General features: G+C 36.5%; 1 protein-coding gene, 1 long non-coding RNA gene and 1 pseudogene across 2 annotated transcripts; 1 reads left to right on the top strand and 2 right to left on the bottom strand.

Annotated features, from left to right (window-relative positions):
* Positions 1 to 124,875: 124,875 nt before the first annotated feature.
* Positions 124,876 to 142,889, bottom strand: LOC121486516. The gene is made up of 3 exons (XR_005986673.1): positions 142,829 to 142,889; positions 142,048 to 142,151; positions 124,876 to 124,934 (listed from the first exon to the last, which is right to left on the bottom strand). It is a non-coding gene; the product is annotated as an uncharacterized LOC121486516 (long non-coding RNA).
* A 96,468-nt stretch (positions 142,890 to 239,357) lies between these two features.
* Positions 239,358 to 241,445, bottom strand: LOC121486552 (annotated as a pseudogene).
* Positions 241,446 to 609,552: 368,107 nt separating this feature from the next.
* Positions 609,553 to 1,115,088, top strand: CDH12 (cadherin 12). The gene is given in 13 exon segments (XM_041747195.1): positions 609,553 to 609,657; positions 863,386 to 863,802; positions 933,606 to 933,900; positions 1,025,010 to 1,025,129; positions 1,038,969 to 1,039,136; positions 1,062,782 to 1,062,969; positions 1,075,656 to 1,075,677; positions 1,075,680 to 1,075,908; positions 1,089,375 to 1,089,511; positions 1,101,441 to 1,101,562; positions 1,105,359 to 1,105,476; positions 1,109,982 to 1,110,233; positions 1,113,861 to 1,115,088. Coding segments are annotated over 12 exon segments (2,382 nt in total). The 5' UTR covers positions 609,553 to 609,657; positions 863,386 to 863,571; the 3' UTR covers positions 1,114,361 to 1,115,088.
* The last annotated feature ends 38,345 nt before the right edge of the window (positions 1,115,089 to 1,153,433 follow it).

The raw sequence follows: 1,153,433 nt of genomic DNA, 5'->3' as shown, positions 1-1,153,433 counted from the left end.
AAAGGATTCTAGTCTAAACTGGTGAACCCAAATACCAAAACCAGAATGGCTTCTTTTCATCTTCTTTTCATCATCATGGTACATGATCATGTACCACGTTTCATAATTATGATGGTAAAGCATTGTCTTTACTCAGTATACAAATGTCCTCAAGCCTACTGGAAATAAGTTCAGCTGTATTAGGCACATACTATTTCTTTCATTTCTTTTTTTCTGTATGTGTAAGACTGTGTGTGCAAGAGTGATTAGTTTTCTCTCACAATAATTTATAAAATTTCCTCTATGTGTGAGTTGAGCATATCATCCTTCAAATTTTATTTATAGGTTTGTTTTTCCTTGATATTTCAGTCCTTGCAATCATTTTTTATAAAAACATTTTTACATGTCACTTGTCAAAATAATTGAGCAATTAATCACAAATATTGCAATGTCCAATATTTTTGATAAATAACACATAAATGAAGTCACATAAAAAGGAAAGATATGCTGACCAGAAACCTGATCATTTCATAAGAGAATCTTATAATAGTTTAATTAGCAGATACAATGGATAAAACAAAATTTAATTTCCAGAACGTTATTTTTCCTGGGATACATCTTCATAGTTTATACATATTGAACGGATAGTTTGAATGTATATTGTATTGGTCAAAGCTTTACATTCTGTTTTATAACTTTTGGGGATTGATAGTCTAACTCAGAATTGAAGATCGACCTCATTTAATCTCTTTGTTTTACTCGATAAAAGCTCTCACTATAAACTATTGTTATTCTCTAGGCACAAACTTAATTACAGAAAACATTACAATAGGGGACATTTAATTAACTAACCAACGTGAAAAATATTGTAAACTATTGAATGAGAGAGGATGAATGATTAGCATTCATAGTATCAGAAACGTGTCTCCTAGACCTTGAACGAGCAATATTAGGCATATATGATTGTCCTGGGTCAATTCTTGCTGGAAAATATCAATGAGTCCTTGAGGGTTTTGGGGGGCATATTTGTAGGCTTATGGGAGAAGATTAATTTGTCATCCATTTTAATGTGGGCATTTTATTCAGTGGGCAGAAAAATTCAGCACTGAAAGGAAGACACAGCAAGATGAGTGTCACTGGAAAGGTATAACTGAAGCAGGCAAGGGTCAGCAAAGGGTCACGCTTTGAGGATAACAGGAATCCACATCTGTTAGATTAGCTGTCCACTGGAAACCTCTCAAGAAGGAAGACCCTTCAATGTAAGTTGGAATCAAGTTACTGATAAGATCAAGGTCTTCTTTCTTCAGAGAGCTTCCAAGCTACGAAATTAAATAAGCCTTAAACTTGATAATTGTACCATGATATGAATGTGCTGAAATGCGGAAGTATGATAATTAAACATCAAGGACAAATGGAAGGTGACAGTCATTACAGAAGCTAGAAAAGAGAGCTAAGAGTGACATTATGCATCCGTGCCTCCAGCAGACCTGTTAAAGGAAATGAGACATTTTATCTAGGCGGATAGGAACATTCTAGTTGCTGGCGAGAATGGCTAATCTATAAAGAAGAAAGGAGTGCATTAGATAGAAATAATGGAATATTATTTAGACTTGTCGAATATATTTATCTCCTTCTTTCTTCTATTTACTAAATTTCCCTATAACCTCAGTGATGTAGGAAAAAATTGGGAGAATATTCCCAATTTATTGGAGCACTCAATTGTGTACCTACAAAGATTATTCATGATTTTATGTCTGACTAGCAGCGCTATAAGATGTGTGGCCTATGCATTTATATTATGCATAAAATTGTAAGAAGGAATGTCATTTGCCAAGAAACGAGCATTGTGTATAACTCTAGACAGTCATACACAGCACGAGATATTTTAATGTATACATCTATGCAGTCTTTGATAAAAGTTGCTCAAACTGATACAGAGGGGTACTAGCAATAAAGGCTAAGCAAAAAAACTGAATACTGAAACATGGCTAAGGGTCAAATGTATCTGGAACACAAAATCTCCTATAAAGGCAGAAGATCCAGACTAGAAAGAGATAGGAGAGGGGATGTGTAAACTGATGGAGAGAAATCCCCTTCCGCTGAGATAAAGTCTAATATCTGCCAAGGGTGGATCCAGGTTTTGTGGGACTTCATTTCTGTAGCCCTCTTTAAGGAAAAGATGACAAAATCAAAGCATAAAATTCAGATACAAAAGCATATATTTAGAGTGAAAAAGGCAATCATAGTGAGTTATGAATTATAAAAGTTAGCAAAGACAGAAATTATCACAAAATCTAAAATAACAAAATGATGCTTTTATCATGCAACTGTTCAGCATACATCTATACTATAATTTCCCTATATTTTGGTTGCATGAGTCTTATTTCTTCAAGTGAAAATATTTACAATATGATGTACTATAAAGAAAATAAAAATACTTTATTTTTTTGTTTTAGTGTTTAATTATTTGACTACTTAGAAATGTATCATGGGTTCCTAACTAGTTATTAATAATGTTGTGCCGAAAAGTACTCAATACCTTGACATGTTTAAAACTTTCCACTCATAAATAGATATGTTTGCTGCTTGGAAGATTGCTACCCTTTGTTCCTTACAAACACAAAAATTCTGATCAATCTATTTTTGATGGCTCTCAATTTAAAAAAAAAAAAAAAAGAGAGACAGAGAGAAACCAATAAAAAAGACCTTTTTTAGTAGCACTCAGGAAAATATAATTCTATGCTTACATTTCTATATAACTGGTGATTGGAAGAATTTTCCACAGACTAGTTACTGGAATAGTACATTTAAAACCATATTTCTTCTCTACTGCCCAGCTGCTTTCGAAGCATTTCCATTAAAAACAATTTTTCAGTTTGGCATATGAAGTCAGGTGAGTTGGTACTTTGTGGTCAGAGATATTCCTAGGATGGAATGGTAGCTTTAATGTAGTACACATGAAAATGATTGTGAGATCCATAATTGTATCCAACAAAACCCAAGCTAAATTAAAAAGTCGTGTCCTAAATCCAACTAATTTTTAATGGAATCTGCAAAGAGGGCATGGCCACTCTGACTTCACTCAAATGAGGGAAAATGTAGTAGAAGAGAAGCCATATGAAAGATCTATGGGTCCAACACTATTGTAGATGTTCTACATTCACAGATTTTATGTTTTTAAGAAATTATGCCCTTATGAGTCCTTAACAAAACCTAACAAGTCCTTAACAAGGCCGTGGAGTCACAATTAACAACTACATGGACTACATTCATGTAGTTTGATGAGAAATTCTACTCTCCTCTGCTTACTCAGGCTTGTCATAATATCTATGGACATCACAATAATCCCAGCTAAGTATATTCTTAACTTTCTCCCTAATCTCATCTCTCCCTCCCTTACCCCCTCTCTTTTCTCTCCTCTAAACATAAGTAGAAATGAGGTGGCTAACAAAAAACAATTTTAATGAAGAATAACCTCTATCTGTTCACCTTATTTCCTAATCTCACCAAAAAATTGAAAAAGAGGAAATGTCTTATAAATGATGGGATTATCCAATCAAAGAAAACATAGAAAGTATCTACATACTCTTCCACTTCTTAAATAAAGCAAAGCTCCTGGCAATGGAGAGTGTGAGTGAATTTTCAAAAACCAGGGCTTAGTGGTTTAGCGCCACCGTAGGCCTGGGCTTGATCCTGGAGACCCAGGATCCAGTCCCATGTCGGGCTCCCTGCATGGAGCCTGCTTCTCCCTCTGCCTGTGTCTCTGCCTCTCTGTCTCTCATGAATAAATGAATAAAATCTTCAAAAAAAAAAAAAAAGCAAAAACCAGATAATTGGTGAAAAATACTGGGTGATATATGTGATGAAGTTCATACTAATAGCCATACAGCATCAGATTTTGGAAATGATCCCAGAGCAAAACTAGAATCTCTTACCCAACACTGGTATACAAACAACTTTGGATGGAATTATTTCTGCAAATGAATATAATTATGTTAAAATGACCATTTAAGATCTTTCTATGGAATATTGTTCAAAAAAGGCAATCTTGGATGACTCATGTCTATATATTTCAAGAACCAAAGAGAATGAGAATGCATCCCTCTCTAAAATTTTCACAAGGTTAAAAAAAAAAAGTTATATCAGTACTTTTCAAAGAATCAAACTGCCAAGGCCATTGACTAGCAGGGTGATAGATGTACCTTCTCGCCTACAAAATAATAAAATAAGGAATTCCCTCTGACTATTGCAGAAATTCATTTCCACCTTCTTTTGTTTTAGGTTCACTGAGGAGACAACAGTTCTGGAGACAACAGTTCTACTTAAAACTTTAAGTATATGTGCAATATGTATGTGTGCGTTACTATTGATGCCCATACTGTTTGTTATGCCTGTTGTGTAGCCTAAGCATACGATAAGCATAGTCAATATGCACACACCTATATTAATTAAAAAGACCTTATATGGGACTCCTGGGTGATTCGGCAGTTGAGCCCCAGCCTTCGGCCCAGGGTGTGACCCCAGGGTCCTGGGATTGAGTCCCACGTCGGGCTCTCTGCATGGAGCCTGCTTCTCCCTCTGCCTGTGTCTCTGCCTCTCTCTCTCTCTCTCTCTCTCTCTCTCTCTCTGTCTAATGAATAAATAAATAAAATCTTAAAAAAAAAAGACCTTATACAGAAATAGCTTCATTAATTCACTTCCAAGTCAAAGACACAACACACACACACACACACACACACACACACACACAAGAAATATACCTTTTTTTAAACTGAAAAGTATATTTAAAGCAAATATAAACCATTGTAATAGTCACCGTTGTTTGATTTTATCTCTTTATTCAGTGAAAGTCTGACAACCTAGACATATTTTCCAAGGCCACATTTCAAGTAAACAGCAAAGCTGAGATCCCAAATCAGACTTACATTGCTTAGCTTACATGCTTTTCCCTGGACTTGGTATACGTCAACCCACGAACCATCCATGGACCTATCTTTTATATGAGTCTCGATGAACCCTTCCCTCTAGAAGAACAAACATCCCAGGAACATTGATTGGCGCCAGGCTTACACGGTGATTTGATTTGGAAATTAAATGTAGGCAGAGTTACACGTTCCAATTTCCAGAATTTTTGAGCATCAGCTTTAGATCCTCTGGGTCTCTCCCTCTGCCAGCAGACTGGCTGTATTCAAGAGGGGCCAATCTTCAACCTGTATCCTAAAGTAAGCTGACATGGGGCCTAGCCACAGTTGACACATCACAGACAGCTATTAACAGAGAAATGAACTTCTGTTATTTTAAGCCATTTTAAACTTTTTGGCATTCTCACTTACTGTAACCATACCTCGGCATCGACTTAAGGTATGGAATTTTAAAATGCTAAAAAAATTATCACATTTTTCGGAACAAAGTAAGTAGTAAAGGAGAATGAAGTCAAGAAAGCACGTCTTTAGTATCATGGAATTTGAAACTCAAACTTCTCTTTGATTTAACTGTGCAACTACCTAACAAATTGTCTAAAAATGTGAATTTTCACCGTAATAAATCCTGCATGCTTTTCAAAGATTGAAGCTCAAAAACTCACTGTCTCATAGCCTAAGATGCCCTTGCCATATGGTAAGTGCAAATGTTTCCAAAGCAGCAAATGTTCTGTCAAGGAGTCTCACTGATGTTTTGATTGGATTGCTCTATTATCTGAGCACGTCTGCCAAAAGAAAACACCTGCACAGGAAAGAGTGTACAGAAGCTGCCAGGCTGCAGCAGCGGAAGGAAAGTCAAGTGCATGCTGACAAGTCACCTGTCATCCTCAAATCTAGGTAGCTTATGATAGATGCCTTTGTGTACACGACGTCTCACAATAACTTCTATACACGAGCCTGAGCCTTATGTCCTTGGGAATCCAATAGAAAATTGGACTCCAGATAAAGAACAATGAGCATCCAGGGTTTCTGCAACAAAGTCTCTTCCTAGATCTTAAAGCATAACTGACGAAAAAGAGCAATGGATGTTCTTCCTTTCACAGTTTCTCCGTTGCCTTCCAACATTCTTCAGATTTAAGAGTTTACTGTAATTTATTCAAAAAGTATCATTTTCTGTTTTTCTAAGTGCAACAGAAGTAGGAATTAGAATTTGGAAGAAAGTATGTCACAAGATACGCTTGGTCAGTATTAGTCGGCTTTCTCAAATTATAAAGGCTTTCTTGAACAGAATTATAGAAAAAAAAGTATAGTAAGACAAATCATTAGTAAAATGATTGTCATGATGATGTCACCTTATTTGTATTATTACTCTACTTTTTCCCCATCGAGAATGACAGGAAAAGTAGTCACTCTGGGGATTTTAAGCACCTCCTTACACACACATACACACACACACACACAGACATAGTTAATTTTATAAATATAATTGCTACAAGTAGGTAATTTTTCACCTAAATTACTGTTCCCTGTCTCCACACAGCAGAAGCTGAAGAATATTTACTCCTATTTTTTTCATGAGAAATTCAAGTCGTTTTACAGTTTAATATACAAATACAATAAGAAATATAATAGACTCTTCCATAACATCAACTAAGACCTTGTTCAATGCCGGAAAGCTGGTTGACTCAAATGCAGCAAAGTAGCAGCTTAACACACTATCTTTGCATCTTCTTCCCAGAATTCAACTTTTAAAAGGAACACTTTTTAAATGATACGCTCGATATTAAGTGTACATAGAGCCTACATGTTATACAAAATAATTCCACAAATAGTCTAATACTTTTCTATAGTAACTATAAAATAACAAGAGAAAGATATTCTCTCTGATTTTCTAATTCAATTATATCATAAAATCTCATTGTGTACTTCAAAAATAAATTAACTCAAGATGTTACTCAACACCCCATCTGCTATATTGCCTTAAATGCATTCCATGGAACCTGGATAAGTTTAAGTGATTTTCCGTCAAAAGCCAAGGGCTGTCTTTTAATGTTCGACTTTGTTTCAGAAACGACCTCATAAACTCTTTGATGATTTTTTTTTCTTTCCTTCTCTCTCTCTCTCTTCCTGTATGAAGGAAAAATATACTGCAAAATGTTCTTACCTGCTGTCTTTTATGTAAATTTCCTTTGATTGCTGTTCGGAACTTTTAAAGAAAATGAAGCTCATTGCCACATTTTCAAAATCCAAGAATATACTTTTAGAAGAAATAGGGAAATACCCAAAATTGATTTACTTTATTATTTTCTTGGGATTTTTATGATTAGTATAGATTCATTATTGTATATAAAAGGCATATTATTCAAAAAAAGTTTTAAATAGGTTGTTCAAAATGCTCTCCTCTAAATAAAGACCATGAGCGTATTAAAAAGATTATGAGAACTTCCTTACCTAAGATTATTTAACTGAAGTCGGTCCTATACCTAGCAGAATTTGGAACTCTCTATAGTTGTACATAAAATAGTATAAATCTATCCCTCTAGACTACCCAGATTAAATCACTATTTGAATGTCCTAGTCTCTGCTAAACTAGAATCTGTCTTCCCTGCTCGACCAAAAGCACAGTGCATGGCATATAGTGTAAGCAAGGAAAAGGTGGGAAGGAAGATCACAAGAAGAAAAGCTAATGTATAAGAAATCAATTAAATATTTATACACTATCAGCAATTGGAAAATGAATTTCATAAATTCAATTTATAAAAATACTAAAACATAAAATACTTAGAAATAAATGTGATGAGACAATGTAAGATCTCACCTGTTAAAACTACATAACTGTGATATATATATAGGAGGACCTAGGGGTGCCTGGATAGCTCAGTTGGTGAAACATCTACTGTTGGCTTATATCATGATCCCAAGGTCCTGGGATCAAACTTCACATCAGGCTCCCTGCTTGGTGGGAAATTTACTTCTCCCTCTGCCCCACTCCCTGCTTGTGCTCTCTCTCTCTCTCTTTTTCTGCCTCTCTCTCTCTCTTTCAAATAAATAAAATCTTAAAAAAAATAATGATCACTAAACCAGCCCAATAAGAAATATTACAAGGGAACCTTTAAGCAAAAAGAGAGCCCAAAATTAACGCAGACAATATACAGAAACAGTGACTTTACAGGTAATACAATGGCACTAAGATATGACTAAATTCATATCTTTCAATAGTTAATCTGAATGTAAATGGGCTAAATGCTCCAATGAAAGGCCCAGGGTATCTGACTGGATAAAAAAGCAAGACTCTTCAATATGAGAGACAATATACAGAAACAGTGACTTTACAGGTAATACAATGGCACTAAGATATGACTAAATTCATATCTTTCAAGAGTTAATCTGAATGTAAATGGGCTAAATGCTCCAATGAAAGGCCCAGGGTATCTGATTGGATAAAAGAGCAAGACTCATCAATATGCTGTCTGCAAGAGACTCATTTTAGACCCAAAGACACCTTCACATTAAAAGTGAGGGGGTGGACAACCATTTGTCATGCTAATGGACATCAAAAGAAAGCTGGAGTGGCAATCTTTATATCAGACATATTAGATTTTTTATTTTTTTTTGACAAATTAGATTTTAAACCAAAAACTGTATAAGAGGGATGCCTGGGTGGCTCAATGGTTGAGTGTCTGTTTGCCTTTGCCCCACGGCATGATCCTGGAGTCCTGGGATCAGATCAAGTCCCACATTGGTCTCCTTGCATGGAGCCTGCTTCTCCCTCTGCCTGTGTCTCAGCCTCTCTCTGTCTCTCTGTGTCTCTCACATATAAATAAATAAAATCTTAAAAAAATAACAAAGATTGTATAAGAGGTGAGGAAGCATATTACTTCATAATTAAAGGATTTATCCAACAAAAAGATCTAACAATTATAATTATTTATACCACTAACATGGGATCAGCCAATTATATAAACCAATTAATAACAAAATTAAAGAAACATGTTGATAATAAACTAACAGTAGGGAACTTTAATACCTCACTCACTGCAACGAACAGATCATCTAAGCAGAAGAACAACAAGGAAACAAAGGCTTTGAATGACACACTGGACCAGAGAGACTTCACAGATATATTCAGAACATTCCATCCTAAAGCAACAGAATACACGTTCTTCTCCAGTACACATGAAACATTCTCCAGAATAGATCATATTCTGTGTCACAAATCAGGTCTCAAATGGCACCAAAAGACAGATCATCCCCTGCATATTTTCAGACCATATTGCCTTGAAACTGGAACTCAATCATAAGAGGAAATTGGAAAAGAACTCAAATACATGGAGGTTAAAGAGCATCCTCCTAAAGAATGGATGGGTCAACCAGGAAATTAAAGAAGGATTTTTTAAAAATCATGGAAACAAATGAAAATGAAAACTCAACTGTTCAAAACCTTTGGGATGCAGCAAAGGTGGTCCTAAAGGGAAATATATAGCAATACAAGTCTTTCTCAAGAAACAAGAAAGTTCTCAAATACACAACCTAAACTTACACCTAAAGAATCTGGAGAAGGAATAGCAAATAAAGTCTAAACTCAGCAGTATAAAAGAAGTAATAAAGGTGAGAGCAGAAATTAGTGAAATAGGAAACAGAAGAGTAGAATAGATTAACAAAACTAAGAGCTGAATATTTGAAAAAATTAATAAGATTGATAAGCCCCTGACCAGACTTATCAAAAAGAAAAGGGACCAAAATAAATAAAATCATGAATGAAAGAGGAGAAATCACAACCAACACTGAAGAAATAGAAACAATTATAAAAACATATTATGAGCAACTATATGCCAACAAATTAGGCAACCTGGAAGAAATGGTTGCATTCCTAGAGATGTATAAACTACCAAAACTGAAACAGGAAAAAATAGAAAACCTGAGCATACCCGGTGCATGGAGCCTGCTTCTCCCTCTGCCTGTGTCTCTGCCTCTCTCTCTCTCTCTCTCTCTCTCTCTGTGACTATCATAAATAAATAAAAAATTAAAAAAAAAAAAGAAAACCTGAGCATATCCACAACCAGCAAGGAAATTGAAGCAGTAATCAAAAACTTCCCAACGAATAAGACTCCAGGGCTGGATGGCTTCTCAGGGTAATTTTACCAAACATTTAAAGAATAATTAATATCTATTATTCCAAAATTGTTTCAAAAAATAGAAATGGAAGGACAATTTCCAAACTCTTTCTATGAGGCCAGCATTACCTTGATCCCAAAACCGAAGATCACACCAAAAAGGAGAATCACAGACCAATACCTCTGATGAACATGGATGCCAAATTCTCACCAAAATACTAGCCAATGGGATCCAACAGTACATTAAAAGGAGTATTTACCATGACCAAATGGGTTTTATTTCTGGACTGAAAGGATGGTTTAACATGTGCAAATCAATGCAATATACCACATTAATAAAAGAAAGGATAACAACCATATGATCCTCTCATAGATACAGAAAAAGCATTTGACAAAATACACCATCCATTCCTGATTGAAACTGTTCACACTGTAGGGATAGAGGGAACATACTTTTATATCATAAAAACTATATACAAAAAGGTCTCAGTGAAGATCATTCTCAATGGGGGAAAAATGAGAGCTTTTCCTCTAAGGTCAGGAACATTGCAGAGACATCACTCTTTCTACAGCTGTTCTGCATAGTCCTAGAAGTCCTAGCCTCAGCAATCAGACAATGAAAATAAATGAAAGGCATCCAAATCTGCAAAGAAGAAATCACTCTCACTCTTATCAGATGACATTATATGAAAAACCCAAAAGACTGGACCCAAAATTGCTAGAACTCTTACAGGAATCCATCAAAAGGGCAGGATATAAAATCAATGCACAGAAATCACTTGCATTTCTATACACTAATAATGAAACAGAAGAAGGAGAAATTAAGGAGTCAATCCCATTTACAATTGCACCTAAAACCATAAGATACCTAGGAATAAACCAAACCAAAGAAGTAAAAGATCTGTACTCAGAAAACTATAGACCACTCATAAAAGAAATTGAGGAAACCACAAAGAAATGGAAAAACATTCCATGCTCAAGTATTATAAGAACAAATATCATTAAGATGTCTAGGCTACCTGGAGCAATCTATACATGCAATGCAATCCCTATCAAAATACCATCAACTTATTTCACAGAGTTGAAACAATCCTAAAATTTGTATGGAACCACAAAAGACCTTGAGTAACCATAGGAATGTTGAAAAAGAAATCCAAAACTTGTGGGATAACAAATTCCAGATTTCAAACCCTATTACAAAGCTGTAATAATCAAGATAGGATGTTACTGGCACAAAAACAGACACAGAGATCAATGGAAGAGAATACAGAACCCAGAAATGGACCCTCCACTCTATGATCAACTAATCTTTGACAAAGCAGAAAAGAATAGTCAATGGGAAAAATACAGTCTCTTCAACAAATGGTGCTGGAAAAATTGGACAGCCACATGCAGAAGAATGAAACTGGACCATTTCCTACACCATAAAAATAAATAGACTTAAAATGGATGAAAGACTTAATGTGAGATGGGACTCCATCAAAATCCTAGAGGAGAACACAGGCAGCGAACTTTGTGACCTCGGGGGCAGCAGCAACTTCTTACTAGACACGTCTCCAAAGTCAAGGAAAACAAAGGCAAAAATGAACTATTGGGACTTCATCAAGATAAAAAGCTTCTGCACAGCAAAGGAAACCGTTAACAAAACCAAAAGATGACCAACAGAATGGGAGAGGATATCTGCAAAAGATGTATCAGATCAAGGGCTAATATCCAAAATCTATAGAGAATTTATCGAACTCAACACCCAAAGAACAAATATCCAATCAAGAAATGAGCAGAAGACATGAGTAGACATTTCTACAAAGAACACATACAAATGGCCCATAGACACATGGAAAAATGTTCAACATCACTCAGCATCATGGAAACACAAATCAAAATCACAATGAGACACCACCTCACACCAGTCAGAATGGCTAAAATTAACAAGTCAGGAAATAACAGATATTGGTGAGAATGTGGAGAAAGGGAAACCATCTTACATTGTTGGTGGGAATGCACACTAGTGCAGCCACTCTGGAAAACAGCATGGAGGTTTTCCAGAAAGTTGAAAACAGAGCTACATTATGACCCAGCAATTTTACTACTGGGTTTTTACCTCAAAGATACAAATGTAGTGATCAGAAGAGGCACCTGCACCTCAATGTTCATAGCAGTAATGTCCATGATAGCCAAACTGTGGAAAGAGCCCAGATGTCCATTGACAGATGACTGGATAAAGAGGATGTGATCTATACCTACAACGGAATACTACTCAGCCTTAAAAAAGATGAAATCTTTCCATTTGTGACAACATGGATGGAACTAGAGGGTATTTACTTTAAGTTAAATAAGTCAATCAGGAAAGACAATGATCATATGATCTCATTCATATGTGGAATTTAAGAAACAAAACAGAGGATCAGAGAGGAAAAGAGGAAAAAAATAAAACAAGATGACATCAGAGAGGGAGACAACCATAACGACTCTTAATCATAGGAAGCAAACTTGAAGGTTTCTAGAGGGGAGGGCCTTAGGGAGATTGGGTAACTAAGTGTTAGACATTAAGGAGGGTACATGATGTAATGAGCACTGGGTATTATATAAGACTGATGAATTACTGACCTCTATCTTTGAAACCAATAATACATTATATGTTAATTAATTGAATTTAAATGGAATTTTTAAAAAGAAAATAAAACCTAAATAAATGGAGGGATCGATCAATGTTGTTGAATTGGAATATTCAATTTGTTAAGATGTTACTCTTAACAAATCATTTATACATTAAATAAATTTCCAATGCAATTCTTAGACTATTCCTCTTGTTTTTTCCTTCCTGAAATTGACTAAATGACTGAAATAAATTTAAAAACTGAGAATAAATTTTGAGGACATATAGTAATTGTTTTCAATATAATTATGGAGCTGAGAAAATCAAGTTATTGTTATTGGTGAAAGAATGGGCATCAGATCAATGGAAGAGAACAGACTTCAGAAATAGACCCCCAACTATCTAGTACATTCATTTTTGGCAGAGGGATCAACAGAGTATGATGGTGAAAGAAAAGGCACTTTGGCATAAAGTGCTAGAAAATCTCCCCATACTTAGGGAAGAAAACCAATAAGCTTGGAAATGTTATTGATCATATTGCTAAGATCCTACCTCACATCATACCTCAGAATTAACTCAAAGTGGACTATAGACCTATATTTAAATCTTAAAGATATAAAAGTAAAGAAGAGGAAGAAACAGGGAAAAAAATCTCTGCCAACGTAGTATGGAAGATGTTTCCGTCGTAGGTCCTCATCAGGCTGTGGTTCTCTCAGCCAGAAATAGGCTGTGCTCTTAAGTTCTTTGAGGGTGATCCAGACATTCAGAACTAGTCATGTTACCTACAGTCCTGTAGCCCTTCAGTCTCTATACTCAGCCGCCCAGGGGATATAACATTCAAATCTCTCAAAAATATTCACATCGCTCACACGGAAAAACAAAATTTTTAAATGCAGCATAAAAAACTATCGTCACTGGCCAGTTACTGTTGATTTTCATCTTTGATAATTCCTCTTTTCCCCTTATTAAACCTTTCAAGAAGGAAATGTCAGTTCTTGAGCACTTTCTCTCTTAACCAAGTCTCTCTTTGATCCCTTCCTTCATTTCATCCCCAAAGTGCTGATTACTTCTGAAAGCAGCTCAGGTGTCATCATCTGAAATGTCTTCCCTGAAGCCCTTATAGACACGTGTGCTCTTTCCTATGGGCTAGGATTTTCTTGTATAAATATGTGCCATTTCATGATTGCCACGATTTATTTTATTTTCCTTCTTTTTTAGGTTCACCACAAAGCTCTTTCTAGATAGATGATAGATAGATGATAGATGATAGATAGGTAGATAGACAGATAGATAGATGATAGATAGATAGATGATAGATGATAGATAGATATAGATAGATAGATAGATAGATAGATAGATAGATAGATAGGTTTTTTGATAGAGAGAGCAAGGGTGCGTGGGAAGTGGAGAAGGGCAGAGGGAGAGAGAGGAAGAGAATCTTCACCAGGCTCCATGCTCAGCACGGAGCCCATGGTGGGGCTCGATCTCATGACCCTGAGATCATGACCTGAGCAGAAACCAAGAGTAGGTTCCTTAACCAACTTGGCCACCCAGGCACCCCCTCCACAATCTTTGGATGGTAAGAACTAAAACTTCTCATCCCCAAATACTATCATCTATCAAATTGAATTAGGAAGCACCTATAAGAAATGAATTAGTAGTATATTATGTTGTTTACATCAGCTATTCTGTGTATTTGAAAAGTTTAAATGAAAAATTCAGGTGATAAACAGAATATTTTAAAATTTAAACCACTGGTAACTGTGACTCACACAATAGATAACAAACAGTTCTGAATATCATTCCCTGGATCTCTTCAGTTGCTGCTAAAAACACTCCTTAGCACTTTTTTAAAGTGAAAAAGTGGGGGAAAAAAAACCCTACTGGTCTTTATTCTATTTGTAGAAATTAGAAAATTCTCAAAATAAAGAATTTCTAGGAAAGAAAATACTTCTTGCAGCACGGAGAAGAAAGATTCTGTTTCCTTTAAAAAAAAAACAATAACAATGGAATTTCTTTGGAACAATCAATACTCCATACCAATGGACCAACAGAAAAACCTGGAAGAAACAAAAGTAAAGAAAAAGAGTACACAGAAAGGGCAAACAGTAAAAGAGGACACGTAGGTGGAAAAAGAGCAGAACTTAAAAAGGAAGAGACAGGCATACAGAGGAGCACGGAGCAGTCACGTTTAGACTCCAGAATCTGAATTGTTGGAGCGTGACCGTGGATATGTTTTGGCATCTGCAATGCATCAGATGTTTATTGCCTCTTATTCTACAATAACCTCCAGGACAATCTCTCACATCTACAACCGTAATACCGTTTTGGCCACAGTGTCTTGCTCTACTCTTCCCCACTACCATCCGCTTTCCACACAGCAGCCAAATCAATCCTCTCATGTTTGTTAGAATATTTTTTATTAAGTTATAATTGTCATGTCACATTGTGTGCGTTTAAAATGTTAATTCAATACATTTGTACATTGCAAGTAGGATTTCCACTGTAGCTTTAGTAAAAGTCACATACTTCTTTTTTTGGGGGGGGAGGGTGGTCAGTGAGAACATTTAAGATCTAGACTCCTGGCAACTTTGAGGTTAATAATACAGTATTATTGACTTTGATCATCAGGCTGTAGATTAGATGTCCTGGATTTATTTATCTATCACTTACAAGTTTGTACCCTTAAATGACATCTTCCCTATTACCTCACCCCCCCGGACCCTGGGAATCACCATTCCACTCTCTGTGTCTATGAGTTCAGCTTTTCAAGACCCCAAGAAGGTTGTTATATAGTATTTGTCTTTGTCTGACTTCTTCAATCTCAAGACTTCTAGTGACTTCTCTTCACATTTATTAAAAAAATAAATGTCCTGCGAGTCTCCAATGGGGGGGTGTCTGGCAGTTTCTCAAGCACTAGCAACTTTCTTTCCTCTCCTGTTTTTGCTCCAGGCACAAAACCCTCTGTGCCAGGCAGGGTCTTGCCTCAAGGCCTCAGTATTTGGGGTTTCCTCTACGTAAAGTGCTTTTTCCACACAGAGGCTCATATAGTTCTCTTTTGTAAGTGCCTGGCTTTCTGGGGTTGAAATATTCCCACCCCCAGCTTATCATTTTATATCTTTGATTTTGCTTCCTTTTTTATTTTATACCCTTGATATCACCTGAAATTACAATAAATTTGTACTTGTTCGTTATTATTTGCCTATCCCTTATGCTATGAGTTTCACAAGGTCAGCAACTTTTCTAGCTTTGTCAATTTTTGCATTCCCAGGGTCAAAAAAGTACTGGGCATAGGGGGGAGCCAAAAAAAAAAAAAACATTGAAGAGTGAATAAATAAAAGAATCTGATGTAGTAGATATAACTTTAGAATTGAATGCATTAAAATTTACAAAATTTAATGATTTTTCCAAGATGATATAATCAGCATTTGATCTCAAATATGCATAATTTCCAAGATGAAGGAAGATCTTAATCACTATACAACTTGGCCTTAGCTTTGAACAGTGAGTTATATTCAACTCATGGCCTAGAGAGAGAAACTGCAGTCTTCTAAGACGGATAAAGAGTTTAGCAGAAATTCTAAGTGGGAACATCATAAGTGGGATTAAAAAAAAAAAGAGGGACTTATTGTAGAAACAGGTTGGGTTTTATAGTCAGACGAGACCTACATACTTTGCTTCTTTCCATCTGTGTGAACTGTAACGTCGATTTTTTGTCTTGAGTTCCTCAATTTCTAAAAATAAATTCAAACCTACATTACCCATGTCTGAGCAGAGTCAAGGCAATGTTTGTAAGTATACATTTCAAAGTATACACTCAGTGACTAAAATGTGGACTTGAGTCGATAAACACAAAATGAAATCCACATATAAATTGGTACCATCGTTTGTTTCTCTATTTAAAAATAAATTACATTATGTTTGAGGTGTGGCATCCAAGTACTGGCAATACCATATCTGTCATATTTGTGCTTCAAAATCTAGCACAGTATGGGGAACAATCAACATCCCACAGTGTGTGTGTGCCTGGGTATCTAACAGCGTGCAGTCAATCAATAAATGTCTAGTGAATAAATATAGGACTTGATTTTGTTAGGCCTAGTGATGAGAAATGATAGATCTAAGGAACAAATTTTTTGGGATGAGTAGCATAAGCTTCCATGTCAGACTCTAAATGTTTTATACCCACAGATCATATACGTGAAGCTCCAGATTATGGGCTGGGAAAAGTAAGACTAAATTAAGTGGATGAGCTTTCATGACTACTTAGCCCCAAGGGCCATAGGCTATTTTACCCCAGGTTCCCCAGAAAATGGACCCTGAGTTTAAGAACCAGCTGTAATACTGAGGGAAGAATAATCTAACTACAGTAGAAAGAAGGAAAAGGGACACAGAACAGGCTTGATCGGAAATAAGATAAATTCAGGGAGATGTGTTATTGTCCTAGATACCACTTTGGGTTGGGACTTGCAGAGATAGGGACGATTTCTTGGTGCCTTCACTGGTTTCGCCATGAGAATATCCCAAGACTGAAGAAGCCAAACCTTGAGATAATGTTACATAGATAAGGAGGAAAGAAGAGATTGTTTTGCTTGTTTTTTCCTCTCTCCATGCCTCATTATTCAGTGTCTCGTGAGGGAACTGACACGCTACTTCTCTGGGATTGCATCAACTGGCCCATTTGGCAGTAGCCAGGAAGCCAAATCCCATGATCTGCTGCATATCCTTTCACCTGAGTCTGGAAGCGGTTAAGGACTTCGATTCCTCATGAGGGTGCAGCAGGTGCTGACATGGAGAAAGTTGCTGAGGGTCATGCAAACCGGCAAAACTGAAAGACTCTGAGGAACTCTGTGGAAGGTGTCCAAAATATTTGCCAAGCGAAGTCTGTAGCAGAGAAATAACAACTTCACATTCCAATGTTTAAAAGCCAATTTGCCTGAAATATATAATTTAATGGAAAAATTGTCTTCATGGAACTGGAGAATGAGCAATAATTTCCATGCTGCTAGTCAGAATATTTCTTCATTTCTCATCCTCCAACCTTCAAAGGAAAAAACAACATGTATTTAAATGAATGAGTCCCCAGCATATAATTTTGTCTTCTGATATGTAAATTCCCTCAGTACAGCCATGGCAGGGGAAGTGTTGAGGTTTGAGGTATATTTATATTTTACCTGTCTCTATGCATCATTTCTTATAAGTACTTCTCTATCTGTAGGTACCACAAACAATTTATAACCATTTTTTCTATCTTTCATTACAGCATAAGGATATAGATTTATGCTTCCAATATTGCTTAGCAGGGATTTAATTTGTTTATTATTTATTAAGGAATTTCCTTTAAAAAATATGAAGTCATTTAAAGTAATCATGGTTGAAATTCTTAAAGACATAAAGAGAAGTGGAAGTTCACTATCAAAAAGAACGATTGAAACATTCTATATGGAATTAAGTTTTAGTCACAGACATTGTACTGGTGTTCTCAGAGCAACAGAACCCACAGGATATCCATATATGTTTATATATGAGGATTTATTATGTGATTATGGAAGCTGAGAAATTCTATGATCTTTTTTCTGCAAGCTAGGGACCCAGAAGAGCCTTTGGTATAAGTCAGTCCAAGTTAGAAGGCCTAAAAGCCATGAAAGCTGATGGTGTAAATCCCAGCCGTGGGCAGGAAAAGGTGAAGGAGGGGTTCCAGCACATACAGTGAGGCAGGAAAATAGGGGTGAATTCCTCCTTCATCTGCCTTTCATCCCGTTCAGGTTCTTGATGAATTGGATGATGCCCAAGCAGAGAGGCAATCTCCTTCAAGGAGGAGTGCACCGATTCAAATGCTAATCTCATCCAAAAACACCATCACAGACACATCTAGAATTAATGTTTAATCTCAGCAAGTTGACACTAGAGTTAACCATCACACATATGAAAGGAATTTAGCACGTGAAAGAGTTTCATATTTTCTCACAACACACACACAATGTATTCTTGGGTATACAAACAATTTTGACAATAATTTATTATAAAATACTGGAATTGGATTTTACTGTAAACGAGCCAAATCTTTTATCCCTAAAAGTGAGTTTGGAGGGCGCCCTGGCTGGCTCAGTTGGTTAACCATCTGCTTTCATCTCAGGCCATGATCCCAGGGTCCTGGGATTGAGTTGGGAGTTGGGTTCCCTGCTCAGTGGGGAGTCTGCTGCTCCCTCTGCCTTTCCGCTCTGCTTGTGATCTCTCTATCACTCTCTCTTTCTCTCAAATAAATAGACAAAATCTTTTTTTAAAAAGTGGGTTTAATATTTCTTCTTGAGCTAAGGTAGAAAAGCTAGAAATACAGTACTTTTTTTTTCCTAGTGGAAGAGAGCTAGATGCTCTTGCATATATTAAGTGAACTACAGGAGATAATTTACCATTATATACTTCAGTTGCCCAATTGATAAAAGAATATACTGCTTGCTACCAACTTAAATCACATATATAACCTGAAAGTCTGTCCATAAAATAAACCCAGGCCAAACTTCCACTTTTAATAATGCCTCTGAAATTTCCGTGGGCCCTGATTCTTTGATTTGAATCATAGATAAAATACATAGAGGACTTTGATTTTCTTTAACTGCAGTTAATGAGTCATAATTTGCATTTTTCATCTAGTGAGTTAAAAAGAAAGTTTGGTTTTCTAGTTCCTCACTTTCAAGTAGGTAAATTGAAATGCCGGTTGGCATCTTGCAAACAAGCACAGATCAAGGCTCCATTGGACAATACCAAATGTAAAATCGATTATTATCTTTCCAAGACAAAAATAAATCAGAGCCCTATGATGTTGGGTTTTGTTTTTTCAGGATGTGTTTTCTAGGATCTCTGATTAAATGGGGAATTAGGGACTCTTCTGCTGTACCGGTCATGCAACGGTGAGTGAACATGTGATGAGAGTGAAAACAAAAGAATTTATATTTCATTTCTAGTTTTCCTTAGGTTTTGGAATTAGAATGTTCTTCAATGCATACTTTACTATTTTGTTAATAAACTTATTACAGCTTCTGACTTTTTAAAAATATCTCACAATCAAGTGTAATTTGTACTAAAAATGTTCAGGAATATAGTATATTTTATGAAAAGGTGCCATTAGAGACATGTGATTCAAAGTAATTTGTTAAACATATAAAATTTAAACTTATATTCCTGGGAACTTCGGTAAATGCATCTGAATAGAATTGTACCTAGAGGCATATTCGATATTTTATCTCCAGTCTCTCCATATGGACTAAATTTATTGTCTAAATTAATTTTATTGAATGCAATTTGAACATGTGTCTTTATAGCTCAGCAACGTTCCATCTTACTTTCCTGTATTTTTCATTAAATTTCAGACATCAGTATTTTGTAGCAATACTATGTATGTATTACCATTGAGTTCTTTATTTCACAGTTTTGGGTCTTTGCTTTTTCTACAATTCATAAATTTGATGCTATTGAAATGGTTTACTTCCCTAATGATCAACTTTATTTATTTTTCTTTTCTGTTTCCATCCTAAAACTTAGAAATATATGTCTTGGTAAAGTGGTAAATTGGTAAATTTATTGAAAATAATCTGCACAAGTTCATATGTTAACTGTTAGATATGTGGAATTATTTTTCAAACCAGTTTTTGCTTATATGTGCCTCACTTATTGTTTTTCCCATCTTCTCCTGACATATGTAATGACTCTGAGGAGAGAGTAATCTAATTCAAAAATACTATTGCTCATTCTACCTTGTGATTATTGTCTATGATATGTTAGACACTTTACACAATCAAGAAGGAAAAAATAAGCAAGACTGAACCATTTCTGCTTTTAAAGAACTTAAGCTTGCTTTTACATTATGATATCAAAATAAATAGCATGCTATTCCATTGAAACCCCTTTTAATATCTAGCGAGCTATGTAAATAAAGAACAATGAGGTCAGATTCTAGGCACTTAGTAAAATTTAAAATTAAATTCTGGTCTTTCTCACTAAACAAACCAAGATCAAAATATCTCAACCACAGAAATCTGTTTTCATGGTGATGATTTTTAAAACACCTTTAGGCATTCAGAGATCTTAACAAATATATGTTTATTTGAAATTAGTGAAAAAAGAATTTTGCCATATGGGATAGGTTATATAAGCAAACAATGATGGCAATCAATACGGTAAGAGTCATACTGCAAATTCTTGAAAGGTAACTCAAAATATTTCATTGCCAAATGCATTTTTCTTTCTTTTTTTGATTTGGTGGAGAAAGTTTGTTTGCTTGTTTTTCATAATTTACCTTTTTAACTAGGACATTTTTTCCTTTCAGATACACATACAAATACTAATGTTTCAAAATCGCAAGGTGTAAGATTCTGTGCAGTGTATGTTTGACACCTTTTACACACACATGCAGACATGCAAAAGGGAAGGCAAATTTTAAGATCACACTAAACTAGTGTGGATATACTAATTTGAAAGAATTTCCTTTTGTGGAAGAACCCATACAATCTCTCTTTATCAAAATCCATAAAGAGGCTTTGAATTTAGAGCCAATTTTCTGACATTGACACAAAAAAATGTAACTAATAGACCATATCTCTTGACTGGCTTCCAATTTATTCATTTAATCTAATCTAGAGGACGTAGATGAATTTATATTCCTGATATAAGAATTTCATCTGGAATTCTGAGTGCCTGGTGAAGTATATAGGATCAGGCCCTTGGATTTAAAAATAAAAAACCTTCTTAAATATCCTTGAGCTGCAGAACTATGAAAAATATTGTTTTTATTGCAGTATGATTGAAGCTAGGCTATCAACAAATATTTAAACTAATTAATAAGCTCATCAGTGACACTTCTGGTGGGTAATCTAAAGTAAGTCAACAGTTGCAGTAGATGTGACAAATGGTATAAAGAGAAAGCTACGGACCATACTGTATTGAATACTCTAAACAAAAAATTATACATTATAAGAAAATTAATTACTAACTTTAAGCTTATCTAGCTCTATTCTACCAAAATTTTTAGAATTATAGATAATGCATTTATGAAAGCCTTAAATTTTGTTTCATATACTCATTTTTTGTTTGTATTCTGATTTTATTGACATTTTTGTAGGCTCACATGAATATGAAAGATTCCAAAAAAAAAAAAAAGGAAGTTTCCTAAAGGTTCTCTCTGTGTTCTAATCTCTGAAAAATAAAATAATAAAAATATAACTATATCATGCAAAATGTTATCTTTCTGAGAAAGTAACTTGAACATTAGTTACAGTTCAAAATACTGGGTCCATGTTTCTCAAGGGATTCCTATTTATAACTTTTCAACCAAAGAAAATGTATTACTTATTTAAAATTTAACAGTTATATTCTCAAAAAGGAAGAAAAAGTACCTACAAGCTAGATTTCACTGCTAAAAATTTTATTATAAAATATTCTTATTTATTTTAATTAATACACATTTTTTCTTTAAAATTACTAGACATATTTATCAGGGTATTGTTGGATGGCTAAATAACATTAAGGAATTTCTTTTAAAAAGTGAGTATATTATTTTATCATGGCATATTCAAAGTAGATAGCATGGCTGGAAAAGTGAAATTACTACAACTACCTAAACAAATTATATATAAAGTACAAAAATATCCTCTAGCTCTCAATAGATTTTATGGTCAATTAATTCTTGAAATTTACCAATAAAATTGCTCTTTGCAAAACTGCTACAAATATGGGAAAATAAATTAATTAGATCATGTTTACTAGGCCAGTAAGACTTGAGGAAATAACAGTCGTGATCCTAAAATTAAGATATATGTTATAGGTGGACTATTAATTGCATTCTTGCTAGAGGAAAAAAAACTCACATTTTATCATGGAAGCACATATCCTTAGGCTGGATAGAGGCCGAAGGATAGGCCTAATTTTTTCTAATTTTTTTCTCTAAATATGTTGTGTAAAAAGCAATATGAAAAATTGAATGACCATAAAGTATCACCATTTGTTTGCATCTTGGCTTAGAAACAACTTTAAATGCTTTATCATTTTGAGGAACTGTGTGAGCTCTCTGTATATTCATAAAAGAGAGCCAACTCCCTTGGAAATCGCCCAACCATCTTAATTATCTGGCCCAATTTATAAAATAGCATGCTGTGGTAGTCTCAAAGACATTGAAGACATTCAACTTTAAAATGAATCCTGAAGGAATCACAGATGTATTAATGAGTCATGTAATTTAATCAAATATACACAGGTATATTTAATTCATACGTGTGAAAAACATGTGTGATATATGCATTCGAGATCCCCTAGGAAAGGTAAAACCATTGTTAACCTCTCCCTCAAATTCAACTCTTTATGAATGTTACTTGTAAAAAGAAATCTGAAATGTTGCTAGGAAGAAAGAAATTATCTTAATTGTCTTACCAATATCCATTCACTTCATCTTCCTTATAAAGAGGTCTAGTTTATTTGTGTTGGCTGTTGGCTTATTCATTAGTAATCACGTCTTCAAGTTCCCTTACAGTAGAGGAGATAATGAAAAGAGATTCAAATCCTTAAAACAGGTTCAAAGTGTAAGCCTATGACATCTACCTACTTCAACATTCTGTCTTAATTGCCGACACAATACACAGAAATGGAACTGTTACCACGAGCTCTAAAGGACAAAAGTCCAAGCCAAGGTTGTTAGAAGAGGAAGCTAAAAAATAAAAGAGTATGTGATTCTAGTATTATTCAGCAGTTGCAGTGCAATGTGTATAAATAAATGCATGTAATTCCAACCAGGTCCACCGCACCCAACAACTGAGGCCTTCCTTCCCTCAATGGTGGGAAGTAATGGCATTGACAGTGCTCATCTGGGTCCTACTTGGGACCCTACTTTGGCTGGGATTTTCCCTCAGGTGAAGTGAGCTGCATTGTCCACAGCAAGCTCCCAAGAGCAACCGGAATCCAGTAACCAGATGATGTGGAGATGTGATGTAAAGCTCTACAGCCCCCATCCCCGTAGTACCCCTGATTGAAAGAATGTTTAAGTGCTGTCCTGGCTCTACTGCTCCAATAGAAAATGCTGAAACCCTGGAAGCAACACAGTATAATTTTTCTCCTTCTGCCCATTCCTGCTCCTTTCATACCACCCCAGTGTTGATCATGAAAGCATTCTGAAATAACCTGCCTGCGTGCAAGTCCACAAGTCCCAAAGTAGGGGACTATGTAGGATTGAGGACATGATTGTGATACTGGAAGGAAAGCATGCATTTAATAATCATCTGCTAATCTTTAGCCTCTTTAGTAAAACTAAATAAAGCCTCGTGAGGTATCTAAGTTACTGCTATGCAGAAGCATTTGGATTATTTTAATATCCTTAAATGGATTATATTAAGTGGCAATTATTTAAAGATTATAACATAAGAAAAAATGTCATGTTTTGAAAATGAATTATATATAATGCAAAGAATAATAAATGCAAAATAATTTTGAAACGTTTATCTGAAATATTAAAAGAGAGTAATATTAACATTGCTACTGTTTTACACCAGATATATTTTAGTTCAATTAAGTCTTGTTCAAGCTCTTATATACTGTATAAAAATTCTCACAGATCTTGCCAATCCCCCAAATCCATATTTAGAGTGTTCCAGGTTTTCTTTTAAATGTAAAAAAAAATAAAGCAATCTCTAAAATATTTTAAAACATGCTTTACAGAGCAAGCCACATATAAATAATTAATGACAGGTACCAAGAAATAAGGGAGTGGGAGGTAAGTGAAAATAGAAAAGAAAACCTATCTGAGCTTTGACATAAAATGTTTATGGATTTAGCCAAAAGTAAAGAAGGCTAGTAGATTAGAGGCATACACCATGCTTCAAAGCCTTTCAAAGTAAGCCAAATTCCTTTTAATATAAAGTTATCCTATATTTTATAGATAAACATCTACACTGGATATTGTTCCAAAGACCCCTCTGGTAAAGTATTCCTATTAACTTTATGTGATTATAGAATTTAAATAGACTTTATGATTCTTTTGTGTGACATAGAAAAAAATTAAGCATCAATAATATGTTTTTCCATTAATTCTATCAGGATAAATTCATCACTTGATATGTAATTCTTAAAAAACAATTTAAAAAAGCTTTGATAAATAGAGCCTCTTGCCTCCCACACAAGCTCTAATAAAAGCATTAAAGTCATCTGCAAATGATAGCATGGCTTCCAGTTTTAATGTAATAAAAATCTAAATTGAAGTAGAGTTAGGAAGAGCTATTTCTTTTATCATATTTCCAGAAAAATGATTAGCATTAGTGGTCTCTTTTGTTTTCCTGTGAACCTCAAAAAGATAACTGAGCATTTATTGACTGTGAAAATAAATGGATGATAAAGCAGACAATCACAGAGTTTCTAAAAAGCTGATGAATAGAAAAAGTATGTTGTTAAGAGAAGAAGGAAAACAACCTCTCTTCTTTTACCAAAAAATTGTAAAGAATGGCACTGAAGCAAATGCAGTCCTTATTGCAATAAATGAGTAAAGCAATAATGGTCAAGTAAATATTTGTATTCTAATTTACCGTACCAATGGCTACTTATTAAATTACACCAAGGGACAATTTATCTCATAGTCAATTTTAATTAAAACATCTGTTCACACTCCAAGGTAGGCCATGAATGATTACATGCTTTCATGGCTCTTGTTTCTGTGTATTTTTATTCCAAATAAAATCAAAGATATTCATTAGGTATGATGACATCTTAATTTGTTGGAATTAATTTGATCTATATTATCAAATAATCGGAAGAAGGGCTAAATATAAGCCATAAAATATACAAAATAATTTTGGAATCCAGGAAGACCTCCTTCTTAGGGTTAATCTGGACAGCCTGCTCATCCCATCAGCATCTCCTAATGGAACACAAAAACCACATGTATCCCTGTTCATTTTTCATAAGGGAGCCGATGGTTTTATTCCAATAGGATATGAGTCAACACAAATAAAATTAAAATATCCTGACATGTAGTTTGGGAGACATAAATCCATGGCTAAGTGCATGTACAAGGGTATTTTTTTTTATTTTAAAATTTTTATTTATTTATGATAGTCACAGAGAGAGAGAGAGAGGGGCAGAGACACAGGCAGAGGGAGAAGCAGGCTCCATGCACCAGGAGCCCGACGTGGGATTCGATCCCGGGTCTCCAGGATCACGCCCTGGGCCAAAGGCAGGCACTAAACCGCTGCGCCACCCAGGGATCCCGTACAAGGGTATTTTTATTTCAAGTACTCCTAATTATTTTAATTTTTATATGATTAAATTAGAATGTTTTTGCAACTGGGCCATGTTAGCCTGAAGATCTTAACCAATTCTGAAATAATGTATTTTGAGTTGTACTGTAATAACTGAGTTGACAAGTAAAATAATAATTATTAATAATAATTATTAATAATTAATAATAATTATATACCCCATCATCTTAGGAAATAAGCTAAAAATAATTAAAAATGTATTGATATATGATTTAAATATTTTTCAACAAGTTATATTTCATATACTTTCTAATGTATCAATAAATCAGGCTTGTTGAAATAACTATGTATTTTGGAGTAAACTGAAAACCTAAAATAATATTTATTCTGCGAACTAAAATTTGTGAATAAAATTATAGAAAAAATGAGCGATAAAGAGATAAAGTTTAATTTTAACAAAGGCCTATATAACAAAGGCCTATATACTGCAATTTGAAATCTTTGCCTACAATAATGGCCAATAGCTTTCCAATCTCTTTAGCCATTTTTTTTTTATCTAAACTTCTTTCCTTATTTCTTTGAACATCTTTATTTTTAATATTTGTTCCTTTGATTAAACATTCTTTAAAATTAGTGTGATAAGTAGAAGACAAAAAAGCCACTACCAAATATAAGCATTTTATTTCTAAACTATTTGAACAATTTAAACAATCACTTAGAACGGACAAAATAGTTTGAATCCCATAATCAAAATGTTAACGTGATTACATTATTTTATTACACGTGGTGATATTGGTACAAATTTGCACAGCTATAATTCTGCCAATAACACCTAATAATTTTAACATGTTTTGAGTTAGTGGCCTTTGCCCCAATTGCTCGCTGTTTGTGGGTTGACTTTTCCATGCCACATACTTTGCTCTGTTACCATTTATAATTAGGGTTGTCAGCAGAAACCCGAAAAAATTGCAGCGATCTTAGATAAGAGCTCAGCTGAGTATGTGAACTTGACTATGCAAAGTGGCCTTCAACAAATGCTTCCAAAATTAGAAGCGCGTTAAGTATTTTAAAATTTGAATTAGTATTGTATAAAAGCAATAATTGGCATGTATTTCTCAATTTCTATTTACACTTTTCAAGTGGAGACCCGATAATAAGGTCCTGCCCCTCCATCCAGTGAATTTGTCCTCAGTTATGATCTAATTAGCCCATCAATCTACTTATTACATGGTTAACAGTCGGCCTTGCAGTAGAGAAGCCACACGGTGAAAACAGTTGGCGAAGTAACCCTCACTTCCTATTTTTTTCTCTGTTCCAGGCAACACAAAGTTGAGTAGCAAGGAGAAAAGTGCAAGCTGATCCCTCAAGAGGAAAGAAATCCACAGTGTTGACCTGTATTGGGTTACTTTCATTTTATCCTGTGCTGGTTCAACAGACCTGACTTCATTTTTCTTTATTCTCTGTGTCGCACTGGTTTTACTACTCTGATATCATTTGAATCACCAGATGACATTCCAAATGAAAAGTCTTTCTGTATGTAATATTTTTTTTTTTACAAAAATAAGGAGATTCCAAATGGGACAACGATTACATATACAGTTTAAATATTAATCTTTTACAGTGAGAAGGGGGCCATCGTCAAGTTGAGTGAGACCCATCTAAGGAAGATGTAAGAACATGTTAATGAGTTGGATTGTCATTGCTAAACTCAAGCAACTTTTACAGCCTGGAACAGATGGAAATGTTATTTAAGTATATGGCTGTAGCCCAGATATAAAATTAGTCCTAGGACTCAGCTTTGTTTTTATTGAGTGATTTTTAAGTTCTGTGAGCACAAAGGGCTTCACTGCAGTAAGTTTTAATTTGTTACATGAAATATTCCGCGACATTGTTTTGGTTTTTTTTGTTGTTGTTTTTTTACAAAATGAGATATTTCAATTAAATGAACCTTACAAGTCTTAACATTAGTCATAAAGAACTCAAAATTACATGGCTAAGTATAATATAATATAAAGGGATGTGCAATTATTTTGTTGTAGTGTTTTCCTTTCTTTTGATGCTTCACAGCTATACATTTGGATGGTTTAGTTCAGTGTTGGAGGGATCTTGTTTCCCAAAATACTCATTATTATATAATCTAGTGAATCCTCTGTGTGAATTCAGCCGTGACAATTACACATTTCATTTTTCAAATGAGCACTTAAATGTACTTTGAAGAGTTACATGGTAACTACCTGAGTCTTAAGATCCACTGCTAATCCCTTATTTAAGAAAAAAAATGGACCTTGAAGAAAAATATGAAGTCTATGATTACCTGTGGTTGCTTGTAGGACTTAGACAGCCAAAATTAAGTCTTTTTTTTTTTTAAACTTTCTTCACCTAGGAAAAAGAATTAAGGGGCATTTTAAGTCTTTTTTTTTAAACTTTCTTCACCTAGGAAAAAGAATTAAGGGGCATTTAAGGTCAGCTTTTCAACATTGGACACTGTTGAGAGATTTAATTTTTCCTGTTTATGTTTCAGAAGTAAAATCAATGTGTCAGGTGTTCCTTCCCGGACCACATATTGTGCAATTATGTTTGGAGTATTTAATAAATGCCTCTCTGCACCACCTCTTATATAAAACGCAAGCTCTGACAAGGTTTCCAGCTCATTTATTGACATTTTCCATTAATATAAAGATACTTTTATATTCTGAGAAACTAATCTATATGGCTTTCAGGCATATGGGTAAACTATACTGAAATATAGGGATGTTAATATTACAGTTATTCTCACCAAAATTGATGGCAATTTTCAGTGGTGAAGAAAGAATAATATAATTCTAGACATGTTATCACGCATACATGCATATCTGTGTGTTTGTGTTCTATTAATTTTGTTTCCGTGCAGATTTCCAGATGCCAGATAGTATAAAGACTACAGCATGGAGAGGAAATGAAATAAAAGCTGCAGAACCTTTACAAGTCTAATGCATGTTGAATACAGGTTTATAGCAAAATCTAGTATTATGTTCCATGGTGCCCACTGAGGTATTTTAACACACAAATTGCTTCGATCCATGCCTTTAGAAAATAACTAATAGCTGTGTTCTGAAGCACTTAGACCTTAATACATCAAATATTTTTGAAGAAAATGCCATTTTTCTTTTTTAAGAAGTTGTCTCCCACACTTCAAAGAGATAACCTCAAGTTTTGGCTCAATACATGAATCTAACATAAAGATTTTCTGCAAGTGAGTTTGTTCATCTCAGCAAAATTCATATAGGGCAATAATGAACATCTGAGGAAGTGCAGCACATCATTTAACACAATTCAATGTTGCAGCCTAGCTTGAAATGGAAGATGAAAAATCTTTTATTTTTATAGCAGAATCCCAGTTAAAGGGGCGCCAGAGTGGTTCAGTCGGTTGAGCATCTGCCTTCGGCTCAGGTCATGATTCCAGGGTCCTGGGATGGAGCCCCACACCTGGCTCCCTGCTCAGTGGGGAGCCTGCTTCTCCCTCTCCCTCTGCTCCCCCTGCTTGTGCTCCTGCTCTCACGTTCTCTCTCTCTCTCTCTCTCTCTTTCTCATTCTCTCTTTCTCTAACTCAAATAAATAAATAAAATCTTCAAGGAAAAAAAAGAAAGAATGCCAGTTAAGGCTTAACATCAATAAGATACAGATACACACTTTGATTTATATATCCTTACTGTTAAATTTTTTATTTAAAATATTTCAAATAAATACATTTAAAAAATAAAAACAGCCATTCAAATGCATGCCACTACATATATATGTCTGTAGCTTGAGTGAAGACTATTTGAAATAATGGAAATCAGATTTAAGATATTCACTTAAAATGAGATTGTTCAAGAGTAGGTAAGCCCTGGGACCTCCACCAAATCTGCTTCTCATCTTAAGTCTTGCGTGCACGTATGACACAGGAATCTAATGCTGTTTCCCCACTTCTGTTTGCTGAAACTCATCATAGAGATTCTACTTATGTAGTCTGTGATTGCAAAAACACAGGGAGGAAAAACACACATTATTGCTAGCGTCTGAAGTCAACTGGCAATTTTACAATTTTCATTATAACTTATTCTGTTTTCCCCCATTTCTATGACCTCCCCTTTGTGGGAAATTAATCAATTATTAAACATCTCTAACATATTTAGATCTAATTGTATGCTTTAGTTTTCTAAAAGCAGAAACAAAAAAAAAACCCACAAAAAATAAAAATAAAAGCAGAAACATCTTAACAATTTTATGTTAAAAATATATTTTTAAATTTGTATTTATTTATTCATGAGAGACACAGGGAGAGTGACAGAGACACAGGCAGAAGAAGACCAGGCTCCATGTAGGGAGCCCGATGCGGGACTCGATTCCCAGGCCCCAGGATCATGACCTGAGTCAACAGCAGACACCCATCCACTAAGCCATCCAGGCATCCCTAAAAATCTATCTTAAAAGTTAAATCTTATCAACTATTAATCAGTTCATATTGATCTAATAAACTATTAAATAAACTAATGAACTAAACTAATAAACTATCTAATATATTATGGATATTAAATTTAATGACATAATCAAACACCATCCACAAATTTAGTAACAACTCCCATAAATTAAAACCATAAGTTCAAATCCTCTAAATTGGAAATATAAGCCTATTCTATTAGATTTTTACTTTTGTCAAATTACCCTAAACATTGCATGTATTAATTATATATGTAAATTTCCTTTGACTTAATACAAAAATAATAACTATGTGTATTTAATGAGCATCATCATGTTTCTATATTTATATATATATTATGTGGTAGGTGCTGATGACATGTAACAAGGAAAAAATATTGTTCTAAGCAATTCAGAGTAAATTTTGTAAGATAACTAAGTTTGGTTTTATTAAGGAATTTGATATAACCTTCCCAGATGTCTAATTGCTTTTACTGGAATGAATATATAGATCTGCAGATATTCAAGAATGATTTTTCTCTCAGGATGAAGCACCATGGTGATCCACATCTATAAATTTGTGTCAATATTGACTCAATACATCTGATTCAAGGCAATGAACATATCCTAGAAAACTTTCTTTTTTGGAAATGTGTAAAAATGCTTACAAAAAAATATAAAACGTTGAGTAAAGGAAAGAAATGAAGAAATCATTCTCAGAGGTCAAAAAGAAGCTTATCTCTGGAGATATAAGCTGCTGTGTAAGTCAGAGTCTGCTTAAGATTTCTCCTAAGGCTAGTTATTTAAAGTTGTGAAATTCCTTAGATCCTGACAAAAGCAATACTTACAAATTCGTGGAAGAACAAGGTAGGCGACAAAGGATTATCAAGGTTCTGACAAATGGAATTTATACAACTATTATCCTGAAGTTCTTTCAATGTTTTGATTTATCTATTTTATCTTTCAAAAGATGTATTTATAAATTTTCTAGAGAGCATGTGAGCAGGGGTTGGGGCAGAGGGAGAAAGAGGGGGAGAGAAGGAATCCCAAGCAGACTCCATGCTGATCTCAGGGATGATGCAGGGCTCTACCTCACGACCCTGAGATCACAACATGAGCCGCAATCAAGAGTTGGACATTTGATTGACTGAGCCACCCAGGTGCCCCTGACTTAATATTTTAAAATCATAATATCAGGTGACTGTAAGTTTGGGGGTTTATGTATTTTGCACATTATTATAGGATTTGTTTAAGCATTAATGTGGTTATGAAAAAGCCATAACTCACCAGTGCCCTTTCTCCCTAGAAGAACTTACAAGACCAAATATAGATTTTGTTAAAAATATAAAGGCCTGCGTCACACAGCAAAGGGAGATTAAAAGAAATGTTCAGCTATGAGTTCTCATCTTTAAAAGTGTTATAAAAAAAATAGAGTGATTAATTTTAAGTTAAAATTGTAGAAAATAGACTGACCCTCTCTGAAAATAACAGTACAGGAAAAGAAATGACAAAACAAAGATGAAGCAGATGGGAATATTACTCAAACCTAGTGCTTTCATAAGCAATGCAAAGATTAGGTTTGTAGAAGAACCAAAGAGCAGAAATGCAGATGTCAATAGGTTCCCAGGGTGCAAAGCTGCACCATATCCAAAGCGTCATCAAATTATGACACGTACTGCCTTCTGTAAAGCCTACTTGGTCACACATTTGATTCATTTTCTCTATTTCAAGTTTCCCAGGTCACATCTCAAGTGTTGGCATTTGAAAGGAACCACATGGCAGTCTACTCTTCCTCAGTCAACTGTAAAAATGTTTAAGTTTGAAAAATCAAGACCAAATTATCAGTTTTTATTATGATAAAAATTCACTGGTGAACAAGTTTTATATCTGGAGGATTTAACCATTCTTCACTATTAACATAAACACAGTCTTCCATCAGTCACACGCATAGCTGGAAAACCATAGGCTTCACCTGAAGAGGCAGTTCCATTTTACTACTCTCTAGAAAGCAGGTCCAAAAACCTGGTTTCTGTAGGAGGGCATATCCTGAAAAAGAGAAAAGAGAGCTAAAGAGACTAAGTCCAGTATGGCTGGTTTAGTCTTTGAAATGCTACAGATAATCCATTCTTTCTTCCATGAAAAGGATTGATTGGGAATGTTACATGAGTAAACTATGTTGTATCTATCAACTAAACCACTCAGAGAAAAATTCTTCTATACAGGTCACCAGTACCAGGGTAGAAAATATACCAAAAACAAGCAAACAAACAAAACCAGGACTTCCTGGTGAAGATTAATTCATAAAGTCAGAGCGTCTGTTGGGAAATCATTGGCCTGGTAATAATTAAACCAGTTATGGACCAAGGGTAATAGAGGATAATGTCACATCACTGCAAAGAAAGCAGATTAGCAGCAATGGAGTTGATTGCAGTGCAATGGTAATGTGCACTGGAAGGACAAGACCAGAGCCACATATATAGGGCTGAGCAATAAAAGCTCTTACTTGTGTCAAAATTATTTAGGGAATTGGAATGCTGAAGACAAGATGAGGTAGCTAAAATATGATTGATCCTGAATAAAACAGCAATTTTGGAAGTATGGATCAAGTGTTGAAGAGCAGATTTTTTTTTAAAAAAACAACTGAGGCAAATAGGTACTGAGTGAAGTTGTTGAGAGGCTATGACTGCCTGGTGACCCATAAGCTGGACCTCAGCAATCAGAAGCTCCACACCCCCAATCTTGTCCTTGGAATGTGAGTTCTACTTGCCTTCCCACTCCCCAAAGTTGCCCCAAGGACATAGCTATGAGATAGGGATGTGGAGTTCAGACCATTTGGACAGTGTGACTGACACCAGTTAGGACCCTATATAAATCTTTAAGGGGCAGCCTGGGTGGCTCAGTGGTTGAGCATCTGCTTTCAGCTCAGGGTGCGATCCTGGAGTTCCAGGATCGAGTCCTACCTCAGGCTTCTGCAGGGAGCCTGCTTCTCCCTCTGCCTGTGTCTTTGCCTCACTCTGTTTCTCATGAATAAATACATAAAGTTTTTAAAAAAATAAACCTTTACAATTTGGTAGGTGGGTACAGAGATCAACTCACCTTGCAGCCACCAAAGTCAAGCCTCATATGTAAGTTCTGTTGCTTATTAAATCTGCCCCCTACCAACCTGGAGTGGCCAACCTTTTTTTCAATCTTTCCTGGCCTTCTGTGTCCAGGGGTTAGTTCAGATTACATCCAGGAAGCTCCCAAGGAGCTTGTGAACGAGCTGTAAGATTTCTGTTTCTCATAACTGGCTGCTATATAATTCAGAACAAACCTCCCACTGAGGTTACCATGATAACTTAGTCAAGGAATTTTTAACCCATTTGAAGTTATGCTATTAAAGCAGCAAAGAATCATGGAATTAAAAGAAAGGGAAATAGGGGGATCCCTGGGTGGCGCAGCGGTTTGGCGCCTGCCTTTGGCCCAGGGCGCGATCCTGGAGACCCTGGATCAAATCCCACGTCGGGCTCCCGGTGCATGGAGCCTGCTTCTCCCTCCGCCTGTGTCTCTGCCTCTCTCTCTCTCTCTCTGTGACTATCATAAATAAAAATAAAAAATTGAAAAAAAAAAAAAATTGAAAAAAAAAAAAATAAAAAAATAAAAGAAAGGGAAATAAATCTTTCCCTGAGGCCTCTTTTTCCATAAATGATTCTCATGAGGATGAGGATGGAAAACTGAAGTTCAAGGCCACCACAAGGGACCTGGCGAATATTTTTTGGTCGAAAAGAAAAGAAAAAGAAATAAAGAAACAATTTAAAACCCCAAACAATGTGTAATTAAATGCAGTTATCAGAAACAGACTTTAAATTACCCGTCTTAATGTATGAAAAGAGATATAAGAAAATTGAAAATTCCAGAGGAGGGATGCCTGGGTGGCTCAGCAGTTGAGCATCTGCCTTTGGATCAGGTCGTGATCCCAGGGTCCTGGGATTGAGCTCCGCATCAGTTCCCTGCATGGCCCCTGCTTCTCCCTCTGCCTGTGTCTCTGCCTCTCTCTGTGTGTCTCTCATGAATAAATAAATCTTAAAAAAAAAAAAAAAGAAAATTACAGAAGTGAATTAGGGACTATTAAAAAAATAGAAGTTTTAATTACAAAGGAAAAACTTTCAGTTTTTCACCATTGAGATGTAAGCAATGGACTTTTCATGTAAAACCTTTATTATGTTGAGGTACTCTCTCTTTTGTTTTTTAGGTACTTTCTTTTTATTCCTAGATTTTTGAGAATTTTTACCGTAATTGCCACTCTATCCACTCTTATTCAACATAATACTGGAAGCTCCAGTCGGAGGAATTAGGCAATAAAAAGAAAAGCTATCAAAATTAGGAAGGAGAAGTAAAATTGTCTTTGTTTGCAGACAACAAAAAATAAAAAAAAATCCTAAAGATCCCATTAAAAAAAACTGCTTGAACTGGCGGCATTGGGTGGCTCAGTTGATTAAGCCTCTAACTCTTGATTACATCTCAGATCATGATCTCAGAGTCATGAGATTCAGCCCTGAACTGGGTTCTGTGCTCAGCAGAGAGTCTGCTTGAGATTCTCTTTTTCCCTCTCCTGCACTCTCTTCCCCTGTTTGCCACTTTCTACCTATCTCTAAAATAAATAGATGATAGATACATGATAGATAGATAGATAGATAGATAGATAGATAGATAGATAGATACATGATAGATAAAATATTTTTAAAAAGCTGTTTGAATTAAAATAAACTTAGTAAAGCTACCAGTTACAAAAATAACCAAAAAAATCAGACATGTTTCTCTACGCTAGCAACAAATCCTCTGAAAACTTAATCATAAAAATCCCACTGAAAGCAGTGCCCCAAAAAAGTAAAGTACTTAGGAATTAACTTATCTAAGAAGGTTAAAGGATAATACATTGAAAACCACAAAACATCAGTGAAAGAAATTAAAGAAAACACAAACAAATGGAAAGACATTCTGTATTTATGGATTAGAAGACTTAATATTGTTAATATGTCCATACAACCCAAAGCAATGTACAGATTCATGTAATCTCTCAGAATTCCAATGCATTTTTTTGGGGGGGGGAATGCCTGGATGGCTCAGTAGTTGAGCATCTGCCATCAGCTCAGGTCATGATCCCAGGGTCCTGGGATCGATCCCCATGTCAGGCTTCCTGCCTGGCAGGGAGTCTGCTTCTCCCTCTCCCTCTGCCCCTCCCCACCTCTTGTGTGCCATCTCTTTCTCTCCCTCAAATAAAATCTTTTTTAAATCCCAAAGCATTTTTTTAAGAATTTTTTTTAATTCTAAAATTCGCATGGAACCAGAAATGGCCATGAGTAGCCAAATCAATCTTGAGAAAAAAAGAACAAAGCTGGAGACATTATATTTCCTGAGTTCAAATATGTAGTAATCAAATTAGTATGATACTGGCATAAAAATAGTGTATAGATAAAAAGAACAGAAAAGACAGCCCCAAAATAAGTCCATGTATATACAGTTAACTGATCTATAGCAAGGGAGCCAAGGATGTACATGGGGTAAGGATAGTCTCTTCAACAAATGGTGGTGGGAAAATTGAATATCCACATGCAAAAAAAAAAAGAAATTGGACTCTTATTTATGCCTTATTCTAAAATCAATCAAAATACAAATAAAGACATAAACATAAGGCTTGTAACTGTAAGACTCCTAGAAAAATACATAGAAGAAAATCATGACATTGGTTTTGGCAATGATTTCTTGGATATGATGCCAAAAACACAGGCAAAAGAAAAAAAAGTCAGAAGTGGTCAAGTGAGACAACATAAAAAAAAACAAAACTTTTTCATAGCCAATAAACAAGTGAAAGGCACACCTACAGAACGGGTAAAAAATATTTGCAAACCATTTATCAGAAGATAATTTAATCTCACAAAAGTAACTCTAACAACTCAATAGTAAAAATACTACTACTAGCCTGATTATAAAATGAGCCAAGGACTTGAATAGACACTTCTCAAAAACTAAATAAATTAAAATAAACAAAATAATAAAATAAAATAAGAAAGAAAGAAGAAAGAAGGAATAGACATTTCTCCAAAGAACATATACAAATGGCAAACAGGTCTATGAAAAAATGTCCAATGTCACTACTCATTAAAGAAATGCAAATTAAAACCACAATGAACTATCATCTCATTATTAGATGTTAGAATATCTATTATCAAAAAGAGAAGAGGTAACAAATGGAAATGGTGCAGCAACTAAGTTAAACAGTATGGAGATTTTGCAAAAATTAAGTAAAAGATATATCTCTCCTTCGACCGAGTAAACTTACTTATGGGTATTCATCCGAAAGAATTGAAGTCAGGATCACAAGGAGATAATATCACTCCCATGGTCTTTGCAGTATTATTCACAATAGCCAAGATGTGGACACAACCTAAGTGGCCATCAACTGATGAATATATAAAGAAATTTTGTAAATATTTACGATGGGAATAGTATTCAGCTTTTAAAAAAATGCAATTCTGTAATATGCAACAGTATGAAAGGACCTTAAGGATGTTATTCTAAATGGACTAAGCTTATCACAGAAAGAAAAATACTGCATGATTCCACTTATAGGAGGTATCTAAAATAGTCAAATTCATAGAAACAGAGAGTAGAATAGTGGTTGTCTAGGGCTGGGAGAAACGGGAGTTATTAATCAACAGGTATAAGTAACGCAAGATGAGTGAGTTCTAGAGATCTGCTGTATAATATCATGCCTGTGACCTCAATATTGCATTGTACACCTAGAAATTTATTAAAAGGGTTGATCTCGTGTTGTGTTCTTACCATAATAAAATAAATTTTTTTTTTTATAAAATAAAATTTTAAAAATTAAATATTTTTTAAAAGAACGGAAAGCTTTCATGAATGAAACATTCACATTTTAATATGTACTCTCTGAGAAATCTAAAAGGCAAAAGGGCAAAGCAGTGAACCATAGCTTAAAGAAAGACATCCAGTTGTATTGGAGGGTTGTATCCTATGTGACTGGTCTCAAAACTGGGTAGGAAAGTATTCTCACAGAAGTGTAGACACACATAGTTTTAAGGGAACCAATATTCAGGCTTTGACATTCACATGTACTCTTAGAATGTTGATTCGTATATGAAATCATGTACCCCAGAAGCAGATGACCAGTGCTTTACCATATTGCAAATAATTGATATTAGAAAAACTTATTTTAATGAAATTGTGAAATCCCCACATGCGTTCTATTAAGAATTGCAGTTGTGTTTAGTTTCATGTTTCCTAATTATTTACATTATATATAACATGTTAAAATTGTTTTGATTAATTATGTACTATTCATAATAGCAATGAAAATGTAATGAAAAATACATCTTAGACACATAAATATTTCTAGAACTAAAAATACAAAACAGCAAACTATGATCTCAAGGGAATAAACAGAAATAAAAAGGATTAGTAAACTGGAGAGAGATAATAAAGAAATAGATAATAGATGAGAACTATACAAAAGAGAACAAAAAGCATAAGGGGGTGAATTAAGAAATTTAACAATTGTAATCAAAACTGAAGGATGTAGGGTAATTAAGGAGAATCGATATCTAAAAATTTTCTAAAATTGATGAAAGGTATCATACTATGGATATAAGACGTATCGTAAACCCCAGACACAGTTATTGAAAGAAACCGCAGCTATCCAAAATGAGAATCCAGAAGGACGAAGATTAGAATCAAAAAACATACTTAATCCTTTTTAAGAAACTTTAGTTTTATTTTACTAATTCTAGCCTTGGATCTCTCTCTGTTTTTATTTGTGTAAGAGGGAATCTGAGTCAGAGAAAGCACAATCCAGAGAATGTCTGAAGTCCACAGATCTACCCTTCCAGTCCAAGAATTAAGGAACAAGATATACTCCTGGGGTACATGTTATAACACATAATATCTCAACCATTTTTTTCCTTCATGTAATCGATCTTTTAAAAAAATTATTTTCTGAAAAGAGCTTCTATTATCAATTTTGAGGTACAATGAGAATGTTTAAATATATTTTTTGGCATTGCAGCTATTATAATATCAATCCTCGGGATCCCTGGGTGGCGCAGCGGTTTGGCGCCTGCCTTTGGCCCAGGGCGCGATCCTGGAGACCCAGGATCGAATCCCACGTCGGGCTCCCGGTGCATGGAGCCTGCTTCTCCCTCTGCCTGTGTCTCTGCCTCTCTCTCTCTCTCTCTGTGACTATCATGAATAAATAAAATCTTTAAAAAAATAATAATAATAATATCAATCCTCTTCAATGTAGTAGATGATTCTGATTGAAAAGAGGGAATATTGTACATATGAAAGAAAAAGAATAATATTAATATATTACAAGATAAATCTTATTATATTGTATTCCAAATTCAGCGGTATGAAATTCATTTCACTTTTCATAAAGTTGCTCTGACTCACAATGTTAATTTTGTCTACACAGAATCAATCTGTTTTATTTGCATAGCCATATCCCTATCCATATCCTGGAGAAATTTGTCATTTTACTATTTTTAATTTATATCTTTCTACCTATTTTTACTCCATTGTGATCTATTTCTTTCTTTCTGCATTGCCAATGATATGTTTAGTATAATATAAGTCACACACATATCTGAGATTCCTTTTCCCTACAATAACAAAAATAATTAGAAGGAGCACAGGTTCCAGACTTTTCACCTGGTATTAAAAATTGAATAAGTCCATTAGAAGTGAACATTTATAGTTATGTGTGTGTATATATATACATATATATATGTATTTACTACATGTTATGCTTGTTTTATATATTACATATTGTGAATATTGAAAAGCAAAGCACATTTCTTTATAGAGTAATAACCCGGGTGTTGTAATACCTAAGGTTGGGTGAATATTAACACCATCACATATAGAAAATTGCAAACATATTTCCTTGGCACTTCATAAATCTTCAAAACGTCAGCTACAATTCCACATTTGTGCCAGTTTAATGGAACTGTATAGAAAAAGATGCTCTTATTGTTTTTGAACATTTTATTATTTCTATTTTCAACAGGAGGTAAGAAAATTTGATACTTGGAGGGACAAAAAATGCATTTCAATAATACTTCCTCAGAAAAATGGAATTCCTAGATATAACAAGATGTTGATCATTAGCTGGTACCCAAACAATGTCACATATATTAATATTAATATAGAGATTGCCTATAGGAGTAGTGGACAACTCAAAGACCATTTATCCTATGGGAGAAAATAATTGCACAGCGGGAAAGGATAGAATTTGTCTGGAATCATATGGACCAATAACCAAGGATGAGTATTGTGGCTGTTTGTAGCTCAACTCGTCTATCCATAGTGTCTAGCTTCCAATCTCATCTGTTAGGAACTCAACTGTGTCCCTCCATAAATCCATAGGTTAAAACCCTAACCCCCAGTGTGACTGAATATAAGGCCTTGGAAATAAGGCCTTTAAGGGTAATTGAGGTCATAAGCATTGGGGTCCTAATCCCACAACACTGGCATCCTCATAGGAAGAGAAGGACACATCAGGATCTGTCACTCACCACGCTCACAGAAAAGTCCACGTGAGAACACAGAGAAAGCAGCTGTCTGTCTTTTTCACGAGGAGATTTCTTACTGGAAACCGACCCCGACTATATGTTCATCTTGGATTTTTAGCCTCCACAACTGTAAGAAAATAAAATTTTGTTGCTTAAACCGTCCAATCTGTGATATTTTGTTACAGCAGCTGTGATATTGTGATATAATAAATAAATAAATATTTAAATATACATATATTAATATATGTCGAAATACATACATGTTAATTGGTCATCATCCCCAGGTCTTGGCATAGAGTTCCTAAAACCATTGTGATAAGGGTGTTAGGAGTATCTTTTATTATTATATTTGCTTTTCTTTACCATTTCCTGGCACAAGATTTCTGAAATCCTTGAAATTTCCTGAGTGATAGAGGTGATAAAAGTATCTTCACAGTGAGCCTTTTTGGATCCTGTCTCAATTTATGCTAATAAGGCAACTTCCGGTGAGACCTGTAGATAGCCTCAGATATATTTAAGTTTTTAAAACTATTGTCACTTAAAATGTTCACGCATTTCATGAATGCATGTTGTGTGTTCTTTTGTGCAGTGAATATGCCACTTGACAAAATTTGCATATAAGGCACACTGATTGAAATTCTGAGAAATGGCTTTGAAATATATTTATCACCTCATTGCAATTTTTCTCACCTAGTTTTCCTTCGTAACCAACCACTATCCTAAATTTCTTAGGCCATTCAAATTGTAGTCCAAGAGCAACAGGCATCAGAATTCCCAGGGATATATGTCTTAAAACAAATCCGCTTTCTAGCCCTTTATCCTCCTCAGATTCATTGAATCAATTTTTTGGAAGAATGGCACAATTTATCACATTTTAAATAAGCATGGCTGTGATACTTTCAGTCATTGAAATTTGAGACCCACTTATATGGACGTTTGCCTGGAGCAAGACGACCGATTTGCTTGATGGCACAGAAGTTTCTTAACGCCATTCAGGCTACTATAACCACAGAAATGTATTCCTCAGTTCTGGTAGCTGGAAATACAAGAGCAATGTGCCAGCGTGGCTGCCTTCCGCTGAGGGCCCTCTTCCTGGTTCATTGCCAGCACATTCTTGCTGTGTCTTCACAGGGTAAAATAGGCAAGGGATCTCTCCGGAGCTTCTTTATGAGGGCACTAAGTCCATTCATGAGCCATCTGCACTCATGACCTCTTTGCCTCCCAAAGGGCCCACCTCCTAAAACCATCAATTTAGGGGATTAGGATTTCAACATTTGCATTTTTGGGAGACAAAACCATTCAGACCATAGAAAAATTAAACTATTTTAAATTTATTTTTATTTATTTATTTAAATTAAACTTTTTAAATATAGCACTGAACTCATAACTTTCGTCCTACTTACTGCTGTTCTAGAGACTTAAAAACTGGATAATCACTGGCATTAAGGTTGCAATGAATGACACATTTGTAGAGTTGTTTTCTTTTTAATTTGGGAGATTTCAGATTTGCTACGTCAAATTAGTAAAAACACTAAATTGAAAATAAACTCAATTGCATTTTTTATATAATGTTCATACACTGAGCTTATTTGCATTTCTGCCAGATTTCATTGGGCAGAAATCTTTTAATCAGGGTTCAATCATGCTTGGGAAAATGTATATTGCTAAGGTTTTACTGCCTTCCCCAAAGAAGACAATGTTTTAAACTATAGGGTATCATAAGAGTTTAGGTCAGGGGCAGGAAGCACAAAACCAAGCAGAACACAGAAGCTTAAGCAGTATTCTTCAAGCTCTGCGTTGCTGAGGAAGCAAACATCTGATCCAATTCTATCAAAGAGAAAGGGCCCTGGACACAAACTAAGCAGACTTTGAAATAAATGATTCAAGTTTGATTATATATATTAAAGGGAAAACAAAAAAAATAAATAAATAATTAAGAAAAATCAAGAAATCAAGAAAATTTTAAAAAGTCAGATTTTAGACCTAAATGCAAAAGCTAAAGCAATAAAGCTTCTATAAATTAACATAGACTCTCTTTATAAACTTGGAGTAGGGAGGATAGGCAGAGATTGATTTCAAAAGGGCACAAACTATACATAGAGAATAAAAGAAAGGATTGATGAATTAGACTTATTATATCCAAACGTACACAGATCTCCTACAAATACATAAGAAAAAAAGTAGATGATACGGTTAGAAATAAGCCAATGAACTGAACAGACCCTTCATCAAGTAAGAGATCCAAATAGCCAATGTGAATTGCTCAACGTCTTTAGGCATCAAGGAAATGCACATTCAAACACAAATGAAATATGTCTGCACAACATTAGAATGGTAAAAGTTGAAAAAAAATATTAGCAAGTAAGGAGAAATTTGAACTCCCATATACCACTGGTGGAAATAAATATTGGTACAACGATTTTGTATGTTGTGTACTTCTTAGTATAAATGTTATGTTCTGGTGATAAAAAAAAAAAAAAAAAAACTTTGAGAAAAGGGAAGAAGTAACATTTCTTTCTTCTTCTTTTTTTTTTTTTTACATTTCTTTTTTAAACCAATCTTGCCACAACTGAGCACTTCTTGAATCACTGAGGACTTTCATTCTCCTTCTAGTGACACTTGTTCCCAGGTTTTCAAGTTGAAATTAAATATGTGATATTGTCCTCCCACCTCTGCTTGACTTTTCTGAGAACTTTTTATTTCTGACTCTTATCACAGGTATTTAGTAAATGTACCTTTCTGAATGCATAAAATTAGGCTCTGGCCACTCTTAATATTTGAATTTGTTCTTATCACTTTAACACATCAAGTCTCCTACCATCTGGACTTATCTACATTGTCTACATTCAAACCGCATGGCCAATCAAGAACAATCTTCTCTCTTTGTCATGGTGAGGGGACTTTAAGGTTTTTCCATTTAAATTTCCCCAAAGTGCTAACGTGGTATATTAGAAGGAATATCAACAGACCAGCATATAGTTATATGAGGTTTCTCTGACCTAAATAATAGGATACAGTCCCAAAGTCAAATGTAACTAGTCTAATCAAGATGGTCAGGCAAAAATATTTCATGTCTGTGAACAAGTTGTGAAGTATATTGATCCAAAGATCCCAGGGATATGAGGAGTTAACACTTAAAGCCTCGAGACAACCAGCTTAAGCTCTTCTTCATCCAAATGGAAAGATAACTTGCTTTTTCTCTCTGCCTTGAGTATATTCATGGAAAGCATACTGTATTTCAATCACATTATTATCGAGAAAGTTTTTCTATTGGAAAAGAGTGGTGAGAGGGTGTCACTGTGTCACGGTAGAAAATGAGAAAATGGAGGGTCTTTATCATAAAGAATGGGAAATGATATGGATTAATATTGCTTAGGTTTAGCGAAGTTCTAAATAAATCTCCAACTCTCATGATGGTTTGATTCTTCCTTTCCCCATTTTTCTAATCTCCGTATGCCGGTCCCTAATCTTGAGAATCTTAAAATTAGAATTTTAAAAGGCTTGGGAAACTCTAGCATCGTGAAATAATTTGTGATGTAGTGTTGGAGTCACAAATAGCTCTGATTATCCATGCAAAATTGTAACACACCTCCCTGGGCCTGAAACACTCCTTTGTAAAATGAAGGTTTTTCCAAAATGCTACTTAATATCTTAAGAGTAAACTGAGTGATATTAAAACAAGCAGAGTATTCAAGAATTGTTAAGAAATAGATGTCATGATGATTGTCTTTCTCTGATTGACTTATTTCGCTTATCATAATATCCTCTAGGTCCATCCACACAGTTGCAAATGGCAAGATTTCATCTTTTTATGGCTGAGTAATATTCCATTGTATGTGTAGACCACATCTTCTTTATCCAGTCATCTGCGGATGGACATCCGGGCTCTTTCTACAGTTTGGCTATCATGGCCACTGCTGCTATGAACATTGAGGTGCAGGTGCCCTTCTGATCACTGCATTTGTATCTTTGAGGTAAATACCCAGTAATGCAATTGCTGGATTGTAGGGTAGCCGCTATTATCAACTTTTTGGAAAACCTCCATGTTGTCTTCCAGAGTGGCTGCACCACCGTGCATTCCCACCAACAATGTAAGATGGTTTCCCTTTCTCTATTCTCACCAATATCTGTTATTTCCTGACTTGTTAATTTTAGCCATTCTGACTGGTGTGAGGTGGTATCTCGTGGTTTTGATTTGTGTTTCCTTGATGCTGAGTGATGTTGAGCATTTTTCCATGTGTCTGTTGACCATTTGTATGTGTTCTTTGGAGAAATGTCTGCTCATGTCTTCTGCCCATTTCTAGATTGGATTATTTGTTCTCTGAGTGTTAAGTCTGATAAGCTCTTTATAGATTTTGGGTATTAGCCTTTGATCTGATACCTCTTCTGTGAATATCTTCTCCCATTCTGTCAGTCATCTTTTGGTTTTGTTGACTGTTTCCTTTGCTGTGCAAAAGCTTTTTATACTAGTGAGGTCCCAGTAGTTCATTTTTGCCTTTGTTTTCCTTGCATTTGGAGAGTGTGTAGTAAGATGCTGCTGCCCCCAAGGTCACAAAGTTCACTGTCTGTGTTCTCCTCTAAGATTTTGATGGATTCCTGTCTCACATTTAGGTCTTTCATCCATTTTGAGTTTATTTTTTGTATGGTGTAGGAAATGGTCCAGTTCCATTCCTCTGCATGTGGCTGTCCAATTTTCCCAACACCATTTGTTGAAGAGACTTTTTTTCCATTGGATATTCCTTCCTGTTTTGTCAAAGATCAGTTGACCATAGAGTGGAGGGTCCATTTCTGAGTTCTGTATTCTGTTCCATTAATCTCTGTGTCTGTTTTTGTGCCAGTAACATCCTATCTTGATGATTACAGCTTTGTAATAGGGTTTGAAATCTGGAATTTGTGATCCCACAAGTTTAGGTTTTCTTTTTCAACATTCTTTTGACTAGTCAGGGTCTCTTATGAGGCCATGCAAATTTTAGGAATATTTGCTCCATCTCTGTGAAATAAGTTGATGATATGATCTTACTCATATGTGGAATTTAAGAAACAAAACAGAGAATCACAGGGGGAGAGAGGAAAAAAACAAAACAAGATGAAATCAGAGAGGGAAACAAACCCTAAGAGCTCTTACTCATAGGAAACAAACTGAGGGTCACTGGAGGGGAGGAGGGTGAGGGATGGGGTAACTGGGTGATGGGCATTAAGGAGGACACTCGATGTAATAAACACTGGGTGTTATATAAGACTGATGAGTCACTCACCTCTACCTCTGAAACCAATAATACATTATATGTTAATTAATTTAACTTAAATAAAAGAAATTGATGCCATGAAAGAGTAGCTTTTTCCTTATACTTCTCTTAAGCAGACCTGGCTAGTTGACTACAATGACCTAACAATGTTTCTGCATTTGGTTCTTAACAAATGGAATTTCCAAAAGTAAAATCAACAGGCAATAAGCCAAGATTTCCAAGAACATGAATCACCATTTGAGAACAACAACAACAACAAAAACCAATAAATTTTATGAAGATGAATCAAGGTAAATAAGAATCTGTATTTGCAGCCAGATTCACCATATCAAACCAAACAATATATGAACAGAATAATTTATCTACAAAAAGACAAAATGATTAAATAAAGGTAGGTAAAATTTGTTGGTCTCATAATGTACTCTTCTACCTCTCACCAGCAGGACACTGTATTCATTCTGGAACAATGACTATTGTATGAGGTTTCTCTCCCCTTCTTTTCCAAATGGGAAATGTAACCATTTCTGCATTGCAATTTGGTCAGCATGGTTTCCCTAGTGTTTCTTCTCTTTCTGTAGCAACAATAGAGGATTTATACAATCGGTTTCATTCAAATTCCAAAAATCCTCTTTCAGGCTCTTGTTACTCCTTTTTATAGCGGGCTTTTCATTTTCTTATGGTACAATATTTTCTTGACTCTATTATATATGAATATATCAATATTATAAATATATGAACAAATATATGTGTATGTGTATGTGTATTTAATGGAATATTATTCATCCATAAAAAGAATGAAATCTTGACTTTTCTAACAACGTGAATGGGGCCAGAGAGTATAATGCTAAGGGAAATAGGTCAGTCAGAGACATACAAATACCATCTGATTTCACTCATACGTAAAATGTAAGAAACAAAACAAATAAGCAAAGGGAAAAATTAAGAGAGTGAGAGAAATCAAGAAACAGTCTCAACTCTAGAGAACAAACAAATGATGACCAGAGAGGAGGTGGGTAGGGGGGATAGGTAAAATCCATGATGGGGATCAGCAGCTGTCGTGATGAGCGCAGGGCGATGTATGGAATTGTTGAATTACTGTATCATATACCTGAAACCAACATAACAGTGTATGTTAACTAACTGAAATACAATAAAAAAATCATTTTTTGATGCTACTCTTGGCCACAGCACCAGCAGCATCACTATTACTTTTAGTTCCTATTTCAGACCCTATAGCTACATCCCTCCTCCTCCAAAAACTAAGCTCTTTCTTCCCCTGGCCTTTGTGCTTGCAGCTTCTTCCATGTGGAATTTCCCTTCATATCTTCATCTATTTATCTTCATTCAAATATCCATTCAAATATCCCCTCATCATAGAGGGTTTTAATTATGATCGTACGTAAAATATTTGCCATCACCTTTCCCCCGACCCAATTCCATGCTTTATTTTGCTTCATCAAACCTAATATTATTGTTACAGACAAATTGTTCTCCTCTAAAATTTATATGTTGAAGCCCCAATCCTCCCTGTGACTGTATTTGGTAATAGGGTCTTTAAGGAAGTAATAAAGGTTAAATGAAGCTATAAGGGTGGGGCTCCAATACAATAGGACTGGTGATCTTACAGGAAGAAAAAGAGATACTAGGCATGTGCACACAGAGGAAAGGCTCTGTGAGGACACAATGACAAGGCAGTCATCTGCAAGCCAGGAAGGCAGCCTTACTAGAAAGCAACTGTGCCGCCAGCAGCTTGACCTGAGTATTCCAGCCTGTAGAACCCTGAAATCATAAATTTCTGTGATTTAAGCTCTACTGTAAGCTCTACTGTAGCTACACTTTTGTTAATATGCATTTCCCTACTAATATAGAATATACTCTCTAATATGAAGCTACTTTTCCTCTTTTATTCACCATTTTACAGCCAATGTATGTCATTCAATAGTGATGGATGAACAAATAGGTGCATGAAATAAGGAAAAGCTTAGGATTCTTTTGTAATTCTGAAATTTGCTGGATTTCCTCAAGATAAACTATTATTTTCCCTTTCTGTATCTTTCTTCTGATCTCTCCTGCTAGGCAGTAGGTGAGCTCTTGCAATTTCACATCATGTGTCTTACCTCTGGGAAATTTGCTTTTATCATTTTGTTGATAAATTTCTCCTTTCCATTTCCTCCATTCTCCCTTTCTGCAATTCCTTTTAGATGAATGTTAAACCTCCTAAATTAATGATTCAAATCTCTTAATGTTTTCTTCGTATTACTTATCTCTGTTTCTTTCTTTTGTCCTACATTTGGGAGATTTCCTCAATTTTTTTCTTCTAGCCTTTCTATTAAATATTTTATTTAAGCAATCATATTTTCAATATCTAAGAACTGATTCACAGTCTCTCATTTCTCTTTTTTATAACAGTTTATTCCATTTTTATGTATCCCATATCTTCCTGAATATCTCGTAAGCCACTAATTAGAATTCCTTTAAATTCTTTTCTATTTCCTGATTTGGCTCCGCATCACGGAAGTTATTCTGTATGTTTCATTTGCGCTGTTTTGTTTCTGAATTCGTGCTTTGCTTTCTCTTAAATGTCTTGTAATTCTTGCATGTCCATTCATACTTATGATTTAAAATTTAAGGTGTTTAACATCAGGAACCATGTATTGCTGATTTCTTCAGCAATTGTGCTGATATATTTATGCAATAGGTCTTTACCCAGCCAGGGAGTTTGACAAAGTTTTCTACATTCACAAGCATGTGTGGAGATTGGCAGGTTTTATGTACGATATAGGGACAAAGCAAAAAGCCTGGCCACCTCAGGTCAAATGTTTTCCTGTATATTTTACAAACATCTTCTATGAATGTTCTGGGCTAGGGCTTCTTTCACTGCCTCTGCTTTGAATGCCAATCACTTCAACTCCTCATCTTCCCAAAATACATCAAAATATCTGGTCTGATAAGGTCTTTCCATTCCACTATCATGTACTAAATGATTAACTATAGACACATTTAATGAAATTTAAGTAGAGATCTATGCTCAATATGCCCTATTAAATCCTGGTTTTGATATTAAACTTGTCTTCATGAAAGATTGAACTTATTTGGATCATAACATGACCAAATGTGTTCCTTTTTTTGGAAAAAAAAAAGCTAATTTCTGAGGCAAAATTCATGTACAGACCTATTTTCCAAAAAAAATGATGCATGATGATTTCTCTGTGGCTCTGCCTCTCCTAACTAAGCAACTTCGCTAAAATCAGAAACACAAATGCTCTTTGCATTTGGGAACCCACATATTTTTCTGTTTTTCTGTAAGAAATAAAAGAACGTCAGTAGTGAGAAATTAGCAGAGACAAAAGATTGGAACATCATTCACGTTAAATGATTAGTTGTTTCTCTTTCTTTCGCTAGCCTAGGTACTGTTTGACAGCAGTGTCTAAACAATTTGAAACTGACCAACAACAGTCTTGAGTGAAATAAAAACGAGTGTCCTTTTCTTGCTCTGCCATTTGTAGGTGAATCAACTTTGGTGAATGTTCGACACCTTTTGTAGAAAAGAGAAATAATAATAATAATATTATCTACACCAAAAGGATGATATGATGATTAAATAAAGTGCTGTTAATAAAGTGCCTTACCTACTACCTTTGAGAAATAAATAATTAATAAATATTATTTATTACTTTTGCAGGTCATCAGATGCAATATTGTTCTATTGAATGGGAAAAGAACCAACACTCTACTGTTACATTCTTCATATCTAATTGGGCAGTGGCTCAAAATCACTGATGAGTGAAGCAAAGAAATAAATGCCATGTTAACTTGATGGGAATGCCAATATGACAGGTGTACTAAACAATTAAATCCTTAAGCTGTAACAGGTTCTGTAACTCATTGAAAACTGAAGAATTGCATTGACTTCCAGTTCTATAGATCCAACATCCACATGCTTGTATTTTGTCTTCCTTCTGAGATCTTATTTAAATGAAAGAAAAATAACTCACAGGATTAATATCACAAAAATGAGAGTAGACAAAGATAAACTCAAACTTATGGAAGATCAACTTGAGGGGGCGGTGATAATCAGTGAAGTAGAGTGAATGAACTCAGACTCCTGAATAAATAAAACTGAGAGAAGAAAGCTCATTGACCCTATAGAACTCCAGGGAAACTGGGCATAAAGTGAATAAGTAGTGAGGTTAGGAAGTGAAAGGAAGGCTAGAAATAGGAGATATGCTAAAGGCCTAGCTATATAACAACTGTGCAACTCTACCCCTAAACCTATGTACAGCTCGATTTTATAACTGGGAGAAATATTTGAGCATTAATCTTGTGAATGCTTGAACATGGAACATGCATCACAGTAATCCTAGGTAAACCTCATGTATAAGTTTCTCTCTCCCACTTATTAACCGTATAATGCAGTATGCTAATTGGCATTGTCAATATACAACAAAGAGTTCCCAAATATTTTATTTTTTCCTACTTGAGGGTAACAACGAGTTACCCTCAACTAATCTGTGTGTGTGTGTGTGTGTGTGTGTGTGCAAAGAAAAAACAATCTGCTCAGGAATAAATAAGCAAAGCAAGTCCTTCATTTTATTTTTTTTAAGATTTTATTTATTTATTCATAAGAGACACAGAGAGAGGCAGAGACACAGGCGGAGGGAGAAGCAGGGTCCATGCAGGGAGCCTGATGCGGGACTCAAACCTGGAACTCCAGGATCATGCCCTGGGCCTATGGCAGGTGCTTAACTGCTGAGCCCCCCAGGTGTCCTACAAGTCCTTCATTTTAAAGATACATGGATAATCAAGGACCACAATACTTTGGGAAAAGAAAACAAGTAATGTAGTGTAAAATATCAAGAAATATTTAACAAAGTATTTAATGAATTAATTCACAGAGGAAAACAGAATAATGTCCTTAAAATACATGATAGTGTCCTCAAATTTAATACCGTTTTATCTCTAAAGCAGAACAAAGTCCCAGGGAAAAAATGAACATTTAGAAAAATTGGGCGATAGAAAAATCTTTTGAAAATTCAGGAAAAATACACCAGTTTTTAGAAAAGTATCAAGAATATTGCTCTGGACATAGGATCAAAAACTAAATAAATAAAAATATTTGGGAAAAATGAATATAGAGGGCAAAATTGAAGAGGTGCATGCTGGAAGGACAATTACAGCATAATACAATTGTCTCAGAAAAGAAACATAAATATCAATGTAAGTGTTAACAAATGAATAAACAGATTTTTAAAAGACAAGAAAAAGGAAATCTTCATTTAGTGAATCTAAGTAATATTTGAAAATTCCAACTTTCTGAAAGTGTCTTGAGGACTTAAGAGAAACAACCAGTCCATCTACACAAGGAAAAGAATAATAATAGTATTAGACTTTTAATCAGGAACTTGGGAATTGAACAATGATAGAAAATCACTTTGAATTCTAAGGAAGAAACATTTTTACAAAGCAAAATCTCATATGAAGCTAAATTATCAAATGAGAATGAAAATAAAATAAAACTGCATTCATGTTTTAAAGACTACCCTGGGTTGAAGCTAAAAAATGACAGTGCAGGGGCGCCTGGGTGGCTCAGTCGGTTAAGCATCCGTCTTTGGGTCACGTCATGATCTCAGGGTCCTGTCTAGTCAGCATCTGGCTCCCTGCTCAGTGCGCAGCCCACTTCTCTCTGGCTCTCTGCCCCTTCCCCCCTCACCTCACCCCTCCCCATTCATATGCAGTCTCTCTCTCTCTCTCTCTCTCTCTTTCTCTCTCTCTCTCTAAAATAAATAAATAAAATCTTTTAATTTTTTTAAAAAATAAAAATAAAAAATGACAGTGCAAAGCAAGAGAGATGTATAGGCAGGATACAGGACAGTGTGAGAATGGTCGATGCTTTCATTCATGAAAGCACACCTAGAAAGTAATGAGTCCAAATGACATGAACTATCATAAACTCTAAAGTGATTGCTATCAAGAATAGAGTGGATTAAAAGAAGAAGAAGAAGAAGAAGAAGAAGAAGAAGAAGAAGAAGAAGAAGAAGAAGAAGAAGAAGAAGGAGAAGAAGAAGAAGAATAGAGTGGATTATGAGATAGGTTACAATCCTGGCACCATTCCTGACCCCTTCCTGAGTTCAGTTTCTTTACAATACATATTGCTGTGCCCTTCCTCCAGGGGAAAGCTTTCTTGCCCACCGTTATTACACTGTGGGCTCAGCCACGAACATTGTTTTGACCAATGGGATGTAGGCAAATGTGACACAGACTTGGAAGAAACTTCACATAGATGCTTGATCTCTCCAGGAATTAGAGGTCAATTTCAAAACCTTTTATACAAGTGTAATTGGTGTTCCAGAAGGAGAAGTGAGAACAGAGCACAAGAAATTAGAAGACATATTGGAAGTAATAATGGCCAAAAACTTCTCAAAATTAATTATATTTCTCATCAGAAACTCACATAAGATACTGGAATGAAATATTTTAAGTTCTGGGGGAGAAAATCTCAGCATTCCATATCCAGAAAAATTAGCCCTAAAAAGCGGAGAAATGGGATCCTTGGGTACCTCAGTGGTTTAACACCTGCCATCAAGCCCAGGGCATGATCTCGGGGCCCCGGGATCGAGTCCTACATTGGGTTCCCTGCATGGAGCCTGCTTCTCCCTCTGCCTGTGTCTCTGAATCTCTGTGTCTCTCATGAATAAATAAATAAAATCTTTAAAAAAAAACAAAAGGAGAAGTGATAAATTTTTAGGGAAATAGAAAAAGAATTCATTGCTTATAGAGCAGACCTGCCCTATAAGAAATATCATCTATATCATTTTCCTTTTCTTAAAGGAGACAGAAAATGATATAGAAGAGAAATTCAGGTCTATATAAGAGCATTGGTAAAAGAATAAATGAAGGTAAAATAAAATCCTCTTTTTTTCTTATTTTTAAGTGAGCTAAAAGATAACGTTTGCTTAAAATAATAGTAACAATATATTGGCTGGTTATATCATATGGATAAATGAAAAGAATGACAATAATGTCATATGGGAAGGGGATTGGGAAAATTTTGCTCTAAGTTACCTGTACTAAACATGAAGCTCATAGTGTTATTTGAAGAGGGCTTAGACTAATCTGAAATATGTATTGGGGACTGAATCACAATTATTAACAGAACTTAAAAAGAAGCATAATTGGTATGCTAAGAGAGGGGATAAAATGGAATCAAATCATTGCAGGAAAAAGTAAAAGTAATATTGTTTCCCTACAATATATAAATCCTGTCTCATAGAATAGAGCAACATATATGTATGAGATGAATACAATTTTGAGTAACATAAGGTTATATAAACTTTGGTTAGCTCAAAGTCACGAATACGCTAGTCAGATTCTTAGAAATTTTTAAATGACCAAAAATTACTAAAAATAAATATTAATGTTGAATGTTCTAAAAAAAAACTTGTTTTTTAGATAAAGAAATTAATTCAAATACTCTGCATATGTGTGCACACACATACACACAAAATCATCTAAAATGATTTGCTTAAAGTTAGAAAAAACATTTTTTCCAGCCATCTTTTCCTAAAAGATCATTATTAGTAGAGAAAGCAACTGTCTCTGTTTCACAAACATTCATCCAATTAAATTTCTTAAAACCACATTATAGTTTTAGTAATAAAAATACAGTCATCATAATTGAAGATCAATATTCACACTTTTATATATCTTGAATTTTGTCAAAACAATTAGCAGGAAACTGTTTTCCTCCGACAGAATCATTTAAAGGCTTTCTTCATTTACACGTCTACTATTGTTATTCTTACATGATGAAAATTAGTTTTCAAAACTAGAATGAAACAATTTTATTGTTTGTGCTGAACTCCTTTTGTAAAATGTTAAGTCTCTAAAATAGTCCTGCAAATAGTTTCAAAATGATGAGATTGGTCCATTACGAATATTTTCTATAACATGTTAAATCGTTTGACATTGATTTAATTTTAATATGTGTCATTCTTCAAAACAGTACAGTTACTGTTCTGTATGCAAAGTTAATTGTTTTAGAGTTTCTTATGTTGTCTGATCCTTCAAATCTCCCCCCTCCTCTTTCCCATTGTCTATAAAAAGCACATCTAATTTTCCCAAAAAGAAACAAGGCTTATTTGCTCTCCTTAAACTCTATCCATGTTGCCACAATGGGCAAAATCCCTAATAAGTTATATAGTTCTGCTCTGGGGGCCAAGATTCAATTGGCCCAACGTGGAGGCTCCTGGGATTTGACCTCTGCTTTCTCTCTGGACTTCCCTGTGCCTATTATCAACTCATGCCCTGCTTTCCAAACATACTTGTGGTATTTGTCATCTACTGTTTGGTCTGTCCAGTCATCAATTGAAATAGCACCTTTTTTTTTTTTTTTTCTGGAAGTTCTCTCTTCCCACCCACATCTTTGGTTGTATTACAGCTACAAAACTCTCTGCCCTGCTCCTAACTTTTGGAATAAGCTAGATTCAAACTAAGTCAATTAAACTTCTTCCCTTGGGGGAATATATATATATATATATATATATATATATATTTCAAAAACTGATACACATGTACAAATGCATTTTACACAGTTCTGTGCACACACACAGACATTAGAACAGGGGAGAAAAAAGAAATTCCTCCTAGTAGAGAAAAATGGATACGAACTTCTGAAGTTTAAAACTTAGGTGATACTGAGGGCTCAATTTAAGAAAAGAGCACAGTTTTAATAACAAGTTCCTACAAGAGTCCTAAATTCATTTGGATCACGGAAGGTTGAGCGTCATTAGCTAGACTTCAAAGATTCTAAGTCAATCCTATTTTGTTTTATTTTTTTAAAGTTTTATTTATTTAAGTAATCTCTACAATCAAGGTAGGACTCAAACTCCCCACCCTGGGATCAGGAGACATATGCCCTTCTTACTGGGCCATCCAGATACCCCTAGTCCTATTTTAAAATTCTAAAAATTGGAGCCCCTGGGTGGCTCAGTGGTTGAGCATTTCCTTTGGCTCAGGGAGTGAACCTGGGCTCCTGGGACCACGTCCCTCATCAGGTCCCCGGAAGGAGCCTGCTTCTCCCTCTGCCTGTGTCACTGCCCCTTTCTCTGTGTCTTTTATGAATAAATAAATAATTTTTTTAAAAAATTCTAAAAGTCCAGCATATTGTACCTAAAAATGGAAAGTTAATGAAAGAATTGGGTTCAATTTACAAATCAATACCAAATTGTGAATGCCTTTCTATCATATATACATAAAGTTAAATTTATATGCACAGGTAAATTCAATCAGTTGGCAATAAGTTGTTTATGATTGTTTGATAGGATTATACCAGTTTAAAATGCATCTGATAGGATATGGTCACAAATTCTAACATATTTTACAGAAATATTTTGTGAATTAATGCACAAATAATTAGAAGACATCTTTTATGATTAATATTATATGTTGCAGTTTCAGAACCAACTTAATAGTGCACAGGGTCAGAACCAACTTAATCATCATAATATATAATTTTAATATTAACACACTTTATATTTGACTTATTCAAGGTAAAAATACTCATAATTTGGTGAGAATGTGCAAAAGATGGTTTCAGTATATTTTTTACTGTTTTTCACAGTGAATTTTAAATGTATCTGTCAGCTCTGTAATGCAATTGTTTTTCTAACACCTTTCTTAACAGATCTAACTTTTAACATTTTTTAAATATATAACATAAACAGGTTATACATTTATTAAAGTATACTTTCAAAAGATCAGTTCTGGAATAAAATGATTGCCATTAACATGTGTTTATTACTGGTGGCTGTCTAAATTTTAATTTATCATGTCCCTAAAACATCATCATACGTATTGAGTTTAGCTCTTAATACTCTCCAAAAACAAAAATAAAAAATTACATTTTAGCAATATATGGATAAAAGATATTTCCATATTTGAACAATTTCACTTGATTGGAATGACAGGTTTTTCTCAAGAGTCTTCTATTTTTTCAATATGTAGTAAGCTTCCTAATTTAAAATTTAGGAGAATTGTTTTCTTTCTTTCTTTTTTTTTAATTAGAAAATTCTGGTACTGGAAAGGTCATAGTGAATACTTCCATAAATAACTTCAAGAAATGGATTTTTAAAAATACTTGTCATTAATTCTATGAAAAAAGTTATAATTACCAAACCTTTCATGATATTGTAATTTTGGTAATCAAGTCATATTTATTTATAGCACTTTTAGTCCCATGATATTTTTGCTAAAAATTATCTCATATTACTTTGCACACAGATATTCAGAGCTCTGATCTGTATAGGGAAAAAGGTGGATAGATGAGCTAGTAAGAAACAATATGTAATTTCATTTAATTAGCTGTTGTAAAGGCAAGTTAGTGTTACCAAACTATGGTAAAGTATGGTATAGTGTTACCAAAAGTGGTAAAAATGTCATTTTAACACTGAAATAAATGTATTGCTATTTTATTAAACATCAGTTGCAACCACCACACAAACTCTTGTAGGCCATTTCTACTTTTCTATCAGTAAACAGCATTCTCAAAGTTTCTTAATTTTCTAGAAGTTGTAATTGTTTTTCAATACTAAGTATAATATAAATATATTCTCATTAAATGTTTTTCAGAGGGACGCCTGGATGGCTCAGTTAGTTAGGTGGCTTCATTTGGCTCAGGTCACAATCCCGAGGTCCTGGGATAGAGACCCACGTCGGGGGTCCCTGCTCAGTGGGGAGTCTGTTTTTTTCCTTTCCCCCTCACTTGTGCTCTCTCTCTCTCAACTGAATAGATAAAATCTTTAAAAAAAATTCATCAGAATATTTTCTATAAGAATATATTATTGATTTTGGTATAATAATATACGCTAAAATTCTTGATTACTGATGTTTCAATAAGTAAGTATTATAAGGGCTTATTAATAATAGATTTTAAAGATTATATATCATTATGCTAATGGAAATCTAACAGCATATATTCCCTCAATAAGGAGCAAGAAATAAATATCAAAATTCTTTTTATAAACCTGAGATCTTATTAACAGAAATAGAATCAGGATTTCTTTTTTAAGATTATGGAAACATGCTAACAATTTGACACTACATTCCCAGTTAAGATTTAAAAAAAATATTGTGTCTGCATTTTAACATTTCAAAAAGCAAGTGAATCAAGAGTATTATCTTTAACACATAATACATAAAATAAAATTCTGAAATTGCAGTTCTACATGACAGTTTGATGATCCTTTGCCATTGTTAGCATATATGCCTTACTCTGATTCTTTCATTTCTTTAATTCAATTTTCTTCTGACTTTAAACATCCATAATGGACTCATTGTTATCACTTACTTTGAGGCATAGAAGATTTTGATTTTCCAATTTTCACAGTGAAGCAATGACTTTATGTGAAAACAGATTTCTTTTTAAAAAATGTAAAAAGAAAGTCATGCTTCAGAAATACTTGTCAAACGTTTCTGTGAGTAAACATCACTTGAAGAGTCTCTGCAATATGCATATTCTGAGGCCTCCCTCAGGAATCCTAAACTATCGTATCTGAGTTAGGGTCCATAAATCTTTATTTTTAAATGAGTTCCTCAGGTGATTCTGAGGTCAAAGGCTGTACATCACAATGACTCTTGTAACAGGAGAACTAAAATACATTTTAACTAATGCTAAAACAGCTTTACACTAGTGATTTGAAAGTTTTGTAACTCACAATCCTGACATAGAATGAGGATACATTAAAAAAAAAAAAAAAAGAATGAGGACACGTTACCTACTGTGGTTCATTCTTATTTTCTGAACAAAATCTGATTATGAATCATAATTTGTTCATTTCTTTGACCAATCAGTCATGGTCATTCTACAACTATTCATTAGGTTCCTTGCATAGTCTGATATTGGAGATTTAAAGAAGAAATCCTTTCATGAGGTTTACCGTTTAGTGGGGAAAAAAACAGGTATGAGGTAAAAAAGTAAGTGACACAGAGAAAGATTAAATACTATATGATCTCACTTATATGTGGAATCTATTAAACAAGAACAGATTCATAAAACAGAGGCCAGATTTGTGGTTACCAACAATGAGGGTGGGGGATGAAGAAATTATGCGAGGATGGTCAAACGGCGCACAGTTCCAGGTATAAGATAAATACGTTCCGGGGTTGTAATGTATAAACGACGACTACGGTTAACAATGCTGTGTTGTACACTTGAAAGCTGCTGAGAGAATAAATCTTAAAGTTCTTATCACAAAAGAAAACCGTAACTCTCTTGAGGTGACAGATGGCAACTCATCTTCCTGTGGTCATCTTTTCGCTACATATATAACACAAATATATATCAAGTCATTATGTTGTACACCTTAAATCTATATGATGTATTATGTCAATTATATCTCAATAATAATGAGGAAAATACTTAAAAAGTTTAGTTGTAATATGTACTAAGACGTGTGAATAATCAAGTTTCGGGTAGGAACACAATCAATAGGAGTATTATGGGGAATATTAGTTTTCTGTTGGTGCAATAACAAATTACCACAGAATTATCAGCTTATAATAACACAGTTTTTTTTTTTTTTTCTGTGAATCCAGTGTCTAGACGTGGTTTAGCTGGCTTCTCTGTGCAGGATCTCACAAAGCTGTAGTCAAGGTGTCAGCCAGACTGCGTTCGTTTCTAGAACTTGTGTTTTCTTCCAAGTGCATGTGGTTGTTGGCAGGATTCAGTCCCTTGCAGCTGTAAAAAGGAATCCCTCAGCTCCTAGAGCCTGTCCAGAGTTTGCTTCCAAGTTGCCCCCTCCTGAGGCAACTCATGTCATAACATCTTGCCTCTTCAGCACCAGAGGGAGAGGATCTCTCCACAGAATGCTAAGAGACTTAAATAATGTAACCTAACCAAGACAGAGACATCACATAGACTAATTCTACTGTGTTCTATTGATTAGAATCAACTCACAAGTGCCACACGCCCCCAAGGAGAGGGAATCAGGTATGACAACCAGGGGGCAGATTAATGGGAGTCAACCTACGGTCTGGCTGCCACATGGCCTAAGATTTTTAGAGGAGTTACAGGTCATACAATTTGGGTAGAAGTGAAGATCTGGAATGAGTAGACGATATAGAGAAAACATCCCTAATAAATTCGTCTGAAGCACTGGGGCAGAGGAAGAAGTGGGGCTTACAGAAAAATCTGAGAAACTAAACGCCTCAGTTGCTGTGGGAGAAATACCGAGTTTCTCTCTGGACCCACTCTACCCCTCAGCCATACAGGGAATATGTTTTGATTACAGTCATACCCAGCTTAACCAAGATGATGGTAGCACCTATTATGATACATAACACCTATCGTAAGTATGTATTTCCAAATACAAAAAAAAAAAATAGCAATTATCTGCTTCCACACAACATGAAACAACAATGCCTTATGTAACCGGAAAAATTAACTAACCGATCTAAAAGATACCTAAACACTCTTTTTCCCATAATTTGGTAACATTTATTCTTTTTCTAGTGAAGTATCATTACTCTCTTGATATCCTATAAATTAAATATACTGAGATATGAGGTTGGCTACAATCATTATATTTTATGTTAGATACTAGCACTCTGAGAGTGGGAAAGAAAAATAATTGCTTAGTAAATATAAAAATAGATTCACACTAAAGCAAGGAATAAATATCCCTAATTAGTAGAATCCCCAATTCTACAACAGGTCATTTGGCCATTTCTGGTATTTGTAACTTTCTTCTATTTCCAACTCCATATTCCCTTTGACCTCAGAAACCACCTCAGCTAGTTGTGGTTCTTTGCTTAATGGAGTGACCCAAATCCACGTCCTTATAGTGTCTGAGCAACTCACAGTCATGCCTGTACTAAGTTGTTAACGTTTTCCTTTAGTCTTTATTTTAGCACAAAGGATTTTTGAGCACAAGGGATCTCCTGAATCAGGCATCCTCTCCACCTTTTCCATTACAAACACATATTCCTCCAGAAATCCAGAATAAACCACTCCAACAGGTATGTAACTCTCTTCTTTGCCCACCAACTGGTATGAGAATCCCAAAATGGCCAATGTAGTATAATCACCAATTTAAGGAAGACTTTACTTTTCCATTAATCCTTCCTCCATTAGGAAATATTGTCTCTAAAACAGCAGCCAATATTTCACAATAGGAAGCAAACCTGTTGCTGATGAATTGCTAAGGGTAATAGTAAGAGGGATCTCTCCCATTTCACTACCTTGAATTTCATATGCATCAATATAGATTATGAAAGAAATAGGATCACATACTGGTCACTGATTCAAAGCATATCCTGAATCCTGGAAAACATTGCCCCAACCTCACAAGATATTATCTTGTGTCTGCCATTGTTTCTCCAGGCTAATGGTAGTTAAAAGCAGGTGGTTAAGATCAAAGGTTACTTACTAATTCCATAAGCATAAGCCAATTTCTATCCTTCCCTTATTATTAACAAAATCCTCTGATTAGTAGTAATGCTGTCAGAAATATCGTGGTGCTGAATAAGGCATATTGTATGTCCACAGTTGATGGGTTTGACAGAGTTTCCAGAAATTTGGAAAAATATGTGCATTTGGAAAAATCATTATCAAAATTTTCTTCTAGGGAAATAATGATGCCTCTAGACTATAAGAATATTCGAGTATTAGCAGGCTTACTTAGTTCCAACATGTGATCCATAAGGAGGTGGCTTGCACACTAAGCAAATTGCAACATTTACCAAATTACATTGAAAGAAACTAGCCAGATAAGATCATTGGTACTTTCATTGTCCATAATTATCTGAATTTAGCCAGAGATAAAGAACCATGATGAGCACTATGAAAGTCATCGATATTATAGGAATTAGGCTTTCCATAATTGAGGAGCCGAGAATTTAAGATCGGTTGGATGAGCAGACACAAAGATAGACTAACAAGCCTTCATGGAGTGTAACACAGATGGGCAAATTGGAGCTTTTGTAGGGAGAGCTGAGAATCTATGCATGTCCCTGCCCGCTCCTGGAGAGGTCCATGGAGGCTCTTGCCACCCTCAAGCCTCTGGAGCCACTATTCATGCAAGAGAGCAGTCACGTTGCAGTCAGAGGCTGAGCTGAGGAAAGAGAAAAATCAGCTGAAACCCAACAGACACAGTCCATTACCTCTCTGACCACAAAGATCTACAGGCTAATAGTAGCCGCTTCATTTTCATCATTTAAATTATATTCAAGTCCAAGTCTTTTGATCAACTCTATACACAGTGAAAGAGACTCTGGGAAACATAGCTCCAAGCTTAAATAAATTGACAATGGCTAGGGTTACTGGATATAATAAATCAAAGTATAAGACACCTAGCTAAATTTGAATTTTCTAAAATAATTAATTATTTTTAGTATAACTATGTTCCAAGCATTTCACGGGACTCATAGCATGGCCAATTCTACTTTACTCCATTTAGCTGTCCTCTACTTAATATCCTTAATATAAACATGCCCCATGCAATATTTGAGACAAATTTATACTGACAGAAGTATTGATTATTTGAAATTCAAATTTAACCGAGTTTCTGATATTTCATCAGAGTACTATAAGGACACAATCTAGGACAAATACCTTAAGGAAAATGGTAGATGTAATTGCTGGGATAGATGGGTTGAGACGAGACCATAAAGGGTCTCAAAAGCTGGTGTCTAGAGATTCCTTCATTTATGTGCTCTCATTTGTCCTTCATAACAACCTCACAATTTTTTGGATAAATAATTGAAATATATTTGGAGATAATGAAATACATGATAAAGCATTTAGTTGTATTTGCATAAAGTCCTCACGTCAAGTTCTTTCCTTCACACTAGACTAGCTATAAAATATGTAATGCCCCTTAGAAGAATAATTCACAAGAATCATCTGACATTTTGATATCATTAAGTCCTGTATCTGCCACAGCAATCAAAAATAGGTATTAGAGTTTACATCGAGACAAAATAAGTAGGTAATACATTTATTTAATTATCTCTCAACAGAATATACATTTATCACACATACACTGTAGAAGACATAAAATTAAAATTAAAAAATGTCTATGTCCAAGGAAAACCACAACTAAGTTTAGTAGTATTTCCTTCTTCATAGTTGAGAAAGCACTGCATAATCCATCTGAATCCTATTATTTTATTTTTAGATTATAAAATATTTGATAGCACATCTTTTATATTTTTTCTGACATTTTAAATAATTGTCCAACTCCTGAAAGTGTAGTGATTTTTCCTGATTGTCTTCCAAATTGCATATCTAAAATTTGTCCCCAAAAGAGCATAATTTATCACATTATTTGTAAGAGTTTAATCATGATGCAATATTTGCTTTTTCTACTATAAATATATTAGTTCAAAATGTATAAGTTTTTATATATTTATGAATCATATTTAAGCTTTGTTTTATATGAAAAAAATATGGAATTGCATATAATAAAACATCCTTGTGCTTTCTGTTTATTTTTATGGCTTCTTTCAAAAAATACAGACTATGTGCAATTTAATTTATTCTTTTTTAAATTTTATTTATTTATTTGTTTATTTATTTATTTATTATTTATTATTTATTTATTTATTTTCTTGTATATTTTTTATTGGAGTTCAATTTGCCAACATACAGCATAACATCCAGTGCTCATCCCGTCAAGTACCTCCCTCAGTGCACATCACCCAGTCACCCCATCCCCCCTCCAACCTCCCCTTCCACCACTCCTTGTTCGTCTCCCAGAGTTAGGAGTCTCTCATGTTCTGTCTCCCTCTCTGATATTTCCCACTCACTTTGTCTCCTTTCCCCTTTAATTTATTCTTTAACCTAATTGATCTGATCACTTTTAGAGTATTTCCCATAAAAATATACTCAGAGAGCAGCAGGTGCAATCTGGCCACAAGAATGGCAAGGAGAAATCCAAGAAACAGGTCAAGGAGATGGATGAGGAAGATAAGGCAATCAAGCAGGAAGAGAAAGAAGAACAGAAGAACCTCAAAGAGCCAAAAGCAAAGGCCATGGGAAAGGGATCCCTGGCCACAGGTGTTATTAAGAAATGTGGCAAAAATCAAGCTGTTCCTTTTACCTGAGGCAGTGATGATCCTTCATTCCAATCCTGTAAAAACATCTGGCTTTCCTGTCATAGCTTCTGTTGCCATCCATAGAAAGAATGAAATGTTGTCTTAGATCCTGTTGTACGATTAAGAATAAACTCTTGTAAAAACAATGAAAATTTAAAAAATATATTTGTATAATTTGTCTATAGTTCTACTATACTCAAATATATAATTCTTGAAGAAATCAGATTGGCATGCCATAACCACTGGAGGAAGCTTTTTATTTGTATGGCTTATGCCACGCAATTTAGCCATAGTAAGATAGCTTTCTTCAACCCTCTTACATCTAAAAACATTCCCCTGACATCCTTTTGTTCTGTTGAAAAAGGATTGGCAATGCATGTATTATTTAAAACTAATAGCTCAAGCCTGCCATCATAGAAGAAGAAGTAGGAGATGCCCTTTGAGTATTTGGCCCTAGATGTCCATCACAGTAGGACATTAATTTAGTTGCATTGTTACTATAGTCAATCCTTGATCTTTCTGCAGAGAGAACTAGACAAAGATTTTAATTAATGCCAGTCAAAATGGTGATTTTGTGGTATGAACATTTTGAGGACTAAAATGTATTTAAATATAAATTTATACTACATCAGTTTCAAAAATATCTAGCAGATGGCAACTTGAATTGAATATCCAATTGACCTAGACTTGGGCCTCATGCCAAAGACTTAGAATTTTTCAAAATGCATTAACATTTTAGACAAATTCAGCCCTTTTTCCCCAATATTTTTTATCATGCTATATATTTCCAGGTTAAAGTGATGTTTTTTGAAGGAACTCACTTTACAAACTTGTTATCTTCCCTTTTATAAATAACATGAGATTGTTGACACTTCGTCTCTATATAGGAATCACTGAAACTAAATGGGACCACTTGAAATGTTGATGTGACATCCAGTGTAGTTTAACACATTTGTGTGTCTGAACCTACATTAATGTGCATTGGAGCGTGGACGTACTGATTAAATGTTTCTTTTTTAAAAAGAAAATACCCATTGTTTATTTCCATTTTCTTCACATTTCTATAATGGTAATGATAATAGTGTGTAGGTCTTCAATATTATATGGGTTTGTCTTTAATTTCAAAGAGCGTGGTGGCTTCAAGGGGAAATCAATTTGCAAAATATTAAGCATAGCCTTCAGGTAAGTGTGCACCATACAGATTCTGATGCTAAGCACTAGGTATCACTTCAAGGCATTGATCTCATTAAGGATCGTACTAGGCAGAGAGACTAAATTCCAAACTGAAACCACATTTGCCTAGTTTCAGTAGGAATAGTGTAATATGCAAAAGAAAATGCTACCTAAATTAGAAAATCATTGCAAAGGTGATAGTTTTCAGAAAGTGAGAGAAGGGAGGTGGAGAGAAAGAAGGAGAAAAAGGACGAGAGAAGGAGAGAGTGAGAGAGAGGGAGAGAAAAATATGTTTTTAGAGAGAGAGACAGAGGGGAAGAGGGAAAGGGGGGAAGCAGAAGGTGAGGGAGAGGGAGGAAGAGAATCTTAAGCAGGCTCCATGCCCAGCCTAGAGCCCAGTGCAGATGCAGGGTTTCACCTCATGACCCTGAGATCATGACCTGAGCTGAAATCAAGAGTCAGATGCTTAACAACTGAGCCACCCAGGTGCTTTCCCCACCAAATATATATATATATATATTTTTTTTTTAAATAATTTTAAAAGTTCTTGAAGAGATGGCCCAGAATGAAGAGAACCTATGTTATAATCCCACCTCTCTGACCTATAATCTTGGAGCCTGTGTTAAAAAAACAAACAAACAAACAAACAAAAAATATATATATATACCTCCCTCAGGATGTTAATATGCTAATCCCAGAGAAAGACTCCAATCATTTGTTAGTTCTGAAGGAAAAGGAGACCATACTCCCAGTTTCTGGCCTCACCTGTAAATAGTATAACAGTTCTGAATTCCTCCTCAAAACAAAGAAAAAGTTGAAGAAACTGCAAATCAACAGCTTTTCTTAGATATAGATATATAGATGATAGATGATAGATGATAGATAGATAGATAGATAGATGATAGATAGATAGATAGATAGATAGATAGATAGATAGATAAAATAATTGTAAAACAATAAATTTGGGTTGTTTTAACCACTAAGTTTGAGGCAATTTGTTGCAGCAGTAATAAAAAACTAGTACTTGCCAAATAAAAAAAAACTTGCCAAATTACTTGGCAAAGGTCACGTACTAGTATCTTTAATATAATTCTCTTCTTTTGCAAGACAGGTGGGTTATACACATTCATATCAAATTCCTATAATTTTTGCAGATTATTGCTATCTCCAAAAGACTTCTTAAAAAGAAGTTTCTTTTTTGTTTTTGTCTCTTCATCTATTACTTTCTATTCTCTTCATGCATTTCTTTTGAAGACTTATTTAGCATTCCTAAGTAAGACAGTGTGCTTGAGATACAAAAACAAACAGGCTTGAGAATATTAAGATATAATAAAGGTCAGACTGAAGTAACGACATATAACATTATAGTTACATTAGAAAAGTGCAGCCAAAATATGGTAGTGATAGAGGGATACAAATCTAAGTCAATATTCCAAAATTATATCATATTCCCCAAAAAAGCATTTTTGAATTAAAACATAAAACATCATGGTTAGAATAACATGAAGGATTAGAATGAATAGACCATCTTTCTAATCTGCTTTTAGCTTTAAGTGAGCAAAACTGAGAATAAAGATTTCTTTATTTTTCAACTGTAATGGCCAAGGGGGAAAAATTGACAGAGGAAGATATTTCACAATTATCAGACAATTCAGAAGATGAATAGAAAGAGACAACAACACTCTGTACAAATGCTGTCCAATAGAACTTTCTGTAATAATGGTCATATTTTTTGTTTCTACTATTGTATACAGTTTTCACCAGTCATTGAGGCTATAAGCTCTCAAAATGTGGCTTGTGTAACTGAGGAACTAAATTCTTAAATTTATCTCTCTTTATTAAAAACTTAAGTAGCCATATGACAAATGGCACCTGTAACAGTTCAATTCAAAGCTAGTAATAGCAGTTAACTTGATCATAAAAGTAAAATCTCAAACAATGATTCTTCAAATGATTATACTCTAGATGAATTTTCTAAAAATGAAATATTGGTTTAGCTATATATTTCTAGGGCGAAATGACTTATAATATTTTTATTCAGTTAATCACTCAATAGGAGGATCATGAACATCTGATTTTCCTAAAGGGACACTTGATAGTATTATTCTTTTATATTTTGTGACATTTCAATGTCAGGATTTACCTGCTACAGGGAAGTTTCCCCTGTTTCCTGATGAAAAAGTTGAATCATTTCTCATTATTCTAATCCTTATGTTTTTCATCATATTTCATTACATTTATCATTACTTCTAAAAATGTATTCATAGTATGACTTAGATATTAAAAAATTATAAGGGTCTATTGGCTCAAGGTAAGAAATGGTAATGACCACTTTTATTGGTATACTGTGGATTAACAATCTTTTTTCAAGTATTTTGGCAGAGTATCTAATGATAAGGTAACAATTTACACTTTTATTGTAGTTGATAATTTTCATACAAGCATTAAATAACCACTAAAATATAAAATGACACATTATTCTCTATAATAAATATTTAAAATTCATGATATTGCTTTCATAAATGTCCTTTCTTATATATTATCAAGTTTCTTTCATTATAGCATGGAAGGAATATTACTCTAGGCTATTAGCTATAAATACCTAATTAGAAATAATAGCATATGATTTATCCTAAAAGAAAAAAAAAAACTACCAAATTTCCCCACAATTCTGTTAATTTATGACCGTCAACCAAACGAGTGAGAATAATTTCAAATGACCAACTGAAACCCATTGAATGATGAAATTGGAATCCATTATTGGATTTCTGTGCAGTCTTTTAAAGCCCTAATGCAATAGTACAAAGGTGAAGACATTTAACCCAGCAATTCCCAAGCTTTTGACCTTAAAGTTTATTCTACAAAAAAAGTGAAATTAGTGTTCAATGAACTAAACTTTAGGAAGTTTGATTTTCGTTTTTCTATGCTTGCAAGAAGGCAGTATTTAAAATAGCGCTCAGAATATGTCACCATCATGTGAAAACAACAAACTTAGTTAAACTGAGGTGAAAGACTAATTAGATTCTCATAATTAGCAATTTATTCATAAATCTGTTTATTTATTGTGCACCTAGTATGTGCAAGTGGTAAGTAGAGGCATGCAGATAAAGCTGGGATAATTCTCTTGATACACTTTGAGAATCAAAAACTACTTTAAGAGAAAAAGAAAACTACCTTTTCTTAAATGACTAAAAAAAATGAATTATAAAATAAATTACAAATTATTCCTAGGACCAGTCTTTAAATGCTTGGGCGTCGTGTGCCTAGGCTTCCTCTCACATGCAGACTTATAGTATATGGAGAGATAATAATACTCCTCCTTCCAAACATCATGTAGGTCAGTGAATCCACATCTCCTAGTCTGTTATTCTGTGCACTTTATCAGTGAGGATCACTAAGCTCCCTGGGTAGGATAAGTTTGGCCAAAAATGATGGTACAAAGGATGATAAAAATGGAGATAAACTTCCTTCAGTTACATTAGAAGAAGCCACACTTCCAAAACATTAGCAATCTTCCAAATGTATCAATGTCACTAATGTCGAATGGAAGAGAGAGAAGGAGAAAACATTTCTCTATCAGTATCTAATTTCTCATGTGCTGAGGAGCTAGCACAAAGATGTCATCTTTACTGTCTATAATCCCAAATAAGACAGACAGAGAGATAGAGAGAGAAAAAGAGAGAGTGTGTATGTGATTTGGAGAGAAAGGGAGAATGTCCCATAGCATTAACATCAAGGACAAGGACCGGGCACCTGTGCGGCCCAGTCCGTTAAGCATCCGACTCTTGGTTTTGGCTCAGATCGTGATCTCTATGTTGTGGGATCGAGTCCCACATCTAGCTCTGCGCTCAGCAGACACTTAAGACTCTCTCTTCCTCCCTCTCTCTGCCTTTCCCCACTACTCTCTATCCCTCAAATATATAAATAGGTAAATCTTCAAAAAATATATAAGGACAAGAACAAAAGAGAGAAAAGAAAAAGACATAGCATGTAACCCAACAGCAGCACACAAGGGAGCTCAGCAGAGATAAAGATATATTATTAAAGCACAATAAAAACTTTGAGAAAATAGGTTACTACTACAAGCTAGTCTGATCTCCTGCTCCTGTAAGGACCAAAGAGGATAGCTGAGAGGGATGTGTACACAGGGCACAGACTTCAACACATTTAGACACAAATTAAAAAAAAAAAAAAATTCATTCACAGTTACTGTAGTATCACTTAACTAATTCACAGTTATTGAGGAAACAGGTATATATTATTATATTCCTTCAGTGCACTCTGAGCATTTCAAATTATATTTTTATTATATCTTGATTCAGAATCAAACTTTCTTATTTCTGAAAGTAGATGTAGGTATAGATGTAGATATAGATTTTTATTTTATAATTTGGAAAGCTTAAAACAGTTTTTTCTACTTTCAAAATTGTGTATTTAATATATATTCTCACTCTGGATTTTGAATTAGATCATTACATATTCATTTAACATATAAATAAATGTGTCATATATAGAGATAAATCCAATATATAATCATATGTATAAAATCTTGATCTATCAACTTTGGATCAGTACAGAAGATAAATAAATTAGGGTAATAAATGTCAGAAGTTAAATGATGAAGAACGACAAAGTAGGTAAATTTGAAGAGTGAGCTATTTTTGAAATGAATAGCTGATGAAGTCAATCTCACGGTTGAAAACATTAAATAATGCAAAGAAATGGTATCACACTGAAGAGAAAAAGTACACTGAAGATCTGCAAGGTACCACTGTGCCACTAATAATATTATATTGGCAGTATATCAAATTTATCAAACTATATAAAGCAAAATCTCACAAAATGTAACAAAGTATTAAAAAGTATATATCAACCCATGAAAGATTTATTTTTTTTAAGATTTTTCTTTATTTATTCATAAGAGACAAAAGAGAGGCAGAGACACAGGCAGAGGGAGAAGCAGGCCCCATGCAGGGAGCCCGATGCAGGACTCGATCTTGGGTCTCCAGGATCATGCCCTGAGCTGAAGGCTGACGTTTAACTGCTGAGCCACCCAGACATCCTAACCCATGAAATATTTAGCAAAAAAGAGAACAAGTTATTTAAGATACACACAGACCTACACATATAAACTCAGGGTCTCACACACCCTCAGTAGTCAGGTGCTGTTTTGAAGTCAAACACCTCACTAAATGCCGCGACATATGAATGGTACAACCCAAATTCCTTGATCACTAAGAACTAATATAGGAAATATTAAAACAAGATACCTCATTTAAACCTTTTTCTTTCTTTTTTTTTTTTTTTTTTTTTTTTCTTCAGGATGCCTGGGTGGCTCAGTGGTTGAGCATCTACCTTCAGCTCAGGGCATGATCCTGGGATCCTGAGATCGAGTCCCACATCAGGCTCCCTATATGGAGTCTGCTTCTCCCTCTGCCTGTGTCTCTGCCTCTGTGTGTGTGTGTGTGTGTGTGTGTGTCTTTCATGAATAAATAAATAAAATCTTTTTAGACTTTTTAAAATATACCTTTACTTTCTAAAAGAAGAAATAATGAAAGAACAAAATAAAGAAAAATGAACAGAGAATGAATAAATGAACAGGCAAGGAAGAAAGAAAAGTGAAAGAGAATGAAGCATGAAGGAAAAAAATGGAACAACATTATCAATGAAGAAATTAAACATAAACAGAATAACAAAGAGAATAACAAGTGTCAACTAATAAAGGCCAATTTTAATTAAAAATATTAGAATCTATTTAAATACCATTATTTTCCGATAAATAGGAGCACTGATGAATAAATAGGAGCACTGATGAATAAATAGGAGCACTGATGAATAATAAATAGGAGCACTGAATCTTTGAAAAACACTACCAATCTATTCAAGGAAAAGAGAACTAAAAAAACCAAATACACAGAATTATACATGAAAAACATCCAAAAATACAGAGAAAATTTAAAGAATTATAAATCACTCCTGAATCACCTGCAAAAAATTTTGAAATAAGGATTCCACTACCGAATCAAATATTTAAAATAAACATTTTTTTAAAAAACCAAACGTAAAAAAACAACAACAACAACAACAACAACAAAAACTAATCCAAATTATGATGCGGTGGGAAAGAATGAAGACAAATTAGTAAAGAACTTGAACTACAGAAACGCCAATATGTCAAACACAAAACAATAATGTTGAGGCTAAATGCTTCCTCCACAGTGGAGACGATTCCACACCCTTGGCGGTCAGGCTTTGCTAAGATACACACCAGCCAGATTATAGACACAGCCACCAAAGCAACATGACACAATCAGAGTTTCTCCTCAACCTCCTGTTCCCATGTCGCAGATTATAAAACATACCCACATTATCCCTTCTGCAGAGTGGCAAAAACAAAAAGTGGCGGTTGTTTTCCCAATTTCACAGAAAGTAAAAAGAAACTGTAATTAGTATGAGATTATTGACAACGTAATCACTCCCAGTGAAGGTGACAAGGAAGAGTTATGTCCCCTCCAAGCTGTGAATTTGCCTCCACCCTAGAGCTGAAAAGAGGCAGGGGCCGGATTTGTACTGTGATCTCTTCAACCCCACAAAGTCCTTGTTCTGCCTACTGTCTGTGCTACTTTAAAGAAAATGGGTTTATTATTTAAACAAGTTGTAGAACAATATTTTCTTCTCTCCCTCCACTCCCATTACTCCAATGTAATAACTAGTTTGCTGGAAGAACTCCATAGGCTCGATTTGTTTTGTTTTTCATAAAAATAAATATATGGCATCTGTAGGGAAAAAGAAGTGAGGCCCACTGAAACATTTCACTAATTTGTGAAAAAAAAAAATCAGTTATGGCGCCTGGGTGGCTCAGCCGGTTAAGCAGCCAAGTCTTGATTTTAGCTCAGGTCATGATCTCGGAGTCATGGGATCAAGCCCTGCATCTGGCTCCTCTCTGAGGGCCGAGTCTGCTTGAGATTCTCTCTCCCTCTCCCTCTGCCCCTCATGCACACTCTCTGTCTCTTTCTCCTTCTAAAATAAACTATTTAAAAAAAAATCAGCTATTCTTTTGTGAAGTACCCAAAATATACATGTATATATCAAAAGACAGTGGGACAGGAGGACAAAAGGAAAAAAAAACAGACCTTACCTTTCAAAAGCACATTTTTTGAATCAAAATTTCAACCGCTTTTATAATGTTGAGAGTCTATGATTGTGGACGTAGAATGACAGAGATTATTATTATTATTATTATTATTATTATTTTGGAAAAGATTGGAAAAGGACATTCCTTGCTTATTTTTCAACATAAATGATTTTAATGTTAACAGTCTCACAACAATTATTTTCCTTTACTTTATGCTGAAAACCCCCTAAAATGGCACATACCCACTCGATCTTTATATATTAGGAAACCTAAAAAGTGTTAGAACTTCACTCATCTGTGATTTCCTCTTATTCACTCCTTATTCTGTTTATGTCTGACTTATTGACTTTAGAATATGAATGCTTTTTTCCACTAAAATTATTACTATTTGTCCAGGAATAAGTTGTTTCCTCCCTTGAATTAGACACACAGCCCATTTTAGATACTCCACCAATCCTGGTGTCCTAACGTCATATTTCCTGCGGTGTTCAAGGTTGTTGTCTTCAGTCTTGTGCTGTTTACAGAGAGTTTGTCCCAAAATGAAGACATTCCTTGTATTTTAAATTTGTTACATTCCATGAAGCAGTATCATTTAAATGCCATTTCCTTTCCTTGTTGATTGTATTTCCTTTTAAATGACTTTTCTATGATGAGGTTCACATACTGAAGCGATTTTGCTTTCTTTTGTTGATAATTTGCGTGAAAAAACCATGAAACACTGATGTTAATTGGTTAACTCTAGTGACTATATAACTAGCTCGCTCCCATCCTCTAGTTTTATTTTACAGCAAACACTCTTAAATGAAGGAGTGTGGTGATATTTGTCTTAAAATAAAAAATGCAAGCCTATATGCAGGTTTATATAGTCATGTGGTAATATTTAAATCAATGTTACCTATTTGTAATGCTTTTAATTTCATAGAATCATCCAGAATATTTTGCATGGACAATGGACCCAGCCAGAACTAATAGCATTCATTGGGCAACTAAAAATGAGTTACTTTTCGGGTACTCCTAAAACTACCAAGTTTATCATTTTTTAACTTTATGACCCAGTTTACATACATCATTGAAATACCTTAGGCCACGCAGTCAAGATTTTTTTCTTTTGATAACTGTTGACATCTCAACTGCTCTGTGGTTTCCCTCACGTTGGAGTTAATATGTGTTTGGCTCAGATTTGCTGCATTCATTAACCATGCACCTTAGTCCCTTTGGATTAAAATTCAATAAATTGTGTGATTATAGAGTAGAAACTTGTGAGGACAAATATATGAATTGACATGTATGGGACATTTCAAGTCATTCCATTAATTTCATAGAATTTGCCATATCAAATTTGTGGTTTCAAGTTATTTCAAATAAAATTTTCTGGTCAGTATAATATGTTTTGTATTTCTAACATTAGCATGAGAATTCCATTCATTGTTGTCCCTGAAATATAAGATAACAATAACTGAAAAAAATCTCAAAACACTTCAAAGAGTGTTCCCTGAAGGTTTACTTGAAATTGACTACAGCAACTCTCTGAAGACTTTCCTGGAGAAATAAATGACAGTATCTGTCACACATTTATAATCAAAATGTTTCCAAATTAAGTGTAATCAATAATCTTTTAATTCTCCCTGGAACAAAATGCGTTGTTGAATACCCTCAGATTCCAGAAAGTCTCCTTCCATTATTTCTCTAGGACCACATTCTTGGGGTGCCTGGCTGGCTCAGTCAGTTGGGTGTCTGCCTTTGGCTCAGGTGGTCTTGGGGTCAAGCCCCGTGTGGGGTTCCCTGCTCAGCTGGGAGGCTGCTTCTCCCTCTCCCTCTCCCTGAGGCTCCCTCTACTGTGCTCTCTCTTTCTCTCTGTGTCAAATAAATTTAAACAAATAAATAAAACCATAAAAAAATCCACATTCTTGCATGGCTAGATAATGTTATTTTACTTCAAACCTATGACTTATTTCCTGAGTGTGTGTGATTGCTATTGGCAATGGTGTTGAATATTGAAAACAGCATGACAACTGGAGTCAGATAAATTTAGGATAAAATCCTAGCCCCACTAATGTCTAGTTGAGTAAATCTCCATCAAGTTCTATAGGTTTTGAATTACCTAATATGCATGGATTATTTCAAGGATTAAGGCTCATTAAATCAAGGCAGTATATAACTATACTCTATATAATTTTGAAAATCAATCATAGTTCTTATTCTCCTCTAATTGGTATCATTCCACTTCCCCTATATTGTCCAGTTCTTGAATTATATTCTTTCCAATTCCCACTTTTTCTGAGGCCTTGCTGCCTCTACTCCTACGGTCTGCACCAATCTTTGTAAGCAAGTTATCAGATGATTATCATAGGCATGTTGGCCTAAGTGGCTCAATATAAAAAGTAAACATTTTATCAAGTCTTCAGGAGAGGGATGCTTGGGTGGCTCAGCGGTTGAGTTTCTGCCTTTGGCTCAGGGCGTGATCCTGGAGTCATGAGATCGAGTCCTGCATCAGGCTCCCTGCATGGAGCCTGCTTCTCCGTCTGCCTGTGTCTCTGCCTCTTTCTTTCTCTCTCTCTCTCTGTCTGTCTCTCATGGATAAATAAATAAATCTTTAGCCTGTGTCTCTGCTTCTCTCTCTCTCTCTCTCTGCCTGTGTGTGTGTGTGTGTTTGTGTGTCTCATGAAAAAATAGAATATTTAAAAACAGAAAGTCTTCAAGGGGAAAAAAAAGCATTACAATAAACAGATAAAGATATGGATATGGATGGGAAGATAAGAAATCTTAAATATTGCCATCTCTTCAGAGACTATTTTACATTTCAGAAAATAGTTGTCATACATTAACATCATCACTTCAACAATCACTGTCTCATTGGACAATTATCCCTATTCCTGAAATTCTAATCCTTGAAGGGAGTGGCTAGGTGATAGTTTCTCCTAGGGAATTTCTATTCCAAATTCTCAAAAAAGGTTGTCACTAACTTTAGGGCTCAGATACACCCCCTAAGCTGTCTACTGTTTAAAAAGTCAGCTTTCTCTTAGCATGGAGCCTCAGCCTCTCTATAGGTACTTTCTATGTAAGTTCACATCCCACAAAAAAAAAAAAGGTTCTGGTTATATTTAAATAGTAACTGCTCGTATGACCGTATCAACAAGTTAAGTAAACCAAAATCTTGCACTCCATTCTTTAGATAAGTCTAAAGCGATGGGCATGCTCAATTCTGCAAGTTTGTTGAAAATTCATTTTGTAACAATCTTGTGAACTACACTGGGTGGGAATCAGGCTGTAAAAAGTGCCATTTTTTTCCCGTATGAATCCAAATTAGTTTCAGAGCAGGTGATGAACAGACATAAAGAGGGAAGTCCTTCTCCATCAGCAAATGTCTCTAGATAGTCAAACATAATGAGAAATCATGTAAGTACAGCAATTAAGGCAAGTGAGTGGTTTTAATGCTTAATGACTGGTTTTATTTCTAATTGAAGTCAAGGCAGAGTTATTGCTTAGTATATGCTCCTACATGACTTTTGACAGAAAGATGGTGCTATCATCTTTTTCTGACAAAATCTATAGACCATCTTAAATATTTGTTAGATATAAAGATAAGAGAAACAGTTTGGTTGATGATATTTAGATAGATATAGATATAGATATATGTGAACAAAGCATTTACTTTTCATGACAACTCAATGAGATCATCATCATAATCATCACCAACATCATTATCATCACTCCACTATTCTATTAAAATTTTTTCATCCAGTGGTACCTGGGTGGCTCAGACAGTTAAGCATCTGCCGTCAGCTCAGATCATGATCTCAGGGTCCTGGATCTCTCTCTCTCTCTGTCCTCTCTCTCTCTCTCCAACAAAATAAAATCTTAAAAAAAAACCCTGGGGTTCAGGGGTGCCTGGGTGGCTCAGTCAGTTAAGCATCTGCCTTCAGCTCAGGTCAGGATCCCAGGGTTGTGAGATCAGCCTGTGTTGGACTCCCTATATAAAAGGGGGATTCTAACTCTTCTGCTGCTTCTCCCTCCCTCTGCTTATGCTCTCCCTCTCATGCTCGCTCATTCTCTCTTTCCAATAAATGGGTGGATAAATAAATAAATAAAGAGTCATTTTGAGGATAAATAAATAAATAAATAAATACGTGGAATTAAAAAAATAATAATAATAATAAAATGGATCCAGAGAATCACATAGCTATTCAGGATCAAATATTTTAACATTTTTGTGATTGTGGCAAATGTTCATTTCTATCTAAAATGCATGTGCAAGAAAAACTTTTTGTTTCCTGATTGAGAATGGTAAAGGGCCCAACACTAGAGTCTTGGCCTTGCTGTTGTGCTAGAGCTCTCCCTGGTTTCCTCGTTAGTATCCTTGTTTTGCCTGAAGCCATAGGTCATGCTTTTTCCATTATGACCTCTGTTATAGGATCTTTTTTACTCTTACAATGGAAGTCACGTGGTGATACCCATTGACTCTTAATATTCAGCTGCTATCTACATGTTTTCTGACAACCGGGATGTTTTGAGTTTTACCACATTGTATAGTTGTTGTTGGAAATATATTATCCCTGTATCTCTTCTTTCTCTAATGTAGGCTATTCAATCTTTCCAGAAATGTTTATGGAATGCCTTCTATGGATCAGCAATTGTTACATATATTTGGCCAATATAAATGAAGACTATAAGAACCTCATAAATGAGGTTATTCCTCCTGTTTGCCGGAGGTGTCACTGATGTTGGGGTTACTTGTATAAAATACTTTGTTTTATTATACACATATTTTTATGATTCTTTGGTGCTAGAGATATAGCAGTGAAATAACACAGACATGACTTCTGTTGTCGTAGGGTTAATATTCCAGTTTTTATAATGGGGAATTGGTGGCAGATAGTTGGTAAATAAAAATATAGTAAATGAGGATAATTTAAGCTAATTACAAATAATATGTTGAAGATAAAACAATGGGTAAGTTATTGGCAAAACATAGAATGACCATGTAAGAAAAAAGTAATTGGCAGGACATTTTTAAGGCCTTACTCAAGAAATGAGCAAAAATCTTATTCATCAGAAAGACATATTCATTAAAATAGCTTAGGCTGAAAATTAGGGGTCAAAAAACAACCAGAGAGATGATATGGCTTGTCCCTACTAAATAAAAGAAAAAGTGGTATAAGAGAAACTGCAACACATTTTTAAAAGTTACCTTTGGCTATGGTGTGAAGAATTGATTAGAGTAAGTCAAGAGTGAAAGCAGAGAGGTCAGCCAAGAGGCTCTTCTACTGGCCCAGATGATGGAGTGGTTACAGGGACAAGTGTGGTAAGAGTGGAAATAAAGTAGAAAAGAGAGCATGACGTTTTTGGTTTTTTTTTTCAAAGAATTTAGTTATTTGAGACAGAGTGTGCATGAGCAGGAAGGAGGGGCAGAGGAGGAAGCAGGCTCCCCGCTAAGCAGGGAGCCCAATGGGCTGGATCTCAGGGTCCTGGGTTTAAGACCTGAGCCGAAGTCAGATTCTTAACCAACCAAGCCACCCACGCACTCTAAGATCACGGTGATTTTGATGGTGAAGCTAGACCTGATGTAGATTGGAAGGTATTACATAGGGTGTTAGTGAAAGAAAGCAACTAAAGATAGTTCCTTTGATTCTTAACTTGTGTGTGTGTGTGTGTGTATGTGTGTGTGCCCACGCATGGTGATAATATCCTGAAATGGGGAGTATCAGTAATAAAATATTTTAAGGATAAAGTTGATGAGTTAGTTCTGAACATATTTATTTGAGATTCCTTTAGAATTCTGTGGGAAGATAAGTAGATTTGTATCATCTCTATCAGGAAAAAAACATTGCAGTAGAAATGTAAATTTCACAGTTATCCACACATAGATGGTCACTATGGGACCAGAAGTGATCATCACTTCAGGAAAGATTTTAAATGAGCAAAGGAAACAAAAAGATGTCCTCTTGAGGACTTCCTGAGAAATCCCAAAGTGAGATGTTAAATAAAGAAGTAGGTGTCTACCGATAATCTTCAAATAGCTTCCTCATTAACTACAAAGTGAATTTGAAATATGTAAGTGTAAAATACAATATCCATGGCAACACAATCCACTTGATCTTTCTAGGTTTTCATACCATATTCCACCAAGCTGGACAATGTCTTAATTATGACATTCTCTTCTAAACTGGCACATCTCCCATCCATGATATCATCTGACCTGAAATTCTCTCCACAAAACCTTCACTCAGAATGCCTTCTTATTTTTCAAGATCGAGTTCAAATGAAATCTTTTCATGATATTTGCTTGATCATCACAAGTTATTATAATTTTATAGTTTCCTTATAATATAGGTAATAGAGAATTTATAAAATGTATCCATGACTATTGGTTTTTATTTATTTCCCTAATAGATTTTCATCAGTTAAAATGAAGTGATTCTATCTTGTTTATCTTTGATCCACAGAATGCAGTTAGTACAGGTAACTTGTGTGAAAAATTATGGAGTAGATATTAACATTTGAAGTAGTTCATGTTCTTTACATTAATCTTTAGTAATAAATGTATGTTCTTATTATACAACAAATAATCTTATTTTGTATCAAAACTTGACTTATCGCAAAGCTATTCCCATGATGTGGCTTTATCTATTGCATTCTAATACATTGCATCTCCTATGTCATAGGATTCAACTGAAATTATTAAGCCTTGGTGATTTAAAGAAATTATACCACAGTTATGTGCAAACAATTCTCCTTACTGAACAGAATTAAATTTAAATATAACTTGAGTTGGTAATGTGTTTTAAAGCCATGAGAATGAAAATGAAGGTCACCAGATGCTGAGCAAATGAAATAGAACAATACTGGGGGAAACTGATCTGAGTTAATAAGCATTTCAAGCTATATAATACTTTATACCCTGTAATTGTGTTATCTCCTGACATGTAAATATTTTTATTAATGTCAACTATTTATAGATATTTGATGAGTAGATAAACATGAATCAGACTAACTGGTTTTATTAAAATATGGGTTCCCAAAGTGCTTTAGTGTTTTGAAAATTACTTCACCTATTTCTGTACTTGAAAAAAAAAATATTCTTTTAAAGATTTAATTTATTTGAGAGACAGAGAGAGAGAAAGAGTGGGGAGAGGCAGAGGGAAAGAGAAGCTCAAGTAGACTCCTTGCTGAGCATGAAGCCCACTGCAGGGCTCGATCTCACAACCCTGAGGTCATTATCTTAGCTAAAACCAAAAGTCAAATGTTCAACCATCTGAGCCACCAGGTACCCCCAAAATATTTTTAATAGAAGCCATTTGATCTGAATCATCATTATAATAAATTTAAATTAAGGAAAGAAAAAAATCATAAAAGTTCATGAAGTCCTTGTAAAAACTATATTATGCAAATTCCGATTAATGTTATTCAACTCAATGGCACCATCAGCAACCACAAAGAGGTTCTACACTTCTTACAATTGTCTTATTTTCCATTCCAAAGTGTCAAATACATATATCAGTTACGAAAATCTCCACCTATTGGAAGGAAATATTATTAATTAATATTTTCTTATAACAATGTGGGAAACATGGAAATAAACACCAAAATAATCCTGATGATGATGATCATGATTATGATCATGGTCATGACAATTAAGATGATGACTACCGTGATGATAAGAAATAATTCTCTAGTTTGAGTCTATCAGAACCTAGGACAAGTAGTTGGATATGGATATGGGTAGATTAGTTGAGAAAAAGTAAAAGTAAGGAAGCTGAGATGAGACAGAAGAAGAGATGATGAGACAAAGAGGAAGAAAAATAAATGGAGATATATTACTGAACTGTAGCCAACTGACTGTTGATTCCCACCATGGGTCCTGTGAGGAGCTGGATAGAATATGCCAGATTAACTGGACTTCCAAAGTAGGAAAGGTGGAGTTGCACGAGAGGCTAACCTCTCTACCCCTATGTCCAGCCACCCCAACCCTATTTACCCGAGTCTTCCCTGAATGTAGCACATCTCAGTAAGTTTCTTTACATAAGAAAAAGCACAGAGACAGGGACACCTGGGTAGCTCAGCAGGTGAGCATCTGCCTTTGGCTCAGGGTGTGATCTTGGGGTCCTGGGATAGAGTCCTGCATTGGGCCCCCTGTGAGGAGCCTGCTTCTCCCTCTGCCTGTGTCTTTGCCTCTCTCTGTGTGTCTCTCATGAATAAATAAATAAATCTTAAGAAAAAAAAGGAAAAGCCTAGAGACAGGAAAGTGAGAGTCTCAGCAGGTGCATGATATGAGACACTAGCAGAGAGACTAGGAACTCTCTATCACAAATGGAGCTGAAGAGTCAAAGGCACATGGTATAGGGCACAGATATTATGTGCTATACTAACCTATTAAGGATGCTGCTGCTGCTGCTGATGATGATGATGATGACAATGATATATAAGATTTGTGGAAGCTAAATTTATGGACAACTTAGTAACTTGGTTAAGTATACAGGATTAGAAAATAGTGGAACAAGGATTCAACCTCTAGTCTAATTTTCAAAAGCCGGTGTTTCTGGCTAGAACACTATACATATTTTGTTTTGATTTGTTTTATTTTAATGTCTAATGAGGACAAAGACAGATGAAGATGGCAATAGTTGAGTCAACACGGCATAACTTCTACATTCTTAAGACTATATAATTAATCACTTAAAAACTAAATGGGATATATGTCAATAATTATTCACTATGTTGTTGGGTATGCATTTTCTGGTTCCAGTATTTCCCAAGTACAGAAAATTACTTCTGATCATCATTATCTCCCCCAGGAGTGTTGCCTGCTGGGGATTTATTTGATGTCCTAAACTGAAGCTCAAGCCCTACTGAGATAATTAGTAAGATAGACTTTACGTAGCAGTGTGTTATAATTTCTCCATCGTGATTCATAATTCCAGTATGTGGGCTAATGAGCCATTCAGAGGTTAAGTATGTCTTGTTTAACTCGACAAAACTTTTTTACATTCATATGCCTTGATACTGCATCATTAAATGCTGAAATTCTAATTCTTCCATGTATTCTAATTTTTGTTTATACAAAGCTAGCTTCAATAAAATATGGTACTAATAATAATACAAATCACTATAAAAATTGAATCAGATACATAACTATATTGCAATAGTGGAAAATAAATATGTTTTAAGAAGCTCTATTACAACTAAGCTGATTTATTAAAACTTTGAAATTAGGATAGTTGACCTAGACGGAAGTATAAAATACCTCTTTGGCACCTGCAAGTCCCTTGACAATTTTCACATTTGGCTCTTCTCTTTCTCTGGAGGTAAAAAGTGACTATAAGGTTCTCTTCCTTCCTTCCTTCCTTCCTTCCTTCCTTCCTTCCTTCCTTCCTTCCTTCCTTCCTTCCCTCTTTCTTTTTCTTTCTTTCTTTCCGAGTACATACAATTAGGATTGAAAGATAGATATTGGGAGTCTGGCATGAAAAAAACTGGAACTAAATAAAAATGGATATACCCTTCACCGTCCCCAAAATGCTCATTGTGTGAAACAAAACTGGAAATAGAAATAAAACAGTGTATTCAGCTCCAGAAGCTCTAATTTTTTATTTTTTATTCTCTTTCCTCCTTGGGTCACAGGCTTATGATTGCTAAATTGAAAGTGCAGTAGAAGAGGAAAGATGTCTGTTTTTGTTTCTTTCTCTCTCCAGGTAAATTCTGATATTGTGTCCCCCTAATCCTTTCCGTCTTCCCATGAGGCTATAGAATTCATTGTTAAATTGTATATATTTGTTTAACAAAATGGTTATTTATTTCTTCATCTTTTTCCATTTTTATTGCCTTATCCAGACTGAAGTTGTTCATATGAATGAGTAAAAGCCCAACTTTTATGCTGAGATAGTACTTCAGACAAACTGAAAAAGAAATCTCAGAATTTGTGATTAGGGTGGCAGCTGCTAGACACCAAACAGGATACTATTTATCTTTTTAAAAATTGTTTAAAAATGAGTTAAATTTAGCTACTGTGATATATGGAAAGAGTAAGAATGCATCTAAGACACACAAACACACACACACACAGACACACACAATCTAACTTACCTCCTAATAATTGTTCGATATGTGTGTATGTTAGACCAGCATGAGGAATGATTAACTGAGGGGAAGACAACATTTAGTTGATCTTACTCATTAAAGATTCTTCATCAAATGCCGTGAAGGTAATCTCTGAGAGTGTGATGGAATTAAATCAGGGGAATCGAAAGTACCTTTTCTTGATCTTGTGATGTCCAATAAGGGCAGACAGAGTGGGTATTTTTGTTTCTTTCAAAGATTTTATTTATTTATTCATGAGAGACAGAGAGAGAGAGAGAGAGAGAGAGAGGCAGAGACACAGGCAGAGGGAGAAGCAGGCTCCATGCAGGGAGCCCGATGTGGGACTCGATCCCAGGTCTCCAGGATCAGGCCCTGGGCTGAAGGTGGCGCTAAACCGCTGAGCCACTGTGAGCAAGGCTGCCCTTGCTTGCAGTGTATTTTAGTACCTACCGGTTTTTAATCTATTTTAATTGTATCTGAATATATGATATTCATTCACTGACTATTTGTCTTATCCCTTTTTATGGCGCTGAGATAATTATAAAAAAATAAGAATTGAGGATTCTTTAGCAAAGGAAGATAATAGAATTTTTTTAGCTTAATAAGACCAAAATATAGAATAAAACATTTAAAAAGCCCAGTTGAACCAAAGACCATAGATTGATCTAAAAATATATTTATACATTAGCATAAATCATAAATAGATTAACACTGAATTTGTGAATATTACCCCCATGCTGTTCTTTAACTTATAGATTTAGATATGGATATCCTGCAATGGATTGAATGCCTCCAATTTCTTATGTTGAAGCCTTAATCTCCAGTGTGATGGTGCTTGGAGGTAGGCCCTTTAGGAGGTAATTGAGTTGAGATGAGGTCATGAGGATAGGGACCCTATGATGGGATTAATAACCTTACAGGAAGAGAAAAAGATCAGAGTTCTCTCTTTCTCCCACGCACTCCCTATGGAAAGGTCATATGGGGACAGGCGGAAAGAGATGTCGACAAACCAGGAATCTGCTTTGATCTTGGACTTTCCAGCCTCCAAAAACTGTGAGAAATGAATGTTTGTTGTTTGGGCCACCCAGTCTATGGTATTTTGAAATAACAGCCAGAACTGACAAATATAGAAGTTGGCACTTAGAAGTGGAGTGCTGGTGTAACAAGTAGATAAAAATATGGATGTGGCTTTAGAAGTGGATAATGAGTAGAGGCCAAAAGAGTTTTGAGGTGCATGTTAGAAAAAAACTAAGATTGCTATGAAGGGACTGTTAATGATGATCCCAGTGAGAGCTCAGAAAACAAAGAGGAGAGCTAGGGAGAAAACATCCATCTTCATGTAAACCACTGTGTACAGATTATAGGATGAGATAGGGACCACATGGGTGATTCTGAAAAGATCTCAGATGGAAATGAGGAAAATATTATTGGACAATGGGTGAAAGTCAGTCATCACCAGAAAGTGGCAAAGAATTTGGCTTAATTGCAGTTTAGTGTTTTACGGAAGATAGAACTTGCAAGTGATAAAATTGAGTGTTTTACTGAGAAGAATTCTAAGCAAAGTTTTGAAGGAGCAGCCTGGCCTTTTGACTGCTTAGTGTAAAATGCCAGAAGAGACAAACGAATTGAAGAAGGAATTTTTAAGTAAAAAAGAAACATAACTTAAAGATGGGGAAAATTCTCAGCCTATCCTACTGTAAGAAGGAAAGAAAGAAGAAAGAAAGAAGAAAGAAAAGAAAGAAAGAAAGAAAGAAAGAAAGAAAGAAAGAAAGAAAGAAAGAAAGAAAGAAAGAAAGAAAGAAAGAAAGAAAAAGAAAGAAAGAAAGAAAATATATATAGAGAAATCATGTTCTGAGAACACTTCGGTGTGGCCTAGTAACCACTGGGTCAAGAGGTCAGTAAGGCTGTGAACCAGAGACTCACGCAGCCACTTCAGCAGGAGCGCTGCCAGTTTGAATGGAAAGAGGTGGATTTACTGGAATTAAGGAAGGCTGTTGGCCTTTGATCCTGCAGGGCCCAATGATAAACTACTCTCTTCTGCTGCAACTTGGGCTATTTTTCAAGAAAAGGGAGGGGTGGGCCCAAGGCAATTCAGAGACAGTCCACTGTTGCTGTTAAGAGGCCAAATGGACTCCAAAGATTTGGGGACTGAGCTAGCCTCCCTCGGAGTCACCCAGATCTGATGTAGGCGATGTCCCGTTGAGACTTTGGAATTGAGACCTTACCATTGTTGGAACAGCTTGAGAATTGTGGGGCGGTTGGAATGAAAGGGATGCATTTTGCAGGCGAAAAGGATGTTCTTGTGGGGAGAGAGGTAGGGATAGAATGCTCTGGTCTGAATGTGTCCCCCAAAATTTATATGCTGAAGCTCTCTAATCTCTGTTGTGATGGTCTTTTGAGCCTGGTCATTTGGGAGGTAATTTGGTTTAGATGCAATCAGGAAATTGAGAATCTCTGAGGAAATTAGTGTCCTTCGAGGAAGAAAAAGAGAACAGAATTGCCCTTCTAACTGCTACGTGAGGATACAGCAAAAAAGGCAGCCACAACCTGCAAAAGGGTTTTCATCAGTCAGAATCTACTGGTGCCTTCATCTTGGACTTCCAAGCCTCCAGGCGTGATAAATAAATGTTTATTGATTAAGCCACTGAGTTTAAAGTATTTTGTTATAGCAGCCCAGCCTCAGCCGACTAAGAAATACACCAAAAACATAGAGTTTGCTTTGCATGTCTAAAATTTTAAGTGGTATGACACCCTCAACAGTACCGTTCAACAGAAATTTCTGTGACAATGAAAACGTTCTCTATTTGGAGCGTCCAGTACGGCAGCCACTAGTCCTACGTGTCCTGTTGAGAACTGTGAAATGTGGCTGCTGAAACCGGTGAGCTGAATTTTAGATTGTATTTTCTTCAGGTAAATTCTATGTATTTAAATAACTATATGTGGCTGGTGGCCAACCAGAGTGAACACCACAGTTTGCATACTCCTGAGCTGCATTTTTTAAAAAAATTTTAATCTTGGGAGAAGAAATATGTTTCATTTGTCATAACTAAGATGCCTCCCCACTTGTTATTGGTCCCACACAATGAGTAACAACAATTATTATGCCTCGTAGTAGTACACTTATTTTATATTCTAATTTGGACCAAGTTTCTCATAGTTGGACCATACCTTTTTTTTATCTTACTATGTCCTAGAGACAACTTATTATTCCTATATTCTATGCATAGTAGTTCGTAGCCTCAAGTGAGCCAAACTCTCAGGAACATTCTCTATTTTAAGAACTTCATTGATTTCTGGCAACCTGCTTACTGAAATATATATCCTCCTGCTCAAGGCCTTCAGTGGAGTTGTTATTCTGGGCTTTCCTTTGACTAGTTTTCTGGGTTGTTTATACTGTTTCTGGATACTATGTCATCTCCCTGGTTTACTCTCTGTCTTTCTCTGTCCCTCTGTTTCTCTCTCTCTCTCTTTTTATTCTACACGTTATCTTCCTAGTTTATTCTCTTAGTTTTTACCTGTATCCTCAAGAACTTTTCTAGGAAAACTGTGGGTAAATTTTCTGAATCTGTCAAATGAAAAAAAATTGTCTTCTTTTCTGCTCATATTTGGTTAATATTTTGACTAATTATGAGTCATGTTCCTTTATACCTTTGAAGGTGTTGCTTCATTGCTTTCAGCCATCAAGACTGACCATGTTTAATCTCTCTGAAGCCAGCCTGATGCATGTCGATTTGTTGGTAGACTGTTAACTTTCTAGAAGACTTAATTTAGGGTATTTTATCTTATTTTCTGTAATTTCACCTGGAGTTTACTTATCTATACCCTTTCTAATTTCACCACGTTCTTTGAATTTGAAGCTTTGCATTTTTCTTCAACTCAGGAAATTTTTCTGGTACTAACATGTAACATCTTCTGCTTTCTCTCTCTCCCCCTTTCTTTTTTTTTTTTTTTTTTAAATTGGTCATCTGGACTCTGCCCACAGCACTCTACAGTGCCTCACTATACTTTTATACTGACACTGAGGGTCTTATTCTCCTTGGTTTCTCAAGTAGTGGTAAATAAGAAATGACTCTTCTCTGTTCAAAAATACTTACTGGGAGTACCTGGGTGGCTGAGTGTGTTGAGTTTTCTAGGAAATCAAAGGCAATTCAGAATTCTTTCTTTTGGACAATTCTTTCTTTTGGACAAGAAATTCATCATGAGAATAAGTCTGGCAAACATGCTGGATATGAAAGAGCTTGTGGAGAAGAGCTCAGTTGTCCCAGCTGCCACTCTAGCTGACCAGCTTAGAGTCAACCCCTAATATTTAAGAGGCCCCAACCAAGATCAGAAAAATTGACTACTTGACCCACAATTTTTCTAGAAAGCCCAGTCACTACCAGAAAAATGACCCAGCTGACTATAGGTTTGTGAGTAAAAATAAATATTTGTGTGTGCTAACACTGAAGTTTGGGTGGTTACTTCTTATAAGAATCACCCAAATTGGTAATTTGATCAATTACCTCTCCTCTCCTGAAAATTGCTTTAAGGCCATTTCTCCTTTGCTTATCTTAGTATTTTTTTTAATTTTACATTTCAGAATTTCTCAAATATCAGGCAATTCTCTTGAATCCAATTGTTTTTAAGAACGAAGAGAGAAGAGCCATGGTAAGTCATCAGATTTTGTCAACTTTCTTTTTTTAATATTTTATTTATTTATTCATGAGAGACACAGAGAGAGGCAGAGCTGTGGCAGAGGGAGAAGCAGGCTCCTTGCAGAGAGCCTGATGTGGGACTCAATCCCGGGACTCTATGATCATGCTCTGGGCCAAAGGCAGGCATTGAAACGCTGAGCCACCCAGAAGTCCCATATGTAGTCTTTCTGTTAAGTCTCCCTGTGATTTACCACGCGTTGCTCTTTCACTTAAAGAAGTACCAGATGAATGAAAACAGTCATGGGTTTCAGCAAAGGAACACAAACATGACTCCATACTGAGAGATCCTTCTTTAAGTAAAGAGGGTCCTAACACAGGCGAAATTCAATATCCAGAGCAATGCAATTTATGACAAACAAGACAGTAGGCAAAAACTACTCAGATTATCCCATTGGAAGATTACCCCATTTCCAGAGTAGTGGAGATTATAGTAGTAAATTTGTTGCTGTCGTAGTTGTTGTTGTCGTCATGTTTAAGTAAGCTCCCTGTACAGCCCAACATGGGGTTTGAACAGACAATCTCGAGATCAAGATCTGAGCTGAGATCAAGAGTTGAAAACTCAACACACTCAGCCACCCAGGTACTCCCAGTAAGTATTTTTGAACAGAGAAGAGTCATTTCTTATTTACCACTACTTGAGAAACCAAGGAGAATAAGACCCTCAGTGTCAGTATAAAAGTATAGTGAGGCACTGTAGAGTGCTGTGGGCAGAGTCCAGATGACCAAGAGTTAGAGAATATCACTGTAAGGAAAAATGGCAGAGTGAGCACTCACATTTTCTTTCCTCCCTTCCTCAAAAGCAAAAAATGTACACAAGGTACTCACTGACTGCAGGAAGGAGGTTGGCTACCAGCAGACAAAGATTTAGATGGATTACTGAAGGGTGAATGGCAGATATAATCACAATGACAGATATGGAAGCTCAGAGCTTACAGAAAGAATGTTGAAATGGGCATGTGAGCTGTTCATTTTTCATATTGAAGCATGATTTTCTTGTTCTGTTTCCCTCAGTCCCTCTTTCTCCATAGTTACCTAGTCAGTGTAAACCAAGAGCAAATGTGAGGGAAGAGTTACTAATCAGGTTCATAGACTCAATGATTAATCTTACCACAGTTGAGTAGGATGTCCAGCTCTACCCAATTTCCCCATAATTCTATATGCAGTAGAGGATTTGCTCCAAAATAAAATTTTAAAAAATCTGTATTTAGGGGCAGCTGAGTGGTTCAGTCAGTTAAGCATTTGTCTTCAGCTTAGGTCATGATTCCAGGATCTTAGGATGGAGCCTAGCATCAAGCTCCCTGCTCAGTGGGGACCCTGCTTCTCTATTTCCCTGACCACGACTCATGCTCTCTCTTACTATCTCTCTCTCTATTAAATTAATTAAATAATTAATTTTTAAAAGTATTTTTATCTGTCCTATTCTGGGGTCCCCAAAGTATGAATTATATTCCCTGAGTAGAACTGTTATTATTTTAGCAGAAAAAGTATTGATTACCCATCTTACTTCTGCTCTTCTTACACATCCTAATGTCTTTGGCACATTCTAACCAGAAATTAGCAGTGAAGTCAGAGAACATTTGCCAGTATTTCCTTTCTAATCAGCATGACTTGTATATAAGTATAGCCACACAAAGCAAAAGATCAGAGTCTACAGTAGAACAAAAAACATGGAGAAAAAAAATTATCCAAGATTCACAAGAAAGAAAATCAGTGATTATTTTCAATGAGATTCTATTTGCTTTTATAATATAATTTGGGCTAAGGAATAAAATGTGGGGAAAAAAACAGAAATTAAGTGATAATTGATGAAAAAAATATTTTATACAGAGTCAAAAAGGATAAAGAAGATATTTCCAAATTAGGGAGAAAAGGGGGGAAAAAGAAAAAAAACTGAAAAAGAAAACTAAATAGATAATGCAGATTAATGCAGCAGAAACAAAAATAAAAATTTCATGTAATTTCTAGTAGTAGAAAAATATATTTTAATGGAGAGAAAAGCACATTATTAAAAAACAATGAGGATAAAGAAAAAAATATTTGGAGTGAAAAAGCTGAACCAAGACCAACTTTGATGAATAAAGAAAAAAAATAAAATCCCCAAACAAATCTTCATGATATTCTTTGATATCTAAAACAGAGAGGATTACAAAAGCCCCCAGAAATTATGAATTTAGTTATATTAAATCAATAGATTGTTAGAATGCCCTTAAACTATTTATCAGAAAAGAATATTAAACATGATATAATAAAGCATTATTTTAATATTTATCAGAACACTATTTGAAATACAGAATTATATAATCATCCAACATAACAATATAATATAATGTTAAAAATAAGACTTTTTTATTATGGGAAAATTCAATGAATCTTGCTTACAATTTTGTGAAAAACTGTCTGAGAATGTACTCAACAGAAACAAAATACAATTCAAGGAGGAACAGTTTGGACTCCAAGAAGAATGGAACTAATCCTAATGTGCAATGAAAATAAACTCAAGGGTGAAATTCGACCTTAAAAACATTTAGAAGTGCTTTAAAATATGATTATAGAGATATGTAGGGAAATTGAAAGGGGAAACAAAGACAATGAGCATAGAGCATAGACAATGATCAAATTACCAATTTGGGTGATTCTTATAAGAAGTAACCACCCAAACTTCAGTGTTAGCACACATAAATATTTATTTTTACTCACAAACCTATAGTCAGCTGGGTCATTTTTCTGGTAGTGACTGGGCTTTCTAGAAAAATTGTGGGTCAAGTAGTCAATTTTTCTGATCTTGGTTGGGCCTCTTAAATATTAGGGGTTGACTCTAAGCTGGTCAGCTAGAGTGGCAGCTGGGACAACTGAGCTCTTCTCCACAAGCTCTTTCATATCCAGCATGTTTGCCAGACTTATTCTCATGATGAATTTCTTGTCCAAAAGAAAGATCAGGAAAGTGCAAGACTTTGAGATCTACACGCCAAACTGGCACACCATAATTTCTACCACATTTTCTCACAGGCAAGTCCAGACCCAGATTCAAGATCTGGGGGGATATATGCTATCTCCTGACAAGATTAACTACAAATTCACATAATGAGGTAATAAGGGTACTGACACAGGTTGGGGTGAAGAATTGGGAACATTTCCCACATGTACCAGGAAAAAATTAGTAAGTCTGAAAACCCATATATATCCATTGAGGGCAACATGGAAACATTTATTTATAGATGCAGATATGTGCATATGGATACCCTATGTAATGAACTGTATTTTAGGTACTTAAAACTGGGAAAAGTTATGGGCAATGGGAGTGTGCTGAATTCCCTTCCTTTCAAAGTAAGCCAATATATTTTGTACAAGTTTCCCATATCAAGAAATAGGGTTTTAAAGAGATTATTTATAACTACCTAGACACATATGTGATACATTTCATTTCATTTTATTATTATTATTATTATTATTAAGATTTTTTATTTATTCATGAGAGACAGAGAGAGAGAGAGACAGAGACATAGGCAGAGGGAGAAGCAGGCTTCCTGCGGGGAGCCTGATGTGGGACTCGATCCCGGGACCCCGGGGTCACCACCTGAGCCAAAGGCAGACACTCAACCACTGAGCCACCCAGGGGTCCCCATATATAATACATTTTACAATACAGAAAATTTCCTCTGAGGTAGAGGTTGAAAGAGAGAAGGTGGGCAGCTTAGATTCTGTGCATGATACAGTTCTGTATTATTCGAATGAACTTTTTTTGTGTATGGACATGTGCAAGGATGACTTTTGCAAAATAAGCATTTTTATTTTAAACTGAGATGGTGGGTGTACACCATGTGTTTGCAAATATGAAATTCTATCAGATACGGTAGGGAAGAAGCAGAACTGTGGCTTGAGGGGAAACAGGGTCAAGCCAATGCTGTTTCCAGCTGAGAAACCCTTTCCACTTCCCCAAATGGCATATTCATGAGATTGCATATGTATTGCCTGTTCCTACTCATTATATTTCACTTAAGTGTGCTACAAGACGCTGGGCATTTTTATAGATATTCATAAGGGGCATGTTGTGTAATTTTCTTTCTCATTGCTTTTGGCATTCTATTCATCTATTCCTAGTGTGGGACAAAATGAGATGAATGCTCTGTTCCCCACTTTGGCAAATTCCTATTGTATTCAAAGGAGAAGAAACCAGCCAGCGATTGGGAGAGACTATATTAGAATCTGAAATATAAAACCTTTTACTTATCTTCTAACGTTCTTAGGTTTTATCTTTTTGGAACACGCACCCTTGTGGCTTCCTTATCTGACTGGAATTCCTGATACCAACACAGTAGCCTTGATTTAATAATGGCCTCTTAGCATCTTTCTTACACTTTTTCAAGTAATTGATTTTAGTTTCTCAGATATTTATACATGTCATTATTCCTTAAAAGCCTGAGGGCATTAGGAGTATCAGACATTGTATACCTTTCTGTCTTATTAGATGCATAATTACATTGTTTGGGAAAGTTTTAATAATTAAAAACATCGTATAGCAAAATTAAGTCAAGGAGGTGCTACAAAAGATCTAAAGATGTCATGTGACACAAATTCAATTCTTTCTAATATTCTTCACCTGATTCATGGCATCTAAGATGGTAAGGATGTTCTCTCTCCTCCATGAATCACTTTTAGGGTACTTTCCAAATTGTTATTTTAGTTTTCTTACTTCTGTCTACATACTCCTGGAAGCTCATGGAATCCTGGAGCTAGAAGCTCATGGCTAAAAGGGTGTAATTTTACAATTATAAAAAAATATATTAAACATAATGATTAACCAGATTTCTCCTGCTTAAATATGGTAGCTCATTGTCACAGGCTGAACGGGTCCCCACAAAATTCACGTGCTGAAGCCTTAGCTAACTCTTGGTATGTCGAAATGTGACTGCTTTGGAGATAGAGCCTTTAAAGAAATGACTAAGTGGAAATGAAGTCTTTGGGGTGGGCCCTAATCCAACCAACTAGTGTCCTTACAAGAGGAATTGTGGACGCCCAGAGACAAGAGGAAAGGCCATTTGAGACACAGTGAGAATGTGGGCATCTGCAAGCCGGAGAGAGAGACACACACACACCTCAGCAAGAAATCAAATTTGTAGACACCTTGGTCTCAGACTTTTTAGTCTTCAGAACTTTGAGAAAAAAACTATTGTTCAAAATACTCAGTCTGTGCTATTTTGTCGTATTATGGCGGCCGTAGCAAGGAATACACTCACCAATGGGAAATCCACCAGTTTTGATTTTCTTTGGGCCGTGGGCAGGAATACGTACAGTCCAAGCTGGCCAGCATATAGTTGCCTGGCTACTAGAGATTTGTTTAGCTAAAAAAAAAATGAGAAGGAACATTGAAAGAAAAAAATGCCAAAAACAATCTTTCTCTTTTGTGTGGGAAACAGGTGTTAAGAAAAACAGAAATGAGCTTATTTATGCATTGTACCTTTGTCTTAGTTTCTGGAATAGGAGGTTTTACTTGCATTTTGGTACTGACTCTAAATAAATTCCCACATCTCATCGGGAGCTTTAGAACATTGAGTAATGATCAAATATTTATTTTAAGCTGCATTTGACACGAGAGGTTTATTTTTCTTTCTCCTAATATAGCTTTATGCCTCAATTATAATGTAAGCTTTTTTAATGTTTAACTTCAAAAAATGAAGCAATGGGGAAAAAAGGACAATATTCATGATCACTGAAATATTTTCTTTTGCTAAAAAATGTACCTGTGATGCTCCAGCCAAATAAGTCATCCTGAGGATGTGCAAGATTCAGCAAATGTCCAAGCTCAAAAATTCTACTGTGATGGTAACTGAATACTATGGATTCAGCAACGGCTCTGCAGGAGGGGTAGCTAAATTATTTGATGGTTTGTAAGAGCAGGGGCAAAATGCTACTAATAATCGGTAGATGTTAGCAAACAAACCCACCCGACATAAGAAGCACAGTGCTGCCAAATATAAATTAACAGAGAGTAAGTCGCAAGCAGTATTTTGCTTTCAGATATTTGTTCCGTGATTCCTTGGATCCATTGTTTGCTTGGTTTTGAGCTAAAAATCTCTCCTTTCCTGATACTCTTCTTGAAACTTCTCTCATTGTTTTTCAGAGTAAATTATTTTCTGTAGCCCACAGCTCTGTTCAGTACTGGCGAATTAATGATGGTATTGGCATAGGTGAGTCTCAATTTTACCAACTGTGTGACACAAAATATGTGTGTTGTTCAAGTGTTGAATGCTTGTTGGTCTGATTCTGTTTCTTGCCTTTGCCAGTAATACTGATATGATAAATTCTGTTAAGGAGACAGCATGGATTGGGTATCAGTTCAGTTCAATTCACGTGACATTTATTGAGCACTGATTAAAAGCCTTGGTGCTAAAAATACAGGAAGAAATAGATATGCTTCTGCTTTTAAAGCTTCTCAACTAAAAGGGATAATTGAAATATATGAATGAAATGCCCAATTATCCAGTATTTGTAAGGTTTCAGAGAAGGGCTGAACTGGATTTGATCTTTGCTTACTGATAAAATGATAAATCTCATATAAATCAATTTGAGCATGTGAATTTTAAGATAGGTAAAGATAAGCCACCATTCTCAAGCTTCAAGTTGGTTGCAAATATTTCTTTATATGTAACCCATTAATCGAAGACATGGAAATAATCCTTTATAGTCCTCCATACACTCCCTGTGCCTCTTAGAACGTAGTTTTCCATGAATGATTAGGTTAATTAGCTCCCTATGGCCATTTCATGCAACGTGTCTAGTCTTCTTTGAGCCACTGTGAGTACTCAGAATAAACAGAAGTGAATCTCCAAGACCATGAGCTAAAACTCCAATCCACCATGAGTCTCTTCTAAATTCCCCTATCAAATTGTCATCTAGCCTGTGCTGGAGACTATCCCACATCAGGAACCCTTCAAGCAGATCATCAAATTAATGAACAACTCTAACATCGGAAACTTCCGCCTTAATTGAGCTGAAAACTGCCTCCTCTTCCTTTCCAACTGCTGTTCCCAGTTCTTCCTTACAAAGCAGTGGTTTCTTGCAAATGCCAGCCCTTTCATATTTAAAGCTATCATCCCCCTATTTTGCCTCCTCTAATTCTTGAACTTTGTCTTTTTTTAATCATTCCACGTTCTTTTCCTAGTCTGGATACAGTCTAGTTTCTCCCTGCCTGACATGCAAAAGGCATGATGATGTACCAGTAGCAATACGGTTTACTATGAATATCTTAGGAGCAGAGAAACATTGAAAAACACACCATCGCCTAAGCTCTCAGTAACCCACATAAAGGAGAGCCTGGGTCAGGCACACAGGAGCGTGCTCCAGCAGAGCACAATTTTATACGGAACTTGATGTTAGTTCAGAGAATCACCCATCGACTGCAAAAAGGAGAGTTTTCTGATCCAGGAGATTACTTTTTCTGACTGGAGCCTAACTAAAGAACTTCATATACCAATATTGCTGGAATCCATAAGGAGACCTTGCCACCCTCTCCAGGGCTTGCTCAAGCTCACCAACAGCCTTCTGCTAAATGCCATCCAGCCACCAGTGCCATTCAGGGGACCAATGGCTTGCTCTCCTTAGCTCCCCTAGGCTCGAACAAATATTCCAAATTGAGTTCAAATAAAGAGATTGATCAATCTCCTGTGATCTGAGAATAATTTTTCCCACTAACTCTACATGGACTCATTTCTAGCCTCTCTGCTATTCTGGTGTCTGAAATTGAGGTTTCCCACCCTTAAGAAAGTTTATAACACTTTCATTTTACATATATAATTTTAGTTTAAGTGCACTTATCTAATTTAAAGTAAAATGCTTTCAAAATAACGTGACCTAGATCTCAGAAATTTACAATTTAATTGTTTCACCAGTTTAGTACATATTTGTGAGTTTTACTCTTTAGATCTGTTCCATTCCATCCAGGAGATTTTATCAGGAACTTACTATTTCCCTGGCATTGAGAACTATTGCAGCCTTTGACCTACACTGGAGCTTCTATCTATACCTACTGCTATGGCCTGAATTATGTGTCCTCCAATACTCGTATGTTGAAGCTTAACCACCATGTGACTGCATTTAGAGATAAGTCTTCCCAGGAGGTGTTTAGAGTTAAATGAGGTCAAAAGGGTAGGGCCCTAATCCAGTAGTACTGGTGTCCTTAAAAGAAGAGAAAAGGACACCAGGGCTCCCTCCTCCCCTTCTCCCCACTCTGAAAGCTCACAGAAAAGAGGCCATGTGAAAAGAAGGCCATTGCAAACCAGGAAGAGAGGCCTCATAAGACACCAACCTGCCTGGCATCTTGATCTCAGACTTCCAGCCTTCAGAACTGTGAGGAAATAAACTTTCTGTCATTTGAGCCACCCATCCAATCAGTGCTATTCTGTTTTGTCAGCCTGAACGGACTAACGTACCTATCAACACACATGTAGTATTTTAGTATGGAAATTCTTGGAGAGGTAACCTTACAAGGTGCTACGAAAAAATGCGATAAAGAAAGGAAAATGTAGGGGAAACACGGCACACCCTAAAAACCAGCACATTTTCATAAGTATAACAAATAATGCATCAAACTCAGCCAAATGATTGCATTTTACTGGCATTCCAAGAATACGTCTCAAAGAGAGCTCAGTATTAGATCACACTCCCTGTGATGCTTAGATATTACGTTTGTTTCATTTGGAAGAGGATTATGGAATTTAAATAAAGTCAGAATGAATAATTACCAGGGGAATGGGTATTATTCAAAGTTGGAAATTTCTTTGGTATAAACTGAAAAGATATTCTATGGCAAACCTTCTTTTTCTCCACAAGTGCAACTAGAATCACTGAAGTTTTCTACTTGCAAGTTTATCTACCCAGTTCCTCCATAGGTACTGGCCTGGACTTATACTATGCTTAAGTCTTAAACTGGATTAACTCCATTTGCCAAAGAGCAGGATTCAGTGTGCCTGAGATCATGGAGCCTGGATGTATTTTCCCCATGAACACATGTCCCAGGAACACAAAAGAAAATGAAAGAAAGGAAAGAAAGAAAAAGAAGAAAGAAAGAAGAAAGAAAAAGAAAGAAAGAAAGAAAGAAAGAAAGAAGAAAGAAAAAGAAAGAGAGAAAGAAAGAAGAAAGAAAAAGAAAGGAAAGAAAAGAAGAAAGAAAGAAAGAAGAAAGAAAGAAAGGAAGAAAGAAAGAAAGAAAGAAAGAAAGAAAGAAAGAAAGAAAGAAAGAAAGAAAGAAAGAAAGAAAGAAAGAAAGAAAGAAAGAAAGAAAGAAAGAAAGAAAGAAAGATTGATTTGTTTTCTATTCAGGAACAGGACCTGAAAACACATTTTTCCAAAGACTTACAGATGGCCGACAGACACGTGAAAAGATGCTCAAAACCATGAATCATCAGGGAAATACAAATCGAAACCACAATGAAATATTATCTTACACCTGTCAGAATGACTAAAACTCAAAAGACAAGAAATATAAAGTGTTGATGATGGGGCGCCTGTGTGGCTCAGTCAGTTAAACATTCAACTGTTGATTTCCACTCTGGTCATGCTCTCAGGGTTGTGAGATCTCTCTCTGCCCTTCTCTCCACTCCTCACCTCTTAAAAAAAAAAAAAGTGTTGGTGATGATGTGGAGAAAAAGGAACCCTTGTACACTGTTAGTGGGAATGTAAATCATTACAGCCACTGTGGAAAACAGTAGGGAGGTCCCTAAAAAAATTAAAAATGGAAATACCATATGAGTCCATAATTTCACTACTGGGTATTTACACAAAGAAAACAAAAACACTAACTCAAAAAGATATGTGCACTCTTGTGTTTATTGTAGCAGTCTCCATAGTCAAAGCATGGAAGCATTCTAAGTGTCCATCAATAGAGACATGGATAAGGAATATATATATCTATATGTAATACCCATTATATATATATGCATATATGTTATATGTATATTACACAGCCATAAAAAAGGATGTGATCACGGCATTTGCAAGAACATAGATGGACCTAGTGGGTGTTATGTGAAGTAAGTCAGAGTGAATAAGGCAAATTCCATTTGATTTCACTCATGTAGAATCTAAACAAAATGAATAAAAAACAAATGGACAGCAGAATGAGATGTATAAATAAGAGAACAAACTGATAGTTTCCAGTGAGGTGGGGGGATGGGCAAAATGGGAAGAGGAGTGGGAGCTCCAGGCTTCTGGTTATGGAATGAAAATGTCACAGGAATGGGAGGCACAGCATAAGGAATATAACCTGTGATATTGTAATAACCTTGTATGGTGACAGATGGTAGCTACACTTGTGATCATAGCATAATGTAGAAACTTGTCAAACCACGATGTTGTACACCTAACACTAATATACCATTGTTTGTCAGCTATACTCTAGTAAAAAAAAAAAAAAAAAAAAAAAAAAAAAAAAAAAAAAAAATCAAGAAAAAAAAGAAATGGATCTACCTTCAAAGTTTAATGCAGCTTCCCTCCAACCACTCTTGCACCCTCCCTTCCCCCACACCAATAGTCTTATTAATGTTATGTATACCTGGCTTAGAGTCACACCATAAGGGAATGGCTCTAACATTTCAGGGGGTCCAGGAGCCTGGGCTCAATATGGTACATGTGTAAAGTAAGAAGGCCGTGAATGTAGTAGGAACTGGTCGTCTAGAATGAAATATTCTGGATGATGGGTTACTGCTGTAACCTAGTGCACACCAGCATTTACTGTTTTGATAGGGGATATCATGAGCTCGTAATGAAATCTGAAAGCAGTGGCACACAGTATATCCACAGTATATCCAGGGGTTATTGATATTTCAGTACCCAAGGTCGAGAACATCCATATGTTCTATTCTATGCATCCTTAATGCATATGAATACACCAAATCCTTACACCAGAAGATTTAAGGACATCAATCAATATTGAAACAGCCTTCTGCCCTCATAAAGAGTGACTCATTTCTTGCTAAAAGCCAATAGATCCGTCTCCTGTTTGAGAAATTCTGCTCCTTTATATTAGGTTTTGAAAAGTTGACTCCCTTTGGCTCCCCGCAAATGGTTATGAAACACTCCACATGGAAATAGAAATATTTGGCCCAGGGCAGGGTGGGGGGTGGGTGTATTATCAGGAATCAGTGACTGACCTTCCCACTCTATTCAAATCAAGTGGTGGGAATTTCCAGGGCTTTCACCATTCAATTGTTAAATGTGTTTCACAGACAAACAAAGCCTCCAGGAAAACCATTCAAATGACCTAGTTTTCTAATGAGAAGAGTAGCTATCATCTCCAATAATGACATCATATTATCCTTTTCAGCAGACACAGATTCATATCATTAAAAGCTATGATTACATCCAAGATTCATAGGACTCTTACCTGGAAAGTCTTTCAAATGTCCAATCATCTTTCTCTTCCTCTCATGGCACTTTTCTGGAAGTTAATACAAGTGTCATTCTTAATTCTATCCTTTCTTTGTTTAAAAGAGAAAACTTGGTTTTGATCTTTGCTGCTTCATATACAATGGTATAATATGTCTAATATGAAAGGGTCTTCTCAAGCATTCATGGAAAATTCCCCAAGATAAGTAACAAACAACCCTCAATAAATTCATGCAAAGTAACTTCTCTGGCCAAAATGGAATGAAATTAGAAACAATAACAAAGAGAAAATCGAGAATTTCACAAATAATGTGGAAGTTAAACAAGGCACTCTTTAAAATCCAATTAATCCAAAATGAAACCATAAAAGGAATTAGAAAATAGTTTGAGATGGGTTAAAATGAAAACATAAAATATTAAAGGTTAGAGGATGCACTTAAAGCAGTGTTTAAAGAGAAATTTATTGTAGTGACCATTTATATTAAAGAGATTATTTTAAGAGAGGGAGAGAAAGGTGGGGAGGGGTAGAGGGAGAGACAGAGAGAATCTTAAGGAGGCTCCATGACCAGAGTAGAGCCAGGCACTAGGCTTAATCACACAATCCTGAGATTGGGGTGTGAGCCGAAATCAAGGGGCAGACGCTTAACTGCCTGACCCACCCAGGCACCCCTAAAGATGAAAAATTCTTGAATCAATACCCCAATCTTCCACTGGCCACAACTAGAAAAAAAAGACCAAACTCTTTTAAGACTAGCATGCTACTTTAACATGCAACACCACGCATGCAAAAGCAATGCAATTATTAAGATCAGATCAGAAATTAGTAAATAAAAAATAGAAAAATAGAAAAAATCAATAAGACCAAAGATCGGTTTTTTGAAAGGGTCAACAAAGTTTATAAATCTTTAGATAGAATGAAATGAGGGACATCACTGCTGATGATATGCACATGAAAATCATAACAGAATAAGACAACTGTATCCTAACCACATGCTAACAAATTAGATAATTCAGATGATGTGAGCTCTTTAACAGATATACGCACACTACTGAAACTGCTTCAAGAAGAATTAGGAAAAATGAGCAGAGCCTAGAAAATCTGAACAGGGCTCAAATAAGTAAACAGACTGAGTTAGTAATTATTTTTAAAAATCCCCACAAAAGACGGCCCAAGCCCAAAATGGTTCCTTTGGTAAATTTTACTAAACCTTTGAACAAGAATTACTAACAGTATTCCCTAAAATCTTTGGAAAAATATAAGAGGAGGTAACACTTTCAATTCATTCTATATGCCCAGTATGACCCATACTAAATAAAACCAGACAAACGAATATGAAACAAAAGTACAGGCCAATGTCTCTTATGAAAATGGACACAAAAATACTCAACAAAATGTTAGCAAATGAAACCTAGAGCAATATATAAGAAGTATTATACACCAAATGGAATTTATCTGAATTTATCAATGGGATAAGAATACTTTTTCAACCAATGGTGCTGAGAAATCTGGATATGCAAAAAAATATTGATGGGCATACAAAAAATTATCTCACAACACATACAAAAATAAAGTCAAAATAGATACATACCTCAAAGGAAAGTGCAAAACAATAAAACTTTTAGAAGAAAACATAGGAATAATTTTCGTGATCTTGGGTTAGGCAATGAGCCTTATTAGATATGACACTAAAATTACCTATAAAATAAAGGTGGGAAAAAGAAAAGTAAACTGTCAAAATTAAAAATTTTGTACTTGAAAGGATACCATTAAGAAAGTCAAAGGACAGCTCATAGAATCGGGAAAAATTCCTAGGTTGGCATACAAGTAGCCTATAAATATATGAAAATTAGTCCAACATCATTAGCAGTCAGGAACATGCAAGCCGAGGCCCAATGAAATGCCATTTTGTACCCACTAGGATAGCTATAAACAAAAGACAGATAACCAGTAGGGGTGAGGATGCAGGGAAATTGCAAACTTCATATGTGATTGTTGGGAATGTAAAATGCTTTTTAACACAAGTTGGCAGTTCCTAGGAACGTTCTTAATAAAGTTACCGTATGACCCAGAAATTCTCAAGAGAAACGAAAACATAAATCATCACAAAAATGGGGACACAAAGATTCATAGTGGCATCAGTGATACCAAAAGGTAGAAACAACTCAATTTCTATCAACTAATGAATAGATAAATAAAATGGAACATGTTTTTACAATGGAATAGTATTTAGCATTACAAAGGGATGGGTTACTTCTGCATCTGAACCTTAAAATCATACGTGAAGAGGGGACAGCCAATTAGAAAAGGCACTGCATTGTATGATTCAATTTACATGAAATGTCCAGAATAAATAAATCTATGAAGACAGAAAGTAGATTAGTGATTACTGGTTCCCTAGGCATTAGAGGCTGCAAAATTAATGGGTGAAGGCTACTAGTTGGCAAGAGGATCTTTTGGGAGTAATGAAATATTTTAAATATTTAAATAGTTTAAAATTGATTGCAGTAATAGTTGCAAAACTCTGTAAACATATGAAAAACTTCTACATTATATAGCTTATTTTTTTAAGATTTTATTTATTTATTCATGAAAGACGAGAGAGAGGCAGAGACACAGGCAGAGAGAGAAGCAGGCTCCCTGCAGGGAACCCAACGTGGGACTCGATTCCAGGTCTCCAGGATCAGGCCCTGGGCTGAATGTGATGCTAAATCGCTGAGCCACCCGGGCTGCCCCTACATTACATAGTTTAAATAGCTCAGTGGTATGTATGTAAATTATATCTTTCAACGGAAGTGTTTTTAAAAATAACACAGAGGTAAATTTGATTTATCAAATAGCAAATAACATCTATGATTTTTATAGACTCAATGAAATGTGTGGCTATAACACAAATAAGAAAGTCTTAATAAGTAGAGTTACCAAGGAGTAATGAAAAGAATTATCAGATAGCAGCAAGTGAGTCATTGATTTCCAGCTGTTAAGGATAATTGTGTCATTTTAAAATGGTGACTTTCTAGGTTTTTATGGCGAAGACTAAAACTTTCATGATATACTTTACATGTTTGCTTTTTGATGTGTTGCTTTAATAGTGATTGGATACATGGTACCATTGGTATTAATTTGGTTTCTTTGGAGCCTAGTGTCCTAAAATTCAAAATACACACGATTTATTGCATGTATGGGAATAACATACGAATTTCTTTTTAAAATCAATGCTTTAAAAGAGATCTTATGAGGCATTTGTTTGACTATTGTACAGAAAAGATTTAATATGGCTCGCTTGATTATTCTCCTTTGACAGGCCTATTTTTTTACTGTATAATTTATAGCCATGAGTACAACACTATGTTGAGTACTGAGTCCTCTTATCAAATCATCAAACCTGGGGGTGGTCTTGATGACTCCTCAATACAACTATCTAACAATTATGCAACTTTGGTACTGTGATTTGTATCAAGCTTAAACGATATTTTTGTGTAGTCTAAATGTACTGCATGAAAATACAGTTAAAAAGATATATTTTTATTGGGGATAGTTCTTGAGTTACCAATATTGTGCAATATGTACAATTCTTGTATTTTCTCATACCACAAATATGGTGTAGGACTTTAATAGTGATTAAAAATACAATACACACAAAAATGCATGTGTTGTATTTTTCACTGGCTGTATACCAGCCATTTACTGATCTGATATTTATTTTTAGAGTTTATATTTTTGCAGAGACAGTAGATTATGTCTTTATATTCAGAATTTATAATTACAGACTAGAGTCTGGTCTATGATGCATTATATTTACACAAAAAAAGTTTCCTTTAGGGGAAGAAAACTGAATTGTTCTTTTTTTTTTCCCCAAAGATACCCTTGAAAAATAGAGAAATACCATACTACACTTGTTTCTCTTATGCACAAAATAATATGGCACAATAATCCTTTCTTTTCCCCTTTGTATTTATATAGAAAAAGCTTCTAGTTGATTATTAAAACTCAGAAGTAAGGAGATACTAGTGGTATCTTCTGTTTCCTGTCACCTGAGGTCAGGATAAACCAAGTGTCACAGCATTTTTGTTTTGTTTTCTTGTGTGTTGGTTTCTTTGGTTTTTATCTCACTCTTACTCTGTGGCTGAAAGGAAAATTACTCAGCTTAAACCCAAACCAACTTAACAGATGCTGCTTCTCATGGTAAAAAGCATGGGTGAAAATTTATCCAGGAAACATTCACGAGATTGCCTGTTAATGATCATAAGCTCAAAACATAGCTTGGGGATTTGGGTGTCCCAGAAAGTATTCTCTTTTTATTACTAGAAATTCTCTATGATAAGCACTAAAAAAAGATAACTAAACTAAGGGTTAAGATACAAATTATGTGTGGACAACGACTACATGGTTCGACTCCTAAGACAGCCCTCCGCTATCTTCTCTTCAATCCCTGATCTTGTGGGAACTAAAGAGGATGAAGTTAGCATTTAATTTATTATGATCTTGAGTCTCAGGAAATTCTATGATGTTAATTTAATACTGGTTACCTGCTGCCTTATATTCCCTATCCATTTCTCTAACCTTCTATTCTTGATTTTCTTCTTCTTCTTCTTCTTCTTCTTCTTCTTCTTCTTCTTCTTCTTCTTCTTCTTCTTCTTCTTTCTTCTTCGGTTAAAGGTGTAGAATTTAGTGATTCATCAGTTGTATGTAACAGTCAGTGCTCATTACACCAAGTGCCCTCTTTCATACACATGACCCAATTCCTACATCCCCCCACACATCTCCCCTCCAGCAGCCCTCAGTAAATTTCCTATAGTTCTCTTATGGTTTGCCTCCCTCTCTGTCTTAATATTATTTTATTTTTCCTGCCCTTCCTCTACATTCATCTGTTTTGTTTCTTAAATTTCACATATGAGTGAAGTTACATGGTATTTGTCCTTCTCTGACGGACTTATTTCACTTAGCATAATGCCCTCTAGTTCCATCCATATCATTGCAAATGACAAGATTTCATTCTTTTTCATGACTAACATTCCATATATATATGTATAAGATGTATGTATCTATATACCCCACATCTTCTTTATCCATTCATCAGTCAATGGACATCTGGGCACCTTCCATGTTTTGGCTATCGTGCATAGTGTTACTATAAACACTGGAGTGCACGTGCCCCTCCAAATCACTATTTTTGTATCTTTTGGATAAATACCTAGTAGTTCACTTGCTGGGTCATAGGGTAGTTCTATGTTTAACTTTTTGAGGAACCTCCAGACAGTTTCCCAGGGTGGCTGTACCAGTCTTCCACCAAAAGTGTAAGATGACTCCTCCTTCGGGCTTATTTCTTAAGAACAATAATCCTGGAACTAGAATGATTTAAAAACCAAGTATAAGTGTGTTTACATGGAATTAAAAAGATAGCATTCCAGAATAAGGCTTGTGTTCCATTCTTATGTCCTATCGGTACATCATTTAGTCATGTCTTCTGATGTACACACACAATCACAATATTCAGTGCAATAGACCCTATCTCATTATCTAATACAAATTAGAGAAAATGTAAAGCATTCTGGAGACTTCCTTGGTGAATCTGAGTTGTCTGTTGCTTGTGTTCTATAGTGAGTTATTTGTGAAAATAAAATTATGTCAATGAATGAAGGAATTTCAATAAATAAAATTAATTTAGAAAACACAAAAAGCCAATGAATGTGAAATTAGTGCTTAATACAATTTGTTTACAATAAGCACTGAAAGTCACTCACTCTGTATATCTAATCTTACTTCATTTTTAATTCCTATGTAAGTATATTCTTGACATCCTAATGTTATAATTTATTTTTGTTTTAAATAGGAATAACATGAAATGTAAATTTTGCATATCATGATTTAATATTAGACCGAGGCAACTAGCAGCAAAACATTATTTTCTAGTTATATGTGCAATTTTGTGATTTATAAGAAATATAAATATTTGGTCATTCCAATGACCAAATATATATTTTGCATAGCCAAATATATCTTTTGCATATATATTTGGTCCTCTCCCATGGTTCTGGGCTCACAACTCACAAAAAAACTTGGAATTTCTTAAGGGAAGGGTGTTAAAAAGTGTCCTTTTGTTATATTAATCAGGTGACCTTTGAAAAACACCTAAGAGTGGGGGCTGGTTACTAGCGGAGCCAGTCCTGTAATTAGAGGGTTGGAATTTTCAGTCCCATCCCTGGATCTCAGGTAGCTGGGAGAAAGAGGTCAAACCAATCACCAATGGTCAAAGATTTAATCGACTCTGCCTAAGCAATGAAGCTCCCACACAATCCAAAAGGGCAGGGTCTGGAGAGCTTCTGTGATGAACATGTGGAGATCCGGGGGATGGGGGCACACCCGGAGCAGGCATGGAAGCTTCATACAGTTTTCCTGTACTTTGTCTTACGTATTCCTTCCACCTGGCTGCTCCTGAGTTCTATATCCTTCTGTAGCAAACTGGTGATCTAGTAAACAAAGTGTTCCTCTGAATTGTGTGAGCTCCTGTTGCAAATTAACTGAACCCCAGGAGGAGGTAGTGGGAGCCTCAGACTGATAGCCAGTCGGTCAGAAGTTCAGGGAACAATCTCAGCTTATGACTGGCAGATGAAGGTGGCGTGTAGCAGCATGTAAAAGAGAACCTGGGGGCTCTGAGGTTACCTCCGGGCACATAATATAAGAATTGAGTTGAATTTGCAGATACCCTGCTGGTATCCAAGAAGTGCTTGGCGTGCTGTGGGGAGCCCTCTTGACACACACACTGGAATTGGATCCCAGAACCCAAAAGAATTGTTTTTAAAGATTTCATTATTTATTTATTTATTTATTTATTTATTTATTGAGAGAGAAAGAGAGAGCAAGTGTGCACAGAGGGGAGGGTGGACTGAGAGGGAGAGAAAGAATCTCTAACAGATGCTGAGCATAGAGCCTACTCTGGGTTCCATCCCACAACCCTGAGATCATGACCTGAGCCCAATTCAAGAGTCCCATGCTTAACCTACTGAGCCCCCAGGCACCCCAAGAGCCCCCAAAAATATTATATAAAGTTGTCGTACCCATGCTGGCAATCACCATTATCTTTCATCCTCAGATAACTATGATTATATAAAGTTCTTTTTGTTTCCATTTCCAACCAAAGGCTGTAAGAGTTAAGAATGCTTATAATAGCAAAGGACTGCAAATCTATTTAATGGACTTAAATTACTTTTGTTACTTTAAAAGATATCTAGAGATCATGGTTACTGTCAACAATGTGGCTGCTGAGAATGTCATAAGGGCACAAAGACTTCTTTTCTGGCTGCTGACTCCTCCATGTTGTGTTTTGATCTAATGCATGTGACCTCATGGTCAAAATATGGACCCCATGGCTCCAGGCATCATGGTCAGTTTCCAGAAAGAAATAAGAGGAGGAAAAGTATCACTAATTATCATCCATTCTTTTTTTACTAGAAAAATAAGTTTTTTTTCTAGGATGCCCCCAACAGAAATCCCCTGATATCTCCCTGACTGTAGCTGGGTTACCCTCCCTATCAGGCTACCGAGGAGTTGGATAAATTAAAAACCGACAGGTGATTGACATGACTGTCATTACTGATGGAGACACAACGTGATACCATATTCATTATGTGTGGCTTGGGCCACAGTCAACCCAGGCAATATAAAGGATCTGAAAGCAAGAACAGTGGGGAATAAATATCAGGTGACAATCCTATCTCCAATATACGATATCCAATATCACAATCAAATTAAATTTCAATCCACACTTTGACAGAGGCAGAATGGATATTGCACAGCAAGTAACATGAACTGAATCGGTCGACTGTCCTTGCACAGAGTAAACCTTCCCTCGTAGGGCCTGATTGTTCATCTGAGCCAGTTTTGAAACTTAACGCAAAAATTGTGTGAGGGAAATTAATGATGAAAACACAACTCTTTGAGGCTCTCCACCGTAACACAGGAGAGGAGAGTGGTCAGAAAACAGACACCACTTATCATTTTTAAAAACACGGATTCTTTCCTAGGACTCTTGGAATAAGAAGAAATCTCTTATTTTGAAACATTTAAGAAAGTATTAATATGCCTATTTAGCGATTGGTGATATTTTTCAACACTATCCAAAGTGTACATTGTTTTTAGGGACACCTGGGTGGCTCAGCGGTTGAGCGTCTGTCTTTGGCTCAGGGCGTGATCCTGGAGACCCGGGATTGAATCCCACATCAGGCTCCCGGTGCATGGAGCCTGCTTCTCCCTCTGCCTGTGTCTCTGCCTCTCTCTGGGCGTGTCTCATGAATAAATAAATAAATAAATAAATAAATAAATAAATAAATATTTTTAAAAATGCTGTTTTTCTTTTTAATAGAATAATGCCTTTGGACAATTCCTGGCATGGGATATTAAGTAAGTCATTTAGTTATAATAAAATGTGTGCCTTTTAAGATCCACACTTTAGCATTCACCGAATGCAGTGCTTGTGTTTCACTGGGAGGAGAATGGATATCTCTGATTCTTGGGGATGATTTAAAAAGGCAGACCACGGGGAAGACAGAATTATTGCCACTGGAGTTTGGAAAATCTCTCTGATTTTAATTTATCAACAGAAGGAGAACTTTGATCATTCTTCAAGGGCAAAAAAAAAAACTGTATCTTGGAGGCAGTATTTCATTTACATCTTTGATGCCTGCTAAAAATCCCAAAATACTTAAGTTGAAAGATGTGATAGTCCACGTAGGACAGAGGACTGTAGTGCAGCCATCCTTAATGACGTTTGAAATCTTTACCTGAGTACCTTGAGCTATCAGGGCACACAAAGCATGATGGTTTGTACAGTTTTGAGGGGAAAATACTTACTTCGTCTGTGCTACATTCTGTCCACATCTTCCCTACCTGGCCGCCAAAATTTTATGCTCTTCCTCCACAATTGATCATATGGAGTGAGGCTCTGTCAGAGGAATAGAACACCTTAATCATTTCCAAGTGATACGTGACATTCTTAACCTTCTCTTTAAGGCACAGTCAAAATCAGCAGTGGGACATTTGAAAGTCCGGGTGGCTCCCCATCAATCTTTAACGCATACTCCTTACGTATACATCTCCCCTTGCCCGCGCTGGAGCTGATCATTTGTTTTATTTGTCTCAGGGATTTGCTTGATTTAGAAGTTGGAAATATACATCTGTAGTATCGAAAAGAGCCTATTCATAAAACGTGGAGATTTCGCCATACATTCCAGAGGAAAGTCAATGTGGCAAAGCGAAGTGCAAAATTATTTCTGTCTTGGTGTTATTTTGAGTCATATATCTCTGCCTTTTTATGAACAGCAGGCATATTTGGAAGAATTATGTCTGAGTCATAAATCCCAATTTGCCTGGGACATGACTAATAGGTGTCTTTAACGTAGTAAGATGGTATTACTGTCTTATCTTGCAAAAAAATTTTAAACTCTCAATCACAAATAGGGCAAGTCAAGATTTACATGACAAACATTAATGCTTGCCTCATCAGGAAATAAGGTACCACTGCACACCCTAAGGCCGCCTTGAGTAAACACACACACACATACACATGACTTCATTTGATTGTTATTTACTAAACAAAACTGCCCTTCTTGATCTAAGTATATGGATAGATGTTTCCAGAAGGACATGTAAGGAATACACTTAGCAGATGAGTTAAAAAACAAAGATGATTGGTTGATTCTCTGTTTCAAACATGCAGAAATATAAATTCTACTTAATTGAATAATGGTGCAAAGTGGTTCCATTTCACCATAAATTTTCAACGACACAAAGTATGTGTTTAAAATTCTTCCCCTCTATCAGCTGGTTTTCTGGAATAGGTTATAAATAATAGTACGATAGACAGGAGAAATCTGAAAGTATTGAAAAGGCATGAGATCACAGGGGAGGGTTTATGTTAATGAGTGAAACAGACAATAGCCTTATAACTACAGTCCGTTCAATATAAAATCTAAGCAATTAGTCACAGATTTGGGATTGGGATTGTTGGGTCCATCGGGACCTTGAAATCAGTCACGTCATAGAAAAATGTTGGGAATCAGAGTGTGGATTCATAGAATATTCTGAGTGGAGTATCTTTGACTAGAGACCACTGAAAGGAAAGAGACTTAAAAGAAAAAAGCTGCAGAGATTTTGCTGGCTGAGTAAAAAAAATCTACTGAAATGGAGCACAGAAGGAGAGAAAATTCTGAGACTTATTTTGGGATCCCATGCTTGAGGAAAAGAATTTGGAGGTTTACTTTTAAATACACATTTTTTTTTTTTTTTGTCAAAAGAAGTCACCAGGTGTTTGTTTTTTTGTTTTTTTGTTTTGTTTTGTTTTGTTTATTTGTTTTCTTGTTGTTATTGTTTAGAGTTAATAAAAAAATATGTTTATAAATGTGTGCTCTCCAATAGATACCTTGTGGGAGTTCAGGCTCTGTGAAAGAAGATGATGTCGATCTTGAAGTCAGTGAGAATATTTAGGGAACAAAGTTGAAGTGACAGGTATAATCTCTGACATTATGCTATTAGAGTCTGAAAAACTAATTTTCGCCATTATATTTAGAGTTTTTTTCTACGTCTCCCTTTACCCCCCAAATACACAGGTACACACATCCCCACACCCCCACACCTTTTGTGGAAGCAGCAATATAAACCCTAACTGGGATAGATACTTCTTGAATAAGAACCATTAATTCAAATACGTCACACATTTGGCAAGCTGGGAGAATGTTTTTGTCAAGAAAAGCTTGCTAACAATCAGGCCATTTCTTTAAATAATTGAAACCCAAAGAACTCAGAAAATAATTTTAGGGAAACTGGTCAGTCATAAGCCCAGTGCTTTATTGTGCAATAAAGACAGTAAGGATCAATTTTGACATAATCCAGTCAACTCTTCACATGCTTCCCTGTCAATTGTCCCTCATTTTCCATATAGTCCTCTGTCATTTCTGTCTTTCGAAATATCTTTAAGATCTTGTCAATGCTTTCATTTTCCAGTTCAGACATGAAGCCATGCCAAACTAACCCAAAACTTCCTTCGTAAAAAAAAAAAAAAAGGTGGAATTTGACTTATTTTGCATTTCTTGGCTTTATTTCTCATGACTTATGCAACTACAATAACTTTTACCAGCCATGTAATCTGTTGACCTTACATTATCAATACGGGCATCACTTTTCCTCATCTTTGCCATGAAAGTAGCTTTAGATGGATTGCCACTGTTTCCAACTGCATATATGCAAATAAGGAACAAACAAGATGCGACTCTAAATTACATTGAATTGATTTTTAACCTGAAACTTCTCTTTGGAGATTCAACAGTAATCAGTCTTTATCTTTCCTTGGTAGAGTTGATTTTTGAAATTGGACAAATTCATTCTAGTCAATTTTGGATAATGAGATGTGTCATTAAGCTGGGTAATAGTGTTTTCTGCCCCAAATGTAGCTTTACTATAAAGTAGTAAAATGGATTTTCTTGAGTGGTTCACAAATTGATTCTATTTTCAATTCCAAATTAGGAGTCCCAAATTTGTTCTGAGCTATGGCTATTGTGAAAATAGACATGCATACATATGTTTCCTACTGAAATGATGAATGTCAAGAACATCAAAGATTTCTAAGTTCTAGTTGTCTTTGATATATTCATTATTTTATATTCTTCCTTTGCACAGTAATACAACCCCTTTAATAGAGGGATTGATTAATTAATCATTCAATGCAAATCATAATTCTTTGTTCATGAATCTGTTTTTATAAGTAAAGTTTTGGGATGCCTCAGTGGCTAGGTGGTTGAACGTCTGCCTTTGGCTCAGGTCGTGATCCTGGAGTCCTGGGATTAAGTCCCACACTGGGCTCCCTTCAGGGAGCCTGCTTCTTCCTCTGCCTGTGTCTCTACCTCTCTCTGTGTCTTTCATGAATAAATAAATAAAATCTTTAAAAAAATAAATAAAGCTTTCTTGGAACACAGTCATTTCCTTTCATTCATATATTGTGTATATATGTATTGTGCTTTTATCCTTCAGTAGCAGAGCTGAGTAGTTGAACAGAGGTATTCTGTGGAATAAAACCTAAAATATTTACGATCTAAACTTTTACAGAAAAAAAAAGTTTGCTGATCCTTGCTTTAAAAAATACTAGATAGATAATAATATCTTTTATAATGATACATAAACTAAGTATTATTTTGTTATATAATGATGTTTTCCTGACAATAGATTAAGATTCATGGGCCCCACTGGTAAGCTGCATGGCTCTTATGGAAATTCAAGGGAAGGCTGCTCCACTGCATGTACTTAGTCACTAAGGTTAAAAATAAATGAATAAATAAATAAATATCCTAGGTAGGTGAGAAAGGTCTCAAGGTTCTTTCACTCATGTCAATGGATTGTGCACAAATCAGTGACCTGATTAAAAGAAAATACTTTCACTATTTTCTGTCATTCAAGCCATGGACTATTTTGGGGGAGTTGATCAGCACCAGAGCACAGATTTACCTTCACCTCAAACTCATTAGAATCGTTCATATAGGCCTATTTGATTCACATCTTTGAAAAATTAAGTTATTCTCAATATGGTAAAAAACTTTGGAGGAAAGAGGCAGTCTGAATACATGTATATTTAAAACCTAAAATGAAAAAATAAGAATTATAAAAGACATACTAATCAATTTTTTTCTGTTGCTTCATTCCAAGGAGAATTAAAGAAAGTTTTTATAAAAGCATATAGTAACATATAATGTGTAAACAAAAAAAATCAAGTTAACGTGGAGATAAGACTAGAAGAATAAGAAAAGGCTTATGGTGAAATTAGCACACAGAAATGTACCATTTAAAGTACCAGCACAGTTCTAAGAACTAAGGGATGAATTTGGATATTGAGCTTCATAGCCACCAACACAAAGAAAGGCAGCGATTGTTTATAGGAGTTACATTGTCTTCATTGTGGCACGCCTATCCCTGCCTGTGTTGCTTTAGCAATTAGAAACAGTGCTTTTCAATTAGAACTTCATATTGTGCCCAGAAAGACTGGCCAAATGTTTGTGGGGCACAATGCAAAATGAAAATACAGAGTCAAAGTTATTGGTCAAAACATCAATCTCAGGATAGTAACAACAGAACATTATACCAATGAGGACCATTGTAAGTGCAAACCTCTGTATGACTCCACAAGTTGTACATCCATGAAGTAGACCCTGATGCTTACAACTTACTTGGAGGGAGGGAAGTCACCAGAACTTGTCATATTCTTTCTAAAAAATGTCATCATCATCACCATGATCATCATCATCATGGCAGCTACTTGCCGAATGCTAGTTTCGTGTAATTACAACCGTCCGCAACTCAAATTAAATTATCATTTTATTCTCCCTCCCAGCCAATAAGGTAGGTAATATTACCAGTACATTGCTATGAGGAAATAAATCATTGCATAGCATGCCAATTTGATCACATAATGTTTTTTTAAAAAATAAATGAAAACCCTCAGAAAAAAAAAATGTCTCTCAGAAATAATTTCAAGAAAAGATGTTTTAGAAAGTTAAACATGTTCTACAGCTAGGACTCAAACATGTTCCAGATACAAAAATCTCTAATTTTTTAAAATTCAATTAGCCAACATGTAGCACATCATTAGTTTCAGATGTAGGGTTCAATAATTCACCAGTTGCATATAATACCCAGTGTTCATCACATCACTTGTGCATCACTCCATTACCCCCTCTCCTCACCCACCTCCCCTCCAGCAATCCTGTTTGTTTCCTATAGTTAAGAGTCTCTCATGATTTGTCTCCCTCTCTGATTTCTTATCAACATTACTGATTGCCTATAATGTTTTGATATATTTCCTAGGAATGATACTATTGTTATTATGTTCTCAGGACTCCATCTGGTATTGGCTAAGTAGTGATGAATAAGACAGAGCTCTCTGGAGCTTAGAGTCCAAAGGAAGCTGGGGTAAATATAATAGAAAAAATAAGCAAACAAATAACTAAATTATAATTATGGTAACTGCTTTGAAGAAAATGAATAGAATGTTGTGATTGGTTGATGTAAGGATTTTTGGATAGTGGTTAGGAAATGCATCTCTGAAGGACTACTTCTTATTTTTAAGATTTTATGGATTTGTTTGACACACAGAGAGACTGTACAAGCAAGGGAGGTGGGAGAGAGAAAGTAGGCTCGATATCAAATCCCTGGGATCAAAACCTGAGCCAAAGGCAGATGTTTAACGGACTGAGACACCCAGGTGTTCCAGAAGGACTAGTTTTTTTTTTTTTTTTAAACTGAGCTCCAAAGGATGCTAAGAAACCAGCAATTCTAAATTCTAGGACAAGACTTTTACAGTCTGTAGAAGAGCTTGTTCAAATGCCCCAAAGTGTCCTAGAAATGGAGAGAAACACAATTTGGTTGGACTATAGTGAGCAACCAAGTGGGACCAAATGACTTAGAATTGTGTGCAGGGGGAAATCATGTAGGACCATATAGGTCATGATAGGAGAGCTTTGTTTCATCTTAAATGCAAAAGAAAGCTACCAAAATGTCTTATTTAGTAGACTGACATAATGAGATATTTATGGCATAGGATTCAAGCTACTATATATTGATGGGTTGGTGTGGAGGAGAGAGTACTGGAACTAGATAGGTGTATTAGTACATCAGGCTAGAGAGGATGTTGACACGGGGACCAGAAGAGAGGAGAAAAGTGGACTGATTTCAGGGAAGTTTAGGATATAAATCAAGGATTTTATGATCAGTCAACTCATGAGGATAGAAGAGATGGATGGTAGCAAATGTTTCCCTCTGAGAAGAGGAGATCAGAAAGATCATGGGTTTGAAATACAGAAATGAAGAGATGGACTCAAGAATCAAATCTTTTTTCTCAGAACATAATCATTTGGATATTAATAACGGTACATCTAAGCATAGATAATAAGAAAGCAGTTGGATATATAGGTTTCATGCTCAGAGAAAAGATTTATTCAGGAAATACAAATTGGCATCCCCATAATATTCAATGGCATGTAAGAGTCCAGCCCTTAACCAAACCATGAACATCTCGACTTTTCAGAGTGGTACGGTATGATTTTTCCAGCAAACTAGATATACTAGATATGCTAGGATATACCAGCAAAATAGATGAAGAACAAACAACCAATAATGTAGGAAGAAGATTTAGTAGAGTATGGAGTCATAGAATCCAACAGGAAACAGGACACTTCACTGTGGCAACGTATTCAAGGAAAAAATAAGTCCATATTCTCAGCAGCCTGGTTGTCTTTTGCCAAGTCCAGGGCTCTGGACTGCTGTTAGGCTGACTGTTAGGCTGACTCAGCTGGCCTCTGATCTACACGTCTCACCCTTTTAATAGGCTTCACTTATCTCATGATTTACTATTTTACTAATGATTTATTTATTGATTACTTACTTAAGAACATGGTTCCTCAGGCTCCCCCCAGGGAGCCTGCTTCTCCCTCTGCCCTGGTCTTGCCTCTCTCTCTCTCTCTGTGTCTCTCATGAATAAATAAATAAAATCTTTTAAAAAAGTACTTGGCCGATTGCCATATTTTGTGTGTTTTTCCACCACCAGAATGATACCTAATGCTGACTTTCTCTGTATATATCTCAGTTCAAATTATCTGAGACACGTGATGTGATACTTTCAATTTACTTTATTTAGTATAGAATAATCACATTTTCAAATTTCTCATACCAAACCACTTCATTTGAAGTAAGAATGGTGGGATTCTATGGTGAAAAGCTTTTTGATGCAAAAGGAAATCCTTAAAAAACAAATAAACAAACAACAACAACAACAAAACCCTCTTCTGAAAATGTAATATGACCTATGGCTTTGGTTGTGTAAAATTTGGATATAGGAAGATAATGGGAGTGGTGAGGGAGGATGTTTTGAACAGAGTAATTAATGTGAATTGGGGAACAAAACAAGACATTTAGAGGGGTTTGGATTGGTGACCTTTTTGAGGAGAGCCTTGAGCAAGAGGAAATGGAGTTTTATTTTGCCAATGAGCATATTATTACTGATACATATTATAGACTGTGGGTCATATGACAATTTGGAGGTGCCAATAATTGATCCTTTAGGTTTCTACTGAAGTAGTAAAATCGAAGATGTCCTCATTGGTTTCAGTTCTAAGTATGAGTGCCCTCTGGTGTTCATTTTTATTATATCTCATAAAAACCGCACATTTTAAAATTGGATCTTGATGTCCTTTCTGCAATTTCTGAGATTTCTACCAATCTCAACAAAGACTGTGAAAAACTAGTATTTACATGGTAAATGCATATTAAATTTGATTTAAATCCAAACTTGCATGTTAGCAGAACAGTAGGTTGAATTTTTTCACTGAAGTAAAGAATGACAACAAAAATTTTAACATTACTTAGAAAATAGTCCAGCTGGCCATTGAACAATCTCCATGTATTTTTTTTTCATTCTATTTGTTCTTTGTAGGGAATAGAATGGCAACATATCCACACCTTCATGCATGTACATTAATGTGGCACATACAGAAATCACCATTGTCTTCATTAAATCTTAAAATTTACAAGGTGCCATTCTTTGGTGCCGGCTTAGTTCCAAGTATTTAGGAGCATTATCTAAATGGTAGATTGATTTTGGTATTTTTGATCAAAAACACAATCAATGGTGAAGTGGATTAGTCGAGTAGGGTAATTTAGTTAAACAAATATTTGTAGTCTTATATTAACTCATTAGGTATTCATTATAGAGGTCCTGGGTTTCTAGCTCTGGAGAGTTCACCCAACCCAGGTTCTCTGACTGTGTATGTACAAAAAAAGAAGCTAATGCAGTGCTCCAGACAGAAGATACAAAGAAGGACAAGAAACTACGTTGATAAGGCACCAACTCTACGCTAGTGTCTTCCTACTTTATCTTGTCCTCACAAAAGTCCTATGAGAAAATCTGATTATCTTTATTACCTAGATGGAGAAATTAAGGCACAGAATGATTACGTAGCCTGTCTTTTCCTATGTCTGGTAGGTAAAAGTGCAGGGATTCGGTATCCTCTTCGGTGATGACCACACTGAAATCGCAAAACAAAACAGCCAATTATCTAGAACCTGCTAACAGTGGAGAAGATCTCCACTTTCTAGAAGACAACTGTCCCTCATAAAGACATGTGCAATATTAACCTTCTAGATAAAGGATTGGCCTGACCCAATCACTTTGAGAACAACTAGAGCGCCTCAACCAGAGATGATGGGAATGAAGAAGACGTGCCCACAGGTCCACTCAGATGATTTTGAGATAGAAATCACAAGAGTCCATCCAAGGGGACTTAACATCTGCTTTTACTTCCATCGCTTTTCTCTCTGTCTCTACCCTGAACGGACCTTCGTGGATATGAAGATTCCTCCCAAGCCAAGCACCTGTGGATTTCAAAAGACATTTAGCAGCGTTAGGAAGCATTTTAGAGGGATGGATGTTAGCGCTGTTTTAAACTGTTTCAGTTTTGTTTCTCTATAAACATACACTTTAGATTCTCTGCTAATAAAATGCAGCTCAATATAACATAGTTTTCTTGCAATGCCTCAATGTAGAGAACAAGGTGCATTATTATTATCTTTAAAAACGTCCTCCTGATTTAGGAGCCCAGCGTAAGACACATTCAAGGATGCTTTAGAAACTGTGCTTTGGGTGCATAGTTTACGGTCCTCATAAAAATTCTAGGGCTCTCATTTCCTTAAACTGTTTCAAAAGTATCTTCATTTTAAGAAAGAGACTATCAACATATTTTCTGAATCTTAGTAAAGAAAAAAAACTCCATAAACACGAGGGGACTGGAAATAAATAAATTGGCAGGTGGTGGTTTGGAATGTAAGGACAATAATATTTAACAGAGAAAGAAATGTGAGAAATGGTTATTTATTTCATTAATCACTTTGACTATCTTGATTTTTTTTTTTAAACCAGTGGCTGGTATTACTCACTTCCATAAGGGAGCACAGCTGTATTGTTTCTTCTGCAAATTGTAGTGTATTTCGGGGTTTATTTTAGATCATGAGATTTTTAACAGGAGAACTAAGGAACACGGAGCTTGAGCCTCCCTCTCTCTCTCGGAGGAACACATGTTCTGTGGGTGGAATGGAGAGTTGCCTCTGATTCCAGTTTTTCGAACAGAGAAATGAGAAACAGCACACTTCTCTAAAGGATCTGTGTCCTGCCAGCATGTCTCCCAGCATGTCTCTCTCCCAGTGTCAAAAGAGTCAAGATCCAGAATCTACAAATGAATCTTTCTACACCGAATGTCCCCCAGGGTACAGGCTGCTCTTATCCACTGTTTCCCATTTTCTACGTCTGTTAAGTGTGCCTGAGACATGGGGAGAGTCAACGTCCTGCCCCTCAGGGGGCTCACAGACCAGCAGGACAGGCATCTCCCAGGAGTGTTTTAGGAATTCAGAAGCTCAGGCCCAACCTCTACCTAGAGAATCACAATCTGCAATTTTAATATGATCCCCAGGTGATTCATACTCAAATTAAAATTTGAGAAGCACTGGTAATATGCCCACGGGACAAATACGTGAACCTTAATGCCAATAGTCCACTGCCTATAATCTTTTGTACCCTGATCTTTTCCCCAACCTCTAATCTACCCTTTACCCTCTTCTTCAATGCTGGCTCCCCTCCAGGCTTCAAGCCGCTTCATGATATATTTGTTCCTTTTGGAAGATTAATCCCTTGAGCTGGATCCATCTGTGGGATCCCAAAATTTGACTCAATTAGTACTTGTTTATTTCCCCTCTTTTAATTCTCTCTTGCTGGGCTCCTCATCAATGCCTGCCTCTCACCTCTGGATTTCTCCTGTAGGTGATTTCCTCTTTCCCCCGGTGATTATAGTTTGTGTTTTAATTCTTTTTCCCAGCGGTGATCCTATATAGGAATGATTCATTTCAGGGACAAAACTGTCAAGCTTCATCCTGCCAATGTTTAGCAATTTATCAGCCATCTAAGGCTGACTCCAGGCCAGAGTTTGACACCTGAAGGCAGCTTCTTCCATCAGTAAGGCCAGAGGGACAAAGGATATTTTGTTATGATGTGTTAAAACCATCCTGTGACAGTACAGGAAAAAATAGGATTACATAGTGTTTGTATCGAACTGGAACTTGAACTAATATATGAGTATTTAGAGACCAGACAAGGTATGAAATATTAACTTAGAGACCTAGCAGCAAAAACATTCACATAATTTGACCATGCTCTGGGCTGACATTCAATCTTAAAAAAAAAAATAAAAAAATAAAATAAATAAATAAATAAATAAATAAATAAATAGATAAAGAAGTCAAGCAAGCATTCCCCTATGGCTTATATTGACTCATCAATGTAATGAAATAAGATATCAAAGATGTTATATTTTTTTATATTTTTTTTTAAAAATCTGGGAATCAGAGAAAAATCGAAGAAATGTGTATCTTAAAAAGGAAATCAAAATATATCTAGGTTGAAAATATAAATCATTTCTACCAGTCACAATCCAAGAGGAAAATTTTGAAATTGCACTCTGAGAAAGCATATACCCAAATAAATTAATTAAACAGCAAGGACAAGCCATACTAATAAATTAAACTCTCAGTGAAATTGGAAAACATCAACAAAGAATTTGAACACAGAAGCAGGAAAAAAAAAAGAATAAAAAGATAAAACAGAAATCGATGTGATAAACAAACAAGCGAAGGAAGACCACCAAACTTGTTGATTAGTATAATCAATTGTAGTTCTTTGAAATATTAATGAAAACCCATATATTAAAGAAGGATCATGGAAAAAAAGTCTGAGAAAGGCATAAATAAACATATTAATAATATTAGCTGTGATAATATGTGCAGATAATAGAGTGGGGCATGGCAATGACACTTAGGGATTTAAGAAGTAAGATTTGATTTATAATTTGATTTCAATAAATATATATATCAAACTAAACAAAGAGAATGATGCCTAAAAATTCCAAAATTGAATAGGAGCAAATGTCCCAGCTTCCCAAAAGAAAGCAGTCACCAGAATTATAAGGACATTCTCTATAAGGGCTGGAGGATAATTCTAATCTCTAGTAGCCATTTGGAGCTTTCATAATGTAGTAGGACAGACGAGGTAACTTAAACAACAGAAATTTACTTTCTCACAGTTTGGAAGACTGGAAAGTCTGAGATCGGCGGGGGGGGGGGGGGGGGCGGAGGATAGACAGTTTCTGATAAGCCCCCTCTTCCCACCTTGCCGACGGATACCTTCTTACTGTACCTTCACTCGGCATTTCATAGGCGCACACGTATGGGGAGCGCACAAGCGAGCTCTCTGGTGTCTCTTCTTACGGAGCCACCCTTATGACCTCATGTAACCTTCATGACCTCCTTGAAGGTCCTGTCTCCACATACAGTCAGAGTGGGTGTCAGGGCTTCAACGTGTGAAGTTGGGGGGGGGGCATCATCCAGTGCATAGCACTCATTCCTCCCCACTAACTTCATATCCTCACATGCAAAAATTCATTCATTCCTCCCAACATCCCCAAGCTTCCAAATTCATTCCAGAAATCAACTCTACAGTCCGGAGTCAACATCCATCTAAATACCTTCTAAATCAGATGTGGGTGAGATTTGAGATTTGATACCTTTGGAGGCAAAATTCCTCTCCAGCTGTGAACCCCTGAAACCAGACAAGTTATGGATTTACAAACTACAGGGGTGAACAGGCATAGGATAGACATTTCCCTTGCAAAAGGGAGAAACTAGAAGGAAGAAAGGGGTAATGGAAACTAAACAAGTCATAACCTAGCAAGGCAAATTCCATTACATCTCAGGGGTAGAGAAGAGTCTTGTCTGGTTCAATGTTCTGGCTTGCAGGTCCAATATGGTGGCTCTAGGCTGCTGCTTCCCCCTTGGGCTGTGTAGGGGCCCTGCCTATGGGGCTCGCTGCAAGGGCCACCTGCTTCCTGAAATAGAAGTCTAGCCCCATGGGCCTGTGCTGCGAGTGGCAGCCGTGATGGTCTCTGAATAACCTTTGGGGTCAACCTTCCCCTTTCTTGAAGGACAAAGCATGTTTGCAACCAAGTAGCTCCACCATGTCATCCTGTTCCCTTTGGTCCGAGCTGGCAAAGTCTCTAAGCAAGGTCCAGATGGCAGTTTCTGCAGGTACAATCCCACCTCTATTCCTGGCTGCTGGTGAAGCAGCTGATTAGGTTCAGAGTTCACACTCACACTAACCTCCTTCCCGAATGGCCGTCTAGTCACACCCCTAGTGCTGTCTTCAGTACACAATTTCTCTGCTTTTTGAAATAGGAATAGAGTGAGAATTTTCTAGATCTTCAAGTTCTGGTTATGTTTTGCTTAACAATTCATTTTCAATTCGTCGTTTTCCTCTCCTATTTTACGAATACCAGTCAGGAAGACCCAGGCTACACCTTCAACATTTCGCTTAGAAGTCTCCTCAGCTAAACATACCATTTCATTGTTTCTGATTTCGAGCTTCCACAAAACATCAGAATACATATAATCCTAATTCTTTGCCATTTTATAGCGGGGATCACCTTTTCTCCCTTTTCTAATATCCTGTCTTTATTTCTGAGACATCCCTGTAATGGCCTATGACCTCCAAATTTCTACCCATATTATGTTCATAATTATTTATAAATTCTTAAAGAAAATGGAGGCTTTGGGGCGCCTGGGTGGCTTAGCAATTGAGCGTCTGCCTTGGCTCAGGTTGTGATCCCGGGGTCCTGGGATCAAGTCCCACATCGGTCTCCCCTTCAGGGAGCTGCTTCTCCCTCTGCCTATGTCTCTGTCTCTGTATCTCTCATGAATAAATAAATAAAATATTTAAAAAGAAAGAAAGAAAGAAAGGAAATGGAGGTTTTCTCATTACCTCACCCCTCCCCTTTATTTTCTGAGCTCTCATTAGAGCATGGACCTTTCACACCCATGTTCTACCTGCAATCCCTTTGCAACAACCCAGGTTTTGACTGAAGTGCACCTCAAAACTCCTCCATCCTCTACCTCTTACTCAGCTGCAAAACCACTTCCACATTTTTAGTCACTTGTCACAGGGCCTCTGTGTACTAAAACCTGTATTAGTCAGCTCAGGCTGACTAATGCCAAAGACTATGTTCTTAAACAATGGAAATTTATTTTCTCACAGTTCTGGAGGCTAAAATCCTGAGATCAGGGTGCCAGCAGGTTTCCAGTAAGAGCCCTCTTCCTGGTTCACAGATGGCCACCTTCTTATTCTGTTCTCACATGGCCTTTCCTCAGTGTGTACACACACGTATGTATACACATGGCTCTCTGTGGTCTCTTCTTATAAGGATATTCATTCTTCTGGACCGGGGCCCCACCCTAATGACCTCTCTTAACTTTCATTACTTCCTTATAGGCCCTACCTCCAAACCTAATCACAGTGGGGGTTAGAACTTCTACATACAAATAGTGACGAGACACAATTCAGTCTATATTATTATCTTACACAATTTTTTTAAAGTATAGAAAAAAAGAGGAATTACCCACTTCATTTTCTAAGTATGGAATATCTATGATAACAAAACTGGAGAAGATGACTACAAGTATATATGTTGCATTTACAAAAAAACATTAGGGGATCCCTGGGTGGCTCAGTGGTTTAGCACCTACCTTCTGCCCAGGCTGTGATCTGGAGTCCCGGGATCGAGTCCTATATCAGACTTCCTGCATGGAGCCTGCTTCTCCTTCTGCCTGTGTCTCTGTCTCTCTCTCTCTCTCTCTGTGTCTCTAATGAATAAGCAAATAAAATCTTAAAAAAAATAAATTAAAAAAATAAAAAACAAAAAATAAATTAAAGATTTTATTTATTTATTCAAGAGAAAAAGAGGGGGGGAGAGAGAGAGAGAGAGAGAGAGAGAAAGAGAATAAGCTGGGGGCAGGGCAGAGGGACAAACAGACTCCCTGCTGAGTGCACAACCCAATTTGGGCTTGATCCCAGGCCACAAGATCATGACCTGAGTTAAGTCGGATGCTTAACCAACTGAGCCACCCAGGCACCCTAAGGTAATATATTTTTAAAGGATGATAGAATGTTAATAATTTTGATAATAGTTAATGGACATATAGTGGTTCTTTATTTTGTGTGTGCTTCATATTTTCTGAAATAAAGCTATTAAAATATGCAGAATAGCAAACTGGACCTGAAAAACAAAGGAAAATTAATATAGATCATTATCTTTGTTGTTAATTGGATTCTCCAAGAGACGACTTTGAAATGGTATTTGGTAAGGAGGAGGTTTATTAGCAAATGATCTTGGGATCGATGTCTATGGGAGGGGAGGATTTTGTAGGGAGAGAGCAACGAGCTATGATGTACATGCGGACTACAAACTCAGGTGAATTGATGGGGAGTTCTGGAGCTAAATATTCTACTTCAGCTATCTGGTATTGGACTGAAATGCCCTGGTCTTTGGATGTCTGTCTCTAATAGTCATTGCATTTGGGCTGTCCAGGAAAGCACGACCTTAGGAGGAGTGGATTTGCAGTTGAGGCAACCCCTGAAGGGATTAACAGCCAAAGGCTGTCTGCTGGTATCACTCCCAGCATATGGGCAACAAGTTTTTCCTTGAAGGAGGACTGGATGGCACATCTTCATTCCTATCACAGTTTACCCTTATGATTCTTGAATCTGCTTTTCTACGTAGTTTTGAGGAGCAGCTCCTATAAGATTCAACTGGGCCTCCCTTTCCAGGGTAAAGGTAGTAGATGGAAGACATTCCCACGGCTACAGCTGATCTTGGCACTGCAACAGATGTTCACCATCTCCTTTCTCTGCTATCGAATCTAGATGGCTCTTATCCTCGGATAACATCTTTTCTGGTTTCTGTGTCCTACCTTCTAGACTGACCCAGAACTTCAATTCCAATGGATTGAGCCTCATGTCATTACCATGTCCCTCTAAGTGTAAAGTAGCTGCGTAGGTCTGTTTAGCATCACAATAAGACAAGGAAGGAATGAAAGACCCCAAGTGGATTGTCTGTTTCAATTGTATTTTCCCTGCCACCATGTTTTAACAGCAGTTCATTCTCTCTGTGATGATCAGGATCCATTCTGGATATAAAGACAGTATTTTCTTATTTCCTTCCTACTTATCCTTAAACATAAGGTGCCCAAAGCACCCTTGAGGCAGTTGTAGGTTTAAATGGGTCACTTGTGTCTCCTGGTAAAAGCCTCTTCCTTTCATGGCCTACAACCTCCAAACTTGTAGAGACGAGAATTATGGGACAGAGAGCACACATTCTCCAAGTGGATGATGGACAGAGATACTTAAGCAGGGCCATTCCTTCCATTTCTTGGTTCATGGAATTATATATTCTTCCTATGGAAGATACCAAACCTTATAGAGATTTTTAATTCAATGTGTATACTGAATTCTGGAGGATGGCTTCTCATTGTTGTGTCACTTCTGGTACTCCCGAGCTAGTGTGTCAAATGTGCTTTCAGTAAAATGTTCCAACCATCTATTACACTGGCAGCTTCTTAGCAGTTGATGTGAGTTATGGCTAATGTATCCAACGCTGTTGCACTTACTTCTATTCTTCTTTTTCTGAAAAAAGTGTTCTTTGATGTTGTATAATATAAAATCTGGTTCCAGTGGAATAAACCTTTTGTAAACCCTAAAATAGTAGCATTCTGAAAAGAATACTAATACATGGAAAAGCTATTAATTCCTATTAGAGTAACCCCCTGGCCCTTTCAAGGTGAAAGGCAATAATAATAGTCAACTTGCTCACCCTATGGTCAATTGGATCTCACAAAAAAATGTTGCCATTTCAGGGTTCAGTATTTGTTTATGTTGCTGTAAATTGATTTGTCAGGGGCTCAGCATTAATATATGCATCCCACGTATCAGATTCCCATTCTTACCCATTACGTTGTTAACTTTGGCATAATCAGCTTGCCTTGGCCTATAGTGTGACTCAAAAAGAAGTCTTGCATCTATTTCTCAATTTGCCTGCCTCCTCACCAGAGATTAGAGCACATTAATATTAAAGAGACCTTTGGACTTTTGATTTTGGTATAAAGTTGCTTGTTAAGTACTTTAGCCTTTCAGATTTTTATTCCGAGCATCAGTTCAGTGTATTCCTGTCGACCCAATGCCATTGTCTTTAGAGTTAATATATATTCCCATACATTTCACATTTCTGGTACATCATTCTGATTAGTGGATTTCCTTCCATGCTATACCATCCAATTCTCCATCAGTGAGGGGGTCTCCAATTTAGCTTGATGTTGAGTGACCCAGGTCCTAAATCTTATCCCATGACCTATTTTTGAGACAACTTCTGATATCAACTGCAAGTTGCATTTTCTGTGAAATATATCCTAAGTGGGAGATTACTGTGTGGAATGTTGACTAGGGAGTAGCAGCCTGGGAATTAATTCCTATGGCAAGAATAGGAAAGAAGTACCATTGCTGTGGGAAAGGTTCAGCTGTGAAAAATATCTGAACAACAGGCTCAGATGAACACAGTGGGGTGCTTTGCAGCCAAAATTGCTTAGCTGAGTTGTCTAATATTGGTCCAGAGTGGCCTGGCTTTCTTACTCTTGCCACTTTCACTGGATGGCATCAGCCCTTACCCTTAGGAGGAATCTGTCACCTCGGAGCTGAAGTGATCCATAAAGGGGCCAGCAGCTACAGACTGTTTTCATCACTTCCAGAATTAGTCAGAGAGAAGGAGATTCGAGGGTTGTGTATTCATATTCATCACAGTCACATGTGCTGAGATACTGAAACTAGAAATCTGATATTCCAAATAATAACTACTAAAAACATAAACAGAGATCCTACAAATCTGTATTGCATATCAGGATTCATTGAGGAAGTCAAGATAGGTCGATATCAGTAAACATATGATTTAACTCACCATTTTGATTAAAGGGGAAAACCAATGTGATCATCTTAATCAGTGTCAAAACAAAGCTTTTGATACACAGTATTTATTCTGAATTCTAACAAGTGATCAAATAACTGTTAAAAGCAAAAATATAAGGACTTTTATCAAAGTTGATAAATTGTATGTCCACGAGAAAACTATGGCATGCATAATGTCTATTTGTAAAATATTAAAAGGTTTTCCATTAAATTTTCAATGATATTTAATTTCTACTTGTGGCCTAGCCAATACAATAAGAATGAAAAGAGTAAATAAGATATTTACTATAATGCCAAAATGTTAATATTGGCAGGCTACAAAATCATCTACCTAGAAATTATATGATTAAAATAAAACCTCAAAAATAAATTTATTAAATACTCCCATATATTCTAAAAATTTCAGTGAAACCTAATAAACAGTTTCTATATTAAATTATCCTAAAATTCATTGGTAATAATAAATATGAGGATTGTTAAGAAATTATGAAAAATAAGGTCATATAATATCATCAGAAATTAAAATTTTAAAACAATATAGTATTGTTACATCAATATACTTATGTGTCAGTAAGGACCAGAAGCCTTTCTATGAAGAAATCAAGGAAATGACCAGAAATACATACGCACACACATACTCCACACATACGCACATTTACACATTTACATTGTCCACTGTAAGATGTGTGAAAAAAATCATTAAGTAGCAGAAGGATAAATGGTAACACTTCAGAATTTTTTGAAGATCACACAAGGTTAAATATAAATGACAAATCAGGATAAGATAAATGCATTCTGTCATGCAGTCTGAGTATCTGGAATATATAAAGATATATATGAGTAATAATAAAAATAAGCAACTAAAAACACCCAAGTAGTAAGAAAAAAAGACAACGATATGAGCAAGCAAATCACAAAGAATAAATAAAATAAAGCATAAACAAAATGAAATGTTTTTGGGTAAATGCAAATTAAAACAATACAAATAGCACTATTAAAATATTAGATAAAAGCAGTTACTATGTTTGATAATATCAAATATTGACAATGTGGTGAGAATGTGGGTATTCTCAAAAAAGAACTGGTGGCAGTGTATATTTATAAGCAACATTATAGGGCTACTGGGCTGCATTTATTCATACATAAATTGTACTTGATTAAAAGACTTTTCCTAGTTTATATCTTAGAGAAATATTTATACAGATAGTCTACTTGTACTGCTACGTTAGGATGGAAAATATATTGCAAGTGAGCAAGTACACTGCAGAATAATATGTACATTATGATACCATTTAAGGAAAACTTAATGAAGAAGTCAGAAGTGTATTGTTTCTAAGACCATATTGAAAAAAGGTCGGCAATAAAGCAATCAAAAGATCAGAAAATTGATAGTGTCTGAAGAATGGAGTGAAGGGGATTTGGGAATTAGAATAAACAGAAGTGATTGTAATTTTTTAATGTTATAGATTCATGTTTTATTTGTATAATTAAAAGAAATAAGACAATGTCCATAACAAAGAAGAAGGATACAAGGAAATAGACCTTCTGGGATTTAAAAGAGTGGTAAATTTTAGGTCAATAATGGGAACTATAAAATCTAGAGTAAGAAATAATTCCTTAAAAAGAATAGGATAGGCCCAAGAAATTTATGCTTAAAGAGAGGCAAGTAGAATTGCTAATAGGACATACACTAGGTAAAGGCATGGGATCTGAAAAGAACATTTGATAGTTAAGCGTCTAAATTTGGGGATATCGCCAAAGATATATCAAGGGAAAAAAAGAAGAAAAAGTTATGCAATACACTGAGTCTTTTCAGTGTCATCTAATTAACTTGTAGATAAAAATATTTTTGATCTAGGTGTTGAGGCTCCAACATACATCTAACGTATTGACCATGTTCGTGTCTGCGTTTGTTGAAAAGAAAGTTCTCTGTTGTTTATTATTCATACGCTGAGCTGCACAATGTGAATAAGGGGCCCACCTTTCTCCAAATTCTACAGCAAACATTTAAGATAATCCAAAGTTTAGTTCTACTTCTGACATATGGAGAAAAAAATGACCTTTGGGCGATGTAGCAGAATTGAACAGAACTAAACATTAAAATAAAGGAAATGAAATTTCCTTTTAGCCATTAAATTAACATGAAAAAAACTATTTACAGCGAGTTATATCCTCATTTCCTTTTGGTGAACATGTATCAATACCCTAAATTAATTTCCCGGTACTATATAGATTTTGTGCTAAGTCCTGACATTAAAAAAAAAAAAAAAAGTAGAAGCATCCTCTCCATCATCCGTACTATAAGTAATAATATATTCAACATATTAGAATCAATCAGTGGCTTTTCAATGTCCTCCAAATCCTTTTTCTTACGTCGTGACAAGAACTGCAACAGGAAAATAGTTTACAATTACTGGTATCACACATCACAGAAAAAATGAGAAACTCATTATTTTAGTCTTATTGAGCAGTATGTTATCCTAACAAGTTTTTAGAAGAAAAGGTAATAACCTTGTTCTTCAAATATAGGAATTGAATTTATCTTTCTTTTTATCTGAGACTGCAAGGGGCAGGATTCTCAATAAAGGGCACTTCATTAAGCAGAAATATCAATAGTGCTGTTTGGCTGTGATGTATTAAAATTCCAGGTATGCTATCAACCCCGAGTGGAAGTAGAGAAAGCTTCCTGCCAGCCAAGGGAGTACTGTTCAAACATTAGCCATTCTTATTTTATCTTCCTAAAATGAATGCAGAGAATTTTTGTCATTGTGATTTATTCTTTTATTCTATCCCACATGTATCTTTCCCTTCTCAGGACACAAAAGACACGTCTAGGTAGTCTGTTCCATTTCACACAATTTAACACGTATCATTCATTATCTTGCATGCGGGTTTTTGTTTTTGCCTAGCCATGCTCTAACTCTTTAGGGTCAGAGATTGTAAATCTTTGATTCCACGTAGAACCTATGCTCAGATAGTGCTCAGAATAAATATGAAGAATAACAAATTTCTTGACTTGGGAAGGATTATGAAATAAAACTGTTTATCTTCCCCATGGAAAGCCTGAGACCAGGTAAGTTTAAGGTATTTACTCAAGATTTGTGAGTTTGTTTTCTGACTGATTACACTCTTGCCAAAATAAAATTCAAATAAATTGTGCTTTCACTGAAGAGTTTGCCCACATACTTTAAAGGCATCATTTCTAAAATGTCCCAGATCACAATGCATCAACAAAACAATGTGTGAACGATGCAATGAAATGATGCATCATTTACCTCATGAAATATTTACTGAAACATCCAGAATTTTCAAGAATTAAAGATTTGAAACAAAATTCTCCAAGTAGCCCTCATTAAATAGCTATTGCTCAGAAAGATTATTTGTTTCTGGCATTCATTTGCATATTATTATTATTATTATTACCATTATTATTATTACTGAAGTACAGTTGACGTACCACATTACATTAGTTTCAGGAATACAATATTGTGATTCAACATCTCTACACATTATGCTCCGTGAACATAGGTTCACAACAAGTGTAGCTACCACTTGTCACCACACAACACTATTACAATACCACTGTCACATGTTCCATCATTTCAGTCTCCACACAATTTGAATATTCATTAACTGCTGCACTTGTCCCTCACTCGCAGCACCTAGAGTCATTTAAATATATCTCAGTATCTCAGTATCTCCAAACTTTTCATAGCTGTACCAATAGAAACACGGGCACTTAGTAAATATTTAATGATAAAAACTCAGATTGTACTTATTTAATACAAAAACTGCACTTGAAATGATTATTTAACTATAAGGATAGTTAAAAGCGATAGCCTCAGCTCATATTTCCCAATAAAATTTACAATGATGTAATGAGACTTTGACAACTTTCTGGATTTAATCAGCATACATGAGTTTCATGAGATTTCCTTCAAAATGGTTAGAAAACAGTAAGATCACTGGGGGAATATTGGCTTGAATGACTCATATTTGCCCCTGCTTGTCACCATTATTTCATTTCACAGAGGCTATGTATTTATTTTACTATTTTTGAATCTTTCTAAGTGTCAGCACATAACTTAACCAGATTTCACTTTGGAACAGAGACTGATGTAAATTTTAAGTGTAACCATGATGTAAAAAACCAAACACTGTGTGTCAAACCAGGTTTATAGTCAACTATTACCTTTAACATTCCCATTTCTATTGCAGAATTAGAGTAATCAATTATCTAAGTGTAGTTTTAAGTATATAAAGTAACATTGTTTTTTCTTGTTTAGGACATGATTAACAATAGATATGCTTTTAGATTACCATTATGATATCATTTGTCCCCTTTTAAAGAATGTTTCCTAATTTATTTTGCAAACATTACTTATCGGCAATCTCTATGCAACGTAACTCACAGGCACGCACACATTTTTTTGGTGTAGCTGGTTTAGTGAGGTTAAATAAGGTGAAGTAAATTCCATACTTATGTTTATATTGAAAAGTATTAACAAATAATCCTGATACATACTGACCCATAAAATCAATATCATTTAAAAAAGGCAAAAGCAATTTTCTAGAAATCACATTTTTTTTTTTTTTTTACTAATTTTCATCACTTAGCTTTTGGTATATTGTGTTATGCTTAAAAGCAGTCCCAACATTTCAGCGGTTTACATGTTAAGTGCCACTGTTAATTCTAAATCAGTTTTAACTCTGTTTTGTGTCTACAAACCAGAAAGCAGACTGAATTCACAGGCTCTATATGGATCATGTGATGTGACACTCACTAGGAGAGGGAAAAACAAGGACAAAAACACGTGATGGCCCCAAAAGCTCCTACTTGTATGTAGCACACATAATTTCTACTCTAATCCCATTAGCCAAGAAGAATCACATGAGCAAGCTTGCTATCAATGGCATGGTAAGAGATTCATCCCACAGGGAGCACCACTTGTCATATAGCAGTGGGCAGAAATGTATAATCCTTTGACATCTGAGGAAAGAACAATTTGGAACAGTTTGCCTATAAATTTAAAAAAAAAAAGTAGACTTTCATACAAGCCAAATGAAAAATGGCTTCACAATAAAATAGCATATGGGATATTTTATGTTCAATGTTTGTTCTTCAAAACCTAAAGAAACTATTAAGGTATTCATATGAAACCAAAGGTCTTACAATTGACTTCATGGGGAAGCTTATTTTGAAAGCTTCTGGGTTTCTTTTAGTTCTTGAGGTCAAAAATTGAATGACCTGAGAGATAGAGATTCCTTGTAGGGCTCTGGAACACTTGCTATATGGATTTTATAAACATCAAAGATGTTAGAGAAGTTCATTTTTCCTCTTTTCTATTAGATCAAAAACATAGAACTCCTATGATTTTTGTTCCATCAAAATCCTACTGAAAAAAACATAAGTTTGGGTTCTTTGCACAGAAAGCTATCCTTTGGATACTTAAGGAGAAAAATCTGAACTATGAGAACTCAGACATCTCTATAAAAAATACTATCAAAGATAGTGACACTGGTTGCTTTTGGGGAGAGAAATCTGAATATTAGAATTCAGAGTTGGAGATAATGTCCTTTTCTTATATACTGTTCTGTGCCTTTTCAATAATGCCCGGTATATCTGTATTACCTGTTTAAATTATACAAACAAAAAAACAAGTTAACATCTACATTGAATTACATACTTCCAGAATCTCTTTTTTTCCCCACATCTCTCATCATTCTATTCATTTTACATTTTTTCCTTTGATAGAAGAGAATGGATATTTAGTAATCAGTTGTATTTCTTATTAAAATTCCACCAAAAATGTCTTTTTATTTTTAGTTTCTGTTCTTTTCCTATTCTCTTTCCTTATGTCTCTTCTGCTATTTTTTTCCTAAAATTATTTTATTCCACAAGTATTTTCAAATAGCTAATAACTGATCAGGATAATCTATCCTAAGATTCAAGAGATTGAAAATGATTGTCAAGGAGGCACTTCTGAATGAATGTAAATAGTGTGGGAAAATGAAAGAAAAAGGTACATTATAAAGAAGGTGATTTATTGCCAAAGTACAAATGTAAACTGAACGTGACCAGACTTGAGAAAAATATAGCTGCTATTTCATAATACACAAATAGATTATTTGTTTTGATGCAATTCTACACATCTAAAATAACTAGTGTACCAAATATACACTGTCATTCTTTACCACTCCCTCTCACTTTGTAAAAACACAATTTTTCCCCTTCTATATAATTCTAAGTGGCTGGAAAAATTCAAGTAATAATTACCTTTTCAGTATGTGCATCAGTATGTGATTAAATAAAAATGATAATGATATATTTTCGGGCTGAATATAATTAAGTTGATATTTAAAACTTACAAAAAGGAACAATGTGGTATATAGTTATCACCATTATTGTTTTGGGTCATGTATTTAAAGCCTGCCAATGGGAATTCTTCTTCAAGCTAATTTTGCTTGTGCATGAAATCTTATGATTGCTTAGTTATTATTATGAAATTATTGTTGGTTTTATTTATACAGGAGCTGAAAATGTTCTAAAATAAAACTGCTATCTTTTGCTCTTAGTATATTGACACTATGCAGTCAATATTCAAATCATCAATCAAGTTATCAACTACATAGATAATGTCAATAATGATAATTTCTCAAATGTACGAGTTACTGAACATTGCTTTACAAATACCTTCAAAATCCTTACATATTTACCTAAAATAAGAAAATCATGTTAGCATTTGCTACATAACAAATCTTAGTGGCCTAATTTTATTACAATGGCTTAATAAAGCAACAACTATTTATCTAGATCATAGTTCTGTATGTCAGAATGCTGTTCCGGAGTAACCTGGGGGTAGTTCTTGGTCCCTCTAGTCTAGGCCAGACTTTGCTCATCGCGGTCAGGTTTGCTCATAAGTTTATGGTCTCCTGGTGAATCAGTCACAGATGGCAGGTCTCAGATGATTTAGCTAGGATGGCATATGTTTTCCTCATATGGTTTCTATTTATCGGAATATATATATATATATATTCTTCACATGGAAGAGTTGGCAAGAGGCCCCAAGAGCAAAAGTGAACAATCTCCAACATGGAAGTATTTTTCAAGCAATTATCTGTGTTATATTTGCTCTTAACCATTGGTCCATATCATGTCACATGTCCAAGACAAGAATCAGAGTAGATGGAGGAATGGATACAGAAAGATGTGAACAAAATGGAAACCAGGACTACCACCATCTACCACAGTTGTAAAATTAGTACAATTGTCAAACATCATAGCTTTCATTTCTCCTTCCTTTTTTCTTTTCCTTTCCTTTCCTTTCCTTTCCTTTCCTTTCCTTTCTTTTCCTTCCTTCCTTCCTTCCTTCCTTCCTTCCTTCCTTCCTTCCTTCCTTCCTTCTTCCTCCTTATTTTTTTTCCTTTTTTTATTTCTTGAATTTTATTTTCTGGTTTCACATAGCTTTATTTGGCTTCTTTACTGATCTAACCCTAACATTTGATTCCACATGTAAATTTTTTTAATAGTTTTATTTATTTGAGAGAGGGAGAAAGAGAGAGAGGGTGTGCAAACAGGAGGAGGGGCAGAGGGAGAGGGAGAATCTCAAGCAGATTCCCTGCTGAGCACAGAACTACTCTGGGGGCTTTATCCCACAACCCTGAGATCATGACTTGAGATGAAATCAAGAGTTGGAAACAGCCTACTGAACCACTCAAGCGTCCCTCACATGTATTTTTTTTTTAAATTTACCTTGTGTTTAGAATACTAAGATTTCAGCCAGTGAAACTCAGTTTTTATTTCTCTCCTTAGCTGATTTTTATGTATAGCACTCAATTTATTCTCTGTACCAGTGAATGACTTATTCTGAACAAGTTCTTTACACCTGACATGGGTGCAAGCATGACTTTTCCCAAATCAGCATGTGCGAAATAAATCCTGTAACTATCTCCCACTGGGAACCATTAAGCTGCTGTAACAGTAGTTCAGAGTCAGCTTTCTCGCCTGTAATATTAAAGATCACCTTCCATTCCCTGAGGAATATCTTAAGTTGGGTACTATCTCTCACTTGGCAACATAAGTAGCAGCTCTTAGCAAAAATATTTTAAAAGGCACTCTCCAATATACCCTGTCCTCCTATTACCACGTGCACCACAGCTCTTATCACAAACTGTGTCAACACATAATTAACCTACTGAATGGTAAATGCAGGGAAGGAAATATAGTGAAATACAGTATAAACTCAGACATTTTAATAAAAGTATGCTGTAATTCTAAACATTGAAGTAGCAAAACAAAACAAAACAAAAAAAAAGTAAGAGAAATTTCAAACTAGATTATCCATCCAAAGGGACATTAAAAAGATCATGCCTTGGGGTGTCTGGGTAGCTCAGTCTGTAAAGTGTGTGACTATTGATCTCAGGGTCTCAAGTGCCATGTGCAGCACAGAGTTTATTAAGAAAAAAAAGAAATCCCAGGTTCCTGTGCCAGTAGAGGAACTGTGGATATGGGAGAAATAAAATTACTGATTCATTAATTTTCTTCATTTGTTCCTAAAAGAGCTTATATTTATAGCAGAAAGTAATGCTAAGACATTTGTAGTGTGTAGAATTTGTCATCTCTTACTTCAATTGATTTTCCACCAAGGTGCCAAGCCAATTCAATGAGAAATGGATAGCTTTTTCAACAAATGGTATTACACAGACTGGATATACTCACGTGAAAAGATTAATTTAGCACTTACTTCATACGACATTTTTTTTTTAATCAGAATGGATCATACTCTAAAGCGTAATATCTAAAACAGTAAAACTGGGGGATCCCTGGGTGGCTCAGTGGTTTAGCGCCTGCCTTTGGCCCAGGGCCTGATCCTGGAGTCCCAGGATCAAGTCCCATGTCAGGCTCCCTGCATGGAACCTGCTTCTCCCTCTGCCTGTGTCTCTGCCTCTCTCTCTCTCTCTCTGTGTCTCTCATGAATAGATAGGTAAAAATCTTTAAATAAATAAATAAATAAATAAATAAATAATAAATAAATAAATAAATAAACGATTAGAGGAAAATCTAGGAAAAATCTTTGCTACCTCTATTTAGGTGAAAAGTTCTGAGATGGTAGTATCACTAGCACAATTCATGTTAAAAAATAAATTGGAATTCTTCAAAATTGAAAAGAAAAAAAAAAGTTGTACTTCATAAGACACGGTTAAAAATTAAAATACTGAGATAAAATATTTGCAAATTACATTCCTCTTAATTTTCTGAATATGTAGAGAAAACTTACAATGATAAGAAGACAAATTCCAAATAAAAATAATGCAAAAATTGAAACACAAGTTTCATACACACACACAAATATATACATATGTAAACATTTATATATATATTTATACATATATTTTTACACATATATATATACAAATGGTTAGTAGTCACTTGGAAATATGTGCATGCTTAACATTATTAATCATTAGATATATGTAAATTAAAACCACAAAAAGATACCATTTCTTCCCAGTAGAATAGTTACAATAAAAATGACAGACAAGACAAACCGCTGACAAGTATATATGGGAAACTGGAAACCTCTTACACCTGCTGGTGTGAATGTAACTGATATAATCACTTTGAAAAACTGTATGGCAGTTTTTTAAAATAATAATTATAAGTGTAATATATGAAAAAAATGATTCCATTCCTAGAAATATTTTTAAGAGAATGAAACAACATGTCCACATGAAGACTTGTACTTGACTCAGCAGCATTGTTTATAATAGAAAGCAAAAAAAAAAATCTAAATGTTTATCAACTGGTGAATGGATACTCAGAATATGGTACATGGAACCAATAAAATACTTGTTAGCAACATAAGTGGAATGAGTTACTGATACTATAACAATTATGAAGCTCAAATATATGCTAAATGGAAGAAACCAGATCAAAAGACCATATATTGTAGGAGTCCACTTCTACTAAATCTACAGAAAAGGCAAATCTATGTAGAGATAGATAAGTGATAGCTTGGGATTAGATTGAAATTAAAAATTGGTTCCAGTGATTGCAAACTGGTGCCAGAGATCACATCAGGTGATTTGAATATTTTATTAAAAATTTTATTTATAAGTCATCTCTACACCCAATATAGGCTTGAACTTACAACCTCAGGATCAAGAGTCACCTGCTCCACCCACGGAGCCAGCCAGGAGCCCCTGATTTGGATATTTTAAATTTAGCTTGTGGTAATGGCTCCATGACTGTACAAATGTACCTCAGTTCTTTGAATTCTACATTTCAAGTGAGTGGACTTTATGGTTTGTAAACTGTAATTAATAAAGGTGCTAAAAAGAAAGGATATTGGGAATTGTGAGGGTTTCTCCAAAATGGAACCGTCAAGGAAATGAGAACTGGCATCTACATATATGTGATTGATCTGATATTAGAGGGAAGACCAATCTTTTCTCCTCTAAAACCAACCATAGTTCCCACCATGTATAATTTCAACAAGAGAGAATAACACTTTTTCTTTCAGTCATGTCAATTTGGCACGAGTATGTTAACTTTTCCCTATCATTCTACCGTTTTGTAAGCATAACGATGTTCTGTTTCATATCTATGGATTAGGTACTTCTAGTGTCAGGGAACTTTTGTATTTTCATGCAGATGTCTATATAATACCCACTATTAAAAAGTTGACTTTTAAAAAAGATTTTATTTATTTATTTATTTGAGAGAGAGAGAGAGATGGAGAGAGAGGATGAGGTGGTAGAGGGGGAGGGAGAAGCAGGAGGGTGCAGGGGCAGGAGCAGACTCTCTGCTGAGCAGGGAGCCCGTTATGGGAGCATCCCAGGCGCCTGAGCTGAAGGCAGATGCTTTACCCACTGAGCCCCGGGTGCCCCTAGAGGGTTGACTTTACACTCCAACGTCTGCCACTAGCTACCACTTTGCCCTTGAAACCGAGCAGAATTAGTTGGGTGCTTATTCAACATAAAGACCCATAAATTAATAGCACTTATTGTCTCAAGCTTTCCCCATGTTCTCCATCACAGTGTTGAAACTCTCTAAACATGCAGGATTTCTTTTTATCTTTTGGAATATTTTAAATATTTAATATTTCAAATATTTTTGAATATTTTGTCCTTTTGAATCTTTCTGTTCATTGTACTCTAGGTTGTTTTCATTTTCTTTGGGCAGTCATATCTTACTTGCATCGTTTAGAGCTTAGAGTGCAAGAAAATGCTTTTTTCTACTCAGGCCTGAAGCTATGTAGACGGGTTTTCATCACCCAGGACTTGGAGATCTTACTTAAGCAAAATAAAGAAATTTGGTATTCTAAAATTTGTCATTTTGTATAATAATGATATTCCGTATCCCTCAGAACTTTGCTCTAACCATCATCTTATTGCAAATGGAATGAAATTTGCTTGGCCATTTATCAGAAATTGTGCTTATCTTTGGGTTCCCTTGAAAATTATGCTAACTTTAAAAATAATTTTTTTATCATGTAGAGCCCCCAGACATCTCAAAGGAAAGTAGGTTTGGGTATTGTCTTATTCGACTAAAAATCCAGTATGTCCACTCCAGGACTGAGTAGAACGATGCTCTATCTTTGTATTGTGCTGGTTTACTTTTATGTCTTTGTTTTTTTTTTTTTTTTTTTTTTTTTTTTTTATGGTGAGGTACAATTATCCATCTCTTCCTCCTTCAAGATTTTATTGTTTTTGAAGGGAGTTTTGGGACCGTGGCTTAGCCCTCCTAACACAAGGCCGAGTGGATAATATTACTAAATAAAGAAAATGACCTTTACTTGCCCAATGCCTTCATATTCTTTTTATTTATAAATTTAGCTTTATCCAAGATTCATTGTCATGGGGTCACAACCTCAGGAGTTTTCCTCAGTAAAATTTGAAACTGACCCCACAGAGTCACAAGAGCAAGAGAGCAAGGAGAGACCTAGGAAAGAGGCCACTCCAGATTGCTAGCTGGCAGGTTTAAAAAGCAAAGGAACTTACAGAAGAGGCTCATTTCCCTCGACTACAAGAGTGGATCTTAGCACCCGCTGGCTCACCAGAATCTTAACAGTTTATAAAGAGGCCTTGCCTGGATTTAGCCACATACATCCTCCGATGTTCTCAATAACACACGGCTCTCTTGAGGTCGTGCTTGCTCTCCGAAGGTCATGTTCTTGAAAACTGATGAACTGCATTCTCAAAAAATTGTGGGAACTGTGGGCAGAGCACCCATTCCAAGCACACGGAGGAGGTGAGGAACTCTTGATTGCCCGAGTCTAGCTCCCAACAGACCCAGAAGTCACCTTCCCTCTGACCTTCTGCAGCAACTATTTGTAGGTTTCTGTAGACAGGAGTCCTGCAATTGTTTAGTTGTTATCATTCAGAGTCAGCCTGAGTTGCAAAAGCAAATAAGTAATCTACATAGGCTGATGACCAAATTGATATAGGTTTCGTGGTATGTATGTTTGACCTCATACACCATTACTCAGAAAGAAATGTGGAAATAACAGAGGGTTTTAGAAATGTCACAATCTTTTTTCATTTCTTTTTGCCTTCCCCCCCCCACTTGCGTGTGGTTTTGAAAAGTATGATTCCTCCCTTTCTGATTGTTCCATTTCAATGGCAGACACTGACCAAAAACCCAGTGTCACAACAAACAATAAAATATGTTTTTACTTAGGTATTTTTTATATTTTTTTAAATTATTTTATTTTTTTAAAGTTTTTTTTAAGATTTTTAATTATTTGTTCATGAGACACACACACAGAGAGAGACAGAGAGAGAGAGAGAGAGAGAGAGAGAAAGAAAGAGAAAGGCAGAGACACAGGCAGAGGGATAAGCAGCTCCACGCAGGGAGCCTGAGGTGGGACTAGATCCTGGGTCCCCAGGACCACACCCTGGGCTGGTGGTAGTGCTAAACCGCTGAGCCACCCAGGCTGCCCTAGGTATTTTTTTTAAAGAGGAAAATGGTAAAGACAAATAATAATAATGTCTCCAACCCAATTTAAAAAAAAATACAGAGACTAAAAAATACATATAGAAAAGATTAAAGAGCTGAGATGTCTAAGATAGATGAATGGATAAAGAAGATGTGGTAAATATATATATATTTATTTCATATATATAGCTATCTATATATATAATGGAATATTATTCAGCCATTAGAAAAGATGAATACTTATTATTTACTTCAATGTAGATGGAACTGGATTTATGCTAAGTGAAATTAGTCAATCAGAGAAAGACAATTATCATACGGTTTCACTCATATGTGGACTATAGGAAATAGCACAGAGGATCATAGGTCAAGGGAAGGAAAACTGAATGGGAAGTCATCAGAGAGGGATTAAAACCATGAGAGACTTTTAACTCTAGGCAACAAACTGAGGGTTGCTGAAGCAGAGGTGGGTGGGGGGAAAGGGCACCTGGGTGATGGACATTAAGGGGGGAGCATGATGTGATGACCACTGGGTGTTACACGTAACTGATAAATTGTTGAAAACTACATCTGAGACTAATGATCTACTCTATGTTGGCTGATTGAATTTAAATTTAAAAAAAGAGAAAAAAATATTAAAAATGGAAAACAGGATATTGATACAAAGTACATTTTAGAATTATACATTAAATATGATTATATTAGTATATTCAATTTTGTGTATTTATACTCTTAGAGCATCCGTTACCAGAGATTTATTGTAAAACCTACTAACTGGGAAATAGATTTTTTTTTTGAAATAAGTAGATTTTATTTTAAAATCAATGTAATATCTATAAGGGAGCAATATTTGTTAAACTAAGCAATTTTTCAAAACCAAGGGATATTTATTCAATAATAATTAGTTCTATAGATTTTATAGAAAAAAACATAAAATATGTTTTAATTTCATTTAATTTAAAAAATCTCAAATGTTTATCAGCTTACAAAATTTGAATCTTTCAAATTTATTATAGATGTAACTTGTATGCAACCAGAAATATAAAGGTGTCAAATACAGATAATACTAAAATTTGGCGATTTATGATGTACTCCTAAGCTATCAACATGTGCTTGAATTTCTAGAGTGCATATTCTCTGATAACTGTGAAATTTAATGTATTTATATGCTTATTTTATAATTTGTTTACCGTTAATTTGTGTTAATGCTACTATTTTTACCATGAAGTTGATACCCAGATGTATTATTATATCATGGAGTGCCATAATGTTTTTCTCACTTAAATCTCCTTTGTAAAAGTGAATATTAAATTGGACTCTTCTTCCAAGTAGATCAAAAAATCAACTTTTGTTTTAAAGATTATAGTTTTAAGTAATCTCTACACCCAACATGGGGCTAGAACTCATAACCCCCAGATCAAGAGTCACATATCTACTGAGTCAGCCAAGTGCCCCCAAAATAACCAACTCCTAATTTTATATTCTATTTAATGTATATTGATTTAATATATTTATAAATTTTCCATAACACAAGTCCTAGACTCTGACTAGGCTGGGTTTACAGAAGCTTCAAGCCTGAATATGTCAATCTTTCTTCCTAGCCCAATCATACTCATCTTTTAGCACCTAGTTTAAAACAAGCTATATTTTGTGGTTTTTCCAAATAACTCCTGGACATATGCCCATTATTCACATTTCTTGTGTTTCCCACTTTCACATATTCAATAATACCCATGGCTGCTTCTAAAATATACCTAACTAGAGTTTTCCCATTATGGGAAGTAGAAATTTGTAGGAAGGTGAGAGTCGGGATTCTACTGACTGATGGTAGCCCACAGGCTAAGGAGACGTTATTGAAAGTAAATAGATAATTCAATTTGAGTAGGTGTCATTTTGAGAGAAAGAACGACTTTAGAGTGAGATCCACCAAGTATGAATCATGGTCCTGAATCCTGATACTGATCGTCAGTATGACCCGGAGGGAAGGTTATTTCTTCTCTGAGCCTCAGTTATATCATCCATAAAATGGCAATAAAAATATCTTCTTACATTATTACTGTGACACTTTAATAATATTTAATGCCAAACATACACAGGGTTTTAAAAATTAGATCCTTCCATATAAGGTAAAGTCTCATGTGTGTTTCTAATCAAGACAGTGAGAAAATTATTGAAGCGGGTATGATCTCTGTTTGCAACTCGGCTGAATCTGAAGTTTGCTGTTTTGTGACAAAGCTTTCTGTATTTTTCCTTTTCAAATGTAACATTTATGTCTGTTCCTAATGGGGATGTATTTATAATCTTGGGACAAAACACTATTTCACTGTAAGAATACTCAGTTAATATACAGATGATAAAATATGTAGTTGCTGTAGATTCCTGAGGGCTGGAGGCTTTTTCTTTTGTCTCCAGAGATTATAGTGTTTATTATTTTGCTTTCACCATTCACCTCAACACAAAATAATGCACACTGTAGGATTCAACAATTGTTTGTTCAATGGATTATTAAAATATCAGTTCATGAAGTAAAAAACATTATTTCTTAATAATCGAGATTTTTTCCCACCATTGATATCAAGAACTACAGAACTGCTATATTCAGATTTTGTATTCATATGGCAGTAAAGAAATATTAAAGGCAAGCATTAGAGTTTAGAGATTATTAAAATGATCTCTGGAGTTCAGCCACCATGACTCAAATCCTGACTCCACTGATTACCATCTTTACGATAAATACATGATACTTAACTTCTCTGTGACTTTGTCTTCTCATTTCTAAACTGAGGAAAATAGTATTATCACCTTCACACTATGAGAATATAAGTGAAGTATGCAGCCCTAATTCTGACATCTAGTAAGTGCTCAGTAAATATTAATCCATTTATTAGTACTAATTGTTGTCGTAGCGATGACTATTGCTATTGGATGAGTAGCTGAGTCTCTTATTTCAAACTCTGTGGCAGTAGTTTCCCTCCAGTTATTTTAAATCATCAGCTTACCCTAGATGATCTGGGTACTCTGCCTTAATCTGAATCCTGAAATATTTGGCACCATAGGTTAGTAAATTTGCCTTCTTCTTCTACCCTTGGTTATTGACATAACTGGTATCCCAGGATATCAGATGATTTCAATTGCTGCTGAGGACAATCCATGTGGATGTGATCCACTTTCATGTACACGGTGAATCCCTCAAGTGACTGTAGCTTGTCTTCATTTATAGCTCTCAGTCTCCTTTTACATTGAAGAGAATGGTGGGGGTGCCTCCCTTGTATATATATCTCAAAAGAAGGGTAGGCTAGAGGGATAAGAGAAAGGAGCTTCTGGCCTTTTGATTGGAAAATTCTTGGAGGTATTCTCTATACGTTTCCAGAAATCCCAGTGGAATCAAGCCATGCTACTCACAGTGGCCACTTTGATCAGGCCCATTGACCCTGGTTCTGGTGATCAACTGGTACACAAACCATGTACACACGGAACTTTGATTCATCCCCTGCTTTAAAGAAAAAGCAAAGAAAGATGAATAATCTCCAAGATTTAAAATACTGAACACTGATGTTTTTCTTCTTTCTGATGTCTACACCTATAGCCTCTATAGCCTAATAAAGTCCTCTAAGTTTTTCCTATGTGATTTCTGTTTTTAGATTCTTTTTGTCTGTTTGAAACCATTTCAATTTAACAGTAAGTAGTACATGTGAAATGGCAAAAGAAAGATGAAAGAAATAGGATCTTTACCCTAGACATGCAAACTACCTGGTAGGCAACCTCATCTTTTTGTTGGTTTAGGGTCAGAGAAGAATGAGGTAGATTACAGGTTATATTTTTCCTCAAGATAATCATTGGCCCTTCCTTTGGTTCTTTTCCTCTAGGAAGATTATACATCTTTGTTGTACTGACATCATACTTAGTAAGGTGTCTGTGACATTCTTTGGCCAAAGAAATATAAACAGAAATGATTTTCATCACTTCTGAGCAACAGTTATTGTTGTTTGAATGAGAATCTCCTGGTATCTCTGTCCTTTCCCTCTTCTATGAGTTCAGGGATGTCTCACTGGCCTGGTTGGGTCCGGATTAAGGCAGCTGTGAGGCAAAGCTGATCAATTATTGTTGACCAATAACAGATGCATCAAAGAGATAGAGATATGCGTTAAGAAATGGATACAAGGGATCCCTGGGTGGCTCAGCGGTTTAGTGCACCTGCCTTTGGCCCAGGGCGCGATCTTGGAGTCCTGGGATCAACTCCCACATCAGGCTCCCTGAAAGGGGCCTGCTTCTCCCTCTGCCTGTGTCTCTGCCTCTCTCTCTGTGTCTCTCATGAATAAATAAATAAAATCTTAAAAAAAAAAAAAGAAATGGATACAAATGTCTAGGGAGGAAGGATAAAAGCCTGAACCAAAGCAATGACAGTTGTGGATAAAATCAATGATAAAATGATGACTTTAGGAAGTCAAGTTGACAGAACTTGTTAACTCATTAAATATTGGTGTAAGGATGGCAATGCTTGAGTCCCTGGCCCATATTACATCCTATTTTAATTTTTCACATCCTTGTGATGAATTTTCCTTTCTCTTTATTTCTTGCCAACAGAGTAATCTTCCTACTGTATAATTTTGATGATGTCATTTCTTCTCGAAACAGTCTCCATGGTTCCCATTGCTAAAGAATTAAGTTCTATCTCCTTAGCCTTAATTGTCTGTCATAATTCTTTTAAATATTTATTTCCTACTTTTCAGGCCATTCTTTCCTTAAAGAAACTCTACTAGTGTTATTGTTCTTTCCTCAAAAATGATGTTTGGGTTTCCAGTTAAATGCCTTGTTCTAGTCACTGCTTTTGCTTTGGTACAGTGTATCTCTAGTTACTTTAAATTTTACCTACTTACCCGAGTCAAGATAGACTGGGTTCCTATATGGTAACGCATGACCCTAAAATCTCAGTGGCTTACAAATCAAAGCCTTATTTACCTCTCAAACTACATGTTCATCCTAGGATAGCTAGGACTCCAATGTTCTCTTCATTCAACAGCCCAGAGTGATGGAAAATTTTGTGTATGAAATGGGTATGAACTTATATTTATTCTTCAGTATTTGGCTTGAACATGATAATGTCCTCTCTATCCATATTTTGAAGCAAGACATATAACCAAGACTAGAAAGGAGAGGTGTATCCCCGCTCCAGGGTGAAGTAGAATTCAATTAAAAAACATATAGCAATATGTTACCTCATAATTTGCAATCTATTCCAAATCCCATTGATTCCATTAATCTCATCCTGTCCATCCCATCTTCAATTGTTATTTGTTTCTCAATTCTTGCCACCAATACTAATTATATAGCTCGTCTTATAATGTGTTTGATAGGGGTCAACAGAGTTTTCCTAAAGGGGCAGAGTAAACATTTTCAGCCTCAAGTCATAGGTCTCTGTGGCAAGTACTCAGCTCTGCCATTGTGGTGCAAAAGTAGTCATAGAAAATATGGACAAAATAGGTGAAACTGTGCTCCGGTAACAGTCTATGTACAAAAGCAGGTGCTGGTCAGCTGCAGTAATTTGCAGACACCTTCCTTAGAGCAATGACTCCCAAGCTTGAGTGTGCGTTGGAATCACCTGAAGGGATGTTAAAACATAGATTTTTGGATACCACTTTTGGAGTTTCCAATTCAGTAGGAATTAGAGAAGGGCTTGAGAATTTACCTTTTCAGTAAGTTCCCAGGCGAAGCCTTAGCTAGTGGTCTGGAAATCACACGCGGAAAACCATTGACCAATAGAACAAAGACAATGTTCTATGTTTCAGTGACGTGTTCTTTGTGATCCACAAATGAATTCCAATAAAGGAATGCATGTTATTATAAAACCAAGCAGTAAAAAAAAAAAAAATGTTGATAATGATCATTTAGTTAGCGTATTCTTTCTTCACAAAAGCCAGGTGACTAGTTAACCAGAGAATGGTCCTGAATAAAATTTTACTGGCTACACGAGTGAATTAAGATAAAGTTAGCTTTCACCTTTTTATAGCAACACAGCCATACAGTGCTGCAAATCTTACACTTTTCCATGGCTCCTTCACATGATGGACAGGTAACAAAATTGTTTTGTTTGTAAAGTCTCCCCGAGCTATTTCAACTTGTCACGACACACAAAGCTTGGCTACACCAAATGCATCAACCCATTTGTATTACTTCAGTGAAATAAAAAGATTTCAGAAAGACGCATTAATTTTATTCCTATTCAACAGTGACATTGAAAAGACATTCTTATTTGTGCAGTTGTTTGAGCTACCAAGCCTGCTCGTACTTACGCAGATTTCTAAAACTGTGGAGATTTCTGTGCTCTTGAGAGTTTTGACATACTTAAGATTAAATGATTATCCCAGATTTTGCTGCATCCTTGACATATAAATGATAGTGACTTAGATTCTTGGAGAGAAAACAAGTGACTCCCAGGAACTTGTTTAAGCAAATTTTAGGACTTAGTAGCTCAGAAGTGAAACTGTTGGGGGAGGTCGATAAGAGGGCGTGACCTCCAGTTGACCCGCCCATAAGACCCAGGTCACCAGAGGCTCCTTACCCTGTCCTTGGGATGTCTTCAGGGGCACTGTTCCCATACTAGGAGCCACTTCAGGGACTTGAGAGGGTCATGTGTTCTTGAGAGCATCTGGTCTCCGTCTATGACTGACCCCATTAAGAAATCCATATTAGCTTTTAAAAGTCTAGGGAGCAAGTGTCTAGAGCTCCTAGTCTTGGGGCCACCTAACGCAATCCTCATCTGTAAAGTCCCTTGCTTATTAAACCTACCGCCTACCCACCTGGAGCAGCCTGGCTCTTTCTTTGGTCTCCCCAATCCCTCACTCCCCATACAGGGCCAATTTTCGAATTTCACCCACATCACGAATCAACAGAAATTTTGAAGAAAGATCCTCACAGATAAGCCATGCGTGCGTTTTTGGAATTTGGGAGGAGGTGGCAGTACTGCGTGCAGCAGTGTGACTTTTCATTGTGGGATCTCTTTAAATCACTGTAGTATTCTGTCCTGTGGCAAGTAACCACTGAGTAGCTTCCCTCCCAGACATGAATGTTAATTCTAAAAACCTTGCAACATATATATATGTGTGTGCAGAAATTAAAGAAACCAGAGTAACACGCAGCCTGGGCACATTTTAGCTCCTTAGAGAACGGACCAGGTGCCCATGGCAGAGAAACAGGTAAATGGATTAGTAGAAATCTTTTTTTTTTTTTTTCTTTTCTTTTTCTCTTTTCTTGATTGAAAAGAGAATTGAGTGCTGGACTTGGCATTTTTTTTCCCTATTTTTTTTTTTTTCAGTTTAAATTCAATACTTCAATTTGCCAACCTCTAGCATCACACGCAGGGCTCATCCCTTGCAGGGAAACCTCTTGGCCAAGGTTAGCCGCCAAGTAGCAGCGGAGGCAGCGTCTGGAGACTGAGACCCCTTCCTCGCAGCTGAAGGGGGCAGAGCAACAAGGCGGTTAGCAGCGGGGTGGGGGGGGCTGGAGCGGCGCAGCCCGGTGCCCGCAGGCAGGTGCCCGCGCCCCTCCCCGCGCACCCCCGCGCTCCCCGCCCTCCCCTCCCGCCCCTGCCTTCCCCTCCCCTGCGCTCCCCTCCCCTCCCCTGCCCTCCCCTCCCCTGCCCTCCCCTCCCCTGCGCTCCCCTCCCCTCCCCTGCCCTCCCCTCCCCTGCGCTCCCCTCCCCTGCCCTCCCCTCCCCTCCCCTGGGCTCCCTTGCGCTCCCCTCCCCTGCCCTCCCTTGCGCTCCCCTCCCCTCCCCTGCGCTCCCCTCCCCTGCCCTCCACTGCCCTCCCGTGCCCTCCCCTCCCCTCCCCTCCCCTCCCCTGCGCTCCCCTCCCGTGCTCTCCCCTCCCCTCTCCTCCCCCCTCCCCTCCCCTCCCGTGCTCTCCCCTCCCCTCCCCCGTCCTCCCCGGCGCACGCACCTTGCACCCCGGGACTCCGCGGCTCTCCGCACGCGGCGGCTTGTTTGGGGGGCGGGGCGCGGCCGGGGGCGGGGGGGGGTCCCGGGCCCCCATTGGCTGCCGCCGGCCCCGCGCAGGGTGCAGGGGGGTGCGGGCGGGTGCGGGCGGGGCCCAGACGGCGCCCGCGGCCCCGAGCCCAGAGCGGGGGCGGCTGCGCGGCGCGAGGCTCCGGCGGGCGCCCGAGGGGACACCCTGCGCCGGGGTGAGGGAGACGCTCCAGTGCCCGGGCCGGGGCGGGACGGGGACGGGGACGGGGCGGGCCGGGCCGGGGCGGGAGGGGTCACCTCCGGGCGAGGCTGGCTCCGTGCAGGTGCAGCTGCCGCCGCGTCTGCTCCCGCCGCTGCCGCCGCCGCCAGGTAAGCCTGTGCCCTCGCCTTGCTCTGCCTCCTGTGTCCTTCTGATCCTGCCGCGGCTGCGAGGCCCCGGGACGGCGGCCGGACCCAGCCTCGAGCCCGCAGTGGCCCCGCGCACCCCGCAGCCGCAGCCGCAGCCGCAGCCGCCCCGGGGCTCGGTCTCGGTCTCGGTCTCGGTCTCGGTCTGGTCTGGTCTGGCCCGGGAGCGGGCGCGCGCTGCGGGCCCCGGGAAACTTCCCTGAAGTTCTCAGCGAGCCCCCGCCAGGCTCCCCCAGCTCCCCCAGGTCCCTCAGGTCCCCCAGGCTCCCCCAGTCCCCCAGGCTCCCCCAGTCCCCCAGCTCCCCAGCTCCTCCAGCTCCCCCAGCCCCCCAGCTCCTCCAGCTCCCCCAGGTCCCCAGCTCCCCCAGCTCCCCCAGCTCCCCAGCTCCTCCAGCTCCCCCAGGTCCCCCAGCTCCCCCAGCTCCCCCAGCTCCCCAGGTCCCCCAGCTCCCCCAGCTCCCCCAGTCCCCCAGCTCCCCAGCTCCTCCAGCTCCCCCAGCTCCCCCAGTCCCCGAGCTCCCCCAGTCCCCCAGCTCCCCCAGGTCCCCCAGCTCCTCCAGCTCCCCCAGTCCCCCAGCTCCTCCAGCTCCTCCAGCTCCCCCAGTCCCCGAGGCTCCCCCAGCTCCCCCAGCTCCCCCAGCTCCTCCAGCTCCTCCAGCTCCTCCAGATCCCCCAGTCCCCCAGGCTCCCCCGGTCCTCCAGGCTCCCCCAGGTGCCCCAGGTCCCCCAGCTCCCCCAGCTCCCTCAGGCTCCCCAGCTCCTCCAGCTCCCTCAGGTCCCCCAGGTCCCCCAGCTCCCTCAGCTCCCTCAGCTCCCCAGCTCCTCCAGCTCCCCCAGCTCCTCCAGGCTCCCCAGGCTCCTCCAGCTCCCCCAGGCTCCCCCAGCTCCCCCAGGTCCCCCAGGCTCCCCCAGGCTCCCCCAGGTTCCCCCAGCTCCTCCAACTCCCCCAGCTCCCCCAGGCTCCCCCAGCTCCCCCAGGCTCCTCCAGCTCCCCCAGCCCCCCCCCCCCCAGCCTCCCCCAGCCTCCCTCAGCCTCCCACAGCCCCCTCTAGCTCCCCCAGCTCCTCCAGCCTCCTCCAGCCTCCCCCAGCCTCCCCTAGCTCCCCCAGGCTCCTCCAGGCTCCCCCAGCCTGCCCCAGGCTTCAGAGCCACAGGTTCAGTTACAGAGGGAGGGAGAGGCGTCCCTTGACCCCGAGGAGCCTTACTTTGTGGGGCTGAATTTTCCAAAGGAAAGCATTTTGCAGGGGAGGTGTTGCACTGGTTGTTTTGTTAAATGGCTTTATCCATCTATTTTTTAATGACAAAATTCTGCTTTATTTTCAAAAAGCTTCTGTAAATATACCCATCCCCACTTTTTTTTTTTTTTTGGTTTAACTACAGTAACATCCCCACATCCTTCTCCACTGATGTGTATTGAGATGTGTGTATTTTAAAACTTCATTCTCCGCAAGAGAACTGTAAAGCTATTTAAGTACTTTGATAAGGAGTCTCTCAGCATCCAGCTATCCGAGTTTCCTACCAAAAAAACTAATTGGAGACAAGTGCAAGAGACACAGATGACCAGATCTGCTGTGGGTTATATAATATGAATTTTTTTAAAGAATCTTAAAGGTATCAATCATTTGATCGTACACTTAAAAAGCAAGACACATGTGCAGTATAGGGCATGCTGACAAATCATTTTTTTTTTTTTTTCTGAGACCTTCAGTATTTTGCAAACGTTTTCTCCCTTTTAAACATCATTCTGTCTCCGTGGAAATCACAGTGGCTTCAGAACCTCTGTATTCAGAGTGCTTGAAGGCTCTTAAGACCTGTTTCTCTGTATGTACTCTCTGGAGTGAGAACTGACATACTTTTGGGTGATTCTGTGACCATTTCATGATTCTCAATTTCTCATCAGGTATTTTGAAACTCATTCACAAACTCCTCAGCTAGAAAATTACCTTATGTACTGAGGTGGGGGGGAGGATTAAATAGAGCAGGTTCTGAAAATGTGTTTACAGCTTTAAATTACCCTAAACATGACCAAAACATGAAAATCCAGCCATGCCAACCAGGTATTAGTTGGCTCCGTCTTTTCAGCATACCCGGTTGGTTTTTAGATTTATAAAATCCAGATGCATAGCTGAAGCTCATCATTCACTGGCATCATTTATTCATTAAATCATCCTAAGCAATTTGAGAATCACTTTAAGTTCTATGTCTTTATTATTATTTCTAAGAAGGAAATTAACTGAATGGGTTCTTCTTATAAATATTTCCATGATTCCAGCAGAAAGTCTTTTCAGAATTAAAAGGCAGATGGTTACTCTTCCCAAGCCATAAGCAGTGGATTGACGAATTGTTTTGGAATGCTCAAGAGCTTAGCCACACACCAAGTAGAAGCTTCCACTTAACTGATTTAACTAACTGGCACGTTAGCTTGTTCAGTGACCAGATCTAGGGACAGTTCCTCTACCTGCCGTAGAAACTACTGTAGCAAAAAGAGGTTTCATGTTAACTTGAAAATCCGATTCCAGAATATATTTTCTCTTTTATTGATAATTCTTACTTCAAAGACTGACTTCTTCGTTTAACCCTGTAATTGTTTAGTGCCTTTCTCATTAACATAAAATAAAAACAACAACAACAACGTATTTTCCACATTTTTTTTTTCTGTTGTGTTAAGCAAATCTCCAGTTTCTGGATTCTTAACTTCTACTGCTATGTACCATTTTCAAGCAGTAGGGGGTAGTTTTCAAGCCCAGAATGCTTTTTTTTCCTACTGGACCTGATTCTTTCCAATGATCTGCTTAGTGATGTGATCATTTTAGATAATTCAAATAGAGCCGAATTACAGTGGGAGGGAAGCATCGTTTGTTTTATATGTGGGATCATACATATTAAGTTCTTATCACAGCAAAAGCAGTGCTTAGTTGATGGGGAAAAAAAAAATCCCTGCTGATGCCTCACGTGACATACTTACATCTCAGTATGACTGCGTCCTTAAAGGATGGAGCAGAAACTGATCTCCTTAGACTGAGCATCTTTCGCATCTGCTATTTTCGAAGAACATATTTCATGTAATAGGCTGTGATATTGATTGAGATCAATCTTTTATCATTTTGTGGTTAATAAGAATATCTGTCACTCACCTCTTAGAATGCTTGGTGATGAACATCAAATCACTCTTGCTGATGAAATGGTACTGCAAATAGTCTGCCGAAACTGTTCTTACACGAAATGTGAAATATTACTGTGTTTTCATACCTATGTCATTTAGATGTCATGTCATTAAATCTGCCTAACAATTGTGATAGGAAGATGCATACAGTGATGGTTTTCTTCAGAAGTGAGCCATGTTTTCATGTAAAAATATCAAGTCTAAGGACGGTGTAATAAAATGACTTACTAGTAGACTGTTATACGTGTCTTCATACTTCCAGAGGAAAAGTGTGATGGCAGATGTCTCATTTAAGGTAAGATATCATTTCTTTAGTCTCTTAACCAAGCTGTGTTTAAAGTCATGATGTCCTGTATTACCATGTCCGTGTTCCCACATCAACAGATAGCATTTTGCACCAGTTCGTGACTCTGTCTGTATTTAACTGGAAGTGGAAACTATTTTATCTTTCCCATTTAACAAATATTGAATTTTATGTTGATGAATTGGCTCAATTTATATCTAGAAAAGTAAAATAATGAATGAAGATTTATGATTTTACTGGGAAATTTCCTTTCACTTTACTAATACATGATAATTGAGCAATTTGCACTCTTATGGCTTTTAAAAGCATTTTAACTTTTGGCTTTAAGGTAATTGCATTTTTTTTTTCTGAATTACTATGCTAAAAGGGTGAGATGTCATTGCCAAACTTTTAAAGGGAAGTGCCTGTGCGCACGCGCATGTGCATGTATTTATTTGTGTGTGAATGTGAATAATTCCGTCTGTGTTGAATATCAATAGTGGTTACTCAAAGTTATTTTTAAGCATCACATGATAAGATGACTAATAATATGCAGCAAGTCACATTTTTAGAAAAGACTAAGAAAATTATGAGTACTGTAAAATTGAATAACAGATGGATTTCACATAGCGTTATTCTACTTTTTTTGAAATCCTGGTTAACATCCTAAGAATTCATTTGTTCAATTATTGATTATCACTTAATTTAATAAGCTTTTGTTACACTATTGGAAACAAGCCTTATATTTACTATTTTTGTGAATTTAGCTCCTTTCAGGTTTGTATCACTTTATATTATAGCTCATGGTATTAAGGGATCAACTGAGTCTTCAGTATGCCTCAGTTATTTTTTTTTTCGCTGAAGGGTTATGGTTTTCTTTCATTACCCTCGCTCTGTGAACATCTAAGTCATTACTCTACAAATGGATTTATATCACCTGGAATATAAGGGATGTGCTATTTGAGCAATGTAAAAATCTTCTTAAAATATGTGTATCTCATGCATAGAGGTATGAAGATTCTGGTCAGAGAAGGAGAGGCACTAATTTGTGCACAGATACCCAATGGAGAAATCCACGACTCGTGTATCAACTCCTAAATCTACATGTTCAGATAGCTCAATGATGCATACTTAATTCCAAGCACCAAAGAAGTAGATATTGGGCACAGGCTGTTACTGTAGACCAACGCACAGAGTAGGATGCTAGTTACAGGCATGATTGATTATACTAGAAGTGTACCATATACTTTGTAAGTTCTGTAACTTCTATTGGCCGGAAAGTTATTATGATATTAAAAAAAATGTTTTTCTCCGATTAAAGATGAGAATCTTGATTCACTGTCTGCGTGATGATGTGGGAAGATCAAAACTTGGGAGTCAGACAGTAGTATGAATCCAAATTTTGAGACTTATTCTGTAGGTACTTTGGGGTATATGTTTTATTAGCTTTTTGATCTTTGGTTTCTTCTCTTGATTTAGTACCACATAGACAACATTCACTAATAGGTCTTTCTCTTTAGAAATTTCCATGACTATAGCAGTAGATTTGTAGAGATTAACTGCAGCCAGAGCTGGCTCCGTGGGTTAGATGAAAACATATAGTGGCCAGCATTTGTTATATGCTGTAATGTACTTGCCATGTTGGGATGGAAGTGGTTCACGGTCACTTATCTAAAAATAATTCCACTTATTTTTTGGCAAGAATGCTTTTTAATGAATAGGCATGGATGTATCTGGTAGTTTAAATAGTCAGTGAGTTTAGATTGTGATAAAACTGTTACCACCATATTTCAAGAGGTTTTTGAAGTCAAGAAAAAGGGAGAATAGATCGCTAAATAGAAAATACAGAGTCAAGGGAAGTTTGTGGGATTATTATTTTTTATAGAGATTTGAGCATGTGAGACTAGATGAGATGGAGATCATTAGAAAGAGAAAATAATATGAATGATGGATCAAGATCCTAGAGTGTGGGAGGAGGTCATCAAAAGGTTGTGACCTCCTCTTGACTCTTGAGCCAGATCTGGGCAATCAGCAGCTCCTATTCATCCTCTCCCCTGTCCTTGGAATGCACTTTCTGGCCGACATTCTCACACAAGGAGCTATTTCCAGGGCATAGCCTTAGGAAAGTAAAGTGTTATTGAGACCATTAGACCGAACATGTGAGTGAACCTCATGAAGGCCTCTGCAGAATCTTTTAAGATTCTGGTAGGCAGATGCGGAGATCAACTCATCTTGTGGGCACCCACAACAAATCTTGTATGTAGGCTCTTTTACCTGTTAAAATCCACCACCTACCAATCTGTCTTTTCTTGCCCCTTCATCTCTAGGAATTTCAAATTTAACCTGGAAAACTCTTTGAGTTTTTGAAACAATAGAAAGAAGATTAGAATTTACAATAACCAGGGCATAGGGGAGAAGATACAATTAGAAGGTGTCATTAATTTTAATAACACAAGTGAAATGGTCTCCAAAAGCCAAATATCAAATAAGCTTAGCTGACATTTCAACATTTATTAAAATACCTTGAATGCCGAAAAGGATTGTTAGGAGATAACCAAAATGTGATGCTAATTAATTTATCTAAAGTAATACTTTTAAATTTAATTGGAAGAGATCAGGTGCCTGGTAAATGTTGAGAAGTAGAGGAAATTAACATTAAAAGACTGTTCATGGGGAAAAATGGTATGATGTATTTAAAATTATTTCGGGGCAGGGGACCGCCGGGGGTTCAGTGGGTTAAGTATTTGCCTTCAGCTCAGGTCATGATCCCAGGGTCCTTGGATGGACCCTGCATCAGCAGGGAGCTGGCTTCTCCTTTTCCCCCTGCTCATGTGCTTGCTTGCTCACTCTCTCTCTCATTCTATCTCAAATAAACAAATAAAATAAAAAAAAAATTCTGAGGAGAGAATATAGGAATACTTGGAGTAACAAGGAAATAATATTGTATCCAAAAGGAAATGTCCTCCTACAACTTTGTGAGTCAATATTTATTTCCATGAAAGGTAGCCATTACTCCAAGGGATGTGATTTCAGGCCGATTTAAAAGTAAGATTGTGCTGAAACTCTACTCTTCTTTAATTACTAGCAATAAGATTGTGAGTGGAAAGTGAAAAATAAGCTCTTGGCAAGGTTTTATGTTATATTTTTACTTAGGCAAGAATGGGAAGCCAAGAAGACTTTTCTGAAATAGAAGAGAGTCTCACACTAAGACAACTCATTATCTAAATCAATATCTGGTATTTGTACTAAACGGGCTACTAGAAGGTCACCCCTTTAAGGTCCTTACATAGAAGGAAGTCCGGCGTTAGAATTGTGGCTGTTGCAACTACAATTAGAGTTGCAAGTTGTCATCAAGTAATCTTGCATATACAACATATTCTTGTATATACTAAATATAAACAAAATAAATTTTAACTGCAGTATTAAAGAGACAGTTATTCTTAACACATTCTAATCTTCAGTATCTCACATGTTTATTTAACAAGGAATTTTATATGACTATCATTATGTAATACCAGTGATGAGGGGAACAGTGGTATAAATGAAAATTTATACGTGATCTGTCCTAGCCCCGACGTTTGCACATACCTCCGGACCAGCAATATTGTAATGTAGGTATTACTTTTGAAAAACAAAAATATCAGGCATATTCAAAATACACAATCATACCACGAGAACACCAGCCCATCTCATAGATTTTTGGCTATGTTATAAGCTGTGGAACCTTTTTGGAGGGAAATTTGGCAGCATCCATCACATTTCAAAACCTAGCAGTTTGGATGCTCACATTATCTTCTGCAGAAATATTTTCACGTGCTTGCCATTGTCTTCTGATTTTGTTCTTTTCTCACTGACCACTTTTTCTCATTTTCTGCTGAGTTCTCTTGTCTTCAGAACTATGAATAGAAACTATCAGGGTATCCCTGGTCCCAGTCCTCAGCCCTGGTCACCTCTTTAGAAACTTACTGAAGAGGTAATCCCATCCAGTAGCATAGGTTTTAATCCGTTTTAAGGACTCTTTCCAAATCTATGTCTTTGTCTCCAATTTTTGTGCTGAGCATGAGACCCTAACCTCCAGATACCTACTCAGTTTTTCTACTTACACGTCTGTATTTGGCTGCCTGGGCTGCCAGAACACAGTACCACAAACTGGGTGGTTTAAGCTACAGAAACCTCTTTTCTTATGATTCAGGAGGCTGAAAGTCTAGGATTAAAGTGCTGGCTGATTGGGTTCCTGGTGAGAGCTTTCTTCCCGGCTTGTAGATGGCTGTTTTTCCACTGTGTCCTCATGTGACTTCTTGGAGCTCCTACGTGGAAAGCATGGGAGTAAGTTATCTCTTCTCTCTTCTTACAAGGGCACTAATCCCATGGTGAGGACCCCACCCCTATGACATCATCTAACCCTACCTACTTCCCAATGGCCCCACCTCCAAAAACCATCATATTGGGAGTTGGCAATTCAACATATGCCCCCCCCCCCCCGGAATCACATGCAATTCATAGCAACATGTAACAATCATATGACACATTTTTTTAAAACCAAGCTCTTAATTTTTACTCCTCACCACAACCCAAATATATTCATTTTTCTAATCTGCTTCATCTCAGTTAATTAGGTAATGATTTGTTCAATTTCTTAAGAATTTAGGGCGAGCTCTGAGGCTCTGCTTTTCTCTCTTCTCTCCACAATCAGCACCAATATTAAATCCACCGGCTTCCTGGTCTTACTGTTAAGTACATCTTTAATCCAGTCACTTCTACGTCTACCTTTTATCCAACCACTATGTCCCAGTTTCCAAATAGGTCTTTCAGCTTCTATTGTTATCCCCTCCCCTCCCCTAGTTCAGTGCATAGTAACCAGATGCAAACCCTTCAATATCACTGTTAAAGTACTTTCCATGGTTTAAAGATAGTATCTGGCTTAACCCTTCTCTTTTCATTCTCATTATGCTGAGTTTATCCCTGACACAGGGACTTTGCACTCACCCAACTTATCCTTCCCTTTACATAGATCTTGGTTTAAATATCCCTACTTCAGGGATCCCTGGGTGGCGCAGCGGTTTGGCGCCTGCCTTTGGCCCAGGGCGCGATCCTGGAGACCCGGGATCGAATCCCACGTCGGGCTCCCGGTGCATGGAGCCTGCTTCTCCCTCTGTCTGTGTCTCTGCCTCTCTCTCTCTCTCTCTATCATGAATAAATAAATAAAATCTTTAAAAAAATATATATCCCTACTTCAGAGGTACATTTTTTTAATCGCTGTCTATATATAGCATTTCCTTCCCTAGAAGAAATAGCTCCACCTTTATCCACACTTAATTTTCTTTAAATAGGACCTGCTTCAGCTTACATGATGCTACATTATATTTTCTGTCTTCTCTAACAAAATGCAGACCACATGAGGGAAGCCATACAATAGTGTCTGTCACTTAGGAGCCCTCAATAAGTGTTTGAGTAAATGAATAAATTAATAAATGAAAGAATGGATATGGGCACATAAATTTACTTAAACATATACATGCATATAAATAGAATTTGAATGATTTACATGATGATATGTTAAGAGTGGTAATCTTTAGGGAGGAGAGTGAGGCATTCTTGTGAATTAATGTGACTTTTTATAGTAATATATTCGTGCATATAACTTGGCCTGCAAATATAATAATCACTAACTGCTGATGCCGTTTGTGCCTGTGTTCAGTACTGAAACAGTGTTCTGTTAAGATTATTGAGGGAATAAAAGAATATAATTTGAGTGTCAGCCTACCAAAAAAATGGCCTTAAACTTAAGGCAGAATAATTTGGACTAGTACTAGTTATCTTTTCAACTCAAGATTCAATACTGTCTCACTACATATAATGTCCCTGATTCCCCATGGTGTCCACAATTAAAATAAACCTCCCAGGATACACTAAAAAGGGGGAAAAAAGGCCTTTATAGATTTGTCTTAATTGGCTCTGAGATTCAGTTTTGTTATCTGGAGAGAACAGAGGAGAATCAGTATTAACACCTGGACTTGTGTCTGTGCAAAGTCCAGAGCTCCTAAAGTAACAATTAAATGGCTTAATCTCACAACCCTCCAAGGTTTAATTCAGTAGCTCTCTTCAGAAGGGCATTGCTAATTCTTCCTGAATTGCTGCTACTTCTAACCACACTGCCTTAATTTGAACAGTATTCAAAATTCCATTCTCCCTAATGGAGTTAATTGCATTATGAAAGTCGGTTTAGAGTGGAAACTTATTTCCTCTTGTGGAGTATCTCTCCACAGAGTCCTTTCTTTTCCTTTCAACTTGACACATATCCACATTGATGCAGGATAATCTCACAAATGCAGTGCGGCCTGTTTAAACCACGTTTCAAAGAATATTCTTTAAAATATTTATATACACACCAAAGCGTGTTAGCTGTCCAAAGTGCCTACAATTTTGTACATGCTCAGGCCATCTTATCTGTTAGACTCTAAGTCCTTGGAACATTAACGAATCTCTGAGCTTTTATACAGGCTGTGACCTATTCATTGAGAGGGCTGCTTCAATAAACAGAGGCCCACTTAGGTTTATGATGGATCATGGAGCTGTTTGATTTGCAGGGAGCTAAGTTGCCCATTATCCCCTAACATGCATGTGGGTCATGTTATAACAACCAAATAATGAGCCAGGCCCCTTCCCTTGCTCCTGTAGATTTCCAAGTCATTACAGGAAATCTTAGTGTGCAAGTCCAATGAAGCTTTATGCCTTATAACTCCAGATGAATCATTTTTTGCCAGGAGTATGAAAATTTCAGCAAAGGCTCAGTTTCTTCATAAGAATATCAGCTGCTTATTCAGGAGTTCAGCTGGGTATTTTCTGGAACAGAAAGGCAGACATTCTCTTTGTTTTTCCCCCTCCCTCAGTTAAGCATCCCTAAAATTGTGTTCACATTCACTGTCTGTCTTTGCTCCCTTGCGCACATTTACCCAGACACGCAGAGAGACAAGACTGGGACATTGAATCAGTCTTTCATGTAAAAAAAAAAAAAACAAAAAAAAAAAAGTTAGGTCAATTATAGATGTCATATCAAGGAGCCAAAGATCTGTTATATAATGCCAACAATCGTGATTGCTTCCTCGATATGTCTGGTTTTTTTGCTATTAATTATCATCTCTTTAGAGGCACGTCTCTTTCTATGCTAAGAAATCTTGAAAGTTAAGGAAAATCCACTGGAAATATATTTTAAATGCTTCTCAAAGCATTTCTGTGGTGCCCTCACATTGCATGTTTATCACAGTGTTTGCATGTGTGCATACAGACACAAATGTTAAAAGCAACTTCTTCAGTAACATCTCTACAGCTAGCTAAATGTTTCTGATAGAAGGCAATAAACCCTTTGGCATTAATCCTTCCTAAAAATGAAATACTTCTACGCTATAGAGAAAGCTGTATGAAATATGAATGACAGGAGAAAAACAACTTCATTTATTCTTGCTCGGTGATTTACGGTGCAGGGATGACAACCATGGGGGAGGTGAAGAATGGTGAATTCTTCTGGGTTTGATGCTAATTTTACAGCACTACGGAAAAAGAGAGCAGTGTGCCATATCCTGGATCTCTAAGTGAATTTATTTAAAGATGGTCCATTAGTTCATGTCACCATGGAGAACTAGTAAATTATGAGTGTTTTTACAAATAGACTTGGGAAAACTTCCCCAGTATTGTGGATTCACAGAGAACTACCCTGAAAAATTATTATATTCTGTGTCCTAGTCACAGAGCTATGACTGATAACTTTAACACAGAGCCAAGATATTTTCATTAATGGTTATTACCTAACCAATTTTTGTAAATGTATTTATTCTTCCATTTTTTAATGCCAAGGAACGTTTCAAACTCCATGATAATAAGAGGCTAATCTTAGGCCAAAGAGTTAGAGACAAAATTCTCTCTACAATAACAAACACACAAACAATGTACCCGTCTTTCCCTGATAAAACTTAAAGAAATGTAAAAACATTACAAAATGTATAAAGGCATGCATTTTTTACTTTTCCTGTGGCTTATTACGCATGATTTGAAAAGCATTTTAGGAAATGGCATCAAAAGATTTTTATCATGGCAGGAATCAGTTTGAGGATTTTTGATGACTCAGTACAAAAATATCAAGACTTCTCCTAGTCTCTAATTCCCCATCATTTAATTCTTGAAATGTTTTCAACCTTCTCTGGTAATTCAGCACTTCCAGTTTTATTATGAGATTCCATGTAGAGTTCTGGGATGACCACTCACCTTGTAACTTACCACTCTAGAGATGTCTAGTTTCTGACTTACCATGTACCTTTGGCCTGAAAGGTGGTGGATCATTGGTTAGTACTGGATTCCGGGTTATTTGCTTGACCTGAGCTGGTCCTTAACCCTTCTCAGTCTCAATATCGGTCAATACCTTTGAGGACTCCTTTTTGTAGGGCTCTTGTGGGCCGTGTCCTTCATGGACAGCCTTGTATTGGATCGCACGGCCCTCCTATAACCCATCCTCTTCGATGTTCAGTGTCATAGGACGTACATTTCTCTGATGTTACAGACAGCTTTCGCTTAACTATCTGCGTAGATATAATAATAATTTTAGCCATCTGTTATTTAAAATGTATTGAGATGACTTATTCAACATCTATCGCGAGTGATAGTTTTACTTTTTAAAAGAAGCCATCTAAAAATAAAAAAATAAAAAAATAAAAATAAAAATAAAAGAAGCCATCTGAAGGTAATGTTTAAGGATTAACAGGAGTTTGGGTTTCGATTATAGTTCCATGGATGCTATTGTTGAGGATTTATGTTTTTCTTTCCTTTTTTTTTTTTTTTAACTCTTCACAAATAACCTCTTTGATGTTTTCATCAGTTGTCATCTAATATATTTTTTCTTATAGATGGCGATTATTTTCCTAGCATTAGTATATTTTTATATTTCTTTAGAAGTGAAATGCATACCCATGGGGAAGGAAATCAGTTATTGCTGGGTGTGTTAAACTGAAGTCTTCTCCCTTCCTGCTTACCTGTTATCTCACTTCCTAGAGATAACTGTTCACGCCAGCAGTATCCTATGTATTCTTTCAGAAACTTTCTGCCAATTCATAAAAGCATGAATATAAAGAAGACTATTCTTTATATTTAATTTGTATCGTGATTATTTGGTCCAATTAATTTCTCTCTCTTTAACATCATTTCTCTCTCTTTAACATCATTTTAAACTAGAATCCTCAGATGCCCATACACCTTTGGTTTTATCTTTTACCTCCTGAGCCATCCCTTCTTAGTTTTATTTGGTGGTTTCTTTTCCTCTTCCCTCAATACTGAGGCAGCTTTCATTTTCCCCTCTCTGTCTACACCCACACACACGCAGTGATCTAATCCAAGTTCATAGTTTTAAACACCATATGTTGACAACTCCCAGATCTATGGCTACAGCTCGGATCTCCCAAATTCTAAATCTTTTCTACCCAACTGCTTTCTTGGCATGTGATCACTTGGATACCTAATAGACATCTGAAATTTACATGTCCAAAATGAACTCTTGGTCTTCACTCACGAGTATATTCTATTCTCAGATTTTACCATGTCTATTGATAAACCATGCTTTCATTCAAGCTAAAATTTCTTAAGCTCTCTTACATCCTCTCCTTCTTTCACATCGCATATCTCCTCTGCCAGGAAATCCTCTCTACTTCCAAAGCTGACGTAGGATCTAACCCATTCTCAGCAGCTTCACTGTTGTCCCCACGATGCTGGTAGTAAACATTGCTTACCTGGATACTGCAAGAGCCTCCCAACCCATCTTGCTTCTAGTCCTCCAACGATTAGCCTTGACAGCAAAGGACATCTTTCGAAAATATGTTAAATATGTTAGGTCATGTTACCATTGTGTTCAAAACCAACTGCCATCTCCCCATTTACCTCAAGAGGAAATGCCAAGGGTCCCTCTGATCTGTGCTGCCTCGTTTTATTTCTGATCATTCTTCCTACATTCTTCCCCTTGCTCATTCTGCTCACACAATTCTTCTCTTGGCTTTTCCTGAAACTTAACAGGCTGACTCCCACCTTTTCCAGCCATTCCTTCTGACTGGAATTTTGTGTCACAGATGCTGACTTGGCTAGATGCCTTCAAGCGTCTTCAAGTTGCCCCCTCTCTATGAAGTCTATTCCTACTATTCTGTTGAATAGTAGTGCCAATTGCACAAAACCCTTAGGCAGCACAACCTGCTGTCTCCTCTTACATTGTTCTTTTTCCATGTCATGATTATTGTTTATTTCCATTGCCTCTATAAGCACTTGGAGAACACGGATCTTTACATCTTACGTATTAATATATCTCAAGACATAAACTAGTGTCTGGCAGGCTAGCACATAGTAAATGCTTGCCATCTTTATAAATAGATTTTATATACATAAATAAATGAATGACTAAATTGCTCTAGATTTCATACATGACTTTTGTGTGTTGTAAGCATATGTGACCATACTTTAGAGTGAGCACACATACTCAGTATTATTTTTTTTTATTTTTATTTTATGATAGTCACAGAGAGAGAGAGAGGCTGAGACACAGGCAGAGGGAGAAGCAGGCTCCATGCACCGGGAGCCGGATGTGGGATTCGATCCCGGGTCTCCAGGATCGTGCCCTGGGCCAAAGGCAGGCGCCAAACCGCTGTGCCACCCAGGAATACCCATACTCAGTATTATTTTTAAGGAAAAGTAAAATCACAAATAATCTTACATATTTGCTTATTGTGAGATAAATGTTGTTCTGAGTTCTAGAACTAGGAAATGAAATCTCTGTGGTATTTAGTTCTGGTTTGTGTGTGTGTGGTTTTAACTTTGTGGTCTCAATTGTACTTGATGAATTGAAATCAGAGTTTTTAACTTGACTGTTCCTGAAAATTCCTTTTCAATGATACCTTTCAAACAAGGTAAAAATTACCTTCATTCACTGTTTTCTTTCATCTAATATTCATGTACATTTGAGTGTTCAGCAGCTTACAAACCAAGGTGAAAGTGTGGATGTGCAAACAAGTGTCTCCTTATGTGTCCGTGTGCCCATGTGTTTGTTACTAATTTGACTGAAAGCAAATTGGAGTTTGCAAGTTCCTGGTGGTATAAGTCATTTCAAGTGTAAACTAGACATAGAAACACATATGTACATATACACATATATCCAGAGAGAGACAGATGGGGGGAGAGGGAGAGACAGAAATAAAACTTAAATGATGTTTATGAAGGATAAGAATTGTGTGCATTTATATGAATTGTAAACATTTTCCATTTATAGATATTTTAATATGATATTTGACTCCTTAATTTTTTCTAACTTATTACAAAGAACTTAGGATATATCAAGAAAATAAAAGAAAGAATAAAGAAACCAACAAATATATTTGGTAAAAATAACAAAACAAAAAAGAAAACCCATCATGTTGTGTTAACATAAAAACAACCATGAGAAACCCCCAAACTTTTAAATGGAAAAATTGCATTAGAGACCAAAATATACATTTCATGAAATGTCTTTTGCCTTTAGGCAAATTTCCCTCTATCTGCCTGTCTTAGTCCATTTGGACTGCTATAAAGAATTACATAAACTTAGTGTCTTAACAGCATTTATTTTTCACCTTTTTAAAGGCTAGGAATTTCAAGGTCAAGGTTAGTCAAGTCCAAGGTCAAGGTGCTGGAAGATTCTTTGTCTGGTAAGGGTCATACTTTCTGATTCATGGACAGTGGTCTTGTCCTCACAGGGTGGAAGAGAAAAGAGAACTCTCTGGGGTCTTCATAATAAGGGCACTAATCTTATTCATGAGAGCTCCACCCTCATTTCCACCTTCCCTTTCCCAAAGGCCCCACCTCCCATTACCCTCATATAGAGAGTTAGGGTCTGAGTGAAGCACTAGTAGAGATCGATCCATCACAGGTGCAAGGAAATCTGGGAACCCAAGCAGTGGGTTGGGAGATCATGATGTGTTGCTCCTGTAGAGTTCTACAAGAAGGCGTAGCCTCAGCTGAGCAACTACCTCTATGAGTCGATAACCAAGAAAATAGGGGTCGTTGGGCCTGAGGTTGCTATGTTTCCTTATGGCCAAGCATCAAGAAGAACAGCTAACGGAGGGATGACGAGGACCAGCCAGACCCACTTGTCCACCTCTGGGTCTGGTCATCAAATATCTGTCCACAATGGTCTTTGAGAATAATGGTTGTTGTCCCCTGGGTCTTCCAGATTGTGCTTCGAGTTGGTTCTCATGAGAAACATCTGGAAAAGGAATCTGTAAAATCTATCCCCAGCCCTACAAAGTTGATAGAACCCAACATAGCAGGCAATTCCTTATCAAGTTGGCATCCAAACATACCTCTTTAAACTTTGTTTAACTTCCACAAAAAAAGTTAAGTTAGGAAAAGTGGGCTTCAACCTAACATGATAGTTCTATGGTTGAACATCTAAGTGCAGTTTCCGTGTAAGTTGCATTTTAATGTTTAATTGCTTATTATATTTAATCAGTCTGTTCCTACTCTGGTATAGTATATATATTAATAATGAAAAACAATATGTAATAAAATGCCCAACGCTGCAATTTACCCAGAATGTACATGGAAAAAGATGTGATCTTTCATTTCTCTTTTCATGATGATAAACGTATTTTAACATGACTAAAATGTCAATAACCTAATGGTATTCTCACTTATGGGTAATGCAAAATGTTTATCTGACATATGGCGGCAGGCTGAAAGGCTAAATAATATCCCTAAACCTTCAAAATATTATCATCGTGTGTTTGAGATTCTTTTATATTGAAGCTGAGGTTCCGAGGCTTTATTATTTTTCATCTCAATTTTCCGTTTAATGAACATTTATTTAGTGATTAATATATGCCAAACCCTGTTCTAAGTGGTATACATATAGCTAGAGAAGCAACAAAATCCAGTTATACAGGACTTCATACAATTGTTTCATTATTCTTTACAATATTTTTTCTTTAAGCAATATTTGTCCCTAATCCATGTATCCCATTGAATGATAGCAAAATCGGAGTTACAGAAGTTCAGATAAGGAACTTAAGAAAATTACCTGGTGCAGTTCCGGATTACTCACAATCTTGAAGTTCCCATAAAAGCAGTGGGTAGAGAGATAGGGACCATTGTGGGGTAACTCTGTCAGTTATTTGGTTACTTGTAGTTTCTAGAACTTCCTATACTAAGAATTGTAGCAGTTTTGTTGCAGAGAAAACAAAACGCTTATTCACTGTTTTTGAATAATCACCGAAGCCGAAAATGAATTCTCATCATTGTTTCTGTTCACATTGCTATAACATTTTTTTAATTGAGATATAATTGGCATAACACTGTATTAGCTTTAGGAGTAGGATATAGTGATTTGATATATGTATATTAACTTTAGAAATAGAACTGCCAGTTATTTTACCAGGAAAAAAAAAATGGGCTTATTTGGGAAAAGCAAGAGATTGGAATCTGGGACGAGACAGTCTATGGCAAAACCATAGGCAAGTCCAACAAAGAAAACATTTTTTTTTTAATGGAGGAGGAAGAGGAGGACGTTGGGATGGTTGTTCTGAACAAAAGCCCATTTGAGAGAATCAGAAGAGCTCAAGGTGGTGACTTTTTCTCATGGCTGAGTTGCAAGTGTGGTCAATTGCTTGTAGAAGATGAGGTGTACATACATTTTCCTGTTGGGACTTGTCATAGATGATCCTTTTTTGTTGAAAGAAAGAAAGAAAGAAGAAAGAAAGAAAGAAAGAAAGAAAGAAAGAAAGAAAGAAAGAAAGAAAGAAAGAAAGAAAGAAAGAAAAAGAAAGAAAGATTCTCTACTGTGTCTATAATTGACAGTTCTTGTAATTGGCATTGAGTAGTAGAGCTCCCTCCTCAGCCTCCCCTTCTAGCATTCCGCAACCACTTTAGTAGGGTTTCCGTTTATTAATTTTCACAATATATTGCAAAATGCTCACCCTATGAAGTTAGCATACGTCGCCACAAGTACTTACAATTTTTTACGTGTGTGATGAGAACCTCTAAGATTCACTCTTGGCGACTATTAAACATACAATATTGTATGGTTACCTGTCGTCAGCATGCTGTACTTTACATCCCCAGGTCTTATTTATTTTATAACTAGAGGGCTCTACCTTTTGACTAGCTTCACCCATTTTTCTGAGCTGATCACCCACCTGTCTTTGGCAACCATTGGTCTGTTCTCTGTATCTATAGGTTTATTTTTTTTTTTTGTTCATTTGTTTTAAGACTCCACATATAAGTCACATTATATATCATTCGTCTTTTTCTAAGTTATATTATTTAGCATAATGTCGTCAAGGTCTATGTTGTTTCCAATGGCAGGATTGCTTTCTTTTTTTATGGCTGGCTAATACTCCTGTGTGTGTGTGTGTGTGTGTGTGTGTGTGTGTGTGTGTAGCACATTTTGGTTTATCGATTCATGAGCAGATGGACACAGGTTACTTTTATGTTTTGGCTCTTACAAATCATGCTGTAGTGAACATGGGATGCATATATCTTTTCAAGTTAGTGTTTCCATTTTCTTTAGATAAATACCCAGAAGTGGAATTGCTGGGTCATATGGTAGTTCCAATTTTAACATTTTGAGGAACTTCCATGCTGTTTTCCTTGGTGGCTATACCAATTTGCATTCCTGCCAACAGTGCACAAGAGTTCTCTTTTCTCTACATCCATGTCCACACTCATTTTTTCTTGATTTTTTGTTTCTTTGGGGTTTTGTTTTTCGTTTTGTTTTGTTTGATACTAGCCATTCTGAATGGTGTGAGGTGGTACCTTCTTGCACTTTCTATTTGCATTATTTGTATTTATCTGATCTAGCTCTTCTCTGTCTAGTTCATGCAATGGTCTCCCTTTAGACCAGGCATCTATTCCTGGTCTAATTATTTTTTTAAGGTTTATTTATTTATTTATGATAGACATAGAGAGAGAGAGAGAGGCAGAGACACAGGAGGAGGGAAAAGCAGGCTCCATGCCGGGAGCCCGATGTAGGACTTGATCCCGGGACTCCAGGATCGTGCCTTGGGCCAAAGGCAGGCGCTAAACCGCTGAGCCACCCGGGGATCCCTATTCCTGGTCTAATTCTTGATTTGAAATTTTTATTACACAAAGCACCTATGTATGTAACCTCTTTCAAAGAAGAGAATCGCACAATTGTTTGACAGACATTGTTACCACTGTCCAACAACTCACCCCCCTTCCTGGGAACAAAGGAAGATAGTAGTTTCAACATTGACGTTAGCTGGCCTCTGACTCAGTTTACCAAGTGAAATTTGACCTATAGGGACAATTACTTCCCTCTGGGAGAAGTTAATTGTTGCTAGGTTTTTGCTCTCTAGTTTTCCTTCAGCTGTCAGGTCCACTAGCAATTAGGGAAGCATGAGCTCATTTGGAAGAGAACTGATGAGCCGTTGCATTGAGAGTGCTGCCCTACAGACTTGCCCACAACCACAGTTGACTTTGTATGGGTGAGAAATGGAGTAAAGGAAGGTGAGTGGCATCTGCCTCTCTCTCTGGGTCTCTCATGAATAAATAAAATCTTAAAAAAAAAAAAAAAAGGAAGGTGAGACTAACGGTTTGTTAGTGAAGATCCTATAGCACGTGCAAATACAGTCCCCTTGACAGAAATAGGTACTGTTGAAATAATGGCTTTGAAAATTGTTACATTGCAGAGAGATAATGACAACTGAAGAATGATCACTGAGTAAACCCATCTCCTTATTAGTAAGATAATTCGCCTTGATCTAGTTCTTGATCTCTTAGGACAGTCTAGTTTCCAATAATTTATAGATCTATTAATAATTTGATTGTTTTCCATTTCCAGAATATTTTCTCTGTTCAAGAACTAGAAGATATAACAGGCCTAAGAATTTGGTCCTGAAAAAGCAAAAATTAAATATGTGTGAATAGAGTATGGGTAAGAATAGTAATAAGATGATAATTAGATACACATTGAGTGTTCCTCTAAAAAAGTTGTGCATTTTAACAGAGAACTAACAAATTCTTGCAGGAAAAAAAATCTTCAAAACCCTTTCTCATTGCAGTATTTTGTTAAATAAAAATGAAAATTTTATTACAAGATTGTGAGGCTTTATTTTATGAGCACATTTGGTGCTTTTTCATTTGTTGAAATACCAAGCTTTTATTCCATTGTGTCTTTATTTCTTCTTTTTCCTTCCATCCCTCCCTCCTTCCTTCCCTCTTTTCTTCCTTCTTCTAGATTTTCTTTTGAAATAAAGTATTCTAAGCTCTCCAGAGGCAGGATTCATTTTGTTTTTCTAATAAATTTGTCTTATCCTAGCATTGTCATCCCAGTTTAACTTGATTCCTGAAAACACCTCTCCATACAGTGAATAATACTATCTTTAAAGAGTCTTATATTTTAATCTCTTATTTAAAACCCTACCAAATTTTTACATTTTCCCTGAAAGTGTTTGTTACCATTTATCTCCATTCTTTCAGCATACTTCTTATTCACATTTGTAGATCTACTGTACAGTTTTACTCACATAATAACACACTGTCTTAACCTTTTTCTTATATAATGAATCCTTATTTATTGAGTGCTTACTATTTTCCATCACTTATTCCGCACTGAAAATAAGTGATGAACAAGATGGACGTATTTTGTCTGTCATAACTCCCCTTTCATCCCTTTCCCACCAGTTCATGGTGAATGACTCATTCTTTATAGAAGTATGGCATAAAAATGTGATCATTTAGATTACTTGCCAATAAAATGTTATATGATATATAGTTGAAAATAGTTGTAGTTTCTTATAGTGTCCCTAAAATGCCAGTAATAATTTAGTTGGCTTCCAGGATATTTGATCTACTGAGTGGATAATTTCAACAGAATGAATAGACCTTCCTTTAATCAGGGCCATATTGAATTTTTTCTTGGCTTTGTGCTGAAACGGAATAAGATTAGTAAAAGGAACTTTTAAACTGCACCTATTTTAAAATCATGGTTAAAAGAGTGCATAATTTTTGTAATGGATGTGCTCATTACAATTAACATACTTCAATTACTACATACCTGCGAGAGCTGTACTTGGAAACATTTTTTGTTAGTGTTGAGGTCAAATTAATTAAGTACTTGAGTTTTCTCAGTATCTTGTCATTCTTTCTTGTCTTCTCTATAATTATTATAAATTAGTTTTTTTATTTCCCCATTGTGTTCTCTGAAAGCTACCACTCTGGCTTTCAAACACAGGACCTAAAAAAAGAGAGAAAAAAAAAAAAAAACCCCGCTTAACTCTGTTCCCCTCTCTCCTGGCACAGCTGAAATGGTACTAATGCTGACCACTCTGTTCCAAAACATAAGGAGAATTCATTAATGAACGAAGAATTTTGCAATTATAAAGTGCAATCGACACAGCAAAAATATTTTGTGTTCGTAGCTGAAGGTCAAGGATTATTAACTATAACACCTAATAGTCATGCTGTCCAGCATATCTCATGGGGAAACAGTGAGTGCAGACTTAATGGAGGGTCATGTCCTTTGGTTCAAAACAACACTGAAGAGGATGATTATATGTTTCATAGGAGTGGTTGTATTTAGTGGAAGTTTATTTCCTAATGGCTTTACTTGATTTATGAAAATAATTATGTATTCCAGCATTGACTATTTGGTCAATGAAAAAGTGATTTTGCAAAAGTGACAAAAAAAAGTACTTGGCAATTATATGTCCCTGAAAGAGTAAATTGTTACCACAGAGAATATTTAAAATATTTAAAAGTTTTGAGCACATTAAATCTGATACTGTGGTCTACAGTTCCTGCTTTCTGAAGTAAGAATATGTCCATGTTTGCACTGACTCTGACTTTATAAGTTCTTGATAATTTAGTGAAAATATTTTGTTATGCAGTTTATAATGAGGAACTTGATGATCAATCCTTTAACAATAAGAGGGTTGGTTTGTCATTGTTAATTGTAATAGGACTTTCACATCGCCAGTTTTGCATAGTTTTAATTTAATTTAATTTAATCTAATTATCTAATTTTAAGGATTTATTTATTTGAGAGAGGGGGAGAGAGAGGGGAGGGGGGAGAGGGAGAGCGAGTCTCAAGCAGGTTTCACACCCAGTGCAAAGCTCAACATGTGGTTTGATCTCACAACCCTGAGATCATGACCTGAGCTGAAACTAAGAGTCAGCCACCTAGGAGCCAGCCAGGCATCCTTGCATAGTTTTCATTTTAAACAAATAATATAATTTTTAAAAATCTGGCATACAAGGCATTTCTGCTGAGTCTCATCCATGTGGCAAGCCCTGTGCTCTGGTCTGAATAGATCCCCATGAAGGCAGTTTATCTTTATTTCCTTTGCCCTGCTCTCCAGTCAGTGTCCTACCAGCAAAGTGCATCATGACACTGTCAGGAACATAGAGAATATTCTGGATCTTGTTACAGTGATTGTGTTGACTGCATTCCTTGGTTTTGTGAGACATCCCCGCTAGATTCTAAAGCTGAAAACACAATCCAAACTGCCAGATATCTAGTGTGGGGAAACATTAAAAAGTAGTTTATCCAGACTAGGACGAAAAAATTAGTCACACAAAGCCTAAATCAATTACTGGTTATAGATAGATTGCCTGGGAGATATCTTTTCAGGAGTAAAATTTGAATTTTGTGAATCAAGTGTTTGCTGATGAAAAAAAAGACAATGGTCTTGAAAATTAAAATAAAAAAGCCTGAATGTTACTAAAGATGTTCATCAAATATGAAAGGATAATTATCATAGATTTAATTAGGATATTGGCTCTGAAGTCCCAGACCAAAAATATTTGTATGAAAAAATGTTTGTTGGTAATTGAGATGTTTGCTCATTTCATCCTATCCCTGGGTCTCCTGCAAAACCATGTAGTTGTCAAGTATTGAAATGAATTACAGAATAAAGGAAGGGAAATGTATCATTTTAAATTTTGTCCTTATAACAAATATATTTAGAATATTTTATTGTATTATATTCTATTAAATTTTTCAAAGTTCTTCACCCTTTTGTACCCATTTCTTTTTATTTTCCTTCACAGGTATTTCCCATTGAGACTGTGATAATAACCCCGATTCCCATGCCACTCTGCTTGTCTTACCCCATACATTCCTTCTAAGAAAAATCACCAATCTAATAATTTTGATGAGCATATATATGCTATATATTCCTCAATGGACATCTGAGTTCCTTTCCAATGTCTTGAACTTCAGACTTTGCTAAGACCTAGGAATGAACCTGTGACTCCTTGTATTTACTCTTGTATTTACTCCCAGTATTTTCCAAAATATTGACTAATGTTTTTAATTGCTTATTTAATGCCAGATACTATATACTAAGTACGTATATTATCAGAGTTAATGTTTGAATAATCCACTGAGTGACTACATTTCCCATTTTACATTTGAAGATACCAAATCCCTGAGAGAGCTAAAGTTAATGGCAAGGTCACAAAACTATTAAGTGCAATAGCTGAGGCTGGAAGCCAATTGTGTCTGATGCCAAAGTCCATCTTCTTAGGTATGATTTATACCTCCTCTATTTTTCACCACAGGCAGTAATAACATCTCTCATCCAGTCATGCAAATCTGTAACCTGGGAGTCTCCCCTATCCTTTCTTCTCCTCCAGTTCCCCATCTAATCAGTCACCAAGACTAGATAAATTAAATTCTAACTATCTTTCAAAGACAGTCGTATTAATGCTTTCATATGGGCTCAAATAATTTTTTCTGCAAAATTAGTTTGTATCTTAGTGGGTCTTATTTTCTATTTTCATAGCTCACTTTTGGAGAAATTGCTAAAATAATCTGTCCAGGAAGGATTGACCATGCCCCTTTCTCTTGAGCTCCTTAGTTTACTTTTTAGCAGCTTAATGGTGAAGTTTGGAGGCCCAACTGTGGTATCTAACATGTTCTATCCCCTATTTTTTCAGGCTTATTTGAAGCACACACATGCACACCTTTATTCCTTCTCCTCTTCTATTTCAATTCTCAAGATGACTCCCATTTTTCTTTGTAATACTCATATTTGAATACACAATTTAATTATTTTCTAAGAAGCCTCCCTTGAGTTCTTCCCACGTTCAAAAAGAAAGGTGACATCTCTTTGTTTGCGGAAATCTGTTGTATTTCATTCCTTTATCTTATAACATTTGATTTATTGATTTATCTCTCAACTTAGATTATAAGCATTTAAAGGAATCAGTAGGGACTGATTTATCTTTGTTTTTTTTTTTTAATTTTTATTTATTTATGATAGTCACAGAGAGAGAGAGAGAGGCAGAGACACAGGCAGAGGGAGAAGCAGGCTCCATGCACCGGGAGCCCGATGTGGGATTCGATCCCGGGTCTCCAGGATCGCGCCCTGGGCCAAAGGCAGGCGCCAAACCGCTGCGCCACCCAGGGATCCCAAGGACTGATTTATCTTTGAAACAGAATGTGGTAAGAAGTAGGCGTTCAGTTATGCCTGAACCAAACTAAAATATAGTATACCAGTTAGGTAAGGTAGGTAATTTAAGGAAAGTTCTGTTGACATGGTTAATTAATGAAATGGAACTTTTGTTGATTTCATTTTTGCTTTTAGTATGTTTTGGTTATTAATATTTAATGCCTATCATATACATTACACAGCAGTGGTTCAGTAAAACATAGTCCATACATATTTAAGAGGAGTGAAGAATAAGGCTTTTAAAAATTCTCTAACAGAATCCATTGAAACTAAACTAATATAAAATGAAATAATTGGACTTCAATTTTATTTTATTTTTAAAGAAGATTTTACTTATTTATTTGAGAGAGAAAGAGAGCAAGAGAAAGAGAGAGCACAAAACAGGGGGAGGGGCAGAGGGAGAGGAGAAGCCCACTCCTTGCCTAGCAGAGCTTGATCCCAGAACCCTGAGATCATGACCTGAGCTGAAGGCAGATGCTTAACCAACTGAGTTACTCAGATGCCCCAGGACTCAGATTTTGTTTTTTATTTTTATTTTTTTACTTTTTTTGGGACTTGGATTTTAAAATCAAATATGTTTTATATTAAATTCAATTCTATGGACAATTTGGAAAATCATTCAAAATCTCTGCTCTCTTTGGAATCATAACTAGGAAGATGAAACATAAGAAGGGTGAATATAAACAGAATAAAAATATTTGAGAAGAAGGAGACTGGACTGACAGACTTGAACATGAAGGAAAACATTAAAAATAGATACTACCTCTTTTTTATGTAGAGTTTTTCTGTTTTTAAAAGATTTATCTATCTATTTTAAAGAGAGTGCAGGGGGAGGGAGAGAGGGAGTGAGCGCCAAGCAGACTCTGCTGAGTACAGAGCCCGATGTGGGGTTGATCCCATGACACTGAGATCACCACCCCAGCCGAAACTAAGAGTTGGACATTCAACTGAGTGTGTCACTTAGACAACCACCCCCCCCCCCTTCTTTGGTTTAAATTCCAGTTAGTTGACACACGGTTCAATATAGGTTCAGGAGTAGAGTTCAGTGATTGATCATTTACCTATAATACCCAGTGCTCATCATAACAAGTGTCCTCCTTAAACTCATCATCCATCTATCCCATCTCCTACCACCTCCCTCCATCGACCCTGTTTGTTCTTTGTAGTTAAGAATTGCTTATGATTTGTTTCTCTATCTCTCTTTGTCCCCATCCCAAATGTTCCAATGTTCTTAAATTCCACATATGAATGAAATTATATGATATTTGTCTTTCTCTGACTTACTTTGCTTAGCATAATACACTCTAATTCCATTCATGCCATTGCAAATGGCAAGATTTCATTCTTTTTGGTGGCTGAGTAGTACTCCATTTTATGTGTGTGTGTGTGTGTGTGTGTGTGTGTATTGTCTTCGTCCATTCATCCCAAAATACACATTCCAAGGAGTACATGCACCTTGATGTTTATAGCAGCAGCATCAACAACAGGCAAACTATGGAAAGGGCCCAAATGCCCATTGACTGATGAATGTAAAATGAAAATGTGGTATAGTGGTCCCTGGGTGACTCAGTAAGTTTAGTATCTGACTCTTGGTTTCAGCTTGGATCATGATCTCAGGGTCCAGGGATCAAGCCCCGTGTTGGGTTTCGTGCTTAGTGAGGAGTCTATTGGAGATTATCTCTCTCTTCTTCTGCTCTCCTTTGCTGGTGCACACCAGCTCTCTCTCCCTCTCTCTCTCTGTCTGAAATAAATAAAATCTTTGGGGAAAAATGTGATGCACACACACACAATGGAAAACTGCCTCTTTGTAATGGGATATTTTTTTTTCAGTTCAAGAGAGAAGAAGGAGAAATAATCATATTTCAAAATATATAAGTAAATACCTCAGGTCAAAGTTCTGATTAGGTCTCATTTATACTATGGGATAATATTCATGTGCTAGACTATAGCCAGTTACTATTATATGTAAATATATATATGCTATATATATATATAATATGTAAACATTATATATATATATATATGTTCTATATAAACAGCTAGTTTTGAAGTTTTTTAAACTATGTAAATAATAATTATACTGTTTTTACCATACCTACAAGAAAGAAAGAAAGAAAGAAAGAAAGAAAGAAAGAAAGAAAGAAAGAAAGGAAAAAGATTTTTTAAACCATTTTTCTAATACAATATTTAGAATAAATGAAAATTCGCTTTGCAGATTTACATGATGAAATTCATGTTTTATCAGAAATTAACTTCCTTTGCCAAATAAGTCTTTGATTTAACATTAAAAAAATCTTTAGTAGTGATGCAATAGCTACATTTTTATATCCTAATAATTGACACATATATTCTATGCTGATATAAATGCAAAAAATATCTAATGTTACGGAATATTTGTTTTTTCAAATTCATCCATATTAGCCATCTAGTGTTGTAATATTGCTATAAAAGAGACCACCCATAGCAGGCATTTATTCTCATGCTCTTGTGTCTACCAGTTGAGTTTGAAAAAAAATATTTTTTTATTTTTAAGATCTTTTATTTATTTATTCATAGAGATGCGGAGAAAGAGAGAGAGGCAGAGACACAGGCAGAGGGTGAAGCAGGCTCCATGCAGAGAGCTTGACGTGGGACTCGATCCAGGGTCTCCAGGATCAGGCCCTGGGTTGCAGGTGGCGCTGAACCGCTGCACCACCAGGGTAGACTGGCCTTGGCCAGGCAACTCTATTTCAGGTTCTAGTTAACTAAGAACCTAACTAGGTTAGGTCATTGTAAATGTTTTCATCCTGGAGACTTGTAAATAACAATGAATACTTGGGTCAGAATCTTCACATTATGAGAATAGAAACAGAAGAGGGCCATACTAAAGCAAAAAAGGACATTTAGCATTTCTCTTCTCTTCATCGTAGCCAATATCCCATTGGTGAAGCAAGACATATGGCCAACCTTAAGTCGGGGTGTAGAGAAGAATATTCCTCTTACCAGGAGGCCAAGACAAAGCCATGGCTATATAATTCCATGACAGGAAGGTATAAGTGGGACCACTAATTCAATCTGGTAAATCACTTCAGTATTTGGGTGGGAAATTTAAAATACAACCACTCCAGGTTTCTCATATTTAAATATTATGTATCTTGCATAATGATGTTGCAATTGTGAGATACTGTGAATTATATGAATTAGTTTTGATAATGTGTCAGATAGTTCTGAGTTTACCTGACCCTGAAAATAATTAGTGAAGATGGTAAATGATAAACTAATTTCCCCAAAGTCTTCTAGCTAACAAAAGATGGCATTTAAAATCTACTTGTTTGAGTTAAAAAATATACCTCCTTCTTTTGCAACAACTCATCTGTTGTTAGAATTCCTTTTTCAGCAAACATATTATGAAATTGACCAAACTTTCTTTGATTCCTTCAATAATGAGAATTCTTCTTGAAGCTGTGCTTTGACTTACAAAAAAGTTGAAAATGGTCTTTGTCTAGTTTCTTTTTGTTACCATTTGTTTAAGCCCTAATAAAATATAGGGGGGGAAATCCCCCTTTTTCCCATCAGAATATTTGGGTAACCAATATAATACTTGTTCAAGGAATGAAAATAGAGACACCTCTCAATTTCACTCTTTGCAGCTTTTGGCTTTCTAGCACAGAACACAGTGAAAATTATGACTTCCATCCACTGAAGATATTATGATCTAATAGCATCTAATAATTTGTCCTCAGATTATATTAGTTTGTCTGGTAACCATAAATATTTATTTCTTTACCTGCTATTCTTACTAATTTCTAAATCCTTAGGTCTGTCTTACCATACATTGCTGTTATTCACTCATTGAGATGAGCTTTTCAATTTATTTTAGCTTGCCAACTATTCCTACTTCATGTTAGCCAGAGGCATGTCTATAACTTCTAACCTGGATACACAGATTAGCATTTATTGTTATTTATTTTAGTTTTTTAAATATTTTATTTATTTGAGAGAAAGAGAGAGAGAACATGGGATCGGGGGATGGGCAGAAGGAGGAGGAGAAATCGACTCCCCGCTGAGCAGGGACCCCGATGGGAGGCTCGACCCCAGGACCCTGAGATCATGACCTGAGCTGGAGGCAACTGCTTAACTGCCTGAGCCACCCAGGTATTGCCGCCGCCCCCCCCCCCCCGCCCCCGCCCCCCGCCATAGATTAGCATATAAATAAAATAGGATTGATGGCATATCCCAGTGACATTTCGGTGAAACATCTAACAAGTTTTTCTTTACTAAAAATCTATATAATTTTGGTAAGGCCATTTTTTCAGCTGCAAATTATCTAATTTAAAAAATACATTTTCCCAATATCTTTACATTTTGTTCACTGATTTCTAACTTATAGATATAATATTTACAGATAACTCTTTTTTTTTGCAGATCCTCTGGCCTATAAGCCTTATGATATTTTTAGGATGAAGGTCTACTCTTTTTTTAAAGATTTTATTTATTTATTCATGTGAGACACACAGAGAGAGAGAGAGAGAGGCAGAGACACAGGCAGAGGGAGAAGCAGGCTCTGTGCAGGGAGCCTGATGTGGGACTTGATCCCGGGTCTCCAGGATCACACCCTGAGCTGAAGGCGGCGCTAAACTGCTGGGCCACCGGGGCTGTCCAAGGTTTACTCTTATTTATGTCCACTGAAATGAAATTGTTTTATATTTCTCATCAAATTTCTACTATATTTCATCAGAATTTCTACTATATCTACTATTGCTGGTCTGTAGAAACACAATTATTAAATGTTAATAGTACCCAGAAAACTTGTAGAGTTCTCCAGTCTCCATAATATATTTAGAATTGTTATTATTTCCTAAAACTTAATTATCCGTGAATTACAAGTCTTTTCTTCCAGTGCTTATTCATTTTACTTTCTCAATTGACTAGGAAACAAAACTTTCTGAATCGACTAGGGTCAATATAAGTGGTAATGGTGGGCTTCTTTGCATCTTGCATCTTGCCAGAATTTATATACTTACTCTGTTTTTTTTTAATTATTTTATTTTATTTTATTTATGGTAGTCACAGAGAGAGAAAGAGAGAGGCAGAGACACAGGCAGAGAGAGAAGCAGGCTCCATGCACCGGGAGCCCGATGTGGGATTCGATCCCGGTTCTCCAGGATCGCGCCCTGGGCCAAAGGCAGGCGCCAAACCGCTGCGCCACCCAGGGATCCCGCTTACTCTGTTTAATTCATCAGTCAGTGAATGGGATGTGTCCTGCAATATATATCCAGACCAACCAATTGTTAGCTCCTATAGATCACATCACCACCATCTTTATTCTGGATTTTTGCAGTTTTCTTCCTTCTTCTGCCCTTTCTTACCTATAATCTATCTTCAACACCACTGCTAGACTGATCCTTCATGATATGAGAGGTCACTTTCTTAAACCAGGCTGCTCAGAACTCTCCAACGGCTTCACATCTCATTCACAGTACAAGCCAGTTGTCTGAGAGGACTTACAGTGTTTAGAAGACTCAGCATAAGGAGCACCGGAGTGGCTAGGAGATTAAGTGGGCCTCTCTTAATATATGAGCCCAGGTCATGATCTAGGGTCCTGAGACGGAGCCCCGGGTCTGGCTCCATGCTCAACATGGAGTCTGCTTGAGATTCTGTCCCTCTCTTTTGCCCCTCCCTCCCGGTCACTCTCTCTCTCTCTCTGTCTCAAATCTCTAAAACAAAACAAAACAAACAAGCAAAAAAACAAAACAAAACAAAACAAAACACCACACACCCAAAAAGCAACTTTACATGATCCACCCCTGCCCACTTTCCTTTTTCCCCTAAAGCCCAACTAATCTTATCCTTATTTATTCACTGACTCATTGACTCTCCCATTTAACTCACTTCCAGCCATATTGGTCTCCGCTATTTCTTAATCAAACCAGAAAGACTCCCAGCTCCCCGTGTTTGTACTTGCTATACACTCTGCTAAGAACATATGTTCTTCAGATATTTGCTTGGCTTATGCTTTAACCTTCTCCAGATCTCTATTTAAATATTATCTTTCTGCTCAGGAAGACTTACCTTGATCACCCTGTCTAAAAGTGCAACCTTAACCCAGTCACCAAATCTTTCCCTTAATATATCAGGTCTGCTGTCTCCTCTTACCAAAAAATAACGTCTGTACCCATCTATCTATCCATGCTTGTCTGTGTACATGTACATGCATACCATAAAGGTGTTTTCTTTCACTGCTTCTTAAATCATCAGTGGTCTAGAACTGAATATGGCTCTTGGTGAACTTTAAAAATAACTATTGAATGAATGAAGAAAAATGAATGGGTGAATATGTAACAGTAGATAGATCTCTGTCTGTCTGTGGTTGTTTTATAGCTTGCTATGTACATGATTAGAGTTCAGAACCTCTTAGTAGAAGTAAAACTTTTTTTACTGTAACTCTCTTTATCAGCTAGTTCTTCACAAAGCCTTTTAGACTTTGACTAACGTCACTACAAAATTTCTTATCCTTTAACTTTCATCTTATTTGTATATTTTATTTTAGGTATGCATCCTGTAAACATTATGGTCCAGTGTTGTGATGTTGCTATTTTATTTATTTTTTAAAGATTTTATTTATTGGGAAGCCTCGGTGGCTCAGCGGTTGATCATCTGCCATTGGCTCAGGCTGTGATCCTGGCGTCCCAGGATCGAGTCCCACATCGGGTTCCCTGCATGGAGCCTGCTTCTGCCTCTGCCTTTGTCTCTTCTTCTCTTTCTGTGTCTGTCATGAATACATAAATAAGATCTTAAAAAAATAAAAAAAATATTTATTTATTTTAGGGAGAACAGGAGTGTGAGTAGGAACAGAAGGAGAAGGAGAAGGAGAATCTCAAGCAGACTCCCCGCTGAGCATAGAGCCCAATACTGGGCTGGATCACAGAACCGTGAGATCATGACCCCAACCAAAACCAGAAGCTCAACCAGCTGAGCCACTAAGGTGCCCCTATATTGATATTCTAGAATCCAATTTGAAGGCCTTAGATTTTAATTGCTGACATAATGTCATTTGTTTTTCATTTACTCAACCTTTCTACAGTTTATTTCTACTTCCTTGCCTTACTTCATATTGATTCCTTTTAAAATTCATTTTCCTTTAGCACCATGGCATTTTTAAAAAACTTCTCTGTAGTTTTTTAATGATTAATGGTAGGAATTTATCATATATACATAACTTAAGATATCTAAAATTATTACATATGTTTATCTTCCTCCTGAAAAATATAGTTCTTTAGAACACTTTATTCATTTATATTTTTTGTTATTACTTTTTAAAAGACATCTATTGTGATCTTTAACCTTACTAGAAATTATTATTATTTTTCTACACAGTCAAATTTTGTTTAAATTGACCCCCATATTAGGGTGCCTGGCTGGCTCATTGGTTGAGCATCTGCCTTTGGCTCAGGTCATGATCCCAGGGTCCTGGGATGGGGTCCTGCATTGGGCTCCCCTCAGGGATCCTGCTTCTCCCTCTGCCTGTGTCTCTGCCTCTCTCTGTGTCTCTGATGAACAAATAAAATATTTTTAAAAATTAAAAAATAAATTGACTCCCATATTTTCAAATTTCTTAGCTCATCATTCTTTCTTGTATGACAGACACTCCATCTGGATAATCTTCCTTTCATCTTAAATATATCCTTGAGAATTCCATTTGAGAGGAGTTGACAAGTTTCATGATCAGTTACTCTTTGCTTGAAAATGTATTATCACTACTGAAAAAAGTTTTGCTGGATATATAGTCATGAATTACCATCCTATCTTAATGCTTTGAGGATCCAGTGTCTTGTATTTTTTTTTTTTTTACTGGTGCTATTATTAGTCAGTTGTAATTATAATCTCTTTGAAAAGGATTACTTTTTTCTCCTGGAGTTATTCTAATTATCTCTATCTTTTGTGTTCTGAAGATACATCATTATACAAATTTATTTGCATTGGTTTTAATTCATTTCACTTGGGATTTATTTCACTTTGGACTATTTGGATTAGTAACTTTTATCATTTCTGAAAAAAGTTACTAATTTTCAAATGTTTCTGCATCTGTTTTCTTCCAACTCTTATTGAATCTTCAATTACTCGCTTGAAACAATTTTTCCCATTTTTAAATTTTTGGTCTCACTGTGTCACATTGCATATAACTGTAGCTATATGTTCTTGTTTGTTACATTTCTGTTCAGTTTGTTAAATTTATGTTTATTAAACAGATCTGTTTGCTGTTAAGTTTCAAAAACATCTGGCGTTTGTATCTGGATACCTTATTTGCCCCTTAGTTTCCTAAGATTTTTTTTCCTGTTTTTTGTTCTTATTTCCTTTTCCCTTTGTATATTTTTAGAACATTGGACATATATTTTATATTGTATTTGATAGTTCTACATTTCTTTTATATATTTGATTCTCTTGTTTGTGTTGGCTTACACTTACGGTGGTTTATTTCCACGTAGGGTGCATGTGTGTGTGAGATGTTTTAGTTGTGATATCCTATATATTTCCATATCAAATGTAGGCATTTTCTGAGGTCGATGTTGGGTAACTTTGCTCCAGAGAAAATTTACATTTCCTTGTTCCAGATGCCCTAGTGGAACTCTCAGCCTGGACTATGTCATAACAAATTCTCAGTTGCAGATTTTTTGAATCACCTAAGTTATTATGGGTGCAAACATATATAAAAGATGCCCTTGGATACATTTATTTAAAATAGTTTTCTCTCTTTTCTTTTCCTTTTCTTTTTTCTTGTTCTTTTTCCTTTCCTTTCCTAGTTATACTTAGCACCAGGTCTCAAGACATGACTCACTGCTGAGTCTGAAATGTTGGGTTAATTTCCAGTTCACTTTTATGTAAAAAATTAAATTCCTATCGAACTTGTAATGTTAAGCAGGGCCACTTTGTCACTTGCACCTTTAGCCCTATGAGCTTGAAAAAGACTTAAGTTCAGCTGGTGGCAGTACCACCAGGATATAAACCTGATTCTATTTTCTGCTTACATACTACATATTTCTTGGTCTTTGATTATTTCTTGTTTTTCTTTTTCCAACTCACTGATTCACTTTTGTAAGACTTTTAATCGAGACTTTAAACATATGTATTAAGTGGGCCAATCATGTTTCTGTCATCTTTCTAGAACATATAAGTAGTAACCTTGAAATCAATCTCTTTTCTTACTAAACACACGTTATTTCCCTTCCAGTTGACAAAGTATACAAATAGGCTACTGAAAGCAAATTACTAGTGATATATAATTCTGTAAAGCAGTGAATGGATTGTATTTTATAGGTATATATATATATATACCTATAAAATACAATATAAAGGTATATATATATGTCATATATGACATATATATATATATATATGTCAATCACATCCTTTATATATATATAAAGTTCATTTACTTTTGTAGTAATCTCTACACCCAATGTGGGGTTCAAACTCATGACTCCAAGAACAAGAGTTACGTGACTCTTCCAACTGAACCAGCCAAGCCCCCTCTGAGCATATTTCTGAAACATGTCAAAGTACTTTAAAACCTCACTTAACTATTGCTTCTGTTCAAGTCTCTGGTGGTAAAGGGAAATTATCCTTTATTTCAAAGAATTTTATTGTTTACTCCTTATGCCACCATCATAAGGAATAAGCAGAGAGACTGCTAATGTGGCATCTTCTCTGGCTTCAGCACCCTTCTCCATCTGCCCTACACACAGAGATAAACATAGTCCCACACATACCTACATTCACATGCACACAGTCATATGAGACTTAGGGAAATTAAGCAGAACTGTTTCAATAGAGAACGTTTCTTGGATGTGAGAGAAAAAGATAGAAGGATGTTGAGAATCAGTGGATGGCAGTGGTGGTGGGTTGGAGGGAATCTTTGATGTGTAATAGACAATGTGAAACAAATGGAACCATTTGCTCATAAGACTATGATAGAATACAATCATATAGTCTAGTAGAGCTGGCTGGGACCATGAGAGAATGAGAAAAAGGACACTGAGTCTGGACTTTGCGGTGAGTTTGAATGGCTTCCCCTACAGTGTGTTCTTACAGCTTCACTAGGACAGCAGTGTCTATTCTAATTGAAAACACGACTTTGGAGGGGCACACTGCTATCTGCAGAAGGTCTTTGATTCTGGTCTAGTTTCCTGATATTTAAAAGGCATTGTTGAATATATGCCACGCTTTGCTGCAGCTTGATTTTTATGTTCTATTTTAAAGCACAACCCACATACTACACAATCCTTCCACTCTTCATTCTTCAATACCTTTCACTTTCCATGGTCCACAAAATCTATTTCAGGGTTTACTTGGAACATAACTAGCAGTGTGCCTGCTATGAATTTAAGATGAACAGCCCTAAAATTCAAGAATACCAAATTTGTGCTTCACAATTCCTTTTATGAGTAAGTTATGATATTAGGCAATACATTTTTACATTTTTATAGGATAAATGCTTAATAAACTACACTTATAAGGGACTTATTCAGCATATTATATGGCTGTTTCTTCTCGATTGTAAGTTTATTAAGATCACATGACTTAAACATAAAACATTACATGTGGACTTCTGGTTTATATTATTATAATTGAAATAGATTTTTACTACTTAAGAGAATGCAGTAACATCCAGAATTTTCTGAACCAATGTATAAGTAACAATGTTGAAATTAATTTTATTTTATTAAAACTACTTGAAACTCATTAATTTGACACTTAGCATTTTTGGCTTTTTAATACATTTTCCAGGAACAAATATATAGCTACTCCTCTAAGATAATGAAATCCTTAAAAGTAAGGAATAGCACTTAGCACAGGTTAGTGCATGTATTGCTCTAAATTCTAGTATGTATTTTATCCAAACTCATATTTGTTTAAATATGAATATTTGTTCAATAGTTTGTTAAAGTAAGATTGCAATTTTGTGTCTGTTTCTGTGTATCATACACTGTGGTATATTATTTTTATATATACAAAATATAGCTGTGCTAAAGATAAAAGGTATTTACTACTTCAAAGTAAAGTGTGTGGTTTTTCTTTCATGTTATTAACAGAAGTATCAGAGAATTCACAGTAGTGTTAGGTGAAATTTCTACAATTCATATCTTTTATTGTTCCTTTATTATTATTTTTTAAGATTTATTTGTTTATTTTAGAGCAAAAGAGTATGTACTGGTTGGGGAGTAGTGGGAGAGGGAGAGAATCTCAAGCAGTTTCCCCACTGAGCATAGAGCCTGACATAGGTTCAATCTCAAGACCCTGAGATCATGACCTGAGCTGAAATCAGAGTTGGACACTTAATGGACTGAGCCACCCTGATGCCCTGCTGTTTTATTTTTCTCATTCCTTTTAGGGTTGGTGAATGTTAGCTCAGTCCTTGATTTTTTTTCTGTCAATGAATGGGCAAACTTAATGGTTTACATAAATTTCATGGTGCTATCCATGCCCTGAAACACAATGATCATTAGCATAAATGTAACATTTAATAAGTTATATCCTATAGTCCTACTAACAGTATAAATGGATCCAACGTTAATACCACCAAATATGGGCATAAGTAAATTAACAGGATTCTTTTGAAGGAAAACGAGAGGAGTGTTCCAAATTCCAAACCATTTGCTGTTTGACATGTTATTTTATAATTCTTACATATGGACTTTTTGGTTACTATTTTATGACTGCAGATACTACCTCTCTGCAATAATGCCTGGGGGATTCCTAAGGATATCAAGCCCTTTAATTTTCACGCCCTATGCATATTAGTCAAATAATCATTGGCTTGAGTAGAAGTAAGGATTTATGTTTAAATCATGACATGCAGTTTTTATGTTCTTAACCAATGAAGGACTTTCAAAGTTGAGATTATATTTATATTTTTGACTAGAGCTAAAGATGGACTAGCTAAATAAATCAACATATCTTTACAGAAATTAGATGAATACATACAAAATTACAATTAAAATGTCAACTGACAAATATTTGAGTATTTGCGATCTATGTTTTTATAATTAACAGGTGTTTTAATTAATTTTTCATGTAATCAAAATGTTTGTCAAACTACTGAAATTTTTAGTTCAACAATAGAGGTGTCTCTGATGAATGTAAAAGAAATACTTGGCTTTGCAAATGTAATCACATCCTTTTATTTTCAAAGATTGTAAGTCGTAAATAAAGAGGCTCATGTCACAGGTTTCTGATGTGAATAAAACACACTTGGACACCTGAGCAGAAACATTTACGACTGGTAGCATTTTTCCTTTCGTGTAGAGACCACCTGAGAGAGAGGCTATTGGGAGGTCGGGAGAGATCGAATTGGATATGAATTTGATAAGTTAGTTTTAAAAGAGGGAAGTTCCCCCAAGTAGAAATGTTGAGCATGGAGAAGAAAATAAATGATTAAAATTGTCATGAAAAGGTTCTCCTCAGAGGAATCATTAATCATATCTCTCCCTTTCCTGCTTAGGTGGCAACTAGGTAGAGAGACGCTTGCCTTTTATAGCAGTTTGCTGTTGCAAAGGAGCACCTTTTGCCCAAATAGCAGAGGATTGTTTACCCCCGTTGATTCCAAGTGTGGATCCATGTAGAGCTGAGCGGGTTCGTTCAGGGACTCAGGCTGAGGAAGGCTCTGCCGTAGCTGTGGCAGCCAAAGTTGTGTCAGTCTGTTGTCTCGGGCACATCTAATCGGGGCTAAAAGTGTTTGAAAAATTAGTATGTGAATGTAAATGTTTTGCATGGCAGCAAGTAAGTGGTCTTACTCAATAGTAGCTATATTGGATTAATCATCCAAGACGAGTAGATGCTTTCCTCCATGGTTCATGTCAAAACTGACAAATTGATCTTTCCTGGACTGTTGGCTGAAATACTCTCATTCGCTTTTTCAGCCTTAGTAATTAGGCAAACTCTCCACACCTAAGAAGCATAGCTATTCTAAAGCTGTAAAAAGGAATTCAGCACTCCAAAAAGAAAGAACCCTATAATTTTATGGATGGCCCTTGATTTGGAATCCTGTCAGGATGACTTCCTTGGGAGGGTTGATTGACTTTCCTAATTCTCATTTTTTTTTTCTTTCTGTTAATTTGGGATAATAACAGAACCACCATCACAAAGCGCTAAAATTCAATCTGGTTCAAGTCTCTTAACTTTAAACAAATTTAAGAATTAGAAATGAGCTTTGAAGTAATGTTAGCAGGGGAGGAGCATGGAGTTTACGGGAGATTAACCCGATTTTATTCCATAGGAAAGATTTCTCACAACCCTTCCTACTGTATGCTCTGCCCATATGGGACTTCTTTCAAGTCCGTTAACCACTTTCATAACTTTAACATCTTTTTTTCTAAGCCTATAACAAAACTTTGTTCCTCTCCAAACTATAACCAACCTAATTTCTATTCTTTCAGGTTACAGCTAGTCAGGTTTTCCCCTTAGAGGTCCTCTCTCCTGTAGGATATCTCCATGTACTTTTTCTTAGAGATCTCCCTATTGACCCTCTCATAATCTCCATCATTCTTCTTTTAAAAAAAAAAAAATTTATTTGACAGAGAGCACAAGCAGGGGGAGCAAGCCGAGGTAGAGGGAGAAGGAGAAGCAGGCTCCCCCTGAATAGGGAGCCTGACACAGGGCTTGATCCCAGGACCCTGGGGTCATGACCTGAGCCAAAGGCAGATGCTTAACTAACCGAACCACTCGGGCGCCCAGTCTTCATCATTCTCAGTTATGATCACCCACTGAAATTTGTATCTCCTCTATTATAATTTACGTAAAGGAAAAGACTCCAGAAGTCACATTCGTTTTTGCGACTCTAGTTTCTGTGCTGAGACCTCTCAGATAATAGATAGATAATAGATAATAGGCACCGAAATATAAGTAGTGGCAAAAGCAAGCATGATCTATTTAACTACTACATTGCAAATTCTCAAATTTCACCGTTGATTAAGCAGTTGCCCCCTGTGTGACCAGCTTCACTTGTGACGAATTATGTGCTGCTTTCTCGTAGCTGGACCAGAAGCTGAATATGATCATCACCAACTTATTTTAGCATCCGATGCCAACCCGCCTCTAACTGGCTTTCATTTTCTCCTCCTTAAACAGAAGTCAGACCCTCTCCTCTATGCCAGAAACCCTAGTTGGACAGCTAATATTTTCTGACAAGCCTGACATCTCTAATATTTTATTTCTGTATCTTTCTTTTTCCTCTCCCGAAAATTATCTGGGCGAAGATCATGTATAATTTGTAGGGTTTTTCATTTATTTATCTTTACCGTTTTCATTATTACCATTCTTCTACATAAACTTTATTTGTATATTTAAGTGATCTACTAATCATTGTGAGGCGTATGTTTTTATTTTTTTAATTTTTTGATATTTTTAATTTTTAAATTATTTTTAAAGGTTCTTATTTATTCGAGGGAGAGAGAGAGAGAGAGAGAGAGAGAGAGAGAGAGGCAGAAGGAGAAGCAGGCTCCATGCAGGGAGCCCAATGTGGGACTCGATCCTGAGACTCCAGGATCACACTCTGAGCCGAAGGCAGATGCTCGACTGCTGAGCCACCCAGGCATCCCAGGAGTATGTTTTTAAATTAGACATATCAGATTAAACCTTAAACTCTGTAGTTAGACCAGGTAAACAAAATCTGAGAACAGCCAGTGAAAACACAGTAATAATCATAATAAGCTGAAAAAAAAGATGAAAATAATTATGCGTTAGCTATGATTGAAACTAAATTGAATTTAGACTTTTTTTCTTTTCTTGCAATTTGTATTTCCTTATGTTTAGGTGGTTTAAGAATAATTTCACTTTGGGGTGCCTGAGTGGCTCAGTTGGTTAAGCTCTGACTTGATTTCAGCTCAGGTCACGGTCTCAGGGTCATGAGATGGAGCCCTGAGATGGGTTCCATGCTGGGTGTGGAGCCAGATTAAGATTCTTTCCATCACTCTCCCTCTGCTCATGCATGCACACTCTCTCCCCCCCCCCAAAAAATAATAAAAGGAATAATTTTATTTTACATCTATTGAAATAAGAAACTTTGCAAAGTGCAGTTAATAAATGTGCAGTGGTTTCTATGAGTTGGTTTGTAAATGCCAAAGCAGAGATATTCATAGATCTATAAATCTTTTGGTAATTTTCTTATCTGTATTCCTGTAATAATTGAAATAGCACATACTGAATTCTTAGTAGCTATTTTCCTATTTAATATGTAGTTCTTACGACAATTTCGTTTTATATTTAAATTATCTTGGTGAGGCAGATGAGGCATTTTAATGTGTGACTTAAACGTATGTTTATTTTTGACATTCCAAGCTGACGATGCCGCAGTCTCTGAGTGGATTTACATCTGGGACTCTGTTGGTCAAGCATTTATAATACTTAATATATTTAGATTAAGAAAGGAATTACTCTTTGTTCCCAGACATTCTTTGTTTTTAATGGCCAAATCAGCAACTACTCAAGCATTCTTTAAAATCTCTGCAAACTTCCAAAAAATAAAAAAAAAATAAAATAAAATCTCTGCAAACAGATTAATGTGGAAAAACAGGCTTTTGTTGAATGTATATATACTTTAGGAGAATGGGATTCTGAGAAATCTATCGTCTCTTGTTCCTTAATGGTATTTCCACAGATTTGTATACTTAACGCACACTTGTGGTCTCAGAGTTTCTGTGGGTCAGGAGCTAGGGTAGGGCTTAGCTAGGTTCTCTGCTCCAGAGTCTCACTAAGTTCCAATCAAGGGGTTGGTATGGGCTTTAGTCTCATCGGAGGCTTGACTGGGGAAGGATCCAACTCTAAACTCAGGTGGTGGTCAGGAGCTTTCAGTTCCATGTGGGCTCTTTGACTTAAGGGCTCAGTTTCTTGCATTTGAACAGTTGATCAGATTTGGCTCTTAGATACTTGCCGTGTAGTCCACTTCATCGTGGCTTTTTGCTTCCTAAAGGCCAGCAGAGAGCAGATTTTCTTAGAAGGATTAGGTAACATTATGTAACATTACGACAGAAATTATATCCTTTGTTTTATTCTGTTGGTTAAAATGAACTCACAGGTCTTGCCCCCACCAAAGAAAAGGGATCACCAAAGGCGTGAAAGCCAGGATGCATTGATCACGGTTACCACCCTAGTGTTTTTCCACTACAGAGATAGAAATAAAATTTCATGGTGGTAGACATAATAAGAACAGCTTTTTATAGTATAGGTTCTAAAAGGTGTAGGATGTTTCGAGACAGAATACTTATTGAACTTCAGTATTTTTGCAACTTTTTTCACAATATTTGAACCTCACCTCCTGGGCATAATTAAAATTTAGAATCTGTCCATGTTACTACAATTCTATTTGTTACTTATGATATAGGCTGACAATTTCCCTTGATCTCCCAGACCACAGAACCAAGAAGATGTATTCCTATCCTATCAGCTCCATTTACGCACTTATGATCTTGCAAATAACTATTTTTCACTACAGTATGAGCTCTTTCCACTCAATCTCAATATTCTTGCTCATTTCTCCACTGAATTTATAAAGAAATTTGGCACCTGAATCATTGCCTTCCTCATTCTACCTAAAGTAATTCCAAATTAGTGAGATCAGCAGCCTTGTGATGGTAACCCCTTCCCTACTTTTCTTCAGTCACAGGGATCACCTTGCCAGCCTCCCTCATGGTTCTTCAATCTCCTCAGTCACACGCATTCACTGTCAGTTGTCATCTTTGCTCTGTTTCATTCCACAATTGTTAGTCTTTGAAACAAAGAGCTCTAAATTCTATATTTGACTGTAAATTTTATTCAGTCTTTTTTCTCCCCAAATTGGTCTCTGTTCTTCAACTTCATTGAGACCTCCAGTCCTTTGCATCCTCTTTACTGCACTTTACCCAGACCCCCAACACTTTAGTTGGATTACAGAAACTAATTTGTGGAAGTTACTGCTTCCTTTGCCAAATTCAGACACTGGCACCTCTTGGTTAGGTAAGCTTCAGGGTGTACAGTCTGTATGGTCACATTGGGCTTCCTTTCCAAAGAGGGGCCCTACACTTGGTTTAAGTCTTTGCTGTTCCATATTGAAATTCTTTTTTTTTTAATTTATTTTTTATTTCTTTATTTTTATTTTTTTCATATTGAAATTCTTAATATCCTTTTCTTTGAACTTGAGCTTTGTAATTGGTATTTAACAGGACAGTGGAACAGGTGCATTTGCAAAGGAGGTGTGCTCGGTGGTAGTGCACACATAAGATCAGCTCAAAGACTAAGTGTTATATCTTCCACTTCTCAAAAATTAGGCACCAATCTAATCCCTACACTACTTTCTAATGGAGCTCAACACTGCAGTTTACACAGGATGTCCTACATTTTCGTGCTTTCATAGCGCTTTGTACAAGGAGTTAAATCCTTCCTTATCCCAATGGAAGCTAAGTTCAACTGAGAAATAATTCCTTTACAACCAGCCCAGCAAACAACTGTGGATTGGGGTGAGTACTCACCATTAGTCCCTTAAGAGCCACTATCTTCTTTTCTTTTCTGTCATACTTTCTATTTCCAGAAGGCTGACCTTTATGGATTATGCCAAGGATCTTCTCTATCTTCTCACCGAGTGCAACCAGGAAGAGCCCTGACGATAGACAGGGAGTTTTCTTTCCTCTGTTTCCTCCTGTGGAAGACAGTGGTCTTATAATTCTTCTCTTCAGGGTCTCAATTTCTCCCACTTGTCGTCACTTGCAGTATGTGACAGTCCTGCTTCTGCTCACCCCAGGATCCTGCACCACCTACTGTGATGACCCTACACCCATCCTCAGTAAAGTAGTGCCTCTGAAAATAAACATTCCTCACGTTGTTTACCTAAAAACAGTAAAAAACATTTCCTTTTTGTTTTAGCCACCCCTGACATCCTCCATCCCCATGAGGTAGGAGAACTCATTTCTGTCTTTGTTTCACTTGAGTTCCTCATAGAAGCCTCCATTTTATCACCGGGTAAATAGTTGCCATAAATCATGGTAGGGGCAGTGGTGTGTCTCTCAACCTCAGCTCACTCTGAAACTCCTTCTCTGACCCTGGTCTGATCTAGTCGGAATCCTGTGTTATCCCCCTCTGCACCCAGGGCCCGTACAGGATGCCTGTGGCCCGTGACATCAGCTTATTTGGGGATTTGCAATTGACCAGGAACAGTGAATGGCAGATTCTTAAGACCTGAAATCTTAAGACCATTCCCCTCTGTTCTTCTGTCTATATCTAAACACTCTCTTCCGCTCCTCTAGTTTTTGTATTGTATAACTCTTCAAATAAACCCGCCTCTTCTGTTTCTAATTGCTCTCATCTTATCTCTCCCCTTGTCTAGGTTTTAGGATGTAAAATACTGCTGAGTAAGAAAGACTCCATCTCTCAGTGGGCTTGCAGTGTTCTTTGAATTTTTATTTCTGCTTGAGTTCTCACTGTGAGAATAAAATTGTCCCTTGGAATATAAGATTTTTTTTTAAGTAGAAGATGGGAGAAATAATACAGCATTCATATTAATATCAGCCAACGCAGATTTCTACATTTTAGTTTTACCATTAGCCTGAAGCTGCTCGAGGCTTAGGACTGTGTTTTATTCATCTCTGCATACTGAGGAATTAAGAGTGTGTTGACCTTTGGGTATGCTTAATAAATCTTTGTTGAATAAAAGATACTAAAAAGATTATGAGAGATTCCTCATCACTAAAATCTGGAGCTTATCCCAAAGGTGATTCTTTCCTTTTGGGTTTCAACATTTTCTTTGTCTACTGCTGTTGAATAAATAAAAGCTAATGATTCGGGAAATACAAACCTCATTTGGTTTGTCCTATGTTAAATTAAAGGTACAGAAGCATAATATAAAGTGTTTTAAAATATCCATTATAAACAATACTGGTGTTAACTCAATCTATCATTGTAGGTGACTTTTATAATACCAAATGTCATATAACAGTACAAAGTTTAGGAAATATATTATGGATGTTCTTGAATTGACATATTTATACTTCGATCAACTTTCCACAGAACATTTTAACTGCTTTAACAGGAAATATATTGGTAATTTTACGTCAATATTTTCTACCACTACTCTGTTGAAAGACACCAAGTAATTAAAATCTTTGGAAGTGTTTTTTTTTTTGGACTTTAAGAAAACAAGTCATATTTTCTTAAATGTAAGAATTATTCTTCCTCAAAGCACAAGATTTATGTTCTGTAGTTCCTACGCAAGTGCTTCCCTGTAGCTTTTTATTTTCAGCAAACTAGAGCCATAGATACTGAATTTTGGTCTACTAAAGAGATCACTTGTTTTAAACGTCTTTTTCTATTTAATATTAAATATTTCTATGGATATGTCTGCCTATATTCAGTTGTGCTTAATGTTTTATTTACTTTTAGCATGAAATACATGAATATGTATACTTCTAAGATGTATATGCACATATGTTTAAAATTGTTTTATACACACGTTTCTTTCTAGAAGAGGTACTTTATAAAATCCCCTTATTTTACATTTTTACATTATTAGATCACGTGTTTAGGTTTGACAGAAAAAAAACATGGAATTATTTTATAATCAGAAGTCAAAATATATTTGTGTCTGGCATCACATGACTGACTCTTATAATAGAAAAAGATAAACTTGTGATAACTTCAAGATAACAAGTGAAAATTGATATGTCTTAATGAATAAGATATTAAAATACATTCTGAAATGTATTTACAAGGCTATTACTTCAAATTACATATACTTCAATTTCAGAAATCAAATGACAGAGATATAGGATCCTAGAATTTTTTTTTTTTTTGCAGTTTCTTTGCAATCAGATGGCTTTGCACAATTTATCTTACATTATTATTGTTTAGGTGTTTATGGTCTTTTATGACATATTTCCCATTGCAGCTACATGCTTTAAAAAAAATAGCCAAGCTAATATTTTATATATGTGCCTCAACCTGGAGTTGAATATTTTGAAGATTTGCCTTTTTTTAGCATATCTATATAAGTTTATGATATTTATAACAAAGTAACTACATTGCGGGCTGTTTTCTCTATTCCTAGTTCTGTAGCATGTAATAATAAAAAAAAATACTAAAACAAGCTGTTGCTTTTAAACTAAGTCCATTAAAATCTCATTTAACTCTGTTTTTTAATGTTCATCAATGTGAGCCTTTTAAAACTTCTGAAAAAGGACCATAAGGATATCATTCACCTTTCTTATTCATCAAGCATGATTTGAATCCATTATAGTATATAATAAGGTAGTTTGTAAAGCAGAGTTTGGTCTCTAAAGTATCATTTACCTCTGCCTGAAATGACTTCATTGTGTTTACTAGACCATTCAGTATTGAATAGGGAAACCATGGAGTAGATAGCATGAATGTGATTAATTCTTGTAACACTGAAATGAATTCTTTATGCAGATAATGTGAATCACTGTAAACAATTGTGTGGAGTCTTTTATTTAATTTAGTGTTTTTGAAATTTTATTATGTGTACACACTGACGCAGAATGTTTTCATCCATTATGGTTTAAAAATTTGCACCAAAGTAACTCCTTCTGTTATTATTTCTTATTTTTGAGATTTATTTAACTATGTATATATATATATATATATATGAGTTAATAGTCTAAAATAGATAAGCATTAATATGTACATGTATGTGCACTTTGAAGAATGTTTGAAATTTCAGAAAATAGAATATATGCCGTTTGTCATCACGTCACCGAGTTAATCCCCCTTAAAATTTTGATACAATGTCTCCATCTTATTTCCTCTGTGCATAAAATAATTGAATATTTAACAGCTTTGGAATTAGACTGCTATATAATTTCATGTTTTGCTCTTCTCATTAAAGACTTACCTTAGTGTTTTATCTTACACACATAAAGACAATCTAGTAAAGTAATGTGATTGCTAATTTTTTGAGAATTTCATTTTGTAATATATAAGCTATACCAAAAAGGATATAATAATATAAAATGAATATATAATGCTCGAAAATTAACCAACTGTAAATCCGGAACTCATGTTAAAGATAGAAAATCAACAAATGCCTTTTAAACTGTTGTCATGCCATTTCTCAGTTGCATTCTAGATCCTCTCCTTTAGATATAGTTATTCTGATTTTTAAATAATCCCTTGTGGTGTTTATTTTTTGTGTGTAAATTTTACATTTCACGTTGCAAATAATCTGATTGTGAGGTCAACTGCATTGACATATGAAGGTACAGCATATTCAATTCCATGCTGTATCTTACATTATTATACAAATATATCTTGGTTTATCTGCTATTATGTCAATTTACATTTGATTCCTTTTGTTCTATTAACATAATGCTATGAAACTGTATATATGAAAAGATTTTCTAGGACTGAAAATTGCTACATCATGAGTTTGGACATTTTAAAATGTGTCAGGTCACATTACATTGTTTTCCCAACTTAACAGCATTTTACATTCCTACTAATAGTGTATAGCATTCCTACTGCTTCATATTTTTGCCTATACTTTATAGCTTTAACCACTTCTAGGCAACATTTTGAGATTTAGTGTCATAAAAATAAATAAATAAAAACAACAAGAAAGAAAGAAACTTCACTCACTTTCCCTATCTCTATTCAATGAGTTAAATTTCAGTGGCTCATAAAATAGTGTATGCGCAATTTCACGACTATATAGTCCTAAATCGTATCTATTCTGTTTGTGACAGTTTTGTGTCAACTTGGTTAGCCTATAATACCCAATTATTTGATCAATCATCAATCTGGCTGTTTCTGTGAGGATATTTTATGGATATAGTTAACATCTATTATCAGTTGACTTTGCGAAGATTACCCTTGACAATTTGTGTGGCCCTCGTCCAATCAGTTGAAGGGTCCTAAGAGCCAAAACAGGCTTCACAGAGTAGAGATTTCTGTCTCAAGACTGCAGTAGCAAATGCCTGAAATTCTAACCTGCTATCCTGCCCTACAGGTTGGATTTCAGGCTCAAGATTGCAACATTACTCCTTCTTCAGTTTCCAGCCTCCTAGCCTGCATTATAGATTTTGGATTTGCCAGCACCCAGGTGCATGAGCCAACCCTTAAAATCTCTTTTTCTCTTTCTCTCCTCCTCCCCCACCTCCCTTCTTCCTTCTCCTCCTTCTCTTTCTTCTTCTGTATCTTCTTCTTTCTCTTTCATACACACAGTTTTAATTTCTATCTATTCAACAAATTCCAATGTAGAAATTGTAACGTGTTTCTCAGTTCTGCTATAAGAATTTTGTTTCTCATTTAGTGTCATTTGATTATCAGGAATAAAAAAGAAATCCTTCTCAAGTAGGATGAATTTGAAGCAGGTCATATAAACCTTAAAATATAGCAATAAAAACATTTACTTTTCATAGTTCAGAATTATAAAAGCAGGGATTTTTTTTTTCATTTTTATTTAAAGTTTTAATAGCTCAAGAGCTATTATTTTTTTTTTTCTGTAGGAAACACGGACTGATAAATAGCTCTCAAAAAGTCATAGCAAGATTTACATGTTATAGAGTTTTGCAGATAAATACTCTGCTGTTATATAGCTACTACACAGAAATTTGGTTTGGATGTCAGGACTGATAACACCACACACATACTGTGAAGGGGTTTGAGAGGTTTATCACTCACATTATGACGCTTTCTGGGGATAGCAAGGAGGCTCCCAAGCACATTCAAAATAGCTTGAGAGACCAGGAAAATGAGATTGGCTTCTGTGTGTTGGGGGGGAGCGGCGGTTATGCAGTGTGCCAGGAGTGTGGTTTATCTTGTGTAGTTTGAACTTTCAGTGAATGTTAAAGAAGGTTGCATCAGAGCTTTCTTATCAGCTCTTGCAGTTGTGGGGCAGAAGGAGAAGAGTGAGGGATAAAGATTAAGAGTTCTTAACAGTCAAACGTAAAAAAAAAAAAAAAGTATAGCGCCCCTCTTCATTACATATGTATTATAAGAACCAAGCATAGGGTGAAGCCATTGTACTTCATTTTAGAGAGATTTTCACTATCAGTGATTCCTGTAGCCTTAGCTACTCTGGAGTAATTGTAGTACAAAAAAGAACAGACACTCCTTTCTTATCAAATTTTTGGGAATTTTACTGAACTTAGAGTACATAGTTTAATCATTAGGACCTTCATATTCACAGGTATCATTTAAAAGAGTAAAATTCTACAGGTTGATTCCTTAGAAAAAAATTGTAGCTTCTGTTCATGGAATCTGGCAGACTAAATAATTTGAAATGATGCCTGATGGAAATTTTTGTAAATACAGTCATTTAATACAAAATAATATTATGAGTACAGAGAAGAACTTGACTGGGGAAACACCCATTTACAAAAAGCCATTTGAGGTGGTGAGAAGGTTGTTGATGGAGCTTCCTATAGTAGGGGGTTGTGAGGAGCTGCTGATTTTTGAAACCTAGAGATTTGGGATTCGATGCCCACTTAAGGCCCAGAGCTTGGATCTTTTTGATGAATTTCTATTTCAAGTTATACATAAACTTGTAGCCTTGAGGCAGCTGACAAATTAAAAGAAAGCATAGACTAGAAATAAATTTCTTAACAGTACTATCTAGTATAAAATTCCAAACTTTTCATTCTCCATAAATGTTGGTTATGTTAAAAAAAAGTTTATTTTATGAACTCAAGCTTAGATTTGTGTTTGTTGTATGTTTGGGATTCTCATTTACACTACTCATTGGTCTGGTAGCCATCAAAATGAGAAATTAACACAAAATTAATCTAGAATTGATTATATCCCTGAAACGCCTGGTATAAACAAAGGGAAAGACACTCTAAAAATGTAAACCCCAATCTGTTATCTAGAGATTGCTCCCAGAATAAATCTCTCTAAATATTGCCTCACAATTCAAAATGACAAATACATGAGAATAGGAGAAAATATCTTATGGTAACTGAGGGTCCATGATGCAATAAACAGAAATAATCTAAATTATGATAAAATAAAACAAAAACAAACTCTTTAGAATTAGAGTTTAATATTCAGTTTGACTAGCACATTAGATAAAGGTGAAGAGAGTACCAATGAATTAGAAAAAAATAATTCTAAGAAATGACTTACAGTGTTGTCTAGCAAAATTAAGATACAGAAAATGAAAAAGATATTAAGAACAGAATTTGATTGTACATATATATTTAATAGAAATACAGCACAAAAATTTTAAGGAAATAAGGAAGAGGTAGTATAGATGGTGTAAATGAATAATAATTTCTCGGAAATTGGTTGAAAAATGAATCAGGCAGAGTGAATTAAAATAAATCCACATCTAACACATCTAAACATCAGATAGTATGACTGCAGAAGGACACAAAGAGGGACCACCAAAAATCACTTATTAACTAATAATAAGAAATAGTATACAAAGGACGACAACGAGAATGACATCAGTCTTCTGAATGGAAGCAGTCGTGGCAGAGATAAATGAAAACCATCTTCAGAATCTGAGAGGTAATTGTCAAAAAGGTTCACATTTATAGATAAATAATTATTAAGACCGCAAAGAAATAAACTTTTAAAAAATCGAATTCTGAGTGAAGTTACTACTGACTTTCTTTTTTTTTTCTTTTTTAAACTACTGACATTCTGAGTGAAGTTACAACTGAAAAAAATATGTTAAAAGATATGCCTCAGAACTGCAAAAACTGAAGGAAAGATAAAGGATTCAAGACGTTTTGGTGAGCGGAATTGGGAAATACGCAGGTAAATCTAAACAGGCAATGAATATTTAAAACAGCAATGGAATTAAAATTAATACGTTTCTCACTCTGTCCTATCCTTCTCAACTTCCCTGCCTTCAAAAACATTTTCATGTAAAAAATAAATAAATAAATAAAAATAAAATCAAGAAGGCTTGGGGCTTTAGTCTTTGAAACCTCTTTCTTTTTAAAGACAGGAATAGCAATTGGGATCACAGGTCGTCTTTCCATTAAACAAAGTCAGTAGATGAGAAGGATGGATATAAGTATATATAAACGTTGTAGAAGGTAATTCTATTTATAAATGCTATTCAGAAAATGAGACACTGTTTGCTCAGACTAAAAGCCGAAACAGGATATCAACAGGATATTAAAAGACAATAAACTTACCAGCCGGAGGAAAACAAAGAGAACCAGAAAGCAGCCTAAAATGGACAGAAGATACTCGCTGACTTAAAACAAAAACATCTTTTTAGAGGTTGATGACCTGAAATCTTTTCAAAGGCTTCCCCAACCGGGCCTGGTGCTCAGTTGATGAAGGCCACGTTGTTAATTAATACCTTCGGCAGAAGGGGCTAATTCCTCTGACACACTGAAGTATTGCAACTAGAAGTCTACGGAGATCAAAAGGGAAGAGAAACCTGACCTTGACCCATTCTAAACAGAAAGGAAAAGAACAATGTCCTTTAATCAAGACATTTCAAGTGCATGTGACCAGTAGTATGCTGCCATAGTTTTCCTGTATCATTGACAGTAGAAAAAAAGAATACAAGTCAAAATTGAAATTATGGCAGTATTTATGGCAGACAGCTTGCAAAGTACAAATATAGCTTCTTCCCCAAGCTCTGGATCCTTGAGTCCTCATAGTTGAGTTAGCTACTACCCCCAGCGATGACCAGGCCATTTCTCTACACCTCTCTCGGAAGCCTTATGTCATTGTGTAATTACCAGTGTATCTGCTGTGTCTGACAATAAAATCTATTCAAATATTATTATGAATCAAAATTTAATTACATTAAAATGTTCTAACTGTAAACACATAGTTATTATTAAGTAGTCTTTCAGTTTGTACATTTTTTATTAAGATTTCCAGGAATTGAACTCTGAGAGCAGAAATTATGCTTATTAATATGTTTTTGTTGTCTTGTATTTTTAAATGGCTATATTTTTAGTAGTTCAAAATATGAACTACTATTTTCTTTTATTTATTTTTTTTTATTTATTTATGATAGTCACACAACAGAGAGAGAGAGAGAGAGAGAGAGAGAGAGAGGCAGAGACACAGGCAGAGGGAGAAGCAGGCTCCATGCACCGGGAGCCTGATGTGGGATTCAATCCCAGGTCTCCAGGATCACGCCCTGGGCCAAAGGCAGGTGCTAAACCCCTGTGCTACCCAGGGATCCTGAACTACTATTTTCTAGCATAAAATAAGTGTTTAAGAAATATTCACTAACTGAATGTACAGGAGCACTTTATAATTAATGGATAGAATTACCTGTTGGAGATTTCAATAAGATAGTTGTTTGGAATTTGCAAGAAGTCAATTAAAGAACAAAGATATTTTTAAAAAGTGTTTCATTACTTGAAACAATTAGTGTTTTCTAATTGTAACATCTCATCATCCCTAGTTAAAAATAAAACTTTAAGAGCTATTCCTCTCTGCCTTTTACTGTATTAGTTTTCAATCCATTACTTCTAGCAAATTAATACAAACACATATATTAAGCGAAAATACTGAAAACACTCTATATTATGAAGTTAGAAATTATAAATTATTTACAATGTTTTTATATCTACAACCTCAGAACTAACCTATTCATTTTAGGGAAGAAAATGTTTTATTACTCTATAATTTGTAATGTTCCTATAATATTTTTCTTTTCATGGTATATATTCTAAATGCTTTATCAAATGCTAAGAACTGTTCTTATTACAAATTCATTTTCCACAGAGGGAAGAAATGCTTAAGCTACTGATTCCATGAACTTAACATAGGGAGACAGTTTTTATCACGGTCATGAAATTTTTAACTGAAAAGCAAACAGAAGGCCTTTAGAAAACACTATAATTATTTGATAAAGGTTTCCATTATTATACTAAAACTATTTGTATAGAATATGTAAAATTACCAACTTGTGCAATAGTGTAAAATTGATATTTAAGTACATATTATATTGGACTATCTTGTGAATATTTTTGAGGTTATTTTGTTAGGGTGAGTCTGGTTATTAGGTTTTATATCCCTATGATTATTCAGAAGCATGTTTTATGATAAAAATCAAGCTCAAAGTGTGTGTTGGTTTATATTTGTACTTGTGACAATGTGTGTGTATGTATAGATATAGATAAATATTTGGATTTTAAACTATCCGCAAATAAATTAATGTTTTTAAACTATTATAATTTTTAAGCAGCATATATTTACCGATGATATTTTCATCAAATTAATGATCAGAAGATAGTTTATAGGCCTCGGAGGAAATAAGCAGTTGAGGTAGCCAGATTTAATTGAAATTGAGTAGGAAGACTGAATGTAGAGGAATAATCTGAAAAAGATAGGATGAGATTAAACATTACACAGTAAAACTGAGCATGACTTGTGAATTTTTTTTTGAGGGAGGAGATTAGAAGAATATATAAGTGTAAAGTTAGAAGCAAAGTAGGAAAAAGTAGGAGGATAGAAAAAAATTTTTTTTTCATAGGTTTGCCTAAGGCTTCCTGAACAAAGCTGGTGAGAAAATGTTACTATTCTACAAGGAATAACACTGAAATAACAATGTGTCTAGCACTGTATGGAGAGAATGTATCATGTTATTTATTCCTCAGAAGCAGCTCTCTGATCCAGGACTATTATTCCCATTTTATATATGAAAGAACAAAGACTCACATTTTCTAAAACTCACTCAGGTTAAGGAATTCAAAATCTCGAACCAGATATTTCCATCTCTAATTATAAATTATCATCCAGTGAGACCTGGGAGATTAAAGGTTAAAGGAGGTAAAATAGTAAAATCCTCTAATATATAAACTAAAAGGATTTTTCCTGATTGTAAGCATTGCTCAGAATCTTTAATTTCTATACAGATGATAATTCCTTCTCAAATTTTTCTCTGATGACTTCCAGAAATCTATTTTTTTTTTAGTTCTTGTTTCTTGTTCTGCTTTTTTAGGAATATATTCCAGGTATAATATTATCTGATCCTTTAACTTCACTCATGCAATCTTTCATTATTAGACCTAAAAATCCATTAATACAGACCAAAGTTTTCTTGCCTGGTTAAAATAGAACATAGTTCCTCCAGGTATCGCCTACTAGTTACTAGTTTTCTAGTGCTCCAGTAGGCCTTGCCCGTTTTCTGTGTCTGGCATGAATGATTCCAGCCTGTTCTCTCTTGCAGTGTCTTGTGTGATGAGACATCAGGCCAGGTTTAAATAAAAGGTATTGTTTTCCGAGACTTCTTCTGAGATATATGGACGTCCTCACTGACTATTTTACATACATTTAAGACACAAGGAACAGCATGGGGATTTAAAACGGCGGCAATATAACTTAAAACGAAGTAAAAATAAATAAACACCAGTAAGAAGTATATCCGTGGAAATATGTAAAAATGTGATGAGTGTCAAATATAGAACAATATATTTTCTCAGACTTAAATCCAAGTTTCATGTTGGTGAAGAAATCAAGATTGTGTGCAGTTTTAAAATGTGCGTAGAAAAATATCCTTGCAGAGACGCTGTACTATATGTGTGTCTTCAATCTCTCAGTCTCTGATTTGGCTTGGCTTCCTTCCCCACCTTCCCGCTTCTGCTCTCTCTGCCTACTGGCCACACCTTACGGTGTCATTTTCTCTTGCAGGGTTGCTAGTCGGCTAGGATCTTCCTGTGTGTGCAGACCAATTCTTTTAACCTACTGGTTTTTGAGATTAAGCTGGAGTCTGAGTTGGTGAATATGATCTAACTCCATATGGATTTTATTTTATTTTATTTATTTTTTTATTTTATTTCCCTTTTTTTTTCCATATGGTTTTTAAATGTGCCCCTTCGTGGTGCTTTCCTACGGCTGCTGTTACAATTACCAGAAATCTAGTGGCTTAAAACAACACGTATTTAACATCTAGCCCCAAACAACATCCAACTTTCTACAAGTATGAGTTTGTAAAATAAGGATACTTCATTCTTTCAGATCAGAGGTCTTAAATCAAGATTTCATTCCTTCTGGGGTCCAGTAGAGAATCCATGTGTTTGTCTTTTTTCTTTTTTTAAATGATTTTATTTATTTATTAATGAGAGACACAGAGAGAGAGAGAGAGAGAGAGAGGCAGAGACACAGGCAGAGGGAGAAGCAAGGCTCCATGCAGGGAGCCTGATGCAGGACTTGATCCCAGGACCCCAGGATGATGCCCTGGGCTGAAGGCAGATGCTCGACTGCTGAGCCACCCCAGTGCCCCTGGTCCTTGTCTTTATTTCAGCTTCTAAAGGCATCTGCATTCCTTTGCTTGTGGTCCTTTCCTCCATCCTCAAAGCTTTCACTCCCTTTCTCTTCTCCTTATATCTCCTCACTGACTTTGACTCTCTGGCCTCCCTCTCATGGGAAGTCTTATGATTTCATGGGGCCCAACAGGATAATCGGCCCACCTCAAGATTCTTACCTTAATTACATGTGCAAAGTCCCTTTTGCTATGTAAGGTAACATTCCCAGGCTCAGGGCATTACATGGACATCTTTGCCTCTGTGCGTGTGTGTGTGGGGGGAGATTATTCTGTTTACTGCACCCTCATCTGTGTTTTTCCACAGCTATTTTTATCTTCTGTAAATTTTTGTCCCTTTCTGTGAATCTTGTGTTTAAATAAATAAAAAAAAAATGGATCCTTTCTTTCAGTAGATAAGGGCTATTCTTATTGTTCTGATCATCAGATGGATTTCTCACAAGTCATCCTGCACAAGGCCTGTTCGACTCAGAACCCAGGCCCTGGTCCAGTGATATTGTGGTGAGAGGACACACAGGTCACGATGATACAAAGCAGTTAGCCTGTAGTAACCAGAGTTACGTTAGCTACTTTCTTCTGACGGAGCTGGGAATTATGGCACGTTCAGAGTCTAGTGGGTTCTTTTCAGAAGCTTTCATTTTGTTGTTGTTGTTAGTGAAATTGGTCAGTCACCTGCTTATCTGTCCAATTGCTTCTGGAAATGAAGATTGATTTGATGGGGAAGCTTTTGGGCAGGGAAACAAGCACTTGTGAATTGTGTGGACCTTTCTGGGACACATGAACTGTTTGGTACAGTTGTCGTTTTGGGAGGTAGGTGATCATGGCAAGCCAGATGTGGAGAGTTCAAGAGGTACAGAAATTAGAGCTAAAGAGTTTGAGTATGGTAGTGACGCCCTGGAGAGAGTTAAATCATGCACCATAACAGATATCAAGGCCTGATAGAAAAAGTGTGGTAGTACTTAAATGCAGATTACCCAATCAGTGCACTAACAGCCATAGGAAATAAGTTGTAGCCAGTGTAACAAGTTGTAAAGAAGAGACATTGCCAGGACATAGTTAGCTCCTATAAATTTTTTGCCTTTTTTTTTTCTTTTATGTGTGTGTGTGTGTTTCCATAAATGGGAAATGTACAAGAAAGGCAGGTAAAGGGTGAGGGCACATAATGAGTTCAGGTTGTATGTTTCTTAGAATTAAGTGAGCATTTTTTAAGACTGTGTCACAGCAGTTTACCCTCTTTTTCTCGGCACAATGTTAGACAAATTGATCAAAGCCAGGCTGTTGATGGATTTTGATCAAAGCATTGCCCTTGAAGATTCTGGTGACTAGGACACAAAGATGTGAACTCGATGGTAAAAAATATGGATTTATACCTACGTGAAAGACCATACACAGTGGAGTCAGTTATCTAAAGAGAGGGTCCTAGCACATCCCTCAGGATCTCAATTCAGTCCTGTCCATTTCAGTCATCGTAACCCGTCAAGTTGTCCCTTGAACACTCTAGAGTAATTGTAACCACCAGGTTTGAGTGTGACAAAAGCAGGGAGGCTTGGTACGTACTTTATATTACAGAATAAAGAATCCACAATGTTTTGGACAAGAAAGAGGGAAGGGCCAAAACAAATAAGCATTTTAAAGTGATAAACATAAGGTATTGTCCCCAGGTCCCAAAAGCCAGCCGTACGAAGGATAGGCTCACTTAGCAATCGCATGTGTCACAGAGATTGCGGATTGTAGTTGATGGTGAGATCGGTATGAATCAATAGCGAGATTAGTTCCCACGGAGCTAATGGGATCTTCTGTTTCATCAACAGAAATGTAGTAACCAGAGTGAAGAAGTGATAGCCAGGCCGTGCAGGAGTCTTATCAGTTCTGAGTACCATCCCACAGGTGCTTGGTGAAATTAGAATAAATTAAGAGAATGACAACCCATGAAATGAAAATAATTGTAATTGAGGGCCCTTAGATACCCAACGCTTCATAACTGCTTTATGGAAGTTACCTCCTTTATCTCAAAGCAAAAAGTGGCATAAGTAATGATGAAGTGTGTGTGGGTGACATCAGGCAGAGTTATCTGCTTGTCCCCCCAGGGGCCTCTTTGGTACAATTACCCCGATGATCCTGACTGTGACTGGGCCAGAGTGGATCCGATCACAACTGGATCTATCTTTCAGGGCTGATTCGATTTCACTAATCTCATGGACCCAGATTTTACCCAATTTGGCAAGGCAGGGCACGGTGAGGGGGTGGCGCGCGGGGAAACCATATCACTTCATCAGCACCTAAAACTGATAAGGGACCAGGACAGCATATTTTTGCCGCTATCAACATCATATACCAAATTGCAATCAGAAGGTAACTTGATGCATCTATTGCCTTAATGGGTCTAGATTTGACATAAAACTATATAAATAGGGCACCCGGGTGGCTCAGTCGGTTAAGTGTCTCCCTTAGATTCAGGTCATGATCCCAGGGTACAGAGATCGCGTCCCACATCGTTCTCCCTGCTCAGCGCGGAGTTGGCTTCTCCCTCTGCCCTTCCCCTTGCTCATGATCTCTCTCTCTCTCTTTCTTAAGTAAATCCTAAAAAAAAAAACAAAAAACAAAAAACAAAAACAACAACAACAAAAAACCCTATAAACAAAAGCCCTGATTTATCACATCCTCACTTCTAAAGGTGCTTCAGTGGGCCCCACTGTTGTTTATATGATTACAATTAAGGAAATGCGCCCGGTTAATTCTGACAATACCGTTGATGAGAAGATGCAAATCAATTTTAGAAGTGTTACAATGCGAATAAGACTATGTGTCCTAATATGGATGAAATAGGTCACACATAGTTCTTGCCAGCCTGAAGAAATGTTCGTTCACATTAAAGAACATTTTTTCACATCTCTTCTCTGAAGCATTAAATCTGGATTGAACTCTCTGGCAGTGTTGTTACCTGCCTATAGAGATATCCCTTATCTTTGATGGTAGAAGCCCAATGGTTGTGGCCCCAAATAATGCCCAATAGCATTAGACATTAGTTTCCCTTCTACCTGTAAAAGCATAGACTTTGGTGAGGAATCTTTTCCTTGGTGACAGCCTCACCATCTATCTCTCTTCGGGCCCTAGGCCTCTTCTCTGGACTATCCCGTGTTGCTGTGTAACTAGCAGGCAAGGAGGAGAGTCAAATGCAGCTTAGACTTCCAGTTTCACCAAATTTGTATGAGAACGTAATAGTTAAGTCATTGATATGTAATGTTTCTAAGTGAATTAGTCAAGGTAGCTTACAATTTCCTTGTTCCTTGACTAAAGTGCATGTAGACCTCAAGGCACCATCCCGGAAGACTGAAGGAAAACTAGCGTTGAGCATGATTGAGGCTCTCTCTATAGGGTTAAGAGTCTGACACACTTACATGGTGTCTATCGAAGAGCGGAAGGTCCCTTAGATTACATCCATTATGGTTGCCATGCATGTCCTCTCAGGAGAAGCTGGCATGATCCCTGCCAGGAGAAGCTGGCAAGTGGTGTTTTCTTCGAGCCCGAGCAGAACACACCAGGTCTGTAACTCTCTTCCTCTCCATCCCTACTAATTTTTGACCACAGGCCATGGGCCCTGGTCGTTGACACTTTGCATAATGGCTCAATTAATTTAGGTGTTCACAGAAGACAAGTGACGGTATGGTCAGGTAAATCTTGTTTGGGCCTGTGAACTTCCTTACCCACAAAAGTCCGACAAATCTTGAGAAACAGATTGTGGGGTAAAGAGAGTCCGAGACGTGGTGCAGAGAAATCTCAAGGGAGTGTCTCTTCTGCGTTTCTGTAGAATAGCTTTCTTGGGATACTTGAAAGATTGCCACGCAGAGGAGGGATTCACTTTTATTCCACACGTTTCCCAAGGAGTGATATGAACCCATTGGATAGGCTTTCTCTAAAGACCAGATCGTAGTTCACCCAACAAGGAAATGGATAAGTTGAAATTCGCAGTGATGGGCGGCCTGCCCTCTGGGTAGTGATCTCAAGATCGGTTCTATAAAGGGGTCTTCGGGGTCGGATTTCTTGGTGCAACAGAAGTGTGCTGAGCATCCGTCTGTACTAGATACTCTTTTAGGTGTGGTGATGACAGCCGAGGAAATATTTTCACAAAATGGTAGTGACGTGGATCATTTTGCTAGGTTATCGTTCTAATTCGTAAGTCCTGATTTTTAGGTGGACAGATCTGCTAATAGGAAGGCTATTCAGAACACCTTTGCAGAATTGTAAGGCTGTTGGTCCAGAATGGTTTCCTTCTCAGGTGTTAAGATATCAAATTCATCTTTGACCCATCCTTGATTCTATTATCTGTTTTGGTCTTTGCTGTCTCTACCCTCCCACTTAAACCAGCCCCTGCCCCCCGGCCCCATCCTTTCTTTTTAGTGGGAAACCTCTCCTCTCTTACATGTCACCTCCCCGATGTAATGCATTTTGTTTCTTCTTGGCAATGAAATGAACAATCATTTTACTGCAGTTTTAGCATTAATTTGTAATATTAATTCTTTTGGAAAATGCACCTCTCTTGTGGGCCATTTAAGTGCTCACGTAAGAACAGGCTTTTGCCTCTGTATGTGTTTGTTAAAAGTTCAGGAACTGCTGTTGCACAAAGCAACCGATATTTATGTCATTTCTGTGTCTGATAGAAGAGGGTAAGGATTCCTAAATTATTGATTAGTTTGCTGTCTGAGGTTTTAGTCTATTTTAAATAAGTCCACTAAGTGAAAAAAAAAGTAAAATTGGAAACTTTAATATTTAATTTTTATTTTATTCTTAGAAATGAATATATCGCCATTATAGTTCTGTTATCACTGGTAAAATGAACTCACTTAAAGGTTCATTTTTCATATTGAACCAACCAAACTTCCTTGTTATATTTAAAAAAGAAATCTTCTTTCAGTTTTAAAATTTCTGCAATTTGAGAGTTTATCATCCAACAAAACTAGCCTGTTGTAAATCAGGGATATAAAATCACAGAGCCTATGAAAAGTTGTGTCAAGCATGAAATTAATACTTCTGAGACACTTTTATGAGAAATATATTAAATCCAATAAGTTGCTTTGTTCCAGAACCCTGCAGACTTTAGTGAAATAACTGTAAATTTGTCTCTTTTAACTAAAAAGAAATATTCATATTAACATTTGTGTGCAGTAAGTTTTATTACACAGTACTGTTACATTTTTAGAATCTAAATATGATTAATTTCTGTTTACAGATCTTGTATTCCTGAACTATGTGCAATTAGGTCCTGTAATACAAACTTTTTTCTTTATTATATCACTTTAATTCTTAAACTTCAGGGTGTCTCATTGTTCTGTGATTTAACTGTGTACAGTATATGACATACAACTGGCATAAAACATATCCCGATTCTTTAACTGTAATATCAAATTAAAACTAACCTTCTCCAAAGTTTTATTTCCTCTCCCCTCCCTTTTTTCTTTCATTCCTTCCTCCTTTTCTCTTCCCCTTCCTCCAAAATTCCTGCCGAAGTTTTGTAACTTTTTTTCCTTTGTCTTTTTCCTTTCTCTCTGGACAAACTAAATCCCTATGCTTTGACCTTTAAAAAACCATTTTAGGCCAATTTCCAGAAAACTCAAAATCCACTAAGATCTTTACTGATTCATCCAACAAATACTTGCTGATTCCCTGACATGTGCACTGAAGATGTAGTCCCTTATTAGTGTTTTGAAAATATGTATATTAATTGAGTTTTAAGGCATGCTGTTGTCCATGTTTGAGTCCATGAAGGGAAGCATGATGGAGGTAGAAGTGTGAGCTTCATAACCAGACTCTCTGGGCTAAAATTCTGGTTCCGACAAGATGAGCTTAATACTTCTTCATCTTCAGTTGTCTTATCTGTAGCAGCAGAATAAGAGTATTATCTTCCTCAAAAAAAGAGAGTGTGTGTTTATATGAATTTATATTTATAGAATTTTTGTTCTATGCAGTCTTATATTTGTATAACTCTACATATACTTCTAGATAAACTATGGATAGATGCTTAGACTAGTATATTGAGTATTCATTGCTTTTATGATAATGACCTGTGTTTCTTTAACTCCATCTCTTCTCTTGCTCCATCCCACACCCCCTTCTGCCTCGTTGTGCTTGCTCCTTCTCTTCTTTCCTCTTTCTCTTTTCCTCTTTCTTGTCCTTATTCCTCATAGTTCCAAACACCTTAATAAATTTGTATCCCATAAAAATGAATGTGAATGTGCCTTCGTGATACAAAAGCAAGATAATTATAGCAAAAAATATTCATGGCTTTATGGCATGTTAAAGTGGTTTTCACAGCTAATAACTGCCTTCGAGAATAAACTGGCAGCTACCAGGAGTCTTTTGCATAAAGACTATGGTAGGTGGGGCATGCTAAGAATCTTGTAAGAAAGGAAATAAGAAAGTTTAGAGAAGTTAGAATGAAGCAGGGAAAACGGCCATGTGGCCTGGCAAACATCTTACAACTGTTTTAGCTTCATCCTCTTTCTTTCATTCCTTTGGATTGCAGTGGGCAGATTTGAGGTTGGCCCTCAGAGATCCTCCCACCATCCGTGCCCTTGTATAATCCCCATCACTTGAGCTGTGGATGATGGATTTACTGACTCACTCTAATGAGTACAATGCAGCACAAGTGTGGATATGTCGTTTCCAAGGTTAGACTCCTGCTTTGCTTGCCCCCTTTTGCTCTCATGCCTGCCCTGGGAGAAGTCAGCTGCCATGTTTTTTGTTTTTTTTTTTATTTTTTTTTTAATTTTCTTTATTCATGAGAGACACACAGAGAGAGGTAGAGACATAGGCAGAGAGAGGAACAGGCTCCTTTGAGGAGCCCAATGCAGGGCTCGATCCCGGGACCCAGGGATCACACCTTGAGCCAAAGGCAGACATTCAACTGTTGAGCCACCCAGACGTCCCAGCTGCCATGTTTTGAAGTGGTCTACAGAGATGTCCAACTGGTGAGGACGAATGACTCTGGACATTAGCCAGGGAGGATATGCCTGCAGCCATGTGAGTCCACTAGATTTTCCAGTTGGGCCTTGAACTTTCTGTAGATAACACCTGACACCTTGATTGTAGCCTAGTGAGAGAGACCCCGAGCCTAGAGAAACCACAAAATAATAAATTTTTGTTGTCCTAGGCCACTACATTTTGACATAATTTGGTATGTAACTGTGGATAACTGACACGCTCATGCTCTATATCTTTCTTGGCATCGATTAGTACTAAAGTCCTTAAAAAGAAAAGATTCTGCTTGTTTCTTGCAAATGATAGTAAAATATGTAAGGTATACGGGTTGGGATGACAGCTCGGTGGGCTGGCAAGAGCAGTGTTACACTAGCGGATCAGGAGATCATCTAGTAGATTACAAATGGCTTTTAATTCACATGTATTGGAATGGATTGCATTAAAATTAAGTGCATTAGAATTGAATGCCTTAGAATAAAATGGAATGGAATGGAAGAAAATCAACTGAAGAGTCAACAGAATCAAAAATACCTGCTTGTTTTAGAAGTAGTCCGGCTGAGTACTGGGAGCGTGTATGTGTGTGTTCAAAGCCCTGAGAACGTGTATACATTCAGTGATTTGCTGGAAGGACTTTCAGTACTCAGAGGCACTTGTCCCCACAGCCATATTTTATTAACACAGTCAACAAGAACAGACGGGTTAGGCTGAGTCTGGAGGAATCCAGGCCCACACGTCCTGTGTTCCCTTCGACCCCCACTCCCACTCCACACTCACAGACAAGTCACACAGGCTGTACTCCTCAATCCAGCAGCAAAGCAGAGCAACAGGTGTGCAGCCCAGGAAAGCCTGCTTGACCCTCAGAGTCCGGGGTTTTTACTGGGGACAGGTCATGTACGAGAAACTACCAGCCTCAACTCTTGGCATTTCAGACCTCAGGAACGGAAATCAGGTCTTCAGCAGCCCAGGCTGGTGGAACAGCTAGGCGCCCAGCTGCCGGCCAAGGGCCCACCCACAGTAGGTGAATAACGACTTCAGCCTGCCGTGGTAATGCTCTCCTGCACAGGGTGTGTTACCTTTGCATATTCGAAAATAGCAGCCCTTCTCTTATATCGGGCCTGAAGTAAAAAGACCCCTATATTCATTTATGAAGAGTCAATCCATAGTTTATCTCCCAACTTTTTCTAAACATCTGAGCTTCCTCATGGTAAAATTTGCACCTTGATGAGGGGGTGTGTTAGAGTCTTACAGCCTCTTGGGTTTCACTCCTCCTGCCCTGACAACCCTGTACTCTGTGGTCATAGGCATTAGACTCACATCTGCCCAACTCTCTGTTAGAACAGACCATATCATCATATATGCTTTCCCCTTTTTTAGGTAAGAGCAAACTGTGGCTTGTGGGTAAATTTGGACCACTGGCTGCTTTTGTAAATAAGGTCTGAATGGAACAGGGCCACTCTCATTTGTTTAGCTATTGGCAGTGTCTATTTTTGCAATCACCCAGACTGGAGTAGTTGTACTAGAGACGTCATGGCCCGCAAAGCCAAAAGCAATACTAAACAAAATTGCCAACCCCTGCATTCAAAAAGCAAAGTGGCTTGCACAAATATTGAATGAATTATTCAACACCCTTAGATAATGAAAGATTGATAAAAGAAATAGCGATGACAGTTGATAATGAAATTTTATTCCGATACTGTTGTTTGTTTTTCCTCACGGATACTTGTAAAGCAGTTGTGATGTAATGACACTTGTTTCTCTCAAAACTTCGCCAGAAATATTAATTACTATTTTGTGTAGTATTGACTTAAGCCTCCACTAAACCTAAGTCTATTAAGCAGCAACCTTTATACTGAGATCATAAGAAATAAATATTAAGAATAAATAACTAATGATCTGTTGGGAACTATTTTCTCAGAAATTTTATTATTTCCAAATGTCAGAAAAAAATATTTGGCAGATATGAGCAGAAGTAGCAGAAAATAACAGATTAATTGGAATGAAGTTTCAGTAGCAGTGGGCTCACTGAGAATTCAGAAGATTTTCACCTTGTCACTGTCATCTTATATTTAGTAAATAATAGGAGATTTGAAGTATGAATCAAAGTTATAATTAGTAGCAACCAGCATGATTCACTATTGAGAACTGCACATTTTCCACAGGTAAGAATGAGCCATTTCTGAAGCAAAGAAAATAATCAAAAGTTCTTCTAACCATGTGAAGGATCATAGAATTTATCTCCCACATGCTAGTGTTTCATAAATTGCATAAAATCCTATTTACTTCCCCTTTAAAAAGTTTATTCAAATTTATTTAAAGAAAAACTTAAAAAATGCCTTTAGCAGGGGTGCTGGGGTGTCTCAGTTGGTTGAGCATCCGATGGATGATTTTGGTTCTGGTCACGATCTTGGGGTCATGGGATCAAACCTCGAGTAGGGCTCCATGCTTGGTGTGGAGTCTGCTTGGATTCTCTTACTCCCTCTGCCCCCCCCACTTATGCTCACTTTCTCTCTCTCTCTCAACAGATAAGAAAATAAAATCTTCTTTAAAAATGACTTTAGGGGGTGCCTGGGTGGCTCAGTCTGTTAAGCATCTATCTTTGGTTCAGGTCTTGATCACAGGGTCCTGGAATCGAGCCCCATGCCGGGCTCCCTGCTCAGCGGGGAGCCTGCTTCTCCTCCCATCTGCTCCTGTGTGCACCCTCGCTGTCCCTCCCTGTCAAATAAATAAATAAACTATTAAAAAAATAAAATAAAATAAATGACTTTAATAGTACTGTGAAATAAAATTATCACCACAGAGGGTATACTCCAAAATGAATACACTGAAGCAATAATGTATTATGTATTGCTGCCTGCTAGTGCTTCAGAGACCAAAAAACCTGCTTTTTTGGTACTGCAGTTAGGGGTGCTATATTGTAATGGATCTAGGAAAGCGAATAGATGAGAATGAAGTAGGACGAAATAGAAAATGATGTTTTCTTTTTATCTACATAAGATGTGATAGTTTTAATAGCAATTTGAGGAATATTTAAGAAGGAAAAATTAGTAGCACTTGGTGGTGACCAGTTAGGGCCAGTTGATGAATGAAGGAGGAGAACGATTGGGTAGGGAAGTCTTTGTCTGAAGGAGGAAATGTTTGAAGTGGAGGAAGTTAAGAAAAGTATAAATATGAATTAGAAAGTGGCAAAATATAGTGAGAAAATGGAAAAACAAGTCTTTGGAGTCAGGACAGAGGCTTGCATTATCAAGAAAAATACTAGACTCTGGAGAGAAGCAGGTACATTGTAAATCATAGCCATAAATCTGCTACTAATACAACACTATTTGTACAGGAAGATGAATACATGAGAGTATATTGGTGTTTATATAAGAAAATTACACAAAAAAATGGCTATATTTGTGAGGAAAAAAAAGCACATTAAATACCAATAGTTATATTGGCAATACATAGGAGATGAGTTATATTTAATTCTTAATAAAGTTATATAGGAAAAAGTTATCCTCCCCCCAACATAAAAAATGGGAGAAAATCTTGCAGGGAATGGCACGTACATATGTGCTTGTGATTTGAAAAGGCTTGAAAGTAATTTATCAATAGAGAATTTGCTCTATTCTGATGAACAAAAAAGGGAGGAGGAACACTATAAAATGACAAAATGATGTCACTTCTGCGTGGGCACATACATTGCTTATTCAGATGAGTCTTAGAGACTCAACTCATCAAACTGAGGTTCTGAAGATGTCATTTGCTTCGCGGTATTTCACAGGCACATATATTGCTTGAAAATGTTTCATTCGGATCAGGACTAGTCACCGTGGCTGCTTTCTCTCTCTCTCTCTCTCTCTCTCTCTCTCTCTCTCTTTTTTTTTTTTGTAGTGTTAGCAAATTGGGCACTTTTGTATAAATTTCTGATATTAGGTGAATAGTATTAACAATAGCAGCAATTCATTTTCATGTTGCACTTTATATTTTCCCGAACAATTTTTGCAGTGATGTCATCTGCTTTTACCCTCTATAGAGTTCTGAGTTCTTAACTATAGAACACTTTTATTAATATCATGGTTTTTAGTTCCTCTCTCTGAGAAAACCCATTTTCATTGAATCATCTGGTTTTAATGAGGCCTACCTAACCCAGTTTTCTACATGGGTTAACAAAGCCAGAATGAGTCATGGAACTCAGCAAAGATCTGAGGGAATGGATTTGTTGAACTTGTTTCTTTCTTTTTTTTTTTTTTTTGGAAAGGGAAATGGGAGGAGAGGGATAGAGAGAGAGGGAAAGAGAGAATCTTAAGCAGGCTCCGTGCACAGTGCGAGCCCCACGCTGGGCTGGAACTCACAACCCAAGGTCATAACTTGAACTGAAATTGAGAGTTGGAGATTTAACCACCTGAGCAACCAGGTGGCCCTGAACTCATTTCTATTAACTCCCAGCTTTGTCTTTACTTCAGGATAGAATTCACTGGCCTGGGGTCTCTCGTATATTTATAAACAGAAATGAACTTTTCCATGGTATTTTATGAACCTTACTCTTGATAATAACATTTAAAGTGGCAGATGTATATTTATGAATGTGTTTCAGATCTTTAAAAGGTTGAAAATGTGGGTGTAATTTCAAATTTTGGTGCTAAGTGAGAAAAATCTATCCATTTTCACATGAAGTTATTTCCCGGATATAGTTTTTGCATTATATTATATGTAGTCAAATGGTATTCGTTATTTTTTAAAGCATGGGAAAAGGGCATCTGCATCTACCTCAGCTGGTTTCTTTTTGTTACAGAATGACTCTGTTCTTGTCCCTGATGCACCAAAGAATGGGAGACCTGACCCCAGAATGGGGAGATGAGGTTTACCCGGTAGACAAGTATAGGGCCCTTCAGGAGGGAGAGTGGGCCACTGTGGGAGCAAGAGGGACAGTGGCCCCGAGTAGTCAAGCTTGACTCGCAGTCAAGCTGCGAGTTTTAACCCTGCTCTGTGTACGTTTGGCTTTCATTGACATTTTTGATCGACAGCTGGTGGACATAAAAACTTTGGCCTCTGCACATGCACCTACTGATGATGCATTCTGTTACAGTTGTGTTTATTGATGTATTGTGTATTTATGAGTGTCTAATGAGCTTTTGTTGTGACCTTAAAATGTAGTTAAGGACAAGTTGCCCCTTTGGTGCACGTGCTCAGTTCTCAGGTGTCCCCTGTGATTTTGCGGCCAGCTGTGCCTAGGCCTTTCCTGCACTGTTAGCCCTTAGAGGTGGCCCTGAAGGAGTGGCTGTTATCCCCCGGGGGTTAGCACCGAGGGGGCAGCCAGCACCTGCTTCGTCCCTCCCTGCGTATGCCTGCCTACCTAACTGCCTAACCTGTTCATCCTCAACAAGTGAAAAGATCCAGCTATAATCCTTTTTTAGCCTAAGTGAATGTTACTGGAGTGAAGTCCACCAGAGAAGTAACTGGGATGGCCTACAGCAACTACTGTGAACGGACATGTGATTGGGCCCACGTGTTTCTTTCACGCTGAAGACTTAAAGCGTGTCCTGTAACACATGATCGACACGTGCTGCTCCACCAAATCCAACCCATACTTGCCCAAGTATGGGAAGTTGCCCAATTAAGAGCAGTTACAAAAAAAAAAAAGCAAACAAATGGAAATTCTAGAACCTTATATGCCATAGAAGGATATCAACAAATAGCATTCAAATATTGGACTGTCAATGAATAGGTAACCTAGATCATAGATGAAAATCTAAAGGTTCCAAGAAAAACATTTCTTTCAGCATATTCTTTACAGTAAACCGTTTTCAACGTCTTCTCTGATCCACATCCTGACATTTGAGAGCCATTCTAGAACCTGAATGTTCCTCACCTCACCGTTCTTCCCCTGTAAATACATTATGGCTCAAGAAGAGGGGGAGAAATTAATAGGTTCGATTACTGTGCACTTAACAGAACAATCACACTCACTTATTTCCCAAGGAAAGCTGCCCGTTGCTGCTGAGAATAAGAGCTAACAAGGCTCTTCATTCGCAGGTTGGAGTTAAAGTGGAGGAAAATAGGTCAGTATAAGGGAAGAAATGAGAGAGGAAGGATTGGTGGGTGGGAGGAGATTTGAGGAATGTCAGCTTAGTAACTGCAGAGCCAAAGAAAAGAAACAGACCAGAAGGAGGAAGAAAGGAGACATGTGCAAAAGTCTCTGCATATAAATTACCCTTACCCTGTGCTCCCAAGCACTTTTCAGTTTCAATTCTTGTTGCTAAACCAGAAGATTTGTATCAATTCCAGTCCATGCAAAAATATTTAATCTTTGGAATGATTAATGAGATTGAATGTGACCAAGCTTCTTGCCACAGTTTTGAGCAGCAAAGCGTTGCTTAGAAAAATCAAGCCTCATTTTTTTTTTTGAGTGCAGCACTTTGCATAACATCATACGAAATTGGAATGCACACTTTATATTTATAGAGGATTCAAAATATATTTAAAAATGGAACAACTTGAGTATTTGAAATAATCAGCTGACTGATCCTTGATCATGCACAGTTCATCCAAATATTCACTCTTTTCATCAGTGTGTCACATTTATAGTGAAGAGAAAAGATTTATAGGAATGAATAAAGTTACATAGAGTTTGCTTTGCCCAAAGAAGTCTTATTGTGTCAGTAGTGATTGTGTGTAAGCTGACAGTGAGCTGTTTCTATTCCTGCTAAAATTACTGTTTACAAGCTGCGAGAGCAAATATTTCTACTAAAATTTTATGAAAAAACCTTTTTATAAAAGTCATAAACACATGTTTGTCCATGGATCATATATTTAAAGAGCCAAAAACCATCATTATAATTTTTTCTATAAGTGATTTTTATTTTGTTATAGAGAAGACAGATTTTGACTACATAAATACAATAATTTAAAAAGTATTGATTGTATATTATATACAAGGATCCAATTTCTGGGTGAGGCCCTGACGTAGAAAAGTATAAAAAAAATGTTGTCTGTTTTCAGCGATAGGGTTAATTATCATCTGAAGGATTGATAATGATTTTTTAGTGTTTTCATGAAGTTCTGTGATCGAATGGGCAACTCAGCATAAAACAAGTAATTAAGTTTATTTTATGTGGTTGTGAAACTAAATCCATCTGACCTAAATCTCCATTTAATCTGTTCTCAAACATAGGAAATGTTCCTTGGGAAATGTGTGTGTTTATTTTTTTTAAAGATTTTATTTATTTATTCATGAGAGTCACAGAGAGAGAGAGAGAGAGAGAGAGAGAGAGACATAGGCAGAGACACAGTCTCCATGCAGGGAGCCTGATGTGGGACTTGATCCCGGGACTCCAGGATCATGCCCTGGGCCAAAGGCAGGTGCTAAACAAACCACTGAGTCACCCAGAGATCCCAAAATGTGTGTGTTTATAGTAGAAATACTGTCTTCCATTTCTCTGAAACATATTTAAATATAAATAATGGAGATAGACATTTCTGCATTTTTTGGTTCTTTGTTTCACAACTAGAAGGCTTTGATAAACATCAAAGTGCTGCTGCTAAAAAATGTAAAATAATTTAGAACCCAAAGCAGACAGTAATTTAGTTCCTCCAGGATTGAAGAAGCATGTATAAATCATTGAAACCCATAACCATAATAACCATAAGACAAACTCCCAAAACGCATAATAGTTGTTTTTTTTTTTTAACTATCATAAGTGTACTCTATTATTTTAATGAGAAGAAATTCTGGACTAACTTTCTGTCTTTGACTTTGAAGATAATACTCTTTTGTAAAATGTTTTTATTCTACACATAAAATTCTAGTTTAGTGACCATTCAGTAGTTGAAAGACATTGTTAAATAAGAAAATTGAAGAGAAAAACTGATTTAGGAATGTACTCTTAAGTACTTTAGTTTTTGAACTTTTGATCCCTTTGGGAAAATGACATTGTTACCAAATTATTTCAATTCAGCAAAACCTGTTAAAATTTAGGCTCTCTAGAGAATGATTAAAATTTTTCAATCTGTGAAAGTGATCTAGGAGTAGAGATGGGTTCTCATGCTGAATGAAAATAGCCTATCTTCTTGAGTGAGAATAAAAATTAAAGAAATTTGAAGGTGACAAATATTTTCACTTAGATATATCTTACCCTGAGTGATGACAAACACACTATATAACTCAGTCCACTTGTAATTTTTATTTAGTTACCTTGTATGTTAATTTGTTGGAGCAGAATACCAAAGCCTTCCCCTTGGAGTTGGACTTCTCCAAGACAACAATTCTGGCTTCTTGGGTACTCCCATATCCCAAAAAAGAAAAGATAATGCAGGGGGTAGATAAGAATGACCCAAAGGTGCAAGAAATGTAAACTATCCTATCTCAGCCTATCCGCCATTTCCTCATTTCCTTTTATGAATATATCTGGTGCTAGCAATTGTAAATTCTGTTTGTTTGCCATGAAGAGCCCATCCCCAGGACAAGTGCCTCCATTTTGGAATTATTCTAGTGACTTTTACCTTGTAAGTTGACTATTTGGAGCATGGAGATAGGAGCAAACCTGCAAGGTCGGAAGACCAAAGGTACCTGACTCAATCACAGCAACACCGAACTGAATGAAAACGTGTATACATATTTTTAAAATTTTGGAATTGTGAAAAATTTTCCAAACATGTTAATTAGACTCATAAAGGAAACTATTTAACATCCTTATTAACATATTTACGGTAAAATAAACATAAATAAATTGAAGGGGAGTTCAGCAGTTGAGAAAGGGTTTTTTGATTCATACAAGAATTAATGATTTCCTTAAAAATATAAAGCATTCATGATTTCCTTATACCCAAGAATTTTTAGCAAATCATTCTTACCTGAGTCTCTACCACCAGCAAAAAGGGTAAATAATTTAAACAGACATTTCACACATACACAGTCAATAAGCCAATGAAAGGGTGTTCATGCATAGACACTGAAAATTTAATTCAGTGATTCAAATAATTTAAATGAAGTTATATTTAATTCATATACAAGTCTATTCTGTAATAATAACAACTCACCTCATAACACTTGACACCATAGAAGAAGCAATTCCATGAAGTACTATGTCATAGAAGAGAAAAATTGTAGTCTGTCTTAGTGAAAACACCAAAAACAACCTCTATAGAAAAAATATATCTATTGAGTAGGAAAAAAATGTTTATATAAGTAACGGACAAATTAATATTGATGATATATATATTCAATGAAATGCATTGAAAGTTTATATTCATGGACTGAAGAAGGAAGAGAAGACTTGATGGGTAGTAGCTTGTGGGAAAAGGAGAAGAGGATCTTTCTTTAGAAGACTTTTTCTCTTTCTATACTGTTTCTTTTCTCCTTCTCCTTCTCTTCTTCTTCTTCTTCTTCTTCTTCTTCTTCTTCTTCTTCTTCTTCTTCTTCTTCTTCTTCTTCTTCTTCTTCTTCTTTGTTGTTTTTTTGTTTTTTGTTTTTTGTTTTTTTTTCTTCTCCAGATAGTGGGGTAACTCATGGCTATCCAGCGCTTAAACTACATCTAAACATGAAGTTACTAGTATTTCTTAAGTAGTAGATGCTAAATACTGATTTTGTTGAATTAATTATTATACAATAAATAGGATCAAAAAATATAATAAGGTGGTAGGGTACCAAAAACTTTATTATTATTATATTTATTTATCTGTGGTAGATTATTTGGCTTACTACTTATTTTTAACTAGTCCAGATTCTGGGTAAATATTCTCACTGTTCTGTTTACTTGATGGTTGTCCATGAACTTGCAAAGCCTACCTGGAGAGAATGAGCACTGGGGTAATTATGAAGGAGTAACGGGGCCATATGATGAACAAGTGTGCATGTACTTTGTAGCACTTAGAGACTATGCTATTGCCCTTTCACTTTGCCTTTTCTTCCTTCCAATGTCTGCGTAGGTCTCAGGAAGCAACTTATACAGTAAGTGCTTCTATCAGTAAAATGAAGAAAATGTAAATGTTTACCTCAATGATACTGTTATCCGCAGTTTCCTGTTGTCCGAATACATTGGTTTTAGTTCAAAATCACTCTTTTAATATTTCAATATTCTAATTATCTAAATTAAGTCAAAATGAATGTATTAGGAGGAATGTATTCGATTAGTTAAAATGCAGTTTTCAGTTTGGCTTAGTGGCACGGCCGACGCAGGCGTCTTCCTGTTCCTGGAATGAGATTTTCAAGTATATCATTGTGAACCACCATGACCCCAAGGTAGTGTTATGGGCTGTGATTTTGTGTCAGTGATATATTGATTTTAGAAATGACACAAATCTAGTTTTGATTGTGCATCCTTTAACCTGTAACTTCTATGTAACAATGATAAATTTTAACATTATAATGGACCCCATGCTGTCAAGGCTAATCCATCCAAGCACAACCAATAAGGATTTCACTTTACCTTGTGAAAAAACAAAACAAAAGAAAACAAAAAACAACTGTGCTTCTTCAATTTAATTCATTGGAGTAATAATCATCCTTGGGGAAAGAATATATACGTGTAAATATATAACCATATTCTCTCTATTTGCATAATACACGTATTAGCTATACATATTTATAAGTGCATATGTGTAGTATAAAATTAATGGACAACGTAATAAGTTTTTGATATTTTTACCTGCATACATTTTTTGATTCTGAATTTCTCTTTTTCAATCCACAATATTGTTAAAAGCAAGCATCTTTACATGTCATTAGGCTTCTTATTAGGCACTAGTATTTTTACAAGTCATCATCAAGCATCATTCATACTACTAATGAAGTATTTTGAGATTGAGTTGTGAAATATATCAGGACTAAATAAATTTTAAATAACTTGATTTAAATATTATTTCAATCTGTTTAAAGTTATGAATAACTTTAAATTAATATTGTGCAGATATACTGGCTGTGGATCCTTAATCTACATTAATCAGGCATGATTTCTGCCCACCTTGCATGGCATTTTGCTCTCACATGCGTTTCTCCCTTTCAGCTAAGTTTAAGTTCAGATTATCATAGAAATATGTGTAACAGGTTTATTAAAAGATCTAAGACTTGTGAGCTACAGACAGAAATAGTCAATATTTTTCTTTTCCAATGGGATTTCTCCTGCTATGGATCTTAGGGTTGAATCTTTTACTCTTAAGTGAAATCAGTGGAGAATCCACAACTCTTATTATGCATTGCTTCCCTTATTTGATCATTTTCAAATGAACTCTCAACCTTGACCCCTTAATTCTGGGAGTCCACTATACTTTTGAAGAAAGACCCCTTGTTCTTCTCGGTGGTCGTTTGGAATGGGGTAAATTTCAGAGATCCCAGCCTTTGTTCCAGCATTGTGGAACTAGAGGTCACTTCTGAGTCAATCTTCCTCATGCACTGTGCCAAAGGCCACCCTATTTACTTGATGGAATACATCATTAATAACTCCCTACGCTGCTTTCCTCTCCAAATGTATTCTCTCCCATCTTCAGACAACATCCTCTTGTCAAATCACAGCAGCTTTCTTGCTGTTTCTTGAGTACAAACGACTTAGGGACTTTGGACTTTGTACATAGTTCTCTATGCCAGAGTGATCCCTCAAACCTTCCCATGTAATTCTATTTCTTGTGTCAGGTCTTTACTAACATATCACTTTTAAAAATTATCCTCCCTAAACTAGCACACCTACCAAACCATATTACACATTATTCCCTTATTTCTATTTTCTCATTTTATCTCACTGCTATTTTTGTTTTACCTATCACTATTTAAAATTATGTTATAAAGAGTTGTGTTTACCTGTTAGTTTTACGTGACTCTAGAACTAATCATTTGTTTCCCCTGTATAATTCAGAGTTTTGCCAAAAAAAAAAAAAACAAAAAACACAGAACCTGTGTATACATTGTGCATGTGTGTGAGAGACAAAGAGAAAAAAGGGACATGGGGAGGGAAGGAAAAAGTAATTAAGGAATTTAAGGAATTGGGTCATGTGACTGTGGTGACCCAAACTCAAAGATCTAGAGGGTAGACCAATAGGTGGAATAACCAGGGGCTTGAAGTTGGAGCTTGAGTCCAAAGGCAATCCAAAGACCATACAAAAAGTGGCCTAACTTCTGATAAGGATGTATGCAGCTATATTGTATAAGATCCTGTTTGGTCTGTAAATGAGAAATAAACATAATTGAAAGTTGAAATATTTCTATACCAACTTAAGTTCATTTTTACTATAATTTAAGTTGTACTTCCTTCAGTTACAAATAAGGGATATTTCTGCTATGCTTATTGTGACAATAGCGTTTTATATTATAATAAATAGAAATTAAGAGAATAGTAAAAAATGTTTCTCCAAGTTTACAGGATCATCAAAAACTGAAGTTAGATTAAGTCATTTATCTTCCCTTGTCATATTTGGTGTCATCTATTCATTAAAAGAAAGAACTAAATTATCTTCGTTTCCTTTTTTTTTTTTTTTTTTTTTTTCGTTTCCTTTTTTTTTTTAAAGCCAATGTATTTATTTTTATTTTTTTTTAATTAACTTTTATTGGTGTTCAATTTACCAACATACAGAAAAACACCCAGTGCTCATCCCGTCAAGTGTCCACCTCAGTGCCCGTCACCCATTCCCCTCCAACACCCGCCCTCCTCCCCTTTCACCACCCCTAGTTCGTTTCCCCGAGTTAGGAGTCTTTATGTTCTGTCTCCCTTCCTGATATTTCCCAACATTTCTTTTCCCTTCCTTTATATTCCCTTTCACTATTATTCATATTCCCCAAATGAATGAGAACATACACTGTTTGTCCTTCTCCGATTGACTTATTTCACTCAGCATAATACCCTCCAGTTCCATCCACGTTGAAGCAAATGGTGGGTATTTGTCGTTTCTAATGGCTGAGGAATATTCCATTGTATACATAGACCACCTCTTCTTATCCATCATCTTTCGATGGACACTGAGGCTCCTTCCACAGTTTGGCTATTGTGGCCATTGCTGATAGAAACATCGGGGTGCAGGTGTCCCGACGTTTCATTGCATCTGAATCTTTGGGGTAAATCCCCAACAGTGCAATTGCTGGGTCGTAGGGCAGGTCTATTTTTAACTCTTTGAGGAACCTCCACACAGTTTTCCAGAGTGGCTGCACCAGTTCACATTCCCACCAACAGTGTAAGAGGGTTCCCTTTTCTCCACATCCTCTCCAACATTTGTTGTTTCCTGCCTTGTTAATTTTCCCCATTCTCACTGGTGTGAGGTGGTATCTCATTGTGGTTTTGATTTGTATTTCCCTGATGGCAAGTGATGCAGAGCATTTTCTCATGTGCTTGTTGGCCATGTCCATGTCTTCCTCTGTGAGATTTCTCTTCATGTCTTTTGCCCATTTCATGATTGGATTGTTTGTTTCTTTGGTGTTGAGTTTAATAAGTTCTTTATAGATTTTGGAAACTAGCCCATTTATCTGATATTTCATTTGCAAATATCTTCTCCCATTCTGTAGGTTGTCTTTTAGTTTTGTTGACTGTATCCTTTGCTGTGCAAAAGCTTCTTATCTTGATGAAGTCCCAATAGTTCATTTTTGCTTTTGTTTCTTTTGCCTTTGTGGATGTATCTTGCAAGAAGTTATTGTGGCCAAGTTCAAAAAGGGTGTTGCCTGTGTTCTCCTCTAGGATTTTGATGGACTCTTGTCTCACATTTAGATCTCTCATCCATTTTGAGTTTATCTTTGTGTATGGTGAAAGAGAGTGGTCCAGTTTCATTCTTCTGAATGTGGATGCCCAATTTTCCCAGCACCATTTATTGAAGAGACTGTCTTTCTTCCAATGGATACTCTTTCCTCCTTTATCGAATATTAGATGACCGTACATTTCAGGGTCCACTTCTGGGTTCTCTATTCTGTTCCATTGATCTATGTGTCTGTTTTTGTGCCAGTACCACACTGTCTTGATGACCACAGCTTTGTAGTACAACCTGAAATCTGGCATTGTGATGCCCCCAGCTATGGTTTTCTTTTTTAAAATTCCTCTGGCTATTCGGGGTCTTTTCTGATTCCACACAAATCTTAAAATAATTTGTTCTAACTCTCTGAAGAAAGTCCATGGTATTTTGATAGGGATTGCATTAAACGTATAAATTGCCCTGGGTAACATTGACATTTTCACAATATTAATTCTGCCAATCCATGAGCATGGAATATTTTTCCATCTCTTTGTGTCTTCCTCAATTTCTTTCAGAAGTGTTCTATAGTTTTTAGGGTATAGATCTTTTACCTCTTTGGTTAGGTTTATTCCTAGGTATCTTATGCTTTTGGGTGCAATTGTAAATGGGATTGACTCCTTAATTTCTCTTTCTTCAGTCTCATTGTTAGTGTATAGAAATGCCATTGATTTCTGGGCATTGATTTTGTATCCTGCCACGCTACCAAATTGCTGTATGAGTTCTAGCAATCTGGCGGTGGAGGCTTTTGGGTTTTCTATGTAGAGTATCATGTCATCGGCGAAGAGGGAGAGTTTGACTTCTTCTTTGCCAATTTGAATGCCTTTAATGTCTTTTTGTTGTCTGATTGCTGAGGCGAGGACTTCCAGAACTATGTTGAACAGCAGTGGTGAGAGTGGACATCCCTGTCTTGTTCCTGATCTTAGGGGAAAGGCTCCCAGTGCTTCCCCATTGAGAATGATATTTGCTGTGGGCTTTTCGTAGATGGCTTTTAAGATGTCGAGGAAAGTTCCCTCTATCCCAACACTCTGAAGGGTTTTGATCAGGAATGGATGCTGTATTTTGTCAAATGCTTTCTCTGCATCTAATGAGAATATCATATGGTTCTTGGTTTTTCTCTTGCTGATATGATGAATCACATTGATGGTTTTACGAGTGTTGAACCAGCCTTGTGTCCCAGGGATAAATCCTACTTGGTCATGGTGAATAATTTTCTTAATGTGTTGTTGGATCCTATTGGCTAGTATCTTGTTGAGAATTTTTGCATCCATGTTCATCAGGGATATTGGTCTGTAATTCTCCTTTTTGGTGGGGTCTTTGTCTGGTTTCGGAATTAAGGTGATGCTGGCCTCATAGAACGAATTTGGAAGTACTCCATCTCTTTCTATCTTTCCAAACAGCTTTAGTAGAATAGGTATGATTTCTTCTTTAAACGTTTGATAGAATTCCCCTGGAAGCCATCTGGCCCTGGACTCTTGTGTCTCGGGAGGTTTTTGATGACTGCTTCAATTTCCTCCCTGGTTATTGGCCTGTTCAGGTTTTCTATTTCTTCCTGCTCCAGTTTTGGTAGTTTGTGGCTTTCCAGGAATGCGTCCATTTCTTCTAGATTTCCTAATTTATTGGCGTACAGCTGTTCATAATATGTTTTTAAAATCGTTTGTATTTCCTTGGTGTTGGTGGTGATCTCTCCTTTCTCATTCATGATTTTATTAATTTGAGTCTTCTCTCTCTTCTTTTTAATTATCTTCGTTTCTTAAAGATCAGATATAATAGGCTTTTGTATAGACAGTGTCTTCTTTCAGCTTTGCTTTCCTTTTTTTTTTAATTTTTATTTATTTATGATAGTCACAGAGAGAGAGAGAGGCAGAGACACAGGCAGAGGGAGAAGCAAGCTCCATGCACCGGGAGCCCGATGTGGGATTCGATCCTGGGTCTCCAGGATCGCGCCCTGGGCCAAAGGCAGGCGCCAAACCGCTGCGCCACTCAGGGATCCCTGCTTTCCTTTTACTGTAAAACTCATATACTCATTATTGTCAAGGCCTATCAGCCAAAGACCTTGAGGAATACACTTGGCAAATTTGAGTTTATTACTTGCTGCTGCAAGAGAGACTACACATGCAGAAAACACTGGGTTTCTCAAAAAGTAAGGATTGTTAGTATTGAATATTTGTATGGTTGAGGACATGGAATGAGTCCTAGAGTTAATCTTTTCTTTTTAAAAGATTTATTTATTTAAGAGATAGAAAGAGAGCATGAATGGGAGGAGGAGCAGATGGAGTGGGAGAATGAAACCCGCTGAGAGTGAAGCACAACTCAGGGATCTATCCCAGGACCCTGAGATCTTGACCTCAGCCAAAGTCAGACATTTAACCACCTCAGTCACTCCTATTCTTATTTAATCTAAAGATATGTTAATACTAGCATGATGTCAATACTGTGTGCCCTGTGGAAATATTAGTCTATTTTATTTGTTTTTTATGATTGGAATAGACAAAACCCCAATTATAGCTAACTGAAGCCTAAAATAAATCTATATATATTCTCAAACATGAGAAATTTGTAGAAGTTGCTGACATAATCAAAACTTGGTAAAAATAGAAAGTCAGAGATTTAGAGCTATCAGCCTTCTTTCCCTGCATGCTAACTCTGATTTTGCTTTACTTTACCTTATTATCCTGTGGTAGACCTCATGCACACATGTCTATGAGAAACAGAGGGTTTGGTTTTCCTTTCTCCCAATACTGTTCATCAGTCTGTACTCAGGGACATGCAAACACCTGTGGTACCAGCGACCATGGAGGAGTCAACTTTTGTCGATTACCTTAGTAAGACAAATGAAAAAAGTGCAACTCAGGGAGTGTATTATATTTTATATGTTTAATATTATACAAGGTTTGGTGTGTCTGTCTCTGCCTTTTTAGGCAAAGAAGCTTTCAGAGACCATGGCTTTCAGTTGGCTGAAATATAAGCCATAGTTAAGAGCTAGTAAATATACAAATTACTAGGTGTTCTTTCTACAACAAAAAAATACTAGAGCCGTATGTTGAAATTCCATGAAATAGTGTAAGAAAATACTAGAATAGTTTTGACTACTCACTACTACTCACTACTACTCATACTACTCACTGTATCTAAATCTGCTCATTTGACAAGCAAGTATCTAAGGAATCGGCTCATGATATTGTCTGCTTAGCTCTTCACTTTCTTCTTCAAAAGATATATTGAAAAGGAATAGTTTCATGCCTATGGAAATTAGTCAGAGGTAATAAGAAAAAATATTTTTACTTAGAGAAGGCTGTAAGGTTTTTTTTTTGCAGAGTGGGTGGGGAGGAGAGGTGCTGCTGCAAAAATCATATAGAATTCTGATGTTTAAACAGCCTAAACAAAAAAGAGTATATAGTTCTTTAATAAGTTATATTTCAAGTATTTTAATTTTAGTCTTTCTATAATTTTTAAACTTACTACAAAATAGTGGTATTGGAAAAAAATTAGCTATCCTGAGTTGTTTAATTTTATACTGGGGAATTAAGTTTTCTCATAATTATAGGACAATAGGTTATCTCATTTATCTCCTTCATTTTATATGTAGACAATGAAACAAAAAAATGAAGCCCAGAGAATATAAGTGATTGTTCATGATTAAACACTATCAGTGGCAGAGACTAGGGTAGATCCCACGTGCACTGACTCCCAAAGTTTGGATCATCCCACCTATTTCTAGATACTCTCTTGTTTTTTTTAATATGTGAGGTTAACTAAATGTAGCTTCTCTCAGTTTCTACTGAAATGTTTATGTTCTGAGTTCCAGTCACGTTGAATTCTGAGGACTTTATTTAGTCTACAACTATACTAATACAAAATCACTACCATATGGAAAATTCACATTCCACATTTCAAACCCATTTAGGTAGTAAATGCTCGAGAGCTGTTTCCTTTCAAAATTGTGTCCCTCTGTCTTGGCTCAGTTCCTGGAACATAGTAAACACTCAATAACGATGGTTTTGAATGGAGTTTTTGAATTCAGAGTCAGTTCTATTCATTTCAGAATGTATTATGATACATATTTTGTTTCCAGATGATAGAATTATCCTAACTATATTTTCCTTAGAATTGAATTAAGATTTTTCCTTTCTGAGGTTGTCCTGACTAAAAATTATAGAAGCAAATAAATTATATGAGTTTTGTGGCTTATATGGAACACAACCTGAGATTAAGTAGTTTATAATATTATTTTGAGTTAGTCTTTCACTATCTCCTTGGACTAGTGAACACAGGTTACAATTCCAAATACCGAGATCAAATTTTTATGTAATTTATTCACTAAATTTATAACTGCAGTACCTGATAATCACGTTGAATTACATGATGGCCCATTAAGAATACTTTCCCTTTTCTAATCATGGACCATAGTTTAAATGACTATGCTCTATATAGAAAATGTGAGGTCAAAGAGAAATACTGCCTTTAAAGATGGCAATATTCTAAATCCCCAGGTATAATTTATTATTTTTATATAAAGCTTTGATATAAGAGGAAAATAATATTTTCTGTAACTATAGTAGATTGTCATTCCCCAGCCTCCAAACGATATATTTTTAAAGAAATTGTAGGTATAATTTTGTTTAATGCTACTCATTGCAGGTGGCTGGATATAATTAGTGTTATTAATTTTGGTTCACAGCTCCTTGCAAAAAGCAGGAGAGGTACATTAAAAATCCATAAATAAATGTTCCACAGTGATTGTGTGCTTCATATTTTAGGTGGTTATTATATTATAAAATGTTCCTTTTTAAAAAATAAACTCTGATTTAAATAGGTGGCTATTGTTGGCATAATCTGTTTTGCCATTCAGTGGACCTACTGTTCTCTTGAGAAGCTGCATCTTGATTTAATTTGTTTTTTCCATGTTTAGTTGAAAATGCAAAAGAACAGTTCTATCAAAATCAAAACATGATGTTTTCATGTTGAATTGCCATTGTAAAGGAGTCAGCTTAAAATTACTATTGATTAATAATGTTATGTTTACATTCTATTAAATGACAGAGTCCAAGCTAATTTCAGTGTTTGATGCATTCACAGACTTCAAGAAAACAGGGTATTCATTTTGCCTTTTTACCATGCAATAGCTTAATATTCAAAAGGCCCTGTGTTTCTTTTTTTTTAAGGCCCTGTGTTTCTATATAAATTATATTAAAGATAAAATCAATGCCTAGACAAAATGAATTATTTTAAAATCCACAAACACTAGACTCAGTATAGTCTATTTTTTCAATATTGCAATTGTAGTCAAATACATGCAATAAGTATAAAAGTATAAAGTGTATTCTGAAATTTCTTGTGCATATAAAATGATAAAGACATTTAACAAGTACTGTGTACCTACCGCATGTCTTGAGGAATAAAATACTACATATTAAGTTGAAGTCTCCTAGTACATATTTCATGTTCTATTTCTTTTCGCGTTCCATCAGAATGTTTCTAGAGTGCCATTTTAATATATTAAAGTTTACAAAATGAACTTATAATTTTCTTATCTTCCTTCCATCTGGTTTTATAATTTAATATTATATTCTAGTTATTGATCCATACTTACAGATGTAGTTCAATTTTAGACATTTTGGCTGTTGGATAGTGCCATTGCAGGTATTATGGATTTAGCCATTCCCTTGCTGATTTAATTTATTTCTAACTGCAAATGAAACTGTTATAAAAGTTATTTTTTAAAAAAGATTTTATTTATTTATTCATGAGAGACACAAAGAGAGAGAGAGGTAGAGACACAGGCAGAGGGAGAAGCAGGCAGCCCGATGTGGGACTCGATCCCAGGTCTCCAGGATCAGGCCCTGGGCTGAAGACGGCACTAAACCGCTGAGCCACCTGGGCTGCCTTGTTATAAAAGTTCTTATACATATCTTTCTACACCTGTGCAATCATTTTTCTAGGATATCTATGAGTAGAATTTTGTGTATATGGTATGCACATTTTTAAATGCATATATACTGAAATTATTCCCTAAATTGGATATGATAATTGACACATTCACTAGCATTGTTTAAGAGTTCCCATTGTTCTACATCCTTGCTAGCCCTTGGAAATTAGGTGATTTTTTTGGGTTTGTTTTTTGTTTGTTTGTTTGTTTTTTGTTTTGCCAGAATTAGGGTTAAACTGCTTACTCTTGTGATTTTTACTTTCAATTCCCTGACTATAATGAGATTTAGCATTTTCTCAGGAGTTTATTGATGATTTGGCTTCCCTTTCTTAAATTACCTTCTTATACTTGTCCATTTTTTAAACTTTACTGTCAATTGTTTCATTTTAACTTTATAGGAATCCTTTCTATATTCTGTTTAATAATCCTTTATTTTAATGTTTAAACTTTAGTTGATCTTATGAGAAATTTTTTTTGTACATTCATGATATGTGTATCCTGACAAAGAATTGTACATACTCTAAGGACATAAATGAGATATGTTATCTTTGCTTCCAAAAGTTTTGAAAACTTAGTTTTAATGCACATAGGTTATTTAAGGGATGTGTAATTGCAAAATGTATTTTAAATCTATTACAGGTGGAATTATCTTATAAAATGTTTTAGAAATGAAAATCTGGGGCACCTGAGTGGCTCAGTCAGTTAAACATCTGCCTTTGGCTTGGGTCATGATCCCAGAATCCTGGGATCAAGCCCTGATGGGTGGGGCTCACAGCTGAGCCTCTGCTCCTCCCACCACACACCCCCTTCTACCCCTAGCTTCCTTGCTTATGCTCTCTCTCTTTCAAATAAATAAATAAAACATTTTTAAAAAATAAAAATGTGTGATGTGTTCCCATCCTAGTACATGCATCACCAGAATTAAAATGATGACACATGTGGATAAAATATTTAATATTTTAAACTAAAGTACATGCAGTAAACTAGCCATGAGTATGTGTGATATGTTTTGGTGAGGATGAATCTATCGAATGTTCTGTATTAAAATATGCCTCTTGTAAGATTTACCTGTCAGAAGACTAACTTCAGAACCAGTCCTCTCAGAGCTATAAATTTTACCTCGTCTGACTCTTCCAGAAGGAAGTTATGCATTCACACACCCAAAGTGAAAACCAAGCTATTTTCAAAAAGCTAAGTATTTGAATGACAGCCCCAAAGTAGTCAATCTGACAGATTTCCTGTACTGTAACTAGTAATAATGATCTTACCCTAGAAAATACTGGTAAAAGTCGCTACCTCCTGTCAAATGGGCTCTCACAGTCTTCCATAATCCCATGGATTATGCAGGCCCAAACAGCAAACCTCCATATTTAACCAGATGAGTGACTCTCCACTAAATCTATAACAATGAAGACTTTTTTACATAATTAATTACTATGGGAGATTAGGCATACCACTCTTCTCTACAACAACAATAATACCTTCTGGGAATTACACTTAAATTCTGTATGTAATAGATATTTCAGAATTATCTCCTTAGTTATCATCAGTGTCATTCAGCTGCTTCGGTTTCTAAGGGTATGCACTTTCTGTGTGGGCTTCAGTCAGTCAGTAATGGTAAACCTGAAGCAGTCTAAAACTCACTGATTAGGTTAGCAGAGATGGACCTCTACTTGAGCACTGTTATTAATCATGAGAATAACAAAGTTGCTATTGTGTACTTCGAGACCGATTGCCATGGATCTTAAATGTGATATTTTTATCAATAGTGTTTTTTTTTTCTTTCAATAGTGCTTTTTAACACAAACAGAATTACCCTTGTGTTAGTTTTTATGGTATGCTAATCCCTCTTTCTAGTATTAATGCATTCAGTTTCATATATTTTAATATTGTTTAATCTGTACCAATTTCTCAGACTTACTTTGCCTTTCATGATCTTGATATTTGTGAAACATACAGGCAAGATATTTAGTAGAATTACCCCCAGTTAGAGTTTTCCAAATACTTTTACATAGTTTCAAGTTAAACACTTTAGGCAGGAAAATCATGGGAGTGATGCTATCTTCTCATAGCAGCATCTCAGGAGGAATGTGGTGACAATTTGTCCCATCAGTGGTGATCTTCACTTTGATCCTTCATTAAGATAGTTAAATAGTGCTTGATTTTAATTTTTCCAGTAATTTCTCCAGTCAGTATTTGCCTTTATATTTAACTAGTAACTTAGGAGGAGTTTAGTTGAGATTTTATGTCATGTTCTTCCTTACACCTTTACCCTCTAATTTCATTGTGCATTTTAGTAATTCATTCTACATTTATTATAATTCTACCATAAGGAAAGATTTTCTTCATTTCCCATATCTATGGAAGCTCTATATCTTAGTTATTGTCCACTCCTAAATACTGTGTGTTCTTTGTGGCTCTTAGATATTGTATTATATAAGTATTGAATTTTACTTGGTGAATGAATGTAGCTGAAACTTAGAAATAAAAATGTGTGATGAGTGATTAGAAAAATAAAAATATTTTTAATATTATTTCTCAGTGTTAGAAAAATAATAATATTTTAGCTACATTTGGAATCTCTAGCCAGTGGCTTACAATTATTATATCATGATTAAATTATGAGTATATGATTACCATTTCTTTCACATTATTTCACAAATTAATACTGTAATTCAAGTAGGAAGGTAGAAAAGTGTGCTTCCCTTTATATTTTGATACTGATAGCTTCTGATTAATTGTGTTATTTGAGCTGGAGGAAAACATGTCATATTATTATTATTATTGTTTTGAATTGTGATGCCTGAGAAGGTGGCAAAGTAGGAGGATCCTAAACCTACCCTGTCTCACGTTTATAACTACGTATCCTGCACATCATTGTAAATAAACAGAGAACAATCCAAAGGCTGACAGAACAAGCTCCACAACTAAATACAGAGAAGTTGCATCTGCTTGGTTAGGAAGGGCAGAAATGGTAGTCAGGACTAACTGAGGAGAAAAGGAGCTGCAGACATGGAGAGGGTGCAAAAATGGTCCTTTGCATCAAGGAGCCCACATAGGGAAGACAACTCTCCACTGGTTATATTTAGTTCATATAACCAGTGGGACTTGGAGGCTGGAGCTTTGAAAGTCAGCTGACTGGGCAATGGGCTAGCAGGGAGAGTCAGGGATTGCTGGGTCCCTGCTCTTAAAGAGGCAGAAACTTGCAGAGAGCCAATGCAGGAGCTAGAGTTTACACAATGCATGGGGCAAACAGGTGAAAGATTGGTTTACGCTGCTTTTGGAGATGTGGGAACTTTTTCAGGAGCAAAGCTTTTCCTGCCTGCTCCTTGGCAGAAACAGTGTACATGCATAAAGCAGGTCTGCACAGACACCTACTACTTAACGTCCAGCAGTCTGTCCCACACATATGTTCCCCTGAGGACTCACTCAGTTCAAGCCTGCTGGCCTTAACCCTGGGCTCAGCACAAATTGTACCAGCACTATGCATGCCCTGCTCAGCCACCTCACACAGACACGGTGTATACCTGGTTGCCACTGCACTTCAGAGGATCTGGCCTCAGACAGGGGCTCAAAACATATTTTACTAAAACCACCCCACCCCGGCCCTCTGGTCATGCTCCTTCAGAACTGGCATGCGGGGTCTCACACCATAGGCAGCAGGCACAATCCAGAACAGGCAAAGAGTCAGTGCAGACATTTGGACTGAAGGAAAAAGCAAGTCTGATGCACAATAGCAGGATGCAAGCAACACACATAGGAGGCTCCCTTGAAGTGCCAGGTTCTGGTAAACGGGGACACTGCACTGCAAGGTACTCCAGGATTTCTTCTTCATAAGGAGGAGAAGACATAGCTGACTTTACAAACACAGAAGCAGACACAGAGAGGTAGTCAAAATGAGGAGACAGAGAAATATGCCCCAGATGAAACAAGAGGACAAAAATCACAGCAGGAGATCTAAGCAAAACAAAAATGAGTAATATGCCTGATAGAGGATTTAAAATAATGATCATAAAGATACTCACTGGACTTCAGAAAAGGATGGAGGACATCAATGAGACCCTTAACAAAGAGATCAAAATAACATATCAGAGATGAAGAACTCAATAAATGAAATTAAAAACAGACTAAATAGAATAAATAGTAGGCTACAGGAAGCAGAGGAATCAATGAGCTGGAGAAAGAGTAATGGAAAACTATCAAGCTGAACAGGTTAGAGACAAATACTGCATAATGAGAATAGACCAAGAACTCAGTGACACCATTAAGCATAATAACATTCACATAATAGGGATCCCAGAAGAAGAAGAAGAGAGAAGGGGGGATAGAAAATGTATTTGAAGAAATATTAGCTAAAAACCTCCCAAATCTAGGGAGGGGAAACAGAAATCCAGATTCAGGGGACATAAAAATCTTGTAACAAATTCAACCTAAGAAGATCCACAGCAAGACACCTAATAATGAAAGTGGCCAAAAAATAGTGATAAAGAAAGAATTTTAGATGTTGCAAGAGAAAAAAAGATGGTTCCATACAAAGGAAACCCCATAAAGCTATCTGCTGATTTTTCAGCAGCAACTTTGCAGGCTTGAAGAAAGTGACACAATGTATTCAATATGATGAATGGGAAAATTCTGCAGCCAAGGATAGTCCATTCAGCAAAGCTGTCATTCAGAATAGGAGAGATAAAGAGTTTCCCAGACAAACAGAAGTTAAAAGAATTCATGACCCCTAAACCCTATAAGAAATATTAAGGGGGGTTCTGTGAGTGGAAGATGAAGACCGTAAGTAAGAGTAAGGACAATAGGGAGAACAAAAATAAAAAATAAAAAATAAAAAGCACACCTGTACAAATAAGTGAAGAGAAGCATGTAATGAAAGAATGTGAAATATGTTACCAAATATCTGAAAGGTGGAGAGAACAGAAAAGAATGAGTTCAAAGTTACGTAACCATTAGCTTAATATAGACTACTATATGCAGAAGATGTCATGTATAAACTGAATAGTAATCACAAATCAAAAAACAGTAATAGATATGCAAAAAAAATTAAAAAACTAAGGAATCCAAATATATCACTAAAGGAAACCAGCAAACTGTGGAAAAGAGAAAGAGAAGGGGCATGGAAAAACTACAAAACAACCACAAAACAAGTAACAAAATGGCGATAAATACCTGTCTATCAATGATTACTTTGAATGTAAATGGACCAAATGCTCCAATCAAGAGACATAGGGTGACAGAGTAGATAAAAACAAACAAACAAACAAACAAAAATCAAGACCAATCTATATACTGCTTGCAAGAGACTCATTTCAGACTTAAAGACACATGCAGATTGAATGTGGGATGATAGAGAAACATTTGTCATGCAAACAGATGCCAAAAGAAAGCCAGGGTAACAATACCTATATCTGATAAACTAGACTCTAAAATAAAGTCTAGGAAAAGAGACAAGGATTTGACATACTAACAAAGGGGATAATTCAACAAGAAGATATAACGATTGCAAATATTTATGCACCCAATATGGGAGCACCCAGATACATACAACAGTTAATAACAAACATAAATAATCGAATCAGTGGTAATATAATAGCAGTAGAGGCCTTTAATAATCCACTTACATCAACGGACAGACTATCCAAACAGAAAATCAACAAGGAAATAGTGGCTTTGAGTAATTCACTGGACCAGATGGATTTAACAGATACATTCAGAACATTCTATCCTAAAACAGCAGAATACACATTCTTTTCAAGTGTACATGGAACATCACATATTGGGCCACAAAACAAGTCTCAAAAAATTCAGAAAAACAGAAGTCATACCATGCATCTTAGCTGACTACGTTATGGAACCATAAGAAAAAATAAGGAAAAAGCACAAATACATGGAGGTTCAATAACATGCTACTAAACAATAAATGCAGCACCCAATAAATTAAAAAATAAATTAAAAAGTATATGGAAAAACACAAAAAAAATGAAAGCACAATGCCCCAAAACCTTTGAGGTACAGCAAAAGTGGTTCTACGAGAGTTTATAGCAATACAGGCCTACCTCAAGAAATAAGAAAAATCTCAAGTAAACAACCTAAATTTACGTTTATTTATTTATTTATTTGTTTGTTTATTTTTAAAGATTTTATTTATTCATGAGACAGAGAGAGAGAGAGAGAGAGGCAGATACACAGACAGAGGGAGAAGCAGGCTCCATGCAGGAAGCCCGATGTGGGACTTGACCCGGGTCTCCAGGATCACATCCTGAGCTGAAGGCAGGTGCCAAACCGCTCAACCACCCAGGGATCCCCTAAATTTACATTTAAAGGAGCTAGAAAAAGAACAACACACAAAACCCAAAATAAGCAGAAGAAAGAAAATAATAAAGATTAGAACAGAAATCTTGATGAAGTCCCAATAGTTCATTTTTGCTTTTGTTTCTTTTGCCTTCGTGGATGTATCTTGCAAGAAGTTACTGTGGCCAAGTTCAAAAAGGGTGTTGCCTGTGTTCTCCTCTAGGATTTTGATGGAATCTTGTCTCACATTTAGATCTCTCATCCATTTTGAGTTTATCTTTGTGTATGGTGAAAGAGAGTGGTCCAGTTTCATTCTTCTGCATGTGGATGTCCAATTTTCCCAGCACCATTTATTGAAGAGAAGCTTTTGCACAGCAAAGGATACAGTCAACAAAACTAAAAGACAACCTACAGAATGGGAGAAGATATTTGCAAATGACATATCAGATAAAGGGCTGGTTTCCAAAATCTATAAAGAACTTATTAAACTCAACACCAAAGAAACAAACAATCCAATCATGAAATGGGCAAAAGACATGAAGAGAAATCTCACAGAGGAAGACATGGACATGGCCAACATGCACATGAGAAAATGCTCTGCATCACTTGCCATCAGGGAAATACAAATCAAAACCACAATGAGATACCACCTCACACCAGTGAGAATGGGGAAAATTAACAAGGCAGGAAACAACAAATGTTGGAGAGGATGCGGAGAAAAGGGAACCCTCTTACACTGTTGGTGGGAATGTGAACTGGTGCAGCCACTCTGGAAAACTGTGTGGAGGTTCCTCAAAGAGTTAAAAATAGACCTGCCCTACGACCCAGCAATTGCACTGTTGGGGATTTACCCCAAAGATTCAGATGCAATGAAACGTCGGGACACCTGCACCCCGATGTTTCTATCAGCAATGTCCACAATAGCCAAACTGTGGAAGGAGCCTCGGTGTCCATCGAAAGATGAATGGATAAAGAAGATGTGGTTTATGTATACAATGGAATATTACTCAGCAATTAGAAACGACAAATACCCACCATTTGCTTCAACGTGGATGGAACTGGAGGGTATTATGCTGAGTGAAATAAGTCAATCGGAGAAGGACAAACAGTGTATGTTCTCATTCATTTGGGGAATATGAATAATAGTGAAAGGGAATATAAAGGAAGGGAAAAGAAATGTTGGGAAATATCAGGAAGGGAGACAGAACATAAAGACTCCTAACTCGGGGAAACGAACTAGGGGTGGTGGAAGGGGAGGAGGGCGGGTGTTGGAGGGGAATGGGTGACGGGCACTGAGGTGGACACTTGACGGGATGAGCACTGGGTGTTTTTCTGTATGTTGGTAAATTAAACACCAATAAAAGTTAATTAAAAAAAAAAAAAAGATTAGAACAGAAATAAATGATACAGAAACTAAAAAGAAAACAAAAACGAAAACCAATAGAACAGATCAGGAGACCAGGCACTGGTTCTTTGAAAAAGATTAACAAAATTGGTATACCTCTAGCCAGACTCAAAACAGAACAACAACAACCACAAAAACAAACAAACGTATAAATAAAATCACAAGTGAAAGAAAAATAACACCACAGAAATACAATTGCAAGAGAGTATAATGAAAAACTATACACCAACAAATTACACAACCTAGGAAAACTGAATAGATTCCTAGAAATAGAACCTACCAAAACAGAAGTAGAAAGAAATAGAAAATTTGAACAGATCAGAATTGATTGAGCAATCAAAAAAACTTCCATCAAAAAATCTAGCATCAGAGAGCTTCATAGGCAAATTCTATCAAATATTTGAAGAATTAATACCTATTTTTTCTCAAACGGTCAAATATTTTTCTCAAATAATAGAAGAAAAGCTTCCAAATTCTTTCTATGAGGCCAATATCACCCTGATCCCCTAACCAGATAAATAACTCAGAAAAAAAAAGAACTACAGGCCAATATCTCTGATGAACATAACTGTAAAAATCTATAGCAAAACACTAGCAAAGTGAATCCAACAGTACATTTAAACAACAACAACAACAAAACATTCACTATAATCAAGTGAAATTAATTCCTGGGAGGCAAGAGTGGTTCAATATTCACATCTCAATCAGTGTGATATGCCACATCAATGAGAGAAAGGATCAAAACCAAATGATCATTTCAATTGATACAGAAAAAACAGTTGACAAACTACATCAATCCATGATAAAAGTCCTCAACAAAGTAGGTTTAGAGGAAACATACCTCAACATAATAAAAGCTGTATATGAAAACAACAACAACAACAACATAGCAAACAATGTATTCAGCGGGGAAAACCTGAAAGTTTTTCCTCAAAGATCAGGAACAAGGCAAGAATGTCCACTTTTACCACCTTTACTCAACATAGTACTGGAAGTCTAACCACAGCAATCAGCCAACACATGGAAATAAAAGGCATCTAAATTGGTAAGGAAGAGATAAAACTTTCACTATTGGCAGATGACATAATAGTACGTATAGAAAAACTAAAGACTCCACCAAAATCTAGAACTGATAAATGAATTCAGTAAAGTCGCAGGATACAAAATCAATATGCAGAAATATGGTCCATTTCTATACAACAGGATAATGGAGAATATACACTAACAATGAAGCAAAAGAAAGAGAAATTAAGAAAACAATCCCAAATTAAGAAAACAGTTACACCAAAAATAATAAGATATATAGGAATAAACCTAACCGAGGTGAAAGATCTATACTCTGAAAACTGTAAAACACTGATGAAAGAAATTTAAGATGATGCCAAGAAATAGACATTCCATGCTTATGGGTTGGAAGAACAAATATTAAAATTAAGTCCACAGATTTAATATAATCCCTATCCAAATCATGACAGCATTTTTCACAGAAATAGAACAAAAAATCCTAAAATTTGTATGGAACCCCAAAAGACTCCAAATAGCCAAAGCAATTTTGAAAAAGCAAAGCAAAGCTAGAGGTATCACAGTTCCAAACTTCAAGATATTATAAAGCTGTAGTAATCAAAACAGAATGGCAGTGGCACAGAAATAGACCTAGAGAACAATAGAGTAGAAAGCCCAGAAATAAAACCATAATTATATGGTCAATTAGTTTTTGACAAAACAGAAAAGAATATCGAATGGGAAAAAAAAAAAAAAAGTCTTCCCAACAAATGGTCTTGGGAAACACATGCAAAAGATTGAAACCGACCACTTTGTTACACCAAATACAAAAATAAACTCAAAATGGATTAAAGACATAAATCTAAGACCTAACACCATAAAAATCCTGGAAGAGAGCACAGACAGTAACCTTTGACATCGTCTATGGCAACAATTTTCTAAATAGGTCTCCCAAGGCAAGGAAACAAAAGCAAAAGTAAATTGTTGGGATTTCATCAAGATTAAAAATCATCTGCACAGCAAAGGAAACAAAAAACTAAAAGGCAGCCTACAGAATGGGAGAAGATATTTACAAATGACATATCTAATAAAAGGTTAGTATCCAAAACTTTAAAAACTGATACAACTCAACACCCCAAAAATGTATAATCCAGTTTAAAAAAAAGGACAGAAGACATGACCAGACATTTTGTCAAAGAAGACCTAGCGATGTCCAACAGACACATGAGAAGATGCTCACCATCACTCCTCATCAGGGAAATACAAATCAGAATTACCGTGAGATATCACCTCACACCTGTCAGAATGGCTAAACTCAAATAGAAGAAACAACAAGGGCTGGCAAGGATGTGGAGAAAAAGGAACCCGTGTGCGAATTTGGTGGGAATGCAAAGTGGTGTGTCTACTCTGGAAAATATTATGGAGTCTCCTCAAAAAGTTAAAAATAGAACTACCTTATGATCCAGTAATTGTGCTATTGGGTATAACCTAAAGAAAAACACTAATTCAAAAGGATATATGCACTCCTATGTTTATTGCAGCATTATTTGCAATAGCCAAATAATGGAAGCACCCCAGTGTCCACTGACAGGTGAATGAATAATGGATAGAAAAGATGTAATATATATATATATATATATATATATATATATATATATATATGGTGTAAATGTACATATGTGCATATTTACATACAATGGAATATTCAGCCATAAAAAAAAAAAGAATGAACTCTTACCATTTGCAATGAAATGGCTGGAGCTAGAGTATAAAGGCTAAGAAAAACAAGTTAGTCTGAGAAAGACAAACACCATGTGATTTCATTCCTAGGTGGTATTTAAGGAACAAAACAGATTAGCAAAGGAAAAAAAAAATGGGAGAGGAAAACCAAGAAACAAACCCTTAACTATAGAGAACAAAGCCCTGGTTGCTAAAGGAGAGGTAGGCGGGGCCGGGGGGTGGTGGGTGAAACAGGTGATGGGGATCAAGGAGTGCACTTGTCATAATGAGCACTGGGTGATGAATTACTGTTTCGCTGTATTGTACACCGGAAACTAATATAATGATGTGTGTTAGCTAAACTGGAGTTAAAATGAAAAATATGGTATCTCACTGAGTTATATGAAGCGTCAGTCATATTTTTATCATTCTATAGATGAAGAAAAGTAAGATCTGGAGAAGCAGTTCTCAGACTTTTGTTCTTTCACTGAGACACATTCACACTATCAGAATGTCCAAGTTTTCAACCTAATTCAGAGATATTTTTGGATTCTTAGGTTGCCACACAGACAAAAAGTAAGTTGCCCACTCTTGGCTGTAGGAAAACACACACATACACAAACACAAAGTGAGTCTAAGTTTATTGGACCTCTAGCAGTAAAATTGAATAACGATGTGATGATTCTTATTAGTGCCTTGGAAGTATAGATATAAACATAGTTTTTTTTTTTTTTTAATGTCCTATGTTTTTAGTGTTTGGGGATGCGGGCTTCAGTGGATTTTATTTTTAATTTTTTAATTTTTATTTATTGTTTTACTTTAGTGGTTTTTAGAAGATATTTACATTCAGGGAAGTGGTTGTGAGTGAGTAAAGCTCATAACATAGTAATTTAGAAATGGTGTGTGGGGAAAGGTATGAATATTGAAGCAAGTCATGATAACTAAACTGCTGTTTGAGAAGAAAATTGTTTGCTCAGGTAAGATAACTGATATCCTAATACAAATTTTGTTTGCCTAAATGGATAAACTCTTTGTCCAGATAAATCTGTTTACAGGGATTTCCTGAAGTAAACAGTAAAATTATTAATTTACACCCTTATCTTCTTAGAAAAGAATGTTCTGGACAAAGTAATTATGTCAGTTTGATACAAATGATCTGAGTTCTCAGTCCTGATCATTAAGCTGTGTGGATTCAAGGGGTCTCATCTCAATTTTCAAGGTTATAAATGATTCCCTGGATAAAAAGGTGATGATAAAACATTCTGCTTCACTCAGGAAATGATATTGCAATGTAAATCATTGAGAATGATGAATAACTCTAATTTTTAACATAAAATGAATTATTCACCAGTGTTATTTTAAATGAAAAATGCTATTCTATCAAATTATTTATAAAAAAACTTAAAACACAATGATGTAATACTCTTTTTTAAGAACCATTGCCAGAGAACCAAACTTAAATGCCAATAAATTTGCATGATGAATTGAATTTCCTCTTTTCTAACAGCAAGAGAAAGATCTGTTTTATAGAAATCTATCCTTACAATTATTATTACTCCTTCTACATAAGAATCATGTACTTTAAAAAACCTGATTTCCTGTATGTACACATATCCAAACAATTAAGGTTAAACACATATGCACACATACCTGGGCATGTGCACATACTCACCTAAGAACTACTGAGGCAGAGGTGCCTGGGTGGCTCAGTCGGGTAAGCATCAGCTCTTGATTTCAGCTCTGGTCATGATCTCAGAGTTGTGAGATGGAGCCCTGTGTGGGCTCCACGCTGGGTGTGGAGTCTCCTTAGGATTCTCTCTCTCTCCCTCTCACTATTCCCCTCCCTTGTCCCATTTAAAAAAAAAAAAAAAAAGAATTATTGAAGTATAGTAGGCTGGGATTTGCAATTGCATTACCAAATTTTTTGGTTTGACTTTTCTTTTAATTTTTTTGTTTTTGATGAAGTGTTTGACAAATTCACTTCTCTGAGCATACCTTTTTTTTTTTTTTGGCTTGTCAGGAAAATTAGGGCATTGAAATTTATAATCTTTAAGATTCCTTTTCTACCGTCGTCCTTTTGTAAAGCTAGATTGTGTTTGGGTGTATGTGTCTATTTGTGTGTGTTTGAAAAACTGTAAAATCTGAAATTCTGTAGAGGCTTAAGGTATAATTATGATTAGGACACAGTGAGTCATAGACATGTTTTGTTTGTATTCTAAAACTTTATGAAAAAAAAAACACTACTCTTTCCTTTTCTGATTTCTCGTGAATTTTTTTAGAGCTAACCATAAATTCAACATTTTGCAGACATTTTTGATGACCAATTAAAACATTAATTTTACTGATATACGAGTTTCTTTTTCAGATGAGCAGACTCTAGGTATAGATAAATTGGCTTATACAAATTTCCTGAATCAAACAATAAAATATTTATTAGTTGCCACACATGTCTCATGTCAGGTATAAATAGTAAAGTCTCTTTTGACCGGCAGTGTCATAGGACATTTGGCACATAAGGTACAGAGATGATACTATTGTTAAATTTATATCATGGATCTCTGACGTGTTTCTTAATATATAGATTGGAAGATGGATGAACCCAGAAAAATGCCATTTCCTTATGTAGTCATAAGTAGAGAAGGTTTTAGTTCAGTGAATCTTTTAAAATGTTTCCCAGGAACTTTAATTCAATCTGACAAATATTTAGATAGCACTTAATATTGTAGATAATAATTCATTGTCATTACAGAGTCCTAGGTGCTTGCCTTGGGATGCTGGTCCTTCATAAAACTCTGCCAGGGTGCCACTTTTCCAGGGAGTTTCAGTTCTTAACCGAAATAAGAAAAATGAGTTGCTTTCAACAATCTTTATAAAGATTTAAGAATGACATATGTGAAAAATCTTTTAAATATGAAATGCTATGAATATAAAGCCCGGGATATAAATCAAGAAGCAGAATAGTTCTTCAGTCTTCCTGAACACGACAGCATCGACTTGATGCTCAGTTATCTTTGTCACCTGGAGCTTTTTGAGATGGACACCTGTAAGCACAAGTGGTAAGTCTAGAATCTTGAAAATGTCATTAATTAAGAAATGAGAGGAAATATTAAGGAGAAGTATGAAAAAAATTATATTTAAAGGATTACAGCCTGCTGGAGCTCTGTGTGTGAAATGTGAACATGCTAAACAAATCACCAAAGTAGCTGATATTTGCATGAATAATGAAAAGAATTTTGAAAAAATGAATTTCTCATGTGAAACGAAATTATTGTCAATCATGGTAAAAAGATATTGAGTGGCTTCTGTGTGTTTTGTGGGTCTAGATATTTGTTTTGCACACATAGTAGTTTATGCTATAATTATGTCTTGTACATATTGAATTTCAATTACTGAAATGCAAGAGAGTTTCCACAGTACATATGTTTACATAATGAGGTCATTTTGAAAATAATCTTTTCCTGCTCTGCAAATAATATACCAGGATGTCTGACTTATTAATTAATTTATTCATTCATCTATCTTTCAGTTAGTTAGTTGCTATCAGTTATTGTTTTAGGCATTGAGAATATTACAAAAGTCTCCATTCCTGGGCACTTGGGTGGCTCAGTCTGTGAAGCATCTACCATCAGCTCAGGTCATGATCCCAGAGTCTTGGGATGGAGCCCCGCATCGGGCTCCCTGTTCAGTGGGGAGCCTGCTTCTCCCTCTCTCTTTGCCCTTCCCCCTGCTTGTTCTCTCTCCCTTCTTCTCTCTCAAATAAATAAAATCTTAAAAGGAAGAAAAAAGCCTCCATTCCCTCTTGAATCTTATTCTTTCACATAGATTCTGGACTTAAGTAACTGGGTTCGCTTATCAGCTGTGACACTTCTGCATATTTGCATTTCTGCAAATGGTGTGTCAGCTGCCAGTTTCCCAGTAGACCACTACAAACATTGTTGATCAAGCAAAACTTAAGTTTACAGGCATACCTCGGAGATATTGCAGGTGCAGCTCAGTACCACTACGGTAAAGTGAATATTGTAATAAAGAGAGTCAAATAAAGGTTTTGGTTTCCTAGTGCATACAAAGTTATGTTTACACAACACTGTAGTCTATTAAATGTGCATGAAATATCATTATGTCTAAAGAATGAACAGACGTTGGTTAAAAAAATACTTTATTCCCCAAATGAATGAGAACCTACACTGTTTGTCCTTCTCCGATTGACTTACTTCACTCAGCATCATACCCTCCAGTTCCATCCACGTTGAAGCAAATGGTGGGTATTTGTCGTTTCTAATTGCTGAGTAATATTCCATTGTATACAGAGACCACATCTTCTTTATCCATCATCTTTCGATGGACACCGAGGCTCCTTCCACAGTTTGGCTATTGTGGCCATTGCTGATAGAAACATCGGGGTGCAGGTGTCCCTGTGTTTCATTGCATCTGTATCTTTGGGGTAAATCCCCAACAGGGCAATTGCTGGGTCGTAGGGCAGGTCTATTTTTAACTCTTTGAGGAACCTCCACACAGTTTTCCAGAGTGGCTGCACCAGTTCACATTCCCACCAGCAGTGTAAGAGGGTTCCCTTTTCTCCGCATCCTCTCCAACATTTCTGGTTTCCTGCCTTGTTAATTTTCCCCATTCTCACTGGTGTGAGGTGGGATCTCATTGTGGTTTTGATTTGTATTTCCCTGATGGCAAGTGATGCAGAGCATTTTCTCATGTGCTTGTTGGCCATGTCCATGTCTTCCTCTGTGAGATTTCTCTTCATGTCTTTTGCCCATTTCATGATTGGATTGTTTGTTTCTTTGCTGTTGAGTGTAATAAGTTCTTTATAGATTTTGGAAACTAGCCCTTTATCTGATATGTCATTTGCAAATATCTTCTCCCATCTGTAGGTTGTCTTTTAGTTTTGTTGACTGTATCCTTTGCTGTGCAAAAGCTTCTTATCTTGATGAAGTCCCAATAGTTCATTTTTGCTTTTGTTTCTTTTGCCTTCATGGATGTATCTTGCAGGAAGTTACTGTGGCCGAGTTCAAAAAGGGTGTTGCCTGTGTTCTGCTCTAGGATTTTGATGGACTCTTGTCTCACATTTAGACACATTGTATGTTCTCATTCATTTGGGGAATATGAATAATGGTGAAAGGAAATATAAAGGAAGGGAGAAGAAATGTTGGGAAATATCAGGAAGGGAGACAGAACATAAAGACTCCTAACTCTGGGAAACGAACTAGGGGTGGTGGAAGGGGAGGAGGGCGGGTGTTGGAGGGGAATGGGTGACGGGCACTGACGTGGACACTTGACGGGATGAGCACTGGGTGTTTTTCTGTATGTTGGTAAATTGAACACCAATAAAAATTAATTAAAAAAATACTTTATTGCTAAAAATGTTGTCATCTGAGCTTTCAGCAAGTCCTAATCTTCTTACTGGTAGAAGGTCTTGTCTTGATGCTGATGGCTGCTGACTTACCGGAGTGCTGGGGTGGCCATGACAATTTTTTTAAGATAGGACAACAGGAGTTTTGTTGCATCAACTGACTTGTCCTTTCACAAATGATTTCTCTGTAGCATGCGACGCTGTTTGGCAGCATTTTATTTTATCCACAGTAGAACCTCTTGCAGCACTAGAACCAATCCTCTCAAACCCTCCCGCTGCTTTATCAGCTATATTTATGTAATATACTAAATCTCTTGTTGTCATTTCAATATACTTCACAGCATCTTGACCAGAAGTAGATTCCATCTCAATTTTTTTTTTCCTTTGCTCATCTGCAAGAAGTAACTCCTCATCCACTAAAGTTCTTTCATGAGATTCCAGCAACTCAATCCCCTCTTCAGGCTCTGCTTCTAGTTCTCTTGCTATTTCTGTCCCATCTGCACTTACTTCCTTTACTGAAGTCTTGCCATCCCTCAAAGTCATCCATAAGCAGTGGAATCCACTTCTAACTCCCATTAAGGCTAATATTTTGACCTTTTTTCATGAATCCTGAATGTTCTTTTTTTTAAGATTTTATTTATTTATTCATGAGAGACAGAGCGAGAGAGAGAGAGGCAGAGGGAGAAGCAGGCTCCATGCAGGGCCTGATGTGGGACTTGATCTCAGGACTCCAGGATCAGGCCCTGAGCTGAAGGCAGATGCTCAACTGCTGAGCCACCCAAGTGTCCCCAATCATGAATGTTCTTAATGGCATCTAGAATGGTGAATCCTTCCCCCAAATTATTCAATTTAATTCACCCAAATCCACCTATGGAAGCTGACACCTCATGAAATGTGTTTCTTAAATAACAATACTTGAAAGTCAAAGTCACTCCTTGATCCACGGGCTGCAGAACGGAAGCCGTTCTTAGCAGGCCTGAGAACAACATTTTATCTCACCGTACATCTCCATCAGAGCTCTTGGGTAGTCAGGTGCACTGTCAATGAGCAGTGGTATTTTAAAGCTTTTATTTATTTATTTTGGAGAGAATGAGAGCCCACGTGGGAAGGGCAGAAGGAGAGAGAGAGAGAAAGAGAGAGGGAAGCAGAGTGTGACGTGAGGCTCGATCTCACCACCCTGAGATCACAGCCTGAGCCGAAACCAAGAGTCAGGTGCTCAGCCGACTGCACCACCCAGGCTGTCCAATAAGCAGTGGTATTTTGAAGATCTCAACTGTGGGCTTAGAATATTCGCTAAACCGTGTTATAAACCGATGTGCTGTCACCCAGGCTTTGTTGTTTCATTTATGGAACACAGCATTGCTTTAGCATACGCTTTAGGGGTCCTTGGAGCTTCAGAATGGTAAGTGAACCTTGAATTCAATGTGAAGTCACCAGCCACATTAGCTCCTAATAAAACAGTCTGTCCCTGAAGCCTTGAAGCCAGGCATTGACGTTTCCTCTCTAAGAAAGTTCTAGGTGTCGTCTTTGTGTAGTAGAAGGCTGTTTCATCTACATTGAAAACCTGTTGTTTATTGTAGCCACCTTCTTTAATGACGTGAGCTAGACCTTCTGGAGAGCTTGCTGCAGCGTCGACACTGTCGCTTGCTGCTTCACCTTGCACTTTTAGGTTAAGGACACGGCTTCTTTCCTTCAACGTCATAAATCAACCTCTGCTAACTTCAGACTTTTCTTCTGCAGCTTCTCACCTCCGTCAGTCTTTGTAGAATTGAAGACGGCTGGGGCCTTGCTCTGGATTTGGTTATGGCTTAAAAGTGGAATGCTGTGGTTGGTTTGAGCTGCCATCCAAGTTTTTTCCACATCAGCAATAAGACTGTTTCCCTTTCTTACCATTCTTGTGCTCACTGCAATTGGACTTTTCATTTCCTTCAAGAGCTTTTCTTTACTATTCACAACTCGGCTAACGTGTTTGGTGCGAGAAGCCTAGCACTTGGCCTATCTTGGTTTGGACGTGCCTTCCTTAGTAAGTGTAATCATGTCTAGCTTTTGATTTAAAGTGAGAAGCATGAGACTCTTCCTTTCACTTGAACACTCAGAGGCCATTGTAGGGTTACTCACTGGCCTAATTTGTGTCATTGGCCAATATTGTTGTGTCTGAGGAAATAGGGAGGACTGAGGAAAGGGAGGGAGATGCAGGAATGACGGTTGGTGCAACAGTCAGGTCACGTACAACGTTTATTGACTAAGGATGCTGTTTTATATGGGTACAGTTCATGGCACCCCAAAACAATCACCGTAGTAAAATACCAAAGATTATTGATCACGGATCAACATAACAAATATAATAATGATGAAATTGTTTGAACTATTACAAAAATTACCAAAATGTGACAGATCCTATCGGAAAGGTGGTGCCGATAGACTCGCTTGATGCAGGGCCGCCGCAGACCTTCAATTTGTAAAACAAGCAGTGTAGGGAAAGAGCAATAAGCTGAGGCACAATAAAATGACATATGCTTGCATTTAATTTGCTGCTGTAAGACATGTGACGTTAAGTTTTATGTGTCATTTTGGCGAGGCCACAGCACCCAGGCATATGTTGACTTACAGATGTTGTTGGAGACCTATTTTTAATGCGAGTAACATTGAATTAGTAGACTTGAGTAGGCAGATTAGGTCCCGTGACGTGGGTGGGTCTTACCCAAGCACTTAAAGATCTTAAGAAAAGGACTGTTTTCCTCTGAGGAAGGGGGAATTACACTAACACAATGCCTCTGGACTTGAAGTGCAACTTCACTTCTTCTCTGGCTTTCTAGCCTTGTGGCCTATCCTACAGATTTTAAGCCGTGGCAAGCTCCCCACTCACATGAGCCAATTTCTTAAAATAAAAAACTCTCTCTATATAAATACACATCCTATTGATTTTGTTTCTCTAGAGACCCTGATTGGTACAAGTGATAACACCATCTTGACAGAGTTTTGGGTTTTGTTTGTTTGTTTTGTTTTTTTGACAGAGTTTTAAGAACATTTCGGGAAGGAGAAGTCAGGGACAGATGAGTACAGAATTTCATTAGAAATGATTTCTTAATCTGAATAATTTTAAGCAAGTCTTGCAATTCAAGGAACTAGTTTGCAATGCTCAGAGTTTATGGCCCAGTAGTCCTCTACTGGTGGACGTGTAAATGAGACACGTACTGGCAGGCCGGACACCTGCTAGTGCTGATAGCTATGTTATTTCAGTTAGTTCAAAGTCTTCAAGGAACAAATATCTCTTAGAACAAGCAGCAAAGTTTTTTGCCTAATCTCAGGGTTTGTTGTTGCTGTTGCTGCACAGAAACAGGAAGGAAAAGAAGTTTTTCCAGAATTTGTTTAGAACTAGGACAAGAGAGTGTGTCCTTTCAGTTCTAAGATTTATATGTGGATATAAGAAGCTGGAGATAAAATAAGTAGACGAGTACGAGGCTTTGGAAGAAATAATCTGTTTGTGGTGGCTCCTTAGAAATCAACCTGAGTATTTACTTCTGACAATTGCAAAGGCATCTCATCAGGGAATTACATGCTGGGTCACCAGTCAGCAAGCCAGGTTGCCAGTTCTGATTCCATGTCTCACTCACTGTAGGATTTAGTGAAGTCTCTTAACATCTCTGAGTTAGAGTTTACTTACCTTCATTATGGTATCTTGGCCCAAGGTCTTATTCAATTTTTCACTTCTTGTTATTGTCTCGATGCATGATAGAAGTAGAGAGCACATACCTGAGTGATGTCTCATGGAATGTTACGGAAAGGAAGATTTGGGACACACCAGACAATAATTGATTTCTCTGTGAGTAGTGACTGAAGCATATTGAATATAGAGATGATTATTTGAAGCCACCGTATCCCAGTCATTCGGTATACAGTTGAGTAGCCCTTCCACTGGCCACTATAAGTGAGGAAGTAAGCAAATGCCAGGCTCTTGTGTTCATGAAAATTCAGCCATTCAATGGATGAACAAACCTTTGCAATTGGAAAAGTTGATGTCAAATTCCAGGATTGTTAAATAGCACACAGTTTACCCTGCTTGGCTAATAATACTACTTCTGTCTAATAAGAGAATACTTCTTTTTATCAGAAAATAGGAACATCAGGTTCTGGCAAAACCCAAAAATATCTGTGTACTAAATGGATGTTAGAGAACACAATGTTGAATAGAGAACATGATGTTGAATGTTGACTTTTATAATTCACAATTTTCTCTCTCTCTTTTTCATTCAGGACAAATTTTTGTTTTATTGATTTTCTGCGGGCTGGGATGCAGGGCAGCAAGCACGATATTGCTGCTACTCACAGGGTCTGTGGGCGAGCTTGTTTAGAGATACTTTGTCAGAGTGGCTAAGAGATGGGCCGGAGCAGTCTGAAGTGTTTTAGAGACGTTCTTCTTCATTTCGGTTACATGCTAGATACAGAAAACGCTAGGCTGCATGCTATCCATAATGCAGTTATTTGGTGAAATTAAGGTTGCATTGCACTGCATGCCCTTTACCTGTACAGGTCGATGGCACTTTGGTGACAGGGAGTCCCTGCTGCAGGAATCAGCGGCTGCCTCTGCTCTCCGCCTCCAACAGTGGTCCTGTTAATCATCCTGCCTTAGTGTCTGAGGCAGATAGCAATCTCTCCTAAAAAGCAGACAGATTTAAAGAGGCAGAATTAATTAAAATTGATTCACACACTCTGTCATGTGCAGCTCTGCTGGGAGCCTTTCTTTCAGACCCCCCTCCCCGTTTTGTGATGTTGTACAACAGGGTACAGGTGGGAATCCCTGCCTTGGGATACTAATTATGGAGCTTGAATGGGATTAGCCACAGTGATTGGCAGTGTGATGCATGAAAGGATTTTTAAAATTTACTTCATTTAAGGGATTTCACGTGGGACCAATTCTTTCTTCTAACTTTTATAAGTGGTTATTGAGAAGTTGACAAAGCTGAAAATCCAAGGTCACTAAGGATTATCAGAAAACTTACAAACGAATTACACATTTTAGTAGTTAATTGTTCACGATCATATGCTTTAGAAAGGCATAGGAGGTTCTGGGAAGAAAGATAACAGAAGTACAAGTGGACCGGCGCATATTAGAGTTGTTTTTTTTTTTTTTTTAATGAAGGAATGTGTCCTATAGAATTTATACCTGAACATAGAAACTGGCTAATAAGAAAATAACTTGATGACCACATAAACTTTTTTATGCTCCATGGAACTAACCATTACCAATTTCTATAAAAAAAAAAAAAAAAAAAATGAAGCAATATCACCTTGAATCAAAACAGTCTAATCCTGAACACCATGGGTTATGTTTTCTTCCCCAAGGAAATGGTTGATATAGATTTTAGGCTGCCGTAGCAACAACAAAAAACCCCAAACAGGTAAGCAAGATAAATACTCTCTTACATGTCTCCAGTTTGAAGGCTTCAAGAGCATGAATACTATCTTTGATAGCAGTCCAGAAGAGGGGTCCCGGGGCTGATAGTGTGCCATCCTCAGCACAGCTTTCATCTAGGAGCCCAGATCCTACCTTCTCATCTGCAGGGAGGAGAAAAACTAACCTGTGGGAGTATTACCTCCAGGAAGGAGGGAGGCATGCCTTGAACAGTAGGGCCCTAAACTGGCACGTTTCAACTTTGTTCAAATACCATCAACCAGCCATTAGCCAAGTGCCGCTGCCCAGCTAGACACCCTTTTTGATGAAGGAAGCAAAGGATGGATATCCAAGAACAGACAACATCCGTAGGAAATGAAAAAAAAAAAATAAAACAAAATAAAGGATCAATTAGAATCAACAAGTTGAAAGGCCTGAGTTTTCATTATATGCCCCATTTAATGTATTGGTATCCTAATAAGAGTTAGAAATTTCATATGGAACGTAAATCACAATTTGGGTAACAGAATAAGTCATGTGATATCTTTCTTTCATGTTTCATGTTTCACTGATGTTGAAATAATATTTTATATAAGATGTGAAATAAGTGTAGGAAGCCCTAAGGACTGGAATAGGCCATTAGTATTTATCTTTTCAAGTATTCTTTATTCTTAAAGTTGACTGAAACGTGTCATTCCTTATAACCAAATGAAGGTTTCTGAAGAGAATTTGTTCCTCCTTGAACATTAAAAGTATCACGTGTAACAGTGTTATTGCTATACGCGTAATAGTGCTTCAGTCACTGCTTACCATCTTAACATGTGCTTATTCTTCCAAGAAGCATGTCTAAACTACTGAACACGTGTGAAAATCTGGTTAGGAACTTCGAGTCATACACAGGAAAATAAAAGCAGTAACAGGACCTGTTACTTCAGGGCACTTAAAAATCTGTCATTTTAAATTAAGGGTTTTTTTCGATGAAATTTACAGCATCAGGTTTTCTTAAGGAAGTATTAGTGGAATCATTCAGTTCAAGAATCACAATTCTAATAAAAGCAAAGATCTACTATTACCTTTAGATAAATATTGCATTTTTTGTGATTCTAACTTGCTTATCCAAAAACATAGCATAACAACTTAGAAAAAATTAAGAGTTTCTTCTCTTTTTTTTTTGCAGGCTACATATGAACAAGTATATGCCCAAAAAGTGAAAGGAAAAACAAAGCTTTGATATTTTAGAAATATAATCTTATTTAATTTCCTATACATCTGGATAATCACAGTTTAATAATAGAAACCTTGAGAGGATCCTATATTTGATACAAAAGGGGAATAATGTCAACATGGCTCTGAATTTAAAACTTTTGTTTCTACCAAAAGTGGTTTTATTGTATAAATTAATAGATTTGGCTTTATTTTTTTTTACATTTTATTTTAACTGGATCTTTATGTAATATATTTGGAATGAAAACAATTGGATTTTATTGGGATTTTTTTTAAGATAGCCATGATTTAGAGAATGGTAAAATTTGCATTTATACCTCCTTGCAAATTGGAGCCCTGTGCCGAAAAACAGATGTGGAGGAAACGTTTGTTAGCTTTTCCTCAAAGTAGTATTGTTTGGGGGGAATTTTATATTTCCATACATACCCCTGACTTGGTTTATTTCCGAAGCAAAGAAGATGGATAGCTCTCTCTTCAAAGCAACCAGAGTTGGAGACTAGAAAACGAGAACAGATTCATTGATCTTCAGAATGGTACTTGGGGGTCCAAAAGTCCAGTTCTGCAATGGAATCAGTTGTAGCTACATGACTACACGATTTGTAGCCACATCAATCGATCATTTGTAGCTGTAGGAATATACGAAGGCCGATTTTTCAAATTCACTCATTATTTTCACTTATACCATTCTCAATCATATAAAAACATGTTCCTTGATTATAACCAGTTAATGCATTTAAACCACTTCGAAGGAACAACTGCTTATCTTCCACAAGTCTTATATCCCATAGCACACATGTGTGGCAAATCACCGTGGTTTAGTAAAGTTAGATATCAGCATTGAGAAAAGGAGGGCAGGGCCTTTGTGGTTCTAGTCTTCTGAGCAAATATGCCAGGAGGACTGAGGTCGCTGGAAACTGTCAGAGAATGGACTTGGGGGCAGGGGTAGAAGCCATGTTTTGCTAACATGGGGAACTGGGGAACTAATTGTACATTTTGCCCCCTCTGCTTCTCTCCCCCGCACACTCACTAACTGGAGGATGTGACTTCTTGAATGCAAGCTGGATCAAGAGCAAAGAATGTCCAACATCTCTCACATTCACTAAATTGGGAGAACTCTGTAACAGGAAGCTTCTTTCCAGTATCTGGAAAACCAGACTCTATACCCAAATAAAAATGTGACTGTATGATTTAATGTTTCCTATCATTTTTTCTCATGGCACCATGCTACGAAATCATTTTACTTTTTTTTTTTTGATCCCCATCTATTTAGCCTCCCCACCCCCACCACCTCCCCTCTGGTAACCATTAGTCTGTTCTCTATAATGAAGGGTCTGTCTGTCTGCCTCTTTGTCACTTACTTTCTGTCTCTCTTTTCCCCTTTGCTTGTTTTTTTTTTTCCCCTTAAATTCTACATATGAGGGAAATCATACAGAATTTGCCTTTCTCTGACTGACTTATTTCACTGAGCATGATACTCTCCAGCTGCATGCATGTGACTGCAAATGGCAAGACTTCATTCCGTTTTTGTGACTGAATAAGATTCCAGTGGTGTGTGTGTGTGTGTGTGTGTGTGTATCACATCTTCTTTATTCATCAGGCAGTGAATACTTTGGCTGCTTGCATACCTTGGTTATTGTAAATAATGCTGCTTTGTAAACATAGAGATGCATGTATCCCTTTGAATTAATGTTCTTGTATTCTTTGGGTAAATATCTACTATTTATATAGTATTTTTATATATTTATGTATTTATATAAATAACTACTGTGTGATTGCTTGATCATAAGGTAGTTCTATATTTTAACTTTATTTTTTAATCCTAAAATATCACATTTAAATTTTCTAGTTTAAAATATAACAACATCCTTATGAAACATTTATAATTATTCTGATGATTAGAACCGTGATATTGCTGTAGTCTTAGTCCCTTTAGCATGTGAGACTGTTACTGAGAAGGAAAATATTTGATTAACTGAGAAAGAAATTCTTTTAAATATTTTATGAAAGTACTTAGTCCTGCTATCTACTATTATTATTTTTTAAATTATAAAGAAGGCTATCATAATTGGATCATTTATTTTGTTTATATTAAAGTGTGCCTTAAAGGTTACTATTCAGTAATTCATATTCTGTTTTTAATGCTTGTATTAGTTTTCTATTTGATGCTGTAACAAATTACTACAGATTTAGTGGCTTAGACTAATGCAAATTGTGTATTTTTTATATATAGTTCTGCAGGTCAGAAGGTTGACTGTGGGTTTCACTGGGTGAAAATGAAAATTAAGGTGTTGGCAAGGCTGTTTTCCTGTTGGGGGCTCAGGGGATGAATATTTTCTTGCCTTTTCAGCTCATAGAGGCCTTCCACATTCCTGGGCTCATAGCCCTCTTCCTTCATTTTCCAAGACAGAGCTCTTTCATGCTTCTGTCCCAGCTCCATCCTCACATCTTTTTCTGTCTTTCCTTTTCTGCCTTGTTGTTCCACTTATAAGGCCCTTATAGTTTATAAGGCCTGATTAGATTGGTTGGACCAGATAATCTAAGGCAATCACCCCATTATGAAGTCCTTAACTTGATCAAGTATATCAAAGTGCCAAGAGCAGTACATTCAATACATATTTTCAGTTTATCAATCAATATAAAATTTGGAAAGTTTTTTTTTTTTAACTTCAAATGATAAAATGATTTTAACAATGGGATGATTATGTATCTAATAATGAGGATGACATTAGAAAGCTGTGCTAGGAAACTTTGATTTTAAATTTGTCACACATTACATATGTTGTGAGTGAAATGAGCAGTCATGAAAGAAGAATGGGCACAACTAACCGATTTAAAGGACAAAGAACAAAAAGGCACTAGAAAACAGTACTAAATACCTACCTTAGATTCAGATTTGCTTGTTCTTCCAGACAGATCTAACTCCAAACCTTGCATTTTTTGGTAGATATTATCCTCTGTAAATAAAGCAGAAGAACACATGAGAATGGAATATAGATATATTCTATATCTGGAATATAATGGACTATATATTGAATATAATGGGATATAGATACGTAGAGAATGGATATGCATATATAAGGGGGACCTATATTCACAAGGTAGAGAGGAGTCCTCTGGGCCCCATTCCCCACCTGCTGTATGCAGCTAATATTAGAGGGTCTCACGTGGGATGACAAGATGTAAGTATTTATGTAGATATATAACTTATAGCTACAAAGTCCTGATCAGTGCCTTTGACTTTTCCATCTTCTCCCCTCCAGGCCATTTTCCACATGGCTGGCAGACATGAGCAGACCAACTGCTGTGCCCTCTGTGCCCTCCGCCTCTGTGTCCTCCTCCTTCCTCCTCTTGCTCTGAATAATTCCACTCCTTCAGGTCTCACCTTAGACCCTGACTGCCTGGATTCCCTAATCCTCATTCTGCCCACCATCTGGCATACTCACCATTCTGTGCTGTTCTCGCCTACTGACTTGTCCAAATCCCCCTCGAATGCATAATCTCTGTGAATCCAGAGACACTGTTTTGAGTGAAGCTTGTTTCTAGAACAAGCTACCCTAAAAATTCACTTAGCAAACACACGGACATCCCCTCTCGTTGACCAGTACACAGTGTAATGGCTTGATTAGTCAAATTTTAAAAATGTCTACATTGTTTACTGGTATGTTTTTACTGGTTCAATTGCCTCCATAAAATGATTTTCATTATTTTGGTTTGGTAATGGATGGTTGCTAGATTATTTTTGTCCTTGAGATCAATCACTAACTCATATTCAGTGCTTTTGACCTTAAATAGTCAATCTGGTTGGTTATATTTGAATTAGGCATCACAGGCTTAAGAACCGCTTAATGATACACTTGAAGTTTATAAAAAGAATGTATGGATGATGGTAAACATCTGTTTCCCTTTTCATTAGGAGAAAAAAATGAGAAAATGGATGTAATAATTGCAACAGGCAGGATTCAACTTAGATAATAGGGATTATGATTTCTCTGGTCTTTTGTTAGCAAAATAAATTGTTGTGGAATATTTATAAGAGCAAATAGAATAGTGATGCTTCTTAAAGTTAAAATTCAGAGGACAGAAAGAGAATTAATCCAGGAGACATCATCTGTTCAACAACAAAAACATATATTCAACTATTTCTTTATCTTTCTATTCTATTTCATTTTTACTCCTGTACCGTGCACTATGCTTCTAATAGCAGTTGGCTTCTACACTTCCTCCACTTCCGTTTACTCAACACATAATGACAAAAAATATTTATCTTTTCTTTGCAACTTATTAGGTCACCCCTCCCCCCACTGCAAGTGTTCTAATGCCTTTGTTCTGCATTTAGAATAAAATCCAAACTCCTCACCAAGGCCTAGAAGATCACCAAGGCCAAAGGGATCTTCTCTTTGTTTCTCCAACTCGTCTGCTGTCTTACTCCTTCAGTCCATATATTCAATCCATTGAATTTCTTTATCTTCCTTGAATTTATCAAGCTTTTTCATATCTTAGAGTCTTTGTAATTGGTATTTATTCTACGTGAGTGTGCACCACCAGGTCCTAACATGCCTGGCTGGGTGTCAGTCTGACCTTTGCCAAAACACCACCTCTTAACGAGATATTCGATGCTCATTTTATTCTACCCCAGGCTGCCTTCCTTTGTATTCTCCCTATTAATTTCTTTGTTTATCTTCTCCACAGAAATTAGCACTATGCAAAACCCTCATGTGTCTAGGTATTTGTGTGTTTATTATTGTCTTTGTCTGTCTCCTTCAGGAAAATGTGTTCTCCAGGAGAGATGCCTTGTCAGTTTTTCTTTTACTCCTGCATCTCCAACACCTAAAACAAAGAGCAGGCCTAGCTTGATAAATGATACGTGTGGAGATTCTCATGTGTGGAATACCACTGGATTGGAGAAAGAAGATACAGAAGAAAATGGCATAATGTTTCATGAAAATCATTGTTAATACAGCTGTCATACTTTTTGGTTTCTTTGGAAGCCTAATTACTGAAGTCATTCTACTGTTAATTAATTTAGTACATGGTACATTAAGGTTCCCCCCGCCAACATTCTATATTAACAGATATTAGAAGAATCTCCGTGGGTATTTGACTGCAAACATTTTCTCTAATGGGACTACCCATGGAGAAAATTTTATAAATCTATGCCTAAAACAATATTAATTATACCTGCCGTGAAGCAAAAACAAAATAAATAGCAGCTGTTGCTGTACTATAATACATTTAGTTTTTAACAGCTAGTACTAGGTTTGCTGCTTTTTCTTTTAAACATCTCTAGGTGGAAATGATAGCAATTAACTTCAACTACACAGCATCTGTGAGCTGACTTGGTTTAGTCTTGTAGCTGATCACCTTTCCAAAGGGGGGAAAAAATAGAATCTAGCATCTGCTAGCTAATTGTGTAGAGAAAACTATCCAGGTAGATTTCTGTGTACTAATAGTCTTCAAGCAATGGTTATAGAATGTTTATATACATATAATGACACTTTATTGTCCCACAAACAGTAACTGTGTCTAGTATTTTATCATAAGTGTTTCGAGTAAAATATGATCAAAATATTACTGTGAAGTGTCATAAGATTATTGGATGTGTTTTGCTAGCTGGCAACATAACCAAACCGGAGAAATTTAGAATTATCAGTTAGCGCAGGACACTGGTTTGGCAGCAGGTGTATCTGAATGATAAGTGAAACTGCTTGCAAACACCTTCCAAATGGGTATAGGAAACATTGATGTTCTATGCGATTATTCTGTTCTATTTCCGGAATGATGATAAATCTTCCAGAGATAATAACTAACTTTTTCTGTAAAATAACAACTTATATGACATCTAGAGAAGCGATGTTAGTTAACTTAATATGTGAAAATAGCCATGAATATAAAAGACTCTTAGCACTGTGTGGGCATGACAGAAAGAGACCAACTGAGACCATGTATTCTGGGAAGTCAAAATAAAGTACTTGGAAGACTTTATATATCTTGGTCATGATGTAATGATGTTATCCTTCTAAATTTCCTTGCTACTCAAATATTCTCAAAAGTGGACCACTAGGTTGTCTTGATCTATCTTATAAATATTCTTAGATGAGTGCTATCTTCAAGAAATTATATTTCCTTCTCATTTCTTCTTTGAGCTCTGACCCAAAATTTCCATTTTCGCAAATTCAACCATTTGTCTCTTCTTCCTTCTCCATTTTTAATACATTAACTATTCTCAGCACCTCAAGTCATTTATTATCCTTTGAACTGAAATTCAAAGGTTTATTTATTTATTTTTAAGTATTTTATTTTATTTATTTATTTGAGAGGGAGAGTGTGCACGCAAGCAACAAGGTAGTGGGTGACTGATGATTAACAGTATTATCAGTATCCCAGATTGGACACTCTAGTATATTTTGCATTATTCCATCTCTTTCACTGCCCTATATAGATTAGTCACGAACTCCTTCTCACTCTGACCTAGAAATATCTGTTTGGATGTTGGCTCTTTTCTGTATCCCCATTACCACATCTTGTGGCTTGTATGTTTCTTTTTAAGATTCTATTTTTAAGTAACCTCTACACCCAATGTGGGACTCAAACTTACAACCCCTGAGATCAAGAGTTGCACATTCCGCTGACTAAGCCAGCCAGGATCCTATATATATATATATATGTGTGTGTGTGTGTGTGTGTGTGTGTGTGTGTGTGTGTATATCTATATCTATATCTATCTATCTATCTATATATATATATACACACACACACACACACACACACTTTAGTTTTATTCCATTACTATTGTCTTAATTAGGTTATCAGATCCTCTTATCTGGAGTACTGCCATGTTTTTCTAATTGGATTCTCTGCCCATTATTCTTGCCTATCCAATCTAATTACTTTGATGATATGGAAAGTAGATCAAGTTATAGCCATAGCTTAAAGACTTCAAATGGCTTGTATTTTTCCATAGTTTAAAGCACAATTTCCTTTACGTGGTATTGAGATCCTTGATAATTTGAACACGGTTCTTGTTTTCAGTGTTAGCTTCCGTGGTTCCCCATGTTCCAGTTTAAATAGTGTTCTTCCATAGTTGCTTTCCTAATCTCTGCAGGGAAAAAAAAAAAAATAATGCATGTGCCTTCCACTTAGCTTCCACAAATTAAATCAAATACATCTATTATGTATTTAAATATGCAGTTATATTGCAGTATACATTTTTCTCCATAGGAAGAATGTGTGCCGTAGGTTAAAAATAATGTTTTTTTTTTTTTGTTTTTTGTTTTTTTTTTGTGCAGGAAATTTTTATTTTTTTTTATTTTTTTATTTTATTTTATTTTATTTTATTTTTTTTTAATTAACTTTTATTGGTGTTTAATTTACCAACATACAGAAAAACACCCAGTGCTCATCCCGTCAAGTGTCCACCTCAGTGCCCGTCACCCATTCCCCTCCAACACCCGCCCTCCTCCCCTTCCACCACCCCTAGTTCGTTTCCCCGAGTTAGGAGTCTTTATGTTCTGTCTCCCTTCCTGATATTTCCCAACATTTCTTTTCCCTTCCTTTATATTCCCTTTCACTATTATTCATATGTATACAATGGAATATTACTCAGCAATTAGAAACGACAAATACCCACCATTTGCTTCAACGTGGATGGAACTGGAGGGTATTATGCTGAGTGAAATAAGTCAATCGGAGAAGGACAAACAGTGTATGTTCTCATTCATTTGGGGAAAAATAATGGTTTACCAGAGGGCTATGTCCAAGACATAAAACATTTGAGTATATGGTGAGTGAAAGAGTGAGAAACTGATAATTCTTATGAATGGAAAATTGCATGTATAAGTGAGTATATGTGTGTGTGTTTATGAAACTTAGAAACAGTGATACATAACATAATGACTAAGCACTATTTGTAATAGGATGTGTGTATATGGTAGGAGAAAGTATGTATTTCTGAACAAGAATCAGGTAGAGAGGGGTACTTCTCAGTACTCATTTTCATGCTCTACAGAACTTAGCTTTGCCTTTTGTTTCATGAAGTAATCACCCTAAATGTTTGGAGAAAAATGGGTACCATAGACACAGTGGATATTTAAAATACTTCGCCTCTTCCAGTTGGATTTCCTAGGGTACTAAATGTATTCTAGTCATACTAGTAATACCAATTTGATCAACTTAAAAATACATATATCATCTTGTCTCTGCATAGTAAATCTGTAACATTTCTGCCTTCGTTTTATAATCTGGCCCCTATTTTGGCATTTGGAACTTTAAGACCATTAAATCATTCCCTCTAAACTAAAGAGAATTTGGGGAAATATCTAGTATTCCGATTACGTTATTTTACACTTCATCAAAATATAAAATGCTGCACGAGCTTTGCAAAACATTCATTAGGCATTCCATGAATCAGAGAAATTCAAGACAATAGGAAATTTTCAGACATCATCACCATATGTCCCTTTCTATTCTCATTTCTCATGTGGTCTCAGACGTGTCTCTCACTGAACCCTATTAGCGCTCATGCCTCTGTGCTCTGGATTATGCTATTGCTTCTGACTATACCTCCAACCTCCTAGCAAATTACAACTCATGTGCCAGTGTATCAGTTGTCTGCTCTAACACACCCACCCGAGCCAAATACTGCACAGTTAACTACTTCTCACAAGTATCTTAAAAACATTCTGCTCAAAACCAGTAAATCGCCTTGCCTTCCCACATCAGGTATGCCTTCATCACGGTACTTCTGTGCTAAATCTCTCCATGTCCATCTCCCAAACCAGTGGATTTCAGATATTGTAGCTCAAGCACATGGAACCTAGTGTGATGGCAATCAATAATTGATGAACTGAAATCAAAACACCCCCAAAAACGAAATCCTTGGGAGAGATTATTTTTGTTTTCTTTTATTTTTCCATTAAAATTCAATGAAACAGCATCTCTAGAGAAAATATGGTGGGAGGCACCTAATGTAAATGTAATATTAAAATTTCGTCACATCATTAAAATATCTGCAGTATCTACTAATATTTCTCTAGGATTTCATTTCTGTATCTGTAATACTTGCCATTGAGTCTTTCATATATTCTAAAAACAGGTTGCTTTTGATCTTAAAAGTGTGCTTTTCTCCTTTTGAATTATAAAAGATAGCCCAAGCCTTTCATTAAGTGTCTGAAAATAGTGTCCAAAAGACAACAAAATGCATCTTTATTTCCATTCACACAATATTCTATACTGAGCAGGTCAAGGTTATGAGGCCTTGCTTTTATCTTTATCTTTTTTTTTTTTTCCTCCTGCACTCAGGTCTCACAAATGTTTTCCTTGAGTTCTCATTTTCTGTGCTGCCAGTGTTATCTATATTTTGGGAGCACTTTGCTGTATCCAATCTACCCATTTATGTCTCGTATATTCCATCATCTTCTTTCATACAGAGCCACTTCCAGCCCTGCAAGTGTTTGAGCACTCTCTCCGATATTTCATTTAAAACAGCATGCCACTGGAAATCAATTTGTCCAGTTTTATACAGAAAATAGAACTTATGCTCATCAGCACATTTGTCCATTTTCTTAAAAAAAATCTTTTTGTGTCTTGTGGTTTAGTTTTACACACATGTTATTTGAAGACAGTTAAAAAATAGTTTGTTCCTTGAAAAAGTTTTAAACATTTATTTCTTCTAAACCATCCCAATGGCAAGGATCTTCGTTTCGGCATTTCATCAATGTTGCTCTCAGTGATTATAGTATATGAGTGCTTTTTTTATGGGAAACTGTTCTTCTCTTCTAATTTATCTAGATGGAAACAAATGCTTCTGAATTACCAGAATACACGAATATGGAAAATGGAAACGTATCCTCCTGCCACAGCTTGTTACAACTTTATTACCGAATTAATTTCGAAAAACAAAACCATAATTAATAAGAAATTATTGATTCTATTTCATTACAAGGCAAAGTTAGAAACACTTGGGATTATAAATGATTTGAGTCATCTAATTTGTAACACTCTTTTTGAAGAATAAGTAAGAGGACTAAAAATTTTGAGCCACAAGACCTCTATATGAGGCTTCAGTTATAATTGAACAGCTGGTAAAGGAGGAAAGAAAACCCACTTAAATACAATATTCATTTATTTAGACATTGGTTTTGAATGCTTAAATGTCACCATAATTCTAATAATTGCAAGTTACCAATTATGGATAAAGCCTCCCTGTAAAAGAAACTTAGGATGACAGACATTTTCATCACTTTTCTATTAATTTTCATGTGACCTTGCATTTGGAGTTTTAACTTATTCTTGCCTCATACTTAATGTTTGAAGTACCCATTGTTTTAAAGATTTGGAAGTATCGAGAGACATGGGATAGGACATCAGAATGAAGGTAGATATCAGGTGATGGAGGTGAAAACAAGTTACCCAGTACCTCACCCCAGTTAAGCAATCATCAATTCTCAAGTTTCTGTCAGTGGTTCTATGTAGAACTGCATTGGGTAGGTTGCTGCTATCAGTGTCTATCAGATAATGAATATATGGTTCTGTTTTGTGCAGTCATAGAAGGAGTTGTAAAAATTCTTTATTTTAAGATATTATTTCATTTAGAGAAAGAGTGATGCACAAGCAGGGAGAGGGCAGAGAGGGAGAGAGAACATCTCAAGTTGAGTACATGAGCACAGACAACTTGATATCACAACCCTGAGACCATGACATGAGCCCTGTTTAAGAGTTGGACACTTAACTGACTGAGCCACACGGGTGCCCCACTGAGTTGTAAAAATTCTAATGTAAACATCTGAAACTAAATTTTCTTATCGAAGCCTACCATAGAATTCTACAAATGTACTTTACACAGAACTAGGTAGCATGGTGATTTGACATATTGCCTTATAACACTGGGCTGAAATGTGTTAATAATAAATAACAATTTAATCCATTGCAGTGACAATTTAATCCATTGCAATTGTCAACCCATTAATAATTAGAAACTAAATGAAGAAGACTAGATACACATAATACTTATGCTTATTAAATTTCCAAACAATAATATGTGGCTTTAAGTATAGGTAGCCCCCTGCAACAAGTTGGCGTGAATTGACACGTGCACTCTTGTAATGTTTAACTGTTCTTGTTGGTTTCCCAAAGAGAAACAACTACACTAAATTCTCTACTTTGGCAAAATTGACAATATATCCATATTTACACCATTTTAGACAAATCTCTGTTAAATCAGGTCTAAACATAGAAAAACAGTGATATTTGCTCAATCTTCCTTATGTCACTTTTTTAGCACTTACTCATTAGGAGAAAGGGAAGATGACCTTATTTATTTTTAAATTGTTGCTATTGTTGTGGCGTTTGGTGGAGTGATAATTGGATATCTCCAAATAGCCTCTGAAGACCAATTAACAAAAGGAAGATATGCAGTGTGCCAGCCTGCGTTTCAATTAATTGTCTACTTTAGTGATACTCAGGAAAGATATAACTTCCATATATGCAAATTGTATTCTTGCTATATTCTTACATCATACTTCGGAAAATGTACTAAAATATTTTCTTTAATTTGACAAACCAATTATTCTATTTCACATTTAGGTCAATTATTTTATTTCACACACTGTACACTGTAAATAATTTTGACCTTTGAAATTGCTCTGTCATTGTCAGAATACAGCTTTGTTTCTAGAACAACAAATTGAATACTATTTTAAATTGTATGACTTTGATGTTGCTAGGTGAAAACATGTAATTTTGAAAACAGATACTCACACACAGATCTTTACTTTTAACGTAATTAAAATTAAAAACATCCCAGTTTGGTGCTTATTAGTTCGTTTGCCTATCTCTTCATTTGAAAACTTGATGTAATGATGTTAAATTTTACCTATGGAAGAACAATGAAGAGATATTTGAATAATAATGGCATGACATATGTGATCTTATGATTTTAGTGAACATGCTGCAAAGCAAAAATAAAGTTTCATTCTAGATAGGTCAAAGAAGGGTCAGTAATTCTAGAAGAAGATCCAATATTTAGATATATTTAATATTAGAATATATATATATATATATATATATATATATATAGTTAGCTATGCAGTAGTTAATTACTGTGTTAAATTATGCATTAGGTTCTTTTTAAGTTTTCTTCATACACAGATTAACTTATCTTTAATTCCTACCCCATCAAGTATATAATACTTGTATACCAGGTAATACTTGTATACCAGGTAATAACCCTGGTTTACAGATGACACAGAGCCCAGGTACCTCTGAGCTTTCCTGGGGTCACACAGATAGTAAGTGATAGAACACTTGCTTCTTAACCCTGCACACTTCAACATTATGGTGAAGGGGACTTTTCAAGGCCATGGCAAAAAAAATGACCAAATTAACAAGCATTTTTTAATTTTTTTTTATTTATTTATGATAATCACAGAGAGAGAGAGAGAGAGAGGCAGAGACACAGGCAGAGGGAGAAGCAGGCTCCATGCACCAGGAGCCCGACGTGGGATTCGATCCCGGGTCTCCAGGATCGCGCCCTGGGCCAAAGGCAGGCGCTAAACCGCTGTGCCACCCAGGGATCCCCTTAACAAGCATTTTTTAATTGACTGAGGGATTATTTGGAAAAGCAGAGATTAAATGTTTACCTAAGAATATGTGTGGAGATAGATGCTTAAGATTTAAATATAAAAACAAAACTATGGATGGTTATCTATAAAGTTTCTGGGAGACACATGCCTTTTAGGGTGATACCTTTAAATTATAAAATGGTCTCACCTTTAAGGGAAAAAAAAGAAGATTTCTCAATAGAACTATGGACTAAATGTATAAAAAGATGAAATTGTTAAGTAACAATTGGAAATAACAACCAAATTCAAATTAACAAATATTTTTAAGGACAAAAATGGATTCATAAAGTGTTATTTAAGAACATTGGCCAGAAGTTGATGACAAAGAGTCTGTTTTATAATACTGGTCTGATCAAGGCAGTATATGTTTTGGGAAAGCAGTTTCTCATTCTAATGCCAAAACTATTAAAAATTACACATATTCTTTGAACCATAAATTCTACTTCTAAGGAAGTATTACAAACACACTTCAAATAAGGTAATGTCTAACAGTAAAAAGTTGACTTAACTCCCAAACATCACATACCATGTAAGAAATACTTCAGGCAATAAGAGACAGTTACTAGAGGTTAGTTATGGTTGCGGTGAAATAATGTCAGCTATTAAAGAGTTTGATTGTTTTAATACAGATATTGTATTTTTTCATGAGTTGAGATAAAAATCACTATAACAGGGTAGGAATTTAAAAATGTATTGCTGCCTTTAACATGTTAATATATACTTAATATATAAAATATAATAAAGTTAATAATTCAATATGGAACTACTATGGACCATAAGTTAAATGTTCAGTTTAATGCTTTATGTATAATTACCTTAAATAATTTATCCTCCCCTCCATATTAACCTGAACACCTAGTCTTAGAAATAAGAGTGCTAAAAATCTACATGAGTACAAACTGAAGAGAATAGCATTTTGTGTTAATGTATTAGCATTCAAGGAAGACAAATATGTATGATCATTTTTGCATTGTTTTTGTGACAATTTGTAAAGGCAATACTTCCACCGCCCAAGAGTATTCTCTCGTAAGATTCTATGCCTAATGGAAAGAGAACCAACAGAATGTATTTACATGGGGAGATCTATGTATTTACATACATATCTCCATTTACATGTATGTCTGTATAAACCTCTATATTTCTATATTATATAGAGAGATATAGATAGATACAGATGGACAGAAGGATAGGTAGGTAGATAGCTGAAAAAGATTTAGTATAAGGAATTGGGTCATGTGATTATGGAAGCTGACAAGTCCCAAGATCTTCATGGCGAGTCACCATAATAGAAATATAAGGGCCAATGTGTAGGTCTGAAGGCCTGAGGACCAGGGAAACTGATATGGTTCCATCCAGAAGGCCCACGAGCTCAAGATGCAGGGAGAGCTTATGTTTCAGTTCAAAAACAGGCAGGAGAAAATTCTCCTTTATTTAACAGTGGATTAGCCTCTTTGTTCTGTTGAGGCTGTGAACTGATAGGGTGATGCCCACCCACATGAGGGAAAACAACGTGCTTTACTGGGTCTACACATTTAAAACTTCATCTTATCCTAAAACATCTTGACCCCAAAACCCAGAACAATGTTTGACCAATATCTGGGCACCCTCTGGCCCAGTCAAATTGACAAATAAAATTAACCATCTCATGAAAGAATGTAATTGTGTGTTTCTGTATATATGTATATGTGTGTATAATATGTATATGTAAAATAATATAAAGGTATAAAATATGGAAATGTCATTTTCAAATTGGGCAATAGATTCTAAATATGTCTATTGATATGCCTGTGTTATTTAGTTTGAGCAGCCTGCTGTGTAGTTTTGGTAGTTCCTTTATTTAAATATCCACAGTAGAGATTGAAGGCTTCCTGAGTAGAGAATTTTTTATAAGTTACCTTTCTGGCGGTCCTCTATAGAGACATGGCCAAGGAATCAACTTATTCTTTCTTGAGAACCTTTACACAAATTTTCTGAACATCAGGCCCACTGTGTTTCTTTATTAGCTTGCTTTCTTTAGAGCAAACCATGTAGACTCTTACTTTTTTTTTTTTTTTTTTCATTTTTGTTACTTTTCCACCTTGGTTTTCTTACTCCTTAACACAGAGGCAGAGCACACTCTGCTCCCTCAGGTTCTTAAGACCTTGATCCCAATGAAGATAAACTTCTTGGGACACCTGGGTGGCTCAGTGGTTGAGCGTCTGCCTTCCACTCAGGGTGTGATCCTGGATCCGGGGATCAAGTTCCACATTGGGGTACCCGTAGGGAGCCTGCTTCTCCCTCTGCCTATGTCTCTGCCTCTCTCTCTCCGTGTCACTCATGAATCAATAAACAAAATCTTAAAAGAAGAAGAAGAAAAACCTCTTATTTCTGCTGTTGTTGTTTCTGTTGTTAAGATTCTCAGTCAAGGGATCCCCTGGGTGGCGCAGCGGTTTGGCGCCTGCCTTTGGCCCAGGGCGCGATCCTGGAGACCCGGGATCGAATCCCACATCGGGCTCCCGGTGCATGGAGCCTGCTTCTCCCTCTGCCTGTGTCTCTGCCTCTCTGCCTCTCTCTCTCTCTCTCTCTCTGTGTGACTATCATAAAAAAAAAAAAAAAAAAAAAAAAAAGATTCCCAGTCAAAATAATGAAATCTTGTATGGAGGTCTCTGTTGGTGACTCCCCGATACTCATTCCAACTTAAGTCATGGTGAACCCATGCATCTGCTAAGGATTGGTATATATCTTTGACACAATGGTGACAAGTGTGGTGTAGAAGGAAGAGTGTTAAGAGAGTTATGGGACAGTGTCACTACTTTTATGGAGGAGATACGTGAAAGTGTTGCTCCCTTCTTCCTCTGAACATTGCCACATGGGTTATTACTCTTAACATTTACTGGTGTCATTTTTATCACACTGAGGGAGGCTAGTTGAGTATCTTTTACACATGGAGGCTAAGAAGCAGCCTAGGGAGGTGTTAAGATGCTAAATCAGTGAGTTCTGGAGCCCACCCTACCTCTAGACATCATGGTTGGGAATACAAACCAATAAGACTTCAAAAATTCTTATTTCAGCGATTTTGATTTGAAATTTTCTGATATTTGCTAATCCTCACAGATGTAATGCTAATAATAAAAATAGCAAATATGGGAAATAACCTACTTTGTTTCATTAAGTGTACCTTAAATTTCTGTAAGCATACAGATTTAAATTAATAATATAAAAGCAAAGTCTCTATGTCATTGTTATAGATTTTCAAAGTGTAGACAATCCTTGGACCTAAACTTGGGTGTGTGTCAAAGCTTCTTTTTATCATCAAAGGTCCTCTAGAAATTCTCCTTCAAGTGGGCTTAGTTTTAGACAGGATGATACACTCCAAGGAAAACAATGGATGCTTCCTACATTCAAATATATAATTCACTCTTCTCAAAACCTTTCGAAGTAGATCTCTTGAGTTACACTAAATGTCAGATTCAAATATTTTCTAAAATCTTTTCTTCTACATAAATGTCATATTGTAGGTGATTTTGAATTAGAGTGGAGAAGGCACTTGAAATCTCATTGTTTCTGAAGTATGTTATACTTTGCTTTTATAAATAGGGCTATTTAAAAATATACCAATATTTATTTAATGTGTTAGTTTTTAAGACAGACAATCTTTCTTACAATAAGTCTCATATATTTCATTTAAGAGACCATTTACGTTCTATAGATAATACAATTTTAGCCTAGCGAATGGCAATATACAACTGTTCTTTGAATTACAAAACTGTTCAACTAAATCCTTTAGCCTCTTAGCTCTAGGGAGATGAAATATTAAAACATCTGTCTAAGGAATCAGATTCCAGGATCTAGATGATTGTGTTTGCCATACCTTTGCCCCAGTTAGAATATATCCCAGATATATGTCAGCTGTAAAAATAATAATTTATATGGAGAAGCAGTTTTGGAATATATATATATATATATATATATATATATATATATGTATATTATATAAATGTTACATTTGATAATGGCCAAAAATAATCAAATTAATAAAAATCTTTCCATTAATAGAAATCTTATTTTACTGTCACTTTGAGAATTTCAATTACAGCTAATATCTTTTGTGATTCTTCTATGTGATGTAGGTGGTATGCTTTGCCTATGAAATAAAATTTCAAGGAAACCTACTATTTAGTGCGTTACAAACATCAAATGAATATTTAACAATGACTTCTAACAGTCACTTCTATAAACAGAATGAGAATCACAAACAGTAGCCTCTTGAACAACTCACCCTAAGACATAATTGAAGTTGAGTTTTTCTTGTACCTAATGAATGTGTAAGTAGAGATGGTCTATTCAGCATAACTACATGATTGTGTGCATATAAAAGAACAGCACTCTGATCATGTAGGAAATGAGGTTAATGCTGAACAAATTAGTGAAGTAATTCAAGCAAAGAAAATCCCTTAGAAGAATAGTGAATGAGATCTATGTTGTATAAATAAGTGGCAAAAAATTAGGGAAACAGGAGCTTCTTTTCCTAAGAAATACGGTGTTACTTCAATTTCCAAGTACGTAAGACTGCGCTGCAATGTAAGGAATCTGCATATAAATAAGGACATTTTGTTTCCTATTAGAGACTGGAAAGAATATTAATATCAATTATATATGAACCCATTCCTATTTGCCTTTGCCCAAAAGCAAAATATTTAATATTGCAATTGAGAAATCATAAATTCCATTTCATTTGACGTCTTAAAATATATTAATCCACGATGAAGACATCCAATTTAATGTCTACATGAGTTTCTACATGAAGCAAGGTCTAGTAGCATAATGTTATCCCTATTTTATACATCTGAAAGGCTTAAGGAACTTTCTTAAGGTCGCAGAGAAAGTAAATTTCAGCTTCATGTTGGGAACCTAAGTGCGCATAATCACATTTTACAATTTCATCCTAGTTCAAAATACTTAGTAACGGAGGCTAAACTGTTCTATTGGGGGCTGGGGGAAAGGAACTTAAAACACTAAATACAATTTGACATGGCAATCAGTTGAATTATAATTTAGACAATATGGCATATCCCTTGGAAGTAGGATAACTTCAGTTGCACTATCAAATCTGTTTCTTTTACCTTCTAAATTATTGTTTCCATATAAAATAGAAAAAAATCAGGTGTATAATAATTTGTACCCTAAAGCTTTTTTGGTGCTTCGGTCTTCAGGTCCGACCGAGCACCTATTTAGTGATGATACCCCAAGAAACACTCTTGAAGCATCAGAAATAGAAATATTTCAAAAGACAACAAATCAAACAGCAACAACCACAACTGAGAATGACAGGGGGAAAGAACAGCTAGAAGCTCTGATGCATTTTAGGAAGACAGAACTCAGGGAGAACCACACTGTGGGATAGGAAGGATCAAAGATCCCACTCGGAACATTTACAGGAGAAGGCTCTTCTAGAAGCAGGAACTGTTTATTGCAGAAAAACCCTGCCCTGAACAAATATGGACAACTCACCCAGGGAGAGCAGAGAGCAGAGTGATTTTTCTAAAAGTCCTTGGAATGACATTTTACATATTTCTCCACATCTGCCTCTGCCTCCCCCCTCCAGTGTCTCCACCCAAAATGTGCAGGAGAATACGTTTCCTCCAGATGAATCAAGGAAATACTTTTTTTTTTTTTTTTAATGTTTGAAATTTAAACAACTTTTATTTAGGGAAAATGCTTCTTAATGAATTGATTTACCTTCATTGGGGTAGGGAAATAGGAGATTGGAGCTCAGTATAGGAACTTAATGTAAAATGGGACATCTGGGTGGCTCAGCTGGTTGACCATCTGCCTTTGGCTCAGGTCATGATCCTGGGGTTCCGGGATCGAGTCCCACCCAGGGCTCCCTGCATGGAGCCTGCTTCTCCCTCTGCCTGTGTCTCTGCCTCTCTCTGTGTCTCTCATGAAAAAAATACATAAAATATTTAAAAATAAAATAAAATGGGAGAGCATGGAGTGCTTTTCCGACTCCACCTCTTATAAATACTCAAAGGCAGAGCCACTAAAGCAGTGTGCATCAGCAACGTAAGACCCTGGATGTCACCCCTGACCACCAGTGACAAAAGGGAATGATGATTAAAATGCAAGACAGATTAAGATGATCCCAAATATATATTTCTTCATTAACATAATTATGGAATTAAGGTTCATCAGAAAGTTGAGGAAATTCAGCACTACGAGAAGATCAGATCCCTTAGGGAATAACTAATGTAAACAAGAAAAAAAGAATCTTAAAGAGATTTGAATACATGAGAGGCCAGAAGATGATCCAGTAATGAAATAAGAATAGGCTATTTTGAAACATGGTAATCTGAAAAAATTAAAAAATAAATAACAATTTTTAGAATTTTATAGGTAGGTAGAGATAGCTAGTTATAGCTATACTTGGATATAAATATATAGTTATAGGTAGTAAATAGGTCAGTAGGTCACTAGCTAGCTAAATAAGTATGACTGCCAAAATTAAAATTAAGGAAGAATTTTTAAAGAAAAAGGCAGTCTTCAAATCCAAAGACTCACCCTACCCACCTCAAGAAGGACAAAATAAATAAATAAAGTTCTTCAAAGTGTTTATTTCTTTGAGATTTCAGAACATATTAAAATTTTGTACACAGACCTTGAAGTAGAAGAGGTATCCTGGGGATTTGGGCTGATGAACATTATGTTAGTTGCTAATTTAATTTGAAATGGGTGGCTCGGTGGTTTAGCATCTGCCTTCAGCTCAGGGCATGATCCGAGGGTCCTGGGATCGAGTCCCACATCGGGCTCCCTGCATGGAGCCTGCTTCTCCCTCTGCTTGTGTCTCTCCCTCTTTCTCTGTGTCTCTCATGAATAAATAAAATCTTTAATTTTTTTTTTATTTTTTTATTTTTTATTTTTTATTTTTTTTTTTAATTATTTATGATAGTCACAGAGAGAGAGAGAGGCAGAGACACAGGCAGAGGGAGAAGCAGGCTCCATGCACCGGGAGCCCGATGTGGGATTCGATCCCGGGTCTCCAGGATCGCGCCCTGGGCCAAAGGCAGGCGCCAAACCGCTGCGCCACCCAGGGATCCCTAATTTTTTTTTTAAATTGAAATGTAATCCTCAGTCAGTTTGCTTTGCAAATTTTCATAATGGTCTATTAGTTATTCAAAACATAAGAACAAAGGGTTAAAATAGAGTTATCTAATTATTTTTTAGCATAGTGTTGTTCAGAATATTCCGTTCTATTCATTTGATTCCTATAGGCAGTGGTGTCCCCTCTTTCATTCCTGGTTTTAGTGGTTTGAATCTTGTCTTGTTTTATTTTTGGTCTATCTATTTAAATTATTTTTCAGTTTTGTTTCTCTTTTCACAAAAACAACTTTTGGTTTTGTTGATGGTCTCTGATGTTCTGGTCTCAATTTCATTAGTTTCTTCTCTAAATTTATTTTCTTTCTTCTGCCTGCTTTTTCTTTAGTTTATTCATTTTTCTGTGTCTTAACATGGAAGGTTAGGTTATTGATTTGAACTATTTTTTCTTTCTTAATATAATCTTTTACAGCTATAAATTTTCCTTAAACACTAGTCTGACTTCATCCCACAGGTTTTGTTATATGTGCCTTCACTTTCATTTTTTAAAAGTATTTTTAAAACTTCCTTTGCTATATTTTCTTTTAACCATTGGTTATTTGGGATAGTTTTGTTTAATTTGACACATCTGTGAATTTCCCAAATTTCTTTCCCTTATTGATTTCTAATTCCATTGTGCTGAGAAAACACATGCTGTATTATCCAATCCTTCTAAATATATTGGAGCTTGTTATGTGATATATAATTTATTCTGGGCAATATTTACTGTGCTTTGAGAAGAATATTCTGCTGTTGTTGGGTGGAGTGTTTTCTACATACTTGTAAGTATCGTTATTTTTAATATTGGCCAAATCTGTCTCCTTTTGTGTGGACTGTATAATTGTTTTCTCCATGTTGGATGTGGGGTTTGGAGTTCTTGTGAAGTATGTACATATATGTAATTGTTATACGTTATTGATATATTGACCTTTTCATTAAAAAAAAATCTGTCTCTGGCAAAAAGTTTTTGTTTTAAAGGCTAAATTATCTGATACCAGTGTTACCTACACCTTTCGCATGGTTTTTCTTTTTTTTAAAACTTGTTTTTCTATCCTTCTGCTTTCAGTCTATATCTTTGAATCTTAAACATGTCTCTTGCAGAAAGCATAGTCTTTCAATCCAGTCACTGACTGTTGATGTTTAATTCATTCACACTTAATGCTATTATTGATGTTAGGACTCATATCTGCTATTTTATTTTTTTCTGTGTGTTTTAGTTACATTTTTGTTTTGTCTTAATGATTTCATTTTTAATTTATTATTATTTTTAATTATTTTTTTTTAAATTTATTTATTTGAGAGAGTGAGCAAGCGATGGAGCATGAGTAGGGGGCAGGGGCAGAGGGAGAGGGAGAAGCAGACTCCCCACCACCAAGCAGAGTCCCATGCAGGCCACATTCACAGGACCCTAGGACCTGAGGCCACAGCAGTTGCTTAACCAACTGTGCCATCTAGGTACCCCGATGCTTTCATTTTTTAATTAAGTGAAGATTGTCTAGAATATAATTTTAATTATTCAAGTGAATCTCACTATATTTTTGAGTCATCTACTTAGTGCTTGCTGCAGAGCATACCATATATATCCAAATTTATCAGAATCTACTTTAGATTTATTCCCATGTTGGGATGCCTGGATGACTCAGCAGTTGAGCACCTCCCTTCAGCTCAGGGCTGGAGTGATCCTGGGGTCCCGGGATGGAGTCCCACATCGGGCTCCCTGCATGGCCCCTGCTTCTCCTTCTGTCTGTGTCTCTGCCTCTCTCTCTGTGTCTCTCATGAATAAATAAAATCTTAAAAAAAGATTTATTCCCGTGGTAATAGAAACTTAACTTCTCTGCATCCTTATTCCATATTCCTATTTTTAAATATTACTAGTGTTATGGAAATTGTATCTGTTTATCTTGAAACTCAAAATACATTCTTCTAATTAAATATTTTGTATAACTTTAAATCCTTTTCTAAAGCTGAGGAAAGGCAAGCAACTGATTGTTTATAGGGTCTGTTGTATTAACCCTCTATTTACCACTTTTGATTCTCTTCATTAGTTACTGTGAATTTGAGTTACTATTTGATGTTATTTCCTTACTTCTATACTGCTTAGCTTTCACCTTTTTATTTTGTGCTATAATTGTCAAATATATATTATGTATTATAGTCCTAACAATGCAGATGTATACATATTGTTTTATATAATTGCTTTTGAACCAGTTTAAACAAGAAGGAGTAAATCTGCATGCATACTCTTTTTTATGATTACACAGGGGTTCTGATTGATTCCTCTCCCACCAAATCTCTGCCTCTGCTGCCGAGATGAGTGTGGGCATAGTGGTGTGCTTTTCTGAGAATGCCCTTGGTTGGTGAGCAAGAAATTGAGTGGGGGAGGAGCCTCTGGTTTTCTTGGTTTTGTTATTGTTGTTGTTTGTTTGTTTGTTTCTCCTAACATGGAAATTTGATGCTGTGAGTGAGTGGGAATGAGGGCCTTCTGGGCCCCAGTATTCTAGGCCTGTTGCCTACTGGGTAGAGCTTCCACCTTACAAATTGGAACTGAATGGAGGAAGAAATTCCAGACCTCTTAGCCACTCTTGTCTAGAATAGAGCCTCTGCTTGAGATGTTGAGACGTGGGAATGTCTGTTCTGCCCCTTCTATGGAGATCCTGTAGCCCTGGGCTAAAAGCCAGGGGAAAATGAAGCCATGTGTTCTTGGCTTCATGAACCACCCCAAATAGATCTCCTCTTAGGCTAAACCAGGGAACCGAGGAGGGAGTAGAGCAGGTCTTGGCTCAAATGCCATAGATCCTGGCTTTTCTAACAGATTTAGTAGATTTTCTATAGTTGTTTTTTTTTTTCCACTTAAAATATGTCTTTAGGAAATTTTCCCACAGATTGTAATATTTTTGTTGTTCTTCACCAGTAATGGTCATTTTATGATGAAGTGAGAGTCTACAGAATTCCTCACATGACCAGCCTGTATTGTTTTTCTAGAATTAGATCGCTATATAGAAGTTTTATGCTTGTTTCATCATATGTTTCTGTCTTTGCTGTTCAGAAACACCAGAAATATTTTTGTTTTCTTTTAAAATACTTATATATAAAGTAGTAAATTAGATTCTTAAATATAACATTTGCTCAGAAAATAAGGTGGGAAATGGCTATGGATACAGATTGTAGTGGTATTATGAAGCTTAGGTTGTTTTCTTCAATTTAAGAGAAATTAAATTTCCTAAGTTTAAATAAATTATAGTAAATGTATTTTGTCGTAGTAAAAAAAGTAGGTCCTGGGGATCCCTGGGTGGCTCAGCGGTTTAGCACCTGCCTTTGGCCCAGGGTGTGATCCTGGAGTCCCGGGATCGAGTCCCACATTGGGCTCCCTGCATGGAGCCTGCTTCTCCCTCCTCCTGTGTCTCTGCCTCTCTCTCTCTCTCTGTGTCTATCATGAATAAATAAATAAATCTTTAAAAAAAAGTAGGTCCTGAATAAAGGTATTTTATGCATAAAATCTGCAATCTTTTTATGAAAGTGATTGTAAAATAAAATTACATGTGAAAATTCTTTCAAACCAAACTATTGTAATTATATTTTATTGACATTTGATGTTTCACTTTAACCTTAATTTCTGCCTTAAAAGATATATAAAGAGTAATGGATACTAATGTATAGTTTTCCTTGTATAAAACAAACAAGGGCCCAATTTTATTGGTGAATGAGTAGCTGAGCTTTTCCAAAATCCTCTATAATTATGTATGGCAGTTGTGGAACATGAAGATTTTTCTTCTTCTTTTCTCAGATTTGAAAAAAAAAAATAATTAGAACTAGGAAAAAGGGAAATGTATTAGAACCAAAAACTTATTAGGACTCTGACATAGAGTATACGGTGAATTCGTAACTTACTACTTTTGTATTACGCTTTCACAATAACATACACGTTCATGTTTTAATTCCCTATTTTGTGGAATGTTATGATTTTACTCCATTTAAATTTATATTTTTAACACATTAATATATCGTGGCAAAAAATTGCATTGTTTTTATGTGAGTTGATGACATTTCAAATAACATGTCCCTTTAAAGTTGTATATTGTTGCCTGTGTGTCATAATTTAAGAGATTACCATTCTCCAAAATCTGTAAAAGTTCTAGGATCTATGTCTCCAACAACAGCAACATTTCTCTTAGATGTCCGGCATCTACTTTATCAACAACCTGAAGGGAATGGTAGCAGAGAGAAATGTTGCTCTTCATTTTACTGGTTCAGTTATTTGGGCATAACAGTTTCAAGGCAGCAGTGTTGAGTTTGAGGAAGAGTCGTTTTTCTCAGGACTGAACCAGACATTGTCAATGTGGCTGTACTTTAAGAAAATATGTTTTCTTTGAAATTTATTAAGGCAGGTGTCCATAACCATGGGATGCAATAATAAATCAAACTGGAGTAAAGAAAGCAATAGACAAAGTAAAGTATTACCACTGACCTTAAATAATGTAATGTCTGCTCTCCTACATGGGCCACAAGGCCCATAGCCATGGGATCTGCTGAGACACCTTGCACCACTAGACCTTGCTGTGCTTCCTCTTAGATCTTTTCTACTCTGAGCAATTTCTGGCTGCTACTCGGTATTTTACGTTCTTACTTCTGGCTGGGCATCTCTGGCCGAGTTCACTGTATTATTTCCTTGAAGTACAATTTTCAAACTCTCCAGAACCATTTCTTCGCAGCCAATCACAACTAATGCCCTTTATAACCATTTAATCCATTCCCCAAAGTATCATTTTAGCTGGAACTGGACAAATGCTTTCTAATAACTTTAAGCTGAATGTGGAGAAAGGAAATTAATGGAAAAAAGAAAAAGGTATGTTAAATTATACTGTGGCTTGGCATTTGTATGATTCTCAGTGGACTGAATGCATATATTTTTCATTAATTATAAATATTTCTGAAATAAAACTAAATGTGAACTTTGAATTTCATAATTGTTTATGTTCTCCTACATAAAAGTTTTTGCTTATTATTTTTGTTACTAATTTGCTAGCCAAAGATTAAGTAGGTAGAGCTCAGAGTATGAAATTGGGTTGTGCATTGACATTATTAATTTTCTGGTATATCTTAAAGTGAAAATAGGGATATCAAAAGATCAGAAGGACTCAGAATTAAACATGTAAGATAAAATATATAATATTCACTGGTAAAAGAAGATACATAATACCGGCTGCTTTTTATAAAAATCAGAGGAAAGCCGCTGGGAAATAAAAGAAACATTTAGTAAAACCGTGGAATGGTTCTAAAATTTTACTATGAGATGCTTCTGTCTTTGCGTGTCTTGGAAAAAAGCAAAAGTGTAGTCTTAACTATACATTATTTCATAAAGAATGTATTACTAGAAATCTCCCTAAATGATTATACTACTTGAATTAAATTTCAAGTAAAGTGTTGCTTCTGCTTGAAGATGGGCTGTATTAACAGTACCTTAAAGTTCTATATTAAATGCACACAGAATTCATCTCCCTACAACTTGGACCAACTCTATGGAGCTTTGAAAATTCTTCTTGTGTGGAAAAGGATAATATGAATATAGCAAGATTATGTTGCTATGACAACTATGGCCTCTCTATTTCTAGTCTTTCTTGCATTTAAACTTTCAGCCTTCGGGTTGTATTGCCATTTTCCCCCTTAATCTATCTGATACATATGTGAAAATGCTGACGAAAGTATAACAAGGAAAAAATATTCATAGCAGTTTTTGAAATATTATCCCTCAATAAAAAGAAACTTTAAAGTAAAAATTGCTGACACCAACAGACCAAGTACTTTATTTCCAATAATATCACAAATATGTATGTGTATATAAGGAATATTATTAAAAGTATACCCTTTTGTTAAAAAACTTAGTCTTGGAAAAGAGCAAAGGCAATAACAAAATTAAATACAATAATTTGTCTTGTAAATACATTTTACCAAATAATGCAGGAAGGATTTTGTTCGATTCAACTAATAGATTATCTCATTTTGCTTAAAAAATTAGTATACATATATACACACATATTACGTAATTAAACTAAATATCTTTATTTGTGGCATCCATATATATATCTATATATATATATAATATATACATGCACAGATAAATTTTAAAGTATAAATTATGTTGCTAGCTCATTATATAATGTGTCATATATAATCTCTACGATCATGTTTTGGAATGAAACTACTCAAATTTTTTAGACAAGGAGTGCCAGGCTCAGCCAGGTTAAGTAATTTATATAATTTAGGTAAAATGATTAAGTAATCGTTAGGTAATAGAAAATCAGAATTTGAGTCTATTATATGTATTTTGTAATTATTCTACAATAATACATTTGAAACTTGGTTTAGTACTTCTGTCATTAATTTTTTGGAGATTTCCTGATAACTTTTCATATAGATATTTCTTCAGCTTGATTTTTAATAACTTAACGAATAAAAATGTTTATAGACTGAAGCCCAAGCTCATTTCTGAGTAATACATTGATTTTTCAAATAAACTAGAAATAAGTAATATTTTCAGTCACAGATACTTGAAATTCACGGATATTTAATCCATTGATTTTCTTATAGGGATATATGGGTCAATTTCAATTTCTTTAGTAGTTCTAAAAATATTTCTTCCTTGACATTATTTATAAAGAGAACAGTTCTTCTATCCACTGTGTGTGTGTGTGTGTGTGCATGTGTGTGTGTGTGTGTGTTTACTTGAGTGGAAGGCTACTGTAAAAGTATATATTCTGTTCCCAGGAAATTTTAGGACCAAAAACTAGAATTCAAAAGTGTATTCAAATATGGATTAATTATATTTTAAGCTTCAGTGGTTTTCCATATAAATTTATTTTTTCTCCCCATGATTCTTAAAGATCTGTGTGTATATGTGTATGTGTGTCTACATATACATACAGACACACATATATACATATTTTAAGAAAATCTTAAAAAAAAAAGAAAATCTCATATAAGGTTTTAAGTAAGGCATTCTAACAGGTTAACCCAGTATCATTAATGACAATCTCTCATGAAATCTCACCTACATTGTGCATGTAGAAAGAGGTTTAATATAAAGATATGGTTCACATGCAAATCTGAAGGAGGCTAACAGGTTAAAAGCTCAAGAAAAATTCTTAGTTGGAACCCAAAGGGAGTCTGCTATAGAACCAGTGCTGCAGGGGAAGTTCAGAGTCAGCCAGGGAATTCAGTCTTGTTGGGTAAGGTCGACCTTTTGTTCTATTTAGGCCTTCAATTGACTGGATAAAGCAAACCCACATTATGGAGGGCAATTTCTTAATCTAAATCCACTAATTTAAATATATATCTCATGTAAAAACATTATCATAGAAACATCCAAAAAAAATCTAACAAAACAAATAGGCACCATGGTCCAGACAAGTGGACACAAAATTAATTGTCACAGTTACTTGACATATTTATACCTCATATTTCTTATCTTTTAATGCTAAGGGAGCATTTTTTAAAATGAGATAAAAGTCACATAATATAAATTAGCCATTTTGGATTAGCAATTCTGTTGCACGTAATACATTCACAATACTGTACAAGCACCACATCTGCCAAGTTCCAAAACATTTTCATCACCCCACAAAAAATGTGAACCCGTTAAGCACTTAATCAATCACCGTACCTTGACAACCGCCTATCTGCTTTTTGTCTATTCTGGATTTATCTATTCTGAATATTTCATAGAATTGGAATCATACAATATGTGATGTTTTGTGTTTGGCTTCTTCCACTTTACATGTTGTTTTTTTTTTTAATTCACTCACACTTTAACATTGTAGCATGTATCAGTACTTCATTTTTACAGTAAATATTAATTGCAGAGCCTACGTATATCATAATCTGTTTTTCCATTCATTTGTTGATAGGCGTTTGATTTGTTTCTGCCTATTGACTTTTGAGAATAGTACTACTATAAACATCCATGTACAAGTATTTCTTTTACTATCTGTTTACAACTTTCTTGGTATATGCCTATTAGTGAAATTGCAGTCATATGGTAATTCTGTGTTTAACTTTTTGAGCAACTGCCAAACTGTTTTTCTAATGGCTGTACCATTTTAGTAATGCACAGGTGTTCTGATTTTCTCCACATCATCCCCAACATTTGTTTTTTTTTTTTCCATTTGTCTGATGTAGACAGAATAATACTTCCTCTCCAAAGAAGTCCATCTCCTAATTCCTGAAACCTGTATATGTCACCTTACATGGCAAAAGACTTTCAATTGTATTTAAGTTGAGGAAATTGAGATGAAAATATTATCCTGGATAATTAGGTGAGCCCAATGTGAGTGACCACAAAGGTCGTTAAAAAAAAGAAAAAAGTCAGAGAAGTGTGAGGACAAAAGCAGAGTGTCAGAGTCAAGAGAGCATTAATATTAATTACTGACAAAGTAGGGGCGCCTGGGTGGCTTAGTCAGTTAAGCATCTGCCTTCAGTTCAGGTTATGATCTCTGGGTCCTGGGAGCAAACTCCGCGTCAGGCTCCCTGCCCAGTGGGGAGCCTGCTTCTCCCTCCCTTCTCTGCTCATGCTCTGTGTCACTATCTCTCTTTCTCTCAAATAAATAAAATAGTTTTTGAAAATTACTGACAAAGTAGATTTCAGAACAAGCAAGATAGGAATAAAGAAAGGCATTACATAATGATTATGGGATAAATTAACCAAGAAGAAATAGAATTTTATATATATATATATATATATATATATATATATATATACACACCTTGCAAGAGAGTATCAAAATATGTGAGATAAAAAAATCGATAGAAATTAAAGGAGAAATAGAGAAATATATATATTGAAATATTCATTACCACTCTGTTAGAAATTGATAAATCAACAGATAAGAAAATCAATAAAGGTACGAATGGCTAACACTCTTAATTACCTTGATCTAATTTAAATGTGGAGAATATTCCAACAACAGCAGAAGACATTCTTTTTAAACTCAAGAGAGTACATTCTAGGCTAAATACCTTAACAAGTTCAAAAGAATAAATACCATGCAAAGCATGTTCTCAGGCTATATTTGAATTAAACTAGAAATTAGCAAAAGAAAAATAGCTTGGAAAGAATCCCTAGTATCTGTAAATTGAACAATGTGTTTAAAAATAACTCGTGGGGACGCCTGGGTGGCTCAGTGGTTTGGCTCCTGCCTTTGGCCCAGGGTGTGATCTTGGAGTCCTGAGATCGAGTCCCATGTTGGGGTCCCTGCATGGAGCCTGCTTCTCTCTCTCTGCCTCTCTGTGTCTCTGCCTCCATCTCTGTGTTTCTCATGAATAAATAAATAAAATGCTTAAAAAAATAAAAATAACTCGTGGATAAAAGATGTCCAGCGAGACATAAAATTAATTGATGACTAAAAGAAAATGCAACTCTTCAAAATTTGTGGGTGGTATCATCAGATATCTGTATTAGAAAAAAAAGAAAGATCTAAAATCATTCAACCTTAAGAAACTAAAGAAAATTAAATTGATCCTAAAGCAAGCCAAAGAAGAGCAATAACAAAAACTAGTGTAGAAATCAATGAAACTGAAAACAAGAAGACAGTAGAGATAAAAACAACAAACTGACTATTCAAATAATTAATACAATTAATATGATGCTAATTCGGATAACCAAGAAAAAATGAGAGAGGAAGAGTTGACTGATGTCAGTGAAGTGAAGTGAACATCCATTAATGTGGATTCTGTGGAAATTAAGATGATAGTAAAAGAATGCTGTGAGCAAATCTGTGGTCACAAATTTGATAATTTAAATGAAATGATCGATTCTGATAAATATGAACTACTCAAATTTACACAAGGAAAAATAGATAACATGAATAGGTCTATATCTATTAAATCAGTACATAATTAAAGACCGTACAAGTAAAATACCTGATACAGAAGGTTCCATTGGTGAATTCTATGAAACATTTAAAGTATAAATAATACCAATCTTCAACAATTTTCTTCAGAAAATAGAAGCAGAGGGAATACTTCCAAACTCATTCTGTGAGTCCAACATTACTCTAATGCAAAATCAGATGAGACCACCACAAAAAAGATTACAGACCTATATCTCATGAACATAGATATAAAATCCTCAAAATGTCTTTGCAAATCAAATCCAGCCATATTAAAAAAAAAAAAAAAAAAAGAATTAGCCACCGTAACCATATGTCACTAAATCCAGGAATGCGAGGCTGCTTTAATATTAGAAAATCAGTTAATGAAATTCAAGATACTAGCATGAGAATTTTAAAAATTATGTGATCATAAATATTGATGCAAAAAGTATTTGACAAAGTCTAACATCGATTCATGATAGAGGAGACTTCTTCGACTTAATATAGTTCATCTACAGAAAACTATAGTTGGCGCCACATTTAACGGTCAGAGAATGGATGCTGTCCCCTAAGATCAAGAACAAGTCAGGTGTATCCCTCACTGCACCTACGTTGTACTGGAAGTATGTGCTGGCACAGAGCAGCAAAGGGAATAATAAGGGATACAAATTTGAAAGACGTAATAAAACAGTTTTCATCCCCAGGTAACATGATGGTTATGTCTTTAATGTTGTGATTACCCAGATTGTTCATTTGTATATGAGTTTACCCTTTTTTTCATGTATTTGTTCCCATGTATTTATTTAATTAAAAGTTACTAATGGACTTTTCCAATAGAAATATAATTTGTGAGTTTTGGAGACTATAAAGTATCTATTCCTCTTTGTACATCCTTTGTTTTTTAAATATAATTTACTAGATTATTTCAGAAACTCCTGCTGATCAGTGTGAGGATTTCTCTACCCAAATGATTTTTTTTAATTTAAATTCAATTTGCCACCATATAGTATGACACCCAGTGCTCATCCCATCACGTGCCTTCCTCAGTGCCCGTCACCCAGTTACCCCATCCCCCTGCCCGCCTCCCCTTCCTCTACCCTCTGTTCGTTTCCCAGAGTTAGGAGTCTCTCATGCTTTGTCGCCCTCTCTGATTTTTCCCACTCAGTTCCCCTCCTTTCCCTTATAATTCCTTTCACTATTTCTTATATTCGACATGTAAGTGAGACTGTGTGATAATTGCCTTTCTCCAATTGACTTACTTCACTCAGCATCGAACCTCCAGGTCCATCCACGTTGAAGCCAGTGGAGGGTGCTTGTCATTTCTAATGGCTGAGGAATATCCCACTGTATACAGAGACCACATCTTTATCCATCATCTGTTGATGGACACCGAGGCTCCTTCCACAGTTTGGCTATTGTGGACGTTGCTGCTAGAAACATCGGGGTGCAGGTGTCTCAGTCTTTCACTGCATCTGTATCTTTGGCGTAAATCCCCAGCAGTGCAATTGCTGGGTCGTAGGGTAGCTCTATTTTTTAACTGTCAAATGATTTCTTATGCAGTAGTATTTTCCTCTCCTTTACCCCCAGACTAGTGCATAGGTGCAATAGGAGGCAGCTCCATAATGGGAGGAACATTCTGTTTTATGGTGATGGCAAAGAGTGATTTCTGCGCTCTAAAGCTATGAATGAGCTATATATGGGCAGAAGCTGTATACAAATTATTCTGTATAGTTTATAAAACAACTCTTTGATCCTGCCAAAACTTGAATGGAACTACCACCCTTCCCCAAACTAAAGACTAGAGCCAGGCGTTTTATTGCACTTCATTAGATAATGTGTGAAAAGCTATGAACACAGGAATTGATCTATATGTAGCTCCTTTTCTTCCTATAGATTAGGATTTCTCAACAGTTTTTTGAAAATGTCATCTTGGGAGTATAGTTTCTCACTTTCATTTTTCCTTATTTAAAAAATCATGAAAAAAATTATGATGTTGCTCTAAAAGCATTGGGAATTCAGGCGTCAACAAGTAACTCTACCATTTCCTTTACCTAAATACAGAATAATTAAAAACACACAGAAGATCATCAGGGATCGGTGACTATGGACGGCATGCACTTTCTAAGCATTTTTTAAAGGTTTTATTTATTTATTCATGAGAGACACAGAAAGAAAGGCAGAGTCACAGGCAGAGGGAGAAGCAGGCTCCATGCAGGGAGCTTGACATGGGACTTGATCCGGGACTCCAGGATCACGCCCTGGGCCGAAGACAGACGTTCAACCACTGAGCCACCCAGGCGTCCCACTTTCTAAGCATTTGATATTTTTTATTAGATCATTTAAATTTTACAAAAACTGGAAAAAGGACATCATAGTATCATTTTCATCTTAGATTTTAGGAAACTGAAAAACAACGTGTTTAAGAAACTTGTCTAAAATCACGCAGCTGTTTCATACAGGAGCTAGGAATAACACTCAGGTAGTGTGTCTTTAGAGATTTAATTTTATGTCTGCTAAATCCTTCACTGGAGATTGGGAAGCCCGTGTAGGTGTTGTCAAATGGGCATACCAACACTCGGCCAATCTTCAAGCCTGGGTGGGCGCTCTGTTTCAGCGTATGATAGCAACTAGAATATACCTTTTCTGCAGGCTGGCCAATTCTGAAACAAAAACAGAATATGCTGAATTAAGTGTTCTTTGGTTGCTTCTACCGATCTTACTAATCAAAGTCTGTCCTTTTTAGGAAAGAACCAGTTAGGCCAAGAGTGTTTCTGGAAAACAAGTTTCTCCATATGTAAATATGAGAAATTTGGGAGGAATGCCCCCTCAATTAATAACAAGGATATCTTATAACTTGTTACTGTATTTCACATGTGACTTTGACCATGCTACACAATGAGCGGAGTTCATTTTATAGAGTTGGGCTTATGAGAGAAGAGGAGAGGTTGACTTTACATGGAAATGATATGTAGTTCATCAATTTAAAGTTTTGTATTGGCAAAAACTATGACATCATGTGTGCATAAAAATGAACCAACACAGTACTCATAGACGTTAAAAGAGGAAAAAGTGGGAGAAATGAATCATAACTTGACACACAGGATGAATATGCTGAACTAAAAAAAATAGTGATTCACAAAGAAAATGGCAATTTTATTTCAATAAAAAAATCACAGTTCATATAAATATATGTATTTTTAACTTTACTGGTTTTGTACACATTTCTTTCGAAAATATCCATAGCAGTAATGAATAAAAACTGAAGATGAAACTCATGCAACATTTTCTTTCTGAAAATATTTAATTGGTATCATAAAACTAAACAGTAATGACAAATGATTTAACCTTTTTACTCATTAATGAAACTCTGTGAATAACTCAGATAGGAATGAACCTAATTTCAACATTATTTGAAAGTTCATTTAAGGTCTACTGGTATTTAAAATTGTGTTTATTATTTACTATTGTCTCTTAATAGGGGTAGCTTTAGTTATTTCTCAGTGATCCTGTAGCCTTGCCATGGTATATCTGATACACAGATTATTTCAGATGATTCTTTAAAACATTTTATTTATTCATGAGAGACACAGAGAGAGAGGCAGAGACACAGGCAAAGGGAGAAGCAGGCTCCGTGCAGGGAGCCCGACGTGGGACTCGATCCTGGGCCTCTGGGATCATACCTTGAGCCAAAGGCAGATGCTCAACCACTGAGTCACACAGGCATTCCATTTCAGGTGATTTTTAATGATTTACTTAATATTCACTTTCTAAGTCTGAAACAAATTGTGTTTGGTTAACCCCGTCGGAATACTATTTTGAAAGTATGGTTTCCTGGGGGTCCTGTAACAAAGTACCATAAATTGATGCCTTTGGACCTAAAATGTATTGTGTCACAGTTCTGGAGACCAAAAATCTGTGCTGACAGTGTCATCAACTTGCTTCCTTATGAGGGCTGTGCTGGAGGATGTGTTTCATGACTCTCTTTTAGAGTCTGGTGGTTTGCTGTTAAGCTTTGACATTCCTTGGCTTGTAGATGCATTACCCTGACTCTGCTTATTTTCACTTGGCATTCTCCCTGTGTGACTGTATTCAAATTTCTCCATTTGAGAAGGACACCAGTCATCCTGGCTTATGAACCTAACCTCCTCCATTATGACCTTGTCTTCACCAATTATATCAGTAATAACCTTACTTGAAATAAGGTCAGTGTCTTAGGCGCTGGCACGTAGGACTTGATTGTGCGCTAAATTGTGTTCCACCAAAAATTCATGTTGAAGTCATAACATGACCTCAGAATGTGACTATATTTGGAGTTAGGCTCTTTAAAGCAGTAATTAAGTTAAATGAGGTTGTAGGCTGAACCCTAATACAATATGATTAGCATCCTGGTAAGAAGAGTAGATTAGGTCACAGCTATGCGCAGAGAAAAGACCTTGTGAAGTTGCAAGGAAAAGGTAGCCAACGACAAGCAAGGAGAATGGTTTCAAAAGAAACCAACCCTGGCAAATACCTTATTCTCTTATTTTGAGCCTCCAGAATTGTTAAAAAATAAATTTCCGTTTTTCAAGCTACCCAGTCTGTGGTACTAATTAATTAGCAAACTGATATAACAAGCTAATACAGACTTAGCAAAGTAATACAGACTTCAACATTTGAAATTTGGTGGATACAATTCAACCCATAAGAGGGAGTTAAAGAGTTAACCTCTCTCACATTTTTTCTGTTTTTCCTTCAGTATTATTGCTATATATAATATATATGTACTTATATATATATATAAAATATATATATGAAAAACCATATTAACTATATTAAAATCATGTTAATGGTATTAGTTAGCTTATCTCATAATTTGTTTTTCCTTTTTCCTTCAATATTGTTACTATATATACTTATATATAAGACATATATATAATACTTATATTTTATAAATATAATATTTATAAAGCTATATATAATATATGTGGTTATTTAACTGATTTACCTTTAGTTATGGTCAATACTAATTTCATGTACTAGTTAGTATTAAAACATTGTATTAAGTTGTATGAAAACAATACACCTATGGCATTTTAATTGTTTAAGATGCAGATTATTTTAGTTGAGCAGTGTCATAGTTGTATGTAAAAAACTGAAGGAAGTTTAAATTAGCAAGTTCTTATTGCAAAGTGATTCATAAGTCAAACACAAAATCAGCTATTGCAATTTACAAGGACATTTAAGTTCAGTTCAGTGTAAGACCCTCCAAGAACTGAACAGTCATAGTCCCTTTGCCTGTCACTTACAGAAGCAAACTTGAAATAGTAGGAGATCATTGAATATTCATTGCCAAAAATTGTCAAAGAATGTAACTGAGATTTTGCAGAAAGTTAAATTGGACCTCCTCTGCTCATTCTCCAAATCAAATATTTTAGCCTTTCGACTTAAAATCAATGAAAGTAAAATGCGTATTTTAATGTTTATATTTGTATATATTTTATATTGGCAATCACTACTGATTTATTTATTTCTCTACCTAGTGACAATACTATATCATTAAACATGTTCATAAACATAGCTATAGGCTTACACAAAAATATATATACCCTCATGGTAGGATCTAAATTTTTTGGAATTGGTATGTTTATTACAACAGCCATGTAATACATATACAGGTGCTCAAATCAGTTACACACCAAGCTGCCGTGGGCTGGATTCTTGCCTGAGGGCCATGTAGGACATTTTAAAATAGTTGTTATTAAGTAAGTTTCAGGTGTACTACATTATAATTCAACATCTGTGGATACTAGAAAGCAATCATCCCCAAAAGTCTGCTTACTATTAAAATCCTAATATTTTAATGACAATAAGATGCTTACTGATTTCATAATCTGTAACATCCACATTTTTTTTTTGTTTTATCCCCATATTTTAAATAGACTTGACTGTCAGACACTGACTACATTTGGCCTACAATAATTCTTAAAACATTGGTTCTCAAATCTGGTTTCACATGAGGATCACTTGTGGAGTTTTAAAGAAACTGATGACTGGGTCTTCTTTCTAAGGATTCTTGATTAATTAGTGTTTAGTGAAGCCAGGCATAGAATTGTGAAAGTATCTCCTAAGGATTATAAAGTGTGTCAAAGTTCAAGAACCACAGTCTTAAGGGATGCTTTTGATGAAAATGAGGTAGAGGAGGATGGAAACTAAACAGATCTATGGGAGGAAGTGAGACCACTTGATTCAGGAGAGGACAGTTCCCAATTCTTAGCACCAATATCTTTTTAATGTTTTAATTATCAATTGGGCCAGTAAAAGTAAAGAATTTGACTACACATATATGAGAAAAGGATTTTTAGTGGCTGCTATTTCCTCTGTTTCAATTTTTGTCTTTGTCTATATTAGTGTATTTTTTTCCTTGTAGAGAAATTTATGTTTAATAGGAAGAAGTTACTTCAATTCTAATAGAAAACTTTCAGGTGATCAAAATTATACAAAGCATCCTTCCTACATTTCATTTTATTCCCAATGATTTTTCCCCCAGTGTGAGTTTCGACTCCTCTGAACACCAATTACTTAAGCTTTAGAATTCTTAACTATAAAATGAACGAAGTATTTTCAACAGCTTTGTTCAAATCTCACAGATGGCCTTTTGTGCTTTTTTTCTGAGTTCTTTATAATTATGTGTGACACTCTTCTTTGAGGATTGGTGTGAATGTACTAAAACATTATATTTCAACTTGAAGTCAAACATGTTCAACACGATTTGCCTTAAAAGCTGTAATCACATCCTGTGTTTACGTAGCTATACAGCTAAGACTAATTTTTCTTACATTGTTTTATGCCTACTGCTGAAACATTTTTATAAAAATATTTTTATAGACTAGCAAAAAAAGTATAGAGCTTACCAAAAACTGACCCCAGGACAAGACAGTTTGTCTCATTTAGGATAATGATTTTCTAAATATCTACTCCAGAGTTTTAAGAATAGTAAAAGCTAAAGAATGATAGGAATAATTTTGTGTGTGTGTGTGTGTGTATGCATTTGCTTTTTATTTAAATATCTGGTCATAACTCATCCTTTGGATTAAAGTAGGCAATATACAATGAAGTCTCCTATTTCTAAAGATGTGTGTTCTTTGGGAATTAAAATATAGATGAGTAGACTGCTTTCCATTTATCTGCATTTTTAAAATATAAATGCCTTTTTTTCTAAAGTTTAATAATAAGAAATAAACATTCTGAAAGTTAACTTTTATTATATATGGTATAGTGGTCAGAGTCACTGTATATATCTTAATTTTATTCTCACAATAATTCAGTATTTTAGATAATGTAGTTACAAATTAATAGATCTCAAAAATTAATCGTAAAGAAATGAGAAACTTTGCAAGAATTCATAGAAGAGTAAGTGGAAACCTGAGATTTGAATCTAATTAGCCCATTACACAAACTGATATTCTGATCCCCATGCTGGTCAAATGGGGAAAATTGTGAGGGAAACTTTTAAAGTACTGAACAAAAACTTTACCTAAGGGAGTTCTGCCCTCAGTAATGAAAGAATAAGTGTTCAGGCCAATGATTCATCTGAGGATAACTAGAAAAACTAAAAAAATATTAAAAAAAGAAAAAAAATCTTTCTGAAGGCATTGATGGGTGGGGTAAAGTTACAGCCCCCGAGACACTTCCTGCCACACCTGGTCCCTGAGACTGTCCGTATGAGGAGATATCTCTCCACGTGTTTGCTCAGGTAAAATAGACATAATTAAGATGTAATTGAGATTAGTAAACATTGACTTTGAAGCAGGGGGATTATCCAACTGTACGATTTCATCATATGAGCCCTTACATTAGCCCTTCTGCACAAGCAGAAAACAGAGAGATTTGAAACATAAAGATAAATCATCGTGCCTTTGCTGGCTTGAAGATCCAGAGGACCACGTGTAAGGTATGAGAGGAAAATGACCTCTATCAACAACCACGGAGTTCGGAAAGGAGCCAGAAATTGAGAACCAGAGCCTCGCCAACACTTTGATTTTGGGTTTATGAGACTCATGCTGTCTCTGAACTTCAGACTCACAGAAACTCTAAGAGAATAAAGTTTAAGACTGGAATAAGTAAAAGAGCCACCTGTGAATTCTAGCATAGCTTCAATCAGTTTGAGTGTGCCAGTGAATCTCATTCTCTAAGATTGGGTTAAGTTAGTGGATCTTAATGGGTGGCAGGTTATTGTTTTCTATTTTTTGCTTTTCCCAAGGGACATTTGGCAATGACTGGAGATATTTATGGTTGTCTCAACTAAGGGAAGGGAATGATATTGGTTTCAAATGAGCAGACACCAGTGAGACTGTCCACTTTCCTATAGTGTATGGAACAGCCTCTGACAGCAAATACTTATCTGTCCCCAAATGCTAATAATCCTCTGTTCATAAACCCTGTTTTAAGTTGATCCCATATAGCTACTGCCTGAGATGCCCAGGAGAAGCAAACACAGAACTTCTCTGGAATAATTTAATGTTATGCCAGTCCTCAAGATATTACTACAAACAGTTCTGTGAATAAAATATCCAGCCTGAAGTAAAAATTAATAAAGCAATTGAGAAGATAAAACAATATGAATGACAACAAAAAGAAATATGACAATCAAAAGAGACCAAGAGAATTTCTTGGTGAATAAAATCATGTAGACTTTAACTTCCTTATTGTACTCAAAAGATAAATTAAAAGATTGAAAACTTTGACAGAGAATTAGAAAATATAAAAAAAAATCACATAGCAGAATTGTCAAATAGAATAATAGAGGTATCAAATAGAATTACCAGAACTACGATATGGTAACTAAAATTAGGAATCCAATCAGTGGGTTTAAATGAAGAATGGAGAAGATAAAGAGAATTAATGGTGAGGAAGCCCTGTATCAAAGAAACGTGGAGGTAACAAGATGAAATTCATGAGAGATATAAACTATACTGAAAGTAGAATTAAAAGAACTTACATATTTATTTGGAATCCTATAAGGAGATGAGAAAAGAAATGGGGCAGTAGTTGTGTATGAAGAGATCCAAGACTAGATTTATTTGATATGAATGAAATAGTAACTTAAAGATTCAAAAAACTCAACTTTTAAACAGGATAAGTCCAAGGAAATTCACAATTACACAACTACTACTAGCAGTATGAAAATGCAGATAACAAAAGTAAAAGATAATAAAAAAATACATAAAAATGATTTACCACATTCAGATGAACCATTGAGAACTGACTTCTAATGAGAAACAATGGAAGCCATAAGACCATTGAAAGTCTTCAGTGTGATGAAAGAAATGAAAAAAACAAAACAAAACCCAAAAACAACCAACCACTTAAAATTCTCTCCCTCTCTAAAATACTTTCTAAGGATAAAAGCAAAATAATTACATTCTCAGACAAAACCAAAAGGAATTTATTACCAGGAGACACAAACTTAAATAAACATAAACTCAGATAAACATAGTATTGTTTTAAAGGAACACTTGGTTCTGAAGATACTTGAAGCAGTGACAAGGCATGAAATGGTAAATACATGGGTGAATCTAAATGAGTACTGACGAGATAAATAACGTTTTATAAATAATATACCCAGAAAAATGACATGTAAGTTATGGATGCACTAGATAAGTGTTCTAATTTTGCTGTCTTTTCTGCCAGGAAGAGTTATAGTACCAAATGATTTAACTTGCACTCTCTTCTTTTTTAGGTAAATGTGAAAAGTAAATAGGGATTAAAATCTGAATCTTCCAAGTCTTTCAGAAATATTTAATCAAGAAAAATATGTAGGGGCACCTGGGTGGCTCAGTGATTGAGTGTCTGCCTTTGGCTCAGGTCGTGCTGCTTCTCCTTCTGTGTCTCTGCCTCTCTCTGTGTGTCTCTCATGAATAAATAAATAAAATATTTTAAAAAAAGAAGAATATGTACTAAAACAGACTGATCAGCAGTCAGATAATCTAAGCAATTGATATTCTCATTAATGTTTTGTATAATTCTACTTAGTACTGAATGGAAACACTTATGAAAGAACTTCAATAGCTATCCATTGAGTTTTCTATTTTGCAAGTTTCTTTTTTTAATTTTCTTAATTTTTTGTATTTTGCAAGTTTCATCTTAATTCTTAGTAACATCCCAGATAAAGATCAAAATGATAAGCCGATGTTCATAATCCACCTAATGAATAAGAGATATTTTCTTAGGTGCAGAATGATGATAACCTCTCCCATTTATTCATTTCATTTATGTTAAATGATATCTAAAAATTACTTTGAGAATGCTAAAGAAATGTATTCGAGCATAATGGTATTTATTTTTAATATAATAAGTGTTTATAAAATAAGACAATGAATGAATATTAATGGAGTTTTTATATGAATGCAGAGTCTACTGCTTCATCAATCCCTATAGGTCCTGTTTGCACAGCTTCTAGGATGGTCCGAAATTCTTTGTGGTCCTAGGAAGAAGGCTGTCCTCACATCTCCAAGAATTGGTCCCGTTATATTGAAGTAAGCATAGAACTTTTACAGGCTTTGAAGTGTTCTCTTCTGTGTGTCTAGATATCACTACACATCAAATAGGATGGTCAACACACACAACCCCGAGACCACCAAATGCTGGTGAGGATGGGGAGCAGCGGAAACTCTCCTTCATTGCTGGTGGGATTGTAACGTGGTATGGCCCCGTTGCAAGACAGTTTGCAGTTTCTTACTCTTACCATGAGATCTAGCAGTAGCGCTCCTTGTTATTGACCTAAATGAGTTGGAAAACATAGATCCACACAGAAACATGCACATGGATGTTGATAGCAGCTTTGTTATAATTACCAAAACCTGGGTGTAGCCATGATGTCCTTTAGTAGGTGAATCAATAAATACACTGTGGTATGTCCAGACAATAGAGTAATATTTCAGAACTAAAGAAAAGAAATGGTATAAAGTCATGAAAGGCATAGAGGAACTTGAAATGTATCATATTAAGTGAAAGAAGTTGATCTGAAAAAAACAACATACTATATAACTACAACTATATGACATTCTGGAAAAAGCAAAACTATGAAGATTGTAAAAGCAATAGTAGTGGCCAGCATTGAGACAGGAAGGAGTGACTAATAAACCAAGCAAAGAAGATGTTTAGGGAAATGAAACTATTCTATAAGATGCTGTCATGGCAGGTACATGTCATTTTACACTTGTCAATACCCACAGAATACACAACACCAAGAGTGAGCCCTGCTGAAAGACGTCAGGGGACAATGTTGTGTCAGTAGAACGTTATGCTCAATTTTGTTGTGAACCTGCAACCCCTCTAAAAAAATAAAGTCTACTAAAAAGTAAAAATTTAAAAAAATAAAAAAATAAAAAATAATAAAAATAAAAATAATACTTCTAAAATGAGTACATGTTGTATATGTCTTTACCCTTTAAAAGGGAATCAGAATCTGGGGTGCCCGGGTGGTTCGGTCTGTAAGCACCTGACTCTTGGTTTTGGCTCGGATCATGATCTCAGGATTGTGAGATCAAGCCCCACGTTAGTCTCTGTGCTGACTGTGGAGCCTGCTTGGGATTCTCTCTCTCGCTCTGCCCTTCCCCACCTCTCAAAAAAAAAAAAAAAAAAAAAAAAAAGAAGAAGAAGAAGAGAGAGAGGGGGGAGGGAGAGAAAATCAAAATCTTTGGAAGCAGGAATTATAGAGTTTGGGTATTACTTCATAAAATTCACACAGAATGAAGAGATCAGAGCCAAGAATGAAGCAGAGAATGAGCTACCTTCATAGGTAGCTGCTGTAGTGAACACGATCAGTGTTTCAGTTTCTTGTCCCACACTTAAAAATGTAATTCATCCATTCATCGTGGTATCGACAGCCAAGAGTGGAGGTTTGGATAGAGCTTTGCGGTTGGGAGAGCATGCTCACATAATATTTACTTATTTATTTTTTTTACCAGAAGCCACTGAATTGGAGGGTGCAAGTCACAGACCTCTTAGGGAGGTGAGATCGAGACTCAGAAAGAATTCATGTGTCACATCCTATAGCTGAAAATTGTGCTCACATCTGGAATTTCTGTTCTGTCTTAACTATTGCACTTCATAGAAGAGTCAGAGATGTTGATATATGTCTCATAAAAATTGCCTTAAAGATCACAGAATCCCAACACGCTAAAATTAAGTTGGTACTATTTTATGTTACTGAGAATGATAAGCTGCGTCTTCTCATAGGCTCCCAATGAAACTAAAATGGGTAAAATTCTATCAGAAATCATTTGAAAATATCTATAGAAAACATTTTTTTAAGTTCAAAGTCATTAATACAGAAACAGGATTTTTTTTTTTTGCAGCATTATCACAGCTGAATTAATGATAGCAAGAAAATACAGTAACAAGATTTTTTTTGCAGCATTATCACAGCTGAATTTGTGATAGCAAGAAAATGTGTAAAAAAAAAAAAAGAATGATTGATTAGGTGAGCCCTAATATCTCCAAAAGATAGAACGTTATGCAGCCATTTAAAGTTATATTTTGAACAATTTGTTGTGGCATCAAAATACGAGTTTTTGGTGGGGGGATGGGATATGTTAACAATGGATAACTCTAAATTCTCCATTGCCGTGATTATGAATTCAGACCCCAATTCCAGAGTGCCTGAGTTCACAGTCTGTCTTTGGCAGTCGCTCCCTATGTGATGCCAAGGAATTTACATAAATTTCTCTGCCTCAGTTCGCTCAACTGTAAAATGGAGAAAATCGTGGCACAGACTAATCATGCTGGTGTGAGGATTGAGGAGAAAATAGACAAAAAGAGCTTAGAGATGTTTCTTAGAACATGGTATGTTTAATGCTTTCATTTTATTGTCATCACCCTGTGGACTGAATACGTGCTTATTATATTTCTTTTCCATCAGATTTCATTTCCAGAAACTGTACTTTGAAAAACCAAAGGAAATAATCCCTAAGATCACTTCCCTCCTTTCCCCTTTCCCTTTTATAATTATCCAAATAAATCTTGAAAAAGAACATGAGAGGAAAAGCCAACGACCTTTTCTTAAAGCTAAAGTCTCTGAGTTCAGAATCCACGGTGAAGGTTTTGGGCTTCGAGAACAATGATGGTGTCAGGGAGTGTCCTGCAACTGTAGATCTTGGTCTATGGTAGAGGGGATTGTGTTGTCTCATCTGTCCATGGGGCCTTCATGGACACCTTCACTCTTCGCCCCAGACTCCACTGTTTTATATCTAGTATCCTCGCAGGTGTTTTTTTTTTTTTCTATTCATTACTAGACCCCAATTTACTTTTTTAAAAGATTTTATTTATTTGAGAGAGAGAGAAAGTGAGAGAGAGCATGAGTCGGGGGAGGTTAGGGGAGAGTCAGAGGGAGAGGGAGAGGGAGAAGCAGACTCCCTGCTGAGCCAGGAGCTCAATGCGGGGCTCAATCCCAGGACCCCAAGATCATGACCTGAGTTGATGGCAAACACTCAACCACTGAGACACCCAGGCGCCTCTGGACCCCAATTTAAGATTAAACGTTTAATTAATCCTCCTTTTTTTTTTTAATAGGAAAGCACATAGACTACAATCCGGTAAAAGTTACTTTCTGTCTTCTACTTGTAATACAGTATAATACATCCATGAGGAGTGTGGGAAGCATGTGTGTTTATTCTTTTTTCTTCCAACAGCTTTCCACCTTTTGTATTTTTGTAAATTTTCAGGATTTTCTACAATGAGCAATAAGAAAAAAAAGGGCTATAAAATGAGAGCCGTGGAAACTTTTTAGAGGAAAGAATTAGCGATTACCTTCTTTGCAGTAGCGTTATATTTTCTGATCCCCCTCAGAGTTATCATAGAGGTACGTTGAATTATATTGCCCCTCAAACACGAAGTGCTTTTCAGTGTTTACAAGCTATTTTTAAGGGATGCCCCCAGTGAAATTCAGCTTCATTTAGGGTGATATTTTACAATAACTCTGTGCCAGAAATGATGCAACAGGAATAGAAACATCAGAATTATACACTTTGCTCATATACGACTCAAGGTACGTAAACACATATGGGCAGAAACGCAAATCTAGCATCAATTTAAGAGTTTTCCCTTCGAGAGCAGCTATTTTCATCTGTACACTCATTCTTCTTTCATACTTGATATGCAAGCACACACTGTTTCCTGAGTGAATATGGATATACATCTGCTTCAAGAGGACATATGTATGAAGGAGCTAAAGACAGCAGCTATGTGTACTCGTATTTGGCAAGACATCTGGGTGGATTTATTTTACCTAATTTGACTGCAAAATTTATATGTTTCACTTGAATTTGTGAATATTTAAATCGATTGCAGGCTCTTGATTCTTCCCTGCCTTAGGATTTATTACATTATGCCCTATTTTCTGTAGTTAGAAATGAAAACTATACAGGCGAGTCCTTGTGTATTTTAACTGTACACATGTAAAGAAACCTCTCTTATGTATTAAGACCATGGGCTTTAAAATAAAGAGTGGTTATAAAATAAAGAGGCCACAACATAGCTTCCTTATGTGACTCCGGAAGGGATGGCATTGGACCTAGCCCGAAGGTGAGCTTCATACCACCACACACTCTTTAAGTCTTTATGTTTCACACCGTTTGCTTAAGACAGAACCATGATGACTACATGCCGGGTGTTGCTGGGGGTGCAGAGATGCATGAGATATGTTCGGGATTTCTAGGAGCTCACAGTGCAGGAGGCAAACAGATAAGTACAGCCCAGTCTGGTGGGTTCTCTAATGCCTGTTACAACAGGGTCACAAAGGTGAGAGGAGACACTCGAGGGTATCATCCAAGGGCTGCTTTGATGGTGGCACAAAGATAATTGTTTTATTTTACTTCAAAGATAATTGTTTTATTTTATTTTATTTTATTTTACTTGGTCTTTTTTTTTTTTTTTTCAAATTGTAATGCTGGGATAACAGCACATTGGAAAAGAAGGCACATGCATAATGCATTGTCCCAGTGTCTTGTGTGTGGCAGAAAGTAAGGCTGCCATGCTTGGTTCAGCCAAAGTAGGCTTTGAAAAGATTATATGAAACCAGTTTCCCTTACAGGAAGCTCTAACACCCAAGGAGCCTGCTGTCCATTATAAGAAATACACATGCAAACAGGTTATTGGATAAACAACAACAACAACAAAAAGCTGAAGTCAAAAGTATGCATGCAGAGGGCTGGGAGAAGCACAAAAGATATAGTTGCTTCCCTCATGGGGTGGGGGTGAGGGTTGTCAAAGCACAGTTTAAATATATGATGTCTTTTGGTTTTACACACATTAATGTCCAAAAATACATATCTTAGGGTTGAAGAAGTGGTGAAATTAAGGTTCCCTTTAAAGAATATGAAATATCTTTGCAGGTAGAGAGGACAAAAGGTTTTCTGGGTGGGGTAATGGTATACGCAGAGTTGTGAAATTGAAGAAAGAATATTGGACCTTTCTAAGAAAATTATTTTGTTAGTAAATTGGGTGTGTGCATGTGTGCACAAAACTATTGATAAATATGAAAGTTTAATTATGACACCAAAGGTTGTATAATAATAATATATTTTTTCCAGAAGAAAGTCATCTAATTGCTATATATTAAAGGTATCTCGAAGTTGAAACATCTATGAGGGTTTTTTTTTAATGTTTTAGGATTTAAGTTCTCAGGATAGACACTTTCTGAATTGCTATTACACACAATACCGCTAAGTATATTCTATTTATTTTCATTTTTTATTTTAACAAAAACAGTCATTATACCTACCAGGTGTAGGAATGTTTTGGGTAAGAACTACTGCTTTAGGCTTCTATCTCTCTGTTTTTCCATCTGGAGCAAGTTCACAATCTATAGCTATTTCTTCCCATCCAAAGTGAGAAGAGGCGAAGGAAGGTCACAGTCAGAAAAGTTGTCTTTTCAGAATGAGAGACCACGTCTCTTAAACTTAACAGAAGTATTAAAACTAATACGTTGATTGGCAGTAGGACATTGAATCCTCAAAAAAGTGATTTAAAATGGATGCCAATATAGCATTCATCAGGATGAGGATATGAAAGCTAAGTCGAAGAGAGACTAAGAAGCAAGTTCAAGGTCAATTGGTTCAAGCCAATAAATAGGGGAGGGAAAAAATCTTAGATCTTGCTGGAAACCATAGAGAGTCTGCTAAGACTTTAAAAAAGAATAGTGAAGATAACATTTTAGGAAATATAAAAAATTCTCCTTTTCCCTGCCCTGTACCCCTCCCCTTCAGAAGAGTAGGTAATGCTTTGCCTCCTTTTGCCTCCTTTTGCACTAGGCAAATGCAGAAATGATGGTCCATAGGGAGGAAATTTTATGATCCCAGTCCCCCAAGACTGCCCTCATTTTGGATACAGCGATAAGTTTGGGGGCCCCAAGATCACTCTCGCCTTAGAAAAGCGGGATATGAATTTAAGAGTCCCTGCTAACCATCTTCAGGTTTGAGAATTCACTACTTGGACTTATAGAACTCAATGAAAAATGTATTTTTATGCTCAGACTTTATTATGGGGAAAGGGAACAATTTAAATTCGGCCAAGGAAAGAGACTACCAGGCAAGACCCAGAAGGGATCCAAACTTGGAGCTTCCAGTCATTCTCTCTCTGTGGGGTCATGGGAGCTTTTACCCCTTCCCAGTCATGATGTGTGACAATATGTGAAGTACCACCAGTCAGAGTCTTTGGTGTCTGGAGTTTTAACTGGAGCTTGATCACACACTGCCTTCTTGGCTGACCTGCACCTTCCAGCCTCCCCCAAAGGTTTGGGCTCCTACTTTAGACTTTAAAATCCTGCATTAAATAAATAAATAAATAAATAAATAAATAAATAAATAAATAAATCTTGCACCATAAATTTAAATTTATTAAGACTTTCTGGCAGTCAAAGTTCTAGTAAAGCAAAGATATTCCTATCTGGCAGGACTCCTATCTGGGAGTCTAGAAATCACTTCCTGGTAATCGAGGGCCAGTGTTCGTCACTATACGCGATGTCCCAGGAATTTAACCTTAAAAAAAAACCTAATATTTATAATGCCTTTTAAAAACCTTAACTTTAATTCCTTGATCAAAACCCAGTGAAGTGTAACCTGCAACAACAAAAGTATCTTCTGTTCCCAGTAGAAGCAGCACTAGAATTTCCGGGGTATTTTATTCTACATCTGTGTGAAGTGCTTCCATCCACAAACTATTAGAGCTCTCATTTTATTGTACAGGTGAGAATGGGGGTGGATGGAAGGAGAGGTATGATTTTTTTTTTCTTTGAGAAGAGGGGATCAGAGGGGGAGGGAGAGTGAATCTTAAGCAGGCTCCAGACCCAGCAAAGAACTCGATATGGTATTCGATCTCACAACCCAGAGATCCATCATGGCCTGAGCCAAAATCAAGAGCTGGATGCTTAACTGACCGAGCCACCCAGGTGTCCCAGGAGGGGTACAATTTTCAAACTTAGTATTTACCAATTTATTTTTTCAGGACAAGCATGATACAGCTTCCTCTAATCTACACTGAATTACTGAGTATTTAAATTATTTTTTTAAAGACCTAAACCGATGTTCTTCCCAGGAGATAGAAATTGAGTACTTGATGAATTTTAGTAGTTTTCACAATAATTGTGTATCCAATAAACATCTGTTAGCTAAAATAGCCATTCCTAAAATGCAGGATGCAGTCAGAAAGTGAATGCATTGTTTGGGTCTAGGGTTTTGCTGTGAATTAAACATACCCATGATTTAGAAAAAGCCCGCGTAGTAGAAAAATCTCTCTTAAAAGAAAAAAAAAAAGGAAGGAAGGAAGGAAGGAAGGAAGAAGGAAGAAGAAGGAAGAAAGAAAGAAAGAAAGAAGAAAGAAAGAAAGAAAGAAAGGAAAGAAAGAAAGAAAGAAAGAAAGAAAGAAAGAAAGAAAGAAAGAAGAAAGAAAGAAGAAAGAAAGAAAGAAGAAAGAAAGAAAGAAAGAAAGAAAGAAAGAAAGAAAGAAAGAAAGAAGAAAGAAAGAAAGAAGAAAGAAAGAAAGAAAGAAAGAAAGAAAGAAAGAAAGAAAGAAAGAAAGAAAGAAAAAGAGAAACTCTCTCAACTTAAACAGCATTCCATCTAAGGAAAATGCTTATGTTTTCTCAATGGAGATAGACACTAATTTTTAGGCATGACAAGGAAAAATGTTAACATTTAACCCAAAAGGTCTAAATTAGAAGACTATGAGCGTCCTGTATAGGGCAGCACAGGAAGGAGTTCCTTGACTGCAACCTCCAGGCAAACAGGTCTCCCTAGAATACTAGAATTTTATTACCGCCCCCCCCCCCGGCCCCCACAGGCACCTTAGCAAATAATTCAAATATTTACCAGAGAAAGCACCAAGAAACGTATTCTAGAAAACACTTTTTTTCCCCCATATTATTTGTCTACATCCCCTTCCTGAACTCGACAGCCGCTTTCTGTGGCATCGCACATCCTTCCTTTTTAGGGCCTGTGTCCCGCTACCTGTCTCCTCATTTCCCCGTCACCGTCCATCAGTAAAGGCTCCGCTACTCTCTTCCCTCTGATCTTGATAATACTTTGGTTTTCCCTCCTCGTCTTCAGCTCACACAGTTGTCCACGGAGCCGTCTCTATTTTAATGGGTCCGGTCCTGCGCTCTGCCCTGCCCTGGGAGCGGCAGGTCCCCCCTCTTACCGGTTTCCCCGGGCTCCGCATCAACCACCAACCACAGTCTGGTGCAGAGTCTCAACCCCGGAGGTGACAGGTGACGGGGGAACTGATGACTGAGGGAGGTAACCAGTACTTTCAAATAAGTTTTTCTCAGGGATGCAGATGCACCTTTCGGATGGAATCGAGCTAGAGCGTTCTTCAGTGAGCTGAAGAAATGCTATCAAATTACATAATTCAGGAAAACATGCTTAGGCAGCTGAGGTCATATCATCAAATTATTTTTCGGGGAGATGGAAAGGGTAATTAACAAGATTTCTTAGATTTATCCACTAATATCAGATGTCTGAAGGAATACTGTGATGTTAAGGCTTAATTTTCGAAAATCACCTGAGTGCCCGTGCTGATGACTAAGGAGGAATAAAACTTTCTAGAGAATAGACGTACCGGATGGCAGGGCTAATGTCATAGCTCCCGAACATTTGGAGACACCACTTGCACACTTGCACTTTGCCTAAGCAGAAATTCACTTCTCTCATGCATGGAATAGGCTTCTCAAGGGCTAGTGGTTAGGACCAGCATCCCATCTCGTGATGCACTTTGAATCCATTCAAGTACTCAAAAACTTCCAGATTAAATCCAAGAACTTGATTCCAAATAGCGTGGAAAGGAAATTATTTTGGCCTGAGTAGTTATTTTGGAACAGGTTTCCTGAAACAAATGCATCTCGATATGATTACCAGAGAACATCTGATTTAAAATATTATTGCAATATTAGATGGGCCTTTTGAGATAAATTAGCTGTTTAATGTGTGGTGTGGTGGTAATGAGTTCTTCACTAGGGCAGGGTCATTTAAAAGTTCATGGATTATCCTAGTTTCAAATTATCATTAAACTTTTTTTTGTCCTTTTTCCTTCCTCCTCTTCCTTCTTTCTTACCCATATTTAGCAAAAAGGCCTAAATGGGCTCCTCATGACCTGTCATCAGATAACAAAGTTTATTTCGTGATCATTTTATTGAGAAATATATCAGTACCACAAGTGTATACCTGTCATATGTGGAAAGGACTCACGATTAAATGAGGAGAGAGAGTCTTGCCCTGTGTGCAGATATCTGATTCCTATGACACACTCAAGGGCCCCGAGATCATGACCTGAGCCATAGTCAAGAGTCAGATGCTTAACCAACCAAGCCACCCAGGTGCCACTGAGATCACATTTTATGTCAAACATTTAAAAAAATAATAATTGTATTTACCATTGTAAAATGTCTAATCCACCCAGATTTCATGGGGAAGAAATGGAAGCCTTATTGTCAATAAGAACCTAGCGTCACTGAGCATTGACTGTGTGTTTTGCACTCTTTGAAGTGACATAAGGTTAAAATACTGATGCAAAGACATGTGTGTATGTATACACAAAATTTATGAAATAAAATTTAATTTGAACTCAAAAGTTCTGCATAATAATGTGTGAATATTAGAAAATGTAGAACTTGCATAGTAACTTTTTATTCAATAATTGCAAGTTAACCTAAGCCTTAGATTATGGATTTGGTTTTGTGATGAAAGGCTCTCACGTTTTCCTTTCAGAGAGCATGAGGTGATTCTTGTTTCATCTCCGTACTTTTTGTTTTTTTTTTAAAGTGTTTTTGTTTTTTTTTTTTAAATCAATCAGTTATTAATTTTTCCTTTGTTATCTCACAAACTTTGTAAGTTTTCCCTAAAGAAAAGGTTGACAAATTATTTAGGGAAACCAATTAAAAACATCTTCTACGAATATGTATATGGTAAATCCTATATTCCATTTAGTGCAAATTCATTTATTGGGAATTCTTAATTCTAAATATAGAGTCAGATTTACATATTATTTTAATGATTTACAACAAAATCTGCTTATTAGTGAATTTCAGAAATTTAATACAAACTTATAGAACTTAAATGCAAGACAACATTTCACACCCTCAAAAACAAGGAACTATACATTTTTTATCCCTTAAGGTTGAATTTTGTTCCTTAAAGAAGAACCTTCTTGGAGTCTGTGTGTGTGTGTTTGTTTTTGTTTTTTTTTGTTTTTTTTTTTGGTTTTTTTTTGGTTTGTTTGTTTGTTTTTTCAGAAGACGGTGTCATTAAGCCTTTTAAAATATTGTCAGGTTACATAGGGAATGGAAAACCTTGTAGGACTATTTGTGCATTCCTGTGATTTCATATTAACTCCTTGCTGTTTTGTTTAATCACTTAATTTTCCACAATGGTTTGATGTCTAGAAACCATTGCAGATTTCTCTGTCATATTTCATATGACACTATGGCATATGTTTCTATTTCTTATTTTCTCCTATATTAAAGTTCGTTCTTTGTCATTCATTTTTTCCCTGGATTTTCTTAATTTTACAAATAGTTGTTTGGGAAAGTACAATGATAAAGGGCACTGTGTGATGCCTTAATGGATAAGCAAACAATTTAGAATGAAGATTGTTGATTCTATGTGATAAGAGCCTAATTGACACAAGATATTCATGCATAGTGACCAAGTAGATATTAAAGAAATAATAATAACAAATAAAGAGGGGCACCTAGGTGTCTGGGTCAGTTAACCTGCTTTTGGCTCAGGTCATGATCCTGGAGTCCTGGGATGGAGCCTCAGCATTGGGCTCCTTCTCAATGGGGAGTCTGGTTCTTCCTCTCCTTCTATTGCTCCCCCTGCTTGTATGTGTGCTCTCTCTCTCTCACTCTCACTCTGAAATAAATAAATAAAATCTTTAAAAAATAAAAAAAAGATAACAAATAATATTTTCACTTCTTGATGAGTTATTCCACTCCAGTAAAATTTCTACTTTTTGATGGGTTGTTCATTTTTAATTGTGCCAGTAACATTCCAATATAATTTTTAGTCCTCACAAGAATCCTGTGAGGTTATCATGAATTTGGTTTTGTTTTGTTTGTCTTGTTTTGTTTTGTTCTGAGTACACGAACAGAATCCAAATAGGCATAGTTTTTCCAACACCCAAGTACCATGTCCTCTCCGTCAAGGTTGTCAACTGGAAAAGGCAAAAGGCCAGCTAACTGTGAGGTAGAATTGAAAAATTCTCTTATTCTGTCATGGGAAGGTATAAATCGCTTGCACCATTCTGACTGTGTTTCCTCCTTTGCAAAATTTTAATGTTTATTGGGAGGCAGAAAAAGGCCATGACTACACTGTTTATATTAGGTAGGAACCCTACCCCCCAGAAGGTTGAGATAAATACTATTAGGAAGGAATTTCATAAAAACAACTTCTTGATCCTAAGTAGAAATCTTATTCCAGAAATCTTTATGTAGCTCAGTTGCTCACCGCCCCTCTCAGCTCCTCTGGCTGACAGTGCCCTTTGTTCCTGTGTTAGATCTGAACAGCACCACATGTGGAATGATAATTTTATTCATTGTGATGAATAAAAAAATGTTTGGAAAGTCAACCCTTACTTTAAATAAACTTAAATATATTTTATTTCTCTTTACTCAAGTGAAGAATACGCTTAGAAGCAAAAACTAAGTATGAAACATACTGACTGATGCCTGGGTGGCTTAGCAGTTGAGCATCTGCCTCTGGTCCAGGGTGTGATCCTGAAGTCCTGGGATCAAGTCCCACATTGGGCTTCCTGCGTGGTGCCAGTTTCTCCCTCTGCCTATGTCTCTGCCTCTCTGTGCGTCTTTCATGAATAAATAAGTAAGTAATCTTAAAAAAAAAAAAAAGAAAGAAGCATACTGACTTCTCAAAGTGAAAACTAAGAGCTTGAGGATTTCTGAGGTAGACATTCTGTATTCTTGAAATTAATTTGAGTTCTGTGTTGATTGGGAAGTAAACTTGGCTATGAAACAGACACAAAATAATAGGAATTCGATGGAGTATTCTCTTTCCTGTAACAGTCTAGGTTTAAGCAATCCAGTGGAGGTAGTATTTTAGTTCAGAATTGTCAGGAACCTGGGATGTTCTACTATCTTCCATGTGGTATGACTTACATCTTTGTGATATAAGGTAACTCACCTATGTCAAGATGCACTGGCCAGAAATCCTATATATAATCACACCTGAGTGCAAGGAGGCTAGAAAATGCAGACTCTACTCCAGTTGGCTATCTCCCAATGAAAAGAAAAAAGAGAATCAGTGTTTCTGTAAGTGTCATAGAACTACAGTTCTCAGTTTCTACCATAAACTAAGTCATCTGAGCTCTCAGTGTTCTGAAAAAAATTGCATTTTAAACTTTATGACTACTTTGCTTCAGTGGCAATTATTCAGCACTAGGTGGATTTTCCCTTTTTGATGGATTGTTCATTTTTAACGTACTGTCTTCTATTCAGTGAAGGTGGGGTCTGTATATTTGAATTTCCTTGCGAATCGTGAAGACCTAATAGAAGATTGATTTTCATAAATAGTTCACTTATGTAAGAGACGAATATGCATTCTTTAATGATGTGGTGCAGACATACACATTAGGTCAAGATTGCTAATATGTAGTTTAATGGGCTCACATTAAAATCTCTATCATTTTTTCTTATTTGATTACCAAATGAAGATGAGATAGATTCCCAAATCTGTTGAGGTCAAGGATGGCTCAATATATCCCTGTAGGACAGCCCAGGTGGCTCAGTGGTTTAGTGCCGCCTGCAGCCCAGGGTGTGATCCTGGAGACCCAGGATCAAGTACCACGTGGGGCTGTGTGGAGCCTGTTTCTCCCTCTGCCTGTGTCTCTGCCTCTCTCCTTGTGTGTGTCTCTCATGAATAAAATATATATATATATATATATATATATATATATATATATATATATATATCCCTGTATTTATAATATCCCTGTATGTATAATAATATATATATATATATATATATCCCTGTAATTTCATCATTCTTATATATTTTTCTAGGCCATTTTTTAGATGCATGCACCCTTAAAATTTCTGTACATTTTGGTCCAGTTTTACACACTTCCTTCTGCCAAATATAGCTTTTTAAATTAAAGACTATTTGGCTTCTTCTGGTTATTTGTTTGAATTATCATTTTCCATTCTTTTTTCTATTTTTTTCCACCAAAGTTTATGAGGATGGGGCTACTTTTAGGAGCTTACAGTGTATCCATCTGTTCCCTTCCTCTCCATCAACACTGGGGCCTGGCAAAGGCTGACCAGCTTTCTTGATTTCCCCTTTATTGGACAGAAAAATTTTCCCCAACCCACCGTTTCATAGTTGAGTACACCTTAGTATTTTCTTGGTCTCAGGTCAAGCTGCCTCTTGCTGATGCCAAGGATCCCCCCCCCTTTCTTCTTTTGGCCAAGGGTCCAAGGCCCATGATCCTGGCCCTTGATCGTGAGTGGCCAGAGTGGCAGCAGTGGTAGTGGCAGGTTGCACATTCTGTTTCATTTTTGTGTTTTGACAATTTCCTGGAATTTCTTGCGAATTAGTTATATAAACATACTTATCCAGAATTTCTAGGTGTTTTTGAATTTTCATTTCCAAGGCATCTGATCATTTTCATGTCATGAACAAGAATCTCCTTGGATTATTTAGTGCTTTTGCTATTCTGTGATAAGAGCAAACTCTATTCTTTATCTAGAACAATTACTCCTGCATTCATGATACATGTTTTTCTTTTGTCACCCTTAAAATATCCCTACTCAGTTTCCTTTACAAAATTCAGAAATAAACCTAGCATAGGTTTTGATGTAGGATGGTATCATCAAATTACTCTAAATAACTTCAGTTGTGTACCCCTGGCCACCTCCACATATTGGTCCATCGTCCCTCTGTGATCCAGCCACACTTCCCTTGACTGTAGTGACTTTGCACATCCTGTGCAGCTGGACCTTTCCCCTGGAAATGACATCCCTTCCCTTTCACACATTTATTCAACCTCATTGGACACAATACTTTCTCAGAAGAAACATCTTTGACCTCCCTTTCATGATCAAATTACAACTATAATTTCTTAGCACAATTGAAGAGATCTTAGAGTAGCCGTTGATTCACGTTTACATGTGTCTGCATGTGTTTGCTTTAAGTGGATGTTGTGAAGGCATAGGCCCTGTGTGTCAGAGCCGTGGGTCTCCCTTACTCACCACAGTGTCTAATGTGCAGTGAATCATATATATGCATCAGTTTCATAAACGAAATAATGTGTGAATCTACTCGAATGACAAAGTGAGTGAATAGGCTTTGATAATATTTTCATCTTGAATGAATAGCATATTGTGCTGTCGCTTTCTCAGATGTATTTGTTTAAGGAGACGAGCTGTGAATACATCTAGCATTGCTATTTCAGCATAATTTTGCACCAACCACCCAGTCATTTTGTTAAGAGTAGATTGGCCTTATTGTACCAGTGTTACAGCACCAACTAATAATTGGAGAAAGACTAGGTTATGTCCCCAATGACTACAGTTTCCCTGAACTACCAAAAGGTTTTTTGAGACTATTTGTTTTAGCATCTACCATACTTTTACGATCTAAAGATCACCCCCCAAATAAAACTTACAGCTAATTTTAACCTAGAAGGAACCAAGCCCTAACATGAAATATGAGATAGGATATAAAATTAAAGCAAATGTTCTGGGTTTTCATTTTAGAAAGGATGGGCACATTACATTTCAGATTTGAGCCTGGAGCAAGTAAATCAAATATTTCACATGTCATAAAGGAAAAAAAAAACAATTCTTTTCTATGAAATTTTCAAGAAAGATTAATTTCCTCACCAAACAGTAATTTCTTTTAGAAGGGTCACTTAATGTGATGGTGTTTTTTGTTGGTGATGTTTATTTGTTTTATCAAGAATGACGTTGTGGTACAAAGACTTAAATACACCATTTCTTCATGGAACTCAATATCTAGAATATAGATGAGAAGTGGTATACAAAAATGGTTAAAAAGTAACTTAGGAGGACATGGTAAATGCGGAAATAAGGGCGCAATCATGGTTAAAACTTAACTATCATTTCAGTAGAGATGTTTCTTTCCTATTAGTATTGCACAACGAAATTTCAGGGAAAAATGTGCAAAGAATTTAATTTGCACAAATAATTACGTTAGCTCAGTAAAGGAATATTAACAATTAGTCTGCATGTTCCACATGAATATGACCCTGCAGAGTTTTAATTGAAGGGATTTGTGCATATTTAGTAGGCTTAGTGTTGCATCTTCTTCAATGACTTTGTTGTGTAGTATGGGTGGGTGTGCTTAGGTTGTCATATGGCCAGTTCACACTGGTGCATCCACAATGAGGGTCCAGATGTGTGGTAGGTGCAAATGGGATACTACTGAAGAAAAATGTTATGGTTGTAAGAAAGACTGTCTGCACTTGGAAACTTGGATCTAAGAGGTATTCTTGAAATGAGCCTGTCGTGTTCGTGCTTAAACTCATTTTGTTTTCCAGACACTAGTGGGATATTAGAGTGAGATTTTTTTTCCCTTTCAAAATAGTAGTGAAAAACCATATTCACCAAAAATATAATGAGATCACATATTATAAAGAAATTAAAGCCTTGGTTTCTCTGGCCTTGATGCCTATGAACAGCATTTAAAATGCCAATAACTTTTGGCCCAATAATTCAAATAGTGGAACTTTAATGTAATGAAAATTTATATGCAGAGATGCTCATTGTAGCAATGTTTATAGTGGGAATATATTCAAAACAAGTCTTTATCTGTGGTTGAAGGACTAACTAAACTATGATGCATTAAAATAGTTGAACCTTATATACTCTCTAGTTGAGATATATAGCATTCTCCTAATGCATGAGAGAACTTACACTAAGTGAAAAGTTGAAATATTGAATGGGATTTGGAAGGTAAAAGTGAAAAAAAATTATAGAAAAATGAATAAAGTAAAAAAAAAATTATATTGTTTACCAAAGCATCATTTGTTATATATGATTTGCTTCCATTCCTTGAACTTTTTAATTTGTGTATATGTTTTGTAATGACTCCATTGCTCTTTTTTTTTATTATTCATTTACGATAGTCACAGAGAGAGAGAGGCAGAGACATAGGCAGAGGGAGAAGCAGGCTCCATGCACCGGGAGTCCAATGCGGGATTCGACCCCGGGTCTCCAGGATCGCGCCCTGGGCCAAAGGCAGGCGCCAAACTGCTGCGCCACCCAGGGATCCCTCCATTGCTCTTATAATATGGTATATACATGAAAAATTATAAAAATCAGAGTATATATTTTAAATACTAAAATTGAAAAATATAAACACACGTGTTCTTTTTATTGAAGCTAGCCAAGGGAATAATTACAAGTTAATGTCGTGTCATTATTAATAGAAAAATTTAAGAGAACACACTATGTATACATACTTTAAAAGACATAAAATATGTAGAAATTAAACAGGATGGGCATCTGTATCTGCCAGCCAAAACCTACTAATTTAGCTATTGCTTTAGAACTAAGCAGCATAAGCCAACTATACTTTATCTCAAAAGAAGTTTCTTTTAGCCCAAAGTGCATGTAAGGCTTTGAGATACCAAGTTTGCAGCAGACATTTCCCAGCTATCTGAAGCCTCTCCAAAATTAAATGACATAAATAACACACATCATATCAGCTTTTATGACAATTATTCAAGGAAAGATGCAAGTAAGCCATAATGTATGGAAATACCTTTCCATTCACCATATTACAGCATTTTGATAAAGTGCACCATTAGGAAAGGAAAAAAATAATGCTGAAGAAATTTTCATCATTTTCAGTCTTATTAACAAACACATAAAAGTAATGATTAAATACCAAACAATGTGGTAATGTTTACTTTTTCTGTTTTATTATATCTCTTTATCCCTCTGTGCGTATTAAAAACAAAAAAAAAGTAATTATCATCTCCCTTGGTGGCATACACAGCCTTATTTTTTCCACTGTGCCATTTATTGAATTTAAGGACTGCTCTCTATTTTCCTTTCCCCAAATGCTTTAATATTGAAAGTGTTTTAATAATTCCCATTATGCGTTGCACAAATCGAGAAATACATGTGTGTTTGTGTGTGTGTGTGTGTGTGTGTGTCAGTATTTTTGTAGCATAATCCTTTTTTCCTCCAGAGATTGCTTTGACTTTGTTTTATGAAATGGAAGCTAGAGAGTTTATATTGCTATCAATTTCTTGATAGCTGAGAGCGAGGTGACATGATTTTGGATTTGTTATAGAAAAGCAGTATGTTTTACTGACCTTGTTAATATCCTTGCTGCTCAACCATTCATTAACTTTGTAGCCCTGGGCAAGTATTTTTAAACTTTCTGCATCTCAGTTCCTTCTTTATTTTGGGGGGAATATAAATTACTACCACAGAGAACTGATGTAAAGGATACCCACACACATTCACACAATATATACATAATATATGAATATTCTATCGATATATAATATACATAGAGTTAGGCGGATCTATGCATTATACAAAGATTAATAATTTATTCGATTGTTTTTTTTTTTTTGTATAAACCAAGGAGACAACCTAAACCTATCTTCATTTATAACATTATGTTTATACGTGGTGTAAAGAATATGAAGTCTTGTGAACCCGAACTGCAATATGTGAGACAAAAGCAACCTGTAACAAATGCATCAGAAAATTCAGTTCTCCAAAAGGTGAAAGCCACAGCATATATCACTCGCCTGATAACGTGAATTCAACATCCCCTTAAAATACTTGGATTCATAATACCCCGAAGAACATAAAAGATGTTGATCACCTTATCATCAATGATAAAATATCATTTCCAATTTTTTCCAGAATATTAAATAATTCTAGTCTCTCTCTATGAATTTAGGTGATTCTGAATCCCCTGTTATTAAAAATTATAAATATTCTAACTTTCTGTTGTTGTGAAGTTGCCATAGGTACTAATATTAGTTCTCCAAAAACCAGCCTTGAGGCTTACTCCTTCCCAGTCTCTCGCCCGTGAATTTCTCTTGCTGGACCTTTGGCACTTCAATAGCATAACCCTAATAATTTATGTAATTTCCCTGGGGAGTATTTCCAAATAGTTCTGCTTTAGCTGAAAGCACTTTTGATTGCAAATAACAAAGTAACTTGAACTGGATTAAGCAAATGGATTTTATCACAAGGAGATAGGGCTATTTTACAGTCTCCAAAGGCAGTAGCGCTCCGTAGTGACATATTACTCTCCCCACTTCTCTGGGTATCCTTCTTGGCGTGATCTCTTATGGCTTCTCTTTCTGCTGCTTTCCCTGACTTTTCTGTATACGTGGCTAGCTTGTTTCCCATCTTTGGAGGAGATTTTCTATTCAGAGGTGCTACAGACAGAGATGTGGACGCAGAGTTATTTGGTGGGAAAGGAAATGGGGAGAACATGCTGCCTGCCTGTGTGCATCCAGAAGCTTGAGTGGCTCTGAGCTCTCCTTCTTTCCCTTCCTTCAGTGTTGGGCGGGGGGAGGGGGGATGACCACAGAGTTTCCATGTTTAAAAATCCTCTGTTGCAACACTTTGGGAATCTAATGGTGAAAAACGTGGGGCGCCTGGGAGGCACAGTCGGTTAGGCCTTTGGCTCTCGGTGTCGGCTCAGGTTGTGATCTCTGGCTCATGAGATCCAGCCCCGTGTGGGGCTCCCTTCTTGTCGTGGAGTCTGCTTCAGAGTCTCTCTCCCTCTCCCCCTCCTGCTTGTGCTCTCTCTCTAAAATAAGTAAATCTTTAAAAAGAAAAAAAAAAAAAGAAAAATACTTTCAAGTTTCTAGAGGAGGAATTTTAAATACCCAAAATTAAACCCCCTGTCAGTGATGTGGCGAGCATCTGGCATAAAGAAAACAATTTTGAGACTCTATGTGTCTCTTTTTGGTGTGAGGACAGAGAAAGAAGGTGTGTCATGCTGAAGAGCCACTTCAGAGTATTTCTGCTCTATTAATCATAACTATTTGTCTGGGAGTCTTAATTTTTTAAAAAAAACAGCATATATACGTATTGCTTTGACTTTATTTTCTTTGTGAAGAACCGTTCCAAAGACAAGGGGACATTTGGGATAGAAAACCAGTTCTAGCTTTTCCTATGAAAATCATACTTTCTTAAAGTAGCATTATCTTTTCTGTGATTCTCAGTCCTATCATTTCTCTTTATATAAATAAATATTAAATATTTATAAGTATATATATTAAATATCTATTATATATATATTTTATTTTGATTCATTTATGTATAGCAAGAATACCAAATTAACCCCCTAGTGGGGTTAAAAATGGCTCAAAGAATTTCGAAGATAAATTTTTTGCCGTAACTTTCTTAGCTTTGACTATCATTTTGAGGATATACGGCATCATATTTCACAATTATAAAGGCTTGATTTAACTTTCCACTGAAACACCCTGTCAATAATTAATTTCGAGCGCCTATTCTTTTAGGAGAAAAAGAAAGGTGCTAGGTATTGTAAAATCTCATTTTAAAATAGTTTTCTATTAACAAGGAGTCAGAAAACTCCTGTGAAGGCCTGTTATCATGGGATAATGTCATACGGATGCTGTAGGATGTTAGTACAAGTCAAATTCAGAGAAAAAGAAATCGTGCAAGGCTATACTGCTCAGAAAGGGAGGGATGGTATTTCCAGCTGGGAGTTTAGATAAATAAGGATAATGTGGTATCCACGTTGGGGAAAAGATTATCTGAAGACACACAAAAGCACAGTGTGTATTCGTTTGAAGCAGAAAGACCCCTTTGACTGTAACACAGGTGCTTATACACAAACTGAGGAAAGAAAAGCTGGAAATGTTAGTAAGGATTAGAGTGTGCATAGATACGTGGTTTTAAATGGCAAAGATGTGGGAGGTTATCCTGTAAGAAGTGGGAAGCTAATGAAAATCTGTGAGCAAGGGAGTGAAATAATAGGAGAGATACACTAAGTTCATCTTCATTCTTTGGCAAGTGAGGTTGAAGCAGGGAAAGGGGAATAAGAAGAAAAAAAGATTGTTGAAAAATAAAAGGTTTATACATTTCACAAGGTTGTTTAGTATTAATGCAACAGGAAGTGATAAGGTTTTAGGGGAAAGATGGTGAAGTTTGGAGCACTGTTGGAGAGTATTATGTCAAGGGACCAGGAGTCCCTTAACCCAACCCAGATGAGGTTCAAACTGCTCCAAAGATTTCTATAAGGAATTACACAGAAAAAAGAAAGAAAGAAAGAAAGAAAGAAAGAAAGAAAGAAAGAAAGAAAGAAAGAAAGAAAGAAAGAAAAAGGCAAGGCAACTTTTTGCTGTTATCGAGCTTGTGTCCTTATCTGCAGGATAAAGAGCTTTGATCAAACTGGATTGGGAACAAGGCAAAGGGAAAAGAAAAATGTTTTCTTACTCCGTAGTCCATCCTCAGTGTGGAAAGGTGTCACATTCTCACCAGCTACATAAGAAGTCCAAACAGATCTATGGGAGAAAGAGATATTATTGGTTGATCGTGAGAGAGGGAGAATTCTTAGGCCATTGCACCATTTAGTCCTTATGAGTGTAAAGAAAAGAAAAGAAAAACAAACACCAGAGAAGGAGGTGGTGAGTGGTAGTAGAATTTGACCCACTTGACCAGGCAGGAATTGCAATCTGGGTGGTGGGAGATGGTCAGAATTTGCCTTGTTGTTCCTATCAAGATATCGGGTGGAGGAGATGGAAGTTCCTAAATCTCTCTCTCTCCTGCCGTTGTCAGTGGGTGCAGGCCTTAGGCTGGAGAAAATATACGGCTAATAAAATAACCTTCAGTGTAGCTTGAGCAGTTGGCGTGTGCCTGCACGACCTGATGGTGACTCACTCAGCTGTTACTGTGCTATCATGAATTGTATGGGAAAATTGAGGAATGTTAAGTGTTATGTAACTTTCCATAGATCACAAAGTTAGTGGAAGAGGCAGAATTTAAGGACAGACCTTCTAGCCCAGAATGTGCACTAAAGCCTTGATAATTTATTACATGACCCAGAAAGAACTGTGGAGAAAAAAAAAGAAAACCCTCCTAAAGCAAACTCAAATGAGCTAAGAAACTCTGAGCCCAAAACAAGCTCCTTGGTCAAATCACCATCAAAGAAATGAATTATTCATACATCCCTACACTCATGATGTTTGTTTTGTGCCAGACTAGAGTCTTTATACTGAAGATACTACAATGATTTCCACAGCCCATTTCTTGTTCCCAAAGACTTCGTATTCTAGAAGGAAGAAGTCCAAAAATAAATTATTTCAGAGTGTTAAGCACTGTGAATAAAACGAGAATTTTATTCATTTATTTGAATATATGTATTGGTCACCTGCTATGTTCTTGACACAGACAGAGGTAATGCCACAGTGAAGGAAGAGCGATGAAATCCAGGCCTGGAGTAGCTTGAAGTCCTGCGTGAGGAGGTTCACTGTGAACAAGCAATAAACATTCTATCTCAGACCTCAGTAATAAAATGGCAAAAAATAAAATAGGGAGATTTTAGGAAAGCTGGGAGCACAGTCAGGGAATTGATATTTTAAACAGCATTTCCCATCAAGCCTCCACTAAAAACATGACATTTGCCTGCTAACCTCTAACATTTGAAACATTTTATGAATTTGCATGAGTGATGTGATAGAGGGTACCGGAAACAGATACTGTCTTAGGTTGGGTAGTGAGGGAAGACCTTTTCAGAAGATAATGTTTAAACTGAAATTGAAATGAAAAATCCTGGTAAGATCTTCGAGGAAAAGGCTGCTCCTAGACTGATACGGAACTAGCAAAAATAGGCAAGGCTTTGGGACATGAAAGGCATGAAGAATCTAGAGCAAATCCAGAGTGGCTGGATTTTACTTAGGGAGGATGAATGCAGTTTTAGTTGAGGTCAGGGAGAGAGGCAAGTCAGCTTCTGTAGGATTTTCCATGATACTGTAAAAAGTTTGATTTTTGTTTTTAGGACAATGAGAAGTCATTGAAAATTTTAAGCTGGGAGGTGACAATCTGATCTGGTTTTGTTTTTAAAAAACCACATTGCTCTAGAATGGGGATAAGGTGATGGTGCTTAAGACAAAGACTGTAGTATTTCAAGGTTGTGGATTTGGAGAGCATTAGGACAGCTCAGGTTATATTCGGACATGGTGGTATTTATGGGTTATAAATCAAGGAGGTTGTCAGTAATAAGGAGCATTTGGGAAGAACTTGGTGAATAGCATTAGATATGTTGTACATGAAGCACCTGGGCGGCTTAGTCAGTTTAGCCTCTGACTCCTGGTTTCCGCTCAGGTCATGATCTCAGGGTCATGGGACTGAGCTCCACATTGGGCTTTGCAACCCGCATGGAGTCTGCTCGAGATTCCCTCTCCCTCCACTCCTCCCCTCTGCTCGTGCTATTTTTTTTCCTCTCTCAAATAAATAAATAAAATCTTAAAAAAAAAGTATATTGTATATAATCAGTTGAGTTGCCCATCAGACATGGAAATGGATGTGTCAGCTGGGAAGTTGATTATGGAAGTCGGGAGCATCCAGAGAAGTCTGGTTGGAGAAATAAATCTGGAAGTTTGGGGTAATTGTATAGAATTATATCCATGGAATCTAATCAGATCACCTATAGAAAGAGTGGGTCCAGGAAAGGTTAATAGGTCAATGACTAAACCCTAAAGGAAAACTCATAAAAGGGAAGAAAGGAAGGGTATTCAAAGGAAAATGGAAGAATGTGAGCTACATTTCTCCTCCTTAAGTGGAAACAAGTGAGAAAAATGTGGAGAGAGATGTCCTGAGATTATTTTACAACTTCCTATTCTTTAAAAAGTGCTTTCAGCGGCAATATCGATACAGCTTTAAATTGGCTCACAGTTAAGGGCTAGTTTATGTCTCATGCATCTGGGCACCCAGACGTAGCGCTGCTGCATTCAGTAGGTGAATGATGCCATCGGAGGCGTTTTTATCCGTTCGTTACGACCAATATTGGCCCAGTCCTTAGTGTAGTAAAAAAGGAGATGGCTTATAAGACAATAGCTGTAGCCGTTCCACCTGTGGTATCCGGATTCAGTAATACTCAGGGACAAGCAGCCCTTCTCTTGTGATTTCCACTTAGGAGATAAGAAACTTCGTCAGAAGACACTCAGCCTATTTCACTGTGCATTTCACAGGCCAGAGTTAATAACGTAAACACGTTTGAACAAATCCCTGGTGATAGCTAAGGTAATAATACTGAGAGCAAACCCAAGCCCTATTTGAGTTGAAACTGAGGCCAGCCACCCTGCACACATCCCTGGGTGGTGTAGGGGACGATTCCTAAGCGACGTCACAGTTCTGGCAGGAAATCCGAATGCGAATCCGGAAAAGGATGCTCTCGTTCTGGAGGGTTCAAAGCAGATCATTTGTCCACTGACGTTTGAAGGTCACAGGATCATATTTTGTGTTTTTTGGCGAAAGATCTCTGACACTCTTCTCGGGATCAGATCACAGGCACTGAGCCATGAGTTCCTTCCATACGGGCCTATGTAGTATCCACACAAGTCTTCCCCAGGCACCACTGTCCTCCTGTTTGGTGGAGATTTTTCGGCTTTTTGGTTTTTTTAAATGCCCCAAGTCACATGTACTTTGGAGATTTTGGATGGCAGGGCCTTTTCGATGTTTTAATATGTCCATAAATCTTAGATAGGACCCATGGGGAACTCTTTTGCACTAACTTCTACTTTCCAGTGAACTGTATTCGTACAGATTCATTGATATCATTTCTAAATAATTGTTCTTAGCTTAACCCTCTGTGACAAAGATAACCACGATTCTAAAAATATATTTTCAATTTTTTTTAAGATTTATTTATTTATTTATTTATTTATTCATGATAGATGTAGAGAGAGAAAGAGAGAGGCACAGGCACAGGAGGAGAGAGAAGCAGGCTCCATGCCAGGAGCCCAACGCCGGACTCGATCCCGGGACTCCAGGATCGCGCCCTGGGCCAAAGGCAGGCGCCAGACCGCTGAGCCACCCAGGGATCCCCTATATTTTCAATCATTAAATCACTGAGTTGTAGGATCTAGAAGATAAATACAATTGGGCTATTTTAGAACTCTTTGTGTTAAAGAAAACAAACAAAAAAACAGCACCAGATGTATAAATAGGTTTGAATTGTCTCCTTTTATTGCTCTTTTAGCTTTTGATGCACATGAGAAGAAATATGTAAGTGCTCACAGCCTTTTATTTCTTTCTTGGTCGCATCACTGCTTTGGAGGCAATACACCAAATTATTTTTCAGATCAGCACACTCGTGCCTTCCATCCACAGCATGCACAACTTACTTTCTGTCTTAATACGAAATGAATATCAAACACAGAGGAATACAGGTGTCACAGCAACCACTGCCCGGCAGTCTTCGGTCATTATTCCTTTTCTCTCATACTCTTTCTATCTGTACTTTTTATATTCTCAAGATAAAGAGGCACTACATTCGGTGGGGATAGATAAAATCCCTCTTTCTTTTTCCAACATCAAGTGTGTACACAAGATTTAGTTTTCCTAATTGTTGATTTTTCTCTCTCTCTCCCTCTCTCTCTCCTGCACACATACTGCATATCTCTGCACCTAGAGATTCTGCGCAACTAGACGTGATGCTCTTCGGTATCATACTTTGTAGGTGAGAGTGATGATGATTAAAACTTGTGTGATTGACATACTTAGGCGGATCCGTCCTTTGAGTCAGCCACGAAAAAGGGCCGCGTGTGATTGTCCCCGTGACTGCTACAGCTACTGTCAGGCTCCGGTGAGTTAGCATGAATAAGAGTCTGGAATTACGTAAGTCAGTAAAGCTCTGTTTTCCTGGCAAAATGCTTTCATCTATGTGGCCATTAAAAACGTGTGACCTGGGCAATAGTTTCCAAAATAGAAAGTGAGTTCTATCGTGTTAGTCTGCTCCGTTGCCACACACTGTATGGCCTAAAGTACAGAAATTCATTTTCTCTCAATTCTGGAGGCTGAGAGTCCAAGATCAAGATGCCACCTGGATTAATTTCTGCGGAGGCCTCTTTTCCTGGCTTATAAATGGTTGCTTCTTTCTTTATCCTCACAGGCCTCTTCTCCTTTGTATAGGGACATCAATCCGATGGATTAGAGTCTCACCCTTCTGACCTAATTATCTCCTTAAACACCTTATCTCCAATTACATTCACGTTGGTGAATGTAATTGGAGTGAATGCCCCAATTCACACGTTGCTTCCATGTGTGAGTTGGGGCAGAGGGGGCATAGTTCAGTCCTTAATACCAATGTTTTGCCAAAACAATGGGACTTCTTTAAAAGTGAGTAGGTGATTAGATGAAACCGTGAGCTCCTCCGGATACGTTCCCTCTTCTATAAAGCAGGGTCTAGCTCTGAACTTAAAATGCAATATCTCTGCATCAAAGCCCTTTACACTGTCACCTGAAATCATCTCTTCTCTATAATTTAATATAATTTGCTTTAACTGTTCCATGTGAAAAAAGCGTAATAAGACCACAGGAGCATGATGTGTCATCCAGTGACAGTTTTTATAATAGTACCCTAAAAAAATTCCCCGGCTGTCTGCCACATGGATCTGACTCTGGGTTCAGAATTAGTAGTCCAGCTCTAATGAAAAGTGGTTTTTAAGTCACTTCAATCTGCTGTATGAGATGGGAATTATTTTTGAGGTTAACAGTTTTCTTTGAAAGTTATGTTCATGCTTTGCCAGAAAGACCAGGGATCTGGTGTAGACTTCCTGCTAGTTTCTTTCAATAGCAATGGAATTCCTGGCATTTCAACCTTGCAATATTATGGAGAAGATGGCATAAAACACCACATGCATGACTATTTTGAAGACACTAAAATGAGATGCTGATACTGTTGGAATGTGAAGTAAAAGATGTATTGGACTGACAGAAAGGACAAGAGGCGAAATCATTCTAGCTCATAGAAGGGTGTACCTCAAAAAGAAGGTCGCTTTCTTTTAAGAAACATCGTTATTAAGTTACCTATAGTTATGTGAGTGGAAAAAATGTACTCATCTCCACTCTGATGATGTAAAAATGAATATGTTGAAAAAAATCAGCCTATGAAGAGGACTGAACAGGAAAAAAAAATGTATTGACACAAAATAAATGCTAATGGATATTTGACAGAACTTGATAGCTATGCCTGAAAGAACAGAGAATTTCTGTTCTCTCAGTAATATCAAAGGGCTTTTACTTTGATGCAAAAGAAAATTATAGTGAAGTTAAGGGGAAAAATAGTTTTTAAAGGACTAACCCTGGAAAGAAGTTTTTTTTTTTTTTTTTTTTTTTTTGGTGGAGGTAGAGACTAATAATATTTACAGATAAACTTATATAATTTAAAAACCAACTAAAAGAACCAGTTTTTACTGAGCAAGTTTGTTAGGTACAAAATTAATAATCATAAAACTATGGCCAATTAAAATAGTAAGTGGACAAATTTAATTCATAAAACTTCCTTGAGAAAATAGGGAGAAATAAAACTTCACTAAGATATATATATAATTTTTTTATTTTTTTTTAATTTTTATTTATTTATGATAGTCACAGAGAGAGAGAGAGAGAGAGAGAGGCAGAGACACAGGCAGAGGGAGAAGCAGGCTCCATGCACCGGGAGCCTGATGTGGGATTCGATCCCGGGTCTCCAGGATCGCGCCCTGGGCCAAAGGCAGGCGCCAAACCACTGCGCCACCCAGGGATCCCTAAGATATATATATATATATATATATATATATATATATATATATATATATATATATATATAATTTTCCTGAAGATTAATGAAGAAAATTTGAATTATGGATAGTACGGTTTTAGATGTCACCAAAAATATTATCCAAATTTCAAATATTGCAGATTTAATCTCTAAATTCTAAGTGATTTCAGTTAAGTGTCAACAAAAAATTGTTGTTTATTAAAAATAATAAACAAAAAATTGTCAAGAAGTACATAAAAACCTAGAATAGCAAATATTTAATTCTGTATTATATGTAATTTTAAAAAATATATTAAAATATTCTAGAGTAATGAATGATACTAATAATGGGAAGTTGATTTGGGGGCATAAGAGGTATAGGAAATTATACTGTCTTTTGATATAAAAATAACGAATATAAAATATGAAAATATAAAAATCATTCCCTAAGACATTTATTTGAAAATGTGTTATAATTCTTCAATAATGTAATTGGAGAAGTACTGAAATAGAAATACTGTTCTGGACAAAAATGATAAGAAGCAAGTTTTAGAATTTGGAAGAAATGTTTACATAGTAAGTGTACCATCTAAAAAGTAGGGGAACAATGAAATACTTAATAATTGTGTTAAGCAATTAATTATTTAGAATTGTTTGGAAAAATATTCTCCCTCTTAACATATCAAAATTGGGTTTAAAATAATTTTAAAACCCTAGTATAGGAATGAGGCCGTATCAATAGCATGATCAAAGTAGGTAATATTTTATTAGGTGTTAGGATGTAGAAGGATTTTCTAAGGAGAAAGTCACAGATGGAGGTTGTAAAGAAAATAAAATCATTATCTCAGCAATTTGTCATTTTATGTCCAAGCTTTAGCAACATTTCTTCTAACTTATCTGGTAATTCTAATTTTGCAATTTATCCTTAGGTAAAAATATCCATCATATAGTTATTATTGAAATAATCATTCTAAAACAATGAAATAGATAAGTCGTGGAACAGTAGACTATTATGCTACCATCAAGATAGTAGTCTAAAAATGTATTTCGTAGCAAAACAGACTCATAAAATGTGTACAGGTGTACATAATATATATACTGTATAGCTTCAATAAATACATTTTGTTTGATCAGTTATACAGCAGAAAGCTTGTACTTTGGGGGCACCTAGGTGGCTCAGTTAGCTAAGTGTCAGACTCGGTTTTGGCTCAGATCATGATTTCAGGGTTGTGAGATCAAATCCCACGTCGGGCTGTGTGCTGGGCATGGAACCTGCTTGGGATTCTCTCTTGGTCTCTCTCTTCTTATGTCCCTCCCTCTGCTCAGGCCCTATTGCGAAAAAAAAAAAAAATGTGTTTTACTTAATAGGATATCATATTATTTATATATAAATATATATGTCATTCCTTTATTTTATATATATATCTATAAATTTATAGACAAATTGCATATGTGTACATATAGAGAATTTTTGAAGCCAACTGTGTATTGGGTTTATGAACTGTTTATGAAGCATGTTCATTTGTTTATTCTTTTTGCTCCTATTTCCTAAAATATTTGTTACTTTGGAAAAAAAGAGAACACAAAGTGAGGTGTTTACCTGAGATAAAATAAAACTTCAGTCTAGGTCCACTTGTCCTTTCCTTCTTTTTACTATTCCCATGGCCATGGCATTGTGGCTGGGTAACTGGCATCCCCTGCCACTGCACGGCCTACTCCCCACACGCTGGCAGGGGAGGGGCAGTCAAGCTTTTTTTGTCCAGTGCTCTCTGCCTCGCTCTTACCACTGTACCTGCCTTGTGAAAGGTGCTAGATGCGAATATGAAGAATAAATGAAGAAAGGCAAAATGACTTGGCCTGGGTCAATTAAACAGCACCAGGCTAAGATGTTTCCAAAAGGTAGAACAAACTTTGATAAGAAATCAAAGCGTGGAGTAAGTCCAAAAGCAGAGACATATTTCGTGTTTCGCGTAAATTCCAATCTCAAGCTCACTTTAAGACACTCTCTGTAGTTGAGTATCTGCCATTAACCTTTGAGAATCAAACAACCTGAGAAATGACAGAACACAGGAGGCAGTTACTTACTTTGGGAGAAAATGGTTAAGTTTAACCCTAGTTTCTATTAAAATTTTACAAATTTTACAAAGACAATATTGAAACACATCGCGAAACAGCAGGGAAAACATGGAGCAATCATTAGAATCACAGTTTTCTCGTACATCCATTTATTTTTTCATAATGTTAGACCAGACCACCACTGCCCATCGTGGTGCGGCTCGCAGGGACAAATGATGCCTTGCTTGTTGCCCCCCACCCCCACACCATTTCGGGTTCATTGAAATCATCAACTAATTGGGTTTGAAATCCCTCATACAGACACTGTTTTTTGGTTTTTTCCTCTCTTTCTTTTTCTTTTCCTTTCTTCCCTTTTTTATCCTTTTAAGCTGGCATATAAACTATTTGCTGTCTTTGATGTTTATTTCATTTTTTTTTTCCAAACTCTTTTCTATCCTACACCTGACATTACCCTGTATTGGGTTGAGAAGGTGAAATTAAACAAAAGTCCCACCTTGAGTAGCCTCAGGATCTACTCAGGAGCCAAGGAAACAACTAGCTGAAATGCCATTCAAAAAAATATGTTGTTATGATAGACAGTGAACATTTATTTATTTCTTGCTTTCTTCTTTCCTTCCTTTCTTCCTTCTTTACCAGTTGTCTTTTCCCCCCTTTGATTCTATATGTAGTTTCTACTAACATTTAATTAATTATAATCTCACTAACTTTTCAGGGTTTTAGGAGAGAGGAAACCCTCTCTGCTGAGAGCAGGAAGGAAAGCCAAGGAGTGACGTTTCCAATTTGTCTTTAAGGAAAAAGTGCATCTCAACAGATCTCAAAAGGCTTTTGCCTAGAGCTTTTGAGGGTTTGACTTCTTTGAGGAAAGATTTGTTAGGTGCTCTCATACTCTGTGTAACGGAAATCATTATATTTAATGTTTAAAATGTTTTTGTTCTATAATCGTAACAAACCTTTCATTGGGTATTATGCTCTAGCTTTTAACAGGAGTAATCCAGGATTCAAAAAAGTGTGATGTTTGAAGTTGTATTGAAATAAATTGTATTACTACTTGTGCATCTTGCAGGTACCGCATGTCTGAGCCCAAAGTCGAGGATTTCCCCAGCAAATCCCATGTGGTGTGAGGAGCTACGCTATTATACTCAGGGACAGACTTCTCACCGTGTCTTGGTGAAAAGATAGTGAAGTGTGAGCTACACGATAGTACTGTTAGCTAACACGGTATGTAGTGGGGTTTAACAGGAACTAAAGAACACAGATCCATGTGAAAAATCACTATTATGCAACTAAAGCATGTTTTTTTCTGTCCTAGTTAAAAAAAAAAAAATTGACACTCAAAAAATGTCGTAGCCAAAAAATACAGTTTTTAAAATTTTCTTTAAAACATATTTTATTTATTTATTTGACAGGGAGAGAGAGAGAAAGAGAGAGAGTGCTCAAGGGGGGCTGGGGTTGGGGGGGAGGTAAAAACAGAGGAAGAGGGAGAAGCAGGCTCCTTGCTGAGCAGGGACCCCAGACAATGGGCTCCATCCCAGGACCCTGGGATCAGGACCCGAATCAAAGATGCTTAACGGACTGATCCACCTAGGTGTCCCAGTTTTTTGTATTTCCACTTAAAATGTTATATGTTCAGCTACACACATGTAATTTTAGGGCATTTCCTGACCTTATTGAGTTTCTCACAAGTTATTTGTGTACTATTGCTAAGAAAAACAACTACCCAAAACCTGACATCAGTACTAAAAAGTTTTAGTAAAATACGGTGTGTAGCTAAAAGGAGATGAAGCTCACTGTTACGGGGGAGCTTGGTTCTTGCCTCACGTTGTTGAAGAATGAATCTCGAGGACACAGGATAGTGAGCAAAGGGATGAGTTTATTAAGTGAGGATACAGAGAAGGCTCCCAGGAGGGAGAGGGGTCCCAACAGGGCTGCCACTGGGGGCTTGTAGGGCTGGTCTTTTATTGAGAACCTAACCAGGACGTTTATGGCCTTGAGATTTTTCTGTGCCCTCTTGAGTGAATGACATGTGGCTGGTTTTGGGTTGGTGAGTCTGTGATTACTTGATGGCCGTCAAGGGAAGATACTCCCTAACATTTTGGAGCCAGGGGGCCAGATTTACTTCCTCCTCTCTGTTTTTGTTGCCTTATCTCTGTTTCCTTGGGATTTATAGGAGCCTGACTCCGGGGCCTCTCAGTGTCCTTTTGGGATCTTGGAGAGGCCAGAGGTATAGGGGAGCCTGACTCTGGGTCTTTCCTTTATCTTCCCCTGCCCAGCCCCATCTGTCCCTCATTCGTCAGCCACTGAGCAGGGCTTCAGTGGTGTTGAGTTTAGGTCTGGGCATCACAGCTTGAAAGACATTAACAGTGTTGCCCAGTGGAGAACCAGAAGGATCTTGGGTGACCTGGAAGCTGTCTCTGAGAAACAGAGGGAAGAAGGAGACAAACAGCAGGGGCCAGTGTAATGGGGAAAGAGAACACAGAGAAGAATCAAATTGTAAATATTGACAATGACTGAACAATACCAGCCAATGATCTCTAAGAACCTTATAAAGGCCCCAGAGGTAAATATCAAGCTCAGAGGGATTAGATAATTTGCCTGAGAGGCACAAAAGAAAAGTTACATGACTTTCCTAATCTTACAAAAAGGTTTTGCAGATGGCGTATCTTTGGACTCTCTGTCCATTTGGATGCGGTTTGAAGCAGTGGGGTTCGGAGCAGACAGCCAAGAAACAATCCTTGACACATTTTAGATGCAAAAAGGTGATTTTATTAAAGCACAAGGAGAGAGCCTGTGGGCAGAAAAAGCTGCCCTGGGGCATGAAGAGTGGTTCATTATAGACTTTCAAGTTGGGAGGGGAGGGATTAGCACAAGCCTTCAAGGTATTTTAGAAGCAAGGTTTCCAGGACTTCAAGGGGGCTAGCTGTTGTTCGGAAAAGTCATTTATTGCTGCCTAATACCATGTTAGTCGTGAGACCCTCCAGATGTATACCAGTGGGCCATGTGCTTGGAGGATGACTGCCAACATGTATCTTGGGGGAGTGGTAGAGATAAAGGAAGTTTCCAAAGGAATCTTTATATGTAAAGTAGACTCACAGGATCCTGGAGGTTTGGGCTAAGATTGTCTTTTCCCTTTAGCAAAGTGGCAGCTGAGTTCCCAGTGGAAGGTCACTCTGACTGTTTCAAGGACTGGTCAGTGGGCTGTGAGTAGTAAGGAACTTTAATTTTTCTCTTGCCTTTGTTTCCCACAGCACATTTTTCTTTCCACCATACTATTTGGTTCTTCTCTCCATGAGTTTATATCTATCCAGATAGAGAGATGATAGATAGATGATAGATAGATAGATAGATAGATAGATAGATAGATAGATAGATGATAGATAGATACAGACAGATGATAGATAGATGATAGATGATGATGATAGATGGATGATAGAGAGATAGATGATAGATGATAATAGATGATAGATGATGATGATAGATGATAGAGAGATGATAGATGATGATAATAGATGATAGATGATGATGATAGATGATATAGAGAGATAGATGATAGATGATGATAATAGATGATGATGATGACAGATGATAGATGATAAATGATAGATAAATGATAGATGATAGATAGATAGATAGATAGATAGATAGATAGATAGATGTAGAGCAATGGGGTGTCTCTCGATCCGGTGGGGGCCCCCAAGTGTGGGGTGATGATGGAGTGGAGGCTGGTGGCACAGGTGGTGAAAGAATTCACCTGAGACCAAGCAAAGACATTGATTGAAGACACCACGAGCGATCGGCAGGCATGACAGCAGAGGAGAGACTGTGTGTCACAAGGTAGTGGGTGGGAGCTATTTTTAAAGGAGGAAGACGAGGAGGTATGGCAACATATGGGATTCTCTCTTTTTTGGTAATTTTGCCTAGTTGCTAGCCTATGGATATTTTGAAGTGGGTCACCTGATGGGCCTGTCTGTATTCCCTTGCTCAAGCCTGTTTGCCTAAAAGCAGCCTCTACTATATATGGAGAGAGTCATAGGATATAGGTGAGGCGAAATAATTTCCTACAAGGATGTACATATGATATATCATACACATTGTAGGATAAAATAGACTGTATTATACACATTATATGCACTGTAGTTTCTTGTCTGGAGAACTCTGGTACCGATATAGATGAGATGTATCTATAGAGAGGGACAGAAAGAGAGAGAGGGAGAAATGATAAGGAACTGACTCATGTGATGATGGAGGCTGAGAAGTCCCCCCATCTACCATCTGTAAGCTGGAGACCCATGAAAGCTGGGGATGTACTTTGAGTCTGAGTCTGAAGGCCTGAGTCTGAGTCTAAAGACCTGAGTATGAGGCCAGGAGTGCCAAGAGTGTGTGTGATATTATGAGGCCAAGAGGAGACTCATGTCCCAGCAGCTCAAGCCAATAGAGAGAGAACATCTTCTCTTCCTCTGCTTTTTTGTTTTCTTCAGGCCTTCAGCAGACTGGAGGGTGCTCCGGATTTGGACAGGCAATCTGCTTAACTGCTTCACTTAGTTTATTATGATTAAAATGCTAATCTCTTCCGGAGAGAGGTGCAGATATACTCAAAAATAATATTTAACCAGATATCTGAGTATCCCATGGTCAAATCAAGATGACGTATAAATTAACCAGCATGTTACAGGAGTTAATGAAATCCATTTCATTACATTTATTTGTACCTGTGACTTAGCTCATGTCTATTTGATATTGAAGAATCAAATCTGTGTTGTACTTCTACTATGATGCTAATCCCCAAACCCCATCGCTTTCAACTTGGCTCCTAATATACGCGCAGCTTTTTAAATTAAATATTATTTGAATAGAACCGAATATTTGCAAACTAAAGTAAGATTTTTGGCCTGTGCCTGTCCAGTGTGAATCTCATGTATTATTCTAATTAATTCAATCTTACTTTGAGTGCAGAGTTCTTGCAGTTTATACAATAATCCCTCTGGAGCCAAACATATGGATAGAATTCTTAGTTATGTATTTCCACTTAATGTGGGAAAGTATCTTCCAATTTTAATGACTTTTATTTTGTTGTCTGTTAGTAAATGACCTCAAAGATATACTCTGAATACTGTACCTATTCACATATGCCATCTTTGTAAGGCTTCTAAGAACAAGTATTTTCTTGGTACATTAATTATAATTTGACGTGCATATATCCATGGTAAGCTGAGGCCCACGGGTGGTAAGGTGGCCATATGGATACCACTTAACCATTTTCCATCACACAGTCCTTGATTCAGATAGTCTTGTTCCACCTTATGTGCCCATTCCAGAATCTCTGTAATATAAAATGTTTGAAACCAGGACATTTTGCAAGTTCTCTCAGCATATTGCTGAATATTCTGAAGGGGGAGATATGTATTGTGATCTATCCTAGCATGTTAGGGACTGTCCGTGGTGTTAACGTCATTATGTATATAGTGGTTGTTTTTACTTGTATCTGGGCTACGCTTCTTTTCTTTTTTGTAAACACTTATTTTAGTTTAGGCTGTGAATATTTTTCACAGCTCTAGTTACAAAGCAGACTTGTATTATTGCACTTTGAAATCAATCATTTAACACCTGCTCCAAAAGTAAATAAATGTTAATTGGCAGTTTTGTTATCATTCAAAACACCCTCTTCCTAATTAATTCAGGGTGAGAGTCTCAGTCATCATCCAGTTCTAACCCAAGTGCCAAGAGCCTTAAAAATACGAGATTTTAGTAATTAATAGCATAGAGCGTTGACAGTGTTTGTGTTTATGTGTTATGGTTTTATATAAAGTTATACAACATCCCATCATTTGGGGCACTCTTTTTTCATCCAGTGCAACAAGAAAATATTTCTTCCATTTGCTTTTCTTGAGAAATCCCCTTTCAGTGGGATAATTACACACTCTTCTGATTTTTAGTGATGAGAAAAACATGCAGGTTGGCAGATGGTATTATTGGTCATTGAGAAAATAATATAATAGAAATACTCCATTCCTGCAGGATCCACTAGTATTAGCTGACCAATGGATCCAAAAATCTGCACAATATGAATTCAAAGGAGGGGGGAAAAAAGAGTTCCTGGTCCAAATAACTTACTATTATTTTTATTTGAAAGCTGTGAGAATAATTTAAATATGCATGCAACTCTATAATCAGTTCACATTATTTTAATACTCATAGAATTTATTGGGACATTTGATAATATTCATCTAGGGCTTTACATCTTGCTAGCATTTCCACATACCCTACCTCACTTAATTCTCAAGAAATTCCATATGGCTTTTGGCACCCCCATGCAACAAAATGGGCAAGTGTATGTAGGGGAAACAATTCAGTCAAGGTCACATAGCTGGATACCTGGAAAGGCTACCTATACCTTTGATTGAGTCACCTATATCTCTGATTGAATAGCTACGTATTAGAGGTTCCCAGGACTGCCTCCTCAAGTTTGATAATTTACTAGACTATACCACAGACCTCAGGAAAGTGCTTTGCTTACTGCTACCAGTTTATTAAAAAGGATACAACTCAGCAGCAAGGCAATGGAAAAGATACATAGGGCAAGCTGTGGTGGGGTGCTTCCTGGGGTGATCACCTGGAGGTGTTGTGTGCATCTCATCGTTCAGGGGGCTTTATGAAGATTTAATTACATAAGAATGTTGATTAGATCATTGGACATTGATGATTAACTCAAGCTTTAGTGTTTTCCTTCCTCCCAGAGGTTAGGAGGGTAGGCCTGAAAGTTATGAACTTCTCACCTTTGTGCTGATGCGTCCTCATCCTGAATTGATTATGGCTCCAAGAGTTGCCTCATTAAAACAAAAGATGCTCCTATCACTCTTATCACTCAGCAAATTCCAGGGATTTTAAGAATTCTGTGCCAGGAACCAAGACAAAGACCAAGTATCTTTTTTATCATATCACAATATGGGACACTGGTCATTTAGGAGCCTTCAGTATGCAAAGAAATAATGTTAGTGTTAGGGTACTATATCTATAGCTACAAAGGAACATAGTTCCATTAAAGAGTTGCCTTTTTCTGATGTTACAATTCTGATTCTTTTTAATTTTTCAAATTATTTATTTATTTATTTTTAAATATTTTATTTATTTATTCATGAGAGACACACACAGAGAGAGAGAGAGAGGCAGAGACATAGGCAGAGGGAGAAGCAGGCTCCATGCAGGGAGCACGATGTGGGACTCGATCCTGGGACCCTGGGATCATGCCCTGATTCTGCAGGCAGATGCTCACCCATTGAGCCACCCAAGCATCCCACAATTCTGTATTTTTAAGTATGAATTACCTCATCAGGTATTTAAGTGGTAGCTGAGAGATTCACAGGGAGACCATTTATTTGTGTATTTATTTTAGCAGGGGTCAGAAGATAAGAAAAAGCACATTTTAAGAACCAAATTCTTAAAAAAAAAAAAAAAAGAGAGAACCAAATTATTTTTACAACATCAGGTGACATACTGAGGAGACAATGCGGGGGACAGGTCAATCCCTGGAGTTTTGTTAAGAGGTAAAATACAAATACTATATGTTAAACATATATAAAAATAGATATTTGAAATTTTATATGCATTACTGAATTCAGTCCTGAAAATTACACAGGCACTTTTATCTATCACCCCATCCTGCTAAGGAAGCATGGTGGCATAGAAGAAGCAAATATCTTGTTCTTAATTAACCTGACTTTTTAACACATGTGGGGTAACTGGATACTTACATGCAATATGTAAAGATGGACCCTTCCTCAAAAGTCTCAAAATATTAACTTAAAATGGATCATAGACCAAAATGTAAGAGCTGAAAAATGTAAAACTCTTAGATGTAAACATAGGAGTAAATCCTCATGAACTTGAGTTAGACAAATACTTCAAAGACATGATATGCAAAGAAAAAAAAAGCAAAAGAAAAAAATAGCTAAATTGTATTTCATAAAAATTAAAAATATTTGTGCATCAATGGACACTGACAAAGTGAAAAGACAACTCCCAGTATCAGAAACATATTTTCCAATCAAATACACAAGACGTATATGTGGAATATAGGAAGAATTCTTACAACTCGATGATGAGACAATCCCTTTAAAAATGGACAAATGATCCAAATACATTACAATGCCCAATAAGCAAATGAAAATGTCCTTTGTCATTAGGTATTAAGGAAATTCAAATCAAAACCATGATGAGAAAACATTTCTCACCCACTAGGATGACTATCTGCAAAAACGAAGACAATAGTGAGTGTTGCAAAGTTTTGGCAAAATTGGAATTCTCCTACATTGTTTGTGGGAATAGAAATTAGTATGCTGCTTTGGAAACCTAAAAGAAATAAAAATATGTATGCAAAAACTAGTTCATAATTGTTCACAATGGCATTATTGCTAAGAGTCAAAAAGCAGAAATAGTCCAAACTCATGCAGACTGATGAATGGATCAAGAAAATGTGTTATATCCACACAATGGAATATTATTTGACACTAAAAAAAAAATAAATACTGAGACATGCTACATATGGATGAAACCTGAATAAAGCAATCACTAAAGACCACTAATTATTGTATGACTTGATTTATACAAAATATCTAGAATAGGGAAATTTTTAGAAACAAAATAAATTAATAGTTTCTTAGAAACAGTGGATGGAGCATGAGGATAGGAATGACTACTAATGAGGACAGGTTTTCATTAGGGTGATGAAAATGTTCTATAGTTCTACTGTGGTGATGGCTTCACAACTCTATGAATATATTAAAGCCATAGAATTTCACATGTTGTTTAAAAGCCATAGAATTTTGCATTTTAAATGGGTGAGTTGTATGTTTTTTAAACTATGTGTAATAAAGTTTCTTGAAGCAATTATAGGATATGAAGTCAAATTTTCACTTCAAATAGCCAGATAAAATATGTGTATAGAGGGACCACCAAATACCTATATTTTTCATCAAAGGTATAAACAGTCTCGTTGGCAAAATTATTTTTTTTTAAGATTTTATTTATTTATTCATGAGAGACACAGAGAGAGAGGTGGAGACATAGGCAGAGGGGGAAGCAGGCTCCATGCAAGAAGCCCGATATGGGACCCAATCCCGGGACTCCAGGATCACACCCTGAGCCAAAGTCAGAAGCTCAGCCACTGAGCCATGCAGGCGTCCCTCATTGGCAAAATTAATTTTGCATTTGGCTTTTGAGCCTATTGGAGGAAAAAACTCATGTGTTATGTCTGGTGTTATTCATTGAGAAACACTGTTTGGCATTGATTTTGATTGAAGGTTAAGACATAGACTGGTATTGATTATGATTGAAGGTTAAAAGCCATTGACTGGGGGTATGTATGTATATAGGCACATGCGTGTGTGTGTGTGTGTGTGTGTGTGTGTGTGAGTTGCATTGTTTATGTAGAAGTCTAAACTGAATGAAAGTCAGACATAACTGTTAAAAGTCTAGTACCAAGTGTTGTACATACAACCTTTTCCATCCAGCCCTTCAGTCAGAGCATAGGGGCTGAGTTTTCCTACTGCAAATGCATTGACACTTTATGAAGATACTTAGTAAGTCCAGCTTCTTGCAGATTTTTGTTTGTTTCTTTGTTTTGGATTCTTCCAGATTCTTGAAACCAAATAATAAGTTGCAGCCCATATTTTGCATTTTACCTGCAGTGACATTGTTTAGTTAAGTAAAAGGATCAACGGTTTTCACTTAGCCTTCATGATACTTTGATGGCCAGGCTCCTGTTAACGAGCGGATGTCTAGACCCTCAGCCTTTAAGTCACAAGTGTTTCTTCTTTCCCTGCTGTGTTCCTCAGGCGCGGTGCTTATTCATCAGTTTTGCTGGTCGGAAACGGGGGGCCTCAGGACACTATGTGTATCAGAATGTCTGGGACTGCTTCTTGCTTTCTGTTTGGAAATCGTTGGAACAGTGGAAAATGGAACTTTTAGTGAAATACATGTTGGAAGATGTACGTTGACATCCGCAGCGTTGTCGTTAGCTGCAGTCCTGTTGTTGCTTTTTATTGACCTTGACCTCATGTTGACACAGAGGGATCCCATTGAATGACTGGAGCGTACCTTCCTCCTGTATGCCTGGCCTTTAGGGCAAAGGGACCCAAGGTTACTTCCTGTGGCTAGATGCTCCGCGTTGTTTCAGGTAAGGACAGGCTGGCTCCCCAGGGCCTGGGTGGCTTGCTTACTGTTGGAACTCTATGGGCTGAGGGTATTGTCCTAAAGGAAACCTTTCCCTCTACTTTAAACCTGTGGTGCACAAGTTCCATTCCAAGTTGTTTGTCCAATTTCTTCTTGAGCAGGGAAGGTGATAGAAACCAAAGAAGGGAGGGAAAGATGCTGATTTATTTTAGGCACTTAGCTCAATTTGCTTTTACTTGTTTGGGAAATTGCTTTTTCGATGCAGAAAAATGTGTTGCAGTGAAGTAATTCCATGGGTTTGATGACACTGCAGTGTGTTTCTTCCCTGTATCTGTTATAAGGCTAAATGAAATGCACGGACAGCAGGATTACCATTATTTACTTCCCTTTATTGCCTCTCTCTTTCTTACCTTCTAGATTACATGTGTGTTAACTGAAGTTACTGTTCACACTTATTTAACAGTATTGACTGAAATAACCCTGAATCTCCTCCAGTGAGGACTGATTTAGCTACAAATCACTGTTCCAGCTCTAAAATCATTAATCAGCCTTAGGCAAGATCCATTATGTGGGATTTCAGCGTAGAAGAAATATTAACAGCTCCCTGGAAGAAACGTTACCTTCACATTGGCTGCGACTCCCTGCTGGAGCAGCAAATTACCCTCAAGTAATAATTATAATACATTAGTAGAGGTTTAATTTCCAATAAGTGCTGTCTGTTTAAGAAATGGCAATCTCACCATGGCTCAGAGAACAATAGATCATGTTATCAGCAAGAGTAAACCTACATGGAATTAAATGAAAGATAATAAAAAATTCATTACAGTTTGAAAACTGTAGAAAAAGAGAAGCCGATGTGAGTTTCTCAGTTGCATTTTTATAGAAAAACTTCACGTTTATAGATCATCTCACTGGATGACGCTAGGTATGACTGAATTTTTCTTCCTTATTTGATAGCAAAACTGTTAATTTACTAGTTAACATCTAGTAGGATAGGTTAGCAATAGCTTTTTGCTGAGGGACAGAAGCTTTTGAAAAGTCTAATAGAACTCCAGGGAAAACACATTCTTGAGCTAACTATGAACAGTGACCCACTTTTTGGATCTAAGTTAATATTTCAGTAAAAATTTTCAAAAGTAGAGAAAAATTCGAATTTTATAGGAGAAATTCTTACTGAGAGAATTTACTTAACAGGCAGTAGGCTATTTCTATGAAGTTAGACCTGTAAATAGTTTAGAAATATCACCGGTTCCTATGAGGTTTTATAATCATCTGTGTTCCAGGGAGGCTGCAAATTTCCATTTAAATTTTTGAATGCAACCTCTGCTGTGTACTGGGTTCCAAATTAGGGATTTTTCGAGTGTATGTTGCCTTCTACCTTTTAGTGTGAATTGTAAAACAAGTGTACATATATTAAGGAGACTTGCTTAACTTTAAGTGCAGTGAATTTGATTTACGGTGCTGTTCAGGTGTTTTTTTCGTTTGTGTGTGTGTGTGTGTGTTTTTTTTTTTTTTTTTTTTTTACCAAACCTCCGTTTCTTCCAAGATTATTAACTATCTAGGCAATGCCTGTGAACACTGATGTAGTGACAGGGATATTCTGAAGTTTTGATAATCAGAAGTGTCTTGTGCTGAAGGGGTCCCTGTCGTAAAGGCATTTGTATTTTAACAGCTCTACTCCGTTCTCATATTGGACAAGCTCTAGCACACTGCATAAACCAGATTATGTAGGTGCCAGTGCATGAAAATTGTTCACGTTCAGCGAACTATTGATTAAAAAAATTCAAAAATTTAAAAAAAAATCCAAGATGATTCCCTGACTGAGTAAAGTGATTCATATTTTCTCAACACAGTAGAGTTTGTAGTTTGATTTATGCGTCCATGAATGTATGTGTTTGGAGGTTTTTTTTTTTTCTTCTTTTTCTCTTCTACTGTTTGATGGATTTCATGTCATGCCATCACATATGGAAACCAAATATAAAAGAAAACCATCCTAAGGAAGTGCTGCCCTCATTCTATAGTAAATAATGCATTAGGATTGATTAGTATAAAATTCACCAAAAACAAGTGAAAAAAAATACACCTCCTCCTAGTTCTATCTATAAATCAGACTAGAAACCTAGCATAAGAATGATCATGTATCTCAAAATCTGAAACAATGACAATGTTTCAAAATGTGTCTTTAGCAGCATTTTTGGAAAACACACCTTGTGCCTTTAGTTACAGGTGTCTTTAGAAAGAAGAGTGTACAGAATTTTGTAGATGATTTAAAAAGTTGAAGTCAGTCTTTAGCTCCAAAACACCCACAAATTGCCCCTTTTATAGTTAAATATGCATCATCCCTTAAAAAAAAAACCCTCCCTAAATTCATTAAAATGAGGTGATGTGACAGGTCATGATTTTGCAGCCCCTGTTTCACCCAGCGTGCGATGATCCCCACTAATTACCTGAGAAAATATGAGTCAGGCATGCAGCTTATCAAAATGCTTTTACACCATGAAATTTTTTCCTTGGGTGAGAAGGAGATGAAACACAATTAAAAATGAACTTTACTGCTTCATGCTCATTGTTAAGCGATGCCATTCAGGAATAAGAAGGAAATATCTAGATATTTTATATATGTATGATTTTTACCCAAGTAGACCCCTAAAGGCTTAATCCTTTTGCTTAACAGTTATTGCTGTTGTAACACCGAGTAGCACAAAAATGTATAATTTCACAGCACTCCTGCATTATATGTGATGTTAGAGGTTGTCTACTTAGAAATAATTCAAGTGGTTTAATCATGCGGTAATTAATGACAATTAGCGGATTTCTTCGACACCTTCTATTTGAATGCAGTGCACATAAGCATATATATTTTGCATGTGTGTAACAAAATGTCAACCTCAAAGTTTTTAAATTTACATTTTTTAAAATGCAATGAGTGCGAAGGAATCATACTTCTCGTAGAGGAGCGCTAAAACACCATGGATCAGAGAAGGCATACAACCTTTGGTGTATATTAAATGTGTAGTGATGTGATCGCGCTCTGAAGCTCATGAGGAGTACAGAGGGTGAGGGTCAGTGAGGGGTGCGTTCCAGAAAGAATGAGAAAGAGATGAGATTTGATTAGGAATGCAGATGGAGAGTGAGAGGTACACCCTGTTTAACTCCAAAAGGCTCTCCGTGGCCTTTCAAAGTGTCTTCTGGAAGAATAACTGAATCAACCAATGTCCTAACCCTCATATCCTAAAAACTGGCTGCCAAGGACTCCGTGGCTGTCACGGGGTACAGATACGGTTGTCGAAAGAATGGTAAAACTACAGTTAAACAACTGGATTTCATTCTAGATCCTGCCATTTTCCATCTTTGTATCTTCAGGCAAGCTGTCATCAAAGTGCGCTGAGCTTGGTTTTTTAATCTGTTTCTTTCTTTTTTTTTTTTTTTTACTTTTTACCTGGAATAGTAATACTTAAACTTACAAGTGGGTTTTTTTTGTTTGTTTTTTTTCTAACTCAAAAGAGAAGAAATAGTGAATAATCATATGAATAATGTTAAACACAATGATGAACAATAATTACAATAATGGTAGCAATAATTTAGCACTCATTGAGCTGGTGTGCTAAGCCCTGCTCATGTATTTCACTCATTACATTACCAAAACTATGTGGGATATTTAATGTAGTCAATGTTACTATTTTCGTGTTAGAGAGAAAGAAATAGAGAAAGATTAAATTACGTGCCCAGGTCATTTGGTTAGTGAGTAAGGCAGGTCCAAGTCCAGAATTTAAACTGGTTGCTAAACGGTCCTCTCCTTGTTGGTTGGGTATTGCTTACACACTTCTAAGCTAGACCTTATAGGGCAATGTCATTCCCTGTTAACTGTCTACTCCTGAAGGGGCTTGGTTCCCTGGTTAGGAAACATCAGCTGGACGAGATGAGATGGTGGATGCTTGCCACCTATGCACACGTGCGGCCTGGTGTTGTATTGGACCTGGCATATGCAGAAAAATATGTTTTTTGTTTGTTCATTTTAGAAGTAAACAGTTTATTTAACAAGGATAGCTCTTATTTTAATTTTTATATGTTAAGTAATGGGTCTTCATAATTTTGCCTATATTAACACCTCCATGTGATGTCTTTCAAGATAGTAGCACCTAGAAACTGTATTATCATCCGGAATGTCAGGTGCTAGGGTTACAAATGATTATACTTCATATATATCCATGATTTTAAGTTATTATAATTATCAATTAAAGTAAAATTGGTATCATATGATATACTCTATGGATTCTTTCTTGATTGCCCAGGAGATCTGCCCTATGCCCGAAGTAATATGATCAGTATGATCAGAAAAAGCCAATATTAGGAGACAGTGTACTAGGGGAATTTAGTGGGGTAGATAGTCTGCATATAGATTGACTCCTCAGTCGCACGTCTTTTTTACTAGAGAATCTTGGAAAAGACAAATCCAAGGTTTAAATTTTTTCTAGTGTTAAAACTTCGTGGTGAGAAACCATAACATTACATTTCTTAAAATGCATTTTCTCTTAGAGGAAGAAAAGAAGTAGAAGATTTTTTTTGTTGTACGTGAAATTCCTATTTTTTTCATAAATGCAAGATTCCTATAGGATTGTACATGCATAATAATTTCATTTCACCAGTTGTTCAGTTTTATTTACCAATAAATCTCTGGTAGTTTCCTAAAATTATACATAGTAGTTTTTGGTTAAAAGAATGATGACATCATTGCATTCATTTAGGAAATGAATTATTGTCATATGCTTTTAGAATGCCTGGGGGCATATATTTTAAGACACTGTGGTTATGGATTTTCATTGTAGCACACAGCTAGCTATTACTGTGAATATGCCTTCTCGGATTGCCCTATGGATAACCTCAAATATACTTCCATAAACTTGGAAAGTTTAACAGAGATATATTGATTTCTTAATTTAATGGAAAATGTCTGTGTAATATAAAATAATGGATTCATTTAATGTAGTTACATCTAAGAATACAGATCTCTAAAACTCATGCCTTACATGTACTTAAAGCGATTAATAATCAGAAAAGAGGTAGAGAGAACCTTCCCAGTTTGTACTGCGTGGTAAGACTTAAAAGAATTAGCTCTTCACATTTGGAATTCCTAACTACGGAAACTGCATTTTTATTGTTCTCTCCTTCATTCTAAAATAATCTAATTGTAAACAAGTTCAAATGTTAGAAAAATACATTTGGTTTTTACTTCTGGGTTACCCCCTCTTCATTCCCCCCCCCCTTTTGTTACTAAGCAATAAAAGCAAAGTTTTTAAGGTGAGTGAAAAGTACGTTTTCTGGTTTAATTTTAGAGCTTTCTTTCCACACTACTTAGAATGGCATGTTTTGAGTGACTTCAGAGGATAGAACTAATGGTCTCATCATACATCATCAATTCATTCTTTATGAATCATGGCTTCATGTGATCTATAAAGGTGGGGAGTGCAGAGGATTAATTTGCCTTAATCTTTAAATAAAAAAGAATACTTTTAACCTTAGACAATTTTATCCTTTTATTAGTTATATAATATCATGAAGGTTATTATTTCTGTCGATTCGACAGTAAGGCTAACGTTAAACTAACATTTCATTACTAAAAGCAATCCCAAGGAAATGTCTGGGCATCAAAGTTGCTTCTATGCACGTTAAAGAATTTAGCACCTAGGAAATCTATTTAATAGAGTTTCTTTGTACAGTAGCTGCTGTTTTGCTGAAGATTTTCTAAGCCCAGTGTATCCATTATGATTGGTTCGGGATTAAAGACTAACACCCAGTGATTTTTGACTGCCCAAAGAAACAGTAATGCAGAGGTGTTTGCAGGAATGCAGAGTTTTACAGGCACTTCTGGGAGGCACAACATCCGCAGGTTCTGTTGGGGACCTCTTCTTCCCATTACTCTCTCTCTCTCTCTTTGTCTGTGGCTCCACTGAAGTGTCCACAGTCTCTGATTAGCCTCGCTCAGAACATTTGGCTCAGGAATCTGTGGTTAGGGCACATAGTGAGGAGTAGCAGTAAAACCAATCCATAAATCAATATAAATCTATCACCCAACCTAGGTTTGCATCCACCATCAACACTCAACTCAGCTGCATTTAGCCACTTTGTTTTTGTGGTCAGTTCCTATTTTTAATCAGGGTACTGAGCTACCTCAGAATCATTGAGGCGGAAAAAAACTTTTGATTACCTAATCTCTAATCTATGTTAAGATATCTGATAGGTTGTATAGAGGCACATATATCGGATGAGTCCAGTGTCTCAATGAGAGAACTACTATTATTTATAGTTAAAAAGAAGTAAAATATATACCGAGCCAGTAGTTTAAATTTTTTGAAAGTTTTGTTGCCCCCCCAGAAAATATTAACCCCAACAAGTTACCCTGTGACATTCACCTAGTTAGTATGGGACTCACAATGCCATGGATGTTTATGGGTCTTGCTAACCTTCTAGAATCTAATACAAGGTCTAAATCCAAGGATGGCTGTATTTCTTCTTTATATTTTTAGTGTTTGGCAGAGTGCTTCACAATATTCTGAGTGCCCAGTCTATATATGGCCCTGTGGGGGGTGGTAGGGGTACAGGGATAAGCGAATGGATGTGGCCCATGCACTTAAGTAGGGGGCAGATGGATTTTGACACGACAAAGCCCTACAAATAAACGGGAAGTTAGGTATACACATTCTCTGACCAAAAGTTATATCATGACGTGAGCATTCATGAAAGGGTCTTCATTGTTCTTATCTAATCGCTCCTGACAATGGTAAACATACTGCTTATAGTACTTTAATTTTCTGATGTGTTTTGTCTTCATCAGATTGACTCACTGTTTCAGATTATCTGCTTTGTCCCATATTATAAAAGTCGCACACCTTATGTTTCAACAACAAAACCAACAGTATTGAGGACACATTAATTTATGAATTTGAGGGAAATAACCACCAACTTAAAATTTGGTATAAAATATAATTAATGCATATAGTGTTATCTCTAAATATATTTTGTTTGGTGGTTCTGTGTTCTTATACTGCTTTTCTGTGTTCTTTAATGCATCTGAAGATCCTGCTTTAATAATAAAGCAGTACAATGTAAAATTTAGTAAAACTGTAATAATGTAGTCTCAGTGTCCCCAAAGCATGTAGACTTGCTTGCTTGAATTTTAGTCTTGTTTGGTTACAAGGAAATGAGCTTTTTAATAGGCTACAGGTATGTCTCTATGTTCGTCAAACCACGTAAAGATACTGTTTTGCTAGTGTCTCTACAAGGAGAAAACTTGTCGAAACAGTTTTCTGCTACATAGACATGGGCTCCTAGACCTGATATTATTGGTTATGGAGATTCTGGGTAAGGGAATCTTACATTTTTCTTTATTTTCTATGAACTTGCTTACTCAAATGTGTTGTTTAGTAGTATCCATCCAATAATTGATCTTCTCAATATCAGTTTCAGAGTGTGAGTATGAGAGAACTCTTTCTTCTGTATTAACACGAATCTTTAGAAGGACCTTTATGGCAAGTGATCAAGTTCATGGATGGAGAAGCGATGAAAGAACTCTGAGGATTAAGTCCATATTCACTTATATAAATGATTTCTAAAGCTACCTTTAATAAGTATATTTAATTATCTTTGGTTTGGGGGCATCTGGTGAACGTAGGTAAATTAGTGACCCGGGTAATCTACACATTTCATTTTTCCGTACAGTTAGAAGTAACCTTCCTAACAAAATCCCTGCAAGGTCTGTTATTTGCAGTAAAATCCACTGCATCAAAAGTACATTAACATGAAACCTGTGTTAAAATTGCTCTTGGATACAAAATTTACCAGTACTCAGTGAAGAAATAAAAATATACAAAGTTAATATTAATCAATTAAACAGTAATGCAGGAAGCATATTTACCAAGGGCAGCCTTTTTAAGACTATATCGTCTTTTACAAACCAACAAGATAAAAAGGAAGTGCAAGGACTTTATATTCATAAAGTATTCCAGGAAGAACTTTGATTTTGCCAAAAGTTGTCTCTCTACCTAAAATTATGATAGGAGTGTGGCAACAATATAATTGTATTTGTTGAAAAAGGAATATTTGAGTTTGTTTTTAGTGAAAACACTATGAAATGTTCTTAAGAAGGAGTTATCCAATTGACATTATAAAATCAAATCATAAAATCATATGTTGCATAATTTACACTCTAAGTACAATTAGTATCGCAGAAGTGGAAGCAGCACGATGAGAGCTGAAGTATTGATAATTGGCTGATTGTGTAAAGAATTCATGAAATAAGAAAGACTGGTTTATAATGAAGAGTCTATCAGTGCAAGGAGGAAAGTAAAACAATGTCCAGAGTCCAAATTATGAAGATTGCCGCTGTTTTGGAGAGAAATTGACATTGGTTTTAGACAATGGTCGGAAATGGCATTTAGTTATCGAAAATAATGCAACATTTTTGAAAACTTGGAGAACTAAGGAGATACATTCAGACTTCATTCATATGATTAAAATTGTGTTTTAGTGAACAGTCATGGACTATGGCAGAGTCCAGACCCCCACACATTTAAACTGGACATTGACACAGTCATTTTCAAACTACTCTGTCTGTCCTGCCACACACATGCCTGAGAAGCAATATCTTTATTGACTAAAGGCAGTCTTCGGTTGTCATAACACACACACCATCATAGATGGTGAAAAAACAAAAATCGATAGTGACTAATTGTCTAGCTTCATTTGTTGCAGGAAGATGGGGTAGATCTCTTATAGACACATGTAAAAACTATTTCAGTGAAGGTGTGAGATAAGGAAGCTCCGTAGATGGAACCTATAAAGTGGGTCCAGGCAGTGGCTTTGGCAAAATAGACACAGAGCATGGGGTGTGATTTTTGTTTGTTTGTTTCCTAAAAAACACCCACGTGTATCACAAAAAGAAAAATAAATGGGGAAAATGAGGGTGCTTGGTAACAGTCACTGACCAAACACTTTCCTCTGCTTCCTTGACTCAAAGTTAGCTTCCCTTTCTTTGTGGTCTTCCTAGAATGTTGCCTCTTGGCTGTATTTTGGCCTGTGGAATTTAAGAATGATAAGCAGTATTTCTGAGCTTTTCTCATAAAACCTTCCTCTATTCAAGTGCTCCTCAACCTGGGGAGATTTTGCTTCCTACGGCCCGTGTGGCAATATCCAGAGGCATTTTTTTTTATTAGTGTATCTAATCTGTAGAGGCTAAGGATGCTGCTAAACAACCTACAGTACAAAGGACAGTCCCCACAACAGAGAGAATCTGATCCTAAATGCCAACCGTCCTGAGGCTGAAGAACCCTGCTCTGTTCTGTTTGCCCTATTGCTTCCAGTGTATTTCACGTCTAGAACAAACTTGAAAACCAGATATTGGGATGCCTGAGTGGCTCATCGGTTAGGCGTCTGCCTTCCGCTCAGGGTGTGATCCTGGAGTCCCGGGATCTAGTCCCACGTCGGGCTCCCTGCATGGATCCTGCTTCTCCCTCTGCCTGTGTCTCTGCCTCTCTCTCTCTCTCTCTCTGTGTGTGTGTGTCTCTCAATAAATAAATAAAATCTTTAAAAAAAGAAAACCAGTTATTAAGAAACGTGTGAGAAAAAAGTAAATTTCTGTCATTATACAAAAATATGTTAATTATGGTAGTAACCCTACCTTAACTAAAAGAGAAATAGGGGCAGTTGGTTGGCTCAGTTGGTTAATTAAGCATCTGCCTTTGCCTAGAGTCGTAATCTGGGTCCTGGGATTGAGCCCCTCATATAGTTTCCTGCTCACTGGGGAGTCGGCTTCTCCCTCTCCCTCTGCCTCTCCCCGACTTGTGCACATGTGCATGCTCTCTCTCTCTCTCTCTCTCTCACTGTCTCTCTCAAATAAATAAATAAAACCGTTAAAGCAATTTAAGAAAAAAAAGAGAGAGAAATAGATTAGCTTACTCATATGTACATGAGTCTCATAAGGCACTTCCTTCAGTGGAAGGCGGCTGGAGGAAGAATTTTAAAATAAAAAATATGAACCTACTACAACACAAAGTGAAGATTCTACTTGATTTATAACATTGACCATTTTAATTCTTAATGATATGAAGAGTATTGTATGAGAGAAATGGAAAGAAATAAACACCCACATTACTGAGGTGAGTGCAAATTAAAATAAAAAGTCTAAAAAAAATAGAATAAAAAGTCTACAGGTTATTTTAAAAAATATATAAAAACTTGAAAAGATATGTAGTCTAGTTGGAATTCATATCAAGGAAAGATTTATGGTCTATACCTTTGTAATATTTATCATAGAGAATACCCATAAAATACCACAATTTCTGAAAATAAGATAGCTTAATAACCCCGTGGGGAATATATCAATATGATGAAATATTTTCTACCACTAAATAACATTGGTATTTAAAAATGCCATGCCAAAAAAAATTAAAAATAATAATAATAAATAAATAAAAATGCAATGCCATATTATATAGAAATATATACATGTCCACTAAAAAGGATTTATAACCCAAAAGGAGAGCAGTGGTTATGTCTAGGTGATAGAGTAGTGGGAGGCATTTTTATTGTTGTTTTTAATTCTTCGATATTATGAAAATTACTATTTTGATAATCATAAAATCTTATTCTAGAAAGTAGCCTTTAAAGAACTCTGCTGAGTCTACATCCTGTTCCAAGTATGAGGCCTCAGAAAAGCACTGCAGGAGTTTTCTTGCAGTGCCCACTAGTATTTATTTACTTACGTACTTACTTATTTTTGGAACTTTTTCCTGCATTTTACCCTTGCTTAACTCCTGTCACAAACATTATGGCTGATGATCCCATTAAGAGGCCAAGAAAAATGACTTAATCAATAGTGAAAATCAATGCATGGAAGAATTGGAGAGGTGATTTAACCAAATATATAATGTACAGTCTCCTGCACTTCATGATTCTGACCTCTTTCTGCACCATTGGAAAATTACTGTACGTTAGAAATAGGCTTTGCTGTTTCTAGCGCAAGACCCAAATCAGATTGGCTCACACTATAGGGAATGTATTTTGCTCATATGAAAAAACATCTTATTCATCTGTGTTGTCACCAGTGGCAAAATGGCCTTTTAAAAAGCTAATAATATTCCATTGCATTGCACCACATTTTCTTTATCCACTCATGTGTTTGGATCGCTTCAAACACTTGGATCGCTTCCCTGTCGTGGCTCCTGTGAGTAGTGGTGCAGTGCACATGGGAATACATGCATATCCCCAAGATCATCTTATCTATCATCTATCTATCATCTATCTATCTATCTATCTATCTATCTACCTATCTATCAATCATCCACGTATCATCTATTTTTCAGTTCTTTAGGATTTATACCCATAAGTGGAATTGTTGGATCATATGGTAGTTCTATTTTAATTTTGTCTTAGGAACCTCTGCACTATTTTTCATAGCTGTTGCACCATTTCTGTCCCTCCAACAGGGCACAAGGATTCCAATTTCTCCATATCCTCATGGCTACTTACGCTAAATGGAATAAGCCAGTCACAGAATGACAAATACAACATGATTCCACTTAATGTGAGATATCTAAAAGAGTCAAATTGTATTCTCTAGGAGCAGAGACTACAGTAGTGTTTGTCAGGGGGTAGGGGCATATGGAGAGTTACCGCTCCGTGGGCATATACAATTTCTCTTATGCTGCCTGAAGAGGTTCTAGAGAACTGCTACACAATATGGCTTTTACAGTTAGCAATATGGTATTGTGCCCTTCAAAATTTGTTAAGAGGACAAATCTCATCTTCAGCATTCTTACCATGCACAAAGAAAAACCCAACATATCAAGAAATAAAAAGCAGAGGGGCACAAGGAAACTTTGGGAGGTGTTCATATATTTATTATGATTGTGATGATGGTGTATTTTTTCTTGTGCCCAAACTCATCAATCTGTACACCTTTAATATGTGCAGTTTTTTGTATATCAAGTATATCTCAATAAAGCTGTTAAAAACAAAAAGGAGGAGGAGGACAATGAGGAAGAGGAGGAAGAATAATAATCTGGAAGGATATGGTGATCCAGTTTTGGTTCTGGGCTGCACGTTGAAATGAAAGCCCAGCAATGTCCACATGTTTTTACCCTTATTGTTAATCTACAGTATCGACTCTTCCTCTGCAATCAGTCTGTGGGTGATAAGGGAAAGACAAAAGGCAAAATGTTCATGCAGAATGAGCCTGTGCCTTTTAGAAAAGCTTTGCTGGGAACCAGCCAGACCCTGTTTACATTTCATTGGTCAGACCTGAGTCACATGCCTATTTTTAGTTGCAAAAAAGACCAGGAAAAGTAGCTTTATTTGTTGCATGGATTGTCATCTCTAAACTTGCATCAGAAAGAAGGGACGAGTAGATATTGGTTGGGCCACTAGCTCCATCTGCCCCAAATACACATTCTCTGATTTTCTAAGAACTCTTTTCTCAGCATTGTCCCCCCGTCTAGCTTTGCCCTTACAGGAAGTGTCTTCAGTCTTGACTTGGGATGTGTATTTAACCATTTAAAACTATTACGGTTTCCTTCAGTTTTGAATGAGCAAATTTGTCTAGCACTAGTTCCTGAGTTGTAGCTTCATCTTACAGGCTACATAAATGTATTTTGACCAATCCACAGATCTGTTTAAGGAGAAAAAATTAGAATGCTGTGTCTGAGAATGTACTCTTAATGAAAAATGGCTAAAAGGGAAAATGCAATTTTATATTCATCAGCTAGAGGAAAAGAGCAAGTGTTATGATAACATATTTGAAAACCTAAACCAGTAATGAATCCTGGTGCTTCAAGTTAAGTGATAAACGCTGGCATGATTGAATATTGAGATACTTAAAAACTCTGAATAAAGAATCAAACTCTGTGTTTGTGTGTGTGTGTGTGTGTGTGTGTGTGTGAGAGAGAGAGAGAGAGAGAGAGAGAGAGAGAGAAAAGCAGGGAGGAAGGGAGAGGGAGGAAGAGGGATTGAAGAAAGGATGAGAGAAAGCACAAATGACACAGAAAGAAAAATATACAAGTGAAGTGAAAACAATTATACAAAGGTTTACTATTTCTATAATAAAGAGCATACGCTGATAATAAAATAAATTAGACGAAATAGCAGAATTTAAATGGGGGGTAAAGGCTGGGAGGAATGTGCATTTTTATGGAAAAAAAGACCAAGTAGTATTTCCATATTTGCTGAACCATTATGGAATTTTAAAACCCTGCATGATTTGAGCAATTAGAATGTTTTTTTCTTAATATAGTCTAAATATTCTCTTATAATACCCGGAATGAAATAATCCTTTTGACATTAAGTGCGTTTCTTTCTCATTTCTTGGTACAAACCCAAAGGTACATTTGAATGGGAAAAGAAGTAAAAGCAAATGAAGCGAGTTGCTGGCAGTCTTTATTGTCAATACGTACATCAAGCCTGGGACATATTTATCCTTAGAGGACACTTCAGGTCTTCAGAGCAAATAGGTAAATAGTTTCTTAAGTTTCTAGGAAGCCTTTTAACCATTACGTTGGAGGCTTTGACAAGAGTCAGTTCATTCTGGACATGCTGGCACTCATCCAGCTCAGACCATAACTGTTCATTGTCACCTAGTTGCAAAGCATCACGTAGATCCGTAGAGCAGAAACCAGAGCAATGCAGACCAGATCGTTCTCAACACACAGAGCCTCAAGTTTCGGAGCGTGGACAGAAAGAGCCCCGAGCCCTGTGAGGTTACAACATCAAATCACTGTTGGCCTGCGTATTCCTAACAAGCGGTGGTGAAACGGCTGCCCCAAATCTCACACTAATCCCGTTGCCTGAGGCACCTGACTGTTTAGGATACGACCCCAGTGTGTCTTCTTATCAATGTATACTTCCACCACACACACACGCACACACACACCGTTACAACACAGAAATGGAAGAGGAGAATGGACGGTGATGATTCATTGAACATTTGAGTTAACACAGCAGAAACCGTACTGCAAGGGATTTGGTCCCACGGAAGATGACAAGATAAATAATTATTTTCTTTAGAGAGACACAAAGTCCCCCTTGGAGTGCTGTGGAAAACAGAGGAAGTGCATATTCTTTAATTCTGCGGTTTCTCTTGCACATTCTGTGCAGAAGGGCCACGCATGCCAGCTTCCCGAAAGAGGAGTGAGCGGAAGAGGGCGAGGCATGGCCGGTGCATGCACTGGATGATCTGCTCCAGTGCAGGCAGAGACAGGGAGTCCGGGGACAGCATCTGCAAGGTGGCCTAGGCCATGCTAAGCATTTTGCTGTTTATCTTTAAGAGCTGCAGGAAACCACTTTTTGCAGCGTTAATAAAATGTTATCTCTTTAATGTGCCTGCACACATATAGAACTGTAATGCATGCGTTAGTTGTTTATTTTATTTGCCACTGAAGAGATTTAGACAGTGTGCGTGGCCCCATTTTGGTTTGGAAAATTTCACACCTGGTGATGTGCATAGAACGTAGCGAAGGCAAGAAGGAATCCGTTTTTAAAGAGGACCAATTAGGTGACTTTTGCAGTAGCCCAGGTAAAAGTTGGTTGAAGTTTGTCAGAGATGGGAACAGTAAGAAAAGTATGGAAAGCTGATAATAATTATCCCAAAAAACAAAAAACAAACACCCAGCCTGACTTGAATATAGGCCAAACATGAGCGGTGCTGGAAGGAGGCATTCAGAAAGGGTCCCAAGTGTGTGACCTGTATAGTCACATTTGTGTGGGTTTCATTTTCTGAGATAAGAAATGTAAAAAGAAAGCAAAATGTAAAGGAATATGGGTGGGGAGGTTTGGTAGGGGGTTAGTCCTCGAGATGCTGATTTTGAGGTTCCTATAAGGCATCTAGGTAGAGATGGATAATATGCAATTGAAGGATGAGTCAGAAGACGCGTGGGCAGGCGGTTGGGAATGGAGTCAATTTCCAAGGACGAGGAGATCACCTCAGGAGACTCTCTAGGACCAAAGAGAACTGGCTTAAAGATTAAACTGGCAGGATCCTCAGCATTTAATACCTGCTTGAAAGAAAAAGGGACAGAAGTCGAGAAAGGTCTTCCTGAAAGCTAGACGAAAACAGACATATTGTGCCAAGGAGAAATATTTTGCAAGAAAAGGAGATGGTTCACGTGGTCAATGGCCAGCAGAAGGAAGAGGAAGATGGATGAGAAAAAAAAAAGAACAATTACAATTTCATGAAATGTGGCAAAATGAGATACCAGATTGTCTTAGTGTGTAGAAACCTTTCTAAAGCAGGAGTATGTCCAACTGATAAAATCCTATCAGCTCAGACACCCCCTATGTGGTGTTTTTATTTAAGGACACGGGCAGGAGGGAGAAAGATGGGTCAGAAAAGGGGATACTTGTTGAAAGAGGTTTTCACTAAGATAGGGATGAACGAAGCATTAGAAACACTAACAGGAATCACCCCCCTGAGAGGGAGAAGTAGAAAATACCTGAGGAAAAGGTGATAATCCCATAGCCTAACGTTGCTGAGAAGATGGGAAACCAAAGCACAGATGAATGAGAAACGCCTCCTTCCAGACACCATTACTTGCATAAACAGAAGATTTCGAATTAAAAACCGAATAATATAGCAAAACAAGACTCGTATGGAGACCGTCAGAGTGCCTCAACCCTGAGACCTAGAGTGTATCTTAAATATTCTGTGTAACTGTTATTGAATTAAATATATTTAGGGCATATATATAAGTAATATATACAATTTAGCATAATGTGTATAATAGCGATACATATTTGAGATGCGTGTTTTTTTAAAGATAATTTTGGGATAATTGAATGAATCACCAAATAGTATAGAAATCAAGTTAGTTTTTAACAGTTATTTGACCTACAGTACAAAAACAAAACAAAACAAAACAAGACAAGACAAAAAAACCTTTTTCTCATTTCTGAAATTTGTGACCTGTATCGAGCTCAATTCTTTCTTTATTTTTCAAGTAATACAAAATGACTGTCTAAAAGCGCTTTTCCTCATTTCCTTTAGGCAAAATTATGTATAAACCCAGGTCGAATTTCTCTGGGTTCAGATCACGAGTATGGTCCCCAGTATCCTTGATCCCTGTCCCTGTTAACCTTAAAAATAACTGAACACTTCCCACATGCATCAGATACAAATTCACTCATTAAAAACAGGGAATGCGCTATTGATTTCTTTCTTGACAATTCGAAGAAGGGAAAAAGCCCATGAAATATATTTCATGACATCGGACAACTGCGAATCCCTTTAGACATTTCTTTCTGGCCAATATTTCTAATTTGGCTTCCCTCCTCTGATAGTGCTACCATCTTCTGGCCCTAATCTTTCTACTCCTTTCTTGTCCATTTTTCGCCCCCTTCTCTTACATCTTTCTCCCAGAGACTTTGAGGAATACATTTTTCAACCAGAAGAATTGCTTTCCCTATGAGAAGCCTGGCTAAAATAAATTCATACAATCAATATGTTGAGAAGAATATAGGAAGACATCCTCTTGGTGGGCTAATTGTGGGACCAGGAGCTATGGGTTGGTGGGTGATTGTGATGGGAAGTGAGCCACGGCTTATTTCTCTCCGTGCTGTATTATTGCCCATAGTTTCATGGAAAGAGTGTGAGCTCTAAAAAAAACTGTTCTGTGAGGAATATTGCCATCGCATGTAGACATTTAGCTACATTCAAATTAAATCCATTTACATGAAATCTGAGATATTCTTCCTAAATTCCTAGCAAAGTGGCTAGAATACTTATTTGAACTACCTTGGTTTGCAACCTGCTTACATGACCTTAGACAAACTGTCTAACTGGCCTATTGCTTGGTTTTCTCATAAGTAGAATGGAGACGCAATGTTACACAGCTGTTAGTGGTTAAGGAAACAAATGTGTGGGGAACACAGTAAATATCCAATTACTGTCATTATTACTGTGGTTGAGAATAGAGTGTCCCCATACAGATAAGGCAATTATTTTTAAAAATATTTTATTTATGTATTCATGAGAGACACAGAGAGAGAGAGAGAGAGACAGAGAGAGAAGCAGGCTCCATGCAGGAGCCCGATGTAGGACTCGATCCCAGGTCTCCAGGATCACGCCCTGAGCCGAAGTCGGCGCTAAACCGCTGAGCCACCCTGGGATCCCCAGATAAGGCAATTATTAATAACAAATCAGTGCTTATAAGCAAATGCTGAGATTATGCTGTATATGTTAGAGGTTAGATGAATTCAGAACTCAACATTTACTGTTGAAGTAGAAAATTCATTAAATATTTCAATTGTATTTTAAGGCCTTTTTTTTTTTTTTTAAGATTTTATTTATCTATTCATGAGACACCCAAAGAGAGAGACAAAGACATATGCAGAAGGAGAAGCAGGCTCCCTGTGGGGACCCTGATGCAGGACTTGATCCCAGGACCCCGGGGTCATGACCTGAGCTGAAGGCAGATGCTCAACCCCTGAGCCACCCAGGCGTCCCTTTAATGCCTTTTAACACTATGTTAATGTTTACTGAGCAACATATTGCAAAGGATTTTATGTCCTACGGTTCTACCTTCTTCAAAAATGAACACACTGAAGCTTGTGTCATTTGTGTCTTATACAAGTTCACCAGGCTGTATGTGTGACAAACATTGTCTAGGCTAAGAAAAATGTAGCACGTTTTAAAATATTCAAATATAACCAAAATGAGTAATTACCTGATTAGTTTGGGGTTCTATATATAATTATGTTACTTGAAAAAAATATTACGTAATAAAAACTCTATACCAAAAAGAATTCAATGTGATAGACTGGAATTTTTTATTCTGGAAATTTGTTATAATAAGTAATTCTCAAAAGTCAAAAACTTCAAATAATAGGAACAAATAACAGTTCTCTTTTAGTAACATTTTATGTGCCTAACACACTGCGCTATGTACACTTTATATGTGTTACAGCGAATGCCCTGGCCTCATTGCTGAGATTGAATTTAGTTTCTCTCTCTCTCTCTCTCTCTCATTACTCTTCCCCAACCCCCTCTTTTTTACTGGAATATTACTCATATCTGTTTTTGTCTTCTTTCAGCCAGGTTCCTGCCAAAAAAAAAAAAAATCCGAAATATTTAGGCTTAATAACTGATTATAATGTGTTTAATGTTGTAACATTTAATCTTCACTGAATTAAACACAATTATTCTTATAACACATCATGGCTCTTTATGTGTGACCCTAAAATTAAAAAATATATATATGGATGAAATTAGGACTTCAAAAGAATTATACACCAAAGTTAAAAGAAACCTATGGAGATTTTACTATATTAAAGTAGGTAACGAAAAAAAAAAAAATAAAGTAGGTAACGAACTGTCATGTTAATCAAATGTTCTGAATCAGCAAATGTTATTAATGGGAAACAAAACATTATTACGGTGATCACTTATATGAGGTACTACAGTTGTTCTCAGAATAAGTAACTTTTAATTGTGAAGAGTAGTTTGCTTTAAAGAATATAGACTATTTACTACTATTCTTCACGGTAGACAGTGACAACGTAAAAAAGAAATTTCTGATAAAAAGCAATAGTCAATGATAAAAAGAAAGTAAAAAAAGTAAGTGTGGGTTTTAGGACATAAGTGAGTTGTCATCATTACCAGTTGCATGACTGTCTTTGATCATGGCGAGAACTAGCTGTCTTACTTGTAAAATGCGAAGACTAACACTCAGGTAGTTGTCAGGAGAAAGTGTGTGAGATTTTTTATGCATGAGATGAGATGATTGAATGAAAAGCATGGAATATGTATGACTCTGAGAAATACTTCTTTTTCTTTGTGCCATTTCACTGGTTCTCATAGTTTAGCGAAACATATTGTAATTTTTTGTTTAGATCCCCTCCAATTTTTTAAATTTATTTTTATTTTTTTAATATATTTTTTTATTTATTCGTGAGAGACACAGAGAGAGCAATTTTTTATTATCGTAAAGTTGAAGTGAGCATATTTGTCCATAAATTTATTTTTCCTGCATTTAAAATTTTTCAGGCTGAGTTCACAGAATAAAAAACCTGATCCCAGGTATATAAATATTTTTTTTCAGGATTGTTAATGTAACAATAAATTACATGTTATTTAGTAAATGGACAGGAGATTACGGTTGGTAAATTTTAGAACAAAGACCAAATGGGTTTTTGCCATTGTTTTCCCTGACCTTGTAAAGAGATTTACAATCTGTGTGTTCTCCCAATGGGGGAGAGTGACTATCTAGTTATAATTATGCAAATATTGGCAGCATTCAGAGTTGTTTCTCCTTTTGTGCCCAACAGTCCGATTGCAGCACATGAACAAACACTTCCCTGTGAAAAGATACGGAATCCTGTGCCAGAACCGCATCTTCAGGGAACAACTGACAACAGATTTCGTGAACTTTTTAAAAGATGTACTGCCAATTAGCGACATTAAAATAACCTATTTAGACCCTGGCTTTATGCAACCGCTATACAAGTGAAACATTCCTGTAGGTCAGCCTAATATTTATTATTTTCTCTCTCTCTCTGACATTTGACTTTTTTTTTTAAAACAAAATGTTGACCAAAGTATGTCATTGTTTCTTTTATAGGACTCATGTTAAGGTGCTAACATCTTTCTTCCCTTTTTTTTCATATGTCTCCTTGGTTCTGCCTTCCATGCCCACATAGTTCCCAGTGTCTGCAGGATTCCTGCACATGAAGTTATTTAGGCAGCCTCTCCCTTCTCCTCCCACTTCCTCTCTCTAAATTTATCTCTCAAAAAAATTTTAAAAAATAAAATAAAATAAATTATCTTTCCCTCAATTAAACCTTGGGCTCCTTTGCCTTCATCCCTTAAGGCTCTGATCTTCCCTGACCCCAAATGACAACTTCTTCCTAGGTGATGATGGTAAGACATGGCTCAGTGTCTCTCAAACCTAAGTTTTAAATTATAAAGATCATCTCTCCTCAAACCAGAGGAGTAGTGTTGACAATTGATGTCCATGTGGATCTTCAGCTTTTTTCATAATCCATATTCAGAATTCAACCAAAAAAAGTGTGAAGAGAAAAGAAAACTAAGTGTTATAGTTTATTCTCTACACGTGAAAGAATAGTTCTTGTTAAATATTATTTTATTTAAATGTCCATTTCTTGTATAAGTTGAATCAATTTGCCACTGCTAGTAATTAAGTTTTGGGAAAGATATCAGGGAGAGTCAGCATGCTGTGGAAATGAGTCCCAGAAGCCCAGGAATCCACATTTCTGGCCAGGCCTCTTACACTACATGTTAGAGTGACCCGATTCCGTATTCTGGTTCTTTGATCTATGAATTGAAGAACGGGTGATGTGATTCTAAAATTGTTTTAAGATCTTGAGTCCACAGCTAGGACATACTTGAAAGCAAACTCATCTAGTTTCTAAGGTTAAAAACTCACTCTTGCATAGTTGACAATGCAATGCAGTTCTTCCTAAATATATATATATATATATATATATATATATATATATATATATATATATATATATAATCTGCACTCAGAATGTGTACTTGGAAATTTTCTTAAAACTCTGCATTAGGGTAGCACCAAATAGAATAGTCTTTGATGAAAGTTTTAAGGAAAACAAAAAGGATGATGTTAAAAGAGGGATGGGTACTAATAATGAGGTTCTAGCGCTCAACCCAGATCATAAAAAGACAAACAAGGAAAGAAGCTAATTTTGTTCAGGATATTCACTTGGCTGCATCTAGTTCTTTGTTAAAAATGAGATTAACTGGTGGAGTTGTAGCTCTGAAACGATCATGTATTCACATTGATTGTACCGTCTCATTAGCTTTCTATTTGTATAAACAAGGTTTCTTTACTTCCTCTAATTGCACATTAGAAGAATCAGGCTCTACTGGGAAGCAGAAATCCAAATTCTAATACAAGGTCTACAGAGATGTAATTGCAAAGAATTTAGAAAGCTGCCCAATGCAGATCCCTCAATTCCTTGAAGTAATAAAAACTTGAAGCTGGTTGTTTTTTTGTTTATGTTTGTTTTTCCTCCTGGAAAAGCAAAGTTCGTTTAATCAATGCATTTTAAACAGTCGTGACTACATCAAAAATCATATTTGATTTTTAAAGGGCAACTGCAAACCAGTGGTATTATTTAAAAACTCACATTTTAAAAAATGCCTAATGGAAGCACCGTATTTAAATCTGTGAGTAAATGAGGTGCAAAATATGTTTAAAAAATGAAGGCAATTAATAAAATAGCGAATTAATGTGAAGTGGTATTGAAGCCTGAAGGAGAAAAAATTCCCTCTCCATACTTTTCTGAGTTTGCAAACAAATTTGCTAAATTTTGTTGGCGTGTGTGTGTATGTGTGTGCATGGTTTGTAACATTATTTTCCCAAAGGAAATATTATCTTAGAACTGCTAGTGTCTTGGTAGATGACGCTGGCACAAAATGGGTCAGTATCAGTTGCAGCTAATATTTATCATTTCTAACATAGCACTCTGATGTGAGAGAATTAAAAAGTAATGATTACTGCCAGTCAGGTATCAATCTTTAAATAAGAGACCAGGTTGCAGTTTTAATGTAGTGACAAATGTGAATTCTTGTCTGTTATACATCCTGCTCCATAATTTAACTGTCAGCTCATAGTAATAAATGATTGGACCTATGCCACGCTTTACAGTTAGAGTAACCCTGAAATAGAGCAACTTTCCTAAATACATTTTGTGTGTATTTTTATTTTTGTATACGTGCATTTGCATATAAAGGTGTGTTTACTTTTTCCTATCCAGTTTTTGTGTTAGTGATTGTAAAATGGGTTCTAAAGATCTGTTTTTCAGTGCTTTTGAGACATATATCCGATATAACCAATTATCTTTTCCTTGAACCGATTTAACTCTAGTGCTTTTTTTCCCCCATCTACACTGGATTAGATCCTGGTCAGCAATGAATTCCTATAAAGACCATTACTGAAACACATGGTAATATTTCATGATAGAATTTCAATATTAACTGTAACTTAGGTCACAGTGCGATATCATGTTAAAATTTCTGATTTGTACAACTCCACAATTGTAATATAAGGGGATATTTCTGTTTCTAGAAAATCACTGAAATTTAAGGATAAATGTGAATGATGGCTGCAGCCTAAATTTTAGTAGCTCTAAACAAGAATACATGCCTAGACATATATTTGTGTACATGCGTGGATTTAGAGACGCAGTATGTGTGTATACGTGCACACATACCCATCATCTATCTACTCCTGAGAGAGACAGAGAGAGGAGAGACTATGATACAGAAAACTGCACAAAAGTTAGCAGTTGGTGCAAATGTGGTGATAAAGTGTCCACAGATATTTTTTTGTTCCATTCAAGCAATGAATTTGTTTAGTTTTGAAATTATGAAAAATTGCATATATATGAATAAGTACATATGTATTTTTATCCTGGCTCAAGTTTTCAGACAGCATGTGCATAGTTAGAAAATCCCACGAGAGCTTTTTCCCAAGTATAAAACTTCTTTCCATTAAGCAGATACAATCCAAACTATCACAGTCTTCTCTAATTTGCTGACTGTCTTTGATAACAACACTGTGAATCAAGCATTATATCTCCTAATCATGTGTCTGATCCACACTTTGAGATGTGGGTGATTTCCCCAAGTTCATAAATGGCAGAAGTAGACTTCATAGGCAATTGTAGATTCCTGTATCCTCTTTCTGTGCTTTTTTCCCATGTGTCTACTGTATCAGACTTCCACCTCAAACAGTACAATTAAAACATGGCTGAGGTTTGTTCTGTTCAACATATGGGGAAAAAATTCTGTTTCATGATGAACGCAAAGGAAATTAAACAGATTTAGATCTGTGTTTAAATACTTCGTTCCAGTGTTATTCCCACTGATGTTTTAATTCAAGGACCTAATGTGAAAATTGCCCCTTTGGGTACTAGAGAAGCTAGATTAAATTCATCTGTTACCCTCATTGATGATTTTATTAATGGAGATATATTTGAACTGCTGAACTCTAAATGAAAATATAAAATAATCGCCTCTTCACAAGCCTTTGCTTTGGAGAAAATAATAGTATTGAGGAAGACCATTTCCTCCAGTGAAATGTACCTAATTTATGGAGAAGAGCAGCTCCCACTTTTGCTACATAGCAAGAATTTTTTGGTTTTTCCCTGACTCTGACTCTTTCAGCAGATCTTGACAGAGCTATGAAGGAGTTTTATTAAGGGGTTGGGCAATAAAGATTCAATAGAACTCTTGAGACACGGTGATTTTTTTCTGATGTGGAAGGATGTCTTCTTTCTTAGAGACTGGGACCAGCTGGGATTATCCTATTTGCTGCCTTTGCATTACCTCCAAGACAAGCATAAACTAAAATGAAAGATTGGTGAGGATCGCTTTATTTCTTCCATAATAAGGACATTTGTTTTATTATAAATGATTTCTTATCACACTTTCTTTTAGTCAGAATTGTAAATTCTATTGAATTTAAGTAGATATCTATAATATATCAACCTTCTACACACATACTACAGGAGCAAATGTGTAACTTTTCGCATTAATATCACAAACTAAAATTACATATGAAAAATGATTATTGCAGATAAGGTAAAGTTGCCCCATCTCAGTGGTTCAGAACACCTGACTGAGGGACATAAACCCAAGTGTGGTGCCAATAAAAAAAAAAATATATATATATATATATATATATATATATATATATATATATATATATTTAGCAGGGACTCCCTAACTCTTTGTTAATCCACAGATAAGCAGAGAATCATGTAACAGGCACATGCTCCCCTAGGGGATCTCCTGCAGTAAAGGAGTTTTCCAGAGCATCACTTTATTGCTGTGTTTATTTTGTTCACATGTCTGTATCTAGCTTTTTTTTTTTTTTGTATCTAGCCTTTTTTAAAACCTAATTTGTATCTAAAGAGTGTTAAGAAGCTTATCAGTCCTTGAAATTCATTATGGAGACAAAGAATATAATTTAGTGTTTGTAAAGAAAAACAAAAATAAAATTAGATTTAAGATGTGAAAAGAAAACATTCACAGAAAGCAAATTATAGCGATTTTCTAATCTACATAGGAGATTCTGAAAACTTCCTAAGTGTTTTAAATTCTTCTTAGTAAAAAATAAATAAAAAATAAAAAATAAATTATTCTTAGTAGTTGTAAAATTTTACCCAAGAAGCTCTGGATACTGAAGACTTCTACTCAAATGACCCCTAAATTTGATTGAAATTTTAGGGGATCGAGCCTAAATTGTTTTCTAGTGAAGTAAAACAGTGTGGAATGACTAAAAGTGTGATTTTATCTTTAGAAACAACATTTATACAAATGTTTGAGGGTCAGCAATGTTCTCATCAATTATCTTACAGGTAGGAAAAGCAATTTGGATTATTCCATTTTTAAATGAGGGGGGAAAACCCCATTGAGGGCCAGAGTTGCAGTGATTCAGAGTTTTTCATTTATTTACTTATTTGAAATCACACCATACAACCTACTGGGGCAGATGCAAAAAAAAAAGTAAGAGATGGTGCCTCTCCTCAGGGCATATATCACAAAACCAGGGATTAGAGTTGAGATTTTCATTCCTAATCCAGTGTTCTTTCTTCCAGAATCACAGACCCCTATTTTTAGTAACGAAAATCTACGATGCTTCCCAGGTGGGATTTTTTTTATTTACTGAACTTTTATTTTTTGAAATTTATTTTTGAAATTTTATCAATATGATAGGAATATAGCGTGAACTAATTCTGTTACTTTTTAATCTAAAATGATTTCCCCACTACTCACATGCTTTTAATATCTATTCATGCATTAGCCCAAGGTGCATGGTGCTATTTATTTGCCTCTCTCTGAAGCTCTCAATCTTTTAAAGTATGGTACCAAATGGAACGAGGTAGGTTGTCGCTTGTATTCTGGATAATTATATTTCTGATCATGGCAGTGGAAGACAAGGGTAGCTCTTTGGGCAGCCACCTCCAATTGTAAGCGTCTGTCAACCCTGCAGTGAACTAAAACACCCATGTGTGCATGAATGCATGAGTACATGTCAATTGTGTCTCTTCATATGGATTGTGCAATTTTATAAATTTTAGCTGGGCACATGACACTGCCCAGTAATTATCCACCATTTTTGTGCTGTCCCCTTCTCTCTTGACAATTGTCACAACTTCTCTATTTTTGTGACATCTCTGATTCTTTCTTCCCCATTCTCCTTTTCAGCTGTTGCCTTCCTGGCTATTGTCTTGTAGAAATTAAATCCATCAGGATAGATGAAAATATCTAGCCACTGACCAATATCTATGTACATTTCTTGTGTTTTCTATATTTTTTCTAGATGAGCTTTCTGAGTTTCCATCTGAAGCTGACTTCTCCATATAGGTTCGAAAAGCCAACACTTACATTAAAGACATTGTTTCAACATTTCTCTCCTTTCTCAAAAATGTTTTCCATTTGTGCTGAATGATTTCATTGACAGGTTTACATGCTATTATTCACTTCTTCACAAAATAAAATGAACTAAAGGTGAAGTAAAATTATACAAAATAAACATTTATGTCCCTGTCCGATGCCACTACATTTCTTCCAACTCCTAAAACAGTTGCTTTTTTTATTATTATTTTTATTATTATTATTTTAAAAACAGTTGCTTTTACAGATTGCTCTTAGTTCCTTTACTCTCATGTTTTTTCTGTTTTAACTATTTTTTTAAATATTTATTTATTTATTTATTCATGAGAGACACGGGGGTGGTGGAGAGACAGGCAGAGAGAGAGGTAGCGACACAGACAGAGGGAGAAGCAGGCTCCATGGAGAGAGCCTGACACGGACTGGATCCTGGATCTCCAGGGTCAGGCCCTGGGCTGAAGACAGTGTTAAACTGCTGAGCCACCCAGGCTGCCCTGTTTTAACTCTTTAAAGAAATATTTATTTAATATTTGAGAGAGAGAAAGAGCTTGTGTGCAAGCAGGGGAAAGAGCAGAGAAAGAGGGAGAAAGATAATCTCAAGCAAACTCCCCACTGAACCTGGAACCTGACTTGGGGCTTGATTCCAGGACCCTGAGATTCATGACCTGAGATGAATCAAGAATTGGATGCTTAACTAACTGAGCTACTCACTTTTTCTGATGTTTTTCTTTCACTACTTTCAGACTATTTTCATCTCCACAATCCACTGAAACTGCTCCTGAAATGAATATCATAGTTCTTCACCATATGCTGTTACCAGTTCTCATCCCCAATACTCATCCCAACTTGGCCAACGAAATAGTAGATTACTTCTCATCCTGCCCCCGTCTTCACTTAGCTTCGGGGCCACCAGAGCCTCCTGATTTCACTTCTCCTCACTTTCTGAGCTCTCTCATCTCCTGTGCTGATCCCTTCCTTTCTCTGATATGCTAATGTTCTAATGTTTTGTTTAACGACTTGGTCCTCTTTTCTATATATATTTCCTTTATTGGTGATGTCAGCCTGTCTCCAGGATTTAAATACCATCTGACCTAGATGATTCTTATATAGTATATAAGTTTTATTATATACATATATATATACACACACACACACAAACACATATATACCTTATATATAAGGTAATAAGTAATATATATTTAATATATATTAAATATACATTTATATTTATAAAATGTATATTTATAAAATATATATTTATATTTATAATATATATATAAATTATATATAAATATAATATATATTTAATATATTTGTATATATTATAAAACTTATATACTATGAGTATATAGGTTATACATATATCCCCAGCCAAAGTATCTACCCTGAATTTGGGCCCCAAGGATTCAATGGCTTACATATGTTATCACTGAGATGTTGAAGAGACAGTTCAAAATATGTGTGTGGTAGGCAAAGCAATGATCCCTCAAATGTCCACATTTTAATCCTCAGAATCTGTGGATATGTTACCTTACATAGCAGAAGGGATTTTGCAGATAAGAAAAACTAAGGACATTGATGGGGAGATGATTTGGGATTATTTAGATGGATTCTATGTTAAATCATATGGGTCCTTAAAAGGAGAGATCCTTTCTAAGCCACACGGAAGTGTGACTACTGATGATCAGAGACACAACTTTGTTGAATGTGAAAATAGAGGAAGGGGGGGCATAAGCTAACGAATGGAAGTGCCCTCTTGATGTTGAAAAAGGCTGGAAAATGGATTTTTCCTTAGAGCCTCCAAAAAAGAAAAGCAGACCTACTGACACGTTGACTTCATTCCAGCTAGTTCTGAGGGTCTTTTCCCCTCCATAACTCTAAGATAGTAAGTTTGTATCATTGGAGTCATGAATTTTGTAGTGATTTTTTTTTTTATGAGAGCCATCAAATATAAATACGAGGGGCAGCCTGGGTGGCTCAGTGGTTTAGCACCATCTTCAGCCCAGGGCCTGATCCTGGAGACCAGGGATCGAGTCCCACATCAGGCTCCTTGCATGGAGACGGCTTCTCCCTTTAACTGTGTCTCTGCCTCTCTCTCTCTCTCTCTCTCTCTCTCTCTTTCTCTGTCTCTTATGAATAAATAAATAAAATCTTTAAAAAACACAAATATGATATATAAAATTAAAACTTTACCTACAAATTGCTACTGGAATCAGTGACAGATAAGATGACTCATTTGCAAATCCTATTACTATCCTGAAATATTAGGTGTTATGTTTATTCTGTTTAGACCATGAGATTTGAATTTATATGAAGAAAGTGAGCTCTCTTTCAGTTTTTGAGCCATTATGAATCTTCATTGTTCATTTTTCTAATTTGTGAGAAATGCTCCCCATAATTCTGTTTAATCAATCTAAATGTCATTGTACTTGAAAGATAAGTTAAAAGAAAAATTGTACACACTATTTCTTGCTTTTTTCATCAAATAGTGTTACCTTCTACTTTCAAAATATTGTTTTATTTCTTCTATATCTTTAATTTGCCTTATTTTGAATGAACTTCAGTTTGTACTTTGGGAAATTCTGTTACAAGGCATCATGGAATAAATTTAGATATATAATTTATTTGTTGATAATAACTGCCTTATATGGCCATTTCCAGTCAATACTTGCACACATCTCATCAATCAATATAATCATTACTCTGAGCCTTTTTTTGTTCCAGTTTTTAAAATTTCATATGAATGGAATTCTAATTACAACACTTTTCTCTCTGGCACGTTTACTTAATAGTTTAATCTGTACTTTTTCATCTGGAAATAGTTTATTTTATTGTTAAATATATATATAGTATATAGTAATTTCCTGTTTAAGAACAGGAAAAAATATTCACTCTACTATTAATGGACACTTCTGGTTATTTCTTGTTTTGTCTGTTATAACTAAAACTTCTATTATCATTTGAATATGTTTTAGAGGGCATATATGCACTGAATTCTCTTGGGTTTATTTTAGGAATTGAACTGTTCAGTCATAGGGTAAGCTTATGGTTAGCTTTGGTAGATAAAGCCAAACATTTTCTTTTTCTGTTTTTTTTTTTTTTTTTTTTTAAGCCAAGCATTTTCTTGAAGTGCTTTTTTTTTTTAACACTTTACAGTTCTATTTGCAACATGTCCAAATTCCAGTTGTTCACATATTTCCTAATATTTGATATTGATAATATTTTTTAAAAAGTTAAAATCAGCTACTCTTTTTGTGTTTTTCATTTGCATTTTCCTGATGATTTAGTGATGTTGGGCATATTTTCATATAATCCCTGGCCATTTGTAATTTTTTTTCTGCATTGCCCATTCATGTGTTTTGTACATTTTGAGACACTTTTAAAGAGAAATATCCAATTGGAACTCAGTTTTTCCCTCCAAATATCAAGAAGTTATTAGCATAACCACCTTTTTGAGTTTAAAATTATTCAGAGAGAATATACAGAATATAGTATTTGGATTAATATCCTAAAATAAAACTCTTGAAATATAAATATTTCAATTAAAAAAAAAAACACACACACAAAATACAGAAGAGCCATGGAGTATAGGAACAAAAATCACACACACACACACACATATTTATATTTATATTTATATTTATATTTATATTTATATTTATACTTATATTTATATTTATACAGAGGCTTGAATATTAAACTCCAATGTATAAAACAAAAATAAATTTGACTGGGTTTGGTTGAAGTCTGAGGTGATACTGATCAGTATTTGCTTGACTTCTCTTCAGTAAGTGATACTTGAGAAATTTCCAAAGCAGTAACCTGTGTCTTGGTGATTGGTATATTCACCATCACTGCAATGTCTTGTATGAAAGTAATTAAGCGTAAGTAAGTCATGCATGAGGACCATGGTTAGACTTGTTTAAAATTCTGGTTCCCGCATGTAGAACGTGTTCAGGGATTTCTGTGTGGCTGAAGGAAGGGGATTGTGAAATGAGAGATGATGCTGAGCATAAATAAAGGCAAATAACAGATCACATAGATCATGCCCCATGGAAAAGACTTCCAGTATAATTCCTCAGTCAAAACTGAAAAAATAATTTCAATATCAGGTCAAATATTAGGTCCTCCTTGAAAGATGGAGTAACATATACAAAGACAAAATAGATCTCATTTGCTTGAAGAAATGCAGATAATTCAGTGTGGCAAGATACTAGTGGAATACGGAGGGTAGATTATAAGTGAAGTAATTATATGTTAAGTAATGAATGTTTTGAATGAACTAGCTATTCTGGTGCCTTTAAATATTTTTAGAGGTGAGGGGAGTATAAAGAAGGACCATTGAAGTTTTTGTAAGGAAGTGATAGTCTCTACATTGCATTTTAGAGTGATCATACTGGCATGGCTTGGATGACGGCAGATCTGAACAGAGGGGTATTGGTGAGGAAACTGTCACTAGCATCTAAGGAAGAGGTGATATGGAATTATCCACGGTGTTGTCAGGATAGAAAAAAAAAACTAAAGCAAATTGAGATATATTCATGAGTTATAATTCTCTAAACATGATGAATGGTTGGTTGGTTGGATAAAGCCAACTGACATAAACAGTTAGTCATGATACTAGTAAATAAAGAATTTTGACAAGATAAGGGGGAGATTAGAGAGGATTAGTCAATTTTTTAAAGATTTCAAGACAAATTGCTCATTAGGAAATTTAATATTATAATCTGAAGCTTAAAAGAGAAGTATTTAATGGAAATAAAAGCTTGGAAATAATACATTGGTGATATTTTCAAACCACAAGAATGGATAAATATATCCAAGAGAGATTGTGTGTATGCATGTATGTACTTAATACATAATGGCAAATATGATGAGAATAAATTCAGCTGTTAAAGAAAAAGCAAGATCAGAATAGAGTACAGTGAGTTAAGTGAGCCATAACGCCCAGAAGGGTTAAAATATAGCCTGATTACACAGCTACATGGGGGCCATGGTATAGATTTTGGATTTTATCCACAAACTGTTAAGGAAGTTATTGAAAGGTTATAAACAGGGTTCTGACAGTATCTAATTTGCATTTTTAAACAGTTATTCTGGTTCTGGCTGCTTTGTGGAACATTGGAGGCAATGGGCTGCATCACAGGCATCCAGCATGTTAGGAAAGTATTGCTCTAGTGGAGGTAAGATATGACAATGGAGGACAAAAGGGTTAGTCGTGGATTAATATGAGATTCTGGGTTTATTGTAAAGGTAAAGCTAATAGGACTTGTTGTTAGACCTGTCAGCACTTACGAATTCTGGGGTTTTTATTTTTTACTCAGAGTTACTATGTGAATTGCAATTGCACTGGGGTAGGAGGTGAGTGCTTAAGAAGAGCAGGATGGTTGGAAGGTGGTATAATTAAGAATTTAATTTTTAAATTCCTATTTTTCACCTCAGTGAAGATGTTAAAAAGGTAGTTGAATATATACAAATTTGGAACTAAATGAAGAGCTGTGGGCTGGTGATATTAATTGGAGACTACATTTAGGAGTTATTTAAAGCCTTAGGTCTGGGCAAGGTGACCCAGGTAATGAGTATGCATCGGGATGAGCATAGGTAGGCATGCACAGCTCTGGCGAAGCGAATAATGATGATTATGGCAACGCTATTTATTATTTATAGGATATAGGAAAAGATCTACCAATCTGACAAAATCTATCGTTTTCTCTAGGATCTACAAGTAGGCTCTCTTTTCTGAATATTTGTTAGTTTATGGAAGTGAGTATATTGCCACATGTCCAGTGTCTCCCTCATAAAATTTCCATCTGATATTTGGTTCCACTTTACTTTTTTGAGGAGGGCATAGAGCCATTCAGCCCCCTCCCCACAACCTCTTCTGAATAACCAGTCTTAGTGCTCTCACATACAGAATTTTCTAGGTAGTTCTCAGGAAGATTCAAATTTCTCACTGATTATTCTGCAGATGATTGTCTTTTGCTTACTCTCTGACCCCCTTAGAATTTCTTTCCTCACCCAAAGCAGTTTATCTAATTACTTCTTGCAAGCACATACATTTTGGAGGAATGGCTGTGTATTTTCAGACATATATTTTGACTAAACAGAAATGTGATTTTCATTCAAGTTTGTGCTCATGACATAGCTGTGTAACAGACATACAAAGTTTAAACATTAAATCTAATAATATTTAATTTCAGCTACATTCTTTCATGCATCCGAGGAGTACTGCAAGATGAAATGATAGAAAATGGTGAGGGAAGAAGAAGTAAGAGGCGAGGCAGATTTTATGGAGTTACTTGGGAGTTGCTCTAAAATGCAGCTCCTCAAAATACTGCCTCATAATTCAAGAACCAATTGTACAGAGTATAATTCAGTTTGACTGATAGAGCTGGTGATATGCCTCACTTACTCTTTGATAACAGTGAGCTAAAGAATGTCAAGAAGGAGGCTCTCTTTTTAATATATCGTATGTAATTTTAACTCTGGAAAACACAGGTGTTGATTACCGTTGTACTCTTGGATGCTGTTATTATATCACCTCTTACGTGCAGCACAGGAGACCATTTACATAATGAACTTATTCATCTATTCACTCTCAACCCTCACTATGTTGTTACCTTGTTACCGTCTTATCTCAGAATATCTGTTGCATCCTGTCTTTATCATCTTGGCCCTACTTCACATTTTAATCTTTCTCTACTTCATGGTTTCCATGTATATATGAATTACAGCCTGGAAGTACTCAACGATCATCTGGAGCCTAGATTTTTGCCATCTACCATTTTCGGACGACAGCTTACCTTCACTCTTGTAGCTCTACTTGATTGTTAGTTTTAAAATTCTCATTGCAATGGACTGAAGTTTGTGTTCGCCCAAATTTATATGTTGAAACCCCCCAACCCTGGTATGATTGTATGTATAGTGAAGACTTTGCTTGTTCATTAGGTCCTGGGAGTGGGGGCCTCCTGATGGGATTACTGTCCTTAAAAAAAAGAGACAGTAAGAAGCTTGATACCCTTCTCTCTTTCCACCTCATGAAGATACAAAAAGAAACCAGGAAGAATGTCCTCAGAAGACACTGGTTCTGCTGGTGCTTTGATCTTGGACTTTCCAGATACCAAAACTGTGAGAAAAAAAGATGTTTTTTGTTCAAGCTACCCAGTTAATTGTCTTTTGTTATAGAACCAGACCAAACTCAGACACCGATGCTTCAGTGTCAGAGAGCGAACTTCCCTATGATCTTCAAAACTTGGAATTTAGATCTTGGAGATATTTATAGCTTCATAATTCTTAAATTCTTTTTGAGATTTCACATACTGTATGATTCATTCAAAAATGTGCGTGTACCACTTAAAAGTACACTACTCAGCGGCGCTTGGTATATTCACAAAGTTGTACATCTGTGATCACAGTCAGTTTTAGAACATTTTATTTGCTTCCAGAAGGAACCGTGTACCACATTGCCATTGGATATTTTAATAGAAGAAAAAAACTAAATCAGAGAAGTAATAACAGAAGTGTGGTTTTTGAGTGTGGGGGGGGGAAGCAGTGTGCAATTATAGAGAGAGTTGTCAGGGAAGGCTGAGAAGGCCACATTGAAGTCAAGACTTGAAAGAGCTAAGATCATTTTGGCTTTTACACAGAGTGAGATGCTTTCAAAGCACTCTTCCATAATCTTTTAAACCTCTTTTGGGTGTGGTGGGACTTGATTATGTAAAGGAACCAAGTCTCTCTCAACTCTAAGGAAGATGTCTCCGAACTAGAGTTTTCTGCTCTAGAAGGACTCACCTGGTAATAGATATGGAAATCCACTAAATATAAATATTAATTGTAGTAACTCTAAAAGCATACCAGGTGGGTGTTGGCAGTGATCCCTCCTCGTCTGTCCTGTTCAGATAGGCTAACATCCCAGGGCTAGTTATGCTTGTAACCTAGTTGCAGTGGCTGATAAGGACCTGCCATTTCCTCCTCAGGAAGTTCTCATGTCACTGTTGGAAAGTGGCTCGGTGATGGGTGGGTGGCCTGCAGAGCGGGATGGCTCCTTATCCCAGATCATCTCCTACTTGTTTCTCTCATTCGTGAATGGGGGGCGCAAGATGAAAGAGGGTAACAGGCACGATCCGCCCGGGTAGACAGAGTGCAGTGCTTAATAAGCAAAGAAGATTCCTTTCCCTTGAACTTCTAAATGCTTGTAGCAATTATCTTACCCTCGTAATTATTCTTTGGCAGGTGTCTACGTATGATTTTGTGATTTTGTGTGCAGAGCACATTTCTAAAGGAGTTAGGAATTGATGAGCAGTTGCCCCTCTACATGGCACTATGATCATGAAATATTCAGCTTAAACGTCTCCGATATTCCCAAGTACTGCTTTGTTGTTTGTTTAGACAACGCCATCACAAAATACGCATTCAGAAACTATGTGTTGTGACGTGTACCTAAAAACAGCACCACCAAGAACGTAATAAAAGGAACAAGTGTATACCCGGTGCCAAGCTTAAGACGGAATAGAAACCCTTCCTTCGCAGGCCCCTGAGCGTGTCTCTGCTGTGCTGTCCCCCCCTCAGTGGCAGCCACTAATCCTGAATGTGTCATGAATCGCTTTCTAGCATTTCTTTATAATTTTTATATGAAGGTGTGACTATCACTCAGCAATGAATTTTTTACTTTTCACTTTTAATTTTTAATGTTTTTATACATGGAGGCATACTAGAAGTACTTTTTTATGATATAGTTCTAGACACATGGTCTTGATATTTATCTGCTATACAGATACCCTCACACACACACATATGTACACCTAGGCACTGAAATAGACCGGATGAATATAAACAAAGCATTTATATTTTGTATATGTGTATATATTATATATTATATACATATATTATATATATGACTTCTATTTATACATTAAAACAATGCAGCAATAAATATTCATGCATTTCCCTGGTGAGAATTGAGGTTCTCTTGGAGTGAATGTCTGGATTTATCATATGATTCCTCTTTAGTTTGAGTAGGTCACGCCAAAAAAATGTCCTCCAAAGCGATTATAGCAAACTTGTACCACCATCAGTTCATGAGATATATACTCTCTAATTTGGCATTTTTATGTTGTTTTCAGATAAACCTAAGGTGTTTTGTTTTGTTTTTTAATTCTGTTTAAGAAAGATAGTAACAAACTATGCGGCCAAATGTCAAATTACCTAAATGCCACATGGTCGTTCTTATCTGTGAGATCTTAAGTTTTCACGATGCTAAATGACACAGAGATAAAACTCAACTCTGTTTTCCTGCTATGCCCCATTCCTTTTGTTTTGCTGTGCTGTTTGGATTATTCTGTAAAGAAATATGAGTTTCCTTATTTTTCTACTCTCACGTGTGTGGCTACACAGTGCATGGAAGGAAGATGGTCATTGGCAAAGGAAAACATCCATCTGAGTCAAAGTTCTTCTACCCTTGGGCCATCACCTGACCTTTCATTGACTCAGCCAGTTCATCTATAAAGGGAAAGTAACAAAGCCTATCCATAATAATGGTTGTTGTAAATACTGGAAATATTATATTCACAAGCCTGGCAGTGTGCCTGATTCATTTCCAGCTGTTAATAAAAAGTAGTTAACATTTTTATTATGAGGATTTCATGTCAAAGACCTTAGTCCTCACTTTACCTGTTAGCTTCCTTGCCAGTCTCTTTTTTTTCCTTGCCCTTCATTGTCTGGTTTTACTTTATCCTTCTGCAGATAGCTTCACAATTGGGTAAAATTTCCACCTTATTTATTTATTGTTAAAGATTTTTATTATTTGAGAGGAAGAGAGAGAGAGAGCGCAGGAGGGGTGAGAGGAGGGGGAGAAGCAGAGTCTCCCTGAGAAGAGTGGAATCCCAGGACCCGGGGATCATGACCTGACCCGAAGGCAGATGCTTAACCAACTGTGCCACCTAGGTGCCCTAATTTTCCATTTTAGAAATTAAAAATAACCTATTTTCTTAATTGGCCTTCCTTTGAACTGTCTGTGCAGCCTGATTCCCACAATTTTCACTTTGTCTTTCTTTTTCTGAGCCCTAGATTTTTTTAAATTTTAATTTTAATTTAATTTTTTGTTTGTTTGTTTGTTTGTTAAGCTAAAGTAATTGGCAGAAAGAAGAGTTCTCATTATAAAATGAGAAAAATATCATGGAAACATTATGTAATTCTAGGAATGGTAGAAGATAGTTGTCAGTATTTACCCTCTTTTACTGGGAAAACAGTGGACTCTGCATTGACATGGTGGGTAAAGCAGGTCCCTCAAGAAGCAACTCTAAGTTATAAACTTGGCCTCAGAATACGTTGACCGTTGTGTTTGGTCAAAATCATATGGTCCAGAGTGTATCAATGTGAAATGAAACCAGATTGCTAGGTTTTAGTTACACCTGAGCATGTCTGAAAAACTACTGGGAAGGGTTGTAAAAAAGGCATTGGTAAGGACCCAAGAGATCTCTTAGAGGATAATATGGCCAGATTTTTCTAAACCCAAAACAATGACCTCAAGAGAGCATCAAACCCTAGTTAATGCGGCAAGATGGAGGTGTTTGCAGTCAATACTGGTTGGTACCCAGCTCCTTTGATGGTGGTGTAGGTTGTAAGATAACAGAACAGAACCAAAAGAAAAAAAATGTATAATAAATGTATACGCAACCTGTAGTAAATCCCTATAGGAGATACTGCTGTGTCGTCTTATGGATATTAGACCTCTACTCTATGCATCAGTAGCACTGAGCATGATAGTAGAAAAGCAGCTGAGGAGAATACTGGGTAAAGAATTATGATATTAAAAAAAAAAAAGGAATTATGATATTTGAGTTAGATACGCTTCACTTGGACACTTCCATGGGCACCTGGAGAGGAGTGTCTGCTGTCCTTAGAAAGGACCAGAAGTTTAGGAGCAAGTGGATGCCATAAGCTAATTAAATTTCACTTTTTTAAAATTTTTATTTACTTATGATAGTCAGAGAGAGAGAGAGAGAGAGAGAGAGGCAGAGACATAGGCAGAGGGAGAAGCAGGCTCCACGCATCGGGAGCCCAACATGGGATTCGATCCAAGGTCTGCAGGATCACGCCCTGGGCCAAAGGCAGGTGCTAAACCACTGCGCCACCCAGGGATCCCTAAATTTCACTTTTTGAAATAACTACAAGGGCACCTTGGTGGCTCAGTCAATTGAGCATCTGCCTTTGGCTCAGGTTGTGATCCCAGCGTCCTAGGATGGAGCCTCACATCAGGCTCCCTACTCAGCAGACAATCTCACTCTCCCTCTTCCTGTGGCCCTCCACCCAGGTTTGTGCCTTCGCTCTCCCTTTCAAACAAATAAATACTTAAAAAGTTAAAAAAAAATCACTACATTTATATACATAGTGGAGTCTACAAAAATTTGTCTTAACTTAGACCATGAAGATTAGTGGCATATTATATAGCCAATTCATATACAATTAAAAGTCAGCTGTTACACCAGTATTTGTAACATATAATTCTGATTTTAGGTGAACAGTTGCACTGATTTAAAAAAAAAAAAAAGAAAAAAAGAAAAAAAAAGAAAAAACCACTTGCATCAGCACTTGTCAAAATTTATCCTCTGTTTCTACATTATGGTGGCAGGTAAAATAAGCTTCTTAAGAACCACTACAAATTATTCTAAAGTAAATTACTGGCAAGTCACAGATATACAGTTAAGAATACAGAGTTAAAGGGGCACCTCGGTGGCTCACTTGCTTAATCATCAGATTCTTGATTTCAGCTCGGGTCATGATCTCAGGATGGTGGGATCCAGCCCCACAGAGGCTCAGCGGGGAGTCTGCTTTCTTTCTTTTTCTCTCTCTCTCTTTCTTCCTCTGCCTCTCTCCCCACACTCTAAAATAAATAAATAAATCTTTAAACAACAATCCATTGTTAGAAGTGAACTTTCAAAATGCTGATTAATCAGAGACTGTGATGTACTTAAACCAAAGTTTATTGTTAAACCACACACTCACACACACACACACATTAATATGGGCTCATTTTCAACTTAGAAGAAAGGAAACCCTTATAAGATAATATTGAGTGAGACGTTCTATAGAAATACGAGTGCAGGGAATCTCTAGAAATGAGATTTGGTAGACTATTAGAACTAGTTGACAAAGAAATATGGTGAGTATAATAGAAAATAGTAGCATCAACATTAGAAAACTTAGTAGGAGCTTGATATTTACTAAGTTGTGTCTCTCCCAAATTCATTTGTTGAAGTTCTAACTCCCAATATGACTGTCTTTGGGTACAGACAGAGCTTATAGAAGGTATTTAGGGTTAAACGAGGTCACAAAAGTAAGGATCTAATCCAACAGAACTGTTGACCTTATGGGGTGAGAGGGTCACCAGATATCTGTCTCTCCCATCCATGTGATGACACAGGGAGAAGGCCACCATCTATAAGACCTGTCACCAGAAACAGCCTATAATGCTACCTTGATCTTGGATTTCAGAGCTTCAGAACTGTCAGAAATAAATTTCCATTCTTTCAGAAATGGAAATTCAGAATTCAGAAATAAATCTCCATTCTTCCACCAAGTTATGTTACTTGTTACTTGTTAGTCTGTGCAGCCCGCACAGACTAACAGGGAACCCAATTATCATTTAAAAAAAAGTTTTAAAGATTTTACTTATTTATTTGAGAGAGAGAGAGAACACGACAGTGAGAGAGAGAGCATGAGCAGGGAGAAGGGCAAAGGGAGAAGGAGAAGGAGAAGCAGACTCCTCACTGAATAGGGAACCAGGAGGGACGAGGGTTGATACCGGGACCCTGGGGTCATCATGACCTGAGTGAAGGCAGATACTTAACTGACTGAGCCACCTGGACTCCCCCAAAGTGCTAACTGGTTTATTTAGTTACATAGCTCTTCACTGTCAGGGCATGGTTATAACTCAGAACTATTTTATTGCTCAAGCATTTCTTCAGGAATTGAAAACACACCCAACTTATGCCTGACTGCTAACCTACCACTTAATTCTTAGGGCATGTATAAGGACTGGAAGGTTGGATTGATCGATTGATCGATTGAGCAGCTGAATGAGTTTCATCAATTGTATTCCCACTTATCCCATCCCTCTTCTCTGACAGAATAGACCAGAAAGTACAGTCTAATGTGGATTTTTCCACTTCTTTAATTAATATCTTTTATTTTTATCAATGGATGCATAAAAGACCTATGCAGGACATCTCCTTGACTTTGACAATTACAAAATATGTATCTCTGAGTACAACAGTCTATTCCTTTAAACCTAGAAGGTTTTTTGTTTGTTTGTTTGTTTGTTTTTGTTTCTGTTTTTACTTTATTTCTTTTATCTATTTCCTTTTACAAGTTTGCTGAAGCTATTTGAATCATTGGAATGCTTAATGTGCTCAACTTTAATTTTTTTTGACAAGAACTTAGAATTGACTTGTTTGTCTACATCACCAATAATGTACTGAATAAGTTGTAGGGCATGACATTGGCCACAATCCTATGCCAGATAAAACCTACATTTCTTGTATATTCACATATAAGTATTCAAAAATGTATTATTGAAAAAAGAGATTTTGTTTTCCCTTCTTCCAAGTTGTTTTACTGATTTATTGAAATGCAGTGTTTGCAGCAAAAGGAAGTTCTCTTTTTAATCAATGATAGGCAGATCACACAAAATTCAGGGGCTCAATAAGGACACAAAAAAAGTAAATCACGATAGCAAGTAGACATTAACATGAAACCAGGTAATTCCCAGAGTGAATAATCAACGTTATTACAATATAGACTTATGGGCGGAGAAGACAATTGGGAGTCATCATTAAATGCTGGATCTATTTCATCGAGTCCTAATATTGTTAAATAATTGCAATCCCTTTCAATCTCCCTTGCACTTTTTTTTTCCCCAATGCTAGGAAAGTCAGGTATCTCTGTGACCTTACTTTAATTTGATTTAAGCATCAATACAAAAGCTTCATAGGCACATTGTAAAGGAAAGTGATTTATTTTTCCATTATTACCTCTGGGAATTATGGGGCATCCTGGACATAAATTCCAATGAGAGTCCTGTTCACTTGAACAGTAACAAAAAGAAAAGTCAATTCTAGAGACAAAAACTCGAATAATAAGGTAGGGATAAAATTGGATTGTGTATAACCATTAAGTTACCCCTTTTAAGGTAGAATTTTTATCTGTACTTAGTTTTATATAATCGTTTCACTTTAACTTTGGCAAATTCAGTAAATAGATGTTTTCTAGTGACCCTTAGGAAGCAGTATTTTGATGATGTAACTCTTAGTAAATTACATGCATTTCAAAAATTGTTTTTAATGAGATATAACAAAATGATGAAAGCTTTGACTAGCTCTCTTGATGAACTCTCTACTGCTCAACTTATATTTCTGGTATTCTCATATTCATATATATCATGCTCAAAACTAAGATTAACCTGGTACCATAAATATCATGAACTTTCTTCTTTTACGAGTCAGCTATCTTTTTTTTTTAATACCAGGGTCATGGATTTCACTCTTAAATCATCTGACTCTTTTTCAAATGAATGTCATTCCAAGGTCAGAGGGAAAAGAAAATTTACGAATCACAGAAAATCAGAGCAAACGAAGCAGAAAGATATAGAGATCATGCCTCCTAAAGAAACTGCCCCACATGCTTTATCCTCATGCCAATGAGCAAATTGAGTTATTCTAATAGCCTAGGGACATGAAATATTTATACATCATTTAGCTCAAGAGTAAGCCATGAATGTCAAATCACTTATTTTTTATGTAATATTTTATTTATGAATGGGGGAAGGGCAAACTACAAATCATCATCTTTATAGAGAATTAGAAATTATTTACATTCGCTTATTATTTTATTGATGTTAAGCTGATAAATGATATACTGCTTTTTTCCTATTGTGAACAGCGAGTTTACTCAGCTATTTAGATGACAAATATTTGGGATCTTACTGCATCCCAGACCCTGTGCATAAAGCTGGGCTGTGAAAATGGAGGCCACATTTGCTTCTGGTCTAGCAGCAGACAGTGCTGTATAAATAAATAACTATATGTATTCATTCACCAGAACATGTGTTACGTTCCTCCTGTGACAGGATTCAAGGAGAAGCAGCAAGAACAAGGCTGAGAAGGGCCTCCTCCTCTCCTGGGTTTATAGGTCAGTATGAGGAAACAGATAAACAAATACATTTTAAAATATGAGAAACAAGATCATGTGGCTTTGGAAGGCATCATTCTGGAGACAGTGCTTTGCCTGATACCTGAACTACTAAAGTAACTCTCAGTGAGAAGAACACCCTAAAAAAACAAACAAACAACAGAAAGAAAAGCAGCCTAACAGAAGCTTTAGTTAGTGCAATGATCCTGCAGCAGGAATAAAGTCTTTAAGGAAAGGAAGCGAGTCCACTATGACTGAGGCAGAACAGGTAATGGTGAAATAAAGCAGTGGGGAGGCACATCAGAAAGAGCTTTAAAATAAGAGATTTTAATCCAGTTTCCAGTGGAGGCTACTTAAAAGCTTTGAACTAGGGGTGAAATGATTGGCTTACATTTTACAGAGAAGATTCTTGTGGCTGGTGGAGGATGTGTTGAGCGATGCCAAGAGAAAAAGCAGGGAGACTATTATTGCTAGCAGCCCAAGCGAGACATAACTTACGTGCTTAGATGACAGGAAAGATGAGAGAAGTAGCTGGGTTTTGTATGTATTGATCATTGATAAGATATGGGTATGTGAGGTGAAGGGGAAATTAAAAAAAACATATTTTTCAATGTTGTTGGTATAGTATGGAATGCTCAGTTAATGTTGTGGGAGGAAAATGAAAACACTTTTCCATTGGAAAATTGTAACTGAGGAGATGCCTGGGTGACTCAGTCCTTTAGGCGTCTGCCTTCAGCTCAGGTCATCCTGGGGTCCCGCCATCAAGTCCTGCATCACGCTCTCAACCCAGCGTGGGGTCTGCTTCTCCCTCTGCACCACCTCTTGCTCATGCTTTCTCTCTTGCATGCACTCTCTCTCAAATAAATAAATAAAATCTTTAAAAAGAGAGAAAATTGTAATTGAACTATTGAAAATTCAGCAGCAGCAAAAAATAGGATGTTAAACTATAGGTACAGAAATGAGCCAAAGATGGAGATACTACGGTCATGCAATTCTGGGCACTCCAACGTGATGAGAACCAAGAAATAGAGATGAGACGAACACTATAATTAGAACAAGTCTGTGATTATGCTAAGAAGTTTGGACCTAGCCTATAGGAATTCAGAATATAGAGAGCACATGTTTTTGAGATTATCGAAATAACATAAAAAATAATATTAGATTTTTTTGGTAATTATTTATAGTTTTCAAAGGCTTCTTATATATACTATTACATTGCATGATACTGTGGAACCAAAAAAGAAGAAATGGCATCCTCTCTCACAAGGTTTGCCAGCAAGAAGAGAAACTGCCATGGAAGTTGGCAAAACTATAACGAATTTCTGGGCAAAGTGTGATGGAGACGATCCATATCAAAAGCATCAAATGGAGATATGTTTTCACTGTGTGGCTGTCAGCCACAAAGCAGCATAATATTAAAGAATATTTTGTTACAACTCCCTTTGTTGTTGATTTTCTGCCTCTGCATCCCCCTTCCCCCTGGAATATAAACTAAAGATGGTGAAAGTTTTTACACATTTCGTTCACAGACGTATTGCATGCATCAAGCACAGAATCTGATACAGTGTTGATACTCAGTATATTCGATAAATTAGTCAATGTCTTTATCTGAGAAGAATGGAGAAGGAGCAGAGGAGGATGGTTTTATTTGCAGAAATTAAGTAAAAGAACGACCTCAGTTAAATCTTCCGGATTAATGAGTCAAATACATATGAGTCATTGGAGACCCGGGAATGACATTTATTTGACAACTGATGCACGATTTATATTTATTATTATTATTATTATTATTATTATTAAAATTCTGAGTTAGCTGTGTTGAGATGAGTCAGATTTAAACGATTCATGTTCTAGTACTAACGCAGGTCCTCCTCGGCGCAGAGAGCCAACCAGAATGGAGGTACTTGGTGAAGACAGAGTCAGAACACCGAGTCTAACAACTGAAGATGAGAGCATGTTCACTTACAAGGATTTCAGTCCTTGGGACGTGAAAAGCAGAAAGTTCTTTCTAAATCACACGCTCACCTATGCAGAACACCTGACAGCCTGATGACAGCTTGGGTCTCCATTGGCTGTTGGGGAGTCTGCGGGCTGCCTCGTGATCGTTGTGGGCCATGGCAAGATGGGTCCTTCCATGTGATTTGTGGTTCAGTGAATAGGAATTTGAAAGAAAGGCTAGATGTCATCTCAGAAAGACTAAGAAGTTTCTCCCTGCATTAGTAATTATTGGCAACGTTGGAACTAGAACTTAGGTTATGCGACTCTGCATAACTCTGGGGGTGTGAATGGGAAGGACTTTCCCTGCCTGCACTCCTCTCGGCTTCATGGGCTGTGCTGGGCTGCTTGGAATTTCTCTCCACGTACATACTGCTCAGCTTTCTATGGTGGGTCGTATTATTTTCACTCCATGAATCATTTTCGTGATTTTCGTCTTCTTTAAAGATAACTACTACTTGGTAGTGGACAGTTTGGCTGAGCCCTCTCCTTCTCCAGGCGTCCTGACCTGACAACCATCACTCTGGAGACGCTGGGTCCTCAGTACTTCTTGTGTAATATTTTGAGCACGTCTCTAGCACCAAGATATATTTGTGTATGTATTAAGCTTTCCCACTAGACGGCGTTTCTTCATGATGATTGTATTGGCTAAGCTGAATCTAAAACTCAATATAGTTTCTAATATATAGATGATTTATGCCATTGATAATTATCAATGATATTTGATTTATATTTTATAAATATTTATATTTATTATTACTATTATTTGCATGTGTGTGATAGAGAAAGAAAGAGAGAAATCAGTCTGGTTCTACCCTTTCGTGTTTCCATCAGGTCTTATTTCTTAAAATACAATGTTTTCTGCCAGAGGTACTTTCAGGAAAGATAGTAATAATGACAATTTGAAGGTGAAGCAAGTAGTAGTATACAGAGTCTCCATTTGGTTTATATAGTTGATATTGCTGTTATTTTTTTTCCTCTCTGAATGCCACAGTAACTGACCAAAGAGGACTCAGTTTTCGCAAGTATATTCAATATGCTCTGATGATTGAGAGTTTAAACCAATTGCAATTAAGAAGATAAACAACTTTTATGTCAACTAGAAAGACATAAAACATACCCGTTTGTTCATTTTTTGCAAGAAGCTTTGATGAGACCATGCTCCTTAATCATCTGCTGATTATGAGAGAGGAAGCACAATCTGCGCCATTTTGCTGTTCTGGTGAGGCAATTTGCTGCACTTCATCCCCCGACTGTGAAATTCAGTACTTTCGTCCCATGCTTATGCCGCACTTTATTGCATCTGCTGCTTGTCGTAGTGGATGTTTTAGTTTCTGTTTTGGTTTCCCGTTCTTCTTTCTTTGAAAGGATTATCATAAGCGTAATGAAGGATTTTTTAAGAGCTAACAGGTAGCTGGTAACATGTGGTTGGCATCCACCTCGAGGGTTGGGGAAGGTTGTAGGGCCTGGAGAGGAGATTAGCACAAAGAGTTTTCTGATGCACAGAGCATCATTTAACAGAACAGTCATCGTCAATGACATCAACTTTTATAAAGATTACTTTCATAATAATAGTAGTAATAATAATTGTAACCTTGTGTTGTTTACTCAGTAATGGGTAGTATGTGTCTCAATACTTTTTTTTGATTGAGATATAATTGACTTATAACATCGCATTACGTTCAGGGGCACAACATAATGATTCGATATTTGTATATATTGCGAAGTGCTCGCAATAAGTCTAGGTAACATTTATTACCACACAGAGTTCTATTTTTTTTTCCCTGTGGGAACTTTTAAGATCCACTTTCTTAGCAATTTTCAAATATACAATATTTTGAACTATAGTCACCATGCTGTGCGTTACATTCCCAGGATTTCTCTATTTTATAGCTTGAAGTTTGGACCACCTTCACCGTTTCATCCACGCTCCACTCCCCACCTCTGGCAACTGCCAGTCTATTCTCTGTGTCTGTGAGTGTGATTGCTGCTGCTGTCGTTGATTAGGGTCCACATATAGGTGAGATCAAAGGTATTTGTCTAACTCCCTCTCATTTATTTCACTTAGTACAATGCTCTCCATGTAATTTTTGCATTGGCAAAATGGCAAATGGCAAAATTGCAAGTGGCAAGATTTCCTTCTTTTTTATGGCTGAATAATATTCCATCCTTCATCTCTCCTTTTTTTTAAAATATTTCATTTATTTATTCATGAGAGACACAGATAGAGAGAGAGAGACAGAGACAGAGGCAGAGGGAGAAGCAGCTCCCTGCAGGACTTGATCCCAGGACTCCGGGATCACACCCTGAGCCGAAGGCCGATGCTCAACCACTGAGCCACCCAGGTGTCCCTATTTATTCACTTTTAAAAACAGCTTTATTGAGACATAATTCACATGCCATAAAGCTAAACCGCTTAAAGTGTACAATTTAATGATTTTTAGTACAGTCACACAGTTGTGTGGCTATATCACCACAATTGAACTGAAGAGTATTTTTATCACATTCTCCCAAAAAAAAAAGGCAGTCACTCACCATCCAACCCTCCATCTGGCCCCTCACATTCACTAGTTTTATTTCCGTCCTTCTAGATTTACTTCTTCTGGACGTTTGATATAAATGTATTCCTACAACATATGACTTTTTTGTGACTGGTTTCTTTCACTTAGCATCATGCTTCTACAGTGGAGCACGTATTAATACTTCATTTTTATTGCTGAATAATATTCCATCATATAGGTGTGTAACACCATATTAATCCATTGATCATTTCTTTGGACCTTTGGGTAGTTTATGCATCTGAGTTGTGATGAATAATGTTAAGGTGAACATTCACATTCCAGTGTTTTCTTTGGACATATGTTTGCATTTCTTTTACCATATTTAGCGGTGGGATTGCTAGGTCATGTGATAATTCTGTTTAACATTTTGAGGAACTTCCAAAATATGTTCCAAAACTGCTGTCCTATTTTATTTTCCCATTCAAATGTGTAAGGGTGTCAATTTCTCTACATCCTCACCAGCACTTGTCATGATCTTTCCTTTTGATGATGGGCTCTTAATGAGCGTGAAGTGGTTTTGATTTGTGTTACCTCAGTGTTAATGACGTTGAGTGTACCTTTATATGCTTATTGTTATATTTTCTGGAGGGAAATGCCTATCAAAATTCTTTGTCAATTTTTTTCTCTAATTGGGCTTTTTTTAATTATGAAGATGAAAACATTTTTTAAAAATATTTTAGATAAAATTGCCATACCAGATACATAATTTGCAAACATTTTCTCCCATTCTCTGGGTAAACGTTTCACTTGATGACAACTTCGGACACAAAGGTTTTAATGTTGATGAAATCCAAATTATCTATTTTTGTTTCTTTTGTTGCTTGTGTTTTGGTGTCCTATTTAAGAAGTTCTTGCCTAATCCAAGTGCACAAAATTTATTCCTGCCTCTATATGTTTAGGATTTTAGCTCATCTGTTTATGTCTGTGATCCATTTTGAGTAAATTTTTAAATATAGTTTGAAGAAGAATTCAAACTTCATTTCTTTGAATGTGAATCATTAGTTATTGCAGTATCGTTTATTGAAAAAAAAAAAAAAACCCTTCTATCCCCATGAATTGCCTTGGCATCGTTTTCAAAATCAGCTAGCCATAAATATAAAGCTATATTTCTAGATTCTCAATTTTATTCCATTGGTCTATATGTTTATTCTTATGACAGTACCATGCTGTCTTATGTTCTGCAGAGTAATACTTTGTGAAATGGAGAAGTGTGAGTTCTTCAACTTTCTCTCCCCTTTTTAAGATTTTTTTTTTTTTTGGTCTACTCTAAACCTTTAGGTTATATGATCATCATAACAATTTCTGCAAAAAAGCTAGCTCCATTTTGATAGGTATTTTTTTAAATGTTTTGATAATTCAAGAAGTATAATCTTCATATTAAGTCTTCTGATTTTTGAGCAAGAGATATCTCTTAGTTTACTCAGGTTTTGCAAAATCTTTATGAATATTTTTTACTTGGTGTTCAATTTACCAACATACAGAATAACACCCAGTGCTCATCCCATCAAGTGCCCCCCTCAGTGCCCGTCACACATTCACCCCCACCCCCCGCCCTCCTCCCCTTCCACCACCCCTAGTTCGTTTCCCCGAGTTAGGAGTCTTCATGTTCTGTCTCCCTTTCTGATAATTCCCACACATTTCTTCTCCCTTCCCTTATATTCCCTTTCACTGTTATTTATATTCCCCAAATGAATGAGAACATACACTGTTTGTCCTTCTCTGATTGACTTATTTCACTCAGCATAATACCCTCCAATACCATCCACGTTGAAGCAAATGGTGGATACTTGTTATTTCTAATGGCTGAGGAATATTCCATTGTATACATAAACCACATCTTCTTTATCCATCATCTTTTGATGGACACCGAAGCTCCTTCCACAGTTTGGCTATTGTGGACATTGCTGCTAGAAACATCGGGGTGCAGGTGTCCCGGCGTTTCACTGCATCTATATCTTTGGGGTAAATCCCCAACAGTGCAATTGCTGGGTCGTAGGGCAGGTCTATTTTAACTCTTTGAGGAGCCTCCACACAGTTTTCCAGAGTGGCTGCACCAGTTCACATTCCCACCAACAGTGTAAGAGGGTTCCCTTTTCTCCGCATCCTCTCCAACATTTGTTGTTTCCTGCCTTGTTAATTTTCCCCATTCTCACTGGTGTGAGGTGGGATCTCATTGTGGTTTTGCTTTGTATTTCCCTGATGGCAAGTGATGCAGAGCATTTTCTCATGTGCTTGTTGGCCATGTCTATGTCTTCCTCTGTGAGATTTCTCTTCATGTCTTTTGCCCATTTCATGATTGGATTGTTTGTTTCTTTGGTGTTGAGTTTAAGAAGTTCTTTATAGATCTTGGAAACTAGCCCTTTATCTGATATGTCATTTGCAAATATTTTCTCCCATTCTGTAGGTTGTCTTTTAGTTTGTTGACTGTGTCCTTTGCTGTGCAAAAGCTTTTCATCTTGATGAAGTCCCAATAGTTCATTTTTGCTTTTGTTTCTTTTGCCTTCGTGGATGTATCTTGCAAGAAGTTACTGTGGCCGAGTTCAAAAAGGGTGTTGCCTGTGTTCTCCTCTAGGATTTTGATGGAATCTTGTCTCACATTTAGATCTTTCATCCATTTTGAGTTTATCTTTGTGTCTGGTGCAAGACAGTGGTCCAGTTTCATTCTTCTGCATGTGGATGTCCAATTTTCCCAGCACCATTTATTGAAGAGACTGACTTTCTTCCAATGGATAGTCTTTCCTGCTTTATCGAATATTAGTTGACCATAAAGTTCAGGGTCCACTTCTGGGTTCTCTATTCTGTTCCATTGATCTATGTGTCTGTTTTTGTGCCAGTACCACAGTGTCTTGATGACCACAGCTTTGTAGTACAACCTGAAATCTGGCATTGTGATGCCCCCAGCTATGGTTTTCTTTTTTAAAATCCCCCTGGCTATTCGGGGTCTTTTCTGATTCCACATAAATCTTAAAATAATTTGTTCTAACTCTCTGAAGAAAGTCCATGGTATTTTGATAGGGATTGCATTAAACGTGTAAATTGCCCTGGGTAACAGTGACATTTTCACAATATTAATTCTGCCAATCCATGAGCATGGAATATTTTTCCATCTCTTTGTGTCTTCCTCAATTTCTTTCAGAAGTGTTCTCTAGTTTTTAGGGTATAGATCCTTTAACTCTTTGGTTAGGTTTATTCCTAGGTACCTTATGCTTTTGGGTGCAATTATAAATGGGATTGACTCCTTAATTTCTCTTTCTTCAGTCTCATTGTTAGTGTATAGAAATGCCATTGATTTCTGGGCATTGATTTTGTATCCTGCCACGCTGCCAAATTGCTGTATGAGTTCTAGCAATCTTGGGGTGGTCCTTTTTGTTTTTAGAAGGTCAGTTGTAATGTGTCCACATTCTTTTCCTGACTGGTAATTTGAGTCTTCTCTTTTATTTTTCTTTGTCTGTCTAGCTAAAAGTTTGTCAACTTTATTGATCTTTTCAAAGAACAATGTTTTGGTTTTATTGACCTGACTTTTTTTTAGAAATTATTATATTTATCTCCTCTAATATGTCCTTTTCTGCCTTTAGCTTTGGGGTTTAATTGCTCTTTTTTTTCTAGTATCTGAAGATGGATGATTAAGTTATTTGAGATCTCTCATTAACTTTAATATAGGCATTTGTAGCTCTATATTTCCTTTGAACATGGACTTGGCTATATCTCATAAGTTTGGATATTTTTGTGATTTTATTTTGATTCACCTCAAAGTGATTTCTTCTTTTATTTACTGGACTATAGGGAGGGTCCTATTTAATAGGCTCACGTTTGTGAATTTTCCATTATTAATTCCTAATTTTATTACATTATTGAAGAAAAACATGCTTTGTATTGTTTCTATGCTTTTATGTTTATACAGTTTTGCTTTAGGGCCTAGCATATGATCTGTTTTGGAGGAGGTTCTGGGCATTCTTGACAAGAATATGTATTTGTGTTTTAAGTGGAGTATTGTAGGATATCTGTTAGGTTGATAAGGTTTATAGTGTTGTTTGAGTTCTTCTAATTCTTGGTGTCTATCAAATGCTGAAAATGGGTTATTGAAGTTTCCATCTATTATTCTCATTATTCTCTAATTGTCTAGTTACCCTTTCATTGCTGTTCCTTTTTTTCTTGGTGTATTTTGTGCCTGGATTATAGTTCCACATAAGTTCATACCATATGTTTTCTGGATGAATTATACTTTTATTATCATATTCTTTGTATATGTAATAATTTTTGTCATAATGTATATTTTGTCTATTCTGTTTTCTTCTTTTAAATTTTCATTGGCATGGCATACTTTTTTTTGAAGATTTAGTTATTTATTTGAGAGAGAGAGGGAGAACACAAGTGGGGAAGGGCAAAGGGACAGGGAGAGAGAGAATCTCAAGGAGAGTCCCCACTGAGTGTGGAGCCCAGCATGGGGCTCGATCCCAGTACCCTGAGATCATGACCTATGCTGAAATCAAGAGTCAGACACTCAACCAGTGGAGCCACTCAGGGCCCCTTGGCATGTTTGTTTGTTTGTTTTCCATTTTGTTACTTTGGATCTATTAATTTCTTTAAATTTCAATTGTATCTAAATTGTATCTCTTACAGATAATTAGAACCTATAAAAGTATTTTTAATCCACTCTGTTAATCTCTGCCTAGCTGCCTTTATATTGAAAGATTTACAATCTATATTTAATATCATGACTAATAATGTAGCACTTGCTCTGTCATTTTGCAGTTTGTATTCTATATTTTTAGAACTTTTTTGTTCTGCTTTTCCATTCCTTCCATCCTTTGCATTAAATTATGTAATTTCTAGCATACCATTTTGATTAAATGTTTTAATAGTAGGCCTGGGGATTACAAATACCACATTAACTACAGCAATCTTGTTCAAATATATGCAAACTTAATTTAATAGCATAAAAGCTTTATTCCAATAAAGCCCCTTCTCTTCCTCTTCTTCTATGGGATTATTTTCGAATTACATGTTTGTATACTATGAGTTCATGCAATGATGTTTATAACTATTAAATTATGCCATTTTTCAAATAATATTTACAAACCTGCAAAATCATTTGCATAGCTTTTATGTTCCCATGCAGTTACCATTACTCATGTTTCTTATCACTCTGTGTATTTGTATTAAAATCTAGTGATTTTTTATTTAAGTATGAATGATTCCCTTTAGAGTTTTTTTGTAGGGCAAGTGCATTAGCAGTGACTTCTCTCAGTATTTAATTGAGATTTCTTCATTGCTAAAGGTTAGGTTTACTGAGTATAAAATTCTTGATTGACTACTCTTCATTCATTTTTAGTATATACTCCCATTGCCTGCTGGTATTCATTCTTCTGGTGAAAAGGCAGTTCTTTTTTTTTTTTTTAAGATTTTATTTATTTATTTATTTATTCATGAGAGACACAGAGAGAGAGAGAGAGAGAGAGAGAGAGGCAGAGACACAGAGGAAGAAGCAGGCTCCATGCAGGGAGCCCAACGTGGGACTTGATCCCAGGTCTCCAGGATCATACCTTGGGCTGAAGGTGGCGCTAAACCACTGAGCCACCTGGGCTGCCCGAAAAGTCAGTTCTTATTTGAGGATTCCTTATATGTGATGAATCTCTCTCTTTGGCTGCTTTCAAGATCTATCTATCTTTCTTTCTTTCTTCTTTCTTTCTTTTTTTCTTTTTTTCTTTCTTTCTTTCTTTCTTTCTTTCTTTCTTTCTTTCTTTCTTTCTTTCTTTCTTTCTTTCTTTCTTTCTTTCTTTCTTTCTTTCTTTCTTCTTTCTTTCTCCCTTTAATACTGTTTATTTTGCACTTAGGTCTCTTTAAGAGTTTTTCTTTTTTTAAAATTCATTGAGGTCCTTGAGTGTGTAGATTAATATTTTTCACCATATTTAGGAATATTTCAGCTATTATTTATTTATGTATTCTTTCTGACTGTTTATTTTCTCTCAAACTGAGACTCTCATTATGCATTTGTTAGTATAGCTGATGGTGCCTCACAGGTGTCTGAAGTTTTGTTCATTTTATTCATATTTCTTCTTCCTAGTTCTTATCCTGAATAATCTCAATTGCCCTGTGTTCATGTTCATGGAGTCTGTCTTCCACTGGCTCAAAACTACTTTTCAACAGAAGATTTTTTTTTTTTAATTTAGTTACTATACTTTTCAACTCTAGATTTTTTATTTATTTTTTCTAGGAAATGATTTCTATCTCTTTATTGCTATTCTGTATTTGATGAGAAATTGTTTATAAACTGCCTGTTAGTTCCTTAAATATATTTTTATTTATTCTTTGAACATATTTATGATATCTCATTTGAAATATTTGTCTAATAAATCATCATCTCATAATTTTCCTACCATTGCTAAATGTTTCCTTGACATTTTAAATATAACAATTTTACCATTGAACTTAACTGATCTTTCTATATAGTCTTGCATAAGTTTGCTCCTGGAGTTAAACTTCGCTTGGCCATGATATCTTATTTTTTAAGTACATTTCCAGATTGTTTTGATACTAGATACAAAAATCTTAACAATGTACTCTTCACTGCAGTTTTTCTCTCTTAAAATCATTTGACTACTTTTTTTTTTTTCTTTTGTAACTAACAGTTATTACCTGGAAGATAAATCATCTTTTTTCTTTCCCACAGAAGTGTTATATAGACTGACACTACTTGAACTTTTAATCTTTGGTAAAATTTTGTTGAAATGACTGAGTTAGCATCTGAATTATTTTATGGCAGTTGGATAGGAGCTTTGCTATTGTTCCTGTTTATTTAGCATTTATAGGATCATTCATATTTTATAATGATCTTGAATCAATTTTGATAAGCTGTGTTTTGAGTAGCCTACATATTACTTTTTAAATTTTCAAATTTAATGTTACCAAGTTGTTCATTGGCATACACTGCAGCAATTGTAGTATGTCTTCTTAAAAAAAAAAAAAAAATCCTGGTATTGCCTGTGCACATATTCTCCATTTTTCTTTTTTTTTTTTAAGATTTTATTTATTCATGAGAAACACACAGAGAGAAGCAAAGACATAGGCAGAGGGAGATGCAGGCCCCCTAGGGGGAGCCTAATAATGGACTTAATCCCAGGACCCTGGAATCATGCCCTGAGCCAAAGACAGATGCTTAACTGACTGAGCCACCCAGGTACCTCTAAATATTTGTTTTTGCTGAACTTTGTGGGCCCTCTTTTTATGTTACAATTGTTTTTCATATTTTTTGACTAGTATTTTATTTCTTTAAATTTAAGTTTAGTCTGAGGTTCTTTTTACGATTTCTCAGATTGCATGTTTAGTTAACTAGATTTGAGCCTTTCTTACTTTCTAAGGCAGGCATTTATAGGTCTAATGTTCCCTTGATTTCTGCTTGCGGCTTGTGCTAGGCAGAATAATACCACTCAAAAGATAACCATAAACCGATTCTTGATACTTGTGAATATATTATCATATGTGACAAAAAGGTGTGGCAGAATTAAAGACTTTGGTATATAACAATCATCTCGTATTATCTGGATTGACCCAGTGAAATCACAAAGGTGCTATAAACGGAAAATAGAAGCAGAGACTCAGAGACTTGAACATGTTATGTTGTTGGCTTTGGGAATGAAGAAGGATCATAAGCCAAAGAATGCAGGTGGCCTCTAGCAACTGACAAAGTCAAGGAACAAGATTTTCTCTAAGAGCCTTCAGAAGGAATGAGGTTCTGCTGACATGTTGATTTTATCCCAGTAAGGGTGATTTTTAGAATTCTGTCTTCTAGAACTTACAGTTCTGGAAAATAAATTTGTTTTACTTAAGCAACTAAATTTGTATTAATTTGTTACAGCAGCAATTGCCAACTAATACAGTCCATTTACTGTATTCAAAAAACTCTTTTACCAGTTATTACCTTTAAATATTTTGCAATATCCATTCAAATGTCTTCTTTTCACCATATGATTTCTTTTTTTAAGATTTTATTTATTTATTCATGAGAGACTGAGAGAAAGAGAGGCAGAGACACAGGCAGAGGGAGAGCAGACTCTATGCTGTGGGACTCGATCCCAGGACTCCAGGATCACGCCCTGGGCTGAAGGCAGTGCTAAACCACTGAGCCACCCAGGCTGCCCTTACCATATGGTTTTATACCGTTTTTAATTGCATTATTGCCCAAATAACATTTTTTTCAAGTATAATTAGATTATGGTTAAATAATGGGCCTGTATAACACTAATATTTATGACACATATGGTCTATTATTTGATCATCTCCTATTAATTTCATGGTTTATCTACCAGAAATAGAATATTGTACTCTAAAATAGGAAGGATACAATGTTCTATAAACAGGTGTACACTGAGTTGGTAGTATTTTCTATTTTGATTTGCTATATTTTTGTTGATTTTTCCTAAAAGATTTTTTTTTGCTCGAATAATTGACAAGAGAGTGTACTAAATTCCAGATAATATAATTATTTTTGTATATGATTTTATGTTTCTGTTTAAGCTCTATTTTTAGACTATAATATTAAATGCATACACCTTTATTTTTTTTTATTTATTTTTTTTTATTTTTTTTTTGCATACACCTTTAGAACTGTTGTATCCTCCTAATAAATTAAAATTTTAAACATAATATATAGCCATCCTCTCTATTTTTCACTTATTATTTTTTCCTCATTACAAAATCTCATTATGGTTCTTCCTCATGAGTAAATTCAGTGATATATTTTAAAAGTATATTTCAGTTCTTAATTTGTAGTTTCATGTTGAATGACCATTCATTCTGTGTATCTATTCTTCTATGTTGATGAAATAAAACTCTAATTTGTGGCTTCCATTCTGACTATCTCATTTCATTTCATAGCTTTAAACTTAACTATAATTAAAGGAAAATAAAACAAATATTATATTATTATAGCCACCAAAATCTTGAAAGAATATTATATCTTATAATATTATATTCACCAAAATCCTGACTGAGTAATGAATGAGTAATGAAAATATCATCATGAGAAACATAATTTCCCAGGTTTTCCCTGATAACATGATTCTGTTCAATATAAATATTGCAAAAATGACTATATGATAGCATTTTGCTTCCATTTTAAATGTATACAGTAAATTTGAAAAAAAATAATTTACTATAATTTCCTTAACAAAATAAGAAGTGCTTTGTTGTTTCTAGAGCATGCCACGATGCAAACAAGGATTAATTTACAATGTTGATAAAGCAATCCTGTATACAGTCATTAGGGAGAACTAGAACACTAGTAAACAGAAGAGCAATTATTTGTTCAGAAAATGCTGAATTAATTTGTAGTAGGTCTCAGTGTTATCAGGGGAGAGCTCACTCCATAGGAGAATTAAAGAACTGATTTTAGAGAGAAGCATAAAATAAATGTTGAAAATTTGCTATTACATACAAGTCAAATAAATTGAAGTATATGTGTTGATATCATAAAAAAGGGGATCAGAAAAAAGATTTAAAATATCAAAAAAGGAATTATACAAATCCTGGTTAATTTGTGTAAGATACAAGATATAAAATTGATACTCAGAAATGTGTATTCAGGATTCAGAGACAAGATCATAAAAGTTAAATTGAAAAGCCAAATGCCCATGTAGTTATGACTCTGGTCAGTGTTTAATATAAAATCAGCAGGAGCTGACATACTTTGGATCAAAGTAACAGAACTTGCTGTGTGGTCTAGGCAATCTGCTCAGACAAATGAATTTGTGCCTCTTTTTATAGCAATTATGCAGAATCTTTTGGTAATGTTCAACATATAAAATATATATTCTTTCTTCATCTGAAAAGCAGCACAATATATGAAAGGCAAAGAGAACAAAGCAAAGAACCCCTCACTGATAGAAATTGAGTCTTTTCTGAGTCTGCCATTAGAAATCTGGCTCACCCAAATAGGAAAATCAAATAATGGAAATGGAAGAGGGCTTTAGATTTCACGCTTAGGATATTTTTAAAAAACATATCTTTGAATAACCTACAGAAGCAAGTAACACACCTCACTCACTGACCCCTTAGATATTCAAGAAATGTGAGTTGTTTTTTTTTTTTTTTTTCAAGACATAGAGTAATATTCAGACAGCAAGGTAGTCAGTTACTGCTACCAGTTGGACAGCACACAATTCAAAGTTCAAGTGTGGTGCGACAAGAGTTTTCTGAAGGATGCCCTGGATATTGACAGAAGCTTTGCATTGCTCTCCAGTATAAATCCAGAACTATGTCTACAATTGCCAGCAGGAGCACATCCCTGAGTGAGGCTGCTGTAGGTCTCAGCAATGCAGATAATAGGGGATTCCTAGCCCTGGGACCCAGGCCTTGGAAAAATGCAGATAAAAGTCTGCAGTAGCCTGAGGATATAGCTATTCTTAACTTGCAATTGCAACAACAACAAAAAAGTAAAATGCTGTATGAAAAAGTGGATTTATCTATGTTCTGGAAATCATATTGCAATCATTATTCTAATGGAAAATGATATATTATTCTGAGTTCTGCAAACTATTTTTTAACTTAAAACAGAATCTGGGATGTAAAAAATAAAAATATCTAAAAATATAAATAAATAAATAAATAAATAAATAAATAAATAAATAAATAAATAAAGCAAACCAGCTCAGATACCTTTTAGGAAATTGACCTGATCAGGTAAGTTGGTTTACATCTGATTCTCAGTGTCTGCATATGTGATATGAGCATAATTTGTCTTCTATGTTCAGTTTAGCATCAATAACACATTGAGTACTTATGAATAGTATTAGCTATTGTTGTCACCTTTAGGTTCTACTTTTGGCAACTTATGGAAACAGTGAGAGTAAGTTCCTGTAGTTGTAAAACTATAGTATTAGGTCAAAGCCTGTGCTTTTTAGGAAACACAGATTACAACTGGATTTGCAAATTATCCTGTAATTGGGTTGTGGATAAACTACTTCTCCCTCTTGCTGTCCTTGCGTGAAATGAATTAGTTTCTATGTTCGGACATAGGTAAACAAGGGCAGAGCCTATTTACTGGGTATTGGTCATGAGGAACCTATATGTTGGTCAATATCAGGTTAAGAAATTGAAACCAGTAGTTCTGAAAATAGTACCTGGTGCTGATAAGATATACCAGGATTGGGCAAAGAGTCAAAATGTAGGTACCAAGCAGAGAATGTAGCTAATAGGCCGACTTCAGATAAGCTTGCAACTTATGTACCAAAGAGGAAAAATGTTAGGCATTTTAAAGGAATGTAGTTTCCCTAAATGTCTGATCTTCCTTTTCTTTGCATTCCTTCCTTTTCTCCTTTACTTCTTTCTGCCATACCAATAAGTATTTATTATTGCTATTCTTTGACAATTTCTCTATTTTTGTTTTGATTTGTTTTGGAAGACCTAAAACATACCGAAGAGTAAAGAGAAAATATTTTAAAAATTCATAAAGTTCTTATCAGATGTTCGCTAGATATACTTTACTGGTCTTTTCCTAAGGAACTTTAAATATAATCACAAGCATCTTGATTTTGCATCCTCAAGTACTTCAGGATTCACTTCTAAAATACAAGGATGACCTCCTACATGTCACAATTACTTCTTACACTAATTCCTTAATGCCATTTAAGTCATTGTTCATTTTCAAACATCCCCTGTTTTTTTTTTTTTTTCTAAAATACCTTTTTATACGTTTTTATTTAAAACAAGACACATGGGGCATTTGGGTGGCACAGTCAGTTAAGCGTCTGACTCTTGGTTGCAGCTCAGGTTGTGATCCCAGGGTGGTGTGATCAAGCCTCAAGTCAGGGTCCGTGTTCGGTGTGGAATCTGCTTAAGATTCTGTCTCCATCTCCCTCTGCCCCTTCTCCCCATACTCACACACACACTCTCTTTCTAAAATAAATAAATCTTTCAAAAAAATAAGCAAGACACAACTGAGGATTATAGATTATATTTTGTTGCTATGACTCTTCTCTTTTCTCCATTTTTTTCTGTAATATTGAATGCTGAAAAGAGCACCTCAGTTGACCAATAGATGTTTACTCAACACAGTGTAAATATATTTGACACTCATACTTCACAGGTGATGCTGTGCCTCACCTATTATTTTAAATTACAAGGCATCCAAATCTCTGGTCATCCCACTCAATATTTACAAGACTAGTCATCAGTCAAGGCAATGGCAACCAGGTCCCTGTGAAACCTCGGACCTTTCAAAAAATGTATGATCTATGAGCTGATAAATAACATGTGAATATCCAGTTCTTCATTAATGCTTTACCCAAAGATTTCAGTATGTGTGGATGATCCATTTCCTCAGAAACCAAAAATGAATTTCAAACTTGCCGTTCATCATACATGCGTTCATTAGCTGTGGTCCTTATATAAAGAGCATTTCCTCATCAGTTAAGCTGTTTGGTTAATTTTAAAAGTAGTTTGTACACAAAAGGCAGTATGAATATTTATTTTCATTTACAAACTTTAGGAGTAAGAAAATAAGTATAATAGTCGTCTCTAATTGTAACTCTTTTTTTTTTTTGGTAGTTTATTAGTTTGTTAGTTTATTTTACCTTGTTTTGTTTTGCTTTTCTTTCTTTGGTTGGTTGGTTATGTCCTTCTGTTTAATCCATGGAAGGATATAAATTTTGTTCAACAGGGAACTCAAGAGTAGCATAAGCCCCCATTTGTGAAATCTCTGCTACTACCTAACATTTCCAAAGCACTAGAAAACTTTCTTTCCCAGTATTTCCAAATATAAAAGTAAGAAAGGTTTTGACCATTTTTTATGCATAATGAGTGGTTATTTCCTTTTGGTAGATAGGTATATATGGAAAAAACGTAGCACCACAGAGAAGGATTTTACCTGGGCCTGATACAAGTAGTGAAGCAAAAATATATTGTTTTCAGTGATTGATTATGATTAAAAACAACAACAACAACCCAAAGCTGTGGTTAGCGAATTCGAGATACATGCAACACTTTAATGTAAGAACCTAATCAAATAAAGGTGATGAGAGTCATGGAATTTTTGTTAATTGCACATGATTTAGAGTGTTGGTTTTCCATTGTATCTAAATGAAACTCTGTAATGGATTAGCCAGGAAAGGAGGTTGAAACACCAGAAGTGCCCACAGCCCTGTCTGTTTACTGCATGATCTGGTCTTTTCCTGCATCTCCGTCAACTCCTTTCCATACCTCTCTTCCCCACTTAAAACATGCTGACATGTTTTTGATTTTCTTAAGTTAGTGTCTTCCCAATTGGATTTTCAGTTATTTAGAGTTAGTTTATCTCTTTGCAACTGCAGAGCCTTCGCAAGGCTGTTTTTCCCCCTCAGATCATGTTTCCACATTCCCCTTTCCCACTGTCTTCTTTACAGTTGATTTCATCCATGATGGCTCTGGTCAAAATAAGTTCAAATAGGGAAATCTTTCCTGATTCCCTCAGGTGAGGTCAGGTTTCCAGCTTTATTAACAGCCTGCTGTTGTCCTGCATGGCAATGGCATCCACTCGGAACATGCAATTATACAGTTAGTACATTTGAATAATGTGTGCCTGCCTCTCTCAGTTCTCAGAAGACCTATGTCCGTTTCACCACTTTTTTTTTTTTTTTTTTTTTTGCAAGAAGCCCAAAAGACAGCCTGGTGTACCATATACATGTAATAAATGTGGGGTGAATACATCAGTGGAACCTGATTTTCCCTCTCTATTAGTAGCAACTATACTGATTCCTACTTTATACTTTATACTTCACAAAATATGGGAAGAGCAAGATAGGAGAGGAGGCAGGCTCTCACTTCCTCTACGTCTGCTTCAGACTTGTTTCAATCAAGAAGTATATTCTGTTTTATAATTAAAATGTAAAATAAGTCTAATAAAAGATGTTGAACTTAAGTTTTGTAGCTATACTCTAACATTCTGGGAGTCTATTTCCGCACATGTGATGCATACCATCCCTAGTGAATTAAAAGGAGATATTTAGCCAAAATATACCTCACCCTTAATCAAAGCAATCGCCTCTCTATATCACTCAGTATTGCGTTCACACTCATCCTTGCCAAGTTTTATTTTATTTTGTCATGTATGTATTTTGATCACATTTAATCTTTTCTGGAACAAGTCAAGACATACATAAATACATACATAACACTTTGGAAACAGCATGTAAAGATGTTTTGGCAATCGCAAATCTATACTGAATATTTTCAAATATATAGGTTAAAGCACTGGTTTATTTACTATGTACTGAAAGAGATTCGCGTCTCCTAAATCATTACAACCTTGTCAGAGCACTTGAGTATTTTGACTTTCGATGTAGCTGTGAAAGTCTACAGAGGATGCCCGCTGAGTGGCTATACGGGGTCACAATTATCTAAAAATAATATTTACATATATGTCTGTGTGCATCATAAGATTCAATAAAGAAGTATTAAAGTCAATATCAGTATGTACATTCACTGTATTTAAAAATATTATTATCTCTTTATCTGATGATTCAATTTGGAACTTAAACCAAAACTTATTCTTGTTTGAAGTCCTCACATTTCAATCAGCCAAGGGTCAAGAGTGAGAGATGTTTCAGGCTTTCCACTTCTGTCTCCTATTTACAGAGGTTCATAATTCAAATGGAAAATTAGCTCTTGGATGAAATGTGACATGTAGATTTTATGGATGCCATCACATTAAGATGCTTATCACCCACTTGCCCCCTTTTTTACCTCACCTAAACCGAAAGGATATGAAGGGTATGGGAAAGTTTACAGGTAAATTGAATAAAGAAAGCTATGTTCTGCTATATTCAGTATTCATTATCTGTGGCTTTTTGTAATTTAATTTCTTCCAGATTATTTCTCTATCTTAAACTGGCCAATATTTTCATCATCTAACCTTTAAATAAATCCTTTTGGGAGTATGTCAAGTTTGAGGAATAATTTTTTTTTTCTTTGATTGCTTCCAGAAAAGTCTATGGATATTATTGAGGTGCACTGGAAAATCTCACACATAAACAAGGGAGAAGGGTAAAAAATACCAGAGATCTAGTTAAGTAATATAGTGTTGAGGGGAAACACCAGACAGTCAGAAATACTGAATTATAATCTTATTTCAAATACTCAAATATGTGTGATATTAAACATGGAGCTTAAATTCACAGCACCCTAACTTTATGATATAAGATAGGTAGGCTCAGTCAATGGAATTTTTATTTGTATCCACTGCTAGCAGAACATGGTTGCTAAAAGGAAAGCAATGAAAGAAAGGTAAATTTGTAAGTGAAAATAAAGGTATTTAGAGAGATACAGGATCATCAATATTGCCACATTTTCTTTTCTTAGTTTCTATCAACCATCATTACCTCATAGTAATTAACAGAGCATTCCTGAATTCCTGAACAAAGTATAGATATTGTAGATATTCATACACTAGACTATAATAAGACAAGTGTTAATGTATAAAAACACGGTAATATAAATGATGAGCATCAATTTTTGCTGAAAACTAATGGAACTTTCACAGAGAAAATGACTTTTGAGCAAGTTATTAAAAAAAGGAAAAGGAGGGACGCCTGGGTGGCTCAGTGATTGAGCATCTGCCTTTGGCTCAGGTCATGATCCCAGGGACCTGAGATCGAGTCCCTCATTGGGCTCCCCACAAAGGAGCTGCTTCTCCCTCTGCCTGTGTCTCTGCTTCTCTCTCTCATCTTTCATGAATAAATAAATAAAATATTTAAAAATGAAAAAGAAAGAAAGAAGAAAAAGTAAAGAATGGAAGGAAGAAAAGGAGCTCCCCAGAAACAGGGTGTTGAAGAGGGTTTATAATAGTATGGTTATTTAAAATAGCATGATTTTAGACCATAGAGTGAGGGTTATAACACATTTTAAAGAGGGGACACATTTTAAAGAGTTTTTATACATTATTAAATATTCTGTAGCTAGGCCTGAAGATGCAGGGATTCCATTCAGAATTTAATGTTGTGAAGAATAAGAATCAGGTTTCCCATTTTGAAAGAATACATGACTTTAAGTTAGAATGGAAATTAGGGGCTAGGGAACAAGTTAGGAAAAGAGATGAGACTCCCAAAGGCTCATCTTCCATTCGCCCCTCCAGATCCACTCTTCAGCATTCTGTCTTAATCTTTTCCCTAGAAGGCTGAGTTAAGTGCACTGCATTCTGTGGCCTTCTAATTTCCAGTCAGATTCTGGGTTCAGCCAGTGGGAAGTGGTGATAGGAGATTTGGCAACAGACATGGAGTCAGCTAAAAATAATTATTTATTTGGCTGTATCCCTCCTGGGCTATTTTTTTTCCCCAAGACCACTTCTATCAAGCCACCCCCGTGTATTAATAGCCTCTCTGCCTTCTGGTAAGTGCTCTTTCTCTTTCAAGCTGACTAGTGGTGAGGGCTACTCCAACCTTAATAGTCTAGGGTACTGTGTTGTCTCGGCTGACTTCCCTAAATCTTCCCCTAAAAATAGTTCCTGTGTTAAACATTCCAAATGTAGCAGATTCAGTGATCTTCCTGTTTCTCACTGATACCCTGACTCACACAGAGATCAAGATGCAAGGACAACACCAAGAAGGAGGTCAGAACCAGAGTTGGCAGGACTTGCTACTTACCCAATAGGTGGAGTGAAATAGATACACCGGTGGAGGGTGATTTTCAAGTTTGTGAATGCTTTTGCAGGGACTCAGTACTCAATGGAGAAGGAGGAGAAAATTTAAGTGTGTATAAAATGGAATTGGTTTTGGGTTAGGTTGGTGATGCCACAAGAGCTTCCATATCTCAGTATCTAGGAGACACTTGGAAACATGGATCTGAAAATTATGAGATATTTAAGATGAAGATACATATTGGCACATTATTAGAATAGAGTATGTAAAGTGATGAGAACAGTGACATTTTTGAGCAACAATGAGCACGATATAGTAGTTGAAGGTACTGAAGAGTCTGATAGTAATTCAGCTTAAATTAAAGAGCTTGGGCATAAGGTATATCTTATATACCCTCATCTTTCAAATGGGATGACATGCAGTGTTGTATGAATATGATGCATATAAAATCACTTTCCACAGTATCTGAGTCATAGTAAGTGATCAAAAATATTATTTTTCTTCTCTTCACATTAAGGGAAGACTGGGTCCCATTATTAACCAAGCTCATTAAGAACATATTCAATATACTAGCATAGCAAAACATGTGATATGACAAAGACTACAATAAAAGTTAAAATAAGACATTAAGACTGGAAATTAAAACACCCATTGTTCCATTGGGCTGATTGCAATTATAAACATAATGAAGACTTTAATTTCTTTTTTTTTTTTAAGATTTATTTATTTGAGAGAGAGAGGGCACACACAAGAGCGGGAAGGGGCAGAGGGAGAGGGAAAGAACCTTAAACAAACTCCCTGAAGAGCATGGAGTCCATGGCAGGGCTCTATCACACAACCATGAGACCCAGGCCTGAGCTAAAGTCAAGAGTCAGTGCTTGACCAATTGAGCCACTGAGGCACCCAAAGACTTTAATTTCTACATTAACAATAGTAAAAAAATATATACATATATGCATATGTATATATATTTATATTATGTTTATATATATTTATATTCATATTATATTTATATATATTTGAGAGAGAGTGTGTGCACAATCAGGGGGAGGGGCAGAGAGGGAGAGGGAGAGAAAGGGAGAGAGAGAGAGAGAGAGAGGCCGACTCCCCATTGAGCATGGAGCCAATGCCATGTGAGGTGATTCCAGGACCTTGAGATCATGACTGGAGCTGAAACCAAGAGCCAGCTGCTTCACCCATGACCTACCTGGGAGCCCTGGAGGCCTTATTCTCTTTACTTAAATGAGCATGCAGCAGACTCCTCGAGATTACATAAAGTAGAAAATAGGATCACTTGAGAACTTTTGACATGATTAGAATGCAGAGTAGTATACAAACTTCATTGTCCTACATCTGCAGGAACTGGATTGGTTTTATTTTTTTTAATCAAGTATTTTCCTTATATGCATTAATACTGAAATCATGAGTATTTGTTAACCTCCCTTAAGATTCCAAATATATGATGATCCAGATGGAATCAAAACTTACTTCTTGCTTACCTGAAATCTAAAATAGGTGTTCCATTTGGTGGGAGGCTATCCTTCAAGGTATGATGCAAGAACTCAGTCTCCTTGCATCGTCTACCAATATGGTCTTTTCCTGCCAACCCTCCGCATCACACCTTGCATTCAAAGAGAGCTCAACAAACGATTTTCTTAAGCAAGGGCGGTTCTCTTCTTAAAGGAACTCTGATTTTATTTGCTTAAATTTTAGCATTCATTACCACCGTATCTGTATGGCAACTTCTATTTCTGTGCATGTTGAATTTTGCAGGCATTTTTGAACTTTTATACTCTGGGCAGTGAGCTACGAATTGAAAATGGAAAGATACATAATATATAACAGCTATTCTTAGAGTCTAGCAGGGAAGGCAAACACTTGGGCCAGAAACTTTAGTAAACATCACAAGTGCTACAACCAGAAGTGCCTTAGGAGTGCTATAAGAATACAGAGAGGGAATTTATGTGTCAGTGGTGCTTACCCAGGATGCCACGAGGAAGAAAAGATCTATCTTAAGGAGTGACATGAATGAAGCACTGAAAGTATGAGCAAGTGGTTAAGAGGGCCTCCACTAACTTGGGGTGCACGGCTGAGATGATACCCTGAAGACTCTAATAAAAAAGAGAAGAAGAAAAAAGAGAAGATACTGACACCTTGGAGAGAGTAAGGACTGGGTGCATCTTCAAAGCTGAGAGGCAGGTGACCACTTCCCCCATCTTGGTGGTTCTTTCAGGATTTAGAGAGATCAGATATCTTTCCTGATCCTGCAGCTGGGTCCCTTCTGGCTTTCTTGCTGTTCTGGGCTTCGGGATGGTGTGTCATGGTGGAGAGAGCATCGGAGCTCCCCCAGACGGGGCAAGGGTGTGGACACTATGTGTACTTTGAGCTCCTGGCATCTCCCATTGCTTCAAGCAGTACCTCCAACCAGCTCACGAGCACCTGGATCCTGCAGCTCCAACCAGAAGAACCAGGTCTTGTTCCAGAATTCCATACCGATGTTCCTGGATGACCTGACGAAGAACAGCCTTCTCCAGCTTCTGCTGCAAAACTCTTTGGGGGGTGGGCACAATATTCAACTCACCGGGCTGCTAATGAGCTGACACCAGGGCTGGGAGGCCTGCTTGCACTTCTGGACCACCGTGAGTCCCTTCTGGCCTGGAGTACCATGGAGGAAGGCATCCGACTGGTGCACATGGCTCGGCATCCTCAACTGGATCTGCCATGCTCTGAGGCCCCCCTCAGAAGACATATCCTGCAGCACCTGCCAACAGCTGTCCCTTCGGAGTGGCAGCTCTTGCTGGTCAGCCTGTTGGTCAAGGGCATGGCCAGGACCGAGTAGCAATGCAAACTGTCACTGAGGTCCACTTGCTCAGATAGAAGAATGAGCCTGGCCTTGCCAAGCTCATGCTGGGACGCAGCCCACTCCACATGGACTTTGTGGCCTGGCCCCATGGCCATTGCGTGCCCTAGAATAAAAAGAATAGCCCCAACCTTCTTTCTACACCCATCATTCCTTCAGGGAGGAGGGGAGGAACCACCAGTGAGCCATGGTCTGGCCTCAGCCCTGCCAAGGGGGTGGACAGGGAAGTAGGGGAGGAGAGGACACACCTGAGATAGATCTTCTTCCTGCCAGGCCTTCACCTTGGTCTTCACCTCTCCCTTCCAGGAGTGAAGATGGGAGAGAGAGATTACTTTCCAGCCCCACCCCCCTTGGTGTTCAGGAGAGAGGGCTCGGGGAATGTCATTGTGTGGCCCTCGGGAATATTGTAGTAGCCAAGAGGCCTTGGAATCTTGACAACCTCAGTACAAGGAGACAAACGGCCCTTGAGTTTCCTGTGAGGAAGATCACAACCTGCCTGGTGTTGCAGGAGCCCGGAGGAGAGAGAAATGTCCTCATCTCCAGCCACTCTCCTGGGGGGGAGCAGCCAAAGCGGATAGTGGAGCAAAGTGAGCCAGAGTCAGTGGCTGTGCCAGGTACACTGGGGCCCCTGGAATGAGTCAGGGCCCTCAGACGTAAAGCATTTCATCTCCTTTTATGGTTGAGCCTGTGCAGCAAGGTGGCCAGGCGCAGGAGAGTCCTTCTCTGCCACATGGTCCTGCAAGCAGTAGAGGACAAGCTGGCACAGCCCTTGGTCTATAATGTGAGACCATTTTGATGGTTTCCCCTTTTCTTTTCATCATTTCTTGTCTTTTCTCTTCTTTTCTTTTCTTTTTTTCTTCTTTTCTTTTCTTTTTTTTCCTTTTCTTTTTTCTTTTCATCTTTCTTTTCTTTGTTTTCTCTTTTCTTTCTTTTCTTTTCTTTTTTTCTTTTCTTTTCATCTTTTCTTTTCCTTTCATCTTTCCTTTTTCTTTTCTTTTCATCTTTTTCTTTTCTTTTTTTCTTTTCTTTCTTTCTTTACTTTTCTATTTTTTAGTAGGTTCCATACCCACTGTGGGGCCGAACTCAGGGCCCTGAGAGTACTGTCCCAACTGAGCCAGCCAGGTGCCCTGACAAATTTACCCTTTCTGAAGGTCTTTAAAATTGCAATATTATTTTCTTAATCCTTTTTTAAAAAGGATTGCATGCATGACACTTTAGTTTTAATGATGCTAATTTCAGTAGTTGTGATTTTTTTTAAAGATTTTATTTATTTATTCATGAGAGACAGAGAGAGAGAGGCAGAGACACAGGCAGAGGGAGAAGCAGGCTCCCTGCAGGAAGCCCGATGTGGGACTCGATCCTGGGACTCCAGGATCACGCCCTGGGCTGAAGGCAGATGCTCAACCACTGAGCCACCCAGGTGTCCCAGTATTTGTAGTTTTTTTTTTAATCCTACGACTTTTCTTTTTTCTGGTAATGCTTTTCCCTTTTAAAGTGTACTTTTTGCTGATCATGTGGGGAAAGGGAGCAGTAGCCACCTCTGAAGGGTTGAGTTTCTTTGTGAGTTCATGAGTGGCTCAGGACAGTTCACTGTGGGTCAGCTCTGGGCTAAGGAGCGCGTGGAGATAGGGATCATAGCAGCTTTGTGAAAATGCACAGAGCCCTGGCAGCTGGTCTTTGTAGCCACAAGTGCTGGGCGTAAGCGAACCCATTACTTGATGGGCTCAGTGGCCTTAAATAGGTTCAATGCTCTTTAGCACGTGCATTTAAAAAAGCTCATATTTACCACCTGTAAAAGTGCACTGGGTGTCAGTAACTTTCTAATTGCCATCTGTCATCCTCACAGTCACTGGGTAGGTGCATCCTACGTGTCTAGCCCACATACTCTGATTTTCTTATGTTCGAGCACATGGTCCCCTTATGCTCCCTTTCATCCCACAGCAGTAGTGAAGCACCTGTGTTCCCTGGGGAGGCCAGACTCTCCAGCTGTGAACTGGATTGCCTCGCCTCTCACCCACTTGAGGACCTCTCATGGCACCCCCCCCCCCCCGCCCCGCCTCACCCCTATCACCCTCTGTGGCCTTTGCATTAGCACAAAGTCCCTCTCCTAAGGACACTTCCCATTTCGCCAGTGAGTTCATTTCGTGCTCCCCTTGCCAGGAAAGCTCCTTTACTGCCTGTAATATTTAACATGGTTCATCTTCCATTCTCCTGGAAACCCCTAACATCATGCTCTCATACCCAAGCCTTCAGCAACCTGTTTTTATTAGAGTCGCATAGTGGAAGCACAAGGTCAGGTCGACGATCTGTTTATTTGGCTCCCAGCAGCATTGAAAACACTACATCACCCCTTCATCCTTAGAGCATTTCTTCCCTTGGCTTCTAGGTCAGCAGTCACCTCATTTCCCACTGGGCCTCAGTTTTTATTGCTGATACATCAGATCTCCCTGACATCCACTCTCCGAATGTCCTGGCACTCCCTCGTCGAGGTGCTTCTCCTTCGTAGCTGTGTGTGTGGTATACGTGTTTACTTCCACCCTCCGCCTCCTAGACACTCAGCAACATTTTTTATATTATGCCACTGGGCATTTTTACTTGGGTGTTTCATTGGAATCCCAAACTTCACACATCCAACGTTTAATATCTCACTGGTACCAACATCTTAACCATGATTATTTTAGAATAGCAATAAAATACTTATTTATGTGAATGTGTCTTTTTTTGAAAAATTTTTTTTTTTTTTTCTGTCTTGGCCACCTCACTCCATTCCTGCCTTTTTCTGTGAGAGAATCCCGGCCCTTTATACTTCGGATGCCTTGCCCTTGTATAAGCTTTTTATTTGAAAAATTTTTTCTGCTTCTAAAGTGGACCAAATAATCTATAATCCTTTGATTTGCAGATAGACAGAATTTTCACTCAAGTCAATAGGAGCTGTGCTTGAGTAAGGAGAAAGTGATCAGACTCTTATATCTAACCTTTGTTTTCTGAGTCGAGCATATGTTTCTTCCGGAGGTGGTATTATGTCAATGGAAAACTCAGAGTCAATTATCTTCAAACAAGATCCTTTCTCCAATCAATAAAGAACATTTTCCTGTTTCGATTGGCAGACATGACTTAAATGTTGGCACAGCATTCAAATACTTACCACTCTGTTAATGAGGGTATTATTATTATTTTTTTTGTAATCCCAAAGGAACTGGCATCACAAAATGCCAGATATAATGTAGTGTATTATGAGTGACAAGAGCTTTTAGCTAGAGTAATTGAAATGCACAGTTATTGACATGAGACTATATTACCTGTCATCTCATAAGGAACAATATATACTTTGGGAAAAAAATACAGCCTTCTAGTTAGTTCCTATTTGATCATTTTAATCATAATATTCTCTCACCTGGCACTTTGTTTTTTGGATCTTCTGCATGACTTTTATGGGTTCATTCCATGCACGTCTTGATTGTTACATTAGGAAGACAATAGTTGAGAAGTTGATCTTGAATCTGGAGCAAGTAATGAAATGAGAAGCGAGATTCGTTTTGCTTTCCTTTTGTCCAGTACTCGTTTTAGTTACTGGTAGGATGATGATACTTCTCCTTAATTGTTGAATTGTTCTGACATGCGGGGCTTCTTTTCTTTCACGTGGCTAATCTTAGTGGCATAGCGAGATTAAGCAGGACACTGATTGCGTCCGCGGTAGTTACAAGAGACAGAAGTTCTTGGTTGAATGGAAATGTCTGGCACTTATTGAATCATCAAAATCAAAGCAGGTCATAGGTGAAAGAAGTTTTGCTATTTTAAAGAATAACACGAGCTCTTCTGCTTTCTGACAGCTAATTATTTTGACATACATCAGTAAATTATGAATTCTTTAATAGTGGGAGATCATTAATTAGAAGTTATTTGAAATGACCATCTTATTCGAATGCTAATAGTAAAAGGAAAATACATACTTTGAAATTCTACTTAATGGTTGATTTGCATATATGGTTATTACCCTTTGAATGTTCTTAGAGATCTTGCACACTGATTGTCCAATTGTACAGTTGTTATGCACATACACATGCACATACTTACACATTTCTTTCTTTCTTTTTTTGAAAAGACTTATAATAATAGAGAGGGCAATGGGCTTCAGGATACGAACTCATTTTCTGCGTTAAAAGGTAAAAACATGGGATGCCTGAGTGGCTCAGTGGTCGGGCATCTGCTTTTGGTTCAGGTCGTGATCCTGGGGTCCTGGGATCGAGTCTCACATCGGGCTCCCCATCAGGAACCTGCTTCTCCCTCTGCTTGTGTCTCTGCCACTCCCTGTGTGTTTCTCATGAATAAATAAAATCTTTTTTTTTTAAAGGTAAAAACTTACTTCAGAGTAAGGTTGACCTACAACCTTTAACCCCATCTCTGTCCGTTGATATCAACCCATTTGAGATGCATATTTGGAATCTCTAGCCACATTTGTCTGTCATAGCTCTTGAATATACTAACTACACCTCTATGAGGTATAAGGATTAAATATGATCACACATATATAGAAAGTATCCAGCAGAGTGACTTACAAACAAATGGCTAACAAAAGATAGTAATTTCCTTTTAAAATGGGAGGAAAAAAAATAAAAATTAAATAAATAAAATGAGAGGAAATTTCAGCCCAAATGAGTTTAATCTTTTGGTTAGTAAAGCCATAATGATGCATATTTAGTTCAATTTCTTGTATGCCTGTGTAGTTTAATACTTACTATCACTCTTTAGTTTACTACTTTATTAGTCCTGTACACTCTCATGTCAGAAACTCCAGGCACAGTAGGTCTTTCTTCTCTTAAATTTATGTTTTGTTTATTTTTTCATAGGTTTGCTCTGAATGTGTTCAATGTGTCAATAGAAATATAACACTTAAAAACTTGAAAAAGAATATTTGCTCAATAAAATTCTTGTCACAATGCAAGTTCACAATAAAAATTCTTTTTTTTTTAAGATTTTATTTATTTATTCATGAGAGATACAGAGAAAGAGGCAGAGACACAGGCAGAGAGAGAAGCAGGCTCCATGCAGGGAGCCAAGTGTGGGACTTGATCCCAGGACCCTGGGATCACGCCCTGAACCAAAGGCAGACGTTCAACTGCTGAGCTACCAGGCGCCCCACACAATAAAAATTCTTCAGTGACCATATCTACCCTGATAATAGCTTCATTTTCAAATATTAAATATAAATAATTGTGTCATGTTGTGTGTGTAATACCATATACAACTCTATATGGTATTAGAGGGAAGACATTTATGAACCTATTAGATATATAATTTTGTCTGTGTTAAATCTGGAATTGAAATCTTTGAAAGCCTAAATGTTTGAAGTAGATGTAAATTCTGCATATTATGAGTTGTGTTTTCCAAATATATCAAGCGAAATGGGCATCTAGCTTAGTCCCCTAAAATATACAATTATGTAAAGGATGTAATTAAAAAGTGAAAAAAAAAAAAAACAACCCTAAAAAGTACCAAAGGAAAGCTAGCCTTGTTAATAATTATTTTTAAAATAGTAATAAAACCAAATGTGTATTCATAAGAGAACAGAGCATTGATTTATATTATAGTGACACATGGAGTAATATAAAAATATGAAATGTGAAAATGAATAAACTACATCAACACTATAGCTAATTTAGAAGAAGTATTGACTGGCAAAAAAAAAAAAGTTACACAAACTACATACCGTAATGCACCATTTTTAAAGAACTCAAAAGTAAAAAAAAAAAAGAATAAATGCACCATCCCTATTAAAACTGGAGATACATGGATGTCTTCTAAGACTGTAAAAGTGAAGATAAATTAGAAACCTGTTTTGTTATAGCCGTCACTCTGAAGGGTGGAGTGGAATCAAGTGGATGGGACAGGAGAATCGTAGGGAGGTAGATGAAGCAGCAGAGTCAGTGCTGCGCAGACATGGAACGGTGCGGTTCGCCAGACTCTGTTTCACGTGCCTCACATAGAGTGACTCAGTTAATGCTCATAGCCATCGCGTACAACAGGTGCCGCTGTCACCCCCATCATACAGATGACGCGAGTCCAAGAGTCAGCCCAGTGTTACACAGCTGTTACCACAGAGCCCACATTTAACTCAAACATCTGGACCCAGAAACTGTGTTCTTCATGACTGGGACAGTCTGACGTCCATATGATGTTCAAGTTAGCTTTATTAGTATGCTAGTTTATGAAAAATGTACTAAAGTCTGAACCAAGAAAGCAATATGTGGCTGGAAGTTACCATAAACCATAAGAATCATAGCAATGGCATTTTTCCAGAGTGTTCTCTTTTGAGAAAAGAATGTACAACATACGATTCTATGGGGATCTCTTGTTTACTTGTGAAGAGTAAAAGACAAAGTACACTATAAATACCCTAATGTTAATATACATATTTCATACATACATATATTTATTAATGTTCTAGTGAACTAATGCTCTTCTTCATCAAATTTCATACTTTCTATCAGTATTTCATACAACCCGGGGTGTTTGACTCTAAATTAGTATGTTCTTTTACAGTATTTTAATAATCCAGAAGTAGTTTATGGAGCTGGCACAAATGAAAATGCCTTCTCTATCCAAAACTATAAAATCCCAATAATAAGGTATGTAAGCAAATTTCAAAAAAAAAAGGGGAAGATATATTTTTATTGAGATTTACCAAAAACACCACAAAAATTTATTGGGAGAATGACTAGAGGGGCTAGAAATCTGGGCTAGAAATCAAATATCAAATATTTGATTTTTTCTTAAATTTCTTTGATGTTTCATAGTATGTTTTTATTTTGTAAAGTTACTCTCATGAAGGAGATAATTCCATGTAAATTAGAGAAAATGCCTAATTCTCTATCCAGTGATATTGAATTCACCTAGACTGGAAATTCTTAAAAAGAAAAATTGTCAGTTAGGAACAGAGGGACACTTTGTGTCTTTCCTTTTGTCTTGTTTTCCACTTGCTTTGGTGTCTCCACTACCAACTTTGCCAGTTATTAAATGTTATTGGTATTCTTTCCTCTAACCAAGATTGATTGGATGGTACAAAGGATGACTGTCAAGTTTTCAGCACAACAAGTGGATAATGAATGGTGCCATTTTCTTGTCAGGGAATATGGTTAAATGGGTTTAGGAATGACGTTTTCTGAAATGTTGACCTATAGGCAGTTACAGGATAACCAATTGATAATATCCAGTAGGCCACTAATATGTGGGTCTGCATCTTATGAGAGATCCTATGAGAGACATTCGGAATTTTGACTCAAATGTAAACACAAATGAGAGCGGATAAAGCATAATTGGGCTGCAGACAGATCCAGCACAATGGAGGAAATAGCATTGATATTATTAGCTAGAATATTGACATAGTCACAAAAAGATCAATGTCTGCCAGCTGTTGTGTATATTTTACTGAATCACTTAAGCTCTCTAAACATCAATTATCTTCCTGTGAGGGATGCAGAGGTGAAGAGGGGAAATGGAAGGAAGGTACCATCTCTGATTATACGTAGGGCCATGTATATATTTGTATACATGTGAGGGTCAATGAAGATAATGTAGGTGAAATTTCCTTATAAATTACTAACTAATGTGTAAATTATACCTAAAGTGTCACACAAATGAGATATTACTCTAATTATCATGAAATGTAGATTATTGGTACTAAAGTAGATTATTATCTACTTTGCAAAAAAAAAAACCCTTGGGAATGTATGAATTCAATAAACAATACATATTTATCTTTATTATTCTCAGGGATGTGTAAGAGATACCTCTTCTTCCTGAAGTCCATTTCATTCATTGAACCTTAAAGTTGGAAGTAGAACTTCAGGATGACATGATCCAAGCCCTTAATTGTATACACACAGAAGACACAGATTCGGTTTAGCTTATTGATATAATTAGAATTCAGGTCTCCTGATCTGAAGTTTAGTGCTCAAATTTACCCAGTGTGAAAATGGTTAATTGATGGAGAATAGAGCCAGCTCTTCAAAAACTTCTCCATTCCTAATCACTCCATTCAATTAACTCCCATCTAGTTTTTTTTTTTAATTTCTTTGTAGTGTATTTTTATTTTGTAAAGTTACTCTTGTGAAGAAAATAATTCCTTATGTACAGTAAATGCCAAATATAGCTGAAAGACTGTACATGAAAATATTTGCATGATATTATGGAAATCTGCAGTTTCTGAAAGATGCCTCTTCGATGAATTATTCATCCATGTATCTATTCAGTCATTTATGCTTTTGTTTTTTTTCATTCATTTAACAAATATGTATTGACTATCAATTATTCGTGGGACATTATTTTAGGTGTTTGGGAACAAACACTCTTAAGAGATTGGCAAAACACAAGTTAAAATAAAATAGATGGAGGAACGTAGAGATAGTAATATATGCTCTGACATCATCTGTTGAGCTGGGTCATGAATGATGAGTCAGCCATGAAATGATCTGGTGGGGATGGGGGTGGGAGGAGTCCAAGCATAGGGACGAGAGGTACAAAGACATAGTGTGTGCAGGTGAAGGATGAAACCACTGCACCTACTGTAAACACACACACACACACACACACACACACACACAAAAACAAACAAACAAAAAACAACAACAACAACAAAAACAAACAAAAAGAAACAAGCTATAAGTCTTCTCATCTCTGCAAACAGTATGTAGAGCCTGGTTAGTTAGAAAGATGTGGCTTACTTTGTGCATAAATCGCATGATTCATTAAGCTTAAATTTAGCTAATTAAACAAGATTTCTTAAAATGGAAAGATTTCTTAAATGCATACTATTTAAATTAAGTTGATGTAGAGTAAAACATGTAATATAAGGAGGGAGAAGATGTAAATATGGAACAGGGTTGTTTAACCTGAGAGAGTGATTTTGATTTGTGGTTATGTAAGTTTTTAGAACAAATAATGTATAGGGGGAATCTTCGTTTTTTGTTGTTGTTTTATTTTTTGTTGTCTAATTCCTTATTAATGGAAAGACTAATTCAGTAATTATCCAACTTTGGTGTGGATCAGAATCACTCAGGGAAATTAGTTAAAATAGAGGCTTCAGTTTTATCTCAGTTCACCAGGCTTGGGCCCCTGGATCCATTCTTTTCTTTTCAAGGTGGTTTTAATTGCACCAAAGTTTGGCATCCACTGATGAATATGTTGTCAGAGGAAGCACAGTAACAATTATTGTATTGTAGAAGATACAAAGTGCAGGTTGTCTGATTTCTAGTTTGGAAAATAGAAGACATACTAATCATGAAAGAGGATTTTCAAGATACAAGAAGCTGTTGAAACAGAAGCTTGTTAGTAAATTCCACATACTGCTAATACCAAATCCCAGGTTTAAAATAGGTAAGACCGTGTGTTATGATATCAAATAAGAAATAGTCATGGAAGCCGTGAATCACATTTTCCTGAGTATGAAGTAAGTATACTTGCACAGCTCCCATCTAACCCTCCATTGATGTAGGTGTTTTTTTTCAATGAGTGGTCGGATAATTGAAAATTGACTATTAGATTAAATTGGTCTTAGGTTCATCATGACCTGGCATATCAACTTTTGCAAGAGAGTATCTATTGCAATTCCAGACATTTTTCCTTGAGATCATCTGCCAAAATGTCTGTGTACCTGTGTTTGACTTGGATATGACCTACAGATAAGATGCTCTAGCTGTGTCAGATACGCTTTTTAGTGTTTTCTGAGATTATACATGAAGTTTTATATTCAATTCTATATCCTACATTAATCAAAACATAAAGATGACTTTTTTTGCATCAGAGAGAACCAACACCATATAAAATAAAAGTTTATGAAAAAAAGTATAATTGTGTTTAACCACATTTATAAAGTGGATTTTTGTGATAGTTTTTAATGTCACTTCTTTGCATAGACTTTTCATTAAAAATAATTGGCCTCTTTTGTTTAATTATTTGAGTCTTAGTTAAAATTGGTGGGAAGGGACATAGTTACTTACCTATGCAAAATATGCATTTTTGGGGAGGATTATTTTATCATCAGGAAAATTACTGAGTTCTAGATAGTTGAAAATTGTACCAGGCTGTTACAATGAAATGCCAATTCAGAATAGCTATGGATCATTAACCTAGGGAAGACTCATGGAAAAGTACATTTTCCACTAAATTTTAGAAGCATTCAGAGAGAATAGAGAACATCCAGTCCTTTTTCTCTTCCCCCCGCACAATGTGTTCCAGAAATAGGCTTCAAATATCAAAAATGCAATAAATCATTTTTGGCCCTATAAAAATTAGGCCCTTTTCCTCCCCCCATTTGTATCAGTACATTAAAATGCTCATATCAGGTACTTCCTGTGCAAGTTCAGCTGCAGAGACTTGAGTTAACAAGCATTTGCTGAGTTGATTCTCTTTGCCAGGAATTCCTCTAGGTGCACTTCTCAGTGTTATGCCCAATGCAAGAATTTGGGCTGTATTCATCAAGTATCAGATTTGTACGTTAGATGAATATAGGCATCCACTATTTAGCTTGTCAAGCATTTTCCTTCTTTGGGTATCAGGCCCTCTCTATTCGCAGGCCTTTTTTACATTGAACAGATATAAACACACTCCACACTGTAGGATGGGCATGAGCCTCAGACTGGGCCAATTCAAAGACACCTTCCTGTGGTCCTTCTAATGGGACATATAACAAATCAAGTCAAATCAAATCAATTACTTGGAACTATCAGACAACAGGCATTTCATCAATATGTTGCTCAATTACAAATTGATAAACTATACCTGAGAGCACCACTATGAGAACAAACAGGAAGAGGCAAGTAAAACTGAAGCATTTGAGAGACAGTAATGGATGATATTGTCTGTATACTTGGGACCAGTCATGCCTGAAGCTGAAATTTCTTCCAAACTTGCTAGACCCAACAAATTCCTATTCTGTTGTTGCTCATTTAAACTAGTTGGAATTAAATTTTTGTCACTTTCAACCAAAAGAACTGTAACCAATTAAAATGACCCTATGAAGAGAAATAATTAAAATGTAAATTTTTAAATCTGATATAGGAGGACTTTGAGATAGGAGAATGAATAAAAGAAAGCAGAGAGTTTTGACATAAAAGTGGAAGGTTGTAATGATAAAATTTGAAGGTAAGAAAAATAGGAAGGTAATTATTACTTCATAAATAGTAACTAAAAGAGGGAAAATGAAAGATGGGGCAACGTCTGGGTAGTTAAGGAGTGAGGAGTTTGTTTCGGGAACATTGTGTTTTGGTTACCCATTTGACATTAATGTGGGATTTTAGAAAGTATTATGAATGTATGCCTGATATGAAGGAGGAGTATTGCCCCCAAGTATATACATTTAGGATTTGTTAAATAGTTGATAAAATGAGTCCTTGGAGGTGAATCAAATATATTAGTGTCTCAGGTGCCAAGGAGGGAGGGAGTCCCACAGAATAGGATGAAAATTGTGTAAACTCAATAGTATAATTTTTTTAATAGTAGAATTTAAGCAAAGTGAGGGTGAGTAAAAATTGCCAGATCTTGCCTTTAAATGTTATCATTATTTTCAATAATAACTGTAAAATGGGGAGAACAATCATCAAATTGCAGTAGATTTTGGGAATCTGAATCTGAAGCCAGCAAAGGCAAATCATCTTTTTAAATAAATCTGGCAATGGAGGGGGACGCCTGGGTGGCTTAGTGGTTAAGCACCTGCCTTTCACCCAGGGCATGATCCTGGAGCCCCAGGACCGAGTCCTGCATCGGGCTCCCTGCATGGAGCCTGCGTTTCTGTCTGCCTGTGTCTCTACCTCTCTCTCTCTGTGTGTCTCTCATGAATAAATAAATAAAATCTTTAAAAAAAATCTGGAAATGGAGGAAAAATATCATATAAGGTAATACTTGAAGGCATGTCAGAAAAATTGTTGTTATGAATTTATGGAAGTAGGAGAAGGGAGACATAGAGGAAGAGGAGAGATGATAAAAGACTAAAGCCACAGCCGAGAAGGAGGTTACATTTTCCATGATTTTGGAGAAGGCAACAAGCTTCAACCCTGGGAGGAGATGGGGGATTGTTTCATCTGAGCCTGGAGGGAAGACAAGGTGATGAAGAAAATTAGTTCTGAGATAGAAGATGAAGAGGAAGAAAAAAGCACTATTTACCTTGGCAAGGGGGAGGCTTGCTGAGAAATTAAGACTACAAGGCCAGTGGGATTCAGGTCTTGAGGTTTCAAAACAGCCATATTGGAAAATAGGAAAAGGCCTAGATGAGTTGAGTGGAGATAATTAAAAACCGAGGAAAACAAAAACTAACCCATGAATGTAACTGAGTTTCCACAGAAATCTAGGAACTTTGTATTTGTAACTGAAACTTTCCGTGAATATTGCTCTTAATAATGTTGAGCTGCTGGTGCAATATCTGAGACATGAAATGATTGGGGGTTCCCAAGGTTTATTTTGGCCACACAATTTTGGTAGAAAATTAGAGTAGCAGAGAACTCAGGCTAATGGTGGAAGGCAAGGTTAAGTGTTTGACATTATGCGCAAGGTACAAGCTGAAAAGCTTGTGAAGGGCAGTAGCAAGAGGGCAATACACTGGGAGAGCAGGTGCATCAAAGGGCAGGGTTGGTTAGGAGGGAAATCTAGATAAAGGTGTGACACCAATGTCCAGTTCTTAAAAACTGTACATCCAGGGTGATGACAAGTTCCATGATGTATCTATCGATAAATAATATTCTATAATATCTATAGTCCTATGTATATTATAGAAAACTCAAGTTGAATAGGACTGAAATTTATTGTCATGAGGGGAAGTAGTATTCTGGAAATTAGGATAGCAAATGAGTTAAAAATATGTGTATTTAAAAAAAACCATGTAATGTGAGGTATTTCAGAAGTTGGAAAATAAAAGTTTGGAAACGATAGGATATGAAGGACAGAAATTTTTCACAGATTGGCTACATTCAAGAGAATGTGTATCAAAAGAATCTTAACCACACATTCACGGTCATAAATACATTTACGAGCGGGTAATATATTCTAGACTGTAAAATGAGGAGTATGTCATCTTTTAGTGTTGTCTAGGACATAACTTCTGTGATATTACTTCCTACAGGTCTTTGTTTCATTGAGAAATCTAAACACATTCTATTTATTTATTTATTTATTTATTTATGAATATGTTATTTATTTATTCATAAGAGACACAGAAAGAGGCAGAGACTTAGGCAGAGGGAGGAGAAGTGGTCTCCATGCAAGGAGCCCGATGTGGTACTCGATCCCAGGACTCCAGGATCACGCCCTGGGCCGAAAGCAGGTGCTCAACCACTGAGCCACTCAGGCATCCCTAAACACGTTCTTTTTTATAGCTAAGTTTATTTTAACTCAATACTACCCTTTCTCAGTTGACTATACTTAAATATTGTATCTTACATAGTGTGGGAGCATGGCACCCAAAAAAGAAGTCATAATATTCCACCTTTCAAGAAAGGCAGTTGACTTTATATTAGTTTCTGGTGTACGCTTTGATAAATGACCTACATGCAAAGCATTTGTGAGAGATTGCACGTGGGGAAAGGGGAGTTTTGAGATTATAAACAAAACTGCATTAACACTGGGCTGGAGTCACTTAGAAAAGGAAGGCGATAGATCAGGTTTAAATGGGCACCATTAATGGGAGTTATGGGCACACATCTCAAAATGAATATACCCCAAAGAATTTATAGAACACCTCTCATAATTGGAAAAAGACAGATTTTACAATTATCCTCAGGACAAGCCGCCAATAGAATAAAATACATAGCTTTAGTGTCAAGAGAAATGTATGAGACAAAAGAGAGACTTAGTTGAAATTGAAAGGAAGAAAAGAGGAAGAAACATGGAAACACAAATGTAACAGAACAGAGCTGCAAATAGGCCCTCACTGGAGTGGCATATATATTAAAAACATGTAGATGCTGGACTAACATAATGTTTAACTGCTATTTTTTTTAAAGTAAATTTTTCGCTAGAATAAAACACAAGAAGTTAATAAGCATTCCGGTCACAAAAGCAAATATATTAGATCTTTCCAATTCTTACTACTTTGAATACATTGTAAAGATTAATCTTTACCTTTGCTTGTCTAGGATTTGTTACAAGTCACTAAAGAATATTTGGTGAGGAAAGCACTCTCTATAAAGCAATGTTTAGCAATTTCAAACTTGTAATCAGTTTTATATTAAATATTTGCATATTTTGTGGAAGAAAATTATAATCATTAGAAGATCTAAATTTTGGATGTTTTTTAAAATCACTGGATATATCAAATGGTAATTTCATGCCCCATTGTGTAATTCATACTTATTTAGTTGTATCAGATGTATGAGGGTTTTATTTTTTTCATTTTCTTCCCTTTTTTTTTTCTGTTTTTATTTTATGAGACTCATGATCTTCAGATTCAGTCATTTGAAACAGAAAAAAAGCCTACATATTTAGGGAGATGGCCTATTCCGCTACCTTAAAACTGATGTAACTGCATTCACTGCCAGTGTTAAATCAAATATCACTTAAATGCCTTAAGGAAGAAGAGTCTCATTTTCTTAAACTTTTTGTCTTATAATAGCCTTAGATTTATAGAAAATTGAAAAGGAAGTACAGAGTTCCCATATGCAGCAACCTCAGTTTCCTCTGTATTCGACTCTTATGTTAGTATTATGCATTTATTCCGATCAATGAATAACATGGTGACATCAAGATGCCTACTAGAGTCTCAACTATGTGGCTAATACTGAGTTAGAACCCAAAAGAGGGAATCCCTGGGTGGCGCAGTGGTTTGGCGCCTGCCTTTGGCCCAGGGCGCGATCCTGGAGACCCGGGATCGAATCACGTCGGGCTCCCTACATGGAGCCTGCTTCTCCCTCTGCCTGTGTCTCTGCCTCTCTCTCTCTCTCTCTGTGTGACTATCATAAAAAAAAAAAAAAAATTAAAAAAAAGAACCCAAAAGAGAGATGTGGGGTCTCTATAAACTTGGCAGTTGTTATAAAAAAGGTGGTAGGTAATATCATGAGATAAGATAAATAATCTAGGATGTGAGTTGTATAGAGAAGAAACATGTGAATATATATATGAGGGAAGAGAAAGGGATTGAGAACCAGATTTCGAGTACCCAGCATTGAGATGTCAGGAAGAAGAGGAAGCGGAATGAAAATTAGTGCTGGTCAAGCAGGAGTTCAGTAAGTGGATGAATGTCCTAGAAGCCAAGTGTTCTTTTCAGAAGGGAGTGGGCCCCTCTGTTACATGTGTTGGAAGAGGGCTGCTGATCACCCATCAGAATCATCAAGGCAGTGGTGCTGGATGACTTGTCATGAGTAGTTTCATAAAATACCATAAATATAATTCATAAGAAAAAAGGCAAGTACAGAAGTGACAGCCAGAGTAGGTGTAACTGGAGGAGTAATGTACCTCAAAAGCCCGTTGGATTACAATACAACTATTTATGTTTATATCTACATATTGGTTGTGCTTGGCCGATGTGTGCTGGGTTGGTTCAATATTTATACCAGTCTTATTCTTGACCTGGTAAAACTGCAGGCTTCCGGAAGGGTTCAGTTTTGTTTTGCACATCTTCATTCTGGGGCCTGGGCCAAAGGTCCAGTGTTTAAAGATTTCATGTGCTTCTTGGGTTACCTCATAGGAATTCAAGAGAGCAAGAAGAATGACAGGAGAGATTTGAAAGCTTCTGCTTCTATCATGTCCATCAGCATTCCATTAGGCAAAGCGACGTGTCCAAACCTCATATGAACAGGCATAGGAAATGATCGCAAGCAAATTTGGAGGAGGTACTAAGGATCCATATAAAAAAATATAATGAGATCTATGACAGGACTCTTACATCAAGTAAACTTTTTTTTTTTTCCTCCTCCTCTTTGGAATTGGAGTGCAGTGTTGTGACTGTGTCCTAAGGAGAGTGATTCCATAGAGAAGGGGAAATGATACAGTGCAGGAGCAGGGCTCATTAGGGGACGTAGACTGGGATGTAATCCAGTGTAAAACTTAAAGGGCTGAGTTTGAGTGGGATCAGGGGCAGTTAACACACTGTGGTCGGAGAAGGCATAGAATAGAGGTAAGGTCTGGGCAGGCTGGTGGTTTGGTGGTCAGCTGACAAGATGGTTATTTTACAATTAAATCTCTCATATGCTTTCTTCCTCATCTTTTTGTCTGGCTCTTATTCCTTCTGCCCCTGCATAATGACGTTTTCCAAAAATATGTCTTTGTGGTCTTTCTGTTACCAGGGCACTGTCGTGCTGTGACCGTGTCATAACTGCAGTCATTTATCTATGCAAATCAAACCCAGATCAATACGACAAGCCTTACATCATGGACGCTCAACCCTTGCAGGTCATATTGCGAGACAGCTTCCATGGCAAAGTTTGCTGACTCCTCAAAGAGCATATGGAAATGAGTTAAGAAACGTAGCTATTATATTTTCTCTTCATATTTTTCTTAGTATTACTCTCAGTTTACCATTCTGTAGGGCCTGAAATCTCAGTTTATGTTATCATGAGCATTATTTAACAGGACGCTTAGTAAATGATCTAGATTTGTTGGATTTTAACATGTGCGTGATTTTAACATATTCATGTTAAATGTTCTAATTTCCTCTCTGTTGCATTTCTATGCAGTAGTTTGGAAATGTCATATAAGTATGCACATGTATGGGACACCTGGGTGGCTTAGCGGTGGAGCATCTGCCTTTGGCCCAGGGTGTGATCCCAGAGTCCTGGGATCGAGCTCCGCATCAGGCTCTCTGCATGGAGCCTACTTCTTCTCCATCTTCCTGTGTCTCTGCCTCTCTCTCTCTCTCTGTGTCTCTCATGAGTAAATAAATAAAATCTTTAAAAAAAAGTATGCATATGCACAACAACCTAATTGAATAGAGGTCCCCCAAATGAATATTATATATTATTAAATAGTGTATATTATAATATTAGTATATAATATATTTTATATTATTTAAAGTAATATAGTAGAATATTAGTATATATTGTATATACTATATTGTTATATGATTATACTAAATTTACTATGTATTATATATTTATATTTGTATATATTATATACTATACATTACACATGTAATATACAATATTATATATAATACATAGTGAAATATATATTATGCATTTTAAAGGTTTATTTATTTGAGAGGGAGAGAGTGGGGGGAGGGACAGAGGGAGATAAAGAAAGAGAATCCCAAGCAGACATGGGGCTCAATCCCAGGACCCTGAGATCATGACCTACACTCTAACCAAGGGCCAGCTGTCTAACCAACTGAGCCACTCAGGGGCATCTATCATGTATTTTAGGTATATGTATATGTATCTAAAGACAACAGGTCTTTCAAAATATTTTCACAATAGCTGTTATGTTTAGTAGTAGCTATTGAATATCAATTAACAGAAAAATAATGTGTTGTTCTAGGTCCACATTAATCAGCTCAGAGAAAACAAATGGTAAAGAATAGATAACTGAGAAATTTTAATAAAGGGAGAGTTGTTACAAAGCTCTTAGGAGAGTTGAGGTGAATCAGCACATACTGCTGCTGTGTCCAGGTCTAGCCACAAGGAGGCTGGTATCACCTCCTGCCCCGAAGAGGCAAAGGATGTAGACATCACCAGACCCAGATTATAATGATAGTGCAGGCTTTTGGACAAGATTATGGCCTTCATGAAAGGTCACAGCCAGTCTCTAAGGAAATAGAATGGAACATCTAGGATCATGAATATTCCAGCTGGCCTCGCCTTGCCCTCCTAGCTTTTTCCAAAGATTCTAACTAGACAAACACAGTGGAAGTCAGCGAACATAGAACCCCATTGATATGGTCAAAATGGGTCTCAAATCATCATGGGAAAGTGTGGAAAATTGATATAAGATATATTAAGCAGAGCAAGGGTCGAACTATTTATTGTTTAAGGTAATTATTGGATGTCATTGGCTATGAGCAATTTATTTCTCAAACTCCATACCTCCTTTGCAGAATAATTACTTTATGTTTTAAAATAAATTTTTTAAAAATAATTTTGAAAAAAATTCTCTAGACACCAAAAAGCTTATAAAAATAACAAAGCTGGTATGCCTGGGTGGCTCATCGGTTGAGCATCTGCCTTCTCCTGGGGTCATGATCCTGCCGGGATCGAATCCCACATCAGGCTCCCTGTATGGAGCCTGTTTCTCCCTCATCTCTGTCACTGCCTCTGTGTGTGTGTGTGTGTGTGTGTGTGTGTGTCTCATGAATAAATAAGTAAAATCTAAACAAAAACAAAAACAAAACAAAAAAACAAAACAAAAAAACAAAGCAGATTTGAAAAATAGCAATGACAACAAAAACAATTGGAAAAAAAAAAAGTGTAATGAATATATCCCTGGCCAGGTTTAAGAGCAAATTATCCCCAGTTGAAGAGACAATTATTAACTGAAACATAGGTCAAAAGAAAATTTTAAAATGCAACACGGAGAGAAAATGTCATTGAATATTCACAAAAGAAGTTAAGAGACTTAGAGAATAGAATGTTAAGAAGTAACATGCAGGGGCAGCTGGGTGGCTCAGTCGGTTTAGCATCTGACTCTTGATTTCAGTTCAGGTCATGATCTCAGGATCATGAGACCAAGCCCCATGTGGGCTCCCCACTCAGTAGAGAGTCTGTTTGAGACTATCTCTCTCCCTGTCTCTCTGCTGACCTCCAGCTCTCTCTCTCTCTCCCTCCTTCAAATAAATAAATCTTAAAAAGAAAAAAAAAAAAAAGAAAGATGTAACATGTATTTACTTAGAGGCCCAGAAGAACAGAGGGAAAAAGGATGCATGGGCAGTATTTTTAAAGAGATTGTTTTGAATCATTACCAAGAATTGTTTAAAGACACTGATCCATAGATTTAAGAAGCCCAACAAATCCTGAGCAGAATACATAAAAGATTTCTAAGCCTAGTCAAATAATGATAATGGTGCATTAAATCAAAGACAAAAAGAATATCTTTAAAGTACCAAGAAAATAAGGAGAGAGTACCTTTAAGAACATGGCAGATAGAAATATCTCTTATATCCTACCATCAACAGTGGATGATATGAAGCAGTAGAATTAAACAGTCAGGGTGTTGAAAGAAAATATCCTCCAGTGTAGACTTCTTTACATGGAAAAGTCTTTCAAAGAATGACTAAACCATGCTATTTTTTAGAAAACAACCACAATGAAAACAAACAAGGGAAGCTTACTGTACCAGAAGTTCCTAATTAAAGAAAATAATAGACCCCAAATGGGGATGCTTGGGTGGCTCAGTAGTTGAGCAAGTGCCTTTGGCTCAGGTCCTGACCACAGGGTCCTGGGATCGAGTCCTACATTGGGCTCCCCTCAGGGAGCCTGCTTCTCCCACTGCCTGTGTCTCTGCCTCTCTGTGTGTCTCTCATGAATAAATACATAAAATCTTTTATATATATATATATATATATATATATATATAGACTCTCAAATGGAGGGGCCTAAGAAGCGTGAAGGAAGAGAGCCAAGATGTTTGTAATTGAAGTGAAAGGTAGCTCTATTACAGAGTAGTATTCTCTTACAAGTATTTTTTTTAAGGTAGAATTAAAAAACAACAACATAATATGTCACAAATCAAAGGAGTTAAGTGCTGTTAAAAATCTGTGCCGTCACGGTGCCTGTTAGGAGGGTAAAAATGATGATGATGATCGGTAAGTTATTAAGTGTAGAGTATGTGTATTTTCCTTTTGAGGCTACCTGATAGAAGAAAACTAACAAAACTTAGAGAAGAGAAAGAATGGAAGGACGAAAAGTAATCAAGATATAAAAGGAAAAGGAAAAAGCTGTAGAGAAATACCACAACCAAAAACATCAAGTGCATAAAGGGAAAATGATAGGTTTCTAAGTCTATACCCTCAGAACTCATGCATGCATGTACGGGACACAGATGAGAATATTCATGTCAGCACGCTTCACAATTAGCAAAAATTCAAAACAACTGAAATGCCAATCCGCAGTGATGTTGCAGTGGTACTGCAGTTCATTTTTTTTTTTAAACGACAAATTGTATAGCAATAAAAATTAGTGATTTTTATTAACAGCTTCCAAAAAATAAGAGAATTATCTTTAAAAAATAATAGCAGAGAGAAAAATCTCTAAAGAAAACACAATAGGATTCTATTTTTATAAAATTCAAAATTAAGAGAAAAGTTAAGAGTATGGTTCAAGGATACATTAGGGCAGAACCAGGAAAAAAAAAATAGCATATGTCTCACTCTAGGGGAAATGAGTCAGTTCTGATTGGGAAGTGACAAGTTTGTATTTCCCATGGGAAACTGATAAAATTCTATTTCAACAGATAAGGCTTGGCTACACATAGTGTTTATCGTATTTATAAAAATTGTTTTTTTGAGAATTGAAGAAACAGTAACAACATTTTCCTTATTGATCTCTATTGATCTCACTTAAATATATATATATATATATATATATATCATATATGAAAACTTTTTGGAAACTACTGAGGAGTCCTCTTTCTTAATAATTCTCTTTTCCAAGTTAAATATCCTCAGGTTCTAAGGCATTTTTTTCTTCATCTAACTTCTTCCCAGATCCCAGCACTGTTCTGATGTCACTCTTGGCTCTGGTTGACTTTGGTTTTACCTTATCTCTCTAAACCTTGACACCCCAAGGAAAATAACCTCCTCAATATAATGTAAAGAGAACGATGGAGCTGAGTGGATTAGGATAGTTGGCTTCCATTAAGGGAATCTGTTATTATTTCATCATCTTATTTTAGCAAATTCTGCATAGTTTTGGCCCACCGTGGCAATCATGCTAAGTTAAACCCATCCATCTCTCTTTAAGCCAGTTCTTCTATCTGTATTTATATATGGAAATTTAAAAATATCAGTAACAGTCTTAAAATTTGTCCTCTTGGTCACCGTCATTCATGGCTATTGAAATCATCTGGAAACACAATTTGACCAATTTCTGTCCTGCTACTTTTCCCAGTTTGAAGTTCTCTTTGCATTTAATATATGCAGTTGCAATGCCTTCACTAAGGAGACTGAAATGTTGACTACAAGTGGGTGTACAACAGAGTCTACCAAGAGAGCTTCAGAGAATCCTTTCTCAGTTGAGAACTTTGGTTCGAGCCCCTCCCCAGCTCCCCAACCTTCCCGGAATCTCCTGTGGAGGCTGCTGTTGGTGCTCCGCTCAGATGCACTGGGGTTCCTATTACTATCTCTGTGTGCCTCTGTGCTTGCTCCAATGGGGTTTTCCTGTAACAGTGCAGTTGTTTACTGGTCTAGGGAAGATGCCCAACAGCACCAGGAGCTTCATGGCTTGCACAGAGCCAGAAACACTTCGGGGTGTGTATCACACCGCGTCTACTGGCCCATAGCCAACTACTAAATTCAAGAGTCCATGGGGCACCTGTCTGGGTCAGACAGAGAAGCCAAGTGCCTCTTGATCATGGGATTGTGAGTTTAAGCCCCATGTTGGGTGTAGAGATTACCATGACATTAACAGTAGAATGGATGAACATATTTTGTCATATTCATAAATGAGTCAGTGCTGCCTGTGTCACTGTGGATGCGTTTCAATAATAGAATATGCAGTTGATGGGAAGAAGGTTACGCAAGAATAGATAAAATGGGATGCCATTTACATTAAGAAGAAAACACACATAATTTTGATTAGTAAATTCAGAAACACATAGATATGCTGCAAAATAATATAGAATATAAAAATTGAGCTAAAGGCAAACAAAAGGGGAGTGTAGGTATAGGTAGAAGAAGTGGGGGGGAGTGCCCTGGAGGGCTCCAGGATCTGGGGGTGTTCCTTTTGCGGCTAGATGGTAGGCATTTGTATCTGTATTTATTTTTTAACTTCAAGTTATATAAGCCTATAACCTATATAACTCTAAACATCATAATAATATTTAAAAGGAAATAAAATTTAGTCTAGAATTGGAATAACTTCTTATTAGTCATTCATGCTTTCTAAATTTTCTAAGAAGTGATCTCTTCTAAGGCATCCTATAGTGTTACCCGGAATAAAAGTTGAGCTTAACTTGTATATAAAACGTACCCTCTTTTCTTCTTAAAGTCTCTGATATTTCCCCATTTCTAGTTGTTGCCTAATCGACCCCAGCCTGTCTTGCTCTCATAGATTTTACTGTGAATTTCAGTGCTGTCAGAAAGGATATTTTCAAGATGTAGAAGCGTTCAGGAGAGAAAGTTGCTGAAACTCTTCCCTTCCCCATTTCCTAATAGAAATGTCAGCCCAGGGCGGCCCAGGTGGCTCAGCGGGTTAGCGCCGCCTTCAGCCCAGGGCCTGATCCTGGAGACCAGGGATCAAGTCCCATGTCGGGCTCTCTGCATGGAGCTTGCTTCTCCCTCTGCCTGTGTCTCTGCCTCTCTCTCTCTCTCTCTCTGTGTCTCTCATGAATAAATAAATAAAATCTTTAAAAAAAGAAAAGAAATGTCAGCCCGTACTTGTTTTGTCATAGGCATTTGGTAAGAAAACCTAAACATGTAGTCAGAATATTTCCAGTCCAACCTTTGGACTATGTCTCCCTCATCTTGAGTTTTCTTAGAATAGCAAAATGCATAAACAAAACAATGGGTTTGGTACATATATAAATAATAAATCATAGCAAAACTATAAACAAAATTTATGTTACCAATCCAGCATAATACCTACTGGCAAGGCAACGACTTTAATTGAAAGAAACAATTAGAAGACTAAAAAGGGGAAAGGATATTAGGTCAGAATAAAAAGAATTCCTTCCCAATAAAAATCTGTTGTTGACCTCATAATGTCTAACATGTTTGAATAGATTTATTCTCATCATTTTTAAAAAAATGTGTCGTTGGACTAGAGACAGTGTCACCCAGGGAGGCATCCCCAACAGCGTGGGGGAACCACGATCCATCAGCTCCCTGCTTTGAATTAGATGACCACATAACTACTAACTGTATATGGAAACAGGAGCACTTAGACAGTGAGGGGGTTGGGAATTTGAACCCTGATGTTCTTAAGCAGTGTAGTTGGTGGAAGTGATGGAAGTTCTAGGCCTTTGTTATGTCTCTAATTGTCTAAACCAGAGAGAAATGGGATGCATGCTGAGATAAACAGGATCACTCACAAAGCAGCTCCTTGGTTAAATCATTTTATCTAAAAGGCGCTCACCACGGGAGAATAACACCATAATTTCACCTAATTGAACTCTGAACCTAAAATACAGCAATGCAAGAGGAGAAACGATTCAAGACCGAAATGATCAAAGCAAATGAAATAACAGTTAAATTTCCTTTCTGAAGAAATACGTATTCAAGCAATAGTTCTTAAAAAAAGAAAAAAAAAAGGTGAGGGCAGAGAACAAGAAACAGTAATATGTTCTAGCCTGTTTCTGAAAACACGCTGAGCTCAGAGACAGTAAAAAGGAGAGATTTTGAATTTCTGGAAATAGTAGAAACTATTTATGCATTTGTTTGTTTATGTATTTATTTATTTATTTCGTGTGAATCTATAGTCAGGTACCTTTTTCTGAGCCTCGAGGCATATTGATAATCTGAAACCATATTCTATAAAAGACTTAGATTTGTCTTATGAGCACTGACGCATAGTTTGAATTGCTACGACATAAAAGCATGATGCTGGCTCAGTCACTAACCTGTACTAATATGCTGAGAACATGCCCCTCCCGCTCCATTAAAGAAAAACATTGATAGTTCCTACCAGGGTTTTAGACACGGCTAATCCAGACCTAGGAGGTACGATTTTTCATGTCCCTCCTGGAACATGGGCCATTTTAGGATAAAAAAACAAAACAAAACAAAAAAACTGAAAAACTATTTCAAGTGAAAACATTGATATTTAGGGCCATGGCTATTGAAGCTCTTCCTATTGGTTCATTGATTGCCCTTTACAGAAACAGGTGGAAAGGAGCTGATGTAAAGCCTCCACGGAAAGGGGGATCTGTAAAGGTAGCAAAAAATAAGTGTGATGAGGAAATTTGACACTTTTAAATTTTTCTGATACTGGGCTACAAAATACCTGCTTCCATCCCCTCGCTGGGTTGTTAAAGATGCTAATACATTCAAATGAGTGTGGTAGAGTTATGTCCCTTGTGATATCTGAGCATACTAAACTGTTTACAGAGGTTAATTTGGGACGATAGAGGGAAGCAGTTTTCCAGCTGTAATTTAGGTTAGTTGTTCCTTTTAGGTTGTGAGGCAATCAGGTTTTCTCTGCAGTAAAGAACATTTGAGGCCGCGTCACAGATTATTTTGAATACAGCTTCTTTCTTTGATGAGCGCTGCGTAGATGATTCTGAAGATTGAAACAACCTGGACTAATATCAGTACTTCAATATGCTTTCTGTTACCTGGACATGGTTGCTAGCTGTCTAATTTACCTAAATGATCTCCTGGTGTCCTCTGGAATTGAGGATACAATCTTATTCTCGCCATTCCATTAACTGCCTGTAATCTCAGGAATTGTTTACACTTTATCTAGTTCCCTTCTGGGCTGCCTCCCCGCCGCAGCCTACACATTCTGGAGCTGCTTCAGGCTTATTACGATGATGTAGGAAGTTATTAAAATATGTTAATTTACCTGAGTGACATGACTTTAAATTAGGCCCTTACAACTTCCTGCCTTCCAGGCTGTCTACACTATGTAATACCTGGAACAAGATATCATATGCAATGGAAGAGTTATTCAGGGGGAAAAAAATGAGAAGTCTTCCCCTTGTAACTGTAACCACTTCTACGGTATCAGTTCTGTAATTGAAGTAAAACCTGTAGTCGCTACCGGGTGCTGAGCCTGCTGGCTCTGGGTCAGGCGGTCTCCTACACTCTTTGCATGTCGTGTCATTATCTGTGTTTTATAGATGAGGGCTGAGTGGCTGATTGACTTTTACATCATAGAACCAATTAGAGGCACAACCTGGAGTCCTCCCAGGCTGCCTGGCTCTAGGGTCAATGCTACTATGATATTACTATCATAATATTTCCTTTTAAATGTTATGATAGATAGAAAGAGAGGCAGTCCTCCTCTATCATCCATCATCTATCTATCTATCATCTATCTATCTATCTATCATCTGCCATCTATCATCTTTCATCTATCTCTATCTACCTATCATTTATATCTATCTACGTATCTCTATCATCTATAATCTATATTTATCTGTATCTATCTCTATCTGTCATTTATCTATCGTCTATTTCTCTCTATCTCTATCTATCTCTATCATTTATATCTATCTATCATCTATCTCTATCTCTATCATTTATATCTATCTCTATTATCTCTATCAATCTATCATCTCTAGCTATCTATCTGTATCTGTCTCTATCATTTACCTATCATCTATCTCTATATCTCTCTCTATCATCTATATCTATCTCTATCTCTATCCATCGTTTATATCTATATCTATCATCTATCTCTATCATTCATATCTATCTTTATCTCTGTCTATCATCTATATTTTATCTATCTTTATCTATCTCTATCATCTATATTTATTTATCATCTCTGTCTCTATCTATCTTTATCTCTATCTATCATATCTATCTATCTATCTATCTATCTATCTATCTATCTATCATCTATCTATCATCTATATCTATCTATCTATCCTATATATGTGCTATGGAGATTATAGATAGATATAATTTTGTAAATAAGATTCTAATGGAGGGTTTGGATTTGACCTTCAGGAAATGAGGAGTGACTGAAATAGTTTGTAAATTCAGGGACTTGCTCAGATTTGAGTTCCAGAAAGAACACTGCTGAGACATGGAGAAAAAGGTTGGGAAACATCTTTACCGGGATACACGTGGTCTCAACACCTCAGTTCTCACTTTCGCCTCCATCCTTTCCCTCCAAATCCAGCACTTGCTCCATTGAACCATTTTCCATTAGCCCAAGATGCCAGGACTATGATCCCCTTGGAGCTCTACATAGGATGACTCGTCAACCCCCTCCATGACACACCTGACTTTCCTGGCTGCCACCTTTCGGGTCTTTGTTTAAGGGGCATTTCTTCTGATTCTGCTTCTTTTACATCTAAGGCTGGGTTAAGGATCCTGCTTAATACACAAAACTCTATGGAACATAATATTATAGTGAGTATATTTTAATACATCTATTTCCCTGCTCATATAAAGGCACGAGGTGCCTATTACTCATCTTTCTGGGGTGCTGTTCAAAATTTCTAACAACTAGTGCGGACAGACACCTTGGTACCTAACACCAATAAGAAGATGACCTTCTCTTCCCCAACCCGTCCATGCTCCTACCCAATCTGGTCAGTGAAGTTTGGGAGGTGTACATGGCTTGGTTCTCCAAGGTAAAAGAAGGCAGTGGTGAAGCCCAGAAGCCAGCAGGTGGGATCGTTTAATGGGTGGCTGGACATGGTTGTCATGCAATCAGGAATTTTCTTGTCCTCCGCAGTGAAGCAGAGTCCAAGCCACCCCTGCTGGGACACGCATTACACTTTTAAGTTTATAGATAATAGGGGAAGTAGGAGGTTCCAGGGGAATAGCAAATGGGATGAGGGCTTCTGTGGGCAGCGGTTGTTTACCAAAATGTAAGGAAGTCCTTTTCAAAGCCACACAGATGCATACCAGCTGAACATCAGTTGTGCTCGTAGCCCCAATTCAGAGTGCACAAAAGGCAATCAGCTCACATTTATGGAAGGATGGAAAAGAGGAAGAGGATGAGGAAGTTGGCTGAGTATGTCAATGGAGTGTAACAAGGCCAATGTCGCTAGAGAAGAGAGAACAAAGGGAAAAGTGAGGAAATGAGTTCAGAAAGGAAATCACACCACATGGCCTTCTGAAGGCCGTCATGAAAAATTCAGATCAATTTTATTCTAAGTGCAATAGGTTACCGCTGTGTTTTATAAGCCTACCATGTGTGTGCCCAAGTGTATTTGACATTAAATCATCTAAAAACTCGGAGAACTTTTAGCTATGCTAATCTTTGTAAGAAGAGATTGGACATGATTTGAATTTCCCTGTGAAGAAACATTATTAACAGGCTTGTATTCAGTAACATATTAGTAAATTCTCATGTTAAATGCTGAAGGACAGTTTGTAAAATGGCAGATAATATGGATCACCGTGAAGAAGCAATGTTTAAATATATTTTATTATTTTATTTTATTTTTATTTATTTTTAAGACTTTATTATTTTTTTCATGAGAGACACACAGAATGAGAGAGAGAGAGAGAGAGAGAGAGAGAGAGAGAGAGAGAAAGAGAGGCAATGGGAGAAGAAGGCTCCATTCAGGGAGCCCCACGTGGGACTTGATCCCGGGTCTCCAGGATCACGCCCTGGGCTGAAGGCAGCACTAAACCGCTGAGCCACCTGGGCTGCTCTAAATATATTTTAAATTCCCATGTAATGCATTCAGAAACAGACGTGTCGTAAATATCTCTCTCAAAAAATATTTATAAAAACAACAAAAAATCCTCAAATGATACTTAAAACCACTATATAAGTGTCTTATTTCCTACTGGCCCATAAATAAAGAGATAACACTAAAGCTAATAAATGTGTTAAGTAAAAAACAGGAAAAAAAAAAATCAGAATGGAGCTCCCTGGTTCAGCCAGAACCAGAATGAAGACACCTGTAGGATAGTGAATGTCCTCAAAGGTTAGGATAGGAATTGAAACCACAAAAATGTGCTTTGGGGAAAATGATCATTTTACAATGTAGTTGATTTTTTAATTAATGTTTGTGTTTCAACATAATTCTCTATTCCAGGAAACCCAATTCCTACCTGTAAGGTTTTCTCTGAGATTAAGTAGAAAATAGGAATTAAAGTTTTCTTGTAACCTGTCTCCTTGGCTTTGCCTTCCCTCTGTGAGGGGTTACTGTTTGGAGTATAGTCTCTGAGCTCCTTCTTGCTTCTAATTTTGAGAAAAGGAGGTAAGCAGGGGAAAGAGGAAAGGTAGAGATTATAAAGTTTTATCACATCTGACAGAAATCCCTATTAAAAAAATGTCTTTTGCACATCAAGGGGAGTCAGTATTGCTCAGTCCCATTCAGTGTGACACTAGTTTCTTGCAAAAGGAAATTCTGTTTCAGTAGCTTAGAATGGGCACACTGTACATCTGACAGTACGCACTCATACCCCACAGCCCAGCACACGAAGTTCATGGTTTGGATTTTTGGGACAGAAGATATAATCCCTAGTTTCAAGGAGCTTATCTCACATTTTGCTCATCAGAGATTATAGGGAGTAAACAAGAATATTTGAAGAAAAAAAAATAAATGTCATGGTACGTAGCATATACAGGGCTAAAGAGCCTGTTCAAATAAAGTAATAGCATTTTCACACTACAAATTACATGAGTTACTGATATCAAAATTTTAATTTTTAGAAGTGAGTTCTTTCTTTTAAAAGCCCTTTTGTGTTGATAGGTACCAGTCAAAAAATGTATTCTGGTCATTATTTCCTTGTTTCTTTTCCTTCTTTCTCATTATTTTAAAGATTTATTTATTTATTTATTTATTTATTTATTTATTTATTTGAGAGGAGAGAGAGAGAGAGAGAGAGAGAGCAGAGGGACAGAAGGAGAGGGAGAGAATCCTCAAGTAGCCTTCCCATGGAGCGCAGAGCCTGATGCAGGGCTCTATCCCAGGACCCTGAGATCACGACCTGAGCTGAAATCAAGTGTGGGACCCTTAAAAAATAAATAATAAAAATAAAAAAGAGTGGGACCCTTGACCAACTGCACCACCCAGGTGCCCCTTTTTCTTCTTCTTTTAAACCTGTATTTCACCAATCACATATTAGAGTAGCGATGTATATCCAAATGTTCTGTAAACTTTACTCTAATTAATTTGTCCAATATGGAGAAATCCTCTCCAAAACTGAACTTAACACGTTTAAGTTTTGTATTAAATCCCCAAGATATCTTTGAGACCTTGCAACTGGATTTAAAAATGTATATAGGTAGATGATTATAGATGATAGATAGATTATAGATAGATAGATAGATAGATAGATAGATAGATAGATAGATAATAGATGTCACACACACATATATGTATCTTTAGGTATATAAATACACTGATTAACAAAAGGAGAGTGATGTGAAAAGTTTTCCAAATAGTGTTCTGATAATAACTCCAGGTTTTATATTAGAGGAGCAATAAAACAGCTTTTAGTGGCTCCTATAGGAATATCTACTTTTTGTTAGTATGTGCTCCACCAGTAGTGCAAATTTTAAAAATTTCTTACATCAGCAAAACAAACTATTTCATGAATCTCAGAGAGGGATGTTTTGCATTGAGGCAAAAGAAGCATCACAATTTTGTGTTCTCTATTTTCATTACTCAGGTGTTTTTGTTTTTGTTTGTTTTTTAATACAAAGCATTTCAGTTTCAAAACTGTGAGAAATCACTTGGGGATGGAATAAAATAAATTGATGCCTGCTGACAGTCCTGAGGATGTAAAACAGTGGTTTTCACCTGCTGTGTCTCTGGGAGATGAATGAGGATAGCATTCAGATATGTTTCTGAATTTGTGTAAAGAAAGGCCCTTTTAAGAGAGCACTTGACAAAACTATAGTTCTGTTTCTTGGATCTATTTTCATTCTTCCAGAACAAGTGAGATACAGAATTTACTTAGAAATCAGATGAGAAGAAGGGAAGCCTGAGTCTTAGCCCTCACACTATTTAATTGAAAAGCAAGTATCATTTTCTATGTATGTTAATGTATAAATGGAGGTGAGGTTAACCTGAGACACCGGCAAATCCAATATAACAAGCCTTGCTTTTTACAGTTCTAAAATGAGTTCAGAGTAAGGATTTCAAAACCTCGTTACTGTCTGGAAAAAAAAATAATAATCCCCAGTGTAAAGGAATTAGAAGGAAAGGAACCTTGCATACACAATTACGTCCCACCAAATGCTTTTGTGAAAAGAATAAAATAAGTATGAGGTTTTCTTGTATTTAGGTAATGAGAAGAGACAGTCCCTTTTGATTTGATTACTTAATACTGGCATGTTTCTGTCAAATAAATTTTCAAAGAAGAAAAAATACAGCTCCACCAGTAATTATTTTAGTATTAAATGTTAAAGAAAAAAGACATTGCATTTCATCACATATATTAGACTTTTTAGCAACTTGATTTTGTTTCGGTAAGTTAGACTTGCAGGGCATGAATAGGATATTATATGGCATTTCCTTGAATTTGTTCCTCTGAGGGATGAATCATATTTAAATGATTAGAAAGCCAAATATTTATTATTTAGTCATTTTATGTTATTCGGACCCAGTGTGCTCTTAGCATTGAATCTCTCTCTTTAATCTGTTTTAAGAATATTGGTCTGAAGAGCTTTTATCCAACTTCCTATTGCAATATCACTTACAAATGATTGAATTTGGGTGCAGACACATTTACTATTTAACACATGAAATGACATGTCATGTCAGAACGGAGAGGGATTGTCTTCATTTTTCACAAGTATTTGAAACAACTCTGGCTGAATCTGGGGACCAGGAAGCTGCAAGGGCAGATTGAAGTAGTATCTCCTTCTGTCCTCAGGTTGACTCCACCTACATCCTGTTCCCGAGATGCTCACGTCTTCATTTCAAAGAATCATAAAACTCTTGGAAGCACTTAGCTGGACATGCAATTGACAGCTTGGGGTTCAAATAAATTTAATAAGTTCTCAAAGAAAGTAAACAGTGCATAAAAGAAAATTACAGCGCAAAGCGTTTTTATTGTATTTCTTTAATCTTATGCTGACACTCTGACAGTAAACTCTCATTAACATAGGTTTTTAGGCATCTTAAATTGCAAAAGGATTTATGTAGGGTTCAAAGAGCCATTAGAATCTGAAGTACAATCCATTTATTTTTTTTCCCAGTGCCTTAGTAATAAGTCAAAGCCTTTTACATTAAATTGTTATTTTAACATTTATGTGGAAAATTAGATTGAAATAAAGTGTCTTGCAAAATGGTACATGTTATAAACACTGGATAAGTTAAGCAGCGAGAGTTTATCTGTGTTAAGCATGTCAGGTCTATGCAGGTGTGTGGTGAGGTTGATGATAAATCGAAATATGACATAGGGTGTAAGTGTTAAGAAATGTGCTTCACAATGTATAAGGCGTGCTGATGCTACACCTGCATCTGGTGAAGTACACACACATTTACTGACTACCAATCGTCAATCAATAAGTAACCCAAATTTTGGCAAAGAGGGTTTGTTCAACCAAAATTTACCAAAGCAGATGTTGTCACTTTCTATTTCTGTACTAAAAGAAAAGAAGAAAGAAAGAAATAAAGAAAGAAAAGAGAAAGAAAGAAAGAAAGAAAGAAAGAAAGAAAGAAAGAAAGAAATAGAAAGAGAAAGAAAGAAATAGAAAGAGAAAGAAAGAAAGAGAGAAAGAGAAAAAGAAAGAAAGAAAGAAAGAAATAGAAAGAAAAAGAGAAATAGAAAGAAAGAAAGAGAGAAAGAAATAGAGAGAGAAAGAAAGAAAGAGAAAGAAAGAAAGAAATAGAAAGAGAAAGAAAGAGAGAAAGAGAAAGAAAAGAAAGAAAGAGAAGAAAGAAAGAAATAGAAAGAGAAAGAAAGAAAGAGAAAGAAAGAAAGAAAAAGAAATAGAGAAAGAGAAAGAAAGAAAGAAAGAAAAGAAAGAAAGAAATAGAAAGAAAGAAAGAAAGAAAGAAAGAAAGAAAGAAAGAAAGAAAGAAAACCAAAGAAAAATAAGCAAAGAAAAAAAATCTTTGTGTTTGATTATTATAACAGTTGTAGCAGCAAATATAATCTCTCACGAAAGTACTATTTGGTCAAATAATTTTCTAGGTTTTGAGAACTTTTTTGAGAATGCATATAAAAATTGTCCTAAACTATATGTGGTTTTAAAAAGATGGGAGAAAATTGGGAGTGCCAATGAAATGGAAATACCTCGTACCCTGACTTTGGGAAATGAGTCCTGATAAGGGAGGGACAAATGCCCATGCTGATCTTTAGAGCAAACACCATTGCTTTGAAAATCTTTTGAGATGGTATTTCTAGGTTTAAGATTTTCAAATCGACTTTCAGGTCGATTGTGACTTACCCTTAAATGGTGCCTCTTGAGTACACTTTCTGCACAACGGTTGAAGGTGACTTTGACATAGCATGACCAACTCAAGACCTTGGAATAATGATGCCAACTGAGGTATCTTTAAGAAGGTAGTTTTTTTTTTTTTTATACATAGCTATTACACTCAGCTTGAAAATAATTATTTTTCGATATTACAGCAATTATATTAAAAATACTAGACGTTGTATTTAAAAAACACTCTGGTCATAGTGGCCATACTGACTGTTTGGATGAATTCTTCTGCAGTCCCCTCACTTAGGTCCTTAGTCACCCCTCATTTGTCCTGACGTGGTATCTGTGTCCCAAAACCAGCAAGAGGAAAATGGGCAGAGTTACATTAAACAGCCTCAACAAAGCACACCGCATGGCAGCCTGTTCTGCTTGTGAATGTCTCCTGTCAGCTGTGTTATTAAAACACACAAAAAATGCAACAACAAAATAGCGGACATCTACAGCACCATATTATCCAGCAGTGTTTTTGCCCATCTCCACCCCCTGGTCCTGGGTCTAAACTGTTGAATACTTATACTAATTAATTTGGCATGTAAGTCTCTCACAATATCCTAATTAGGGCCTAGATCCTGAAAGTGCATCTGTTCACTTTGCTTGTCAATAGAACACAAAGATAGGAAAAAAAAAAAAAAGATTCTGAGAAGCCTCATTCTTTTTTGCTTTTAAGAGAATCACAGCCTTATTTGTGTTACAGAATAACTAATTAAAAGACACATAACTTGTACAAATACTTTCAGGTTTTTTCCTTTAATATGTCTACTTGGCAGTCTGCCCATAATATCTATTGGGTTTTCTGCTTTCAGTAGTGGCCTTCGTCGACTCTTCCCCTTGAATGGAAGCTGGAGCCTACCTGAGACATCAGCCCAACCCACACAATTTACAAATAGGCCTTGGATGCAAAAGCCTTGGATGCTAATGACTTCCCTCACCAGTGCAGAACTTGCAAAACAGACATCCGTAGGGGTCCAGATCCAAGAGCTCACCTTGACCTGATGTGGTTTTGTTTTCCAAATTTCCATTCTCATTGCTTCATAGATTGTTGTTGTTGTGTCTTGATGGGAAGTGAAATGAAATTTAGAATACACCTAAAATAACAACAACAACAAAAAGTTCCTTTCACAATCACCAAAGATCCTGAAGCTTTGTAGAGGATCCTGGGGGATTTCCGAACATCCTGAGCTCTGTGGACCCCCTCTCTCCACTGGGTGCTCCGCCTTGCCGGCTGCCCTCAGCTCTGATGTCCTTCCTCAGGGCGTTGTCACTCTTGAGTGACACAGCATGGGCACATACCTGGAAAGAGGTTTGCCCACAACGAGAGCTCTGTAAGTATGGCTTTATTTACTTTTTATTTTTTATTTTTTTAAAGATTTTATTTATTTATTCATGAGAGACACAGAGAGAGAGAGAGGCAGAGGCACAGGTAGAGGGAGAAGCAGGCTCCATGCAGGGATCCCGATGTGGGACTTGATCCAGAGACTCCAGGATCACGCCCTGAGCCAAAGGCAGATGCTCAACCACTGAACCCCCCAGGCGTCCCTGAGTATGACTTTAAATATGGCTTTTCTTCCCTCCTTTTCTTTCCCAAGGCAAAGAAAAATTACATGTTTTGGATAACCAAAGTATATCAGTTTCATTCTGCAGGATCCCTGATTTCTAAAGGTTCTTTTTTTTTACTGTTCTGTTTCATACACTGATGAGACGGTCAATTCTTTATTCAAGTAAATGAGCTAAGAAAAAGCACGTAAATCTATAAAGAGTTCATTCCTAAAAACAATTCTTTTTTTTAATCATCTACTGGTGATTGCTTTCATGACTTTTGAATATCTGTACATACCTATATTTATTTATAAACCCCCAACAATGAGTTAACCTTACATATGAAAAACATAAAGATTTGTTGAATTTCTTCTAGCCCTCTCTTACTCTGTCCAACACAAGTTTGATGTTTCTGTCAGTCCTGTTCTTCCATTGGTGATCTCTGTCACATTAAAAATGTATATGCAAATATCGTTTCTCATCATTTTGTGAAGTTTTAGTGATTTCTCTTACCTCTCTGAAATTTGCCCCAATTTTTTCCCCTTTAAATTTTTTGTCCATTTCACTTTTATTTTTCCCATATTGATGAAAATACCATTTAGATTCCTTGTAGCAATTCTAAACATCTTATTTCATTATGACAAAAATGTAATTTAAAACAATGAAAACCAGGACACATGGTTACACAACTTTGCATACTCAATTTTTTGGTTTTTAGATATTGGATGAAGGAACGCAGATGGATACACTTCCTTTCCTAGATGCTCATTTTCACAAACTTGGCCCCAAAATGTCTCTGTCTTCCAGGAGGTTTCTTTGACTTTAGCTTTTCCTTTTATTGTTTTAAACATTTGTGATTTAAAATCTAAGAAACGAAATTCAAATTAATCACTTAATTTAGGAGAGTTCTTCTGGAATATCTCAACGTAATTGATTATAAATATAATTATTTTCTGCATCCTTTATTGTCTCTCTTTCCTCTCGGGTCAAGATTTTTGTATGCATATTTTGGCATTTTTCTGGCTTTCCTCAACTTGCTAATTTATTTAAAAGGGAGGGACTGCATAACTGGCTCATCTTCCCTCTGTTGAGATGGTAAAAATGTTTCCCACTTTGATCTCCATATTCTGATGTTTTTCTGTGTGTGTTACTTTCATAAGAAGAAATAAATTCAATCCCTCCCAGTTTCCAATTTCTGTAAAGTCATCAACGTTTCATTTTCTTCACTGGTACAGGTTTTTCTTCTCTTGAAAATCTATATATTTATTTTAGTGTTAGGAGAGACCGGTCGTGTCAATATCATCTTGCTTTTTATTTTGTCATATTCACTTTAATAAATGGAGTTTGTATTTTTTTTTATTCCCGTAAGTCCCTTTCATTTTTGCGTTGTCACCTGTTATCAACAGTTAAGTTACAATGGTGGAATAAATGTCTTTTTACCCTACATATTCTTACGATTTCAATTTTAGAAACCCTATTTCCTACTTCTTATCAATAAAAAGATTGATCCATTAATGTATCCACTTACCTTAAGATATCTCTACTTGGTAAATATTTAATATTTGCCATTCATTAGTGTTTGCAGTAGGATCAAAGCACGAGTAATCCCCAGTTTCCACCTTAGAAGAGCTCACCCAGATGTGATTCTTATGCAAAACTCGACACACTCCTAACTTGAAATTTTATGCTCTGTATGCAGTTTGGAGATCCTGCATTCCAGATTCTATTTAGGTCCCTCTTGACTTCCGTTTCCTTTGGCAAAAATTGCTACTCTCATTTTTTCTATAAAACTCACTTAGCTCAAAGTTGGAAGTGAATTTTTGCCTATTTGTATTAGATAGCCTTCATATTCGGGGAACTCTCATATACAATGTGAAATTCCCACCAGGCTGAAAAATAGGATAAAGAATTACTTTCAACTCCCTGAGGTTAAAAAGGGGGGGGGAGGGTGGAATCATGGACTGATTGTCTTTTTGGAGACCTAGCTCTGCTGCCTTTAATGGTTATTTGTTTGAATTTACATAATTGTTTTATATATATATATACATATATGTGTGTGTATATATATAATCATTTCAAATTAAGTTATAGTAAGTTCCAATTATTCATTAGGTTAGAATATTCACCATTGAACTGATGAAGGGAAATGAGACATTTGACTACAGAAGGGGTTGTGCCTACGTGTGGGTAAGGAGAACAAGTTTTCCTGGCTACCTGGTCTTAGTCTGCGATACCTATAACTTTTATGTCACTTAGCCCACTGACAGCAACTCAGGCCACTTTTTGAATGCTGAATGTCTCCGAATATGGCCACTTTTTATCAAAGTCACTTTGAAACCCAAAAAGGTTAACAAGGATACTGACAAATGGCGTTGTTTAAAACCTTTATTTTCAAACAAAGGAATTTACTTTTTGAACCTAGGGACTTAACGTAAATAAGTTTAAATCAATTTGGTGTTTTCTTCATTTTTAAATGCAAAGTAAAAGAATGATGTGAGACGTCCTAAACAGCCAAAACGTAGCATTACCGTCTTTTGTGTGTCTTGCCACACAGCAAAACACCAAGGAGCCTCACCTCTGGTGGACCAGGAGAAGACTATTAGTTATGCACAAAACAGCATTCTGCTCTAGGAAGCATATAATACAGTTTGCGGTTTAAGACTAAATAAAGCAAGCGATTTTCTACTCTCCGAAAATCCACAATGCAGAAATCAACAGTTCCCTAAAGCACTTTAATATAAAATAAACATCTTTATGAGGAAGATAACCCCAAATTTGACAGTTGCAGCACATTACATCATTTCCTCGGTCTTCTTATTTTACGAAGATTTCTAGAGGAATTAATTTAATTTAATTTTTTTTTAGGTTCCTTTGGTATCATCTTAAATTTGCAATATTATTTTTGCTGTGACTGTTTTTGTTTTCCACGTTTCATTAATCATACGGTAGGTGGAGAGAAAAATGTTTCAATTAGGTCTATGTAAATAAAGCAAACTGAAGTAATTTTAAAGGTGCTTTTATCAGCCCAAAGACTCCTTCATCCACACAGGTTTTCATGGGCAAATACCCTGGAGAGTAACTGGCATGTACATAAGTACTAGATAGTATTTTCAGGTCATATCTCTGACTTCGGTTTCAAGCAGTCTATGCAATCCAAGATAAAAGACAAAAAGGCATTGTTTCAGAAAAAAAAACAAAAATAAAACAAATATTTTATTGGGGCTTATTTTATTGGGGCTTATGGATTGCATCATATAATACGGAAAAATATGAAAACTACTTTGATTGATAACCTTAGAGGTTCTCCATTGTTTAAGGCCAACAATACTTGAGAAACAGTAATGTCAAAAAGCATAATGAGATACCAGTGGCGCATGCTAGGCTGGCTTGTCCTTCGGTGTTGTATGCGCAGCTGTCTTAATTTTCATACTGTTAAAATTTCCAGAAGGACTGAGTGGAAAACACAGAAAGTTATCCATGTGGAATATTACAAACAATTAAAAAGAAATAAAAGCTAGCGTCACCAAGCGCCTCTGAGTATTTGGTTAGTTCTTATTTTTTTTTGGAATGAAATAAAAGTACTCGTAACCCTATTCCAATTTCGAATTGGAAATCTATGTCGTTTGACATTTTTCTGATATAGGTTCATGAAGTAAAAGTACTATGGAGTCAAGAATTTTTACTCTGCCGTTGTTTTTGCTTTTGTTATTTGATTTCCTTTTTATTGGGATTTTTATACAGCCTAGCCAAGGGTTCCTATGCCCTCTAAGTTGTTTTATGGGATAAAGTTACTTATCTGCCAGTTTCACTATCAGGACTGGAAGGATAACCTATTTATTTTTATTTGAACAACAAATCTACAGCTAGTTCCCCAGTACTGAGAACTTCAGGGCTTTAGGGAATCTGAAGAGGGGTGTCAGGACCCGAGGGAAGGAAAGAAGGCAGTGCAGTCACGTAAGCCCTGGAGAACAAACCAGAGAGGCCTGGCTTCTCTTTTTTTCTCTTTTTCCATTACTAAATACCATTTCTTTTTTTTTTTCCATTTCTTTAAATAATATTTCTATTGGGGCCCCCAGGCGGCTCAGGGGTTGAGGGTCTGCCTTGGACTCAGGGCATGACCGTGGGGTCCTGGGATCAAGTCCCACATCGGGCTCCCTGCATGGAGCCTCCTTCTCTCTCTGCCTGTGTCTCTGCCTCTTTCTGTGTCTCTCATTAATAAATAAATAAATATCTAAAAAACTAATATTCCTATCACTTTACCTAGTTGTCCATTGCTTCACTATAGTACGATGGAAGGATGAACTCAGTTACACCTCTGCTTTCCCTATTACATTACAAAAAAAGGTTTCCAGTCACTGTTTTGTAAAATAATGACAATCCTTCCTTTTCCTTCATTCTTTTCTCCTTTTCAAGCCTTTGATGTATTAACTGCACATTCCTGTTTTAAAGATTCTCCTAAAAAAAAAAAGAAAAGAAAAAAAAGAAAAGAAGAGTCTCCTGAGTACATTAATGAGAGATTATAAATTTCTCTTCAGTTTCCTAAATTATCATCTTCTCCTTGAGTACTTGGATTTTCTCTCTTTGTTTATTTTTGTGTGTGTGTGTATTTTTTTTTTTTTTCAAATTGCAGGCGTTTGGGATCGCTAGTCACTTTATGTTCGCTCTTGATGTCTAAGAAGGAAGCCACACAAAGGCTACCTCTTAGTGGGTGAGGACTGTCTGCTGCAGACTTCACTTTGTAGTTGGCCGCCCAGGAGCCAGTCATGTCCTTGGGAGTCCTCCCAGATGCTGGAAGAAAATGGCTTAACACACCTTTGCTCCAAACATTTCTTTTTATGTGTTTTGTAAGTCCCCCTCCTCCCTCCCTGCCCCTCCCCAGTGTCTAACAGTCTTCTTATTCCTTTGAAATAAGTGCTTGGCTCCTGTCTCTCTGCGGTTCTGATCCTCCCTTTCAATTCCTCTCCTCTCCTCTGAGCATCATTTCCACCGTTTATTGTAACCGCTCCCTCTGCTTCAGAGGCCTTTCTGCTTTGTTTGGTTTTCAGCCTTATTGAGGTACAATTGGAAAATAAAGTTGTATACGTTTAGGTTGTACGAGGTGCATTTTTTAAGGTGCGCAGACATGATTTAATTCAGGTATACACCGGAAATGATGACTACTAGCAATTTAATTAGCATATACATCCCCTCCCGGAGTTACCTTGGTGTGTGTGTGATGATGACAGATAAGGATCCACTGTCTTAGCACATTTCGGGTGGAGGATGCAACAGTATTAGCCACCATGCAGTGTATTTGATCTCCAGGAATCATCCTAAACCTCAAAGTTTGTATCCGTAACCAATATCTCCCCGTTTACCACACCTGAGAGCCTCTGACAACCATGGTTCTGCTCTGTTTTTCTGGAAGCATGACTTTTTTAAGCATCCACATATAAGTGAGATTGTAGGGTGTCTGTCTTTCTGAGGAGCCTGTTTTGCAGAAACTTCTTCTGCTTTAATCCTGTGCATATGCTCTCTTCCCTGGCCTCTGTCAATCATCCTATCTTTCCCATGAGCTCGTTTTTTTTTTTTTTTTTTTTTTAATTCTGCTTCTTGGGTCTCCTCTTTATTCTCCTCATGATTATGGGGTTTTACTACTGTTTTTCCTTTATTCTAATTGGAGTAAAGCCTTAGGAACAGTGGAAATAAGCTCAGCCAGTCATTGCAAACTTGATTTTTTTTAGGACATAAATAAATTTGGCAAAGATATTTAATTTGTAACCTGAATAATAATAAAGAAAATCACATACTTGAAGTTGCTATCAATTCTATGTTTCCCAAAAGATTGGGAATGATTAACTTATTTCAAGCACACTCAGCTGATCTTCATAATGCAAGCTTCTAACTTGGTATATTATTGATTATTTTTCGTAATTTATGTAAAAACATTAAGATATGTCATTGCTAATGATTGTGCTGTTAACTATAATTCAAGTTAGGCCCAAAGGAAATAATGCAGATGAAATCTTGGCTTGAGCGTTCTTGAAGTTAAGAAGAGATTGCCCACTGAAATTGACTTTTATACGTTATATCCATGTTCTTGTTATTTTTTCGTTTCTCATTCTCCCATAGCCTCTTTTTGTTAGTTTATATGATCACTTCCAAATTCCTCTTTTCTTTGGGAGGAAAGCTGAGAATGCCTTTCTACGATATATAAAAGAATTACAATCATCGTTCAGGTTTCTATTCCAGCAGGACCTCCTGGGCGATGCCATCGTGGCCTCTCTCTACAGAACAGGGCGTGTTTCATCTGCTGCCCGTTTTACCTATTGTGGAAATTCAATTGTTATATTCTCATATTTTTCTCAATGCATTTATAAATTTTTATAGGAAATAAATGGACTTTTAAATCATTGATTCCTGTTTTTAAACTTAGTTCTCTCTTGGTTTGTGTGAAAATATATGTATTAAAGAATGTGCATATCTGTAGCACGTATATTGTCATGAAAAGATGCACTGGACAAGTTAAGTAAGCAAAGGAGATTTTATTGAAGACCATTGCAGTAGAGGAGAGAGATTAAATCCAACGTCTCTGAAAAGAAAGGTGGGAGGACTTTAAAGACAGAGTTGAACTGATGGAAAAGCACTGGAGACCTCAGAGAGGAGGTTGGTCACTGTGATGCAGGTGTCAACTGGCCCTTAGAAGTTAGGCTTCTACTCCTATGGAGCATCTGAGATAGGGGCTCTGTCTTTCTTGATGATTGAAATCAAGGGGATGGTTCCCAGGCCTCCAGAAAGACATTTGTCTGTTAGAACACTGGGAAGAGACTAGAAGGAGATTTACATCTCAAAAGGTAGGGGAGAAATTTACAATTGCAAGTTTTCTAAAGTAAATGCTTTAGGAGAAGGGAGATCAGAGGGCTTAGTCAGAAAGAAACCTGTCTAAAGTCAAGCTGAAGGGAATGTTAAGGCTATCTCTGTCAATATTTTCTAATGAGACATATATATATATATATATATATTTCATACAGAGTGAGATATATATTATATATGTAAATATATAAAATATATATAAATATATATTTATATATATTATTTTATATATATTATTAATATATTATTATTTATATATATTATTAATATATATTATTTATATATATTATATAAATATATTATTTATATATAAATATATATTAAATATATATATCAACTCAGTCTATATGAAATTCAGTCATCAATTAAAATTCTAAAACAGCCATTGGTTATCAGGTAATAAAATACTGGACCTGTTCAGACCTATTCTCTCAACATAAAATAGTCTGGGTGGAAGGATACCTGGATACATACACTGAATATTAAGGGCACCCATAGCTGATTCTTGAGAAAGTATCTTTATGTCCTAAATCACTATCTTCTGTCACTTTTTTATGGAGCTGGAATATCCATCCATCAGGTTGTACTTGTCTATTTGTTTTCCATAAAAAGTGAATATCACAAATTCATGTAATACATATTTTACACATTCCATTGTGCAAATACTGGGGATTAACTTTAAATAAAGTTAATTCTCTGACTTCATGGATTTTATAAAAATCTGTCCCCCTTGCAATCTGCCCACAGAGCTGCTCTCTGGAGGTGTTGAGTGTGCTGTGTCTCTGCCTTTATCAAAAGCAAGTGCACTTGTGTGAGTGACGCCCTTACCAGTTTTATCTGTTGTCTCTCTCTTCCTGTCCTGTTTTATACCGTGTTAAATTTTATTTTTGAACTGAATGTTGAAAATACTTCTTTTCTGAAACACTTGGGTGTTTTTTCATAGCAGATAAAGAGAAGAATATGATTGTTCCTGAACTATCCTTTGATATGCAAAAAGTTTATCAAAGTACAAATCTGACCTTTAGCAATTGTAAATCTGGTATGTGTGTGTATGTATGTCTTTTTTAACATTTTGTCATTTTTTATTGTAATGCTTATCTTTCTTGGTCTTGTATTTTTTGTTTATATTTTATTTATTATATATGCTTTTAACAAGGCACCTGAAAATCTTTATGACATAATATTAAGTCTAAATATATGCTATCTTAAATAAATAGATGCTTATGGAAACGCTGAATTGAGATATGGCCTTAAATACACATATACTGTAAAGTCTATAAAAATCAATTCTTGGGCAGCCCGAGTGGCTCAGCGGTTTAGTGCCGCCTTCAGCCCAAGGCCTGATCCTGGAGACCCGGGATCGAGTTCCACGTCGGGCTCCCTGCATGGAGCCTGCTTCTCCCTTTGCCTGTGTCTCTGCCTTTCTTTCTCTCCGTGTGTCTCATGAATAAATAAATAAAATCCTTAAAAAAAATAAAAAATAAGAATCAATTGTTGAAGAAAACCATAAGTTGAAAAAGCATTTTGAGGTACTGGGGACAGAAACAACGACAAATCCAGCATCTGTGGTTTAATTATTTTATATTTAAAAACCTATGATTCTAAAAAGCATTTTCAATGAAGAAGACACTGTATATTTTTGAGCTTTTATATTTTGCAGTGTTTTGTACTTCGGGCAGAACAAAAGTTTGGATATTCTTCCCACGTATCACTCATTTTGAGGGTATTTTTTTTAATTTTTTTTAAATTTATTTATTATAGTCAGAGAGAGAGAGAGAGAGAGAGAGAGAGAGGCAGAGACACAGGCAGAGGGAGAAGCAGGCTCCATGCACCGGGAGCCTGACGTGGGATTCGATCCCGGGTCTCCAGGATCGCGCCCTGGGCCAAAGGCAGGCGCCAAACCGCTGCGCCACCCAGGGATCCCTTGAGGGTATTTTTTAGAGAAATGGCATTTTATTTTCCATAAGCATACAGACTGCTGCTTTCATGGTGTGGTCGGTTTGTTGTGAAGACATGTTGTCAGTGAAGCATCCAACGAAAGATTCTATCTGGAGCTCTTGGGTTTATTCATCTCTAATTGTTCTCCAGGGAGAAAATTCATGACCTTATTTGCTTTCTATTCATATTTTGTAATTTATAAAAGAATACATGAGATGTGTCTTTCATATCAAAGTCAGAGAGCTCTCTCCTCTCTCTCTTCTCTCCCTCCCTTATGCATCATTCATTCATTCATTCACTCCCACTCTGTTCCTCTATCTCTGTGAGAGAAAAGGTGACAAGAAGATACATTTAGGATTGAACTGGGTGGTCAGGAAGGACAAATGGTACTATGAGTTCAATAGACTGAAAAATAACTTTTATTTAATCTTTTCAGTCCTGCAGTATTCTGTGATAGATTAACTGATATATCATCCATTTGAGATTTTCCTTCAAGATAAATATGAATAAAGTATACTCTTCTTTGGGGAAGCAACCTTTTGTTTTAATTTTAATTGTAGTATCCTATTACTATGATTAAGTTCTTGAGAGTGGAATAACCGGAATTCTACAAGTAAGTTGTTTTAAGTAGATTTTAGAAATTCTTGTTTGACTTTTTTTTTTCTTTTCTACAATAAACGACTCACGTCACATCCCAGGAATATAAAAGAAAGAAGATAATAATATCTGCATGAAATTACATGAAGTCAATAGCAACAGTAACCTGCTTTATGCTCGCAGACACCATTACATAATTAAATACTCTATTGGAGCGAGCATTTTCTCAGACAAAGACATGCCCGGTCCTGCTGTGCTGCATTTAACAAGATAGTCTGTGGTAGTTTTAGACATTTTATTCCTTAGTCATCCCTATGTCAATAATTGATTCATTAAACAAATATTGCCAATGTACTCTTTTTTTGTGATATATTAATAGACTTATGGTTTAGAGCAGTTTTAGGTTCACAGAAAAATTGAGTGGGACGCACAGAAATTGCCCATATGTCTCCCACCCTCTTGCATGAACAGCCTCCCCCATTATCAGCGTTTCCCACTGGAGTGGAACATTTGTTCAAACCTACATCTGATGAGCTTACATTGACACGTCATAATCACCAAAAGTCCCTAGTTTACCTTACACTTCGCTCTGGGTGTTGTGCTTTCTACAGTTTTGACAACTACACGATGACATGTATTCACCATTATAGTATGAAAACATTAGTTTCATTCTTTTAAACATCTTCTGTTCTTGGTCTATTCATTCCTTGGTTTTTCACCCCTTAACCCTGGCAACCATTGATCTTTTTACTGTTTCCATAGTCTTTGCCTTTTCTAAAGTGTTAGATATGGACCTTTTTCAAATTGGCTTCTTTCAGTTAATAAAACTTTGCTTTCCAGTTCTTTTCATGTCTTCATAGCTCATTCTTTTTAGTGCAGGCAATGATGTCCCATTGTCTAGATGTAGCAAAGTTTACCTACTGAAAGACATCTCAGTTGCTTCCAAGTTATAGCAACTGTAAAGAAAACTGCTGCAAATGTCTGTATTCAGGTTTTTGTGTAGACCTGTGATTAACTCCTTTGGGTAAAACCAAAGAGCATGATTGCTGGACAGTATGATAAAAGTATGTTTCATTTTTAGAAGCCATCAAACTGTCTTCTAAAGTGGCTGCACCGTTTTGCTTTTCCTCCAGTAATGCATGAGAGTTCCTGTCACTTCACATCTTCCCCGGCATGTGGTGTTGTTGGTGTTCTGGATTTTGGCCATTATTATAGGTACATAGTGATATCTCGCTGTTGTTTTAATTTGCATGTCCCTAATGACATATGATTTGGAACATCTTTTCATATAGTTATTTGCCATCTGTGTGTCTTCTTTGGTGAGGTGTCCAAGTCTTTCTCCTGTTTTTCTAACTGCCGGATGTGCAGTTGTCTCCTTCCTCCTGCCTGGGCTGGTGCTTGTCTAGCCTGCTCAGGCTGCCATATTGGAACACACTGACTGAGTGGCTTAAACAACAGATTTTTATTTTCTCACGTTTCTGAAGGGTGGAAATTCAAGATCCAAGTGCCATCAGGGTGGTTTCGAAGAGGCCTCTCTTGTTAGCTTGCAGATGGCTGTCTTCTTGCTGTGTTCTCACGTGGTCTCTTCTCTGTGTTTGCACAGAAAGAAAACTGTGGTACCTCTTCATCTCCTTATAAAGACACCAGTCCTTTTGGAATTAGGACCCCATCCTAACTGCCCTATTTAACCTTAATTACCCCCTTAAAGGCCCCATCTCCAAATACATTCACATTGGAGGTTAGGGCTTCAACAGATGAATTGGAGGGGGAGCATAATTCATCCATAACAGTGTCTAATGCAGACAGGTTTTATGCCTTCTGAATCCACTGATGCTGAGTGTGATATAGAGTAGTTTTGGGAAACTGAACATTTGGTTTAGCCTAAGATAGATCCCCTGAGGCTGTTGGAGTAATGTTTATTCGATTTATACTTATATCATGCAATGGTGATAAAAACTGAATCATTCTCGTTTCACTGGTTATCAAGACCATTATCGTCTCAACTAAATGAAATGTTTACTATGTGTTGGGAATTAAACTAAAATCTTTCCTGGATTTTCCATTTGAATCCTGACAGTAATCTCAGGAGGACATCCTAATATTATTGGTACTGCACATAGGAAGTCAAGCCTCTAAAATGTCATAGTCTTTGCCCAAAGCTACATGCCAGTGTGTTGCAAACCCAACATTTTATTAACATAACTTAGTTTATACTTTGATGGAACTCTTACCTAAATAATTTTGACCATCTAATATATCGACACTATAGCCATATGTATTCCAGAGATCAACTTAGATTTGTCATGCCTTTGCATTTATTACTCAACATGTTGATGATTTCCAACATTAGAGTGACTGGGTCAGTATTACTGACTTACTAGTATTATCAAAGATTACCTTTGATCAAGTAAACACCTTTTGTGTTACAGATATTTACACATATTAGTATAGATCACACCATAACTATCATCTTAAAAGATAATCGAGATTACTACTAATTTGTAGAATAGAAAACTATGGTTTCAAGAGATCAAGCAGCCAGCCCCATATCACATAATTAATTGGATAGAAGAGGGGATCCCTGGGTGGCGCAGCGGTTTGGCGCCTGCCTTTGGCCCAGGGTGCGATCCTGGAGACCCGGGATTGAATCCCACATTGGGCTCCTGGTGCATGGAGCCTGCTTCTCCCTCTGCCTGTGTCTCTGCCTCTCTCTCTCTCTCTGTGTGACTATCATAAATAAATAAAAATTAAAAAATTAAAAAAAATTGGATAGAAGAGATGGGTTATTCATGTCCTTCCACTCATTTATCTGATATACATTTAATGTAGATAATTATCTATCTATCGATCTATTTTTAATTAATTATTACTTTTTGAGGGGGATACTGGGAACAGAATAAAAAGCCCTACCTAGCTAAAGAATAGTGAAGGTAGACTGGGCAGAAAGATGGAATTAGGAAGCAGAAGCCATATATAGAGCTTTACAGGACATGGTGAAAAGGTTGGATGCTATTTATTTGCAAAGGAAAGCCAATAAATATTTTAAGCAGGGGAATGATATAATTAGATTTAAGCAGTTACATAACTACCTTGTAGGCTCATTGGAGAATGTTCAATAAGGACAAGGATAATAGCAAGAAAACCATCAGGTTTGCAGTATCCGGACAAAATAATGATGGTCATTTGCACTTTAGTTTTAATGGTAAATATCTTGAGTAGTCAATTCCGGAGATACTTTGGAGTCAGAATCAAATGGGTGCTTTGAAGCTTTCGATGTAAATTAGTATCTTGGATTTACCCTGAGCATCTAGAGGGATTAAGTGACTTTTACTGAGAAGGGGAAGCCAGAGAGGAAGGATAAGTTTTTGTAGGAAAATAGGATTTCTGAGTCGGACATGTTACATTTAAACTGTTTTCTAGGCAGTTGGATTTGTTAAATTGGGGATGGAAAATGTAAGTCAGGAGTTCCTAAACAAAATCAGAGCTAAAGACACAAATGGTATTTAAAATCATGTCACTTGATGGAATCAGAGAATAAAAGAAGAATTAGAGGAGAGGATGGAGAATCAAACCTTTGATCTAGATAGGAAAAACCAAGACTGGACACAAAATTCTACTGAGATGTGAGTGGAAACAAAGAAAAGAGGGAATCATGGATTCCAAGGGAATGAAAGGTTTCAGGGGGTTATGATTAACTGTAAAATGTGGCTTTTTTCAGTTGAGTGAAAGGAAGACAGAGAAATGACCATTGCATTTGGTAAAATAAAGCTGTGGGTGAATTTGTTTGAAGGTGATTTCAGTGAAGTAGTTGCATTTAAGTTCAATTTGGATAAGAATGGAGGCAACAGAGTGGTGCTAGCAAATACTTTTAGAACTGTCAAGAGTTTTGATATGTAAGAGACCTACATATGAGAGCCACAGTTGAGGGTATCTTGAAAAATGTTTCCCTTTAAATTAAACTTTGAGGCTCCAGGGTGGCTCAGTTGGTGAAGCATCTGCCTTGGCTGAGATCCTCATCCCAGGGTCTGGGATGGAGCTCTGTGTCCTCCCAGCTCTCTGCTCAGCGGGAGCCTGCTTCTCCCTCTCCCTCTGCCTGTTGCTTCATTGCTTGCGTGCTCTCTGTCTCTATCTCTCTGTCAAATAAATAAATAAAATCTTTAAAATAAATTAATTAAACTACATTTGCTCTTTTGTAAAACCTGAAGCCTGTCAATCATTAATTTATATTATGAAACCAAAGTTCAATTACCTCATACAGGATTTCTGGCTTGAGGATTAACCATGACACCAATACAAATAGTGTTCATCTATGAAATATTTGTATATATCATATGTTTTATTTTTTAGAGCTACATAGCCATTACTAGATGAATCACAATTATTACACTATGTCAGTACTTTCTTATTCACTGACAAACCTGTTATAAAGAGAACCAGTGACCATATAACATTGATTTGTTTGTTCACTCAAAGCCAAATCAACTTTCTTGAAGGACAAAAAGAAAAAGTTGATTAGAGAATATTAAGTGCCTTGGATATGGTGCACATCAATTGGGATTTGATACTTTACACGTAGCAATGGTGAGAGATCCAGTGATGGAGAAGTATATCTTTTATTCCTTCATCTCCATCCTTCCAGAAAGGAAGGAAGGAAGGAAAGAAGGAAGGAAGGAAGGAAGGAAGGAAGGAAGGAAGGAAGGAAGGAAGGAAAGAAAGAAAGAAAGAAAGAAAGAAAGAAAGAAAGAAAAGAAAAAGAAAGAAAGAAAGAGAAAGGAAAGGAAGGAAGAAAGAAAGAAAGAAAGAAAGAAAGAAAGAAAGAAAGAAAGAGGAGGAAGGGAGGGAGAGAGGGAGGAAGGAAGGAAGGAAGGAAGGAAGGAAGGAAGGAAGGAAGGAAGAAGGAAGGAAGGAAGAGGGGGAAAGAGAGAAAAAAGAAAAATGTCCACATTTGGGTTTCTCAAAAACAAATCTCAAGACATGGATTTGGGATCAAATAATTTTGAGGAGAGGCAATTCTAGGAAGCACTATGAAGAAGTGGGAAGTTGAGGCAGGGAGAAGATGGCCATGAAGGGTACACAGGTTACTACTATGAGAAACTGGTTCGGTCTCTTTGGCAACCTTCAGAGGTAAATTGTGGAACTTGCGTCAGAATTTTCTCACTGAGGGATTAGGAATCTGGGATATTTATTTACTGCCTTCTGCCTCCCAGTAGTTGCCCTGCCCCACAGCTGGTCGGGTGTGATACAGTGATGTAGAGGAGAATCTAAAAGGTGAGACACTGCCAGCAGCGAGGCTACAACCACCTACTAGTCAACCTCTTCTTATGTGTTTCACATCATATGAGGGGGGGGGGGCGGGAAGACCAAAATTAATTTCTCTAACTTTCTAGAGGTTTTAAAACTAGAAAGTACTAGATATACTACTTTTGCTGTATTTCTAGATACACAGACAATACACTGTAAAGATTCAGATTATATAAGGTAGACGAGCTATGGAAGTGTTGCAGGAGCATTAGAGAACAATGATGTTCTTCACACACTCTACCTTCTTTGTTTTTTTAAAGATTTTATTTATTTATTTAAATAAATAAAGTTCACACACAGATGTGGGGTTGGGGAAGGGCAGAGGGAAAGGGAGAGGCAAGCTGCCTGTTGAGCAGGGCAACCAATGTGAGACTGGATTCCAGGACCTTGGGACCATGACATGAGGATAAATCATATCAGCTGGTTAAGCATCTGCTTAACCAGCTGAACCACCCTGGCACCCCTCTACTTTCATTTATTATTATATATTTATTTTGTTTATTACTTTTATGGGAGGAACAAAAGTGAGAGCAATCTCTGTGTATAAGAAAACTGTCTAAGCTATGTTACCAAGACCATCTAGGTCAGCATGTTTGTTGTTGTTGTTGTTGTTTATTGACATATTTTGTAAATAGTTGAAGTATTTAAAGTTGAGGGAGTATATTGAGTGGCAGGTTAAAAGGAAAAATAATAAGTTGACGATTAAGTCATTTTTTTTCATAAATCTAGATTCAGGAAGTGCAGTGACATTTATTAAAGAGGCTCAAAGAAAGTTCAAATTCAAGATCAAATTAATTATGCAAGTTGTTTGACAGAATAAGCAAAATAAATTATTTCAGTCCTTCAGACCCAGTGTAGTTATTTACCTGTAAAAGCTACCCCAAAAAAGGTTAATTATTGAGACATATGGGCAGAGTAGAGGCAGAGGGAGAAGGTTCCCAGGAGGGAAATATGGTGTTCAAGAGCCGTATTTTCACTCGCTGCACCATTCATGATTGCAGTCCTCTGCCGAGTCCTTCATTTAGTCCTCCACGGAGTATTTATATTTCCTAAAGATTTTTTTTTATTTATTCATGATAGACATAGAGAGAGAGAGAGAGAGGCAGAGACTCAGGCAGAGGGAGAAGGAGGCTCCATGCAGGGAGCCCGATGTGGGCCTCAATCCTGGGACTCCAGGATCGCTCCCTGGGCCAAAGTCAGGCACTAAACTGCTGCGCCACCCAGGGATCCCCAGTATTTACATTTCTATAAATACCTTTACCACCTCCAGACTAGTTACCTATTTAAAAACTGGGTGAACTATATATGAATTAACGCACTATTGAAACATTGATCAAAATATGTATTAATTGATAAATCATTTTCAAAACTGTATTTTTATATTTCTCTATTAAATAGGCTATATTAATAGCCCTAGAATGTGTTGCCACAGATTATAATTTTGTCCCAAATTTAGAATGCAACATAAGTAGAAAAGGTAAGTGCTGTTTACTAAGATTATCTTCAGGAAAATGGTATAGTTTAGAAACTCTAAGAGTAGTGTATTATCTGAAAATATTCTTTTAAAAAGAGATTTATTCTTATTAATTTTTTTTTTGAGGAACCTCGGTACTGTTTCCAGACTGGTTGTACCAATTTACATTCCCATCCGCAATGCACAAGGATTCCCTTTACGTCCTTGCCAGTACTTGTTATTTTGTCTTTTTGATAAGTCATTCTGATGGGTGTGAGGTGGTATCTCATTGTGGTTTTGTTTTGTTGTTGTTGTTTTGTTTTGTTTTTTACTCATTGCGATTTTGTTTTGCATCTCCCTGATGATTAGTATGCTGAGCATCTTTTCATGTTCCTGTTGGTCATATGAATTAAGTCTTTGGAAAAAATGTCTATTAAGGTCCTTGGATTTGTTGTTATTGAGTTGTATGAGTTCTTTGTATATATTAGATATTAGCCTCCTCTTGGATGTGTGATTTGCAAAGATCTTCTCCCATTCAGCAGATTGCACTTTTATTTTATTAGTGGTTTCCTTCGCCAGATAGAAGCTTTTTAGTTCAATGTAGTTCCACTTGTTTATTTTGCTTTCATTACCATTGCTTTGCAGTCAGATTTTAAAAAAAAATATATATACCCCAAAAGACATATAAGTATCATATATATTTTATTAAATAAATATATAAATATAAATATTAATATATAATATATTAACAATATATAATATTATATAATATATATAATATATAATCTGATAACATAATAATAATATATAGATAATATATAAATATTAATATTAAATGAATATATATTTATTTTATTTTATATATATATCTTTATCTCCGGAGCAATGTCAAGGAACTTATCCTCTCTGATTTTTTCCTAGGAGTTTTATGGTTTGGGGTCTTATATTCAAGTCTTTAATCCACTTTGATTGATTGATTGATTGATTTTGCATATGGTTTCAGAGAGTGGTCTAGTTTAATTCTTTTGCCTGTGGCTGTCCAATTTTCACAACACCATTTACTGAGGAGACTATCCTTTCCCCAGGATATAATCTTGCCTCTTTTGTCATAAATGAATTGACCATTTGATTTAGCTATTCCACTTCAGGGTAATAATTTGAAGAAACCTACAACAGCAGCAACAACAAAACATTCAGAAAGATACATGATCCCCTATATGCTCTCCTATGTTAATTGAAGCTTTATTTGCAATAGCCAAGCTATGGAAACAACCTAAGTACCCACTGATGGATGAATGCATAAAGAAATGGGATATATGGGCAGCCCCGGTGGCGCAGCGGTTTAGCACCGCCTGCAGCCGGGGGTGTGATCCTGGAGACCCGGGATCGAGTCCCATATCAGGTTCCCTGCATGGAGCCTACTTCTCCCTCTGCCTGTGTCTCTGCCTCTCTCTCTTTCTGTGTGTCTCTATGAATAAATAAATAAAATCTTTAAAAAGAAAAGAAAAGAAAAGAAATGGTATATATACAAAATGGAATACTACTCAGCCATAAAAAGAGTGGAGATTTTCATTTTGTGACAAGGTGAATGGACCTCGAGAGTATTCTCCTAAGTGAAATAAGTCAGGCAGAGGAAGACAGACACTGCATGATTTCACTTACATGTGGAAACTAAAAGTCAAAACAAACAAAATTAAATGAAACATAGACATAGAGAACAGACTGGTGATTCTCAGAGGGGAGAGGGGTTAGTAGTTGGGCAAAAAGGGTAAAGGGTGTCAGTTGTATGGTGACAAGCTGGTAACTGGATGATGTTGGTGATCACTTTGTAGTGCTTGCAGATATAGAATTATTATGTGATATACCTGAAACTAGTGTAATGCTGTACCAGTTATACCTCAGTAAGGGAAGAAGTCCCTTCACTGAGGAGAAAATGGGCTGACAGCTAATTAATGCATTTATACTCACAGAATAGCTTCTCCAAAGAGCTATACCTCTGTATAAACTATTAAGTTGTTGTGTAATTATGTAAAAAATCTCTTGTATTATACAGGGAGATCCAGTAAATAATGCACTAGATAGTCAAAAGATAACCTTTAGGAATAATTTTCACACTAATATTCCCTGGGCAGTTTTGCCCTGTGACTGTTTTTGTATTTTAATTACAAGAATTCCAGGGTTAGTTTTCTTCAGGACATTGCTTTTCACATATATTCTATATGAGACAGTTCGTAAATGGGCATGCACCATTCAAAATAAGTCAGTGTGATTTAAAATGCGAAAGTGGGGCAGCCCTGGTGCCTCAGCGGTTTAGTGGCCCCTTCAGCCCAGGGTGTGATCCTGGAGACCCGGGATCGAGTCCCATGTCGGGCTCCCTGCATGGAGCCTGCTTCTCCCTCTGCCTGTGTCTCTGGTTCTCTCTCTCTCTCTGTGTCTCTCATGAATAAATAAATAAAACATTAAAAAAATAATAAAATGCGAAAGTGGTCTCCTAACGCACGACCATCTGAAGCACCTTACAATCCCATTTTGAAAATGGGTATGTATAGAGACAGGGAGGTGGATAGGCCTATTTAATCCATCTATCTGTGTCACAGATGAAACCCGAGTAGATTAGCTGATTTGTTTTGCGTTTGCTTGAGATTACAGTGAGGTCATTAGCCTGGGCTTTCGTAATACTCCAAAATACGTAAATGTTAAAATTAGAAGTGGAGCCCTAGAAAACAAATTTACTTTGACAGTCCATACAAAAAACTTTCAATATATTATGAAATATGTGTGTACATAGAGGTAGTAGAAATTCTTTCTAGAACAACGCATTACACTTTCTTCCTTCTTGACTGTGTAGCAGTGATGCACTTTACTAAATTGAGATGTCGAGCTGTAATACAATGTTGTCTAACGTAATATGCTCTGTGATTTATGGTGGAGTTCAGTGTAACACCAGTGGAAACATCAAAGAACAATCTTTTTTCTCCAGGTTGCAATAAAGGTCTCACAATATTTTACTGATAGGGTATTATTTCACATTATCTAAATTAAACAGTGATTGTTTTGTTTGCACATAGAAATTTATGCAGTAAAATTGTCTGAAAATGCCGGAGTGTTTTCAGGGAGTTTTTTTAAAAATTTTTTTACTGACTGCTGTTATTGTTTTCATAATTGATATTCATTAATATGAATCTTTTATTCCATTGACTATAGAATTAATAGCATGAATACATTTAGCAAAACTGTAAATTTCTGACACAGCGAATCTAGATGCTGTTTTACTGACATTATAATGTAACTCACCCATATATTTACCGAAACAACTATTTCCTATAATTATTCACCCGTAAACGTTTTTCTCAGTGGCTCTGATAATTTTCTTGTACTTCAACAATTACATAGACGTTCAAATAGGCCAACTAGGTGAGGAAAACAGAGTGGGTATAATCATATTGAACATATCTGTTTGTACATCATTTAAATGTGTAGAAGAAGGTATTTTGTGGATTAAAATAGAATTCCTGGGATCCCTGGGTGGCGCAGCGGTTTGGCGCCTGCCTTTGGCCCAGGGCGCGATCCTGGAGACCCGGGATCGAATCCCACATCGGGTTCCCGGTGCATGGAGCCTGCTTCTCCCTCTGCCTGTGTCTCTGCCTCTCTCTCTCTCTCTGTGACTATCATAAGTAAATAAAAATTAAAAAAAAAAATAGAATTCCTAATGACGGTGCATGTGCTATCTGCAAGACGTCTCTTTATTTTTATAAAAGCTCACCAAATGGTCTAAAATATGTGGTCGGAGGCTACAAATTGTAGCTGCTGCTAGCCTTACCTGGGTCTTAGTGTAGAGTTTGTCATGATCCTGCTATTCTTGTTTCCCAAGCATATCCTGAATTATCTAGGGGTCTATATTATAGCAGTTTTATCTGTCTTTACTCTGCCCTACATGTCTGTTAGTATATTAATTCTTGTCACACAATTTCAAAACAATTTCATGGCTTGAAGTGGCAAAAGCATGGCCTGCCACTGCTGAAGCTAAAGATAGTTCTAGCTGATTTAAATGCTGTTGCTGTTGCTCTTCTGTCTACATATCCAGGATAACCTAAGAACATTCTTTACAGGCGGAGTGGCCCCAGCATCGATGAATATTGAGCTCGCCATGGAGATGGCCTCTTTAAGTCTTTTGGACTACATTGCTCTGAGTGTCTCTTCACAACAACTGGCTATTTTAGGGTTAGGAATCTGTCCTCTCTCTTTGCACACACGTTCACCTCACAGGTAGCCAGGCCCGCCGTGTAAAAACCCATGACAAAATTCCATGCTGGGGTGTTATATGTTGGCAAATTGATTTCAAATAAAATATTAAATAAATAATTAAAAAAAAATGATGTGCTGTACAGGAAGATAAGTGACTGAAACACCGTGTTGCAATTTGCGTGCTAGTATTTGCCTGGGCAGGTATAGGATTTGTTGTTGTTGTTGTGTTTTTTTTTTTTTTTTTTTTTTTTGCCATTTCTTACTAGAATACAGTTTATACCCAGCTTCTACCAATTTAAAAAGTGAAAAGTGAAAATCACCTGTAACCTCTCATTCTGACGGTGGCATATAGGATACTCTGGTCATATGGTCACTGCCCGGGAGGGAGGAAGTGGCAGTTTGTGATGTGTTACAGGACAGAGAACTTTTAATGCACTCCCTGCTTACTCAAAGATGGATGAGCCAAGCTTCTCATGGTAGGGATACTCGTTTAAACTTTGTACAGAGTGCGACACTCCTTGAGTTTATAAGGGGAAAGCTGGTCTCGTTATATGGTGGGGGGGGTCTAGAACTATTCCGTGGAGTTAGTGGCTGCTGCCAGATAATTAAATCTCATTACATACGGAACTGATCTATCCTCATCAGTTATCTTCTTGTCATTCTTCTGTTTAATCTTTCGTCAGATTTTAAACAACACGGATCTTGGTTTGCGCACATTGTCTAATTTCATACTGCTGTGCCTCAGTGCACGGCGATTGTGATCAGTAGGGGACAACCTAGAGCACAGAAAACTGATCCATTTTTGCCTCATCATTTTCTTTTCTCACTACGTCTACATGCCTTTCTTTTTAATTCTTTGGTATTTGGATGAAGGGAAAGAGAAGAGTCTTGATTTTTTTTTCAGCTTTGTTGAAATACAATTAACATAGAGCGCTGTGTAACTTCAGGTTGTACAGTGTAATGGTTTGATGCATGTATATATTGCAAAATGATTAGGCAGGAATATAAGTTAACACATTCATCACTTCATCTGCTTACAGTTGTGTGTGTGTGTGTGTGTGTGTGTGTGTGTGTGGTGAGAATTTTAAAAATCTCCTCTTTAAAATAAATAAATAAATAAAAATCTGCTCTTTTAGCAACTTTCAAATTTGCAACACCGTATTGTTTACTGTAGTCAGCGTGCTGTACAATACATCCCCAGAACTTTATCTTACAACCGGAAGTTTGTACCTTCTGGCCATCTCCCCCCACTTCTCCAACCCTCCACCCCCTGCCCCTGGCTCTGTTCTCTGTTTCTAGGAGTTAGTTCATTGTTAAAAGATTCCACGTATAAGTAAAATTGTACAGTTTGTGTCCTTCTCTGTCTGGCTTATTTTACTTAGCATAATGACTCATATGTTATCACAAGTGGCAAAGTTCCCTTCTTTTTTATGGCTGAATTTCATATATATTTATAATTGGTTGCATGGATTTGTACATAACGGTTTCCTTAACCATTCATCCCTTGATGGGCACATGTTTCCATGTCCTGTAGTGAACATGGGAGTGCAGATGTCTCTTTGGGATAGTGATTTAATTTAATTTCCTTTAGATCTATATATCCAGAAGTGGGGTTGCTGGATTATGTTCTATTTTCAATTGTTTGAGGGACCACCATATTGTTTTCTGCACCAATTTGTATTTCCATCAATGGTGCACAAGAGCTAAGAGGGAGGCTTCGGATTGTAGATTTGTGCTGAGGCACTAAGGTATCTGTCTTAGAGATGCCAGGAGCTGCTTGAATAAACAAACAAACAAACAAACCAACAAATAAATAAAGTATATTTGGCGTATTACGGAATCGTACTAGTGTGGGATTCCGGCTGAACTTGGAAATTGTGAAATTCAGCAGCATCATTTTAGACCTAAGACGGCTGAGGTACAGCCATTAAACGTGCTTAGCAAGGCACAGCTAGTTTGCATTAAAAGTGGATGTAAGAGCAAATGTGAACGTGTGGTGGAAATGAGCCTAGAATGGCAGTGCCTCTCTTAGCAGTCTCCTTTCTGCATTGTAGGTTCTTAGAAATGAAAGCTGTGACGTGTACTTCTTGGGTATCATTTTAATATTAGCTTTTATTTTCCTTGTGGTAGTTCAGTATTAGTAGCACCGCCGACTCCAGTGTCCATATTCAATGGGTATTAATCTAAGAGATGATAGTTTAATTAACAATTTCTATTTTTTTTCAATTTCTATTTTTTATTTTTTAAAATATTTTATTCATTTATTCATGAGAGACAGAGAGAGAGAGAGAGAGGCAGAGACACAGGCAGAGGGAGAAGCTGGCTCCCTGCAGGGAGCCCGATGTGGGACTCGATCCCAGGTCTCCAGGGTCATGGCCTGGACCGAAGGGAGGTGCTAAACCGCTGGGCCACCTGGGCATCCCTAATAATTTTCAAAAGAGTTTTTTTTTTTACTTATTTATTTGAGTGAGAGAGAGAGAGAAATAGTGAGAGAGCATGAATTAGGGGCGGGGGGAGGATAGAAGCAGGCTCCCCTCTGAGGCTCAATCCCAGGACCCCAAGATCATGACCTGAGCTTAAGGCAGGCGCTTAACCCATGAGTCACCCAGGTGCCCCTGATGATTAACAATGTTATTATTCGTGTAAATGACTGTTTTGAAATACCAAATATTCTTACCTCGATCATGAATTGGTGAACATTGACTGGAAAATTTAGGCTCTCATTGTCCAGTATCTATGTCATATCTGAATTTGCCAGGTTTTTTTTTTTTATTCAGGTTTTTATTTAGCACTAAACAAGAAAAGAGGTACGTTACAGGCTTTAAGAAAATATTTTAAAAAATTAAAACAGTTTTGCATACATATAAAGCCAGAAGAATTCACATGCCACCCCACTGGAACAGAGCCCACCCACGCATTGTCATTGACAAAAGTGTGTAAGTTTAGTCTTTTTATGTGCGTAACATGAAGAAGTTGGCTGGTGATTCACGTGTTTGTGTATATTGTCTTCTTTGATCCTGCCATAAACTCGGTTATGTATCCTGGCACAGGCTTTTTTAACCCCACTTGCTGCTTAGGAGACCTTGCCAGTACATAACTTATGTGCCTTCTGTCTCCCAGTAAGCTAGATGTAGAGATTGAGAATGAGCATAATTCCCCTGGCTCTAATTTTATTGCTCTTTCCCCTTAATTGAAGAGTTGCAAGAACTTATAGCCAGAGTTTTCTTTGACCTTCTTAAAAAAATTGCTGGTAAAATCATCTTACAATTTGAGAAGACTTACATAGGAAAATGCCTTATGAACAAATCATGTTTATTGCTCTTTGCCTATTTAGATGCTCCTGTCAAAAAGTACCAACGCCGATGAACGTAAAATTGAAGTCAAGCATCTGTGAATTCCACACACACGTTTGCAGAGCACCGTAATCTGTATCATAGGCATCATTAACTTAAGCAATTAAGTTCAATGTCCTAGTTTCTGTTGACAAGCGTTACTATTTTTAGGATTTTTCTTCATGTCTTCTATTGCTTCATTGCTCTTGCACCTCATGAGGAAAAAGAATCGCGTTTATGTTAATTCTTTTTAAAATTCCCCACTGCAGCCAAGGGGTGATAAACATGAACTGTCTCAGTAATTAAGTCAGAGTGCTACTCTTAAGGAAGTTCCACTTAGAAAAAGCCATTGCTAAAGGGGGTTGCTTTAAATGCAAACCAATTATTAATTTCAGGGCCACTTCTGGGGGCTCTCCTGGTGATTATAAATCACTACAATTGGTTTACGACTGCACTAATATACTGTAAAATAACTTAGAAGAAATCATGATGGAACCACCATTTGGCAGTTGGAACCCCTTTCTCTTCTTTACACACTGATTTCTACCAATTATTCTACGGGAAATTATCGGATGGATTTTACTGGCAACCTGTGTAATTATTTACTAACATAATTTTTTTTTTTTTTTGTTTTTGAAATCCAGGTAGAGTTTATGTAATAGGAAGTTGTATGTCAGCCAGAGCATTAGCGCTGGTACCAACGGGGACAGGAATATCACCCTGTCTCATTCGGGTTTGCAGATAAAAACTATTTTGCAGTTGTTAACATTGATCCGACATTATAAAGTTGAAACCACGATCAAAAAGCTAACAGGTCTTAAAAGCAATAATGTAGTCATTTTTTTCCCCCTAAGGCATGCACCTCTTTCAAAGCTTAGCAAAGTGATCTATACAAGTAACGCAAAGGCAATGAACTTCATCCTTCAGCAGCTTTGCCAACCGGGCAAATAAAAACAGATGCCCATGAACCAGTTCTGCTCAATTCAAAAGTGATAGATCAGTGAGTTATAAGGGGTCTTTGACATTGAGTTTAGATCCTGGAAGAGTCCGAAGAAAATCCTCGTTCTAGTCCTAATGTTGGCAGCCCCAAGGCTTAGTTCCCAGTTTCTCTCGCTTGTCATTGGAGAGGCCAGGATGCCTAAGATACAGGTCCTCAGTCTGTCCTTTGTAACACTGGGGACAAGTGGGTGTTGAAATTCAGACTTTTTTTTTTTTTCATTTTAAAATGACAGTAAGACACAGACGAGGTAGTTACGTGGCATCACTGCCAGGCTGTGGGGCTGCTCCCGTCATCCCATTATGACTTCCACAGGGGACCAGGGCCAGCCTCACTGAGGAGCCACTTTTGCTCTCCGGTGGCCTTACATGGGATCACGGGTTACCACCAAGGGAGTTGATGTTGAACTTTGAACAAATATCTTTGCTTGCAGGACACGTGGGATGTTAGAATTTTAGGAAAAGCCCAGCTTGACAGTTCTAAAATTACGTTTGTTTTAGATGCTAGGGCTTTACATCATTTTGCTAAGCGTTGAGCACTTCATCTCACTCCTTCATGCGCAAGCGAAGAGGCAAAAGCGTGAAATGAGTTTTTGGCAAGGCTCCAAGGCCCTGCAGCAGCTGCGTGTCCAGGTGGGACTTTATGGGGCTTTGACTGGGGAAGTGTCACTCAAGTGTCTGACACCATTGTCTTCTCATGGCAGGAGGTGGGACATTTGATGGCTTAGTGGGCATGATAGCTACAATTAATCCTGCCAGCAGAAATGGCTTTTATACAGGACTTATTAGTCATTTCTAAAAATACAAACCGAAAGATCAGGAAACAAATGACTTCCCCTGGAGACCAAGAGACCGAACATCTCTTCTCCCTAACCGAGATAACCCCGCCAGAAGGGTGAGATCATTTTTACATATCAACCGAGGAGTATTCAAAATATGGAGACGTCCCCTCTTGAGGCACAGGTGTGTGCAATTAATTAAGGTGTTGAAAACACTTGAGTGTGTGCACGTGTGCATGCGGATATACAGACGTAGAGACTTATCTGCGGCCCGTGCTTATGTCCATACATAACCGACGTGCCATATGATAATTTTGCCTAACAGAATGAACGCCTCCTTTTTTTTTTTTTTTTTGAAATTTTTGGGTCTTTCCATGAAGGGAGCTTGCTTGTAACTCTCGGTGAACAGGTGCCACGGTTGTACACCTGAAGCTGGCTTTCCACGACACACGAATTCTTTAGATTTAAACGTAGGTGGGATCATATTTTCACCTCACCAGAGTGACAGCGTACTAAAAGTAAGCCCGCGTGAATCATTTTGTTCCCAACACATACCATCCCTTCTGAAGCCCTCTAGGCTTGGAATTTTACAAATGAATTTCTTTGCAAAGACTGTAATTTGTATATTAAAAAATAGCTTCGGAGGAAGTTCTTTACACCACAGCTACTAAATGTGAAGGCAGCTGCTTTCAAAATGTGAGATATGTTCTTTCTTTCCTGGCTCCTATTGAATAATGGTCATGGAAGATTTTATTTATTTATTTATTTATTTATTTATTTATTTATTTATTTATGATAGTCACACACAGAGAAAGAGAGAGAGAGAGGCAGAGACACAGGCAGAGGGAGAAGCAGGCTCCATGCACCGGGAGCCCGATGTGGGATTCGATCCCGGGTCTCCAGGATCATGCCCTGGGCCAAAGGCAGGCGCTAAACCGCTGCGCCACCCAGGGATCCCCGAAGATTTTAAATTGCCAAAAAAAAAAAAAAAAAAAAAAAAGAACCAACAAAAACACGCCGTAAAAACAAAAAAGCAAACCATGACCACTACCACCACAACAAACCCTCAGCCTCTTACAATGGCTTAGTTGGAGTTAGGCACCAATCATAATTTCTACAACATTGCATCATTTTCTTCCTAATATAATATTGAATCGATGAACTGGTGATATGGACTCTCTCTCCCTCTCTCTTTCTCCAGGCATAGAATACACCTCGTGGTATCTGATGCCATATCTAGAGAGACATGCCCATCCTTAGACTGTCTTGCATGATTCTTCAGTAATTAAAAATATAAAAATCGCTCGATGCTGGAGAAATAAACATTTTGTCTCCGTCAATCATCATGCACATGTTTGGTTGTTCACTTGGAATATTGGCTTAAAAACAAGAAATCACAGCAGTTCATCTCATTGACATTCAATAGGAAAATACTGCTGACAGAATGTTACAAGAACCACAGTGGATCGAGGCCAAGAGAGTGAATTAAAAACAGTCTGATAGCTGTCTTAACATTTTACAAGGCAGGCGATATGATCAAGTTGTTGAGCTGACATCATGAAATCATTGGAAACCAAGACTGGGTTGTGGTTCAGAGATTCGCTCTTCGTAACCTTGCTGCTTGGGTTGCACGGTGCACCTCCGAAGCTCTGGAGCAGAGCATCTGTACCGGTCCCCTCGCACACACTTTCATGGGTACCCTCGAGGACAAGTGAGCAGACCTTTCCAGGGACTGAGTTCAACCATCGCCTCCTTTATTTGCCCACTTATTTGTGTCTTTTTTAACCATCTCACATTCATACCAGACTCTGATGCTTATTTTCATACGACACCACATCTTGACAGTACAGACCCCGTGGGCAGGCGAAGGAGATGGTCTGCTGCGCCCACTGACATGAGCAGATATTTTACTACCCATTTCAGGAAAGCGTCTGCTCCGTCAGTCCTTTATTCACTCACACACTCGTTGATTAACGGGCAGCAAAATCAAAATTGAAAATAAGCACACAGTCGGTAACTTGCTTCTTTTTTTATTGAGCAATTACTGTGTGCCTGGCATCATTCGTGGTGCTGTGCAGATACGGCCTCAGCTCTCTCAAAGACCCCACTTCGGTGAGGTATCGCTCATGCAAATCACTTACTTTGTGTATCTTTAAGGTTGAAAACGTGCCCTTTTTCATTCATGCAATGAAATATGTGTATAAATATAAGCAGATGCTGCTTTGGTATCATACAGAGTATCAGTATGCGCGTGCGTCATTTACTCTTCTAAAGGACTCACCCCCTGACATTTTGGTGTGTGCAAACTCCACTTGGGCCTACGTCCAGATCTCTACCCATGTGTTTCAATAATATTCAAGTTGCCACATCTGTTATTATAAATAAGGCATTGTCAGTAAACTCCTGACGAGAGGTCCGAGCTACTCTATTTTAACGTGTCCGTACCGGGGCTACTCCTCAAACATTTTGATATCTGAAAACAACGAGACACTAGTTAAGCATTACGTGTTTCATAAATGTTTTAACAAATAGTATCAGTTTGAAATAGATTGGAATTAAACAAATCAAAACAAAACTCGTCCTTCAACAAGGAGGGTTTAAGAAGCACGGATCTGGACAGGTGTTTCTCAAGTAGGTGTGATTTTTGCACCTCCCTTCACCCTTACGGGACATGTGGCAACATGTAGAGGCCTTTTTGGTTGTTACTACTGGGAGATTGGTGGTAGCAGTGGAATCTAGTGGGTTGAATCCAGGGCTACTGCGAACACCCCACAATATACATGGTAGGCGCCCCCCGCCAAAGAATTTTCTCACCCAAGGTGATGATACTGATGAGAAAAACCTGCCTTAAAACTGGTCAGAGGAGTTTGGAGTGTATAGTAGAGAGACTATACCATCTTTGTTCATGGTCTTTGAAGACAGAGTTTCCCCCAGAAAAAAATTTAAACAGTTGCTAAGGAAGTGATAGGAGAGGGACCTGCTATCCAGAGAGAGTTGACCAACTGAGAGGACATGGCAGTAATTTAAGGGTGAAGAAGGAGCAGGCCACAACTTGAAGAGATGGGATTGGGAAAGATGAGCCAGGCTTTGAACGTCTGTCTTGTTGTGTGCCGCTCAGGCATCCTGCAATACACAGGGCAGCCTTTGACAGAGAATCTCCCAGCCCATAACGTCTGTCGTGCCAGGGTTAGGAAGCCTGGTGTTACGGCCTGAGTGCTTGCGTGCCCATGAATTCATTTGTTGAAGCTCAACTCTTAACGTGATGACATTTACAGTTGGGACCAATAGCAGGTGGTTGGGGTTAGATGAGGCCCTAAGAGTGAGGCCCCAGAGTGATGGCATTCATGCCCTTGAAGAAGACAAACCAGAGGGGTTTTGTTCTCATTCTCTTTCTCTCAATCTCTCCTCCCTACCCCTTGCCCCACCATGTGAGGAAACAGCAAGAAGGTAGGTATCTGTAAGCCAGGGAGAGAGGTGTCACCAGAATCCTACCAATTCTGTTGTTCTGATCTCAGACTTCCAGCATCCAGATCTGTGAGAAATAAATTTCTAGAGTTTTAACCACCTCGATTTATGGTATTTTGCGTTGGCGGCCCAAGCCGACTAATACAGCCGTTTTAGACAGTTGCAGAACACTAAACGTAACCATCTTCCCAGCCCTTAAGAAAAGTCTTACGAAGTGATACCAGCATATTAACCCCCTTGAGATTACATGCACAGATTATTTTTATTTGGAATTAACCTTTCTCCGGAGATTTAAGTTTGTTTCTTCTGTTTAGCTTCATTATTCAAGCCATCTCTAGCAGGTGCTTTATTAACATCGCAGTTTAATGGCAATATCCTCAGCCGGTGGATACTTGGATATAAAGAACATTTCGTTACCAGTATTTAAACCCATTACCTTTTAATTTTTGCCTGATGTGCACATTACTAAAGTTTCGGCCTGCCCTAATGCTCATTTTCTACTAACGGCACAGTAAGAAAATGTCTATGTCTCAAGGTCATAATAAAAGGTGCTTCTTTGGTCTGCAAGAATTGGAAGCAGAGGCCCTTGGTGTGTCAGCACTGATGGGGTCAAAGCCCAAGGGTTAGGGCTTTAATCTTTTTAATGAATTTTGAATATTCTTTTTAAAATTCAGTGTTATTTCTATAGGTCACACAAAAGGCCATTTATATCAGGAAAACCATAAAAAAGAAAGCTAAGGAGAGGTCTTTGTGCAATCAAGTGGGCTCCTAGCTGAGCTAAGCATTGGAATGTGCAGCTTAAAGTTCATATAATTAACCTGCGACGTAAATAAACAAACAAAAAAAAATAGTTAATGGTCCCCAAGTAAATTGAGTTTTCGATCACTAGTTTAATGGCTTTTTCTCTACATTTTTAGTTATGCACGTCTTTTAAATTCAGGCGTTATGTTTCTATAGTTTATATACTTAGAATTTCTAAGAAAAAGGTAGCATTGTAGGTAGGCCATTCAGTGTGGCCATACTTTCTCAAAGTCATATAAGATATTGGCTGATGAAAAACACTAGTGCCATTCCCAACAAATAAATAACTACATTAGGACCTGTAAAAACATCATTTTCAATAGCTGATAAATAAAAATGCCTCCGCTAGGTGACAATAACAATTGCCGACATTGATGGAGCATGTGCAATATGGTAATTACTATTTTAACCGCTTTACATTATTGTATTTAAAAGCCTCATAGCAACTATATGAACTAGATACTCTCATCACTATTTTGGGGGGTCAGGAAAGAAGCTAAGACAGAAAAATGATGAGATTGCTAACCCAAGATCAGAGGCAGTATCTAGGCACTGAGGATCGTGATGGGGTAAAATTCAAAGTGAACACAATGCAAGAATTTGCTGCTTGAGAACAAAAATTATATATTTTCATAGCCTCCCCCCCACACACACCCAACATTTATCACCCAAGCGCCTGCAGATGATTTAGTATAAAAGGGTTGTGTGGTCCAATAAATTCTGGGAACTTCCCATTTTGTATTTGTCTCTTGGAAAATCATAACGCATTAGCTTACTAAGGCTTACTTTTCCAATTCATAATTTAAAAAGACTTTACTTTCCCATCAGCATACTGCATTTCAGCTTTTCAACTCCTAGTTCTCAAAAACCCTTTTATCTCACCCACACAATAGTAATATCAAGAAGAATTTGTGTTTTGAGTCTTTAGAAAATACTTTGAAATTATGTTGAATTAATGAATGTTAGTCTAAAAGCATTGTGTGTGATCAAGTGCAGTCGGAACGCTAACGTGGCCTAGGTTAAAGAATCATAAAATATGTGTGTCTATAAAAGTCATTCAGCGTAATGGGATTATATAGCAGTACACGTCAAACAAAAAGTGTTCCCTCTCCTTTGGCTATGTAAGTGCCAGTTACCCTGTTTTAGTTTGTAGGACTAACACACCACCCCAAAACTTAGTGGCTTAAAAAACCAGGACTACAACACCAATAGGGGTTAATGTATGCAGGTAGGGGTGTGTGTGTGTGTGTGTGTGTGTGTGTGTGTGTGTTGAAATATTTATTCACTTAATATATATACATAAGGTTTATTATGTGGAATTGGCTCACACAGTTTTGGAGGTGGGAAAGTCCCATGAGCTGCCATCTGCAAGCTGGAGACCCAGGGAAGCTGTTGGCATCGTTGAGTCCAACTCCAAAGGCCTAAGAGCTGGGGGAGCCAATGTTGTAAGTCTCGGTCTAAGAGCAGGGAAGTGCCCGTGTCCCAGTCTAGTCACACAGGAGAAGGGGTGAATTGTCCTTTCCTAGGCCTTTTGTCCTATTCCAGCCCTTGAAGGAATGGAGGCGGCCAAGGGCAGTCTGTCCTGAGAAGACAAATTCAAATGCTAGTTTCATCAGCTATATCCACACTCCCAGAAATAATAACGCTCAGCACCCTTGCTCCAGGAGATTTGAGGCATAAACATGACCATTACGGCGGCACTCAGTGGTGTGCATTTTCTGTTTCATGGAGTCCTGGCTTCTCTCACAATCGTGAGACCCTTCTCCACTTTCTCTCTTTCTCTCACTCTCTGTCTCTGTCTCTCTCTTTCTTACTATCTCTCCCCCACCCCGACCCCACCATGCGGTGTGTCCATCTCCAGGAGTCTAGCTTGGACATACTCATAGCGTGGTGGCAGGTCTCCAAGGGGAAAGGAATGTTTAGATTCACATAGGTGTGCATGTATTCATTGTTTGCATATACACGTACCGCCTATTCTATGCTTTTGGGCAAAAATTATAGAATCAAAAATAAAGAATGTTTTAATGAATTGGGACATGTTTAAGGCATAAGGGGAATCAGCCAAGCAAGGCTTTTTTATTGCACATTTTATGTGACTTTGCTTAGTTCCAAAAAAAAAGTTTCACAAAAGCAAGGACCAGAACCTTTACAACTTCAAATATGAAAAATGTGAATATTAGAGATGTATATATTTTTGAAATGACTATATACACACATGTCTTAATCTACACAAGTACCTAAAAATTTCTCTAATTTAAGTTTATAAAATTTGCTGAGTTGTATCACCTTTCTCAAAATTCTTAAAATTCACTAATAGCCCAAACTTTTCAACTGTACTCCAAAAATCCCTTAGGGTTTTTTTTTTTTTTTTCCATGAAGTTGTAACTGGGGCTACGACACTTGAATTATAAACCAAGAGAGAAAGGAAATGTTTTTAAAACAGCTGGTGAATGGAGAGAAACACAAGAGAGACAGAGTGCAATACTGGGAACATGCATTTTATTGTGATAATTCAATAAGGGATTTTTAGGATACGCTTCTTTAAGGCATCAAATAGTAAAGTGATTTGCCCCGTACATTTTTTTGTACTATGATGACAGTAGTTTTGTTTAATGTCTTTTTAGTTTATGTATTTTTATTTTTGGATGAAATAATGGCATTCTGAAATGCATAAAATATGCTTATTATTTGATATTTTTACAGAGGAGGAGGGGCAGAGGGAGAGAGAGAATTGGAAGCAGACTCAGCCCAGAGCCTGATCTGGGGCTCGATCCCATAACCTTGAGATCATGGCCTCAGCCAAAATCAAGAGCTGGATGCTTAACTGACTGAGCCACCCAGGCACCACTTACTTGATATTTTAAAATTCTGATTACACTCGTTACAAATAGGTCACAAGTGCTGCAAGAGCTGTGTAAGCTTTATGGTTTCGATTTCCATCAATTCTAACACTTTTGGGGATCAGTTCTAGGTTTTTGTCACACCATGTTGATAGCAATTCACATCTGAGACTTTGTATACCAGAAGTCATCAAAAAATTTGAGAGTAAGGAGGACTCAGCATACTATAGATTTACAAGTCAAATCTGGATCTGTGCTTCCCAGTGGTGAAATTAAATCAAGTCTTCATTCAGCAGAAATGTAAATGACCAGAATTGGAGCTCAAATAAGTTATTTTCGAGCTCTGGGAGGCCTTCTTTAAAAAAAAAAAAAAAAGACCAATGTATCCTAGATTGATTGAACCCAGATTTTTCACCAATTGTAGAATTTTTTCTTATTGCATAAGGACAAAAACATGAGATATTTGTCATGTGATTATCAGAACTGTCTATGCCAACACAGATCTGCTGGTAGCAGCCCTCCTGCATGCGTTGTAGTTTCCCAGGTGAAATCCCCTTACTATGTATAAAGGAAGCTTCAGAAAGTTCAGGAAGCCCAGGCCAGTTGGAAAGGCAGCATGTGATTGTGCCAAGGTAGGAATCAGAAAGCCTGGTGGAGGGTACCCGGGGTGGGGGGTGCTCAGTGGTTGGGCGTCTGCCTTCGGCTCAGGGCATGATCCCGCAGTCCTGGGTTCGAGTCCCACATCGGGTTCCCTGCAGGGAGCCTGCTTCTGCCTCTCTTGGTGTTTCTATCATGAATAAATACATGAAATCACTTTTTTTTTTTTTTTTTGTTAAAGGAAGCCTGGTACAATATATTTGAGGACATCACTTACTTCTTCTATCCTTCTTTTTCTACCTTGTCTTATTTTTTGTCTCTTATTCCAGACCTCTTGCACAGCATCATGTAGCTTGTCCCTCAAAGTCTCTGAGGTATTGACCCCTTGCCACACGTATGTACTTCCTGCGTTACAATACTAGAGAGAATCCCCTGGCCACCTGCATTGTGGGGGTTCGGTCTTTGTCCTCAGCTCTGCTTGGTGGCCTGAAGCCCGGAGACCCCCTGTGGCAGGATTCCAGGTGTCACCTCAGGGTCAGCCATGGCCTGGGAGGAGCTGTACCCTGGCCCTTTGGGAAACCAGAGGGAGTTCCAGCTCCAGCTGCTTCTTCCATGGGCTTTGAGCCAACAGGGCTATCTTCACACTTATGTGTTCCCTTAGGTTGGAAGGTACCAGTTGCCTCCTTCCTGAGTCCTTTCTGGATTCTTTGGTGTGAATTGCACTTTCTCTTTATACCTGTGCATGCAGATAAACTAAGTGTTTTTTCTCTGATGTACTCAATCCTTTATCATTGCTCTTTCTACTTTCTAGCATGCCAGATTTTGTTACTGTTTTCCATCATGTTCTTTGGAAACTTGTGGGTGTATTCTTTGTCTTTTAAAGAATAATCTAATTTTTTAGGAAGGAGTAGAGATAACACATGTTCACACCACTATTTTTAACCCTCATGTCTAAATCTCTGAGTGTTTCTTTACACCAGAAAATTTACAAGATAATTGAAAAGTGAGCTTGTAACTTTGATAGAAACTTATACTTACAGATACTTATAGAGTTATTTGAATTTAGAAAATCAAGACATTGACAAAAATGAAAAAATGTTGCTATTTCACATACTGGTTGTTGGGTCTACTACTCTTTATGTTGATTTATATGAGCTTGATACTCTTATCTGTATCTATTTCATAGTGCTAATATTAGAAACTCAGGATAATATTATTTTAATAAAAACACTATTATTACTGAAATACTAATTTACATATTTTTACATAATATATTACACAGTAGAATACATACATGTTCTAAGTTCAGAGTGATACTTACCCTCACCCCCTGCCTTCCCAGGAACATGGTTTTTCTGATGAATGCAGTGAAGATCAAGGTGAAAATATCCAGCAGTTCATCTTAATGGATGTGAAGGATACAACAGAAATTCAAATTGGAAGCATTTACAAATTAGCCATGCTGTTTTTATGTCATCTGTTTATAGTTTTTAGGATATTTCTAATAGATCATTCAATTATAGACCTAAGATGAAAAACAGTGGAAAGAATTAACGAAGAGATAAGCACTGAGACGGCATTGCAGCATTTGTCACAATTCTCATCCATCCTCTCCCACTGAAAAGCCTGACCTTCCAAAAATGATTACATGGACATGTGATTAAACACGAAAATGAGACTGAATTGTACTATTTATCTTAGGGTATTATGTTCATTCCTTCCAAGGGCTGGGGAGGTGGGCAGCAGAAGATGATAATGAGAGGAGTAATTATTTAAGAATTTGGGGGAAAAAAAATCTCTGACACACATATACAAAATCTTTCTTTTTTTTTTAAGATTTTTTTATTTATTCATAGAGACATACAGAGAGAGAGAGAGAGAGAGAGGCAGAGACACAGGCAGAGGGAGAAGCAGGCTCCATGCAGGGAGCCCCACGTGGGACTCAATCCTGGGTCTCCAGGGTCACACCCCAGGCTGGAGGTGGTGCTAAACCGCTGCACCACCGGGGCTGCCCTACAAAGTCCTTCATGACATGTGCATATGGCTGAATGCATAGGCCTTGGAAGAAATATTACGGTTCAGTAATGAGGAATATAAATTTCAAAAAAAAAAAAATTAGCTCAGGCTTAGGGCACTTTTTCAGAAAGAAGAAAATAGGTAAATTACTTTGTTATTCCAATAATAAACCTATCTGGATTAATACAAAGAGTAATTAAAATTTTGAGAGGAACTATTTACTATTTTATTTGCACAACTACAAAAAAATGAGAAGATATAGTTATGCTAAGTTTTTTTTGTTACTGATGATAAAACTGAATTTTAAAGTGTATTATTTTTTTCATCTCTGTTACTTTTAAGATGGTCTAAAAAATTCATTCAGCCTTTTGGGGGAAAAGTTCAGTTTAAAGCATTAAATATAGCCCTTTTTTTTTTTTTCACTAGAAAAGAAATTGCACTTTAAAGTTCAAACTTAGCAAACTAAGCATTTTAATGAGGCAGGTATTTCTATTGGGCCAAAGTTTATTCAAAGAACTAATACTTCCATGCTTTTAGCAAAATGTTAGACGTGTTTAAATTTTGCCCTTCTAAAAACATCTGAAGCCAATATATTTTAATGGACCGTTAAGATAATTTCTTATCTTTTCTTTCAAATGAGTCCATATAAAATTCATCTAGGTTAATGTGGGAGTTAAATGTATGAAAAGACAAATTTGTGACAAAATGAAAAGTGTATATGCTCTTATAATTATTTCCTTAATGTTACCTTTTCCTAAAATTCGATTGCCTGGAATTAAAATGAGCTATTTTCAAGGTGGAATTTTATTAAGAATCCCATTCCTGCAAGATGCATCCTTCAGAGGGGACTTGCTTATTGCTTGGTGGTTTAAATTTTACTTACAACTGACACCTTTAACTTAATAATAGCTAACGGTTTGAAGCAGGAATGACAAAAGTCTAAATCAAAATACTCTAAGGGACTGCACTGGATGGGGATCTTGAGTCGTAACAGGTTAATTTAATTCTTTTAGAGTTGTCTTTTATCTGTGATGTGCCCCAGTGGGCGGCTGCCCAGGAGAACTTTCTCCAGGTCGCATGTTTGACAGTCACCAGTCTATAATTCTTCCAAGGGCCCTTTCATGCTGACCCTGGTTATCAGATCCTGGAATAGAATGATCATTTTGCAGTAGAGAGCCAAATTTGTCTTCCTACCCCAGTGCCTCCCAGCACCAGGGTGAAGATGACTCCTGCCTCTAATGTCTTGCCCCAGTCCGAAGGGGACTGTGATGGTTAATTTTGTGTGTCAGTTTGACTGGGCCAGGGAGTGGCCACATATTTGGCTGAATATTGTTCTGGGTGTGTCTACCGGAGTATCTCTGGGTGAACTTAACTCTTTGAATCAGTGGACTATGAAAAGCAATATTGTTCCCCCTAATGTGAGTGACCTTCATCCAGTCAGCTGACGGACTGAATACAACAAAAAGGTCAGACTCCCATGAATGAGAGGGAACCTCCTCCTGCCTGATTGCTTTGAGTGGAGATATTTGTCATTGCCAGCCTTTGGACTTGAACCAAAATATTGGTTCTTTCTGCATCTCTAGACTGCCAGCCTGTGGAATGGAGCTGTACCGTTGGTATAGCATGTACATATTGGCACATATAGATAAGATTGTAAAGCCACCTCAGTGGTACAATTGATTAAGCAGCCAGCTCTTGGTTTCTGCTCAGGTCGTGATCTTAAGGTCATGAGATGGAGCCCTGCATCAGGCTCTGCACTGGGCGTAGAGCCTGCTTAAGATTCTCTCCCCCTCTCTTCCCCAAACCCCTCTCTCTAAAATAAATAAATAAATGTTTAAAAAAATATTCTAATGAATATTTCCAATTGCAGAGAGCACACTGATGGTCTGTGGTGTGATCAGGTAATAGAGATACTTGAAATACCTCCTTAGATACTCCTAATTCCCCACTGCTAAAATATAAGGATCTCAGGGACTGTGTATATGATACTTTCAAACATTCTTCTCAAACTAATGAATATAGAGTTGATGGTTAGTGGCCAATCATCATCACGTTGCCTAATGTCACTAGACAAAGTAGGAAAGTAAAAGATGAGCTCAAGGATTTGAATTCCCAGCTTTAGTGACCCACAAATGACCTGAAGACTTCTGTGTGTGCCTTGAGGAAACCTTTATCTCCTGTAGCCGCAATGCTGAGATTGCTGAAAATCAAATGCAGATTCTCACCCTGAAGATGGCCAAATTACAACACAAATTGAACTCCCATCAAGGCAGGGGGTTTACTGTTAAAGTGAATCATTGAGAAGGAAGGGAATCCTGAAAGTTGGAATGGGGATGTGTGGGGAGACCTTATGAAGCTGGGGATATTGAGCTTCTAAATTCTGAGGAGTCTTCTTGGTCATTGAAGAGGCCTCTCCACCCTTAGTGTAAGCAACCTCTCTTCTCCTCTGAGGGGATTAATCCTACACTGCCTGAGGAATGGTCTCCTCTTAGATAAGTGCCATGCAATGTTGATTCTCCTCGGGACCCATCTCCGCGATCCCTTTTTGCTTATTGATCTATAACTGGGACTCAAATATGAAGAGGCCCTTAAAGTTGAGGTGCACAGCATGGTTCACAAGAAGATGTGCTTCATACCAAATGAGCAACTTAAGTTTTCTAATTTATATAAACAGAAGCCTAGGGAAACATACAAGAAAGGATATTTAAGGGCATGGGATAATGGTGGAAGGAATATAATATTGGATCAGGCCAAATTTATTGTAATAACCTCACTAAAAAGATATTCTGCATTTAATGTTGTATTCTGGGGAGTTAACAACTTGGTTGTTTGGCTGAAACATGAAGGAAACTGTAGCCCATGATCTGGGAGTTGAACACGCAAGATCTGCCGTGGTTTAACATATAAGAAGGGATTCAAATGCTTAAAGTTCACAATGTTATAATGGGTTTGTCATTTAGAACCTGCTTGAATATCCAGGAAGGATTCACAAGACATACCTCTCACCACAACTCTGAGAAATACTGTTGCGAGAAGAGCCCGAACATCCTTATCAGCTCTGTAACTACTCTTCTCTATAGGCCAGAACTTATACTTGGGACTGCAAAATCTAAATGTAATAGGAGTAACTGGATCTTAGAGGGGCAGAGGCTAAGTAGTATTCCTCAACTTCCAAAGGTGAAGAGGGTGTGGTTACTATAATGGACAGCAGAGTTAAAGCCATGAAATGAACCATCTAACTTCTGTGGATCTACAGCATTGGCTAGTTGATCATGGTGTTCCGCGAGGTGAAATACCTAGAAAGTCCACTAACTTCTAATTTGATTTGTAAAAGCAGAAAATTTCTGGGTCAAGTAAACAAAAGTCTAACTTGAGTCATAAAAACAATCATGGCCCTTCAATCAATTCCCAGACTTGATCTAGTTTAGAGACCTAGAACACTTTGAATGATGGGAGGGCTAGGTTCCCTTGAAGAAGGAATCCTCTACACTACCAAAAATGTATCTGATCTCCTAGAACTGCCTGCCTATACCTAGGAAAGTATTAAACGAAAAGCAACATCAAGTTCTTGGAGGGACTATAGAGATTTGTGCTGCCATCAAGTAAGATACAGTGGTGGTAATTTTCACCACATTTTTTGTTCATCTCACAGAACTGCAGCAATGGGTCCATGCTCATGGAATTCACTGGGTTTACCCTATTCTCCATAATCCTGAAACAGTTGGCTTGATACAAAAGCAGAACAGCCTTCTGAAAACTCAGAGGACCAGCGAGGTGATGGTACCTTGCAAGGCTGGGGCAGGGTTCTTTAGAAGGCTGTGTATGCTCTGAATCACTGTCTCATATATTATAGTCTTTTCCCTGTAGCCAGAATTTATAGATCTAGGAATCAAGGTGTGGAAATAAGAGTGCCATCACTTATTATTATCCTTAGTGGTCTACTAGCAAAATGTTTGATTCATGTTCCCATGACATTATGGTTTGCTGGCCTAGAGGTCTTAGATGTAAAAGGAAGAAGGTTTCCACCAAGAGACCCAACAACGATTTCATTTCATTGAAATTACAACTGCTACTCAGCTGCTTTTGGTCCCCCTTGCCTCTGGATCAACAGATAAAGAAGCAAGTGACCTTGTCAACTAGGGTGCTTGGTACTGACCGCTAAGGGAGATTGAACCACTAGGCACAACAGAGAGAAGAAAGGGTATATCTGGGAATATGAGAGATCTCTTAGGGTGTTTCTTAATGTCATGCCCTGTGGTTAAGGTCAATGAAAAACACACCCCAATACTCACTGGACTGCTAATAGCCCAGTTCCTTCAGAAATGAAGATTTGGGTCAATCCACTACATAAAGAACCATGACCCCCTGGGGAAAAAAGAATACAGAATGGATTACGGAAGAAGATAGTCATAAATGCCACCTACAGTCATGTGATCTGTTACTGAAGGCAAAGAGATTACAGAGTGTTATTTTTTAAGTATTTATTTATTTATTTATTTATTTATGAGAGACACACAAAGAGAGAGGCAGAGACATACGCAGAGGGGGAAGCAAGCTCCATTCAGGGACCCTGATGTGGGACTTGATCCCAGATCGTGGGATCATGCCCTGAGCTGAAAGTAGACACTCAATCTCTGAGCCACCTGGGTGTCCCCAGAGTGAATTGTGAAGAAAAAAGTCATAAATGCCAGTCATGATCCTTGTTATAGAAACAAGGATTGTAATGGTCATGAACATTCCCTTCTTCCTTTATTATAAATATGTCTAAATGTGAGTATGTGCCTATGTGTATGCACTAGGCAAATACTTTTGTTTTCATTCCTGTCTTATTACTTATTGTGTTACATGATATATTAATATCATAAATATTTAGTATTTAAGTATTGCTAATTTTACATCATAGTATAACAGGTTATGGGATATCAAGAAGAGAAGTAAACACTTTTCCTTTTCTGGGCAGAAGTTTGTTTTGGTTATATGTGGCATGATTGTATCATATTTTATGGTTTTATGACTTTACTATTATTTAGATTTTAAATTTGTGGAAATGACTATGGATGCTAAGTTGGCAATGGGTTAATTTTATGTGTCAACTGGATGGAGCCATGTGGTACACAGATATTTTGTCAATCGTTATTCTGGATGTGTCTGTGAAGGTATTTTTGGATGAGATTAACATTTAAAGCAGTAGACTGAGTAAAGATTTTGCCCTTCTAATGTGGGTGAGCCCTCACCTAATCATTTGAAGGCCTGAATAGAACAAAAAGGCTGACTCTTTCATCAGTCAGTGGAGGGAAGTGGAGGGAATTCCTTCTTGACTGCATGGACTAGATCTTGGGATCTTGTTCTTCTCCAAACTTTGGACTTAGATTGAGATATGAACTTTTGTTGTATCTCTGGCCAGAATTCTTCTTGGCCTTGAACCAGCTGGTGTTCACATAGAACTTACATCTGTCTTGGTTTTGAGGCCTTTGGACTTGGACGAGAATTACATGTTGGCTTTCTCGGGTCTTCAGCTTGCCAACTACAAATCCTAGTGCTTCTCACATCTCCAGGATTTACTCAGTGCTCATCTAGGTCATAACTGCCTAATTTTCACTGTATTGTAGAGTCCACAGTCTGAAGGAAATTCATTTGTTACATAGATGATTTTGCTTATAACCTCTCAATATTGACTTTACTAATGGGTCCTGAATAGGCTGCACTTGTTCCAGATGAGGTACTATCCCTCCTCCCTCCAGCAGAAACACAACACTATTCTCCAGGCTAAAGTTTTTTCTTTAAGAAGGAAACCAAAGAAGGAAAACGTATAAACAGAAAGTGAGAGGAAGTGTTTTGTGGGGAGCATAAAGGACAATAACCAGCACGTATAATAGGACATTCTTAGCCATACAAAGGGCATCTTTCATGCACTCTCATGTCTATATATACTATTCTCCAGAAATCATATATTAGCTCATTGAGGAACCATCTCCTCAAGGGCATACCATTGTTTCCTGATGTAGATGGTTTATCTGTTCACCAATATCCTCTGCCTCTCTCTGACCAGAGACCTCTCTGAGAGACCTTAAACCTCTCTCAGTTTAAATTGGTCATAGTCACGTGAGTTGTTTTGGCCAATGCAATATGAGATGTGGTATGTGTCACTGGGAGGACATACAGTGTGAGCAAGGAAGATTGCTTTGTGTCATAAACCACTCTAATTTGAAGACCTGAGTTGCAACCATATAGCCTTCTCTATCCGACTGACTCTAGAGCAGTGCTCCCTTTCTAGGACACCTATTTATTCAATACCCTTAGTTCAATGTGAAGCCAAAGGAATTATCGTTTTATGTTCTCAACTAAAAACCTCATAATAATCAACAAATAAATGTGTATATATAATATGCATATCACACATTTACATTTCTAAAGTGAATAAATATAGTTTTGGTGCTTAATCATTTTCAAATATGGCAGAGGATATTAGACGATGGGATAATTGTCATAAGAGATGCACAAAGTAGTGATTCCCAAAGGAAAGGGGTGGTGTCTTACTGAGGAATTAAATGAAAGCAATCACGGGAGAACTAGTATTTGAGATGACTCTGGAAGAATAGGTAAAATTTTTCAACCCTAGAAATTGTACATTAAGTATACACTTCAGGTATTAGAAACAGTGAGAACACATTTTAGAAGTGGGACGGAATGCTTCAGTCTGGCTGGAGAGTGATGAGTCAGTCTGATTCAAGTACAGAGAATAAGAAATCGGATATGTCATCCGGGGCCATGCTGGACAAGCATGGGTGTTGGAATGGGAAGATAATATCTCTTTTATTTTTTTAAATATTTTATTTATGCACTTGCAAGAGAGGGAGAGCGCAAGCCAGGAGGAGGGGCAGAGGGCAGGGAGCCCCAGTCTGGGCTGGATCCCAGGACCCTGGGATGATGACCTGAGCCGAAGGCAGATGCGTAACTGGTAGAGACACCCAGGTGCCCCGGAACAGAATAGTTCACTAAATGGGCTTAAAAGCCATGAACAATGTTTGAGGAAAAGAGAATTACATGATGAGAGACCTGAAAAATATTATCTGCTACTGCTAATAGGGCTTAAATTTTTAAGCTGGTGAGAGAAAAGGTTAACAAGGTCAGTAATGGAGTGGAGAAGCTCGACGATTGAAAACAGCAGCGCAGGATAAGAAAGAGAACATTGAATACAAATTATATTGCACGGGTAGTACATGCAAGGTTGGATATCTGGGAAAGTAACTATGAAAAAGAAAAAAGGAAAAGGAAAAGGCCAAGAAAGGAAAAGAAAAAGAAAGGGAGGGAAGGAGGAAGGAAGGACTCTGAAATCGGAGCCATGGATGACTAAGAATGATTAAGAAAGATTGGTTTTCATCGTGGGACTACATGGACTGGGTTTGTTTTAGGCCGGATTGCATTTAAGCGGTTGGAGGTCTATTTATGGAGAGATGTCAGACAGCCTGCTAAAAATGGAAGGCAGAGAATCTGGAGCCTATAGAGCGTATATAGCTGTAGAATCTGCATAGAATAACATTTGAATACATGAAAGTAGATGAAATTTCCATGGAGAGGACTACGAGGAGAGAACAAATGTGACATAAAATCAGCACCGCCACTTGGATAAAGAAAGCAGAAATTAAAAGAAGGCTGTCCCTGGAGGGGTCCAGGGAAAGAACAAACCGAAGGAAAACCCAAGAAAGTATCTCCAAATCGAGAGAGATTAACAACATGAATTGCCACCAAGAGATCCAGAAACCTAGTGCTAAGTCCAGGTGGGGGTTGGGGTAGTTTCCCCAGAATGGTTAGAAACCCTTGAGAGGTCAGTTTCAGCAGACCCAGGGGGGCCGAAGCTAGAGCTTGGGGGATGTGGTGCATGAGGGGGTAGCACAGATGCTCAAGAACAGAGACCATTTTTTTTTTCAAGAGGTTTTGTCGTGAAATAGACGGGGAGCAATTGGAAATAACGTGAGAGATGGAAGGATTAAGATCAGGCCAGAAGAAGCCAGGGCACGTTTGTAGGCCGAGGATTGGAAGCAGCCGTGTGAAAGAAACAAATCATAGCTGAAGACAGACTTTGGCGGGAGTGGGAAAAGAGGGAAGCGAGAAGGTTGCACAGGCTGGTTCAGGGAAGTGGGGGAGGATTATTTTGCAGGGAAAAACAAAAGAAAAGAATAAACTACTTCTAAGTTATTTGGAGTAAGAACAAGTGAAGTTATAGGACCTCCCGTAAAATGGTCTTAGAGTCTAGTGAATAGAAAACAGGTTCATTGCTGAGTCTAACAAAGGTGTGGAGAAAATCTGAGTTTTTGGAGGGAAGTGGAAATGAAATATAGAGAAAGCTGCTCAGGGATCACTGAAATTTGCAGTGACTGCAAATAGCAAGTCACAACCCCCCAGCAAAGCTTAATCAGACCAGACCCACAGTGAACAATGCACACAGTTGAGTAATATTTTTAAAAAGGTGGTGGTGGTGGTGGGGGGGTTGAATCAGGCAGGTTTGGAAATGATATCTGATGCTTTGATTTAATTTGCCGTGGACGTGACCTTGGTCAGTCTACATATTCATGCTGAGCGTCAGCCCCCAAATCTGTAATCTGGGGACAATACTTCTTCCTATTTGTGGTGCTGTTTTCTTATCACTTCGGTAGTGTGTATAACTCTAGCGCTCAGCTCATATTTAGTTGCCTTCAAGTGGTTGACCCCAGTTCCAAACCAATGGCTCTCCTCCTGTGAAAGCTCTTGTCTTAGGCAGTTGCTACCAGGAGTCATTTGAGAAATGTCATCCTTTCCTGATGCACTTAAGGAGACACCACGTTCATTGTTGTTCATTGTGACTCAGACAAAACTGGACTCTGATGTATTTAAGCCCTTGTCACCAATTTGGTTGTGTCTTCTGGACTTAGACATGGATTAACGCATCATGAAAATGAGTCTCAGGTTTGGCAGGAAACACATTTTGGAGACCTCAAATTCCCTTTAGTTTGGGAGTCCCTAAATCTATGACCTGCAGCTCCACTCTGGCTGGCTATCTCTTTTTGTAGAGAAAATGTCACGTATGCAGTAGAGCCACGTTCAGTCAAGTATTGTTGATGGCTGCTTTTACACTGCAGTGGCTGAACGGAGCGGTTGCAACAGAGACCTACTGCAAATGCTGACCTATTGAATGTCTAGCTCTTTAGAAAAAAAGTTGGCTGACCCCATTCTAGGTAATAAACTAATATTGCTAGCAAAATAGTGCCTAGCTATCTTAGGTCACCATTGCCATAGTTAGCATTCGTATTTATTCATGATCAATCTCTGTCACTTTATAGGGTGGTAGATAATGCATGGATTAGGGTCTTCATTCTTCTGGAAGTCGAATAAAGGTACATAATACATTTGCTTTCTGTATTGTTGACGAAAGACCTGACCGTACATACGGGCGCCAAAGTTTTAATATTGTTCCTATTTACTTTTTTACTTATCACATTCAAAGAAAAAAATGTTAAGCGTTATATGCGCACACTTCAGAGCTGCTAAGGGACTAGCAAAAAAGATTAGTTTTAAAAATGCAATTAATATATATTACTAAGAAAAAATATCATTAAATATTCATATAATAAAATATTCATGTCTATCAGTTATTTCTGCTTCCTCCATTCGATTGCCCATTAAGTTGTAAACACAGATAAAGTTCAAAATTCTAATTGATAAAAGCGGGAACAAAATACTTCCTGTAGGGATTTTTCTTTTTAATGAGCTCTGTGTTACTAGAAGCGTATTAGGGACATGACACAAGCCACCCCCTTTCCTCCTCCCATCTCCTCCGGAGATAAAGAACTATTTGTTAAAAAGAATATGCCCAAACCAAGGGCGATGTATTTATGTGTACCTATAATAAAACAAATGGATGGTCCTTTTAATCTAGTTCATGTCTAGCTACCAGATATTTCATTATATTATATGTCTTAGTCACACATGCAGTTATCTGCAAATGACTACATGGCCTTTCTAAAACATGGACCAAGAAGTCCCTTTTGCTAACTACTAGGATCACGGAAGGGCTATGTGTTCCTTCCACGTGAATTGACATCATTAATTAAAACCCTTATGTGTTGAGCTCCTGCACACCTTTGTACAAGGTGTCTTTTATCTCATGCTCCAATAAATATGACTACATATTTCTTTTTTTTAAGGTTTTTAAAATTTATTTATTCATGAGCGACACACAGAGAGAGGCAGAGAGATAAGCAGAGGGAGAAGAAGGCTCCCTGCAGGGAACCTGATGCTGGACTTGATCCCGGGACCCTGGGATCATGACCTGACCCAAAGGCAGACGCTCAACCACTAGCTACCCAGGGGCCCCTCCATATTTCTTTCAATGCTTTAAACCAGCTTGGATTAGTGAGACCATACGACTGTGTTATCCATACACGTATGCATGTGATGATATGTACATTGGTCTTAATGGCCCCGCCATAATTTTTCTTAGAGTTAGTTGGATCTAACTTATTTCATGGTTTCCTTATAATGGATGTCCTTACATATAACGAAGACTTTGGAAGAGCAAAACCTATTTCATTGCAAAAAGCGACATGTATATTTATCCATACCTGTCCACGTGTGGAAACATAATGTCCCAATCTGCATCGGGGACATGTCAAGTTTCCATCATATTGATGCAAATCTAATTTAGATAAATACAAATAAATTATTATTTGTAATTAAGTGAATGATAAATATTATCTTTATTCATGTCGTGTTTTTGTTTTTCTCTTGAGCTAGTTCTGGCTGGGATAGCAAAGCCCCTCATTCAGGGGCTTGCTTAAGAGCTCTTCTATATAATCTGTAGACAGACTCCTATTTCTGCTCCTAAATATCACAGCAAAAAATGTAATTTAATTTCCTTTTGTTACAGCTCTTTTTCAGCATAGAAGATAAATTCTAACAAAGTATGATTTTTATATTTCTTAATTCAGAAAAGAAAAATAACACCTGCCTACCATTGTATAAGCACAGATATACTACGTCTATAATGTATTGTGTGTGCTATATTCTAGAGCTGTAATTTACAAATAAAATATATATATGTGTATTATAATATAGACATATGTATATACGGCATTTAAAACTCACCACAATCCCATCAACTAGATAGTACATCCATTTTATCTGCAGTAAAACGGTGATTCCATGAAACATTAGACACTGTGCCTTGAGGCATTCTATCATCTTGGCTCCAAAGTTGACAATTACCATAGATTGACAGAGTTAATTAAAAGTGAATATGGATACAGAGAAGTCTATAAGTTGGAGTTGAATGTTGGTAACATGAGAAAACCCCACTGTATATCTTCAGTTTCCCTACTAACGTAAAAACTGACATTATCTGGAAAAAAAATTGGTAATGCAGAGATAGATATTTAAAAGAAAACACAAATAGGTTTAATGGAGCAGTACAACACTTGGCCGTGGGCCAGGGGCGCCCTGCCCTCAGCCTGTGCCTTGTGGGGCCCTCCTCCAGTGCTTCTTCCAACTCTGATAGTATGTCAGGACAGGGCACAACAGATCCTGTCCCACACATGTCCCTGTTGTTCAAGTGTCTACCTCAAAATCTTTTGTCTCCCTCTAGTGACATGGCATAGCTGGTACTGGCAAAGCCATCTTGGCAGAGTGTGCCCCTGGAAGTTGGCACTCGGCAAGGTCACCCTACGCTAGGCAAGGTCCAGGCCTCATGGCAGGCAGTCCTCCAGGGTTGACTGAGCCTGTCTCCCCAAAGGCTTCTGAAGACCAGTGCTCAGGAATCACAGTAGTATTCATTTTCTCTCTTGCTTCCAATCAGTGTGATGACTCATGTTACTCAGGGTTCGTCTTGTGCTATGTTGGACAAGGGACAACAATTCCCTGTGCCCATGAGATCGCTGTTTTTGTTCTGCTATAGTCCCTGCCTATCCTCCCATCTCATGACAGGCTGAGGAGTCAGGGGTGAGGCCAACACTGTAAAATAAAAGATCATATTCTAGAAATTCAAGGATTATGGACTACCAATCCAAGAAAAGGCATGGTTGGAATGTGTCCTGTTCCGCATTTGTGCCGTAAAAATTCCAAGCAGCAAATTTAACATATCCAGAAAAAAAAAAAAAAACTTTAATATTTCTTCCACCTGCCCTAGAAAAGAGTTGCATTCATGGTTTTCATTATCAAAGTACAGACACAAACAAGTTTTGAAAGAGTCACTGAAAGCCAACATTCATGGACAATACAATGGGTAGTAATGACATAACGTTTATTAAGTAAGTAGTATTAGGAAACTGCACAGGCAAGATCAGCATTATTTCAACACAAATGGACTCCAGGTGCCATGGTGAGTGATAATGCTGCTGCTACTGCTGCCCTGTTGTGGCAGAAAGTGTGCAATGAACCAATAGATGGTGCATTTGAGTAAAGGACACAGAGGTGGTTCTTGGATGTGAAGACGGAGAAATAGTGCTTGGACACTGGGGATCGCATGCACTGTTGTGGAAATAAATACAGCGGTACCTCTTTTCTAGTCTTATTTTCAATCTTTATCAATAAATCACTGTACCTCACAGAAGCCCAAAGATTTAGCAGGATGGCTTTTAATCAAAGTGTTTGTATAGACAGAGGCCCGTGGAAATACCTGCCTGGACCCTGTACACCTTAGTGGTAACTGTAAGGAGTTGGTGTAGGGAATGATCATGAAAGCTGATGACAGATGCAAGGACGCATGGAGGGCCCAGCTGAGGTTGGAGGCCAAGAATTGGGAGTGACATTGGTCTATAAAATCGTGACCCAAATGCTCGGTTGTTGAAACAGGAAAGAGTCATCTTCGCTTAGTTTCTAGTAAAATGAAAATGAGAAACAAAGGGCAAGGAGGGAGAGAGAGAGAGAGAGAGAGTAGAGACAAGGATCATTAACTTCTACATGTGGTATCATGACTGGATGGGGGTGGGGGCTTAAATAGAAAAAGTAATGGTCTAGTGTCCTTCACAATTTATGGCAGCAGACGCACACCCTATTTTGATGTGGCTTTGCTGGTCACCACTGTTTGTAATGTTTCAGCAGGTTATTTTATTTTAAAACCATCCCCAAAGGAGGTTTGTTCCCCAGATCTCATTGACCTCTCCACATTTGACTACATTGATCCCTTCCTTCTGAAACTCCTCTCATTTTTTTTCTTCTCTTGAAAATTCATGTTTATCCTCCAAGATTTACTTTAAATTTTTAAGCATTTGTGGAAAAACCTAATTCTCTTTGCTGTTTCAGTTAATTTCTGCAAATCTGTGTCTCCATAGAACCTCTGTTATGGGACTTGCAATATTTTATTTCCAACATTTGTCAATTTATCAGTTTTATCTTCAATGTTGCACATTTCCTCAGGTCAGAAATTACATCTAATTTATTTTCCTATTTGGTATCTATTCTATTATCAACAGTTTGCTAAATTAGTAATAGAATAAATACTGGAAATAAAGCTTGGAAAACAAAAAATGAACCTACTCTGTCTCTTTTTCCCTTTCCTTCTCTCTGGCCTTTTCTTCTTATATAACAGAGAAAAACAAGAAGGGTGGTATTATACTGTCCAGTTCAATAAGCATATAATATTTGATTCTATATATGCACTTTTAAGGACAACATAACTTCCAGAAACACATATGCACAAAACACAAGAGATATATTAACTTGAGATAAAAATTCAAATTACCATTTTGAATAAATACATTTATACTACATTAGGAAACTTAAGATTTTGAGACATAGAAGTAATAAGAACTAGAAACTCTAAATCTTTTTTTTTTAGGTTAAAAATTAATTTAGATAGCACACACACGTGTGCACACATGATCTAGGAGTAGGGAGAGGGACAGGCGGACCCCTTGCTGAGCTGGGAGCCAAATGTGGGGCTCAGTCTTATGACGCTGAGATCATGACCTGAGCCAAAAGCAAGAGTTGACTTAATTTTAATTGACTGAGCCACCCAGACACCCCAAGAGATTTTTGTTCTTTAAATGAAATAGCAGAATGCCTATGTCCTGGGATTCTAATATTACTAATTTATTGTTAGAAAAAAAGGTTACAAAAATTCTAGTTTTAACAAGTGTCCTAATATGTAAGTTATAAAATATAGATTTGATATCAGGAATTTAATGGAGTTTAATAAGCTCATTAGTCCTGTGGTTAATTTTCTAGTTTTAAATAAATTTAATTTTAATAATATGATTTCCTTCCACATGTGGAGGCTCTAAATTATTTGCTTTAACAAAGTTTTTCTGTAGTTTCCTGGCTAATAGTGTTAACTTAATTTTGCAATTGATATTTTAAACTCCCTATGAGCATAGGATTTTCAGGTGAGTAAAATGTGACTCTTATCAGAGTGATAAATAAAAGTACAGAATTTGCATTATATAAAGATGAAAACAAGTTTTTAAGTGTGAGAAAAGCAAAACTTTAAATATAATACTATTTAAATAAACATTAAGGGAAATATATTTTTTTCGTTAAGATAAATATTTAAGCATTATTTGTAATCAAATATTAATACCGATTTTCAAGCAATCTTAAATATTTTTAAAAATCTAAATACATCTTATATTTTTAAAAATATTTCCTTATTTTGGGGGGGAAGGGGCTGAGGGAGAGGGAGAAAATGTCAAGCAGACCCCTACTGAGCACAGACCCTGAGGTAGAGCTGGATTCCAGGACCCTGAGATCATGACCTGAGCCCAAATCAAGAGTCAGAGGCTCAACTGACTGAACCATCCACCAGCCCCTAAATGCATTTTATTTTGAAAATATAAAATATTTAAAAAGTATATTATATTTAGTGGTTTTATCTTTCATTTATTAGTTTGCTAGAACTAATACTCTTTTAAAGATGCACATTATATTCTTTTACTAATATGTAACCTTACTATGGGTATTTTAGAAACCTTAGAAAAAGGAGAAGATACATAATTCAGTGATGGAAGGAACATCATTTTTGTATGTATAGAATTGTTCTCATCTTCTTTCTAGTATTTTTTTGTCCATTTATTTTTTAACACCTTTCTGATGATTCCATTTCTGTATTTATATCTTGTTGTCCCTTTACTTATTTTCTAGTTGGTGTAATGAATATACCACATTTCAATTTTGTTAGCGTTCCCTTATGTGTTTGTAATTATAAATGTAGAGTTCTCTGTTACCAGAAATTAGAGTACAGCAATTAACTCTTAATAAAAATGAAAAATAAAATGCTTAATTTTCATAATTTATTTTACTAATTCCTAGACTTTTTTTGATGTAATAGAACCATTACATCTCTTCTTCAAAAACAGCAAACGGTGGGCGCCTGGGTGGCTTAGTCATTTAAGCATCTGCCTTGCGCTCAGGTCATAGTCCTGGGGTCATGGGATCAAATCTTACCTCAGGATCCCTGCTCAGTGTCTGCTTCTTCCTCTCCGTCTGTTCCTCCCTGAAATCATGCTCTTTCTCTCTCAAATGAATAACATACTTTCTTAAAAAAAGCAAATAAAATTTATATTACATATCTGTATTTAGAATCATTCATACTTATTTCCCTGTCTTTGATTTTTTTTTCCTTTTTTGTATAATTGTTTATGCCTAAGAGTCACAATTTTGGGTCAACTGATATTCATCTGTTCATGGCAGGATAGTGACAAATTATTATATAGGTGGCCTGGACCGATTTTATTCCTGCCAGTACTATAGGGATGTTCAAATAGTTCCACGTCTTCTCAGCACTGGTAATTTTTATATGTTTTATTTTTGCCAGCTTAGTTGTCAGTTGCATCTTACTATGGCCTTAATGTATTTGATCTCTTTACTAGTAGGTTTGGGTATCATTAAATAAATTTTAAAAGTCCCATTTATATTACTGTTTTTTTTTTCTTAAATATGTTTATGAGTTGCAACTAATTTAAAATAGAGTGTATTTCTCTAGTTGTATTTGAGAGTTACTTTAGATAATCAGAGTAATGATCATTTGTCATATCTATGACAAATATTGTTTCTCAACCTGTGCCATGTTTTTTATCTTATTACATCTCTTGGTGAACAAATAATTTTAACTGTGTTAAAGAACTTTATTAGCCTGTCTTTGTATGGGTAGAATGTTTTAGTATATTTCTAATAATTTTCTATCCCAAGTTAATAAATACATCTTGTTTTGTCAAAAATTTTATACTACTTATTGAAAAGTCTGTGATTCCCTACTAGTTTTTCATTTTTTTTTCTGTATATCAGGTGTTCACTTATGGGTATGTGTGTATCTGTGTGTTCTCATCTGTTTCATCATTTTTTCTTTCCCATAATTCATATGACTGTTGTAAGTGATGTAAGCCTTAGTCTTGCATAGGACAAAACTGTGTGCTGGTTAATGTGTGGACTATTCTCACCTTTATATTATTTAGTATCACTTTTACAACTTTGGTGAAAAACCTTGTTTCTTTTGCCCAGAATTATTTGAATTGATAGACTCTTGATACTGATTCAGTAAGGAAGGTGTCTCTCTACATGTATTTAGTTCTTATTTAACAGTTATCAGTCAGGTGTGACAATCACATCAATGAAGATTTCAAAAGAAAAATTGAGGCATAATAAAAATTTTAGGATTTTATTGGAGCAAAAATTGCTTCAAATTTGGCACCACCAAACCAGAAGTCTGGGACTTCTGGAACAATCTGTCAACAAGAGGTAAGGGAGAGACTTCTAACAGAGAAAGTGCAGAGGCCAAAAAATGGACATTACCTGATTGGTAATAGCTCAAAGCCTAGTTGGCTTTTGGTGATTGGTTGTCCTTGGGTTCAATTTCTTAACCTTGAGCCATTTATAGGCTTCATTTTTGGTTTGCTCAGGGAGGCCGCCATGGCATTTGAGCCCCATCAGTCTAATGACCTCCTGTTTAACTGAACAAAGGTATTACACCTTTTTTGTTAAATATATTTCTAGCTATTTAGTGAATATTTTTAAGATAAATGCTTTTTAAATTGCACTTTTTAAATCTTGTTGCGGGTCGATTGGAATGCAGTTATCTAAATAAACATTGTTAAGAAACTTTCCTAAAATATTTTATTAGTTGTGAATTTTCAATGGATGGTTTGATGAATGAAATTTTGAGCTTTTAGTGTAAAATGCAGACAGGCCTCCAAAAACTTTTAGTGCTCTACTTTTATGATCCTATCTCTGCTGTTTCTTGTTCTTATCTTTTTATCTTATTGAACTATATAGAGCATCTATTATGTTGTGTGATTTTAGACCAGAACCCATTATATTTGTTATAATTCAACTTTCAAGTTTTCTTTGTGGTGGAGGTTGTGAGGTCTTTTCTGCTGGGATTTGTTGTCATCTGGAAGGTGTTATATACCCCATTCCACTTTAAATCCAAGTTTTGATGTAAAGATTGATTTTGAACCAAATAATGTAAATGAATTCTCCAAATTCAAATGAGAGCTGCCTTCAACCACACATCCTCAGAGCAGACTTGTAGTGTTTTTTTTCTTCTTTTGATCTGTTGTTGTTGTTGTTTTAAAGCTCCAGAACAAAGATAAAGCTGCTTTGTTTCCTCGTTTAAGAAAGCCATTTTTTTTTCCCCTGAGTGATAGCCTTCCTGGACTCCAGTTTTCTGCTGTTTTTTTTTTTTTTTTAATTTGCCACTAACTCTGCCAATACAGAGCCTTCATTCACAGAACACTTGGGCTGCCAGCATCTTGGATTCTTAATTAATCTCTTGTCTACAATATTCACTTACCTCCCTGTACTTGTCTGCCAGCTTGGCTCCTCACTGTCGACTCTTCTTTTATTTTTTTTTTCAGGTTCATCCACTCATTGAAAAATGTGTTTGTTTCTGTGTGTATTATCATCCTGTTTTGGTTTAGTTTTTTACTAACATGTTTGTCTATTACAGTAAAATTTCTATTCCTCCATTTTATGGGAAATCATTCATATTATTTTAAATGTTATGATACTATCAGTTACCCTAATTCGGACAAACCTATTTTTATACTATTCTATTCTTTTAATGATTTATCTTTTTGTGTGTGTGTCTTATTTGGCCTATTAGTCTCTTTAAATGTATTGAGTGAATATACTCTTGTCATTTTAAAACGTCTCTTCCTTCATTTCTTTAGCACATTGGTTTTCTTTACATGTTCTGCATTTTAAGTACTCTATTCTTAAGTATTAGTCATTATTTCTCAGAACTTCTAATGTATTTTGAACACAGAGACCTTAAATCAAGCCAAATATACATTGCAAAAGTCAGTATGTTCCTCTTTGAAACATGGGTGATGCTTCAGTGGTCCATGGTCTGAAGTTAGAAATCTGGGGACTATGATATTCATCGTCATATTTATTATTCAGTGGGTGTGGGGAAACACCAAGGTCCTGATAGAGTGCTTATAGGGAAAAACCTCTTTTTTATCCCCCTGCATAAGTAACCAACCTTACACATCTGTTTTTCTATTTAATTGGGCCTCCTTTGCGAGTAATAACTGTATCAGGACAGAACTTGACCACCTGCAGATGTTCCATTGGTTTGGCTGTGGTTTATTGGTGGACCTCACAGTGTGGTTACTTCGAAAGTTCTGGAAACAAAGCCTTTAAAGAATTTCTAAGTACAGTGTTCCACAGAGGCACCTCGGTTCTTAAGTCTTTTAATTTGTGAGTTATTAGTGGGATTTTATCAGAGCACTCTACCTGTTTTTCATTATAACATTTTTGGCAGAGATAATTATTACAGGTATCTCAAGCTTATTTGTGAAATAGACACATCTCATATTTTGGCAGAGATTTGTCTCTGATCCCTTTCATTACTATCCGGCATTATATAGGTTTTACTTATTTTTAAATCTTTTTTTTTTTTCATTTTGGGAAAGCTATTGGAGATAAGACATATGTTTATGCCCAACTTGCAATCTTTGCAGTGAGTCCTGTCACCCAATAAAAGGTAACTACTAGTCCTCAGCTGATGTTAGTTCTAGGTTTTCTTACCTTAGTTGAAATGACCTCATGAATTGTGCTCTTTCAAACTTACTTGCTTTGAATACTGCCTGGGGTCTTGTTGAAGCACTTACACCACCTGTTTTTTTCACACTTCCCTCCATTTATGGTTTTCTGGTGTCATTTATTTTCATTGCTGTACATCTTGACCACTACCCTGCAATGAAGCAGGTTAGCTGCTAATAAGAGGAGTTATATTTATGGCAAAAGCAGCTAGAAGAACACACAAAAAGTATCTGATCCTTAGATATAGCCTTTTTACCAATAAAATGGGTATCTGGTCTTATTGCTTTGTCACCTACGAGCCTTTACTAAGTATAATTCTCCTGAATCCAGTGTCGTCCTCTTTTATGAAAGTGCATGGTACTGGCCCACCATGTTTTCAAGTATTTATGTACTCATAACTCATCTTAGTAATACCTAATCTGTTTTGTGATTGTTCCTCCTAAGTTAGGTATATTATTCTTAATCATGATTACAATATAATAAAAAAACCCACTTTATTTGCCTTATCCAGCATCAGTACATACTCAACATACAACACAAACCCCTTGCATGCAATTATATGTACACATGCACATACAGACCAAAAATACTGAAAATGTTTTCCAATAAATTGTAAGTACAAATATTTTTATGAATTTAATCACTGAAATGAACACAATAGTTGAAATATATAAAGTAATTAGTTATATTTGCATTTGTTGTGAATCAGGTGGTTTCAAACATGCCAATTACTTTAGGAATTTGAACAAAGTTACAGTAAACTTTCTTGTGCCTTTCTCTTTGCGCATATGTGCAAGGCTTCGTCTAGAATGGTTATAAGGAGAGAAATTGCTGGGGCAGGTTACCTGCGTTTTCAACTTTACTAGATACTGCCACATGGTTTTTCAAAGTGGTTGTAACAATGTTCACTTCCAACACTATATAAAGTTTTGATCACTCCACATCCTTGCTAATTATTGATCATATCAAGCATTTTATATAATTAAAAGCTACTTTTGCCAATCTAATTGAAGATGGAACAGTATGTCATTGTTATTTTAATTCACATTTCCCCCATAATAGCTGATGGAATCCCTTTTTGGTACTCTTTTTGGAAGTCCTGTTTTCCTTTCTGTAAACAGTTGGCTTATAATTTCAATATTTTTGACTACTGAAATTCTTATATAATCTATACTTGAAACTTAGCTTCATAAATTGCAAATATCTCCCTGCAATCACTAACATAGCTTCCTTTTGTTTGTGAAATTTAATTTTGAATACATTAATCTTAAGTAAAATTTGTCATTATTTTGCTTTGTGCTTTTAACATCTTTGTTTCAAAAAAAGCTTTTTGATTCCTATTTCATAAAAATATGTTCTATATTTTCTTTTATAATCTTAAGCTTTTATTTCCCTATACTGAAAGTTATTTTTGTGTATGATCTGATAAAGGAAACAATTTTGCTTTCTTCCTTTAACTCTGAAAACTTTAAATATATTATATATCTCTTCCAAAGTGTTCTATTATTTCCAGTTCTTAAGAAACAAATTTTCCATTCCATTGCTTCTGGTGATGTTCATTCATGTGTTTTACTTTCATTTACTATTTTTTCCCTGCGATGGGAGTCTCGTGCCTTCGATTATGAAAGTATACTTTAAAAACATTTTTGTGTTTGCTCAGCTGAGACTCTGATGCTGTCACCAGTGCCATAATAATTTGGGTTGGAGTCCCCATACTGTACATGTGTGTGAATCTGGACCTCCTATACACACCCAGTCTATGCTAACCCTATGATTTCTCCATGATGACCTCTTTCTGTGATCCTTGGTGAGCAGCTAGTATTTGTGCAGCTTCACAGAACTGATGTGCAGAAGGGTTTCTCATTCCTATCCCATAGACGGGACAACCCTCCTTACATTCACCCATTGCATGCAAGTGTCTTGTTCCTAGTTCCTTTAGTTCATATGGTGGCGGTGCAGGTACCCTTAATAGAACTGGGAATTGAAACCTCACTGAAGCCATCATGCTTTTATTTATCTTGGATAATTTCGAACTCCTCAGCTCCTACTTCTCTTACTTGATTGCCAGTCCCTTTTTTCTGTCAAGTTCCCTTAAAAGTTGACCTGGCATGAGCTATTTTGTAACAAGTATAATAACTTCCAAATGCAGTATGTATTAGAATTTACAAGGTGTTCCTTTTAAAATTTGTCTACAGGTTTACTTAATTAAGATTTTTCTAAAGACCATGGAGCTATAATTCAGAAACTTCAGTCCTGTAGTAGTATCCAACGAAGCATAGCATAATGGTAGATTGGCAATGGTCCTAGTCTACCAGGAAGAGAAAGGATCAATTATTTAAGTTACAATATAAGTAATATCTATCCCTCAAAGCCAGTTAAAATTATGCCTGTGTTATATTGTCTTAAACCATATTTTAAAACACTCTTTCATTGTGTTTGATTATATTTCTAATACTGTCAGGGCTACACACATTGTGTTATGTGAAATCGACTCATGAGAAAAGTATTTTATTCTAGTAATGTTCTCTCCTCTATGGAAGGAGAAAGGAAGGTGGTCTGTGGTAGGCTGAAAAATAGCTTCACAAAATATAGCCATATCCTGATTCATGAAACCTATGCATTTTACCTTTTAAGGCAATAAAGGGTCTTTGTGAATGTGATTAAAGATCTTGAGATGGGAAGGTTATCCTTGTATGATTTAGGTGAGCCCAAAATGCAATTACATACAGATCTTCCTGAGCAACATTTTAACGAACCCATTACAAGTTGAAAATATCATAAGTCAAAAATGTATTTACAATTCCTAACCTACAGAACATCACAGATTAGTCTGGCCTACCTTAAACACACTCAAAACACTTCCATTAGCCTACAGTTGGGCAAAATCCTCCAACACCAAGTCTATTTGATAATAAACTATTGAGTATCTCATGTAACTTACTGAATAGTGTCCTGAAAGTGAAAAACAGAAATGGTGGTGTGGGTGCAGAATGATTTCCAGTGTATCACTTGTTTACCCTCATGATGGGATTGCTGACTGGGACCTGCACTTGCTGCTGTCACCCAGCATCGTGAGACGATCCTACCCACCTCACTAGTCCAAGGAAAGGTCAAAATTCGGGATTCAAAATTAGGTTTCCACTAAATGTGTATCACCTTCATACCATCACAAAGTCAAAAAATCTTAAGTTGAACTGTCCTCAGTTGGAGATTAACTATAGCTATAAGCATGGGGAGTTTTAACACGCAATTGAGGGGAAGCAATGTGAATGAGGAAAGAAAGATTTGAAGATGCCAGCCTTGAGGATTGGGAGGGTGGCCACAAGGCACAAACCGTGCTGGCAGTCACAAGAAATTAGAAGAGAGGAGGAAAGAATTCTGCTCGAGTCCTCTGGTGGGAGAAGAGTCCCACTCTCCCCTTGATTTCAGTCTTCTGACCTCTAAAATTGTGAAAGAATAAATTTCTGTTGCTTTAAACTAATACGTTTGTGGCCATTTCTTGTCACATCCACAGGGAATTGATACAGATTTGGGGATTTTTTAACCAACATTTCTAATATAATTTAAAGGTTTGAGATGGCTTAGAATTTCTTTCTTTCTTTAATGGTTTTTAATCTTAAGGATTTTGTCTGAGAGGTAAAACTGCTGTTAGTTACCAGATCTTTTAGTCTGCTCAGGCTGTCATAACAAATTACCATAGACTGGAGGGCTAAAAAAGAAAACCTCTATCTCTCCTAATTCTACAGATTGGGAACTCCTAGATTGAGATGCTGGAAGTTCCTGGATTCTGAGAGCCCTCCTTCTGGTTTGCAAATAGCCGTTTTCTACACACACATGGCAGAGAGCAGGGAGGCAAGCTCTCTCCTGTTTCCTCTTATAAGGGCACTGATCCTTTTACTTTCCAAAGCTTCACCTCCAGATACCACCATATTGGGGATTATGACTGTAACATATGAATTTCAGGGAACACAAACATATGGTTCATAACGCTATAAAAACAGAAGCATTACAAGAGTTGATGATTTTTACTTCCAGAAAACAACCCATATGGATTACCAGTCTAGCCTATTGTTATATTTTCCAGTCAATTTTTGTGATAAAAGTAATAAATGCTTTTAAGTATTATGATTACAGTTTAGTTAACGTTTAATATGCAGATATTGATTTTAGCTATATTATAAATTCATTAAACATAAAAATTCTCTGGTAAAATTAATATAACTCAGATGCTTAAAAAATTTAATTATATGGGGCACCTCGGTGGCTTAGTTGGTTAAGCGTCTGACTCTTGATCTCAGCTCAGGTCTTGAGCTCAGGGTCTTGAGTTTGAGCTCCATGTTGGGCTCCATGCTGGGTGTGGAGCCTACTTATAAACAAACGAACCAACAAACAAAAAACAATGAGCTTTTTGGGAGCATCAGGCCGGCTTAGTTGAAAGAGCATGCAACTCTTGATCTCAGACTTATGAGTTTGAGCCCCACGTCGGGTGTAGAGATTATTCTAAGTAAAATACTTTGGAAAAACATATGCAACATAGGCATAGTAATAGGATCTACTATTAGAAGAAAATATATTAGTTTTTATTAAATAATATATATTTCTATATGCGCCTTTTTTGTATTAGTTGTACAATACAACTAATTGTACTTTTTTTGTACACTTGACAAAAAATTCAGGCAGCTATGGTTGTGTGCACACGGCATTGAAGACTTTTTTAAAGTATGATGAACTTCAGTAAGAATAAGTGACAATGCATATCCATGGACTGTCTTAAAGATTCCTCAGAATGAGACACCAGAAAAAAAAAAAAAAAAGAATCAGACACCAGAGATGTATTTTCTAACTTGTATGAGCATCTTTCTTTGAGTCACTCCTTAAATATTACCGAGATAGGAACATTTCCAGCAGAAATGTAAGGTGCGTTTTCAATACTATAGTAAGACCTAAGACAGTATTTATTTGAAATATATTATGTGATTAGGGTCAGAGATATCAGTATAAAATAGTGGTTTCCATAAGAGAAACTTTTATGGATAGATATGTATACATGCCAACATAAATACATATATTTCTCAGGTCAGCCCACAGAAAAGAGTTAGAGGCAATGGTGCTCCCATAGCAACAGGCACACTTAGTGCCTAGACAATGGTTTCTAAACCATTCACCAGTCCAAGAAACCAGGATCCCTGAAAATATTGCTGAGTCTAGGGCTGAGGCAAGACATACATAAGATTAGCATGAATTTGCTCCAAGTGCCAGAATATAAGGAACTGCTCAATAAACATATTTATATGGAATGTCAAAAGGTCACAAAACCAAGTGAAAGAGTTCACAAAAGGCCAAAGCTGGAACCAAAATAATCGGTGTACAAAATAAATATCCATGAATTCATACTGATGTAGACAGATTTCTGAATGAATTAATGACTGATTGAATACACAAGCAAACAAATTGGGTGAACAGAAAAATCTTTCTTGCAGAAGAATTCCAAATAAATCTTGAAAATATTTCCCACTCCAGGAGGTGGAACTTCATTCCCTACCCTTGAGTGTGGACTGTGTTTGTTGACTTGCTTCCAAAGGCACACTATGGAAGGAAGACCAGAAATCAGGCTGGTGTCGTGCATCCTCAGTGTGAAGTTATGAGAATGACACTACCTGTATGGTCCAAAAACCAGCCTAAGGAGAATAATTAGGACCATTCATCCCCCTGGTCCAGTCATGAGAAAATCAGGCAGATTCCAGTTGAGAGACATTCTGTGAATGTCTGATCATTACTCTTCAAAACTCTCAAGATCATCAAAAACGAGGAAAATCTTAAAAAACATCATCTTCCAGAATAGGCTGAGGGGATGTAAAGGCCAAATTCAATATGATATGTGGAACAGAAAAACGGAGAAAAAGGGAGAAAAGGGAGAGAAAACTCATGAGTCAGAATAACGTATCAGTGTTGGTTCATTTGAGTCCGTATATCGCAACGTATCACAAGTTACGATGATAACTAAATCATTGTAATGTAAATGCTAACAATAGAAAAAATGGATATGGGGCTTATGAGAACTCTGACCAATCTTTGCAACTTTTAAAGTATATGTGAGGTATTCTAAAGTAAATGTATATTATTAAAATTGTTTTGACATTACAACTTTATGTATGTTTGTTTTCCCAGCTCTGTTTGACTCTGGGAATACAGTCCATTTGGAACTCAATGAAATGCTGGAGTTTTAAAGGATGCCAGCCTTTTCAAAGGTAGGTGGCATTTAACTACTGTTAACTTATGTGTTGCTGCGTCTTAATAATTCAAAATTCAAATTCTTTTAAAAACTTATTTACTTTTAAAAATATTTTATGATAAATCAAAATATTCAAACGTTTGTATGCTTATAGACAGTTGACATGAACGTGACATGACCATCAAACTTAAGTAGGCACTTTTTAGCAAGAGTTCTATATATTTAAGCTTCTTCGCTGAATTTTTCTCACACCGTTTCAATTTACATGCAGATTTGAGAAGACCTAGTGGCTGTGTGCCTCCTTAAGAACAGAAATTGATTTTCTCCTTTTATGTTTTTATGACACATTGCCTACTCCCTCATAATTAGTGGATATTACTTTTGTCAATTGGACATGTCTCATTTCAAAGGCAAACTTTAGATGAAGCTCTAACACAGGAAACAAAGAGACACTGTCTCAAATTTTCTTGTCTTTATTAATATTAATACGGCAGGCTAGCTCAGTTGTTTCTTGGGCAGGTGAGTTGTAGGCTGCTTTGCTGATGGCAGGAAACTGAACTCTGAGATTTAGACACTTAGAGTTAACCTTCTCGAGATGGTAATTAAAGCACTGCCTTGACACTCCCTGCTTGGTAATTGCAGCATCTGTTCTTAGGCTCTAGTCAAAATAAGCTTCCCATTCTCAGTTCTCAATCAGTGATCAATTAAGATTAACCATTGATATAATAGCTCAGAAAGAAAAGGTTAAAGAGATAAGGCAAATGTAATTAAACTAGTGTGGCTTTATGGATCTTGCTGTGATATTTATTCAACTCTCTCTGCATATTCACATTTAATAAATGAGACACTAAACCGTTTCCTTTTGTTTTTTAGCTTTTCTTTGATGAGACCTATTTATTCAAAAATTATTACAGTTTAATCTAGTTTTATAACATAATCAATTAATTTCAAGTATCAGATTTGAGTAAAATCCATACGGATTTTAGATACAATTTTTCAAGAGTAATAATTTAAAATGGAATTAACCATTTGATATCAAATATCAAATACTAATTCCTTTTGCCATCTATCTTACCTTTCAACTTGTTATCATCAATCTGCAGAATTTCCATATGGAAAACCTCTTACTTTTACCTTGTAAAATTTTCACATTTTTATAGAAAATTTGGATCCTTTGGAAATCTCTGATCTCGGATAATTTTGGAGTGGGGATTTCATTCCAGATCTCATGCTCAAATTGGTAGTATAAGAGAGCCTCCTAGTTCAGAATTAATTCCGGTAAACCAACAAAACCGATTCCAGTTTTGTCTTTTTTACAAAACCATGATTTCAGCGACCTAAATATTATCTATGATACAAGTATGAGTAATCAAAAATTAATACCACATCATACTAATTATTAATGCAGGATTTTACGTCTTTTTCTTTGAAGCATAATGAAGCATTAAAATGTCCAAAGATCCAACTAAAAAAGAAGCACACTCTTCTCAAATGTCCTTTGGTTCTCTCTGTGCTATAACCAAAGTTAAAAGGAATATATAGGAATTCGATCATCATTTTACATAAGAATAGTTTAAATAGAGAAACTTGAGAAAGGATAACTTTAATTAGAATCTTCACTTGTTTTCAATGAGGCAAGAATTCAAATGAATGCAGAAGGCATTTGTAGAGAAATGACTTGGAATTGCTTTCCTTTTAATGTGAGGGTTTTCGTGAACTTCAGGTGAGAAAATAGACCTGAAAGTAATCGCAATGAAATGATATCCAAGAGAGTGGATAGATAGAGTGGTAGGTATCCAAGAACATTGAAGATATAGGTTTCCAGCCCAACAAACTTAGTATTATAATATTTGTCTTTCATTAATTCAATTTTGAATAGAGTAATGCTCTGGGGCCTGTTTAAAATCCTACCATCTCTTTGCAACAAATACACTTTTTGAACAATCAAAGAATGAGCAATCAATTTCTCTTCCGGAATTTCATAAAGTTTAGTGTTTGTCCTACTTGTCATTTACACTCATGATTGCTTAACAAGTAATTGGATTAACTTACTACAAATCATCTGAAAATGAAAGACAAGATGAAGGAAATGATTCTTTTTTTCATATGGCCAGCCCATACTTTGATTACTTAATAATTTTGTGTTCCAATATGAAAAATGTTGTGGTTGCAGAGAAGTTTGGATGAGATTTCTTTGTAGGTTATGGTTGAAAGAGGAGGGAAAATGCAGAAATGATGCATTTGAACTGGACTTTAAAGCTAAGTGGCTACAAGTACATCAGGAAAAGAGGATAGAGGTTCATAAGGCATGAAGGTGTAGAACAGTTCATGTGTGGTGACTTTTAAGCCATTTGGACAGTTAGGAAATGCAGTGTATATCAAGTGTAAGCACAGTTGGTAGATAAACCTAGAAGAGTAGATCCAGTAGATGAAGAACCTTGAAGAAAGTTTAAGAACTTATCTGGGCTGTGGGGTTTGTTAGGACATATGGAGCTATGTTTGTTGTTGCTACTTATTTTTGAGTGTGGAGAAACAACATGATCAGGGTGTGTATGTGTGTAAATGTGTGTATTTAAGAAAATAATTGCTGGCAATGCATTAAGGGATTATATAAATGTATATTATACAATATGTATATATATAAATATTTGCCAGATCTTTAGGAAGTACCAATATCATCTTACTTGTGTCTAGACTCTATATTCTCTTAGACAATTACTTGTATGTAATCAATATGCAAAAGGCATTTGTTTATTTAGAGATATATTTAGTTTAGGGTAGAAACTGAATTGATCCTTAAAGATTCCTTTAATACTTCATTTCATGATGCCAAGGGAAAAAGGAAAGTTTTGGAAATGAATACGGAGACTGACACAGAGGTAAACAAATAAGAGATCTGTCTTTAAAAAAAAAAAGTCTTTAGGGCATTGGTATGAATATCAGGTCTTGACACCGAGGAACCATGCCTCTCAGCAGTGATGAGGTGAAAAGGAAACTGATGAAAACACAGAGGGAGCAACAGATCTGCTCAGCCAGGAGTGGATTTGAGCATTTCTGGTTTTAGTGCTCACAACATCCTGCTGAGTTGACAATAGGGTTCAAAAAATGAATTGCAGAGCCATCTGTTTAAAAAAGAAACGTACTTTGTAAGGCATTACTAGAAATCATTTTGTAAATTTTGTTAGTGAGGTTTTCCCCTGATGGGTTATTGTTTGCACTGCAATTAGCACATTTGAAAAAAAAAAGTGCTGGGATATTTCTAATTTGGGGGAACTGTCAAAGGCCAGTCATCTGAGACATGCCTGTAAGGATTTCACAATGGACTTGTCATTAGGAATTATGAGTCGTCATCTGCACAAAATAATAAGCAGAGAAAATAAAGGAATATACTCAGGAAGTTGACTATTTCTTCTTAGACTCTGCTTGACTTCTTATTCAGGAGAAAGAATTGTTCCAATTACTCATGATTGCTGCAAGTTTCCAGGATTATTAAAACAGGTTTACTACAAGCGATCACAGTAGAAGAAAAACAAAATCTAAAGAGGTACTTCGATCTTCTACAAATTTTCCTGTACATAATTTTTTTTTTAATTTCTTTGTCAGTATTTGGTTCAAAGAACCATAGGCCACACGATGCTCTTAAAATCTTGCACCCTCCGAGACTGAAAGGTCGCTCAACATGTGCCTTTATTGCACGGCACATATCTTTAGTTAATTTTAAAGGTCACTTTCCTTCTCTGAACCTGAAGGTGGAGTTCCTTAACTAAAAAAGAAAGATATAAATACATGGAAAGGTTTTTCTGTTTTGTTTTGTCTTCTAGCTTGAAAGTAATCCTGTTTATATGTCATGCTGCTTTGATGTTGTGTGACAGGTCCTAATCCAGGTTGTGGTCCTATCATTCAGGTTAGCCTAAAATTTCTTTAGGACGTAAGAAGGTAAAACTGTATATGGTCTTTGTTCTAAAAAAAAAAAAAAAAAAAAAGTCCTGCAGGAGAGATGAAGAGAATGCTTGGTTCTGGTCTATGGGACAACAATCCATAATTTACTTTGCAGATGTCTGTGTAATTTAAGCAGCAGGGGGAACAACCACACAGTTGTAGCTGCTCTGGGGAAAGGATGCCAGGAGGCTCATAAATCATGGTAAGGATTAAAAGCAATGAGTATTCATCTTCTTAGCCTCGTAAAGGCAGTATTGGAAAGCCAAGGGTTAGAACGTACAGAGCCTGGAATCTCCGTGCAGGGATAAAAGGTGTCAAAGTTTTTCAGGCTTTTCTCAATTAGCACTGACCTGCCATTTGCAAGTCAGCAGAACATAATTTTAAAGCTGGTTTTAAAAAGCCTCCTTTCCGGAGAGAAAATGAGTGGGCGAAATCAGAAGAGGGTGACAAAGCATGAGGGACTCCTAACTCTGGGAAACGAACAAGGGGTAGTGGAAGGGGAGGTGGGCAGGGGGTACGGGATGACTGGGTGACAGGCACTGAGGGGGGCACTTGACAGGATGAGCCCTGGGTGTTATACTATATGTTGGCAAATCGAACTTCAATAAAATATATATACAAAAATAAAAAAGGAATAAAAGTAAATGAAAATAATTTAAAAATTAAAAAATAAAATAAAAAAATAAAAAGCCTCCTTTCTTTCCACATTTCAAAATAAGTGATCAGATGTATTTCTAGGGCGGATGAAAAATGGAGTCAAATTGTAAAGAAAGGCCAATCATCTTCTTAGATTAAAACATGTTTCTTTTTGGACGGTATCTGGAAAGTGACCTTAAAATAGCTCATCTGAAAAGACTTCATCACTTAGCTAAACATTTTTGATGTGAAATGTCATGAGGAAATTCTAACTTCACAATAGTCAAATGAAGGAGATATAGACAGCTGGGTCTCTTCTATAACATTTAGTAAACAAATGGCCTGTTACTAATTGTTTATATTTGAAGAATTATTCTAATCAAGGGTCTTTGGATGCAAATGAGTGAGTTGTCCACAGTGACAAGTTTCATTTTTTGTTGTTGTTGTTGAAGATAAACACTTTAATAATAGAATGTTAAAGCTTTTGAAAAATACCAATTTGCTAATTTTTTCAGTATTCTTTTAAATGAGTTCATGATATAGACGAACTTGGCAATTTTATAAAAACACAAGTAAAGAGCAGAGAATAACAAAATCACTTATTCGAGGATAATTATGAGCTTATTAAGGAGACACAAATAGACTCCAGTTTCTGATTCCCTAGTTCAATATCAAATATCCCTTGGCAAGGATTTATTTTTTTATCGTAGCTGATACTTAATTATCTATTTCAGTTAAGAGGAGCGATGGTGTGAGTAATCCAGAGTGGCCTATAATTAAAAACATATATCTGGCATTGAAACATATTTTGTGTCTTGATTTGAACATGATTTCATCTGACATTTTAGAAAGTCTCAACTGCCCTTCTTTGAAAACAACCAGAGTAACATAGCAGACATTGGAATTTGGGCTACTTCTGCACCAAATGTAACCTGTTCCACACCCCATCATGGGGACAAATAACCTTTCTTGCCGTTTAGCAGACACTATGACGCTACTCCAATTTCCTTCCAATACCTTTTTTAGCTACACTTTCCCTTCCTCTGGAAGGGTGATCCAGGACCATGTGTTTCCAGACAAGCTTGTACAAGCTTGATTTTTTTTTTTTTTTTTTGAGTCAAACAGCTTTGTTGTATTGTGTGCGGGTGCATTTGGTTGTTGCTTGATCTGTTTTGTGACCACACCACCCTGAATATTCCATTAACAGTTTAAAAGAAGGAGGGTACAGAACTTGGGGACTCGGTGAGGCTTCTTTGCCTTATATCCAGTATCACTGGTATTGATTTTTTTACTTGGTGGTGCTAAAGATATGGTGGATACTTAATATGTGTTGTTGGATTAGACATCGACTAAATCACTTTTGACTTCGTATTACTTCATATTACTACTTGCTATTTAACCACGAAATCATGGGTCCTAAAAACAAAGAAACAAAAAATCTCCTAAAAAACAAACAAAAAATAATAGGCTACCAAAGAGCAAATATTTGCCCCTGAATTACTTTCAGTAATTACTAAATGGGGAAAATTGATTAGAAAGAAATGATATTATATGTTAAAGGGATCTCAGTAGCATTTTAAAATGCTGTTTTATGTTTAAAATGCCTCTGTAGAATGAGTGAAGTAAGACAAAAACTAAATTACTTTTCCTCTTTATTTTATTTTTCCTTAATAATTTTCTTCTTAATCTACTTAAAGCATCCGAATATGGGTTTGGGAGGACTATAGATGATATAGATGATACAGATTCACGGATTAGTTCACTCAAAAGTAGTTTTGAAAATAGTCCAAATATTAATTTGTGCCCAGAACTCTTCTCCAAGTAGTGGATAAACTTGCGAAAAATACCATTAAAAATTAGTAACCTCCATTGGTATTTTCATTATAGCAAAGAGAAAAACAACCCAAGTAATGAAATTATACAATTTTTAATTTATATTAAGATTGAAGAGAAAATTGTTTATAAAATTCATAATGCTATGCAGAAAAATAAGTCAGGATGAGGGGTAGGTAGTTTCTGTGTTGTATAGGAATGGAGAAATAATATTTTGCTAATTCTAAATGTATATTTAGAGAAGGTCCTCCCAATTAAATAATATTTGAAAAGACTTGAAGGAGATGTTGGAGCAAGCCATGAGGGTACACACGTACATATATAATGCATGTATGTCAGACATAGATGTTCATCTTAAGACATTTTCAATGATCAATGAAGTAATTAGCAGAACAACACAAGATCTAACTTTGGAAATAGAAGAGAAACAAAGTGTAGGAAAACAACCACCAAGGGTATATTAAAAAATATGAAAAAAAGCCCAGAGAAACTTAGTATGAATCTTTTAAACTTTTGTAATCTAAGTCAGCTGGCTTGAAATGGAAGGGGACCCATGGGTTTCTGGCATCAGAGAAATACAGAAGAAGGAGAATATTCCACTCCCTTCAAATCCCAGAGAAAAACAAAGAAGAAACCCACTTAAGTGGGTTTATTACAGGTCAGACACTGTCCTAAGCATCTGCAAATGTTATATGCAAACTTAAACTCACATCGTCCTTATAACAACCCTCTGAGATGACACGAGTTTTAAGTCTATATTATCCTATGTTATAGATAGAGGAAATGAAGCTTGGAGAAGTTAAATAATTTGCCCACATTAATACTACTCATAAATGTCTATCCTGGATTCCAATCTAGACAATCCAGCAAAAAGATCAGGCTTATAAATTCTACAATTTGGTGCCACATCTATGCCCTCTAACTCCTGGAACCTTAAGCTGTCCAGGTGACCCATTAGGGCCCAGTACAGTAGATGCTACTTTGTTAACCATATGATAGATAATGCATTTCGTTTTATGTTGCTGACATGAAAATTTTGTTTTTGACTCTGAGTTTACGTGCTCTGGGAAAAGTGGTGAAACATAATGTAGATTTATTTTGACCTGTGTCACTTTGTTATAATCTTTCATTAGGTAATTTGAAATGCGTATGACATGACTGGATGACTTTTGAACCATGAACCACAAGTATGTCTTTATTTGCCTTAAAATGGCATAGAAATCCCAGAGATAAACTGCTCTTTACACCTAAATAATCTGCATGCCCCCCCCCATATTTTAGCTGCACAGTTGGTTGTAATAGGCGCTATAAGAGGGTTGCCCACTAAGGGTGCTTTTACAAGAAAGTGAGAAGGCCACACTACTGAAACTGTACCAAGGGTTTAGGATCAAGAGAAGTTGCAGAAATCCTGAGGGTGGTTTTGGAATAAGATAAAGAGTCATAAAGAAACTCAAAATGGTGGTAAGAGTCAGTGAAAGTCTGTGTTGCCAAATGGGCTGCATATAAAGACAGGAGGTATATGATCAAGAAATGGTGATAGAATTCTGTATGTTGACAAATTGAATACCAATAAAAAATAAATTTATTATATTAAAAAAAAAAGAAATGGTGATGGAGGTTTTCTGACCAAAGAAAATGAAACACTGCCAGGCTTTTAGAACTGCCAAAAATGATTGGATCTCAACTTAATTGCCTGGGTACTCTGGGCACTTCGCATGCTCACACTTGGCCCTCTAAAGTCTCTGTAAGAGCCAGAGAGAATGGCAACAGTGGAAATGAGTAAAAACACTTCACCTATCTTTCCACCCAAGGACCATCGCTGAATATTGAGATTTTTATGGGGTTAGAAGAAATCATACTGTGTCCTTAGTATAAATTAACCAAACAGTTCCATCAAATTTATGGCAGGTGCAAATTATAACCTTTCCTATGTTCCTACCTTGCTCTGATTTTCCAAGAACTGAATCTTGTGATATCCAAAGAAGAGATCATCAATTTACTCCGAGGCTTCTCATAAGGTAGTTCTGTCAATAGGATATACAGTAATTCAGTCTGAAAGGCCCTTGTACCTGCATCTAATCTACATTATCAAAAGTATATTTTTAAACTTCATCTACCTATATTTTCGCAATAATCATTTATCATCATTACATGTTATTATAATAACATATATATTATTTAAGATTAGTTTTAGCAGTGCCCTCAAAAGATGAGGCATATTTCCTAAGAATTCTTTTCATAATTGCATGGATTGCAATGTCACAGACTATATTTGCAGTGAGACTTAAATATGTAATGACAATATTATGTCTGTTTTCAGAACCTATATGACATTTCCCGTGAGTAGCCTCTCCTTCGGTTTAAAATTTCACGATGTCCAAAAATTTAAGTAGTGTCTGAAAATGCATATCAGTATCTTTAGGGTATTGTTCATTCGGTCTGTCACATCCTTCCCTGGGCTTCCCTTAAAGATTCAAGGGGCTCATGGGATCTTGTAGAATTGGGAGCAAGAGGGCTCCTTGGAACAGTGATGAGCCTGTCCTGTGGAATGATTGGCTCAGTTCCTTCAGTTCCTTTGAGTCCAGTTACTTCCATGAACAGATTTGTTATATATTATTGATATTTTTGGCTAATACACATGTCATCTCTTCTTCTCAGTTCATTGAGGTCCTTCCTCTGTTACCCATGCTGCTTCAACCTCATGAGTTTTCTGAAGTTGCAGATTTTGAGTGTAGCCACCTTGTTGCCTTTTCGAGTGCCTGAGAGCACTGAGTTTTGACTCATTTTCCCCTCGTGTGTTTGGCTGTACCCATTCGATGACTCTCTTCGTATGTTCTCCATAGCCAGACTTCACTGCCAGATGGAAGCTGCTACTTAAACTGTGGACAGACACAGGGCCCTTGGAAATCAAATGCGTTGTTTGTACATAATGCATAGGGTCTCATGCCCCTGTTAATTGAATTAATATTTACAAAAATACATCCTCCCCTTCTAGCTTAATAATTCTTTCCCACACATGGATAGCCTATTACCACAGTGAGTGTTCCAAGACTTTCAATGAACATTTTTTTTAAGGAATGTTTATATCAAGAGCAGTAGGCTCCTTTAAAGTTTTTGCTGCATATGATGAGACAGATGGAGAAATTCATTTCTTTAAACACGATATTTATTGCATCTTTCTATGTTATTTGAAATCCATTCTTCCTCTTGCCCCTAGGGGATGTCTGTCATCTAAGCACATGTTTGAAACTAGATAGAAAGCATATGTCCTGTGTATCCCATGAGGGAGACAGAAAGGGTGAAATATAGGATAACTGCATCTTCAATTGTGCAAAAGGGAGTCTCCTTTTTGTGGCTGGAATTCCTTGCATAGTGCACGATGCTGTGTGGTAGCCTTCTGGTAGTTTAATTATCATTGCATTTCATTTCATAACTAGAATGGGTCTTCTGGAAGCTAAGGAATATTGAAACTTGGCATAAATGTCTCTGGGGTGTAATTATATCTAAAATCGAATTCTTAGGCCTTATCACAGAGTACTCCTTGTGTTTCAGAGCAGCAATAGGTAACTCTAGTGACAAATTTATCCTGACCTTATGTGTCTTACAAAGCTCTTCGCGGTCCCATTTTTGTTTTGCTGCTTTATTTAGAGCCACTCTTCCCCCGGTACTCTGTGCTAACACATACACCCTACAACACCTCCAGTTTCTCAGCTACAGCCTGACAGGGCTTTCGCATGCTCACACTTGGCCCAAAAGTCCCCTCCCCTGCTGTCCACCTGCACACACCTCCCCTCCCTGCCCCATCTCATGGCTCCCCACTCAACTGTCCCTCTGTTCTCGGCGTCCTTCTTGTCTCCAGAATCTGTGGCAGGTTCATTAGTTTGGCCATCCCATCGCATCGGATTCTAGGCTGTTTGTTTTTCTGTATCTGATAATAAACTGCAGGTATCATGGTCTCCTGGCCTCATCTCAAGCCCTGGCTCCACGCCTTCCAATCGCCTATTCTCAATCTAGTATGTTCCTGTTAGACTGGCCTTCTTCCACTTACTCGGTCTCCCCATCACCCATCACCTCAGGATATCCATATACTTTTCCATCTTCAAAGCAACAGTTTTATCCCCTTCCATCCATAATTACCTGAGAAGAATTTTACTCAATTTTCAGATCACCTCAATGGATACTTATTTGGGCAAAAAGGAAGGTTAAGAAAAAAAATCTGATTTAATTGAGGTGAGCCTAAATTGTGAGCAACAATTATATTGCATTAGATGTTTGGCTTGTAATTTTGGATTTAGAGGAATGATTATCACTGACTTAAGGGCCTAGAAGAATTAGGTTAGTTTAAAAAGAAAAACATGTTAAATACACCGTAAGACTTTAAGAGGGGTTCAAAATTCAGTCTTATAAAATTAGTCACTGGAGCACTGCAAGGCAATGAGATGATGGGAGAAAGGAGTAAACATCAGTCACGTTATTTCAGAACTGTGTTATCGAGGGATACATTATCATGCTGATTCACTCCAACAGACTAGCATAAATCTGAGGCTCATTAAGAGATAACAGGAATCTCTATGTTAAGCAGAAAGTTGAATTTTATGAAGAAGTACCTGTTTGAAAGTATGTAAGCTACGGTGGGAGGAGCTGGTGCTGTCTAGATGTCCTGGAATGAGACTCAGAACACCATCAAAGGGATGGCCAGCCAAAGGTTGTCTCCCTTGGGACAGGAAGGAACATGGGGAGAAGAAGGTACCAACAGCTCTGGGATAATTCTTAGTCAAAATCCATGTATCAAAACTCCCCACCCACAGCTGACTGCAAGAGCACGTGGCCTCCCCACAACCCAGGTATGGGAAGCTGCAGCTGCAAGGGCTGGCCCGATGGATACCACTAAACTGGCTGATTCCACATCATCGTCCTCTCTTTTCCTGCTTAACTTGGTTCACAGCTAAATGCAAGGATCTCAGAACGCGTCTCATTGGCAGAAAACAAATCATGTGGAGTCCTAGCTTGACAAAATGTGAAAAGCAAATTTCACTCTCTAGCATCTGCCGGATGTTAAAGCAACACTCGAAGGCAGTTGGTTAACAGTTGCTCAGCGAACCAGTACCCTTTACGGTAAAAGATATTTTTTCAAATATTACTCTGAACCATTTATAGGTGCTATTTTTTGTTGAGCAAAAAGTGAATGAATATTGGCAATTTTTATTATTTGAACGATGTGCATATAAATGTCATATATATGTTATATATATATATATATTCCTTAAATGGAAACCATTGTCCGTGCCACCCAGACCGGCCTGCTCCGCCTGCAGCTGCACAGCTCCCTCCCCCCTTTTTTAAAAGCCCCATTCCTGCTCATTGTTTTATTTCTCTTGTGCTGTTCCAGTTCCTGAGTACATCAGACATGGGGCTGCGTTAGGACGGCATAAAAAAGCATCAGTTTCACCTCCCAGCTCTGCTAACTCCTCCAGTGAACATACACATGGATAATGGTCTTTTAACATACCTGGCAATTTAGAAGTCTTTTCTTGAATACGTTGAGAATGTCTAACTCCTGTTGGAAACTTTAGCTCTTTAAATGTAGAATCTGTATTGTCAAACCGTATCTTTTTTGTACTTGGTAGGTAAGGTGTAGTAGACACATCATATTTAATTAAGCAACAACCTCCAGTTTCTGCAGTGGGGGGTTTTAACATCATTGGTTAGATCTTTTGTTTTATCTTGCTCTTTTTCATCATCTTGAAATACCATATTTCTAGGCTTCTTTTCCATTTCTGGTTTTCTTGACTCTAGATTAAAACCTGTATCTTCACTGTTGACATCTTGGATATATTCCCTGGTTGCACAAGCCTCAACATTTTCTCCATATTTGACTTTTTATTGACTCTTCATTGCTTGAATGTCTGCAATTACATGTCATGTTTCTTGGATAGGCTGAGCCCCTGCCAGAATAGTTTTCATAGATTGTGATGATATTTTCAATAGGACTTGTGAGTGGTACGATACGTGCAAGGCATCTCCTAATCTTAAGTTTTTTGGCATCTGGAATATATATGTTATATATATATATGATATATATGAGTGTCAGCGGTCATGAAAATAACGAAAAACATTTGTTGATAATAGGCCATTGGATAGAGGTAAAACGGTATCTGTAAGTTTTGAATGTATAGTCTGAACCTATAGAAGCTGATGCTCACAGAGAAAGAATAGTCATGCAGGTACAACTAGATCCAAATTGTACTGCATTTTTATTGCCTTCTTTTCACCTTGGTAGAGGGGGTTCAGCCCCAGGGTTACAGCCAGCGCTGAACACACAATTCCTGACACTGGGCAGATGCCTTGGGCAGCAGTTTATTAGGCACACATACCCATAGCATGGGGGGGTGGACACTGTGCCATACGGGGGCCGCGTGGGGGGCGTACTTGGGAAGAGCAAACAAGCAAGGGCTGTGGGAGGCAGGCTTGGTAATAACAGGATTAGATGATCTCCTGTGCCTGCAGGATTGACTTTGGTAAATAATCCTGTGGGCTGCTGGGAACTGACATTTGCTCCCTGGGGGTAATCAGGCACTGTGCCTGATTCCTGTGATTAGGACAGTTGTTTGGCGAGTAGACCTTATCCGTGGGCCCACAATGGGAGGAGGAAGTTGCCATGAAGACGTTCAAAGCCCTCCTGGTTCCTCCCCCAGCCTCATGCCAAGGAACACACAGTAGCAGGACTTAATTTTAGGCCTTTTACCACAAACGGTGGTATGTTTGCACCTTACATAATGTGAATATAATTCTTTTTTTTGAATTTGGAAGTAAAGACAATTGATAAGTTTCAGATTTCTTGTAGGAAGTGTTTTAAATTGACATTTAATAAAATTATAAATTTAGTTCCTTTCTCTTGAGCCACATTTCACATGTCCAAGAGCCACATGCATGTGATTAGTGACTGTCGTATATAGACCATCATTGAAATGAACAAATGGACACTCAAATAATTAACACTTATAGCCTAGCGGATGCAGAGATTAAAACTCGGTTCTAAACTTGCTTAAACTATCAGATATTTATATTTCTTGTTTGGGATCATATGGTAGTTGGGCTAGAGATGGAGAAAACGATACCTCTTGACAAGAGAATACATCGGAGGAAACACATATGTAATTGGACAACCAAATTAAAATTATGCAGAAATAATTCAGGTGAAGTGAGAAATTCAATCTTCTCTACCTAATTTAAAAAAATGTTATTCTAGTTTCAGTAAAAATGGCATCTTAAAAATAATGTGTGCTCCATGAACCTTAAATCTATTCTCAGGGCCATGTTTAGTGCCTCCCAAATATTGTTGTATATGAATGAAATTGAGCGTGTGCATCCATTCATCGAGTCACTCGTTCATTTAACAGTTTTCAGCCATGCAGTCTAAGCACGATTTGGTTGCCTTGGGATAATTTTTTTAAAGGTTTTATTTATTTATTCATGAAACACACACACACACACACACACACACAGAGAGAGAGAGAGAGAGAGAGAGAGAGAGGCAGAGACACAGGCAGAGGGAGAAGCAGGCTCCATGCAGGGAGCCCCACATGGGACTTGATCCTGGGTCTCCAGGATCATGCCCTGGGCTGAAGGCAGATGCCCAACCACGGAGCCAGCCAGGTTACCCTCCCTTGGGATAATGTTGAATGAACTCGATATGTGTCTGTCCCCTAGAGTTTCCCATTGTGATGGAGAATGACAGAAAAATTAATGAACGAATTATGACTCTATAATAAGAAATGATTAGAGATTCATAAAGTACAATGAAGTCAGGCAAGTTGATGTGATTGGTAGCATCTGGGAGTTTCACTTCTGATTGGCGGTCAGAGTACCTGTCTCTGAGATGAAATCATAAGACGATGAAGTCCAAGAGATTGTCAGGAGCAAATATGGCAGATCTCGTTGGCACGATAAGGGGCTTGGGTCTCCTCCGTATGACCAGTGGTTGTTAGACTCTTATGCAAGGGAATAGTATGATGACAAAACCCAAAGTTACTAACTTCTGAGGAAAGCAGAGAGGGAAAGATTGTTTACAGGGGTAGGGGACTGATGGTGGACAGCTGCACACTCGGGGACTCCAAGCCTAGGGTGGGAGATGGTCCAGCAAGGACGAAGAGATGACCCAGAGACAGCGCTCGAGACCCACGTCTGTTGGGGAAACTTACGTACAGGGAGTCTGGGAGCAGCAGACCGGACAAAGCATCTGCTGCTGGGATCTGCACACAGCAAGCTTTTGTAGCATAGCAACTTAGCCTAGCAACTCTCTGCAGCTTCTCCCTCCTTGCATGGCCAGAGTTTCAAGGACATCAAAGCTTGAAATCGGAACACTCTGTGACAAAGGAGACACTCCAGGTTGGCCACCCCCTGAGCCCCTGACTTTGAACGCTGAACATGTTCTTCTGCATATTATGCTTGATGGGGAGACAGAGGGAGGATGGGATCTTTGTATCTCAAGATAGTGATTAACAGGAACATTCTGCACTTGCTTGTGCAAGCTAGCTCTGCACCCCACCCCTGCACCCCTGCATGCACTGGGTGGCCTACATATTCACTATGCACCCCTGTCCCTGGGGCCAGGTGTGCTGAGGGGCATTGCAACCAAATCCCACAGCACCAGGACAAGCCACAGCATCCAAATGTAGCACAAATAGCTAAGAAAACTATAGAAAAACATTTCTCCGGGGGAATCTAAGGTGTTTCATAGGCACCAGAAAAAGCAAGTCACCATCGTCCAGTAGAATTCAGGTGTTGTTGTTGTTCCGGGCTAACACCACCCGAGCTGGGGCTTCTCTCTAGGTTGATAGCACCTCATTGTTTGCCCTCCTCTCTGGTATGAGGTCGAACAAGCCTGGAAAGGGTAGTAGAGGTATAGCAATGCTCCATAAGGTCATCATGACCATGTCCTTTTTGTAATGAGAGGCTGGGGGTTACGCATTTTCCCTGTCTTCGGTGGAGTAGAGCACAGAAACAGGGTGATGGTTAGGTCCTTTTTTATCCCTGTTCCTGAGGGGACTGGAAACCCCAGCAGACCCTAGGTAACCCGTGTATTTGTTACGTGCCCCTCGGCCACAGGGTCCCTGGGGCCAGGTATGTGGAGGGACATTGCAGCCAAATCTTGCGTGCCACTCCCAGGGCCCTTTAATGGCATGTTCCCCTAGAGTTAGATCTTGTGGAAAGGTGACCTTGGGTCCCTACCTGTAGCAAACAACGTCCTTCCTGCGTGCTGCCTCTTATTTTTTTTCTTTCTTTTTTTTTTTAGATGTTATTTATTTGAGAGAGAGAGAGAGCACAAGCAGTGTATATGTTGCAGGGGTGTGGGGGGAGGCAGAGGGAGAGGCTGAGCATAGAGCCCGACATGGGGCTCGACTCTGGGACCCCATGATCATGACCTGAGCAAAGGCAGACAGTTAACCGACTGAGCCAGCCACGCGCCCCTGTGCTGCCTCCTTGTGTTCTAGGGGTGGCATCGGGTCTTTGAGGGGGTAGAGAATAGGCACCAGACCAATTGGAATGTACATGTTTACTTAATATTCGTGTAGCTGTTGACAGGTAGCATGTCTAAAAGGCCAATGAACCGGATATCTCCCCAGAATTGTTTCAGAAATCCGTCCATGCAGATTGTGTGGTAGATGGAAATGCCGGTGGAGGCCTTGAGCCTCTCCTCCTCTTGCGTTTCACGCCCTATAGAATGGGAGCGTCGGTTGGCGTCGGTGTCAGGGGGAAGCCTGTACACCGCACACACTTCCAGACCGCAGAGGGTGCCTTCTGCACACTGCGCCTCCCAGGGAGGCTCGCAGGAGGCCTACCTTTCAGCACACGTCAAAGCACGACGTCAGCCATCAGAGAGGAGCGAGGGTCTGATGTGGTCAACATCAGGGTGCTGCCGTCTTGCTGGCTGTCTAGTGTCTGTTGGCAAAGGTCACGGCTGGGCACTCTTGGCAGACGGCTACCGTGGCTTTGTCATGCAGCGGTAGCAGTAGTCCGCAAGGTCCGTTACCCGCAGTGTCCCATCTTCGGGCCCAGCCAGGTGGCGGTGTCTTCTGCTGGTGCATCTTCCAGGAGGTGGACACAGGCCAGCTCATGAGCCTGTGGATCGACAGGTGGGGCGCGAGCCGTGTGTGCATCTGCATGATACACGGTGGTGTCCATACCTTGTAAGTGCGTGTCCTCCCACATGCCGTTGCCTTAGAGCGGGTGTCCGCTACCGCCACCATCCAGTCCTCTGTGTCTCGCTAGAGAAGCCGTGTGGTCAGTCCTCTGGGGGAGGCCCAGCTATCTGTCCAGAGAACAGTCAGCAGGCTCCTGGAGCCAGCCAGTCCATGCTGCTCACAGTTTGGCCCACTGAGTACCATGTCCAGTGCCAGAGTCTACCCAGAGAGTGTCAGCTGGGGGTTGGGTGGCAGTAGCTATCCAGGTGCAGGGCTTGCCCCTTGCTGACCTTTCAGTGTCCCAGGCATGCTCAGGAGCTGCTCTGCTCCTTCCTGCACAAAGGATGGCAGCTGCGGTGGCTCTTTCAGCGGTGACATAAATCACCAGGCCAAGAAAGGACTGTAAGGGGGGCTCTTTGTCGAGACGGTGGGCTGTTGCAAGTAGGCATGCCATTTGGCTACAGCTTAGCTTATAAATAATCATATAAATGCCTCTGTGATTTGGGCTTTTGGAACGTATCTTTAGCCATCCTGCTGTAGGATACAGAGTGTGAACAGTCCCTGGGGTCCCTCTGGGGACACCTTCTACTTTCTGTAAGGCATGATAAGTAGCACACAGCTATTTCTCTAAAACACTACATTATAGGGGGATCCCTGGTGGCTCAGTGGTTTAGCACCTGCCTTCGGCCCAGGGCGTGATCCTGGAGTCTTGGGATCAAGTCCCACATCGGGCTCCCTGCAGGGAGCCTGATTCTCCCTCTGCCTGTGTCTCTGCCGCTCTCTGTGTGTCTCTCATGAATAAATAAATAAAATATTAAAAACAAAACACTATATTGTGCTTCAGCTCCTTTCCACAATTGCGACCAGAAACCCAATGGTACTTGTTTGTGTCCTTGCTGTTACCACAAGCCCCATCCAAACCTTTCTGGGTAACTGGCTGCCTCCAACTTCCGTGGCCTTCCCTGTACAAGGACACCGAAGGCAGATCTGTTTAATGGCCACCTTGGCTTGGTCCAATGCTTCAGTGTCCTCGGTGGACCAGGCCCATTGGGCTTCCATTTTTAAATTGCTCTATAAAGGGGCCAAAGCAATAGAGCCAGGCAAAGGATACATGGATGCCCTTTCCCTAAGAGACCTAGGAAAGTTTGCAACTGCTGTGGGTTGTTAAGACATGGGCACGCCTGCATTTTTATTAATAGCTGCTGCAGGGACAACTTCTGTTTTACCGGAGCACAAAACACCCAAGTACTTGGCCACCAAGCCAGCGCCCTGGTTTCCTGTGGATTCACAGCCCATCCTCTCCCTCTCGATGCTCCAGCAAAGCCAGCAGGTGTCTTGTAACACTGGCAAGTCTTTGCATTTTGAACATTGCCTCGTGAGTTGATGTGTCCATCTCACTGATTTGGGGAAGGAGAAGAAGGATTGGTCTTGGGCCATCACCCCTTGACATATTGTGGGGCCACGCAGGTAGCCTTGGGGGAGACTTGAAGGGTTTCTCATTGTCCCTCCTACATGAAGGCAAAATGATCTATCTTAGTGATCAGAAACCTGGATTTGTCAAAGTCTTTTCCATGAATATCCTGAAACATGGAGTACTTTTGCAGAAATATATATATTATATTATATATATTAGTCTAATAATATATATTTTTAATTCAATAATTAAATTAATAATAATAAATTCATAAATAAATCATAAATAAAATAATTAATAATAAGTTTAATTTAATAACGTATATTATTACTTTAATGAAGCCTGTATTAATTATTGATAATAATTAATTTATAAATAAATTATTAATAAATAATACTTTTAATTTCGATAATATGTATTATTTTAATAATATTTATAATGTATATTAGAAAAAAGAAGAATATATAATATATTATATAGAATATTATTATATAATATAATTATAATTATTAAATTTATTAAATATAATATTATATAATATTATAATTATATATTTATAAATATATGAAATTATTATATTATTGTATTTATATATATTATATATTTTCCTTTTTTTTGCCAAAGTGTCAGGGTAAGACAAAGACTCCATAAATAACAAAAGACTTTAAAATGGCCATTGTTAAAGATCTGGTGAGTTTCTTGAAAACCTGGTAAAGACAAAACATAGAAACTTGGTTTCTCTGGGCAGATAAAGGGAAAAAAGGTCACAACACAGTAACGGACCTTTGTTTACAATATCTTGTCAAGAGAAGAGAGAAAAACCGAATTCTAATCTTATGCCAGCGTATTCTTAAAATGTATGAATTTCAGTCTTAGACCTGACGCCACACAAAAAAGTCTTCTCCAAAGATTCCCCTTCACAAACCTTCTACAACTTTCTTTTTCTATTCAGATTTTGACCTAAGTCTTCCCTATCTAAACAACCAGTCTTATTTCAGGACAAAAATTACTTTCTTTTCCCTTAACCAAAAAGTACTGTCATTCTTTGGCACACATTTCCTATTTTCCTACACGCAGCGTCACTTTCCTTGTCATTTCTAGCTGTTTTAATTTTAAAGAGCCTCCCCCGCCATGCCCCTGCCCCCCTTTATTTTCCTTCAGTCTCTGTGGGCCACGTTTTGGTCATCTTCAGGGGTGTTTACATTTTAAAGCCATGATCAGATTTACAACTTCAAGGGACGGAGAGGGGAGATGGTTTCTTCTAGGAGTTTTAGGGATAATTAATTATATTGAAAAATTTCCTTCATATCAAGTGTTAGAAAACGTGGGGCATTTTGTCTGTTTTCTCATCAGTTCCTCATCAGGCTGAGTTGCGAGTGCCCGGATCTTAATCCAGGGCACCTTGTGCCCTCCTAGTTTGGAAAACATCTCACTAAGGTCTCTAACTTATCATCCTGCTCTCCCATCTTGTCCACCAGTCGGTCCTGAGGCCATCAGCCGAGGGGCTACTTTCCTTGCCTTTTCTAATCTTAGCTCGTCTTTTAACTCCCAGGCATGAGCCTCAGCCTCCAGCCTGGCATTGCTCATCAGATTCACTGCCCATAGTGGGGGCCAACCCACTGTGACTACCATGTGCTTCCCTTCCTGGCCGCAGAGCATGCTTCCTCCAACAAGTGCATTAGGCCACCTAGCATTTTCAGGCTCTTCCCATACTCATGGAGCAGTCTACAAATATCTGATATGCAGGCCACCTCCCTCCCTGACAGAGGGCAATGGCCAACAAGGGACTTCCCCATAGAGTCCCCCTTTTACCCTTTCCAACGTCTTGGGTTTTCCTCTGGCCTCTGGGCTGGCTTGCTCATTGGGTAGCTGCACCCCCAACTGACTCTAAGCCAAGGGTGGGAGATGGTCCAGCAAGGACGAAGAGATGACCCAGAGACAGCGCTCGAGACTCACGTCTGTTGGGGGAACTTACGTACAGGGAGTCTGGGAGCAGCAGACCGGACAAAGCATCTGCTGCTGGGATCTGCACACAGCAAGCTTTTGTAGCATAGCAACTTAGCCTAGCAACTCTCTGCAGCTTCTCCCTCCTTGCATGGCCAGAGTTTCAAGGACATCAAAGCTTGACATCGGAACACTCTTTGTGACAAAGGAGACACTCCAGGTTGGCCACCTCCCGAGCCCCTGACCTTGAACAAGTTCACATGTTCTTCTGCATATTATGCTTGATGGGGCGACAGAGGGAGGATGGGATCTCTGTATTCTCAAGATAGTGATTACCCAGGGACATCGAGGATGTGCTTGTACGACCTAGTTATCCAGCGCTTACAGATGGCATCCTGAAGGCATTCGGCATGGAGACAGAAGTAAAAGAATGAGCAATATTTTGACAAACACATTTAAGGCAGGACTGCGTAATGGTAGAGGGAGAAAAAAAAGTGAAGGAGTTTTAGGAAAATTATTTGGAAGAGGTGAACTTCATGCTTAGAGTGTTGTATTTGCCTAGAAAGAACGCTGCAAGGTCACTGGGTGTCTTCCTACCTTCACTGCTGTCTCCTTGTAGAGGACGTGTTCTGCTCCTTCTCTTTTGCATACACCATTCACTGAATTCTCCAGTGGGAAAATATTCTTCGTGGCACTGCCGTTTCTGCTCCCGCAAGACTGTCCCTTGGTCACAGCTTTCAATAGTCAGACATGCCCTGTGTCATTGGCTGAATTGTGTCCCTCTCCAAATTCATGTGCTGAAGCCCCAACTCCTAGTACCTCAGAGTATGGACTGAGGATAATGTCCTTAAAGAGGTAATTAAATTAATGAGGTCATTGGAGTGGGCCCTAATCCAGTACACTTGTGGCCTTAGAAGAGGCACTTTGGGCACAGACAGGAGCAGGGCTGATGTGAAGATACAGGGATCAGACAGTCATGTGGAAGCCAAGGGGAACGCTCTGGATTAGATCCTCCTGTGGGGGCCCTCAGAAGGAATAAACCCCGCTGGCACCTTGATCTGAGGCTTTGAGTCTCCAGAACTGAGAGACAATGAATTTCTGTTGCTGAAGGCACCCGTCTGTGATACTTTGCACGGCAGCCCTATTGCACCATCCCGATGAACTTTCATAAATCCTAACAAGGGGACCCATTTATACGGAGTCCAAGGAACTTGACATTCGAGGGGAGGAAGGAAGGAATGACTAGAGCTGAGCTCCCACACACCCTGCCCACACCATCAGTCTTTGAGGAGTTGACTTCTTCTATATAAAACCTGCAAGGTTCTATAACGAGAGGTACCCTTATTATGTCCTTCCCATGTTTTTACTATAAAAGAAATCTCTTTACTTATAAACGATATCACATTAGTAGCAGTTAGTCATTGAAGGAGGTTTAAGATGTTGGTATTTCGTAGAAAAAAAAGCTGGCAAGCTGTGCTCATCCCCCTTCTATTTTAACAATTTTTGATTAAGAAAATTCCAAAGTTGAGAAATCTGCAGAAGACCGTATTTTTCTCTTTTTTCCCCATTATAGATTTTCTGTCTTTGTGGATCTCCTCTTATGAATGGTAGATATTTATTAGCACTTCTTATTTCTTGATTTTCTTCCTCTCTGACCTATATCCTAGTATGAGATGTCTGGTTATGGAGGAATTTCTTGATTTGACTAAAGTATTGCTATTCAGCGCAGTAAGGAGAAAGCAGTGCTCTATGGGATGTAGACAAAATGGATTGCTTTGAATCTAGGGCAGTGCAATTGGGATTATCAGGGAAGGGATGTAAAGCAATGATATGAGAGAATAAATACTAACTTTGTATAATATTCATCTTCCCCTCATTGCAGCCAAGCTTGACTTGAAATTAGTAGTGTAAGTTTTTCTTGTGAGTGATGAACATAACGTCACAACACTGTCTCTAAGCTGTGGTTGAAAATCTTTTTCCATGCAGTTGAAAAAGTAAAAGCAATATATTTGCCATTATTGTTCCAGCTACTAAGATTGTAATAGTTATATTCAGTAATAATATAATTTAAAATCATAATTTTTGTGTCTCAACAGGCAGACTCAAAGAGCATCAAAGAACAATATGAAGTTAAGGATTTGACATACACTTAAGTAAAAGTGCTTCACTGCACACAAGGCATGGTGAAGTAGTCTAATAAAGTTAGGATTTTTTTTTTAAAAAAATTATTTATTTAGTCATGAGAGACACAGAGAGAGGCAGAGACACAGTCAGAGGGAGAAGCAGGCTTCCCTGAGCCAAAGGCAGATGCTCAATCGCTGAGCCACCCAGGCACCCCCAAAGTTAGGACTTTTTAAAGTTATAGTTGCAACTGTAAATTTGCAGCCAGTGCATCTGAGATTTTAAATAAAATCATGTCTGGTTAATATTTAAAATCCTTACAATTATTTTTTGTGGCCATTCCTTTAATATCTAAGGTATAACCATAAATATGCCAATAATAGAAAGGTCACTTTAATTTTAATGTCATTATATGACAGGATGAAAAAGTTGTTTTCAAATGGCCTTTCTTTTTAAGATTTTACAGAAAAGGCTGCTGTTTTGATGGTACCTGGGATCTATTTTAATCAGGTATGGTAAGACATGCAGAAGTGAATGAAAAGGACAATCATAAAGGAAGAGATTTTTACTCAGTTCCCTGGAAACGGAAGGTAGAGCACATGGTGCAGGGCCTCGTGGGGAAGCACCAGGGTAGGTCAGCAGGTAGTGGGAGCAAGGGAGAAATGTGGGGAAAGAGAACACGTGGAAGCTCTAATAGTTTCCACAGGAAGGAATGGGTGAGACACAATGAGCAGGGAGAGGATTGGCTAGTGTCTTAATCATAGGAAACAAACTGAGGGTTGCTGGAGGGGAAGGGGTGGGGGACGGACACCCCCGGTCCCTTAATGATGGGCATCGAGGAGGGCACGTGATGTGATGAGCACTGGGTGTTATACAAGGACTGATGAACCACTGAGCTCCGCCTCTGAAACCAATAATACAAGATATGTTAATTAATTGAATTTAAATAAAATTTTTAAAAATGCAAAAGAAAAATAGAATTGGCTAGTGTGAATAATTTCCGTGGACTCTGAAATGTAGGGGTTTTCCTTACTTGCCTAGTACCTGGCCTCGGGTGGCTAATGGCTCAGGTTGTAGAAGCCCAATAAAGCAGGTGGTTATTGGTGGGCTTCGGGTTGCCTGCCTAGGAAGAGTACACCCCTCATGAGGTGTTTGCTCTTTTTAGAAATGTGCTATGAGAAGCAATACCTCCGGGGTGAACAAGGCTCTACAAACAGAATATAGACAATAAAAAGCATAGTTCATACAACTGCATTCACTTGCTTTCCTTTACAAAAATTGTGATTTTTAAAATCCATATTTTTTATACAGTCAATATATTAAAAAAAAGAAGAATCACTGAAATAACAGTAAGGTAAACTGGCACCAGTGAACTAAATTCTTATTTGGTGCTGTGTTAGACATGAAAGACCTTCGTTTATGATTTAAACCATAGAGTCACTTTTGCTGAATAATTTAAAATAATGAAGGAAGAGCAGACAAAGAATATTGTCAGAATTTGTTTGAAGACTTACTTAGCTGTCAGCGTCAGTACTTTTCTGTATCAGCTTTGCCAAATCACGTTAAGTTGGAACACGACATGGATACGTTTCTTTGTGATAAAGGACTTTCCTCTGAGTTACAGCGTTCCCAATTCTGGAACGCGTTATGTGATTTTTTGTTTTTACCACTAAGTCTTTACTGCGATGGATGTTGTATGAGAAGTAGTTATCAAAGGCAATTGGCATTTATATTACCAGATACATCTTTTACATGAAATAAATGGTACATTGATGCGACCAGGCAAATATATGATTTTGTGAAAAACTAAACTTTAGTATCCAGGATTTCATGCCGATTGTAGATGCTGTTTTCAGATGCTCACGTACCGTCTGATGTCGGTGTGAGGTGTTTGCTTATATGTGTAAAGACAACAACACCTGTGTGCATGTTTGGTTTTGCGAGCCCTGAGGGAAGCAGCATTCATCTTCTTCAATGCTGTACCTGATTTTTAACCATTAACCAAAGAATAGACATTTCTTTATAGGCCTTTTTTCATCTCTAATATCTATCACTGACATTTCTGCAATTCCTAGACTCAGTATTTGGCTCAGCTTTATGTTTATTTTTTTTTTTCCTTTTGACTGTTTATTTAATGTATTTCCATATATTTTTTTGCTTTAGGTGTTCTCGGTATTCCATTTCTTTCATCTAGAAGCAGAATTAGAGTAATTCCCTTTCTCCAATTCAGGACACTTCTGCTTTTTTCTTCTATCATTCATTGGCAGTCTAGGTGACTTATATTTTATTTCTACTTTTCACCCTATTATCCACCATCTACTCTGTTTTAACAGTCAATATTATTTCTTGTCTGATTGCTTGATAAAAATCTGCTCATTTTTTTTTAATATATATCTCCTCTTAAATAGTCTTATTCATTGTCTACTGCCGTGGCGTTATCTGACACCAAAGTTAGGGCAGGAAATCCTCACAAATACTTGCCCTCTCCAAACATCAAAGTCTAGATGTAGAAATTGGAAATATTAGCCTCCTCACTGTAAAACCCAAGATTATATATATGTTAGCATTTCCCACAGTTGGTATATCTGGTGATAAGTAAGGCTGTTCAGTTCTGCATCAGAAGGGTATAAACTTTCAGCCAGAGGATGAAAAAGTCTGAGGATCTAATTTAAACATGGTGACTATAACTGATGACAGTGTATTGTATGATTTAAATTTGCTAAGAAAAAGAACTTCAATGTTCACATCCTCCCCACCTCCCCGCCCACCAAAGGAAGGGTGACTATGTGAGGTGACAAAAATTTTAATTAATAGATTGAGAGAAGCCTTTCACAATGTGTAACTATATCAGTCATTACGATGTACAGGTTGAATGTCTTACAGTTTTTTTTTTTTTAAAGATGTTATTTATTTGAGAGAAAGAGAGAGGGCACAGGAGCAGGAGGAGGGGCAGGGGGAGAAGCAGAGTCCCCGATGAGCAGGGAGCCCAATGTGGGGCCGGATTCCAGGACCTGAGCAGAGTCACACACTTAACCGACTGAGCCACCCAGACACCTTACCTTACAATTTTATGTCAGTTATACCCCACCCAGTAAAGCTGATTTTTTTAACTCCCTATAGGAATTTAAGAAAAGAAAGTTATTGGTCAAAATTGTTAGTTTTCGCCTCTCATCCTTTTGCCTCATCAGTAATTCTAACCTTGGTTTGCTTGAAGCTTATATCCTTGTTGCCCTGGTATCTTCTTAGCAAAGCACTTTGTAAAGTATTACAAATGTATGAGTAAATTAAAAAAAAAATAGAAAAGTGGGTATTACCTTCATGATTTTGCTATGATTTATCTCTTTTTTTTTTTTTTGATTTATCTCTTATAACAAAGGTGTTTTCCTCTATTTCCTGGAAAGCTAAAAAATGATTTTTTATGTGTTGTAAATGTTTTCTGAGCCCATGGAAATATATAAATTGAGCTAAAATATTAGAGCTATATTTTATTTTTTATTTATTTTAATTTATTTTAATTTGTTTTTTATTGGTGTTCAATTTGCCAACATATAGAATAACACCCAGTGCTCATCCCATCAAGTGCCCACCTCCTTTTCTACCATCCCTAGTTCGTTTGCCAAAGTTAGGAGTCTCTCACGTTCTGTAAAGCTATATTTTAAACTGAGGGGTAAGGATGCCAGGAAACCAAATGGAAGATACAACTACAAAAATAGTAGTTTTAATAGTCCGATTTTAATTTAATCAAAATAATTTGTTGAGAAAATCTGAAGGATGTATTTTTATGTTGTAATAGAAATAAACGTAAGAATAGAGGAAGGAAGCATGATTTTTTTTTAAAAAAAGGGCTCACAGAGTAGATAAAAATATTTGTTTTTTTTTTATTTATTTATGATAGTCACACACAGAGAGAGAGAGAGAGAGAGAGAGATAGAGAGAGAGAGAGGCAGAGACACAGGCAGAGGGAGAAGCAGGCTCCATGCACCGGGAGCCTGACGTGGGATTCGATCCCGGGTCTCCAGGATCGCACCCTGGGCCAAAGGCAAGCGCCAAACCGCTGCACCACCCAGGGATCCCAGAATATTTGTAAATAATAAATATTCTGTGAATAGGTCGGTAAAATAAATAATTGATAAATTTTTGTGCATCTCAACAATATTCATGTTTATTGTTCATTTTATTGATATATCAACTAAGAGACATACACTGATCTTTCTTTACAAAAAGCAAACTTGCACCATACATTTTTCTAAAACAGGTAAATTTTTATTTCCCCTAGTATTCTTTAGATATTTTAAACTATGTATCCAAAGGCTCTTGACGACCAGAGTGCTATATTATCATGTAAATTAAAATATGGAAGAAATCTACACCATGGATTTGGATAAAGATGCTTGTGAAATATAAACAATTGGTAGAATTTGTACCAGTTTTTGTGAAGTTCACACACATCAGCAGTAGCCTGGATGACCACATGTTTCGGTAAAAGTAAAGTGTACCTTAATTCCTGAAAGCCCTCACAGATTTGAAGAGCTAGACAAACGTGTTCATGTTGTCTAAGTTCACAGTGATCACTTATTCTTCCAATTTCAGGGTGTATTGTCTACATTCTCCATTAGACAGTTCTCACCATGCTTCCAAACCTTTTATGTCTCACCCAGAATGACCACGATGCAGTAAACGCAGTGGTGTCAGCAGAGAGATTGCACATGTAAATCCAGCCAGAGCTGGGCCTGCTCTATTAACACTCCAGTTTACTTACCCACAAAGTTATCTTTCAAATAAATCTCCTCTGGTAAATCCGTTTTAAGACTTATCTGTGGAATCTCTGCTTCTTAATAAGTCAGTTGGTTATCTTTTTATTTTTTATTATTTATTTATTTACTCATGAGAGACACAGAGAGAGAGAGGCAGAGGCACAGGTAGAGGGAGAAGCAGGCTCCATGCAGGGAGCCCGAGGTGGGACTCGATCCTGGGACTCCAGGATCACACCCTGAACCGAAGGCAGATGCTTAACTACGGAGTCACCGATGTGTCCCAAGAAGTCAATTGTTGATACAACATCAGGAATTAAATGCTACTTTAGTATAAATATATTTTACAATATATAATTTACTTTAAAAACTATGTCTAAAATGTTTTAGATAAATGAAAAGTCAGTAGAAGACAAAAAAGAAAAAAAAAAATAGATGCCACTCAGCCCAGACTCCAAAGATAACATTCAATATTTTGCTTTGTAATTTTATTTTCTATGTGTTCCTCCTAATTTTTAAGCTTAACAATGTTGAACTCCATCAATTAGATATATCACGACTCATATAAATAATTGCTTATTGTGGAACAAAATCTGTTCCTGCATTTGGAGTTTCTAGCCTCATACGATTCCTGTTTATCACTCACTTATTCTTATTTCTGTACCTAAGACTTGCCCAATCTTGAACAGGCCAACTTCAGTTCTGTGTTAAAGGTTCCATATTGCCATTGCCTTCGGAGGTCACTTTTCCAGCAGATGTTCACCCAGCATGTTCCCTTACTGTATCTAGATCTCTGATCAGATGTCTCATTGTTACAGAGGTCGTTCATCACTGTGCAGTTTCACAATAGCAAACCCATCAGCTCTCTATTCCCTTCCATTTACTTTGCTCATTTGCTTTGCAAAATCTTTATGTGAGCAGAAGCCAGGTCCACTGCTATGGCTCACCCATTACCAAAAACAGCTCCTGGCATTCAGTTGTTACTGAAGGGGCGCCTAGGTGGCTTAGTCAGTTAAGCATCTGCCTTCAGCTCAGGTCATGATCCCAGGGTCCTGGGATTGAGCCCCACATTGAGCTCCCTGCTCAGCAGAGAGTCTATTTCTCCCTCTCTCTCTGCTTCTACCCCACTCTCCCATTGTACTTTCCTAATCATAAATAAATAAATAAATAAATAAATAAATAAATAAATAAATATTTTAATAAATTAATAGTTACTGAAGAACAAAGGAATATATTTGTTGTTGTTCTTTTTTTGTTTTCTTTATTTGTTTAAGCTTTGTTTCTCTAACTAAATTATAAGAAAGTATAATTGAGGGTAGCAAGAGTGTCTTACATTCTTTACGCATCTCTTCCCATACTTGGAAGAATGGCTTGACGAGGCATAATTTTTTTTTTTTAATTAACTTTTATTGGTGTTCAATTTACCAACATAAGAGGCATAATTTTTAACGTGGCATAGCCTCAATCAGTAGTTAATATTTTCAAAAACTTTACTTTACAAAGTCAAATTTCCTTTTGTAACCATAATAGTTCATTTTTAAAAATACAAAAAAAAAAATTAAAAAAAAACACACAAAAAAACTGTAGGCCCTAAAAGGAGCAAAGAGATGATAAAGAGCAGTAGTGAGAAAAGAGAGATATGTCTGTCTTCCTATATACCTTCTGAAAGTCACTAGATAATTTTTTTTAGGAAAGTTGAATGAAGTACCAGCTAAGCAAATGAAGCATTAAATTGTCAGAGGGTGTCCATCACTGAAAGAACACTCTGGCCATATGGATGAATTGACTGCATTAGTTTGGACATTTTATGATGGAGATATATCAGTTCATCATCTTCCAAGGTGAATGGTATTTGTTGGGAAAATCTCTGACACAATCATATTTATCACCTTGGTAAAAATTTGATGATGGAGTATCAGTTTAACATATGATAGGAAGTAAAAGAAAGAATGTTCAGAGGAATGTATTTTAATAGCTTGACAAGGAACAAATTATATAATTCTCTTATATGGACAAAATTAAACCTCAATAATATACTTTAAAAATTGCCTAAACTATATTTCATTTAAAATATGGAATGTGGAGAATTACTGCTTATTATTGATGATTTCATAAAGAATGGATTCAGTTACATAAGGAATACATTTGAAATCATTGGTTTGCTTTTAAGAATGTTTTCTTCTGGTTTTAACTAGTTATGTTCCAAATAAAAGCCTGTAGAAGAGGTATACTGCTTTTTAGATTAAATTGGAGATTTTTTTTTTTTTTTTTTGACAAGAGATGTAGGCTAGGTGGAGCTAGGAGAGCAAATAATCAGCTGATATGTCTAGCATGCTGTGAGGTACTTCATAGTAATTTTGTGAAGAATGAATACTCTTTTCACAAAAATTTACAAATTATGAATTCATATATAAAAGTCCTGTGGAATGTAATTCAAGGCTCCTCATTTTTTTAGAATTTGGTTTTCTCATCAATAATAGCAGCCTAGTAAATAATTTTTAAACTTAGTATTCTAACATTTAATCTTTTATAGATTCTTTTCTCAAGTAGTCACTGTCCCAACAGACATCAAGATTTTATAGGTAATCACTGTTTATGAAATTTGCATAGGCTTGATTGATTTGCATTAATTTTATTATTACAATTATGGTGATTAGTGAATTTAAATAGGATGAAAGCAATAACCAAATATAAGCATAGGAGACACCAGACATTACCTACAGAATTATTATAGAACAGCTTTAATTCTTATAGTAATTAATAACTAGCAGGGATGAAATACTCTGTGTTGGTTGGTTAAAATAAGTCTTAAGGAAATGTGCTGTAATTTAACTCTTGCTGGAAAAAGATTTGTGTTCCTTTTTTTTTTGTTTTAGTGACATTGAACCCAACTTTGCAGATAGAAAGAAGAGATATAAAGAGCCTTAGTTATTTTCCATTACTCTGGGGATTCATTTCTGTCTATAGTCTGGCCCATGGGCATTCATGGATGGAAAATTTTAGAGCAGACCTAGTGATCAGAGGCAACTTCAGAAACTATTATTTCAGGAAAAGCTTGTGTGCTTTTGTGAGTTTTACGCTTGTGCACATTGGGCAAAACTCACAAAACTGAATCCCAAAGTGCATTTTAAATGTACTTTGTGAATATACCTAGTGAATTTAAAGGTGCTTAGTGAAAGTGTCTAGTGAAAAAGAACAACTTTTTTTTTTTTCAAAAGAAAATCTGGTATAACAGAACATAACAGCAAGACCATCTTAGAGTATACATTTTTGCTTAGATCTAATTTGCACGTGACCTGCCAATCTTGTTCATTTTGTGAGCAAAAATATCAGAAAAATATAGTTGGTGAAATTTGCTCTGGATTCAAAGACATTTTAAAAATCTTGCCTGCATATATAAAATCTAGTTACCTTATTTTTCAAAGGAAGGCTAGGATTTTTATTTTGGAATATTTGAAAATCAAGTCATAGAATCTTAGTAATTTTTCTGAGGATATTCAAGGAAAGTCGTGGGAGACTGAGTTTAATGTGTTTATCTTTGGTTGGGTTTCAGTTTTGCATAGGGAACACATTTTGTTCTCTTTTACCTATATGGATGCCAGTAAATACATATCACAATGGGTAAAAGTTAGTTAAAAAAATAAAGGTGCACTCCTTTCTAAATACCAGTCTTTGCTATATTTTAATGAATTATAATTTTTACTGAAATGTGACTTTTATTCAGTTTCTTACCCTACGATTTATGTCAATATCCATTTTTTTTTATTTATTTATGATAGTCACAGAGAGAGAGAGAGGCAGAGACACAGGCGGAGGGAGAAGCAGGCTCCATGCACCAGGAGCCCGACGTGGGATTCGATCCCGGGTCTCCAGGATCGCGCCCTGGGCCAAAGGCAGGCGCCAAACCGCTGCGCCACCCAGGGATCCCTGTCAATATCCATTTTCCAACAAATAGACACCTACTTAACTGATGTTTTAAATGTTTGTAATTAGCTCACTAAATTTTGAGGTGAAACCAGGAAGTCTCAATTCAGGGTATCAGTTCCAGTCAACACATTGGTAGGCTCTGTCTCCCCTGCACGTTTCTGAGAGGCTGGCCCTGCCACAATTCTATTGTGGTTTCTTCCTCTGTATCTTGGGTCCCCATCACTGACTACTTTGTATGGCATATTATTTGTGTCTTCTTTTCTATAGGGTCTCCCCTTCCCACTAAACTATTAGCTACATTAGATCAGAAACATATTCCTGTTTTACTATTTTATATGAAGTGATTAGCCTAGCCCTGGGCACTTAGCAGCAGATTAGTAAATGGCATTTTGTGTTTGTTCATTTTGAAAAAAAGCGTGTTGAACACACATTTGCTATAGTCTATCAGAGACTGTTCTTGAATTTGAGAGTATAAAGACTAAAGGAACCATATTTCTTCTTATTGTATAATGGGAGAGAGAATTTTTAAGTCTATAGATAAAGTACAGATAAAACTTCCGTTTTGAAGAATGTTAAAGAAAGCTTTTTCACTACTAAAATTTGGTAGAGTGGTGGATTAGTCATTAAAATAATACAATGAAAAAAATCCTACAGCAGGTTGTGAACGGTATGTTTAAAACTAATTGTAGGACAGCCCGGGTGGCTCAGCGGTTTAGCGCTGCCTTCGGCCTGGGGTATGATCCTGGAGACCTGGGATCATGTCCCACGTCGGGCTCCCTGCATGGGGCCTGCTTCTCCCTCTGCCTGTATCTCTGCCTCTTTCTCTCTGTGTGTCTCTCATGAATAAATAAATAAAATCTCTTAAAAAAAACTAATTGTATTATCTTCAGAAGTTGTATCTGAAACAAGAAGTGTTCACTGTAAACACTCTCCTCGGGAATACCAGGGCACCATGTTTCTGCAGTCTCTGGTTTTGAAATATGAACCTGTTGTTTATGATTGCTTTTCTTTTTCATGTATTCAGTTAATGGCCTCTAAATCACTCAGTGGAAAATAAGAACCAAAAACATAAACTTGCAAGAACACTTTGAAATATTAACATAGTTAATTGGATTTATAGTATCATTTTCTATGATAAAGAGCAAACTGAAAGGCTTTTCCTCCTTTTTCATTCTTCAGTTATGCTAGAAAAGACCTTTCAAAATTATCTAAAGGATAATATTTATCTATTAGCATTTTTAGGAAAAGGAAAAGAAAAATAACACCCAGATAAGGATTTATGATATATAGAGTTTAATTGTACTAGTAAATGGATGTTCTATGTGATTTTAAATCTATAATTAACGACAAATAGGGCTTTCTTTTCCCCATCAATTCAGTCCCTCTAGTAACTAGACTTTTGAGTCAGACCAAGACTTTTAGGCTTGGATAATAGAAGTCAATGCCCCATCATAATACATTTGGTTTTGATCTTATTTATTTAAGTACTCCGACAGAGTGGCTAAACTTGCACTTCTCTACTTGAACATGCACTTCTCTTTCAGATATTATTAATATATTTAGCTGCAAATGATTGTTTCCTACATTGATCCAGACTGTTTGCTTAATAAAATTAAATGAAAATTATTTCTCAACTTGAATATTTAAAGTACAAATACCAATGGAAATTTCATTTTTCTTGGCAATTTTCAAATACATTTTGACTTGAAACTGGATTCCTCCCTGTCAGGAATATGCTAGAAATAGTGAATCTCTCAGTGTAAAACGTGAGTCAAATCCATGGCTTGGATTAAATGTGTCTTTTCATGTTTACAGTGATGTGATCTTAGATAGAAAATGCTGGTTAATGCAAAGGTTAACCCACTTTTGCCATTTTCAGACAGCTAAGTTCTCCTACCAGAATGGGTTTGTAGGTATGACTCAAGACGTGAAACTTTTGCATTATCTTTGAAGCATCATTAATTGCAACCAGTATAGTTGAAAGAGTGATGCCCTAAGAGTTCTTGTTGCTCATGAGGTTTTTGTTTGCTGGCATTTTGTTGTTATTCTGCATGTTAGCTCTGAGGATGGCTCAATAGGCCTAGTAGGCCCATTAGTGTGTGTGTATGTGTGTTTGTGTGTGTGTGTATGTGTGTGTGTGTGTGTGTGTGTGTGTGTGTGTGTAAAAGTCCTGAAATAGGTGGATAAAGCCTAATGAGTTGTTAGGCTTCAAGGAAGAAGACCTTCTGCAGGGCCTTGGGATAAACTTTTGGAAAACCCTCAGTCCACCTCAATATACTCCCTACTATGTATCTGCCACCTTCTCCAATTATAAAAATAGGTAAATAAATGTTTGATTACTACTCTTCCATTTGGAAAGCATATGAAGTCAGAGATTAAATCATTTATAATACACTATAAAATTCCAAATATCTAGTACACTGCACCATATATAGTGAGTGTTGGATAATTACTACATATAGGTTTGATACACGGATTTGAAGATACATTGAAAATTGCATTTTAAAATACCTCAATATGTTAATTATACTCTTTTGTGTGGTATCTTATACAATTAAATATATTGATTATATATAAAATCACAGAATATATTTTACAGTCAATTTAATCTCATATTTTTAAAAGATTTTATTTATTCATGAGAAACACAGAGAGAGGGACAGAGACATAGGCAAAGGGGGAACCAGGCTCCCTGCAGGGGGCCTGATGTAAGACTCAATCTCGTGACTCCCAGATCATGCCCTGAGCTGAAGGCAGATGCTCAACCACTGAGTCACCGAGGCTTCCCTAATCTCATATTTTTCAATGATACTAAGTGGTTATGGAGTGAGAAAGGCAATGGAAAAAGTGGAGAAGGGAGATGAGACCAAGTGGCATCTCACAGGTATCACCATCAGTATTACCAATTTATTAATTAGGGAAGGAGAAGAGAAAAGACCGGCCTGCTTACTTTACAAAATGTGTGGCACCCCTAAGTTTCTTAAGACATAAATTTCATATTCAGTTTGGATTAATCATTTTGTGAAATCAATTTAATTACACTATGCAATGCACCATTTAATAAATAGAAATGATCTTATTTGATTTTATTCTTAAGCTCAAATTGTCTTAAGGATACTAAAATCAAGTAATTTACATAATAAAAATTATAAAATTCTGAAACACATATATTATTAATTTGTTTTTTAATTTTTAATTCTTAATTTATTTTTATTTCTTATATTATCGATTTGTTTATGTAAGTATAGACTTAGGTGGGAATTAATATTGCAGTTAATGAAAAATAAGCAGGATTTCCAAACATGGCAAGTAGACAGCTGATAGACCACTAAATGCATAAGTCAACCTCATTTTACCTCAAATATTTATAAAGATAGATAAGTAGAACAGTTATATGAAGAGAGGCATAATTTGAAAAGCAATTATACAGGTGAATGCTTAAATTTTTTTCATAAAATACATAGCTAAGGATTTAACATTTAGATGGAAGGCAATTTTTCATTACTATTTTTTATTAGTATATTGATGGCTCAGAGGAAAAATAATCTCTAGGAAATTTTGTGAGTGATATATTAAGTGTTATTTTTGCAAGACCAGGTAAATTACAGAGAATAAAGCTTCTTGTATTTAAAAGTGATCTGAGCTCAGGCAGTCCAAGATAGCAGTGTAGGAAGGTCCTGAATTCACCTCCTCCTATGGACATCCCAAATCTACAGCCACATCTGGAACAATTCTCTCTGAAAAAGAACTGAAATGCAGCTGAGCAGTCATTTCACAACAAAGAAAAAATGATTACATCAAGATAAGTAGGAAAGGAAAACATATCGTCTTGTTAAAAAACCCAACCTCACATGGAGAAGAGATATCACAAGCTTGGAACTTCTCCATGAGAAGCAAGGTATTGGTGCCTCTCGTCAGGCATCCAGCCCTTGGACCTGCACCAGAGAGACATTGGTTCTGAGATCCAATGGTGTTTATGCCCAGGAAACCCAAAGGACTGTAGGAACTTGAAATGTTCCTTGTAAAGGGTTTTAATGCAGACTTACTTTCTCTAGGACCTAACACAAAAACAGATCTTTGAAAAGTACCTAGATGATATGTGAAGAAGATTCATTTTATAATCATAAAGCATCTGCTGGAGGGGCAGGCACCAGTCAGGATTTTCTCCAAGGAGAGAGGTACTCAGTGGACGCTATTTTGCACTCTTCCTCTATCTCATTAGAGGGGGACACACAGAGACCCAGTAACTTCCTGCTGCTTCACTAAAGCCAGCAGGCAAGGGCAGTCCACTGAGGACATCTCTTGGTCACTTGGCCCTGGTGGCCAAGGGATCTTGTGTTCTGTGCCCCACAGGGCTGTTTTCCCCAATTGATTGCCAGTGAAAAGTCCTCTGTATTAGTCCTGGAACTTCATCCAACAAAACAGGCTTCAGGTTTGACATGCATTTTGAGGCTATGGATGTACTCTTAGGGAAAGAAGACAGAGAGACATCATCTTTGCACCCTTCTTTGGCTTCACTAGAGCTTGTTGTACCTCTAAAAAGGAACTTATATACTCTCCTTAAGCCTGGTTTCTCCAACTCTCTCCCAGGGGCTCTCTTCCAGATCTCCATATTTGGAGGCTAGCAGGGTTTATGATTGTGATCTTACAAGACTGTAGGATGTATGCATTTGTGTACTATAAAAGTTTCAGCCTAAGGATTTGGTTTCCAATCAGCCTGAAGCTATGTGCTTAATGAGATACCTATTGACAAGTCTTGACAGACCATCAATAAGTGGGATTATACTAAGAATAAATCTGGCTACTTAAATGATCATAAAACCTTTAGAGATGACCAACAGCTATGGCAAGGTTGAATGATAAGTTTGATTTCTGACACAAGACCACTCCCTACAGAATGGGTATGGCTGCTATTTCACCTAATACATAGCAACAAATGCAGAGAGCCAAACAAAATGAACAAAGGAATATGTTTCAAGTGAAAGAGCAAAAGAAACCTCATAAAAATACTTTATTGAAACAGAGATAAATAATCTACCTGTTAAAAAATTCAAGGTGATGATATTAAAGATGCTCACTAAACTGTGAAGAAGAATGGAAGAACACAATAAGAACTTCAATAAAGAGAAAATATAAGAAAATACCAAACAGAAGTCATAGAGCTGGGTCATACAGTAATTGAACTGAACAATATACCAGAGAGGATTAAAAACAGACTACATGAAGAATAGACCAGGGACCTTGAAGACAGGCTACTGGAACTCATGCAAACAAAACAGCAAAAAGAAAAACAAACAAACAAACAAACAAACAAAGGAGGATAGCTTTAAGCGACTTAAGGGACAAAAGCAAAATAACATTTTGTTGTATAGGAGACATAAAGGAGAAGAGACAGAGAAAGGAGAAGAACTGTTAATTGAGGAAAAAGTGGCTGAAAACTTCCCTAACCTGGGGAAGGAAATAGACATCAGGTCCAGGAAGCACAAGAAGCTCCCAACAAGGGATCCCTGGGTGGCGCAGTGGTTTGGTGCCTGCCTTTGGCCCAGGGCGCGATCCTGGAGACCCGGGATCGAATCCCACGTCGGGCTCCCGGTGCATGGAGCCTGCTTCTCCCTCTGCCTGTGTCTCTGCCTCTCTCTCTCTCTCTCTGTGACTATCATAAATAAAGAAAAGTTAACAGAACTGCTTTTTAAAAAAAAAAAAAAAAAAAAAAAAAAAGAAGCTCCCAACAAGATAAACCCAAAGAGATACATACCAAGATGCATTAAATTAACATGTTAAAACTTGAAGATAAAGAAACCTAAAAACAGCAAGATAAAGGCAAATTGTTATTTACAAGAGAACTCTTAGAAGACCATTGGCTGATTTTTTAGCAGAAATTTTATAGGCCAGAAGAGAGTGGTGGGATGTTTTCAAAGTGCTGAAAGGAAAACAAAACAAAAAAATTCCAACCAAGAATATTCTGACTTGCAAGGGTATTATTCAGAATTGAAGGATAGATAAAGATTTTTCCAGACTAGCAAAAGCTAAGGAAGTTACTCACTACTAAATCAGCCTAACAAGAAATGTTAAAGGGCTTTCTTTAGGCAGAAAAAAAAAAAAAAAAGTTAGTAAATAGTACAAGAAAAAAAAATATATATGGAAGTAAAAATCTCACTGGTGAACATAAATGTAGAGTAAAAGTAGTGTACTAGTTACTTATAAAGCTAGCATATAGGTTAAAAGACAAAACTAGTAAAATTAATTATAACTATAATAATTTATTAAGGGACACACAAAATAAAAAGATGTAGAATGTGACATAAAAAATACAAAATAGGGGGTTAAAAGTGTAGAGTTTTAGAATGTGTTCAAACCTCAGATGGTATCGACTTAAAATAAACTGATGTATATAGGCTATTACATGTGAACCTCACGATAACCACAAAGCAGAAACCAATAGTGGATACACAAAGGATAATGAGAACGGAATCTAGACATTATGCTAAATAAAGTCATCAAACCACAAGAGGAGAAAGCAAGATGAGAAAAAAGGAGCAGAGAAGAACTATGAAAACAGTCAGAAAGCAGTTAATAAAATGGAAATAAATACATACATATCAAAAATTCCTTTAAATATAAATGGACTAAATTATCCAATCAAATGACAAAGTAGTTGAATGCATTAAAAAAACAGAAGACTCATCTATATTCTGCACATATGAGACTCACTTCAGATGTAGGGTCATACACAGAAAGAAAGTGAAGGGATGGTAAAAGGCATTATGTTAAAATGAAAGTGAAAAGAAACCTGGTGTAGATGTACTTATATCATACAAAATAGACTTTAAAATAGAGACTCTAATAAAAGACAAAAAGTTTATTATCTAATGATAAAAGAGTCAATCCAGCAAAAGGATATAACATTAGTAAATATTCATGCACCAAACATAGGAACACCTAAATCTATAAAGCAAATATTAACAAACTTTGAGAGAAATTGACAGCAATAAAATAATCATAGGAGATTTTAATACTCGATTTCATCAAGGGGTAGAACAATCAGACAGAAAATTAACAAGGAAACATCAGCCTTAGAAGACACATTAGGGGGACTCATTAGATATTCCATCAAAAAGCAGGAGATTACACATTTTTCTCAAGTGCACATGGAATGTTCTCCAGAATAGATTGCATGTTAAGCCAAAGAACTAGTCTCAATATTTAAGAAGACCAATATCATATCAAGCATTTTTTTCTGACCACAATGTTATGAAACTAGAAATCAATTATAATAAGAAAGCTGGAAAAATAACAAAAAAGTGGAGATTAAACATGCTGTTGAACAAATGATGAGTTAGTGAAAAAAGTCAAAGAAGAAATTAAGAAAAAATACCTTGAGACAAGTGAATATGGAATTACAACATCCCAAAATCTATGGGATATGATGTGATTCCCAAGCAGACCTAAGAAGGAATTTCATCTTGATACAGCCCTACATCAAGAAATAAGAAAAATCTCAAGTGAATAATATAATTTTGCACATAAAGGAACTAGAAAAACAACTGGAGTCTGAATTAGCACAAGGAAAGAAATAATAAAGGTCATAGGAGAAGTAAACTAAGAACTGGTTCATTGATAAGATAAACAATGTAGCTAAGCCTTTAGCTAGACTCACCAGTCAAAAAAAGAGAGGGCTCAAATAAATAAAATCAGAAAGAATCCCATTTCCAATTGTATCAAAAAGGGTAACCAAAGAGGTGAAACAAATAAATGGAAATCTATCCCATGCTCACTGGTTGGAAGAATTAACAGTCTTAAAATGTCGATATTACAAGAAGCAGCCTACAGATCTATGTAATCTGTATCAAAATTCCAATGGTATTTTTCACAGAACTAGAACAGTCTTAAAATTTGTGTAGAACCCCAGAAGTCCCCCAATATTCAAAGCCATCTTGAGAAAGAACAAACCTAGAGGCATCACACGTTCTGATTTAAGACTGCAAAGTCAAAGTAATGAAAACTGTATAGTAATGACACAAAAACAAAAAATAGATCAGAATGGGATAGAGAGCCTAGAAATAAAGTCACACATATATGGTCAATTAATTTAGGACAGAGGAGGTAAGCATATACAATGGCATTTGGACTGTCTCTTCCATAAATGGTGTTGGGAAAACTGGGCAGTCACATGCAAACAAAAGAAACTGGACCACTTCCTTACACCAAACACAAAAATTAACTCCAAGTGGATTAAAGACTTGAATGAATGTAAGACCTGAAACTTAAACTCCTATTAAAAAAGCAAAAACAAAAACAAAAACTCAAAACAAAATAAACCCAAAACAAACAAACCAAAAACCCAGAAAACAAAAAACAAAGGTGGTAGCTTCTTGACATTAGTCTTAGCAATTAATTGTTAGATCTGACTCCAAAAGCAAAGGCAGCAAAAGCAAAAATAAGCAAATGGGATTACACCAAACTAAAAAGCTTATGGACAGCAAAGGAAGCCATCAACAAAAAGAAAAGGCAGTGTACTGAATGGTAGAAAATATTTGCACATCATGTATCTGATAAAGGAGATATATATCTATATCTATATCTATATTATTAATTATAATTAATTGAGAATATAAATTATAATTTATATATAAAGGTATATAAGGGTATATAAAATCTATATTTATATAGATATACCAATGTATATAAAAACTCAAACAATTCAATAGCAAAAAACCCAAGCAATCCAATTAAAACATGGGCACAGTATTTAAATGGGCATTTTTCTAAAGGAAACAGAGATGGCCAATAGGCACATATATAGCTCAGCAGGGAGCTATACAAGGATGCTCTTCATCACTAATTGTCAGGGCAATGCAAATCAAAACCACAATGAAGTATCATGTAATACCATCTTGAATGGTTATTATCAAAAAGAGAAAAAAGAACACATGTTGACGAGGATCTGAAGAAAAGGGGACCTCCTTGCAGTGTTGATGGGAATGTAAATTGGTGCAGCCACTATGGAAAATAGTATGGATGTTTCTCAAATACCTGAAAATAGAATTACCATATGATCCGGCTATTGCACCTCTAGGTATTTATGTGAAGAAAATGAAAACACTACTTAAAAATTACATGCACCTGTATGCTCCTTGCAGCATTATTTATAATAGCCAAGCTAAGGAAACACAGTAAATGTCCATTGATGCGTGAATGGATAAAGAAGATGTAACATATACGTTATGTATACTAATGTTATATATACATATATATATATACACATATGTATGTATATAATGGTGACTAATAGTCACCATAAAAGCAAAGCAAACCTCTCATTTGCAACAACACGAGAGTATTATGCTAAGTGGAATAAGTCACAGAAAGACAAATGCTGTATTATTTCACTCGTTTGTGGAATCTAAAAACAAAACAAAATAATACAAAACTAAACTTGTAAATACAGGAAACAGATTGATGATTGCCACAGGGGAGGAGAGTTAAAGGGTGGACAGACGGGTGAAGTGGGTCAAGAGGTATGAACGTCCAGGTATAATACAAATAATGGGGATATAATGTACAGCATCGTGACTTTAGTCAGAAACACTGCACGGCATGTTTAAAAGTTGCTAAGGGAGTAAAATCTTCAAAGCTCTCATCACAAGAAAAAAATGTAACTGGTAACAGATGGTAATTAGACTTATGTGGTGATCACTTTGCTGTATATACAAATATCAAATTACTATGTTGAATGCCTGAAACTAATGTGTTATATGCCAATATTACCTCAAGATGATTAGATAGAAAGATAGATAGATAGATATAGATAGATAGATATAGATAGATAGATAGATAGATAGATGATAGATAGATAGATGATAGATAGATGATAGATAAAAATCTAAAATTCATTTACAGAGCATCTTGTTTCTTGGCTAATATTTCAGTTCCTAGATTTTTTCCAACTACAACCTATATCTTTAAAGATTAAAATATAATTTCTTAGTTTCAGAATGAAGAGATTTTGGGGAAGCTGAATGAATAAGATTAAGAAGATCTCTAGTGACTTCCTATTTTATAATATTTATGGTTTTCTTTATGTAGCAAAATGGACTTAACATCATCTGCACTTCAGTTTGAGTCATAGTGAATCTAATATCAAATAGAAAGTATGTTTTTTTTAATGCAGTATCTTCATGCATTCCCTTTACTGAACATGTATTTACGTAAACATAGTATTTCAATTTCTGTTCACCCTGTTAAATGCTTTCATACTAATCTCTTAGCCTTTTCACCTCAAGACATGTTATAGGTCTGCAAAGGTTGTACTCAATAATTTTTTATTAATGGGTGAGTTAATTTTCCTATATCATACGGTAAAATTAAAACACATGCTGTTCCATCTGTACTATAAACTTAAAACATTTCCCTAAAGAGGATTTAACTAATATAAAATAGTAAAGGATGAAAGTAAAATGTCATGCTAGGTCATGTTGCCCAAGTGAAATGCTATGAACATTTCAGGGGCTTCCATTTGGACAGCTTGACTTTTAAATTCAGATACTAGGGCTTCCTGCCATCTTCTGGATGTTCTCTGGCTGCATCTGTCACCAATAGTGGATGAGTCAAACTGTTCAAGATCAATTGCCTTCTAGATATCCAAACACCCTTTGACCAAGCAATCAAAGATTCCTCCCAGGGCCTGCTTGACGAGAGACGGGACTCCATCTCTCCAACCTGGACTTCCAGGCTATTGTAAAAGTTTATTTGTCAAGATAGGAGAGTGGAAAATATTTAATAATTCATTATCTTTCACTGTTTGGACATATGTTACGTGATTCTTCATTTGCATTCTTGCTTGGGCCCTGCAAATGTCAGAGCGGAGCCTGCTTTGGAGGTATCTTTTCTGTGTTAATAAATACACAAAACACAAAGATTGAAAATACTATCTCTGTGATGATATATACCCACATACCGATTTGTGTATTACATACACCCTGTAATACCCTGACGTCTGACCCATCATCTTAGTTTTACTATACTATGTAAGTTTTCTGCCAATTCCTGTTCATCTACTATTCACATGGCCACAGTGGAAGTAATCATTGTTCATCACTGGAGCTCTACCGGATTCACTCCCTTTCCAACATTTTCCTTTGCTATCAGTTTGCTATGTTTGCGATCACTGGTGGCATTTCTCATGATCAGTTTTCTGTCACCACTTGTATTTATTTGACCACCAAATTGTACATCTACTTCAAAACACAGTTGGATTTATCTCTTTATCATGCCGCCCTGGTGAGAATCCTTCACTGCAGTCTAAAATCTGCAGTGTTTCTTGCTTGATCCCCCTGACGTGATCCTCCTAGCACTGTATCTGTCCAGATTATCTGTGAAGCTCTTTGAAAATAGAGTTACCATCTTCGGATCCTTGCTATGACCAGAGTTCTTTCCTTTCTCAACCAAACTGCAGCCACTTCATCTAATGACAGGCCCATTAGCGTTATCACATCCTTTCTGTTCTTCACAAAACATACATGAAAAAACAAAAAAACAAAAACCTCTTCAACAGGGTGCTACATACTTTGTGACTTATTATTAAGGCTTTAATTAAACAGCCCAAATATATTTCAATATTGTGTATTATGTAAGAAGAGGAGCTCTGAATTATAATTCTGTTGTTTCGTCACGTAATAGCCATGTCACTTTGAGCCAATTACTCAAATTCACTACATCTCGAGATGTGACTTTTCTTTTTCTTTAAATCTGTGGACTTTTATCATTTTTTGAATGTCACTCTATGATTTCTTGAGAGAGTGCAGTATTATTGAGAAGAATATAGACAGAGACTGACACTGAGAAAAAGAAAGTTCTAATTTATAATATATTTACTCCAAGTTACACTACATCAGGCTTAATATTCATGACCTTAGAAATTGAAAAAAACACATGTGTGTATACTAATTTAGGAAGATTTATAATATGTATAATCATAATGGTTAAGACAGTAATTCCTTTATAAAGTTAAGGACACTTTCTATGCATTCAAGTTTTTTGTTCAAATTTTTTAGAATTAATATAAGGCAGACTAAGTTTTATATCCTATCTTCTCTCTCCAATTTTAACAACATTACTTCTATGTATTCATTCATAAAGGTTTTTATCCTTGGGCTTCTTATATACTTTCCAAAATGAAAAGTGTTTAACTTAGATGAGCACTCTGTGACTTTTATTCATTCAATATTGTGTATTAAATACTTACCAAGAAAGGTTTAAAGTATTAGGATACAGCAGTGGAAAAAAAAAGTCAAAATGCTTCTTATAATTTAACTTATATTTTAGTAGGCCGTAGGCAAACAATATGTTAATAGATGCTAAGTGCTCTGAAGAATATAAGTCAAGCTCTGTACATACAGAGTGATGGATTAGGAAGTGGATCTATTTATATAGAATCTGGGAAGCCTTCTTGAATAAATTGATATGTGAGCAAAGATGTAATTTAAGTGAGGAAATGAGTCATATCCAAAATTAAGGGACAACATTTGGAAGAGGGAATATCCAGAACAAAGGCACAGATGTAGGAATACGTGTGCAGTGTTCAAAACTCATCAGTCATTGTGGCTGGAACATAGTGAGAAAGGCCAGAAAGATGCAAAAGTTGTTGAGGTTAGAAGGTTGAGAAGAATTCCAAGGACAGACTGAGTAAGACCTCAAAGATCTTGATAATGAACTTGGATTTGATTACAAAGATCCTTGTAAAATAGAAAGTCATTGGAGGACATTGAGCAAACATGACTTACATTTGAAAAGTATTGCTCTGGTTTCTGAGTGATGAATACAATATGAAACAGGCAAATGTGAAAACAAGAATTGGTGGGAGGCTAGCATAATAATCCGCATAGAAGTTGAAGATATTATGGGCCTGCATGATGTTGCTGGATATGGTAAAATTTTGAACATCTTTTGAAGGTTGAGCCACATGGGCTCATGATAGAATGGAGGTAGTAACGAAATAAAGTATCAAAGGTAACTCCACAATTTAATGTGATATATGGGAAACACTGAGGGCAGAGGTGTTGGTTTAGGGAAGAAAATAAAAAATTAGATTTGAGAAATGTTGAGATGCCAATTCATATAATGAATCCAAGCAGGCATGTATGGTAGCCAGTTGGATACACATATCTGAATTTAGGGAAAATACTCAGGTTAGAAACTAAAAGATGAAAATTGGAAGAATATAGATTATATTGAAGGCCACAGTATAGGATGAAATCAACCTAGGAATAAATATGAAGAAAATAAGGGGCCCAAAGACTAAGTTCTGGGGCGTTTTACATTCAGAACTAGTAACAAGTGGGATTTGAGAAAGATTCTGTCCGTGACCAAACTTGGGCAGGCCTCCATAATGTCTTTGGCTTTTCCAGCCTAGTCTTGACAAGAATCTTGCTTGTCAGTTTAGTGGGGATACTTCCATCCTTGATACCTTATCACCCTTGATGTCTGATCAAGGTGTTCATCACCCACCTATGATGTATAAGTCCTTGACCAGGCTTCAGCAGGAATCATGTTAAGTCCGTTTTGCAAGAATCTCTCTAACCATAATCTCTCCTTTTAGTAATTTCTACCCACTGAACCCCCTCATTCTGCCCTTTGGCTACAAATCCCCAGCTGCCTTGACTGAATTCAGAGTCAAGCACAGTCTCTTTCCCCTCATGCATTTACCTCTATTACAGTAGTTGTGCATGAAATATTCCTTACCATTTTAACAAGTGTCAGAATAATTTTTTTAATAGCCTCAGCAAAACAACCTAAAATGACACAATCTACAAAACTGGAGAAAACTGAAAAGAAGAAGGTTCAGAAGAGTTGAGTTCTGGAAATTAAATACAGAAAACACTGCAGAAAATAAGGTGTGATTGATTTGTGGTATGTGGTGCCATTAGAACAAGGTAATGACAGACCTACTGGATGTGAAGTCATTGGTGACCTTAAACAGACCCTGACCTGACGGAATGCGGATAAAATATTTGGAATTTGTTCCAGGGAAAATGGTAAAAGATGAATTAGAGACAGAAGGTAGAAGTTTTATCTAATATTAAAGCAAAGGGATCTCTGGGTGGCACAGCAGTTTGGCGCCTGCCTTTGGCCCAGGGTGCGATCCTGGAGACCCGGGATCGAATCCCAAATCAAGCTCCTGGTGCATGGAGCCTGCTTCTCCCTCTGCCTGTGTCTCTGCCTCTCTCTCTCTCTCTCTCTCTCTGTGACTATCATAAATAAATAAAAAAAGAGAAAGAAAAAAAAGAAATCTATAATATTAGAGCAGGCATAGCCTTGTATGTAGAGTGGAATGTGGGATGAAGGAAGTATTTAACTTGGGGCACCTGGGTGGCTCAGATGGTTTAGTGTCCAACTCTTAATTTTAGCTCAGGTCATGATCTCAGGGTCGTGAGATCGAGCCCAGGATGGGGCTCCACCCTGGGTGTGGAACCTGCTTAAGACTCTTTCTCTCCCTCTCTTTCTGCCTTACCCCTCCCTGCCACTCACGCTCTCTCTCTCTCTCTCTCTAAAAAAAAAAAAAAAAAAGAAAGAAAAAAAAGAAAGAAATAATAATAAAAAAAGTGTTTTATAAAAAGAAGTATTAGGCTTGCTTTGAGATGGAACATCATAATACAGAATACTTTCATATCTCTAGTAGTGATTCCATAGGGACTAAATAAAAAGATGGTGATGGAAATATGGCAGACTGTTGTAAGAATCAAAAGTTTGTGTAGAAGAGAGGTTATAGGATCCCACGCACGAGGAACAGATAGGCTCTGGACTTGGAACATGACCTTTCTTACATTTTGCTAGAATGCAAGGCAGAGAAATACACATTTATATGTACAAGCAGGGAGTGTGTAGATGGGGTGTGGGAGAGTGTATAACCTTTCTTCAGAATGCTTCCTATTTTCTAGAAAACAGAGAACTCATCAGCCTAGGAGACAAGTACAAGAACCTTTTCTCTTTGGTAAGAAAACAGGTTCTGTGATTCCTCTCCTTTCTGAGAAAAGGAAGGAAATGACTGGATTCCAGGTAGCACTAATGGTCCACTTCAGGGAGATGCTTATGAATTGAAACTAAGAACAGTTACTGTGATTCTTTTTTTCCAACAAAATGTAGTTTTCCGGTTGCAGATGCAGAGTGGCAGGGATGTGGGATAAAATAAGAATTAGGGTTTTTTCAATGAAGCGTGAGGGAGGTACAAAGGATCATGGATGCCAAGGGCTCAGAAATACCTTGTACTCAACAGCTGAAATGGGGAGACATTCTATCTCCTGGTCTCCCGAATAATCTGAGAACATTATCCATCTTAAAAATGGAAAAGAATGATTGTATCAATTATTCATAAAATGGAAAAATGAAGAGCGAAAGAGTAAAAATTTTAAAGTACCAGTAATAGAAGCGCAACCAAATTAGGAAACCAATAGCTTGCTGTGACCTTCATTAGTTCAGGATTCTTTTAAGGTAGTTACATAAGGGGAAAACTTCGGAATCTAACACCCAGATCTTCAAGGTGCTTGCTAATCAGGGGAGGTTCCTTTTGCACCCTGAGATTCATATGGCACAGTCTGTCAGGGCTGGTGTTAGGAGCAGCAGGTTGTGCTCTGGGGGTCTCGTTAATTATTCATCATGACAAAGGCTCCCAGGCCTGAAGGCTTTACCTTGTCTTTGATCTTTTCACTTTGGCCAAGGCTAACACAGCAGTTTTCATTCTCTTGTCTTAAGGGTTCCTGTCTTCCAATAAGTAAATCCATACGAGACAGGCAGACTGACTTGTCGCAAATGGGAAAGAATTGTCTCACAGCTTTGAAGACTTATTCCAACTTGGAAGTTTTGACAAAAACAAATGAGAAATTTCTCAGAGATTATGAGAACTTTTTGTACTTCCTGTCCACAAAAGTGTCTAGACACATTCACCTCGAAGGCAAAGCCAGCCTCTCCACATATATGATTTTCTCATAATGATAGAGGGAAGAAAGTTGCGAAGTAAATGAGCGGTGAATATATCTCAATTAATAATTGGTAAATTTACATATAGATGAGTAATACTGGAAAATAAATATTTGTCTTTGAATTGTTATGAGTTGAATTGTGTCCCTTCCTTAAAATGTATTTGTTGGGGTCCTGACCCTCAGTACCTAGGAATAGGACCTTATTTGGAGATAGGGCTTTAAAAGAAGTAATCAGCTTTAAAAAAGGTAATTAGGCTGAGCCCCAATCCAATAGGTTGTGTGCTTTTAAGATGAGGAAACTCGGATACAGACCTGCATAGAGGGGGGATTAAAGTGGGTTAGGGAGAAGACAACTATCCATCAAGGAGAGAGGCCTGGAACACTCTCCCTTCACAGCCCTCGGAAGGATCAAACCTTGTTGGCACCATGATTTTGGACTTCTAGTCTCCAGAATTGTAAGACAATAAATTTCTGTTGTGCAAACTTCCCACGTTATAGTGCTTTGTTATGGCAGCCCTAGCATATTCACTTGGAACCCATTTACTTTTCAGTTGAAAACTATTTGTGTGCGTTCCACTCCACAATGGGTATAATTCAAGGTGTTCTGTGGAATGACATGCCTTTGAGAGTAGCAAGTTTACCTGTTTGTTTGATGATGACAGTTGTCCCAGCCACTCACTCTCAAGAATTTTGATTCCATTGGTTTGAGTTAGGGTCCAAAGAAGAGTACTCCAGGTAACTGTAATCTTCAGGCAAGTTAGGGAAATTATAATTTACTAAAAGTTGTATAAGTAATGTAAACAGTTACAAAGATTCCAGATGTGTGAAAGAAAGAAGAAACTGGTATATCACATGATGAAACTTTAATTATGTCCAATATATTAGACAGTGTAAACATTTCACTACTTTGGGGAGGATGTAAGAGTATGTATATCTGTATCTATACCTAAAATTCTATCTGTCATATATATATATATATATGTGTGTGTGTGTGTGTGTCCATGTATCTATCTCTGTACTTATTTATTTAAGATATATGTTGGACACACAATGTCTCACCATAAATTTCACACTGACAGAAAAATTATGATGAAAAGGTATTATTGTTTCAAAACTATATCCCTAATGCTAAAGACATCATTGGCATCCACAAGTATTAAAAACCAGGATACAAATGCTCTTATAAACATCTTAATAAAAGTGAAATGAGTTTTATTTTCATGAAGGAGGTGGGTATGTCATGAATTAATGATAACAATTGAGATTTCTTATTGTGTTTTCCAAATACTGAATGTTATATTTGGAGAATGAGCTACATGCAAATTGAAGCACAAAGGTGTTTCACATATTTAACCATGTTAGATGGTTTATCAAGAGTATATTTGGAAGCCTCACTATTAAACATAAAAGTTTGAATGATATACATGACTGTGTAATGACTGTCAAGAGCCTTTAAAGTGAGAAATTTGAAGATTAGTTGGAGAGCTATTAATATATTGAGTACTCTCTTTGTGAAAGCTTGATTATATAGTTACAAAATCACAAAGGCCCAATATGCCAAAGGGCCTAAAGGGGATGGCCAAAGCTTTCATTTACTTTAGCTCTGTGAACCCCAGCTATTCAGAAGAACCAAAGGTTGGGGCATGTGGCTGGCTCAATTGGTTGAGCATCCTGCAACTCTTGGTTTTGGCTCAGGTCATGATCTCAGAGTTGTGAGATCAAACCCCGTGTCAGGTTCCACACTCAGTGCAGACTGTGCTTGAGATTCCTTCCCCTGTCCTCCCTCCCCCGAAGCACATGCTTGATCTCTCTCTCTGTTTCAAATAAATATATAAATAGATTCTTCAAAAGAACCAAAAGCTCTTTAGATACTTTGAGATTCTTTAGATACTTAAGAGTAGAATGTCTACTGTTGAGGTGTTGAGCCTTAATTCACGGCAAAGCCATTTTGACTTGAAATATCCTGAAGACAAATGCTAAAATTAGGAAATTCTAATCTATATTTTGGAGGCCTACAATATCTGACTGAGGAATATGAGTTTTTCCATGTGTGGGGCTCTGTGCTCAGTGCGGAGTCTGCTTGAGATTCTTTGCCCTGCACATCTCAGTTCAGGTAGAGGGTGACCGTCCTCCCATAATCCCCATGTGCTCATTGCCTCACTAATTTCCAAGAACTAAAAAACAAAGGCAAAAACAAAAACAAACAAAAACCCCTCATATCATTCACACAGGAAAACAAGGAAACACTGTGTTTCAATTGTTACCAACCTCTGACCAAGGTATGTAGATGGAAATGTGTCCAGGTCCTAAAGCAAGAGAAAGCTTTAGCTGATTGGGAAAAAAAAAAATAGTAATAAGATGATCAGTTCAATAGAGTTAATTTAGACAAAATAAGAATAAAAACTGATCTAAATTGTGGCAAGAAGGCAAATTGTGTGAAGTCCTGTGAGCTATGGTAAAGAGTCTGAATTTTATGATGGTGGCAGTTAGGAGTTGCTGGTGGGTTTTAGTAAAATAATGAATTAATCTGGTCTGCATCACGAAAATGACAAATTCTGGTGTACATGTGTAGATACCAAGAAAGTTCATGGACTATTACAATTTAGGTATAAGTAATTGTATTTTGGGATTATGGTGATAGTAAATGTTCACAGTCAGCAATAGATGGACTTGTATATAGTGTATATAGAAGGTGGGTCCACTGGATCTTGGTGGTGAATCAGATGTAGGAAATTCAGGGAAATCAGGAATGAAGAATGACTTATAGATTTTTCACATGACACACTGAGTACATGATGATGCCATTTGGTGAGATGTGATAATGGTATTGGAAATAATTATGGGAGACATAAGTCTGGAGTTCTGCTGTGACATGATTGTTTGGAATATCTGTGAGGCATCTAAATTGGAAACATAAAGTAGCTGTTTGGATATTTGATCCAGGAGTTAGGTCAGGGCTGGAAATATAATTGGAAGGCAAATATATTAGATGATTATATCACTAATATATAAATTTCCAGCAAGCAATTAGACTAGATATATAACAGAAGGTCTGGCTGGAAATCAGTAATGGATTTATGGATGCAGGAGGATTCCAGAAACTCAGAGCTGGAAGAAGATTTTCAACTTTTTTGATGTTCACTCAATTTTTGAATGCAAATTGACTTTTCTCACTGCATGTCGGTAGGATATCTGGAACTACTCACCCAAAGTTTTTACATATTAGAGAAATGGGGGAACTTGAAGAGAGAACGACTATAGAGTTGAGGAAAGGGCTATCCTGGCAGAAAACTAGACAGAAAATGACGTCTGCTAACATGAAGAATTGGGTCCTGTAAGAGAAAATAGTCTTGTCACAAGAGCAGAAATAGAATCAATCCCACTAATGTGAAGGGAAAGAAGTTTAAATGAATGACAATTGCTATAAAAAGTGAGGAAGGATAAGAGCTGATGAAACACCAAAAAGAAATGAAAAATACATTTAAATACTTGTGGAAAATATTTGAATTTTAACATAATAGAATTTTGCTACATAACCATCACTATGGACTAACTGTGCCCTTCCCAAACTCCAACGTGGAGCCCATAACTCCTGATACAATGATGTTAGGGGTAGAACCTCGGGGAGGTGATTAGGATTAAATCAGATTATGAGGTTGGTTCCTTCAGGGTGAGACTAGTGCCTTTATGACTGGAGGAAGCGAACGAGGACTCACTCGTTCTGAGGAAAGGCCGTGTGAGGGCACAGCTAGAAGGTAGCTCTCTCCAAGCTAGAAAGACGGCCTTCGCCAGGAACCCAGTCCTTGAGCTTGACTTCCAACCTCTAGACTGTGAGAGATAAATGTCTTGTTTCAGCTACCCAGGCTGTGGCATTTTGTTATAGAAGCTCCAGCTGACTAAGACAACCATGGAAGAAAGTTAGACTGAAATAGGAACATTCAGGGGGAATTAGTGAATATAGATATATTTTTTTTTTCTGAAGAGTATATATTCTGAACTTTTTATAAGATTTTATTTATTTGAGAGACAGACTAAGAGGGGGAGGGGGAGCACACAAGCAGGGGTAAGGGCAGACGGAGAGGGAGAGGGAGAAGCAGACTCCCCACTGAGCAAGGACCCACCAGATGTGGGGCTCCCAGACCCTGGGATCATGACCTGAGCCAAAAGCAGATGCTTAACTATCTGAGCCACCCTAGATGCCCCTCTGAATTGGTCTTAAAAAATTATCTGCCTTTCCAGCACCTGGGTGGCTCAGTCGGTTAAGCACCTGACTCTTGGTTTTGGCTCAGGTCTTGATGGCAGGATCATGACATGGAGCTCCATCCTCAGTGTGGAGTTGGCTTGGGTCTGTCCCCTTCCTTTCCTTAGTCCCTCTGCTCTCTATCTCTCTCTCTCTCTCTCTAAAGGAAATAAAATCTTAAAAAAAATTATCTGCCTTTTTTATTGTCAGTGTAAAATTATACCTACTTTTAAATCATTAAACAGTAAAAGGGGTAACATTAAATGTATCTAAGTAAGTTAATTTATTAATATATTGATAAATAATTCATTAGGTGATTTACAATTCAATAGCTTTACTTTTAAGAACTTTATGCAAATAGTCTCAAAACTTTATTTGCAGTTTAGTTGGGGGTCTGATAGCTTTCCTATATTTCTCATCTAATGTTATATATACATATACTGCAAATATATATTCAGAAGAAAATTAGGGAAAAAAAGTCAAAAGGGTGGAAGGAAGAGTAATATACCGGGTATATATATTTTTGTTTGTATAATTTAACCTCATATTGTAAAACATTTTTTAAAAAATATTTTATTTATTTATTCATGAGAGACACAGAAAGAGAGGAAGAGACATAGGCAGAGGGAGAAGCAGGCTCCCTGCAGGGAGCCCAATGTGGGACTCGATCCCAGGACCCTGGTATCATGACCTAAGCCACCCAAGTGTCCCCATAAAACATTTTTTGTGTATATAGTATCACTATGAATACATTGGAATTTATGGAACATTTTACATTTCCAATCATTTTCATTAAGTATTGCTCAAAAAGGAATTAAGAAATTGATCATAGGGATCCCTGGGTGGCGCAGCGGTTTGGCGCCTGCCTTTGGCCCAGGGCGCGATCCTGGAGACCTGGGATCAAATCCCACGTCGGGCTCCCGGTGCATGGAGCCTGCTTCTCCCTCTGCCTGTGTCTCTGCCTCTCTCTCTCTCTCTCCCTGTGTGACTATCATAAATAAATAAAAATTAAAAAAAAAAAGAAATTGATCATGAGTATTTGGGGCTGTGTGTGAACATAGTGCAAGTCCTACCATTCAGAAGCGTTGTGCCATTTACACACATATACGAGCAATTAGGGAGTGATCTGTTAGAGTTGCATGTTGCAGCATGGGTTAGTATACTTTACTAATTAGATTAGAAAAACAGCTATTATTCATTACTTTGTCTCATGTTTCTCTACTTTTAGTTTAAACAATTTTCTTGATCTATTCCTAATTGCACTCTATCTTTTGCTAAATTGTATGTTTGTGGTCTGGCTGGTTCATATACTAGAGTCATAGCTGTTTTCTTCTTATATTGTTTCTTCACTTAATGATATACTATTCTCTTGGCATCTCTACTGAAACAAATTTCCCACCATTGATTCTGGTGGTGATTTTGAAACTCTCTTACTAATTCCCCAAGTGACTAAGTTAACAATATTTATATGGAATGAGTTGGTGGACATTTGCCTGGTAGTTTAGTTTTTTCTTTTTTTTTTTTTTTTCATTTATTTTCTTGTACTTCATGGGTTTGTCTGAAGAGTGTGCTGTGTCTTCTCTAGTGGTTTTGCAGGTGCCTTGTGTTTATAAACATTACTGTGGGCAGATTTTATTTTTAATTCTGATAGAATCCAATGGATCATATTGGTTCTAGTTCAACTTTTTATGTTAATGTCTCCCAAGACTCAGTTTTTCACAGGGGCAGGTTAACACCTGATGCTTTCTTGTGACTATTTTCCTACCTTTGGCTCAGGGGTATTTTTCTACTTGCCACTTAAAACACTGAAAGTCTCTCTCTTCTTAACTCAGTCTTGTGGAGAAAGCCCACTTTCATACCTTCTGAAAAATGGGCATAGCCTTATACCCCAGAGTTCCACAAATTTCAACTTTGGCTCTTACAGTGTGTACCTATTCCTGGTTTTAACTCCTCTCCTTCCCTCTCTCATGTCTCTGGCATTGATTCCCTCTTTGTTTCTGATGACTGGTTTGTGATTTTTGCTTTTCACTCAATGATACGTTTTCAATGTTTTTGTTTTATTTGTCAGACTTTTTGATGGTGGATTTTCCTATAATATCCCTAACAGTTTTTTATTGTTGTTGTTGCTCCAGAATGCATTGTTGTTGGGGTTATTTCTGTTATTTCTGTTAGACCTCAAAGAGTCATAAGCTATCATTCTTTCAGTGTTTGATAAATAATCCTTATGATATATTTCAGTTTGTTTTCAATGACACTTTGATCATCCGGAATGAATAGATACATAGTATGAGATCATTTTTACAATGAGGTAAGGTTTTGAGTTGGTTTCTCCCAACTGTTAAGAAATATTAGTAGTATTTATTGAGTACCCTTTCTGCACTCTTTCTTATGCTATCAATATTTTTATATAGTGTTTCATAAATTTGTGTAAAAATAGAAAGATATAATGGTAAAAACCACAAATCCCATCAAGATCATCTCCTAGTTAACCACAATTGAAATAAAAAGGTGAATAGATAATAAGAAAATAGAGGCCAAATAATGAAAGTAAGAAATGAAATTTCCTATCACCCTCCACTTTGGACCTTCGCAAAGGTTTATATGTGTCATTTATATTGAACTAAAAAAAATATTTTCACAAAGGCAATCCTAGTACACACACTGTTCTGTACCTTACTGTGTTCACTAATATGTCTCAGAATATATGCATTTCTTTAGCCCTTAAGATCATTCTTTCATGGACTCATAGTTTTGTTCTGTTTTATTTTATTTTTGGCTTTTGACCTATGGATGACCTATATCTTATTTAACTGGTTGTCCTCTCTTCAATACATGTTGCTTTTTCTAGCAATAGCCAAAAGATTATCCTGTCCTAACATCTTCTTATGATCATTGGATCAAAATAAAGCATACTGAAATATTGCTAGATACTGTCAACTGTTCTATAAAAATTATATCAGTCAATTTAAATTATCAACAGAAGATTGTGAACATTTCATTTCTTATGCCTTTGATATTACTGGATATTATGAAACTTCTTAAATGTATCTCCTGTAAGAGGAAAGTTAAAATAACATTTTTGTTATAATTTACATTTCTTAAATTATGAATAATTTTTAAGTTACACTTTAATAATTTCAATGAATGAGACCCAAAGTTAAAAGTAACATAAAACAATTTTTATTTTATTTATTTTATTTTTTTAAAGACTTTACCCATTTATTTGAGAGAGAGAGAGCGTGAGAGAGAGTATGAGCTGGAGAGAGGAAGATGGAGAGGGAGAGGCAGACTCCACTGAGTAGTGAGCCCAATCCCAGTCTCAATCCCAGGACTCCAGGTCATGACCCAAGACGAAGGCAGGCGCCCAATTGGCTAAGCCACCCAGGTGCCCCATATACAACAATTTTTAAATTCATATTTGGCCTTTCAAAAGAAACAGAAAAAACTTCTGTAGGTTTTCCAGTGTCATTTCTAAAATTTTAGTATTTTATACTTGATATTTACAATTGCCTCTAGTTTCCACTCTTGCCTGTTCCCTGTACTTGCTTTATCTAATTTTCCACTTTTTTTGGGGGGGAGGGAAGTCATCTATTTCTAATTCACAATTATTTCTTTGCTTTGTCTTCTATATCAATTATTTCATTATTTTTTTATTTTATAATATTTTCCTTATTTTTCTAATGTACTCCACAGGAATATGATTTTATTCTCCACATGCTGCGGTTTAACAGCAAAGTAATTTCCTGTTTCTATTATTATTGCAGTCACATGCATCTCATTCACCCATTTGAAAACTCAACTGAGAGATTCTTAGTCTTTATACTTCCTTTCAGCTACTCCTGGCTCACAGAGTAATTGAGTTGTTTGTATGATGTATTATTTAGTTACTTATTTATTATTTGATTAAAGGAAGCATAGATAGACAACATTTTAATATTGGGATATATTAATTTTTAATTACTTGTAGAAGATTGCATAAGATATATAATAATTGCAGTCTTAATTTTGGCATTAAAGTAAGAATAAAGTGTTATATGACTGATAATTCATTTTAAATTTTATAATAAAATTTAATTACATACATACAACAAACCAAGTAAATGATGGGTAAATAAGAAAATTTGTTTAATAACCTGTTATGATGAAATGTCTTTTTAAGATAAAAATGAAAATATGAGTGATATATAATTAATATTTAAATTATGAGGGAGTACGTGTTATACTGTGAAAATTCTTAGAGAAACACGTAAAACAGGTGGGGCACTAATTCTGTTGCTGAGGGTACAGTTTAGCCTCATACCATGATTATAGCAATAAAGTTAATGATATCATTACAGTCACACCAACATTTTTATAGTGCTATTAAATGGATATACTTACTCAAGGTGCATGAAAGGGAGCAGGTTTTAATAGTTTAAAAAAATGATGTTTTCTGCCATTTAGATTTTTTTTTTTTTAATTTGAGATGAACAGGAAGCATGATTAACTATAATGGAAATGGATTAAAAGGAACAATTGACTGGAAGCACTTTGGAGCCTCATGTTAAATATAATTTTAATTTGAATGTACAAAGTAAGTGTTACTGAAATATAATTATAAACTAACATGCAACATTAAAATATTCTAAAAAGATACATTTTATATTAAATTTGAAAATGTTAGTATCAATTTTGTGATGTTACCTTCCTTTAAAACTCAGACCTACTGGGGCGCTGGTGGCTCAGCAGTTGAGCTTCTACCTTCAGCTCAGGTCGTGACCCCGGGGTCCTGGGATCAAGTCTTGCATCAGGGTCCCCACAGGGAGCCTGCTTCTCCCCCTGCCTGTGTCTCTGCCTCTCTCCCTGTGCCTCTAATGAATAAACAAATAAATCTTAAAAAAAATAAAAATAAATAAAACACAGGCCTACTAACTATGCAGCAGCAATTGTGTCAGCTAAAATCTGTGATACATTCAAAGGAGGTATTTACTCTTCTAGAAGCAGAATGGGTCACACTTAGTAAGGTGTTGTTATAGGTTGAATTGCTCTGCAAAAAGATTATGTTGGATATTCCCCAGTACCTATGAATGTGGCCTTTTTGGGAAGAGGATTTTGCAGACATAATCAAAATAAGATAAAGTCATTAGGGTGGATCTTAACCCAACATGATTGATGTCTTTAAAAGACAAGAAAAAGGTAGAGATAAACTAAGGTAAAGGCAGCTCACATTGGAGTGACGCATTTGCATGCCAGCTAACTCCATGGTTGCCAACAAAGCACCAAAAACTAAGAAGAGGCAGGCAAGGATTCTCTTCTAAAGACTTCAAAGAGAGCATTGTCCTAATGTCTTTGATTTCAGACTTCTAATCTCTAGAACTGTGGGGCAATACATTTGTTGTTTCCAGCCGCCAGACCGTGGTATTTTTTTTGTCATGGCCTTAGGAACCTAATACAGACATGACACATTTGGCATATATCCCCTGGCCATTATAGGGGCACTTGTTTGACAAAGGAAAATGCCTTGGCTTTGTATGAATTCTACTCATGCCCAAAGTTTCAGAATCTAGGACTGTTTCTGAGGTTTCATGTGAGGAGGAAAACTCCGAATTTTCAGGAGATAAATTAACAATGTTTTTCTTTTACTTTAAAATCACTTCACCACTAAAAAAGGAGAGAGAGGGAGAGAGAGAGAAAGAGGGAAGGAAGGAAGGAAGGAAGGAAGGAAGGAAGGAAGGAAGGAAGGAAGGAAGGAAGAAAATCCATAAATGATTTGGTGGTTCAGACCCACCGGGTTGAACGACCGAGCTCACTTAATTCTGTTGTGCACCCTCTTGATCTACTTTGCTATGATTACTATACTTGTCTTTTTTTACCTTGAAACTCCAACAAAGGTCAACTGCACAGAGATCCTGTATTCTTGGGTGACATATATCTCAAGATGGAGAAAATGTGACAGGATTTTGCATAAATTTTGTCAGAATTGAAATTTGCATGAGCTAATTCATTTATATCATGAATATAACAGAGGAGATTTAACCTTCCTAAGTTTCAAAGTCTTGCACAGAAATGTTCTTTCCACTCAAAATCTTTAGAGTAGAAGGAGCTGGTCATAGATGCACTAACAAATGGATAATTTTATCAGGAAACTGTTACATGTTTAGATTTGTGCTCTTTGACTTAAGGATATATAATACACAGTGAGACATGACTTGGACTTTTGAACAGCACAAATTGAGTAGATGATACAGAGCTAACAAATAAGGTGTGTGTAAGTACACTAAGGGGTTCATAGGATTTGGAGAAAACCTCACTTGAAGCCTTATATATCTTAGTGATGATTGCAGGAGTTGTTTCCTACTGGCTTAGGAAAGATTAGTAAATTCTCAGAAATTTTTCAAGATTACTACATTTTCAGAAATTTTTCAAGATTACTAAATTTTCAGAAATTTTTCAAGATCACTAAATTTTCAGAAATTTTTCAAGATTATTAAACTTTCAGAAAATTTTCAAGGTGGGTGTCAAACACAGCCATTATTAAATTAACTACATATTTATAATTACATATTGTATAAAACATCAATTAATATTAAAAACACATTTGTTTCTAATTATTATACTACATTTTGCTATCATCTACATTTTTGAGGATATTTTGTATGTAATGCATATATATGGCAGAAATACTATATAATGGTCTGATATATATTTCTTGGCAACTCTGTAGCTTGAAGATCACCATTCTGGGAATTACAGAGTAGAAATTGGCAAACATTGCTAATTTGCTTTTGTTTTCCTTTTTTGCCCCCAGAGAGCCACTTGAACATTAACCAGCACCCTGCACGGCGCTTTATGTGGTGTGCTCAATTTCTCAGCTTCCATTAATACTATTTATGTTTCTCCTTTTAAAATCCTTTTCTTAAAAAAAAATAAAAAAAAAAATAAAAAAAAAAAAAATCTCTTTCTTCACTTAACTTTCATGGTATATATTACATCCCTCACTTTCCTCCTGTCTCTCTGGGGTGTTCCTTTTTCACAGACTATCAAAAATTAGAAATCTTGATGTCAGTCCTGGCACTTTTTCCTTGTCCTTCTCAATATAGGTCATTTCAACCATTTCTTTGCTTTTAAATGGTATTTATATGCTGATCACTTCCATATTCATGTTTATGTCTCAACCTTCTGCTTTGGAATCCTTAAATCATGTGTATGGATTTGTGTAATTGACGTTCTCTCAAGTTTAGTCACAGCATGGTTCTCAAACTTTATCTTGTGTTGAAATCAACTGGAATGTTTGTTAAAATTCAAACAGTGGGCCTCAAACCCCAGAATTTCAGACTCAGTATCTCTGGGGTTGGGCCTAAAAACATTCATTTACAACACTCCTCCACGTAATGCTAGTGAGCCAGGACCCACACTTTGAACAATACTTGTTTACAGAGATTAAAGTCTATCATTTCTAAAAGGTACTCAGTTAATCAGCTACTCTCTTTTAACCCATCTTGGGAAATGGTAATAAACTTATTTTATTTTATTTTACTTTAGTTGGTTTCATGCTGGTGGAAGCCTCCATCAACTTTCAACTGGGACAACAGCACTGGTTATTTTCCTGGATGTTTTACTTCTAATCCTGCCCCCTAAAAACATTTCACATCACAGCCAACATTAACTTTTAAAGACCCACATTTGATTTTATTTAATATTTCAAGGTTTCTCTTTCTTTTAAAATTGAAGTATGACTAACATTCAATGTGGTGTTCATTTCAGGTAACACTGATTCTATACATTACTTAGTGCTCACCATGACAAGTGTAGTCCTCATCGGGCACCCTGAAAAGTCATTACACTACTATTGACTATATTCCCTATGCTGTACTTTTCGTTTCTATGACTTATTCATTTTATAACTGAAAGTTTGTACCTCTTAGTCTTTACCTATTGCACTCATTCCCTGCCTCTGAATAAACCATCAGTTTGTTTTCTGTATTTAAGAGTCTATTTTTTTTTTCATTTTTTTCTCATTTATTCAAATTCGCTGCAGGAAGTAAACACTAAAAGATTAAAAAACAAAACAAAACAAATTCACACCGCAGTATGTACAGTTTCATGATAGCACATGAAGAAATTAAATTTCTAATAAAAATGACAAATTATATTACTAAGCCGATAGCATTAAAATTGGTTGTGTAAACCCCAAAATTCATATGAATGGTAATATCCCTGTATTCCAGCAGACTGGAATACTCTTGGTATAATATTACATTTTCAATGGGATTAAAAAATTCATGAAAGTAGTTGTGTGAACTCTTAATGTTGAAAAGTGGTTGACTTGATTTTAAAAAGTTTTAAGGCCCTTGTATTCAAAGCACATTCTTTCACAAAGCTTAAACCACAGAAGTCATATCCAGAAATGGAATACTGTCATGTTGGGATGAACATCTGATCTGACTTGTTAAGACATTTTGTCAAATGCACAGATGCACAGGGTCCCCCATGAACTTTTCATGCAGCAGGTAATCACAACCTAAATAAAAGGTTTATTCTATACATTTGTCCAGACTTGCAACTGTATACACCATGCACAATTTTTAAACCTGTCTGATTATATTTACACTTATACATGGAATATACAGAAACTGAAGAGGTTAAAAGGCTTTTCTGTTGCATTAGAACAATACAAAATATGTATTTTTCATTAAGGGAATCACTATTTACATCACCTTTAAAAACTGATTTTAACATCTTCATGTAACAAGTCAATATATATATATATAATATATACTCCCACCAGTTTACTCTTCTGTAACATGTACCAGAGAATAAACAGGTAATGCTACCTTACTGATGTCAATGAGAGCTGTAGTACCCTTTCACAAACGACTTCATTGGGAAGAAATTGTCTAGATATCTAAAATAGTCCTTGAAAATGTGTGTATGCGGGTCCTTGTAACTACATATGCATAAACAAAGTGAAGTTATGGATGTATGCCCTTTCTCACTGTTCTTCTTTAAAATCGCCCTAAAGTCAAACTGGGGACATTCTCTAGTAAATCAGAACATCATTTTTTGTTTGATTTTTTAGATACCACATATAAGTGAAATAATATGGTATTTGTCTTTCTTCATCTGGTTTATTCCATTTAGCATAATACCCTTTAGTTCTGTCCATATTGTTGCAAATGGCATGCCATTCATTTTTATGGCTAAGTATTATTCCATGGTGTATATATATTCATTGTGTGTATATATACATAATGTATATTTCTTATATTTATATATGTACATATACACACATATATACACACAATTAATATACCATTTCTTATCCATCCATTCATGGATAGATATTTGGGTTGTTTCCATATCCTGCTATTGTAAATAATGCTGCAATAAACATAGGAGTGCATATATCTTTTCAAGTTAGTGTTTTCATTTTCTTTGGTTAATTATGAAGTAATCGAATTACTGGATTATATAGCATTTTATTTTTAATATTTTGAGAAAATTTCATACTATTTTCCACAGTGGTTTACATTCCAGTAGTGCACGAGGGTGCACTTTTCTCCACATCTTCACCAACACTTGTTATTTCTTATCTTTTCCATCCTAGCCATTCTGATTCATGTGAGGTGACAGCTTATTGTGGTTTTGATTGCATTTCCCTGATGATTAGTGATGTTGAGCATCTTTTCTTGTGTCTGTTTGGCATGTGCCTGTCATGTTTGTATGTCTTCTTGGCAAAAATGTCTATTGAGATCCCATGCCCATTTTTTTAAGTGGCTTTTTTGGGTCTCTTTGCTATTGAATTGTATTTATTATGAATTTTGTTTTTTTTTTCTTTTTTTAATTTTTATTTATTTATGGTAGTCACAGAGAGAGAGAGAGGCAGAGACACAGGCAGAGGGAGAAGCAGGCTCCATGCACCAGGAGCCCGATGTGGGATTCGATCCGGGGTCTCCAGGATCGCGCCCTGGGCCAAAGGCAGGCGCCAAACCGCTGCGCCACCCAGGGATCCCTATTATGAATTTTGGATATTAACCCCTTATCAGATATATCATTATATTTTAAATAGGATCTACACAGGTCTTCATATCTCCACCCTTATTAACCTCTCAGGGTCCCTTTTTTTTTTACACCTCATTCCTTCACTTGACTACTGTAAAGCTCTTTTGAATAATTCAAGCATCTCTCCTCACTTAGAATCTTCTCACAGCTGTTTCTTCTCTTTTCTTGTAGGGTTCTCATTTGTATTGATAGAATCTCAAAGACGATTTAAAAATAAACACAGAATATTCTTATATCAAGGGAACTTAAATAATATTTTACTATTTAAAAGGACTATTAAAAAGTACTATTCTTTTAATACAGAAATCCTACTTCACCTTAAAATGCAAACTGGGCTAAAAACTTAATGTGGCTTCTTAATTTCTAATGACTAAAATGAAGACAAATTCAGATTTCCCTTCCCTATCATCACCATGGACTGCAAGTATTAATGAGAGAGCAGGAAAATTCAGGGAATAAATTATGTTTTGACCACAGCATTTTTCTTTATTTCTTTTTTTTTAAGATTTTATTTATTTATTCTTAAGAGACAGAGAGAGGCAGAGACACAGGCAGAGGGAGATGCAGGCTCTCTGCGGGGAGCCTGGTGCTGGACTCGATCCTAGTACCTCAGGATAATGACTTGAGCCAAAAGCAGATGCTCAACCACTGAGCCACCCAGGTGTCCTAACCACAACATTTTTCTTACAGTGAATATACACTTAAGAATTTACAAAAAGTGGCATTTTCTAATTTTCACTTCATATTTTACTTCTAAAATTGAATATCATATTCAAATATTAAATATCTTCCTTATTTTGGTTATGCAAAATATAGATTTTAAATATAGATGTTCATGGATTAATTAAAACTGCAATTGCAATGCCAAAAACTGTACCTTCCTTCAAAATTCTCATATATAGGTCTATGGTGCTAAGCACGCCTTCCCAACAGGTGATAAATCAGTCTTTGTTAGCCATGGCAGGATTGAATTTTACTTAAAATAAATGAAAATCATTGGTGGATTTGAGACAGAGAAATTATATCATGTAATTTATGTTTTAAAGAATCGTTTTGCAGGGCAGCCCTGGTGGCTCAGCAATTTAGCACCTGCCTTCAGCCCGGGGCATGATCCTGGAGACCCAGGATCAAGTCCCACATGGGGCTCCCTGCATGGTGCCTGCTTCTCCCTCTGCCTGTGTCTCTGCCTTTCTCTCTCTCTCTGCCTCTCATGAATAAATAAATAAAATCTTAAAAAAATAAAAAAGATCATTTGGCTGGGAAATATGGGGTGAGAACGGAGGGAAGATGCCAAGTTAAGGAGTTATTACAGCATTTCAAGTGCAAGATTCTAGTAGTACCAAGAAAGGAAATAAAAGGAGAGAGGAGAAAATAGGATTTGGAATTACATTTGGAAAAAATATGCTAAAAATTGATACAAATGATAAGGAAAGATGAATGATTATATAGTCTCTATATTTTTGTCTTGAGGAACTGGTGTTCTTTGTCAATAGAAGACTTTGAGTGAACAGACTTAGAAGAAAAATAGATCCACATTTCTGTTTTGGCCATGGTCATTTTTAGCTTTTACATGCTTATTCACCTGGAAATATCAAATATAAATCTAAAACCTGATGTATGGCAAGAACATGCTATATATTATGTGACCACTCACTTGGAAGGTCACTTGGCTTTGAAGAGCTAAAAAATAATACAAGATATGTTTGTAAAGTAAATATTAGCTGATTTCAATGAGCTTCGAAAGAGGCTATTATAAAAACAAGAGGTTATTATAATTTTTAAGTAATGTCATAGACATAATTGTGAAGTATCTCCCACCATTTTTTATGATTGAAGAGGGAAGTTGGAAAGGGTGTTTAGTTCATTCTAACTTCAATACGTTAGTATTATAATTTTATCCTTTTATAATGAGGCAGTTTTTTAAACATTCTAAAAATGGCTATATTAAATCATTAAGACAAAAAGAAAAAGGAAAGTGGGGCTTTCAATAAATAAAACTGCAACCCTGTCCATATCAATGAACTGAAAGGAATGTGTTAGTGTCCTCATGTAGCATGATTCCGCTCCTGTCTAACATGGCCAATATTTTTATTTTTGCAAAAGTGATTTATATTTTTATTGCCTATTTATCATTAAAAGTAGTAGGTATTCATATCTGATATCAAATGTGTTCTTTCTGTTTAGCCTTTCTAGTATTTTCCCCCATTAAGAAGGATAAGTGTTGAGTGAAAAGTTAATTACAACCAGTTTCCAAATGATCTCATTTGAATATAGCCAATCACCTCATTTTCAAAGTTATTTCCTGATTATGCATCTTTCGTTTCAAAGTCAGAAGGAGAGCTGGTTAGACACAGTTGGTAAGTTTGTATGTAAGGAGTCTGAAGACACCTAAGAAAAAGTATTATTTTGAAAAATACTTGTTATCCAAGCGCAATTGATATGACACTCCCGTTCTTACAGTTCAGCATATCTGAAACTTTCAAAAACTTTGAACCCTCCAAAGATCCTCGTACGCTTTGTCAAGGGAGTTAATGGGGTGGGAAATGACAGGAGAAAGCTGTGGTGCACTTTCCCGAAAGAGGCATGCTCACATTGCATTCCAAACAAGGAATTTCAGATTTCCCTAACTTGTATATGAAAGGGGTGCGCATTCTGCTCAAGGATCAGTGAAGACTTTCATGCATTCTGTCAGTGCTGTTTATTTCTTGTCAAGCATTATGCTGGATTTTAATATAAGCTAGACATTGTGAAAGGCCTGTCCTGTGACACTGAACAAAAAGAATTAATAAAACAATTAATATATTGAAGGCATTATATATTATCAACCGGACGCCTTTCGTCTTTATCTTTTAAAATTATTTTTCTTTTCGTTTTCTGCTCTTTGTTTCTTTTTGTTGTTGTTGTTATATGAAGACATTGAGGTAAACAAGAATTCTCCTTGTGACAGTCACACAACTGTACTTAGTACCCAGGTGATATTTATTGAAAAAATGAGCATCATAAGGCATTTATGGATCCATTGTTTCAGTTGCTGTGGCCTAGTAGCAAAAGAGACCTCAAATTCTTATGTTGTTGAAACCAAAGTAAATATCTCGAAAAAAGTATAGGAAATATACATTCTTTGCATCTAAGCTGAGCCTATTTTCTTTACTAAAGAATTAAAGTACTAATTTTTGAAAACTTAGTTGGAAAAGTGTTTTTATGATTTTTAAACATATCTTAGTGCTGCCTCATTCTAATGTACTTGGAACTGTACAATCAAAGGGAGTTTAAAATTAGTGTAAGAATTCAGGGATTTAGGCATACAGAAGATTAAGTCCCTTGCTATTGTTCTGCATTATTTAAATTTCTTGACCATATCACAATAATTTACCGGATAATGGCATTTTGATCTGTACTTCTACATAACTTAATTATTGTTGAGTGACCTTTTAAGAAACTGAAATTCATTCTGATTATCTGGCTTAGAATGTGCCTGTTTTATTTATTTTGGGGGTAGGTAAGGGAAGGATAGAGGAAATTGAACTCACTGATGTGATTTTTATGCATTGACTAATGCTGAAGTTGTATGATATGCTGGGGTGCCTGGGGGACTCAGTCAGTTGACTCTTGCTTTCAGCTCAGGTCATGATCTCAGATGGTGGGAATGAGCCACATGTTGGGCTCAGCGTGGTGTCTGCTTGTCCCTCTCCTTCCCTCTCTGCCTCTCCCATCTTCTCCCTCCCCACCTCAGGTGCATGCACATGCAGTGTCTCTCTCTAAAATAAATAAATAAATAAATAAATAATAAATAAATAAATAAATAAAATTCTGTAAAAAAAATGAAAAACCTTTATGATATATTAAGGAAGCTCACAGGAAGCTTCCCTATATTGACCTAAATATAAGGATTTAATTTTCCCTTATTGTTAATTTATTTTTTTTCATTTACTAATGCTTAAGTGTGTATCCTTTAATATCATTATTTTAAACGAAATGGCCTTATTTTAGATAAGTTAGAGCCAGTGGTAAACTTATTTCCCAGATATATTGTTGTTTTGTTTAATTTTGGTGGTTTGCAGATACCAAGACCAATCTTAGTGATAGCTCAAAAAAATTGATATTGGCCGTTTCAATTCACTGGTTATCTGGTGACCTAAAAAGGTACATTACTAACTCTTCCTATTCCATGATTAAAATCTGAAGAATACTTTCAGATTTTAAATATATTTATATTATAGGTATGTTGTAAATGGTCACAGCTTGAGTACAAATGATTCTGAAAAATATATAATTTGAAGGCATAAATCAATCCATTGCATGAACATAGCTATATTCAGCAAATCCAAAGGTTTGTTTCTTTTTTTTTTTTTTGCTTACCTATACACCATGTGTAGGTTTGATTCTTTTTGTTCCTTCTAGTCAAGAATTTTTCTAGACCATAAGGAAATCTTTTCATCTTTTCTTTTTTTTTTTTTTCTTTTCATCTTTTCATTGTTATATTTGCTTATAAATATCCTGTCCAAGCTACACGCAGATAACCTCCTACAAAGGAGTTGACCGAGCGTTGAGGCACAGGCTTTTTGATTTCCTTTTTGGTTGAAGAGAATGTAAATCAATTATCCCCATTTTCTCAAGTAAGACCACCCAGATAGTGCTAGCAAAACTGTTGATGGCGCTTTACCCATGGGAAGTTATAAAAAGATTCAAAGTTGAAGTAGTCAGAGAACTGTAGATTCAGAGAGAGGTATTTTGAAGCGCTTCGGTGTATTATAGGCCCACAAACCTGGGGAGAGTGGCTTTAATGTGACTGCTTGGGAAGACTAACAAGTGTCTCCTAAACTTCAAGGACACGACATATGTCAGACTCAAAGCATTCCACAAGCAGAGAGTTTAGGGTTGGCAATTGTTCCATGGATAGAGTAAATAGAGGTTGCTTGAGGGGGAATTGCCTGCTTGCCCAGCATTTCTCAGAACAGAGGATGCCTGTTTTCCAAGGAACCTTGGAGAGAGACACCCTGGATCGTTTGAGCAGGGCTAGGCGACATTAGGGGAAGAAGCTAGAAGTACCCTGAGATGTTAACAGGCTTACCAATGACATGCAAGTAACTCACCAGTTTGTCTGTGAAAAGACACATCTGTCCATGTAGAGGAAGCTTCAGGTAAGATCCTCAGGTGATTTTAGAATGGAGGAGGGAGCTCTGAGGAGTTGCCACAGTGTCACCTGAAGGAAAGGCCAGGCTTCAAAGAGCATTCATGCCCACAAGGTACCAATGCTAACTTACCAGGACAGCGCCACAGTAGAGCTTTCCTGCCTTCACTTGTCTCTCTTCCAAGTTTCACCCCCTTTCCATCTTCGGAGGTGTTGAGGGAAATTTGGATGGAGGAAGAAAAAGGTCGACATTTCTTTTTTTTAATTTTTGTTTTTATACATGACCGGATCTATTAATTACAAAAATAGACTGAACTAAAGTAAAAGTTTCTCTTGACTGAATGAAGCAGACATTTTAATTATCTAAACGTGACCAGAATATTCCTTGTGACATGCCCTCGATTTCATCCAAGGGGAAGGAAAGAATGAATTCTACAGAATAGTAAAGTGGGAATGGAGGTGGGGAGAGAAGAGAGTCGTATTCTGATAATGTCCTGTGTGGATAGTTTGTTCATCCGCGTTTATTCAGCTCCAGGATTCAACTGGACTCTTCATTCATTTGGGGTGTGTGTGTGTGTGTGTGTGTGTGTGTGTGTGTTCACAGCAAATAACTATTAGAAAATGATTATATCTGAATTTCAGTGGCATTCCATAGTAAACTGAATTTAGGCTAAAGTTATAGATTCATACTATTTCTATTAGATATTTTTTCCTCTTAGTAGTTGTGTGATTTTACTTGGTTATTTTAATTAAAAACCCCTATTATCATTATTTTATCTCTTATGACTCTTGATTTTGTTTGAAAGCTAAAAACAATCAATCCCATCACTGTTCTACAGTTTCTTGAAGTCATTCCAACCTTACCTCCTTCTTTTATATATGCCAAAATGCTGGCTTGCATTTCAAACCCACCGACACATACATATAGAGTATACATGTGTATGAATATACATCTGTGTGTATGAGGAAGAGGTAATCTATTATTTCAGAAAATGAAAAGACTTTGGAACCAAAACCAGTTTTGGAATATAATCATTTCAAATCCCTCATTTGATGGCCAATGTCTATTTAACCCGTACTAGTTCAACTAGTTGCATTTTTTCCTAATAATTATGCATTAATGTATACAAGCTAAGTGTGATAAATAAAACTTTACTTTATTCTAAAGTGTTTGTATCATGGATCGTGATAGCTTGAAATATATTTTAAATTAAATGCAAGCATGGAATCAAATCCCTTTACATTTTCTGGTTCATGTTTTGGAGGTTGAATTGATTAATAAATCTCTACGGCTGCTTGTCTTACATTCACAATATGCCATTTATTCGAACACTGTCATATGAAACTTCTTAAGAACCAACTTTTACGCATAACTGGTGCTACTTTTTATTTTCGTGATAGTTTTAGGATTTAACAAGTCACTATGGGCTCATTTTACATATGACAGCCTATGCCTCAGACTTCAACAATTAGTTATTTATTTTTAAGGCTGCCTTGAACCTTCTCCACAAGATAATTCAGAAATGTATGGCCTAGTGTTGGTGTGTTAGCCTGAATAGAGTGTCTATGGATAGGAAACACGTCACGGGAAAATCATTTGAAATTAAATGATAATTTTCAGCTAGTTTTCTTTTTTAAATAAGATTGCTCCAACAGATATGCCAACATGCTATCTAACATGGACTTTTTCACTAAGTCTGCTTCTGAACACATGAGCATTGTTTCAATGGTGAAGGGTTCCAGAAAAATAATGTTCTGTTTGAATGAACATGAATTAAAATTGACCTGTGACATGCTTATGCCATTCAACATGCTGTCTCAGATACACAGTGCATTGGGATTGCTCACATCGCACTAACTTAAAATGATTAGACTAATGATTCAGTTACCTTATATATACTCAAGTCTGGAACCAGGCATTTTCTTTACACCTTCAGCGGAACACTGATTCCCCTTCACTTCTCAACCACTTCCCATCAAAGATGACCTGTGATAAAACTCTAGACACTTTATCCATTCTCAAGACTCTGGGGGCACCTGGGTGACTCAGTGGCTGAGCATCTGCCTTTGGCTCAGTTCATGATCCTGGGGTCCCAGGATCCAGTCCCACAACAGGGTCCCTACAGGAAGCCTGCTTCTCCTTCTGTCTGTGTCTCTGCCTCTCTCTCCGTGTCTCTTATGAATAAATAAATAAATAAAATCTTTTTAAAAAAGACTCTCATTCATTGACTCTCACTGTGAATAAACCTCATTATCCTTTCCTAGTGGATGGCTACACGTAGAGTGTGGACTTAAATTGAGATGCCTGATTATACCCACACATTATCACAGCAATATTAACAGAATAAAAAGCAGAGAGAGCACAGAAAGTTTCTTGTGTCACAATGAGACATAAATACAAGCCACTGAGACCTTATTCATATCTGGGACTCATAGTCTTCATATGCCTACTAATAATGCAAAAACATAAAAGGAAAAGAAAGCAAAAAAATGAAGAGTGTCAAAGTAGAAAAATGTGTAAGAAGGGTCAGCAAAACCACAGCCAAAAGGTAGTAACACATATAGTGACTTTATGTCACTTTCATTCACCAGTGTTTTCCTTACTGAAACAAGCTTTTATAATTTAATGAATAAATGAGCAAGATACTATGAGAATGACATTTTAAATATAGCCATTCCATTTGTCACTTAGGATCCTATTTTAAAAAGCTCTTTGTTATTTTTAGACTTCCTTGGAGAAAAGATCTCTTGGCATTTCCTCTTTCTACATCTACAAACCGAGCATTTAAAGTTTTTATTGCTAACCCACATCTATAAGTAAAAATATGTCTATGTCCATGGTCACAGACATTCTCAGACACATCATATAGGCTAACAAAAATGCAAATCCCACTTTTATAGCAATTCCATTCTCCAAAAAAATGTACACCATGATATATATCAGTACTACTTGGTTGTTGGAAGCAATAATTCATCATTTCTTTTTTGGTGTTTGAGTTGCTTTCCTTTACTATGTAGTTATTTTGCTACAAAAATATTTAATAAGGAGACATTTTACAACTAAAATTATACTTGGAATCATGGAAAACACAACATAATTACTTGAGTTTGAAATCATAGCTAGAAAGCCAGAAGGAATCATGGAAAACACAACATAATTACTTGAGTTTGAAATCATAGCTAGAAAGCCAGAAGAAAATTGTCCTGATTCTCTAAAAAAAGACATTCACAGGAAAAATGCAAAAAAAAAAAAAAAAAAGGCAGTAAGTCATTGACTTTTGAAGGTATATTTGAGCCATATTTTCTTTTTCCTAGCAAACCTAGGTGTGAGTGCCAACTATTAACTAATGTCTTAACTATGAATAAATTATCAAAAATTAAAAGACTAATTTTGGGAGTATAATTATTACATGTGAAGCATTTTGGGACAGTTTTCCTGATAATATAAAATATTTGAACTTTTAGTGTTGTTTGACTATGGGGTTGTGAATTTAATCACAACTACAATAAATCATCCTTCATCATAGTAGCTGTGATTTCATTCACTATGGGAGACAAACTGATTTTCTTAAAATCTTAAATTAAGGGATAAACATCATTATTTAAACTAATCTCATAATATTCTAGAGGAATCAAATAGTGAATTAAAATATTTTAGAAAACGATTTTTCAGATAATTGGTTTCTATTAAAGCTGTGATAAACATCCATGTTTCATATTAATATCTGGACATTCCTTTATTTGTATTTCTTTAAATTCTCCTTTCATAATTCAGCAGTACATTAGAATAAAAATAAGGAAGCATAAAATATATACCTATATTATGATTTTACTGTTATGTGTGTGCTTGTAATAAATGGAGAACAGTAAAAAACATGTTAGTTCAATGAATGTTTGGTTGGAATGATTAGAAAAGAATGTTTTACAAGTTAAAGCTACTGACTGGTTTTCATTTATGCAATCAAAATCCACAATTAAAACATTATAATAATGTAAAAAATATATTTTAAGCCATTTTGTAGATTTTCAAGCACGTGGTATTGCTGTGTTCCTCTTATTCCAGCAATTGTATATTTGGATCATACAGAAAGAGATACCATCAGGTTATATGAGTTGCCTTCCAGAACATACTTTCAGATAAATATATCAGCATCTTAGCTTTAAAAATAACTCTCAGCAACGGAGTGGCTATCAGTTACTTCCCAACAAAGAATAAAAAAGTAAAAGCACAATAATTAAATACATGGGTACACATTAACAAATATTTGGAGGTCTGTATATTTTGGAGCATAGAGCAAATATTATCAAATTATTTACAGAATGAATATCAGGGGGATCCCTGGGTGGCTCAGGGGTTTAGCGCCTGCCTTTGGCTCAGAGCGTGATCCTGGAGTCCCAGGATCGAGTCCCACGTCAGGGCTTCCTGCATGGAGCCCTGCTTCTCCCTCTGCCTGTGTCTCTGCCTCTCTCTTTCTCTCTCTCTGTCTCTCATAAATAGATGAATAAAATCTTAAAAAAAAATGAATAGTAGATCCACCATAAGCAGTTGTACTCTTCTGACCTGCAAAAAGTCATGTGGCCTAAGGCTTGAAGCACCAGCTGAAATCTAACCTGTGCTCTGCTCCTGAGGCTTTGCATACTCATAACAACAAAATGAAGCATATTTTTCTAAGGTTCCTTTATGACAGGCTGAATAATGCCACATACCAGACGTCCATGTCCCAATCCCCACAGCCTGTGAATATTTTACCTTATGTGGAAAAGTCGCTTTGCAGATGTGATTAACTTAAGGATCTTGATATAGGAAGATTATCCTGGCTTTTCGAGGTTGACCCAACATGATCACAAAGGTCCTAATAAGAGGGAGGGAGAATGTCAGTGTCAGAGAAGGTGATGTGAGGATGGAAACAGAAGTTAGAGTGATATGGGAGCACGACGCAAGGAAGGGGCAGCGTTTTTAAAAGCTGAAAGAAGTTAAAAAAACAAAACCTGGAGACTCTAGAAGAAACACATTTCTGCTGATACACTGAGTTTAGCCCAGTGAAACTGATTTTGGAATTCTGACCTCTAGAACCATAAGATAATATACTCATGCTGTTTTAAACAGCCCATTGGGTAATTTGTTAGGCAGTGGAAACTAATACAACCTTAGAGACTAGAATTGACTTGTATGATAGAGGAGGTTCAAAAGGATAATGATTTCCCATTTTAAATGGACTGTGGCTGTCGTAATTAATTGTGGATAATATCTGTTCCAGCATCTTGCATTAGCAGTCGGTAAATCTTGATCAAACATACGTCTTCCTGCACGTTAATTCATACGTCACATTTCTCATTCATTGTAGTTCAAGGAACAACTCAGTTCCCACTTCTTTATGGATCTTTTTCTATTATGTAAACTTCCTGAAAGAATCCAATGCACAAGACTTGAAATTTGCTTCCTATTCTATGCTACATATACTTTGGTGGCACACCGTTCTACATATGTCCCCCACCACTTTCTATAATACTAGTCTATATTTAAGAAACCAGTCTCATGTTCATAAGGGTGAATATCAGACAAAACTTCCTCTTCTGTCTGATGTCGGTCTAGGGTCAAAATTCTTCCCTTCCATTTGCTGGCCAGTATGATAATTAATTTGACATAGGACAGATTAACAGGAGAAAGCAAATTTAATTATGTACATAGGAGAGCCCCCACAAAGACATAAAAACTCAAAATCAATCATGCATTTGAGGTTAATTAGAGTCCTGAGCTAAGGAGGAGAGACTAAGGGTCTGGGACTTCAAAGGAGAGGAAGACAATTCACAGGGAGTTGAGAAGAGGAAAGGCACAGTCAACAAATACATGCCACACCAGGCAGGTAAGTCTTTCTGATATAAATAACATTATCTCTGCTAATAGCTGTTTTCCTGGTATAGGCTCCCTATCTGAGGTCTTTTAGGCAATTAAAGGAGAGGTAATAAACTAAAAAAATAATAAAAAAATAAAATAAAAAATAAAGGAGAGGTAAAAAGTGTTTTCCTGAGTCTGCTGGGTCTTCAGTGCCTTCATCTCAAAATAACCCACGTACCAAAGCGATGCATTTCGGCATGGCACGTTCTGCTCCCCTTCATGGGTGTGAACTCTGAGCAAAGTTGGCGCTCATCAATATTGTAAGGAAGAGGTCAGTGATAATAGTTATTATTTTGCTGTTGTCTCAACGGTGACAGTTACAAGTCTAAGTCTAAACAGGAAAAGAATACAAGCAATGAGTTGTTTTCATAGAGCTGCTTTGTCACAGGAACATCAACATATGTTCGTTAATGAAGAGAATCTTAAGCTCCCTGCAAGCTCCCAGATGATACTGCTTAGTTCAGGTTACATTAAGAACCCATCAAATTCTTTCAGAAGACTTAACTTTAGACTCACATGAGGTTCTGAACATACTGTTCACCATCCTTTTAATTCTGGAGAATGCCCACCCTCCTGCATGCTAATTTGATGTATGCAGTTGATAACCAACTCAGGTTTTCCAAGTGATTCTTTTCTGAAAGGAGATTTCAAGGCCAAATTCTGAGAACACCATACAAAACAGGATCTAGACTTAGGTATTCCGGAGATGTATTGGAATGAGGCCTTCATATTTTGAAAGACAAAATGTTTGCTTTGCCTCCATCAAGGTTGATAGCTTTTAGTTTTGGAATGTCAAAGAACTTATCTATTTTGTAACATAGAAATTGATAGAATTGATTGTTCATTGTTTTTTTTATTCTGAATCATTCACTAAATATATACAAAACCCATTTGACCCATTAAATCATTTCCATGTTACAACAATTTTTTACAGATTCTTTAATGATCTTGAATCTTTTAAACATTTTCTTGAAACAATGAATTTTAAGGTATTTATTAAATGTAAGGAGTAATATTTTCCCATTATGTATGCCTCATTTTTTATTACCAGATAATATACCTTGTCACTGTCCAAAACATTCTTGGCTTTAACTCTAAAAATTTAATAACTGTTTGTATTAACCAGATAGTAGAGTCAACTTATATGTCCCAAATTAATATTGGAAGTTATCATTTTTTAATTCTTTCTTTTATTGGCTTATCCATGGTCATCAAATTAACCTGATCCTCAATTTACATTGTGCTTTGTAGACATAAGCAGTATTAAATTATTTGTCTTAATTAAATCTCTCCTCTCAAGATGAACCTAATTTCTTACTGTCTGTCACTGGCACAGATAAATCAGAGGTTCCTTGTCATTTTTACATTACAATATATTTATGATTTTTAAGCTGAATGGTAAGACTAACTAGATTTAAATTTACTTCTCAAGTAAATTTTTATTTTTGAACTTTTTGTGCATCTTTAAAAATAATAACTCTCTTTAAGAATAAAGAATTCCTGGGGAGGCTGAGAGGCTGTCAGTTAAACATCTGACTCTTGATATCAGGTCAGGTCATGATCTCAGGGTTTTGGGATTTAACCCTTTGTTGGTCTCCATGCTCAGCAGGGAGTCTGCTTGAGGATTCTCTCCCTCTCCCTTTGCCCCTCCCCCCAATAAATAAGTAAATAGTTTTTTAAAAAGAATAAAGAATTCCTAGATAATTACAGAAATATAGACATACCCAAATGGAAATACGCTTAGTATTTCAGTTTCAAGAAGTGCTATTTATTAGTTTTGTATGAGAGGTTTTGGATAAAATCAAGCATGAGCAGTGCTGTCTGGTAGAATTTTCTGTAAAATTGGAAAAATTATTTTGCACTCTCCAGTATTAGTCATTGGTCACCTGAGACACTGAACATTTGAAATATGCCCGGTGTGAATAAGGCCCTAAAGTGTTAACTATATTTAATTTAATTTAAATTCAGGTTCAAATACCCAGAAATACCTGTGGTTACCTGTGGTTATGTAAATCTAGAATAAAGAATTGTGAGCTACGGTTAAATGGTTTAGATCGGAAATGTTGCTTAAACTTTCCACTCACTTAGCCAGTTAGTTCTATTGAAGACACTCATATCACCTCTCTAAGCTTCAATGTCTCTATTCAATCAGTGTATATATATATTTTTAATTGAATATCTAGTAAATCCTGTGAACTATTCTAAGTGCTGTGGATACAGTGATCATTTTATCAGAATTGGCATCTCCAGGGGGAAATGATGCTAATGATGCTATAATTATTTGGTTAAAATTGTGAAAAAGATTTTGGAAAGAAAATACAAAGTCTAATGAAAGCATATGAGACTGGAGACCTGACTAGATCTGATGGATCTGAAAAAGCTTTCAAGAGGAAGTGATTTTTGAATTTAGCTTAGAATGAATGTTAAGATGTTTCTGTGTAAAGAAATGTATACCTAATTTGCCATGCACTTTTCTAGTTACTAGACATTCAAAGGACTTTTACTACCCTTAAAAAATTGTGGAGTAACAAAAAAATAAACAATTTAGGGATTGAGCTACCATCAATCCCAAACAAGTGTTACATAAAGTAATCTTTATGACAAAAAAAAGATGATTTTAATGTTCCAAAATGTTTAGAAAAGCTGGGATTTGACAAAGATAAATTTCTAAGTGCTAAGAATTATTGGAACCTTGGGTATATTTAATTTAAAACTTTATTGGGTAATACAAATCTTGGAGAATAACTTAACCTAGAATTTTTCCCATAAATCTTGTAACCATAGCAAATTTTTCTTCTCTTCTTTTTTCCTTCCTCCCTCTTATTCCTCCCTCTTCCTCCTTCACCCCGCTTTCTCCTCTTCTTTCACTTCTCTTCTTTCTCTACCTTCTTCTCAGTGAGGATTCTTAGCAGCATAGTTCCCATGGTGGAGTTCTCCAAATATAATTTCAGAAAACTCCATTATATTTACATTCATGATGTATGTAATTTGAAGGTGGGCAATGGAATTAAAAATGTGAATAAGATTTGATAAATCTTCTGCTAAGTGGCATTGTGTACAATCCATGATATTATATAAGTAATATAATGACAGGATGCAAGGAATATGAGATGGCATTATGATAGACTGTGTTGATGATTATCCTATTTGAAAATAATAGAGGTAAAAGATCATTTGGGGAGTTAATATGATGAGGTCTATTTTTTATTTTTTTATGAGGTCTATTTTGAATATGTTTTATTTAATGCTTCATTAATATTTAATGAATATGTTTTATTTAATTTATTTAATGTAACATACCCAAATGGAAATATCTAGTGAATCAATGGAAAAGGAGGGTCAATGTAGTCCTTTCAATGTAGGACTAGAAAGAAAATTAAAATGGAGGAGGAAATTTGTATTAGGTGTACATTTTAAGATGTCAGTGTAGGGGTATTTGTGGAGAAAAATATATGGAGAGATATTCTTGGTAAACATCAAACTCTAAGCTACGCAGACTATAATGATTTGAGGGGAAATTTCTCATCTGATTTGACTTTGCCTTTTCTTTCTTCTCTCCATTAATTTCCCCAAATTCTATCTAATATGTCCACATTTCAACAGATCTTAACATTTCATAGAGATTGTATATTTTGAGTAGCTTTATACATAGACATGGCATCATTTCTGATCCCCTTCTAATTCCTTGATCCTTTAAGAGGTATTTATTGCAAGCTTACTATAAAGGATGATTCTTCTAGGGCTCAACAAACTTATACCATGAGAAACGATTTTGTGACCAGAAAGACTCAGAACATAGAATGCATAGTCTATTTGGGGAAACAGATTCCTTTACAAAAGAGCAGAGCTACATACCATTTAAGTTTCATTTTAGGTTTCAAAGATTGTGATTCCAAATTCTGAGTTTTAATACTCATGCTCAGCTCATTAACCATTTGATTTTCAAAAAACCACTTCCAAACGATTAAAACATGTGCACACCCATTAGTTGAAGGGTACAATGCCCTGTGGCCAGACTGTCTGCATTTGAATTCCCGCCCATCAGTAAGTTTTTAGTTTCCTTGGTAAAGTCCTTAATTTTCTTAACTGCCTATTCACAAAACAAATGCTACTATATAACTTATTTTATAGTTTTGATGTAAGCTTAAATATATCTGTATAGATTTTGTGACATAATAGGAGATTGATAAATGTTAGCTATTACTTTTATTTTAAAATTCTATTGTTATACTACTTATTATTTTGTGGTTTTTCATTTATGCATCTGTTGAATTCATCAAGTTGTGAATTCCTTAAGCAAAGAATGCATTCATATGAGCTTTAGTATTTCTGATATCATACCCAGTACTCACTGGGAATTGAATAAATGTGTGTTGAACTAATGAACGATTGCACAAATATATAGCAGAATGATAATGAATGATATTTGAATGTGATTATGAAAAAAACTATTTTTGAAAAAAAGGTGAAAATATGAGCTTATTCAAGAGCTGGCTTCAATTCAAAACAGAGTTAATCAAGGAGAGTATAAGAAGAAAAGAATGGGAGAAGAACTCTAAGCATAGGAATAGAGACCAGGGGATCCCTGGGTGGCTCAGTGGTTTAGTGTCTGCCTTTGGCCCAGGGCACGATCCTGGAGTCCCAGGATTTAGTCCCACATCGGGCTCCCTGCATGGAGACTGCTTCTCCTTCTGCATTTCTCTCTCTCTCTCTCTCTCTCTCTCTCTCTCTCTCTCGCTATGTCTATCATGGATAAATAAATAAATAAATCTTAAAAAACAAAGGAATAGAGACCAACATAAGGGTAATCAAAAACAACAAAAAAATAATTTTCTCTATATCAAAAAACAAAGTATAAATTATTTGTTAAGCATTTTGTATCTATTAAAATATTTTTGAAAATGCAATCAATTAAAACAGCAATGACATACTACTAGGTACCTGTGAGAATGGCTAAAATCTGGAAGACTGACAACACCAAATTCTGGTGTGGATATTGAAAAATAAGAAGTCTCATTCATTGCTGGTGGGAATGAAAAATGGCACAGCCACTCGAAAGATAGTTTGGCAATTAATTTCTTACAAGAGTAATCAGATGGATCATATGATCCTGCAATCACGCTTCTTGGTATTAATGCAAAACAGTTGAAAATGTCTGTCTACAAAAACCTGCACACAGGTGTTTAGGGTAGAGAGATTGATAGTTGCCAAAACAGGGACGCAGTCAAGGTATCTGCCAGTAGGTGAATGGATAAATAAACCGTGATACTTTCAGACAAGGGAGTATGAAGGCAAAAAAGAAATGAACTCACAAGTCATTGAAAGACATGGAGAAATTTGGAGACGTATTACCAAGTGAAAGAGGCCAGTCTGAAAAGAGTACACATTCTGTTTGAGTCGAGTAATATGACATTCTGGAAAAGGCAAAACTATGGAGACTGCATTAACAATGATTTTAAAGCCACTGCAAGCATATGCATGTAGGAATATTTCTTAATATCATACATTCCTATGTGTTCATTTAAATAGGTCATGTTGTCATATGCCAGTGAGAAATGTTTACTTCTCACTCTCTTTCACTTAAAATCAACATACTACAAAGAAATATCTAAAGAATGCTTAATGTACAGGAGCTCAGAAGTGAGCTCCTTGCTAAGAAAAAAAACAGTCCCTAAATTTAGCTTCTTGGTAGGTGAAAAGCACAAAACCAAATCATTGCTGGCTGCCACATTATATACGGTGGTAAACAATTCCATTTGCCATCATTTCTACTGTGTGATAGCGGCTTATTCCTGGTATAGATTCTCAATTGCTTAGTAACAGTCTATTGCAGTATACCTGTGCAGAGTTAACATATGCAATAAAAAACCAGGAGGAGAGACAGCTGTGGTCTTGCAGTTGATTTTTCAATAACTGCAGCACTCAGAAAAAAAAAAAATACAAAACTGAGAAGGAAAAATGCAAGTTAAATAAAGCAACTTTTGTTTTATTTCTTACTTTTATTTTTTTAAAGAGGGAGAGAGAACCACAGGGGGTGCAGAAGGGCGGAGGGAGAGGGATGGAGAGAATCTTAAGCAGGCTCATATCCAGCCCAGCAGGGGTTCGATCTCACCACCTTGAGATCATGACCTGAGCTGAAGTCAAGAGTCAGACACTTAGCCAACTGAGCCACTCAGGCACCCCTAAAACTGGACTTTTAAAACCTTCTAATGAATTTCGCTTCTCTTAATCTACTCAAATGGGATGTGAGTTCTTACTCATTTTCCAAATGAATTTTCCAAAACTCTTTTATGTGTGACAATGTATTCTTTTCTCTTTTCTCTTTAATTTGCACGAGATGGCCACCAGTGTCCTGTTTTTCTTTACCTGAGAGATGCATCGCTGAAATTCTTTTGTCTCTCTATAAGCCATGAGGTTCAAGAGATCTTCATGAGGTTTGAGTGATCACCGTTATTACCATGAGCACTCTTTGAACACCTCAAATAGCTAAAGTTTCTGGAGCATGCAAAGAGTACATTGGAAGTCAGTGGGAGATTACTTCCAACAAATTAATTTAGCAGAAAATTACTTCCCTACTAGGATTGCAAGAATTTGAACTATTTTCTAAAGTAGTGAAAGGATCTTGAGGATATGTAAAAGACCAATGTAAAAATAGCCAGTCTTTGTCATGATAAATGGTAGATACTGTAACCAGAACATTACCCTGGGATAATTCTGGAAGTTTCTTTGCATTGAGTTCTTATTAGTGTCTTTCAGTCTTTAATATCTCATTATTTGGCTATCAGTATTAATTGGATACTCTTCATCTCTTATTCAAAGATGCTATGACTTTGAACAGTCCAATTAATTATGCAGAGTGTTTCAATGTCCTAGACAAAACTTAGTAACTTGCAAATATATCAGAAGAACTACATATAGATTTTGCAAAAACCACAAAATTATGTAAATTCCAATATGGATAACTTAGCATGAAGTATCTCTACTTAAAAAAAAGGGTAATCTCTATAAGAATTGTTACACTGGTCTAATAAATCCAACTACAGTGAAAATAAATAACAGAATGGTACAGACAGGAGAAAGGGAAAATAAAAATAAGAAAATACTAAGCATCATAGAAAGGTATGATCAACTAGTAAGAACTAAGAACTTTCTCTCTTTCTTTCTTTCTTTCTTTCTTTCTTTCTTTCTTTCTTTCTTCTTTCTTTCTTTCTTTCTTTCTTTCTTTCTTTCTTTCTTTCTCTCTTTCTTTCTTTCTTTCCTTCCTTAGGAAAGTTTTCTTTGGAGGGTGAGTTTATTTATTTTATTCATTTTTTTAATTGGAGTTCAATTTGCCAAAATATAGCATAACACCCAGTGCTCATCCCATCAAGTGCCCCCCTCAGTGCCCGTCACCCAGTCACCCCCACCCCCTGCCCACCTCCCTTTCTACCACCCCTTGTTCGTTTCCCAGAGTTAGGAGTCTTTCACGTTCTGTCTCCCTCTCTGATATTTCCCACTCATTTTTTCTCCTTTCCCCTTTATTCTCTTTCACTATTTTTTATATTCCCCATATGAATGAGACCATATAATGAGTTTAAAGCAGCTAAAAGAAGTTGGGATGTTGATTCACAAAAAGAAAATTTGTGGCCAAACAAGAGGCAAATTAGTAGTTTCAGATTATAATGAAGATATTTTATGTGAAGATTGGTATTAGGTTGGTCTGTTCTTGAGTTATAGTCAAGATATAATGTGACAAAATGGTGTAAGGTTCAAGAGAACATTTGGAATCTTGAAGAACATGTGATTTCGCTTTGAGATATTTGGTATTGCCAATATATTCTTAAGGGAAGTTTATCCTTTTAGCTTAATAAGGAATTGCATTAAGTCTGGTAAGTGGATTTACTAGAGAAGAGAAGAAAATGATTTTTTTTTTAATTTTATTTTTTTAAGAAAATGCTTTAAGGGATCCCTGGGTGGCGCAGCGGTTTGGCGCCTGCCTTTGGCCCAGGGCGTGATCCTGGAGACCCGGGATCGAATCCCACGTAGGGCTCCCGGTGCATGGAGCCTGCTTCTCCCTCTGCCTGCGTCTCTGCCTCTCTCTATCTCTCTGTGACTATCATAAATAAATAAAAAATTAAAAAAAAAAAAGAAAATGCTTTAAAACCAGGACAGACTTTGATCCCTCAGCTAGTCCATTCTGCATCTTGCATATTAGTGTGGTGGATTGACATCTAGCTGCTCTCTTGGACCATGAAGACAAGGATTGCACAGTAGCGAAAACAGACCATAACCTAGAAGATACCTTCACGTGTGAGGGCTTTTTGGGGAGCAAAGTTGCTATATCTTCCTTGGCTAACCTATATCTACATGTTTATGTGAGAGAAGAGTTTTGTGTTATGGTCAGTTGGGCGCATCTATTTCTCAGAGTTAAATATAATCATGAATTCTACAAATATGTTATGAATACTGGCCATTGTTTTCTATGTCTTTTATATATTTCATTATGTGCATTTATATTGTAATATGTACTACACTGTAGGCTTATAAAGTATCACATCTGTAATACTTTATAAACTATTACATCTTTACACACAAGAATACTGGTTTTCTTGCTCTATAATAACTAGAAAACTTCATGGAATAAATAGTTTCTTGAAGTTCTTTAAATGTAATTTAGCAAATGAAAGTCATTTTACCTACTAAATATCTTGCAGGCACTTACGATAGGAATACAAAACAGACAATTGAAAAAAAAAAAAAAAGAGAGAAAAAAGAGAATCCAAGCTCTGTGTTAAATGGTTTTAGTTATATGACTAAGAGATGTAAGGTAGGTCAGATGGAAAGTATCCTATTTATTCTCTGAAGAGAACCATCTTTCCATGAATCAATGGCAGCTACTTAATAGCTGCCTGCCTATTCAGATATCTCTACAAGGGAGCTGAAGAAGAGGGGAAGGAGAAGCACAGGGCAGAGAGGAAGGAAGGGGATGGGAAAAGTGAAAGAAGGAGAGAGAAGAAAAGAAGCTAGAGAGAGAGGTTGAAGTGGGGTGGGAAAGGTGGAAAGGGAGAAATTATGAAATATCAGGATGAATTTGCTTAGGAGTAGGATGCATCAGGTAAAATATCCAAGCCCTATGTGGTGGTTTTGCCTAAAAGTCCCATTTTCCCCAATTTTTTTTTAAAGATTTTATTTATTTATTCATGAGAGAGAGAAAGAGGCAGAGACACAGGCAGAGAGAGAAGCAGGCTCCTCGCAGGGAGCCTGATGCAGGACTTGATTCCAGAACCCCAAGATCACGCCTTGAGACAAAAGCAGACACTCAACCTCCTGAGCCATCCAGGCGTCCCTCTCCAATTTTTCTGAATGATATAATACAAGCGAGGAATGCCTGCGGTAATGTGACCAACATAATAGGCCTCTTGTAATGATGGAGGTCAGTTGTCTGGACACAGGTTGATTTAGATTCTTTTGAATGACCAGGAAGCTAAAGGAATTCATCTTCCCCATTGATAGTCATATCATCTTCATATTGATATGTATATCAAGATACATATCAATAAATATTTATATTTGAGGTTTACTATTTTTGTAGATAACTAGAATCTTTGGGATATATTATCTTATCGTTTTGTGTTGTATGTACCCCAGGGCATCTTTCCAGTTTATGAAGTCAAATAGCAAGTTATTTATAAATATAAAAGGAGTATAAGTGGACCATAGGTATGATTTATTTATTTATTTATTTATTTATTTATTTATTTATTTATACTTTATAAGAACTTATTCTTTAGTAGCAAAAAAAAAAAAAAAAAAAGCAATAGCATATAAAAGAAAATAGATTTGAAACATAGGTGAGACCAAACTGAATAAAATAACTTAAGAGGAAAGTAGCTTTTATGTGTCTTACACAATAGTTTTACAAATTTATATGTGTAGGAGCTAAATTTTCTAGAAAGTCTGTATTGATAGAAGAACATATGAATATGTGGCTAAATTTAAGCACATACTTAATGTGTGTGTATGTGTGTGTTCCCCAAAGTAAATTTGATTTTATGGGATTGGTAAATGAGAGTATTATTTCCTTTAAATGAACTGATCAAAATGATAGTTGTTTTACTTATATTTTCATTTGTAAGTAATACATATTAAGAAACTAAAAACTTCCCCGATATGAAAAAACAGAGTGGACAATCTCAACTAATACAGGTTAGCTAATATATATATTAGCTATATAATGGGTTAAAGCAAGTATCTTGTTCAAGTAAACTGAAAAACTGTTTTATCATTGGTTGTTACATTATATTTCATATTAAAAATGGATTTTGCACTTAATAACAAAATATTTCAAAGTATTTGTAGAGCACCTACTTTATATAGTAGCTCAGCTGCAAAGGAATTCCCCGCCAGATCTCTCAGTGATCCATTGCAATAGAACAGGGTATAAACAAAAAATGTTCTATGAGAAAGTAAGAGCTCTTTTAATAAAATAATCTCAATTATTGGAAGTTATTCTAGAAATATAATCCCCCAAATTATACAAGATGTATTTATAAGGACACTGATTGACACACTACTTTTAAAGGCAACTGAAACCACACACACGTACACATGCACACACACACACATCTCTCAAATTAAAAAACAAAACTCAGTTTCTACATCCACAAAACCATAGCAGTAACAAGCCTATACTATGATTCCTTTAAAAAATAAATAGATATGGAAATCCCAGTGTCCTAATTTCTTACAGACTCTAATACCAAGTGAAAAAACACTTTGCAGATATTACTGACATATAGTACATGAAAGGAATACTTATTTTTAATTTAATTTACTGGGCATTATATCTACTTGTTCTGTAGATCTCAGATTTTATATTGAAAATGAATTTTAATAGTTATTTTTTCTAGCTTGTACCTATTAGTAGTTTTAAATTGTTTATATTTTTCTCTGATTACATTATTTATGCTTGTGGTTAAAAACAAATCAACTAATATACATTTTCTATTAAATAGTATATAAAGAACAGAGACAGAACAGTGTAAGAAATTGAATGAGGAAGACTGGATAAGAAGGGCAAGGTGAGGATACTCCAGGAAGAGGGAATGCTTTGAAAGAGGAATGCAATCACATACAAAGAACACTGAATACCCTATAAAGATAGAGGGTAAAATGTGTATCAGCTTTTGTTTAGTAACAAAGCACCACATAACTCAGTGGGTGAAAACATAAATCATTTACTTACTTCCTGACTCTGCAGGTTGGCAGGTTCACCGGGCTCAGGTGGGCAGTTGTCTGGTACCATTCATGCTTCTGTTCTCAAGTGCCACTTAGTTGGGGTTGGCTGACTTTCAGCTGAAGCAGTAGGGGTGATTAGGTCATATGTCTCTCATCCTCTAATAGGTTAGCCTGGGCTTTTTCACCTGAAATCATTCACAAAGTTCTTAAGAGAAACGAGAAAGAAGACAAGCCTCACTCAATCCACTGCTTACATCCTGTTAACTCTGACCCCTTTGGATGATACAAGGCATAGTATCAAGCCCAGAGTCGGAGTAGGACCCCATTTCTAGGTAGATGGTGAAAGGATGTGGATGCAGGGAGAGAAAGAACTTGTGATCTTTTTTACAGCCCACAGCCTGGTCCTCTGGTCACAGATGTTTCAGGGACCCCATACAAGCATAATACCATCACCTCTTCTGAGTACCACCAAAGTGTCATCCAATCAAATAGACCTACCCCACATTGGAAAAGTCCAGGACAGTGGGAATCAGAGAGGTCCCTGGGCCATAACTATTCTAAAATTCCTCAGATCAGGATTGCCAGGCTTGCCTAGGCTGGAGACATGGATTTTTCTTGACTAGACTCTGGTTCTGCCCCCTTAGAGTGGCTTCAAATCCCTTGTCTTCTACTATTTCTTAGGATTGGTTCTTGAATCTAGCAATTCTCAAGAGTGATGCTTGGACATCTGGGATACCCTAAGACTTTTCAAGGGGTCCTGAAATCAAAACTATTTTTTAGGGATTTATGTTTTTAATTTATTAGAGAGAGAGAGAGAGAGAGAGAGAGAGTATAAAGCAAGCCTGTATACGCATTTCTGCTAGCATCCCAGTAAACAAAAGGAATCCTATGAGTGGACCCAGAGTTATTATGGAAAGCAAGTTTCCCAGAGGGAGAGATGGATACAAGAAGGGAAATAATCTGTTTCCTTTTTTGTAACCTACCAAGAAGTGATATTGATTTTGAAATTATCCCTACCATTTTTCTCTAACCTTGTGGACAGCTTGTTCCTTCTAAAACTGTGACTGGAATTACTTCCCATAATTGCAGTCAGTTTTCAAATACAAACAATAAGGTATCAATTTCTTTTTTTTTCATTTTGCTAAGGTTTATTTTTACGCATTTTGAAAAATCCTACCTACACTAGTTAAAGAATGAGCGAGAAGTCTAATCATTTGTAAAATTTGTACCATTATTTTTACATATTATTTTCATGGAAACTTGCATAGTCTAAAAAAAAAAAAAAAAACTAAGGTTATACTTGCATTAGACATTTTTTTTTTCCCAACCTGTGTGTGAACTGACATATATCTTAGTAAGAGAAAGGACTAATCCGAGATTTATCCGCTGAGGCAAGAACAATGCATTAGTTACTAAATAAGCAAGCTTCATTTTTATTATATGCCTCTAATATATAGTCACTAATTTTATTGAAAATATCTTCTTATTAACTCAGGATGTTTTTGAATGGTCTGAAGTTTTTTGGTTTTTTTGTTTGTTTGTTTGGTGTTTTTTTACTTTTCTATTTCTACTAAAGATGTTATCATTAGAAAAGTTAGAACTAAATAGACTACATTCCATTTGACTTTTGAAATATATAATTGAAATACAATAATTATGTGTGGGACATTAATATTAGAATTGTTAATGTGCAAGTGCCTTTTGTTTGTTCATTGAATCAGTGATTCAGTATAATAGGTATAGTGATTCCTATATAGTGTAAGACTGTTCATTCCAAATATATGAATTACCCAGAACAATATTAACATTTGGAAAATTTTGAGCTCATTGTGAAATTAGTTTTTGTGAGAACCTTCTTTTTTTTTTTTTATTTTGTGAGAACCTTCTAATTCAACCATACCCTGCTAAAATTATAAGCTACCCAAACTTCTTTGTTCTTGAAAGATTCTGCTATTGACTATCAATTATTGTGTAGAAGTATGGCATATATAATGTAAAATCTCTAGTTGAAATAGGAATTTGACTTTGCCATATTGAGCTTGTGAATCTTTATTCAAACTGCAATATCAGGGATCCCTGGGTGGCGCAGCGGTTTGGCGCCTGCCTTTGGCCCAGGGCGCGTTCCTGGAGACCCGGGATCGAATCCCACGTCGGGCTCCCGGTGCATGGAGCCTGCTTCTCCCTCTGCCTTTGTCTCTGCCTCTCTCTCTCTCTGTGACTATCATAAATAAATAAAAATTAAAAAAAATAAAATACCTTAAAAAAAAACTGCAATATCATAATCTTGGTGTAATTTGAATAGAGTCCCTCTGCCATTAAAATAGTGATTGAGAGGACCCTGCCTGGCTCAGTCAGCGAAGCATGTGACCCTTGATCTTGGAATCATGAGTTTGAGCCCCACACTGAGTGTAGAGATTACTTAAAAATAAAATCTTAGAAAGAAACAATAATTGATTAAAAGTTAATCTCACATGTCTAAAAATCAGTCTGCATCCTTCTGATAACCTAATCAGCGTGAAACTGAATGGCTTAGTTGCTTTCATGTATATCCATTATATTAAGTGTCTGTGTTGATTATTTAGGCTTATATGAACAGATTTTTTTTAAGGATTTTATTTATTTTTTTGAGATAGAGAGAGAGACAGAAATAGTGACAGAGAGTATAAGCAGAGAGGAGAGGGAGAAGCAGGCTCCACACTGAGAGGGAGCTCGATGTGGGGCTCCATCCCTGGAACTGGGATGATGACCTGAGCTGAAGGCAGATGCTTAACCTATTGAGCCACCCGGGTGCTCCATTAACAGATTTTAAATACATTTTAATTCCACATGTTCTCGCCTACCTGAATTAACTCAGATATTTTCAGTTTGAAACAAAGCATGCAATTATAAATGTGAAGTATGTCCATTTATGTATCCACATAAATTATATATGTAAATTATCTGAATTTGTATTTGGAGACCAAATATAATTAGTTACCAGGCTTAGGGAAATTTTTATTAAATAATATTTTAAAAGTAAAAAAATTTAAAATACTAGTGATATATGAAGAGAGAGAAAAAAAAAATGTAAAATGAGCTACAAAGAACAGAAAACTTAAATTCACTTGGAATTTTTCCCCCGAATAGTGACATTAACATAATCAAAAAAAATCCCAAAGAAAATGAAGCTGGGAAATGAAAAGACAGAGAGTTTTAAATAAAATAATAGAAAGTTGTTAAAGTAATGTGAAGATACACTGTCTGTGTTATATGAGTACCTGTATGTTTTGCTAATGTAAAGAAATATTATTACTGTAAAACACAACTTTGCCTTAAGCAAACACAACGTGCCATAGCTATTATTCTGTGACTTTCCATCACTGCCAGATTCCTTGAAATAGAAACGTGCAACTACTGTGTCTGCCTCTGCACAGCCCATTTATTCACATCACAAAGCAATATAATCTCATTTGTTCTTTCCATTGAGGCCTTTGTCAACAAGTTCACTGTGACTTCAAGTCGGTGTAGTCTATCATCCATACCCTTCATTTCGTGGGGCATTTTAGAGCTCTGATCATCTTTCCTCTGTAAGTCTGATCTCCCAGTGTTCCTCTACTGCTTCGTCCTAATTTTCTTGTAAATTCTCTAGCCAGGCATGCTTGTTCAAGTTTTCTGCATTATTTTTCCAAAACCTCATGAACTCTGAGTTTAACACTTTCTCCCCTGTCTTGTCATGACAGATATAATCCTGCCAAGACCCTTGCCCCTTTCATGGCTCCAACAATCATCTAAATTCTGATGAATTCAAATCTGTATCTCTGCTCTCACATTTCTCTTAATGTGTGGAAATTCTAATGGATAGGAATAGTAGAGTTAAGCAAATATAGTTTTGAATGAGATATTAAAACATACCAAGAGTGAAGAAGGATTTATCTATCTAAAAGAATGGCTATTAATGTAAGACCAGAGCTAGAATGATGGTTGATGGCTCTAGGGATGTAGGCTTGAAGGAGAGTTTTTGTTTCTTTGTTTGTTTATTTGTTTGTTTATTTGTTTGTTTATTAACTAGGTTCCATGCTCAGAGGGGAGCCCAATGTGGGGCTTGAACTCATGACTCTAAATTCAAGACCTGGGCTGAAATCAAGACTCTGTTGCTTAACCAACTGAGCCACCCAGGTGCCTCCTAAAGGAGGATTATTTTGATATTGGAATAACAAGCATTTTAATATTTTGATGAAAACAGCTAAAGGAAGAGAAGTACTGAAAATGCAATAGATTGTGTATGATTGATGGCATACCACAAAGAAAAAAAAAAATAATAGGAGCCTACACAGAGGTGGAAAATTGGCATTAGGCACAAGGAACATCATTTCCTCCAAGACAGAAGGATGAAAACAAGGATGATTGTCTATGTAGAGCCTGTATTATCAGCCAGGAGTAGGCATGGATTTCTCATCCTCAACAGTAGGCATCTTCTTATACTTACTTTTTCTTCCTTTAACTAAGCCACATTTTTCTTCTCAATAACGAATATAGTAAATGGACCCAATCCTTTTTTAGATGATGTTTGTTAAGGGTCCATCATCAGGGAAAACCTACACATAGTGAAGATATTTATAAACAATGTAAGCCACAGTTAAATGACTATTGTAGTAAATAAAATGTAGTTTTTAGTTTATATTTTAGTTTATATTTCTGGCAGCATTTTACTTTTATGCAGTATAAACTTATTCACAATAACTTTCTATGAAGATAAAATAGCAGATAACAGGTCAGCATTAATTTAATATGCATTACATTTATTAAGCACTTAGAATTTATAAAATATGATTCAAAATTGCATTAATATTATATATTAAAAGTAATGGTTAGCCTTAATTTTAGCTGTCAGTGATCCTGTAAAAGAAATCGAAAAATATGCACACATTTCTGAATTGCAATCAAACTTTGAATTCTGATTCAATTGGCTACCATATGGACCCAAGCTGGGATTTTTTCTACGTTTTTATAGTAATAGTATATGAATATGGTGATTGATACTTCATTTTAAAGCACAGCAATGACTGTGTGTGTGTGTGTGTGTGTGTGTGTGTGTGTATTTTATCCCTATTGGAATTAGAATAGTGTGAGCTAGCTGATTCTTATGTATAGTAAAGACTGGAAACTTTGATCAAGGGAATACTGATATTTTCTTTCAAAAGATGACGGAAATTTCAATGTTGATGGGCATCTGGGGATGGGGATGAAGGAAGACATTTTGAATTCAAAATGATCATGCTTTAAAAACACATACTACATGAATGTGTGCACTCTATTGTCACTTGTCAACTGAATACGTAGAATGCCTTTAGAGAAGAAAACCAAAACATTGCAATTGAGATAACATTGCAATATAAGATTAAATCATTATCCAATTAATCTAACCCAGTTGTCACCTCAACAAAAAGATTGATGAGGTGTTCCCTGAAGTCTTCATGAAAATGCACATCAACCTATCCTCCAAAGTCATTATTTTCCCAGGACGCTATATAAGAACCAGGGCTATTGTAATAAAGATAACATAAATTGAAACTGTCTTGTCTGAATTTCTAAAATATAGCAACCAAAACGTCAGGTCAAAACTACGTAAGTTAAAAAATAAGTGCACTGTTCAATAATATTAGTGAGTGAATTACATTGATTTGAAGGTTACAACTCATGCAATTTTTTTCCTGTTGCAGGAAATCATATTTAAAAGTAGTGACATAGAGTCATCTTTTGAGGAGATGTGTTAGCCAACATCTCCTTTAGAAGCTTTATGGCTTAAAATCACAAGGCTAAATGGGTGTTGGGTTTTAAGGAGGACATTTGCGATGAACATGAAAGGTTGTATATAAGTAATGCATCACTAACTCATACACCTAAAACTAGCATTACACTCGATGTCGACTAACTGCAATTTAAATAGAAACTTTAAAAAGAAAAAAAGTGAAAATTTAATAAAAAAATAAACTCACATGATGAAGTGAACCAAAATTACCTGTAAATCCGATGAACCATCAGAAAGATAAAAGTAGGAAGCCTGTCTTTTACCATTTGCTCATCATATGATGTGAATGAACCTGAGTTTATCATCTATAAAATTGATATGAGATAACTGGGTTAATTCCTACCAGGTTGATGCATTATGATAATCACTAGTACTACACAGTCACGGGACTATGTGTTATCAGTTGTTATAATACATCTATTAATGGAAACAAGTTTGTACTATTAAGTATATTTCATCCATTTTTAAATTATTGTAAAATGATTTTTAGAAACAAAATTCAGCATCTTATTTTCTCCCTTTTTATCTTCTTTTTAAATTGTGTATCTTTTCTCACAAATTTATTTCCAGACACTTTTCATAATTAGAGATGGCAACATTCTCCTTCAATAGAGTGACTTTATTCCAAAAAAGGTGTTCTTGCTCTTTAGAGTCCATCTTTATTATATCAGACCCGCTTTTCTTTCTAGTTTTCTTATCTATACGTTTTTTTAAATAACCTTGGCCAACTGGAAAGGCATATTGGTGTGGCACATTCAAAGTCTAGCACCTATTATGCTACTCCTTCCCTCATCATCCTTCTTTTGGCAGATGTTGTCTCTGTTTCATAAAATCTAACATAGACTATCTCTTCTCTATCCAAAATGTATTTTTAAAGAAATTATCATCTTCTAATCTAGCATTAAATTTCTTTATTGGAATGAACACTCTCATGTCCCGCCATTTTTACTATTCATAATCCAAATGAAATGTCAGTTTTAGTTCTGGTAAGTGAGATTGTAATAATAACAACAATAATGTTATCATCACAGTTTGCATAAAGTAATGATCATAGTCTGTGCTTTTATCTTACTTGCTGCGTGCTAGCCACTATTCTCAGCATTTAACTTCCAGGTGTGAAAAATAACACTAACTGAACTGACTCAGACATTCTTTAGCAGCATTACCACATCTTAGCCTCAACACTGTTAGTAATAGCATGCTCTAGGCAATCAATATTATGGTATTCAGGGTTTGGCCTACCCTTCTTTTTAATTATTTAGCTTATTTACTCTTATTTTCAATGGTCATCACACCGTTGAGCTTTTACTCATTTGTGTAAGAAACATTGAGTAGAGGTAATGGATTTATCTTCAATTATGAAATAGAAGAAAAAAATTCAAACCTAGGGTAAAGCAGAGAAGTGTACAATTCTCCATTAACATGGATTTTATCACAAAAAAGAGCAAAGATACTTGACTGTCATCTTGTGCTTTATTTTTTCAAATCAAATAATGTCTTTTCCTTAGCTCTGTAAAATACATGAGTTTTTAATCAGTTTTCTGTTGAAATAAGAAATATAAGTAAATAAAACATGGATATATTCTCTTTTTTTGTTGTTGTTATTCTTGCATTGGATCATGCTATGTTATGATTGTGTACCTCAAAGAAGTGGACTTAGACAATAGAGTGAAAGCATATGTAAGAGGTTTCTCTAAGAGGAAGAGAAAAAAAATTTCTAAGTGTCACAGTGGCTTAGCTGCTGTGGAAATATTTAATTTAGAGAATAGAGTTCCAAGACTATGCTCTCTTACTCTTTGAGAACTTACATAAAGGACTTTTACTCTCTTATTTTTTTCTTGCACAAAAGATACCTTGAAATATTTATAGGTGATCCCTAGAGATGTATTTTAAGTACTGTATGTGTAGGTAGCTTTCTGGAACTTTTCATTAGTGTGTTAGAACAAATATCCCAGCCTACAGTGTATGGCTTCGTACTTCTGGTGATAGGTAAATCAGTGTAGCATATTGTGGAAGGCTGATAATAGATATTCCAACAACTTACTAATTATCGACTGAAAAAGAGTTCACGACATCATGTAGTGGAAACATTATTATCTGTCACCATCGTTGAAAGAAAATGGGGTGAAGATAGAAGAATAATTTTGCCAGTGGAATCGGTTATCATTTCAGGGGCTTCTCAGAACGTGATAGAATCTGCTTCTTCTAGGTATTTTGATTTAAATGATATTGGATCCAATTTAGCAGTGAGGCTATAGTGCATATTCTACTATACTATACATATACTATGCTTACGTATGTGTATATAATGTTATTTTGTATATAATCACATAATTTTAAGTAACCCATACATATCATATGACTATATATTTATGTACATATAATATATTTTTAATAAAATATACAATGTGAATCTTACAATGCTCATTGGCAGCAAGCTGGTGTTTCTGATTGCCTCTGTTGTTCCAGGTCATAAGGTTGCCAGATATTTTGAGGAATGTATTAAAAATGATTTTGACAGCTAGAAACTTGTACATTGGATAGTTGACCTACATTGGGACTAACTATTTTGAAGAGTAAGCACAGGGGAGGAGGTCATGCATTTAGAATCCTTCTGTGCTAGATTAGACCTCACTAGAGTGTTGCAGAGATTGATTTCAATTATTCTTGAAATAAAGTCAAAAGTCTCTGAAATTCAAACTATCTGTAGTTTCTTAACTTTAAGGATTTAGGTTGTTTAATTAGTGGGGGGTCTGCTTGAAGATTCTCTCTCCCTCTCCCTCTGCCCTTCCCTACAGAACTCTCTCTCTCTCTCTCTCTCTCTGTCTCTTAAAATAAATAAATAATTAAAAAATTAAAAAGATTATGTTTATGAAAGCATTTTGTAATCTTCAACCACCCTATAAAGAAATGCTATTAGTGTTGGCTTTGCTCTTGTTTTTGTGGATTTCCAATTCATTAGATGAGTCTATGTAATAGTTGAGTCCATTCTGTCACTATTAAGTCACATTGATTGTAACTGAATTAAAAAAAAATACATTTTATTTGCCACTCTGCCTACCATTTTTCCACTTTCTATATCTTAGATAACCCTGGTAAGGATTTAAGTTTTAATTTTTTAATTAATTAATTAATTAATTAATTATTTCCATTCAGTTCCTGTCATTGGCTTGGCATAATATTTTGGTTGAAAACCAGCACTTTACTTCTGCATTGAAATAGGTGAGAGCTTCTGAAGGTTCATAAAGAGGTGTCAACTAAATATTTTTAGAATGCTGAATTAACTTTGTAAAAATTATGGAGAGTTTTGCTTATTTTCAAAATTTTTTAAATATATGTATTTTTTCAGTGTTGATTTCCAGTGCTATAGAACGAAGTCACTATGGGGATTTAAACAACAAAGTTAGTAAGATACCAGCCTTAAAAAAATAAATCCCTATTACCTTGTGAGCAAAAAGATTGTTAAATATTTTTGACACATGAAGTGAAGCAAAGTACTTAACTTGAAAATATTCTTCATGGAAAGACACTGATTTTGACACTTAATAGTTTGTGATATCTTGTAATTGTTAAAACACCATGTGGTTACTAAGAATGCAAGGGCACACATAGAAATACTGGCATTTCTTAGATGCATGCCTCTAATTGCAAAGCTGTTTCCTCAAACACACACTTCCTTTGTAATTATTCTTTCCTTGCTCATTTCTACAGGTATTGTAGTGTACAATATATCATGTTAAAGGTCTAGTCATTACTTTGATACATGAGATTCATTTTACTGGTTAGAAAGGCATGGCTGTTAGAGCAGTTTTAATCAAATACATAATTTAGGCAAGTATGTAAGAACATTTTTTTCTGCCCATTAATGTCCTTCTATGATGTTGCCTCCATGTATTTTAGCTAATAAAACAAACAAACAAAAAAGAGCAAAAAAGTCAGGCTGCTTGATTATAAGGATAAAATAAACTGGGAAGTAGAAGCCAAGTTCATATTTTTTTATATCACTAAAATGAATATTGAAGCGTATAGCGTATAAAAGGTGTAGAGACTGTAGAATGTACAGGAAGTACTGAAAAGGGAACCAAGGATTTTTATTCTAGTCCAAATTCTATTCTAATCTATATAAGTGAGCTTCTGTGTGTCACCTATCTGAATATCCTCAATTAAAAATGAAGGATTTAGATAGCCAGACCTCAAAAAATTTGTGATATTTACATATAATTTTGTGATATTATATATGTATATATAGGCATATATATTTTGTATATATATATATACATGAATATGTTTTATATAAAGACATATAAAATAAAATACGTATCATCTGTAATGCTAATCTGATCTCTAAGGTTAATTACTTAGAGCTTTCTAATATGTGCTTGAATTGATTCGATATTGCATGCAAATAAGTATGATAAAAATTGATTCTGTAATTACTGTTCTGGAAAGGTTCAGTTGCTCTTTCTTTCCTACCTGGCATTCACCTACCGGAAGGACTTCAAAACAACATTCCAAGTAGGTATTATTACGATGTAAGCATTATGTAGTAACATATGTAGTTGACTATTGTACTGCATTACACTGAATTATACAATCATTAAAATTTAATGTCATTTGAAAAATCAGAGGCTAGGTGAAGCAACTAATGCACTGAGGTATGTCTCTAATGACTGGTTCAGCAAGAACTAGAACAATTTGAAGATCCTAAGTCCCCATCATATCTTACCACCGTAACATACATCTTAAAAAAAAAAAAAAAAAAAAAAAAAAAAAAAAACAAAAAACATACATCTTAGTTTCTTTTTTTTTTGTTACATTCTAGTTTCTTTATTTATTTTATGCTAGCGATGAAAATCTAGTCATACTGATTATAGCAGATTCATAAACAGTACTAAGTCCTCAACATAAATGATGAATTACCCTGCTGCCTCTTGGTCTTCACAAGGCTGTGTGCACATTACTTCAATTAAGGTAGTGCCATTTATGATTGAGATTTCTGTGAAATCTTTATTTGGTGATATCCTGACTCTGATCATAGATACCACGGTTTGTTCCCTAGTCAAATGCATGTTGTAACTCCTCTGGGGATTGTGGTTGCTTAGATTTTTTTTTTTTTAGAAAAATCTGTATCAAGAACATATTAGAATGATTACAAACTGAATGAATCCCTTCATGATCTGTTCAGTCCATTGTTACACATTGAACTGCACAAAGAAGTAAAGTGTTTCTCCAGAGATTATTTGGAATATTAATTATCTGGTGTCTTAAATTCTTGAGTACAAAAGCTAACTTTATTTCCAAACAGTTGTGTGACCCCAATGAAATTATTTAAACTCTTCAAAGCTTCGTGTGCACACATGTAAAGAGAATGTACTGTGTATCACCTTGCTAGCATTGCCATAACAATTACCATAAATGAGGTGGTGTAGAAGCATCACTTACAGTTCTAGAGATCATAAGTCTGAAATCTAGGTGTCAGCAAATTTGATTTCCTTCTAGAGGCTGTCCTCTAGAAGTTGTCCCATGCCTCTCCCTATGCCCTTGGTGGTGGATCCATTTCTCTGGATACCCTTAGAGTTGTCCCTCCTTTATTTGAAGGTTCAAATAAAGGTCCCTCCTTTATTTGAAGGTTCAAACACATTTGAACACATGTGTTCAGCTGAGTAACTCCTTACCTCCCTGTAGAATCCCAGAAGACTGACAGTCTTCCTTTCATATATTGCATCTCTTTCTCTTTCAGTCTGGGCTGGTGGTGTTTGGGCTCGTATAACATTCTCAAAAACTTTGCATTTTCTATGTATGTTGAGGAGATCCACAGCATTAGAATGACAATTGTGCCCAAACCCTTCCTAAATAATGTCTCTATTACTGCCTTTATTAAAATAGTTAATTGGATACATTCATCATACACAGAATCTCTTCGACAACTGCTTATCACACTCTTTATCTTGTCTCCAGAGCAGGCTTTACAGTGACATCCTTTGCAATCTGAATAGGCTAAGAATCTCCTAAATCAATTTCTGGTTCCTTCTTCTTTAACAGTTATTCATCCATTTGTCTCTCTCTTCTATTTTGCTATAAGTAGTAAGGAGAAACCAGTCTACACCTTCATCGTCTTCTTTAAAAATATTTCTGACAATGAGACACAATGAGATACCACCTCACACCGGTGAGAATGGGTAAAAATTAACAAGACAGGAAACAACAAATGTTAGCAATGATGTGGAGAAAGGGGAACCCTCTTGCACTGTTGGTGGAAATGCAAAGCTGGTGCAGCCACTCTGGAAAACATTGTGGAGGTTCCTCAAGAAGTTTAAAATAGAGCTATCCTATGACCCAGCAATTGCACTCCTGGGGATTTACCCCAAAGATATAGATGTAGTGAAATGACGGGACACCTGCATCCCAATGTTCATAGCAGCAATGTCTATGATAGGCAAACTGTGGAGGGAGCCAAAATTTCCTTTGACAGATAAAGAAGATGTGGTGTGTATCTGTATATACAATGGAATATTACTCAGCCATCAGAAGGGAGGAATACCCACCATTTACATCAATGTGAGTGGAACTGGAGGGTATTATGCTGAGTGAAATAAGTCAATTGGAGAAGGACAGTTATCATATGTGTATGTTTTCACTCATATGTGGAATATAAGAAATAGTGAGAGGGACCAGAAGGGAAGGAAGGGAAACTGAATGGAGAAAATTAGAGAGGAAGACAAACCATGAGAGACTCTTGACTCTGGAAAACAAACAGAGGGTTGCAGAAGGAGGGCGGGAGGGATAGGGTAACTGGGTGATGGGCATTAAGGAGGGCACGTGATGAGATGAGCACTGAGTGTTATGCTATATGGTGGCAAATTGAATTTAAATTAAAAAAAAAAATCGGGACACTTCGGTGACTCAGTGGTTGAGTGTCTGCCTTTGGCTCAGGGTATGATCCTGGGATCTAGGATCTAGTCCCACATCGGGCTCCCAGCAGGAAGCTTACTTCTCCCTCTGCCTGTGTCTCTGCCTCTCTCTCTCTCTGTGTCTCTCATGAATAAATAAATCTTTAAAAATCATTAATTTAAAATATCTCTCTGATAAATGTCTAAGTTCATCGCTTATAGCCAACAGCGAATCCCCCATGAGTAGGTAACAGTCCAGCTAAGTTTTCTGAAATTTTATAACAAGGATCACCTCCCTCTTGATATATAACAACATGTCCTTTATTATATTTTGTGACTCACCAGAAGCACCTTTAGTGGTCATATTTCTACCAACATCTGTTCATAACAATCTGTGTTGTCTAAGATGATGGAAACTTTCCCAGTGATTCTCACCAGAATAGTCATTAACATCCATGTTTCTACCAATCATCTCTTCAACCTTGGGTTTTTCTATTATGTGCCCCCAGTTCCACCAGGCTCTATCTATTACCTAAAACCAAAGCCACCTCTTCATTTTTAGGTATTTTAAGTATTTGTTGGAGCAGTAGTCTACTTCATGGTAGCAAAATGTGAATTAGTTCCCTAGGGCCGCCATAACAAATTGTCACAAATTTAGATATCTTAAAACAACAGAAATATATTCTCTCAACATCCTGGAGGTCAGAAGTCAAAAATCAAGTGTTGGAAGCATTGGTTGCTTCTGAAGAATCTGTTCTATGCTACTCCCTAGCTTCTAGTGGCAGAGGCAACCTTGACATTCCTTTGCTTGGACACCCTAGACCCATTGTTCTAATCTCAACCTCCAACTTCACATGTCCTTTTTTGTATTCACAAAGGGAGGCTGTGTCTCCACATAGCCTTCCATTCTGTGTGTCTTTATACCCTAATTATCTATCTTTTATAAGGACACTCTCATTGGATTTAGGGTTTACCCTAATCCAGGATGGTCCACCTTGAGATCCTTACTTTGATTAAATCTGCAAAGATTTTTTTTTCAAACAAGATCACTCTCAGTTTCCTGGGGGATAAGACTTAGGCATATCACTCAGGGGTTCAACCCACTAGACACTATTATTATTTGTTGGTTGTATAATAGTTTGAAAGTTGAATAAAGTAGTAGAGCATTTGGCATGCGATATACCTCAATAAATGTTATCTATCTATAATTAATGTTTACCTCCAGTTTAGTTTAGTACCATCATTTCCTACCACAACTGTCAAAAGTATATATTCATAAAAATATGAAACTACCATAAAATATAGTTCCCTTGTGTTATAACTAAATCATAATGTTAAACAATGTTGAACTTAAGGAAGACATCTGTGATAGATGACATTTTTACTGAATGAATATTCTTATAGAAATAAAGACTAGGTTCTGTGGGTTTTTAATGAAGGGGGGAAATGTGATTGAGGTGCGGGTTCTAAGTTTTAGATCTTAGGTGGGAGGAATAAGTGATAGATGTAATTAAAACTTTCATATTATGGCTGTATTATATGGAAGGGATTTCATGCACAGAAGAAAATTTCCAAAATGTCCAAAAAAAATGAGAAAAGGTTAAAGGTTAAATTTGTCTATTTAATAATTTAATTTGCTAGATCCTTTAGTTATGATTAGGCTTGACTAGAAATAACAAGGATCACAGATAATAATAGCTTGATGGAATAGAACTTTATTTCCTTCATGGAGGAATTCAGAAATATAAAAATTGAGTGCAGTGTGGTGCTCTGGTCCACAAAGCACAAAATCCATTACTTTTATCTCATTCCACCTTATACAGCCTCCATTCCCAAGGTGAACTCACTTGCAAGTTGGTCGGTCCAACACAGCCATCTCATTTGCATTCCAGTCATTGGGAAGGCTTAGGTCAAAGAAGAAAGGACAGAAGTGATATGCTAACTGTCATTTTAAAAATGTTACTGGGTATAACTCCACTTACTTCCTGGTGGGCAGAACTTTTTTGCATGAGTACACCTGCAGTAAAGCTTAAAAAAAATTGCTACCCGGACGACAAAATATCTGACAGTCTAATGATATGAAAGAAATGAAGCAGGGCACCTGGGTGGCTAAGCCAGTTAAGCATCTGCCTTCAGCTCAGGTCATGATCTCAGGGTCCTGGGATGGAGTCTGCTTCTCCCTCTCTCTCTGCCCATACTCTCTCTCTCTGTCTCTCTCAAATAAATAAATAAAATCTTACCAAAACAAAACCAAAAAAGAAGTGAAGAAAATACATGAAGTTTCTGCCAATAGCTGTTTTAGAACCTTACACACATGAACATGGCATTTAATTAATTAATTAATTAATTGCATACATCCAACATTCAACTTCTCTTCTAAGGGCAAAAAAACAAAAAAAAAAAAAAAAAACCTTAAAATCTCAACTCGTTATTTCATTCAATTCAGTTTCCAAGATCACAGTGTGATAGACAGCCCCCCATCAGGTCAGATATACAGCTTTTTATTGTGCTCTGACCTCCATAAATAATGACCTCCAGTCGTTTTAAAGAACATACAATGAAAACAATTAATTATTTAATAAAAAAACAATAGCAGCAAACTGAATTCAACTCACTAGGCAAGGAGATACACCAATACAAAAAGAAAAAAAAAATTAAAGTACTTAATGAAGTGGACAAATTAAGGCATCTCATTGCTAGAAAGGATGGAAAGTATGTTATGTGACTTCTTAGTTATGCTAATGAGATTGAAAAAGTGTTGTCTGGTTAGGAAGAAATAAGTCTAGGGGTCTGCATAGGAAAGATTAAAACAAGAGCCATTGTTCAGTGGTCAGGCCAGTGAGGTTCTGGCATAGTGGGGTCAATTAAAGATCATTGTACTTTTAATAGCTTTTCTTGGTTATAATGGTTGTGATAAAACACAGCGCTCAGTTTCAACATTTCCTATTCAAGTACTGCTCTAGGTAGACACATTGACTTTATACATGTAAATTGAAATGCGAGTTATATGTCCCTAACACATTCGGTATCCAATTTTACTGAGATGGTAAGTAACGCATTTCAAAACCCGTTTTCAGAAAAAGGAAGAAGGGGAAACACAAGGCGGTCATTACTCTGGGAAGGAATTGAAGGCTCCTTGCACGGGCAGTGTAGTTAATTCCTGTTAGACCATCTGTTAATCGCTGGATTTGCTTTCTGGCAGGAGTTACCTTTTTCATTGTCCTCTATGGCCTCTGGATCTCTCTTTCTGCAAGGTTTATTTTTATCCATTATACGCTCTGTCCACATGTGAGGTTGGCAATGAAACAGATGTCCTTTTTAGAGGCTGAGTGACTTTAAAATGACAATTATATTGATGTAGGTTTGTTGGCCCAGGGGTTGTTTTGAAGGGTTGCAAACTACACTTGTAATGGTTTTATGCTTATTTTTTATGTTTGTTCTTTGCAATACATTTCTCAAAAAAAAAAAAAAAACAACTTAGAATACTTCTGACACATTTGCTCTTTGTCACATCCTTTTGCCTGTTCTTATATACCTGTTAAGTCTGAAACTAAAGAACTTGAGGTGTTACCATACTTGTAGGGATAGATAGACAGACCGATAGGCAGACTGATGGACAGGTACACAGACACACACATATACCAGCAGAAACACCAGATACTGATCCAAGATAAAAGAAAAAAAAAAAAGCTTTTTTATTTATTCCCAGAATACCTAGTGCTCTCTTGCTATTTTCCAACACCTCAGTCCCTCATGGGGCCACACAATAAAAGCCAAACGTACCCTTAGTGTACAGGGTGGTCTGTACCACAGGATAGACACTCCAAAATTATGAATCTTGAAGCTTATCTAGGTGCTGACACAATCCTCATCCCATCTGGAGTTAAGAGAAAGAGTCTATCTTTTATTCTGAAATGTCAACAGACCTTCTTTCAGGGAAGGAAGAGAAATTTCCACAACCAGGAATGTAAACCTTGGCTCCTCGAGAGATAAGAAAGGCTTTATTATATGTTGAACAGGAGCAGATGTCTCTGGTGAAAGGAGAAAAAAAAAAAAAAAAGACTCCGTATATCTCCCACCTTTAAAATCCAAAGAGCAGATGGTATGGAGGGAAAAGCAAAGGAGACATTTTCTATCATTATGGTATGTAAATGTCTGTTGCTGAGGCTGTCTAGACCAAGCAGAAACACCAGCCGACCCAGAACAGACTGCCTGAGGCTACCCCCCATCATCTCACTAGAGGAGACTTGTGTCTGAAGGCATACATGGTGTGGCCTTCTTTTTATTTTTTCTTCTAATTTTCTGATGGATGACCAGAAATAAGTTTCAAGGGGTGGTGGTGCTGGTGTGAAGCAGTCATCCAAATTAGGGGTTTCACCCAGGCTGACTTGTACTGTGTGGCTGAGAACTCCTAACCACAGGTCCAGGAAAGAGCCTGAGGCAAGGCCTTATCTCCTGCTGAGGCTCTATCTACCTTGAGAGCCAGGCTTGGAGCAGTTTCCAGGAGAGGTACAGCAGCTGTTGACTTTCCAACCTAGCAATGTGCCGTATTACTGACCTCTGTGAAGATGTAGACGCTGCCTTCAGAGGAATCCTTCATTAACACACTTGTATCCCTCTTCATCTCTCCCAGCAAGTGGTTATCTATGTGCTAAGTTTCTCTCTTTCTTACCAGGCTTGCCTCATAGTGGCAAGACGAGTTAGTGCACAGTATGATTTTGATTATCTCTGTGTTAGTTTTCTAGGACTGCCGTAACATGGTAGCTGGCTTACACAGCAGAAATTCATTTTCTCATGATTCTAGGTGCGGGAAGTCCAAGATCAAGGTGTCAGCAAGGTCGGTTTCTTCTTAGGCCTCTCTCTCTGGCTTGTAGATGGTCCTTTTCTTTCTGCGTCTTTGCATGGTCATCTCGCCCTTCTTAATTTCCTTTTGTGAGGACACTAATCATAGGAGATTAGAGGCTAATCTCATGACCTCATTTTAAATTAATTACCAAAAAAATAAAAATGAAAATAAATTAATTACCACTTTAAGAACTTTATCTCCAAATGCAGTCATATCCTCAGGTACGGGAGGTGAGTACTTCATCAGAAGAATTTGGAAATACATTTCAGCCCATAGCAATTCCTGATAATGTCTTCTTCTTAGACAACTTCACCAGTTATGAGATAACTGGTGTCTTATGAGTTAAAAGAGAGATAATTTGTCTTATGAGATAAAAGAGAGCCTTGAACCCTGTTTTACTACTGCACCATTAAGTCTGTGACATGAGTCCTTGCCATCTGCTGTCGGACAACATCCATTAAACCAATGACACACGTTCTGTTACCCTCCCAGTTGGAAATTATTAAGAAATCAATATTACCCAAGATTCATTTCATATATAAATGGCAAAGACTCCCATATAAAAGTGGTGCAAGTAATGCAATTCTCACTTACAGGTTCTGAGGCAAGTAGCACCATCTCCTAAACTGGCTCAGCTCGGTGTGTGCCAAGGGACACAGGTCCTTCTTAATCGCACTGCTTCTCTCCTAGTGGCTCTATTTCTGAGTGTGACATTATGTCTGCATTCCAGCCAGTGGGAAAGGATCAAGGGTGAAAGGGGCTTTGCCATTATTCTTTCAGAGAATGAGTGTGGGATCTGCTACATGATATTCTACTTATTTTCTATTGGCTGTGGCTTGATAACAGAGGCACACCCAGCAAGGAGGCCAGGGAGGCAAGACAGTGTTGCTTTTCTTCTGGGGGACTAAATGCCCCACTGAAGGAGAAAAGAATGAAAGTTGGGTGTTGGGAAGCAACCAGCAGACTCTGATACACTGAAGTTTGTGTGCACGTGGGAGAAGAGAAAATAACAATGATTATTCATTTTAATGCCATGGCGACCCAGAGAGAATTCGAGGAAATTAGGAGAGAGAATATAGTCATCTAGGTGAACACCAATAAAAATTAATTTTAAAAAAATCATTAGAAAAAACTGTATCAGAAAAAAAATAAAATAAAAAAAAATAAAGTCATCTAGGAAGACCAGTGGTGGTGGAGATATTTGGGGTTGGGTGGCAGACAATGAGAACGACTAGAGGTACCTTTGTTTCAGCCAGATTTCCTTAGTCCTCATTGCCTCCTAATGCTGACCTCTGTAGCTCATCGCTGTTCCTTCATACACCAGGAACACTGAACAGAAAGACTTTTTTTCCCCTAATAATATTGATATGGTTCTTTTGTTCCAGTGATATTTTTACACAAATCCTTTGTGGATTTTTTTTATTTTATTTTTTTGGGGGGGTGTAAAGAACAATAGCAATATACATTTCAGTTTAAAGAAACTCTACAAAAATGTAAAAACCAATCACCATCAATACAAACCAATCTTAACTTCTGTGAAGGTGAATTCAGTAGAAAATGGAGGACAGAAGTGAAGCGAGATTGGGGTGCCCCAGTGGCTCAGTTGGTTAACTGTCCAACTCTTGATTATGGATCAGGTCATGATCTCAGGGTTGTGAGGTTGAGCCCTGCATCAGATTCTCTATCTCCCCTTTTCCATCACCCCCTCTTCCCCACCCACTCCTGCATGCTCTCTCTCTCTCAAAAAAAAAAAAAAAAAGAAAAAAAGAAAAAAGAAAGAAAAGAAAAGAGAAAGAAAAAAGAAAAAAGAAAGGAAGGAAGGAAATGAATCTAAGATAGGAGATGAGGGAATTCAACCTCATGTTGAAGACTGGAAGGGAGTTGGGTGCTTTCTGGAGCACAAACCACATAACCTCATTACCTTTCCCTTCTTAGTCTCCTTCCCCAACTCATTCTCCTCATATGTGAAAGTCTGGAGTACTTCAGGCCAGCTTAACTAACACTTCTCATGGACACCGTTTGAAGTAGGATACCTCAAACAGCCCCTATCTTTAAATATCATCTTTGTATCCATGTCCCCTACATTTATTTTCCCAGGATTGGCCTCTCCACAGATCTTCAGACCCACGTATCAAACTGATTACATCCCATTCCCACTTTAATGTGCTGGGGGCATCTTATATTTAGTATACCCACAATAAAAATACTGATTCTCAGCTCCCGATAATCAAAAATATTCTATCTCAGTTATGTTAGCGCAGACCCTCACAGAAAGCGAACTCAATATAAGATTAAATTGCAAAGGTTTTATTAGAGAGGATTAGTTTCCTGTTGCTGCCATAATAAATTATCACTAACTTGGTAGTTTAAAACAAAATCAATTTATTCTCTAAATATTTTGGAGGGTATAAGTCCAAAATCAATGTGTTTACAGGGTCTCACTGCCTACAGACACTGTGGACAAATTCCATTCGTTTTCTCTTCCAGCTTCTAACGGCCATTTACTTCCTTGGAATATGGCCACACATCACTCCAATCTCTGCCTCAGTGGCCACACTGCCTTCTCCCCTTCTCCCTCTCTTTTTCTCTTCTATCTGGCTCAGGTTCCTGTGCCTTTCCCTTAAAATGACACTTGCTTTTTGTTTAAGTCCTATCCAGATAATCCAGGATTATCACTTTATTGCAAATCCGTATTATAATTACATCTGCAAAGACTCTTTTCCAAAATAAGTTAACGTTTACAGTTTCCAGGATTTAAGATGTGGAGATGGAAGTCACCACGGAGAACCCCTCAAAATTCCCATGTATCCCATACACAAAATGCACCTAGAACATCTACAAATTCCCGGAGGCCTCATCCCATTACAACACAAACTCTAAGTTCATAATATCCTCTACATATCCTGAGGTTAAAAAATCAAAATCTTATTTAACTCCTAAATCAGGTATAAATAAGACTCTGAGTATGATATATCCTGACGCAGAACTCTTCTCCTCTTGTGTACCTGCCAAACTAGAAAACAAATTATTTGCTTCCAAAATAGAGTGGGGGGACTAGCATGGGACACACATTCTCGTTCCAAAAGGCAGAAATTCTAAGTACTAAAAGGTTCACCAGTCCCAAGCAAGTTTTAAATCTAGCAAGACAAATTCCATTAGGTTTCAAGGTCTGAGCATAATCATTTGTGACTTACTGCTACGCTGTCTGCACTTGTGTCTCCACCTTTTGGGTCCGATGATCCATCTGTTTCTGCCTCAGAGTCATTCTTCCATTTCCTAGAAGGAAAAGACACAGCTTTGCAGCTGAGTATATATTCTTGTTGCTTGCCTGTAGAATTTTGGAAGCCCACCAGCTTTGTGCCATATCCCCCTATCTTGTTCCTTCCAGTCCACACTGGTGGGATCCCTGCTGATGTAACATTCTCAACAAATTTGTGGCTCTCCTGTGTATCTGCCAATAATCAGACCAGTAGACAAGAGGGGTTCCCCTCAGATCATACCTGGATAATCTCATCTTCACTCCTGGCTTTCGCTAAAGTCTTTGAATTGATCCATAATTTATAAACTTTCCACATAAGGTTGTCCAGCCCCACTCTCAGATCTCCCTCCAGAGTACACTTTCCTGCTAGTGAATTTCCTAATTTTAGCTTCCTTTGCAATTTGGACAGGCTGAAAACCTCTACCATCATCCATGGCTATTGCTTTTTGAACAGTTCCTTCCTCAGTTTATCTTCTTCTCTCACATTTTACTGTGAACAGCAAAATAGGTAAGTGAATCAAGATGCATCCTCAACACTGTGGAAATCTCCCCAGGGTATCACCTAAAAGTTGTTCTTTCCATGCAACGGGAAAACACAATTCAGTCAAGTTTCTACACATGAGATAACCAGGCTTGTCTTTCCTCCAGTTTCCAGTTATGTGTTTCTCCTTTCCTTCTGAGCCCCTCCCTGCAGTGCATTTAACACTCGATGTCCATCAATATTCCGATTATGAAAATACATTTATTCTCTAAAACATTACACACTGTCTCTACCATGCTCTGTAATTCCATCTATCTTTTGCCAGGATGAACTTTAGCATCCTTTTATCTGCCAACAGTCTTTTCAAAAGCAATCCAGGTGTGCTTCTCCAAGTTCTTCCTGCCTTTACTCATAATCTGAGTCCAAAACCACATCCACATTTTTAGGTATTTGTTATAGCAGCGCCCTACTTCCCAGTACCCAAAGCCTGTGGCTGCCATGACAAGCTATCACAACAAATCAGTGGTTTAAGACAAGAGAAATTCATTTCCTCACAGTTTTGGAGGCCAGAAGTCTTAAAACAATGTGTCAGTAGGGCTTCATTCTCTCTGGTAGCCCAGCAGTGTTACGGGTGGAGTGGGAGAGGCTGCTTCCAGTAATTTGGGGAACTCCTCCCACAAGTTGGGAGTGGGGAGTCTTTGACCCTACAAGATTAGTACTGGAATCATCATGGCACGCTTTCTTCATGGAGGTTGGGGGAAAAGGGGTTGTGCCCACAATGCAAATGCATCATAATGGGTCTAGACATTACCCTGCGGCAGAGGTGGAACAAGAGACCACTTGTTCCACGCTTTTGGCTCTTGATTTCTCAGGCCCAAGGTGTCAGAGGCCACAAGGTCAGGGTGTTCTGCTCCCAGGTTTCCAATATGTAACTTACTTATCACTGTCCTTGCCTCCAGCCCATGTCTCTACCATTCCCCTTCAAAGACTTGGGACTCTTCCTTGGGGTGTTCCTTCCATCATTCTTGCCCACCTTCTACCTAACTACAGATACTCTCTATTTCATCTCTTCCGGTCTCTGTTGGCCACTAGCATTTCTGTCATCTTTGGTTATAATCACATCACTCCAGTCATTGATTTGGTAAATGATGTTTTCCTCTTTTCTCTGTTTTCTTCTCTGCTATCTATCTCATATTGCCCTCTACCTTCCTGTTATAAGGGCACTTGTCATTGGATTTAAGACTCAGATAATCAAGAATAGTCCCCCCTGTTTCAAGATTCTTTTTCAAATCTGAAAAAAAAAAAAAAAACTTTCATACCTCAAAAGGTGATGTTCCTTGGTTCCAGGGAGTAGGATGTGCAGATATCTTGTTGAGAGGCATCATTTAATACACTACTTGTAAGAAAAATCTATGCAAGAGAAAATAGCCTACCTGCAAGTGATTGCAAAAATAATTGGACCACAGCCAAAATCTCTCTCTAATTGTTGCAGGAATGTGCAGTCTTTGGTGCTTGAGGTTCTTGACCATGCTGCTTCATAGAACAAAGAGGTAGACCGGAGGAAGACAGGTGGGCAGCAAAGCAAAGTTTATTGAACAAAGTATAAAGCTCCCAAAGAGGGAGGGGGCCTGAGAGGGTTCTCACTGGAGTTTAGGGCTTTTTATGAACTTTTTTGTGAACTCTCATAAGTGATCAGCATGCACTAAGTCATGCCAATTGGGGGCTTTGGTCCTGTATCTACCTATTAGGTTGGTTTCTAGGTGCTGATGGTCTTTTTTGGCTGACATCTGGGGGTCTTATGTCTTAATTGCCTCTTGCTCATGATAGGGACAAATGCTTTGTGGTTAATCTTCTTATTTCTTATTTCTTATTTTGCAGAAGTCATTTCTGCAAAGTCTGTAAAACAGAATGCTAGTGTTGTCCTGTCTAAGCTTCAGAACAGGATGTTAGTGTTGTTTTTATCTTAGCTGTCCTGACTCCATGCTTTCTTGTTGAGTACCCTGGCCCTGACTACCTAACTGTCCAATTAACTCCTAACATAATAGCGGAGTGTGATTAGGAAGTTTGAGAGCAATATAAAGATTTTCCAAACTACTCTCTCAACCACACTTGGTCTACTGCTGTCCCAGCTCATACCAGCATTACTGCTCATCTGGATGACCGCATATAACTCTTCTTCCTACTTCTCTGTAATCTAAATGATGCTTTCTATGGTCGTTTTTAATAAATTCTAATTATTTTCTTTGTTCAACAAAGACCTTACTGAGATGAACCTTAGATACCTCCCTGACCTCACAATTAGAGCAGTAAAGGGAGGAATAAATAATATTTCTTTAACATCACTGAAATCGTGCTCATTTTGTGCCATATGGGGCTAATTGCTTTGAAAATAATAGTAATATTAATTTAATGTTCAAAGAAGCATTATCTTCATTTAACAGATAAATACATTGAGATAGAGTGAGTTTTCATTTCTTGTCCATTACAAAGCCAGTAATGGTACAAAAGTAGTTGAGAGATAGACTCAAGGATCCAGCAGATTGAGACCAAGTGCCAGCTCTATCATCATTGCCAAAAGGTTGGAGAATGGAGCGTATGTGTGATCCTTGCTTTCCTAATATTTACGTTAGAGTAAAATAAGCCTACACAACTTGAGGCTTCTCTGCTGACTTGGAAAGTACCTAGAAGAGAAGAGAACCCAGAGGAATTAGTCATTCATGTCCAAGTTCCTTCCCCAAACACTGTTCAATGTCTCCCTTACTTTCCTGGACTAGACTGAACAAAGAGATAGAGCGAGAGACCTGAAAATGGTACCTTTGCATGGAAACATGAGGAGTGAAGAACACATGTTTTTGCCTGACAGTCCCCAAAGTTGTTCGCTATCTCTTCCTGCATTTAGTCATTGCCATTTGCTGAGTTCTCAAGTTATACGATGAAATTCCATTAAGTTTTGGCCCATAGTATTATTTTTTGTTTAAAATAAAAGAGCTTGCTGCTTAATAAAAAGTGGTCTGTTTTTTAAATTCAAAATATTATGTATAACACGGACATATCAACCTGAAGTTTCCTGCTATCATTGGTCTTATTTGATTGGGTTATATTGACCATGATATCTATGAAATGGATGCTTGAGTTTTTATATGATTTCTTATTTTTAGCTCTAAACTACACAGTGAAGGGATCCCTGAGTGGCTCAGTGGATTTAGCACCTACCTTTGGCCTGGGGCATGATCCTGGAATCCCAGGATTGAGTCCTATGTCAGGCTCCCTGCGTGGAGCCTTCTTCTCCCTCAGCCTGTGTCTCTGCCTCTCTCTCTCTCTGTGTCTCTCATGAATAAATAAATAAAATCTTAAAAAAAAACAAACTACACAGTGAAATATCAGAACATTTTTCTTTCTGTTAGGATTTTATCAGTAATAAATAAACATTTTATATTGGTTATTTAGGACGGACATTGATACCATTTGTAATGTATTTCATGTAACACATTTGGTATTTAAGTACATAGTTATAAAATAATCAATGGGCATAAAAATCAATCAATAAAAAAGAAAAATTATGTTATTAATGTGGAGTGAGAGGAGTAAGACTCAGGGAAGTTTCTTTGCACATAAGGCTCAAAATAATTTAAATAGAACTGGTGGATTCAAATTTTTATGAGGTTTTAAAAATATAAGTGCACTCAAATGACTGGCATTCAATATATATTTATTGAATAAATGAATTACTAATGAATGATAATAAATTACTTGGAGTTTATCTAAGTATTCCTATTTCATTTTGCCTTTGGGTTTTGAACAATCCGTTCGTACTATTTAGAATGACTTTCCCGGAGTCTCCCTATTTATCCTTCAGGTTTCATTTTGAATGTCACCTCCTGTGGTCCACATCCCCGACAATCCCAGGTCCTCTTTGACTACATTCTGTGCGTGGGTCTATCATAGAGAAAGATGCAGCACTCTGTTCCCAGCACTACCATAGAGTGACGTCACTCCGTTAATAGAGCTGCAATTCTCTGCAATTAACTGTGTCATAGGATTTAGCATCATCTCAACCAAACAAGGCCTAATCCAACTCTGCCTCTTTAGTAACTAAACTTTTTTTGCACATTAACATTTGAGTCATGTTTTTAAAGTCAAATATTAAGGTTGCTATTTTTAAGTTCCCACAGTTTGGGGGCATAACATATACTTAAGATTGTAGATTAAAAAATACTATGCTGCAATGATTTATATGCAGCCCCATGTGATGCTTTTCATGCAAGTAAGGTTTGCCCTTGTGTTCTTGGCCATGATTCTGTCTTTTCCACTGTTAATATAGCAACTGTCAAACCAGCTGCTGTCCTAAACCTGAAGGATACCATTTTTTAAGCAAGTTTTAACTTGCTTAAAAAGTGGCTTTCAGGAAAACATATCCACAAGTATATGCAGAAAAATACTGAATGATGTATGTCTCTAGGATGCTAGAGTATCTCTGAATCTGTATCTCTGTCTATATCTATCTGCGTTTTTATATTTGTTCTTTAATATTTTTTATCTCAAAACAAATTTTTACGACATTATCAAATATCATGATCATTATGTAGTTTTTTAAACATAAACATTATTTTTTAAAGGAAGAGAATTTAAATTGGTGTTCTCACCTACATTTTATTCGCATACCAAAGAATGTATTCATATTTTGCCTATACTGATATTTCAAGCAAAACTCACTTCTTCTTGGATAAGAATATCATTTGCTCTTTTACTTACAACAAATTACGAACATTACTTATTTTTCAAACTGAAATTAGAGCCTCGGTATGACCCTACATGGATTTCAACCTCCTAAAGATTGTATATGTATATCTAATGTACACATACATGAAACTTGGCAATACATAGTGTATTTTGTCAAACATAATCTATTTCAGCTTGTTCTTATCTATAAGGTCTTTTTCTTACTTGAAAAGTAAAATGAAGTAAGGAAAAAGTGGTATTGCTAAGGTCATATTAATCTATAATAAATTAGCTTTAATGTGCCAAATAGTAAGGCCACCCCAAAAGCTCATCACTTTTCATTTTATGTATTCAGGTAAATGAGTCTGGGAGACAGATAGCCACCTAGGAGGACATCACTCTTGAAAGCCCAAATGTAGCATAAAGGAAATGGACATTAGTTGGAGCTTACAGTAATCTCAGAGGATCTTTATAGATACCAGCTTAGTCGTAAATTGACAAAGAACCTTGTTTGCCCTCAGCTGTCAAGAATCATAAGAAAAGATGTTTAAAATGCTTTGAAAAACTTTAATGGATGGCCATTTGTTTAAACTCCAGCTGTGGTACTTTGCTTGTATGATTTCCTTTTCTTGGAAGTATTACAAAAAATAAATATAAGCCCTCTAGCTATAGATTTTCATAACTACTCAATGCTTCTGTAATCCCAAATATTGATCAAATTGCATTTAAGAGTTATCAGAAGAGTTATTTTTAAATAACATCTCTTCCCAAAAACATTTCATATTTAGATGTAGAGTTAAAGCTATTGTAATTTTAAGATGTTTTAAAATTAATTCTATTTTTTAAATGACTACTGTACATATGTCATAAAATTGTTGTTGTTGTTGTTGTTGAGATGCTTCAAATTGGGACTTACTAAAAAATACTTTGTATTAAAAAATAATGAATGCAGATCTTAAAATATACTTTTTTTTTCCTTGTCTTGGAATTTGTAATATTGATTAATGTTCTTATCAAATCTTAACATGAAATAGTTTTTTAACCTCTATAATCTCAGGAAGTTATGCTTCTATGTTGGACATTAATTATTTTTTTATTCTCAAATGAATTGTCATCTTATCTCTATTTAAACACCTCTTAAAATAACATGATTTTATTTTTTGACAAAATATATTATAAATTAATAGAATTTAGTTTTCCGATCTCTTTACCTATATTTGTTTCACATGTGAAAGGACACTTTTATATGTATTTTGATGATTTTGAGTGTAAAGTAAAATTCATGAAAGGAAGCTTTCAGAAAGTACAGAAAGCTTAGGCCAGTTGGAATGGCAGCATGTGATTGTGCCAAGCTAGGAATCAGAAAGCCTGGTAGAGGGCACCTGGGTGGCTAGTGTTTGAGCATCTGCCTTTGGCTCAGAGCATGACTCTGGGGTCCTGGAATCGAGTCCTGAATTGGGCTCCTCACAGGGAGCCTGCTTCTCCCTCTACCTCTCCCTGTGTCTCTCATGAATAAATAAATAAAATCTTAGAAAAACAGAAGAACCTCACAGATATGGAAGTACTAATTTTTGAAGTCAAATTCAAACTTCCTTTGTGTTCTGATCCCCCAGTGATGTCAACTTTCCAAATCCTTGTAGAAGTGACTTCCTAGAGATGCATGCAATTCTTAGTAGATTCCAACTATTGTTAATCAAAATTAAATGCACTGGAATTATTGCAGTAAGAATGAATATCATCCTAAACAGTCTGTTTCTTCAAATGGAGGTATTAGGGGAGAGTATTTATAGGATTGGTTTTAGAGCCTGGACTGGGATGCAACACTGATCATTTGCTGTATTAGGCAAAGGTTATCACACAATGGCTTTGGATTTCTGGGCAAGGGGTGAGTTAGGTTTTTGAAATGAATATTTTGAAACAAGTTTCATCTTGCAATCTGTTTAATTGGTTCATGCTGTAGAACCTAGTGTTTCTTTGATCAAAGCAGTTAACAGTTGTTTGGTTTGGTCTTGGGATTGTTTAACACAGGGACAAAATAATCTGTTTTTGTCAATTATCAGCCCCCTCCTCCCAAGCTTTTAGGATTTTTAAGCCTAAACTTAATGTATGGGATTGCAATGAGACCTAATCAGTATAGATCTCCACCATTGTATATTTTATGTGTAATGTATAGAATGATATTGTGGTAAGTTTTTGAAGGTAATTGTTTCAATATCTGTGTCAGGATTTTCTATTCTCTGTGCTGGAAGATTTTTTGGATCATTTGATCGGCTAGCAATTACATAGGAACATTGCATTCTCTTTGAGCATTGCAGCAGTGCACATACCTAGAGAAGGATTATAATCAGAATTTGTAGTTCACTCCTAAGGAAAAAGCCAAGAAAGCTCATATTAAATTACAAGAACCATTTACTTTCCATCAGTCCAAAGAACCCATAAAAGTCCATTTGGGAATATTAGCCAAATTACATAGTTTTGTAATTTTTTCTTTCATAATTATTTAGTAATAGTGCAACAGATACGTCTATAAGAAAGTAAATACAATTATCTTACTCTAAAGCAGCATAAACTCTACCTCAAATCAACACTATTAGTTCTTTAAATGCCCTATTGAAACACTGCTTATCCAACTTCATGAAGCTGTTTGATAGTATTTTGATCTTAGTGACAAGATCTAGTTCTACTTTTCTCTGAAATATAGCATGAAGTAGTCTGCTTACTTCCATGACTCATAAAACATGAAAAAGGAGCTTTGGGGACAGAAATGGGTAACACAAACATTCCCTTCAGTGGTTGAAGTTTGTGAATTCAAATGGAGGTTGTTTTGTTCTTTTTATAGGTTAAATTATGTAAAGAGCGCCCTCTTTCCCTTCTCTCCCACCACATCCACCCCAGCCCTCCCCCCATTCTCAATTACAAGAAGGAAGGGACAAAATAAATTCCAAGTTATATTTCAGACATCCTGAAACGACCATCACCCTATTGAGAAAACATCTCTGCTCCAATGTGTAGACGCAGCCAATAGGCTCTTATGCCACAAAGCCAAGGCCAGTCATCAGAGCCATCCATCAGTGATCTGTCTTCAGTCAAAGCCACTCCGGCAAAACCAAAGGCAATTCAGGTTTAAAAGACAGCGGGTATGAATTTTAGTAAAGCCAAAGCAAGGAGATTCAGAAGCAACAAGCATAACAAAAAAAGGAACACATACTTTCACAGACAATACCTTTAAAACAATAATTTTTAGGAATGTAACTTTTTTAAAGCACTGTTGGTCAAAATAACAGGAATATGTCAAAGTTCGAAGAGTTTGTGAATATTTTGGTGTTAAAGGGAACTTCTTCTACCTCTGCATAGGATAATTTGGCCAGTTTACAGAAAAGAAGCCCAAATTCTAATCTCAATTTCTATAAACAATCCAAATCATAATTTGTACTCAAGCCTTAATGAACATATTAAATTATGAATGATTCTTTCCATATGGAGTCAACTTTGTCAACACAATTTAATATAATTGTTTCTCCTAAATTAATAATAGTGTGTATTATAGACTAAAGTAAAAATAATTCACATTTCCAAAGTTTTTACAATTATGGCATGCTCTCAAATTTGTCTTTTATTATATTTTGGCTACTAATAATTTTTAAAATTAACCTCAAAATCCAAATATGCCTATGTATGTACACATACAAAGTTATATAAGTATGCAAATAGATGGCATAATTAAAACTTCTAATTTCATATTTAAAATATAGGCAATCTTGCCACAGAATTGAACAGTACAATGCATATACTGTATTATTGATTTTTATCTTAACGAACAATAATAGACTAAATATTTTATATCCCTACTGCAATTTCTCTGTGAAGATTTACATACTATTATATTTAAAGAAACTAATGAACTTCTTTTTCCCCAGATACAAAAGAAACACAGAGAGCAAGAGAGCAAGAGTGGTTCAAATAACTCTTTTAAATAAACACATATTACATACCACTGTATTTTTTAAGGTATAAGAAATATTGTACTGGACATAATTAAACAGACAAGGAAGACTTTATTCTAGAGGTCCAGACTATTGCAATAGAGGAGAGATACTGAACTCCTCTCTGCTGAAACAAGACGGGAGAGTTTTAAGAACTGGGATGAGCTAGTAAAGTACTGCAAGACCTTAGCTTGGAAGTTGATCAGTGTGATTAGGTCATCTATTTACTCATCCGTCCTTATGGATCTTAGCCTCTTTCTTTTCATAGAAATTGGCAGATAGGAGCTCTGTCTCCCTTGATTAGATTTCAAAGGGATAATCCCCAGGCCCTTGAAGGAGATATTATTCCTCATTTGTTAAATCTGCAAAAGGTAGAGAAAGGATTTACCCAACTAAGAGGGAGAGAAAGAGTATCCAACCAAAAGTTCCCTAAAATAAATGATCCTAGAAAAGGAAGGCCAGAGAACTAGAATCAGAAATAAACCTGCCTAAAGTTTAGTCAACCTGAGGGGGACATTAAAGCTATCTTGGAAAAGGTTGCAAAATAAAGAAAACTATGTAATATATATGGTGTGTGTGTGTGTGCATGTGTGTGTGTGTATATATATATATATATATAGTGAAGTATAATTATAATACATTTATATAAATATATAATTAATATATAAATTAATATATAAATATTTATATAAATATATAATATATGATGTCTAATTATATATGTGTATATATATATACATATATGTGTGTATATATATACACACACATACATTCCTGCATATATATATATATTATATATGTGAATATATATATTTAAAGAGATCTGGCTCATCATGGTCTATTAATCTTCAGCTAACCTGTACGTAGAGATAAGAAAGAAGAGCAATATAAAACTATGTACTGTAGCTAATATATATATATATATATTTTTTTTTTTATCTGGAAATTATCCATATATCCAAAGAATTACAATTTAATATTAGTTTAAGGTCTTAAGCTTGACATAAAACCCTTGAAATAAAATTTTAATTCAATATATTGTCTTTATGATTTGTAGCATTATAAGAATTTATAAGATTTCAGTCTTTTTAAAAAGACATCCCTCAAAAAAAGACATACATCATTACAATTGTGTTTAGCTTAACACAATTTTTTGGTTTGAAATAAATTTTATTTATTGCTTGATTTATCCAAATTGTAGAAACCATGATAGACTATGGAATGCATAGCACTCCTGTAGTTAATTTGAAATATTCAATTCATTAGAAATAAAATCTTAGTCTTATTAGCTAATGTATATTGTACCAACATTATTTTAACACTGTTCTACCATAACAAAGAAGAAATAGAGTTTTTTCTAAGCTAAAATCCAATCACTCTGATTTGCTCAAAAAGTCATATGTTAATCAGGATTATTGTATGAACTATCTTTAATGTAAATAAACCTCTGTGGCCGTGCATGAAAACTTTTGAAGACATGAATTCATACTAAGAGCTCTAAAGAACTAAGTATTACCAAGCTCACAGTTAAATTCTTCCTTCTGAGCTTCAATTTTAGTAATGGATAAAACCACTAGAGATAATTTCTTCTGGAAATTCTGTAATATTTATCCAAACTACAGAACAAAGTTTCCTAAGAAAAGACAAGAAAAAAAAAGTGAAAGAATTTAGAGAGAGCTGTCTTCAGACAGATATGAAATAATTACCATAAAAATCTAATTTTCTTTGTGCTCAAAATTTGGGAGAAAGCATACAGATGATAGGGATGGAGGGTTGGAGAGAGTGTGCACTTACATTTCAAATAAGATTTATTTTTTTTTGTTTTGCTTATACTTAGTCTCCTACAACCATTTTTATATGGAAAATTCCCCAAAGTAACCAATGGAATTTAATATTTTCTTGATTTACTCATGCTAGTTAGAGAAATATACTCATGAATTAAGGGATTATTTTGGTCTGGGATGTTTAGTTGTTAAAGAAAACCCATGAGAAGTAACTGCAATGCTCAGTAAGAAAAGAAGCTGTCAGAGACTGAAATATTATCAGAAATATTTTTCCTACTCTCCAAGTTCATCCTACACTTTAACCAAATGAAACTATGTGGTGATGTCAAAATACAGACAGATGCTCCCTTGCAAGGACTTTGCTTACATTCTCTCAAAACAATATCCCAAGCATGACCTTCTCCATCTCTACCATACAGTAGTTGTCCCAACATTCTCAACATTCATTATGATCGACACTTTTTTCCCCTAAGTTTATACCCTATTCTGTGTAACTCACTGGATTGGTATTGGCACATTTGTAATATTTCCCTCACTCTTCCTAACGTCCTAGTTAGGATCTAGGAGTTAATAAATCTTCCCAATTATAGTGCTAGTCTTCTGAGAGCAGGAATTCTTTTCAGTTTCATATCCTCAGTAACACCAATACACTTTTTGTAATTATTTGTTCAATTATGAAATTTTAATACTTGGTTTAGCCCAAGATTGACTCAGCCCAAGCTCTGGAAGTAATATCTATTTTCTTAATATAACACTAATACTAAATTCTGATTTTAACACTTTTATAAAATAAAGGAAGGCTTCTGGTTAAAAATGAAAGGTTGCATAGAGACATACTAGCTCTTTCTGCATACTAAGAAAGTCACTGAAATGTTTTATTAGTGGTATGAGTCAATTAGAAAGGAATTTGGAGAGGAAATATCATCAAAAAACTGTTTTTTTTTTTTTTTTTCCTAAAGATGCAATGTTGATGCACTAAGTAAAGCTTACCTAGGGGATCTGAGAAATTCTTAAGACTTGAAACTAGAGGAAAAAGCCAAGAAGCCTCAAAGTGCAACACACTCCGTGATTGACGTGGATGAGTGCCTCTGGAAAAGTAGTGACAGTGGATGTACAACAAGAGGATTAGCTGAAAAGTCATTCTTGTAATCTCCATTAGATTCCCTGACTCTCTTCTTAACTTCATATTACTACATAAAGGTCCTCCCTACTCTGGACAGAAGAATGAAGATTGATTCTTTGGAGAAGTTTCTTTGGTGTCTGTGACTTAGAGAGAACCAGATATATTTGAGGATAGATGTCCAAAGTAAAAACGAAGGGCTAAATTAAGAATGTATACACTGAAAATGGAGTGCCCCAAATCCATTACCTATCCAAACCCAATAACCATGATTCAGGGTATTACAGTCTCCACGGGAAGTCTTTTCTAAAACTAAATATAGCCAAATTCTCACCAAGGGGTGACAGTGTACCAGAATACCCAACATCTGAATAATAAGAAAGCTAATAAAAGAAAATAGAGTGTATGGGAATAAAAATCAAAGAACAAGAAAGATATAAAATGTCCTGGGAAAATGTGAGTTTTCACATTAGAAGAGATCACTGCATGGCCAATCCAAAGGTTGAAAGTGTTCTTTTCAGTAACAAATTATCTATTTACAGAATATTTTTTGAAAGATTTTCTGAATATAGCAGTTTTGATGCTTTTGAAATATTGAAAATAAAAAGGTTATGGACCGAAAGCATAATTTTTAGTTGACAACTTGAGAATTTGAATGTGTGCATAATAGTTTCACATATTCTGAGGGAGGAGAGTCAATAACTACACTTTTATTTCAATTCAATTCAATTTTGATGAGCATATATAAGAATGACACTTTTCCCCAAGGGAAAGATAGAATAGATTACAATTGTGATCAACTACATCAATTTTTATTCTCTTATGCTAAGATCAATTACCTTTTTTTTCCGATTTAAATGAACATTGTCATAATTTGTCTTCTTTATTGTCATAGAGAAAAAAAGGGGGGGCAACTGAGTATCATATCCTCCAGCATTTCTTATATAATACCTTCTTGAATCTCATTTACATCCTTTATGAATATATTTATTGTACTGAAAGCCGATTACCTAATGTTTTCTAAGTTGTTCAAGGCAGTGAGCCAGGAGTTTTCTAACTTATAAGCATATTGATTTTGACAGTTAAGAGAATTTGAGATTTCTGTATTAATTACTCTGTTTACATAAAAATGAGCTTTATGTCATTTGTGCATTCTTATTATGCACATTTGCAAAATTATGGGGCAATTATATGAATTGCTAAAACAGTAAGAGATGCCTAATTTAATTTAACAAGATGCAACTACATCATTATTCATATATCATAAAAATAAGATATATTAGAAATTATAATAAACTGTTCACTTTAAGAATGTAGTTCTTAATTTGTATGCTTATCTGAAAATAATTATTTCATGAAATCTATAGTAGTTTACATTTGTCCTATGCATGTTGTATCAGAGTATTACTTGATAAACACAGATTACTGTGACAGGCTAGTGTTCAAAGCATTATATTACATTACACTGTATACATGACCAAGTGTCAGCAAAGGCATTTTGAGTTGATGCCATTCTTTTCAGGTTTTTTGGAGAGAGGTATAGTAAAAGAAACTTTGAGAATAAATAATTTAGAAGGGAGAAGGAAATCTGGCTATGTTAAGGCTTTCTAAAGAAATAATTAGTATGACATACGCTAAGAAGTCCCCAGTGGGGCTTAATCAGTTTATGTTAATGTTGCTTGAGGAATAATGATTTGTCATAAGTGTGTTAACTCTGAAGTCTCTATGCCTCAGCTGTTCTATGAGTTTATATTTCTTTACCTTTGTCCAGCTCTTTATCTCTTGTAATATTTCATTAATATTAAAAAATAAATTTTTTACAAAAAAATAGCTTTTTTTTTAAATTTTAGTATTTCTAAAGTTTGGGTGGGCCTTCACAATTTAGCACATGAATCAAACACATTCCACCACAAGAGTCTTAATGATGGTCCCTAGGAAGGTGTGTTATGATTCCCAATACACTATTAAGGAAATAAATGCGGGCCAGAGGCTTAAGGTTGTGCAGCAGATAAATGGAAGACTTAAACTTTTAACCGCAGATCCGTTAACATTGATTTCAGTGACATTTCCGCAATGTCACAGGTGCTACTATTTTTATCTCCCACGTAAACAAGTCATTTAATCATGTCAAGGATCTGTAGATCTGTTTGTTTCTTGTCCAGTGGGGATTCAGAGTAACTTGAACCCTTGAGATAATGGAAATTTTGGAAATATTCTTTGTCATTCTAGCTAGAAATATCTAGGGTGCTAGTTTCATATCTTCTGACTTTATCTCTCTTGCACCCCCCCTTCCCAAAACAAATGGTAACTGAACATTAATTTTTCTCCAAAACATTTTCTCCTAGGATGTGATGACTTTTTATAAGTCATATTTTACCACAATTTGACAGTTTCCTTCTTAAAGGCAGCAAAACAGTGTTTTTTTTTTGGTTTTTCATTTGTTTGTTTGATGCTTTCCTAGGACCACAGTGAGTTTCTTTTTCTTTTTTTTTCACAGTGAGTTTCTTACTACAATTCTGTAAACCACCCATGACTTGTCCCAGCTTCTGAACAACCATCTATGTTTCTCATGCTACCTATGATATTTACTTTTATAATGCTAAGTGTTTTTTTCTTCTTCTTAGTTTCAATATGATACCAAAGAAATGACTGAATTTTGTGACCTGGCAAAATAAATATAATTTCTAAAGAGAATTTTGGTAGCTCTAAGTAGTAGCTCAATACCGAGTGAATTTGGGTCAAATGTGATAGAATTCTCCAAAAGTATAATGTAACTCATCTGTTGCTATTGATCTTATTCTTAAGTTTAAAAAATATTACTGACTCATATGGGGAGATGCTACCCAGCAGCAGTAAGCAGCAAAATATATACAAGAAAAGTTATTTTGAGTGTAAGTACTTACAAAATAATCCTCCCTTTGTTTTTGGAAATTGTATTAGTGGTCATTTTAGGTGATTTAAATCCTAATTTATAGTTCTTTATTTATATCCATCAGAACCAAAAGTTTATTTTTCTCCAACTCTATAAACTATATGATTTTACTTATCAAAACTACTTTTGCTATATATGTCTACTGTAGTTGAGTTATGATACCGCTTGTTCAGTTAATGGTAGCATTCCAAGACATTCATCATTAACCAAACCAAAAAATACTGCATAAATATTTGCAATGAAATAGTTTTGGGGCAAGCTGTAGTAATATATGTGATCTATATTTATCAGAGGAAAAGTATGCATTTTAAGAATGAGAAAAAAGTCCTTCAGCTGTTTCCCTTCCAATACCTTAACGCATTTTGTCTTGAATTTCAATAGCTTCTGAATAGCAACTGATTCTATCTACACCTTCAGTGGTTTTACATGTTCATGTTACAACTCCATTCTGGGATGATGAGGTTCGGGACCAAAACTAAAGATACTAAAATGTAAACATCATGCATGCTTTTTCACTAAAAGTAGTGGGGAGAGGGGTGGAGTTAAGTGTTATTAATTATAAAATTAGATTTTCTAAGCCTTAATAAATATTATACCCTCAAGACAATTTTTCTCCATTAGTGCATGAAATGATATTAACTTTATAAATTAATCTTTGCAACATTTCCAGCAAATTTTAGTAGATTAACAATATGACATCATACAAATTTCCAAATGCAGTAGATCACCTTTGGTATTATCATGACCACTAAATGAAATGAAGCATAGGCGAGCTCTTAGCGTTAGGAATTTAGGGTGTCATTCATGCCTCCTCCCTTATGCTTTGAGAAGGTATGATACAAGTGTCACTAGTCAAATGAGAAGTGATATATGACTTTATTAAGTATGTAAAATGCTCTGCATCACTGGCCATCAGGGAAATACAAATCAAAACCACAATGAGATACCACCTCACACCAGTGAGAATGGCCAAAATTAACAAGACAGGAAACAACAAGTGGTGGCAAAGATGTGGAGAAAGAGCGAGCCTCTTACACAGTTGGTAGGAATGCAAGCTGGTGCAGCTACTCTGGAAAACAGTGTGGAGGTTCCTCAAGAAGCTAAAAATAGAGCTACCCTATGACCTAGCAATTGCACTACTGGGTCTTTACCCCAAAGATACTGATGTCGTGAAATGACAGGACACCTGCATCCCAATGTTCATAGCAGCAACGTCCACAGTAGCCAAACTATGAAGGAGCCTCGATGTCCTTCAACAGATGAATGGACAAAGAAGATGTGGTCTATGTATACAGTGGAATATGACTCAGCCATTAGGACGAACACCCACCATTTACATCCACATGGATGGAACTGGAGGGTACTATGCTGAGTGAAGTCGATTGGAGAAAGACAATTATCATATGGTTTCATTAATACAGGGAATATAAGAAATAGTGAAAGGGACTATAAGGGAAAGGAGGGGAAACTAAGTGGGAAAAATTAGAGAGAAAGACAAACTGTGAGACTCCTAACTGGGAAACAAACAGAGTTGCGGAAGGGGAGGTGGGTGAGGGGATAGGGTAACTGGGTGATGAACACTAAGGAGGGCACTTGATGGGATGAGCACTGGGTGTTCTATATGGAGCAAATTGAATTTAAATTTTAGAAAATGTAAAAAAAAAAGAAAACTGAAAGCATCATATTGGAAATTTGTCGCAGGGAATGAGGTGTGAAAGGAATAGACTGTATTGCAATGAAGATGCTCAGTGAAAGAGGGGGAAATAACAGACCTTGACTATGCAGTTGTAAAACATTTAGCTCGATGAATTCAATAAAAGTAAAGCTCGTGACAGCATTTCGTGATTGTCCTTGCTATCTCTCAATCTAGATGCAATTGAGGAACCCGTTGGCCCTCGCTGCACTGGAAGCCATCTTATTCCACTCCTTTTAGACTAAAGTTAACATTGTTCATACCAGGGAAGTAATGAAACTGTGTCCTTGATACATTTGTTGAGATGATGAAGCTACTATGTTTTCGTAGACTTCTGTACCTACCCCTGGAAAAAAAAATAAAGAATATCAGTATGTCCTTGATATTATTGAATTGCTGAATGAACCCAAACTGAAACCCACAGAGTCACTCTGGGAGCACACTATGTATACTCACTTAATATACAGCATTAAGGAAACTGATAGGAAAAAATGTTGGAAGTTGTGCACTGAAGTCTGCTTACTATCTTTGGTAAGGTTTTATGATACCTCTAGTGGTTAAGTTATAGGCCAGTGCATTGTAGTTAATGACTCAACCGATTCAAATGTGAATTTCTATTTAACTGTGATGCAGTGCATGTTGGTTGATATTTAACCCCCCCCCCCCCATTAGTATGCTAGCCACCCTAACCTAAGTTAGCATCATCTCTGGACTAGTTGCTTGTAATAGGCCTTTTTCTTAACTAATTCCAAATTAGTCCTACAATTAATTTCTTGAATTGAATCCTAGGTAAGGAACACTAATCTCATCATATCTAGTTCCAGCTTAAAATCTACCAAAGGTGTTCCAAATCTCTAAAGATACAGGACGGAATCCTTTAACACCCTTCACAAAGTCCTTGAATGTCTGGCTCCTTTTTACATGCTCAAGCTCATTTTTTCTGAACTCTTTTACCATGTTCTTTGCTCTGGCCAAAACATTATTATTTTTTTTTTCATTTCCTTGAGGGTATCTGGATTCCTCATGCAATAGCTAGCTGCTTGCCACATGCAATTTTGTATATCTAAAATAAACATAACTGCTTTTAAAAGCCAGTTAATTTATTTAATGAGTAGTGCCTAAAGATGCTTATAAAAAGATCAGTGTCCATACAGATTAGCTACCATATTGATAAAAATTCTACTCAAAGCCCTAGCCAAGGTAGCTGTATTTAAGACTAGTTGGTAAAAAAATAAAAAATAAAAAAAAATAAAAAAAAAGACTAGTTGGTAATAAAAAATAATCAGAAGGGATCGCATGGAAGACTTAGTGTAAACTCAATCTCTTGTTTGAAAGTAACATCTCAAGTAACATCTTTTTTTACTAAAACAGTAAAATCATATTATTTTACAATTTGGAAATAGAACTCTGTTAATTTCAATTATGGGTTAAATTATGTTACTTACACAAGCAGCATGTTAAAATTAATACAATTTTGCTTTGATTGAGCTTTTAATACATATATATAAACATTTAACATGTGTTGTACATTTATTGGAGATCTTTTTCTGCTTTAAATCACAACTATTTTCATGGAATTTCTCAGAGATCAGTAGTTCATCAAATACTTCAATTATGTTCTTAAATTGCCACCTAGAATAAATTAAACTTATTAAATTCTCCTGCTACTAAAAACAAAACTCTTAGAGACTATTTCAACCTGCAAAGAATTTTCTTCTTCGTTATTAATTGTACTGTGTCCTGTGTTACTATACTTTACCTTGAATTATTTTCTGATTAGATTACTTCCTTACTATCCTTTTGTTATACTTCTCTTCAGTTCTTTACTATATTTTCTGAATAGAAGTCTAATTTGTGTCCATGTGTGCATGTGTGTGCGTGTTCACTCATACTGTTTCCCAGAATGGGAAGCCTTTTTGTTAATCTTGAAGGCCTTGTTAATTATTACATTTCCTAGAACTGGCCTGTTGTTTGCCTTTTAGATGGAGGCAGAGTAGGTCAGATTTTCTAGTTCTTGGTCACGTCCTTTCTACATGTATGACCTGCTGATTTAGAGTTGCCTTCAGCTTTTAATCTGTTTCATCAAAGTACACCAAAGTTTCCTATTAAACGTGGCCATATTTTCTCTCTGATGAGTCTATGATCTTGACTAGCACAAATATAGGCATATAACATAGGTCAAGATTTTTTTTTAATATGAATTATTTCTCTAGTAAGAAAATACTTAAGGGCACCAGGGTGGCTGAGTCAGTTAAGCATTTGCCTTGGGCTCAGGTCATCATCTCAGAAACCTGAGACTGAGTCCCTATCAGGCTCCCTGCTCAGCGGGAAGTCTGCTTCTCCCTCTCCCTCCCCCCCCCCCACTTGTGTTCTCTCTGTCTTAAATAAATAAATAAAATCATTAAAGGAAGATGAAGAAGAAAGAAGAAGAAGAAGAAGAAGAAGAAGAAGAAGAAGAAGAAGAAGAAGAAGAAAGAAAATACTTAAAAGGTGTTATCCAAAGAATTTGAGAAAAATGATTGAGGATTCCATAAAATGTTGATTTTTAGAAACCCAGACATTATAAATCCTGACCAAGGAAGCTAGAAATGGTTTGAAAATTTATTCCCTGGCAAAAACAAAACAAAACAAAACAAAAAAAAAACAAACAAACAAAAAAAAACCAAATGATTCCCAAATTCATTTACATGACAAATTCTATTGTTTGTCTACTCGAAAACCATCACTCAACTGTGTTCATCTCTTCTTTGCTCATGGTTATCAAGGGACCATGTTACCCAGGAGTGAAGGTTCAATGGTCCAAGCCCATTATGATGATCTACTTTTTCCTGGTGGTGATTGGCTGAAGAACGTAGTGCAAGGAGACACGCTTCTCTGGTTAGCAGAGTAAGCAGCAAATAGACTTCTGATTTTATGGCAGAATCATTGGAACAATGTTCCTGAGGAAATCTTTCAAGTACATTAATAACTCCTGCTGATTAAGTCATTTTATTTGGGATATTTTTCTGTTATTGCACCTGAAGTCACCTAAACTGACATTCTATTTTAGGGAACATTATGATTAATTACAAGTTTTGGTTAATAGTAGTTAGTAACTAGTTAATAGTAATAGTTTTTTAAGTATTATTATTCACTATTTTACCTTCTAAGACATTTCACATACTCTGATGGTAGCTGTGAGTGATTTTGAGTGTTTGAAACTAACACAGAGGACAAATTTAAGTTTTAGTAATCAAATTCATGAGTTGAGTGATGGAGATTTCATGTTTGAAGATCATAGTGGGATGGTGGCATTTCTTCAGTCCTTCAAAGGGAGTGACACTATCCTTTTGTGTAACAAAAATTGATTACATTAACTTTAAAGTGCATTTAAGAAGTTAAATAAAGCTGTGTCCTTATAATCAGAAATCTTAAGGACACGTGTTTATTATTTTTTAAGAATCTTATTATATAGGAAATTAAATATGATATTCTCACCAGGATGATACTGTTATGGGGTTTTTTATTTTTATTTTTATTCTTTTAGAAAAAATATTGGGAAAATATATTCTAAGTGTATTTAAACAAAGGCTAATTTTTCTTTTGAGTTATTGCAATTTTCATTAAATGCTCTTTACATATTAGAGATGACATTATATTGTTTTCTAAAATAAAGTTAAGCAAAAATGTTTTCTTATTAGCTTTGGCATAGGAAGCAGAAGACAGTGTTTTGCCCTTAGATATTTAACAGAAGTTTGAGGGATACCTATTTGCAAAAAGAAAAAAAAAAGTAAAGAAAGAAAAAGCAAAGGAATAAAAATAACTTGAGAAACTATTTTAGAACAAAAGTTCTGTAAATGATTTAAATATCTGACAAAAAATATAAAATTCAAATATATACCATAAATTTTAAGTTCAAGTGTTTATATGATTGCTACTGATTAATAATGAATATGTATTTGCTTTTAATTTCACAAATACAAAACAATTTGTCTTAATATGTTTCTACAGAAACAGAAGTTTGAAGAAATTATTTCATGTTTTCATGTAGTATCAATATAAATGTTTGGAGGTTTAAATTAATTTCATATTTCTGGTGACAATTCATAGAGAAATAAAAGGCTAATAAATGTAAATATATAGTTCATGTATTTGTAGGGTAAAATAACATGTTCATTTGCCTCATTTATAGAAATATTTGTTTTCATGGATATAATATGGTGTATGAAAACAGTGGTAGATACAAATCTGGAAGGAACCTCCAATATTTAACACATTTTACAATTCTTGAATCCAAAAAGCAACATCATAATAATGAATTCTACGAGCATTTATGAACCTTCAAGTACCTGAAAAAGAAATAGATGAATCCTTATATGACAAAAGTGCTATAGTATAATCTTTATTTTCAGAGAGGAATGAATTCCTGTGTTTGCCTGATAAGAACATTAAAACATGAAATATAAGCCCATAAATAAACCAAATAGAGGAGGTAGGAAGATATGGAAATGTCCGACTCTATCCTAAGTATGGACAAACCTGTGAACCAAAATGTGAGAGAACCCTTGGTATTCTCTATTGTCCCAAAGTATCTGCTTTGAGGTCACATTTAGAAGTAGGTTTCCTTCCAGGGTAATACAAATCTTTTTTTTTTTTTTTTTTTTTTAAGATTTTATTTAATTTATTCATGAGAGACACAGAGAGATAGAGAGAGACAGAGACACAGGCAGAGGGAGAAGCAGGCTCCATGCAGGGAGCCTGACATGGGACTCGATCCCAGGTCTCCAGGATCAGGCCCTGGGCTGAAGGCGGCACTAAACCACTGAGCCACCCGGGCTGCCCAAGTAATACAAATCTAATGCTGAAGCTACCACCGACTAATGTGTGTTTTATTAAGTATTTGCGGGAATACAGGATGAAGGAATACATAATACCGAAGACAGCAAACTTTATCAAATATCCCCCACAGATATTGCTAATCACTGCTTTCCTGCTTGTCTCCCTAGCACTGAGTTTCCTTCTCCACCAGCACTTCAGCTTTCCAGCACTTCCTTCTCCCTGCCCAGAAGAAGGACATAGAAGTAATTAGGTCAATGAGGTCACGAAGTACTGGGAGCAAAGGTAGGCAGAAAGAAGGAAAAGGTATAAGAAGGACAAAATAAGATTTTACTGTGTGAAAAGATTAAAAGCAAAATTTTTTAAAAATGCAAACAAGCAAACAAAAGAGCTTAATAGTGCCCTCTAAATTATTTACTAGAAATAATTCATTTGGAAATTTTTTTTTTTCTGGATAAATGCACTGAATGTTATTTCAGGCTAGTTCAATTAAAAATAACTGTTGGATGCTTGTTCAACAAAGAATAAAAATTTTCGTGTCTTCCTGCTTTTTTCCTTTTTTTTTTTTTTTGTAATCAGTACGATAGCTTGGACTAATATTCTGTTTCTTTATTTTTTTTTAAGATTTAATTATTTTATTCAAAGAGAGAGAGAGCATGAGTGGAGGGGAGGGGAAGCCGAGGAGGGAGAGAGACAATCTCAAGTGGACTCTGTGCTGAACACAGAGCCCTAGGCGGGACTCGATCTGCAAAACCTGAGATCCCGACCTGAGCTGAAATCAAGAGTTGGGAGCTCAACCAAAGCCACCCAGGCGCTCCAGTTTCTTTCTTTTCCATTTGACTCTAACAAACTGAAGCTAATTGACAGAATAATGATGTTGATGCATTTTCCTTGATGAAGGAAGGGGTTAAAAATAATAGCTACAAGGGAGTTGCTGAATTTTTGTAGATCAATCAATTTTGAAATCAAAGTTATGCTGGATTTCTTCAAGAAGAGAGCTTTTCTCCGCAGAGATTTAATTAATCTGGCCAGTTAACTTTCTCTATGCATTCATAGAACTTCTGTCCTTTTTCTCATGTTGTGACATTTATTAGCGTCTTTTTATCATATCCTTATTTAGACATATTATTTATGTCCTTGAGGCATATAAACTCTTTGAAAATGACAGATTTACCTTGTGTAATCCAGGAGCTGGGCATCTAGAGGTCATTTAATAATAACATTGAATAAATGTCTCTCAGTGAAAAAAATTGCTTTCTAAATATTACAAACCGAATATATCATTGAAAAACTAGAAATGATATGATTTTACTGGAATGGTAACATTTATCAGCTAGGCCCAATTTCTGTAGATATTTGAAGAGAGTAGATCCCGGGTTTTATATTGTTTCCAATTTATTTTCCCCTGATAAGGAAAAGCAAGATCCTCACCTTCAAAATTGTATATCCTTGTATCCCTAGAATTCTACCCACTGGCCATATCTATTACTGGAGGGAGGGATACACATATTAATCAATAAAAAATGAAATGCCCAGTTATTGTATTAAAAATACAAATATTTGAGTTTTGAAGTTGAATAAATTCAATCATCTTGAAGAAACGGAGTCAGTTCCACTGTTCACATTTTAATTTTAAATGTTGAAGAATATGTTTGTATTTAGGAAGGAGGTAAATATTTTTCTACTGTTGCTTTCTCTCCTCAATAAGTATTTGCATTGATATCAGTGTAGACAAAAGTTTGAAATACCTGAATTTTGTTATTGGCCAAATCTCATCTGTTTGAAGCACCCTCTCTGACGTAGATACACTTGTTCAAATTCTGCGCCATCATCACATTCACAATAGAGTGATTCACAAAATTCACAGACCAAATTCATAAAATTCATGGAGACAGCAGATGATGAGGGAACATGAATGAATTATTATTTTATGAGATTATCTGAAACCATTCATTCATCCATTCAGTTGTTGAGGAGTGACTGTGACTAGCAGTCTTCTAGGTACCAAGAACCCACTTCATGGCTATGCTACCGCTGTGTCTTGGTTTGACCCTCCCATTCTTCTCCATTTACTCTCTCAAATGTAGCGTTTTCTATGAATGTTAGCCTCCCGATTTCCTGCTGTAAATTACCACATAGAAAAACTCCCATGTGGAATCCCAACCACCAAAGGTTCTTCACAAATCTGTCATGAACTAGATAAGTGATTTCCCAGGAGATACACAAAATTAGGCTTGTAAATCAAATCTCCTTGCATTATATATGATTCACCTAGAAATCTTTTGGGTGACTATTTTAACTCCTTAACTACAGTTTATTAAACCATAGTTTGTTTTTTTTTCTTTCCATCACTCCTGTGTTAAGGTACATAGGCTTCCCTTTTTTCCTCTTCTGTTTTTTCCTTCCTCATCTATCCTCTTTACCACATAATGGGGAATATTCTGGGAAAAAAGAAAACAACAACAAAGTTATATAATTTCATTTCTTCTGAGTCATGCAATACCTTTTTTGGCCCAAAGTAAAATACTTTTGTCTTTTAAACCTGGACTGTATTAAATTACAAGCCACAAATACATTTCTTGGTATCAGTTTCAACACCTGCTTTATTGTGAACCACAGACCATGAGCATGAAGGCAGTGCCTTTATACTGCCACAGGATAAAAGTGATTTTTTTATGAAAACCATCTGATAAAAGCAGCATGGTGGTTGGCAGCATATGAGAAGCCTACTAAGGAATATCTATTTTCCTTTGTCTTATTTACTCTCTAATAATAGATGTTGGGTTTTACTTGGATTGACTAAAGATGATGCAGATATGGACTCCATTTCGACTCAATATATTTTGTCTAAATCAATATGATATTTCCAGTTTCCAAAAGATGCACTTTTTAAAGCTTTAGACCTGTGAAGTTCTTGTTGTTTTGAAGAATTATTCAAACAACAAATGTATTTATGAGCATACAAATGCAGCACTTAATGGGTGAATGTTTGTGTCCCCCCAAACCCATAGATTGAAGCATTAAACTCCAAGTGAGAGTACTTCAAGGTAAAGCTTTTGGGAAGTATTTAGGTTTAGATACTGTCCTGAGGGTGGGGCCCTCCTAATTACATTAGAGACCTGATAAGAAGAGACCAGATCTCTCTGTGCCTTGTACAGGGAGACATTTGCTGTCCTGCAAGCCAGGAAGAGAGCTGCTCCAAGTACTGAATCCGCCTCCACCTTGCTCTTGGACTTGTTAGCTTCCAGAACTCAGGAATGAATGTCTGTTGTTTAAGCCATAGTGTATATGATATTTTGTTACAGCAGTTCAAGCTGAGCAAGACAGCAATGAATATTTTCTGCCATATAATGGCAGCAGTTCTTCAGCTTCCCAAGGACATCCTCCTACCTTTGAAGGGGGAAAAAAGAAAAAAAAAAAAAAAAAAGAGAAAGAAGGAGCTTAGTAAGTCTCAATGTTTTACATTTTTGGAGATAATTTCAATCAATAGAGAATATCTATGAGAAAGACTTTTTAGAAGAATGGAAATGTCTTCTTCATGCCTTTTAAAAGACATCACACAAATATTTTTCATACTCTGCCTGTATAACAGGCCCAGTTGGCATATAATTAAATGGTTGTTTTCATTCTCTAAGATAAGTGTTTCTCAAATGAATTAACTGCCATTTAAAGATCAAAATATTTAATAAAAATGTAAATACACCTGGAAAAACATATGCTGATAAAGGCCATCTGCATTTCTCCATTAACTTTGCATATTGATAAATTTAAGAAACTTGTAAGGATATTTCCATTATTCATTTACAGACTCAGTTAAGTGTTACATTTTAATTATTTAGCTTTAGTTATCAATTTTCTCTTCACAGTCTCTAAAATTTTTCATTTGAAAATACATATCTATTTAACTCAGAGTTTCATCTATTGGTATATTATAATGTTTTGGTATATTATAATTTTAAACATTTATTTAAATGTCTTCTAGGTACAAACATAAGTGCATAGAAATTTTTTTTTGAGTAAAATGTTCATATTCTACATTAATAGCAACTTTGTCAGTTTCAAATCTGATGAGCCATCATCAATATAAGCAGAATTCAATGATTCAGTTTATATATACTACCATTTATTTATTTATTGATATGGGAAAGCAGCATATGAGACTCTTGCTTAATTAGTCTTACTGTTACCACGGGTGGAACAAATAATACATTTAGTTAAGTGGTAAATGAATTTTCTCTGTAAACACTTTTTTCAGTTTTTGCTGAATTTAGTAGTTCTGTGCTATAGATGGCAGGCCACATGATATTTGGAAAAAAATAGACTATTTTTATTAATCTTTGTTTTGAATCATTTATGTATATTGCAATTGTCAAATTACCCAGATTTATGACACTCCAGACATTAAGTCAGGTATTAAATATAGAATAGGCCTGAGAACACCGGAATTTGTCAAGCTCATTAAACGGAAGAAATTTTTATATTAATTGAAGTCTCTTTTTTATAATCATGATGATGGTTATTATTTTATGCATTACGATATCTTCTATTTGAAATATGGAGTTTATGTTTGATATGGATCTTTTGTGAGCAGACAACTTTGAGATCTATGCAATCTCTTTCAATATGTCAGTTTTAATATATATATATTTTTTAAATTTTTATTTATTTATGATAGTCACACGCAGAGAGAGAGAGAGAGGCAGAGACATAGGCAGAGGGAGAAGCAGGCTCCATGCACTGGGAGCCCGACATGGGATTCGATCCCGGGCCTCCAGGATCGCGCCCTGGGCCAAAGGCAGGCGCCAAACCACTGCGCCACCCAGGGTTCCCGGGGAATATGTCAGTTTTAAAACAGTTGTCAACTGCCCACCTAGATAGAAACAGAGGTATAACTAAATACCAGAAATCAGAAATAATTGACAGTAGCCACAAGAGTAAATAATGCACTTATCTCTCACGGGAATGCCCAACCTAGGCAGTTTTGTAATTCTGCTGTTTTTGTCTGTTTCTGCCATTCTCACTCTTGGCTTATCAGAAATAACTATATTATCAGTTTGTCTTCCTTCAAATGGCAGAAGGAATAAAAAAATGTTTCTATCTCTCTGCACATAGACACATATTTAGAAAAGGCCCATTCAACCAAAGTCTTCCAATTGCTCAGAAATTAAATTAATTAAATTAACTCCCCTGAAGCTGTTTTTCTTAATTATTTTAGTTGCTACTGATATTTTTTTCCATTAGAAGCAATCTTTTTTTTCCCTTATAGCATTAATTAACATATCCAATATGGTCTCTGGTTATTTGTGTATACAGTTCATGTCTCCAAGAGAATCACTTGGTCCTTGAGATCTGAGATTTCATCTCAAAGCTAAAATAGTATTGAGGTTGTTTAGAGTGTAGTTAATAAGGTATGTACCAAGATATGCTTGGAGTTTATCAAGGTTTGACACTAATTTGCAATATGATCTGAACCAATATACCAATATATGTAAATTATTTAAGACTCAGTCTGATATACTCACACATGTGTGTATACCCATTATGTTTGTATACATAAAGGCCATAGTTTCCTAGAAGTGCTATGAAGATTTCTTAAAAAAAAAAAAAAAATGTGGTAAAGCACTTAGTTTAGTTAAAAGGAAGAAATATTTTTGAGTAGTCATCATGACTAATTTTGTTGCTTTCTTTTTCTAAAGTTACTCTCTCCTGATAGTAGATATTCAGTAACTATTTATTAATAACTGATGGATATGTGTATATATTTGCCTAGTATAGATAGTGCTTTAAAATAAATAAACACCATCTGCTTTTGGCAAGGGAAAAATCGAAGACATTAACATTTGGGACTAATTCTGCAAAAATTATGTGGCTTAGTTTTACACAAGCCATTTCGATAGTGGTAAATGACCTAAAGGCATAGTTTGGCTGGAGAGAGCAAAACAAGGAGATGGAAATAATGAAGGAAGGATGGAAAGCACAATATGTGAAAAGACTTGGAGTTATGTAGTGGGAGATTGGCACAGATAAGGATACAGACATATGGTTAGTGATAAAGTGGTCAAACTTAATATTCAGTTTGACTTGTTTGTTATTCTATGTGTAGACTTCATCTATCTTCCCAGATAGGTGAAGTTTGCTATATATCAAATATGAATATTTGTATGTGTTTGCCTGAAAACTCTAAAAAAATTGGGGTAATATAGATAATTACTATATGTCAGCTGTAAGAGGGAGCTCAGCAGTTACTGTGATTAAGAAATTTGAGTGACCCTGAAAATTAGTCAGTCTGAACATTAGTAAACCTACTGTGCAAGCCAACCTACACTACTCCAGAAAGTGAGATAAGAGATTCAAGAAAAGTCTATTTAATCCAAAGGACAGTGCGAATTCAGGTGATATTCAGGTTATATATACATTGTAAAGAGAATAATAAACATATTTTAAAATGATCCTTGATTGATTCAAGTAAGTGGTATAATGAAACCTGTGTTCATCTAAATGTTATATGACTATTTTTTTTTTTTACTTTCGGTGTCATATATGTAAAGTCTTAAAATATGCATGGTTTTATGGATCATTATGAAACGATATGAGACTTTATGGATCTTATTTAAGTAATATTACTATTCTCCTCCCCTAAGTTTACAGAAATAACACAAGTAAATTGCCTTGGTTTTACTAAGCTTAAAACAAAAACATTTCTGAATTTGGCTTTAGTTTATATATAATCAGTTTTAGTCTTTGGAGAGGAATGATTTGCACTTAACCATGCTGAAAAGTTGTTTGATCATTCTAGTTACTTTTATTTTATATTTGGTTAAATTAATATTAAGGGAATGATCAATGGTTTCCTGATTTAATAGGACATCCTCAGTAAGACAGTAATTTGATATGTGAGCTGATGATCTATTTAACTGGTGGGAAAATCCAATCCAAAATTTATTTCTGTGCTTTTATATAAATATATTCCTCAGGTTCTATTATGTAATCAGAGAATTATGGCTCCTTTAATTTTTTTTTTTTATTATGAGCATTTGTTGCCTGATTCAAACCTATGCTCATGTACAACATCCTAAGGGATGCAATGCCAAGAATGCCAAGATTGAGAAGATTGGATACTGGATGATGATCTGTATAAGATCTGGAACCAGGATCTTTTTTCTTAGGCCATTGACATGGGAGAGCCAGTGCTCATTTATGTAGAAAAAGACAGTTCATTTAAAAATATACAGCTACATTTTCAATTTTTAAAAAATACAAAATACACTTAAAAAGATGGTATCTTTTTAAATCAAAAGGGTAGATGGATGCCAGTATTTAATATGTGAAATTCTTTAGAAAAAAAAAATACCCAACGACTTAGCCAATGTTTTATTATTATTTATTTGCTTTTTATTAGGACTTCAGAATTATCAGGAATCTTTCTATGTGACAATTTAACTTCACTAAAGGCAAACTGTATTCTGATTTCCAGTGTTGCTAGAGCAAGTTTAAGAGGATTATTACTGTAGAATGAGAGAATCTCCCCTGGCAGTAAATTACTTGCAAACAGGAAGATATTACCCATGTAATCTCTACTTCAAAATGCAAATTTGTTTACTAATGCAAGTAATTATGATGTCCAAGTGGAGCAGACATTTAAAATAATTTACAACAATGAAATTAACTCTACTTAAAATGAATACCTGGCTATAAATCATTCTTTTTATAGCCTTATATGGTCTTGCAAGACAGCATGGTCCATGTATTGAGCAAAAGCCACTAGACTGAGAAGTCTATGGTGTGAGTCCAAGCTCTGTTGGGACTCAGTTGCCCTTAATTCATTCAGTTAGATTTCAAGTGACTTAGCCTCCCCCTTGTTGAACATTGATATCCCTAATCCTGATGATAAAGAACAAGAGAAATAATGCTAATGAAACTGTTTGAAAATTATGAGACATTACATGGATGATATCTGTTTGTTTTATTTAGGATTGTGAAGTACAGTGGGAAGATTAAAGAAAAGCTTTTAAATACTTTTATATGAATCTATAAACATCTCTTTCTTTTGGTCTCTTAAAAAAATATTTCCCCCCTATTAAATTCATCTGAAAATGCTGCCTTGGGAGTTGGCTGTAACCGGTGCTACTAAATTTGAAATAATATACTTCTCAATTCTTTCATTATTCCTTCCTACAAGGTCAGCCATCTAATACAGCCCGAGTATCCTTCAGAGAGCTTTGCTTAGTGCCAGGACCAAGCAGATAATCTTGCTATCAAGAGTTCTCTTCTCATTTATATGTGCTTTCTGAAATAATCTGTTATCTTCTGTCTGAGTGTTCAAACATCTAGGATGTGCTTGTAGCAACTTCCCCAAACTACTGATTCAGAACTTTCTTTCCCCATCGCTGGTGGTAGTGATGGCAGGTAGCCTCATGCAGGCTGGGGGGCAGAGGGGACGATGGTCGCAGGATATGGTTTATTCCCTCTCGGCAAAGATTAGTTCAGGCCTTTGAGGATGCCCAACCACCTAGGTTTCTGGTGGTTGTGTAATAAAAATCTACTTCTTACTTAATTCGTCAAACTCATTTCCACTTTTTCTTTACCTTCTCTCTAGGAAATAACTATAAAATGATACAGATTGGCTTTTGACAATCCAATAGCCACCACTCTGAATTCCTGAATATAGGAACATGGTCCTTTTTTAGATCTAAAGATTCACATCAAAGGAGCGTGCTTTTCAAGGCTTGAATGTGAATTTCATCATTTCCCAAGGGAATTTGCTAGCTGGTCTCTCCTTTGTGTTAGTGGTTGGTCGTGGGATAAAGGTTTCAGTATCTGTAACTTTCCACCATTCACATTCGTAATTTCTATGTAAATTCCTTCTGTCTCTATTCAGGTAACCCATATACAATCCATATACCAGAGTTGTAAGCATATGATGCATTTTGCTTCTCAGAGATACCTATAGTTTAAATGTATGTCACTAAGATAGGTCGATCTTCAATGAGTAAAAGTCTCTACACATTTGGTGCAGAAAAATTAGAAAATTTAGATAAGCAGAATTAATAAACCAAATACAGAAAATAATTATTTTTCTGTATTTGGTTTATTTCAAATAATTTTGAAATTGTCAAGCTTTTGGACTATATTCTTCTGAGACTTTCATTTTGCATATATCTGTATATTTTTTTACAACAATAATGAGTTCTAATAGTATCCACAATTTTGAAACTTGTCTCTGTGGTTAGTAATATATAGCACTTAATGCACTTACAAATATTAAATTCTTGAATAAGAAAATACCAATTTCAAAGATTGACTAAATCCCGCTGTGTGTATATACCATAATATTTTTAACCATTCCCAAAATGTGAGAACTTTGGGAACTATCCAGTTTATTGCACCTGTAAGATCATGTATTTGTTCTTGTGAGTAATAACTGCTAAATATACAAAGCTGTAAGACCATACAGGTAAGTCTTAAGAGTGGTGAAACTAGGGTCTTTGGGCAGATTTCAGTAGGTTTATTCACTCCCTGTAATTAAATGGAAAGTGCATAGATATGTGTCTGTGCATAGATAATTTATTCCTAGAAAAGAATTCAGCATCTCATCAAGTTTTTAAAGGGTTTAAAAATCAATTATGTGATGGCTTTATTTTTCTAGAAAGTGCATCCAATTGATAGAAGCAGGTAAGCATTATTGGGAAGATCCTAATGGTGTAAGACTTCTGATGTCTGTAACAACATTTATTTTCCATCTGGGTCTTAGTACTCCAAAAATCATCACACATAGGCTATCTTTCATAATAAATGAAGACGTGTTTGATACGTAGCCTGGCAATACCACTACTGAATGTGGATTGCGTGGTTTGCAGGACTGATTTTTAGTCTCTACTTTATGCTAAGTTATTTTTTCAGTATATATTCTGATCTATCCCAAGTCTTTCAATCCTGGGGAAATTGTTACTAGTTCTCACACTAGGTAGACTAACTCAGTAGTTTTTACATGTGTTTTACTAGTTCCAGTCCCATTTAGTATAGTTCCCAGGTGTCAGAAGGGAGAAGAGGTCCATGTTGTTCTGCTGCACTTCACATAAGTGTTTGACAAAACGCCTCACCTCCAGTGTTAATTTTGAACCGAGAAGCAGATGCCAAACTGATTCTCTTTGGTGACATTCTAACCATTAATGGTATCCAGAACTTTTTATTTCCCAACCCTTGGTAAAGAAGTCTGTGGGTGAGATTTATAACATTGTCTTCCAGCTTCTATTTTTTCTCTCATTGGTATTCTTTACAGGGCTCATAAACTCAGCAAGTCAGCAGGCTAATCCTGTCAGATTTCAACTTTTTCTTTTCTCTGTAATTCTGTTGCTGCCAGAAAGCAACTTCTGCATTGTAGGCTTTATTTTTTCCCTTCCTTTCCTGTTATTTTATTTTTTTCTTTTATAATTCCCTATATCAGTGTGTCTCCTAACACTAGACAACGTATAAGAAGAAAAAAGGGTCAGAAATATGAAAAGAAGACGAGCAACTACTAACTCAAACTACTGAGTAACAAAAGACCAGTAGACAAGAATGGATTCAATTTTATTGACAGCAGATACTAGGAATAAAATAATGCAGCTTTCTGAAAATGTAAAGGGAGAGCTAGATAATAAAGGGAAAAAATCTGCTGGATTCCCAAGTACAAGAACATGGCTAAAAATATTAGACCAAATGCCAACCAGGGCTTTCAATAGCAAATATTTTGATTTATTTTATGTTACTTGATAAGTTGGAAAGTAAATAGGGACATCAAAAATCAAAGTTGATATGGTGGTGAGATAAAATATACTCTCCTTCATTCAGAGAATTTTTCCTTTCTTTCCCAAGTGAAATGTTTGATCAATTATTTTCTATCCAATTATTACTATCTAGGTCATTGAATCTAGTAGTAAGAAAAGACGTTATTTGTCAAAAATATTCTGAAGCATTTCATTTTTACCATGAGTGTAAATTTTAAAATTCTAAATTAAACATATTTTTGAAAATAATTTATGCACATTAAAAAATTGGAAAGACCCTGCCCTTGTGGAATATATATCACTAAGTGATTATAATAGATTTCTATATGGGGGACTATCTTAAAATAATATTTGATATGAGTATATTAAAAACCATTGCTATTATTCTAAGTTTTATGATGCTGCAACTATGATTTTTGTAATGTATGTAAATTGGTAAGACATTTATATGCAGCTTTGAAGACTTGCATTTTAGAAAGTATTATGGCATCTTATTAATTTATTAACTAATTAACTTAATTTTTAATTTAAATTTAATTAGCTAACATATAGTACATCATTAGTTTCGGATGTAGTATTCAATAATTCATCAATTGCGAATAACACCCAGTGCTCATCACATCATGTGCCCTTTTTAATGCTCATCACCCAATTGCCCCATGCCTCTACCTACCTCCCCTCCAGCAACCCTCATTTGATTTCCTTCAGTTAAGAGTCTCTCATGGTTTTTCTCCCCTTCTGATGACTTTGCATTCTGCTTTCCCTCCCTTACCCCATATTCCTCTGCACTGTTTCTTATTTTCCACATGAGTGAAACTATATAATTTTCTTTCTCTGATTGACTTAAAATGGCATATGCCATGCCATTTTGAAATATTATAACTTTTGATTCAACTCCTCTTATCCTCAAATGAGAACTAATAATCTTAAGCCAATGTGATAAGGCACCTGTTTTTATTTCATTCTTGCTAAGCCAACTTACTATTTTAAAAAACCCTTCTATACACTAACTATTCTAGTTGAGCTCTTTTGACAGGACCACCATCTTTGCTTCACTTGTCCCTACCCATCAGTGCTCAAAGCATGACTTTAGCTCACCCTCATTCTCATTTTTTCTCTGCTTCCATTGTTCATCAATCTAATGTACCTAAAGACCCGGCCTTTATTTATTTCTGTCTTTGTTATTTTGTGTTTTTCTTCATTAAAAAAATCAATTTAATTTAGGAAGCTCTTATAGAAAACTCTGGTAATTTTTGTACAGTTTTGCTGCCATTGAGGTTTTACAGCTACTTGGATATAACATACCACTGTGCAAGCACACAAAAATGGTTGAAGTTAAAAACCTTACCCTATAAACCCAGACTCTTTGCCTAATTCCTTATCTTGAGCTTCCTATTAAAACCTTGTTCAACATGTAACTTAGGCAAAGCCTCTTTAGAGGGTGTAGTTTGATAGACTTTAGAACCCACTACTCTGTGAAAACCCTATCCTCTGTTTAGATTATCTCACCGTTAGCTACAAATGTAAAACCTAAAGGAACCTAAGATAATAATTCAATAATAATAAATTAGATTAAAATTAGATTTCACATTAATTCTCAACATTTTGACTGTCTTGACTGCGTGCTTAGCCACTTGTCTATCTGCATTTTGATTTTAAACTGACTATAGCTGTGAATGATTAGCAGTAATTGTACATGCAACAGTGGGAGAATGTCAAGCAGTATTTGACAGATAAAAATTAATTAATTTTTTCTCCAACTTTCTTTAGTAAATAAGGTCAGATTTTGTAATAATATTCAGTTAAACATGGCTAGATCCTGTACAGATCCTTTGACATTGAATAAAAATATGCAACTAAACTGTCTTATGATACTGAAATTTAAAAGAGAAAAGTAACCCCTTCTGATTTCCTTCAAAATCCATTCTACTCATAAGTTTACATCCTAGTACATCGGTAGCTGTGCCGTTCTAATATGACATACATTTTAATAAAAGAAATGGAACTACCATTATGTAAAAATACAATAAAGTCCAACTCTTTTTTTTTTTTTTTTAGTTTGTTTAATTTTATTTATTCTAAGAGAGAGGGAGTGGGAGGAGGAGCAGAGGGACAGGGATAAGCAGACCTTGTGCTGAGTACAGAACCCAACATAGGGCTCAATCTCATACCTTTGTCATCATGACCTGAGCCGAAACCAAAGTTGGACACTTAATCAACTGAGCCACCCAGATGCCCCAAAGTCAAACCGTTTTTCAAATAAATTTCTCCAATCTTTAAGAACATTACTTATCAACAACAACAAAAAAAAATTGGTTAGTTAATAAATTTAAATCTTTTATTGTGATATCTGCAATTTATATAATTTCTGGAGTAGAATAAAATGAAAATCCTAGTAAATCAAGTGTCTGGAATCATAGATTCAGTATTTTCTATGTGTTTTCATCTGTTGTTGAAATTATGATTTTAAACAGAGTTAATTAACCAAGTAATTCAATTTATTTAAACTAAATTAATTAATTAATTAAAATGTATAAATGTGTGTATATGCTAATGGTACTCTGTATTAAATAAAATAATAGGAAAGGGGCCCTTGCTTTTGGGAGATTCATAGTCTAGACCTGTGTGTGTACTCATTTATTTATTTGTTAATTTTTTAATGAGCTCTTGATTCACACATTAAAAGATTAACTAAACTAGGTTTATGGGGATTATAAAACAGTGGCATATAAATGAAAATGCAAGGTTTCAGGAATGCAGAGACCATATTTGGGGAAGTGTAAATCATCAATCTTGTCTGATGTAGTAGGAGCAGAGAGAGATAAAGAGAGAAAGACTTTTGAGAAATGCCTTGAATGTCAGGCTAACATATCATATTGATGTCATATTGAACCAGGACAAAAGGGAATTGAAATTAGGAATAATCATACTCACTGAGTAAAATGTAACTTAATATATGAAACTAAAGGAGCAAGTCCTATAAATAGAATTGAATTGTGAGTAAGGCATATATAAATAGAGAAAATAAATTATAATTTCAGACTGATAGAAATTCAGATATTGTATGCTTTACACCATTAACAAGAGATTACCATTCTTTTAATCTGGAAGGACCTCCACACAGTGGTCCCCTATGGAGGAGATAAAGGCATTTATTGAGTGCCTACTGTCTGCCAGGCTCTATGCTAACTCTACTTCCTGAGATGTATGCCCAGGGTACCCCTCTGGTTATTGCTGAATTCTGTGTCCCTGATGAGTGCCTGGCATAAGGGACATCTCAGGTATATCTGTTAAATAAGTAGATTAATTCAATCCACATACTATCCCGCTAGGTTGATACCATTAGTGCCAGTTTACATATAAGACAACTAAAACTGAATACTCGGGGTAAATGAACAAGCAAATCCTAGGTTAATGATTTGATTTAAAAACATCCTTGTTTTCAAGTATAAAAGTCTGTCTCTTCATGGTTTTACATGCACGGAAAAAAATATATAGACATGAACAATCATTTAACGTTGTTTAGTTTATTCCCACACTATCTAGTTCCAAGGAAAAAAATATATTTCTGAGTTGAAGCTTGAAATAGCAAGCAGAATCTAAGTAAAAACCAAAGCCTTTTTATTCTAATCGAATTAGTGTTGCGCTGACTTGGTTCAGCAGACAAAACAACTTCCCACACCATAAATAAATGAAACTGAATACATGATTTCAGGAAATTGACAGTAACCTTTTTGCCATCTCTAATGTTTCGGAGAGGGGTTGTCACTCTCTTTCCTCTGCTTCAGAAGCTCTCAGGCTTAAAGGAGGCTGCGAGGTTTATTTCAGCAAGACGACAGGAGCCAGGGCTTTGGGCAGCCAGGTGAGATTGTCCAGATCCTTACTCTGTTAGAGCTGTGGTGGTTTCTGCTGCCTATAGCTTGGTGCCGGACTAGACCATACTGTACCAACGGCCTCCTCCACGGTAGCAGCTTTCAGATTTTGTCCCTCGCCACAGAGTTGTCAGGCCATCAGCTTCAGTTCTGGTTATTGGAAGAGGAAGCATTCTAAAGCAGCACCAAAGCTCCAGAGGCAGAAAGCTTAACCCAACTTCATGACCTGCAGTGCAGCAAAGCTACAATCAGTGCCGGAGCTAACAGTACTGCAACTACAAATAATGCTACAAAAAATGTGAATCATCAACCATCATATGCCTCAGATAATGTGTAGGTTGTAAATAAACAATAATAGTACTCGTGCGCCTGGCTGTCTCAGTCAATTAAGCATCTGACTCAAAGTCATGGATCTAACCCCATGTTGGGCTTCATACTCAGCATGGGGTCTGTTTGAGTTTCTCTCCCTCTGACCCTGTCCCTCCTTGTGTACTTCCTCTCTCTCAAGTGAATAAATAAAATTATTTTTTAAAAAAGCAATAATAGCAGTAAATATTTATCCAGTACTAAACATGGCTCTGGTAGCCATAATCTCTTTTATCCTTTGGAAATGAATCCAAGGTACATATTAAACTCCCTTTATAAATGAGGAAAGTCCATCTGGAACTGATTTTCTGGATTATTCAAAGTAAGATAACTAGCAGATGGAAATGGGAAACTCAACTCCAGCTTTCCCCCAGTTTGATTCTTTGTTGTTGTTGTTTCCTTTCCAGTTACCTAGAGGTGATCTGAAGTATACGCACTCTACTCTGTAGTGAATAACATTTCAAAGAATCATTAAGACATAAAACTCCCCGGCTTTAAGGGTTTTGACTTTCCATTGACCTTTTCCAGCAGGTTGTACTATACATGAATAGATCCCTTTTAAAAGAGCTCATAGTGGGCAACCGACCCCTGAACAACATTCTACTATCAGGCAATGTCAAGGGCCCCTGGAGTGAGTGCCATGTTTCATGTTCAACTTTCCTGTGATGCACCAATTCCCAGGTTGAAATTTCCTAAACGAGGTATTTTTAGTACATTTTTGAAGTATTATTTTATGTCTCTAAAACCTGGAATCTATTAACTGAGGGTTACATTCACATACTTTTGTGTGGAAAGGTGACCTATCTGTGACATTTTTTAACAGTAATTTAGGTGGTGTTCTCTCTCAAAGTATGTGAAGCTAATGAGAGGAACAGTTTGTCCTAAATAGGGACCACAATGAACCAATTACTGAGGTAGATGGGAGGGAGAGAAATCTGGGGAGAAAATAAACTTGGCATTTTAGAAATTCTTTAAGAAATCATGTAAATAAACACAAAGATATGAAAATGATACCCTTTTCAAAAGTGGAATAAAATGGATTTGGTGAACTAGGAACAGTTGAGATTGATGTTAATTTAAAGTAAATTTCTACAAGGTCAAATTTTTTCAAAAGTATGTGTAGAACCTTAAGATATAGTGCAGCAGAGGTGCCTGGGTGGCTCAGTTGGTTAAGCATCTGCCTCGGGCTCAGGTCATGCCCCACACCGGGGCTGCCTCCTCCTCTCCACTTGTCTTTCCCCTCACTCATGCTCTCTCTTGCCCTCTCTCAAATAATAAAGAAAGTCTTTTAAAAAAAGAAAAGTTGCAATGCCATAACCACTAAAGCCAGTGTTGGTGTCAGAAGAACATTATTGCAAAAGTTCCATCCTCCTTTTTGATAGATTCCATAGAGCACACAATCTTGAAGTTGCTATGGTTATGTGTAGTGTATCTTGATCTCAGTAAATCTTCGACAAAGTTTCTTTTAATATTCTCTTCTGAAATATGGAGAAATGTGAATTTACAATTAGGTGGTTTTAATTGGTTGAGCAAGCATACTCAAATGGAATCAATTTATGAAATTACAGTCATCAATCAAAGGTTAACAAATAAAATGTCTTTAATAGATTCATATTTATTAATGCTAAATAATATATTTAACATTAGCATTAGCAAGTTACATGAAGATCCAGTACAGTTTTAAAAATCTGTAGCTGAGATAAATTTAGTTAAGACTCTCATGTCTTGGACTTTAGAATTGTGATGCAGAGAATTTCTCCAGATTGGAGTGATTTATACTATTAAACAAGGCATAAGAGATCTTTCACATTAAATTTCAAGAGGACCAACTTGACAATTACAGGACAGGGGCAGGACTGGTTTAATAGCATTTCCTGTGAAAAAGTACCAAAGGTACTAGGATTAATTGACTGCAAGCTCAGTGTGAGCCAACAGCATGATATGAAGACCAAAAGAAAAAAAAAAAAGAAAAAAGACATTTGAGCTGCATTAATGAATGAATAATTGTCAGAATAGGAATGCCATGGACCTTTTTTACAATTTCCTCCAGACATTAGTGCTAGAGTGTGTTCAACCTTCTGTCTAATTTTGAAATTAGCAAATTTCAAAATCAAAATTAGTAAGGATGCTGGTAATTTTAGAATCTATGTCAATTAGAGAGATGAGTCATCTTGGGAAAGATCATGTTAAAGAGTTTTGATAACTTATCTAAATGACTCTCAGATACGTAGTAAGGAAAGGATAAAGAGAATTTTAAATTCGGTGATACACACATATATCTCTGTTCAGGGAGGAGAGGATAGCACATTGCCTTGTGAACTGGTTGTCACTGGAAATATCTACAAATATCAGAGATGTTAATGACATGTCTTACAATTATATGATATTTTATGCCAGAATCAAAATAACCTTGGGAAATACATGTGACTGTTCATGCTTTCCTTTTTTCCCTTTTTTATCCTTATTGAGATATATTTAACAAATAAAATCATAATATATTTAATGTTTACAATATGATAATTCATATACGTATACTTTGTGAAAGGACTTTCACCTTTGAGTTCATTAACATATGCAGCACTTCACATATTTGCCTTTTTTGCAGGTAAGAATACTTAACTTCTCTCTTAGCAAATTTCAGTTATACAATACAGAATTGTCAATTAGAATCATGTAACACATAAGATCCACAGACCTTATTAATCTTATAACTGAGAGTTTCTACCCTTTTACCAATCCTTCCCTATTTCTCCCACCCTCCGGCCCCAGGCAACCACCAAATCTACTCTATGTTTCTATGAATTCAACTTGCTTTTAGATTCTACATATAATTGATGCCAGACGGTTATTTGCCATTCTCTGTATAGTTTACTTCACTTACCGTGATGTCCACCAAGTTCACCATGTTCTCACAAATGGCAGTATCCCCTTCCTTGTAAAGGCTCATTACTATTCCATTGTATATAAGTCTCACATTTTCTTTATCTGTTTGTCCATTAGTGGATACTTAAGCTGTTTCTATTTCTTGGCTACTGCAAATGATGCCTCTGTGAATATGGGAGTATAGATACCTCTGAGATCATGATTTCATTTCTTCGAACATATACCCAGACGTGGGGTAGCCTTAACACATAGTATTTCTAATTTAGTAGTTTTTAATGTCCTGAGGAGACTCTGTGTTGTTTCTCATTATGGCTGTACCAGTTTACATCCCCATCAACAGTGTACAAGGGTTTCCTTTTCTTCACATCCTTGCCAGCCCTTGTTATCTCCTGTCTGTTTGATGATAGACATCCTTAAATGGGGTGAGGTGGTACTTCACCCTGGCTTTGATTCACATTTCCCTAATGACTAGTGATATTGAGCACTTTTTCATGTACCTATTGGGTATTTGTTTTTCTTCTTTGGAAAAATGTCTATTAAGATCCTTTACCCTTTTCTAAAATTGGGTTCTTTTTTGCTATTGAATTGTACAAACTCCTTGTATATTATTTATATTAGCTCCTTATCAAAGAGGCAGTTTACCAATATTTTATCACATCAAGTAGGTTGCCTTTTTTTTTTCACTGATGGCTTCCTTTGCTATTTCTGTGAAACATTCCCTTAGGACTTTGAGAGGGACTGTATTGAATCTGTAGATTTCTTTGGATAGTGTGGACAATTTAACATTATTAATTTCTTCAATTCATGAGCATGGGATATCTTTCAATGCATTTGTGTCTTCCTCAGTTATTTTCATCAGTATTTTATGGGTATCAGTGCAGGGATCTTTCGCCTTCTTTGTTAAAGTTATTCCTGAATATTGTATTGTTTTTGATGCTATTGTAAACACAATGGGTTTTTCTATATTGATTTTGTATCTTGTAACTTTACTGAATTTATTTATTAGATCTAATAGATTTTGGTGGAGTTTCTGGGTTTTCTATATAGAATATTATCTCATCTGCAAACAGAGACTGTTTTGCTGATTCCCATTCCCTTCCAATTTGCATACCCTTTATCTCTTTTTCTTAACTGATTGCTGTGGCTAGGACTTTTAGTACTATGTTGAATACAAGTGGCAAAAGTGAACATCCTTACCTTTCTCATTGGATGAATTTGAATCCCATGTGTTTGAATTTGCCAGTCCTTTCTTCTACTTGTTATAGTCCAATGTTGAATCTGTCTGTTGAATTTTTCAGTACTTAAGCTTTGACTTCCATTTGATATTTTCAAAATACTTTCTTTCTCTTTGTTGAAAGTCTTATTTTGCGCATGCATTAGTTTGCTGACAGGTGAGCATCTTTCTGAGTGTCGCTCAGAACTCTCTACTGGGTCATTACATCTCTCCATTTCATAAAGATTGGTTTCGGGATCCCTGGGTGGCGCAGCGGTTTGGCGCCTGCCTTTGGCCCAGGGAGCGATCCTGGAGACCCGGGATCGAATCCCACATCAGGCTCCCGGTGCATGGAGCCTGCTTCTCCCTCCGCCTGTATCTCTGCCTCTCTCTCTCTCTCTGTGACTATCATAAATAAATAAAAAATTAAAAAAAAAAATTTAAAAAAAATAAAGATTGGTTTCTGGAGATGTATCTTATTCTTATGTTTGAAACATATTCTTTGTTTCTTCATTGTCCTTAACTCTTTGTGTTGATTTCTGCACATTGGAGAAAACAGCCACCTCTCCTTGTCTTAGTACACTAGTTTTGTGTAAAAGCTGAACATCATTACTCATCCCAATTCAAGCTCTCAGTTAGAGAGCTTAGTCCTGATATGACATGATATGTCCTGATATGATACTTAGTCCTGATATGACATTTCCAACATTGAGGTAAATGCAGAAACAAATTCAGTTTTTTTTTTAATTTATTTTTTTAAGATTTATTTATTCATGAGAGACACAGAGAGTCAGAGAGGCAGGCAGAGGGAGAAGCAGGTTCCCTGCAGGGAGCCTGATGTGGGACTTTATCCAAGGACCCCGGGGTCACGACCTGAGCCAGAGGCAGATGCTCAACCTCTGAGCCACCCAGGTGCCCCCAAGTTCAGTTTTCTAGCTTTTCTAATGTGGTGAAGATAAGATTATGGTATAGGGATTTAAAGTGATTAGTATGTATAATACAACAAGAAAACAAGTACTATTTCCTTGGGGTTCATAAAAATAATTGAAAATGTATATGGTAACTACACATTTGTGAATAAGCTATCTTTGATGTCAAGGACCTGAAGCCCAATTTTTCCTTGTGACAAGGCAATTAGTTTTGGATGGCTTCCTCTAGACATTTTTCCCCGCTCTTATTAGAACTTTATTTCCACCAACCAGAAGACCATAATTTATTTTTCAAGCCCTTCAAGTTGTTTTCAGGTGATTTCCTATATTTAGCCTTTCCCAAAGTAACATTGCTTTGGGTATTTACAAAGTATGAACAGTTTCAACTTGTTATCCTCTTGAATGAATAATGATGCAGTGCACTAAGGAGAAAATTAACCTACAACATATGCCATGGTAAATTGAGCAATTAACACTAGATTTTTGTGTTTAGAGAGATTACTGTTGCTGGATAATCCTGAAAAATTGGAAGTGACTTTCAAATATGTTCAAGATGTGCTTTAAAAAGAATTGATACTTATATGTGCAGAGTTAGGTTTTTGACCGACCCATAGTAATCGTTACCAAGAGAGAGGTATACAGCTTATTTTTCCTCTCATCATCCTTTATTCTGTGTTTTGTATAAGGGATATATTTTCCCTCTAAACTACTTTCTTAGATTTATTTTGGTCTGATTTAGAACTCTTAAAAGATGGAGGACCCTGAGTATATAGAAAACTTCCCATTTTACTCTATATCCTACCTTGAGAATACCAGGGAATGTAAAAATTTGACAAAAATCAGAAGTAGCGGGCCTATCTCCTAAAGTATCAAGAACAAACAATAACAAACATTACTGAATTCTGTTCGATTTGCCCATGTCTATTTTCCTACAAGACATGAAGACACATCATTTATTAATAAATAGTGTTATTGAAATCTCTGATACATACTCGAGTATGTACAAGAGTTATATAGCAGTTCTGATCATCTTATGATGCAATATTAAGTAGAACAGTCCTCTTCTTTCCTTCGCCTAAGTCCTGCTCCCAGACTCAACAGTGGTCCCTCTGTCTCTGTAGAATGAAAGGATTTGGAGAAAAAAAGCACTAAGATCGCATGAAGAATTCTGGGTTTGGTTCCTGGTTCTATCCAGAGGTATGATTGCCTGAGAGTGAAAATATCTTATGAAGTTTTTGATATAATGAAAGGTAAAAGCTGCACTACTTAAACAACTTTTATCTGAAATAGTAGCTTCCTTGATATCGCTCAGGATATTTATCACCTTTCCTCAGTAAATACACCACTGCTACTGTGCACCTGAATAGCCACAAGAAGATGAGTAAATGGGAACTACTAAATAGCAAATGAACCTACTTTTACAACAATTTGTCATTACAGCTTTTTATTGTGGATCCATAATGAAAACCATGTTTGTCTTTGTATCACATCTTAATATGTCCAACACAGTCCTCCTTTCCACAGTCGAAAGGGCATTCCTTATAGATTAGCTTTGCTAGCTCGAAAACGTGTTCATTTATCTTTTCGGTAACTACTCAAATACAACATAGTCTATATTGTAAGTCTGATCATTCTTTATGTTGAAAGATTATCTGTTCGTTTTTTTTTTTTTTTTTTTTTGTGGACAGAGAGACACCACGATATCTGATTATTGAGAAATTAAGCAGCTCTTAAAATGGAACAATTTACATTATCCAAAACTCAAAAATACACAGGTTATAGTAGGACTCATCCACACAGGCTAATAGAATGTTTTTAGATTTGTAAACTAAATGACAGGCTGCATGAAAATCTGGAGACAAAAATTAACCTCAAGTAAAATCTCTCATTTATATCACAATTATAAGGAGACCAAGGAATTGATTATTAGGACCCCAAAAGAGGGACACCTGGGTGGGTCAGTGGTTGAGCATCTGCCTCTGGCTCAGGTCATGGTCCAGGGTCCTGAGATCGAGTCCCATATCAGGCTTGCTGCAGGGAGCCTGCTTCTCCCTTTGCTTAGGTCTCTGCCTCCCTGTGCCTCTCATGAATAAATAAATAGAATTTTTTAAAAAAGGACCCAAAAGATTCTGAATAATGGTTTTTGTGGGAAATTGTATTTTTAGAATCCCAAGTCATTCAGAAGAATAAATGAAAAATAGACTCCAACCCTTCAATAAACTGAGATGGAAAATGTCTTGGTGACATTTACTGTTCACATCTATAACAGTTTAAAATACTTTAGAAAACTTTGCAAGACCAATATACAAAATAGCATTATTGTCCATAAATATTTGACTTAGCTTCTCAAAAAAGCCTTGGGAGGCACTCAATAAATATTTGGGAATACCTGAAAGAATAAGTAAATGAATATTTTCACATTAATGAAGACCCTTTGAAGAACATTTTCTAGTTTGAAATTAGTAGAGTTTGGAAAACAGTATTTTCAGAAAATGTCAATAAATATATTTAATACATTAATGAATACATTAATGCATAAAAATATTAACCATAAGGTTTGAAAGGGAAGGCTTTGGGAAAAAGCATTTTTCTTAAGAGTGCTAATGCCTAATATACATATGCATTTCAAGTAGTCTCAAGAAAGTTGTTTAAAAGACAGTCTGTAGATGTAAAAATCTCTAGAGTAAATTCATTTCAGTGTTTTTCTTTCTGAGTGTTTAAAATAAGATAGTTGAACAGATGTCTTTGAAAAAAATATGTATATATACATAGACAACTATATGTGAAGAATATAAGTAATAAATAATTTTAAGTTTAAGGAATCCCAAAAATCTATTTTGAAAAATCCTTTGTATTTATATGTGTAATGCCTCTCTCTCATTCCTCTGCTCTTTATTTTAAAGGAAAAATAAATGTTCAATAATATCCTGATACTGGCAATCTGTTTTCTTTCATCTGTTTTTTGAGGGCCTGCTGGAGGCTTGTGAATTTTGTTTACTAAAATCATTGAATTATATTTTCACTTTTCCAAATGAAGTAAAGCCAGATTCTGGTGGTTTTTTGTTTTTGTTTTTGTTTTTGTTTTTGTTTTATACTTAGGTTTATTTACCTCATTTTTTACTTTGCATGTTCTCTGGATCAAATTTCTTTCAGGGTTATGTTCCTTAATGATTTCTTTCTCACAAATCATTAGTTTCATCTGCTCCTCCTCACTCTCCAAATTAGCTCAATTATTTCTCCTTAAAGAAAAACAAAACAAAAACCACTCCCAAACCAAACATTTATAAGCATAACTAACATTTTTTTGCATCCTTACTATGTATCAAGCACTTAACCTGAATTAACTCACTTGCCTTTCACAGTAGTTGTACGAGATAGCTATAATACCTTCTTTGCCTGATAAAGTCATTGAAATACAGAGAATTTAAGCAATGCTCACCACACTAAAACTTGTCAGAGCTAGGACTTTGAACCCAGGCTCAGATGCATTTTCTGTTTGTTGAGTCACTTAGCTCTGCTTTACCCAAGGCAAAAAGAAAAAAAAAAAAAAAAAAGAAAGAAAGAAGAAAATTGCCTACAAGATTCCTTTCCAGACTGGGCTATTTTTATACAGTTCTATGAAAATGTATCACAAACGTAGTGGCTTAAAATATGAGACATTCATTATGTCACAATTTCCACGGGTCAGGAGCCCAGATATAGCTTGGTTGGTTCCTCTGCTGAGCAATCACAAGGCGGCAGTGAAAGTGTCATGGGACATTGTTTCTTTCTCAAACTCTACATCCTCTGTGAAGGTCACATGAATGTTGGCAGCATTTAGTTTCTTAAAGTTGGAGGACGGAGGCCACTGCTTTTTAGCTGATGTCAGCTGAAGATTGCCTTCTGGTCCTACAGGCTGCAGTAGTCTGTGTCTTCCCCTGCACATGGGCTTCCATGGGCCTCCTCCCAACATAACCGCTTCCTTCTTTCAAGCCAGCAAGTGAATGTCCCTCTCCAGTCAGCTACTGGGGGGTCATATACCATTACATAATTCCAGAGTGATGTCACCCGCCATATTCTATTGGCAGGAGAAAACCCGGGATCTTAAGGAGAGGGGTTGTATGAAAGTGCAATTTCATTGGAAAATATCTTACGATTTTGCCCAACCCTCAGACCTCCCCAGCCTCCAGGGCTTTGGGCCTTTTGGTTCCCTTGTACTTCAGCCTCTAAAGGAAGAGGCTCTATGTAGCCTTAGACTTTTTTCAACTTCTCTGTGAGTTCCATCCTATTCAGATCTGACTTCGACACTCAGTTTGGTAGCCTGTTCTGTTTTGGTTTTAACCTACATTCCATTTAACCTCCCTCTAGCATTAATTTTGTGATATTATTGGACCACCCTAGAGAATCGATTATCAAGGTCGGTTTTATTCTAAATTGAGTGTTAATTCATTGAGCTCAGAATATATTAACTACTCAATTTTCTTTGAAAAATCTCTGTAGATTCTCACTTCTCGTATCCTAATTTATCTGTCCCGCCATTCCTCCTCAGTTTTCTTTAAGAGCATCCTGGTGTGGATTCAAGTATCCTTTCAAGTCTCTGGGGCTTCTCACTCTTTCTGCTTCCTTGGAAGATTCCATATGCAAGAATTCCTACAATCTAATCCCTAAACCCAGATTTCTCTAAAAGGCTGCCACAGATCTGACCCCAAAACCAGTTTAGCATCTTCTCTGTTAATCCTTCCCATGACCTTCTCCTCTCCTGTGGCATTTTTTTGACTGCCTTCTTTTGCCAGATGTACATATTCAACACCTCCATTTTTTTTTTCTATTTATCTCCTTCTTATCTCTATGCAGACATCAAATCCAATAGTTTTACCACACAATGGCTCTTCAGTCTTCTTCCATATCATTCAGTCACTCTTCTCAGTTGTATATGTTTACCTTGTAAATATAAACACTACCTCAAAAATATTTGGAATTTTTGTTTTCCACATGTAAATATTCAGTTTTATTTTTAGAACATGGACACAAACCAAAGTCTCCCCAATCATCAATGACTGAAATGTATGGCTCTCTAGGAATATGTATTGGCATGAGTTGTCTTTAATAAATGTGTGTAGAACAAATAAAAAAAATATCTATACAAGCCTGATATGTCTTATAGAAACAGTTTTTAAGAATGTTGAATATTGAAACCATTTGACAATAACTAGTAACCACATAATGAACAGTAGTAGAGCTAAAAAGTCTAACCATATATTAAAAAAAAAAAAAAAAGGGTAGCCTGGGTGGCTCAGCAGTTAAGCATCTGCCTTCCGCCCAGGGCCTGATCTTGAAGATCTGGGATTGAGTCCCACGTTGGGCTCCCTGCATGGAGCCTGCTTCTCCCTCTGCCTGTGTCTCTGCCTCTCTCTCTCTCTCTCTCTCTCTCATGAATAAATAAATAAAATCTTAAAAAAAAGAAAACTGATTTGGTAAGGTAGAAACAATCACTTAAGTCTCAAATTAAACTTTAGGAAATAGTTTGTGAGCCTCAACTTTGTGTGATTTAATAATCTGTGGAAAGTAATGCCCATTAGGCCTTTCCCTTTTTTCCATCTAAAGCCAACCTTCCACTCCCATTTCCAAATACCATAAATTAAGCCATAGTGACTATATTATTAAATTAGATGCTCATGCTTTACATTACAGTACATAAATCTACTTTCAAATGTACGTACGACTAACCTACTAACATATTAAACCATTATAATCTATTTACATTTATTACAGAAACATATTTTTGGAATCTATTATCAGATTGGAACTGAGCAATAGCTCTCAAGGACAGGTCCCAGGACAGGATCATTTTGCTTAGGTCAAGACTGCTAAAAGTCTAAAACGTATAGCCTAGGGAGAGGAGAGAAGAGTGACCCAAAAAATTTTAGCAGGAGATGACTCATAACACAATAGTAAAACAGAGAAGGGTATAGATTTTCAAAACTTGAGTGGTCATGGTAACAAGAGGTTAAAGGAAAAATCTCTATTCCTTTATTTTTGCTGAGGATCAGCCTTCTATGACCTTCCAAAGGCATGACTTATTTAACATGGATAAATCTTGAGAATATACAGAAAGTGTCAGTCTATTTTATGTAAATTGCCTCCAAAATGCAATTGCAATTTCTCATAGGAAACACACTTTACATACACATAAACACATATAGAGAGATACACATAGACACATATTTTATCTTTCAGTCAGTGGTCCTCTGGGTAAACTACTATTTTAATACAAAATAATAAAATACTGACAGTTCATGAAGAATATTACCATTTTAATGGATGTCACTTTTTTTTGCTTATTTTTATAATAAAAAAAATGACTGTGTGTGTGTGTTATGCGGGGAAAATGCAATTCTTCCCTGGCAAATCTGGAGATATTACACGTTGACCTTTCATTTCACGGAGTCCCTGAGTTGGGGGACAAAGCCTCTGACCTCATGTGACACCAATTAGACATTTCTATTGTATAAATGTCTCATGTCAACCAGAAAAAATATTTTTCTTTATTCTTTTGTGCCCTTTAAGAGAATGATGTCTTTCCTAAAAGGAAGGAGAAATAAACACTGTGAAAGGAAATGGTCACTTCATAAAAAAAGATTTTGCTTTTCCCTCCTCAATGCATTTTTTCTCTTTATTAATCAAAAAGAACAAGATTCCAAGACTCCTTAGACAATATGATTTGTTTCAAGTCTTTTCTTGCTTTGCATACCTGAAAGTTATTTTTACGACCAGACTTTGAGACTGCATATGTAGCTGGAATAAGTGAAATGCAGCCTATATTACAGTGTCTTGAATATCTTGAAGCATTGAACCTTGCACTTTTAATATGATCAGTAACCATGGTAGAGCTAGAAATATGACTTGATGCACAGTATATTTTCATTGTCAGATATAGAGGCAGTTTTGTCAGGGTTTCACAAGTATAGCTTTTCACAACTGAAAAGGAAACATTTATTCCTTGTGTCTCTTTCTTGTTCTACAATTCTGTCTGTCTAGGAGAGTTTGGGCCATGTAGTTGATGCAATGTGCTGTTAGATGCCTGGAATGTTAACACGGTTATTCTTTGTAGTTTCATGGGTTGGAAAGCCAACTGGGAAATTAAAATCCTGCACAACTAGATAAATCCTTGATTAAGGGCGTGAGTTTTATTTTGCTTTGTTTCCAAATACTGACATTAGGAGGGAAAGGGGAAAAAAAATACCTTAATGTATATAATGTTTCAAAAAATGTAATATTTCACAGTGATATATATGATATTAACCACCTGCAATTGGATTTATTACTGCCCATTCCCTGTAGGATCATCTTCAGTCTGAATTTCTCACTCATTAATCCAATTTATTTATCTTGATGAGTTCCATTGCTTGTGATTACCTGTGTTTTGGGGTTAGTTACACAAGTGAAAAGCTTCACTCAGATTGGAGAGTTGGTCTACCTTCTAGAATGCCGAGAGATGATACTATAAATTTAGATGTTTCAAATTGTTTTGTCTAGTTAATGCGATATGATGGAAATAGAAATTTAGATTACTTTCTGGATGCAACATATATACTTTCTCATAATGATGTTATATAATATCAACCTAATAAAACTATTATAATTTATATTTATAAACACTATCTGATTAGATTTTCCTCCCCTTCTAAAACTAGACTTTAATGCACTTTCTAGCTTTTTGTTTTGTTATTTAGTATTATGAGTTTTATTTCCTGTGTAACATAAAATTAATACAGCCTTAGTACAATCAAAAGATTATTATTATAAATAATATAAATATTATTATATATAAATATATTATAAATAATATAAAGATTATTATTATAAATAAATAATTATTATTATTATTATTATTTTGTTATGACATATTTTTACATTATTTGTATATAAATACAAAAACAGTTTTTGGATTTTCGCCAAATTCTAAATGATATATTTTTAGACCATCAGCAGGTATAATCTTTCTCCCCAGAAAAATACCACTATCATTTTCTTACAGGTTAATTTCTGCTGCTGAGACATGTGCACTGGTTTTCACTGACACTGAATTATTACCTACAGCTATAAATCTTGAGTCAATTTTCTATGAATGGCATTTTACAGATATAGGTTATATTAAGCCTACCTCCCACTTAGATAATGGTCTTCCCACTATGCTTTATTAAGTTGGCCAACTTTGGTTTATGTTGTTTAATATAAACTGATCCTCTAAGTTTCCTGTAAATTGTTATATTTGATTATAAGCTATAGTGAAAGAAACCTCATGATCAGATTTGGGATAAAGAAACTTGTGTTCTATTCTTAAAGGACAAATCAGCAATGAGGGTTTAAAAATAAAAGGTTATATCCAGTTATAATTATTTCAATGTCCTCTTTTAAGCTGAAAATAATAAATATAAATATACATAAATATATTTTCCCTGCTGTTTAAAGTTAAGCAGTTAAATAAAACACTTAAAATATATTTTATGAGATAATACCATTTGATTATTTATTGCATATGAAAGTTTGAAGTATTTTCATACATATTATTTTTTGTTAGATTAGGGCTTGAGATCTACTCTTAGTAAAGGTAATCTATGGACTCGATAATTAAGTAACTTCTCAAAATCCGATTTACACAAATGTTTGTTATACATTTCAACTTATAAGGATTACACTGTCACTCCATAAATGAGGTAGTGTAAACAAAGGTGAATTTAGAATATTTCTTATGTGAGACACCTGAGTGGCTCAGTAGGTTAAGAGTCCTGCCTTCAGCTCACATCATGATCTCAGGGTCCTGGGATCGAGCCCTGAGTCAGGGTCCCTGCTCAACAGGGAGCCTGCTTCCCACTCTGCTTCTGCCTCTCTCTCCCCTCATGTGCTTTCTCTCTCATGCTCTTTCAAAATAAATAAAACCTTTTTTTAAAAAAGCATCATATGGATGGCTGAATAATATTCTATTGTATCTATATACCACATCTTCTTTATCCATTCATCAGTCAATGAACATCTGGACCCTCTCCATAGTTTGACTATTGTTGATAATGCTGCTGTAAACATCAGGGTGCATGTAGCCCTTCAATTCTGTATTTTTGTATCCTGTGGGTAAATACCAAGTAGTACAATTGCTGGATCATAGGGTAGCTCTATTTTTAACTTTCTGAGGAACCTACAAACTGTTTTCCAGAGTGGCTGCCCCAGTTTGCATTCCCACCAATAGTGCAAGTGTTCCCCTTTACCTGCATGCTCACCAACATCTTTTGTCTCCTGTGTTGTTAATTTTAGCCATTCTAACAAGTGTGTGCTGGTATCTCACCGTAGTTTTTATTATTTCCCTGATGATGAATGTTATTGAACATCTTTTCATGTGTCTGTTGGCCATCTGGATGTCTTCTTTAGAAATGTGTCTGTCCATGTCTTTTCATTTCTCACCTAGATTATTTGTTTTTTGGGTATTGAGTTTGATAAGTTCTTTATAGATTTTGGATACTAACCCTTATCAGATATGTCCTTTGCAAATATCTTCTTCCATTTCTTAGGCTGCCTTTTAGTTTTGTTGACTGTTTCTTTCCCTGTGCAGAAATCTTGGTGGAGTCCCAATAGTTCATTTTTGCTTTTGTTTCCCTTGCTTCCAACAACACGAAGTTGTTGGAATAAGAAGTTGCTACGACCGAGGTCAAAGAGGTTTCTGCCTGTGTTCTCCTCTATGAGTTTGGTGGTTTCCTGTCTCACATTTAGGTCTTTCATCCATTTTGAATATATTATTCAGCCATGAAATGAAAATCTTGCCATTTGCAATCACATGGATGGAACTAGATTATGTTAAGTGAAATAGATCAATCAAAGAAAGACAAGTATCATATGATCTCACTCATGTGAAATTTAAGACAGAAACAGATGAACCTATGGGAAGGGAGAAAAGAGAAGAAAAAAAAAAAAAAAAGAAAGGAAAGGGGGGAAATAGGGAAATAAGCCATAAGTGACTCTTAATGATAGAGAACAAACTGAGAGTTGATGGAGGGAGGTGGGTGAGGAATGGGCAATATAGGTAATGGGTATTAAAGAGGTCATTTATGATGAGCAGTGGGTGTTGTATGTAAGTAATGAATCACTGAATTCTGCTCCAGAAACCAAAATTGCACTGTATGTTAAGTAACAAAATTCAAATAAAATAATTTAAAAATCAAGTAAAATACTTCAGATAGAAACATAAACCTGGGATATCTTTTTCTCAGAAGTGGTAAATGGTCTTGCTTTACACAAAAAAATATGTGTTGTTTTGCCAATAAGATAACAATTTGGCAATTGTAAACAAAATGTTGGAATTTACTGATCTATTTCCTGACTTCCTAGTTACCATTTAGTTTATAGTAAAATTTGTATCTCTGACTTTTTTATGACCTATGAATTTTTCACAAAAATGAGGGGATAAACTTTCTTCATTATAAGATCATCATTGCAATAATTGTCTTGACTAACGTAATCTGATCATTACCGTGAATTTTTTTGCTTTGTATAGAGAAAACAAATGCATTTTATGCTTATGCAAAATGAACAAAGTGATAAAACAACACTTAATTTGACTATTGGAGGAAAAATTACAATAATGGTATGTTTATTTGAACTAAATTATTAGGAAGTGGATTTCATGAGAGTTAATTTGATGGGCTTCATGACTCTGAAGTTAACTCCTATTATGTACATTTTCAGTTGAAGAAATGAAAGATGTAAGAAAGCAAGTAATTGATCTAAACTTAAAGCAATGCTCTGGAATCTAAACTGTTTTGTTTGTTTCAAGTTTTTATTTTTATTTATTTATTTTTATTTTCTAAGATTTTATTTATTTACTCATGAGAGACAGAGAGAGAGAGAGAGAGAGAGAGAGAGGCAGAGACACAGGCAAAGGGATAGCAGGCTCCATGCAGGGAGCCCGACGTGGGACTCGATCCTGGGTCTCGAGGATCACGCCCTGGGCTGCAGGCAGCGCTAAACTGCTGAGCCACCAGGCTGCCCTTTATTTATTTTCTAGTTAATTAACATGTAGTGTAATATTGGTTTTTAGGAGTACAGTTTAGTGATTCATCACTTACATTCAACACCTGGTGCTCACCATAAGTGCCCTCCTTAATATCCATCACTCATTTAGCCCATTCCCCATCCCTGTCCCCTTCAGCAACCCTTAGTTTGTTCTCAATAGTTAACAGTCTCTTACTGTTTGCCTCCCTCTGTTTTTTTTTCCTTCAACTATGTTCCTCTGAGACATTGAGATGTGTAACACACATATGAAAGATGCTCAGCATCCCTTACGATCAGAGAAATACAAATTAAAACCACTATGAGATATCACTTCACACCTGTCAGAATGCCTAAAATTAACACAGAAAACAACACATATTGGCAAGGATGTGGACAAAGGGAAACCCTCTTGTACTGTTGGTAGGAATGTGAACTGGAACAGCCACTCTGGAAAAGAGTATGAAGATTCCTAAAAAAAATGAAAATAGACCACCCTATGACCCAGCAATTGCACTATTAGATATTTGCCCAAAGAATACAAAAGTACTGATTTAGAGGGGTACATGCACCCTGATGTTTATAGCAGCATTATCAATAACAGTCAAATTATGGAAAGAGCCCAAATGTCCATCAACTGATGAATGAATAAAGAAGTTGGGATCTAGACTATAGACTTGATGTATGACACATTTCTGCTCCCTCTCCTCTCCATAATTTATTTTTTCTCCTCTCCATAATTTAAAGCAAAAACCAATCAACACTCAATTTTGTATTTGTTGTGATTCAACTCCCTATCTTTTTATTTTAATCTTGTTTCATTATTCCATCATTTTCTGCCTCTCCCAGATCTTATGCATACAGACCACCAGTTAGTTGGAGATACATAGCTTGATTCTTTCCATAGACACTCATTTCAATTTAAGACTTTATACCCTTAGTTTCCATTTAGGGTTGAGGGTTAGGGTTAGGGTTAGGGTTAGGGTTAGGGTTAGGGGTTAGGGTTAGGGTTAGGGTTAGGGTTAGTTTCCATGTTTCATATTAAATAACTTATGCCAATAAACATAGAACTTATAATCTTCTATTTGAATTTCTGAAAAGATGAGTATTTATTTTTTTTAAGATGAGTATTTATATTCAAAGACCAATAGATAAAATTTATTTAAAATAGATAAAATTTATTTGATTTTTATTGTAGCTAATGAAAAAAAAATCAGTGTTCATGAATCTAAAACTGCTCTAAAAAAAAAGCCCTATAGAAAAAATGTAAAAGTCCATGTAAATAAGTGTTCCTTCTCTAATATAGCTTAGACTGACATTTTTGCGTGTCATGAATGGTGTTAAAATATTTTATAAGACTTGCAATATACCTGATTAAATATTTGTATTTAATATAAGTTTTTATTGTAATACTTTGAAACATATGGTGAAGTAGGTCTAGTTTAATTTCTATATTTTTAAGAGGGAAGAGGCATGTAACATTTCTTATGAGTATAGAAGTGTTCTAATTCTGAAATGTTTACAGATTTGAGGCCGAATGTACCACTGTATAAGTTAAGCTTTCTGAAGTGATACACATCTCATGAGTGATAAATCATCATGCCGTTGCTGATCAATTACAAATGTGACTGTATTGCAGCAAGCAATTGTCTCTTGCTTAAAACTGATTAATCTTCTTACCTGACAAGTCACTTCACAATTTTAAATGAGAACCGAGGACCAAATATACAGATTGGTTGCACTCTTAGGGTGATTGATAAGGATTTAATTATAAATCATATTTTAATTCAGTTACTCTGTTCAACCAAGTATAACTTATGAAATTTAATGTATAAAATATTAATTCATGCTATAATTGAGTTTGTAGTTTTACAAGGGCTCATTGCCCCAGAATGCGGTGGGTGACATCAAAAAAGATAGCTCACTAACCTGCCCAGTGAATGAGCCTAATAAATAAATCCTGCATCATCAATAAAAAAAGCCTGTGTCTGCAGTTTTCTCACTGCTCATCAATATATAGCAGAGACAAAACCAAAATAAATCTGACTTCAAGTTCTTTAGGAAGACAAATCCAAAGTTAAAATGCATATGGACTTAGTAACTGATTTTTCAAACTGTGTTTGTGTGTCTCAGGGAAGTTATCATCATCATCATCAATTTATATGTATTGAGTTCCTACTGGGTATTTGGCACTGGAGCAGACCCAGCCGAGAAAATGATGATTTTAAAAAAAAATTTCTGGGGTCCTAACCTTCACGAGAGTATTATTTCATGCATTCATAAATAACATTAAATCAAAGCAGATTACCATTTGTATTTTTAAACCAAAATACATTTATAAAACTTGGAGTATTTTTTTAAAAGGATTTTTTTTTCCTGCTTCTGATAATATTTTCTTTTAAAGAGTGGCCTTAACTCCATGAGAAGAATCCTAAGCTGATGCCTTGGAGAATCTTTTGAAGGCATATTGTTATGCTTCTCTTTCAGCGAACCTAAATGGCCTTTTTACTTTTCATTGTCTGCTATGGTTTTTAAGTGCTTTTTAAGTTTTCCTGACTCGCATCCTACACAGGAAGCTTCAGTGAATACACAATGTGTGGTTGCAGTCAGGAAAGTCACACTCATTAAAATGATTTTCTGAGGTTGCCCATTTATTTGCTATTTATGAAATGCATATCGAATTTGCTTATTGTGTAAAAGTCAAGGACTGATTGTTCCGTTAGGACTGGAGACAGCTTTTGATCTGAAATTTAGCTCTCTACCTTCTTTTGTCCTATCATCATAAAGATTTTCTTATTCTGCTCTTAACCTATGTTTGCTTTAAAGATAGTGTGCTGCTTGCGATTGTACAGCAGGAGGCTGTGTGGATAAAGACCTGCTCTGAGCTACTAAAAAAATTAAGTTAAAAATTAACTCAAACTATCCATCAACCAAATGCTGTTGAAATATAAGCCTGGAAGGTAGTGATGCCTTTAATATTTGAATCTGTTGTTCTGTAAGACGATAATTTTCTTCTTGTCCCCTATCGGTTGTATGGCCCTTTTACTAAAATTCAAGTCTCATAGAATGAGGGCTATTTTATTATGAACCTTTAGTCAAAACTATTTATTTACGATTTATTTTCTGCAAGCTAGTGTGGGGTAGTATGTAAGCATTTGGAATAATTTCCTTGCTCCGTCTGAAATTATTGTACAGTTGGACTATGATGTACTGCGTTAATATTATTCAAAATATGTCCTGACCCTCCCTTCAAGAATTATAGGCTTACAGCATCTTAGATGGGGGCCCTTCTACCAGTCTGGAACCTAGAATGAAGATAATGACTAGCGATGGGCATGAGCTGTAGGCAGGAAATAGACCTTTCTCTTAGAAGTCCCAGATCATTGTAAAACTTAGCCTCACTAATTAATGCTGGGAGAAAAGTCAAAGATTTCATGTCAAATGTTTAACCTTAGATCTCTTTCTGATACAGCATTAAATACTAAGTACATGTATCTTCAGTAAATAATTATCAGTGATTTGATTCCTGGGATTTTACTTGTTTGTTTGTTTGCATTCCACTTGGCTATGTTCTACTTTAAGAATATTCAATATGTGATCATTCTAATTAATTAATAAAAACTTGGGATCTTGGGATTCCTGGGTGGCTCAGTGGTTGAGCATCTACCTTTGGCCCAGGGCATGACCCCGGGGTCCTGGGATCAAGTCCCGCACTGGGCTTCCTGCAGGGAGCCTGCTTCTCCCTCTGCCTGTGTCTCTGCCTCTCTCTGTGTCTCTCAGGAATAAATAAATAAAATCTTAAAAAAAAAAAAAAAAGAAACAAAAAAACTTGGGATCTGTATTTAATAAAATACTTTAATGAATTTATTTTAAATAGAAAAAAAAAAAAGCCATTCAAGTTTTAAAACAATGGACGTACAGATACTAAAAAAAAAAACAAACAAAAAAAAAAAAACACCAAAACCTGCTGATAGATTGGACAAGCCCTTGCAATTTTTCCATCCTAAGGTAATCGAATACATGGACTTTATATGTAACATCTTTTAATTATTATAATAAAATATATCAATTTTATATCTCCTGTACCTGAAACATAAAATCACTTATAGTTAATTTTTTCACTTTTAATATATTTTCTGGTCTCTTCGTAGATGTCAGTTGATCATTGTCACTTTCTATTTTTTCTCATTTTATTTTCTTAAAGACTTTATTTATTCATGAGAGACACAGAGAGAGAGAGAGGCAGACACAGGCAGAGGGAGAATCAGGCCCCACGCAGGGAGCAAAATGCAGGACTCGATCCCAGGACTCCAGGATCACACACTGAGCCAATGGCAAGCACTAAACCACTGAGCCACCCAGACATCCCCGATTTTTTCTCACTTTTCCACTTTTTCAGGTCAAATTTTGTGAAACTGATCAAGAAAAACAAGTCTCAACCCTTCCTTCTGGGTCAGAATAAGGGAGGACCCAAGTGGCTTTAGTTCTGAAGGAGTTGCTTTAGTTTAAGGTTGAAGGCTTGAGAATATGGTACCAAATATCTACCTACTGCTCAACAGATGTAAGCCTCAGTACATTTCAATCTCCTTTCCCTTCCTTCCTCTTCTTTTCTTTCTTTCTCCTCCTTCTCCCCCTCTTCCTCCTCCTCCTTCTTCTCTCTGTCCCCATCTCAAGAAATCTAAAATGATCACAATGGAAAGGGGGATGTTTTATTAGCCTAGTTCATGTGTCCTTTGGTATGAAATGAAAGTTGAAATTAAGGATTTATAAATATAGTTTATGCATATGTTTGCAGAATGTTTTATTACCTAATTGCCATATGTTTCTATTACTTTCCATTTCCATAATTAAATTCATGATTTTATTTAGTTCTTCTGATCTACCATTCTCTGTGGTCACAGCCCTGAGCAGTGGATGCCTGTGATGCCAACTATATTCTTTTTTTTTTTTTTGTTTCCCTGTAGTGGAGTTGACACACAATGGAACATAGTCCCAGGTGTACAACATAGTCATTGGAAAAGTCTATACTCCATGTATATTCTTATAAGCTGAGAAATGTACCATTCCAGACAGAAAAATACTAAATGCCCATAGAATGCCACTAATCTGTGTAAAGTCTTCTGTCCTAAAAGACACATCCCCTTTCCTTCCCACATCAGACTTTGATCCTGAGCTATTTTCTTAGTTCTCTCATCTCCTTTCTAAGGACTAAGAGACCTTGACGTCCTAACTTCCTTGGGAATTTTTGTTTGTTTGTTTCTTCTATACTCCACTCATCATTCTCTCCTATTTCTAGAGTATCATATGATTCTATTTTTATTCTAATTCATATAATTGGGGCATCCATCTGCATTACTTATCCTTCCTTTAACTCACGGTGCTGAATTAGCATCTCTAAAATATTTCCTGATTTGCTTTAAATCTAAGTCAGTCTGACATTTCCTTTGCTGCATCACGCCAATTGGGTGTATGGTGAAATATATATATTCCTCTGAAAACCAAGGTTATGGAGAATCAGTACATGAAATTGTCGTAAATAATCTTATATTTTTTCTAGGCCCTCAAAAATTTGAGATTTGCCCCCGCCCCCCTGAGAGCATAGACATCTAAAGTGTATGATTGGTGTATAAGACCATTAACAACTTTTTTTCCCCTGGTGGATATATGTTTTTTTTTTATGATTGATTTACACAAGCCTGAGGATCTCCATGTATAAATAATTTTAAAAGTTTCAACATTTAAGAACTATGTCTGTGCATATGTAGATGTACGTATATAAGTGTATGTGTATGGACAAAGGGCAAGTGGAAAGGGATCCCTTCTATAGGTACAGAGCAAGGTTGGCCTGGAAGAAAATCTACCCTGAATAAGAATCAAATCTGGCACAGCCCTTGCTGGCCTGAGGGCCGAGAGGACAATGGCTTCGGGTCCAGTTTGAAGCCTATTACTTGAATTGCCTCAATCCATACGCACTAAATTTTTGTGAGCATTCACTGGAGGAAAAAAAAAATGTAATGCTTGGGAGGCTGTGCAATCTTCAAATGGAACTTTGATAAGTGATACTCATATAGGACTAAGAGGAGCTCCCCCTGCACATTTCACATGGAATGAACTTTGATTCCGAGCTGACAGTTTGATGCAACAGTGTGCACTCATGCCTGGATGGTGGGTCAGCAAAGGCAGCGTGCTAATCCTTGCAGGAGGCGGAAAGCCAGGAATTGGTGATATCGGAGGCAGCCTGAAACAAGGCAAATTGGCCAGGTTTATTTGTGCCCTGTGATCTGTCTATAGACTGTGAAATACCAGAGTCAAAGTGAGCTGCATGCGCCTCCTAACAAGAATCCCTTTGTTCGCTCTGATTAATGAGACCTAAACACAGGAGGGCTGCTTTCTAATATGACTTGATTTGACAGTCTGCTTGGCTCAAAAAGTTGCTCTACTGACCGTTTTCAAAATTAAGAATTGAAATTTCAGTCCTTTAATTTCCTCAAAGCAATCAAAACAATTTTTCCCCCTATTAAAGTATTCCGGACTGAGTACATTAAGATGGGGAAAAAAGAGGAACCTGTAAGGACAGATTCGGACAGTGCAGCATCTGCTTTAGTTCCTTAGATGGTTATGCGACTTGCTTAAACACTGAAGTGCAGTTCTAGGCCAAAGTGAGTTTTGCTGTGTGTCAATGCATTGGTGCCAGTCACAGCTGCCTTCGGTAACCTCTTCACTGTGTGCGTAGCAACGGAATCTGAATTCGCATCTGGCCACTTTGCATGGGGGCTTTTTATATCATTAATTTTATTATAATTACATTAACACTGTTAATGGCATGAACAAGGATTATGTGTTGCCCAAATGTTTATTATACCTTGAGTTTTCCTTACGGCGACAAGGCACAGAGTAGATAATTATTTAACAATACACAGGTATCCCCCACTTGTCAAAAGTCTCTCTTAAGCCCCTTGGCTCTTATGAAAGACCTACATTTAATACCTGTTTTCACCAACCAAAAGGAATTCAAAGATTTCCACGTTTAAGAAAGAAGGTGAAAAAGCAAAAACAGTGTGCAGCCATTAGTTTTGGGGGGAGCCTTTATAAAGGCAGTGCACACCCGAGCAGCAAGGTGGCCCCGTCCAGCTCCTCCCAAGGATGCTACACTTAGTATTTCAGCATCTGGCCACCTTGTTTTCACTGTGTCTGTGCACTTAGCTTTATCTTGATATATTTTGTGGAAGCATTAGTAAGACATGTCCTGAGGTATCAGAAAAGGCTAAAAGAGGTAATTTTTTGACTGAGGATGTCCAAAAATTTTTCCTTTAATGTAAATTAATGGCAATTGCTTCTTCACTTTACACTATTCTAGCTTACAAAAGTTTTTGTGGGAATATTGTACTTCAAATGGTGTGTTGGGGGGGATCCTGTATGTAAAAATTTCTCATTGTTTATATATATAAACAATATTTGACATTTATTTGACAGAGAAAGAGAGAGAGAGACAGAGAGTACAAGCAGGGGAAGCAGCAGAGGGATAGAGAGAAGCAGGCTTCCCCCTGAGCAGGGAGGCAGACTCAGGGCTCAATCCCAGGACCCTGGAATAATGACCCAGCTAAAGGCAGATGCCCAATTGACTGAGCTAGGCAGGTGCCCCATACATATTTTTTAAAAGTTAGAACAACCAGCATTTTAGGAAGTAGGCATCCAGATTACAGTCAGTTCAACAAGCACTAAAAATGTATGACATTCTGGGACTTTCTCTTCTTGGTATTTGCGGTTATATTACTATTTATATACGTGTGTGTATATGCGTATATATAGATACACACATAAATATATATGTGTATATATAGTGAGTGAATATTTATTTTTCAATTAAAATATGTAAATAATATGTGTAATAAATTCACTTTTTCGCTCTAAGAGATGGTGTCTTCTGACTTGTAATCTCCCTAAGCTTCATCCACCTTCTTCCTTTCATTTCTTATTAAGTAGTTGGAAAACCATGTAAATACAACCTCATCAACCTGATATGCAATCTAAACTCTTTGCATATGCTGTTATTTCTACTATGATAAAGGGGTAAATTATTTTTTTCCTTATACAAAATATTAAATGAGAGTCTGCTTTCATTCACCATACTGTAAACAAATATACTATAAATATTTCCTTCTTTTTTTAAAAAAATATTTTAATTATTTATTCATTAGAGACATACAGAGAGAGAGAGAGAGAGAGAGAGAGAGGCAGAGACACAGGCAGAGGGAGAAGCAGGCTCCATGCAGGGAGCCCGACGTAGGACTCGATCCCAGGTCCACAGGATCACGCCCTGGGCTGAGGGCAGCACTAAACTACTGAGCCACCCAAATATTTTCCTTCGTAAACCAAAAAAAACTCAATGATCCCAATGACCTCAATGATCTCTCACATTTATGATCTTTCTTCACTTGATACTATTTTTTTTTTTTTTGGAAGGTTCTACTCCATCTCATCAATATAAATTTTTTATCCTCTTGCGAACCTTCTGCCCTTCTTCTCACCTTTGCATTTTGGAATCCCCTTCACCCACACTCCAATAGCTATAAGCTCTTCTTCGATGAGGTAGCATCTAAAACCATATGCATTAGTGTGTGAGGGCTGCTGTAATAAGATACCACAGACCTGGTACCTTAGCGGAAATGTATTTTCTTGCAGTTCTGGAAAGTGCTGAAAGTTCTGGATCAAAGCTTGCAGATGACGGCCTTCTCACTGGGCTTCACATGGTGTTTTCCCTGTGCAAGTGCACCCTGGTGTCTCTTCTGCTTCTTATAAGGACCCATTATTCAACCATATTGGGTTAGTGTCCCACCCAAGGTACTGGGAGTTGGGACTTACAACATATGCATTTTGAGGGGACACAATGCAGCCTATAACAACATCATTAAAAAAAAAAAAAAAAAACTGATTATTCTGGGTTTATGTCCAGGCTATTCAGATCCAGATTTATACACATTGTCTCTTGCCATTGCAAGTTTGATATGTAGTGCCCGTCTCCTACTCAGTATCTGCAAAATGGAATAAAACAACACCCAGAATAGCATCTATTCATCTCTTAAATAGATTATTGCCATAGTGTCCTAATAGCTTACACTTTCTGCCACCAACCCCCACCCAATCATATATTCTTCTAAAAGCAGTGAGAGTGATCCTTTTTTTAATATTTATTTATTTATTTATTTATTTATTTATTTATTTATTTATTTATTTATGATAGACAGAGAGAGAGAGAGGCAGAGACACAGGAGGAAGGAGAAGCAGGCCCCATGCTGGGAGCCCGATGTGGGACTAGATCCCGGGACTCCAGGATTGCGCCCTGGGCCAAAGGCAGGCGCTAAACCGCTGAGCCACCCAGGGATCCCCGAGAGTGATCATTTTTTAAATAAAACCTATATAGCCTGATCAATCAATCTGGTTTGCCTGAGGCGAAAAGTTCATGGAAAAACAAGACTTCATTGGTGCCTGCGTGGCTCTGTTGGTTAAGTGACAGACTCTTGGGTTCAGTTCAGGTCCTCATCTCAAGGTCATGAGATGGAGCCCGCCTCAGGGCTCAGGGCTTCAGGTGGAGTCAGCTTGGGACTCTCCCTCTGCCTCTCCCCACTGATCCTCTCTCTCTCTCTCTCTCTCTAAATAAACAAAGAAAGAATGAAAAGGAAGGAAGGAAGGAAGGAAGGAAGGAAGGAAGGAAGGAAGGAAGGAGGAAGGAAGAAGGAAGGAAGGAAGGAAGGAAGGAAGGAAGGAAGGAAGGAAGGAAGGAAGGAAAAAAAGGAAAAAAGAAAGAAGAAAGAAAGAAAGAAAAGAAAGAAAGAAAGAAAGAAAGAAAGAGAAAAAGAAAGAGAAAGAAAGAAAGAAAGAGAAAGAGAAAGAGAAAGAGAAAGAGAAAGAGAAAGAGAAAGAGAAAGAGAAAGAGAAAACAAGTCTTTCAAGGCAAAAACAGAGCATTCCAGGCAACCAGGATGAATTGGTTACCTTAAATTCATATTATGTCACTCTGGTCAAAAAACGTCCCAAGGGCATTCATCTGAGCAGAGTTGCCATCAGGATTATTTTAAAGGTCCATATACCGCTCTCACTTCAGCTTCTGCTTTTCTCTTTCTCATTTGGTTTTGACAAGATATTTAGGAAAGCAGGGAACTTCCTCTCCCCACAGAGGCTAGCTTCAGAACTTATTGCCTCGATAAACAGTGTTCGTACCCACCCTGCGCCTTCCTGGGGCAGAAACCTCAAGAATCTCTCAGGCGATGCTTTGCAACCATGGTCTTCCTCCCGCCCAAGTGACACTTTTCTCCAGAAAACTGGAGACACTTGGCAAAGTCTGTTAACAGTTTCTGTCGCCACAAGTTGGGAAGGGGCGCTACTGGTAGGTAGTGGGTGGAGGCCTGGGTCGCTGATTATGGGCCCAGTCAGCCCCCCAACAAGCTCCACAGCCTATGATAACAAGGGTGCCAATAAACACTGTCCTAGGAGCTGGAATGACACAGCTCTAAGAGAAGGGTAAAATATCTCTTAAGCATTTGAAAATACATTCTTGTTATTCTTGTTGACTTATTACGCGCCGACCTCTCCACCTCTATACCTGGTGCTTCTGAATATGAGGGGAAAAGACTGCATTCTCTCCACTACAATGTTCAGAAAGTAGGTGCTCCACAAATATCTGTTGAATACACGTATGGAGAAAGAAAACATACATTGACATTTGGTAGGAAGCAGAAAACAACTAGTTTCCAAAGAAATAAATAGAGAATCCCCCCCCCCCCTTTCAACTTGACAACATGCCATACATAAATTAATCATCATTGTCATTGGTTTGGAATCCCTGCACGATCCCAAATGCACGATAAGGCACCATGAATGAAATTCAAACGAATAATCTCACAAAATACCCTTTTGAGTTCGTAAACCCATAAGTAGAGTGAAAAGCCAAAAGCAAAAAAAAAAAAAAAAAAAAGCCAAAAGCATAAGAACACATGAATTAATGAATGATAATGAACATTTGTATTAATGAATAAATAGGAAGATACAATATGAAAGCTAGAATATGAAGGTACATTTATTATTTTTTTATTCTTTTTTCCTAGAGTCATCTAATTTTTTAAATTAATGGCTTTAAGCTAATCATCGATTTACATTTGATTGTAAGAAATAATAGGTTCCATGAAACTTTTACCCAGTTTCCCAAAACATCATATAATATTACAGTAAAATGTGACAGTCAAAATATTTTGACAGGAGGGCACCTGGGTGGCTCAGCGGTTGAGCATCTGCCTTTGGCTCAGGGCGTGATCCCGGGGTCCTGGGATCGAGTCGCATGTCAGGCCCCCCTCAGGGAGCCTGCTCCTCCCTCTGCCTGTGTCTCTGCCTCTCTCTCTCTCTCTCCCTCCCTCTCTCTCTGTCTCTCATGAATAAATAAATAAAATCTTAGGAAAAGATAATTTGACACACACCACATACAGAACATTTCTATGATCTCCAGGGACATTCATGATGCGCTTTTATGGCCACTCTCGCTTCCAACCTGCCTCTAGCCCCCTTAGTCAAACCTAGAATTATCTATTTTCCATTTCAACAATTGTGTCATTTTTAGTTTGAAGATCATTATATAAATGGACTATGAAATATGCAAACTTTTGGAGTTGGCTTTTTTTTTTTTCCCCACTCAACATAATTCTCTGGAGATTCACCTAAGTTGTGGCATGCATCCATAGTTTGTTCTTTTTTTAATATTCTATGGTATGGATGTACTTCATTATGTTTAGTAATTCATCTGTTGCAGAACATCTCAGTTTTTTACAGTTCTGGGCAATTATACGTTGAGTTGCTATGAATGTTTATTTGCAGATTTTTGTTTGAGATACATTTTTCCTTTCTCTTGAATAAATGCCCAGAAGTCCGGTCTTTGGTTATGTGATAGTTCCATGTTAGTTAGTTGCTTTTCTATATTTATTTTCATTTTTTAAAAAATTGTATTTATTCAAGACAGCCACAGAGAGAGAGGCAGAGACATCGGCAGAGGGAGAACCAGGCTCCCTGCAGGGACTCGATCCCAGATCCCGGGATTGCGCCATGAGCCAAAGACAGGTGCCCAACCACTGAGCCATCTGGGCATCCCATTAGTTACTTTTTAAAAAAGATTTATTTACTTATTTATTATTTGAGGGGGGAGAGTGGAATGAGGGCAGAAGGAGAGGGAAAGAATCTCCAGCAGAGACTCTCCGCTGAGCATAGAGCCTGACTGCAGGGCTCCATCTCACAGCCCTGAGCTCGAGACCTGAACTGAAATCAAGAGTTGACGGTTAACCCACTGAGACACCGAGGTGCCCCATGTTTAATTTTATTTTTTAAGAAACTGCCAGTTGTCTGGAATGATTATAGCATTTTACAGTTACACCAGCAAAATTTGAATGTCTCTGTTTCTTGGGAGCCTTGCCAAAATTTCGTACTATCAGTGTATTTTATTTTAATTTATATAGTTTTATTTTTCAGCTCTAGGGAGGTGTATAGCAAATTGCACGTATTCACCATATACATTTCAGATGATTTGGGGCATATGGATACATACCTGTGATGCATTTCATCATTACAGTCAAGGGCATAAACAAACATATTCATCACTTCCAGAAGTTTTCTTGCTTCCCACTACCCCACCTTCCCCTTTATTTTTCTTTTGATAAGAACACTTAGCATGAGATCTAGCTTCTTAAGAATTTTCAGTGAAAATTGCTGCATGAAAATGTTAACTCTAGGCACCATGTCTCAGAAGATCTCTACATCTTACTCATCTTGTACAACTGCAACTTTATACCCATTGAATAACAGCTCCCCATCCCCATTCTCATGGGTGCATAGTGATAACATATTATTATTATTTAAATATACATTCCCTAGTGAGATAGGAATTAGTGCTTCTTTTAACATTTTTTTTTTTAATTTCTTCACTGAAACTATCTAGCCTTGGAAACTTCTTTTGGGAGAGAGTTTTTAATTATACATTCAATTTCCTTAGAAATTTAGAGGGCTATTCAAATGATCTTATATTGGATAAGTTGTGGTAAATTACGTTTTTGAGGAAGTGGCCCATTTCATCTGAGTTGTCAAATGTATGGATTTAGAGTTGTTCGTAAAATTTGCTCATTACTTTGATGACTGCGAGTTCTGATATGTTATCCCCTGTTTCATTCATGATATTGATAATTTGTGGCCTTTATTCTCCTGTCTTTGTCAGTTGTGCTGGAAGTTTGCAGTCATTTGATTGAATGTGTCAAATAATCCATTCTTGCTATATTTATTTCTGTATGGATTCTGTTTTCAATGTCATTGATTCAGCTTTTATTCACATTATATCTTTCCTTGTGCCTGTTTTCCTTCTGTTTGGGTTTATCTGACACTTCGTAGTTTTCGAGGAGACAGCTTAGATGATCAATTTGAAGTCATCTTCTAATATATTTATTCAGTGCTGTACATTTCCCCAGTAGCAATGCTTGCCCTGTTTCTAACACGTTTTAATATGTTGCATTTCATTTCAACTTGGTTCAATATATTTTGTTATTTCCCTTGAAACTTCCTTTTCGCCCATGGATTATTTAGAAGTGTGTTGTTTAGTTTCCACCTGTTCTGAAATTTTTATTCTATTTCACTCTTGATTTCTAGTCGGATTATTCTCAAAAACGCATTGATATTAGCAATTTGAGGAAGGTTGATTTTATGGGTCAGAATATGCAAATATAGATGTCTTGCCCTGTCATACAGATAGATCCTGTTGGTTGGTGGTAGTGAGTTCTATTCGGTTTAGATATTCTATCAAATTTTGAGAAAGGAATGTTGAATATCATGGCAGTAATTGTGAATTTTTCTATTTCTCTCTTAGCACTATCTATCAGATTTTGGTTTCACATATTTTTGCAGCTCTGTTTTTTGTTGCATAAAAATTTAGAATAACTGTGTGTTCTTGTTGGATTGATCCTTTATTCATTATGTGTTGTCTTTCTGTCTTTGTGATTTTCTTTGCTATAAAGTCTTCCTTATGGGATATTAATATAACATTTACTATTTTAGTTTGATTAATGTTTACATGATATTTTTTCTATCCCTTTAATTTTGACCAATTTAAATCACTATACATAAAATGAATTTCTCATAGGATATACATGTTTTTAAATCCACTATACCAATCTCTGTATTTTTATCAGTGTGCTTGGATAATATACATTTAACATAATTATTGACATTATTAACATGTTAGGGTTGGCATTTTATATTTGTTCTCTTTCTTTCTTTCTTTCTTTCTTTCTTTCTTTCTTTCTTTCTTCTTCTTTCTTTCTTTCTTTCTTTCTTTTCTTCTTTCTTCTTTCTTTCTCTTTCTTTCCTTCCTTTCTTTCTTCCTTTCTTTCTTTCTTTCTTGTCTTCCTATGGGTTACTTCGATATATTTTAGAATTTTACTCTATAGTGTTTTTAAGTGTATCTTTTTGTATAGTTTTTTATTGCTTGCTCAGGGTATCAGATTATCTATTCATAACTTATCACAATCTATTGATGTGACATTTTACCAATTTAAATGAAGAAATCTTACCTTCCTTTGTGTCCCCTAGTTTCCTTCATTTATAATATAATTGTTTTAAATATGTCCTTTCCATGTGTTTAGAACCACTCCAGACAATGTTATACTTTTTGCTGCAACCATTTAGAAGACTGTTGAGGAAAAGTTAAATGTAATATATTTTCACATACTTTTATCTTTCTATTGTTTCTTTTCCTTCCTGATGTTCAAAGATACCTTCTTCTATCATTTCTTTTCTAGTTTAAGATCTTCTTTTAACCATTTTTGAGGATGTGTTGTTGACAACAAATTTTCTTAGTTTGCCTTCACCTAAAAATATTTTGGTTAAAAAATATTTTGATTTCTGTGTAATTCTTGTGATATATATTTTACTAGATATAGAATTCTGAGTTGATAGTTTTTTTTTCTGTCAGGGCTCAAAAACTTTTCTGGCCTCCATGGTTTCTAATGAGAAATCTACTTCGTTCATCTTTGTTTTTTTTTTTTTTTTTTTTCTTATGCGTAAGATATCCTTTCTCTCTTATGATCTTTTTTTTCCTCTGTTTTTAGTTTTCAGAAGTTTGGCTGTCATGTTTTTAGGTGTATTTATTTCAGTTTATGTTGGAGTTCATAGAGCTTAGTGAGTCTGTAGGTTTATGCCCTTTGCCAAATTTAGTTTTTATTTTTTGTCTTTGTTGTTGTTGTTTTGTTGTTGTTGTCATTGTTTTAAGCACCTTTCCAACCTCAACTTTTTCTCTCCTCTCCTTATGCGACTCAAGTGATGAGAATGTTAGATCTCTTTATATAGTCCCATAGGCTCTGTTCATTATTTTTTTTAGTTGATTTTCTCTGTCCTTTTTAGGTAACATAATTACAATTGTTCTGTGTTCCAGTTCATTGATTCTTTTATCTGCCATCTCCATTCTGCTTTTGAGCCCAGCCATTGCATTTTTGTTGTTGTTGTTTCATTTTTAGCAATTTTTTTTAAGATTTTATTTATCTATTCATGAGACACACACACAGAGAGGCAGAGACAGAGGCAGAGGGAGAAGCAGGTGCTATGCAGGGAGCCTAATGCTGGACTTTATCCCAGGACACGGGGATCATGTCCTGAGCCTAAGGCAGATGCTCAACCACTGAGCCACCCAGGTGTCCCAAGTTGTTTAATTTTTTTAATTGCAGGGACTTTCATGGGGGGGGGGGGGGCTGTGGATGGAGTGGAGGTTGACTTCATTACCATCAGCAAGGATGAAATCCAGCCCCCACTTAACCATTTCTGACCCAAAACTCTGACAGGATGATTGGGGCACCTCATTACAGCCTGACAAGTTTAGAACTCCTGAGCCCCTAACTTGGTCTCTTCTGGCATGGATGATACAAGGAAACTCTTTCTTTCTTTTTCTTTCTTCTTTCTTTCTTTCTTTCTTTCTTTCTTTCTTTCTTTCTTTCTTTCTTCTTTCTTTTTCTTTTTCTATTTCTTTCTTTCTTTCTCTTCTTTCTTTCTTTCTTTCTTTCTTTCTTTCTTTCTTTCTCCTTTCTTTCTTTTTTTTCATGTTGTTATGCCAAAATACAAGTACTTATTACCTAAGATTTTCTGTCTTAGCTTACTCTTTCATGTACTTTGGATAAAAAGCATGGGTGTTTTTTGGGCTTTCTCTGTACCCAGTGGCCTTTCTGGGACACCAGCTCCTTCAGCTTCACTCTAATATATATGAGGCTAAAAGAAAATATTAAAAAACATTAAAAAATTAAAAAAAGAAAATCTAGAACACACATCATTGTGCCATTTCTTGGGTTCTGAAATCCGTAGTTTATCCTCCTTTTTTCTATCTCCCTTTCAAGGGTCTTCTATATTCATTTCATATATAATGCTCAAGACTTTTAGTGTACTCAGTGAGAGGAATAGGAAAGCATACATCTACTCTATTTTTCTGGAATCAGAAGTCCAATCAAGTCATTGAATTTTAAAACTTGACATTACTCTAAGAGTTCAACACTCCAAAAGCTGAAGTCACTTTATACCTTAGAAAAATCTATAGCAGTGAAATGAGCTGCCTTGACCAGGGACCAGGAGGAACTGGCTAATAAAAGATCATAAAATCAGTCAAGAACTTTTTTTTTTCTTCATTACCATTCTGCTTCTTTAAAATCTAACAGAAAGATAAGTAAAGATGATTGTATAGTTCTACTAAAGTCAGTTATCATCACAGAGATTCAGATATAACATATGTAACTTTCTTTTTCTTTGTCCTCTTCTTTATTGCCTAGAATAGCTATGGAAGGCAAACACTTGATCACTAATACCTTTAATAAACCTTTAGCGTAGTCCTGCACACCTGTCCTGATACCAGGAGATATAAACCTGAGCTTCTATTGTCTCTTATTCTGTAGGAAATAAGCAGTACCATCTAAAGCCACTTAGAGTCTATTGGAATAGCAGCTTGATTTGTTTATGAAGCATAGTATAATAGCTAAGACCTGGGTTTTAGTTCTAATTCTGTCTGGGGTTTAATCATGATTATTATGTAGACTATGAACTCCTCCAAAGGTTTCCAGTAATGACTGTCTCCAGGATTATTAAAATTATTAAATGAAAGGATGTATATTAAACCCATACAATAAGTTGTGTACTCAGTAAATAGCAGACATCAAATATTATAGTACATATTAGGGGATTTTTAAACTATCTGGAAATTGAAACAGTACATAATGTGAGAAGCTTATGTTTTTTAGAGACATCATCTGTGGTCCCTGCTGCTGACCACTGACCAGTCCTGCAGCTGTGCATCTTGTCATTAAAAAGAAATTACGTTAAAAATTAGAAATCCATTATATCCATTCATTCAGGGTATACCCACCCCCATAATGCAGTCAACATTTTTGTAAAGAACATCCAACTTGATGACATATTCACAAAATAATCCATTTTAGTTCATCACCTCTAAGCATATAATTTATTTTTATTAACTACAATATTAATCTTTTTGCCAGTAATGTTTTTCTGTAGATTTTTTTTTTCTGAGGCAAGCAGCATATATCTACTTCTAATAGGGTATTTTGATATCTGTCCTTGAAAAGTTTCAAAACATAACTAATCCAAATATTTATGTATTTACTACTTTTAGCTTATGTTTTATAAGTTGGTCCTTTATGAACATAAAAGTTTTGGGGACATATCATATTTAGATTATAAATACCACTTACAAATATAATGAAATTAATTTAAAAAAAACTAGAATATATATTTTAAATATATATTAGAGCCTGCCTAATTACAAAAATAGTTTTGGGAAAATTTAATAAGTTCTTAAAATACAAAAAAATAACATAAAATAAAGAAATAATATTTTAATAGAGTTGAAAAAAGAGAGCTGGCAATAAAGTAGAGGGCTTTCTAGCTATAAAATATGCAAATAATCCAAGAATTACATCCACATAATTAATCAGAATACCATCTGAGTTGCCAAGGAAAATAATTTTCATTTTCATTACTGGGTGGGAAGGAACATCTGAGACTTCAGATGGTGAGTAAGGGTGACTTTGCCCTAATTCATGAAAATCAGGACAACACATTTCAATATGATCACATTAAAAAGAGCCCAGGGAGCAACCATGTCGATAAAAGATGACTACGATTAAAACTTGTATTATTTAGACATTGTTATTGACACCATAAGTATCGCCATGTGCTCTGCAAGCTGCAGTGTGCCCTCAAGGTGGTCATATGGATAACAAGATCCATTTTTTTTCCCTTTCTATTAGATGGATGCCAGGGGACAAGCTTGCCTGAAATAGAAAGGAAATTTCAACATGTCAAAAAGGAAAACATCAAACAGGAGAGTTATCAAATTAGAGACAAAAGTTTTGGTCAAATGAGCTACAATAGCATGACTTATTATATTTTTGCCTTTGTTCTTTTACTGTTGTTTATTTGTTTATTAATGGGAGGACTTGGGAGCCAGAGGATTCAAGATAGGCTTCTAATTTGGTTCATTCTCCCCAAATTAGAAAGCTTGCTGAAGTAGTTTACTTTAGAAGAATGTTTACTGGCAGAAACTATATAACAAAGTTAGTCCTTGAGGGACCCACTTGGAAAGAAATCCCCTTGATGACCTACTCTAACCTTAAAGCATTATAGAATCAAAAATTATAGTTTGAGGCTCATCAGTTGCATCTGAGAGTTTGACACGTGCACTTTAAAATATATTTAAAGATACCATACTTTTATCCATTTTTATCTACCATTTCCTCTCTTTTTCTCTTTTTTCTTTTTTTAAAGATATCTATTTATTTATTTATTTATTTATTTATTTGCTTATTTATTTATTTATCTTTGACAGAGAGTGAGAGAGAGAGAGCACAAGCAGGGGAAGCTCCAGGTAGAAAGAGAGAGAGAAGCAGGCTCCTTGCTCAGCTCGAGGAGCTTGAGAGCTGAAGGCAGAGGTCTAACCAACTGAGCCATACAGGCACCCCTGTTTTTTTTTCTTCCTTTTCATTTTCTATATTATTATGATTTAAAAAAATATGTTATTTTTTGAGAGAGAGAGAGAGAGAGAGAGAGAGAGAGAGAGATTGGAAGTGAGCAAGGGGCAATGGGGAGCGAAAATTCTGGAGCAGATTCTATGCTGAGTGTGGAGCCTGATGAGGGGCTTGATCCTAAGACCCTGAGATATTGACCTGTGTTGAAATCAAGAGTTGACTATTTAACCAACTAAGCATCCCAGGTGCCCCTCTCTATGGTATGAGTTTTAAGCCTATGCTATTTTATTGTTGTCCTGTTAATCTTCTAAATTATTGGGATATTTAGAAAAATACACACTCTTGTATTTCTTCTTCCCTGTTAGTGTCTGTGGTCCTGGACCATTTACAGTAACACTTTTCCATCTAAAACACCCATTAATAATAAGAAATCCAGCCCAATCTTGGAATAGAAAGGAAATTTAGGCAACGTCTCTTTCTTTCTATGCATTTTGCTTATTCCAGAAAGAATCTTAGATGATTTCCAAAGAATCTAAAATAAAAGCAAGAATAAAATTATAGAAATTAAACTTTCACTACAAACTATAACTGGGAATTGAGCTGAAACTGCATACTGTAGTGACCCATATTAGTGATCTGAGTTAGAATAGAATTTGTTACCAACCTTTTGAAAATTGATGAGAGAGGGGACACCCGAGTGGCTCAGTGGTTGAGCATCTGCCTTTGGCTCAGGGCATGATCCCGGAGTCCCGGGATCGAGTCCCACGTCAGGCTCCTGCATGGAGCCTGCTTCTCCCTCTGCCTGTGTCTCTGCCTCTCTCTGTGTGTCTCTCATGAATAAATAAATAAAATCTTTAAAAAAAAAAGTTCCATATAAAAAAATTGATGAGAAAAAACTCTTATTTTCATCACAATCTTAAATGGCCTTGCTATAAAAATAAACTAATTGTCCAGGGAAAGCATAATACTTTTTGTGTAATAATTAGAAAATAATAATCCCAATTAAGGCACTGTAATAAAATGGAATCATGCTTCCACAAATACTTATCCAGCCTATTGTGTGTCAGACATGAATACTACATGCTTGGGATTCATAAAAAAAAAAAAAAAAAAAAAAGAAAAGAAAAGAAAAGAAAAGAAAAGAAAAGAAAAGAAAAGAAAAGAAAAGAAAAGAAAAATGTAAAACTGTCTTCACTCTGGGCATCCAGAATTTTTCAACTCACTCCAATGTCCTCTAAAGGGACTTAGAATGAGTTACCTAAAGCACCACCCCACAATCACAACTTAGCGAAAGCAATTATTATAAAGACAGGCTAGACTGTGTCCTTGAAAATCATTTAGCATCACAATTCTTATAGTAAATTTTGGCTGACATTGATTTGAGATTTTACTCCTGGCAAATGCCAGAAATACAGCTCGTCTATGTAGCCATGAGAATTGAGAGCCATGTTCCTTAGGAATAGTCAAGGTGGGGTTAGGGTTATAATCCTTTTATGGAGGCTTAAAATTTCAATAAAGCCTTCAGGGTGAGCTGTGGGCATGTCCACATTTGGGACTCAAATTCTCTTTAGAAGATTGTTTTGAATCAGCTTCACCCATAGAACAGTGGTGAGCAAGGATTCCAGATTGACTCTATAAAGTAACTTAGTTTTACTTAGAAATAATGTTCATATTAGGATGTAACTAAATACACTTGAATGGAAATAGCATCTTAATGAAACACCCATAGAATTTTACACTGAAGAGTGATATTCTCTATATATTTTTTAAATCAGACAATTAAAAAAACCATGGCGAAGATTTTAAAGTTGTAAGAATTTTAGTGCAGGGGCATGGTACATCTAATTTTTTTTTGCCATCATTTTATTCTTGATATTTAACTTATTAGCTTATGAAGCACCGAGGTACTTGATTTTCACACATATCTTCGAAATAACTTATTAAAAAGAGGCTAACAATGTTGCCAGTAGGTAAAAGAGACAAGTCCATTCAACTGATACCAGAACACAGAGTTGTAATAATTATATTTTATTGAGCACAAATTGTCCAGAAACTATAAGTGACTTCCCTTTCTAATGTCTCTGATGTGTTATCGGCAGTATTTTATACACTAGGTAAATAAAACTCAGGTAAAGTAACTTTCTTGATGTCACGTGGATGATTATTTGGCAAGTAGGTTATTTAAAAATACTTATGTGACTTAAAACATCTCATTTTTAACCAGTTGATTTTCCCCTCCTCCTCTTCCCCATTCTCTCTCCAACCTCCCATTGTTTTTCTTAAATCTCGAGACGAAAGTTATTGTCAGTGCCCACATGTACTAGGCACTTCACCAGGAACTGTTCCTTCAGATGTTAGACTTATATTTCTAAAGAATCAAGGTAAGAGGTGCCAACGTTTTTGCTTGGTATGGAGCTAGTTCAAGGAAGGAAAGTATAAACTGCTGCTGGTGGGCAGTGTTGTTTTTTTGTGTGTGTTTTGTGTGTGTGTGTGTGTGTGTGTGTGTTTGCTTTTTGTTGTTGTTTTTTTTTTTTTTTTTTTTTTTTTTTTTAGGCAGTGTTCTTATAAGAGAGTGAACCCTTACCAGGCCAGTATGAAAGGATGTGAGAAAGAGCCAGAGCAAGAGGATAAAACCTTGAAGATCATGGCATAGAAAGAATTATTAATTTGAGGGGACAGTGTTTAGAGAAATGGGAGTCAAGGGTTTGGGTTCTCCCTCTGACCCTCTCTCTCTCTCTCTCTCTCTCTCTCTAATAAATAAGTAGAATCTTTAAAACAAACAAAGAAAAAACCCCCAAGGATCTCACCTCAACCACCATCTCAGTGTCTACTTTCAGAGAACCCCGGCTATGATAAGGCCCATGTAACTCGAATTGAGGCTTCGTTATCAAAATTGGAAATACCAAAGGGGAAAGCAGTAGTAAAACATAGTTCATTCGGTTTTAGAGAATTGTGTTGGGAGGGAACAGTGGGTGAACAAGATGACCTCTTGCACATGGAAAGATATTCAGGGCTCTAGCTCACGAGTAAAGGGTGAGTGGAAATTTGCATTTGGGAAATTATTTTAAAAAATCCAAAATATCTTTCATATTTTTATACACCGTAGAAGTATTTCCTAGCCTATTTTTCCAAGATTCTAATTAAAAGCAACAAAAAATTCATTCTGCGCTTACTATGCGAAGATTTTAGAAATCTTCTCATTGTCTATTTGAATATTTATAAATTAATTCTGCTGTGCCACTTGGCATCGTGGAATGTTGTTGATGGCTTACAGCAGACAAGTCCAAACTGAAGTCAAGATTCCATTCCCTGAGCAGCTCTCTCAGGATGTGGCATCCCTTATGTCAAGCTATTTTCTTTATTGCCCAATTTATACATAACTGACAAGGTGTCCCAATTGCCTGGTTATGATATCCTTGCTTCTTCTTTGATGGGAAAGTGATTATGTTTTAAGGGGCTTTCTACACACACATTTGTCAGCTTTTAGCTCTCGCTCATGTCCTCAGTTAGTTATAATTGATGCCCAAGGGTAACTTGTATATTTAAATGAGAACTGTTAGTGATTATTCACATCATATCATCTATAAACACAGAAACAGATACAAGAAGGTTTATTTCTTCACCTTCATATCTCCTCCGTGTGTATTTGAATGCTGAGTGGCATCCTCAAGCTGCCTTATTTTCTATTTAGCCCTTTTATGCCTTTTTGATTTCACATTTCATTAGTTAATAGTATTGGATTGGGGCCAGGTAAATAAGATATCCCTGTATGACTTTGAAGTTAGACGTAAGAGTGCATAAGATGACAGGCCTCTGATACTAATAATCAAATGGAAATGACTTATGTGGACATTGCCATGCACACACACACACACACACACACACGTGCACACGCTGTGTCTTAAAAAGGTGATATGGAGAGATGGAGCCTATAAATGGTACTGAGTAGTTAGATATTTGACAGGAAGAATTAGTGTAAACAATGCTATGCCCTCTTTTAGCTCTTTTATCTAATAAAACAGGCAAAGATATTTAAAAGAATGTAATGGAGACCCTGTGTCCTAGTCTGCCTAGAATAGTCCTCGTTCCCGAGTATTGTCCCTACACAGTCACTTATAGCATCCCTTTAATCTTCCCAAGTATCCTGGCTTGCTTATTAAGTCCTGTGGCCACTTTACCTAGAGTACTTCTAGGCTATCTAATAATTTAGTCTATCAGTAGGCTGGGTAGCATGTGACCTGTCACAAACTTTTTTATTAAATGATTCTAGGGGCACCTGGGTGGCTCACTCTGGCGACTGCCTTCGGCTCAGGTCACGATCCCTGGGTCCTGAGGCCTAGCCTGGCATTGGGCTCCCTGCTCAGCGGGAGTCTGCTTCTCCCTCTCCCTCTGCCCCTACACTCCTCACCCACCACCACCACTCATGCTCCCTCTCACGATTACTCTGTCTCCCAAATAAATAAATAAGTTCTTTAAAAATAAATAAATAAATGATTCTAATCTATGAATCAAAATATTATTCCTAGAAAGCAATAATGGTTTGAATGGTTTGACTGTTACGGAATGTTTATTATAGTTTATTTTGGAAAAATGTGACATTTACCATTTAAAAATTAAAAAGGTCTTAAAATATGTTAGTTTCTGAGTCTTACGTCATCAACGTGATGGTAGCACAGTCCCTGATCCACAATGCGGGAGATTGTGGTATTGATCATTTGCTCTGACGCTTCGTTGGGACAGCCCCCTTCCGCTTCAGTATTGTCCACCAATGCGCTTGAACATAACTGAAACATGATTTTCTGAAATAGTGTCTAGGTGTGTAAGATAAAGAGTCAAGAAATCAAGGTCTTGCTTTATTTCTGTGGCACAAATCCTTTCAAAATACCCATGATTCTGGAATGCTTGGAAAACAAGGATGTTAGTGATGATAAATGCCATTGCGTTTGCGAATTCATACTGGCTTTCATTACTGCTGACTTTATAATGTAGAAACCATGATACTGGTAATAAAAATTGTATCTCTATAGTATGTATTTACTCAGAGTTCTTCCTTTAATTCTGTAATCATCACTCTCCAGTAGAAATATGCTCTATCCTCAGTCAGTTTGTGCATTATGATTTTCAAGATTTTAAAGTAAATATTTTACTGACATTATAAACACTCTCAAGTGTTCGATGATTGTACCTTCGTGAGTCATCAAAATAATGTGAATGAAAGTATTTATTTAATTTAGAAGTAATCAATAAACCTAAGTAACAGATGTTTTTCAGTGAAATGACTTTTAGACAGAAATAATAATAGGTTTGCATTATGTAGACAAGAACCATTTGTGTTTTTTTTATTTTTATTATTTTGAAATCACTGCAAAGTCTCTGACCTTTTAAAAAACATGTTTTTTTCATATATTTGAGACATTCCTTTCTCAAGGAGTTGTCGTCCTGTCAATTATGACAGTTAAATCAAACTTACTGTTTTCCTGTATCTAATTCAAAATATATTGCCTCAAAATACTTGTATCCACTTAAAAAAAAATCTCTAGTTTTCTTTCTCTTCTTTCCTTCTCAGTCATATATTGACAAAAGCAGTGTATACTTCTTGTCTCCCAAACCTCAGCCACACTTAGATTTTAACATTTATGATCCAGATTAGCCTTCAATGTTTAAAATTGAATGTTTAAAATTATTCCAATGTTTAAAATTATTCTATTAGAGAATTAAGAGAAAGAGAGAGAGAGAGTTGTGAGTGCTCTTAAGTGATTTGATATTTCTAGAATATTTGCCATTGATGGATAATTTCTTCTCAAAAGTTTCTCCTCTTTTCCATGTTATTGAAGTGTTCAATTTACTCTTATTTCTAAAGTCACTTTTTAAATTTGCCTTTCTCTGTTATGTATATTATTGAAAAACCTGTGCCATATTATTTTTACTCTTTTATAAGCCTATCCTCCTTTGAGGATTTCACACATTCTGAGGTTTGAACTTCTATGTAGATTATTTCAAACTCTTTAAACTCTCTTAAAGTGAGAATTGCATTCCCAGCTACTTCTTTGACATCTCCTTCTAGAGTCCCTGTTAAGCAACTTAAATTCAATAATATATGGAAAACTCAATGAATGTCCCTTTCCTAGAAAAAAAATGGCTATTTAATCTACATTCATTACACGTTTTCCCAGTGTTCCAGGAAGGCTCTCTTGGAGTCTTCCTTGATGACACCTTTTCTTTTTCTTATACTTTTTTCTCTGCATACCCTGTGTATACTTAATTGACAACTTATATAAACTCCATTATGCCATACTTGGTTTAAATATTTCCGTATTTGTAATTTCTTGACATATAAACTAATTTGCCTATGTCTCTGTGTGTATGTGTGTATTTTCCCCCATACTTATAGAATCTGCAAGGTACTTTGTACATTTCTTTGTTACTTTTTTACTCTTGTTTTACTCCTATTCATTTTTATCTTCTTGACTGTTTAACTGAATTCCCCTTTTACACATTCAACTACAAGCATTTGTATAATATATAAAATGGACCAGATAATAATATCTTGTATCTTATGAATTCAATTATTTAATTTGAATAAATCATCTTAACATATGCTTGCATAGAGTGAAATATGTTTCAGTAGTTAATAAGCCCCATTATTATAAAATTAAGCAAGTTATTCACATGTTTATGTTCTACTGTATTTTGCACTGTATTTTATCACGAGCTAAACTTCAGTTAGCTATTTTGTAGAAAGTGATTTTCTTCATAATCTTTCAATGATACTTTCTTCCCCTGGTGCTTTAGTCACATTTGTTTATGCATCCACACTACATATTTGATGACAGTAAATGCTTCTTATTATCCTTGTCATCAAAAAGGACTAAATGAGTTCTGGGCATGGCATCACAACCAGTTCCAGGTGCATAGGGTGTCCTTGAAAACCGTTTGTTGAATAAATGGATGAATGATTTTTTTTTTCTCCTGGTAGTCTCCAGAGGACAAGGACAATATTTCTATGTGTTATAATAGCCACTGTATTCTAACACCTAACAGTTTTCTAATAAGCATGTGTAGAATTTAAATAGTCTTTGGTAGAAAATCTTGTTCAATAAAAATATTCAAAACAGTCTCTGAAATAAAAGGCAAAATTTGGGAACTCTAAACAAAATTTTTAAAGGACAAACAAAATTTTTAAACTTTTATAACTGCTATTGAGAATGAAATTAATTTTAGTTTTCATTGTATGGCCATGGTTAATGATGTCAAAATACTATTTACCCTATCCAAAATAGTCAGTTTTATTATTGATACATTTAAAAGTTGTTATATAAATACTATTTAATTGAAATTGTATGTCTCTTTATATATAATTTTATATATATATATATATATAATTTACCTTGGAAAAGAAATTTCAAAAGAAAATTGATAAAGGTCAAAAATGCTATTAATTTTCTACTTCAATTCTATACATCAGCACAATATTAAACATATTTAAAAGATGAATGAGTTTTATACCTGGCCATTATGAACTCTGCATGGAAACAGCATTACTCATACAAAATACAAAGATCAGATTGTTAATGGCCACGTTCTTGAATTTGAGAAATGTTTTGTAACATTTCACAACATTATGGTGAAATATATTATACTGAGAATTGATCATTATTGCAGAAAGTTGAAAATGTATAGTTTCAAAATGAATGATTGTGATTCACATTTTCAGTTGGAATCTGGAATAAAGTAGGGCTGATAATCAGTTCTCTGAGTCACAGCTGTAATAACCTGGTAGGAAATTCTCAGAGTAGTTCACGATCTTGACCTTTGGAAGGTGTGGATTTAAGGGCGAATTTAATTTGGAACTACAGATGGAAGATGCATCCACTTTCCTTGGCTAATATTGGAGAGTAGTTTAAAAAATCAAGAGGAACCAATTATGAGTTTTGCACAGAAGAGAGGAACCAGTGTATACATATTGTGGGTTTTTAATAAATGTTGTTGTCATAGCTGTAGCTCTCACATAGCCAGAGTGCACACCACAGACCCAATGGCACCCACACTTTTACTTTGTGGCTTCTGGCTGTCCACATCTTTAATACAAATAGATGTACCTTTTAGACAAGGCTATTTTTGTGTGAAGTAATTTCGTTTTCATCCAAATGTCATTCTCTTCAGCTTCTATTCACTCCTACCACCATTCCAACTTACTTAAAAAAAATGAGTTCCATCTAGTTTGGCTTAAGTGAATATATGTGGATTTTAAAATGTAGGATTATAACTTCTCAAACTATTACCGTCCTTTGTACCTGCATACTTCAGTGAAAGTCAGTTGAAAATCTAGCCAATTTACTTGGGATTTATTTTTCTAAAAAGTGTGTGAATTTGCAAAAGAATAGGAAAAAGAATAAAAATGAACTTCAAGTTATTACTACACTATCTCCTTTCAGCAAATTAAAATTGTTTCCTACTCTAGTATCAAAAAAGGTAGAAAAAAATACTTTCCTCCCAAACAACAAAAGACAGTTTGACAAAGTGAATAAAACACAACTACTGATTTCTCTAACAACTTGAAAACCAGGGTATAAGGAGTTGACTCAGAGTTCAGAGTCCTAGAAATTTAGACCTGAAATGGAAGAAGCATTAGAAGTCCCACCTGGCAATCTCTCTCAGCTAATAGGAAGCTGAGGCCAAAGAGACCTAGTGACTTACTCAGGTTCACAGTACCACATATTCAAGGTCTTTTTAAAAAAATTATTTGTATTACACTATTCTACTTCTTATGTAATCATTTAAATGGAATTTATTTTTATTTTTTACTTCATTTTAATGACATTTAAATGCATTTTTAATAGCTGTATTTTGTAATTTTTACAAATTTGTTCAGAAGTAGCTTAAGAACTCCAAAAGATTTCTAAGTCCAACTTTACCTCTTCTTTACCGCAAACCATTCGCTGGCCCCCCATCTTATTCAGAAAAAAAGCCAGGGTCTTTCCAGTAACCTGGTCAGAGATGATCCATTCCACCCCTGTTTTCTTTTAGCCCATCTCCTATTTCTCCCTCCCTCCGCAATTTGCTCCAACTATATTGGCTACCATACTTTATGCAAACATCTAATCACGCTTCTGATTCTAGGGTTTGCACTTCCTCCTTTTCCTAGAATGCTCTCCCCACAGATATAGGTGTGATTCAATTCCTTGCCTTCTAGAAATCTTTAAGTCTCACATTCTAAATGAATCTTTTCCTGACCATCCTACTTAAAGTTTCTCTTCTATTTTATTCACTGATGTATCCTTACCCTCAAAAACAATGTCCGGGTCATAGGATGCCATCAGACTTTTTGTTGCTGGATTCATAAATGAAAAAAATAATTATTAGTTTTTATTAAAAATAAAACATGAATTATGTAAGTCCAATAGGGAGTGTCAATCAAATACTCTCTTTGAAGACATAGAAGAATTGCGTATTGAGTTGTTGGCAAAAACAAATGAAATCTTGGAATATTTAAAACCTTACCAATAACGGAATAAACTATTTCCTATTTTATTCTATCCTATAACATTCCTGCCACCTTTGGTCATTAATGTGGGCATCCAAGAGATATTTGTATCTCTCTTTCATCACTGGTATAAACAACTAACGGAAGGAATGAGAACAGTGAATACTTAAAATCTTAAGAAGCTATAAGTTATCTTCTGTAAAAGCTGTATGTACTCTGGAACTTAGTTCAATCTTTGGAGAAAAATAAATAAATAAAAATAGTTATATGGAGATAAAAATTCATTCAAAGCTTCCAGCTCCTGAATCCATCACTGGAAGAAGAGTAAATAGACCAAATGTAGTAGCTACATCTTAAAGGAGCATTATGCAGTAGTATGGAGCCGCAGACCAGACCCATCCATAGATGTATACATAGAAACATGGACAGAACTTTAAAAGACGCTAGTTATCAAAAACATAAGAAAGAAATTATATCTATATATGCATATATATGCCATTTGTATATTTGTGTATACATATATGTGTACATACATACGCGTAAACACATATATGTGTGTCTGTGTATACATGCATGACATGCATACATATGTATATAATTATATATAAACAGATACGTAAATATATGATCTTAAGTTTTAAATGTATATATAGGTATTTTTAATAAAGGTATTTTACGTAAATTTATGAAATTTAAAAACATGATTAAAAAAAGCGTGGTTTCAAAACATGGTTAAAAATGGATTTTGAAAAATCCTCTGCAAGCAAAACTGAGTTTAAAATAAATCAGAATGTTTCCCAATGATTGGAAAAAGGGACAGAAGATAAAGAGATAAAAGAATAAACAAGGAAAGGAAGACATTTCAAGGACAAATGATGACAGTGTGCCCTAATCTGAGAAATGTGATAAACTAAAATCAATTAATCAATCAGTGTTGCCAGTACAATTAGGACATTCTTATTTCTGAGAAAGAAAATATCAAATGTTTGTTAATGTAATTTTACACTTTCATAGTTATTTCTATTAAAAACAGTACTGTTGGCCTGGCTGGCTCACTTGGTAGAGCATGTGACTCTTGATCTCGGGTTTGTGAGTTTGATCCCCACATGTGGCAGAGAGTTTACTTAAAATTAAAAAAAAAAAATTAAATACAGTACACCAAAAACTATATTTAATAACATTCTCCATTTTTTTCTTTTCAAAACATGAACTAACCAAATGAGTTTGATGTGTATATACCAAAGTTTTAATACAGATTTTGAACCTTTTTTTCTAATTTTCTAATTACTTTGTAATTAAATATTTAACACAGACTGTGACCTCCCAATTTATTGGTGCCCTCCAAAACAAATGAGGGAAGTTTCTTATCTTCAGAAAGTATATATGAAAGTTAACAAAATAAGAATATGCTATTAGAAAGAAAAAGTAAATTATTTTGGAAAAATAAATAAGCAAAGTTTTGTTAGATAGTTGTATAAGAAAATACCTCTATAAAAATACCTATATATGCATTTAAAACTTATACATATATACATAATAAAATGTAAGATATATATGTGTGTGTACATATATATATATACATCTACACATATATGTATATAAATTTTGAATTTGGTTATTTTAAATTTGTCTCCTGAACCCGATCCCCTGAACCAAAGGAAATAACTAAATGGAAATGATTCTTAGAAAACTGGGTAACAGTTTAAAAACATCCTGATTCCATTGAAAGTTCTCTGTCCTATAAAACCCTTGTTTTACAAATGGTATATTTCTTCCATAAATTCTCTGGTTCAACTCTCTCTAACAGCCTCACCATGGAATAGGTATCCCACCTTTTTATTGCAAGCAAGGTCAGGGCTCAGAAAAGATACAATTGTTCTGTAAATAAATAAATAAATAAATAATCAGGGTATTTAATTTTGTTGGTAATTTCTAATCAATATAAGCTCATTCTACAGATAAAGATTCTAATTTTAATCTTACATCAAATAATATTTTAGATTATTTAAAATAGGAATTAATATTCAATTAATTATACACCACTATTTTTACAAAAACAGTTATAAACTAGGTAGACAGAGTAATGGAAGTGTTGCTAGAAGTTGCTGAACACCAAATAGCAAGGTTTTGGTTTTCTCTTTTTTACAACCAACAGTCAGGGGATAATTTCATTGTTTAAAATCAACATCTCCCATCTATGTTTAGATAAAAGATTTATTTCAAATTTGAAGATAAACAGCAATTACACAGAGATTAAATGATTTAACTTAAAATCAACAGTCTCTTATCTGCATGCTAAAATCTCTTTCCATCTTCATCTTCAATCCAGCAATTGTAAATTGATGTTTGGAAAACATTTAAATTCCATTCAATGTACTTAATAATTGAAGGTAAATTATGAATGCAAATACAATTTGTGTATTATAAGTCCGGTTTAGAAGCAGCTGCAGGAAGCACTTTTTCACTGTGTATGTTATTGATTACCTTAGATCAAATCTAGGAGCATGGAAGGAATGCATAAAAGTACTGAATCATGGTTGTGTTCTTCTCAGATATCAGTATAAATACACATCTTCTTTTAAAAACTACGCATAATCTAACTGATTGGTATCATTCAACTCATTCAGAAATACACGCACATGCACATGTCACTTTCCAGTCAAAACATAAGCACAGAATAATCATGTGCTTTTCAAAAGGCAATATTGACATTTTGTATGCTTTAATAAAGCTATTTATTCCCTCTGTGATCATGCTTTCATAGTATTATACATAAGAGTGAAGGCCTGCTGTTTTGTCCTCAATATTTCTTTGTCTATTGAGTAACGTGGCAAAACTTTATTGCTTATTATGTTTACTGAGGGGGCACCTGGGTGGCTCAGTATGTTGAGCTCCTGACTCTTAGTTTTAGCTCAGATCATGATCTCAGGGTCGTGAGATAGAGCACTGGTCTCCATGAAGGTGTTAGGTGAAGAGTCTGTTTGAGAGTCTCTCCCTCGGCCCCTCCCCACATGCATGTGCTATCTCTCTCAAATAAACAAATCTTAAAAAAGAAAGAAATATTTGCAGAGAATGGTTTTTCTGAAATCATTTGAAAGCTCTTAAGTCAGAACTACACTCTCCAAACAGATAAGCACAACTTAATTTTCTCTATTAATACTCAATTTCTCTAAGATGAATAGCACATGTACTTGAAAAGTCAAATTAATTACAACAAACTAATGTCTATCCAATAGTTTGCTTAGAAATATCTCATATTTAGTAGTTTCAAAACTTTTTTTTTCTACTTTGGAACTTATTCATTACAGGAAGTTATAATAAACTACAAAATAAAACCTCTCTGATTTGACAATGATCCATCACAAATTGAAAATATTTCACCTTTAAGAATATTTATGATCTAAACCAAAATCATATTGAATTGATCCTAATTCAGCTAATAGCCCTTATCCATGATGTAGATATAACACATATTTATTAACCCTTTGCCATTGAGTGGAACAGTTATTTGCACATACTAGCCACTAAAATAACATTTTAAAAATATATTTGTATATATACCCAGAGGCATTTATGCTTTTATTTTTATAATTTAAGTTACTAAGTGTGGTATAAATTTGCAATTTGGAGATAAGTCTCAGATTTACTTTCAAAAGCAGTGTGGCAGTTTGGACTCTACTAAATAATGCCCATTTCTCTGCATCATTGTGCACAATAATAAACACACAATAATAACCAGATGATGTTTGGAATAAGGAAACTTGTGGTTTTCATTTGTAGAGTCTTAATCAGGAATGAGGTGAATTCTAATATTACATTATTTTCATGACTTAAGTTTCATCCCTTGAAATTTATCATCCATCAATTAAAAGCAAAAGAAAATGAAACAAAAATTGCACCAGATGGAACAGGAAAGAAAGACTTTGCTGAAGACTCTTACAATACCCAAGAGACACTGATTTCAACTTTAATAAGACAAAGGAGGAGAATTTTTAAGCACTAGAGTGAGCTACTTGAAAAGTACTCGAGGACATTTCTGGAGAGATTAGTCAGTGTGATTAGACCATCTGTGTTTAATAATGGATGCTTATGGAAGTTAGGTTCTTATCTCCCCACAGAGACTGGGAGAAGGGGCCATATCTCCCACTCCCAACTTTATTGAGATATAATTAACATATGATGTTGTATACATTTAGGGTCCACAACCTGTGGATTTGAAACATATATATTGCACAGTGATTGCTACCATAAGATTAGCTAGCACCTCCATCCTGTCACATAATTCCTCCCCCCTTTTTTTTCTGGTGAAGACATTTAAGATATACTCTCTTAGCAACTTTGAAATATATTATACAGTATCATTAACTATAATCACCATGCTGTATATTAGATTCCCAGAGCTTTTTAACAAGTCCATCTTTCTTAATGATTACGTTTCAAAGGAGTGGCCCTCAGGTCTTCGAGAAAGGTACTCCTGGTTGTCAACCTAGCGAGAGGCTGGGAGAAGAATCATTTCTCAAAGAGACAGAGAAAGAATTTGCAACTGTAAGTTTCCTCAAGTAAATCTCTAAAAAAAAAAAGAGAAGCAAGGGGGCCAATAATCAGGGAAAACTTGTCTAAAGTTTAGTCAAGCCAAGAAGAACCATAAGGCCAACATCGCCACCATGGACAAAATGACCTGTGACTGTGACTACATCCTCTGAGTGTAATGTATTTGCCTAAACCTCTCCCCTCAACCACCATGTGGATGAGAAATTACTATCTTTTAGTCTTTGTCCTAGTTATAAATTTTGCTCCGATTGATCTAGCTAGCTGCCTACCTGCCGTTACCTACCTACCTATCCATCTCTCTAACCTTTTCTCTCACCTACTTTTAAGTCTAGACTATTAAATATTTACTAAGAGTGTAACTCCTCTAGTTCACTTTTAAATAATACTTATATGAAAAATTCTAATTATATTATTGACTAAAATGTGTAATTATAAATATCAAATTCATGGTTTCCTACATGGTTTTTGTATCTTTATTCTCTATTTCCTAACATCTCTGGATTCTATAAGCTACTAAATTAAAGTCTAAATAAATCAATCAATAAATAAATTAATTAATTAATTAAAGTACTTTCCTTAGTGTTGTCCAAGGACACATGGGAAAGCACAAGCTCAGCGTATTTCAGTGTTTGATATTAGCTTCCTCTTTAGTTTAAATATAGAATTATAACAATTAAAAAAAAAGAATTATAACAATTTTAATAATCAGCTGTTATAATTGGAATTATAACAATATAGCTTTTTTGAACAGCTGATACCTTATTTCCATCACCCACAGACATCCTTCAATTACCTTTATGTAGATGACAAGTTTCATGGTGCATATTTTGTCTCTTTTAGGAAAACTTTTCTTTCTACCCCAATTATTTTAAAGATTTCTTTCCCTTTTGTTTGGATTAAGGATTTGTGTCAGGATATTCTGTAAATTGTGTCATTTTTCATTAATCTTGTCTGGGACTTGATAAGCACTTTAAATCTCCAGGCTCAGAGAAAATGTATCTCTTGTTTGATTTTCCTTTTTTTTCATTCCTTTCTCATTCTGGAACTTTTTCCTCCATGACGTGTTATTACATGTGCTATGTGATACAAGTCTCTTAACATTTCCCTATTACTTTCCATTCTTTGTTTTTAATTTATGTTTATTTTTTAATGTTTTTATTTAAATTCAATTTAGTTAACATGTGCTGTATTATTACGTTTCAGAGGTAGAATTTAATGATTCACCAGTTACCTATACCACCCAGCACTCATTCCATCTTGTGCCCTCCTTATTGCCCATCACCCAATTACCCTATCCTCCCCCCCCGCCCCTATCCCCGCCTGCCCTCAGCAACTCTCAGTTTGTTTCCTGTAGGTTAGGGTCTCTCATGGTTTGCCTCCCTCTCTGTTTTCAACTTATTTTATTTTCTATCTCTTTTTATACTTATTCAATATTAAGTGCTCTATGATGCTGCAGAACATCAATTCAGGTTTTAGTTGTGCTTATCCTACATTTTATGTAGTTAAAGACATTATAAATTCAAAGTTTATTATTGCTAAATATTATGCTCACATATGTGGTCCATTTCTTCTGGGTAAAAATGGCAGGGTCCTCCTGACTACGAAGAATGTAAGCAAGTCAGTCCACTCTTGTAGCTACCAGCAGGTGCTCAGGGTCAGTAGGCTCAAGCAGATCTGCCCAGACTCAAAAGTCTAACCAATAGGGATCCCTGGGTGGTGCAGCGGTTTGGCGCCTGCCTTTGGCCCAGGGCGCGATCTTGGAGACCTGGGATCGAATCCCACTTCGGGCTCCTGGTGCATGGAGCCTGCTTCTCCCTCTGCCTGTGTCTCTGCCTCTCTCTCTCTCTCTCTCTCTCTCTCTCTCTCTATCTCTCTCTCTGTGACTATCATAAATAAATAAAAATTAAAAAAAAAGTTAAAAAAAAAGTCTAACCAATAGCTCTTCCACAGGTGGCAGTTTGCACCCCAAGTGTCCTTAGACAACATGAAGTTTGTCTTTATACCTCCAGGAAAACCCTCTCCCCTGCTTCTAGTTTTAAGTCCTAATCTTAAATCTCTTCTTAAGGAGAAATCTAAACTCTTCCAGGGAGAACAAATCCTTTTCTAGAATATCCTAAGAATACTGTACGTTTAGATATGCATTCCATAGAAGCAAAAGGAGTCACAAACATCCTACCCTATCCCTTTTCTTTCCAGAATCCAGATTACTATAGATCATCATTATAACATTAGAAATGTTGCCTTGGAGCGAGATGGAAAAGATTTTCTTGACTAATGTTGGAAAATGTTTGTTCAGAGCAAGGAGAGCAGAGTGGTCAGATTTTTCAAATACCTATTCTGTTTGTACTATAAATAGATGCGAGATAGTTTTCAAACTACCTGGCATAAACACAGCAGGGGTATTTCTAATACTCAGGGTTATGATAGATCTTTAGTTTAACCCATGACAATTTCAGGCCAGAACATGACATCAACCAGCAAGCCTTCCTCTAACCAGCTCCTGTCTATATATCTCAGCAACCTGTCAAAAACACAAAACATGCACAAAACAACAGCTCACCCAGATCTGTCATTAACTTCTTATCCTTCTTTTCTCCCAAACCCATCTGACATTCATAAGTGTAATAATATAAGTAGAATAGAAAAGAGATGCAGATGGAGATATAGATACGAAATTTAATTTTTGTTCAAACAAATGATGACATTATTTTGAAGGAGCATCAGGTAAACTATGTATATATCAAATGCATTCAACGTTAATACCATAACTGTACACTTACATCCATATGTAATTTTAAAAATGGATAATTTTTACCCTACATATCTTTCACTTCTCTATTAAGCAGCAAGATTTTTGCTAGTTCCTCCCGCCCTTAAATCAAGACAAATAAGATTTGAATAGGAGACATAGGGAGACACATTTGCATGTGTTGTCAATGAACCAGAAAATGAATCTGACTTTTACATAACAATCAAACATTTTAATCATGGAATCCAAGGAGATTGTCTTATTGTGCAGTAAAATCTGAAATTACATCTGAGGGTGCTCAGAGAGTCATGATTAAATAGAACTTGTACATAACCCTCCATGCCATCCAAGACTCATTTAATTGCATGGGTCAAATGTGAGTATTCAGCACTCAACCAGACATTCAAACATGGGCTAAACCAGAGAGCCTGCACAAAGAGAAGAGCTGTGTCCTAGAAAAAGAACTGAGCACTGTTCTCTAGAAACTCATTAATAATTATTGTCTTGGTAACAGTTTCTCAGAATATACTATTATAAACAACCACAAACCCAAGTTAATTTAAAACTAGTTTATTTCATATTTTATATAGGGTATATTTGACATACAATATTCTTATTGTAAATTTTACTAAATTAATGTTTATTTGTACTAAGCAAAATTTATATTTTGAAATATAAATCGGCATTTATATGATCAAATTTAAGCCTCTTTCTGAGTTAGTTCAACAAAAACAATGTCAGAACACCTAGTGGAATATTAATGAAGCCGAATATTATTTAGCGTTCTTTGGATTGTAGGTAAAAGACAATAAAACGACCAGACTTATGGCCAAAGGAAAATATTATTATATGGATTTAGGGATGTGTTGTGGGACCCATGGGCAACTTTGCCCATGTAGAAAGGTAGAACAAACCAGAGGCTGTTTGTCTTTAATGCCTACGGCTGTCTGTATCCCTACTTCGTTCTCCTCCCATGGCCTACCTGCTTCATTTGTTTCTCATTGACATAACACCCTGAATGGTAACCCCAGGGTCAAGTATAAGTCCTCTTCCATTGCAATGCTTGTTCAACTTTCAGCTCCTCCTTGAAGCCCCACCTGGTTATTAAAACAAATTGGATTTTTTTCCTTTAATGTCTCACGAGCCACTGAGGGACTTTCTAACTCGCAGGGACAGGGAGGTAGAGCGTCCAGTATAAACTGCATTACATCTCAAATGTGTCAGTATCACCAAATCCAAAATATGTGTATAAACAATGGCTTTGTTAGAACTGATTCAAAATACCTTTTCTTTCAAAGAAGCCAATTCAGCCAGATATGTGATCATATCAACTCAAAGGGTCAAATTAACCCTTACTGCAAATTATTGACTCACTAGTTGATCTAAGAGCAGAAAAGAATGTGTGATTTATTGGTTGAAAATGCTGTGTAGACTAACTTCTTTCTATGAGAGGATTTCTGTTATATTCATCATTCCTGACATCCCTGCTTCACATTTCTTGTAGACCTCACAAAACATGGATATTACTTTTTGTTCCTCACCTTGACCATTTAACATCATTGCAGAAGATGAAACCTGACTCTGCTTTTCTTTAACCTCGTATGTCTAGAATTCCATTTTATACTTTTAGGTTTATATAGTAGAAGTGTTATAAGGTAAAGAATGGCCCATCTACTTTAGGTGCCAGCCAAGATGGATGACTTGTCTTAGATGATACATATTTTTTTCAAGCCAATTGAGTGTCTGATTAATTGAAGGGGGAGCATTATTGCAAAAATTGCTAGCATGCCATTTATTCTCCTTCTGTTTCGCGTGACTTGCCTTTGTGAGAATTACACTTTTGATTTGATTTCTAGCTGTATTGTTTTGTCCAGAGCATTACATCTAAGACATTTTGATTCTGCAGAAATTGGCAAGCAATGTGTAAGGTAAAATGCAGAAAGAAATCTCTGTGGCTGCAGAAAATAAACAACCAGCAAGGTATCTTATGAAGCAAGCTAAGAATATTTATATTGTCAGTATAGTATCAAGTTTCTTATTAATGTTATAAGATAAATGACAAAGTAATAATAAAGGTTGAGATAAAATCATAAAGACAATTTGAAGAAAAGTCTATATGCTTACACACGTGCAGGAAAGTCACCTCCGTGACTTTCACTGGCATGCCCTTCTCTGCTTCGTTCAGAGACAAGAAAGGGGCTAATGCATAGCCCCTTTCCATAAATAGCTGGTGAATAAAGGAGGAACCTGACAATCTTTTAATGCCCTTTTCAACATTTTCAGGATACAGTGAAAAAAATTGAAGATTTTTTTTACAACTGAAAATTGACTTTGATAACAAGATCAACATTTTAGAAACTAGATTCTTCCTTTGAATGCCAATTGATATGGGGTTTGCATAACTCCATATAATACTAATAATCCATGCATCTGATTGGTATTTAGTAAACATTCCTTAGTAAACATTCCTTTAGTAAACATTCCTTAAGGGGCTAACAGTCTTATTGTTAGTTTTCTCACTACCCTAAAATAATTATTCATTTTCATATTTCTACATGTGGGAACAAGGCTTAGCATATCTCTTCCAAAGTTACACTGAATAAATCAAATATTTGCCAGGAAGCATGTAATTAAAATATTGAGCAAATGTATATCTAGGTTTCCTACAGTGTAACCATTCATATACATGAAATTCTGAAATTAAGCTGTGAACAAAGAAAGAACATGTACACCCGACTTAAAAATATTCGCTTATATTTATAAGTCTTGGAAAAAATTTATTCCTCCTGTAACCATGACCAAACTTTTTGGGGAAAAACCACATTTTCTCAATTTTTAAAAATAATGGTTATGATGGTTATAAAACACATTTTCCCCCATTATTTTTTAAGTAACAGAACATTATTTACTTATAAATAACTGCCCACAGCCTCTCCCATTTGGAGTGAGAATTACTTGATTTTTGGGTGACTTTATTCCACAACCTTGTAAGATAAATAACCTATTTTTTCAATGCATGCTATCTTGGCCTCAATAAGAGGCTTTAAATTTTAATTATTCACTTTTTTTCCTTGATTTAATTTTAATTGTACTTCCATCTATTTTTTTTTTTCATTTCTGATTTCCTTCTTTCTTTCTCCTTTTATTTACTCTTATTTTCTTTTTCTCTCCCAACTTCTCTGCCTTTCTCCAGGCCTTCTTTTTGTTGTTGTTGTTGTTTTATTTTGTTTATTTGTTTGCATCCCTTTGTTCTTTCTTCTTTGTTCTACATTTTTTTAAGCAAATCCTTAAATAGAATGGGGTTAAGTCCTGGCAGGCTGACTCTAAACTGTGTCTCAATTGTCCCCAACTCATGAAACTCACACCTTTCATGGAATCCTCTCCTTGTGAGTGTGGGCTGACGCTGAAGTTTGTTTCTCACCAAGAGACTATGGTGAAAGTTTGGAGTGTCATTCTCATAATTAGGTTACATAAGATTGTGACTTAAATTTGCTAGCAGACTCTCTCAACTGTCCCCTTGGCTACCATGCTTTGATGTAACAGGCTCCATGCTGTAGGGGCCCATATGGCAAGGAATTGGTGGTGGCCTTCAGCTAACAGCAAGCAAAAACTGGAGCCATTTGTGTAATATCCTTCAAGAAACTCAGTTGTGCCAAAAATCAGGTGAGCTCATAAGTAAATCTTTCCCTAGTTCGGTTTGAAAATGAGACAACACAGCTAACCAATGTCTTGATTGTAGGATATAAGAGGACCCAGTTAACCTGCACCTAAATCTGCCAACTCAAAGAAATTATAAGCTAATAAATACCTATTGTTTTATCCCAAGTTTTGTGACATAATATTTTAGATGGTAATAAATAAAAAATACATATTTTTTCTGTGTTACTTCTACATTATTTTTTTATCATATTTTTAAAAGATAAATAGTCCTTCAAAGACATATTTTTTACATCTGTTTGATAGAGACAAAGAGAAAATGTTGGTACACTGCCATGCTTTAAATTTTTAATTATTCTTTGCACTGAGTTAGCTTGAACACAAAATTAATTGCCAATAAAAAAGGTATAGTCAGTAACTCAGTTTATGTATTAAAACACTTATAAAATTAACAATACTTTTTATTTTGAATGATAATCATAATTTATATAGACCTGATTGTGAGTTATGTGTGCACACAACCAATTCTAATTAAATTCTTAATTCAAAAGAATACAACTTTTGCTCCCATATTATAATCCACCTAATTTTGTATGTGTGTCATTGTTGAACAAATAATTTTATATTTCATGTTGAATTTTGTTACTGAATATCCACTAATACCAGCTCTGTTACGTATGAAAGATTGAAGTCCTGAATTTTTTGATACCATGGGCTGGATGGAAATATTGAATTCTAAATCTGATTAGCAAATTTTCTACTTGAAACACATAATGACCAGGGCGGGGACCAGGGTGAGGCAAATGAGGGGGCTCTAAGGCACAACATCTAGGGAGACACTCACACTAAGAGTCACACAGGTGTCAACTTTCATTTAACTGGCAAGATCTAAAAAATTTTTAAAAATTAAAAAAAAAAACTGGCAAGATCTTTTTCTATTACATGGTTTATAACTACCATTACTTCACTTTTTGTACATCTATCAGAGACTGTAAAATAAAAAAAAAAAATTAAAACGAGTGTATTTAATTTAGAAGAAATATTTTTGGTAAGGTATGGACTTGCCCACAAGGACATATATAAATATATCTCCCACGGCTGCATATTTTACAGGTAGTCTTACAACATAACCTTCTTAACAGTAACTGACAACTTTTGAGTAGATGTTAATGCTTCTCCTACAAATTTTTGTCTTGCGTTTTCCATGTTACATTATTGTCGAACCCCTGGTAGATGTCATACAAATAATTTGTGCAAGTTTTATATTCATGACCACCTTTCTTAATAAATAAAATCTGATACTTTCTTTTTCACCTAACATGTGCATATTTGAATTATTGATGCCAGATGGTTTATTGTAATTTTTAAAAGGCTTAACTGAACAAAATAAATATATAAAACAAATAAAGATTTGGTTTTTTTTTTTGGAGATTTATTTATTTATTCGAGAGAGAGAGAGAGAAAGAGAGAGCATGAGCAGGAGGGGCAGAAAAAGAGGGAGAAAGAATCTCAAGCAGACTCCCTGCTGAGCAAGAAGCCCCACGCAGGGCTCCATCTCACCACCCTGAGATCACACCCCGAGCTGAAACTGAGAGTCCCAAGCTTGATTGTCTGGGCTCCCCAGGTGCCCCAAACAAATACAGATTTAGATCTTCCACTCAATGAATAAGCCATATGGAAGGAACATATCCATCATGTACCCTATCTGTTCTGTTCAAATTAGTTTATTTTTTCAAGTGTCTCTACTATGTGATTCAGCCCCTGCTTCACTCATCTATTTAGGTAATCTAGCACTTCACACTTTTGCCACTGACCTCTCCAAGTGCAGCCTGAGTCCTTCTTGTATCCCCTGGTTTGCTACATTGGGTTGCAGATATGTGTGTCAGACATCTGCTCCCCAGCCCCGGAGAGCAGAGAGCGTGCATACCCACGTGTGTTTGTGTTACCAGCATGTGTCCTCCATGGTGTCTTTTAAAGTGCACAACATTTAGAAAGGCTCAGGAAGAGATATGGGTTACCATGGGTCGTCATTCACCTTCAGCCCTGTGTTAAGGTGAAAACCGTTTTTGGCACATGTCTCGCAGACCACCAGGCAAGCCTGTGCAGAACCTGTTAGTACAAAGGTCATTTATTAATAGGAAGTGACGAACCATTTTAGATTGTTCTGTTGAAACTATATAATCCTTTGTTTAAAAACCCTGTCCAAATACATAAAGCCACACAGGACGCCGTGACAGCAGGCACAAACGTAGATTGCTGCAACCACACAAAAGATAGTTTATGAGATCCATAAAGTGAGTCTGCTTATGCCTAGTTTACAAGGAAAGTATCTTAGAGAAACTACACATCCAGATAATTAGTAGTATAGCTAATAATCGAATTTAGGTTATATAGGTCCAGAACCCACATTTTTTTTTACATCACACTGTTTTACAAAAACTTGAAAATTTTTTAGTAGATGCAAGTTTATTGCTTATTAGTTTTTCTTTAACTGTAGCTTCCATTTCTACAATATCGCGTTTTCATTGCTTTTCATGCATAGGCATTGAAAATGATCATACATAGCATATGTAACAAGGTGCGGTGCATATTGTGACTATTTGTCTCACACTGAACTATATCCTCAGAATTATGTCCTTTAGGAATTCATGAGATGTAGCCAACATTTTTTCTTTACCTTTTAGATTTAGAGAAATCATACACGCTAAATTAATATAAATAATTTATCAAAAAGACTGGTTTTTATTACCTCAATATAATGGAATAAATTGTAATTTACCATCCAAGTTTACTTGACTCCACTAGTTCGTAGGAAATATTAATAAAAAAAAATAGGGAAAAAGCATTAAAAATAAAAATAATTAAAAATAATTGTTAACATCAGAGATATTACACATAGTTTCATCAAGGCATAACTCCTACTAATTCTAAAACCTAACACCTGCTAAAAGTAATCTGCAAAGCTAACATATTATATAACTTCCATGGAGCCTAAAGCATGCTTCATATTCAATTTATAGTACTTTTCATGTGTTTCCAGGTTTTAGTCAGAATGCCAGAATGTCTATGGGTGAGGAAACATATGAATGTTTAAGTGCAGATAAATATTTATATTATTATGAATATTTGTCTACAAGTCTGAATATAATATATATCAAAATAATATATGTGACTACTTTTTTTGCCAGCTATTTTAAATAACAAGGGTTCAGGAAATTTGAAGTGAAAAGATTTTGTTTGTAACTTGTGCTGTTTAGCATCCTTGGAGGTACACTCAAAGACCTTGTAAACTCATCCAAAGAGATTTGAAAAATGTTTGTACGTTTCTTCTGTTGCAATTTTAGCTTTCTCTGGTCTCTTTAGATAACATAATGACCCCTACAGCTGCTTTCGCCTCTGTTCTTTGAAAAGCAAAAAAAAAAAAAAAAAGCAAAATTATTTAGTCTTTAAAAGTAGGATAGGAAACTATGCAACTAGAGAGTGAGGTATATGTTTCACAATCCATCAAAAATTATGTACGTTAAACTAAAAACTAGAATTATATCGTTGAATAATACGTATATTATATTTAAGAAGGAAGATATCCTACATAAGTGAATTTTCAGATAACTGGATTTATCTGTTCAAGTGCAAGAATCTAACTGAAAAAAATTATGGCTATGAAAGATTTCTAAAATGCCTTACACTCCCCTACTTCTCTTTCAGCAGAGTCAAGTGATTTGTGTCTTGTCATTTGTGTAACTCAGCATTTTGCAAGGAGGGAGAGTTAGATACTCATTTGAACACTGTCTACATTGTCTCATTTATTTGATTCATTTTGCCATCCTTCTGGCTGACACAGGTTCAGTAGTTAGGCCAGGTGGTAGAGCCAACAAATCTTCCATAGAATGTAAAGTGCTGGCAAAATCAACAAAGCTCAAATCTTAAATGTCATACTAGCATTATCATTGGCCTCATTATTTTACTTTATTCAATTAAATGAAAAGTGAGTTGGTTTGTGCATTACTGATTTCTATGATCACCTGTTTCATTTTTTAATTACAATATACAAAATACCCTTATCTTGGGCAGCCCGGGTGGCTCAGCGGTTTAGGGCTGCCTTCAGCCCAGGGTGTGACCCTGGAGGCCCCGGATCGAGTCCCACATCGGGCTCCCTGAATGGAGCCTGCTTCTCTCTCTGCCTCAGTCTCTCTATCTCTATCTCTCATGAATAAATAAATAAAATCTTTAAAAAAAATACACTTATCTTTTAGTAAGGAATGTTGTACTGTTCTATCATTTGCTATTTGGCAATTAGGTCAATAAATATTCTTTCCTCTCATCTATTTGTAAGTGAAATGCCCCGTCTTTCAGTTTCATATTCAAGTGCCCACATGCCAATCATTAGAAAAAGTGCAATCTTTATTTCTGCAAGGTCATTCCTGTAAGTTTTAATATCCAGCTAAACCGGTGTGCTGCACACTTGTGTCCAGGATGGGGGAGGGATGCCCGTATCACATCAACCTTAGTTGGGTATTTTAGCAGAGCATCCATCTTTTATGAAAGTGACTGGCCAAGGAGGTGTCTCAGAGAAGGTGCCCCAGAGAAGAACTCTGGGCAGAATGACCTGTCCTACCCACACCACCTTCCCAGGATGTGTTCAATGATGCAAGATTTCTGCTAAACCAGCCAGGACCTTCATAGCCCAGGTCTTCTGTAGTAGGACAGGTTGAATGAAGAAGGTTGTGGGGTCCATCATGAGTGATTGGTGACAGGAGAAAAACGAGCTCATCTGGAGCTAGTTTGTGTGCCACTGAGAGTATAGTTGGCCAAGAAATACAGGTCATCATCATAGAGAATCTCACCAGCTTTAGCAGAGCTATCTAACAAGGCTCAATAGCAGCAGTTGGGAGCAGGTTTCAAAGTTTATTGTCCACGTGGTAGTTAGTGGGATCAGTCTGCTGCCTCAGCCGGCAGTACAAGTGTTAAGGATAATGAAGCAGACAGACCTGAGTTAGTTTACAAACACTGAAAACTGACTTCTTGAGTTGAAATTCTAGCAGTATAATTAAGCTCCCCTATCCTGGGTGAGCAATTTAGTCTTTGTCTCCTTTTTCTCATCTACGAAATGGGTGTAATATTTGTAACTATACTCATAGGATTATTGTGAGACAAATTGATAAAATGAAGTATCACAACAGTCCCTGGTACATTATAATTACTCAGTAAATATAACAATAATGATGATTTGCTCACATGTGGCATTCCTGGTGTTAATGTTCATTTGCAGAGTGAATGGTTATTTCTGCTCATGGCAAGTGAGTAATTCCTTCAATACATATCACCTACATGATGAATTGCAGATTATAAATCTTCCATCAAGAGCATGGGTTGCAACAAGTGACTTGCGGTTGCTTCTTTTGATACCGGTACTTGTTTATACGAAATCAGATATCCCCAAACATGCAATATTAGTTCAAAAATTTTTGAACTGATAAACACATTTTTATGGCTGTTTTTGTTTTGACTGATTTATCTTTATTCCTCCACACTTCAAACAATTATTCATATTTGAGTTTAAGGTACATTATGAGGGTTCTTTTATCATCCATCTCTTGAATCTTTCTTTTAATCTTCTTGAGTATCTAAAGATAATGCTTACACTTTGTAGGATGAAGGGAATCATTTAAACGGCAGTCAGAAAGTACAATGATGCTTTTCAAAACAATTTAATCTCAGAACACTTAAAGCTTGATTAATAAAACCTCAGTCTAAATTACTTAGATAGTTATTAAAAGTAATGAATGTGGTCCAGACTCTACATTCAGTTCCAAGAATAGTTGTTGTCATATTGAAGATCTGTAATATAATATGATCCTTTTACGGTTCCCCATATTTCATTATGACACATGTTAATTTTAAGCATGAAATACGTTTGCTTTGTAAGGTGCTTCTTTGTCATGGTGAGAAGAGACAAGCAGGCAAAAAAAAAAAAATGATGCAGGGATTTCTCTTCATCTAAATTAAGTATTACACCTTTTTCACTGGCTTTAGGAAATCTAATCTCTGTAGTTCTTTCTATGCTTTGATGGAAGCCACATAGTAAAAACACTCTCATGCCTTTTTAAGTTACTCAACAACATGAATGAGTTTGAACTGGTTGCTTAATCACTGAATATGCAGATGAATAAGGATGTGTGTGTGCCTAGGTTACAGAAAATAGCAACACAAAAATAGTAACAATGATACACATAAATTTATATTTATGTTTAATGTATTTGCCATAAAAATCTATTCATTAAAAAAAAAAAATCAAGAGTCCAAGTCTAGAGTCTAAAACTGTGCCAAAATTTCAGGCTTGTCAAATAAATCTTATATATTAATTTCAAGAAAGGTTCTAAACAGTAAAGTGTAAAGTCAATACGTAGTAAATTTTTTTTTAAATAAATGAAAAGTTCAATGAAATTCAATTATCAAAATGGTAATATTTATTTTTTATAGTTTGTAATGTTAAAATTACCTTGGAAATATTTAATTGGATCTTCCTTTACTTTTTTCATATAAAACTCCATGTCCTGCTTTCAAAATGTATACTTTAATTGAAAATATATGGCAAATACTTAGCACAATACTTGGCATATTATAATAGCTAAATAATTTCTCTCAATTATTAATTGCCATTATTGTAGGAATAATCGAAATAATGCATATACAATGCATAATAAAGTACCTGGCATAACAAAGTCTCCACAAGTATTAGCTATTATATTCTTGTTAAGGATTTATAACTGTGGCTCTAAATTGAAAAGAGTTTACATATTCTTTAAAAGCCCCAAGTTAATTCTGGTTGATGAATATTTCTGATATCACTTTAGTGCTATGATTTTATACAGTATAAATCAAGAAAAAATAGAATGCCTAACTGAAACAGATTTCTATTTCCTTACTTTTTAAGATCTTATTTTAGGGGAAGGAATATAAATGAGTAGATACAGTAAGGATGAGGAAACAATCTAATCAGTCCTCTCATTTTGTTCATAAACAAAAGTGAAGCAACTGATTTTGGAGACATTCCTGGCACAAACTAAGAGGAAGTAAAAGATTATTTCTGTCAAAACAACTTATTGGGGTAATAAATGCAAAGAGAAACAAGGCACTAAGAATTGTCACTGTTCAAATGGAAATATACAAACTATATCATAGTTACGATAAGGCTTAATTAATGGAATTGTGTGCATAAAATATCCAGAACTGTAAATAGTATTATTTGGTTTCCCACTCTTCTTAAGGAGTGAGATGGCCATTGCTTTCATTACTACTTGAGCTGTTCACATAATGTGAGACAGGTGAAAATCCTTTGTAGTCTGTAAAAATCCTGGTAATAGGGATGTGAAATTTCTGCCAATCATGAGAAATATGACCTTCCTTCGTGAAATTCAGAGCCTATTCAGAGCCTTTTACTAATTTTTTATTAGAGTTTCAGTTAAGGCAAGGATTTTCTCAGGGCCAGAAACTGCGAAGTTTACCTTGGATACACACTGTTCTTTGCTACTTTTGAATAGGAAAGCATTCCTAAAAGAGCAGAAAGCTCCAAGTCTAACTGAAAAAAGAAAAAAAAAAAAAAGATACATTTGAACATATTAGAAGAATGATTTAAAAAGTGAAGCTTCAATAAAATTTTATAAATTCTTCAATATAAGATGACACTATATAAACAAATTTAAAAGTCAAGTCACCTATGCATGGTCTCATTATGCACCTTTTCTCCAATTTCACTTCGGTAATTATATTAATTTACCAGAGCTTTCATAACAGAATGCCACAGACTACACAGCTTAAACAGAGTTTACCTTCTTACCCCTTCTGGAGGTTAAAAGTTCAATGTCAAGGTATCAGCAGGTTTTGTTTCTTACAACACCCCTATCCTTGGCCTGCAGCTGGCCACATACAGAGAAAAAAAAAAAAAAATGAAGACACAGAATCCCCACTCCATGTCCACATTTCCTCTTCTTACAAGAATTCAGATTGGATGGGGCCCACAGAAAGGGCCTCATTTCAACTAATTTACATTTTTAAACACCATATGTCCAAATACAGTCACATTCTGAGGTTGGAGCCTAAGGGTTAGGGTATAAACATAAATGCACAATACAATCGTAATTTAAGATGATTCAGAACATAAAGATATATTTGATTTCCAAGTTTCAGACAAATAGTGAGAAAAAACAATCCAACACTGGTAAGTGGGAGAGTAGACTAAATAGGATCTAAAACACTCAATCCTATGTCCAGTCCACTTAAACCCAAATGAAACTAAGTTCAGTACCATGGTACTAGTGCTGGTACTACTACTGGAGGTAGGAAATAGTTGACAAGAGGAAATACTTCAATGTTTCCAGCTCGTTGCTGATGTCGTGGTGAGTAGAAGCCCAGACTATTCCTCCAGAGGGTACGTGGGGATCAGAACTGAATATCCCAGGCCCTAGAGCTTCTGTGGTCTGCAGTCACCATGGGCTGGCTATGACTTCTCTCTTCTTTGCTGTCACCAGGACATTTTTCTGTCTTTCAAACTTGGCTATTCAACACTTCATATGTTATATTTTATCCAGCACATTCCATGTGTCTTTAGCAAGATATGGATTTTGTGTAAGGGCTTAGTCTTCCTAAGTTGTCCCAAGTGTGATTTCTCTTTCTCTCTCTCTTTTTCCCTCTTTCCTTTCTTTTTCCCATGGGTTGCTTAATATTCTTTTCTTTATGTTTTATGGTCAACTGGAGTAGTATCGAGGGGCAAAAACCCATGCCACATAGCATAATTTGCACTTTTTGTTTTTCCAATTACTTTTAATGTGTTATTCAATATACAGGTTGTCTTTGAATTAAAGAAACCGTTAGTGGAGATCGTGAGCACAGGATTAAAAGTATAGGGAGTTATTTTTCTCATGTTGAAAATCTGGTCTTGAATCTAAAAGTATATTTCACTTATTAAAGAAAATTATAATTAAAAAAAATACTTGTTCACAGTACAAAGAGCAGGCTGTTTGGCAAAGAGAAAGATAAAATGAAAAGAAAGTATTTTCAAAACTTTTGCCATCAGACATGAAATATACTCGAAACTGATCTCTAGCATCCCTTTAGTTTCAGCAATAAGAATGGAAAGATGGGAATGTCCTGGCAAGAGGTCTTGTGACCTTCTGTCATTTCCATCCTGAAAACGTCAAGTTGCTAATGAGTAGAGTGGGATCCAGGACGAGAAAAATAAAACATTAAAACAATAAGCAGAATTCCAGATTTCCAGCCTTTCCCACAGATGGCTTTAATTTAGAAGATACCTTTATGTAAATGGTGACTCAGACGACAAAATAAAACGCTACTTTAAAACATATGAATATGTATGCAATTATCCATACTGAAATAAGTAGGACCAATCACAATTTTATAATTTGAAGTATCCTTCCAGGAAATGCTTCTGTCCTGATGGTGGTGATTTGTTTTTTAAATGAACATTAAAATCGGTCCCAAGCTTGTACTAGACATTTATGTGGTATGAACTTCAGTGTTTCTGAACTATTTCCACTGAACATATTTAGTATCTTTTTGCTTTTTATTTAATACCAAAAAATGAATTATTCATCCAAAGAGAGGTACGTAATTGATCGCATCATGTTCTGTAAGCAGAGGTTCGTTTCCGATGAAGGATGGGGACCTTGTCTGGAGTTTCTCATGTCATCAGCAGACTGTCTGCCTTGCTCCATCAAAGATCAAGGCATTCGATTCTATTTTGGTTTTTGTGGCTTTACATTGGTTTGAACATGGAGTAAATTGCTCTGATATGGATAATATGAGAAAAAGTCTAGGTAACAGAAGTTAAAAAGCAATATGCGTATTTGAGAGAGATGCTGTATATTTAGGGGAAAATCCTACTTAGGATGCAAACGACCAGGCACAGGAGATTCAATAACACATGGATGAAAACAATGACTTTAAACTGAGGGTTAATAGCATAGAAAAGTGGGGAGAGGGTAGAAACAGCTATGATATCCTGTGCATTCTGTGTTAGATACTATGAAGAATGGAAAAACCTAAACCACAGTTACACGTATGAATTTTGTGTTGTCTCAAAACACTATTTTTAATCAAGCAATAATAATAACACAGGCTAAATGAGAGATGGGAAGAGAATACTGCGAAAAAGGGAGGCTTGCAAATTCACCCGCGATCACGAAACATCTAAGTGGAGAGCTAGGACTGAGGCCCAGCAGGATGCTCCAGCGCTGGTGCTGTCAACCACTAGCCTCCCCAGTCCTTCCAACACACCTGCGTGTGCACCCACTCACTCCCTCATAAAATGTGCATAAGGAGATCACATTTAATATAATGTACAATATGATGCAAAGAAATACCCCATAATTATTTAAAACATGTGAATTTTATGTAAGAGGTGCTCAATAATTACAAGCTGTCATTTTCCTGGAAAAATAAAACCTAGTTATTTTTAAAAGATATTCTACTTGCCAAATAATACTACCCTGTGTTTTGCAGATAATAGACGTTAAAGAATTAAGAGCAACGCATAATATAGTTTGTATAATTAAAATTGGTTATTGCCTGTACCTTAACATCTTATGAGAAGCGATAGATTTTTTTTTCTAAAAGGAAAATTAGAAGTGTATGTTGTTTTATCCTGTTCAATTCAGACATACTATGTCTTCTTATATATTTTATAATTTGGACTAAACTTTAAAACTTTTCTGACTATACAGATAATATTTCTGTTCTCCATTAGAGTTGGGCATTTGCTTTCTTTTTCCCATGCAGTTCTAGCAAACAGTCTATTGCCCACCAGTTCCTCCAAAAGTTTATCTCTAAAATGCAGTATACCCTATTTGTCCAAGATGGTGTGTGTAAATCCATAAATACATATACACACACAAATGAGGATGTGAGATAGAGAGAGAGGTGGCGGGTGGTAGAGAAAGAGAGAGATTACTTTGAAACTTCTCTTCAAAACCATCACTGGGTTCATTTTGAATGACCATTAGGATTTAAGGCAATGTTTATGGATTTAAGGCAATGTTTAAGGATTTAAGGCAATGTTTAAGGATTTAAGACAATGTTTATGACTCTACGGGAATTCCCCTCAAGTCCCTTTACACACTCCCCATTCCCTGTCTACCAAATACATGTTCATCATGCCCAAGAAGTGAAAAAGGATTGTTTCACTTCCATAGATGGTCTTAGAAAGCACTCAATTTATCTTACCTAAGCACAATGTTTCTGTATAATGGTTGGAAAACTTAAAATTGTAAGAAACGAGAAATGCAGAGTAAATGTAAACAATTTTGGTTTTTTCACATGGCACATCTACTTCCAGGCTCCAGCTCCACTTTCCGTGTTTCGCATGGTTTTATCCACTGTCATGTACCATATTTTGATATCTTCATTCAGGTGGACCTGGCATATCCAGAGATTAAAAAAGTCTTTCTTGCCACCCTCTTTTAAAGATCTAGGGACCCTTATGCACAAACAACAACAGAACAAACAAGCAAAACATCTTTTTGTCTGCCATTCATTGGTTAGAACTATAAATAGGGACCACTACAATTGGTGAACGTCAATCAGATTTTTCCCCTGGAGCATGATATACTATATTCTAACCTGAATCAACTGATGGACTTTCCAGATGGCCTATACCTTTTGAAAATAATGAGTTCCCCTAGGGAAAAAAAAAGGGGTCACTATTTGGCAGGCAGCATAAAGTGTCTGAAATGAGATATTATTCAGTGGTATTAATGGGTTTGAAATAAGTTTGTCTGCATCAGTCTAGAACAAAGCAGCCTAATTTAGTAATCGTATAGATCAAATAACCAATGTGTTAATATTTTAATTTTCACCTGGTCATGTTGGATTCTAGATCTCATGACCTATTGACCAACATTCACTATAGATTTTGAAGTACTGAGAAATTAATTCAGATTCCTAATAACCAGTCAATCAATAGAATGAAATTATTCAGCTAGTTCCTCCAAGAATAATGGATTTTCCTCCTTTATTGCTTTTCCAATCTCTCCTTCCTGTCTCTACAAACACAAATACAATAGTCATGCATTAGTAGTGAAAGATATGCTGCAAAACAAAGCAGCTTCAGAGACACTGGAGCTGGTGATGGGAAGGGAGTTAAATTGACTAAATTTCCTAACTACAAGTATTTCATTTTTGTTGAGAAATTGCAGACATGTATATAACTGGTGAGGTTTTTTAAAAAATTTTATAGCTTGGAAATGAAAGTGCATAAAAATAATATATATGATTTACTCTGCATGCATCTCAGACAGTCTAAAATATGATTCAAAGAAATCCAAATTATGTTTGACAAAAGAAAAAATGTAGTGGCTCTTTGAGATAATGAAATCCTTTCTTTTTTTTCCCAAAGTAAATGGAAATGTAGCGAGTTGAAACAATTCTGTAGGAAAAGGAGGTTTTACTTTTGTCTAAGTTGCATATAAGTACTTTTCTATTAGAAATACCCACTGATCAGTAGAACATATGAAATATGTTCCCTGCAATGATTAAATTGTTCTCCATAATCTAAATGTTCATTCATTTTTAAAATAGAATGGATGCATAATTTAAATCTCCAGAGAAAATATGAATTATTAAGACTTTTACATATTTCTCCTCTCAAAAAAATGGGTTTACATAGTAGTGGCATGCAAGGAAAGACAGTAGGCTTGTGCATATTGAAGTGAATTTAATTCTAGTGTGAAATGTTTGGCGCTCTTTCCAGTATCCTCTCATTTCTAGTTGAATCTATGCAGACTTCCCAGAATAATACTGTCTCCCTGACAAAAACAGTAGAACACCCAGATCACCCCTAGCTGTACCGTCATAGGAAAATGTTCCTGAGACACTGCATTAGATATCTTAACTTCTCTATCCCCATTATGAGACGATGAGCTCCTTGGTAGCACAAACTATTTATTATCATTTTTTCCACAGCATTCATAGCACAATGTTGGATATGTGTGTCAATAAGTGAAATGAATGTTTGTGGAAAACATGAAAGAAAAAAAAGGAAGAAGAAAGAGACTTACTTAATTAAGGATGATCATTTTTTTATAGCCAATATCATGTGACTTATTAAATATAAAAAAAAGTCTTAGAAAAAAAGTCTTAGACACAGTGCATTTCAAATATTTTCTTCATGGTTTTAAAAACTAAAATGACTCGATTTTATAAGAAAAGTAAAGTTGGGGGGCACCTGGGTGGCTCAGTTGGTTAAACATCTGCCTTCAGCTCAGATCATGATCCTATGGTCCTGGGATTGAGACCCACATTGGGCTCCCTGCTCAGTGAGGAGTCTGTTTCTCCCTCTGCCCCTCTGCTTGTGCTCTCTCACACTCTCTCCGCCAAGTAAATAAGTAAAATCTTAAAAAAAAAAAAAAAAAAGAAAAGTAAAGTTGGGCCACATTTGGGAGATATTAATTCCCCACATATATTTAAGCCCAACTACTGAAAATATTGTGCAGATAAATAGCTGTTTATAGTTATATTAATTTTAAAGAGATGTGTATGGACCGTGGTGAATTTTATAAGTAACAATTGATGCAGCTGACAATTAGTAGGTAAGCAACTTGATTTTTAGATAATAACTATTCTTGCTTTGAAATTGTCAACAATTTTCCACAAGGTCCCAATTGTATAGAGACTCCATAGCTTGGCAGTCTCACTGAACCATGCATTTCTCCACCAGCACAGCCTGCTGTCCATGAGGCTTTGTCCGTGCAAGTTCCTTGTCTGGGGGTAACCTCACATTTACAGGCAGCTCCATGCAACCTCAGAAATCTGAGTCTGGCTGAAAGCCCACGCACAACATGATCACACCAGTCCTCAGTGTTGTCTGCTGGGTGTTCATCCAACAGAGACTTCAGGAGACAGGGCCTAGGGCCTGACAGGTTTGCATGGGGCAAAAAAATATTCAGACTCTGGAAGAAAATCCAAATGAATCTACAAATCTGTGATTAACGTTTAGTTAAAAGTGGAGAAAGCATAGATAGCATTATGTCAGGTGGCACACACATCATGTTTAATGTGAGGTGTAATACTATATTAACATGTTAGATATGTCACTGACTTAGCCTCTAAATTTTAGTTAGCTCAGGGATGAAGGAAATATTTATGTGACCCTGTTTGTAAGCTCCGCCATCTTTAGTCGCACTAATTCTATGTGCATGTATTTTATTTTGCTTTATCCATCTTTATATCTTACCTTCTGTAGTATCTTAGAACCCTTTGAGAATAGGAAACACTTCTTAACTCCTGTCCAGAGTAAGTCGAGGCTATCGTCCAGACACCCATTGAGTTAATTTCTCATTTAGCACATATTTTCCCAACTCGTATTATACAAGTTGTTTTCATATCACCCTTTTTCAACTGATTGAGGGTTCCTAGAAAACAGAAGACACATCCTCCATCTAAGCCAGCATCCTTTAAAATGTATAGATTTCAATGAATTAATTCATTGTAAAAATAATATAGCTAGATAAATGTAGCTGAGTATTCTCTATCAGTTCTATTTCTAAATAAGAGAATTAAATGTGAGCAAAAATAATTTTGCTCTTTAAAGATAAGTTTGCAGTGTAATTACCACAAAACCAGTAGTTAAGTATTCCAGAAGTTGAGGAAATTATAACAAGATTGTTAAAAATATAATGAAATTGCATCTTAACTGATTATTTCAGACAAAGAAAAAGTGTTTGTGTTAGAATCAGTCACTGTAATTTCTGCTTGAAAAGTATCCTATTTCTCCTATTTTCAATTTTCTTCCCCACAGATATTTCTCCTAACATTCTAAACTTGTGCTGACTGATGTTATACATAATGGTCCTCCATTGATATTTTGTGTGTTGCATTTTGTCAGAGACCAATTCATGTATCTCCAATGTCCTTTGCCCACAACTCTTGTCTGATTTAATTTGCTGTCCTTGAAGTTTGGTGGCTAGCTTCTCGAGTAGCTGGGAAAACTGCAGGCTAACAGAAACTATTCAGAGAAAAGTTATTGTGAAAAGATTGCTCTCAGTTCCCAAACTGAGGGTCATTTACAGTAGCATGACCTTGACAAATGTCTATAAGTCAAAGAATGCCTTGCCATAAACGATTAGGGGTGACAGGCCTATAACACATTACAGACACAGATTGGATTCCCAGCGGGGCCCAGGGCAGCGCACACATCTTGCCTTATGCAGGCGATATCAGGACAGTTAGAGTTAAGGAAAAAGAAATTTATTTGTGATGTGAAGAAAGCAAAATTTTATATTACAACCAAGTAAGTGAAAGATGATTTTGTAGTCAACTCGCTATCACATTTTAGGTCAAAATCTACCACCACATACCTCAGAGGGCATTCACTGATACCCATTACATTATAAGTGATGACTTTCTTTTTTTTCTTTTTTTATAGGTTTATTTATTTGAGAGAGAGAGAGAGTGTGTGTGAGTGAGAGAGCCTGTGAGTGGGGGGAGGGGCTGAGGGCAAGGGCAAGAGAATCTCAAGCAGGCTCCCTGCCAAGTGCAGAGGCCTTTGTAGGGTTTGATCTTAGGACCCTGACGTCATGATCTGAGCCAAAATCAAGAGTCAGAAGATTAACCAACTGAGTTTTAAAAAAATCAGGTGCCCCTGATTTTCTTGATATAATTAAATTTCTGGAAGAAAAAAAAAACAAAAAACTCTCCTGGACTTTGAGAGCTAAGCATGAAATAGGATTGGATTTAGCCTTTTTGTAATGAATCAAGACCCCAAATGCCTACTCAGACTTCACTAAACCGACTAGAAATAGAGTGAGAGAGATAATTAGCTCCTGTACCTTCTTTATGATATATGCTGTCATCGCGATCAGGACACTTCCTTTCTGGTCAGGGCCTCATTGTCTGAATATAATAAAAATCACACACTTCCTAGGGAGCTTTTAACTTTGTGGGATGCTGACCTTTTCTCAAAATAATATTTTTAAACTCATCAAATGAGATACTTTGGATTTTTAAAAAATAATCTAAAATAAACTTGGCAGTATTTGAAACGTATGACACAGTAAATAATATATGCATGTCATTACTAATATATTTTTAGAAAAATGCAGCCTAGTGGTGGGCCTAAGAATTACTATACATGACTATCAGCAGTACTTTGAGATAGTTGCAATAGCTTTAAGTGAAACGAATTAACTGGGGTTGTTTTAGTGCTAAAGTCACAGGCATTGACACTACTACTATGGTTTGTTGACTAAATATTTAATTGAAGGAAACACTGAATTTCAGTTGGAGATTACTGAGAACAAAGATGTGTTTTCCAGCCAAGGTCATGACCTCTCAGTTGTGATCCATGGACCCATGGAGTAGGAGACAAGCCTTCACATTTAGATTCACTTGGAGAATCAATTCTCTTCCCCAATGCAATCACCATTTACCATTCACAATCTGAGCTATGATTATGTCTTTAATAAGTTCAGTGAGGTGTGATTCATTATCAACCTATTCAAATGTTCAAAACGATTGGCATGTGAAGATTCACGATCTAGCTGTCATGATCATTCCGGGCATCTCTTCTAATGATGGCCTCTGACAAATACCTCCACACCTTAGTCAATAAAATTTAAGCTGAGTTTCTGAATTTTTCTTTTATATACCTAACATTTTTATAACTCTGTACCTGATTTCTCTATTTGTGAATATAATTTTGCCATCTCTAAATCTAATAAATTTTATTATAAATCCAAGTTAATTTACTAAAGAGAATATGGAATTAATAAAACAGTATGGAGATAGGTTATGAGCAAAATGAAGAAATAAATTTATTTAAACATTTAAACAATATTTTACTTCACAAATGATTAAAATATGAGTGAGGTCTCATTTCATTACTATTTGGTTAGAAGTGCATATTTGTACATGTGCATACTTACACACATACCTAATTTTATATTGGCAGGGATATAGATTAATAATTACATTGAGTAAATAGAATACAATCAAACCATATGCAAAATAACATTTTGTTTCACTAATACGACTTTCATTCCCTCAGTCCTGAGGGAGTAATAGGAAACCAATAAACATATTATGTGAAAATGTTCAAAGCAATGTGGTTTCTTAAAAGGAATGGCAGGAAATAACCATTATTTCTAATAGCAGGGAAATAAGTTAAAACAACAGCAACTAGTGAATGGCATCTTAAGATGAGAAATATGTAACATAGTGGTGAGGAACACATTATATAGATCTATTGCCCTGCTCTGAATTTTGGGTTTACTGTCTCATAATCATGAGACCTTGAGCTCATTTCCCAAACTCACTAACTCCATGTTTGCTCTTGTGTATAAAGTAGAGTTAATAATAATACTTAACTTGAAAGCTGCTGTGAAGATGAAATAAAGATGCGTGAAGCACAGAGTAAGAGCTATGTAGGTTTTAGCTATTATTACGATTATGATTTTTTATCATTATTATGGCCATGTAAACACTATAAAGCTTTCAAATAAGGATGTAATAAGATCAAAATAAAAATTGTATCATTACATCTTTGATAAGAACATGGATGCATGTATTTCCAAAAGGAATGGAATTACAAAAAGACACGGATGTGAATACGGTGATGAGATTTTGTTTGACTGTTAGTATTCATGATGGGGCCTGACTTCTATTTAATAATAAACTCCTGACTTGAAATTCTTTAATAATATTAGCTTCTCTATGTAAATGGCTTCTCTTGAATTTTCCGGAATGGCAATACTCTTGTTGCAATGGAATTCTCTCTCTCTCTCTCTCTCTCTCTTTTAATTTTCTCTACTCTTTTCATATCTTTCCTGTATTTTCTTTATTTTTATTTTTTTCTGCTGTTGCTTTACACACAAATAAACATTAGTGTGGTTTGAGAATACTTACCTACACACTCTGTGAATGATTTTAGTAGGAAGTATCATGATATAGAACATTTTTCTTTCCCAAAACGTTAATTCCTGCATCCAAGCATGGTATATACCTGCTTCTAATTGACCATGTCTTTGCTTTTGGATGAGTATCTAAAGAAACACAACATTGATATAAAACCATGCAGTGATATCATATAAATTGCTCTTTGCTGGTGAATTCAAAATTGTGTAGAATTAGACAAACATTTGTGGATTTTTTACAGTATTTTTCAAGTGGTTTTAGAAGGTTGTTGACACGAAAGTTTCTTTCTCTAAATAGAGGCTTAACATATTTTACATAGTTGTATATGTAAAATACTGAGATACTGGGTTGTTGTTTGAGGGTAAACCACCTGCCATGAAGGATATTTATTTTATGACCACATATGTTAGTGTTGGTTGTTTGGAGGAAAGCCACCATTTTTTTGCCTTCCTTCTCTCCTAGAACTATTCTTTCAACACCTGTGTGGGACATATGCAAATTAACAAAGACAACTCAACCAGTTGAAAATAAACATCATCCAAATGGTTGTTATTATTATTCTGGGGGTATATATATCTTCAGTTTTTGATTTATGTTTGCACCGTTCAGAGGATTGACTACATTAATTTGCTTGGAAATTGTAAAACAAATTTGCCTCAGGCTATGACCTTATACGCCAAGATGATCTCAGCGTGATTTTTACAGTTGAGTTATAAACCTTTGAGAAGTTTTTATTACAGAAATGCTAACACCACTTCAGTTGTAGCAGTGTGCATGATCTGGCTACAGTTTTGTTCAAGAACAGATAACAGGCAAAATAGCTATTAAGAATGAGTATATCTTGAAAATAATAAGACAAAGGTAGAGGGGAAGAGCTGGGGAAAAATGAGGACAGGAAATAAATTAACAAGGAGAAAAATGAGATAACTGAGAGGATACGTAATCAATCTTTTTGATATTTACTTTTAAGTCAAATTATACATATGAGCTATACTCTTCAACTTTTGGGAGGGAGTTATATGCAGTATTTTGTGTGAGGTCTGTTGAAAGATGGTCATCTTGGAGTTTGTGATTAAAAATGTTCTGTAGCAGGTGACACATTTGATTGTTTGGAATTCTGTTGAAGTGCTAAGGCTTTAGCATTTCTACAATTGAATCATTTGTCACAATGCTCCTTGCTTTATATGTATACAGTTTTACTTAAGTAGAGTACATGTGTACATATTTTTTGTGGGAAATAAATTTAATTGTGTATGCACCTGTGATATTTGCCTAACCAAAATTAGACTCTCAGTTTTATTCATGAGAGACACAGAGAGAGAGAGGCAGAGACATAGGCAGAAGGAGAAGCAGGCTCCCTGTGGGATACAGGACTCAATCTTAGGACTCCAGGATCATGGCTTGAGTCAAAGGCAGATGCTCAACCACTAACTCCCCCTTTATTTTTATTTTTCCCCTTTATTTTTAAAAAGGTTTTATTTATTTATTCATGAAGGACACAGAGAGAGTAGACTCTCAATTTTTGTTGTGCTATTATTGTAAGAGAAATAATAAGCTAGGTATCTACTTTAAAATTACATTCTATGGTCAGAGTTATCATCTCCTTCAAAACATCTCCCCACTTTATAAAAATAAAATTTAAATTTCACTGAATGATGTAGAATATATCACAATCGTAAGGCTTATGCATTTCACATTAGTCAATTCAGTGTCTTTCTCGTTATATATTTGTATCCCTATTCTCTAATGAGTGAAATAATTTAGTTTCTTTTTCTTTACTCCCTTAACTCTCCAGCATTTGCACACTTCTAGCAAGTCACTTTTTAAAATTCTTGATTAATCAATGAATTTTATAATTCCTTATTTTCTTCCCATTAGCAAGCCCTAGTTCACTGTTACAGGTGTCCAAGTAGATCTGAGTAAATGCTAGGCAAGTACACACTCTTCTGTGTTTATATGTCTATTAAGACTTGATTTTACACCCAAAGGATAGGTTTCATCATACCTGAAGTTGAAAGGGTCTTTTTCCAAAATTAGTCACAGCTTTTATTTACTGGGCACTTATTATTTGTTTACTGGGCATAACATTTACTCTTTGATGAACTTTATCTTATTTAAATCTCACAATAACTGGATTTCCAGATGAGAAACCAAAGGCCAGAGCAACTTCATAATACACTCATGACAAACAACTGTAGGTTGATATTGTCTGGATTTTAATTGATATCTGTTAATTATTTCCACACCGTAAGTTTATTAAAATCCAAAAATTGGTTAAGTATTAATACATTATAGATAGTTTATTAAACATTTAACTCTCAATTGTTTTAAAAACTGAAGGTGTTTATCTGGAATAGTGAAGCATCTTTTAGGTTCCCAAATATATTATAATCAACCACAGGTGTTTAATATATAAACATCTGAAAATAATTGTAAGTATGCAATTATAATTTTATGCCTATAATGTGTTTATCTTAGAAGCACCTGCATTCCTTAATATAAACACAGAAATACTGTACTCTTTGGCATAAAAAATGAAAGGATAATTAAAGACAAAAAATGAAACCCTGTCTGAAGGATTAACTCAGTGATCTGATTGATCTTCTATGTCTTTTATGATGTTAAAATATCTCCTTTGAAGGTAGTAACAGGTACCTGTCTTGTTTTAATCCTGAGAAATTTAAAATTAACTCTGTGCTCGAAAGATTTACATTTTTAAGTAGTTCTAGGGACGCTTCTAAAAAGAACAGGGTATGCTATAGGTAAACTTGGTTCTTTGTTTCTTTTTTTTTTTTTTAATTTATTTATTTATGATAGTCACAGAGAGAGAGAGAGAGAGAGAGGCAGAGACACAGGCAGAGGGAGAAGCAGGCTCCATGCACCGGGAGCCCGATGTGGGATTCGATCCCGGGTCTCCAGGATCGCGCCCTGGGCCAAAGGCAGGCGCCAAACCACTGCGCCACCCAGGGATCCCGGTTCTTTGTTTCTTATGTATCTCTTCCTAGAATAAAAAATTCCTAGAAATTTACGGGGTCACTTTTGGATTAAAAAAGATACACATATTGGATGGCTCAGTGGTTGAGTGTCTCCCTTTGGCTCAGGGTGTTACCCTGGGGTCCTGGGATCGAGTCCCACATCCAGCTCCCCACAGGGAGCCTGCTTCTCCCTCTGCCTATGTCTCTGCCCATCTCTCTGTGTCTCTCATGAATAAGTAAATAAAATATTTTTTAAAAAAGGATACACATGCTAACTTTTGGAAGAAATATTTCTAACTATGTATTTTTAATGGTGCTAGTGCCCTGTCTCTTCCATCTGTTAAAGAACAGCTTTGTTCACCTTTAGGGTCTTCTACTACTAATCTCTGTGTATGTTTTATTATTAATTTGCCAGAATTTTGATCTGAGGATCTTCTATTCGGTCAACTTCAAAGATTACCTCAGCAGAGGCTGAATTAATTACACTTGAATAGTGTGTTCTCCAAGGCCAATATCTTAAAAAATACATCAGTGCTAGTTAAAAAAAAAAAAAAAAAAAGAAAAGAAAAGAAAAAAAGAAAAAAGAAAAAAAAGTACTTTGCATATCTTAAATTACCTGCAGATCAAGGGATAATATGAAAGAAAAACAGCAACAAAGCAAGTATCTTAGGTATATTTATGAAAAGGCAAAGATAGTTTCATTATTCTAAATTTCAGCTGATAAGCATAGTTGTTTCCTTGGGTTTAATAAATTAAAACCCCAAAATGACAATGTTTATATATCCACTGTTCCATTGTGATAGATAAATTGCTCATAATTAGAATAATGACTACTGACATTCTCATTGTTTCTTTTTGAAATGTTTAGAGCTGGGAAAGTATTTCTAAAATCTGAAATAGCCATCTTATTTATAAGAATAAAAGTTATTTTTTATAACTGTGATTAGACCAGACCCACTCTTCAAACCAGTATTAGCAATCTACTGGGGCATGGCATGGAAATTCTAAAACCTCCCACAGTATATTTTCCCATACATTTTTCTTCTTGTTGCAAATAATAATAATCACTTGTTTATAAAGAATATATATACATCTAATTTTTTTGAAGTCATATACTGGGCATTTGAGAGTCAAAATTAATTAGATGAGTACTTCTTAGATTATCTGGGTGAAGGACATTTTGCTTGTTTTGTTCTAATTTCCTATTTGTCATGAGCTAATAATTGGGTTCTATATAGTGTTCAATGAGAGAAGTCTACTGATCACTGTAACTTGTGCTGCTTACCTAAAATATGTAAGTTAAGCACGTTTCAATGTGCATTTGTGGGTAGAAAAAATATTCAAATTGAATGAACCCATTGATACTGATTACATCCAAGCTTTGACTGAGGATAATACAGTATGTGATGTGATATATTCACGTAAGACTATTTAATAATATTTTAAGACAAAATATAACATTTGGAATATTACATGATGTTTGAAGTATAGCCTAGGATAAATGAAGGTGACCTTCTTTCCTTCACGAATACCACTATTTGCTTTAGTTTATAAGTGATAAAAAAAATAAAACTGCATATGATCTACTTATCTAGGATTCTTAAACTAAAATTAGGAAATTTTCAATAATGATACTTAAAGTCAAATGAAGTGACACGAGTACCAATTTAATTGAAATAATTATAATTTATCACAAAAATGCTTGTCTGAATTATCTAATAAATTATATGCTTTAAATAATTATGTATCTCCCTCCCTGTGCTTTTCTTCCTTTGCCCAAAGGCTTATTTTTATATCTCATTCATATAGTTCCTACAAACACATCTTATTTACACTGAATCCCAAAATATTGACTGTAAATTCTCACCTTCCTCAACAGTCTTTCAATCTAGTTCCAAAAATTTCTGAGATCCAAATACTCTCTTCCCCTCCTCTTCAGTTTTTCCTTGTCTCCCTTAACCTTTCAATTCTTATGCTCTTCTCTCTGGGTGGAGGAGGATAGAAATTGTAATTAGTAAACAATGATGCATTAATATGAGAATAGAGTTTTAAAACACAAACTTCAAGGTCATTAAAAGGCAGTAATTACTGAACACGTGTACTATGCACTTACAAATATTTTATTGTCTTTCACAAATATCCACAAATTAGAATCATAATGAGAAATCAGTTACTGGAGGGAAAACAAACTTGGGAAGCAACTTGTCTGGATTTTGCAAAGAAGCTACCTCTTTGGTTTCTAGGCCTGCCCCAGCTTTTTTCTTCTCTTGCTCTTTGATGTAACCTGATTCTGCAGAAACTGTTAGGCAATATGCTTGAATAATTAGATTTAGATAAACAAGAAAGAAAAATACCATAATTTCAGGGATTGGACTAAACGAAGGTACAGAATGAAAAATTTCTTTAAACTCTTCTCTTCAAACCAACGGATAGGAAACAATTAACTAAGATCACAAATGAGGAAGAGTTTTGTTTGTTTGTTTGTTTGTTTGTTGTTGTTGTTGTTGTTTTTTTAAGAAAAAGAGGGCAGAGGGATAATCCACTGACACTGAATAGGAGCACTGAAGCACTGAGGCCCCTGGAAAGGAGGACTACTGGGACACATCAGAGAGGGAAGCCAGTGGGGATACAGTCCAGAGACCCCTGAGGTGTGTGGAGCTTGGGGAGGCTCAAGATTGAGGCAGGCAGTGGTGCAAGCAGGTGAGAGTCCTTGAAGTTGGGAAGCAGGGAGGTAACAAAATTAGATTTGATATTTGAAAAATAAATAAATCATTCCATCTAAAGCTGGGAGGATGATTAGAGAATGGTAATGTGTCCAAATGTAGCTGTAGGAGGATTTGCTGTGATCCAGGAGAGGCACTGGTGGATCTGATGGAGAAGAGAAGAAATGGCAGACAGTGGGGGAGATTGGTGGAGGGAAGGTTGTTAAAGCTTGTGATGATCTGGGTCTAGGCTGGAAGAGGAATAGTAATCTAAAAGATAAGCCCTGGGCTTCTGATGATTATTTGGAGGTTGACCATGGCATTCAGCGAGAGAGGGGTGTTGAAATAACAATTTTGGATTAGGCAAATAAAAATAAAAGTCCGAATAGAAATCTGTATTAACTAAAAAGCAAGTGTTGGAATCTAATCTCTAATATCTTCTTAATCTTTCTTTTTGATATGCAATGACATATACATAATGATGCTCCAAAAAATTATAGTCATCACACATGGGCCAAATAATGTTGTCCCATTTACTATACATGCTCATTCTAATTTTTTTCTTACTTCGACATTTTAGAAATTAAGGATGCATCTGACATTAAATAAACAACAACATTAATATTGTAGTTTTTTTTTCTTTTTCTGTGTTCTTTTACTCCCAGAAAGCTCTTCTTCTTCTTCTTCTTCTTTTTTTTTTTAAGATTTATTTATTTGTGATAGAGAGTGAGCACATGCAGGGATGGGTGAGGGGCAGAGGGAGAGGAAGAGAGATAAACATAAGCAGATTCTGTGCTCAGCATATAGCCCCCCATGGGGCTTGAACTCAGGATCAGGAGATCATCACCCAAGCTGAAACCAAGAGTCAGATGCCCAGGTGCCCCTCCAAGAAACCTGTTCTTGAGGATGACATTCTTAGGGAATATGACAATTGAGAACCAAGAAATTTATTTATTCATCAACTCACTTGAGTAATGAGAAGTTAGCATAGAAATCATCAAATCTATTTGGTTAGATACTGTTTCAAAGAAGGAACTTAATTGTAGCGTGCCTGCATATTAAAGAAAATGTGTTATTTTTAAGCTCTGATTATTTCTAGGATGGTTTAAAAACTACCCAAACGTTCATTATTCTACACTATGTTTGGGAATATGTTTTAAAATATTTTAATCACAAGAAATGAATCTGGGTTTTCTTTTCTGCTGTTTGAACAATGTCCAGCTCACTTAAAAATATTTTGCTAAGTAATATTTCCCCAACGTGCTGAAGTAACACACTTCTACTAAAATTATTAATGTACATTATTAATGTACAGTGATAGTCGATGCCATTGTTTTCTGTGGTCGGAGCACTTTTGGTTTAATACAAGTATTTTTTTTTTAAGAAGATTGATTAATGTTTATATGGATACACCATGTGTCCCACACCAGCCTAAGTCCAGTCCTTAAATCAAGTCATTTAATAAACCCCATCCCTGCTTTCCAGATAAGGGAAGTGAGGCAATGAGAAGTTGAGAAATAAACTCATTTTTATGTAGCAACTCAGTGGCAGGGTAGGAAGAGATGAGGAAAGCTCCTGTTCCTGCACCTTACTTGCCTAGGTATGTACCCCAGCACCAATGTACACTGACTGATGGCTTTCCAAACTCAGTAATTTGCTTCCTAGTCTTGACCAGATTCTCTACTTCACCGAATCGTGTTCCTCTCTCACCTACACCTTATCTGAACCTGTGCACTGTCCATCTGTTGCAGTAGAAGACTGTCTAACACCCTTCCTCTGGAGTTAGGAATCTCACACAGAATCCTACACGTCTACGTCTTACCCTTCCAAAGTAACTTCAGCCTTTTCCAGTGAAATCTCAGCCTAACCCGTTTTAAGACAAGGAATCAAGACACATACAAATAAAAGGAAGTGTCAGCTCTCATCCACCTTCTCCAGCTACTTACTATGTAGTCTTCTCTCCTGCCTTGGGTCATTAACCTCTATGTATTTGCACTTCTCAAGTTTCCAGTGCTTTGTTAGCCTAAGAAATTGTTTCAATTTGGCTTCCTCTTCCAGGATTTTTTATGCTAAGTTCTTTTCCAAGATGTATTACACGTTTTACTCATTTTACCCTACCTCTCTGCAGCACCTCCCTTCCTAGGTCTCTTCGTCTTTCCTGAAAGTGCATTGTCATCTGACATTTTCCCCCTTCCCCTGCTGTAACCCATTGTGTCATTGCTACTTTCTGCAATAGTATTTTTTTAACTGTTCCCCCTTCCATTAAATGCAAGCCCTCTCTTGCCTTTTTACCACAAAGCTGCTGAGACATATCTGATAGTGCCTCTTGTCTGTTTGAAAATCCCCAGGATGGATATTTTTGCCATTTTAGTTTAGAAACAAAACAATAATATCAGGTTTTATTTTTCAAAGATGACGATGTGAAAATATCTCTTCCAACATGCTCTTCTTCCAAGGTGCTCTTGACATTTATTACACTGAGAGATGAGGTCTAATTTCCCTTCCTGTGCATATAGACTAGAGTGAGTGACTAACCTCTAACGAATAGCATGTGGCAAAAGGAACAGTGCATGACTTCTAAGGCTGGGTGATAAAAAGGTGATGCCCATCATTGGAATTCAGCACCGACCTGTGAGGGTTCTGATCAGAGCCCCAGCGAAGGTCTCAGCTGACAGCCAGCATCACCTGTCCAATGTGGGAGTACAGGAGCCTTCAGATGATTCTGAGTGCTGAGGCCAAATAGGCAAAGATAGGTTGCTCCTTTCAGGCCCTGTCCAAAGTGCAGATTCATAAGAGGTAAGTCCTTTTACTGTTTAAAGCCAGTAAGCTTTAGAACACACACACACACACACACACACACACACACACACACTTTTAGCTTAATCCGATGCTCTCTAGTGCATCCTAAACTCAAATTATATTAAGATCATTAAGGTCTAAAATTCCCTATAGACAGCATATTTATTCAGATCTCAAGGATTTTGAAAATTCTATTCAGTTCTTTCTGAAACACTTTCCAACCTACTCCATCCACTTCATGGAGCTGTTATTAAGGTCTCCATTCATGATACTTCTTCTAAGTGGCTTCTCATTCTCGTCTAATACAGTTTGCATTAGAATTCCATTCTTTCTTTCATCTTAGCATCATACATAATGCAATGTAGATGTTGAATTAATACAGAAATTTTCATTGCATTGCAATTAAAATATGTAATGTACCAAAATATGATAAAGATAATATAGCAAAATTTCTTTGTGAGTCAACCTTAGTAATTAACATTAATTTCAGAATCGTAAGTACAAGCTGATAATGACAAATGGAGTGATGTTAGCTCTGCCGTGTTTATGTTTCGTATCCTCTGGGGAAATAAATTGGTTGATGATTCCATTCATGAACTGTGATCGTATCATTTCAGATACCTAGCAAGTAACTATGGTACTGGCATTTTGTTGTTGCTTTTGAATTGTATTAAAAGGAAGCCATCTCCTTGAGGCTCTTTGATGTGCAGAAATGTTCTTCTCCTAGATTTGAGTTATTACAGATCTGGGTTTGTAAACTTAATCTCTACACAGTTGGTCTCCCCCGCCAGCACTTTCATTATTTCCCATCCCACCTCCACTTTGACCACCTTATCTCTTTTCCCCATGCAGCTGTGTCCAATCACACTTGGGAGTGACCACTCCATGGTCTTCTCTTCACTGTCCTAGGAGTTTATTCCCTCTGGGTATACCTGTGACAAATTGTTATGCTTCCTTAAACCATGACAGATAATTCACAGGGGTCCAGGGAAGAGCTGTACGGCTCCAATATTCACAGCTGTTTTATGAATCCAAAATTAATTGACACTATGGTTCAGTGAAACTTTTTTTTTTCAGGTTTTTTCTTCAGTAAAAAGGGATTTCGGTCATGGAATCACAACTGCATTGCAATGTAGTATTTTCTTTGGGCATTCACAGAAAAATCATAAAGAGTTTATAGATTCATTACTACATATAAGTCCCAAGTTTTAAATTTCATATTTATGGAGTGGAAAATTATAGAAAGAAAGGAAAAATAAAATGTTGAGTAAAGTTGCATATAATGAGATTGGATTTCTGTATAACATTTTTATTGAGAGCATTCTTCTGCTCATTGGAAATATAAAAGATTAAAGAAAACACAGTATTTCATGATAATGTTTGTTATTTTTCTGATAAGCAATAGAGCATAAGTCCAAATTTGGAGTACATAGTAATTTATAAATCAGTCACAGTTAACACAAAGCTATCAAATTTGGCGAATGTGAAAAAAAAAAAAAAAAACCTCCAAAATACTATTGACTAGATTCCTCAGCAAACATAACAAAAGTATGATTCCAAAAATGAGTATTTTGGTCTCATCTTAAGTTTCTCTTTTTTATTTTCATTTATATTTCATTATTTGGTGTTAGTCAAAAATGTGATATCCAGAAGTGATCATGTTCCATGCAATCAAGTGAAAATAGACTTTTCTGCATGTATTTATACACAAATACCCTTTGTATAAGACAAAGGACTACAGAGGTTGCAGACACATTATTTTCTCTCTGATTTGTAATATCTCCTGAAATTGTTCAAAAACTCTGAAAATACTCCTGGGAGTCTCTTGGTATTTAGGGTTTGAAATATTAATGATTAAAAATAAGCCAAAATTGGAAAATAAGATATTCTTGATATTAAAATGACCCACCTTACAAAAGGTATATTGCCAAGTTTAAGCTCTTGGGGCTTCATGGAAAGATGTTGAATTTTTCATGAATCTGTGCAAGATTTGTTCATTTAAATTTTGAGCGTGTATCTGCTGATAGACCTGTGCACATTAGTTTAGAACTGGAGCAAACATATAATTTTTGCTTTGTTTAACTATTCCATAATAATTATAAATACTCCATAATAAAAGAGTGTACTAGACACTAAATGATATAAAGAAGTTTCTCAGTCATGGTATTTATTAATATGGAGGCAATTTGTAAACCAAAGTTGTCAAACTTTTTATTAGGCCTATGTGAATGTGGTAGCTTTGCCTGATGCTCAAAGAGGTGAAGCATTATGAAGCGTTAGTCTGAGTGGAAGTTGGAATCACTCAGAGTAATGATTCCATGGGAAGAGAAGGCAAAGTAGCTGTGTATTTAGTGGATATTTGCTAACCCTATTAGGTCATATTTAATTTTCCACTTTAGAATTAATTCTGGTGCAACCAGCAAATGTCTTTGAATGAGGACGTCATATAAAGCTTACTTAACCTCCCTGAGTGTACTCTGAACTGATATCGAATGTCTTTTTAGCATTAAAGGTATATATATATATATATATATATATATATATATATATATATATATATAAAATCTATCTTAGGTACTTAATTGTGTATAACCTTGGGCATATGTTACAATTTAAATATAGTCCAGAATTTTTATTTACGTAATTGAGATGATATGATTAACTCAAACAGCTTAATCATTCTATTAAAGTCTTCGAAATATGAAATGTTAACCTTTTATTTCTTTGCATGCTAATTTTAATAATCAAAACTTGACTCGTTTTTTTGAAGAATACAAAAATACTTAAGAATAAAATAATCCAAATAATGTTTTACAGGTAAATGATATTTCTAATAAAAGATAAATATGACTTTATTTGGGAATATGTATACTTAAAAACCTATCATATGTCATTACCAAAGCCAGGTTCATAAGTCCTTAGGGAGAAAAGGCATTGTATTCTTTGGAGCACAATTAATAATCACCTAAGGAGTTACGGGTTTAGCTGAAATACACAACTTGATTTTTACAAAAAAATGTTGAAATTTTAGCATTTTTCTGTTTTCTCTTCAAAGATTTATCCAAAATGACTTAAACATTTTGTCTTTGAAAATAATGCCAGAAGAACTGAAATTACATTGTATTTTCAATATTGTCTTCAATCTATATTTCATTTTCTTCAGAAATGTAGTTAAACGAGCTACTAAAGTAGAACTGAAATCTCAAAGTTTACATTGTAGAATGGGCTTTTTTCTTCTTTATTAGTTCAATCTCTTTTAATTTCTGTGACTTATGTGTTGTTCAGATTACCAGACATTAGAGCTCAATGTCAGCTTTATATGGAAAATTGAATAAATAATCTTAGACTCTAAAAATGTTAAGGCTGGCATTATGTCTTACTGATCAATGTATTTTCTTTGGCATCCTATACAGTGTCATTAATAACCATTTATATTTGAATTAATTAGCACTGAAATATAATGACAGACCTATTCAACTGGACTTCAAAAATATAATTCTTCTTTAAAGCATAAAGTATACCCTATATGATTGACATCCTCAGAATGGTGACATAGGAGTTTTCTGAATCTCTCTTCTCCTATAGATGCACTGATTATACAGATACACTCTAATCAGTTCTTTCTGAAAGAAATTCAGAAAACCAGTTGAGTGATTCCTACACATCTGGTGTTTGAGAAAATACCCACTTTGAAAGTAGTAGAAAAGCTTGACATGCTCCCTCTATAAACTTTGTTCCTCAAAGAGGGCCTTACAATTGGAAGGTAAGGGCCACCTGTGTGACTCAGTGATTGAGCTTTTGACTTTGGCCCAGGTCATGATCCCTGGGGTCTGGGGGTTGAGTACTGTATCAGATTCCCCACAGGGAGCCTGCTTCTCCCTCTGTATCTGTCTCTGCCTTGCTCTCTGTGTCTCTCATGAATAAATAAATAAAACCTTAAAAAAAAAAGCAATTGGAAGGTAACCCTCAAATCCCAGCTTCTCCCTAAGGAGCATAAGATTTGGATCATACATACTTTTAGGATCAACTTAAAAGCTCAACTTTTAAGTCTGTCACCTAAGCAATGGGTCTCCAGTTCACCTATTTCTGAGAACCAGGGAGGCTTGATTTTATGAAACCCACAGCACTATAGAGAACAAAGAAGAGGTTGCTAGACAGTTGTGACTATTTATAAAGTATGATGCACTCCAAATTTGGACTTATGCTTTATTACTTATCAGAAAAATTAAGTTGTTAAACACTTCTCAGAGCTATGCCCCCTTACCTTAGTACAGAAGGAAGAGACAAAAAAAAAGCATGTATTACATAGTTTGTTCCTAGAAGGAGTTTGTATCCTACACAAGCTGCTGCCTGACAGTTCAGCTTCTAACCTGCCTATGTTTTAGAACTAAGTGGGATCTTCCAAGGAACCTGAAAAAGCTGGTGGGCACTTCCCCTGCCTTTTACTTCGAACTGGCTTCAAAAATAAAATGAAGCCCACCATGGTCTCCCTGAAAGGAGCATATCCACACAGCTGTTGCTCCCACTTTTATGACTGCCACCCAAGGAAAGACCCTCTGATCAGAGTGTAAATAAATGAAGCAGAAACTAGAAAAACAGTAGAAAAGATCCATGAAATTCAGAGCTTTTTTTTTTTTTTTTTAGATAAAAATGGACAAATATTACCTGGGTTAAGAAAAAAGAGGGAAGATAAATCAGAAACCAAAGAGTAGACATTATAACGGACAGCATAGAAATACTAAGGATCATAAGAAACTACTATGAACAAATTAGATAATCTAGAAGAAATGGCTAAAGTTCTAGAAACATACAATGTCACAAGATCGAATCATGAATAAAAAAAATGGAATAAACCAATGACTAGTAAGGGAATTGAATTACTAATCAAAAACTTTCCAACAAAAGAAAGTCCAAGACAAAATAGTTCCACTGGTGAATTCTATGAAACATTTAAAGAATACCAAACTTTCAATCTCTTCAAAAAGATTGATTAGGAAGGAACACTTGCAAACTGATTTTATGAGGCCAGATTTACCGTGAAAACAAAGTCATACAAGGATAGGAGAAAAGAAAATTATAGGCCAGAAGCTATGATGAATGTATATGTTCTTCAATGAAATAATAACAAACTTAACAAATTTGGGATGTACCTCAACATAATGAAGGCCACATGTGACAAGCCCACAGCTGCACCACAGTCAGGTGTGAGAAGCTAAATGCTTTTTTTCTAAGATCAGCAAGAGAACAAATGCCCACTCTTACCACTTTTATTCAACATAGCACTGAAACTGGAATCCCTAGCCAGATAAATTATGTAAGAAAGTGAAATAAATCATCCAAATCCAAAAAAAGAAGTAAAATTGTCTCTGTTTGCAGATGACTGATATTATATGTGGAAAGCCCTGTAGACTCCACCAAAAACTGTTAGAATGAATAGATAAATTCAGGAAAGTTGCAGGATACAGAATCAAAATAAAAAATCAGTTGCATTTCTGTACATTAATAACAAATCGTTGGAAAGAGAATTAAAGAAACAATCCGTTTTAATAGCATAAGGAATCAGATATTTAGGAATGAGTTTAACCAAGGAAATGACAGATATGTGGACTTGAAAACTGATGAAACAAATTAAATAGGACACAAATAAGTAGAAGATATTCCATACTTGTGGATTGAAGGACTAAGTGCCTATACTACCAAGTAGAGTCTGCAGATTCAATGCATTCCTTATCAAAGTTCCTAGGGCTTTATTTTTTATTTTTTCACAGAAATAAAGAATGCAATCCTAAAATTTGTATGGTATCATAAAAGGTCCCACATAGCCAAATAAACCTTGAGAAAGAAGAACAAAGTTGGAGACATCACATTTCAGACTGTATCACAAAAATATAAAAATCAAAATATTAAAGTTATTGACATGAAACCCTTAAACACATAACAGCTTAGGTGAATGTAACACAATAGAGGGCCCAGAAATAAACCCATGCATATATGGTCAATTAATATGCAACAAAGATACCAGGTATACAATGGAGAAAAATAATATTCTCTTCAATAAATGGTGTTGGAGAAACTGTGTAGTCACATGCACAAGGATGAAATGGGGGCCCCCATCTTACACAATAAACAAAAACTAACTTAAAAGAGATTAAAGAACTAAATATGAGATGTGAAACCACAAAATTCCTAGGGGAAAAAAAAAAAAAAGAAAGGTAATCTCCTTGACGATGATCTTGGCAATTAACCTTTTGGATCTGACACCAGAAACAAAGGGAAAAGAAAAGCAAAAATACAGAAAAATAAAAAAAGGTGATCATATCAAACTAAAAGGCTGCAAGCAAAAGAAGTCCTCAATAACAGCAACAAGGGAAGCTCTGGAATGGCAGAAAATATCAGGAAACCACATATCCAATAAAAGGTTAACATCCAGAATATACTGGGAACTCATATAACTAAATAGCAAAAAAGTGAATACCGCATTTCACAAGAGGGCAAAAGACTAAGAAGACAAGCAAAGGGCCAGCAGGTACATGAAAAGGTGCTTGACATCACCAAACATTAAAGAAATGCAAATGAAAATCACAATGAGATGTGATCTTTCACCTACTGGAATGACTATTATCAAGAAGAAAAGAGATACCAAGTTTTTTGTCAGGATGTAACAAAAAAAAAAAAGGAATCCTTCTACATGGGGTGAGAATACAGATTGGTGCAGCCACTGTGGAAACAATATAGGGGTTTCTCAAGAAATTAAAAATAGGAATACCCCAGGATCCAGCCATCCTAGCTATCCTAGCTAATCCAGCTCTCTGAGTAGGTATTGGAAGAGACGAAGTTGTTGTTTCAAAGAGATATCTAAACTCCCACATGCATAGTAGTATCATCCACGATAGCCAAGAAATGGGAACAAGCTAAGTGTTTATTGATAGACAAATGGATAAGGAAAATGTGGTATATATATATATATATATATATATATATATATATATGTATATATATATATACATATATATGTAAAATATATAATATATGTATTATATATAAAATATATATTATAAAATATATATTATATTCTATATTCACAATATATATGTTATATATAATAATATTATATATTAATTATTAATATTATATAATATACATATATATATTTTTGGGGCCTTACACAAAGGAAGTGCTGCCATTTGTAAGAACATGGATAAATCTGGAGGGCACTACGCTAAATGCAATAAGCTCAACACAGAAAGATGAATACTGTGTAATTTCACTTCTTTGTGGAACCTTCAAAAGAAAAAGTAGAAGAGCACTTGCCGGAGATTTTGGCAGGGGCTGGCGGAGGTTGTGTTAGATGTTAGTCAAATGTAGAACCTTACAAAGGGTATAATGTCTGGGGGTCTAATGTATAACGTGGTGATCCAAGTTGCTAATATAGTTGTAACTGAAATTTGCTGACAGTATGCTTAGCAAAAAAAGAGAGAGAGAGAGTAAATACATGAGGTGATATGTTAGTTCAAAAAAATCAGGAATCCTTTCACAATTTATACATATATTAAATCATGATGTTGTACCTTTTAAGCATTTTACAATGTCATTTGTAAATCACACTTTAATAAACTTTAAAAAATACCTATTGTATAATTTGGGTGTAAATTGGTGTTAATCATCTTATTGCAAATATAAAAACTGTATGCTTAATGAGACATTAAGATAAACTTTCAGGTTCAACTGTTATGTCACCGATATAATGCTGCCCCTCTTGCGTAGCTACACCACCAGTCTCCCATCTCCACACCAAAGCTAAGTTGCACATTTATCATTGGATGTTCTAGGTCATAAATCCTCTTACTATTCTCATTCAAAAATAATTGATTTAGCTTATGTAATAGGAGGGTGGTGAATCTGGACAATCTCCTTAGTATACAGTTACTATTCATCTATGCACTTGCTAATTCACACCTATAACTAAAACTGGGGCCAGATCTTGCTGGAGAGCCCCCAAAATGAAAGATCCTCTCCCTTCTCAGATATAGATATTAAAAATGTGTTTACCTCAGAAGCACAAGGTATTGATATATATTCAACTCTAGCTTTCATGAATACCGTGCTCTATAAGAAGAAAGTCTTTCAAAAGAGAAAATCTTTTGGAGTGCCTCCATCGAGAAATAAAATAAAGACAAGTAGATCTAAGAGAGTGTTTATAGGAGATTATAGACACCAGACAACTGGAAAAAAAAAATAGGAAGAGAAGTCAGAACTAAAACTTGGCAGCAGGAAACCTTTACCAGAGGAGACAAGACTGAAGAAAAAAGGAGAAATAGTTGATTGAAGCCAGTAGCTGCGTAGGGGGTCCTATAGAGTCGGTGCTCAGCTACCTGCGGAAAGAACATTTCCTGAATGACTGGAGTCTCAGAGGGCTTGATAGGAGGATAATGGTTGGTTCAGATGGAGCTGGAAAGGGCTGGAGGCTAGTAGCACCTGTCATTGCTTGGGATATCCTGCCTATGCTGGAAGGAAAACAAGGAAGACATTCTTTTACCCCTTTTCCAAAGCCTGCTAAGTGCTCCCAATCGTCATTGGCTAGAAAGTCAGCTGGCAAGAGTTAGGAAATGAGGATCCCCAGTGATCCTGGTCCCAACATCGCACGCAGTACAGACTAGGGAAGAGTGGATATAGAGATGAGGGGTTCGAATATGGGCACCTTGGCTTTCTGTTCTTTGGGTAGGACTATATTAAATTCAATGAGCAGAAAGCTAAGTACCTGAAATTTATTGGCTCTGCCTCTTGCCAAAATGCCTGCAGAATTTTGATTTAATACACAGCCTCAAATGAAAAACAATGAAAGAAGTGGCATCTTAGAATAAAGGAAAATGCATGCATACATGTCTGAGAATCCATGTATACAACTTGCCAAAATAATTTAAGTATTTAGTGGTTTAATAAATATCTTTATAAATGTTGGAATAATTTCATATTTTTCATAATAGAGCACCCACTATTTACCTTTTAAAACATTCCTAACTACTGATTGACTCCTATTTAATACAGATGTAGGAAAGTGTTGACTAGGAGTATGATAGTAAGTTTGGTAAAAATACATAGAAATAAAACAAATAATGGATGTCAGTGATACTACTTTTAGAGCTTATTATAGAAACAACATTGGTTGTTATAAAAAATTAGGTGAGGAAATATGAGTAAAGATATTATCACTATACGTATCCCTATAAATGATGGTAATAGCTATGGTTAAACCTCTTCGTATATAATGTAAATATTATGCAAATTCGTAATGACCCATGAAAAGAATCTGCATATTTCACACAATTTTACGAAATTAAATATACAATTTATGCAAAGGTTCTTTATTGTTTTCTTTATTGTAAGTCAAAGGCTAAAAATTTGGTTGGAATTAATTTAAGCTATTTATATAATGCATTTTATAGATATTTATCAATAATGTTTTAATTAACCCTCTTGTAGCCATAATGACAAGTAAACTAGAGTTAGTTGTGTTGATAATGACTCTTGTAATCATTCTGACACGAAGCAATGTTAACAGGAGGGTCTTTACTCTTCCACTATGATTTAGTTGTAGCACAACAAACTATGAAATGCTAGAAAAAAAAAATAGGCGCATTACATAAAATACATTCCGAAAACACCATTTTCTAAAAATAGTAGTCACCAAAGCATAGACCATAAAGATATGTGGCAAGATTAGATTGTATGATCTGATTTCATTATAAGGCAACAATTCAAACACGCGTGACACCAAACCGTTCCAGAACTGCTCTGATCATAAGTTTTAGTTAAGCCATTCATTCAACATGTGGGCCCTGATGACCAAAATTTCATTTAAAGTTGTTTTAAATCTGAATTTGAAATTATGATGAGGATGAGCTGGAATAAAGTTGTTATTTCAATATCAAATAGGAGTTTAGTTTTGAAAATGTGGCCTTTGTGGGAAAATGTATTTTTATATGTCACCAATAGTTTAAATATAAATAGTCTTTATAAAAAAGAATGTATGCAGTAACGCTTTCAAACATTAGCTTCCTAATGTTATAAATTGCAATCCACAATAAGAAAAACAGTTTTACTTGGCGTGTATACAGTTTTTAAAGATTATGCAAAATAATATTTACCCTTATAAGATCAAACTGTTACTGAAATGTCTTTCTATTCTAGTCTAGTGTAGTCTACACTACTGTGTTCTACTCTGTTCTTTCTATCCTCCAACTATTCCTCTTTCCCCCCTCCTCACTACTACTCCCTCTCTTTTCCTTCTGTATTTTTTTCCCGTTGATCACAGCCTATGATGTGAAAAATTACTATTGTAAGTATATGCTAATAATTACTTCAGAAATGTTATTAGTTCAATTTCTTGACCATAATGATACAAATTCTGCTTAATTTTTTAAGTGAATTAGAGGAAGGATTTTCTGTGTTTGTTTCTGTGTTTATGGCTTCCATGTTTTGAATTGTCTTCTTGCTTATCACAGACCTGGTGACCGTTACTTTATCATTTTTGTGTCACATAATTAGATGACAGTTATATTGCACTATTATTCTAGTGCTCATTGCTGGGTATATGCAGGTAATATTGGTGAAAATGATCATAATTTAGTTGTCTAAACAAAAACAGTAAGGTGTCAAAAATCATATTAAAAATTATTGTGTATCATTTTTGTAAGTTTATAAGTATTTCGGAAAGAATTGATGGAGGTGACTCTGGAGTTAAGAAATCCTAAAATGGGGTTGGAAATTCTAAGAGTAAATGAATTTTCTTGAAATTTATGTATGCTTTTGTCTATAATGATGGGAAGTAATCTTCTTAAAGATTTATTTATTTATTATTTATTTGTTTATTTATTTATTTATTTATTTATTTATTTATTTATTTATTTATGAGAGAGAGAGAGAGAGAGACAGCACACAGGGAAGGGCAGAGGGAGAGAGAGAAGGAGATTCCACTAAGTGCAGAGGCCTTTGTGGGGCTTGATCCCACCACCCTATGATCATGACCTGAGCTGAAATAGAGTCAGGTGCTTAACTGACTGAGCCACCCAGGTGCCTCCTATGGGAAGTAGTTTTTAAAGAATTCTTTTAAGTGGGTGTATGCTACAATAAGTTTTTTTTTTAATTTTTATTTCTTTTTAAAATGTTTTAATATAAGTAAAATTAATAGTTTATATTAGTTTCAGGTGTACAAATATGATTCAACAATTCTGTACATCTCTCAGTGCTCATAAGTGTACTCTTAACTCTCTTTATCTATTTCACCCATCCCCTCACCACCTCTCCTTTGGACCCACCAACTTGTTCTCTGCGCTTTGAATCTGGGTTGTTTTTTTTTTGTTTTGGGTCTATTTTTCTTTGTTTCTTAAATTCCACGTATGAGTGAAATCATATGGAATTTGTCTTTCTCTGACTTATATCACTCAGTATTATTCCCTCTAGTTTCATCCATGTTGTTGCAAGTGACAAGCTCTCGTTCTTTCTTATGCCTGAGTAATATTCCATTGTGTGTGTGAATGTGTGGGTGTTTGTGTATTATACACACTTATCCTGTCATCTATCAATGGACATTTGGTTTGCTTCCATAATTTGGCTATTGTAAATAATGCTGTAAATAAACATAGAGGTACATATATCCTTTCAAATTAGTGTCTTCATTTCCTTTGGGTAAATACCTAGTAGTGGAATTACTGGATCATGTGATAATTCTATTTGTAATTTTTTTTTGAGAAGCACCAGTACTATTTTACACAGCGTCTGCATCAACTTTCATTCCTCCCAATAGTGCATTAGAGTTCTTTTTTCTACGCATCCTTGTCAACCTTTGTATTTCTTGTGTTTTTGAATTTAGCTATTCTGAGAGCAGTAAAGTGATATATCATGGTGGTTTTAGTTTGCATTTAACTGATCATCTGTGATGTTTTTAATATTTTGTTAAACTTGGTTTGCTAGTATTTTGTTGAAGATTTTTGCATCATATGTGTCAGAGATAATGGCCTGTAGTTTTGTTTTGTGTGTTTGTTTTATTTTTATTTTTATTTTTTTGTAGTATCTTTATTTGGTTTTGGTATCAGAGTAATGCTGGCCTTGCAGAATGAATTTGGAAGCTTTCCTTATTCTTCTAATTTTTGTTTGAATAGTTTGAGAATAATAGATATTAACTCTTTAAATATTTTCTAGAATTTACCTGTAAAGCCATTTGGTCCTGGATTTTTTTTCATTGGGAATTTTGGATTTTTGCTGGTTTGTTTTTATTACTGGTTCAATTTTATTGCTGGTAATTGGTCTGTTCAGTTCTTTTTCTTTTCTTTTCTTTCTTTTCTTTTTTTTTTACCTTTTTCTGATTTGGTTTTAGAAGGTTATGTTTCTAGGAATTTCTCCATTTCTTTCAGGTTTCTAATTTGTTGGCATATAATTTTTCTTAATATTATTTTATAATCATTTTTGTGGCATTGGTTATTTCTCCTCCTTCATTTCTGATTATTTTTTGAGTCCTCAGTCTCTCTCTTTTTTGATGAGTTTGACTAAAAGACATCAATTTTCTTGATCTTTACGAGGAAGCAGCTCCTAGATTCACTGATCTGTTCTATTGTTTTTTGTTTGTTTCTTTATTGTTTCCATTTTATTTATTTCTTCTCTAATCTTAGTATTTCTTTTCTTCTAGTGGCTTTGAGTTTTCTTTGTTTTTATTTTTCTAGACCTTTTAGTTGTAAGATTATATTGTTTATTTGAGATTTTTCTTGTTTCTTGAAGTGGGCCTGTATTGCCGTAATCTTATAACTTGGAACAGCTTTCGTTGTATCCCCAAAATTTTGTTTTTTTGTTTTTTTTCTTTGTTTGTTTGTTTAAGAATTTATTTATTTATTCATGAGAGACATATACAGGTAGAGACATAGGTAGAGGAAGAGTCAAGCTCTCTGTAGGGACCATGATGTAGGACTCGATCTCAGTACTCTGGGATCACGCCCTGAGCTAAAGGCAGCCACCCAGGTGTCCCAAGATTTTGGATCATTGTGTTTTCATTTTCATTTGTTTCCATGTATTTTTTAAAATTTCTTCTTTGATTTCATGGCTGTCCCATTCATAGTTTAGTAGCATGCTATTTAGCCTCCATGCATTTGTGCTCTTTCCAGATTATTTTTTGTGATTGATTTCTAGTTTCATACTGTGGTGGTTTTAAAGATGTATGATATGATTTCAATCTTTCTGAATTTGTTGAAACTTGTTTTGTGGCCTAACATGTGCTCTGTTTTGAAAATATTCCATGTGTGCTTGAAAAGAATGTATATTGTAGTGCTTTTGAGTATAACGTTCTTATATTTGTTAGGTCTATCTGGTCCAGTGTGTCATTCTTTGGTGGTTTTTCTCTCTGGATGGTCTAGCCATTGATATAAATAAGGTGTTAAAATTCCCTACTATCATTGTATTACTGTCAATCACTTTATGTTTGTAAATAATTGCTTTATGCATTTAGGTGCTCCCATGTTGAGTGCATAAATGTTCACAGTTATTATATCCTCTTGTTGGATTGCTCCTTTTATCATTATGTAGTGTTCTGTTTTGCTTCTTGCTACAATCTTCATTTTAAATCTTCTATTTTGTCCAATATAATTACTGCTATCCCAGCTTTCTTTTTATTTCCATTTGACATGCTATAATATTTCATATCAAGGAAGATAATATATTGATTGTAAGAAGCAGTATTGGGGTGGATATCCTCCTGCAAATGTTATCTAAAGAACTGGAATCATATTAATTGAACTGAGTCCTAAATTTTTGGTTAAAGTAAAAAGGACATAAAAGAAAAAAAGTTTTATTCTGCTCTGGTACTCTGTGCATCTGATGCCTGTTAGCTTGTCACTAATAATGGATTGTTTCACTTCATGATACAAGAAATTCAATTTGCCTTGAAATTATAACTATGCTGGCAGTTCTCTCTTTATAACTATATATATATATATATATATATATATATATATATATAGAGAGAGAGAGAGAGAGAGAGAGAGAGCGCCATGTTCTCTATTTCAAAATGGGCAAGATAATTATAAAAGTGCATTTAATGAAAATATATGCAATAAGGCTCTCATTTGATATTGTATTCTATGAATTTTGGATTTCATACAAAATATATGTTCCCCTTGGCACGTTTGAGTTTGTTCTGGTTATACTCACTTTTAAAATTAGCAAGTTTTCTTTCACACCTATTGGATAAAAAAGTTTTTAATTATCTGCCTTATATTAGCACTGGCAAGAGAATCTTCCCAATGCCTTTTCTTTCCTTCCTACAGTCTTGCCCCTTTTCAAAGCAGTTCTTTTAGTAAGGCCGACCAAGCTTCACTGGCTTTATTATGGTCTCCCTTTCAGGAATCACAAATATTCTCATGGATTTTGTTTACACTGAGAATTGTTGGAATGGTATATAAGACACACAGGATTGCTAATTATCTATTTGAATTCTCATAATTATCAAGCCCTCAAATAAAGATGGATTGCTTGACTACTTCTCCAGCTGTTTTCTCCAGGAAAACTTCATGTGTTACACGGGCTTCACCAGGAAAAGACATACAAGTGACAAATGACAGTGTTTGCCAACTGTTAAACACATGCAAACCCTTGGAGAAGTTCTTCCCAGTTACAGTAGGGGTAGGGCTCTGTTGTGTAGCTTGGGAGCGGGATCTATTTTAAACGTTGCCTGGAGAGGTTGGTCTGCTCTTGAAGCTCCTTCAAGAGTTGGCATTCAGAACAGGGTCAGTCAAGAAGGTTGCTGGCTCCATGCCTGAATCTTCTGTTATGTTTAGCTCAATTAGATTCAAATACACAAAACATGCCAGTGAGAAGAGAAGGTCAATCATTTGGAAATTATATTAATCTTATCTTGGAGGTAATTTTTGCCATGTCTAGTGTATCTTCACTATGAATATGAAAATTAAGGAGAACACTATAATAAACTGCCATTATATGGAAAAATAAATTAGAATCAAGTCAAATGCTTATATATAATAGTAAGGCATCCCTGGTGTTATAAATTGGCCGGCTCAGCATGTTGCCTTCATCATCTTCTGTTTCACAGAGTGGATTCTCTTTCTAAACTACATGTGTACCTTGTCATTATCATGCTTTGTAAAAGGCTTTTACCTTAAATTTTCACAAGACAAAGTGAAGTATAAATGGGAAACACTTTGGGCAGATCACTTGAAAAGCCAAACCACCAGTATTAATTTATTTTTTCAAACTCAATATGCACGACCCTCTTTTTTTTTTCTCTTGTTATTCCTTTATTTTATACTATCCCTATTTTTTATACCTCCTATCATCCATTCCGATACAGCAGCCTAAAAGTAGAGAAATAATAACAAAATTAGTATTTTACCAGAAGAGTTGATTTGAAGGAAGATTATATAAGATAATTTGTTTTTTAACTCAAGATGTCAATCTGCTTCTGTTTATTATATATACTAATCATCACATGACATATCTTGTTATACTGATGCAGTTTGACTTAGTGTATATCCATACATTTGTTTCTCCCATGGCTCATAAGTAAAGTTTTAGGTTTTATCAGACAAATTAAGGCAAATCATATAGCATTTATGCAAGATGATGGTCTAAAATGCAAACATGTAAATAATGATGTATTATTTCTGGAGTTTGGTCAGATATTATCTCATATGCTTATAAATAATTTTGAATGTATCCTCATCTATGTATCATGAGCTACCTGTATAAGTCTCTTCCTAGTTTTTGATTGGGATGTCAGACTTTGTTGATTTGTATGAACATTTATATAAAGTAAAATAATAATAATAATACTTTGTCTTTCAAATGGGATGAAAATATTTTTAGTTTTTACTAATATTTTTAATTTATTATTTTAATATATATATTGATGCATTTGCCTATGTGCTTTATGGCATCTGAGTTTTCTGTCTTAGAAAAGTATAGGTAGAAAATTGAATACACACACACACATATATATATATTTTATATATATATATACATATTCACGGATATTCAAATAATAGATTTAAGGTAGCATAGGTATAGCTCCATCTGTATTTGTAAAGTTTAGTTTTATTGTTATATTTTTTTTACATAAAATATATTAAAAAGATTTTTATTTATTCATGAGAGACAGAGAGAAAGAAAGAGGCAGAGACACAAGCAGAGGGAGAAGCAGGCTCTACACAGGGAGCCCGATGTGAAGGTGGTGCTAAACCACTGAGCCACCTGGGCTTCCCCTACATAAAATATACTATTTGGGATAATTAAATATCCTAAAGTGATACTTAAAAGTGTTTTTTGCAGACAAATGAATTTGAAAACCTACAAATTCATTTTAAAAGCAGATGGGTAACTCATAATTTTTATTATTTTCTTCATTTAAAATTTTTCATATCAACTTGTAAAATGGTAGACATTTTGTACATTTTTTGTATAAACTAATCCATAGTGATCATATAAACAATAATAAATGACACTGTTGGGACTATAGATTAACAATTATTTTAATTGATGGAATTTTGACACTTGGGTTCATGTCAAAGTGTACTCACCATGACTATTGGACAGAACAGTGTCAACCAGTTTAGCTCCAACTAAACTTCTATAAAATATGAGTCACATTTCTGTGTGTTGTCTTGAAATTTATAGGCCTTATCTAGTTTTTCTTGTCCCAGTTTATATCATTCACTATCAAAAATATAACCATGACACTGATAAAATGTTGCTGTTCATGTTGTTCAGAAAATACTGTACCTTAGGAGAGTCTCTCTATAAAACACCATTCTGACTCTGAAGAAATGGCATTTGGTGTTTGATCACTCGCATTAATATTGTTTTATTTTTATATCAAACAGTAAAGCGGCAGTAACATTGAATTACTGATGACATTTTTATTAGCAAACTGTGGACTTGAGATGATGCTTCTAGTTTACCGGACACAGTAGCAAGCTAACAAGTTAGAGTGCTTGAAACATTCAGGGGCTTGGACATGAGCAAAATTGCCTTTTGGCCACACCCACGAGGTCCCTAAATATCATTTAAGATAGCCACATACAGAAGGAGCTGGATATTTCTTATAGTAGAACCTCAATAATTATATATTGAATTGGAGGCATAGTTACTAGAACTCCAAGAAAGACAGAAAGACTGAGAAAGATAGAGAAGGAGAAGGAAAAGAGGGAGTTAATGAGGGAAATGGAGAGAGAGAGTTCTGAACTATGTAGATAAAGAATTTTTTTTACAGGGTATTAGAATCTTCTAGAAATTAACTATTTCCAGCTTTATATTCCAATACAAAAATAATATCATTGGACACTAAGAATAACCAGCCATTAGAAATTTGTAATGTTATCTTACTAACTATTATTTGGTGTCATTGATGTTCTCCTAAAAGTCACTGCTAGATGCAGTGGTTCTGTGTTCATTAGGTAGTTATTGGTAGGAGATAAGGACATTTATATTTAATGTACCAAATACTTTCTATCACTTAGAGTTCTTTAAATTTTTACTTTGCCAGTCGTTTCAGGAAATGACTTACGGTTCTGTGATTTTATAACTCAAAGTTGCTTCCAAGATTATATAGGATATATTTCCAAATAGCTTTTAAAACAATACCATTGTTACATAGAGTTCTCTGGAAAATAATTGCAATTCACAAAAGATGTTTCTATTGTCTTGAATAAAAAATTAATGGCATGTTTATTAAGACAAAATATCAAATAAACAAATTGGAAATAGAAAGTAAAATAGTGATTTATGTTTTTTGATTATTTAATATAATCCTATTTATGAATTACAATGAAATGCACATTTTTCTGTGGTCCTTAAGAATGTAAATGACTAATCCTTACAGACTATGTTTAAAGGGCTTTTATCAAAAAAAAAAAAAAGTCCCTATTTTAATTTAATAGTTTAGGGATTCTTGGAAAATATATTCTGAAATTTCTGAAATAGCTGTATTCATGTTTAGATTCTTGCTTTTCCAAGAAATTTACCTGTTTTCTTCATGTATGATGTAAATTCTTACCCCCTCATTATTTCATTCATTTATTTCATCAAATTATTTTTGACTGTTATATAGATGCTGCATTCATAATGGTGAGTTGACTTTATTTTTGTCATTCAAGCAGGTCCAACAAAAATGTTGTTTTTATTTCCATATATAGTAAACTTGAATTTTTTGTGATATTTCTATTCTGTTTATTTAGGCACCACTGTTAATATCCCATAAAATGTATAATTTATGATGAAAAAACATACTTGGTTTTTATGTCTCTATAGGGAGAAAGGGATAAATATGCCTCATGGTACAGTAGTTTTCAATAAAAGGTTTACCTTGTGAAATATGGTTTCCATATGTATCTCTTGGTACCTACTAAATAAAGAGTTGTTTTAGCACTAGCATTTTTCTTACATGCTATTTTAATGATACTATAGATCTTTTTCATTTAATTTTATTAATAGTATTGAACATAAAATTCCCTAATGAACAGTTTTGGAATACCCATTCAATTAAAAAGAAAGAAATAACCATTAAAATAATTAAGAAAACCAGAGTTATTCTTCATAAATTTTCTGCACTTTGTGTTTAATCACATCCCACCCCACAGGAAATTTGAGCCAATAGATGTTGTTCTATTCAAAGCTCTCAGTCCAATTTATAAGGCATAATCAGTACTGTAAAGTGAGAATTTTCCTCTTTAGTGTTAATTTCCAGATAGTTCTGTTACATACTGATATAACACAAACGTTAAAATGGAAAAGGGTCTATATAGATAACAATTTCATGGTTGTGGTGAAATGGATTCTGCGTGTGTGTATGTATGTATATGTGTGTTTGTGTGTGTGTACACCCCATACAAACACATGTGCACACACGCATAGTTTCTCAGTATCATCAAGATTATTATCTTAAGGATATCTAGGTTTCCCTGCTACCTGAAATGGAGCATTCCCATGAAAGCTTTCAAAAGCCAAAATGACATAAGGAAGCAATCCCCATTAATTCATAAGGAAAAATTTTTGAGTATCCCTAGACCCTAAAAGTAACCTATTTTAGGCTGTTCTGATCCTTTACACATATCTTGCTAATGCTTGCACAAAATCAGTAGAGATAAAGCACAGATGCTCACAGACCTAGTTCAAAGCTCTGGGGACATGGTGCTAAGGTGGCTGAACGTGGTTCCCAGAGAGGGAGCTGGGCTGGGCCCTTCTCGTTGCTCCGGGCCTGCACTGCCTCTACAAGAGTTCATGGCAAAATGAATGCCGAACACTATTTTCAGTCTTCTTTTTCATAAAAGCAAAACTCCTCTTCAGATTTCTTTTAGTTATCAAAAACCAGTACTAATTGAGGTCATTCTAAAAGCAAAGTGACCTAATGTGAACTTTCAAAAAGCAGGGGCTACCTGTATAGTCTTGTTTTCCTAATGTTCTGTGTGAAATTCAAGTCACAAAATATGGCATTGTTATGTGAAAACAGTAAAAGAACACGCTAATGTGGCCATTTCGATGTGATTTACTATTATTATTCCATTTTATTTATTCATAAATCTGCTAAAGATGATAAGTTAGCATTCCACCCATTTCTTACAACAGGGTTGAAAAAGTAAAAGAGATGTGCAAATGCTTTGTGCAGTCTTCTCCCATGAATCATCTTGGTTATTAAAGAATTATGAACTCATTTTTGTGACAATAGTTTGTAAACAAAACAAACTACTTTGGCACGAATCTATTTTCTAGTGAATGGAAGGAGTAAGAATATGAACAGGGCAATCTGTCTGATTCTAATGTAATATTAAGAATATTGGGAAAACAAAGATAACATTATTATGTATTGTATCATACCAAAAAGGTAGCCCAAATAAGCTCCCTTTACTATTTGCTCACCAGTGTGCCATTTATCCTTGAAAAGCACTGAATAAAAAGCAGGAAATCATCTCTCTTACCATTTTTTTTTTCATGTATGCCTTTGTATGTGTGTGGATGTGGGTTTTCTACATATTCTTAGCAACAAATTTCTACATATCCAAAACAGTCAAATAGTTTTGAGCATATATTTTATGCTTGAATTTCCAAATTATCTTGAATTGATATTCTCAATCGGTTTATCTGTAGACCCACTCTCATTCATTTAGTGACAGACGTTACTTTTTCTCACTCATTTTCATTAACCTTTGAAATGTCACTTGGGAAGATTAAAAATTAACAATGAAAAAGAGCTTATTATTTAAAATATAGCACGGATATAAAGTAAAGTGTGTATGTGTGGAGGAATCAAAAGAGGTCAGCTCACATGGCATTAAGACTTTGGGGGCAGCCCAGGTGGCTCTGGGGTTTAGCACTGCCTTGAGCCCAGGGCCTGATCTTGGAGTGAGATCGAGTCCTGCATCGGGCTCCTTGCATGGAGCCTGCTTCTCCCTCTGCCTGTGTCTCTGCCTTTCTCTCTATCTATCTCTGTGCTTCTCATGAATAAATAAATAAAATCTTAAAAAAAAAAGTTGGCATTCTTGACTCTGCTGACAGATTAAATGCAGAGAATATCTGGAGTACAGAATGAACTGTAGATAAAGAAATCACTAAAGGGGCATGCATTTCAGATGTGGACTGAAGGGTCAGGTGAATCTAGCAGAGCTTTGTAAAAGATCAAAGTGATGACCTAGAATTATTTTGGGAGAAATACCTGAAAGTTTAGAAAGTAACAGGGAGTTAATTTTCCAAAATGTCGCAAATATCATTACAAAACATATTTTAACAAATAACTGAATACTGGGCATTCCATGTGAGGCATTCTTGTAATTTATATTATTTGCATTTACTTTCATGCTCTTTTAACATGCAAACAAAGCCCAGTTCTTATCTTAGACATAATACCTTGTAATTTTTTTTTTTGCGAAAGCAGAGAAAATAAAGTAAATTTAAATTGCATGTGCACTTGATCTTAGAAATGAAAGCAAGATGATTAAATAGAATAGGTATAAGTATGCATTTTTACTCCAAAAAATGAGAATGGAACACACCATAATAAATATAATCCAGGGAATTGCATTACTAAAGTTGGAATTGTATTACTAAAAAGAAGGAGGCCCCTCACAGTGACAGTGAACAAAGGAAAAAATTTGTAAATATGCGAGAAGGAGGTGATAACTGCTGCTATAAATCTGATACTGTAAAGTTCTTAAAAACAAAACAAAAACAAAAACTAGTGGTTTGATTGAAGATCTACTCAGCTGAAGAATTATGGTGCCTGTAATTATGAATGGACAACTTAAATATCCCGTCTGTAAAGGCAGTTTTATTAATATAACTATTAAACCAGGTTTATATATAGTGAAACAAAAGTTGTTTCTTTCAGGAGTTCATTGTATCTCTAATTACGTTGGGTTTATTATAGAATCTATAATTTTCATTAGAAGAAATAATTGAAAGAAAGAATGAGGTTTTTGTAATTTTTTTTCAGGATATGATAAATTTGACATGTAGAAGTGGTGACCAGCATTCATCTCTCATATCTGATTAAGGGATTTGTGCTTTCCCAGGGCACATTCAGGCTAATTAAAATCATGCTTGTGTTTTCATTAATGGGAGCAGAACAGTAATTCTTCAAGCTTATGATAAAAATGTATACTACATGATATGAAATTGAGTTCCTCTTTTGATTATCAGAGGTCAGGAGAGTAAATGATTCAGTTTTCCTTTATGAAAAATGTGTAATGCATGTATTTATTTATTATCTGTTAATTTTTTTTTCCCAGAGCATAAAGGAAAACTGTTTATACACACAGAGATAATCTCATTTTTCATTTGGAAAAATACCCACTATTAAATATTAAAATAGTAACATTGAAATTATGCTTAGCTCATTTTTTTTCTTATTATCTAACAGAAAAAGATATGTGCTGTACTATGATCTAAAATGTGAACACAACATATTCTACTTCACAATTACATTTGGGCAATGTCCCTTTCAGATCCCTTTCTGTTTACATCTATTTTTTTAATACACATAACGCTACTTGTTATTAAAGCTATATTAGTAATAGTAAATAACAGCTACTATTAAGAACTAAGTATTACTGAAGCTTTCTTGAATGTGTTACTGAAATTAGACAAAGATCTTAAATGTAGGTATTGTACTCCCTATTTTACAAATTTCAAAACAAAAGTTTTGAAGACTTTACTAACTTTGTCCAGCTTTGGAGTTCTCATTTCATACCCAGGCTAATGGGACCATCATGCCCATATGAAGGTTGATGTTGGAAAGTCAACACCACAGACAACTAGAGGACAGGGGAATCCTAACCTTGCCACAGGTTTTAATATTTTTGAAGTTTCTCAGGCCTTTGAACAAATGAACAAAAATAAATTATAAATAACTGTATAAAATGTCTGTTGTACTGAAATGTCTTGTTTTCTCGCACAAAGGAATGTTCTTGGAGAATCTAAATTATACTAGTTGAGGAAAAAAAAATTGTAATAGTTGAGGCTTCAAGTGTAGCTGTTCTTCAAAATTCTCACCCTGAGTAATTTGTTAATTAACTTCAAGAAATTCTGGGGGAATTCTCCCAAAATGAAACAAAACATTCCTTGAGCAACCTATTTCCAAAATGCCCCAAATTAAGTCATCATTAATATGAATTAATAGAATCATCATTCTAATTCTAAAAGATAATTTATATGGGACCTTATTCATCTACATAAACTGGTTCATTTAATTATTTAATCTCTGGATCTCTCAGTATCCAGATGATCCCCCAACCCCAAATAATATATACTTTGCCTGATTCATTGAAGGAGAATACTTACCATATTGGGATTAGAACAAATTGGGGAAAGCCCAGACTTCTGGCCAACTCCACTCGAGATCCATCTAGGTCCTATTTTATAATTCACTGGAAGACAATTGGGAGGTCTTTCTGTATCACCCCAATTTTCCTAATCCTGATTAATTTGGATATGTTAAAATATACAACATGTCACATATTACCAAAAGTTAAAATGGAATAAGAATACAAATGGCTATTGTCATATTACCTCAGAATATTATCTTAAAAATTGGAAGTACCCGGTCTTACTCTTGTTTTCTACCTGTTACATTGAGTCAACACATTATCAGAACGGGGGAAAGGGCTAGTCCAAGCCATTAAAGGTCAGTTGTTAAGGTCGTCTGTGGCAGCCCATTCATTCATGTGATTAACTGTTTCACTGTGAGCACATATCATGTACCTGGAATGGTGCTGAGCACTTGTGATACAACAAGAAATAAAATGTGCTATCAGTAGGAAAGAGACTCAAGTGAGTTGCAATGGGTAATGTTAGTTTTCTGATGCTGTGTAACAAATTACTACTAACTCCGCAGCTTAAATGAACACCTGTTTATTATCTTACATTTTGGTATACCAGAAGTCTGGGCAGACTTACCTGTGCTCTTTATAGTGTCACAAAGTGGAAGTCAAGGATTTCCCCAGGCTGGCCTCTTATCTGGATGATCTAAGGAAGATTCCAACCTCATTCAGGTTCTTGGCAGAATAAAGTTCCCATTGTAGTAGGATTGAGTTCCTATTTTCTCACTATCATCTGGGAGTTTCTCTCAGATAGAGGCTACTCACAGGTCGTTTCCACGGGGTCTTCTCTATTTTTAAGCCAGAAACTGGCCCCTCCCTTTTCAAATTTTGACTTCTGTCCCCTGTTGGAGAAAATGCTCTGCTTTTAGATGGTCCATTAAATTAGATTAGGATCACCAGGATAATATCCTTATTTACTTTCAATTGTAACTCTAACTACATCTGCAAAAATTTCTTTTACTATTATGAGAGAGTGAGGATCGTTGGGATTATTGTGGAATTCTTTCTACCACCGACACAGACAGGAGCAAAAATACAGAGAATAGAGAAGTTAGCCTTTGCAGAGTTCTCTTTATACTTGCATTTGATGCTGCAAATATCTCAGTCATGCAAACATCTAAACATAAAAAGAAATGTTAAAAAAAAAAAAAGGAAAAAAGGAGATTATGAAAAAGTGAGAAAGAAGGGGACCAAACTTCTCTTTTCCCAACCGAACCTAATTAATAATCTATGTCTGAATCTGTTATTCCTTATTCTGTTTCATGTTATACTCTTGATCCCTAGGTGTTTAGTTTTTGTTGCTGCTACTGTTTGTGTTGTTGTTATTGTTAGCTAACCACTATGTATTTGATGTTAACATTATAAAAGATTTACTTCCCTTTGGGAATTTTGCAGAGAGGTTTTAAATAATTAATCAAGTGAGTGTCTAGGTATATCAGTTAGGGTTACAGCAGGGAACAAGAACCAGTAGGCATGTGGATTAAGAATTTGATTGCCAGGAATTGGCTCATGAAAATGTAGGAGCTGGGTGGGCAAGTTCACCATTTGTAGGGCAGGCCATCAGAGGGCCGACTGAACCTCGGCGGCCCAAGCAGAGCTGCTGTCTACAGGCAGAGGGTTTTTGTTTTTTGTTTTTCAGCTATGCTCTTCAAGACTTTCAGAAGATTGAGTCAAGGCCACCCAAATGATTTGGGATTATCTCCCCTACTTAGAATCAACGAATTATGAGCTTTAATCCCATCTCCAGAATACCTGCACGGCAACACCTAGATTACCGGTTGATTACAGAGCTGGCGACTGTCACCTGGCCATGCTGACATAGAAAAAACACCATCGCTAGTTCTTGTTTTTGCTTTTAAACTAAGCGATTTGCCTGCTTTCCACAGTGTCATCATGTCACACTCTGTTGGAACCAGAGAGGTTTTTTTTGCATTGATTTCCTCAAATGCATGTTAGAACGTCCAATACAACCATGCAGAAGTGTGTGAGCAAGTTCCTGGTGGCCTGCTAGGTGACTTGGCCATCATGGTATTCTAGGAATAATCATCCTCTTACTTTTTTTTTTTTTTCATGAACAAAATTAGTAGACATCAATAGCACAAAGTAACACTATCTCTATATATTTTATAAGCTCATTTTGCCATTACAGTAAGTCAACTCACACTTCAAATCTAGAGCTGGTCATTGGTGTCCACAGTCAGAGTAGTAGAAATGGTATCAGGACAAGCGCAAAGTGGAACAATCCTGCATCTTCTTTCTACTCGGTGCCATGTTTGCCCATAATCCAAAGAAAGGTCTTGAATATGGCAAGATGTAGAAAGGCAACACTTATTTGTTTGCCAGACTTTTGTTGTTACCTTGCTTCTCCAAGAGAATCTGTTGTTTTTCTCTCTCTGAGCCTTCCCTAAGATTACTTCAGTTCATATATCATACTATAGAATGACAAATTGATACTTTCTTTTCCCTAGGTAATTTCTTCTCGTACAAATAAAGGAGAAAGAAAAGGTCATTCATTTATCTACAAAAATGTTCAGTCAATAAACTTTTCTCTAAAAAACAATGGCATTGTCTCAAAAATTTCAAGATAAAAATATTAAAAACCCATAGCAGAGCTATAATCCTTTTTAGTGATTTTTAAATGTCATTTCAGTTGTAATACCAACAATCACTTTCACTGTCTTTAATTCATCATTTATTCATAGAGAATATAAAGGATTGGAAAAGTGGGAAGACCAAATGATTTGTTTTAATTGCTATATGAAAGAGTATATTGACATTTTTCTTGTTTTTATATTTAATAAAACTCTCCCATTTACTTATATTTGAGTAAAAACTCAAAATTGTTTTTTTTTCCAAAGTTTGCATCCTTAGGTTATTTTTTTTTCCCGAGGGAAGAAAAAAACATATTAAGGAGCGATGCTTGTGTATGTTTATAAGCTTAGAATTCCTTTCTACATTATCATAAAAAAATCATAATTAAAATCACAAGATCATCATTGTCTGGACAAGATGTACAACCCTATTGTTGTGATGAAGAATGACTGAATGACTTTGATATGCTTTTTGAAATGCTATGAGATATACTGTGTGATTATTTCAATCCACAGATTTTACCTATGGAGAAGAAAACGTAAATATAAATCTATTTTACTGCAAGACCTGATAAGTTTATTTTGAAAAAGATTGAATTTGACAAGTGTTTAACTGAAATCAAAATATTAATGTATATAAAATATAGAAATTATTTCCACTATTTTATAAGTTTATGGGTATCAGTGTTATTTCATAGTGTGTTCTGTGCAAATCAAGATTTATGTTAAATCTCTTCTATACAAAACACAACTCAAGTAAGAGATGCACAATTCTTTCTTTTAATATTTTATTTATTTATTATTTATTTATTTATTATTTATTATTTATTTATTTATTTATTCATGAGATACACAGAGAGGCAGAGACATAATAATAAGGGAATCATAAGGAGATAAGGAATAATAAGGAAATAATATGCATGCCATCTCTTTGAAAAGTTGGTAACACTATAAACACATAGAGCTGGACTTCCGAGCAGACTCCAGCAACTGATGACTTTCAATCCCTAGTAAGCCAATTGCCAACATTATTGATTTGAGTAAAGTTACCCAAAATTAATCTAAGTACTCTACCTAGCAAAAACTTTATATAACCTAGTTCTTTGTAAGAGTTGAGGTCCTGCTAAGAAGTAGCTGTTGGTATACCTCAATGTCCCTGATTAGCTCTTACCTGCTTCCCTCCTGGAAATCTGCCTCCATTGCCCTTTGACAGTGACAGATTTCCTGATAATAATTGGTTTCTTCTGGAATGTCCCTCTCATGGGATTTACTCTCTTTGTTGTTCAATGGTTTTGAAAATGCTTGCCCCTCATCTTCCTCCTCAATTCAAGCACAGTGTCTTTTATTGCCTGGATATTTCTTCTCAAGTCAACTTTGATGGGTATGTCAGTGTTTCATAGTCCTTCCCACACTAACTGGAAGATCTGTCTTTTTTCTGACTTAATCTCCTCCTCAATCATCCAGGATACCGAGGGGCCATTGCATATAGTGCTTGGGTGGGTGAAACCCCAACACTGAATTCCAAATAGATTAGGGCAGAGTTCCTAATAAAAGGATCCCCCTTTGCCTACATGAATGTGATACATCTCACTTGTTTGCTTCACAGCAATGGTCAGGAGAACCTAAGAATGAAATTCTTCTAGTAGATGTTCCCATGTTTTATACCAGGTCATAAAACCCAGTGGTACAACGGGGCTCCTCTGTTTACTTTGTCTGTGAGCCACACCAGCAAAACTCCCTCATAAAGAAGCATTTGTGTACTAAATCAAACAGAAATATTTGTACTGCACTACTAAAATTTTGGTTTTTATTGATGCCTTCTACATGGCGTCAAGAAAAGAATATGTCAGTTTTCAGTTTAGGGCCACTTCAAGACACCCTCAGCTTCAGCCAGCTTCTGGATAATTCTGTGTCCCTTAGTGACTTACACTCATTACCAAACCTCAGGTCTACTGAGCATTCAATATTTACCCCTAAAAGATGAGAATTTTAACACATTTTTAACACCTTTGACCAGCCTGTGTATTTCCCTAGCTTTTCAAAAGTTGAATTGAGATGGCTGGTCCCATATGGATCCTCAGCTAAGATGTTCACTCAAGGATCACATAAAAACTCAATTCAGAAAAGCCTCAATTTTTCCATAAAGTTGCTCATTTTGAAAACAATAAATATTCACCAGAACAAATATAATAATCCCCCCCTTAATTGCAAGTATCAGAGAGAAAACATAAAGTTTACATGGTAATAATTCTGGAATAAGTAGAATTATTTCAAGTTATTTATAAAGGAGCTACTCCTGTTCTTATTAAAAATTTTATGTATTTAAATTATTGCTTAATGATCATGCTTTAGAGTAAGTTTTATAGTTATGCAATTTTTTTCTTAATTAAAGCCACTAAAAGCCGAGTATAGCAACTTAGTTTTACCATAGTCCATCACCTTACAACTAGTTGTTTGTCCTCCACTGTTAATATAATGAATTGTATGCTTTAATTATGAACAAATATGTAAATTATGAAATGTTAATTTTCTCAAGAAATGTTTATTAATAATATATAATTCTTACATTTTCAGATCCATAGGACTGTGTTTAAAATTAGTAAAAACAAAACAAAACAAAAACACAAACCTTAAGTTGACAATTTTATGAAATGAAAAATAACTCATTTTTAAGTGGAGAAGAGCACATGCACAAACTGAAAAACATTCGATTAAATTGTAAAGTTGTTTTGTCATGATGAAAGATGACTTGCATAAAACGGCACCTTAAAATAACTAGGGTTTTCTCCATTAGAAATCAAGCCCCTAATTTTGGGTCTTTAGATAAGAAAAATAACACTATGTGATAAAGGTAAATGATCCTTGTTTTGTAGCTCCTTTGAGATAACTGCCCTGAATGAAATAGTTCTGGTGTGGTGACTTGTGATAGCTTTTAATAGACCCAAGCAAGGCAGAAACATCTGGAAGCCTAATTCCCCGAAGAGTTTCCTGTGCTGGTTTTAAACAGAATAGTAAAATGATGGAGCAGGTAAACATCTGCCAGTTACAGGAAACCAGTATTTTGTTCAATAGGGTATTATACTGTGTGTTCAGCAAATATTTACTGAGGATCTATTTTGTATCTAGTAACTACATTGAACACTGTGAGAGCTATCAAATAGTATAGGTCCTTTTATATAAACACATCATGTTGAAATTTGGAAAGAAGTCAGATTAGTCCCAGGAATGAAAATCTAGAGATCAGGAAATTATTTTCTGATAACAATTAGAGTAAAGAGCCTGGCTGTTTTCTTTGAAATGGTTGGAAGTCACTTTATAGGCACATCAAGGTGAATTTTTAATTATAGGCAAGAAATTTACATTTTATTCAATAAGCAACTGGGGAGTATGGAGCTTTCCTTGACAAATGAGTGACATGTCAATTATTAAACTTTATAATGAATAATATACCTTCAGTTGTTCTTAACCACGGTCAATAGGCTATGTTGGGAGGTAGGGGTAATAGCTTCTGGAATCAAGTTTGAGATATTATTGGCCACCTAACCTCTCTGTGAGAGAAAATAATAACCCCCTATACCACTATGGGGAACATAGCTGCAGTCCAAATGCTGAAATATAATGAGTTAGACTAAATTGTCATGGTAGGCCTATTAGCATTAGTCACTTGGAGCCAAAGCCAAAGAAAACTCACTGCGTTAATGATATCATGGATATGCCGGGGTGGAGGAGAAGGAGCCCTTATCTTTTACACAGCATACTGAAATATTTACAGATGGAATAATAACCGGTCTAGGATTTGCTTCAAATGTATCCAAGAACAGAATGAGAGTATATAGAGGAAACAAGATTGGCCACAAATAGCCAAAGGATGAGGCTAGATGATGTGGACATAGATGTCTATGAATACGGTGTCTTTTACTTTTTATATTTGTCTGAAATTGTGTAATGGAAAATTGGAAAATAATAGAGACTAAATGAAAGGAAATGGGCTCTTTCTCTATTTCTACTCCAGGGCTCACCACAAATCTCAGGTTTCACCCCTTCAATACAGTGACCCTTCCAGAGCTCATTCAACATTTAAGAGCAGATTACACAAAAGCATGAAAGGGACTTTGCCCAATACTAGAATATATATATAGAGAGAGTGTGTGTGTGTGTGTGTGTGTGTGTGTGTGTGTGGTTAAGGCTTCTTCCTACAAGCCACACTGTGACATGGTAGCTGCTCTGTTTTTCTATGGGATTAGAATCAGTTTTATTGATTTTACCCATCCTTGATGAAAGAAGACAGAGTGAAAATGAGAATACAGTCAATATCACTTCTCAGCCCTAAGGAGTTGGTACTGATGGTTTTCAGCTGGTGCAAATTCCAGTATCACCTAAAACTGACCTAGGAGAAAATCAACATCCACTCTGAAAGAAGTCGTATATCTCTAACTTAAAGTATTTAAACCAAACTTTATGAGATTATGTAAATTATATCTGGCCCCTTCACCTTTACTTATTACAGATATATACAAAAAAAAAAAAAAAAAGAACAAAGAATTGGAAAAGGAAGGGATAAGTAAAACAAATGAAAGATTATCCTTTTTCTTCATTTCCCCTTAGCTTACACTGCTTACATACAGGGGCCGGTGAGTTAGCCTACCAAAGCTCCAAAGTCAATCAAGAAAAAGCCTTTAGTTTCTCATGATGCATAACCTTCCTTCAAAAATGTGTAAGTAGGCTGATGTATATCATAGCCTGCTTTTTTCTATAAAAAGACTATGAAAACGTACCCATGTTCAAAATAGATTGATACAATATGTTGATGATGCATTCATTTATCAAATTTTCTTATTTATATTTAATCAGTACTTCAGTATCTACAGTTTTTCACTATTAAAAACAATGAGATAATGTGCAAAATGTTCTCAATAAACATCTCCAGAGTCATCCACTTTATGTATACACAAAGTGACATTTTTGTTACAAATGTCAAAATTGTTCCCTTGAGATTCGTAGCAGTTTATATGTCCAATGGCAATTAGTTATAATGCTATAATTATAACATAATTGCCAAAAAAGAATGGAATGGTATAATCTTATTTTACATCTTTAATGGGAAAAATAGCCTCAGGATTCCCAATATAAAACAACACTGTGACATGTTTAGACTACGTCCAATTGGGCATGATCATTATAATTAAAAACAAAATTTTCTTTAGCCATTTCCATAGTGTGTATATTGCAAATTAATGAAAAACAGCCATTAGCATTTGTTCAGCCTTTATTTTCTAACAGTTACCTTTTTGGTATTTGATGTCTATTAACTCATGATCCTCTGCCCTCATATCCATGAATTCTTTTCATACTATCTTACTTTTCTTTCTTATCTGAGGAAACGAAGGCAAATGTGGTTTAAGCTACCAGCCCAAAGGTTCACAAGCACTGTGTGCTCCTGTGGTGCTGCTGTGTTGTTTTAACCCCAGGGAGTGAGCCACCCATCTTCCTTGCTATTTTTTTTTCCTTGCTATTTTTATCACAGTTTTTACCACTGCACCATTATTACAAAAACTTAAATCCATATATTCGATGTGCATAAGGTAGTAAAAGTGTTATCTTAGACTACTCACCAGTAAAGCCCTGTATTCTGTGGATGGTTTAAGTTATTTTAATAAGGAAAACAGAGTCAGCAAGACAGATAAAAGTGACCTATTCTTTACGTTGTGGCAGCAAATTATTGACTTTTGCAGAGACTGAGAAAGAACAAGTGGGCATGAGAGGAAACTGGGTATTAGAGTCAGCGTCACCGAGGGTGGAAGGAAAGGCAGCATTCAGAAGTTAATGAAATCACCATAAAACCCAAAGAAAACGTTCAATTTAGTAATAAGAGTAAGCAAGAGTAAGGGGGAGATCCTTTTAGAGCCACTGTGTACCAATATCAGGTTTATGATGCTATATAAAGTATTTTCAGCTTCAGGCCTGTCAAATGCAGTTAGAGCCTGAGAAGGCTCAATTATTTTTCTGTAATATAGAGTCACCTGCTGTGGCATCGATGCTGAAGATACGCTATGGTAAGACTTCAATACACATTAAAGAGAAGTTAGAAATAAATGGACAATGATAGATGTGTATCAAGAAGTAATTAAGCATTTCACAGCAGCCATTGTTTGAAATGGAATGGCACTTTATTTCCCTATATAAAATTTTACTGAACTATTATCTGGATAGGTACTAGGACATTAAGTTTAAAGTTGTCTTAAACTGTGATTGAATGAGGGATGCTGTGTACAATGTAAGAAACCGTTAGAAATACAAAGTGGGTGATTTTGTGCCGTCCGCAGTATGGCTTCTTTAGAAAATAGGACACAGAGTTAAAGGTGTGCACATGTTATCTTAGTAGGGATATGAGATATCATTAGCAGTGTAATTGCATTCATGTTCTATTAAAGAAAAATTGAGGGAGATACGTAGTTTTGCGACTCTATGGAACTTTAACATATAAAATAAGCTGCACATATTTAAAGTGCACGTTAGATGAGTTTTGGTGGGTGTGTACAACGGCCAAACCACCACCATCATCAAGATAGGGCACATTTTCATCATTGCTTTGCCATCCTTTTGCCATACCCTTTCATCATGCCTTGGCTACCCCCATCCTTCATCAATCCCTTTCCTGCCTTCTTGGTTGAATTTCCATATTTTTAAATTTCTCCTAAATGGAATTATATACTAGTTGGTTGTGTGCTGTCTGCTCCTCACTCTTTGGAGTCAGCACAAAGACCTTGTGGCCCAGTTGTTGAATACATAGGTGGTGTGTTCCTTTTAACTGATGAGTAGTACCTCATAGTAGTTCGCTCTGTAAGTGTACCTGTTGGTGCATTTGGATGGTCTCTGGGTTGTTTTTTTTTTTTTTTTTTTTTTTTTTTTTTTTACTATTGTGAGGAAAGTCAGTCATTTGTATATCAGTCTTTGAATGGAGATTTGCTTTCTCTTCTTCAGGGTAAATACTTTGGAATGAAATATATGCATCACACAATGGGCATCTATTTAACTTTTTAATAAACTGCCAAAATGTTCTCCAAAGGGATTCTACCGTTTTGTATTCCCATGAGTAGTGTGTGAGGGTATAATCCATGGTCTGCATCATTGTCTGAACTGGGTATTGTTAAGTTTGTTTTTTTTTTTTCTTTTTCTTTTTAATTTTACCCATGTTGATAGATGCATGGTAGTAGGAATGACTTTAAACAATTAAACATTTCCTTCTGAATTAGAGGCTCCGTGTAAATTAGGATTCGCTAGTTCTAGTTTTTAGTGAACAGCAAATTAATCTGCTACTGTTTTTCACTTTCCTGCTTCCAGATCTTTCTAACGTCCATAACTTTATACTCACTGGACCTTCCCTGCTTTCTGACTACCCACAGAGGGTCAGGATATCTGCTTCATAAAGAAATAAACACATCTTTCTTTTTTCTACTAAGTAAACTGTTCATTACATGGTATTTTCTGTGTATTTCTTTGATAACCTGTGTTTCAATCACTACTAAAAACGTGTGCGGCTTGGAATTTATATCCATAATTCTAGACAGCATTAGTTTTCGGTGGTTTTAAGTAAATTTGATATGAATTGAATTTAATGATCTTAAGGTTGAATATATTATTTACTTCATTTTGTTTGCACTTAATCATATCTACAAGATGCAAAATAAAATAAATCTGAGCTAACAGAAAAGGGGTGAAATGCCAAGCAATTGTGTCTACTGAAAGCCATTTGTTTTCTTTTAATTATGTCCTGTGCTTGCCTGTTTCACTTTAACTTTATACTAAAGTGTAAATGTGGTTTTAAAAATACAAAATATATAAAAATAAAAAAATAAGAATAAAAATACAAAATATATTATGTTATATGTTCATTTTTTCAATTATGTTTCCTAATTTAATTCTCAATCATTTTAATTAAACCACCTTTCATTTTAAATGACCAGGACAATGAAGAAATAGGCTAAGAATCCATTCTAGTTGTAATATAACAATAATGTCCTTTAAAAGTGATGTATTAAAAAAAAATAAAATAAATAAAAGGGATTTATTGTAGTTACTTAGAAAAAAATAGCAACTTTTTTCATGTACTCCATGTGCAATTCCAAATCAATGACTCCTGGCTGATTCTTAAGTTGCTTGAGCTATGAAGACAAAATAATTTTTCCATAATGTAATTTACAGAATAAATGTCATTTACAGAGAGAGAGAAAGAGAGAGAGAGAGAGAGAGAGAGAGAGAGAGAAGAGAGTATGAATGGAGTGAGGGGCAGAGGGCAAAGCAGACTTCCTGCTGAGCAGGGATGCAGGGCTCTGTCCTTAGACTCATGAAGCATGAGCTGAAGGCAGATGCTTAACCCACTGGGCCACCCAGGTGCCCCAAATGATTTATTTACCTATTTTAGAAAGAGATTGAGAGAGATTGAGAGAGAGGGAGAGAAGGGGCATAGCGAGGGAGAGAGTCTCAAGAGGACTCCTCACTGAGCATGAAGCCCAATGGGGGGCTTGAGCTTATGACGCTGGATCAGGACCAGAGCTGAAATCAAGAGTCAGACACTTAACATACTTAACCACCCAGGTGCTCCATTAACGGGAAGCTTTTTTAAATGGTTCCAGGTTATAAAGCTAGTGGTGACAGAATTTTGAGTGTAGTCCAAGCTTTCTAATACCCAATTGAGCTTTCTTTATTCCCAGAAGTTCACAGTATTTCGAACTCATGAGTATTGGGTGCCTGGGTAGCTCAGTCAGTTAAGCGTCTGCCTTTGGCTCAGGTCATGATCTTAGGGTCCTGGGATTGAGCCCAGAGTCACACTCCCTGCCATAGCAGAGTCTCCCTTTCCTTCTGCCCCCACCCCAGCTCGTGTTCATTCTCTCTCTCTCTCTCACAAAAATAAGTAAGTAAATATTCAAATTCACGAGTTTTTTTTTTAAGGTTTTATTTATTCATGAGAGGCAGAGAGAGAAAGAGAGAGAGAGAGAGAGAGAGGCAGAGACAGACACAGACAGAGGGAGAAGCAGGCTCCATTCAGGAAGCCTGACGTGGGACTCAATCCCAGGTCTCTATGTTCAGACCCTGGGCTGAAGGCGACACTAAACCACTGGGCCACCCAGGCTTCCCGAAAATTCACGAGTTTATATGAATGAAATTGGCCTCATTCATGTGAATTGGCTTTAAAATGGGGACAATTTACCTTAAAGGCTGTTAAATTCAACCATTCCACCTCTCTCCTTACACATAAGCAGAAACAGGTATAATATATGAGAATGTTATGTACACTATATAAGAATGGGAGTATTCAGCAAACATTCCTGTGTTAGTATTAGCTCAGGGCTGCTGCTGAAAGGTCAATCTGTTATTATATTGTTAGGCTGCTTGCTTGTTTTACTTATTTATTTCTTAAATTTAAAACAATTAACACTAATGTTTTGGTATTGCCTGTCTCCTGATAATTAAATCACCCAAAAAAGATGGAGGGAGGTAATATTTGAATCCGAAGTCTGGACAGAAGAAGATGAGATTGATGTAAGAATCCTAAGACTGATATTCACACAATTATCATAATAGAATAGAATGGAATGGAATAGAATAGAATGGAATAGAATAGAAAGAATAGAATAGAAAGAATAGAATAGAATAGAATAGGATAGGATAGGATAGGATAGAATAGAATAGAATAGAATAGAATAGAATAGAATAGAATAGAATAGAATAGAATAGAAAGCCTTCTTGATCTTGACTATTATTACATGAGAAAAATATGAGAAATCTAAGTGAAGAAATTTCGGGACATATCAATCACAACCTTCCTACTAGCTCAAAGTATTTTTCGCATTTATTACATGATAATCTCAATTCTCACTCTTTAACACAAGCCCAAGTAAATGAAAGAAAGAGTGGTTTTCTATTAGAGTCTTTATTGATGGCAAAAACTCAGACAAACATATTTTTTAGATTTGGTGAGGAACAATAACCTTTGTCTGGAAAGGAAGACATCAGATTTTCCATTAAGTATCAAAGACCAAAAGACAATTACTTGGCTCTTTTTATTCCTAATTCCCCATCATTAAAATATGAATAAAATACTTATCGTAACTTATATCATAAGATTCCCGTAAAAATCAAATGAGATAATAGGTGGGAAATTTCTTGGCAAAGTTTAAGGACTGAATTAATTTGAGTTATCATTATTCTTTTCTTTTAGACAGGATTTTTATTATTAGAAGCCTAGAAAAAGTGTGGTTACATTTCTCTGTAAGATTATGAATGTGTCTGATAATTTCAGCAGACCATAGGAAATGATGGAATCAAGTGCGGTTTAAGAAACTTCTAGATAATGCATAAACATGCTAGAAATGAATTCTTCAGGTCCATCATTCCTATGAGCCGTTACTTTCTTCTGCTGAAGAAATGAAATATCACAGGACATCAAAATCTTGGCTTATTATATACGTAAGTGTTCTGGACATAGACATGTGTTAGGGTAAGGTCATTTTCCTGTTTACAAAACAATAATTACCATTTTTGAAGAAGAAGGAGAAGAGATTGCAAAAGGAATTTTTTGTGTGCTGATGAAATTACATTGTTTGGAAGTTCTAGATCATTTAATTTTTAGGCTAAAGAAGTTTCTGTTGTTGGTTTCTTTTGCTGCTAAAATATAGGTAACTATTGTGGCTAAACTTTTACAGGATAATATTTTGTTAGTTACAAGACATCATTTTTTAAAGATACAAATGTGTATTTTTCACATTATAAAAATAAGAAAAATTTCCTATTCTTTGAGAAGCAGGTATTTTTTTGTTGCCGTTGGTTTTAGTGTTTGGAAATTTCCAAGCATGACGATTTTACTGTTCAAGTGACCTGAGCTTTAATGTCGGATTTGCTCCGTACTGGCTGGGAGGCACTGATAAATTTAGTTCGCTCCTCAGAATCTTAGCTTCACTCATAAAAATCTTAAAAAATAATAATAATACCTGCTTGATAGGACTGTTATAAGCATTTCATGACAACTGTTACAGTTAAAGTGCGTGCGAGACACCTGACACGTGGCGAGCACTGAATGCCTAATATCTAGAGTTATCACTGCTCCATCTTCACCATACTCCCCCCCCCCAATAGTATTATTCTACTTTGTTACTCATGAGTGTACTTCTTTGTAAAATCAATTATTTGTTCAACCTGGGTTAAAAAGACTACCGCAGAACCACTGATAGTCTCTGCAGAAAATATAGAAGGTAAAAGACACTTGGAGCCCATGAGAACAAGAAGACCCATCATTTAGAAGTAAGATCGGTGCAAATCCTATGCAGTCGGGGCTTTCTGGGTAGAAACGACCTACAACAGCACAGTGTCAGCTGACCTTAGCAGACACTTGTTAGGGCCCAGCTTGTGCAGTTTTTCAAACAGCATTTTAAGTGAGCAGTGATGCTAATTACTAGGGTTCAAGAAAATCAGCACTGTCTTAATTAAAAAGTTCTAAAAAAGAGGTTGCTTTTTTAAGATCTTCAGGACGGGGCTTAAGCCACCACAAGAACAGCGTGCTTTCAGTGCACGGCCACCCAAACATGAGAACCTTGGAATCCGTCAGATTTTCAGTTACAAGTGTGTGTTAACAACTCGTCAGGCTCCTCACGGAAGAATTTGCCGTTGTGTTTCCTGTCGACTATTTATTTACAATTTATGTGCATCAATTTTGATTTAAGCAGCCTCTTTTCTACTGGAACACTCTAAGGCCAGTCTATAATTGGATAATGGATTTCCTGTTTAGCAGCCCCAGAAGCTGCTCTCCCTCTCCTGGAGTGTATGGACTGGGTTTCTTCGCCTTCACCTCTCCCCCTCCACCAGAGGAGGGAGCAAGAGTCCTCCTCTGCAAGGGACACAGGCTCAGCCCTGGTCCTGGGGCTTCTCACCTGCGCCTCTGCTTTATTCTAGGATCTGTCCTATTATAGAAACTCGGTTATGCTCAAGTTTTATTTTGTCCAATAAGTTACAACAAAGAGCTTGCATTTTAATGAAACCCCTTTATCTTTCTTTCTTTCTTTTTTTGGAAATGTATTTGGGAAACGAATGCTCTATAATGCGTTGCGCATCCCTTTATTGAAATTTGACATTTTTCTAAGATAGATGTTAATATTGAAATATTATGATGCAAAAGCGCCCCCCCTTCTGTCTGTCTTACACGCACACGTCAAGGGAATGCCATATGTCCCTAGTGAAACCAACTTGGAAAAGCAGAAATGCTGAACATATCACACAGTACCATTGTGAAGGGACATTTGTCAGTTTTCTCCCTGGCAATGAGATTTTTCTCACCCTCAAGACATGCAAATGACTTTTTTTTTCATCTGTTCTTTTTATGTCATTTGAATAATCTTCCCCTATGCTATGGAAGTGAGGGCTGTCAAAAATTAACCACTTGGGGCTTCAGCCTTTAGCTACGTGACCTTTATGAGAAACCAGATCTCTTCAGGGGAGTGGTAACTTTTAGGGCAGAGCTGCTCAGGTGGTCAGTGGGCAGGTACCAGCAGGTTGTTCACAGCATGTGACTATATAAAAACGTTTGACATTTTTTTTTGGGGGGGGGGGAAATAAATAAAATAAAACGTTTGGCACTTTGGATGCCCTCATCTTCTGGCTTGTTCTAGTTTTAGGAATCACTGTTTGCCCTGATAACGGGAGAGATGATTCCGTTAGGTGTCCCGTGGTCACTCAGCCTCATGGTATCCTGCAAATGTTTCTGCAAAGCCGGCTGCTCACTTGAAATGCTAATTTGAAAGACCACACACCCGGGCAGGGCCGCGTTCTCGGCGCCTTGGTGCTGAGCATCCCCGTGCTGCCGTGCGGCCTCCTGAGTGCGAATACTTCTAATACATCAGAGAGTCGCGCACTCCGGAGGGCTGGGATCAAGCTCCAAAATCCATGTGACGTAGACCTGGGTTGAAGAGTGTGCCAGGCTTGGAGCAGAGGCAAATGCAGCTCGTGCGCTCTCCTCTCTCTCGCTCTCTCCCTCCTCTCTCTCTTTTTATATATCCCATTGCTTTAACCATTTTTCAGCTTGAGCCTTTTTAAATTTTTTTTTATTTTTTATTTTTTTTGCAAATCAGCCCTAGCAGCCTAACTGCCTCCGCGGACCTGCCCCCTCGCAGGGAGCCCGGCACCTGAAGTCCCGCGGGCTGCACTGCGCGCCGGCGCGCATCCCCGCGCTCCTCGCAGCCAGACTTGCGCGCCCCCCCGCGCGCCCTGGGCTGACCCCCCCGGCTAGGAGAGGCCAGATTCCCAGGGGAGGCCCGGGGAGCCCCTTCGCGATTCCCCGGGGGGGGGAAGAGGGGTGCCCAGCGAGCCCCCCGGAGCGCCCCCCGCCCCAGCAGGTGCGTGGCCGCGGGGACCCGGCGGGAGCCTAACGCGGCGCTCAGGGAGCCGGTGCACCCCGTCGGCCCCCCCACAGCTCCCCAGGGGACCTCGCCTGCTGTCGCTGCCCGCAGGAGCCCCCGGAGCATCGCAGGCTGCCCTGGGCGTCCCCGCAGCCGCGGTGGGGCGGGGAGAGGGGCCCTAACCTGACCGCGGGGAGCGCGCGGGGGTTAGGGACGCAGCGCAGGCGGCCGCGGGCAGGTGTCCATGGCCAACTTGGGCCCGTGCTCCCGGTTCCCGGCTGATGAGAGGCGTCCCTCGCCGGGGTCGCAGGGAAGAGCTCCGCCAAGGTAAGGGGGCTGCGCGGGCCGGGCTGCGTCGCCCCAGTCGTCCGCAGGGAAAGTTAGGGACCCCGGGGCCGGTCTGCACTGCAGCAGGCACCTGGCTGCGGGCGAGGCCGGGGGTGCGGGGGTGCAGGGTCCCCCCGCCTGGCACCCGCGCAGGACCCAGGGGGACACCGGAGCAGGCCCCCCTGCTCCCTCCCCCAGGCTGGTTAGGGACCTCAAGAAGTGTGCGGGGCGGAGGTGGCTGCGACCGGGTTGCAGGGGGTGGGGGCTGCACAGGAAAAGCTTCCAAGTTAAAGGAGATGAGAAGAGAGGGTTTGCGAAGGAGAGAGCAAGGGTTTTGTGCAGCTTTCTGCTTTCCCGGGGACCCCGGGCTCTCTCCGGGTGGGTGAAAGGCTTTAGGGCTGATCCCTGACTGTTGGAATAGTGTCCATTTAGGAATTAAAATCTCAATGGTAAAGTTTCTGGTGTAGCTGTTCACAGACACACAGAGACACACACACAAGCCGAAAAGGCATTATTAGTGTTGATTTATAGTTCTTGCACAAGGGACCGAGTTCTTTCATGAAATAGATGAACAAAAAAGGAAAGAGAAATTGGCTTCTTTCTAGAATGCTTATTATTTTATTATTATTATTATTATTATTATTATTATTATTATTATTATTAATTTTTTGGAAGGACACTTCTTCAATAAGGGATTAGGTGTTTGCTGAAACGTTGGCTTTTATGTTTGAGGTTGCTCTTTGTCACCAAACTGAAGTGAATGGAGGCGAAGCTTGATTGTGCACAGTTTAGGGCAATTATCTAGGTAATTAGGATGAGCCAGTCCACATTATTTCCTCTCCACCTGTCTTTCCCATGAGTTCGTTAAGAATATCCGGAGAGAATGGAGGAATTGTTTTCGCTTTTCAAAGTTAGGTTTAATTATCTGGACTTTTTCTTTTCTACTTTGCACGTATAATCTAACGATTTTAGCCCATATTATGGTAAATTTCTGTGTATTCAAGAATAATAAAGTAATCCTATCACTATAATTATATACGATGGGTTGATTTGCCCCCTAAGCCTGTGAGTGAATGATAGCAATCTCTTAGCCCGTTATAATGTAGTACTTCAACATGATTTTCAAATGATGAAACATTATTTAAAGTATAGGCACATGTCATTATAATACACAACTGAATTTCAATAACTAATCTCTTATGCTAAGACATAATCTAAATATCTAATAAGTATCTAGCTGCTTTCCTGTAAAGACTCATAGTGGTATCTTGAATGTGCTTTGTAGAATGAGCACTCATATTTCATGAAATGGTGATTCCACCTTCCTCCTATGGGTATCCTGAGATGTAACATTTCACAAAGATGTCAAAACACTCTTTATCTTAATTGGCCATCCTTCTGAAATTCTCTAGAGAGCTTTTCAGGCTGATGTCGATGTTACTACTCCTCTCACAGGAATATAATATTTTCAGGATACCCATAGGCATTGACATGTACCTGCTGGTTGTCTGTATGTTTTTAGCCAAAGCCTGAAGACATTTATCTACCTCTGTTGCATTGAAACTTCTGTTTTCTCCAGGGAGTTGGTTTCTCAGCTGATTTGAAGAACCTGAGAGAAATGTGTTGACTACAGTTCATTGCTACTGGGTTTGGGGCTTCTCCCTCCTTCTTCTTCTTCTTCTTCTTCTTCTTCTTCTTCTTCTTCTTCTTCTTCTTCTTCTTCTTCTTCTTCTTCTTCTTCTTCTTTCTTCTTCTTTTTGTGACACTGATAAACAGAAAGAGGCAGCATTAACCAAATAAGGCCACATTTGCAATCCCCACGCTTGTACATTGCTTAAACTATCTCCTTTGTATAGACTATCCTTGGACCAAGTTCACAACTGATGGTGGTGAACTTATTATCCTACCCAATAATCTTTTATTGGAAGCACTTTCTTGATGTATATGGCCATTGAAAGATGTGGTATAGTAGAATAAAACATTTACACCTAAAAAATGAAGGCAATTGTGGCTCTTATTCAAAAAGTTATACCTAAAGGTTTTAAAGGGGTTTTATCATTGTAGATGTTGTCTTCATTTGCATTATACAGGCTGAAAAGAAAAAGGAAAGGGAGAAAATCTTGGGTACAATTGAGAATTAGGAGCAATAGCACCTGAATCCTCAATCAGATTTCCCTTTTTGTTTTTCTTCCTTCACTTATTATATTATCCCCAAGTGCCACCTTACCTCTAGATTCTATATTGAATCCCATTTTTCATTTATTTGACAGTAATTTATTCCCTCTGTGAGATCAGAAAGCATCTTATAGGATAAACTCACTTAGAGTAGACAGTTTCAAAATTCAAACCGAAAAGTCTGTTAAAACTTTCCTTATGATTTATAACCTGCTTTTCAGTATGTGGTAGTTTCAATAAAAGACACTGGCAGAGGCAGTGTCTTACAGGTTTTCTAGATACCGAACAGCTGGGATACAAACTTTGAGTGTATGGTTTTATAATCATTAGGTCAAAATGATAACATCGAGGTTGTTTACCCCAATTCTCCAAAGGGGAGATGCGGGCAAGGAGAGGATAGGTAACTGAAGCGAGGGCAGGCCGAAGTTAGTGGACCCCTGATTGACGCTTAGATCGCGCTGTGTTGAAAGATCCTAATATTTATGCTCTACTTTGTTATCACCTAGTATGTGGTGACCCTTTCCGATGTTTGACATGACACTCGTGAATATTTTAAGACGATTGAGAAGATAGTACAGCTTAATCATATTACCTACAAAATAGTTTAACTCTTGGTTTACTCAAAATAAGTGACTTCATAAATTCCGCAACTGCCACTGTTTGAAACGAGCATGTTTTGTTCTCTTTGGTTCTAAAAGAGGTCAGTGCACAAGCGTTTGCATCAAGCTGACTCTGATTACTGTGAACAGATAAAGCTCTCTACTATATGGATAATCAGCACTGAAATGTAGTATCAAGAGGAGTAGATATACTCTCACAATAAAATCAAATTATAAAGTAGAGATATGAATTCAATGCCACTTACTCGAAATGAGATTAAAAGGAAGTTAAGGAGAATTCATGTTCATGGCAAAAGACATTCACAATATTAGAAAAGATAAAGGAACTAACAGTTGGAATTGAATGTTGGAAAGTGGGCTAAAAAGATTAATACTTAAAGGTACAGAAGTGTGTTTGCTCTACCGACTTCATATAAACCTTCCTGGGTGTACACAGAGGTTTGCTACAGCTACTGTTGCTGATTTGTGACAATATTATCCAAACCATTTTTTTTTTCCCAGTCTATGTCAAAAAGGAAGAGGTCTTACAAAACCTGGAAAATCTATCATGATTAGCTGTCGTATCCAAGGATGTACTGAGATGGTTACTGGAAGTTAGTTAGGTAGCATAGTTATAAAATATCATTTATTATGCTCCAACATGTTCTCAAACTTTTAAAAAGTTAACGGTGTAGCAGATATTGTGAATAATGGTTGCAATAATGATTAGAAACACGATCAATAAATATATATGTGTATAATATCCAACTCCCAGCCTACTTACTTTCCATTCTCTAGGGGTTATTTTTGGCAAGTGATTGGCCTATCCTAGTTGTGTATAAGAATAACAGAAAAACTAAGTATATATAGTTAATCTCCTTTATTACTATCCCCCCAAAATAAACATAATCTGTAAAAAAAAAAAAAAAGCAGTATTGCAGAGAAGTCTGTTATGTTCATGATGCATACATAGGTCTCTCCATCCAGAAAATATGCCTGTGTCTAGGCCCCCACTTAGGCACAGTAGATTTGACTTGGAGATGTTAAGACAATCTTCTCTAGGATGACCAATGGTTACCGTGTGGATTACAAAAGAACCATGCCAGGACAGGATACTCTTGATTAGATAATAAATACCTGACTTGGTGACCTTTAATATGAAATTAATATGTATAACAGCAGTTGACGGGCAAGAGCAGACCTTGGAAAACACAGAGATGGTAGCCTGCAGAAACCATGAATAAGCTGACGTCATGAGGTGGGTAGGAAGGAAAGAAGAGCTTAATTCCCTTAGGTCGGTTAGAAGAGACGCATGTGCTGAGTCACCATAATGGCTAAGCACAGGAAAGAAAGCCTCTCCCTTGTGGAAGGGCAACGAGTCTGCGTCATCCTACGACGTGATCATTCAGACACACCATGCAGTGGTGAGGCGTTTTCCTGTTTTCCACACTTTTCTCTGTGGTTGCGGTCCCATTTACTAACGTAAGCTGAGTAAATCTTTATTTCTTGCAAACTAAAAGATTGTAACTGGCCCCACATCCTAGGTATTCATGGTCTCAGTAGGAAATGCACAAGGGCAAAAATCTGTAGTGGCTGTAAGTACAGGTTCTGGATTCAACCACCAACAGGTTCAAATGACCACTTGAAGGTACTTCCTGGCTCTGTGACCTGGGACAAATCAGTAAAGGTGTTTACACTTTGTTTTTTTGTGGTTTTTAAGATGGATCTAATGATAGTATTGTAATCCTGTAGCACTGCTGTGTGAAATAAAGGAGATAATTCGTATCATGTAATGACTCAGGTGATCAGGAAATTATAGTTATTATAAACAAGAAACCTTGTTATGAGTCCCTCACTTTATCTGTCAAGTGGGGAAAATTAGGGATATTATCTCTCCTTAGCAACAATGCACACTTGGACCTGACCAGAAGCTCCTGGAACCACTTCTTGACACTGCATTTATATCAGTATTTGAATTTTAGGAACATGTAATTTTTTTCTATTGGATTTAGACAGATGAGTGGATGTTTCTTGAAAGAAAATAATTCGGTAGACAGTTTATAGAAAACCTTTTGTCAATGGTTGTTTGCATGCACAAAACCAGAGCTGAATAGTAGAGCATAAAGATATTGTTGGGGTGCAAAACTGGAAATTTTTCCTCTTTCATCTTTTGCAGAAGCTTATTGACTCCTTGTTTAAATGAGAAACCTAATTCATGTTGCATTTTTTTTATTATGAGCATAATAAATATTTGGTGGAATATTTTTTAAATGTTTTGAAGATGATTATCTAAATGTTTATTTCCAGAGAGACTCAAATTTATTTTCTCTTCTCCATGAACTCATCCATATTTTACTATGGGATTTTAATCTTCTAGTTATAAATGTTAAAATTGCATATATATGCAAAAATATTCCAAATTTTGCATATTGATTTCGATTGATTCAAATAAGAAGCATAGTGAAACTATAGTTTTTGCAAAGGAATTCATTGTTTTCCATCTTCCAAAGCCACACATTCTTGTATTTTTGGCATATATAGGAATCAATGTCTATGTGTCTTACAACAGCAGCTTCCTGGTCTCATATCTAAAGTATTGATTTAATAGGTCTGAGAGAGAATCCAATAAACACAGTTTTGACATATGAAGGTTATTGTGATAAAATCAGAGTGTATAGGAATGTGGCCTAATTAGTGGGTTTTAAAAATTTTTCCAGGTAATCCTAATATTCAGACAAAGTTGAGGGTTACTGTTACAGATCAGCAACTCCAAACTTGAATGGGCATGAAGATTATCTGGGGCTCTTGGTCAAGTGGTTTTTGGAGCATTACCTTAGACTATGCATTTCTAACAACCTTCCAGAGATACCGGTGCTGCTGACCGGTGAGAAGTGCTGTTCTCATTCTGGCCGCACTCTGCCCTATGGTTCCCCAGGGTGTACATTTTCAAGGCCCTAACATAAGACATGACTTACAGCTCAGTTTACCTGGGTCACAGGTTGATGAAACTTCTCAAGAAACTCTTTCCATTGCAGAAGGGTGATGAAGGGTCAAAATTTAGACTTTTTAAAAAATCTGTTATCGATTCCCATTTACCTACTCTGGAAATAGAATGATTGTGTGTTTTAGAAAGCAACACATCTAGGTAAGCATTGCAAATACTTAATTATTTTCAGTTAAGGCAATTGTTGGGGGGTAATTGTTGCTTTTCTTTTCCACTTACCAGTGCATAGAAATTTTTGGATTTAGCCCTACCTAGGATAACTCCATACTAGAGTTCCAAAGTTATTGGAGAATTCTGACTTCTTGGACTGCATTTGAGTTCTCTTCATCCTAGGAACGCGGTCCTGAGGCTTCATTATTTATCAGTTCCACTTTCTTCTCTCCCCAAACTAAGATGGAAAGGATATTGATTTCAGCTCTCTCTTCTATTTAACCTTTTTTTTTTTTCTATTTCCACCTGCAACATTTTCTTTGTGTTGCTCAAATCTACAAAACTTTAAGGGAAATATCATATTTCATTAGTTTAGACACACATTTTAGCTAATTGATATTATCATTTTAAAATTACAAACCTGCCCATTGAATTCCCTATTAATCCTCTCTATTTTTTCCTTCCAGAATGTTTGACATTGCATTAACCATACACCTGTTCATTTATCTCCCCTCTCACATTAAACATGAGAATGTAATGTCCACAAAGGCAAGGTTTTTGTTTCTTTTGTTCATAGCTGCAACCCAGTGCCTAGAATAGTGCCCGGTGTAGAGTAGATTCTCAGAAAATATCTATTGAACAAAGAATGTATGGGCATTCTAAATGAATCAATGAATTACGTGGCCCATGTGTCAGGACTGAGTCAAGTACCTAAATAGCCATGGTTGTGCTTTTGCTTAGGACTGTAAGATTCGAGCACATTTCCCATTTCGCAAAAAGCTTACCTTCATGCATTTAATTGACTCCATCACTATTGTGTACCTCTTAAGTGTCAGATGCTTGGCCAGGTGCTAGGGACAGATGTTGATGAGCCCCAGTTCCTGTTCACATTTTGTTCTTCTTGTTGGGGAGATGGGGAGTCAGATGAGAGAAAGGGCAGTTACAATATTCTCTGGTGTTCAATCATGGAAAATACGTACAGGGTGTTATCAATCACGGATTAGCTACTGACTTAACTCTGAGGGACCATAGGATACTTCTGAGAAGTTATCTGAGCTGTACATTGAAGGACACCTGGAATTTAGACAAAGAGGCAGGGATGTAAGCTCCTATAATCATAGCAGTTATACTATGTGCAAAAGTGCAGAGATGTGATAAGAGAATCCCTACCACCGTCCAGGACCACATTAAGTTCATATAACATGACAGAGTAATGCTGTACGTGTGAGAAGAGGCAACTTCACATCTGCCTTATGTAAGGAGTTTAAACCTCAACCCAGAAACAGTGGGATCCCGTTAAAGCATTTGAGAAAAGGACAGACAGATATATGGGTGCTCTATTCTGAATCTTGCATTTTATTTTTTACTACTTCAAGCTGCATTACATGTATGCGTGTGTGTATGTATAATATGTATGCGTGTTTATATATATAGTATGTACATATATGTATAAACAAATTAGACATGAAAATGAAAAACAAAACAAAAATACACCAGAGGAGAAAATTCCTTTTTGGTGGGACTCCAGGGAGAAAGAGTAAGACACTCTTAAAATGCTGTGCCAAGGATTATGAAAGTTCAGAGGTTGGAACCAAAGAAGGGGTTGAAGGAGGGGAGATTCGGCCAACTATGTATCCCTATGCGACTTCTTGGGACTCTATTACATGATTCGGTGAACCCATTTATTTCAGTTTCAGAGTTTGGGGAAAATGGCAGCCTACGGATGGCCATCTCTGCTAGTACTGACATGGAGAAATGTTCACCTTGTCTTTCCTCCAGACTCTAATCTGACAGCAAAGGCCACCTTCTCGCCTCTACCCGTGGGTAATCACACTCAAGATGAACTGTTCAAACCTTATGTCACTCATATCCTCAGGAGGACAACATTTTGACCCTTCCATTTCAGAAGTAGAATGCGAGGTGTTGCTCTGGCAGAAACTGCCTCTTTCCTACCGTACTTGATGTCGTTAACAGTGGCTGAAATTAAATAGGCGCTACCTTTAATTGCAGATGTTTTCTCTTACCACCCTCTTACCACCAAAAGAGCACCCCCTCCCTTTCTTTTTCTTTACTGCTCACCTGACATTTAGCACGTTTTGCCTGATGATGGGTCCTTCAGTGGGACTATCCGCTCTGTGAAGATAGAAACATTATTTTGTTCATTGTTGAAGCCCCAGGCCCTAGATTATGGACTATGATATAGTTCGTACCTATACATCATAGGAAGGAAATAAAGAAGGAAGAAATGGAGGAAAGGGAGAGGGGGATCAAAACATCTTCCCATCTTGACCCCCAAAACCTTCTTATTCTCTCTGCACAGTCTCAGTAAGTGACCCTGTAACCTCTCCAGTGGGCCACGTTAAAACCCGAGCTCTCGTCTTTGCCTTTCCGCGTCTCCCACCCTCCGTATCCAGTCTAGTTCTTTCACGTCTGCCATCTAAATCTCTCTCACATGGATTTTCACCTTTGCCTCTCCACGGTTCAGCCACCTTCATCTGTGACTTGCTTGTGGCCTCTATGTTACACTTCCCTTTCATAAAGTAATGCCCCTTACCGCCAGAATACTGACCTCTCTAAATACAAACTTGATCTTATTATCCCTGTGGTAAAAGCTTCCCTTGTGATGTCCCATCTCTTTTAGGATATAATTCAAGCCTTCATGAGGCATCCGTTTGCATGCAGGGTCTGGATGCTGCATCCTCTCTAGTCTTGCCCAACGTCCACCAGTCTCTTCTTCAGCCATCTTTTGTTCCCTCAACCTTGAGGTTTCATGGTTTCTGCCTGACATATTAATTTGACTTTTTGCCTGGCTTAATGTCTTGACCCTCAGAACAGAAGATGGCACTTCCTCCAAACACTTTTCGGCCGCTAGCAGTCTGGTTAAATGTCCCTCCTATCAATTTCCATCACACACTCTATGCCCCTTTCTCTCCAATCACGGAAACTCATTCCATCATTTAATAGGACTGAATTCCAAACTCTGATGGCAGGCTCTCTGCCTGTCCCGGTCACTCCTGTATTCCTGGGGACAGACACGAACGTACACAAAGCATTTGGGAAATGCTGAATTCAAAAACAGTCATTTATTCCTAAGCTTGTCCCTTCCACTTGGGCGCTTAAATTCCTGCCATTCTGAATAGAATTGTGCTCCTCTATGTCACCTCTGCAAAATGTCAACAACACAACAACAACAACAACAACAACAAAACACAAAAATATGGTAACAACTAGGTTAATTCAAAAACTTGCCATGCCTGGAAACCCTGAAATTTGTTTAATGCATTTCGTACATTTTATCCACCTTGTGGACTATGTAGATATCTTATCCTATAATGAACAGCAAAAATTGTTCGCACACGTTTGGTAAAGGTCACCTATTTTCAATCAGCACCTTTCTGTGTAATAACTGGGTGACATTTCTCATCCATTTGTGTGTGATCAATGAACATGCGTATTCTAACTCAGAAGTCTGTTCTCTTTCAAAGTACCCCTCATATATCTTCTTATTTCATAACGAGATGGTATTTAGTGCAGGGAAATTATACTAACTCTTGTTCTCAGGGCTTTAGATCTTTAGAGGACAATAACTGGTAGGACAAACAATAGAAATGGCCTATGCTGGAGAATCAGTAGTCAAAAAGCACACCCAGAATAGATATTCTTTGGTGACTTACGTTTAAGGAATAATTACACTGGTATATTTAATATTACTGTAATTAAACTGTACTTTATTACTTGTCTTTTAGATGAGGTGAGGTGAAACGCTCTAAAAATCAATACGGAGTAAACAACAATATTAATTCTGGAAAATATTTCTTTCGTAGATACTCAGAGGCAATCTTCCTTGGAACCATAATCCTCAAAAAAGAAATCACAGTCCTTGCAGAAACAGTTTAGGTCATCTGGGTCTAGGTCTCTGGATTTTTCTTAAAGATTTCAACAAGGCACAAATGACATTTTAAATAGCTTGTCAGGAAAGAAAGTGATTTTTAATGCAGATCCACCAAATATAATGTTTTTTATCAGTGCTCCCAAAGGCAAACATCTGAAAGGCAGAGAAAAACATAATACCAAGATAAATGTTGTGAATACTGTCTAAAGAGGAACATAATATTCAGATAATAGAGAAATATCTCTTGTCAGGAAAAAAAAAAAAGAAGAGTAAACAGGTTTAATATCCCACAATTCTATAATTTACTCAGAAGTATAATTAGACATTGGGATTTTTTTCCCTTACCAGATGCTAAGCCAATTTATTTTTAAGACATTTTAGGGAAAAATCCCCCAAAAACAACCAAAAAAAAAAAAAACAGACCCATTTATGTTCTGATCAGCAGACATGGGGAGAGGAGCCCAGCAGAGTTAAGCAGCAGGGGATGCAAAGTTAACAAAAAACTCTCAGGCAAAGTAATGAAAGTATTACACCGATTCCTTCAAAGATGTTGTGCAGCGATGTTTTATGTTGCTCTTGGTCTTGGTCAACTTATCGACTTATGAGGTTGCCGGCTCCTATTTCCCACTACTCCCTTCGAGACTTTCTTAGTCCATATTTTTACAGATTTTATTTATTTATTCAAGAGAGACACAGAGAGAGAGAGGCAGAGACACAGGCAGAGGGAGAAGCAGGCTCCTGGAGGGGAGCACAACGCGGGACTCGATCCCAGGACCCTGGGATCATGACCTGAGCCGAAGGCAGACGCTCAACCACTGAGCCACTCAGGTGCCCCTTAGTCTAGTTTTTATGGACTCTTGGGTTATCAGCTCCTCATGACAAGGTAGCCACATACCTGTAGACCTAGAGACCTTACTGCCTGTAGACCTTTACTGTCTTTTGTTTGTGTGTGTTTGGTGGCACTATTCTACTCTAGAAGTTTGGTGATTGGTATGAATAACAGCAGTAAAATGAAAATGTTTTGCTTCTCAAAGTCATTCATTCATCTTTGGAGGAAACTGGGGAAAAAAATCCCTCCATTTTAAACAAAATTCTCTATTCATAGGTGCCATACTCCTCAGAACCATATAAATCAAATATTGATCCTTTGATATTCAGTTTGTTCTAAAAAGTGAGACTATAAATTAATGAGCAAATCAATACGCAAGATAAAATTCTTCTTCCATATGAAAAGCGCCTACTGTATCGAAGGAACCCGGGCTCTGCATCCTGGCTACTTCATTGCTTCCTCTACAGATAGTGTGTGAGGTCATGTACCTCTCTAGTGTCCCCCTTGGATACACAGCAGCTTGAGGTTACTGAGAGACCATTCATTCTCTTTCCTCTGACCCACACCAAATAACCAAAATTAGGCCCCACTTCCCTGCCTGCTTGGTCTCCAAGAAAATTCAACCTTCTCAGGGTTGGTAAACATCTCAAAATGTTGAGGGTTGGTAAGAGGGTGACCCTGTTAGTGTTACACTCACAGAAATGTTAAATAGGTTTTGCCATCCAAGAGAGGAAATTCCAGAATGAAAAACATTTCTGTTCTCCTGGAGTCATTACTAATGAAAGTAAAAGACACCTTTGAAAAAAATCAGCCTTGAGACTTGAGTAAGAGCTACTTGCTGGACACAGCAGAATTGTGACAGTGAGGTAGCAATAAAAACTAGAATTTCCATAGGTCCTGCAAGTACTTAAGTCTGACAAGAGCATGACAACACATGCAAATGGAAAAAAGCTCAGCATTGAGGCTGCCAGGCATAATTCAAAAAGCAAAAACATTTTGTTGGGCATTATGCTCTTTTAGTGTTAGTTGTGATTCGTATATAAAAATAAAAAATACTGAAGAAAAAAAAAAAGAGAGAAAAAAGAAAAAAAATGAAGAAAAAAAAAAATACTGAAGAATGTCAGAAGTGCCTCTTTGTCGTGTTTTCCACTAGGTAAATTGTCAGATAACATAACTATCATCTGTATACCATGCTCACAAAAGGTGTTCATTTGGTGTGCAAGATGCATTTGTTTGGTTTTTTTTTTATTTATTTTTTTTTATTTACTTATGATAGTCACAGAGAGAGAGAGAGAGAGACAGAGAGAGAAGCAGGCTCCATGCACCGGGAGCCCGATGTGGGATTTGATCCCGGGTCTCCAGGATCGTGCCCTGGGCCAAAGGCAGGCGCCAAACCGCTGCGCCACCCAGGGATCCCGATGCATTTGAAGCCTAATTTCAAACATATTAATAATTATATAGAATGAGGACATCTCAGTGGCTTGTTAGTTAAGCCTCTGCCTTTGGCCTGGGTCATGATCTTGGGGTCCTGGGATCAGCTCCGCATTGGGCTCCCCATTCGATGAGGAATCTGCTTCTCCTTCTTCCTCTGCCCCTCCTCCTTGCTTCTTCTCTCTCTCTCTCTCTCTCTCTCTCAAATGAATAAATAAACATCTTTAAAAAATAATTATATAGAATGAAAGTAATAAAAATGTCATAGAATTATTCACTTAGGCAACATCATGAGTGCTTTTTTTTTTTTTTTTTGAGGTGGAGGGTTAGCAGAGAACGGGACCCTTCTAAGGTGCTAGAAATAAGCAGTTTCATGTGAATAGTGATTACATGGATAGATAGGTAGGTAGACAGACACATACATAGTGAAATATATAAAAAAATAAATAAATTATCTATGCTACATGGTTAGTTAATAATTTTTTTTAAAGATTTTATTTATTCACTAATGAGAGACACACACACAGAGAGAGAGGCAGAGACATAGGCAGAGGGAGAAGCAGGCTCCATGCAGGGAGCCCCATGTGGGACTCGATCTCAGGACTCCAGGATCACACCCTGGGCTGGAGGCAGACACCAAACCCCTAAGCCACCCACCCACCCCTAAGCATCCTAGGAATTTTGTTATGATTATAAATAATCTTGTATTTTTTTCTTTTCAAATATGATGGAGGCTGACTTTTATTATGACAGAAATAATACTTATTTTCTTGGGTTATTTTTGTCATAATGAATTTTATCCTGCCAATTTGCAAGTGAAGAGCACCATGCACAGTCTTTTATAGTCTTCAAACTAACTGCGCAGAAATATGTAAGAAAAGAAAAGAACAAGTGTGTAAGAATTTTCTGCAAGAAGCACACAAATTCATTAATCAGAAGATCCATGTTTGTTTTGATAGCTTATGAATTTTAAAGGTAATGATTTTGTGTACAAGGAGGTCATCTTGGGAGAGTCTGAAGCAGAAATGAAATAATTGCCCCAAACTTTTTACTGTACAGATGTATTTTAGCAAGAAGTGATAATAACATCATAATTTTAGATGAGGACTCTGTAATAAGGGCACTTTCCGGATACATGATTTCATAAAAAGCAATAAAAGCCAATTTAGAATAAAACAGAAGAATTGCCTAAACAGACAAAACTGCTGAAATCTACCTCTTGTCCCAAGTATCTCCCTGGAGCATTCGGATAAAATCTACACTTCCCAGTATTATTTCCACCCTTTAATCTGGGGGTACTAAGGGCACTAGTGCTAGAAATGCAAGTAGCGGGATGCTTGGGTGGCTCAGTGGGTTAAGCATCTGACTCTAGATTTCGTCCCAGCTCACGGCCCCAGGGTGGTGAGATCCAGCCCTGCGTCTGTCGGGCTCAACATTCAGCAGGGAGTCTGCTGGAGATTCTCTCTCTCCCTCTGCCCCCCCAACTAAAATCATTAAATACATCTTAAAAAATACAGAAATGCAACTAGCTCTTCCATACTAATCAACGCCTCACCATAGTATGTTTTCATCTCATTGGTGTTGAGAAAAATGGGACTGATGCACTCTGAACACCAAGCGTCGGCGGAAAGAAGCAAGGTCTATTGTGTGAGATAAAGGGAGAGAGGACCCAACAAGGACCTACGGTGTGTCCCAAAGGCACTGGTACATAACCCGAGGGAGGGAGCAGGGCAGAGGACCCCGGGAAGGGGCACAGAAACTCCTAACCGAGGCTCTGTAAGGAGTTGTTCCAGCCGGATCTGCAGGTTGGAGTAGATTCCCTTATTCCTTTTTGCAGATCTCCATTTTTATGGGCACCTGTAAGATTTTGGAAGCTGGGATCCCTGGGTGGCGCAGCGGTTTGGTGCCTGCCTTTGGCTCGGGGCGCGATCCTGGAGACCCGGGATCAAATCGAATCCCATGTCGGGCTCCCGGTGCATGGAGCCTGCTTCTCCCTCTGCCTGTGTCTCTGCCTCTCTCTCTCTCTCTCTCTCTCTCTCTTTCTCTCTGGGACTATCATAAATAAATTAAAAAAAAAGATTTTGGAAGCTGTGTAAAGCCTTCTACATACTTGAGGTCAATTCAAGCGACCATAGATGTGGCTTGCCTACCAGTTGCTACCTGGAAAGGAGCCCTACTGGCAGTAATAGAGAAAATTCTAATTTTTCCTTAAAAATATGTGTATATACATATAGCCTATGTACGTGAAAGTACAGGTATATATACATACACACATATGGATGCATATATGTACTTTTATTCATTTAATATGTATATATTTAAATGAATATATATAATGTTTGTTTAATATTTGAATATTTGAAAAAATATATATATATATTTAGACACACTGTTTCCCCAAGACTTCTGGAATATAATGTTCAAAGTGAGATGTGGCATGTTCTTATTTATGTTATTTAATTCCATCTAGACATCTAGAGTTAAATCATGTCATGAATGAATAGTTCTCTTATTAATAAAAGGTTAATGCTGAGAAAATGTGATTAAGTGTGTGTGGGAGGGAGAGAAGGAGAGAGGAAGAGAGAGAGAGAGAGAGAGAGAGAGAGAGAGAGAGGAAGAGAGAAATGCCATGCAGAAAAAAGAGTATTTTATCCCCAGACTTTTATTCCCTCATGATGAGCTAAATTCAGGAACAAGGGGGAAAAAAAATACTGGTGGAACATTCTCCATTTTGCAGAGAATTATGGAAAAAGATAAATCTTCACAAGAAAGGAATCTGGTGGCATTGGAGTAAGAGTCAGGGGACCATTTCCTTCTTTGTGTGTAAGAGGCATAAATCACACATTTTAATATTCCATCTTTGGTGGTTTGAGGATTAAGTGAGACAAAGTGTGGGAAAGTACCTACCATGGTACCTGGTGGACAGCGATGGCTCAAGGAAACAACAATTGTTTGTCCTTTGCCTTGCCCAACCTCAAGGGGCTCACCAAGAAGCACCACCAGGACTACGAAGTGCACCTGGAAGGTGTCGTGATGTGAACTGAACATAATGGGACTTTCAAGGTCAACAGATGGAAATTTCAATCTGACTCGATGACTTACTCCTTGTGCAGCTTTAGGTGATTTTCTTCACTTTTCTTTCTCGAGCATACCGATAATATTCATGACCTCAGAGGCGGTTCTGTAGTGAGATGGCGTAACACACGAGCTTAGCAAGGTGTCGGGCCTGGAGCAAGTGCGCTGCTGCTGTAGATGTTATTATTATATGAACTGGATGGCCCAGGTCCCCATATTTCGCTGGCATTCCCCATTTATTCTCTGAAGCTCTCTAGGTTTCAGGGTTATTAGGATCTTTACCCATGACCCCAGCTCCCACATTGATAGCCCCAGGGTCTCTAATAATTTCGAGCTAAGAAAGCCGTCATTTGCCCAGAGGATGAAAAATTAACTTTTGTTGAGACTGGTGGCAGCTCAAACATCTAGGCCTGAGATCGTCAAAGACCATCTTGTTCTCATCAGTACTGCCTTTGTGGTGGCTCAGGACCCACCGCCTTGATACTCAAGTCTCCCTGGGCTGTTTGTGAAAGCTCCCAAGGTGCTCACTCTTGCTCTCAGAAACTAGATTTTTGGGTTCCCTCGTCTGACCTCCTGCCTCTGCCAGGCAAGACCCCTCCTGCTGATATCTCTTGGGAGACATCAACTCCTCTGGGCAACAGAGTCCCCTGTCCTGGTCTCCACTGCTCACAGGTTTGCAGTTACAGGGAAAGAACACTGCCCTTGCCTTTATCTCTTCTTACCTACAGCCTGAGCGTGGGCTTTTCTTTAAGCCACACAGCACTTGCAGACCAAATGGCAAGTTTTTCATAAAGCAAAGAAATAATGGAGGGGGTAAGATCTAGAAGACAGAAAAAACAACAACAACAACAAAAGTGGCAGGCAGCATGTCAACTCTCAAGCCCACAGGCCTGGTACCGGAATGTGTCATCTCTCTTAACCCCTGCTTGTCATCGGCCAAAGGCAGCTTTCTTTTCCCAACTGGACTGTGTTCAAGTGGCTCTTCTGGCACAGAGGCTAGGACGTGGCTCCAGCAAAGGGTCAGAGACATCACTCCAGACCCCGTCCTGGGTCTGATTGATTTCGGAACCCTCACTTTCATTTCCAGATTCTAACCTGTGTGAGAATGTCCACTGATCTCAGTGTAAAGCAAACAAAACAAAACAAAAAAAACTTCTTTACTTCCACCCACTGAGCTATTCTTAATAGAAAAAGTAGAAGAAAATAATCCCATCTAAATTCATTCTGTATTAACAATTCTTTTTTTTTTAATTCTTTTTTTTTTTTTTTTTTTTTTTTTTATTTATGATAGTCAGAGAGAGAGAGGCAGAGACACAGGCAGAGGGAGAAGCAGGCTCCATGCACCGGGAGCCCGATGTGGGATTCGATCCCGGTCTCCAGGATTGCGCCCTGGGCCAAAGGCAAGCGCCAAACCGCTGCGCCACCCAGGGATCCCTGTATTAACAATTCTTGAATGACGTCTTGTGCGGGCTGCCGTTTGTCTAAGAAGTGGAACTGGATTAGCCTAGGCTGTTGGCTCTTTTGCAGGGAAACGGTGCAGTGGAGTCTGATGGTCCATTCAATAATCCTCCTGGGTCTTTGCTCCTGGAAGACAATACATGGACAATCGTACAAACATGGGTCTCCCCGAGAATTTGCCTAACAAATTTGGCTGCTTAAAGACATTCGTACACAAAACAGCAATCTGAAAAAAAAATAAAATGTAGCTCTAATCCCAAATACCAGAAAGATTTTTACCTTCTTGTTCTAAGTGATGCACATTCAAGAAGTTGGTTGACATCCATCGCAAAGTAGAATACTGACCCACAGGTCTCTCTTGAATCCACTTGTAATCTTCGATGCTTGGGAAAGTGGCCAAGAAAAAGAAGGAATGAGTATATGTGGTTGAAAGCGTAAAGGAAATGGAAGTTTTCCCATCATCTAACACTTACGGCTTCAGAAAACACTACATTGGAATTTGGTTTCAACCGATTTACCCCCTGACATCTCTTTTTTGCTCTCGTTCAGAATTCTGAATGTGCTTTCTCCTAGAAACGCCAGGCCCCAAATTTGGGAAGGCACAATACCTTTAGTTCACGTTGGACGTCCTACGTGCAAATTGGCAAGAACATTAAAGTATTCAAAGCCAAACCAAAGACCCCTATGTACGACTCGAACTTATGAGTCTGATGCGCCAAAAGACGTTTGTCAAACGTACCATTTTGCCCAGCAGGCGTATTGGAAGGATGAGTACCTTCTGTACTGTCCTGTAGGGTAACTTTCCCCTACACTTCCTCCCTGTAGTGTGGTTCTCTGTTGTACTTCTTAACTCCCTGACCCTATAGCCCATCTGCATAGTTGCTGTTTCTCGCTTAGAGTCAGGCCTTCATTCATTTAGGGACTCAGGCTCCTTGTCAATACCCTGGCCTCCAGTCTCTCCCCAGCTATGATCCTTGTAACCTTGCCGCTTTCTAACGTGGAATATGAGGCCACGTCCTCAGCTTCTCCCATTCCCTTCCTGTCTGGCCATCCCTTTCCCTGTGCAGTGCTCTTTAGTCATTGTGAATCATCCGCAGCCACGCGAGGGAGCACGTCTGTGCACCTGCCCGAGAACACACACGTGGCCTGAATAGCATCTTTGTCCTCTGTGCTGTCCATGGTGCTTACAGTATGCCTGCTCTTCTTCTTTTTTTTTTTTTTTTTTAAGATTTTATTTATTTATTCATGATAGACACACACAAAGAGAGAGAGAGAGAGGCAGAGACACAGGCAGAGGGAGAAGCAGGCTCCATGCAGGGAGCCTGACGTGGGACTCGATCCCGGGTCTCCAGGATCAGGCCCTGGGCTGAAGGCCGCGCTAAGCCGCTGAGCCACCCGGGCTGCCCTGCACTTCTCCTTCTAGCCTGTGTGCCTCCATCACGTTCCCGGCTAATCCCCGTTCTCTCTTGGAATCTCAGACCTGCCATCACTTTCACCAGGAAGCTCTTCTTCGTCCGCAGCCGTCAGCCTAATTCGACTGTTTGACTGCAGGGGCCTCATTACTTATTGCTTCCTAATTTTCTCTTTGTGGCTTTGTGTCACCTGATAGATTATAAACTCTGTGCAGGCTCAGACTATGTCTTAAGTAGGCTGAAACCTCAGGGTTTTGTGCTCTGTTTGTCACGTATTAACCCTTGAGTACTGATTCTGTAACACACGAACACATGGATGAAGGAAGATATTCTTTAGGGACTGTTGATACATATGATACCACGTTGTAAGTGCTGAGTAATGACTTTGGGGACCTCTCCCACCTATAGTCGTTGGCTACATGTTTTGGCCCTTTTGAATGATACCATCTTATGCTTCATAGATTTAATAGTGGAGTCTCTTGTATGTCAGAAAACTGGGCTAGATCCAGGGTAATGATGAGCTCAAATAATCAGCAAACACCGTAGACAGGTACAAGTGGGGAAAGTGCTCTCTGAAAGAGACGTGAGTGGTGCTGTGAGATATAGAAAGGAAGGGCCTGGCCTGGGTTAAAGCCAAAAGAAGCCTTCTTGGAAGGACCAGGGTCTGAACAGGGATCTGAGGATGTGTTGTTAACTAGATGGAGATGGAAGGAAGATGGTGCCAGGCCGAGGGAAGAGATGCTTCATCCAAAAGCAAGTGGGACGTTGCTGTGCTCAAAAGGTGGAGAGACATGGGGTGGGCGGAGCAGACGTGGAGGGGCGCAGCTCTATGAGAGGAGGCTGTGACGGTGTGGGAGAGAGAGGCTTGGAAACGGGGCAGGAATGGGGGAGGAAAACTCTTATGTTACTTTAGAAAAATACCAGGAGTCCCCCACATTGTGGTGATGGAGAGAAACGGGCATGACCATGACGACTGAGTTTTGGAGCTGGGCTGGGGGCGGGGGCGGGGGGAGGTGGACCTTCACTAAGGGCTGGCCAGGAGGGTCCGCTTCTGTGAGGGAAGGAGCTACCTGTGAGTAGAGGAGAGATCTGACCCGTCTGCTTTGAACTGTTGATTTTTGGGGACTTTTAGCACCAGAGTTGCCCCATAGGACCTTCTGGGAATCACAGATGTGGGCAGGATGTGAAGAGAGATGAGAGAAGAACTCACGGTCCAACCATAAGAAATTCTAACATTTGTAGTTCTGTAAAGACAAGAGAGGAGAGAGGGGTCATCCTCAGTTTGTTTTTATGTCTGTGGTTTTATTATGTTGTAAACTTTGTGGGAAAAAAGGAAAAAAAAAGGGCACCTTTTTTTTTTTTTAATGTGGTCACACAGCCCCAAAACCATGCAGCAATCAAAGCGGGATCTCTAAAACAAAAGAAAACAAAACAAACCTCATATATGAATTGAATTGAATACTGATCATCTAAGAAATCGCTACAGGGACGTCTGGGTGGCTCAGTGGTTGAGCGTCTGCCTTTGGCTCAGGAAATGATCCCGTGGTCCTGGGATCGAGTCCCACGTCGGGCTCCCTTCAGGGAACCTGCTTTTCCCTCTGCCTGTGTCTCTGCCTCTCTCTCTGTGCCTCTCATGAATAACTAAATAAAATCTTTAATAATAATTAAAAAAATCACTACAAAATCTGATTAAAAAATGAAAATTATACATCTATACACAGTGTCATTTTTTTAAAAGTACTTTCATTCTGGGGGAGAAGCGAGGGGTATTTTTGTTTTTTAAGTAATACTTTGATTTTAAGACTATCTCCGATTGAATTCAATACAGACCCGGTGGTCATCACCCAGGACAGATCATGATGACTCAATATGAGGATTAATCATGAAAGTAATCCTGCCCGTTACCTAATTATTCAAATCTTAATTGTGACTCTGCTGGCCCAATTAGTCAGAACACAAGGCTGATGTTAAAGATGGGCGGGTACTCAGCATCTGTGCCTAAGTGAGAGGCATCTGTTGCCAAGAGGTTAAGCGATGGAAAGTGTCAACTCACCAGCTGTGAAGAGAGCAAGGAAGGCACCGGGAGCCCGTGGGGTGACTTAGCACACGGGGCTGGGGCGGGTGACAGGGAGGGCGTGTGTGCTCCGGAGGCCTCCTGATCCCCCGGGAAACCGCAGGGCGCCAGCCACGGCTTGTCTCACTCTTGGGTGCCACCACTAAAAACAGGAAAGGAAAGAAGAAAGAAAGAAAGAAAGAAAGAAAGAAAGAAAGAAAGAAAGAAAAAAAGAAAGAAAGAAAGAAAGAAGAAAGAAAAGAAAAGAAAAAAAAAGAAAAGAAAAGGAAAAGAAAGAAAGAAAAGAAAGAAAGAAAGAGAAAGAAAGAAAAGAAAGAAAGAAAGAAAGAAAGAAAGAAAGAAAGAAAGAAAAAGGTATGAAGATATCTCTATTCCTTGTTCTTCGCAAATGGATAATGTCATGAAAAGACATGAGTTAGCAGCACATTTTAAACAAATAAATGTATTTTTATAAATTCCTTAGGATCATTGATGGCTTCTCACATTTACCTGATCCACATTATGTCTCATAGAAGAAATTGAATTATCCGGATGAAATACCTTATTCTAAGCATAAATAATAAAATAATAGATTCCTGATTGGTGGTATTGATTCTGACTTTAGTAGTCTATGATAGATAATATCTCTGCATCTCATATATTTATATGCTGTTATTGATTTTGACCCTTTTACATAGGAAGGATTCTATTAATAATGATATTGATTTTAAATATATGTATTATTAATATTTATCAACCTTTCCTGTTGCTTTAAAATCTGTATTGAACGATGATCAATTGTTGGGGGAAAGGGAAACAGTGTATAAAGGATGAAAAAACTGATTAGAACTTCAAGTACGTCAACTTTTGACCTCGCTGTGGATTTGCTTTCACTGAGTGTCAGCGGCACCGTAGGTTCAATTTTTTTATTAATTCACATTCACATTTTGGGATGTGCGAATGGAAGAGTGTTTACATTTACTGAAGTCAGAAAATGTTAATTTACGTGAAACGTGTACACATCTTGCTTGTGAGCGTGATGGAAACGATTTCAACTTTTCACATTGGTTTCACAGAAGAAAAGTGCATTTCGACAAAATTAAAAGAGTTTGGGGAGCTTTTTCAGCTTTGCATCTTCATGCTCCCTTGTTATTGAATCACAATAAGAAATCCTGTTAGTTCTCTGCTACTGAGCAAATTGCTTTCCACAATTATGGTTTATGTTTTAATGGGGATAGCTTCACATTAGGGGAATTATTCCAAACCGGCATTGCTTCTCGATGCCGCACGGAGCAGCACCCTGCCTGCTTTACAGAATCCATGCCTCCCATGTTGCCTCTGAGGAAAATATATAAATAAATGCTTGCCAGTCTTGCTTCTGAGAGAGGTTTAATTGAGGATAATGAAACATCCCTAGCTCCAGAATGGGAGTATGATGGCCACAAAGCCCTTTAAAATGCTAATAGGCAGAAGGCATTAGTAGAAGTTTTGTGAGATTATGCAGCATGGTAGTAAGTGTAGGCAGGTGACAATTTGTCAGGTTTACCTGCAGTGATCAGACCTATTTTCCCGTGTTCCGATGCCCACTTGAATGAAGGATTTAGGATGACACAGTGTCGGCACCTTCAACACTAAGCATCCTGCCCTTTCAGCTGTAGGGCATCTGCTCACCACCCATTAAAAAGGGAGGAAATGACCAGCAAGAAGCAGAACCATTCATTACATGAGACTTGATGTTTCTTGGTCCCGCTTCCTGTCCCCGTTTCAGTCGTGTTTTACCCACAGAATACCTCCCTCTTTTAAATCACGGTGACAACACGGACAGCACGGGTGTGCTTTAACTAAGCAACTTACCACTTCCAGGGGCTTGCCTCAGCTGTAAGACATGAACTCAGAAGTGATAAAGCATGACGCTGCTTCAGTAAAATGGAATAAGAAATCACTTTGACAGAGCCTGGATTCTGGTCTGGGTTGCTAAATGTGGTTTTTTACCTCCCCCCCTCCTCTTTTTTTTCCCTCTTTCAAGGTCGATGTTCTTTATTTTATGTGGAGTATATCTTAAGTGACAGCCCAGGAAGAAATGTCGACAGCCCAGGTTAATGCATTTGGGGTCAACATGGGCTTCAAAGTGAAGGGAGTCAGCCCTCTTGAGATATTCAGGGAACATTCACAAGTTTAAAAGGAATCTTGATTAAATGGCCACCGGAATGGTCAATGCCAAGAGCTATGGGAGGCATGAAAGGAATACTTTCAGTTGCTTGTTAAACAAAAGGAACCTCTTTATTTTCTTTTGACTGGGATACGGTGCAGAGGTGTGGTTTAGAATGCTTTCCTGCTGCAGCCTCTCCCTCCTCAGGGATTTATAAATGGGATATTTTCATTTCTGAGTTGAAAGTGTTGGCCTCTGGGACTGGAAATGACAAGTGTCTTTGCCCACCTTCATCACCTGCCAGCAACTTGAGCACCATCTGCCAAAGTGCCAGGTACTGGTCTGTTGTTCCTAGGGGACTTCACCTGACTTCGTGTAAATGTTTCCTGAGGGTAATCATTTGCGAATCACACGCATTTATTGCTAACTCCACTAATTTATAAAAAGAACACCTGAAAAAAAAAAAACAAAGAAGAAATCATGAGTTAGCAGCTGAAAATCAAGAGCGTATCCTGATGATTCATTTGTATACGAGCTTCCTTTTTTTTTTTATTGTGAAATTCCTGATTCTCTATTTTCTTTTATAGATTTACATTTCAAATACATTAAAACATTCTGGAACACTTAAACTTGATATGTGATAGCATCCTTAAAACCTCGGTGAAATAATTGTCTTCACGAAATCTACTCAGACATTTTTCATTAATACTTTTTGTATTATACTTTTTAACATACCTTTATTTCTATCTTACTCCAAATTAGAAGGATAAATATTCGAGGGTCTATCAGCGGTGTCATTAAAATTTAATTTGCTACTCTAATGTGTCTCATGAAGGTTCATAAAAAGCTATACATTGTGTCCACGAAATGGCTGTTGTGTCTCTCACACTACTGTAAAAAAGATATGCGAACAGATATCTTCACTTTCTTTAGCTACAAACATTCAGCAAGTTCTGACTGATTGTGGACCGACTTCAAAACTTTTCTCTATGAAATCAAATCAAAAGGAAGTGGACAAACAATCGGACGTGATTACATTGTGATTCAGGGTTTTCCCTGAACGACAATAGTTTTGACTTGTAGAAAGCTCTACACATGTGTGTGTTTTAAATTGACTTTGAAAGAGCTAGTGTTACTTTTGCCTAAATTTTATGCTTCGTGTGCAGGAAGGCACTACAAAAGTAAGGTTTCTAATGATGTTCAGCACTTAACTCTGCTGGAGAGATCCTCCTCAAGGGCGCTTAAGGAGAGAAGAGTCCCGTGAGGGGATGCCCAGATGAGTTTCTATCAGGTTTATTTAGAACCAAATGAACGACTAAAAGTGTGTTTCTCAAAATGGTCAGGGAATTAGAAATGTGTTCAGTTTGACTGGGATCTCCTATCTGTTGCTCTCAAGTCCCTCAGCATTATTTTACATTATTCTTAGCAAAAACCACAAAGCGTTCACCTGCTTTTGTGAGCCTTAGAATATACAAACGGTTTTTATACAGATAAAAAAAAAAAAAAAAAAAACCAACCTCTTCTGTGTAACGAATATAACTGGCACTGATCCCTCAACACCTCCTTCATGTCATAGTTCAGTGATACATTATCGGGCAATTCTTGCCGCAGTATAAAATAAACACCTTGCTGCAGTGTTGGGTATTTCTTCTTTTTTTTTTTCCCATGGAGCCTCTTCCGTTACCTTATAAGAAAATAAGCACCAGCGTTCTCTCACTTACACACCTAAATTTGCTTGAGATGAGGAATGGTCCACGTTGCATGAAAAGAGACTTCCTGTGAATGTCAAGATAGCGATCTCCTTGGTTCTATGGTGCACAGCTATGTCTTTCAGACAATTTAGGATTCGGGTTGCGCGCCGGTAGCTCCTGTGTGCCGTTGCTGCAAGAAGCCTTGATACGTGCATCAGAAAGAAGGAAGGTGCTGTTTTTTATTTTTTTTTATTTTTTATTTTTTATTTTTTTTACAGAGGAGCAAAATGGAATATTTTATTTGGGAGGAAGAAGATTTATAAGTAAACATCTTGAGATAAACAGAGTCTTGATAAAATAACGTAATGAAACAACAAAAATGAGTATCTTGAACGCTGACGATGCGTGAGTTTTCCCATTTTAAGGGAAAACTTCAGTTGGATCCAATTTCTAGTTGGAAAAATGATGAATGTTGGGCTGCTGACTAGGAGTGTGACATCCCCAGCGGAGTGAGGAGCATGGCCAGTTGATACCTTGACGTGGCCTAGTTCTGCACCTGTGAAGCCAGTGTGGGGACTCTAAGTAGAAGACACACTGTTCAAGAAGACTTTTTTTTTTTTTCTCTCTCTCTCTTTTTCTGGTTAATTATCTCTTTTCTATGAGAAAGGGGGCTTAGAATTTACTGTGTTCATTTTTGTGCATATACGTATATCAAAAGCAATCATTCTTATTTGCTTTGGGCGACTAGTTGTGTAATTACTAGGAAAGGAAACTTCAGACTTGGGGAAAATGTCTTGCTATAGCTGTTGAGGAGTGAACGAAGTGGTAGCTCCAGGCAAGGGGTGTTTGTTTATGGCCCTGAAATTATATTCTCCCTTGAACTTCAGCCCAGTGGAAGGTGGCCATTGTAATGTGTTTTAGTGACAGTTCGACACCGTATAATTTTGAAAATGAAACACTATTTTTAGTTTCAGAAAAGAGGATTAATTTTATCCTCCGTCCACTATATTCTTTCAATTTAGGACTGCATCGACAAGAATGGTGTTATCGACTCTTAGGAATGCATCACATGCACAGCGTTTGGGGAGACTGTCTGATGTCTTCCTCCCTGCCATCTTAGGAGTAAGGGTAATTACCCACTTTGTAAGTGGAGGAACTGAGGTGAGAGACATTTCAGGCACCTGCCTAAATTCAAACCCTTAGGGATTCGCAGAGCTGGAAGGTCAGGTTCGTGTCTCTCTGATTCCACACTTTGTGGTTTTTGAATCACTAAGCTATTTAGACTTCCTTCCTAAATTATCCGTCCTTCATACATTAGATCAGAACATTTTTTTAAGAAGCCATTAATAATACTTTCTATTCTGGGCATTGTCACGTGGTATCCTCCTTAGCTATTTGTTTCCTTACTATTATTCTTTTTTTGGGGAGGGGGGTAGGATTTATGATTTTTTTTAACTTCTTTCTTGATCTTTTCAGTTTAATGTCCTTGCAGAATGCCTTTTACTTTCTGAATTTTTAACATTCCACTTGAACCCCAGTCAGTTCTGTTTTGCTTAACTAATTTGTCTGTGGGTTTGGATGAGCGTCTCTCTGCTGCTGCCCCACAGCACTTTCCTCCCATTGCAGGACCAGGAAGTGACCTTGGAGGCTAGCATGAGATATAATGGGTGCTGCGGAAGACTAAGACATTTGGTTTTATTAAATATCACAAGAAAAAACATCTACCTGCCCCCCACCCCGGCGGCCACCAATCTAGCTGCCGCCATATAGTTCTTTCTTTTTATAACCAAAAATATTTAAAGACTAGTTTCTATTACAATTTCTGGTGCTTTCTATCCCATTTACTTTTCAGCCTAATTAGCTTAATTTCTGCCCATCTGAGTCCAATGAGGATACACTTGAAAATTCCAAAAAAAAAATTAATCACCAAGTATGAGGGACCGTAATTTTTTTAAATCCTCATCTTGATGCATCACTCTTTTCTTGAATGTCCCATTTGCTTGTTTGTCATTACCCAACTTGCTTTTCGTTTTCTTTCTACATTTGTTTTTTTATCTATTTCCTTAGACTCAAATCCCTTCATTTTTTCTTCTGCAATGTAATTATCCCCATGGCTCAGTCTCTTTGTGTTCTCAGCATATGACTTTATCTGCCACCAGTACCAAGGACTCCCAAACTCATTTCCCCAAAGTCCACCACTCTCTGGGGACCACATGCTTATCTCCATATCCTTCTAGACTTCCCCATATCCAAGGAGTCAAATTCAGCCTTTGTAAAAAGCAACTGAGACTTTACCACAAACTACTCCTTCTCTTCTACATCTGATCACTAACTTAGCCAATCATTTGCTCATGTGGCTTCTATTTTCTCTGGTCCAGCTTAGCCAACCAGAAACAGACCCTACATCAATATCATAAATATCTCTGCCTCACCTTTTCCTTTTTAACCCAACTGCTATTGCCTTGGTTTGTATCCTTCATCTAGGCAAGAACCTAGATGTAAAATAACCTAATCAATTTCACTATTTTTTTAGAATAACCTCCCTCACTCCTCCAGTTTCTCTTTTTTTTCCTGCTGTATGAATTTCTAAAAACAAAAATCCTACCCCCAATCCTACCCTGAATAATTATTTTTAATACTTTTCCTTCCAACAGAGTAAATGTTTATCCTTTTAGGATAACCATCTACCAAGCTAGATAGTGAAAAATTGATACTGGCACTGAAACAGCCCTAATAGGCTAGGTGAGAGGAGCCTTAACCAAGTAGCTTAGCAAAAAAAAAAAAAAAAGTAAAATTACAACCTAATATATATTAAGAGCATATACTAGAAACCTGAGAAGCCTAGGAAGTCAGGCAAGGAGATGTTTAGTTTACAACTGGATAGGGATAAAAGCTAGGTTATAGGGAAAAAATTTCAAAGAAAGGAAAGAAGGAAGGAAGGAAGGAAGGAAGGAAGGAAGGAAGGAAGGAAGGAAGGAAGAAAGAAAGAAAGAAAGAAAGAAAGAAAGAAAGAAAGAAAGAAAGAAAATATTCCTTAATAGGAAGAGGCTCTGAAAATTTAAGAAATGAAAGGCCAATATATTTGGACACAGAGCACAAATAGATTATAACTGACTGCTCAGGGATGTAAAAACCATAAGTCTGTTTTTGTGTTTGGTTTTTTTTTTTCTAAAATCAAAGGAAATTGAATGAAAAGACTTAAGGGCAGAGGTGAAAGTGATATGATTAGAAAGGAGACTGGAGAGGCAGGGTGGATGTGGGGAGGCAGCATAGATGGTATTGACAAGAGACTGATAGCGTGGGATATGAGGGCTGTGGTCATTATGGAAAGAAGCAGCAAGACTTAAGGGATATTTTAGGAGTACTTTCTTAATTTTGCTTAAACGTATCACTATACTTGTTCGTGGTTTGTCTAGAGGAAGGGAGGAATCAAAGAGAAGGAGATATCAAGGATGTCTCTTAGATGTCTAATGTGCAGAAATGGATGAATGTAGATGCCATTCATTGAAATTAGGGATCAGGAAAGACGACAGATATTGAAGGGAGGAACAGAGCCAAATGATGATGCCTGCTTTTGTGCTGTTAGATTTAATGCGCCTCTGTGAAATAAAATATAATGATACCAAAGGGATAGTTGAGTATATGGAATAAAACTGAAAGTTTCATGCTGTGAAAAAACATATAAATAAAACCAAGATTGAAATATAAATCTTGGAGATGTTGGCACACAAATGGTAATTAGAACTAGTTATAAATGTGATTATATATGGGAAGAATATAGATCTCAAAGGAGAGAAAGCCAAAGACGAATCTCTAAGAATTTCATTATTTAATGCTTTTACAGAAGACGAGAAGCCTCAGAAGTCTGCAAAGTGGGGAGGGGGTGGAACAGTAAGAAGAAAACCAGGTGAGTGCCGTGAAACGCAAGCTAGAGAAGAATTTCAAAGCTAAGGGAGGCATCAAGTATCTTTAGTGAAATGGAAAAAAAAAAAAAAAAAAAAGGCCAGTCCATGGGTGACCTTAGCAATAACTTTGGTAAGTAATAGGAATCCGAAACAAATTAGAATTAAGTTGAGACTGTTGGTGAGAGAGAAAGAAGTGGACAGAAACTCAGAGAGTACATATGCTTCTTGATAATTTTGCCTGTGAGGGAGAAGAGAGGATGGTGTGCTATCCCTTAGAGGGTCTGCTTATTAATTTATTAAATGTATTTGAATGGGTTTAGATACACAGGGGAAAGATTTAGCTAAAAATTCAATGTCAAATATGTAAAAGGGAAAAGTGTAGTTCAAGATGCCCCAAATTATATGCTACAAGATATTTAGCAAAATATGTGACCCTGATGGGCAAAACAGCCATCTCTAAAGCACTAAATTGTTATAGATTCTGTGGGTAACTGCAGGGTGTGTCCTAAAGGTGTTCCGATTTTAAGACTTTAATTGTCCATCAAGTATTAAAAACTTTGGTGAAAGGATTGTTTTACATGGGGGAATAAATGATTCACCTGCCATAAAAGGAAAAGTTAAAAAGCATAAAAGGCAATTGTAGATTTAAGTGAATCTGTATGTCTGAGGAAGAAAGGTGAGGTAGTTCCCAATGTATAAATCTAATTTTCTCTACTAAATAGTTAAAAAGTTCATCTCCTGAAAGGGGAGCTGAAACGTGGGAGTACTGAGGAAAGTACCTGTAAGTACTGAGAGACTGTAGGGTGGCTTCGATGGAAGAAGTAGCAAGTTTAAGCTGGGAAATAATTGATGATCTAGGAGTTTCCATGTCATTTACGATGTTAAGAGGTGGGGCAGATGCTATGAGAGGGGTAAACTCTCTGAGAGTTTCCACGTTTCTTGATAAATGGGGAAAGGGAACAAGATCTGTTCTTTTTAATGTAAGTCATCCTCAACTATCTTTCTGCCTTGGACTCACAGTCTTCTATGCCAGGCTTTTCATGCAACCACCCTAGTTTCTCTGCACCCTGAATTTCCTCCCCAGCTTTGCATGCTAGTTACTTCCTCTGCTTAATAATATCTGTCTACTCTGTTTGGTGAAATAATGCTACTCGTTCTTGAAGACGTACATTACGTAATTTTCCCACTCTTCATACCTCCATAGGTCTCTAAAGTCTAGAACGTTGCAAGTGCTCAGTTAATAAGGTGGAAGGGAAAATTTGTTCAGTACGTTAATTTAGGTGTGACTCTATTTTAAATTTGTTTCTGAGGGTCCTGTTTAATTCTGTAGTACTGTTGATTTTCCTTCAATGGGAATACTAATGGCCAAACTGAGAGACTTTTTAAAAGTATATTTTAGCACACAGGAGTTCGTTTTGTCGTGTTTGTTTGTTTAACTTTTACCTGAATAACAATCTTTTAAAGGTAATTTATTGCATTTTTTTAAGAGTATTGTAATTTGAATTTTAGATGTGTATTAAAATAATTAACTTCTGGAAACATTTAATTTGTCTTCCAACTAAGGTAATGAGCAAAACATCTTGGTCTGTATTTAATTTCAATTAAATATTTTAAGACAAAGTCCAAAAATCTTTAAGTGTTTTCTATTTATAGCACTAAATCTCTTATTATTGGATAAATGCAATTAACCTGCTTCAAAAAATAGTCTATAAAATTTCATCAACCCATTTATGATAACACAAATAATCACATTCACCAAATTAGTTTTGCTTTATTGTATTCATTACCTTTGGAAAAAATATCACAAGGAATAGATGCTCAAGCACATAGAGAGGTGAAGTTCATTTTGTACTGATGAATGTACAATTCTGAGGTGCTATATTAGTCGTTAGCTTCCTATTGTCATGGTTTGTTGACTGCCTGGTGTATGCTGGTTGCATTCAGTTAACATGCCTGTCCTGTGTTCAGGATTTCTCTAAGTTCTCAATATTTGTAAGATCATTTTTAACCCTAAGAGTTGTTATCACCCTCATATTCTAGATGGTTAACTGTGTTTCAAGTGCATGTGCTTGGATTTGGACTCAGATCTGTGTGAGTCTTTACCTCACAATTTTAACCATTGTTCAAGATTGTCTTTTCAGAGTGAAACCATTAAAGATATTTTTCAAATGCAAATAATTTTAGTGTTTGTAATTGTTAAAGTGTAATCTAGGGGCACCTTCAGCCCAGGTCCTGATCTGGGGTCCTGGGATGGGTAGAGCCCTGAGTCTGACTCCCTGCTTAGTGCAGAACCTGTTCCTCCCTCTCCCTCTGATCCTTTCTCTCTCTCTCTCAAATTAATAAAATCTTTAAGAAAGTGTAATCCATTCATGAAATCAAATTTGAAAGTAGATTATGTATAAACTAAAAAAAAGAAAGTCCTTTAATCCCAAACTCATGAATGATGTTAAGACTTTGTTTTCTATTTTCCAACATTCTGTTGGTAAAAAAAAAAAAACAAAAAAACCCCACAAAACAACATACATAGACTGTGTCTGAGCATTGTGAAGTTGGAACAATTCATTAAAACCAAAGTTTGCAGTATTTGGGAGCAAAGGGCCCCTCCATGGGCTATCAGAAGAGTAAGAATTGATACAGACTTTCACAGTGGCAACTTGACAATGTATGTTAAATGTTGACACATGTACCCAGCAATTTCTGTTTAAGAATCTAAAGGAAATAATCAGAAACATTTACAAAGATGTTGGAACAAGATGCCCATTGCATTGAAGTACTATTTAAAACAGAAAGAAAATGGTTTTGAACATCTGAAATATATATGCATTTAATAAGAAATTTCCTGCAAAAATATTACTATTTATAAATAGAGATAGTTATAATTCTGAGGATAAATAATATCCTCTATAAAAATAATGTATCACAGTAACCCAAGAAAAGCTTTAAGGAACATATGAATAATTAAATCAATGACATCTCTGCACATCCATGGTGCTTGAGTTGAATTTACTCTCCTGTGGAAATTTTTCATTTGGAGAAGGTGGCGACCCATCTGGAGGAGTTTAACTTTGGTCTCTGATTTGCTATCAGATTAGAAATTAGCCAGAAAATGAGAGGTATTAAAATTCGGCTAAGCAGAGAGGAATGACCAGTTAAACCTACAAAGAGGAGAGAAAGCCTTGAATATTTGCAATTATAGCTTTTTTAGGTCTTTTAACAATTATTTTTTAAAAGTTAACATTTGCATAAAAGAAGTAAAGACAAGACATAAAGAACGAAGTTATCCAGAATTACATTTTGGTGTTCATGGAACATGCTGTGAAGTAAACCACAACGGATAGACGTAGCGAGGGGGCGCCTGGGTGGCTCCACTGGTGTAGCATCTGCCTTGGGCTCAGGTCAGGATCCTGGGGTCCTGGGATGGAGCCCCACATCGGGCTCCCTGCTCAGATGGAGTCTGCTTCTCCCTCTCCCTCTTCCACTCCCCCTGCCTGTTCTCTTTCTCTCTCCCTCTTTCTCAGATAAATAAATAAAATGTTAAAAGAAGAAAGAAAAAGAAGAAAGAAAGAGAAAGAAAGAAAGAAAGAAAGAAGAAAGAAAGAAAGAAAGAAGAAGAAGAAGAAGAAAGAAGGAAAGAAAGAAAGAAAGAAAGAAAGAAAGAAAGAAAGAAAGAAAGAAAGAAAAGAAAATTGAGAAAAGTGCAGAGGAATCAAATCATTTCCTTTCACTATCAGTAATGATACCAACATTTCCTATTGCCTTTAAAAAATAATTTGTAGATAGTGAAATGTTATTTTATTTTCAGAATCAAGAGTTGACAGAGCCATGTTTATTGATGCTAGCCACATATTTGTCAATCAAAATAATCTATCCTATCTAAAAATGTACAAAGAGTTGGAAAAACTACCAGAAAAAAACTTCTAATGTTTTTAAAGAACATGTGAAGCAACCCCTCTATAGGTAGGGTATCTCTAAGTGTTTGGCTATTTAATAGGTGGGTGGCTCTTCTCACTTTTTTTCTGTCTCCCGGAGCAAGGTTGTGCTAGGACAGCAGTCTTGACGACTGTAATACAGCCATGTGTGCGATTAATTTCTAAATGCAGAAATCAATCTGTATATAGCTTTAATCACTTTCAAAGCTATATACAGATCCAACAGAAAACTAACTTCAAATTAAAGTCTGCACTTGAATATGGATTTTCTTTGAATAGTTGGACTTTCAAGGAATTCATGGAATTTTCTAGGTCGATGCTATATCTGCTTGTTGTGCTACACAATTTAAGCTTGGGATTCATACTCCTCTCCTTGTGAGGCAAAGTACTACAAATGTGATTCCCATGCCCAAGTTAGGGGAAGTTTCCTCTTGTTTTTCTAATATATTCTCATTTTATTAAAAAAAAATACAGTTGGGGTGCCTGAGTGGTTCAGTCGGTTAAACATCTGCCTTTGGCTCAGGTCATGATCCTTGGGTCCTGGGATCGAGCCCCAACCCCGAGTTGGCTCCCTGTTCAGCGAGGACCCTGTTTCTCCCTCACTTTCTGCCCCTTCCTGTATTTGTGCTCTCTCTCTCTCTCCCTCTCAAATAAATAAATACAATCTTTAAAAAACAAATAGAATTAGCAACAACAAAGCAAAGGAATTTCTGTTTAAAATAAAATAGATTCTAGAGAAATGCACAGTTTGGGGATTTGTTGATTTGGCTGTACTCTGACCATGTGATTTATATAAACACTCCGCTAATGAGTATTTCTTCAGAGCCTTCTGCACTAAATTCCAAGGGTTCGCTAATAAACTAGAAAGTTAAATTCTTTGTTTTACAGCATTGATACTCCATGAAGCAATAAACAAGTAAGTATGTATTATATAAGGTTATTATAAATACTACAGAATAAAAATAAAAATTAAAGTAAGGAGCTAGATTATGAATATGTGCCTGTGTGTGAGATTCATTGGTAAGAGAAGGCTTTTCTGATCCGCTGGCCTCTGAGTCAAGATCTGAGGGAAGTTAAAGGACAAAGCATCAAGATATCCAGGCAAAGGGTGTCCCAGAGAAATATGGCCCGAGGATAATGAGAGAAGCAGAGAGGGGCTGCTGGATTGTGAAGCAGAAGAGATAGAAAACAGCGGATCCTACAGGGACTTAGTGTGGATCTTGCTCCTGACAGATGAGGAATGGTACGGCGGGACTCAATTAATGCTTTGGCTTTCCCCTGGGAGATTTGGTTTGATGAGAAGGAAAGTGAAGCAGAGAGACCAGGTGGGATGGCAGTCAAGGCCGAAAGTGATGGGAAGTTGGAGTAGGGTATTTGTAAGAAAGAGATGGAGCCAAGTGGAAGTACGAAGAAAATATCTGAGATAGAAACTACCAGACCTGCTCCTAGACTAGAGAAGGAAGGGGGGGAGGATGATGGCCTCTAGCATGTCATATGAGAAACTAAGCTGCTGGTGGTTTAAGTGAGCAAGCAGGAAGAAAACAAAATACGGGATAATGGGGCAGAGTGTCACTCAATAAGCGTGACCACCCAAACATACTATTTCAGTATAAGAATGACTGTTTCTTAAAACATGTTGATTAAAATATCATAATCAGTAAAAACTTACCTTAAAACAGACTTTATTTTTTTAAGATTTTTTATTTATTCATGAGAGACACAGAAAGAGAGAGAGGCAGAGACCCAGGCAGAGGGAGAAGCAGGCTCCATGCAGGGAGCCCAATGAGGGACTCGATCCCGGGTCTACAGGATCATGGCCTGGGCCAAAGGCAAGCACCAAACTGCTGAGCCACCCAGGCATCCCAAAACAGACTTTCAAAGGGGGGGAAAAAAAAAAAGAAGAAGAAGAAAACAGTGAAGGAATTTATTTGGTTTTAAGTCTTTCATTTAGCATGAAATGTCAAGATTTTGTTTCTACATTTAGATGTAAGACTGTTGTCCTATACTGTGGAGGCCACAGACACACCACTAGCACTATAAGACGGTGTGTGTGTGTGTAAAATATATAAATTTTGGGGGAAAAGTATACAAATGGAGAAGTGGGATATGACACCCCCCCCCCCCGATCTCTCAGCAATCCGTAGAGACTACCAAGATCAAATAAAGCTGGGCTGTAATCACTGCAGGAAAGACTGGAACAGAGAGACCCCACTCTTGTAATGGTCTGCAGATATTTAGGGGGAGGGATCAAAACATTTAGGAACTTTATTAAGATTTGTGCTTCCTGGTTGAAGAAGTGGCCCCATTAAAGGGAGAAAGTTCTGAGCTGTGCCTCTGGTATCATGTTTTTTCTTCAAGTAGTTTAGAAGAGCTGAACTAGTAGCTTGCTAAATCACTGGAAGGGTGAAGACAACGAGCTCCCAGGGGCATCCAAATTTTCTTTCCTCATTCTGATTAGACTTCATTCTCCCACTGGCATTTTCACTTCCCATTGAAATGTGACCTACAAAGATGCCACCTCTATTAATTCCTTTTTCAGGATTATCCCATTCAACTTAAAAGTCCTTAGCTGCATTTTCTTAAAAAATTAACACCATATTCTCTTTAATTTTGTTACAAAAGTTAACTTTTTATTCTGAGATTTAACAAAACTTAGGAAAAAAAATATATATTATCCCATTCTCAGGTGTTCCACATTTTATAAATCAATTTTCCCATTAATCCGAAACCTCTGTTTGCCTTCGGAATTCACCAGAATGACCTAATAGACATAGGAGAAGCTAAAGTTTTTTTGCCTGTATTATAAACATAGGTTTTCCCCCCAAATCTCACAGTGAATAAATTGTTCACTACTTGTGCAGAAGAAAAACACAGCTATACATTACATTTTCCTAATTGATGCTATCACTTATGGGTAACAAAATATTGGTAATTGTTAAGCCAGTGAAAAGAGAGTCTATTCAATCTAAAATAAAAAGAATGAGTTTATTTTCTATATGATTCATGAGGCCAAGGCTTTTTGTCTTTTATCTGAAATGTCTAATTAATTGAGACATAAGTATTTTTATATTAAATAATAAATCAGTTAGTATATATCTAAATTAATCAATATTTTATTGATATTTTCAATTTAACTCTAGGTAATTAGATATAGACCATTTATAACAATAACATTTGTAGGGAGAAGAGAAGACTAATATAGAAACTAAATAAAGTCATTAGACCATTGGGATGGCTCCCAGTGTCTTACATTCATAAATAGTAAAAATTATTTCATAATTAATACAATTTATGACATTTGATTAAATCTTCCAGCTTTGTTGGGACGTCTTGGTGTCTCAGGGTTTGAGCATCTGCCTTTGGTTCGGATTGTGATCCCAGGATCTGGGATCAAGTCCCACATCGGGCTCCCTGCATGGAGCCTGCTTCTCCCCCTGCCTGTGTCTCTGTCTCTCTCTCTCTGTGTCTCTCATGAATAAATAAATAAATCTTTAAAAAAAAAAGCTTCCAGACTTGCAAAGTGAGTTGGTATCAGGAGGTTATGTGTATATAAAACATATTTTTCATATTTTTTATTATTAATGACCATAGTGTGAGGGCTTTTGTTAATTACAAATCCACATTAATATAGCCTTTTTTAAGTTTACTTTAGCTCAATCTTTACTTGTCCTTAAGACAAATGGTATTGACTAATTCCTGTGGTTCACTTAATAGAACATGTAGAACTCCATTTATATTCATTATGGCCTGGATTAATCATCCCGTTTCTTACCTAGAGCTATGTCAAAACAGACTCCCCAACTCATGATTTACATCTGATTTCTCGCTGAATTCTAGACTTGCAGTTTTGATAGAAAGGAAGACCTAACTTTATGGTCTTGACAAGCTTTTGGAAATGTTGTAGATCTTGAACTAATTAATAACAATAATTTTGTTATATTAACGTGCACAAAATACTAGGCACATAGTAATACTTCTTGCCTGTGTGTTTCCTGCTCTAATAATAATTACTATTCAATCAGATGAAATATGAAGGAATATTTTTTAAGGGATCACAAAGGTATGAGGCGCTGTCCTTGGTGCTGAAAATAAATGGAGACTTCGTGTGTTTGGAACAATGATGAAACCAGAGGATTGAGTTGAAGTTGGAGCCCATTTTAGTTTTGAATTTGTGATTAAACCTATTTTTAACCTCAACTTGCTCATCTACAGACTGAATGTAGCATGAATTATTGATCTAACCACCTTAAACGTTCAATGAAAATAATTATATATATGTACTTCACTCTCTCTATATATATTTTCTCTCTATATATATGTGTGTGTGTGCATATACAGTATTTTGTGAATTGCAAGTCATGAGATCAACCCTTCCATGATGTATTTCACAGAACACTGGCTCTGCTATGAGTTCAACAGCAGCAACATAAGTGAAGCCTGGTCAAATACTTGGGAAATGCAGCATGGTATCTCCATTCCACTTGGAGTGGCATGTTGCATATTAACTTTTATAGGCTCAACAATTTTGTTTAAACTAAAATTCTCTAGATTTATTTAACTGAACTCCTTTATCATACGATACCTATTAGCGCTGCAAAAAAATTATTGTACCATGGAAAATACAGAGGAAATTATGCATTATGTAAATGTTAGTTGTGTCTTTATTTTTATAGTCTAGTAGGAGTAACAATGTAATTATATGAATAGCTACAGCACGCAGCAGACTCTCAGTATAATAAAAGCAGTACAAATGATATCTTGCCATCTCACAGAAAGGAAATGTTAACCGATTTTGTGAAAATCAAGCAATTCTTTAAAAGATTTCATATAACTATTGTGGAGGATTAGACATAAAGTTTTCTAAAGTCCATTCCAACAGTAAGATAGGTGGGCATGTACGTATTTGTATATACACACATGCATCACTAACACTATGCAAAATATAAATTAGAAAATCAAAATGTAGGTTCTATATTAGAGAACAGAGCCTGGAAATGAACAGACTGGTTAGGTGGAGTGTTTTGTTTTTGTCATGTGTGTGTGTTTTATTAAACTCCACATTTTAATATGATGTGCAGAAGAATATGCACATCAAACATAAATGTCATTGGGTCTGGTTATTAAATCTTATGTCCTGTCTGAATTGAGCTTGAAGAAAAACGGATTATAGAATCATAGAATTAGAAGAAAATTTAGTTTAATTCAGTGCAACGGAATCTAATGGACTAAAATTTTCTGTTGTTTTGTTATATAAAATGTGCATTGAGACATGTTTAAAATTAACAGCAGTTAAATATATTCACTCTCACATTAGGAATACCAAGTATGGGAAAGACAAAAAGGAAGTACATTCAATAAAATATAAGGATAATAGCAAACTCATACTATTGTCTACCCAATAGACATTTCCCTTTCTTCCTTTTAAGGTGATGATAATTGTGTTCATGAACCACATTCAGTCATGAATCCACAGGATCCAAGGCATGAATCCACAGGATCATGGCAACATGTGAGGAATACAGAGGAGAAACACTGGGTCTAGTGTTTGATGAGGATGTTGAGATAAGGAATTGAAAATTAAATAACTTTATCTCTGGATTTCTTGTTTCAAGAGAGAATGTATTTTATGGTTTTAAACATACTGTTTTGGGGTTTTACTTTTATTTACAACCCAAATTATCCTAGATGATGAAATATTAAAGAAGAATAATATCTATTCCTTTTCTAGAGACGATAAAATAACTTCATATAACATGTCTTTATTTTTTATGAACTTAAAAACATTGGAACACCAACAGTACACTATTATACGAAAAGATTAGGAAGCAAATGGCAAGCTTCACATGGAAAAGGATGTTCAGGCTGTTTGGTTCTGACTCCCACTCTTGCCTTTTTATTCTGCAAATTTTACCTTAAGTTTTTGTTGGTGGTGGCTCCTCCTGGACTAATTTTACAGAGTTTCTCTTCAGTGGGCTAGTTAAGCAAATAGTATATAACTGAAGTCTTCCCTTTCTTGAACAATAGATAAATAACTATAACACGAATGTAAACCTGAAAGGCATACAGTATTAAGGAGTGGTCAAGCGTGGGTGATCTGAGGTAGTTTTTCCAAGGATTGTGTGTTGGTTCTACCATTTATTAGCTGTGTGGCTTTGGGAAGGTCATTTAAGTGTCAGTGTCCCACTTCCCCCATGTATAAAATTAACAAACGACATTTATACACAGAAATATTGTGAAAACAAAGTACTTATATAAGTGCCTGGCAGAGAGGGAGCACTCTTACACATGCAACTGAAAAACGGTATAGAATGCTGTCTTTCACTTAGCTCATTCAAAAAGTCTAACTATAATCCAAAGGATATATATTTTAAATCAATGTGTATTGCACTCAAATTATCAGAGGAAATGATTTTGCTCCTAACCATGGTACAGTCACTGATATTACACTGAAGCAACATCTTATAATAACAACACTTAATAGCCATATAGCACATTTATTCTAAGTAGCTGGAAGCACTTAACAGACATTATCCAATTAATCATTACAGATCCCTCTGTGGTAGGTCAGAGTTATTATCTCACTGTTAGAGATAACGATACTGATATACAGGACCAGTGAGCTACTTGCAAAACCTGAATGATTGCTTCAGCATGTAGTCAGGAATAGATGTGAAGGTCAAGGATGCTGTTAAGTGCACCATGCTAGTTCTTGGACTAGACATTCTTAAATTATTTTCTTTTAAATACTACATAAGGGTATATGTTAAAACTGGCAAGAATAAGTGCACATGTACCTCTGACAGCACCTATTTCTAAGCATGTATCTACTAACATTTTGATTTGAGATTCTCATGAATTCTAACAACTTAGACCGGTGGTTAATTAAAATTTTAATTAACTGTAGCTACTGACAATGAATAAAATAAGATAAATGCTAATTTTATGATTCAATCTAATTGAAGGTTAGAAAAAATATCTTACTGTTAAGGTTATTGTTATTGTAAGGAATGTGCCACCAGTTCTCAGATTCAGTGAACTAGTGGCTCTGTTGCCAGAGGGTAGATTATACAATGTTGAGCTAGATGTAGTCCCCCAGTATAGAAAAGTCAGTATAGGAGTATTTGGGAAGAATGATGATTTGGTGAAAAGTACTGATTAAAAAAAAACTCGGCATATATATTCCTCATTTTACTTACCACCTCTCACCTCTCTAACTTTGAACACAAAACAACCCTCCTACCTCCAGTTAGTCATTTATTTAATTGAGGTCAATTATATCTCCAATTTAGGCTTAAAATCTTTTAAAGAATTAAAATTACCTAACAGAATCCAACCTTTAGATATCCAGCCAATGTCAGTCGAAATGGAATGTGGGAAGCCAATTGAATCGTTTAACATGTTCAATTCTCCAGTACTGATATCCCTAGAAAATCAGAACTACTGATTGATATCCAGAAGTGAAGTTTTAGATCATATTATTCCTTTTCACTTTTGGATATAGATGTCCTCAATGAAATATCTTCAAGAGAAGCAGGACTGGCTTCCCCTCTAACCCCAACAAACAATGGCTTTACTATTTTTTCATGACACTTGGCTTTCTGACATTATACATGTTATTCAGCTATGCATTTCACCCATTCAGAAATTACTATATGTGAGCTTTTGGGAAAAGATACTAATAAACTCATGAATCCAATGTCTGTAATAGGAAATTAAAGCTTAGTGGATTCCTCCAGTTCTGTTTATTGGGCTTTTTTTTTAAAAAAAAATTACTTATTTATTTGAGAGATAGAGAGAGCAGGGGGAGGGACACAGGAGAGGGAGAAGCAGGCTCCCCATTGAGCAGGGAGCCCAATGTAGGGCTTGATCACAGGACCCGGGGATCATGCCCTCAGCAGAAGAAAGATGCTTAACTTACTGAGCCAGCCAGACACCCCTCCAGTATTTTTTTAAAGATTTATTTATTTGAGAGAAAAACAATGTCTACGTGTGTGTGTGTGAGAGTGGGGGGAGAGGTAGAGGGAGAAAACCTCAAGCAGACTCCCTGCTGAGCATGAAGCCCAACTAGGAGCTCCATCCGGGGACCCTCAGATCATGATCTGAGCTGAGACCAAGAGTCGGATGCTCAACTGACTGAGTCAGCCAGCCACCCCAGTTGGTCCAGTTTTAAGAATATTTTTAATAAGGGGATCCCTGGGTGGCGCAGCGGTTTGGAGCCTGCCTTTGGCCCAGGGCGCGATCCTGGAGACCCGGGATCGAATCCCACGTCGGGCTCCCAGGTGCATGGAGCCTGCTTGTTCCTCTGCCTGTGTCTCTGCCTCTCTCTCTCTCTCTATGTCTATCATAAATAAATAAATACATCTTTAAAAAAAAAGAATATTTTTAATAAGCAGGAGAGTTACATAACAAAAAAATGAAACCCTTATAGAAATTTGGAAACATTTTGGAGATGGGCTGATGAAAGAGATATTAACAAAGAGAAAAAGGTGTACTTTTAGTACCCCTGAGTCTGGAGTTGAATCCTAAAAATACCACTTCTTAAGCCTATGATGTCAAGTAAGTTAATCTGCTTTCCTAAAACCTAGTTTACTAATGTGTAAGACATGCATAACTCAGATAAATACGTGATGCAGAACATAAAATGCTATATCCCATATAAAGCAATTAATATTGCATTTAGTCAGTACTATGCATTCAGTAGTCATTTCTTTTTTCTCATTCCCCCTACACCATATAATGTGGGCACAAATTCAGCCCCGAGGAAGACTGCCTATCGTGGGTATAATTTAGACTTTAAGGAACAGTAGATGAAAATTATTTTTGTTTCAGGTGTTATTTTCTGAGAATCAGACTTTACTGTGCGATTTGTCAAGGTCATTGTGTGAAACAATTCTGTATGCATTCCTGGAGTCAGAGGTCTAAACGGGCTGTATAACAGTTTGATGGAAAAGGCACTATGCAAATCTAATGCACGCTGTCATCATTATGGATAAGACTTTTCATTTTCAGACTCTTAGGAGGTTTGTCGTCTATAAGAAAGAACTTTGACTCAGTAAGTGGGTTAGTGTGATTGATATTTTACTCTGCAAGAGAGCAGAACAGTAATGAGTTTAACCTATAAAGTGTAAATTATCTATCTCTCTATATTTATAAATATGAGAAAGGGATAAAGTAAAAATGAGGAAATATGAAGGAGCGTGTGTGTCTGTGTGTGCATGTGTAGACAGAGAGAAAGAGAGCCAGAAACAGAAATAGAGGCAAAGGGAAAAAAAAAAAAAAACCAGGAGGAGATTGAGATTGAGAGCCAAAGAAAGACACCACAGAAAAATGCAGACAGACAGGACAGACAGGGAAAGGGGAAGACAGGCAGCCAACAACATGGGGGAAGGGAAATAGTCTGTGATTTAGACAAGAGAAATAGAAATGGGATGGGCAGATAGAGGGGCAAAGAGAGAGAGGGAATATAAAATGCATCCAAAGTAGCAGTGCTTTATTTTTGTCTGACATAAGAAAGGATCCTTATTCTTCCTTAGTGGAGTGTAGTTATTGTCAATGGGAGGTCACCAGGGAAGATGTGTGCCTCACAGCAAGGACTGCTGTCTCTTTGTGCTATTTATTTGTGCACTGTATGCCCCACGCGCACATTATTTACCTTGATTATTCTTTGAAGGAATGTATTAGACTTTTTATTTTTATATATGACATATATCAGACTTTGTACCACATAACTCAAAACAGTACTTGAATCATGTGCAACACAAATAATATGTGTCCATATTTGAGGGCTGCAAGGAGAATCAGGATTGCAAGAAGTTGAAAAGCAAAAAGCACACAAAAGCCAATTTTTGCTCATTTGCTTTTAATTGTGAAGGAATGAAAAGGACATAGGAAAGAAATAAGCATTAATATTGCCGCAAATCTGCGTCCATCTGTCTTTGGTTCTGTACTGCATGCTGAATAAATTGTTTTAAAATTAAATGACCTCCTCCCTCAAGTAGCTCAAGATAGCCAAGTCTATCACTATATAATTAGTCAGAGAACTGAGCTCTAACTATGAAATAGAATCCAGAAAAAAAAGGGGGGCAATATCTGTGGAGACCAGTAGTATAATAATGGGAGATGAGACATGAAGAAGAAAATCACAAACTTTAATTTGTCATCCATTAAAAATTGCTACATCCTTGCAAATATCCATGCTATCTCCATGCATATAAACATACAGCACAATCATCCCATAAAGTTAAGAGGCGTGCTTCATCAGAACAAAGGTGCTATTGGTGCAGAATGCACAATGGCTACAATAAGAAAGAAAGAAAGAAAGAAAGAAAGAAAGAAAGAAAGAAAGAAAGAAAGAAAGAAAGAAAGAAAAAAGAAAAATAATTCTTCCCTCCTCTGACTATCCTCAGCTTCCCACCTTCGTGGCCTAATTCTCTTGTTCTAGTTCAGGTGCCATAAGTGGCCATTATCTGTATTAGGAGGGAAATAATGACTTTTAGAAACAATGGGGAAGTATCCGTTCTTCATGATGGTGTTGTGAAGAGAGATCGGGGAAGATCAATGTGATTGAGAAAGTAAAGGTTGATGCCACCCTTTGGGTCAGATGTATATTCACGTGTCAGAGGAAAGCTATTACAAATGGAATATGGATTTTTAAAGCTTAACTGTAATGTCATTAATGAAACCAGACCCAGAGGAGCCCTATCAGAATACTTCATAAAAGAAAATACCCAAACCTACATAAAATGAGCAAATCTCGTTTTCATCATGCTATCATTACCTGTTTATAGCACTATAAATCTGTAGTATTTATATGTTCCAAAGTAGAATTAGAGATTTAAATTATGTCTTTTAAAAATAGTGCCATGTTTTATTTTCTTATGGTTGATTCCAGACCTACAGAAGAGAAATGGGGCATGCCAGAGCCATTGAGTCCAAAGAGCTATATATTTGAAGAACTTGTCATGATAAACAAAAATCAAAGCTTTTAAAGTTATAACTCCCCAGAGTACGAGCAAACCAAGGACACCAATACCATTACCACTGTCAAAATCTGTCCATGGCATTAAAGTTTTCAATCTACTTTGGGTTGGCAGTGTAAGGTCATTCTAATTCCCTTGGGTATCTTTCTTTCAGCAAGGCATTGGCTCCCCGTGAGTAATTTCCTTGATTGGCATTTATATATTCCGATGCTTAAAAATCATACCTGTGACCAGCAGCCCCAGAATATAAACAGAGATTCTAACACATTGTCTCACAAACTGTATCTATTCTCAGATCTGTTTTCTCCTGCTGGTTGAGTCTGTCTAATCTAAAGAAATCGAGGTCTCTGTTTTCTTATCCATACGTATGTCTCACGCCATTAAAGGTATATGACTATGAAGGGTGAGTGATGATTTTGAGACTAGCTTATTTTTCTCAGTTGGAAATCATGTATTTTCTTTCAAAAGTATTTCCATATAGAGCATAAGGATTGAGGGTCAACAATTCAAGTTCCATATGAACCTCAAGGTATTTAGACAGTATGACTTATCAGTTAAAAGATTTTTTAGATTTCACTCAAATTAACGTTTGCAGTCTTTTTTTTTTTTTTTTTTTTTACTTTTTAATGTTAGTACATGCAAGGTAGGGATCTAGTGATGATAAGTCAACTAAAAGCAAAAGGATCCTTCCATGCGTGTCCTTCAATAACCAAGGCTGGAGAAGGGAGAGGACAAGACAGGATGTTTTGACAATGGTACATAAAGAGGGAGAAAGGAGAGAAAATACCACTTTTCAATAGTAAATATGGTAATTTATTATCCAGCTACCTGCATGATGAAAATGACTAGTTTTCTATGATAAAACCTATTAAGATAATGAAGATATGCCTATGAGTATACATATTTGTGTTAAGAAAATGTCCTTGTTTTAATTAGAAAATGGTACATGGGTGTACCTTTCATGAAAATCAGTCCTGTTTTTTTAAGATCGTAGTACATTTTTTTCTCTAGATACATCTATCAAAGCCATATTATCTCCTTACACAAACCATTCCTCCTCTCCTTTCTGCCTCAGATTCACCATGTTCCAAAAATCTACTCTGGGAAACGTATGGACCTCCTAGAGCATTCATATGTTCAAAAGCTAAAGGACACCAAGGCCAGCAATATAGCTGTGAACCGAGTTTTAAAGAATAAAGTTTCGTTGCATATGTAAACTTTGAAATACTGCAAATAAAGCTATTACGACGAGACCTGGCACTTCAAAACTGAGGGGACATCATTATAAATCTTGCCTTTATTATTTTTCTGAAGCAATAGTACAGTAGCTAACACAAGCGATCATTAGGGCTAGTTTGTCAGTACGTAGTGGATCCAGCAGTTAAGTGTGTCAGAACATGCATGTGTGACAGTGCCCATGTGTGTACTTTTGTTTTAACATGCATTGTGAGCACACAACCCCAGAAAGTATATACGGTGTAATCATGATATTAAAATTGGGTTTACAAGGGCTAGTACTGGAAAATACTGGAAAACAAGCCCGCACATGTAGCGCAGCGGACACTAGATTCAGAAACACTCTCATTGAAGCTGGATTATCTCCATATTTTTAAAGAGCACATTCATTCAGCTTCTTATATTTGCTCCTGTGGGAAATTTAATCTCTCATTATGTGAATGTAAGGTCTTCACAAATGGATACTTCAATGGAAGGCAGCTGTGTCGTGCCAGCCTCAGAACGGCTTGCTGTGGACCAACTGAAAACACATGTACATCACTTAAAATGACATTGTGATAAAAGCTCAGTAAATATTTTTTATTCTATTATGTCTAAAAATAATGGGGTTTGTATGGAAGAAAGAGATAAAACCATTCTCTCCTCCAAATGGTGCCCGTGACCAATACTACACCAGAACACTTTTGCAAGGTACAGTGAGTGGGCTGCTTCCAGGAACCACAGCGTAAGCCAGGGTTATCAGAGGCCACATTCAGTGGCACTAAATAGACTTTCCTAAGTTAATGTAGTTGTCTAAATAAGATGGCCTTATTTTATTTTTTTTTTAAGGAAATTCATCCCAAATTGCAAAGAGGAAAACTATGAAATGGCCATACAAGAATCCATTCTAAAGTTGTAATCTCCCTCTGGGCCAGAGGGAGATTACAGAGGGGCCAGACCATTTATTTAGTTTTTTTTTTTTTTTCAGATAAAAATACTTGTATTATAATAGACAGCATATTGCATGTGCATTTGAAATTAGCAATGGCTTCCATTTATTTACTTGACATTTGTCTTCCAAAGAGTTCACAGTGCTTCAGGGTCAGTTGAAACAGTGGAAGAATCTCAGGGAAGAATCCTCCTTCACATCATCATACGACCATTGGTGATAATGTCTCTCAGTTCTTTCCAAATCCATAAAGATGCTTTTCCTGATGCGTGACTGAGCTCGGGGTCCAAGTCCCTGCTCCGCTGTGTCGGGTATACTTGGACACAAACTCGAGCTTGTCAATAATCCCTAGTGTGTTTGCATGGGTGTCGGCTTCTCGGTGATTTCTTGGATTCGCAATCTTGGGTCCAACACTCCCGTGTTCTGAGGAGTCCCTTCTGATGTGGATGTGGCCCCCAACGGCGCCTCCAGAGTCCTCCAGGGGCTCCTGTGAGTGCAGACGCGGCCCCATGTGTTCCTGAGTCATAGTCAGCGGGTCCTGAGGACGACAGGGCTCCTGTCATGTGGACTATGCCTCACATCCTCTGGAAGCCTCACAGCAGGTCCTCAGGAGGCCGGGGGCTCCTGTCAGCCTGGACATGGCCCCACGTCCCCCTGAAAACTCACTGCGGTCCTGAGGAGGCTGTGGGCTCCTGTCAGCATAGGCGCAGCCCCATATGTCCCGAAGCAGATCCGCTCAAAATATTAATTTGAATCCAATATAGTGGAACACCTGGGTGGCCCAGCAGTTGAGCATCTGCCTTTGGCCCAGGGTGTGATCCTGGAGACCAGGGATCAAGTCCCACATCGGGCTCCTTGCGTAGAGCCTGCTTCTCCCTCTGCCTGTGTCTCTGCCTCTCTCCATCTCTCTCTCTCTCTGTCTCTCATGAACACATAAATAAAATATTTTTTAAATGAATACAGTACAGTAAGTTGTAATATGTATTTTATTCACATCTAGACATTAGTTTTCATGATTACAGAATAAATGTTAGTGTATTCAAGTCTCAATATAATAAATACCCTGGAGAGAAAGCATAGGAATAGACTGGAGTTTAGACTCCTTGCCACATTTTTATTTGATTTGTGGTCCATACAGATTCACAGTTAATTGTAGGTGAGATTCGAATAGGTATACTAAAGACTTCATTATAATTAATGCCGTTGAATTTATTTTAATTTGAAGATATTTTAGCATTGTCTCATTGATTTTTATTTATTTTTAAACTAAGCTATTGCACCAACTAGGAAAATATATTCTAGACATTTATTATCATATACTAATATAAACATTTATTTGACATTTAGACCTTATACATTTTAAAGGTTAGAATAAAATAAAGGGGATTTTTTTTTCTTTAGATTTATGGACGGCAACCTAAATATCTTTCCCTCTTGTATATTTGTTGGCAAATGATCTGTATATCCATCTTAAGATCATATTTCACCAATGACCTTGATGGGACAATTCAATTTTATTTGGTGAATGTCAGGTCAAATGCATCAAATATGCCTCCGTGTATGTAACTTTCATTTCCTGGTGTATGTATAGGTCTGAGGATCTGTGAGAAAATATTATCATTATGTGATATTCTTGAACCCTAGGAACACCCACAAGATTACTCTTCTCAGTTGAGACATAATGAGCTCCTCTTTATGGCCGGGTTCAATCTTCCTTCCTCACGGAACAGGTAACAGGAAAGAGAGAAATTGCTCAAGATGCAAATTATGCAGACTCCTGTGACCCAGGTGAACCAGACCTTACAAACTGCCTGTCAGGGAGATGTAAATTTCTCAGAAGCAACTAGATCACTTGACTCAAAGGAAGTTATTGATTTTCCTGCAATGTCTCCCATGCAGAAATGAAAGACAAATACCTTCTCATCTTTCTTTTGTTAAACTGCCTTTTGCGCCGATTAATACTAGAGTTCATATAGCATCGAGACACATTAAAAACATGTTTTCTCCATTTTCAAAAAAAAAGGAAACAAAAAAAAAGGGAGACAGAGACTTTCAAGAAGGATATGATCGGGAAAATTCTAACAACGTGGCATCTCCATCTATACTTTAATCGATACACATTAACACGAGCTGCATTATGCATATGTAAAAAAAAAAAACGCTTGCCATCTTAGCGAAAAATGGCACAGCAATTAAAATGTCAAAAAGGCTAAGAAGACAGTGTGAGATTAAGTGCAGTTATAATTTTATTTCAAAACTTCTCAATTCTCTAGTGCTCATTGGAGTGTTTGTTTTTAAGGATTTTAAACTTTGAAACACTTGCAAAACTCAGTCCCTCAGTATCTTATGTAAAAATTACATATATCTTGATTGCCTTTACTCTCTGGCCAAATTACGTGATGGTCTTTTACATCTTTTTTTTCTCTTCACGAGTTAGATTAAAGGCAGAAAATACTCCGTTATTTATTTTCCTTCCTTACACATAGGTAGCTGTGACCCCATAAGACTCAAAGAAGAACCCCCTACCATTTATTACTTGGATAAGAGACTTCAGAGACAAATGTCACTCGATAATAAAAATCACATTCACTAAAATGTATTTGAAAAGTCTGCCAATTCTCTCTGCCACGTTTTCTTTCTTTTTTTTTTCCCCCCACCCCCATTCAGGTACAATTTAAATTTACTTCCCTTTTATTAGTTGAAGCACTTAAGCTCAGCTTGTTTGCTGGCTGCCTCTGAGTAAGCTCAGGTGATGTCATGGCAAAGAGGGAGCATGCTTGTCCACTGAATACGGTTGGAGGCAAACTTCTGAGGAAGCACGCAGGACAAAGAGCATGCTCGTGCACAGCTCTTAAGCCAGGCCACATAATCTCCACTTGCATTGTTCTTGGTGAATGCATAAGTGAAACCGGGAGCTGAATATTTAATGCTATCTTTTTTTTTTTTCACTCCTTTTTTGTCAGTAAGTAAAGATGCAAACCTGCACAGCTCCACCTCGGGGAACCCCAAGGGGTACATTTGCACAGGGACTAAACCATCCACATCAAGCACTGAAGAAGCAGGGTAATGAGACCTTGACATGCTACCGGCTGACATATAGGTTTTATTAGATTAAAAGCTCTGAAATGCCCATAAGGCAGAATGAGTCGTTGCATATTCTCCAATTCTAGAAGGCAGAAAAATGTTCTAGTCCATAAAACAAGTGCATGCAGCTCATGGCTGTAAATCTTTTTTTAACCAGTATTGCCTTTGTTTCCTTCTATTGTAGGGAAGTATATTTCCTTAAACATATTAATGATGCTTGTGTAATATTTCTTATTTGCTATCAATTGCCTTTCCTTCTGTAAAACTTTTAATGTTATTTTGAGAGATTTTTTGAGTGCTTTAAAGCCTATCTTTTTTTTTTTTTTTAATTGAGATTTTACTTATTCATGAGAGAGACAGAGAGAGACAGAGACATAGGCAGAGGAAGAAGCAGGCTCTCTGCAGGGAGCCCAATGCAGGACTCGATCCCAGGACCCCCAGGATCATGCCCTGAGCCAAAGGCCAAAGGCAGACGCTCAACCGCTGAACCATCCAGGTGCCCCTAAAACCTGTTATCTTCAGTGATCGCTTCCAGGCCTCAAACCTGCACAAAATACATCATTCCAAGAAAATCATTGTGTTTCTAAAATATAAAGGGCTTTTAATTGTTAATACTGTGATTATGTGGTAAAAGATCTTTATATCTGCTTAAAACTGAATTTCTAACTATGAGTGTCTACTAATATTTTGGGTCAGGTTGTAATTTGTATTTTTTTTTTTACTAGAGAATTAAGTTTTCAGCTCTTCAATCACACAGTGACCTCTTTTGTTTATGGTGGCCAATAACCTGACTTAGCCCCCCGGGACTTGCCTTCCACGGTGGTACACTTCTTGCATGTTCCCGGGGACTGTGACTATGACAGATGTGACTTCCGTAGTTTGCTCTGGTAGAGGGCGGAATCGACCTTAACACGGGACATAATTTAATCACACAATCCTTTTTTTTTTTTTTCCTAAAAGAGAGTTTTCTCTGGTTGGGAGCAAAAGAGGAATTAGATTTGTTGTGTGGTACAGGTTCAATGAGATGGGGAACACGTGGCGTAACCTGAACTCAGCCTTTAGAGGATGTCGGTCTAGGTGACAGCAAGACCACAGGGATCTCAGTCCTGCAATCACAAGAAAATGAATTCTACTGACAGTCTGAGGGGATAATAGAAGCAGATCTTTCCCCTGGTCAAGCCTCCAGGTGATGACGGATTTGGACAACACTTTGGTTTCTGTGTTATGAGACCCTGAGGGGAAGACCTAGCTGAGTGTACTGGACCCTTGAGTAACACAAAGGGCTTGATTGTAAATTTGGGTTATTTTAAGTTGCCAAGTTCATAGCAACGTTTTATATCCCGCTAGACAAATATCGCAATGTTATGTAGATTGAAGAAATTCGGTGAGAGGCTCTATTTCTTGGATTTTCTAAGTGGTTTCTTAAGTTAAAAATATCAGTTTAATATATACTGAACCTTTCCTATGTGCCAGGCACTATGTCCCTATTCTCATGTGGTCTTTACCCCCCCTTAAGGGTGAATAAGAGGAGTCAGTCTTGGAGGACTTAAGGAACTTTCTGAAGGTGAGAATGGGTACTCAGTGTCAGGTCCAGAATGCAGAACTAAGCACTTTGATGGTACTATCCACATACTTATGTCTCCCTTCAGGACTTAGTAGAACTTAGAGCCCAGGGCTCCAGTTACATATTCTAAGAGGAAAACAAGCAGTGAAAACTCGTGACTGGAATAAGAACACCACCTCTTGTTAGAGATGCAGAATTCTAAAACTAAACCCAGACCTGCTAAATCAGCACCTTCATTTTAGTCAAGCACTGGAGGTGAAAAAAAAAAAAAAAAGAACTGGAGGTGATTCATCTGCACATTAAATTTAAAGATGCTTGTAAATTTCTTACTTGACATGATGGTCCTAGGCAATAGGGCCCAAACACCCATATTGTCTCACATTTCTATAGAGCAGTGAGAGATTAACAAATATATATATATTTATATATATATATATATATATATTTAAGAATAATTATGCCCAAATGCCCAGCACATTATTTGCCATGGATAGTTAATTAACAAATAAGAGATGTCTTATTTTTTTTTAATTTATTTATTGGAGAGAGAACACAGTGAGGTGAGGGTCAGAGGGAGAAGCAGGCTCCCCGCTGAGCAGGGAGCTCGACAGGGGGCTCAATCACGGGACTCCGGGATCTGACCTGAGCTAAAGGCAGACTCTTAACCGACTGAGCCGCCCAACAGCCCGTTTTTTGTTGTTGTTGTTGTTGTTGTTTTTTGTTTTTTTATTTTTTGCTGTTTTGTTGTTGCTGTTAAAGATTTTTCTCGATAGCCTGTGTATTAGTGCTGTTACTGTGTGCTTGCTTCTTTCTCTGAGGATAGAACCATATTGATGAAATTGAAGTAGAATATTGTTTTATTTTCCCCAAAATGTAAGAGCATTCTCTTTATGCTCTTAAGACCTTTTTTGTATCATAACTATGTATTTTTCAAAAGTTGAGACCGTGAGTTCAGAGGCTGTATAAATGGGAAACACATTATTCTTCAAGTCTTTTTATGTGGCTAAGGAGTATGTGACAAAATCCTAATAATTAAATATATTGACTTAAACTAGTTTCAGTTATACTCTTTTAACACCTACTTTTCCTTTTTTTTTTTTTCAAACTAAATCATCGTCTCTCTGCATATTTAATCTTCACTCTTGGAATGGCTTCCGAGGGGAAAATTACTTTTAAAATAATTTTCTCTACAATTGAGAAAATTACAATCTTCTAATGTTATGTATTTTAGCTGAGGTCTAACAAGCTTTTAATTTGGGGATTACTTGTTTCACTACTTGGAAATCAAAATTATTAACAGTGGAGAAAAGCAAAGCAAAATAAACAGCTAACCCCTTCTCGGATTTCAACTTTGGAGAAAAGATTTTAGCCTAGTACAAAAACTATTTAGAAGGTTAAAACTCATGGAATGGTTTCTAAGCTTCATATTTAAAAAAAAATAATAAATGCATAAGATGCTCTAAGCCATTATTTCCCAAAGTGAGTTCCTTGACTTAATAATGTCTCCTACTTATTGCTTATTATTACTTTTTTTAGTAGTGCCACGTTCTTAAATTTATTTTAATTCCCTTCATCAGAATTATTTTCATCAGTTTGGAGACAGTATATTGTTCATGAACAGGGTTTTGGTGTCTGATTGCATATATATATATATATATATATATATATATATATATATATTTAAGATTTTGTTTATTCATGAGAGACACAGAGACAGAGGCAGAGACAGACAGAGGGAGAAGCAGGTTCCCTACAGGGAGCCCGATGTGGGATTTGATCCCAGGACCCCAGGATCACAACCTGAGCTGAAGGCAGACGCTCAACCACTGAGCCACCCAGGTGCCCCTGACTACATATATTTGAAACCAAAACTACCATTTAAAGGTGGTGTGACCTCTGTTATTTGAAATAATCCGTGCTTGATTTTCCACATGATCAAAATGAGTCTGCGCATGTATAGATTCATACTGGAATAGATACTAAGAGGGTTAATTCACATAAGGCACTAAAATATAGTCAGTGCTTAACACACATTAAGTATTTGTGCAAAGTGTTGATATCACATTTCCTTACTAAGAAGTCTTCTCATTCTTTGAGCTAAAGCCAGGACCACCGTGTGTGGTTGTTCAGTGTGTGCGTTGCACAATGGCATCTTGTGGAAGGAGGCTTTAAAGTTGCAATGTCATCTCTGCTCCATCACCAAGCCACATGCTCTTTGGCTTGAGTCTACTCTGGCCGGTCTGTTTTTCTGATTTGTCTATGTAGGAGGTACAACTCTTTTGATAAACAAGGAACTAGGAAAGGTACAACTCTATTACAAGATATAACCAACTACACCTCTGTCTGCCTTAACTCTGAGGCCTGAAAAGGGTTTTATCTATGATTCAGTAACAAAAAAGACTGAGTTTTTCTTGGCCACTTCATATCTAGAAGAGATTTTATTTTTCTTAAATTCTTAAAAAGCAACAGTTGTCTCTGATAATGAATGACAAGCATAGCTGTACATAATTTTACATATATTTAAGTTATGTTTGTTTGCTATGCATATTAACAGTCATTGAATACTGAATGCATAGTATGGTGGGATGAGCGACCATAAGGATATGATTTTGTGTACTTGACTGTGAGGGGCTTACTTTCTTTTTCAGAAGGCAAAACCGGTATGTATAAAATAGTAAAACAAATGAGTTTTAAATATGTAACAAATATTAACTCTTAAAATGACTTTGTGAATAATTCATGATATTTGTCAGGTTAGAAAGCCAGAGGAAAAAGAAAGAAAGAAAGAAAGAAAGAAAGAAAGAAAGAAAGAAAGAAAGAAAGCCAGAGTAGACAGGGAGGCCAAGCACATCATGAAAGAATGGAGAGGACAAATTTTACAAAAATTTTTACAAACAGAAAATATTCATAACTGAGTTGATATTAATACAGATATGAAGAGTTAAGGGTATCTCTAAGGTTTTAAGTCAAGGGTCATTGGTATGAGTGTGTGTGTGTGTGTGTGTGTGTACACATGAGTGTATTTTTGTGAGTATGTTGTATGTATTTGAATGAAAAATCTATTGAATAAATGACTTTACAAATGAATTAGATAAAACTAATCAAAGTGGTTTTGTTCACTTACTAATTTGCACTGTATTGAGTTTGGAGATCATCAAATCAGATGTGTGGAAGGTGTAGACAGTCTACTGAAACTCAAGTCTGACAGTTTTCTAGAGATCACAATGCAGAAGAAACAATAGAACTAGACAGCCATGGAAAACATGACTTATTTGGGGTTAGCTGAGTGATTGTACTTTTTTTTTTCAAAATTATTTTCAAATTCTTGTTAAGGATGACTTGAAATTGGGTCTAGAAAAAGATACAGGGCAAGACATAAGAAATAAGTACAGCAAAGCATTATGGTGGAGACCATGGCAGGAGATATCCAGTAAAGCCGAGGTTCATAGCTCAGAGCAGTGTGCTATATAATTGAACATGCAATTTGAAATCATACATCATATTGTTTTGAATTTTGTCACCCCAAAAGATATGTTCATGTCCTAACCCCTGGTGCCTATGGATGTGACCTTTTCTGGGAAAAAGGCATCTGCAGATGTAATCAAGTTGATATAAGGTCATAATGGATTAGGCTGGGCCCTCAATCTGATAGTTGTGTCTTTAAAAACAAAGAGAGGGATATATTTTTTTTAAATTAATTTTTATTGGTGTTCAATTTACCAACATACAGAAAAACACCCAGTGCTCATCCCATCAAGTGTCCACCTCAGTGCCCGTCACCCATTCCCCTCCAACACCCGCCCTCCTCCCCTTCCACCACCCCTAGTTCGTTTCCCCGAGTTAGGAGTCTTTATGTTCTGTCTCCCTTCCTGATATTTCCCAACATTTCTTTTCCCTTCCTTTATATTCCCTTTCACTATTATTCATATTCCCCAAATGAATGAGAACATACACTGTTTGTCCTTCTCCGATTGACTTATTTCACTCAGCATAATACCCTCCAGTTCCATCCACGTTGAAGCAAATGGTGGGTATTTGTCGTTTCTAATGGCTGAGTAATATTCCATTGTATACATAAACCACATCTTCTTTATCCATTCATCTTTCGATGGACACCGAGGCTCCTTCCACAGTTTGGCTATTGTGGCCATTGCTGATAGAAACATCGGGGTGCAGGTGTCCCGACGTTTCATTGCATCTGAATCTTTGGGGTAAATCCCCAACAGTGCAATTGCTGGGTCGTAGGGCAGGTCTATTTTTAACTCTTTGAGGAACCTCCACACAGTTTTCCAGAGTGGCTGCACCAGTTCACATTCCCACCAACAGTGTAAGAGGGTTCCCCTTTCTCCGCATCCTCTCCAACATTTGTTGTTTCCTGCCTTGTTAATTTCCCCATTCTCACTGGTGTGAGGTGGGATCTCATTGTGGTTTTGATTTGTATTTCCCTGATGGCAAGTGATGCAGAGCATTTTCTCATGTGCATGTTGGCCATGTCCATGTCTTCCTCTGTGAGATTTCTCTTCATGTCTTTTGCCCATTTCATGATTGGATTGTTTGTTTCTTTGGTGTTGAGTTTAATAAGTTCTTTATAGATTTTGGAAACTAGCCCTTTATCTGATATGTCATTTGCAAATATCTTCTCCCATTCTGTAGGTTGTCTTTTAGTTTTGTTGACTGTATCCTTTGCTGTGCAAAAGCTTCTTATCTTGATGAAGTCCCAATAGTTCATTTTTGCTTTTGTTTCTTTTGCCTTTGTGGATGTATCTTGCAAGAAGTTACTGTGGCCAAGTTCAAAAAGGGTGTTGCCTGTGTTCTCCTCTAGGATTTTGATGGAATCTTGTCTCACATTTAGATCTCTCATCCATTTTGAGTTTATCTTTGTGTATGGTGAGAGAGAGTGGTCCAGTTTCATTCTTCTGAATGTGGATGCCCAATTTTCCCAGCACCATTTATTGAAGAGACTGTCTTTCTTCCAATGGATAGTCTTTCCTCCTTTATCGAATATTAGATGACCGTACATTTCAGGGTCCACTTCTGGGTTCTCTATTCTGTTCCATTGATCTATGTGTCTGTTTTTGTGCCAGTACCACACTGTCTTGATGACCACAGCTTTGTAGTACAACCTGAAATCTGGCATTGTGATGCCCCCAGCTATGGTTTTCTTTTATAAAATTCCCCTGGCTATTCGGGGTCTTTTCTGATTCCACAGAGACATAGAGGAGCCACAGTGAGGAGAAGACCATATGACAATAGGTTAGATATTGGGAGTGGTGTAGCTGTAAAGCAAGGAACACCAAGGATTGTTGGCAATCACCAGAAGCTAGGAGAGAAGCATAAAATACTTTCCTTCAGAGCCTCCAGAAAGAACCAATTTGCTGACACCTTGATTTTAGACTTCTGGCTTCCTAAACTGTGGGAAAATGCATTTCTGTTATTTCAAGCCACCAAATTTGTGGTAATTTGTTATGGCAGTTCTAGGAAACTAATATAGACATCCTCAAATGCATTTATATCTCTCCTGTGTGATAATAGTTACTTCTCAAAATCTTAGTACCATGGTGGTAATTACTTTGCAATTTATAAATGGATCAAACCCACACATTGTACACCTGAAGCTTATACAGTATGATGCGTCAATTATATCTCAACAGAGCTGGAAAAAATAAATAAAAGTAAATAAAACTGAACCAAAATCCATGATAATTTCAGTGAAAGAAATGTAGAAAGTGGCTATACATAATGCACAACTCAGAAAGCTGTGAGCCTAAGTGTGACAATATAAGAACTTAAAGTGATGTCTGAAATACAGAAAATGCTTAATAAATGGTAGTTTTTAGTTATAGAAGTAGCAGTAGTGACAGATGGATGAGGCTCAAAGGTGTAGGCAGTTGACATAAGGAAATCCAAGCAAGCATCATACATCCAGTCACAAGACAAGTCTTTAAGTACTTGCTAGATTTGTAGGTGGTGGTGATGAAAAGAATGCTGTATGGGAACAAAATCCCGAAGGAGCTGGCCTACCAGTTAGGAAATCAAACAGCAGAGAAAAAAGAACATGATTTGGGGATGTGAGGGTAGAAATCAGGGTATGAGACAGCCAGAATGGGAAACCGGAGATCATAGAACTCTACGATTGTACCATCGATTTCCTTATTACTGTCTGATAGATGCTGTTCATAGTAATCTCTTGTCTGGCCTCGGTGGCTCAGTCAGTTAAGAGTATGACTCTTGGTTTCAGGTCAGGTCATGATCTCAGGCTCGTGAGATCAGGCCCCAGGCTTCGCACTCAGGGCCGAGTCTGCTTAAGACTCTTTCTGGCCCTCCCCGCTGTGCTCTCTGGCACATGTGCATGCTCTCTCTCTCTCTCTTTCTTTCTCTCTCTCAAATAAAATAAATAAGTCTTTAAAAAAACAATAATCTCTAAAAAAGATTAGGCACTTGTTATGAATAACCAATGTCTGTTTCTAGTGATTATTATTATTATTATTATTATTACTTGATAGAGCAAATCCTGGCGACTATAGCTCCCTCTTTGTGCTGGATTGGGTACATATGACTTCTGCTGAGTCCATTAATAGTTTACCTTGGATTTTAATGTCGAGTGGATGACAGGGAAAGAGAAGACAAACATCATGAAAAGAGAATGAGAAAGTATTGTCAGATGGGTGAAAAGTTGGAGAGGCAATGCCTAACCGGCTCCATGAGATAAAAAGAAACTGGCAATCATCATGAAATGGCACTGGTTCACTAAGAAAATGGCCCTGGAGTTAAATTTGATTGAAAGGTCTTTTATGAAATAAAAATAGGGTACAGAATCACAAATAGTAACGGGTACGGGAATAAGCTGTTACCTAATTTTTACAACTGATGAATTTCTGGGAAGCTAGGACTGGATGCACAAGTTAAGTTTTCATAAGAACACGTTTAGAGAAATAATATTGTAAAAATGTACCTATAGATACATTTCTTATACATACCCGTTTGCAGTAAACACCATTTCTGGACCTCCCTGAGGTTATGGCCAAGCGGGTCCTATTTCATATGGTCTCGGCTTGTTTATGTGGATGTGTAAATAGAAAATTCATAGCCTCCCAGGAGGTTGTTGCTTCTCAGCCATACAAAGTAAGGATGATGTAACTGTTCAAGGAGGGACCCATCTGAGCACCTCACCTTATTATAAGAGCAAACCCACCTATCTTCCCACTTTGAGTACATAATTACTTTTTATCTCTATTTCTTAATAGAGATAATAATAGTAAAAGTAAACATTGATTTAGGGGCATTTTCAATGTTTAAAATGTACTTGAATAAAAACACATCTCTCCCTCTCACTCACACATGATCTCCTTTCTAGTTCGTAGTATGCTATGGCTCCTTCCCTCAATTGGGGCAGCTAAAGGTCAGTAATAATGGGAAAATGCTATGAACATAATGGAATAGGGGGTGTGGAATGAAAACTTACAAATAACTTTTTTTGTGATCAAGTTACTGTGTCTATGCCTTCTTTTGAAAAAAATTACACAAAATATATATTCATTTTGTGTTAAATTCTCTACGCCCTTTATTCGATCTGTTGTTAAATTATATGAAAAGTTAAAAATGAAATACTGATTGATATAAAGGAAAACATGAAAATGCCTATCCCAAGAATGCTTTTCTGGCTCTCTCAATAGTAGATGAGCATTAGTAAGGTGATGTTATAGGGACTTTCACTTGAATACTTAATATAAGGTATATCATATGCGGACTTTCACTTGAATACTTAATATAAGGGATATCATATGCGTTTCATTTCATTGCGACAAGATTAAGAACTTGAATATACCATAAACAGGAAAATTTGCATTATAATGGCCACTAAGAGTATGTCAAAGGTGTTTTGGGGTTGCTGCTTATTTCATTAACAAATATTGACTGGGGGATCCCTGGGTGGCGCAGAGGTTTGGCGCCTGCCTTTGGCCCAGGGCGCGATCCTGGAGACTCGGGATCGAATCCCACATCAGGCTCCCGGTGCATGGAGCCTGCTTCTTCCTCTGCCTGTGTGTCTGCCTCTCTCTCTCTGTGACTATCATAAATAAAAAAATTAATTAATTTAAAAAAAAAAAAACAAAAAACAAATATTGACTGGAATTCCAGTGTTAAAAATATATTGAGTGTTTTGCATTTCATTAAAATTGTTCGCAGCCACTAGAATCATATTTGGGTAAAGTGTGTACTGTATAATTCAGACACATTTTCCTGTTTGAAAAATGTATAAATAGTAAGAAGGTTTTTAATTTTTTTTTTGTTTTATTTTGTTTTGTATGATGAATAGAGGTTGGCAATCACAGTGTGTCTATTGTAAGGCACTGGATTGGAGTATATTCAGATTGAATTTCTGAGCTGTGTTGTACTTCAGAAATTTCTATACTTCTAGCCTCAACTCTTAGATCTTCTCTTTCCCAGCTCATGTGTGAATCAAGTAGTTAATTCCTCCATCAACACATTATTTCATTCTGCCAAAAAAAATATTTGTTTCATACCCATTGCATCCCTACTATGTGCCTGACATGAAACTGCATTGATTCAGCAAAGTACTTTCTGCTACAGTTTACACTGTTTTAGAAATGAAATACTTTACTGAATATGTTTATGTTCATTTAGTCACCATTGCCATCCCCTTCTTCCCTTGTCTCTATTCCTTTACATTTCTAAGTGGTCTAAAAAAATGGGAAGATAAGTGTATTTATTTTAGGAAGAGTTAGAGAATAGCTATAACAACTCATCTTGGGTAAAAGCATCACAGTGTGAATAACTAATTTAGAGCTTTACTTATTTGGAATCAATGTGAATTTGTTCAGTACCTATTGGAATCAAGGAGACAGCCTGAGTCACCATAATTATATTATTTTGGTAAATAACCAGAAATCTCTCTCATGAATAAGGTGAAAAATCTAAGGGAAAGAACAGAGACTGCATGAAAAGGCAATGTGATACCATCATTGATTCTCTTAATAACTAGTTTATGACCTTAAATAAATGTTGATAACTTAATTTTATATATTGTATGGATGTACTTACACACATGCATACATAAGTGTTTTTACATAATTGTATATATAACGGTTTTAATATACGATTTGATCACAAACAGTAATAACCATTTTCTCACAAAAGATGACTCTCTTGACATGGGGTTGAAGAAAATTGAGTTTAAATTACCATGTTCCCAGGGCTCCTGAATGGCTTAGCCAGTAGAGCATGCAACTCTTGATCTCAGGGTCGTGAGTTTGACCCCACGTTCCAGGAAGAGATTACTTAAGAAATAAATAAATAAGTCACCATGTTCTCGGAGTCCGTCAACTCTTTAGATAAAGAATTTGAAATGCTTAGAGTTTTAGCATCTTCCTCTGTGCAAGTCAGCTCTAGGATTCTACTTCCCACCTGGAAATTCAGTTAAATTTTTCAAAGTTGCCATAATCTGTTTTGATTTTAAAGAATATATAGTTTATTTGACTGGATAGTACTGAAAAAAAATATAAGCTGTAAATCTCATGAAACTGGAATAACACAATAATTTCAATTGACACTCCAATGCATACATAATAAGAAAAGTAAAAAATGATTACCATCTGAATCAAGGTAATTTGAATATAAATGATTATCATTTGAATAAGGTAATATCTGTTTCTAATTTTATATTTTACTTTGTAAAAAGTCCAAAAATATTAACTTAAACTGTGGAAAGGTTGCCATTTTTTTTTTTTTCAATTGGAAAATAGCGGTAAGGATGGTCATAAGGTAAGACAATCAGAAGTCTTTAGTGATCATTAATCATGTTGGGATGCATACAACAATAACAAAAAAGAAAAGAGCCTGATCTTTAGGAACTTGAAATTTTGATAATTCCAGCAAGAGAGAGAATTCTTAGGAAGGAAAATACATAAAATATGATAGTAAGCACTGATAACAAAATGAAAGCTAGAGCGAGAGGAATAAATGACAGGGTGTTTGAAGAGGGTATTTGAGGCCAGGCTTTAATAAACTGATTTGAGAAAGGATTTTCCTGGCAGAGGGCAGAGAAGTAGTCAATGTCGTGGGGCCTGACTATTAGAAAAACAGGGAGAAGGTCAACAGAACTAGAGCACAGGAGGCAAAAGGGAAAGAAAGGACTCAAATTCAGAGACACAGAGACAATCTGGATCTTGTACTCCTTCAGCTACCATGAAAAATTGCCAAATCTCTTATTCCAGGTGTGATGGGATGCCAGTGGAGGGTGGCAAGCAGGAGAGGACATAATCTGGTTTATAGTTTTCAATAATTACTGGCTGGAGTAGGAAGAAATCATTTTAAGGAGAAGAGCAGGAGACAATTTAGGAGGCTACTATAGTAATTCAAGTGAGAGAGGGTGGTGGCCTGCTTTCATGTCCCTAATGTGCAACATGGGATGGGACGAGAGGTGGCCCCACAGGGTGATAGGGAAAATCAGTTTGCTAATTAATTCTTAGATTAGAAATAATGAATAAGTTCTATAGATCTTAAAGAAATATAGACAAAACCTTAGCATTGTTCAAAAGCTTGTAGAAATGACTTGGAAGAAAGAAACAGGGGCACCTGGGTGACTTCATCAGTTAAGTGTTTGCCTTTGGCTTGGGTCATGATCCCAGGGTCCTGGTATTGAGCCCCTGCTTTTCCATTTCCCTCTACCTGCAGCTCCTCCTGTTTTGTGCTCTTTGTCAAATAAAAAAAATAAAAATCTTAAAAAAAAAAAGAAAGAAAATGGTGGCACAGAAGAGATTGGATAATTGAAGGAGAAAATCTGTATCTATATATGTATAGTTACAAAGCATTGGATGCTGTAGGATAAAAATACACTATGTAAGTAATATGGATTTTTTTTCTTAGCTGTGCTTAGCTGTAATTAATTTTCTCCAAGAATCTAGGTTAAAATATTAAATTTTATGTTTAAAAATTTTACTTGTGCTGATTTTACACATATTTCATAATCAGATCAAATATTTCAATAAAGTTTCTCTGAAACTTTCTAGTAATCACAATTTAGACATCCATTCAGATATTCATATGTGTCTTCAAATGGTGAAAATATTACCTGAGAAGCAAGTCTGTGTCCCTCCATAGACATTCAAGGTGATGTTTGAGAGGTCAAGATAGTAACATGAAAAACATTTTCAGAAAGGAATTTACAATCTTGTGAAATGGTTATATCAGACAATCTCATGTTTTTGATGTCAAATAAATTTAACTTAATTTAGATAGAATTGCAATGCATTTATCTACATTTTCCATAAAATCTACTTGACACTTCATTCTGAATCTATATATTTAATCACATAAACTTAATTTTGGCTGTGTTTTGAACTGTTTCTGGCATATATATATATATATATATATATATATATATATATATGTCTGATGTCAGACTATCACTCACTATGCACTACGTAGACAAGATTGCCACTTTTACCTTATACAAATGTTGTGAGTTGAGAAGAAATATTTATATAATTCTTAGTAATTAATCTAAATAAGTAGAACACTATAATTGGTTAAAATGGGATATAGGACAGATGCCTCTTTGTAACAAATAAAATGCATCACACACTTCAGTCCCAATTTTCCATTTTACCATTAATGCAAAAAATTTTAATTAAATTTTGGATCATGGGGCCTTGACCATGACTACAAAGATAATTGAAAGAGATCATATCTGTGTCTCCATTATACTTGTATTTAAAATTGTAAATATTGCCATTTCCAATACTAGTCCATTAATCAAAGTGATATAACCTGCTGGTAAGATAAATCAAAGATCCTTTTCAAATATTAGTTGGATGCATTTAACATTAACTCAAATCTGCTTATTTTTTGGAAAGGTACTTTAGCCAAGAGATGTGTTTTTCAAGATTCACTGCTATTTGGAGCTTAGAAATCAAATACATTTCTGAATCAGTTAGTGGGTGCAGAAAGAACCTATTATGTTTCTAGAGGAAATAGTGTATTATTTCCTAAAATTTTGCTCTTACTAGGGTAAAGGAACTGACCTCTTATAGATCACAGTCATAGATTTATGCATGGACGGAAGTGGTCTAAGAACACTAGGAAAAATATATAAATGCTCAGGTGTAGCCTAATGAACAATCAATAAACCAATAAATATTCTTAGAATATACACGATACAGCTGATGGTCCTTTCCTTGAGAAGGGCCTCCCCATAGCTCTGTGATAGCCTTTTCTCAGTGTTTTTTTGCTTGCTTGTTTGTTTGTTTCTACTACTCAGGAGGCACTTCCTTCCCAGAGTCCCATGCTAGTCCCTCTTCCTCTATGCGGCACAGCATTTACTTTCTCGTACTACATAGTGTAACTCTGGATGATCTCATTTGGCCCGTGGCTTTAGCTGTCATCTGTGCCGTGATGAGCCCCAGAATGCCATCTCCTGCTTACATTCCACTTTGAAATGTCAGATCTATCACCTCCACTTGCACATCACGGAAGACACCTCAAGTTCAGCATACCCCAAATTCGAGTCCTATACTTTACCTCCGCCTCATTCCTTCTTTAGTGTTCTCTGCTTCCATCAACGTGGTTTCCCGTTCCACAAAACCCGGAGGCTGTGTTTAAGTGACAGATTCCAGAGCCAAGCCACTAGACTTTGAATACCAGTTCTACTAAATGGAAAAGTGACTAATGTTACTTTGGGCAAGTTATTTGATCTCCCTGCACTTCACTTCTGTAATCTATAGTATTGGAATAATAATAGCACCGCTTCATATGGTTAGTGTGAGAATTAAACAGACTAATACATGCGAAACACTTGAAATAGTGGTAGGCACTGACAAGTGCTATATGAGTGTCACCTATTGCTTTTATTGTTGTTTTTTACTTTATCTTCCTTGACCCAGAGCCTTCATATTTCATCAACCACCAAGTACTCCTCTTTATGACTCCAAAACATTTTCCAATTCTGTTCTCTTCGTTTTCACCATGTTGGCCAAATTCACTGTAATTGATACTCTAGTTGTAGATTTACTCATATCGGTGACCTGCTTAATACTGCTTAAGAGCATCCCAATATTCTTAGAGAAAAGGTGAAAATATTCAATAATATAAAACCCCTGCTGTGCTCACTTCAGCAGCACATATACGAAAATTAGAGTGATACGGAGATCTGCTTACACAGAGATGACGTAAAAACTTTGTTGACCAGCCTGGCCTTAGGCTACTCTTCCTCAATATCTACTACTTAGTTCATATAATAGCATGCTGGGGACTCAAGACCTGATCTACTTTTATTAAAAATATTAACAGTAATAAAGAAATGTGATGATTTTTGCTGTACATTTTTAGAATACAATTCTTACTTATAGATGCACACGCATGCACACACAAAAATACGTATCCATACACACACACACACACACACACACACACATGCAGGGGATGGTCTATAAAATATATACCAAAATATGACTGGACGTATGTGAAAATGGAACTATACCGTTTTACTTTATACACTTCTTTCTTGTTTGAAATTTTACGTCCAGCATACCTTTTAGCATTACTTGTGTGATCAAAACTTTTAAAATATGGTTAAACATAGAATGGATATAAATTAAAATATAAAATAGTGAGCAGAAATACGGATTAGTTTAATATACATTGTATGATAAGTATGCAAAATATATCTTTAGCTGAGAAATCGTCACGTAATTACCTTGGTTAAAGGTAATGTGGGACGCCAGCATATCACTAGAATTATGAGCTGATAGTTGTACGATTTTAATCGCTAATAGTTAAGCCTTGATTTTCGATGCTGATACGTATGTAGGTTTCTCTGCTTCAAGCCATCTCAATTAGCCATGCAAAGGGGGGAAAGTTCCAGGGATTTGTTTGGCAACATGTTTCTGAAAGGCCGTTTGGTGCAGCTGCCTTCCATTTGTTTCATCAAGAGACTAAGCAAAACTAAAGTAGTTCTTCATGATGAACTGGCAGGAAAGTGCCAAGATCATTTTATTGCTTAACAACTTGGCAGTAGGAAATGTTAAAATATTACAATCCCTCATATCTATGAACTGAGACAGGCTTTCAATGGATGGCTCTCAAACTCATATGTGATTAAGATGCAGCCACATGGCCTTGGCTTATAGTTTGGGCTGATGGGAGGAAGATAGAGAAGTTGGATACTTTTAAACATATTAATAGCAATTTCTTAGGAAACCCTTGCTGGTTTGAGCCAAATGCTAATCTAAGAAATTAAGCTGTCTCCATTTTGATGCTGATAAACACTGCAATCCCCAGTGATCAATGGGATTTCCTTTGCACTTGGGAAAAGAGGGCTACGTTTATTGAGAAATTATGTGCCAAGTAAAATCGTGAGATAAACAACTTTATGGAAGGCAAACTGACAGTTTACCATACATTTCCAGAATTTAAAGAGCTGTTGTGGTTTGCTTTCTTTTCGTGCAAATTGTGGAGTGAATGAAAGTGACGCAGAGTGATGACACCAGCTAAATGGAAACATGATGTCGACAGTTACTGCAGATGCCTTATCACGAGGTTCTGCTTCCTGCAGACTTCCCACAATTGAAGAATTTGGGCTCCTCTTTGCTATTGATACTAATTTTGCCAAGTGATGAGTGGTTTTTCTGCTGTGAATACTCACCTACCAAAGAGCACATGTTAACTGGTCACTGCAGTCTTTTTGTTGTTGCTTAATATGAAGACTGCTTTGATAATTATTATAAATCATAAGAATTGAATTAATAAATCACAATGTTGTTAACCTTCCAGAATTATTATTAATTGTTTTTAAATGGAAGGAAGTAATATTAGGGGAAAAGAAGAGATGACATAATATTTACCAAAACCTCAAATTTTTAGAAGATAAGTTGTAAAAGATATCTGGTTACCTATTTCGTCTATAGGATTTCAGTTTATGATTGATATTAAGATGAACAACATTTGTTTACCAACAAGATTTCCTTGAATATATAGTCTCTCTGTGAGCATAGATGCATCCTACATATTTATGTTAATGATTGAAAATAAAAAGAGATTTGTCGTGTCAAAAATTGGAGAATAAATTGACAGTGAAACAAAATATTAAATTGCAGCTTTTGTCTGCATGGGTATTACAATTAGCATCTTATAGAAATGGCTCAAAATTTATTTGATCTTACTCATGTGCAAACATGCATTTGATGTGTTAAAATCAAACTAAATTTAAAAAGGATTCCACTGAATGCAAAGAAAATGAAGTAAAGACCTTTATGCTAAATATAAAATAAATACCTTTATTTTCATTTTGTTATAATTTTCCCAAGTTTGAGTTACTTTAAAACATCGAGACAGTCACTTTAGGAACAGTTTTTAAGAAGGAAAAGCAACTAATATTTTCACTAACAAAAAAATTCAATGAATCTACTTATAAAAAAGCATTTAAATGTATCTATTATTTCAGAATCAGTTTGTAGGAATAATTGTTTTTAATCTCCCTATATTTTGTATTATAAAATTAGGCATAATGAAACTTCCATACTTTTCTTCTTCGTATTTCTAAAACTTTCACGTTGCAGATGGGTTACATAAGCCATTTGCAAATGAACAACCTTTAGAACTCACAATTCCTGAGCCAAGCTAAAACACTAAATTATTTTGTTTAAATTGTGCATGGAAACAATAAAAGACCGCAAGCACTATTTTTAGTATTAGAGGACAAGGAAGGTTAAGTTGAATTTAAATAGCAAATAAAAGTTACACAAAGGGAGCAAGCTTTTAAAGTGTGAAATATCTCTAACTCTAGTGGAAATTTCATTGCTTCCATATGAATAATTTTTCCATCAACATTTATTTCAGTCTTTTTTAAATTTAAATTCTATACCTTAACAAAATATCCCTTAAATTCAGTGTCTCTCTTATTCTTTGTTTAGATAAAATGGCTAATATCTTTCAAAATTATCAGTTTATAAAATGCATGGTGGTGTATAAAGAGAAATAAAAAAAGGTTATTCAGATAAATTACAGATATACCTATAACCTAACCTTAATGTGAGTTCATTGTCTGTGCATCGGGCCCAGTTTTGTTCAAGCAATTATTAGACTGCTTTATTTATAGCACCCATGTGCCTGTTTTGGGCAATGGGTTCTCAATAAATTATCAAAATAAAATAACAGCACAAGAGCAGACCTTACTTTAAAAATAGATGCCACCATTACAATGGAAAGTGAATAGTTAGGTGAAGATTTAAATGGCACCAATTGCTCCTGGGAAGTTGATGGGACAGATTGAGAGGAGCACACGTCCGTGAATGTGCATGGTTATTTTCCACAATTAAAATCACAAATGTTAAGGGGAACTTATAATAAAGGAGAACAGTCATTGAATCTAATTGTCCATAATCACTGAGAAATACACAGTAGTATATTTAGTAAATGTCCTAAAGCAACACTCAGACTGCCAGAGTCGGGGGTGAGGTGGGGAGGGCGAGAGAGCGAGAGGGAGAGAGAAAATAAATGAATGAGTATCAGTCCTACGAGACTCAAAACCCAACATAAAGATTCAGAATTCTGTCAATTTTAGGTCTTGTCTAATATAGTTTGCATGCACAATCATACACCCTGGACCATATAGAACTTTTAACTAAAGTCTGAATGCCAATTCCTACACAAAATATGAGAACAAAGCCTAAAATTCATAGGATATGTGTTGGCAAAACTTAGAACTAAGTTGTAAAGCAAGTTCTGAGTTGTAAGAGGCTTTTAGAGATAACAAGTATACTTTGCAAATTATACTGGAAGGTTCTGGTTAAGGAGAGTTTCATATAGTGGCATTCATCATTAAGACTAACAAAGGTTCAGATTTTAGAATGAGGCATAAGCTTCTGATCTTTTTTTTTCCTTTGGTGGTGTGAGCTCACGTCATCCAATTGACCATTTATTGTCGTCTTCCATACAATTCCAGAATCTGTTCTTTATGCCTTGGATAAGATTTTAGGATCCAAACGATATGACCTGAATCATAAGAGCAGATTTTTGCTTATCTTTCCAATGATTTTTTTCCCTCTGACTCCATAAGTACCTTGCTAAGGTAACGTTGGTCCCTGAACTTAAAACTGAAAATAAGTGATTACTATGATACCACAATGGTAGAAAAATTCTTCTGAGAATAGTAGGAGTAAAGATGTCCTATGGCCAGTGGGCATATTGGCGTTATATATTGTTATTATGTATGCATGATTGGAAATGGCCATAAGCATGTGCAGAAATAGGTACAAGTCCTTCTTTATACTAATTCTTTGGGTGCCACATACAGGCCTTTAAAAGGCCTTTACAGCTTTGTGAGTTGTCAGAAAGAAACTGTAGACAACGACAATAAGACAGAGGGTTATCTGAAGTTAAGGAAATCACATAATACTGACTCTATATAATTATTTATGTATTTGATTATTCTTTCTTGGTTTTCCCCATGTGAACTGTCACATTGTTGACATGGCTACTTAGGGAGGGATTGTCCTCATCTTAAACCAGTCTTCCATTTCTTTCTTTCTTTCTTTCTTTTTTTATTTTTAAAATTTAAATTTAATTTTCCAACATATAGTATAACCCCCAGTGCTCATCCCGTGTCTGGTGAACATGATTGTAGAGTGGTAGGGTTAGCCTCTGATGGGCCCCAACCCACGTTAGAAAGAGCTGCTTCATATGGGGACACCACACAGCTAGCCGCTCCTCTGCTCCCCATATCTACGAGAGCTCCTATTGAGCAAATCTGGGAGGTATGCTTTTGCCAATAAATTCAAAGGTTTAAGGTGATGACTCTGCTTGGAAAGCTTTTCTCCCTCCAAGTGTCGATATTGCCAATGTCCTCATTTTTCAGGTGTGACTGCCAGCGTCTTACCGTTTAGTTGAACTTGCATCCTCCTCCTCCTTTCCTACCATCACACCTGCCACCCAGGCCCTTTTACCTAATGCTTTATTTTTTCTATTTTTTCACCATTTATCCCTTTAAAATACATCAGTTATTTCACTTACCTATGTATGTTATATATATCTCTAAAATATATATATAAAAAATTATATTTATATTATATACATTATTGTTTAATATATATTAATATATAATATTATAGTTTTTTTGGTTGGGATTTGTTTATTTATTTATTTATCTATCTATTTATTTATTTATTTATTGGCTATCTTCCTCCTTCAGGAGAGGACTGTTTTCTATTTATCCATCCTTGTATTTCAAAGTACTTAGGAGGAAAAAGCTGGATTATAATATGTCCTCATTAATATTGTTTGAAGGAATGAATGAAAAATATCAAAATCCACGTGTCATTTAAAACTTTCTTACTAGATGGGAAGGAAGATTACTGCATATGCTGAGATCTTTAACTTGACTTGTGTTCAACTTCAGATGTGCTTTCATAGCTATGTCATCTGCTATTAAGATGTTAAGGAAAATACACTTTTAAAAAGTTGGTTGAGTCATTTTTACTCACCAGTATTGAGTTATTTTAAAAACAAAGACAAAAAAGCACTTTGGGGTGCTTTGGATGTTTCTGTCTTGGTTTAGCTTTAATTTTCCCTTTCCTGTGTTCATCCCCTTTCCTGTGAATAACCATTTTGTTAAACAATCCCACAGCATCCACTTCCAGCCACAGAGCTGCCCTCACATTCTTTGTAGAAATGAAAGCTCAGTTAAAGACACAACTTTCTTTTATGGTTCAATTTGTTTGCTCTTAGGCTGGATCCCTCTCTTTGCCATTTGATTTCCTCAATTGAGCAATTTATGACAGATTTTTAAGGCCTACTGTCCATTACAAACAGCAGGTTTTAAAAACTCCATCATCATCATAAGCTTAATGAGTAAATGGCTGAAAGCTCTGCAGCTTGGTGAGGGGAGTGTGTCGGGGTTTGACTCTGACAGCCGGCTTGCTGTTGCTGTAATTAATAATGAAATGTAACATCTCGTGCTTTTTATGTGGATACAGGGAAAGTGACAGGGATTATGGAGAGAAATAAATTTACATCATGACTTTATAAGGCATCTATAGCTTTAGAGGCTCAATACATACACAATTACTAGAAGATGACAGTTTCCAAAGAAAGTAGTTACCAAAATATTTAAAACTCAAGGCAGAAGAATCAGGACATTGTAAGAATTAAAAAAGAGAGAGAGAGAAAGACACTTTCTTTTATCTTGTCCCTCCTTTCCTGCTGCTTAATTTTTTTTTCTATCTAGCTGCTTATAAAAAGATCAAAGATATATCTTAGTCGTCTCCCTGAGTGAATCTATTTCAGTCAATGTCACAGCCCACTCAATGTCACAGCTCACTCACTTTCCAACAGTGACAAAAGTTCCCACCACACTCCCCTTCTCAGCAATTCCGATGGGTCCCCTAACTGCACCCCTTTCCTTTTAGAAAATATTTTATTGCAACAAGGACGAGCTGCGGGGTTCTCTGCATGAATCCTGCACCGCGAAGCCAGAGGTGTTGACTGTTAGTCATGCTTACGGCAAACTAATAGTCCGCAGGCCCAATTTTTAGCCTTGTTCTCCCTCTAAAGTTGTGCATTGGGACACTTTCTTTCTGTGCACATTAGAAGCGGTGTGTGGAATCCTGCCATCTTCCTGCTCATGAAGTCAGAAGGCGCCACAACATCAAACTGGTCATGGCAGCTTTGTGAGTTGTCAGAAAGAAACTGTAGACAACGACAATAAGACAGAGGGTTATCTGAAGTTAAGGAAATCACATAATACTGACTCTATATAATTATTTATGTATTTGATTATTCTTTCTTGGTTTTCCCCATGTAAACTGTCACATTGTTGACATGGCTACTTAGGGAGGGATTGTCCTCATCTTAAACCAGTCTTCCATTTCTTTCTTTCTTTTTTTTTTATTTTTAAAATTTAAATTTAATTTTCCAACATATAGTATAACCCCCAGTGCTCATCCCGTCAAGTGCCCCCTTCAGTGCCCGTCACCCAGTCACTGGATCCCCCCACCACCTCCCCTTCTGCAACCCTTTGTTCGTTTCCCAGAGTCAGGAGTCTCTCATGGTTTGCCTCCCTCTCTAATTTTTCCCCACTTAGTTCCCCTCCTTTCCCTTAAAGTCCCTTTCACCGTTTTATGTATTTCCAATCGATCTGAATACCTTACCTGTGTATATGAATAATTGAAATGAAATTAACACTCAATCTATGAACAATGAACAGTTAGCAATTAACAAATTTCAACATAATTAAATAATTACTTGAGATTAACATTTAATGGCTATTGTTAAAATAATTAATGATATGCTGAATTAAATAATCTGGTCGGGCAGACTAGGATGCTTTATTTTACTTGTTTTTATCATTGACTGGGGTAAATGTTTAGTTATACGTATGTGCATAGATACTCATGTATAAACCTTGCAATGGACTGAATGTTGTTTTCCCCAAAATTTCATATGTTGAAAGCCTAATCCCCAATTTAGTGGTATTTGGAGGTGAGGCGTTTCGGAAGGCATGAGGTCATCAAGGTGGAGTCCTCATGAGTGATTCCCATAGGAAGAGACCTGAGTTCTCCCTTTCTCCATGAGAAGACAATGCCAGAAGACGGTGGTCTGTGAGTTAGTGAGTGAACCCTCACCAGACACCAAGTCTGCAAGTGCCTGGACCTTGAACTTCCCAACCTCCACAACCATGAAAAATAGATGATGGGTGTTTAAGCCACTCAGTCTTCGGTATTTTTGATACGGCCGCCTAAGACAATGCCATATACTATGAACAATTCGATCCTTTTATGAATTCAAATCAAACTATCTCTTTTGCATTCAGGCATGTAATTGCAGGTAATTTCATATGTAGGAATTGCCTTTGTTCTGACAATGGAATTTACGTATTATTATTTTATTTAGGATTTACAGGTTAAGAGTCCATAAAAGAGTTAGCTTAGAATGTGTAACTAAAAATACTTAATTTGGATTGAATTACAAATAAGAGTCTGTTTTACCTCCTCTGCCTCATAGGCTTCAACTTAACTAGTTTCTAATGTGTCAAAAGTGCCAAAACTTTCCCATAAATTTCTGAAGTGGATTTAGGGCAACGTGTGAGTTACAACTTGAAACTGATAGATACAAAAATTCACTAATGAGGGATCCCTGGGTGGCGCAGCGGTTTGGCGCCTGCCTTTGGCCCAGGGCGCGATCCTGGAGACCCGGGATCAAATCCCACATCGGGCTCCCGGTGCATGGAGCCTGCTTCTCCCTCTGCCTGTGTCTCTGCCTCTCTCTCTCTCTCTCTCTCTCTCTCTCTCTCTGTGACTATCATAAATAAATAAAAAAAAATTAAAAAAAAATTTAAAAAAAAAAAAATTCACTAATGATCACTCTCTACTGTCTGACTACACCACACTCTCCAAGACAAACTTGCCAAGTTAAATGATCAAAGAAGCCTTCAAAAATTCTTTTGAAGGACCGCCTGGCTGGCTCAGTCTGTTAAGGATCTGCCTTAGGCCCAGGTCCTGATCCCAGAGTCCTGGGATCAAGCCCCTCACCCCCTCCTCATTCGGGCTCCCTGCTCAGCAGGGAGCCTGCATCTCCCTCTCCCTCTGCCATTCCCTTCACTTGTGCTCACTGGCTCTTTCTGTCAAATAAATAAAATCCAAAAGGAAAAAAAAAATTTTTGAAGATACTGATACTTTCTGATTACATGATACTAGTGAGAATGAGGAAGCCCCCTCAGAAATATTAAATATCCTTTCACTCGTTTCTTATGAATCTGCCGAACAACTTCATATTGGATATGATCAATCTCTAACTCTTCATGCCAAATTTCAGTTTGTGTGTTTGGCATTGGTCATCAAAGTAATCAGATGGATACTTATATTTCAGAGTTTTACAGATTTTGAAAATGAGATAAAATATTTTCTGGAGAGAATATTTGTTTTTAGAAGAAAACTTGTGATAGGTGAAAATAAAGCATATTTGATCAATACTATGTAGCCTTTGAGAAAAACAGAGCGTTGCAGTATAGGCGGGCAATATGAGGCAATTCCAGACTCATGGAATTTGGTTTAATCGGTGGCTGGAAGGAATCCTGCACTAGAAGTTGCAGAGCTAGTTCCGTGAAAATAACATGTAATCATATAAACCTAAATACTTGCCACTCTACCTCTTTTTCAGTGGTCTCCTTCTTTCATAGCATTTGAGGAAAAAGAGTCCTTGGAACTTTCCTTCTTTGACCTGACTGTAGTCTGGAACTCCTTCACTATTATTTGGCTTCAAAGCTACTGTCTGTTGCTTCCCTCCTGTCATCCTCAGCAAGCTTGTTACTTTTCCTCTGTTTATGCACAGTACCTTGTGGCTGCTGTGTGTCAGAGGTCTCTGAAGTCTGGGAAATATATATAAGAAGCCAAAATCAAAACTACTTTAAAATGAAAAGATCATGTAAACACAACATTAAAATCACCCAGTGGACATACCTGATTGCCTGGGTTTAGCTCCCTGTTTGCAGCTCTCTTTTCTCTGTTCCACTTCAGAGAATTTTATTTTCTCCCTTCCTTATTCTCTCCTTCCAACCAAACTGTCAGATGCCTCAAGTGGGGGCTTTGGCTCAGCAATCCAGTGATTGGCACTTCCAGTCAATGCCTTCAATGTGGGGGGTGCATGTGTGTGTCTGTGTGTGTCTATCTATCTATCTATCTATCTATCTATCTATCTATCTATCTATCATCTATCTATCTATCTATCTATCTATCTATCTATCTATCATCTATCTATCTAGATGTGTGGACTGAAGACATAGTGTGAGGAAAGTTTTTGAACACAACATAGCCTGCAAATATTTTGCAGGCAGGCCCACCATGGAGATACATGCTTTACATTTTTGTGAAGTATGGTTTAAATTCTCTTTTCCATAGCTTTTTGCCATCTAATTATGTCCACGTATCCCTAAGCAAAAGGGGCAGTTTACAATGCCTTTCAAAACAACCCAAACTCCCCATCGCTATAGTAGAGAAGCAGTAAGGGATCTGGGGTTGCAGTATTTCTTGATAGTGGGCCAGATCTGATTCTCCAGGCAGGACTTGCCACCCAACAAATATTTCTGTAAATTGAAAGGAATCAGTAGATGAATTCCTCTTTCCTTGGGTCTGGAAAATCTGAGGGTGCTTCTTTTAGTTACATGAAACAGATGGAAAAATCCTCCCACATGCTGCCATAGAAATAGTCCCTTACAAATGAAATTTGGCTGCTGAAAGTGTGTGCATGGATGAGAGAAAAAGAGCCAGGCTCGGGATCTTTCCTTCTCACCAAGGAAGCAGATGACCTAGAATGATAGGAGTAGAGCCATTTAATCACTCAGGAGAGAAATTTTGCCATTCAGGTTCTAAAATTCGATGACCATTTTGGGACAGGCATGCAGAAGGTAAGCTGCTGATACTAATAGCTAAGTCCAGTTTATCCTATCCCATCAACTATCTACTCAAGTTGAGTCAGGGCTATAGTCAGCGCCACACAATTAATTGTCTGAAGAGCCTACATACCTAATTCTTGATGAAATATTTTGTATGTATATGGTATGGTAGTGGCATCTAATATGGTATGGCATCTAATACATTGGAAAACTAATATCCCATCTAAATATAGTAGCCAGTGCTGGACTCCAGATGCCAGTTTTTCCAGTTTTCTCAGAGATTGTGATTGTTTTTTTGAACTTTCATGTTAAAGCTCTTAGTTAAAACATAGGTCTACAGCGAAATTTGTGCAAGAATGTTCAAAGTAGCTTTACCAATATTAGCCCCAAGCTAGAAGACCCTCAAACATCCATGACCAATTGAATGAATAAATTGGATAAAATGGATAAATTAAGTGGATACTATTCCTACAAAGAAATACACTGAGAAATAACAAGGAATTAATGATTCATAAACTCAGAGATATGGATCAATTTCATGAGCATTATGCTGAGAAAAAGAAACCAGAAGAAATTAATACTTATGATATCACTTACATAAAATTTAGAGAAGGGGAATCTTATCCATAGTAACAGAATCTAGGTCAGTGGTTGCCTGTGGTCAGGGCTGGGATGATGAGGGCACGAGAGAACTTCTTTCAGTCATAGAAATAGTCTATATCTTAATTGTGGCAGTGGTTACTGGGGAGCAGACATTTTTGGAACTCGTGAAACTATATAATTAAATATAAAGTTTACTGTATGCAAATTATACCAGAATAAAGTATTATTATTATTATTATTACTTTTTAAAATTAAAATAATATATTAACTTAAATTTTTTAGAGACTAACACGGTAGGTACTTATATTTATATATGAACCTACTAAGCCTCAGTGATATCTATTGGGATCTAGGATTAGAATCTAAGTCTACTTCAATTCATCTAACTTTTTCTTTTTGTACTCAGGTTTTTGAGTATAAAAGCATTTCCCTGGGCAGCCCGGGTGGCTCAGCGGTTTAGCACCGCCTTCAGCCCGGGGTGTGATCCTGGAGACCTGGGATGGAGTCCCACGTTGGGGTCCCTGCATGGAGCCTGCTTCTCTCTCTGCCTGTCTCTCTCTCTCTCTCTCTCAGAGAGAGAGAGAGAACTCTGTGTGTGTGTCTTTCATGAATGGATGAATAAAATCTTAAAAAAAAAAATTTCCCCTTAGATGAAAAAATAAAAATAAAAGCTTTATTTTTAAGCTCTCATCCTACCTTTTTTGCTTTTTCCACATAAATTCCTTGAAATATTATGTAATATTTATTGTTTCTACTTCCAGAATTCATCCCATTTCTTACATGCATTCTAATACCCATTTCTACTTTTTTATTGAAACTTATTCAAAGAAAAAATCCATATGAAGTCAGCATCTCCAAAGATCCTCAACTTTTTCAGTAATGGCTTGTGGTTTTGTTGTTATTGTTGTGGTTTGGTTTGGTTTGGTTTAGTCCTTCAGAATCTTTTCTGCTCTTGACTGGAGAGTTCAGGTTCAGAACTTTAGATTTCTGGTTCCTTCAAATGTCTGGGATTGCCTTTTCATGATGCTTTTGCTTGGCTCTTTAAACCCCTCTCTGAATCCAGGATTCTAACAAAAGTTTCTTTCTCACATTATTTTCGCTTATGTCTGCGCTACTGCTTTCTAACTATTTATCTCTGGCCTTTTCTTGAGCCCATCTAACTGGTACAGTGTGGTCTTGACATTGTACCACAAACTCAGTGTATCTCAGATTTAACGCATCAAATCTTCTACCCAAGACACTTTGAACCTCAGATTTAATCTTCAGCATAGTACTGAACACCTCCTCTCTTATATCTATCATGCAGCTCATTGTAATGAAATCTTAGTATATTTCTTTGAATATATCTCTCATCTCCACCATATATCTGTAATCGTTCTGGTAAACAGTTTACATTTATGATTAGTGTTTTTTGACTTTTTAATTTTTTTTTTTTACATTTACAATTAGTCTTAATCATTATAATAGTGCTCCGCTTCTCTAATTTATCCAACACATTCCTGCTCGGTCATAATATCACTAAAGCACAGTTCAGGTTACATCTTTTATCTGCTTGCCAGTGTTCAATGGCTACCAGAAATTTTTTTTTTTTTTTAAGATTTTATTTATTTGAGAGAGAGAAAGAGACACAGAGAGAGAGAGCACAAGCAGAAGGAGGGACAGAGGGAGAGGGAGACTCCCCATTGAGCTGGGAGCCCAATGCCAGCTCAATTCCAGGACCTCGGGATCACAATCTGAGCCAAAGGCAGGGGCTTAACCAACTAAGCCACCCAGGAGCTCCTCAGTGGTTACCAGAAAATTTAATTTGAATCAAACAAAGGCAACTAAACAAATACACCTTGAGAACTGAATAACACCATGCATGCCCCCAAGGCCAGGCATGGATAGATAATAGAGCATGCTCAGTGTCCTCCCCAACTTCAAAGATCTTCAAAGATCTAATTTTCATTTCAAAAAGCAATTTTCTCAGTTATATTGCCCGCAGATAATTTTTCAAGAATGCTTTGAAATAAACCCACCGAGATAATTTTGCCCAGAGCTTGCCCAAGTTTGTATTTTTCTAGGATTTTTTTTATTACTACCTGGAATGATGATAATATTTGCCCAAAGCGTAAAAATTATGTATTATTTGTAGGGCACTTAATGTAGGCCATCCTGCCTAGCACTTTGCACACATGACCACCTTTCACCTGCCCAGCAATTTGTGAAGTCGGATTTGTTATGTCCATTTTACAGATGAAGATATGGAAGCTCGGAGGTGTTGCATCCCTTGTATTGGTCACCTGAGGAGTAAAAGTGCGCCAGTTGGCCCCCTCACACACCTCTTGGCTACGTTGCCTTGCATTTTGTCCTCCTTTCCAGGTTTGCCACGTATAGGATTCATCCCTATCAATCATATATGATTCATTCCTCATAGAACTTCATTAAACAGTTTTGCTCTTTCCAAGTTGGAAGGCACGATTCCTTATCATCTCAAGGAGATTTTTTCCAGTGTAAACTTTTCTGTCATTTTTCACTTAGAACTTACATTCTAGCCATTTGTGTACGAGTCGCTGTCTCTACAGCATGCTAACAACTTGAGCACAAAAATTAGGCCTCTTGTATCATAAAGTTCACCTTTGCACAGAGAAGAGAGTAAATATTTATGAGATAACAGGATGTGCAAATGCGCATACTTCTGGCTTTCTGAGAGCATAATTTAGAAGACTTTGTTAAGAAAAAAAGGGAAAAGCAGTCTTAACTGCTTTTGTTCAAATGTAATTCTTAGTTTATAAATACTACTGCCTCCTGTAAAATTCAGAGACCATGGTTCTCAGTGAGATGGGAGAAGTCCACAAAATTCCTCAATGAGATATCTTCGAGGAACAGGTATAATTAAAAAAAAAATACTACTCCATTTCATTTCTGTTATCTTCTATCCTAACATTAAATTCATGATTATAGTGAAGGCTACTTATAGGAGGACATACTTGTTTATCCTGAGAGATCATGTGCTAAAAATGATTGGGTGATACCTTTTCCTTCTTGTCATTCGTGTGGCATAGGAGGTTTTTTTTTTTTAATGTATAAATAATATCTACCTTTAACAGAAATAATTTTATGTCCTGTAAGTGGTAAAAAAAAAAAAAGAAAAGTTGAGTGGGACCATTTCTCATAGGATTACATTTTGCTTGGTTGACAGTAATAAAAAGTCTCTTCGCCACGTAAATTTGTCAATTTAAGAATAGAGTCCATTATCTTATTGAGTTTTAGCTTGCACCCTCAGCATCTATTAAAGTTCAAACTCCACCTTGCCCTTTTCCTCCTCTAATTGGCAGTAGGCAAGTAATTTCTGGTCAAGATCAGGAGCTCATCTGCCCATCTAACCCTGAACATCAATCCAACAAAAGAGCAGATCCCATTAGCATCAGACTTGTGACTAATAAATGCAAAGGTCCGGTGAAGAGCAATAATGCACTTTGGCTCTTCCATCAATCTCTGGCACCTCAGAAACTAAGTGTAATGAACAGTAGGTCACAACCTATAGCTTTCATAAAATGTCCCAGTAGGGATAGCATATTATACATACAAAATGGTAACGTCAGGTCATTATATCAGACATTTTTCGAGTCAGTGTCATTGCGTATCTAATTCTACTAGTAAACCAAGATTCAGATATCTAATGACTACTTATACTACCTTCATAATATCTCATTTAAAGCTACTTGCAGGGATGCATCTACTACTGATTTCTATCCAAAGAAAGACAATGGCGTACCCCACAGAACAGATGACATCACCCTCAGATAATGTGACATTTAGCAGTTCTAAGATTAATTTGCATAATCATGTATTCTGAAAGTGTATGAATGAAGTTGACGTTTTAGAGTGCATGGAAAACTGTGAAAGACATGAATATTGCTCAACTCTGAGGGCCTAAGGGGAAGAAAAATCAGATTATGGGTAATGTGTTATGGTTCAAAATACATTAAAGTCACCCTTGGATTTCTTTACTGAATACTGTGTCTCCCACAATACTTTTCCATTTAATTATTTCTTTTTCACCTACTTTCCTCTTTCATTTATTTCTTACATCTTTCTCTCTTTCTGTAGTGTCCCCTTTACATGTGCTTATTTGAAAAAGCACAATACAGTTGCTTTTGATAAGCTTAGAAAGAATCTCTGTGGAGTGCTATGAATATGCAATACCCCTGCCCACATACACACATTTTGAGAATTTTTATCCTTCCCTGTAAAATTAGCTAGAAGTCCCTCTTTTAACACATGTTCTTTTGTTCCTTCTTTGTTTGATTGAATTTTGTTTTTCCCTTGGCACATCTTTTAACACTGGAATGAATCCATGTGTAGGAAACATTAGGCAACCTGTTTAATAGCCTTTTTATATGGCACTGGGGATAATGGCAGAAAATGGTCATTTTCTTAAGATCTTGACAATTAGCAGTTTGACACTTGCAAAGCCTGTAACCAGCCCTTCTGATGCATTTACCACTTCTGTAAGTGGCCGGGGTGGAGGTAGGGGTGAGGCTCAAGAAACGAGAGACTCTGCAACTATATTCACTCGTGGAATAATTGTCCACTTGAGCCGAATGAATTCTGGAAGTGGATCAGGGATATACAGGAAACACTCGATAGCAACGAACTTGAAATTTGTAAAAGTACAACAATTTTTTTGTGATAGTTATTGCTTTTTTTTTTCATTTTATCCAAAATATATTCAAGCTACTCATATGCAAGATAAACTGGATGATTTCAACACAATTTGCGCAACCTTGAGAAACCTACGCTGATGCCCTTCACGGGATGTATAGAATATCTGCCCTTCTTTTAATCTCAAACCAAAGAAAGATGTGATGCTGCCAGTAGCTTTTTCTTAGTGCCTCATAATACCTAATGGTCGAAAGTAGGTACAGAGCAGAACACATTAGTTTTTATGTCTCTACAGGATGGAAGGGCCACTTAGAGAGCTGATGGCTCCAGGTTGCCTCTAATATAATCTACTGTCCCTGCAACCAGAATGACTGAATGCATTTCCCTAAGTGCTTCACTTAGCACCAAGGAGCAACTTGGAGTCTTTGGAGAAAGAAATCCATTATTTTAATATAGATAAATAAGTCTCTACTTTTATACACTCAGTTCTAACGCATACTTTAATTCTAGACAAATTTATTAAAACCTTTGGTATGCCTTACATTAAGAAATAATGTGAATTCTAGAAAACAATTGATGATATAAAAACGGTTTTGTACATTTTGTTTCTCAAAAACAGAATGAAATGAGCAAGAGTTGTGTTTTTTTTTTATTTGTTTGTTTTTAATTGCAATGAAAGCTAAAAAAAGTCCCAACTTGGATCATTGTAAAATTCAAGATGTGTCATCCAGACCCCAGTATAATCTTGGAATAAATTTTTAAAAAGATTCAAGAAATCCATGTGGGGCTTCTTCTTGCAGAGGGGGGTTGTAGTCTTGCAGGAAGTGAGAACCGTCACAGACCTCACTGATGTTCTTGAACTGAGTGCAGGGGTGAGGCATGCTGGCGGGTAGAGGATGGTCAGGGATGGTTTCCCTGGAACTCATTTCAGCATGAATTCAGAGGAGCCTCGGGTCCAGGACAGAGAAGGAAGGCAGTTCCTCACCGATATTATTAGTAGAAATTGAATAAAGTCTAAGGTAATCCACCGGTTCAGCTGGGACTAGAACCAACAAAGAAATGGCTGAACAGGTCAAAACCAAACCCACCTCAAACAAAACTAACGAAGGGACCCTTATAAATGTATTTTTATTTTTATTTGGCCTCTTTTCCCCTTCTATTTTGAAGAGCAAAAATACAGTCATAAAATTGCTCCATCGTGGGGCCACATCTTCGTTACCCTCTTAGCTGAAGATCAGAATTAGTATCTCAGAACAGGTTGTTCTGAGGGGAAGAGTCCCACAGCGCCTACGGTGATCAGCAGAGAACACAACAAGATTGTTTCTTCTGTGAGCCAGGAACAGCTTACCTAGAACTTCACCCAGTAAAGATCACACCTGGGGAAAATGACTTTTACAAAGATCAATAGAGAAGAGAACTTATATACTAATTAACTAAACAGAAACAAAGAAGAAAAGCAACATAGCAATAAAAAAAGAAGATAGAGTCTGTTTCCCAAGAACACATATGAGGAAGCCAGAGGAAATTGTGCCGATTTTTGCGTCCAGTATCATCGAATAAAATATGAAACCCATGGATAAAGAGATCAAAGTTTAGAAGGAAAGTGTAATGAGGTGCCAAGGGTATGCATAAATCTAAACAGGTAAATTGGTGATAAGTTCAGATTATTGCAAGAATTAAAACAGGGGCACCTTCGGCTCAGGTCATGACCACAGGACCTTGGGATCCAGTCAGCGTCAGGCTCCCTGCTCAGCTCAGCGGGGAGTCTGCTTCTCCCTTTCCCTCTGTCTCTCCCTCTCTCTCTCAAATAAGTAAATAAAATCTTTAAAAAAAAAAAAAGATGAAAACAATTGAAGAAGTCAAGGGAAATAATGTTGCTTATTGTTTAAATACCTCAATTTGGCATAAGACAAAGCGACATTCGGATACTAAGTCGGCTATTTATTACATGGATGACTTTGTCCAGATTATAAAGACTTTCTAAATATTCCTGTCCTCATCTTTAAAATTAGCATAATAAGAGTTCCTGTTTATTGGACAAACTGAGAATTAAATTGCTCCATGAAAATCACTTAGCACAGAGCAAGAAGCAAAAGCAATGCATTTTTTTTTAATTTAAAGATTTTGGGGGGCACCTGGGTGGCTCCATTGGTTAAGTATCTGCCTTAGGCTCAGGTCATGATCTCAGGGTCGGGACTGAGCCTCTCATGTAGGGCTCCCTGCTCAGTGGGGAGTCTCCCTCTCTCTCTCTGCTCCTCCCCCTACTCATGCTTTCTCTCTCTCTCAAATGAATAAATAGATAAAATCTTAAAAAAAAAGATTTTGGGATTTTGCATGTTCATTAAGATTTTATTTTTCAAGAGCGGTTTTAGATTGACATCAACTTTGAGGGTGAGGTACAGAGATTTCCCATACACACCCTGCCCCCACATGTGCCTGGCCTCTCGCATGAGCAACATCTCCAACAAGAGTGGCACATTTGTGACAGTTGACCAACCTACATGGACACGTTGCTATCGACCAAAGTTCCCCGTTTACATTAGAGTATCGTCCCGGTGTTGTGAGTCCTGTGAGTGTGGACAAATGTTTAATGGTATGTATCCTTCACTAGAGTATCACACAGCACATTTCCGCTACACTAAAAATACCCTGTGCCCTGCCTTATTCATCCGTCCGCACCCCGACTCTCTAACCCCTGGCAACCACTCATCTGTAAACTGTGTCCATAGTTTCGATGTTTCCAAAATGTCATTTGGTTGAAATCATACAGTAAGTGGCATGTTCAGGTTGGAATCTTTTAGTTCGTAATACAAATTTAAGCTTCCGCCATGGCTTTTCATGGCATGCGAGCTCCTTTCTTTTTAGTGCTGAGTAGTATTCCATATTCTCTCTGCGCCACGATTTATTCATCCACTCGTCTACGGAATGACATTTGGCTTACTTGCGAATTTTAGTAATCATGAACCAAGCTGCTATAAACATCCATGAGTAGGTCTCTGTGTGGGCACAATTGTTCAGCAACTTTGGGTAAACATCAAGAAGCACAACTGTTGGATGGTATGGTAGGAATATGTTTAGATTTGTCATTCAGATTTTTTTTCATCCTATCATGAATGAATGAGATTTTCTGTTGTCCCACATCCACATTTGGTGGTGCCAGTGCTCTGGGCTGTGGTCCTGCTAGTAGTGGGCTGGTCGTATTTCACTCTCATTTTAATTCGCATTTCCTTAATGACGTGATGTAGGATAATGTTGACTTTGTGGAGTGAGTTAGGTAGTATTCCTTATTTTTCTGTCCTCTGACAGAGATTAGAGAAAATTAATGCAATTTCTTCCTCAAAGGTTTGATAGAGTTCACTAGTGAAGCCACCGAAGTCCTGCTGCTTTCTGTTCCGGAACATTATTAACTATTGAATGATTTTCTAACAGACACGGGTCTACCCAGATTGTCTATTTCTTTTTGCATGAGTTTTAGAAAATTGTGTGTTTCTATTGATGAATTGGTCCATTTTATTTAGGCTATTGAATTTGTGGGCATAGAGTGTTCCTAGTATTTCTTTATTATCTTACTAATGTCTGTGGGATCCATAGCTATGTCCCCTCTTTGATTTCTGATATTACTTATTTGTGTCCTTTTTTTTTCTTTTCTTAGTCACCTGGGCTAGAGACTTACTGGTTTTGTTGATTTTTTTTTCAAAGAACTAGATTGTGATTTCAGTGATTTTTCTCTCTTGATTTCCTGATTTAATTTTATCGATTTCTTTCTTAACTTTCATTATTTCTTCTCAGATTTGGATTTGATTCATTCTTCTTTTTCTAGTCTCCTAAGGTAGAAATACAGATTATTGATTTTAGATCTTTCTTCTTTTCAAATGCAGGCATTCAATGCCATAAATCTCCTTCTAAGCACTACTCTGGCTGCAACCTACACATTTTAAAAGGTTGTGCTTTAATTTCATGCATTTCAAAATATTTTTAAAATGTCTCTATGGGATTCCTGGGTGGCTCAGAGGTTGGACGTCTGCCTTTGGCTCACGGTGTGATCCTGGGTCAAGGGATCGAGTCCCACATCGGGCCTCTTGTGAGGAGCCTGCTTCTCCCTCTGCCTGTGTCTCTGCCTCTCTGTGTGTGTTTCTCATGAATAAATAAAGAAAATATTAAAAAAAAATAAAAAATAAATAAAATATCTCTTATGATTTCTTCTCTGATCTACATGTTATTTAGGGGTGTTGTTTCCACTTGTTTGGGAGATTTTCCAGTTCTTACACTGTTAACTGAGCTCTAGTTTCATTCCATTGTGGTCTGAGAACAGACATTGTATGATTTCTATTCCTTTAAATTTGCTAAGGTGTTTTCATGGCCCAGGCTGTGATCCATCTTGGTTAATGTTCCATGCAAGCTTAGAAAGAATGTCTATTCTGCTGTTGGTGATGAAAAAGTCCATGGATGTCTGTCGTGTCCAGTGGACTGATGTGGTTGATGACATCAAGCGCCTTACACTAACAAAATAAACATAATTTCTCCTGTTCATCACTTGTATCGTCATTGTCCTTCATTTCCATGTCTATGTAATATAATTCATTCTTGGTAATTTTATTTTGAACAAAGTGTTTCTTTTAGATCAGTTAAGAAAAGGAGAAGTTTTTATTTACCTTCATGTCTTCAGTGCTCTTCCTTACTTTATATAGTTCTGAGTTTCTGAGCTATTTTTTTTCCTTCTCTCTAAAGAACTTCTTTTAATATTTCTCGCAAGCCAGAACTACTGGCAGCAAATTCCCTCAATTTTTGTTTCTCTGAGAAACTTTTTAGTTTTTCTTCACTTTTGGAAGATAATTTGACAGGGTACAGATTTGTAGGTTGGGGGTTATTTTCTCTTAGCACCAAATATTTCACTTAATCCTTCATTCTACTTGCTTAGTGTTCTCTGACCTTCCTGGACCTGTTGTTTAGTATCTGACATTAATGTGGGAAAATTGGGGTGGGGGGTGCTTGGGTGCCTCAGTGGTTGACCATCTGCCTTTGGCTCAGGTTGTGATCCTGAGGTCCTGTCTGGCTCCCTGCAGGGAGCCTGCCTCTCCCTCTGCCTATGTCTCTGCTTCTCTCTGTGTGTCTCTCATGAATAAATAAATATTTTTTTTAATTGGGAAAATCTTTAGTCACTATTACTTCAAATATTTCTTCTGTTCCTTTCTCTTTCCCTTCAGATATCCCCATTACACGTATGCTATACCTTTTATAGTTTTCTCACAGCCCTTGGATATTTTCTTCTGGGTTTTTCTTTTCAGTCTTTGTTATCTTTACTTTTCAGTTCTAAGATTTTATTGATATATATATACTTTAATTCAGAGTTTCTTTTCTCAGCAATGTCCAGTCTACTACAGAGCCCATCAAGGTCATTCCTCGTGTCTGCTACAGTGTTTTTGTTTTTATCTCTAGCACTTTTTAAATTTCCTTTTGCAAAAGATATTTATTTATTTATTTATTTATTTATAGAAAAAGAGAGAGAGAGAGAGAGAGAGCGCAAAAGCAGGGGAACCAGCAGGCAGAGGGAGAAGCAGACGCCCCCTGAGCAAGGAGCCCGATGCAGGGCTTGATCCCAGGACCCCAGGATCATGAGCTGAGCCAAAGGCAGATACTTACCTGTCTGAGCCACCCAAGTGCCCCTTTTTGTTTCTTTTTTAATCATTTCTCTCTACTTACATTGCTCTTCTATTCTTATATGCTGTTTACTTTGTTCATTAGAGTCCTTAGCGTATTAATCCTACTTTTAAATTCCCAATCCAATAATTTCAGCATCCTTGCCACGTCTGGTTCTGGTACTTGCTCTGTCTCATCATGTTGTTTTCTTTGCCATTTGGTCTGACATGTAATGTTTTCTTGAGAGCCAGACATGATGTCCTGGGTGAAAGGAACTGCTGTAAATAGACTTCTAGGAATGTGTGGTGAAGTGGGAGTGGAGGGGCAGAGACGCATTCTGTAGTCCTCTGATTAGGTCTCAGTCTTTTTAGTGAGCCTATGTCTCTGGACTCTGAATTTCCCAGTGTTTCTCAGTTTTTTCCTCCCTTCGGATGGCACTGATGGCCAGAATAGACACGGGGAAGCTCAGAGCCTGCTGGAGTTGACTAATTACTTTTCCCAAGTCAGTTAGAATCTGTGATGTCCCAGGAGGTTAAGCTCTGGTTAACTAGTTTCCCCCGAGGGCCGACTTTGTTAAGAAGAACAGCGTGTGTTGGCATATTTCAAAATTGTTCCTCTTCCTGCCCCTGGCTGGAACCCTGAGGGGGTTTTTATTAGATATTTTCTGTGGGAAACTGGTGATGCTCCTGAAGGTACATGTCACAATATTGTGTGGGGACTGAATGCCCTTTGGGGTTTTGAAACCCGGGGCCTGTCCCTACTGAGACACAGTCGTTTTCAGGTTCAAGTTTTCCTGTTCTGGAAGTTTCCTGGGATTTGAGGGAGCGGGGGTGTTGCTATGGTCAGCTGCGACTCCCTGTATTCACATTTGTCCTTCCGCTTGGGGGCAGCAGTTTGCCCTGTGTCCTCTCAGATGTTATGGATCCAAAAAGAGTTGTAGGTTTTTCGGTCTGTTCATTTCTTTACTTGTTGTTAGGACAGAATGGTGGCTCCTACAGCCCCTTGCTTAAGGAATCAGATACCAGAGGTTTTGGTTTATTTTCCCCCCAAGTTTTTAAATAAAGTAAAGAAAAACTCATCATTTGTATGCCCCACAAACATCTGAAACCTGAGATATTTCAACGGATTTTTGTTCCACTCATAAGTGGACAACTGTGGGGAGGGAGCGGAGAGAGGTTGCCCACAATTTAGATATAATTATGGAGTCTGAATTCTAAGTTTGGGATTAAGTGAAATGTAAGCTCAGTGTTTTGCTGTGGTGATTTTATAATTTTGTGATAATTGCCACCTCAAAAACTAGACATATATATTTTTGATAGATAGTCAAAAAATATTTTTAAAGGAGTTTTCTGTTTAATACCTAAATACTTTTTCTTCGCTTAACTCCTTTGGGATTATCCAGAAAAAAATAAGCTTATGACTATAAAGTTATCGAATTTGATAAAAAAAGAAACCTGTGCATTTGAGGTATAGAAGTGGCTTGATCAAATTGAATAAAGGGAATGACACCTACGGAATAGGAAAAAATACATTTTATTCCATTTGGAGTCCAGATCCTTTTACACTTGCGAAAATCTAACGAAAGCAAAATAAACCCATGCAGGAAGCTATTACATCTGGTTATCCTTCATAAATTATTTCCTTGCTACACTAATTTCTTCACATTTATGTATATTAAAAAACAAGTAAAATATGTTTATTCATTAGGATAATAAATCATATAAAATCGATGCAAATATTCCTTTGTATTTTCAATAAAAATATGTCAAGATAGCATTTTATCAGAGTGGTTTATTTCTTGTTTCTTTACGTATTTTTAATTTAATTTTTGCTTGTGAACTTGAATAATGAATTGCTTTAAGAACCTCAAATGTAATTTTCCTTATATGCGAAATACTTCAACCACTGATAAAATGTTGGTCCTTTATTCTCCAGGCATTTTGGCATGTGCCCGTGTTTTGAAGAGCACCTGGCTAATTTAAGTTGCACTGAATATGTATATTTGTTTGCCTGTCATGATTTTCCTTTTAGTTCTCAATCCTGCTGTCAAGGTAAAAATTAACTTTGTGTTTACATAGTCCAACACAACTATGATGATACTCAATAACAAGATGTCTAACCTCTGAGAATTTGGATCCATGAGGAAATAGCATCACTGGGAGTTTCAGCTACCAGAAAAGAAAACGATGACTCAGTACTGTACAAAACTGAAGGAAATAAACTATCTGAGATTTTTTTTCCCCTTGATTTCCTAGGGGTGCAGAAATAATCAATAAGAGACAGCAAGGCAAGTCTGCTACATCTTAGCTCTGCTGTCAGAAAAGCAACCTTTGTCTTTGTGAAATAGAGTTTTCCTGTTCAAATGCAAATTGGTCTCTTCTTTAATGGAATTTTTATTAGCATCCTTTATTTCAAGAATAATACTAATGTTTAACCATGATAATCTGTAACCTCCAAGCAACCCAGAGACTCCAATATGTATTTGAAGTCATAGCCATTTTAAAATTAGAATGTATATCACATTTCCACTTTCCCCCATAAATACTGGCTCTACGTTGTGTGAGTGAATAAAAAAAAAAAAAATCACTGCATAAATACTTTGTAGGGATTGGTAGTTCTTGTGGCTGTGAAGACATAAAGTATTACAACAAGAAGCTCTAATTTATTGATTCAAAGTCAAGCGCTCCTTTCAATGCAATTTAGGAAACAGAAGATTTAGCAGTGCCCAATATGGCACCGTTCTTTGGCGATATGGGTACAATAAAAGCAAAAAAAAAAAAAAAAATTAAATTAAATGCTCTCAACTTCATATCAAGAAGAGAGGGGATTTGAAATTGAGCAAGATCTAGTATTTGCCTTCCTCCTGACATTGAAATCTTCATCTGATGCACTTTACTCTCTCTGGGCTTACAGTATTGATTAGAAACCAAGGGATGCACAAAAGAAGTAAAAAGTCAATCTTGTTACTATGCTCTCATTCTGACCACTCCTCTTCTCATCATTTTCACTGTCAACACTCAACTTTACGACTTCATCTATAACTCCCCAACACAGAACGCTTGGATGTGGCCTGCAGCACTAATTCATACCCATTCCCCTCCCCACATACACATCCCGAATATACAACCTGTCTTTGTTATAGTGAGAAAAGCAATTAGGATGATTGGAGTACTACCTTCCTTAAAGAAGCTACATGTGACATGTTCTGAGTAATAAGTAAGAGAGGGTAAAAAAGAGGAAGGAATTATTATAAAGTAGATAAAAGTTTGTGGATAAGCCAGAGAAGGAGAAAGAATATTGTTTGAAAGTATAATGATGAATGTTCCTTGTCATTTTAGGATCCTAGAGAATAAGAAAAGACTGAAATTCTCATAAAAAGGCTTATACTATGTTATTTATGAAAGGAATATCAGTAAATGCATAATTAGAGGCTTTGAAGTCAGTCTTGCAATTTTTAGTTTTTTATTGCATTTGCACCAGGAAGCCACTGCCAATGCCTTAATTGTGAAGTGATGTATATATAGTGGTCCAGACCAGAATCACAAGACATAATTGTGACTTTTAGTGAGATGGTGGTTGTAGCAATTGAGTTAATAAATGGACCTGAGATATACAGAGGTTGAACCAACAGACTGGGTGACAGATTGAAATTGTATTTTGTGGGAGAGAAAGTGGTAAAGAAGCTTAATATTTAAGTGGTTTGTGGCGTGTACAGCTTCTAAGAGGGAGGCACCATCCACGTGGATAGGAATCAGTAGAGGAAAATGAAGTTTAAGTTGAAAAATCATGAATTTGGTTTTGAAGTATCTCTGGGTTTTGTGACTTTGTGCATCGAAGTACATACACTAAATAGACATAGTTGACCTATGTTTCTTAAGAAATAATTGAAAAAGCTACAGGATGATGGCTTGATTCTGTACGGTTCTGAGTTGAGGTCCCTAATGAGGAGTCATTTCTCCCCCATTTTCTAGATATATGACCCTAGACAAATTATTTAGATTACTAGTGTTGTGCTCCGCTAGCTATAAAATAGTAGTAATGATGGTACTTAAATGTATTGAATTATTAGAAAGTTAAATGATATAATATATGTAAGTTTGGCACACTAGAAGTACTTACTAAAGAGAATTTGTGATTATTGGCATTAATGTTATTACTTTTACACCGATTACTGTGCATATGTGTCTACCTCTCATGCTGTAATGGCCTCAAGATCAGGGGTTTTGTCTCATTTATCCTTGTTGTTCTTACGTTGCCCGGCACTAAGTACTTCATTAACATTTATGGATTTAAAGTGAATACCATTTTTACTCATTGTTTAAAACTGGGTTATGTCCAGCTTTTTAAATCAAGGGTCAATAGCCCATAGCAGTGCTATACTTTCTTCGGGAATAGGATAGTCCTTGGATTCTAAGCACATATTCCAGGACTTGATTTTATATCCTCTCACTCATTAAGCATTTTTTATGTATTTATTTAAGTCACTTCGAATTAATCAGTGATGTAGACCCTGGCTCTGTGTCTGAAACTTCTTTCATTTTCTTCAGAGCTACTAGAAAAAAAAAATGTAGTATGTACCAGAAGCCCAATAATTGTTTCATAGAACTATAGCACGTTAACACCCACATGAAAATTAGGGTTAGGGTTACTTTTTATCGTGTAATGATGACCAGACAGCAGTCCAGAGAGGCTACCTGACTTGAGTGAGTCTACAGACAGAAGCAGGGCAGAGCCAGGCCAAGAATTTGACCTCGTAACCCCTACCTCGCACACCACCACGACATATCGCTTGTCTGTTCGCCTCTTTCTCAACAAAGACACACGGAGCAAGGTAAAACAAAACATCAGTCAAGTCTTTTTTTTTTTTTTTAAGAATCTTTTTTTTTAAATTTTTATTTATTTATGATAGTCACAGGGAGAGAGAGAGAGAGAGGCAGAGACACAGGCAGAGGGAGAAGCAGGCTCCATGCACCGGGAGCCCGACGTGGGATTCGATCCCGGGTCTCCAGGATCGCGCCCTGGGCCAAAGGCAGGCGCCAAACCGCTGTGCCACCCAGGGATCCCCACATCAGTCAAGTCTTAAAGGAGAGTAATGATGGAAGTGTCCACTGGCATCAAAAATAAGTGTTGCAGGTGCGCCAGCAGGGCTGAGTGGAGTTGGTGCAAGTCACTGTCCCGGTTCTCTAGTGCCGCTGTAACAAGTTATCACAAGTGTAGGGGCTCGCAACAACACCCCTTTGTTGTCTCATGGTTGTGTAGAGCAGAAGTCTAGTGTGGTGTGGCTGACACTCTGCTTCAGGCATCGCTGGGCCAAAAATCAAGGTAATGGCCAGGGCTGCACTTGTCCAGGGCTCAGCGTCTTTCCCTAAACTCCCTGGTTGTTGACAAAGTCGGTTCCTGGCAGTTGTAGGACTAATGTCCCCATTTTCTTGACACGTGTCCCCTTTCCATTTACGCAGGCATCAGTGGGATGTGGTATCCTGATGCTTTGAATCTCTCTGCCGCATCTTTCAGACTTCCTTTTGTGCTCTAAGGTGAGAAGAAAGGTCTGCTTGTGCAATTAGATTAGTCCCATTCATTTAATCCTGGGTAATCTTCCTATTTTAAAGTTAACTGATTAGTAACTGTATATCTGCAAATATCCCTTTTGGCACGTAATGGAACTTGTTCGTTGACTATGACACCAGAGGGTAAAAATCACAAGGCCCAAAATTCTGCCTATCTCAGTCCTAACCCACGGTTACATCAATGAAAAGCAAAAGGTACCAGCCCTGATACCAAGTTTGCTGCATTTCTAAATGATCAACCAAAGGCAACCATGTATCATCCCAATACTATAGCCAATATAGAGAAATTGAACTGGATATTTTATGAATGGAAGATACAAACAGAACTGATAAAAAACAAAACAAAACAAAAGTGTCACGAAGCAAGTGATGGTGGTAAAACACCTTTTTAGCTACAATTTTTATAACACAGGTCCTGATCTTATCCTATATGGTTTTGAAGCTGAGTAGAAATCTATGTTTGTAGCTGTGTGAATGTTCTAAATACATGAAATGACAGGTTCTAAAATGAAATTAAATCATCCAAGAACAAAGCTGTATGCCCTAAACATGGCTTTAGAAGCAGACAGTGTGTTCCTGTGGTTAAAATGCAGAGCACTACAGAGTCTGTGTATAAAAGGCAGTCCTAGGAGATAACTGAAAGTCATGTTGTCAATATTATCACGAACGTTAAGACTTGAAATTGTTTGAATGCTATCAAATAACATCTATGTAAATAAGAGTGTTTATCTGGGCGGTTCAAAGAGAATGTAGATTACCCTGGGATTCACAGCTGAAACCAAGATGTAAACTTTAAATCTCTTTGTTCCTGGATTGTTAGCCTCAAGATTGTTCTCCAGAGATTGGCAGTTGCTGCAACCAGCAGGTGATGCTTCAAAATCTTCACCTTTTTTTTTTTTTTTTTTTTTCAAATCCATTGGGTTGTTTTCTCCAGGAATCGTTTTGCTTCTTATTCACCTAGGAAGGTGATTTGGACTTTTACTTGCTTTCTCCCTTTAAGAGAGATATAGCAGGCAGTTTACTACTATCCTGGATTTTTGTTTTTGTTTTTATGTGGGCCAATGGGAAGAAAGAAATTGCTATAATGTGCAATTGAGTCGATTGCTGACGCGCATACTGATTCCCAGGCATGGGCATCACAGCACAACTATTCCCTCCAATTGAGCAACGACACATGAAAAAAACGTTTTACTGCTTTATTTTTTTTTTTTTGAAACAATATCCAAACATTCATGTTTCACTTTGTTTGTTTGCTTGTTGTTTGATTCTCACCGCAGTAAGCAAACTACATACTGAACTAAGAAATCACCTTTATAGTTCTTGTCTTTCCAAATCTTGTCCCCGGCGACTATTTTCTATAATTAGACACGTTTTGTAGATATAAACAATCATCTAAAGCTCTAAGGCATGATCAAAGGCAAAGTAGGATATGCCTTGAGTAAAGACTAGAGATGTGTTTATATGTCACTAGGAAATGATCATATAGAAAATGATATTTTATGCCATGTAGGAATCACAAAGAGAGGAAGATTTCAATTATGTATCAGTCACACTCTAACCAGGAAAACAAAAAGACATTCAGAATATGAGAAACAGGTAATTCAATGCAGAAAATTGATAACAAGGGATAGAATAGCTGAGAAGCCAATTGGGTATCGTAAGGAAGCCTGGCAAAAAGCTATTCCCACTCTTGCAGCCTAAAGGGACAAAAGGAGGGATGTGCTATTTCCAAAGATCTGGGGCCAGGTCCCCCCACCCCCACCCCCCCAACTGTGAAAGCTGGAACCAAGGGGCTTCTCCTTGGAAACTGGAGCCACCCACTTGAGATGCCACTTGACTCAGTGTTTGAGGGGAAGAAATATCAGGCTTTTCCCTCTTGCTCTCAAAACACGCACCAGGGGCATCTGGGTGGCTCAGTGGGTTGGGCAACGGACTCTTGGTTTCTGCTCAGGTCTTGATTTCATGGGTTCTGGGATGGGGCTCCATAGAGGGCTCTGCACTAGGGGGGGAGGCTGCTTAAAGACTCTCTCCCTCTGTCCCGCCTCTACCTGTGTGCATTCTCTCTCTCTCCCAAATGAATAAATAAATCTTTAAAACACACTCACACACTCCAAATACCTCCGTCTGAGGCCAGGGAGAGGAGCTAACTGCTGGGGCGGGTGCTTGTAGATCACCCGTAAGTGCCTCCACCAAACAAGCCAAGCAAAAGAGAGCAAGAGTTAGGCAGTGACTGATGGTGAGGTCATGCAGGCTAAGAATCGAAAAAGCCGAATCTAAAGGACGTTGTTGCACAATACTGCCAACGAGTACCTCTGGCACATTGTGTACCGTAACAGGATAGTCTTCATTTATTCTTGGCACAAAACAATAACTTTCTGTCTATGTCCTTCTCTGTGTCTCTCTCTTTTTCTTTCTCGTCCTCTCATGTCTCCAAAGTTTAAGGGTGGTGGAAGGAAAATCACCGTTAAGGGCTTTAAGATAATATTTTTTCTATCTTTTTCTCCCCCTCACAAGTTTCTGTACCCGTGCACTCAGGGGGCATCTCTTAATTTATTGGTGACTCAGTTTCTCAGCCATATATGAAAAAAGTATCATAGAAAACAATCCCTTTAATTTTTAAAATCCATAAAAAACTAGATTATAAATATTTATCAAAGTCTTCTTTGTTCAAAAATACTTTCCCCTAAGTAATGGTACAAAAGCTAAACCAAGCTAAAATATGTAAGAAGTTACATACAGTAAGACAATAATATCGGGCAGCCCAGGTGGCTCAGCAGTTTAGTGCCGCCTTCGACCCAGGGCGTGATCCTGGAGACCCGGGATCGAGTCCCACGTCGGGATCCCTGCATGGGGCCTACTTCTCCCTCTGCCTGTGTCTGTGCCTCTGTGTGTGTGTGTGTGTGTGTGTGCCTCTCATGAATAAATAAAATCTTTAAAAAAACACAATAATATCTAAAAATCTAGAAATATAGCTTACTGTGAAACGTTAGCATTGGTTATTCTGGATAGTGAGATTGTAAAAGTGATTTGTAGATTGGTTCTACTTCTTGCTATGTTTCTAAAGTTTCTAAAGTGAAAATGTATCATCTAATAGGGAAATAGAGAAAAAAATAATCAGATTAGAGCTTAGTATTTGCATTTTCATGTATATGTTCTTGGTTTTTATTGAAGTGTTCTTAAGAGACAACATATTACCCTTCATATAACAAATATCAAGCAAAGGAGAGAGACTACTAAAAAGTAGTGCTAAAAATCAAACAGCAGTACGTCAAGTATTTGTTTTTTTAGACCGGGATCTTCTCCTCCCTCAGGGAGAATGTCTGTAAGAAAGCAAGAAGTAGTGAAAGATTATTAAAATAAGAATGACCCCTGCATGATCTCAGAGGACATTATAGTACAGAAAACAGAAAAAAAAAAAAAAAAGATGAGAGAATGTGAAATTATTCTGTTTTGATGTCTATTTAAATAACTGCTTCTTTGGTCATTATTTAATCTTAATATTAAAATAACCACTGCTATCCTTTATTGAAAGCTCGCTATGCTAATCTCTGATGTATATTATCCCACAACAATTCTATGAAGTGAAAAGTTCTATTAAATTGTTCCTTTAACAGAAATGAATGTTTGGAAAGATTTACTGAGAAATAGTAGAGAGCGTGCAGCCAGAAAGTTACGGAGCAAGTAATCACATGCAGGTTTTTTAACATCAAAACTTTGCTTTGACCTCTAAACTATATGCTTCCCTGACACCACTGCTAGAAAACTTGCTTAATTATTTTGATATCTATTTTATTTTATTTTATTTTATTTTATTTTATTTTATTTTATTTTGATGTTTATTTTAATCCAGATTTGCTGAGCTTGGAGATCAAATATCATAGTACTTGAAAGTTTTTCTGTGCAATCAGTTGTTGAGAAAAAAAAAAAAAAGAAGAAGAAGATGATGATGATGATGATGATGATAGACAATCCAATTAATCTTTAAGAGTAAGGTTTGGTAACTTTATCCACCTCTTTGTTCAAGGTAGTTTATTTTTAGGTTAGAGACTGATGCAATCATCCCATTAGAAAATATAACTGACTCTATAGCTTCTTGAATGTTGCAAGAATGGTTATAACTGCTAAAATTAAGAGAAATATGCAAAAAAAAAAAAAAAAAGGAGAACTATGTGAGTGTGTGTGTGTATATACACATAGGAATGTATCAAAAATACCAGACCTTTGTCCTGAGGGGAAATCCTTCCAGGCATATCAGAAATTCTCATATTAGAGTGTCTTTTAAGAAAAACTAGGCAAAGCACTTCAGCTGAGTTAAAGAATGAAAAACTTTGACCTAACATGTACATTTAATATTCTTTTTCATATTACCTAAAAAAAGAAATAGCAGAGAGGCTTAATCTCCCTGATACTCTCGAATGATCTCTAAATACATTAATACATTATAATCTCACAGGGAATGACCTAAAGGAAAATGAATTGAATAATAGGAACAACATTAAATGATTTTTACATCTCATCGTGACTTTAAAATGAAGTCTAGAATCGAAATCCATGTAACCCTGGCACTTCCATGTATGTTTACACAGGCAAAGGCATGTATTCTAAACAGTTGTTTTGTGACTGTTATAGACCGTGTGTGTGTATTTATACATTTAAGGTTTCATATAGATTTGATGGCTTTGTAGGAACTTTCTCTTTGTTTCTGATGGGTGGATATGGAGAGACTTGCACAGGCAGGGCCTCTTTCAGCCAGTGAGAGCCTAGTGTGTCTTCCCAACAGTACCTAAACGAGACGTGTATTAACAAGAATGGCTTCTGGGGTGGCACAATTACAACGCAAAGTGTTGGAAAATATGAAGCATCTCTTGACCAAAATTGAAGACAGATGGTGAACAAGTATATTATATAAAAGTGCAACTGCACAGGGAATATTCAAGTGGGCAGAATGTGATTATGTAAATGAAAAATTCACTTGTAACCAAGAGCGCCAAATACGTAGTGAAACTCAATTGAATTATTCAACAAAGTGTAGAGAACGCTCCTGGATTCATGGTCCCAGCCTGAAGGGTCCGTCTCTGGGAAAATGCAAGAGCAGCTACACGTGATCCGCATTCCTCTTAACCTCACCTTTTAATATTTCATTTGTTGTAGAATAAAGGGTGATTTCTAAAGGCAAACCTCTCTTTTGTATAACTCCATCTAATCGGTGTTCTTATTTTGTCAGATTGGTACGGTCATCTCAGGAACCAATGTGACAGTTGAATGCACATTTAGAGGTAGCCTGAATGTTACCTCCAGAGCGGCAGTACTTGGAAAGAGGTTGTGGGAAAAGGACAGCGGGTAACTTCCCTCATCCACTGTGATACGGTGAATGTTAGAGGATGTATGTTTGGTCATCTAGATGGCCAAAACTTTGTCCACAGGTCCTGGCTCACAGCTCTCAAAACGCATGGAATTGTCTGTGACGAGAGCCCGAAAGGTGTCTCTTGTTATCTCCATGAGGTGACTTTTGGAACATACCAAAGGATGGGAGCCTGTTGCTGGAAAACCAACCACGTGATCAGAGGATTGAAATCCTCAGTCCCGCCCCGACCCCATCTCCCAACCTCCAGGGAGAGGAGAGGGGCTAGACATTGATTGCTGATGGCCAATCACTTAATCAATAATGCCTATGGAATGAAGCTTCCATAAAAACCCAAAAGAAAAGGGTTCCGAGAGCTTTTAGATTGATTAATAGGTGCCAATGTGGAAAGAGAGAATCTTCCCACATACTTTGCCCTATTACTCATCTTTTTCAACTGGCGCTTCCTGAATTATATCATTTGTTTTTGTTTTTGTTTTTGTTTTTGAATTATATCCTTTTATTATGAACTGGTGATCTAGTACGTAAGATGTTTCTTTGATTTTGATGAGATGCTCTACTAAAATTAAACAAACCCAAGAAGGAGGTAGTTGGAAACGTTGATCTATAGCCAGTAGAGCAGAAGTACATCGGTAACCTGGGCTTGTGGCTGGTGCCTGAAGTGGGTGTGGAAGGGTAGAAAATCTTGTAGGATTGAATCATTAAGCTGTGGGATCTGATGTTATCTCTGGGTAGATGGTGCCTGAATTGAGTTGAGCTGTGGGACACTCAGCCTAGAGTCCGAGAATTCCTTGGTTATGTGTGGGTAAACCCTCTCCCTCTTGCCAGCCCTCCAACACACTTCGAAAGTAGTCTCAGAACTGTATCACCCACCCATTCAAGAAAATACCAGGAATACAATGAGTTAGGGAACATTTTGAGGTCCTCAGATAGTGTGATATAGTTTCAACTGTCTGTGATGGATTCATGGTTGTATACTTTGGATAATCTGATAAATCTCTTTTAACATCTTTAATAAATAAAATACACTTGTTTGTGATATGGGCACAAACTCAAATATTAAGAGTTCAATGTGTCCATTTTTTCCCTCTTAATTACTGTTAAGAACTGTGTGAGGTCTTGCCCTGCTTGCAAGTTAACACGTCAGCCTGCCACAGTTTCATGGATGCAGGGAGAAGGCATGAGACTCATGGGTCAGAGACAACAGGTTGGTTACTCGCAGTGATGGCGGGAGCATTGTATCAAGGCTTTCTTGTGCCATTCTCAAACCTTGAGTCTCATAAGGTGATGTGAAAAGGACCAAATGACACCTGCATCTGCAGCGAGTTGAATTAGAAAACTAGAATCAGGGACGCCTGGTGGCTCAGCGGTTGAGCGCCTGCCTTCAGCCTAAGGTGTGACCTGCGGTCCTGGGATCGAGTCCCACATCAGGCTCCCTGCATGAAGACTGTGTCTCTCTCTGCCTGTGTCTCTGCCTGCCTCTCTCTCTCTCTCTCTCTCTCTCTCTCTGTCTTTCATGAATAAATAAATAAAATCTTAAAAAAAAAAGAAAACTAGAATCATGTATAATGGGCAGTAAGCATGTTTGACTTTTCTCTAGAGGGAGATATTATCTCTGTCTCCCAAAACTGTAAACAGATATGCCCCTTTCTCCAGGAAAATACTCTCTCTTCCACCCCTAAAAGGATGATCTAAAAAGGGCAATCAGTGCCTCATTTGCAAGATGTGCAGGAGCACAAGAAAGTATGAAGATTTGTCTTCCTCAAATTCAAATATCATAAACAGTATAACATGAAGTATAATGATCAGACCCTTCCAGAGCAGAGGGGGTATTTTTCCACACGTTTTAATGATGCTCCTTTTTATCAAGTATTTGACTCAAGATATTCTGTTAATTGATTTGGTAAGATTTATAAACTTTGTTCAAATGTTACATTCCAAAACCTAAAAATAATTCTCTCAAGTCGGCGATGTGTTTGTACTTTTAAAATTAATATAATACGTATATATGAAACTTTCATGTTCTTCAGGGAATTACTGAAAAAAATGTTAATTAATGCTCCAAATCCCTTCCAAATTCATTATGAGCCTAATATGACATAAGATCTGTTATTAGAGAGAAGTCTTCTACAGCCTGTCACCATTTCTCACTTGTGTTACCACTCAGGATGATATTGCTTGGGAGTAAAATCTAAGAGTTGGAGTTGCCCACATAATGAGTTTCTAGCTACTTTGTTCTCTAGTCGGACCCCAGGTGTACAAACCTGCATTGACCATATGCATGAGGCCGTATGTTTATTCTAGAATATGCTACGTCTGTCCTTCCTATCGTCTTTCCATTCTTCGCCTTAGCTATTGCCATAGAAATATTTGTGTCATTTTGATGACTCCGGATTCTTACGTGGTAGAAATTTTTTTTTTTTCCCATTTCATGCTTTTCACTCAACACCATGGTGTTGAGACCTAGCTATGTTGCAGCATGTAAATCTAGTTCATTACTTCTGATCGCTTTATGGTATCTTATCCCTGTAACACATTTTATGTCCCTGTTGCTGGGGTGATGAACAGCTCTGTGCCTGCCTCCATTTACTTATGTATGAGCAGCAGAGTGATAAAAATCTTCATGTATATCCTTATGGGAAATAGAAGTCATAGTTTATATACATTCACTAATTAAGATCAGTACCCTTTACATTATCACCTGCTCGCCTTGTTTCACATCTTCTTCTTGCTAATTATTACGAATTTCTTGGAAGTTATTGTCATATAGTAAGGCTTTTAAGTATAATGTTCCTTCTTTCCTTTCCTCCTTTCCTTTACTGGGGTAATTAATCTTTCCATTTTGGAACCACGTGGATTTGAGGCCGTCCGTATTGAAAAGAGCCCAGTACCTATCAATTAACTCAAAGTTTTAAGCCTCAAAATAATCCATTTCAAAAAGAGTGGAGACGTGATACTGTGGCATGTCCTAGAGGCTCGCTTTGACCTAATTCATGCACTTGAACTTGGCTTATGGCCGACTGAGACTCAGTACAGTGCGCAGCTGGGAGAAATGGGAAAAGCCAGGGCTGCGCATACCCGAGTCCAGGGCAAATAAACAAGAGAAACTTTCCCGGTTGCTTCTCCTACCATCTGAGTTTTGCCAGAAGGCTTCCCGAGGAGATGTTTAATTCTCTCACTTCGGGATTTTATTTCTACTGATATGCTTATAACCTCAGTTGTGATGCCTTGTACCACGCGGCCACTGTGTGGTACACCTGGGGGAACAGGAAAGACATACACAGACATACAGTTGTCACCTACTAGATATATAGTATTTTTTAGTGCAAACTGTGAAAGAGGGATTCTTTTTTTCTGGAACATAGAGAACCCTTGGATTTTTCGGACAGCTCAGGCCATCGGAGGTATGGAGCTCTTAGAATAGGCAGGCTAATCTCACTGTATCTTAATTAACTCATTTGTTAAATATGGATAATTTAAAAGAAAAAGTAAGATTTTCATATGTATTAAAAGACTGACCCTGTAATGTTTTTAGAAGAGTGTCCAGAATATAGTCAAATGCAATAGACACTAACTCTTACTGTATTATGACATCATTACTTGTGTTGGTTAAAGAAAGACAGTAGGACAGTTGGCATTCTAAAACTTTGGCTGACCAACCTGTGTGATGCTGGTGTTGGCCATCGTTAGAAATGCATTGTCATAGTCTAGGGAAAGCCCCCCCCCCCAAAAAAAAAAAACAAAAAAAACTTTGGCTGATTACCTACCTCATTATATATATATATATATATATGAAAATAGATTCCAGGAGGGTGGAAAATTATTATAAGAAGGAAACGAGAGTAGTAGGTGAAACATCAGAAAGCTGACCACAACACCCAGGAATCTTCATAGAAAGAATAACAAATTCAACCATGAAAATTAGAAATCTCTGTTATAATAATCCATAGACATTATTAGACGTAAACACATATTCTAACCTACAACTATTCATCTTATGAACATTATATAGTACCTGGAAAGCTTTTACAATTTAAAAAGAAAGAGATGTGCTGTCCTGTGATGAGCTGAATTGTATGCTCTCCAAAAAAATGATATGTTGAAGTCCCCCCAACACCCCACCCCAGAATGTGACCTTCTTTGGATACAGAATCTTTATAGAGGCAATCAAGTTAAAATGAGGTCATTAGGGTGGGACAACATGGCTGGTGTCCTTCTTATAAAAAAGGAGGAAATCTGGATACAGAGAGGGACGTACAGAGGGAAGACGACATGCAGACACAGGGAGGATGTCATCTCTAACCGAGGACCCCAGTGGCTACAGAAGCGAGGAAGGAGGCAAAGGTTCTCCCTCATAATTCTCAACAGAAACTAACCCTCTGACACCTTAGTTTCAGGCTTCTAACCTTCCAAAATGTTGAGACAATAATGAATGTGTTGGTGTTGGTAGTACTTGGTTACAGCCGCCGTAGGAAATTAATAGGCGCCTCACTGAGAAATGAACAGAAACAGTCACAGTTAATTATAAATGAAAACCAAACGCCTTACCTAGGACATAAGATGAGAAGCCTCTGGGATAATTTATAAAGTGATATTCAAACAATTTTACCTAATCGCTTCTTGGCCTTTTGTCCAAGATCAAGTGTAAAGCAGTTTTACCTATTTTTCATCTATTATTAAAGATCAAAAAGTTTAGAAATAAAGGTTTTAGAGGTTAAGAGGCTACAGGTTCTCATGTACGTGCGGTGGGAGTATAAATCGATGTGTTTACTTTGGAGGACAATTTGGCGATAAAAGCTAGTGTTTGAAATACACGGATTATCAAGATAGATGTTGATTGTAAGGGCTTTCAGGATACACTTTCCTTCCATGGCAGCCCTGATAATAAAGCTAACTTTTAACTTCATTTTCTTTCTCTGTCCATCTCTCCCTCTTCCTCCTCATATAATCTGACTCCAAATGAAACAACATCCCTTTCCTAAGAAACACTTTACAAAGACTGGGTAACATACAAAAATGAACATTCTCCCCAAACTTCTATCTTGAACCATTTATGATGATTCTAATTCTTATATGATCTATTTCAAATATCCCCAAAGAAACTGACTGTAGCTATCAGAGAGCCAAAATTCTACAAGTATTTTTTAATGTGTTTACAAAGATAACAAATAAATATCTATTTTGTATGCTATCCCCGATATAATGGGCAGCTATATCTATTTACTTGCAGGGTTTCTAGGATTGATTGATTAGCTTCTTGATCTATAAAGCTGTAGGTTTGCCATTAAATTTTCTCATAATATTCCATTGTGAGTTCACCTAAAGTGCGACTTCACTGGGGATTGTTTCTTTGTTTCATTTCAATGAATGCTACCCCTACAAATGCATTATTGATTTTTCTTCCAAACCATAATGATGCAAAGTGCAGTAGCTTGACAAATTTACGTTTATTGCCCAAAACCTGACTTGACAAGCAGGTTAGACTTCCTTTACTTACATAGCACCTTTGTTTCATAGACTTTTATGTCACTGATGTTGCATTTGGATAAACATTCAATATGAAATATTATATGAGAATAATGGAAAATATAACCTTCCAATCAAATGAGAGATGGAAACACTGTCCTTTTTACTGCTTTTTATGCATTACCTTCCATTCAGAATCAGTGAGTTTGAAAGCCTAGAATTATCCAGATTTTCGAACAGAATTTATGAGTCTTTAAAAGCAATCTAGTTTCTGGATTTTAGTAATTGTTTAATAAGCAATAGGCAGGTAACTGCATAAGAAGCACTAAGGACTCTGCTGGCAGCAGAGAGGGGATGCAATGCAATTTATGAAATTAAAGAAAAACTCAGCACCTGTCCAAGTCAATATTCATCTACGTGTTCACACCAGCAAATAGAGGGCAGTTTGTTTATCATTTGAGAAAATCTGTGCTGGCAAGCAGCTGCCTAAGTGTTAAGACACCCCCCCCCCCCCCCCGCCCTCTTCATTGGATTAGCCAAAACAATGAAAACCACTTGCGTCGGCCCCTGGAGTTCACGTAACGTATTTTTCACCTATTTTCAGAGCATGACAAGTCCTAAGAGAGAAAGAGACGGGGTGAAAGAAAAAAAAGAATAATAAAGAGAAGGCGAGGAAAAAAAAAAAAAAAAAGATAAAAATGTTGTTAGATCTGCTGCCTTGAGACCGGATCCATCAAGATCCAAGCTCAGAAGCTGTCAGGGAATTATGGCTGTTGTTTCACTTGCTCTGTCACCCACCTGCTGTCTCTAAGTACTGGAAGCTGGAACAGGCATCTGCTGAAACACTGTATTCATTAATCATGAGAGCAGGGAACATGCATAAGTCACACTGGGGACATTACTTCAGAGCCTCTAATGATGTTGGGCAGTGCGGATTGGGGTCTCTCCCTCGCACTGGGATGGGCTGTGCTTTCTACTCCATGCTGAAGGGTATCCATCCTTTCAAAGCAATCAAGGGACATCATTTAAAAGCTCAGGTCTCAATTACAAAGAATGAATGTTGTGGAGGGAGGAAGCTTCCTGGGTGTCACAATGTCTTACTTCATGCAGGTTCCAAAATGTGTTTGCGTGCTTTTCCCCAAACATCTCACGTCTTTGACAGAGAATTAAGAAAACACAATGGTTTCATGGAGGTGTCAAGTCTGACATTCATATCCAATTAGCAGGTACCTTAAAAAATACCTTTCTGCTGTACCTCTCGAAAGATAGCATTTCAAGGATCTTCAGGTATTAGAGGTCAGCCTGCCGGCCAAATCTGGCTTCCTACCTGATTCTGTAAATATAGTCCTATGGGAGCAGAGCTGCAAAAAAAAAAAAAAAAAAAAAAAGTGAAAAAAAAAGTGAAAAAAAATATATAAATAAGTAAAATAAATTTAAAAGAAAGAAACACAGCCACCATCGGTTTGGTTACATATTGCTGATGACTTCTTTCAAGTAACAGTGGATTAGGTACTTATGTCAGGGACCTTAAGGCCCCCATTTATATATATAAAGATTTTATTTATTGAGGGAGAGCAAGAGAGAGCATGCGTGTAGGTGAGGGAGGAGGAGGGGCAGAGAGAGAGGGAGAGAATTCTCTGGAAGCTTCACACTCAGTGCAGGGTCAGTGTGGGGCTGGATCTCACGACCCTGAGATCACAACCCTGAGCTGAAACCAAGAATCAGGCACTTACTGACTATGACACCAGGTGCCCCAAAGCCAAAAAATTTTTCTTATTGGATTCTTTACAGAAAACATTTGCTGGGATCCCTGGGTGGCGCAGCGGTTCGGCGCCTGCCTTTGGCCCAGGGCGCGATCCTGGAGACCCGGGATCGAATCCCACATCAGGCTCCCGGTGCATGGAGCCTGCTTCTCCCTCTGCCTGTGTCTCTGCCTCATTCTCTCTCTCTGTGACTATCATAAATAAATAATAAAAAAATAAAAAATAAAAAAAAAAGAAAACATTTGCTAATTCCTGGATTATAACATTAATATAAGTCCATTTCATATACAGATCCCAGTTTCCTCATCGACGTTTTATACAATTTCACTATTTATATGAAATCTTTTTTTTTTTTAATTTTTTATTTATTTATGATAGTCACAGAGAGAGAGAGAGAGAGAGAGGCAGAGACACAGGCGGAGGGAGAAGCAGGCTCCATGCACCGGGAGCCTGATGTGGGATTCGATCCCGGGTCTCCAGGATCGCGCCCTGGGCCAAAGGCAGGCGCCAAACCGCTGCGCCACCCAGGGATCCCTATATGAAATCTTTATTGGAGATAATATTTTACTACTTCCTTAGTTTATGAGATTAAAAAAAAACTAAACAAGTATCCCCCACCACCACTGCCCCACCCCCATGCAGGCTTCCCTTTTTGACAGTTTCTTTATTATTCTATTTACTTTTATTTTCACTGCTTCCATTTGTATTTAATGATCTTTGCAAAGGTGGAAAATTCTTCTCGGCTTACTTAATTAAAGTCTTAGATAGATCTGACTGTTGTCCACAGGAACCCTGGAGCCCTCAACCTTCCATGTTATGGGAAAATGATATAGGCAATGCTGCATTATATATTTTCTAATGAGGCCCCGATATTAAGAAAATTTGGAAGTCTGCAAATAAAAAAAAATAATAAAAAGAGTTATGTTCCACAATCTTGCATTTCAATCTAAATTTCTTATAATAATAAACATACAGCACATATGCACAGGGTACATGATCAATGTTTTAAATATAGGAATTAAAATATTCAAATAATTACATCAGCATCGTTTTTATTATCTCCCTAGGGAAAGGACCATATGGATAGAAAATTGTCAGTTTTGTCGAGTGATAGGCTGCAAGTGTTTAAAATTGTGCCCAGATAAATATAATAGCTGCTGAGTAAATATTTGTATGCTGAAGAAATGACCAAAACTCTGGGGGTCAACATAAGTAATTTAAATTTTCTTTTTATACTATAGTTACAAATTTTTGTAAACAAGATATATCTCATTTTCACAGGAAACATTAGTTATTTGATAAATAACATAAGGATATAATTTGGAAATAATTCTCTAGTAAAATATTATAACAAAAGAGATCAAGAATACATTTCACATGGCACAGCTGGTACCTTGATAAACTATATGTATTCCTCAACCGTTTGAATAATTGAATAATAAATAAAATGTATGTCAATGAGTGAAATTGTAGAGTAGCAACCAAAAGAAGAAAAACCATTTATGTTCCCTGTGGTATAAGAAAGTTAGGAGGGGGCCGAGCCCCTGGCTGGCTCAGCCCGTTACGCACCTGACTATCGATTTCAGTTCAGGTCATGATTCCAGGGTTGTGAGATCGAGCCCCGTGCCAGGCTCTGTCCTGGACATGGAGCCTGCTTAGGATTTTCTCTGGCCTTCTCCCTCGCCCCTCCCCGACCCTGCTCGATCTCTCTAAAAAAAAATAAATAAACAACAACAACAACAACAACAACAACAACAATAATAATAATAATAATAAAGCCAAAAGAACCATGACATACAGGGATATTTTAAATATTTTTCAAATTTATCTATCGGAGAGAGATAGAAGGGAAGGAACAGAGGAAGAGAGACAAGTAGACTCTATGCTGAGCGTGGAGCCCGCTCCGTGGCTCCATCTCACCACCCTGAGATCATGACCTGAGCCAAAAATCAAGAGTTAGACTTAACTGACTAAGGTGCCCTAATGTTTAGAAAATCAACAGTGTAATAGAGCAATGTATAATTTAAACACATTTGTAAAGGTGGAGTGGGTTCTGTAAATTAAAAATAATAATAATGTTGCATATAGTGGATAAAACAGCCATAGCAATGTTGGGAAGACTTTATATAGAGAGTTATATAATATTTCTGGAGATCTGCATTTGAAGTTTTGCAATAAGAAACATCAAGAGTTAAACTTAGAGAAAAATCTGAGGTCATTCTAAGAAAAATAATGTCTTGTCATCCTTGTGCTATCTCAGTATTGTCTGGTGTCACGGAATTAGAGGATATTTGCTGCTTACTGTCTCTCTTCTGTAACAGCTCTCCTTCTTTGTCTCCCCACCCCACCCCTGTTTTTCTACCAGAAAAATTAAAATCCCATCTCTTTTTTTTTTTATGGTTCTGAATGTATCTCTCATTATCTCTCAAATAAATTGCAAGAAAAACCTTCTCCGTTATTTCATTTAAGGATTAAAAATCATTGTAAAAAAGTGGTTAGTTGGGTTACTCCAAGGTGTTTCTCCAAGAAAAACGAAAGCATATATCGACACAGACTTGGATGCAAAAGTTCTTAGCAGCTTTATTTGTAAGAGCCCAAAAGTGACAACAATCCAGATGTCTGTCAGCAAATAAATGGATAACCAAATTGTGGCATATCCCCTACAATGCAATACTATAAAATAAATTTTACTTAGCCATAACAAGGAAAAAATGGTCAATAAGTATAAGCATTTTTAAATTTGAACGCAACATTTTTTTTTTCAGGCAGCTAATGCTTCAGCATTGGATTCTGCATTATTTTCAAGAGTTAGTGAAAGCTTCCTAGCCAGGGAAGCAGGGCCTTGCCAAAGGAAGCAAATTCTGAATCATGAATGCCTCCTGGTAAATCTTGTGTGAATCTGTGTCTTGGGATTGGAAAGATGACAGCCCTGGATGCCAGTAAATAAGTGTCTGTAGACCATACAAGCATTTTTATTCCCATTGTCTTGACCTTACGTGCCTTTCTGTGCAGAGTCTGACCCCAAGTTTGGGGTTGTTGAGCTAAGGAAGCGGACTTTAGGGTTTCTAGCATCATGGATAGGTCAGTTTTTGGTAACAAACCCAGTAGTCTGAAAGGGCACCCCCCCGACTCCCCATCGCCATGGCCTCAGAAATACAAATGTCGGTGTTATCCATCCAGGCCCTCGCCAGAGTAATGGGAAGAGGGAAAAGAAGGAAGGATTGCATCTAGTCAAAGGAGTGAAGCCTTGATCCATTCCCTTGGGAGGAGCGGAGCTCCTCGAGGTCGGGTACTTCTCTTCAATTGGATGGAGGTCTCCAGCATCTGCACAGGGCTAGGTATCGAACAGAACCTTCTTCAGCTGGGAGATGTGTACTCAAGGCTCGAGCCCCTGGAGTTTGGCTGCCATATGGGTAGTGATGAGGCCCTGGTCTGGTCCTTTCAAGGAGATCCAAGGGCAGCCCTTGCTCTTAGTGGTTCCACATCAGAAGGTGGGAGAAAATGTCAAATGTCAGTTTAGAGGAGATTTGCAGCCAGATATTTGAGGAAACTGGAACAATTCGGTATCTAGTTCAGTTTACAGGTAGGTAACACAAGCCCCAAGACAATTAACGGGATTATAAATTAAAATGGCCAAAGTTGCAAACAATTTTTCCCTTTACAATTATCCCCATTTTTTTTTTTTTAGCCAGAGATAACCGTAGTAAAACTAATTTGTTTGCCTTGAACTCGGCCTGATTATTTCCATTAACTGCCGGGAGACTAGTGATTGACCATACACGTTCTAATTTTGAGACTGCTTTGCTAGAACTTTTCACAAGGAGTCTCAGATTGAACGTTCAAAAGCCTCTGAGGCCAGAAAGTCAAGCGAAAGACTGGCCATTAGGTTTACCTCTAATATCATTTCGGTTAAAGCCTTGATAATATAATCGATGTTTCCAACTGTGTCCTGTTACAAGGAGAACAGATTCTTATTGAACTTAATGCAAGTAGCCAACTGTGGTGCCATGGAAAGAATACTCGAGAGTTTCCAAATTCTGGGAGGATCAAATAGGGAGGAAAAGTAAATGGTTTTGTCATAGATGGCTTAAGAAAAGGGTTTCCTTAAATCTAGAAAAACAAAGCATCAAGGAACTAGCAGTGTTTTAAGAGTCGTAAATATTATGATCACCTTCTTAGCTAATTCAGCCCCAGGTAATTAATATTTGTCTGGATCCGGGTTTCCCCTGAGTTCTGGAAAATCCTATCTAGTTCAGGTTTATAATCTTAAAATTATCAGAAATGTAATTTGTCAGAAGTCCATGAATTTTTTTAAAGATGAGACAGTCTTGTAGGATTGTTCTTGTAGAAGCATCAGAGCAAAACAATAACTCTGTGAATGACAAAAGATTTAAAAATGACTGTGGTTAAAGATCTGATGAGCGTTTATTATAATGCAGTTGATAAGGAAATTTGTTTATTTCTGTGGCAGGCAGCATTTTAAGATAATAACCAGAATGATAACATTGTATCAGGATATGTCAGAATTTTAAGAATTTCATGCAATTTTGGAATGCTTATATGCATATATACTTATACAAATATAAGGCAAGCAAGGTTTGGTATTGCTTCTTATTTGCCAATAAATTCTATGTAACTTAATATATCAAATACACCGAATTTATTTATCTCCTTTTTAGATGAAGAGAGAGCTTTTTTTTAATTCAAATATAACAAGCCAATAGTTTTAACATAGTTTTAGGTGTACAAAATGAGGATTCAACAATTCTATACATTTCTCAGTGCTCATCAAAGTAAGTGTACTCAAAGTCTTTTACGTATTTTGCCCAATCCCTCACCCATCTCCTCTCCAGAAACCACAAATTTTTTCTCTGTGTTTGATAGTCTGGTTTTTTGTTTGTCTCTTTTTCTCTTTGTTCATGCGTTTTGTTTATTAAATTCCATATGTGAATGAAATCATATGGTAATTGCCTTTCTCTGACTGACACATTTTGCTTATTTATTATATCCTCCAGATTTATCTATGTTTTTGCAAATTGCAAGATTTCATATATCTGCACAGTGGAAAATAGTATGAAGATTCCTCAAAAAATTAAAAATAGAAGAAAACTAGAGTTACATATGCCCTAGTAATTCCACTAATGGGTATTTACCCAATGAAAATGAAAAAAAAAAAAACAAATTCAAAAAGATAGCCAAATATGAATGCAACCCAAATGTCCATTAAATCATGCTACAATAAATCAAGAGGTATATTTATCTTTTTGAATTTTTTTTTTCATTTTGGGGGGGTAAATTACCATTAATAGAATTATTGGGGCATATATAATTGGATTTTTTTCCTATTTTTGGTTTTTTGAGGAACATTCATATTTTCAACAGTGGCTACACCAATTGTATTTCTTCTCACAGAGCATAGGGGTTCCCTTTTCTCCACATCCTTGCCAGCTCTTATTTTTTGTCTTTTTGATTTTAGCCCTTCGGACAGGTGTAAATTGATATCTCATTGCATTTTAATTTGCATTTCTCTGAACATTAGTAATGTCGAGCATCTTCTGGTGTGTCTTGGAAATCTGTATGTCTTCCTTGTACAAATGTCTATTTGGGTCCTCTGCTCATTATTAATTGAATTCTTTGTTTCTTTGGTGTTAATTTGTGCAAGTTTTTATATATTTTGCATATTGACCCCTTATTAGGTATATCATTTGCAAGTATCTTCTCCCATTTAGTAGGTTGCTTTTTTTTTGTGTGGTCAGAGAAAATACTGCCTATGTTTTCCTCTAGGAATGTTATTGTTTCGAAGTCTCACAGGCCTTTAATCCATTTTTTAGTTTATTTTTGTGTATGGAATTAGAAAGTGGTCCAGTTTCATTCTTTTGCATGGAGCTGTCCACTTTTCCCAACACCATTTGTTTCAGACACTGTCTTTTCTACAGTGTATATTCTTGACTTCTTTTTCTAGATTAATTGACCGTATAATCCTAGATTTATTATTTCTGGGCTCTCTCTTCTGTACTGTTGATCTGTGTGTCTGTTTCTGCACCAGTACTGTATTGTTTTGATTACTACAGCTTTGTAGTATGTCTTGAAATTGAGATTGTGGTATCTTTAGCTTTGTTTTTCTTTTTCAACATTGCTTTGGCTCTTTGGGGTCTTTTGTGGTTCCATAAAAATCTTAGGATTATTTGATCTAGTTCTGTGAAATTTGTCACTGGTATCTTGATAGGGATTGAATTAATTGGTAGATTGTGTTGCGTAATATGGTTCTTTTAGCAATTTTGTTTCTTCCAGTCCATGAGCATGGAGTATCTTTCCATTTGTTTGTGTCATTTTCAGTTTCTTTCATCACTGTTTCATCGTTTTTGGAGTATAGGTCTTTCACCAACTGGGTTAAGTTTATTCCTAAGTATTTTATTATTCTTGGTGCAATTGTAAGTGGAGTTGTTTTCTTAATTCTCTTTCATATCAATTTTTTTCCAGCTGTTCTAGGAGCCTCTTAAATGTCTCATATCTCAAAGTTAGTTTTAAGTCAAAAGGACTTTACTCAGAATTTTGGGAAATTTGTCAAAAATATCAAAAGGTTTGAACATTTGATGAAATTGAATCACAGATTATTATAAAATAATAATTACGTATTTAACCAGTAACCAAAAAAAAAAAACAAAACTTATCTTTTAATATTAAGAAGATTCAGTGTATTTAAGTAATCAAAAACATGATTAAGATAATATGAAACACAAGACATCATTTTGGTAAAATATGAAAACCTTGTTTTCTGGTTAGATTAAGGGCAAAGACAAACCCTTCATAATCTCTTATTACAAAGAGTAGAACAATAGTCCAAGAAAACTTTGTCATTTTAACAGAGAAAACCATAGTTTAATTTTGTACCAGCTTACTTTGGATATTAAAGCTCATTCACTTAATTAAATTTATTCTAATTTTAGCCAGCCCTGACCCTCCCCCTACACACATTCCTTTCCAAAGATTTATTTTGCACAAGCCTTCTATGACTTTCTTTTTCCTCATTAAAGCACACATTTTACTTTGCTTCCATGTGGAGATGTTTCCTTTATTATTTCTAGTAGCTTTAATTACATATATTAATTAGAATTCCTAACTCTTGGAAGGCTTACTTTCTGTGAAAACTAGAAGTAAACAACTGTGAACTGTTTGTTATAACAGCATTCTTTAGATTGGCAAATTTAGAGATATGTTTAATAATTTCTAGAAGCATATGGTCTTTTTCAATTTTCCAATGTAGCACCAACACACCCAAATGTCCTTTCATTTCTCTGGAATAAGAAGACAGAAATAGATAAACTTTCAATATTTTTACTTTTTTGGAAATGATCTAGGTATTTAAGGACTACCCATCATCTAGTTTAATTTAGCTAAAATCTTAAGGATTTAAGCCATCAAAAAGATTTGAGAAACTATTTTAATGAGTCATAAATATTGCTGAAAAGTTCATTATAAACTTATTATCTTATATCTATTTAATTAAATTTTTCTTAATAATTATATTTAAGTTACTGATGGAAATTTCACAAGACACTGAACACCTAACCATCTTAAGTTATCCTTTTTGCCCACAAATTCTGTAAGAGATAACAGGAACCTATTTGACCTTTAGTAAGCCTAGATATATACTTAATACTGATAACTCTAAAGACATATCTATTTTAATTAAACCAACAAACTTAAACTAGCTCTAATACTGAATATTTCCCTAGATCATGGGAACATACAATTCATTTGGATTAAGTTTCTATTATATTTCTGAGACCTTGATTTTATAGAAGCACTTAATTTTCCTTTAATACAATTAAATTAAATACAGCTCTTTTTTTTTTTTTTTGGTAATACAGCTCTTTTGCCAATTAATTTTGACAGTATCACTTGGAGGCAGGAAATGCCACATACCCACAACATATATAGACACATGAGCATACAGATAGACAAAAAAGAGACCTTATAGCTTCCATTTTAAAACTGCTGTCACTGGAGCTCCTGGAGCAGGTGGCTCCATTGGTGGAGCACCCGACTCTTGGTTTCTGCTCCTGTCATCATCTCATGGGTCCTGAGATCGAGCCCCAAGTGGATTCTGTGCTCACCATGGAAATCTGCTCTAAGATTCTGTCCCTTTGCCCTCCTCCCCCCACTGCAGTTGTACTTTCTCTGTCTTACCTCCCTGGAGTGTGCATACCAAAGAGTTGGTCTGGATACCCCGAGTAGAACAGGTTTTATAAATGTCTACAGCTTCCAGGACCACATTTTGTATAAGTTAAATAAGCCAATGTTCTGGGGGGACACTCAACTCCTTGGACATAAGGGATTGCATTTCTTTTAGTTAGGCCTTCGGGTTTCTCAGAACCAAACTAGTACCGGAGAGGGACATGCCACAGTGTTGAAAATTAATTGCGGGGCGTCTTACAGTACCTCCAGGTTGCATGTACATTTTCTTGAGGTTGGTGGGCAACCTAGTGTCAATCTGATGCATTCTCTGACCAGCTTACCTCCTCATAGGAATCTTTTTCAGGTAGCCAGCACTCTAGTAGCTTCTGAATGCTTGACTTATGCCCACCATTTCTTGCAGCTTTTTGGCCCGAGTCCCCCATTACCAGTAGCCTTTACTGCACCTAGTCCAGCTCAGATTGGACCTAGTCCAATACTGGCCAGTAACTACCGAACAATCGCCATGGACCCTTGGCCTGGAGAAAAGGATTGAACCAGCCTCCCTCAACATACGTAGAACCCTTGTTGCCACCCGCAGTTACCAATGTGGAATCTGGACAAGGGTCTTCAACAAATAATAGAACTAAACCACCAGCAGCTCCCAACAGGGAATCTGTGCACAGAATCAAGGGCTGGGATTTTCCACTCAAAACCCCTAGGAATCATAATTTGAAATATGTTTAGTTCTTACTGTGGAATCTGGGGACTGGGGAGAGCACTGAACAAGCAGACCCTGAAATGAAGACTGCAGACTGGTTCCAAATAAACAGGGAACTGCAGCTGCCACCAGCTGGTTTCTGATCAGACGGGGATCTGATTGGAAAGTCCATTCGATCAGGAGCTCAGTACAGAGACTGGAGCTCAGAACAGAGAAGGGCTTACCCATGGTTTGTCCAAATGGTAAAAAGATAGTAAACTCAAAGTGGTAGCAGGGTACCATGCCTGAGTTTCTTGTTGTTCCCAAATGTCCTCAGAAGTTCACTTCAGATTCTGTGGCTGCCACCAAATCTCTTAAAAGACAAAAATTCAACTGAGTAACTTTAAGTATCCAGTTGGCCTTATTCAACCAACCATTCACCCGTAGGGCGGCATCCTATCTAGCAAACAGAAAGGGGCTCAACCAAATGGAAGGATTTTATAGACAGAAATGGGGCAGGGCAAGGTTATTAGGAAAAAGAAAAAAAATAAGACAAGATTATTTCAAGCAAGATTACCTTCCTTTAGGAAAAGGCGGGGGTTGGGGGGGAGGTCATTGAGCAGATTATTTCACTAGGGCTGAGGGAAGTTCCAGCCTGATGGAGTTAAAATTCCACTTCTGAGAGAGGTTGAAACTGCAATTTAGTCCTGGTTGGCTGTCCTGGGCTTAGTTTTGTTTTTGTTGTTTTCTTTTGTTTTGTTTCTCTCTCTCTCTCTCTCTCTCTCTCTCTCTCACTCTCTCTCTCTCTCTCTCTCTCTCTCTCTCTATATATATATATATATATATATATATATATATATATATATTCTTTTTTTTTTTAACAGTTTGCAGTAGAGAGTAACATCTGGACAAGTCAGAGAGCAAGGATCAATGAACTCCACAAATTAAGCTCCTAGCATAATTATCGCCTTGAGACATCTTTTACTCCTAAGAGTCAACAGAAATTGGTTTACTGTCTCTGCTTCCAGTGTCAAATTCATAAAATACAAGAGTTCGGATTAAAGTGTTGTTACATTAGAGAGGGTAAATTTGCTTTTGATGGGGCCTTCCTGGGACCAAGAGAGGTGCAGTAGGGAAGGCAATGTCATCCCCAATGACATTCCAAGAACTACTTTAATTTCTGAACAAAGGTTAAATATTTGATGGAAAAATGTCTCTGTTAAAACCTTCAGAAAATTTTTCTAGAGTCAAATTCTGGAACCATCAGATTTGCCTCGAATCTTTAAATAATTATGGATGATGATGAGTTTTACACAATATGAAGCAGAAAATTTTAAATGTAAAGTTAAATCACATTGAAAAAAAAAACCCCTACATTTTTAAGGTAAAGAGTGACATGAAGGCAGGTATACATATTGTCGATATGTGAATAATTTCAAGATCACATAAATTATTTTGTCATCTTTTTAATATGGAAAAGAAGACCTCCTTTTGTATTATTTCAAACTAACATTATTTAAAAGGCAGAGTAAGGGAGAATAAATATTCTTTTTTTCTTTAACTTTAGGAAGTGCCCTTGAAAGATTTCTTAATAGATTTCAGGCATAATCACCGCTAGAGTTATTCAAGATGCAGGTAGCCTTACAGTGATACTCATAATAAAGACTCATTTGTAATAACTAACACACCTGTCAGCCTAATAAGCCATCTTCTAACAAAGATAGGCCCTTTCATTGTAATTTATAGGAAATAGACCTTTTATCAAGAGCTATTCTTAGAAGCACATACAGCCCAGATTAAGGTAAATAGCGGTGGAAACCACAGCCTTTGGCTTGTGTCTCAGCTTTGGAGACACACTTAATGGGTATTTCACATACAAGTATCCCCTCCTTTGATATATGAGCATTAAAAAAAAAAAAAAAAAAGAGCTCTCTTCTGCTAAAAGGAATGTTTGACTCCAGAGACTCGTCAGTTTTGGAAAGTCTTTAGAAAGCCACTTTGGCTCCACACAAGTTTAGGAATGATGGACGAATATAAATCTTTAAACGCTATGCCCGAAATCCAATATATGGAATAGAACACACCTCTGGTGATGTCCTTCATGACAAATCCATCTTCTTTAAGGTTCCCGTGTTTCCATAGGGTGCTGACACCTCGGAGTAGCCTGCTGTTCTTGCTGTTCCAACAACACCGTTGGTGCTGGGCCGACTGGTCCCAGCTTGGCAGCTCAGTGCGGTTTTTCCTTGTAATTTAGCCTTTGTTTCCTGCCTGGGGGGAGTTGTTTCTCTTTCACCTAAGAACCGGACTCTTTCAATCTCCTTACATTGCTTTCTTGCGATAAAGCACTTTAAAAGCTGAGGACCGTGGCCGGAGGCTGGGATCTGCTGGGAGCAGCATCAGGCGCTGGAAATCCTATCTGTTCACCTGTTCCCTAAAGGACCGTGGTGTTAGAGCGTCCGGGAAGGGATTTTAGGATTATACAGCCATAGGGTGAGTTAGGAAGCGCACAGGCACACCTGTTCTAATTGAATGATGAATTAAAAAAACAAACCCGTGATCTCATCATGTATGTGGGCCACACCGAGCCAGGAGGACCTTGTTGATTGTGTCCCTACAATTCACTTGCTACCTAGCAGAAAGCTATGCAGCGAACAGATCTGTCTTGATCCAAAGCCCCCCCCCCCCTTTTTCCCCCAAATTCACCTGTTTTATTATGCTTTGACTAAGTATATCGAGGGTGGAAGCGAGCCCTAAATTCGGAGTTGTCAGGTAGGCCTTCCAGGCCAATTTTTGCATTTTCTCCCAGTCTCTGCCTAGAAATTGTCTCCTTTCACATCCTGGTGTGTAAATACAGGGAGCCCTCCCCCGGCCCCCCCAGTCTCCTTACTGAAAAGGAGCGCAGTTGACCTGAGAGCTTCAGTTCACCGCCTTTACAGAAGATCTAAAGGAGCCAGAGTAAGCCGAAGCTGCCCTAATATTGAAATAGCTGTTTAGCTTTGGAAAAAAATAATTTGGAAGCGGCATCTGTAAGCTCATGTTCCTTCTCATGCTGGGATTTGAAATCCCTGGAGCTTTCAACTATTTATGCATTCGCTAACCCAGGGGCAGAACAGAGTGGCATCTAAGAGGATAAACCCTGGAATCAGACCGTCCAGATTCAGGCCTGCCTGCCTGCCACGCGCTCGTTCGCGGGCCACAGCCACGCCGTTTAAGTAGTGCAATGGGCATTTGTGCAATGGGCACAATAATAGCACCTCCTCCACCGGGGTGCAAATGCACCTGCATCTGTAATAGAAATTGTTACTAGGGTTGTTAATAAAGTCTAAAGGGTTTGGGCAGCAGAGAGGATGAGGCTCATGCAGAGGTAGATCATGTAGGTCCTGTTAAGTTCATGTATATCGGATTAAAAATCTTAATTTCAAGAGGTGCTCCCTTAGCAACTTTCAAATCTATAATACCCCATTGTCTCCAGTGTGTGGTGAGAAGGCTTTATGTTGTTTCATTACAGATGTTTCTACCACACTAGGATATGTGACTTTCTTAAAAAAAATTAGCTTTGTATTCTGTAGAATTTATATTAAAACGGCAAGATTTGGGGCATCTGGGTGACTCAGTCAGTTAAGCATCTTCCTTCGGCTTAGGTCATGACCCCAGGGTCCTGGGATAAAGACCTGCGTCGGGCCCCCTGCTCAGTGGAGAGTCTACTTTTCCTTCTGTCTTCCCCCTCATGCACGCTCTCTCTTTATCTCAAATAAATGAAATCTAGGGAAAAAAAAAAAAAACCAGGATAAATGGGGGAAAAAATAAGATTATGTGCAAATCCCTAAGACTTGTGAAGTGACCCCTAGCAATCACCATCCTAATGGAAATATCAGCAAAAAGAAACAACTGATAAGTAAATTTCCCCTTCAATATAAAATCTTACGTTAAGGAGAAAAGAGAAAGTAATTTGATGGCAGGAGTAGAAGTAAGATTAAGCTCACTTAGAGAAAGAGGAAGGAGGGGGGCTGATGTAAAAGTGGAAGAGCACATCGTGCTGACTTAGAATGTGTGTCCAAAAAATAAATAAATGAATGAATAAATAAATAAATAATAAAAGATAGATAGATAAATAAATAAATAAATAAATAAATAAATAAATAAATAAAGTGTGTCCAACCAGAGTCAAAGGAAAGTCAGAATGTGGTCGTTAGGGAAATTCCACCCTACCCTCCTCGGCTGGGGTTTCAGCCTTATTACAAGATGCTGTGCTTGGCTCTTGTCTCTGGTGATGGGAACCCTTCACGTCCTGAGGCATTAGCTTGGGCAACAGCACACTTCTCATGTTGTAATCACGTCCTCCTCTCCTTATGAATCATTTCTAGCCAATCCCTTCACACTATGGACACACAGTCTAGTGTAACAGGAGGATGAGGTACATAGATTAGGGTTTCTAAACGATTACTCTAGAGGGGGGATCAAAACTCAGAATTTGGACACCTGTGACCCCAAAGAGGAAAGGGTGGCTGCAACCAGACTGGGGGCAGTGAGGATGAGAAGACACCCAGAGGACCAACATCAAATATTCCTGATATAAAATGAAAAAGACACTTGCTTGATGACATAACCTGCGGTGTCAATGCTTCTCTAACTCTGAGTTGTGTACTTCACGTCCCCAGAGAAGTGGAGGAGACACAATTCATGGAACAGGAAAGCAAAAATACAGCCTAATCACATCTACTAGCCTAGGTTTGGGAAGTCGGTGTCCCCACCCCCCATTTTTTTTTCTATTCATGTTGATTATGGCCCCGACTGTTCTGCATATGCCTGGGCTGGGGTTGAAATGAGTATGGGATGAAACATGGGAGAAACAGAAAAGGTTAAGAAATCAGAAAACTTTGGATATTGATGTTAGTTTTTTAAACTTGAGGACAGATGAGGAAACTCTGTGCAAATATTCTCTGACCTCTTAGTCGTATTGTCACATAGACCTGATACAGTTCATGTTAGATATTGAGTTTTGAATGTTAAGAATAAATTATTTAAGCGGGAACCACAGTTGGTGATTTAAACTCTTGCTTAAATCAGAGCTGTCCAATAACAGAATAGTGCAAACCACAAATGTGAGCTGCATAGATAATTTTAATTTTCTAGGAAATGCATTAATAAAGAGAAATAGAGAAAGTTAAGTTTAATCGTTTTTTTAATTTAAGCCAATATATCCTAAATATTGTCATGTCAACAAATCATAAATATAAAAATTGAGATATCCTACATTTTTCTCTTTTGGTATTAGTTCTTCGAGATTCAGTATATGTAAGTTAAAAAAAAAAATCTCAAATTGCCACAATTCAACTGAATAGCCGCATATGGCTAGTGGTTGCCATATGGCACAATAGAAGTCTACATTAACTTTTTATGAACATTATTTTGCCAGAATGAAAAGCTGCAATCAAATATATGCCTACTTATGTTTATGTATGGAACAGTCTTATCCCTTCACACAATAGAAAAACTATCATATCCCATTTTATTTCTTTTGGGGGGAGTGTTCTTATAGAACGCTTTCAAAGTATAACTTTTGGATATTTCCCATCTCATAAGTTATTTCAATCATGGTTCCCACATTAAATGATTAAATCTGAATATGTGTGAGGAATACACTGTAATTTTTGTTACATCGTATGTAACTGGATAAGCATTAAACCTTATCGCAGCTGACAGGTTGACAAGATGCCATGTTTCATAGATGTTTAATTAAACATATATTGATTTTGATGTTAGTTCTCTTGTTTGGGGAGCATTATATATAATTTCTGGCCTCCAACATTTTTGGCTCTTGAAAACCTTCCAATTTTAGGCTGTAGGCATTGAGCCCCGAGTGCCAAATGCATAAAACCATGTTGGCTCGAGCCACATTCCCCCCATGGCTGCTCACACAGTATAGGCTGTTCCTGTTCCTTTAGTTGTCACTGCAATTGTCACCTAAAACTGGCTTTTGCTCACTTATGTTTTGCCCTCGGGATATTCTGTTTTGTGTGTTTTCTTTTTTTTTTCTCTCTCTCTCTTTTTGATTTTTTTTCCTTCACAGCATCAGTAAATTTGCTCTTTTTTATGTGTTTGTTTTTTTAAATTATTTTCTGTTTCTGATTCAGGGAGGCAAGGGCTCTGTGTATTTTCTTATCTACTGTATAATAAAGGATTTTGCAGGCACTCAATAAACCCTAGATGAGTGAATGGAAAAAAGAATTGCTTGTTTTAGGGAAGAGGTTAAAGCTCACTTTACCTAATTGCAGAACAGAGGTGTCTATCTGGCAGGCCAAGCTGCCCACCTCATACAGCATAATCCCCACGTATCCAGGGGAGGGAAGCAATTTTTTTTTTTAAGTGAAAGCTTATAAAGCCTTATAAAACCATCTGACATTTTATCAGTCATTTATATTTCAGCAATTTCATTGACTTACATTTAGTAATTTATCTTGTTCTTTCCCGGATGGTCTGATTCTTTCTATTCTCTAACTTTAGGGACTTTTTTTTTTCCTTTTTTTTTTTTTTTTTTATTCTCTAAACATGTGGTTCTTAAATCTTGGCCTATTTTGCTTCTTCCAGGAGATATTTGGCAACGTCTGGAGAAATTTTTGATTGTCACAACTGGGAATAGGGTAGGATGCCACTGTGATTTATTGAACAGAGGAAAGAAATGTGGCTACAAGTCAAATGCACAAGATAGCTCGCCAGTAACAACGATCTAACTCCAAATGTCAAAGGGTGACATCGTGAAACCCTTCTGTCACGTATTTCACATTAAAAATAGCCACCTGTGATTTACCCTTAAAGTGATCATGAAATTGAAAAAAAAAATTGCTTCTATTCATGATATGGACTTTTTGCTTCATTGTAACTAGAGCTTTTTCAAGTCTGTAAAAAACATAGTTTATCCAAGTTTGCAGGGTGAATAGCAGTGATGATGCAATGTCAGGCTTTTCCTCTCTACTTCTTGAAATGTTGGCAGCCACAATGGGGGTTTTGATGACTCTCATCGTGTAGTTCTGTCGATTTAATGTATCTTTGTTAATCTGTTTTATAGGTCCCTGTAGATGGAATGTAATACAGCCGAAGCCTCTTCATCCAAAGGATTAATGCCTGCATTATCATTTCTGCAATAAAACAGAAAGTTAAGTGGTGGAGGCCACAGACACCTCAAAGCTGGATTCCACAATTCGACATTAAGTGCTGGAGTTTTTGTTACTCTGCTGTAGGAAAGCCTTTGCCAATGCTTACAAGGAACTGCTTATCTCTGCTTCTCTGGGTCCTGTTTGATGGAGGCCTCCTAACACCACTCCAGCCACAGCCACAACAGACTTTAGCCACAGAACCAACAGAAAATGTTATCCATCTGCCCGGGCGGCGAACACATTTCCAACGAGTTAAACGTGGCTGGGTATGGAATCAATTTTTTGTGCTGGAGGAGTACATGGGCTCCGAGCCTCAGTATGTGGGAAAGGTAATGGCGTGTTTCTTTTGACAACCCCTTGATAGCAAGGGGGATTATGCATTGTGTATTGTGTGTGGATGTTTTGCACAGGAGTTGAACAAACCAGTGCCTAGAACACTGGAATTGAAATCCAAGAGACCTGGTTTCTCTTCCTGACTCAGTGGCCTGGGTAAGCTTTGGAATATCCTTTAATCACTCTTTACCTCAATGCTCCCTGGTTATTTCAAGGAGATTAGTATATTTTGTTCTTTTTTTTTTTTTTTTTACTTTAACATTCTTTGCTAACGACATAAAGTTAAAATATAAAGTGTCATTAATTAAAAGTGTTTTTACTGCACAATGTTGCTCACGGACATTCTAGAACTGTTTACCAATAAGAGACGTAGGAAAAAATCCCCAGGTGTAGCTATTCCGAACTGCTGTTGATACTCTTGAACAACCAGGATGTCTCCCTTCCCCTGCCCCTTAAAAACACGACATACCATTTGAAATGTGGTTTTGAAGTATTTGACCCGGCTTGCTTATACTGTATAAATAATTTATTGGTTATATGTTCTGCAAGCTATTTATGAAGCTATTTATGGCCAAAGTGATACATGTTGGAACCCAAGAACATACACCTCAATCTTCAACACAGCATATCATTTTTAAATTTTATTGTAAGCTCATAAAAATTTATCTTTTATTTTTTACAAAATAATGGGTGGCAACTCTTCATTTCAGTACATTCATGCTTTACTGCTATTTTCCTTACATAAAATATTTGGGCCATGTCTAGAATGGATATAATTTATGAGTGCCAGCAAAAAAAAAAAAAAAAATTCCCGAAAAATGAATATTTTATTTTTATTTTGTTAGTTAAGCTTTTTTAAATCTTCTAAAAGATTTTGCCATCGATTTAATAGAAAGATACATGCTTGAAAACAAGACAGAACATATATGCTTAAAGAGAGTTTAGAATAAATCCAAAGACAGAAATGGAAAAGTATAGTAGGGGGAGTATTAGGAAACTGACCTAGAAGACTGTATGTATTGCACATTCCAGGCCTCAGAGCTTTCTGGAAGCCTAAGCTAATGAGAAACTTGATGGGTCATGATTCCAGTGGTAGTTCAAAGGAAGCAAATCCATTCAAGATTTAAATAATTTGCACTACATTTTTGGAATTTACCTTTTAGAAATGTATTTAAAGAATATTGAATAATACAGTGGAAAAGGTATACAAATAGAACCTTTGTTGAAAATGAACACATAGCCAGGGTTTCCCTGAGGCATATGGGTCTCAGACAAATATTTTCTATCTCTATATAAAATTTGAGTCATGCCAAGTCAGTCTTTGAGTACCATTATGGCAACCCAATTTTTACTGATTTTTGTCAAAAAGGTACTATGTCATTAGCCGAGGCAATCTCCTTGACAGACTACCTACTAGGAATCAGAGCCTGGCCAAATGGCCCTGGGATCTATGGTATTGGCTCCGGAGCTCCACAGGGCATCTGATAAGCCCCAAAATCCATTAGAAAGTCAGAGAATGCCTTCAAGGGGAGAAATGGACACTATGGCCCAAGGAGTTCCGGCACAGCCCATAGCACCTCACCCAGATGGCACTGCTGCCCACAAATAGACTTGGAAAAAAGAGAGGTCTCAGAAAAATTTTGAAGAGAATACCCCAAAACATGGAAGCCCCCCAATATTACTGTACATTGCTTTTGCTTCTATGATTCCTAAGATCGTGAAATACAATAACCTCTATGGTGAGATGATTTCATGTTCTGGCACACTTGTTTCTTATGAATTAATGAAATATAAGAATCAAGTTTTGAAATCTAAGACAAATGGGTGGGTAGTGTAGCTCTAAAACTTTGCCTCAGGGGTATTAATATTCTCAACTCTGCTTATGATGGAAACTAGACATCCCATTGAGGTTCCCGGCAAGTGTATAATGAGAAAGTCTTCTCTCTGGTTTTGATTGAAGCAGATTCATAGTCTTTAGTTGCCTGAATCCAAAGTGAGAAGATTGTTTGTTGAAAAATTAATGAAACCAACTTTTATTCTATCTTACATAGAGTAGCACTTCACCCAGGAGTTGCATACCCAAGTTTTGTTTGATACCCTGGAATCATACCTTTGTAATTGCTACTAGTATAGTATAGAATGGTATAGTATAAAATTCATCCAATTCATTTAAAAGATAAATTAGTATTTATGCACTGATTTTAAAGGATTGTATCTAAGATCTAACTATCATCAAATTAAAACAACATTATTTTCAGTCACACATTTGTAGCGTGTGATGAAAACCTGTGGCTTTCTCACAATGTGTGTTCCTAATGCAAATGAAATAATAATAGCCATGGTTTCCTTTCCACATGGAAACTATTTAAAGTTTAATTAAGTTTGTCTTGATGAGTCTAGTTGTGGGAATAGTAATATGATAACATCGGGAGCAATTCAAGCCATTACACGTATGTGTGTAAACATATATAAATATATTTATGCTTCTGCTCTTTTTAGAAGGTCATTGAGACAGTTCGCAGAAAAGTAAAATATTATAAATAATATAGATCTCAAGGCTAAGGAAGAAGGCAAATGCAAAAGTGCCAAGTATAGTGGTCATAGTGGATTAGTAAAATAACACTGAACTACTATAATTGAGCTGCAAATTTCATTTTATGTTTTTTTTTTTGTTGTTTGTTTTTTGCAGCACCAGCATCTCTGGGAAACATTAATTTGTACAGTTCCTATTATAGAAAGTTCCACTTATTGGGAAGAAAAATCTATGTCCCTAGCTTCTAATCTAAAAGAATTTATACATGTGGAAATGTATAGTCAGGATCCTGAATGGCTTAGTGGACGTTAGCATCAACAATGGTTACATTTAAAAAGAGCTGATGTTAATGTTGACACTCTTTCAAGAAAGACCACACTGTGGTATTGCTTAAGATGAATATGACTGGACTTTACATACAAAGAAATCACAAAGGTGTCCAGAGGTAAAGCCAATGATTTTCTCAAATAGACATTTTGGATTTACTACAATACCTGGAAAAACGTGTGACACTGTATTGCACAGTAACACAGAAATTAATCTGATCAGCAAAAACTAACTCGGGTGCTATCAATTGCTCAAAGTTCCCAATGAAAACAAAACAAAACAAAACAAAACATATTATTTAAGACACACACAATGTATACTACACATACTCGTAGAGTAAGCTGGACGCTTACACCAACATATATAACTGTGTGCCTATGCCTTTGCCTTTGAGTATGTTATATCATCTCCTCAAAGCTGTGTATCAAGAAAACGGTGCCCAATTATCCGCAAAGAATAATTTAGGAAATTGAGTTGTCATTTCAGGTGATCTTCGCGAGCAGTAATTCTTAAATTTAAATTATTTAAAATGTAAAAAAGATTAAAAGTGGAAACATATATAAACTCGAATTCTGGAGGTATCTGTTTATTCAACATCTCTTTTTGCTGAGAATGCATTACAATTTGAGAAAGCATTAAAGCTGGTAGGGATCAATCTAATGAGAAAGGTCCCTAGGTTACATTTCTCATTGGTAAGCTTTATTACTGAGTGCTTACTTTGGGCACTGTTTTAATTGTTTTGCATACATACAGTGAGGTAATCCTCAAAAGCACCATGGAGAAGAATTCTGGTTGCCCCATTTCACCCATCAGAAAACTGAGATACAGAAAAGTCAGGTAACTGTCCCAGGGCCCAATAGGCAGGAAATGTTGAAACTAGGATTTTAAGGCAGGTAGCTTAGCCCCATTGCACCAGAAAATAGCACAGTTCATTATCTTATGAGGGCATTGAGAGCTAACGATAATTTTGATACTGTTGAAAGCTGTAATGGAAATCCTATTAGGGATGGTGCAGACAGAGGCTAGTCTATGACTATGTCCAGAAGATAGAGGACTTTAAGGAAGCCTTCACAGATGAGGGAGCACCTGAGATGTGTCTTAAAGGATGACTCCATTTCTTCAGAAGAGAGAGTCTGAGGGAAAGTTTTATAAGCACTGAGGCTTGAAAATTCAAGGTGAGGCTTAGATAACCATATTTCAATATTGTCAGAGAAGGTGAAGCCAACCATTTAGGGTAGGTAAAGAGAGAAGGTATTAGAGAGGCTCAATTTTGATACCAAGATCAGTATTATTTTATTTATCTATCTATCTATTTATTTATTTATTTAATCTTATTTATTTATTTATTTATTTATTTATTTATTTATTTATTTATTTATAAATTGAGGTAGAGTCGATATATAACGTTATATTGGTTTCAGGTGTACAATATAATGATTCGATATTTGCATTGAAGCTGGATGCTTCATCTTTGACTTGCAAGATGGTCACCACAGTGAGTCTAGTTAACAGCTGTCACCATGCATCATTTCACTTTTTTTTTCTTTTGGTTAGGACTTTTAAGATTTACTCACTTGGCAACTTTCAAATATTCAGCAGGGTACTATTAGCGATAGCCCCATGTTGTATATCACAGTACTCTTTTTTTTTATGGGTTTTTTTTTTTTTTTACTCTTTTTTTTTTTTTAACTCTTTGTTCTTAAAGGTGTTGTGATCCACAAAAATGTCTTGGTGGGGGATTTACACGGACAGAATTGCCGTTGTAGAATGAGCACTCAGAGTGCCATTTACAAGACTCACTGGAGGTGGAGGGACAGCCTTGAAGACAAGCACGTACCAGAGAAGGTTACAGTAGGCTTGTCTAGGAAGCAATGAAGAGAAGGGGATATTAGAGTTGAAAGTTTGAAAGGAAGGCAGATCATAAAACATTTCAAGATCTGTCCTTCATGGGGATATAAAGGATGAGACAAAACATTGATGGATAATTGCATGTAGAGAATGAAAGAGCAAGAGAAGAGAAATAAGTGACTGAGAAATGAAAGAGCAAGAGAAGAGAAATAAGTGAAATAAGTGACTGAGTGAGTGAAATAAGTGACTTCTGACTCTCTTTCACTCGCATCTGCTATAGGTCTGGGGCTAGAGTAAGAAACAAAATGATCACTGACAGACATTACATAACCATAGTTACTTTAGTTTTATTTTTTCTTTTAAGGTTTATTTGAGAGAGAGAGAGAGAGAGAGAGAGAGAGAGAGAGAGCACGCAGGAAGAGGGGGAGAGGGAGAAGGAGAGAGAAAGAGAGAAAATTCTCCAGCAGACTCCCTGCTGAGCAGGGAGCTGGACACACGGGGCTCTGGGTCCTGAGATCATGACCGGAGCCAAAATCAAGAGTTGGCCACTTAATTGGCTGAGCCACCCAGGTGCCTCTCCAAGGTACTTAGACGTATCCAGGTGAATTATCTCACAGATATATAGATATGTTAATCTAGAGTTCACAGAAGAAGCCTATGGTAGAGATACAGGTAGAAGAGTAATTGGTAATACAGGTGGTAGTAAAACATCACATACATGGGTAACCCTCTAGGAAAAAATACAGAGAAGGTATGCGAACCCTGGCTTCTAACTGAAAGGCAAGCAAAGAATAATTAGGTAGATCTATTTAATAAGAAGCAAAGCACAAATATTAAATAGTGCGATGGAAAACAAACTAAAGAATAAAGTTTTGGGGAGTAAGAAATGGCAAACAGATGTTGAAATGCACAGGTCTAATTAAGTACTGGCTGAAAAAGCCTCTACTGGTTTTGTCAGTGAGCCAGAGGTGACCTTTGTCAACAATGACCTTTGTCATTGTTTTAATGATTTTCTTTAGACCTTAAAGAAAGAAGAAAGGATGGCATACAGCCAATAGGTTCCAAAAGTATGGTCGAAAGAGTGTGATCTGTGCCCTCTTTATATGCCTGGTGCGCTCTGATTGGCATTCTAGTAGTTGGGGGTCTCCAGAGAAACAAGGCCAACAGCAGATGTGTGTGTACATGCTGTGCCTGTGTAGATATGGGAGAGGCAGAGAGCGAGAGATGCTTATTTTTAAGGAATTGCCCCCCTACCCCCATGATAGTGGAGATTCAAGTCCAAAATCTGCAGGGTAGGCCGGCAAACAATAGAATTTCCTTTCTTTTCTTCTTTTTGTAACTACATGCAGAATATAGTTTTGGATTAGTAAAATAAAGAATAATAAGAAAAAAGTAAGAAGAGAGAGCATGACAGTTTATTAAAATATATCTAATTGTATGGCAAAATAATTTGTCCATCCAGAATTTCTTCTAAACTAACACAAATAAATAAATAGATAAATAATAAACTAACACAATATTAAATATATATAATATATATTTTATATATATTAACTTTAGTTGACTATATAATCAATATAAATATATAGATATTTTATTTGCTTCTAGCATATATATATAATATATATATATGCATGCTAACATGATACTAGGATGATATTTTGATGCCTGTATATAACCCTCTCCACCCGATAAAAATATAAATTATAGTGTAATGTTATAGTAACACACTTAAAACATGTTTTCATGACTCAACATTTTATCTATCATCTATCATCTATCTATCTATCTATCATCTATCTATCTATCATCTATCTATCATCATCATCTATTATCTATCTATCTGGCTCATGAGTCATGTAACTGCTGCTGCTGCTTCTTTTTCTTCTTTTTCTTCTTTTTTGTCCTGTAGCTTTTTGAGAAGCCTAACACATAGTTTTCATGGTGCAGTTCACTCCTAAAATTTGAGCTTTTTTTTTTTTTTAAGGGTTCATTTATTTATTCATGAGAGACACAGAGATTGAGGCAGAGACATAAGCAGAGGGAGAAGCAGGTTACCTGCAGGGAGTCCGATGTAGGACTCGATCCCAGGACCCCAGGATCACGACCTGAGCCAAAGGCAGACGCTTAACCGCTGAGCCACCCAGGTGTCCCTAAAATTTGACCTTTTGATATCAGAGTAATTCTTGTTCATTTGAGAGTCACTGTTCATAATACCAACGCAATTTTTTTTCCAATGCAATATTTAAATAAAATGAAATGCATCCTCTTGACTTCTGCCTCACTTACATACCTGAAAACCTTACAGTGTATTCAAGTACTCGAAATCAAGGTCTCATTTCTAATCCATTCTGCTGTCAAATGGCTTACCCTTGATACTAATCAAAGCATCATTAGCTACCTGCTTTTTCTGTAGCAGATAAACCAGAAGGAGCCATTCTCACTCTCCTTCAAAGCCTTTTTGGGTAAACTTGATATTTTGTTCCACGTATTGGCCCTTGAACATATCCCTCGTTTTATAGTTTCTCTCAAACAAGGAAGCTGCGTTTGAAGGAGTCCTCTTGGACACGATTAGATAGCAATACATTAGAAGGAAAATTGACACAGGATCTGAACAAATAAATAACACGATATACTAAAGTTCTTATCAAACAGTTAACGCCCGTGGTGTGTCAGTTCTCTCTCCTTTACAATTTATTTTATTTGCTTCTAGCGTACTAGTTGCTTCATAATAGCTGTGCCATGAAGGTTTAATTTGTTTACTTGAGTAGAATTGGCAGGACCTTGAATGAAATCCAACGATCTCTAAATCAACATATGAATCCCTACAGACAGCATTTCGAAAACAGCATGGACAGCATGAGGATTGGAGACTCCCTTTTATTCTTTCCTTCTTCTCCTCCCGTCTCCCTGCTGTTTTTCCACCCTACCTCTAATTCCCTTTCCATCCTTCTGTGTCTCCTAACCAATACTTCGCACTGTCTGTGGATGTTGCTTGACTACAGCTACTTGAAAGCTAGGATAAAGAGTCAGGAGATTTTGATTCCAATTCCAGATCTTAGAATGATGATCCACATGAAACTACTTAAGCACACGTGTGTCCATTCACCTGACGAATAATATAGGGGGACATCACATACTCAGATTGGAATTTCCTCAGACATATCTTAGATGCATTTGTCACAAATTTTGCAATACAGTTCGTTGTGCGTGCATGTGTGTATGTGTTTAGAAAATTTTCTCTATAAAATACTAGTTGGATTTGGAGGAAATTTTTCTCTATAAAATACAAGTTGGATTTGGGGGAACAGTGCTCTCTGTGGCTAACATTGATGAACCCCTACAGCTTGCATATTATATCAGGTGACAAAAGTTAGGACCCAATGGAATGATCGGAGAAGTACCTGGAAAGGCCACCTGTATGAACATCACAGAAAAATAGGGACTATGGAGTGATCTGAATAATAAAGATGCTGGATTTCATGTTCTCCTCTTCTAACAGCATTGAGTTTGTGAATATATGTCACAGTTATGCCACTCAAACATACACTTGAAATATAAATGGATTATTTTGACACACTTTTAACATAATATATATGTATGTGAGACTCATTCCTCTTTCTTAACTCTGAAAAAGAAGAAACCACTGTCATAAAAAGTACCATCTATATATACTTCATTGTTCGTGAGGCACCACATAATTCATTTCTACTGACATTTAGTCAATACAAATAACATATGAAATTACTATGATAAAAGCGTATCTTTTCTACTCCAGAATTTCCCATAGAGATTGTGTAAAGGGGATTTTCCATATAACAGTGTAACACGTTGGAGTAGACTTTTAATGCAAACTTACACTCGTAATTTAAGCATGCTGTTGCTTTTTGTTGTTGTTGTTGCTGTTTTACATCAACCATTAAGAACTGTTAGTCTCCTACAGTTTCATGACTGTTGGAAGAACACTTGAGATGACTGGGTCAGAGATAAGGACCCTACGGCTCCCAGCACAGCAAGCAGCATGAGCATCTGCTTAGTGACTCAGTTCCCATTGCCCCAAGTACCATATGGGCAAAAAGAGACCCAGATGGATGCGAGCACATTCAGTGGGTTGCATTTATGGAGAGGAAGCCTGCTAATGCCTGCCCCTTGTTTGGGAGGGAGACATTATCTATATTTTACTGGGTAGGGGAAGCATGTCTGCCCTTTGCTTTGGAGGGAGACCCTATCTCAACTTTTCAAAGCTATCTGCTATGCATGCATTCTTGAAAATATAGTCTTGAAGAAAGGACGTTTAGTGCTTTCTGTGCAAGGCCTGCAGGGTTGAGAGAGACAATGAAGAATTGTCTCCCAATGCTTGTCATGTGTTGCCTTACTAAAGTGACACCGTGTAATGTGGTGACATAGTGAAGTTAAAAACGATTTAAAATACTTGAGCAGGCTAACTGAATTGCTTCACAGGTAGTCAAATGATGACTCCTTCCCTTTCCACCTCTCTGTTTCTCTCAATCTCTCTTCTTCTCTCTCTTCTCTCTCTCTTAAGCTACTTAGAAAAAGAAAATCATTCCTCTCAGAGCGTGTATTCTCTTTCATTCTGAAGCCAGACTTAGAATTATAAATATAAGGAAGGGGTAGGACTCAAGCCTAATTCTGGTTCTTAGCAATGTTAATCTCACAAATTAACTCTCTTCTCAGTAACTAGTAACCTTTGCAGTATACCTGTGTAGTTTTCCTATCTAGATGATAGAAAATGACGTATGTTTTAGCCACTGGTATGATAAATTGGGAGATAGCCTCGTAATTACACTGATAGTCTCACTCCTTGATTAAATTGTCTGAATGACTTTCTATCACAAACAGTGATTTATGATGATAGAAAGTGGAGAGTTACATAGAATTAAATTTCTTTTAATTTGACAAAGTATTCAGTGCTACTAATTTTTGAAATGACCTGAGATAGTTTGGAATGATTTACAGGATGTTATGGTATTTTCGGACATTTATTATAAAGAACTTCAGACTGTAATCCATAATGTTGTTTTCAAAGTGCTGGGCCTTAAAAGCGGACAATGATACTTTCCTATGATGTATAAAAGGCTCTAAATACAATTCTCTGTTGAGTAGACATAGAAACTAAACAAGGAATTGGTAGTATGGAAAGATGGAATTGGAGTTGTATCAACCATGTCAGGTACTGTTTTGACTTTTGAAGTCATCCCCAAAGGACTGGTGTTGTAGCTTTAAAAAGCAAAATCAGTCAATCAATCAATAATAATGATAATAATAATAATAATAAGTTAAAACACAAGGAAAAATGTACTTTGAAAATAAAGCCAGTTAATAAGAAACGGTTCAAAACAGGGGTGTCTGGATGGCTCAATCACTTAAGAGTCTGCCTTGGGCTCAGATCATGATCCCAGGGTCCTGGGATCAAGCCCCACATCTGGCTTCCTGCTCAGTGGGGAGTCTGCTTCTCTCTCTGCCCCTCCACCTTCCCTCCTTCTCCCCCTGCTTGTGCTCTCTCTCTCCTCAAATTAAAAAGAAATCTTTAAAAAAAAATGATTCAAAGCACAACTCCGCAGTATTTTTTTTGCTTTGTATAAAATATTTTGAGCATCAAATAGGAAAAATATATATATATATATCTTACTATCCACTACATGCTTATGATCAGAAAAATTTTTAAAAATCTCTATGCCCAACATGAGGCTCGAACTCACAACCTTGAGATCGACTCCCATGCTCCACAGACTGGCCCAGCCGGGGACCCCAGAACATCTTTTGTTTCACAACTGTCTACAAAGTAGAACACTGAGCGTTTTCCTTAAAGCTACAGTTGTGCTCATGTAGTGCCAAAGAACCATATAGAAACTAGCAATAGTTCAATTTTTTTTTTCAAATAATTGGAAAATCATTTTTAAATTAACAATCAGAGTTTCTTAACCCTTATAAATAATGCCTAACTATAAAACTGCAGTTGAAAATAAAAGTGAGATCAAGGTAACCTAAGGTAAAGATGATGTTTTGGGGGGACGCCTGGATGGCTCAGTGGTTGAGCCTCTGCTTTTGGCTCAGGGTGTGATCCTGGAGTCCTGGGATCAAATTCCACATCAGTTTCCCTGCAGGGAGCCTGCTTCTGCCTCTGCTTGTGTCTCAGCCTCTCTATGTCTCTCATATAAAAATACATAAAATCTTTTAAAAAATATATTTTTCCCTCTCTCCCACCTCCTTCTTCCCTCCCTCTCTCCTTCCTTTCCTTCCTTCCTTCCCTCCTCCTGCCTTTTCTTCTTTTCTTCCTGAGAGCTATTCCTTCCTTCCTTCCTTCATTTATTTATTATTTATTTATTTATTTATTTATTTATTTATTTATTTTAATTTAGGTAGAGTGGACACACAAAGTCACATTAGTTGCAGGTGCGCAGCATAGTGATTCAGCATCTCTATGCATTATGCTATGTTCACCACAAGTGTGGCTACTGTTATCACCAAACAACACTATTCCAACGTCATTGGCTGTATTCCCTATGTTGTGCCTTTTATTGTCGTAACTTATTCTTTCCGTAACTGGAAACCTGTATCTCCCACACCCCTTTACCCATTTTGCCCACCCCCCGATCCCTTTCCCTCTGGCAACCATCAGTTATCTGTATTTGTAAGTCTCATCCTGCTTTTGGTTTTATTCATTTGTTTTGTTTCTTAGGTTCCACATAGGGTTGAAATCAAATGGTATTTGTCTTTCTATTGTCACAAATGTCAAGAGCTCATCCTTTTTATGTCTGCTTCATATTCTCTCCCTCTCTCTCTCTCTTTCTCTCCACACATACCACATCTTCTTCATCCGTTCATCTATCGATGGAAACTTAGGTTGTTTCCATATGTTGGCTATTATAACATAAAGAATGGTAAATATATGTACAAACATACAGTAGACTTATGGATAGCACCATTAAAGACTTCCAAGATTTTCCAAACATTTTTTCAAATGCCAAAGAATCACTGCAAGGGACATATTTTGTTATAAATTTTTCATGTCCCTTGGCTCCTCAGAGGAAGCAGAGCTGTAAGTGACACATTTGACCACTTCACGGCCTTTAATCAAGTGGAACTTCATTATTGCTCCGTGAATCAGTAAGGCTTTGTCTTCATTGTTTGGGGAAGGGAGTAGTAGAATGTGGAGAAGATCGAAGAAAGCCATTTTAGTGTACAGTGATGATGAAAGATATCTATGTCCCCAATTTTTCCTTGTCCGATTTAACATGTTCCTCGGAACCCACCCCCTTCCCTGATGCCATTGCTTTATTTTTCCTGAAAAAAAAAGTATCAGACTTTTGATACTAAGTCTGGTTAAGGAATCTTAATTACACTTTATTTCCCCCTTTACTATTGATGAGTACCTAAGCAGCTTTGAAAGTGCTTCCCTAGTTAATGGCTGAGCCTGTTCATGCTATCCTTTATTTCAAGGTCAGGGTGTTCTAGAGAACTGTTTTGTGTAATAAGGAAAAACTTTAGATCTGGGATTGGCAAACTCTGGCTTTGCGAGCAAACCCAGCCTGTTGCCTGTTTTTGTAAATAAAGTTTCATGGGAACACAGCCGTGCTCATTTGTTTATATCCTGTCTATAGCTTTTCTCACACATAATAGCAAGTTTGAAAAGTTAGGGCAGAGACTGTATAGCTCACCAAACCTGACATACTTACCATCTGGCTCTTTATAGAAAAAAAAAATGTGTTGACCCTGATTTAGGTAATTACATTTGACACAACAAGAACTCTACCTGGATTCAAGCCATTCATTTGTGGACACTCAGAACTGCTTTCTCAGTCCTGTCTCAGAAAGATTCAGGGTTCTCAGACACAAAGGCTAGTTGCCAGAAATGGGTCTCCTGAGAGAGAATCATAAGCAGGTGCTGTGAAGGAATCATGGGCTCTTTGTGGTTTGGAATAGCCTCACTGCCTTAGGATTCTCATCTATAAAGTATGAATGATATGGAAAGGGAAATAATAAAGTTGTGTTGATTACTTAATCCACATACGGGACAGTATAGGTAGATTCCCAGCCAAGTAGCATTAATATTTACTCTGCTACCCTCATTCCATAGGGTTTCTTCTTTTTCCCCCTCAGTGCAGAAATTAGAATATTTCTGGATGGAATGTAGGGAGTTGGGCTTCATGAAAAGTGTCTAATCAGAATCTATTTTTTCACTCCTTGGAACAAGAGAATCATGCAGGAAGAATCTTTCATATTCTATTAAGTAAGGTATAGACTCCCATTTCCATGGTAACTCCCTAATTCCCCAAGAATTTCCAAGCACCACAAGTATGCCCGAGTCCCAAGCTCTTGTTGCTTTATCCAAGTGTCTCCATGTGTCTGGAGCAACAGTGTCCCATCCCCTTGGACAATAGTCACAGAAAGTGGGGAGATTATTATTGAAATTCATTAAGCTCACAGAGTCCAGAGCACAAGGATGCTTGTCATAAAGCACAGATGAAGCAAGATCATTCAAAGTTAACAATGTATTGGGAAAGTCAAGTAAAAATAAAATATATTCATGAGAACAAATGAATAAAATCAAGGCCACGGAGACTTATACTACACTAAAGATTAAATAAATGTTAATATTCCTAGTGGAGAAAAATAATTTAAGGACTTATTTAAAAGGCTGTTTTATTCTCTCTGGTTAAAGACTTGTTAGGTATAATAGCTGCCCCCTTTGTATTCATTACAATAAATAATTACAAGTGAATATTATAATTTATGTAAATTTTAAAATCATGCATTTCGTGAAAGAAATCTAGATCTCCTATTTTAGAATGCCAGTGTTTAGGTTCAAAGCTTAGGAGTATTAGTTATGACATATACTTTTATCAATACGTACAAACATGCACTCATTAATTTGTCAAGATTATTTCTAGTTTTTGCCTATCATGATTGGATTGTTCTGTAACACAATCTTTGATTAAGTATCAAACTCTAGTTATCATATGGGGCACTGAATATATTTAAGAAATGATTATTTAATTTCTTTTACTCTTCAATCTGTTCCGAAGGATAGTCTTACGTGTACTCCTAGAGTAATGCCTTTATTAATGACTATGAACACATACTACTGTGTGAAATTTGTTTGGATCAAGCATTGATCAAGAGCGGCTATTAATAACTTAGTAACTGAGTAGGGAACTATTCCAGTTCAATTAAGTAAAATAATTACTTACAGAAAAATACTTATGTATGCTCTCAATACGTGATGCTTCCTGAGTGAAAAACTTGGAAAGAACAAAGAAGGTACAGATAAATAGATAAGAGCTGGGATTGTGAAAATTTTAGCATGAGTAAAATGTGAGCTTAAATAGAAGGCCAGAGTGGAAATTGTTAGGAATAAAAAGTACAGGCTTCAGTATGCTCCCCTTAAGTAGTAGGTTTCAAAAATCTAGACCTACAAAATGTGATGATTCTTACTTGCTATTTTGAGATTATAAGAAAACAAGGCTCCACGTACCAGTTGACTGGGATGTCCAGTTCTTCCCCATGTGGCTCACACACATCATGAGTCAATCCCTCGGGCAGCTGCTTCTGCAGGGAGTGACTGGCAGGCTGCAATGATATCTTCATCCCAGGATGATCAGGCCTTGCAATGCAGGGCTCTGCTGACTCTCCAAGGCCAGGGCTTCTCCTTCTGAGGCAAAGCAATAATCCGGGAGGTTTATTTCGGGTGATGCCCAAAGTCAGAGTAAAATCACTAATAGCACCCATTTTCGCTTTCAAAAATGTTCCTGTTGGATGACAAATTATAGGCCTACCTTGGTGTGTACATCTTTTAGACAACTGCCTGAGTCTCAAAGGCTACGACCACATTGTTATGGCTCTATTAAATCACACACGTGCACACAGCTATTTTGCCCGGGGCATGCCCATTGCAGTTGATTGGCAGAGGTCTCAAATAAGCTGTTTTCTGGGCCTAAAATAACATCATCCTCCCTTGGCCTACTATTGGTTTTGACACAGAACTTTCCTGACGATTATGGTGATTTTCCTATTAGGGGCGCCTGTTATTCTTATGACCATTTAGCCCTGATGAAGGATTTTCACACATTGGACACACTTAATCAAATGACTAGCTTCCACATTACTCCTAGAACATTATTCTGTGTTTGGCTTTTTTTTTTTTTTTAAATTTTTATTTATTTATGATAGTCACAGAGAGAGAGAGAGGCAGAGACACAGGCGGAGGGAGAAGCAGGCTCCATGCACCGGGAGCCTGATATGGGATTCGATCCCGGGTCTCCAGGATCGCGCCCTGGGCCAAAGGCAGGCGCCAAACCGCTGCGCCACCCAGGGATCCCTGTGTTTGGCTTTTTTATAAACTTTCAGATGAAACATAACTGGAAGAAAAGCTCAGTCTAAATTTAGCAGTCAGTATCGGCTAAGACTTGGGCAGATCCTGCCAAACCAAAATGTCTTGCTAGAAAACTTTGCCCTCACATCAGTGGGGAAGTTCTGTACCATATAACTGTGTAGCTAACGTACACCATCTACTCATTCTTTCTAGAACTAAGAAAAAAATTGGTCAAAAGATAAATCCTAGTCGTCTTCTGGGAAAGCAGAAACCAATTGGAAAGTTCTTTGTTGAAATTTTTCTAGTTTAAAGTATGTAAATTTCAAAACCCTGCCAGATACCCAGGAATATTGTGGTGGAAGATCATTTGACTCTAGTCCCTGGTTTCCTCCAGCTCTGAGTTCTCTTCAACTTTTATACAATTTGAGTAGATGAAGTTGGATTAAGAGATATCAAGTGCAGGTGGCAAGTCTAGAATTTTTTCTTTTTTTTTAAGAGTAGGTTTTCTGGTGTTTAGCAAGTGACCTATATTATAGCTTTGAGGTCAAGTACAAAGGAAGCTGAAAAAGCATCCTCAACCTAGGTCTATAGTTTTTGCAAAAATTACATTATGATAGATGAGCATGACCAAGGAAAGGACAAGAATTTTTGAAATAACAAGTTCTAGCCCTATAGATTCCTAACCCAATTTGATTATCCTGTTGCTCTCAGAAAATATTCCAGCTTCTGAGAAATAGCACATTTCTAATAGAAGTGGAAATTTACTCTTACCAGCTGCAAAATAGTAATTCTGGTGTTCAAGAGCTAAGAACCAAGGCACCTGGGTGGTATTTGACATTTGGCTTTGCCTCCTGTTGTGATCTCATAGTTCTGGGATTGAGTCTTGAGTTGGGCTCTGTGCTCAGCATGGAGTCTGCTTGAGATTCTTTCTCCCTGTTCCTCAGCCTTTCCTGCTCATTCTCACTCTCTCTCCTCTCTAAAATAAAATTTAAAAATCTTTAAAAAAGAGAGAGAAAAGGACTTAGACATTGTAGACTATGTCTTTGATTCAAGGCTTAGGAGTGATAAGAATGGGATACATTTGAGAACTCATGTGAGGTTATGGGCTAATAGAGTCCATGTAATATCACTCTATCGAGTGTTATATAGGTGAGATATACTATTAACGGTAATTACACTCATCATTTCATGTTTTCTGCTTTCTATATGGAAAGTATTCAGGAATTATTCATCATTAGTTCTCTCTCTTACCCAAGAGGGAAATAGTGTTGTTTTCTACGCATTGAGGATAAGAAAGTGGAAGTGAAGGTCAGTCATTTGTCACAGGTAAACTTACAAAATTGGAGAGCTGGGATCTGAAAGTAGGTGTCCCTGACTATAAAGCCGGAAGAGCAGTCACTATGGTAGAGGGGAGGTGTGCCTGCCAGTTAGACATTTGACGTTTGACAGTGTTTAAAATGCTTCCTGACACAGAAAGCATGTTAACCAAGAGTAAAGCGAGCTCCCAAATGAAACCAGGCTCTTGCGAAAAGCCCTGGGAAGGCACGTAGCATCACACATATTATTCATTCTCATGATGTCACTTTCCAGGAGATAAAGAGATGCTGTTGAATGGGCTGTAACTTAAGACATATGTTAATTCAGTCCCTGAAGAAGGACATCACAATTACTCAATTATTGGATAAGGAACATCCAAGGGAGTTTATGTTTCAGTGGAAATGAAGAGCTTTGGAGCAAGGCTTATAAGGCACCACTCATTATTTTCTAGACAAATCAGAAATGCAGAGTGGTACTTCAGATAGTCTTCATTTATCTGGGATGATTTTTTTTTTTAAATAAGGGAATTCTCATATTTCTTTTTTTTTTTTTTTAATTTTTTTTTTTAATTTTTATTTATTTATGATAGTCACAGAGAGATAGAGAGAGAGGCAGAGACACAGGCAGAGGGAGAATCAGGCTCCATGCACCGGGAGCCCGACGTGGGATTCGATCCCGGGTCTCCAGGATCACGCCCTGGGCCAAAGGCAGGCGCCAAACCGCTGCGCCACCCAGGGATCCCAAATTCTCATATTTCTTAATTGAAAAACAAACTAAACAATATAACCATTGAATAAATAAATGTATTAGAGATCAGAAAACCTTCTTCAAATATCTCCTTTAAAATGATGATGCAAGTATAAAACATTTGCTATGCAAATATTGGATGGCAAAATATACAAAGATATATTTCTAAGAGGTTTTGAGTTCTGTTTTGAATAGTCCCCTGGTTAGAACTTATGCTGTTAATTTGTTATTGGGTTTTTCTGTATGCTCATGTGACAGAGTGTTTTAAAAGCTAATTCTCATGCTCCAACAAACTTTAAGATAAATTTAACAAATGTAATAAATGTTTATTAAGAGATTTCACAAAGCTGGACAAAGAAGTTATGTGGAAAATACTCCACATACATACTGTTCGTCAAAACAAGTTTTGAATACAATGTATTGGTTGTTAAGGAAAAACAAATCTTGCAAATCAAAACAAAATCAGTAAAATTTGTTTATTTTCTTAGAGCAAAGTGGTGAAACAGGCAAGCAAAAAAATAGCCTCAATGCAAAAAAAAAAAAAAGTCAAAATTAAATTTCAGGTCTGCACCTCTACACAACTGGTTGTGTGCCTTTGTGAATAGAAGGAAGGCCAGAAGGAGGTAGGGTGGGCTGTCATAGATGAATGATTCCCAAGAAAATATTCACCAACAATGGCTGAAAGAAGATAATCACACCTATTTTTAGGTTGCCAGTTGTGTTTATTGAAGTGAAACCAATGAATTGTAAAATAAAACAACAAAAGTCCTATTCCTTCATTGTCGTGAGGATATGTGGGAATGATGTTGCCGAGATATACTTTAAACAAGACTAGGAGAGATGAAAAAATCAAAGCAAAATAAAATTTAATAGATGGCATTGTTGATTTTTACTTGTGCCTTGCCTGTGCAGAGCGAAGTGCTGAGGATGCTTCACGCATCACTTCCTTTACTCCTCACAAGATTTTCAACCACGGGGTTAGGAAATGTATGAAGCTGTGACCCACATGTTTAAATCCCAGAGCAGAGCTGCAGTTAAAAGAAAATATTCCATATGATAAGAGAAAATTTCATAGTATTCAAATCCTTTATTTTCTGTTTTTGGAGACAATGACCAAAACACATACACCCCCAAAGTAATATATACATATTTTAAGTCTGACAAATTTCTCTCTAAAATCATCTGTGTACTTTTCCTGAAATATCTCTTTTTAGGCCACACCCTTCTCAATGTCTGAGAAATATTTTGCAGTTCTTGTTCTCTTCCACTAAGTCCTCTCACCCTCGTTTAGTCTAATTAGGCATCACAAATGCCCAAGAAATAGTTTCCTATTTCGGGGTCAAATGTAAAGATAAAGGGCAGAGAGATGAGTGAAGTGATCCAGACCAGCATCATCTTTGGAGGCTAATCGAGGAAAAGGTTGGAAACTCTTCTACTCTAATAACTTATACCTTGTCACATGTGTATTATTATCACACAGATGACAAAACAAGACTTAGAGAAATGATGTAGGGTAGCCAAGTTACACTGCTTTTGTAAGTGGAATACAGTAGTCAGGGATAAGTCCCCTGCCTTTTTGAAATGAGCCACATTGATTTGGTCTATCTAACAATAACAACAACAAATGACAACAACCAGCAAGTTGACGTAGAATCATCTCTATCTTCCCAGTTGTGTATTCTTTATATACTGTGTATAGTGTGTATAGTGATATTGGATAATTCTTTATAGAATAAAAATATTATATTTCATTAAAGATGGTAACTCAGTAAGTTTAAAAAAAAGATTATTGCTTCGAATATAGATGAGTTGACTTTGTGATAGTAAAGTAAATAGTAACTAGTCTTGATTATTGTGTGTCCTATATAATAAGCTCAGGGTTAGAGAATTCAAATAATGCCATGAGGGGGGCAGTGGGAGGGTCCCTCCAAGTGAATCCGTTATCAGGAGGAGTCATCCATGTCTCTGCAAGTTGTCAGATTTTAGTCTATCTCTTCTTACTTAAAGTAGGAGTCATGTGGGGTTTATCACAGTTATGTGGAGTAACTGTTATAAGAATTAGAAAAGCAGACTTTCTGATTCCTGCCTGAAGGAGCATGAGTAGGTCTTGGGTTAGAATATGGGCATCTACATTTTGAACAAGAAACCCTCATGAATCAGATTTAGAGGTCATGATAATCAAACATTGAGAGACTTTGCCGTACAGTTCAAAAAGGACAGTAGTGATAAAATTTTCTCTTATATGTTAATTTTAAGATCAGTGCACACGGGGCAGATGCAGATCTCCCGATATTAGTGGTTTAATGGTTGCACTCTCAACAGGGAATTTTCGTTTCCAAATCGTCAGCTTTTTCTGAAATTCTCCATGGGAAACAAAGTCTTGAGAACAGACTGTAATTTCCTCAATTGCTCGTAATGTACTACAGAGAAGAGTTTGCAATTGTCACAGTAATCCAATACCAAGTTAATTCCAGGTGTGTGCAGCTTAAAAGGGTGATAACTGGATTGCAGATGGACTGACATAGTAAGTAGAAAATACAGATAATGGTTGTTTAGGAGTGTTTCCTGCTGAGATGTACCATAGAAAGTTTAACTCAATCTTTCTGTTAGAAACAACACCGTTAGCCAGTAAATTACTAAATTTGTGAAATTTGTCTAAGCAAATAAGTGTGCACGTGTACTGTGTGCATCAGGCTGTATTTTAGACATTGGACACAGTGGCTGGAGTTCACATTCAAACATGTTTGAAATTCTAGAAACACAATACTAAACGTTGAAAATTAGTATATGAACCTAGGTTACTGATATGATTCCTACTGATATGATACTGGTTCCAGAAATGAGTGGTTAATTTTGATGCAGTGGTGGAGTGGACAAGGGATTTGGAAAGGCAGGTGAGGAGGAAGAGGTTGGACAAAACCGGGTTGGCTTTAAATAGTAAGTGATAACTGGCCTCAGTTTTTGGTAATAGGAACTTAGTATTTAAATCAACATGTGAGGGACAGGAAAGGAATGCAGATACCACAGGCCACATCTGCAAAGCAGGGGTGCATGCCTCCCTAGGGACCGTTGGTGAACCTCTAAGATGTTCGGAGCATCTGAAAAAGAATAAATAGAGAGTTTAGGAAAGAAGAGAAATGATGTAAAAGTATTCTAAATGAGCCACCTCGTGAAGGATATTCCGTGCACGACAAGGCTCTTGGTTTGTGTTCTGTAGAAAACAGAGTGCATTTTCTAGATGGTTTCAAGCAAAGGAGGGAAATTATCACATTTTCATTTCAATAGACCCTCTCTGGCAGCAACATAGAAGTACGTTGACTATGCATTGAGCTAGAGGAAGGATATCCCAGGGGAGATTGGCACAGGCTTCAGGACTTAACTAGGGCAGCAGCAGTTAGCACGCAGAGAAAAGAACAAATTAGAGATGTATTTTAGAATTTAAAGCAGCTGAACTTGGGCAGGGAAGAAGGAGGAGGACTCAGAATTACTGGGTGACATGATTTGGTGTGTAGTGGTGCAATGACATAAAGTTCGATCAGTAGAAATAATTTTTAAAAAATCATTTTGTAAGAGTTCCTAAATCCTGGGCCCCAGACTTGTGTGGGTGATAGATATCGGCACTAATTCTCAGCATATGTATATATCAACCCCAGCATATGTATGTATCGATACCAGCCAGGGGTATTTAATTCATAAATTTACCAAACCAACCTAAGAATTTGTTGACAATGATTGAACCCATACTCTGTAATGAGAATTATATGCAAATTACTCTAGAGTTAATTCAAGCATAAATAAAAGCAACAAACTACAAAGTGTATACTTCATGATGTATAACTCATAAATAATGGAAAAATTATTATAGTTTCTGTTTAGAATATTAATAGATTTATCTTTCTCCTAGATATGCAGATCTTCATTGTTGCATAGACGACTGGTACCACAGTTCTCTGCTGGGTTGGCATTTCCTTTCTTCATGGTCCTTACAGTTAGTTGAAGAATGTTCTTGCTAATTCTGCCTGAAAGTGGTTCTGAAACTTTTATCAATATTTTCTATAGAGGCTTTTAATTTTATTTGTTTGTTTTTTATGCTCTTCATATTTCAGACTCTTTGCCATGTTACCCAAAATGCTTCCTTTGGTAATACGTCCAGACCTCTCCTACTCTTATGTCTCTCTATTTCTCCTTGTCTCTGTCTCTCCCTCTCTTTCTGTCCATCCCTCTCTCCCTTCCTTCTTCCTGCCTCTTCAATTTCATATCTTAGGCATTCAGTTTTTTTCCCTCTTTGGCTGTGTTGTCCTCTCTGATTAATAGATTACTCTTTTATCAAGAACAATTATGACTAGATTCTAAACTAAAATTATTTCTTACTATAGTGATATATTATAATTATAATCTTCATATGCATTAGCACCTTTTAGTGTCAAATGCCCAGTATGTAACCCAAATGCCTCCCAAAAGAGGAATGTATTGTGCCCAAACTATGAATTATGAAGGACGTACTATAACATTTTAAGCATCATTAGTAATCTCTTGACTTCTTGTGTCTTCATCTCTGCTTTTCCTGGTTTTGTTTTGTTTTGTTTTTATTATATATGACTTCATTCTGTTAGATCTTGTCTCTGCAAGCTGAAAACAATAAGCACAGTCATTTCATCTTATATTTATTTTTACAGCCTTGTAATGAAAGAGGAAAGAGATGCCTTCCTTGCCAGATCTAGGTTTTCTCTCATACCCGATGTAGGGCCAATGTGTGTCCAGGGAGAATGGGGTAAAATCATTTATCTAGTCTATACCATATAACTACCCTGAAAACAAGGGCATCCCAACTGGCAATCCTCTTCACAACAATATTTTCACAGAGAGGCAAATTTGAAGTCTCTCAGAGGAAGGGGATGATAGGGATGAACTTTAAAAACAAAATATCCATTTTATGCTGCAACATTCTTTACCACACTAGTTATAGCTCAGGGACATTCAGTGACACTACTTCATAGACATTTATCCTGTCACCCATGAAAAGAGAAAATGCTAGAAGGATATTGAGTTGCTACAATATAATGAGATGATGAGAATAATTTTAGATACATTGAGTTTGAGACGATGACCCATCAGAAGTTCAGTGTGTTAACCAGACTTTGGATTTTGGTCAGACTTAGAGATAATACACTTGGAAATCAACAGCACAGAAGGGGCAGTTAAAAACAAGTAGACTCAAACATCTGCAAATGACAGAGACTCAGCTTTGAATCTCATTTACCTGAGTTCTCGGCACAAAGGTGTGGTGTGGTAGATAGCTAGGACAAAGAGTGTGTGGACTCATCTTTCAAACTTCCATTGATACTTGCGTGTAATAAAAAGACATATGGACTTGGATCAGGTTGCTGAAATGTTGGACACCACTGAGCAGAAAAATCTGTGGACTGTGCCTGAGTAGCTTATATTTTCAGGATTTAGGCTGAAGGTGGATGAGGGAGATGTCAACGAATAGTTAAGAAGAGGCCTCAATGAACAGCTTTTCCTAAAGAGACTCTCAAACATCATCTCTTCTTTGCCGAAGCATTTGAGCAGGTGGGATGTCAACATTTAAGCAAGTGGATTGCCAGCACTTTCTTGAAAAAGCATGAGAAAAATGAGATGTGCTCTAGTTTTTGCAAGATGTTTCCAAGGTGAACACTTTTCTACCTCCAAAAGTAAAAGAGAAGGTAAAGGAGAGTGAACCATAAGGAATAATTTTCTCTGAATGCAGGTAATTTTACAAATGCAGTTTTGTGTGAAACTGTCTCACACGGTGGTGTTAGTATCTTTCAAATATGTGCTACTGCACCATTCCTCCCCCCCCCTTTTTTTTTTTTAAGATTTTGCTTATTTATTCATGAGAGACACAGAGACACAGGCAGAGGGAGAAGCAGGATCCATGCAGGGAGCCTGATGTGGGACTTGATCCTGGAACTCCAGGATCACACCCTGAGCTGAAAGCAGACAGCCAACCACTAAGCCACCCAGGCATCCCAACTATTCCCTTTTTCATACCTATTTTATCTTTTGATTATTCAGAGTGATACAGCCACATTACAGATAAAACAAAAACAGACAAAAACAAAACAAAACAAAAAACAGAGCTAAATGACCTTCCCAAGTTTATAAAGCTAGTAACTGTTTATCAAGATGAGGATAGAAATCTTTGGATTTGGCGTTCAGAGCTCTTTCCAACTTATCAGAACTGATCTTTGCTTGGTTACTTTGGATTAACTATTGCTAAATTGTCCCAAGGCTATAAAATCAACATTTTGATTAAATAGATAATGTCCTTATCTATAAAACTTGTTATACCATGCAAATGACCACTTGTTTTTATAATTGTCCAGATTGTTGGTCTGATTATCAATTTAGTCAGAATAGCTACACTATTTGAACAAGTAAACAGCCAGTCGTTTTCTCCCTGTTGTTTATAATTCCGTGATCCTGTCTTGGCATGCTGTTATATTGACACTGGCTCGACTGCTTTCTGATACCAGTGAATTTGTTGGGTGTATTAGTTTCCTGTGGCTGCTGTAACAAATTACCATGAATTTAGTGGCTTAAAATAGTGCAAACAGTATTTTACAGTTTTGTAATTCAGAAGTCTGACAGTCATCTCAGTCAAGGTACTGGAAGAGCTGCACTTCATCTGGAGGCTCTACGGGAGGCTCTGTTTCCCAGCTTTTAGGGACTGTCTGCATTCCTTAGCCTGTGGATGCAGTCTTCCATCTTCAAAGCCACCAGTAGCCTGAAGGGCTTTTCTCTATTATTCTGATTCTACAGTTTCAGAGTCTGACCTCCTCCTTTGACTCTCTTAAGGAGGCTTGTGATTACATTGAGTCCACTCTGAATATTCTAGGATAATCTCTCCATCTCAAAATAATTTAGTCATATCTGCAAAAACCATTTGCCATGTAAGGACTAGTCATCAATTCCAGTGATTAGAATGTGGCTTCTTCAGAAAGGAGAATGCATACCTTGCTGGGTTTTGATTTTCCAGGCATTTTCATATTTTATGTCTGTGTTAATCTATGCTACCCTTGTGCTGATCCTACTTCCCAAATTAAGCTCATTTTATGCTCTTAGTTCTCTCAGTTCTGTTTTAGAGTTCATCTACAAAAATTACAGTTGAGGATCACAAATAAATATTAACTTTTCTCATATACTCCCCCAAATCAATATTTGTACCCTAAGTGATCAAAAATAAAGTCATCTTAGATTGGGAAAAATAACTTTATTATTTTATCAGGCAAAGAGTTATATCAAAGCTGTCCTTTGATGTCTTTGGCTGAGAGATACAGTTTACAAAAATCTATTATTAAAATTTTTTTCACATGAAATCTTGATCAAGGGAAATTTTATAGGGCCTTAAAACATCAATTAAAACTTGATTAAATTTTACAGCCCCTAAAGGCTAGTAATATTTTTTTTTTTCCTTCTGGATGACAAAGAAATATGTCCTGAATCCATAAGGCTCATTAACAATGTCATAGCTCTAAAAATCTGCATGTAGCGATTATTCCAAAATATCTCTTGTAAAACAAAAAAACTCTAAACTGAACCCAACAACTGAACACTAGCTCTCTGTCTTACCATGAATGACGATTCATTAGTGGAAATATTTTGCCACTTAGGACTTTCTGAAGTGGTCTCCATTTCCTGATTTTGACAGGGTTCTTTCTTGGATCAACTCATCATCTGTTCATATTCACACCGTATTGGAAATGAAACCTGTAATTGTCCAGCAGTTCTGGATATAGTCCCTGGATACACCAGTATGCACTTAGCCGCTGCTTTCATCTTCAACATGTTACATGCATTCAAATCAAAGCATTCAATCACTGAAAGCGATAGGTGCAGTGTGAAGTAGTAAGCTAAGGCTCAAAAAATTGATATTTTCCTCCTGCAAGAGCACAAGCATCAATTGATAAACAGTAAGCCAGAGGAAAAAGCATTTCCATTATTAGTTTAGGGCACCAATCATGCCATCTAAGGTATTTTTTCCTCCACAAATGTGTAATAGAAGACAGTTAATGGTCCTTCTATGTCAATGCCAGCTACCTCTCTCTAAGAGTAGGTAGTTGTTTCTTGTTTAACCTTAATTGATAGGAGTGGTGGATGCTCAGAATCAATCAATGGATTTCTGTGGATTCAAAAAAGGATTCTCATATAATCCTAATGAGTTCTGGCAGCTGGTGTTTGTATTGCTTAACAGCTGTCATAAATATATTGAAGAATTGAAACAGTGGTCAAGTTTCCCTTTAGAATTTTTGAAGGCTTTTAGTTTTTCATAATGTTAAATCAAGACCAGATTTTTAAAAGAATCTTTTTCTGGGTAGTATGTGTGTATTGTAAATGTGTAAAAAAAAAAAAAAAAAAAAAAAAGTAATTCCTTTTATTTAAAAACAAAACAACTTTTTTTTTTTTTTTCCTTCATCAATATTGAATTGCAAATTGAGGTCGGATCTAGAATGCCTAATGACTGATTATCTAATTTTCTGATTTTCTGTTGGTAATTGCATTTTTAGATACATTTTATCCCTATTACATTAGCCATTCTCATTGTTTTAAATAATAAACCAAAAAATATTATGTAGTTCTTTACAGTTTTCACATCATGTTAGCATACTTCATATTTGTTACTGCTCTCTGTAAGATTGGATGTTGGTAAGGCAGTTCATATTATGTCACATAATAAGGCTAAGGCCAGAAAAATTAACTTACCTACTCAAGGTTAATGCTTCTAATAATTTATATAAATTGGATCTTTCCCCTTGATGTGCTGATGACTAATAACATGGTCTCTCTACTGTATCCTGCCACTTGACTAGATCTTTCTATGTCAGAGGGGAAAACGCTGCAACTCCAAATCATTCTAGTTTTTCATTCCATTCCAATTTTCCCAGAACACAGAGAATGAAGCCTAACCTTTTCAGCGCTTGGGGTGCTGTCTAACCAGATACTGGGATACTAGTGAATAATTATACAAAAGCAGATATGGGAAGTTTACATGGACCATCTGGTATCAATTACCTATTTAGAACACTGAGAAGTTTTATTTTTGTTTATTTATTTATTTGAGAAGTTTTAGATTACTAAAGTTACCTCAATCACAAGTGACATTCTAGGCTCCAATATAACTTTCATAATTTGTTTTTTCCTTCACAACCCATTTTTCTTGCTTATCTGGAAAATTGGCAATTGACATATTTTTTTTTCCTGATGATCTCCTCAAAAGTAATATATTTTTCCAACTATGAAAGTTTGATTTTCTATAAAGCTCACTTTATATTAGCCAGACTAAAAATAATGTCCTTTCTACTTGAAAGAATGAGACTAGAAAATTCTTTTACAAATTAATGTCTTTAGTGTAAAGCCAGAAAGAACAGAAATCTTAACCTTGTCATGGGATCTCAACTGCAGGTCATGTCTCTGCAGGTGTCCTGCTGTGGTATATTCTTTCCTTCCACGGGCACTTGGACACACACCACCTAACACATGATTTTACTTGACAAAAACAATAACAATGATTCGTTCTCACCCTAGAGAAAGAATCATAATTCGCTTCCTGATGAAATCATTTTCTAATATTTCATTCAACAACTTTATTTAAATCTGGGTTGAGGACTTACAATGTGCCAGGCCGAGAGAAAAATATTCACACTCCATTGATAGGAGCTCGGAAAGACGGTGTTCTTAATGGAAGCATCACACGTATTTATAATTACAAATTGTGGTAAGTGCTACAAAGGAGATGTCAGAGCTCAATGAGAAAGAACTCAGCGTAGGCACAACTGGGAAGGAAGTTGAGAGTTGTTCTTGCCACTTCATTAACTTGTAAGGACTATTTTATCTGAAGCTAAGTATTTCCTCTCTTCCTTCATCCTCAGGTTTCAATATCCATCTTTGTGATTTCTGCCTGTGGGAGAATTGTTACACTTAATGATACTGGAAAGATACTAGTATTCCAATTGTCATGATAATGATTACATATTATTTTTATTATTGAATTAGAATTCTTACAGAGGAATTTTTTTTTTCTTTTTTAGATAACCATCAACATCATAGTCAATATTTCTATTCAGGGCAGATCCAAACTGGTGTTTATAGAGAACTCATCGTTCTAAAGTTGACACAGAAATAAGAGATCTCATATAAATGCCTCTCTCTGAGTAAACTGTTCTGCAACATGTTGGAAGAAGATTTTAAGTCTTTATCGATTCAGACACAATTGAGATAATAGAAAACCATGGGCTGAGGCAGTTGCTGTGAAAGAGTTCAAACATGAATCTAAACAATTGTGGTGGAGCCACATTTGGGACAATAGACTTACCCCCAACTTTGCCTGTGTCAGCCTTATAATGCTGAGACCACAACGGGAGAACATTTCCTGGAGCACATAAATTACATTTTCACGTACAGAACTTGGGAATCCCAGGGCATTTGGCACAACACACTTTTCTAAAATTTCTACGTTTATACTCATTATAAAATTATAGCTCTTTTGTCGTTGAAAATGTAAAATAAAAAAAGAAAATGTAAACTAGTGTGAGCTCTGAGCTTTTTTTTTTTTTTTTGAAATTTATATGGTCTGAGCATGTGATAAAAATATTCATTTTGGCAATAGAAAGACTTTGAGGAAACTGTCCCCATTTTCCTGATTTCTGTTTGTACCCCTCTGACCTACCACGGCAAGCCTACACACCTCTCCTGTGTGCCCCATTGCCCCTTGATGCTCTACTCTCAGTGCTCTGCACTAAGTTCTTCCTCCTTACTTGAGATGCAAGGTCCTGAGAGGCAAAGAACAGGATCATCTTTCTCAAAATTGAATCCCTTGCACTTAACATACAGTAGGAGTCAAGGGGTACTTGCTGCGGTAATACTGTTCTTTCATTCCCTTAGGCTGTAGAAATTACTTTCATGTTCCATATCAGTAATTGTAAGATATACTTTTTATTTATTTTTAAAAAGATTTTATTTATTTCTTCATGAGACACACACACACACACACACACAGAGAGAGAGAGAGAGAGAGAGAGAGAGAGAGAGAGGCAGAGACACAGGCAGAGGGAGAAGCAGGCTCTACCCAGGGAGCCCGATGTGGGACTCGATCCCCAGTCTCCAGGATCAGGCCCTGGGCTGAAGGCGACACTAAACCGCTGAGACACCTGGGCTGCCTGTAAGATATACTTTTTATATAGATAAATATAAGTGTTATATATGACACTATCATAATATAGTGTTTATGTTTATCTATAATATATATTGTTCATATTTATCTATCTTTCCATTAGATTTACCCATTAATACATAGATTCTAGAAAGAAAATTCCTTGGGTTAAGAAATTTGTATTCTCTGTTATCCACAGTTAGCCATATGTTACTAATTCTGTAAATTCTAGATTCTGAGAATTCCAAATTCAAAGTGAAAGCCTTAAAATGGATGGTGATTTTTTTTTCTTCCTCTTTTCATATATGTGTGGATAGGCAGGTCTGTTGTGGTGTTTTGGTTTTAATATTGTTTAATCCTCAGTCTCCATAGCTAAGTCAATGAGTTATTTTTTTTTGTTTGGTTGGTTTTTGATCAGGAATCAATTAAATTGGCAGAATTGTTGAAATATATTTACTCAGTACGTATATGCTTTTTTTTTTTTTTCCGTACATGCTTCTTTGCATTCTTTTCACCTGGATTTTTATAAGGGCAACATAAAATAATTGATACATATGCCCAATAAAAAATGCATGTATTTGGATCTTCTGTTCCTAATTTAAATATGCTTATGTACACAATGGAGTTTTATTTATTTTTTTAAAAGGTTGTATTTACTTATTAATGAGAGACACAGAGAGAGAGAGAGAGGCAGAGACACAGGCAGAGGGAGAAGCAGGCTCCATGCGGGGAGCCCAATGTGGGACTCAACCCCAGGACCCTAGGATCAGACCCTGAGCCAAAGGCAGACACTCCACCAATGAGCCACCCAGGGGCCCCCACAATGGAGTTCTAAGGTTATATTGTTGAAGATGAATAGTTTTATTTTCCCTAGATTTTTAAGAAGCATTCCGTGTCCTTTTAAATGAGAAAATGCAAATGATTTCTTAAATTGAAGATTATTGTCTGCTATTTGTTATCTAAAGTGGAGCCGAAGAGGCCTAAGCAGTTTTATATTGCAGACCTAAAGGATTATTGTGATATATTAGGTGAAACAATCTGGAAGAAAAAGGGACAAAACACTATAATGTATTATGCAAGGAAAGTGGATAATTATCTTCTGTATCTGTAGCCACGGCCTAATAGAGTTTTACAGGTAATAACATTATATTTTCCTTCACAAAAATCTTAATCACCATTGACCTTCCATTTAATTAATAAATTTGTCTCTCCCCAATACTAAAAATTGCCTCCCCAGACCATCTGGAACGTATATGCAGATCATGAGTGACCCTTGTGCTCCCACCAAATCCCAGACCCTTTCCAGTTAGGTGGTGGGATCACATGACTACGTCGGGCCAATGAGTTACCAGCGGGAGTGATCCACTTAAGAACAGTCCAGTGATTCTTCACATACTTCTTTCCCTGCCTCAGTAACCTGGAAGGCATGTGTTGAGAGGACAGAGCCAAACATGGAGAATTCTCTCCTGCAATGTCCCAGACACACTTCCCACTCAATGTGAGTTAAACCTTTGTTGTATTTAACCTTATGTGTTTATGACTTAATTTATTAGCCCAGATGACCCAAGCCTGTTTTTAATAAGCTTGTGAAAACATGTTTTATCTTCAGGGTACCTTTAATTGCTTCTCCACTTCGACTTCCATAGTGGCATGCTTTCTAGCTTCGTAGAAAGCTGCATATACATATCACGGCAAATGAGAGCTTCGTGAGTCCAGAGGCTCTGTCCTAATCATTGGAATCTATAACTAAATTAGCAATTTTTTTTTGCTTGTTTATTCAACACGTATTTTTGAGTACTTCTTTGTGCTGGTTATTAGGCATACTGTGGTCTGTATAATTAAAAACTCGCACGGTACTGAAATGGATAATACCCAAGCAGAGTGCATCCTTTAAAGAAAGTTTATTAGTGTGAGGAAAGAGGCAGTTCTACAAAGTAGAAAAGCATGTGCAAAGGGTCTGACTCACACAAGATCCTGATTTTGATAGAAAACAAATGCTGAGGGTGGTTGGTAAGCGTCAGGGATAATGGCGCGAGATGGAATCACAGAAGTCAAGAACAGATCACGCATACTGTGCAGAACAAGGAATTAGGGTGCTGTGCCGTATGCAGTTGAAACTTATGGGAGACATTGAATGAGGATGCAATGTGACCCGACTGCTATTTTTTAAAGCTCCTGTACTTGCTGCTTGAAATTATTTGAAGGTTGGTGAGACTGGAAGGAAAGAGGCTACTTGAATTATTTTGTAGTACTTTGGATATAAGATAAATGAATGTTTGGCGGGAATGGAGCTAAAGACAAAAATATCAAGTTCATATATTACTTGGGTGCAAATCAAACAGTATGTACTGGTCGTAATTTACACTTGGGGAATCAGAAGAAGAGACAAATTGAAGGCGGCTTCTAGGATTTGGCTTTTAGATTAAATCAAAGTTACGTAGTGTGACCAAGCAAACTATAGGATAGAAGGGAGCTTTATAAGCATTAATATTTAGAGATTATTTAAAAGAGAAAAATAACCGAATCCAATACGTTGCCTTATCAATTTCATTCACGACTTAATAAACTGATACCACATCAATAATAGGATGTCTAAGTGAATAGCCACTTGCCTATTGTAACTCCTCGCTCCAATGACAGAGCCAAATTGTCAGGCTGCACTTAGGATTGATCAAGCCAACACAATCGATAGAATTTTTTTTCACTCATCTGAAGCCATTGACTCCCGTATTCAATTTGAGTGATGTTTTATTTCCTATTCTCCAGTGTATTGCTCTTTTGACTCACATTTTTTCCTCCCCTTGGCATGTGATTTGCTCTCTTGATAAAATGAGATCCTGGAAAGGCTCACTGAGAAGTCCTTGGTCACAGCTCTCCGGGCCATTACTTTAGCAGCTTTACGTGGTGGTGTCTGTGGCCGACTGGCTCGTGAGGCTTGCATCCGCGATTCTAAGCAGGTTATGGGAACCAAGTGGCCATCCTTGGGTAAAATGTTCCAATCTCCTCTTACTACTTCTGTACCCGATTTAAGGGTGACTCTTTTCCTGCCTATACATGAAGGGTAGATGTATGTAAACTGTTCTTAAAAGCTGCATTAGAGTGTCATTCTCACGAATGTGATATGCGTCTGTACGTTTCCAGCTTTTCAGGTTGTCTTGTCTCAGCACTTGGCTGTCGTCACCTGCTTTGCCCACACCTGAGACTGCTTGCCTCATATGTCTGCCTCTGACACATCCCATGTCCTCTCTTCTTTCCTCAAGAATAACACCCACCCCCTCCAGCCCAGGATAGCAACACAGCACTTAGAGATCATGGTAGTAGTACCTACCAGTTACAAATGTTAAGATTATTTAAGCAAACGCTCCATATAAGGGCCTTCCCATAATCCCTGTGCTACAGATGGAACTGTTTGCTCCCCCAAATTCATATGTTGAAGCCACAACTTTGATAGCCTATAACTGTATTTGGAGGTAGGACCTTTAGGAGGTAATTGGGATTAAATGAGGTTGTAAGGGTGGGGCTTGAATCCCATAGGATTTGATGGCTTTATAAGGAGAAAGAAAAAGAGAGAGAGAGAGAGAGAGAGAGAGAGAGAGGAGATCTGAGTATGCACACACTGAGGAAGACCATATGAGGATACAGCAAGAAGGCAGCCAGAGAGAGAGTCCTTACCAGGAAGTGAATCATAGGCAACCTTGATCTTGGACTTCTGAACCCCTACAATTATGAGAAACAAGTTTCTGTTTTTTATGCCACCCCATTTGTAGTGCTGTGTTAAGGCAGCCTGAGCAGGCTAGTCCACTCTTCTATACAGTAGTTATCCCATAGTGTGTTATGCCTGGTTTCCTTAACCTTATCTCTCTGGATGTATCTGAAATTCACATTGGGTCAAACTATTTCGTGCTCCCAGAAGATTATTCTAGTCTTTCTATCCAAAGTGCCCACATACGTGCTGTTATTGTTGCTGTATTTTGTCTGAAATGTTATGCATCATTTTCTATGCTGAACAAATGATACAGTTCTAATGACCAAAACCATGGCCATGGACACTCAGCACAAACACTTCTTAATGATTCTTTAAATTTATTAAGTTAAATTTATTAAGTTTATATATTTGTTTAGTATATATATTAAGTATATATATTTAGTATATATTTAGTATTATATATATTATATATTATATAATATATTATATATTTAGTATTTATATATATGTATATATATATAGGTTTGCTTCTTTATCCCCCACCTAAACAGAAAGTATATGAAGGCAAACATATCATCACAGTTGTAGGTCTATCTCCAACATACAGAACAAGACTGTAGCAAGGCAGGGCAGGATATATATATATATCCCTATATATATAATTATATATGATTGTATCCATGCTACTTTATATATATAATGGTATGTCAAAATGATAAGATCTGGAAACATTGAAATATTTCTGTTTCTCAGTAGATGATTGAAACATTTCTGTGCTTAACACTACAATAGCCCTAGTGTTCAGTAATCATACTTTGATACATGATCACTGATTCACTGGCATTCTTTTTTTTTTAAAGATTTTATTTATTTATTCATGAGAGACAGAGAGAGGCAGAGACACAGGCAGAAAGAGAAGCAGGCTCCCTACGGGGAGCCCAATACAGGATTCGATCTCAGGACCCCAGGATCACGCCCTGAACCAAAGGCAGATGCTCAACCGCTGAGTGCCCCCAGGCATCCCCAGACAGTCTAGTTTCTAATCTCAAGAGTATCTGTACATGTCCTTGTGTGTTTGTTAATTTATTCATTTATTCAGCAAATATTATTCAGTGCCAACATGTCTCAACTCACAGTGACCCAAATAAGGAATATCATTGCCATCCTGGCGCTTATATTGTGTTTTGAGTTACATTTACCCAGTTCATCCTTATAAATGCAACTGAGATCATATAACTTTTCTTACAGATTGTGTTAAGACTTATTAACAGCAGGTGTTTTGAAATGGTAAAGTAATAAACATGTGTGTTAGTCTTTTGGGGGGGAGCTCTCATAAGACTTTTTGAGAGTACCCTATCATCAATCTTTATTGTGGAGAGGAAAGAGAGGGCAATTGGATTTTTAAAACTCTCTGTGTTAAGTTGCTTTTGGATTTAAAAATCGAAGCACTTCAAAGTAGCTTAATCAAGGAAAGCAAAGGTATTTATCGGACTAGCACAGCCCTTTCTTACTATCCAAGAAAAGCAGATAACCTGGACTAAATAATGATAAAAGGCAAACCAAGGGAAAAAAAAAAATCAAACCATCCTCAATAATCCCTGCAGCTGCTCATCTCAGTCCCTTCCTCTAACCCTTGCCTTTTATGTGCTTCTCTGTGTGGCATTCTTCACCCCCAATGCTTACATCTACTCTACTCAATAGAAGGATATTTCCTGAGATTAGTCTCTTTATGATCTTGCCCCAAATTTACAGAAAATAGAATCATTTAAAAAAATAAAAAAAAATTATTATTCAAATGGAGATTAGAGGCTTTATTCAGCACATGCACCTTGAGGAGCGTCTGGAGACCACATAATTCTTTCAATAGCTGGACACGAGTTTCCACTGAGTGAAGAGAGAGGGCGTGTGTGGCTTCATGGTCTAGCACAGGTTGCAATTTTCTTCCTCTTTAACTACTACTATAGTTGTGGTTGGAACAATTGGATTTTTGTCGTTTTTGATGTCTCTCGTTTCGGATCATTGGTCTCGTCCTTTTCCGAACACTCTCAGGACGGTTCTTATTAGAGCTGTTTCTGTGGGCCTTCAGGGTTATGTATAAGTCAAGATTCAAACGGAAAAATCATTATAAAAAGGGGGTTCAGGGAAAAAGAAGAGAGAAACAAAACGAAGGATGCAAGGGCCAAAGCAAGGCCACCTACGCTGTCCACGCTTAATCCAATCAGATTCAGGTGGTGATGGAGGGTCATCGAGGAGAAACAGCCTGGGGTCTTCTTTGAAAGGAGCAGTGGTAATTTTCATAGAAACTGAAATGGGCTGGCAGATGAGCCTGGCACAGAGAGTAAACAAGATCCATAAATGTAGTTTCAATAAGTCCAGTCACTGAAGAAAAATACTGACTTCTTAGGCTAACACAACGACATGTCAGTCAGAGATGCACGTAGGTACAAAGGTTTGCTTCAGAGAAGAGTAGAAATCACTCAAGGGGAACTGGATAGATGCAAGCGTTGCTGTGTGAGATATCCCTACCCCGAGCGAGGGTTGTCAGCCAGAGAACATGGAACATCTCCTACAAGGGATTCCAGAAAGGGTGCAGCAGAAACTACAAATCTCTACAAAGCTTGCATCCACCTGACTGCAATCACTCAGTAGCACAAAAGTGATCCCCTTACATTTTTTTTTAAGAGTTTATTTATTTATATGTGAGACACACACAGAGAGAGGCAGAGACACAGGCAGAGGGAGAAGCAGGCTCCCTGCTGGGGCCCTGATGCAGAACTCGACCCCAGGACCCCAGGATCATGACCTGAGCCCTAGGTAGACTCTCAACTACTGAACTACCCTGGCATCCCGAGCCATTTACATTTTTAAACAAGAGCATGTCCATTATTATTGGCCACCTACAAAGATCACATACTGAGGAAACTCACGTGGCTTCTTTTATTTTGGGAACAGATTCAGTGATCCTAAAATATCAGTGAACAGCAATTTCAAAAACAATTACATCCATACTTAATCTGATTCAATCTAGCTATTATCCATGGCCACAGCTTAATAACAAATTATTTATAAAATATTCTACATAATGAAAGACGAGTGGAGTTCTACCAAATAGGTGGATATTATGCAAGTTCCTAAGTCCACTTCCCTTTAAAAACAAATTACATTATTACAGGCATATGGTAGGAGATAAAACTATCCTTGTCGACTTGTTTGTCAGCTTTTCTTTTTTTTGACCATCCATGAACATGAACATTCAATATATTTTAAGCTGAATGAATATATACCGTTTATTTGCCTCAGAAATCTCTGGTGTAACTCTCTGTCACGGTACTTCACTTTAAAAGAACAAAGTGAGTCAAAAAGAAGAATATATGCAACATTATGCTGGAACTCTATAAAGCCACGGACGTTATATCATGATTATGTATTTAAGTAGCTGAAAGTCATTTGTAGTCTTAATATGCATGGATGATATAATAAAGGACATGATGAACATGGGCCTCAAACCATGTCTGAGCAAGAGATAATGGTGACATTTGTCTAAATGTTGCATATATTCAACACATTTTGACAGTTTTTATTAATGCAAATGGTTTTCAGAGAATCACTGTTCAGTTTCAGACATAAAAAATGTAAATTTTCATTTCTCTAGTTGAATTACATTTCCCTCATGCTATGTTAGCACTAATTTTAAAAGGAATTGGTGCAATATGTATATCTCTACTTTGTGGTAAGCTATTGTATTCTGAAATTTTGAACGTATTACTTTCAGAGCAGAAGTATGCAACATAAAAATGTGTACCAAACATGCACTGAGTATTTTTTTTTTAAATAGGAAAAACACAGTATGTGAAAGACCCTCTTTTCTCTTTGCAGTGGTGCTTAACTGCAAAACTTGCTAATGTCATCTCCTAATTAAACAAAATCAACTGTGAGAAAATTAGATTGATTCACAATTCATGGTTGAGCAAACATTCCTTCAGTTTATTTCCTGCTTAAGTCTTTGGGAAATTTCCCTTTATTTTTGCTTCCTTACATTTACAGGGAAGGCTATTGGGATATTCATGAACAAGCTTCTATTTGTAGGATTTCTGCTTCAGCTGCATCATTTGGGTCTATATATGATATTTAACATTTGAAACATTCTGCATAAATATGCTGTCTTTTGAAGTGTGTATCTCATGTTTTCTGGTCCTTTTTTTTTTTTTTTTTTTTTTCTTCTGAAATTCAGTACTATCAACCATAGATGTACTTTGGGGCCTATAGCATGAGAATCTGAATGTGCGTGCTTACTGCAGATTTTTTTAAGTTAAATGATTTGTGGCAGACCAGATAAGACAGTAACTTGGAAGGCAAATGATGAGGTTATTCAGATTTAAACTTTCTTCCATTGTGAATTGTTTTGTGCCTACGTGTCTGTTTACGTAATGGGATGACTTGTATCACGTGCTCTCATTTAACACTGATTCGTTCACAGCTAGCACAGGCGTGACCTGACCTACCTTAAGTGAGTCAGGGGGATCCCTGGGTGGTGCAGCGTTTTAGCACCTGCCTTTGGCCCAGAGTGCGATCCTGGAGACCCGGGATCGAATCCCACGTCGGGCTCCCGGTGCATGGAGCCTGCTTCTCCCTCTGCCTGTGTCTCTGCTTCTCTCTCTCTCTCTGCGTGACTATCATAAAAAAAAAAGTGAGTCAGTATTACCTAGTCCATCAATAGAAAGCTTTATTCATCCACCTGCATTATGCATTCATGAGATAAATGTGCACATGCATGCATATATACATCTTTATAAATGCGAAGTATACAAAGTCATTTAATATAGCAGATAGATTCTGTGTGCATATATCCAAATATGTATCCTGAAAATATTTATATATTTTTTATTTTTATTTTTTTAAATCTAAATATTTAAATGAACAGGTACTCAGTGAGCTTTCATTATTATCCAGACATAAATCGTATTTCTTTTTTAATTTTTTTAATTTTTTTTTATTGGAGTTCTATTGGCCAACATATAGCATAACACCCAGGGCTCATCCCACCAAGTGACCCCCTCAGTGCCCGTCACCCAGACACCCCAAACCCCGCCCATCTCCCCTTCCACTACCCCTTGTTCATTTCCCAGAGTTAGGTGTCTCTCATGTTTCAGACATAAATGGTGTTATGGGATATTCCAAGCCAATAGGAGGCCAGAGCTCTTCCCTTATCTTATTTGCACATGATTAAGGCAGTTCCTTTTTCGAGATACAGAATCCCTTGTCCTTTTCTTTCTTCATGATTCTTTCAAAAGCCAATGTTGAAAAAAAGAAGTATATTAAAATAAAAGAATATTAAAATGCAATTCACAAAACTCATATGGATCACACGCAAAAAGCTTTATTATCTTAATATAAAAATCAATCAGCCTTTGGAAAAAAATCAATGAAAGCTTAAAAGTCTTCTCTCAAAGGATCTTATAACCAGATTTGTCTGTTTGTTTAGTGCATTATCCCCAAAATAGCTAAGAAACGGGAACTTAACCTGCATTCCTGTTATGGATGATGTATCACAGTCAATATGAGGGGACTTAATACTAGAGATTCTTAAGCATCTCAAGTGTTAGGTAATATTGGCATTTAAGAAGAAGCATGCCTGGTCCTCTGGATCTGACATGAGCTCTTAAACACGTATTTGGACACATCCATTTAATGTGACCACCTCTCCTGACATCTTGAAATTTGGTGTAAATTGTGGCAAAATATCCATGGGAATTCACCTCTATCAAATAAAGAGATGAAATTTGTTTCTTCATGTGAGATCAAGTTTGCGGTAGTAAATAGTTTTTAAAATAATTTAAAACAAAGTTACAGCTAAACGTTCATGTACATTATTTCATTTTGGTCTTACAATAATCTGCAGGAAAAAAAGGGTGAATATTGTTATTTTCATGCCACAGGGAGAAAACACAGTTTGAAAGTAATGAAATAACCTGCTCTAGGTCACATATCCCATAAGTAGCAGAGGCTAAACTGAAATCAAGGTTTTCAGGCAGGCTCCCAATTTTCTGCTTTTGATTGTTATATAACCCCACCAAGTAAATATGATGTATTAAAGGTACAGAAATATCTTTCATGTTTTTATGCTACTACAGTCCATTTATGATTCTCTACAGAATTGCACATGGACAGTTCAGCTGTCCCGTAATCATTAGGGTGAAAGTGTTTCACCTATGACGAGCTATCAACGGAAAGTCCAACAAATCTGACACTTTTAAAAAGAGAAGAAATTTAATTTGTAGGCTGGGGAGACAATGATGAACTATGTCATTCTGCCTAAAGAATTCAATTGAAATTAAAAATATATCAATTCATCATTTTTCTCTTTCATATCAGAAATCTTTTATTCTCCTTGTCAACACTGTGATGCAAGTTTTCTGTTCTACCAGCATTTAAAATAATTCGAAAATTATATTACAGTGAAATGTTAAGTATTTTTCACTTCTCCTTTTTTCCCCTCTATGTTTAACAATACAATGTAAACCATGGCAAAGGGAATTTCCATGTCTGTAGACGCTGTGTGGCATTTGTTGGTTAAGCAGAAATTCCTACAGCAGACATTTTCAGATATCTCTAGATGTGTGGACTGATTTTTAATAATTAAGTAGCAAATCTAGAATAAAATGTGCATTTTCATTATATAAATACATGTGTAAATTTTGAATGCAATTACTGTTTTAAAAAGATTTATTTAATTATTTGAGAGAAAGAAAGAGAGCGGAGGGGAGGGGGAAGGAAGATAGAAACTTAGGCAGACTCTTTGCTGAGGGTGGAGCCCTACATGGGGCTGATCTCAGGACCCTGAATAGAGACCTGAGCTGATATTGAGAGTCAGACACTTACCTGATCATACTACCCAGGTGCCCCTGAATGTAATTAATTATTAAACCATTAATCTGATAATAGAGTTGACTTTATTGAGATAAAAACCAGCCTGGACCATAAGCTTTAGTAGTCCTTTGAAATAAAACATATTTGAAGAAATGGTTTTGTTTTCCAATCTCTAAATTTTTAGATTTGCTAAGCAAATGTATGAGGGGTGCCTGGGTGGCTCGGTCTCTTGAGTATCTGCCTTCATTTGGCTCAGGTCACGATCCTGGGGTCCTGGGATCTGGGATCAAGCCCTGCATCTGGCTCTCTGGTGAGCAGGGAGCCTGCTTCTCCCTCTCCCTCTGCCTGCCTCTCCACCTGCATGTGTGCTCTCTCTTTCTCTCTCATTCTCTGTTAAATAAATAAATGAGTAATACAATCTTTTTAAAAATGAGAAAAAAATAAACAAATATAAGCATTTATACGGTGGCAAATACTGCATGCTTTTTGATATTATGTAAAATAATGAGATTTGAATTGTCTATAGAAAATCTTTTTTGGTATATTTGCTTATTTTATATTTTATGCAAGAAGGGATAGTATGTCTTATATTACATATAATTTAACAGAATGAAATAAAATAAAATTAAATGAATTGGGTGAGAACATCAGAAAGAAGGGAAAATTAGAGTAAGAAAAATTCTATGGAACCAGGGACTAAATTAATTGAAATTGAAAGCCAGAGAGAATTACTTTTTAGAAGTGGTATCACATGAGGCTCTAAGTTTCCTATTTATCTGCATATGGAAAATAAAACACAGAAGACTTTCTGGAAGTTAAACGTATACGCATATATATACACATAATTGTTCTTGCTCAGTCGAAAGACAGTTTCTTTTAGATAAGAAAATATTTCCCATTAGGCTTTTTGAAGAGGGCATCCAGTAATGAAAATAATGACTGTCCACAATACCCTTAGAGTAAAAAGGAAAAAAAGTCCTTACAGTAAAAAAAAATCTGGTAAGTTTTAAAGAGCATTTTCTTGTAATATCCTGCCTTTAGGTCTTTGTAAAGGAATTTTGCAAAAGCATTTCTAAAAGATCTTGATTTTGTGTGTTGGAGGATTAATGCTCTAGGCTGGTCTGGTTTAATCTAAGGAGGAATTTCTAATATCAAGAGGAAATGGTGGGCCTGCTAACCTTTCCATAAGTATTAAACGGGAGCACGCTTGTGGTTACTTCTCCCGAAGAGGAACTAGAGTTCAGCGAATCTTCATTGTGTTAAATTGTAAATCATACCCTTAAGAGATAATCCAGGACCTGGTAAGTACACATTTGTGTATCGAAGGTCACTTCTCTGCTCAGAGAGATTTCAAAAATTTCTCGATGGCAAACATTCCCTCAAAGGCTTTTGTTTTTTGGTTTTTGTTTGTTTGTTTGTTTGTTTGTTTGTTTTCGGTCTATTTTTGGTTGTCAAATGATCCTTTATCGAAATGTCTTTCTTCATAGTTCTTAACTAGCTGGGCGGTCCACTCCACCACTATGGATGTCATCTATGATGTCACGAGGGTGACAGTCCCCAGATTCGGCAGGATCTCTCTAATGTTCCCAAGAGTTCTCTGGCTGAAGATGGGTGCCACATCCGTGGGGCAATATTGACAGTTCCTTTTGATTAGTGCTATTTCCATGGTGCTTATTTCCATGGTTTTTTGCTTCTTTCTGTCTCTTGGCGGTTCTTTGAGAACTTTGAAAGTCAGGCCAGGGGCAGAAGGTACCCCTTCAGCCTGGGCCTGTCTGTTCTGAATGGTCAGTGTCACTGTAACCCTCAGGCCCCTCTAATCACCAGTTGCTTTGGTGATGTCATCACCTACCTTTTGTGGAGATGGACCCAGGCGGCCGATCTTCAGGGCTGGGCCGGACATGGCACTGACTTCTCCACCGGTGCACCGCAGGTAGATGACTTTGACCCCACTGGGGTCACACTTAAGTGGTGTCGTGGAGGCGGCATGGTGCATGTGGCTGATGTCAGATAAACCCAGATTTGGAAGGACCAAAGACTGTCACACCTTCACCTCCCTCTGGGAGAAAGCCACAAGCCCCTCAAAAGCTTTTAACACATGAAGGAATAGGGATTAGACCCCAAAACTCTGAAGCAGAAGGACACAATATTTTATATTTTTCCCATGGGGAAATGGACACACATTTCTATATTGACATATAGAAATGATATACATATAATTTTACATAGTAGGTGAAGAGAGAATTACAGCTAAATAAATTAAATAATAAAAGAATAGTTAAACAATAATAATAAAAATACAGTTAAATCAAAATGAGAAATAATAGACAGGATTGCTGACTTAGGGCAAAGGAAGTTTATTTATTGGGCACAATTGAGAAGAGTGAATGGAGATGGACAAAGCTGTGTTTTTATCTATGAATGGAAAAAACAGAAAGTGGGAGTAATAATGCATGAACAGTTTGCACATTTTATTACTAAAACTATCAAGGAGAATTAAAGGGGCAAGAGATTAGCTAAGATATAATTGGTTCTGGGAACAGAAGCAGTAGAGTTTCATGAAGCAAAGAGCACTCGTGATTTAGGTGAAGTAGGGCACTCACCCAGAATAAAAGCCTTGGTAAGTCAACCCTGGTTAAATCCAAAACTCACGAAATACGCATAGTTAAAAGGTTAATGGCCGTCAATTGTAGCCCAACCTTCTTATGGTCAGAGGAAAAAGGAGAAAAAGATCTTGATGTTTATGTGAAAACTGGCATGGAAAAGAGTGAAGACGAAGACTAAATTTTGCAAAAAATTAATTTTACTAGCTTAAGATGCAGTCACATGTATGCATCATTGAAATTTCAGAAAATATTAGGCAGATCCTGACCTACCTTCTAATACGATAGTAAAGCAATAGTTTAAAAAATTTAAAAGAAAAAAAAAGGAATACTAAAGATAAAAAAGAACTTAACATATAAAGTTCTCACTAATACATTTTAATGTTCTTAGCCAAAAAGTCTGCTTCATTATTTTTAATTGATAAGGAAAAGATGGAGTTAACCTTCATTTATAGCATGTAGGCAACAAAAACCTCCCTCCTAGAATACTTAGCATTAAGAATAGGAGCACTTGGGGGGCCCAGTCGGTTAAGTATCTGCCTTGGGCTCAGGTCATGATCCTGGGTTCTGGGACAAAGCCCTGCATGGGGCTCTTTGCTCAGCAGGGATTCTACTTCTCCCTCTCCTTCTCCCTCTGTGCTCTCCCTCTCTCTTTTTCTCTCTGTCTCAAATAAATAAATAAATAAATAAATAAATAAATAAATAAATAAAATCTTTAAAAGATTAAAAATAAAATAGTTTTATTTATTTTTGTTTTTTTTTTTTTTTTTTTTTTTTTTTACTTCCCTTTGGTGAATTTGCAGTCAATGCGAGTTGCAGCCAATACCAGTCAATACTGCACCTTGTTGAGTTGATGTTGCTCTCAGGTAAATGCCTGGAAAGGAGAGAATTAGCAAATATCATTGCTCTAGAGAATTATGCTTGTCTTAGGAATAGCATCTGCCACTTGTGTCAGTTCTAATTACCAAGATATGATTGCATGTTCCAGAGATTTTAGGGGAAAAGGCATGTGAGGGCTCAAGTGGAAGGTGCCAGAGAAGACAGGGAGAGCCTCTGGATTGTGATGCAGGTCTGACAACTGTGAAGGAAGAAGGCTGTATAGGAAGACCCTTATAGGGCAGCACAGTTCTAAGAAAAATGTCATTGTTCAGACAGAAGGGGAGTTCTTTAGTTAAAGTCATAGGAGGCTGCATTCTCCAAGATCTGGCACTAGCAGTTGTACTTGTTTGTTTGGGTTTTGTTTGGCACTAGTAGTTCCGTCTTGTTTAGATTTTATCTGGGAACATCCTGGCGGAAGTATGGCCTAAGTGGTGTGTCATCAGGAGAGCAAGTGCAGGATCAATCAGTCAGCTCAGATGCCTGAATCAGAGTCTGTTGAAGGAGACCTGGTTGGGGCACGTTCATGGCCATCAGGCGCATGTAGCCTAGAATCTGATATAATGTGCTAGACATGGGAATGAGCTAGAGGACAAGGATGTTGGCTCCAGTGCCCAGCAAGGTCAGAGTTCAAATCAGCACTCCAGACTAAGGGTAAGGACTTTCAAAAATTCATTAAGTTCCACCCCACAGAAGGAGATGGAACATAAGCTTGCCTGCCTTGGAAATTGCCCTGTTGGGTGAAGGAAAGAGAAGGCTCCTCCCAGAATTCTTATCCATGGGCTCTCCTTCACACAGAGCGGTGGTCCTAGAAAAATTTCAAGGAAAAACAGAGTTGAAAAACTGGTCTCGGGTTGGAAGTGATCCCAGGTACCTGGGGGACTCTTTCTAGCTCTCCTTCTCTCTCTCCCCACACACAAACTCACACACACAGACCCATAAACATTTCCTCCACAACTGAACATAAGGAACATAAAAAATAATAATAATCTAGAAAAGCCAGATGACATCCCAATATGTCCAACAGGTGGAAACAAGCCCACACTTACTCGATAGCCTACCTACTGTGTGATCTGGTATAAATGAAAAAAATCAAGGAAGAATTTCTAATTTACCCATTATCTTCTCCCGGCTGCCTGGTTATTCCCCAGTAGTTTCAATTTGTTGCACTATAAAAGCATTCTCTAAGGATTCTCATCTGGATTTTATTGGTAAATAACAGTGGAATTAAGAAAAAAAAATAGAAAGTATTTATGCTTCAGACAAAATAGTCTCCTCAGCCCTAGATTTTGCATAGCAGTTGGTGCAAACACTAAAATGTCTCATTTTTCCAAAGTAAGGATGGCATAAGAAAACAATTACTTTGTGGTCAGTGCGTATCATCTTCATTTTATATTAATGCATGAGAAGCCTGAATCCAGGCTTTGTCTTTTATGAGCATTATTGGTTTCCTTATCTCTATGTACTTCATCTCATTAGATTTTTCCTAATCGATCTAGGAATAGAGATTTTTCTAAAATACCAAATCCATGAATTTGAGCTCAACATGTCATTGAGGCTGTTTCTGTTCTCAAAATGAGTTTATGATTCATAGACCAAGTTTTCCAATATTAAATAATGTGAGTACAACAGATAATGATACTAATATCAGTAATAATAATAGAGACCCTTTAGTGAGGGATTAATGCAAACTTGTTACTGTGCAGACTCCTTCTATGCATTATCTATTGTAGAAGCCCTGTGTGCTAGTTACTGTTAGTGATCACATTATACGGATGAGGACATTGAGACATAGAAAAGATGAGAAAACTAATGAAGGTAATAAAGGATAGAGCCTCAAACCAATATCTGACTCAAAGCCCAAGCTTTCATGTCTTAGTTTGTAAATATTGCATCCATAGGGCAACTTACTAAAGCCTTGAGACACGCGATTCAGTACGTCCGTGTTGTCACATTTAAATTATGAGTAATATTTACGCTCAACAGACTGGAGCTTAAAAGCAGAGGTTGAGATGAAGGGTCTTATTAAGTGTGTTTATAAAGGATCAAAACTGTGAAAGTGAATGATGTCCTGAGAAAGCATTTCTTTTAAGGAGAAAAGGGAGGCTAAAACACATACCTGGGTTATCCCTTAGGTGGGAAAGGGGGGTAAGCCTGCCAAGTAAACCAATGAGAGCATCATCAGTCAGGCAGATGGAAACTCAGGTGTCTCAGAAGCCGAAGAAGGACTATTTCAAAGAGAAAATGGTAAACAGCATCAAAAGCTGGTATGAAGAGGCCTGAAAACGTGTCCATTGGGTTGAGCCAGTTTGAGCACATGGATGACTGTATGGAGGTGCTTTGAGGACAGGCCAGGACTGGAGGTTCTAAGTGAGCTGAACAGGTTTAGAACGACTAGGGCAGAGAGAAGAGGAGCAAGTTGACTAGATGTACACTTCTGGGTTATTTAGGAAGAAAAAAAAAAAAAGCTGGGACTAACAGTCATAAATTTATTCATTACTTCAAAATATTTTAAAGAATCCCAGTGAGCAAGGCACTGTTCTGATGTGGGGCACATTTGGGTATAAAAACAGACAAAACATCCTTTTGTCTTGGAAATTAAGGTCTAAGCAGGGTGACAAAGAAACAATGAACACCGGTTAGCAGGTAAACATCGTTATAGCATATTTTGGAAAGGAACCCATGTTACTGACAAAACACAGGTAGGCCGGAGATCGATCAGGAGTTGGAAGTGAGAGCATTTGCCACGTGAACGTAGGATTGGCCCATATGCCTAACTGTTGTGATATTTGAGCAATGATATCGGCTGGAGAAGTGAGAATTGGTCGTGTCGATATCTGGGAACAGCACTGTGGGCAAGGGAACAGCCAATGCATGTTCCATGAGGTGCGAGGGAGTGTGCTTAGGAGCCTGTGATCAAGGTCAGGGTAACAGGAGCTTAAGGTAAGGGAAGACTGGGAATGGGCTCTGGAGGGTCACATAGCAGAGGGAATTGAGGGCGATTTCAAGGATTTCAACCCTTTATATGGCCGACAATGTGCACCGTCCCTCGCTTGCTCCAGTGGTCCTCTGTTTGTGGGTTGTACTCACCCCAAGTGGGCATCACAATTGGTTTTGACAGTTACCACGAAAACAGTGACAGAAGGATTAACTTTTGACAGATGTCTTATGAAAATGCAGGACCATATGTTCTCAGCTTGATATTAAACATAGGGAAGAAAAGAATAGGTGTCTGTATTGGAAGGAAGAGAGGGGGGATGGACTGGCAATTTGGTGAGGATGTTTGTAGTCCTCATTTACTGATAAAAAAGATAGATATGTTCAATCGGGATCTGGAGTTTGAGAACTTTTTTTCAGCATTGGACCATACTGGTTCTTCTCAGTAAATCACTGTCATTTCTAGAACTAAATTAGTACTTGGAGATTCTCGGAAAAAAGAGGAGGAAAAAAAAAGAGATACTTCCGAACAAAAAAGGTTTTAATAGATCCTTAGGCTTTAAGTAATATATTTCAAAACAAAACTAAATTCTCTTCTGGAATTTGGTTTGGAGTAAGAGTAAATTTCCCCCCATCCCCCATCCTACTGAACATTCATTCATTCATTCATTCTTTTCAGAACACTGAAAAAAGGAAACATTTATTTACCTAATATGTACACAGAATTAAGATAAATATTGGGAAATATTTTCTTTAGGAATCTCTAAGAAGCTCACAGTTCAGTGATGAGAATGTCTGGTGTATGAGTAGTGGAGGTATAATATGATGTGTAGTCGATAGAGACAAATACAGCAAAGACATGAAGAATTGGACAGGGCTTTTAACAGGACACAATACTGGATGAAGATGATTTACCAAGTATTGTAAGATTGCTTATAATATTTTGATTACGAAACCCATCTTTCAGGACCACACACTAAAGGCAAATCAATATGGCAGCCAACTCATTGTTCGTAATTTTGTTCTAATTAACCAAGAGAGAGAAGTGATAACGATGATAATGTGTTATTTATATTGCAATACATAGACACAACACTTGTGAAGAGTAAAATCAAACAGGTCTGCAGAATCCCATATTCTACTAAACCTATTGATTAGAAGCAAAATAAACTAAAATGTATTCTCATGTACCTTGTGCAGCTAAGGAGAAATTGTGTTTCTTTGAATGGGTAGAGAAGAACTAAAGTTGCTGTGTCTTAGATCTCCAGCTCTGACTTTGAGCTGTTTGGACAATACTTTTCTGGAAAATCAAGTCCTGATTCTATGATTTACTATTCAAATGATTTCTTCATTTATTGTCTTCACCTTTATTTGCCATGTTGTAGTAAAGTAGTTTTACTTTTTAAAGCATATGTCAGTTACCCACCTTATGAGCCCTGTCAATGCAACACTGAGATTATTCAATGAAATGATTCTTTCCTGTAGGGTTCAGAAGGACGACCCACTGTGAATGCAATTGAAGCCATTTCAAAACTTGATTCCCAATAATAATGTTTATTCTGACATTTTCTCCTTAGTTTTCTTTATGTAAAAGACCCACAAGTGAATGAAATTGTTAGCTTTTAGCTTGCTGGATCTATAAATGGCATATTTACTTTGAGTGTTAATGATTGACACTTAAGATTGTTTGTTATTTTGAGGTGCTTGGGTGGCTCAGTTGGTCGGGTGTTTAGTCTTGATTTGGGCTTAGGTCATAATCTTGGGGTCATGAGATTGAGCCCCATGTTGGGCTCCATGCTGGGCATGGGGCCTATTTGAAGTTCTCTTTCTCTGCTGCGCCCCACGCCCCTACCCCTGTGCTCTCTTTTAAAAAAAAAAATAGTTTCAGGTACTTTGATAATGGAACAGAAGTGCAAGAAGAATAATCACGATTTAATTAACAATGAAAGCCGACTGCACTTACTAATTCCACTTAAATGCACCTCTGATTTTCTCCCCAACTCAAATATTATTCACATGAATACTTGGAGAAAATGTGAAGATTACAGTTCTTCTTATACATGTTTAATACGCATGCATCATCCTGAAAATGTTATATATTATATAAGGCAATTGTTATTCATGAATTTATAGAAACAAACCCCATTCTGACTGGCAGTGAGGCCTTTTGACACTCATGTATAGTAAGCACACAGGTATCATTAAAGTGAAAAATATTCACTTTTTAGGCAAATATATACACTATATATATATATTTTTATTTAAGTATTTTTCTTCAACTACATTACTTGTGAAAGCACAACTTATAATGTCCAAAACAAGGCCATTTAGGCCAATACCCATAAGTTATAGATGCACTCCAAACTTTTTCTTAGAGTACTCAATAAGCAAGTGCTTCTATTTGTATCCATTGTGAGGCCATTTTCAGAGAATAATACTTTAGTCAGGATGTCTAAGCTTACAAAAATGTTCATTATATTGATTATTTTCAGTATTACTGTGCACACTGAATTCTGCAGGCTGCTGTAATATTTTGTTTCATGATGTATCTCCTGGCTAATGAAGGCATGTGAAATGTTATGGGCATTTTTTATACTGTTATGTATTAAAAGAATCTTCAGATTTGCATTTTCCTAAAATACTACTTTTGCTCAAATGTATTATTTATAGATGCTCAAACATACAACTTAAAAATAGTTGGTAATTGGTTTGATTGGATTTTAACTACACAGGAGAACAGATATGGAGAATAAAGCCAATAAAGAACTAATTTCCTTATATTTAAAATATATGTTTAAAATATATATCTTATATTTTGTTAGGAAATATAGTTAAACAATGAAAATTGTAATGTTAAAATGCAAGCTTCAAGTCTTATCTGATTTGCTGCAAAGAGGGTAGCCCTGTGTTTCAGATGCAGACAGTTCCTCTCTAATTTTCTTGTCCTTTAAAATTCTTTACAGATTGGTTGTTTCATTATTTATTAGAGAGTTCATGATAATGTTTTCTTTGCATAAGATATTTATTTAGGAAAAAATACAACAAAGAATGGCTCAATCAAAAATGTTTATTTTTCATGCTCTATTTATCAATTGAATATTTATAGAACAAATTAAATCAGTTTAAGAATTTATAGAGCAGATTAAATCAGTTTAAGAATATGTTTTACATAAATGTGTTTTTTGCTGTAAATTGTAAATAATTTTTACAAACATAAATAGTGTTGCCTGAAGAAAAATATCTACTAAGTCAGAATTGGTTTCAGCTGCATGGAATAGAAATCTAACTATAATCTCTTAAATAAGTAGAGATTTATTTTTATTGTATAAAAAGTAGTCCAGAATTGGACACCCTGGGTCTGGTATAGCAATTCCAAGATAGCATCAAAAATGGCCTTCTGATTTTCCAGCTCTTCATCTTAAGTTTTTTGCTTTCTTCTCCATGCTCATAGAGTAGCTTCTGTGTGTCTAGTCTTTGTGTCAGCAAGACATGGAAGAGATGAAGGAACAAAATAGGAAAGATGAAAGAAAAACACCAAAAGTACATACCGATCAGTCTGTCCATTTAAAAAAGAAATTCCTAAAAGCCCAAAACATTCTTTTAAATATTTTATTTATTTATTCATGAGAGACACACAGAGAGAGGCAGAGACACAGGCAGAGGGAGAAGCAGGCTCTATGCAGGGATCCCGATATGGGACTCGATCCCAGGACCCGGGGATCACACCCTGACCAAAGGCAGGCCCTAAACCACTGAGCCACCAGGGGCCCAAGCCCCAAACATTTCTTTCCCATTTATCTCATTAGCCTGGATGGAATCCCATGTCTACCCTTGGATTGCAGGGAGGAGGACTTTTTAAGTAAGCATACTGCTAGTGAAGACACAGCCCATTGATAATAGAGACTATGCATATGTAAGGATTCCATTAATAAGGGGAAAGGGGAGAGGGATATTGGGTAGACCACTAGCAAGGACTGCCGTACTCATGATCAACTTTGCAATCAGATCCCCAAAGGCTAAGATACCATTAAAGAGATTGCTAAGAGGATCAGTTCATCTCACTTCAGGAGCATGACAGATAGCATATTTACTTGTCTTTTATGATTTAACATCTACTGAGGTGCTCACAGGAGTAATCATTGACAGAATGCTGCAGTGATTAAAGGTAGAGACTGTAAAGTGTGGAGCCATTTGCACCTGCATTGGTCCGCCGTGTTTCTTAACTAGGTAGGGCCGGGCAAGTTATTGAGCACCTCTTGACATTTCTTTTCTGATTTATAAGATGGGAGGAATTTCAGAGTGAGCACATTATTTTGCATGGAGTAGAGACAAAATTATTAGGCGACTTCCCATTTTTGATCAAAATTTGTGTAATCAATAGTGATTTTCAGTGACTGAGTAAGATATTCAGGAGGAAGAAAAGTGAGTGTCAATGAAGTTTTGATTACTTCTTTTTTTTTTTTCTTGTAAGTAAACAATACTTAAGTAACTATCAGTTGATTTTAAGAACTACGGCAGGCCTTGTTTTAAGCTGAGTAGATATTCAGTAGAGTGTGAATGTACTTTTGTAACTGAAGAATATAGTAAAATGAATTGCACATCGACCGTGTTCCTAGTTATGGCAGGAGAAACATTTTTGCATTATTCTGGGCATCACTTAAAGGTTAAATGTGATTATCTTTGCTGCTTCCACCTGACAGGGATGCCAGGGTCCTCCTGGTTGCTCCAATCTTTCCAGCCAATAATAGGAGGCACGTTGTGACTGGAGATTGAATCAGCAATAATTGTGTCACCTTACACTTAGAAACGGGATGGTGATAAATGGATCCTGAGTTACCACGGCAAGAAACAAGAATCAGGCCCTTGCTTTTTGGTCTGGGTTAACCGGATAAAGCGCCCACCTATGTCTCATCCTCCTGCTCTCTCTGAGACTTACACATAGCCTTCGATTTATTTTGTCTGCGGATATCATTTAATGTCAGGCAGATCCAGGCTCAGTATCCCATGTGGCATTTTTAGAGTACCCAGAGATGTTGGCTCAGGCTATCAAATATGAGTATAAAAGGACAGAAGAACATTAAGCGTAAGAAGAAACAGAAGGCAAGAGTTTAACCATGACCAACCTCTATAATAATGGCAAAAGAGCAGACTGGCTCAAATAACAATGGAGATGTGAATATAGACAGCAGCGGTTAGAAGGAGATAACAGCTAATGCTTAGAAGTGCTGAAGTTCTACACTGCACTGACCTCTTTGCTTTTGCTATTTTATTTAATCGTCATAGCTGTCACTATCATTCTCATTTTACACAAAAGAAGTTAACCATGCTGGCTAAAATCCTAATACCAAACTCAGGCAGTTGAACTCCAAAGTCTGTGCTTTTAGATGACATTCTATATTATATCCACATAAAAATAACAGGGACATTAAAAATAAATTTAAAAAGAAGCCTTAAACTATCGCTGTGTCTGTTGCTTTGAAAAAAAAAAAAAAAAAACAACAACAACAAAAAACAAAAAAACAAAAAACAAAAAAAAAAAACCCAACCTTGATGGATTGACCTAGCCATGTTTGTGACAGGAAAATCCCATGGCAGGTGGGCACCTGTAGGCTGGACTCGCAGTTCCAAAGAGATGCCTTTTACTGATATCGTTCTCTAATAGTAAGATTTATCACAGACATTATGGAAGTCATTTAATGGCTACAGTGTTCTTTGAGACACGTTCTGGGAATATATGTTTCAGGCTGCTGCAGTTCTTTTCAGATCAAATCATATTTCTTGTGAAAATAGTGTAGTGTTAACTGATGGATCATCAAACCTGAAGGGATAGTTCAGTGGGCTTGTATTCTGAACTGAAAAAAAAAAAGTCAATTTTTATTTGCTCTTAGACTCATGTTTTGAATCAAATAATATTAGATGCAATAGGAATGTTAGAGAAAACTGCCTCAAGTTTGCCTGTCAAATGCCCATGCTTCATTTTTAAGGCCAGGATAAAAGTATTTGACAAAAAAAGCATCTAGAGACTATTGAACAATGGTTTTCTCGTGGTGGAACAGTAAGTCTACATTAATTGATACTTGAAAAAGAAATGCTGAGCCTCAGCTAAGAAAGCATAATAAATAAAAGTTAGTTTGTTAAAAGAGAAAGAAAGAAATCAATAACTACTCCTATTGTCTTAATAAAGGAATGCCTGCAAGAGTCCTGCTGAAAACAGTAAAAGGGAGAAGCACTTCAAATGTTAGCACTGGGAATGGAAATGCAAGGCTGTTAAGACCCCTTTTGAGATTGCTTAAGTGTTTAATTTACTATATGTGATGCTTTAAAACAATACATTGGATGTGTGTAAAATATAGTGAATACAAGACTTCTCTTTTTTTTATATACGTCCTACTTTGAAGGAAGAAATCTTTTCTTCCCATGACTTCCCATGTGAGTATTATGTAGGGTAATGTACTAAAGGGTGAATTAACTTCTCGGGAGACCAACTGTGGTTCACCATGGATGTTCACTCTAATAACACAAAACAATAGATTGTCTGTATATGTTTATTTTTTTAAAGATTTTATTTATTTATCCACGAGAAACAGAAAGAGAGAGAGAGAGGAAGAGGCACAGGTAGAGGGATAAACAGGCTCCATGCGGGGAGCTTGAAGTGAGACTTGATCCTGGGGCCTCCAGGATTACAACCTGGGCCAAAGGCAGCGCTAAACCGCTGTGCCACCCGGGCTGCCCTATGTTTACTTTACTTTTTTTTTTTTTTTAAAGATTCATTTATTTGAGAGGAAGAGAGAGAGAGCACATGCCCAAGCAGTAGGGGGGAGAGAATATCAAGCAGACTCCCTGCCAAGTGCAGAGCCCAGTGTGGGGCTCCATCAGAGGGCCCTGAGATCATGACCTGAACTGAAATCAAGAGTCGAGCACTTAACCACCTGAGCCACCCAGGTCCCCCATTTTTTTATTTTTATTTTTATTATTTATTTTACTGTAAGAGACTATTTACTCATTCTTCTTACTAAGTAGGGCACTTGATGGGATGAGCACTGGGTGTTATACTATATGTTGGCAAATTGAATTTAAATTTAAAAAAAGAAAAAAAAATCTTTTTTTTTAAATTTTTTTTTTATTTATTTATGATAGTCACAGAGAGAGAGAGAGAGAGGCAGAGACACAGGCGGAGGGAGAAGGAGGCTCCATGCACCGGGAGCCCGACGTGGGATTCGATCCCGGGTCTCCAGGATCGCGCCCTGGGCCAAAGGCAGGCGCCAAACCGCTGCGCCACCCAGGGATCCCAAGGAAAAAAAATCTTAAAAAAAATTAAGTGCTGGCCCTGGCAGTATTTTGAAAAGATATAATACCCAAGAGATTTTACTCAGGCAATTCTAAATAAGTAGCCTGATTTTCCCGCTATGTTGGAGAAAAAAGCATGTTTTTGTATTTCAATGTGACTTGGTGTTACAATTACAACATCAAATCATTAGGTCTTATTTCAAGCAGGAAATGATTTGAGTTCTCTGTACTACATAAAATTGACTTGGAATATAATATGAAAGAGAAAATTCATGTTGGTGCTAATAGTACAAACTATTGTACACGATCTATGGAGGCGGAACTAGAATTGCATTGTCATTGGTGTATATGTGTGTATGTGTGTGTGTTATTTGAAAACTTAAACTTGCAGATTTCGTAAAGAAAGAATGTTCTAGTTTTTTCCCCTTATTGACAGTAGTTGCTACATGACTAAATGTTATCATTATTTTTTTTTCTTTCCTGTGTATACAGGTAGTGCTTATTCTAATTAAATACACAGGGTTAGGGAGGAGGAAAAATAACTGTTATACAGGACAGTGATGAGAAAGTAAGAATAAAAAACAATTTTCACCCCAATATTGAAGTTCTTTTCTCCTTCACACATAGGTCTTGCATTATAACCTCAATCTATCTGACAGAGAGAGTTCAAAACAAGAATAGTCTATTTTGAAACTTACTTTTTATAGAATGTTTTCCTGCAAAGCAAACATGTCCACAGCCCTCAGATCACTTGTATCATGTAATAAATTCTAAAAATTTTATCCCCAAATTGAAAACATCATCGTGATGTGTGAATTCATTGTAGATTTTATAAGCATTCATATATAATCAAGTACACTACTTATTTATAACCTATTAGCTCAGGAATTTATATATTTACTTGGTTTACCTATTTGTAGTATGAAGAGAGATGACTAGGGGCACCTGGGTGGCTTAGTGGGTTAGAGGGGATAGAGCCCCACGTAGGGCTCCCTGCTCCGTGGGGACCCTGCTTCTGCCTCTACCCTTCCCCCTGCTTGCGCTCTCTTTCTCTCTTAAATAAATAAAACCTTAACAAACAAGAAATGATTATTAAATTATGTGTTATTTGACATTTTGATATCTACTGACAGAGTGACTTGTGTCCCTATAAAGACAAAAATTGTGCTCAACGAGCCAACTATACACAACTATTTATTGTGTGGAGAAGTAGGGAGCTGAGAATCTTCTTTTTATATTCCAGTGACGTAATTCCAGTTATATCATGGCATTTCTAGCAATTTATCACATAGTTTCCCATGGAGAAATATCACTTTTCGCCTTATCTATCATTGTTTACTTCAAAACTGTATCATGTATAGTAGACTATTTACAGGCAAGATAAATTATATCGCCACTTTAATTTTTCAGGTTTACTACTCTCGCTGGTGACATAGAAAATGAAAAGATTTAAAATCCATTTCAAGCATGTAACTATAATTTCATAAAATTTTATGTTCCACCATATATAACGTGTGATAAAAGATGTGAAGTACAGAAAATATTCACCAATACCGCCTCTTCATGACTGTGAGTTTGAAGCCCTTTTAATAGGGCTAAATGTTCAGGGGAAAGCTTCCCTTTTCTCTGTTGAAAAATTGATATTATAGTTTCCTGTGAAATTAAAAATAAAATAAAAGAGGAAGTGCATTATTTAGGCTAAGTTAGGACACCTGAGTTTGGTTTCCAGGCTCCCGACTTTGGAGCTGTATCACACAAGCCCCAGGCTCCTCATTCTCAATGCAAAGAAGGAAAGGATTATTAATGATGTCAAAGGAGATAATCCTCACAAAAATAACTAGTACATTTGTATAAATTATTCAGATAGAAAATATTAGTATAATTACTAATAATCAAATGATCCCATTTCATTTTATTTATATTGTTCTCCACACACATACCGCAGTCTGATCATAAAACTTCCGTCGACTACTTTTCACTCCATGTTATTTTCCCTGTATTGCTAATGGAGCTTGAAATTGATGGAGTCCTTTCTAATCCTGGCATCAATCTATATTCTCTGTCCCTGATGCTTTTTAGTGCTACTGACTTCTCCCTCCTATCAATGCTGTCACACGTTTACATATAAAATCTTGAAATGGAGTTGATGGAATTTATCTTATCGGAAACTATCAGAAAACTAAGGTGTTTTTTTTTTTAACTTTTAAATGTTTTGAAGTTTATAGATGCAAAACATTTTGATTTATTCAACATTATGAGGCAGCTTTCAGGAGCCAAGTTGCCAGAATGTTGCAGCAGATATTTCCACTGCACATGATGGAAAGAACTGTGCAGAGAGCTGGATAACCTGGTTTCTATTCTGATTTCTGTAATTAACTAGCTCTATGATATGGAGGAAATCACTTAGCCTTTCTGATTCGCAATTTCCTCCTTTGTGGAATGAAATAATTAAAACAACGTTCTCTAAGGTACTCTCCAGTTTCAAAGGCCTGATTTTATGCCATCAGAGAAGCCATGCATGAAGACCCTTTTTTTTTTTTCTTTTCTTTTCTTTTTAAAATCTTGTTTTTACCGACACAAAATATACAAACATTGTTTTTGGAATATCTGATCCCAAGTGTAATCTGGCTTAATTCTAGCCTATGATCAACACAATGGGCAGATAGCCAGAGTGGTCGGTCTCTTCAGTTAAGGATGTATGCAATGGTCTGGACTGGCCAGTTCAAGAGTCATGGTAGAAATAGTTCTAGGACACAAAGGATATGGCTTACACCTTGGATAGACAGCTTTTTTTTTTTTTTGTATGTAAACTGATATATATCTGAGCTGACTATTCAAATGTCTTATTACTCTCTCTCCTCTGAATAGGGCCAATAAATTTCAAGCATTATTAGCAGCAATTGTGTACTCAAAACCAACAAATGATATGCCAACTTCTCAGAGAAGGGTTCAAGATATAAGATGAGTGGAAACCTTGTTATATCTGCAAGCATTGATGGATCATAGAAGCAAAAGTACTCAACATTTTATAAGGCAATAAATGCAGCCTATTTTGAACTAAAATACAACATTATTTGTGGGCTTTTTTTTTTTATGTGAGAGGAATCAAAACTCGGGATTAAAGAAAAATTGTGCTCAGCCCAAAGTGTTTCCTCCCAAAAAAGGTAGAGGATTTGGCTTAGCCAGCAGTTGAATTGTGGTATCATAAAGGTTCAAGCAGAGAATTTCAAAAGCATTGTGTGGATTGCTACGAGTTTCCCAGTGTGTTCCTGTGATTCTGAATTGGGGAAGAGAATTGGGAAGGTACCGCGAACCATGGCCCTGCTTCATTCCTTCTATATTCTACACAATGAGTAGCTGCTAAGCTTTCATTTAAGAAATTCTTTGTTTAGAATAAATCCTTAGAATGCATGGCTTAGAGAATACTGGTATGGAATGCAATACAATGAATGAGTCTATGCATTTGATTAAAGTTTAACTAACTGTCATTATTTGAATGGGCAGGAACAGAGACCTTTCCCACAAAGTAAGTGTCTATAGAGAATGAGACCACACGTGTCATTTGACTTCTCACAAGGGTTGACTTGATGAAAGCTCTGCCCTCAATTCTGAGCTCAGCATAAAAAGATCAATGGCTCAGATTCCCCTTATTCCAAAGTTAAGATTGACAGATATTTCATTTTGACCTAATACAAAACAGAGTTTTGTCTCAAATTGCATAAGGGATGAAGAGGTAGCAATAGTAAATCTGCTGTACTTTGGTGGTTTGTTGTTGTTGTTTATTTGTTTGGTTTTTGATGACCTTAGATGTAGAGGAACAGATTCTACCTATGTTGATCTTTGAGGCCTTACTGATGGATTTGTCCGCAAATCTGTGGCACTTGAATAAATTATTATTCAATAAATGCTTATTTCATGGAAAAAGAAAGTGGGTGGTTTTATTTTGGGTTTTCTTTTTGTTGTTGTTTCTTTTTTTTTTTTTTTTTGACTGGAAAAAGCAAGTTAAGAGTAGGAGATTTATGAGTTCATTCTATGAAGAAAAGTCCAATTTCAGGAATTGATATGATGTTGTCAGAAAGACTGCCTCTCTCCGTCTCTTATTTCTCTCAATCACCTTTTGTATTTAGACTTAATTTCCTCCTATTTTCAAGGCATCCACATTATGTTGTCCAGGGTGCAGGGTGAGGTGAGTAGTAGTCAGCTACTTCTTTGACTGGAAAGGCAGATGCTAACATTGGCCAAACCTGCAATCTATGTCCATAGTATAGTCAAAGGGACAAATATTACTAGATTCACAGGATGTGTTTGTATGGGATCATTCATACAAAGGAAGGAGCAGATGTATTTACTAGAAATAGTAGAGTAGGTATACAGGCAGGGAAAACTTAAATAAGCAAATAAATAATGTGTCAGAAAATTGAGGCACTGTGATGTAATGATTAAAAGAAATATATAGTTGGTCATTCAGATGATGAAATGTGTTTCTCAGATATAGTTGGTCTTCATCCACAGTTCCTGAAAATGCTTGAGAGCCATAAAAATGATGTGAGTGTCTTGTTATTAATTAAGGTGACTTCTGGATCCCACCAAAGGGCAAGGGCTGGTTGTAAGGAGGACCAACCATTTGATTAGAGGGTTGGAACTTTCAGACCTACACTCTGACCTCAAGGAAAGGGAGAGGGGCTGGAGGCTGGACTAGTCAATGCCCAATGACTGAGTCAATCATGACTATGGCATCCATGATGGCTCCTTAAAAACCCAAAAGACTGAGTTGATGAACATATGGACACTGGGGAGAATGGCATGCTGGAGAGAGCATGTCAGCCATACCCCCTCTACGTATCTCTCCATCTGGCTCTTGATTCATATCCTTTATCATGTTGCTTAGTAAACTGGTAAACATAAGTAAATGTTTCCCTGAGTTGTCAGAGCAAATTAAAATAACCTAAAGAGTAGGCTGTGGGAACCTCCAGTCTGTAGCTGATCAATCAGAAGCACAGATGTAGGAACAGCCTGGAGCTTGCAATGGGAAGTCTGAAATGAGGGTGTGGGGAGGTAGTCTGGTAGGACTGAGACCTTAATCTGTGGAATCTGATGCTATCCCTGGGCAGATAGTGTCAGAATGGAGTCGAATTCTTAGACATCTTGTTGCTGTTTGAGAACTGCTTGGTCTTGCATGTGAGGGAACACTACTCCATGCACTGGATTCAGGAACCCTAAAAGAGTTGGTGTCAGTACAGGCACATAACCAAGAAATCAAAATTTCTCTTTAATCAAAAGTCATGCTTTTTTAAAAATGAAGTAACAGTAATATTAGATTTCTCTAATTATACATACTAGTTTTCCATCATTGTAAAACAAATTCCCACAGATGGAGCACCTTAAGACTCACAGGTCTGCAGGTAGAAATTCAGCACAGAATAATGGGAGTCTGTGCCCAAGGCCTCACAAGATTGAAACCAAGGTGTCAGTTGGATGTCAAGCTCTTTCTTGAGGGGGAGAAAATCAGCTTTCAAGCTCATTAGACTGTTGGCAGAATTTATTTCCTTGCTATAGACCTCAGGTGCTCTTGATACCACTAGTGGTGATGTGGGACAGCCCTCAGCTCCTAAAAGTTGGCTCTCTGTATCAGCAATTTAAATTGAATCGGGACATGAGTGCTTGTTTTCTTCTAAGCCAGCTGGAGCTTGTGTCTCTAACTTCCTCTTTCTATCTCTGTGGGGGGAAAAAAACCTCTTAAGCTTTTAAAGGGTCATATGATTAGAGACATAATCACCCACCCAACATGATACAACCATAAGAATTAAATCCATGTGATTTTCTGTTTTGTTTCTTAAATTCCACATATGAGTGAGATCATATGATGAGTTGATAAATGTCTTTCTCTGATTGACTTATTTACTTATAGGGGAAGAGAGGAAAAAATAGAGAGATGAAATCAAAGAGGGAGACAAACAATAGAAGACTCTTAGTCATAGGAAACAAACTATGATGAGGGGGTTTCTGAGGGGTGCATGGGGGGAGGGGGTAACTGGGTGATGGGCATTAAGGAGTGCACATCATGTATGAGTGCTGGGTGTTATATAAGACTGATGAATCACTGACCTCTACCTCTGAAAGCAATAATATATGCTAATTAATCGAATTTAAATAAAAAATGTGCATAAAACAACAACAACAAAAATAATTAAATCTGTAGTCTTCACAGTCCTGGGGATTATTCCCAGAATGTACACTAACAGGAGAGAAACTTTGGACAATATGGTGGAGTCCAGCCAATCACACCATATTTTGGAGTTCAGCCATAATTGAGAATTACAGGCTTGATTTGGATTCAATTTTGTATTGAATATGCACAAGTTTATGATCTAAAATAATACAATGAAGTATGATTGTATCCTGCTTAGTCTCAGAAATTCTCTATATACCCTATCTTAATCAGCAGCCAAAGATGTATATAAAGAGGAAAAAAGTTAAAAGTAGTGAAAGAGATCAGTAAGCAAACTTTTTCTTTTTTTAGATTTTGGAAATAATGCAACTCTGCAATCTATAGTATTCATGTAAGGTTTAGGAAGATTGCTACACACACATACACACAATTCTATGGATTCCATGAATTATAAGGAAAATTTAATAACAAAGCAATTCAGTTTCTTCTGAAAAGCAATTAAACTTTGAGAGATTTATTCATTATTTAAGGTCTCAATGTCAAATTAAGCATCTGCTTTTATAATCCTGAATTCATTAAAAAAAAAAAAACTTGACCTTTAAAAATGCAATAGGTTGAAATCGATTTATTTCACTCAGGCATTCAATAATATATATTTGCTAAAAGCAGTCAAAATTGAGGTTCCAGCGTCTATGAGAGTTGTTTGAATTTTTCTTTTTTTTTAAATTTTTTATTCCTTACTTTTTTTCCTTTTAAAGTCAAAGTCAAAGCGAAACTATTATCTCTTTGGAAGTTTCCTGGGAATCCTGTTGCCCCTACTGGAAAACAAGTGAACCCAGAGAATGAGTCCTTCCTTAACGTGATTATAATGAGAGATTTTAGAAAAACATCTTGGTTAACCTGTATTTAGAAACAAGATGCAATTTATTGCGTTTCTTATATTGAATAGATACTATTTTTGTTTCTCATTAGCACATTGCAATTTAGCATTTTCATACTATTGGACAAAAATGAATACTTAATGTATAAATTATCATGCAAATAAGATAATATTTATGACACTGTTACAGGATATACGACTGAGAGATATGAATTCTTAACAGTAAAATTGACATGAAACAGCTTGACTCACAATACAAAGACAGCAACCTGGTTAAGTACGTGGATTTATTTTTTCTGCATTTGTGATATTATACTTTCAAAATCCATTTAAAGTAGTAATTTTAAAGTGAGGAAAGGAAATAAAAGACTTCAGTGAGGTCGCTTTGTGCTTTCACACATAAAGCAATCCCCACAGTAATGCAGGCTGCAGAAAATGGGTCACCTTCAAACCACCTTTGAAATAAGCAGATAATATAATTTTCAGATTGCGTTCTTAAGAGCATTGTTTTATAGAATGCATATCTATTTGGTCTTTTATGCATTTTGCAAAAATGTGCATGTGTGAGCACAAGAAAGCACATACTAATATTCTACTTTCCCCTCCCATTTTTCTCTGTCAAATACATATATGCACACGTCTAAATATTCTCGTACAAGTGCACGTAGCTGATTTGATTATTAGTTCATTGTGAGAAGGCACACATGTGCTAAAATCTATTTCTCTACTGAAATGAAGTTTTCCATTGTGTTTTTAATCTAATGGATTTCTATATGCTTCAAAGCAAATTATGGTATAAGATGCAGAAACTTTGAAAAAATATTTTTCATGGAAGTATTTTGTTGACATAATAGTAAATTATATTTTCTTTAACACAAATTTTGTTCACTTTTTTCTCATTTACCATTAATTGTTCCAAATTGACATTTAGTATATTATTGAGATGATTCCTAACTATAGATATGATATATATTTGTATTTTCAATGAAAACACAAATATAACATGCTTTTTAATTATAAGATATTTATGCTTATGAAAAACTTCTATAAGACAAGTGTGATTTGAGAGACATTAAGCTGTAAAAAGACAGTGTTTGGGTTTTTTAAAAAGATTTATTATTTATTACTATTTAAAGATTATTTGAGAGAGTGAGAGAGAGAGAGCAAGGGGAGGAGCAGAGGGAGAGGGAGAGAGAATCTTTTATTTTTATTTATTTTTACTTTTTTTTTGGCGGGGAGAGAATCTTAAGCAGACTCCCTGATGAGCACAGAGCCCAATGTGGGGCTCGAACTCATGACCCTGAGATTGTGACCTGCGCCAACATCAAAAGCGGTGCTTTATTGACTGAGCCCCCCAAGTGCCTAAAGACACAGTGTTCTGAATATCTTTTTTGCTATGATCCAGATTGTTGCACACTGGACTCCTGTCTCCTTGAGAGCAAGTACTGCTAGGCTCTCTCTTCTAGTGCATGGTGCAATCACTAACGGGCAGTCCAAAGTGTCCATTAAGTCCATTAAGTCATTAGCGTGTCCATAAAGTACAACCTGGTTTTGCTCACCAAACCGATGTGTGTTACAAAACTAATATTTGGGTAGTTTGTATCTGTGGCTAATCTGATCCTCTGACCAAAAATTTAATGTTTGTTTCTTTGTCTTTTCCTCTTAAGGGAGACCCAGTTTTAAAAGTTAAGGGAGAAAATGACATTATATGGTTCAATTTCAAAAAGAACTGACTTAGTTGAAGGCCTAGTCTCACAAATGCATGGAGTTAGACTACCTGACTTGAGTGTTCGCTTTGTGTCTTTCTATTTGTGTCTTGAGCTAAGTAAGCGTCTCTGTGCCTCAATTTATGCATCTGCAAAATGAGGGGGATAATGGTAGGGTTGTCCTTATAGGGTTGTTCTGAGGATTAAGGTGGCTTTAGACATATAAAACCATTAGAAAATTGCCTGAAAAAAGTAGAAGCTCGATGGTGTTTTCTATCATTATTTTACCATTAACCAATTAGTTTTCTTGTATCTATGAATACAAATTCATGTAAATGGAAACAAATATTGCTATACTGGGCTCATTTGGATGTAAATGGAGAGACACGAAGGGAAATAGACATCATGAAGTTTGATTCTCTACAGTATCCTCCAAATTTTATGATATAAATATTAGAATCCACATTTTATATATGAGGATTCTGACATCCAAAGAAATTTACTAACTTATATAGTAACATCCAGGTAAGAAGTAATGAGTTTGGGATTCTAAACCTAAATGGTTCATGTTCATGATCATCGATTTCACATCGTTCTATGTTTTACAATAGAGGTAACGTTTGGGTCTGTCTGATATATTAGAGTTATTAAATGCATATACAAAGAAGTTAGGATAGATTATGTAGCTTTGGAAAACTAAATTTTACATTTTGAACTATTAGAATTTCATTACAAAGAGTCCATTTATCCTATTTATCAGGTTAACATATCACTGATTAGTTTGAGAACTAAATAAAGCTTCCAAGATGTGTAACATAGTGCCAGGTATTCAGTAAGGGCTAATAGCAAAAGCAATAACTCGGAGCAATAGTAACAAGTAACAATAAATCAGTGAATGGTATCTACCTATAATAGCGTGTAATTATTACTTAAATCTCATCTTAAAATTTATTTTAAACCTAGGATAAATCATGCAAGCCTACCAGGTATTCTGAAAAACAACCACATTTGAAATCCTACATAAATTCACTTCCATTTCAAATAGAGATTCCATTACTGAAAATTTGATAAGAATAGTTTATTGTCAGGGGATGTTTCGTTACCCAAAACCTGGCTTTGTGAGAAATGTTTTACAGGATTTGAAACGTAGGGAAGAAATTATTTTAACCTTCTCCCATATTTTTTCTCCCAATTCCAGGCACCACGCCAATGACCCCTCCAACTTCTCCAGAAGTACCTATTAATATGTTGTGACACTCTCAAATGATATAATGTGATCTGGGTGAGCTAAAGTTGTAAAATATGACAATCTAAAGGAAGAGTTAGGATCCCCCTCATATGTAGCCACACATGCAATATTCAAGGAGAAAAAGAAAAATGAAAGTGAACATCGGGTGAAAAGTATATTTTTTCTCTCTAACAGGATGTATAATATATCCTAGCACATCAGATTTTGTTGCTCCCCAGCATTGCAAACAGTCTTTGTTCTTCGCTCTGCCTTGGCATACCTCTGGGGAGGTGTGGGCCTTTTTGAATGGATTTCTACTTCCTTAAATAGAAGGTGAAATACTTCCAGATGATAAATAGCTTTGGGTCTGTAACCCAGGCAGGGGAGTTCTCAACTCACTTTGGGCTGTTAAAGAGAATTCCCAGCCTTGTAAAGTGGTTCCCTCCTGCTCAAATGGCAACAATCAAGCTAGGAAGAACAAATGAGTCCCCGCAGGGAGGAGAATGGAGTAGAATGTCAAATATTCTTGGACCTTCAGTGGCTTCAGACAGAAATTTTGCATTATAACATTACCCAGGCAGAGTTACAGATCATCTTTTGGGTCTTGTCTTCTTTTGTCAATAAGCAACGCACTGAACATAATCGAATGGCTTTGTAAGCCAATAAATACAGTGACCACTGTGATGTTTCTGAGGACAGGATAAGCCTGAATAGAAAATCAAGCAACCACAAAAAAAAAAAAAAAAAAAAAAAAAAAAAAAAAAAGAAAGAAAGAAAGAAAGAAAGAAAAAGAAACACAGATTATTTTATAAGTATTCCAAGGAGAAGAGGGCAAAAGTATTCTGTTTTCTACGTAATAAAATTGTTTCAGCCAAAGAAAACTGCATAAAATTTTCTCATACTAGTTTTGGCTACTTTATCTGACGGATCCTGTATGTAAATAAAAGAGTCATACTATTACTTCCAATCACATGCACTGACTGTTGAACCATAAAATTAAGCCCGTCTATGGGCTCTGTAATCATTCGAAAACTGATAATGAGTCTGACAACCTACATGCCACTATTGCACCAAAATTAACTGAGGCATATCCTCTACAAGGAACCTTTCCCTTGCGTTCAATGTGTTCATGGTGAGGACCAGCAGAAGATGCCATCCCTCACCTTACGAGTAGAAGTAGGGTCTACTTCTATGCTCAGACATATTTTGAGACTAAAAAGATATTCTAAGCCAGAAAGGTAAAGACATATCAGGAACTTTCATATTCCAGCAAATTCAGAATGGAGACTAGATCCCTGAAAACATCATGATAAGTAGATAAGTAATTATTAAAATGCATGAACCTTCTAAACTTACAGAAATTAAAGACACAGAATCCAACTGCAGTATTTGAAAGTTGCTTTGATCTGTGCTCAAGATATAGAGAAAGAATTAAAAAAGATATTTGAAGAGCCCAGTGGTAAAAATTGAATAGGGGCTGATTATTAGGTGATGATAGGTATTTTAAATAATTTTCTTAGATTAGATAGAGACATTATAATTTCATAGGAAATGGGCTTCATTTGCATGAAGTTGGTGCTCCAGTATCAAGTAGTTAATTATGATGTGCTTGGAACATTAAAAAGTCTATAAAAATAAAGCAAAATACTCAGAACGTTGATAATTGCTTACTCTAAGTAGCGAGAATATAGATTTTTTATTGCATGATTCTTTGAGTGTTTTACTTGGTTTGAAGTTTGATTTAAAATATTCTTGGTGAAGGAAGATGGTGTTGGGCCCACACATGTTCATTCTTCTGCTGAGACCATCAGGAAACAAAAATATGAATCCATAATCTTGATGAGAATGATGTGGAGGGCAGGTTTTAAAATAGCGTGTGTTGTACCGTGGTACCTTACGGGCACGATTAGTGATTTGCAAATCCATATATACACCAGATCCACACAAATCTTGGTTTTCAGAAAGAAGCTACCTTTCAAAATCAGACGCTTCTCCTTCCAATATAAATCATATGCTCCCCATGCCTAGTAACCACCCCCTATCCTGGCAAATAGCAAATGAAAATAAAATCACTGCTGGACATAGTAATATAAAAAAGCATTTTCTAGTTTGTGTGTATATTCAACCCAGAAAAAAATAAGAATAAATCTTTTATTTTGTGCCACAGTTTCTAAAATATAATCAAAGAGGTGCTAGTAAACCCTTAACTTTAGATTAGCTTTCTCAAAACTTTTAAACACTGGGATTCAGGTTTGCTTACGACCTGAAGCTGGTCTTCTGTATCTTTTTAAAGCCTCTCTTGGCATCTCATTTTCATGCTCCATCTAAGATGACTTGGGAAACATCAGAAAATAGCAACACCACTTCCACAAAACAACTGCTTGGACAGTGCAAATTTCGATGTCCATCATTTATGGAACTGTGTTCCTGGGAGAGATTTTACATGTCAATACTAAAGATAATATTATTGGAGTTGGCTGCTACAGTCAATACAGTGAGCACCTACTCAGAAATAGTCTTTTAAAAAAATAATCGGAATAAGAGACATTTCTTGCTGTTACTTTTGAATTGTTATTTTTTTTTTTTTTACTTTTGAATTGTTATAAGGGAAAATGATTCTATCTTTGTGGAATCATTAGCTTTGGGGAATGTGTAGCTTAAAGCCCTGTGTAAAGGGACATCATGTGATTTGTCATAGTTAACACAGTCCAAAGATAAGGCAAGGCAGGAAAAGTCCTTCTGAAACCCTCCCTCCTTCTTTATGCAAACTACACTAAGGAATAGCTTCACAGTGTTAGCTCCGCCTGAATTCCATTGCCGAAAGATTTAAGAAATGAATTTCATTCTAGAGATCAATTCCCGAAATCACTGAAGTTTCCAATTTTCTTTGACACATAAAAATTAGTTGTTTTTTTTTTTTTCAGTTTTGATAATTACTCCTTTAGGGAACTGAACAGGAGAACACACACACACACATTCATCATATTGTTTATGAAAGGATAAGCAAGGGCCATTAAATCATTAGAACTTCCATGAGTGAAATAATGCACACATTAAAAAATAATTTTGGAAAGGGGCACCTGGCTGGCTCAGTTGGTTAGAGCATGTTACTGTCACTTTTGAGGTTGTGAGTCTGAGGGTAGAGGTTACTTAAAAAAAAATTTTTTTTTTAAAGAATTTCAAGTGATACTAAAAAAAGATCATGGTATTTCATTATGGAAAGTGTTGATCTTTTAATATCATGTTATATCTATATATAGTCAGAGTATTATAAAAATATAAAAGAATAGGGGATCCCTGGGTGGCGCAGCGGTTTAGCGCCTGCCTTTGGCTCAGGGCGCGATCCTGGAGACCCGGGATCGAATCCCACGTCGGGTTCCCGGTGCATGGAGCCTGCTTCTCCCTCTGCCTGTGTCTCTGCCTCTCTCTCTCTCTCTCTGTGACTATCATAAATAAATAAAAATTTAAAAAAAAAAGAATTATAAAAAATATATATAAAAGAATATATAAAGTATATATATTTTCATATGTATACTCTTGCAGTTATATATATTTTTGTTATTATAGCAATTATATATAAATGCTGAATATAACTGAAAGTGTACAGAAATGATAGAAGTTTTCTACAATTCCCACGTCAGGCTGTCCCTTACTTAATATTAGAACTGAATTTGGAAAAAAATATATATTTAAGTTAATCATTCATGGGCCAGTTCAGTCAACATTGGATAATTTTAAATATTGCCTGTCAATGCAGGATATTGCAGGTGGTCTCCTATGAGGTATTGTCATGTAATGAACTGCTTTAAAAATTCTAATCCTCTCAAGAGTTTTACATCAATCAGCTTCATTTTTAGTTCAAAATTTTCAAGTCTTTTAACACATTTCTTCTGAAGCTTAATCTCTACAAAACTCGGCTTTAAATTAGACAGAAAAGGTAGAAGAATAAGGAGGAACAGCAACTGAATTTAATTTCGATCTTGGATAGAGTCAAAAACACATTTGCTTTTCTATTCTTATGTCTGTTCAAAAAGAAAACAGTTCTGATTTTAGCTAAATGAGAATTTTTTTGTAACTCTACTTGGATCACATTGTAAAAACCTTCTCAGAATTTTCACTCATTTCCCACAATATTACCACATATTCTTTTGAGCCATTGGCAAAATGGATGCAGTTTATAAAGTGTTTGCTTTTGCATTGAGCTTTTGCCTGTCTCATATCTTTAGATAAATTTAAAAGCAAAAGCAATACTCACTGTGTTGAATATCTTTAATAGTATGGGTGAAATATGTTAATTTAATATTCCTAAGTCCAAATACATTTATCTACAGCTTGATTTTACACTTGAATCTTCCTGTGCTTCATAAGAGTTTGTAAAAATAAAATAGGGGGAAGATTCTTCCTCCCATCATTGATAGCAATTTTTCTTAGACTTGAGTAAAATATGCAGAAATTTTAAAGGAAAATCAAAATCATGTGCCCTCTTTTGTTTTCTTATTCTCTTAATTATAATACTTACTTAGGCATCAATTCTTTGTTATGCTCTGATGCAAATATCCTTGCAGAGCAAGTTTTGAAGTAAATACAAATTCACAAAGTGAATGCTTTCATTTTATAACATTAATTTGAAGGCTGATGTGATTTTACTGAACTCAAACCAGAATGTTGAGTTTAAGGACAAAGAGGTAGTCACTGTTGAGTTTGTTTTTTTTTTGTGTTTTAATTTTGCTAATACTAATACACAGAAAGACTATCTGCAAAAGGATATTTATATAATTTAAAATATTTCAAAGCCTTTTTGGTGTGGATGGAAACATTAAAAAAAAAAAAAAAAGAACTCATTCTTACTACCAATTTTTCAAGAATGCTATGCGAATTTGGAAGCATAGCCCAAATGACTATGGACACTAAACGCTTAACATTTTTAATTTGGCTGATCTGTTGACTGGAAGGAGGTTTTATATATTCTATTTTTTTTTTAAGATTTTATTTATTTATTCATGAGAGACACAGACAGAGAGAGGCAGAGACACAGGCAGAGGGAGAAGCAGGCTCCATGCAGGGAGCCTGATGCGGGGCTCGATCCCGGGACTCCAGGATCACGCCCTGGGCCAAAGCCAGACGTTCAACTGCTGAGCCACCCAGGCATCCCTTGAATGAGGTTTTAAATGTAAAAATGCAGACACTGAAATCAGATGGCCTGACCCAAATAAGTAAGAAAAGATTAAAACATTTTAGATCAGAATCAGAATAAAAAATAGTATTTATAAGAATACATATGCTATATAATTTAAATGCTGTGTATGTTATTATTTGTAAAATATATGAATATGCATATTTTGGAGATTTATAAATAATGTAATATTTATATTATATATATGTATACACACATTATGGGATACTTTATGGATTAAACGACTATGTTCATCTTCTATTACTTCTTGGACTCTAGTTTGAAAAACATTGACCTACAGTATCATACTAATTATTTACCTTCTTTTTTTAATGATTTTATTTATTTATTCATGACAGAAAGAGACAGAGGCAGAGATACACACAGAGGGAGAAGCAGGTTCAACTCAGAGCCTGATGTGGGATTCAATCCCGAGACTCTGGGATCACACCCTGAGCCAAAGGCAGGGTTTGTCAGGCTCAGTTGGCTGACAGACATCCCAATAATTTATCTTCTGTTTGGCCCTTTCCCCCACATTAATTATGTATATCTTATTACATGCTATGATATAGTGAATAATAAATGTGTTGAAGAAATTAGCAGAAGCTCAAAACTTTTCTATATTAGGAGATTTGAAATATATAGAATGAATTAGAGCAAGCCGTTTGTCTGTGAATTTGAAAGGATAATCAGTGCTTCAATCCAACATTTGGCTGAGCAATATTGAATAACTCATTGGAAGTCAGTATGTTAAAATGAGACACTCTACTACACATATCTGAAACCATCTGGCATGCCAAAACTCTCCTCTCCTTTCAAACGAAAAGGTTCAATGTTTTCTGAGTTCTTTTACCTTCTCTCTCAACTGCATTCAGGGCATTGATTTTTTTTTTTTCAGGATATTCAGCAGGATTTCTGATTTGGTATTGATGAGCCCATTTATGTTTATTACAACAATTACTTAAAATGAAATAAGTACACTTAAGATTAATGCATTTCATTTTGTGAAAATTGTATTCCTCAAAAATGTGGAAAAGAAGTAAATACAGATGTTCAATTTACGTATGTTCATGTATTCGAGGGCTATCCTCAGACAGTCTCTGGAATCCATTGAGAAATAAGATGGGTTGGTAGAAAGATGAATGGAAGGGGAGACATGTGATCTATATATGTGATGAGTCAAATACAGTTGATCCTTGAACAGCCTGGGTTTAAACTTCATGGAGGTTAAATCTCACATGCCTTTTTCCATAAATACATAAACTTATGTTATCAATAAATATAGTACAATTACTATAATGTATTTTCTTTTCCTTATGCTTTCTTAATAACATTTTCTATAGCTGACTTTATTGTAAGAATACAGTATATAAGGGGTGCATGGGTCACTCCGTTGGTTGAGTGTACAACTCTTGGTTTTGGCTCAGGCCATGAGCTCAGGCTCATGGGATTGAGCCCCGAGATGGGCTCTACAGTCAGCAAGGAGTCAGCTTGGGATTCTTCTCTCTCCTCCCCTCCTACCCTTCCCCTAGCTCATACTCCCTTTCTTTCTCTCTCTCTCTTTAAGATAAATAGATACATAAAATCTTAAAAAAAAGAGAATATGACATATAATATATATAACATATAAAATATGTGTTAATTGACTTACTAAACAGTTATTTTTGATAAGGCATCCAGTCAACAATAGGCTTTTTGTAGTTAAGTTTTGTTGGAGTTAAAAGTTAAACACAATTTTCAATTGCACAGGGGTTGAAAACCCTAACCCCTGCCTTGTTCAAGCGCCAACTGTAGAGTAAAAGGTAAATGGTGTGATCTCCGGGATATATATATATATATATATAAATGTTTACCACATATTTTTTCTACTTTTTTGTGTGTCTTTAAAATGTTTATATTCGAAGATTTAGTAAAAAAAAAAAATGAGGAAGACAAAAAAAATAATAAAAAAAGAACCATAAGATTTTTCTTTGACTTTTCTGATAAAAATTTACAGTGCAAGCACCTTTACTCTGGGACCATCCCTTTAATAGCGTTCTCTGTCTCTCTTTCTCTTTCTCTCTCCCCATAAAAGCTCCATTCTGACTTAGATAAAGGAGAGGGCACTGTTAAATACACCCTCTCAGGAGATGGCGCTGGTACCGTTTTTACCATCGATGAAACCACAGGGGACATTCATGCAATAAGGAGCCTGGACAGAGAAGAAAAACCTTTCTACACACTGCGTGCTCAGGCTGTGGACATAGAAACCAGGAAGCCCCTGGAGCCTGAATCGGAATTCATCATCAAAGTACAGGATATTAATGACAACGAGCCAAAGTTTTTGGATGGACCCTATGTTGCTAGCGTCCCAGAAATGTCTCCTGTGGGTGAGTAGGCAAGTCAAAGTGTTGTCAGATGCTCTGAGGCCTCTTCAACATTTATTTTTTGCACGTTGATGTAAACGTCTTATTTGTAAGCCAGAGGATGATTCTTCCACTATGGAAGATACAATTACTTTCATTTATGTTTTCTTTTTTAATTTTTTTTGTCCTTTCTGCCCCATTCTAAATATACACATAGATACATAAATATCTAGGATCTATAAAATTAGTCACTAGTTTCCAACCTTTGCACTCACCTGAACTCACAGAAATCCTTTGTAATCAAGTACTAGACTCAATGTGTACTAAGATCCATTGTCATTGCGATTCGAGATGCCTACGTGGCGCTGAAGGTAACTAACTACCCCTACCCACGGATGCCAGCGAGTGATTCTTGGCTCAAAGTAAATCATCCAAAGCATATATCACATATGAGTCTGGAAGTTGTCCAGAAAGGAATGTGTTGCATCCTTTGTAGCTATAGATAGAGATTCCAGAAGGATGATATTGTTTATTTTTTATTTTTTATTTTTTTTTTACTGCCAAGTAACCCATGGTAGTTACACCATCAAACCAAGAAGCAAATATCATTATTAGAATGATTAGAATGAATTTTTAATTAGCTATAGTATCACTACTCTTCTTAATAATTTAAATTTGATATAGATTCACATTTCAGTACCAACCTCAATTTGAAAGTTCTAGGATATGTATTTTGAGGTCAGCGAATCAAGGATCACAGCTTTAACGACAACTTTAAATAGCTGTGATTCCAAAGGCACCACTGCCAATCCCTTTTTCTATTTCAAAGTAACTTCTGGTGTTTGGCAGTTTTGTAAGATAAAGCTACCCATCGCTTCCAGGTTACAACTTGAAACTCCTATGGTGAGCCATTGCTAATTTTCCTGGCTGACGCTCCTCAGAGAGCTTCTGCGGGCCCTACAAACCATCCCAGACATGTAGAGACTACACTGAGGGCAGAGGCAGGTTAGTAGCTTTAAGAGTTTGTCCCGTGGATTTACCACAGATCCACTTGAAATTATGTCTATGACCTTACCCGGTGTTCAAAGGTCATATTCTCTCCATGACCTGAGGAACCAGCTCAAAGTAGCTTACTTAGATTTTAAACATTAGAGCACACAGGGCTGCAAATCTGTTATTCAACTTCTGCTACGTTTTTTTGAGCTGCACTTTTTTTTTAATATGATACAGATTGCTAGAGATTTAGAAGTACAATTGGGAAAAAGGAGGTCTTATTAAAAAGTAGGCCCCGGAAATGGGGAGAGCTAGTTTTTTAATTGTGTCTTGATTTTACAGGGAGAGGAAAAAGGAAGGTGCTGTTCTGAAAAAAAAAAAAAAAAAAAAAAAAGAAAAGAAAAGAAAAAAGAAAAAAATTAAGAAGACAATACTCTTTCATATGAGGGCTTCCTTCATGTAAATTGGATTATTTACATGAATTTACAACCCTAGGTGACTATTATAGAAACAACATCCTTAAAGCAAACATACACATCCTTCTGCATTATTAGAAAATTCTGTCTTATTCGGTAAATAATTAGGTCTTTTGTTGTGCCAATTGGGATAAAGGGATGAACCGTCATGCAGAGGAGTTCCCAGCTAGCACCCGAAGAGAGACATGAACCTGGAAAATCAGGGTAGGTAAGTGAGAAAACAAAGTGGCCCCAGCTTTTGCAGTATTGGGGGGAGACATAATGACCTGTACTCTCTTCAAGTTTCAGGAGGATCTAGGGAAGAATAGGTTATTTAAAATGTTTTGTGGTTTGGCAATACTAAAATCTCTCATTGGTTATTCAAGAGATTCCAGTAAATACTTCACCAGAGTTTCAACACACACTCTCTGCTTCTTTTTCTTTCTTTCTTTCTTTCTTTCTTTCTTTCTTTCTTTCTTTCTTTCTTTCTTTCTTTCTTTCTTTCTTTTTCTTTCTTTCTTTCTTCTTTCTTTCTTTCTTTCTTTCTTTTTTTTTTTAATTTTTTTTTTTTTTATTTATTTATGATAGTCACAGAGAGAGAGAGAGAGAGAGGCAGAGACACAGGCTGAGGAAGAAGCAGGCTCCATGCACCGGGAGCCCGATGTGGGATTCGATCCCGGGTCTCCAGGATTGCGCCCTGGGTCAAAGGCAGGCGCCAAACCGTTGCGCCACCCAGGAATCCCTCTTTCTTTCTTTCTTTCTTTCTTTCTTTCTTTCTTTCTTTCTTTCTTTCTTTTTTTCTTTCTTTCTTTCTTTTTTTCTTCTTTCTTTCTCTTTCTTTCTTTCTTTTTTTTTAATTTTTTTTTTTTATTTATTTATGATAGTCACAGAGAGAGAGAGAGAGAGAGAGAGAGGCAGAGACACAGGCTGAGGAAGAAGCAGGCTCCATGCACCGGGAGCCTGATGTGGGATTCGATCCCGGGTCTCCAGGATCGCGCCCTGGGCCAAAGGCAGGCGCCAAACCGTTGCGCCACCCAGGGATCCCTCTTTCTTTCTTTCTTTCTTTCTTTCTTTCTTTCTTTCTTTCTTTCTTTCTTTCAATAATAGTAGTTAAAATAGTTTCTTTGTTTAAATAATAGTAGAGCAGTATTTCTTTTGAACCTGATACCACATTCAATGCCATGGGTTCACCCAGGGATTATTGGACTACCTTTACATAATATGCTTTTTTTCAAATATATACTAAAAATCTATAAATGCCACTTATGAATAAAATATTAGAAATTATGGGGCACCTGGGTGGCTCAGAGGTAGAGCGTCTGCCTTTGGCTCAGGGCGTGACCCGGGGTCCCGGGATCGAGTCCCCCGTCGGCCTCCCTGCATGGAGCCTGCTTCTCCCTCTGCCTGTGTCTCTGCCTCTCTCTCTGGGTGTTTCTCATGAATAAATTCATAAAATCTTTAAAAAAAAAAAGAAATTAAATATCTACCACGTACTTCTTTGGCCATTCCCCACAATCCTGCCTATGCACATAACCAAAAATATAGGAGACCCAGTGAGGCTTGTGACATTTGTTGTTTCTGCTCTTACCTGACCAACCAACCTAAAGCGAATGAACAATACTGTGCATCCATCCAAGCATCATATTCACGCCCCTAGAGCCCCTGAGCTCCATTCCCAAGGTCACCCTTCTGACCACATGGAGGTGGTCACTGCTGTAAGTCACTTAGTCCAACGATTACTCCTCTCGCTCTCTTCTTTTCCTGCATCCCTCTGGGCATGTCCTGTCCCTTTGTCATTTTCTCTGGAATATCAAAATTGCTTTTGGTCAAGAGCAGATGGAGTTCATGGTGTAGGAGACAGTACCGCTGCTGTCACGGCCTGTCTCACTGCCGGCCTTGTGTATCTGCGTGAGTGTTCTCTGCGAAATAACTGTCCCGTCCCCGGCCCCATAACTGACAATGTTTTTACTGACAGTGTCGGAGAAGAAGCAACCAATTTACAAATAATAGTAAAATAGCTTGTTTCATAATACGAAAGACCAAGACCTATTGGGGCATGAAAACAGTCTGTGATGCAAATGTGAAGTTAGCAATAATAGACTGTGTGTCTGCAAATGTGATACACCATGCAACATGGACCGGCAATGAACTAGAGTGAAAATTACAGAGAAACTGTGCACAGGGGGAGTGGTGGTGAGCAAGGTGGACAGAGATTGGAGAGGAAAATCGATATTTAAGACTTATCAGACTATGGAATATATTTTGTTCCAGAAAGTTGAAGGAAATTCCAGTGAATCTGTGACTTGTTTAAGGGAAAGGCCACTCTGTTACTAACTCGGGCTACGTCCGCTCGGCTACAGAAGTAATATTCACAGATAAAGTGCTTTTCCTCTGACCCAAGGAAATTACTTAATGATCCAGATATTCCCTAAATCGAACTTCCTCCTCGGAGACAGATTGGGACGTTATAAATGTGATCTAATTCTTTAAGATCACTACAGGCACAGGCCTCCTTTAGTACCGGTGGTTACGCACGGATATGGGGTGCAGGTTCAGTAACTTTTCCTAGAGAGCGGACACGTATGACATCTTTAAACTTCTTCATACTTGTATTATCTTCCTCGGCCTGAACTAAGCCATTTTGAGGCAGCTGATTGGGTTATTCATAACCAGGTCTCTATTACACGTCTGATAAATGCAGGCTGTGAATCACAATTTATGTAATAAGAATTACCATTTCCGGAGCAATAGTTAGCAGCCAGGTGATCCAAACCGTGTTTTATTATTTAACCATTACAATTATTTCATGCAGTGTTGTTGACTCTTGGATCATCATTTTTACATGAAAACTGAACTCTAATTTCAGAAAGTAGGTATGGCTCGCAGCCTCTTTAGAACAATTCATTGCAATCAGTTATACTTTTTAGTAGTGGCTCCTAAAAATGTCTTTGGGCCTTAAATTTGGCTTTCAACCTCAGATGAGCTGGTTAAGACCTTGAAATCCTTACTTTATTTTATATATTATTTTATTTTATTTTATTATTTTATTTTATTTTATTTTATTTTATTTATTTTATTTATTACAAACCTGAGGATGGGGGACCCAGTTTAAAACAAAATCTGAGAACTAGGTATCTCTTATTCACTGACTTTAAAAGAAAAAAAAAAATAGTGTAAGAGTAAATAGAATAAGAGACACCTAAAGAGAATTACACTGCTGGCTTATTAAAACATTAACATTGTACCCTCTTATTTTTTTTCCCCATGAACTCTATTTTGTTTTACATGAAGTTTAGGGAAAAGTGCTAAGATGAAATTTTTGGTAGAGTTTTTGGAAGGCTTTTAAACAGAATATTTTCTATGTGGCCATACTTAAATAGTCCAACTCCACAAAGGAAATAGTAAAAATGATGACTGTACCTAACATTAAGTCATTACGCAATTATTATAATTTAGAAATTTATATAAATATCCAAGCTTCCTTGCTTTCATGGAAGTGCCATAGGGGGACAGATCAAGAAATCACAAAGCAGATATATTATCTTACCAGATGAGCTAGCCGCGGCCCCAGAGAGCAGCTTACCTGCTACAGTAGGAACGGGTCAATTCTCATTGGTCTCTCTCTGTGTGCCCTATAAGCAGTATTTTTGCCAGGAAATTGGAGACAGAATGTTAGCTGTTTTCTACAAATAAAGACATTCTCTATGTAGAACCAAACTGTGATTATTAAAACCAGGAAATTGACCTTAATGATGATGGCATTATTGCCATCTACCCCTTAAACCCCACTCGTGCTCTATCCATTGTTTCAAGAGTATCTTATATAAACACACTGTTCAAGGTCAAGATCACATGGTGCATTAGAATGCCGTATCTCGCTAGCATCCTTCAGTCTGGATCAATTCCTTACTTTTTCTTGATTTTGTGACAGGTTTGAGGATTCCCTTCCCAGTGACTATTTAGAATGCCCCATGTGTTTGCCTGATGTTTCCTCATGTACAACTTCAGGATAGGCTTCTTTGTTAGGTTCATCACAGACACGATGCAGCAGACATCCCTGCTGCAAAATCAGGATTTTGATTTGTCCCATGACTAATGATATTAATTTTGACTACTCGACCAACGTTGTGCATTAGTTATCTGTTGCTGCACAATCCACTAGCCAAACACTTAGCAGTGTAAAACAGCAAACACTTATCATCTCACAGGATCATGGATATCCAGGAGTGGCTTGGGTGGGTACCTTTGGCTCAAGGTCTCCCAAGAGGTTGTATTCAAGCTGCTGGCTGGACCTATGATCTCTCTCTCTTTTTTTTTTAATATTTTATTTATTTATTCATGAGAGACACAGAGACACAGAGAGAGAGGCAGAGACACAGGCAGAGGGAGAAGCAGACTCCATGCAGGGAGCCTGACCTGGGACTCGATCCCGGGTCTCCAAGATCAGGCCCTGGGCTGAAGGTGGCACTAAACCACCGAGCCCCCCGGGCTGCCCCTGGGCCTATGATCTGATCTAGAGTCTTCATTGAGAGGAGATAGGAATTGGCCTCCAAGCTTACCCAAGTGGTGACTGGTAGACCTCAGTCTCTTGCTCCGTGGAACTCTCTGCAGGGCTTCCTCACAACACGGCAGCTGCCTAGCCCCAGGAAGGGCTGAGAGGGAGCTAGAGAGAAGAACATCTCTGATCAAAGCCACAGTCTGTATTTATAACCAATTTTTAAAGCGACATCCTATCATTTCTGCCATTTTCCAATGGTTAGAAGTACGTCCAGCCCAATTCAGGACACGGAATCACCCGAGAAAACTTCTACAAGGTAGCTGAGATCATTGAGGGCCTGGTTATAGTCCACCTACCACAGTGTCCCCTCTGGACCCCATTAATCCATGTTGCTCTGTCATGCAATATGTGCTCAGCCCCCTTTCTAGGACCCCGGGATCTTTTTCCCTCATTGCATGAATCCAAAGTCCAGAAACTCATCATATAAATCAAGTGCAAGAGCAAATGAGATTCCCTAGACTTATTTCCTCTTGATCCGCAGACTTGTGATGCTAGAGAAACCAGCTACTTACCCCCACCCTGACCCCTAACACACAGTGGTGAGATAGGCCTGAGAAAACTCCTGTAGACATTTTTTGAGAAAAGAGGGAAAACTAAATAAAGGAGTCACTGGTCCATCATATTCCTGAAATCTAGCTGGCAAATATTAAAAGCTTGTTGATTAGGTTCAAGTCCTGAGAATATTTGTCCACGGCTCTCAGTTATACTGTCTGGGCTCTTGGTTCTACCTTTTGAGTTATACTTTTTAATTTTTTTTTAAATTTCTTTATGAAATGCAGCACGTACTTGCAACTAAGCAGCACTCTTAGCCGGCTTCCTGCCAATAGAATTCAAAGTGTTCAAAGGCCTGTTCTCACTGTACAATCTCTGACTCTCTGTCTTCAGTTCACACTTTTGATATTTCTACATATAGAACTCTTTATTTTGTCAGTGGCAAGGGTATCCCATGAATCTTTTGGGGGTTCACTGAATTAGACCAAAAAAATCCCTTCAAGATAAATCCTCTCTACCTTGGACCCCACTGAGGGGCCTGAGTGACAAAGCCTTTACACGAATTAGAACCCTTATTGTTTGCTAGAAAGGATCTTTGAGTCATACTCACCCATTTATCTCTTAAGAGCGAAATTTGACTAGACAGTAAACCAATGGGCCAGCTTTGATCTTCCTAAGATCTTAACAAAAAGATTTACAGTAACCCCATTGCTTTATCTTTTGACTGTGCTTTTTGTGTGCCCTGGACTTGATTTTTCCCTAGAAACCATTTCTTAATTTTAGCATCATTTGCCATCTGGAAAGACTAGTAATCTTTAAAACCAGCAAGACCTGGATCCTTTTTGTTCCAAGGTCCCTGGGTCCTTTTCTACTGTTCAAATAAACGTGGGCCGCAGTTTTGCTAAATTTTTGGCCCCTGCGTAACAGTGATCTTCTAGTTTCCAATAAGATAACCCGATTTTCCTGCAAGTCCTCACGCGCAGCACCTTCCAAGTCCAACATCCAATAGAAGAATGTGTTTGGTGCATTTTATACTGACATCTTCCTCAAAGCCCACGCTGCCCGACTGCAAAACCATTACCACCTCTTAAGTGTTTGTTATAGCAGCACCCCACTACCAGGTACAAAATTGCTATTTTCTACTACTGTATAACAGATTACTGCAGGATTTAGAGGCTTAAGACTGCAAGTATGTATTATCTCTTGGGTATCTATCTGGGTCATGAATTTGGGCTCAGCTTAGCTGGGTGCCTCTGCATCAGAGTCTTGTGTGGATTTAGAGTCAAGCTGGCAATAAAAAAAAAAAAAAATGTGGCTTCATCTAAAGATTCACCTGGGTGGGGGGTGTCCTTCCAAGCCCAGTCGTGAGTTGTTGTCTTGTAATTGATATCCTGTCACTTCTGCTCTATTTTATTTGTTAGAATCAACTTGATAAGCTCATTTTACTCTCCAGGGAAAGGAAATAGCTGAAGGACTGAAGAGTGAAGGCAGGCGTAGCTGAGGATCATCTTAGAGGTTGTCTACATTAGACAATGATCCCACAGTAAACCTACTCTTTATCTTTCTGTAATTATTACATATTTTATCAAAAGGTTTTTGTTTGGTTTGGTTTGGTTTTTGTGTTCAAAATATATTTTGAAACCAGGGAAATAACCTGGTCCTCATCACACGTTCAGCTTACCCATCTATTAGTTTATGTCAATGTAGTCTCAAGGTTTCTTATTTATTAAATTGGTTCTAATGTATTCGCACCATTACTGATTTTTTAAAGACATTTATTTATTCATGAGATACTCAGAGGGAGAGAAAGAGAGGCAGAGACACAGGCAGAGGGAGAAGCAGGCTCCATGCAGGGAGCCCGATGCAGGACTCGATCCCAGGTCTCCAGGATCGTGCCCTGAGCCGAAGGCAGAGGCTCAACCACTGAGCCACTCAGGTGTCCCATCCATTACTGATTTTAATATTGAAATTATTTCAGTTTTAGCCTTAAATATAAAGTGTAAGTAAAGGCACTTTAAGCTGATTTTTTTTCTGCCATTTCAATATGACCTCTTGATTATTTGAAGACTCCCTTACTTTCTGGCCCAAAAATATATTTAGGAATTGTCTTGCAATTTTCCTTCCTCAGCTCTGGGAGAAACTATTTCCCCAAGGGGCTTTCTCCCCACCCTTATGGCAAATAATATTTAAAAGCCAAAATCTGGTTGCTGTATATATCCTTTGCTATTGGAAAATCATTGCTCTTAGGCCTTCTCAGGGGGCACAGCTAAAAGATATATCTATGTGCATATACATATATCATACTTATTTCTATATCATTCTTTTTTTAAGATTTAATTAATTTATTTATTTGAGAGAAAGAGAGAACAGGATCTGGGGAAGGGCAGAAGGAGCAAGTGAGGCAGGCTTCTCCCTGAGCAGGGATCCTGATGTACGGTTAATCCCAGCACCCTGGGCAGATGCTTAATAGACTGAGCCACCCAGGTGCCCCTATTTCTGTGTCACTCTAAATATATTGAAGACCTCAATTTCATACCAATACCTCCTATTCTACTCTAACACCACACTTCTAGGTTTGTTTTTGTTTTTTGTTTTTTTAATTTTTGTAATTTACAAGTCTTTTTTTTCTAAGAGTGAGAAATCTGGCCATTGTTATCCTTATTGTATTTTGTTATTTGATCAAGCCCCCTGGGTGCAACCAGTCTTTCACCACCACACAACCTCCAGACACCTTGCAGATGCTCTGAAGACTCCACTCCAACTTTGAAAATCTGCACTGTCTGTTTCCATTTTCATCCCTATCCTGCTATGGAGATCCTGTGCCCTTCACTAGGGCTCTGAGTCCCCATCCTAGGCTGCATTTCCCACAGGTAACATGCCTTCCTCATGCCCACCAAACTCCGTGTGGACACCTTTCTGACTGCTCTGGCTGCAGTACCTGGCTCTGGTCTGTTGCAGCTCTGATCCAACTGCTCCACCCCTATAACCCTGCCAGCACAAACGCCTACCTTTGCCTATCCCAGCTAGGCTTTCGGATGAATTATTCTAGAAGATAAGCAAAGAGCAAGGGTCCTCTTGGATTCTTAAAACAACTTAACATGTTTCTAGAAGTGATTATCGAAACATGCATTGTGTTTAAATCAACAGTCCTTCATTTGACTTGAATTTCCTTCATACTTTGTTGAGCTGAGTCCAAATTTTGATATGAGAAGCCAAAGATGACCCAGGAAGTAGATGATAAGGCCGCGTTTACCAAAATATTGGTTTTTGAAATTTGTTTTCCACATTGGAGAGTAGCTTTTTTATTCGTTACCAAGAGACAGAGGACAGAACTCTCTTCTAACATGTTCAAATGTGATATGTAGATGTTAAACGTAAGAGTCCAAATCCCTGCTCTACTATTTCCTAATTGTGAATATATGCGTAGGTTATTTGTCCTCATCGTGCTTTGGTTTCATTACTTTCAAATGAGAAATAAAAATACTTAATTCTCAGAGTTCCTACAAGCAGTAAAAGAGAAAATTTATATGCAACACTTACCACAATGCCTGGATAAATGCGATCAATAAATGGGGATGGATCCTGTTGGTAATCGGTTGATCATTCTCGAAACTAGTAGGAGAATGGCTAACTTACAGAGGTCCTAGCTAATTATCCTTCTCCTTTTTTTTTTTTTTCATATAGTCCTTCTGTCTGACACGTGAGCTCGATATTTACTGTTGTTTTTGCTACAAGCTATACCAAGGCTACTTAAAAACCTAATAATCTTTCGATCCCAATTTACATTTTCTTAGGTGTGGAGTACTCTTCTATCTTAATTTGTGGCGACAAGCTGTTGATTTGTAAGAAACCTCAATTATCAGATTGACTTTTGCTTTCCAATCTGCTGAGACGCTTTAACACATTCGGGTGAAATTGAGCTAGGCCTGGTGATCCCTCCGGTGTCAGCAGCAGTGTCCACAGCCCACAGCATGGCAAAACTATTTTCAGGGCCATAGGATGTTATGACTGTGTGTTCAGGGAGCATTTTATTCCTCCGTTTGATTCCTATGTTTTTATTAGTGGTACAATTGCAAAGGTAATGCTATTGACAGTTTTTGTGTGGCCTTGAGAGAAGTGTATGAATTGTTTTAGTAGCAGCACAGTGACTCCCTAAACATAAACCATGCTGCACTGATAGCTGCTTTAGCAGCCACTGATCAGCAATAAATGTTAAAAATTAACAAGAAGTTCCTTTTTTTCCTAACCACCAAATGACTCTAAGCATTAAATATATGTTAGCAGGAGTTGCTTCTTGGCCACTGAGTGGTTCAAAACATTAAACATATTTTTAAAGTATTACTCTTTCCCCAGCCTCCAAGTGGTTGTAAACATTAAATATGTTTTATAAAAACTGCTTTGCCAGCTACTGGCAGGATAGCTATGAACATCATTTTTCTTTAAAGTTGCCTTCCAGCTGTAGGACTGTTTTTTTTTTTTTTCTTATTTGCTCTATTCTATTTATTTTTTTGTACACAAAAGCAGGCAAGAGGGAACCTTGGCCCAATTGTCTCTTGCTTTATGATAACTGATCCTGGGAGCACAGTCACACCCATATAAAACCATGCTGGCATTAGGAGTTCTCTGAGGTTCAGTTGCTTCTACTGGGTATTCCACATAGATGTCAGCTACATCTTCCAAAATAATTTTTGTTTCTGCTTTCCATTGTGCGATTGTTTTGAGGTATGAAGATGGGTATAATCTAAGCTTAGTGTTAAGGAAACTAACTTCAGCCAACCAGACATGGGTGGCTTAAGCCCGTTGGTCAAGGTGAAAATATTCCATCAGGAAAACAGACTCAAAGACAGGCAAAATGGCAGGACTAGTAAGTTAATGAGATCTTTAACCCAAACATGAGGAAAGACTTGAAATCTATGTCTGGAAATAACTCAAAGTGACAACTGCATGCGATTCAGACAGCGAAGAGCATGTCACTCTATGAAAGTCCATCCAGGAATTAGCCCAGAAAATTTGTTTATTTGAACCACTTTCACAATGAAAATGAGATGTGGCACTTGAGTCCATCAGAAACATGAACCTGCTCTATCATTCAAGGCATAGCGATTCATCATCAAGCCAAATAATTACCCAGTAAAGTTTTTATTTCTACAGGGTCCAAGTGTTTTCCAAATCATATAAAATTGCATTTTGTCAAATGTCTTACTCTTGGTACATATACAACAGATTAAATATTTATGGAATACCCATGGTGTACCAGACCCTTCTAGGTACTGGGGTTAGAACAATGAGGAAAACAGGCAAAACTCCTGCTCTCAGAAAGTTTCATTCCAAAGATCTAGTGCAGGGGCAGCAAACTGTGTTCCGTGGGCTACGTCTGGCACATCAGCTGTGTTAGTGGAACACAGTCACACGCCATTTACATATTGTCTGTGCCATTTCACACCACAGTGGCAGTGTTGGCAAAAAACCAGATGACCTGCAAAGACTAAAATATTTACTGTCTGGTCCCTCACAGGAAGTGTGTTGGGCCATGAAGTAGTGGATTGAGTATCAAAGGAAGTGAAGATATTGTCAATATTTTAAATAAATGTATGAGAAAGAGGAGTGTTTACTCTAGAAAATACCTCCCTAGGAAGAAACAAAAATTATAAAAAAAGAAAGAGAGGAAGAAAAGGAGGGCAAGAGTCAGAGGTAAAATGTGGAGTGGAAGCAAGGCTCACCAGCATTGGCTCCCATTTAGTTTGTGCTGAAAGGATTGGTTTGACTTGATGATAAGCACTTAAGCTTGGTCTTAACGTATTTAAGGTTTAGGATATTGTATTTTTTTTTCCCTGCAAAAATAATTCTTCTTTCAGTTATGTAACCATATGTATATATATTTTTTTAATTAAAAGAAAAAATTAAAGCCAAAACTAAGAGGGTAGAAAGAGAATAACCTCCAGATTGGGTGGAAAAATTCCTTCTTATTTAAAGTCTCAGGACATAAGTGGGCAAAGAAAAACTGAAAATTACTGGAAGCAAGTTTAAAACCAAAAACCAGCCTTAATGACTGCTACCCAGTAAGTATTACAAGAGACTTTCTCAGAAAGTAAGGTTCAGGTGACTTTATCAAGTTTGGCACTATTTTCAGTTCTGACCACAAAACTGAAGCTTGGGAGAAAAAAACTCAGCAGCTACAGTTTTACAAATACTTAACAAAAATGAATATCAAAATATGGTACAATTTGTTTAATTGGCAACAGTACTAGCAGAAAAAGAAACATGTCAATTGAACTGTCATCTATGTTAATTTTGCCTCTGAGAAAAACATTGTAATGGGATAATTTCATGAAATGCTTTGATGGCAAGAAAGTGCCAAAATATGATTAGCTGCTGCGCAATTCAAATTAGACAAGAAAGTAATTGATGGCAGCCTGAATATGGAGAAGTTTTGTTTCATGCCTTTTTCTTCTCTTTTTCCATGTGTTTAATCAAGGATATTTTGTTTGACAGTGAAATGATTTATACTAAAAACATTGTTATCACAAGAAATTAGTAGAAACTTCACTCTAAAAGGAGAAAACAAACTACCATTTTCCCAAATCTCTTAAAAATGAAATTCCCATATGAAAGAATTTGTCATTTTCACAGAAATAATGTTTTTTTTTGTAACTGATATTAAGTACCTAGTTAGCTAAAGGCCATAATTAGAAGCAACTCATCCATATGATTGTGTTTATATTTCTATTGTCAAATATGTTCACTTGGTATTTAAGCTGGGTTATCTCTTATTATATATAATTCTACTCTGTCACAATGGATACTCTAGAATTTTAGTCATGTCAGTTTTACTACCTATATTTCTTATCCTTAGCTGTTTAAAAAAATGAATCTTGTATAAACCCAAACTAACAGAGTTCTAAAAATCAGAAATACAAACGGAATTCATTTTCTATTTGATCTTAGCTTTGCACAAAAGGTTGCTTAAATACAATGTATAGAAATTCTCTTCTGCATTTTTTAAGATGTGATTTATGTGTCACCTGAACGATAACAGATCCTTATTCCATATCATCAAGAACACTGTCTTCCTATGTTAATTCCTAATAACGGAAGCAGGTTTAGAGTTTCTAAATATGGGAGAGCTTTTAGAGTTAAATAGTGTTGACTGTTGTCTCATAAGAATAAGATTATTTTATTGGTTAAGCAGTAGGAGAAGGAAGACTTTTTAAGATTATTCTTTGGGCCATACATTGACTTCTCATGGGAGTGGCTTGTGGAAATAAAAAGAACGAGTACAAGTGAAAAAAGTGAGGTTAAAAGAGTGTTTGCTGCACAGCAATTGTCCTGATTCTAGGAATGCAGACTATTATAGGGAAAACTAAATAGGCTTTTGAAGACCAAAGATCCGGATTCAAACTTTGATGAAGTATGGGGGAACATTTAGAAAAGGGTTTCCTTTTTGTAAAGCTTAGGTCGAAAGTACTGTTTGCCATTAATAGTATGTTTTAAAGGATTGAAAGATATAATTTGTAAAAAAAAAAAAAAAATCAAAACATAAGCCCTAGAAGGGTTTCAATAAATGCTAATCATTTCCTCTTCCCTTCCCTCAGTAGCTTTTTCTATGAGGTTTTAGATTTGGGGAGGGTTAGAGTCTGAATACTTTTCTTTCTTTGTCCTCATAATTGTTCCAAGTAAGTCTCATAAGAAGGACATTTCTAGAAACATCTCCTTTCATGACTACATATATTTTTTTATTAAATACCGTTCACCCAAAATATTTGAATATTTGTTTTGAGACTCAAAACATAGGAAAACAAGGTATGACACGTATAAAATATCAGGAAATACTCTTGTAGAAATATGTGTAGTGGGTGTTAAAAGTAACATCTTAGAGTTCAAATTCATGAAAATGCACTGCAAAACACATTTATTTCACTTTTGCTCCAAAAACAGCACCGAAATAGCAGAACGTAATTCTTATAAAATATAAACATAGGAAACATGGAAATCTTCTAGTGGACCAAAGAGCAAGGAATTTCTAAAGTATAAAAACTATGTCAGAGGGACTTCTGGTTTGGGCCACAACAGAATTATTGGCATTTGGCTTGACTTTTCACCATAAACAACATAAAACTGGACAACGTCTATGAGGCAACAGTTTTCATGTATATGACAAAGAAGTCAAACTTCTCAACCTGGAGGGAAGAGAAAGACATAAAACGAGACCCACAGTTAGCTGGATTTTGACTAGGGGCACTTTTGCTACCACAACACTAAGAGGAGTCTAAGAACAATGAGTCAAGACATAGAGATTACAGCTCGGAGCTGCTCAAGTGACTGCAATTTGAGACCTGCTGAAGTGGCTGGACTTTGCATAGGAAAGTAAGGAGAGGCACAGAGAAGCACTGCAAATGCCAGGGTGAGGTTTTCCCATGGGCTTTCACCAAGGACTGCGCTATGCATGAACAGAATCAGTGTCTGCATGGCTGTAGGGCTGAGATATCAGTGGTGACACTGGGCGGGGAGATGTTGAAGTCACCGGCTAGTACAGAAGAGATGTCATAGAGCATCTCAGACACTTACATTTGGCACCAGAAAGGCTATGCATTAGGAGTCAGGGCCCTTTCTTTCCGTAAAAAGGACTATGGCCTATGTCTAAGAATAAAAAGAGATTTTTCTTAACAAATAGTTAAAATAGGTCTGACAAATTCACAAGTATCTGCCAGTAATTTACCTACCCTCACAGGACTATTTTAAGACCCTTTATAGAAGATAATATTCAGATTTTCTACAGGGTATTATTTAAAATTCCCAGCATGAAATAAGAACAAATAGAATGTATTCAAAAATGCAAGAAAATTTGATCAATAATCAAAAAAGTAATAATAGACATGAAGACTTACGTGTTGAAGTTAATATCTATTATAAATATATTTTGAGACCAATGGAAGAGATTGCCATGATGATAGAATAACACAAACATATAAATTTTGAAAAATGGACATTCCAGAAGTAGCAAGTGCAATATACACAATTAAAACTCACAGGCAGGGCTTAATATCAGATTGTAGCGCCCAGAAGAGCTACAAATGACATGAAATCAGAGTCTGTGAACTTATCCAAACTCAAATAAAAGGGGAAAATGGGATAAATAAGAGACTAACATGGGATGATATCAAGCCATCAAGCGTATGTAAAATCGGAGTCAAAGAAAGAGAAGAGACAGAATGGGACAGAAGCAATATATTTAAATAAATAATTGCCAATGCTTCGGATGTTTAATTAAAAATTACAATGTAAAGATCCAAGAACTTCAAACAAAAGCAAGGTACATGGAAAGGCTACAGCAAACTAGAGAATAATTTAAAATATCCATTTAACCTATGGTAAGACTGGAAAAGAAAGAAAAAGAAAGGAGTAACAACAATATATAATAAATAAGTAAATCCCCAAACAAATAACATGGTAGATTTAAACACAACCACATCGGTGAGAAGTAAATGTGAATGTAGTAACTTGCATTAGTGTGTTAACGTTACTGTAACAAAGTACCACAAACTCAGTACCTTAAACAACAAGATATTATTTTCTCCCATTTCTAGAGACTAAAAGTCTAAAATCATGGTTTTGGTTTCTCTGGTGAGCCGTGAGGCAAAATCTGTCCTAGACTTCTCTTGGTCTATAGGCAACTGTCTTCATGTTCACATGTGTGCCTGTGTCCAAAATTTTCCTTTTTATAAGGACACCAGTCATATTATATTGGGATCCTAATGATCTCATTTTAACTCAAGTACTTCTGTGAAAGATCTTTTCTCCAAATAAGGTCAGCTCCTAACGTATTGAGGGTTAGGACCCCAACATATACTTTTGGGAGTAAACAATTCAATCCATAACACACTAACACTAAGAGGCAGTAATTTAAAGACTATAGTAAAGAGGAGATTAAACTATATACTGTCTCCTAAGAATGCACTTTAATATATATATATAGGTAAAAATAGGTCAATACAAAGTGAAGGAAGATACACCAGGAAAACATTAACCATAAGAAAGAAACCTTTGACGTATGATCAGAGATTTTAACACTCAAATTTCAAAACTTAATGTATAAAAACGGACGATTTCAACACTATCAACCGATGCAATCTAATCTTCATTTGTAGAACATTACATACAAACTTGCATGGTAACATTTTAATCATACTGACATGGAACATATACAAAGAAGAACTGTGCATTCTAGGTTCTAAAACTATAAGTTGCATAAGATTAAAATCTTGAGATGAAGCAATGGTCTCTACATCGTTTGGGATATTGGTGAAATTAATGTGTATATTTGTGAAAACTCAATGAATTGAACACTTAAGGTCTAAGCATTTCACTGTACATAAGTTCTAACAAATAACCAGTAGGAGGTAGATGGATGGATAGATAGGTAGATGATAGAAAGATAGGAAGATAGATAAAAAATAAGAAAATCAATCAACAAATTAATAAATACAGTATAAAAATACTGTGTAAAAAAGTTAATCCCTCTAGAAGTGAGTAACCCAATCCTCTACTGGAAAAAAAAAAAAGAAATGTTACTTTTCATTTGAATCCAAAAATAGCCACCAAATCACAAGTAGAAGCAGTGGAATTTGGTTTATCCTGTAAGAGTTGCTCAAGGAATTTATTACAGGTGATCTTCCTTCCTACTCATAGAAAATATCTTAAGTCTTTGCTTTTTAGAAGAAAGCACTTATGAGATCCAAAGTAGGTGCTTTTAAGCATTAGAGACCAGTAAGAAGAACAGATCCTGGACACTGGTGAGCATGAGGGATGGAGACGCTCCCAATTTCAGAATATTTGTATAATGAGTGCTGAAAGGAAAGCTCACACCAACAAACAAGAGTTTTTTTTTCTCTGCAACTATTTTAAGTGTTTTCTAAATTTTTGCGCAGTAAGATATTTATTGCCATCTAATATTGTTCAATATTCAGTCCTTGTGGGCTTATTTTGTTTTATATTGTTTCTGTTGGTTCTAGTATATTTTACCTTACTGTATTGTGTCCTAAGAGAATATTGGAAGATCCGATTGAAGATGCCTTTATGAAGTATTTGAGATTCCTTCCACCTGGTCGCTACACGAGTGAGGCTACCTTGCACGATGTTCAAGTTTTGAGATTAACTGGGTCGCACACACTCAGGTTGTCAGATCCAAGGTAGCCCTGGCTTCCATCTAGTTCATCTTACTTTGAGAAGTGTAGTCTTTGGTGATATTAATCTTCTGGAGAATTCCTGTTAGACTTAATAACGTATTTTTTTTCTTAACATATTTTAGACTTGGGCTTTGGTTTCTTTCTTGTTCACTTCCTATGGATTACTTAATGGTTGAAATGAAAATGATGACACTTCATAAGAAGTATGATATCATACTTATTCCTATTTTCACCCATTTAGATGGATTTGTGTGTGTGTGTGTGTGTGTGTGTGTGTGTGAAGTTCCACACCTTCTTCTCTTATCATTCCTTTTCTGTTTTAAGAACATCTATTAAACATTCTTTAAGGGTAGAACAGATTATTTTAGTTTTTCTTCGATGTAAAATTTCTTTGTTTCCCTTTTATCTCTGGAGGATATGAATGTTGGATGTAGAATTCATAATTCATAGATCTCTCTTTACAGTACTTCAAAAATCTTGTCCACTTCTTCTGACCTTTATGATTTCAGATGAGGAATCTACGGTCATTTAAATTATTGTTCTCCTATAGGAAATGTGCCATTCTTCTTTGCCTGCCTTCAAAATTTTGATGTATTCTTAACTTTCAAAAATTTAATTATTATTAGTCTTAGCATGGATTCTTTTGATTTATTCTATTTGGGTTTACTCAGTTTCTTGAATATTTTTATATCTTCCTTCATATTTGGCAAATGTTCAGTTACTATTTTTTTAATGCTTCTTCAGTCCATACTCTATCTTCTCTCCCTCTGGGACTCTGATGATAAAGACTATAAGCTCTTTTGTTATTGTTCTACATCTGTTTTTTTCTTCCCCAGTCAATTTTTGGTTTGTTGTTCAGGCCAAATAAATTATATCTGTATGTCTTCAAGTTCACCAATTCTGTTTTCTATCTCTCCTTTGCTATTGAGCCCATCCACTGAGTGTATCATTTTTATTAGTACAATTATTGTTGCATAACTTACACTTTTTTATAATTTCCAAATCATCGTTGGAAATGATTGGAAATTTGACTTTTACTTGCTTCAAGAGAATGCAAAATTGCTAATTTAAATATATTTATTACGTCTGCCTTAAAATGCTTGTCAGATGATTCCAATCTCTGAATCGTCTTGATGTTGATGTCTGTTGATTGTCTTTTCTCATTTAAGTTGTGAAATTCTTAATTATTTGTGTAAACAAGTGATTTTTTTAAAATCATGTACTGGGCATTCTTGATATTATATTAGGAACTCTAGATTCTATTTAGTCTTTGTTTTCCTTTTTCTTTTTTTAAAGTAAACTCTACCCCCAATGTGAGACTTGAACTCAGAACCCCAACATCAAGAGTTGCATGGCAGTACTGACTGAGCCAGCCAGGCATTCCTCTATTTAATCGTTTTTTAAAGCATTTGAAATATATTTCTGTTGATGCATAGCATGAAGGCGGGGAAGGTGTGCATGTTCAACTTCCTGTTGGGCTCTACTGATGTCACTCTACCAAAAGTGGGTGCTGACTCATACTGGCCCATTGCAGACTGATGAGGTGGAAGTTCAGCTGCCCCCTCTCCCACTCGCTACTTCCTGGTGAAAGTGGGGCAGTGACTCACACATCTCTGTTGCTTGAACTGGGTATATATACTTAGTTCCCTAAATCAGTCCACTGACATAAGGGAGGGGGAAGTGGGAACTGAATCACACCACTTGTTGCTTCCAAGGAATAGGGAGGGTGCTAGGCTATGCCAGAATTGGGGTGGATAATTGGGGAGATTATTGAAAGGTCTTGTGTTTTAAAGTACTCAATTTCATGGCTCAAGTAATGCATGTCAGTGTATCACCATATCATATATTAGAAATATTTTGTTCATGATGTGGATCCTGGGGCAGGACTTCAAGCCCAGTTTCACATTTAAATATGAATATATTTATGCGATAAAAAATCTTCAGATGCGAAATTAGATGTGTCACCCATCTGTGTCTTAATTTTCTTGTCTTTAAAATGGGAAAATTGAGAGCTCATAGAGAGGTTCTGACAAAACAAAAACAGAATGTCAAGCAAAGCATTTAGAACAATGCCTGGCATGTTGTTAAATTTCCTTAGATGTTAACCTTAGTTACAAGAAGGGTAACATCTATCTAGTTTTGATCTCACAACTCTGAGATTGTGACCTGAGCCAAAATCAAGTTTGATGCTCAACTGACTGAGCCACTCAGGCTTTTTTTTTTTTTTTTTTTTTGAGTAGTCACATTTTCTAAAAGATTTTTTTAAATTTATGTATGTATGTATTTATTTGAGAGAGAGGAAGTATGTGTGAGCAACGGGAGGGACAGAGGGAGAGGAAGAGTATCTCAAGCAGACTCCACACTGAGCATGGAGCTCGCCCCTAGGCTGGATCCCATGACCCTGAGATCATGACCTGAGCTGAAACCAGGAGTCTCACGCTTAACCAACTGAGCCACTTAGGTGCCCCTATTAGTCCCATATTTAAATTTTGTGAGTTTTTTTTTAGCATAAATTGGCATATCATTCATAATTTGAAACATCTGGGCTCAAAACTTAAAGAAAAAAAGAAATTTCCATACAATGAAAAATTTCCAGTTTACATGGTATGTAAATGAGTATCTTAATTTCTATTTATTCATAAACGTTGAACAATCACAGAAACCATTATCTTGTTCCAAAAATTGTCAAGCAAGGTGCTTTTCTTTTTGATGTCTAGATAGTGAGGTTATTTTACATTTTTCTCTTAGGGATTATGTTGCTATCCTAAAGCTTGCCTTTGGCTGGAGTCCGCTGCCTGCAAATTTTTCCCTACGAATAGTCATAGAAAGATATGGCAAATTAGTGCAGCTTCTAGTAACTAAAATAACCTGCAGCTAGCTTGCAGGCAGCAGTGAATAATAAAATAAGTGTACTAAAGTTCATTTTAGAACTTTAGTCCCTTTTGAAGTGAAGCAAAAATTCATAACTGGGAAGTCTGTGACTCTGTCATGAGCATAATAGATTATTTCCAATACAAACACAGGCTTATAGACTGTTTACAGACAATTCTGAAATTTATGTCATAATCTCAGATGATTTATTTTTTTCAAACATAAGTATAAAGAATAGCAAGAGACAGATTAAGAGGGAGAGAGTCAGAGATAAAGAGGAAGAGAGACAGAGACATTTACAATAATCGCTTTCAAAAGAATAATAGATTTAATTAGAGCCTAAATCAGTTTCCTACTAACTTATTTATTCTTGGGAGTATGTGTCTGTGTGTGTGGGGGGGTAGGGTGATGGCAAGTTTCTATAATTCGACTGTTTTTTGAAATAGTTGTGAACTTCACAAGTTAAGTGAAATAAACTTGATGAGGGTTTTTTTGCATGTGGATAATGCAGTAATATTTTCGCATTTGTGTCAAAAACACATAAATTGTAAAGATTTTATTTTTTCTCAAAAATAATTGAAAATAAAATTAACACATTGTAAGCAAAAGCGAACTCACACCCCCTCCAGGATGCTATCTAAAATCCTAAGGAAGTTTGGCCTGTTTTGGAAATTTGAGACTTACTTTCAATAATTCATGGCTACTTAGAAAGCTTTTTATATTTTTATTTAGCATGAGTATATAATCAGATCACTTTCTCCATAGCTTTTTCTCAGATAATAATGATTATGGAGAAAGGAAAAATACTGGAAAAGCATATCCAAAGTAGAAATAGTTTCATAAGTACTTAGAATTAATATTTGAATAGGTATTCAGGTTTTCAGAGTTAAAAACTCCAATGCGTACTTCTATTTTTCCCATTTTATCTTAAGTATGGCTATCCATACATAATCCTTGTCGCATGTTTTTATACAACTCCCTTCTTAATATATTTTAGTAATTGAGATGACTTATTTGTGATTATTACTAAAATAATTCCTAGTACTCAGAAACTAGTTTTGTTACAATGAATAGAAAATGCTTTTTTTATTTTTTTAATGCTTTATTTTTAATAAGAGGAAAAAAGTATTTTATTCATCAAAAGAAATTGGAAAAAGTCATGTTAAATTTAATTGTGACTCTTCTATATGTGGAAACTTCACTAAAATATATATTTTGTCTAACTTTCTATTAAGCCCTAACCAAATATTTAAATTTATTAGCTTATTTGCATTTTAAAACTATGATTATCATATATGTTGAGGAGATCAAACATTCAGAATATATAAAACTCAAAGCGCAGCTAATTTGTTTTACTCTTCATGTACTCTGTACTTTTCTGATTGTATGTTTGCACAGAAGATATGTCAACATTTTAGTAAAATTCTTATCAAGGTATGCATATTATTTGCACGATGTTCTTTTGTTTCTTTGTCAGTACATACACAGTTAACTCAATTTTTAGAAGGTGCATATTTTCTAGCACCTTGATATACTATAGTTTATTTATCCATATCCTAATTAAGTTGTTTCCAGGTTTCATTATTGCAGTGTTTTGGTGAACAGCTTTCAACATATATCTTTATGCCTTATAAAAGAATAAAACTGTCTCTATATTGCACCTGGAAGTGTAATAGTTACATTAGAGGGTATATACATTTTCAATTGGGTAGATATTTCAAAAATTTTCTAAGAATTTTTCCAAGAATTTTTGCTCATTCAATTGTTCCCATTCTAAACCTGGGGGAAGAAGACAAGGAAATAGAGGGAAAAAAAAAAGGAGAGAAGAATTCTACTTTGTATGTGTAAAAAGAATTAGGAAGAATTTCTTGTAAATCCTTTACAAGAATTTCTTATAAAAATAATTATGAAGAGCCAGAGAGAAAAAGTATTATTAGAAGAAACGTGTAGTTAGCAACAACTGAAGTTACTGTCTTGTCCGATTTTGAACCACTCTTCCTGCTTAATATGCTTCCAGTTTTCTTCCCCTATAGGTAAGGCCTTAGTGACTTGACCCTCAGAACTTACACTGTTCGACTCATGTCACCCTGTTGTGCATCTAGATCATCATAAAATTCTCAGAACTTCCAGGAGCTCAGGAAACTCCTTTATGGTCATCGTAGTGACGTGACTCTTTTCTAGGCCTTTTTAATCTTCTACTGCTATGCTTTTAATTGTCTTTGCTGAAATGATCTGCTCTATTCACATGCCAGTTGATTACCATAATGTCCTAAAAACCCTGGTGAAGTGTATCCTCTTTGCTACGATATTCCTGACATCAATATAAAACAGATTTTACATATCCTCCTTTCTCATATCCCATCCCTCTGCGATTAGCATACCTCCAACACAAGGCTTATCAGGCTTTGTAGATATTTTAGGTTAAATGACAATATCCTTTATGCCTCTTAAGAGACATACTTTATCTTCGTATGCCTATCGCTTAGCGCATTGACTGAGACAAGGTTGCTATGTGTCTGCTAAATAAATAAGTAAATAAATGAAAAAAACAAAAAACAGGTAAATGACTGAATGTAAGGAACTAGAAAGTGGAAGACAGACTTAAAATTGTTTAGACATTTTCCCCCAATTAATTCACAAATATGAGAAAGAAAGTCAAGGGGGGAAATGTTATGTTTCGATTTGCCAGAAAAATATTAGTTTGATCAAGCATCATCTTTGCTTGCTCTACCCTTTCAGATTTGTAAAGCTTTAAAGTTTGCCAAACTCTGCATAACTATGACTGGACAAAAATAAGAATTTTTAAGACACATAAGATATTTTTAATATAGATAACTACAGAAAATGAAAACAAATATATTAAATTATCCCATGATCTCATCATTGAGCAAACACCATCATTTTGAAAACTTAACACAATATATAGTAAACCATCCAAATATGATTGGAAAAGGTAGAAGAGGGGGAGGAAGGAGAGGACAAGAATGAGTAGAAGTAAGAGGAAAAGAGAAAGAGAATAGATGAACAGAAGTTTATTTTATACCTTTCTTTATACATCAATAATGTGTCTTTCTATATGAACATATACTTTCTCATTCTTTCAGGAATTTGAGTAACCCACTATGTGATTCCACCATAGAGTGGAACAAACCCCTGTGGATGGACACTTTGTTCCCATTTTTCTTTAGCTACTCTGACATACAATACATTAAAGTTTGTCCGGGGCACCTGGGTGGTTCAGTTGGTTAAGGGTCTGCCTTCAGCTCATGATCCCGAGGGCCTGGCATCCAGCCCCACATCCGGCTGGAGACTGCTTCTCCCTCTCCCTGTGCCTACTGCTCCTCCTTCTTGTGTTCTCTTTCTCTCTCTCTCTCTGACAAATACATAAAACTTTAAAAACTATAATCTAATTTTAGAAATTAGTTTATATTTTACTAAAACAATTTTACACTCATTTGGAACTTTACAGTTTAAAAATAACAGTCGTGGATTATTTAACCTTTACCTTGGCTCATGGCTATAGATAGAATGTGTATAATGCGGCACAGAAAAGATGCTTGATAGAGATTTTAAAGAAAGGAATGAATAACTGAATGGTTACATGTACTTTCTGGAGGAGGTGATTGAGGATTAGCAAATTTTCACATTTTTTTTTCCCTCATGCTGAAAGAAGATGTTAAGTAGTCAAGACAGGAGTAGAATTCATGTCTTTGGACTCTTTATTTGTTCGTCATTCTTACTATCCTAATTGGGAATTTATGAGTTTACCCATGTAGGTTATGATGTATCTCAATTACCTGGTCAAAGAAATTGACATTGTGTAATATTTGGCAACTACATCATCATATTGATCAACTTAATGCATCACGTCTAACTATGGAGCACACGGAATAGCATTATGCGTAAATACAAGGCAACTCTTCAAGCAGAAATCTATACTCGGGCAACTACTGTATTTCTATTAGGGTAGTAACCTGTGCTAAGGTAACATGGTACATCATTATCTGGAATAAATTGACGGGTGATCGCTAACATTTAGTTGTAAGATAGAAGCCATTTCCTTTCCCCCAGCATGAACTCTGAGATAAGCAGATCATTTTTATTCCTTATTTCTCCTCTACTGGAGGAATTGTCTTCATGAGCTACGAGGATCCTTTTATATTATTAAAATGCTTCTTCAGGGGCCCCTGGGTAGGTCAGTGGGTGAGCGTCTACCTTTGGCTCAGGTCATGACCCCAGGTTCTGGGATTGAGTCCTGTTCTCCCTCTGCCTATGCCCCTGGCTCTGCCTCTCTCTGTGTTTCTCGTGAATTAATACATAAAATCTAAAAGGTAAGTAAAATATAAAATAAAATAAAATAAAATAAAATAAAATAAAATAAAATAAAATAATAAATAAAATAAAATAAAATAAATAAATAAAATAAAATAATAAATAAAATAAAATAAATAAATAAAATAAAATAAATAAATAAAATAAAATAAAATAATAAATAAAATGCTTCTGACCAAAGTAACTTCCTAGGACTAATATGACGGACTGATCCTTTTGAAGAGTACCGAGTAATATGCCTGTTGTTTCGGTGAAGGGTGATGTGCGTGTGTTACTCCAGTATGGAATCGTTAAGCTAGTAAAAACTGAACTTGAGGAAGTTGAAGTGACATAATGTTTTTTGAAGAAAAACACCCCATGACACAATTTGCTGCTTTCAGGCGATCCTTTTGTCAAATAAATCTTACGGCTGGGCCTAGAATCCATAGATAGTGAAAAGATTTAGTGGCTGCCCTGTGCTTTTTGTTAGTTTTATCTTCCATCTGATTACAAAAGTTTCACCTGACAGTACACTGCCACGTTTGAGTTCAGTGAATAAGCATGGAATGAACTCCCCCTGCCTTACCGCTCCCCCTCCACCTCTTTTTCTCAACTGTCGCCGTAGATAATCTTCTCCCTTACATGTCTGTGCTCAGGTCCATTACCATCTCTTATTCTTAGGTCCGTGTTTTCTATCCTTTAATTTCTAAGTCTGGAGCAACCTCCTATTCCTCAGAATTTTCTTCCTCCTACCTGCATTAATCTACTGCTAGTCCCATTAATTCAATATTGAGTCAAAGGCAACCCCCCAGGAGTATTATTTGCTGTAGAAGATTTGGTTCATTTTCCAGCAACAGTTGTTTTTAAACCCCTCCATTGTGATGATTCTTGATATGCTCCGATTAATCTTACTTAATTACTTAGAAGTACTGTTTGTTAGAAGCTTGATTTACTTGATGTGCATTTTGGAATACTAAACCATATCGCTCATGCCCTCCCTGTTCTTGAACGCACTCTTTGGGGCCCGGTGGGGTTTTCATTTTAGTAAGAAATAAGGTGCATTTGGTCATACAACTTATTGGTCTCATATCTAATTTTGATATATAAAAAATAGAAGTAAATTGACGTTCAAAGTCATAAATTAATGATAATAGCATAAATAAGGCGGCATTCAATTAAATAGTAATAAATTGGGGATACACGCCACAGTGTTTTATTTACTTCAGTTTTAAATTGTCTTGGGGATTGTGATCTAAATATTAAACTCTTATGTGTGTCAAGAGAACGTTTTCTGTTTGTTTATATATTAGCTACTCTTCCCAATGAATATTAATGATAGCCTGCTAATGTTAAATGTACTGTTTTCCATATTTTTCCTTAAAATTGAAAATAGTTCTGACAATGCATAGACTACATATAATGATAAAGCAATGAAGAGTTTGGTTGTACTTTTTACATTTTATATTTATTTTTAACACACATTACTACTCTGGCTGAGATTAGAAAAGAAGCAGCAAAAATAATGAGATAATAGCAGAGAATGTTTATATTTAATAAAAATTTGTGCATGACTTTGTCTAACATTGCAACATTTAATAGTGGCTCTTTTATTATTTCCTTGAAACAATATGACAATTATATTTTGATGGCAGGTGGAGCAGTGGGAGCAAATGACTAGAAATCACATAATTCTGGGTGTTTCAAAATTGTGGTGTTAGAATTATTTTCACAGAAATAGCTGAATATTTTTTACCCCAAAATATAATGATGATTATTTCATTGCACAATTTTGATTTTAATAGCAATGATATGTTACACTTGCTACTTTCTTACAAAGGTGTTTCTTTATCCATAGATGGCATTACTTCATTTTGAAAGAGAAAATGGAGTCAGTGAACAATGAAGTTCATTGGTAACTGGGCTAATTAATAGAGAAATTAATATTAAGACTAAAATTTTCACTCAGCATAATACCCTCCAGTTCCATCCACGTTGAAGCAAATGGTGGGTATTTGTCGTTTCTAATTGCTGAGTAATATTCCATTGTATACATAAACCACATCTTCTTTAGGACAAACAGTGTATGTTCTCATTCATTTGGGGAATATGAATAATAGTGAAAGGGAATATAAAGGAAGGGAAAAGAAATGTTGGGAAATATCAGGAAGGGAGACAGAACATAAAGACTCCTAACTCGGGGAAACGAACTAGGGGTGGTGGAAGGGGAGGAGGGCGGGTGTTGGAGGGGAATGGGTGACGGGCACTGAGGTGGACACTTGACGAGATGAGCACTGGGTGTTTTTCTGTATGTTGGTAAATTAAACACCAATAAAAGTTAATTAAAAAAAAAAAAAAGACTAAAATTTTCTAGTCTAGAAAACTTAACTTTTATTATGTCTCCGTTGGAATTCCTATTTGTTAGGTAGTTTTGCTGGTGCAAATTATATTTGTCAAGAAAATAAGACAACTATGGGGTGCCTGGGAGGCTCAGTCGGTTAAGTGTCTGACTCTTGGTTTCAGCTCAGGTCACGATCTCAGGGTCGTGAGATCAAGCCCCTTATCAAGCTCTGTGCTTAATGGGAATCTGCTTGAGATTCTTTCCCCCTCCCTCTGCCTCTTCCTTTGCTCTTTCCACAGCTCATACCCACTCTGTCTCAATAAAAACAAGTAAATAAAATCTTAAAAAAAAGAATATAAGACAACTATCAATTCTTCAAATAAAAATTTCTACAATATTATGATTAAAAACACCAGAATTTATTTTTTGTGTTCTCCTATTGGGTGTTTGGTACACTGTATCCTAGTGATTGTTTTATAAAACTGAACACTGGTGATAGATAATGGACATCAATACCTCTGGTAAATTGCAATGATTCCAAAACCGAAGAGTTAAACACAACATCTTTTGTCAATCCCAGGGTGCACATTCTAAGTGTTTATCATCTGTGCTTTCATAGCATTATTCTGACTTTGAAAATCTCTATGACACCTTTACATTTAAATCAATATGAATGATAAATGAATACTTTATTAATTAAGTTAAAGAAGAAAAAGACACCATTTCACTTCTCCTGAAGGCTATTTTTAGTAGACAAACCAAGAAAAAGTTTGGGGATAAAAATCTGAAAATGGCTGGTCAAATTATTTAGTAGCCTAAAACACATTGTTTTCAAATCAATGTATCCATGTATTTAAAAAATCGGACTTAAAATTGGGGAAAAATTTCGACCACAATGTAGCAGTGAACTTCTGCAAAATTCTCATATGCGGGATCCCTGGGTGGCTCAGCGGTTTACCGCCTGCCTTTGGCCCAGGGCGCGATCCTGCAGTCCTGGGATTGAGTCCCACGTCGGGCTCCCGGCATGGAGCCTGTTTCTCCCTCATCCTGTGTCTCTGCCTCTCTCTCTATGTCTATCATAAATAAATAAATCTTTAAAAAAAATTCTCATATGCATAGATTTTGTTTTTTTTAATTTATTTTATTTACCAATCTACAGGTCAATCCATCTCTGGCAGATTTATTACATATTGAAGGAACAAGTGGCATTTTGATTCTTTCAGGAATAACGTTGTTCAAGTGCAGTGATTAGTGAATATTTCTTTTCATTCATTGATCCATTAGTTCATGCTAACTTAACTCCTAGCCCTTTGAGATCTGAACTGCCACTGATGTTAAGTTTATTCTCAAATTACTTCTTTAAAAGTCTATTCTAGGTAGTTTCTAATTAGAAACCCCCAGATGGAATGAATCAAGCAGCTGTAATCCCAGCTGGGAACAAGGGTGAAGAAAACGCTCATTTTTTTTTTTTTAATTTCTTAGCTTTTTTCCCCTCTCTCACAACTTCCAGTATTCTCATCATTTTCACAGGCTTTTGAATACTGTAAATCGTTGGATCATATGCTCTGGAATACTAAGAAGATATCCTGTTCTAGCCCTAAAGATGTAGGTTCTAGGGATATAGTGGTCCACCTGGACCTTTGAATGATCCATCTGTAAACTATTTAATAGAAAATATGCCCTGTATTATAAGTAATGCCAACAACACTTCACACACTTAAAGCTCAAGACTTTTCAGAGTCTACCTATTTTCCTCAGCTCTCCATGGTCTTCCCAAATCCTTTAAAAATTCATTTTAGGTCTTTTAGGTTATGGGATGTCATTCAGTAATCCACTGGTTTGGGTCTATCTTAATTAATATATAGACATTTGAGATCATTGCTTCATAATAAAAATAATCTATTATTTACTACAAAAACCACAAATATCAAGAACTTTATATGTTCTTACTGAGCAAAGCTGTTAATTCACATGTTATTTCATTAGTCCTAACAACTCTATCTTGTAACCACAAATATCAAGAACTTTATATGTTCTTACTGAGCAAAGCTGTTAATTCACATGTTATTTCATTAGTCCTAACAACTCTATCTTGTATCCTTCCTATCCTATATTCTTACTCTGCAGATGAAGAAAAGAAGCATGAGAGAAATGATATGATCTTCCAGTAGCTAAGGATTGTGGTAGAGCTGGGAGTTATCCTAATAATAGTGAACAACATTTATAGTGTGTCTGTGAAGAGTCACTCTCCAGCTAAATTCTCAATAAGTATGTTATATTCAAGACCACCTTATAATGTACTTCCAAACGTGGCTATTTGATCTAGGACAAATGTCAAGTAGTGGGATGATGGGAAATGGCTGTAAACCAGGACCAACTCTGGCAAAGCAAGATGTAGGATCACTATGATTCCATCTTGCATAAAAACTTTTAGATGCATGTAGAATGGAAAAATACTTAAAAAAAAAAAAAACTTTACTCAGCAATCATAACTAGCAAGAAGTAGTATCACCAATGTTTTTTCAGTCAGACTACATGAACTATCCTCCCTACTCAGGGTTATTGGTCAATCGCCTTCAAGGTCCCTTTTTTTGCTCCAAACATAAGTACCCTCCACAGCTCACTAAAGCCCATCCCCCCTTTCCTACCCTCAACCCATTAAATTAGTGATTTGAGAGGTGTTTCTACAAGATCAGAATTGTTTCTTGTATTTGCTTTGTTACTAGCTGATAGTTTCTAATGTGGTTAACTAACACTGAAATATCAGTGAATTGAATTGTATTATCCCAAAGAATACTATTTGTATTCAAAATGAATGATTCCGGGTAGAATTTCAGGACAGCATTTTGGGCTTTGGGATTTTTCAGGCTACATGAGTAGTACCATCATTCGTATTGGCTCATGAGTGCATTTCCAGACAACAAATCATAATGACCTGAAATTGTCCAGTTTTCTTGTCTTTCAGATATATTTGATTAGCTTGAAAATTAAGCATGTATTAGTTGTGATTATACATGCTTTTATTGGAATGTTCTCCACCTGCCACCACAACAAAAATAATTAGCCTAAATTCCTCACTGCCCACTAAGCCAAGGAAAGAATAATAGAGAAAGGATAGAAGGAAGGAAAGTAGGAATCAATTAAGTACAAGATGAGAAGGAAAACATGAAAAAAGGGTGTAATATCTTGGAATTGCTGGTACATTCTAATCTCAATCTCTCTCTCACCCTCTCTCTTTCTGCCTCTCTCTGTCTCTCTCTCACCTCACCATCCTCAAATCCTCCATTAACATGCCATTTGTTTCCTGGCTAATTGGACAGTAATGTATGTATTATGAAAAGTACCACTCTGTGTTATTTCCCCCCCTAATCACAGATTTTGCACATAATTACTCCTCTACATTCTGAAATGGAAAATGTTTTATCTCCGTGTCTCTGAAAATTCGTTTATAACTAGGAGAGAGGAAGAAGTGTAGACAGTTAATTTTCACAAGTTAAAAACTACATTTGGTTTTGTTTTCCAAAAAAGAGAGAACCTTTCTCACTTCATGACCACAAAGACAGCCACTTGATTTCATATGTTTGGTGTTGACTGGGAAATGAAGTACAGAAAACCTTCCAATATGGGCCCAATTTTAATATCCCTAGGCTTTTCACTTGCCCTTTGCTCTCTAGGAGTGCTCTCATTACCACAAAGCTCCTATTTGTTTCATCCATCTTGAAAATCTGTGCCAGGAGAGTGAATTCTGACATATATAGTATTATATGATCCAGGACTATAATTTCTGGATGAGCAAAACATGAAGAGGGGAAATCAAGAATGATTAAAGAACCAGGAAAATGTCTGCTTTAAAAGAAAGAACATAAAAATTAAAAGAATAGGGCCCCGGGTGGCTTAGTGGTTGAGCGTCTGCGTTTGGCACAGGTCTCGATCCCAGAGATCCTTACAGGGAGCCTGCTTCTCTCTCTACCTATGTCTGTGCCTGTGTCTCTGTATCTCTCATGAATAAATAAAATCTTCAAAAAAAATTAAAAGAATGGTTTACACAACAAATGTTACTGGCACCCAAAAATGCAATATATAGAATGTGCATTTTGGTATTTTCTGGATTATTCAAAAGACTAGTAAAATTGCACTGGAAAGATAAAATATCTAATAGCACTAATCTGTTTATTAGCAGTGAAATGAAACATGCCAAAAGTAAATACACAAGATTCAATTAAGAATTAGCATTTATGATCTTTTTATTTTTATTTTTTGCATATATGATATTTTTAAAAAGCTCTTGATAAGATTAACAAAAGACATGAGCATATATTTTAAAGAGGGACATGAATCGTCTATAAATCTGCATCACCATACAGAGGGGCAAACTCTGTCTTGCCTCCACTTCCTCTCCTTTTCCAACTCTTGACATCCATCCAAACTGCTCCTAGGAACATGCAATCCATCATGAGGAATATCTGCCTCAATCTCCTATTTTCTTCATCATCCTGCTCTAGCCCATATGGTGTGTTCCCCAAGTCTATTTTTTTCCTTGAAAATTCCTATCAAGTGATGGCTGAATTCTTTACTGTAGCCTTCGTGTTAGGAGGTCTGAAATTGGGAATGAGTGTTTCACTTTCCTTCTTGTCATTTTCAGGCCATTTTTTTTTCTCCTGTTCTCCCAAAATCCCCTCACAACACCTGAATATTTACCTTAAAGTCTACTCCTAGTCTCTTCCCAATACTACCTGGAAGGGGAGAGAGAATTGTCACTATCTGGAAACTGGACTAAAATATTCATTGGTCTGGTCAACAAGTCGCAGCGCCTTCTAAACATGTCCAAAAATGGCTCTATGAGGAAGGTCACCTTGTCTATATAAACCTCATCTGTAGAATTTAAGCCACATCAACAATTATGTCATTGAATTGCCTAAGGCAACCCAAAGTAGGGCAGTTTGATTCTCAGGGCACTTCAACAGGATCCCAAGTCAGTGGGTAGTGTGTAAAATTCAATTTGCATTTCTCAGTTGTGGTCTGCAAGAAGCCGGGTTGCTTCCTGAGCAAAAAAATATGCACAACACATCAAAGAATCTGACATATGTTTTTTTTTTCTAAAAAAAAAAAAAAAGGTTACAGATCAATCTGAACTTTCAAGCAAGATGAAAGACTGTAACATCTAAAGAAAGATGACAAGATGTGTATTTTCATGACAAAATATAATTTAAAACCTCTTCAGATCCTCCCCCACAAGATGCCAGAAATCATTTCTTTTTTCCCCCAAAAGCATATTATTGGAGTCATAATTCACATTCAAGAAAATGGAATAGAAAGTCAGAAAGATATAACAGTCTACCTTCAAGTGTTCTGAATGTGTTTCCTGGCCTGCTTTTGCTAGAGTCATGGGGCAGACTCTGGGCATTTTCTTACTTTTACTAATTAAACATTAAATATTGCAAAACAAGTCCCAGTGATATAAATAGTATCTGTTATTGCATATGGGCGACCAAACTGATGCTCATAGTTCTTATGTCTACATTTAGCTCCAGGACTACAAAAATAGACACAGAAGAGCCTAATCAAAGAACAACCAAGTTGGTTATAATGAATGAATAAATGGAAATATTTCTTACATGTGACAGTGCCATTTTATGTCGTCGCAGTTGAAACCTACTAAAATGTGACATATCACTTTTCGTTGTGACCAAACGTGGCACATCGTCAAAAAAAAAAAAAAATCCGAGGATTTTGACGGAAAAATACTCATAGATGGAATTTGAGAGTCACATTCAGAGACATTCATATCAATACCAGAGGCAGGAATCATATCCCACCAGAATGTTATTGTCAAGTATAATTAGAGTTTTATCTCATTTTCTATTATTTCACTTAAAAAATGAAGGGCCTACTTAGTCAAATGTTTTAGTAATACAATGTTTTAGAAAAGACTTGAGAGGCAGTTTCCTTTATACTGAGCCACTGTTGAATATATTCATGAATTTTTTTTCAGTTGTCTTTTTTTTTTTTTTTCACAAGGAAAAAAGCTGTAAAATGGATTGTGATTTTCAGGAGGAGTCCACATATACTAACCCAGTGTCGATGTGGCCTCAGGAACATCCAGGATTTCATCTTCCAATCTTGGGTGCTGTAGTCATACTCTAAACCTTTTCTTCCTTTGTTTTTTTACTTATTTCTTTTGTGTGTGTGTGTGTGTGTGTGTGTGTGTGTGTTTTGTTCAATTTCCCCATACAGAGAAAAAGATAACTGAATTCTTAATTAAATTGGATTGTATACCTTAGAAAGACGTGCAATTGCATCTTCTATTGTATATGAGAGTTCTAACTGATTACCTCCATCAGTAAGAGCATTAGTGAACCGTGACAGACTGACAATGAATTTCTAAATAATACCATTATCTCTAGTATCAACGGAAAATTCTGAGAATATATGGCATTAGTAAAATCTATGTAAAAAGTGGCCACATTTGAATAGTTATGGATCGTATGTATTGAAAACCAAATTTTCAAGTCAACCCCAAACTTAACTCACATACAAGGAAGCTATCAAATCCTTGCATTGTCCAGCATTAACATGCTGCAGAAGGATCTGTCTTCCGGTTTTATGAAATAACCCCAGAGGAGATAAAATGTGGGTGAAGGACAACAGTGGGACAAACCAATCAAAAAGTGCTTGATCAGGGGGCGCCTGAGTGACTCAGTTGGTTAAGCATCTGCCTTTGGCCCAGCTCATGGTCCAGGGATCCAGCCCCGCATCAGGCTCTCTGTTCAGCAGGGAGTCTGCTTCTCCCTCTGCCCCCCACCCTCATGTGCTCTCTTCATCTCTCTTTCTCCTTTAAATAAATAAATAAATAAACAAATAAATAAATATAAAAAATAAATTATATATATATGTGTGTATTTTTTTTTTAAGTTCCTCCGGTCAGTTGTGAAACTTACTAGAAATTGGAAATGTCAGGGAGCAAGTGCACATCTAGCAATTGGACGCATCCTCCCGTCTCCAGGCATCCTTATTGTCTCTTTCTTCCCCAGTTCACAGGGGAAAGCCCTCGGTGACTGCAGTTGTAAATTTTAGTTTTCCTACTTGGAAGTTTGCATGAGCAATAGCATTAGCAGAATTATTGCAGTTTGAGCATTGATCGCTTTCAATTGGAAAAGTAAGTGTGAGAGGAAGAAGACAAGAGGCCAGTTGTCCAAAGCTCTTCACTTTCTCCACTGTGAACACAGTGTACATCCGATACAGCGTAGCTCCCGGCAGCCTATCTGCATGTTCTAGCAATCAGCTGTGAGTCCTCAATTCTGTACAAGAGAAACTTTGGTTCGCCCGTGTCAATGGTGATGAAAAAAATATATTGATTTGAAACCCTATCCAATACTGTGAGAACTGCCTTCATAGGAAGCAATAAGCACGTAGTGGCTAAAAAGTACACCAAAAATCTCTGTGACTTTTAAGCGCTGTCTTTGAAGAAACACTCCAAACCTGTAGAAGCGCATTGACAACAGAATGACCCAGGGTTAAAGAGCAAAAGATTTGTAGGCATGAATGTTCTAGAAAGACTGCTACATATTCCTACAGAAATCAGTATAGAAACCAGAAACAGTCTAGCTTGCAGAAGACATGGGAGCGAAGGAGATTTAAAAGCTCAGGTATCTGAAGATCCGGAGGGAAGGCTGCACTATTTAATTTCATTCTGGGGGAAAAGCCAAGATCTACCAGGACCAGAAGGAAACTACTCTCACCTACTCTTGGGAATAGAAAGAGAGATGAGATGGGAGTGGGGGCTGTGTTGTAAGTTAGAGCAAGAGCTCATCAGCATTGGGGGGAGATTAATACACACACATTTATAAATATGTCTATAATATAATATGATTATATTTATAAATATATAATCTTTATTTACAGAGAAGTTTGTTAGTGTGTTCATACAAATGCAGGAGGCCGCGTCTCAAAACAATCATAAACCAAAGATTCCTGCATGGGTAAGACTTTTGAATTAGACTAGTTGGGATGTGTCTTCCAATCTCCAAATTCTCTGATTCATGTGCCATAGCCTGGCGTAGCTATCTGATAAGGAAGGCGGGACCGTGGTACAGGCAAGGCATTGGAAGCATAACTCGTTTAGCAGCTTGCTAGAGAGAAAGATGCCGTAAGAGGATTTTGTGATAGCAGAATCCAAGTGGTGTTTTTCCCTCCTTTATGCTCCCTGGAAGTATGTAAGTGGATCATGAAAAAGACTGTGGCAGGGTGGACTGTAGGTGGTTTTCCAGCAAGGATATAGAGAGGAGCATCTACAGAAAGGACACAGCAACAGCATTTGCACTCACCTTCCTGCCAGCCAGTGTCTGTTCCCCTAAGTGTGGCTGAACTTCGCAGGTGGATGATATTCCCCTTGAAATATATGGCTTTATACCAACTTATCTTCTATGTCGACCTCAAAAGTTTCCTGGGACAAAGACTTGGACCTCTGGATTATGAGAAAGGGGAGAGGCATGAGCACACTCCTCTGTGTACTCGCCAGGCTATTTGGTACGCAGATGTAGATTCAGTGGCCAGAAGTCAGCACTTCTGGGAGAGAAACGACGTTGGACCTCGAGGGGCAAGGGTCACCTTGAAGGTGTTGCAACAGGATGTCTCATGTTGCCCCGAAAGCAATCCTGTTGCATAAACTCACTCACTGGCTGGCTCTGAGATGCCCCCTAGAGACCCTGCGCTCTGAAATTCTGTGGCCCCCTCCTTTGACGCTTGCCTTGTGAATGAGGGATAAAACGCGCAAATAAACGCTCCCCAAGTATTTCCAGTTTGCTGATGCTATTTCCTTGGGGACTTGCATGAGCTCTTAAAGGACTATGGGCAGGCTGTACCAAAGGCATCGATAATCAGTGCTTCCTCAGGGAGCAGAGGTTGCAAGGACTTTTTTATTTTTTCCCCCGTTCCCCTCCAGTTGTCAGTGTGGGTGCAATGCATGCAATCACTATAACCGCTTGGCACTTACACACCTGCTTGTAAAGACCCTCGTGTGTCTCCCTTCGTGTTTAGGCACAGTCTGAGGCTTTTCCAAGAGTTGTCTCAGGTAATGCAGGTAAGGGGGCATTTGCTAATTAATTAGCAGATGCCAAAGGAAGGAAAAGCAGCACTTTTACAAGGTGAAAAGCTTTGAATGCACTTCCTTGGGTCTCCTTAGTGGTCCCAGGTTTCTGGGGACCTTGCTCATTAGGAGGTCAGCACAACGCACGCATAACAGACCTGCAGTTCCTATTTCACAGGGGGACATCCAGAGTGGCAGATTTTTTTTTCCCCTCAATCATCTCTAAAAAAGGAAAAAGGAAGTGGCATCCCAGCGGTCTGAGAAAACAGAAAGGAATGTCTTTTTCTCTGCCTCCGGGGATGGGACTGACCCTGGCGCACTTGGCGGTGATTTAGCTAATTCGAAAAGAAGCTCCTGGGATGAGATGCTAATGATCTCTCACACCTGCTCTTGGCCTCATAGGGTTTTGAGTCTCTTCAGTAGCCAAAAAGCAGAGTCCCTCTGTAGCAAGTAAAAGAAGACATAGGTTTGCTTAGAAAATTGCATAGAAAATTGCTGTAAGAGGAGCTAAATGAAAGTTCAGGGGCAAAAAAAAAAAAAAAAAAAAAAAAGAGCACATCCACTTGCTTGTAAGAATCAAGTAAACAGATTAGTTTTAGGACCAGATGGAAGCCACGCAGGATCATTTATTTATTTATTTATTTATTTATTTATTTATTTATTTATTTATTTATTTATTTATTTTATTTTTGCTAAACTTATCTTGATGTCATGGCTAGTGTATGGATAATGCTAACCATATATAAATTTATCTCATTTATGGTTTTAAAGTCTAAAAAGGAATTGTGTATAGTAGCACGCAAAGCCATTTAATTCTGTACTTCCAAAATGTGGGGTAACATGCCTGGTGCCTCCTTAAGTTTCTTTCCTCTATTCCTCACATTTCCTAAAAATAAAGTCCTCAACAAATGCCGTTGATCAACTTCATGTGCCTCAAGGACAGACATAGAGATGAGAGATGACAATTTTAATGCTTTAGAGGAAAAGGTTTTTCTAGATGTAACCGCTTCCTAAAATGTGAGCAGCAGATGTAGAATTAGGGGAAATCTGCAATTTGCAAGCATCTGCTGCAGAGGAGGTTTTCCTTTGCTGAAGCAAATTTGACTAAACATTCATGATCCTCTCTCTTTGCCTCACTACTGTTCCTGTGTCATCCAGTCACTTCCTACATGATTTGGCCTGTTGGAGGCACAGCTTCCAGCTCGCGGCGGTACCATTTTTAAGACGGCGCGTGTTGCTCAGACTGGCTTCCCATGCCAAGCCACAGAAAGACTACGTTGACTTTGAGTTATTCAGAGATCCAGACTTACCAGGAGTAAGCTTGGTAAGCTTCTAAGATTTCACAAATTTTCTGATGGAACTAAGTTATCTGATTTTAGAGGCAAACCAGACTTTTTCAGTTAAAATCTTTCTACTTGTGGTGGTGGGTAAGATTCTTGCCATGTCCACTAGCACCCGCCTTCCACCAGCGTTGGGGCACTTCTCTGGTTTTTGTCTTCTTCACGGAGGCCTTGCAAATGCTACTGGGGCATTGTTTGGGCTCAATGATATTTTGTTCAATCAATAGATGAATGAATGAATGAATGAATGAATGAGTGTCTTCTTACCACTCTGAGCACTTTCACAGTAGATGTTTGATATATGTGCCCATAATTATAGATTTTAAATAATGTATGTCATCGTAGCACTCAAAGGGAAATGAGAAACAAAGTAAAATGAATAAAACATGTACAATATTGACTCATTTACATCTTACAGAATAGGTATGAGGATATTTGCCTTCGTGTCATGATGGCGAGCATCAGGATAGACAGAAATCTTTCTCTCCTTAAATATTTGAAGCCAACTCATTCACAAGCCCTAACTTTAAAACCCTGACCAAGTCTGACAATGAGAATATTCGTTAAGGCTCGATTCTCATGTGAAAGGCTTATCATGATATTTCGGGTAGTAAATATAGTATTAGTCAACATTTTGGTGCAGCTGAGTGATTCTCCACAGATTGAGTCAACTTTTAATTGTGTATTTATCGGTTTTTCCTGGACTCAGTCCATCTACAAGTCCTTCTGCGAAGAGAGTAGTGACATCTAGTGGTAACAGTAAATTCTGCAAACGACTAAGGGTGAGGCCTTGTGGAATTTGAGGGTCAATTTGTTGCGTGAAGCCCACGCCTTTGCTAAGAGAAGCTAAAAAAGGTCTTGCATGAAGAAGAAAGAAAATAGGCAATTTAGGACATAATGGCACATCTTCAGTAGAATTGAAGTATCATTACTGTGTTTGCTTTGTGTACGATACAAGCCATCTTAAATTGTCGAATAGGGAAATAAAACACCCACTCGATTAAAGAATAGCTTATCCAACATAAAGGGGTCAGAGAAAAACCAATATTATATGATTTCACTCATATCTGGAATTTAAGAAACAAAGTAAATGAACACAGAGGGGGAAAAAGCCAGAGAAAAATCAATAAACAGTCTCTTAACTGTAGAAGACAAAGGCATGGATCCCAGAGGGGAGGTGGGCAGGAGGATGGGTTAAATGGTGATGGGGACTAAGGGGGGCACTTGGGATGGGCACTGGGTATTGTATGTTAAGTGTCGAATCACTAAATTCTACACCTGAAACTAATATTATACTGTATGTTAACTAACTGGAATTTAATAAAAACTTGGGAGGGAGAAAGACTAGGCTTATAATTCAATCATTCCCTTGCATCTCTGATTTGGTAAGGAATATTTTGTAATCCGGCACATACTCTAGGTAAATATGATCACGCGTTTCAGTGAAAGCCGCAGCAAGAGAAAAGTTAATGTGGAAAAATAGCTCAGTTGTGTTCAACGTTACTGTCTGGGGAAATAAAGCCCACATAAAATAGAATCATTCCTACATTGGAAAATAAAGGAACATTGAAGGGCAACAGTATTTTCTTGTTGATTTGTTAAGTACTTTGGATTTTATTTTTTATTATTTTTATTTTTATGTATTTATTTTTAATTTTTATTTTGCTATTTATTTTTTATCAATTCATCTCTTTGTGGTAATTATCATATGGGTTTAATGGTACATGGGGGAGGCTTTAAAATTTAATAGGATGGATCCCTGGGTGGCACAGCGGTTTGGCGCCTGCCTTTGGCCCAGGGCGCGATCCTGGAGACCTGGGATCAAATCCCACGTCGGGCTTCCGGTGCATGGAGCCTGCTTCTCCCTCTGCCTGTGTCTCTGCCTCTCTCTCTCTCTCTCTCTCTCTCTCTGTGACTATCATAAATAAAAAAAATAAAAAAATAAAATTTAATAGGAGCAAACAGGTAATGCTTGCCTTACTGGTAGGCAAAAGTTAAAATTTCTATTTTTCAAACATCTTAGATGTATCTCTGTCAATGTGACTTTGTACAACTGAGACGTATAGAGGCTATATGATAGGGATACTGATAATCAATAATGAAGTAACCAGAACCAAATGTTAAAAAGGTCCTAATTTAGATAATTATATACATTGCATTTGAATTAAGATAAATGACCATATCATGATGTAATTTATACCAAAAAAATGTTTTTGAATGCTTTGTTAAGACTAGAAAACTAGAATAAAGTAACCTTTTCTAGTGTGTTGTGATATGAATTAAGTTTTCTTTTGTAAATATTTTATTTATTCATGAGAGACACACAGAGAGGCAGAGACATAGGCAGAGGGAGAAGCAGGCTCCCTGCAGGGACCCCAAAGCGGGACTTGATCCCAGGACCCTGGGGTCACGTCCTGAGCCAGAGGCAGACGCTCCACCACTGAGACACCCAGGTGCCCCTGAACTAAGCTTTCTAACCAGTGATTTTGTAAGTGTGTATTAGAGGAAATGAAACGTGTAACGATCTCCTCTAAGTGACATTGTATATCAGTATATCTATTTTCATATTATATGTGAAAATGCATCTTAAAGATATTAAAGGATTATTTTCAGTTAAGGGGCAAATTCATGACTTTCATGAGGAGCTAAAATGAACAAGTGTTAAAGATTTTATTTATCTCATTATTGAAGAGGGGACCAGTAAGATGTTACGCCTGGTATAACGGAGATACCAAAGGAGATACATTTATATGCAGCAAAGTGATGTTCAAATGAATTTGGAAGTCCGGCTTATGCACGGGCCAATAATCAGTTGCACACCAGCAGCCGTCAGTAATTCGTATTTCTATGGACAAGAAACATTTGCATTACTATCTGTTTTCTCTAAATTAGCTCCTATTTTTCACAGAGTTGTTTAAAATAGCCTCGCCCAAGATAAAGTCTACACCCTTAGGATCAGATAACCCCTGAAAGCCTCAGCACCTAATCTATCTTGCCTATTCCAAAGCCTATTTTTTTTCCTTGCAAGGTAGACTTAATAGGCCTATCACATATACAATTAAAGATATTTAATAGTTTTTACTTGTATCTCACACTGAAAGTAATTTCAATTTACAGGTATGAAAGTGACTATACCTGAGGAGCCTAGGAAGCTCTAAGAATATAGTGGAAACATCTTGAAATTGTCCAAGAAAGATTAAACGTTTTCACTTAATATTCACTTAAGAGCTGCAGAGGCCTGCACATAAAACTGTAGCAAAAGCCTGTCCTACTGTGTATTTTCCCACTTTGCAAGTGAAAATGGAAAACAGTCTCCTACTTCCCTAATGGGAGGATCATTGTACTGATTCATGCAATAATCATGACGATATTCCTATGATCGATGAGCATCTACAATAGCATACATGATAGAATTAAAAATAAAACAGAACTATTAGTACAAAATATCTTTCTCATTAAATGCCAGAATTTGAAAGATGATCACCCCTTTCTTTCTAAAACTAATCTCCAGACACAAAATGTGGAACCTTAACAAGCACTTTCCTCATTTTTTTTGTTTTGTTTTTTTCTTACGATTGAAAGAGTGGGTTTACATTATAATGGCCTTCGAAAATTTTATTCATTATTTTTTGGCTTATTTGTTGCAGTCGATGAAAATTTATAATATTGCAGCCACATCGAGCACCAAAATAAATCTGACGATGTAACGTTAGATAAAATATCACATAGTATGGATTACACTTGGCGTGTTTGCTTATTCTTCCCTCATTTTTGGTAATTATGGTTGTTCTAAGCCTACAATTTAGGTCTTATGATAAAAATATATATGTTCCATGAAACATTCTACTCAAATACAGCTGAGCCCGGATTTTGATCCTTCTAATTAGAAATAATCTCACTCCTAAATTACAACTCCTAAATGTTTCTTAAAACATAACACTTTTTCATGTTTTTTTTCTTTTTTTTTTAAATTTTCTCCATGGCCAACCTGCAAGTTCGGTGAGGGCAGCTTGGCACTGTTGGAAGTTCATGCGGGTTGTGTAATTACACAAATCTGTATTTCAGTTTTGTTTTGGCTCTTACAAGCTCTAAAACCTTGGGCAAATTATATAATCTCTCCCAATCACAACTCCTTCATAGATAAGATGTGAGTAAAATATCTTTCTCCCAGTAGCTCAGAAGAATTTGATTTTTAGACAATATTTTCAAGCTGATACACTGGTTCTAAATGGTAGATGCCGAAGAGCAGTTTCTTGTCCGCAGACTTTAATATTCTTTTGAACATAGTAAGGACTCAGTAGATATTTATTGGATAAGCCCCTCTATAATATACAAAGCAAAATCAAATCTCCAGGTATTTTTCATTTGGTCTTTGAGTCTATCATCTCTTAATTAAATGAGGTCGAGAATATATTACAATGGTTGAGCTAATGCAACCTTATTGGGCAAATTTAAATGGAAGCTTGTCCCTCCTTCTCTCCCCCCTGCCCTTTTTCTCTTTTTTCCTCATAAAATGAAACAGCATTGAACCTGATAGCACATCTCTGTTTAGAAAAATAGGCACCGAATGCTGTGTCCGCGTACTCAGTAGCCTTGGGTGTTCCATAAAGAAGAAATAAAGTCAGAGCTTACCAGAATGAATTGAGTTGAGTTTAGGTGATTTGGCTATTCAACAGGATAGTTGATCAAGTAGATCCCAGGTCATAAAATAGACAAGAAAAAGTATATTTCCTTGACAATTTATCTGCCATAAAATAATGGGTAGGATGATTATCTATGTAAATATGAACCCTTATTTCTGTTTTGAAAATACAGTCACCTTCCTTCTTAAGCTCTTCAAGCATTATATTTCAACTAAAAATGAGTATAAATTAAAGGCACATGTCCAATGTTTATACTTACCACCCATTTGATCTCTTTTTCCCTTCCTCTGAAATATATTAAAAATAGCTTAGAGGTAGTTTCAGAAAGTGATAGCAAGGGAATAGTAAGTATATTCTATTAAATACTATTTCATGCTCTTTTTTTAATAATATAAATGAATAATTATTAAGACTCTCTAAAAATCATTATATAACTATATCTTTAAGGAAAAAAAAATAACTGCCAGAAGAACAAATGACTTTCGCATGTATAAATTGCTTTTACAGAAGGAAATATTAAAAACCTAAATAATTTATCTTTCATTCCTTAGTGGCTCAGAAAGACGAAGTAAGGAAAAGTAAACTGCTTTTAATAGTTTTTATCTTTCTAACCACATTGGCATGAGCCTCAAGATTCTTTCCGAAAGTCTGAGATAATTTTCAAATAAGTCGGAAGCTTAATATTAAGATCAAGCTTAGATATTATCTTGCGTGTTTCAAGGGCACCCAAACGTCAGTAGATTCTCATGCTTAGGTGATGACTGTGGGAAGAGCTGTGAATGATGGAAGAAATGAAAGTATGAGGTGTAGAAAATATCCAAAATTGTATGAAAACAGGCATAATTGCATAGATTAAACCATTAGTGTCATCCAAACTTTACCTTTTTGCAGCTAAACATTCATCAAATTTCTTTTGTCTCTGGGTTTTTAGGAAGTGTCAGAGGAATGATATGTGCCTCTTCTGGGCAAGAGTCTTCCAGGAAGTTCATGTAGTAGGGAAACTAAACAAAATTCTATTTAGGGGTCATCGTTCACTATTTTTGTTTCAGTAACTTAAAATTTTTTGAGTAGAATTAAGGCATGCTTTCAAAATCCTACGTCTGCTAGGACAGGCTATTTTAAAATCACTTAAAATCTTTTAACATTAATTAATCATAGAGAAAATATTTCACACATATTACTTAGAAGACAAATGACACAGTTTCAATATTTTGAAACAATTGTTTCCCAGTGTTGGGTAAAGCAGGTCATTTTGCTGTTGTTGTTGTTTTGTCAGAAAGGGCCTGTTTATCATCTGTAATGTCTCAACGTACAGAAGTATTTTCCCTCTCAGGCTCCATCCTCTAAGATGACAGAGCCCATCACTTTCTGTTTATAAAATGTCCATATTGAAGTGACTTTGAGCCTGAGAAAATGAAGTTAGAGTCACTAACACTTTTGCTCCTCTCCCTGATAGAGTATTTACGGTGTATCCTGTAGATGCAACGTACTCTGAGTGGGTAGCATGTAGTTTGGGTCTAACAAAGATGGAAGGGATGGAAGTGATGACATTTAGTCAGGAATAATGGGTGATGGATTTGATAAGAGGCAACATCGTGCAGGAGCAGAGAGGAGAGCCAATTGCACCAGTCAGGATTCTCCACAGAAGCATACCAATGGGACGTATGTATGCTCTAGTCCATGTATTTCATATAAACGTATATATATGAAATCTCTGTATCTATCATCTATCTATCATCTATATTATCCATCTATGTATCCATCTACGTATCCATCTATATCTATATCTATATCTATATCTATATCTATATCTATCTATATATCTATCATCTATCTATATCATCTAACATCTCTCATCTATCATCTATCTATATGTATCACCCATCTATCTATCATCTATCATCTATCTACCTATATCTATCATCTATCTATATCTATTTATATCTATCATGTATCATCTATATCTATCATCTATATCATCCATCTATGTATCCATCTATCTATATCTATGTCTATGTCTATATCTATATATATCATCTATCATCTATCTATATCTATATATCTATCATCTATCTATCCATTTATCTATCCATCATCTATCTATATCTATCATCCATCTATATCTATCATCTATCATCTATATCTATCATCTATATCTATCTATCTATCTATCTATCTATCATCTATCTATCACCTATCTATCACCTATCTATCTATCATCTATGGAAAGATGCATTTTAAATACTTGGCTCACATGATTGTGGGGGTTGAAAAATCTGAAATCTATAGGTTAGGTCATCACATTGGCAATTAAGACAGGAGTTGAAGTGACAAACTTCAGGCAGAATTTCTTCTTCTCCAGGAAACCTCAGTTATTGTCTTTAGTTCTACAGCTGATTGGAGGAGGCCCACTTACATATTGAGGAGAATCTCTTTCACTTGAAGTCAACTGATTATATGTATTCATCAAATCTACACCCTCCCTTCACAGTGACATGTAAACAGTAGTGTTTGATAAATAACTGGATACTGTGGTCTAGCCATGTATAGAGATAAGATTAACCATCACAGTGACGAACTCTGAGTCGGGAGGGTGGTAAGAGCGGATATTTGTTTAGAGATTAAGAAATGTTTGAATTGTGTGATTAGTACAACAAAACATGTACAATTAGGCAAGGCAGACTGTACTTTGTTAGGGGTGGGTAGACTGGTGCGGGGAGGATGCCTGTGGGTGAACCGCAGGATGAATACTAGAAAGGAGAGTGATTCAGCCTGGGAAGGACCAGACAAGTCGATTTTCCTGAAGGCAACCAGTAGCCATGAGACGTTTTCAGCAAAAAAGTATCATAATGAGAAAAAGTCTAATATTATTTCATAGCATAGACTGAAGACTAAAAATTCGTAGGGATCTGGGTTTAAGGTTACTTTGTTACTTTTTACATTCTGAGTGAGAGAAGATGATTAACAGAATAATTAATGGTAATAGCATTATGAAGAGAAGAAGGTAAATATAAAAACAACCCCCCCCCCCGAAAAAACTAGGGAATTGAACTGCCAAGATCTGACCAGTTAAATGAAAAAGGCAGAGACAATTACTGAGATTTTTGAAAGAAACAAAAAGGAATAATCCCTCTCCTGACCTGAGTTTTGACCCAGTTGAGAATAGGTGAAGGAGGAAGGCATCTGGAGGCCAAAATACCACATCTACTTCCTAATAAGATTGATATTAAAGAGTGTAGGTTGTAATCTGCAGAAAGGGAGTTCTTTAAATATGAAAACCTGGATTTAGACAGATTTGGCCATTAGCAATGGTAGGCTGGGTCACAACCTCTACCATCATCCCTCCTCTCCAGTGTGCCAAGATGATTGGCGAGGCAGTCAGCAAACTCATTCCCCTTCCTTGGGGTGGAGGACTGAGCAAGGGTGCGGGGGTAGGGAGCAGGGTCACTACAAGGGAACATCAAGAGTAGGAAAGATAATTTATACACCCCCCTCAGTGATGGTTTTTCACAGCACATGTATTTTCAGGGAGTGCCGTAGATGGAATGTTTCATTCTTTGTATTTTTAAATTTGATTCTCATTTGCAACCCTGTGTGTGTGTGTGTGTGTGTGTGTGTGTGTGTGTGTGTGTGTTTAAGGGTAGGAAGAAGTGGATAAAACAGGTTAGAAAAGGAAAAACAAGAATAAAAGACCCGGGAGGGGGTGGTTGGGGGATAATTAAGTAAGGCTTTAGTACTTTTATTAGCAAAAAAATAGGAATTTTAACTCAAATATATATTACATCATAAGAAATCATCTCTATAATACCGATGAATATAAGCCTAATTTATATTTGTATATTCATGTATCTACTCAATAAATATGTTTGAACATCTGCAAGTGCCATCTAAGGGTGATGCTGGCCTTAAGAGCAATATTACTATTACTGGTATTAAAGGATAAATTGAGGAATTCCTGGGTGGCTCCGCGGTTGAGCATCTGCCTTTGGCTCAGGTCATGATCCCGGGTCCTGGGATCGAGTCCCGCATCAGTTCCTTGCAGGGAGCCTGCTTCTCCCTCTGCCTGTGTCTCTGCCTGTCTCTTTGTGTCTCTCAGGAGTAAATAAATAAATAGAGTCTTTTTTTAAAAAAAAAAAGGATAAATTGAAGCATATTAAAATGTTTTAAGGAGTTCATTGGAGCAAAAAAATTGATCTGAATCAGGCAGCAGCCAACCAGAAGCGTTTGAGGCAACACAAGCTGGGCAACACAGAAAATGTGGGAGCAAAGTACAGAAATGACCAATTGGCACTAGCTGAAAGCCTGCTTGGCTGTTTGTGCACAGTTGTCCTCGGGTTTTAGTTTTGTAACCTGGAGGCCTGCACATGCTGAGATTTTGGGCTCCATGGCATTGGTGCCACATCCTGGGCCTCCCAGGTTACCGTGACCCTGGAGCTCCTAGTGGTAGTAGCACACGGAGGTCATGAGGGGGAGGAGGAGGTGCGGATTGTGCCCACAAGAGCTCACAGTGCTGCGTGACGGGCCAGCCCACACCCGCATCCACGTGACGAACGTTGTCTCCTGCGTGTTTAGCACAGGATCTGACAATTAGCAAATGGAAGACGAGTTGGAACGACTTGGACGCAGGGAGATCAAAGTTACAAAACAGGTTTTATTCCTTTCTCCCCCGCCGTCGTCAAACAAGCTTTCATTGAAACATATTTCTTGTCTTTGGATTAGAACTTGAATAGCAAATGAGTCCCATTTGTGGGTTTTCCAAAAAAAAAAAAAAAAGTCCAGTTGTCAAAAGTTATTTGCATGTGATTCACATCTCCCCTTTTCTCACAGATCAGGCCTTATTGGAAACCAGCTTTGGAAAAGTAGGGAGGATATAATTAGTGTCTTCTTCCTCCTTGCTCCGACACCCGCCTGCTTCCCTGCTAACTGACAGTTGTTTCCGGGCCCCTCAGATGTGGGGCCTCAAGTGGTGGGGAATTGAAAGAAAAAAAAAAAAGCAAAGATTTAGGGGAGAGTATAAACTGTTGATTGCTGCTGTCTGGGTAAAGCTGACTCGAAATCCAAAGCATGACTGTCCCCCGTCCAGCGCCTCTGCGGTTCCCAGGAGGTCCCCAGTGGGCATAATGACTCAGTCCTCTAGCCCACGACTTGGTTCATTTTGTTAGCATTTGTTTTTGAGGGTACCACGTACACAGCATCTCTCTGTAGGGGTTTCATGGCCTTTAGATATTCTTTTTTCAATGAAATCCATCTCAAAACAACTCCAGCATGATTCCATTTTGGAGCATCCACATGTGGCCCTTAGAGGCGTTGCCTTCACCCCGCCCGCCTTCCAAGGAAGAGCGCTCCCTCCTGCTAGAGTTCCCCCTTCTGTCCCTGGCTTGCAAGCCCATCTTTATCAGCTCTCCTTCCCTTAAACGTTTTTTTTTTTTAGGTGTGGTCACAAGATTTCTCTAAGCTCCAGACTCTCCAGTACAACCGCCAGGCCTTTCCAAGCTTGCCAAAGGCCTTTGGGTGTCTTGAGCACCATGAGAAGAGAAAGAGAAGAGCTGGAGCATTGCAGATGGTCTCTGTGACTGGGCTGCATATTGGCCATCCAGGGGCCCTAAAAGCCACAAATGCCTGTGTTCCACCCCTACACGTTGGGCTTTCATGTTTCAAGTAGGGCCTGAGCATCTTTGATGAGGCTACTGTGTCGTCGAGGTCTCTAAAGACACCCTTCCTACTGACATCCCCAAGAATGCTTCGTCTTTAGATAACCAGGGGTGGCTAACGGTCTGCCTGTGGCCCACTGGTTTTGGATTACCCTTTGGGCCGACTCCCCATAGGGGGTTGCAGAACTTTACCCGTAGGGAGAGTTTGACACCTCGTATCCTCAGCACTGGGACTTCAGTTACAACTCGGAGAAAGCAGGAGTTTCCATTTAAAATCCTGTTGTGTAAAATGTCTGTTGAAGTGACCTGGGCGACGCAGAGGTGATGGAGAGCATTAGGAGTTATATAAGTTCCCAGGAAAAAGATGAGGCTGCTTAACAATTTTCTGGTCCATTTCTTTTCAGTGTCTCATTTTGGTTTTGCTCAAAAATCATCCCATGCCCCTGGTTTTGAATAGCGTATCTACTGTTGACCAAGGCCGAAAAGGATCAAAGCTGACCATCTCAAAATGACACGGTTCGATTCTTGATTTTTCTCTTGGAATCTGGTAGCAACTGGTAATTTTTTTATAAATATATTTTTGGGATTCGTCTCTCTCTATTTCTCCCTCTCTCTTTGACTTTTATAATGAGAATTGCACACAAACCCTTGCAAACTAATTTTCTTTATAAGTCTCAGAGTTTTGTTAGGCAATGAGTTTTCGTAATCAGGGTATTTAAAATAGTTCATTTCACATAATATAACAATATGTTCCAAAGAAGTAACAATTTTCTTCCAGGTGGAAAAAAAAAAAAAAAAACGAAAACAAGAACAAGCTTTTAGGGATTGAATTAAGCTTCAAAATAAAATGAAACAAGAATTTTAGAACACCCCCAATGGACTCTGAGAACGCAGCGCCTCTACCTGGCAGTTGATGGAAGTAGGATTCCTTCCCTCTTCCTACTAGTTCTTCCTTCCTCTCATGTCAACCCCCCTTTTTTGATCTTCTCTCCTTTAAAATATGTCAGTGTGGGTCCGGTGATCTCTCTGAGCCCCAAACGATACATCGATGCTTAGTATTTGAGTAGTTATATAAGGCACTTTATATAAAATAATTTTGCTTCCATTTTCCAGCTGAGATGTGGTTGTGAGCAAAGGAACAAAAGCATGAATGTTTTCCATGTCATTAGAATAAACTAGGCCAAGTTAACATGTCATGGAACCTCAGGTCACATTTTATTTATTTATTTATTTATTTATTTATTTATTTATTTATTTATTTTTCAGGTCACATTTTAAAATCATATTTTATTGATTTTCATAAGGGACCTCCCCCCCACAAAAGGGACCTCCCTAATAAGAACATAAGCTCTGGATGATTTCAAATATTTTAAAAATTGTTAATAGTTCTTCTGTCTCTTGTAACCAACTTTTAAATAATAATAAAGATTGTTCACAATAGTAACTTATCAGTTCATACAACATCTCCGTTAATAGTCTAATTGAACCTTAGGCCAGGTGTTAACTGGTGATCAATAAATAAGAATGTTAGTAAGTATTTTAAAATAAGCATTGTGCATGATCTCTAATTTATAGCCGGAGGGTGATTTTATTTTACTTTTGTACGATGTATTTTGATTTGATACTTCTTTTACTACTAGAATTTAGGTTCTGACTTTAATGACAAGCTCAGGATTTTCCTAAGAGCTACTTAAACTAGGATAAATGATGGAATGGCCATGACTGGAGAGAATGGAGATAAATAGTTATTCTTTCTATCTGGGGCCTTTTTTTTTCTTCTTCTAAAGATTGTATTTATTTATTCACAAGAGACACAAAGAGAGAGGGGCAGAGACACAGGCAGAGGGAGAAGCAGGCTCCATGCAGGGAGCCTGATGTGGGATTCGATCCCGGGTCTCCAGGATCAGTCCATGGGCCAAAGGCAGGCGCTAAACTGCTGAGCCACCCAGGGATCCCCTGTCTGGGGCCTTTTTTTTTTTAATTTTTATTTATTTATGATAGTCACAGAGAGAGAGAGAGAGGCAGAGACACAGGCAGAGGGAGAAGCAGGCTCCATGCACCGGGAGCCTGATGTGGGATTCGATCCCGGGTCTCCAGGATCGCGCCCTGGGCCAAAGGCAGGCACCAAACCGCTGCGCCACCCAGGGATCCCCTGTCTGGGGCCTTTTAAAGGGAGGTGGGCAGGGGTTTGGGGTGACTGGGTGATGGGCACTGAGGGGGGCACTTTGCAGGATGAGCACTGGGTGTTATGCTATATGTTGGCAAATTGAACTCCAATAAAAAAAAAAATAATTAAACCTAAGTTTTGTTTTAAAGGTGATTTTCATGGTAAACATGTTAGTAAACCACTTAGTTTTAGAAAGTTAAGAAGTGGATAGCTATGGAACGCAAAACAAAGAAATCCATGAAATACCATTATTATGATGGAAACTTTCATATTTTCTGAAAGCTTCTGTTCAGTACTTACTATGCCATATTTGATGACGATGAACACATTGGATTTCTGGCAAATGGTGTAAAATCTATACTTTCTACTCCAGTGTTGTTTGAGTTAACTTATAGAGGTTATTCCTGATTTTCCATCTTTCCCCTACTTTTATTCTGTTACCAGCCAGAGATTACCAGCCAAAGATTTTTTTCATTTACGTGTTTGTTTGTTGGGTTTTGGTGGATGTGTTTGTGTGATTGTTTTTATTGTCACTCTTGCTAACTTTATTCTACCTCCGTGTGCTACGATGTAAAAACCAATTTTCTAAAGCCCACCTAGAATGTCCAGAGAAATATTTGCAAAAGAAGTCTTTTTTTAGGTTTTTAAAGTCTTTCTCATATATCAGAAAATAAATAAATACAAACATATAACTTTACTCTTGGCAATATTTACCATTTATCAATAAATTGATGTATTATTAATTTAAAAACTCCTCTTTCCTCCAGAATATAATTAAACAAAAGGGGGATATACAGAGGTATAACCTACCACATTCAGATAATTATAAGGAAACCCTCCTGTCCGTACTCAGAATCTGAAAGTAGAGAAAAGGGGATTAATATTAACTATGTTAATCTGCATAGTTTTGTTTTGTTTTGAATGATCTGGGCTTGATAAGCTAAAAATAAAATATAGCTATATTTTATTAAGCTAAAGAGAGTACATTTGATACTTGCTTAGGGGAAAGAAGATAACGCATACATTATTTCCGTTTCTTATAAATTGTCTTTGAGAAATGATTTCTTTTAACTACAACGAGGTGTATTACTAGGCTGTTGCATGTGACAAAGTGGAAGCCTTCAAGAAATATCCCTCCAGAGCATTTTGGTCCTAGAAGTTACCAGTTGGGTTTGCAAACCGTGGAGTCCTCTAGTTTCCATATCCTTTGGCTTCTGAGTATTGAGGCCTCCGAAAACCACGTAGGGCCTGTCAATCACCCTTCCCCTAGCACCGAAGAGGGGAAGACCTTTGTTGTAGATAAACTTCAGTGGAGGGTTCACATGAGTTTTTGAAGGGGGTACTCTGCCCGGTGGTGGCCTGTCCAAAATCCCAGCATCTTCTTCTTTTGGGAAAAAAAAAAAAAAATCCTACTTTTTCTTGAGAGCAACTTCTTCCTCCCTTCCTCCACTGCTTGTGTTGTGGGTCCCAGCAACGTCAGCTCCAGAGGTAAAACAGATTTGGCCAATCAGTTTTAAGTTCAGGGATGCCAGTCAACACGTGCCAAAGTAAGCAGAGCCAGTGAGTCCCCTTTCTAAGGTTTATGTTAGGGCTATTTTGTACAAAAAGGACATTTTGTTCCTCCTGTAGTGGCCAACAGAACCAATATAGACCTGAGCACTGGCAGGCCTGTTGTCTCTGTGTCTGCAAAATGGGACCCTGCAGTTGAAGACCGAGCCCTGAGATAAAAAATCATGAGTCCCGAAGACATCCTTGGAGCCTCTGGTCTAGTAGTGTGCTTGAAGCCAGACCACTCTTGACTCTTAGGCTATGTGAGTCAATAAAGTCCATTTCCCCCTGAAGGCAGTTTGAGTTGATTTTCTATCGCTGGCAGCCGGAAGAGTTCTGAATAATGCATCCACGATGCTCTGTCTGCAAGTACGTACACATTTTCCCAATGGCAACTCATTTAGATAAGTGGTAGCCTGGGTGTTAAATGGGGAATAACTGCTAAGCATACTCCTATAGATAGTAAAATAGCTGAGAAGCATAGATTTTTTGTTTTTTTCTAAACGGAGGCAATTTAGTCCTGTGTCAAATAATAGCTATTTTCTCTCTATTCTCCAAAGAGATTTCCATTTGACCCCATAGCATTTGGAATTCCATACCAATCAAGTACCTCTTGAAATGGGTGAAGAAAAAGCCCTTTAAGGTCACGATTCCTAGGTTCCATTCTATGATGATGTCATCACCAATGAATAACAAGATGGGAAAATCTCAAGACTGGGGCATGCTTCCTCCTCCCACCCCCTGCAGCTAAATTATCTTTTATTCTGAGATTATTCCTTAGTCTAGGGGGCTTAGACATGTCTCTAAGGAAATGAGCCTATAATTTGTAGTAGATTTTCGTAGTGTTTATTTTGCCTTGTTGACTGTCCTTATTCACGAAAATAAATTTGAACCATCATGTTACCGGGCCCCAGGTTTTTATTTGCCTTAGAGTTGTTGTTATGAACATGATGAAATGAGACCGGTTTTAAAAATCTCAAATTAGAGGACCCTGTGTTTTATTGCAACCCAAAATCTCTTCTTGATTAAAATTGCGATGCGTGACAAGTCATTCTTTCTCTCACCGCCAAATGGCGCAAAATTGTGAGCCCAAAGTAAAGTTTATAAAATTGCCTTTGCCTGTTTTCCTGGAGATAGTCTAGATTTACACTATTCCCCCTCAGCACTGCCTGATGCAAGGAGTTTAGTCTGGTGTAGCCTCTAGTCTGGTGCGCGCCCTATGGGGCATTAAGTAAATCAGTTACACACAAGCAGACGTGTGATATAATGACAGAGGTATGGACACAGGCTTCAGTGCTGTGAATAATGATTATTGGAGTCATGACAGATCCCAGATTCAATAGAAAAACTCAGGAAGGGAAGGCCTTGGATGGATGGAATAAAGCTTCTTCGGAAACTTGGGGAGTGGTGATGTTCAGACAGGGCTGTCTCAATTACGGAACAACAGAAACGTAGTTTTTCTTTATCGTTTTTAAGTGATCTGTTTGTTATAAGAAGAGAATGTAGAAAACTAACAGGTGCAAGCAAAGGAAGGACGATGATTTTTCAACAGTGAGTTCATGAAAACTGTTACATCAGAAAAATCCTAGCAAAACCCAAACAAACATCTACTCTTTTTCTGGCCACCCTCATCTAACCTCTGCTCCTAACTCGGGAGCTATCCCACAAGCAGTTTCAGGAGACAGGAGTACAACCATCCGGCACCCACCATCCAATTTCAAAAGCATTAAAAAACAATAACAGCCTTTCCTAGGGATTTATTGGTGATAAAGGAAGAGGAGGAAATAACACTGCATGGAGATCAGCACACCTTCCTGTGTTCATGATCGCTGTGATGGGATCTTATCTGCTCTCCTACTGCAGGCAGAAGATGCTTCTCTGCTCCTTGATTTGTGGCCTAGTGATGTGACTTGCTTTGGTCAATGGGATGCTAAGCATGGCATGTCCCCCCCCTCAAAAAAAAAGCATGGCGTGAGCAGGGATGTGATGTGCATTCACAGTTGGGTTTTTCTTTTTAAGCTCTGTAAATGCCACAAAGAGAGCTTGCCCAGGTACCTGTTTATACATAAATGTGGGTCCCAGAATAAAGCCCACTGGACAAGACCATAGCCCAACCCACGAGTGCAACCAAATACAGGTAGATCTACACATTAAAACAGAGCTTCTATGAATAGCCCAGGTTACATCGGTAGAACCATGACCACGAGAGTAACTGCTTATTGCCTTTTGCAAATGAGTTCCAGGGTATTTGTTACAGAGCACTGTTGTGACGATAGCTGTTACAATCGCAATTCTAAGAATTCCCCTTTAAGTCTCTACAAAGGTTCAAGCCCGGCAGCTACACAAATCTGCACTATCTCTACTATTAGGTGAAATTATCTCTGTTTACCCCATGCTAGAATTCTATTCTTCTAGCCAACTACCTTTTAATTAAATAACTGAGGGCCCTTCCAGCTTTGCAGATTTGTAAAGATTTTTTTTTTTTAATTCATGAAAGACACAAAAAGAGGGAGAGAAAAAGGCAGAAACCCAGGCAGAGGGAGAAGCAGGCTCCATGCAGGGAGCCTGACGTGGGACTTGATCCCGGGTCTCCAGGATCACACCCTGGGCTGAAGGCAGTGCTAAACCGCTGAGCCACCTGGGCTGCCAGCTTTGCAGATTTGTATCACAACTTTTCCTCAGTGGGAATACTTGTAAGGCCATCATTAGGGAAACACAAAGCAACAATCCATCTTCTCAACCAGTCAAGGGAGAGAATATGTAATATTTTCATTTTTCATTCATTGGACCAGTTGCAATGTACTAGGCATTCTTCTAAGCTATGGAAGGTATAAACTCACTGGATCCAAATTCCTACTTATATACCAATTTTCTAACAAAAACCTAAGTCATATATATATATATATATTCTGGTACTCAATTTATTTGGGTAGAATGTGTTTGCACAGATAATCTTCCATTTTCCAGCAGAGGGCAGACAGTAGAATCTGCTACAGAAATGTGAAAATAAAAACCCAAGCCAGGAGGAGCAGCAGAAATTTTATCCTGAATCCCATTTTTACCAATATACTGACCTAGAGGCCTCGAGTAGTTCTAAGATTTTGGTAAGGAAGCATGCAAATGGGTGTTCTTTGGTCACCACCTGGGATAGAGCTGTGATAGGAACTCCTAGATACAGAGTAATCATATTTTACTTTCAACTTTAAATTGGTTGCAGCAATCACACGCTTTTCTGAAGCTATTTCCATCAAGCTTACATTGCATGATACAGATTATCCCAGTGCCCACCTGCAGTCCCCTCCCTTTGCCAACGTGGAAGCAAATTATATTTCATGTGCTTGCTTTGCAGTTTCACATAGAGTCTCCACTTAAATCTTACCCAGTGCTCTCAAGATTAGTGAGAAAATCATGCCCTCTTTCTCCTTCCCTTTCCTATCTGGGTCACTGGCTTTACGCTGCCATATCTTACTCCACCTTTCCTCTCCAGCCCCACTCTCCTATGCCCACTCAGACATAAGATGTCTCTGGCAAAAAGCTTTTCAGTTTAATGCTTTCTTATTTGGGTTTAAAAAAATTTTTTTAACCCATTATTCCCATTATCATTTTCAACTAGTAGTTACATTACAGGTCTGCAACGATGTAGGTTTTCTGGGGCATGGTGGGATGCCATTGGGATTTCTATAATCAGTCTTCCCGCTAAATAACAGTATTGAAGTACATTATTATCTTTGCATAAGACTGAGGCTGTCTTTTGTAATAGCCAGTTTATCACCTTAGCTGCTGGTTTTCCCGGGTGCTGGGCTCTATCCAGACAAAGCCATCATTTCTTACTTCATATTTGTGAATAGTGAGAGGGGGTGTTGGGGGCAGGCGGGGGCTCAAAGGAAATCTGATTGTAGCGCAGAAGTGTTGCATCAGGTGGGACATGTCAACACTGGGAACACACCTGTAGACTCAAATAGCATCAGGCCCCAACGTTCTCATCAAGTTGCCTAAAGTCTGTAATTTAATAAACACAGTGAAAATAAATACTTCCTTTTGGGGACTGGAAAAGAAAACAAAGACCATCTGAAGGGTCATGTTCTGTAAATCATGCAAGACAACAGAGTCAGAGAGGGACTCATCTGTGATTACTATTCAGCAGCACCTCTTAACACCCTTCCTTCCCTGGAGAGGGAGGTGAGAAGAAAAACTTCAGGGTTGTCTGGTTCTCTCATTTCGGTATCTGTGTATTATTCTACAGCTAATAAGGTGTTGCTATCTTCTAAACTATGTGTCAAAACCTCATTATGTTGGACATAGAGCATCACAGACTTCCGTCTCTGCTGAATATAAAAAAAGTGTGCTCACTGAATAAATAGGGCGAGGATAGTAAAAGGAATGGCTGAACTTACAACAAAACAAAACAACAAAACTAAACAAAACAAATAAAACAAAAAACAAAAAAACCCAAAAACTCTGAGCAGTCTGCTTCCTGTAATTATATACACATCTGGGAAATATTCTATTTCAAGAAATTAACTTAAATTTTTGAACCCTGATTCAATTTTTCTAAAATTACCTAAGATACTAGTTTTTAAAGAGGATTTAAACATTACTTGAAGTTTATTTTTATTTTTATTTTTTTTATTTATTTATGATAGTCACAGAGAGAGAGAGAGAGGCAGAGACACAGGTAGAGGGAGAAGCAGGCTCCATGCACCGGGAGCCTGACGTGGGATTCGATCCCGGGTTTCCAGGATCGCGCCCTGGGCCAAAGGCAGGCGCCAAACCACTGCGCTACCCAGGGATCCCTTTTTAATTTTTTTTTTTTATTTATTTATGTACTTGAAGTTTAGATGTGAAAATAACTTTACAAACATAAATGCTACATGTAGTAACATGTTTATTTATTTATTTATTTATTTATTTATTTATTTATTGAGAGACAGAGATCATGCACACGTTTGTGCCCATGAGCAGGGTGAGGGACAGAGGGAGAGAGCAAGAACCCTAAGCAGGCTCCACCCTCGGTGCAGAGCCCAACAAGGGACTCGATCTCATGATCCTGAGATTGTGACTTGAATCAGAAATCAAGAGACAGAGGCTTAACCCAATGAGCTCCCCAGGAGCCCTATATGTTTATTTTAAACAAACATTCAGTTATATCTATTGTCTTACTTTTTCCTTTGTGTTCTTCTTTTTTCCCCCCCCAAATATTGATCTTGAGTATCAAATATTTACCAGGCAATGCTCTAGACACCATAAAATAACAAACAAACAAACATTGAGAAGCTCTTAGCTTATATGAGGAAAACACTGACAAAAAACCTAAGTAAATGCATATTAGATCAGATGGTTGCAAGTGCTATAAAGCAGGCCAAAAAGAGAGGGAGAAGGAATGACTGATTGGTAAGTATTTTATTTTATATTTTAATTTTATCTTTTTTTTTCCAGATTCATTGACATATAATGGATATATAACATTGTATAAATATAAGGTGCACAGTATGACTGTATATATACAGATGCATACTTGTACACACATATATGCTTACATAACATGCACACTCATAAACATGAGTGTACACATATCATATATGCATACGTGCACATATATACACATAGATACATAGAATGTGTGTAGAACTTGGGGCCCCTGGGCGGTCTAGTGGTTGAGCATCTGCCTTGGGCTCAGGTTGTGATCCCCGGGGTCCTGAGATCGAGTCCCTGCATTGGGCTCCCCGCAGGAACCCAGCTTCTCCCTCTGCCTGTGTCTCTGTCTCTCTCTCTGTGTCTCTCATGAATAAATAAATAAAATCTTTTTTTTAAGAAGCTTTTTTAATTTGACGTAGTCCTTTTTATTTTTGTGTTTGTTGCTCATGTGGTAGGTATTTTAAAGTTAATGCTCAAGGAGGTCTCTCTAATGAGATAGCATTTGACTTCAGACTGGAATGAATGAGTCAATTTGTATATGGAAGGAGAAGAGTTTCCTAGCTCAAGAAAACAGAAAAAAAGCAAAGACCAAGAGGAGAGTGCATCTGATGGAATTGGGAGAGTCCAAAGGAGAATGGCAGGAGGAATAAGAGTGGTGACCAGAACCCGGCCATTGCAGTCAGTTGCAAAAGTTCTAAAACCTGGAGTTAGAAAATGATAGAGCAGATTTAGGTACATGGACTCATTTTCCAATCTACCAAGGAAGAAAAGACAGACTCTGTGAAGTCAAAGATTTGTCTGTTTTATTCACTGCTTTATTTCCAGTGCCCGGCGACTGCTTAGTCGGTACTTTATAAATAGCTGGGGAAGGTCCCAAATAAAACCAGGATGGGGTCACAACTGGTAGGCTATCATTCTCCTATCTCCTTTTCTATTTAAAATGATTTTATCTTTTCTTTGTTAATTCATCTGTACGTCTTTCGTTTTGAGTTTTCGAGCCTTCGCTTTGAATCAAACACTGTAAAGACTGTAGGACCAAGTAATCCTCTAGAAAAATGTCAGTTGTCATCCTCCTTCACCCCCTTGGTTTCCTGTCTCACTGATGCCTCCCTAAAGGCCACTTCTCCCCATATTTCCCCCTCATATTTACTTTTGTGTCTCAAGACAGAAGTTTGCTGACATTCAGGGCATATATTATTATGACTGTGCAAATACTTCTTGGTTTCCTCCAACTTAATACAGCCTTGAATTGTATAGGGGAGGGATGTTCATCTCCCGGTGAATAAACCACATCTCCATACCATAGCTTTTGCCTTAATTTCTAGCCCTGAAGAGGTCTCCTTTAGTCTTTTTCTGACCTGCTGCAATCTGGTTTGTTGGCTCCACAGAATCGCAGCATCCCGTGGCCATGAGTTCTTCCCTAATAACCACGTTATTTTTATTCTTTCCACCTATCTGGTGTTCACTCCCCCATTTCCTGGAACTTCTGACCTCTTTCTGCCTTCATGTACTTCCCTGTTTAGGCTGAGCACACACACTTCCCCCAACTTCTCCCTGTGACCTCTCACATGGTAGGTAAGATTTTTGAGATCTTGTGTCACACACACACACAAAAAAAAAAAAAAAGAAAAGAAAAAAGAAGGCCAAATATCACGAGAGACACATGGCAAAAATTGTAAAGTGAGATTTATCGGTATGATTTAGGGCAGCAAAGCAGAGTGCAGTTCTAATCATCCAACTGAGAGGGGACCTGAGGTTCGACTACGATGGATGCTTCCCCAAAATGACCACAGAAGTGGATCCCTGATGTTTCAAGAATTCCCAATGTTGAGTCTTGCTTTGGGTCTCTATCTCTATCTATCTCTATCTCTATCTCTATCATCTCTATCTCTATCTCTATCATCTCTATCTCTATCTCTATCTCTATCATCTCTATCTCTATCTCTATTTCTATCTCTATCTCTATCTATCTCTATCTATCTCTATCTATCTCTATCTCTATCTCTATCTCATCTCTATCTCTATCTCATCTCTATCTCTATCTCTATCTCTATCTCTATCTCTATCTCTATCTATCTCATCTCTATCTCTATCTCATCTCTATCTCTATCTCTATCTCTATCTATCTCTATCTCTATCTCTATCTCTATCTATCTCTATCTCTATCTCTATCTCTATCTCTATCATCTATCTCTATCTCTATCTCTATCTCTATCTCTATCTATCTCTATCTCTATCTCTATCTCATCTCTATCTCTATCTCTATCTCTATCTATCTCTATCTCTATCTCTATCTCTCTATCTATCTCTATCTCTCTCTTTTTCTTTTTCACCTTGTGGGGCTCTTAGTGAGAACACATTAACCAGAGATTGATGTTTTTATTTTTAGGACATAAGTTGGAAAATACGTTGTTGATTATTCCAGGTCCCATTTCTGTTCTGTTTCAGGAACTCCTTTTATTCAGATACTTGTCTTCTCATTGTGGATCCTGTTTCCCTCAGTCTTTTTCCTTTCTTTTCCTGGAGATTTCCTCAACTATACCTTTTAACTTGTATTGCTCATCTGTATATTGATTTATTGTCTCTCTGGGCTGATTGTTCCTTCTGGAACACACTCTGAGCAGCAAGGATCTGAGAAAGACCCTCATTCCAGCTTAGTAAGCCTTTACATTTGTGTATAACTTGGAAATTTATTTCATAACCCAAAGGGTAAAGACTTCTAGGACATACCCTACAGAAAACAAGACACAGAGATAGAATTTAATAGTACTTCTTTGTTTTGACTGCAATAATTTAATAGATTCCATGTACTTATACCTTAACCTGTCCACTTACTTATTCAATAGATATTTCTCGAGGGCTTACTATATAGGGCAGGCATTATTCTAAGCTCTATATATGCCATAGCTAATGGAAACCAAAAAATTCCTTTCATCGTAGAGTATTTGCTTTATATTCAAATCATGGTGATAATAGTTCTAAAAATATACAGACAGAGCAAAATTGTTAGGAAATAATTGAATGCCTGCAGTTTGGGAAACCTCACCATGGATGTAAATGACGGAAGGCCTGTGACATTATATGCCAAGGTCTGGATTAGGTGCAAATAAACTAAGGTGAATAAAAACACCTTTCTCGGGGACTCAGAGTTGCTGGGAAAAATCATATGTGGAAGTGGTTGGTTGAAGTAAAATTGGAGACATGACAAAGACAGTTTCCAGAGAGATACACTAGTGATCGCTCACCAAAATTTGATGGGCAAAGCAGGAGCAATATTATGCAGGTCTGAAATCAGAAAGCACTGAAGCAGTAGTTTCAGGGATGTAAATCAAAGTAAATTGAGATATCACTTTGAAATTCAGTTGGGAGAGCATGTTGGAGAACTAGAACCATTCCAATGAGTTTCTGACAAAAAAAAAAAATGAGTTTTCTGACTTGAAAATTTGAATCTGAAACTATCTACCTAGATTTAAAATGGTTGGAGACTTGAATGAGCTCTTATTATGTGTCACTCAGAATCACACAGCTTAGAAAAATAAGCCATAATGGAACATAATTACACAAGGTGCCCTTTCTCCTGTTTTGCCCACTTTGGGAATTGGAATCTTAATTGTATTAATTAATTTGATCCGAAGTCCCAGGTATTGTTTATAGTGCATAGAGACATTGTTTTCCTTTAATATTGGCCTTTAGGAGACCCAGATGTTTTCGTGAAATGACTGAACCTACGTTTTGCAGTGAAAACCATGCAACATGCGCTACAAGATGTACCACCTCACTAGAGATTCGGTGAAAACCTGGAAGAAGCCTGACCAATGTCTTCTAGAGCTGAGTCTAGATCAAACTGTTAGATTCATGTATATTGTATTTTATTTATAATTATATAATCGATGACACATGTTCCACAACATTTACGGAGGATTTGCTCAGTGACGGAGACTTTGCATGCAGGCACTGATGAGAACAGTCTGGAGCCTTTTGTTCACAATGTGGCATGCGTGTTGTAGGCTATGATGTTTATTATTTTCTGAAGGATTTCTCATCTTTAGTTAGGCACAGTTTTTAAGGAGCCTGTGACTTGCTGCAGCCCTCTGCTACTCTTGAGTATTTAGCACCATTTAACCTTCTCACTGTGTTCACTCTGAGGCTCTTTAACATCTCTTGGCTTGGGTTATGATGGTCCTGGGGTTGGAGGCAGGGTTTTCATCAGTTTTAAAATATTTATTTATTTATTTATTTATTTATTTATTTATTTATTTATTACTGGAAGTTCAACTTAGAAGTGATCACCCACAGTGAAGAACACAGAAATGTCATGACACTTTCTGTGCCGTGTCCAACATAGTTTTACGGTAGATAGCACCCAGGTCCCTACTGGTTTTTCATGCATCGATGTGGTTTTACTCTAATAAATGGTGAAGAGTGAATAGTAATATTTAATATTTTAAAATAATAGTAAATTTAATAGTGAGTAATAATATCTATATAGACAAGGCTAATGTGAAATGATGTAAAGTATGTGATACAGCGATTAAATAGATCAGATACCTGTCTTATTTAGATTCTTTATTATCTGGGTGATGGTTTCAGAAGCAATATATAACATATCAAGGTTACTTGAATGGCCACTAAAAGTATTTGCTTTTGATTCTCTTCTTTCCTTTCTTCTTTTCTTCCTTCTTTTATTTTCTCTCTCCTTTCCTCTATAGATATTGTCTATACTATGCCCTAAGATAGGTATTAGAATTCACGGATACATACTCTGGGATTTGTGACTATACACTTTGGAGAGCTGGTGCCAAAGCAGTGTACTTTGGAAATAAAAAGTGTGCAATTAACATTGTAAATTAACTGTTATAAATCTTCAAAAGTGACCTCTAAGTCCCATAACTATTTATGTATATTTTATTAGCATAGTTATGCAAATTAAATATTAAATAATAATCTGAGAAATTAAAAATTTCAGACAAATTCCCTTATCTTGATTTTCTCATCTTTATAATGGGAAGTCTGACGAGTTATTGTGAGAACAAAAATGAATAACATAGTATTCAATTATATAATAAAAATGCAGGACTTGGTTTGATTCAAAATTAGTCAATGTTTAAGAATATTAGAATAATGCTCATAGAAGTAGTTGCTAAATAGTCCTTTTAAGTTAAACTTCCAATAACTTTTTATTTGTATAGATTCACCTTCTATTTCTTTAAGAAATATTTTCATAGATTCCTGGACTGCCATGTCTCAAATGCCTCTGAAGACGGATTTGCCATTAGACGTGCCCAGATATTTGAGGCCTTTTGAATTTTAAACCAGTTCAAGTTTTGCGATTGCTCTTTCTCTGCTAAAGAGTACATATCCTTGCCTTTTACAAACACAGTAAACTTGAAAGCTTGTCACGTTAGCCTCCTCATTAGCAAACTCTTAGTTAGGTCCTTGGTTGACTCTATGCAAGACCTATTTTTATTACCTTATATCAAGTCTCTACTTTTTAAGTGACAGTATGCTAGGTCCTTTGGTTATGATGAGAGATGAAAAGAGAACCCAGACTTCCCTTGCTTTCAATGGATCTACAAACCAGGATGTGAAACTAACTGTGCACCTAAATATCTATAATGTGAGGTGGTATGCAATAAATACTTTAATGTGAGTAAAGAGTGTTTTGTAAGCACCGGGGAGTAGAAAATTAATTCTAGCTAGAAAGGTCACCGATAAATCCATGGTGGTTGCAATACTTAAATGTAGATTTCAAAGATGGGTAAATTTACAGCAAATAGAGACAGTGTAAAAGGGAAGAAGCCCCAGGTGAAAAGAAGAGTATGAATTAAATCATAGGGTTGGAAGAACCATATCTGAGATGTAAGAAGTGAAGTGTTCCAGGAAAATAAGACAAATTGTGGAAGATAGACTGGATGGAGAGTTTGGGTCATGGAGAAATGCTTTTTCTATTATAGATTCTAGCTCTCACATCGAATCATTTTTCTTTGAATTCTCACAATAAGACTCAAGTTATATGGTGACCACTTCTTCCTTCATTTCTCATGATTACTTCCCTCCAGTCAGCTTGACATTGTCATTCACTTATCCGTTTTCCTTGATAGAACTTAAACTGTCTCTTCCCAAATTGTTTCTTTAAGAAATTTTATTCTACATTTCAGGGCCACAGTATGGATTCCTCCCACATTTTTTTTTCCCCAAAAATAAACAAACCTTTTGATTAATTCTGATTAAACAGTTATTGAATATTCAAAACAGTACTTTTACTACATAAGGTCATACTTGCCATTTAGAAGGAACATGTGAGTTTTATGATGACTTTAACAAAAATACCAAAGCTATTATGAACATTAAGTGTCATATAACCTATGCAATTTTCTTTACACTTTTGATGATGTTTCCTATAATGTAATGATGGTATATAAGTATTTAAAGTTCAATCTTTTGGAAGTATCTGGTTATGAACAGGAAGAAACATTCTAATATGTTGTGAAAGATACATTTTAGGAAGTTATTTTTACTTTTTTTAAAAAAGATATCTGTGATATGTGTTTTCTAACTCTGAATTTTTATCCTATGAATTATTCCAGAAATATTTGTGAAACTTAGTATAAAAACCTTTCCATTGCCAACATATGCATATGTAACTAACATGTAATATATTTATGTTTCCATGATTGTTTCAGAGTTGGCTTAAATACAATCAAAATTTCCCGTATGATTCCATGGTCCTATCTGTTAGTTTAATTTTAGGTAACTCAGAAACTTTGAAATTTATGGAATAAGCTAATGGTCTGTCCCTAAAAACTTAAGATAGTCTTTGTCAGTAAATTTTCTTTCCACCTAACAGGAATTCTGTGCTTCATTTCTCTTCAGTAACATCAAGGTATCGCTTGGGAGATTTTGTTTGTTTGTTTGTTAGCAGAATATAAAAGTGATCAATAACATAAGCTCTGAGAATACCAGAAGGTTTCTAGCTCTCCAGAGTCATCTTCAGCCAATATTTTTGACCAATGAATTTCAATTCCTGGATTGACACTGAAAATTTCTCTGAACCAGATTTGTAAAGAAAATCTGTGACCTTTAGTTGACAAGGTCATCGAAAATCACAATGCCAGGCTGTGTGATTTTATTTACAAATAAGATATTTTTTCCCCCTGCTTCTTATTGAGCAACATTTCAGTTGATTATATTTTCTGGCAGTTTCTATTGCAATAACACTCATTTTATGCTGATCTTTTTCAAAAGAGAATTTTTTTTCAAATTCAGTCATAAACATTTTGCATCACATTGCATTTTCTAATTATGAATACAGGAAAAAAACCAAAGTTCTGCTTATTTTCTTTCTACTTTTTTTCCTCCAGCAATATTCTATATTGAGAATTTTTACTGCCACTTTTAGAAGAATTATATTGACCAAAACAAATGAACAAATAAACCTTGAAAGTGAAAAGCTACCATATGGTTAACATCTCATGGATTGATGGTCTTACTTGTCTACAGTGTCTGGAAAGCAGGGAGTTTCAATAACTTGAGCTATCTGTCAAGTGCTCAATAGTTACTTTTGCCTCACACATTTTTGGTCATTTATCAATGTTAGGTAGTTGATGTTCCCTTGATTTCAAAATGACAGCCACATTATATTTGTTTACACATCAGTTGTGTTGCGGATTACCTTGAAATGCACTCAGGGCGTCCACCAAGTTTAGTCCTTAAAGGTTGTTATGACAAGGGCGCCTGGTTGAGCGTCTGCCTTCGGCCCAGGGCGTGACCCCGGGGCCCCAGGATCGAGTCCCACGTCGGGCTCCCTGTGTGGCGCCTGCTTCTCCCTCTGCCTGTGTCTCTGCCTCTCTCCATGTCTCTCATAGATAAATAAACTAAAAATCTGTTTTTTTCTTTAAAGAAAGGTTGTTATGACAACCTTGTGTTTCTAGGTGAATGTTGAGGCAAGATGCGGAATTTTGATAATCTGCTGAGATTCATTATAACCTGCATCGTGTTGATGCGACAGCTTCTGAAATAATCTACAAATACTGAAAAGCGTGTGCCATCTCCTAGGTGCCGGAGCTGGGAAAAAAATTCTTTTCTGCCACTTCTTAATTACCCAAGCTGTGAAGATAATAATCTATGCTTGAAAACAGAGTTGGTATTAAAATATATGGGTTGTTTGTAAGAAGGATGAATGTATTATGATTCTCCAAGATCACACATGTATGTATCCGCATTTTTCATCTGGGCCGTTGGTGACTCAGTTTTTTGTTTTGTTCTGTGTTCTTTTTACCAGAGTAAGTGATATGTGTGGCCGTCTGTCACTCCAGTTAGCAGGGCAGAGCGTGTGCCAGGGGTCAGCGCTCAGGTCCAGCACAGAGTAGAGGCCTCAAAGCCAGTTCACCTTCCCTCACGCTGTCCACTAGCTCCCAAGGGAAGGCAGTGGTTTCGGCCTGGTCCCTTCTTTTCCGGGTGCTCAGGTCACAGCTAAGGGCCAGAAATTGCCCTCAATGGAGGTGAGGTTTGGGGGGTTGGCCCGTCCAATGCTAGAGTGGGCTCCCACACTCCGTTCACCCTGCACCTCAGTGCAGTCTTCCTGGGTTGACCGTCACACACGATTTCTAGAAGGGAGCCTGCCCACCGTCTCCTTTACAGTCAATGCCATACACCTGCTGTGGCACGGCCCCAGCCTCCCTTGGGGGGCAGGATTGGCCCCCCTTCCCTCAGAGGCCTTGGGTGGGGAGCAGAGACCCCTGTGGGCTCTGACACATGGCTAATGGCCAGAGCTGGTGTGTGGTCAGCAGCTCAGGGCCCTGGGGAAGAAAGAAAGAGCGAGCGGCAGTGTGCTCACGAGGTGATGCAGGTGCCACGTTGTCATGTGTGGAGCTTGGGAGAAAACCCCAGCCGCTCTAGTAGACTGAGGCATGTCTCTGGAGCAGTAGGTTATTTAATGGGAGAACGAGCCCTCTGTGACCTGCTCCGTCGAGGAGGCTGCACGCATCCCTGCTGACCCCCGGCTCTGTTCCTTACGCAGCGCTACCACAAGCCTGCTCGTTTCTGGTTCTTTCTTCCCACCTGGAAACCGAATGCCCGTCCTGCTGTAGTTGTGCTCTAGTCAAATATGTCAGTTAACCCCAATAGCACCCCCCTGGAAAGAGCAGAACGAGGAACGGGGGTGGCAGGGGCCCCTTCCAGCCCTCTCGGGGAGTCCCTGGGAGCGGCTCGCATCTCCGTCCTCTCCTCCCTCCAGCACAGGCCTTTGTGCTCCCCTCGGCCCTGCCCTTTCACAGCAAGTAGAGCCCCATCGCCTCAGAGTCAGCCAGTAAGTAAGAGAGTGGCTGATTAAAAAGTGCCAATAGTTGAAAATAGGCCTTTCCCCCCCCAACTTCTTTACTATATAGATTCATTTTGCTGCACCTTTTAATTCATTTGGGCGAACGTTAGCAACCATGTAGGCGTCTATGTGGGAGCTAGTGGAGGGATGAGAAGGAATCACAACTCACTCAGAAAGAGAGAGTTACGCAGATAATGTAGGATTTCTTTATGTGCGCTGAAGAGATAGAGATAAAAAAGCAATCAGCTCTTTCTCAGTTTCGGAGGTTGGTCAGAAAACCCCTTTGGAGGTCCCGAATGCATTTTAAATTCATAGGAGAAGCAATGCTCTTTGTGTGATTTGGATAGAAATTAAAACCTGGTTTTACCAGCGTGTAAGAAAATCGGGTTACATTTCAAATTGCATGTTTATTCTGGGGTGTGTGTGCATGTGCGTGTGTCTGAAATGCATTTCTACACCTATTAAATACCTCCCGCATTCTAATTTAATGTGTGTGTGTGTGCGTGTGTGTGTGTGTGTGTGTGTGTGTTTGTATTTAAGTATATTTTACACATAGTAAGTACAATATTATATTTTAAGGTCTCCTTCTTTCACTCACCGGATGTACCAGCACCTAACAAAGCACCAGTGGCAACGGTTAAATAAACAGTTTCTGGGCTGAATAATTAATTAAAGTCTGCAACTCTTGAATCTGTCCTCTATGATGTAAGACCTTCATTCCTGGGTCATAGTTAATGGCAATCAGAGAAAAATCGTATTTGCAGCTCCCTACATGCTTCAGAAAACGTTTCCACTCCTCTGTTTCTCTGGCGAATTGATGGCTTTATAAATCTACGCCCCTCCAAAGCCAGTGGTGGGGAAGGGGCCGCAGTTATTTCCGAACGTCACGTTTGCCTCCTTGTTTTCTGTGCCACGGTAGATAGGAAAATACGCAGCACTCATTGAAAATGCTCTCAGCGGCAGAGAGAGACTACATGCACACATCTGTAGTGAACATCTATCAAAATTCCAAAAAAAAAAAATTGGAATTCCTATTTTTGAAAAGTTGAATAGTTCAAAAAACCCAAAAAACCCTGATTTTGCAGCGTTGCACCAAAACTTCCGTGACCCTGCTCGATGCAGAGGGTGATTGTGGGAGGCAGCCCCGGGTGGCAAGAAAGCAGCAGCCCAAAGGCTTCTGTGGGGGTGTCTGGGCTCCCAGGGGACACGCATCCGCATGTGCCCACTTCTTACCTTGCTGGCCCTGTGTGGGCCTGACTGTGTTCCCCACTGCCACACTCTTGAACTTTCCTTTTACCGTGGCCATTCGTTTTTTTGTTTGTTTTTGTTTTTTCAGATTCTGTTAGTGCAACTCCTGAACCCCGCCTTGTGCCCTCCACTATAGCTTAGACTGGATAGTTCCTGCAGACACCCACTGCCATGACCCGTCCGTGCTCGAAATTTTGCAATTAACTTGAAAGGTAGTGACCAAAACTGTGCTGAGTCACGCAAAGTGCAGTGCAAGTGGGGTGCCTGCTAGCAGGTGGCGGCGTGCAGAAGAGGGGGGCAGGCACAGGATGGGGAAAACCTTGGTGAGCAGTGCTAAGGGCACCGATGGGGCACCTGGGCGGGAGGCACATGCATCCCCTCAGCGCTTCCATCCAGACCAACTCCCGTGCAGCCTCCTGCTTGCTCAGTTGCTCTTTCTGACCACGGGTCTAGACCGTATTAGGAAGCTTTGGGATGGGATTATTCCATGAGTTAAGTTGTTACTTAAGTAAACTCACTCAATCGGGTTTAGTGAGGAAGAAAGCAGACACGGCGATCAAGCATTCGCGATTGCTATGACCCTTTCAGGAAGCAAAACGGCTTCATTGAGGATCAGAAGGGTCATAGGTCAGATCCCTGAGAACCAGATTCCACTAGAGATTCCAAAAGATTTCTCGTTGTAGATAAATTTACTTCGGTACAAACATTTTCATAAATAAATAAATACACACACACATATATATCCATATATTTATGCCCACATATTTAAATCAATATAAATATTTTTGATATATGACATGAGCTTCGGCCGCAGGAAGAATTTGTGGGTTTTAATATTCTGGTGAATAAAATTAAGATGGAAAAGGAAGACTTATTTCCTTCCCAATCCAAATGAATCTCTGGGCTGGAGTAACTGACTGCATATGATTGGGGAACCTGAGGAATGTGACAACAATGAAATATGCCACTTATTCCCACTGCCATCCTAAAATCACCATCCACTCTACAGCTATAGGATTCTCTAAGGAGGGGTCTGTTGCATTCCAGGAAAAATCATGTTAAACCAACAAGACAGCTCATCACCATGATTGATAAGCACATCGCTCCGAGCCTTGCCAAGTATCTACCTGACTAAACCCAGAAGCTTTCAATCATTGGTTTTCTATTCTTAAACAAAAGCAAATAGAACGACTAACATCATCCACAGGAGTCATTTCAAAATATGCACTTTTTAAAAAAAAATTTCCAAAATAGAGTTCAACAGTATAATCATTCTTACACTTTGCTGAAAACGGTAGGAATTCAAACATGATTTTATTAACCTGAAATCAAAGAAATTATAATGGATTTAAAACTGAATGCCCTATATCAGCCCAGCATAATAGTCACAGGCAGCTGAATTTCTCTCTGTACAGAGATGGAACAAGTCCAAAAAGACTCACATTAGTAGCCACCAATTAAGCACAAATTTGGGGTTTTCCTCGTTTTCTCTTCTGTCTTGCTGCTCCCCTCCCTCCCTCCCTGCCTCTCTCCCATCCTTCCTTTTGCCCTTCCTCTCTAGTTTTGACTTGATCCCACCACACACTTGCACTTCCAATTAACGAGGTACCTTTAGCAAGGAGAATTAGGTAAAAATAGAAACTGTAACCATGGAATATTGATTTGACCGAGGAACACTTTCACTGTCCCAAACAGAGATAAATTCAGCTACTTTGGCCACATCCAAATATAGATGATTTAATCCAGAGATTGACTTCTGACGTTGTTTGGTCTGTGGAGAGGCCCCGCAGTGTTATTTGTTACGAAAAAGAGCCATAGAAAGGGAGGCACACACCCACTGATTGTAGTTGTGTTTGTCTCATTAGCCCCATCATTCACCTGCCCTTGTAGTTTGTCCAGGTAAGAAATACTTGATGGAGGGAAGATTTTTGTTTTTTTGTTTGTTTGTTTGTTTTGCTTTGTTTAATGTTAGGTAGAGGAAAGAACAGTGTGTTGATAATGAGGGAAGAGCAAAGAATAGTGTGTGGATAATAAAGGATATAATTTCCTCTCCCAACTGTGATAATGGTAGACCGGGTGAGGGGTACCTTACTGAACATTCTCTAGCTGTTTTCTTCATTTCGAAAAATGGAAGATCAAAAGAGATTTTATCTTAAGCAACGTCTAGCTTAAACATAGACTCAAAGCTGAGTCTACGAAGGATACAAATGTTAGCATTTCCTGTTGAATTTTTCCCAAAGCAAAACTGAGCTAAAACGTCCACATTTGTAAGTTGACTTTGTTTTAGGTGGATAAAGGGGATTAGAATATATTATTAAATACCTAAGGAGATTGGAATACATTAGCAAACACCTAAGGATGTATTTTCTGGAGCTCTTAATCTTCTTCTAATTCTACTTTATCTCAAACGTTATGCCACCTTAAAACGAATGAGACATCAGGTTTAACATAGAGCTGTACTCTGCAATTCTGATACACCCAGACAACTCAAGGGACGGCCAATGCGCCATTCCTTTGCGATATATGGACATATTATAACGTTTGGACTTACTGCCATCACTTGTTGGGATTCTCATCTACACTCTATGAATGCATAATGGCAATTTATATGATTTGGATAACGGTGACAGCAGACATGCCAATTGTGAAAAAAATCAGATTTTTCCCTCTTTCAACTTACATCTATCTTTTTTAGATGTTTCTTAAATATAGAACTACTGCATATTAAATGTTTTTTTTTTTTTTACTTTAAATTTTCTGGTTTTTTTTCTGAATAGTGCTATTTACATTTACTTCATAAGATGTACTTGACAATGTCCTTTTATTTTTGGTACAGTCTTATAAAATGAGCGTTATCAAGCTGTTCTACTTTTTAAATACATAAGGGATCACAAACATTTTGGTACTTTATGTATATCTCCATTGCAAAAAAATCTATGTAGGCCAAGTCACTTTATCTCTAAAAAATTGTGCTTTAATGGATGTGGGATATATCCATATTTATTAATACGGAAATGGAGATAAATGTAAAGCACATAGTTTTTAGTCCTTCTCCATTGAGTTTGAAGCCCAGTGTAAGTTAAATAGTAGAAGCACAGAGAAATACACCAACTGAAATATCTTCTTAACTGAATAATCACCTGGTAGTTCTCTGTGGGCTTATTTTTCATTAACCACATGATTGACTTGTGTGTGATTTTACAAATTTACTCAAGAGTTTTAGTCATCAAACAGCTATTCACTCATTTAAGCAACCATTAATTAAATATCTCTGGTCGATGCTGTGCTGGGTGATGTGCCCTGGATGGGGCAAAGAGTGAGGAAAATAAGTTTTAAGTATGAAAGTACAGTGGTTGTTTCGTTCTTGAAAGAGAAGGAAATACACAGACACAACACACAAGTGTCGGTGTTTATTATAATTAGGCAAAGAGAAAATAAGGTATTTCTGGAATGATTCATTTAGGTGCCAGTCATTTAATCTTGCTTTCCATATTTCCTAAAACAGATGAAGCTTGGAGATTTATATTTTGTTGGTCAAATATAGTTGGTACTGTAAGAGGTAGTGTCCTAGACTACACCTGATATTTTACCTCATTTTGTAGGCAATAAAAGTCAAACCTTGCCCATGTTGGGTAATTGATATGCCAAGAAAAGCAACTCTGGCCTCTGATGCTAGCACAGAAAGGGTTTTAGGCAAAGGCAGGTGTTCATCATCTATATAAAGAAACAGTAGTATTGCTTTTATAGATATGGTTCTTTCCTACAGCAGAGGGAAAGAGAAAACAGAAAAAAAAAAAACATGTTTTTTTGTAATGTCTAGAATGCAAAAGAGCAGGGGACTATGTCTTCCTGATTTTGTTCTGCATTTAAGATGCTGGTGACGTGTGTTATCAAGGCCGCACACATGTGAATACAGAGACTGGGAAGAGGCTTCTTTAGGTAAAATATTTTGTTTCACATTATTTCGGCAAAAGCAGCTTCGGGAGTCTAGCTTCAAAGCATATCCTGGTAATATTTTTCTTTTAAAAGATAAGCCCCACAAAAGCAACGCTGGCCTGTCTCTTCACAGGTGCGACAACTATAGCTTTGCTAAAACCAGCGGTGACAGGGACGGGAAAGTGTTCAGTGGCTAGTGGGCCTCCTGATGAGAACTGCAATGTTCCTCCGCAGTGAGCCAGGAACCAAACCTTCCTGCTCCCTACTTCGTTTGCTAAATTATACTAATATTTAAAAGAAAAATACCCCTTACACGTGTTAGGGTTCGGAAATTAAGATTGTATGTATTTTTAGTGATCCAGTTTTATTTTTTTAGAAAATACTGGTCTCGTTTTTCTCTCTCCATCATTAAAAAACAGTTTAAGAGATAAAATAGAAAACTGTGATGTACAATGAGGCACATTGATCTTATATTTTCCTGATTAAAAATACAAGAGTAACATCTTAAATATATAGATTTCATGTGATTAAATATTGTGTATTTATTTAAAAAATATGTTGTACAATAATATTTAAAAACTGATTATCCCTATATATCATTACATTTTAAAAGGAGGTTACATTTACTGTCAATAGTGCCTCAAATTACTTAAACCCATGTAGAAATGGCAATAAAACTTAGTGTTATAAATAAAACAAGTGTTATCAGAAATGGCTTCCAGATTTAGGGTCATGAGTGACTTTAAATTCTATGAAGACATGTGGCTTCTATATTCAGATAAAACATTTCAAAGTATTCTCTAAACTGAGGGAAAAGGTAAAATAGTGAGTTATTAATATGAGGTGACACCTTAGATTTTGCAATTAATTAGTAATCATCTTCCTTATAGCTTGAAAAACTAAGTCTCTATTGTTGGAAGAAATAAACATTTAATAATCTGATTTTATATTAATCCAAATTATGGAAGAAAAAACTGAAAACTGTATGTTCTCTCTTCCTATTTCAGATCTGCTTCATAACTAGGTTGACTTCGATTGAGAACCTAACTTTTGCATGGACTGTAACCAAATATTTGCCTGTAAGCTGCTTCCCCAGTAGCTAATCTAGTCTTCTTTCTGCACTATCCTCAGCGTATCTGTTTTTTATCTTACGTGCTCAGACTTTTTGGTTAGACCAACTGCTCAGTTCATTGGCCTACTGATTAGTGCTAATGCAAAAATCAGTGCTAATGGTAATGCAAAAAAAAAAAAAATAATAATGCTAATGCTGAATGAAAACAAGGGAGAGAGGAGCAAAACTGGATTTGTGGCCATCCCCACTTAGGCCATCTGTTCCCAGCTCTGCTCAAGTGTAGTTTTAATCCTAACTCTCATGCCCCCACAATATGTAATTAATTATTAAAGGAGTTCATACAGGTTCCAGTTAATTTAGTATAAAGAACAGTCTCACTCAAGCTGGTACTGATTTTTCTACAACTCGAGACTATTTCTGGGTGGCTGCAGTGACATTTAGCAGCCTCATGGGGATCAGAGGAAGTACAATTTGGAGTGCATGGTGAAAAACCACATTATACAAGGAATAGTTGAAGGAGGTGAATGTGTTCAGTTGGAAAAAGAAATGATAAGGAAGAATAATATGAGGGCTGCTTTCCAGTATTTGAAGGTCATCATGTAGGCTATAAATCCTTAGTGTCCCCAGAGAGCAAAATGGGGACAATTTAGTGAAAATCACAAGAGGCCAGATTTTAACTATGTGAAGAATATCATTTTAATCACTGGGAGTGTCCCATCCTACTACTGATTACTTATTAGGAATAGCATTTGGTTTGTCTGTCTTTTACAAATATCTTAGCACAGTGCCTACCTGCCATCTTTTTATTAATCTACGGCCCGTCATCTTAAATACTGGTGAAGTGGAGCAAGTGAAGAATTGTAGATTAAAAAACTAGAGATAAGAAGAATTGACTTCTTCATGACAATATTATAAAGAGTATTCAACAATTTCATTATGGATAAAGATTATTGTATCATGTTAAAAAAATCTTGTTACCATTGTCATCTCCAAGTATCAAAAGCTATTTTGTCTGTTGGTCAAAATAACATAAACAATTTGATTGAGGCTTATGGTATGTTTTCAAGAAACTTTTATTAAATGTGTAGATTGAGGACCTTGAGGGAGATACTAGTGCACATTTTGACCACATTTGAGGGAAGGTGTTCATTTCTACTTTCTGGTATTCTCATCTATCACTTTTATCACCTGGGCAGTTTTCTTCTAGCGTTTCTTTCCTCTGAAACCCATGTTTCAAGTTCAGTATTCAGTTGCCTACAGAGCTCAAACCTTCACCAATACTCTAAAGGTGTAGATAATAACTCTCATCAAGCCATTTTTATTTTGATTACTTTAAACATACATTTTGGCTGTCCCCTTGTTCTAATTGTTCCATCCCTCCTAAGGTTTGATGGCAAATTTCTTCAAGTCAGAGAATACAACATACATAAAATGGGGCACACATTTTGCTTTTGCCGCGGTTGGTGCGCCAAGTTGATCAATCATCAAAAATGAGATAGGGAGGGGCACGTGAGTGGCGTGGTTGGCTAAGCATCTGACTCTTGGTTTCGGCTCAGGTCTTGATCTCAGGGGTGTGACAATGAGCCCTGTGTGTGGCTTGACACTCAGCATGGGGTCTACTTGAATATCTGGTCAAATGACATTAAAACACAGATCTAAAGTCATCACCCTTGTGTACGCTGTTAATATTTGTAGTTGTCTTTGCTTTGCTCAAAAGAGCAGGGCTGTGGAGAAGGCAGCTGCTAAGAACAGGGTAGAAGGCATTTGATCGGAGAGGCAGCTTAAAATCCTCCTACATATAGGTGTTAGAAGGTTCCATGATACTGTTACAAAGAGATGGGGGCTGTGAGGCTACATGGTGCTTAGGAATGGTAGGTCATGTCTATGATTTGAATATGGACTTCAAAGTCAATCAGATCTGCAAATGTGCCACAGTGTTGTTATTTGATATATGAGGTACTGGAAAGTACCTTAGCCTCCCTATTCCTTGATTTAAATTTTGAATTGATGATCACATCTTCTGGAGATTAGTACTATTCTAACTATTTTGCTGACAAGGAAACAGGCCTTAAAGATGCTAAGATAGCTGTTGAATCAAAGATGGGTAGCTAGCTAGCTAGATTCCTCACGAAATCTATACATGTGAACAATATACTTATACAGACATAAAAAAATTCTTGATTTCATGAGTTATATCATATCACTACTTATGCAAACCTAAATGGTATTTCAGTGGTATTAATATTGATTGGTTGGTATTAATACTCATTGCTTAAGCTCTAAATAAGATGCCACAAAAAACTACAAGAATTAATAAATACAGTAAAAATACAGGATACAATATCAAAGTCCAAATACAGTTTCATTTCTGTCAGTAACAATAAACTGTCCAAAAAATTTATGAAAACAATCCCATGTGCAATCACATCAAAAAGAATAAAGTATTTAATAATAAACTTAGCAAAAGAGATGAAAGACTTATGCACTGAAAGCTACAAAACATAGATGACAGTAATTAAAGAAGACACACAGAAATGGAAAGACATCTTGTGTTCTGGGATTGGAAGACTTAATATTGTTAACATATCCTTACTACCCAAAGTGCTCTGAGAGTTAATATCATCCCTATCCAAAATCCCAATGGCATTTTTATAGAACTGGAAAAAAGTCTTAAAACTCATATGGAACCCCAAAATATGCAGAATAGTCAAACAATCTTGAGAAAGAAGAACAAAGCTGGAAGCATCATACTTCCTGATTTCAAAATATCTTACAAAGGTGCAAAAATTAAAACAAGCAGTGTATTTTTAAAAGCTCATTTCTAGATTAAAAAAATTAGAAATAAAATTTTTGCAGCCAGTATTGCCAGACCACATGGAAGAGTTAGTTACTTTGAAGGGTTCCAAGTGTTTCCTGGAGGTGGTCCAAGGTAGGGGCTACAGGCTAAGGCTCTGTTGTCAACTGCCTGAGTTTTCAGAGCTCCACAGTTTACTAAATGTAATTTTGCATTTGTAAAGATAGAACTAATTATACAAGGTAAGGTGGTTTCAAGCTTTAAGTGAAATAATGCATATAGAAATTTTTTTTGCAACATTTGACACTTTGCAATAGATAGATTTATATTAATTGGCACATTACAACCATTTTTTTTTTATTTTTAAGAAAGAAGAGGAAGCTGCAGATGAGAGTAATTTTTTTATTTCCACAAAAAATTATAAAATAAGCACAAGAATTCTTTGAATATTCGTTCTTAAGGGCAGTTTTCTCTGGGTTTGTTGTGGCTTCTTTTTTATTCTTATATTCTCAGCACTTAGTGTACTGTTAGCTGCCCCAACAACAGTCCTTAATTGATGCCCCATAAATGAAAATCTATGGAACTTTTTTTTCTTCCCGGAGGGTATCTGAAGAGGTCTCCTGGTATTAAATGTGTATCTTTAGGGTCAGTGACTAGATGAGTGGCTTGGGGTTCCTGTGTTTCTGTATTTGGGGATTATGGAAGGCTTAAGTCTTCACTTTATTGTAAAAATCTCACCCAGAACTAAGAGATGGAGGCCTTGAGACACTGAAGCTTTCTCTCTGAGATGGACTATCCTAAGAGACAGGGTTCACTGGGAGCCTCAAACATTTTTAAAAAGCAGTATGTGTAAAACAGATATGTGTAAAATAAAGTAGGAAAATGATCCCCATCAACAGACATGACCTAGGTTTGTGCCCTAAAGTCACGGACTGGAAGGAATCCATACTTCGGAGCCTCACTCCAATGGAAGGAGCCCTGAGAGTCTCTAGACAGGGTAATGCAAGGAAACTGTAGCAGCAGTTAGAGATGACTCTACCTGAGTCACAAACACTCATGGGTTGGAGTTAGGGAATGGACTAAACTTCCATCCAAACCCTTAAAGGCTGGAACCTTCTGCTGACTGTAACCTCAGGATCGATTCTCTAAAGGCCTAAGAGGAAAACTTAGACCCGAGCCTCATTCCCAGCATGCTTTAAGGACTGGTTTGCCAGGTGGACGACTGGCCAGCTGCTGGATCCTTACACACAAGGACATCAAACACTTTCCTGAAATTTATCTTCACAAAGCTTCTTCTTTTTTTTTAGTGCCACTAACGGGTAATTTGTAATTATGCCCCCAAATTGCCCTTCACCAAGTTTCCAGTCTACCTTTTAAATCAAATAGGAATAGAATTTGTGACTTTATGATTCTGAATACTCTTGTGCTCCTGGAGCATCGTCTCCTGCTGTCTGCCCACTTTTCATTTGGTCTCTTCTCTGCCTCCTCAGCTGGGTCATAAAATAAATTCATGGGTAACCCCGTCGAGCTATAACTCACTCTCTCTTAGACTTTTTAATCCCTTTTTATCTTTTAATCTGCACTCTATTTTATGGCTGGCTTGCAACTTAAAAGCTCTTTAAAAAATAGTATATATGAAATTTTTCACATAATGTGATATATTCACCAAAATATTGAAAAGGAATCACTCGAGTGTAATGGGAGAAGCTTCATGGTAAATAATGGAATTAAAAACTAAGAGGGATAGCTTGCATTTGGAAATAATGGCATAGTTAATTCTACTTTTGTTATCAAACTTGTATTTTTCAAGTAGCATCTATATGTCTCATTGCTTTAAGCAACAGGAATTCCTCCAAATTACTGGTGTATGTTGTATAGTTTGGCGTCCCATATAGTGTGCCTTAAAATTATAGCTTAGTGGCATAAGAGTTCCTGGCTTTATTTTTACATGTTACTGTGAAAAGTTCAAAGTGGTTAATAAACAGATTGCTATTCTACAAAGTAGTGATAATGTATATGTTATTCATGCCCCACTTTTAAAGTGTTTTTTTTTTTTTTAATAAATGAAAATGTACGTCCCTATGAGAAGGATAACTCTAACTCCTTAAAATTTAAATCTTGTTTCATTCTCAAGGAAGGAACATGTGATATGAAAATTTCATAGAAACTTATGTGAAGGGACGCCTGGGTGGCTCAGTGGTTGAGCGTTTGTCTTTGGCCCAGGGCATGACCCCGGAGACCCGGAATTGAGTCCCACGTCGAGCTCCCTGCATGGAGCCTGCTTCTCCCTCTGCCTGTGTCTCTGCCTCTCTCTCTCTCTCTCTGTCTCTCGTGAATAAATAAATAAAATCGTAAAAAAAAAAAAAAAAAAAGAAACTTAGGTGAACAATGTTGATGAATTCATTAAAGTTTAACTTGATCAGTGATCAATTTAGTTAGTTTCTTCTGTCCCAAATCACAATATGTGTTTGTATAGTGGAATCTAAAGATCTATTCAAAAACTACATTTATTCAAAAACTACCATTTTATGGATAAAGAAAATGAGATTGGATTATTTGGATTTCTCATTGCCAATTGTGCGTCGTTTGGGAGAAATTCTATTAGAGAGCATATGAAATCTAATAAAGTTTGAGTTTTGTTTAGCTACAGTGCATTCCACCCCGACAGCTGGGTTACAAGGAATCTAGCAAAACAAGTAGGTTTCTGAGTCTTCTATTTTTTTTTTTTAATTTTTATTTATTTATGATAGTCATACAGAGAGAAAGAGAGAGGCAGAGACACAGGCGGAGGGAGAAGCAGGCTCCATGCGCCGGGAGCCTGATGTGGGATTCGATCCCGGGTCTCCAGGATCACGCCCTGGGCCAAAGGCAGGCGCCAAACCGCTGCGCCACCCAGGGATCCCTGAGTCTTCTATTTTTGTAGCAATTACTAAACCCAATGTCAGTTTAAATCATCATAGCTTTCAACCACAGCAACATAAAAGGAACAAAACTTTAAAAAATTAAACAAAAACATTTGTAATTTACACACAAATGACAAACCTTTCTTGATTAGCTAAGATGGTGTAAACAATAAATGCTACAATTATTGTTACTTAAGAGCCAAACCCACTGTCTACCATTGTACATTGGTTTCACAAGCATTTTTGCAAATAGTGCAATGTCATCGGGTCATAGTGTCTTTGACGTGGTGAAATAATCCACAATCAAGCTCACTTGGTTCCAGGTAATGTGCACTGCTATTTATTACAAGCATAATTTTCTGTAGATATGACGTCAGTATAGTTCTTGCTTTCACAAAAGTCCATTATTTTCCTTGAAACAGTAGAATTTTACACTCTTCTGTAGACTTTGCAGGGCTTGGTGTGTCAGGATTGCCGAAATACTAGTAGTTGATTTCTTGTATCCTTTTGGCACTGGTTTTAAAGAGTTCTCAAGGCACTTTTGATTCGAAGCTGCTCCTTTGGTTTCTGTAACAGACAGCAAAGCAGCACTACAGTCATCACTGTTGACAGGAGGGGACATTGAACCTTTTGCCTCAGTCTAAAGATACTATAAAGGTTTCATCGTTAATGTCTAACATCAGCTGATCAAAAATATTTTCTAGGCCCAACTCATATATTTTTTTTAATTTATTCATTCAAGAGACATGGATTAAGTATCTGTTAGGTCCTACGCTCCACAGTAGGTACTGGGAGTCCAAAAAGAAATGTAAGCAGTCTTTATTCTGTTCACCATGCTTGCTGCCTCGTGGAAACAGCAGAGATGTGAAACAGACACTCTAAGAACATATGGAAATGAGTCTCTGAAAGAGGAGCTAGTGACACCAGTGCTCAATTTGGTCTGAAGTTCACCTGGGTGAGAAAGGACATTTCTGACACCCATGAAGAGCAGGATATGAAGTAGCACTAGCTTGTAGGGAAGTAATATTGTATAGAAGCAGCAAAAAGGAGACAGAGATGGTGGCAAGAGATGAACCTGGAAAATATAGGCAGAGGCAGATTCCCAGGGAACATTAGAGAAAGTGCTGAGGACAAAAGTCAAATTTACAATTTGAACACCAAATGTGTCCTCAGTGTATAGGGTGGATGGTTTGTTGCGATGGCAGGCCACGGGGAGACTTTTAAATATTCTAACATTATAATTCAAGTGGGAAACAATAAACTTTTGAAGAAGAGTAGTTGCAGAATGGAGAGAACAAACATACATTAGCAATGCTTACTCAGCGAAAGACACTGGCCTGGTTATAAACAATACGTGATTTTAAAAAATTGAGAATGTGCAGCTCCTGGGTGGCCCAGTGGTTGAGCGTCTGCCTTTGGCTCAGGTTGTGACCCTGGGGTCCTGGGATCAAGTCCCCCAGCAGGCTCCCCGCATGGAGCCTGCTTCTCTGTCTGCCTGTGTCTCTGCCTCCCTTTCTGTGTCTCTCATGAATAAATAAATAAAACCTTAAAAAGATTGAGAATGCAACCAAGAAATTGGGTATATCTTGGTCTAGTTAATTTGCAATTTTGTTATGTCAGAAACTGGACAATAAAAATGATGATCCAGTCGCTGGCACCTAGAGGCTAATTGGAATGAAATTGTGGAGTTAGGCGTGGAGAATGAGAGAAAACCTGAGGTGCGTGAACCTTTAAAGGCCAGGGAAGGGAAAAGGAGCCTGCGGAGAAGACTAAGAAATGGTGATCACAGTAGAAAGGGCAGAGACAAGAATAAATAATGTCGATGAAACCAGCCATAGTTGGAAGCTAACCAGGAGAGAGGTTTCTATCAATCTCTTACATGCCTCCAGACAAGATAGGAAACACGAGGAGCACCTTGCACTCTTGGCAGGAAAGACCAGTAAATGGGTCTGGGAGCAGTCCTGGAAAGCTGAAGGGATGCAGTTGTGGTCTGCACTGCAGTCCCAGGGAGTATGAGGCTCCGAGGACAGCAAGACTTCAGCGAAGGGAAGTCGCTGATGAGGTATCCTGTGAAAGTGTAGCAGTGAGCAAGTCTGTCGTACGTCCGAAGTAGACTGGATTACGAGAGGTGGCTTGGGCGCAGGCAATCGTGGAAGACACATGAAGGAGGTGATATACATGCAAAAGCTTTATTTATATTTTGCAGACCCTTTATGAAATTCAGATATTTTTAATCCTTACATGAGAGGCTAAGAGTTGTCACCCACAAATTAATTGGCAGAGCTCTGGGTTTTGTTGGACTGTCAGTAAAATAAACTTCCAAAAGATGGGGTTTGGAGAAGCTGGGGAGTTAAATTTTAGAATGAAAAAAACAGATGGATTTCAGACTTGGAACAGTCTTGAAGGAATTCAGATGGTAAGTTGTGATTCATGGCATACCCTTGAAGGATTTGGACACAGCAATAATATGTTCAAATCCTATAAACGAAAGATTAATCTACAGTAATGGGAACGATACCTTGAAAAGCATTAAGATTGGATTTTGTTTCAATTTGCACAATTATTAGAATTAGAAGGAAACAATAAAATATTACCCTTTCATTATAAAGTTGAACAAATTTTTAACAAAAAGCACTTTAATGTGGGCTCCTTATGTGCCAGTTACTATGCTAAGCAATTTACGTGCATTAACCCAAGAGTTTATTCATAGACGAGCTCCATGTAATCCCACATATTTATGCTTCTTCTTTCAATCTGAAGTAACAGGCTTAGAGTGTTTAAGTGACTTGCCAAAATTCTGTTAATTTGGAAGTAACAACACGACAAAAATCCCAATCCCACTCAAAGTATAAAATCTCACGCAAAATGGGATTTATGGTCTCAAATTATCAAAACGTGTGGAGGTTGAGCTTCAGCCAGGTTTCTCCCAGACTCCTCATTTTCTTTTCTGGGATTCCCACGTTTGTGGCCTCTCGTGTGTCACTGTCTCTACTCACACTTCCCCTGAGGTGTAGAAATGGCTGTAGTAGTTGCAGACCTCTGCACAACAGCTTCCAGGAAAAAAAGAGAAAGAGCGTTTCCCAGACATTCTCACCAAACATCTCTGGTTTTATAGGCTTGAGATGGGATACGTTTACACTTCATAAACATTCGTCATTAACCAGAAAAAAAAAAGAAAGAAAGAAAGAAAGAAAGAAAGAAAGAAAGAAAGAAAGAAGAAAGAAAGAAAGAAAGAAAGAAAGAAAGAAAGAAAGAAAGAAAGAAAGAAAGGAAGAAAGAAAGGAAGAAAGAAAGAAAAAGCTTGACATTTGTCAGTTTACACTTGAGCCAAAGGCCCTCATGGGAGTTAAGCTTCTTCTCACATACATGGAAATGTGAGGGAGATAGTGATATATGAATACTCATATAGACAGTTTTAAGGTAAGGAGGACTAAATGGGGGAGTGGATTACCATACTATCCACTAAAATTACATTATTATCCCACAAAATTGAAATAACTTGTAAAACAATCATATGCGTTTAATTATAGAGCTAGTTCTAGGATCCAATACTTCTGGTTTACACACACACGTACAATTTGTACTTTTTTCTTTTCTTAATGCTGAATAGATAAGTGGACAGGAAGATAGATGCAGATATATAGACCGATTGATAGATATATAGGTACATGATGGAAGGACAGATGGGTGGATAGATAAAAACAGTTAATCCCTAGATAGCCCTTGCCTTAGATGACTGTGCCCAACGATAAGCTAAAGTAAGTGTTCTGAGTGTGTTTAAGTTAGGCTAGGCCAAGCTATGACGTTCATAGGTCAGGAAGGTGAAATGTATATTCATTCAACTTAGGTTCAACATAGGATGTGTTTATCAGGATGTGGCCTCCTCGTAGGCCGAGGAAGGTCTGTAGATGGATAAAGATCCTCTTTTACCCTTCACATGGCTCAATCATCCAATCAAATAAAAAACAATTTTTAGAGTGTGGAGTGTGTGTTAAATAACTTAATCACATTCGTGGTTCTTAACATCTTGGCTAACTGCATTTAATGAAAAGCATTTTTTTTAATCCTTCAGAACACGATACGACACAGAATAAATGCAAAGCTTAGAGAAGTAGAACTGAGAGCTGCTGAACGAATGATTTCCAGACTCATATATTTCACCATGATTTCTATGGAATTTCCTGACAGCATCCAGGAAAATAGTTCCCAATTACATTGGGCACAAAGGAGGCAACATGATGTCATCACTAGTCATTGGGATTGAGAGTGTCATTGGGAAGAGTCATTAGCATTTTTACTGGTGTATGCGGTATAGAATTCTTGGCGCACAAAGGAGAGATAAAGTGCTCATGAAAATGGATTCACTTATCCATCAAAGTACATTTGAATCACAAGGTGTAAATATGTATAATCTAAAATATTTAGTATGTATCTAGAACGAAAGCTTTATAACCTTAGAGCGCTTTTGGGTCCTTGGACTGAATTACCAAATCATAAGTGGATGCCAAAGCATTAGATGTGCCGAGGGATGCTGTGCGGCCAGGCTGAGCAGAGTCAGAGTTGAGGGCAGTATACAACCTGATTGCTTGTTCTCATCCTAGAAGCACAGTTCAGGAGGACATATAACCCACCCCGGGGAATTTTTATGACACGTACCTTTACTGATCTTTAAAAGTTCTGATAATTTCAGGCAGGTTTAACAAGTATACAAACTCTTTTTTCCTTGGGTCTCTGAAAAAGTGAGACAGTCTTGTCATAGTCTACTCGTTTGTATTTTCATGTATTTTGAACACATATTCTAAAGTCACATTTCTCTAGCATATAGGAGATAAAAGCCCAGATCAACATAAGAACCTTAGAATGGGGGACTTGAGGAGTATGCTGCCTTACATATTTGGGTGTTGTCGCCCTATGTGTGCAGCAGGAGAACAGAGAGTAAGTATGTACGAGCTTTTGGTCATACACTTAAACAGCACATACTATGTGGAAGACTTATAATTTCTTTATCAATATCAACTCATTTAATGCTGCCAGAAGACGTTCACTATTTCTCACTTTCTCTTCATAGGAAGAAACTTAAACGGAGAGGCTGAGTGGTTAGCTTGAAGTCACCCAGTTGGCTAGCGGTCAACATAGGATTTGAACATAGGCTTTAGGTCTCCAGAAGCAAAAACAATAATCACAGTGGTTGGGACGCCTGGTTGGGCGTCTGCCTTCTGCTCAGGTCGTGACCCCTGGGGTCCTGGGATCGAGTCTGGCATCGGGCTCTTTGTGGGGAGCCTGCTTCTCCCTCTGCCTGTGTCTCTGCCTCTCTTTCTGTGTCTCTCATGAATAAATAAAATATTTAAAAAAAAAAAACAATACCCACAATGGCATGCAATGCAGTCTCTCCTAAATGGCGGAATTGTGTAGGACTTGGCTCATCTGACTCATCTACAAAGACTTTACAACTTTCTGATAGTGGCACACTAAAAAAAAAAAAAAAAAAAAAAAAAGTTAGATTTCTTGATGGAGGCCAGGCATTGCTGTTCTCTGTGATCCTTGTAAAAGCTTTATCTGCAGCCCTTGTGGGAGGTAAGGAGGCTAGAGGAGCCATTTACAACTTCAAGGGGCAAATGCAGAGGAGAATCCATAGAAGGAAGCTGAGAGCCAAGTGTTCCTGGGTAGTGCAGAAAGGTCGAATGCAAAATGAGTTAAAGACCTAGTTACTTTAAAGACTAAACTCACCTGCTGTGCATCTGTGCTTATTTTTACTTTATAATTAGCCTAGCTTTCGCAGACTTCATGTTCCAATGTGTCATAGTATCCTATTCCTTCGTAGGATCTCTTACGTGCACTCTCCGACTTGATCCTGAAAACCTTCTGCTTTACATTCTCTGCTGCTTAATGTCATTTTTATGTAATAAAATGTACATTTATTTCCCAGTCCTATTTGGAAAGAAATGTCTGTGTATTTATTATTCTGCACCTTTCTAACTGGAATTGCATTGTTTCTCGGTTATAATGCAATGCATACATAAGGCAAAAGTTGAAAGAAATTTTATGTCTCTCTTCATAGGATTTTTCTGTCTTTCCTGACTTATATTTGGGTCTCGAGGAGGGTTAAAATCATTCAGAAAAAAAATCTTATATTCACTCCCTTTGGGTATGCATTTCATATTGTGGCTAAATCTTGCTTTTATGTGTTTTTTTTTTTTTTTCTAATGTAAGGTCATTCATTTTGGTTCTGCTTTCTTAAGTGAGAACAGTGATGTAGTTTAGAAATTCAAGTTAAATGAAACTCACAATGTAGTGTCAAAAATTACCCTAAAGGCCATAGATAGAGTATGGTATATATGGTATGTGTGTCTTTCGTACGTTCATACCAGTATTGTATGTATCCAACTGGTGAGCATTATTTGGGACTTATGTCATGGCAACCTGGATGGAAATAGAGCTCCAGGTGGCAGGGTCACTTGGGCAAGAATACAGAGCCATGAAAGAGCCTTGGCTCCATAGTAACTGAGTGCGTACCAGCTCCAAATGGGGTCTCTGGCAGCAGGGTCAGAAACTAAACCACAGAGATTCTGAAACCGGTTCCTGTCATGCAAATGAGTTTAGGTGATTTTACTTTCAGTAGGAATAGAAACCCATTAGGGCCTTTAAAAAAATAACTTATTTTTTAATGAAGTAGAGCAACATGATCAACCTTGTGTTATGGGACAATAAGTCTGTGTGAAAGGAGCTAGAGGAGGGAAAAGTTAGGATGTTATGCAGCCTTGCAATTTTGAAAGTGAGGAGCCAAACCAGTTGAGACAGGTGCAGGGGTGATAAAAAGGAAAGGACATATTCAATGAATAGACTATTTTTATACATCTAGGGAATTTAAAAAAGATTTTAGAGAAGCCACATGTTAAATATAACTCACTTATTTTTCTTTCTTTTTTTTTTTAAGATTTATTTGTTTATTTTAAAGAAAGACAGATGGAGAGCACCAGCAGGACGATGGGCAGAGTGAGAGGGATAAAGAGAATCTCAAGCATATTCCCTGCTGAACACAGAGCAGGACTCCATCCCAGGACCCTGAGATCATGACCTGACCCAAAATCAAGAGTCTGACACTTAATGGACTGAGCCACCCAGGCACCCCATTATCTGTTTATATTTTCAACATATTTCTAGCAAATGTTTTTACATTCCGAGTGTAAAAATGCATAGACTATAAAACTATTATGGCGGAGATGCCATTTGCCAGAATAAAGCTATGGACACATTACTTTTTATGGTATATAAAAATATGGTATATTGTGTGTAGTTCTGAACACTTGTTGATTGAAAGAAGGAATGAGTCAATCAGCAAGTTAGTCTACTTGGGCAGAAATCATGAGTTCAGGCTCAGTTCTACTTCTACCTCTACCATTTTGTATGAGTGTCTTTTAGAGTCAACAAGAGGGACGCCTGGGTGGCTCAGTGGTTGAGCATCTGCCTTGGGCTCAGGTTGTGATCCCAGGGTCCTGGGACTGAATCCCACATGAGGCTCCATCTGTCTGTGTCTCTGCCTCCCTCTGTGTCTCCCATGAATAAATAAATAAAATCCTTAAAAATAAATAAATAAAAATAAACTCAACAAGAATTATTTTAACATTCCTGGGTTTCAATTCTTTCATTGTAAGATGCAAGCATTGTGTGAGATTATTTTTTAAAAAAAATCATCCTTGTTGATGTTATTAATCTGAAGGAAATCAAATAATTAGAGTATGACTATCACATGACCTACATGTGAGCAGAAGTAGGCTATGTATGGTTGCATTAAGAGAGCCAGCAACATAAAATAAAATAAAAAAACAAAAAAATAAAATAAAATAAAATAAAATTAAATAAAATTAAATAAAATTAAATTAAATTAAATTAAATTAAATTAAATTAAATTAAATTAAATTAAAAAAAAGAGAGCCAGCTGGCCCATCTGCTCTAGGTTCCAGAACTCATATGTCCATTGTATGATTAGGAAGAAAAGATTAATTAAAACCACTGAGTATCATGAGCCACATTTATAGAATATTTTTGAGATAAGGGTACCTACATCTCCACACCCATACACATACATACGTAAAGGAAAACCACAGAAAGGGATCACAAAATGAAAAAAAAAAAAGACTACAAAGTCAAAATAAGCTAGTAAATACACTTTTAATAGATGGACAGATAGATATAGACAAGGTAAAATGGCTCAAGAATATGAATACTGTGTATATACGTACACCCAAGCACACAACATAAAAAAGACCGATAAACATAAGGTGTTTAAATTCACTCACAATGTAAAAAGTTACAAAGAACAATGAAGACTGATGAGAATACTGGGAAAAATGCCAGGTTGGCAGGAATGTAAACTTGACAATATATATTGACATGTCTGACTCATATGCCTTTGGACCCAGCTATCTCAGTGGTAGGAACTTACCAATTGCAGATGTATTTATAATAGGAAAAACAACAACAACAGCAACAACAACAACAAACAAATTCTCTGAAGTGTCTACTGAAAGGAGATTGGTTAAATATAATGATTATAAACTTTTATTATTTTCATAATGGTTATATGCTTTTATAACATGCTTGCCCAATATATTATTTAATATAAATAATGTAAATAATCATGTATAAAGTATGGTTCAAGAATATGTGAATAGTTCCATCTTGTTCATGAAAATAAAAATTGAAATATAGGTTTGAGGGTAAGTAGGCAGTTATAAGATAAAGATAAATAGATGTTGGAGGGGTATAACAAAAACCCTTAAAGGGAGACAAATTACCCACATGAATTAAGTGAATTAATGTTTATTTTTCTCTCATTTATGTGGAAAACACTAATAAATGGCATAGAGTTTGATTTACTAATTCCAACTTGAGAATTCAGACATATAGCTCATGTGGTCAGACCACGCACACAATCCCCGAGTGGTTTAATTATTTCTAATGACTTCTCTCAAAGTAATGAGCGTGTATTCAGCCATTCAGGGTCTCAGGGCCTTGTTGTACCTTCTGGGGCTTCTGAGTGGCATGAGTTCTCATGAGCAAGCCAACACCCCTCCCTGCGTTCAAGTCTCCACATACATGAGAGTTCCCAAAAGTTGCTTTCCCTTGATCACAAGATAAGGTCCCTCGCGTTGTCACTCCCTGTTTCCTCACACAGTGATATTTTCTTTCTTGGCACTCCTCAGGATGGAATATCATGCATACATATGTATACGTATGGCTATCTGTACCCTTGATTATTTCAGGATCGGTTCCTTTTCTGATTCCCCTCTGGACCAAATATCATTCTTGAGAATTTTGGCCCCTCAGCTTGTTCATCATGCTTCCCTAGCGTCATGCTCAGTGTGCCTGGCACATTAGAGGAAATCAGTGGCTATTTGATAGATGAGTGATTGATTGAATTGGCGAATACATCCATGTACACTAAAAATCATATCCAAATTGGTTCTCATACTAGTTCACAAATATTTAGGTATTTCAGTGAAACTCTTCTAGAGTTGCAGTTTATATCAACTAGACTTCGCCTAGTGACTGTTCTTTCCAGGTCACAGCTCTGTAACGAGCAATGTTCACTTACTCTGTTCCTTGTTCTACTATGTATGTGTGCTTATAGATGCATTGACATATGTTATGTAGAGAGAGTGTTGAAAATTTAGAATTTAACTATTGCTACAAAATAAATGTTTAAGTGATTACTGTGTTTATTATTAAAAATTACATGAATAAATTGACTACTGGTCAGAGCAAATGGGAAATATAAATGGCTCAGGACTCTCAAGTGCATATTCCACACTCCATCTCCACCTGGGTAATAGGAATGGTTTCTCTGTGGGTTACATTCTCTCTGCACACCCAGGTTTGGAGGGGTTATGTTGTTGTCCCTGAATTTGGGTGGTAAGAGAATAAATCCCAGGAGGACTACTACATACAAGCAGACTATGCCACACTTTGTGGCCATCATTGACCATGTTGTTTCCTTGTTGCACATTAAACATGCTCTCTGGTGAACTCCCTGCTTCCACCTCTTGGATACTCAGTGTTCAGTAGAGTCAGGAACTGCTGTGCTATCCAAGCACTGCGGAAGGTAGTATTTTGGGATTTGCATGCTTCAGATGATTAACCAAGTCTTCCCAATGAAGGGAACCTTTGTCTTTCGCATTAGTCTCTAAAAAGTCATGGAGCATCCAGCAAAACAAGCTGATTTGATTTTTAATTGTGCTCCTGATTTTTACCTATAGAGGAAGATCTAAGAACTCTCAAATAACTTATGTGGTTCTTTGTGAATAACTTTTTCTCCAAACCGAAGATAATCTCTACTGTAACTGAGTGGGCACTCATTTTTTAAAAAGTTTTAATTTAAATTTCTGTTCACATCTAGTGTAATATTAGTTTCAGATGTACAATCTAGTGATTCAAAACTTACGTCCAGCACCCGGCGCTCCTCACAAGTGCGCTCCTTAATCCCCGTTATCTATTTCACCCATCCCCCACCTACCTCCCCCCCGGTAACCATCAGTTTGTTCTCAATAGTTAAGAATCTGTATCTTGCATTCCCTTCTCTTTTTTCCCTATGCTCATTTTTTTCCTTAAATTCCACATATGCGTGAAATCATATGGGGCTTGTGTTTCTCTGATTTATTTTACTTAGCCTAATACTCACTAGCTCCATTCACATCATTGCAAATGCCAAGATTTCATTCATTTTGATAGCGGAGTAATATTCTTGTGTGTGTATGTGAGAGACAAAGACATCTTCTTCATCCATTCTTCATTTGATGGACTTTGGGGTTGCTTTCATAATCTGGATCTTGTAAATAATGCTGCTATAACTATATGCTCAATAAGAAATGCAAAGATGAAAAATATCATATCTTCCCTTTTACATTTTTGTTTCTAATATTAATATGAACCTTACCTAAGTATAGAGGAAAATATTTTCCTCCAAAAGTGCTATTAAATGTCTTATGTCAATCACTTTTAAAATTTAAACTCATATATTTCAAGCAGTGAATTAAGAAATATTCCCTAAAAGGGAAGATATTATCTTATTCATCTTTGTCTTTCTTATTGAGCATATGGTGTGAATTAGGTGAAAATTTATTAAATTTGTGAGTAAACATTTCTTAGCAGATATATAACACTTTTTCCTTCAAATATATCCTTAGGGAAGAACAACCCACAGCTCTTAAACTACAATATTTATGCCCAGGATTAGGGAATTATTTAATATTTGTAGACTTTGCCTATACAGCACATGTGTAATGCAGTGATAGGAATGATCCAGGTCATACCAGAAAAATCACTGTGTGACAGAAAGGAGGGAAGAGGGGACTTTAGTCTTTCATCTGTTCATTCCTAGAGCATGAAGGAGAACATCGTTTTGATGAGCATTTAATATAGGTCCTTAATGCCTATTTGTGAAAAAATTATTAATGATGTTGCAAATATTGATAATGATGTTCATGATGGTGAGGGTGGATGATAAGGGATGTTATCACTCTTGACATCTCAAAAATGTTTGCCTACTTACCTTCTAGAAGTTTCCTTTCCTGGGAAAGATTGTTGAAATAAAACCTATCATTCATCTCCTGAGATAGTGAGAATTCACCAAAAGCATTCCGAAGATAAAGCATTTGGTATTGAATACCTAGTCAATGCTATTTCGTATTGAATGTCTACTGGAAGTTATCGTTTAATTTTTTTTTCTTACCATCCTAACAGACAAAAAGGTAGAGGGGAAGAAACATTTCATTCTCTCAGCTTGCAAGTAAACCTTTAAGATTTAGTTTGTTCCACGTTTGTTCTGCCTTAAGGGAAAAGCTTGAATGAATAACTGATTGGAAAGGAGAAATCCTTTGTTCCCAACATTGAGCGGTTACATTTCAATGCCTCCAAGAGTAGGAGCATTCTGTCCATTGTGTAACTTTGGGTGTGTTATCACCCCCTTTATGCTCAGTAGAGATTTCCTTCTAGCCATAAGCAACAGAATTGATTTTATTTATATTGAACTTGGTAATTTTGATTTTACTTTGTTCTCAACTTAGTATAGTAATACTGAACAGGATATTCAGATACAGTCACAAAGCTCTTAGAGAAAGACTATGACTATGGATATATAAGACAAAAATACAAGAAAAAACTCCTTTTAACTTCTTAGTCAAAACACAAGAAAAGATGCGGAGAATTTGGATTGTCTTCAATGTTTTCCTTTGTCACTGAATCCTGAGGTTAATCCTTGAAGCCTCGAGGTGCTCCTGTAGCATTAATTGCAATTGTTTTTGGTTCCTCAATTTCTCAAATATTCTGTTCTAAGTAAAGTCTTCCTAATGGTTTTTTGTAGTTGTTGATTTTTAAATAGCAGTGCAAGTTACTTATGACCTCCAAGGTTCAGTAAGCCTTCAAACCTTTTAGCTTTTGTATTGATAACCTAATCATGAAATTAAAGCATCTATAGTAAGCAGATGAGCTAATGTAAGCAGTGTCATGTGTTCTTTGGTGTACAAATCAATAAAGCTATCATGATGGCTTTCAGTTCAATCATCTAGCTACTGGAAAGTGCACATAGCTTTTAAAATAGATTTTTAAAATATGTATCATTTGCACTAACAGCTATATTGTTGCTCAACATTTTGCTATAACTATTATAAGTTACATCATTATCAGTGGCATCATATTTTCACAGAATCATTGAGTAATGCCAAATTCCAAAGAAAAATGGAGTCCAGCAGATAAAAGATATGACCTTGAGCTCTGTAAAACAAAGATGCTAGAGTCATCCTGTCTTATTTTCCAGGTGCATATGTGCTCCAGGTCAAGGCCACAGACGCGGATGACCCGACCTATGGAAACAGTGCCAGAGTCGTTTATAGCATTCTTCAGGGACAACCTTATTTCTCTATTGATCCCAAGACAGGTAAATTTTTTATTAGAGACAACATTATCACCACCCCTTTCAAATATTTAAACTTTAATTAAATCTTGGCATGGGAACTTACCTATTCTAAAAATGCAGTAAAAATTCCGTTTGCTGTACATTAGGCAAAGGAAGATAGGAACTTACCTCATGGCTGCAGAACCATTTCCTCTGGATTGAGCTTTGTGTAAATGTGGGCCATTTCACATATATGTGTCAAGTCCCAATCCCAAATTAGGGTTTCCCTATATGATTTATTTTAAATTTTCAAAAGCCTGGGCATGTTTTTCTTTTTTATTCTCCAGGATAAAATAACTTTTTATTTCATATTTTCTTGTATGGGTTCAGTTATATGCAGTTTTGGGTGTTATCAACATGTGGTAAGATCACGGAGCTTCTACTGCTGTATTTATCAGGGATTATGGATAGTTGATTGGGATTAATACTGACTTTTGCCTCTAGCAGAAGAGAGGAGAGGGTTGACAAACTTGAAACACTCAGATCACTAATTCTTCTGGTCTATGCCATTGAAGCTAGTGTCATTTAAAAAAAATATTTATTTTTTGAGAGAGAGGCGTGGAGAGAGAGAGAGAGAGAGAGAGCAAATAAGCAGGAGGAGCCATAGAGGAAGAGAGAGAAGTAGGCAACCTGCTGAGCAGAGATGTGGGGCTCAATCCCAGCATCCTGGGATCATAATTTGAGCTGAAGGCAAATGCTTAACCAACTGAACCACCCAGCCCCTGAAGCTAATTTCCTTTTTAAGTCAAAACATTTGAATGGCAGTTTTCAGGGCCAAATATATATGAATCTTTGGGAAGTATAGAAAGGGCAAGATATTACACACATAGAAGATTTTATATTCCCTTTCAAATAAAATGAGGTACCTCTGTTCTAGAGAATCTGGTTTTTGAATCCTAGATAGTTTTTAATGAGATCCAGCCATGCTGACCAGTGATCAAATAGATGTTCCAGGGATCCCTGGGTGGCGCAGCGGTTTGGCGCCTGCCTTTGGCCCGGGGCGCGATCCTGGAGACCCGGGATCGAATCCCACGTCGGGCTCCCGGTGCATGGAGCCTGCTTCTCCCTCTGCCTGTATCTCTGCCTCTCTCTCTCTCTCTCACTGTGTGCCTATCATAAATAAATAAAATTAAAAAAAAATTAAAAAAAAAAAACAAATAGATGTTCCATGACACAGTTAAAACAAAACTCCAGAATGACAGCTATTTTATAAGGTCTTATATGGTACATTATAAGATATTGCATATTGAATTCAATATTATTTATTACATTAGCTTAAAATAATGAAATAAATGGTTAGTGTACTAGACTAATGTTACTTTTTTCTATTTGTGAGTAAATTTTTAAAGAGTGATATCAAGTTGAAAAGGATTAATTTCACACCGTATATGCAAATAGGCTAACCATTTCAAAATTGACACTTCCCCATAAGCGTGTGCTAGAATCTGGAATACTAATTAGAAGTAGGTTAATTAATAATTAGCCATGTTTTAATGTCACCTAGACACATAAAGTCAATCAAGTTGAAACAGAGAACCTGTAGAAAACTTCCTGCAAATGAACCTGCTATTCTCTCATTTCTTACTGTTCTCATTAACCCCATAGAAGGACAGAAGTCTGCAAACAGTTATGGGAATAAGGCAGGAAATTGCTCCCTTTTGTAAACCTAAAAAAGAGTAGTTCGTAATGGGGACAGACAGCATCATTCCTTTCTAAGAAGGGACCCTAGAAAGGTTTAGGACACAGAAGTTCTTTAGGTTTGGAAAGAGGGTCAGAGACCAAAAGCCAGGGTGTCAAATGTTAAGACTGAATGCATGATAGGGAAGTTACACCTGCAATATGAGTAATTCTCAAGAAGTATGACATGGAGATAAGATATTTGGGAGTATCAGTGTTAAGGAACTTTGGTAGTTGTCACTTAAGAGTGGGGAATTGTATTTATAGAAAAAAAAAAAAGAAAAATTGTAGGGGAAAGAATTTGGGGAAAGAAAGTTATAATGGTACCAAATTCTAGAAGGATGAAGATGATTTGGACAACAGGCTGAATATATAGACAAATAGTGAAGGGAAATTATGTAAAATATAATAAAACCTTTTTTCAGATGAAAACATTTTTGGTTATTCCTTCTATGTTTAACCCATCTTTTTCGCAATTTGACCATAATGGATAGTCTAACTAGAAACAGAGGTATGGGCAATGTAGTGTCTTAGATCTCTTCAGCCTCTGAGAAGTGCTTCTCAGAATCAGAGGAGGTGGAAAAAAAGAGAAAGGAAGGTATGTAGAGATAAGTGGAGAGGGAATTCGGTGTTAGAGTACACTTAAGTGGGTCGTTGTGATTAATTCTATAGAATGGGTGAGTTTACACACTCAGAGTAAGTGTGGGAGAAGAAAGATGAAGAGCATTGGGTGTTATATATGTTGGCAAATTGAAATTCAATTAAAAAATACCTTGACACTAAAAAAAAAAATGAAGGAATTAATAGGGATGAAATAACAGTAGATGTAGGCAGTGTCTAGCTGAAAAGTAAGAGAAAAACATACAAAGACGAACTTAGGCATAGAGCACAGATTAAGAATGTAATCATTATAGTGAAATTAATACGAGACAGACAATAATTACATCAGTCGAAACACTTCCTGTCCCCTTGGCTTTACTGGTTCAATTTCAACTTTAGATGAGTTCTAACGCCTTTAGGAAGTATTCTCTTCCGGGAGAGTGTGGATATTCATACTATGCCTTTAATAACTACGCATTTATGTTTTATGTAATGCTTATTATTTAGAACTAAAGGTGAAACAACTCTGGCATAAACAATGAAATAGATTTTTTGAAGCATTGATTTTCACTGGAGACAGAAGTCTTGATACTAACAATGCCTCAGACCACTAGACAGGAAAAGAGTGGATGATGAGGCACTTCATTAATAGAATGATAACTAGTTCTTCATGCACAGAGACCATTAAGAAGACTTTTTGTCAAATTTATCACCTTGTGGTACATAAGAGTAAATCAAAAATCAAGGATAATTGCAGTTTCTCAGAAATAGTATCCATTTGTTCCAGCCATATAGCTTCCTTTTATGATTCCTTTTGTCGTTATTAAATAAAATGCATGAAAAACTAATATTATCTAAAATTTTCCACATTTGAGTGTAGAATACACTTAAAATAATTTTTAAAGGAAGAGTCTCATCAGAACTTCTGGTGCCTAAATATTTATGAAGAGATAAATATAGCCATTTATTATTCATTTGGAATGAGAAAATAAAACACATTTCCTTGGTCATATTGCTTTTTGACAAACATTCCTAGCATCTCTATCCGAGTGAATACAGCAAGCTTTTTTGTAAGCAGTATAATTTGATGGTAGTTGTATCAAATAAGCTCAGAAATAGTAGTTCTCTTAAAAATTGGCTAATTTGGCAATTATTTGGTTTAACTGGGAAATTATTTACTGTGAATTAAAATTCACATACGTTCATAAAAATATACTTCGAGTGATTATTAAATATTTTTGAAGCCTCAGATATGAGAAATCTATAAAACATTTTTAAAAAATATTTCTTTATTTACTTGAGAGAGAGAGAAAGAGAGGGCAGGCGAGAAGGGGAAGGTCAGAGGGCGAGAGAATCTCAAGTGGACTGAGATCAGGACCTGAGCTCACACCCTTGATTGGACTTTTAACCAACAAGACTCAAGTACCCCAAATCTATGACATTAAATAGCATTTATACTCATCATACTTATTATTTATAAAATATTAAAATATGTGTCATATTAGGATGTTATATTATGCATATTTTATACTTAATGTTTTTAAATATTAGAAAAACATTTATAATTTTTAAAGGTTTATTTATTTATTTATTATTTATTTATTATTTATTTATGAGAGACACAGAGGGAGGCAGAGACACAGGCAGAGGGAGAGGCAGGCTCCATGCAGGGAGCCCGACGACGTGGGACTCGATCCCAGGACCCCGGGATCACGCCCTTAGCCCAAGGCAGACGCTCAACCACTGAGCCACCCAGGGGTCCCAAAACATCCATAATACATAAAACATTAAACATAGGCATTATGTTTGACCCAGTGCATGGAATCGGGATGCTAGACATCTCTACAGTATTGATGATAGATTTAGGAAAACAAATACGGCTACAAATGATTGACCTCATGTCTTAATTTACATTTAAAATCCTTTTAAAATACTTAAGTTGTTCCCTAGATCATTTCAAAAGCTAGTCTGAGTTGGGTAACCAGATATTGGTATGTTGTGTATCACGTGGTGACGATGTGTTCTATTTTTCCAAATGATCTGAGCCCTAATTGAACAAGTGTCATTATTCATTTTACTTCAGCAGTTTTTTAATGTTAAATGTTTTTGTTGTGATAAAATACATGTAACATAAAATTTACCATATTAACCATTTTAAGTGTACAGTTTGAGTGGCATCAGGAACATTCACATTGTTGTGCAACCACCACTGCCATCCCTATCCAGAGTTTTTTTTTTTTTTTTTCAATTTCTTTTCGTTTATGTGAATTGTCAAAAACCATGTATATTTATAAGTTTTTATTTTATGTATTTATATATGCATTTACAGATCCATATGAAAACAATTGAGTGGGGCCAGGGTTGAATGCATGAGCTACATTTTTTCCCTTTTATTCACATACCGATATTTCATGCTCTGTGGTTCCATCCTAGCGTCTGTTTAGGGAAATCTGATAAATGTTGCAGAGAGAACTGACATTTTCTGAAGATTTTTACTCTTTGAGTCAGACTGTCTCCTTTTATTCAGGAGCTGTAATCTCCAGGCCTCTGTCCTGCGTGAAACTTCCTGTCTTTCTGTTATTTGTTCTTTTAGGTCTTTAACAACGTGTTGGTGTTTTTATCCCTATAGTGTAATTAAAGCATGGATGAGACTATATTTTGAGCTAATTTTGATACTGCCATATAAATATCTACAGTATTTCATGGCTTGAAATGCTTTTGATATTAAGTCAGAGGAAAGTTTGAGAGATTCAGGCACCTCAGTGCTGAGAAGCTGACGAAAGAAATAATGCATTCTTTTTCCAAGAGCAAAATAAGAGTGCTTGTCTACACACAGTCGTCATGCCTTTCATACTTTTTGCATTTAGACAAGGTCTGACTATGGACACGGGGAGAGCAAGGAAAGCAATAAATACTAATAAGTATAAGGCTGGAAAAATAGGTCAAAGAAATAGACAATCATTAAGCTCTTGTTTTGCATATTACCTATTTGGTAATGTCTTGCACATGTGTAGTGAAATTGCGTGACTAATGTGCTCCTGTGAATGATTCACCTGTATCCTGCATCGTCTCACTCCCCGAGAACTCTGCGTGAACCTGACTTGCCTTATTTTAGAAATCATGGAATGCACACATGAGCAGCCAGACCTGAGAATGTTTGGCCTTAAAAGGAAAATACTCCAGGGGCATGTGATGCATGACTTGGGCAAGTGGTAGAGCTGTTATGCAGTAGAGGAGTGGCTGTATTCGCTGCTGCTTGGGAGGAAAACGGCTAGCAATGGTTGGTGCGAGTTGCAGGAAGAAAGAATTTGGGTTTTATACACATCGAAGAAGATGTCAGTATTTGTCCGTAAATTAGAGGAGTGCCTCATGGGATTGTGAGCTTCCCATTAGTGGGAGGGTGAAAACAGATGATGAATGATGAGCTGGTGGTGCTGGATCTATCTGTTCACATGATGCATATTTCTCTATAAGCAATAGCCTCACAGGTGTTTTGCTCCTCGGATACCAAGATGAGTCTAGTAGATCCTCAAATGGATCCTCCTCTATTGGAAGGAGGCCACCAGGTCCTCAGAAGATTACAGCTGAATTTTGTAGGATAAAATTCTCTGATACATAGTATGGCTGGTAGGCACTGATGCAGGCTGAGCGGATGGCTTCCTGAGGATAGAGACCCTGAGAAGTGACTTCTGAGTCCCAAAGCTAAGGTATACTCTAGGTGGGAAGAGGGTCTCTAGATTTCCTTCCTCCTGAAGATAACCTGATAACTCTTCTTGTCCTTAAAATATGTTATTGGATTTTTAAAAAATATTTTTAGTTTTTTTTTTCAATTTATTTATTTATGATAGTCACAGATTGAGAGAGAGAGAGGCAGAGACACAGGCAGAAGGAGAAGCAGGCTCCATGCACCAGGAGCCCCATGTGGGATTCGATCCCAGGTCTCCAGGATCGCACCCTGGGCCAGAGGCAGGCGCCAAACCGCTGCGCCTCCCAGGGATCCCCCATGATATTGAATTATTGACAACATTTTTTTAAAATTATACACGTCCAATGTGCAGTGATAGACACAACATTTCTATTAATATTCTTAAAGATTGAACTAGCTTTTGAAAACCCCATTTCACATCTTAGGCTCACTTAAGACTGTAGTGAAAAGAAAACTCAGTGGGTTTTCATATCAATTGCTGCAAAGGCAGGTCTTATACAAGTATTTTTAAATACAGTTTAGCTGAGGAATTGAAAAACAGCAAATTTCCATTGTCAGTGCTAAAGTAAAGGTTTCCATCTTTAGCTCTAATTATTTTTTTCTATTCCACCATCTATTAGCAATTCTTAAAAGGTTTGAGCGTTAAAATATATTTGCTAATGCTTCCTTCAGTTTCGTATTTTAAAAAGTTAATCATGACATGGCCAACACTGGAGTCTGTGATCTACTAAGAGATATCGTTTTCAGGGATAAAAATAGTATTTAATTTTTTTTATGATATACCAGCTGTCATGCACATAGACTTACACTAACCACTCCAGGTCACTGTATATCATGAGTATTCTCATGATCAACCATCAATAATAACGAAAATTACTAGTAACATATTCAATTATCATCTCTCTTGAAGGATGTATGGTAATTTTCCATGATTTACCTAAGCTTATTGCTATATGTTATTTTATGTATTTCATTAATATTTATTGTGTGCCTACCATATGCTATGCATTGCTCCAGAACTAGGTCTCCTACCAGGAAAAACAAAAACAAAAACACACAAACAAACAAAAACAACAACAACAAAAAAAAACCACAAAGGCAAAATTGCCTACCTTCAGGAATATTCGTATTATTTAGGGAAATACAAAATGAACACAAGTAAGCAAAATACATTTTATTTTGAATAACAGTAAGGGCTAAGGAGGAAATGATAAAGTAGAGAAAGAGCATAGGGAGTGCTGGGAGGGTTATGTGTGGTAAGCAGAATAATGATTTCCCAAATATGTCTACGTCCTCATCCCTGGGACCCATGATTATGTTATATTACATAAGGAAGGGGAATTAAAGTTGCAGATGGAATTAGAGTTGCTACTCACCTGCAGATAAGGTGGGGAGGTTATCCTGTATTGTCTACATGGGCCCAGTTAAGTTACACGTGTTCTTAGAAGTGAGAGAGGGAGGTGGGCAAGTCAGAGTCCAAGAAAGATTTGAAGATGCTGTGCTGCTGCCTTAGAAGCGAAGGAAAAAAAGTCAGGGGCTAGAGAAGTCAGACATCTTTTGGAAAACAAAAACCCTCCAGAAAGGAATGCATCTAGCCACAACCGTGACTTTGGCTTTCAAGACCCATATTGGACTTCTGGCCTCCAGAATTGTTGGATAAGTCTGATAATTGTCTTTCTCTGATATGATCTCATTCATATGTGGAATTTAAGAAATAAAACAGAAGATCATAGGAAAAGAGGGGTAACAATAAAACAAGATGAAATCAGAGAGGGAGACAAACCATAAGAGACTCTTAATCATAGGAAACAAACTGAGGGTCATGGATGGGGGTGGGGGTGAAGGGATGGGGTAACTGGGTGATGGGCATGAAGGAAGGCACATGATGTGATGAGCACTGGGTGTTATATGAGACTGATGAATCCCTGACATCTACCTCTGAAACCAATAATACATTATATGTTAATTAATAAAATTTAAATAAAGTTCAAAAAAAATAAAAAGGGGGAAAAAAAGAAGAGGAAATTTGGAGGGAAGACCAAGTGAAGACATAGGGAGAAGCTGGCCATCCATAAGCCAAGGAGAGAGGCCTCAGAAGAAACCAACTCTGCCCACATTTTAATCTCAGACATCCAGCCTCCAGAACTAGGAGAAAATACATTTCTGTTTTCGAACTCTTCCCCCACCCCACCCCAGCCCAAAAAAAGGGTAATAAATTTGTGTTGCCTTTAGGTCTTTTGGTCTGTGGCAATTTATTACAGAAGAAATGGGAAACTAAATCAGCATAGGATTGTAGGTAGAAAGACCAACAAAGTCCTATGAAAAGGGCTTTGAGAAAAGATGAAGGAAGTAGAGGAGCTGTTCATGCATAAACCACAAGAAGAACATTCCCCACAGAGGGAAGAGACTGTGCAAAGCCCTGGTGACCGAAGGAGGGAGTTGTGAAAGGTAAGATCAGAGCGGTAAGTGGGAAGGTGGAGATTATGTGAAGCGTTTACCCTGAGGGACTTGGATTTCTGAGTAGAGGAACAGTGTTAATGTGGTTCACACTCTTGCCTCGCCACCATGACGTCTCTTTCCAGAATAGACTTTGGACTGTGATCTTGAGTGAGTGGAGAGCAGACCCCATCATTGCATTGTTCCTCCCTCACTCCCCGTAGTCTCAAAATAATAATTAACATATTTTTCCAGCTTGATTAGGAACGAATTGACATACAACACCGTGTACGTTTAAGATTACAAGGTGTTGATGCGATGCCCTTAATATTGCGAGATGATTACCACCACAGCGTCAGCCATCACCTCCATCTCATCACATAATTCCCCGAGCTACTCCCCTAGCAGCTTTCAAGTCTATCATATAGTCATGTGCACTATAATCATCGTGCTGTACAGTGGATGCCCAGAAGGTATCCACCTCATAACCGGAAGTGTCTACCTTTGACCATCCCCCATTGCCCCCACTCCACAGTTCCTGGTAACCACCATTTTACTCTTTTTCACTGAGTTCATCTGTTTTAGAGTCTATGTATGGATAATATCTTAGAATATTTCTTACCTCTCTCTTATTTCACTTAGCATAATGCCCCCAAGATTCATCCATGAGGTGCCAAATGGTTGGGTCTCCTTCACTCTCCTGACGAATGAACATTCTCTGTCTGTGTGTGCGTGTGTGCACACCATATCTTCTTTATCCAATCAACTCTTGATGAACATTTAGCTTGTTTCTGTATCTTGTTTTTTTTTATGAATAATGCTACAATGACCATGAAGATGCAGATACCTCTTTGAGATCCCGTTTTCATTCCCCTTGGGTATATACCCAAAAATGAGATCATTGGAAACTATGACATTTCTGTTTTTAATTTTTTTGAGGAACCTTGGCGCAGTTTTCCATGGTGGCTGCACTAATTTACATCCCCACCAACCGTGCACAAGGGTTCCCTTTCCTCTGCATCTGCCAACACTTGTTATCTCTTGTCTTTTGGCTGACAGCCATTCCAACAGGTGTGAGGTGATAATCCTTTGATTGTCATTTCTCTGATGATGATTGACGACATTGAGTACCTTTTCCTGTCCTTGTTGACCTTTTGTATAACTCTTTTTCGAGAAAATATCTGTTCATTTCTTCTGCCCATTTTTAAATCAAGTTGTTCATTTTCTTGTTTTGTTTTGTTGCTGTTGTTGTTGTTACTGAGTTGTATGAGTTCTTTTCTATTTTGGATATTAACCCTTTATCAGATACATGATTTGTGAATATTTTCTCTCATTCCATGGATTGTCTTTTTCATCTTCCTGATTGTTTCTTTTGCTGTGCAGAAGCCTTTTAGTTGCGTACGCTGGTTGATTTTCAAGATGCTTCCCAGAGAGTTCATTTGTCTTTGAAATCCCTATGTTATGTCTTCTTTTCCTCTCTGTGGTCTTATTTTACCTGTCCTTCCCATAGGGATGTCCTGCAGCCTCATGGACTCTCTGGTATGCTTTGGAGGGACCACCCCTACTCCTACAAAGGACTTGCCTGTTTCCCTCCCTGGGTCACTCCATCTGGTGTTCTTTTCAGGTCTGTCTCCTCCACTTCTCTGATACTGCAACTCGAAAGCCTTTCCCCAGAGATGACTTTTCTGACACCACTATCAAAGGCACTTGATTTCATTTCCCCTATCACACGAATCACCATCTGAAATCAGCTTCATTGTGTATTTCCTTATGGTCTCCTTGACCCTCACCTGAACACATGCCCATTGCAGGTACATTTCGCCAAAGAACCTTGCACAGAGACTGTATCGATTATTATCCACACTGAAGCAGAGGACACCCAGTTGGGTAATTTGAAATTAGTTTCACAAAAAGACTGTTTTTTTAAAGTGCAAACAGACTGGAGGGAAACCATGTGGAATGTGGTTGAATCTGGAGAATGCATAACAGGTGGCTGTGCTGAGGACATTAGGAGTGAGGACACGGTAGGGGCCTGGAGACCCGTGCGGTGCGGGGCATAGCCAGAGACCATGTGGGTGTGTGGCTCTCCATCCAAAGAAAAACCAACCTCATTGTCTTCTGCCATTCTATCCCTTGCCAATTGGGCCCATCCCAACTGAAAAGCCAGAGAGCAGAGAGAAGTCTAGAGAAGTGTATGAGGTGGATCTAGTGTATGAAGTGTAGAAAAGGGTGTACAGTGGCAGATGGAGGAGTGTTCACCATTATACCATGGAATTTAATGACACTGCCTGAATGAAACACGTATTTTAGTGCAAATGCTGAGTCCATGTCTGAGTCCTGAATTCCAATCCTCAATTCCAAAAAAAAAAAAAAAAGAAAAGAAAGAAAAACCATATACTAGATTAGCATGTGTAATATTTTATGATTTTTCTTACAAAATATTGCATTATTTTCATCTCAAAATGTTATCAGTGTTAAACCCATTTTTGCAAATTAAGCTGAGATCCCTCAAGACTAAGGGGCTTGCATCCAACATGAGGGTCACTGCAGAGAGAGAATGTGTCCCCTGGCACAGCGGTGTCCTTTGATATATTACATGTATAACTTTCTTGTAATTCCATTCATATTGGCAGAAATAAAATCCCACTATTTCTTCTCTTACTTGTATTTACTCTAATATCTCAATGACGTATGCTCAGAAGTTCGTCAGGTACAAGACATTCAAATCATACCAGGATTCAGTGTACACTTGCCTACCCACTTGTTTTTTTTTTCTATTAAATAAGGTTTGGTTCAGAATTAAAGCTAATTAATTCAATCTTGTGGTATTACTACTATGAAGTATTCGTACCGTCCCTGCAAAATTCAATTTGCAAGACTCAGCTATTCATGCAAGGCTATTGCTATGTTTTGATATACAAATACTAAGAAATAGGGATGAAGGCATGAACCTAAACCTCAGACAGGAAATAACAGAATGTGGCACTTCCTTTTTCGGGTTCTGTTCTACTCTAGAAGCACTTGAGCTCCATCCTTGGTAACGTTGCTCCTCCCTCAAGACCCTGTAATCCATTTTCGCTTGTTTGGCTTCAGAGATTCGGCAGTTGGTAAACTGGGTGGTCCATAAGAGGAGGAACTACTTGGAAAAGAGACTGTTCTTCACCAGGCTGTTACAATAGGCCACAATGTTTTAAGATTGTCTTCTCACATTTGAATTTTGTAATTTGCCTGATTTCCCAGGCTCCACTCTGAAAAAGATTCTACAAATGCCATATTTTATTTCTCTGAGGTAGTGGCTCTTGAGTGGAAATGGTGGTGGAGGAGAGGAAGCATATCATGGTTATCAGTGCTTTTATTTGGAACTACATATGCAGTCCTTTCCTCTCTCTAAATTCGAACAGATGTCTTCCATTCCAGGGACATGACACTAAGGGAGGGCTAAAAGCACCAGATAGGTCACCTCTCTGGTTGGAACAGGGCAGGGCAGTGATGTCTTGATGATAATTGTAACGACTTACCAGAAAAACAAAAACAAAACAACCCTAGTCTTAAATAAGTGTGATGATGCCCATGTCCTCTCTTTTTCATAGCATTTTAATGTACATGCATACGATATATAATATAAAGTATAAAATTTAAATTTATGCATTTTCATATTAGAAATGAACCGAGTAAAGTAAAATTATATATTAAAGTATAAATATACATGTATATAATTTCTATATTGGAAATGAACTGGGGAAAGATAAATCTAGTCAACAACAGGACACTAGAGCATGCATGTAAATTAAACCCAGATGTTTATCTAGAAAATTTAATCATTCTCAGGCAGGCAGAATTCATGTAACTTAAGGCATGTGGGACCAGGGCACTGAAGTGGCAGAGATGAAAAATCTTAACTAAGAGACTTGGGGGTGAAACATTAAGGATCCGAGCTGAAGAGAGGAAAAACAGATGGAAATAATAGAGTGTCGGGACCAATGCATGGGTAAACAGCAGTAGCAAAAAAGTAGAGCTCGTCTCTTTTGCAACCATTTCCTGCTGAGAGTCAGAAGAAATCTCAGATTAGAGTTAATTCTTAATTAGCAACAGGACAGCATTTGGTAAGTCAATAGTGGAAGGAGGAGAAAAAAATGCGAGTAGATATTCAGTTGGGGTTTTGGATGCTACGCTTCGTGTCGTTGACCAGTATGTATATTTGTTATTCATATATGCTACGTTACTTAAGAAACCACACTATTAAAGATACAGGGGTTTAAGACAAATGCTTTGCAATCTCTCTCTAAAACCATTGGCTATAGGTTGGAATATGGTATAAAATTTATTCATAATTTTACTTGCAACAGATCCAGGAGGTTTTAGTTATTTCACTATGAATAAATATAAATATAAATTAGTTCTATCCTTGGAGACAAGGGCAGAAAATGAGTGGGATATGTCGATATGCATATACACTGCATGATTCATGATTGTGAACTTAATTGTTTATATGTTCATTCATTCATTCAGCCAGTCATTCAACTAGTCAGTTGGTTGACACATTCTTATTGAGTGCCTACTACATGGCAGACGCTGCCCTAGATGCTAGAGTAACTTGGCGACAAGAGAGACAAGGTCCCTGCAGTGGCATTGCTTAATGAGATCTAAGTGAAATTTCTGTGGCTAGAATAATTAAGAAGAATCCCGAGGGATGAAATAAAATACCCGGAGAAGATATTTTGTGTGTTTAAAATGTTAAAGGAGGGCAGCCCGGGTGGTTCAGTGGTTTAGCGCCGCCTTCAGCCCAAGGCGTGATCCTGGAGACCCGGGATTGAGTCCCACCTCGGGCTCCCTGCATGGAGCCTGCTTCTCCCTCTGCCTGTGTCTCTGCTCCCCCTCCCCATGTGTCTCTCATGAAAAAATAAATAAAATCTTACAAAAATAAATAAAATGTTAAAGGAATAAATGTATTTTAGAAAATGAAGATTAGAATGGAGAAGAAAATAGCATTCTTTATATGAACCTCACATTCAGTGCAACCACCTAGTTTTTGAATATATATTTAATTGATCTTGTTTAACAATTTCATTTCCTCTTACAGATAGAATCATTCCTTTTAAACCATGTCTGACCTGGTTGACTTAATGAATGGCCACCTTCTAGAGCTGATCCATTGTTTTTGACCATATTCCACTATGCAGCACAGCATTTCATTATACAGCTGTTCCCATAACATGTTTAATTATATCTAACTATTGGACCTTTTGAATGTTTCACTTTTAAAAAGGTACAAATTTTGTTATTATGTCTTTGCTAGTGAATCCAGATAGACGGATAGACGCATTTTCTTGTTGCAGACTATCTGATCTCAGAAAACGGAATGTTTGTAATATTTATTTTATTTATTTATTTTTTCCCTCAAGGTGTGATTAGAACAGCTTTGCCAAACATGGACAGAGAAGTCAAAGAACAATACCAAGTCCTCATCCAAGCCAAGGATATGGGCGGACAACTAGGAGGGTTAGCCGGAACGACAGTAGTCAACATCACCCTCACCGATGTCAATGACAATCCACCTCGATTCCCCAAAAGTAGGTGCTTTCCTGTTGAGTTTAAGTTAGCATGGCCTAAAAAAATAAAATAAAAATGATAATAAAAATAATAATAATAATAATTCTCACATTTCATTGAATGTTATAGAAATCATAATAATTTTCCAGACACTTTTGGTCTTTAGGCAGCAGAAGCCAATAGACAAAAATTAAATGACTTAAGAGTTTCATTTTCCATTAGAATCATGCTCAGCATGACTTTAATATAAAATAATACAAGTCAGTAATTTAACAGAGTCTTATGTTATTGATGCTTATTAAAGTCTTCTCAATAGGTTAGAATTTTGCTCTAATTTCTTATTTGAGAAAGTAATATAAATATGAACGTTCCATTGTGATTTAAGACTCATATTTATGACACATATGCCATCATATTATTTGCTCTATCATGCTATTGGCTTAAGAATTCTCTGTCTTTTCTTTAACTACTGTACGTGCTGAATCATTTCCATACATTTCCATGTAAGCATCAGATGATATTATAGTGATGCTATTTACATTATTTTAGTCTTATTTTATTTTAGTTTTGCAATAGGTGAAAATTGTTACAGTTCCTATGATAATAGAATGGTTCACACCTGTATTTTCTCTGTAACTCTGTGCTTCTTACTGAAAATGAATACTTCTCACTTGTGTTACATCTAGTTTTCTTTCGCAGTATTACTTGTAACACCAATCAGTACCGGTTTCAATTTCTGGTACATTTCCAAGGACTAGTTCAGTGTTCCTGGGACTTAGAATACAGAAACTGAAAGTCTCTATCACTGGTTACACAAGGAACTTGACTGAAGCTCTACATACTCATTTGGGTGAACAGTTTAGGGAACAAAAACAAAATGATTTTCCTCTTCTGATCTCAGTAGGAGAGTTTGAGTTCGTTTGCTAGAGTACAGAACACTGAGAATATGTAACCAAACGGATATTTTATTCCTTTAGCTGTATGGATTTTTATCTTTCATTACTTTATCAATTTCTCTCAAAATCATCAACATGCATTTTCTTAGTGGGGATATTTTAGTTAATGATCAGAAAGTGTAATGGCCAAATGTTATGAGTAGCAATTAGAAGTCATCATACTTTAGCAAATGAGATATATGTGACAAATGGCTCATATAAATATGCTATAATTAATAATGCAGAGAGAGTCTTATGGCAACACTTTTCCTTACTTTGCTATTAAGGGAAACAGATCAAATATAAATATTAAAAGAGAAGAAAGAAATCGTGTATTTGATTCTCTAACATTTGACATTGATGAAGAATATGTTCCCAACTCAAAAAACATTATTTTTATTTCCTTATTTATTTATTTACTTATTTATTTATTTATTTATTTATTTATTTTACTTCTTAGTTGTGACAAGCTATAATAGCTAAGTGAGGGGAATAGTTTGGGAGACTATTCTACTTTTATATAAAAGATATCATGTGGGTCCTGTTTTGCATTTTGTGGATGTAAATTATGTTCATCTGGAGTATAGAAAATAGAGCTATTCCTACGTAGCATCAGTATTCGTATTCGCAAGGATGATAATGAGGCTCTTCAGTGGAAGGATACAATTGCCATTGGTATGGGTGAAGAGTGGATTATAAAAATTGGACAGAGATCCAGACAAACAATCTAGGGTACAGGGAAATGAAAATATCTCCATGAGGAAGAGGCTAAATTATACTTAGGAGGCCAAGGTGGTGTGCTCAGGTACGGTTGAGACAAGAGGATCACTAGATCTTACCCAGTGAAAAGAGAATCTGGATAAGGCAATAGGCTTATTTGGGATTGCTTCAAGGTCAAACACATAGGTGTGAGGGCAACTAAATGAGAACCACTGGGGAGGAATGTGAGGGATGAGTGCACTGGAACTTTTGGAAAATGTACATGCTCTGTCAGCAACTTTATTGTTATCTTATTCCCTATTCACCAGGACACTCTGTTCTATATTTTCTGCATTTTACTGTTAAGAGAACTGAGGCCTTGGAGAGGTTAAGTAACTAGCTTGAAATCAGCAATGTGAAGTAGCAGATTTCTTTTTTTCTTTTTTTTGCTCTGAAGTTCAAATTCCTTCCAGTTTAACATAACATTAAAATGAAGAGTTATTCTTTTCTTTTACCTGCCACTCTAAAACCATACATTTTAGAATACCTGCAAAAAGGTCACATGGCATCTGTTGAATTGTCACCATTCCTAAACAGAGAAATGAGAGGGCAAGGGAAATATACTGAGCAGCTCACCATGATCAAATTATTTTTCCTTGTATTACATGCGTTTTTTGAACTATAGTCTGAAAGTATAACAGGTGTGAGAGATTTTTGAATCATTAGAAAGGAGAGGTTTTTCACATCTTTGCATGAATAAGAAATTAATCCCCTTGAAATTCCGCATGCCATTGTGTCAAGCCCTTTTTACTGTATTGTCATCTTGAATTACATCCTTCAGAGAAAAAGACAGAATGCATTTATACACAGAAAAGCCATTTCTTTAGAAGTCAATGCTCTTTTTGCAAGAATATTTCTTATGTGAAGCAATTAAGCTGCAAACGTGACCTAACATTACTGCCCGAAACAATGGTCTTTTCAATGTAAAATACATGTATATGGGTATAGAATATGTATAGACTATGTGTATTGTATACATAAGTAAGTGAATTCACACGACTAGCTCTATTTGTTCATGCCTGTTAAGCAATTATTCTGAAAACAAAGCAAAACAAAACAAAAATAGAAAACTTCCTTCGGAAGAATTTCATGAGCTACAATTTCTCATTGCTTAAAAACACACAAGACAATTTCTTAAAATTTACTAATCATTCTTTTTTATGGCTTCAGGTGTGTACATATGTATATGGGACACTGTTAAATACTCATTTCCATCCATTTCCTTCTCTAAATCTGTTCAGAGATAAAAAAGAGGACTGCATGGCACGTGCATTCATACCATGCATGTGTAAGCAGTTAACTGTTTTCTTGTTGCAAATGAGATGCTTCCTGAGACACTAGAACTTCCTACCACTCTGATATGATGATGGTGACAATGATCCTGACTAGTAAATTACTATGTGTCATATACTCCACCAAGTGATTTGCACGTGTATTCCCATCTTAGTTTTATAATGGCTGTATAGTATCTTCTCAATTTTAGAAATAAAGTAGCAAGGTGCATTATTAAGAAAAGTTAATGATATGAGTTAAGTTTTTAAAAGTGAAAAACTTGTCCAGGATTATGCAGCCACGAGGGAGAGTCAAGACTTAATCTTACGTAGTGCCTTCAGGTCTCTCTTTGTCAATCTCCCTCTTGACAGGCAGTCTGCTTTTGGTGCCTGTGTTTAGCCTAAAATCTCCTAGAGATAACCCAGAAAATTGTCCACAAACAAATAGGAAAATAGAAATAGTACCTGACATGTTAAAGGAACTGAACCTGCCGTCATAGAAAGGTGAAATAGTTTCTCTGTAAAATCCTTCCATACAATGATGAAACGACCATCTACCAGCACTACGGATACCAGCAGAGGTTGTCCATCTATTAAAATAATCTAATGAAAAATGCTGATGGTTTCCATTACTTGAATTTTAAATGACAAAACCATCCAACAAGCTGATCTAAATAATACATTATGAGATCAAATCAATTAAGTGATGTGGTTAATTCACATTAAGCAAAATATTCATGCTTCTCCCACTTGGTCTCTTTCTTCTGTATAATAATTTTGTAGTGAAAAATGAGGACAACTGAAGTGAAAGAAAGCACTCTATAGACAACATTGGATGAAAAGAGATTCTTCATTTATAGGAAATGTACAGAACTGTAGTAAGAGAGTAAGAGAACTGTCTGCAAGGCAAATACGTTCAAACATAGAAAATAGGACATTAATACTTTCTCTGAGAACATTTCTTAGATATTTTAAAGAATATTTTTAAAGTGATTCTGATTTAATAAAATATCTACCAAGCATGTTTATGTTGACTGTTGGTAGCTCTCAGGATTTTGATTCAGTTAAAAAGTCAGTAATATATTATTTGCACAATTATTACCAAATAAAACATACTTGTCTCCAAATCATACAGTTTGTTATTTTAATGAGTAAGACATCTGTAGATATTAGACTTTACGGCAGGAAAAGTTGTTATTGTCATGAAAGTAACATAAAAAGAACGTAAATAAGATTAAAACATTAAATGCATCAGTCGAAATACCTACTGCATAATAAATAATGTATGATCTTTTTTACACAAACTATCAGACAGCTACAGATTTATGCATAAAAATACATGTATGCGTCTATATATTATTTTTTCTAATATAAATTCAGGATATAGAAAAACTACAGAATGCCCAGGTTTAATTATTGAATCATTAAAAATATAAATGCCAGTAACTATATGTTTATTTAGTGTGAGATATTGATGTGTTTAATTAAAATATATATTTCATTTTTTTCATCCTGTAATTACTTTTTTGGCATCCAGGTTAAGATTGGATCTTTTTATTATTATTATTTTGAAATGTATGATATGGAGTTGCTCATTTTTAAAGCAATATTTATTACAATATATAATTCATAAAAATTTTCATCAGAACCAACATGAACCCAATTATAACCAGATGAGGACACAAAGTCTACTTCTCTTTACCATTTAGTATTCTTAATTGGAAAACTGTAAGTTTTTAGACAGAAATTTTCTGGGTAGAAAAAATGTAATAAATCTTTTTGACTAAAGAAAAAACAGCTAATTGAATTTTGACAGTTAACTTAGATCCAGTCTTAGAAAATATACCCTCCCATGCTTCCCAGTGTTCAAGGGGATTGTCATGGAGATGACTGAGATAAACCAGTACCATGATTTAAGTTTATTTGTATGAATTATATGCAACCTGAGAGTATACATGTAAACACTATGAGAGTTCACGACTTTGTATGTATTTTGTACATGTTAAGTTTTTATAAAGCTATATTAATTATATATAATATAAATTATATAATATAAATTATATATGTATGTATGTATATTAATATGCATGTTATATTAATATGTATTATTATATGCATGTATATATGTATATATGTGTATGTGTATGTGTGTGTGTGTGTGTGTGTGTGTGTAGTCTCAGAATCCATCATGGAGGAAATATGTCCCGGCCTCTGAGTGCAGAAAAGGCATTCTCTGCTGCCCAGCATGTGTCTGAACATGGACACACGGTCAGGATCACTTCAGTCTTTGTCATTCTCTAGTTGTTAACTGGCAGGACGTGAATCGTATAGAACCCTCACATCCCTCATTCCTTGGGGACTCCAGCTACTGGCCTGCAGGTCAAGTACAAATAACTGATAACACCCAGCAAGTTCCTAAATCATGTCTCTGAGGGTGAGGCAAAGGCCAGATTTCTGCTTTTAGCACTATCTCTAATCTGTTATCTTAGGGGCAGGAATGGAAAAGAGAAAATGCTGACAAGTACTCTGAAAAAAAAAAAAAAAACAGAAGAAGCATGACTAAAATAATGGGTCTTAAGTGAAATCTACCACTTGGGTGAGGAGAACGTCTTCAGGCCTTATTCAAAGGTTTGAGATTGGGAGGGTGGGGTGGGTCATTTTGGTCTCCAAGATTAATGCTATAGTAATATATTATTTAGCATAGAGGTTTTGACTATAAATACGAGTTGAGGCTTCTTTGAAAACAAGTGAAGATTTGTATGGATTTTTTTTTTTTTTTTGTATGGATTTTTTTTTAAGATTTTATTTATTTGAGGGAATCTGGGTGGCTCAGTGGTTTAGCATCTGCCTTCAGCTCAGGGCGTGACCCCTGGTTCCTGGGATCGAGTCCCCCATCAAGATCCCCGTGGGGAGCCTGCTTCTCCCTCTGCCTGTGTCTCTGCCTCTCTCTTTCTGTGTCTCTCATGAGTAAATAAATGAAATCTGTAAAAAAAATATTTTATTTATTTGAGAGAGACAGAAAGAGAGAGTATGAACAGGAGGGGCAGAGGGAGAGGGAGAAGCAAACTCACTATTGAGTAGGGATTCCAACACAGGGCTTGAACCCAAGACCCTGAGATTACAGCCTAAGCCAAAGGCAGACATTTAACCAACTGAGTCACACAGGTGTCCCAACAGGTGAAGGTTTTAAGTAGTAACCCAAGAAAGCGATAATATATTAATGAGTCAACATAAATTCATGTGTGCTTATGTTTCTCAAATTTGCTGATGGTACTGATTTAGTATCAACTTTAGAACCTGCTTTAATTCTCACAATTGAATTTTTACTAGTATTTATGTAACTTCAAATAGATAACACTTCTAGCATTCTCTGACAAACATTTTACCTGGTCTTGGGCTCTCAGGGGCTTATTTCCCAGAGGTCTCTAGGATGGGGAGAAAATGCAATTTTCAGAAGTAATATTTTGTATATTATTCCTTTTTACCAGGATTATGTAGATGCTATATATATATATATATGTACATGACCTTTTAGGGCAGTACCTCCCACAGTATAAAGATTGAAAAATAGACAAAGAGTCCTTTGATATTGTGGCATCCATAATACGTGACAATTATATAAATGACCCATATTCACAATTTATGTATGTTGTAGTGTTTTATACACGTTCCTATGTGTGTGTGTGTGTATGTGTAACTCCTCACTTGCGGGGAGAAATGTTTAAAACAACCTGAAAAACAAAATTGTAACTTTAGAGTTAGGAAATATTGCACAAAGAGCCTACTTAAATACCTGGGTCTCATAAAGAGTGTAGGCATAAGCGATAGAAACAGTCATCACATTTGATGACTCTATTTCTATTTTTGAGAAGCAAGCCAAGACATAATAAAACTAGCTTTTTTACTAAGTGAAGTAAACACTTCTACTTTAATTCCCAAATGGGTCATTCGTCTGCTCTGATAAAAAGGAGCAAGAGATAACTACTATTCCCTGAGGATAAGGCATGCAAATGATGACCTGAGTGGTTTTCACCACAGTGCTCCCAACAGTTCTCAAATCACATTCGCCTGAAGAATCCCGTGGGCTCCTCTGCCCCAGTGATGGAAGCTCTGTTTCAAGTGACACAGCTTGGACCCAGACATCTGGGTCTCCGATAAGTCACCTGGTCAATTCTGATATAGGTAATCTGCAAAGCCTAATTTGAAAATCGCTGGTTTACTTACTGTGATGAACCAGCAAGTGCTGAGAAGACATTTCGTTATTCATTAAATAGAGCTAATGAGTTGATTGCGTCATATTGCATGAGAGCCGTTTTTGTCCATGCAAAGTGCCATGCCTACAGATGTATTCAAGTGAAATCTGAATATTCAAATGTATTTATTTTTTGTCTTTTACAACGAAACGCTCCTAGACTCACACGTCTTGCTTAGAAGTCCCCCAAAGAGCTTACAGATGCCAGGTACGGGTGTTTGAGGCTAACACAGGGCTGGATCCAGTTGGAATGCAAGCTCAGTGAATGCGAGCTCCAGTTTCTCCAATGAGAAGGGGAGAGTGTCACTAGACTCCACATAGGCAGATGCAAGCAAATAAAACACAATTACCACGATTTAAAAATCATTTCTCATTGCTATTATTGTCACATTAATATCACACTCTGTTAATGGGAACATGAATCTTTTTTCAGGTGATGCTGAAAGCTCTTGATGACTTACTTGGTCCCTTTCCCCACGAGACAAAGGGCACCAGATTGCAGACAGGACACTTCTTGGCCCCATTACCTGATTTGCAAAAGAACCAAGCTTATGAGCTACAACATCTATAGGTCTTTAAGAAATCTGACTTTTAGTTTTAAATTTTTCTGTGAATCATATGAAATCAATTTTAAAATTGAAATGATATTAAAGATACTGTGCTTAACCTTACCCATATTATTGGCAAGAGTAACAATATCTAAAGACAATGGTCCCTATGAATGTCTTTTGGTCCCTATAAATATTTAAAATATTTGTTAATATTAATCTGTGCACTTTCCAGCTCACTTGAGTCATTTTTTTTTACAATTAAAATCCCGAAGAGGTGGCTTGAATGTTTTGTGATCATAAAATCCACAATTTAAACCTGAGACTTTACCTATGATGTAATAAAACTCATAGGTTCCTAAATAGGTAACTAAGGTAATGAGAAAGTATTCCCATCTCCACCTTAAGAGAGCTAATGAGAGCTAAATAGAGCTAATGAGTTGATTACTTCATATTGCATGAGAGTAGAAAATGGGAGAAAAATTTCTTTTGTGACAATCTCCCACCAGACAGAAAAAGTAAGTAGATGCCAGCCACAGCATTTATCAGATTTAAATAATAAAAAATCTCTAGGTCTCTGGCTGCAATGCATACATACTTATTCATTAACTCTTCCGATCCGCATGTCCTCAGTTTGCTTTTCTGCATTGTCCTGCTAGAACCACATTATCTGGTTCCAAGGTTTTTTCCAGGTGGTCCAATTGCACTACTTTATACAGAATATGGTAATGATTTCAGTGAGGACCGCAGCGAACACTTACTGCACATGTACTATATAAAGGCCTCATTAAAGCTGCATATTAGCTTCTTCAATCCCTTGGAATAGGTGTTGTTCATTTATACATATTTAGAAGGGGAAACTGAAAGAAAGAGAGTAAGAGATGGAGCCGAGTACTTTGTAGTTACATGTGTGATGGAGAGGAACGTAACTGGGGAACATGTTAAAGCTGTGACTTTTAAATATGTACATTTATGAAAAATATAGATGACAGCTTCCTACCCCAGAACCATTAGGTAAGAGTGGAAGCCGTGAATGTGAACATGGGGCATTTAATCTACTTCCCTACTAATCAAACTGAGAAGATATTCTCTCCAAGACCATGAAGATTTCTGTTTATCCAATTTGTAGAAGACAGAGAGCCTAGGCTTTGGGGAAGGTACTGATGGAAAGCTCAGCTCTACCAATAACTCACTGGGGCTTGAGTAAGCTAAATAACCTCTCACTGTCTCGTGTTTTTTACAACACCAAATTAAGATAATAAATAGGGGGATCATATATCCTGGTTTGCCTGAGACAGTTCCAGTTTTCACTTGAGGTCCCAAATTAATTACAAATAGTGATTCCTTTTACTCTCAAAAGAGGCTCTGTTTGGCTAGTAAATTAAACAGACATCTTAATAATAATATACGGCGCTTCTGGGAGGATTAAGTAAAATAATACAACTGAAGTTTCCAACAGTAATAGTGTTTTTTTTTTTTTCTCCTCTCCTCCCTCCCTTTTCTTTCTTCTTTCTTTTAAGCTTCTCTCCATTTCTCTGTGGCATCTAGCTCTCCAACTAGAATATATCGCAGGCCCTTTTTATATCATTTCTTTGTGTTTTTGCTTTCCCTTTATCAGAATTTCCAGTCAATGGAAATAGACTGGAATCAATTTCCAAACACAGATTGAAGAGAGAAGTAGCTCAAGAAAGAGCTCATGTCTACATTTGTAGTTGAATTTATCACCAGAAAAAAAAATCTTAAGACTGATTGTATACCTTTTATACACATGAAAAAATCAATTTCAAAATTTCTACCTCCATAGAAATATTTAGGAAGTGGATTATAAAATAATCTTATCCAAATTAAAACAAAATTAAGTTAAAAAATTCTACCACCAAAATAGTATTCTCTTTACCCAGGGATATTGGCAATGCCTATTTTTATTTAAATACAATATTCTTATTTTATTCACGTTAGCCTGGTTAAAACACAGTCGTGGGATTAGGCTAATTGATGAAGTCTCTAGTTGCTTAATACTTAACAAATTACCACAACTCTCCTTTATGGACAAGTAAAAAATTCTTTTTCATGTGAGGTCTTAGGCTTATGTTATTAAAATATTTGGAGGACTGTAGGCTGCCTTAATAGGCTAGGTTGATTCTTATCTAGACTAATATCCACTGGCTTGTTTGTAAATTATTTTACAGTAAAGATTCATGATGCATGTGCATTATAATGATAATGTTATTTTAAAACTTTTTGCCCAGAATAAAGTGTATATGCTTTGATTGTTAATATCATTGCCACAGCTTTTTTTAAAAAGCTTGTTTGTTTTTTTACATTGTATGAAAATCACAATAATAGCCAAAATAAAAATTCTAGCAACTTTTATATAATCATAGACATACACACACACACATATATGTATATATGTACTTGGTCTTGATTTTTTAAGAGATAAAAATTGAATGAGGTATCTACTTTTATTTAAGCGAACAATGCATTCTATTAAGACAAATATTATAATGTATAAATAAAACTATAGGGATCCCCTGGGTGGCGCAGCAGTTTGGCGCCTGCCTTTGGCCCAGGGCGTGATCCTGGAGACCCGGGATTGAATCCCACATCGGGCTCCCAGTACATGGAGCCTGCTTCTCCCTCTGCCTATGTCTCTGCCTCTCTCTCTCTCTCTCTCTCTCTCTCTCTGTGACTATCATAAATAAATAAAGATTTTAAAAAAAGAATTAAAAAAATAAAAACTTCGATTTAAAAAAATTAAATAAATAAATGAATAAATAAATAAATAAATAAATAAATAAAAAAAACTATAGTGAAATGACTAGGAATAGGATAAATAGGTCTAACTGGAATTATTGGGAAAAATATTTATGAAGAATGTAGCATTTGAGAAGAAATGTAGCCTAAGGATTTAACAGCTTAGAGGGAGAGGAGTCTGAAACTGCACAACCCTGAAATGCAAACATGCATTTATATATGTAGATGCATGCTTTTCAGTCAAGGGGCAATAGCATATATCAGCATGTTAGAAAAATAACTTTGATAACCTGGTGAAGACTGATGTAGAGAATAGATGTGGAGCAAACCCAGGGAAGTTGTCTGGAAGAGATGAATAGAGTCAGAACTGAGAGAGGTTTCAGTAGCAGGAAAGGAAAAGACTCTGTGCCCTATTGGATTCAGAGGACCAATAAGATAAAGAGCATGTGAAGACATGCTCTAAGTAGGAAAGTGGTCTCTCTGTTAACATGCTGAAACTGAGTGGAGATGAGCAGGAAATGGATGAAATACAGGGGCACTGAAAGTGAAGTCAGAGTCGAAGAAACATTTCTAAGAGATGTAAACATAAAAGTAATTAATGAGGTCGGAGGCATGGATTAAATTAGTAAGATTCAAGAAAAAATGACTATCTAAATTTTGAATATAAGAAAATTCAAGAATAAGAAGGAATAAGGGTATAAGGAGAAACTTAAACACAACCACCTCAAACCTTTAATACAAAGATTTCCGACAGTGGTGATAATCTTTAACTGTCCAGGTGAAACATCCAAAAATCAACATATATTTCACAGGGTTTAAATTTCTCTGTTTCATGTTTGCTTTATTATTGGTCTTAGTTATCATTGATATAGGGAGGAAATTGAACTTCTTTACTATTTCTTACTGAGAGTTAAACAGACTATAAGCAATAACCATGGACAACATACATTTTGTATATAAGAAATCTAGTTTGTTAACGGATATCAAACACAATACGTTATAGCGTTCAGTGAATAACATTCCATTGATTGCTACTTTTATTGGAGTCTATATGCAAAAAGGGCTATATCTTTTTTTTATCTGTATAAAAAAGATTTAAAAATTTAATGTCGTCTCTCAAGCAGCTCTGTGTAAAATGGGGAGATTAAGTTAATGGACAATTATACTTCTTGAAATAAAGTAAATGATGGACTTATGCACACAATCACACATAAATGTATAAGATGGGCATCCAGATCATTACTGAGGAGATCCGAGAGGATTTTGAAGGAAATAATATCCACATTGATTTCTGAAACCTGTAATAAGAGTTAGTCAGTGGGAGAGCAAATGTGTACCAACATATTTAGATGATGCAAAAACATAATGTATTATTTAAGGGATTATATGCCTAGAATTGTGAAAAAATGGAAGTGTAAAGACAAGAACATTTTTCAGCAAAAATGGCTTTAAGCTACCCTTGAAGGAATGAGGAATAGAGTTTACATTCAGTAAGGAGTAGCAGGCCAGTAAGACAATTTAGGAATAAATGCAGAGAAAAAAATGAAAGCATAGGAAATATCCAAAGACTAAAATAAAGGCAATGACAGGAAATTTAAACAGTTGTCTACATGTATGATGCATAAATACATGAAGAATATTCAGAGATAATATTTGCAGGTTAATGAATTGGATGTTATTGAAAAAAATTGCTTTTGGCCGAAAGACCCAAAATGTTATATAGGAAGAAACTGATCAAATTTCACTTCCCCAGGGACACCTGGGTGACTCAGTGGTTGAGCATCTATCTTGGGCTTAGGTCGTGCCCCCAGGGTCCTGGGATGGAGTCCCACAGGGGGCTCCCTGCAGAGAGCCTTCTTCTCCCTCTACCTGTGTCTCTGCCTCTCCCTCTGTGTCTCTCATGAATAAAATCTTAAAAAATCTTTTTTCACTTTTCCAGACGATCTTCATAATGTTTCAAAAATGCATCAGTAAGAAATCAAACATTTGGGTAAATAAATATTCCCAGTTGAATTTAACCTCCAAACATTTTCAGGAGCTTAGTTTATGAGGCGTCAAATTTATTTATAATTGGTAACAAAAATTCCAGTGTTGTCCATTTTTGTGAAAGTAGTGGCCAGTATCACTGAGAATATGTGTGCCGTATTCTGTTAGATGGATCAGAAATTACATACACGGAGACAAAAGAAAGGCTTACATATTTAATGGAGGTTTTAAGGGAATATTAAATGTACTCTGTAAAATGAGTGAACAATGGAAAATTACTGATGCACTTGAAATGTTGTGAACACTTGCCAGGATCTCCATCATGTTTAGCATTATGTAATAGGGATAGCGGTTATATAGATCACATATATTAAAAATACATATTTTTGAGGATCAGAAACACTTTTGATTCTGGCAATCATTGAGTAATACAAGTGGATAATGTTTCATAGTTCATTTAGAATGAGTTTGGTTGGGATTTCCAGTGCAATCTCTTGAAAAAACATCATGTTATAAAAAGCAATTAGTATTGCAGGGAAATATAGATATGTGCTTATTGGATCTATAAATTAGCAGAACTATAGTATTAAACATAATAATTGTACTTGGAAAATTTTGTACTTGAAAGCTGGAAGCTATGTAGTAAGGAAGGTATTATTGAAAGAACAGAAAGAGATGTAATAAACGCCCCTTCCTTTCTTGGGTGCAGAAACCAGTAATTTTAATTTTAGAGACACATCCCCATCTGAGAACCATTTAACATCTACTGTTCTTTTCTCTACGTCTTCATTGATTTGACTCTCTAAGCATTGAAAAAAGAAACTTTCCCCAAGTCTATCCAAACCCAATTGACTCTTAATTGGGATTTGCATTCATCAGTGTAGCTGAAATTAAGAACAGTTTGAATTACTTGCATTTTAAAGGAACTTATTCCTTGGGGCACCTGGGTAGCTCAGTCAGTTAAGAGTGTGCCTACAGCTCAGAACATGATCCCAGGGTCATGGGATCCAGCGAGCCCCTCATAGGGGTTCTGAGACTCAGCCCCATATCAGGTGCCCTGCTTTTCCCTCTCCCTGTATCCCCCCTGATATTTGTGCTCCCTTTCTTTTTCTGTCAAATAAATAAATAAATAAATAAATAAATAAATAATCTTTTTTTTTGAGATTTTTTTTTTTGAGATTTTTAAAGCTTATATGTTAACCCAATTTTGTCTCTATTTTCATGACATTCAGATAGTGAAAACAGGTGAGATGGGCAGACCAAATGAAGGATTTTCGATCAGAAGTGCCACTTGATTGGTTCATCTCACTGCCTATGAGTGACTGGTTGTATGTACCCCAATTTCTTTATTTGTAGGCTAGCAGAGTGGTGTGGAGCTGATGGCACTGACCTTTAGAGTCAGTCGTGCACATCTCCCAAGTCTGTTCAGTGATGTCACATTGGCCTGACATCAGGCATTTTGGGAGTTCTTTCACCCCAGAAACTAGAAACACTAAATATCTGGGCTTGCTTATGCCTCTTCTCCCTCCCTACTCTGATCTGGTTGTTAAACATTTACTGGAACGTTACTGACTGGGAATCATAATAGTATCTGTCTCATACTCTTAATGTGAAGATAAAATTAGTTAATAATGGGAAAGTGGTTAAAAAAAATACCTGGGGATAGAAATCACCATACAAATAATTGCTATGATGATAGTGATGATGATGATGATGATGATGATGATGTATCTATTCTAAAGAGTAATCTCCATTTAAGTTCTTTCTTTCCTTCGTATTGACACTCATAGATTTTCTGAACGTTCATAATGTCCTTGCACCAGTCTTCTCAATGATAAAAGAAATTGTGTTTTTACCTGAAAGTGATAGAAATGACCCTGTCATATTTCCATGCAATAGAGCCAGAAAATAGAGTGCCAGTCAGGGAAGACAGGCAGAGGAGACCTAGGAATGGCAGTTGGCAGATTAACTATAGTGATACAGACAAACTGTGTGAGTTATTTAATTTGTGGGATTGGTACTGAAGGTAGTGGTGAAAAATGGCAATACGTGGTTAGATTCAAATGATTTTAGGAGGTAAAAAAAATCAACAATATTAATGAATTTGCTATGAAGAGGGGGATTCCAGTTTGTGGATCTGGAGGGGTGGTAATATTATTTATTGAGACATAAGCTAGGGCAGCTTTTCTAGGGTAATGGCAAGTACAAATCCAGTTTTGAATATGTCAAGGCTGAGATACCTTGGAGATATCCAGGTGAAATTTTGCATAAAAATAATGTTTTGTCAAGGATGAATGAAACACAAAAAATGTATACAGACTGGAATTAAAATATAAAGAATGGCCAACATAAAGATAGATTAAATTAGCTAGACGAGGAAAGCCCAGATAAAGACAGCTTGAGACAATGGCTCTTGATGTGATTGCAAAGTAGAACATGAGGGAGTTTAAACAATTCTGTGGTTCAAGTCTAAACTCAAAACAATTAAATTGGAATCTCAAAGGTGATCTCATTAATATGATATATTGGGACTTTCCAATTTCCAAAACTAAGGTTTGGGAATTAAAGTGAAGATAGGATGGTCTATTACTAAAAGGTGGACAGAAACATTGGCTCACTGTAGGCTTCATTTGAGAAAAGACAGAACTTACCCTCACTGAAAATAAGTCTGAAGGCGCAGTGGAAGACAAAGAAAATAAACATGTTTGTATTACATCTTTCATTTTGTCTTTTTAAATTAAGAGTAATACAAGGGCACCTGGGTGACTCAACAGTTGAGCATCTGCCTTCGGCTCAGGGCCTGATCCTGGAGTCCCAGGATCGAGTCCCGCATCAGGCTCCCTGCATGGAGCCTGCTTCTCCGTCTGCCTGTGTCTCTGCCTCTGTGAGTGTGTCTCTCATGAATAAATAAGTAAATGAAATAAAATAAAAAACAAATTAAGAGTAATACTGATGTGGGATTGTTTGAAGGTTCAGGGAGCTGAGCTATCTCCTATGTGATATGAGTCTACTTTTTTCTGTGAAATGAGACAGAGTACCCAACTGAGATGGTCTCCAACTTACGACGCATCAACTTACTTTACAGTGGTAACAGCAACTCCTATTCAGTAGAAATTGTAGTTTGAAATTTGATCTTTTCCCAGGCTCACTGTACGTGGTATGATGTTGCCTCATGACGCTGAGGAGAGGCAGTGAGCCACAGCTCCCAGTCAGCCGTGAGATCACGGGGATAAACAACTGCTGCATTTTCAACCATTCTGATTTTTCTTTTCATCTTCAAAACAGTGTTCAGTAAATTATGTGAGAGTCGACACTTTATTGTAAAACAGACCTTCTGTTAGATGTAATGTAAGGTAGGTGTTCTGAGGATGTTTAAGGTAGGCGAGGCTAAACTATGATGTCTAGTAGGTTAGATGTATTTTCAACTTAAAATATTCTCAACCTACAATGGCTTTATTGGGACCTAACCCCACTGTAAGTTGAGAATGATCTGTAATAAAAAAAAAGTAAAGCAGAGATTTGTGGAAAATAAATTAGTTTAAAACAGAGGTCCTAAAAAAAAAAAAATAAATAAAATAAAAATAAAACAGAGGTCCTAGCAAATAATCATAAGTTACCTTTGCAAATTTGTGTGCTTTGCAGCTAATCTTAAAAGTGCATTTGAGGTTAGTAATCAAAATTCACAGTGATATCTAGCTGCTTCTCTTGGGTTTTCCTCAGTCAATTGCACCTGCTTGGGAAAGAGGGCAACTGTCATTATCAAGGGTTGAGTTTTACAATAGCATGAGCAAGACATATAAGCCATCAGGTAATATGACATTGAAAGGACAAAACGTGTTTCAGTTGGATGAGAAAAGAAAAAAAAAAAAGCAACGGCACAAAGATAATGAATTACTGGATGTAAAAAGATCAATACAGTGACTTTAACTAACATTAAAGTTATTTATATTTGATACTAAAGATGATATTTACTGTCTCTCTATTAATATATATTTATGTTATCAAACTAGGTCATAGTGGTAGTAATTGAATAAACAAAATAGGAAGGCTGAAGATTATGATAATGTTTGGCTTTGTCAAATTGTTTATAGTATTTGGAATGTTTCCTGCCAACTGATTTCACAGACCCAACATCATCCAGTTGACTCAATTCAGATTCTCAGCTTAACTGCCATAAATAGTAGATAGAATTGTGTAACTTGCCTGGTGTTACTTAGCAATTTTACTTCATTCGTGTGACTGTTTAGTTAATACCAACCTCCCTCACTAGGTAATAAATGCCATCTGCATAAATACAGTTTTTTGTTTGTTTGTTTGTTTTCTTTATCATTCCATGGAGGAAGTGACTAAAATCTGCAGTTGAATCACATATCAATCATCTGAGTTATTGGAAGACTTAACAACTAATCTACTACCCAAAGGAAATTTGAGAAGGACAATTCGTTATCCAGCCCTAAATTTTTGTATTGTGTATAGCTACCCAGAACTAGAAAGTTTAGACGAACGGATTTCTCCTATCTCTGAGAAAAGAATATTTCTATTATTATATAGAATTTATAGAATTTTATAAAATTTATAAATCCATCAATATCTTGGATATTTTGTATATGGCATTCCATGTTCATGGACATAGTTAGGTTGAAGTCTAGACCAAGCAATTATAACAGTTGTAAAAAGATGCAGTAATCTGGCCAATACAGTGAAGTTCCTGCTTCCAAGTACTGGCCACTTCCAACAATGGGTTCCTCCTAGGCCCACCCCAAGAATGAGCAGGACTAGAGGTGCCCGTCATTACTGAGAGATTCCATTCACTCTATGCTTAGCTGCTTGGCTAAACTCTAGTCTGAATCCAACTTTGTTATCAGGATGGATTTTCCTTGTGGACTATATTTCTATTACTTTAATTTGGACGTATTGAAAATACTCACAGCTTCAGGGTTTTGAGGAAATAGAGGGCATAAAACGTTCTTCAACCACCCAGATATTTTTATTCTTGAATCCTTCAGTTTTCAAGATATGGGGAAAATGTTTCAGCTAAAATGAAAATAGCTTGTCAGAACTTTTCGACCACCTTCCCTTTCTTTTATCTCCATACCTCTGTAGGCAGTTTCCTGTTGACGACTGCCATTCCTACAGGAACAGAGTATAAGACAGATATGGAGATTATCTACAGAATTACTGTTTGAAAAGTAACCAGTAATAATAGATATTAGTTAGGAGCTTCATGAATTATCATATAAGTGACACCATCCTCATCCTCATCCTCATCATCATCATCATTCCAATTTTACAGATCAGGAAAAAAGATTAAATATTTTGTCTCAGGTCACAGAGCTAAGAAGAGGCTATAGCAGGATAATAATTTTTAGAAAGCTCCTTTTTACTCATACAGACATATTATTTGCTTCCATTTCCTTTTTATTTTCTTTAGATAAAGTGAAATAATTTTGTGTCCTATTATTATATTTGCTTAAGAAACTAAAACAATAAAATCTTGATAAAGCAAGATTTTATTTTATTTTACTTTTTAGAGATTTTATTTATTTATTTGAGAGAGAGAGAGTGTGTGTGCTGGGGGGTGGTGGGTGGGGCAGAGGGAGAAGCAGACTCCCCTCTGAGCAGGGAGCCCGATGTGGGGCCCCATCCCAGGACCCTGGGATCATGACCTGAGCCAGAAGGCAGATGCTTCACTGATGGAGCCACCCAGGGGTCCCACAACATTTTATTTTTATGTGATTAGATGGTACATTACATACACACACATGTGCGATCACTACTTGAATGTTTGAATGTTGAATCCCCGAATCAAAAACTTAATGGTAATACACCTTATTTTCTAAAGTTTAAGCATAAATGTAGCATTTCAAGCGATTATCTATATACATGGTCTCAAATATTATGTTTTCATGTTCCTAAAAATGTCTAACATTCTTATCAATTTGAAATAATGTCCACTTAAACCTTCCAATATTTTTGGTATCCTACTTTTCTCAAATACACATTCATACCTCTGAATTCATCACTCCTCATCTAGGGCACACTCAGTTCTGTGTGTAGTTGAATGTTGACTTCTTTTTGTTTGTTTGTTTGTTTTATTTTTATTTTTATTTTTATTTTTATTTTTATTGAATGTTGACTTCTTATACGTTGTTTTGAGTGGCATTAGTTATTATAATAAACCTAAAATAGAATGTATTTCAACCTACTGGAATGGATTGTTCCATCTTTTTACTTGCCATTCCTATTACTGAATGATGTTACAGAATTATATGATTCATTCACTTAATATCATTTTCAGGCCCTTTAATTTTTATTTCTCAGTAGATTATAACATATTAACTTATGCTTTGTTAAATAAATATATCTCTCTCGGTATTTCCATCAGCACTTGGAAATTTTTCAAGGAAAAAAAATGTTGTATATCCTTTGTCCTTAGATATCAGTGAATGCCAGCTGACACACACACAAACCTGGTGTGGGTCCTAATCGAAGTATATTTTTTAAAACAACGTGGTTCCTGAGAGGAGACCCATGAGGCCAATAAGTAATAGATACTTTTGCCTTTGTTGCTAATAGGGAGCCTTCTCTGTAAGAAGATTTAGAATTCGATCACTGTCATTCCACTTAGTTCACTGCATGCAATTTTCGCCTTTTCCATGGAACTTCTTTTTCTTCTAAGCACAGCATGTATATTTGATAAGTATGTAAGTATATATTCTTATTGACTCTGAGCAGTTTCTTGTCACCTGTTTTATTTCTTAATCTGTGTCGTACAGGTAGTGCCATTAAGGTGTTTCATATGCATCAAGAGTTGGGCCCGTAGATGTTGGCACCGTAATTACATAGTACATCATAAGCCATCCAACGTTGGCACCGCTGAAGATTGCTTCAGTTTTGAATTAATCTGAGTGACCCCAGCTTTATTGCTGTCGAGTTTCTAGAAATGATAAAATGTCAAGTCACTGGAAATAAACCGACAGAGCCTTAAAAAAAATGACATGACTAATGCAACGTTTCTCTGACTTGTTCCATAGGCTGTAGACTTTATTACTCACTACAATATTTGATTTAGAAATGCTTGTCTTAATGAATGTGTCTTCCGCCTTAGTAAAATGTGCCTGCGATATAAAGAACAGGAAACGCAGTGCTCTGTGTATCTGTGTTTTATGTACACTAAAACCGCAATACACAGAAAAGATGTAAGTGGTGAATCACTGTTTCATGGCTATTATATCTTAATTTTGGTGGGGCATCTTGGTGAATCTACTGAGTCAGTCTTTTTTGAAGAATGGCACTATTTCCGTTTATCACAAGTTTTCCAACACTGTTAGATCATTATAAAATTTGTGGGCATACCATACGCTGAGCACTTTTTAAAAAATGGTTATTTAACTTATATTGACATCGTACTACAAGCAATAGCTATCTTCATGTTTATTGTTATTGGCTTCATAAAAACGTTCTTTTATAAAACACAAAACTCCTGTCTCGGCCTATTGTCCTGAAAAGGGGAACTCTCATTTGTAGTCTGCATTATCCGATGTCCTTCAGATTACCTTTCAGATTTAAAAATTCTTCTCACATCGGAGGGTCTCAATTCTGGCCATGGTTTCGACTTTCACTAACCATAATCTCCTGATGATGATGCCAGGCTAGATGATTTCCCTTGATCCTTTAAATTCTCTTAATTGGATTTTTAATTGTTCAAATGAAAATCTAATAAAGCGAATGTGTAATCTCAATCGACACCCAAAGAACGGAGCAAGTAGAGAGTAAGCAGAAATAGTGCAAGCCCTTCCAGTTGGATGTCCACGATTCCCCAAAGATTCCATCCAACCCTTCCCCATCGAAGTCCTCACCACCATCGCTGCCTCGCACTGCGGGCCGTGTTTGAAATTTGAAATCCACTACACGAGGCAGATGCCTATCTCTTTCAAATCTCTCTGCCAGCTGTGTCTTTGATAATTTGTTTCATCTTAAATTTCCTAACTCAATATCCTGTTAGAGGAGGATGTGCAGTACGTTATTCAACTTAGACCTCTGTTACTCTATTTTATCAGGGAGAAAAAATTCAAGGCCTTTCTTAACACCTATTGATGTACCATGACCTTGGAATATGGCTAATTCTAGTACAGATTCAAGGCTTTTGGTGTTTCTTCAGTTTCTTTTGTTATAGTCACAGGACAAGAAGCAAAGGGTGTGGACATGTATCTGACAGGTGATACTTCTACTTAATAGGCATTAAGACAGAATGAAAAAAGGGAAATGAAGAATAACAAGTGTGAGAAGTTCAGGATAGCCTTAAATGAAGGTTGCGTGATTTCTTGCCATGCTAAACAAGAATTCAGGCACCATGAATTGTTTCATTTATTTATATATTATATAATTATTATTTATATATATATTATTTATTATATATAATATTATATATTTATATATTTATATATTATTATACATAATATTATATATTATTTATTATATATAATATTATTTATATTATTATTATTTATATATTATATAATTATTATATAATTATTTCATTTATTTGTATATTATAAATATTATAGATATTTGCTTGTATCTCAGAAGTGCTTTAATCAGATGACGGCTTGATATGGCTGTTGTGAAACTCACACTCTCTAGGAAGTAGGCTGCAAACGTCACCTTAGGTTCTGCTTATGCAGTCGTGGCTATTGGAACTCAGACAAATTCCACTTGGGTATTTGTCTATCCCTTTCTGGTAGATAATGTGTATACATTTTGGCCTACGATTTTTTTTTTTAGATTTTATTTATTTATTTATTCATGAGAGACACGGTGGGGGGGGGGCAGAGACATAGGCAGAGGGAGAAGCAGGCTCCATGCAGGGAGCCTGATGTGGGACTTGATCCGGGGAACCCAGGATTACGCCTTGGGCTGAAGGCAGGTGCTAAACCTCTGAGCCTCCGGGCTGCCCTTGACCTATGATTTTATTCCTCCTCTGCTCTGGTTGCTTCAAGCCCAAACCCGACTTTAAAACCTGCCAACTTTGAGCATCTATCTCTCTATGACAAGCCACTATGTGATGTGTTCAGGGAATGAAATCTTATAAAACATCATCCTAAGCTGTGAAAAGTTGCTAGCTTGATCAGTTTATGTAACTTCTTTAACCAGAATTATTTTGTGATGTCTATATGTAACACTCCATTTTTACAGCTATTATTATTATTTGCCTGTGTTCTGATTTATCTATCTATCTATTTACTTATTAGACTTTTAAATATGTTCTTTTAGAAATATTTGACATTCTCCCCTTTCAAGGCAAATATGCTGTTAATTAATTATCAAATTAACCAACAACTATTTTGGATCACTGCAAACGTGTACTTTCTCCTTTACAGGGAATCAAGCAAATTTAGGTAGATATTTAGCTCTTTTGAGGTTAAATAGATGTCTCAATGAGGTCATGTCCATTGAATGTAAATAAGGGTGATTTTAACATTATATGAGCAAGTGGTAGATATCTTTTACGGGGGGTGGACATGAGCGATATATGACAAGGTTTAACTGCTACTGGGGCTGATTGATGAAATGACCACATTTTGAGACCGTGAAAGAACTACAAGACTTATAAAATAATTCAGAGTAAATAGGAAATATTTGGCAAAATCTCCACAAGGCGGGGTTATCTTTTCTTCATGTTCCTTGAAGCCAATCACTGAAATATCATAATATAGTTTGATGAATGAACTTTACAGTTCAAGAATCATATTAAAGGCCTTCCTAATTTAATTTATGTAATGTAACCAGAAATTTTATTTTATTTTATTTTATTTTAATGTTTTTTTTTTAATTTATTTATGATAGGCACACAGTGAGAGAGAGAGAGAGAGGCAGACACAGGCAGAGGGAGAAGCAGGCTCCATGCACCGGGAGCCTGATGTGGGATTTGATCCCGGGTCTCCAGGATCGCGCCCTGGGCCAAAGGCAGGCGCTAAACCGCTGCGCCACCCAGGGATCCCTATAACCAGAAATTTTAAACGAATTAATTACCCTAGTTGCTCTAACTGTGGGAAAGTACAATCCAAAATACATTAACAGAAATTAAGAATGGAAATCAGATATCAAAATTTAAACTTTGTATTTTCGAATTTCGTTTTGCCTTCACAGTTTTATTTCCTCCCATACTCCTCCTATCCTTATTTTGACTTAAACAGACTGCCATTTAATCAATTAGTATTTATTTTGATGACAGATCAGTAAGATAGCTTATCTCTTTTTTTCATATTATTACACACAAAATTTCTAAGACTTTTTTAATCGATGTATATATTTTCATTTTTAAAGGATATTATAAATTTTCTGGAGTCTAGTATATTTTACATAGATAGGAATTTTTCTAGGTTTTTCTGACTCAGTATCAAATTCATAGTAATATAGGTACTCCACCTGGTGGTGTAAAATAAGCATTCCTTATTTCCTTTTTTTTAAATGAGAAAAACTTTTATATCTTAATTTTAAATGTGTGTAAAAGTACCGTATAGGATACCCAGGAAAAATCTACTAAACACTAAAAAGAAGTTGATTATTAGTCAATAGTATAAAATACTTAGATCTATTACAGGTTAAAAGTTTTAACCAAACACAATCGTTTCATAGGCTGTTTATAGCTTAATGGTTTATACTTACTGGGTAAATACTGTCTATCTATGTATGGGATATATATAAGGAAAATATATAATATCTCTGTATATTAGGAAATATAACCTTAACTTTCTATAAATATCTGTCAATCATCTTTATTTCGTCTCTGTCTTGTATCTTGAATTCTATTCTAGTGTTACCAATTAATTATATAGATTTTCCTGTCCCTCCATTTGATATTAGGTACACTTTGAGGCTGTTAGTATCTAAAATACTTCCTCAAAATAATTTAAATTTGACACACTTTACTATTTGTAATTTCCAATTAAAAGTCTAGAGCAGGACCTATTGGAGTGAGAAGTGAAGTTATTACTCTTCATCATAATTCTTAACTTGACGCAAATTCCTTTTTGACTTTGCACTATTATGTTCTAAATTGATTTACTTCCTATATAGCATATTTTTCAAGCCTGGTAATCTTACTATACACTTTACTAACTCCACTGTCGACATGAATTATACATTTCTTGTCAGGTATCTTCCATCTGAAAGTTCCCGAGTCTTCTCCTATTGGCTCAGCCATTGGAAGAATAAGAGCCGTGGATCCTGATTTTGGACAAAATGCAGAAATTGAATACAATATTGTTCCAGGAGACGGGGGAAATTTGTTTGACATCGTCACTGATGAGGACACACAAGAAGGAGTCATCAAATTGAAAAAGGTACATAGACGAGGTTTTGGACAGTTGACTACCCAATATTAATGGGAGAACACAATGACTGAAAACTGAAAATGAGAAAAATTTTAATTTCCTTCAACTAACAGTGTTTTAAATAAAAAAAAGACAAAGTGACTCCCAGGTATTCACTTCCTCAGGCACTTGTATTCTTCAATTCAATAAATACATGTTTGTTTGTTTGTTTTTAAAACAGGTCTATTAATTTGATTACATTATTTAAAAATTCTTTCCAGAACTTAATTATAATTTAATATTTTTATTGTTACAAGCTGAAACAGAAAAGACTAACTGAAAAATAAGATGTAGAAGTAAACCCCACCAAGCTTGGTCTTGCCCCTCTCATGACTTTTCTGAGAATATAAATATCAAATTCACACACTTGGTGAGAGTTTATATAATAGGGGAAGATTCTCTAAGTCCACGACCCTTACTACTGAGGAAAGTGAGAGATGAGCAAGGGTAATGCTGGGCTTGAGGGGGTTTTAGGGAGGATTGATGAGAGAGAAGAAGAAGAAGATGATGATGAAGAAGAAGAAGGAGGAGGAGGAGGAGGAGGAGAGGGAGCAAGAAGAGGATGAGTGGAGAGGGAATGAGACAAGAGAGAAAGAGAAAGAGAGGGAAGGAGGGAAGGAGAGTGGTAAATAGACTGGTAAAAGAAGAGAATTCCAGAAGGGAAGAGCACAACTCAAAATATTAGAGGGGTTACAGTCTGTCTCTTGTTGGGGAGTGGCATGAAGAAAAGGGAGACAACTGTGAGAAACAGAAAAATTACAATTATGTTCGAGGCCTGTCGATTGTTTCCATAACAGGGAAGCAAATTATAGGCATTTTCAATAATGGAGCGCAGGCAAGAGTGAAACTCAGTTAATTTAGAACCGCTGTCCCCTCTCCTTCTACAGGGAACATTCTATGTAGCCCAAACTGCAGTGTGTCATACACGTTTAATGATTGTGATAATTTTGGCCTACAAGAAGCATTTTTGCAGTCACTCCCATTAATTGGGCTGCTGTTTGCATATTTGCTCAGGAACTCTGAATTGGAAGAAAGAAATTATATATATGGCTATAACAATAACACTGAAAAAGAACACAATTTTCATTCAGATTATTTATCACCTTTTTTTTTCCACTATTGCACATAAATTGTACCTTTTCTAGAAATTACTTTAAACACGTGATCTTGGGCTGCCCTGGGGGCTCAGCGGTTTAGCGCCACCTTCAGCCCAGGGTGTGATCCTGGAGACCTGGGATCAAGTCCCATGTCGGGCCCTTTGCATGGAGCCTGCTTTTCCCTCTGCCTGTGTCTCTGCCTCTCTCTCTCTCTCTGTTCTCTCATATATAAATAAATAAAATATTTAAAAAATAAAAATAAAAAAATAAACACATGATCTCATTCAGCAAATATACTTTTGTGATGAATTTTCAAAGTCCATTTTTAAAAGTATGTGTCACATACTTATCAACTTTACTTCTTTATTGTTTATTCCTGTTTTGCCCTTTCTTCTCTTTTCTATTCAGTAGCAAGTCAATAAAATCTTATCACTTATTTTTTTCTTAAAAGATAACCATACTTAAATGACTTACAAATGTTAATTTAATGGAGCAAATACAAATTCTCTTAGTAATAAGAAAAATAAGAGAAAATATTTTATCAATAGTTCATAAAATTTAAGTATGAAATTAAGTAAATTTACAAAGTAAAATAGAGATACAGAAGAGTCAATATTGCATATACACTATTTAAAAATTTTATATACGTATGTATACTTATAGTTATTATAACTATATTTTATATTTACATGTTTTATATTTGCATTTTTATTTGCACACATTTATCATCTCTTCCAATAAATGATTAGTATGTAAGTGTCAATCTGGGAAAATGTGTGGCATTCTTACTTATTTTTTAACACATTTAAAAACAGAATGGTGTGCCAACTATAGTCTTTATATCAAATGACAATATTTGAAAGTAATGATTTAAAAAAGAGAGTAGTGATTTAGTCACATAAATCAACTTTTTGTAAGTATTCATTTACTATACATCTTAACTATAGTTGTAAAGACAAGACTTTTCCCTTTTTAGCTAATGAAAGATTCACGAAAACAGTCGTTTGTTTTTGCTGCATTTACTTTAACTTTTTGAGGATTTTCCTTCTAGTTAACTAGATTAAAATTGAGATTTGTGAAATGTGACATGACATGAGTAAAATTGATTTACCTAATGGAGAAAAGCGGTCTGAAAAATATATATCTCCCAGTATAAAAAATATATTTTTCTTCCTGTACTGGATGAATAATTGTCCACGTCGCTGACGTAAAGTTTGTTAACTAAATAAAGTTCAGTGTCCATAACTAACCTTCACTCCTTCATTCAACAGGTAATGATGGGGAAGCCACTAAATCCAAGAGCCCACTCTGGATTCTGGGAATAGAGCAGTAAACCAGACAGATCCATTCCCTCTACTCAAGCAGCCTCCACTCAGTTGGGGGAAGACAGCTGTTAAGTCCAAAAGCAGTGTGAGCAGTGATAAATTCAAGCTTGAGAAATGTAAAGCACGGTGTAGGGAGACAAGTATGGGGAGGTGGTGGCTCTCGTGGTGGGGATGCTCAAGGAAGGCTTCTCTGGCAGCGGGGCATTCCAGCAGAGGCTTGAAGGAAGCAAGAAAGGAACTATGTAGTGGTCCTGAGTGATGCATGGTCTGCAAAGATGGGGCAGCTGCTGCAAGGAGGCCAGTGGGCTAAGTGCAGCCAATGAAAGGCTCCCTCGCCAGAGATGGGGTCAAAGATGCAGAGAAAGGGCCCTACTTGGAGAGCCTTGAAGGCCAGGCCAAGAGCTTGAATTAGATCCTGGTGCAAGAAGCCTGGGGTGACTGTGGATCTAAGTGGCCTTTACCACCATGAAGCAGGGCTGAGGTGGTTTCCTGAGGAGACTAAGGACTAGGAAACAAGGAGAGAAATAGACTAGTTAAAAGGCTATGGAACTGATCCCAGAAACTGTTGATGGAGCCATGGCCCATGACTTCCGTAGCAATCAAGGTTGCGAGAAATGGTGAGACTCTGGCTAGATTGTAAAGGAACAGCGAGAACATATTCTCATAAATATTCTGATCATCTGGCGAGTTACCCGAGCGTTTGAATGGATTTGTTCTTGGCGCTATAATTTGTTTTAATCTCTCAGTGAGGAACCACCAGAGGCGATCCCTATCTGTTAACCTACAGCTCTGGTGGGAAAGAAAACTGCAATTTGCGGAGGACATCTATTAAATCTTTACGAAAGAAAAATACTCCATGAGAACACTTCCATAACAGAATTCTAAAATCACCTATGACCTTTCTACCCACACACCTACCTACCTACCTAGCTGCCACATATATTATATTTTGTGTGGGTGAGCAAATATGTGCAGATAGATGACGTGAGTAAACATGGTGGTGTGATTTCATAAAAATAAAACAATTAGAGAAGTATTCTGTTGCATAAAACCCATGAAAAACCCAAAATTAATTTAAATGACTGCAATTCTTTAGAGGGTTTTTTATTTTATTTTATTATTATTATTATTATTTTACTCTGGGGGGCGGTGGTAGAGACTGTATTATAGAATTATTTCTGCATATATCCTATAAGTTCTCGGGAAAGTTTACCTTGCACTTAGCTTTAGGATTCCTGGAAGAATTAAATGTGTAATTAAATATGTAAACATTCATAGGAGTGTTTCAATCCCAGGATGATCTTTTATTTAGTGTTTTGAAAACTTTCCCTTCAATATCTCAGCATAAAATTGCAAAAAAGCCTTTAAATGTAAGACCCAAGTCACATAGGAATTATGTTGTTAATGCGTTCAAAAGTCCAAAAACATATATTCTCCCTCGAATATGTCGTTATTTGTTAAATGTCAGTTACTTCCATTGTTTGGCTAACATTAGCATATGGTGCTCCTTGTTTTCAGAGTTTTTCTTTGCTTAATTTATTTAATAATCCATGAAAATACTTAAAAGTCCTCTGAAGCACATATTCTCATTATTGCTCTGTCTCCAAAATCTTCATCTGCCCTCCCTATGTTATTTCCCCTCTCCCTTTCTGAAGAGGGTCAAAGTGGATAAAAGCGATGGCCAGGTTTATATGAGCTGAGAAGAATGAAAAAATAAATAAAAAGCATTTTTATTAATTTATTTTTTTAACATCAGCTTGGATTCAGTTTATGAGCAGTATGACAGGATGTTATTTTACTGTGTCACTTTGAATTCAGAGTAGCGTCATGAAACTTGATAAATCTTCTCAAGGCGCAAGCTATTTTGGTAAAAGATAAAACACACACACACACACACACACAAAAACTACTCTACTTACATCCTATTGCATTAAGCAAAATTTAAAGAAATAGAAAGGATCCTATTAAAGGATCCTATTTGTTCTTACATGTTACGGCATTAAAAACTGTAACATCAGAATAACAACTTTTTAAATTTTTCATCCCATCTAAAAATTGGGAGATGGGATACATTTAAAATGAGAGTATAAGGGAGGTCCTGGGTGGTTCGGTCAGTTAAGCCTCTGACTCTTGGTTTTGGCTCAGGTCATGATCTGCGGGGGGTGAGATGGTGCCCAGAGATGGGCTCCGAGGTGGGCATGCGGCCTGCTTAAGATTTCATCTTCTCCCTCCCTTTTTCTCTCTGGTCCTCCCCCACTGCTCTTGTTCTTTTTCCCTTCCTCCTTCATAAATAAATAAATAAATAAATAAATAAATAAATAAATAAAATCGCTGAGTTTAAGATGCTTTATGTTCCTATTCCATTCATTTAGAGAAAGAGAGAGAGACAGAGAGAGAGAGAGAGAGAGAGCCAGCAGGGGAAGGGGGAGAGGGAGAAAGAGAATCGTAAGCAGACTCATGGCCAGTGTGGAGTCCACCCCGGGGCTCAACCTCACAATTCTGAGATCACGACATGAGCCAAAATCGAGAGGTGGGCGCTTAACCGGCTAGGCCTCATCGGTGTCCCTGGGTAATTTCATTCCTAATTGAAAAGGTTATTTGAATACATTTTACTCAGTAATTTTTTTTTTCCTACTGGATAACTGAGAATAAATATGTATTTATTATATACTTACTTATTTGGTATAAATATAAAATGACATGAGTTAAAAATATTCAAGGATTGAAAATAGAAATACATCTGTAGAAGCACTGGATTTTTCTTGTCACTCTTAAGAAATCAAAGCAATTAAAATCGTGGGGGGGGGGGTGAATAAGTTGTGCAAAAGGACAATTTTATTATCTTGCATAATTTTTCAAACAGTTCTCTACCATTTCTACCAAAATGTCTATTGCTAACTCGTAAGTAAAGATAGTGTAAGTGTAAGGAATAATGAAGGGATTTCTTTATTTTTAGATAAATAAGGCTTCTTGATTTAAATGAAAAAGAATTCTTACTATTTGATGTTACTTGGAAATATGATTTCATCCCGAATAAACGTAACTATAATCATACTATTTCCAAAGCAGAGTTCCTTTTTTTTTTCCTTTAAAAAAGAAAGAAATAAAAGGCTTTATTCTTCAGGATTTTTTAGTAAATAGGTCGCAGGGAACCCTTCGTATTTTACTGAGGCCCTGTAAGTAAACCTCTTTCTTTTTGCAGCAGAATGGCAAGGAAAGGCGTTAGCACCCAATGATTTGGTAGCAGAGCACCATCGTGTGGTTAGTTTTTGAATAATTCAAAATAAAACACCTTTCCAATAACTTGCTTTATGTAGACAAACATAACACCTTAATGTAGTGAGTTTAGTTTAGTTCACCCGGCCGGCCCGCATGCATGTGCTCAGAGATGAGTAAGTGATGCCCTTTGTTTGATTCTGTAAGTTCTACGTCCCGGGCTCTGTCCACACCTGTCCTCACCTCCTTTCCACATCTTACCTAACTTCGCTCACCGGTCTCCCAAAGCCTAAAGTGGCTCCCACGCTGAAATCACCAAGGTAGATTTCTTTGCTGCCTCTCGGTCACCTAAAGCTGTGGGTCCTATGGTCTGCTCAAGCTCTGAATGACCAAATCCCACCTCTTCTCCCAACGAAAGGGCTCCTGGTCAGCTCTCCTCCCGCCTAGGTAAGGCTCCACCTCCTTCCCAGGGTCTTAACCCCCAGATGTAGGCTCTTTCTTGTGCTGTTTCCGTTGCCATCAGCCTCCTCTTGCCCAATAAGAACATAAAGCCTGGCCCCTGATTTCTCCAGAACATGGGTTAAAATCTCCCTCCTTCTCCTCCTCCTGGGTTGACGTGCACCCCCATGCAGCGGCTGTTCTCAGAGTGTCACCCTTGTCTTTATTTAACTTAGCCTCTCTGCTATGAGTAAATGATCAAATCTCACTCTATTGACTTACTCTCATGCTTAAATCCTTTTTTTGTTTGTTTGTTTGCTTCCATCATTAGTAAGAGATAGAACAAATAGTGTATTTTTTGTTATCATCTCCTGCACACACACATGCTACCTTCCATCTGTAGCAAATTCACTGCAATTTCTAATTGCAATAACCAAATAGGCTATTTGGTTAATAATCTGGATAATCTGAATAACCAAACAAGCTATTCATCCTTTTGCATAGAAAGACACAGCCCTACCTGAGCATCGTAATTGATTCCTTCCTTTTTCAAAACTTTTCCCCAAACCTTACACCAAAGACTTCCATGAGTCCCTCAGGCCAAGCTGATCACATCTTACTTTCTTCCCAAATGTCAGCATTTCTGCCAAAACACCTATGAGACATGAGGCACTCACAGTTTAACACACCGATTACGTCTACTATATTTTAGCTGCCTAAAGGCACTTATCACATCTATATTTGCGTGGTCATGACAAAGAAAATGCTTGAAATATACAGGGAGTTTATTTTTTTGTTGACTAAAGAACAAATATGTTAGCTTACTGGTTTAATTTATGATGCATCATTATTATTATTATTATTTTTTGGTTCTCAGTACTATGCAGAATTTAACGTATTTTATAAATGATATACAAATGGTAGCTAAGAAACAGAAAAGAAAGATAACTTTTTCAAAATCACACAGCTTGCAGTAAATTATTGTACATGTTTGAAAAGCATATTAACTATTGTAACGAACCATGTAGGTTAGAAGTAAAATGTGAGATTGGTTATTTGAGGAAGCTCAAGAGATAATTGGCCTCCCTAGATAATCATGATTTATTCTGAGGATGCATACAGAGCACGTATTTTGCTTCAGCATTTATAAGGGTTAATGTAATCTTTCATTTTTAGGGAATATATTACCTGAGATCCTCAACTAGAAGCACTAGAACTTCCTTCAATATTCTTTTTCTGTTTTGTTTTGTCTTACAAAATTGTCACTGAATTAGTTACTGAATTTGTTCCAAAAAAATATTGTCACTAAAATACGTGCATAAAACTAATAATGCCTGTGATTCTTAAGTTAATTCGTTAAAACTATCAAAAATTTGTAGTGCTACAAAAACCTGGAGTGTGACTGATGCATGGAAAAATTAAATAATAAATAATTCTGTCACAAATTTATTTAGAAGTAGCTTTTATGAAATGTATGTTTCTTTAATAATTTTATTTAGGAAATGCTTTTTTTTTTGGGGTCTGGTCATTCTATAGCTTTTTTAAGATTTTTTTTTTTAAATTGTAAAACTGAGATGCTATTGAAATTTGTCGAAACCTAAAATTCAGCTTTTAAATAGGGCCATGTTTGATTTTTTTTCCCCTTTGTTGTTGGGGCGTTCTCACCTAATAGTGTAACAACTTTTATCCCTCAAACTTCACTACTTTTTAGTAAGCTGTGGAGTTGAATTCTTTCCTCAGTGGTTTTAGGATACACACAAACTTGCTCATCTACCTCCAACCCACAAAACATACATCCGTCTCCCATGGTTTACATTTTTCCATAGCATTCATTGTCAACTAACATGCTACATATTTTGCTTATTTCTCATAGTCTTGTCCATCAGGGCCTAGAAGACAGCAAGCTCCGTGCAGGTGGTGATTTTATCTGCTGGGTTCAGCATCATCATCATTGGTAATGATGTCTAGAACATGGTGGGATGTTCAAGGAATATTTATTGAAAGGAGGAATGAAATGCATCTGGACTTTTGCCCTTGCTCACCTTCCATCAGGCTAGTTTCCTTCTGACTTCACCATACCTGGTTCTTCTCATCTCAGTTCCTAGCATTACATCCTCAGAAATGCACTTCCTATTGGCCCTATATAACTATGTTCCCTCCTGTCCATTATCCCATTTCTCCCCTAAATCTTAACACTAACTGAAAATTATGTACTTCCTTTTTGGTTGTTGTTCTGGCTCTCCCTCTCTACAATGGAAGGTTCATGATAAAATGAACTTAATTTAACTCATTAACCACTATATACTCAACTCCAAACATTTGACTCAATCAATATGGTTCCAAATCAATTTGAATAAATCAGAGAAGTTGGTGCAGATATCACCTATGGATGATTTACTATATAACCTGGGTTGTGGTAGAATTTTAGAATAATTTCCTATGGAATGGAAAATGCTAGTAACAAATAAACTGGTTACCATGATGATCATAAAACTCAGTTTTGGGAAACTTAATTTTCCTTTAAAATGATGCTTGATCTGAAAGTCTTATCTTTGTGGTGCACCCTGGCATAATGAGCTCTCTTTACGAGATCTTATTGCTCTTGTCTTTTCATCACAGTTCAGCCTGGTATAAATCTGTTTTCTGCTTGTCTTGAAGAGCATCTACCCTGTTTTGGAGAAGGGTATAGCCCTCATTTGGACTGATTGAAAATTTCCCCTTCCATTGACCAGGAGGAACTATGATCTGATTGAGAAAGTAGAGTCTCATCACTAAAGGATACATTCCATTGAGTGATGACTTCCCTCTGTTGGTGAAATAATACAGATGCAGCTTAGTCATAAAAATTGAAGCAATAGAGCAGAGTAGAAAGTCAAGAGCAATGAAAGCACAGCTCTTGTGGGTAAGAGACCACCATGACGGCATCCTCTGCTGAAATCTCAGCGTCTCTCAGGCTGAGATCCAGGTGTAGGCAGGGGCGCGATCTGATTTGAAGCTTTGAGATGTTTTCCAAGCTCAGGGGAATTGTTGGCAGAGTTCATTTCTTGGTGTCTCTCTGCCTGCAGCCTGTGTTTCTTGCTAGTCATTGGCCATGTTTCAGCGTTAGCTCCTGAATGTGCCCCTTAGGCACTTGCCAGGGGGCTCCCACACTCCCAATTTTACTTCTTCAAGGCCAGGAACAATTTATCTGAATTACTTGTTTTTTTTTTGTTTTTTTTTTTTTAACGACTCACATAATTAGGTCTGACCCCTCAACTCAAATTTCCCTTTTGGTTCAGTCAACTTCAAGTCACGAGAGCCCTTTGTTATATTTGCATATTTTGTTTTTCCATCAAACTTGAATTCCTGGGGTGATATCTGAGGCCATTCACATGCAGCTCACAGAGTCAAGGGAAGAGAATTATAAGGGGCAGAAATCTTGGGGACATCTTGGAATTCTATGAAAGCTGCTGTTTTGCTAATTCCTCCAAATAGATCTACAGCTTCATTTCCACAAAATGTTATCTGGACCCGTGTTAAAATCCTGAAAAATACAAGGGAGCCATTGTTTTCCATTTTATGCCACAATCGCATATTCCTCCTTGAAATGAAAAAAAAAAAAAAAAAAAAACATTTACCATTTAATATTGTATGTAGTTTTCCATGAGCTGGATCTTAGGAAAGTAAAAGCAGAGAAAGTGTCTAAAAATAAATATGCAAATATGTTTGCCCAATTCCTCCTTTATACCCTGAAAAGCAATGAAATATACTATATTTTGCTTCTCCATAGTCACTGATTTTTTGTTGTTGTTGTTGTTTGTGTTTTGTTTTGTTTTTTGTTTGTTTGTTTGTTTGTTTGTTTTTACCATACTGCTCCCTATAATGCCAATTGTTCCTTGGAAATTTTGGTCTTACTAACTTTCCTTTCTTGAAACAGCCTTAGGAACAGTGAGTTACTCAATTAAATTCTTTTTAATCAATCATTTTCTTACTTTTCTGGAAAGGTTCATGAAATCCAATGGGCCCCAAGCAATGTTATAAAGGTTTCTATTTATTGTGCAAGAGCTAAATTAGCTCAACTTCACGATAATGGAATTCTGTCATAGAATATGATTAATTTTCTAGGAATAAAAAATAATCTTGTTTATTCTATACCTATCTCAAATATTAGAGTTTTTGTTGGTTGTAAGGTTAGATGAGTTTTATTCTTCAGCACCCCTATCCTCAAACCCCAAATGTAGAGGGTAGTTAACCAGATTGTTTGGATAAAGTCAACTAGAGAGAGGTCAGTGTTGATTCTGTTTGCTGTTTCTGAGCTACTCAGTTTTATAAAATGGCATTGCCCAGGGGTCAGGGTCATCAAGAAGTAAGGCCACGTAAGATGTCATTGTGGCATTTCTCTTAGAGTTTTCTCCAATTCTTTGATCACTGCACATTACAAGTTTCCAGTCTCAAAATAATCTATATGCACAAAGAGTCTCATCTCACTCCCTGACCACCAAATATTTGCCTGCTATGAAATGTCAGAAATTCTTAAAAGGCATAGACTATGCCTGATAATATTCTGACATGAGGAAAAAGACAAAGTGTGGAAAAGTTTCAGAATTCTCCTTCTGTTTCTGGACCTGAAATGGACTTTGAAGTGGGAATCAGTCGGTCAGGTGGGTGTGGCATGTTGATCAAGGAGGTGAATGAAATGTAGGTCTTGTCTAGAAAGATTCCCCTAATCATGCAAATAAGCAGGAGCGTGTTAATGTCTAGGGGAAACCAGGGAGGGAATAAGGAAGCAATTGGTATCAGCTCCTATCGGCTAAGACAGAAGTTAACTTTGGGCTACAAAAAGGAGTAAATATAAGCCAGGCCAGCTCAATTAGCTTTCTAGGCAAAAGGACCCAAGGTGATAGAATCAAAATAGTCTTACATGAGAAGATGGGGGTCAAAAAAAAAAAAAAAAAGAAAAATGAAAAGAAAGGAGGAGAGGAGAAAAGGGGATGATGATGATGATAGAGGGTCACTAAGATGGAAAATTATATTGCTTAGCATACATGGAGTATTTAGAGCTTACCAAAACTCTTGATGTTATTTATATTTTTGTTCACATAAGCAATAGCTATAATATCAAGCATGTCATGTCATGCATGTCATTCTTTACTGTTATTGGCTTAAAGATAAATTGAAATTCCTAACAGGAAAGTGATGGAAATGGAAGAAATCAACATATTGATGTAATAGGTCAATGGTGCGAGGCAAATAACTAAAGATATGGAAAGTAAAAAAACATTGAGCCCAAAGCAGATAAAAAAGCACGAATAAAAATTTGATGAATTAGATAAAATAAGGGAATAATTACAGGGATAATACATATAGATTTCCCCTGAATGAAAATTATTATGGACAAAACCTAAACGCCACATCTAGGAGGTATTACTGTTTGCTCTAAAAAGCTCTGTGGAAGAGTGAGAGGATCTCACAGTGGTTTTTTTCTTTTTTTTTTTTTAATTTCCTTTTTTCATCCTCAGAGAAAATGCATAAAACAATACTCTTGTCCTTAAGAGAGAAATATGCCTCCTTTATTTCCCCCAGGTGTGCTGCGGCAAAAAACCAGATGTTTTGACAAAGCAATTAGCAAGTCATTGGAGTCACACCAGAGGGAATTAATTTAGAAAACAGAAACTTTTAAAGGTCCCTGAAAATCTCTCTGTTAATGTTAATTGCGGGTTGTGTTAGTTTTTCATAGGTGGTTAGAAGTCAGGCCGTTGACCTTATAGTTTATATAAAACACCACAGCAGCACCATATTTCCAGAATATAATATTTTCAGTTATCGGGACCATGAAACTACTAGTCAGCATAAAAGTGAAAAGAAGTAGTAGTAAAATAATAGAGAATCGGTGACTTCATGGATGAATGACTTCCAAATACTATGTTTCACAATTTCCTTTAAGTGGATCCCATATGCTCAAGGTAAAACATTGGTAAAATATCCTGGAGATGAAGCTGCAATGCTTACTAGTTACATACACATTGTTGAAAACGCCAAAGACGGAACCACTTTGTATAATTACTACCGTGTATGTTTTAAAGCTTGACGTGGTTCTTTTTTATTGAAAAGACTCAAACACTCAAAAGTGTCTAATAAAAAATGATATCATTGTCAAAATAAGAAGAAGGACCAAGAAAAAAAAAATATTTTGTTTTACCCAACTTGTAACTGGAACGTAGACCCTGTTAACTCCAATTTCAATTTCGTGGTGTTAATCACAGCTTGGTTCCACTAGATGTCAGCATGGTATAAGACTGGAAAATGCTGCCCTTAAAATCTCTTTGGCAGCTTTAACTGCTCAGATAAAATGAGTGAGCCCTACGTAAGCATGTGTGCGCGCATTCCTGCCCTTTTAATACAGGCCTCTGATCATCCTGACAGGTTACCTAGACTATCCCATGAATGGGTCCCTCTGAGAAGGTTTCTTCACCTGCTAATTAAACATTTTGACACCCCTACAAAATTGATACAGACTTGCCAATGCTCTGAAACCCTGGGCCCCATCTTCCTACCTTCTGTGTGAGTACACCTCTTCATTTTTGATTTGTCCTCGTTTCAGCCATTAGATTTTGAAACCAAGAAGCATATACTTTTAAAGTGGAAGCCTCCAACCTTCACCTTGACCACAGATTTCACTCAGCCGGACCTTTTAAAGACACAGCCACGGTGAAGATCAGCGTGCTGGACGTGGAGGAGCCACCAGTCTTCAGCAAGCCACTCTACACCATGGAGGTTTATGAAGACACTCCAGTTGGGACCATCATTGGTGCTGTCACTGCACAAGACCTAGATGTGGGCAGCAGTGCTGTGAGGTGAGCAAAGGAAATATTTTATGTTCTGTGAGTCAGAGAAAGCAAAAAAAAAAAAAAAAAAAAACAAACAAAACGAAAAACGCTCTACCCAAACCTGGATGAATTGATTCAGTCTGGTGATGGGAGACTTGAAAGCGTGATAATACTGGATGAAAAGCTATGGGATTTAAACAAAAACATCTGCTGTCAGTCCCTGCGACCGGCTTTAGTAGCGCTGTGATGTTGGACGTGTCGCTCAAGCGAAACAATCTTAACTTTTTAATCCGTGATTAAATCTATGTTTAATCTGCGATTTCCCATGATTAATGATACTACGCTACTTTCACAGGGCCTCGAATAGAGTAGACATGTAATACATTTTTCAATCCCTCCGAAATCTCTCTCACTAAAAGTTAGTGTTTGAGAAAGATGGTTTTGCCATTTGGAACTTGCAGCTCATTGTTTTCACTGGCAGTTGTGTCCACTGATAAAAGCAGGTAGTGCCAGTCCTAGGGTAAGACGGATTATGGAATTGCTCAAAGCCCAGACTTTACAAAGAGCTCCTATTGATATAAGGACATAAGGGTATAAGGAAGGGTACTGTGTAGGGAGGCCACACAGCTGCCAACAGAGTCAAGAATATAATCTGTCTCTCTTCCCACCCCAAACCCATACATTCCATTTGTACTACTACTGAAATAGGGTGGGATTTCCCCCCTTCTCCCACTTATACATTGATCTTGCAATGTATTTGTTTTAAAGATTTTGTTTGTTTGTTTGTTTGTTTATTTATTTATTTATTTATTTAGAAGAGAGAGAGAGAAAGGGAATGATAGGAGGAGCCTAGGGAGAAAGACAAGCAGATTCCGTGCTGAGTGTGGAGCCCAACAAGAGGCTTGATCTCAGAACCCTGAGGTCACCATCTCAGCCAGAATCAACGGTCAGAAGCTTAACCAACTGAGCCATCCAGGTGCCCCAGATCCTGCCACATATTTTGAGACTTGCTGTTGATTCAACTATGCTTCTTCTGTATGGTTAAATTCCGTACTAGCTGTCCACGTCCAGCATATATATAGGTACGAGGCTGAAAAGAGAGACACACAGAGAGAGAGATTGATTGAAACGGGAGAGACAGAGAGAAATATGTGATTTGTTCTGAATCTTCCACCGCAGTGCGGTTGAACCTTCATAAACAAAACCAGACCAAAGAAAAGTAGGCTTTTAATGCAAAAACATTTTTGACATAGGGAAAATATATAGACACGTATCTCATAAGATTTTATGCCACGGGGCAATAATAACAATTTAAAAAGGTTGAATAATTTAAATAATAAATCATTCAGTGGTTACCTCAACATATTCATAGCATATAGGAAAAATCCTAGGGCAGGGCAGGAGAGCATGCAAGGTCTGCTCTTTGTATTCACCTGAATCCATCTCCCAAAGTCCATCTGGGTAATCCCCTTCTTGAAACATCTCGGTGGTCAAGAGAGAACTCTAAAAAAGCACATTTGTCTTGGGAAAGAGAAGCAAAAAGGCAATTAATGAGTGTCCCTACAGGTCAGGTCGAAGGCTGGCGAATTTACTCATTGGATTCAAGTTGTTGGTCTCTATGTCCACATTACAACATGATATCCTTTCGGTTTAATTCCAGAAAACTATATTTATTACCAATCTTTGTAGGGGCATTCTCAAGAAATCAGCTCCATTGGTAGTTATTATATATTAACCCGTTATCATTCATCAATCCTATACTTGAGGCCCTGGGTGTGCTGCTGATAATCGTGAAAGTGGAAAATGCCTGGTGAGGAGATTTACAGGTAATTTCAAGAGTATAAACAGTTACAGAAGAAATATGGAGGGCTGTAAAGAAAGTAATAAGAAGGTAAATAAATATGGATTGAAACTCTCTATAGTTCAATAAATGAGAATTTTGGAACACAGTGAAATACGATACCTAGAGAACATGCTAAGTTGTTTAATTTACTGTGCATTCAACTTTGAAGACTGAGAGAAGCATGATAGAGTCAAAATATTAATAAAATGTGATTTTAATGCAATACATAAAAAAAATAATTCAGGGAGTTTATTAGTAAAACTACCACCTGGTGAAGGTAAGGTGAGGGTTACAGACTTCCAGATATAACATCATGTCTAGAGTGAAGACCCTCGTGTGAGGAATAAAGGAAGCCTGTGTCCTAGAGACACTCTTGAACTACAGGACTGATTTTTGGGGGTGGTGAGGGAGGTGGCATTACTGTCACAGCAGCTCGTGTCTAACAAGAGCTACTTTATGTGGAATAAAGTAACATCCCCAGTCTTACTTCTAATGGATAGCAGCCTGACTCACCAAAGCTGTAGACACAGACGGATCTAATTGATCCCCGGGAGGGGTTGTCAAAAGACAGAGCTGCTTTTGAATCAGCATGAAAGCTGTCTTACTTCCATGTCCTTGGAGTAAACAATAAGCTTGAATCATGTCAGTTGAGGAAACATGGGGTATGAATTACCTTTTTTTTTTTTTTTTGGTTTGAAAACATGTTTGTTCACTTAAGAATGATAGTAAAACTATGTTGTGAAAAATAAGCATCAAAAAGTGAAATTACTCGACATGTTCAGGTACGCTCTCTGCTTGGTTTTCTTTTGCTTAACTGTCTTTTCGCAGGGCTGCTGTGCGAGGTAGTAATGTAGGGCTCTGTTCTGCCATCCCAGTGGGTATTTTATTAATATTATTATTTTATCATCACTGAGCCACAGCAAAGAAGCAGAGTGCAATGGCATTCAGCAAAGACTGAAGCAAGTTGGAAGAAAGATTCCGTGACAAGTGATGACTCCTCATGCAGTTGACCTTTGAACGGTGTGGGAGTCAGGGGCGCTGGCCCTCTGCAGTGGAAAATCCCCATATAATGTGACCCTCCCCCGAATCTTACTACTAAGAGCCTACTGTTGACCAGAAGCCTAATGGATAATGAAAACAGCCGTTGGACACGTATTTTGTATGGTAGATGTACTATAAGCTGTAGTCTTACAAGAAGGTAAGCCAGAGAAATAAAAAATGTTATGAGGAGAATCCTAAGGAAGATAAAATAAATTTATAATACTGTACTGTATCGAAGAAGACCCACGTGTAAGTGGGCCTGCATAGTTCCAACCTGTGCTGTTCGCACAGAGGATTTTTAGAGTGGTGAGAATACCCTGTGTGATGTTACAATGAACTGAGATGTTGGGTGAGTTGGGTGAGTAGACAAATAAGCTATGGTACATCCAGGCAAGACCGTATTTAGCACCTCAAGAACAGTGACCTAGGGACGCCTGGGGGCTCAGGGGTTGCACATCTGCTTTTGGCTCAGGTCGTGATCCCGGGGTCCTGGGATCGAGTCCCACATCAGACTCCCCACAGGGAGCCTGCTTCTCCCTCTGCCTGTGTCTCTGCCTCCCTCTCTGTGTCTCTCATGATTAAATAAATACAATATTTTAAAAAAATGTAAATAAAAAGAAGTGACCTAGTAAGCCATGAGAAGATATGTATGTTATTTATGTAGGTTTATGTTACTATGTATGCTACATAGGAGAAAGATGCCATTCTGGAGTGTTTACAGGCTGTAGGACTCCAACCATATGACATTCTGGAGAAGTTAAACTAGGGAGCCAGTAAATAGATCGGTGGCTTCCAGAGCTTGGCAGGGGTGAGGGTGGGGGAAAGATGAAAGAGCACAGAGGATTTTAAGTGTTGCCTTTCTTTAATATTGTCAGCTACAGGGTGGATCCTGTTGTGAGGAAGAGATTCTGATGGGTGAGTGACTTGAGAAGATCATGTCTGACCCTTGTATATATGCTCAATTATCTCATTGGGAGGAGCTTCTTCTGAGTTTCTGGCTAATGGTACCCAGAGATCAAGGAGAGATTGCAGATAGGCAAATCCAGTCATTGATAAACATACACGATTCAGATACGGCATTAAGTGGTATTTGGCTCAGAACTGGCCTTAGGCAATCTGGAATGAGATTCACTGAACTCAACTTTTCTCTTTACCTTTGTTCACACAATTCTATTCCCTCCATTCCCTCTACAGTTTCTCACCTTCTGTTTCATCGCCTCCATCCTAGACTTGTGCCATCTTAGGTGGCAAAGCCATAGGTATACTTGTCACCTATTCTAACTCACTCCTTCCTCCAAATATTGTGTTTTTCTTATCTTTTATATTCACTAAGACATCAGCCATATTGAAGCTCTATCACTTTTGCTTATTTGAATGAATACGTATTCACTTTTTGACCACCGTCCCCAAAATGCAGAAAATGAAAAGATACTTGAGAGTTGGGGATATTTCCTTTTCTCTCACATTCTACATGCAGAGTTTAATTTTATTTTAATGTTCTCTTGGTATATTTATCCTAATATAGAATGAAATATAGAATGTATATATATCTGCACATTTGTATTTTTTTCAAATTGACCATAAGCAGATCTGTGTTATGAATATAATAGGTTTTGGGTGCCTGTGTGGGTCAATTGGTTTAGTGACTGACTTTTGATTTCAGCTCAGGTCATGATTTCAGGGTCCTGGGATTGAGGTCCAGTCAGGTTCTGTACTCAGTGGGGAGTCTGCTCAAGCATTCCCTCCCTTCCTCTCCTTCTTCCCCTCTCCCCTCTATTTCTCTCTCTCTGAAATATATATATATTTGTTCTTTTTGTTTTTAAAGGTTTGAAGACCTGGGTATTTAGGGCTTAATCTATGCTATCTTAGTACAATACAGTCAAGAGTATACTTTCTCTCTCTCTCTCTCTTTTTTTTTTTTTTTAGTAAATGGTTTCTCAGTTCCATAACTTCTATAAATGGAAATAATGGAAGCTAACTGTCATCAGTACATTTGCAGGTAGACGTTATACAAAACTCAACTTTGCACAAATAATTCTCTTGAGGATCCTAAACATATCACAGTAATAGTAAAAAAAAAAAAAAAAATAGGGCCAACTCCCCAGGTATAAATGCATTAGGCTGCTACTGTAATGTCTAAACTCCACACTTCCCTTTTACTTGATCCCTAAGTTTCTCTGAAATAATCCATATACTATCAGGTTCCATCTGCTTGTCCTCCCCATGTCTACCATTTGTACACAGTATCTCTATTTTTTTTTCATTTAATATGGTTTGTATGGTTCATGCCATTATTTCCCCTGCATCCTTCAAATGATCTAAATGTTGACTGTATATCTTTTAGTGGTGCTTAGTCCTAGGTATTGTTAATAGTTGATTGACTTCACTTAGAATTAATAAAGTAATTAGTGAAAGATAGTTTCTGATAAAGAGACTACCACACTATTTCTTTTTCTTAAAGTGATCTTTAAAAAAAAGCATTGAGAGTAGAGTTCAGGTTCTCATTTTGTGTAGCTCTAATCACTCTTTCGTATTCTAGTTTTTATTATTTAGCAGAGAGCAAACTAATTTTATATTACGGCCTGTTTTCTTAGAAAATACTGAAGATTCAGATAGCAATGGGGAGAAAACATTTTATCCATAAGGTCATATAAAATATTCATTAAGATAAAACAGTTAATCCTTTTTGAGTACTGCTTACCTTACTTATCTCTTTCCTTTAGCATTTGTAATGTGAATTTTAATATATACATTTGCAAAAGACACATCTGATAAAGGACTTTTCTCCCAAACATACAAGAATTCTTTAAAGTCAGGATGAAGGAGATGAAATAGAGGGTGAGAAACTATTTTAATTGAAGGTAATGGAATTACGTGGACAAAGGTAAAGAGAAAAATTGAGTTTTAGTGACTTTCCCTTTAGATTTCTTAATGCTAGTTTTAAGTTGTGCAACTTATCAGTGACTTGATTTGTATGTCTGTAATCTCTCCTTGATCTGCTTGGGTAGCCATTAGTCAGAAACTCCTCAGAAGGTCCCCTCGGTGAGACAGTTGAGTATATATTATCTTCAGACATGCTCTTATCCAATTATCCATCCATCAGAATCTTCCATTTACAACGGGATCTGTTCCGTAGCTGACAATATTAAAGAAACACGGCACCTTTCTTAGCAGTACCTGCTTATTTTGATTGCAATGGAAATGAAGGAAGGATTTCCTCTAAATTTACACCAATGGAATGATTAAGAATAGTTCATTTGAGATGTTGTTGGTCGAGAACTTAACTTGCTATGAAGAATGAGAAGATCCTTTGTGAATAAACTCGTTTTGCTTTTTTTCCTCAAATGGCCGATCCATTGACAATCTGTAAAAAAGGAGCAACTGCAAAGAACATGTACCAAATGGACAAGTGTTTATTTGCTTTTGTGGCAATTAACTGTCAACATATAGGTGACGTCATAATAACTAATTTGTTCCTGGCTTTGAGCTGAGCACTTCGGTCAGATTTGTTTCAGTGTCACAACTGACATCATTTTACAGAGGGAGAAACTGAAGTTCAGGAAGATCCAATTATGTCTTTAGTCAGACTGAGAATAGGATTTAACCATAAGCAATCAGATTCTAAAAGTCAAACTAATTGCTCCATGAGTTCTTTTGTTTTTACTTACATTTTGTTTATGCATTACCAGATATTTGAATTTTTTTTTAAGATTTTTTTTTTAATTCATGAGAGACACACACACAGAGAGAAAGGCAGAGACACAGGCAGAGGGAGAAGCAGGCTCCATGCAGGGTGCCTGATGTGGGATTTGATCCTGGGACTCCAGGATCACGCCCTGGGCCGAAGCAGGTGCTAAACTGCTGAGCCACCCAGGGATCCCCCAAGTTCTTTAGTGTAATTGAGATACTCACCCAAGTTTTTGAGTTGCTTTTTAATTTTAAGATTGTTGAAAATATAATTAAATTTCAGAGTTTTCAGTAGCTTGTTAAGCAAAATTGATAGAAAGTCAAAACAAGTCAGTAAAAATGTACCATATTTAATTCCTTAAAATATATAATTGTGGACCTTATTATATACTTGAAAGTATTCTGAACATTTTACATGTTTCCCTGATTTCAACCTTCCAACAACTTTAACTAAATCTGAAAACTGTTTAATTGAACTATGACATTTCTCAGGCTGGGAAAACAAAACCAAATTATACAGTTTTATTAACATTTTTGGGGGTATGTATTGAAATAAAATCTTATTATTTGAGACTCAGTAGCCTTTATTGTCCTGGACAGCCACAAAGTTCTTATAAAGTTTAGAAATAACTGAAGATTTATTGATAAAATTCAGTGGATCTGTGATACAGACTTACAGGTCTAATTTTTATTTGGAATGGATCTTGACATCAATGATGAGCCTTTATTTTCATTTTTATTTTTTTTTTGAGCTTTTATTTTTAAACAAATTTCATATCATTCTAGTTATTTGCTGAAGGAAATCTCAATGGCTAAGTGTCCACATAGCTAGGATGATAAAGTATTTTGAAGGCTTCCTATTGTTTCATGTTAAGTCCTCAAAATGACAAAACATCCAAGTTATATAAAGAATTATAAAATTATATATATATATAAATTATATATAAAGAATTATATTCTTTATTGCTTACTTTTTTTTTAAATTAACTTTTATTGGTGTTTAATTTACCAACATACAGAAAAACACCCAGTGCTCATCCCGTCAAGTGTCCACCTCAGTGCCCGTCACCCATTCCCCTCCAACACCCGCCCTCCTCCCCTTCCACCACCCCTAGTTCGTTTCCCCGAGTTAGGAGTCTTTATGTTCTGTCTCCCTTCCTGATATTTCCCAACATTTCTTTTCCCTTCCTTTATATTCCCTTTCACTATTATTCATATTCCCCAAATGAATGAGAACATACACTGTTTGTCCTTCTCCGATTGACTTATTTCACTCAGCATAATACCCTCCAGTTCCATCCACGTTGAAGCAAATGGTGGGTATTTGTCGTTTCTAATTGCTGAGTAATATTCCATTGTATACATAAACCACATCTTCTTTATCCATCATCTTTCGATGGACACCGAGGCTCCTTCCACAGTTTGGCTATTGTGGCCATTGCTGATAGAAACATCGGGGTGCAGGTGTCCCGACGTTTCATTGCATCTGAATCAGTGCAATTGCTGGGTCGTAGGGCAGGTCTATTTTTAACTCTTTGAGGAACCTCCACACAGTTTTCCAGAGTGGCTGCACCAGTTCACATTCCCACCAACAGTGTAAGAGGGTTCCCTTTTCTCTGCATCCTCTCCAACATTTGTTGTTTCCTGCCTTGTTAATTTTCCCCATTCTCACTGGTGTGAGGTGGTATCTCATTGTGGTTTTGATTTGTATTTCCCTGATGGCAAGTGATGCAGAGCATTTTCTCATGTGCATGTTGGCCATGTCCATGTCTTCCTCTGTGAGATTTCTCTTCATGTCTTTTGCCCATTTCATGATTGGATTGTTTGTTTCTTTGGTGTTGAGTTTAATAAGTTCTTTATAGATTTTGGAAACTAGCCCTTTATCTGATATGTCATTTGCAAATATCTTCTCCCATTCTGTAGGTTGTCTTTTAGTTTTGTTGACTGTATCCTTTGCTGTTATTGCTTACTTTTTGAGTTTACCTTTTGCTGGTTCCAGTTCTTTGCTTTAACTGAAATGCAGAGGAGTACCCCATTGAAGTTAAACACATTTCATAGCCCATTCGCTTCTATGATTTCTTTAATTGATTTGGAAAATAGCTGTTCCTCACCTTTATTTGAAATTTCATATTATTTTGATTTTTCAAAAAGATCAGTTACTTTAAATATATCATAGATATGAAACCCTCTCTTTACAAAATATTATAAGACTATTCGATGACTTGGGGCACCTGGGTAGCGCTGTCGGACACTGTTTTCAGCTCAGGTCATGATCTCAGAGTTGTGAGATCGAGCCCTATGTTGGGTTCCATGCTCAGCACAGAGTCTGCTTAAGACTTTCCCTCTGCCCCCCCACCCTACCCCAGCTTGCACACTCACCCTCTCTCTCAAATAAATGAATCAATCTTAAAAAAAAAAGAAGAGTATTTGATGAGTTAGAAGGAAATTTTCGGAGTGTAAATGAGCCAAAGAGTAAACAAACTGCGAGGGAGATAGGAAGCTCAGTTATTAGAAAGAGAGGGAAATAGGGCCACCTGGGTAGCTCAGTGGTTGAGCACCTGCCTTCAGCTCAGGTTGTGATCCTGGGGTCCTGGGATCGAGTCCCACATCAGTCTTCCTGCGGGGAGCCTGCTTCTCCTTCTGCCTGTGTCTCTGCCTCTCTCTGTCTCTCATGACTCAATAAATAAAAATCTTAATTTTTTTTTTTTTACAAAGAAAGAGAAATAAAAGCTGTTTTCTAATGTGATGCCTATATTTGGGTCTTAAATGGTAAATGACTCTAGTTAAAATGGTACCTTTCTTCAAAGACATTTGGCCACAGCTAGTAGGGAGAGTGAATAAATCCAACTGTGACCTCAAACAAAAGGCATTTGATTCAGTTCACAGGAGTAGTTATGTTGCTCGTACCTGAAAAATACTTCAGAATTAACATGCTTGAATAATCAAAGATACAGAATAAATAATTCTGTGCTTGAAACATGATCAGGCCATGATTAACAACAACAGGTGGAGGTTCTTATGAAATAATACAATTCATACATAAAGTACAAAATGCTAGGAACAGAACAACAAACTTGGTGAAGAATCCTTCCTACTCTATAGAAACTTTCTGTGTCATCAACAAAAGAAAATACAATTATTTTGCTATTCTAATTTGAGAGAGACTGTAAATGCCAATTAAAACCTATAAATAAGATAAAAGAAGTAAGAAGATAGAATTTTGTAACAAGGAAGCAAGAAAACTGCCTGCAGGGATTTGGCAGAAACACGAGCGAAGCTGTGATCACATTATTTGCTTATTTAGTCGTGTGGTACTGTCCTAGGTTATAACACATGAGAAAACTGAGACTACCTGTTTAATATTGAAGCTCTTAACTTTGGAACCCAAATTAGATCAATATTTGCCTAAACTTGACTTTCTTCCCACTACAGCAGGCTGCTTCGGAGTCTCTGAGAAGTAAACCAAAGTCTGGCTATGAAACTTTGGGGGAAGATAGAGTTGGCATCCAGGTATATAAAAGGATATAAAGTCAGAAGGTCATATATGGCTATTTAAAAATGACTTTATAAATGAGAAAATTTGGGGGAGCCTGGGTGGCTCAGTCATTTGAGCATCTGGCTTCCGCTCAGGTCACGATCTCGGGTCATGGGCTGGAGCCACCTTTGCAGCTCTGAGCTCAGTGGAGTCTGCTCCTCCCTCTCCCTCTCTCTCTGCCCCACCCCTGCTCATGCTCTCTTTGTCTCTCTCTTGAAGAAATAAATAGAATCATTTTTTCTAAAAACAGAAAATCTTAAGTAACCTGGAGGGAAATAAAAGTACAGCTACTATAATTTTAATGAACTGTAGATTATGGTGTATTTACCTTTCTTTAAAGATGTGTTTTAATCATATTATGATTGAATATGGAAATCGAAATTTTTTTCCATTTTTTCCCAAATGGGAAATTTGAAGACAAAAGGGTTATGCCTTTTTTCAATCATTATAATTTTATAAAATGTTTAGTTTCACTTCAAATAAACAAGTGAAACTTTCTAAACTACCTAAGATATTACTTTTAATCTTACTAAGAGGAAAGTTAGAATGAGGAGGAGGATCAGGACAAAAAAAAAAAAAAAAACGAGAGGAACTAATAGGAAACTAGCAACTACTATTTAGAATTTTGAGACAAATGTTGAGATTTCTAAGAAAAAATGTAATTTTGATTCTTGATGAAGCAATTATAATCTACGTGTTGCTGTATGTGGCTTAGGTTCTCAATAAAATGTTTATGGAAATAAATTTAAATGAATTTACTTTCATTTAATTATCTTTCCCAAGACGACAAATTTAAAGAACAAAACGACAACAAAAAACAACCAGTGACTAAGAGAAGAGAGAGGGAAGGAATTTTGATTATTTCACATTAACAAAAGAAAATTTCCTACCTTGACCTGAATCATTACTCCCCCGTCTTTATTGCTTAAGGAAGGAGATGTAATACTTTTAGAGTAACTCGGTACCATCAAGTACTTTTTATAAAATGTGTTTGAGAATTTAGCTTTTCCATTAACTGTGAGAAAGTTATTAGGCAAATTAAAAGACACAATTTTAAGGAGAATGCTTACCTAATGAAGAGAAGAAAACTTTTTAAGGCATTTCCGAAAACTCATTTGCAGAAAAGTAATAAAATTGTACTCTGTCAAGTGGTCTGCACAGATTAGGTTAATGCTTTAATTTTTTTTTTATTTCTATTCAATTGTTAAAACAGGTTTCTTAGCAACAGTGGCTGCATACTCACATGAACTATACATGTTTCATTAAATATAGATCATAAACACCTTTTTAAAAAATTTAAATCTCACCTACTTGCCGAGGAAGGGTAAGATGATTCAAATTCTGTATTTCAGAGTTTTGCCCATTTACACTGGTGAGTGAGGCAAATTAGACCGTCCATATTTTGCTGTTGTGATTAATCAAAATTAAAATATCACCGTACGCTTAGATTGGCTGGGGACTGTGGCAAACCTGAAGCCAACGCGTCAGCTACGCTCTGGGAGGGTCCACCTCTGGAAGATGATCTAGACATTTTAGCACAGGGGTCATGTCTTCTCTGAAAACGTCTAGGAAATATAGGAGCAGTTCCATTTTCAGTTGCATTGATGGTCATTTCTTTATTGCTATATTGGGCAAAACATCACAGTTTAAAGCGGAGCTGGGGACCCCTGGTGGCTCAGTGGTTGAGTGTCTGCCTTCAGCTCAGGGCGTGACCCTGAGGTCCTGGGTTCAAGTCCCGCATCGGGCTCCCTACAGGGACAAAGCCTCTCCCTCTGCCTGTGTTGCTGCCTCTCTCTCTGTGTCTCTCAGGAATAAACAAATAAAATCTTAAAAAAAAAAAAAATTCTCATAATGATCACATCCAGAGAAGGGAGTTGCCAAAGCATCAGGAGGTGGTAGAGCTCAAGGTAAGATGCCAGATCATAGTGAGTGAGGGACAAACAAAAACATTGTTGCGTGAAATAGGGCCCAGCTGTTTGTGGTGTGGGTTTTAGGGGTTTGTGTGGGAGCTTGCAGTCCAGGTATCTTAACGTGGCTATTTTGAAGCACGTGGATTGACTGACTTCACAGTGAAGCACCAGACCCCTTTGTGTGGCCTGAGGATTTAGAGAGGTCGCTGTCCTCATGTCGTCTGCTTGTGTTGACCTCACTGTGATTCCCAGGCTAGAGTAAATGTATTGCTAAATGTATTGCTCATTGAGCCTTTTGGGAAACAGAGTCCTTTCACATAAAATGTTCTATTTAAAACTGGTAAGACTGAATGATGATAATTATATGGGAAACATCAACGACCTAGTTCAAGTATCAGCTCTATAACTTTCCAACTATGTGAACTGAGGCAGATTCCTGAACGTTTCTACGCTTCCGTTTTCTCACAGGTAAAATGGGGAGATGAAAAATACATATTTTTTGGGCTTTGGTGGGGCTTTAATAAGGTAATCCATGTAAGCACGTAGAACAGTGTCCGTCCGGTACATGCTAAGATTTCAAAATGTTTATTATTATGATGGAAAATGTGTGTTGGAAAAAGATTTTTTTCCACTCTATCTACTACGTAAAGATTTATACAAATTCAATTTTTTAAATTAATTTTCTTGGGTTATTTTAGTCCAGGTTTTTTTCCACTCTATCTACTACATAAAGATTTATACAAATTCAATTTTTTTAAATTAATTTTCTTGGCTTATTTTAGTTTAGTCCAGCCACTTCACATAAAGAAGGTAACATCTATTACTATCAAAAGGGTTCCCTAATAAAGAGGATAAAGAGGCAATATTAGCCCACTTCACTATTTTGTTGTTGTTATTTAGAAAGTTGTCCGATACACAGAGTAATAAAACAACCGTGGCTCTTCTCTATATGTTTGAGGGAAATACTTCTGTACAATTGCCACATTGTCGATTGCAAAATTGCCCCTTAGTTTTCATAATATGATTTTTATTTTTTTTCCTCTCTATGGAAAGAAACATTCGACCTGTGTTCTGGCCTGAGTTCTTGGTGACTGTCTCCAGATGTCCCCCCCCTCCCCTCCAACCGCCCTTCCCACAGCCACCACCAAGGAATCTTTTACTGCTTGGAAAAGTTTTAATATTCAGGAGGTTAAGGAAACCCATGGTCAGCTTTAGAATTTTAGTCTCTGCTGAGCTTTCAAGGTGTCAAGACCCTGAAATAATATGAACAGCAGGAGTACTAAATCTTTCATTATTCCCAGTTTCCCCTTGAGCATACTGACTTTGCAATAAAGAAGCTGTCATTTCCACCCTTCTTTATTGCCAGGTGGGTAAGAGCTACAGGGAGAGAACTAAGGAGCTGTGTCAGGTGAGCCCGACTGCCACTATGATCCGTGTGTAATCATTGCACATTTGCATCTCCTCCTTTTACGCACAGGTACTTCATAGATTGGAAGAGTGATGGGGACAGCTACTTTACAATCGACGGGACTGAAGGAACCATCGCCACTAATGAACTCCTAGACAGAGAAAGCACCGCGCAGTATAATTTCTCCATAATTGCGAGTAAAGTTAGTAAGTATGGTGTGGGCAGGATCAATGTTACCCTGCGGGCCCGTGGATTGGACACTCGTGAACGAGTCCCTGCTGAGGGGTTTTTCCGTTTTGGCCTGACAGCTGAGTGGTCTCCTGGGGGAACTCAGAAACCTGTTCCTTCTCCTCGCAGCCGCAGTCCAGGGGAATGGTGACAGCTGCCAGGGACCCTGTGTGCAGGCCCGCGTGATGGCTAGCAGGGCAGGTCTCGGGGCCACCTCACCCTTGCCACGCGGTGCCCCCAAGTATGCACCGCCTCCCAGCTCCTCTTGCACGCCCGCAGCCCTGTGTGTGTGACACTGGGGCTTCAGAGGCCGCCGGGAGGGACTGATGCTTGCACAAAACCGCTCATTCTGAAATGTTCTCTGAAACGAATGAGAGTATTTTAAAGATCGCCCCTCTTCCCTCTCTCTCCTTTGCTTCGAATGTAATTTGAATGTTTTGCTCTTTATCTTTTTTTATTTTTTTATTTTTTTCATGAATGCCACTGCAGAGTATACAGGAGCTTTAAGTGCTGCTCCTTAAGGAGCCGCTCAGAATCGATAGGATTGTTAGGACTGATCCCTTGTGTTGATTTCTGCTTGGTCCAGAAGAGAATCCTCTAGACGGAGAGTGACATAGGCCTTACATGTTCGGAGGGACAATCGGGGATACTATCAGTTTCCTAAGGTGACAGATTCGGGGGAGAATGGTGACATTTGGTCATCAGCCTGGTTCTTTGCACAACGAAGTGCATCTCCCCATCCATCTGCTGACGGTCTCTTGCGAAATCCCTTCTGAGTATTTTTCCTTTTGTTTCCTTCTCATTTTATTTTGTTCATCTGGTACAAACACTCTGGCAGCTAATTTCGTGTTTCCACGTAGGGAAGAGCTAAGTGTGAGTGTATCTGTTGAAGGGTTTTGTTCAGTCTCAACCGACTGGGATGTAAATATGAAACAGTTTTGTTTATCTTCAACAATTGCTTCCAAACATGAATAGCCAAACGCCTATTCCCAGGTCTTAATGATCTCTTCAGCTGATTTCATTGCTTTTTGGTTATTCTAAGGGTAGGACAACATAAAAGAACTTGCAGCTTCCACGTTGTTTATTGGAGCCCTGACCTCTCATGTGAGTAAAGTGACCGCCCTGCGGCTTCCATACTAGAGAGGTGACACACTGATGGTTGTGGTCACGTTGACCATCCCAGCTCAGCTCGGCCTTCCTGGCACACCTGCCATGTGTGCGCGGAACTGTCTTGGAAGCCCTAGGCCAGGCCATTTGCTGGCTTAATACCACCATGTGGCCTCCACCAATGCCACATGAAATGGAACGTACACCCAGAGCAATCCTGCCCACATGCTTGACTCACGACATCGTGAGAAAGACTAAAGTAGTCATTAGTCCAAGCAATTTTGAGGTCATTTGTTGTGTTACGCAGCAGTAGATGACTGCAAAACTCAATGACACTGTAAGCTGGAACTGTGACCCCTCACTTGTGGGGGTACAGATTCTCCAGCCAGTTAGAATGGAAGAGACAAGTGGGAAATGCAAATACGTCAGTCTCTCTTAATCTGCCCCCATGTACTACTCCGTTCCTTGCCATTGCTTCTAAGGCTAAAGTGGACTGGCAGTAAAGGCAGTTGCCCAAACACTGTCTTCTCAAGTGATCTTTGAGTTATTTGATGTGGGGGCCTCTGGGTATCCCACCTGCATGGGAACTGGATACGGGTACCAAAGCGGTAGACCTTCCAACTTCTTAACCCCAGGATCCCCTCATATAGAGGACAGTCTTCCTGGGTGAGTGTGTAGCAGGATTTCTCAGTTTTAGCTCCTGTTGTGCCCCTTGACCCTGAGGAAATTCACACGTCCTTGTCCCACTGAACAGATACTTCACAGGTTGCTCTTCTCCTCAGTGGTTTCTCTGTCTTGCCATAACCTTCCAAATCTGCCCTCTGTGCTCACTTAGGCTCTGAGAGAAGATCATCCAGTCAGCTGCCTAAGCAGATACGTCATCAGGAGAACAGAATGCCAGTCTCGCCTTCTTGGAGGACATCTGTTTTCTTTATGGCATTTTCCTGGTCTCCTTTCACACTTGGCATCTCTCCCCCCTTCTGCACCGCTTCTTATTACAATTATATTTGTTGCTCTTTATTCCTTTCGTGTCAACTTTCAATTATTTCACTCATCCTGAATGTTGGGGAATAGCTTAGCCACCGTATTGTAATTAGAAAATAAACTTTGCTTTTCTAAGATCTTTGGCAACTGTGGTGAAAATAAATTAAGTTATAGAATATAAGACCTCCTTGAACCATTCACTCTAATGACCTGTACATAGCAAATGACAACTAAGCAGAGGGTAGTCTCTTCAAATAACATATTTGTCACAGACATATTGATCATAATAAAAGAAATTATTAAAAAAACTATCTAATCTTACCTAAGCCTATTCATGCATGCACAAAAAAAAACTGCATATTTTTTTGAAATAGGAATAGGAGGCTTCCATATCTTAACTCAAGATGAAAGTCTGCAGACATCCATTAGTCACCTGTAGCTCTGGAAGATCTCCTTCTCCCCAATAGTTATGTAGACCACACAAACCAGCATCACGGTGTGAGGGTACGTGCATTAGCTACTCTGATCCCTCCAATAAGATACTTGCACTTCAACCACTTAGAAAATGGAAGGAGGGTATGGACTTTCGCAGTGGAAGCAAGTGTCACTGATCCTAAATTTTAGACTTTTCATGTTTAGAAAAATCTATTTTTTAAGCTATCAATATGATTAGGACACATGCTGGCTCTAGTGTTTATGTAAATGCAAACTAGGAAACCCTAGCATGTGGATTCTCCTTAGTTATGTTGACTCTCACTGGGAAATGTGCAGAACTGGGGCTTAGACACATAATTCACATGTGTATATATTCATATATACATATATATACACACACCTATATATATATACACATACCATAAATAAAAAATCCATATATATAAAACCTTATCCATATGTATGTATGTACATATCCATATATATAAAATCTTATACAATGTAAGAGTGATGTCAAGTTAGCATTTCTAAAATAGGTACCCGTGTTCTGTTCCAGTGCCTATGAAAAGACCATTGTGTAGATTTTAGGGCCCCAAGGATGTCTGCTGAGGTAAATGCTACTTATCCATGTGAAAAATAAATAGGCTGAACACATACCACATGGTAATTAAAGATTTACAATAAGAATGGCTTATTGTAGGGTTTATTTTGCTTGAATTCACAGAGTTTAAAAGTAAACTCTATTCATATTCTAATGCACAAGGCTGTTTTCATTGATCAAACTAGCCAGCTGAGCAGGAAACTATCATCATGGCGAATGACTGAGAAATAGTTTACACTTGTGCTGCCAAGGAGGAAAAATTATGTAAGTATACCTTATTGCAGATTGAGCTAGCATGTGTTTTGGCCTGACCTTAAATAAAAAATCACAGGCAAATGAAATGTTACAATGATCGAGCAACTTCCAATTAATTAAAAAGTAGTCATTAATCAGTGTTGCTGTAGTTGGAGATCCAAATAGTTTTATTAGATTCCTAATAATTCTTTTATGCATTACTGCTTTGCTCTTTTTATGATACTAATCTTGAGAACTTTAAAAGAGATGGAAGCTCCAAAAATTCACTTCATTCAAATTATTAGAAACCTTCAATACATAAATGTTTCCAGTATTTTTGGGCATTATTGTAACAAATATCATTAGGCAAAGATAATTAAAATGATCTAAATTAAAGCTCTAGAGCATATTTTATATAATAATAATTATTTTCTTGGTCAATTGTTATCCAGATAGCAATGGATTATTTGCACTTTTTGTGAAACAGGTCAAAAATCAGTGAACTGACACCCTCACTGCTATCTTTGGGGAAAATTTCCATGTAAATATATCATTATGACTTGGGATTAAATTATTGGTTGATTATTTTTTGAAGTTATTTGGTCTGTTGAGCTATTTTGTTATAACTCCTTTTTACTCCAACATAATGCAAATGACATCATTTTCATATGTGCAGAAAAATTAAACTCTGACATTACTGTCCATAATTCAGGCTAAACACAAATTCATACATTTGTTTTCATAAGTTTATATAGAATATCATCTATGTGCAAAACACAATATGTTGTGAGTTATGAGAAAAAAATGAGACCGAAGTCCATGCTTAAGGATAATAAGGTTTAGGAGTAGTTCGAAATTGCCCAAAATAGAGAATTTTGGTGAGCTATAACTATGCAAATTATGCTTAATTCTAGAGACTTCGGATTCAAGGGTATTCTTATTCAAACTCCAGGGGGAAGTTGCAAAAAGTTATAAATTACCGGAGTGTGGTCATTAAGTGATAAAGGGTTTAAACACCAGAAAATAGATTTTGTTGTAGAATTTACTGAAGAATTTCACCTGCCCGCGTGCCACATAGTTAGCTGTGAAATGATGCTCTGAGACCAAATGAGAAGTACCTCATTTTTCTGAAATAACAGTAATAATAATAATAAAATAAAATAAACAATTCTACTAGCTTCATATACATTAAATCAAGATGAGTGTTATGGTCTACACAGTGAGTGTGAGGAAATAGAAGCTCAGAGGTATTTGGTTTGTATCCCGTGTCACACCAGCAGTGCTGACCAAGTGAAGATGGGAGTCCTGGGCTCTCATACTCTGAAACAGGAGGTCACGGGGACATTGATCACTTGCCTAAGCTTGTTAGATATATTTTAAGTAAGTTATTAGTTGAGCTAGCCAAGGTGGTTTTCATATGCATAGATAATTAGAGTACAAAAGAGTAAAAACTTATACATTTTCAATGTGCATAAATTCAAATTGAAATTTTTATTGGTCTTGACATCTATCTATCTATCATCTATCATCTGTCTATGTTTGAATGCTTATGTATTACAATTCTGTAGTGAATTTGCATGTTTCAGAGATTTGATTGTACTGACTTACATCTATTAACTACTTGTATAAAATCCCCTTTTTTTTTTATCAAATCAATGATGGATTTTATTTGCTCTCCAAATACTAATTTAATTTTGCTGTGATTAAAGGAAGTCAGTTGAGAAGGATTTTTAAAGTTATAGAGAGTTTAATGTAAAGTTTTGAAATGGAATCTACAGTCTTTTTAAAATTATTATTATTATTATTATTATTATTATTATTATTTGGCATCTATAGTCTTATTGACCATGAGTGAATTCAAGGAAAGTATGAGGAATATCATGGTGCCAGTGGTCCACAAAGTTTTCTGTTTTATCAGCTGTATTATACCCACCATAGCTTCTCAGTTTAGTCTGTTTTTGAAAGAATATCTACTCATTGATAATATTCAGTTTTCTAGAATACACTAGGCTCTGTGTTAAACCCTAGAGGTTTTAAGATGAATATGAAGTAGTTCCTGCTCTAAAAGAATTCAGAATATCTAAGGCTTTCTGTTATTGCAAATATTTAAAATTAATGATAGATTTCATCTAGTATTTTCATTGGGGAAAAAATTGATTGGCGGTATTTTTAAAGGTTCTTTTTTCTTCAGAGATCAGTTTTTGTCACCAGCAGCATAGAAAGTAATATTTGACTTTAGCATAGGTATATATGAATAATTTAAATCCTCTTTATGGATTGCTCGGTCTAGATATAGATCATACCACTGTAATTGAACAGAGCTATTATTAGAGATGGTTCATCTTAACTTGTAATTTCAAAGTGAATTGATTTAAAGGGAAAGGAGAAAGAAAGCTTGTATTACTTATTCAGTGTATCTTGCACTCTTCGCACTATAATTCATTTTTTTGTCATAAAAAACTAAGATTTCACTCTTGAAGTTATTGTAGTTGCAATTTAGTACATACTCACAAAATTGAATTTTTAACACTGATAGTTATTCAAAAGCAGACGTCATCTTTAAATAAGGAAGCCTAATAGCTCCAGCATATTTTAACATACCCTAGTATGTGTTTGTTAGTGCTTTACAGTTTTCAAAACATTTTCAATTACATTTCTCATTGGTTCTTGGAACTCTTCTATTATCTGGCCAGCATTTATTGAATATTTAATACATCATTTAAAAAAATCTTACCACTTGGATTGGAATGCCTGGATGGCTCAGTGGTTGAGTGGCTGCCTTCGGCTCAGGGCATGATCCTGGCGCCCCTGGATTGAGTCCTATATTGGGCTCCCCACAGGGCACTTGCTTCTTCCTTTGCCTATGTCTCTGCCTCTCTCTGTGTCTCTCACAAATAAGTAAATAAAATCTTAAAAAAAAAAAAAAAACCCTACCTCTTTGACACTTGAATGTAAGCTAGACTTTCTCAAGCATGGTGGCCTTGATAGGAGCAGAGACATTAATCTTTAAAGTAAGTGATCATCACGTACACGGGCAGATCTCAGGTGGTATGGCTTCTTATTGGATGAGTTGATATAAATCATGGAGCAGTGACAAACATAGGAAGAAGACTTGGATTCTAGCCTTGGGTCTGACAAAAAAAAAATGTAGGGCAAGATTATATCAGTTTTCTCACCCATCAGTAGGCAATTATATAGCTGTAATTTTCAGACTTGTAGAACATCACGATACTTTGTCAAATAAAATCTTATGTGGAATCCCAGGATACTACATTCATGAGAACTGTGGATGAAGCCAACGATTTTTCTTTGCCCCTATAAAACTCCTTAGCATTGAGGGGGATGGCATGAGGGACATAGGTTCTTATCAATTCTAGCTTCCTTTTTAAATTTAAAATTTAGTTTTCCCATCCATGAGCATGGGATGTTTTTTTCAGTCTTTGTGTCATCTTCAATTTTTTTCATCAGTGTTTTGTAGTTTTCAGAATACAGGTCTTTTCCCTTTTTTTTCAGAATACAGGCAATATTAGGTTTTAATATTGCCCTGTATGTTAACTAAGTGGAACCTTAAAAATTTTAAAAAATAAATAAAATTCAGGATTTTTTTTTTTAAGATTTATTAAGGGTTACAATGCTAGTTACTAGAGAACCATTTCTACAAGAGATTTCTTGCTGCAGGTTCCAAAAATGGGCATAAATTTGTGTCTCTCCCTTCCCATATGCTCTTCTGACATTGGGGTTGACATTCCTTCCAACAAGAAGTGGTTTCTATTTTCCTTTCCCTTGAATTCATATTTTTTTAAAGATTTTATTTATTTATTTATGAGAGACACAGAGAGAGAAAGAGGCAGAGACACAGGCAGAGGGAGAAGCAGGCTCCATGCAGGGAGCCTGATGCGGGACTCGATCCCAGGACCCCAGGATCACACCCTGGGCTGAAGGCAGGCATTAAACTGCTGAACCACCTGGGGGTCCCTGAATTTGGATTTAATAATGGGCTTATTAAGAGTAGTATTTTGACTTATGTTTGTGAGTGATATTAACCCATTTTTTGTTTTGTTTTGTTTTCTTGTGATGTTTTCCATTGGCTTTGGTAGCAGGATACATAAAATGAATTTCCTTCTCCATTTTCTGAAAGTTTGTGAAGAATTGGTATAATGTGATCTTTAAATCGTTGGTAGTATTCCCCCAGGGAAGGCATGTGTGCGTGAGTTTTGTCTTGATTGGGAGATTTTTAATTACAACTTGATTTTAATAATTTGCTTAAGGTCTATTAGGTTTTGTATTTCTTTTAAAGGTCATTGTTGGTAAGGTGTGTCTTTCTAGGAATTTGTTCAGTTCATTTATGTTGACTAGATTTTTGGCATAAATTCATAATATCATTTATAGTATTTTAACTCATTTTTAAAAAATGTTTTATTTATTTATTCATGAGAGACACAAAGAGAGGGAGAAGCAGAGACACAGGCAGAGGGAGAAGCAGGCTCCAAGCCTGACGTGGGACTTGATCCCAGGACTCCAGGATCACGCCCTGGGCCAAAGGCAGATGCTAAACCACTGAACCACTCAGGGATCCCCCTTTTTTAAAATTTTTTTTTTTTCCTGAACTTTTATGTATTTAAGTATCTCTACATCCAACAGGGGTATCAAACTCACAACCCTGAGATCAAGAGTCACATGTTCTTCATTCAGATCGAGCTATCCTGGAGCCCCATTTTAACTCAATTTTTATAAACTCATCTTTTTACCTTCATTCTTGTTTTTGTAATTTGGGCTTTAACTTTTTTTTTTTTCTTAATTTTTTTTAAAGATTTTATTTATTTATTTATGACAGACACAGAGGGAGAGACAGAGACACAGGCAGAGGGAGAAGCAGGCTCCATGCAGGGAGCCCGATGTGGGACTCGATCCCCGGACTCCAGGATTATCACCTGAGCAGAAGGCAGACGCTCAAGCACCCAGGCACCCTTTTGTTTTCTTAATTGAAACTGTACTTAAAAATACTACTAATACGGCAATTCCAACTGAGACGGACTCAGAAAGCCCAGGGAGCTCACTGAGATATCATCAAGCGATAAAAAAAGAATATCTAACAGAACATTTTTGAAGGCATAGGGGATAAAAGCAAAATGATTTCTTGATTATATTATGAACCAAACTATTAATAAGCTGGTTATCAAACATAAGTAGCATGCCTCTCTAATAATTTGAGTTTAAATGATTTAACTACAAAGAACATAGCAATCCATTGCATAAGATTTTGGTTATTTAAAACTTACTAAATTTTTACTTGAAATTGCCCTCTAAGTATTTGGTGATAACTACTTTCTACATGGCAAAAATGTTGATAATAATGATCATGCTAAGTTGTGATTAAACAAATTTCATCGTCACTGTCCCAAACAGAGATTAGATAGAAAAAAAAAAGTCATTATTTTCTCAACCTAATTTTCTGGATGATACACATAAATGAAAAAATCCATTTTACTCTAATAAATCATATTGTCTTCTAAAATGTTTGGTGCTTTAGTACAGTAGTTCTTGAACAGATATGTTACTACTTTCCCAATTGGCATTTAAAAATATAAGGTCACATTTTTAAACCTTACTTATTTTATGAAAAAAATCTACAAATACATTATAGAAGAGATAATACTATGATGAAATCTATAACCCATCACTCATTTTTTGACAATATAAAGTGTTGTTTTTGTTATTATAGTTTTTCCCCAATCCTTAACTGGACATTTATAATTGCCACATTGATGACTAGTGACATTTAATTATAAGTAATTTTACAAGTCCTCCAGGGCACAGAAAACTCTTACACAACAAATATTTGTCTCAGCTAAAATATCAAAAGCACCTTTTGGAGAAACATTTTTAATAATATGATGTTACAACAGTGATTATATTTTTGAGACATATTACATGTGACATATTACTCATTGGGAAAATGTTAAAATCTATATTACAGGAGAATAAATAACCTTAAACTATCAAAAAGGAATTTCTTATAGGAGAAATTGGGCTAAATTATTTTTAACATCATGTTCATACACTATAATGGTAAATATGTATTTAGGGTCCTGGGATTGAGCCCTGCATCTGGTTCCCCACTCAGCAGGGAATCTGCTTGTCCTCTGCCCCTTGCCTGCTTTAATACTCTCCCTCTCTCTCTCAAAAAAAAAACAAACAAAATGTAAAAACAAACAAAAAAAAAAACAAATGGCACAAAATTCTCCTCTTTATATGGCCTCAGGACTTATACTTTATATACCATGTAAAATGGAAAGTGGAGACTGATTTTTATGTTGTCAGAGGTTGAATAGGCTAAGTAATTCACATGAATTCACTGATCTGTAATGTTAATTTGTTGTTTGTTTTTTAATAGCTAAATACATTTCAGTTATTTTCCAAAACATAATATACAATAGATCTTAAGAGCATGAACTTGGAACTAGAACCCCATCTTATTACTTTCAACTTGTGCTTTTTAGAAGAGTCGTATTGTCCTTCTGTTCCTCAGAGTTACACATGTAATAATGGGATAAGAATAGTATCTATAACAGAGTTACTGCAAACCCTACAAAGTTAACCCACGTAACATGTTTTAGAATATAAATATACTATAAGCATTATAAAATATTAGGCATAATTTTGTTTGTTTTAAATTTTGTTGTTAGTTTTTATAATTGTTAATCCTTTCTTAGGAAAGCATCCCAAATTTAATCAAATTGTTGACTTTTATCTGCAAATTATGCTACAGGCATAATTAAGACCAAAAATAGATACAGAGCTAGATAACCTCCAAGAAGTGCGCACTTGGTAATAAGAGCAATGTAATTTACCAAAGGTGATCTAACATTTTGTAAAATACCACCTCTTATTTCATACAGCAAACCTATGAATTAGGAACTATCAATACTGTGTGTTTCACAGAAAGAAACTGACATGAAGGTAGATTACATAATTCGTGAAAACAGCCAACATTTTCTACCAAATAAGATAATTCCCTGTGGCTCATATTAATTTTTAAATCACAGGTACTTTCTGCATCCTTCTCCATTGTCACCAATGCACCTTTCAATAAGTACACCCCATGTTCCAGAATATACCATTCATCCTCCATTTGTGTTATCAGTGTGTGTACTGGTACACGATGATGGATTTCACTGTGTCCTATATGAATCTGTGAACATTTATTATGATACTGTTTATAAGGCCTATTGTTTTATAATAAGTTTGAGCACAGCAGGATAGTGGAGGCTCAGCAGAATCAATCATGTGTTGAGGTTTTATAAGGTTCTTTAAAAGAATCCAGATAGAGGTCTAAAAGAATACTAATATTATGAATCTTCAGCAGCACTGCAGATGAACAATTTGACACATCAACCAAGCGATAGAGAAGATATGGTGGCATGTACATGGTATTTGGATTTCCATAGTCTTGGGTTTGAATTTTAACTTCTCATTCCCCTAACTGTGTGACTCTGGGCAAGGTCCTTCAAAAACTTGTGGCAGTTTATTCATCTGTAAGATTTCGTAGGTAAAAATTTATAATAGATAGGTAAAATGTACAGTTTTATGCTTTACTAACTTAATTTTTTGAGTCTTCTTCAACAAATGACTGGGAGGCAGGTAACATACCAAGAGCTAGGGCTAAAACTTGTGATTTTGGCAGACACTTTTTCAAAACGACCTTTTTTTTTTTAATATACTGTAGAAGAAAATCTTGCTTATTCTTTCTTAACACCAGCAAATAATTTCAGGGTGTATCCTAGCTTTCCATGATCTATGTCTTCTACTTCCTTAAGTCTGTTTTTAAAATTTTTGTTTATAAAAAACCCTCTCCCCTTAATTTTCCTTGTAATTTATTATCCTTTTCAGGAAGAATTATTTTAAGAGAACTTTTTAAATATGTAGAATATCCTACCAAATAAAGTTTTAATTATGTGGACACGTGCCTGGAAAACATGTTTTGTCCAGTGAAGAGTACCCCTATGGGTGCAGATGGGTTCTGTGAACTAACTCCTGTATGATAGCTACGTGTTTGGTAAAATACTAGCCAAATGGTTGACCTAACTTTGGTGGTGAGTGAATTTCAGGGATGAACACTGGTATGGTGCACTGCTGGTGCTTGGACAGTAAAACTTTGATACCACACTTACCCATTATTTTATCATTTATATTTGGCACAATGTCTCACAGCTTCCCATAAAAGAAGCATCATTTGGATTCTTTATAATGGCTGTTTAAAAAAAATGTCTAAGGGATGCCTGAGTGGCTCAGTTGGTTAAGCCTCTGACTCTTGAGTTTGCCTCAGGTCATGATCTTATGGTCCTGGCATCAAGCCCTGCATTGGGCTCAGCACTCAGCAGGGAGTCTGCTTGTCCCCCTCTACCTTTGTACCCCTTACCCACCATTCTCTCTCCTTCTCTGAAATAATCTTTTTTTAAAAATAAAAAAATTCATACTATTTATTATAAGAGCAATAACTGACCAGATTTTGTTATTGTCTTTACTCTTTTTTATGTTTTCAACAGGTAACCCATTATTAAGCAGCAAAGTCAACATATTGATTAATGTCCTAGATGTCAATGAATTTCCTCCAGAAATTTCTGTGCCATATGAGACAGCGGTGTGTGAAAATGCCAAACCAGGACAGGTATCTTGTCAATATTGTTGGCTAATAGCATATCAAGACCTACTGCACACACTCACACTCACACAATACCGATATCAATATCAATATTGATAAATAGATGCATTTTTCCCCCTGGATCATATGTTTACATAAAAAAAATCCCACAAGAGATAGTAAACTCTGTAAGGGTGCACTTATGGTGTAGAGGTAACATCACAAGGGATAAAGTGGAGATGGCCTAGTGAACATTCTTTGTATAACTGAAAAGTTCAGGATTGCAGATCTGCTATGTTTTCCAATCCTTAACTATGGAATTTTTAAGGAATCTGTGACTAGTGACCTGTAAGTGAACAACTTTAAAGTGAATTCTTCTAAAGTGTTTTGGTTTGCTCAAATGCCTTATGAAGGTGTACAGAAAAGCTCAGTAGCCCATTAAAAATATAAGGTTTCTTTCTCTTGTGGCCTTGAGTGGAACATCTGGGTTATTCCAAATCTCCGAATTACATTTTCCTTATAAAGTCAATGCTGCTCTGGTTCTAGTAGAAGATGTCATGAGGGGGGACCACGTGGTTATGAAAGTTACTGTCAAAATCCTAGATTTAATGTGAGTGTGTTGGGTAGACAGTTTGGTTTTTTTTCTGGACTATTATAGTTGAATGAATAAAATAATATAATGTTATAATATGATAAGATGATATGATATGATGAATGAATCAAACATGAGCAAAGGACGAGACTATTCTCATGAAATAAGAATATGATTAATCCAATACTGTGCAACTCGGTTCCAAAGGAAAAATATATTAGTATGCTTGGTTCGCTTTATATTTTAATCACTTCAAAATAGGATAACTATTCATTTAAGTAAATTTGAAGTTTTAAACATTCTTTTTTTTTTTTAATTTTTTTTTAAATTTATTTATGATAGTCACAGAGAGAGAGAGAGAGAGGCAGAGACACAGGCTGAGGAAGAAGCAGGCTCCATGCACCGGGAGCCTGATGTGGGATTCGATCCCGGGTCTCCAGGATCGCGCCCTGGGCCAAAGGCAGGCGCCAAACCGTTGCGCCACCCAGGGATCCCAAATTTGAAGTTTTAATTCTTACTTAAAAATATTAATATTTGAAAGTTATTTACATTGAAAAAAGCTAGTTTTGATCTTCAGTATTTGTTTTAATTTGAATGTTTTATACTGCTTTGTAGTAAATCTGTCCCATAATCCTAGTCCTGTGGTGTCCACTAGCTATGTAGCTATTAAGTTAAAATTCAATAAAATTAACAATCAGTTTTCTTATTCATACCAGCCACATTTTAATTGCTCAATGGCTGTATGTAATAAGTAGCTTCCATTTTTTGACCACGTAGATATAGAATATTTCCAGTACAGAAACTTCTAGTGGACTGTGCTACTCAAATCTTCACTGATAATTTGGGGAAAACACTAATTTTATTGCAACATGACTTATTTAGTTGGATTTCTCAATGGATAAATTTGCATCCTTAATTTGAAATAGACAAATAAATGCATTAAAACAAAGTTTTAGCCCTTTATCCCCTTAAATGTATTTACTATTTACATGGGATAAGGCCAGTGTCTACTTTAATGCCTGGAAGAGTAGATGCTACATAAATATTTAAATAAATAATAAACTAATTTCGTTATTTGAGAAGTTACAAGAAGTTTTCTGAAATTCCACAACTTAGCAATTTCTCACTTTCCAGATTCCCCCAAGACCCAATCTTCTGTTTTTTTAGATAGTTGGTGATACTAATTATCTTATGTCAATCAGACTATTGTAATGCACAAAATAAAAGTCCTTTGGAAATAGAACTACATTTTACGCTTCTGTACTTGTCTAGTAAATTGAAGAGTTTAAAAAGTTGGGAATAGTCGAAATGACCTGAGATAACTTGGCTTTCTTATATCTGTTCAAAGCGTTAAGCAACCTGTGGGGTCCTTGAAGGCTTTTCTTCTAATAAATACCTTTTGGGTTTTCTACTGGGCCACATTTATGTACAAAGCACAGCCCTAAAATGTTACTTGAGTTTTCAGGGAATATGATATGTGAGTATTTTCTGCTTTTGACTCTAGCCATTTTGCCCATTGTCTATGCATAGGAACTGTCTATCTCTTCCAGCCTATTCTTGAATATGCATGCATGCATATATACGCATTTTTACATGTATGTATTACCTATCAAAAGACAAAAAAGAAAAGATGATACTATCTAAACCAACAACGATATATATAGTGAATTACTGAAGTATGAGATTATTTTTTTCCTTAGGGCAATGACTCCCAAGTGTCAATTCCAAATAAGTGCCAATTTATACCAAAACTTTCTTCTCTGTCTGCTATTTGAAAGGACATTGCTTCATTCTAAAGATATGTTCTTGATATTCTTTGATGTTAAATTAATTTAGTAAATGATTGCGCTTACGGATAGTAGTAAAAGGCAAAACAAAACAAAATACCTGACAAATCAATCCCCTAATAATTTACAGAAAATTTATGGATAAGATATAGTGATCTGACTGAGCATATTGGTTTATGTGAAGGAAAGTTGAAGTTTTCTAGAATTGTGACTGATTCACACTGAACCAGGGAACTGAAATTCTCATTAGAAAGCCAATTTGTCAAATTAGAAATTACTAATATGGCACCAGGCACTCAAAGTCACAGTGTTTATGCTTATGCGTGAGTGTGTATGTGTGTATGCATGTGTACATAAACACAACTATGGGGAGGTAGATCATAGTAATAAGATTGAGTTTTAACCAAGGAATGAGGAATGTAAACAAAAAGTAGTAAATAAATCACATATTTAAAAAAGTAAATCACATGTTTCATGGTGTCAGTATTAGAACACATGATGTATGCTTTTGCCCGCGGTGCCCAAGATACAGTACCTGAAATGTAAGATCTTCCTCTGGCAAATTCAAATGTAGTCTCAGAGAGTGATCACCTAAGGAAGTACTCTGCTCTCACTTTTTGCTATACACATTTCCTGAAATTCTTTCTGATGCAAAGCCATTGGATATGTTAATAAATACAACCTCAAAGCTAGTATAATTTGCTTATCTATGTAGTGAATTATCAATTTCACAGTTTGGCTCTCAGAAGTTATTTTTAATCTCCAAATTCTTAAGGGCATTTTCTTGAAGTATCAGAATTTTAACTACTAAATACACAACCTTTGGAAGCAATTTGGAAAAAATTCTAAAGCAGGGTTGTTGGTGCTTAATTCTTAAAAAAAATATATACGTTATGAAAATACAGTTAGTATTCTTGCTTATTGGGGGAAAACCAATATAAGAACAAAATCAGATATACATCCTTTGTATTTCTCTTTCTCATCATTTTATTTATTTATGAAAATAAAACTCTCACAAACATAAATATACTAAAATTTTGCTATTGCAAGGGCTTTTTAAATAATCAGAGATTTTTCTTTCCAGTAAGCATGTTCATATTTAGGTTAGAAAGCATTTATTGTATTTAGTTTAAAATGCAAGCAAGTGCATTTTAATTTTATTTTGCTTATTAGTGAAAATTTTCAATGCTGTTTTTTAGTTATGCAGGTATTGATTTGGAATTGGCCCATACCTTATAATTGTTATATGCCATTATGAACTGTAAATGTTTGGATATTTGATTATAAAAATTATTTGTAAATAATTGGCCCACTGATTTGAATCCTAAAAATGTCATTTCTATCTCCTTGCATGCATCATTGACTAAACCTTTTAGCCTGGTGTATGTAAAGTTCCCTTTGAAACTCATGACTGACTTCAAGTTTCATCTCAACTTTGTTTCAGATAATTCAGATAGTCAGCGCTGCAGACCGAGATCTTTCACCTGCTGGGCAGCAATTCTCCTTTAGATTATCACCGGAAGCTGCCATCAAACCAAATTTTACAGTCCGTGACTTCAGAAGTAAGTTTAACCACATGGAAAACTTACCTCTTATCACGTAACTTTGTAAAAGGACACAAAGGTAGCAATCAGGGTTTTTTCTGAAAGCATCCAAGTTCATAAAATATGGAAATCCATATAGGAGAAATACAAAATTCTATAGCTAGCAGTAAATCAAATATTTGACCTATATAGGTTGTATCTAATGAGGCGATTTGCTTCCATTTATAATGTGGACAGTGTCTTAATGAGTCAAGCAAAAATAGCCTATCTGGGAAATTGAATGCTTTTCTATGTTTTAAATATATCATTTGTGCCACGTGCTCATTACTTCCACACACAAATAGGTGACTTCTTCGTAACTGGTTCATTTGAGTAACACAGGACAGTAGGCTAAGAATACAGGCTTTGTAATTAGAGGTTTTCCTTCCCACTCCATTATGTCTTAAGTAGCAGATCCTCAGTGTATTAAGCCATACTTAATAATTTTAAACTCATAGTTGAAATTAATAAATCTCAGAGTATTTATATTAAATAAAATAATGCATGCAAATCCTTTAACACAATACTAAGGGGATTTTAGTTATCACTTCCCCCATCAGATCTGCGCTTACATATCTACCACCAATACTGCTACCATCACCACCACTGCCAGCACTACTAATACTGTCACACCTGCTACTGTTACACTCATTACAGAAATACAAAGGACACTGGATTGAAAATATTAAAGCTAAGTACTGGTCAGTTCTTACATTATTAGTTCTGTGACTGTGGATATTTTAATCCCTTCTAAATTTCCATAGTTATGAAATTGGGATTAGAGACATCTGAGTTCCTAAGACTCGAGAGTAAAACGTTAATTTCTTACCAAATGCTGTGTTTGCATAGAACAAATAAACCAACTGTGATGAGATGATGATGATGACGATCATGATTATGGACAGAAGTCAAAGGGCGTCTGAGAAAATTTACTTTTCTGCAAATATTTAGAGGAAAGACATCAGACATTTTGTCTCAGAAGGAAATTCAGTAGGATTTGCTTCACCTAATACTGTGGTGTGAGGAACGGCTGTAAATGCAACAGGGCCCCAGACATGAAGAGCCTTATAAATAGAGAGACTACATATTTTGTTATGAAAACTAGAACAATTTGGAGAACAGAAATGGACACCATCAGTCATTTTAATTAGAACAGTTCACATAACATAGAGCTGTCCAAGACAAACCAGACCATATGGTCACCCTAACTACAGGCCATTTATAAGGATTATAACTTAAATCCAATGACTTCAGAAGCCTTTGAAAGGTTTATGATAAACATAGAACGTTCAATTTGCATTAGGGACATCAGTTGGGTTGCAGTGTGGAAAAGATGATGGAAGGGTATAGGATTACTTCTGATGCTATTGCAGGAGTGGGTGAGAAAGTCTAAGATTCGGATAATGGCTGATGGAAATATGTGGAGAGAAATAGAATTCACAGGACTTGATGCTAGATTCCCTAGATTCCGTATGTAAATACATTGGAGAAGAAGACTAATCAGACTTCCAGATCCGTAGCTCTGGAAGAGCTAGAGATGGTCACATCATTCAGGAACATAGGTTGGCTATTTTCCTCATTGTATCTTTGCTGGAGAATCTATATTTGATTAGTCATTATAATATGAATCAGATCATTTTGCCTCATAGCATAGTTTTTTTTTTTTTCACAGTTTGAACACCGTTTGCTATTCATATGTCATTTACTATATTCCCTTTTTTATCTTAAGTTATATTTTAAGGGTAAGTGTAAGTTTCTAAAAACTGAATGGAAACATTGCTTTCACCTCACATATTTACTTAAAAAAAATTTCCCCTGGGGGTAGAACATTTAAATTCTACTCAGCAAATTCCAGTTCTGTAATACAGTGGCATCAGTTGTAGTCACCATGTTATACATTAGCTCTTCAGGCCTTTTTCATCTGATAATTAAGAGCTGATATCTTTTTACCAATCTTTCCTCATTTTCCCCACCCTCACATTTCGACTGTCTGTTGTTAGGGGTTCTTTTTTTAAATTTTTTAGATTCCACATATAAATGTCACCATGTGCAACATTTCTCTTTCTCTGTCTGGCTTATATCACTCAGTGTAATGCCCTCCGGGTTAAGTCATGTTGTCACAGATGACAATATTTCCTTCTTTCTTACAGCAGAATAATACTTCATTGTGTGCATATATATTTATGGCTTATATGATATAAACTACCTTTATTCTTCAGTAGAAACCCTTTTAAGAATGGACATGAGGTTTAATATCTTTTTTCCCCGCCATGAACAACACAATGAATTTTACATGGTCGTATATCAATAATAATAATAGAGTGAAAATAGAATAGTCCCCCTTTTCTTTTGGGGGATGTGTTTCAAGACACCTAGTGGATGCCTGAAACCAAACTACAGGTAGTACTGAACCCTGTATATATAAATGTCTTTTACTCTACACACATACCTATGATAAAGTTTATTTTTATTTTATTTTTTTTTTTAAATTTTTTTTTTATTATTATTTATTTATGATAGTCACACAGAGAGAGAGAGAGAGGCAGAGACACAGGCAGAGGGAGAAGCAGGCTCCATGCACCGGAAGCCCGACGTGGGATTCGATCCCGGGTCTCCAGGATCGCGCCCTGGGCCAAAGGCAGGCGCCAAACCGCTGCGCCACCCAGGGATCCCTATGATAAAGTTTAATTTACACATTAGACATAGTAGATAATTAACAGCAATGATAATAGAATAGTTATAACAATCTGCTCTAATAAAAGTTATGCAAATATGATTTCTCTCTTCCTTAATCCATCTTGTACTGTACATACCCTTCTTCTTGTGATGATGTAAGAGGATAAAATGCTTACATGATGAGATGAAATGACCTTTGGACCACACATCAGAAAGTGGATCATCTGCTTCCAGGCCAATGTTGACTTGGGGCAGCTGAAATCAGAGAGAGTAAAACCATGGATAGGGGGAGAGGGGCCTGCTGTAAGCATAAACAAAAGGGTAGGGCGCCTTTTGATATAATGCATTCAGGAACGTTGAATCCATGGCTCCTCGAGTGCAAATATATCAGCTTCTCCAGCCCCTATTTTTATTAATAATTTTCACCCAGGTTTCCAACTTCAATCCTGACTGTTCCTTTTCCTCAGACACAAGTATTCAATCAGTTACTGAAGATTTCAATGTTAATTCAACTAGTATCCATTTCTTTATTCCCTCTGTCATCATAAGTACCCGACATTACTAAGTCTCACTGGGAATATTAGAATAGACATTTGGCATCTTGATTTTTTTTTATTTTCTCAATTTGAAAAATATCCTCTATATAATAGCAAAGTCACTTCCCCATGGAAAACAGTATTCTCAAGTAGAGTTTCTTCAACTTAGTGTTTCTACTGAAATGAGTCTAGAGAAACTGCCTAATTTTTAGCTGTTGAATCTAGAATACACAAAGAGATGAATGGAATATTACTGAGATAGTAACATTTTCTGACATACCTCTATTTTCATGAGTAATATATATTTCTAAAATTAGTTTCTGTGATTCCAAAGTGGATATCTTGTAAGGCTTTAAGAAAGGAAATATTAATACATTTCTTCAAATAGAAAAATATTTCTAGGAGTTACTTTAATAGACACAAAAAATGAAATGGTGTTATGAATAAAACCAAATTCCCACTCCTATGTGTAGAAATAAAGGAAGTAAAGAACAAATGCATTCAAAGTAATACTTTCAATTGCAGCATTATTTGCATTTATATAAAATTTGAGATTTTTATTGCCTTGAATTATTCTCAGTAAATATTGCTCTTATTGATTTTGTCAGTATTAAAATGGATTATTTTTGTACTTATATTAAAATGGTAATTATTATAATTTATTATGTTTAAATTTTTTAATGAATCTTGATGTTTGTAATACACTTTTCCATTTTTCTTATGACAATTGATATACAAAACTGAAAGATATATATATATGTATATATATACACATACATACATACATATATTTTTTACCATATTTATCATGATACAGATCTGGAAAAATAAAAAAGTAAATACTCAATTGATATTTGTCATCTTTTAATGAATAGATTTTTACATGAGATCTTTTATAGATTCATGCTTTGTAATCTCTGCTCTTCTATCATGTAAGAAAACACCCACATATGTATTTTTTTTATCAAATAGATTTTGATGTTAAAAAAAATGGGTCACACAACATACTTCTAGTCTTACAGTTTTATATTCTTTGTGAATTGAAAATGTAACTCTCACACCAGACAAGATTAATGTTCCTTCTTTTCTTAAGGATTATTTGGATTACATTTGATTACCTTTGGCAGCTTTCAAAACAGTAAAAGAAAGAATTAAAATATGGATGCATTTTGCTTATGCAAGAAGAGCTTCCTACTGTTTAACCAATACCAACTTTAGGATTTGAAGCAAAGCTTTTAGTAACCCTCTTATCATAAATGTCATGTTTTGTAGACAACACAGCTGGAATTGAAACCCGAAGAAATGGATATAGCCGCAGGCAGCAGGAGTTGTATTTCCTCCCTGTTGTAATAGAAGACAGCAGCTACCCTGTGCAGAGCAGCACCAACACAATGACTATCCGAGTCTGTAGATGTGACTCTGATGGGACCATCCTGTCTTGTAATGTGGAAGCGATTTTTCTACCTGTGGGTCTCAGCACTGGGGCTTTGATTGCGATCCTACTGTGTATTGTTATACTCCTAGGTTGGTTTCAATATTAATCACATATTCTCTCTCTTACTCTCAATCTCTCTCTCTCTCCTCTGTGCCGCTCTCTTCACAATTTGCCACGTCAATCAGTTTTTCTTCATTGAGAGTCACATCTGGTTAGAAGGAAGATTATCTATATTGAATATTTTAATTTACGTATCATCATATTAATGATAACTTATTAATCTTCTACTTAGCACCTCACGTGTATATACCGTTAGGAATAAATAAATGACATCAAAACCACAAAGCTGTGTTCCAGCCCTTAGGGATCATCAACTAAGAAAACAGTTTGCTGCATTCACCACCCTGTGAAATTTTCTATACTAAAGATCCCAGTTTACAGCAGTGTTTCCTTAAAATGTTTTTTACATTCCAGTAATTATGGCTGCCTAATGGGATATTGTATAATTTTAAAAATATACTGGATGCATAGCAGCCCTCAAATGTCAGTTTGATAAAGGAAGAAATGAGAAAGAATAGGAGAGGAGTGAATGAAAGTGAAAGCACCCTCCAAGTTTGCTTTTTTTTTTTCCTGTTTAAACTGTCAGCCAGAAGTAGTTCTTGACTCCATTTTTCTCACATATCCTCATGTCCAAATCTACCCATTCCCATCAGAATATAGTGCACCGACCTATCTAAGCAGCACTGCAAAGGAAAAGGACTGAAGTAATGTATTCTGTAACATCTCTGTAAGAATTCATAAAAATCTGCTTTAGGGGTTTCCCTCTTCCATCACTTCTGTTCAGCTGGGCCCTCTTTGCTTATTAACTTTCTGGCAGTTTCACAACACGAGAGAGAGCCATTCTGTCTTGGCAGGCATTTCTTTACATTCAAATTGCAACAGACGTACAATCGGGCACTGTGGGATCCGTGTATGTATGCTTCACAAATGTAGATACCCTACCTTTGTCTTTAAGACACAAAACAAAACAAAACAAACAAACAAACAACAAACCCAGGATGTAAATCGAGGAGTAATGCATTGTATGACAGTTTATACAGAACATTCCCTAAGTCAGAAGCTCCTGTTAGTTTGAAGGTTGAAGTTCTAGTCCAGTTTGCATGATAGAGATATTAATGCCACACAAGTACCTGCGGGTACAGGGGAAAAAAAAGTTTCCTTTCTATCCTTATTGATAATAAGTCATCTCTGGCATCTGTTTGTGCTGATGATATGAACCTTACAAGGGAAGATTCAAAATAACATTCCCACACCTAAAGTTGACTGCCATCAGGTAGGTGAGTCACCTCAAATCAAGTCTTTCTTTCTTTCTTTCTTTCTTTCTTTCTTTCTTTCTTTCTTTCTTTCTTTCTTTCTTTCTTTTTTTCTTCTTTCTTCTTTCTCTTTCTTTCTTTCTTTCTTTCTTTCTTTCTTTCTTTCTTTCTTTCTTTCAAGATTTTATTTATTTATTCATGAGAGACACAGAATGAGAGAGAGAGAGGCAGAGACTCAGGCAGAGGCAGAAGCAGGCTCCATGCAGGAAGCCTGATGTGGGACTCAATCCCAGGACTCCAGGATCGCGCCCTGGGCCAAAGGCAGGGGCTAAACCTCTGAGCCACCCAGGGATCCCAAGTGTTTCTTTTTAACACTTCTCTCTTGTCTAGGAGCCACCTGAGCCCCAGAGTGTTTATTTCCATATCAACCTGGCATGATTTGGCGGGTTCCCGGTGCTCACCTTTGGCCTCTTTGGCTCCTTTACAGTGTAGCAAGTAATCTTCTCAGGTCAGCAGCATTCCTCCAAGTGCTTCCTGAGTATCTGCGGTGCTCTTGCAACTCTTCCAGCACATGGATTTCAAGTATACAGCAGGGAATGGGTGGTTAGCCCTGCCATGGGGTCTACCCAAATATCTAACTATGCTTGGACTTCCTTAACCAATCTCAGACTCCTGCAGATCTTTCGACTTATTCTTTTTTTTTTTTTTAATTTTATTTATTTATTCATGAGAGACACAGAGAGATAGAGAGAGAGAGAGAGGCAGAGACACAGGCAGAGGGGAAGAAGCAGGCTCCATGCAGGGAGCCTCATGTGGGATTTGATCCCAGGGACTCCAGGATCACGCCCTGGGCCAAAGGCAACTGCTAAACTGCTGAGCCAGCCAGGGATCTCTTTTCCACTTATTCTTAACCATTTTCATACCTTCCCTGGGATGAGGGGAAGCAAGATCATCTTGCGGTGCCCTGGTATCTTTTGGGGAGCCCTCAGGCACAGCGACTAGTAATGCCTTTCTCAGCCAGAGCAACTCTAAAGCCATTGGGTATGCAGGGCATCTCTATGGGGCGTGCAGTTTCTCACTCACTCCCCCCGAGGTGAGCTATAGGCTTTTTAGTTTTTGGATTTCCTTAACCTCTGGAGGAGTGCAGTGTGCTAACCGTCTCTCCAAGGCCTGTTGTACAGAAGCTCTCCCTGCATCTCTTTCCTCCCTTCCAGTTGGTCAAACTTTAATTTTGGAGGAAGAGGGAATAAAGGAGCTTTTGCTATCATGCAGTCTTCTCTGATTTCTAATCTTATGACAGGGATCTTCCAGATTCTGCTGTAGTAAATCAAACACACTTTGGCTTTCACCATATTACCATCTCTGTGGAGGAGAGAGGGTTTTATGATGAGCAAAGGTGAGCACTGACTTCATCATTTGGACCCATGCCCATTCACTTCTAGAGGAAATAAATGCTTTTTTTTTCTTTTTTAAGATTTTATTTATTTCTTTGAGATAGAGAAAGATTGAGAACACAGGCAAGGAGGAGGAGGAGAGCATGAGGGAGAGGGAGAGGCTGGCTCCTCACTGAGCAGGGGACAAACCTTTGTGATTTATAATGACCTGAGCCCAAGGCAGAGACTTGACTGACTGAGCCACCCATGAGCCCCAAAATAAATGCTGTCAATTTAATGGATTGTTGTGCATCAACTAGGAACAGAAAGAGACTTAAATTATGAGAGTATATAAATTATTCTAAAATATTATCATGCTTCATGAATGTAAATTGAACACTTCTCAATATGGCAAGACACAGAATTGAAATAATTAGGGGTCTTGGCTGACATCATTTATAAAACTAAGGCCCTTATATTCTATACTCTTTATTCCTTCCTTTCTGCTTTCCTTCCTTCTTTTCTTCCTTCTCTTTTTAAAATGTATTTCTTTTTAAAGTTATCGTCACATGAAGGTTTGGGTTTCTTACGTTAGAAATACAAGTAATGTTGCAACTGGGATATCTAGCTCTGAGTAATATGTAAGTGTTACTTATGGGCTATAATATGCAAGTTTTATTACACCAACCCTGTACAGCTCTCTGTATTCTTTCAAAAAATTAGAACAACCATTCTTTCAAAAAATTCATAACGTGCTTTTTAACTGATAGTAAAGTTTTTACATATAAGTTAAATGCAAGACTGTAGTTGCTTGACTTTGTGACGAATTTTGCTGAAATTTGTTAGCTCCAATTTCGAAATGAAGTTGAGATCGAGACAAACACCAAACAATGTAAACATCTATCTGATCCTTATTGCATAGTGTGTTTACTTTGAAAATAATGTGTCGGTCAGCCCTGATCAATTTTATGGAGGGATGACCTACATATTCTCAATTTTTTTATATTCTGCAATTTTTGTCTTGTTCTAGCCATAGTTGTGCTGTACGTAGCTCTGCGAAGACAGAAGAAGAAAGACACTCTAATGACCTCCAAAGAAGACATCAGAGACAACGTGATCCATTATGATGATGAAGGAGGTGGGGAGGAGGACACCCAGGCGTTCGACATTGGTGCTCTGAGAAATCCAAAAGTGATTGAAGATAACAAAATTCGCAGGGATATAAAACCAGACACTCTCTGTTTACCTCGTCAGAGACCACCAGTGGAGGATAACACAGACATACGGGATTTCATTCATCAAAGGCTACAGGAGAATGATGTGGACCCCACCGCCCCCCCATATGATTCATTGGCAACATATGCGTATGAAGGAAATGGATCAGTAGCAGACTCCCTTAGCTCTATAGACTCTCTCACCACAGAGGCTGACCAGGACTACGACTATCTGACAGACTGGGGACCCCGCTTTAAAGTCTTGGCAGACATGTTTGGGGAAGAAGAGAGTTATAACCCTGATAAAGTCACTTAGGGCAGAAGCCAAGGATAAAACACAACCAAAAGGAGAAATTTAAAAGAAACACAAATAGAAATCTCTCTCTCTCACACACACACACATGCATACATGCACGTGCACACACAGACACACAGACACACACACCAGGCTTTGTAGGACACAATCATTTGATGATCTGGTTTCTAGCAAGTTGCTGTATTTATCATATTGTCAGTTTCGTTTTACTCTGCCAACACAAGATAAATCCTATTACATGTACTTGCTTGGTTTTGTTTTGTTCTTTTGGATACACACTGAGACAAGCTCAGGCCTATTAAATACAATTTACTGACATGACAACATAGAACGGAGATAGCTATGTGGCATCACGGTGGAAGAGTGTTAGATTTTTCTTAATTCCACTAAAGTGCCTATTGAAACTCTTATCATTTAAAATGGTGTACAATACACTCCGCTGTGATGGCATTACAGGATTCAGAGACACAGAGGACAGAAAACAAAGACACTGTCTTTATGTCAAGGAGCAATAGCAACATGCTGACTTCTAATTCCTTTTGAGGAAGACAGAAGAATACTTTCTGAACTCCATCTTCTTATAACTCAAAGGGTTTTTTTTTTTGTTTTGTTTTTCTTTTTTAAACTGTATGCCAAAACACATTTGTTTTTCCTACCCTTTCAGAAAGTGGAAATAAACGCGATAATATAAAATTCATTATGTAAGTCCTGAATTTTAAGAGCAATGTTTGACCTTAACCTTAGTTCCTATTAAAGGTGTTCAGCAAAATGTTACTTTTTTCCAAAAAATAAATAAATAAATAAATAAATAAATTTCAAAAAAGGAAATGAAAAAAAAAATCCCTCTTTATAAAGAGAGGCCTCAGGGCTGAAATTCCACATTAAATAAATATTGGTTTTGTCTTAATACTGTGCTGGTGTGTGGAAAGTTGGTTTTAACAAATCACCAGATGATGGAAGTCTTCAGTCAGAGACAAAATTTTTAAGTTGTGTTTCTGTGAAAAATTTTTAAGGAAAAAAGTGCCATTAATTTTAAACATGAGAAGAGAAATTCATTACACAGCTTCTCAGAGTTTCTTGTAAACTAGTGAGTTTTTTTGTGAGCAGAGAAAATAAAATACATATCAAATAACACAGGATGGATTTATAGCATGTCTAAAAATATTTATTATGTTACTAAGCAAATGAAAAATCAGGGATTTTAGAAAATTCAACCAGTGACTAATTCCTAAAATAAACAAAAATGCAAAATTAGGCAGTGGTTTTATTCATTTAATGAACATGGATTTCAACTTTGTAACCATTATTATTTAATTAGATCTCACTGTTGCTTTAAGCGATCACCTGAAAAACAATTCCAATATGAATGATCCCGCACAGCTCCTGTGCTCTGTAAAGAAGTGTTACTTTTTAATTTGATGCAGATTTCTGAGAAATGTTAGATTTCATAAGCATACCAGTAAACTACCCTCATATACTTTACTTTCAAGTGAGTTGTACACTACCTAGAAATGCACTTCACAAAACAGATAACTATGAAGTGATAGTATATTTTCTTAATAATATAATTATACAAGTCACTACTCAACTATTGAGACTATCTATAGGAAAAAAACTAAAAGTTGCTTATAAGATCGATCCTGAAACTGCAGTCAATACCTAGCTGTATTTATGAAATATTTATGAATCTATTTGTATTTGCAAAGTTGTAAAGAAATTCACTCACGGGAAAAATGGGTAGAAATATGAATAATATAGGCAAATTATATTCAGTCCTATTCATTCTTAAGTATCCAAAAATATGTAAGCAAAAATTACGCGGTGGCAATTTGGCTGTTTGCACTTGCACTTCACGTCCTTGTTTTGGTGTCGTGTAGTTGCACACCTTTCTTGTTTTCCCTCATAGAAACAATTACAAACACAGAAACAATTACTGAACTCTCAGCACCCAGATTTTACTTGTGTCTCATCTCTGGGAACTGCACTAGAATATTCATGTAGTGTAACAATTTGCTGCATGATATGCCTTGGGAAATATTTATGTAATTTTTTAAAGCTGGCAATGTCATAACCATACTGGAAAAAAAAATTAAGGCGACTTCTGGGTCTGTCCTAGTGACATGACTTGCTATGCAGTGATGCATGACCCCTTAAAGAAGGTTAATATGCAAGATCGCTTCCAGCTGACAGCATGATTCTTGTCAGGAGCTACTGCATTTTGTATTTTGCCAGAGAATCTAACTGCCTCCGCACGCCGTCATATATAGCAAGCAATGATGGCACAAAGAAAACTTGGGAAGGGCAGGTCATTTCAAACTGCCTGCCTGAGATGTTAAGCAAAAAGGTGAAATGGGTGAGTCTGACTTTTAGCAAACTAAGAAGCTTTAATTCAGTACTTCTAGTTATTTTTGCTACACCGCTGCAGTAGTTTGCTAGGGCTGCCATGACAAAGCACCACAGGCTGGGTGGCTTAAACAACAGAATATTATTTCCTTGTGGTTCTAGAAACTAGAAGTCCAAGATCAAGGCATCAGAAGGATTGGTTTCTTCTAAAGGCCTCTCTCTTTGGCTTGTAATTTCTTTTTCTCCTTGGCTTGGCCATTTTCTGCATCTTCACATAGTCTTCCCTCTGTGCTAATTCCTCTTCTTTTTAGGGCACCAGTCATACTGAGCCCACTCACATGACCTTGGTTTACCTTAATTAACTCTTGAATGCCCTGTCTCTAAACACAGTCATATTCTGAGGTACTGGTGATTAGGACTTCAAAATATCAGTTTTAGGGGGGATGCAATTCAGTCACACAGATGTTAACAGTAAATTTAAATATATATGGTTTACAGGAAACAAGCAAAGAAGTGTGAAAAGAAATAACTTAGAATGGAAATCATTTCAGGTACAATAGGAAATCTGAGTAGCGATCTGGTGAAAAGGGATCTCTCAGTGATCATAAATTGGGATGATTATGGGTTATATTTTAGTCTAATCAATACTTGTAAATTGTTTTTAATTTTTTAAACTTTTTAAATCTTTTAAAAATTTTAATAAACACCCCCTGGCCTTCATTCAGGAAATAAATTATTATTAAAAAAGGCTTAGAATTTTCATGGAGAATTTTGGCTATTAATACTAATCATACAAAACTTCTTAATTACATTACATATTTACCTTTATGGAAATATATATGTACATATTCTATGTAACATATGTATGTAATATATATATATATATTAAATGCAACTTTTGTGCTTTAAAAAGTATTAAATCAACACATAAAGTGAAACAGTGTGATATAGTAAAAATATTTTAAAATTGCTTTTCTGGCAAATTCTATCACTAACTGGAAATGTACTATTGGGCAAGCACCTTTGCCTCATATTCCATTCTCTTTGGTAAAAATAATTTGTTGCCCTTGGTGTTATCTCAGTTTCTTCTCTAATTTCTTGATGCTTACATTCTAGTAACAGTTACAGAAAGTCTATTAAATCATTTACATATTGATTACATAAAATTAAAAGAATCATAGAGATCTTTAAGATATAATTAACAAAAACCTTCGAACTATGGATTTGATTAATTATACATTGGCTCCTCATGTACCACATCGGGAGAGCCAGGCAAATATTTCTTAAGTCATAATTGTCAAAATTCTTCAGCAAGACAATGGTAGAATGTGCACAGAAAGAGAGAGAAAGATCCTGAGCCAAAGAAGAAAAACAAGTGATGGGAAGAAAAGGTTAGAATTGTGTGTCCTTCCTGTCTTTAAGAGGAGACATTTTAGAAATCCTTAGAAAAGATTTAGTGACTAACGTACTAAAATGAGAATTTTTAAAGGATTTATTTATTTATTCATGAGAGACACATAAAGAGAGGCAGAGACATAGGCAGAGGGAGAAGCAGGCTTCATGCAAGGAACCTGATGGGGGACTGGACCCAGGAACCCCAGGGTCATGACCTGAGCCAAAGGCAGATGCTCAACCGCTGAGCCACCTGGGTGCCCCGTAAGATGGGAATTCTTAAATTCAGGTTTATTTGCAGCTATATTTAATCTGGGCCCCAAACTAAGAGAATTACTAAGATGTGAGTAGCAGCATCAGTCTCTTTCCTAAGAAAAAAAGGACTGGGAAGGAGGTAATTTCACAACCTCATGGTTGAAAATTTCTCTTGCCTCCTCTCCTAATTCATAGTTTAGCTAGCTACACAATTCTTATTTGGATTAAAAAAAATATTTTGGAGATATTTCCTATCATATTCTGGCATCCAACCCAGCTGACGAAATAGAGGGATGAATGTATCACCCTTTCCTTTTATGTGTTATATATTTTTTTCATGATGATATTCAGAGTTCTTATCCTTTGTGTTATAGAATCCCACACTAATGTATCAAGATGAGTCTTTTATCATTCTCATGATTAAATACCCAGGGTGTCCTTTCCATATGGAGTCTCATGACCTTTAGTTCTGGAAGATTTTTTGTATTTACTATCTCATGGGTTCCTCCACTGTGTTTTCCTCTTCACTCTTTGTGGGATTTTTAATTGTTTGTTAGACATCTTGGGTTTAAGAATTAATTGCATTATCTTTTAACTATCTCTTTCTATCTTATGTTTTATCTTGTTATCATGATTATCTTTTCATCTTTGTTTTTCAGTTTTGTTTGTTTGTTTTTATTTTGTTTTGTTTGGTCTTCCAGTTCTATTGATAAACTTTCCAGGGATATTTTTTTTTTTTTTTTTTTATGATTTCAGGAGCTTGATATGGCTATGTTGTTGTGTTCTGTCATCTCCTGTTGCTCTGCTCTTGTTTTTAGATCATTCGTTTCTTTACTCCCTCTGATAATGTTAACTCTAGCTGTCTTAAAAAAAATGTGTGACTTTTTTCCCCTTTGAAATGCACATATCAAATAGAATAGGGTAAATAGACGTATAGACATTCATTTTAGTTAATTGTATTTTGATTCATGTCTCATTCTAGGTCTCTGCCATATTTGATATGTCCAAGTCCTGACACATTCGAGGACTATAATGAGAAGACAAGTTCTCTACTGTGCTGCCACACTGGTTTTCTCATTTGCAATTTTATACCCGATTTCATTCATCACCATTCCATTAGCTTTCCAATAGTTTACCCAGAATCCTGGTCTGCTAATAGGCTATATTTCATCTCTCCTTTGTTGTGGAGATGCACACACACACAAACACTCACACAAATAAATATATATGCATATATATATAATTTAGAAATATTTCCTATAGAGAAAGAATGTTTGCATCTCTATAGAGAAATAATATATATATATTATTTATAAGTTTTTATATATTCCTTTATCATTTAGTCATGTAATCATTATAACTATCTCAGCATGAAAGGAATTTACCTATATAAATGTAATCCATCATAATGACCCAAAACTTTGAAAAAAAGGTAATTTTTTTCTCATGTATATTGTTACCAAGCAGGTAAATTTAGTTTATATATGTACACATGCATACGTATACACACAAACATATATATGTAATTAGATGGTTGGTAATTCCAATTTGCAGTAAATTTTGGACTGCCACCATTTTTTTTTAAGATTTATTTATTTATTTCAGAGAGAGAGCACAAATGGGAGGGATACAGGGAGAGGTAGAGAGAATCTCAAATAGACTCCTTCCATGGAGCATAGAGCCAGATGTGGGACTGGATCCTGTTACCCTGAGCTCACGACCTGAGTTGAAACCAAGAGTCAGACACTTAACTGACTGTGTCACCCACATACTCCTTGAACTGCCACTTAATTCCTTTATTCGAGTCCCTTATATTTCTTAGTAGAGTGGATTTTCATAGCAATCAGAATCATTAAATTTCTCAAAAGAACTTAAACTGCAATAGGAGCTTAATTGTATTTTTTAATTGTGTTTTAAGATTAAAGAAACAACAACAACAAAAGATTAAAGAAACAGAAAACAAAGATGTCCAGACAACTTGTGCAAAACCAAGAAATAGTAATGTAATGGGTGGCAAAGCTCTTCAATTGTGAAGTTCAAGTAAATCTAATCTTGATTTCTATTCTGGGATTCTTCTCACTGTTTTTTCAACTCTTACACTGTTAACCTATCACATTTCATTGATGAGTGTAATTAACACAAACTCTTGGGTATTCTGGACCACATTACAACACATTATTGTACTTCCTTATTGTAAAGAAGAAAGAACCTAAACATTGTTGATTCTCATATCAGTGTCTTACTCAAGAACAAGAGTTTTAAGACATAAGAGTATCCTACAATACAGTAAAAAATGATACAATTGAAAATTTTGATCTATCTTACCAAGAAGCAATGTGTTTAAAGCTATATCAGTGTGCACTTCTTAATAAAGATTCACATTAATTGTCTAAGTACAGTCTTAACTTTCCCAAACTTTTCGATCTAATTCTTTTTTTTTCCCCTTCTTTTCACCCTTGTGTCACTTAGTCCTTATTATCACTTAAATTTCCAATGTCTTTATTTTTTTTTAAGATTTTATTTTAATTTTATTCATGAGAGAGAGAGAGAGAGAGAGGTAGAGACACAGGCAGAGGGAGAACCAGGCTCCAGGCAGGGAGCCTGAAGTGGGACTTGATCCCAGGACCCTGGGATCATGCCCTGAGCCAAAAGCCAATGCATTGAGCCACCCAGGCATCCCAAATTTCCAATTTCTAAATGCAATTTACTTATGCTTCTCACAATCCATCGTCCAGTGGTATTCGCCATATGGTATTCTCCATGACTGAAAATTCCAATGTATTGTCACTGAATATTATGCAGTCCTCCCCTTCCCCTCTTCTGCTGTCAATATTTTTAAAACTGTGATAATAGTAACAGAAAGTGCTGCTAATCCTTGAGCATATATTCTACAAAAATATATAGCTACAAACATTTGATGCTCACCATAACTTGATCAGTTAATATTATCTTTATTTTACATGAGTTTAAACTAAGGTTAGATGTGTAAAGTCACTTGACTATTTAGATGCATTTAACACATGATGGAGCCACTACCTTAACACCATTATTGTATGCACACTCCATCCTTTTACCCATGGTATACAGGATTCTTCATTTTCCCACCTCACTCACTTATAACCGACCACTTAACAATCTGAAATCTTGTTTTTCTTTCTACCAATGCCTCTTGAAGTAACTCATGACTTCATAATTGAAAACCTCAGTGATACTTGCTTTCACTGCAGAGTTAAGGACACCTTCATAGCTCCTCTTCAAATTTCTGTCTCCACCTCTCAGTTCACCCATTTTTTTAAATCTTTTAATTCTTCACATACCCCTCACACAGTTTATATAAATAATTCCACAAAGTTCTCCCAAAAGCTTTCTTGTCTTTTAATATTTCATGTCTTCTTCATGTCATTGATATTTGGAGATCTCATTATAAGTGTGATCTCACTTTTGTATAAATAATATTCAAATAATCCTCAAATCTGTATTTATATGTTTTCTCTTTTAATGAGGTGAAAGAGTTTTACTTGCATATATTTGCTAGTTTCTGAACACATCACCTAGTCCATCTATTGGCTTCAAATTCATCAGATCCCAGTCTAAATCTTCCTCTTTCAGAACTTAGTACTTCTATTGGTATAGTACTATATATATTATATATATATAATTATATATAATATGTCATATATAATTCTATTAATAATCATTTTTACACTTAATAACATATACAAAATAATTGTTTTATTTATTGATCTGTTTAATCTAGTATATTCATGAATCTCATTTCTAGGTCTGATAAGCTCTTCCTGATAGATTCTTTCATTACATCATTATTTTATTATTGAAATAACCTTTTTAAAAAATAAACTTCTAAAATTACTAAGGCAGTACAGAAAGTTCCCATGTGCTCCAGACCTAGTCATACTAAAAACATCTTATATTAGTTTGGTGCCTTTGTCATAATTAGTGATAATATTTACACCTTTTTTATAAAAGCCCACACTTTGAGATTTTTAAATTTTTACCAAATGTACTTTTCCACTCCAGGATCCCCTAGTTGATAGCACATTACAGGTAATTATCAGGTTTCTTCAGGTTTTTCATGTTATGATGGTTTCTCAGACTTTATGTATGTATGTATGTATGTATGTATGTATTTAATAATCATGACAGTCTCGAGAATTATTGGTCAGGCATTTTGTAGAATATCCCTCAATTGGTATTTGTTGAGTTTTTCCCTCAAGGTTGGACTAGTTTTTTGGGTTTTTGAGAGGAAGACCACAGAGTTAAAGTCCTACTTTCCTCACATCGTATCAAACAAATATGCTATGGAAAGGATTTATTACTGTTGACGTAACCTCAATCATCTCTTTGAAATGTTTTATCAGTTTTCTTCCCTGTAAATTATTCATTTTTCCCAAATCCCATACCGTACTCCTTGGAAGAAGGTCACTCTGTGCAACCCACAATGAAGGAAGTGTAAAGTTATCCTCTACCTTTTGGAGACAAATTACCAGCATAAAATATTTGGAGTTTTTCTGCATGGGAGATTTGTCTATCCTTCATCTACTACTTATTTGACTAGGAATACAAAACTGTATTTGATACTTCGGTTCGTAATCCATGAAACTATTTCAGTTAGTGCCTTTGCCATTTGCATATCTTCATTACTGCTTAGGTTTTGTTTTGGTTTGGTTTGGTTGTATGTCTTGAGCACTTTCTTACTTTTTGCCACTATAAGCTTCAGGCTCATCTTGTATGTTTCCAGCCCTAGATCTAGAATCTGCCTTTTCTCTGAAAACCTTGCTTCCTTTTGTGAGAAAATTGAATTACCAAAACCTGGATGTTAAGTTACTGAGATCTTTGTGTTTCTAGGTCCTCCTAGGTGACAAAACAAGGGTATATATGTATCTAACAAGTGTGTGTACGTAGGTAGGTAGGTAGGTAGGTAGATAACTCGATATCTAATCATCTGTACCTTTATTAAACTAAAACAGTGCATTATATATATTAAATATAATAATTGTATGTTATATATAATCATTATATACTGCCCTCTCTCTCTCTCATGTATATGTAACTTCTTATTCCAGCACTGAAAAACCTACTTTCCAATATTTGCTATCTATTTAATTATTTAACTCCAACTCATAGATATAGTGGGTCAGAAATGATAATTCATATTCTCATGCAAAACAACATTATCAGAGTTATTTGACCTTTAGTCTTGCAGACCGGACTCATTTCCAAAACGACTTTGGTCCCAACGTTTCACTCCCATTCCCTTGAGTAAGCTTGTTCTATCCATTTGTTAAACAGATGATTTTGTCACACTCTTCATTCAATCATTGGATCCTCTAGCCTTCTAAAAAATATTTTAAATTTTTTCATACATTAAAGTTTACTGTTTAATGCTGGAAAGTTCTTTCTATAGATTTTGAAATATGCATGGTATTTTGTATTTACCATTACGATTCCATATAAAATAGTTTCATAAATTAAAAAAAAATTCTCTGTTCTTCAAAATTCTTAACAGCTCCCTCCCTGAACCCTTTTGTCTCTGAATATCATTCCATTGTATGGATGTACCACAGTTTATCTTTTTACCTATCAAGGGACATTTTGGTTGCCTCAAGCTTTTTGCAATTATGGGTAAAGCTACTCTAAGTGTTTGTGTTCAGGTTTTTCGAAGAACATATATTTTCAAGTCATGTGGGTAAATAGGAGTTCAATTGTTGGATTGCATGGTTAAACTCTTTTTCTTTTAAAGAAACTGCCAGAGTGTTTTCCAAAGAGGCTATGCTATTTTGCACTTCCCCCAGCAATGAATGACAGCTTCACTGTTAATCATTCCTACCAACACTGGTATTAGTATAGATTTTACCAATTTAATGCAATGGTACCTCATTTTTTTTTTTAATTCCTAAAGACCAAATATGTTTGTCATCTCTATATCTTTATATGCCATGCCAACTCTATATCTTTTTTAGGGTGTTTATTCAGTATTTTTGTTCAAATTTTTCATAGTTTTTATGTCTTTTTCTATCTTTTGGTTTTAAGTGATCTTTGTGCATTTTGGATACAAATCCTTTATGAGGTACACACTTTATAAATATTTCCTCCCAGTCTGTGGCTTGCTTTTCAATTCTCTCAAACTGTCCTTTACATAGCACTTTTAATTTTAATAAAGTCTAAGTAATTAATTTTTTCTTTCACATGTCGTGCTTTTGTCATTGTATTTCAATGTCCACCAAATCCAAGATCACTTATATTTCCTATGTTTTCTTTAAAAAAGTTTAATTATTCTACATTTTAATTTACATCCATAATCCATTTTGAGTTAATTTTCATAAAAGCTATATTGTGTGTGTTACATGTATTTTATTTGTAGCATATGGACTTTCAGTTGTTCTACCACACCTTGTCAAAAAGGGTTTCTATTCTTTACTGAATTGTCTTTACATTTTCATCATAAGTTAGTTGGTTATATTTGTGTGGGTATGTTTCTGTGCTCTCTATTCAGTTCCACTGATCTCTGTGTACACTCTTTTGCAAAATTAAGCTGACTTGATGACTGTCACTTTATGTAAGTCTTGAATTCCGGGAGTGTGGAGTATTTCAACTTTGTTCTTCAACATTGACTATTCTAGGATTTTTCCTTTAAGGCCATTTTTTTTATATCTACAAGATAGCTTCCTGGGATTTTGGTAGAAATTGCATAGACTATATAGTTCCAAATGGAAGAATTTACATTTAACAATAATGAGTCTTCCAATCCATAAACATGCTTTCTCTCTTTTAATTTAGGTGTTCTTTGATTTTTTTTCATAATGTTTTTGCAGTTTTCTGCATACGTGTCTTGTACATAATTTATTAATTTATACCTAAATATTTTTTGTGTGTTTTATAAATAGTATTTTTCAAAATTTAAAAGTCTGGTTGTTGCAGATATCTAGGAAAGCAATTGACTTCTGTTTAAATTGAACTTGTATACTATAATCTTGCTATATTTACATATTCAGGAATTTTTTTGTAGATGTCTTATTCAAATAAAGAAATTTTTATTTCTTCCTCTCCAATCAATATATTTTTTATTTCATTTTCTTATTGTACTAGCTAAGAATTTCACTATGATGCTGACCAACAATGTTGATAGCAGACATCCTCCCCATGTTTCCAAACTTAGGGGTGTATAGAGTCCTTCACCATCTATGATGTGATGTTAGATAAATATTTTTTAAAGATATTTTCATCAATTTGGGAACACTTCCCTTTATTCCTATTTGCTGAGATTTTAAAAATCATGAATTGCTGTTGGATCTTGTCAGTGTTCTTCTACATTAAATTTTCTATATCGAATTATTGATATGGTGGATTACATTAATTAAATTTTGGATGTTGAAACAGATTGAACCTTGATGGAGTTACACTTGCTTGTGGTATATACACGTCATTCTAACATCAAAACCGGGAACGTTGAAATATAAGAAAAAATACAAAAATCCTAAACAAATGTTAGCATATCAAATTCAATTCTATGTAAATTACGGTAGTCTCTATTTTCCCTTATTTTTTTCCATTTCTGGTTTTGATATTGGGGTAGTGTCGGTCTCATAAAATGAGTTAGGTATTATTACTTCTTGAATATTCTGAAAAAGATTGTGGACAATTGGTATCACCTTTTCCTTAGCTCTTTGGTAGAATTCTCCAGTGATAGAATCTGCATCTGATACTTTTGTTGTTGTTGTTGTTATCTTCTTAATTATGAATTTAATTAATTTAATAGATACAGGGTTACCCAGGTTATTTTTCCTTGTGTGAGTCGATGTAGTTTATTTCTTCAACTGATCCCTTATATCTAAATTATCAAATTTGTGAGCATAGAGGTTTTCACAGTACAGAAGTTCCTCTTGTCTGTGGCTTCACTTTCCAGTTATAGTTACCTGCAGGTCAGAGAAGATAAGCCTTTTCCAGATATATCCTCCGAAGGTCAATAGTAGCCTAATACTATGTCGTAAAACTTGCAACATTCATTTTAATTCATCTCATCACATAGGCATCTTATCATCTCATATCATCACAGGGAGAAGGAGTACAGTACAGTTTTGAGAGAGAGACCATGGGCACATAATTTCTATTACATCATATTGTTATAATTGTTTTTATTTATGCTGTTGATAATATCTTACTGTGTTTCATTTATAAATTAAACTTTATTATAGGCATGGGGTTTTAATGGGGTTTGGTACCATCTACAGTTTCAGACATCCACTGGGAGTCTTGGAACAGATCCCTCATGGAAGGGTTAGGGGGGTGGGTTGTTCCCATTTTATCATTTTGATATTTATACATCTGTAGTGATGAATGCCCCCTTCTCATTTCTGATATTATCTGTTTATGTCCTCACACTTTTTTTTTTTTCTTTTCCTGGTTAGTCTGGTAAGAACTTTGTCAACATTACTGATCTTTTCAAAGAACTGGGCTTTGTTTCTATTGAATTGTCTAGTTCTTCTTTAAAATTTCCTTGATCTGTGTTCTAATTTTTCTTAGTTTTAATTCCATTATAATTAACATATATACAGTCATATCAGTTTCAGGTGTAGAATGTAGTGATTTAACAGTTCTATGCATTACTCAGTGCTCAGCCTGATAAGTGAGCTCTTAATCCCCTTTACCTATACCTATATTACCTTATATTTTACTTATTTTAAGCTGAAATTATTTTTTTCTCATAGGTCTCTAGGATACAGCTTTAGTTTGTTTCTTTTAGATCTTAGAAAACACTATTTCCACTCCATCTCTTAAACTTCGATAAACAAGATTTCTGTTTTCATTTAGTCCAGAATATATCTTTGATTAACCTTAAAACTCCTTCAATACGTATCCTACTTAGAAGTGTTGTTTAATTTCCAAATATCTAAAGATTTTTACGGTTATATTCTTTATTATTGATTTACTTTAATTGCATTGTGAATTGAGAGCATTTGCATGCTTTTTAAAAATTTATTAAAGTGTGTTTTACAGCCTGGAATGAGATCTATATTGGTGACCATTCCATGTCACCTTGAAGTGATGTGTATTGTACTGTCTGAATGGAGTAGTCCATAAATGTCATTTGGATAATAATAGTACTGCTTAGGTTATGTATATCTTTTTTCCCCCAGATTATGAAATTTTATGTATTACAAAGTACTGGGATTACAGGTGATTTTGTAGATTATGTATATCTTTACTGACTTTCTTTCCTGCTTGAACTAACATTTACTAACAAAGAAATGTTGAAGTCTCTTATAAAATGAGTAAATTTTTCTCTACTCTTCCTTTAATTTCTATCAGTTATTGCCTCATCTACATATTTAATTTTATAATTATTTTTGGAGAGTTAACACTTTTTTTCAATGCCTGGGAAATGCTCTTCTTTACCTCTGTTAATCTTCCTTGTTCTGAAGTCTGCTTTGTCCAATACTCATATAGTTATTACAGCTTTTTTTTGATTAGTATTAGCACAGTATCTGTTTCTCTCCCTTTGCTTTTTTCCTATTAGGGTCTTTATGGTTTTAAAGTAGTTTCCATGTATATAAAAAATATCATTGTGTGTGTGCATGTAATCCTCTCTGAAAATATCTGAACTTAACTAGTGTATTTAGAACATTATACAGGAGCCCTTATATGTGGTGGGAGGTGTTGAAGAGGGGGAATGTTCTATAATCTTCTGATTAAATCCCAGTGTTTTAATAAGACTATGTCTCAAGTGTGAGACCTTCATAAGTATTTGTTGAGGGTCACAGGTTTTTATTTATTTTTTATTATTATTTTTTTAGATCATCCTGCTCCATGCCCTTCAGTGTTTTCCAATCTACTTTTTTAATGTTTTAATTTGTTGCATGAAAAAATTTCATTCCATTCTGTTATATACTCTCATATGTTGTTGCTGTAATTTTTCCATATAAAATATATAGTTAATATAAGGAACCAAATTTGCACTTCACCAAAATAAACTAGAATAAAATTTAATGGATGAGAACTTAAGAAAAAACAGATGAAATGTTTAATTTTTGTATTTTTCCACATAAATTTTTAAATGTGGTTGCTTATGTGCATGTGTATTTTTACGTACATATACATCACTCAAAATATTGCAAGAGGTGTATCTATACTTTCTGAAATCCAACAGTATTAAACAAAGGATGTGATGTTTTAGAACTGCTCTATACATATCTGTTCAACTACAACAGTGATAGAATATCACGTTACCATTTAAGAAGGTAATGTGAGAATAACCTTTAAAACACAAACACACACACGTCATTAAGCTGATGGACACAAAGAATGAGCAGAGCAAAAGTCCAGCCTTTCCTCATTATAGTTTATAATAAGCATTTATTGTAACATCCCTTAAATTCTTGAAACAGTGAAAAGGTCATATGCAGAATAAAATGATAAAAATTCTTTAGGTGCCCTGCATATGAATGTTCCAGCTGTAGACACAGAAATGGAAAGGAATGTGAAATCATTACTTTAAAATGCTGGTTCATTATGGCAACTGTAAACCAGCTTGATAAGATTAAGTCACCTTCAGAAAATACAGTACAGATATATTTAAATCATCTGCCCTTATAAGGTTGTTACATTTGGGCTCAGATCATTCGTTCTCTTACAAATATTACCTTGTATATATATTCAAGTGATATGAGTAATCTACAAAGTAGAGAAACCTTCTGTAGAAATAATCAAGTGGTCCTTCAATAAGAAAACAATTTAGAAATTAGTATAATTATTTTCCTATGTATATATACACTGAAAGATGATTTGAATAAACATTCAGTGATGACATAATGTATTTCACTCACAGCTATATGTCTTCATACTTTTCATCTACACAATCCCTCTGAAATTATTGCCTCTCCATTTATAATGCAAATACAATTCCTCAACCTAATTAAATAACATACCTATAGTCACATTGCTTGTAAGTGACAATTATGTGGAGAAAAGCAAAAACAAGTAAAAACAGCAGCAACAAAAACAATAGCTCTAAAAGCTCCCAATTATTTTTACCTTGCAAAGAACTATTTTTACAAAAATGTAAAGAGATATATATGTATAGGCTCTTATGTCTATTTTCTCAGCATCAAAGATGCTTGGCTTCTGAGGTAGACCATTCTATCAAAAGAATCCTAATTTTAAAGAATATCAATATATTAGAAAAGTAAACCTCTTTCTTATTGCACCACAGATGTCATATTTCACCTGGTAGTTCACTGAAAACAAAAGTGCATTTTCATCACATTTTTAGTTATAGAATTTGAACCTTTAATTTTTTTTTCAAATGTGAACACTGAGACACTGAGAAATTATATAATTTCCCATGGTCTCAAAGCTAATAATTTTCAGAACTCTGCTACGGACGTTTGTTAGGACTGACTTCAATGGTTAAGCTCTTTCCATATCATTTCTCTGTCTCCTCTTGACATACCTAAGCTTGATAATCCCTTACTTATCTCTAGCCTATTTCATTTTCCATTCCATATGGAAGTTGTTTTCAAATTATCTGCTAAGTTCATTTCCAATCACTGCCACACAGCACAATTCCTATATATCTTCCAATGTATCTCTGCAGAAATCCATGCTTCCAACTTTACAGAGGGGCTATTAATTCTGTTTATTCCACATATTTCCACCCATTCTTCTTCCCTTGTCTCATATCTTAGAGGGACTATTTAGAATATTTTCAGGAATGCCATACTACAGCGCCTTACACAAGTATATAATATCTGTGACCTACAGGTGTTCTGGAATTTAAGGCATGAAGTTCCAAAGAGTATGATTTTCAGGTCAATATACTTTGTTTGATTCTTATTCTTACACAAACTGACTTATTTGTCTTTGGTTTTCTTTTGCCTGATATCAAGTAGTTAAGAATTTCAATCTACTCTAAGCAATAATACAGGTTTATATTGTCTTGGGTGCTTTCATTGTGATTCATTCATTCTTTCAAGAAATATTATTGATTGTGAATCTAATTGGCACCATTTAGGGAAAAAGCTACACAGGAGAGACTTATATTTTGTTTTTTATATGACAAAGGCATATTATATAGACAAGGCAGGTTATAAAGAATTTTGAAAAAAATGTCTATCGTTTTTAAAAGTACTCAACCCCCATCATAATTAATATATTTCCAATCATTCTTCTTTAAATTACCACAAAGTGAAAAATGAGCCATTCAAACATGCTTTAATGCAACCCTCTTTCTTTTCTAAGCTATCAGGGTCTGGCCATTATGATTACTTAATAAATTTCACAAGAGTATTTAAAAATAATTTTGTTCTGGGTTTCTTAATAAATTATTACAGTCTGCATCAGCAAATAGACTGTCTTCATAGTTGTATAAAATGATGAGCTCACTTATCTAACTAGATGTAAAGTTTATTTTCAAAATAATCTGCAAAAATGTAATAATATTTCAATTTAATTATTTTTTTTTCAATTTAATTATTTTTATACTTTTTCAACATTTTACCGATTAGCCGGCATCTTTATTTTTGTTATCATTCAAAAAGAATTCATACAACAGGTATTTATTGATGATCTACTCTGGCAACACATTACATTAAATATTGGAGAAATAAAGTTGTCAAACATTCACATTCCCTGATATCCCTCCACATACATATCCACACACGTGTGTATGTATAAATAGGTATATATCAAATAAATGCATAAAACTGACATTCTTCTAAGTTTGGAACCTTCAGAAAGGGATATTCTCTATCTATGCTTTATTCTTATGATGAATCGATCGTTTTCCTCTATGCATAGTATATCTCCTTAGAATTCATAGAAGGTAAATTATAAACACCATGCAACACAATCATTATTTATGAATTATATAGTTGTGTAATTAAGGGTTCTACTTTCAGTTAATTATTTCAACCCTCAACCTTTTTTGCTTTTGCTTATTACATATAGATTTCAGTGACCTTTTCATTCAGAATAAGGGAAAAATAGTATCATTTCATATTATATCCATTAATTAAAAAGAAAGTAAATTTTAGGAGGACAAATAAAACAACCAACATTTTCATAGATCTAAACTTTAATATATTGGAAAAGTAGTAAACAAAGCAATGAATTTTGATAAGACTATCTGAATACGAAATTTCTTAGCTAGCTTATGAAGAGAGCATTGTATCTCGTACAGTGTTAATTCTTCCCAACATCTCAACAATTTCCCTTTCCTTGTGTGTCAAGAAAAACTGTCCAAGAAACTCTTTGATAGTGGTGGTATTTTTGATCAAAAATATATTTATTTTGTTCACTGATATTTTGAATTTTAACAAGGTAGATAGCGGGGTGCCTGAGTACCTTAGTCTATTAAACATCTACTCTTGATTTTGGCTCAGGTCATGATCTTGAGGTCATGAGATTGAGCCCCATGTCAAGCTCTATGCTCAGCACAGAATGCCCTGCTTGGTATTCTTTCTCTCCCTCTGCCCCTTCTACCACTCACACACCCTTTTTCTCTAAATAAATAAATAAAATATATATTTTTTTGAGGTAGATAAAAGCACCTGTTTAGCCAAAGATGATGTAGTAAAGTTTTAGTTCTGGAGTTGCAGACACCAGCATGCTGGATATTTTCAAAAGTTGAAATTATTTTCTGTAATAATAAGAAGGGATTGTCTTGGATCCCTGATGTGTGATAAAAAGCACTTGTACTGAGTGTGCCTGAAATTTTTATAATAGGTGAATCTGAAGAATTATAACATTAATGACACTGAAAGACATGTGCATCCCTAGATCCATGTCCTGGGGGCTTCATCATGTGACATAATGTCACCATTTGGAAATTTAAAAATGTGATGCAAGGTGGGATTTGAAAATATACTTGGAAATTGGGACAAGCCCTTTTTTTTTTTTTTTTTTTTTTGTATCTGATCACCATATAAAGGTGCTTGGGTTGGTTCCCTGAAAACATGTGGCCAGTAGCAAAATCCCTGGTATTATAAGAAAGACTGTCATGAACACTGAGCTCAAGTTGAGTCTTCTGATCACTGCAGTCTCATAAATGACCACAGGAAACCATTGGAAGAACCAACCAGCTGTGCCTGGGCCAAATTGCTGGCCCACAGAATTGTGAGGAAATAAAATGTTGTAAGACCCTACATTTTAGAGGAGTTTGTAATCTACAAGGTACTGCAAAGACTTCTATTTAGATAGAGTCATAAGTCTAATATGACTATCATGAGATAAGTGTAATACTAAATAGCATCTGCTTATCACTTTATATATAACACATATTCACTGCAATTATTTTATTTGGCCCCATGACTTTCTAAATTCTTATTGCATTTTTTTGTTGTTCATTTCTCTCCTTCCATATTGTAGTCCTAAATAACTAAGTACAGTGTATGACAAAGTAAAAGTACTCAATGGGCCACTCAGCAGAATCACAGATATGTACTAACCTTCAATAAAATACATTTATCATTTTTGGCAATAATTAGAAATACTTTTGGCAAATAATTTGAATAACTTGTAAGATGCTATTTGATTTTTCTTGGGTAATAAAAGAAAAACTGAATATTGTACTATACAGACTAAAAATATTTACCTTTGTCAACACTCAGATATTTGACAAATTAGCTCTTAGCTATTGTGGTAAGGTGAGAAATATTCTCCCCCAAAGATATTCAAAGACTAATCTTTTGTATCTGTGAATGTTATTTATAAAAAAAGCTTTTGATGATTAAGCTAAGGATATTGATATGAGATGTCCCCAAATGCAGTGACATTTATCCTTATAAAAGAGAGGCTGTTGGAGATCTGAAAAACACGGAGGAGTAGGCTATGTGAACACAGAGGAGTAGGCTATGTGTAGACAGAGAGAGTGAGGTTTGAAGATGCCAGCCTTGAAGATTGGAATGATGTGGCCACGGGCAAAGAAATCAGGCAGTAATCAGAATTGGGAAGAGGAAAGGAACAAGTTATCTTTTAGAATCTCTTGAGGGAGTGTCTAGACCTCAATTTTGGAGAAGGGAAATTAACTTTGGACTTCTAGCCCCAATGACTATGAATGCAAATTTCTCTTGTTTAAATCTGCCAGATTTGGGTGATTTGTTATAGCAGCTGTAAAAAAAAAAACTAGTGGAGTTCTAATCTATCAAAATAGTTAAGCAAATTTGGATTTATCTTCCAAATTTACATTAGAAAATTTCCAAAATAAATACAACTAATGACTCATTAAGGTAAGTAAATACCTGGTGAACACAAAATGTTAATAACCTGGATTATCCACTGTTGTTTTAGTATTTATTAAAAAAAAAGTATTTGATGTCTTAGGTTCCATTTAAATGCCCGTTAATGTAAAGTTCTGAGTAGGTGATACATTCAGAGTGGTGAGTCCAGTGCCAGTTCAATTATAACCATGATATTATTACTATAGATTTTCAATTTTTTTCAATATTCAGTATTTTTAGTATGAGGGGAAGCAAAAATAAGATGTAAAGTTTTCATTGGGGGATTGACATTTATATTTGAAAAGTTTACTCTGGCTGGTATAAGGGAAATATTATATAGGAAAGAGTGGAATCCGGGAAAATAGGAGATTGTTACTGTATACCAGGTAAGGATGATTACATTTAATCAATATACCATGAGTATATTAGCCTCCAGCTGTTGAAAATTTGGGTGATTTCTGGTGTGGGGCTATTAATAAAGCTGCTATGCACACTACTTAAAAATCCATTTGTGTTCTCTGTTTTCATTTGTCTTGGGTTAATAACCAGAAACAGAAATGGTAAGTCATAGGATAAGTGCATGTTTAATTTTATTGGAAACTGCCATACAAATTTCCAAAGTATTATATAATTTCATACTCCCCCTTCTTTTTCTGAGATTTCAATTAAAAAATAATCACTATATATTTGTCCCAAAAGTCACACAAGTTCTGTTTTTTCTTGTGTTTTTTTTTTTTTTTTTTTCCCGGTTTCAACTTTTTTTCTTTCTATACATTGGTTTGGATGGTCACTCCCTGACTTCAAGTTTATTGATCTTTAGTATTTTTAGTTATTTAGTTTTTATTGCATTTAAAGTTTTCTTCAGGGCCAATATCTGCTCTCTAGTAACTTCAGTGAATTTTTAAATTATTTAATGAATTAAATTATGGGAATTTCATGTATTCATAGTTTCCATTTCCCAATTGAATTATTCCAGTTTAATTTTTTAAAAATTAAAATCTAATCATATTTTAATATTCTTTTTTATACGCTAATTACACCATATTGTCATTTCTGGACCTTTTTTATCATTTGGTCTATCTCTTGGTTGTAAATCACATTTTCTTGTGTTTTTAAAACTTTGGTAATTCTGAGTGCCTGTGGAACCTAATGAATGCTACATTTTTTATGTCTAGATTTTGCAGTCTTCCTTAATAGAACGTTGTGTTTTATCCCATTGTTCATTTATTTGCAGACATCACATATTTTTGATGCTGATGTTTATAGACTGTTGCAACAGTTACATTGCCTCTACTTCAAGACTAGAACAGTATACTCCTAACCTAGGTTATTTCAGGGGTCTCTACTGATACCTATGGTGTTTCTAAGGGTCTCTTAACTCTAACTGCATAGAACTCAAATATTTCTTAGCCATATATGAGCTCTGCTGCTTGTACAACTGAGAGTTACCCAACAATGATCCCTCGCCTAGTTTTGTGAAGTCTTAATGTCTACATGCACGGTGGTGTGTTGCGGTAAGAGCTGAATGGAACTCCTTTTTAGATCCCTGCAAGTCTTTCTCTCTCAACTACCTTTTTGTCTGGGACCTTGGATTACAGAACTTTCACCCCTATTTCCATTCTCTGACTTCTGAATTCTTCTTTATTGTGCTCTTGCCCCAAAAGTGCCTCTAAGCAGAAAACCTGGATAATTCAGGAGCCTATTTCATTTTGTTCTCCTGCCAGCAGGGATTAGTCTTGCTTCTTTGTTGTTCTCCCCTCATGTCTGAAAATAGTTATGTCTCACTTTTCTCTTGATTTTGGTGGTTTGTGGTAGGAGGAGGAGGACTCATCTGGTACCCCTACTCTATTGTAGCCAAAATAGCAAGGCTCCTAGCAAGACTCCTAGCTCTGGGAAATGAACTAGGGGTGGTGGAAGGGGAGGTGGGTGGGGTTGGGGGTGACTGGGTGACAGGCACTGAGGTGGGCACTTGACGGGATGAGCACTGGGTGTTATTCTATATGTTGGCAAATTGAACACCAATAAAAATAAATTTATAAAAAGATTTATAAAAAAAAGAGAAAAAAATAGCAAGGCTCTGAAGTAATGTTTTTGACCAAATAACAAAGAATGGATCCTGCAGGTGGGGAAAGGGTGAGTCTTAAATAGGATCCAGAAAGATTAATCCAGAAATCTTGAATACTTACAAAACCAAACATATAATATTTTCTTATAATCCTCCTCAGTTGTCTCGTTTTGTTTTGCTTTGGAGGTGGGTCATATACTATTTCTTACCACAAGCCTTCTGACAGCAGAGCGCATCTCCTTTTTCACTTTCCCTTTCAAATCCAGTATCAGATTGTGTAGCTCTGCATGTACTTACCCTATCTGCCCCTTTCTCTGCTTTTCATTGTGACTGTTTTAGCAAGGCTCTCCCATTACATCTTGACTAGAATATATACAATATTATCACTTGCTTTATTATTACACTAACAAAAAGCATGGCTTGAAAGTAATGACTTTAAACAATATGTTAGTCCATTCAGGCTGCCATAACAAAATGCCACAGATTGAGTGGCATAAAAGACAGAAGTTAAAAAAAAAAAACAACAACACAGAAGTTAATTTTCTCACAGTTCTAAGTGCATAAAAGTCCAGTCAGTTTAGTTTTTGGTGGGGGCTTACCTCCTGGCTTGTCATTCTAGTTCTTTCCTTACATGGCCTTTCCTAGATGCCTGTATGGATGAAATGGAGGGAGTTGTGGGAAGAGCCAGCTCTCAGGTGTGCCTCCTGATAAAGAGACTAATACGTCAGGTCCATTAAGGCCTAATTTAACCTTAATTACTTCCTTAGTATCCAATCTCCAAATACAGGCAGATGGGGAGGGGGAGGGCTTCAACGTATGAATTAGGCAAGGGGAGGACATGGGGGTCATAATCAGTCCCTAATAGACTACTATTAAGATTTATAACACCATTAAAATATTTTTAAAAAAGTAATATAAAATATTAAGACTTTCAATAATGGTTGTATATATGAAAAACAAAACCCAAAGTTTCTTTACAGTTTTCTTCACTGATTGGTGCATAACAAATCATCTCTTCCTGTAGATTTAGGACACGATAATATACTTTTCTTTAACTTTGCAAATCTATTAGGTATACACATACACACATAGATATGAAAATATATCAAATTATAAGCATATTATATTAATTACATTCATTAGATACCAAACATGTAAAATCTATGTCTCTATATATCAGTACCAGAATAATAAACTGATGAGGCTATAACTTTCAGATAACATTGAGAGAAGTAGAAATTAAATTATCTTTTCATGTTTACAAAGTAAAGCCTTATAAATTGACATTCATAATCAGAATTATTTCCACATGTTTCTTGTTACCTGAGCTCTGTGATAGATTATTACTAAATGAATGTGATGGACTTCATCTGAGTTCTACATAATTTATCATTGCCTAAAAATTCAAGGACATGACTGGAGAAAATGCTTAGAATATAAAAATTGGGCATGTGATTATCAGGCATGGGACTTATTTAGTATCCCAGGAGAAATTTTAGAAAATAAAATTATATGTATGACAGAGCATTTTTTTAAATAAAAATTTGTAAAACAGAGAAAAGAAAACATTAAGGAACTTAGAATACTATCTCATTGCACACATTAAATTCTAACCACTAGTTTAAGAGACTACAAAACAAGAAGAAAGTACAGAAAATAACAATGAATATATCAGTAGAAATTTTCATAAAATTTTATGTTAATTTCCATAGAATATATTAGAGTAAGGTCAGCTGAAGTTAAGAAGGCAATCATGATTAATCATAATAATTTATCCAAGAAGTAATAAATTTCACAAGTAATTTTTTATTTTACAATCTTACCTTTCCACTTAAATCATTTGTGATAATTATAAAATCTACTATATTTACTTACTTACTATACTTACTATACCTGTAGCTAACGATATTTTTCATAAAGTGGTAATATTGTAATTTTACACAGCTAGGAGTATGAACCCCAAATATCTGTATTACTTAAAAATATATATAAATAACATGTATATGTATATGTTTATATATAATATACAGAGAGAAAGCGATTGTTAATAAATGCAACTGATGCTAATTAAATGTGTTCATTGCACAAAAGAAACTGATTGCTAAACTCCCATGTACCTCCTTTAAGAAAGTGATGGATGATTTAGCTGAGAGCATTGTGTGAATTGTAACACCTTTCAAACCAGTGATATCATTAAATTACTGTGTTTCAAATCTTGATCATTCTTTGCAAACGTCCGCGGTCTTTTCCTCTTCATCCACCGCCACGTGACTCAGGGGGGTGCGAGGCGGCTGCAGGGGCTGCGGGCTGGGACTGGGGGGCGCAGGCCGGGCAGGTGGGGGCCGCAGGGGCCGCCCCCCCATCTCCCTGGCAACGCTCTTGCATCTCCATCTCCCACCTGGGACAAGGGTATGAGGGAGGTGCGCCCTGTGCAGGGGGGCAGCCTCCAGGGTGTAGGGTGGAGGGAGGTGTGCACTGTGCATGGGGGGAGCCGCCAGGGTAAGGGTGCGAGGGAGGTGCGCCCTGTGCAGAGGGGGCACCGGGGGGCAGGGGTGGAGGGAGGTGCGCCCTGTGCAGGGGGGCACCGGGGGCAGGGGTGGAGGGAGGCGCCCCTGTGCAGGGGGGCACCGGGGGGCAGGGGTGGAGGGAGGTGCGCCCTGTGCAGGGGGGCACCGGGGGCAGGGGTGGAGGGAGGCGCCCCTGTGCAGGGGGGCACCGGGGGGCAGGGGTGGAGGGAGGTGCGCCCTGTGCAGGGGGGCACCAGGGGCAGGGGTGGAGGGAGGCGCCCCTGTGCAGGGGGGCACCAGGGGCCGGGGTGGAGGGAGGCGCCCCTGTGCAGGGGGGCACCGGGGGGCAGGGGTGGAGGGAGGTGCGCCCTGTGCAGGGGGGCACCGGGGGCAGGGGTGGAGGGAGGCGCCCCTGTGCAGGGGGGCACCGGGGGGCAGGGGTGGAGGGAGGTGCGCCCTGTGCAGGGGGGCACCAGGGGCAGGGGTGGAGGGAGGCGCCCCTGTGCAGGGGGGCACCGGGGGCAGGGGTGGAGGGAGGCGCCCCTGTGCAGGGGGGCACCAGGGGCCGGGGTGGAGGGAGGCGCCCCTGTGCAGGGGGGAGGCGCGGGGGAGCAGGGGTGGAGGGAGGTGCGCCTTGTGCCGGGCCGAGGGCTGCAGGGCCCGCGCAGGTGCGCTGGGCGGGCCGCCCGGAGCTTCCCTGGAAATCCTGGAGTTCGTCCCTGTGCACAGCCCCAGGCCGCCTAGTCTGAGCTGCAGACTCGCAGGTTCTCTGGCTTGGGGCCTCAGGGGATCGACTCAGGAGTAGCGGCGACACCGAAGCAGCCTCTCATGGACACATGATTGGATGTGCCACTTTTTAAATTATTATTATTATTTTTTATGTCATAGAACTGTTGCACCTAACAGCTTCTCTGTGTCTTTCCTGACCTCAACGTGCTTGAAAAGATCGTTTCTCGTCCCACATGCCCCCTTCTGCCCACCAGGATTGATCCCAACAGACTGGAGCTTAGAGGAAAGGACAGAAATGTTTGTACTCCGGGTGCTATTCAGCCAGTGCTGAGTAGATTTCCTTGTACTATTTTTTTGTGTTGCTTACACGTAGACCCACACGTACACCTGTTCTTGCTTTTGATAAAGATCAATGGCAATCTCATATTCAAAGTATCTATGTTTTTTTTCAAAAATATGATTTTTTTTTCAAAAGTATCTACGATTTAAAGAATAGCTGTTTTCCTCGTACTGTCACATAACATGACTTACGTATATATAATATTTTCCAAAAACACGCAGCGTCAAAGAGATTATGCGTTAACTTTCCTACCTCACGTCTGTTTCCTGTTAGGAAACTGTGCTTTGCCCTTGAACTAGGCCCTCCAGAGCCCAGCCACCAGGGCACAGCATGTCCCCTTGATGGCCAGGCCCTCCAGCTGAAACCAATCCGCTAGACCACATTCCCATGCAGATTGCTGGAGGGTTGGGAACAGACTAAAGCTATGAACAAAGCTATTCTAAGCCTTTTGTCCAAATTAAAAAAAAAAAAAAAAAAAAAAAAAAAAAAAAAAGAAAAGAAAAGAAAAGAAATAAAGAAAAAAGAAAAGAAAGAAAAAAAGAAAAGAAAAGAAAGAAGAGAAGAAAAGAAAAGAAAAAGAAAAGAAAAAGAAAAGAAAAGAAAAGAAAAAAGAAAAGAAAAGAAAGAAAAGAAAAGAAAAAAGAAAAGAAAAGAAAGAAAGAAAAGAAAAGAAAAGAAAAGAAGAAAAGAAAAGAAAAGAAAAGAAAAGAAAAGAAAAGAAAAGAAAAGAAAAGAAAAGAAAAGAAAAGAAAGAAAAAGTGTTCTTGGGTCTACATGGTATGACCTCGGAAGCAATTGAGCCCCGTAGTCACCATGGGGTATGAGATGACCTGCTCATGGGACCAACACAGGAGGGCCACGCAGAGAGAGAGAGAGAGAGAGAGAGAGAGAGAGAGAGAGAGCCAGGGCTGAATCTCGATGCCATTTTTGGAGCTAGAGATGCCTTTTAGATTTTTTGTTTTAGGAGCCCACAAATTTCCTAGTTTGCTAAAAAAGATTATGCATTGGGTTTTTAGGACTTTTCTGTAGGTGAAGAAATTTTAGATTAACTGCGGGAAATGATTTGTCTTTTGTCAAACAGTGACAGAGTTTGTAACTGGACTTTTGTCTCTTTAGAGCTTTCTCAGCTCCTGGTTCTCAATACGGGTTTTAGTTGCATGACCGGAAAAATGTCATATAAATTCATATATGCGAATGTTAATGTCCCCTCTGTAGTAGACCATGAACACGATCAAAAGTTGTTTTATGAGACCCACTGTTTTCTGTTCCATTTTGTCTTATTATTTTGCTAAAACAGTGATCGATTTGGAGTTCCATGTGATTAGGAATAAAGTTATATGGAATCTGAATTTCACTTTATTAAATTATGGTTGCTTAAGATACTACAGAAAGTTGGGTTTTGTTTGCTGGTTTGTTTATCCTTTGAAATTGTTCAACATTTTAACCAGAGAGAGGGAGAGAGACACTCAAGTGTTCTTGGTACTGACAGCTGTCCAGTTATGTCCTACCTTGAGGTAAATCAGTTAACAGGTTTGGAGTTCTGTATTTGTATGGAAAATCAGAAAAAAATGATTGGATTATCTATAATCGATTTTGCAGTGTTATTAAGGTTAGTGTTAAAACCAGCATGTTATTGACCGTGCACAGCGTTACCACGCACCATGTTGCTATTTCAGAGCGCCCAGACACTGGCCACGTGTTATTTGGCCTCTGATGGAGGACCTTTAACAGATCCCAGCCAACCCTTAACAGTTTGGAAAATTTATGTAGAATTTACGATTTTGCACCGTGTAAAGAAAAAAAAATTAAGAACGTGGAGCTCTGGCTTCAGTGGAGCAGCATGACCATATGTGAAAAATTAACCGCAGCTAAATAGCAGATGTGCCATTTAGTCAGGGCCTGCGTTCTGGGTCACGGTTCACACAAACTCCTATTTTTTGGAACTTTCTGATTATTAATAGCGTGTGAAGAGTGGCCCTTTTTCAGTCCCAGCATTTTACTACTTTACTTTATTGCCCGGATCCTGAGGGCATTTGGATTCGTGACCCTATAGATATGCATTGACAAATATGGACAAGACTCCTCATGAACGCAAGAGCCAGGCACGCTGTTGCAAAATTATATTCCAAGTCGGGGTTTGAGCAACTTTGAGCATTAAAACTGTGCGCGGAGCAGCATGCATCGTGGCTGCAGGGCCTAATGAGGTGATCAGTGGGCGACACTGATGCAGAGCTGCTTACCGGTCAGAAAAGCAGATGTATTTGCCAGCAAGCGGTGTGGGCAGAACAATGCCCTGGGGACAGGGGGGCACTATATTACATGACATAAACTATGGGGAAATCACAGCGACAAAAGAGACCTGCTGTGGTGTAGAAGAAGGAGATTAAGCTGAACACAAAATTATATGTATGATTTGATTGCAACTGTGTTTAACGTACCCCACTAAGACTGTGGCAAAACCACAAAAATAAAGGATCCGGGTCTCTTCGGATTTTTGTTCCTTATTTTAAATTTATTTTTTAAAATTTTATTTATTTATTCATGAGAGACATAGAGAGAGGTAGAGACACAGGCAGAGGGAGAAGCAGCTCCTTGCGGGGAGCCCAATGCAGGATTCGATCCTGGGACCCCGGGGTCACGCCCTGGGCCTAAGGCTGATGCTCAACCGCTGAGCCACCCAGGTGCCCCTCCTTATTTTAAATTTTATTTAATATTCTCTATTTTGTGATAAAAGGGATCAAATGAAAAATAGAAAGTAGGTCGTCTGATTTGAGAATAAATAGCCATCTTTATATTGCTGAAGTATAATATATCAATGAGTTTCATTTATTTATTATATAGAATATTGTAGACCTACTAGGTCATACACCAGACCAAACATTCACGACTCAAATATATATACATATATGTATATATATGTATATATATATGTATATATGAAAAATATTAAAATATTATCAGGGTGACTTATGTTTCAGAACAGTATTTTCCAAAACTTTTTATACGTGAATTGCACAATAAAATTGTCATCTTTTCAGTTTAAAAATATGAACATTTGTGCATCCATTTGTAAATCCGAATTATAAACTTGCCTTGCGGTTAATTTATCTATGAAGTATTTGTAGTACTTAACCTTTGTTTACTCAAGTCTAAAACCGTGTATCAGCAGATCCCATCGTTTATTGATATTTGTAGACCATTGTTCTAGAATCCAGAGGACCTACCATGGAAAGGCATGTGCAAAACTTAGAAATCTCCCTGAGAAACACAGATATAATGAAGAAATTGCAAGGAAAGTATCAAGGATTCCATGGTGTAATACAAAGTGTAAATCATTTATGGGGTGGTATTTGAGAAGGCAAATAAATGAGACATTTTTTATTCATTGAAGCTCATGATCATTTCCAAGATCTTTACAAGAGAAATGAAAATGTTATCATGTGTATTACGGTTAAATGATAACATCAGTGATGTGGGATATGTTCTGAGGCCTTCTATTTATTTATTTGTTTATTTATTTAAAGATTTTATTTAATTATCCATGAGAGACACCCACAGAGAGGCAGAGACACAGGCAGAAGGAGAAGCAGGCTCCATGCAGGGAGCCTGATGCAGGACTCGATCCCAGGACCCCAGGATCACGCCCTGGGCCAAAGGCAGCTGCTCAACCACTGAGCCACTCAGGCGTCCCTGTTCTGAGGCATTTTAAGCAAGAACCCGAGACACATTTGGATACATGGCCTTCGTTTTAACTGCACAACTGCAAGTTTACATAGAAGCCTGCGCTTGCTTCTGCACTGGCCTGGGGAGTCTGGAGGATATAAAGGAGCACTGGGCTCATACCTGGGAGCCTGCTAGTATTCTGCTCAACAAACATTTATTGTTACTTTTACTTTTAATCACGGACACACTGATTCTAAGATATTCAGTTGTCCATTGTCGCTTAGTTTCCAATTTCGTCAAATTTTCAAACATCTGATTCAAATTTCATGTGCTGAAAAAATGTTACTGCGTCTACTGTACATCACTGTTATTCTGTTTACAGGCAGACTATTCTTTTCAGCTGAAAATAGTTTATATTCGGATGTAACGTAGGCATGTGAAGGACTATGAGGAACGTCGATACCTCCTGCGGTAGATGTGGATTAGGGACCAGCTTAGTATTCTTAGAAAACTGAGAGGTCAAGAAGAGTAAAGGGGAAAATAAATAAATTAATTAGTTAAAAAAAAAAAAAAAAAAAAAGAGGAAAGGGAATGTGGATTCTAAGTAAGCCAGGGCTTCATTTCCTAATCAAGGAAGCAGAAGGGAAAAGGGAACTTCTTAGAAGATCAAGGCAGTGGATCACTGGAGAGGGGAGGTCAGGGCTCTGAGGGGTGTGTGTGTGTGAGTGTGTGTGTGTGCGCGTGTCCAGGCTGGACAGTAAGTGTGCACTGACATCCAGTCAGCTCTAGGTTCCATGCTCTGCACTGCGGGGCTCCAATTCATTTCCAAGCATTTCATCACAGAGGCTGCTCAGGGGTCCTGCTCAGGGCTGACATTCTTGGTATGTCTTCAAGTGCAAGTTGTGTTAAATTATTTACGAATTTATTTCTGTTCCCTTTATAAACTCCACATGCAGATAATCCGGTGTTTGTTTAAGTGACCGCCCGGGACCCGAAGCTTAATTGGAAGAGAATTATGTATGAACTGGCCTGATTTTGATAGTAGAAATGCTGTGCACTTGACAACGGCGATGGTAAATGGGATTGCAGGAGTCAAGACCTAAGAACATCAGCACGTAGGACTTCAAAGTTCCGTTAAGCAACAGGCATATTAAATTCTACTCCGGTCAGAGTTTTCTGTTCATCGTTCATAACTGTATATATCACGCCGAAAGATTGGTCACCAGTAAATTCTATTGTAAAACACGCAGAAAGCGATTCTTCAGAATAGTTTTAGTATTGAAATATAGACAAAATATTTACAGCAATTGGAAAGGCTGTGCATACCATGGCATTTTAAATAAAATAAATAGCATGCATCTATTTATAAATTATCAACTTGCATTGCAGTTCATTTAAATATGAAATAGTAGTAAAACTTAATCCTTTCTTAAGATTACATGTGAATAGAAAATTCAATAATTTTGTGGGGTTTTTCGTTTTGTTTTGTTTCTATTCATAGACCGCAGTTCTAAAATCCAGAAGACCTATGATGGGAAAGGTACATAAGCAGCTTAGGATCGGGCTGGGGAAGGCAGTTACGATCTCTTAATGCAGAATTGAGATCCGTAGGAGGAACTGAAGACAGTGGTGGCGGATGGACTTGATAAGAAGATGAACATTTTCCTGGGCACGCTTCCTAGGCTTGGCTTACCATTTCTACCCCTTTGTTGCCCCCGTCCATCTCTTTAAAGCCTTACTTCTCATAGGAATGATTCATTCTCAGATGCCCCCATCATCTTCCCTTTTGACTGGGTTCAGCTCTTGATATATTTGCACCATTCTTTAAAAGAGAACTCTTTGTTAACCTCAATGAGATTTGTGAAAGAAACCATGTATTTTAATCTCTTCTGCAAGACATAGCTCCCCTCTCATTTTGTGTAAGTTGAAAAGTTATCATTTTCACAGATTTACCTATTCAATGTCCCTTAACATCAACCTCATTTAGTGAATGGAAAATAAATGGATTTTACATTGGCCTTTGATCTGGTTCCTCAGGATTTTAGGGAAGGCTGATCATTCTATCAGAGATTGTTCCTGAACAAATGGTGACATATGGATTTGTCAGTAAGAGCACACCTTTCCAGGTGGTTTCTTTACAATTAATTGTAAAGAATATATTTTTCAAGAATATAATTTACAATTGATATTATAGAAAATATTTTCTTAGGCAATCTCATGAAACAATACTTTGGTATTTTGAAAACAAATTGTTGAGATTTTTCATCATGAGTGATCATGTATTACTTCGTCGTCTTTTATTCTTTTAATATGTTGTATTAGGCTTACTTTTAGGGTAGAAACCAATCTTGGATTTCTAGGGTTAAATCCAAAAGTATGAAGTCCTTAGTCCCGGCAATTCCCACATTCTTACATAAATCTAACACAGAAAATATATAGAAATACAATGTTCAACAATGTGCATACGACGATTCTTATACAGAAGTGTAAATATAAAAATCTGTATTTCACCAACCTCACTTTGCCACCACTCACTGTCTCATGTACAATGTAACTTTTCTTTAGTGATATTCAAATGATTTCATAAAATGAACTTCTACTAGGCTGAAGAGACACATTACTTTTCTAGGTGTTTTTTTCCAAATATGACATGAGATAGTAAAAAAACATAAAATGATTTCAAGACATGATCATATCTTTTTATTCACAGCAGCACTCTGAATCTAGCATTTTTACATTGCTGAATTGAGGTCAAATATTAAGAGATGATGTACCAAAGTGGCATGTTCATCATTCTAAATTAACTCAATAATAAATTGGAATACATTTGGAGAAGGTAATAGAATAAGTGGTAAATACTCCAGTTTCACTCTTGTATAAGATGGCCTTTGTTCTATATTTAATCATAACTTTAGATATTTATCTGTTTTCAATACCACCATCATTTCCCCTTTCAAGGAAAAAAGAAGTATGATGTAAAATAAAGTTCTGACTTCTTAGCATAAAAGAATGAACCCCATTCCTTTAGGTATTAAAAATTTGTAATAAGGCATTAAAATTTTGTAAAATTTCAATATTATAACATGTAATATGGCACAAAATGTAAACAGCAAGAGAAATAGAATTTGCAAGATAAGTTAGTAGAATTTTGTGAAATCAGTTCTCCAAGGAAATTGAGTTGATGTCATTGCTGATTTGCTTGGTCAACCCTGTGGACTTCTGAAGTATTAAAGTGCTTGGAAGCCAAGCATCATCAGCTAAAGGATTCATGATCGAGGAGCAGAGTTGTTCCTTGGTTGATTTTAAGTTACACCAAATACCAAGTTCTAAGGGATAAAAAGCAGAGAGTAGCTAAATTCTGGGAGGATGAATATTTTCAAGTCTTCAACTCTGGGTTGAGGAAAGCTTCCATTACTACACTGCTTGAGAGAAGCCAGAATTTACAAGACTCGAAGGAGTAACTAGGGACTGATTCTTTCTCTAGTAGACAAGAATGGAGGAAGGAGATAAGTAAACTGGAAGCAAGAGGGATGGTTTGAAGTACAACTCTGGGAACGAAGTAAACTATGAGGTATTGAGGAGATTGAAGAAAAAAGAAGAAAATATTGAAAAAGATCGAGTGTGATCAAGTGTGCAAATCAAAGATCCTCTAAAGGTATTAGTTGTAAGGCTGATTTTTTTCCCCTTATGGTTCAACAGGGGTTGTTAATTAGACACCGTTTTGGTTCCCACTCCTCATCTATCATGATATTTGGGAAACGTAACCTTTTAATCATGATTTATTTAAGCCTCCATTAGATAAGTGTTTAGCTTGTAAATGGGTGTCATGGTAATGGCACAGAGCCTAGTTTCTAATCATGAGGATTCTTGCCAGAGAATTGAGGAAAGAAAGACTATCCCCCCACCCCAGTAATCCTTGAGCCAGAGATACCAGCAAAAGAATCTCCCCAAAACAAGGACCATAGGCTTATTCAACACTCAGTATTCTAAAAATGATAGAACTCATGACACCAGGATTGCTGAGATAAGCATCCCAACAAAATAAATATATATTTGAGAATAATTACTTTACTTCCACAGCACATCATCTGCAATAGCAACTTTCAGGCAAACTCTTAATGATGTATTTTGATTCGAGTATTGAGGACATGCCGTGACTCAAATTTGAACCCTCACCATTGCTGTGGGAAAAGTATACCCATGCTTTGTAGTACCGGTTTCTTAAATCTAATACTGAACACACTGGCCTTCAATCTTTTTTTTTTTATTTAAAATTAAAAAAAAATCTTATCTATTTATCTGAGAGAGAGAGAGAGAGAGAGAGAGAGAGGCTGTGAAAGAAAGAGAAAATGAGCATGGAGAGGGGCAGAGGGAGAAGAAGAAACAGGCTTCCTGCTGAGCAAGGTGCTTGATGTGGGGCTTGATCCCAGGATGCTGGGATCGTGACTTGTGCCAAAGGTAGATGCTTAACCCACCGAGCCACCCAGGTGCCCCTCAATCTTTTATAAATGCATCTTGAACTCAAGATCCAAGGCACTAATCTATTTTGTTCATGTGTTCATCAATACTCTTTTTAATATAGAATATCCATACAGACTAGTTTCATTTATTTAAAATTCATGAGCCCAGTGCCTTTCATCAGTGATCTCCTAAGAGGAATCCTGAACATTTTCTCTATGTTATTAAGAATTCTATAATTTGGGGCACGTGGTGGCTCAGCTGGTTAAGCAACTGACTCTCAATTTTGCTCAGGTCATGACCTCAGGGTCCTGGGACCCAGCCCCGCATCAGGCTTTGCACTTAGTGAGGAGTCTGCTTCAGGAATCCCTCTCCTCCTCTGCCCTTCCTCCCACTCTCACTCTCTCTCTCAATCTCTAAAATAAATAAATAAATATAAATAAATAAATAAATAAATAAATAAATCGCATTATTATTTTTGTAAAGGAATTTTATATTTCTGTTAGGTCCCATTCCCTTTTAAAATTCCCTATCTCCTTCACGGAGAAAGAGAAACCCGCTTCCTAGTGGCCACATCTTCCAAACAGCATTTTCCAAACTACGTGGTCTTGTCAAGGATCCCTAATCTCAAAGTGGACTATTTTACTTTACCTGCTCCCACCTTCCTTAGTGTCAGATGGCAGGAGGTAGAAGCCACCGACTCGTACCTCTGAATTCTGTGATCCATGAGCACAGAGCACGTATGGAGAACTTGGTTCAGATCAGGATAAGATATCCTTCTGTCACATATCCGTTTTCACTATATTTTCAAAAGTGAGATAATATGAAAACTTTGTAGACATAATTATATTAACAAAAGCATTTGTGAATGCCTCAAGTATCCATATCGTATACAGAAAACAAATCATTTAGATTAAGTGTAATTAGCATATACCATTATTAATCATAGAAGTCGAGCAAGACTTTAATTTTTATTAAAATTGTGAAAAACTTGGTTAGATAAAATTTATAATCAATTATCAATTTAGATGTCTTATGTAAAAATTATGAATTTTAATATTCTTCATTAATTTGCTTTTTATTTAGCAGTCTTTTGTTTACCATCTAGATAAGAATGGTTCCTGAATTTATATCACCTCAATAATTAATTGAACTAGTTTTTTAAATTAGGTGACTATTTTTAAGTTAAAACATATATTTTGTATCCAGAATTATATTTGTTTTAAATGTGATACATATTTTTTTTTGAGTTTCATAGCTTTCTATTAAGAACATAAAAATAGCATTTCATTGAAAACCATTTTATTAACACTGTGGTACAGCAGGTGATTTTATTATGAAATTGGTCAAAGATTAAAAATTCTTCCAACAAAGGCAAAGACAAACGGGAGAGACTTGTATTTAATTTTGATTGTGGGACTTTGCAATATATTATAATCATTGTTTCATATTAGAAATATGAGCTTTGTTCTGCCGATTTCTTTAGAAGACTATTTTCCTTCTTTTGGTTATAGTATTGTGGGTTTCAGATTAAGTTGCAGCTATGTGATGTACTGTTAAATAAAAATTCAACTTCCAGTAGGTTTAAAATAGAAAGTCACTGCCTGACTCCAGGCTCTCTGCCTGGTAATTGCAGAAAGAACTTCGTTAGGTCCATGTAGAATGAATGAGCCCAGGCTCTCTGAAATGCTGTGCAGACAATCCATCCAGCTGAGAAAAGACTTTGAAGATGATTGCCTTAGGAATTCTTGAACACACAGGCCGAAGGAGTGACTCTAATTCAAAGAATGCAAACCTTCTTGATTTTTATGAAGATAACTACTAGAACCACTGGGAAGTAACCACTTCCTACGGGACATAATTGGCATTTTAAAAACATTTTATCTGACTGAGTTAGCAATGCAGGTTGAAACAGAGACCAATTTACACTTGTTGGAGTTTTATAAGCACATCTATGGCACATTTAAAAATAAGGAATATAAGGACCATGCCCTGAATTGAAAGTTAAATAGTAGCATAAGCCAAAGATTAAAATGGATGGCCAATGTTATGATGTCTTTTCATATCACATGTTAATCACATACATATTTTTTTTCAATGTAGATAACTCAAATGATGATGAAGGAAAAAGTTTAAAACAGTAAAGACTGTAAGACCACAGTTTTCATAGAAACTCATAGTTATGCCCCAGTCCTCATGTTTCCTTCTTTCTTACGGCATCTTTGATTATTTTGTGGATAAATAGCTGCAATTGAGGTGGTACCGCACTCAACCCGGGGTTAAATTCTGGTCAAGGGGATCTTTCAAGAAACACTGATTAAGTAGACGTTTTTCTTAAAGTGAAGAGAAATGACTTCTTTGTTCTTTTCTCCTCCTTCTAGCTGAATAGTGTGGAGTTAATGGTGAAGCTCAAAAAGCCTCCGCGGAACTCCCAAGTGGAAGTCATATGTAGAATTGAGTAATTAAATACAAGATCCCACGCTCCCCCTTCCCTAGATTATATGTTTCAGATTGTTCTGTGTGACAGAGAAACTTCTATGTTCTTTCAACTGTGGGTGTTTTGATTATCACTCCCAGGCAAATTTAATCCTTAGATGATGCAGATTGTATAAAATCATGCCCTGCTCACTTATTACATTTGTCAATGAATTTTAATATAATAGTTTTTAACGGACATAAAATTAAACTGCCTCTCCTATCATTGGTCCTACGTATGGACTCTATCTTTGACCAGTTTGAATAAGATACTGTATTCCCTTCACTTTTCTGAATAATCCTTTCAAGAAGTGGTCACTGAGATTCTCATCAGAAAGCAGGTTCCATGCCTTAGGATAAAGGACCCCAACACATGATGAGGCTTGAAAGGTTAAACAAAGTTACACCTGCTACTTTGGTTGAGAGGAATATTTCATAGTGTGATGAACTAGGAAGCTTTCTAATTAGTAGAAAGCAGCTACTCTGAGGGAGATGTGGTTCACATTTCTCTTTCCCTTGAAATTCTCCATAGTCTATCTGCTAATGAGAGAGAGAAAGAAAAATCAAACCAGAGAGCCAAGATGAATGTGAAGTTCCTTTGAAGTCATAAGTCTCCTACAGCTGGAATTTTTATTTAATTAAAATCCAAAAACTAAATGAGTTTGTCTTGTGGTTTGGTCATGACAGATATGCTACACAGCAGTGATTCTGAAACTGGAGTGTGGCACTTGAGAGCTTGTGCAGGCTCTGATTGCTGGGCCCCGCCCCAGAGTTTCCATTTAGCAAGTCTGGGTGGGGCCTAGGGATTTGACATATTCCCAGTGTCAAACCAAATCAAGGTGAGTTCATTCCTTGTTGAGTCAGCTACTCAATCAGGTTGAGTTGTCACACAAGAAAACTTATTTGCAGCAACTAAGGTGTACAGGTGGAATGGATTCCAAAGGGGAACAGTCTTGCACTGTTGGTGGGAATGTGAACTGGTGCAGCCACTCTGGAAAACTGTGTGGAGGTTCCTCAAAGAGTTAAAAATAGACCTGCCCTACGACCCAGCAATTGCACTGCGGGGGATTTACCCCAAAGATACAGATGCAGTGAAACGCCGGGACACCTGCACCCCGATGTTTCTAGTAGCAATGGCCACAATAGCCAAACTGTGGAAGGAGCCTCGGTGTCCATCGAAAGATGATGGATAAAGATGATGTGGTCTATGCATACGATGGAATATTACTCAGCCATCAGAAATAACAAATACCCACCATTTGCTTCAACGTGGATGGAACTGGAGGGTATTATGCTGAGTGAAGTAAGTCAATTGGAGAAGGACAAACATTATACGGTCTCATTCATTTGGGGAATATTAAAAATAGTGAAAGGGAATAAAGGGGAAAGGAGAAAAATTGAGTGGGAAATATCAGAAAGGGAGACAGAACATGAGAGACTCCTAACTCTGGGAAACAAACTAGGGGTGGTGGAAGGGGAGGTGGGTGGGGGGTGGGGGTGACTGGGTGACGGGCACTGAGGGGGGCACTTGATGGGATGAGCACTGGGTGTTATTCTGTATGTTGGAAAATTGAACACCAATAAAAAAATAAGTTAAAAAAATAAAGAAAATCCATAAGATCATGAAAAACAAAAACAAAAACACAAAAACAAAAAAAAAAACAAAGCTGTAATTCCCCAAAGGAGAATGAATAAATTCCTTTTGTTCAGGGTTCAGATGAATATTTAGATAGGGAAGTCTTGTCATTGTATGTAGAGGTGGGATTAAGGTCACAAGTGTGCCTTAAGGAAACACGCCTACATATACATTGTATGTTATGTAAATGGGGCTGAGGCTCCTCTCAGGTGGAGATTTTAGAATTATAATGAAGTAAAGATATGGTAGGTCATTCTGGAGTTCAGTCCATAGTTCATCTGTGTAGGTACAAGTGTAGGGGGGTTATAGCTCAAAAAGGTCTGGGTAATCTGGGCCATTAAGGGACTTTGTCAGGGAAGTTGCCATCATCTGAGGGTGGTTTTGTGTTTCATTTACCTGGGTTAAGGGGTAAGAAGGAGAGAAAAGCTTAAGGAAAAATATAAGACAAATTTAGTGGAGTGGGCAGTAAATGTCTGGTCTTGGGATCTAACTGGCGATACCAGGTAATGCTGATAATGTGGTTCCATGGACAACATTTTTAGAAATTTTTCTCTAAAGCTCTGAGGATTCATGTTCAGTAGCGCAAATGAGTATAGATTGCAGAGTAAAAAGGGGGTGCAGTTTTCATGTCTGTGTTCCACAGAATTCATATGTTGAGACTGTAACCTTTCATGTGTTGGTATTAGGAGGTGGAAAAAGTGGCAGGTGATTAGGTCATGAAGGTGGAGCCATGAATGGGATTAGAATTCCTTGTGAAAGAAAGCCCAGAGACTTTTCTGCAAGTTTTTACTGTATGAGGACACAGGAAGAGGATGGATGGTCTGTGAACCAAGAACTGGGCTCTTATCAGACACCAAATCTACTGGCACTTTGATCTTGGCCTTCCCAGCCTACAGAACTATGAGAAAATTTCTTTATTTTATTTTTATTTATTTATTTTATTTATTGCCACTCAGACAATGCTCATTTATTGGACTAGATCAAAAATAGTAGTACAAAAAAAAAATCTGTTAATGGGGATACCTGCATGGCTCTGCGGTTAAGCATCGGCCTTCAGCTCAGGGCGTGATCCCAGGGTCCTGGGATCGAGTCCCACATCAGCCTCCCTGCATGGAGCCTGCTTCTACTTCTGCCTGTTTCTCTGCCTCTCTCTCTCTCTGTCTCTCATGAATAAATAAGTAAAATCTTTAAAAAGGAAATCTGTTAATAATACCAAAGATCATGCTATAATATTTTTGAAAATATGTGGCAGTTGTGTCAAAAATGGACTGAATAAAAGTTGAGCCATTTGTATTCACAATGAAAGCCTGAGTTTAGGTGCTGACATCAGATAAGACAAAGTCAGATTAACCTAAAAAAAAAAAAAAATGTATATGCTAGAATGACTAGGATGACCTGCTACTGCTGGCTCTTCTGACCGGCCTGAGGATACAGACAAAATGGGAAGTCTATGTGAGTGTAGAGTATTAAGATAAGCTTTTTGTGGAAGACCAAGTACTGGACTGAAGCTTGCATGGAATTATGTGGGGTGCTTTGAAAAAATTCAATTTGAAATCCTCACCTAAACCACTGATGAAGTTTAGGGGAGTGATCTCAGTTCACTTGTAAGTAAGAATCTTAGGTTATTTTGGTGCAAAGGACTGTAGACTCTGAGAAACAGTGTTATTGGAAACAACAACAAAAAAAACAACTTTGAGAGGCAGCCCATAGTACCTGGCTCTCCATTCTCTCCTGGCAGTGGGATCACTCAAGAGTTAGTGCCTCCTTCTTCACATCTTCTTTCACTTAGTTTCCTGCTTCTCTTAAAAGGACCTTGTGACTACATTAGGTATCCATCTGGATATTAAGAGGAAAAATAAGCCAAATAAAATATAAGCACAGACCTGTGTGACATTCCATCAGAGAAAATAGACAACTATCTATTCACAATAAAAGATGTTCAACATCATTAGGCATTAGGACAATGCAAATTAAAAC

Source organism: Vulpes lagopus, chromosome 3 (genome assembly GCF_018345385.1).
Source record: "Vulpes lagopus strain Blue_001 chromosome 3, ASM1834538v1, whole genome shotgun sequence".
In the NCBI taxonomy this organism is placed as follows: Eukaryota; Metazoa; Chordata; class Mammalia; order Carnivora; family Canidae; genus Vulpes; species Vulpes lagopus.
The sequence above is the reverse complement of the archived record's forward strand: the minus strand, read 5'-3'. Positions and strand labels throughout refer to the sequence as shown.